We start from the raw sequence: 1,153,433 nt of genomic DNA on the forward strand, positions 1-1,153,433 counted from the left end.
TGGAGCCCCTCAGAACATTTCCTCTACTCATAGAAGTTGGGTCTCCCAGGCTTAAGCCCTCAGTTTGGCTGACGCAAAACTCTGTCTTTATTTCAAGGTGACTTTAGTTATTTTTTTGTCAACAAATATGTGTGCAGATGCACTAACTGTGACTAGATGGTTCCCATTTTGACTAATCAAGGAGAGAAATGGTACAGAGTTCTATCTCTTTGGAGATTGGAATTTTGATTCACTGGACTTAAAATACATTAGGAATTTCAAGGAAACAGCAACAGTTAAGAGGTATTAAGTTTTTTAAGATCACACATTCATTTGAATTAACAGAATTTTATTCTGCTTCTCATGATCCAAGTCTAGTACATTTTCCTATGTCTTAGCATAAAAAAGGGACTTAGCTGATTATATCATTTTCATACACCTCTTATTTCCTTATGTATTTTAAAGGGAAAGAAAAGAAAACTTTCTTTTTTTATATTCATGCAGTCAAAAGTTGACATATAATTTTTTTGAGTAATTTTTATTAATATTCTTACCTCCTGCTTACCATTTGTTGTTTGACCTTGAAAAAATTTAGACTAATTGATATTCTAAAAATAAAGAACAACTTGTACATAATACTCTTTTTACATTTAAAATGTTAAATAGAATGTTTAAGGAATCTTCAACATTATTTGTGACATTTAACACATAGTGTATATGAGTCATTTATCATAGAATTTTAATTTCCTTGGTTTGATGAGACTAATGTACATTGCTTATACTAAATCACTTTCACTTAGATCTAGTCCTTACTTTGTAAAGTTACACTGAAGTGTATTAGGTACTTTGTATAATAGTTACTGGACCCTTATGAAAAGTGACTGTTCAGTAAAAGAAATGAAAACTGTATTGTCTTGCCAGAGGGTCTCAGCTCTGGGCAAGTTCTCTCTGGATTCGGTGAGACCAAATATTAACGACAACAGAACTTTGGTGGGTGGGTTAAAAGAGTTTATACCAAGATTTATTCTCACGGTGGCAGTCAAACACTAGGGTCCTGTCTGCCTCCTGGGCAGTCTGCATGCAGCAAGCCCATCTTCATCTCTGCCTCTGCTCCATCCTCTGCTGTGTGCATTGATTGAGTGGAGCTTTTTATATAGCTACACAGGCAATAATGGCTTATTGCCAACATGTGTGCAAGTATGCGCCTGTGCAGTAGGCTAAGTATTACATCATTGCATGTGCACAGTGGGTGAGTAGGTTAGGATCAGCTGAGGATCTGGGTCATGGAATGTCCATTTTCCCTACATATTTAGCATAAATTAATTAAAAATTACTAGCATTTATGTATGATAAGTCTCCATCTAATAGAATGCATCAAATTGGTAAGCAAAGCTTACAAAAGGAGACAAAGCATAAAAACTCATCCTTTCATCCAAATAAATGTTAAGTACTTTTGTATACCAGAAATTATAGCACATATAGACATTTTTATCATAGGAAAAAAGTACTAGTTTCTTTGAGAAAGCAACTTTTGTCTGGAAAATTTCACTGAAGGGCTTCTTTATAGAGCTTCCTAACTTTATTCACAGGTTCATAGTATTAACTTCTCTCAAATTACTCTGTACTCTTTAACTATTTTGCTCTTGTTTTGTGCCCTTATTGCACAATGCTTAACATTTCTTAAGTATATTTTTATGATTTCATGTACTGTTTCTCAAATTAGATTAAATAACTTGATGTCACCTTATATTTCTTTTTCATGTAAATTTAGGACTAATATTGGTGCTTGTTGAACTCTGTCTTGGCATCCTTCAGTAACCATATACTTAAAAATTAGTACAAGTGAAAATTACTTTTCTTTGATTGTATATTTGATAAGATCCTGGGTGCAGAACTTGCAATTAAGGATAAGAGAAGAATGATGAGTCAAGAATGGCTTTGGTTTACAGCCCAGATAATTAAGTCCTGTATGTTTAGAGATTAGGAAAAGACAAAAGCAGATGAGCAAGAAGAGACACAGGAGGAATAATAGGTTTACAGATGAAAATAATAGAGTGGGTTTAGCTTGTTAGGCTTCAGGTGGCTGCATTATTTTCAAGTGGTAATGACTAAATAAGTGGTAGGAAATGTAGCAAAAGAGCAATGGAATTAATTTGGTGAGATGTATTTAAAGCTACTAGACTGGATGAAATCCACTGGGAGAATGCTGAAGAAGAAAGAGAGAGAGAAAAGGAAGGAGGGAGGGAAAGAAGGAAGGAAGGAAGAAGGAAAGACAGAAGGGGTGACTGGTAGGGAAAGGAGGAGGGGGTAGGGAGAGACCTGGGGAGAGGGAGGGAAAATGAAATGGCTCAGAAGTCTGACTATAAGACTAGGAATCAGTTATTTTAAGGCCAGACTACTAGGCATAAGCTTAAAGGAGGACACAAAATAAGAATTTTAATCCATGAATAAAAGAAAAAGCAATATGTAAACTTGGCTTATAATCTGAGAACTGTGGATAAAATGAGAGTTCCTGTGGCCAGGATTCTCACCTGGCTGTGGTTGACTAGCTCACTGCACACCTGTGGGCAATGCATGGCTGTTGACTCTATAAAAAGAGCTCCGCCCAGTTCTCTGGGCACGACACAGTGGCAGGGCTACAAGGCTGCAGGAGAGCAGAGCAGAGGCTGGAGTGGTGGCAGCGCCGAGGACAGAGGCCCAGAGGATGGCTGTGCAGGATAGCTATGCAGACAGAGGGTTCCAGAGGACAGCTGTGTGGACAGAGGGGCCCAGAGGCAGAGACCAGCTTGCTGCATGCAGACTTGCTCTGAGTGGACAGGATTCTAGTGACTGACCTGCCGCCATGGGAATAAAGTTGGGTATAAACCCTTTTGCCCCAAGAATGTCCCACTGTCATTTTCTCTGTCTTGCTGAATCTTTAGTGAACTTGTCTGGGGCAAAATCTACTGTCAAGACACCAAGCCATGAAAAATCCTAAACTCAAGATTCAAGGATTTCAATAAAGAAAGGACTTGGGTAGGAGATTGGAAAGTCAGTGAAAAAAAGAGCTTGGATAATAAAGAGTATTACAATAGTTATTCAAAGAACTTCAAGTTCATGTAAGGGACTTCGTTAATAAGACACTAGCGCAAATGCAAAGAACCTGGCAAGCAAGCCTATGAGGCCACCATATATTTTCAGTATTTTCTCTTGTGTCTAGATTGGGACTCTGTGAAGCAGAGGTGAATACAGTTATGTTGTTTCAGCTGATGAGCCTATGGACCTGGAAAACCAGGCTTACCCACTCAAACACAGGTCTCCCAAAAAGGTAATCATCAGGCCAGGCAGGCAGACCCAAAGGTTGGGTGCAGGGCCTCAGACTCAGCTCAGCTCCTCCAATCAAATCAGCCACTCTCTTCCTTGTGTAGGATTTAAAGGCAAAGGGTACAACTTCAGGGAAGTCCCTCTTCGTAGAAACATGAGTACTGAGCATAAAGCATTCTCCCCTAACAGAACTCTTAAGGCTTGTAGTCTCATTGCTCTTCTTCTAGTAGCTACTACTAAAGATAATGCAAATATTCTATCATTCCTCCAAATCTCTCTCTCTCTCTCTCTCCTTTTGGAAGAAACAGCTCTGTTTGTTAGAAGAAAGATTCCTCCCTTTTTGGCACTGTTCTAGTGTGGAGTGCTTGCTGGCTTCCAAACTAAAGCTAAGAACAGACTGAGGCAGTTAAGGTTTTGATGAGAAGAGGATAAATCTTGCTGCATAATAAGTCAGTAGAGTTAAGTATGTCCAAAAAGAGGTTAATATAAGTAACAAGATTTTTCCGTTTCTTCATCACTACCTCCAACTGTAAATCATAAGAAACTGCTAAGTTCATCATCTCAGTAGAGGGGAGAGAGAGGTATAAGCAAAAGACTGAGAGCCTATGTAACTCAGGGGAAAGGAAATCCCGGGGGAAAATACTTCTAAAAACTGAAATCAGGCAAAGGAAGAAATAAAGTTTAAAACTTGTTTATTGCTTACAAACTGCAGTCCAGCACCGTCTCTCTCTCCCCTGCTCCAGAAGGAAGAAAGCAAGCCAGCCAGCCCCTCCCCTTAAACTCTCAGGTTCAGACACACCTTCAGTTGCCCAGGTAGTTACCCACTGACATGGAGATGAACTACTCTCCACCCCCGAGGATATGCAAATGCACTAAAGCCAGGCGAGAGACTCTGGAAATGTTACAATTTTACCCACAGTCTGCCTTGGAGGAGAATTGGGCTGGAGATTTCCTACCCTTCCAGCCTTCCCGGGTATAGTTAAATGGTTTGAATTCACATCTGCAAAATATCCTCTCACCAGAAAAAACAAAACAAAAAACACTGCTAAATCCATTCCTTATCTTAGAATAATGTTTTTTGATACTGTAGTTTTGATTGGGACTCCATGGTAGCCGTTCCTGGCACAGATCTCAGCCTACTAGAGCTCTGAGTAGGTCCACACCCCCAGGTTGCAGGCAATTATTGTTATCTGTTTCTTGGTGTTCCTTTAGCAGCCCTCTAGGCAACTGTTCCATTTAAAATTGTACCAGGAAAATTAAAGCAAACATCTTTCAAATACAAATAGCATTGTGAAGAGATTTTGAAAAATATATTCAATGGATTTCAATTCAGTGTTCTACACTGATTATTTTTTGTTTCCATAGGTAGCATTGTATTCAAAGTTTCTTATAAATTAGATAGAGGGTTAATACTTGAAGAGATTATTCAGAAACCTGAGACATTTTTCCTGCCACATTTTGCTACAATTAGTTCTTTATCAGCTTCATAATTTATGACTATTATTTTTTCAGTCTTTTTTCTCTTTAGAAAGTTCGTTCCTTCTTTATAAAGTTAGACTTTTCTTTTTTTAAAACAAAATTTTCCTTTTGTGTTTTGGAATGACTTCATACCAAACAAGAATATGATATTTAGATGAGAAGATAAAAATTATGCACATTTTACTGTAAGTTGTTATTTAACCATTCATGGTTAAATGGAAAAGATTATCAGACATTTATTATTTTTACACTATGGAATATAACTTTTCCAAAGGAGCTAATGAAAATAAAATAACGATAAGCTGATTTCTAAATAATCAAATTAACTAAAAGAAAAATAAAAATATGTAAAATTGGATTATTTAGATACTTTTATTCCACATACTTATGTTGATATTAAGTGATATTCATTTACTTTTCACCAAATGCAATCCTTTTCCATGATTGCCTCTGCTGTTTTGGTATTAATTAGTCCCTGCATCAGCTAGGATTTTGTTTGTGTATAAGACCTATCCAGAGTGACTAGAACAAGTAGGATTTTTGTTTTCCAGGAGACAGGAGTCAGGAAGTAACCAACTGAGGTCAGTGCAGTTACAAAAGGAAATCATCAAGGACCAAGACCCACACAGGTTTCCTGATCTGCCACCCTTAGCACATCATTTGGAACACTGCTCCCCTTTCAGGGAACTAGGTCACATTTCAGGCAGAATAAGGGCAAAAGGCAAGGTAGTTTAGTATGTCCCTACTAAGGGACCTACACTTACAATATTGGCTAGAAACAGCAATCTCCAGTGCAATTATTTTTAACTCTACATTTTAACCAAATAAAAGCAGGGCTCTCTTGGTAAGAAAATATTTATTTGCCATTGTATTGCTTTATAATGATTCCAGAGGTTTTCAAATGTCAGAAGGATTAAGATTCATCTAGAAAGTTTATCAAAGATGTAGAGTTCAAGTCCAAAAAAAGACAGACAGGTAATAAATAGGGCAGAGCAGGGACTGGAATTCTGTATTTTTAAACTGTCATCAGACTTATTCTGATACAGATAGACAACAGGCCATTCTTTGAGAAATACTGGTAAACTCTAGTAAAATTCATTGAAGATTTCCATTATGATTAGTGAAATTCAAAGATAACTGATTTTTTTTTCACTTACTGTGATTTTATTCTTTTACTTCCTCCTAATATTTTCCATCTCCTTTTTTCCTTCTCTGTTTGTATATGCAAGACTATAGGATTCTTGCCATTTCTAAAAATAACCATAATGATTAAATGAACTTAATAATTATTTTTCTATCTTCGTCGAGCCTTAAGTCACAGTCACTCTGGAAAGTATTATATACTCTTGGGAATAGACTCTGTATCCATTACTTAAAAATAAACATTCAGACGTACATGAAGATGGCAACGAATTGAGACTCGTCAAGTTTGAGAGTACGTAAGCATCAGTTCCTCAGGCTTGCTGGTGAAGGAGACTCCTTTTCTACCTTTCCCTTCGATTTTGGTTCTGCTTTTAGAAGACATTTCTCTTGGCCTTTCATTGAATAGAATATGGTCTACTTTAAAAGAAGCCAAGGGGCTTAGTAGTTATGAACCACTAAGTAGTCTCACCCCCACTTACACATACTCCGTGATGTGCTGGGACAGACTCGTGTGAGCTAGTTATTGCCAATTGCTAATGTCTATTCCCAATCCCAGGTTCATAACAGTAGGTTGATAGTTGGAAACTGGCCTTGGTGGGTGTATTTTAGACCACAGAAATCAACAAATACTTCAAATCAGATGTTTGTTTTGCCTTGTTTTACTAGAACATCACTGCCTGCAAAAATTACCCATCCTTCCTCACTTTCAAGCCAACCCCTTAGGAAATTTGAGTCTTGTTTTTACATAGTTAAGAGGGATGGTTGAGGGGAGAAAGAAAAGAGAGGAGATGAGAGAGGAGCAGAGAGGAGAGGAGAGGAGAGGAGAGAAGAGGAGAGGACAGGAGAGGAGAGGAGAGGAGAGGAGAGGAGAGGAGAGGAGAGGAGAGGAGAGGAGGTGGGGCCAATAAAAGAAAATGAAGGAAGGAAGGAGGGAAGGAAGAAGGAAGAAAAAAAGGATGGCAAAATCAACCCAAATCTGAATCTGTCTTCTTTTCAATTTCACTCAAAATTTTTAAAAGAAAGAAAAGAAAAAGAAAACATGAATTGGACCCTGAAGATCTGAAATAGAATCCTTCTTAATAAAATTAAAATAAAAAACTTTTAAAGTGCAATTATTGGTTTCTACTAACAACTTCTTGGTTACATTAAAATTGTTATATTCACCCTTTGCTATATAAATAATCCAGGCATTTTTTTTGAAGGATGGGATGGGCCTCTGGGAAGAAAGGTGTGGAAGGGTCATATAAGTGATCTTCTATGTTCTGGAGGACACAGATCATGGATTGCTGAGATCGTCAAAATGGAAAATATTGATTTGCTTATAAGAAAGTAGAAAGTCAGAATTGACTCAGTCCTCAAAGAACACTAGAGAATGATGCCCTATAAAATCCTACAAAGACAAGTTACTTTGTTAGGCAGCCTCCACACAACCTGGTTTGGCAAGATGCCCTTGACTGATGCATAGAGTCAATTATCCTCAAATCAGCACAGCATGCTAATAGCAAAGAAATGATTTCATAATTTTTTGTTTGTTATAGTTCCATGGAATCCTCAAACAAATTGCATACTGCAAAATGGGATGAATTACTAAATTAGCACTCTGAAGATAACAATCCAGTAGGTCATTGATAAATAACATACAAGATGTATATTCTGGTTAAAAGTTTATATTTTGCAAGTCAGTCTACACAAGTATGACACACCATGTAAAACACTTGAAGAAACATCTTAACTAAGGATATAAAGTTTGGGAAGACAGATATACCAAAGAGACATTATAAGGAATGTAGTCACCTTCCCTTCCAAAATAATCCAATGTCATCCATCATAAAGTGTTATTCTCCTTAGGTTATCCAAATGGATTAACTGCAATCTTAGTCAATAATCTAAAAATAACAGAAAGACTGAAGTAGATACTTTATGAACAGGCTAGGCTGTCATAAGAATCTATTTACTGTGTATACATACACATTAAATGATCTTATTTTAATTCTAGTTTTTGTGGAAATCTGTTCCAGTACATATCTGGTTCCATCCACTTTCACCCATACATACCATGAAAGATATTTTTCTTATTGGTATTAATTTCAGCAAATGTTCTTCTGAATAATTATATACAAAACTATTGAACTAGTAGTGGAGAATTAAGCCTACATAAAGGCTCCTGTGTATTAAATATTCACTTGACAGAAACATAACTCGAGGTAGAGGAATTTAAGAAAAGGCCAATTCCACAATAACTGAGGACAGATGTGGAGGAGACAGAGGCATAAGAGAAGATCTAGGGCCCACCTACCCTCCCTAGACCTCTTTTTACATACTCAACCTTCCTTCTCTGTTTGACCACATTCTCTGTTAATACAGACAGGCTTCCTCCATTTGGTGGGGGAAATGAACAATGCCAGCACTTAGTTAACATTATTTCCTGCACTGGGAGTCCAGAAGCAAGAGAGTAACTTTTAGCCCTCCCAGCAAAAAAAAAAAAAAAGTCCCCAGATTGGTTTAAATCATGTGTCCATAATTGAAAACAATCTCTGCAGACAAGACGGTGAGTCAGTCTGAGGGCCTAAATGAGGCCTTTATCATACGCCTGCTAAATGTGGGAGAGATTGTGATGATATGATTGACAGCCTCATCAATCCATCAGAATGGAGATTTAAATATTCCCCAAAGGAGGAGGCTAAGGGCAGGCCAAATCAAGAAATGTTCACTACACCGGTAGCAAAGTACGCAACTTTGATTTCTGGTACTTTTTAGCTTCCCCACAAAAGTAAGCAGAATTTTTGAACTTTTGTCCGATTCACACAGAAACAGCTGATGAACATGCATAACAATTTTCAGCTTACAAAGTATTTCTTCACAGACATCATCCTGTTTGAGTAGGTTCTTATCACTTGTAGCTGAGGGGCCTAAATCCCAAGAGTGTAGTAGACTTAGTTTTCCATATCTAGTTCAATCAGTGGGGTTATAATTATTCCAAACAAGAAAATTGAGATTTAGAGATGTTTGCCAGATACCCAAGTGCCGGAGCCCAGCTCCAGCGGGGGTTGTGGGGGGGGGTGCAAAGCCCAAAAGGATGAGATGGAGTCGGCGCCTGGAGAGACAGGACACGGAGTCAGATGGAGGTGGTCTCTCGACAAGGTGTCGATGACAGCTTTATTTATACCATTTTGCACAAGGATATGATTATTTTTTATTGTTCTGATGATTCATTAGTATAAGCAGTTGGTTAATAAGTATAGGCAAGCTTTTTTCTTTCTTTTCCTTTCTAATCTATTCATGGTTGGTCAAACGTTAGACAGATGATTGTTTTTCTGTTCCTTGACCAAAACTTTTCCTATCAACACGTACTCTATTGTGTTTTACGTTTCTATGCAACACAGTTTCTAAGTAGTGCATGTGACCGTAGGAGCTGCAGTATGTAGCAGCCACTATGGAGTCTATCAGCTCAGGGTGAAATACAGGTCACCTAGTGCCACAGTTAACTAGGACTCTTTCCCACAAAAATATTCTTAGAGGCTTTAATAAATTTATAATCAATCTAAGATCATAAACTCTTATCTTCACCTTATACTTCTTTATAGGGCACAGTAGGCAGCAAACTAAATTTCTTCTTCTTATCTACGTTTCTCTTTCTCCTGTGTGGATACTAAAATCTCCCTGACATATGCTACCCAGGTCTCCATGACTCCACTACTGCAGGGACTAAACAAGTTCTTACATGGTGAACAATGCAAGGGCATTCATATCATAGAAACTGTTTCTGTTTTAACTACAAACCTTAAACTATAAACAATCACGTCAAATATAATGTATGATTATTCATTTGATTTTTATACTTTATATGTGAATCTAATAAAATGTTAATGTAGTAGGTAAATGCAAGATATAGATAGAAAGCATGATTTAGAACTGTAAGAAGGCAGGTGTAGATGCTCAGGTTTGTGCTTACGGACCAGGTCTTAAATCCAAGCTGAACAAGGGCAACAAAACATCCACAGGTGTAGAAGATTTCTCTCAAAACTGGGGGGGTGAGGTTCTAAGCCTCACCTCTGTTGGCCCCCTTTTTCTCACCTGATGGCCCCCTGTGACTGTGCCAATCTTAGGTTTTTCCTCCCTTGAGGAATCTTACCCGTCTCTGGCTAACCAGCCATCTTACGGGGCCATACAGGGAGATGTAAAGCTGGTAAGTGAGAGAGAAGTAATATTCTTTGAAAAGGTTAGTTTTTCACTTCTTTGCAGATTTATGCTCCGTGGCTTCTATGCCCAGCACTTGTTTTGAGGTATCTTTACTTCGTGGAAAATTATGGTACTTGGTAATTTCATGTATGAGGCACAAATTCTAGTAAAGGGCCATAATTAGGAAAGAAGAAAAACAAACCATAGAAGTAGTAGAGGGAAGAAAACATGAGATGATTAATTAAGTGTCAACAGGGTTATTCTATTCAATATTTTCTCATGACTCTATTTCTATAAAACTTTCCATCACTAGTTTCACTAGCATTGTAAACAAGGGGGGCGTTCTCAGTGGAAATGGGGTGGTCAATGTTTGACCAACAGCAGGTTTTGGTACTTTATGGTAAGATCGCCATCTGGCCCCTGCGTGTTCCATTCTTCAGGAGCACCGTCCTGAAAAGTTTTAGGGAAGTTTATGTTCTCATCTTTTCCGTGCTGCTTAGCAAAGGTTAGCTTAGTCTTTGGCAACAATGCAAGCAAAAACAAAGCCAATAGTATAATAGAAAATAACAAAATCAAGGTGGGTAATAGGGGGAGCCGGCTGCGAAGGCCCCTGATTTGTGGGGGGTCTTCCTCCAGCCTGAGCTTCGCTGCACAGCTTGGGTAGCATGGCTCCCGGCACCCAAGGTAATTAAGAAGGATTCTATTTCAGAATTTCAGACTTTCAAAATTCATCTTTTTCTTCCCTTTGCTTTTAAATTTTGAATGAAATTGAAAAGGAAGCAGGTTCAAACTTTGATTTTACCAAGTCTTTCTTATTTATTTTATTTTCTGTATTATTACTAGCCTGTATTTTAAGAGCAACCATGTCCAAATCAAGTAGACTCCAAATGCTGTATTCATTTCAATGAATATTCATAAATTATTTTGGGGGGACTTACAGGCAATAGCTCCACTTGTCCTCCAAGATTTTCTTGTTCTTGAGTAATTTTCTATGTTGTATAAACAGAAATAGAAAGTCATCTCTGCTCTTACAACAACACTGGTAGGTGCACATATTGCTCAATTTTCTGTCCATTTTGTGGAGGAAAATCAGAGCACCATTTTTAGCCTCCTACTTTTTTCAGGAATGCTGGGCAGAAGAACGTTCATTAGAAGCATTTTGTTCTGAAGAAGGAAGGAGAAACTTTACAGATCTTCAGCAAGAGAGGTTGTACAAAATTGAGCTCGTTTGGGAATCGTTGATTGAAATCAGTTCTGGACAAAGGGAGAAAGACGTCTTCAGATTAGTAGTTATCTGTTGGTCATTTCAAATTTATCGAGATGGGGGAGGAGGAAGAGTTAGGAGCTAAGGTCTTGGGTAAGTAGGGTGAAGGAAACAGCTGCAAGAGACAAGGACATACAGAGGTCACAGTGGGAAATGATCAGTCTTTCAAGATCTCTTAAAATTATGTTCTGGCTTATGGAGTGTGGCCTCTTCTCCCCTCACTTGTTTGGTAACATAGTCTAGATTACACATGCATAGACCTTTGTTCATGCATCTCCTTATTTATTTACAAGAAGTTCTGGCTTTTTGGATTCTCTTTCAGAATAAGTTATTAATATTTAACCTGATCAAAACCTAAAATGTTTATTAAAACAAATATTAAAAACCCTCTTTAATTTTTGTTACTAAAAAAAAGAAATGAAAAAAATAATTAAATCCACCCCTGATAGCTTTTATCTGTGTTCCAATATGATCCATAATAGGAAAAGTACGTAGGGCTTGCCTAATACATGAATGCAACGTATAATGTTATATAATAGCTGAAAGGATAAATTAAAATCATAATTTAATGCTTCATTTGAAATCTATGTTACGATAAAACATATTGCTTGGAAAATAGTATTAATTCTGCTCACCAGAAATCATATAATAGGGATCCTGAAAATGTATGCAAGCTGAATAACATGATTTTAGAAATTTATTTTCTGTTAATGTATCAATGCAGCGCTATCCATTATACAATATGTTCAATTGATGTATCCTAGGCATTATTGTGTAATAGTTATCAGTAGAGTGCATAGATATTAATTCAGTATATGAGCCTAATTTGAAACTACTGATTGCTTTATTTAACAATATAATTAAAGTATCTCCAATCTGTTGGGTATTTAAATGTATTAACATAGTGACAAAACAGGTTGAACCAACATTTAGAAGTTCCCAGTCATCACCACAAAACAACATGGAAGGAAAGCAGAAACCAAGAGGTACCTGTCTATGCACAGTATGTTCATTGGACACACTTGTCTTTGGGTCAGGCTGGTTTTGAAACAGTGTTTGAATAAATAATAAATACAGTTGCCACATCAGAAAATTTCTCTGTTAGAAGAACAACAAACAATTAAAAAATATCAGTTACCTCATTTATCCCACACCATTGGACAAATCTGAGAAGTGTAAATGTTTCACCTTGCCAACATTTCATTGTCAATACACATTTTAAGCATTAATATAATACGTAGTGCCATTGTGCTTATAATGCATAGGAAGCCATTTTCATAATTCCAATAATTAAGGTTTACACAAACACAACTGTCTGTCATAGGATTAAATTGAAAATGTACAGTAAAAATTACCTGAAGTCAGAGGCTTGTGACCTAAGAACCACTTCTGTAAGAGTCACTTTAAACAAATCTCTCCTGGCTTGAGAGCCTCCCAGAAATAAATTCAGCAGCTGAGTGACACTAATTGCTTCAACCAAAAATAAAAATTTTAATTGTGTCATAGTCACTGGGTACCTTAGTGCACAGCCTTCCCCACCCTGTAGGAACCCAGTGGCATTAAACTCTTGCCTGTGGAGAGGCAGAATTCCACAGTGGCTAGACGTACAGATTCTAGAGACAGCTGCCTGGATTTGAACTTTGACTCCACCACACACTGCCTTTAGGACTTTGGACAAATCACTTAAAATCTCTTAGTGTACTTAACATACCAAAGGACAGAAATAAAAAATGAAAAGCCATCTCATAGCATTGCTGTGATGGTTGAATTGTTGGATATAGGCAAAATACTTTAAAACAGTGCCTGGTTCCTGGTATGAACATGTAGGAGTTCATGTTATTGTTTATCCTGTTCTATGTACTCAGGGCGTCTTTCTACGGAGGAAAGACTTTAATAAAATTTAAAGCATAAACCTGGAGCAGAGACAAAGCATTTGAGTAACTAATGAATAATTTGAGGTTCTCAAAGACATGGACTCAATAAGTGCAGTGATTCTTATCAGAATCCAACCTTCCAGGATGATGCAAGGAGACAGCAATTAAGACTTTTATTTTCTTTCTCTTTTCCCTCTTTCCCAGGCTATTCTTAGAGTATTCTATGGGTCCACTTTCCATGCTGTTTTGGCGTACAGTATCAGACTATGTTCAAGCCATTTCTCAGAAAATGTTTGAATTTTGAAGGTAATTTTAGTTATCACTTCACAGATAAAATAAATCAGTTTAAAAATGATAAATTGATCTTTCTTAGATCACACAACTAATCATAAGTTGATTTCTTATTAGAATTAACTTCTTAGGTTTCTGATACCCATTTTCCTACCCTTTCCCCTGTTCTAAGTTTTTGATTAGGAAACTCAGAGATTGAAATACTTCCATTTGTAATTCCAGTATATCAAACCAATCAAGGATAAATTCAGGGGAAAGTAATGAATGTGTGAACTATAGAGAAATGAGATGTCTTAGTGCTGAACTGCATTAAGCTGTCCGAGTTGAAATCACAAGTCAAGATTCGTTATCCGGATGCCTAAGGACATTTCATATTCTGAAGCTGTCAGAAAGTATGTTTTCCTAAGGCAATTATGTGGTATTTTGATATTCTTTTGATATTCCTTCTCTAAGTGTCAATGATCCCATTCTCTCAGTGTGAATGGCAATACCAGGATTCATCTTAGACTATACCTTTTTTGCAAAAAATCAAGGTATTATGCTTCAAAATCTCCCTTCCTCTCTTCTTAAGCTCCTTTCCTTGTATGATGTCTACCTGGCTTCAAGCTCTCACCATCCTTGCTTGGATTGTGTCCTGGCCTCCTTTCTCCATCATCCTCCATCAACGTCAGGGAATTCTAAGACCTTAGCAAGAAATATAAAGGCCTTATATAATGTGACCCAATCGACACTTCCAACCCTATTTCTTATTATCCCCCACCAGCATCTCACCTTCTTCACTGCTACCCTACATACCTGTTTTGTACTCCAGAAATGCCAACATGGCCTCATGTTTCTGTGTCTTTAATATCCTTTTGTTCTTCCTTCTCTTTAAGATGAGATTCCAATATTTCCTCCCAGGAATTTGCGTATTTGGGTTAGCCAGTGGGATAACTACAGTTTTGTTGTTTTCCGCTCAGATCCCTTGCCTAACTTCTCACAAGAAGCAGGACAGATGGGCCCAGGGTGGCCAGTCACTATATCCTCACTCCACTGGCAATGGTTTTGGTCCAGGACTGATCTGGCCAGCCCAGGGTCCCTTTATGATATTTATCTTACTGTTCTAACAAAGAAAGTCTGCTCTTCCTGGCACACAGAACAGGAAACATGCGAACCTTGGTCAGCTAGTGGCCATATTCTCCAACACATGAAGAAGCCTAGTCTGTAGCATAAAGAATAACACCAGCTAGATAGGAAAGACAGTTGGAAAGATAATACTGGCAGAGCTGAATTATTCTTCTAAACTCTGAGGTTCCCAGAGATTCCAGGGTTGCTATAGAACTTCCTTTAGTTGTGAGATCTTCGTCCTGTCTTTCCAACATGGCTCCTTTTTTTGAATCAGCAAGTTATTTGGGTTTCTGTCACTCACGATGACAAAATCCTAATTAATAAAATACCCACACTGAACCACATACTATCAGAACACTCTTATTTTCTACTGCATTTGTTTATTTTACTCCCCAAATAAAACTGAAAACTTTGGTGGGTGGGGAGAGGGTGGTGCTTCATATCTGATTCTGCAAAATATTGACATCATAAATAATACATAACTGTTGAATAAATATGTTAACAAGCTTTTTAAAGCAAACAATCATATTCAATTTTGAACTTAGAAATGATGACTTTTTATAATTTTTTGAAGTTTAAAATTCTCATAATAAAATTACGAATTATAATACTTTACTGCAGTGGTCATGTAGCCCAATGTGATCATTTTGCAGGTGAAAGATAAAGGCCCCCAAATAATGAAACTTCACCAATATCATACATTTGATATGTGACTATCTTCTCAACCTTACACTGCCAAGAGGATCAAAAAAAAAAGTAAAAAAGGAATATCCAAGCAAAGTAACTTAATGAGTTAAATTAGATAAAATTAGTCATCTTTATTACTGTCATTGCTTTTGTTTACTCATAACATCCTTTATATTCATTGTTTCTGTGTTTAACAATGAATTTCTCAGGACCTAAGATTCTAATCACTATAAAAATAGATTTATTTTTCTTTTATATATATATATGTTTGTCCAATAGATAGTAAATCAATAGTAAAGAAGAGAGCCTATCAATATGACACTCTAGGATACATAACTGATTCTTCAGCTTTTGACATTTGCCTTAAGTATATACTGTGAACATGATCCATCAAGACATTTTTTTAAATTAAATAAATAAATAAATAATTTAAAAATGAAATATTGTTGGTATACAATCTTATATTGGTTTCAGGTGTGCAACATAGTGGTTCAACAGTTACCCATATTATTAAATCCTCACCCCCACTAGTTAAATATTTTCCCTTTATTGGATATTAACAGTGAAAATTTGTATGAATCTTACATAATGTGAGTCTTACAAAATTTCCTCTGAGATAAGCTTCTCACAGAGTACTTAGTAAGAAATGAAATCTTTCAGAAATATGTGTAAATGTTTCAGTGTTAAAGTTCTAAAGAATTCTAAATCAGATAAGAGCATGTGAAATTTTAAAAGGCCACATTCATTTTTGGGGGGCTGGGAAAACATTATTTCTTTTAAGTAACTTCTAGGTTAAACTGTTTATATGAAAATTTCATCAGTGAAATTAGGGATCAATTTCATCTGTTTTCAAAACATAACAAAACAAAACAAAACAAAAACGTTTTTGTTTAATTCATCAACCACATCTAATTTTTCAGTAAAAGTGCAAAGCGTATCCCAGGTCTGATCTCTCCTTGCACCTCCACTGCCGTTCACCTTCATTCAAGCCACCATCATTTCTCACCTGAATTATTTCATTGGATTCTTAAATTGTCTCTGTGTTTTACTGTCCTTTACCCTCCACCTCCAGCTTTCTGTTCTGCATACAATATATCGCAAGGGATCCTATTAAAACATAGCTTAAATTTTGTCCCTCCTACGTCTTTCTTGCTTACCCAGAGAAAAAGTAGCCTGGGTGATGACATACCAGGTCTGTACAATCCAGCAGTTACCTCTCAGATTACTGAATCCACCTCACTATGCTTCCAACCACCCTCTCTTTTGTTCTGTGAACACATCGTGCATGCCCACGGTTCAAGGTATATACTTTCCCTTCTCCCTGAGAAGCTTAGCACCCTACTATTTACACATCTTCTTTATTTTCTTCCTTCAAGTATCTGCACAAATGTCGTCTGTTCTGACACGCTTTCTGTGGCATGCTTTACTTTCGCATAGCAAGGGTCACCAGTTAACATGTTTAATGTTTATTTGTTTATTTTCTATCTCCATTCACAACAATATGAGCTGAATGAGGGCAGAGGCATCATCTATTTTATTCATGGCCATGTCCTCAAAAACAAGTGAGGGCCCAAAAGTATAAACTGGATAAAATAATAAGTAAATGAAAAAAATGAATGAATAGCAGCAGCTATAATCTCTACTGAAGCATTTAAGAATATTAATAATTTTTTCTAACTATTGTCATTACTTCAGTCATTTTATTTCAAAGTTTGTGATTTTTATTCTAAATAATTTGGACAGTTTCTAAAATTGGAGTTAGATGTGTGACGCACACGTATTCTTCCATGTTAGTGATTGACAGTATATCCTTTCCAGTTTTAGCCTTCAGATGAAACCACCTTGATTATAGCCTTGTGAGAGTTTCTCAAGACCTGGCTCAGCTGTCTCCAGGTTGTTGACACACAGACTATGTGAAATACTGATTTTTTATTATTTATAGCCTCCTAAATGTTGATATAATTTGTCATGCAGCAATAGATAACTCATCAGATTAGTTAATTTTGCATAAATTTATCTGTGTATAGAACTTCAAAGCCAAGTGTTTTTCATGGTATTTCCTAAACACATTTATTCTTTTCTTATCAATGAAGTAATTCATCATTAGCCAAGTATGTTTTGCTATAAATAAAGTTTTCCTGAACCCTCAAAGTCATTACCATGCAGATCTAAGAATAATCAAAACTTCTTGCAATCATTGTCATTCTTTTAAATATGAGATAGAGAAATTGTCCCAGCACATATGACATATAAAGTTTAAACATGCTTTGATTTATGTATTGTGCTCAGTTAGTTTCCCACATATTCTACTTTATTATTTCTAAAAGAAGTTGTTTATCTGTGGAACTTTCCATTTCCTGTCTCGTGTAGAGCCCTTTAGACTGTTTGTTCTGTTTTTGTTTTAGGCACTTCTCTGAGATTATTCTTTGCCTACATAATCTCTCACCTAATTTTATGACTACTTTGTTTCTTTGTGACTCCTTTTTCTTTGATTCGCTTGAATTTTTTTCCTCACAGTAATATATTAACTTTTCTTCTTTTACTTTATGTGATTAAGACCTGCATTCCAAAACAAAGACAAAGTAAAACAGCAACTCCACAGACCACCAAGCTTTAGAGATTACTATTTATACTTCAACAAATTCCCTTTAGCACATTGATGTGACAACACAATAGTAGATCATTTGTAAAAACTAGGAAATCAAGAGGATCCTTTTCCTAAGGAAAAAATAACTGGCTGTAGCTAAAGCTAATAGAATTCAGCAGTCACAAAACAGCACCATTAACCTGGAATTTCTATCTCTAAACCTCCATGAAAGAAGTGGATTCATCAATATCTTGACTAGGAGGAGAATTATGAGATGAAGTAAAATATGCTCAGTTCTCAAAGATGAGGATTGAAAACAAACAGTCTTATAACTTTTTTAACTCTATTTTTTTTTCTTTTGGTAACATTAATATGCAATCACATGAGTAACATTGTGGTTACTAGATTCCCCCCATTATCAAGTCCCCCCACATATACCCCATTATAGTCACTGTCCATCAGCAGTAAGATACTGTAGAGTCACCACTTGTCTTCTCTGTGCTATACTGCCTTCCCCATGCCCCCCCTATGTTATGTGTGCTAATCATAATGCCCCTTTTCCCCTTCTCCCTCCCTTCCCACCAACCCCCCACCCAGTCCCTTTCCCTTTGGTAACTGTAAGTCCATTCTTGGATTCTGTGAGTCTGCTGCTGTTTTGTTCCTTCAATTTTTGCTTTGTTCTTATGTTCCACAGATAAGTGAAAACATTTGGTACTTGTCTTTCTCTGCCTGGCTTATTTGACTGAACATAATACCCTCTAGCTCCATCCATGTTGTTGCAAATGCTAAGATTTGTTTTCTTCTTCTGGCTGACTAATATTCCATTGTGTATATGTACCACATCTTCCTTATCCATTCATCTACTGATGGACACTTAGGTTGCTTCCATTTCTTGGTTATTGTAAGTAGTGCTGCAATAAACATAGGGGTGTATAGGTCTTCAAACTGGGCTCCTGCATTCTTAGGGTAAATTCCTAGGAGTGGAATTCCTGGGTCAAAAGGTATTTCTATTTTGAGCTTTTTGAGGAACCTCCACACTTCTTTCCACAATGGTTGAACTACTTTACATTCCCACCAGCAGTGTAGGAGGGTTCCCCTTTCTCCACATCCTCGCCAGCATTTGTTGTTCCTATTCTTTTCTGTTGGCCATCCTAACTGGTGTGAGGTAATATCTCTTGTGGTTTTAATTTGCATTTCCCTGATAATTAGTGATGTGGAGCATCTTGTCATGTGCCTGTTTGCCACCTAAATTTCTTCTTTGGAGAAGTGTCTGCTCATATCCTCTGTCCATTTTTTAATAGAGTTATTTGCTTTTGGCTGTTGAGGCCATGGGAGTTCCTTATATATTTTGGATATTAACCCCTTGTTGGATATATCTTTCACAAATATATTCTCCCATACTGTAGGATGACTTTTTTATTCTGCTGATGGTGTCCCTCCTTTGCGGTATAGAAGGTTTTTAGCACGATGTAGTCCCATTTGTTCATTTTTTATTTTGTTTCCCTTGCCCAGGGAGATGCATTCAGGAAAAAGTTGCTCATGTTTATATTTAAGAGATTTTTGCCTATGTTTTCTTCTAAGAGTTTTATGGTTTCATGACTTATATTCAAGTCTTTGATCCATTTTGAGTTTACTTTTGTGTATGGGGTTAGACAAAAATGCAGTTCATTCTCTTGAATGCAGCTGTCCAGTTTTGATAACACCAGTTGCTGAAGAGGCTGTCATTTCCACATTGTATATCCATGGCTCCTTTATCATATATTAATTGACCATATATGCTTGGGTTTATATCTTGGCTCTCTAGTCTGTTCCACTGGTCTATGGGTCTGTTCTTATGCTAGTACCAAATTGTCTTGATTACTGTGGCTTTGTAATAGAGCTTGAAGTCAGGGAGCGTAATTCCCCATGCTTTATTCTTCCTTCTCAGGATTACTTTGGCTATTCAGGGTCTTTTGCAGTTCCATATAAATTTTAGAACTATTTGCTCTAGTTCATTGAAGAATGCTGAAGGTATTTTGATAGGGATTGCATTGAATCTGTAGATTGCTTTAGGCAGGATGGCCATTTGACAATATTAATTCTTCCTATCCATGAGCATGGGATATGTTTCCATGTATTATTATCTTCTTTAATTTCTCTCATGAGTGTCTTGTAGTTTTCAGAGAATAGGTTTTTCACTTCCTTGCTTAGGTTTATTCCTAGGTATTTTATTCTTTTAATGCAGTTGTGAATGGAATTATTTTCCTGATTTCTCTTTCTGCTAGTTCATCGTTAGTATATAGGAATGCAACAGATTTCTGTGTATTAATTTTGAATTCTGTAACTTTGCTGAATTAAGATATTAGATCTAGTAGTTTTGGAGTATATTCTTTGGGTTTTTTTATGTACAATATCATGTAATCTGCAAACAGGGACAGTTTAACTTCTTCCTTGCCAATCTGGATGCCTTTTATTTCTTTTTGTTGTCTGATTGCTGTGGCTAGGACCTCCAGTACTCTGTTGAATAGAAGTGGGGAGAGTGGGCATCCTTGTCTTGTTCCCAATCTTAGAGGAAAAGCTTTCAGCTTCTCACTGTTACATATGGTATTGGTTGTGGGTTTATCATATATGGCCTTTATTATGTTGAGGTACTTGCCCTGTATACCCATTTTGTTGAGAGTTTTTATCATGAATGGATGTTGAATTTTCTCAAATGCTTTTTCAGCATCTATGGAGATGATAATGTCATTTTTGTCCTTTTTGTTGATGTGGTGGATGATGTTGATGGATTTTTTAATGTTGTACCATCGTTGCATCTCTGGAATAAATCCTACTTGATCATGATGGATGATCTTTTTGATGTATTTTTGAATTCAGTTTACTAATATTTTGTTGAGTATTTTTGCATCTATGTTCATTAGGGATATTGGTCTGTAATTGTCTTTTTTTGTAGGGTCTTTGCCTGGTTTTGGTATTAGAGTGATCCTAGCATCATAGAATGAGTTTGGGAGTATTCCCTCTTCTTCTATTCTTTGGAAAACTTTAAGGAGGATGGGTATTAGATCTTTACTAAATGTTTGATAAAATTTAGCAGTTGTCCAGGAGTTTTGTTCTTAGGTAGTTTTTTGATTACCAATTCAATTTCCTTTCTGGTAATTGGTCTGTTCAGATTTTCTGTTTCTTCATGGGTCAGCCTTGGAAAATTGTATTTTTCTAGAAAGTTGTCCATTTCTTCTATGTTATCCAGTTTGTTAGCATAAATTTTTTCATAGTGTTCTCTAATAATTCTTTGTATTTCTTTGATGTCTGTAGTAATTTTTCCTTTCTCATTTCTGATTCTGTTTGTGTGTAGACTCTCTTTTTTTCTTATGAGTCTGGCTAGGGTTTATCTATTGTGTTAATTTTCTTGGAAAACCAGCTCCTGCTTCCATTGATTCTTTCTATTGTTTTATTCTTCTCAATTTTATTTATTTCTGCTATAGTCTTTATTATGTCCCTCCTTCTACTGACTTTGGTCCTCATTTGTTCTTCTTTTTCTAGTTTTGTTAATTGTGAGTTTAGACTCTTCATATAGGATTTTTCTTCTTTCCTGAGGTACGCCTGTATTGCAATATACTTTCCTCTTAGCATGGCCTTTGCTGCATCCCACAGATTTTGTGGTGTTGAGTCATTATTGCCGTTTGTCTCCATATATTGCTTGATATCTGTTTTTATTTGGTCATTGATCCATTGATTACTTAGGAGCATGTTATTAAGCCTCTATGTGTTTTTGGGCTTTCATTTTCTTTGTGTAATTTATTTCTCATTTCACACCTTTGTGGTCTAAGAAGCTGGTTGGTACAATTTCAATCCTTTTGAATTTACTGAGGCTCTTTATGTGGCCTAGTATATGATCTATTCTTTAAAATGTTCCATATGCACTTGGGAAGAATGTGTATCCTGTTGCTTTTTTGTGGTATTCTGTAGATGTCCATTAGGTCCATGTGTTCTAATATGTTGTTTAGTGCCTCTGTCTCCTTACTTATTTTCTGTCTGATTGATCTGTCCTTTGGAGTGAGTGGAGTGTTTATGTCTCCTATAATGAATGTATTACGTTCTATTTCCCTCTTTAATTCTGTTACTATTTGTTTCACATATGTAGGCTCCTGTGTTCGGTGCATAGATATTTATAATGGTTATATCTTCTTGTTGGATTGACCCCTTTATCATTATGTAATGTCCTGTCTCTTGTGACTTTCTTTATTTTGAAGTCTGTTTTGTCTGATAAATGTACTGCAACTCCTGCTTTTTCTCTCTATTATTTGCATGAAATATCTTTTCCATCCCTTCACTTTTAGTCTGTGCATGTCTTTGCATTTGAAGTGAATCTCTTGTAGGCAGCATATAGATGGGTCATGTTTTTTTATCCATTCAGTGACTCTCTGTCTTTTGATTGGTGCATTCAGACCATTTGCATTTAAGGTGATTATCAATAGGTATGTACTTATTGCCATTGCAGGCTTTAGATCCATGGTTACCACCAAAGGTTCAAGAGTAATTCCCTTAGCATCTAACAGTGTAATTTAACTCACTTAACTCACTTAGTATGCTATTACAAACACAACCTAAAGTTCTTTTTTTTCCTCCTGTTTTCTTTGTCCTCCATTCTTTGTATATTAGGTATCATATTCTGTACTCTTTTTCTATCCCTTGATTGACTTTGTGGGTAGTTGATTTGATTTTGCATCTGCTTAGTAATTAATTTTTCTATTTTCTTTACTATGGTTTTATTTCCCCTGGTGACTGCTATTTATCCTTAGGAACACTTCCATCTATAGCAGTCCCTCCAAAATGCACTGTAGAGGTGGTTTGTGGGAGGTAAATTCTCTCAGCTTTTGCTTACCTGAAAATTGCTTAATGTCTCCTTCAAATTTAAATTATAATCTTGCTGGGTAGAGTATTCTTGGTTTGAGGCCCTTCTAACAGACTTATAATTTTAAGAAGTTTCATCCTGGAAAGAAAGCAATTAATGTGCACTTTTCTCCTATTGCTGATTGCATTATATCTCTACGTAATTAAATATATATCTGTCTTAAAGCCTTTGTCTCATTAGATTCCTGAAAGAAACCTGCTGCGTCTCTGTCCCATCACTTAGTAATGTGTTTCCATGTATAACTACAACCTGGAGCTTAATTGTATCTTTTTAATGTAATGAAAATCAAGAAATCAATTATTTGTCTTAAAAGTCCTCACCATCAGATATGAGAAAATAAGAAAGAGAAAACAACAGGTGACTTTTCAGTCCTGAACAACAGGAACACTTATTTTCTTTTTTTCAGGTTGTTTTCTACTCAGGAACTAGCCCTCAGTTCAGCAGATATATTCTGTGTAAAAGATGAACATCCTTGCTTCACACATGCTCAAGTGTTAGTCTGAGACAAATGAAATTGTAAATTTCTGAAATGAAATTCATTTAATAGGAGTAATTTTATATTGCTCAACCTAGCAGGATACCTTTTATTCTTCTAGTTATTCTTTTAAGAAATGTTTGTTTCCATCTTTGGTCTCAGTTTTTTATGTTTGTTTGTTTAATCTGTATGCTTCAGATAATATCTATCTTTCAGAGTTCTGAAACTGAACGAGATAATGACTGCAAAGTTTCTAGCTAGATACAGATCCCCAAAAATGTAAGGTTCCTTTCCTATTTGGTTTTCCCTTCCATATAGGCCTTCTTTAAATCATTTTTTATTATAATCATCACTCAACTCTTTTATGGCTGTGTGTCTTGCTTCCTCAATAAGCTCTTACTAGACTGGACTCTTGTCTTGGATCATACTTCTTTTTTATCCACCACAATACTTGCCACACACTGTAGTCATTGATAAAATCACCAAGTATTTGCTGAATGGATTTTGCTTAATAAATTATGAAATGTATTGAAGTACAACCCAAAATCTTGCAAAGCTAAGTTGTAAAGGATTGAATGGGAGCTCCTAATATAATAGATGAAATGAGCCATCTAAACTTTGGTATTTAAGAAAAAAAAAAGATAGAGAAAAAAGAGGAAAGAAAGGAAGGAAAGAAGAATGAGAGGGAACAATTCAAATCTTACTTTTGAAAAGCAAAATGTGTTTACAGTTTAGGAGGCGATATCAACATGAAAGAGAGAACTAGTTTTATTCCCTGCCTACAGCGTTAGAGACACGGCAATGCCAGGGGGGTGTCTACTCTGTCGTGCCTCAGTTTCAGCGTCTCTAACATGGAGGTTGATTTGCTTTTAACTCTCTCCCACATGAACTACGATGGTACGACAATATATGTGGAAATATTTTGAGGTTTTTTGTAAAGTTGCAACACTACTATATATAAAGTGAGCTCACTATTGTGTATACTACAAATATTATATAGATGTGTTTCCTCCCACATTTATATTTGATTTATTCTTGTAATTTCTGCTTAGTAGTCATGATCTTATGTTTACATATCATTCGCTCTTCGTGATATGACCTGATCTTCCTCCTCTGCCTTTCCTGCTGAGTATGCTACCTGAAGTTCAGGCCTATCCAAGTTCAGGTTGTCATCTGGCCCTAGGGTTGTGCGCTGTAAATTTCAGACCAAAACTCAAGATGCTTTTATTATATTTACAGTACACTAAACTCTCAATTATCTATAATAATGGGTTACTGGGAGAGCCTCTGTAAGCACAGTGGTTTGGAGATTCATCACCTTGAATAAACTCTCTCATGTTGTCCCTTGGGAGTGGCAGAAAGGGTGTGAGAAATAGGAATCTGGCTCCTCACAGTGACTGAAGCTCCAGAGGGTAGCTTCACAGATTACCTCTGGAACGTCCCTCTGTCATTCCCCTGTCAGGGAGGAAAGGACTGACAAAACTGAGCTTCTGGTGACAAACATTTGTTGAGTAAATGAATGAATGAGAAGATTTATTGATGTGGCTCCAGCGGAGGAGAGGTCTCTTCTATCACTTCCGCCACAGGCTCAGAGTAAATAGATGCTAAGATGGGCAGTGCAAACCCTTAACTAAGGAAGCTCTGCTTAGGTGAGGGATGTCTGTTTCTGTTCTGTAAAATATATTCACTGCAGTGAGGCAATGAGGATACGTATTAATATCAAGGCTAACTATGGAATTCTGCTGCACCAAAGGCTTCCCAACTCAGAAACAATCCGTCTTGTGCTCCTCTGGAAACTGCTGCTGATTTTCCTGAAGTAGAGACATGGAAAAGGTAAATTGTTTGCAGAGAGAGGTGAGGGTAATGTGCCTTCTAAGTGTGCAATGAATTGTCACATGACTGATACAATTCGAATTCAACCAACATTCATTAAATACGTGTCAATTCTAGGTATTTTTCTAGTGACTAAGTGTAAAAAAACATAAACAAGATAATACTGTGTCTATCCATTTGGTGCTTCCATGGAAATGTGGTGTGAGTTACAGAAGAATTTGCTTCCAGACTCCACTTCTCCCAGGACTGCATGATAGGATTCTATCAGTTCCATTATATTTTTCCAAAAAAAAGAAATGACACTGAGGTAAATATTCTTAGAATATGTGAAGTGGAACACCAAGTGTTACATTAATATGGGGACAGTGAGGAATCCACTTTCCCAGAGGCAACACGTGGAAAGAGAGAAAAACGCACCTACTGGGAATGCTAAGGCCTGAATCTCAGTCATAATTCCACCAGTAACTGTAAAACTTCATCTGCCTAGGACTCTGTTTATTCTTTTGTAATGTAAGACATTCATCTCAGACCCCAACTGCAATAAGACTATGTTTAAAGAAAGATGGGATTTTTGAGAAACACACGGGTGGCAAAAACAAATGGGGCTCCGAGACATTGAATATGAGGCTTTGATAGAGTGAAGACTCTTAGGAGATTCTGAGGATTCCGATTTGGATAACTAAGGTTCTGGGTAAGTTTTAGAGAAGTTAGTTAACAGGCAAATCACTCAAAATGCAGCCAAAATGAGGAGAAAACATCTGCCAGGGTGATTTCATATATTTGACAACTGAGCACCGATTGCACGGGAAAGCGATCACCAATCCTCTGTGTGTGTGTGTGTTTTTCTTCTTTCCCTGACTTGTGTGTTCTTGTTCTATTCATCTAGAAAAATTCCCCTGGCATAATGCATAAAAACTCGTTTATCACAGAGAAAGCATGCACTCTTCAAGCCTCATTTAATTTGTATCTATAAGGAATGATGACTACTATGTATGAGTTCTAATTATGATTTTAAGATAGTGGCGTAGAGCGTAAAGCAGGGATACCCATGATCCCAGGTAATGGTGGTGTTAAGTGCAGTGAGATGGAGACAGAGACTTACAGAGCACGTTTCAGCTGAGCCTCCATGGTGACAGAGGCTTACACAAAATACTGTACGAGTGTACTTGGAATGACACATCACTACATCAAGGCTTGAAGTATTTAACTCATATCACTTACTCCATTTTATATGGGAAGTGGCTATTTGCATACATATGAAAGTGTGAAAAATGTTAAATTCAAAATAGATAATTTTATCTTTTTACAGTAACTCATGAATTCATTCTCAATTATTGTAACTGGCATTTTGTTTATAATGGAATAGCCATATAATTTTTTTCCCATGTATTATTATCACTTGTATTTCCAATGTATTGATTGCTAAAACTATCTTTCTAAAATTATAATATCAAGATAAAGGCCAGATCTGTTCTCTTTCCAGTTGTATCTTAACCTTCATGGAATTCCTTACAGGCGAAAGTTCAGTCACAAATCACCTCCTCTCTAGCTCAACTAAAGGGAAGTAAAATTAGAGTAAGATGCTCAACAATCCTTTGCTTCTTTTGGACATCATGGTCTTGATTGTGTCACGATTGATACTACCTGTTATAAAATAAAATGTACTATACTCATTAACACATATTGCTCAATAAGTTTTTGAGGAATAAAAGAAATTTTATTTTATTACATTGTTAGCCAACAATTATATCACTTTCTTTTTCAGCTTTAACAGTTCCAGCCTAATCTTCCCATTAGAATCCCTAAATTGTTATAGGCAACAATTGGCAGAATGACTAGTTCTTATATATATAAAATGCTGGTTTTCATAGCAAATATTTTCGGACCTGGTATGCTTATCTTGAGAAAAAACAACAGACTAGAAATCTGTACCTGTCTTTTGCTACAACTTGATTCCTTCACACAAATTAAATACTACTGGAAATTAATTTTCCCTGAAAATCAGTCCGAAATTTTGACGAATTATCATTTGGTGTCTGAGAGAGTCTTCATGACAAATAAGTTACCCAGATCAACATTTTCTTAACTTTGAAAATTTGTGCTCTGTTCTGAGATAGTGGACAATTTCTCCTACCTTTAATTACATTGCCTCTTCAATGAATAGGCAATCCTTTCATAATGTGTCTCAATGACCAAATACAGTGCCACTTTATTTGCCTTATTGGGTTTTATAAAATTTTTGGTGGTTGCCCCCAATTAAGTATAAATTCATGACCATCTATCAAGAAGGATTACATGCATTGCTTGTAAAATGTGTATAATATTTCATTTCATAGCTGTATTTCTGTCCTTTTTTCCACACGCAATTTTTTTTAATGTCAGTACTGACTGTAGTAAAATATTTTAAGGAAATTGTGATGCTTTAGTGCTAATTGTATAAATACTCAAATGAAATGGCAGTGAGATGAACAGATAGACACCATAAATAATTCCCCAAAAGTGATAGCAAAAACTGCAGCATAACCACTCTGGGGAGCATTTAAATTGTTTTGACATAAATGGATGATACATGCTTCTTTTATTATCATTAACATTGAAAGGTAATAAAATCAAGAAAATATTATAATAATACTAGTTGCCATAATAATAGAAGCTTTCTCTATGTCAGGTGGCATGGTAGGTATTTTTCACGCTATTATTTCTTACCTTTAAAACATTCCAAAGAGTCAGATGCTATTACTTCAATTTTCCAGTTGAGGAAATTCAGGCAAGGAATGGTTGAATAAGTTGACTAAAATCATACAAGTAACAAAGGCTGGAACCCAAATTTGAACTAAATCTATCTGGCTTCTTGAATGAGAATTCTTTCAGCTACTTTGTAGAAGAAATCACATTTAATTTGAGCCAAGAAAACACAGCACTTTGGGACTGCTTATTATTTTTACTCTGTAAGTCCTCTTAATGGCATATTTGAAGAAAAGAGTGTTAAAACACATCAAAAATATCTGCAATACTGAGATAACAGCAGTAGTCTCTGCGACAGCCTGATTTCTTCTGTCGTTTGCACCTCAAATGAAAAACAATCTAGAAAGGGGACAATCAACCTCTGTCCTTGGGCACCTGCTGTCTATGGAGCCACCTTTTAATAGGCTTCTTTTCAGATCGCCTTTGGCTTAGGACCCTAGAGCCTCTTATGTTCTTTTCAAAGCCAGTGACCTCTCTTGGTCATCCTGAGAATGCTTGCTCTTCACCCCAGCTTGGTAAAGTCTTTAGTTACTCGCCAGCTCTGCTGCAATCAATGGACCACACTCGAATGCCATTGCTTCAGAGTCATTTGGGTAGCTATTTAAGAACAGAAATGTTGGAGCCACAGTCCAGACTTCCTCAATCAAATTCTCCAGGGTGAAGTTTGGAATCTGTATTTTAAAAAGCCTTCTTTGTGATTATGTTGTGGACACAGGTTTGGGAATTAGCCCAGAAAGGCTCATGGCTTAGGTTGACTTACCATTAAATCTCCAACCCAAGGCATTTTTCTCCCTGGTCAGCCCTACTTTAAATTATGAATCCCAGTTAGCATTACCACCCCTTTTCCCCAGTGAAATTATGTTTCCTCTCAGTATTTGCCATTTGTGCATTTTATTAGAAGATTGACCTCAGGAGAGGGTGTTGTGGATAAGTGCTGAAAAGGGATGTATCATCTTCCTGTCTGTCTTTGGGTTCTTTCCGCTTAAGGTAATTTAGGTAAATTAGGTTTTTGGTCAGTGATCTGTACTTGAAAAGCAGAAAATCACTAACAATCACTATGTCAAACACCTGCAGTTTAGAGGCGAGTGATTCACAAAAATTTCACATACATAAAAGATAATGCTGAGAAGCATTCTAAAATCTTAGTTTCATTTCTAGAAGGTATAAAACTTTCTCTACTCTCTTGTCTGGGTTATGACAGATGCTTCTTAAAGTGGAAAAAAAACTAAATAGGATTTGGAATGGAAAAGCTTTATCCTGAATGTGAACCTGTATGAGTGCCAGTGTATCTGTGCTGAGTGATAGACAGTTATGACATATACTTTCCAAGATACTTATAGTAAGAATTAATTTAGGAAAGGAAAAGTAGTGTGCATTTTGAATAGAATGTGTAAGCATATTTTGCTCCAGAATAAAAGTTTTACTTTTCTTTAATTACTTAACAATAGTAAGAGAACATCTCTTACCTTCTAGGAACTGTGTTAGCCCTGTAGTTACACATCTAACTTTAAATACTGTTTGGCAAATACTAGGTTCTAATCTCTGTTAGACACTAGAGCGATATAAAAATAAACAATGCAGGTTATTTTCCTCTTCACCTCAATTTCCAGATGGTTTTCTGTTCTGGAAACACACGGATGCTCTTTTTTCCTGGCCATATATTGTTTAGCTAACATAACCATGGCTATTTCATCTATCAAGGCCCACAGTCCCACCCTAACTAATTTGGAAATAAATAAGGTAAGAGTGAAAATGTTGGGAGAAGCAGAGTTTTGAATTTTAACTCCCTCTTTTGTCAGTTAGTGGGTTGCTTTACTTTAACCTTGTGCAGGCTCTGCCACAGATAAAAGAGAATTAAGTCAAGAACAATAAGTAAATATCTAGTATTTATTGTGCAGGTACTAAATCTATTGAATGCATTACCCTGCATGAATTAACCTAGCTGAAAAGACTGTAAGGGTTATCTAATTTAATGTTTTAACTTTCTCTTTTTATAAAAAAATTATTTTGCAGTTATGTATCTGACAACCTGGGATTCAGATGGTTTGCTTACAGCCTTCAGCCTTGTAGTTCCCAGGTAGTTGATCACATCGTTACTCTTCACTTCCTAGCTGTGAAATGTTCATGAAAGTCTCTAAAGAGTCTCAGCAAAGATATGAGTGTCAAAGGGATATCATATACATTTGGAATATGTTTAAATTATAAAGATTTGATATTTTATAATATATTTATGGTGGAAAATATATTATGTCCCAGATTATCAACTTTCATACAAAACTCTGAGCAAAAATTATGTATTTCCATTTTCATGTGTATTTGCTTTTTGGTATGCATGCGTTTTTTTTTAAATGTAGTTGGTCTATATACATTTTTAAATTCCTTCCTTTTAAACTAGATTTCACTATGCTACGTTCTTATAAATATCAATACTTACAAATTTTTCATGCAAATAATAGCTCAGAATTTAGCTAACAATTCCTCTATTATTGGACTTTTTATTTGCTATTATATAAAATTAGGATGAATACCTAAATGCATGTCTTTTCACAAATTTTGGAACATTTTATTGCCATTTACTATGAATGATAATGTACTTACTGAAAGGTGTGAATAGTTGGGGGTTGTTGATAGACTCCAGTACTTCCAAATTACTTTCCAGTATGTTATAGCAATTGCCATAAGTAAATCTAGGTGCCTCTCCTGTAAGGCCACTTCATTTATTTTATTCAAAATGAGGAATTATTCAGTAGTCTGAAAGGCAGGGTCAGAACATGGTACCAGCACAAAGTCTAATAATATCAAGAAGCATAAGAACTAAATACCTGGAACCCTGATGATAGGAATCAGAGTCATGGATATAGTTATTAACTGTGACAGCTAGTTTTTTTTTTTGTTCTTTTTTTTTAATTGACATATTGTTGATATACAATCTTATATTGGTTTCAAATGTTTAACACAGTAGTTCAACAGTTACCCATATTATTAAATCCTCACTCCCTCTAGTCCAGTTACTATCTGTTATGGGGATGGCAGTACAGCCTGGAGAATATAGTCAATGATTCTGTAACATCTTCCTATGTTGACAGCTGGTGACAACTAGTTCTTTACTCTCTGTTTTTGCCTGTCTCTCTGGCCACTGTGTGGAAATCAGTATTAACTTTTGTAAGCAATATTTTCTGATCTCTGAAGAAGAATTATTGGTTTAGCCTATTGTTAGCTGTCCCTATAGATAAGAATTAAACAGTACTGAAGGGGATTATGCTTTCCCTTACCAAGTATGACTTTTTGTTTTTACTTTGATTTCATCCTCATAGAAATTACAGAACACTTGTGATGAGGCAGCTGTTTCAACAACTGATCATTTGCTTGGTGTTTTCTGAAGCACCAAGAACCTTTGGAAGCATAATAACAAACTTGTATAATCCTTGAAATCAATGTGGGCTGACTGGATTCTTGGCAAATGGAGATGGTGTCAATCATTATAAACAATCCTAACTTGTACTCCACCCTTATGTTTACCTCCTTTGTTTTTAATGGAATAGTACATTTGTAGTCAGTATAACATGGGCCCAGGTCATTAGATCTTCTTTTAATTTTATTTTTCGAAGAGATAAGTGCTATTTTCTTTTAGTAATAGTTGAACTACAATGTCATTACATTGTTTGCAAACAAGGACAATACTGGCCTCTGGGGGATGCTTAGAAATATGAAGTAGGGGGAGGGGTCAGGGCGTTTTTATTTGTCCCACTGAATGAGTTAGGGTTTTACTGACATTTAGGAGGAGGGATACAAGGGTGCTAAATATTCTGCTATTAAGAAGGGAGTCTGGCACAGTAAAAACTCTACCGCCAGAATGCCAATAGAGCTATTGTTGAGAAATACTGTAGGTTAAACATTTTTCTTATGTGGACATTGGTTTTGTAGCCATATGATGTTTTAACTTGACCAATGACCCAATATTAACAGACATTCTGTTTTTATGTTTCTTATGGTGGTGGTCATTACAAATATTACTAGTTACACATCATAGACTCTGTCCTACACAAATGAGTGGAACTGTTAGACTTCTTCATGTTCAGATATCTTTGATCTTAATATTTTTCATCAAAGTTTCTCAGAAATAAAATAAAACTGCCAAATCAATGTAAGGGCATATGAAGTCCAGAATTAGGTTTTAAATACACATCAGAGTTTGCTTCACAAAAAAAGAGTTGGGAGTTTAAAAAGAGTGGGGCAAAGTTTTTTGGTAAGTGATGTGGGATAATTGGTAACTATAAAAAAAAAATAGTCTTCCAAGTTTTGAACATTGTTAACAAAATAATTTCTAATGTTCAGAGTCAGAGAGTTCAAATGTTTTAAAGTAAAACATAAAGCAAATGCATGGCATTTAATTTTAAAATTAGTTATCATCTCGTGAGAAGGCCTTTTTAATATGACAAAGAAAAAAACCTCAGGAGTTATTAATAAGAAAAACCCACAAGTTAAAATTCCAAAATTTCAAAAAAATTGCATTAAAATTAAAAGACAAACAACAGAGCACACTGTGAGAAGGAGAAGTACATTTCTAACTAAGGGCATAATGGGTTAATCTCATAGCGAATAGTTAGCAATGTTTATTAAAGTTAGAATGTTCAAGTAAAGCAGACACATGATTTTCAAATTATTATGACCACCACAACTCAAATTTCTCAAAAAACCTACACCATGAAAAGTAAGTCTCTTTTTTACCTGTTGGCCTAACTACCCAGATATTTTCCTAAGAAATATCCACCATTAAGTGTTATTTATGAGTCATTCTAGAGATAATTTATTCACATACAGGTATATATGTATATATGACTAAGAAAAAGGGGTTAACTATTCCTATGCATTGTTATTGGACATTATACACATCTTTTAATAGAGTCATTCCATGATCATTTATAGAACAAGGAAATGAGTTTCCTTATTTTTCCAATGATTTAATTATTAAAGACAGTGAAAATTAAAGGTCTGTTCTGAGAAATAAGGCTAGTGACAAACTCAATTATAGGAGGGAAGATTCATGCATGAATATTTTTAAATTAAGATGGAAAGCAAAGTACCAGGCCATAAAATTGCCCATCCAGTATGAAAGTGAGGACATTCATTCAGGACAAGTTGAAACAAATATGCATGAAGCCTAATAAAAAAGTTTTGTTAGATCTAATTTGCTGTATAATTTGTCATGAAATAATACCTGATCTTGAGTTGTGTGAGTTAGCTCAGCAATTATGTAACTCTGATATGAAATCTATTTTTACTATCGCTAAGTAATGCACTGAGAAAGACAAACAGTACCATATGAAAGGGTGCAACTATTCCTTTTATTATTCTAGATCAGTTACACTTGAAGAAATGATATATCCTTTATACCTGTCACATCAGGTTTCTTAAACCAATCAGGTTGTATGAAAAGAAATAGCCTAATATTAAAAAAAAAAAATCTATATCTGGATAAAAAGATATTTCTTTTGTCACTGGAAAAATACATTTTAAATAAAACAATAACTCTACTTCAAAGAATTATAAAATGCAGCTACAGAATTATATTTTGTCATGTATAATACATGTTAAATAAATATAAAAATAAAATTTTAATGGATTAAAAAGGTTTCTATACACTAATGAGGGACCATTAATTTCTTTTCAGTTAAAAAAGAAAAGAAAGTAGATATTTTATTTAAGATATTTCCAAGTTTTTTGTGTCTACCGCTTAAACTCCAACAATATGAAGCATAACTTTTTTCTTACATACATACAATACAGAGAAAAATACCATAATTTAAGCATTTAGGAGCTTTTAAAAGCAATATTTGCAATACTTTAGATCAGTAACTCTGTGAACTAAAAATAAAATAAAAAGTTGATATCACAATATCAATTCTTCATAATAGAGTACCAATTTACAGCCTCCTCTGAAAACTTTGTAAGTAGAATTACTGTCGATTTTTTTTGCCTAAAATGCATATTTATGTGTAAAGTGGGTAAGCATCATTTACCATGGATAGAAATAAGTTTTTAAAAAGGTAACAACCTTTTAAAATTTAGCAATTCAACTCAAAAATTGAGAGGCGAAAAGTTGGATTGAAGGGGTAAAGTTAACAAGGTAGACACAGATAATCAAAAATACATGGGTGGAGGGAAGTTAGGTAAGTACATAAATAAATGTAAGCTAAGCCAGAATATAAATGTTGGTCTATGAAAAGTGCACCTAAAATATTTGTGGGTTCAGAGATAAGATGTAACTGGTTGAAGGGAACAATAAATGTTTAATAGAAGAGATAACACATTAAAAAAGCTGGAAATGGGCAGGATTTCAGTGTATGGCAGATGGAAGCAAAAAAAAAGACATTCTAAGTGGGAAGACATAAAAGGCACAGTGTGTGAAAATCTAAGTCTTGTTATAGGAAGAAATAGGCAGCTTGGGTTTGTTCCTACTGCTGGCTGCATGCAGCAATCACAGAGTTCACTAGTCAGGTTTCTCAAGAATTTATAAACATTTCATTTTAAAGCTCCTAAAAATAATTAAAACATTAAAGTTCCTATTAAACTTTATATTTATAATTCAAATTCCGAGCTTAGTAAAGAATAACTCAGTATCTAATAATGAGGGCATATTTTAGTATTTCTATTTGTATTAGTAAACTACCTTAGAGATTCACCATAGGAGCCAATGATTTAATTATTGTAATGAATCCAAAGCAAAAATATATTTGTATAACTAAAGAACAATTAGAAATTCTAAAGTCACTTTAAACATCAATGGTCCTGCTTTCTGGTAAGATTTTTAACATTATTTACAGTAAAAATACAGATGAATTGGTCCTTAGACTGCATCAGTGTGTTTAACTGTATAAAAGGAGGAATTAATTCAAAGTTAAAAGTGAAATTTTCTGTCCAGTTCTATTTCTTATCAGAAACTTTTTAATTCTGATAATGAATCAAATTATATAACAGATAAGTAATGTTTCATTATTTTTACACTAAAAAGTAATCCAAGGAAATTACTTTCACTTTAGGACAATAACATTTCAATTGGCTTACATTAAGGATGATCTGAATTTAATCCCCAGTAGTGAACAATGAAGGTGTCAATCAATGGTGTACCATTCTGCTGAATGATTTAATGGGATATTTAGGCAGATAAATTTCCCTTTCTCAGACGACTATTCAATTGCCTTTTTCATTGTTTCTTAAGCATTATTACTTATTCTTTAAAACTGTATTTTCCCTGGAATGGAAATTCCTACTTTTCTTACCAGCCAACTTCAATAAAGCCTTCAGCAGTATCTCGTTGCAAGAAATGATAGCATAGATACGCCCCCAAAATGAAATACCAAGAAAATTGTAAATATCTTCCTAAGATAGGCAAAAAGTCTTGGGGATGTAGACATGAAAAAAACAGATTAAGAAACTTAGTTAAAACACGCACTTCAGTCAGCACAGAAAGAATAAAAGGGAACAAATCAGAAAAACTGGGGATCTTAACCAATATCCAAGGATTAAAACTAAGTAAAATAATGTTTCTACTTACATGTGCACTGACGTACAGGAAAGGTGTCAGCTAAAAAAAAAAATAAACTGCAGTGGTTCATACAAGAGTACAATAAAACGGTAATTTAAAAACACTGACTGTTTTTAATATGATTAAGTCACATGTTTGCTGGCAAGCTGCAAAGAAGGGATAAAAGGATGAGAAGGAGAGAGAGAGAAGAAAGGAACTTCCTCACTAAAAGTCCAACAGAACCAAACATAATCTTGGCCCCATAGTGGTTGTCGGTCAAGGCAGGATCCAAATAATCCATTCAATTTGTTGGATATTTACTACTATGCTTTTGCGGAGGTGGGTAGGGTTAGTCTTTTTTTGCAGCTCTGATGAAGTACTACAAAGACAATCAGAATTCTAGTGTAGAATAGAAGGTTTTTGTTCATGTGAATTCCTCTCTGTATGTTCAGAGAGAAATGCTAACACTGAGGGCATATAGTTCTCTAGTTTACCCACACAAAGGACCCCGAGTTGCATCCCTGCAACGTTTGTACATAGGGCATAAACAAACAGGACTATGACCCTGTGACTATCTCTGTAACCCAACCATACCTTGCCCCAGAATGACCTGCACAGACCATTGGTTTGATCAGAAGCTTTGCACTGTCAGATAGAGAAAGCCCATGCATCTTTCTTAATACTTTGGGCTCCCTTGAAAAATTGCTATTGTGTGCAGCACCTGGCCCCTCTTCTCCTGTTCATTCCCCAATCTGAACCAATGCTGGTATTTGTGCATGTCAACAGCAGCCTATCTGCCTCCTGTCATTGAGGTCCAAACAGGTAGAGGGGTTCCGGAAGTGCCAGGGATGACCTACACTCTAAAAATCAATGACAAGAACCAAACTTTGAATTATTACAGTTATAATATAGTAGCTTTTCTGCACTTTACAGATTTAAAAATGTCAATGATACAGTGTTGAAAAAATATACTACAAATTCCAATGATACAGTGTTGAAAAAAATATACTTTCAATTATACTGACGGTCTAAATTAAAAATTAGTTTTGAGTTTATATAAATAATTTCGTATAGAAGCCATAAGAGATTATAATTTGCATCAAATTATTTCTCTGTTATACACCTGGAAGCTATTTATGCTGAATTACTAATAAACAGTTCATTTGAACTAGTAATAATTAGGTCACATTGGAAATCTTAAAACTTTCAAACTTCTCTAGCTTTTATTAACTACTGAATACTTTAATGTGACTTACATTTTTTTTTCAGAATATGACATTTAAAATAAAGATTCCTATTACATTAAACAAATGAACAACATTCAAGAAGGTCAGAGAGAAGCCATTCAAATTACGTTGATAACAGCACCATGTCTCCTACAGTTGTTTCCGAGTCCTGACTGTGGTTTGAGCTGATGCCAGTGTCCGAGTCAGTGTCATTAGTGTATGTGTTCAATACTCTTTGAGTAAAGGAAAGAACCTCCCCTCTGCCGTTGGGGACCTCGGACTCAGTGGCTCTGTTTTCCTTCAACTGGCATCCATCTTCGCCGCTAATATGAAGCGAACTAAACTCGTCGGCCAGGAGTTCATACTCTTTTGCTTTCATCTGAAGCAGTGAGTCATTGTACTTAATCTCTTTCTGGACGCCGCTCAAATGAGAGTGGATTTTCAAACCAGCTTTCATGCTTTTCTCTAAATCACACTTGACACTTTCTAAATCAGAGCTTGCAAGTTCACTCGCAGCTGCCCCTCCCGCATCTTCATCCATCTCAGTGCAAACACTTCGCACTTCTTTTTCTATTTCAGCGGAGAGCTTATCAATGAGCCTTCGGTAATATGTTAGTCGTTCCTCCAGATGTACAATTCCATCGCTTTCACTCAGGTCCTCCGGAATCTGGCTTTCATCATACTGCAAGTCTACCTTTTGCTCAAAGTCACCGAAACGGGTCATTAAATATGCATCCTGGACATAATTTTCTCCATCATTTTCTACCCGATCAAGGTGGAACTTAGCTTCACACTTTTCAATTTCCAGATCCAGCTCTTTCATTCTCTTGACTTGCTGATGAATGGTATGGTCCTGGGAAATAATCAGATGAACTAAAGTTTCCATACTGTCTCTGTCATGGGAAACTGTGTCCTGTTTAATTTTAGCCAGTTTCCGGAAAGTCTTTCGGACGATTCTTTTTTGTTTATCAGGTGGTAATGTCTTCATGTAATTTGCTGGGCTGAGCTCCCACGCCTTGTCTGTGTTTTGCACTAATTTAGCTTCAGCTGTCCGCCACAAGGGAACTGGCAGAAAAGCATCTGCTTTAACCAAAACAAATTGCATATTGGGCTGCTCATCGCCCCATGCTTTCCAAAGCTTCAGGATTCTAGTTAGGGGAGGAAGAACCCGTTCTGAGCCTCTCCACTTTTCTATGATGCAGTAATCACTGGGCTTCCCCAGAAGAAATCGTTTCTCTCCAAACATAGTCCCATGCTCCTCAAGCAAAGCCTGGATGACGTCAGCAGAGGTGGTACGTTTAGTTAGCCCGCAGACAATCTTCTCCTCTTGGCAAACCCAAACCACAATTTCCTTCTCTTCCGAATCCATGTCTTTAGCTGGAGATCTGAAAGAAAAACAAAGCATATTGTGTTTCTGTCATCACCTGCATAAACTTAGAGAGATGGTTTAACTTTAATACCCTTTATAGATTTTATCCTTAATGAAAGATGCATTGGAAGGCTAAAACTAGGTAAGAATCAGATATTTTACCGCAAGAAATAAAACCTTAACACTATGGGAAATAGCTTAATTTCCTTTTTGTTTCCTAGGGGGCCCTGGAAAGAGCAAATTGTCATCAAAGACAACTGAAGCTATTTTAATTCATCTGTAGAAGTCAGCCACAATATAACTATGGAAAAAGGTGTAGGTAGGAATAGTGGGAGATACTGGAATCAGAGTTGAAAATAGTCCATTATTGAAAATAGTCATTCTCTTATTCAACAAGTGTTGTTATATGCCAGCCATGTGCCAGATATGTGTGAAGATGCTAAAGATACAGCAGACAAAGGCTGTAGACAAGGACACAGACATAAATATGTAATTAATGTAATATCAGATAGTGGCAAATGCTAGAAAGAAATCAAACCGGATAAAGGGATAAGAATGACTTGGGAGGAGGAGAAGTCTCTTTTATTTGGTGTTTAGGAGAGACTTTCTAAGAAGAGACATCAATTATGAGATGGAGGCAGTCAGAGACTTAAGGAAAAAATTCCAAAAAAGAATTAACAGAAGTGCAAGGGTCATGAATTATGTTGAAGGGACAGAAAGAACATGAATGTACTTGGAAGCTAAGGATAGTGGACCTGAGCGTTGTTGCTGCGGGAAGGAAGGGGTCAAATAGGTCAAATAACAGAGGTGAGGTTTAGAAGACAGGCATAGCCTTGCAGGCCATGATAAGGCATTTGACTTTTGTTTCAGTTTTAATGGAAAGCCGTGAGAAAGTTTTAAACAGTAGAGGATGTGATCTGATTTATGTTTCAGCTATGCCTTATTTCTGTTTATGGATATGACTGTAAGAAAAGGTAAAAGTAGAGGCAGGAAGCCTTAGCCGAAAGCCTAGGGCAGAGGTTTAAGAAAGACACGAGGGCTACCTGGACTAGGGTTTAGCAGTAGAGACACTAGGAAGTTGTCAGAGTTTGGACACATATATCAAGCAAGGACTGGATAGTCATTTCCTTTGTAGTACAGAAGGATACAGAAGGACAGGGGGAAAAAAATAATTTTCTGAAGGAAAAAAAAAGAAACAGGTAGTAGAAGAAACAAGGAAGTTCCATGACTTGTAAGTCATGCCTACCAGAGAAATTTTATGATCATATTTCTATCATGACTATAAATCAAATTAACTGTGTCTTTCATAACATATCTCTTTAAAAGAATGCTAATAAACAAATGATATGAACTGAATTACAATCCAATATGATTTGTAGAGATACAAGATGTTTGAGTAGTAATTGGATTGTTGTGAAAGCTAAGTTAAAGTCATTTATCACTTTATTTATGTAGCACCCTAAAAAGCATAGACCCCATGAAGTGCATACTGAAGAAATTTCCCTGGCTTGCAGAACCTTTTAACACTTAAAACTTATAGTGCTTGTGTTTTAGTAGCAATACTAACTAATCCTATATTACTGTCTTTATTTTAAATGACTAATTATTATACTTTGGTTATTGGCTCTTCTGAGGTCATAAAGTGACTACTACGGATGAAAGAACAAATCAGTGCCACCAAGTGACATAAACAATCAGATCTAGTTCTTAACAAAGAATACTGAATAAAATAGAAACATTCAACTTTTTGTAAATGATTCTTCAAAAAGTCATAGAGTTGTGATTGTTTTCTTATAAAATATTTTACATTTAATGACTCGCTATTGAATAATGTGATATTTGATCATCTTTTCCACTCATCATTTTAATAATTTTCAGCAGCAGCAAAGCAGATCAAAAATTAGGGTAACAAAATTATTTTTACATTCCAATTAGCAAAGAAATAACACACAAATATGCTCTAAACCAAAAGAAGCTCTCAAAATAACTGATATTAACTACTGTCTGTGTTATGACTGTAGAGCACAATTACCTCTAAATTAATCCTTACCTTGATACATTTAATCATTTATATAAAATACTCAAATTAACAAACTTATTAAATGTCATGTAGTTAGTTTCCTTATTAACTTGCATAATCTGAAAAGAAGTAAACCATACTCTATGTACCTACTCTATGTTAAATTATATGAACATTTAATAAATAATAGTAAAAAAATTAACAGTGACTAACATTCATAACTACCAATCTTATGAAATAATGCCAATAGTTATTCTGTTAAAACTAAGGATATCTTTCTTTTATACTAGTTTTTAGAGTTCAGGCTTAAATTCTAAACAATCTTATTAGAAAATAAGTAGCAGTAAGGATTATAACCATCAGTCATAAAACATTTAGTAAAGAATAAAACGGGCACTCTTTTAATCTTGTGCATAGGGTAAATAATTTAATTCTCACAACCCAGTAAGGCAGATAATAATATCACCATTGTACAGACAGACAAATTGAGGCACAAAGGGTTTTAGTAACTTGCCTAAGGTCACAGAGCTAGCAGTGCAGTCATGAGTCAAACCCAGCAAAGACAGTTGACTCAGAGTGGGTTTCTAACCATTATGCACACCATCAAAATTAGTCTGCTTGTGTTATCATTTGGACTTGCGCATTTAAGTGGAATAACATACTGTTAATATAACCTTTGTATTACAGATAAACCAAAAATGCTCTTAATCTTCCTTTGATTTATAACTCTGATTTTGATTAAGATTATGCTAATGAGGCACATTTCATAGAAGTTGTGTGTGTGTGTGTGTGTGTGTGTGTGTGTGAGGCACATTTCATAGAAGTTGTGTGTGTGTGTGAGGCACATTTCATAGAAGTTGTGTGTGTGTGTGAGGCACATTTCATAGAAGGTGTGTGTGTGTGTGTGTGTGTGTGTGTGTGTATAATCATATATATGATATTCTTCTACAACTATCTCATTTTTGGTTTTTGCTTTCTTAGAATATCCTCATCAGAAAACTAAGATTTACATACTAAATGAAATTTTTCCACACCATGTGTTATCCTCACTAACAGACACTTTCTCATATTTGCTGAAATAATAGTGAAAATTAAATATCGGACTTTTAAAATTCATTCCACTGTCAATCAGAAAATTAAAACTATTTCTCCATTGATAATTTTAATGACACAAAAACAATTATACAAAATTAAGATGAGTTGGCTTATCAATCACTAGCGCAACATGCATACAATCAAATATTTCAACACACTTCCACCACGTAACTATCATGTACAAAGCATTAAAGAATAAATTATCTATTTAAATCTGGAAGTTTTAAGATAAAATAAAGTATTGACTATGATATTGCAATGCCAAATTGAAGATCCCACAACATATGTATTTACAGAAAAAGGGTTCAGTGTGAAGGCAGATAAAAATGAGGTAAATGGATAAAATTTGGGTCTTTATTCAGTTGTCCAGAGGAAAAAAGCATTGAAGTAGGAGCACAGGAGAATAAATCAAAGAGCAACATTTACCCCTAATATATAGAGACATTAACATTTAAATGAAATTTGATATACAGAGCTTATCAAGACAAATAATACTTTAAAACAATAAGAATCATGAAATAATAATTACATTATAAAATATGCTTCTGAAATCCAGTATATAAACACTAGAATATAATCCATAGATATTTATGAAAAATATTTAAGACATCTGAATACATTTTTCCATAGAACCTATGTTACAATTATTTCCTAGGTCAGCCTGAAGAGTATGTTACTGGCATAATCTTGCTGCCATGTATAGAAGTGATTCTAAGTGAAATGCTTGGATTGCCTGAGTCTGTAGAAACATTCTCCTTGCTTGGAAATCAGGAGTTAGAAACTTCTTAAATTCCAAGCTATTGGTTACACCTGTGTCTGGAGATTGTGGTGGGAGAACAAAGTGAAGAACAAAGAAATGTGAAGCTTTAGGGGCATATCTGGGTCCTGACTCACTGCCCAAAAGGAGACTGTTCTGTTTCCTGTTTATTACTATTATTTATTTTTTATAATTAAAGATTTTCTTCAAACCAGTGGTTTTCTACTACAGATTATTTTGTCCCCTTAGGAGGCATTTGACAATGTGTACGGACGTTTTTGGTTTTCACATTAGGATCCAGAAGTGCAACTAGCATCTAGAGGGCAGAAGCCAGGAACATACACTTCCTACCATACCGAGAACAGTCCTTCAAAGCAAAGAATTCTCTAGACTAAAATGTAATTAGTGGTTCTGTTGAGGAATTCTGTTCCAGATTTGCAACAAACTATACTTTCATCACAGCTTCACCTTTATTCTTTTTTCTTACATCTTCTGGAGAATCTAATAGAAAAAGATATGAAAGCAAAAATAACAAGGAAGACGATTCCAATGTCAAGCACTCTTAAATAAAGGATGAAAGCTGGCATTCTCCTTAATGGAACTTTCTTTTTTTTCTCTTTTTATTCCATAACTAATCTTCATGCTTTTTATTATTAACGCTTCCAATGGATCTCCCTCTGTTAATCCCAGAGCTGGTCCTAAGGAACACTGATTTGCCTCTAGATGCTATAGTAAAACAAACTTCAGAATAGGGGTAATTTTAGTTTAGGAAAAAGTTTACATTTACAGACTAGTAAGTCTTCCTTGTTTACTAAGACTAAGTATTTGAACATCTGGCCACCAAATATGGGAAGTGGACTGTGGGGTGAAGAGATGTGAGGTTGAAATGACATAATGGAAGTGGTCAAGGGGACAGTGTGGTGCCAAGGGCACTAAGGGGGTCGGGAGTCAGCAGAAGGGGTTTTCATTCGATTCTCTTACTCCTTCTTTGCAGTCTGTTCTGCCCTGGACAGAGGGAACAAACAAAAGCCAGAATTAGGAGTGGATATTTCTAGGCATCCAGAGTTTGGGGGGAACTGGAGGCCAAGACAATATCTGCACTCTTTACAGGATGAAAGGCAAATTCCCACTGTGGGAAATGAGAGAAATCGTCTCTGCTGTCTGTCGTCTAGTGAAGGCTGGCAGAGTTGCAGACATGTAAGATATGCCTAAATAAATCAGAAATAGCTTTTAAAAATGGCCTAAGCAATAAAGCTTCAGTGAATATAACATTATCTTGTTCCATTATTCAGAAGACACTTTGGACTCTAATACTGTCCTGAAGTTACCATTATTCAAATAAATTGGCATGCAATACTATATAAAGAAATATGGTCATGTATGCTTTCTAACTGCTGAATACAAATGAAGGGTTACTAATATTCTACATTTTGTCAGTCTTTTGGTCAACCTAAGACATTGTCATAGTATGTTTTTTCTCCCATGCAGTTGAAAGTAAATAAAAATATTTTCAGTCAAATTTCCCATTTCATAGGGAAATGAGGATTGTCTCCCTAATATTTTCTTAGCACATAACAATTAATTCTCTTCGAAGTTCTGATTAAACCAAAAAACACATTTAAACTCCTCAAAACACAGAAGTTTATTTTGCCCTGATCTTACTATGCAATTCAAAGTCAGAGAAAGGTCCACAACCAGATTTGACACATGTTATTTATTTATATGTCCTGCCTTCTGAAAAATATAATACAAAATAACAATACAGAGAAAATAAATAGTTCCTGCACAGAGATTCTAATCCAGCAGGAAACAGATTTAATGCCCCATAATAGTTAGATTTTTCATGGAAACAACAGGAGGCTATGAAGTTATGAAAACCCTTTTTAGGCTGTCCTTTCTCAAAACATCATACCCAAGTATGGTATTAAGTCCACAGGGAATGAGGTCCAGTTTACTTGACTTCATTGCATAGCTCACTGTGTGTGGCACTCATATTAAAAACATGTTGGTAAAGAACATTTGGAGATAAAATAACAATGCAAGGTTCAGAAATGATTATTAGGATGTGAGCTACAACAATAAGAAAGACATTACAGATACCCACAAAGTGTGTATAGTGAGGCTGCTGTTTATGAAGAAACCTGACATGAAAAACCACATGGAGAGAGAGACCCAGCCATCTTGGTTGTCCTATCTGAATGTAGCCGTCAGCCAACCCACTGCATAGGTAAAACCAGCAGAAAAACCTCAGTTTACACATAAAGTCATGGCAAATAATAAATTGTTGTTCTCAGCCTAACTTTCAGGATGTTTTATTATGCAGTAAGTGATAACTGACCCACTTGGCATCCCCCAGATTTCTGTGACTCATTTCTTGTCTGACTATACACATTTTGTGGGTGTCTGTTAATATTGTCCACAACTTTATCAACCAACCATATGATAGTTCCCTATGCTGTTTTATCCTTGAGTTCCAGATCCACGTCACCAACTCCCTTTTTCACATGTTTACTTGATTCTTATATTTGTATAACCCAAAGGCACCTCAAATTTGACCCATTGAAACTATTTCATCATCTTCTCCTCTCATATCCCAAAAGATTTCATCTCCCGATTCCCCATCTTATTCAGTGTAATCACCATCCCCTCATCCTTTCTTCCTAGATTCTTTTCTCATTCTGTCATAGCCCCTTTGACAACCACTCCTGAGACGTGTTTTATTCTTTCTCCCAATGTCTCAAACATGTGCCCTCTGTCACCACTATTACAGCTCAGGCAATGCTCAGTTTCACAACAGACCACTGTAATAAGCTATTACATATTATAGTTTATAAACTATTCCCCACTTCACACTTGTGCTCCATAATATTGCCAGGCTGCCCTTTTTAAACTCAAATCTCATTGTGGACCTTCCTTGATTAAAATCTTTAAATGGTTTCCAGTGTTCATTTTAAATCTCTTTCTCTCTCTTTGTCCCTGTTTCTGCATCCCTCTCTCTCACTCTTTCCCTCCCATGCTTTCTCTCTCTCCTGTCTGCTCCTAGGATTCCCTGAATTATTTGATTCCGCCAGCACATAGCCTAGAGGCTCTTTACACACACATTGAGTTAGCTCGTCCTAATTCTTGCTGCTCTCTGACAGACCTAATGAGGGCAGCCGGGCTACCCCATGCATCACCCTAGAGACTGCTGGACTGCATTGAACTGTATCTGCCATGCTTTTGTGTTCACTCTGGGATTTTCTATAACCTGTTTCCTTGGCCTGAAACACCCTGGCCCCTTTTCCATCTAACTGACCCTTACTCTGCTTCCAGTGTTGCTTCCTCTAGGAGAATTCCCCTGCCTCCTCTGAGTAACCCCATTCCCACCATCCCAGATAGAAATGAATGCCCATTCTTAATGCTTCTACATAACCCAATGCACAGTCAGTAATAGAATTTATTTTTTTATTTTGGTATCATTAATCTACAATTACATGAAGAACATTATGTTTACTAGGTGCCCCCCTTCACCAAGTCCCCCCAACAAACCCCATTACAGTCACTGTCCATGAGCATAGTAAGAGGCTGCAAAATCCCTACTCGTCTTATCTATGTTGCACAGCCCTCCCCGTGCCCCCCCACTATACATGCTAATCGTAATGCCCCCTTTCTTTTTCCCTGCCCTTATCCCTCCCTTCCCACCCATCCTCCCCAGTCCCTTTCCCTTTGGTAACTGCTAGTCCATTCTTGGGTTCTGTGCTTCTGCTGCTGTTTTGTTCCTTCAGTTTTTCTTTGCTCTTATACTCCACATATGAGTGAAATCATTTGGTACTTGTCTCTCTCTGCCTGGCTTATTTCACTGAGCATAATACCCTCTAGCTTCATCCATGTTGTTGCAAATGGTAGGATTTGTCTTCTTCTTATGGCTGAATAATATTCCACTGTGTATATGTACCACATCTTCTTTATCCATTCATCTACTGATGGACACTTAGGTTGCTTCCAATTCTTGGCTATTGTAAATAGTGCTGTGATAAACATAGGGGTGCATATGTCTTTTTCAAACTGGAGTGCTGCATTCTTAGGGTAAATTCCTAGAAGTGGAATTCCTGGGTCAAATGGTATTTCTATTTTGAGCATTTTGAGGAATCTCCATTCTGCTTTCCACAATGGTTGAAATAATTTACATTCCCACCAGCAGTGTAGGAGGGTTCCCCTTTCTCCACAACCTCGCCAACATTTGCTGTTGTTTGTCTTTTGGATGGTGGCGATCCTTACTGGTGTGAGGTGATATCTCATTGTGGTTTTAATTTGCATTTCTCTGATGATTAGCGATGTGGAGCATCTTTTCATCTGTTGGCCATCTGAATTTCTTCTTTAAAGAACTGTCTATTCAGCTCTTCCGCCCATTTTTTAATTGGGTTATTTGCTTTTTGTTTGTTGAGGTGCGTAGTAATAGAATTTTCTACCTTTCTTTTCTGCTAATTTGTCAGTCAGGTGCTGGACTGAGTCATTCACTTTGAAGCCCAAGTTCCCAACATGATATTAAATATTTACTTTATTTTTTGGTGTGGGGTTTGGAAGGGAGCTTGGGGGAGGCAAATGACAGGAATTCTTCAATCAGTTAGGGCCTGGAGGTTACAACTGTCCCACCACCTGGTTTTGTAAATAAAGTTTTGCTGGAATACAGTCATGCCCATTTAATTTTGTACAATCTTCAGCTGTTTTCTCACAACCTTTGCAAAGTTTAGTAATTAAGATAGTGATATTATGGCTTGAAAAACCTAAAATATGTACTATGTGGCCTTTTACACACAAAGTTTGCCAACTCCATACCTAGATGCACCCAAATCTAGATTTTATTTCATTAAGTGCAAAACATTCTTTGAACTCCAGGATCTATGTGATTCTATATATGATTCTGAAAGGAATAAAGTAGTAAAAATAATGTAATCTTTAAACAGAAGAAACTTACAACCCCATGGAAGTGATAGCCATGTTTGGAAGTAAATTCAACCAGAGGCAGTGATTTAAAAAAGAGCACCAAAAGAATGCCTGCTAAATGCTTCATGGAAACTGAGTGGGCTTAACATAGGGTTCCTCAGCTTGGAGGCCGATGCTCGCTGCCTTTTCAGTCCCATTCCAGGGGCACGTGCTGTATCACACTCCTGGGTCCCGTACTGATGTCAGGAGGTATCGGGGTAGGTTGGATGAAAACCCGCTTTCACAGTCCCGTCTCAGGTGTGTCCAAACAACAGGTGTTTGGAGGTGGACTATTTGGAAAGATTCAAGTAATACCTCGAATTTTTCACTCTTCACCCTGATGTTCCTCCCTCCCAGAAATCACTCTTGCTATTTGTCCTGTTCTTTATGATGACACAGCTATATTCCCAGTTAACTTGAGCCAAAATTATACCTATCAGAGATTCCTTTTTTTTTTCATCCTGATCATTTCTACTGCCCCATACACTCAATTTTTCACTCCTATAAATTCTGCTTCCATACCACTTGACTTAATTCTTTAAACTGTGAAGCAGCAAGCTTTCCTAACTAAAATGAACCACAAAAGTCCATAGTGACTCTTGTAACAGTCATCGCTATCTGAAATTTCTTGCTCATCTGTCATTAAGTGTCTGTCTGTCCACCATCATGCTATAAGCTCGGTGAGAATACAGACCTTGACTAGCTTTCTCACTATTTTTATCCTCAGCACTTAGAATAATATGTGGCAAATATTACAAGGTAAATAAACATTTACTGTTGAATCCATCAGTTTTGCTTTGATACTTTAAAATGTCTACCTTGTATTTTAATTATTTATGTATGTCTGTGTGTCTACTAATCAGCAAGTTCTTAAAAGTATGATCCATACTTGATTCATTTTAATCTTTCATCATGCTCCCCAAAGTGTGGGCTTGCTTGATGTTTCTGGATTTTTTTAATCATCAAATACCCATCATCTTTAGTTACAACAAGAAAACAGATACTATATACAAGAGGTGTCAAATCTGACAAGTGGGATAATTCATGAGGCTTTGTTTTTAGATGCTAAGGTAGGTAAGGAAACAACAGTATGCTCAGACCACGTAAAGTATTATACAGCAGAAGCTACGATTTTATTTAATTCTTAAACTGTGAAGCAGCAAGCCTTCCTAACTAAAAAGAACCACAAACATGATCAGCATTTTTAAAAAAAGTAACTCAATCTAAGTCTCAAATCTGTTATTAACAGTTCTAAGAAAACATTCTTTAACTCATTACCAGCATAGAAGAATGGGTAGTCCAGAACCCAAAGCTGTATTTTTGGCCCACTGCTGCAAAGTGCCGAACTTTCTGCACTATTAAAAATATGGAATCTCAAAGATCCACTGTACTTTCATAAGTACTTTTTCTGATTGGGTACAACTCTCTTCTTCATATGAGATTGTAGTTATTATCTGACTACCCCATAGAAACATCCACGGTGTTTCAATAGCATTTCTCATAGCTTCCAAGCAAATGTAAGGTCTTATGTGCAAAGCTAAAAATAGGTATCCTCAAGCTCAACTGTGGAAGACCGTGCTGTCCCCAAACGAATGCCCTGCTACTGGGTCTCAAGTTAACCACAGCTGCAGGGAATTGCAGGACGGAAAAATGTCAGCCAATGGGAAGCATTAGAGTAACTAAAGATATTCAAAGTGGCTATAAAATGTCATGGTCATTGACTGAGAACAAGCATACACTGTGCAGTATATCAATCAGTTCAGACACAAAGTTCCTATCAATTATACACCATAATTAGTGAGCAGGACAATGTGATGAATTTGGACAACTACCTGCATTTTAATGGAATTAAAATTTAAAAGATCCATAAAATAGTAGAAGAATTCAATTCTAAGAACTGAAAAACTGATGAATATAATTATTAGAAAGAACAGCAGTTAACTATGATTGACTACAAGTTTAATACTGTTATATAACACCTATCTAAAATTTTTCTATACACTTCCTCAATTGTAAGATACTGTGTTCTACTAATGCAACCAAGATTATAGATTCTCACCAAACTGACCACATTTCTGCTTGTTTCCCAGATTCCTTTGTTCTGATTACCCTGAGTCAGTCTTAGCTTTGTGTGATTCAGCCCCCTCCTACATCATTTTGTACATCTTATTGTGTTCCGTTCTCTTGTCCAAGCCTGTCACCTAACTGTGGGAGTTTAATAAATGCTATCTAATTATAATGATGCTCTTCTTATTTTCTTCTGCCTCCATTTGCTCCTCTCTCATATACTTCCACTTAGAGTCAATGAAAAACATTTATTGAGCACCTACTCTACAGAGAAACAGCCTTCCTCAACTCAAGAATTATATGTTCATTTTCTTAATTATATTATAAAGATTGTGATTTTACCACTCTTTTAAAGATAGTTGTCCATGGAACAGTGACTTAAAAAGTTCATGCATGAGATATTTAATTATACTGCTGCTTTCTCAATTAGTTTAATCTCTTAGGAATGAGGTCTTGTCTTTACATGTCTGATACAATACCAAATATAGAGTATGCCAGTCTTAAAGAAATAAAATGAAAAGAAAGATGCTCATAACATTCACATATTTGTATTATTAAACTCAAAATTGTGTTTAGCAAATATAAATACTCAATAGTTCTTATATATAATTAATGAGCTAATCACATCTTTTTATAAGTGGAAATAAACAAATCAAGCAAAATAAGTAATAAAAATTGACTTTTACCATAATGCTATCTTTCATTGTGGAGGTTATATGGCAATGCATCATGTTTTGGGTAAAATAATATTATAAAATTATAAATGTAATTCTCATAATTCTATTTCTTAAATGAAAAGATATAATTCAAACTTGGGTTTGCCCTTGCATGTTTTTATTATTGTGGTATTAGAAAGGTTAAATATTTGCCCCATGGCACACAGCTAGCAAGGGCATATCTGAGATATGACCTAATGTCTTTGTTACAAAAGAGCTGGAATTCCTTACCACTCAGTACCAAAAAATCCAAATACTCTGATTAAAAAATGAGCAGAGGACTTCAATAGACATTTACCAAAGAAGGCGTGCAGATGGCCAACAGACACATGAAAAGATGCTCAGTATCACTAATAGTAGGGAACTATAAATCATAACCACAGTGAGGTATCATCTCAGTCAGAATGACTATGATAAAAAATACAAGAAATAACAAGTGAAGGCAAGGATATGGAGAAAAGGGAACCCTCTCACAGTGTTGGTGGAAATGCAAATTGATATGGACACTATGGCAAATAGTATGGAGGTTCCTCAAAAAATTAAAAATAGAAAAATCATATGACCCAGCAATTCCACTTCCAGAAATTTACCCAAAGAAAACAAAATCACTAATTTGAAAAAACACACGTAGCCCTATGTTTGTTGAAGCATTATTTACAATAGCCAAGATATGGAGGCAATCTAAGAGTCCATGAATAGATGTATGGATAAAGATGTGATCTATGTATACAATGGAATATTACTCAGCCATAAAAGAGAATGCAATCTTGACATTTGAAACGATGTGGATGGACTACGAGAGTATACTGTGTTAAGTGAAATAAGTCAGACAGAAAAAGACAAATACCATATGATTTCACTTACATGTGGAATTTCAAAATAAAATGAATAAACAAACAAAACAAATAGATTCATAAACATGGGGAACAACCTGGTAGTTGCCATGCAGAAGGGGGTTAAGGGAGGGTGAAATAGGTGAAGGGGATCAAAAGAGACAAATTTCCAATGATAAAATAAATAAGTCATGGGAATGAAAAGTACAGCATAGGGAATATAGTCAATAATATTTAATACCTTTATATAGTGACAGTTGTGAAGTACAACCATGGTGAGCATTTCATATTGTATATAATTGTTGAATCACTGTTGTATACCTGAAACCAATATCATAGTGTATTTCAACTACACTTCAATTGAAAAAAAAAAAAAAAGAGCTGGAATTCTTAGCCAAGATTTTTTTTTTGCCTGTTTCTAGCCTATTCCCTTTGTCTCATGAACTGTAATTATCTTATACAAGGAGCATAAATCCCCATTTGATATGAGAAAATAAGTATTTCCCAATTACATTTCTCTTGTATCTTCAAAGGAGGAAATGCTCCACGTTCAGGAGTGGGGTTTGTAGTAGCCAACCACCATCACCCAGCAAACCTCACTCATACACATGCACGGTTGCAGGAAGGCAAGTAAACGCAAGAATGAATCGCCCTGCTTCTGGTTTGATTTCTGCCGGGAGTCCGGTAAGGTCTCTTACAGCATTACTGGTCAGTTAGGGCCCCTCACCATTTGAAAGCAAGGGGGAGGAAGAATTCAACCTAAGGGCAGGGATAGTGAGAGGTCAGCCTCGAATTTATGGGTTCATTCTTTGAGTTACTCATGCATCCATTGAACACAAATGAATTGTACTGTACAGGAACCAGCCACATTTGGAGGGTATACATTGAATTAATTTAGTCAATCATCCAGCATTTATTGAGCACCTACTTACTTGTTATCCAGAAAAGAAAAATATAGATAAGGTCCCTGCTCTCACTGAGCCTATACTCAATGAAAAAAATTTATAGATATCTTAAGTCACTTTACTTACAAAAACAGAGGGTATGCTAGCCTCCAGATATAAACCTCTATGGATAATTTTCCCTCTCAGCATATTTAGTACCCGTTGATCATTCTTATTCTTGAAATATCTTGCTTATCACTGCCAGCACTAAACACCTTGCTAAGATGTATTCCATTCACAGAAAGGAATTACTTTGCCCTTGGGTGACCATTCACATTAGGAATTGTTTGAAATTATAATCACAGATAGGGAAACTTTCTCCAGAAGGTGTAGTATTACAACAGGCTCCACAGGAACAGAATAGCAATCTATTTAAAAAATGTAAATAACTGACTCTTAAGAAATCAGGGTTGTATGGTCTGTGTGTGTTTTGCCAAAACGATGCCTTTAAAAATTCCTAAACAGAGATACAATAACAAACATTAGAACACAGAAGTATGATGAACTTTCTCCTTTCCTGTATGTGCGGTGCAGATAACACACTGCCTCATTTTAGAAAGCTGATACGCTAGAGACAAAGAGATTCCTTGTCAAGGACATACACCTAGAAGAGGCAAACACATTCCCATACTTAAACTTCTTCCATTTTCAAAACTAAAATAAAAAGAAAAGAGCCACACTTCTGTGCATTTTCAGAGCTATTATGTAACTACATACCAATCAAATAATATCAAAATTTTCTAAGTTAAGTGGTCCAGCTAATTAAAGACATTATGTAAATAAAACTGTTAACCAGCTGCAAACTTCTTAAAACTTTTTCTCAAAAAATCCATTTAAGAACTTTTAACCTTGACACGTTTCATGAATTGATATGGTACATAATACAAGATCTTATGTGGTGGAGTTTTAAGTTGGCTTATAATTGTTCGAGTAACAATTCAAGCTTTAAGCTGGAGCTCAATTTCACCGCTGCCACTGCTTTTGGGATATATTTGCCAGGGATAGAGCATTCCAGTCACTGTTCATAATGGACTGTCTGCTGCCAACTACTGACTACTTCAGTTACCAGGTATCATCAGGGGAAATCTCTTTCAGGAACTCCTGGGAACTTAGAAGGTGTACTTACTCAAATATCTGGCATTTCTCTATCCAATTTGGGAACATTTAACATATTTTTTGGAGATTAGACAAAATAGTACATGATAATTTCCCACTCTGCAGATTTCACAAATTACCATACTTGTAATTGTCAGCAACTTTTTAGCCTAACTGCAAAACTTCATTCTTCTTTCTGATGAAGCATTTGTGGAATGATGTACTTATGGAGCAAAATAAAGTATCTACAGTTTTAAAAACTTGGCTGGGTATATTCTAACAGATCCAAGAACAAATTTCAATGCAAATTTTATCAACTATAAACAATAGAGGTGTATTGTTTACTTCTAATATATTTACTACAAATTTATATTCTGGAGCCTTGTGACTTCAGGTTGATATTCGGATGTTTGCTATCACCTGTGATGGGTAGTCATAGATCCATAGGAAAAGCCAAGGGATGACTGAAAAGTATTTAACAATTACATAAAGGCATTATTAACTAGATTAGGTCTTTCATATTCATTGCTAATCTTTTTCTCTCTTACAAATCACCTGAATGAACTATTCTAATTTTATATTTCCAACAAATACTTGGAATACTGCTTAATATGGCATTTTTTTGCTTCTAGGAATGTTTGGTAAAAGGTCCAACCAATTGTATCTATAACTCAATTGTATTAATTAAAACACCAAGGAGTTATAACTCACAACAAAGTATTCCCAAAAGATTGAAAGTGGTGTTCTACGTTTCTAAACTTTTCCAAAAGTTGCTGATTGCTATTGAGAAGCATTAACTTTTAAAACAATGATCTTGAAAATAGAATCTAATACAGAGCTAATCACATTCACAAATGGAATCTATGTGACTATCTGATGATGTTAATAATCTAAATCCAATTATTGAATGCCCATATGAATATCAAGTGAATTCATGCTTCACTATTTACTTCTTTTGCTTTTGTACGAGAAACAGTTGCTATCTAGTGACTTCAAGAAAATATTTTCAGACCTGAATACTTTACTGGAAAGAAAATATCTAGATTCTCCAGCATTTTAATTCTTCCTGTTGAACAAAAAGCTGAGTAAGATGATATTCATCAATCTCTGGTATTCAGTCACAAAACATTCTATTATTCTGGAACCAAAGTAAACCACCCATCTCCTGAGACCAAGAGTTCTTCTGAAAACTGTATTCTTCCTTTAAATGTTTTTTCAGTTCGTTAATTTTAAAAGATTAATTCTGATTATAAACATAAAGAATTTTATATTATTCCATTTCTTTAATTTAGATGAAAGTTAGAAATAGAAGGCATAAAATGTTTTTGTGCCCAAATACAATCACTTTGGGACCATGCATTTTTCTCAAATTTCCTGAAGACTGTTTCCCAATTTTTTAATTTAAATGTTTCTTAAAACTTGGAATATCTGGTAGTGCTGAATTAACTTGCTGTCCAAATTCATAGAGTTATTTGTCTATGGCTTTGGGTTTGGGATTCTATCAAGTGACAAACAATGCTTTATAAAGCATTCACTTTTATATAATTTCAGCTGACATTAGATGGTGAATAGAGAATAAAATAATTACTATGTTTTCAGTCTGAGTGAAAGTTATAATTTTAGTTTACAAAGTTATATAAACAACTATATTACAGGTCCGTCACATGCCAGGCACTGTCCTGGGCATGAGAAAACATTGGTGACTAGACAGATATGGCCCTGCCCTCTCCAAACTTTACAGTGTGTGTTTCTAAAAGTTTTTATGTCTCATAGTTTGAAGTTTCATTTGTGTCCCATTTGTCTCCCAAACTCTCAAATATCCATGTATTATGAGACTTATTTAGGAAACTACCTCAGGAGTTTTAATCTTGGGTGATTAAGTATCACTCTAAGAGTGAAGAAAAATGAAAGGACAGAAAAAGAAGAGGATGCAGAAACGTTCAATAAACAACTTTCTCAACATTTTATGGTTTTAAATTCCGAATATACCTTTTAGCAATCCACGTTTTTTCTTTCTGACAAAGATGCAATTACGTTCAGGTAGTTCTTTTGGTTGTATAAATTATATATCGCCAGATATATAAACACATTGCTCAGATTTTTCCTTTACATTCCACAGGGAGTTTTATACTATATATTTGAGCAATGCATTGGCTGTTATCAGTTAAGTTTTTTTAAACACATTTTCTATCAAAGGATGAATCAGTCATCATTTAAGGAAAGTTATTTGGTTTCTATATGCCTGAATAGAATTATTTAAATCCTTATGAAACCCAATAAATAAAATGGATAAGCTTACTCATGCAAGCTTTACCTGTAGTTCTATCTTTGAGAAGGTGAATAAACAACACAGAACAAAATAAAATGAAAATACCTCATCTATAGCAACACCTAACATTGAAAAAGTATATTTATCTTAATTCTATTCAAATAGACCACGTGGCTTATTTACTGCTTAGTTTGAAATACCCATATTTTTATGTCCCTGGCCACCACTGTGGTTTAAATTTTTCTTATGGGTTGGAAAAATACAAATCTGTTAAGGAAGACTCTAAACTGTTAGAGCAATTTCCATTACCCACTATTACCACCTTGGCCACTTAAAACACGTTCATAATAAGGCGTCGACTTTCAGGAGCAACATTCCATTTCCTCAGAGAAACTTGAAATCCTATTATATGCCTTATTTTTTATTGTTCTGACTTTCCACTTTTTCATAACTTGGCATAGAAAATGTTACATTAAAAAATGTATACTCACCTCCTTGCATGGAAGCTAGTTTTATGGACAGAGTAGATGGCGCAGTGGCAAAACTGAGATAATGAAAGTGGACGTTTACCTCCTGATGGAAACTCACAGGGGTTCGTGCAAAACTGTATTGCACTGTTACTTGGCATACCAATGACAGAATTCTTGAAATAATAGTAATAAAAACAAAAGCAAACACACACACACACATACACACAACCCTGAACTACATACAGTAGTATTCAGAAAGATCAACATGCCAGAAACGTAACTTGTTTTATAACCACGAACTTTCCCAAAGTAATTTTTATGTATCTTGAAGGCATTTAAACAAACATACTTTAAGAATTATACTACTGAGTAATCATTTAAAAAATAAGAATTTTCTTTTGGCAAGGGGAGTCTCCTGGAATATTTTTTAATGCACTGACACTACCAAAATGCAAACCTATTTTTGATGACCATCACTAAGATTTTTTGAGTACCCAGACATATTTCTTTAAGGTGTAATTTCACTAATTACCAGAAATGCCATATTTACGATACGTTATCAAGGCATTAGCAAATAAAACTGGTTTAGAAAGTTTTATAGTGTTGGCTATGGCTGTTTTACTTTCTTAAGAAAACTTGGTCAACTAAATCATGGATACATTTAAAATGAGTTAAACAATTTTTCGACTAGGTGGTTTATGCATGCAATAAAGTTTGGAGACGTTGCTTTAAAGTTGTAGCGCTCCATGTTGTCATGCAGACACTTTGAAATAATTGTATCATTTCCTACCATGTAATTGTATGCTTTTAAATTTACACTAAGTAAATTATGACAAGTATGAACAGGCATGGTTGAGAGAGTTGTAGAAAAGCCCTTATGCCAGAATAAACACATTAAAAAAGTAAAGCCCATGTCTAAAATTATCCTCACCTCTTTTTTTGGCATAAACATGTAACATTTGAGGTGCTAATAAAACATTTCATAGGGCTGAAACACACATACTGGTTCAAGAAAAATCTGTGTGTGCATGTGTGAGAGAAATGCATTTTATTTACACTCTGGCCACTGCAGGATTGAAATAGCGAAGCAAAGCAACTTGAAGTTAAATAGTGACAAGAAGAATTAAGAAGGGCAGCCGCTGGAATCCTCCGTTAGTGCCTAAAAATACCTAAAGTTCTCAAAGATTTTCACAAGAATCAGTTCACAAAAGGTTTCTCTACAGAGTATTTTCTCTTTGGGAACGTTCCAGGTTTCAGGAATGCCCCACTCTAAAGGAAGTTACCGCATTGTTGCCATACTGTATTAGCAGTCATATTTTTCATTCTAATAATGGCTAATGAATCCTAGTTCCATCTTCACCAAAGTTTTAACGCTTCCTGTGATATACTAAAATCATATCTGAAGCGAAATAACAACTTGCCGTCCCACTCCTCTCAAAGTTACAAGGCAACACAAAGAAAACTTCGGGTGATGCTAGTTGGAACCAGGACTGACGGAAGGAAGAAAAAATTGAGAAAGTCAAACCAAACTAAGCCCCTGCACACAGAAGCCCCCGGCGCGCACCCGCGGGACTTTACCTGTCCTTGTGCCTCGTCTTCAGTAAGTTCCTCCCAAAGGGAGCCATGGTCCGCCAGGAGGGGCAACGGCGAGGACGTACCTCGGTTATCTGGGGGAGAGGGACGGTGGGGTGTGAGGGAAGGTGGGTTTCTAGGGTGAAGGGAGGAAGGCTGGAGGCCTCCCCGCCTCGGATGTTGCTGCCTTTCAGCTCGTGAGCGCGGCTGAAAGAGTTGCTGGAGTTGTGCAACTGCCGCTTAACTTTGAACTGCGGGATCGCTGTGGCTGCCGCACCTTTGGAGACCTGCCCAGCTTCAGCCTCGAAGAAGGCGTTTGGAAGCAGGAAAAGAAGAAAAAAAAAAAAATCGAGAGAGAGGAAGGGAGGGGGATCTATTGTGTTTTGCAGTTATTTGCGGACTTGCTAAACTTTAAGAACTGCCAACCCCACAGGCAGGGTAAAACCCATGGCATGGGAATTTCACCCGATTAGGAAACGCCCCCTCCCCCGCTTTCCACACCCAACCACACAAGGTGAACTGAACACACACAAAGGGATCTGCAGTGAACACCCCCACCCCCCAGCCAGCCCCGGTCTGTGGGACGTGAGCTGATCGTGGCGAGCAGGACCGCGCGGGCCACGAGCTCTGCCTGGCGATTCGACCCAAAATCCGCCTGCCCCGTGTCACTGCTGGAAAATGCAGGGGAGACGCAAGGCGGCGACCGGATCAAGGGGGCTCACGGGCCGCCCCGCCCGCGATCCTACGAGCGCCCCCCAGCGCCACGTCTCAGCCTTCAAGTTCATCCTCCAAAAGTTGACGGACCCACAGGACCCAAGGGCTCCGGGGCCGACTGATCGCAGCACCGGCAAGGGCGCCAGCCGGGTCCGGGGTCCCACCCCGCGGCGTCTGCCGAGACCCCCGCCGCAGCTCTTGTTACTGGGCCTTTCGGGCCGCGGGAGTTCGAAGGAAGAGCCACGCTTTTGCTCCCGCCCCTCAACTAGTAGAGCGGGAGGGATCGCGCCTGGAGGACTTGATGAAACTCCAGCGCGCAGGGCCGGGCGCAGGTGAGCGGCGCCGCCGGGGCCCGCGGCGCGCGCACCCCCAGCTCCCTGCGCCCGCCGGGCCCTTCCCCGACGTCTTTTCAGGGATTTCACCGCCGGCGCGCAGCTCCCCACGGCGCTCCCGCCACGATGCTTATGCCTGGCTTGCTCCGCGGAGAGAGCGGGGGGGCGGGGGAAGGCAGCAGAATTCGGAGAACTGGGGGCTCACTCTGACCACTCACTCTTCAGGCTAGTGGCTCTGGGGACCTTGGCAAAGAACAGCTCACACATTCCTTAGGAGACCACCCCTCAAAGAGCAAACAAAAATAATGATCGGAAAGGTTTCTATAATTTATATGCCCCGATTTATGCAGGCTTCTACAGAGCTCAAAAAATCCAAAATTTACTGTCATAATTCTTCTCCTGTTCTCTATATTGTGCATATGTATATTTCTACGGGTACACTACATATATACATATATATTTTATATAACATTTATTATTTAAATTTGTTTATATCGTACAGAAATATATAAGCCATATATATGCATATATATATATATATACACACAAAATTTTTATAAATTAGAAAACATTACAATAGTCAATGCTTTACTTGTTACCTTTTTTCTATGGTAATTGGTACCAGAGGAAACCTTTAAAACACCAAAAGCAGTAATGACATATTTTGCTTTATTATGTATATATGTGTGTACATATGTATATATCACATACACACTTTACATGCAACATATAACAATCTTGCATATATTTCAGTTTCAGTTCTTGATTTCATTTTACAAGCACATAACAAAAAATGACTTAACTATTACGGAAGTTTGCCCAGTTATTCTAAGTTTTTCCAAATATAATTCCCTAAAGCAATATTGTTTACTTATTAATAGAATGACTGCAGTCAATTTACAAAGAATTTTGCATTTACAACTATTCCTGTTTTCAGTTGTCCACCCTTATTTACATTATGTATATAGACTTTTCATATAAAACATTTTTCAGTAAGACTGTTGTATTGGAACAGAGGAAACATTCCGTCCTTATTAGCATAATTTTATGTTGAGTTTCAAGTTAGCACAACTTGTCTCATTTAAGATGTTATTATTCTTCACATAAAATATTCGATGAATAAAAAGTTCTTTGATGTGTAAGAATTAAACACAAAGTGTTAATGTCTCTCAGGTATTAAAAACTAAAAGAAAAAACACAGGCACTAATATCTAAAAAGAAAAATAAGCAAATAACAATTTAAAAAGAAAATAACAATCATGTTTAAAATATCAAATTCACTAGTAACGAGATAATCATTGTAGAGGTAAATTGAAGTGAGATTTTATTTTGCATCTGCCAAGTTGCCTAATATTTAAAATGAATATGCTTACGTCTGTAAGTATTATGGTTAGAGTAGACTATTCTACATGAGTAGCAAAGATTGGGGTACCCTTGTAGAAAGCAATTTGGCTACGTATATCAATAGCCTTCAAAATATTCAAACTCATAAAAATTTTTCCTAAGGAAATAATCAGTTTCATAAAAAGGCTTCTGTTTATTGATATACATTTGAAAACTAAATGGAATTTTGCATACAAAGTGTTGACACACAGTATTAGACAAAGTGCTATTTTTTTAAAACAGGGTAGAAAGTAGTATGAAAAATTATCTCAACTTGAAAATGAAGCAATCTAATGACTGCAAGTACTTTCACTAATATAGTGAAAGCATTTTTTTTCTAATAGTTCCTCCCGAAGATTATCTGACTGTCCAGAAAAATGCATTTTTTAAAACTTACTGTTTATTACTGATTAGGCCTAGGCTCTGTGAAATTGATGTTAAAAACAAATGTTCAGGAGTGATACAAATGATTTTTGTCTAATAGAAAGATAACAAAAAAGGTTTTATTGCCCTATAAGGCATCAACCAATTTTATATCAAATTTCATTTTATTTCAACATTCTTTCAATTCTCTAATTGTATATAGCAGTCTTTCCTACCACCTTTTGGACCAACTTTACAATTCTTCTAGATCCCTTATTAATAAATTAAGTCTATCTTTGATTCTTGCCCATAATTTATTTATATGAGATTCATACATTTCAGTTTTTTGGAAATTATGCTTTGAAAAACCAAGCATGCATCAGTTTTTTTTTAAACCAATAGGAAGTCTTCATGGAAGAAAGATAGTCACTTATCTATGTAATCGCTACATTTCTCAAAAGATAAAATGTGTAAAATAAGTTCTGATGGTAGTAAATGCTATGTCCTTTTGCTTATCTATGAGTATAGAGCTCAGCCAAAATAGAAAATGTCTATGTCCTTACATGTTTAGATTAACATATACAAAACGAACATGGAAGAAAATACATTATACTTGATAATGAAAGAATTAATGAATATTTCTCCTCAACCACATAAAGATGATTTAATCTGTGGTTGAGTTGATATCAAAAACTAAACAGGGATAAAATATGTATTCTGATTGAAAATCTGGTTTTTGAGGGAGGTGTAACAAAGAAAATAAGCATAGACCCAGCTTCTCTTCCTATTAGGAAATCCTTTTTTAATTGATTTTTCCCCAGTTTTATTGAGATATACTTGGTATATATATCACTGTATAAGTTTAAAGTGTACAGAATAATGGTTTGACTTATATTTATAGTGAAATGATAACCACTGTAAGTTTAGTTAGCACCCATCATCTCATATAGGTGCAATGAAAACAGAAAGCCAAAAAAGAAAATAAAATATTTTCCTTGTGATGAGAACTCTTAGGATTTAGTCTCTTAACATCTTTCCTATATACCATATAGCAGTGTTAACTATGGTCATCATTTTGTACATTATATCCCTAGTACTTATTTGTCTTATAACTGGAAGTTTGTACTTTTTGACCACCTCCCTCCAATTTCCTCTTCCCCTTACTACCATCTCCAGTAACCACATTCAAGGCTTTTTATTATATGAACATTTTTACTGTTTTTGTATTGTTCTGACTTTTAGCTTTAACACATATGACTTCACTTAAAGGGTGGCAGATAATAGTAGAGAAGTTAAGAGCAGGGGTTTTGAAGGTACCTAGAGATCTTGAATAAATTACTTGTCTGAGCCTCAGTTTTTTGATCTGCAAAATATAGAAAATAACAACAATGTAGTCTCATTTTCCAATGAATGTAAGTTCAGGAGAATTGTTTCTCGTAAAAAAAATACTATCTTATACATAGGTGCTGTACTCCTATTACTAGAAACTTACTCTTCACATATTAATGATTACATTGGTATAATTATCACGTGCACAGATGTTGAGAAGAGCCAGTTTTCCCCACGACCTCCATTAAAAGAATAGCAAGCAGAGTTGAAGTTCTAGATCTTGGATAACCCAAAGTACATGACTCTGAGCCAATCTGTCACCACTTATGTGGCAATCTGTGAGGAAATAACACTACACAGTTTGTTACAGTCAATCCGTTTATCTTGTTTACTAAAAACTCCGCTCTCAATTAATGAAAAAATAATAAGATACAGAACCTGTTTTGTTTGGACAATAGAGAAGAACTTAGAAATGTTTAAAATAGGCAAGAATGTGTGGCGGAAGATGGCGGCGTGAGTAGAGCAGCGGAAATCTCCTCCCAAAACAACATATATCTATGAAAATATAACAAAGACAACCCTTCCTAGAATAAAGACCAGAGGACACAGGACAATATCCAGACCACATCCGCACCTGAGAGAACCCAGCGCCTCGCGAAGTGGGTGAGATACAAGCCCCAGCCCCGCGGGAGCCAAGCGCCCCTCCCCCCAGCTCCCGGCGGGAGAAGAGCAGGCAGAGCGGGAGGGAGACGGAGCCCAGGGCTGCCGAACACCCAGCACCAGCCATCCGGGCCAGAGTGCAGGGCCCTCGATACTGGGAAAACAGGGCAGCAAGAACAGTGAGCAGGCACTGGAGGCTGGGCGCCAGAGGACATAAGAAAAGCGCGCGACCATTTTTTTTTTTTTTTGCTTTTTTGCTGCTTTGTTTTGGCGAGCGCTTTTTGGAAGTCTTAAAGGGACAGGGACCCCAATATTAGGGAAACAGGGCAGAAAGACCGGTGAGCAGAGGCCTGAGGCTGGCACCGGAGAATAAAGAAAAACGAACGACCACCTTTTTTTTTTAATTAAAAAAATTTTTTTTTTAATTAAAAAAATTTTTTTTCTTGTTTTTTTTTGTGGTCGTTTTGTTTTGGCGGGTGCTTTTTGGAAGTCTTAAAGGGGCAGGGCGGGTCACTTAATCCAGAGGTAGGGAACCCGGGATCTCTGGGCACCCTAACCCCTGGGCTGCAGGGAGCAGGGAGGCCCCTTACGGAGATAAATAGCCTCCCAGCAGCACCTGCTCCAACGCGACTCCACCACTTTGGAGCAGCTGCCCGAGCCAGGCCACGCCCACAGCAACAGCGGAGATTAACTCCATAGCAGCCGGGCAGGAAGCAGAAACCCTGTCTGCGCGCAGCTGCGCAGCACAAGCCACTAGAGGCCGCTGTTCTCCCAGGCGAGGAGGGCCACAAACCAACAAGAAAGGAAGTCCTTCCAGCCGTCACTCGTCCCAGTTCTGCAGACTATTCCTATCACCATGAAAAGGCAAAGCTACAGGCAGACAAAGATCACAGAGACAACACCAGAGAAGGAGACAGACCTAACCAGTCTTCCTGACAAAGAATTCAAAATAAGAATCATAAACATGCTGACAGAGATGCAGAGAAATACGCAAGAAAAATGGGATGAAGTCTGGAAGGAGATCACAGATGCCAGAAAGGAGATCGCAGAAATGAAACAAACTCTGGAAGGGTTTATAAGCAGAATGGATAGAATGCAAGAGGCCATTGATGGAATTGAAATCAGAGAACAGGAACGCATAGAAGCTGACATAGAGAGAGACAAAAGGATCTCCAGGAATGAAACAATATTAAGAGAACTGTGTGACCAATCTAAAAGGAGCAATATCCGTATTATAGGGGTCCCAGAAGAAGAAGAGAGAGGCAAAGAGATGGAAAGTATCTTAGAAGAAATAATTGCTGAAAACTTCCCCACACTGGGGGAGGAAGTAATCAAACAGACCACGGAAATACACAGAACCCCCAACAGAAAGGATCCAAGAAGGGCAACAACAAGACACATAATAATTAAAATGGCAAAGATCAAGGACAAGGAAAGAGTGTTAAAGGCAGCTAGAGAGAAAAAGGTCACCTATAAAGGGAAACCCATCAGGCTAACGTCAGATTTCTCAACAGAAACCCTACAGGCCAGAAGAGAATGGCATGATATATTTAATACAATGAAACAGAAGGGCCTTGAACCAAGGATACTGTATCCAGCACGACTATCATTCAAATATGACGGTGGGATTAAACAATTCCCAGACAAACAAAAGCTGAGGGAATTTGCTTTCCACAAACCACCTCTACAGAACATCTTACAGGGACTGCTCTAGATGGGAGCACTCCTAGAAAGAGCACAGCACAAAACACCCAACATATGAAGAATCGAGGAGGAGGAACAAGAAGGGAGAGAAGAAAAGAATCTCCAGACAGTGTATATAACAGCTCAATAAGCGAGCTAAGTTAGGCAGTAAGATACTAAAGAGGCTAACCTTGAACCTTTGGTAACCACGAATTTAAAGCCTGCAATGGCAATAAGTACATATCTTTCAATAGTCACCCTAAATGTTAATGGGTTGAATGCACCAATCAAAAGACACAGAGTAACAGAATGGATAAAAAAGCAAGACCCATCTATATGCTGCTTACAAGAAACTCACCTCAAACCCAAAGACATGTACAGACTAAAAGTCAAGGGATGGAAAAACATATTTCAAGCAAACAACAGTGAGAAGAAAGCAGGGGTTGCAGTACTAATATCAGACAAAATAGACTTCAAAACGAAGAAAGTAACAAGAGATAAAGAAGGACACTACATAATGATAAAGGGCTCAGTCAAACAAGAGGATATAACCATTCTAAATATATATGCACCCAACACAGGAGCACCAGCATATGTGAAACAAATACTAACAGAACTAAAGGGGGATATAGACTGCAATGCATTCATTCTAGGAGACTTCAACACACCACTCACCCCAAAGGATAGATCCACTGGGCAGAAAATAAGTAAGGACACGGAAGCACTGAACAACACAGTAGAGCAGATGGACCTAATAGACATCTATAGAACTCTACATCCAAAAGCAGTGGGATATACATTCTTCTCAAGTGCACATGGAACATTCTCCAGAATAGACCACATACTAGGCCACAAAAAGAGCCTCAGAAAATTCCAAAAGATTGAAATCCTACCAACCAACTTTTCAGACCACAAAGGCATAAAACTAGAAATAAACTGTACAAAGAAAGCAAAGAGGCTCACAAACACATGGAGGCTTAACAACACGCTCCTAAATAATCAATGGATCAATGACCAAATCAAAATGGAGATCCAGCAATATATGGAAACAAATGACAACAACAACACTAAGCCCCAACTTCTGTGGGACACAGCAAAAGCAGTCTTAAGAGGAAAGTATATAGCAATCCAAGCATATTTAAAAAAGGAAGAGCAATCCCAAATGAATGGTCTAATGTCACAATTATCGAAATTGGAAAAAGAAGAACAGATGAGGCCTAAGGTCAGCAGAAGGAGGGACATAATAAAGATCAGAGAAGAAATAAATAAAATTGAGAAGAATAAAACAATAGCAAAAATCAATGAAACCAAGAGCTGGTTCTTCGAGAAAATAAACAAAATAGATAAGCCTCTAGCCAGACTTATTAAGAAGAAAAGAGAATCAACACAAATCAACAGTATCAGAAACGAGAAAGGAAAAATCACGACGGACCCCACGGAAATGCAAAGAATTATTGGAGAATACTATGAAAACCTATATGCTAACAAGCTGGGAAACCTAGGAGAAATGGACAACTTCCTAGAAAAATATAACCTTCCAAGATTGACCCAGGAAGAAACAGAAAATCTAAACAGACCAATTACCAGCAACGAAATTGAAGCGGTAATCAAAAAACTACCAAAGAACAAAACCCCCGGGCCAGATGGATTTACCTCGGAATTTTATCAGACATACAGGGAAGACATAATACCCATTCTCCTGAAAGTTTTCCAAAAAATAGAGGAGGAGGGGATACTCCCAAACTCATTCTATGAAGCTAACATCACCCTAATACCAAAACCAGGCAAAGACCCCACCAAAAAAGAAAACTACAGACCAATATCCCTGATGAACGTAGATGCAAAAATACTCAACAAAATATTAGCAAACCGAATTCAAAAATACATCAAAAGGATGATACACCATGACCAAGTGGGATTCATTCCAGGGATGCAAGGATGGTACAACATTCGAAAGTCCATCAACATCATCCACCACATCAACAAAAAGAAAGACAAAAACCACATGATCATCTCCATAGATGCTGAAAAAGCATTTGACAAAGTTCAACATCCATTCATGTTAAAAACTCTCAGCAAAATGGGAATAGAGGGCAAGTACCTCAACATAATAAAGGCCATCTATGATAAACCCACAGCCAACATTATATTGAACAGCGAGAAGCTGAAAGCATTTCCTCTGAGATCGGGAACTAGACAGGGATGCCCACTCTCTCCACTGTTATTTAACATAGTACTGGAGGTCCTAGCCACGGCAATCAGACAAAATAAAGAAATACAAGGAATCCAGATTGGTAAAGAAGAAGTTAAACTGTCACTATTTGCAGATGACATGATACTGTACATAAAAAACCCTAAAGACTCCACCCCAAAATTACTAGAACTGATATCGGAATACAGCAAAGTTGCAGGATACAAAATCAACACACAGAAATCTGTGGCTTTCCTATATACTAACAATGAACCAACAGAGAGAGAAATCAGGAAAACAACTCCATTCACAATTGCATCAAAAAAAATAAAATACCTAGGAATAAACCTAACCAAAGAAGTGAAAGACTTATACTCTGAAAACTACAAGTCACTCTTAAGAGAAATTAAAGGGGACACTAACAGATGGAAACTCATCCCATGCTCGTGGCTAGGAAGAATTAATATCGTTAAAATGGCCATCCTGCCCAAAGCAATATACAGATTTGATGCAATCCCTATGAAACTACCAGCAACATTCTTCAATGAACTGGAACAAATAATTCAAAAATTCATATGGAAACACCAAAGACCCCGAATAGCCAAAGCAATCCTGAGAAAGAAGAATAAAGTAGGGGGGATCTCACTCCCCAACTTCAAGCTCTATTATAAAGCCATAGTAATCAAGACAATTTGGTACTGGCACAAGAGCAGAGCCACAGACCAATGGAACAGACTAGAGAATCCAGACATTAACCCAGACATATATGGTCAATTAATATTTGATAAAGGAGCCATGGACATACAATGGCGAAATGACAGTCTCTTCAACAGGTGGTGCTGGCAAAACTGGACAGCTACATGTAGGAGAATGAAACTGGACCATCGTCTAACCCCATATACAAAAGTAAACTCAAAATGGATCAAAGACCTGAATGTAAGTCATGAAACCATTAAACTCTTGGAAGAAAACATAGGCAAAAACCTCTTAGACATAAACATGAGTGACCTCTTCTTGAACATATCTCCCCGGGCAAGGAAAACAACAGCAAAAATGAACAAGTGGGACTATATTAAGCTGAAAAGCTTCTGTACAGCAAAAGACACCATCAATAGAACAAAAAGAAACCCTACAGTATGGGAGAATATCTTTGAAAATGACACATCCGATAAAGACTTGACGTCCAGAATATATAAGGAGCTCTCACGCCTCAACAAACAAAAAACAAATAACCCAATTAAAAAATGGGCAGAGGAACTGAACAGACAGTTCTCCAAAAAAGAAATACAGATGGCCAACAGACACATGAAAAGATGCTCCACATCGCTAATTATCAGAGAAATGCAAATTAAAACTACAATGAGGTATCACCTCACACCAGTAAGGATGGCTGCCATCCAAAAGACAAACAACAACAAATGTTGGCGAGGCTGTGGAGAAAGGGGAACCCTCCTACACTGCTGGTGGGAATGTAAGTTAGTTCAACCATTGTGGAAAGCAGTATGGAGGTACATCAAAATGCTCAAAACAGACTTACCATTTGACCCAGGAATTGCACTCCTAGGAATTTACCCTAAGAATGCAGCAATCAAGTTTGAGAAAGACAGATGCACCCCTATATTTATCGCAGCACTATTTACAATAGCCAAGAATTGGAAGCAACCTAAATGTCCATCGATAGATTAATGGATAAAGAAGATGTGGTACATATACACAATGGAATATTACTCAGCCATAAGAAAAGGGCAAATCCAATCATTTGCAGCAACATGGATGGAGCTGGAGGGTATTATGCTCAGTGAAACAAGCCAAGCGGAGAAAGAGAAATACCAAATGATTTCACTTATCTGTGGAATATAAGAACAAAGGAAAAACTGAAGGAACAAAACAGCAGCAGAATCACAGAACTCAAGAATGGACTAACAGGTACCAAAGGGAAAGGGACTGGGGAGGATGGGTGGGTAAGGAGGGATAAGGGGGGGAGAAGTAGGGGTGTATTAAGATTAACATGCATGGGGGGGTAGGAGAAAAGGGAGGGCTGTACAACACAGAGAAGGCAAGTAGTGATTCTACAACATTTTGCTATGCTGATGGACAGTGACTGTAAAGGGGTTTATAGGGGAGACCTGGTATAGGGGAGAGCCTAGTAAACATAATATTCGTCATGTAAGTGTAGATTAGTGATAGCAAAAAAAAAAAAAAAAAAAAAAAAAAAAGGGCAGTTCCTGTGTGGTAACCTCCAACGAGTTCTACACAAGGGTATAAAGGGCATATAAAAGTGTAGGCAAAGGGTCTGTTTGTGTTTATACAGAGGATCAAAGCCTAATTGGGCTACCCCGAAAATGAACTAAGATACGATATGAAAAAGAACTTCCAACATCTGCACTCTCTGGAAGACTCATGCCAGAAGATGATCATCAAAAAACCCCAACAAAGAACCACGCACTGCTACAGCTGTAGATGCACTCATCCCACCAGTTCCTGGACTTGCCATGGGAATGAGGAAGGAGATATCTAAGCTGGCCTGTGCATACAGTAAAACAACAAATTTGACTGGATCTACACTGTTGGAACTCAACCAAGAATTTGGAGAAGTGCAAATTGTAGCACTCCAAAATCTTACAACTACAGACTATTTACTGTTAAAAGAACATAAGGGATGTGAACATTCCCCAGGAATGGGTTGTTTTAATTTGTCTGATTTCTCTCAGACTGTTCAAGTTCATTTGGACAATATCCACCATATCATAGATAAGTTTTCACAAATGCCTAAGGTGCCTAACTGGTTTTCTTGGTTTCACTGGAGATGGCTGGTAATTACAGATATGCTTTGGTTATGTAACTATACTCCTATTATGTTAATGTGTGTGTGCAATTTAAGTAGTAGCTTAAAACCTATACATGCTGAAGTTACTCTACAAGAAGATATATCAAAGAAATAATCAATCTTCCCATGTTTTCTTCTGCCTGCTACTTCTATAGCTTTTCTTCTTCCTTCCTAATTACAACCCTTAAATAGAATTCGTGCCTCATATCAAATTTACCGAGTATCATAATTCTTCCAAGTGGTAAAGATACCTCAAGACAAATGCTGGGCATAGAAGCCACAGGGCATAAATATGCAAAGAAGTAAAAAGCTAACTTTTTCAAACAATAAGGCTTCTCTCTCACTTACCAACTTCACATTTCCCTGTATGGCCCCGGAAGATGACTGGTTAGCCAGAGACGGGTAAGATTCCTCAAGGGAGGAACAACCTAAGACAGGCACAGTCGCAGGGGGGCCATCAGGTGAGAAATTGGGGATCAACAGAGGTGAGGCTTAGAACCTCACCCCCCTGCTCTGAGAGAAATCTTCTGCATACGTGGATGTTTTATTGCCCTGGTCTAGCTTGGATTAACACATAGTCTACAGGCACACACCTGATCATCTACATGTGCTCTCTTACAACACTAAACTATGTTTTCTACCTTTATCTTGTATCTACCTACCACTTCAGCATTTTATTAAAAATAATAATAATAAAGAGAGAAATGTGGTATCCACATATAAATCAAGTATAAAACCAAATGAGTATTCATATTTGAACTGACTGTTTATAGTTCATAATGCATGAGCAAAACCGAAAGTTTCTGTGATGACTGCCCTTGTACTGTTCACTATGTAACTTATTCATTATGTAAGAATTTGTTCTCCATGTAAGAACTTGTTTGTTATGCCTCAGAAGATTGGAGACTGACAAAAATTAGGCTTGGGGTGGATTAATGATTGTGCATTGAGAATTGACTCCCCTATACAGAATTTTATTGTCGTTAACAACCATTTGATCAATAAATATGAGAGATGCCCTCACAAAAAAAAAAAAAAAAAAAAAAAAGGACAGACTTCCAATGGTAAAATAAATTAGTAACCGGGATGTAATGTAGAGCATAAGGAATATAGTCAAGATATTGTAACAGCCTGGTAGGGTGATAGCTGGAACCTAGAATTATGTATATAAATGTTCTACCACTGTGTTGTACACTTGAAACTCATGTAATGTAATACTATGTGTCAACTACCCTTCAATAAAAAATAATTATTAAAAAAATAAAAATAAAAATAAAAATAAAAATAAAAATAAAAAAGCAAAAAAAATAAAAAAATAATAAAATAAAATAAAATAAAATAGGCAAGAAGAGTGAGATCAGAAACAGGATGAGCATTTGGGACAATCAAGATGCAGTTAAAGGGCACCATGCAAAACAGAGCTGATGATGGCAGAAGGTAGAAACCACTGCACAACCAGTGGAGAATAATGATTAAACTGAATTTCAGAGCTATTATTATTACTGTTACTCCAATGTGTATCTATCTTCTGAAGTTCTTTCTTGTCTTCAGTTTTCTCATGGTAGTAGTGATCATGTCTAAAAATTGGGATGATGTGACTTTTACAGAATCTTTGATTCTCTAAGAGGTTTTGGGCATGGGAGAAGTAACTATGTTGAGTGATTCAGGAAAAGCCCAGAAACAGAGAGTCCATCTCAGTTCTAAGATTCCACAGTGGCAATGTTCCTTTGATTCTCCAAAAAAAGGTTAGGGTGGCACTCCTAAGTTTTTGTAGGATTTATATAACCATGTGTCTAATTAGTCAGGCAGCTTCAATAGGCGGCTCCAAGCTTTTAATTAATTAAACAGTATTTAAATAGCTGACTGGCTGGCTGTTGTACAGATACCTGTGTCCTAAATAAAAGGCTGAATTTCTTCACTTAGTAGCCGTAGCTTTTATTAACTCTAATGAAATAGAGTGACCAGCCCATATAAGAGTGGCTACTCCTAGAAGTTGCTCAACCTCAGAGAAAGTGTTGTGAGACCCAGATATTTTAATAAAGTGAAAAGTGTATATATGAATTTATAAACACCCTCAAATTTACATTCACCTGCTATACTAAATAATAGAATCATATTATGTTGTGGGCTTTACACAAGGCATTTTTTTTGTCTGATATCTCATTTAATCCCCATTTGGTCAGCAGAAAGGAAAATATTATTTCAATTTTATAAATAAAAAAACTGAGGTTTTGAGCCATGTGATGATTTAACTATTACTCAAAGAACAAACTGGAACAAAGTCAAACTGGAATCAAAGGTGATTTTAGAGTAGGCAAGAAACATAGGTACCCTCAGTTTCATGTACATGAAATACACGAGATGCAGAGACAAGTGCACTTGTTCATGTACAAGTGTTAGCATAGGTTAGAACCAAGAAGAGACCTCATCAACTACGTCAATATCTCTGATATAGCTTTTTAATTAACATGTAAAATAGAACAAAATAAAAGTCTGGGGACTAACTAACCTTAGAACTTTCATCCATGCAAGAACTCATTTTACTCTAAGGACTCTGAATGGAAAAGAGAATATATTAACTTCCAAACTTCACACAGTAGTAGGCTTGAAACACAAATCTCCCTACTCAGTATTCTTTTAAAATTATATAACTGTATATACGCTTAATATATTTACAAGCATTTAAATGACTTAGATCTGAATTTTACAAGCCTGAAGGGCCTTTGTTTTCATGGTTGTTTCAATCCAGTGACAAGAATTTTCATGAATTAATGAAACATTAGGAGAAATTTTTTTGAAAATAATAAGTCTTACAGAGGTATGTGATGTGCTTATTACCAGAAATTCACTCTTCAAGTTTTAATATGTCAAAGACTAATAATGTTAACATTCCAAGCTCTTCTTTCACAATATGGAATGGATAGGGAAAAAAAGAATGATATCCACTTTCCAGTCAGGATACTTAATACCACTTTAGATAGTTCAAGCCAAGTGAGATTTGGTGCATAGAATTGTTTACAAAGTCATTAGAAAGAATGGAGAAACAAAATCAGGATGCCAAGAGTGCAGAACCCCTGAGCCAGTAAAATGGCTTCTTAGCCGCTGGAGAAATTTCCTCAATCTTTCACTCTTGTTAAAACAGCAGGGCTGTTCCTGTCCAAACCCCCAACGTATTTACTCCAGAAGTGTCGGTCCAATATTTGCAAATCTGTTGGCTCCTCCCACTTTCCAAACCTCTGCCCATATTTCTCAGTATTAGAACTTGAAAGTTGGCACTTAAACCACCAGTTTGGCAAAGTGTCTCAGAAATATAGTTTGTAATGTTCTAACTGTAGGCACAGGGCACAGGGAAATATATAGAAGTAGTTGCAAACTATTAAATTATATGCTATTTGACATTTGGCAAATAGTTTTTCAAAGTATAGCTGCCTGGAAGATTACAAAAACAGAAGGCACGTTTTCTGTGTATGAACTAAGTGGGGGAAAAGAATTCAGGAACACAGAACATACTGGCAAGGGTGAGAGGCTGAGTAAAGGCAAAGCTGTTGGAAACATCCTGTCTTATGACTGATGTAAATACAAAAGATACAGTGGCGTGTTCATGGTTCATGCTGGTAATAGAAGACTCCCAGGCAATATTCCCTTCCCTGAGAAAAAGAACTGCCATGTAATATTATTCCTTCTGACCTGAAGCATGAGTTCTGGCATCAGACGTATCTGAATTTGAATTTGGCATCTGTTATTTCCTTTGTAACATTGGGACATTGAGTTATTTAAATTCTGTGAACCTTAATTTCCTAACTAACTCAAATGGTTAGGATCCATGCCTAATACGATTGAAAATTACAATAGGTAACATAAACAGTATTTCTAAGTACAAAAAACATGGTCAATAAATGTTAGCTCCATCTATCTGCAGTCCCTGCCACTTAGGGTGTCTATGATTCAAGCTAAAATTAGGCTGAAATGGATTGCTCCTAGGCAGAATTAGTATCACCTCTTCTTTTCCCATCTCTTCAACTACTCATACATGAAATTGCTGGAATTATGCTTATATGAAATTAAAGTTGGTAGTCAGATTTCAGATCTAACTAGGTTATCAGTATCAATAAATATTAAAAAGGAGTCAGCATCTGTAAAATGGGAAATAATCAGAATATTCTTTAGTTCAGAGTACTTAAAAAACATTAAAAAGGACATCATTTACCAGTTTAAGATCCTGGGGTTCACCTCAGATATTACTAATACCAAAATCAGAAACCATAAATCTGATTTTCTCCTTTGAAGTGTATTATGTGAGTGATTCAAATCAATCTGTGGTAATATGAAGACAATATTATGTAATAATAAATTATTTTTAACAAAGGTTAAAAATAGTTAAATTATTAGTATTAAAAAGGTACAAACATAATCTTAATAAGTTTGCTAATCATAATTCCTTATCATTTATGTTTGTCTCATGTTTAACAAACACACTGACTTGAAGCTAATTAGTTCTTTGATATGATAAGTGTTCATTGGACAGCTAGAAATATGCAATGAACTGAATTAAAAGACTACTATTCAAAGATGAGACGCACAGTTCTAGCTTTCAAATTGCTTGAGTTGAATGGGAAAAACAATTATAAAATATAATTTCTTGAATAGAGCTATGCAGAAAGTACAGTGGTGATATGAGAGGGAAGCAATTAAATCTATTAAGAAGAGTTGAGGAATGTCCTAACTCTGAAAAGTAGATCTTATTATCACCATTCTGCAGATTTTAACAATAATGGTTTAGAATTATAATACAATCACTTACACAGCCTTTGGAGAGTGTTTCGTAATTGAAACTTAATAGATTTTCATTAAGTACATAGGAGACTCTTTCCTTTTTATCCTATCAAAGATTTTCTGCATGGAATTTTAACTTACCATACTACCAGCCATCTTTCCTTACAGTATGGAGAACATATTCACGTATTAAAGCACTAATACCAATTGTTATGGACTGAATTTTACCCCTCCCCCAAATTAATATATTAAAACCCTAATTCCCAGTGTGACTTCATGCAGACACAGGGTATTTAGGGAGTTATTTAAATATGGTTAAATGAGGTCACGAGGGTGGGGCCCTAATCCCATAGGGCTGGTGTCTGTATAGAAGTTTGGAAGGGAGGAGGCACCAGAGAGCTCTCTCACCTCAGGCACACAGAGGAAAGGTCATGTGGACTCAGAAAGTGGCCATTTACAGACCAGGATGAGACTCCACACCACGAACTGAATTTGTTAGCACCTTGTTTATGGACTTCGAGCCTCCAAAGTCTGAGAAGATGGATTTCTGGTGCTTAAGCCACCCAGTCTGTGGTATTTGGTTATGACAGCCTAGGCAAGCTAATTACACCAATGATATAAAGCAGGTGAGCGTTAACTGATTTTCCTTGGTCAAGAGCATCACAGTCCCGTTTGCCCTTTGGACCAAAGCTAACTCCTTTAATATCCCTTTGTCTTCTGGGAGAAGAGCATGTGAGGTTGTGCCTGGATCTAGGAGCCTCCTGGAAGTTCAGGGGACTTGATGCACACCTTCCCTTTGAGATTCTGTGTATTGAATTTCTCAATGAATGAAAGTACCTTTCTGGACTGAAAGACACCAAGATTGCTAAGGGTGATTCAAACGTAACTGTAAGGAAGATCACTGATTGTATCTTTTGCACTGTTGTACAGCAGGTGCATCTGGGAAGTCTCTCCCTGTGCACCAAGTGAAACCTCAGCCGGAACGGGGTTACAGTGAGAGAAGAAATGAATGGCAGCCGCTGTCCAGGCAGCTGAGAAGAGGAAACTACAGAGAGGAAGAGAGAAAGTTTGCTGAACATTTTCTTGGTATAGGGTAGATTCCCTTGCCATCTCTTAAAGCCAGAGTCACTTGGTGTCCATGTCTGCTTGGATGCACTGTATGGGGGCTAGGCCCTACTACCCCTGGATTTGGGAATCTGCTGAGCATAGGATGGAGTGAGATTACGTTCTAAGAACTTCCCAAAGAAAGGTTTTTAGGCAAGTTCCTGCACCTGCAGTTCCGTCCTGTCACCCAGGCATCGGGAACTTGCAGGCCCAAATCTGAGCTCTCAGCAGCCCCTCCCCTGCTTATCAAAGATAAAGCAGAGACCAAGTGAAGACTTGGAAATAGAATGAAATAGCAAAGAAACAAAGACTCTTACCACTGGAAAAGCGCAGAGACAAAAAGCAAGTAAGTTGAGCAGTGAAAACGCTTTATTTAAAGTTACCCACTTAAAGAGAGAAAAAGTGCGGGTGTCCTCAAAAAGGAGGCAAGCTAAAAGGCCTGGGGTTCCCTCTTTTAAGGATTTTTCAAAGGGCTAGGAGGGATAGGCTTGTAAAGTGGTCTCAAAATGCTTATACCCAGAGAAAGACATTAAATCTCTTCTCTTCTATTATCAATCCTCCAGGTAATTCTGCAAAATTAACACAAGAAATTGGTCAGTTCCTCTCCAGGATAGCCACTTCCCTCTGGGAATATATCAGTCTAAGACCTTCTGCCCTGCCCCCAAAGTAGGTTGAGTTATTGTCTGTTTACTAAAGAATATGTTAGGAATCTCACTTCCTAACTTTCTGGTTTTTAAAACAGAATCTTAACTTTAAGATGGAATCCTTCCAGTTCTTATGTACTGTTTATATCTCAGCATTTTACATTTCATAAGCAGGAAAATTTAATTATGATGTTTGTTCCAGGTCCCTGCCCTATACCATCACCAAGATTCTACAGAAAAATCTGTAGTGTTGTGAATCAAAGATCATTCTGGAAAACTTTCAAGATGCTGCCCCCAGAGAGTTCTAAATTCTAGCTAAGTTTGTAAGTTAGAAAGAAACATGTGATTCTCTAAGTTGCCCTCTCTTTCTTAATGATAGGGAGACATATTAGTCTCATATGTATCAAGGCACTAATGCCAATTATTATGGACTGAATTGTGTCCCTCCAAACTTAATATGTTAAAGCTCCATCTCCAGGGTGACTGTACTCGGACACAGGGCATTTAGGGATTTACCTAAATGTTGTTAAATGAAGTCATAAGGGTGTAATGTATTCCGTAGATTTCCAAATTCTAGCTAAGTTTGTAAGTGTAGGTTAGAAAGAAATGTGTGACCCTCAAAGTTGTCCTATTGCCACTTGCAGGGCTATGAGCTTGTTAGGGCAGAGGGCACAGATCGGATTTTGTGAATCCAGGTTTTGAAGTTGAAGCCTTGTGAGAGCAATAGGATCTCGGGCAGCTAAAAACCTAGAAGTGCAAGTAAACTGTTCCTATTTTCAAACTTTCCTCCCCAGTATTCTCTGTAAGCAAGACTGCTTTTTTTTTTTTTTTTAATAGATAAGGAGGAGGAAAGTAAAAGGAGAGAGGGAGAGGTGGTATCACATTTCCTGATGAATATAGGCAATTACTCAAGAATCGATGGGGGGACATAAAAAAATAAGCATATTGCTGCCTTGATCTATGGGTTAGATCTTGTAGATTATTATATGTAGTGGAGCCCTAAAATCTACACTGTAAAAAAATGGTCATGCTTGTGAATAGGCTATTGATATAAAGATTAAAGAAGCTCAGTGCAAAAGTGTTAAAAATATGTCCACAGGTTCCTCTCCCTTCAACAGGGAAACCTAATTCCCCTCTCCTTGAGTGTAAACAGGTTTTAGACACACCACTTCTAATGAGTTATACTGGGTTAGACTCTGTGGCTTAATTCTCTCTAGGGCAGAACCGATGGAGTGTTGTTTTCAATATTAGGTTATAAAAAGATTGCAGCTTCTATCTTGCTCTGGGGCAAGTCATGTTATGAGCAACTCTGGAAGGCCCCCACAAAGTGAGGAACCGAAACCTTCTTCTGATAGCTTCATGAGTGAGCTCGGGGCAGGGACACCTAGCAAAGCTGATCCCAGATTCATGACTCTTACAAACTGCTTGTGTTAATAAATATTTTTAGCTGCCAAATTTTGGGGTGATTGTCACACACAGTATTTGTGTACTGATCACAGTTCCAAGCAATGCTCCAGATAACAGCTGGGTGTCCTAACAACTCAACTCAATTCTGCCACTATCCATTTGGAGAGAGTATCAGATCCTGCAGGCTAAAGGTTCAGTCTTGCAGCACTGCCTCCACCACCAATTTCAACTTCAGTTTCCAGTCACAAGCCCTGTGCTTCTGAACAACTGGCTGTGTAGACTGTAATGAAAATACAACTTAAAATGAGTGGAAAACAGGTAAAACCCTCATTAGGAAATTTAGAATTAAGTGTTTATATTAGAAATTTAGGAATTTCTAATATATAAGGAAATTTAGACTTAAGTGTTTATATTAGAAAAGACACAGGGTATGAAATCAATGTCTAAACCTAAACTAACCTAATGAAATAGGGGAGGAAGAATAATTTAAACCGAAAGTAAGTAAAGAGAAATAATAATTTCAGTAAGACTGGAAATCAATCAAATCAAGAACAAACAATGGAAAGAAAAGAAAGCCAAAAGTTGTTTGTTTGTGTGAAAATATTAATAAAACTGAATAATCTCTAACAAAATTGATCGAGGAAAAAGAAAAACACAAAATATCAGCAATGAAAAACAGAGTGTTCCTATAGATCCTTCAGACACCAAAGACACAAAAAAGAAATACTATGAGTAAACGCAAGCTTAGTAACTTAGGTAACAGTAAAATTCATTGAAAGGCACTAATCTCTAAAACAGCGATAATCCAGTTGGGTTATAAAAATGCATTTAAAAACAGCGAGATACTTTCTGAGGCAACATCTCAAGCTAATACTGTGATCATACTGTCAGTTAGTAGACAGGTTCCTAGCATGATCATGGTGAAAGACAATTATTGGGATGTTTTAGTCTTAACACTTATATTCATTTAAACTATTGGTTATCCATGTCTTAAATAACCTGTGGCTCCCCCTCAGCATCTTGTAGACCCACATGAAAGGACTTAAAAATAAACTCATGATGACCCTTCCTGTCATTCTCCATGATGAGTTTTAGATGAAAGATAGATCAGATAGTAGAAATAGAACTTATCCATAGGACTAGATTTGTTTAAAACTTTTTTTCCAAAAAATTTAAAATTTCCCATCAGGCTGAAATATTTTCACTGGTACATTCTAACCAAAGTAAAATTGATTATACCAATCTTATACACATTTTTTAAAAGATAGCAGAGGAAATATCATTTCCCTCCTCATTTCTTAAGACCAGAATAATCCTGATACCAAAATTAATCAAATATATTTCCAGAAAAGAAAACTACAGACCAATATCTCTCATGAAAATACATGAAAAAATCCTTAACAAAGCATGAGCAAAGTACATCCAACAATATATAAAAAGGCTAATAAGACAAGACATGGCAAGGCTTATCCCAGTAACAAAAGTATCAATTTATTATTTTTAAACTTCAGTACAAATAATTCATCACATTAATAGAAAGGGCAAACTTTATGTATGTTAATAAATGTGGAAAAAAGTATCTGACAAAATTAAACGCTCATCAATGATAAAAATCTCCCAGTGAGCTAGGAAAAGAAAGAAAAATCTACAGTGAGCATAAATCTTAATCATACAATAGTGAATTCTCTCATTTAAAATTAGAAATAAGGTAAAATAAGGTAAGGATTCCTGCTCTCGCCACGTTTATTTGATTTGTTACCGGAGGTCTTACCAAATTCAAGTAGAAACAACAACGATAAGGAAGCAACTTGAAGTTCAGAAAGAACACAGTAAAGTGTCTTTATTGGCAGATAATATGATTTTTTTAGGTAGAAACACCAAAGAATGCACAAAAAAGCTGGAATCTCAAAAGTGAGATTTACCAAGACAGCAGTATACAATAACATCTAAATATTTATCTGCTGTCTATATGCTAACAATAAACAATTAGAAAATAACATCTAATAAAACAGCCTTAGCCTAAAAACTAGTTTACAGAATGTAAGTTTAAAACTACCTGAATAAATGGAGAATATGTGATATAGATGGCTTAATATTTTGAAGATACCAATTACCCCCACTTTGGCCTCTAAAGTCAAGGCAACCCCACTCAAAATAAGGCCTTCTGGAAGATAAACAAAAAATCTAATTAAAAAATTTATAGTAAATGTAAAGGACCTAAAGTAGTGAAAATGACTTGGAAGGAGATAAGGTTGAGGAATTTATACTTGTTGATTTCAAAGCTACTATAAGGTCACAGTAATCAGGACAGTGTGACATTTACATAGGGAAATAGATCAATTAATCTATACATAAATGATCAATGCTTTTCTAAGGAAGTGCCAAAAAATTTCAATGGGGCAACAAAAATCTATTGCGCAAATGATGCTAAAATCAACTGAATATCAAGAAGGAAATTTGAATCTTGACCTCTATAGCATTCACAAAAAATAACTACAGGTGTCTTACAGATCTCAATTTAAAAACTAAAATTTTATAACTTTGAAAGGAAACCTAAAGGAACATTTTCATGTTTCTTTAATAAGCAAAGATTTCTTAGGTTGCTAAGAATAAAGGGAATACATTAGATTTCATCAAACTTAAAAACTTTTTCTCACTGAAAGATATTCTTATAAAATTAGGCAAGTTGCAAACTGGGAGAAAATATTTACACTACATGTATCAACAATAAAAAGACAAACAAGTCAATTGGACAATGAGTAAAGACCTCAACATTTCCCAAAGAAAAATATAAGAATGTCCGCTCTACATGTGAAAGTTCGACATCATTAGTGATCAAGGAAAAGCAAATTAAAGGGAGATACTGCTTTAAATATATACTGCCCAAAATAATGGCTAAAGTTCAAAGAACTGGCAACACCAAATGTTAGCAGGGCTATTGCTGGTGGGATTTTAAAATGGTACAACCACATAGGAAACTAGCAATTTCTTTTTAAATTAAGCACATACCTACTCTATAACCCAGCAATTCCATTCCATATATTTATATAAAAGCAATGAAAATATTTGTCCAGGAAAATACTTACATGTGAATGTTCATAAGAGCTTTATTTGTAATAGCTCCAAAGTGGAAAGAACACAATATCCATCTCACAGGAGAAAGTACAAACAAATTATTGTATATTTCTACAATACTCAGTGATGAAGAGGTACTATCTGCTGATATGTGTAATAACATAAATCACCTCAAAAAAACATTATACTGAGCAATAGTAGGCACACAAAAAAGCACAAAATGTTTGGCTCCCTTTATATGAAGATCAAGAATATGCAAAATTAAGTATTTGCTTGTGATGTCAGAGGAATTACTGGGAATGAGAGGATTTTCAGTGTAAAGGAAATAATCTTCATGTTCACTGAGTTTTGAAATATACAGAAAACACATTTGTCCAAATTCATCAACCTTTACACTTAGGATCTCTCTCTTCTACTGTACATAAATTATACCTCAATTAAAAAACGTGCCATAGAGGGAACAATGTTGTACATTGGGCTACCATTAAAAGACCTCGAAATTGAAAAGCAAAGAGGCAAAAGGGCATTCGATCTTGAAGAGAAGGACTTAGGGCACCTTTCACACAGAATCTCTGAGATGGATTCTAATTTGAGATTTTGTGAACAGGTATTGGAATGTTTTTAAAATATTAAGGTAGATAAATGTAAAGAAAAAATACAGAAGATAAGGGAAAGAAGAATATGTGGGGGGGGGACTGCATGTTACAGTTGGATTCACAGTTAACATTTATTAAGTTCTTGTTACATACATATTTTGCAATCTATGTTTACCATATAGGCACAAATAAAATCCACATTACCATCTTTTAGACATTAACTACAACTTTTGTTTTACAGATGATGAAAAAGGCCCCCAGCATTAACTCTAAAGCCACAAGGGTAGAAAGTTATAGGAATAGTATTTAAACCAAGGACTAGCAAAAAAATGGACTTGGTGGACATGGGGCTGAATTCACTACATAGACATTTTAATTTGTCTGCTGGGTGTGGTAGAGAAGGAAATTGAACTAAGATTTGACTTTAAGACTGTGACATTTCTATAAGCATCTGAATATTGGGACAATGCTGACAAATTAGATCTGCTTTATTGGGTCTCTCTTTCCATATGGAGAAAACTCATGTGAAGCTCAGTTGCAAGCAGATGGCTTCCTTAAATAGGATTTCAACAGGACGTGTTACTTGCCTGGTCACTGTAGGCGTCTGAGTATGGATCCCTGATTTATGACCATGTTTATCTGACCTCAGGGCCAGAGAGCACATAGAAAACAGGTGATGATATTATGTAGTAAAGGGGAGATAAACAATGATATGAATAGAGAATCCATGATTTAGGAGCTAAATTGTTTGTGTTTACTGAAAGATAGCAACAGAAACTAATAATGCTCAAAGAAAGGAATTATGTAACAGAAAAAAGAAAAGAGGAAAGGCCTGTCCAGAAGGAAGGTCCATTTTATAGTGACTAAAACCCTCTGGATGCTTCCAACTTGTTGTGAGGATGCTGTACTACTAATAACAGAGAAACTCACACAAGATAAATTAACTTCTCAAAAGAGTTTGGCTGATGTTGGGGACTAACCTTCCTCTGGGATAAGCAGTGATGTTAGACTTGACAGGTCAAGATCAACATGATTGAATTGAAAGGAGGAAGAACTTCGTAACCCACTTGGAGTATCTAGGTCTGTGTTCCCTTGTCCACGAGAGCATAAGACTAGTTGTTCTATACAGCCCTTTTCCGTTGCAACATTCTTTAACTTAATGAAGGAGGATGACATTAAAATAGAGCCCAGTGTCCGGAGTGCCTGGCTAGTATTTTTACTCTAGCCGTGCTGGTGTCTCCACCTAGCGCACAAAGTGGGAAATGTTCTCCTTCCCAGCCCACTCCTGTCCACGCCCTTCTGGCTGCAACCTCACTTTCTCCCTAATTCTTCTTTCATACTTTCTAATTCCACCCAGTTAAAACAATGCAATGCATACAGAGCGCATTTAGGTTCTAAAGAGTCCGTGTAATAAGAAGGAGGATTCTGAGATAAAGAGTTTGATTGTTTTATATGTAATAATATACCTACACCTGGAAAGGTCATACTGATGACTTGGAATCAATTTGAAAAGAGAATCCAACCTAATGTACTTTTTACTAAATGTACTTTTAGGTTAAATGTATTAGCTTGTCCTTTATTTGACATAAAATTTTCCAGAACATGTTAATACAAGACTTTCTTTGACTTGTGTTTGGATCCAGTATTAATATTTCAAAGAGTAGCTATTGCTTTAGAAGTGGAAGCATTGTTCAGTCCTTTCAAAGCTCTACTTAACAAATCCCCTCACCCTTATTGAAACCCTCTAAAGCTTTAAAACAAAATTAAACCTATACAATGGGAATACTATAATTCTGTGAACACTCCTTCATAGTATGCAATGTTACATGAAATCAAATTAACCTGGTGGAATGGCTGTCCTAGAGGAGATTTTCAATAAATTAATTCCAGGTTTAATCATTTGATTTCTCTGAGGCCTGAGGTATTGACTACAGCGGCTGTTCATAGATTCAGAATGCTCTATTTGTTCATTCTAGTCCTCTCTGGTAACTTGTCCCTTCCTATTCATTCTGCACAAATTGGCTCACCAAACTGGAAAACCAACATGAAGGTGGCCTTCAGGTTCACCATGTTCCCACTTTACCTTAATGGTAATTTTCAAAATGTCAATGACAATTAAAAATAATATTCAAGACTCCCTTGATAGGAGGCATTGTCTCATACCTTTTGGCTAGAAATCTCCCCAAAACAGATTGGCTTCCTGGGGTGCATTGTTTACAGACTGGAGAATGAAAATGTGCTTGTCAGAGGTGAGGGAGTGATAGCTACCCTCAAACCATCAGGGAGGGGTGCTTGGAGTTTCATTCGTTCAGTAATTCATCCAGTGAACAGTATTTATTGAGTGCCTACTGTGCAGGAGCATTATTTTGTGTTCTGAGAATATAGGAAATAAGACAAAAAAAAAAAAAACGATTCCTGCTTTGTTTTTTTGCTTATAAGAGAGAAAAATAAGTGGATAAATGATGTAGAGATTGAATGCGGTAGGAGTGGGGTGAGTTTTAAACTAAATGGCTTCATCCATCAACTGTTGTCTCAAAATGCAGCACAACAAACCACCTGACACTCAGCTAATTAAAACAAATCATTTAATCCTGTCCATGCGTAACCGGGGCTACCCTGCTTTAGACTCAGGAAGTCCCGCTTCTCTCTGCGGGTTTGCGAAGACGGCTCGTTGAGCCTTGATTTGCGGGTCTCCTCCTCTGGGTATATCGGGGAACACTTCCTCTTGTGGGAGTGGCAGAAGAGCAAGGAGACAAGCCCCAAGCTGCACACACAGATCACGTCCTTGTTTTCCTATGTCTGCTAACATCCCCCTGACCAAAGCCAGCCTCATGGCCAAAGTCAGGGCCAGCGAGTGGGGAACTGTATTATACCCACTCTGCCGGGAGGAAGGGAACGGACAGATGCTGAAGAGTCATCTAACTGCAGTGTTCACTGACAGTCTTTGAGGGAAACATCGGTATGTTTGAGGAAAAGCCGGAGGCCAGTGTACTTGAAATATACAGACGAAAGAAGAGAGTGTAGGAAACGACAGGAGGGAGGGAGGCAGAGGCCCTCTCAGGATAATATAGGCCATGGTAAGGAATTGGTTCTAAGTATAATAGGAAAACTTTAGGGGGTTTTAAGCAGAGAATAACAGGAATAGATTAAGAAAAGAAAAACTGTGGCAACTGCGTGGTGACTGCTTTGAATGTACCAGGACGATTGGTAGGAACCATGTAAGGGACTCTTGCTGCAGCTCAGGGCAGCGATGGTGGACCTGGATGGTGATAATGGAATAAGGAAAAGCACTTGGATTTGGAATGTATTTTGGTGGCAGACCTGCACCTCAGTGAGGTCTGATAGCTTGGAAGTAGTAGGGAGAGAGAAAGGATTTGTAAATGGCATCTAGTTTTTTCATCTGTGCGACTCCAGCAAATAATTGTTCCAATAATGGAGATGAGGAACACTAGGGAAGGGAGATGTTTTTATAAAGATGTTTGGAGGAAGGAATCAAAAATGTTATTTTGGACAGAAGTTTGCCTAACAATCTGAAGTAGAGCTGCTGAGGATGTGGCAAAATACCCAGATTGTGTAGTGGGTAGTCAGAGATGCAAATGAGGAGGTTATTAGGGAATAGATAGCATTCAAAGCCAGGGGATTTATCAGGATCACTAGGGAAAGGATCTAAGTTGAAAAAAATAATAAAGCTAAGGGGTACTAATAATATAAACTGTGATGTTCCAAATTCAACATGTAATATCTTCTTAAAGTGAAGAAAAATGTTTCACTGAATTTGCTCCTGGTAAATGGTAACTGAAGGGCATCTGTTCTGTTTTGGGTATTACAGACTTGCAATAAACGTTATTAGTCTTGCAACATGAAAAAAAAATTAAAGGGGGGAACTTTTCTTTCAATGAAAGCTTGTCTCATTTTTTTTTTACTCTAGATAATTATTTTCTAATTTGTAAAACTAAGAAAAATAAAAGAGAATTGTTAGAAACATTTTTTTTTCTGTAATATCTTCATTTTGGTCTTCATCAAAAAAGGAGGCTTATAAGGATAATTACTTCAGCATTACACATAGTAGGTATGGATTTTGTGGAAAATAATCATTTTCTTAGATATGAGAGACAAAATCGTAACTGAGATAGGCAGTAATGACAATCATGAGCATCTTTAAATGACAACTCATTAGCATGTGAATCCCAGGCAAAGCTTGTGTTATAATTGGAGTTTAAGTTGCAAAATATGCTTTGACTCCAGAAATCCATCATCAATACTTCCAAGTTAATTACCTGTAATGATGCAAGAGCAGACACAGAAGAGCCAAAGGGAAATGAGCTGGGAATTTGTAGAGATTACGGGCAAAGTATGGTTACACATAGATTGGGAAATTGGACATTTGGTTTGCATTTACCAAAGTCTCCAAGTCTCGGTTATAGGTATTGTGTTTGTAAGAGAGTATAGGTGGGTATGGGTGTGGACCTGCACATAACTACCCATATGTCGAGAAAATGGACTTTAATTGAATGGAAAATCAATTGCGTTTGCAAAGAGATTGACATCATTGTTTGTTCAAATGAATCAGAGCTCCAGTTGAGACTCATTTAGTTGAATGGAGTAAACCCACAATTCATCCTGAGCACTTAGCTGATGAATGCACATAATCCCAGTGTGTTCTCATCTTAAATAATTTTTTAAAGTTGACTTCCCTAGTCAGGGAGAAAAAGTATGACAGAGAAAATGCTGAGAAAACTGACTTAATGGAATCGAATATTAAGATTAGTGATAACAAAGGAGTTTTAAACGATTGAAATTAAGTAATGTTACAAGTGGAAACATGGAAAAGTTTTAGAAATTTAAAATAATTAGTATTTCAACTCAATTAAATAAATATGTATTTAACACTTATGGATTGTAAACATTTGAAGGAAAGGATATACAACAAGAAAGAGTCCTTTCCTTCTAGAAATTTACAGTTGTAGAGAAGGAAAAATAATTTTCCCTCTATACTTCTAGCTTCTTGGCTGAGACAATCCCCTACCCCACACCATAGAAGACAGATTAACAGGAGAAAAACAGAAGTTTAATACTATGTATACGGCTTGTATACATGGGAGATACCCAGGAAAACTGTATAACTTCACAAAATGGCCCAAGCCACTGCCTTAAATACCACCTCCAATTAAAGACAAAGGATATTGGGGGGGGGGTAGTAAATAAGGGTATGGAAGTTATGCAATTAAGTGCTTGCCTTCTCTGTGGATAAGAGTTTCTAGAGATCTAGTCATCCTTCTTTTCCTGCTACAGATTGGAAGACATCCTTACAAATGGAGATTTCCCTTATAATTCCTACTTGGGTTTGCAGAGCTTCTCCTGTGTCCATTGTTTCTTAAAAATAACCAGTTCAAAATAATCAATATTCCAAAGAGGCATATTTTGGGGTGGCAGATTCTGCTTCCCTTTACAGTTTACCACAAATGGAGGAGCATTTAGCAGAAACTGGAAAGAGTAGAATAGATGAGACTGCTTTCAGGATTCCAACTTGGAAAGGTTTACTTGGATCAGACTATAAAATGTAGTCTTTTAAAAATGAGAGATAATGTCAGGAAGCTAGAGACCTGGAGGTCAAAGGGAAGGGCAGGTTCCAGATGGCAGAAATACTGCTGGTAAGTTGGAGGTAATAAAATATAAAAAAGGTTGAGAACCCAGAAAGCTGTTAATGGAGTGAGGAAGCCTTCAAAGAACAGGAAGAAATCTGGAACTCAAGAACCACCATTCTTCTAATTAAATAAGTTTATAGACTGCTCTTTCCAATTGCTCATCCTTCAGGCACCTCTGTTGATTATTTTAAGTCATTACCTAATAAGGTCTGAATTAAGTCACAGAGGCTCAGAAATCTATGTAGGTGGAGATGTTGCAATCTCCAAGGACCCAGAAGAACCCATTTAGATGGATAAATAGATAAAACGTCTGTAGAGTTTGCCACTCCACAGTGATCTCAAACATGAAGGCCAACACACGAAAATCACGAAAGGATAATGTTCAAACTTATCATTAATTAAGAGCTAAATAGAAATTAGAAGGATTTTAGGCATAAGGTCTTTAGAGTAAAAATAGTTCACCCATCGCCATAGAAAGGTACCTAAAATCCTGCATTAAAGGCATCAATTGGGTACTTAGAGAATACTTTTTAAAAGCAAATATCTACAAAACCTGCCCATTTAAAAAAATTATTAATTGGCTCTTGTATAGCTTGAAAGGCATTGGGCTAAAAAGGAAAGGGGTAACAGATATTTAAAAATACCAAGTAGAGCTCAGATAAAGTTTATCTGTATCATGTTTTACCACAAAAAGTTACACATTTTCTTCCCCACAAAAGAAAAATAGCATAGAGCATCTATTTAATTTTGAGTCATTTGACTTTAGTAAACACATTATCCCCCATTTCTTACAGATTTATTTTGTATTTTAAACAGTTCTCACATTGACAGCTAATATTCAAGTGATAGATTTAAAACAAAATGGATTTCCATAATTCATTCTCCCCTATGTTCTAATGAATTAAGAATACATTTTTGTCAGCATTTCCTTGAGCTTCATTTATTAAAGAAATTACCTGGGGAAAGCAGGAATCACACTTCCTTTTAGACTGCTATCACACCTTTTAAAAAAATCATTCTTTGTTTTGCAATTCAAATACAGATAAAACTAATTTAAGTATCATGTAAAGAATACATAATTTCTTTATTTTATCAAAGTGGCTTTTAAAGGATTCTATTCCAGAGCTGCTCTATAAGAAGAAGAAAGAAAGCATAATCCTCAGAATTCTAATGTATCAAGTTATGTGAAAATAGATTTTAAACTTCTATTCTGCCCCCTGGTGGCAAAAAAGCAAAATGTAGACATATAAATTTCACGGTTTTTTTTGCCAATTACCCTTTACATAAACCTTTCAAGTACGACATATTCAATATTGTATTGTATCATTTTGTAAAACAAGCTAAATGTCATACAAATACTGGACATTTTTAAATGTCTGAACATTAAATTATAAGAATAACTCTTTGCTATTTTAAATAATTATTAAAGGTTTGGAATTAATCCCTGTGCTTAAGTTGTTTAGGGTAAAATGGAGAAATTAATCTCAAAGACATTTACTGTAAAACAGAAATCAACTCCCTATAGAAATCGATCCAGATTTTGTTCCAATTCTTAATATATGATTGATGTGTATCAAAAGTGAACAAATCTCACACACATTCCTAACAGCATCCTTTTCATATCACTCCATATATCCTGAAATATTTAATGTAAGAAGAAAGCTTTACTCCAAAAGACATTTTGAGCAATTTTCTTTTGAGAGCCAGAGAGAGCACGGATATCATTGTAACTTATGAAATACTAGGTGAAGATATTTTCTTAGAAATGTGACTTTGGTGGTTGCAGTTATTTAAAGGATTATCTCCTCTCTGGAAGTATAGTCTCATTTTTATAACTGTAACAGGGAAATAAATTTGATGCAGTGATGAAAACCACTGAGAAAGGGGTGATTCAAAGAATAGGATCCAGCATCGAGAATGAATCCAAAAGCATCAAGACAAGGAAGACAGAATAAGAGGAAAGTTCCAGAGAACAGCAATCAGTGATACAATAGCACAAATTTCCACTTACTGACACATCAGCAATTTGCAGTTGGATTTTATAAACATGAAATTGTTTTTTGAAGACATCTAACCAAAAGCCAGTGTGCGTGATTTAGTCATTCTCCCAGTTACTTAAAAACGTTCCAGTTTGTTAGGAAATAGTATCCTATTCCTTAGAGTTAACAGTCTTTTTAAAAAATTGATTTTCTTTCCTTTCTTAAACTTCTTTTGCTTGTTATACCTTATTCCCTGCTTATCTTCCACTTTCTTCTTTCTCCTAACATTTGTTATCTAAAACGTCTATTAGTTCCTAAACCACAAAACATTTGCTCAAAAGTGTGAGTTATCACAAAATAACCTGAACTCTTAAAACTTCTGAACCTTAAGAATCACTGATTTCAAGCATTCCTCCTGTAGATTTTGCTTATATTAAAGATAACAGATCTCATGCTTCACACAATCAAAATGACAATTTCTTGAAGCCAGGGAATGAAAGGAGATGGGCAAAGAATGGTACTGGAAGTTCTTTTCCGGTTTACTTTATATGGAATTGCTTTTGAATGACTCCTATGCATCAGAAATCCTGAGCAATAGTGGCAATTAGGGGAAGTGTCGCTTTCATTTGAGATTTAGAAGTGGGGGGGGTGGTAAAAGAAAAGGGGAGGAGGAAGTGGGGAGAGGAGGAGATGGATGGGATGAAGGGAGGGCACATCCTGAAGAGATAATCCCGGTGTTCTCATGACATCATCTTCCTGCATATATATATATAGGGAATGGGCAGAGCATCTCTCATAGCTCAGTCACTTTCAAGGCAAAAGGAGGTGCTAGAGAAAGTCTCCTTCGGTGTGTCTCTGTCTTTTTGGACTTGGCTTGCTAGAAGGCTCAAGGAGATGATGGCAGGAATGAAAATCCAGCTGGTATGCATGATACTCCTGTCTTTCAGCTCCTGGAGTCTGTGCTCAGGTAAGCTCGGCTGCATGTCACAATTTCCTGAAGTGATTTTTTTGTCTTTTTTTGCAATATGCTGCTTCTTATGTTCATGTATCCAGGGAGAAGAGTTGTTCCTTTATTCTGGATTTGCTTTTTAGTGATAGAAACTGAATAGTGTCTTCCTCTGTCTTTATGATTACAGGAATTGAAACTCTTTATTTTCCCCTGTTTAAATGTACAATAATAAAAGGGATTTCAATGAAATACATCATGTCCCCCTTTGGAACCACTAAAAAAAAGCCACACACGTAAACCTTAAATTAGGCTGGTTACTATCTAATGAGAGTTGAGATATGGTGCCTTTCAAAGTGTGAACCCACAATTAAAACTCATTCACTCAAAATGCTTTATATAGTCCTCAGTCCTTCTCTAAGGTAGCAGTGGTTTCTCTCCCCAAGAGAACTTAACTGTGTGTTAAGATGACAATAAAAAAATTTAAAAACTGACATGTAATGAATAAATGAAGGAAGCATTATGTGTAGAAAATTATTTCTAGCAAAAGCACAAAGTCCAAATATTTTTTGAGAATGTATTTTACATAGTCTTTCTGTGTGACAAAAAGGTAATTATTAATTATTTGCTTTTTTGCATGTTAAGTTGACACAAGATATAATTGGAGAATTTTAATTCTTATGTTAATGAAAATAATTTACCTGCAGAGTGTTTTGATGTGATAGTTAACGAGAAGCCATATATTGCTAAATATCTATTAATAACTCACTTTGAAAGTAAGATTTAAATTTAAGAGTGATACAAAATATTGTAATGGTTGAAATATGCTCCAACTGATGTTTGAAAATACTTGATCATATCAAAGTGAGAAAAAATGGGATAAATGCAGCAATAATCATTTAACCTGTTTTATACATCTATATCTCATAAATATGACATTGAATTATCTAATTCAAACCCTTGCTATGATTTTATTTAAATTATGACATTCAGCCTAGTAAGGTATAAATATTGTTGAGCAAAATTTTTTATTTCTTTTGATCATTAGAAAAATATCTTGAACTTCTAACTTTGCAAACTTTTTATGAAATTAAATATCAAATTTTCTACTATTATCATTTTATCTAATAATTACATGAAGTTAAAGGTACACTTAGAGTGTGTGAGAAAGACTGGGTTGTTGATTAAACACTTTGCTTATTAATTCTTGAAATTTCTTGCTGTGTTAAGACAAAATTTATGGGGATTTTTGGTATACATTTTTTCACAAATGGCTAATGGCATGGAATATGTTATTCCTTTTGAAAAAACAACTTGGGCTTCTAACAAATTAGTAGAAAAAGATCTCTGGTACAATTTAGCTCCTAGATACAATTTAACAAATGGTTTCTCTAAGTGTGACAGTCTTTATTAAAAGTGTATAGTACCAGTGAGATAGAGTCATTTTAACTTCTTCTTTTATGACATACAGATCAGTGAGCATAAAGTAAGTCATATTATAGTTTTCTATAACTGTATTTCTATTCCCTTATAGTATTTTCTAATTTTTTTCTCTGTAAAATATTTATTGGTGGGAACTGGAAGGGATAGTCTAAAACAAAGTAAGAAATTGATTTTCAACACTATTTTACATGTATTGATAGACAGCTCCACTTTTGCTAAAAAAGTTCCTTAATAGCCTGTGATAAAATTCTACAGTGTTGTTTAAAGGAGAAAAACAATTCTTTCAAGGTGTATTTTGCAAAATAGCTTCTCAAGATACATAAATTTGTCTTTCTTATTCTAAAATTATCAGTAGCAATTCCCTTTGATTTTGTCTTCAGAAAGACTTTCATTGTACTGTTTTTTAAAAATCAATAGGCTTACCGAGTATCATAATTCTTCCAAGTGGTAAAGATACCTCAAGACAAATGCTGGGCATAGAAGCCACAGGGCATAAATATGCAAAGAAGTAAAAAGCTAACTTTTTCAAACAATAAGGCTTCTCTCTCACTTACCAACTTCACATTTCCCTGTATGGCCCCGGAAGATGACTGGTTAGCCAGAGACGGGTAAGATTCCTCAAGGGAGGAACAACCTAAGACAGGCACAGTCGCAGGGGGGCCATCAGGTGAGAAATTGGGGATCAACAGAGGTGAGGCTTAGAACCTCACCCCCCCGTTCTGAGAGAAATCTTCTGCATACGTGGATGTTTTATTGCCCTGGCCTAGCTTGGATTAACACATAGTCTACAGGCACACACCTGATCATCTACATGTGCTCTCTTACAACACTAAACTATGTTTTCTACCTTTATCTTGTATCTACCTACCACTTCAGCAATTTATTAAAAATAATAATAATAAAGAGAGAAATGTGGTATCCACATATAAATCAAGTATAAAAACCAAATGAGTATTCATATTTGAACTGTTTATAGTTCATAATGCATGAGCAAAACCGAAAGTTTCTGTGATGACTGCCCTTGTACTGTTCACTATGTAACTTATTCATTATGTAAGAATTTGTTCTACATGTAAAAACTTGTTTGTTATGCCTCAGAAGATTGGAGACTGACAAAAATTAGGCTTGGGGTGGAATAATGATTGTGCATTGAGCATTGACTCCCCTATACAGAATTTTATTGTCGTTAACAACCATTTGATCAATAAATATGAGAGATGCCCTCACAAAAAAAAAAAAAAAAGGACAGACTTCCAATGGTAAAATAAATTAGTAACCGGGATGTAAGGTATAGCATAAGGAATATAGTCAAGATATTGTAACAGCCTGGTAGGGTGATAGCTGGAACCTAGAATTATGTATATAAATGTTCTACCACTGTGTTGTACACTTGAAACTCATGTAATGTAATACTGTGTGTCAACTACCCTTCAATAAAAAATAATAATTAAAAAAAAAAAAAAAAAAAAAATCAATAGGCATATATTCTATAAATGTAAACTACTACTGCTAAAAACTAACCAGCATGTTTGATGACATCTCTATGATAGGATATAACCAATTTTTTTTATTTGGAATTCAGAGATAAGAAACTCCAAATCCTCAATAGCTGTTTTGGTATGTAATCATGTGCTGATTGATTCTCTTAGAAGTGCTTCTATGACTCTAGCTGCCTGTTAGACTAAAAAACAAAACTATAATTGCCTTTCTTTAATACTATTTTAGACAGAATAAAAGCATAGGAAATATAATAGCTTTTAAGACAATTGTTTTGAGATTGATATCTGTAGATTACAATATGTATTTATATAGTAAACATGTGGTTTTCATTTTACACAGATTCAGAAGAGGAAATGAAAGCATTAGAAGCAGATTTATTGACCAGTATGCATACATCAAAGGTAACTTTCTTTTCATTTACCAAGGATTGAAAAACATATGAGCTCTCATTATGAATATGGTGTCTTTTTCTTACAGTAATAACTTCCCATTGAGACCGAAAAGTTCATTGGCAGACCTTCCCTTTTTCAAGATACTTTTCCTTGAGCTCAAAAGAGTTAAGGGTGTTGATGTGACAATGAAAGAAGTTACAGTGACTATCAAGCAGTATATTTCAACTTTAGTCACATTATTTATGCAGACATGTACATGTATTCAAAGGAGTCTTATTTCTGTTCTTATCACATTGTATATGATGACAGATATATGGGCCTTGAGTTAAATATATAAATGAAAAGTACATGACATTTTTGCCTTTTTTGTTATTGTGCATAAGGTGGAGTTCTTAAATTAAAAATTAAAGGTCAGGACAATCCTTGAAAGAAATGTGGTAGGAAGTAAAAAGCAAAAGACTGGCAATAGAAGCCTTGAGATCTAATCCTGCAACTGTGACTTAGAAATCTTAAGCAAGTGGGTTAGTTAACATTGCTTGCCTTTTTTCCTTATTTTTAAACGCTGGGGTTGGAGTTCACGATCTCCTAGACATTTACATAAAATCTATCTATAGATTCAAATTCTCTCTACATCTGACTATCTGTAGCTACTCATTGTTATTGAACCAAGTAAAACTTTTTAAAATTGGACCCTATTATTTTTCTCTTGGGGTCTTGAATGCAAGTTTCCAAGACCCCAACCTGCACTGAGGAATAAAAGTCCATTAGAATATACCTGATTACCATGCGACCACACAATGCTGATTTCTCCAGAGTGAGTCAACTAGTGTGCATCTATATGTTGTTAGAGAACAGGGTTCTCAACCAAAAGATATTTCTCAAAGAAAAACAGATTTTGAAGTGAGGCAGTCACCTGGTACAATTATTATTTAACACTGGGATATCAAGGCCAAGGACTCCACAGGTGTCATGGTAAGTGAGTGCTCAAAGCTCCTGTGTAATTTCTAGAGTAATCCTCCATCTTGGGCTTCTCATCCCTAATTGGATGAGCATGTTTCAGGTAAAACAATTCCTATGTGTATAAACAGAATTATATTTGATAGTGAGTGTAAAGGGGAAACAGTTATTTTTGTGTGTGTTTGAGAATGTAGGACACTATTAAATAAAAGGTAACAAAGATGTGTTTCTACTATGGTCCTTAAAAGACATTAAGGAAAATTTTATTTCCATGATTGCCTAGATCTACAAAAGTTGAACCGATTATTCTACCATAATTTGGTAGGTTTCATATCAGGAATGAACAATTCAAAGTTAGTTTAGTCATTAAAATTCAATGACCAAATATGTTTAACCTTAAGATAACAGATCCTTTGTTTAATACTCAATCAGAATAGCAATAGATAGCTACAATCTCTTCAACTCAAAAATAGCAAGACAAGTGAAATCAATAGTCTTTATTGGAATATGGGAAAGATTAGAATGCCTTAGTGTCCTGGTAGAGATTTTACCTCTGTAATTGACAGTTTACACTTACACACGAAGGTTTTAAGTAATCTCCAAAACGTGGTGTACTTTAGGAAGTGTTAGCTGCTTTGCAAAAATGTGGGAGTTGAGTTGTAATTCCTAAGGGAAAACAGTTCTAGCATATGGAGTGGTCTTGGCACAATAAAAGTATTTTTTCCTTAGTTTTCTCATTCATTTCTATTTCATTTATTTCATAAAACAGATCATACAAAAAAATTGAATCCCATTGTCTCCTTTTAACCGAACTAAGTAAAGTACAGTCTGTCACGAGGAACCACCCAAAAGTATAATTATTCAGATTTTGCTGCTGGAATGAGAAGAAGAAGCCCATTATTTATTTTCTACAAAACTGCTATGACTTATTTCTCTGTGATTCAGTTTAGTTTTTGGTGTGTGTGGAGTTCTATGTAAATGAAAACTCGAAACTTATGACCATTTTAACCAAATTACTACATTTAAAATTTTAAGAGAATGGTGTATGGTATTGGTGTAACTCCCTTATCAAAAGCTTCAAAAAGCTTCAGCTTTTTTCTTTCCACTTTAAAGGTAAAATATATGAGCTATTTCAATTTTAAAGTGAAGTTATTAAGGCATTAAAATGCTAATGTGAAAATACACTTAAGCAACAGCAGGTTAAGAGTCATTACAAAGCTTGAAATGTCCCTAGGATAAAATTTTAATTAAATAGTATGCACATTTACAATTTTAATAAATATTGCCAAAACACCCTTGAAGAAGGCATACCAGGTGCTCCTCTCTCTGAGGTCGCCCGCACTTCCCAAGTGTGTAACCTTTAATCTTAAACTTTCTCTCTCCAACCTTTCAGGGTGCCTCTCCTTGGCTGTACTTTTTCTCTCTTTAAGTAACTTTAAATAAAACTTTTACTCTGCTTCAAAAAAAAAAAAGAAGGCATACCATCTATACCCAGACCAACAATAAAATTGAAGAGAAAGTATCTGTTTTCCTATGTCCCCATAAATAAACCATTGAGTGTACTTATAAAGTCTTCAGATCTGATGGAAGCCAAGCTGAACATCATTCCATATATTCCTTTTGCATATTTCTTCTTCAATAAGTGATTGTGTGATGTATCTGATCATAGTACTTAGCCAATGTTTAAAATTTTTCAAGTTCTTTTTTTAATAACAGTATTTATAATTTTCTTTTTGAGGAGTCTGCCTATCTTAAGGATATTAACATTCTCTGGGAGCTTTTACAATGTAGCTTGCTTTGGATTTCAGCTCAGGCTGTTAATTTTCTGGAGAGGTATTTTACACATTTGTGTACTTAAAATTATCTTTTTCTTTATGGATTGGGGTTTGGGTATTTTCTTAATTATATAAATAAGATAAATTCTGTATATTTTCACACTATTTTATTTTTGCTCCTATTTTACCCATTTGGGTATTGTTAGAGTATAACATGTCGAGGAAACTTGCATCTAGGTCTAAATCCAGATTTACTTATAGTCAGCTGTCCCAAGGATTTCAAGTGCAAACTTTGCTATATGCTACACATTGGGTCAATATTTGAATATTATATTCTCTTCTGTTGGGTTTTATGTTTATTCTTGCTCTATTAATTCATTTCTTCCATTACTTCAGTTTTAGAATACACTGCAATATCTGTTAGAATAAGTCTCTATTGCCTTTTTAGTTTACTAAATCTTCTTGGTTATTCTCACACATTCATACTTCCAAATTAACTTCAATCATTTTGCTAAATCCCTCCCTCTAACTTCCAGTCTCCCCATATTTTCCAAATTGGATCAGTGATTTGCAATTGCATAACTTGGGGAAGTAATTCAGAGAGAAGTGACGCCTGATACTTTCGTTACTGCGTCTTCTGATCACAGCTTCGTGATCATTCAAATCTTTTTTTTTCTTTCCAATGTCTTTCAGGAAAAAATTTATACTTTCCTTCATGTCTGCCCTTTGGAATTTTTCTTAGTTCCTTCACAGTTAGGCTCTCCTTAGTTCTTATGTCTTCTCATTGATCCCCGTGAAGATTCCTGGGAGGAAATTGATTACTGTGCACATAGGAAAATTGTTGATTATGCTAATAACGTTTCAGACAAAATCTTGCTAGGAAAGAATGCTAATTCTAGAAATATTATCATTTGCAATAAAGAAATTCGTCAGCCACATGTTGCTTATGACAACCATCAATGTGTGGAATAGACTACTGATCTGACACTAATTGTCCAGATCTGTTAGTATCATCTTAGTCGGTGCTCCATTAGGCACTGAACTGAAATGTAATTAAGATAAAATGGCATTTTTAATACTTTCATCTATAATGTATATGCTTATATTTCTGTCTTTTTACTTACTGTCATTTATATGTTTTTTCTTGCTTCATTCATGAGTCTGGTTTGTGCATGTGTGTATAACTATTGCATTTTTTGAAATAGAGGCTATGAGGTATTGGCAGTATTCAACTTTGTGATATGAAGTTACTAAATTAACAACAGTATATTTCTTAGGCTAAAGTAACAATCAGACCCTAAAATGTAATGACTTAGCACAAAAGAAATTTATTTCTTACTCATGTAAGTTTTAATTGCAATATCTATTTTTTTCCCTGTCTTTCAGACCAGTAAAGCGAGTGTTTCCTCTTGGAAAATGACCCTGCTAAATGTTTGCAGTTTCATAAATAATCTGAACAGTCAAGTTGAGGAAACAGGAGAGTTTCGTGAAGAAGAGTTTATTACAAGAAGGAAATTTCCCACTGCCTTAGATGGCTTTAGTTTGGAAGCAATGTTGACGATCTACCAGCTCCAAAAAATCTGTCACAGCAGGGCCTTTCAACACTGGGAGGTAAAACAAAAACAAAATACAAATAGAATTATGGTTATACTAGTTAGCTCTCATTTGTACTGATTTTTTTTAAAAATCTTGATCATTATCGTAACAGGAAGTTTTACAAATATTAAAGAAGAATAAACCACGTGTTGAGGTTAACATTCCTTCAGATCTTCAAAGTTTCTTTCAAATATTTGGAGTTTAACAACATATTTTTTTTCCTCCAATCCTAAAAGGAAATATGTTATAAGGCAGATTTGATCCACATGCTTTCATTGTGCTTAAATGGATGGCATGCTTAGGCAATTTTTGGTGGTGGTGGCATGCCTAAGAAATTTAAGGAAATCAAAATGTTTTCTTAGAAACACTAAGTCATGTGTGTTTACCCATAAACATCACAAAGCGCATGAAAGTTTCCATTTGCATTTGAATACATTGATCAAATAAAACCAGATTGATAGGGATATATATTATATATATAAATAATATATATTCCTACTCAACTGAGGGCATGGATTTCAGGCATCCTTAGTATTTGAACTAGGTCCACCTAGTTCACTGACTCCCAAATTCCATTACATAGAACTACAGTGAAAGACTGGAAGAATCAGTTGTATTAAATACTACATCAGGGACTCCCCACCTTTGTCTGGGAAACTTTGTTTGAAAGAGGGAAAGAGAAATGAAAAGTCTTTAAAGGAAAAACAAGACATTTTAAAACTTTTACCACCAAGGGAAATATTTCTTTCAGATGAACCTCTTAGAGAAATGTGCTTAATGTGTTTTTTTATACTGTGCTGACTCCAGCATTGGAGATCTAAGGGTACCTTCCATGTGAATACAATAATCTCTGTAACTGACTATCACAGAGATAACCTATAGAAAAGAGGAAGTGCAAAGCAGAACTCCTGATGTTCATTCTGACTTGTTGATGAGAAAGATGTTTCTAGATGAGAAAACAAAAAAGCTAGCTTTAATTTTACTTGGTGGGCTACTCATCCCTTAATTAATTCCAATTCCAGCTAAATGATTCTTTTCTGAAATATTTTGTAAGTCAATAAAATTTGAAAATTACTAATTTTAACATAGGGAGATGCCAATTATGTGCTATTTATCCAGAAAAAAAAAGCTGTTAGACATACAAACCAGATGCACGTAAGATTAGAATGTTTGCTACTTTAAATGTTATTGAGTGATTTAAAATGAAATGATAATATTCAGAGCATAGTACAAATAATTACAGACAATGTGCACAAGAAACAAAAGATTAAAAAACTAGATTGACTGTAGCTGTCTTTCCTTTGAACAGCTGTCAGCTGAAATAAAGGACTTGGTGATACAATTCAATGCATAGGCATTATAATTAAAATTTAGTCTCCTATCACTGTTAGTTATGGTGACTCCAAAGTTTAGAAGACAATCACAAGTATAGATACAGTTCCTGAGCATTTTTTTTTTTTTGCTTCATTTAAATCATGTTGCAAAACTCTGGAATGAGTTCCTAAAGATTTTCTGCTAGTTGAAACTTTTGAATCAGAAAAGTATTATCAGAAAAACCTTTTGGGACTCATACTAGATTGAGGCATAATGAGTAAGGTCTACATGGAGATGAACTCCCTTGAGTTATTGAATCTGAACTTGCTTTTAATTTTAAGCACCATCTAACTGAAAAGACCTTTACTCTTTAAACAGTTTTCACACATGTTTATTTTAACAACAAAAGTAAGGTAGGCGGAACAGGCATCCTCTCTGTGATTGACTAATGGATCTTCAGAATGGCTTTCAAGTAGTTATTGATAATTAATTGCACTTAAAGTCCTGTTGCCTGCCCTTTGAGGCCAAACTTGGTTTACTAGATTCAAAACTCCACATTTGTTGGGATTTATGATATATTTCCATAAAGTTTTGGTCTATATCTCATAAATTGAAGCCTGAAAGATACTCAGAGTTCTATGAGGTGTGTTCTTCATAGTATTGGAGGTATTCGTGTATGGCCTCGGCATATAGAGAATGTTTTTAAAAGGCTAGTCTGCTGAACAAGAAGGAATACTGAACATCAGAAAAATCGTGTTCTTATCCTATCCCAGTCACTTATCTGTCCTTGGAAAAAAACACTTCGTTGCTTTAAACCACATATGGCTTACTATCTGAATAGCAAATTAGATAAAATGTAGAAAAATACTCTGAAATGGAAGACTTTATACATATAAGTTTGATAGATACTCTGCCTTATCTTGCAGTTAATTCAGGAAGATGTTCTTGACACTGGAAATGACAAAAATGAAAAAGAAGAAGTTATAAAGAGGAAAATTCCTTACATTCTGAAACGGCAGCTATATGAGAATAAACCCAGAAGACCCTACATACTGAAAAGAGGTTCTTACTACTATTGAGAGGATACATATTTTATTTACATGTGATTGTGATTTGTTATCCTTTACTTAAATAGCAAATTATATTTGTGTGGAAATGTGACAGAACACAATTGTTTTGTCTCTTCTGTAACTGTGATTTATTGGATGTGATTATTCTGCATTAATATAAATTGGACTAAATGTTCTCAAATAAATCTAGATCTTGAGCATGATGTGTTGTGTATAACTAGAATAGATATTTATTAAGTCACATATAGAATGTTGCAAAGCATTTAATGGGTTGTTTAAGCATCACAATATTTGACATTTTAAACAAAATTATATGAGATTATAACAGAATCCTATGGCAAAGTTTAGGCTAATTATCATTAATCCAAAACAAAGGAATAGTACTTCTTTTATTATTTGATTGAAATTTTTTTTTTTTGAAGCGAGAGCAATACATGCTCTTTTCCAAGACTCATTTGTGAATCTGTCAGGTATGGAGAAGGTAGTAGTGGTAAAATAGAATCATCTAGAAAAGAACTATTAATGATGCCTGTCTTAGTAAATGATCTTGAATATGTTTTTCTGTTAAATGAACTTAATAGATAATAAAAAGACAAGCCATCAGAAACCCATTTCTTGGCAGATTTACTTCCATTAGAAGAGCTATATTTTATTGACTTGTTTTTTCTCACACCTCAATCCAGTAAATGATAGCTTTATTTTTAACTTCACTGGGAAATCTGTGCGAGTAATGTTTTTCCCAATTCGGAGGGCACTTTTTAGTCAAAAGGAATACCCAAAGCAACTCCTTGTAAATGTCCTTTGAGACCATGCCTATCGTCTCACGAGCGCATAGAGCCTTTGTGTTCCAGTAAGGTGGTGGCCCCAGACGCTCTTAGATGGGTCTAGGAAGGCGTCTCTCCACAGGGCTGCAACGTCATCCATAGCCATCTCTGAAGGAAACTAGCCTTCAGAGGTTTTGAGTTGATCAGGAGTTAAGGAGCCTTGTGAACTCCATGTACTTTTGTTGAGATTGCCCCTCTGCTAGGCCAAACCCTACGCAATGGGATTCAAGCCCACCAATCCCTGAGTTTTTCTGGTAAAACCATAACTTCTCACAACCACCCCTCCACCATCTTCCACCATCCTATTAGCTTCATCATTGCAAATGCCTAAGGCACTGATCCTAAGAAGGAAATAATTACATAGTTTACAGATCGATTGTGTTAATTACAAATACTCTGGAGTCAAAACACCCAGATGCAGCTGCTCTATTCACTAGTGACCTTGGACAACTTATTTAACCTCTGTTTCTTCAACTACAAAGTGTGGGGAATAATGGTGTTTAGAGGAGGATAAAATGGTAAACGTAGATGTACATATATGTAAAGTGATATACGGATATATGTAAAATGCTTAGGATGGTGCCTGGACCACAGCAATAACACTACAAATTTAACAGCTCTTCTGGACATTTTCATACCATTTTTCCTTGCTCCTTCAAAAACTATCGAGCATAACACAGTTTCATATATTAACACTCTGTGTTTTAAAAATGACTGATTTCCCAGTTACTTGCTTCATTCATTATCCTTGAGGACTTCCATATACACGAGCAAGATCCATCCAGTACTCTCCCTTCTCAGTCCCTCACATCTTCACTTGCACTAAGAACCCTTTTATCCATTCTGTCTCCTCCAGTCACTTCCATGGTCATGCCATTGAACTTTTCACTGTCCAAACATTCAGTGCCTCCAAAATCTCAATTTAAACACTCAGCTCTCCACATCATCTATTCTTTTCCTGTGAAAACACCACTAGTTCAACTTCCCCTAGAAACTCCCCCTGATTTCTAACCTTACCTGAGCAGCCGAACGCAGCTGGAGAAAAAAACCCAAAATTGTTGAAGATTCACCCTTCAAATGTGTAACTACACATCTCAAGTGGGTCTTTAGTGCTGCCCAGCGTTCTTGCTACATTTGCTTAATAGGTTTTTCCTCTCATTCTCGCAGATGATTATTTTATATCCTCTCTTCGTCTTTAAATTGCAAGCAACACTTGCCATTCTCCCCACTTTCATCAGATAACTTCTGAATTATTTCACTAAAAATTAAGAACAAGAAGGAAGAAAATTCCATTACTTCTCTACCACCACCTGTAACAACCACACTGTATTTGCCCTTCACGCTCCTCCGTCGCAATGGCAAACTGTCCATTTCAATAGAGGAACTGTCTGTCCTTTTCTGAGGCTCACCTCTTTGCTTCCCCATCTTAGTAAGTGGTCCCATGCTGTTCAGGTTAAACATTTAGTAGTCATTCTTAACTCTTCTCTTTAATACATACCTGCTGTTTCATCCATTAAGAATGTTCATTGGCTCTGCATTCAGAATACACCTCAGATCCAACTATTTCTTGTCGTATCTGCCACAACTACCTTAGGCCATACGTTTTCCATCTGGGACCATGGCAGTTTCTTTACTAGTTGCTCTCCTGGTATTATTTTAACCATCTGCACCTGCATACTAGGATACATTTTAAAAAATAATTCGATTATGCCACACATCATTTCTCAAAACCCCATAATGTCTTCCCACAGCACGTTGAATAAAATCCAAATTCTGTCTTAGAAGGCCCTAAATACTCTGACATTTGCCTGCTCTAGTTACTTTCACTATTTCTCCTTCTGTCATACTGGCCTTCTTCTCATTCCTTTAATATTTCCAGCTGGTTTCTGTTCCAGAACCTTTAGAGTTGCTGAACCCTGTTTTGGAAAGCCCTTCTGGCAGAAAACCATTTTCCCTGAGCACCCAGGACACCCAGTTGGAGACTCCCTGTCACTAAGAATGGCAGAGTTGGAGCCAGTGGGGTATTGAGGGGAAAAAAAGGTGTACAACTTCTGGGTCCTCTTTAACTTTAAGTGAAACCTCATTCCCTAAACTTTGGCTTTTTCCTCCTTTTTCTGTTCTTAAATGTGTACTTTAATGCACAAGTGAATACCATTCTCTTGAGGATGGCATTGATCTTGATCGATAAGAGCTTAAGTCCTTTAAGAACTTTGTGGAGCAAAGCTGTCTTCCCATCCTGGACCAACCAGATTGTTATTTAAGGCAATGCATTTCTCAGCCTCATTGATACAACATCTCAATCATTATATTATTGTTACCATTTCCTCCAGCCCTTCCTGTGGTTTATTTCTTCACTTAATTCAGATTTCTGCATATATGGTATACATACAATCAGGGATTTTTTTTTTTTAACATGCTATACTAAGTAACCTTTTTTCCTGAGTAAATATCTCCATTTAAATTGCTTTATTTTTCTTCATATGTGAAAGAGAGAAAAAAAACAAGAAAAGCAGCCTCTGACAGCCATCCGCCTGGAGCTGGCCCAGCACCAGCTGCTAGGCCATGGTGTTCTGTGTAACATAAACAATTTCATAAAACCAAAGCCTCAGATGGCAAAAGGCAATAAGCAAGACCACTCTATAATCATGCCTGAGCAAAAACAAAAACAAGAATACTGCAAACCACAAAAATGATCAAGCATCCTTCATTGCCCACATAATCCGTGTGACTACTGCCTCCTCACCAACTCCTGCTTTAACTCTGTTCTGTTCTTCCTTCTCTGGGTAACAGTTACCGTAACACCCAATCACAGAATGAATTGCCCTCATTTTCTGAAAACACCCAAACCAAAGCCAAACCACACTTCCAGAATATTCCCTGAATCACCTAACTCAAGCCCAAATGCTCTGTTTATATCCTCTTCTTGAGAGGCCCCATGATTTCCCTCAGAATGAGATCTCCAGTCCCACTAAGCACTTTGTGTAAGCATTTCTTCTGGCCTTTGGTTGATGGACGATGGCACAGAACACAACATGACATGGAATTATGTAGTCATTTATTTTCTTACTTGTTTATAATCCGTCACACCCACTAGCATGTGTATGTAAGCTCTGTGAGCACAGGGATTTTGTCTTATTTACCTTTGTACCCTCAAGGTTGAGCACTAGGTCTGGTAAGTGTCAGTAAGGATTTGTTTCATGAACAAATGAGCAGCAGGTGGGCTCTTCTGTTATGAGAGGCTCCAGACATAGTATTTATAGATTTTAAGCCCCGACTCAGAGACAACATTTCAGAAGAATTGGTATGAACTCAGGTACCTACACAAGGTTCCTGGTCTTACTTGAAACGACACAGAATCTAAGATGTTGAAGCTCACATTCAAGAAATAAATGCTGGCAAGTGTCTGGAGAGACGGGAGCCCTTGTCCACGATTTGTGGGAATGTAAACTAGTATAGCACTATGGAAGATGGGGAAGGTTCCTCACAAATTAAAAACAGAACCACCACTTCTGGGTCTACATACAAAGGAAATGAACCAGTATCTCGAAGAGGTATTTGCACTCGCGTGTTCATTGTGTCCTTATTCACAATAGCCGAGGTAGAGAAACAACCTTAGTGTCCATCAGCAGATGAATGAAGAAAATATAAGATATATATCACATTATATATATATGAATCAATCTCCTGTAGGATTTTATATTAAGTGAAATAACTCAGACATAGGAAGACAAACACTCCATGGTATCACTTATATTTGGAATCTAAAAACAAATGTGGAACTCACAGAAACAGTAGAAAAGTGGTTGCTGGAGGCTGGGCTGGGAGTGGGGAGAAACAGGGAGAGGTTGGTAAAAGGGCACAAATGTTCAGTTATAAAAATGAAGTCTGAGAAGCTAATGTATAACACAGTAACTGTAATTGGTAACACTGTATTTAATAATTGAAATTGTCTAAGAAAGTAGAACTTAAAAGGTCTCACCGAAAAAGAAATAAAGGAAGGAAGGAGGGAGAGAGTGTGTGTCGTGATGGATGTTAATTAGCTTGATGAGGGGAGTCCTTTCACAATGTATACATGTATCAAATCATCACATTGTACATATTATCTTTCAGTTTTGTCAATTTTATTGCAACAAAGCTGAAATAGTAAATCCAGTCCTTGGCCCTCCAGCACTCATCCCTTTGGGTTTGAATGCTTCTAATCAAGCATAGATTTTAATGCAAATTTCACTGGGACTTGTTTTTCATAAGAAATTTCTATTTCAAATATCTACTACAGAACTGAGAGTAAATACTCAAAATATAATCTACAAAATTAGAAGTCCTATTATGTTTCTGGAATTTCATTTGCATGTCCCTTATAGTAAATATAGATTTACCATATTATGCAAAGGGCACAATATTATGCAAAGGGCACAATATTATACTAGAAAAATACAATATGATTTGAATGTCAGTATTATTAACCCCATTTTATAGATGAGGAAACTGAATCTCAGGGGAGGTTAAATGACTTGCCCAAATTTAAATTGAGAGTCAGGATTCAAGCTCAAAAGTATTTAACCCCTAAGTCTGTGACCTTGATGTTGTACTATGTGTCTATCAGTAAGAACACACCATTAACAATATACTTCAATGTTAGTTGGTGAGGTTCTGTATGTGAATTTTTATGTGAATAATGGCCAAATGATATTTAACTAGATTTTTTTGTGAATGGAGAAAATGAACATAATATTCCTGAAAGAGTAATTTCCAATTTTGATTTAAACACCAATTATGTAAATTCTCAAATTAAACATTCTAATCATTCTAAAATTCTCATGATATAAATATTAGTAGTTGAAGAATTGTTTGAAGACATTTTGGAACATTACCTTTTCAAATATGTTGTTATATTATGCATAAATATTTCCTTTGCTGTTTTTCCCCTGAATAAATTTCTGTTTTTTGAGCAAAATAAAATCAATAAATGGCTATATTAAAATGTCAACAAAATGCTATTCCATATTTTAATACATGTACTATCACATGTATGGAAATCCTTTTACCTTTTTAACAACTGAAAAGGTTAGTTAGTCATTATTCATTTTATTTATTTGCATTCAAAAACATAATTCAGCTTTTTATTTAATGCCATAAAACAAGGATATTAAAAAGAAAAGCCATTATTCTCCCCAAAATGTGAAAATTTTTGTTGTACCAAAAATAACATAAAAATTAAATTATTTGAACCTTTACCAATCTTTTTATTATTTGGGAAACACAAAAATTAGTGCTTTAAAACACATATCTCTTTCAAAATCTTGGAATCTAAAAATATATTGAGGTTTTCATAAACTTTATACTTGTATCCCCTGTTGAGATATATATTGTAAATAGACAAACTAGACTTTTCTCAAAAACCGTACCACTGCAGACTATAAGACACTCATAAAGAAGAGGGCTATCACAAGGTCACATTAGAGAAGGTACCACTTCCCCCCCAGTGGACATAGCCCTTCCCAGGTGCACAGCTAGAGCACGGCCAGCCCTGAGCCCACCCACATTCTCACATTCTGCCCAAATATAGACACTGGCTGGTTAAAGAACTTACAAAGTGCTTGTCAATTCAAATCTCATCTGGATGACAATTTGAGCCTTAATTTCCACTAATAGAAAAGAAATCTTCTTCTCAAAGTCTTGCACTTGGTGCTTAATAAATATTAACTTTCTGATTAATTGACAGAAATGACTAATTAGACTTTAGGAAAGTAACTTAATTCCAAGTCTACTTCTATGTTATAATTATTTGGGAGAATCAGAATTAATCCTGGACAAAATTGCAAACAAAATTCCCTCTTTTTACCTTCTGCCACTTATCTCAAATTTCTCCTTCTCTGGGTGACTTTATAATAAGGTTCTCAGACCTTTTTATTCCTTCTTATTAAATTTATGAACATGACTTCATTTCCTCCTCTTGGAATCAAAGGTTAACATGCAGGAAAGGACTTCATATTTTGAAATCATTCATATCAGCTACAGAAATATTAAAACAAATTAGCCTAATTTATTCATTTACTCAACAAATATTTCCTGCGTTTATGCCAGGTATTGGAGTAGCACTATGGATAAAGCTATGAAAGGACATGCTTGGTTGTCTCTGTTAGGCAGAAAGACAGAAATGAGTGGGATGAAAGGAGAAAGGGCCCCCCAAAGATGACTCAGGGAGTAGATCAGATAAAGCCAGAAAGTCAGAAATGACTCAGAGAGTTAATCAGATGAAGCCACAGGATCCAAGAGTGACTCTGGAAATATCCAGGGTCCCCCAGATAAGAAACATCAGAAGCACAGACACAGCACAGCCCCTGTCCCCGTTTCACCAATCAGAACAAGCCCAGAGCTGACAGCTGTCAATCAAGGACCTCTCTGCCCTGCCAAAACCACATACAAGAAGCCTCAGAAGGAGCATCCACACCTGCCTGTCTCACCTTAGGCAGGCCCACATTGTGACTCTATGCAGAATGTATAAAACTTACTCTGCTTTCTTGACTTTGGCCTCTCGTCTCACTATATCTGACTTCCCTGCGACACCGAGCTGAGTCCTTTGCTTCCTAATATCTCCTAAGGAGCTTACAAGCTCTTCTGCAAGGTCCCTCTTCCCCCACCTTTCAGGTCCTCCTTTCTCTACTCTTTCACTGATTTTCACATTGTAAAGCCACATCATGAGCAGTTTCCTCCAAAACAGCTTCTGTTCTATGGAAGAGGGAATATGCATGCTGGTAATTACCTCGTTCTCTGTGGTTGGCTGAAGGAGAAGAAGATCTGTGACCACTCTGATACAATATGCTTAACTTCTTTGCAGATGTACTGAGTACAGAGTAGTGAAGTGACATGTTTTGGGGCCACAGAGCTAATTTTTTACAGAACTGGTATTAGGTCTATTTATTTTCTATGTAGGCTCTTCACCAAGACAGACTTCCTGGGGGAAATAAGGCTAGTCCATTACAAAGCATCAAACTAGTCTGCTAAGTTGAGTTTACTTAGAAATGGAAAGCAGAAATCCCGAGTTGGAGCAGAGAACTTGAGTGGGTCTTGCTGTTACTATGGACCACAGACTAGATGAGTATTTCTCAAATGAGGATTGGATTTCTTCATCCAAGTTAAAAATAAGGACTCTATGATTCTGTTGTAGATTTAGTAAAACAGAATCTCTGAGGGGGAAGATTAATATTTTCATTTTTAATTGAACTAAATTGACATTCAATAGCCTGTTTCAGGTGTACATTGTAGTATTTGATATCTATACAATTACAAAATGATCCCCATAGTAAATCTAGTTGCCATCTGTCACCAATTTATTACAATATTACTGACTATATTCTCTATGCTGCAGTTTACATCTCTATGACTTATTTATTTTGTAACTGGAAGTTTGTACTGGAAGTATTTTCATTTTTAATTAACTACCCAGTAATTTGGATACATTGTCAAATTTGGGAAACACACTTGGTTATTAGCCAGTTTTAGAGACTTATTTTCTACCTGAAAATATGTTTGTTTTAATAGATTTTTAAATACGAAGTTCCAGGCTAAATAAAAAATTAGGTAGTTAACTCAGATTAGGAAACAGACAAAGAAAACCTAAACTGTATTACAATTTCCCAGTCTTTCTCCCAGGCTTATGAAGAGATTACTTTAAAATACTAGACATTCTAAAATCACTAAATAAAGTTTTATTGTTACCCTCCAGTACCACTCACAAATATAAATATTTGGAGAAGGGAGTAGGGGAGACCATTGTATTTTAACTTACCTCCCCTGATTTCTTACTCCACAAACCCTTCACTTCACCAATGGAGATCTGCTGGGTGCCACACCTGGGCAAAAATTCATTCTGCTAAGTGATTTTTCAGTTCTTATCTGAATGATTGTTGATGGCCTAGAAGTCCTCTTGAAATGAGTGGAACGTGACAGAATGAAGCATTCAGACATTTCATGTCCTGGGATCAGAATGTTACCAGTCCAAGCAAACCAGTGTCTGCTCACCTGACGCACAGCAGAGCGGAACACTGACATCAGGACGTAGAGAAAGAGAGAGAGAGGGCCCTGACTGCAGGGCAGTGAGCAGGGAGACAGGGTGGCTGCGGCTTCCAGTCCTGAACTCGCCGTGGGCTTCCAAGCAGAGGTGTTCAAACAAAATTATGGGAGATTTTGTCATCAGCTCACACTCATTCTTCTTCTTGGTCAGTGGTGAGGTGCGAAGATTGTTTCAGGGCTCTCAGCTTTCAGTCTTGTGGCTCCACCCAGCCTGGGGTCTACATGCCTGCTGTTAGGAGGTGGCCCATCTGGTGAGGGTCTAAGTTCCTGTAAAACATCTCAAGGATACATGAGTCAAGAGTTTCTCTGTTGCCTTGAGAGGGAATTTAGAGTCCTGTGTCTGCTTAGTTTGCTTTTCCTTGGTTTGCAAACTCTCATGTCTTTACTCTCTAGCTCCCCAGTCTAAATTCTCTTGGTCATGGTTAAGGGACGGGAGATTCTCTTTATTAATGAGACGTCTGAGGAGCTTCCTAAAAAGGTGGGTACTTGCATGGGCACAACAATAGCACCAGGCTTTAAAGATCAGTGAGCTTGATCTTACCTCCTGCTCTGAATTAATTCAAGTGTAAAAAGACATCTGAATAAGCCACCCAGCTTCCAGCGTGGTACACACACACTAACTCTTACCATATGATCTTCCTCTCTGGCTTCGTCTTCCCTCATTTTCACATTCTGTGCATTTGCAGTGTTTTTTCTTGTCATGCTCTCGGCTCCACACCCTTTCTCATGCCATTTCTCCTACCTAGAGATTTATTTCTACCCTTGTACAATTGATCACGTCCCATTCTTTTTGGGACTAAGATGAAATGCGACTTCTCGGAATTATTTTCTAACTTCTCCACACACCATCCAAAGTGCATTTACAGTGCATTATAATAACAGGTTGCATGCTTCTCTGAAAATAGTTCAAATATCTTTAAGTTACATATCATGCCTTGCTCATCATTATATCCTTTCACAGCTTCAGGCACACTCATGAACATGTTTGTTGAATGAATAAGTTGCTGCTTAGCTGAGATAAGCAATGAAGGCAATCTCCCGTGCGTGAATAACCTTCTAGAAAGATGCTCTCTAGGAAGAACCAAATCTACCCTTTTGCAGACTCGATTATGAGATATTTTGTCTGTATGGATACAGGGATTCTGCTTTACAGCAGTCCTCAGGTTCTTATTTCAGAAAGGCCTTGGAGCTCTCCCAAAATTTGGGATGCCATCAGCATCCTAACAAGCTTCAGAGATTCGCTCAGTGTGCGAAGCAGCTTACACAGTGGAGTCCTCAAGAGAGAACAGTTCTGGCTGCCTGATGAGGCTTAATCCCCTCTTACAGAGCCCAGCTACCCCGGTGAACAACTTGATTCCCTCCACCCAGTATTGCTGTCCTGAGCAGACCAGCACGAACCAGTTTCTCTCTGGCTAAGAACTGCGGTTAGGTTTTCTGTGACAGAAAGCCTTACAGCGCATCAGAGCTTTCTCCAAATGACAGCCTCTGATTTTTACCTTGTTCCAGTTTAAATGACTTCAGACTTTTATAGGTCATTCAATATATGGATTTTCACCTTAGGAGAAGAATTCAGATGAATATTGAAATACTATCAACTGGATGCATGGGCAAATGAACCCAAATAAGAATTTTTGAGTGTTCTCATCCATCTCCTGGGGAAAAGATAAATAAGGGAATTTAGGCCATTTGTTGAGATCTTCTTGTTGGTAACTTTTAAAAAGAAGTGTGAAGTACATAGAGTGTCACTCAATTGACCTTGGCACAGGCCCGTGCAAGACAAGGCATCTGACCCTTCTAAGAAAAGGCTTCACAGCCCTGGATTTAAATGAAATGAGGGTTAAAACAACCTCTGTGCCTTGCTTGTTAAAGCTAATTTCTCTTCATTAAGAATTTACCACTTCTCCTGTAGAGAGAAGCCTGTTGTTATTGTCTTCAAGGAAGCAATCTTACTCACTTGCTGCTCCTAACCAATTTTTAATCAAGAAAAAGCTGCCTGCAGACAGAGCATACAGATGTTCAATTTTTTTCTTCTTGAAATGTCTTGCTGACACCTAAAATGTGCCAGAATGGAACGGACAAAGGACTGCCAAAATATTTGCATGAAATCTCTGGGAAACGATCACAAAGACACCAGAGTGAGTCCTGAGACCACATTAACTTTCTGAGAACATCATTCTTTTCGGTTTAAAGTCTCAAATTTTGCTTCATTTTCAGAATTTTTTGCAAGAATTCTGATCCCCATTTTGTCAAGGTAGAAAAGAGAGTAGTTATTAGAATTGATTAATTAATTTCTTTTTAATTAACAACTATTTCTTGAGTGCCCACTCTCTGAGGCACTGTTCATAGCATGGGGAACACCAAGTTAGAGGCATATTTCCTATTATATACAAAGAGTATCTTTCCAAATCACATGCTGTGTCCATGTGACTAATGTCCGGGCACTGGGATGTAAGAGGAAGTGTTAACATGGCAGCTTCCTAGACTCTCCTCGAACAGACTACTTACACAAATTCCTTGTACCTTGTATTTGATCTTTCCTCTGCCATGCCTCCTGGAACACAGATACTATTTTGGATTTTAAAAACTAGAGAAATACACTAAGTATGGCACAATAGTAACCAGGAAGGACTTAAGTCTCCGAGAAACAGAGCCAATTTGCCAGCCCTAGATCATGTACCTCTGGATTTTTACATGAGAAAGAAATAAATGTTTATGTTATGCTAAGCTGCTGGTAATTTTAAAGGTTTCTGTTACTGCAATTAAAATCAATCACGATCAAATCAACTTCCAATCCCCTTTTGCCTTATAAATCCTTCATGATGTAGACCAGAAATCATTTCTCCAGAAAGCAATCCCTGACCAGGAACAACAAAATCAACTCAAATTTAAAGTAAAATAAATTATCCATCATGCAGTGTAAATAGAGAGAAACTACGACAAAGTTAAGGAACGTAGAGTATTGAAAAAATGGGGAAGCACTGAAATATTTGAGGAGGTTTCCTGGAATAGAAAGGATAAATGAAAACAGGATAAATAAAAATACATTTATATCTACACATTATTTGTGAGACTTCAGAGCACAAAAGAAGGGCTTAGAGGTAGCAAACAATTCCAAACTCCACTATATCAAATCACCTACAAAAAATAACAAACATCTAAGCTGAATTTTCAAAAGCAGCAATAGAACTAGAAGACAGTGAATAATATCTTCAGTGTAACAAGAGAAATAATCCTCAGTTTAGATTTCTGTGTCTTAAGAACAATTGTGAAATGCAATTTATTTAATTTAGATATTTTGACACCATAGAAAATGATATCAGAAAGATAATAATTCCATAAAAAAGAGGTTTGAAATGCAAGGAGTGGTAAGTAGAACTGTTGGTAAATATGAAAGTAACTCAACATGCCAATAAACTATATTAATGAGAGTAATACTATGTATTTCAAAGAATTCTTTAAAAAGACCTTGACAGAGGGGAAATACTGATCAGCAGACTCAAATTGGAAAGGAGGGTGCTTGGAGTTAAAACATTTAGGGTATTTGAGTTATTTGAGAAGATCTAAATCTGATTAATGTATGACTTCATTAAAGTACACACCAAAAAAGCAGGTATAAAGAAAGTAACTTAGAAGCTGGTTTAAGTAAATGGAAATGAGATCAATAAAAATAAAAAATTAGGTTATTACATCCTGAGGATGGTTTGAAAAGAAAGAAGGAGAGAGAGGAAGAAATAGGAAATGGGAAATATATCAGTAGTCTGAAGTGGGACTTTCTGGAATGGTGGTCAAGGTGTTCTGTGACATCTCTTCCCCAAAGGCATCTCACAAAACTGGTTAAACATATCAAAAACAATCGTTCTAAGTCTGTACAAATTGATCAAAGGGCTTATAACAAATTTGGATGCATTTATTCAATAAAGTCTAACCAACTTGGTAAGAACAGGGGAGGCCATGACACACCCATCCCTCCACAGCTTTGTATCTTGGAAGAGCTGCTCTGTGGGGCAGGGCCCATTTCATCCAGCTTCCTAGTATGGAATTGTTATTCTGGGTGGATTCAGCAGAAGATGAACAAGGCCAGACCCTGGGGGATATGTATCCGCCAATTGAGAATAGGTAAACAAAATATGGTACATCTCAAAAACATTATGCTATGTAAAAGAAGTCAGTTACAAATAAATGCATAGTGTCTGATTGCAATTATATAAAATAATGGAACAGGCAAATCAATGGAGAAAGATAACAGATTAGTGGTTGCCTAGGATTTGGGGGATATGGCTGCTAAGGGACACAATGGTTTCTTTTTCTTTTAATTGAGATATAGTTGATATATAATATTAAATCAGTTTCAGCTATAAAACACAGTGGTTCAACACTTACACATATTATTAAATCCTCACCCAGCTAGTGCAGTTACTACTTGCCAACATAGGAAGATGTTACAGAACCACTGGCTATATTCTCCATGCTGCACTTGCATCCCCATGACTAATTTACACTAAAATTGAGATTTTTGTTCTCTTTTATCCCTCTTATCCTCTTCACCCACCCATCTCAAACCCTCCCCAGTGATAACCACCAGTCACTTTTCAGTGTCTGTGAGTCTACTGCTGTTTTGTTCATTTTGTTTTGTTTTGTTTTTAGATTCCACATATATGTGAAATCATATGGTGTTTGTCTTTCTCTACCTGGCTTATTTCACTTAGCCTAATACCCCCTAGGTCTATCCATGTTATTGCAAATGGCAGGAATTCTTTCTTTTTATGGCTGAATAATATTCCACTGTGTATGTGTACTACCTCTTGTTTATCCATTGACTTGCTGATGGTTACTTTGACTGCTTCCATATCTTGGCTATTGTAAATAATGCAGTAAACACAGGGATGCTTATTTCAAATCTGGGATTTTGTTTTCTTCAGGTAAATACCGATAAGTGGAATTACTGGGTTGAATGGTGTTACTATTTTAGTTGATTGAGGAACCTTCATACAGCTTTTCATAGTGGATACACCAATTTATATTCCCACCAACAGTGTAAGAGAATTCTCTTTTCTCCAAATCCTTACCAACATGTGTTATTTCTTGTCTTTTAGATAATGGCCATTTTAACTGGTATGAGGTGATATCTCTTTATGGTTTTGATTTGTACTTCCCTTATAATTAGCCCTGTAGAGCATCTTTCCAAGTGCCTGTTGGCCATCTTTATTTCTTCTTCGGAAAAATGTCTGTTCAAGTCCTCTGCCCATTTATTAATTGAGTTATTTGTTTTTTGGTGTTGAGTCATATGAGTTTATTTATATATTTTGGATGCTAACCCCTCATTGGATAAATTATTTATGAATATATTGTCCTGTACTGTAAGTCACCTTTTTATTCTATTGATACTGTCCTTTTCTGTAAAGAAGATTTTTAGTTTGATGTAGTTCCTCTTATTCATTTTTTATCTTGCTTCCATTGTCCAGGGAGATGTGTCCAGAAAAAATGCTTATGGTTATTTTCAAGATACTGTTGCATATGTTTTCTTCTAAGAGTTTTATGGTTTCATGTCTTATATTTAGGTCTTTAATCCATTTCAAGTTTACTTTTGTGTATGGAGTTAGACAATAAACCAGTTTCATTCTCTTGCATATAGCTGTCCAGTTTTCCAATACCATTGATTAAAGAGACTGCCTTTTTCCCATTCTATATTCATGTCTCCTTCATCATATATTAATCAACCATATATGTATAGGTTTATATCTGGGCTTTCTATTCTGTTCCATTGATCTATGGGTCTGTTCTTGTGCCAGTACCATACTGTCTTAATTACTGTAGCTTTTGGAGTCATGTATCATAATACCCTGACTTTGCTCTTCTTTCTTAAGATTGTTTTGGCTATTGAGGATCTTTTGTTGTTCCATTTGCATTTTAGGATTATTTGCTTTAGTTCATTGAAAAATGCTGTTGGGATTTTGATAGGGATTGCACTGAATTTGTAAATTGCTTTGGGCAGGGTGGCTATTTTTACAATATTAAATTCTTTCTGGCCATGAACACAGTATGTGTTTCCATTTATTGGTGTCTTCTTATTATCTCATGAGTGTCTTGTAGTTTTCAGAGTACAGGTCTTTCACCTCCTTGGTTTTGTTTATTTCTAGGTATTTTATTCTTTTTGATGCAATTGTAAATGGAATTGTTTTCCTGGTTTTCTGCTAGTTCATCATTAGTATATAGGAATGCAACAGATTTCTGTGTATTGATTTTGTATCCTGCATCTTTGCTGAATTTAGTTATTAGTTCTAGTAGTTTTGGGGTGGATTCTTTAGGGTTTTTATGTATAATATCATGTCATCTGCAACCACTGACGGTTTAACTTTTTCCTTGTCAATCTCGATGCCTTTTTTTTCTTTGTGTTGTCTGATTGCTGTGGCTGGGACCTCCAGTACTATGTTGAATGAAAGTGGGAAGAGTGGGCATCCTTATCTTTTTTCCCAATCTTAAAGGAAAAGCTTTCAGCCTCTCGCTGTTAAGTATGATGTTGGCTGTGTGTTTCTCATATACAGCCTTTATTATGATGAGGTAGTTGCCCTCTATACCCATTTTTTTGAGAGTTTTTATCATGAATGGATGTTGAATTATGTGGAATGCTTTTTCAGCAGCTATGGAGATGATCATGTGGGTTTTGTCCATCTTTTTGTTGATGTGGTGTATGATGTTGATGGATTTTTGAATATTGTGGCATCTTTGCATCCCTGGAATAAATCCCACTTGATCATGATGGATGATCTTTTTGATATATCTTTGAATTCAGTTCGCTAATATTTTGTTGAGGATTTATGCATCTATGCTCATCAGAGATATTTGCCTATAATTTTCTTTTTTGTAGTGACTTTGGTTTTGGTATTAGAGTGATACTTGCCTCTTAAAATGAGTTCAAAAGTATTTTCTTCTCTTCCTTTTTTTAATATATTTTAAGAAGGATGGGTATTAACTCTTTAAATGTTTGGTAGAATTCAGCTGTGAAGCCATGTGGTCCTGGTATTTTTTGTTGGGAATTTTTTTTTTATTACAAATTCAATTTTGTTACTGGTAATTGATTTGTTCATATTTTCTGTTTCTTCCTGGGTCAATCTTGGAATTTTGTGCTTTTATAGAAATTTTTCCATTTCTTCTAGATTGTCCAATTTATTGGCATATAATTTTTCATAGAATTCTCTAATAATTCTTTGTATTTCTGTGGTGTCATTTGTAATTATTTCTTTTTTGATTCCGATTTTTTTACTTGGGTCCTCTCTTTTTTTACTCTTGATAAGTCTGGCTAGGATTTTGTCCTTTTGGTTTATCTTCTAAAAGAACCAGCTTTTAGTTGTATTATTTTTTTCCTATTGTTTTATTCTTCTCTATTTTATTTATTTCTGCTCTGATCTTTATTATGTACCTCCTTCTACTACATTTGGGTTTCATTTGTTCTTCTTTTCCTAGTTTCTTTCATTGTGAGTTTAGACTGTTTATTTAGGATTGTTCTTGTTTCTTGAAGTAGGCTTGTATTTCTATGTATTTCCCTCTTAAAACTACTTTTGTACATTCATATTTTGAACTGTTGTATTTTTTTTTCTATTTGTCTCCATGTATTGCTTGGTTTCTTCTTCGATTTTTTCATTGATTATTTAGAAGTATGTTGTTTAGCCCCCATGTGTTTGTGGTTCACTTGGTTTCTTCTGAAGGTGTGTAATCACAAGTCTGATCAAATGCTGCAACAATGTAGTGCTTGAGAAACTGAAGAAAAGACCCAGAGACAGCATAGAAGACATGAGACTTATTGGAACTTAAGTCCAGGGAGTCCAAGAGTGGCCAGGTGAACAAAGTTGCCCACTACTATCATGGACTGAGAGGGAATTCCTTATGTGATGTGAGGAAACAAACAGTACTTGCCTGCCAGAAAGTGTACATGATTTTCTAGGAGAGATCATTCTTGTGCAACCAGTACCCCAAAGGATCAAACCTTTCACCAGGAGTGCCTGGATACAAAGGTGTTCCTACAAATAAGGGAGGTCAGACCCAAACCCTTAACATATCTTAAACCAGGCAGGTGAGCTGAAGAAGGGGGCCATGTGGACACATAATTCTTATCTGGCAAGAGTTTACAAGCGAGCAGTGTTAGTCCCCGCAGTGGGTTGTGAGGCAAATGGAATGTCAACCAGAATTCCTGCCTGGCCTTGAAAGTGAAATTTATATAAGGGCCTGTTTCCACGTCAATGTGATGTTTACCGACAGAGCCACTAGTCCATCATGAGATTGCCAGTGGGAGGTAAGGGCTGGAGAGCAGCAGCTAATCTCTCCTCCCCTTTGTTCCTAGCATGTAATTGGTCAGGAGCCCACCGGTCACCAGGGACCCGCGCACGGAGTTCCTCCAGGAAGGGGTGGGGGAAAGCGGTGCATCATGCGCTGGGCAGAGAGAGAACTAGGGAGTGGATCTGAGTGAGTGAGAGGGGGTGTGCCAGGAGGAGAGAGCACCGGGCAGCCAAGGTTCAGAGTCGAGCGCCACAGGGGAGAGAAACTGAGCCATGAGAAAGAAACCTTTAACCACCAACCTACACTTTCTCTTGTCTTCCTTCAGTCTCTGGATTCCCAGGAAACTTGCCCTGGGCAGGGAACAGCCTTCGTCTTGGAACCACAAGATGAAGACAATGTCCTCAAATTAGGTTACGGTGATGGTTGCACAATTCTGTAAACAACCATTAAACTGTACACTGTAAACAGGTAAACTTTATAGTATCTAAGTTATACATCAATGAAAATATAAAAATAATAATAAGTGGTAGAAATAATATACTTGTAGCTTCAATTTATAGGGCAAAAAAACTATAGAACTATAAATTGACAAATCCAAGTATCCCAGTGGTAGAATTTATCATCTCTTCTTACTGACTGAATTGAATGCACTTAGAATTCATATGTTGAAACTCTAACCTCAGCATCTTAGAATGTGACTGTATTTGGAAAGAATGGCTTTAAGGAGGTAATCAAGGTTAAATGAGGTCATGTGTGGGGCCCTCATCTAACATACTGGTGTCTTTACAAGAAGAGGAAGAGACATCAGGTTTGCACACACACAGGAGAAAGGCCATGCAGAGACACAGCCAGCCGTCTGCAAACCAGGGAGAGGGGCCTCAGGAGAAGCCACACCTACCAGCATTTGGTCTTTTGAGTTCCAGCCTCCAGAATTTGAGAAAATAAATTTCTGTTGTTTAAATCACTCAGGCTGTGGTAACTTGTTATGGCAGCTCCAGCAAACTGACACTTCTCTCTTCCAGTATTTGATAGATAAAGTGACACAAAATCATGAAAAAAATAATTAAATTTGAAAAATATAATTAAAATGCTCTAATGGCCAGAAACTGTGAAGTACACAAATTTTAAAAGTTGAATTTTTACAAACCTATTTAAAAAAACACCTTGCCAATTTTCCAAGGTTTAGGGTCATACAGAACTCATTAAATTGTTTAAAATCTAATTGTTATAAATAAATAGCAAACATACAACTAGAAAAATGTACAGTTAGCAATTTAGAGATACAATATTAAATTATCTATGAGTCAATGAAAAAAATCAAAGCAAAATTATAAGATATTTAGACTATAATAATGCAAATTGTATATGTACGTATATATGAGAAAATGTTAATTATGAATTAATTATTACACATATATATGTATATATATAACGGTATATATGAGTATCTGAGTATAATATTACATGTATATGAGTATATACACATATATCCATGCTGCAGGTATATACATACTTACATACAGGAAACAATTACAAATGTATGTCAGATAGTAAAAATATTATATCATATATATTATGTAATTTATAAAATTTACATACATATTTTTCTGATGGTATAGCCTTTTCAAATTCTAGCTTAATAAAGGGTCTGTCAGACTTCTATACTTGAACAGTTTTTATCTTCTATCTTATAGATTCAGTATAACCATCAAAACAGATCTTTTAAATCAAAACTCAGTACTCATATTGTCAAAATTTTTGTCAGTTATTATTTTGTGGTTTTTATCTTGATTTTATATATGCTTTTATTGGGAAGGTCATTTAGCCAATCTTCCAAGAATGGAAGTGCATGAATTTAAACTCTTTAACACAGTGTAATTTTCAACTTCGGTGCCCTCCCAGGGATATTTGTTATATTACTCAATATGATGTACAAGCATTGCAATCCCAGGAAATGCAGTATAATTTTTTATACTGTGTAATACTTTTGACCAAATGTAAGTTCGAGATGTCGATAACATGACCGAAGAACTTTAGCTACATCTGTATAGAGATGAGTTATGTCTACCAAATTTTGTTTGCAACCCACTTAAATAAATGACCTGAAAATTTTAAACAGAAATGTTTTGTTTATATTCTTTATTTTAAAAGAATAAAAATTATAATATAAAAGATATTTATTTCAATATTCCCTCTCTAGGTAACTTCACAAGAAACTAATTTGCTCTGGTGACAAAAGGCCATTAAAACACTGTCTCCTCCATACCCCCTGGATGTCATGCAACACCACCACTATCAGTGCCACTCTTCCCACAATTCAGAATTAAAATTTTCACTTTCTTCTCTTTGCAGTACCTTCAAATACATTTATTATAGTCATGGTCAAATTTGGTTTGTACAATTAAGAACTCTAACCAACTAGACGATGTGATAGTAAGACAAGAGTAATAAGAGTACTTTAAAAAATGAGTCATAAGGAACTGATGATGTGTAGCTTTGAAAAAAGTAGTTTTCAGTAGGACACAAGTGACTTCAAATACATGAGAGGATTTTATACAGAGAATTGAATCCTCTTCTGTTTCCCCAGTGAACAAAATCAGGAAATGTGGTAGAATCATCAGTTCAGCTTAGCTTCAACAAATGAAAGCCGTTTTAATAAGGGAATGAGTTATCATTTGAGACACGTGACGAACCACTATTTGGTAGCATATCTGTGTGTGGGATCACGCTAAAACAGAAGACAGGGAATAGGTTAAGATACTTCTAGGCTGCATCCAGGCTAATGACTTCAGATTTAGGATCAAACATTAATTAATTGCTTAATTAATTAACAGAGTCTGTGTGTGAGGCTTACTGCTCGCCGCTAAGAATGCAAAGCCTCAGAACCTGCCTTCAGCGAGTTTAGAGTCTAACTGGGATGAAATGGTATGAAAGGCGCCGTGTAAAAGATGTGAGAAGAATGCTATGACTGTCCAAAGTGCACCGTACATAGCATAGTAATGCTAATAAAGGACTCTTGGGGATGGGGGCACCTAAGCTGAATCATAAAGAGTAGCATCAGTTTGAGCATATGACATGAAGGATACATTTAATAGAATTAGAGGTATTGAGAATATAGTCCATTCATGGAACATAAAATATAAAAAAATTCGGCTCAGTAATATAATATGAAGGGCTGATCTGCCATGTGCTAAGATCTTTTTGTTTTTCTAGCCTTTTTCCCTTAAGCAATATTGAAGAATTTTGAGCAGAGAATTTTTCCCTGGCTTTTAGGAAGACTCCATTCAAAAATATGAGGAATGAATGGGATGGAAGTGTGACTGGAAACAAGGGAAACAGGCGGTATACAGTCATGACAGATGAAAAGGGAATGATGGGTTGCAGCAGCAGTGGGGTAGAGAAGAGGATAAAAATCAAGAAAAAAGTAGGAGGGAATAGATACAGGATCTGCTAGTTGCACAACTGAAGAAGAGATGATGGAGTGTGAGAAAAGAATCTGAAAGGATGCCCAGGTTTTTAACTTGTCTAACTGATCCTACAATGATGTCATTTTGTTAGAAATAAATGTATAGGAATAACAAGTTTTTAGGAAAACTTATATGGTCTGATTTGGGACATGGGTTGCTGATATCTATTTAATATTTGGGATGCAAAGGTAGAGTGAACAGTTAAAAGTATGGATTGGGAGCCTGTATATATAAATTTGCCAAATATGGTCCCTGAATATTGGTCCCCCAAATGCCACTATTCTTTAGGTTGCTTGCTAGGTATAGCTTAATTAGTTTTCCAGGGCTGGTGGAACACAATTATCACAAAATAAATGGCTTAAACAACATAAATTTATAGACTGGAGGCTGAAAGTCCTAGATGAAAGCATGAGCAGAACTGGCACCTTCTGAGGGCTGTGAGGGAGGGTCTGTTCCATGCCTGTCCCCCAGCTTACTGTGACTTGCTAGCAACCTCTGGCATTTCTTGGCTTGTGCAAACATCAGCAGCTCCTCACCATTGGCATTCTCCCTGTGTGTGTGTGTGTGTGTGTGTGTGTGTGTGTTCCTTTTCATAGCGACACCAGTCACAATGAACGGGATCTCACCTTAACTCATTATATCTGTAATGACCCTATTTCCAAGTAACTTCACACTTTAAGGTACTTGGGTGAGAACTTAAAACATCTCATTTGTGGGGGATGGGGGAACACAATTCAACCCATAACAGTAGAGAAGTTACAGTTCAGGAGTTGACATGGGCTTATATTGGGTTTTGTATATGTTGGATACATCCTTTGATATTCCCAAATGTACATTACCTGGTAAGTGGTTGAATACAGGAGATATTGCTTAACAGAGAGATCAAACTGGAGGTACCAAGTATAAAACTGAGAATCATTATCCCATCGGTAGTAAATGATGTCATATACATTACTGATATTAATTAGGGAAAGATAAGAAAGAAGAGAGAATTTAAGATCAGACACTGAATTTTACTGAAAAAAAATGACTAGAATCACTTTCATTCATAATATCATTAGTTAAGTATCTGTAAGGGCATAAGGAAAGTACTATATCTAAACATGAAGCTCATTGATTAAAGGAAACACCAGGTTGTTATCACCTTTCAGAACAAAACAGGAGGTACTAGAGGTTGGATTTCATCTGATTATATTGTCATAGGTGTTCTCTGTCATTCCAAAGAATTAAAAAACCCAGATCCTACATAACACTGTGTGCATGTCTGGGTCAGATGGTGAGGTTACAGAAGTGAAGATTTGGATGATGGTATTTTGAATGGAAACTTTAAAAATAAAACTTAGGTTGGAGAATTGCTAGAGTTATTGCAAACGAATTTTGTTTTCCACGAGCTACCAATGACCTTTTCATTTTTAGTTCTGTTTTCCCAACCCTAGTTTGGGAAATAACGCAATAAGTAAACATGCTGAGACCAGAGTCAGAATCTGTGTATTTATGGTCAAAGAACCAACATGTATTTTGGGCATTTACGTGAACTACAAAGGAGAATGACGACTTCAAAACATTCTATGATTGGATGCAAGGAAACTATTGTGAATCTTATTTTGCTGGCTTCCTAGGAACCCAAATATCCTTTGGAACAGTACACAGTTCTGTCTGTAACCTTCAGCAACATGCAAAGATGAAAAATGCCCAATACTTCATCTGTCTCTTTGAAAGAAATCTCTTCATCTCTTTGTGGTAGACTGCACTTCAACTCCAGTCATCCCTGTGCATTTGGCAATAATGACTTCTGAGAATCATTCTCACTGCAGCTTCTGTTGAAGCAATCAGCTTGCTGCTTCAGTCCAGAGGAGTTATCAGTAACGATACAAAACCTACTGTTGCTTGATTATTTGCGACTAAAACCTAGAAAAAATAGCACCTAGAAACATTCTGCCTCTTCAACAAGGTCACATTCATTGACAGGGAAAGGGATAGAATGACACATTTATCTGAATGCTTTAGCCCGTAGGTCAGAAAGATTGCCATAAATAGGTAAAGTAAAACAGCCTCTCTGATTTCATAAGGGCATGGGAAAATTTATGCTAATATAGGAGTGGAGAAAAGAAGTGTTTCTCTTTTCTATAGCTCCGTTGGCTGGACATGATTAAAGAGTTCAGTATTAAACTAGCAAAAGGAAATATCAAATTAATACCAAAAGGAAAATTGAATGAAATACTCAGTTCTACATATTTTGAATTTTTTTTCCTAAAATAATAAACTGTACTCTGATTTTTGCCTCTAGATTAGGATGGCCTGAAAAATATGGTTAGCCGATGTTGACCACATTTACATGATAGCAAAATACACAGGTGAAAATTGAAACATTGTCAATATATTCATCCAAGGCTTAAATGGAATAAACTATCTATCTATCTATCTATCTATCTATCTATCTATCTATCTATAATTATCCATATACATATATAGAAAATTGAAACATTGTCAATATATTCATCCAAGGCTTAAATGGAATAAACTATATATATATATATATATATATATAATCTTCAGTTAACATTTACACATTTATTGTATTGCTTAGCTGAGTGGTTCCAAAATATTAACATGCAACACTAGTTCCCTGGGATTTATATTATTACTTAAAGGTCTCTTGATGGAGGAGGCCCCACCAGGCCCCGTGTGGCCACTCCCTTTGAAACATTGCATGTAAAATATTGTACATTTGTGGGACTACTGATCACATTGTAGTTCCAATGGAATTCCAGGTAATTTTAAGCACATGGCAAGAGAAAAAAAGGATACAAAGATCGATTTACCAATTATAGGATCTTATTCTTGAGTTTGAGGCAAATTTCAGAGAAGCATAGAAAATACTCTAAGACTATTTTTGTGAAAAAGTAAACCTAGAAATGCCTCTTTATTATTTTTTGCATTATGTTGCCACCTAGTGGTGACGAAGTGGTATGAAAAACAAAGCTTTTATACCTTCAGGTCGGGGAGCCTCATCATAGTCAATAAATACCTAAAAGAGTCAAGAGATAAGCACAATATCTATTATTCCTTTTCGTAGATTATCTTAAAATTAATCAAAAAGTCATAACATATTTGCAGATTGGTTTGAGAATGACTCAATTTTAGGGCACACACATATATTAATGAATATGCTGTTATGTTCTCAATTCTTCATCTTTCTTCATAAAACTGTTCCCTTAGACTCTTGGGCAGATCCAGGAAGGGAATTAGATAAATCAGAGGAGCTTGCAAACATGGTGAACCCACATTGGAGTTTTAAGACTTTCCTAAACCTTCTGAAAAACTTACTTTACTGAGAGATCAGTGAATGATTTTGAACTCTGACATATTTCAGCAGAAAATGAAATGCTTTCTCAGATAAACTCAAACATTCTGGTTGGAGAATTTATGATTATAATTAAAGCTTGAATAGTCAGCATTCTGGTTAACTAATTTTAAATTTTCCTTACTTTTCACCTCCTCTTGAACTAGCATTTAAGAAAAAATATCTAGTCATTTATATAATACTGAGTTTGGTAATTTTAACTTGAATTGATCTTAGTCCAAACTTTTAAGACCCATTTTTGTGCCAAACAAAGGTTTTCCTAGTTATCCTCAGAGGAGACAAAAGGGACTCTCATAGGATGGGGATCATAGTCTCCCAGGCAAGGGATCATTTTATTCTCCACAGGGGAGCCCAGAGAACCCAGTGTTCCACTAATGGGCAGGTGGCCCCAGGGGTCCACTAGCTGAAGAGGGTGGGCACGGACTCTATCCTGCCTACCTCATACCCATGCACACACTGAACTCTGATAGAAGACCTAAGAGGTTCTTCAATGAAGGGTTGTGAGCACAGAGTGTAAGTTGTCATCTTATTTAGATAACATATACCTTTGTGCTATGTAAATGTATATGGGAGAGGACAGGTGGAGGGAGAAGTAAGGTGTGTTACTGGTTAAGCCTTTAGTTGGGGTCCATGTGTATGGATATTCCCTGTGCCCTTAATTTTCTTTCTCTTCCAAAATTCATCCCAAGCATTCCTCATAATTCCTTCTCTATTCCTACCACAGCCTTCTGTGTATATTGTCATACTTCAGAAAATAATGGAAATCCAGTCTCATGTCCCTTGTTTCTTGCATACATTTTAACATTCTTTTCTTTTTTCTTTGCTCTCTTCCCAACTCCTTACAGAGGTGAACACTAGTCCCCTGGAGGTAACAGGGGGATTAGTTTAGGACCTGCCTACCAGCAATGAATGTGGCTCAATTTCTACTTAATTCTTTACCAAAGACAAGCATACACCATCATCATGAATATTAATTTATTTACAAATAAATTATATATACTAATATTAAATAAGAATGTCTCCTATTAATAATCCTGGCTTTTCATGCTAAAGGAGTATTTATCTGGATTACAAGGAGCCCTCATATTAGCAGAGAATTTCCCTGCTGAGCTATCAGAAGAATCGTGCTACCACCAAACAGTCTCCCCTTCCTGAAGTTTCTCAGTTCATACAAAAGGGGGTGTCAGTTCAACCTGTCACCTTGTGAACTGGCATTTCTTATGTAATACATTTGAGTTGATTATGTACTGACCATAAATCACATGACATAGTTTGAATTTGAAAATGAAAGTATCTCTGTATGTGTTTTCATTTGCATCTATACCTCACGTTTGAAATAAAAATAAAGATTTCAATTAAATGGGTTTAATTGCACAGATTGCAAAAGAAAACCACCATCTTGGAGTTGCCTAACTCTACCTACCAGTATATAAGGTTTTTTAATAATATGTATATAACTTACTGATGCTTAGAGGAGGTAGAAACCCTGAGAATTACAATATACTTAGAAAACCTGGTACCTGCCTGGAGAAGTAGAATTTAGTAATACATAATAAACCTTTATTAAGTATTTATCATATAAGTGAAGAATGACTAAAGGAATAAGTGAATGAGTGGATAGCTGGAAGGATGGATGGATCGAGTGGCAAATATCTACACAGAGGTTCTTTCCTTCCATGAGTTTAAATGGTAAGCATTAAAAAATTACCTTCATTTGCTCATTCTTGGAACTGGTTTCTTTTTTATTTATTTTTAAATGTTTCTGCTGCTTCTATGCAGACCCAATGTGCCACTCTTAGGAATTATTTAGGGAGGGTTGCCACCTGACCTGGCAGCAGTCCCTAATTAGCCCACTTTAATCACTCTCTGTATATAACAACCTGGTATCAAAATTAGCTAAAAACAAAAGTCTCAGTGGTCTACTAAAAGCAAGTGCAAATATTGTTGCACAGGCTTTAGGTCCCAGAGGTGTGGTAGTGGAAGGGGCGATGAAGGTGGCAGTGGTGTAAGTGTATCCTTACAGGCTTCTCACATCTTTCTTAAAACTATCTTGTAGGACCTCCCCTATTTTTTATTTTCTAATTCTCGTAAGCATTTGCAGTGCCCTCGTGGGCTCTACAGCGTAGAGATCCATTTCCTAAAGCCTCTACTGTTTAACTCCTCATTAACATGGGGCACCTTTCAACAAGATGAACTACAGTTCACGATCTGGGAATAATCAGGAGTAGAATGTACAGGCGGGATTAGAAAACCAGTATCCCCATCAAGGTGGGCCCAGAGCCAGTGAGTTATTTCCAGCGCAAACATGCTCAGAGAGCATTCTGAGGCACATATTGATAAAGGTCTTCTAAATAGACCGTGTAAGGCTAACTAGCACAAAGGCAGAGTTTAGTAGAAACTTCTGTCAACATTTCTCCTAACAAGCCACACTAATAGCAGCTAGAATTTCAAGATGAAAAACTTTTAAGTAAAATTCCCTACACCACATTTTAAAAAATTTTTTCTGGTGGAACACTAGTGACTAAACACCAAAATCAATTCAGAGCTAAAGTCCTCTCTGAAGTCACAGGGCTCTTCCCGGGTCTAATGAAAACTGTCTTTGCTCCGCAAATAATGCTGTATATGGTTTCTTTTGCCGCTGTAGCAAATTTCCACAGATCTGGGTGGCTTTAAAGAACAGAAGTTCCTTCTCTTACTGTTCTGAAGGCCAGAATTCCAAGATCGATTTTACTAGGTGAACACTAGTCCCCTGGAAGGTAACGGCTGCCTTCTGGAGGCTCTGAGGATGTGGCAGTCTGTTTCCTTGTCTTTTCCACCGGTGTTGCCCCTATTTCGTCCTATCGCCCTTCCCTCCCCGGCATTCTCACTGTTCCAGCTTCGGCATCCATCATCGCCTTGTCCTCTACTTTGCCCTGTACCCCTCCTGCCACCCTCTTAGGCGGACTGCTGCAGTCCCATCACGCCCAGACGGAGAATCCAGGATAGGCTCACTACTGCACGATTCTTAACTTAGTCCCGTGCAAAGTCCCTCTTGTCGTATAGGACAGCATAGGTTCTGGGGAACAGGACATGGACGTATCTGAGAGCCATTATTCAGCCTACCACAGTCCCTGTGTAGCTGAAGTAAATAGCTATGGATATTTATTTAGAGTGCAATGATTTGGGATTAGTTAGCAAATTAAATTATTATAGAGGTCTTTATGAACAGTGATAACTATCAGTATCAATCTCTTGTTCAAATGTGTAAGGTAGCGACAAACAGATTGGAAGTGCTTCCATTTTACCACATTTTTGTTCAATGTTTACTCTCTTTTGCATTTCATAGATCATTTCATCAAAATTAATTTATCTAAACTGGAAGTAAAAATTAAAAACATTTGTTGTTTTCATTTACTCTCATGTATTTCTGTGATTTTCTTTTAAATAAATATTTCTCAAAGGTTTAGAATGTATTTCCTTTACTTTGAAAATTAAAAACTCCAAATGATAAAGACAGTAAGAATATACTCAAGGAAAGTAAAATTAACAAGGAATAGGAAGATAGGCATCTATGGTAAAGAACGATTAGGGAAGCATAAATGTTTTTGACCACTAGGTGGTAATACTAATCCACAGAACTATAATATATGCGACCATGTTCCTCAAGTGCATGAATAGAATAGTTTATAGGTGATAATTTCAGACTTCTTTCACTATAACTGTTTTGTAGTACTATAAATGAGTGCAAACCAAGCACTTATCCAGACTTCTGCCTTTAAAGATATAAATAAATATCAATACAGAAAAATTAACACTTTTTAAAGATAATATTCATAGAATACTAGTGCTGTTAAATTTTCACAATATTTAACACCTGTTTTGTTGTTCCAAATAGATGACTTTAAAATCAGGTAGTCAAGCACACAGCGCATTTCTCTATTTTCACTTTAAAATAATACAAAACGATTGTTACAATAAATCTTTGGGCCAATGTTAGAATAGTAATTATCACATTTTTATATGCGTAAATTTCCAAAGAGAAAATTTTGGGAAGATTACCAGCAGGGTTGCATTCTTTAGGCCATGGTGAATGCCATCACTTTTTGCCAGAAGTAAATCCTGGCACAAATACAGTTAAAGAATTTTCCCTAATTAATTAAAATCTGTTTTTTTGTAAATTCAGATTCATGATAAAGAGAAACAGATGGAATACCCCCTAATGGAAAAGGGATGAATCCTACTGTATTTGTAAGTTGTAACTGTGGTTCTGAACGGTTGTGTTATTTAAAAATTGGACAAAGCCTTTAAGCTTGTGGGAGGATCAGTGCAAATCTCAGTAGTTTTGTATTGAAAACTCTATTTCTGCTTCTGGCTATAGGTGACAAAAAAATTTTGATCAAATTAATAAACCACAATCTGTGACACTGAAACAGATTTCCCCACTATGTCTTTGGAAGAATTGCAGATGAACTGCTAAAATCAGTGCTAGAACCAGTTATCTTTTTGATATGGCATGTGAAGAAAAAAACAACAACAACTAAGATCTGAAATATGTTTCTATTTCAAAATAACTTTAAAAAGTCGTGAAAATTATTGATGTAAGTTAATAAGCTGAATTCTAATTTATTACTATGTAAGTTGATTTGAAACTGGAGTTCCTGAAAAACAGCTTGTGGATTCAACATTTTATCTCCTTTGAAAACTCGATACTTTCCCTAGCTCATCCATGTAGGGTCACCAGCGTGATATAACTGGAGCAGATGTTAATTTACAGATGGAGAACGAGGCCCAAGGAGATAATATGAAGCGCCCCATAAGTGGCAAAGACAGGATTGGACTCAGATCTTTAAGGGCTGGGTGAGAGGGGCAGAGTAGGAGGGAATAGCTCAGAATTCTAAGAATCCGAGCTCTGCTATTTCATTATTATGACACTGAACCATCTTCCTCATTTGTAAAATTAGGTCATCAGTATTTCACACTTGTGTTGGGGATTAACTAATAGATGTCGATCAGTTCTCTTCTCTCCTCCCCTCTTCCCCTTCTTTCCTCTCTCCCTCCCTCATTCTATCCTCTTTACTATTTAATTTACCTTGCATACTATTAGTACCCTGTTTAACTCATTACTTTACTGGTAGAATGTGTTAATTTTCTTTGCCAAAATACTTTCCAAAGTGATAAAGAATTAGTTCTGAACGCTGTCATGAGGACTTTAGACCACACATTTATGACTTGGGTGGTTTTCCTTTCATTGTGATCTGAGTGACCAAATCCTAAGGTCTTTGAAGCTTAGATAGAAAAATAACAGTAACAATAATAATTTGAAGCAAAATCATACAGTGAAATAATTCTTTCATGGCTTGGTTGGTAGTGAACCTGTCAATTTTATATTATAGGAAGTTGTAGTGTTCCTTTTTGTTAGTGCTGTATTTTATTTAACAGAAAAATGTGCATACATTAGAAGAGAAGTATGCATTTTTGAAATCCAAACATAGTATCTATTTATAATCCTCATAAATTTCTTATTAGAAATTATAAAATAGTAATTTCACAGTTTCATTCATGTTGCAAGACCTAGAATTAAACTGCAAGCAGATAGGGGCATTATTGTTGGCTTTCATTAGTATTCTAATCCTGTTAAAACCAGGCTTAAGAAAATGATCTGCAGTATCTAACTCCATCATTTTACAGTCATTTTTGAGGCCAAGAACTATGTGGACAATATATAACATCTCAGTATCCTTTTTTTTTTTTTTTTTACAAAATCAGTCTTGTATTAGGAAGAAACAATAGAAAAAGAGAAAATTCTTATTTATGAGATTGCACAAAGGACTAAAATAAATACTCAGACATTTGTTTCTTTTGTAATGTCTATTCATCAGAACTGTTGAGGAATTAAAGAACATAATTAAAGAATTCAGGGCTAGTGGTGAGAATCCCTGTCTCTGCTTCTAGGAACCCTGACCTAAGATAGCCTTTAGTACCAGGAATCACTCCAAGAGGCAGACGCTAAAGATGGAATTTTGGAGATTCATCACAGGCTGGCCAGATGGAAATGAGAAGCCGATCACTGGTCATAGATGGAGTAGCAATAATCCCAAGCATTTTATTACTGCAAGACAATTGATAAGACTTTGGTTTGGGGTGAAATTGGACAAGATACAAAGTAGCAAAGTGGATGAGAGGATCCAGGAATAATAGAGACCAGGCAGTACCACTTAAATACCAGCAAAAAAAAAAACAGGGTAAAATTCTCATAATCATTAGCAGGTTTGGAGTGATGGTCAGAGGAACTCGTATGGAATACATACAGTGTTCCTAGGCACACATCCATGAGCAGCCAAAACGGTGTTACTTAAAATATATAATCAAGAGAGTTTCAAGAATGGATGAGCAGAAGCCTGAGGTAGGAGGTAGGATTCCAGAATAAAAAAGTCATTACTGGATGCCTAGTTTCTAAACCTGAGTCACTTATCAGACCCAGTCCTTTGAATCTTCAACTGAACAAGAACCCTGTAGCAAACAGCGAGTGTATGTAGGGCTTCGTGTCCTTCCCCAGAGAACTCTAGCCATTTAATCAGATAACCATGTGCTGGGGAAAGAGAACTACCTGTCTCCTGATAATGATTTGGCACAGATTCTGATCTGATGATGTACTGAGAGTACCCAAAGGCCCATTGTACCCTCCCTTGTTAGATAAGGGGTAGGTAGAAGCCAGGTATAATTGGAGGCCTGGGCCAATACCATATCGCTGTGGCTCCAATAATTGCATAGAGCTCGTTCTGTAGAGGTCATTCCCCAAAACGATAATTGCCATGCACATATTTTCCAGTTGGTATAATTCTCACATTGTTTCTTGCTCTATAGAGCATCAGTAAACGTCAAGTGCAAACTCCTGAATCTGTAAGTCAAAGCCAAGACGGCAAGTCAAAACAGTATTGCATCCCAACAGGAATAACAAGGATTCATGCCACCCTTTAAAATCATAAAGAATGGAAGGGTGGTGGTTCTCATCAAAACTCTCACTTAATTCACCAGTTAGACACTTGGAAGAACTGTATGGATGGTGGCAGATGACACAAACTGTCACAAACTCAACAAGGAGTAGCAACTGCAGTTTTGGGTGTGGGATCTTTATTAAAGCACATTGAAACAGGCTCTGGGACTGGCTATAAGGCTCTTAATTGGCAAATATGTTCTTGTCAATACTCACCAGAAAGGAAAATCAGAAGTAGTTCACATTCACTTGGAATGGACAAAGTCTATATGCATGGTTTTGACTTCGGGCTGTTAATTCACCTAAACTCTGTCACACTGCCATCTAGCAAGCCACTGGCAATCTGTGTATTCCTTTTATTACTGCGTTTATTGGATCTGATGAGCAAGAAGCCACAGGTACTCTGGGTGCCTTGGTAATATATGCATTCCAGAGGACGGGAAATAAACCTTTTGAAAATTCAAGAATCTGCCACATTGGTGGAGTTTCTTAGGGTTCACTGTCTAGAATATTCTAGGACCTCTTTTCTAAATTAAAAGGTGAATTACTGAGCTTGCTTATAAGAGAGATGTAGAGTCACCCATAGGCCTATTTGGCTTTGGAATAAGCATTCAGCTTTGACCTGTTTATCAGGTGGTGTGGAAAGCTGATAGATCTGAGTAGGCCTAGCATGCTGAATAAGCAGCCTGCCCCTTGGGCCATACAGCTAGGCCAGTCTCATGGCCCTGGAAGTGTCTGTGCTGGAGGAAGCCTCCGTATGCCACCTCTGCAAACTACACTAGGAAGACTGCATTGTAGACCACTGTTTCCAGAGAAAGGCTGGTCCAGATACAGAAGGGAAATGTGCATAACCCAAGCAGCCCCTTGCAAATTACTGCATCGTGATAGAGACAGGACATCTGTCCATGTGTTAGCAACATGATATGGCCATTACCATTCATTATAAGCTGGACATTTTAAGACCTACCAAGTCGAAAGCCATGAACATCAATAAACTGTCATAAACATTATAAAGTGGATGTGGCATATGTGGGGTCAGGTTCTAAAATACTTAAAGGGAACAAAACTTCACAGGGAAATAGCGTGGACTCCCATACTGCCTACCACGCAAGGCTGTTATATAGTATTGTGTCCCTAACAGGCACATATTGGTCTAGGAATTAAGGGTTGGTGTTCCCACTCACCACTTGTCATTTGGGGAATTTATGCTTTCCATTCCTGCTTAAGTATCTTTGGGTCAAACAGTCCTGTTCCCAGAGGAAAAAATGCTTCCAACAGTCAACACAATAAGAGTGCTGCTGAGTTTAGTTTGGATGACACAATTAACTCTGGGTTTCTTGTTTCACTACATCAGCAGACACAGTTATACTGCCAGTGAAAACAGGCTCAATTTATGAGACAGGATGGTTGTATCTACTTAATAAACGGATTCCATTGATGCCCTGGGGTATTTCTTGATACTCACTTGAGCAGCACAGGTTCAGCAACCATGAACTGAACTGCCAAGAATATGGAGACCAGGGCCCACGTCCCTCAGAAGTGAAGGCCTGGGTCCTCAACCAGGCCACCTGGGCTACCTTGCCAGGTAGAAATGCTGGTCAAAAGGGGAAGGGAATTTATAATAGATGGTGGGAGAAGATGAGTATCAGTAACCACTCTGGGAGCTGAAAATGACAATGAATTAGAAAATCAATTCATACATTTAACACTTGGATACCTAATCTCACTTGTTGGTAGTTGAAAATAAATTAAGGATATAAAGTTATGTCTAAGTAGAACAAATTGGATATATTTCAAAGTGGGAAGGGATTTTATGTGAATTATTTGAGGATGGTAAAATAAGATTTAGGTGAGAAATTTGAGTAGATGATTGACATTTGATGTGGAAAAATAAATTTAAAAAAGAGTTTCAAGTATTTCCTTATGGAAGCTGTTATATACTTATTTGATAACTCCACCAAAGGCATCTAATGAATCAGTTTAAAACATTGGTTATTCAATAAAAGTTTCAAAATCTGGGGCCTCACCATGGGTATGTCAATTCTTTATACTCTACCCTTGATGGGAGATGAAACAGTAAGACAGGCAGGAAGAAGTTAACTTCCTATGTTTCTGTCAGCCCTTTGAATATATAATATAATAAAAATATCTGTCATTTCTCAGTTGAGTTAGATACATTATGTAGTTCCTATCAAGATTATTTGCTTTCATTCACTGCTTTAATTTTTGCAATTTAAAACTGTGTCTCTTCAGGTGATTAGTCATAATAGTTACTTGGTTGTTGCCTACGTTTAAAGTAAAATTCTGGATTTTATTGAATCATTATAATATTTCATTACTGAACTCTAGTAATTATGGTTCAATAATTTACAGTTTTAAGTGAAATATATTCACAGAAACTACCATTTAATAAGAAAATTTACTGGGAATCGTGTTACTACAATGAGGGCTTAGTTATTTGAAACAGTCATAGCTAGAATAAGTTTATTATTTTTTCCTTACCTAGGATAAGACATGGACATTTGAACATGCTCTTTTCTTCATATGAATGGAATTTAATATGGATGATAATTTACTTGTCATTTCCTCACGTAATGAATTTGTCTTTTGTTTAAAATCCCGAAGGGAGTTTCTAGAGAGGATACAATGAAAAGAGTGGCAATCATTTCAAATCAAAAAGTACGTTCGCTTCAATTATCTACATATTCAGAATAAATTTATGATAAAGGAACTCAATTCTCTAATTTCATGTGAAACAGAATGGTAAATTCTCTGAGATTTAGGGAATAATGAGATCGATTGTTGCTGTGCTGTTTATTCCCGGGTGTGTCCCTTCTCCCCATCTGTGATCCACAGCTGTATCCCTTGGACTCCCTTTGGTGATGGCTTCCTATTTGATGTCATCAATGAATCCTAAAATAACAGTAATACTTTAAAATAAATATCTGGCCTCTAGAATAACTCTGCTGTGGTCAGAGTCATTTTGGATTATTTCTGTCTATCAAATTTGGTGAGAATTGATTTATCATCAGCCTATTGTCAACTAAGGTAAATATTCCATAGGCATTTGAAATGGATGTTTTGTATTTGTTAGTGGGCAGTTTTTAAAAAATAAGTATGAGTCAAAAGAACAAAATAGGATTTTCTAGTCATTGGTATAAAGGGTTACAATCCTACAAAATGAAATCAGGAGTAATGTTTAGAGTCCTTGTCTTTATTTCAAGACACACATTAACAAGTCAGAAAATGTGCAGGAAAGAATGGTACGTGCAGCTCTACATAACCATGTACTTCCTTTTCTATAAATATATCATGACATTTAAATGTGTTTCACTTACATGGTATCCTTTTATTTATGGATGCACACCATCCACCACTGCAGCCACTGGGGCCTCCCCACCATCCACAGGGACATTTCCAGGTATCTCCCCACCATCCCAAGGGACAGCCTGCCCAAGGGTCCCACCCATGAAGACAGATTTCGGGTTCATAGGTCCTGCCGACTACAGCTAGATGTAGCTTAAAAAGATAATGGAATTTTGAGTATACAATATAAAAGTTTTCTTTTGTGTACTAAATTAATGGTCTGAATAATATTGTATATCAGGTAATGTTATACTCCTATGGGAAGTAGAGCATATATTAGTATTTTGTTTTTAGCACAAAATGGAAGTAATGTTTATTGATAATGCACTCTTTTCTCCATTAATATATTTAATGCCTACTGTGTGCTTTGTGCTGTGGATGGAAATATAAATAAGTTAGAGCCTCTATCATAAAATAATATATTCTGAGGAAGCAATGAAAATTTGTTTTAAAATCTCAAGTACAGTTGGGTAGAAAGAAAGAAAGACATGGGCAAGGAAAACCAAGTTTTAAAGAACTAACTTGTACACTAATTAATTGAATCATTACAATTACACAATTTACTCATTATTATTTCAGTTTTACAGATTGGAAAAATGGAGTTTTCAGTCTTAAAAGAAATTTAAAAACTACCTCAAGGCTCATGTCTAGTATATTTTAAATTGGGTGAAATAAAGCCACAAAAAGAGACTAAAGATTCTGCCAAATCATCCCCATGGTATGCCATTTTATTAACTTTATAATACATTGGCATTGTTCCCCTATAGATGAACAGTTTAAGGTCATTTGTAAAAAAATAATTTTTTAACTGTTAGAAGATACTATGTGTGCATTATAGTTGCTCTTGACAAAATATTATTTCTAATAAGTGGATAAGCTATTAATTTAAAGCAAATAAATGGAATAGAATTGTAAGCATATATAGGACCCATAATAAATATGCATGGATGCATCATTTATCCTATCAAATGTGAGTCCCCATTACTACAAATGCTTGCAGAATCAGTTACGTTTACCAGGAGGATTCTGAAAACTACTGAAGTATGTGGAGCCACTGATAATTCACCTTAAATGAGTCCCCTTCATTTTCTGGAAAACTCTTAAGCAAGTAAAGTAAGATTACAATTAATATTCAGGGGATATTTTTAAGAGAAAAAAGTAAATAACATAGATAAACTTTCAAGAATGTGTGGAAAAACCAGGAAGGTTTTCCAGATATTCTTGTACAGGGTAAGCGTGCGGGAGTGGGATTTATAGAATGAGGCATTCCTCTAATTCTGGAGAACATTGTTAATTGGCTATCGCCTTAAATTGTCCATCCTGACATCTAAACCCACAATTTTTAGAGCATCTGTGTGATACCAAGTGCGTTTGGAAATAATAAAGATGAGATTATATTTGGTAAGTTTTAAGGTAAAGGTATTCTTCCTGCCTTTTAATTATTCTGAAAAATAAGAGTGCTCATGGAAGCAGTTAAAATTTCCATATTCTAGAGCAATATATACATCTTTCTATAACGCTAAAACAAAGATTTCTACTCTTACTTGATTACAGCGTTTGACATTGAGATTAAAAATTACAAATAGTAGAGTCGTGATCTTGTAGTTAGTAAAGAATTACTTTTAATGTCTACACAATCTTTTCTATAATCTAACATTACCTAAATTTGATGGATGATGAACGTGAATAACAAGGACCCATTTATGGGTCAAACACATATAACTTTTTGAAAAATTTATCTGTGAGGAAACGAAAGCTAAAGAAATAATTCACCAAGAAAAATTAGTCTTTTCTCCAGGTTTATAATTTGCATTACATTGCCATCTAGTGGCTAAAACTGGTATTAAAAATAAAAGAACACGGTATATTGCAAAGCCTGTTATAATCACACATGTATTTACTACAAAGGAAATGAATATAATATATGATATTATTTTAAGCCCAGGATCCTCAAATCATATTTCAATATTTGAAGGAAGAAGAAACCTTAGGCACAAACACAACTGAGCTACAAGCATTGACCCCAATCAGTTGATCAAATATTTCGTATTTGCTGATTCTCTCTCTTGGTGGTAAATGCTCAGTGTTTATTCACAGGCTGGCTTCCTGTGCTTGGAAACATGGTCAGATCCAGGCCAGGCCTGCTTAGACTGAATTAGAGAACTTTTAGACATGGTGACTGTACTTTAAGGCTTTAGGTTCATCTAATTCCATGGAAGAAACCTTACGTCTGGCAAAAAAAAAAAAAACAGTAAGAAATTTACACTGGACTTTTCCAAGTTATTGAGCAGTTTGCATAAGAACACAAATCTTGTTGGATGTGTTGATAAGATATTTTTATTAGAGTTAAACTTTGAATAATCTCCTTTCTAGGCATTCTGATTATCAAATTTCATTTTACTCACATTCAATTTATTTGGGAGTGTTTAAACCTTGTTTTAATAAATAAAATTTTATATCAAGTATGTGAGAACTCAAACACTGCTAAGCATGGGCAATTGGTCTAATTTTGGTTGGATATGAAAAAGTTGAATTTATAAAGAAAATTTTTATTTTTAGCAATACAGTTGTGCTTTCTGAAATTTGCATTGAAAATTTTTAATTAATATTTTCTTGTATTAATAGTAGTAGCATAATTCCATCATGTCTCCTTATTTATGAAAACAATGAATCACAGGGAGAAGAAGGAAGGCTGGTACACATCATAAACTGAGAAATTTAGGAGTATTCTGGGAAAACTAGAATGCGAGGTTGTCCTAACAATGGCTCACATTGACACTTTTCTGAATATTTTTTCACCTTATATACAAGTTGGTTCTTTGAAACTGGTATTATCATCTAGTGCTGTATCAAACTAACAGTATGGTTTATAGTTTTCTGCACAGTAGTATAATTTCATCTAGAGTAAATGTATTTTTGGATTTATTGATAGATGGCTCATTTATTGACTTAGTTGACTATTAGTAGTAATCATTTTCAGTCCTGTAAAATTACAGAGTAGACGATTTTACTCTTGAATATTCAAGCTGGCATTTTTAGCAACAACCAGCACATTTCAACTATCATGAATGAGGCGTATGGATCTGAATTATCATGTATGGCCATTGGGACAGAGAATCTTTTACATTTCTCTGTTTTGTCGTTGTTTGTTTTGTTTTTTGGTTAAACTAGTGTAGTTAGTTATTTCTTGTGGTCTGGACCAGGAAGAAGACAACATAAAATCTGATGGTGAGGAGAGATGTTAGGTACAGGGCTTGAGTCTTTAAGGATGTGATTCCTTTTATCTTTCTCAGAACCAGGTGACTTTTACTGTGCTTGGTAATTCCACGAAGCAATTGCAGCCTCTTGGTGATTTCAGAAGCTCAAAGGTCTCTATATCCTTTAAAAATTTTTCTGATTTGGTATTATTTTTTTGGGCAGAAAGTCCCTCCAGGATCTATTTAATGAAGACAATTGGGAGGAATAGGACTAAGTATGCCTCTGTCCAAGTTAAGTAGGATTAAATCATTGAAAGCTTTCTTTTTAGAACATGCTAAGAAAGCAAAAGAAAATTGTATTTGTTAGGAGAAAGTTAAGTTGCTCATTTGTTACTATTTCATATAAGAATAGGTAATGGAAATTTCTTAGTTAAAATCCATATAGATATTTACTCTTTCTTCTGGAATATTGGTGATACAATTCAACCTTCAACTTGAAAGTTTTGTTGGGATTGAAATAGCTTCACAACGGTTAGTCCACGACTTGCAGGAAAAGTCACCATGTGCTTTAAGTAGGATTATTTAATCAGCTTTTGAGTCGGCTTCCTCTTTATTAGCCATAATTACCTTTATGAAGTTTGGTAAGCAGAGCTATTGATATCAAACTCCGTTAGCGTTTTCATTTAAATTTTGAATAGCATTAGTTATACTGGCTTTTTGCGGGTCATACGCATTTTAGCCTTTCTGTTATTTTTCTTTATTAATACTAAAATGGGAAAAATGGGAATGAAACAAAACAAAATCTTTGTTTTACATGAAGCAATAGTTGGTTTACACACTTATGATTGCCGTTTCTTAAGTAAATAAGTGATCCTAGGATTGGAATATTTCAGATACTTTAAAAAAATCAGAACTTCTGAAATGATAAACTAAAAAATTTTATATTAAATATAAAACTATGAATAGCGGTCTTTGGGGCATTTGTAGTCAGAGGTGTGAAATTCGGCCGCTAGATGGTGCTCCAAATCCAATATCTGAAATTAGAAGGCTTCCCAAGATCGGCTCGTATCTTTTGGGAGTTCAGTCATTTTATTTCTTTGAGTCAACTTTTGCTAGTTATTTCATAAAACATTTAATTCCACCTTTTAACCACTTCTGGTTATATTTTCCATAATTTTTACTCTTACAGAGGATGTTTTGATTTATACACCCACATGATTTAAAATGAAAGAATAAGAAGAATAGATACTTTCTTCTCATTTCAATTTATAAGATCCTTTCACTTATCATCTCTTTATTTTGGTGGGGGACAAGTACAAGATTCCACTGATGAAACAAATATTTGTAAAAAGTATACACAATATTTTTTTTGAGCAATTCTCAATTTGTTGCTCCAAGTGAATAATAAATTGCAGACACAGGTGTAAAAACAGCAGGCATACTACTTTGCCATGTTACAGACTTTGAAAACACAGGATCAAGTTTACAATAGCTATTTGTGCTAGCTAATGAAGACCATCTAGATCATTAGTTTCTACATATTTTATATATGTACACATTTCAGTCAGTCAATGGTCACCATTGACCGTGTGGTCAATATAATATAATGACACTCTTTAGAGCACAAGTATTACTAGTTTTGATGAAATTAAGCCAATAAACACATTTAGTCAAAAGCAGAATTTTTCAACTAGCTTAACAGTAGTCTGATTTTTACAAAACAAGATTCACATAAAAGGCACAGCTAAAATCTCTTCCAGATTATGAGTGATAAGTCTAAGTGGTCAGTAGTTCTGATGAATTGAATTTTTTTTTTTTTAATTTGGACATAACCTTTAACTTTACGTGAGAAGAGCAATGGGAATTGCAATAATTTTCTCTGAAAACTCTCTTCGGCTATGCAGACATGCAAGCAGCAAATTTTCCACAGTCGGTTGCCATCTGTGTCAATGGCAGGGAACTGAAAATTTAGATTGTTCTATTACTCATTTTATAGAAGGAGCTAGATGAGTCATTTACACTAATATAGGAATCCCTTCTCAATAACTTTGGTTTTTTGTTTGTGCTGAGACAATAGAGATAATACATGATTTATGTTTACATTTCAGTTACCTCCAGGCACAGTTTTAAAAATTGTTGAATTTTATAAACTTACTAAAATATGATTTCAGGATTTGAGAAAATTCAAGGAATGCTGACTGGATTATGTTTAGTCTTTAGAAAAGATCTAATTCAATTAAACAGCAATACTTGGTATAATGTAGAGAGAACAAGAGTCATTAAAATGTTCAGTTTTCAGCTTGTTGAGTAAGATTTAACCCAAACCACAGGGGGTAAGCTACATAATTAGACAATGAATCATGAGTTCCAATTCTGTCCTCAGCCAATGCTAATTGAGCAAATATGAAACAGAGTTAATGACCAGGGAAACACACAGTTTACGATATGAGGTTGAAAAAGACTCTGAATCTGCAGAATTTTATTTTTCTTTTACTACTGTCCAAATTATATTTGGAATAACCTTGCTAAGGAAGTTTTGTCGACACACGCACTTAAAAGAACACAGAAATATACATATTAGAAAATACCAAGTCATTTTAGAATTACGTTAAGACTACTCAGTGCAGACTTCTTACTGTGAAAACTGATTTCATGGTTACAGATATATTTCCAGCAGGTGTGGAATCATTGGTCAGTCAGATAAAATGATGACAGAATATAGGTGAAAACACTTTTCCAGCATCAAAGCTTAAAAAATAGAAGCTGCTATTGTGTTGTCATCTATATTTCCTCATAGCAGTCCACTTAAAGACTGTAATTCCGAGGTCAGTTCTTTATCAAAAAAATAGTAATGTCATTCTACCTGGTGGGAAGCAGGGAGTTCAGTAATATTTATGTTTAATTTTTGGTATTTATGATGATATATATATATTTTTGTTTTCTGGGCTATGTTTACCATTAGTCTTTATTTTAATTTGTCATGTTCATCTGTAAATGATGGAGAATTATTTGTGAAGGATCAAAGTCTTGCAGCTCATTCTGTGGTGAAGCCACATTACTTTATTCATTGAAAAAAAATCCAGGAAGTCGCTATATTTAGGTCTTTTTCAGGACATGGTCCAGAGTTGTGTGGACAGAAATTGTCCTTCCAGCCTTCCTGTCATGCATGACACACGAGTGCCAGTCGTAGCTAGAAGGGAATTAACAATTTTAGAGGTTGAACAATAGCCTTTAAGAGATATTTTTAAGGATCCTGCAAATATCAATTTGATGTGAAGCAGAGGAAAATGGACCTTTATCTTGGAATCTTTCCTCTAAAGAAAGCTGAAGAAATCTCTGCTGTGTTAAAGAAAAGAAAAGCCATGAATTTCCCTTTTATTGTGAGTTGAACAAGAAAGCAAAAAACCCATCAATCGTGAAGAGAGTGAGTCCAGACAGATCACAAGGTAAAAATACAAACTAAAATCCTTCAGCTAAAGATTTCATCAGGTTAGGGGAGTGCAAATGGCACAAAGTCATTCAAGAAGTGTGAGATATTGAAGTGTGACATGAGTAATGGGAGACACCATAGTTCATTGCTTCTGTCTCCTTTCTTCCTCGTAAATTTGGAAATATTTTCCTTTGGCCCAAATTATTTCAGTTGGATTATGTTTATCCATGTACGTGGCTCATTAACCTACAGCAAAATTCACAATTCACCATTCTTCCAAATATGAGACTTAATTACGTTTTCAATTTTGGGGGATGTTTCATATATCATGTGAGTATAAGCAGTTAAATACATTCGTCTCAAATTCACATAACTCATCTGTGGCTCAATCTTCTTATTTCTTCAGAAATAGAAATCATCGTAATATTTCATACTGAGTGTTTACAATTGACTGTATCCTGTGAAGAACAGAAATGTATGTGAGGAACAGGTGATTGATATTTAAAAACTAACTGGAAAACACCAAGTTATTTGACTGTTAAATAAGTAAAGATAATTGTATTCACTTGTCCATGAGAAGTAGTTAGGAAGCTTAATTAGCGAATGTCCAAGCTGATTGTCAGATTGTTGAATTGTACATAATCTTACAAAATCTGGATTTTACTATACATCTTTTCTCCTAACATTTTGAAATAAGAAAAATACCAGTGAATGAGGTAGAGGAGAGGGTTCAGTCACTTTTGCTGTCGTTGAATCCGCTAACCATTCGGTACAAAATATGTAGCCTCAGGCTCCCAACTGTATACTTACTCTTTGAATTCTACCTGATAATATGGTAGAATAAAGAGGATCAACCTTATAACACTTTAATTAGAACCACATGATTCATACCCAAGTAATGAGAGTCCTTAAGTAATGTCAAATACCAATATTGAAGGCAGAAAAACTGGAAAGGTTAGTGAGGGTTCAAAGAATTACACTTTCAGTTTCTTTAGGGATTCTAATAAAAGAAGGGGCATGGAATTTAAAGTTTGGTAAGTGTATTATAATCTTTGCTTTTCAGGTTTCAAAGCACAGATTTTTCTTCCCTTCTTCTTTCTCCCTACTCTCTCTTTCTTCTTCCCTCCCTTCCTTCTTTCCTTTTTATTTTTTGCCATTTTTTTCTCAGGTGCTCCTATAATTTTAAACCTTGAACACTAGCCCAGATTTGAGGAGGAAAATCCATTTGCAGCTTTAGTGTAAATTTATTTTACTGCTTTAGATAAATCAGGAAACTATTTTAAAACCTTTAACCTGACCCTGACCTTCGAATGAACTCTCTAAACTGTGCTCTAATTCCTCAGAGTAACATCTGCCCGCCCCTCACTCACCTTGACCACTTTTTGACGTTTCTACGTTGCTCAGTATTTGCTTGCCGGATTTCAGGTTAATATTTATTTTCTTCTAGTTCAACTCTCTTTAAAGTTAACTGAAACAATTTGGCTTTGTTATTTTATGAAACTGTTTTTATATAAAGTGTTGATGTTGATTTATTAATTTTAGTATAAGTTTTGTGCTTATGAAAGGATTAAAATTCACCTCTAAACCTCTTTAGGTGGGGGCTAATATTGCACTCCTCTCTAAAATTTGTAAAAATAATATACTGCTCTCCTTGTCTTTCAGTTTTATTGTGATGATTAGTGTAGAATTGCTTTATCAACTGCAATTTGGTATCAAAGGAAATTATTGCTTTGCTTACATTGATCAGTGTCTGATTTAGTGGATAGCTGTTGTTTCAGTTATTTGATTTTGCATCTCTGGTGGCCATAAGTCACTAGCTAGCCCCAGGCAGACTTACAAAGAGTCACCCATTCAGGGAAAAAAAATATATATATATATATATATATATATATATATTTATAACTGGAAGAGTTTCATTAAACATCTTAGTCCTATCCCCTCATTATATAGACAAAGAGGCCTCCCCCAAGTGACTTCCCCATTGAGTAACAAAACTGGAACAGGCACCAGTATGTCTCCCTTTTCAGGAAAAATTGACAGAGGAAGGATGTAGAATCTTAAGCCTGAATCTCAACTCCACCCAGAAGTACTGTGCCCTCATTGATAGAATAAGAATAACAAATCTTACCACCTAAATTTGTGGTTTGAATCAGGTGAGAGAAATGAAAAATTTAAAGATTAACTGAAGGTAAGCTCTTAGCAAATCAATTCTCATTCTTTCTCTCTGGTCTCCTTTTACCTTCAAACTAATTAGAATGATGATTATTGTTTTGTACGCAGCCCATAATTCACACGTAGAATGAGCCGCATTGTTTTCTACTTTGCAAATAAGTGAGTATTCAGGAAACTGCCTTGAAGCCTGGCCTGAACACATTGGATGGACAACTTTTGATATGGTGTTTCTTTGCATATTACATGAATGTAGCCTCCTATTAAACTGAATTATCAAAAAATAACAATTTGATGTGAAAGTCAGTCATTCAAAGAATTCCCTCCTACCACTAACTCGATTTTTACTGAACCCCTAAGTATTTATTTCTGTAAGATATGACACTTTATTTTATAAAACTACACTTAGCTTAAAAGAAATCATTTTATGCATATGTCTTTCCAGGGCTATACGCATTTTTGAATAAGACAATCAACTTGCTATCTATTTTAGGAACAGCGTCATAGCCACTCCAATGACTTTCTGACTATAAATTAGAAAACAATATTCTTTCTGTAATATATGTGTCACCAGGGCAAGAATTACAAATTGGGAGCAGGTAAGGAAATGGTTGTTGACTTTCATTAGTATTCTAGTTCTGCTTTAGTCAGATTTATAAAGTGAGACCTATAGCATCTAACTCCATCATTTTACGATCATTCTTGAGGCTGTCAAACGCATGGGCATTGTTTAGAAGCCTCAGAACACTGAGATCTTTATTGTCTTATTATAGAGAAGAGCCAATTAAATGATCAAATAAACTTATATGAGCTCAAAAAAAAGCCTGACATGAACATTTAGACATCTCCTTTTTTTGTTATTCCATTTCAGAGAGTCAAAAAAGGTAAGAAAAAAGGGGACATATCTAGGGTTGATATTAGTGAACAATGGAATTACATAATTTAGATTATAATCAGACTATAGTATTTTATAAATTAATCTCTAATTTACAGTCATCCTTCATCAAATAAATCCTCCCATGTGCTTGCCTATATACAGACTTCACTCTAAGGAAATTTCCGTGCCAGAAATATACAGTAAAAGCAATTGAAGGAAACAGCAAACTTAGTCTCCTATTTTCTTGAATCTCTTTTTTTAGCCTTGATCTTGTTTAGCTGAGAGTTCCCACTTCACACTATATATAGAAAAATTGATAGGCACTTTTCACTGACCCTAAAATAGTGGCTTAACACAGACAGAAGGCTCAGGTTTGGCAGCATTAATACAATTTTTAGCCCCACAAGTTCATTGGAATAGTAAGGTTATTCTGTGATGATGGGGCTCATGAAGTAAGAATTGGTTACTCATTGTCAGAAATCATTCCCCATCATCAAAACAGAGTAGTGAGCCTGAGCTAGATCCAGTTTTAGTCATTCTTTTTATATATCCGAATGAGACACATAGAAAACACAACGGTGGACTATACTTACAGTCCCTTTAGAAGCCTCTACAACTGTAATTTACAGAAGTCATCCAAAGATATTAAAAAAGTTGTTCGGGAAAGAGCAAGTCCTGTGTCAGTGAGCTTGATATGCTCCAGCTGGTATATATCAAAGATAATGTAGAAGGCTTTCTAGAGTTAGTACAGTAACTGCTTTCACTATTTTAATTCAAAGGTGTAATTGCTAAAGCAATGGTTTATATAAATAGAACAATTTTCATGGTCCAATGAGCAAAATTACATAATTATTTAGGTAATAAATTATTAACAATAATTGAATATTGATTATTTTCTTTCTGATCCTAACAAAAATTCAACATTATATGTATTATTATTTTTAAATCTATTTGACAAGATAAATTATATGTCAAATAAGTAATGACTGGATTAAATGACCGAAGGAGTGAAAGATTGTGTAAATATGTTCAGTTTGGAATAAACTGTAAATTGAACTCATAACATTGTTCACATGTCATTGCCATCAACTACACTTTAAATAGGATGAAAATAAAACATAATTAATTTGACTAAACCCAAGATATTTTATTTCTTCATATAAATTAAATTAACTTACCCATTATGACCTTTATTTTTACTCAATTTGCCTAAAAAACAATCATGTAAATGACTAATTAAATCAAAATATTTAGTTGCTGAATTAATACGTAGGGTATTTCTTAATTAAGCATTTTTCTTTCCTTCTTTCACAGAAACATTGCATAACAACCAACTAAGTTAAAGCATGGTCCTCTCCAATGGCAAAGTGTCTTTAAGAGTACAATTAATACATGCTTAATAAATTTTTTAAAACAGTTCTCCACATACTAAAACAATATTGATTTTGTATTGACTTTGGGAAAATAGTTTTGCTTTCTGTTTTATCAACAACTTTCTTTCATATAATTATTTGTGTATTTTCAAATGGTTTGGAGAAGTTGTTACAAAATTAACTCCTACAATTTTTAAGTAGAAGAAGTATAAGAATTAGATTTTTGATTTCTCATAATTATTTGAAAAATACATATTATTTTGCATAGAAAAATATTCTTGTAATGTGACTGATGCATACTCAGATGCCTACACTGATGTATACTGGTTCTTAACTATTTTGAGGTCCTGAAACTTTTCAAAATGTGATGAAAGCACATTCTACCCAGAAAAACTCTTTCACACACACACACACACACACACACACACACACACACACACACACACAGTTTTAAGTTCAAGAAGCTGGAAGCTCCACTAAAGACTCTGCCTGAGTTTACCTAGAGTCATAAGCACCAAGTCAAAGACCTTTGGATTTGATTCTCAACAAATACTCACGGTTGAGAGACCAAGAGGTTATTAGCTAAATAATCCCAATATGTCTCTGTTGAGCACAGTTATGAATGAAGCAATGCCCTTCAAAAAGATAAGAATACAGAGAAGACAAGTAGTGATTTTTACAGCACCTTACTACGCTGATGGACAGTGACTGTGAAGGGGTATGTGGGGGGGGACTTGGTGAAGGCGGGAGCCTAGTAAACATAATGTTCTTCATGTAATTGTAGATTAATGATACCAAAATAAAAAAATTAAAAATTAAAAAAAAAGATATGAATAGCTATTATCAAGGTCCTTATTTGTTCAAAGGCATAGATGATGCAGTTCAGATCATGGTCACTGAAATAGCAGAGAGGACCCTGCTTTAATGTGAGAAGGGTACTGGAGGAGAAAATAGGAAATAAAATGTGAATTAAATCATATAGACAGCAAGACCAATAAGTAAGATAAGAGAAAGTAGAAAAGTAGGAGGAAATTTGTTTAAAATGTATGATGTAAACAAAAAATAGATTGAAAGACACTACATATGTACTAAGAAAAAAATTGTAAAAGAAATCATACTAGATACACAGTATCCAAAACAATCACCCCAATATAATATTCCTAAAGTGCCAGTGTTTTGTGTAGTTCTCAGGTTATAACTAAAATTATGGTTTAGCAAAATCAAATAATCAGAAAATGATTTTGGGAGATAACTATGGGAAAAAGTCGAAGGAACATGAATTACTGGTGTTGCAATAGACTGAAAAGCAATATCAATATTTATTAAATTAATAAAAAATTATGAAAAGATAATAAAACCCCAAGTATTAGATTTTCTGCTTATGAAGATACTAAAAATAGATATTAAATAGGAATACCTTTCTCATCTATTGTATCACTGATAAAATTCCTCATAGAAGTTTTCATATTTTAAAATTAACTCCAAAATATCTTATTTTGTGAAACTGTAAGACAAATATTTAATATATTTTTTGCCTGGTTACATAAGGATTTAATGGTCACATTGGCCATAGAATCATAAAATGCTAGTCATGGAGGGAATTTCAGAGATTTTTATACCAGGATGACCTAATAGTACCATTCTATTTCAGGACCTTAAGTAACATTTCTAAGACTAGAAGTTATCTTGAATAAACTCTGCTATTAGCAATAAGAGAATCCAGGTGAAGGAAACTAACTAGACTAGGGCAACTATATATCCTGATAAAGAGAACAATTGTTTATATGATGTAATATACCCTTATCTGGTATACAGGCTAGAAAAACTGAATCTCTTCTGAAAACTACAATTTTTTTTTCTCATTATTGTAGCTTGGTTTTAAGCCTTCATCTATTATTTCTTCTGACACTTCTATGGTAAAAGAGAGACTATTATACATCAGTAACAACATTTTTTTCCCTATGGAGTCAGCCATATAGATAAGAATTAGTTGCCAGCTAGGTAGTGTGACTTGTTAAAAATCCTCCATCCCAAAACAGATATCCCATCTGTGAGTTGAGGCTTGAAACTCTTGTTATTATACTTGTTTCCAGGTAAGCTAGTGGGGCTCCAGAAAGACCTTGAGAAATGCAAATAAACTACCATTGATTTTCCTTGGATTATTATGTAGAGCTTGAAGCATTTCATTCTTTATCGACTGTGGATTTCATGAAACCTTCCTGGTACCTCAGGTGAAAGCCCATGAAATGTGCACTAACCTTTGTAGACCTCCTTTCTTTCAATTAAAGAGAGTTGTTGAATATTGAGAGAGAATTCTTCATAAATTCTATTGCTTTTACCATTTCCTGCTCCTTTCTTACTTTTATGAAAATTATGAACATGGGAAAAATGACACTCTGAACAATGACACAATGGACAAGAGCCATTCTAAGTGCCACACAAGGAATAATTATGAACAAATGTGACTTTCATGAAATGAATACTTGAATTTGAAGCAGATTTTGCCCTCTATTCTGAATAATTAGAACTTTCAACTATGCCTTAACTTAAATTCACTTAAAACTGACAAGTTTTATTCAGTTGTTTGAGTTCTTGCCAAATATACAGATATGAAATTATCAAATTAATCACCTTTTCACTTACCTGAATTAATTCTGAATTCAAGAATACACGTTTTCCTAAAATATCTATTTAATAAAGGTGCACAAAACTGTCATAGCTCTAGGTGAGAACTGGGCATGTCCTGGTACATAAAGGATGCTCACTAAATAGCTGATAAATAAATGGCACTTAGCCATGTTGAACAATTGAAAGCATCAGTGCTTATTTTTCCTACTGTTGTATTGTGGATATATTGTGTGTATACTGTGATTTTATCCAAAATGATTTCTAAAACATTTTATGTTATCATAAATCTAAAGAAAAATACTACCAAGATAAAAATGATATCCTATCGATGGAGAACCAAGATGGCGGCATGAGTAGAGCAGCGGAAATCTCCTCCCAAAACCACATATATCTATGAAAATATAACAAAGACAACTCTTCCTAGAATAAAGACCAGAGGACACAGGACAACATCCAGACCACGTCCGCACCTGCGAGAACCCAGCGCCTCGCGAAGGGGGTAAGATACAAGCCCCGGCCCCGCGGGAGCCGAGCGCCCCTCCCCCCAGCTCCCGGCGGGAGAAGAGCAGGCAGAGCGGGAGGGAGACGGAGCCCAGGGCTGCCGAGCACCCAGCCCCAGCCATCCGGGCCAGAGCGCAGACACAGTGCGTGCATGGAGTGCTGGAAACTAGGGAAGCAGGACAGTAAGACCTGTAAGCAGGTCCCCACAGCTGGCTCCCCGGGGACAAAGAAAAGCAAGTGCTTTTTGAAAGTCTTAAAGGGACAGGAACCCCACAGCTGGATGCAAGTGCCCCGGGACACTTAGCCCAGCAGCTGGGAATCATGGGGAACTCTAGGCACCCGAAGCCCCACAGCACAGTGCGGAGGACCCTCACTGTGATTAACAGCCTCCCACCTGTTCCCCTTCCATCGTGGCTCTGCCATATTGGAGCAGCAGCCCGAAGCAGGCCACGCCCACAGCAACTGCAGAGTTAAACTCCATAGCTGCCAGGCAAGATCAGAAGCCCCGTCTGCACGCAGCTGCCCAGCACAAGCCGCTAGAGGCCGCTGTTCTCCCAGGAGAGGAAGGCCACAAACTGGCAAGAAGGGACTTTCTCTTATACAACACATGCGCCAGCTCCCCACAAATATATCTATTGCCGTGAAAAGGCAGAAGAAATTGATACAGACCAAGATCACAGAGACAAACCCTGAGAAGGAGATAGACCTAACCAGTCTTCCTGAAAAAGAATTAAAAATAAAGCTCATAACCATGATGATGGAGCTTCAGAGAAATATGCAAGAGCTAAGGGATGAAGTCCAGAGGGAGATTACAGAAGTGAAACAATCTCTAGAAGGATTTATAAGCAGAATGGATAAGATGCAAGAGGCCATTGATGGAATAGAAACCAGAGAACAGGAACGCATAGAAGCTGACACAGAGAGAGACAAAAGGATCTCCAGGAATGAAACAATATTAAGAGAACTGTGTGACCAATCCAAAAGGAACAATATCCACATTATAGGGGTACCAGAAGAAGAAGAGAGAGAAAAAGGGATAGAAAGTGTATTTGAAGAAATAATTGCTGAAAACTTCCCCAAACTGGGGGAGGAAATAATCGATCAGACCATGGAAGTGTACATAACCCCCAACAGAAAGGACCCAAAGAGGACAACACCAAGACACATAATAATTAAAATGGCAAAGATCAAGGACAAGGACAGAGTTTTAAAGGCAGCTAGAGAGAGGAAAAAGGTCACCTATAAAGGAAAACCCATCAGGCTATCATCAGACTTCTCAACAGAAACAATACAAGCCAGAAGAGAATGGCATGATATATTTAATGCAATGAAAGAGAAGGGCCTTGAACCAAGAATACTGTATCCAGCACGATTATCATTTAAATATGAAGGAGGGATTAAACAATACCCAGACAAGCAAAAGTTGAGGGAATTTGTCTCCCACAAACCACCTCTACAGCGTACTTTAGAGGGGTTACTCTAGGTGGGAGCACTCCTAAGACTAAATAGATGTCACCAGAGAAAATAAAATCACAGCAAAGAAAGCAGACCAACCAAATACTAACTAAAGGCAAAAAATGAAATCAACTACCCACAAAAGCAGTTAAAGGAAGCACAAAAGAGCACAGAATTAAACGACCAACATATAAAGAACGGAGGAGGAGGAATAAGAAGGGAGAAAAATAAAGAATGACCAGACAGTGTTTAAAATAGCTCAATAAGCGAGTTAAGTTAGACAGTAAGATACTAAAGAAGCTAACCTTGAACCTTTGGCAACCACCAATCTAAAGCCTGCAGTGGCAATAAGTACATATCTTTCAATAATCAGCCTAAATGTAAATGGACTGAATGCACCAATCAAAAGACGCAGAATAATAGAATAGATAAAAAAGCAAGACCCATCTCTATGCTGCTTACAAGAGACTCACCTCAAACCCAAAGACTATAGGAACAAAGAAAGACCGAAGGAACAAAACAGCAGCAGAATCATAGAACCTAAGAATGGATTAACAGTTACCAAAGGGAAAGGGGACTGGGGAGAAAGTGAGGGAAGGGAGGGATAAGGGTGGGGAAAAAGAAAGGGGGCATTACGATTAGCATGTATAATGTGAGGGGTGCATGGGGAGGGCTGTGCAACACAGAGAAGGCAAGTAGTGATTCTACAGCATCTTACTACACTGATGGACAGTGACTGTAATGGGGAATGTGGGGGGGATTTGGTGAAGGGGGACCCTAGTAAATATAATTTTCTTCATGTAATTGTAGATTAATGACAACAAAATAAATTCATTAATTAATTTAAAAAATGATATCCTATCATTTATTAATTTGAAGACAATTCTCTAACTATTCACTCATACTTACCCCTATCTGATTTGACCACATTCTCTTACTTTCTCTTTTTTAGCTAAGCTTACAAATGGAACTGCCGGTTTTTCCCCTAAAACTGACGTATAACTTTATCATTTAATTATCTATCTATAATCTGTCTATGTATCTATCATCATCTATCTATCTATCTACCTGTTTGTCATAACCTATCACTTGCCATCCATCTAGTTTGAAACTTCTAGGGTTGCATAAAAATACAAGGGTACTTAATCAAGGTACTCTTTTTATTATTTATTAGTGAAACTGTTAACCCAACTGCTTCATTCTACCATTCATTATAACTACATAACCAAAGATAGTTTTTTTTAAGTCTTAGTTTTTTGAATGTCTAATTGTTTTTGGAATTCACAGACTTGATGAATGGCAGACAGAGCATTAGATCTTGGAGAAACAGTATTGATTCATGTTTCTTTTCTTTGATATTAACTAGCAATAAAACTTTGAACAAATTTATTAAACCTCCTGGCAGTTCAGAGTCATAATCTATCATTTGAGGGTATTAAACTATAAATCCTTATTTAAGTGGTGTTTGACAAAGAACAAGTTTTGTTTCATCTTAGAAGAACATGTCATTTCTTTTATTATAATCAATGGAATTTTTAAAGATTAAACTGGTTGTCTTGAGACTATCAAATAGCTATAAGAAATCTCTACACATTATGTTTTAAGTATAAAATCCATAAATTTAAGCTTGATATTTGACATTTCCAGTAATGCTTGCAATGAGCAAATAAATATACAAATGAGTGTTCCCGAAACTCTAATTTTATGTAGATCAAATCAGAAAAGCATGTGAGTCCGACATGAAGATTGACCTCAGGATATTATTTATGAGGTCTTCCCATTCACAAATTTACTTCATTTTAGTTAGATATCCTGTGCATAAAAATTATATTTGAGAATAAGGCACAATAAAATATGAATGCATTTATTTGTCTCAAAAGAATTAGTGAGCAGAATTTTTTTTTTACTAGTGCATTTAATTAGATAGACATATTTCTCTTTAGCCATTTGGTATTGAGAACTTGTGAGTTGGAACTGACATAGCAGATTCCTCAGAACTCTATGCAAATGTGTATGTGAATATATGTATGTGTGTGTGTATATATATATATATATATAACATGTATACTATATATATATATAATATATTCTATTCATTGCCCTTGTTCTTTTTTGACTTAAATAGCCACTACTAAAGTTTCTGACTCTTTATAGGTATTTAAGTAAATACTTTAATTCCTCTGGTAGAATATGGGTCAAGGCCTATATCAAATACTTTAAACTCTCTAAACACTCAAACCAAACTTGACAAGTACATTTTTAAAGCACTCAGGTTCTGCAAAAAGGAAAACAAGTAAGAGATTTGTATATTCTGGGCTGTGACTGCCTGAGCAGCAAAGGCATATATATATATATATATATATATATATATATATATATATGTTGCTATTTGGTGGATTTATGAAAAAGTCTGCTATGGAAAACTTGAAATGAAACTTAACTAAGTGGTGTTTTTCTCCCTCTTCCTTGGGTATATTTACTTAACTTTGAGAGAATAAGGTAATTCAGTCTATAAATAGTAATGGTTGAAAAGCATTGCTAGTTACATTCCTACATTTCTACAAACTAAAAAGATGGCACCTTTAGATTTTATGTGTTAAAATATGACTCTTACTTTCTAATTAATTAGATGTATTTGTCAAGACTCATATACGCAGTTTTGCAAAAACCAGAACCTCATATACAAGAAGGGATGTATGGTGACCTCTGTAAACCAAGCAAAGCAATAAGAAGTTGGCTGAGCTTTTATTTTTCAATCCAACTGTAATAGTTTTGAAATAACCTAAAAGGGCAGAGAAAATCAAAGGAAAATCTACACCTTCCCTCTCACATCCTAACCTATGGCTGTTGCAACTTGGATAAATAAGAAACTTTGTAATTTTAGTGTGGTACAGTGATTCCCAGCCATACAGTTGTTCTGGTTGTATATTAGAATCACTTAGGAATAATTTTTTTAATACTGGTTTCTGAAAATTCCAGAACAATTATGGCAGACTTTCTGAGGCTAGAGCTCAGGAGTGGATACATGCTTCACTGGTGATGTTAACAAGCAGCCAGACTTAAAAGTTATTCATTTAGATACATATGGATTGAGAAAAACGGTGTTCAGAAGTACTGGTTTTAGGATTTCACTAACATTATGTCTAAGTTTTGATACAACTTTACTGTGTGACTTCAAGCAAATTACTCAACTATAACTCTGAGATACCTCATCTGTGAAATAGGAATTAGTCCTTCCTATGGGATAGAGTTGTAAGGATATAATGCAGTGTTTCTGAAAGGGGTTCATGCCCTGCTTGCATCAGTGTTAACTGGAATTCATTAAAATGCCAGTCCTAGACCCATCCCAGATCTATTTGTAAGAATCTTGTAGCCTGGTTTATGAATTTTCAATAAACTATCTAAGTGATTCTCTTTGATAGTGAGTTGTGATAACCATTATTTTAATGGGTAATGAAAGTACCCCTTAGAGAATACCCAGTACATATTAAGCACTCCGTATGTAAGCTCTAAGCTGATAAAAGCAACCTTAGAGTTGGTTATTAGCTGAAAATTTAGAATTTCACTTAACCAACTAAAACTGTTGCCAGACTACCAACCTGGCATATTTGGGACTGGCGTTATGGATCATATAATGCCTTCATTCAAATTTACAACTTCTGGAGTCCTTTAATATACCCAGAATTCGTGAGTTCTGTTTCTTTCTTAACTGAGATCAGGGGGAAAAAGTTAGACTTCCTGGACAGAGCTGAGTGCGGTAAGTAAATTATAGAAGCAAGAGTCTTGAGTGTTAACAGTTTTTAAATTGAGAAAATATATTTCACATGAAGAAACTTCTAATTATCTAAATTCATTTTAAGACTATATTATTTCTAATATATTCATATATTCTAGAAAATCACTTTATAGCCACATGCATTGTCAATGAACTCTTATCATAATTAAGAGATAATATACAACAGTCTTTAGGAGCATAGACATTTAAATTACACAGAAATTTTACACAGGTAAAATCACCTACCTGCCACTTACTAGTTATATCACTTTGGACAAATTACCAAAACCCAACTTCCTCATATGCTCTTGGGTCTAATGATAGTTCTTATCTCATAGAATATTTTCACCTATTAAATAATATACGGAAATTAACCTCAAGTCTTCTTACTGTGTCTCACAGTTGCTTAGAACATATTTATGTGTAAGCACTGTTCTAAATGCTGAGCCCACATTAAATATCTGTAAATTAGAGATTCTTTTTGTTTTATTTTATTATCAGCACAGATACCTTTTCTTTGGAACTAATCGGCTTAGTCTCATAATATGGCCTCCTATTTTATGCTCCACTAAATATTAATTCTTAATATCATGAAATCATTATTCAATTTTAAGAACATATTATTAATTTGCTAAAATTAAGTGTTAATAGAGAGAATTAAATGTATTTCCTACATCACTCAAACTGATTAAAATTCAATAATTCCTCTCCTGGTTTGGTTTGCATAACGACCAACATGTGATTTTTTAATATTTTTATTTCTCACCAGTAAGCTGTTTCATTAAGGAATGAAACATTTGGTGAATTCTGAATCATCTGGTAGAGTCACTAACATAACTGATCAATTCTAAATTCAGTTAAAAATCATAAAATTGACAAAATTAGGTGTTTTTCTTGTGATCTGGAAATATAACCTAAATCGTTGGATTAAGTCAGTAAAGCTGTCAGAGGGATTATGAATGTAGACATTACTTAATCCTCCTACAGTACTTTAACACCTGTGAATGCTGAGCTAGTATAATCCATTTATGATACTACCATGTATTTATTGTTATTTTTAAGTTTTCCTGGACATACCTGCCTTCTGTGCACTCATTTCAGTAAATTATTAGTCCTAAATATACTATGAATAAAAGGGGTGACTTAGCTAATTAAATTTCCTGTACTTAGACAACTCCAAATTCCCAGTGCTCTTACAATCCAGACATTATTTTGATCTGAAATGAAATGGAGAAATTTTAAGGAATTTAAATAAAAATTATTAATGTTCTACATTATATTTTATATGGCAAGACCAACAATTGACTAATCTACAGTGTTGACATAGCTGGTTTCTTAACTTATGAAAAATGTACTTTTGTGTCTATACAATGTCTATCTACCCTTATGACTCCTAAAACATGAGTGGCTAAAAAAGTAAAATTATTCACATAAATCATGAATTTAAAGTGAAATGAAGCATTGGAGGTAAAACTGTGCCTTTCAAAATCTTACATTGTGAAAGCAAGGTGTACACTTTATTGCAAGAACTGCTATTATATTTACTGATGAAGATTATAAATATGGTAAAAATTGATATATTTATAATAATGCATTCATAAAATAAGTTTACATTAATAGTAATGCAGCAAATATATTTATAAGAATGAAACAGGTAGTATCAAAATAATTTAACAAATGCTTTCTTCTAAAACAAAATGCTAACTGTTAGGGTCACATTATATGCAGGGTATTTATTTTAGCTGTTTTTAGTAGTGCATCAGATTGCTACTTTATTAAGCATCTATTTACTAGGTGGTATATTGATTGATAATGTGTGGCTTTATCTACATTGAACTGATTTGGCCAGCTGAGAGATTGTCAGGAAAAACGATTATAAAATGTCCTTTTCCTCTTCAAAGATGATCAATTTAGGTTGCTTTCACTAGAAGGGCACTCAGATTTTTTATCAGTGTCATAGGAAACACATTCAGATTCATTACTGCCCAAATTAATTTAGACATCTTGTCATAGCAACCCATGAAGAAAACTTCATCCATTCAGTAAAATGGCAAACAATATGGAGTTTTGGTTCTAATCTGGGGTTCTGACTTCATGAAGAATAAGCTTGATCTATTTGGTCAAGTAAAGTAAAAACACTTGATTTGCACCTAAATTGTCTTTCGATATTCTCAGGAATCAAGTTTTGATCTGCTTGAATAAAATCTGAGAGGAACACTAGATTAAAAAGTTGAGCCACAGTAATTTGTAATGCTGAGAGGAAAAATAAGAATTTGCTTTAGGCAGAATCATGAAGTAAAGTTTTTCCTTCTGAATCCTTCTAGCTCATGTATGCAATAGTTCCCCTGTTGTGATTTTTATACTCCACATGTGCCCGGCAAGCTCTCTAAGCACAGTATTCGAAATGAGTACCTCATCAGCAGCCAGAGTTAAATTAGCGATCAGTTACCATTGCTCATTTTATAGTGATTTGATATGATAGAGAGTATTTTGAATGGGTTTTTCTTGCCCATTCTGTGTTTAAGACTGGTTATCGTAAACCAGTAGAAAGTTAAAGGGTAGAAATATACACTTGGGTTTATGGATACAAATGAATATATCTCCAACCATTAAATTACAGATACTTCCAATACATACTTAAGTTTTAGAAATCTTTTTCACTATTAGTGACAAATTTTCCAAATGTCATTCCAAAATAATTGTTTCTCTGATGTGATTTTTAAGGATATTTGTGAGGTTGGGACTGATTACTAAATTATGGTGGATAAAGATACCACACACAATCAAATGAAATTTTCCTGCCTAGTTACATGGGATTTAGAGCTTAAGAAATGAGAATTGAAGTTAAAATTGCATTAACAGGATTTAAAAGTTTTTAATTTGGATGTTTACCTCATATGGGAAAGCTTTTTTGTAATTATATACAAAGCTGAGGTTATAGATATTTTCATTTAGGGAAAACCATCATTCTATTAGCAGATATTAGTTTGCCCTTTTGAGAATAATTGTCTTAGATAGACTGACTTATAAATCAAGGAAATGACCTTTTAAGGAATTATTTTTCTTATATTTACTCAGAGTATAAGTATTTGTAGGTAAGGAATTATAGTTCAATAATAAATTTAGTGCTCTCTAAAAAAGAGAGAAAAGTGTAAACCTTCAATACCTTTCAATAGTACTAATTATTAAAGTGTAAGATGTAGTTTAAATTGTTGAGTTTATTTTCTAATAGTAGTGAGTATCTCCTGCCAACGACTGATACTATTTCACGTGGTCCTATAATGACCAAGAAGACACAATGATAAGGTTACAGATGTTATGTGTGGTCAAAACCAGATTACTGCTAAAGATAGCCAGTGGTAAAGGAATCATGATAATTATTTAAACTTTTTGGAAACGTGCTCTCATTCATGGATAAAGTAACCAATGTGGAATAATATTGTTTGAGGGCAGAATATAAATACATTTAAAAGTGGAAAGGAACTATATAGCTTAGTTAAAGATGGGAAAACAGGAAAATAACTATGTCAAATAGTTAAATAAATGTGGGATATTTCATGGGGAAAAAAGATGCACTTAATAATTTAAAAGTTTTTTTCAAATAGTTGGGGACATACCAAAGAGAAAATGATAAATTACTATTAAATAAGAAAAAAGTAACTCAGATGAAATTGCAAAAGTACTTTTAAATGTCTGGTTTGTAATAGAGTTTAAAATCTTGGCGATAGGAAATGGATTGCCACATATCTCCGTGCATTCTCTATCCTTGGTGACAAATGGTAAAATGAGGGACGAGGAAGAAGAGAAAAAACCCTTACATTTCTTCCAGACCTTTGAGTTCACCGTGAATTAAGTATTTTACATATTTTGCAATAGTCAGCTTTCAATCGCGAGTGCTAACAGCCTCCATTGCTTTATTTATGCTTTGATATTTTGTTATTTTTATACATTAAAATTATATTCATCTGAAGCTAGGCAGGATGATTATAGGTTATATTGGTTATTGTGGTTTAAGGTGTAGTAACATCTCATATATTGAAGGCATAGACTAAGTTTCTGAATACTGTTTATTCATTGCCATGGTTCACCCTTAAACAACCATTAAATAAAGTAATAATATCCTGTGTTTAAAATTTAATAAGTGTATGTCTCATGGAAATTTTCATTTAATCGAAAAAATATTGAGAATCTTATCAGTGTATCTTTGATTCAACTGTTTTTAAAAGGTGGCTATTAAGGGTATTGCTTTTTTGCCAATAAGACATGAAATTTGAGCATGCTATATTCTTAACTTGTATCTTTCTACGAGTACATACAATTTACATATTTTCTCATATATGGGTTTAACTTTTGGCTAAATCTTTGAAGAGGATATCTAGACAGAGTGACATGGGAAGCTAAGCAATGAATCAAATAAAAAACCAGTTTGGTCTTAATATGTATATTTTTCAGAACAGCTGTTCAGATACACAGTTATCTAGAAAATAGTCTAAAATCTGCATTTCAATTTCAATGTTTAAAGTAATATATTAGAGCATCTCAGAAGATCTTGGGATTAATGAAGTAAGTTCTACTCTGAACTTGAATCAGAATAACCATGATGAGCAGATTAATGAAGCAGAAGGAGTAGAATTTGGGGAAGTATGACCTTGTTAATATCTTTGTAGTTTAGAAAGAGAATGCCTTGTACCTCATATTTTAACTTTCAATGTTAAGGAATTCAAATAAAATAAATTTAAACCTGAAATTCTACAAATCAAGTTCTCTTTTGAGAGAGATGGGATCCTCTAATAAACAAATAAAGTTTTAAAGAATTTAAAGAATCTAACTGGTTGTTCAACAATCTCTAATGAGCTATGACTTTTCAGAGGATGTTATGTATAAAATATGTAAGGGCATGTAACCAAAAGCCAGTTTAGAAGGGGCACACAACTGGGAAGACAGTGTGTCAGGAAAGCTAAAGCAAAGAATAAGTAGAGATGTGAAAGTTAAATATAATACTAAGGATATGCACACCTCTCATTCCTCTCTCCCTCTTTTTCTCTCTCTCTCATACACACAGAAATATATATGTGTGTACACATATACACAGAGAGAGACCTATCTATCTCTATATAGATGTGCATACAGATATATGCAATGATGTAATGATTTGGGAACATAAAAATAAGATAACACAAAAGATGTTTCTGATGTTTGGGCTAGATAAAAAAATTGTTGAGAGCAAGCAAAAAAAAAAAAAGAGCCAGAACTAAACAAATTACATTTTCTTATAGACATTTTTCTCCTAATGAGAATAATCCTGAAATGGACAGTGAAGAAATTCAGGGCAGTTGAAGTGTCAACATCAAAACTCAAGGTAGATAAGGAGATAAGCTGCCTATTTTCAAGCTTGAACATCATGGTCCAGGTCATTTATAAGCCAGTGCACAGATAACTTTTGCCTGGAATGGAAAAGATACCAGAGAACAGGAAGTTGATATTAAAAAAAAAATAGATTCTGAAACTACAGCTCTGTGAACTCAATGTAGGTTTTGAACCAAAGTTTTAAAACAACAAAAAGCCTTTCTTTTTTATTTTTCAGAGGGAATGGATTTAGATATCTTAAAAAAGAAAGGACCATTAATATTCACAATGGGAACATTACAAACAAATGTTACAAATTTTGTATAAGTTTTCTAGATAATAGATAATGACAGGAATATAATATATCTTGATTCTAGGAAGGCGTTTACATAATTCTATATGACATTCTTCGCACAAATTATAAAAATATGGTTTGGATGGCGTTTCTAATGGGTAGTAATGTTCATGATTGTTATTGATCAGGATGAAGTTCTCTGACAGTGTTTTGAAAAGCTATATTCTTTTGCCTATACATAACATGGATAAAAAGAAAGGAAACATGTTTTTTGACCAACTAGTTTATGTTATCTCCTTGCCAGCTCTAACAGCCTACATGTTAAAATTGTTCCAGTTTCACAGATGAGGGAACTGAGCTTCAAATTTCCTCACTTCTGGAGGCTAGTAGTTTCAGAACTGGGTTTCAAGCTGAGGTCCGCATGACCCCTTCTGTTGTATCTCCTATGAGGACAAAAGACACACCTATCAAATTTCTGGTGACATAAAACCGGGACACTATGCGAAGACACTGAATGACAGAATCAGGAGCAGCAAGGGTAGGATCATGGGTCAGGGGAAACAAGATGACATTCTCTTGAAATTATTGTTGAAGAAACCTTCAAAAAGTCAATTGAACATATGCAGATGGCAAATCATGTTTTAGCAGCAGATCATGTAATAAATATAAAGTTCAAAGTGAGCGTAAGGAAGCTCTATTAGTCAGGAGTAGGATGGTGAGAATAAATGCAATCGTGGACTGTATAGAGAATGACACTGTATTCTTCGCTCGTTAGAGGACATTGAGAATAGTGTTTTCATTGTTAATCCTGAGTACCATCCCCTAAAAGTCCTGTCAACAAATTGGTAAATATTGAGTGAAGTGTTTCATATGGACATCCAGAAGAGCAAGTGGTCTCCCTACAGACTTTGTATTATAATGTGTAAATGTTTGTTTCATTTATACACCAGTATTGTACAGCACAGTTTTTCTATGAAAGCTTCATAAGAAATTCACAACAAATCCTGATTCCATAAGAAATGGAATGTTCCAGTCTCATAAATGTAACTGTGTGAGAGAAATAGTTCTACATGACACATTGGCTTCCAAATTATGCTTTTATATCTGGAAAATATCTATTTTAAAAATTGCAAAACGTTACCGTTTCTTAATGATAATGCGAAAGTGCTTGCATTAACACTTTATATACATATATATGTCCATGCTTGTTATTGCTGCTAAAGTGTGTGTTTCCAAAAACGAATCTTTTCCAATTTTTTATTGTGCCTTTACAAGATGCTTTTCTTATGTCCATAAATGCTGAAAAGGCTCACTTAAGGAGGAGTAGAATTTTAAGTGTAAGTAAGATTTTTAGTCAGTTTAAAGTATACAAATGGAGACATTATTGAAGGTATATACCATATTCTGTGCTTGAAACCTATCAGCACCTCATTTTCATAGCAATTAAATAACTCAGTTATTCATGTCACATTATGGTCTTTTCAACGGATTTCGCAACAAAGAAAGTTATATATATATATATAAACTTACTGCAAAGATAAATCTCACATAATACTTAATAACATTGAGTGTAATTAAACCTGAGAACTGTGTTTTTGACAAGAACTGGAGCATTATTCAGACTTTTTAAATATAGAAAATACAACACTGAACCATGTAAAGAATGTTTCGTCAGATTTCCTTTTTGAAAGAGAAAGGTTATTTGTCCCCTTGATCCCTATTGGAGGAGTTTCTTTGTCAAAATCTTTTTCTCTGAGAGCTGACCCAGTCATCCCATAAGGAACACACAGAGCCATCCTTAGGTGGCTTACCAGCTTACTCAACCTGGTGTCAGTAGTGAAAGCATCAAATGTAAGATGAAATGTGATCTCTTTGAATGGCATTTGCATTTGTAGTTCTCCAGCAAACATTCAATTTCACTGTGAACCTTAGCAATGTTTCTTGAAACATTTTCCAGGAATTGCTCTCAATGGCTGGTCTTTGGAAACAGTCCCAGAATCTAAGCAGACTGTGAAGTTTCCAATCACTTCAAGGAGTCTGCCTAAGTCTTGGTGTTATATATCTTTTGTGTGCCTTCTATCAGTGAAATTACAGAAAAATGTTATTTTTAATTTCTGAGATATATATAGAATGCTATTAACTAGCCAGTTAATAAAAGGGGACAAGAAAAGCCAAGGGAAACATAATATCCTTAGTGTCTGGCAAATATCCTTATTCCAAGGTAAAGATAATATTTTAGTGACAGTGTTCATCTTTTCTTATAACTTTAAGACTATAGCAACTGGGTGCAAAAGAAATACACAGTAATTATTGTACCAATAAAACAAAAATATTTCTTATTTGTTAAAGTGAGTTTCTAATTTCATTAATTTAGATAAAATGAATAAAATACTTTCCAATATTTTTTGGACTGTCGCATAACAGTGAGTCCTAAGGTTTTTGTTTCAGGTAAGAAGGAAGAACAAAAATTCCTCATTCCTTCTTAGTATCACAGTCTAGCCTTCACACACACAAACACATGCAGACACACAGACATTCATGTATATAAACATATATTTGAGTCTCTGCATAAACACCTGTGAGAACTCTTACTTTCTTTTCATAACAAACCCCTTCACCTTTGCTGTGTTTTACAAAATAGGATAACACAAACGCAGGACATTCTGATAGACCCTTATCTTTATGATGTACTAAGTTGTTCTCAATTGCTTTAAAGGGCACAAATGTAGACACAATTGTCCAGTTCCTTATAGTAAAATTTAGGCAAGTTTGCTTATCATTTGGGTACATATTCCACAAAAGCATCATTTAGGATACTTTAGGCTTATTCTAAGAATGATTATATGACTTAGGGAAGAATTATATCAGCTATTTCCAGATCGCATACCTTATTATCTGAGACTCATGTAGCAGAGAACAGAAGGCATAATTATGTAAGGATCAATCTCTATACAAGGGAAAGAGCATTATATAGATATCACAGTATCTGATTTCTTATTCTGGCTTTGCTATGAACTATCTCTGGGTGTAGAAAAACCTACTGATTTCTATGTTTCTTACTTTTTTGCCTGTATAAGATGTCCATTTAAATTCCAAAAAAGTATATGATAGATCACAATGATTTCAGTCATATGAATTTTAATACAAAACATATAAAATCAATGTAAAAACTTTTCTGCATATACTGAAAATGTTTTTAAGAATGAACTAACTACAGGCCCTCTCTAATTTCTTCTATTAAATGCAGGTACCCAACGTAACCTGAAAATACTGAGCATAATTATTCTTTTTTGTAAAAGGGAAACTAGAAAAAGAGTGCTTCCCACAGAAAATTTATTAACAATATGTGCTCAATTAAGTGTTTTTATACAATGAACAATGTCCCCCTTCATATAAATAATCTGGGGAGAGATATTTTTTAAGTCATCTTTTTTTTCTTTTCATCACCTCACCTATGCACAAAATTCTCTTGTAAAAACATCATTTCTATGAGGAGATATTCATTGTAGATGTACAGAATTCTATGGAAACCTAAGTTTACATGGAAGAAAACATGGATTATAATTATAGCCAACTGCAGAGTCACAGAGATGCTTAATAAAAGCTTTCTGATGATATAATGAATTATCAATTCTTGAGGAAGTGCAAAGAGTTGGCAGCTATTTTTCAAGACTTGCCATCCAACACACTAAATTTTCTCATTTTAAATCTCTCATGCCACCTTTTGGACACTCGGTTGAAATTTTGGAACTCACATGATGATATAAAAAATATAATGAAAGTAGCTATGGACTTCAGAAGTTAAAATAAATACATGTACATTAGAGTAAAATTGTGTTGACAATGTGTAAATAAAACTGCCGAGATAATTGACTTTTCTTTTAAAATATCCCATCCATTGCTTTCCCTCCAAAGGACAAAGGTAGCAAAAGAGGAAGGTAGCAAAACAGGAAACAGGGAGACCTGTTTCAGAATGGATAGAATGATTTAATTGGCTAAAAAGTCCAAATGCTAATACTCCTAATAATCAGCCATTCCTTTTGTGTTTTGGTAACATATATCCTTATACAATGTATATCAAATGGAATTTTTTGATTCACCTCTGACATTTCAAAGTTCCCATTTTTGAATTCACCTAATCTTACATAAGTAACACATTGTCTATTTTGTTTCAATTGTATGAGATTTTCCCCAACATCTAGGGCTCCATGATGTAAAATGTCATTTTGTCGATCTTCTGTTCCAGTATTCACTTTAATTTTTTTAATTAAAATTGGATTTTCAAATATAATCACAAAGACATCTCCTGTTGAAGGTGGTTTCCCCCAGAAGTACTCATCAACACTACTATAAGCCTTGCTTGCCTCATAATTTTCGAAAACATTCATGTTGGTAAATAGACTTGCTGGAGGATTATCAGGGATGTCAAATGACTCTTCTTCAAAATCGTCATCCTTTAGCTTATTCTCAGTCCCTTTATATGATGAATAATAACCCATGTGCTGAAAGAGAGATGGCTTAAAGCGGATAACATTTTTCTGAGCCAACAGACCCCGGAAATGAGTCAAAAGCCAATCACAAGGCATTTCTTGATAAAACATTAATAGAAAATGTGCCAAACGTGGGAGATCATGAGAGTGATAAAGTTTTCCAATGTAGCCAAGCTTAGAGAACTCAAGAGTTACCCAGTAAGTTCCTTCGAGGGATGTAATGACTTTCTTGATGGCAGTTAAGAAATTTTTTGAACATCGAACATCATCTTCAAGCATTACATAATAGTCTGACGTGTTGGCACAAAAATTAAGGAGAAAAGCGTAATCTACATTTTGCTTCGAACGAAATCTGACTCTGTCTTCTGGATCATTGTAATTTCTTTTAAGGCCATCCAGGGCTGGGTAATATTCCTCTGGAGCATGTATAACTATTAATCTTCCTGCAATAATATGGTGAGCAAATTTCTGGGTAATATCCTGGACCATGACCTCACGCCAGGATGAATTAAAGTCTGCTAGATGAACCACAACTGAAATTTCCTTCAGCTCTTCATAGCTGGATTGCTCAAAAATGGACTTGATTGTCTCAAGTAAATAGTTTCCTTTTCTTCGTTTTACTGATGAAAGTCCAATTGTAAGAAACCCTGAGCAAAAGAATTCAGAAGGAAGAAAAATTAAATATGAAATAGGTTTTGAATACCATAAAAAGAGAAGAAAAAAGTTATTTTCCCCTTAGGCCTGCTACTGTATTAAGTAAATCTAGTGAATGATTATGTATAGGATGTTTTGTGATTAAAGTATTATGCTAAATATATAAAGGCTATAGTACTTTATACATAATTGATATCTTCACTGGAAAAAATTGCATCTTAAGCACAATGATGTATGAGATGTTTTACTGTAAACAGCTGTTTATGAAATAAAATATATGGTTTAAGTGTTCAACAGCTAAGTGTTCTTAAATATGCCCATTAGAAAAAATAGATAGATGTTTAGATAATATCCATGCTATTAAAAAGATCCTGCAAAAGGAGAAGGTAATTTACAATTAATGATGACAAAGAAAATTAGGGTAACTTATTCTCTTCGTCATCCTTAAATTTTCCATAGAAAACATGTCATATATTTTCATTTTTTGATCACCGTTATTATGTTGAATTACAGAAGAATTCATAGGTGCACTTCACAATTTTATTTTGAAATTTATATAGTATGTTAATTTGAAAGCAAACAATGTCATAAGCTATTTTTTTTAAACTGCATTATTACTCAATGTAAGGAACATTGTTCCAAGACATGAATATCACTGTTTTCTTTATTTCAAAAATATATTTTATAGTAGTTTTGTCTGAAGAAATTTTTATCAGATACTTAAAATCTAAAGTTAGAACTTGAACATTTTTAGGGATTAAAATAAAACCCTGTGAAATGACAGTTCACCTCCAAGAAGCATAGACGTCTTTCTAATGAAATAGTCTCACTTTTTAAAGCCCTTACTCTCACCATGACTCAGAACAAAATACAATTTTGGAACCATCATTTGGAAAATAGGAAAATGTTTATACTCACCAAGATCACTGTTTTAATACAGACACCTACACGATGTGATTTGTGCAATACTAAATTATTCCTTTCCAAGAAAAACCTTTTTTACTAGTCTGTCAGAAAGGTAGAGATTTATGCATTTTGTTTATGTACCTGGGCCTACAACCCTGACTTCTACTGAAAAACTAATATGTTATCTGGTCCCACTGCACTCAAGCCACCAGTCTCATTAATGCTCAGTCATAGCCAATACTTAATAGAGCACTTTCTACGTGAATGGCAGTTGCCTATGCATTTTACCTGGAAAATGCATCTTGGATATTAATAAGAGTCTTTTGGGGTAGCTTTTTACTTATTTCTGCTTTATAAATGAGGAAACTAAGCCACAGTGAAATGAGGTATATTGTGCAAAATGTAACACCTACTTCAGAGTGTGGTGCCAAGATTCAAATGGCCCTGCTTTTATCCTTTCTTCTATGTTGCCTCTTCAGTATAATGCTGTTGGCATATGTGCCCATACATATTTGTAAACTTAGCGTGGAAAGGAGAAATTAGTAATGTTTGGATAAAGATGGTGTCCACCAAATCTATTAAAAAATTCATAATGTCACTGTATTTCATTGATTCAAAAGTTCCTATTTTTCACACAGAAACATTTTAAAATCAGGTTGCATATTACAATTGATGGCATCTTACAATTAAAGCTGATAATGTTTACACTTTCTTAGTGACACATTAATTAGATTATGGTACTTTCTATAATCTACGGCATCTTGAAATCCAAGATACGTAGTGTGTTACTTCTTGGATCAAAACTGCCTGTCATGGGTTGTATGGTTTCCTCCAAAAATTCATATCCACCTGGAACTGCAGAAAGTGACATCATTTCAAAATAGAGTCTTTGCAGATGTAATTAATTAATTAAGGATCTCGAGATGAAGTCACGTTGGGTTTAGAGTAGTTCCTAAATTCAATGACTGGCGTCCTTATAAGAGGAGAGGACACAGAGAGGCAGAGGGTCCAGGAAGACCACGTGAATGCGGCAGGCGGTGTAGTTACGCCGCCATAAGCCAAGGAATGCCAAGGGCCACGAGGAGCTGGAACACACACACAGGAAGGACACTCCCTTGGGACTTTCAGAGCAAGTGTGGTGCTTCCAGCATCTCGATTTTGAACTTCTGACCTCCAGAAACAGGACAGAATGAATCTTTGTTGTTTTAAACGACCCATTTTTTTATAATTTGTTATAACACCTTGGGAAGCTAATACAATGACTTTCATGACTTCAAAACTGGCGGCAAGTCATAAACATCAAACCACTGGAGTTTAAACTGTATCTGCGTGGGAATGTTTATGTTTAAAAGTTAACTTTTAATGTTTTTAAGAAAATTGATTTTTCCTAGTCTCTCTACATGATTCTACCGCAAGCTGTTAAAAAGTTCCTATCACACAGGCATTAGAAATTGTTATTAAGGAAGTGGATCGGCGAGTAATTGCAATTTGTGAAGATATTGAAATATTTCCCAAAGAGTATATTAGTAAAGCCCATAAACTTTTACTACGATACAAATGAAAAAAAATGTCATTAGTTTAAAATAAAATATTTTATGTATTCTTGATTTAGAAGTGTAAGGGTACTTACGCTTTCTTTGTAAAGGCGTGGCTGCTAGGTAGCGATAGGTGACATTGATAGCACCTGAGAAATTAGATAAATCTTTGAACGTATGCACATAGCGTTCTGAATTCAGCTGGTGTGTGGATGTTTCCCTTATAAAGTGTTTGTCTCCTTCCTGAATGCCAAGAAGGAAACAGAGAAAAATAAATCATGTATGTTCACGGATTAAAGTTTCTCCTTACACAATGAATAGATGAATCTCATATATAATATGGATATAGTGTAAACCTAAATGACTGTCTGTAGGTCAGCATCTCTGAATTCCTACCTAGTGTCTCTTTTTCAGGCTCTTTCTGCTCCACTCCAGTCTTCATATTACTCTTCCATTTGCCTTTTTGAAGCATACATTAATAATGACATTCTCTTGATAAAAAAACTCCACAAGAAAACTCCCACTGCCTTCATGTTCAATTATAGATTTTGGTTATCTAATCGCCATTTGATTAAGCCTTTATTGTTTACACATTATTAGCAAAATGATGACTTGCTTGGTTTTTGTATATGGCTTAAGTCATTGGTAGAATCTGGTGGGGGCAATCTAATTAGAAAGAAATGTTTCCTTTTTGGCAAGATGTCTACTATACTGACTGATGCTATGTGGATCTACTTCTGCTGTTCAGTATAAAATGGCAAGTCAGGCATGTGCAAGCCATTAAAACTATAGAGAAAATGGATGCATTAAATATATTTGGTCCTCATATTGCTTGGCTGGTCAATACAACTTTAAACCCCTTTTGTAAACCATTAGTGAGGAATCAAATACAGATTTTACCTCAGTTATAATATTCACTACTTTGTATCAAATTCAAATGTCATTGGAAAAGTTGACTAAAATTTTTAAAATCTATGGACAGACTGGAATTGCCTTAGAATAAAAATTAAGAATAGTGCACTCTGACAGGGGCAAGCTTTCAATCTGACACTTGCTAATTTAAGATTCATTATGAATATCTTTTCTGTATATTCAATTACATTTATGAACCTATATTAGTTTTTTAATACTGTATTTCTATATAGTTTATATCGCCTTGATAATCTGAGCAAAGAAAAAACATTTTAATCTTTTCCATAATTTATGATGTATTTGCCATCTGTAAATTATAAACTTTCAAAATATATGAAATTAAACTTTGGGTTCTAGATTTCTTATAAATATACTAATTAAATATCCATTGAATTCTGATTAATTTCTTTACACATAAATATTTTCATTTTTGTTTTTCTGAAAACTTAAAAACATTATTGACTTTTATAAAAGAATGTAGGATTGTCAAAGTAGCTAGGGACTCAGTTTAGCATCAAGTACAGTAAAGTAATGGTGCTCATAACCAAAAAGGCCTCGAAGAAATAACTATAAAAAGCACAGCAGTCACAATACAGAATTCATTTTACCATTCTGTTCTTACGTAATGTCACATTCTGAAGGAAGTTACAGGATATTGAATATGTCATTAAGAATTTTATCTTGAACACGTAAAAATCTAGACCTTTTCTGTGATAAGATTGAGTGCATTCATCGTGACTGAAGGACATAACAGAATATAAAATGAAATGGAACGTATATGAAAGCACTGTATTAAATTCTCATGAACAAGCTTCTTTATACTTTCCAGCATAAATAAATAATGCAACTTTCACCTGAGTCTGCCTTGTTGGTTGCTTTCCAGAGGCATCTACCTGAACAGTCAGGCTCTCCCCAGACACCTTCTTTCTGTAGCTACTCTGATGTGATGTACTTCTCAGTAATAAGACAAAGCTTTATGACAGCCATTCTCTGGATGGGAATGCAATTCAATAGACTAGCTGCAGAATAAATATATACCCTAGTGGCTACTTTGAAGATGCTCACAGCTGAGAGGCTACGTTGATTGGGCGTACAGCGTCTCGTCTACCTAGTTTGTCCCGTAATAGTATTTGTCTCTTACACTGAGCTTGGCTTCCTTTCCCACTGAAAGGTGCATCTGTCCTTAATATGCAAGCAATACCTTAAACTGTTATATGCCCAGAATTCCATACCACAAATGGATTTCCAGCAAAAAGAGCAGAATAAGATGTGCTAAGTAACTCCAGAGACCTTACTAATTGTTTATCTGATTTCTCTGAATTATAACTACTATTTTCCCCTTAAATGAGGGAAACAGAGAGTTACTAATGTCTCTGCTTAGGAAATTATATACATATTGGCATTCTGTGTTCAAGAAAGAAAAGTCAGATGATCTTATGGAAAATGAAATAAATATGGATAAAAGGATCAGAAAGGGAACAGTATTAAAAAGAAACTGCAATGTGGGGGGCAGTTTTCTATGGATAGTAAACATTTTTAGAACAATTTTAACACAATTTTACATTAATGATTTAAAGAATGTCTTAAATCTTTGTATATAGTAAGCCTTGGGATAAAATTTGGCTCAAAATGCAATTAAGGTAGAAAACATACCTAATTAATAGTGAAAAATGAAGCTAACAAAAATATTGTTATTAATTTTCAGTAAAGGAGGTTGCTTGTATTTAGCAATCATTTTAACTTATTTTTTCTAAATTAATATATGTATTTAAAACTAATTTCAATTTTTAAAGCTAAGAAGTAATCTTTTCTCTGTATTTGGATTGATTTTCAAATTTGACTAGACATATGCCTAATATAGCCAGAGAAAATTTCATTGAGAAATTACTCTTTAGTAAGAGTTGCTTCATTAAATCACACCTTTCACATTAGGTGGCCAGGACTGATTCTTAGATAGGAATGTGCAAAAATTCACAAGATAGGTTAATAATATTTAATCTTCTTTGGATATAGCCTCTATTATTTCTTACACATTTTATAGTGAATTTGAAGAGGTTCTATTTCAAAAGATACAAGGATGTTTGTCACATACAATGGTTTTGTCTCTTTAAAATGAAACACTTATATTGCACGTGAAAGTGCCTTGTAAGTGCAGCAAGCACCCTGCCAAGTCCCCTGCGCTTGATTCACAAGATGTGGCTTACGCCTACCAGCAGACACAGATGCAAGAAATAAATTTTTATTACAAAATCAAATCATCGATCAAAAGCTCCTCTAGTCAATTTATGATCTTTAATTCTAGCAAGAAAAAAAGAGCCAGATCACACAGGCCTTGTTCTATTTTCCTAAAATCTCAAAAGCCTAATACCCAGGTTTAAAAAAAGTCCAAAAATATCATTAGGAAGATTCTCTAGTTTACTATGTTTACCCAAATCATGCCTATTCAAAGTCTATTATCTGTGGTGATTTCAGCCATTGTGAATTTTCTACAGATGGTAGAATGACGGGTCCACAAGATTAAAACAGGCACTTGAAGGTAAAAAGGCCCAGGCAGAGTCAAGATCTAGGCATCTGGCAGAATTTCACCATCAAAGAACAAAGTTAAAGGAAGCGAGATGTTTTACTGCAGACCTCCTAAGGATTTGTACTAAGATCATAGGTTTGGCTCATAAGATATAGAAGAGTGTATGGCAAATAATCCGAAGTTAACAAATCATGTTCAGTTAATAAAAGAAAACATTTTATTGGGAAATGCTCTTTGTAGCTATTGTCAGATTTTCTCTTGTTAATATACTAGTCAAAACTTTCAACAGGCTTGACTGTTGGAAAATGATTTTCAATCCTTTATTTGTCCAGTGGTTTCATTTTATGAAATAAGTGAATAGGAAGAAGAACATAAAGGAGCTTTCTAGATATCACAAGCTCAATTCAGACAGAAAAAAATGAATAAGCAATCATGTCCACCATGTTACTCTCATCAGACATGAAATTATGTGATAACTATAACAATAATAAATAGTAGAACAAATTCAGTTCTCACAATCTGCCAGGATAAGTCCTTTTGTATATTTCTATAATTCACATTCATATATTATGTACTAATTTTATCTTGTTTTACGTGCTGAACAGTTTTTACATCATTAGCTTTAGTTCTTGAGATTCTAAATTACTTTTCAGTGAATATAAATACATAACATGGTGTGCATTTAGGGCTATTCAAAATCACAAGGTACACACATTGTAATAAAATATGACTTCTTGAGAAAATAGCAAAGTTAGTATCAGTAATTAGACAATGGGAATTTAAAATTTCTAATGATAATATTTAAAAAGTAGAGAAAGTAAGGACATAACCTTAAAGCTAATTTTGTTTATTATATATGTTCTTCAAATTCCATCTCAAAAGTTATAATGGTTTTACACAATATTAATTGAGTATAGTGATGATAACTTAGTTGTAACCAGATGTACATATCTGAACAGCTGTATGCAGCATTAAAGAAAACATTGCAACATAAATCAAAACAACCGTATGTTGGTAATATATAATTAACATAAAAAGTGTCTAGACAGAAAATATACATGTTATAATATTGCTCACACTAAGGCTATTGCAGCAGCCTTGGATTAAGTTAGATCACAATTGGCTAAGTCTATTTTGATTTAGAATTTATTTGAAAGAACAACAACAAAATTCCAACTCCAAAACTTACCAAAACATAGCTGTCTTCAATGAACAAGTTCATAAAAAGAAGGAAAATGACAAGAACTCCCAAGAATGATACTGTAGAACGTTTTCGCAGGCATCTCATTTTATCCAGTATTTCAAAAATATGCTTCATTTGATGAAATTTAAACATTCTCTCCTGTGGACAAGAGGTACAGAATTCCTAACAGTTAATTTTGTGTGTCAGTGTTTCTTCATCACTGACATATCAAAAGTCAGGTATTTATAAAAATCTTACCCTTTCAATGTTTGAAGGAAAATTGTTTCCAATTTCACCCTGCAGGTTGGCTTTGATTATGAATGTATTAATATAAGGTCAGTGAAGTGATTTATATTGATGTGAAGTAAATACAAATGAAAAGCAAGTGTCACAATTATTTCTGAACAAATGAACAGGGTAGCAGTAATATAAGAAAGTGTAGTTCTTTGATGAGAAACAGAAAAAAATAAAATAAAAGAGGAAGAGAAAACATTAAGGTGACATCTACCTCCCCATATTATAATGCCATAAAAATGGAAGAAACCAGAAGTAAGATCCTAATATTAATCCCAGAGCAGGTGCACTGAAGAAAAATTCCCAGAAGGCAATCTGGTGAGAGACAGACAAGTCATGGTTTGGAGGGTGAGTCCAAACATATATTTGAGAACTTCTGAGTTACAATTGTTTTGTTTACTTTTCTAATAATTCTTGTCACATAAGAGTAAATCCTGCAGTGGCATATCCACATTGCCTTGCATGACCTGCTAGCTAGAACTTAGGCTGTTTATTAATAATTCATGGACTGCAAAAGGCCAAAAGAAAGTCAGCAAGATTAGTGAAGACTTTTTTTTTTCCATTTAACGCCTTTACATTTTGGGATATCTTCCATGATTCATTTAGCTTACTGATTGTTTTTAGAAAGCATAAACATTTCTGGAATGATCAAAGACTAGTTGAATCACTATTTGTCTAAAATCAAGTGTAGTCTGGGAATTGTGTCCCGTTGATTTGTGTGCCGGGTCACCCTGGCTTCAGCTTTAGGTTGAAGTATTTGTGTGCATATAGAACTTCAGGAAGTGATAAAGGTCTGTACATCAAACCCTTAAACAATGTCTAGAACCCAGACAACACACAGTGTCTATTCAGTGAATTAATACAAGAAAGAATTTATGAAACCTTGTAAATTGTAGGAATGTTATGAGAAATCCTGGACTGGATCACTGACGGAGGAACCAAGCGGCACTTGGAGGTCTTGAAGTGTTGAGGTTTATTTTACACCGGTGGGCCCAGAGGGGAGTCCTCTCCCAAGGTCTAAGCCCCGAACAAAGGCAAGGGGAGCAATATATATATCTTTCTGTTTCCATATCTGCAACATTTCTATGTGCACAGCAAGCAAGCAAGGGGGAGTGAGTTTAGGGAGTGAGTGCCTGGCAGAGGGGGAATCAAGGGAGAGTTCTGCTGTTTTTGCTGAGAAGCAGAAGGGAGCCACCTGGACTAGATTACTGTCCTTGTAAATTTTTCCCTATCAGGAGAGAATATTAGGAATTGGGAGAAAGGCTTAGCAAAGGTGGAGAATATAAGAATTCTGAAAAAAAGAAATGTAATCATTATTGTCCATTTCCTTTAGCTATATTTTCCTCTAGAGTTATTTTTATTTTTGTCACTGATTTGTAGGTTATTAAATGTATGTGTACAAATGCATACATATATACTAATCTTATTTATGTTGAAAATATTATATCTTCTCCAAGTATTCCTTGTATTTTCTTCTTTTAGGTTTTGATGTCTGTGTAGTATTTTTGATGTCAAATTTATTTCACAGAAGTGGGTATTTTTGTACAATGCTTGAAAAATCTTTTCCTGCTGTAATGTCATATGGACAATCTTTTATTTTCTTCTTCTTTTGTCTGTTTTTCATGGAAAGAGTTTCAAAACACTTGGAATTTATCTTAGTGTCTTTTATGATGTAGTAATTTTATTTTATTTTTTTCCACGTGGGGAGCTGAAGGTCTTTTGTTTACAGTGTATTGATCATAATTATTAGTCCATTAACACCCCCAACTTCAAAGGTGTGGGGAACTGTAATCCCCTATGTACTCAGTGAAAAAGGAGAGCTGGATATTGGTGAACATTCTTATTGTATACCATACCACATAGTGACTCATCTTTTCTTTTGATAGGTGATGTCACTTCTGAAATATGGTCACTTTCCAATTTGTATTTATGGGTCAAAATGTATTTATGGACCCGTACTTTATAACCTTCTTTTTCAATAAGAAAATACATAACACTTACTATGATCCCAAACAATGTAAGTGAAATTCTGTTCTCTGGTAATGATTCTGTAGATAAAACAACATCATCTTTGTAAGCGATTTTTATCTGGATTTCAAAAATTAACAGAAATACAAAGGCTTAGAATCTAATCATACACAAATGACACAATATTCTAAATGCCATTTGGGCAAGACTGATCAATAGCATGGGTGGGGACAAGCACTGCCCACTTATAACCCTTTGACCCGGAATAACCATGTGTCTACGTGGCCCCCTGCTTCAGGCAGTATGCTGGGTGTATGATATGTTGATGGCCTGGGGCTGGCCAAACCCAGGCCCACCTTACTGATGTAAACATCTTATTGGGAGGCAGACCCCTCTGACCAAGGTTTTATTCCATGGGGCACTAGTCACACAGAATGATCCCTCCTAGCAAAGCACATAGTCTTTGTCCCCTCACTCGTGGCACACGTAGTCTTGACTCCTCACCCCATATAAGCAGTTCCCTCCCAGTGCACAAAGCGGCGCACAACCTGGTCCATCTGGCTGCTCCCAGATTCCTTGTACATAGGTCCCAATAAACCCTCATGTCTCATGGTGTCTCCAGGTCTTTCCTTCCGTTCCTCTAGCCCTTTCCCATCATGACTCACCCTTTTGGGTGTGCGATCAGGCTTGTGATCACACAGCACGAAATCTACATAGGCCCTTTGACTCAGCAATTATACTCCTAAAAGTGATTTAAAGACAAAGCTTGTCTTTTTGGACACATAATTACAGTGTTTCAAGAGAGTGATGTCTGTAAATAAATTGGAAACAATCTATAAGGTGTTAACAGTTGTTACCTCAGTGTAGGAGAATTTTCAAGAATTTTCAGTCTTGTTTTTATTTTTTTAAACCTTCCATATTTTTAAAAGTACACATATTCAGAAGTATCTAAAAAATTACTTTTAATTTTCAAAATTCTCTATCCTCTCTTGGAAAATAAAACTGCATTTTATTGTGCATGAAAGCATAAACAACAACTTTTTTTCAAGAAAATATGGTTAAAAAATAAATAACATTGTATGTTTACTTTTTTCTCTGGATACTCTGAAAATTGAATGTTATAAATTCAATATAAATGTTAAGTCAAGAAGTCCATTCCTATTCCATTCCTTTGAGACAGACAAAATGTAAATGGTGTGACTACAAACTGAATTTGTGAAGTTCAAATGTAGATAATTATACATAAAGATAACAAGAATACCTATTAACATTTATTTAGTGCTAAATGCTGAATAACACACTTTTTATGGACAACTCATTGACCCTTCATAAATATGCCAAGAGCTTAATCCTACTCTTAGACCAATTTTATAAATGAAAACAAAGATCTTCCTGTGGTGTCTCCATAAGGAATGATTCCAGTTTTTAAATCTTAGTATTGACTAGAGTCTGCTCTATTAGACCAGAGCTCTATTTTCATATAGTTTAGTCTAAGTTTTATATATTTTAAACAAATTTTGGTCAACAGACTATTTAATATATTTAATAATAATACTTTGTGTTACTGATCTGTTGAGTAAAATAAAATAAATACATATCCAATTTTTCTGGAAGAAATCAAAATTTTGATTAAATCTGTTTAGCTTATATACACAAAAATACATAATATGAAGAGGTGAGTAATACATGATATTTCAAATAATATGAAAGTAGCAAAAATATTGCTTTGGAGACAACACTGCTGTACACTCAGGAATAATGCAAAATAGAACAAACAACAGCAGCAAAACTCTAGGAAATAATTCCAAACGGGTGATAAAGAAATGCATAAATTCTTACAAAATAATGATGACCATCTGAATTCCAATACCCAACCCTTCAAGTTATAATTCTCCAAAACGATCTAAAAAATATCAGAGCACAAATATAACCCTCTATAGTGCATACCCTCAGCAGAACAAGGAGAAAGACAATAGCACAAACTTCAATTTACATTCCAATTTACAAGAAACAATAACACCCAGGAAAAATAGAATTGGCTCAGGAGCCCAAACCAGAGCAAACAGATGATCAGGAGATGGACCAAAATATGTGTCATTTGTCAAACAAACTACAACAAACTACACCATAGTAAAAGAAAAGTTAAGGAAGCTAATAATCCACCTAAACTTCTCTCCCACCTAAAACAGAATCACCCAGTCCATGAAAATCCAAATAAGAATACAGAAAAAGAAAACAAAAACAGACTGACAGTCAGATGAATTTGCTGAGAAGGAAATTGAAAAAGCTGATTTTATGTAGGGTGAAGGGTCTCTGAGATTAGGGTATCTTTTTATTTTTCTACGAAGCAAGGACATTCTCAAAGATTAGTGGAGGTATATCTAAAGGATGCAGATAAAAGCTTGAAGAGGCTTCCATTGAAAAAATTTTTGAAAATCAATGATAAAAAAATTATTAGTGATAATAAAATATTGAATTCATACAAATCCATATGTATAGGGCAAAAATAAAAAGAAGAAAAATAAAAATAAACCTATCCCCCAAACTGGAGGTAATCACTGTATTATCTTCTGACTCTAGAAATTGGAAATTGAAAGGATAGCATTGAAATTTTGACCCTGATTTCCAGAGAAAACTGTATTTCATTCACCTTTGATGAGTATTTTCAGAAACTGGACAGCAGGCAGTTGCTGGGTGATGATTCTTGAGAGAAAGAAATAAAACTCTTGATTTCTCCAGTTTGCTGCCAGGAGGCAGTTTTCAAAAGGCAGGGCAGGACTTTGATGAAAAAAAATTGAAAAAGATACAAACAAATAGAGAGCTGTCCTGTGTTCATGGATTGGAAGACCTAACATTGTTAAAAGATCTATACTACTCAAAGCCGATAGATTCAGTGTGATCCTTACCAAAATTTCAATGGCATTCTTCACAGTAGAGGCAAAAATCTCCTATAATTAATATGAAACCACAAAAGACTCCCTAAACCCAAAGCAATTTTAAAAAAAGAATAGCAAAGCTGCAGGAATCACACTTCCAGGTTTGAAACTATATTACAAAGCTAAAGCAATCAAAATAGTATGGTACTGGCATGAAAACATACATAGACTAAAAGAACAAAATCAAGAGCTTAGAAATAAACCCATGAGCACACAATCAACTAATTTGAGAGGAGAGCTAAGAATAGTTGATGGGGAAAGGATAATCTCTTAAATAAGTGGTCCTTGGTAAATTGGACAACTACATACAAAAGAATGAAAATGGACCCCTACTTTTTCACTGCTCATAAAAATTAACTCAAGATAGATTAAAGACTTAAATGTAAGACCTGAAACCATAAATTTTCTAGAAGAAATCATAAGGAAAACTTCTTGACATTGGTCTGGGTAATGATTTTTTGGATGTGACACCAAACGTAGAAGGAATGAACTAGAAATAAACAGGTGGACTATATCCAATTAAAAAGCTTCACATACTGCACAACAAATTAAACAATCCACAGAATGAAAAGGCAACCTAATGAATGGGAGAAAATATTTGCAAATCATATATTTAATAAGTTAATATCCAAAATATATAATGAACTCACACAACTCAGCAGGAAAAAAGCAAGTTATCCAATTAAAAAATAGACAGAGGAAGAAAAAATGGGCAGACGTGGGAAAAATCAATGAGAATGTTTGATATCTTGGTCTGGGTGATGTTTACATGAGAGTATATACATGTTGAAAGTCATTAAAAAAATGGGCAGAGGATCCAAATACACGTATTTCCAGAGAAGACATATAAGTTACTAACAGGCACATGCAAAGATGATCAACATCACTATCATGGAAATGAAAATCAAAATCACAATGAGATACCACATTATATCTGTTAGAATAGTTATTACCAAAAAGAATAGAAATAACAAGTACTGGCAAAGATGTAAAGAGAAAAGTAACCCTTGTGCACTGTTGATGGGATATAATTGATGTAGACACTATGGAAAATAGTTTTCTTAAAAAATTAAAATTAAAAGTACCCCATGATCCATCAATTCCACTTCTGGGTATGTATCTGAGGGAAAGGAAGTCACCATCTTGAAGAGATATCTGTGCTGCCATGTTCACCATAGAACTATTCACAATGGCCATCATATGGAAACAACACAAATACCTGTCAATAGATGAATGAATAAAGAAAATGTGATACACGCACATACAAACACACACACAAATATTACTCAGCCATAAAGAAGAAGAAAAGTTTGTGATAACATGAATGGACCTTGAAGGCATTATGCTATGTAAAATAAGTCAGAGAAAGACCAATATTGTATGATACACACACACACATATATACATATATGTAATTTTACATATACATAGAATCTGAAAAAGCCAAATTCATAGAAACAGGGAATAGAATAGTGGTTGTAAGGGACTGGTGTGGATGGGGGATACAGGGAGATATCAGTTAAAGGATACAAACTCCATTTATAAGTTCTGGGGACCTAATATACAGCTTGAAGTCTAATAGTTAACAATCAATATACAGTATTAGCTATTTGAAAGTTGCCAAGAAATTAGATCTTAAACGTTCTCACTAAAAAAAAAAAAAGTGATTATGTGAAGTGATGAAGCATTAACTACTCTTATTGTGGTAATCGTTTTGCAATATAAATATTTAACAAATCATCATGTTGTATACCTTAAGCTTGCACAATGTTATATGTCAATTATATATTAATAAAGCTAAAAGAAGAGAAAGAAAACTCATATTTATATGGCTTCACTAGCGAATTCCACCGAACATTATTAGGGAAAAATACTACAAACTCTAACAAAAGCTCTTTCAGGTAATAGATTTTTATGTTATTTTAAGTCATTTTATGAATAATCATAGGATAAAAAAAAGGATAGTGAAAAATAACTTCATTGTAAATATCAGTTAGACTTTAAACATAACTAACCCAAATTCTATTCCTTATTTTTCCAATTTGTAAGTATATGTCCCCAAAATATACAGAGCTGCATAAACTGCTCCTCAACCGTCATTCTTGTAGCCGGAACACACCCGTCTTGTAAGTTCTGATTCTAACATTTTGAACAGTTCTTGCTTCATTACTTCAGATTCTTCTTGCACTTTCACCATGAAGAATGAATAATTGGGAACACTGATGGTTCAATCTTGTTGAAGTAAGAACAAGCTAATGGTTTGATTTATAATTGCTATACATATTCATTTTTAGATTTAGAAACACTAATCACATGGCCACATCTTCTATTTCCTTCCAAAATGCAAGTGTTGGTTTACAGTACACTTGCATTTGTATGCTAATAATCTTATCAAGTAAATTTTGGAGCATAACCATAAAAGATGGATGGATATGGTTCTTTACCTTTTTAGCATAATGTTATGAGATGAAATCCTGTTTGTCAAATGATGCTTTGAATGAAAGTACCATACTTTATTTCTTAGATATATATTTTTCACTCAGCAATTAATCTCAGTTTTTTACCATCAATTTTACTGCTATCAAGTAGTGTAGAGTATCAGTCTCTATCTCTTTGCATTCATCATATGACTCCTCTAATAATTATGAAATGTTTCCCTTCATTTATATTTTTTCCTATCAGAAAATGAAAATTTCTGAATATTCAGCTGTGTTCAATGAAAGGTTAACAAAATAAGAGACTACAAAGATGGTGTCTTTAGATTTCATTTTTACCTATTTGAAAGATGATGCAATACTTTGAGCAACAAAATACTGGGAGATCTAATGTACAGCATAATGAATATAGACAATATTGTATTATAACAATGAACTTGCTATGAAACTAGATTTTAATTATTCCCACCACAATAAAAAAATGATAATTATGTGACATGATAAAAGTGCTAACTATTGCTGCAATGATAATCATATTATATAATATAGAAAGGTACCAAATCAACATACAGTACACTTTAAAGCTATACAATGTGATACCATAGTCTGCAACCTTGATATAAAATGTGGATGAATAAAGGACATTAAAACATAAAACTACACAAAATAAGGCAACTTTGTAATGCCAAATACCACAATCTCAACACAAAATGATCAAATAATACAATGAGCATCCTTCTAATGAGAAACAACGAAAGATTCAAGAAGTCAAAACTCCTACTATTAGGAGCTTTTAACTCTCACAGCCTAAGAGAGGTAAGGAGGCCCAAAATGATCAAATATCACAGCAGGAAACACATAAACCAAGAACTCTTAAGAACACAACCATGTATTTATGGATCCATAAATGCAGTGAGGGATGTTCATACACTTCTCTTAGAATTGAATAGTTTAAATAGTCAAAAGATTAGCAAGGAAAGACCTATACCCTGAAAACTACAAGATACTCCTAAGAGAAATTAAAGAGAATACTAATAAATGGAAAATCATCCCATGCCCTTGGGTAGGAAGAATTAATATTGTTAAAATGGCCATCCTTCCTAAAGTAAACTACAGATTCAATGCAATCCCTATCAAAATACTGACAGCATTCTTCAACGAACTGGAATAAATAGTTCTAAAATTCATATGGAAACATAAAAGACCCTGAATAGCCAAAGCAATCCTGGGAAGGAAGGATAAAGCAGGGGGATCTCGTTTCACAACTTTAAGCTCTACTACAAAGCCACAGTAATCAAGACAATTTGGTACTGGCACAAGAACAGACCCATAGACCAGTGGAACAGAATAGAGAGTACAGACATTAACGTAAGCATATATGGTCAATTAATATATGATAAGGAGCCATGGACATACAATGGGGAAATGAGAGCCTCTTCAACAGCTGGTGTTGGCAAAACTGGACAGCTACATGTAAGAGAGTGAAACTGGATCACTGTCTAACCCCATACACAAAAGTAAACTCCAAATGGATCGGAGAACTGAATGTAAGTCATGAAACCATAAAATTCTTACACGAGAATATAGGCAAAACGCTTTTGAATATAAACATGAGCAACTTCTTCATGAACATATCTCCATGGGCACGGGAAACAAGCAAAAATGACCAAATGGGACTATATCAAACTAAAAGCCTCTGTACAGCAAAGGACACTATCAGCAGAACAAAAAGGCATCCTACACTATGGGAGAATATATTCATAAATGACAGATCTGATAAGGGGTCCACATCCAAAATATACAAAGAGTTCATGCACCTCAACAAACAAAAAGCAAATAACCCAATTAAAAAATGGGCAGAGGATATGAACAGACACTTCTCCAAAGAAGAAATTCAGATGGCCAACAGGCACATGAGAAAATGCTCCACATTGTTAATCATTAGAGAAATGCAATTTAAAACCACAATGAGATATCACCTCACACCAGTTAGGATGGCCACCATCCAAAAGACAAACAACAAATGTTGGCAAGGATTTGGAGAAAGGGAAATCCTCCTACACTGCTGGTGGGAACATAAATTGGTTCAACCATTGTGGAAAGCAGTATGGAGGTTCCTCAAAAAACTCAAAATAGAAATACCATTTGACTGGGGAATCCCAGTCCTAAGAATTTACCCTAAGAATGCAGCAGCCCAGTTTGAAAAAGACATATGCACCCCTATGTTTATTGCAGCACTATTTACAATAGCTAAGATATGGAAGCAACCTAAGTGTCCGTCAGTAGATGAATAAAGAAGAGGTGGTACATATACACAATGGAATATCATTCAGTCATAAGAAGAAAACAAATCTTACCATTTGCAGCAACATGGATGGAGCTAAAGGGTAATAAGTGAAATAAGTCAGGCGGAGAAAAATCAGTATCAAATGATTTCACTCATCTGTGGAGTATAAGAACAAATAAAAAAACTGAAGGAACAAAACAGCAGCAGACTCAAAGAACCCAAGAATGGACTAACAGTTACCAAAGGGAAAGGGACTGGGGAGGATGGTTGGGAAGGGAGGGATAAGGGGAAAAAGGGGCATTACGATTAGCATGTATAATGTGGGGGTAGGACACAGGGACGGCAGTATAGCACAGAGAAGACAAGTAGTGATTCTGTAGCATCTTCCTATGCTGATGGACAGTGACTGTAATGGGGTATGTGGTGGGGACTTGATAATGGGGGGATTCTAGTAACCACAGTGTTGTTCATGTAAGTGTATATTAATGATACCAAAAAAAAAATAAAAAGATTGGCAAGGACAGAGAATCTGAATAATCCATAGTTATCCTTTAATATTTTAAGTTTTTTGTATGTTTTAGTTAACAACATATATATAATAGGGATTGTTCATGTGTGATCATAATTTATTTTAAAATAATCCAAGAAAGGCAGAGAGAGCCACATTCCACAGAAGAGAAGCTGATGGCCTAGAATAGTAAGGTGAAAATGGAATGAAAAGAAGTAGAGAGATTTAGAAGCAAGGTAACTCCTATATGTCAAGATAGAGTCACTGTGTAGCCATATAAATTCAGTTCTTTAACTCATAGATACTCTGTAAAAAGAGTGTCTCAGTATAAGAAGAAAGCTTGTTGATAAAGTAACTAATAAAATTGATTATCTATTGAAAGCCACTAAATCAAGCATGGCAAACACAAGCTCACTATCCTTCATCAATCTCAAGTATTAAAAGGAAGTAAAAATTGGCTTTCTCATTTTTAAACAAGTGAGTACATCTAATATAAATGTCCATACAGCATGTTTCTGATTGACAATTTCCATCACACAAATGAGGACAAATTACTTGAACGGTGTTTCAGCTCCATGTTCAAACAATGTCTTATTTGTAAGAAATGTTCCACTTAGTTTTGGAATACTTTTGGAAAGAGCAAAAAGTAATTTTCAAAGGTTATGTGTTAGTTGTTACAGATTAGGCTCATTTAGAGAAATTACAATTCATATTATCATTGTTAGCATAAATTATTTTCTCTGGTTGATATATCATTTTTATATGCCCTAAATGTCACCAGAGATTCATTTGCTAACAACCTCTCCGACAATACACTTGATCTCTTGCACTTGCAATGGGAAGTAATGAACATGTTTTGTTTAGCAGTTTTACTGCAAGTGTTTTCAAAAACAGCTTCTTTGTCACAAGTTTAGAACACTGTTGATGGAGACTATAGTTAGGGAAATAACTTCCCCACCCCAAATGTAAACAAAGTTGGCGCACCTGATTCAATGAAACTTCACCAGTTGTTGTTTTTAAGGTAGAATCACATTCTCTTTGGAAGATCCAGGTGATGAATGTTCACATATATGAAACTACTATAACCAAACTTCACAAACATAAGTATTAAATATATCATTTGATATAATACCATACCAAATAATTCATTTTTAAAATGAAATAATTTCACTCTATAATTCCTTTCATAAAGACTAGTATATATTAATATATGAATAAATATATTCATATAATTTTTTTATTATATTCATATATGATTTTGCAATTATAGTGTAGCATATATTCCTGTGCACTTATACATACATAATTATATGTATATAAGTAGAGCTGTATTCAATGACAAAGAAACAGGTAAATCAGTGAGAAGGTACTATTCTTTCTCACTTTTTAATACTGATCTTACCCTGAATTTTATTTTCTCACATTTAAAAACTATCACCAAAAAGGATACAAAACCTTAGTAATCTTTCTCTCTCATAACATTGTTCTTTCCCACCATTCTATCCAACCTTCTTTTCCTTCTTTATAAGCTTTTGGCAATTTATGACATCTCTTGCAACTACTTTTGAGCAAAATTCAAAATTTCGATCTTTGGCTGCGACTGCTTTCTGAGCCCAGTTCTGATTTTGGGATAATGACCATTTATTCTAGGTAGTAGATTTTCTGCTTACCACTCAGATACAATGAGTTTAAAACCAGAGGATGGTTTTCCCTTCTGCTTCTCCTTCCAGCGACTTGTCTCTGGTAGGCCCACCTTTCTATACTTCTAGTCGGATTCAGAGAGAGAAGGGCAGTGGGACCAGGGTCATGCCGTTGTAAAATCTACTTAGCCTGCTAAAAACGCTGAGTGTATTCTTTAACTTAATCTATATGCTGTTCTTTTCATCTTCCAGTCCCTTAATTAATTAAATAACTTTGTAACCAGGATGAGAGCTAGATCTCTGTAGTGTAAATGAACCTACATAGGTACGGAATGCTGAGATCTGGATCAACACATGACCTAAATAACCCTATTCTTCAGACAACACTTCAAAGGAATTATTAATCAGCTGTATACCTCATGCCTTATGCCAACCCTACTTGAAAGGCCCTATAAACACATAAGTGCACCTCCCCTTTGAGGTTACCAGCACTTCCCTTTCTGTACACATGTACTTTGTCTTAAATAAAGCCTTCTTGTTGCTCAACCTATTACATTTATTCTCTGCGCTCTTCCAGTGGTGTCTTTGTTACTTTGCTATTTCATTCATTTTTCTAGACTTAAGTACCAGTCTTCTCTCTCTCTCTCTCTCTCTCTCTCTCTCTCTCTCTCTCTCTCTATTCTAGACACGTAGGGAAAGGCTACTGAGATCTCTTGATTAGAGCTTGCAAATTCCTGTCACCTGGGTGACCGAGACAGGACTGCAGCTGTACCATCATGTTCTTTAATACTGTGCCTGAAAATCTCCTGTCTTTGTTTTGGGAAGTTCTCAGAACATTGTCTCACTCCATCTAGTGCTCTGTGGCTCCCCCAAGTCCTGGGGTGGTAGGGACTTAGTTCCCACGCTGTGCAGATTCAAGTGGACACTGGACCCCAGGTGACCCTGGCTTCAGGTGGCATTAAGGGATGTGCCCTATGCTGAGCAGGAGTTCAATGAACTTTTCTTTCCTTCTCTGCTCTTCCTTGCTCTCTACTGCCTGCATGGCTGCTGCCATTCACTACTCTCACTTTAATGAATTCCTTCCTCACCTACACTTGTCCGACATTTTTGTGAGTTCTTTCTTGATCAGAGTCAAGAACCCTCTCCCAGGTTGGGGTCTCACCGAGTGTGCAGGGACATATCCCCAGACTGGATTGCCCAACAGCAACATCATCTCAAAAAATAGTTGCCTCCACTATCAGAAACATGTCCCACCCCATCTCCAGTCCTAAATCTCTCCCCTGCAACATTTCTCCCAGGCAAGTTCTCATTGCCATTACTGGAGTTCAAACTAATACTGCCTTTAGCTTTGGGAAAAACAACAGGTTACTGACAGTTTTTCTTACCTGTTTGCTGTTTGCTATCATTTGTTTCTAAACTATTGCAACACTTCTGGTTAAGGCGAGACTCAAGCTATGGAAACTAACATTGTGTGCAGATAGGAGAGTTCTAGGGGAACTTTGCAATTTCTGGACACCCACATGAGCATCCCTGTGCCTGATAACAGCTCCAGGTGAAATGCAGCAGATGCCCATGGAAGCTCTGTTGGGCTTCCTTTGGAGCTCAACATTGAGCAGAATCAGATCTGTATTAGACATAAAGCTGAGGAATGTGGAAGTAAAAACCAACCTCTGTTGTTAGCTCTGGATTCCCTACACTCCTGGTTAGAGAAATCTACGGATGGAACTATGTAGAAGTACATAAGGCCAAGAAGGATGTCATTTGGTGCAACACCATTTATTTTATTTCTCAAAGGCCTAACTATAAGTTGTTTTGTATGTGGACATGCTTTCCTACATATGTCCTTTCCTCCTTAGGCTAAGTAATGAGAAAAGCACTGATCTCCACATTTTCCTCACATTTTAATCTCCATGAATTTGCTCTTTCATTACTAGTTCATACATTTTGAAATTTAGTCTTAGGTCACCAAAACCTTACCTTTACCTTCTTGCTGAAGTTTTCTCTGAACCCCATCTTCAGTTAAAGATTGTTTTTTTACTTTTTTTGAATTCCTGCCATTTTATCTATTCTTCTCTTAATTTACTTAATATTTTCTATTTCTTGACATTGTGTTTATGTGACTTATTTCTCTTTGGATCCTGAGCTTGAATGCATATTTTTAAAAATATTATCATATCACTTGAATATTTAGTGAAGTGTCTTTTAAAAAGAGCAAACAACTGGTACCTTGTTTGTCTCTCTATGTGTGTGTGTGTGTGTGTGTCTGCACACAATTTTCGCACTGCAGACATCTTGGAGTTATGACTAGCAGCCTATGAGTATTTGTGTTTCTTTCCCACAAAATTTTTAAATCTTGCCTGTGAGCTTCCCTGCCATGATTGGGTCTACAAGGTAATATCTCTGGCCTCTTTGGTTGCAAAAATGCAAATGAGCACATCAAACTTTATTTTGCCCATTATCAAAGTACCATAGATTTTTTTGTTGTTTCACAATTTATTTAACTGAGAAGCTAGGATAATGACACTTATTAGTTTTAGTATTTAATGAATTGAAGTATTTTATAACTGAGATAAATTGAAATCTTTCGGGATATTTAAGAAATGCAACAGAAAAAAATTAATGTTGACACCATGGATATTTAGAGGATCAGAGTGAAATAGGGTAATTTGTTTGTGCCACGGGAGCCTCAGATAATTTGATCTAATATTATAATTCAGATATGCTGCAAAGTGTTATTAGCCATACAATTGGGGACAGATAGTCTTGGACCTATGGGACCATCTACTTACCTTTACTATCTCATACGTTTATGTATATGTGTGTGTATGTATGTGTATATATAAAGATTCTTCATTGTAACACTATGAATATCTATTATTTATCTCAAATCACTGCTAATGGAGGCACGTAAAGTATTAGTTGTACAAACTTCTTTACATTTCTTCCTGGGAAGACACTGTGTGGGAATTTGTGTATTAAGTTTCATCAATTCAAGAAAAATGCTCATTTATTAAAGAATTGATGCTGATATGAAGTGACAAGTAAATTATTATCCCACAGAGCTGTTTGCTTAGAGTGCATATGCTTGTGCATGCTATTACACATTTTTCATGTTTCTGGAATGTTACTTGGACTATACACAACAAACCACCAACCAAATGTTAATGAGCTCAATTCTCTCCCTCCAGCTGTTTAGGGTAAAATCACATTTCCCCAGTGTAAACTATTCCATGGCCATATAAGGGGATGGAAAAGAGGAAAACTCTGTCTCTACCTATCTGCATAAATGTGGCTATATTAATCTGCTCCAAGGCACTAGCTGTAATTTATATTTTATTTAATAGTCTATTTTTAAATCAACAGTTAGAATGCAAAAGTAAATTACATTCTCCAAATCACACGGGCTTATATCCAACACTTAACCTCACATCAGGGAAAACGTGAAAGTAATTTTGCCGTCAACTGTTCATCTGTTTGACATGTGCCACTGTGTGTATATAATTTGCTTGCCTTGCCTTTTTTAATACTCGCCCAATTTGTTTTCCTACTTTGCTTTGTGGAAGGCTGCACAAGCCCTCAGGGCAGTATTCAATACTTTCTGATGAACAGAAAGAATGTTGCTGACATAGTAAAGCTTCAGGAAAAGCCACAAGAATGAAAAGGTTTTACAAAACATGATTATCACTACATTTTGTACAAGGCCTCAGTTATTGATAGGAGCAAATGTAATTGTTTTTCCAATTAAAATGTTTTCTTACAGTCCCAACTTGTATTGCCCATTTGTAGCTATAGGTGACAGTAAAGCGGAAAATTACAGAGGCCATACTATTCAATAGGGTTCACAATGGTGACCAGTAAGATTTATTTTCTGGTTCGCTTTAAGCTTCAATGAGGATAGAAAATGTGTAGCATTGACTGGCTGGAGGCTGTCTGCCTGTGACTATTAAAATAGTAAAAACTTGAGATGAGGATTGGGAAGAAAGAGCAATCTTTTTCAGCACTGCAGCTAACTAAGACAAGAAATCTACTTTCTAGTGACTCTATAGCATCTTACTATGCTGATGGACAGTGACTGTAATGGGGTATGTGGTGGGGACTTGATAATGGGGAGAGTCTAGTAACAATAATGTTGCTCATGTAATTGTACACTAAGGATACCAAGATAAAAAAGAAAAAGAAATCTACTTTCTTTACCAACATCTCTCTTCGAATATCTCTCTCTTACAGATTTCTAGTTCCTTTCCAGTGAGCTAAAATGACTTGCCTGGAGTGGAACCAATAACAACAAACATTGGACTAATGCCTTTAGCAAGAATACAGGAGTTAGTGCTAAGGAAAGTTAATCATGAAAGCTGTTTTGAATTGTGGTGGGGAAGAAAGGAATAATAATGATAATGATGATTAACTTATTCAAAGGATTGTAAAATACATTTTGTTAACTCTTCCACAATACTCATGAGGCAGATAAGAATATATTTATGATCACTCACATATTACAAATAAGAAACATGAAGCTCAAATTGTTTAAGTGATGTGCTCAGGTACAGTATATAGCAAATATGCCATGTAGGTATAATAGATAACAGATCTTCTTTCTGAATCTGACTTTTTATGCATTCCAGTCTAATCAGTTTATCAGAGAGATAAAAGAAGTAGGTGCTTCCAAATGAAGTTAAAATTTGGTTAAAGCAATAGTACTAAAAAACATTAATAATCATATTTTCATCATTAATACGGAGAGAGAATGCAATAGATGATTATTTCACCTGAAAGGGATTGTGAAAGCATTTATGCATAATTACTGGTACAGTATAAAAGACTATAATACATTTTTTCAAGAGAATTGCCACACAGTTCTGTGTTAACTTGAATTCAGTAATACCAAATACCAACTTGAGTAGAAAAATAAGATATGTACATAACTATATTTCATTATGTAAGTAACATGCTCAATTAGAATGGTAATTGTTTTCCTTTTTAAGTAAGAATTGTTTTTCTTAAGCTTCTTATTAAATTCTAAAATCAGAATGAATAAGTCTGTGACAGGTAATTTGTTACCATGTATTTACCCTTCCACTTGAACATACACAGAGTTCACACTAGGCAAGAGGTACCTGTGCTGGGCATAATGAATACAATTTCATATTCAGCTTAACTAGAACAGAAGGGGAAAAAAGAACCATACAGAGGAAGTACAATAAAAGCACATGCTGTTAGAAATACTTTTCTGGTAGCTGTTATCAAGAAATTTTAGAAACATTATGAAGTGACTGTTTCTGTGTTGCCCTTAATGTTAATGTTGTTTTTCATCTTTCGGCATTTATTGAAGCTTCACTATGCACATGGCATTGTGCTAGAAATAAAAGATTAATAAATCCATGTTCTTGCACTACTATTTAGTGTTAAGATAAATGGAAGGTAAATGTGTGAAAATTAGATCCATAAAGTGTTATGGGAATGACCAGAAATGTGCACATATTACAGTAAAAACACAAACTGGAGAAAGAAAGGAGTTGTCCTGTCTGCTGGGGAGTCTTCAGGAAATACCCCAGAGAAGGGGTGCTGGCCAAAGGGGAGTGGGCTAAGGGTGGGGAGGATACCAGACAGAGGGCACAGTAGAAATCAGCATGTGAATGTAACACTTCTATATTACTAAGTTGTATTTTTCTCTTTTCTTAAAATCTTGCCACTGTCTAAAAAGAATTAGTACAAATTAATATACTACAAAGGTCTTGACAAACAAAATGATGCAGACTGGTTTCAAACTTCTGCTCCATAATAATTTTATTTAAAAGGAAGATAGAAAATATCTGGGGACTTTAGAAGGTTAATGCTATTGTCCTCTAACTGTAGTTCACAGAAGTTCTCTATTTTTCAGGGGCGAAATAAACTATTTCATTATAATGTGTAAGGACTTGGGAAACAAAACACAAGTGTTTTTCTTTAAAAATGCTAATTCTGATATGTAAGGTCTTGGGAAATAAAACTTAAGTATTTTTCTTTAAGAAACTACTTAAAGATATCCACCAAGTCATTTTATAGCTGGATTAAGAACCAAGAATGATAGACATGATAAAATGTCCTGCAATTCTCCTCTTATTTAGTTTTGATTCCAAATTCAAGAAACCAGTAGGACTTAGGTATTCTTGTGTTGATTTTGAGCCTGAACAGTGAAGCTGGACTTTGTACTTAAGCACTACAAAGCTCAGTTGCTCTTTTGTACCTTCACATTTTCTAGAATCAAGAAATATATTAATAAAACCATATCCAATGTTCAGATGGAATACATTATCCATTATTCACAGTTACTTGAAGTATAACTGGATTTCTTCCATTTATAAACTTGCTTATAATGGCTGTGGCATTTACATAATTGGGAGTTTACAAAGATAATTGCCTAAAAATTTTGATTCCTATTTATTCCCATCAGAAGAGTAGTTGAAAATCACTAAGTCAAAATAAGTGTACCCCTATATTTATTGCAGCATTATTTACAATAGCCAAGATACAGAAGCAGCCTATGTCCGTTGATATATGTATGGATAAAGAAGATGTGGTACATATACACAATGGAATATTAGTCATAAAAAATAATGAAATCTTGCCATTTGTGACAACATGGATGGACCTAGAGAATACTGTGCTAAGTGAAATAAATCAGATAGAGAAACATAAATATCATATGATTTCACTTATATGTGAAGTCTAAAAAGTAAAACAAACAAATATAGCAGAAATAGATTCATAAATACAGAAAACAAACCGATAGCTGTCGTAGGGAATTGAGCAAAATAGGAGAAGGGGATAAAGATATAAAAGCTTCTAACTATAATACAAGTAAGACCTGGGGATGAAAGTACAGCACAGAGAATATAGTCAATAATAGTATAATATCTTAGTATGGTGACAGATGGTAACCAGCTAACTAGACCTTTCATGGTGAACATTTTGTAATGTAATTGTCAAATCACTATGATGTACACCTGAAACCAATGTAATACTGTATACAAACTGTACTGCAATAAAGAATATTTGAAAAAGATTTAAAAAACAAAGAAAGGTAAAGTTGAGATGAGTAACTTAAAGGTCACTTCCATGTCAAGAAACCTGAGAAATATTTATTTTTTTCTGTTTCTGTAAAACTCGTCCTGAATGAATATGTCCAACATAATTTGTCAATGAATCACCTACGCATATTATCTTCTTTCTAAGACCTGTAAATGTTCTTATATGTTCACTATTCTTAAATACACATAAAATTTTAACTGTGAAAAAATGCAAACAGAGAAATATTAAAGAACTAAAATAACATATTGATATTGGTTGTGTTTAATACCAGTATGAATAATTTTATTTTCTTCTTTACATTCTTCTGTATTTCCTAGCTTTCTTTAATAAAGCATATGATATATTTAAAAAGCACCTAAACTTATATATATTTCTAAAATTATACAAACAAGGATGAAGCAAAAATACTAGAAGGGATTAGTTCTAAAGGTAAAATCTATTTGGAACCTAGAAGTGTTTCAATTCTTCTTTCTCTTCCTATTTTATAAAATGACTGCCTATATAATAATTTTATAGAAGATATAATTTTCACTTCTAAAAGTCTCTTAAAACTATATTCCAATATTTAAATGGATAATTTAGGCCACAAAATTCCACATCATAGAACTTGACTGATAAATAATTTCAGTTTGAATAGAGGTGCTAATTCGGATATAAGAAGATAAATGTAATTAAGCATCCTACAACCTGTTCTTGGTGAAATTAAAAGTCATTTCCATAGTTAAATGCTCAAATGGGAAGCCTGTAAGCATCTGGAGCCTAGGGATACTTATAACAATGTATAATTGACAATTTAAAAAAGTATTTTAAAATCTCAATTCCCTTTATTCAGTTTGATATCAGAAATCTTAAAATTTTCTGATATATTAGTTTATTTTCAATTCCCAGGCTCTTAAAGTTAGGAGTAAGCCTAGTAATGTTAAACGTTATATGACAATCTTAGTTCATTTGATTTTCTCTCAAATGAAAGCAAAATAAAGTCTATCTTTTCTCCCTGGCTACTGATTTCTTAAAGTAGATTGTCAAGTGGTTTTTAAAAAGAAATAAATGAATTTAAAAATAGACATAATAACCTAGATTCATTACCAGTTCCTTACATAATTTTTAGGCTAGTGTTTCAGCCTCTCCTCTTTTTCATTCTCCCAAGGTATGAATTACTTTATTGATTAGGAAGCTATGGCCTGACAGAAAAATGAAAATCTATAATGAAAAACTCATTTTAGAAAGACATTAATAATTTCAACAGTGAAAACCAATTTTCCTATGTTCAAGTTTGTAATCTATTTTGCATTATTTCTCACGTATGCTCCAAACATCACTGGTTCATGTCACTGTACAGATAATCAATTAAAATGAAAGAATTACATAAAATGTTACTCCAGGGATAGTCTCCAACTCTCTACTAATAAAATAGTTATGTTTCTATATTCAATAGCTAAAGATGTTACTAGAGAATTAAACAACTTTGCAAACATATTCATTGTTGAAAAATCAGAGCATAGTATTTCCATAGGGTTTGTTCAGAAATTATGCAATTTATTGAGGAAAACAAGCTATTACTATAAACTATGAAAAAAACACTAAAAATTCTACATTTCAGGGGAAGTTACATGATAGGCACTGTGCTATAGGACTTTCTACATGCATTGTCTATTTTAATCCCCCTAGGACTGCAATAAATGGATTCCATGATTTTAAAAAATCAAGAAAAATAGGCTTTATACTTGAATTTAGTTGCTGAGATTCAAGCCACAGGTCTGTTGGACTTTATACACTGCAGTCTTAAGCACTACACCATTTTTCTCTCTCTTTATACAGTGAAACTAACCATCAACTCAATCTTAATGCTTAAGCTCCCTGTATGAAATATATAATGTAATATGTATTATGTGTTATGTTTAAATGAATTCCTTATGCTTCTGTGTTTGTATGAAAATACATGTCAATGTCATGATTTTGCTAATATAAAAATAAAAACAAATGCTGTAATAAACAAAGCAAGTGTCCAAGTTCATTCATAAGAAGTGGGCATAGAAAGAGAAACAATATTACTTTCATTTTTAATTATACAAGTAATGCAAGAATATATAAAAAATAGAAATGCTGAATGTCCCCTTCCACCCCGCCCTGAAGTACTCACTAAAGATAACCAACTCCCTCCATAATTTAAGGTTCCAGGGCTTTTCTACACACACACATACGTGCTTAAAATAACACACATACAATGAACTGCATTTTGTGTGTTTCTTTGTGTCTTTTTGTCTCTTCAGATATGTTGTATATCTTTCCGCGTCAGTACAAATAGGGTCCTTTATTCTTTTAAACTGCAGAATCATCTAGTTGAAATATTTATTTGAACCTCTCCTTATAAATATGTGTTGTTTAAAAATAATCTCTATAACAAAAAATGTTACAGGAAAAGTTCTTGTAATCTACCTTTGTGCATAATTTTTGGATATAATTCTATTAAATGCAATTGTCCGGTCAAGGGTATGTACATTTATGATAGATACTGTCAACTCCCTTTAACCTTGTCACATATCCCTGTATATTAAATGTAACACTATTAGAAATGCTTCCAGTGTTCATTGTCAGCATTTCAAATAGAGCTTCCTGCCTCCCAATAAATTTAAGCAGATCTGAGAGATTGATGTTGACAGCTTAGTTAAATAAGCTTTCTTAGCTCTTCCAATTTGTGTGTTTATAACTCCTCCAGAGCCAAAGACATTACTAAAAGTGGTCCCTTCTAATTAAGGCAGCAACAGCAGTGTATTTGTGTATGGTGCCATATACTGAGTAGAAGGTAATCGCTATAGAAATGTGCATGTTTCAATCTGAATTGGATTTGGTTTCTAAAATCATCATTAACTAGTTTTTTCAGTACATTGTAAATACACATGTCCACCGTTTTAAAAGAAAAATAGTAGTGAAACAAAGCTATAACGAACCATTATTAGAAAACATTCAGAAAAGACAGGATTTTTATCTTTGACACTACACGCTGCCTCATAAACAAACTGACTATATAACATCATAACAGGTGAAACGGTCTTTGAGGAAACCCTTGGAAAGCATTTTCATGGGTATTTTTCTGACCATTGGTCTGTCTGAAAACTAAGCATTAAAAGAAAACTTTTCCTGTCTTCCATGTATCCTCAAAGACAATAGCCATGACTAAGTTGAAAATTCCTAGCAAGGAGCATTATTTCAAGTAATTAGAAATGTTTGTATTTTTCAGTAATTTTCTTTTAATGACATTTATATTTTGAAAATTACAATTTTAAGTTCACTAGCTTCCCATTTGTCCTTCATTGACTACTCTCATATTTAATTAATTACTTAGATCAAATCTTTTAGTGTAATATTATATTTCTTGTCCAGAATTTTTAAATGTACATGGTGTTCCATAAAATTCCTATAGTGCAAACATTAACTGAGAATATGGGTCTTTACAAGACTTCACATTTGAACTGTTTTCTGTCTGGTTATTATTAATGGAATTCTGGCTAGTAGTAAAATGTTCTGATTAATGAGAAATTATCCATTTCAATTATTAGTCAAAAGTTGGAATTTATGTGAATACATGTAACACTGAAACAATGTTAAACATAACAACATTTCATGATTCAAAAACCAGCTCAGAATATGAACTGAAATACCCCATGACCATCATTATAGCTTTTACAATAATTTCCAGAGATTTGATTAATTCTGATATTCACTTCACTTTGCTAAACTCATCTTTGAAATAGCAGTTTTAGACTTAAATGTGCTTACTCATTTTTCCTAGAAAAATATTGCATATGTGCAATAACTATTCAAAATAAAATATGTATAATGTATAAAACTATAGCTTATCAATATAATGTTTGATTTTATACATTCTCCATTGACCTAAGATATTTAAATTTCTCAGCCTTAAGTGTATCTGAAAGTATTAGAAAGTATTAAACACATGTTGTTAAAACTATTCCATCAACTGCTGGGTTTAAAGATATCTTTAGATGGATGGATATCTTGTATCCATTGGATTCCTCTGCCATGCTCCACTGCAAAGTCTTCCTTAAAACAAATTCTGATTGTGTCACTCTCAGGCATGAGACATTCCATAATTCCATGTGCCGATGGTACAAAGTTCAAATGCTTTTGCAAGTAATCAAAAATTTCTCTCACCTGTGGACCCAGGAGTAAACAGCCTTCCACCCCTTGCACCTTGTCCTATGCATAAATGCTCCCCATTCTACACTCAACAGCTTAAATGATTCTCTGCCTATGAAACATTACCTGATTTTTCCCTCCTCCAAGTAGAAGCCATCAGTACTTTCTTTGAGTCCCATGTGTGACTTGTCGATCATAACACATTTAACAGTTTATTATAATTAATTCTTCATACATGTTTTTTCTCCTTAATAAATTGTGGGCTCCTTAAAGGCATGGGAACTGTCTTCATATTTATTTTATTTAGAGAAATGTATACCTCAGAGATGTTCTCCAACATTTCTGAATGGATGTGGGTAAAATTGCAATATTTCCAGAATCGCTCACCTGGACTTAGGGCATCTCCATATCAATAGCCGTTTCTGAGGGGTGGAAAGAAGTAGTCAGTCTCCATGTCAATAGGTAATTACAGAGGGATTAAAGATGGCGGTGTGAGAGGAGAGACAGAGGCTTCCTCCTAAAACTGGATACAATTAGAAAATATAGTTGGCACAACTAATCCTGAGAGAGCAACAGGAAAGAGGACGCGTCAGACTGCACACACCTGGAGAAAAGAGCAGACTTCAGCGAACGGGGTAACGTACCAGGCGGGACCCGAGCCCCTCCCCAACCCCAGCTCACTGGCAGGAGGAAGATAAACGGAGCAGGGAGGGTGTGGAAGGCCTGGGACTGCTGAATACCCAGCTCCGGAGATCTGCTCTGGGAGCACAAACCTAGACTTCATGGTGCTTTCATGAGACTCGCATGATTACCGGGTTGGAAAGTTAATACAGGCAGAGTTCCTGGGGAGACTGGGATTCCGGCTACTTGTGGAAAGCAGGGATCCATATCTATCTGCTCTGGGACAAAAACTTATACCCGTATGACTGGCCCACTGGCTCAGGCAGTGGAGACAGGCAAAGGAGCCGGGAGGCGGGGAACAGCTCTTTCCTACCCCCAGGCACCAGTACCGCTCCCCTGCGACCCCCAAAATTGCTTCAGGGGCTCAGCAGCTCCAGAATAGAGCTTCTGGACACTAGAGGGCGCCATATACAAACATGAAACGCCAAAGGAACCTTGTCCAGAGTAAAATTGTTAATACAACTCCCGAGAAAGATTTAAATGATATGGACCTCGTGACTCTTCCTGAAAGGGAGTTAAAAATAAAAATCATCAACATTCTAATGGAGGTACAGAAAGACATCCAAGAACTCAGGAATGAATTCATGTCAGAGATACAATTGTTGAAGAACATGATGGAGGGTATTAAAAAGCAGGTTGGATACGGTGGAGGAGATGATAAATGAAATAGAAACTATAGAAGAGGAATACAAAGAAGCTGAGGCACAGAGAGAAAAAAGGATCCCTAATAATGAAAGAATATTGAGAGAACTGTGTGACCAATCCAAGCGGAACAATATTCGCATTATAGGGGTACCAGAAGAAGAAGAGAGAAAGAAAGGGATAGAAAGTGTATTTGAGGAGGTAGTTGCTGAAAAATTCCCCAATCTGGGGAAGGAGATAGTCTCTCAGGCCATGGAGATCCACAGATCCCCCTACACAAGGGACCCAAGGAAGACAACAGCAAGACACATAGTAATTAAAATGGGAAAGACCAAGGATAAGGACAGACTGTTAAAAGCAGCCAGAGGCAGAAATAAGATCACATACAAAGGAAAGCCCATCAGGCTAACATCAGACTTCTCAGCAGAAACCTTACAGGCCAGAAGGGAGTGGCATGATGTGTTTAATGCAATGAAGCAGAAGGGCCTGGAACCAAGATTACTTTATCTGGCAAGATTATCATTTAAATTTGAAGGAGGGATTAAACAATTTCCAGATAAGCAAAAGCTTGAGAGTTTACCTCCCACAAACCATCTCTGCAGTCTATTTTGGAGGGACTGCTGTAGATGGAAGTGTTCCTAGGGTTGGATAGCTGTCACCAGAGGTAGTAAAACCACGGTAGGGAGGGTGGAGCAGCTGATTGTGAGGTAAATACAAAATTAAATTGGCTATCCCCAAAGTCAATCAAGGGATAGACAAAAAGTACAGAATTTGATACCTAATATATAAAGAATGAAGGAGGAAGAAAAAGGAGGAGAAATAGAAAAGAACCTTTAGACTGTGTTTGTAACAACATACTAAGTGAGTTAGGTTAGATTCTTAGATAGTAAGGAAAGTAACCTGGAACCTTTGGTAACCACGAATCTAAAGCCTGAAATGGCAATAAGTACATACCTATTGATAATCATCCTAAATGTAAATGGACTGAATGCACCAATCAAAAGAAATAGAGTCACTGAATGGATAAAAAGACAAGACCCATCTATATGCTGATTACAAGAGACTCACCTCAAACCCAAAGACATGCACAGACTAAAAGTCAAGGGACGGAAAAGGTATTTCATGCAAACAACAGGGAGAAAAAAAGCAGGTGTTGCAGTACTAGTATCAGACAAAATAGACTTCAAAAGAAAAAAAGTAACAAGAGATAAAGAAGGGCATTACATAATGATAAAGGGCTCAGTCCAATAAGAGGATATAACCATTATAAATATATATGCACCCAACCCAGAAGCACCAGCATATGTGAAACAAATACTAACAGAACTAAAGGAGGAAATAGACTCCAATGCATTCATTTTAGGAGACTTCAACACACCATTCACTCCAAAGGACAGATCCACCAGACAGAAAATAAGTAAGGACACAGAGGCACTGAAAAACACAGTAGAACAGATGGACCTAACAGACATCTATAGAACTCTACACCCAAGAGCAACGGGAAGGACATTCTTCTCAAGTGCACATGGAACATTCTCCAGAATAGGCCACATACAGGGCCACAAAAAGAGCCTCAGTAAATTCAAAAAGATTGAAATTTTACCAACCACCATTTCAGACCACAAAGGTATAAAACTAGAACTAAATTGTACAAAGAAAGCAAAAAGGCCCACAAACACATGGAGGCTTAACAACATGCTCCTAAACAATCAATGGATTAATGACCAAATTAGAATGGAGATCAAGCAATATATGGAAACAAATGACAACAACAACACAAAGCCCCAACTACTATGGGACACAGCGAAAGCAGTCTTAAGAGGAAAGTATAAAGCAATCCAAGCAGATTTAAAGAAGGAAGAACAAGTCCAAATGAATAGTCTAACGTCACAATTATCAAAATTAGAAAAAGAAGAACAAGTGAGGCCTAAAGTCAGCAGAAGGAGGGACATAATAAAGATCAGAGAACAAATAAACAAAATTGAGAAGAATAAAACAATAGATAAAAATCAATGAAACCAAGAGCTGGTTCTTTGAGAAAATAAACAAAATGGATAAGCCTCTAGCCAGACTTATTAAGAGAAAAAGAGAATCAACACACATCAGCGGAATCAGAAACGAGAAAGGAAAAATCATGATGGACCCCACAGAAATACAAAGAATTATTAGAGACTACTATGAAAACCTATATGCTAAGAAGCTGGAAAACCTAGAGGAAATGGACAACTTCCTAGAAAAATACAACCTTCCAAGACTGACCAAGGAAGAAACACAAAATCTAAACAAACCAATTACCAGCAAAGAAACTGAAGCAGTAACCAAAAAAGTACCCAAGAACAAAATCCCCAGGCCAGATGGATTTACCTCACAATTTTATCAGACATACAGAGAAGATACAATACCCATTCTCCTTAAAGTTTTCCAAAAAATAGAAGAGAAGGAAATACTCCCAAACTCATTCCATGAAGCCAACATCACCCTAATATCAAAACCAGGCAAAGACCCCACCAAAAAAGAAAACTACAGACCAATATCCCTGATGAATGTAGATGCAAAAATACTCAACAAAATATTAGCAAACCAAATTCAAAAATACATCAAGAGGATCATACACCAGGACCAAGTGGGATTCATCCCAGGGATGCAAGGATGGTACAACATTCGAAAATCCACCAACATCATCCACCACATCAACAAAAAGAAGGACAAAAACCACATCATCATCTCCATAGATGCTGAAAAAGCATTTGACAAAATTCAACATCTATGCATGAAAAAAACTCTCAATACAATGGGTATAGAGAGCATGTACCTCAACAAAATAAAGGCCATATATGATAAACCCACAGCCAACATCACACTGAACAGTGAGAAGCTGAAAGCTTTTCCTCTGAGATCGGGAGCAAGACAGGGATGCCCGCTCTCCCCACTGTTATTCAACACAGTACTGGAGGTCCTAGCCATGGCAATTGGACAAAACAAAGAAATACAAGGAATCCAAATTGTTAAAGAAGTTAAACTGTCACTATTTGCAGATGACATTATATTGTACATAAAAAACCCTAAAGACTCCACTCCAAAACTACTAGAACTGGTAACGGAATTCACCAAAGTTGCAGGATACAAAATTAACACACACAAATCTGTGGCTTTTCTACACACTAACAATGAACTAATAGAAAGAGAAATCAGGAAAACAATTCCATTCACAATTGCATCTAAAAGAATAAAATACCTAGGAATAAACCTAACCAAGGAAGTGAGAGACCTACACCCTGAAAACTGTAAGGCACTCTTAAGAGAAATTAAAGAGGACACTGAGAAATGGAAATTCATCCCATGCTCTTGGCTAGGAAGAATTAATATCCTCAAAATGACCACCCTGCCCAAAGCAATATACAAAATTGATGCAATCCCTATGAAATTACCAACAGCATTCTCCAACGAACTGGAACAAATAGTTCAAAAATTCATATGGAAACACCAAAGACCCCAAATAGCCAAAGAAATCCTGAGAAGGAAGAATAAAGTGGGGGGGATCTCGCTCCCCAACTTCAAGCTCTGCTACAAATCCACAGTAATCAACACAATTTGGTACTGGCACAAGAACAGAGCCACAGACCAATGGAACAGACTAGAGACTCCAGACATTAACCCAGACATATATGGTCAATTAATATATGATAAAGGAGCCATGGACATACAATGGGGAAATGACAGTCTCGTCAACAGATGGTGCTGGCAAAACTGGACAGCTACATGTAAGAAAATGAAACTGGATTACTGTCTAACCCCATACACAAAAGTAAATATGAAATGGATCAAAGACCTGAATGTAAGTCATGAAACCACAAAACTCTTAGAAAAAACATAGGCAAAAATCTCTTGGACATAAACACGATCGACTTCTTCATGAACATATCTTCCCAGGTAAGGGAAGCAAAAGCAAAAATGAACAACTGGGACTATATCAAGCTGAAAACCTTCTGTACAGCAAAGGACACCATCATTAGAACAAAAAGGTACCCTAGAGTATCGGAGAATATATTAGTAAATGACAGATCCGATAAAGGGTTGACATCCAAAATATATAAAGTGCTCACGCACCTCAACAAACAAAAAGCAAATAAACCAATTAAAAAATGGGCAGAGGAACTGAACAGACAGTTCTCCAAAGAAGAAATTCAGATGGCCAACAGACACATGAAAAGATGCTCCACATCGCTAGTTATCAGAGAAATGCAAATTAAAATCACAATGAGATATTACCTCACACCAGTAAGGATGGCTACCATCCAAAAGACAAACAACTAATGTTGGCGAGGTTGTGGAGAAAGGGGAACCCTCCTACACTGCTGGGGGGAATGTAAATTAGTTCAACCATTGTGGAAAGCAATATGGAGGTTCCACAAAATGCTCAAAATAGACTTACCATTTGACCCAAGAATTTCACTTCTAGGAATTTACCCAAAGAATACAGTAGCCCAGTTTGAAAAAGACAGATGCACCCCTATATTTATTGAAGCACTATTTACAATAGTCAAGAAATGGAAGCAATCTAACTGTCCATCAGTAGATGAATGGATAAAGAAGATGTGGTGCATATACACAACGGAATATTATTCAGCCATAAGAAGAAAACAAATCCTACAATTTGCAACAACATGGATGGATCTAGAGGGTATTATGCTCAATGAAATAAGCCAAGCAGAGAAAGACAAATACCAAATGATTTCACTCATCTGTGGAGTGTAAGAACAAAAGAAAAACTGAAGGAACAAAACAGCAGCAGACTCACAGAACCCAAGAATGGACTAACAGTTACCAAAGGGGAAGAGACTGGGGAGAATGGGAGGGTAGGGAGGGATAAGGGTGGTGAAGAAGAAAGGAGGTATTATGATTAGCATGTATAATGTGGGGGGTGGGGGAAAGCGGAGGGCTGTGCAACACAGAGAAGACAAGTAGTGATTCTACAACATCCTAGTATGCTGATGGACAGTGACTGTAATGGGGTTTGTAGGGGGGTGCTTGGGGTAGGGGAAAGCCTAGTAAACATAATGTTCTTCATGTAATTGTAGATTAATGATAACAAAATAAAAAAAAATAGGTAATTACAAGGGGAAGCTAGGGCATATCTGGACCAGAGAGGTTGGGTGGGGTCCCTTTTTGCAGCCGTGTCATGTACAGGGGAGTGGAGGTGTATAACTGCTTTTAAGAAATAAATGGGTTTCTCCCACTTTATTTCTCCCTTTGACTGATTTCAGTTTCAAAGGTAATTTGACCCAAGCTGAGAACAGATTTTCCCTTGAGTTATAATGCATTAACTGGTGAATTTACAATTTGAGAGTATAAACAAAGGTACCTCCTTAATTCAAATTTGAGAAACCTTTAGCAAAGCTTCAAAGAAAATGTTTCTAATTATAATATCCTATTCTACTATCCTGTTTGTTCTGTTATATGCAAAAGTGTGGGTGTGAGTTTGATCCTGCCAGAGATTCTGGTGGTTGGGGAAGGATCATTACATTCAAAGCTCTGATAAAGGCAATGAGGGAAAAATCCATATTAAAGCTAAGAAATAACCTAAGATTTCTTTTTACACACTCTCATGTATCTATATTATATTTCACTCTACATGTGTAATTTTTGTGAACTTTTAATGTTATTATAACTTTGATCATTCAAACTGAAGCACCAAACATTGTATTTCCAATTTTCTCATTATAGTCTCTAGCATTTAACATAGTGGTAGTTATTTGATTGACACTTAAAAAAGACCATCGAAAAAATTAATTAAAGACAAGAAGAAGTAAAATGTCTGATGCTTTCTAAATAAACAAGGATATATTCTGAATAAACACTTGAAATAGATAATTTCCAAATTTATATACAACCAGCATATTAAACTTTTTTAGTAAGTGCCAGACTGTGTTAAGAATTTCTATGCTGTAATTCATATAATCTTCACTGCAAACTTGATAGGCATTATCTTTGTCATTTTACATATATGGAAACGAATTTATTGAGATTAAATAATTTTCTAAAGATGTACAGCCTGGAAGTGACAAAGGTAGAGTTAGAACTTGGAGACAGCTGATTTTAGAGCCCACAACCTTAGCCTCAACACATTCTTCCTTCTTTGAGTTTGGGAGGAAAGGAGTTTTCCTGGTTATTTCAGCATAGAATGGAACACCATAAAACAGTTTTATTTTGTCCATTTTTGAAACTGGAGGTTAATTTGGGAAGGGACAAATAAGTTAAAATGAAAAAAGAGGTTTAATAAATAAGTCCCTAAATACAGAGACATGGGGTTGGAGGAACCCCATTTTACTTGAAGATATGCCTTTTGAAGTAAAATCATGTGTGAACAGGAAAACAAGGTCTATTATTATTGAAGATGATCTCTCTTTTTATTGGAATAACTAGATGTTTCTATAATAAGTTCATAAAAACACAGGGAGATAGATCAACTGGATAAAAAATGAAAGTTTCACCACAAATTGTATTTTTTTTTTATTTTCAGAGAATTTTCAAAAGTTATAAAGCCTGGTTGAATAATCCAGAGCTTCAGTATATTATTTTATTCTACATTAATGGATTTTTTAATGAAAAAGTGGTCCCTTGTTTTTTTTTTTGTTATTTAATTGGAAATTGTACATTGTTATATGCATTAAAGTTCTCTAAATGTAAGACCTCTTCACATGATATACTCACTTGTTTTCAATACAGTCAAATTGTAATATTAGAATTATATTTCTAGAAGTTATCTTTAGAATCATGTAGTTAAGCATTTTTATTCAAATAGGATTATGAGAAGAATTACAATTTATTTTTGTGTAGCCATTTTTTTCTGTGTTATATCAGTCTTTTAATTCTTCATCTATTAACTTACTTATCACACCTCTTGTGCCTATTTATATTCCTGGATACACTATGAGGATGCAAATAAGAATAAAAGATTTCCCCTCAAGAAGCCTAGACTCTCAAAGGAGTCTATCAAATTCTAATTAAATATACTAACTTAGACTATGCTTAGTAAGTATCTCTGTTTAGCAGAGCTTTAATTGGAAAAGAACAATATTGCTCTTGCCCAAGGAAAGCATAGAAGTTAGCCAAACCACTCACTCGTGCTACCTGCATCCATCTGGGACATGATACAGCCAAGTAACAGTAAAGATGGAAAGCAGAAAGGAATTTATCACAATCTCACTGCAAGTTAGTCATGGAGTTACAGATAGCATTCTCGTCACGATATACATTTACAATTTTCCCCAACAACATTGTTAAGTACGTTCAGTATGCAGCAGCATTCTGCAGGGGTTGGAGATACACACACGTGTAACCAAGACAAATTCTGTGCTCTTGGACAAGCACACCGTCCATAGAAACCGATTCCCAGAGCCTACCACCTCTACTTGGAGATGCAGACCGTTGTAATTTGTGATGTTCTAAATTTAATTCACTTTCTGCCCCTCTTCTCCACGCTGCTCACGTGGCTTCCCAGGCCTGCTTTGTAATCCCGACTGCCGGCAACAGGAAGCCTGGGCACCACCGCGCAGGGTCATGTCTCAGCGTCATTCTGAACGCTTCCTCTGGTGCCTCACCTGCGACACTCACCATCCCACCTGCGGTAGGCAGTTGAGTTCTGTCGATCCTCTCAGAAATGTCTGTGTTCATCTTTTTTTAACCTGTTTTTGTCTGGCTCCCCTCCCCCCTCCAGAACATCAGCCCCTTGAGAGGAAGGACTTTCTCTGCTTTGTTCCCTTGCAGGATCCCTAGTTTCCAGAAGAGGTCCAGGCACATACAAGCCCTCAGTGAATATTTATTAAATGAACAAATTAATTCCTTTTTCTAAAGTAATAATTAATATCTTTAGGGATCATTATTTGTCAGGTACAAGGTTATGTGTTTCGTAAAAAAAGATATAATTCTTAAAATCATTATAGAATCTATTGGCACAAGAAGTTTGATGGGATTCAGGAGTCCCTGCTTGTAGCTACAAAGTTTTACTTAATTGCCTGCCAAACACCACTCATTCCTACAATTCATCTTCCATATTATTATTGGAATTATCTTTATAAAGATACAATTCTACTTACCTATTAAAACCTTCTGATGATGTACAGCTCCCTGTGTCATTCCATGTTAGTTGTATTACAACTTGCCTACAAGCCTCCATCTCCACTCAATTTTTCAAGAATTCTATTCCAAGAGTCAATAGTATACTTTCCAGGGCCTGACTCACTTTCCAAATTATGACGTTCACTTTATCATATCTGCCTTTGTTTGCTATTCTTGTCTGTGCCTGGAATTACTTTCTCCTTGCCTCCTTAATGAACTTTAATCCTTAAAACTCTACTCCAAATCTCATCCCTCACCTACTATAAAGAGATAATGTGGAAGCCAGATACTTCTGAATTTGCTTCCAGGACTTTCTACTCATGGGCTGTGTGATTTTAGGCAAGGTCTTAATCCTCAGGGTCTTTGTTTTCAAGTTGGTACAGTACCACCTGTCTTCAAGGGTGATTTATTTGAGTTAATGAGATAACATAGCAACTAGAACTTAGTATACACTTCAAAAAAAAGTATATCAGATCAATTCCTTACCCTGAATAAACTGCTTCCATTTATTTCATATTTCTATTTTAAAACATGTAGAAGTTATATATTTTTCAATTTCCAAGTCTAACCATATGCCAGTCACCAAGTAGACTGTAAATAAATAAATGTTAAATTTATTGATGAATCTAAGCTACAGTCCTATGTAATAAAAGTACGCTATGCTGTCTTAAGCAAAATGTAATTTGTGTGGATTATTTTTATTACTCTTTATTGCTAGTAATAAACAGTTGATTGATTCTGTGCTTACAAAAGCTTTCTACACCTTTTACATCAATAGTACCACATAGTTTTATTTGTTCAGTATTAGAATCAAACAATGAATTAAACAGAATCACTCAATAGATTGGAAAAGGTCTCTAGTCCTATCAGGCTTTGTCGAGGTTTAAGGCAAATGCAAATATCAATGTCGGGTCAAAAAAAGACAGAATTGAAAAGTAGGATGAATAATGGGAAGAAAAAGAATATGAGAAGGCAGTGCCCAGCCCACTCGGAGTACAGGGCAGGCTCTGGCATCACCCGTGAGACGAGCTATTGTGGAAATGCTGTCACAATACTGACTGTATATGCCTTGTTAATAGTCTATTTAAGTACATACAAACTGTTTTCCAATTACTCAGGCAGAGATCTGGCCTGGTAAAAATCAGCAGTCTTTTACAAGTATAAGAACACAAAATTTCCCTTCTGCTTCTTGTGGCAATAACAATTTCTTGCTTCACAAAATGTCGGTAAGCTGGGTCCCAAAAGAAGAGGGGAAGGGAAGACTTGCTGGAATATTTCTTGAAGATGAATTAATTTATTGTTTTCTTTGGATTCATTCTCTTCAGAGACGAGGGAGCCACTTATCTAATTTAAAACTATTGCCCGTGATGTTAGTGATCATGCTTTATTTACCCCTAACAAGAAACTACAGTATACTGTATTGTAATTAGATTCTGACTCATTGTTTTTCTTTTATTCCTTGATGGATGTGTGTAACTCTCATTAACATTAAAAGGAACTGTGAAAATGTGATGATCACAGAATAGAATGTGTCCAGGGGTTCATTTTAACTGCACATAGCTTTATTTGGATGGACAGTTCAGAAACAACCTTTTAATGATAATAACCAAATTTTTTAAGTACAAGTAGCAACTGCCTTGGACAAACACTGCTTGTGCTTTTAATCCTATTAAAAAGAACACTTTGAAAATCGGAATTAATTTTTTCCTGTGTTGGAAACATCTTTCATGACAACAACTTGTAAAGGAGGAAAGGAAAAAGGTGGCAGTATGTGTAAGCCATGTGCCATTTTACAGAAAAGTCAGAAGCAACTCAGAGATTTAAATAATGTGCCCACATTCACACAACTATTCAATTACAGAAAGAAAATCATACTTAAATTTGGACATTTTGATATCAAGTGCTAACTGGTAAAAAGAAAAAAAAATTGCTGGTGAGCAATTTATATGGCATATGTGTGCTGTGACCTGAATATTTGTGTTCCCCCCACAAATCCATGTATTGAAAAACGAATGACCAAGTTTATGGTATTAGGAGGGGGGGCCTTTGGGAGATAGATGGTCAAGTCATAAGAGTGAAGCCCTCAGGTTTGAAATCAGAATCCTTATAAAAGGGGCCCATGGAGCTAGCTTGCTCATTTCACCATGTGAACATGTAATCAGAAGTTTCCAATCCTGAAAAGGATTCTCAACTGCCCCTGGTGGAGCTCTGATCTTGGACTTCTGGACTCCATAATTGTAAATGTCTACAAGCTGTATGGTCTGTGGTGTTTTAGGAGAGCAGCCCACACAGACTAAGCCATTTGTGCCTGTAGATTGATACTGAAGTTGTAATCAATGTGATTGTGGAATAAAAAAGATGACGGTCTATGCTAGAGATCTTCATTTGGCTATATATTTATGAGATGAAGCTTGTAATGTGTCCTGATAGTGGTGAGTGTGACTACTTGCACAGCTAGTACTTGTAGGATAAAGCATATTAAATGGAAAAATTCACTGGTATCAATGACAATACTTATTGAGAAATCTATGCACAAAGTATTAGGTCGTTTAATTTTAAAAGAAGGTTAATGAGGCAAGACTCAAAATTGATTAGTTGCAATACATATTTTTGCATTGCTTTTCAATAGAATATTAATTATACAATAATTTGGAGGAAAATGTTTATTCTTTACTTAGTGGCTCAAAGCATGCTTTTTTATTAAATTATGAAAAAATGACCTAAAAGTCAAACAGATAATCAGACTATTCAAAATATAAAGAAATATGAAGATCATTATCCAACCAAAACTGTGCAGAAGAAAAAAAAATCAGTGTTAAAGAGTCCAAGTGACTGATTGAACTTGTTATTAATAGGACAAAGATGAGACTGAGGTTTACTGACTCAACATAATGCATTTGAAAGAATTCAAAATTGTCCTCAGAGTCTAAAATCTCAGTGTCTCACGTAGTCATTAAATTCAAGTCACCAACTAAAACATAAAACATGTATAATCAAATATGGGAGAAGTAAAATTTTCATGCCACACGTAAGATTTATATATTTCCTAGAAGTGAATTCACCATAGTCAGTGGTTCTCCCAACATCATAAATGATGGTGCTTTTTCTATTGAGTACCAAATTAACCTACTTGGGTTTAGGCATTATGTATGAAACCCATAAATCTTAAGCACTAGACCCACATTCTATTTGGTGAGTAAGATTCTCACATGTAGGAAACATTAATGATTGAGAGAATGGCAGATTTACATTTTCCATTTCACTCTCAGGTTCACAGTGGGCGTACCAAGTGAAACAGTGGACAAAACTGCCTACATGGACATTTATGGAAGTTGTTATTTCTGTCTCTCTCCCATTCTCTCTTTCTCTGCTTATTGCTGACCTTTTACAACTTTTTTTATTCGAGTTAAATTTGCTGAAATGTACTTTAATGTATGAGAGAAAAGATTTCATAAATTTTTAATGACTAGGTTTTGAATATGTATAAACATCAATATTCATATACCAATATCAATATGTGTGAACATCAATAACAGAGCAATATATCAATTGAAGTAAGGCCTAAAACCAGGACTTTCATGACATCTGCGATGCTCAAATGATAGAGGTTTCACAACAGCCACTTGAGGGAGAATCTAGGTTATAACAGGATAGGCTTGGTCCATGTAATATGTGAATAAAGAAGAATTTCAGATAAATATCTAGATATTTTTTTAAAAACTAGAGTATACAGTAATAGTGGTCTTTCATTCCCACGTTGCAATGATTGGCTGGACCTATGTAATAGCCAATTCCATGTAGATGGGGAAGGCTTTCTCTAGTTTCATATAATCTTCCTCCTCTCAGTGAATGTTTTACTAGCAAACTGCACCACTCATTTTTATTACCTGTATGATTCTAAACAGTTGAGTATGCAACATCTGATCCAGAGGTTTACAAGCTGTAAAATATGTTGGTGCTTTTATTCTTAATGGTATTGTTATCCTTGAGGTGGAGATAGATACAATACACACAATTTAAGCATTTTCCATTATGTTAGGAAAGGAAAAAACAAAAAAGTCTTGTCATTAGATGTGGCTGTCTTAGCTTGATGTCATTAGATCTTAACTCATCTGGCCTCTTAGTGCATATCCTGATAATCCGAGAAAAGCATTCTGATTCCCGTATTTGCCTATAGGAGGAAATATACTTAAATCATACATTCTGTTTATTTCCAGTCTCTGTGAAAGTGAATTTTTGATGGCATTTCCACAAAATGGTGCTTAGAATATAATAATAGATTTTTCTGATTATGCCCATACATTTATTTCCAGATTGAATATTTATTTTTACTATAAATTAAGATAAGCAAAGTTGTCATCAATTTCAATGTCTTATGTATTTTATTTAATGTGAGCCCATCTTTCAGGACCTATTTTATCTGAGGCCCTAGTTATATCTGAGCATTTAGAGTGTAGAGCTAAAACTAATGAATTTTAGTAATTTTAGAGGATAGCACTCTAAAATGTCCTTACAGAGTTCTAAAGTATCTACGATATAACTAAATCAAATGACAGTGAAGCAAAGAATTTTACTTTGTGTTTCTGTCAGGAATTTAGGATGCTATGGTTGATTGACAGGTCCCAAATTATTCACCCTTTCTTGTATGTAGCCCTTTTGTAATATTGCTTTGTAATTTCTCCTATCAAGAGATGGAATCTATTTCCCACACATGAATATACACTGACTTGTTAATATATTTTCCCCAAAAGAATGCTGTAAAATCAATGGTGTACAATTTTAAGCCTAGAGCACGAGACATCTCTCACCCTTCAGCTCTTCCTCCAGAAACTGTTACTGCCACAGGAACAGACCCAGACTGGCTTGCTAGATAGTATACAGGTATCCCTTCTTCTCTACCAAAGCCACCTGAGGGCAACCAGCTCCAAGACAGCCCAACAGCTGACAGCAAAGCCTGAGTAAGCCAAAGTGAGACCAGTCAAACCCAGCTCAGACTGGCAGAATTGTCCAGGCAACCTGTAGACTCATGGGGAAAAACATCTTGTTTTAAAGCCAGTAAGTCAGCAGTTTTCAAAGTGTGGTCTGGGATCACCTGGGCATCTGTAACACCTTTTTTGGGGAACTCTCATATCAACACTGCTTATATAATTACATTAAGACATTGTCATTTCTTTCTCATTGTCTCCCAAAAGCTACATAATGTTTGCTATCAAAATTGAATGAATGCAGACTCAGACATGAGAACCCAGCACTTTTCTATTGAGCCAGACATTAAAGAGATTAGCAAAATATGCTAACCAGGGCTACCCTTCTCACTACATTTTTGTGTTGGAAATGAAGGTTTTTTACATTAAAAAGTCATGTATGGTACAAGTCATGGGTTTATAGTTGGTGTTAAATAATAAATATCTTAAAATTTCTATTTTATCTTATAATACAGTAATATCAATAGCTAAAGCCAACATAAACCAAGCTCTTTGGATCCCTTAGTTTTTTTTTTTATTAAAGGAACTTGAGAACAAAAAGTTTGAGAAATGCTTTACTTTTTTATATCTGCAGCATTTCTCCACTATGAGAACAGAAGTTGTTCTTCAAGTCAAGATCACTGGTCTTTGTCCCTTATGACATAATTCCCCTAGCAAACTGTGCAGTTATAAAGCCTTGAAATCCACAGACCATGGGCATACTTTCATTTTGTGAGTAACATTGAATCATTTTCAGCCTTATTATTTTTTACTTGAAAAATGGGGCTTATTCCCTTTCCAAAACACATTAAAAAAGTTGATCAGTATTGATTCACTTAATCTGTAAGCAAATATTTACTTGCAGATTTTATATAGAACAATGGTTTCTATGGAACATAGAAACTTAGAAGCTGCAAATTTTAAGTGGGTATCCATCCAAGGTTTTACCAAATTTAGCTTGAAGTTGAAGGTTGAAGAGCTTCACTGGATTTGTGATAATGATGCACTTGGGGAGGTTAAGAAGCACAAATATTTTATTACAGTAAGATCAAAACTAAAACATTTTGAACTGAAAATGTCTCATTATGCAATGTTATGTAAAGAAATGAAATCAAAAGCAAAAGGATGACAAGTCAATTCCTGAGGAGTCCAAAATTACAGAAATGATAGTTAATATTAGTTTACATATCTGCTGTGATAAAAGAGTTAATAAAGAGTTAAAATTATCTGTGGGCTGATACTGCATGCGAGAGTGAAAAACAGCTCACTAAATGTCTCATATGAAGCTGGCTAATACAAATGTATTTGAATAACATAACTTCTGCTTAGTACTTTGTTATTAACTCTTTGGCTTACTCTTGGGAAGCTGGAATAGTAGAAATGAAGGAAGTAGAAAATGTAATTATGGAGCCTTACCACGCAGTTCATTAAAAGGAAAAATGAACCACAGGTACTACAAATATATTGGGAAGACATAAATTACTATGAATTCTAATTGCTACTGGACACTATTAGAAAAATAAAAATTAACAAATAAACTTGTGAAAATGAACTCAATACTGACGGATTGAAATTTATGTTTGAAAATCTCCTCCTCCTTTCCTTAAAAGACAGTCTTTTATTAATTGAATGCTTTAGTAATCGCATTTTCTCATTATTACTTTTTGAGAAAACAAATAGGAAATAGCATGTGGTGCAATTTAAAGTAAAAAAAAATGCTTTTATTTGTTAAAAAACATAGCACATGAAGATGAATTATACTACTACTTTCTACAAATAAATCTGGCTGATTTAAACCAGTGTGTAAGTGCCAGCTTTAAAAGGTAGTAAACAGAAATTTTTTGAAATATTTACACCAGAAAGTGTCAATAGCAGCTGCTTTGTAAACACATCTTACACGTGAGGAAAGAGAAAGGACTTGTGTACATGTTTTGACCAATTTTAGCTTCCTTTTCCAACTACCATATGGGTGACTTCATTAGAAAGCCTGAATGGGCACTTTATGAATAACCCACGTAGTTAAACAGTAAGTATTAATGATAATTACATGAATCCCAAACGCTATAAATTAATATTGTGTATTCGAGGAGTCTAAAAGATTAAAAGAGGAAGACAAATCATGCTTCCTTATTTTTTTCAAAGGCAGAATCAAACAAAGCTATACACATTTCTTCCATTGGAAGGACTTACAGTTGAATAAAATTAATGTGATAAAGTCCATGCATCAGAAAAAAGAAGAAGTAACAGAAGCATATCAGAATTATGGAAGGAAAAGTTTGGAGACTTGTAGAGATAGGAAATTAGTCTGAATTAAAGTTTTAGCAGAGGTCAGTGTGGGGTAAATGGCAGAATTTACAGCATCTCCTGCCTAGTCTTGGTTCATTTACATATCAATATATGTTTACCACTGCAGAGCCTCCCAGTGATCTGAGGCAAAGTGTGGAGAGAAAATGGCCATTCTCTCCTCCCCTCCATTCGTGGGATGTAATTGGTCTGGTGTCTGCCAGTCACCAAAAACCCACCCATGGATTTCCTTCCAGAAGGGGCAGATGGGAAGTAGAGAGCACAGGCTACAGCCAGAGGAGGTGGACGGTGCTGAGCCTGACTACTGTCAGAAATAAAAGCCTTTCTCCTAACCTACCCTTTCCCTTGACTTACTTAGGTTTCACCGGTTTCATAGGGGGGCCTTGCCCCAGGCCAGGAACACCTTTCCCCCTGGAGTTGCAGTCAGTTATTTAAGTTGAGTAAAGAAAAGAAAAGTATCACCATTATACTGGCTGCTAAATGTAAAGAATTAAGTATTAGCATCTTCATGGACCCCAAACACTTGATTTTCTGCTTCAAACCAGTGTATATTGGGTCTCAATAGCCAGAGTAAATTGCTTGAAGAAAGGATAGAAACAATTAAAATAAAATTCTGTGTACACAGAGATGTATGTGCTTTTTAAGAATCTTTAATCTGACACAAAAGAAATAAATGTGCAGAGACTAAGATCAAAGTGAAAGCTGGAACCCCGAAAGGAAAGTTAACACCAAAGCTGGCTTTGAACATGAGGACCTTTGGGAATCCCTGGAAAGCTTTAACTTCACTTTCGACTGATTCATGAGGCACAGTGCAGAGTGCAATAGAAGACCTTACTGCCCATAAAATGAGAAATAAACCTCATGGGAAAATGAAATATGACATTTTGTCCTTTGAGGTGGATGGAGGGGAAAAAAAAAACCTCATAGCAACAAGTTGGTCCTCATCATAGATCTGAAATCTAAATCCATGTTTTGTTTGGTTAAAAACCTAAAGCTAAGCTTTTAGCTTAGAAGTGGTCCTGGGCTGATGGTGCCCCTGGGTGAGTCATAGAAGCAAATACTTTAAGAATGGAACTCAAGTAAGCATGAAAGAATCCGCATCATAACATTCCACACATGTGAGATCACAGCAGGAAAGGAAAACACAAGGAAAGTAAGTTTCATGAGTGAAAATGAGCAGGAACAACAGAAAATGAAATCAGAACCACAAAATTTTAAAAGAGGCTCAGATTAACATGAGAAAAAGAAAAGAACAGATTATTAAACTTGTAAAAGACTAATAGAATTTCTTAACACAAAAATTATAGAATTTAAAACAACAAAAAGAAATTTAAAATAAGTCACAAATGCACATTAAATCAGTGACCTGGATGTAGATTCAAAGAACAAAGAACATTGTGTTAAGAAACTGTGAGATAACTTAAAAAAAAAAATATATATATATATATATATAAAGGAAAAAAATGGCAGAAAAAACTACAATAAAATTTTCAGCTATGTCAGAAAAGTTACTGGCAATCGATTCATAATCCAGGGAAATTAATTTTCTAGAATTAAAGCAAAATACACATACTTTCAGACAAAAAAACCTTGAACAATGTTCACTAAAGGAAAGTCTAAAGAAATATTTCAAGTAAAGGTGGAAGTTCTGATAAGAAGGAAGATAAAAAATGATAAATATGTGAGTAAATCTAATATTAATTTATAATACAGTAATAATTCAACTTTTGGAATGATTGAGCAAAAACAGTCACAAAGTTAATATAAAATTATGGATCATTCATGAGACTTAATATAATCTACTTGTATTTTAGGAGAAAGTTTAAGACATTAACATGCCTCCATGTGTGTGTGTGTGCATGTTGTATACACATGTAACTGTAAGATATCTTAAATGTATTATTTGTATTAGTATGTTTTAATTTTATGATTTCATTTTTCTTCTAGCATCCGATATATTTCAAGTTTTAATCAAAGTATCAAGTTACATGCTTTGATAAACTCAAAATTTTCAATAAACATCCCATAGAGTTTACTGTGAAAACAGTACTATTGAACAAATAGTACTTGTGTATATAAAACTAATGAGCAAATATCCTCGATTTAGGCATGAATGACTTAGTCATTTCAGTGTGATTTAAATTACTCCAAGACCATTTGACTTGCGGAATATCTTTGCTACTGTGAATGACACCCAGTCTCACTTTAAGAAAGAAGCTGTCATAATCTGTCTTGTACAGAAAGTGATGATACACTGGAGGAAAAAAAAAAGCCCACTATTACTAATACATTCCTTGGGTTTATTATTGACAAAAATAAAATAAAAAGTGTGATCTGTTATTTTCCATGCAATTGCATTATATGCATTGTTCTGAATTTTTCTTAACCATAATATAAGCATTTTAATTCACTTTATTTTAGATATGTATGCTGCAGAACATCCTTTTATATTAAGTTAAAATTTTCTTAAAAGCAGTCAATTAATAATTTAATGTTTGAATTTATATTATATAATATACATACATATATTTATCTTTAACCTTACCATTGTTTTTCTTCTGTGCTAGTAAATAAATTATATTTTATAATATTCCACATAAGCAGAGGATTATTTGCCCTTAGAAAGTAACTTCAGCCCATATTATCTAGCTTCACTTTATCTAAAAAATCTAAAAAGTGCATAGGCTAGTTTGTTAGTTTGTTACATGTTTATCCATGCTATTGTGTGTGTGTGTGTGTGTGTGTGTGTGTGTGTATGCATTATATATGTATACAACATTCAAGATATTCTTCCTGTTAAAACTTCTTCCACTGCCTGGAACAGTTTGTTATTGCATGTCTGCCAGACTATGCTAACAAGGGCATTCAGAAGAAAACTGCAGCTATAACCCAATTAATACATAAAGAAAAGTCTCTAAAGATTCAGGTGAGTATTCATTGAGCAGAAACAGCTGGAGGAATAATATGTTGTTATTTTGCATTACTTTTTTCACTACCCTTAAAAATACTATTTATATTTTAAAAATCCAGTGCTTCTCTGGGCTATTTAGTTACCTTGAGGAATAGATAAAGTTATATTCTGTAGCTTGATGCTACATAAACATTTATTATTTTAGACAATTGTTAATAGTGAAAATTTGCATGACCTTAAGGTACACATTTCCCTCCTCTCCTAACATCTCCACCAGATTTCCTCATCTCTAGGTAGATATGGTCAGCTTCTGTGGTCAACAGCACTCTCACTGGGATTTCTGTATTTTTCTTCTGTAACTTCCATAAATAACAAGAAAAACTGCAGTTGAAGATTAATATTTTTAAATGGTCATAAAATAGTTATTTTGAGATTCTTATTTCAAATAAACTCATTTCTTAATATGGGGCTGTTATCATTACAGCAAATCAGTTATACCTCAGTACAGAGAGGACAGCACATACAACCAGACCCAGTCACTGGGGTGGGGAAGAAAGGAGGTAGGATTTAAGGAGGCTTAGCTAAAGATTCCAAGAAATTTGGTGTCCAGAAGGCTTAGCAACAATGAATTGAATTCCAGACAAGCATTTAGTATTTGGCCATAGCAGGGCATTTGGCCTATAGAGTTTGTTTTCAACCTAATGGATGAAACACATTGATGAAAGGAGTCCAGACACTAAAGTGTTATTCAGGTGACCAGGTGGTCATGAAAGAATTGTATTGGTTTTGAGAATATTTATAACATCCTTCCAGACTATGTGTCCTGCAGTGGACTATGCCTTCTGACACTTTCCACTTAATAGTGATATAACCTTAAATATATTTCAAGATATGTTTTAACAACAGATCTTTTTTTATAATAGGGGTTGATGAATTTTCTAAAAGGCTGATTAACAAAATGGAATCTGTTGATTTATCCCTGTATTCATATCACCAACTGGAAACTTAAACACACAATGAAAGCACAGACCTTAGGAAACCAGCAGTGGTTTATAAGGGTTTATTTGCTGATAATTGCTCTATATACTGAGAAAACTATCATAGGGCTTTACCTGAAAAGAGATATATATAAAATGAGAAGCACATTAAGTAAAAGGTAATTAAGCAAAGATAATTTTCTCTGATTATATTATCATATATTTTCTTTTTATAAATATTATTTTGATATATAAATAAAATAGCTATAAGACTGTCATATTCAGGTAGAGAAATAATGAGAATAAATTAATAGGATGCTTACTTTTATGGACTATTAATATTTAGTATATTAGATGGCATATTTAATGTGACTCAAATTATAGACAGATATGATTTAGCTGTATTTACTTCCATTTTGTATTTTTTTATCAGGCATTATTATGTACAATGGTTAATTTTTTATATACTCTGTTCTTTATTGTGATTAGAAATATTTTGATCATCCTACAGATAACAATATTAGTATGAAATATTTAAAATGATTTAAAACATAATTGACAGAATTTTTGTTATTTTCAACAAATTCCTAATATTCAAACTTCAAATGCTCAAACATTTAGCATAGTAACAAACATATAATATATAAATATGTTTATAAATATAAATAATATAATTACTCAGAATGCTATAATAAAAGTATAAAAGAATATATAATTCTGTCATTTTTAAATTTTGAAAATGTAAACTTTGCTTCTACATAAAAGGAAAACATGTTGGAAAAATCTCAGGGTAATGGTGATTGGCTAAGCATTCAACAAGAAACAGTAATTACATTAAGATATAAGTATAAATTTCTGATGGCTATGGAAGGATTTCCAAGATAAGAAAATCTAAGCAGGCGAAAAATATCTGCACATTGACTTTCTGGAAAATATAGAGTACTTCATTAATGGTAGAGGTTTGAACACAGTCAATCCCTGATTTTTAGATAAATGAATTGCTTCAATAATATAAATGTCACCTATTATTATACTATATGTTAAATATTAGGAAATGTGTACTTTCTATATTTTTTTCAAGCAACCAATTCCCTTCATTAGCATATGAGCAGCTTCAAGAATCAAATCAACCATCACACTCCATCACTCAGTGAAATTTATGGCAGATAAGGAACAGGAAACTTGAGGAAAAATGAAAGACAGAAAAATTACCTTTCTCAAAAAATCTATGCTTATCTGAATCTTAAATCATGTATTGTTTTTCCTTCATATCATTCTTGATGGAATCTTACAGAAAAAAAAAAGGATTAAAATGACTGTGCTTCACTGTCAAGAGAAACCTATGGTCAGGGAAACACCTAATTCCCAAAGCTTTCATCATTAATATTTTATGAGTCTTACTGATCGGTCCTATCTAGAAGAAAAATTTATCTTTCATTTGTGCGAGCACAGCCTGCCAAGCAATACATTTCATCTCTGTAAGCTGAGTGGTGAAATGCAAACAGCAGCAAAGGTAAGAGGAGGCCAAGCGCTCACTTTATTTCTTTTACTGGAGCCTGACTGCACTTTACTGAAGTTGCATAGTCAGCCAAGCAAAGTGGAAGATCTTTAGGGAGCTATGAAGGGTGTCAGTTCTATGCCAATATGCTTTGGCCTGCACGTGTTGAATGCCCACACGATTAAGCTGACTTCTCAATAAGATGTTTAGCTATAGTGAGAAATTTTTAACTTAAATATTTGCAAGGTAATCTGATGCCTTAAAACATTGGAAATCATAAGCTCAACCAGAGAACTTCTTCCCTTATAGATGAAATGACTAAAAGGCAAATTAATAATCTTTGAATACTTGAGACTGAAAAGGCAGGATATATTTCCCTCAGTTAGCATGGCTCCCCATAGCTGAACTAAGGATGTTGTATAGGCTCCTCTGTGACACTGGATCTGAGTACTCCTGGGGCAGTATTCATCCAGAGAAGCAAAACAGAGTAAGGGTCCAGGATTCCCTGTCACAGCCAGAAACACTTCAGACATCCATCTGTTAGGTCCACTAGACCAAAGGTCCATCTAGAGTCACTAGAAGTGGAGTGTGGTTACCTCATGTGGTTGAAATGATGATTTCTGGAAAATTGTGTTTGCTGTACAATCAGGGAAAAAAAAATTCCTGATTTTGAGTGAGCATTTTCCTTTGCTAGAGACTGTAGAATTCAAAACTACATGAAAAGTCTGTGTTTCTTTTCTTCAGAGCTCTTACCTTGATTTTTAATTAATATTTAACTATTATTATTATTTAACACCTTTCTGATCTCTTACAACATAGATCTGACCCTATTTATTGTGGTGCACATTTGCACACCCAGAATCCTGTATACTGTTGGTCAGCAGTAGGTGTTCAGCAAGTTTTTGTTAAAAGATTTGCATATTTTTCTTTTTCATCAGTTTAAGCTTTTGTTTTGTCAGTAGCACCTTAGCTTGTTCTTTATCTAGTCTTAGTTAAATTTGATGTCACTTTGTGGAAACAATATTATTTTAACAAAAAAAATATTCAGTGTGTGAAGTGGATAATCTAGTTAAAAAACTAATGTAACAATTAAAAGTTAAATAAGCAAATACAACATGTTAAGACTGAGTAATTTAAAAAAATACCTTGATTTAAAAATCAAAATAGTTTTCCTTAAAGCTAACATTTAACTAAATTTATATCACCTTGTTAAAAAAATAGAATATCCTTTACAGTCCTTAGGCCTTGAAAATTCTCTAAATTTGTTGATTCTATAATAATAAATCTCTGAATCTATGTAAACTCTTCCGTTGCCTTTGCTCACATCCATGAAGATGATTTGATGGCACTTGTATAGACAGAATCCATTGGTAATTTCCACATTCTATTATTTTATTCAAAACATCAATTACCTACTTTTAGTTTTTAAACTTAACTTTCTTTCCTTTATTTCTGTTACTTGCAATAACGTATGGCTACTTTTTTTGGAGGGTCATATTTTACTAAATAAACAAGTGTTTTTGTTGTTTGCTTATTGATCCCTTTTTCTTGTTTTTTAGTCACTTCACAATAGTTATGTTAGGTGGAAAGATAAATGAGCAGCCAGGGAAGGGGAAGAAAATATTCAAAGAATAAACTGCCCAAACTCTGCCCAGGTAGGGGTCCCACTTAAATACAAAAAAGGCTTTGTAGGGAGATAACTTCCTGCATATCAGGACCAGGTCAACTGTTCCCAACCAGGTCCCAATATAGACGCAATCAAACAAAACTAAGAACTGCCCAAACCACACTTCCTCATAATCTCATTAAAATAAAATTGCAGTTTCGTTCTCCCCCACTGCTGTGAGCTTTTCTGTTTGCATTCTGGGAAAAGACATGTGCACCAAGAGGAATGGGTGCATAACTAGATTGTCAATCAAATGATGCCTCAACCCTGTCGATCAAAGAAGTGCCTTCCAGCTAGGACATGATAAATAGACCCTCCCATAAAATTTTGATGCCTTTGTCTGCCTTGATTCTGGCCTACTCCTCTGTTAGAATGTATTCAAATAAAACTTTTGCTCTGTTTCACTATTGTGTCTCTTTCCTTCAATTCTTTGTTGCAGCAGGGACAAGAACAAACTCTACCCTTAACAGCTGCACTTTACTCAAAGACCAGTGGAACTTTACTTTCAATTAAATTAAAGTATAGGAACTAGGGAACCAGTCAGGGGTATTCCTCTAGTGACTCATTTTTGTGAGTCAGTTTCAAAGTCTTTAAATTGTGTGTAAAAAAATTACTACCTGTTGTGGACTTTCACAGTCTTTCAATTAATACTGAAGAGTCAGAAATGTTAAATTCACAAATCCAAAGAGAAACCATATATAGTCAAGCCCAGGAAAAGGTCACGGAGTTCATTTTGTGAATCTGGGGTGAAAGAATGGTGAGTTGTAACTCTAGGGGTGGGGGGTGGGGGGAGAATCCTGGGACAAAGTACCTTTGAAACCGAAATCAGTCAAAGGGAGAAATAAAGTTTTAGAAACCCATTTATTTCTTACAAGTGGTTGTCCAGTCTCTCAACCAGGCTACACCAGGAGAGAGCTCCACCCACCCTCTCTGGTCCAGATAAACCCTGGAATGCCCTTGTAATTACTTATGGATGTGTAGATGGACCACTTCTCTTCACTCCTTGAAACACCTATTGATATGGAGATGCACTAAAGCCAGGCGAGAGATTCTGGAAATACTGCAATTTTACCCACAGGAGTAACATCTGAAACTGCTGACAGGATGGCATGTAACAATGACATTGACTTAAGGAAGACAGTTTTTGCATTTTCTCATAACTTTGAGAGCTCTCTTTTCTACTCCAAACATTCAGGCTCCAAGTAATGTTCTTGTTCTCAGGGCAACTATCCTTTTGGCTTTTCTATATATGCTTATCTAAAGGATGTCTGTTATCTCTTCCAGACAATTAGATAAGTGAATCAGATAACCCTGCTGCCAAAATCCTGTCCTAAATGCAAATTTGGTCAGATGACTCTGGACTCTGACTCTTTTATTGGTTTCTCATTGTCTGGTTAAATAAATGTCTTAGCCATATATTTACTTCCACCAAGAATCCTATGTTTCAGCCACACTGAAATAACTGCCATTTTTCTTACACATTTCATGTGAACATTCATGCTTCAGAGATTTTAAACATATATTCTGAAAAGGCAAGCTCCCAGATTCCATTTCAGCCAATTAGGACCCAGATCCTACCTCAGCCAATCGGGACCTGGATCCTATTTCACCCAATCAGAGCTTGGTCTCTCTCTCCAGTCAGAAAGGAGCTCACCCACCACCGTTAGACCCTGCCAATTGACCAGAGCCACAACCTATCACCCCACCAACTACCCCTAGATCCAGCCAATCAGCCAGAGCCACAACCATCACCCCACCAACTGCCCTAGAACCCCATAAAACCTTTGTGGTATTGAAACTCGCCCTCTTTCTCTGGCATCTTGCCACTGCGTTGGTGCAGATGAGAGGTTGAGCTCGAGCTAGCTTGAATAAAGGCTCTTTGCGTTTGCATCGGTGTTGGCTCCTTGGTGGTCTTCTGGGATTCGTGACTTTGGGCACAACATATTCCATTTTCCTAGATAAAACCTTGACCAAGTGTCACCTCTGTTAGAAGGCCTGTAACCCCTGCAAGCAAGGCTGGTCACTTTCTCTCAATAGTACTGTGAAAGGACTAACTACATCTTACTGCACATTTTCCTTAAATGTCTGTATCTTCTTAATGCTATAAACTCAAGGAAAGAAATCTTAACACATCATTTTTATGATTGGAATATAATAGATACTTAATAATTGATAAATGACTAATACAATGAGTTAACATGGCATTTTCACACAAATTGTGGCTTTTCAGGGAAAATACTCTAATGCAACAAGATTTCTCTCGCAGAGATAATTTTGAATTCTATGCACTGCTGTTTAAGGAAGTAGTTTTGATTTCGTAGTTCTTTCTGGACCTCTTAAATAATAGATTGTTAGAAATTTACATAGATGTGTTAGGCAGGAAAATAGATATGAGTGGGGTGGAAAAAGAACAAGGTCAGTGAAGCCCCCAGTAAAACTAGAAAGCCAGAAAAGACTCAGAATTAGAGTTAATCACTTAAAGCTCAAAAGGTCAAGAACAACTTGGCCATGAATGTTTGAATATTCCCCAGATAAAGAGAAGTATCTGAGCACAGCCCATGTCTTCATTGTGCCATTGTAAGATTTACAGTAGCCTGCTAAAAGGCCCACCTATAAACGGCATAATAAAGACAGGGAGATCCCACCTTAAAGCCAAAATTGCATTTTGAAAAAACCCAGGAAGTTAAGAAGAAAAATTCTTCACATATTCTTTAGCAAAAACTCTGCACACCTTGGAGGAAGGGCAGACAGACGTGACTGATTGATATGCTCCCAGACCGAGAAGCTGCAATCCTGGGAGGGGACTAAAGCAGTTATATTTCTTGTATTAAGCTAGTTTTGCAGAACTATCTAGAGGAGTGAAAAGAAACTTAACGTCTCATCAAAGATACTTCTGACCACTTAACAAGTCCACACTCTAGCCCTTTGTCACATTCCTGAAAAATCCTTAAAAGGAAACCCCCCCCTTTTCAGGGTGCTCCTCTCTCTCTGAAGTCACCTGCACTTTGTCTCTAAGGAACTTTAAATAAAACTTTTACTCCGTTTCACTACTGTGTCTCTGCCCCTCAATTCTTTGTTGCAGCGGGACAAGAACCAAGGAAAAAACACAACACTGCTCTCCCCAGCAGATGTAAGGACTTTTGAGGTCTAGATTTTAATCAACACTGCCTCATTTCTTTGCTTGCTCATTAACTAAGCCTTTACTTAGACAGATTATTTTTATAAGAGAGAACAGGCTATAAATGAAACCGCATTTAATTAATAGTGAACATTTTTTATCTATATATTTTAGTTATTAATAGGACATTGGGGCCTAAATGATCCAGAAAGCTATAATAGGTCTCCATAATAGCTGACATAAAAATGCTATTAAAAAATCTGTGGCAAAGACAGTGCAAGCTCTCTTTCTGACCATTCCTTTGAGCAGTCAGTATAAATAGTGAGACAAGGGCAGTGGGTGTAGTCAGAGTAGGGTGAGGGCCTCCAGAGAAAGCAAGGCAGGATATTTACAGTTAGAGCAATGTAACAATGTGCAAAGTTAAGCATTATGAAAAGTTAAGGTCACACTAATTCTCTAGGATAAACATACTAGGCTAGGAATATAGACAACTTCTTTGAGATCAGTTAAAGGTCAAAAGGCCAGGAGCAACTTGGCCTGGAATGTTTGAGTGTTCCCCAAGGGTATCTCAGCATAACCCATGACTTCACTGTATCTCAACTGTAAACAGCCCTAGCAAATAGGCAACAACCCAGCATACCTTGGGGGCAGGGCAGGCGGTACAAGCCTACACCCCTAGCCCTTACCCACATTCCTGAAAATCCTCAACCGACTATAAATCCCCTAGACAACACACCATCATGGGCTCTCTTGTTCCCTCCTGGTGTGAGACAGAAGCTCTGTCCTCTCACTGTATCTCTCACTAAAAGCCTCTGCCTGGCTCTCCTACTTTGGGTGTTTGCTAAGCTCATTCTTTGACTCCACAAACAAGAACTTCAGCATAAATAGTATAAACACTTCAAGATGTATAAAAATATTTTGTATCATGCGAAATAAAATGCTCATATTTTTCTTATAACTGCTGTGGGTAAAATTGCAATTTTTCCAAAATCTCTTGCCCAGCCTAAGTGTATTTCCATAACAATGAGTGTTTCCCAATGGTTGAGAGAAGTAGTCCATTTCCATATCAATAGGTAATTACACAGGCAAGCAGGGGCTTATTTGGACCCTAGAGGTTGGGTGGACACTCTTCTTCTGCAGCTGAGTCTGGTTGCAAGAGACATGGGGGAGCAGAAGTGAGCTGCTTGTAAGAAAGAAATGGATTTCTCCCACTTTATTTCTCCCTTTGACTGGTTTTGGTTTCAAAGGTATTTTGTCCCTTGATTTTCCCCCCAGAGTTACAAACTCCTTTACCAAGAAAAATAGGCTCAGTAGTCTACCTACAGTGAGAATTATTTTCCCCAGTAGTGAACAAAATATTCAGTAAGACTTACAATTATACTTTGAATTTCACAAGGTTTTAAATCTGAAAAATGTTTTAAATATATTATTGCCATGGCATGAGATAGTAGTCGAATTTTATTCTTTTACATGTGGCTGTCCAGTTTTCCCAGCACCATTTATTGAAGAGATTGTTCTTTCCTCATTGCATATTCTTGGCTCCTTTACCATAAATTAATTGACCATATATGTGTGAGGTTATTTCCAGGCTTTCTATCTGTTCCATTGTTCTATGTTTCTGTTTTTCCCCCAGTACCATACTTTTTGATGTTTTGATGACTATAGTCTTGTAATATAGCTTCAAATCAAGGAATGTGATGATTCCAACTTTGTTCTTCTTTCTAAGATTGCTTTGGATATTCTGGGTTTTGATGGTTCCATACAAATTGTAGGGTTGATTGGTCTATTTCTTTGAAAGATTCCATTGGAATATGGTAGAGATTACACTGAATTTGTAGATTGTTTAGGGTCGTGTGCACATTTTGACAATATTGTTTCTTCTAATCCATGAGCATTGAATATCTTTCTATTTATTTGTGTCTTCAGTTTCTTTCATTGAAGTCTGTCATAGCCAGGTGTGTTTACTTTTTTTGACACAAAACCACTGTAGGATATTTCTATTTGAGCTGATTGCCATGAACTACAATGAGAAGTATCTATCTCTTAGGTCCTTGCTTAACCATCTCTTTAGTTAAGAGTATCAGTTCAACGGCTCCTGAATAAAACTCTAACACTTGTAGGGTAAATTGTCAACCCCCACAATGTATATTTTATGATGCAAGTGAGCACATTGAAACTGACCAGAGAGGTGGGAGACAGAGTTCTTGCACACAATGGAAACAGAAGTAAAGCAGGAAGCAACAAAATATACACAAAGCATTGTTGAGCTTTTCTTCATTCTCAATTACTTAGAGGTGGAGAAAGAAACATGCATCTATTTTGAGAAATAAAATGAAGCCTACATCTTCAGTTTTTCCAAAGGAAGTAGAGACCTCTGGATATGACAGACCTCTCTGTGACTCAAGAATTCTCCAGCCAGTTCTTGAGACACAGAGGGAGACCTCTAGATAGATCGGCCTCTTCTAAGTTAAAGTTAAGTCATTTCACTCAAAGAATCAAGAATTGCTTTTTCCTTATAGCATTTTTCGAGGGACTCCACATCTTTTCATTTGTTTATTTAAATGGTATTTAGGTAAAGTCCAAGCAACTTTCACAGTTATCTTAAATGTTGAAGAAACAGAAATGGCCTATAAAGTTTAAAACTCTATCTTGTTGCTCAACTACTCATGCAAAATGCCTATTAAAGCTTATATTATTGCTGGCTTAATGACATCATAATATATGACTTGCATAACCTAGAAAGTCCAATAAAGTGGAAATATTCACTCACATAATTCTAATGAATAAATCACCTATAATTGTAAAGTTCTATCTTAACTTCATCAAGGCTTGAATTGAACAAATATATAATCACCTAACTCAAAGCTGTTAAAGTAAAATGAAGAGAATGCACAATCGTAATATAAGTTGGTCACAGGGATGCAAGTGCAGCATGGAGAATATAAGCAATGATGTTGCAACATCTTCCTAACTTGCTAGATAGTAACTGCACTAGTTGGGATGATGCTTTAATAACGTGGGTAACTGTTGAACCATTGTGTTGTATACCTGAAACCAATGTAAGATTTTTACATCAATGATATTCCATTTAAAAAAAAATGAAAATTGACTCAACAAAAGGGAAAGGAACATTTCTTGCTCAGATTCTGGATTCCAAGAATATTCATCTGAAGATTTCAGACCAACAGGGGACTAATTTATTCTTTTGGGAAATGGTCTTAAGAGTAAAATCCTGGGTGTGGAAGGATGACAAGGAAACCTTTTGGCAGATAGACATTTCTCAATGCTACCAGGGAATGGAGTTGGTTAGGAAATTCTCATGGAAAGTAATGGGGTGGGGAGAGAGAAGACTTCTCTTTTGTTGAACCCCAACTCAGCATCCAACACGCTGGGGCTCCATTCGACAAGTGATAGTTTAACAAAGGCACAACACATCTTTAGTATCCTTTCCACTGGATTCCATTTTAAAGGACATCAGACCATCTGTTCTAGCAACAGAAGGCATGTAAGAGATGACAAGCCCTGCTAATCCTGGTTGATGATCAGAGGCAGAAGCAGGGGTGAACTTCCCTGCCATACAGAGCGAGGGCCAGGACAAAGTGGAAGTGCACATTGGTCAACTTAAGGCATAGATCCCGGACCCACAAGTCCTCTCAGCTGGACAGGCTCCTTACCCATAACTCAGAGGATTCCTTGGTCCAAGAAGACCTCTTCCAAATAGTACCGTTCGATTGCCTCAACACAATTTCAAATTCAACATCCACTTCTGTTAATTCTGGTCTGCTGTGTGTGAAATTTCTCTTAAGATACTGAAGTTTCTCAGAAAAGCCTATGTCATGGACCATATATATATTTTGTTATCAGGGACAACAATGCAGATTTTGAAGGAACAAGTTACTTTTTTTCTTTGAGCTTTGGTTTGATTTTTGTAGGTATTTACTCTTCAGGATTATGGCTCATGTCTCCAAATTCCTCTCTCTAAATGATTCCTGTCCTTTGCAGGTAGCTTCCTGGGAAAGGACTTGTTGCTGTTGTATTTTTCCTGATTAGTTTGTCCTTTTATTTCATTTCTTGACACAGTTCAGTCATTGTGTGTCTGATGAAGCTTTTGAATCTCATTTTTAATCTTCTCATTTTCAGATTCCAAGGATTTATTTTATTTTGCAGTTCTGATGTAAGTCATAACTTCTTTTAATTTCTCCAGTAAAAAAAATATTATAGACACATACATTCCCAGGAAAGGGCTGCTCCTTCCTTTGTCTGGCTGTGGGATAGCCTGAGCCAACCTAACCCATAGCTGAGCTGCACGTCTGGGCTTTGTGGCTATTCAGCCATTCTCTTTGCGGTCCCAGCTTTCCATGCTTCTGAAGCTCTCTCTCTGTCTGCTGCCCCAGCCCCGCCAGCGGTAACGGCACAGCAGGAAAGGCCTTATAGGCCTTGGGGTAGACTCTCTTAGCTCTCTCCCCATGCCCCAGTCTTTGTCAGGTCATGCGTGGCCTTGCACTTGATGAAGCCCCTTCATGAAAGAATGATCAGTGCAACTGATCTGCGTTGTGATGGAGACTCCCTGAAATTCTAACTATTGCTCCAACTCACATGTAACCATAGCTCATCAGAAGTTGGGCTGATTTCCCCCTGTTACTATCTAAAGCACATTGTCTCCATCTGCTGCAGTGCCCTGAGGGATGAAAACAGTCATAGTTTTTTTTTTTTTTCTGGGAAGCATTCGTTTTTGTCTGGAATTTGGCCATTTAATTTTGTGCCTTCAGTTCTCTGAGGAGTTAAAAAAATGTATGACTTTGTAGCTTCTCTGGCTTCTTCTCAAGTACTCTTTTACAAGCATCTCCCCAAAAAGTCTTCTCTTTCTCTAGATTAGGACAATGCTGTCTACAAAGATATTGATTCAATTCAAAATTGAGATAATATAGATTTATTCTTCTCAAACACATCCACCAGCAGTGGTGGTTCTTACATCAGTGACCGGGCCAATAACGGCACTCAAAGCAGAACATAGTGAAAGTATATGTGTGCATTTTAGGTTTCCTTGGTCTATTTGTTTAAAACCTAATACCTGTGGTGTAAACAGCTCCAGTCTTAATAATCCACATATAGCATGGCAGAGATACATGGACAGTATGAACTATGAGAGGTGGACTGGGCAAATGAATCTATGCAATATTCTCACTCTCAGTTGATGTCTACACTACCCTTCTAGTCCTCCAGGCCATCAGAGTCATTCTTAACTCGATCTGACAATCCATATTCAATTTGTTAGGAAGTTCTGCTGGTCGCACTGTCAATATACATCTATAATCTAACCATGATTCACTAAAGCAACTGATATCACCTTGGTCCAGACTATTATGATTTCTTGCCTCGATTTCTCTTATATGTTGTTAACTCATCTCCATTTTTTCACTCTGGCAGCCTGGTTGTCTTTCCTACCCCAACCTGCTCTGCAGTAACCAGAGTATCCATACTAACATGAGAGTCAGACAAATCTGATCCTCTACTCAAAACCTTATAATATCTTCTCATTTCTTTTGAAATAAATGTCAGTTACAGTCGACTCAAAGGGCCTCATTGATCTGGCCCTTTCCTTACCCTTTCCTGCCTTCCTCATCTCTTCTTTTCCTCTGCTTCCCTTTGCAGCAGCCGTCCCACTTTCCTTGCTGTTCTGTGCACATTTGGAAGATTCCTGATGGAGAAACTGCATTGGATGTCCCGGTTTAGTTTTTGAAATCTTTTCTCCTAAATGTTCCCACGGCTTTAAGGCTTAGTCATTTCTTAAATATAATTGTCTCAGTGAGGTCTATCTTAACCAATCAAATACAAATTCCTCCCTGCAAAGAGGCATTCAAACACCCCTCAACTTGTCTTACTGTTTTTTCTTTTCTATAGCATATTTCACCTTCTCATTTACTATATAATTGACTGGTTTATTTATTATCTATTCTTTATCTTCTCAGAGCAGATTGAAAACCTTACAAGAACAGGATTTTTTTTTTCTTGGATGGTTTCAAGTATCTGATAAATAATAGATATGATAAATATTTGTTGGAAGAATGAATCAACATGAGGGAAAAAGCTAGCCAACCATTCTGTTTTTTGTGTATAGATTCAATCAAGACATTTACCAACAGATATTTCATCCTCAGATTTCAAATTTAGTATAAGTTTATGGTATATAGTAAAAATTTCCTTAATAATATTAATTTGTATAGATGGCAATAGTTTTGAAGGGTTATAGCTCTCTCTAGACATCTTTCTTCATTAACTGAAATTTCAAAATTCTATCTATCCCTAAAGAGATTTTGAAAAGTTGTAAAGCATTACTAGAACTTTCAGAGTATAGTTGTCAGGACATACCTAGAGTCGTTACCTCCTACTAGGTCTGTAAGCAATCAGATTCAGAATCGTATATTTGTACTGAGTTCTTGTAATGCAGTTAATTAACAATTTTTAGCAAATTGACCAATCAGAAAGTACATTCATTATTTTGATAAATCACATGGTATGGCTGTTGTTTTTTTTTTACCCCTATATGTAACAATAGTATTATATTACACGGCAGTATATTACAGACTATAATAGTATTATGACTCTTTTTAGGTTCCTAGACCTGATTCTAATGTGTAGGGGGGGAGGGGGCTCTTCTCATACATGTAACACCAAACAATTCTCGAACATCAGCAGGGTGTCTGAGAACTCAACTCAATTTTGTTGTTACACCCAGAGACAGCACCAGATTCCCTGGGTTAAGGGCTCTGTTCTACAAGACTGCCCTCTACTCACCACTCCAGACAGCAGTCGCAAGCCCCTGACTGTTACTTGTGCTTCTGACATAGCAGCTACAGACTGGAGATTCCCACGACCTCCTCCTTAGGTTCAATTAATTTGCTAGTGCAGCTCACAGAACTCAGGGAAACATTTACCAGTTTAATAAAGGATACCATAAAGGATGCAAATTAACAACCTGAGGAAGATACATAGGGCAAGGTCCCAAATAAAGGAGCTTCTATCCTTGGGGATCTTGGGGCCTGGCTCAGTGGCACTTGGGAGTGTTCTGGATCCCCAAGCAAGGATGCTCTCTGCAACGGAGAAGCGGGATGCAAGAGAGAGATGTGCTCTTCTCAGGGATTTTTGTGAAGCCTTCATTGTATCATCATGAATGACTAAAATCACTGGCCATTGGCTGATTCCACCTCCAGCCACTGCCCTTGAGTGAGGTCTATCATTAACATGACAAAACACCCATTTCACCTTTAAGATTCTGCATAAAGTATATGTGTGCGTTTTAGATTTCTTTCATCTATTTCCTTAGATTTCCTGAGTATTTTCAGGAATTGTGGATGAAGACCAAATATACCTGGGAAATACATATTTGGTCATCTGAATGACTCATTATATAGTACATGGTAAAACATATACTTTATTTGCTTCTTCAAGAGAATGCTGTTGTTTTTGAATAAGAATGAAATCTAGATTATCATGAAGAATATAGGCATTTACTCAAAATTGTAGCTAATGAAAAAGTTTAAAGCTTATGTAATAACAAAGACAGTTCTTGTTATAGTAGGTAGATAGTCAGACATGAGCAGGGAGGGGACTGGGGACTTTGGCTGGTCTTTACATTCAGTTAGATGGTTGTTTATATTCTAAACATTCCATATAATCTGTTCTCAAGGGATATGGGGAAGGAAGGTAAAAATAACAAACCTTCTGAAACTGGTCCCAACATGGAGGAGAAGTTGACCCTGACTTCACCTCAAAATACATTATATACTCATTAGCATATTAAAACTCACACCCATTGGTGCCATGACAGTTCTGAGGCAGACCATCTAAGGACAAAGAGAGGGAGTTGCCTATTTCCTGGAATTCCCCTCCTGATTCCTAGAAAACCCCACCTATTGTGATAAATATTCCACCCCTTGTTTAAACTCTAAGACCACCCAACCCAGATGCCTCTGCGCTGCTCATCTCTGGAGCATGCCCTCCCTCCCTTCCTGTGTATGAACTTTGTCTTACTAAATTACTCTTTGCTTGCACCTGCTTGACCTGCTCATGAATTCTTTCTCTATAAGAGCCAAGAACCCTCTCCTGGGCTGAGGTCTCACCCAGAGTACAGGGAGATCTCCCTGGACTGGATTGCCCAACAACAGTCTCAAGGTGAAATTCCAAAGTAATATTACTTTTAAATGTAGTTGTAGAAAATGAAGATGTGACATGACAAAGCACAAAGTAGAGAAGTGCACTCAAGCATATTAAATGCATTGTGAAAATACCACAGCAACAAGAAATTTGACTTTTGTAGGTTAGGAAAGTACCAAGGCATCATGGGAATATGTGGGTGTGAGCAAAATATAGACCCAACAGACAAGTCAGAGCTTAAAAAAAGGGCAATCTCTTTCAAAAGAAAAAAAAGTCAAATGGGGACTATAAAGAAAAATCTAGAGGATCAAGAAAGGCAGAAAAAAATTCATAGAGATAGCCCCAAAACTGAAGAATAATACAGCTGTGTAAATAATTTATAAAACATGCTTTGCAGTTGGCTTATAACAGAATCAGTTAGGTCATAAAATATTCATTAACTGTACTTTTGGTTATCAACAGTAGCAATAATAGTTAACATTTATATAGGTCATGGAGGCTGCTGGGTTGTACAACTCTAGGGAGCACATCCTATTCACATATAACACATGTGAATTATTTTCCTCAGTGTCAGGTGATGTGGTGGCAATGGTACTATGTGTCAGGGCCTTACATATGTTATTAATTCATTTAAGCATCTGAATAATTACATAAGTTAGGAATTTTTATCATTAATCATGTACTAATTTCTCTGTAGAGAAACAGCACAAACAGAAGATACCTATCTATCTATTATCTATCTTTCATGCAATCATAGAATTTGAGAAATCCCACGATCTGCCATCAGCAAGCTAGGCCTGGAAAAGCAGTGATGTAGTTTCACTCTTAGGCCAAAGGCCTGAAAACCAGGATAGCTAATGATGTCAGTCCTGGTCCAAGTTCCAGAAGACTAATCTTCCAGCTCAAACAGGCAGAGTGAATAAGTTCTCCTACTTTGACTTTCTGTTCTATTCAACTGATTGGATGAGGTTCACTCACATGTGGAGAGCCATCGGCTTTACTCATCCTACTGATTCAAATTCTAATCTCATCCAGAAATACCTCGCAGAAATAATGTTTAGCCAAAGATCCTGTGCATTTCTGATTCTTTCACGCTAACACATAAAATGAACCACACCAGCCTCATTTTATAGAATTGAGGACTAAAGAACAGAGATAACTAACTCAGACAAGTACAACAGCTAGTAAGTGTTGGAGCCTGGACTTTAATGCAGTTAACCTGTCTTCACAATCATCATTCTTCACTAGACACTATATTGCCTCTTCAAAACAAGATTTGTTGAATACCTTCAATGTTTTGGGTACTCTCTTACAGCCAGGGAACAGCAATGAACATAAAAGCAAATCTCTTCTTCTCGTGAGCCGTCACCTCTGTAAGGATATTCAGACAATAAGCAACAGCTGATCCATGGGGCATTTATTGTGTGCCAACCACTGTTCAAAGCTCTTCATAAATACTGGTATATTCAATCCTCACAAGAGCACTTTGAGTAATTACCATTACCATCCCTCTTTCACAGGTAATAGAACTGAGGACAAAAGGATGAAGGGACTTGCCCAAGGTTATAGAACTAGAATATGGTGTTTTCCCCCTCCCTTCAGTACGTCACTACACTCTCATTTCTGTTTCAACAACCCAAGCTTACACATGCCACTAATATTGAGAAAAGACCTTCTGAAACAAACACACACAGAACTTTCATAGGAATTCTTGAATTTCTCTTATTATCTGTTTTCCCACTTCACTTTAAAAATCCCAGGTTAGACCGATGTTTTTGTTGCTGTACACATTTAAAAGGAGAAGAAAATGATGTAATTACACATAAGTAATCAAAATTAAATTGAAGAGCCAAATATGTTTGTGAGTGTACAAAATGTGTCTACACATGTTATTAATTGTGAGTCTCATGACTGATAGATACACATAAACAGCCGTACATATTTGTATACATGCATTTTTTTTCTCTTTATACCTCATGTATTTTAAGAAACAAAAAGCAAAGGCAGATGGAAGGAGGTTTAGATAGATCGAGATGGGTTGATTAGGTGGGTAAATTAGTAGATGGGTAGATAGGGAGAGAGAGAAAGAGAATTACATATACTAACAAACTGAATAAAAGAACTATATAGCTAAGAGAATTAAAATTTAAATTGGAAAAGAGAATACCTTGCCAATATATCTAAACTCTTTTTTCTCATGATAATAGGAGAATTACCTAGTTTCTCAGGTCCTTACTCTTTGAAGAAAAATATCTAAGACTCCTTAACCTTCACCTGAAATCTTATTTTGTTAATAGTATTACAGCACTAGGATATCTGAAAGGACTAGGAATTACATTTCGTTTCCCAAATGTAATGCATATTTCAAAACAAATCCATAGGAAAGGATTTTAAAATATCAGTTAATAATTCAGTTTTTGAGGGCTCTGAAGCCTCTTAAGAGACCAACACACAGTACCCATATGCTCAGTCTGCAACACTAACTTCTATAAAAATATGGATCATTCCACAAAGTACACATTCCAATTGCTTATTAGACACAAGTAGTATTTGTATATTGGGTATCTAGTCACACTGTGGCATAGAGACTGTACTTGGTAACAAATGGATGAGATTAGGAGGGATTCATTCAAGGGACTAAAAGAACAGAGAAAACAACCTACTCCATAATGGAGATGGAAAAACAAGTATTTTCAACAAGTGCTTTTGCTAATGAAGTTCTTGAGATTTGTGTAAGTAATTCTAGTTGATTAGAAAACGTTTTTTCAGAAATATTTTTTCTTTACTGCGTTAAGACGTGTGCATTCAATTGTCAGAACAAAACATTTCCTCAAGTGAAAATTTAACAGATATTCCTGGGCTCTTATTTCTGCTACTATTTCCATCTGAAATCATGAAGAAAAGTATTACTAAAAATAAGAATATATGAGTCTACTGAGTTCAAACTTCCAACTCATATTTCAGAGCAGAGGTTGGTGTAGATCCACACAGTCTTTCTGAAAAGTATTACATACCTCGACAGAAGATGAAAGTCAAATTTCTTGGTAACGAATATCAGTTATTTTGGTTTTAATGTTTAATTTGGCATTTCATTTTAAAAATACATAAATCCTCTTGCCTGTTAATTTCATGACACTGCATTGTAAGTTAAATATCAATACCTTTTCATTTTCCTTCTCAGACTGAAGAGGTCCCAAAAGAAGTTAAATGGGGTATTATCAATTTCTACACCTTAACCTTATTGTCCTTATTTCACCTTGATTCTACCAACCCTGCTTATGGCAAAATAATAAGGTATTACTTTCACAGTTCTCCCAAAGGCTGCCTTCCTCAAAATGACTTCCCAGCTGACATAAAGACTTCACATTGAACTGCTAAAGGGACTAGTACTCAAATGTTTTTGCACCTCAACATTTCTGAAAGACAGTATATAATTCTTTCAGTAATAGTGACAAAGCAAGGATTTTTAAAAGGGCAACTAGCATATACCTGAAGGTTTGTAAAACCCTTAAGAAAATCTGACATGCATGTGATCCTTAGTTTAATACCTCTTTTAAATATAGGAACTATTGTTGAAATGCAAGCAAACATCCTTTATCTGATTTTATTTATACTTAAAAATAATTCTTTATTAAGGTATTATTGATATACACTCTTATGAAGGTTTTGCATGAAAAAACAATGTGTTATCAAGTTCCCACCCACACCCCAATGCAGTCACTGACCATCAGTGTAGTAAGACGCCACAGATTCACTGTTTGCCTTCTCTGTGCTACACTGTCTTCCCCATGATCCCCCCAACACCATGTGTACTAAATATAACACCCCTCAATCCCCATATCCCTCCCTCCTGACCTGCCCTCCCACACCCCTCCCCTTTGGTAACCACTAGTCCCTTCTTGGAGTCTCTGAGTCTGCTGCTATTTTGTTCCTTTAGTTTTGCTTCATTGTTTTACTCCACAAACGAGGGAAATCATTTGACACTTGTCTTTCTCCGCCTGGCATAATGTCCTCCAGCTCCATCCATGTTGTTGCAAATGGTAGGATTTCTTTCTTTCTTGTGGCTGAATAGTATTCCATTGTGTATATGTACTACATCTTCTTTATCCATTCATCTACTGATGGACACTTAGGTTGCTTCACTATCTTGGTTATTGTAAATAGTGCTGCGATAAACATGGGAGTGCATATGCCTTTTTGAAACTGAGACTTTTTCTCTGGGTAAATTCCTAGGAGTGGAGTTCCCAGGTCAAATGGTATTCCTATTTTTAGTTTTTTGAGGAACCTCCATATTGCTTTCCACAATGGTTGAACTAGCTTACATTCTCACCAGCAGTGTAGGAGGGTTCCCCTTTCTCCACATCCTCACTGGCATTGTTGTTCTTAAGTCTTTTCGATGCTGGCCATCCTGACTGGTGTGAGGTGATATCTCATTGTGGTTTTAATTTGCATTTCCCCGATGATTAGTGATGTGGAGCATCTTTTCATGTGTCTGTTGACCATCTGAATTTCTTCTTTGGAGAACTGTCTCTTCATGTCCTCTGCCCATTTTTTAATTGAGTTATTTGCTTTTTGGGTGTTGAGGCATGTGAGTTCTTTATATATTTTGGATGTTAACCCCTTGTCAGATATGTCATTTACAAGTATGTAATCCCATACTGTAGGATGCCTTTTTGTTCTGTTGATGGTGTGCTTTGACATACAGAAACTTTAGTTTGATGTAGTCCCATGAGTTCGTTTTTGCTTTTGTTTCCCTCGCTTGAGGAGATGCGTTCAGGAAGAAGTTGCTCATGCTTATATTCAGGAGGTGTTTGCCTATGTTGTCTTCTAAGAGTTTTACGGTTTCATGACTTACATTCAGGTCTTTGATCCATTTTTATTTATACTTTAAATAATTTATTATTTTCCCCAAATTTCTAAATTAGTCCTACAGGAGACCAGGGCTCAAAAAGAAGGCCTCACAAGACAGAAGAGATCTAATAAGTAAAATACGGAGTGGAGAAGCACTGTTTTTTCACTAAGAAGAGAAGAATCATGTCGGTATGGTGGAATGAACAGGTGGAAAGCCATAGCTGACACGAAGAGTATTTGTATACTGGGTATCTAGTCAAATTGTGGCATAGAGATGGTTCTTGATAAAATATTTTTTCAGATGAATGGGATTAGGAGGGATTCATTCAAGGGACTTAAAGAACACAGAAAAAGACCTTAGTATCTCTTATAATGATAAAGGACCCAAGAGATCCATATACCTTAGTATCTCTTATAATTGTAAAGGTCCCACTACTAATCGTTCATTATCCTATTTAAGAATTTTGTCTAAGCATGACCAACCAGAAGGTAAAGGAATGGAAATCATAGCTGACTTGCTGAGAGTTCACGTAGCAGTTTGAAAGCTGATTAATGGAACCAAATGAAAAAGGTCAAATTGTGAATGAAAATGGCAGAGTCAGCAGTCTCCTCTTTAAAATGTCTAAGGATACCCAATGGTCATCATTAAACATCACTATAGCATGGTCTTGTCTGACGGGAGCTCGAGGGTTGGAGAGAGGATTAGAATATAAAGGCAGCAGAAAAAATGGGAATTTCCCTGCAAAAAATACTCTGAAAACATTCCTGTTTACTCAAAAACTATACTATAAATTTTATATATATATATATATATATATATATATATGCAGTAACGTATGGGGAAATGGCAAACGTGTATATGTGAAACATATAAAGATTACGTATATATAAATAAATATTCACATTAATTACAATCACATTTCTGCATCTTCAAACACAAGAAATGTTTAAACATTGAGAATAAAGTGAAGTGGAGAATACTGAGAGCACCTCATTCTCACCTCTGGGTCTGTGCTCACTGCGTGGAGTGGCTAAGCCATCAGCTCTCTCCCTCTCTCTCTCTTCCCTCTTTATTTCTATCTTCTTTTCCTTTTTTTTTTTCTTTTGAGTTGATTTCCTATCCCATTCCCACCCAGAAGGACCCTGAACCTCTTCCTGCCATGTTGTCAGTTCTGTGACACCGGGTGGCCATAGCGAAGACCCTCCATGCCTTGAGCCTCGGATAAGACTATTCCTGTGGCCTTTCCTCTGTGTCCGTACTGGGGTGACTGCCATTGCTCCCAACACACTGCCGTGCCACTGCTTGACTCCTGTGTGGCAGATAATGTTGACCAGGCATCTCTGCCTTATCACAGTGTGAACTACATTTCTCTTCCCTCAGTCCTCTAATCTTCTTGTCCAGACATTTGTTGTTGTCTTTTTCACTATATCCTAGATCTAAATATTCTGGTTTTAGCTTAAGTTACAGCTTTGTCTTGCCCCATCCAACTCCTTTGCTCTGGCTGAGAAAGCAATTTTGCTCAATGTTGTGGGTGATTTATCTGGGCTAATTTACCCCCTAGTAACAGACTCAGGCTTTTATCATACATTTATGGTTTTCTGTCTTCCCAAATTTTCTTTCACATTTCAAGTTTTTAATTTTGATCACCATGGAACATAGGCAATATATATTTCCATGTTTTAAATGATCTGAGAGAACATTTAAAAATATTTGGAAATATATGAAATGTTATTAAAGCAGCAGCAGAGTTTAACAGCTTATATGGCCTGTCAATGCCTCAGTCTCGTTATAAAATCTTGTCAGTGAGCACACACACACACACACACACACACACACACACACACATTCAAATGCACCATGAATTCAACCGGAATTAAGATACTGCAACCTAAATTTCATATCTACTGCTGTAATAATGGCTGGTGGTTGGAGTTGTATATTGTACTCAAAATAGTAGGTATGGAGAAAAAGAAAGAGAGTTTTATTAACTGGAGGAAGGACATATTCAATAAATATGCTGCCCCATAAAGGTAGTTTCCCAGTGTGACTATGATTAAAAACACAATTACGATTTTCCAATTCTGTAAAAATGCTTGGATAACAAAATTAAAGTATTTAATTTTTAGAATAGGCTTATGATCTCAGCATAAAAACATTTTTTTTTGAAAAAAGAAATTACATATAAGAAATCAAAGCTATAAATAGCATGGAATTTTTTAGGCACTCAAGATAAAGAAGAAAAGTAATAAGTGAGTGGCATTTAGTTGATGTGAACAGAAATGACCATTATTTCTCTGCTATTCAAGGGAATATGGACAGAAGTGTGTGTTGTAATGTAACATTGTTTCAGAACTTCATGTCAGAGAAAATGTATGTGGTGATTGTAGTTAAGAAAGCCATAATAGTGAAATAGAAATAAAAAATGTTTGAAAAGTTCGTAGATGATGGATTGTTTTTGAAAGACACATTCTATAACCTGTAGATGTTAAAGAACAACAATGAATTGGTTTTCACTGTCACTGGTTTGTTGCCATGGCGATGCTGAGGGATGATGGGAAGGCCGCATAAAGAGATTTAAATCTGAGAGCCTGTGATCCAAACCAGAGATGAGAGTTCATTGACCAGATATGAGGGACCTCATTTTTACCTTATACATGTGATATTCTTCTTAGAGTTTCACATGTTCTTTGCCAGCTGTTTTTTGTTCACATGAATTTACAAATCCACCAGTGAGCCCAGTTCTCTGTAATATTCAAGAGACATTCACCAAGCAAAACTGGTAACACTAGGGAGCGATGCCTGATACAGTCCCTGGAATGCAAAATGGAGAATATTTGTTACAGGAGTTGAATGAAGTCTGGGGTTAACATCTCAGTGATATTTTGTCCTATTGCTGTGAATGTGGCTTTTACTCAATTGTTCTGTTACAGAAAGGGCCAGAGAGATCATGCTGGTATTTAAAAGGAAATGGAAAAAAAATGGGGTCTATACAGACAAGGCCAACTATCTTGAAACATCCTGTGTTGTCTTAAAAGATAACATTGCTGAATGTGACAGGCTATAGGCTCTGTCTCATGGGATGTGGTACAGAGAGTTAGACAACTGAAATGCTTGCTTAGAATCTTCATTTGAAAAAAAAAATTACATTGTGAAGCCTCCGTGTCACTAGAGAATGGGGATATTATGTAGCTCATTACAGTTTGCACAGTGTACTGTCTGGGGACCCCTTGACTGGTGGGAGCTCTTAGTAGCAGAATCCTTGGCAGGCATTTTTCTGCAGGGAAGGTATTTCTGTTAGAAATGCTGAGAGTCATGCAAAGATGCTTTATGAGACCCTTCTTTCAGAGGTGTCATAAAGTGGACCACAGCACCGTGCAATAAAAAGAGCAGTAGACTGAGGACTGGAAGACAATACTTCTGATTCTTGGCAATGCCATCAAACAGCCGTGCAACCTTAGATTGGCCTCATTTTCCTCATCTGCAAAATAAGGACTTGGGACTAAACCATTTTTAAGGTCTTTTCACCTCTAAAATCCTAATTCTTCTCAGCATTACTTTGTGTCTATATTGTCCCAGAGGGATGATTCCTTTGACTGTCTGGAATCTAAAGGCTTACACTGAAAAAAGAAATTGGTAGAAACAATTCATTTGTTTTGTGATTTTTCTTCAGAGGCATTCCAGAGCATCTCTTCTCATCAAATATAAGATTTTCTTAAAGGAGATTTAATACTAACATATCAAGCACAGTTTAGGCATCTTTTGAGAAAAAAGAAAGAAAAAACCCCAACAAGGTGGTAAATGGTAAATTTTACGTTTGGTACAAAATTACCAAAAGGAGCTGAATATAAGTATCAAACTATTACAAATGACATGAAATATATTTACAACTCTTCTGCCTCCATAAAATAGCTTTTTTGGGAGGTTGTTCATTACAAAAAATATAATGGTTTTGGAAAATCTGGGTGGGTGTTTAAAACCCAAAGTTATTGAATCTTTCAATAGCAAATGGTTCTAACATGTTTTATTGGCTTTACTCTCCTGCTTCTTTTTTGCATTCTAATCTGCTGTAGACTGAAAATTTATGTTTCTTCAAAATCCATATGTCAAAACCTAACCTCCAATGCAATGGCTTTTGGAGGTGTTGGGAGATAACTGGGTCCTAAGGATGGAGTCCTCAAAGATGGGATTAATGATCTTGAAAAAGATAACCCCAGACAGCATCCTTGCCCCTTCTGACCCATGCGAACAGGGAGAAGCAGGCTCTCTCTGACCCGGGAAGCAGGCTCTCACCAGCCACCGCGTCTCCCGTCTCCTTGGTCTTGGATACCCAGACTCCAAAACTGTGAGAAATAAATATTTGTTGCTTAAGCCACACAGTCTATGGTGTTTTGTTATAGTAGCCCAAACGGATAGACAGAAATTGGTACTGAGAAGTAGGGAAACTGCTGTTAAAAATACCGAAAAGTGTAGAAGTGGCTTTGGAACTGTGTTAATAGGTAGAACTCGAAAAATGTCGGGGTACCTGCTAAGATAAGCCCGCATGCTGTGAATGAACCTTCACAGTGATTCTGCTGAGAACTCAGAAAGCAAGGGGGAGAGCTGAAGAAAAGGCCTAGGTCTCCTTAAAGAATAGCCAAGGAGCTGTGGACAGAATGTGGACGGCACGGACATCGGTATTCCGAAGAAACTTCAGGTAGAAATGGGGAGCGTATTATTGGAAAGTTGGAGGAAAGGCAATCCATGTTACAAAGTGGCAAATAACTTGGCTGAATTGTGTTTATGTCCTAGTATTTTGTGGAAAGTAGAATTGGTGAGCAGTGAAACTGAGCATTTGGCTGAGGAAATTTCTAAGCAAAATGTTGAAGGAGTGGCCTGCTTCCTCCCGACTACTTATAGTAAAATGAGAGAAGAAATGACTTAAAGATAGAACTGTCAATCCAAAAGGGAGCAGAATTAAAAAATTTGGAAAATTCATCTATCTCCATTTCTTTGTTATCAATGACTGGAAGCTTACTGGGTTCTTTTGGTGGTGTCCGTACCCCTCTTTCTTAGTGCTCCCTGCATCCTTGTGTAGGTGTCTGTGCATGTGAAGCAATCACTTCTTCCAGGCCTTATGGGATGACTTCAATAAGGGAAGACTTCACTTGTTGATGGAGGCACATGAGAGGGTGTTGTGACCCTGGGTCTAGAAGTGTGGGGTGCCAAGTGCAGGGGTGTGTGGCAGTTCTCAGTCTTGGCAGGCATGGGGTCTTGGTTCAGGCGATTGGGGTCCATGACATCACAACTGCATGATCCCTGGTGGGGAGGTCTATAAGGGCACACCTATGCACCTCTGGCCTTGACTCCTTCACTGGTCTGCACTACTGTGCTTGAGCCTACAGTTAGCCCCTGTAGCCACACAAGTGTGTCTTGGAGGACAGCCCAGGTACCCACACTACTCGTACTCCCACACTTGGCTCCACCCTGTGCCATCGTGCACAGGCCTGCCACTGACCCTTGCTACCACATAGGCCCCTGCAGCCAAGCATGTGGACACCACTGGCTCTAATCCCAACTGGCCAATCATCCTGGTCCCATGACACTGAACTTGGAGGTACCGCTGAGGGCCCCCCAGTCTTTGCAGTCACTTTTTCCAGACTTTATGGACTCCCAGTATGTCTGTAGCTAATGATAATTGGGTCTCTTCCTTTGAATTTATATGACTTTTCTTTTTGTCTTCTGTGACTTAAAGCCTTCAAATTAATACAGAATATTAGCAGCTGTTGTGGATATCTTTGTCTTCTTCTTAATTTTATTGAAGGGAACTTTAGATTTTACCTATTTCATACAATGTTTGCCGATGATTTCTAATGAATACTCTTGATCATGTTAAAAGGAATTTAGTACTAACATATATGAATCACAATGTGGGCATCTTCAGGGAAAAGAGTAAACACAAAATGAAGTTATAAATGTAAATTGTTTCAGCATGCAATTTCCAAGCAGAAAGTCTAACATAAGTATCAAATTATTTAAGACAGTATGAAATATCTTTATATTCTTCCTCTTTTATTTGTAATCTGAGGAACTGTTGAAAAAATTCCTGAAAAGTTTTCTTGTTTTATTGCATTTTCATCCAAAGAAGTATCCTCCTGTATCCCAATATTTTTGATACATCAAAGTTTTATTTTAGCAAACATCTTGGGTATGTTCCATAGGCTTAACACAGTAACATGTAGACAAAGTTACAGATTTAAGCTATGTGTGGATCAATCAAGTATAGCATGCATGCATGTCTGTATCAGAATGAGTTTGTTGGTTTTTTAAGGTAAAATCATTGATGCCCTTCCTCCGTCAATCCTGCCATTAGATTGGTGATGCTCAGGAAAATGTTTTCAAAACTCTACTTCTAAGGGAAATGTTTGTCAAGTCAACAACTTTTTTGTGTGTTGTTTCCAAAGTGTTGAGTTTTTTTATTTTATGCATTACTTGCTTTGCTGCTCATGTTGGTGGGTTACACTATTTATCATTAAAATTATCTATCCTTTTACTGCTTAAGTGGTTGTTTTTAAGTGCCATCATATCTAATTTTAGGTTAGTTACCAGTGATTTGCTTATCACTTAATTTTAAATCAAATTTTGCCAATTTATTTTAGATATGTTTCCTCTTAGCAAATTTTACTGAGTTTGTATTTATTTATTCAAAACTGAGAATTCTATCACTGAATATATTATTTAATCCATTCCTTTTCATAAGTGATATATTTGATTTCATTCCTCTGATATATAAATAAAACATATATTTTATCCCATATTTTAAATACACTATGAACTTATTGTTTACTTTTTTTTCTTGGGAAATGTTGCCTGAGTGAGTGCATTTTCCAAAGTTTCGTTTTCCTTGTAGATATTATTGCTCATAACCACAATATTATCATCTACTTGAGATTAACCAAAATTTTTAATATATTCACTGATCATCATTATTTCTGATACACAATACATTCCACCTTGAGATATTTTCTCTTATTTAATTTTCATTTGAGTAGGGCAGATCTTCAAGTGATTTTCACATAGAAGAATCATGAGTGATATGCTTTCTGAATTCTTGAAAGTTGGTGCCCTTACGAGTAGACCATAAATACAAATTCTATACTGGCTGAGTGTAGATTCTATTATTGTACTGCTTTCTTATCAAATGTCTATAAATATTATTTTCTCTTTTCTAGATGCCAATATTGTGATGAGAATTCTAATACCAGTCTATTCCACTATTACTGGCCTCCAGAGGAAAAGATTTTATTTCAAGGCTCATAAGTCCTTGGTGATCTCCTAGACTGTTAAACAATGGCAATTTAGAGTTCTTAAAAACCGAGACACAAATGTGTTTAGACTCTTCTTGCAGATCCATTACTTAGAGCACACTTAACCTTACTTTTTGAGAAAGGTAGACAGGAGAAGAAATAATTAGCATATGCTTGGGCTTCTTTCCTACATTCGTCTTAAAGCATATTTTTCTAATCTGGTAACCACAAATGATAGTTAAACCATTGGAGAACAAAAATTCAGAGGAAATCACCATTCAGTTTGTTTGCATATGTTGCAAGTATTTATCTAAAAAGTTAAACACACATCCCTCCCTTTACTCTTTACTGTAAAATGTCACACACAAAGTACCAAACCAAAGCAGCAAACAATAAAAATAAAAACTAAAAGAAAATAATGTAAAATAAGTTGAAGTGCCCAGATCAGGAACTAATGTAGTTCTGGGGGCTTAAATTGGAGCATTTTATAGGAAAAAAAACATGTTGCATCAGATGCTTTTTTAAAAAAGAGATTTAGTAGGAAGAAAAGAACAAAAGCAGTAGCCTTCAGTAACAGTTACTTCCTGAGAATTGAGTAAATGAGGCAGAAACACAAAACCTTGATGTGTAATTGCCAAAATTTCTTAACATGAATATAGTGATGGACTGTTAACCATTTCCCCCCACTGGCTCCAGATTGTTACAATACTATGAAAGGCCTCAGGATATTTTGTTTTACATGAAGCATTAATGCATTTCGGTACCACTAACCAAATGCGAAAGAAAGCAGAACATAAATGGCTAATCGGGCAGGAGGAATTTAAGAATAAATGACATATCTGGAGACTAGTATACCTTGTTCTGAAATGGCTGAAAGCAAATAATAAACAGCAAACTCGAATAACAAGAGCTTGAAAGTCATTGCTTTGCAATTCCTCTTTTATTTTATGTGAATCCACTGAAAAGGGACTTAAATATAGAACTGCAGAAAATAAAGTGACCTTCCTTGACACAAAGGTATGTTTCTCCGTACCTCTTAACTCATTGGAAATCCCTTGAAGTGTATCATAATATCTCTGTGCTACCACAGAAGGTTCACATAACCTGCAAATACCTGCCTCTGGCATTCACCAGACACACATAGACATTATGAGAGGGAAGCTAGCCTTCCCTTTATCTAATAGCAGCTCCCCAGAGTGGATCCCAAAGGCACTAAAGGCATGCTCACTAGTATCACAGGAAGAATTAGAAATTGTCTTTCCTTTTCTTTTTTTAACTCAATCCTCTGTAGCAAGAAGTAAGTATAGTTTTTCTTGTGGCTCCACAATAACCTTTAGCCCTCCAGTCTTCTCTGATATATGACAGGATGAAAATACCTACAAAAATGAAAAGGGACCTTTGGTTTTTTTCATTGCAGATCGTAATTCTCTCAAATAATCGCACAACCACTTCATGCTCACATAAACAAGAGATAAAAATGTAGATAACCTTTTTTTCTAAAGCTTACCCTGAGTTCTCTTCATGCTCACTGTGACCATAGGCTATGAGAAATCATTTAAAAACTGCCTTTTCATGTGCAAAAGCACACACCCTGTTATTGCACACTCCGCTATCAACATGTTTGATGAGGTAATAATACTCAGACAACTGGGAAGTAGTAGAAAGAAGGATGGAGATAAATTTTCATTATCCTATTCTTTTATTTTTATTAAAACTGAGGCCCAGAGAGTTTATGTGATTTAATTTCCCAAGATCGTTGTTCTAATTAGTGATCAAAAATACTACAAAGGATATGAAAATATTATATTATGAACATTGGGGATTTGTATAAGTAGAACATGTGCACCTTAGGGAAATTTTAGCACTAATTCATATAGATTCATTTGAACTAAGTTCTCAGGTAATTCTGTCTTTCATTTCTTTAGATTTCCAAGTGGACTCTCCATCTTAACCTTAACCGTTCTTCTCCAGGTTCTAGATCCGTCTTCTTTACTATTGTATTTAGTTTAGAATTTTAAGTGCCTGCAGTAGATTGACAGCAGAAGAACTGTCAAATATGCCAGAACACACCATATAGGAGGCGTACGATTGCTCTCTTCACTCGACATATAAAGCTAACCTTCCTGTCCCTCTCCACACCTCACAGAACCTTTGTTTTTATCCATGCTGTTATCTACTATATGTCAGAGGAAAATGTAGATAACATTTTTTCTAAAGCTTACCCTGAATTCTCTTTTACTCTCCTTCAAAACCTCACTTTTCCTATTATTAAATCTTAACAATACGTCCCTGTCTATTGACTCTTCACACTATACCATAGAGTAACTAACGTTCTCATAATTTCTCAACTCTTCCTTTGACTTTCTCGATTCTACACATGCAACACTTTATCTCTTCACCCAGCATTTTATTTACCCTTTGAGAGTATGTTTCCACAACCCCCTTACTTCTTTGATTCACTCTGAGGCTTTTAATTGGCAATGTTTTTTAACACCCGTTCTACTGTTCTTCTGTATCTCTCTAATACATTTGATAGAATTGACCACATAGAAAACACAAAGATTAAAAATTCTCATTGAACTCGATTATTGTTTATTATATGAAATAACTTTGCTGTGTCCTGTAAATTATACACAGCCCTTCATAGCAAGGGAATGACAGTGTGTGGGAAACACCCAGTAAAGGGTATTACTGCACATATGCCAAACTGGCATGTTGAACCCTTCCATATTTTCCCAGTATCTCTTTCTAGTTTCATCACTTGTAATTATCCTCCATGAATATTCTAGCTCCAGGCTTCTCCAAAGTTACTGTCTCTACATTATTTTCTAAATTTGCATTTTTGTTTTTCTCTTCATGAAGTGAATGACCTTATCAATTCCTCTTATTTACCTGGACAGTATCTACTCTTGCTGTTTACATCTACTGTCACCTTCCTCCATGGAGTCTTGAATTCCTTAGCCAGTCAGTTGCTCTCTTCTTGATGCTCCCAGTATTTCTGGGCTTCTTTAGTATGTTGTGAATTTTATGTTTCTTGCACAATTTTATAATGATCAGTTTACTCATGTTTAACTCACAGACATTAAAGCTTTGTATTTGCTGAACATGCTCATTAATAAGTTCAAATTGCAGGGTGACTAGGGTAGTGCCTACTTTAAAGAAGCTGTGTAAAAAATGTTCCAGGAAGGGAATAAGAAAGGGGAAAAGAGGTAATGTTTTGGTGTGGGTGAGAGTTCATTTACGTAATGTATGCATGGTGAAAGAAAAAATGAATTGTGCAGTGTGATATGTACATGAAAGGAAGTTGCAAAAATATACTAAGAGAAACTTTAATACTGGGCAACAAAAAGAACTGTAATTTCAGCATACCATGGTTTTCGTCCCTCGTACAATTCTTCTTTGACAGAGGAGATCAGCACATATTTTTAAATGCCTCCAAATGCATGGAAGGGAAGGCCACGTGCAGCATAATTATTCGCAACTGAAAGTAAATCAGCTTGATAGTGACTGTGTTGTATTACTCTAAATACCAAGTGTGTGATACACTGATATCGGTCAATTGGAATACACAGAATATGTGTCACATATTGTTAAATATTTTAAATGCTATTTTTAGACATAAAAACATATGAAATACAAAACATCTTTGAAACTAAGTTACTCACTTAGTGGAAGTTGTTGGGTGCAATTTTGGGAAATGTTTAAAAAGACCCGACACATGCTCTTTCAATAATGCAAAGTCGGCTGGAGTTGAAGCAGAAATACAAATGTTCTCCTTCAAAGAAGTTGGAGGGAAAGCCAGCCCTTTGTGTTATGTACTCTAGGGATATTTAAAGTCACTTGAGATAGTTTCCTCTGGGGTGGGTCTGTGTATACATTTAAGTTAATTGTTGTCATCTTTTGATTTTGAGAGAATGCATTTTCATTGCCTTTTATAGTAATGTAGAATATTTACCATGTTTCAAAGTCTTAGCTGCTATTCCAATCCTTTAAAGCTATTTCCTCTTTTGGCGATTATTTTTAGAATTGTATATATAAACAAATGCATTTTCTAGGATGGTTGTGTTTTGTTCTAAATGTTACCTATGTACCAATATTTTTATGAATACTTTTAGTTTCTTTTTTTTTCTTTGTGGGGAGGAGAAGAAAGGAAGGTTATTTTCTATTTCTTCCCTCCTTTGAGCAATATTGAAATTGGCTAGTAATCTCCTTTCCCTCCTTCTATACTAATTTGAAATTCTTCTATGTCTAATTTGAAGTAGTCTTACCTCTAATTAATGTAATGTCTTACTCCTAATTAATTCCTGTAAGTCCAGCATTAAGCTTATTCTATTTCTCTTATATCATCTCCTATGATTTTTGATAGCTGATAACTAAAAATATATTATTCTATTATCTCTGGCCAAAAAAAAATGCTGTTAAATGTCCAATAACAAAGTGTTTCCCTTATAATTAGCTTGCTTGTCTGGACACACTTTAAATTTGTTTTTTCTTTAAAGCTCCACAGTTTATTACTACAATAGGGTCTCATTTCTAGTGACGGTGAGTTGATTTTTTCAAGTACTGACATGACCATATGTAGTTTCTTAGATTAAAATTTTAAAAATTTATGTCTTTTATATTTGTCCTTTGTTCTAGTCTATTACTTTGCTCCCCCCGACCCCAACTAAGTCTTTTATTCTTTCCATATCTTTTTACCTGTTACTTCCTCTAAACTTTATTTTTGTTCTTTCTTCCTTCCTTCATTTTCTTTCTTTTATATAAAAACATCATTTTCCATCTTCTATCTTGTCTGTTTCTTTTCATTATTGTGTTTCATCCAGTCTTATTTTATTTGTGAAACTTTCATTGATTAGTTTTTTCTTCTCAAATATACTTTTCCTCTGATCAGTTTATCACTGAGTTTTCCCAATTCTGATTTATGCCATTCTTTTATACCCTGTATCACTTTCTTTAATATTGAGCTCATTTGAAAAGTATCATTTCCTGCTGCTATTGGGGTGTTATTTCTTTCCTTAATCTTTCTATTTTCATAATATATCATATGGAAGTTGAGTAAGGATAGAATCAGTTCCTCTCCAGAGTGGATTCTTCTATCTAAAGTCCAATAGTTTCCTTATGGTTGGTTTTTGGGGAGCCATAATCATTTCTCTGGAGTATTAGTTTCTCTAACCTCCATACTCCTCTTTGTCTCTGTGATACCTTGGACTAGTCTTAGCTCATTTTTTGCAACTTTTTCTATTTTATACTAACTTACAGAATTATATATCCATGTACCAGTCCTTAAAAACCCAAACCTTGGACTTTCTTCCAAGTTCACATTCAAAATTATCTCCAGTTGATCTCTTGGTTTTAGAATTTCATAGTCTTAATTGTGTTGCCACAAAATAAGTCTTGATTCAAACAGTCTCTTGCTATATACAGTGTTGCAGTTTATGCTGTATTTAAATTAAAGGTCATATTTTAAAAGTTATAGATAGGAGGAAAGTGGTAAGGGGAAATAAGACATATGCAAGTTTTATAGAAAATTATTTTGTTTGAATTGGCCTTTTTATTTTGGCCAGAAAAACCTTTACATTGACTAACAGGGCAGAATAACAGTGCAACTGAAATCACTGTTACAATACGGATACCAACATAATATGTGCATTATTTACTGTTTTCCACAGCTCTTCTAGATCTTATTCTTTTCAAAATCATAGTGCACAGAATTTTATAATATTTTTAGTTTAATAGAAATAGTTGTGACCTGAAGATATTGCATTTACAAATTTGGGGGATCTCCATAGAAATCCATCTTGAAAAATTACCATGGGAACAGAGAGCATATGTCTTTGACACTTCACTTGCCATGGATCCAGACATTTCATTATATTTCCTTATCTAACTTATCAGAGATATTTAGTATTTAACAAGGAAAGAAATTAGAAAGGTGTGTTTAAGTACCTTTAATTTATTTAAAATTAGTGTATTATTTGCATTATTAAAACTAATTTCATGAAAAGTTCTATTCAAACTAATTTCTACAATAATGGAAAACCTCAGGTACCTATTAAGTAAGAAATGCCCTCCACCTTGAAGTGCTTTTACTATATGCCATTACTGCATCTTCCTCTGAAAAGACCATTCTGCTTTTCAACTAGCTAGTGTTTCACTTCCAAGATAATTCTAATTAGAATTTTAGTAAAATAGAGGGCAGCAACCTGTCATTTGACATACATTAATAGAGAAACACCTGCCTGAATTACATTTAGTATCACTTAATAGACTCCTTTTCTACACTTTTCAGATGAGTCTATGTTTAGAAAATCATTTGTTAGAGGCGTTTTCTGAACTTAAGTCATATTGTATATAATATGTAAACTATAATTTACTGTGTCTATTAACAGATAAAAATATTCCTATGAAAGTGTTCAAATGGTTTCACTTTATCACCCTCCATTCCACTTTTACATGGTCCTTCATCATTTTCTCCTTTTCTGAATTTTAATACTGGACATGAATATAAAGGTGGTGTATTTTCAGAGTAATTTGTTATTTGTTCCTTCCTTGCTATCAGTTATGAAACTGTCCAAAATAATTTGACCACATGCTATGAGGAAAGTTTGGATGCAACTACCTGGAAGTTTATGTTGAGTTGGAACCATTGAGGGCATGTGTACTTGAGTGCCCATGAGACAGGTTCTGCCACAGCTTTAGAGTGTCTCCATTTCGTGCATTGTTTCATTGAGATTCACTCTGCCCTCTCTGTGTGAATGGCTGGAAGGCACAAATTTTATATTACATATTTTTGTAACCTCACTGTTCATACTACAGGGTTAGGTGACATATAAAGAACTCAATACGAAGGACATCATCAACAAAACAAAAAGGCATCCTACAGTATGCAAGAATATGTTTGTAAATGACATATCCGACAAGGGGTTAACATCCAAAATATATATAGAACTTACATGTCTCAATACCCAAAAAGCAAATAACCCGATTAAAAAAATGGGCAGAGGATATGAAGGACAGTTCTCCAAAGAAGAAATTCAGATGACACATGAGAAGATGCTCCACATCAATAATCATCAGGGAAATGCAAATTAAAACCACAATGAGATATCACCTCACACCAGTAAGGATGGCCAGCATCAAAAAGACTAAGAACAACAAATGCTGGCGAGGATGCAGAGAAAGCAAAACCCTTCTACACTGCTGGTGGGACTGTAAGCTAGTTCAACCATTGTGGAAAGCAATATGGAGGTTCCTCAAAAAACTAAAAATAGAAATACCATTTGACCCCAGAATCCCACTCCTTGGAATATACCCAAAGAATACAACTTCTCAGATTCAAAAAGACATATGCAACCCTATGTTTAGCACTTTTTACAGTAGCCAAGATATGGAAGTAACCTAAGTGTCCATCAGTAGATGAATGGATAAAGAAGAGGTGGTACATATGCACAATGGAATACTATTCAACCATAAGAAAGAAACAAATCCTACCATTTGCAACAACATGGATGGAGCTGGAGGACATTATGCTCAGTGAAATAAGCCAGGTGGAGAAAGACAAGTGCCAAACGATTTTCCTCATTTGTGGAGCATAACAATGAAGCAAAACTGAAGGAACAAAATGGCAGCAGACTCACAGACTCCAAGAATGAGCTAGTGGTTACCAAAGGGGAGGGGTGTGGGAGGGCGGGTGGGGAGGGAGGGAGAAGGGGACTGAGGGGTATTATGTTTAGAACACATGGTGTGGGGGGATCACGAGGAGAACAGTGTATCACAGAGAAGGTACATAGTGGATCTCTGGCAACTTGCTGCACTGATGGACAGTGACTGCACTGGGGTGTGGGTGGGGACTTGATAATATGGGTAAATGTAGTAACCACGTTGTTTTTTCATGTAAAACCTTCATAAGAATGTATATTAATCATACCTTAATAAAAAATTTTTTTAAAAAAGAAAAAAAAAGTAGTACTTAATCCACCTTCAGATCCTCTCCTTAATCATTAATCCCTTCACAGCCATCCTAATACTTTTCCTATATATGTGTAAAAATACGCAGACATAGTTCTTATAAAATAAAAATAGGGTGTATATATGTGTATATGTATATTATATATATATTATACATAATGTACATATTTACATACATACACGTATACATATTTCTGTAATCTTTGCTGTTGTGTATTTCATTTACTCATTGAATAGCTGCAAATTATTTCACATAATGTTTGTGAATTATGTGTGTATATACATATATGACTTATTTTTTCCAAGTAAATAGGAATTTTTGATAAAAATCATACATACAAAAGATACAATAACTCAAATGCTTAAATATTGTAGTCAATGACAGAAAATGTCCTCTCTCATTTAAAGCCATTTATAGAATAGTCCAGCATTTACTGAAATTCTACTGTTTTTAAATATACTACATTGTACTTTATATCAGTGTTTCTATCTGAATTCTCTTATCACTTTAAAATTTGTTCTTTACCTGTACCAGTAACATATTTATTAGTTATATGGTATAATCATATTTTTATAGTTTGTTCTTAGAGAAAATTTTACAACTTGTCAAGTTCCATAAGAAAGTGTTGCCTCACTATTTTAAGATCTTTTTATGTCTGTCAAAAATTAACATTTTAATTTTTATTTGATATTTTTCCTTATAGGACTTGCATTTTTCTTTAAGGATTACTTTTAACTATTTCATGGGTTAGCTGAATCTCATGGGTCTTTTTAGTTAAAGCCTTTGTCATTCATTTCAAAAGATTTTGATATCTTGGTTTTCCATTCTCTTACTCAAACTAAGATATTATTTAGCAAAGAATTCCCTTTGAATTTTTTAGTGCATACATTTAAAAATTGTTATTATACCACCAACTTTTAATTTTTTATTGAGTTTTTGACAGAAAATATAAAAGGTGTGGTTTCTGCAATTCAGGACATGTTGGAATTATCTTGTGTCCTGATAACATGGTCTGAGTTCATGATATATTTAACAATGTATGCTATCTCTTAAATTTTCCTTCTATTCTGCCTTCTTGCGCTGCTGGTTTATGAGAAGTGTGTCAAGTTTTTCTATTATACATGACTATCTTTGACCAGATTTTCCCTTTAATTGTATTAGTGCTTGCTCTCTATATTTTTTTTGTTTTGTTTCTAGAAAAATTATTTATGATTTTCATTAATGAGGCTCTCTACATTTGGAAGCTACATTTGTAAGTGCACGAAAGCTCTTCACTGCTATAGCTCCATGTATTGAACGTTTTTTCTATCACATTTTATTGTTATGTCTTTTCCCTTCCTTCTATTTTCAATCTTTGGATCACTTTATTTCATTCATTTCCCCAGAAAAATCATGTAAACCAGAATTTTAAAATCATAATATATCTTATTAAGGAAATTTATCTACATTCATTTATTACTATCACAATATGTTGGACTCAGCAATGGCACCTTGTTTTCTGTCATTTATTGGCTCTTTGCAGTTTTTTTCCTGGTTTTGTTGGAGTTAGAATTTTAAGGTAACATTTCCTTTTACTTGAATAATTTTGAATTTATACAAATGATTTCTATTTTTCTGAGATTTATCATTCAATTATTAAGTATACAATTTAAAAATTAGATTTTTCATGAGTGCTTAAGGTTAATCAGGATTTATAGACTCTTTTCAAAGACAGGAACCTCTTCTTCTCCCTGCTCCCTAACACCTGTCACCCAATCCCATGATAGATCATCAATAACTTGTGCTAATTTTTGAAATATAATGTCAGACAATTACTTAACATATGTCCATGATTTGCTGTTTCCATTGTTCCCCACTATTACTTGTGGGGAGTTATCTCTTTATAATTGATTAACTCAAATGTACATGAATTCAATGTTTTTTTCATAATAATTAGATTTATTTTTTATCCCTAGGCACCAACACTAAGCAAGGTAAGAAATGATCTAGTCACTTCTAGGAAAATATGGTCAAATAAAATTTTGAAACTTTTCCACCTCTTCCTCTAATGACCTAAATATTACGTGGGACTAGCAAAATAGTTGAATGTTAGTGGAGAAGAGTGAGTGGGGCAGATAGGCTCCATCTTTTAAATTATTTTTGTCACACAGAATTGTAAGATGGGCCCTAAGATTTCTGCATCCAACTTCAAAGCACTGAATAAAAGTTATCATTTTTTGTGAAAGTAATGCTAATTACTCATGAAATTAACCGTATTTTTATTAGTTATATTTTCATTCACTTGTCAACTGTGAAGTAGAAATATATTTTATATTAATTTTAATTATTTTTCTAAGACACCTATCTGTTTTTTTATCTTCAGCAATTCATTAAAAATAAGTATTTACTGGGTATCTGCCACATTCATTATTACTCTGTAAGACACAGTTGCTACCTTCAAGATGCTTGGATTTTACTTAGTGAGAGAAGAAATAATTGAAGAGTTTAACAACAAGGGCTTAAGCAATAGTTTAGAACAACAATGAAAAAGGAACAAAAATGTCATGTGGACCTAGATAACATACAGTCACACTGTTAGTAGCACAGAGGGTGAACCATTAGTGGCGTTCAAAAGAGGGTAAGACCATTCCCACCTAGAGAGGTTAATTGGAAGCAAAATCCAAAGTGTACCTCAAATACAGCAATGGACAGCAGGAGATCTTTCTATGTGGATGAATTGACGTAGCAAAAGTAGAGAGAACATAGTTAAGAGACAGAAAATAAGTCTCCATAATTTCCAGCGTAAAATCATCTTTTATAGTGATACCTTTCTAAATTTAGAGATAGCTAATTATGCACACCTTTCCTCTGAGACACATAATGTCAACTTCACTGTTCCAGCCAGGCTAAATCACTAATTTAATAAAATAAATAATAAAAACTAATTGTTTTTATTCCAATTCCATTGAAGTGTGATGGTTAAATCTTTTAAATGAGATATAAAGGGCATTCTTTTCTGAATTAGAATCCCTGAACATCATTCTGTGATTTATTTTTATTTTCTTTTTTTTTAAGGAACAAGATGATAATCCAGATTTAATGCTAGCATAGTATTAACACTGCAGGAAAAGTGTAAATCACCTCTGTTATTTTGAGTAAAACAAATATGGCAGACCAAAATATAAAATGCATACATTTAGTTTTTTAGTATTTGTATTTTTAGCATAGATGATACGAAAGGTGCCAACATATATTCTTTTTCCTTAGGCTTTGTAACCTGTCATCTACTTAAGAGAAAAATTATTGAATACAAACCATATATTTCTGATTTGGTAGTTATTATTGTTACAGATATTGCTAAATGAATTGTAGCCAAAATTTCTCTTAGTAAAAGGATCATCATTTCTTATTCCTGGCAAAATCAACTGAAGCTGATGACAGATTTTGTTAATGAAGTCATAAATGCAAATTGCATATTAGGGGATTTCCAGTAAATTTATCATTAGAGCAACTATGTACTTAAATAACTAAAATGTTATGCATCATTACAATTGCCTTCAGTACCTTTGGATTTTGAAATTCTCTCAGATGTAATTGAGGAAATGCTGTTATGATTGGATTATATTTAATACATTTACTCTAGGGCAAGCCAAATAGAAAGTTCGGTGAGGCTGAGGAAGTCATTGGCTATGATGGTTTTTCGCCATGTGCAACACCTAAGAAAGCTTAGCCCTCTGTAGCTGCTCACACAACTCAGAGAGTCTGGAACTGCATAGATGACTGTATAGGGTTGCTTGACTCCTAAAGAGGAGCAGAGAGCCTGTAGGGCCTGAAAAGTCACAACATGGAACTCACAGCACCACCATTAACCAACTGTAGAACAACTGAAGCCTTAAGCTAGTCCATATTCTTCCTATAAATATCCTTAAAGAAAACACACCCGTCATTAGACACTAATACTGAAATTTTCTTATTTGTGTCTTCTTCTATCTTGTCTTCCAAGACAATCTTTTAACAACAAAAAATTTAACCCATTTGTGGTGTTTACAGAGATACGGGTATACGGCATTGAAAATTAAGGCAATCTTTTTCACCAAGCAATCTGTGGCAAGGTAAAGATGTATTCTTTTATGCTGGTTATTACTGCTGGATGGTTTTCTTAACCAAATGGAACAAAACAACAATACACATGAAGATATTCATATCAATATAATCTATAAATTCAAAGCCTGAATGATCTGTTATATAGTAGATTGGCTGGGTAAATTTTGACACATTAGTATTACTTTTATTATTTACTCATTATTATTATTGTTATTCATCCATTTAAAAGTGATGATGAAACTCTTTGAAATATGAAGAATGTGATATAATGCTAACTAGAAACAAGCAGAATGCAAATTATTTTCACTTATCTTTTATTTCCCCAAGAATTTACTACATGTCTAATATGTGGTCAGTCATTGGGATAAAGGAAAAAAACAGTGTGGGCAAAATTACCAAATCCTTGACTTTGTGGAGTATTTAGACGAGGGGAGGATGCATATGAGAAACAGGTGATCACATAAAGAGTTTATGACAACACTACTGAGCAATCCTGGATAAAGTGAGAGGGTGCTCCGGAAGTGTAAGAGCAGGATCTGCCTAGCCTAGGAGTCAGACAGGGCATTTGCAGGAGGAGAGAGAAGCTGGAGAATGAATGGAGTCAGCCAGATGAAGTATGGGAAGAGTATAACAGAAGGAAGAAAAGTCATGGGCCAAGGCCCAGTAACACCAATAATTGCAGGAATTTTGAGGGCAGGAAGAATGTCACAAGACTGTAGGACAGAGAGCAAGGCAAGAATGCTGCCACCTGAGGCTGGAGTTAGAGCAAGCAAGGTCTTTTCAACAAAATGTATGGATTTTGATATATAAGTAAGAGGAACCAAAGTATCCTAAGTATATGCTTTATGATTGCCCCTCTATAAAAATAAGAGCAAAATATGTATGTAGTCAAGAAGTCAAAAATGAAACTAGCAATAACTCAAGGTGGAATTCTGGGAAACCTCATTAAAAGAGAAAACTAATACATAATATATGTAAGACACTTCAACTCTTCAATTATATCTATATTTGATTGGGAAAACCCAGTCTTCTGCAGACATAAAAGGAATCTTTAAACTTCACTCACTCCACTTTTTAGGACATTAAGCATCAAGAGACATCCCAATAAATAACACTTTTGACAGTATAGTCCTAAACCTCATAGTCTATTTCCTCAATTGTAATAAAACTACTGTTGTCTAAAAAGCATATATTTTACAACTTGGTTATATTTATAAGAAAAAATACGTTTATGAAAGATCTGAAAAATCTACAGAAACCTTGAAATCAAACCTTCATTGATAGGATTTACAGGATGTAGTTGAGATTAAGTGTCATGGTTGTGTTGGTTTACTGTGAATTTGAATGTGCAGGCCCTCTGCGGTGAGACTATTGTCCTTATCCTTAGTCCACCCCCTCTGTAAAGTTTAGAGAAACTGAACAGACTTGTTTTTCATGTATTTGAAATGCATTATTTTAATTACATTTGCAAGATAAGCAGTTCAACACTTTGCTTTAAGAAATACTAATTTATCCCATAAATCAGATAAAGTGTCAAAGTAACTTGTAATTTTAAACCATAGAAAGTTCCTGGCATTTTATGGAGACAGATTCTATTTATATATGAAAGGCAGTAATGTTGCCACATTGCACAAGAAATTTTATTACCCAGGTATAAAAATATAAATGTATCAGTAAAGTAACCTAGAAGTTACTGGCATTAGGACTGAAGAAAATGAAACAGAAATTTTTATAGAGTCTATCAAACATTTGTTAGGATTCTGTAACCATTTAAGAAAGGTTCCTATTTGTGGCTCTGCAAATGAAATCAAATCTCTCCTTGTGTATTTGCAAACTGCTATCAGTGTTAATCTGTATATGTAATACAAGACTATGGAACAAGAATTTGGCTCTATATTTGAAGTTATATAAAGTCAGATTTAATTTCTAGCCTTTTCACAGAGATAAGGAATGCTTCTAATAGTCTCCTATTTAATTGTTTTAGAAAAGGGAAAATTAGAAATTCTTTGAGACAAAAGAATAAAGATTAGTCTTCCTTGTATATGTGTTTAAATCCCTCTAAGATTAGTGGGAGTTATGTGTGCACATTAAGGAAAGACTATAACTTAAGCCTCAATTTCAAACATTTCCTAAAAGCATTTTTTGAAAGCTTAACTAGAGTGGCTACATGTTTTTCACCCACGCTTCTATGCAAACACTTCCAAGGGGACTGCACTTACTTTAAAAACCTAAAATCACAGAAGCATGTTACATTAGCCAAGTTCAATAAAAGACAACCACAAATGGAATGCAAAATATCTTTCAATCTTTCTGTAATCACTTCTGAATGGGAAAGAGCCACCTGGGGCTAAAAGTGTATTACCAGTCATTTTAGAAATTAAATATTTGAAAAATATCACTAGCAGAAAATGCCATTGACACAAAGTACGAAATATGTATTCACATATATATATATTGTGCAAGTATACATATATTACATACATAAGTAAAATGCATACTTAACAATAATATGAACAAGTAGATATTGTCTAATACAACAAAAGAGATGAAGACTGCAGTACATCTCATCTACGTATTATTCGTGCACGGAAAAACCTTATAATCAGGGGTAATAGTGAAGTGTGCTTCAGGTTTATGGCAACATTTAGTTCTCTAGCTAAAATCTCTATCACCTTGAAAGGGTAGATGACATTTCAATATTCCCTAAGTGGTGCTATGCAACCTCTTCTCTTTCCTCTTTTAGCTTTTTTTTTTTTTGGTTACATATAATGTTACAGATGTACTTAATGTCCTTGTAGATCCTATATTTCTTTACAGAAATAATTGAAAAATGTCATGAGCAGCTCAGGAATGACCAGCAGTGACAGAAAGTACTATTCTCTTCCTGACTTTTGCAGGGGAGACTGTAATTGATTAGTTAGCCTCAAGTTATTTATTAAACATCTACTAATGCATTCTACTGTGCTAACCACTGAAGGCAAAACCAAACCAAAAAAAATGGCTTTTTACTACACGGTTTTGGCTATATACTATTATTTGCAGCAAATGAATATATATGAAATAGTTAAAGACCAATTAAGAATGCAGCTGGGTCATAAAGATGATTAAAGGTAGCACAAGTTTGACAACTAGGGAAATGACTGTGGTCTGTAGAAGTCAGAAAATAATTCATGGACTAGACAAATCTCCTCAAATAGGAGCAAACAGAGTGAATACTTGTGAGAAAGGAATGAACATGGCATTTGTGAGTGGCAATAGAGTGGCCTTTTTGAAACAAAACATATGTTGGGGAGCATGACATGGTGGGATATAAGGAGAAAGCAAGGATAGTAACGATTAGGAAGGAGCTTGAAATTAAAGAGATATATTGGAGGAAATAGGGAGCCAGTGGAAATACATGACATTGTGTTTTATAATCATCCAAGAGTATAAGAAAAAAATATAACTGAGTAGGATGACGTTGGAAACAAGAAAATCAAAATGATTGTAATAATCTGGGCATATACAGTGATATCCTGGCCTCAGGTAGAATTTATGGTGATTTCCAGAGTATGGGAAATATATACCCTTGATAGGTTACCAACTACTTTCTTTACCTACCTATTTATAAATGACTAATAAAACAAACTAATTAAAAAATTAATTTAGAGTTAAAAGCATACTGAAATAAATCCATAAGGATTTTCAGGAGAAATTTCAAAAAAGAACTCTAGCAGGGATAACAGCAGCTGCTCATCAATAAACTAAGAAACCTAAACTAGTTGATTGCTAATTGCCCTCTTTTCATTAAGACCTACCACACTGCAAGAAACAGACATGCATCTGTTAGTTCAGATACTGGATTTAAAAAATGCCCAAGGTTGTAAGAGAGAGACATGAAAAATCTCAACAGACTCCTAGCTGAAACTCCTAAGAACACGAAATATCACTCCTTCACCATTTAGAGTGCAACGGGAATTTTAGTAGCACAAAGCACGCTGTTGACTCTCAAACATGCCCTCGGGTTGCTAAGCTGATGAGTTAGTGTCTCCCTCTCTGTTCTGTGTCTGCCGGTTTTTCTTTTGCATTTGATTAGCCACAAAACTCTCCAAGTCTTTTTTCTAGTTGGGGAATTCTTCCTAATTTATCTTCTACTCTCTTTAAAAGGAGCTGACTGGTTTGGTCAGTCATCATGACTCACTTGGTACCTGCTGGAATCTGGTATACCTCATAGATCAATGGGTCAGTTTATCAGTGTCAGAATTCTTGACACTATGGCCAGGATGAAGAGAGAATGACAAGCTGTACACAGCATGACAACCAATATGTGTAAAATCCTTAACAGAAATCATGGTATGCAACATGAGGCTTATGGAAAAGGGCAGTGATGATAATAAGCAAAACATGATATGATCTGTCCAATATGGGCCATTTTGATTGTATTCAAAATATAAAGATCATAACAATGACCATGTAGTAGACATGATCTAACTTAAAATTTGTAAGTTCTTCAGAAACTATGTTAAATGCTTCAAATTCATCATCTATAATTTTGCTAGTAATTCCTATGCCAGTTTAGTTCCTTTATGCTGTATTAGAAATAAAGAAACAGCTTTAGAATGTTTCTCTTAGGTGCCCAAGGTGAAAGAGCTGTTATCAAAGTTAAGATTGACCCTTTATCACTCTGACCCTCAAGCCTACTTTTCTATTTCTCCCTCCTTCTAAACTACCTCCTTTTTTACCTTTCTTTACCACGTTTTTAAAGAAAGTAGTAGAAATTATGAAGTCTGTTACCTACCCTAAGGAAATACTGTGATGTGTGGTGAGAAGAAAGCTCCCAAGATTGATGAAGGTAGTTAGGAATAACCAGACATTATAAATCATCCTCAAGCCCACTCCAGGAGACAGCTGATAACCTCCCAGAATTCATCCATTTTACAGTTCACTAACACTCTTGTTTTATGGAGAAAATGATACAATAGGAAAAAGTCAGGAATTCCCATGGTAGGAATTCTTAATGACTTGGGGAATAGGTAGTAGTAGTTCAGTAACATTTTCGGGATGCTGGTCAAAGATGGAAAGGTCAAAAAAATTTAGCATAAATCTGCCAAACTTATAAGATAGTGAAGACAACAGAGTTAATGAGTTTACCCAAAAATATAATATAAATAAAGGAGAGAAAGCTGAATGTGGCGATGTGGAGATTTCTGTATTTCAGGGATAAGGGATAAGAAATTCCATGAAATGAGATTAAGAATGAAGTGATTCAGGAGTGGGAAAAGTGGGAGCACCACATTTCAGGAATGTTAATCAGTTAAGATCCTTCAGATTTGGGGTAGCACTAAGTTTAGTTTAATGATACAAATATGACTTACATTTAGATATTTTTTAAAACAGTAAACTAGGCTAGAAGAATATTTATTTTTCAGTTTGCATGAAAATAAAATGCTAAGAGTTTCAATTGATTATAAAGAACATTAACAGTTGCTTTCAAAAAGGTAAATAAAACTCTAGGTAGGGCACTATAAATAATAGCCCTGATGTTCTCAGTGATGGTTAAAGTCAATTTAGAATAATTCATTTTAATTCTCTTGCTACAAAAGGCATTGTAAAGAAGGTGTCATGACTTTTGGATACAATGACATTTGAAGGAGGATAAAAGAAATTGAAAATGTTTACTGTGGGGAAGAAAAGGTAAGGGGTATGGTGATTTTCTAACATAACATTTATTCAGCAATTAATTAATGAGCACCTACTATGTCACAGGATTTAGTGAAAAGAAAGCCAGAGTCTTACCTTCATGGATCTTAGAGAGATTCATAAAAGAAACACATTAACAGTTGCAAAAGAAATTATAGTAATACATGTTATCAAAGACAACAGTGTAATGAGAAAATGAGTGACTATAGCCCTGTTGGCTATTGTACTTAAAGAAGGCCTTTCTAAGGAAGTGACATTTGAGATGACACTAAAATAAATGAGAAGTTAAGTGTATCAGTCTCCTAGGGCTGCTGTAGCAAAGTGCCAAAGCTAGGTGGTTTAAACCCAGAATTCTATTTCCTCACGGTTCTGGAGGTTAAAGGCCGAGATAGAGGAGTGGCAGGATGGTTTACCTCTGTGGGCTCTGACCTTGGCTTGCAGATGGCTGTCTTTTCCCTGTATCCTGATATGGTCTTCCCTCTCTATGTGTCTTTGCAAATTTCCTCTCCTTATATAAGGATACCAGTCATATTGGAAAGGGTCTATCCTAAAGACCTCACTAACCTTAGTTACCCCTTTAGAGGCCCTATCTCCAAATGTATGTTTCATGGTACTAGGGCTTCAATTTATGAATTTCAACCCATAACAGTAACCATATGAATAACTTGGCAAAAATATTCCAAGCAGTAAAACATCTCTGAGAAAGGAATATACTTAAAACGTGTCAAAAGCACAGCAAGAAGGTTACTGTGACCAGAGCACAGCAGGAAGAATGGCAGATAATGAGAGAACTGGAAGCCAGGGTCCAAATCACACAGTCTTAGAGGGTGCGGTAAGGAGCTTGCATTTCACATTATTTACAGTGTGAACCAAGTGCAGAGGTGGTGGCCGGACATAATGTGAGCGGTTCATTAACGGGCCCTCTGACCTCTCTGTGGACAATTGATTATAGGGCGACAAAAAAGAGCAAGGTCATTTAGAAGCTGCTACAGCAATTTAAATAAAAGAAGATGTCTTGGACAACATCTTGTAACCTTCCTAAGAAGTGGTCAAATTATGAAATCTTAATTTCTTTGGAGGTACCGTCAATGAATGGGACATAAGACAGACTAAATGTTGGAAGGAAAGGAAATTGAGGAATTAAAAATCATGCAGTTTTGCATCAGCTTTTAAACTGGAGAGACAGAAGAGACATTCTGAATTACTGTACAAAACTTAATAAGGACTAGTGTATAAAATATACACAAGCAGATCTAGTGAGAGTTTAGGAACATTTTTTTCAACTAGAATTGTCTAATATCACAACTGGCTTTCTTATGAGAAAATAAGTATCTTTCGCTTGATTTAAGCAAGCTGAGCAAGGTGAGAGATTAGATGAAAGCCATTTTTTTTGGATATTCTGATTATATCATTGAAATAAATCTTCCTAGGGATTTTTAAAATTCATTTTGTTACCATTAATCTACAATTACATGAAGAACATTATGTTTACTAGACTCCCCCCTTCACCAAGTCCCCCCCCAAAACCCCATTACAGTCACTGTCTATCAGCATAGCAAGATGCTGCAGAATCACTACTTGTCTTCTCTGTGTTGCACAGCCCTCCCCGTGCACACCCCACACTATACATGCTAATCATAAGGCCCCCTTTCTTTTTCCCCACCCTTATCCCTCCCTTCCCACCCATCCTCCTTAGTGCCTTTCCCTTTGGTAACTGTTAGTCCATTCTTGGGTTCTGTGATTCTGCTGCTGTTTTGTTCCTTCAGGTTTTCCTTGTTCTTATACTCCACATATGAGTGAAATCATTTGGTACTTGTCTTTGTCCACCTGGCTTATTTCACTGAGCATAATACCCTCTAGCTCCATCCATGTTGCAAATGGTAGGATTTGTTTTCTCCTTATGGCTGGATGATATTCCATTGTGTATATGTACCACATCTTCTTTGTCCATTCATCTACTGATGGACATTTAGGTTGCTTCCATTTCTTGGCTATTGTAAATAGTGCTGAGATAAACATAGGGATGCATCTGTCTTTTTCAAACTGGGCTGCTGCATTCTTAGGGTAAATTCCTAGGAGTGGAGTTCCTGGGTCAAATGGTATTTCTATTTTGAGCTTTTTGAGGAACCTCCATACTGCTTTCCACAATGGTTGAACTAGTTTACATTCCCACCAGCAGTGTAGGAGGGTTCCTCTTTTTCCACAACCTCACCAACATTTGTTGTTGTTCGTCTTTTGGATGGTGGGATCCTTAATGGTGTGAGGTGATATCTCACTGTGGTTTTAATTTGAATTTCTCTGATGACTAGTGATGTGGAGCATCTTTTCATGTGTCTGTTAGCCATCCGAATTTCTTCTTTGGAGAACTGTGTGTTTAGCTCCTCTGCCCATTTTTTAATTGGATTATTTGCTTTTTGTTTGTTGAGGTGCATGAGCTCTTTATATATTTTGGTGTCAACCCTTTATTGGATCTGTCATTTATGAATATATTCTCCCATACTATAGGGTACCTTTTTGTTCTATTGATGGTGTCCTTTGCTGTACAGAAGCTTTTCAGCTTGATATAGTCCCAGTTGTTCATTTTTGCTTTTGTTTCCCTTACCGAGGGAGAAATGAAGAAGTCGATAATGTTTATGTCCAAGAGATTTTTGCCTATGTTTTTTTCAAAGAGTTTTATGATTTCATAATTTACATTCAGGTCTTTGATCCATTTTGAATTTACTTTTGTGCATGAAGTTAGACAATGGTCCAGTTTCATTCTCTTACATGTAGCTGTCCAGTTTTGCCAGCACCATCTGTAGAAGAGACTGTCATTTCCCCATTGTATGTCCATGGCTCCTTTATCATATATTAATTGACCATATATGTTTGGGTTCATGTCTGGAGTCTCTAATCTGTTCCACTGGTCTGTGGTTCTGTTCTTGTGCCAGTACCAAATTGTCTTGATTACTATGGCTTTGTAGTAGAGCTTGAAGTTGGGGAGTGAGATCCCCCCCCCAACTTTATTCTTCCTTCTCAGAATTGCTTTGGCTCTTTGGGGTCTTTGGTGTCTCCATATGAATTTTTGAACTATTTGTTCTAGTTTGTTGAAGAATGCTCTTGGTAATTTGATAGGGATTGCATCAAATCTGTATATTGCTTTGGGCAGGGTGGTCATTTTGAGGATATTAATTCTTCCTAGCCAGGAGCATGGGATGACTTTCCTTTTCTTAGTGTCCTCTTTAATTTCTCTTAAGAGTGTCTTACACTTTTCAGGGTATAGGTCTTTCACTTCCTTGGTTAGGTATACTCCTAAGTATTTTATTCTTTTAGATGCAATTGTAAATGGAATTGTTTTCCTGATTTCTTTTTCTATTAGTTCATTGTTAGTGTATAGGAAAGCCACAGATTTCTGTATGTTAATTTTGTGTCCTGCAACTTTGCTGTATTCTGATATCAGTTCTAGTAGTTTTGGAGTGGAGTCTTTAGGGTTTTTTATGTACAATATCATGTCATCTGCAAATAGTGACAGTTTAACTTCTTCTTTACCAATTTGGATTCCATATATTTCTTTGTTTGGTCTAATTGCCATGGCTAGGACCTCCAGTACTATGTTGAATAACAGTGGGGAGAGTGGGCATCCCTGTCTTGTTCCCAATCTCAGAGGAAAAGCTTTCAGCTTCTTGTTGTTCAGTATGATGTTGGCTGTGGGTTTATCATATATGGCCTTTATTATGTTGAGGTACTTGCCCTCTGGACACATTGAGTTGAGAGTTTTTCTCATGAATGGATGTTGAATTTTCTCAAATGCTTTTTCAGCATCTATGGAGATGATCATGTGGCTTTTGTCCTTCTTTTTGTTTATGTGATGGATGATATTGATGGATTTTTGGATATTGTACCATCCTTGCATCCCTGGGATGAATCCCACTTGGTCATGGTGTATGATCCTTTTGATGTATTTTTGAATTCGGTTTGCTAATATTTTGTTGAGTATTTTTGCATCAACATTCATCAGGGATATTGGTCTGTAATTTTCTTTTCTGGTGGGGTCTTTGCCTGGTTTTGGTATTAGGGTGATGTTAGCTTCATAGAATGAGTTTGAGAGTATTCCCTCCTCTTCTATTTCTTGGTAAACCTTAAGGAGAATGGGTATTACATCTTCTCTGTATGTCTGATAAAATTCCGAGGTAAATCCATCTGGTCCAGGAATTTTGTTCTTAGGTAGTTTTTTGATTACCACTTCAATTTCTTTGCTGGTAATTGTTTTGTTTAGATTTTTTGTTTCTTCCTGCGTCAGTCCTGGAAAGTTGTATTTTTCTAGGTAGTTGTCCATTTCTTCTAGGTTTTCCAGCTTGTTAGCATATAGGTTTTCATAGTATTCTCTGATAATTCTTTGTATTTCTGTGGGGTCTGTCGTGATGTTTCCTTTCTCGTTTCTGATTCTATTGATGTGTGTTGATTCTCTTTTTCTCTTAATAAGTTTGGCTAGAGGCTTATCTATTTTGTTTATTTTCTCAAAGAACCAGCTCTTGTTTTCATTGATTTTTTTCTATTATTTTATTCTTCTCAATTTTATTTATTTCTTCTCTGATATTTATTCTGTCCCTCTGCTGACTTTAGGCCTCATTCGTTCTTCTTTTTCTAATTTTGATAATTGTGATGTTAGACTATTCATTTGGGTTTGTTCTTCCTTCTTTAAATCTGCTTGGATTGCTATATACTTTCCTCTTAAGACTGCTTTCACTGCGTCCCACAGAAGTTGGGGCTTTGTGTTGTTGTCATTTGTTTCTATATATTGCTTGATCTCTATTTTAATTTGGTCATTGATCCATTGATTATTTAGGAGCATATTGTTAAGCCTCCATGTGTTTGTGGGCCTTTTTGCTTTCTTTGTACAATTTAGTTCTAGTTTTATACCTTTGTGGTCTGAAAAGTTCGTTGGTAGAATTTAAATCTTTTTGAATTTACTGAGGCTCTTTTTGTGGCCTATTCTGGAGAATGTTCCATGTGCACTTGAGAAGAATGTGTATCCTGTTGCTTTTGGATGTAGAGTTCTATAGATGTCTATTAGGTCCATCTGTTCTAGTGTGTTGTTCAGTACCTCTGTGTCCTTACTTATTTTCTGTCTGGTGGATCTGTCCTTTGGAGTGAGTGGTGTGTTGAAGTCTCCTAAAATGAATGCATTGCATTCTATTTCCTCCTTTACTTCTGTTAGTATTTGTTTCACATATGCTGGTGCTCATGTGTTGGGTGCATATATATTTAGAATGGTTATATCCTCTTGTTGGACTGAGCCCCTTATCATTATGTAATGTCCTTCTTTATCTCTTGTTACTTTTTTTTGTTTTGAAGTCTATTTTGTCTGATACTAGTACTCCAAAACCTGCTTTTTTCTCCCTGTTGTTTGCATGAAATACCTTTTCCATCCCTTGACTTTTAGTCTGTGCATGTCTTTGGGTTTGAGGTGAGTCTCTTGTAAGCATCATATGGATGGGTCTTGCTTTTTTATCCATTCAGTGAATCTGTGTGTTTTGATTGGTGCATTCAGTCCATTTACATTTAGGGTGATTATTGATAGGTATGTACTTATTGCCATTGCCGGCTTTCAATTTGTGGTTACCAGAGGTTCAAGGTTAATTTCCTTACTATCTAAGAGTCTAACTTAACTCACTTAGTATGCTGTTACAAACACAATATAAAGGTTCTTTTCTGTTTCCCCTCCTTTTTCTTCCTCCTCCATTCTTTATATATTAGGTATCAAATTCTGTACTTTTTTCTATCCCTTGATTGACTTTGGGGATAGTTAATTTAATTTTGCATTTGCTTAGTAATTAGCTGTTCTACTTTCTTTACTGTGGTTTTATTACCTCTGGTGACAGCTATTCAACCTTAGAAACACTTCCATCTATAGAAGTCCCTCCAAAATAGACTGTAGAGATGTTTTGTGGGAGGTAAATTCTCTCAGCTTTTGCTTATCTGGAAATTGTTTAATCCCTCCTTCAAATTTAAATGATAATCTTGCCAGATAAAGTAATCTTGGTTCCAGGTCCTTCTGCTTCATGGCATTAAATACATCATGCCCCTCCCTTCTGGCCTGTAAGGTTTCTGCTGAGAAGTCTGATGTTAGCGTGATGGGCTCTCCTTTGTATGTGATCTTATTTCTGTCTCTGACTGCTTTTAACAGTCTGTCATTATCCTTGATCTTTTCTATTTTAATTACTATGTATCTTGGTTTTGTCTTCCTTGGGTCCCTTGTGTTGGGGGATCTGTGGGTCTCCATGGCCTGAGAGACTATCTCCTTCCCCAGATTGGGGAAGTTTTCAGCAATTACCTCCTCAAAGACACTTTCTATCCCTTTCTCTCTCTTCTTCTTCTGGTACCCCTATAATGCAAATATTATTCCGTTTGGATTGGTCACACAGTTCTCTCAATATTCTTTCATTCTTAGAGATCCTTTTTTCTCTCTGTGCCTTGGCTTCTTTGTATTCCTCTTCTCTAGTTTCTATTTCATTTATTGTCTCCTCCACCATATCCAACCTGCTTTTAATACCCTCCATCGTGTTCTTTAATGATTGGATCTCTGACCTGAATTCATTCCTGAATTCTTGGTTCTCTTTCCATACCTCCATTTGGATGTTGATGATTTTTATTTTGAACTCTCTTTCAAGGAAGAGTCACGAAGTCCATATCATTTAAATCTTTCTCGGGAATTGTATTAACAATTTTACTCTGTACCAGGTTTCTTTGGCATTTCATGTTTGTATATGGCGCCCTCTAGTGCCCAGAAGCTCTATTCTGAAGCTGCTCAGCCCCTGAAGCAATGTCGGGGGTCGCAGGGGAGCAGTATTGGTTCCTTGGGGAAGGAAAGAGCTGTTCCCCACCTCCCGGCTGCTGTGCGTGTCTCCACTACCTGAGCCAGTGGTCCAAGCACACAGGTGTAAGCTCTTGTCTCCGAGCAGCCTGATATGGATCCCTGCTTTCCACAAGCAGCTGGAATCTCAGTCTCCCCAGGAACCCCGCCTGTCCCAGCTTTCCAACCCCATAATCAGAAAAGTATGATGAAGCACCATGAAATGTAGGTTTGTACTCTCAGCGTAGATCTCCGGAGCTAGGTATTCAGCATTCCCAAGGCTTCCACTCCCTCCCTGTTCAGTTTCTCTTCCTCCTGCCAGTGATCTGGGGTGGGGGAGGGGCACAGGTCCTGCAGGGCCACCGCTCTGGCACGTTACCCCGTTCGCTGAGGTCTGCTCTTTTCTCCAGGTGTGTGCAGTCTGATGCTGACCTCTTTCCTGCTCTCTCTCAGGATTAGTTGCACCAACTATATTTTCTAACTGTATCCAGTTTTAGGAGGAAGCCTCTGTCTCTCCTCTCATGCCGCCATCTTTAATCCTTCCTAGGGATTTTATTAGCAAAGACTTACAGGCTTGTGAATATAAACATTTCTTGTGATTTAACTGTCACAAACTTATGGATACCAGTGATTTCGGGATCCAAATTCCAATGTATAAATATCATCAATGCAATTGAATTTTAGAAGATCAAAATATTAATTTTGGAAGCATATCATGGAAACATTTTCAGTTACACTGTTACAGACTAAGTGAATTTGTATTTTCTATCAGTGTAAGGGGAGTACATTTATCAAAGTAATATTAATGGTAAATTATTGAAAGTCTGAGGTTCTATACATCATAATCTCACTTTAATCACTATTAAAATCTTGCACTATGCCATGCATCTAGCACTTTCAATTAATGAAGTTGATTAAGGGAATCAAGTTTCATTGTGGCCCCAAAGTGGAATGCTAGCATTTTCTTAGTATTTGAAATTCAAGACTAGCTGGGACTACATTATAAAATTGTGTATTATAACCACAGTCAAGTCTCTTTTATCAAGCCTATAGCAATATAAGGTATCCTCTAGATAACATCACAGAGAATTTTAACTGTTAATTTCTCTCTGGGACATAAAACCAGAAACCCAAAAAGCAAATGTTGACTGCATATGGAGACTGCATTCTATTTGGCTTATGAGTAGGTCCCTGTGGAGCTAAACCACAGTTCCCTAGTGTGGCAACTGACTTAATAAGGTATTATATCATTGGCTTTTCTGCCTTTCTTATTCTTCCTAATACTTGTTTCAAGTTCCTTTGGATCACTTGTTAAATAAGTTAGCGACTCACAAACAATTGCGTTTCAATGGTGGTACGTGGAGATGAGAAACTTATGAGAGGTGAGGGTAAGACATACTATACTTCAAGAGGCCATAGAAAACAAATCTTCAGAATGGGATCGTAGAACTGGATTATTCACCAGGCAGGCAGCAACAATGGACCCCACTGCTGATGGCAAGTGAGATTGTATTATTCCTTTCAACAATAGCTTCCCAGTTACTAAGAAAACCCTAAGGATAGATAGAGATAGAGGGTAGATGCAGTATGACACACTGACGTAGAAAAGTTAGACTGGATTTATTATATGAAATTGGTGAGTCATTGCTCAGCTATGTTCCTCAAAAGGTGTATGGAAAACTCCTTTGAGCATAACAATAAGGAATGTGCTGGTGATGAGAATACTGGCATGACTGAGAAGTTCAGGATATCTGATTTCCAGAAACCAGGGTTAAAAATATATTTCCCTACTATCAATGGGATTGATAGGATATCAAAATGATAGTGATCATGTAGTGCTGCTTATCCATCAGAGATAACATGGATTTAATCACATCATGAGCAGAATGGCAAAGTACCTTGAACTATAGGAATATGTGGTGGTGACTAATTGGTTCTAATGTTCCTAGTGGTGAGAGACATGAATAGTGTCTATAGTAATTTTGACTTGTATAACTAGGAAAAACCACAAACTGGAAAGCAGAAGGGAAATGCAGCCATCAAAATGGAAAGCTGCAATTCTCCACCAGTTTCTAGATCTAACAAGTTCAGGTAAGTAGAACCTATTGATGGAAGGAAGGTCTGCAAAGCTATTATCAGTATATGTGATCAATAATTTCCCAATTATTACCTAAAGGTCTCTAGTGTCATTTCCTAATGTAGCTATGCACTGAGACAAGGAAAATACTCAGATCTTTTGAGGGCTGTAGGGCTCCTATTTGTATACATGATCACCAAGGAGTTGCCATTGGCTTGTTCTGTTGGTCAGTGTCCTTCAAGAAAGGAGATTATAGTAGATGAGAAAGTCTGGGAAGGAGACACTGGAGAAAAAAGCTGTGGATCTTCCTGTGTGTTTTATGCTAGTGCCCATTGCAGGGAGTCTACCTCAGAAGAGCTGCTCAGTAAGTATGTGGACACAATAAAACATCCTGTGACTATTAGCCAGACTTTCTCCTTGACATCTCAGTGCCTTTGCAATAGGTCCATAAGAAAATTAGCCACAGAGATAGGGACTTGTTGGAGAGAGAAATGCCAATATAATGGGCTGCTGCTCACCAATGTCAGCCTTCTCACTGAGACACTGTTAATGCTGGGTACCAGTAAGTGAGCCCCTATTTATAATGAAAACAATGACATATGACTTTTATAGACCAGGAGCTTCTGACATTAAAATGAAATAATTTCTGTTGTTTAAAGAATGCTTTGTGCAGACTTTGTAAATATGTAATGATCACTATAATCCTTCACATGTCATAAAAATGAAATTATGCCAAATAAATGCATTCCCTTTATAATTACTAATATAGTAGATAATTTGAAAGTAATTTAATTGTATTATATATCCCTGAGAAGAATATTTCCACCTGTCTTCTCTAATATGTAGATCTTAAATGGTAATTCAGATCATATCCTAAGCATTGATTCTGAAAAATGTGGTGATTATGAAATAAGTCCACATTGATGATAGGACCCCAAAAGGCTAATCTGCAAAATGAAAAATGATGAGTTGTACAATTTTGCTTTTTTTAAGTGATGTGGACAAAACTTGAGATGAAAAGAGAATTAGAAGAGTAAATAAAAATTCACTTTCAAATTTTAATCATTTCTTAAAAAAATAGTGAGCCTGAGAAAATATCTGTTCCTCTTCCTATATCAGTGAAGCTTATATAGGAGTGAGAGATGGAGCCTAGAAATCCAGAGAAAAAGATCTGCTCTCCAGAGCAAAACTACTAAAGGATAAAATTTTAGCTGTATTGTATTTACTAATATCTATTATTAAAATGTGTCAGACAGGATTTATTATAAACCATCTTCTAAGAGTATTAACAAACTCATTTTAATTAAGTATTCCTTTAATAATCTGGCAAGAGTGAGAAAAAGTAGATCTAGGAAAATGTCAAAAAGCAATGCCATTTGAATGAGATTGCTATTGTAATATTTCTATTTGGCTCTATCTGATAATTCAAATTGCTTAACATTTTTTCAAATATGCAAAGGATTTTTGAATGTGTTTTTCTTCTGTTTTATTATACCATGCAAATAATAAATAACAAGCTCTACTTCAAGGGACTCAGTCTTAAAAATCAACATGCATTGGTAAAGTAGGCAAGAAGCAATAGACTACATGTTTGTTACAAGAAAAAATTACTTGTTAAAGGTAGGTCACATTTTAACCTTCTATGTATATATAAACAATTGATTCCACTTAATTAATGAAGCCCTTTATAGCCTTGGAACAGAATTTTTCCTCAAGGGTTATACAATAATTGATTTTAATTAATATTTTACAATTGCTATTATAAACATCATGTTCAAAAACAAACGAATAATCCATTGGGGTATGTAAGACACTAATGCAAATATATTCTTTTTAAATTCTTTGTTGGCTAATTTTATTGAAATTCCTCAGAAATAATTTAAAAAATGGCAAAATAGTTACAATCTTCAAACCATAGTTGCTATTATAATTATAAAATGTTCAGGTAACATGTCATTGCTTATAGCTGTTAGAAAATCAATACCACATTTCCCAAAAGGCAATACAATTGTAATAATTTGGAAACTCATAAATTTATAAAATATGAATAAGAGCTTAATTAAATGCATTTTTTTAATGAATGTTTTTTATCAGCAAAAGTACAAATTTTACTATTTTTTAATGTAAAAATACCGAAAAATTTAGGGATTTAACAAGGTCCTATGGAAAAATGATCACTTTTTTGTTTTTGCCATTTTTTTCTTCCAATATCCTACAACATAAAATTTAATAAATAGTGTCATTGTTATCATTATTGTCTTCTATTTCCCATAATTTTTTATGTGGTACTTCATACTTTGTTTACACCTTTTCTTTTACAATTACAGCTATGCAAGAAGTTATTATAATTGAAGTGTTTAAAATTTATATGGCACTCCTCATCTTATCTAAGTTATAACTAAATAAGTAATTAATCCATAACATAACTACTGTGCAAGCACTTCATCTAAGTTAATTACATAAATTAGGAAAGTAAACATTATACTACAGAAATACAAATACTGCCAGATGATCTAGTCAGATGGAAGTGGTTTGATTAAGCTTCCAATTAATCTGCCAGGAGCTTCTATGAACTGTGTAAAAGAGAATAAACAAAACAATCAACAGGAATAAATAAAAATAGTTGAAAGCTTTCTTAGTGTGTGTGCATGTTTGTATGTAAATTTGCAAAAAAAATGACAGTATTCTTATTTGGAAATAATTTTCTTTAGCATAATTATAGCAGTAACAGTTAAATGTGTCCAGTTTCTAAAAAAGTAAGTCACCCAATATACTTGAGGACACAGGTAATTCAATAATGAAAAGAAACCCAATCTTTAACTTCTATTTCTCACACAGTAATATATACTAAAGACATCTATTGTCCTTAGCACCCTATAAATCTTGATCCATGTAAGTGGATTTTGGTAACATTTAGTACTGGGGACATCATGATTTCCAGCACTGATGTTGTAAAGTACCTGAAGCAATGATAGAATACCTGGCATGATTTTGAAATACTCAAAGACAGATGAAACAGTGATTTCAACCAAACTACACTTTATGTTATCACTTTGTCAGGAGGGAAACAATGGTGATTATCTGTGAAACTTTCAGATAAAAGCAGCATAAGGTAGTTTTCAGACACAATACATCATCAAAACTTGTGTAATTTGTGTCAACAAATACATTTTTATCTTTACATATTTCAAGCTAACTGCAAAAAGAAAGTGAGATTCATAATGACTTGATAGCTACATTAAAATATGTTTTTGGGAAAGACATTCAGTCAGTAAGATCTCACTGCAGATTATATCTAGGTAGGTTGGTATTGTGGCATGATTAGGCCATTCATCCTACAAATATTTAATGACAACACACCCTCTATGCTAGATTCAGGTTTATATGTACTGAATAAAGGCAAAGTTATACTTTGTTAAATTATCAAGTTATATTTGTTAGGCTGTTAAATTCTCTTGTTAAATCTTTGAGGCATGTAAGAAATTTTTGAAATACCTCATTCAGTTTGTTTTTAAAAAACGTACAGGAAGGAGAGTAGAACTACTATCATAAAATTACTGGGACATCCTTTCAAAAGTAGATTTTACTTACTTAAGGCAACAATGAATTGAGATAAAATAAAAGAGATGCACCATTATTACCTTCAAATTCCACTTGAGTCACTCCCAAAACTGAATCTCTGCAACTCGATGGGGAAAAAGACCAGAGCCACAGTAAAGCAAACCAAGAGAAATTGAGTGTTTGCCTTTCTCCAGGTTCTAAAGATCAGAGAGTGATGAAAGGATTTTTCAAGGACGGTTTTGATTATACGCTCTTTGAAATTGTGCGCTGATTTAAAAATATAGCCTCTGAATTATATGCAGTCTCATGGTACTGCCTTCAGTGTCATAAGCATCTACTGCTCTCAAAAACATTTTCATTCCCCACATCTCATTAATCTAGGCTGTGCATTTTAATCATTAAATGTAAAAGTATTAATAGTGATTATTTACTAGTACTTTCATACTTAATATATGATAAGATCACTATATTGTACACCTGAAACTATAATATTATGTGCAACTGTACTTCAAAAAAAAAATTCTGAGAAAATCTCCCCTAAATATCAGGTGCTATATAAGTGCAGAAAAGATCAAGAAAACACAGAATAATGGAAACATCATAAGAACATCATAAATTAATGAAAGGTATGCTTCACACTCTAGAAATTTTGAGGAACTTTTGATAGAAGTAAAAATAATGAAATAAATGTGAAGTGTAAAGGATTTTTAAAATACAATTTCCTAACTTGAGAAGCAATAGCATTCTTAAGTCGTATTCTTGCAAAACTCACAGACAATCCTAATTTGTAGGGGGAGCAACAGCCAGCAGAACTGATGTGGCTCATAAAATTTGGGCAGCATATCACTTTATTCATTACTTCTTGAAAATAGTAGCCTCTGTGGTTTTAGAGCAGATACGCTATTCAGAAAGCTGGAAGAGGTTGCTTCAGGCACTGGGCTGGAATTTTGGAAGACTTACAGTTTCCACCTGACACTGAGAGAGGGTCATATAACAAATTTGGTGCAATGCTTTTTACCAGACCCAGAGCACACAGAAATTTCCCTTTGGGTGTGAGAGCATATCTCAGGGACCATTCCTATGCTTTTTAGTTTTTGGAAAATTTTGTATTAGCTCTGAAAGCTAGGATAAGATGACATCCATATTCTATATACTTGAAGGAATTTTTACATAAAACAGTATAGATGGATTTATACAACCCACAACCCGTGTATATAACAATTGTTCTTATTGGGAATATGGGCCAGATTCTAACTGAAATGCACTATCTGACTTGGAAGGATGAGGGCTGGGTATGAGAGTGCTCTGGGTGTGTGTACGACAGAGGTTGGGGGGCAAGGTTTTGGGTGACAAATTTGAATCTCACCAGCATCTCTGGAACATACATCAGATATTGGAGATCATAGCCAGCAGGATTATTCCTATGTCACTAGACATGGACAATCTCACCAATCAAACGGTAAACAGCATTTTGCCTGTGGTTGTTCTAAGCTGTTGCATCTTAGTGAGGGAAGAATTGCACAGCAGAAAGTTAAGCTCTTTCTTTGTAGTGCCTTTGCTGTCATTCATTCGCATATTGCCGCTTCTCTGAACTGGGGTTCAACCAGTAATCATTCCCATTTTTCCTTTCTTGACCCATATAGTATGTTATAGAACAGCTCAGTACATAGCTTACTTAAGCAAGGATAAAGATAAGCAACAGAGAAGGATAAAATTACCAGGTATCTAATAACAAAGAGACTACTTTGTGGAAGAATATATTCCTTCCTATGACATAGAATTATTTCAAGGAACAGAAGGGCATTTTTAGAAAATACCAAATTGTTTTTGAAAACATGATGGGGGAGGACACTATACTGAGAAACTTAGAGCAAATTGTAAGTGATGCATTAGAATTCTGAAATAGGAAGGACTTCCTGGAAACGAAAATGTAATGCCTACTTAAAATAATAAAAATCTAAATAGGAGCAATGAATGACAGCTGCATAGATTAAAAAGAAGTTGAATAGGAGCCTGAAAACTTCTATTGGAAGTCAGAAAAATATGTATTCATTCAATTACAGAGAATATAGTCTATATAACAATAATTAGAAAAAAGAATGAGAACACAATGCTAAAAAATAGAAAGTATTAAATAAAACAGAAGATTGGATCTATTAGTTACGACTGTAAAGGAATCAGGTAAAATTACCTATGAAAAGACAAAGATTTTCATATTGGATCACAAAACAAAATTTAACGACATGCCATTTATAAGAAATACTGTGGCATAATGTTTAAAAATTAACTTTAAATGACTCTTTCTAAAATGACTTTTATGTAATTATTATTTAACATTAAATAAAGAATAATTTTGGAAAAAGTAAATATAGCAAAATATTTTATAATTTTAATAAAAAACAACATGGAAGCTATAGCAAATTATAAAGCATTAAAGCACAACAGTTATTAAAAATAGGGAGAAAATTTAATAAAACAAGTATAGTGGAGAACTCTAGTTCACAATTTCAGTCCTTGATGGATTTAAATAGAATACAGGTAACTTGAATTATATATTTAATAAGGGCTACTTAATGGTTGTACTGAGTTTAGCATTTTGCACACCAAAAATAAACTTTTTCAGAAGCCACAAAACATTTTCAAGAATTGATTATACCACGTGAAATGTAGAAATAACATATCACTGTTTCTGACATAGAGATAAAGCTGTATTGTAATACAATTTCAGATAATAAAAAAATGCAAATTCTGGTAAATACTATCTATAATTACTAAGGTCAGAGAGAATGGTTGGGCTTGTACATATTTGGGTCTATATTTTTCACAAGTCCTTGGAATATCCTAAATAATGAACCAGGCAAAAAGAAACAAAATAAAATATGGACCAATAAAATACAGACAAAATAAGGCTTGAATTTAGGAGTACAGATCTTGAAATTCTAAATCCAATACCTCTACATTAAATAAGGCACTCGGTAAGAGAATCATATGCAGTGACCTAGTAGGGTTTATTCCAGGATAGATTTGTATATAAATGTTTAATTAACAATGCTTTTATATTTCTAAAGGCATCTTAAATCTAATAATGCCTGTAACTAAACTCTTCTTTTTCTTCCAATATCTGCCTATCCCTCACGTTTTTCCCCTTTGTGGGTTTATCTCCATTCCATCAATGCTCAAGCAAAAATGATGGAGGTTGTCCTTGATTTCTCTATTTCTCCTTCATCTCATATCTATCAAAAGATAAAGTCTGGTCTCCTTGCAAAATGCATCTGAAATCTGACCATTTCTTACAACTCCCCAGTTACCACTCTTTTCCAAGATACTCCCAAATCTCACATGTGTCATTTTTTGTTAACTGGCCCTGAAGCTTCATCCCGTGACCCCTAGAGTATGTACAGCAGGGAGAATAACCTTTTAAATATAGGACAGGGTGTCATTCACCAGGTCAGTTGTGTCTCATCTTATTCAGAATAAAAGTAAAAATCCCCCAACAGCCCTGGAAGACCTATGTGATGAGGACGACTCCTATATTCCACCTCTAAGACCTTTTCCTCTGCCTTTGTCTTGCTCTGTAGGCTACAGTAACTATCTTCTTATTATTGTTTCACTAATAAGCCAACCATGATCCTTGCTTGCTTAGGACATTCAACTTGCATCTCTCCCTGTTGTGTGTCCCTGTACCGTATATTCACATTTCTTATTCCTTTTCTTCTTTTGTATCTCTAGTCACCCTGCATAAAATAGCTACTACTTTCTTCATATTCCTCTTATTATGCCTCGTTTTTCTCCATAGCAATTATCAGCATCTGATATATTTATTACTTATTCATATGTCCTTTTTACCATTAAAATCTAAGCTGCACAGGGCCAAAGACTTTAGTCTGTTCACTTGAGTAAAGGAATGAGTAAAATGATAGCTTAATATTAGGAAATCTATTAGCACAATTTATCACAACAATAGACCTATAGATTATGGGATAAAAAACCTTACGGGAAGTTTGAAAGCTGTAAAGATATTAGATAAAATTCAATTCAATATCACCCACAAAGGCTCAATAAGCCAGGATATCAGAATTCTTCCTTAATATGATAAAGAATATCTACCTTAAAATAATGTAATAAATAAATACTAAATGAAACTAATATATTAAGGAATACTGAAACAGACAAGGCATCCACTTGAATTTCAGAAACCAGCTAAAGACGTCTCATTCAACACTAAATTTAATATTTGTCTGAAAGAACCAATGCAATATTGATCAAGAAACATAAATAAGAAAGGCACAACTTACTATTTTTACATGATATGTTAAACTAGGAAGTGAATTAATTGAAAAACATGTTAGATATGTCAGGAAGGCAGTTGGAAATATCTCTACTTTCTTGCTTCCTCTTTTCTGCTGATCAAGATTTTGCTCCCATAACTCCACTTAAACTACTTGTCAAGGTTACCAATAACAACCAGAATTCCAGTAAATGGCTGCCGAAAGTTCAGACATCACAACTACCTTTCATGCCGTACAAAGGGAAAAAGTGTCTCTCCAGGTGGGTCCCAGAAGTTTCCTACAAATACTGCTTCCTCAGCACGTAGCAGGTCATGGGAGAATTTCTGGACAAATCCTCCAATCAGAGTGGATGGGATATGCAGATTGGTTTAAGCAATTGGATCCACCAGTAGAACTGAAAGCCCTTGTGCTGTGTTGAAGAAGGGTTGGGCATTCTGGAATCAAAGTACTTTTTTATAAGAAAGGGGACATTACTCTGAGGGGTTATAAAAATTGGTGATGTATGCTACATTTAATTTTAAGTCCCTTACTGACTTTAATCAGTTGCCTGTGATGACAAAATTATAGTCCCCCCAAAACAGAGGGATCATTGAATTTTACTTCTATAGCCCAGGGGATAGCTGATTTCCAGGTCTGTATGCTTCCTTAATGAATAGTTTTCATCAAAAATGTTAAACACTTAAAATTAGTTTCAATAAGATTAATTTCTTTGATAATGTTAGTTCTGGAAAATGAATATTAGAGATTATTATAATAAAAAAAAGGAAATCCTCTATAAATCCATATTTAACATGAAATATAAGAAATGTAAAAATGATAATTTCCAGGTTAAATGTAATAAGATGGTTTAAATGAAATTTTATAAGGACAAAACAATATTTTATATCCAAAGAATTGTTTGGGAACTTTTCATTTCTTTGAGGAACTATGTCAAAGAAAAATAATATCTCTATATTAAAACATTTTATAGTTCCTCATTTAATACAAATGACTTACTTGAACATGTTATTTGGATAAGGAAATTCTCTAGGGTTGCCTTCTCCTTTATTAAGAAAGCTAATAGAAATTCATATATAAAAAAAGCAAATACATGACTATCATATCAATTTAGATTCTAGGAGACTAATGTTCTTAATTCTTTCTTTGAAATAGACACTGAACTTATAATAATACATGCATTATTTTATATTAACATTTATATTAACACCTGTATATAATGTTCAAGTTTATAAATTTAAAAATGCCAGTAAAACTAGTCAAAATATTCCCTACCTTAATTAAACTTACCATTGAACTAAAAGCTGTATTTTACCTAATTTGAATATATGCTGAAACAGTCAGTACTGCCTAACCACTGATTATTCTGACTACCACCACCACAGCCATCACACCTTTACTATTATTACTATTAACAGTATTGCTACTACTATAATATTTACTACTTTTGCTGTATCTATTAAAACTGTGATTATTCACTGAAGAATTTGTACTTTTTGCTAGCTATGTAGTGATTTCTCTGAAGTTTCCCAGCTCTGCTCATCATCCTCCTATGTGCCAAAGGGGAGTAGAGGAAAAGGACAATGTCAGGAACACACAGATCTTGGCCAGTTACTAGTTATGTAGCTTTGCATTAGTAATAAATTCTCTCTGAGCCTCAGTTTATTCCTCCATAAAAATGTGATAATATATATCTTTTAGTTTGGTGAAAAATTGTAGGATAGTAAATATGGAATATTTTGATTTAGAAGCTGACAATGTATATATTATGCTTGAGGATTAATAAATAATAATTTACTTTTTTCTTACACAGGAAGTTGAACCTTACATTCATTCTTGTGCTTGTTTTAAGATGTTCTTCAAAAGGTGAGTTTTCCAGTTGTTTCACAATTTTATAGCCCTATATTAGGGTATCCTCTAGGTCTTTATATTTTTCTTGAAGCAAAGAATCTGAATAATAGCTGATATTATATTCAGCAATGGTAGGGCATTTTGGAACAACTCAAATTTATAATGAATTGAGCATTTGTTCTCTTGTGATATCTGAAGTCTTTCAGTAGAGATCACTTTAAATATTCTCTAGAAAAATGTGCTGAAATATTGTAGTGAATTTTTAATGGATTCATGTTACTAGTCAGATTTTGATGTTTATCTTCCCAGAGCCCTAACTGCTTAATGATAATTTGCTGATAAGGAAGACAGTAGTACCAAAGCAAAGAGGTGATATATATATATATAGCAATTTTTTCAGTCTGCACAACTATTAAGAAAACACTCAATTTGGAAAAAAAAAGTAGTGTGGACTGTATATTATATAGCTAAAATTTTGGACACATTAATATAATAGCTATAATTAATAGTATTCCTTGAACATAAACCATTGTGTGGCATATTCAATTCATTTATAAGAATCAAACCGTCTAGTATAAAGTCAAATCATGATAACACTAAAATCAGTAAAGTTGTATGTGGCACAAATGATTAAAATGAATAATTCCATAATTATCTTGGTTATAAGAGGTTGATCTCTCTCTGGACAGCTTTAAACACCAAGGAATTGCCAACCTCTATAGGTTCATTAATTTGTTATTTAAAAAAATCTCTTTAGGCTGAAACTAACATCAATGTATTCAAAGAATACTTAATAAATACTTTCTGATTGACTGGCCTGAACATCTGAAATAGCTTCTTTATTTGGAGGCAAGTATAGTAACTTTTAATAGGGCGGAATGAGAAGTTTCATGCTAAGTAGAACACAAACTTTTTGTCCACATAAATTAATTCTACAATTCAATAACATTTGGGGTTATTTTGCCTGAAGCTTCCTATTGGCCCTTTATCCTAGAGAACTCTCCTTCTCACCAGTTCTTCCACTATCTAATGAAACATATAAAACAATTACACCATCTGTAGAAACGTTCTTATAATTAAAACCCAAATAAAAAACTGACAGCATTAAATGCTATTATTTTTATTCTCAGATGGATTCCAAATTGATATGTCAAATTAAATCAAATTATATATTTACCTCTAAATATGGCATTATTTAATTTTTTTATTTCATTGACAGTCTCAGATGAGTACAAATATTTTCTTAGTCCTGGAACAGAGAAACCTGTTCTCTATGATTCTCTTCTTGGGAGAATCCTCTGTTGACTATTTGAGATTCAAGTATTTTTCTAAGTGTATGAAAGAAGTGACTTTGTTAATTGTTTACCCCATGGCCATATTTTTATAATTTTGTTTAAAAGAGGTAGAAAGAGATTTTGGAGCCAAGATGGTGGCGTGAGTAGAGCAGCGGAAATCTCCTCCCAAAACCACATATATTTTTGAAAATACAACAAAGACAACTATTCCTAAAAGAGAGACCAGAAGACACAGGACAATATCCCCAACACATCCACACCTCAGAGAACCCAGCGCCTCGCGAAGGGACAGCCTGAGGCAGGCCACGCCCACAGCAACAGCGGAGATAAACTCCATAAAAGCTGGGCAAGAATCAGAAGCCCCGTCTGCGCACAGCTGCCCAGCACAAGCCACTAGAGGTCGCTGTTCTCCCAGGAGAGGAGGGCAACAAACCAAAAAGAAGGCAAGTTTTTCCAGCCATCACTCGTGCCAGTACTGCAAACTACCTCTATCACCATGAAAAGGCAAAATTACAGGCAAAGATAACAGAGACAACACCTGAGAAGGAGACAGACCTAACCAGTCTTCATGAAAAAGAATTCAAAATAAAAATCATAAACATGCTGATGGAGATGCAGAGAAATATACAAGAGCTAAGGGATGAAGTCCGGAGGGAGATTACAAAAGTGAAACAAACTCTGGAAGGATTTATAAGCAGAATGGATAAGATGCAAGAGGCCATTGATGGAATAGAAACCAGAAAAAAGGAACCCATAGAAGCTGACATAGAGAGAGATGAAAGGATCTCCAGGAATGAAACAATATTAAGAGAACTGTGTGACCAATCAAAAAGGAACAATATCCATATTATAGAGGTACCAGAAGAAGAAGAGAGAGAAAAAGGGATAGTAAGTGACTTTGAAGAAATAATTGCTGAAAACTTCCCCAAACTGCGGGAGGAAATAATCAAACAGACCACAGAAATACACAGAACCCCCAACAGAAAGGACCCAAGGAGGACAACACCAAGACACATAACAATTAAAATGGCAAAGATCAAGAACAAGGAAAGAGTTTTAAAGGCAGCTAGAGAGACAAAGGTCACCTATAAAGGAAAACCCATCAGGCTATCATCAGACTTCTTGACAGAAACCCTACAGGCCAGAAGAGAATGGCATGATATATTTAATGCAATGAAACAGAAGGGCCTTGAACCAAGGATAATGTATCCAGCACGACTATCATTTAAATATGAAGGATGGATTAAATAATTCCCAGACAAGCAAAAGTTGAGGGAATTTGCCTCCCACAAACCACCTCCACAGGGTATTTTAGAGGGATTGTTCTAGACGGAAGCACTCCTAAGACTAAACAGATGTTGCCAGAGAAAATAAAATCACAGCAAAGAAAGCAGACCAACCAAATACTAACTAAAGGCAAAAAATAACATCAACTACCCACTAAAAGCAGTTAAAGGAAACATGAAAGAGCACAGAATAAAACAACCAACATATAAAGAATGGAGGAGTAGGAATAAGAAGGGAAAGAAGAAAAGAATCTCCAGACACTGTATATAACAGCTCAATAAACGAGCTAAGTTAGGCAGTAAGATACTAAAGAAGCTAACCTTGAACCTTTGGTAACCATGAATCTAAAGTCTGCAATGGCAATAAGTACATATCTTCAAATAGTCACCCTAAATGTAAATGGACTGAATGCACCAATCAAAAGACACAGAGTGACAGAATGGATAAAAAAGCAAGACCAATCTATATGCTGCTTAAAAGAAACTCACCTCAAATGCAAAGACATGCACAGACTAAAAGTCAAGGGATGGAAAAACATATTTCAGTCAAACAACAGGGAGAAGAAAGCAAGTGTTGCAGTACTAATATCAGACAAAATAGACTTCAAAACAAAGAAAGTAACAAGAGGTAGAGAAGGACTTACGTAATGATAAAGGGCTCAGTCCAACATGAGGATATAACCTTTCTAAATATATATGCACCCAACACAGGAGCACCACCATATGTGAAACAAATACTAACAGAACTAAAGGGGGAAATAGAATGCAATGCATTCATTTTAGGAGACTTCAACATGCCACTCACCCCAAAGGATAGATCCACTGGACAGAAAATAAGTAAGGACACGGAGGCACTGAACAACACAGTAGAACAGATGGACCTAATAGACATCTATAGAACTCTACATCCAAAAGCAACAGGATATACATTCTTCTCAAGTGCACATGGAACATTCTCCAGAATAGACCACATACTAGCTCACAAAAAGAGCCTCAGTAAATTCCAAAAGATTGAAATCCTACCAACCAACTTTTCATACAACAATGGTATAAAACTAGAAATAAATTCTACAAGGAAAGCAAAAAGACCCACAAACACAAGGAGGCTTAACAACATGCTCCTAAATAATCAATTGATCAATGACCAAATTAAAATAGAGATCAAGGAATATATGGAAACAAATGACAACAACAACACTAAGACCCAACTTCTGTGGGACACAGCGAAAGTAGTCTTAAGAGGAAAGTATATAGCAATACAGGCATACTTAAAGAAGGAAGAACAATCCCAAATGAATAGTCTAATATCACAATTATCGAAACTGGAAAAAGAAGAACAAATGAGACCTAAAGTCAGCAGAAGGAGGGACATAATAAAGATCAGAGAATAATAAACAAAATTGAGAAGAATAAAACAATAGATAAAATCAATGAAACCAAGAGCTGGTTCTTTGAGAAAATAAACAAAATAGATAAGCCTCTAGCCAAACTTATTAAGAGAAAAAGAGAATTAACACACATCAACAGAATCAGAAATGAGAACGGAAAAATCATGACAGACTCCACAGAAATACGAAGAATTATTAAAGACTACTATGAAAACCTATATGCTAAGAAGCTAGAAAACGTAGAAGAAATGGACAACTTCCTAGAAAAATACAACCTTCCAAGACTGACCAAGGAAAAAACATAAAAGTTAAATAAACCAATTACGAGCAAAGAAATTGAAACGGTAATCAAAAACTACCCAAGAACAAAACCTCTGGGCCAGACGGATTTACCTTGGAATTTTATCAGACACACAGAGAAGACATAATACACATTCTCCTTTAAGTTTTCCAATAAATAGAAGAGGAGGGAATACTCCCAATCTCATTCTATGAAGGCAACATCACCCTAATACCAAAACCAGGCAAAGACCCCAAAAAACCAGAAAATTACAGACCAATATCCCTGATGAAAGTAGATGCAAAAATACTCAACAAAATACTAGCAAACCGAATTCAAAAATATATCAAAAGGATCATACACCATGACCAAGTGGGATTCATCCCAGGGATGCAAGGATGGTACAACATTCGAAAATCCATCAACATCATCCACCACATCAACAAAAAGAAGGACAAAAACCACATGATCATCTCCATAGATGCTGAAAAAGCATTTGACAAAATTCAACATCCATTCATAATAAAAACTCTCAGCAAAATGGGTATAGAGGGCAAGTACCTCAACATAATAAAGGCCATCTATGAAAAACCCACAGCCAACATTACACTGAACAGCGAGAAGCTGAAAGCTTTTCCTCTGAGATCGGGAACTAGACAGGGATGCCCACTCTCCCCACTGTTATTTAACATAGTACTGGAGGTCCTAGCCATGGCAATTAGACAAAACTAAGAAATACAAGGAATCCATATTGGTGAAGAAGAAGGTAAACTGTCACTATTTGCTGATGACATGATATTGTACATAAAAAACCCTAAAGACTCCACTCCAAAACTACTAGAACTGATATCGGAATACAGCAAAGTTTCAGGATACAAAATTAACACACAGAAATCTGTTGCTTTCCTATACACTAACAATGAACCAATAGAAAGAGAAATCAGGAAAACAACTCCATTCACAATTGCACCAAAAAGAATAAAATACATAGGAATAAACCTAAAAAAGAAGTGAAAGACCTATACCCTGAAAACTACAAGACACTCTTAAGAGAAATTAAAGGGGACACTAACAAATGGAAACTCATCCCATGCTCTTGGCTAGGAAAAATTAATATTGCCAAAATGGCCATCCTGCCCAAAGCAATATACAGATTTGATGCAATCCCTTTCAAATTACCAGCTACATTCTTCAATGAACTGGAACAAATAGTTCAAAAATTCATATGGAAACACCAAAGACCCCGAATAGCCAAAGCAATCCTGAGAAAGAAGAATAAAGTGGGGGGGATCTCACTCCCCAACTTCAAGCTCTACTACAAAGCCACAGTAATCAAGACAATTTGGTACTGGCACAAGAACAGAGCCACAGACCAGTGGAACAGATTAGAGACTCCAGACATTAACCCAAACATATATGGTCAATTATAATATTTGATAAAGGAGCCATGGACATACAATGGAGAAATGACAGTCTCTTTGACAGATGGTGCTGGCAAACCTGGACAGCTACATGTAAGAGAACGAAACTGGACCATTGTCTAACCCCATACACAAAAGTAAATTCGAAGTGGATCAAAGACCTGAATGTAAGTCATGAAACCATAAAACTCTTAGAAAAAAACATAGGCAAAAATCTCTTTGACATAAACATCAGTGACCTCTTCTTGAACATATCTCCCTGGGCAAGGAAAACAAAAGCAAAAATGAACAAGTGGGACTATATTAAGCTGAAAAGCTTCTGTACAGCAAAAGACACCATCAATAGAACAAAATGTATCCTACAGTATGGGAGAATATATTTGTAAATGAGAGATCCGATAAAGTCTTGACATCTAAAATATATAAAGAGCTCGCCCACCTCAACAAACAAAAAGCAAATAATCCAATTAAAAAATGGGCAGAGGAACTGAACAGACAGTTCTCCAAAAAAGAAATTCAGATGACCAACAGACACATGAAAAGATGCTCCACATTGCTAATTATCAGAGAAATGCAAATTAAAACCACAATGAGATCTCACCTCACACTAGTAAGGATGGCTGCCATCCAAAAGACAAACAACAACAAATGTTGGCGAGGCTGTGGAGAAAGGGGAACCCTCCTACACTGCTGGTGGGAATGTAAATTAGTTCAACCACTGTGGAAAGCAGTATGGAGGTTCCTCAAAATGCTCAAAATAGACTTACCATTTGACCCAGGAATTCCACTTCTAGGAATTTACCCTAAGAATGCAGCAGCCCAGTTTGAAAAAGACAGATGCACCCCTATGTTTATTGCAGCACTATTTACAATAGCCAAGAATTGGAAGCAACCTAAGTGTCCATCAGTAGATGAATGGATAAAGAAGATGTGGTACATATACACAATGGAATATTATTCAGCCATAAGAAGAAAACAAATCCTACCATTTGCAACAACATGGATGGAGCTAGAGGGTATTATGCTCAGTGAAATAAGCCAAGTGGAGAAAGAGAAATACCAAATGATTTCACTCATCTGTGGAGTATAAGAACAAAGGAAAAACTGAAGGAACAAAACAGCAGCAGACTCACAGAACCCAAAAATGGACTAACAGGTACCAAAGGGAAAGGGACTGGGGAGGATGGGTGGGCAGGGAGGTAAAAGGGGGGAAGAAGAAAGGGGGTATTATGATTAGCATGCGTAATGTGGGGGCTGGGAGAAAGTGGAGGGCTGTGCAACACAGAGAAGACAAATAGTGATTCTACAACATTTTGCTATGCTGATGGACAGTGACTGTAATGGGGTTTGTGGGGGGGACTTGGTATAGGGGAGAGCCTAGTAAACATAATATTCTTCATGTAATTGTAGATTAATGATAAGAAAAAAAAAGAGAAAGAAAAGGGGGATTACTCTCTGATAGGATAAAACTAACTGCAAATCAACGATTAATGCATGCTTTACATATCCTTAATTTTGATATTTTAAAGGGTGACAGATGATCAGCTATGGAAGTACATTTTTCTGACAATATTCCTTTCTCTTAAAAAAAAAAAAAGCAGTTCCTGTGTGGTGATCTCCAATAGGTTCTTCACAATGGCATAAATGTCATATCAAAGTGTGGGCAAAGGGTTTGTTTGTGTTTATGCAGAGGATCAAAGCCTAATTTGGCTACCTAGAAAACGAATTAAGATATGATATGAAGAAGAACTTCCAACATCAACATCCTCTGGAAGAGTCATTCCAGAAGATGGTCATCAAAACACTTCAATAAAGATCCTGGCGCTGTTGCAGTTGTAGCTGCATTCATCCCGCCAGTTCCAGGACTTTCCACTGGAATGAACAAGGAGATATCTTAGCTGGCCTGTGCATACAGTAAAACAACAAATTTGATTGGATCTATACTGTCGGAACTCAACCAAGAATTAGGAGAAGTGCAAGTTGCAGTGCTCCAAAATCTTGCGACTACAGACTATCTACTGTTAAAAGAACATATGGGATGTGAACAGTTCCCAGGAATGTGTTGTTTTAATTTGTCTGATTTTTCTCAAACTATTCAAATTCAGTTAGACAATATCCATCATATCACTGATAAGTTTTCACCAATGCCTAGGGTACCTAACTGGTTTTCTTGATTTCACTGGACATGGCTGGTAATTGTAGGTCTGCTTTTGTTATGTAGCTGTATTCCTATTCTGTTAATGTGTGTACACAATTTAATTAGTAGTTTTGTTAAAACCTATACATGCTTATGTTACTCTATAAGGAGATATATCAAAGAAATAATCAATCTTCCCATGTTTTCTTCCATCTGCTAGTTCTATAGCTTTTCTTCTTCCTTCCTAATTACAGCCCTTTAGTAGAATTCGTGCCTCATATCGAAAATTACCGAGTATCATAAGTTTTCCAAGGCGTAAAGATACCTCAAGACAAATGCTGGGCATAGAAGCCACAGGGCATAAATCTGCAAAGAAGTAAAAAGCTAACCTTTTCAAAGAATATGGCTTCTCTCTCACCTACCTACTTTACATTTCCCTGTATGGCCCCAGAAGATGACTGGTTAGCCAGAGACGGGTAAGATTCCTCAAGGAAGGAACAACCTAAGACAGGCACAGTTCCAGGGGGGCCATCAGGTGAGAAATTGGGGATCAACAGAGGTGAGGCTTAGAACCTCACCCCCCTGGTTTTGAGAGAAATCTTCTGCATCCGTGGATATTTTGTTGCCCTGGTCTAGCTTGGATTAACACATAGTCTACAGGCACACACCTGATCATCTACATTGCCCTCTTACAGCACTAAACTATGTTTTCTACCTTTATCTTGCATCTACCTACCACTTCAGCATTTTATTTAAAATAATAATAATAATAATAAGGGAGAAATGTGGGATTCACATATAAATCAAGTATAAAAATCAAACGAATAATCATATCTGACTTGATTGTTTATAGTTCATGATGCATGATCAAAACCGAAAGTTTCTGTGATATGACTGCCCTTGCACTGTTCACCATATAAGAACTTATTCACTATGTAAGAACTTGTTCACCATGTAAGAACTTGTTCGTTATGCTTCAGAAGATTGGAGACTGTTGAGAATTAGGCTTGGGGTTGATTAATGATTGTGCATTGACTCCCCTATACAGAATTTTATTGTTGTTAACAACCACTTGATCAATAAATATGAGAGATGCCCTCTCAAAAATAAAATAAAATAAAATAAAATAAAATAAATAAAGAGGTAGAAAGACATAAATACCAATTGATTTATGCTCAAAATTGTGATAGACAATATTAATAATGATAAATTGGAAAAAGCAATTTGACATAATATCAATTAATATGAAGAATATATAAGATACAATTGCAAAATAACAGATACACAATAACAAAGTTGAAGATGAGTGTAAATATGAAGTCCATTTAAGGAACAATCTGAATGGCTAAGTATGCAAAGAGAATAATTCACTAATAATAAAACTGAAAATTTAAAAAGTAATAAAATCATACCAATCAAGTCACAAAAATTTTTAACAATCCAATACAATCAAATTTTGGTGATGTTTAGAACTGCTTAGTTTCATAAACTGTTAGCAGATATGCATATTGGTGTAGCCATTTTGGAGAAAATGTGGAGATCTTTAGTTAAATTATGGATATGTACACAGTCTGACCAAGAAGCCTGTTGTGTGGTCTGCAGAAAAGCTTGACCTCAGGTCCTTGAAGGAGTGTTCATATGACATTTTTTTTTTTTTTGGGTAACAAGGCACTGGGTTAGAGGCAGCCTTCATGTACATACATAAGAGATGTGATAAATGTTAAATGAAATCATTCTACATAGCAAAATTCCTTAAATTCCTCAAAGTTCCTTAAAATCATATTACAAGATTTGTTTATGTAAAATGCCCCCCAGATGTAAATAGAGACAGAAATTAGATTAATGGTTGATTAGGGCTAGAAGTGGACATGGGGAGTCTATAAATGGGCACACATTTTCTTTTAGGGTTGATGGAAATATTCTTAAATTTAATTGTGGTGATGGTTGTACAACTCGGTAAATACACTAGAATTCACTGAATGGCACAATGAGAATAGGTGAATTTATGGGATATAAATTATATCTCAGTAAGACTGGTAAAATGTGAAATAAAAATGACATTGAAATTATAACAATATTATTTATCTTTGCACATATATACAAAGGCAAATGTATGCAAAAGTTGATTTTAAACTTTAGGCTATAGGATATGCTTGGCACAAAAAATAATTTTTTAAACACTGTAAATAAACTTATTCTACACTCTGGAAAGTATTCATGTATTTCAATCATTAACCTACTACACTATATACTGTATATGCCCTCTTATTTTTTTTTTTTTCTCCCTAGAGAAAACACCTGAATCTTTGGCTAATCATCTCCATGTTTTATTTCATCTGCTAGTAATAAAATGTATCTTACATGGAGTCTGGTAGAAATACAATAAAAAGTCTCTTTCTTATATATTAGGAAAAAAATTAGCAAATAATATGTACTTAGAATACACAAACCGATTTGCCCACTCTTTTTTGATTAGATTGCTCTTTAATTATATCTGATAGAGTTTAGAGCACAGAGATTGGGAATATGTCATCTATCAAAATCAACTTGCTTTTTACATTTCTAGCCTACTTATTTGTAAATGAGGACATGACTACCTGTCTTGCCTTTTAAACTTCTAGAAGCACTTGGGAACAAATTAGTTTATATGACAGAGCATTTGAAGATCTTTCACTAGTCAGAAAAGTGCAATAGTCTAGATAGACAAAATCTTTTTCTCTTATGTTGTTGTTTTTTCTAAGCATGATCCGATCAGTCTCTTAACAGAGTCATAAACAGAATTATGTGAGGGCTAATTACACCAATTTATTAGGTTAACAAAATGTAGGTTATTCTGTAAATACCTATGTTACTTTCACTCTTTGTAAATAGATTCAAAATACTTTTATGTAAAGATCCAAAAAGGAGCTGGAATTCACAATGAAAAACAAAGTTTGGGTTTTAATACATTTTGTTAATAAACATTTGCCTAAGTAAAAACATGAAGTCTATCTAAAGTAAAAAAAATGTGAAAGAAGTTTACTAATGGTATTGCCTTAGCTCTTTTGGAAAATACATAATTAATTAGGAAAAAAGAAAATCAAAGCAAAACATCTTATTCTGTGAAGAACTTAATGATATTCAATTTAGCTTTTAAATTGAGATTTTATTCCCAATTAAAAAGATTTTATTATCAATGGTATTTCATCCAAAAATATCTAAAAGAAACCCAAAAAGTTTAAATACTGTTTGAATTTTCAATTTTTCTTAAATTCAAGAAAAAAAAACACATAATAGATAAAATAAGCCTAGTTATGCTGTATGTAATTCTATGTAACTCCCACACTGTGACCATTTTTGTTTTCAAGTATGATAGCCTCTCACTTAGAGTCAAATAATATTTTGTTTCATAATAATCTTGCTGAAAGTATTCACAAGGATAATTTCAAAAAGTAATATTTTTCTTGATTAACCAGTAATTTTTATTCCTTATTGTTGCTTAGACAGTACTCTGTCAAGCATATTATGGAAATAAAAAAACTTTGTTACAACCTACATTAACTTCTCAATTTAAGCTAACATAAATGTAAAGATTTTAATTTCTTGCAAAATCTCCAAAAGATTTAAAAGGAAAAGACATCCTTCTTTGATGTGATGCTTTCTGTTATAATTAATACTTATAAATTCAATGGCCCCTCAGCCCCAAAAAAGTTGTTTTACATTTTTTTTACCAGAGTTTTCTTGTGTCTGATAGTAGCCTAGCTCATTTTTCTTTTCCTTTTTTCCATTTCTTACCCTCACTAATGAAACTGGTAATAGTTTTGGGCCCCATGCCATTTTGTCCTGTAGTTACAGCTTGTCTTTTTATCAAAGAAAATCAGAAAACTGCTGAGTCTTATAGGTATTAATGGTTGTTAGAAAAGTATAATAAAAGGCTCTCTTTCTAGAGCATTGTGAAGCTTTTATGCCATTATTCATGAGTGACTAATGGATTCAAACGAGGAGACTGTTGATCTCCAAGGCTAGGATGATGGACAGTGGAGAGGGAAAGAGTGGCTAAGAGACAGCCGTTTGTCATATGTGAAGATCTAATGACAGGCTTGCCTACAATGAGATACTTCAGCTCAACTTAGAAAAAGAAACTTTTATTACATGTTGGCTTATCATTCATGGCATCTCAAAACATCAAGGACAAATCGCGGGATATCTTAGGATAACTGAATATTTTTCAAAGCACATTAACAATCCCAAACTTCAGAAAGTAATAAATAGGATCTTTAGTGATGCCACAAAACTACACATTTATTATTTCCTTTCTTCCACCAGCTCACATATATATATATATTACTCAAGTTGTGGGCAGTAAAGAGGATCGTTAATCGGGCCTCATTTGTTGGACCTTTATTGTTGTGAAGCGATGGGAACAAAGCTCTGGGCTAATCAAACGTAACACGAGTTTACTAGAAGGATATGGAGAAGCTTCCAGACTCCCAGGGAAGACTGAAGAGGAGTAAGGACCGCATCCAACAAAGTTTATGGATCACGGTAGGAGGAGCTACTGGGCAGTCTCAGCAGGGTGACACCATTAGTAAGAATCAGCTTCCCATATTTTTGTTTTAAATATTGTTCAGTCCAAAAGCAAGTCTGGAGAGAGAGCGAGCTGTGTGACCTTCGAAGGAGAGCGTGTGAATGACCTTAATTTGTAAGGTTGCATGCAAATGCTGATGGTATAATTACTCAAGGGAATGTCGAGATAGTATTTACAACAACAAAAAGGCTATGAATTCTGGGAAGACAAAAAGAAAGTTATGAACTATACCTGGCACATCTTCTGAACATCCTTCAGGTCTGTTGGTGTGTGTGTGTGTGTGTGCAATAATCTCCTAAGTACCCTATTTCTATAGTGCCCCAAACTACATGCCTGTCAGTGGAACTGATTATAATCTGGTTCTTATAGAAGTATCTGTACTGTCTTTAATATACCAGCACCTTAATATCATGTAGAAATATACTGATTAACCAGTACAGTGTGTATGCTTTACAGATTGAGGTGATCTCTCAATACAGTAATCCCAAACATATCATTGCTAAACTAAAATAAGTATGGAATCTGGACACACATTAATTACCAAGAAATGCTTGATGTGGCTTTGCTGTGACTGGCCTGGCTTAGGGATGCCATCTAACTATAAAAAGATTACAGAAGAGAGCAATGTTGTTCAATGAGATCAGAAGTGTAGTTATGGCTTCTTTGGAATGACTCAAGAATTCATATCATGACTAGAGAATAAATTTTGGTTTATTTGTAATACACAAACAGTATTGTTTGAAATGGCAATAAAGAGTCTATAAAAGAATCATCCTGTAGGTCTGTTGGACATATCGGTCATTCATTCCTCCATTCATTGGAGAATTATTGTGTGTTTTTCATATTCCAAGAAGTGTACAAAAACAGGGGATATGTTTGGTGCTGTGAAGTCTCTGGTATTCATGGAGCTTTTATACTACTGGAAAAGATACAAAATAAATATACTCACAAATATATGACATAATCCCAGCTATTTATATGTACTATGAAGAAAAAAAGAGGGTAAGGAGATAGAAAAAAAAATGAGGTTGGAGGTGATGTTGTGGAAGACTCTTAGTCATTTTAGATGGAGTGATGAGGAAGGAGATCTCTATCATTTGAATAGATTACAATAAAGAGACCAGGCAAGCAGTTAGATCACAAAGAGATTATCTAACTTAAAGAGTTGATCAATTAACATCTGATATGGCTTTTGTTATTCCTTGAACATTCTATTGCTCAGGATTCTGTTGGCTAATCTCTTTTCTTACCTTAAAAAACTTTTTCTAGGACTTCTTATCCACTCATATACTGAACTTTTTCCAAATATGATAATGATGTACAAAGACCTACTTGGTATTCTGATCTTCCTTCCAGACTTCAGTTTTATATTCAACTACCTGACGGCTCAACAGGCCTGCCCAGGGACACCTGCTATACATCTTGTTAAAGTTGAAATAGCAACTGAATTCCAGCATCCTTCCATTATTCCTCTATTAACATAGTCACCAAATACAGAAACCTGTGGCCATCCTTGACTGATTTTTCTTCAGAGAACGATAGTCTGTATTTATTTTGTCTCTTAAATATAAAAAACAAACTCTGTTCACTTATACTACTCTAACCCTTTATAATCTCTTACTTGCACCTTTGCAACAGATTCCAAAATGGTTTCCTTGGCTTCAGCAGACATCCTTAAGTCTGTCCTTATACTGCTCTCACTGAGATAATGATCTATATGACTTTATTATGCTCCTTCATAAAACCATTCAGTGGCTTCTTATTGCCTAAAGGATAAAGTCCAAGCACCTTATATACCATTACTTGTCATATAGGCAAGCCTAACTGTAATCATGTTCTTATTATTAAGTCTAATAAATACTTAGTTTTTCAAAGTTCACCTTAAACTCTCAAGAAGAGCATTAGGCGAAATCTGTTATGCTTTAGAACTTTCTTTTTGGATTCTGTGATACCGTATTTAGCAGACACTTGTAGGTATTGGTAACATCCAGATGCCCTCTGATAGCTTTGATCATTCCTGTGCATCATCTCTCCTCTCATGTCATCCTTGCTTCTAACTTCTGCACCTGCAATTACACCTTGAGGCCTGCCTGCATGCAACCACAGCCCTTTTGCGGAGAACAGAAAGTACGTGGGAGTCAATAAGCTCACGGAACTGGCTTTGACAAATAACCTCTGGGACTCTAAAGGTCCAGTTTATTTGCATTGAGTAGGGAAAAATTCTGAGTAGCAATTCACCACTCCAATCTTTCCCCAGGAATAAGCCAACTTATTTCCCCAGGAATAAGTCAACTCAACTAGAGTTGAGACTTTGCCTGGAATCGTGCACTTGCTTGGTTTCTTTCCTATTCCCTCCCCAGTTTTTCCAGGAGCACTTTTCTAATAAATGACTAAAACATGAATCATTATCTCAAGGTCTGCTTCTGAAGAAATGACCTGAGACCCTACCCTCGTAGTTTCCCTCATACCTGTGGTTCCTCTTTGTTGCTCTCTGTCGCAGGCTTTTACTTCTCCATCCAACACATAAATGCCCAAGGTCCTCAGCACTCAATCTCAGATGTTTTTCTCATTGCACTGTATGTACCTCCTCCCCAGGCAATCTCATCCAGCCCTGTGGCTAATGTTACAATCAATTTTTTCCCCACTCACACAGACTTTCCTCTGAGCTTTAGACAATATATGTAGTGCTATCCTCAATATTCTTCCTTGGATGTCTCATAAACAACTCAAATGTAATACATTTCAGAATGAAATCACAATTTAGCTCAACTCCCATTCCATACATCAGGTGATTGATCACACTGTGGAAGAAAATCAACCAGAAAATTGTGAGCATAAGTATCTACTTAACAAATGATAGGTATGAGGAGGCACCAAAGGAGCATTCAAACTTGGGGGAGCAGGGTGGGAGACCTGACTGGGCTACTGCAGGAATCAATGAACTTTCCGTATGAATGGGCAGCCGCTGGACCATCTGGTTTGTAGCAAGAGGAGTGGAGAGGAACAGGTAGAAGCTAATGTTAGGTGCAAGAGGATGTGGGGATGAACAGCTGGCTGAAAGACAAAGAAGATGACAAGGGGAGAATTCTCAGTCCTTCAGTGCCTCACATCATCTTCCTGGGTCCTCGTGACCAACCACTGTCTTGTTTGCCTCATTCTAGACCAGCTCATTATTTTTCCCCTGGATTATTCTAAAAACCTTCAAAAGGTGTTTATACACTCTGGCCCTTCTATTTTATAATGTTTTAAAAATATATATTTAGTGATTACAAGACATTATAAAAGGCTATAATAGGTAGTACAAGGTTAAAATACTAAAATACACATTTATCCATCATCTAGTTGAAGAAACTTCCTAAGTGCCTCTTCCTGAACCTATTTGATTCTGTCTTCATTCAGACAGGACCATCGTCCTGACTTTTAGTTAACATTTATTCCCTTACGGTCCTTAAAACTTCATTATTTATGACTGTATCTCTAAAATACATTAATTTTCTTGTTTATAGGTAAATTGTTTACCTATAATACTTTAAATATTCTTCTATGATTTGCCTTTTTTACTCTTATATTCCTGCATATATAAAATGGCTGTATTGAAAACTTGCACTGCTATATAATATTCCATTGCATGCAAACATAATACAACTTATTTATCTATTCTGATGTTTGCAGATTTCAGGAGGTTTTCCCTTTATAAAAATTAACTAATGAACATATATATAGATATCATTTCAACAAACATTTCTATATGTCTTCTGATGTACACTTGCAAAGGTTTCTTGAAACACTTAAGAGTAGAAATACTAGGTCTTTGAGAACATAAGACTTTACCTTTACTAGAGAATTTAAAATAATTTTCCAAAGCATTCATACTAAATTCCTAATTGCAAGAGTGGAGTATGAGAAATTCAGCTGCTCTACATTTTCTTCAAGACTTAATAGCATGGTCTAATCCACTCTTTATCCAGCAGCAACTGTGACCTTTTACAAATGCAAACCTGATTAAGTCACCCAAACCCTGCCTAAAATCCTTTAATGGTTTCTCATTGATCCTAGAATAAATTTCAAAAGTTTTAACATTGTCAAAGGATTCTTTTTGCTCTGACCTCTCCATCATTTAATCTTTTATAACACTATCTCCACACTGGCCTTCAGTTTCTCTCTTCTGCCCTAAGGCCTTCATGTATGATAAACGTTTTCTGAGAACTCTTTTTTCCTTCTACCCTCTCTCCCTGATTAACTTTGCCCCTTCAGTCTCCTGTTAAATGTCACTACCTCAAGGAACCATTCCTCGACTCCTTAGAATTCAAGCCCTCTTATTAACTGCCATAATTGCACACTGTGTTTTATAAATACAGCATTTATCACAACAAAATATTAAGAAATGTTGCGTGTATTTTGTCATTTGCTCACTAATAACCTCTATGTTCAAATGAGGTCAATTACAGTCTTGGGTTCTTTGCAGTTCACAGACGTATTTCAAGCAACTAGCAAGTATTTGACTAGAAGTTACTGTTCACTCTATACGTTGAATGGGAATGACGAATCCTTTTATACACACATATGTGCACATATTACACTTTATATTACTTTTCATTCCAGAAGTGGTAGTTATTCAGAAATATTCACATTCCCCTGACACTCCCAATCCCCTGATACTGATGTTAGGTATGACCCACTTTGACCAATGGAATGTAGAAGGTATGATGAAAGCAGAAATTTGGAATGTGCTTGCCTTTTTAGAAATTCCATCTTGTTCTGTATGAGAATGTGCTCTAGTTAGCTTGCTGGTCTCAAGAATGAGCGAGTCCCGTGAGGCCAAAATGGGGCCAGGATAGATCAGGCAATACTATCTGATACACAGATTGAGATGTAAGTGCTTCTTTTTGTAAGCCACTGAAATTTGATGGTTAATTGTAGGCAGCAAAAGTTAACAGACACATGCTAGATAAATCTTTAAATGATATGAAATTCTTGAAAGGACACAAAGTTAACAGATTTAAGATTGCTCAATTAATTGTCAATATAATATATCCAATTTAAGCTGAAATATAAATAGCTGCTCAAATCCATTTTCTTGCCCCAAAATAGGTGAGGATAAAAAAATATATAAAGTTAAACATTGGAAAATTTGAGTGGAAGTCTTCTTTATTTTATACTCCAGTTATGAGCCTTTTACCACGTAAATCCTGTTATGTGTCTGGGCATAAAACAATGAGGACTATGGCCATTAGAAGGCATACCTGACAATTTCTCTTAATAATTTAAAGGCCATCTTCAAACTGAACATTTCCATTAGCTTTACAGAGAGTTTTATAACCTTTTTTTTTTTGTGATGACCCTTACTTTTCAATGCTGAAATATAAAATACTCTTAACCAATTACCAGCAATATATAATGTTCAAGTTTAGCTTTTTAGTCATAAAGAAAGCAAGCCATTTAATTTTCAGAGGTAGCAGGTATATCAAAACTAAAAGCATGTAATTTAAGTCTTGCAGATAACACAATTCAAATGAAAGATAAACCTGCTAAGACTATTCCTGGTTAAAGGTAGATTCTGCAATCTGGTAATATCTCTGAACCCCGAGGCCTCGGAGAAGGAGACTAGAAAAAAGCCAAGTTTTTCTGCTTTATTGCAAAGTGAGCTTGATGCTAGTATTTGCCTCCTGTTATGAGTCAGAATCCCCTTCTTACAGGGCCGTGGTCTTATACGAGGTTCCAAACTATACTCACAGGTGGAAACAGGGATTCAAAAGAAATCTCATAAATTTTATGACCTGTCTCCCTGGCTGTAGTCAGTCCTAAGAGGGACAAACTCCTCACCCAAGTCCTAAGAGGGACAAACTCCTCACCCAAGCCAAGCTAAGAGGGACAAACTCTTCACCCAACATTTTATGGTGGCCACGTGGAGACTGAAGACCAAAAGAGAGGCCATGCACAGAGAAGAAAATGAAGCTGACATAGTAGACATACAGAGACTGAAGATGGAGCCTCCTGTCTGTGTTCTGCAGAACTTCTCAGTTCCTTTTTTTCCATTGCCAAGAGGCCTATGCACAAGAATATTTTTTCACATAAATGAAGGGAGGAAAGACTCAGATACTAGGTTGCTCACTGACCTGTCAGACTTACCTATGAACAAGTGAGCTGTTTCACAACAAAGCCTAACATCTGTAATGTCAACAACAGGCTGCTAGGAAATGCCTGTGTATATTCCCATTCTGATTTATCTTTTCTCCTAACTGAAAAGCTCCTATACAAAATGTACCTTTTCTCTGCTGAATGCACATAGGGTTTTATGTATATATTAATAATTGTAACTATATTGGTAGAGATGGAGAAAGGCATTGTAGTACATTCTATGTCTGTCTTTTTTTTTTTTTGTAGAGGGTGGGGGTTATTGAGACTTCTTCTTCTTTATAATCAAGGGATATTACTATGGATTGAATGAGGCCTTCCCTCTGCCCCCAAATACATAATTTGTCCCTAACCCCTCCGTGTGATTATATTTGGAGATAGGCGGATCAGAAGGTAATTAAGGATTCAGGGACTATAAGGAGGTCCAGGGCAGGACACTGATCTCATGGAGTGAATGTCCTTCCACAACGAGACACACAGCGCTCTCTCATTCTCTTCATGCACCCACAGACAAAAGGCCGTGTGAAGACCCAAGCAGGAAGGTGACCTATAAGCCAGGAAGAGAGCTCTCTCCCCAAAACCCAAATCTGCCATCACCTTCATTATGGACTTTTCAACTTCCAGAATTGTGAGAAAATTAATTCTGTTGTTTAAGCCACCCGCTCTGAGGTATTTTGCTGTGGCAGCTTAAGTAATACAGATATTTAACAAATCCCATGAATGAAAGGGGCCTCTTTCCACCTGGAAGTCCTAACATTTACACTGCAGCTGAATAACAGAGCAACTTGTAAGTTGCTATAGCTAACGAAACATCTCTGCTTTGATATATATCTTTCATAAAAAAGACTGCTTCCATGGCATGCTTAAGGATGACACTTTTCTTGGACAAAATCAATTTTCATTTAATGTATGACAACCCAAATTATGTCTGTCTTTCTGACCTGGAGGATACTGCCATTCAGAAAGAGAGGGAAACTCATAAACAAGCTATAACGACTTAATGACTCTTCTAATACAGGCTTGGATAACCTGCTATGGGAGAACATGAGAGCAATTAATTGGAAATAAAGGAAAGCATTTATATTCAGAGCTTTTTGTTTTTGGAAAAACTTAACCTCTCTCACCTGAAAAATAGGACTTGATGGAATTTAAAGCTCTCTGCTATTAAGGGATTTTGATTTTGATTATTATCAGCATTACTTTGCTGAAGAGAAGAACCAAAGAAGAAATCAAGATAATCCAATAACAAACAGACATCTGAAAACCTAGAAGAAAATAGAGGTAAGAAGGGAGAAGCACAAAGTGTCTTTATCTTAAATATTAATTACTGAACATACTGTTATCACACATTGTAGTTATTGCTGAGCCCAGCATGCAAAGGCAGCAGGAACGAGTGTGAGGGGGTTGGAAAGATCAAAAAGTTCACCAACCAAGGATCTCATTGTGATACGAAGTGATTTGTGTGGCTTGGTCCCACAGTGGCCTTTGCCAGGGTGGGAACCGTGCTGACTTCTCTTTTGTGGCCACGGCACCTAGGAGAGTGCCTGACATGTAACCTGTTCAATACATTTCAGTGACAAGAACGACAAGTGTAATAAAGTCCGAGTAGGAGGCATGTGGGAGAAGGTGCACAGGGCAACCCGGGGAGGTCACTAGGGCAAATGTGAGCAGGAGAGGTCATCCATGCATGTAACACTTCTTACATAATCCTTGATGTCCTGGTCCGTATTATTGCCTTAGAATTCATATTTTCATTTCAGCTTTAGTGTGCAGTCACTGTAGGCCATGTTAATGAATGCTCTTCTATGTCAGCAAGTGACTTAATTTCTTTTGCCAGTGAAAGCTATATGCAGTGAAAATGCTGATAGCTTCCTCTAATTGAAACTACACTGCTGGGTATACCCTCAAGTACAGGTCTTACATATACTTATTCTATGATGTTAAGAATCATGACACTATTATTAAAATAGAGACAAAATATTCTTCAGGTCAGGAAAAACTTAGTGTGTGTGACCAAGAGGATTATGTATTATATTTCATCACAGAGCTGTCACTCTTGTGATATACTGTAGAGCTCTAAAAGCTGTTGTTTCCATGAATTACAACTCCAAATACCTTCTCTCTGAGGATTCATTTCATCAGGTATGTCGGTATTATATATCACCGCTATAATGTGTGACATATTTTTAGTGACGTATCTTTATGGTATGCTATAGGCTAAAATAGAGTAATTATCTTGCTAGGAAGGTTTTACAAGAGATTTTATGTTTTAATTCCTGTGTTCAAAGTTATTTAAGTTGTCCCTGTAACAAGAATGTTAGACTCATAGGGTATACTGTAAAATCGGTCCTTAGGGATTTTAAATTATTTTCAATTTGTATGAGGTCTTTTATGAGAAAAAAAAATTCATCAATAAGACAGTAAAAACTTTCAATGCATGCTTTTCATTTAATACTGCTTCAGCCTGTGCCTTTTTCAGAAAAACAAAATAAGGGAAGGAAAATATTAAAGACTCAATTTTGCTCTACTAAGGTAAATCATAAGCAACTGCAGAAAGAGAAAGCTGTTTAATGCAGAAACCTTGCTAAATTCTCTGGCAGGCCATAATAACATTTAAATGGTGTCTAAATATTTTAAACATAATGAGGAATAGAGCTCTATAACTTATATGGCCATTTACTTCTAGTTTCTGAGTTAAATTCTGGGCTGGCTAGCCATTAGACAGTAATTAGAAGTGACATGAGAGATTCAACATTCAGTGCAGACTTGTTTTTGGGGGGCCTAAGAACCTAGTTATTTTATGCAAATTGGTAGAAGACCCTTATCCTGTAGCCCTGGCAGTTAGTGTTCAATTTGTTGATGGCCTTGACAGTTGTGGCTGGAGTATAATTGAAACAGACCCTGGTGCAAAAAAAGAAATAAATTGGTTGTGCATAGAACTAAACAACATAATTACCAGCAATTACACATTAATTACAAGGCAGCAGATTCTCAAACCCTACTGGGTTGTTTGGCCAATGCTAGACTTAATTATATTTTAATGTTGTGAAAACATCCATATTCCTGAGATAATCAGGTGTTCAGAAGGTGCTTCCTGTAGAGTTTGTGTTTCATAATGGATTATCATTTCAGGAAATTAACTCTGTTTGTATTTGTGGATGATCTAATAATCACATAGAAATTAGTGAGATAGTTTAGGGAAGCCTCCCCACCCCCTGCCCAACTTTCCCTACTGTTCTATAAGGACAGCTGTCTGGTGCTTCACCCCAGATATGTCTGGCCTTGAGAAACCTTGAAAACACAGTGTGTTGCACCCATGAGTAAGGAGTTAGATAAGGGCCTTGAAGGCCAGGCACATGCACATCTTCATATTTATGTAACCATGAATTAGCACTATAGCAGTATAAAAAGTACAGCTTTATGCAGAATAAGGTGGCTTCTTTCGATCACTCTCCATGACTCCCGTCTCCTTCTTTGCTCTTCTCGTCACCCCAAAACCTCAACGGCAACCCCCAGACCCTGACACTTTGTGCAGCGAGCAGGGTGGGGTAGTTGGCTGTGAAAGCAATGGTCCTTCAGCTTCGCTGGCACGGAGGGGCAGGTGGACGAGATGTGGCCCTCAGCCTCTATTTGGTACCCAGTGGGAATGTACTTAACTGCTTCGGCAGCGCCAGAGGATTGGGAGCCCTTACAACTGACCCAAGAGGCTACACAGCACTGGATATTGCTAGAGTCCCTAGTTCTTCCAGCCCACCAGGAATCGGCTGGGCGAGTGGCATGAATGTGCTTGATGGTCGTCTGTCATGCTGTTTGCAAAACTGCGCAATTGCGGCAGTGAGTGCACAGTCTCCAACGGAAGGCGGCTGGCAGCTGCCAAAAGTAGGTGACAGGGATCAGTACCTTTGGAACTATCGCTGCGTTACTAGCACCATATACTGACCACCCAATATACGAAGCAGAATCGGCATGAGCTCGCTTGGGAGATGCAGAAGTAAAGCGACCTCAAGCGACCAAGGTGAGAACTACTGCGGTGAAGCCGCACAAATGAAAAGGGAAAGTAACAGCCCCCCAAAACAGTGCTGGAGACAGCAGCAGTAGTACCGCTGCAAGTAAGCCGCAGACAGGCATGGGCTGACCTTTCAACTGCTGGTTTGGCTCATGAAAAGCTTGGTCAGCCTTCAGAGATCTTGATGGGGCTATGGAAACACTTGCGTTCCAACCAACGCTATCCCCCACTGCCCCTGGAGCAGGTGCGGGTGAATACTGTGGTGGACCAGGAACTCACGCCTTACACACTGACTGATTTCCCCCCCAACTAGGGGTGGGGCCAAGGTACTGGCATCTTGGGACACCGGAGGACCGGGGCCATCTGTTGCACTCACCATTCACTGGTCCCCACAGAATGTGCAGCGGGTATTAGTCCTGGTGGAACCAGGTGCTGACGCCACCCTCCTCCCTGGCAGCCCGGACAGCTTCCGGGGCCTCTCTGCAGTCATAGAGGGGGATGGTGGGCAAACAGTGTGGCTACGACAAGTGACTCTGACTTCGGGAACTGTCTGCTTTACTCCACATCATTATGCAGTTTGTGTGTCTATGATAGCAGAATACATTCTAGGGGTGGATGTACTGTACGGTCTGATGATGCAAACAACTCAGGGGGAGTTTCGGTTGCGTGTGCTTATTGTGAAAACGGTGCGGTGTGGTCATCCTCACCACACACCTTTGGTGTTGCCACAAGCCTCCCACATAGTGAATATTAAACAATACCGGCTGCCCGGTGGACAGGAGGAAATTGGCCAAATCATTCTGTGGTTGGAGGAAGCACACATCATCTGCCCAGCACACAGCCCTTTTAATTCGCCTGTGTGGCCTATGAAGAAGCCAGAAGGCATCTGGAGAATGACATTGGACTATTGGGAACTAAACAAAGTGACTCCCCCACTGCATGCTGCAGTACCGAACATTACTGACCTGATGGGTAAACTGACTGAGACTTTAGGGACTTAATCACTCTGGGTTGGCCTTGGCTAATGCTTTCTTTTCCATTGACATTGCACCGGAAAGCCAGGATCAATTTGCCTTCACATGGGAGGGCGGCCAATGGATGTTTGCGGTCCTTCTGCAAAGATACATGCACAGTCCTACTTTGTGCATGGCTTGGTGGCTAGTGACCTGGCCACCCAGTCCCATCCACCCTCAGTTCAAGTGTTCCATTATATAGATGATATAATGTTGACTTCTGATGCTCTCCCAGATCTAGAAGCTGCAGCTCGCAGTTTGCACCAGGCCCTCCAGGGGTTGGGATGGGCCGTCAGTGAAGACAAGGTGTAGAGACCTGGTTATTCTGTCAAGTTCTTGGGTGTTGTCTGGTCGGGTAAGACAGAAGTGTTACCTGAAGCAGTGATTGATAAAATACAGCAGTACCCCCACCCAGAAACTGTTAAGTAGCTACAAATATATGTGGTCTTGTTGGGGTACTGGAGAATGTTTAGCCCTCACTTAGCCATGCTGTTAAAGCTGCTGCATTTCCTTATAAAGTGAGAGGAAATGTGGGACTGGACGCCCAAGGTAGGAAAGGCTTTTGCTGAGACAAGAAGAGCAGTGGCTCAGGCCCAGGCACTGTGAGTCACTGACCCCTCCATACTGTTCCTGCTGACGGTGTCTGCCAGCATGGGTGGATATGGGTGGGGATTATGGCAGAAGCACGAGGCCCACAAAGTCCCAATAGGGTTTTGGTTTCATTTGTGTGGAAGGGGACAGAGATTCACTATTGGCTATTGGAAAAAGAGCTGGCAGAAGTGTATGCTGCCTTACTGGCTACTGAAGGAATCACGGAATACAAGCAGTACAGGTCATCATTACCCTCCTGATTGAGGGGTGGGTGTGAGCCTGGGCCACAGCTCCCCGGGCCGGGGATTCCCAGACACCCACCCTGACCAAGTGAGGAGTCTATTTAAAACAACTGGTTAGATTATCCAAAAGCCCTCTCTTATAGAAACTGCAGCAAGTTCTGGGACCATTAACCTTTGTGGTTGAACCCGCACCCACCTTACCAAGCATGAAAGTGCTAACAGTAAGCCGCTATGAGAAGGGGACAGGGACACCACCAGCAGAGGCCTGGTATACAGATGGATCCGCAAGGGGCCATCCACCAACATGGGTGGCTGTTGTCATTCAGCCCTTATAGGAAGAGTTCTGGTATGTGTCTGGAATAGGCAATCCAGCCAGTGGGCTGAATAACGGGCAGTCTGGCTTGTTTTGACTAGGGAATCAAGTTAGATAACCATCTGTACTGACAGACTGTGTTTCATGGCCTCACTGTCTGGTTCCCTCAATGGGCAGCACAGGACTGGGAAATCAGCCATCGCCCACTGTAAGGATAAATCATGTGGAAAGACCTTTGGGCCCGAGGGTTAAAGGAAGGTGCCCTGATATATCATGTCTCAGGACATCGCCCAGCATTAAGCCCTGGGAATGACATGGCTGATGCCTTGGCCAGGGCTCCTAAACTCCGGGAGCTGCCCCCTACGGACATGGGACCATGGTTGCCTGAGAAACTAGGGCATGTAGGCCCTAGAACCATGTGTAAAGTTGCCCAGAGATGGCACATTCCACTGACATTTGCTGGTGCAAAACAAGCGGTGAAAGCATGTGCTTAATGTGCTTCCTTTTACTCACATCATCATCAAGTACCCTTTCAAGAGGGACAGCACAAAACCCTTACAGGTGTGGCAAGTAGATTACGTAGGGCTCTTGCCCAGTAATGAGGGGTGTAAATTGATGTTCACAGCAGTGGACTTGGCTACAGGATTGGGTTTTTCCCATTCTGTGGCCCAGGATACCCCACAAACTACTAAATGGACTTTGGAGCATTTATGTGCCAATTACAGGCATCCACTAATGGTCAATAGTGACTGAGGGAGACACCTTACAGGACAGGAGATACAGGAGTGGGCTTGACCACGGGACATTGTATGGTGATTACATGTGCCATATCAACCCCAGGCAGCTGGAATAATAGAAAGGTATAACGGGGCTGTTAAAAGACAAATTGAAACATTTAGGAGAGATGTAGTGGGTGGAGCACTTACCTGTAGCAGGATGCTTGCTAAATGCACAACCAAGGAAAACTGGGGAAAGTCCCATAGAGAGGTTGCTAGTGGCTCACCCATATGTCTAAAAATATTTAAAACAAGGCCCCAGTGAGTTGCAGCCACAGTTGCTGGAGGAAGCATTGCTCCCTCCTGCCCCACATATGCTGCCTCCTGGCGGCACAGAGTAGATGTGGCCATAGACCTTGGTGTTCAAGGGACATCCATGGGTCACATTGTATGAGCTTTGGGGAGAAGAGCTGACCCATGGGCTGCACATGACACCACTGATAGGAAAGCGGCCTTTTAAACTGACTGCTTCCTTGACAGAGAGGGTAACAGCCATATTGGCAGGGACTTTGGTCATGCATGTGCGGCCAATATCACAATTGCTGTTGAAGGCTGAACCTGATATTCTGCCAGTGTCTCTTCAGGCACCCTGGTCTGGTATCACAGACCAGGAAAACCGCCCCTGGAGGCCACTGTTTTGTCACAAGATGACAAGGTTGCTTGTGTCCTCCCAGATAGCCAGGACTTGCCATTGATGGTGTCTTTGTCTGCTCTGTCTTTCTGCCCAGGTTGACAGAGAGCAATAGTATGGTGGCATGGGCCCAAACTGTTGCCCAGGTACATAATGTCTCCCACTGCTGGGTGTGTATGAAACTGCCTATGGAAATCACTGCTGTGGAAAATTGCTCCTGCCAACCTGTCTGCGTGGAAACACCTTCAAGCGTGGAATCTCAGTGATGCCGACGGTGAAGCAAAAGGGCGCACAACTGAGCAACTGATCCGACAACAATCAGCACACACTCTGCCTGGGGAGGGTACCATGTATGATGATGCTATTTTCAAAAGTATTTTAAGAATATTATTTGTTGACTTGTGTTGCATGTTCTCTTACTCTATTTAAATGTTTTATAGAACTTGCAAGTTACCCACCCTAATGGCCCCTTCTAAGTCTTCAATCCCAGACAATGTAGCACTGGATATTTCTGACCATTTCCTGTTTCTTGAAACTTTTCTTCCCATGAGTTCCACAACACTATTTTATTCATTGGTTAAAAACATGGTGGCCTCTCAACAGTTACTATAATTTAAAAGTCATTATCATTCAGAGTCAGAACCTTTAAATCTAGCAATCTACCTTACTTGGTACTGCCATTGTACATTCTAATATCATTTATTCCAGATAATAATATGCACATTTATATCCATTTGCCTTTATTCTTGCTGCTTCCATACCTGGCAATATCCTCCTTATCTTAAACTTGACCTAGTCTGTAAAGTTGTAAACTCTTCCCTACTACCCACTACTCAGCAGAGGAGTAGAAAAGTAGAGAAAAGAAGCAAGATCACAGATATATATAAAATAAGAATTTTAAATACTATCATTTTTCTTGTTATTTAGGACAGTTTTTTCCTTCCAAAAAGCATATGCTTGGACCAAGTATAAGCCTCATTTGACTGGGATACTTGGTCTCCTGTTTCAAAGTTGGAGAAAGTTACCATATGGTTAATCACCAGAGGGAGGGAAGGTGCAGATCATACAAAGTAAAATTTTTTACTTGTAAGCACTGAAGCAACTAGTATAATTACTTACGATTACACTGAAATTAGTGATTTAGGGAGTAAGCACTGTGGATTGTAATACAGGTAGGGTACCAGATATTCAGACATACTGAAAAATAAAATGGCTTCTGTAAGACAACATTTAAGAGCCAGTACTAATGCTAAATCTCAAGTCTCTGGGTTTCAGAGCTTTATTTCTAAACAGAATATTTACTGGGTTCTAGTGAGAGCAAAAGAAAGAAAAGAGACATATTTGAAGAATCAAAACAAAAGATACAAACAATGACAACAAAATCCCTTCTGAAATATTGCATATAGAACTATCAATTGTAAAGACAATAATAAAATGTAAGATTATTAGTGTCTCCATTTTTAAAAGACTTCTCACAAACACTCCTTTTTTGGTATTTAAAAATGATAGTCCTACCATAATTTCTTGTAACAAATTATATATGCAAATCAACATCTCTGTAACTGTTTAAAATCAGGACTGACCACTCACATTCTCAGAAAGAAGGGCATGGAACTAATTGATCCTACCAGAGACTAACTATATCCACTGTGTTTCAATTTGGGGTGCAATTACATGTCTGTGTATGTTTCACATGCTAATTATTGCATTTCAAAAAATCTGCATATTACCAATATCTCTTCAACTGAAGAGGAAAGGAGAGTACTCTGCAAACAATGCAATTAGAGCAGTATAGGCAATTAACTTTGCTATTTAGTATAAAGTTGAGAGCACTAAAGACTGAAGTAATAAATATTCACAAACACTTCATCATTATACGCAATTGCAGAGCATTTTTAATACACAATGCAGGCAGTCATATTATTAAACTTAATGGCATCTGAGAAATGATGAAATGCTCACAGCCTTGAGGTTGTAATGAGATAAGCTTGTAGTCTGATCAGCTTGCATACAAATCATCTCATCTGAATAAAATTAATGTTTGATTTTTATATCTCTCCTCAAGCACTGCAGAACCCCCTTTTTAATTTATGAACAATTATAGAAAGGAAAATAAAAGCTTAACCATGATAGGATATAACAGTGGGAGGGTCTACAATAACATTTTAAGTTCACATATCTGATGCTGATGTAAAATTCAAAAAAATGGATTCTTAATGCTAAATACAGTGAAAGCAATCTTTGAAATGCTTTACATACTATAGAAATGTTTATATTTTATACATGTTTATATTTTAAGTTTACATTTTTCATTTTCTGAAATAATAATATCCTAGTATTTAATGTTAATATGATTGACATTCATAGGTTTAATTTTCTTCTGAAAATTTGATATTCCCTCAAATACTCATTTTAAAATTATAGTATTAAAGAATAATGTTTCATGCATGTGTTCCTTCAAAATCAGTTAAAATAGGAAAATTATGTATTTTATTTTCATTTATGTGACTAAAGTGTACATTCAATATTCTAAATTCTAAAGTAAATAATTTTCTTATATGCTTTTGGAAGTGAATTAATTGTTACAGGTTTTACTTAAAGCAGATTGCAAGCATCTCAAGGTAGGACACTTCCCTCTTCTGTGAACATTTCATACAGGGTGTAGTAACATTTAGCATCTCATAGCTGTGAAAGAGCAGAAAGCACAAATATCATTTCCATTTCAAAGCTGTACTATCTAACTACGAACTATCTAAAGTAGAAACTCCTTATGGGATGATATCTTAGACCATAACTCTTGAAGTGGGGTCTCAAATTATATTATATTCCCTCAGTTCGTGACTTGTAGTTATTTAGAACATCAGTATCAAATTTTACCTCCAAATATAAGATTTTATGAAGACTTATCATGGATCTCAATAAAATGGAGATCTAAGCCATCCTTAAATTAAAAAGGGTATTTAGGAAGAAAATTGGTTAATAAGCTAAGTTGAAAAGTCAAATGTGCTTTCTTGAATAGCCCTACCTTACTAATAAATATCCATCTCATTGAATCCATGTAGACATCTTCTTAGAGACACAGCTGAGGATTAAGTGAGTTAAAATGAAACTGCATACAATAAGGCCTGGAAAATAATACATGCTCAATAAACGCCAGTTACTACTCAAGAAGAAGTATTCTTGCATTTCAACTTCCTATAGTTCTCCTATATGCTAACCAAGAGTCAGTTGTGTTACTCCTTATATATGTTCTTGCATGCAGAACTTTTCCTTTAATTCAAAAATCATAAAATTTGGAAAGCTTCTGCACTCAGATTCTAGGTACTATTAAGTTCTTCTTCTTCAAAGGAAAGAAAAAGCAGAAATCATAGATAATGCATTATGGGTATGACTTACAAAGGAAATTGTGCCAGAGGTCCCCAAGACAATGTTCAGCTTCAATAATCTCTATAAGGACACATAGGACTCTTAAATGCTGTTATACTCACAGTTATGGTTTATTACAGAGAAAGGATACTGTTTAAAATCATAAAAGGGAAAAGGTGTACAGGGCAAAGCCCAGGAGAAACTACACGGTACCCTCCTAGTGGAGTCATATAGGGACAAATTTAATTCTCCCATGAACAATGTATGATATGTGCAAAATGCTACCAACCAGGGAAGCTCACACAAGCAACGTTATCCAGAATTCTTATTGGGGGTCAGTAACACAGGCACATCATGCCAAAAGGATTAACCTCAACTACTGAGACTCCAGCTTTCCTCAGAGCAAAAATAGGCATTCACCACAAATTACAGTATTAGACTAACTTTATATGGTCAAACTAGACAACATAGCCCAAGGCTTCAGACATACAAAAACAGGCATTCTTCTAAATACACAGCAGCCCAATACTTTCTTGCATGGCCCAGATACTCTTATCAAGTAGAATATTCTGAGGGTTCAGAGTCATCTCCCTAGAGCCAGCCAAATGCCAATACTGCAGATAAAATTTTCTTCGAAACATCAAGAGTTTGAACAATCCAGGCCTGCTGAGTTGATGTTTTACTGCCAAAATGAAATTCAAATTGGTGGACCAATGCAGAGAAAAAAATTCCGAGGGTATGATAGATTGGTAATGAATACATCTATTTATATTATTGTAATAAAATTTTAAGTTACCTAATTGTAACATTTTTATAATACCCTCTTTTAAATTATTTTCTGATTAACTGACCAATTTATGTAATTCACATGCCTCTTTCAATAGTAGATGTAACTGATAGTTGTAGTTATTCTCCGGTTTACACCTTTATGCCATAGTTCCTTAAATGGGGCCCCACCTTGTTTCTGCTTCTAAGGCTATTTAATAACCTTGCTTTTCCCAAAACCCTGTGCCGAAACTTCTAGACCCTGGGGGCCAGACCACTCAACTCTGTTTTCTAATTAACATGATCCAGCCTGCCTTCCTAGGCTCACACCTGTCACCAGGTTCACAACTGTCAAGTTCAGCAATCCTGATAACATACTGACCTAACTGCTTTAACTCCTTAAAACTGCCTGTCTGAACCACCACTCTGACTTCAGCCTCCCAATCTCCTGTTGTGTCAGACGAAGCATTTTACAGTTCCCTGTAGTTTTCCCCAGAGCATTCCCCCTACAATGGTAAGTAGGCTTACACTGTTTCCAGCTCTTTTCATGGGTTCCTCTTCTAGCATGGTAGGTCTCCCAGGGCTACTCTGTTCAGAGAGAAATTATCCGTCATTCACACAACATGCATTCAACAAGTATTTAGGGATTTGTTGAGCCATCATTAAATACCAGACACTGTTCTAGTGCTAGGAAATATGTGAATATGTAGTTCGAATAATTGACTGTCTGTGTTGATATTCATTTGCATTAACACATACACACACATAAGGTCCCAGTCTTTTTCTTAATAAGCAAAAAAGATTAGTATTTAGATATGACTTTCAACTTAGCCCCTTGTTATCATTTTTCTTCCTTTCACAGTCTCCCATAGGTCTTTTAGTGCTTGCTAACTTGTCCAGTTCAGCACAGATCACTTTTCAATCCTGCAAAAGATACTATACTGTGATCCTGAAAGCACAAACTGTTTTATTTTCCACTCCAGAGATTCCAATCTGCACCAGTGATTGTAAAACTCATATTCTTTGCCACTGCATGCCCCTAAGTGTGGGGGAAGATGTTACAGGATCACAGCCTGACATTAAAAGCAAAGACTAAAGAAGTCTTTTTCAGTACAAACAGCTGTAAATCCAACAGGTACATGACCTCTAGTTCTCCTAGTCCTGGAGGAGATCTCTTGAAAACCCTGATATTCAGACCTCAGGAGGAAAAACAACCTACCCTCAAATTAATACATGAGCACATGCTAGATGAATATAACAAAATAAAACATTTAAATGTCTACAAGTACATCATAGAAGTGTAACCCTCAGAACCACAAAACAGACAAAGTACTGAATTCTCTGAAGGTTTACATTCTATCTCACAAGTTCCGTTACAGTTCACAGTGATCGGTGTTTCTAAGTTCATTGCTAAAGAGGCAAACGATCAATATGGCCTTTTCTCATGGTGAGCATTCTTCCTTTCTCTAAGCATAAGCTTTACAGAAAAGAACAGATTCTCATATTATAGAAGAAAAAGATTGTAGTGATGTACAATGAATAACATTATCAAGGTATGTTGAGAAAAATGCAAGTTATGGAGATTCTTTTTTATACAAAATGCATTTAGTACCATGAAGCAGTACTTGTTTGATGCTGCATATTTCTTGAGTAAATTCCAAACACTATCATCACAAATCGTACTTGAGAAAGTTATATTAGTTCTGACAATATGTTTAGATTTAATTTCAATTTTAGCCACAGCCAAAACTAGGAAAAATAAGTAAGTGAATTTAGTATTTACTAGATCCAACCTTTGCTGTAAGAAAATCATTTTTATTGAGAGTACAGCTTACCTAGTACTTCATCTGTTTCATCGATTCATTTTTTTTCTACAACTATGTGGTGAGTAATTACCATTGCCTGAGCCTTGTTTTGGGCACTGAGGGAGGACACTGTGCTGAATCCGATAAAACAACTCTTCTCATGGAGCATATATTCCAGTGAAAATAGGACCATCTAGTAAAAAGCTATGTTGTATTGGGTTCTGAAGGAAATAAAGTAGGTGGCAGGATAGAGTGGGATGGGACACTGGTAATTTAAATCAAGTGGTTGGTGTAGGCCTCTAGTAATGGAAGATATTTAAGGCAAAGATCCAAATAAAGGAAGATGATCCTGGGATGAGCATTATGGGAAGAAGAAGAATGAACTGTTGTCAAGGTGGAGAAGAGATTGGAGAATTCAGGAGACAGAATATCTGTGTTCAGTGTTGCTGAAAGGCAGGGAGTGTGTAGCAGACAATAGTATGAAGCGATCTTGCCAAGTTAGTCCAGAGCAAGGTAACAGGCCTTTGTCAACAGAAGTAATGGTTTTGTATCTAAATGTCATGGGAAGCCTTTGGGTGGTATAATGGAACATGTGTGGAAAATAGATAATCAGGAGTTAAGGCTGGGAGCAATGTGCCCAGTTAGGCAGTTATAGCAGTGATACAGGTATGAGATTTTGGTGCCATGGAACAGAGGAAGTAGTAATAGAAATAGTGCAAAATGGGTGCACTTGTAATATGGTTTAATACTGTACACAGGACTTTACGGTAGCAGTATGTGGGTATAAAGGAAAATATGTAACCAAAGGATCAACAATACCTATATTTGAGGCTTGAATATATGGAGAGATGGTAGCATTATTTACTGATATGGAAAACCAGGAAGGAACAGGTTGTGTGCATGTGTGTTTCAGACAGGTTAAGCATCATCAGTGGATGACACTACTAAACAGCCAACTGGAAATAAATGTCAACTTGGTAAAAAAAATTATATATATATAAAATTATATAAATTATTATGTTATGTAATAACAATTAAATATACTAAATATATTGCTGATGAAAAGGGTGCCTGGAAAATTATCTCAAACTTGGAGATAGACAAAGAGATTACTTAGTATTCTTTCAGTGTGGTGCTGGTCTTGACTTTCTATTAACTAGGTCATCTTCTAACTCTGTAGGGGAAGAGGTTAACTTGTAGATTTGTTGTTCTTACTGTTATTCTTGAGTATATATGAATATAATTACTTTCTAGTGGAAGAGAATATTTAGTTTACAGTTTATTGTCTGATCAACAAGTTTGACTTTAATCATGAATCATACCGTAATATTCCTTTATGAAATTTTATTTTATGCATGCATACTTGTACACATTTTTAAATGTATACGTATAGCTGTTTTTACATATGCTCTTTGGACCAGTTTTTAACATCTTGCCATTAATTAATGAGTTAAATAGAATCTTTGGTATGTATTTATTTTATATATTTGCATGATATTATTGAGTTTATCTTTTGAAAATTATAATGTAATAGATGTAAGGGCTAAAGATATATATCTGGGAGCCATTGGCATGTAGATGATAGCTATGAAATGGGTGAAATTATATAAAGTGATAATACAGAAAAATTGTGAAAATGATTCTGATTCAGAGTATAGGGAATTTATATATATATATGAATTTCATTATATGCTCAGAAAAATTCTATGAAGTTTTGATATCTTCATTTTTCTACTAAGAATGTTATGGATCTGAAAGCTTGAATAGCTTTTCCAGAGCCTCACAGCTAAAAAAATGTTAGAAAGCAAATATAGCCCTGGTCAATCTGACTCAAAATTCACATTTTTTTCATAAGAGTAAGATAATTTACCAGATGAAAATAGCTTAATTTGTTATAGAGCTAACGGGCAATTTAGTCAATCTCCATTTTCTTTAGTCCCGTGCCCCTCCAGGTGCGTGTGATTGCTGTAATTTGGGCTCTGTATTCTGCAAAGCTATCTCTTAACCTATATTATTTTACCCAAAGGAGTTACTGCAAAATTGGTAAGTACAGATCATGTAGGAAATGCAAATACTATCACAGTATGAGGCATTCAGTGCAGGCAACATATGAAAAACAAGCTTAAATATAGTGCAAGATTTTTAACATGTATAATTGTTAAGTTTTTAATTGAAATAATATTCATGAACTAAGTAGATGCTTAAATTTGTCTCTGCTTAACTTATGAATTTCCATTATATAATTATAGGAATTTGCATAATGACCACTGGTTAATCCTGAATCTAAAATTATTATCATTATATTCACATAGAATTTGAAATATGACTATTGTAAAGTATAACTTCTTCAAGTAAAAAAATTAACTCACAATAAGATTAAAGGCAATGCATAAAAATATATTATGTAATGCAAATTAAATAAATGTCATTATTGCCTTCTTAATCATCACACTCTTTAATACGCATGTTCTTGTTATGTGGGTAGAGAAAACCGATTTAAGGAGCTTAGGAAAATGATAAATCCACTTAATATGACTTCAATAATTCAGTGATAAAGAATATCAAATAACTAGAAAAATACATTTTTTCTTGAAAGCACAGTATTAAAGGTGATTGAAAATGATAATGAACATATCACATTTTCAAATGAAAGTTTAAAATATAATACCAATGTCATTGGCAATGATACAAATATAGTAGATGCTAGATCACTGATTTACACATGTATCTACTAGTACGCCACAACTGCTTCAGGTTGGGTTCATAATGATACACGCTATGCATTTCCAGAGAACATGGTGGGTCCCTCATACATATACATTCATATATTCTTTAGTGTCTTTATCTTATACCTTATGACCCTGTCTTCCAAATATAAAAACTCTAAAAATATAAAATACATAACAGAATAAAATTAGAATTTTGGCCATTTTTACATGTTAGAAATAACCACTAACTAGTTGATTTTTGTAATAAAGAGCAATTATTTATTACAAAAATAATGCAAGGTAAATTTGAAATTTGGCTGCTTTAAACTAGGAATAAAATATTAAAATGTAATATAATAGTACTGAAAAAAGTAAATGTTCAAAATAATAAAATGGAAAAAATATAAACTTTATCTTTTAGTACAACTATTTTATCAACAACAGAAAACCAGATGCTAAGGGTTGGCTATTCTTTATGTTCATTTAAGAGATTTATAAACAATTATGTAGAATATGAAAAATAATCAGAAAATTTTATGAAAATAATGAATGGGATATATAAACTATATCATTAAAGAATACTAAATATTTAAGGCTTATTATAAGTATTCACAATAAATAATTGAGTATTATGAGGACTTTAATGTAAGATGCTAGGTCAATGAACATTAATGGACAGCCAATCATGTTAGATTAACATTATGAACTAGCAAAGTAATTATTTGTAAAAAAAACACATTTGAATTGCATAGTAGCTAAATGAATTATTTGTTTAAATGTTTTTTCCACACAAAAAGCAGCTGCTGGTTCTACATCTCAAATGAATTTGTGGGACAGTCTACTCAGATTTCCCACAAATGTAGGAAGCGAATTTCCTATCTTGCCCTTAAAGACTATGTTCTTAATCCTCAAGTTAAACATTTTATAGCTATCTTAAATGCCTTCATGTCTGCACCCACCTATAGAGATTTTAATTCAGTTAAGACTGAGATAGGCTTGAGAAATCTGCATTTCAATAAGCATCCCAGGGAAATTTGATAGTTACTGTGTGGAGCCCTCTGTGAGTAAATCTCTACCATCAGTACCTAAATATTGCCACTTGCCCTTTGCAACACTTTTTCATCATACAGCTGAACAGTGTAACACCATTTTGATAATTATAACTAGCAACACTTAACAGAACTTCTGCAGTCTTTCACCGTGACATTGTAGACTGAAAATTAATATTGATCAATTTTGAGACAGAAAATTCTTAGAGACAAAAGCCCTGTCAATCTCACAAACCTTCACATCTTTAGCATTGATTCTTTGTCTGGAACATAACAGATTCATTTGTTGAATACGTTTATTTACTACTTATTGAATAAATCCATGTTATCACAAGATCAATTCTGGAAAAATCACTGTTTTAATCAGTGCTTTTCACTCTCTGCATAAGAAGACAATGGCTGCCAATGAAAAATATTAAGACTTCCTAGAATCCCAACTTGATAATATGAAATGCTTTTGAATTAAGTAGACTAAAATGTCACATGAACACTTGAAATTGCATATGCACCAAGACTATAGCTCATAATTCCTTAACTTGAGTTAATTCCTTAATTTCAATCCATCAAATTATCAATTAATAAGGTTTTTGAAAATGCTTATTAGGAATCTGATTTCATATAAAACATGACTCTTGCTTATTGCTATTTTAAAATCTAACAGCAACAGACATATACATACATAAAGATATGAAAATATGTATGAGAGTAAATAGCGTATTTTCAATTATACATGTATAATGTGCATGTGTGTGTGTGTTAAGCAGGAAAATAGATATGAGCAGGGTTGAAAGAGAATAAGCCCAGGAAAACCCACTAAAAAGACCCAGAGTTAATCAATTAAAGTTCAAAAAGCCAGGAGCAACTTGGCCTGGAATGTTTGAACATTCCCCAGATAAAGGAGGGTACCTCAGCATAGCCCATGCCTTTATTGTATTAATCATGCAGGCCCAGCTTGTTTTTAACTTTACCTGTATGCTGTTTTTCCCCCCTTTGGCCCTAATCAAGTAGTTTGCAACCTAGGCAACTAATTTAGCATGCAGGCTCAGCCGTGAACAACATAGTAAAAGGCAGGAAGGTTTCCATCTTAAAGACTGCATTTTAATACCCAGGAAGTTAAGAAGTAAGATTCTTAACTTACTCTTTAGCAAACAGACAATAAGTCACACCACCTTGGGGACTGAGCAGGCAGTCTTGTTTGATATGCTCCCAGACCACGACGTTGGTATTCTCGGAAGAAATCACAGCAGGAAGTTCCTTGTGTTAAGTTAATTCTAAATATTCAAAGACCACTTAACAAATCTGTACCCCCAGCCCTTAGTCACATTCCTGAAGAATCCTTAAAAGGGGGAACCCCAAGCCTTTCGGGGCACTCCTCTCTCTCTCAGGTTGCCCACACTTTCTAAGTGCGTAAACTTTTAATCTTAAACTTTCTCTCTCCAACCTTTCAGGGAGCCTCTCCTTGCTGGGTAGCCTGTACTTTTTCTTTCTTTAAATAACTTTAAATGAAACTTTTACTCTGCTTCACTACTGTGACTCTGCCCTACAATTCTTTGTTGTGGCAGGAATAAGGACCGAGGAAAATACACATTGCTCCCCTAACACATTCTCTCTCTCTCTCTCTCTCTCTCTCTCCATATATATATGCAACAAAAGATCATTAACATTCCCCTTAGATGGGGTTTTGTAGATCTTCTACCACCTAAGTAGGTTTTTAAAAATTATTGAATTATAATTAACATACATTATATTAGCTTCAAGTGTACAAGATAGTGATATGATATTTGTATACATTATGAAATCACCGTGATAGGTCAAGGTACCACTCATCACCATACAAAGATATAATATTATTGATTATAATCCCTATGCTGTACATTACATCCCTGAGACTCACTGATTTTATAAATGGAAGTTTATACCTCTTTATCCCCCTTGCCTATTTCATCTCTCCTTTACTCCCTCCCTCTCCTCTGGCAACCATCAGTTTATTCTCTGTATCTATGAGTCTGTTTCAGTTTTGTTTTGTTTGAGATTCTACATATAAGTGGAGTCATACCATATTTGGGTTTCTATATCTGACTTATTTCACCTAGCATAATGCCCTCTAGGTCCATCTGCGTTGTCATCGCAAATGGCAAGATTTCATTCTTTTTTATGGCTGAGTAATATTCCATCAGGTATACTACCTCTTCTCTACCCTTTCATCTATCAATAGACACTCAGGTTGCTTTCCTATCTTGGCTATTGTAAATAATGCTACAAATGAACTTAGGGGTTCATACATCTTTTTTTTTTTTTTGAGTTAGAGTTTTTGTTTTCTTCAAACAGATACTAGCAGTGGAATTGCTGGATTATATGGTAGCTCTATTTTTAATTCTCTAAGGGAATGCCATAATATTTTCCATAGTGGCTGCACCAACTGGGTAGGTTTTAAAGGATAGTTAGGAATTAGATAAACAAATAGCTGAGAATGGTTTTATAGACATGCTGAAATAGAAGCATGTGGGATACTTTTGGGAAATAAAGAGTAAATCAACTTGACAAAAACAGAAGGTTTATAGAGAATTAAAGTATGCAGTAAGTTTTAAAGGGTAGTTTTTAAAGGGTAGCTGTGCTTTAAGAACTTAAGTCTGCCACACCAAAGGATCTGTAGTTGATCCTGTAGGCTCTGTATTAACTTGAACATTCTGGGGAAGGTAAGCAGCCAGCAGAGTGGTATGAATTAGATGATATCCAATGTCTTTAAAATTGAAAATAGAATACTTCGGAAAGCTGAAATGCATTTATCTCCTATTTTACTTTATGTTAATCAATGAGAACTTACTCTCTGCATTCTGCGATATAATAAGAATATAATATTGAGCAAAACCATACATATAAGGTGTCTTAAATCCTAATGGGAGAGACAGACATTAATCAAATAGTCACACAACTATATTTATAACTAAAGACTGTGACAACTTCTATTGAAAGGTGCATGGTGTTTTATGAGCATGTATTAGGATTACAAGGATGGATTTGCTGAATCAGTGACTTTGAGCTGAGTTCTGAAAGATTTGTAGGACTGGGAGTATCAGACTGGGGAGAAAGCATTCTCGGTAAAAGAAAGAGCATGTGCACTGGTCTTAATGTGCAAGAAAGAAGGGGGCATTTGAGAATCTGAAAGAATGCTAGTGTAGCACAGAGGGAGGCAGGAAGACAAGTAAGCCACAGGTGGAGACGGTGGCAGGAGCTGGATCAAGCAAGGCTGTTTAGCACATTTTAGTGGCACTATCTTAAAAAGAGCAATAGTGATGAGTCACTGGAGAAGGTTAATAGAAAACTGATACTGAATTTAAAACAATTCTTTTATGCTAGTATATGGGAAGGCATATTGGATGTCTGAGACATGTGGCTATTAAAATGAGTGATCCATACAGGTAAACAATGATACTGAATTTTGGATTATGATAATTTGGTAGTTTGGTAGAAAGGAGTAAGAAGGCATATTTAAGAAATATTTAAAGTAAAACTTAGCCAGATGGTCATCAGAAGTGAGAGAAAGGGTATTTCAATTATGGGAAGTAGGTTTTTTAGACAGAATAATTAGATGGATAAAAGTTTCATTCATTAATGCAGCAATATGTGTGTGTGTGTGGGTGTGTGTATAATGCCTTTCTGTATACAAAATATATATGTTAAATATTTGAATATAATTATAAAGAATATACTTATTAACAATATCACAAATCTATGTAGTTAATACACTTTTCAAAAATATACCATAGATTTATAGATTCATATATTATGGGTTCTGTGTTTTCTTTTACATATAATCTAAGCATAATTTTAGACCAATACATTATTTTTTGATGACCTATAGTCCTACAATAAATGAATACCAAATGGACTAAAAACCAAAGGCTGTCTGTTCCAAAGGACTGAACATTTTGTTCCTTTAAAAGTATCTCTATTTGTGCATTAGTTCACAAATTAACAGTTTAACTGAAGCTTCACAATGTTTAAAAATATGTGGTAGGGCAAGTTTTTCTTCATTCTTCCTCCTTCTCAAAAGATTTTATTTTCTTAAGTTCGCCCATTGCTTGAATCATCTTTAGCATTTTAGAATTGTATTTTCAAGTGCTATAAAATTCCCTATTGGATTTTGATTCAAATCAAATTAAGACTATGACACAAATCAGGGACATTCAGTGCTCTTTTAATATTCCATTTTCTCATTTCATTTCATACCAGAAATACTATAATTATAAAATGTAATAATAAATAAATCATATCTATTATTTAATTAATACAATAATAGCTGCTTTGTCTATTTTTCTAAGTGTCTGACTATGGCCATAGTAGAGCTGATTTTGACCTTATCAGTATCAGAGTTTCAAACAGCTAAGCTAAATGATTACAGATTATTGTATATACCAAAACTAATAAATTTTAAAATTAAGTAGTATCTAAATTGTATACTTAAATTTGTAGATGCACTGCACATGCAAGGAAAAACAATATGGCTGAAGAACTTATAGCTGCTTTCTTGTCTGCAACTTCCTTATTTTTATTATCTTTGTACTACAGCCAAAATTATCTAACTATATTGGAGGTTGAGAAGCAAGGGCATATAGATATAGAATTGTAATCAACTGTAATGGATTAGGTGCTTAGCTGAGGATAAGTGTATCTTCTGACAGGCTCTAAAGCATTTACAAAATTATTAAAGTAATAACTGCAACTTAAATCCCAAGCTTTACTGATTCCAAACATGATATAGCATTTTCAAGGATGAATTTTACTTTTGAAGGAAAAAAACCCAACTAAGGACTTGAAATAAAATTGGACTATTAGGGTAGCCTTAAACACTATTAAGTCCTTAAGAAACATGGTGTAATAACATTTGGAAATCTAACTAACTCTTACCTTTTCATTTTTCTATAGCAGCAGTGTATTATGTAATACACAAGAAAAATTACTCAAAAATAATAATCAAAATAACACAAAAATTTAAAATAATAATTTTGAAAAAGATAACCAATTCTCCTATTAGTTAACAGCATAAAACATAAGGAGATAACTTGAAATTTTAAACTCGTCTTTGGCAAATGTGTAAAATTAGTGAACAATCCATTTAATTTCATTTGCCCATTTTGAATTGAAATGATATACCTTACATTTTGGAATATTATCGTTTGTCTTTACAACAATTCTGATCATGAAGAAACAAAGATTTCTGGTATTTATGTGAAGTGCTTAAAGCAACATTTCTAGAAAGACATAAACCTACAAACTGAAATTACACTTTTTATTCTTAAAAAAGCCCATAATCCTAATAACTACTCTATGGCAAGTTTGGTGTTGAAAAACACATTTCCACTAAATGATACGAAAACTGGAATTATAAAATATGACAAATAGTACTATAATATAATAATCATAATGGCTATTACCATAAAAATGTATTTTTCTTAGGTCAGGGATCACATCTCATTTTTCAATTTGCAGTGTTTAACACAAGCAAAAAGCACTGATATAGATGATGGTTAACATTTATTTACTTGAATTAGTCAGCACAGTGAAACCTCATCAATCAAAACTAACTGGAGAAATCTTGATTTAAAAGAATTCAAGGATATCTTTAAAAATATAACTAAATTCTACTAAAACCTTTATTTGGAAATATGTATAAGCTAGACCTCGGTCAAACAGTAACAGAGATATGTTGCCTGCCCTCCGTGAGCTTACAACTTTTTGCAAATACATTAAGTGCTTTGATGGAAACCTGAACAGAAGCTGTCAGAACTAGGATGGCAATTTATGATGAAATTATAATTGGATTTAAAAAGTCAAAACTCAGTGATCGCTTTGTCAAATATCATTTGTGGTACTGAATGTGGAATTTATTCAAGGAATATTCAACCTCATTCTAGTGCTGCTTAAAATCGTAAATGCATTTTGTTTAAGTGCAAAGCTATGAGTTATCTCTTCAATGTGTGTACATAGCACAATACAAATGAATCCAGTTTAGTCTCATTAACTGGAAAATTTAAATTTCCCACCACAGCTTTATTGCGTTAAATTATTTTGCTGACTTATTCTTTCTTGAGCCATTATCATCAATAATGAAACAAATCCACAGTACATGCTTCCTATATAATGCACATAATTATGATGTGTTTCTGCCAAAAGACCATCGACCGAAACTTGTTGTGAGGTAACACCACACAAACTCAAGCTGAGGGATATTTTGCAAAATAATTCTGAACCATTCAAAAATGGCAGTGTCAAGAAATACCAAAAAGAGAGAGAGAAAAGAAAAAGAAAAAACCGACTCAGGAAGTATGCCAGATTGAAGGAAATTAAATATGACAACTAAATGCAATGCTTGATTCTGGATTTCCTTTTGTAATAAACAGCATTATTGAGACAATGGAAAACATTAATAAAATCTGTAGATTAGATAACAATGTTGTAAAAGTGTTAATTTCCTGATTTTCACAGTTGTACTGTGATTATACGCTTTCCACCATTCCTGTTGTGTGGATTATGAGGCAGTGAAATCTGTGTAGAGGTGGTAGGTTCAGACACCATGAAATGCAGTGTTTGGTGTAACATGTTTATGTAAGGTTTTCTTCTTGCTACCTCGAGGGTCTCATCTCACTTATAGCTCCATTATCTGTTCTGTCATTCCTTACTCATTGCAATCCTGTAGAATATAAGCAATATTAAGAAACTCTCAACTCTAGATCTTTGGCAGCACTTTTTAAAAATTGTGCTTTATTTTTAAATGAATTACATGATGGAAGTAAGATGTGAGAAAATATGTGAAAAGTTAGGAAATGTGTTAGTCAAGGGATAAACACAGTTAATAGCAGCTTTCAGTATTTTTTACTGAGTGTCATACTCACTGATTTTTAGTGATGAAAGCAAAGGGAAAGCCTCCTTTTATTTTGTTATTTCAACTCAAGCCATTAAACTTGAAGACCACAAATGGATAAGCAGATAAGCACAGTAAAGAAGACAGAGAAGAGTGTTAATATTCTCTATGTCTTGTGTCTTCATAGTCTTGCCTCTGACTAATTTCCAGCTTAATTTCTGGTTGAGTCTTTCCTTTCCCATTGTCCTATTTTCTCTTGGTTCTGAGCCACTTGCATTTCTATGAATTCATCAAAGTGTTTTATAAATCCATCTGGTTCTCTCTAAGTAAGGGTTATAATTTCTACTCTTCAAACTTCTTCCAATTGAAGAAGAGTTACTCATTTTAAACACAAGCTGGAGCTTCATCTCATGTAACACCTTTGCTGTTCTTTTCCCAGCATAAGCAGACTTGACCCTAACAATTTATTCTATTTTTTCTGTTTATCCATTAGCATCCTCATTGGTAAGTTTCTTTTATTATCTAGCTCTTTACCTATATGTAAGGAAGAGCCAAGCGGATGCTAAATGAATAGTTAAATGAAGCTGTGAGTCATAGAACATTTAGAGTTCTAAGAAGAGATAAAATACACATGAACAATGCAGATCAACCTTTTCTGGTCTATTCTTACTTTTGGGGGGAAAATTAGAGTGTCATACTCAAAAAAAAAATGAAAGCTAAGAAACAAAAAGGATATGGAGAAAGCAGAATGAAGAAAAACTTAACAGAATGAAAGTATATTAAGAAAAGAAATAAAAGGAGTTGCATATCTAATCATCTCCCATTTTTTAACATTTTCTCGTATCAGAACCTAGCAAACGAAATGTAGAAAGCAAAAACTCAGCCAATTGTTTACCAGGCTAGAAGTGTTTCGTGTTCTGATTCAATGTATTCCACATATCTTTTTAATAATTAATATTAATGATTCAGTTAATTAAAGTTATTAGAGCCATTGATGACTTCTCAAGGTATAAAATTATGGAGTCCTTACATTTTAAGATATAATCATAAAATTACATGCATAGAAGGCCATGCAGATACAATTTTGAGCATGAAACTGTCACAGAGAAAAATGTTAGCTAGAAAAATCTACATTAACGCAATCATTAATGTTCTGCGGGAGACTACCAGTTCAGACTGGGATAAATTGGTATCATGATAGTAAGTTGCTTAGTAGAAGGGAGAGAATAACCTAAACAGGAATTCATATATTTCTTAGAAAAGGTCCTGTTACCCTGCACTTAATAGTGATTTTTATTACTACCAACATTTAGTTTAACTGCATCAGCAACTTTTTCTATTGGGCAACTAAATTTATTATATGTGAACATTTATATATTCTGAAGATTGTTAAAACAATATGACTCCCTCATCAATTTACTACACTCTGGGGATATATTTTTGGAAATGCTGATGCGAGTTTTGTAGTTATTATCATACCTCAAGCAGTAATGCCCACAATAGAACAATTATTTAAGGATGTTCCAATTAGCTACTTTATTTTTACTCAAAGTGTTGTTTCTTTTAAAAAATAATATGCAGAGGCTCAGCAGAAATTGTTCTCAATGGACTATTTTTTACACAATTATGAGTATATCACATTTATTTGCATTTCCAAAAATTTTTGCTTAAAATGTGTTGCTAGACTTTCATGGTATTATTTCTAAACAGAATATCTTGCTAGTCATATTATAGAGAACTATTAATATATAACTTATTCATATTTTATACAAATGGGAGGAGATGTGCATACAGGAATAAATTTTTCTCAAATAAAATCAGCCTGAGAGAAAGCAAAAAACAAAAAAGAAGGGGATAGGAATTTCATTGCAATCTCTTATTTGTGCCATTTCCTATCTATGCCTTCTCTACATTTTATTTTTAAAGGCTGCACTGTTTTACCACCTGTAATCTACATTGGCCTTTCCCCTCTTCCCTTCTTTGTGCTTATGCTTGCTTGTGCTATGATATAATTTTTTTGTCTCCATAATTAAACAATGTTTTCATTATGTCTCTAGTTAGAACAGTGTTTCACATTCAAACACAGAAAGGCAAATAGCCATAATAGCCAATATTTAATAGAAAACACACATGCCACGATCTGTTTTTTACAATAAAACTCAAAGTTGGTTATTCTCACCAAATGTCACACACACAACACACACATACTACACTAACTTGACAAGTTCATCTTCATTTTGGATACTTCTATCTTATTTGCTTTCATGACCACACTGGATTGACTTCGGTCTTTATGTATGTTCCTCATCATTTCTCGTCCATCCTCTTTTTTACAAGGTGCTGAAGAATAGTTGTTAAAGATCCAGAAACAAACAAACACATATGGATATAAATTCTAGTGTTTTTATCTTACCAGTTCTGTGAATTAATTAAATCTCAATTTTGCCACTTGTAAAGTGGAGATAATAAATATTGTCTCTGAATTCATAGTTCAGTGGAAGAGTAAATGAAAGAATGCATATGACCTTCCTACAATACTTGTCAAGAAGGTGTCACTGGATATATGTGTTATCATTGACTTATGTCCTGGTAAAGGACATAAAGTTGTTAAAAACCAACATTTCCTTAGGATTCCGCCATCCGTTACTCTTTTCCATTCTCATGGCTCAGGTGTGTGGCTCCACTTAGTATGACAATCTTATACATACAGCTTAAATATTTATGAGGAAGGGATATTAAAATAAGCTTATTAAGCCTTATCTTAGGTGAGATTGAATTTGTTATTTTAGAAATTTAAAACAAAGAGGAAAATGCATTGCCTGATCCTCACTCTGTAACAAGCTTGGAATTCGTATTAGTACACTTACTTTAAAAGAATATGAACATTTAGCTACTTGGTAATTAGAATAGTGGTATGTAAATAATCACTTTCTTATTTCCATACACACAGAAAAAGATTCCAGGGTACATCAGCTGATAAGTACAATTTACCACATGTAAGTCCCTATAAATAGGAAACTCAGTTGTCACATAAATTATTGTAGATAGATTTGGCTTAAACCAAATAAAGTAAGTATAAACATGTAGAGTATAATCAAGTTTTTAAATAAAGACCTCATAAAGAAGGAAAATGAAAATGTACCATATATACAAAAAGTAACTGCATGTATATGATTAGTTTTCTTGATTCACAAAGCTACAAAACTCGAAATCAAAAATCAACACTTATTCTTCTATAGCCTCTTTTTCCTATCTCAATTTTACTCTCAAATTTCTCTTAAATTTGTTCCATCATCTCTATTACTGTATTTAATATGTTGTTTCAGAACTTTATCAGTTCTTACCTGAACTGCCAAAATGTTATTGAATCCATTTTCTTGCTTTCGTTCATGTCTCCTTCCAATGAAACTGTCAGTAGATTATTCTAAAGTAACTGTTCAGCTTCTCTCTCAGCTTTGTAAATGCATGGCTTTGCAATGTATGGGCAGACAAATACCAGACACCTGAGTGCAGTGTCCTTGGACTTTAAAGTGCTTCAGGATCATCTGAAGGTCTTGTTAAAAAAGCAAGTTTCCCATGACCCTACTTCAGAGTCTCGGATTCAGTAGTTTTGAGTGGGCCTTGACAATTGCCATTCCTAATGTATTTCCAGGTGATGCTGGTTTGGGGGTCATACTTGGAGAGAACTACTGCCTGATGTGGTCTAAAATGTTCTCGATGGCTTCATTTGCTTCATTCTCAAACCTGACCTCTCACCATATTCTCAAATTTATTCATATTTCATATATGCCTAAATATTGTACCTTCTCATAAATGTCCATGCAGAATCCTATGTCCATTTCTTCCTAAAGCATCCTTTATTTCACTAGCCCATTGCTCTGTAAACTTCTCTGCTTGGCTTGCTGATGGTCACACTCAAAATTCAGCTCAAACACAGTTTCAGCTCCGAGGCATTCCCAAACTCTTTTCTTATATGATCTTCTTGTAGGTCAGCCAGAAACTGCATGGCTTTTCAGTATACTTACTAAAATGTAACTTTTGGTCATACAACTATAAGTATAGTAATTAGTAAGTGTTTTTTTCTGTTTTTCAAAATATTCTTGTGAGCTCCTCTTCTTTCTCTATGCAGTATATTCAGAAATATGTCTGGCATTTCAGCCCTACAAATATGTACCCTAAGGTGAAAAAATGTACATGCCAATCATTGAAAAAGTATACAAAAAAATAACATGAAAATACATGCATTTGATCAGTAGTATTCTTGGGCGTTTTCTTTTTTAAAAGTCTTTGAAGGTTATTCTTATTTTTTTATAAATAAGGACACTTCCTTGTGTTTGTGAATTTTAATAATGACATAAAATATTGGTAACATTATGTATTATATCATATATAACCCTTTTTAGGGTGAAACAACATACTTTTGTTGTTCTTATTTTACTAATCTAATATGTACTGAAGTGGAAAGGAGAAAAAATGTTTATAATATACTGACTACTCATTAGTGCATTAAATTAAGGAATATGTATTGAGAGCTTATTATATGGCAAGCACTTCATGCAATTTCCCACAACTCAGAGAGAACAGTAAACAATGGAGCAGCAGGCAGTGTGTTGACCCATTTACTATTCGATCGTCTCTTCACCCCATGTAGTGTGGTTGGTTAAATTCACGTGAGAATACTGGTTTACCACTCAATAAAATTGACCTATAGCTCTCCCAAGACCTATTTGTGTCATGCATAGGTTCTAGCAAGGGGATGAAGCTACTGAGAAATTCTCATCAACAGAGCAGAAGTTGAAAATAAAATGGAAGACATAACTGAGCAGCCTAATTAGAAAAATCACCCATAATAGTCAGTGTGATGATAGATATTATGATACGATTACTTCCCTGGGATATACTCCAAGACTAACCCATGATATTCCCTTCTTCCCCCCAGTTCTATGGAGGCATAATGGCCAAATAAAAATTGTATACAATTAAGGTGTCCAATATGATGATTTATGGATATATTGTGAAATGATTGCCACAATTAGGCTAGTTAACACATCCATCACCTCATATAGCTACCTTTTACTGTATGTATGGTGACACAATTTATTCTCCTAGCAAATTTCAAGTACACAATACAATATTATTAATTACAGTCACTATGCTGTATGTTAGATCCCCAGAAATTATTAATCTTATTAGTAAAAGTTTGTACCCTTTGACTAACATCTCCCCATTCCCCCAACACCCAGTCACTGTCACCACCATTCCACTCTTATCTTCTGAGTTCAACACTTTCAGATTCCACATATAAGTGAGATCATACAGTATATTTGTCTTATTTCACTTAGCATAATGCCCTCCAGGTTAATCCATGTTTTCATAACTGGTAGGATAGCCTTTCTTTTATGGTTGAATAATTTTCTAATGTGTATGTTTCACACTTTCTCCATTCATCCATTGATGGACACTTAGGTTATGTCCATGTCTTCACTATTGTGAATAAAGCTGCAATTAACTGATTTCATTTCCTTTGGTTACATACCTAGAAATTGGATTACTGGATCATACAGTAGTTTTATTTTTAATTTTTTGAGAAATTCCATTCTGTTTTCATAACGGCTATACCAGTTTACATTCCCAAAACCAATGTACAAGTAATTCATGATATTTCTAAGGATGAGTAGAATTTTCTTTTAACTTAAACCTGAATTGATACATAAAACCTGTAATAAAATAACATATGTTTTTGAATTGTATATTAAAAAACATGTTGAAAAAGAAACTTTTAAAATATGCAGAAAAAATCTTTCAAGTACACCTGCAAACTAGAACAGATAATTATTAAGATAATTATCTTAACAAATATCAGATTTCCCCCAATATCTAAGAAAGAGTGATGGAACATAAATTCTTCATGCATTTAGAATTGATAAAAATAAAGGATTTATTCACTTTGTCACTACACCCTAATATTTAATATAATACATATGCTAAAAATTTCCTTTGAGTAAAAAAGAAGTATTATTCACAAAATAATTAAAATATTGCAAAGGGGTTTGCAAAAACATATCCTATGAATACAGAGTTATATTTTAGGATATGTCTCTTTTACTAATCATTACGTATGAATCTCACCCTTCCATTTTCACATTTAGAAGGATAGCTTATTATATTGTGATTAACCCACTGTACTGAGATTTATAATTTAATACTGAATAAGAATTCTGGCCAATTAGCAGCAACCATTTTTAAAATGTATTCAGTTGCTTCTGGTAATGTAAAAGGCTGTTTGCTTGTACTTATTATTGAGCAAGAACTTCATGTTATTTAAGATGATTGGATAATATGAAAATAAAATGTAAGTGCAGTAAATATATTGACAGAAAGAAGATTAAGTTGACAATTTGCACAAAGCATATTGGCTGGGTAGAGCATTTGTAATCTCTGATGAGGGCACGGATTTTCACAGTTATGCTGATAATTTAATTAAGAAGAATATTGACATTTTTCTCCTTGCCTTTACTATTCTCAGAAGATTAAATGGTCATTTTTTGCCCTAGCATATTTTGTTTATTCATCACATTTTTATAGTTACTGTTTTTGTTTATGGTTAAGCAACTTTAGCAGAAATGTCCTTCCCAGTCTGCTCGCCCTTAGAGATAAATGTCTGCTCGTTCCTGCTGTGGTGATTAGTTAAGCCAATGGCTGCCTGTCCCTAGTTTTGGGTCCAGAGAGAAATACGTCAAACTCTCGTTTCAACACCATGAGATTAATATAAAGATACATTAATATAAAGACTAGCTTGTTATTTTATTGCTAGTTGTGTTTGAAGGTTTTTTGCGGTGTTTTGTTTTTACCCAAGATGTCCCTCAATGATGCCTAGCTTACCTGACTCACAGATTCCTTTATCTTCTTGACCTCTACCCTTGAATTCTGTTCCGGACTTTATATCCCACTTCTCTTCTGGTCCTGATGATTTTCACTTGGTTCCTTAGGTCCAACTTTTTTCACTGCTACTTGCTATTGCTAATCCTCTACTCTTCACATCCTAGGATGGTACTTGTTTCTAGATTGAAGGCTGTTTTGACAATAACTTAAAACTTACCCTGCCTCACCAGCAATAGCCACCCAATCCTGGCATTGATACTGGCATCAACACAAGGTTTTGAGGAGACATGGAATACCTTGAGGTGAAGAATGGCAACTCTAGCACAAAATTCAACAGATAAGTAGTAAATTAGCATATTACACTGTACCATAGATACAATTATTAGTTATATTAATATTATAATTTTTCTATGGAATTTTTCAGGTGAAAAATGCTTTGTGGATCCTGACTATATTAACCTATATAATGCAGATTTTAATAACTCATCTAAACAGTTCTAAGTCTAACCATCAAGAACTTCTATCATGACTAATATCACTTCTATGGTGAACATTAGAAATACTCCTCAGATAACTAACATAGATTATGGTAGAAATCTTCAGAACTAAAGCAGTTTTTGGAATTTTGCTTTTTCCTTTTTTTCTTTGTAGCAAATAAAAGCAATGTGTCTTTTTTCTTTTAGTGTTCAGTGTTTTAAGTGACTTTGATGTGTTATGAATTATTTTTCTAACAAAGAGATGTATTTCTTAAACCATTGCCAACATCCCAATGTACTTCTATGTTCTTTTATACCAATGACATTATTCATCACTTGTTTAGATCATCCACTCCAAGAGTTTAATCAACCACTGTTTGAATATCTTGAAAAATGGGAATGATACTCTTCTTTCTGCAATGCAATGCAATGAATTTCATGTTGAAAATTTTTAATCCATATGCCAGCCTAACTAATACATTGAATTCTTCTAAAGATTCCTCCTGGTATGACTAAATTTAATTCCATACAGCTAGAGCTCTTCATTAATATGAACTTTATGCTTTATATATCTTTTCATTTTTTGCTTATTGAGGTATTATTTGCATATAGTAAAATGCGTCCTATTATGGGTGTACAATTCAGTGAATTTTGACAAACTTTATACAGTGATACAGCCACCACCAAGTCAAAATAAAGAATATTTTCATTGCCCCAAAAGATGTTTGCATTACCATTTGTAATCTTTCTTTTTACCCATGCACAAGGTCCAGGCAATCCCTGATGTGATTATCATTCCTATAGATTTGCCTTCTCTAGAATGTCATATAATAAATATTTTCTTTCTTACAGAGGTATTATTTCATTGTTAAGGGGAAGCTATAATGGGCAAAAAAAATTGTAATGAGACAGAGTATTATTACTACACTGATCCTAGACACGATGCCTTCCTGCCTTCCAGCTGGAAAGAAAATGCCATTTTTTTCAGTGCTGCGGACTTGATAACATTAAAAGAGGGTTATTTATTTAAGTTGTACTTAATTAAGAATATTTCATACAACTTGAGAATGGGGGATCTCTTGAATTAGGAGAATATTACTTTGACAAGTCAAATGGCAATTTTATCTGATGGCTCCCAAATAAGATAACCAGAGCATTCACGTCCCAAGTGCCCTGCACTGGGAGAGTGGCAGGTGTCCTGCTGAGATAAGAACCTGTTGAGTCTTTGACTATCTTGAAGTACATTTCCTTGAGGTAGCAGATATTGGATTTCTCTTCTCTGCTGCAACTTTTCTGCTTAAGGTGTACTGGAGAAGTATTTTTCAAAGAGGAACATGAAACAACTAAACAGAGATGATGAAAAATGAGTGAAAATTCCAGTGATTTCAGGGGAATGGAGTTTATGTTGCCCACTCAAGCATAGTGATGCTTTTCTAGTAGGAAAAATAGGACTGGAAATTGCATATGTTCTGATAGTGTGGTGGCAGAATACAATAGAAATTCTTTGAAACAGCATGTGAAATTCCCTCAGGAGTATGAACATTATAAATATCTTTCTTGCCTGTGGGCAGCCGGGCGTAGCATATGGAACATGCATATGATATGAGGAAAAACTGCCAAACAGGAGGGAAATGGTCTTTCCCGCTCTATGGTCGCAATTTGGTCTGTAGATTTTTAGGTGCTCTTCCTACTCTAGACAGGCTGGAGATGGATTTAGAGTGCATGAACACATGCATTAGAGGACTACTCCAGAAGAATCGGGGATTTCAAAAGAAATATGAAGTTGCATAACTTCTAATTCTACAGAAAAGAGAAATAATTCTCTTTATAATTTGTTTTATATATGACATTTGGGAAGTTTGAAACAACTGGTTTGTACACTGTTGTTTATAGGCATAGCCCTACAGGGAATTGAATAACATAATTTTAAAATCCCACTGCTGTGTAAAAAAGCAAAAGGCATTGAAGACTTTCCACTCACTTGAATGTACTGGAAGGGAAAAAAATCACTAAAACTTCATCTTAATGAAATTATTTAATGAATACTGAGTACCATGATAATTATGAAATTAAAATTTTTTAATTCTAAATTTTAAATAAACATAAATAAGTAAATGTATAAACAATAACCTTTAAATACATTTTAAAGAATACAGTTTAAAAGATGTTAGGTTAGGGTGACTGAACAGGATTTGACAGGTTTTATGTGGAAATTCGAAACCAGTGACTTACTCCTGTAACTTAAGTCCAGTAATGATTTCAGTATATTCTATTTGAGGTACATAGCTTTCCTTAGTTCTGGGGTTCTTGGGATCTTAAATCTGTTAACTTTGTGTCCTTTCAAAATTTCATATCATTTTAAGATTTATCTAGCATGTGTCTATTAACTTTTGCTGCCTACAATTAACCATCAAATTTCAGTGGCTTACAAAAAGAAACACTTACATCTCAATCTGTGTATCAGTTGCTACTGCCTGATCTACCCTGGCCCCATTTTGGCCTCATGGGACTCCCTCATTCTCTTTTTTTTAAATTTTTTATTAAGGTATTATTGATATACACTATTATGAAGGTTTCACAAGAAAAAACAATGTGGTTACTACATTTACCCATATTATCAAGTCCCCACCCATACCCCACTGTCCATCAGTGTAGTATGCCACAGATTCACTGTTTGCCTTCCCTGTGCTACACTGTTCTCCCCGTGATACCCCACACCATGTGTACTAAACATAATACTCCTCAATCCCCTTCTCCCTCTCTCCCCACCTGCCCTCCGCCAACCCTCCCCTATGGTAACTACTAGTCCCTTCTTGGAGTCTCTGAGTCTGCTCCTATTTTGTTCCTTCAGTTTGGCTTGGTTGTTATACTCTACAAATGAGGGAAATCATTTGGTATTTGTCTTTCTCTGCCTGACTTATTTCGCTGAGCCTAATACCCTCTAGCTCCATCCATGTTGGCTTATGGCTGAATAGTATTCCATGTGTATATGTACCACATCTTCTTTATCCATTCATCTACTGATGGACACTTAGGTTGCTTCCATTTCTTGGCTATTGAAAATAGTGCTGAGATAAACATAGTGGTGCATATGTCTTTTTGAGTCTGAGAGGTTGTATTCTTTGGGTATATTCCAAGGAGAGGGATTCCCGGGTCAAATGGTATTTTTATTTATAGTTTTTTGAAGAACCACCATATTGCTTTCCACAATGGTTGAACTAGTTTACATTCCCACCAGCAGTGTAGGAAGGTTCCCCTTTCTCTGCATCCTCGCCAGCATTTGTTGTTCTTAGTCTTCTCAATGCTGGCCATCCTTACTGGTGTGAGGTGATATTTCACTGTGGTTTTAATTTGCATTTCCTTGATGATTAGTGATGTGGAGCATCTTTTCATGTGTCTGTTGGCCATCTGAATTTCTTCTTTGGAGAATTGTCTCTTCATATCCTCTGCCCATTTGTTAATTGGGTTATTTGCTTTTTGGGTGTTGAGGTGTGTGAGTTCTTTATATATTTTGGATGTTAACCCCTTGTCGGATATGCCATTTACAAATACATTCTCCCATACTGTAGGATGCCTTTTTGTTCTGTTGATGGTGTCCTTTGCCATACAGAAACTTTTTAGTTTGATGTAGTCCCATGAGTTCATTTTTGCTTTTGTTTCCCTTACTCAAAGAGATACATTCAAGAAGAAGTTGCTCATGCTTATATTCAGGAGATTTTTGCCTATGTTGTCTTCTAAGAGTTTTATGGTTTCATGACTTACATTCAAGTCTTTAATCCATTTCAAGTTTACTTTTGTGTATGGGGTTAAACAATAATCCAGTTTCATTCTCTTGCATGTAGCTGTCCAGTTTTGCCAGCACAAGTTGTTGAATAGGCTGTCATTTCCCCATTGTATATTCATGGCTCCTTTATCATATATTAATCGACCTTATATGGTTGGGTTTATATCAGGGCATCCTAGTCTTTTCAATTGGTCTATGGTTCTGTTCCTGTGCCAGTACCAAATTGTATGATTACTGTGACTTTGTAGTAGAGCTTGAAATTGGGAAGCATAATCTCCCCAGCTTTATTCTTCCTTCTCAGGATTGCTTTGGCTATTCAGGGTCTTTTGTGGTTCCATATGAATTTTAGAATGATTTGCTCTAGTTCATTGAAGAATGCTGTTGTTATTTTGATAGGAATTGAATTGAATCTGTTGATTGTTTTAGGCAGGATAGCCATTTTGACAATATTAATTCTTCCTATTCATGAGCACAGGATGTGTTTCCATTTATTGGTATCTTCTTGAATTTCTCTCATAAGTGTCTTGTAGTTTTCAGGGTATAGGTCTTTCACTTCCTTGGTTAGGTTTTCTTCCTAGATATTTTATTCTTTTTGATGCAATTGTGAATCAAATTGTTTTCCTGATTTCTCTCTCTGCTAGTTCATCATTAGTGTATAGGAATGCCACAGATTTCTGTGTATTCATTTTGTATCCTGCAACTTTGCTGAGTTCAGATATTAAATCTAGTAGTTTTGGAGTGGATTCTTTAGGGTTTTTAATGTACAATATCATGTCATCTGCAAACAGGGACAGTTTAACTTCTTCCTTGCCAATCTGGATGCCTTTTATTTCCTTGTGTTGTCTGATGCCATGGCTAGGACCTCCAGTACTATGTTGAATAGAACTAGGGAAAGTGGGCATCCTTGTCTTGTTACCAATCTTAAAGGAAAAGCTTTCAGCTTCTCGCTGTTAAGTATGATGTTGGCTGTGGGTTTTATCATATGTGGCTTTTATTATATTGAGGTACCTACCCTCTGTACCCATTTTGTTGAGAGTTTTTATCATGAATGGATGTTGAATATTGTCAAATGTTTTTTCAGTATCTATGGAGATGGTCATGTGGTGTTTGTCCTTTTTGTTGATATGGTGGATGATGTTGATGGATTTTTGAATTTTGTACCATCCTTGCATCCCTGGAATAAATCCTACTTGATCATGATGGATGATCTTTTTGATGTATTTTTGAATTTGGTTTGCTAATATTTTGTTGAGTATTTTTGCATCTATGTTTATCAGGGATATTGGTCTGTAATTTTCTTTTTTTGTGGTGTCTTTGCCTGGTTTTGGTATTAGAGTGATGCTGGTCTCATAGAATGAGTTTGGAAGTATTCCCTCTTCTTCTACTCTGGAAAACTTTAAGGAGGATGGGTATAAGTTCTTCACTAAATGTTTGATGAAAATCAGTGGTGAAGCCGTCTGGTCCAGGGATTTTGTTCTTAGGTAGTTTTTTGATTACCTATTCAATTTCATTGCTGGTAATTCATTTGTCCAGATTTTCTGTTTCTTCCTGGGTTATCCTTGGAAGGTTGTATTTTTCTAGAAAGTTGTCCATTTCTTCTAGTTTATCCAGTTTGTTAGCATATAATTTTTCACAGTATTCTCTAATAATTCTTTGTATTTCTTTGGTGTCTGTAATGATTTTTTCTTTCTCATTTCTGATTCTGTTTATGTGTGTAGACTGTCTTTTTTTCTTGATAAGTCTGGCTAGGGTTTTATCTATTCTGTTTATTTTCTTGAAGATTCAGCTATTGTTTTCATTGATTCTAGCTACTGTTTTATTCTTCTCAATTTTATTTATTTCTGCTCTAATATTTATTATGTCCTTCCTTCTACTGACTTTGGGCCTCATTTGTTCTTCTCTTTCTAGTTTCATTAATTGTGAGTTTAGACTGCTCATATGGGATTGTTCTTCTTTCCTGAGGTAGGCCTGTATTGCAATTTAGTTTCCTCTTAGCACGGCCTTGGCTGCATCCCACAGATTTTGCGGTGTTGAATTATTGTAGTTATTTGTCTCCATATATTGGTTGATCTCTGTTTTTATTTGTTCATTGATCCATCGGTTATTTAGGAGCATGTTGTGAAGCCTACTTGTGGTGGGATATTTCATTTTCTTTGCGTAATTTATTTTTCATTTCTTACCTTTGTTGTCTGAGAAACTGGTCAGTACAATTTCAATCTTTTTGAATTTACTGATGCTCTTTTTGTGGCCTAGTATATGATCTGTTCTTGAAAATGTTACATGTGCACTTCAGAAGAATGTGTATTCTGCTGCTTTTGGGTTTAGAGTTCTATAGATGTCTGTTAGGTCCATCTATTCTAATGTGTTGTTCAGGGCTTCTGTCTCCTTATTTTCTGTCTGGTTGATCTGTCCTTCAGAGTGAGTGGAGTGTTGAAGTCTCCAAGAGTGAATGCATTGCATTCTATTTTCCCTTTTAATTCAGTTAGGATTTATTTCACATATGTAGGTGCTCTGTGCTGGACACACAGATGTTTATAATGGTTATATGTTCTTGTTGGATTGACCCCTTTATCATTATGTAATGTCCTTCTTTGTCTCTTGTGACTTTCTTTGTTTTGAAGTCTATTTTGTCTGACACAAGTACTGCAACTCCTGCTTTTTTCTGTCTATTAGTTGCATGAAATATCTTTTTTCCATCCCTTCACTTTTAGTCTCTGTATGTCTTTGGGTTTAAAGTGAATCTCTTGTAGGCAGCATATAGATGGGCCTTGTTTTATTTATCCATTCTGTGACTCTATGTCTTTTGATTGGTGCATTCAGTCCATTTACATTTAGGGTGATTATCATTAGGTATGTACTTGTTGCCATTGTAGGCTTTAGATTCGTAGTTACCAAAGGTTCAAGGTTAATTCCTTACTATCTAAGAGTCTAACTTAACTCACTTAATATGTTATTACAAACACAATCTAAAGGTTCTTTTGTTCTCTTCCTTTTTCTTCCTCCTCCATTCTTTATATATTAGGTATCATAGTCTGTACTCTTTGTCTATCCCTTGATTGACTTTGGGGATAGTTAATTTAATTTTGCATTTACATAGTAATTAGCTGTTCTACTTTCCTTATTGTGGTTTTAGTACCTCTGGTGACAGCTATTAAACCTTAGGAACACTTCCATCTATAGAAGTCCCTCCAAAATAGACTGTAGGGATGATTTGTTGGAGGTCAATTCTCTCAGCTTTTGCTTATCTGGAAATTGTTTAATCCCTCCTTCAAATGTAATGATAATCTTGCCAGATACAGTATTCTTGGTTCAAGGCCCTTCTGCTACATTGCATTAAATACATCATGCCACTCCCTTCTGGCCTGTAGGGTTTCTGCTGAGAAGTCTGATGGTAGCCTGATGGGCTTTCCTTTGTATGTGATCTTATTTCTCTCTCTGGCTGCTTTTAATAGTCTGTCCTTATCCTTGATCTTTGCCATTTTAATTATTATATGTCTTGGTGTTGTCTTCCTTGGGTCCCTTGTGTTGGGAGATCTGTGCATCTCCATGGCCTGAGAGACTATGTCCTTCCCCAGATTGGGTAAGTTTTCAGCAATTACCACCTCAAAGACACTTTCTATCCCTTTTTCTCTCTCTTCTTCTTCTGGTATCTCTATAATACGAATATTGTTCCATTTGGATTGGTCACACAGTTCTCTCAATATTCTTTCATTCTTAGAGATTCTTTTTCTCTCTGTGCCTCCACTTCTTTGTATTCCTCTTCTCTAATTTCTGTTTCATTATCATCTCCTCTACCATATCTAATCTGCTTTTAATACCCTCCATTTTGCTCTTCTAAGATTGGATCTCCAACCTGAATTCATTTCTGAGTTCTTGAATATTTTTCTGTAACTCCATGAGCATGTTAATGATTTTTATTTTGAAATCCCTTTCAGAAAGATTCATGAGGTTGATTTCATTTGAATCTTTCTCTGGTGTTGTATTCATAATTTCTGTGGTGTTTCATATTTGCATATGGTGCCCTCTAGTGCCCAGAAGCTCTACTCTCTGGAGCTGCTCAGCCCCTGAAGCAATGTCAGGGGTAGCAGGAGAGTGGTATTGGTGCCTTGGGGGAGGAAAGTGCTGTTTCCTGTTTCCCAGCTGCTATGCCTGCCTCCACTGCCAGAACCAGTGGGCTGAGCACACAGGTATAAGCCTCTATGCTTTGTGTTTGTAGCTGCTGTAGGCAGGGCTTCCCTCTGGCTGGCCTAACACCAGGGTAGGGTTTGCCAGTTTGCGAGCCAGGTGGGACTGGCCAGGAGAAAGGCACAATAGGCTGCATATCATGGAGGGGGTCCTTGCAGCTGTGTAGCCAGCCAGGGAGTTGGAGCTCCTGAAGATCAAGAAAGTTCCCAACCTGCTGGGCACAGTGCACCTGGACAATGTTGTCTAACTGTCCTTTCTCCTGAGAAGTAAGCTCTGTGCAGTCCTTGCCTCTTTAGCAGCCCTCTTACTGTTAGAAATTCTTTCAGACTGCCCGCCTTTCTTTTGTCCCAGAGCAGTTGGATATGGATCCCTGCTTTTCACAAGTGGCTGGAATCTCAGTCTCTCCAGGTGTTCTGTCTGTTTTAGCTTTCCAGTTCCCCTAGTCACAAGAATACTATGAAAGCACCATGAAATGTAGGTTTGTGCTCCCAGAGCAGATCTCCAGAGTTAGGTATTCAGCAGTCCCAGGTCTCCACTTCCTCACACTCCATTTCTCTTCCTCTCCAGTGAGCTGGGGTGGGGAAAGGGCTTGGTTCCAGCCAGACCATGGCTTTGGAACATTACCCTGTTCCATGAGGTTTATTCTTTTCTCCAGGTGTATGCAGATTGGTGCAGCCCTCTTTCCTGTTGCTCTTTCAGGATTAATTGTATTAATTATATTTTCATTTTATATGCAGTTTTAGGAGGAAGCCTCTGTCTCACCTCTCATGTTGCCATCTTTAATCCTCTCTTTGTTCCTTCAGTTTTGCTTTGTTGTTATACTCCACAAATGGTAGGATTTGTTTCTTTCTTATGGCTGAATAGTATTCGATTGTGTATATGTACCACCTCTTCTCTATCCATTCTTCTACTGATGGACACTTAGACTGCTTCCATATCTTGGCAATCATAAATAGTGCTGCAATAAACATAGGAATGGATATGTCTTTTTGAATCTGAGAAATTATATTCTTTGGGTAAATTCCTAGGAGTGGAATTCCTGGGTCAAATGGTATTTCTATTTTTAGTTTTTTGGGGAAGCTCAGCCATTGTTTCAATGTATTGCTTTTGTTTTGTTTATTCTCTTCCCTATATTATCTTATTTCATCACACTTCACCTTTCTTAACTCTTCTCTTTCTCTCCATCATACATGCTCCTTACTGTATTTTCAATCTATTTTTCTTTCTGTGGTTAGACTATTTCTTACTGATTAGTCTAACTATCAACTAAATACTTGTTTTTCTATTTATTAACCCTTACTCTAGTTCAATCTTAAACTATGGTATTAGTGTTAACTCTACAATTATGGTTCATTTTATAGATTTCAATTTTCTTCTTACATTACATAATGATATATATTCTTGTGTATATTATTATTTAAATATCCACATCTGATAATTCCAATAATTGTCTCAATCTCTTGATTTTTAATTATTTAATCCCCTTCCTATAAAATTATTATTTTTTGATAGAATCCTGTGTATACAAAATTATAGACAATTTGAAGTTCTGAATGTGGTTATTTTCAGCCAGCGGCCATTGTTTTTTTTAATTTCTGGAAGGCAGTAGAGTAGGGTTAGATCAATTTAATCAATCTGGAATAGAACCAATTCAAAGCTAAGTTTTCTGCCCTATGAAATGGTTTATTTGGGTTTGCTCTTAACCCAGTTGAAGTCTGAAGTATTAACCAGAGCCCACCTCCTTTGGCAGGCCCTGAACTAAATGTCTGTTTCCCATGCCAATGAAATTGGCAAGAGCTTCTTTCAGCTTCTTAGGATTTTGGCTAAAGTTTAAAAATCAGCAAAAACTTAGGTAGGTGCCAAGTATTAGGCTCCCCTCTCTGCATTCCTCTTTCTTTCCTTTTTTCTGTGGTCTTGGTGCCTCAAGTTCTGGCTGCCCTCGTAGACATCAAATCTAATTTTCACCTTTCTAGTCCAAGGAGACTAACAGATTTGATCAATTTCTTAGCATTTTGATACTTTACACAATCAGAAAGGGATAAGTGGCACAGATGTTTGGTCTTTGCTCTGTAAGTTCCTTTCTATGTAGGATCTTGGTTCAAATGCTGGCTGCTGATGTAGTTCTCCAATACTTTTTAAATTTATTTTTTATTTTATTTATTTTTTATTAGGGTAACATTGATATACACTCTTATGAGGGTTTCACATGAAAAACAATGTGGTTACTACATTCACCCTTATTATTGAGTCCCCCCCCCACACACCCCATTGCAGTCACTATCCATCAGTGTAGTAAGATGCCACAGAGTCACTACTTGTCTTCTCTGTGCTGCACTGTACTTTTAAATAGATTTAACTTTTTTAAAGAGTTAGCTTTCATAGTTGTTCTTAGTGATCTGTTTGTCCTACTATAAGATAGTTTGCCTTATCAGATTATAATGATTTTAATAGGATATTAATTTTAAAAAGGGTTTTATAAAGGGGATATTGGATATTCTAAAAAATAGAAAAGAAACTCTTTTGATTAATCTGTCATGAGTTAATATCTTTCAGTTCTTAGCAAAATCACCTTAAAGTATGGTATTAGTAATACAAAAAAATTAAAAAGTTGAAAATATTTAAAATTTATTGGCTCTAACTTCTGAAAGGACATCATCTATTCTATCATACACAGATATATGTACCTATTTTCATTGATACATGAGAAAGTTGGCAATTATAACAGAAAACAAATATGTGATGCTGCACTCATTTTAGAACCATACCTTTACTAGAGCCTGCTTCAAATCTTCCCACTCCTCCTCCTGTCTTCCACCTCTCACCTTTGTCTCTGTGTCTCTTTGTCTATACATATACACACACTCAGACTCACACACATATAGCAGTATGTGTGTATACTAACTATGCCCACACACACAATATATATACCTACATACCAATGAGAAGCATTAAAGGATAAAGAAGCTGCTTGCAGCAAACTTTTCCATCTGAATAAAGGACATTTTTGCAATGGCTCCTAAAACAAATATTGCCAGCTCTTTTCCAGTTTCTTCATTCCAGACTACCTGCTTAGTATGATGCATTTTCTGCTGCTGAGTTCTTATACTTCATGTTTGATATTATACACTGCTTTTACCTATATCATCAAGCAGCTTAATTTCATATTATTTAAATGGCTCCATTGTGAACTCTGTCCCTATGAACTAAAACATTTCAAAGCTTAGGGAAGCCAAAAGCAAGAATGGAATTCGGAGAAAATTTTGGAAACATATAACATTTTCACATACGTGGGCTTTAGTGGACAAAGACACTATAGGTAGTGTTAAGTGTTTAAATAAATAATTTTTGGCATGCAAATCTGATCACATATCTTTATTGACTGTGGTCTTGTCTCATGTTCACAGGAAGTGGAAGAAATCTGAAGATGACATATTGACTAAATTATATACAATTCAATGAAAAGTGCAGTGACAAAGTCTACGAATTATTTTATTAGGGAAGTTGCCTGACAGATTATGAACAGTTTATGATAAGCTAATCGTTCTATCCATGTAACTGTTTCTATTTCAATTAATCAAGCTTTTGGATCATTTTTAAAATAATGACTCAGATGTCCAAACTTTAGCATATTTGTGCATATAAATGTTTAATAAAAAGCTAAATAGTTAAATGATGATTTAATTAAACTGCCCAATGAAAAACATCCAATAAAGTAGCTTTAATGAATTTTGTTTATATAAGCTGTTGTTTGAATTAAGGTAATTGTCACTTATGTATGCTGTCTTCACTCAAACAACTGTGAACCGAAATAACTTGAAACAAAAATCTGTTATGTGAAAAATCAGTTTAATTGTTATTAATATGATATAGGATCAAAGAAAAATTTTGTTTTATGTTTTTTTCCTAAACTTTTAAGTTGTGATTTATATCTTTCACAAATATTGACAATAATCTTTTATTGTTAACTGAAAGTTTTATACGAAGTCAGCCAAATTATTATAAAATACAACTTTCTATGTATCGCACACAATTACACACACACTCACTAAAAAGCAACACATTTTTAACTGATAGCACAAATATGTGTATACTACATAGGAAAGTTACATTGTATGTGTAATTAATTTACAAATCTTAACTTTGCAAAGGGCAAAGTGGTTTTCTTTAGCAACCATAGGTAATTTGTATATATCTACAATAACTATGTAAATGTGAATTTTTGTTCTTTTGCTCTTTTTTAAAAATGATAGGTAGATAAATAGTAAAGACAAACAGATGACATTGCATTTTTAAGTGTAAATGTTATAATCTGTTTGAAAAAACAGAAAGGATGAATTCTTAATAGAATTCCTGTTAATCATAACCAGGACACCTTACTGTACCAATTGAAATGAATATGTATAAGAGTAAAATCACTAAAAATTTATTGTTTGAAAAATACATTTTTTAAAAATTTACTGACAACTGAACAGAAACAAAGGCCAAAAACAGATAAATTAAAATACTGTTAGAACGAACAACTAAGTAAATAGGAATTTTGAAGCTCAGATCATGACTATGTTTCTTTTGAATAGGATCAAAATTTTATTGGAAACATCATTTTAAATGATGCATATTCAAAACAATGGCTAATGCAATTAGGCTTAGTAAAACATTTCAAACATGAAGTCCTGAATATGTTGTTAGTGTGATACATTCAATACCAACTGACTAGCATTTAACTGGATTATATAATCTAAATGGATGAATAAATACAAAATCACAAAATCCTACAACCAAAATTGTCTCTTTCCTTTTGTTAGTAGCATCTAAAGACCACCGAGACACTTTTTCTTGTTTTGCACTGTAAGCTCATTTGGGAAAAACCCAAAATGAGTATTTTCCATGATCTAGTTTTCCGTTTACCATGACCATGGTGTTTCACTTGCTATTTATTTATGTACTTCTTTGATTAATCACCTCCTCCACAGTTATAAAGCATTGTCTTTTTAGATGAATTTATCATGATTATTTTGATGGGTTTGTGTGATGGATCTTTCTCACACTTTCGTTGTTCATGTATACAGAAATTTCTTCCTATTTCATTAATTCTAACTTTTGAGTCAGTTTGAGTAATAGTTTATGAACTTTTAAAAAATTCATTGTGACACTCTTGTGGGTAGAATTTATACTTTGATTAGAAATGGTAGCTCACAATTCACTGATGCTTTTATGACACTGATAGGAGAGCCTTTCTCCCACTATTGCCTTTAACTCTACCCATTTGCCTCTTAATGCTCAGCATGCCAGCATGTCTTTCTTCTCAGGTCTTTTGCTTCCAAAAGACCAAGGGTGTACTGCAAAGTATGTCATAAAGAACACTGAAAACTTTTTAAGCTTGGGTATCATGTATGTCTCAACACTAGCCAAAGACAGCTCTGTGCAGCGAATGTGCCAGAATCTGTTCATTTTACTTCACTGGGACTCTCAAAGAACAAATGCCATCTGTGTGAAACTAAATGCTATTGAATGACTTAAAAGCATTACTCATAATGGTTATATCTTAATGATTATGGCAAATTGATCTGTTCTAAAATTTATTCAGGATTAAAACATCCTGATAGACTGCTGCTGCTCTGTCTCTAGATTTGCCTTCATGTGCCTATTACTTCTGAGGTGCCGGTAGGAAGCATATCATTAAGGGAAGGCAGAATGCTTGTGAGAAGCTCAGGGATGAAGGAGCAATGAGTAGCAGTCAGAGCATCAAGACTGATTGCAGAGACAGCGGGGAGTGGGAGCAGAGAGTAAAATGAAGGATCAGGGGTGTGAAGGATCAGCAGTAGAGATGAGAGTATGAAGGGGCAGTTTAGGACAAGGTGGAATTTTGCTCTGAACAAGCTTCATGGTCTGAATTCCATGCTGAGGCCAACATAATTTTGTGAAACATTTTTTGTTTTAATTTTCCAAGTCATATTTCAGTTCATCATTTGTCATTCTGTCAGCCTATATTTAATGTGTGTTTATAATACCGCCTGAGCCTGTTGTAGATATCAGAGATACATTGGTAACAACAAAGTATTTTTTTAAATTTCTTTCTTCCTGTAGCTTGCATTCTGGTCTGTAGAAGTGGTATGTGGAAGGACAGATATCATATTTGTCATTTACTAATGCAATGCATGAAAAATATTTAGTATCCTGCAAACATATATTAAACTCTAAATAAATGGAGCTTATTGTTAGTTTTGGAGAATGTATGTAGTCAGTGCTATATCAGAAAGCTACAAACCCAAACACAAAAAACATCTTCTAAAAGCCACCATTTAATATTTTTAAATGTTATTAAATTAAACTTAGAACGTTCTCTAAACATTCTTATACAAATAATTTTATGCACATTTTTTTTCATTTCTCTCTGGTAAATATCTAGCCACATCATGAATTAGGTGTATGGTTTAATTTGTAAGAAACTACCAAAAACTTATCAAAAATGGTTGAAACTTTTAAACCATTATAGCACCAGTGTATTATGAGAGTTTTTGTACACAATTTTGTGTATTATCAGTCATTTTAATCTTAGGCATTTGGTATACATAAAGTCACATCTCATTGCAGGCTCAATTCATATTTCCCTGGTGACTGATGAAGTTGAGCACATTTCCATGTTCTGATTGGACATCTGTGTAGATTTAGCCCATTTTTTCAGCATATTTGAGATTTCTTTATGCATTTTCAATACAATCCCTTTGTCATAAAGATGCATACCTAATACTTTCTCCCAGGCTGTGGTTTATATTTTCAAGGATGTAAAGGGATTTTACCATTTTCTTCTAAAAACTTTATGATTTTTAAAAACTTTGCATTTACATATAATTCATCTCAAATATTTTTTGTATATGAAGTAAGATTTTATGTTTCCCACTGAACTGTCCCTTTGCTGACAATCAGTTGGCTGTATATCTACTATAGTCTCCTGTGTGGACTGTACTCTACTACACTGTTCTACTTGTGCATCCTTATGTCAATAACACACTATTTTTTAAAAATTTTTTATTAAGGTATCATTGATATATACTCTTATGAAGGGTTCTCATGAAAAACAATGTGGTTACCACATTCACCCATATTACCAATTCCCCCCCATACCCCATTGCAGTCACTGTCCACCAGTGTAGTAAGAGGCCACAGAGTCACTACTTGTCTTCTCTGTGCTACACTGCCTTCCCCATGATCCCCCCACACCATGTGTACTAATCATAATCCCCTTCCCCCTCACTCCTCCCCCACCCCTCCCCCACCCCTCCCCTTTGGTAACTGCCAGTCTCTTCTTGGAGTCTGTGCGTCTGCTGCTGAATAACACATTATTTTGATTAATGAAGCGATATAATAAATCTGGAAACTAGTCAGTGTATGTCACCCAAGTTTATGCTTTCTTTCAGTATTGCTCTATTGTAAATCCTTTCCAGTTCCTGAGTAATTTGAGAATTGATTAGTCAACTTGTAACTAATTGGCTGTTGGAATTTTTACAAGGGTTTCTTTGGGTCTGTAGAATAACACGAGGAGAAACATTTCCACACTATGAAACTTCCAAACCATGAACATGGTTTACCTTCACATAGATTTTCTTTGATTTTTCTAAAAAATATTTTGGCTTTCAATGCAAAGATACTTCACATTTCTCACTAAATTTATTCATAAGACATGATTCTAGTGCTATTGCAAATGGCATTGTTTTAATTTTCTAATTGCTTATTATTACATATAATTGCTAATTAATATATAGACTCTCCTGTGAATGTTAGAAATTTAATATTTACTGCATTTTTTTGGTACATTTTCAGTATCTTTCACATGAGGTCATGTGTGAATAATGACTGACTTCTTCCTTTTCAGTCATTTTACTGAATTTTCTTGCCTGATTCCATGGCAAGACTTTCAGTACAATTTAAAAATAACAAAAGCCCACATCCATGTCTTATTGTGAATCTCTGGGGGAAAGCATAAATATTTTATCATTAAGGATGATGTTAGCTGTAAAATCAAACTGAGGGATTTTTCATCAATTGTCATTTTATTGGGAATTATTAACATAACTGAGTGATTGTTAAAGATTGTTGAATGATGTATTCATATATTTGTAATTTATTAATACTATGATTTAGATTAATTACTTTTTAAATGGTAAACCAATCCTGAGTTACATGGATAAGATCCAGTTGGTCCTGATGAATTATAATTTTTATTTATTACTGGATTAAAATTGTTAAAATTTTCTTAAGGATTTTTTTAATCTTTGCTTGTGTTCCACTGGTTTTCTAGATATATAGGTTGATACATTTCACAAAACTGCATATTTTGAGCCATTACTTTTCTGTCTTATTTCTTTCCTCTCCTTCTAGAATCAAAATTACTCAGTTACATTATTTGACATTTTTCCCTCATATCACTGAATTTCCATCTAACTTCATTTTTTTCAGAATTTTCAATTTAGATGATTTCTATTATCTGTCAATTAATTTCACTGATTCTTTTTTCTCCAGTGTCTTACAGGTCATTCAGCCCACCTAATGAATTTTCTTTCATATTGCACTGTTCTATTATATTATTTTCACTTGCTTTTAATAATTTCCACTTTGCAGTTCACCCACTGTGTTCTATTATATCCACATTTGAACTCCTTAAACATATTTTAATAGCTGTAGTAAAATCATGTTTGCTAATTCAAACATTTCTATCTCATTTAGAAATGTTCTTGCTGATTTTATTAGCTTTTGCTGCTAATTATATGACACATGTTCCTGTTCCTTACATACCTAGGTCATTTTTTTTAATACTGAATATTATTCGTGTCACTTTGATTGGAGAGATTTGATTTCTTTCTTTAAAGGCACCGATTTTTTGTTCTGATAAACAGTAAAATTTTTGACAGATTTTCCTGATGTTGTTAGGTTTTGTTTTAAGCCATTCTACTGAGGGAAGATTGACATTCATAAAACTTTACATATTTAATATACACAACTTGATGGGTTTGGGAATAAATATATACCTATGAACCCAACACCACAATCTATGCTATAAATATGTCCATCACGTTAGGCTTCATTTTATGTTTAATTAGGATGGGTCTGTTTCTACTGTTCTATGTTCTAATTAAAAGTGATGTCCTTATTTCAACAGAACTTTCTGAGTTCTTAAGTGAACTCCCAAGGCTGGGTTGGAGCCCCAGTGACACCAGTACTGTATGACCTTTTGTATTCCCATTCAGATCTGGGCTGAATAGCAGTTACAGTCTTCTAGATGTAGCAGATAATCACCGTGAATATGTGAGGCCCAATTCTCAGGGGAAGAATTCTGGAGTGTTCCCTTTGCAGTATGTGCCTTCTGTTACCCTGGTCAAATTCTAGCTGCTTCAGAAATTCCAGTCTCTGATTGCTGCTTCAACATCTCTGTATATCAGTTAATAAATTTCCCTAGGCAAAATGCCAGGTTGAATGGTGAACTTACCCCTATTTCCCTTCTTCAAGGATACTGTTCCAAACAGAAGGAATACATATAAATAATTTAATAGCTAAACTCTAGATGTCAAATGGAAAATGTTCAAATTAACAAACATTGAGAGACTTTTCCACTACAGGAAATGTTGAAACAATGCGATAACTCAGAAGGAAAATTTTACTAGAATGGCAATATAAGTAAAAATGAAAAATATTTTACTAGATATAAGTAAAAATGAAAAAATTAAGGGGGGGGAGAGTGATACATGAATAAATTTAAATAAATATGGATGATATAAAACAACACCTTATGTGTTTTTTGGAATTTAAGAAAAAAAAAATAAATCAAAATAGAATTCAGATGAAAATAGTCATTACAAATGAGTTTGTGGAAGTGAATGAAGTGAAAATATTCTAAGATCTTAAATTATACAAGAGGAGGGAAAAATGATTGATGTTAGACTTTTAAAAGAACCATGTATATTTCAATTACTAGAGTAAGAACCACACTATTTGAAACAGAGCATACAAATTTCCAACTGATATAGGGGGATTCTTGATACATCTATTTGCATGGATTATAGCTTCTGTTGCTTTCTGTTCAAGATATTTCATTTCCTGTGTGCCAAGTTACTTTTAACTTTGAGCTGATGGTTTTCCTTGTGGTTTTACTTGTATAAACATTTAAGGTCCAAGATGATGGTACTCCTTCCCAAGGAAGATGTATAAATGTTTCTGCCATTTGCTATTGTAATAACATGATACTATGGTCATATGTAAAATGCCAAAAAATAAATACATGCCATAGGTGAAAAGTTTTAACTAAAAAAAAAATAAATTGAGAGATAGAAAACAGAAAGACATTTTATTCAATGAAAACTGTAATTGAAAACTTAACCTTTATAGTAAATTATTATATCACTTATATTCTTTAATTAGTGATAAATGCATATGATTATCAACATTTTAGTGTCTACATGAAATTCAATCATCTAAAATCAATATGTCTGTTTGAACTCAAAAACTAGAAATTCATAATGCTAATAGATTTAGTAGATTTGGATATATGTTTTAAAATGATTTTAATACTGGAAACAGAATTTATAAGTGAGAAGGTCTTTAATTTGTACTTGTATCTCTTTTTTGAATATAAAATACACATTGTATACAAAGGAAATATACCAAATCACAGTTATTTGCATGTGATATTGTGTGTATTCATGAATTAATTAGTTAAAATTCTAGGAGCATTAATAAAGTTATTAGGGCCATTAAAATGATGACATTAGCTATTTATATGGACAACTTATATTTTCAATATGTTAATTACAATAAAAATGGTCTATTTTTCAACCTTTCTGCAGACGGAAGATTCAAAAGCAAGACTGGCATTACCAAGGGAAAGAGGCATGAAGAGTAAGGAACCTAGCTTAGCACAAATTAAGAAAAGGTACATTTTCTTTTTCACTGTCCCTTAACTCCCATAAGTATTCAGTTTTCTATTCCACAGTCACTAAAGATGAAGGTGAGAAAGAGCTTTATTATTCTATAAACAACAACACAAAAATTCTCTTGGGTAAAAGTTTTGAAATTTTATTTCTTTGCTGAAGTTAGAAATCCTAACACTCTCATCCCCTTTCCATCTTGTCTCTTAATAATTATATAGATCACAATTCTGTTATTCTCTCAGAGACAGAGCCTGAAAAGTCAAGCCCAACTTTCTCACTCTCCTTTTTCTGGAAACCCTTGTGGCTCCCCACTTTATCTATCCAGCCCATGCATCACCATGTCCTATCAGTTTCAGAATATTCCTTTTGAATTAAGGATTATACACAGATAAACATATTCAAGACAAGCACAGTAGGCAATTGGTTGAAGTCGGGGGTCTCTACTTTTCTTCAATGGATATCTCCCAAACAAGTTGTGATACTCACCTTTCCCTTCAAGATAAATTCCTCTTAAATGTCTGGATCCACCTTGGGGCAAGACTGACTTGCAGGTGCCACGTTCAGCGACTCTCCTTTATGCTTTCTCTGCCAACAATGTGCAGATTTAAGGAAAACAGAACTGGGAGTACTAAACCAGTTAACTAGGAAGAACTGTGATGTAAGATGTCAGCCGCTGCCTTGTTCCGCAGTGCGGGCAGCTCTCCAACTCTGAGAATGGCTTCTTCTAACATTCACCCAGAAGCTCAGCTGTAGTCCAGATTCAGGAAGGCTCCAGACCTTGGTCCTCATAGACTTCTCAAGTTCTAGCCCACTAGCTTCCAAATAGGGATCAATAAAGATCCCTGGAAGCATTTAATGAACTATTTTCAATATTTTAAAATGCCTAATGTACAATTATCCTTCATCTATAAAGCATCACTTACCTATAGGCTAAACAGAGTCAAATGTCCTCTGCATTTAACTGGAATTATATCAGTTGTGTGCACCTCTCTATATTACCTTGGGTTTTACTCTAGAGTATTACTTATTTTGGTTTTGGATATTTACTTGATTATTTTGTCTCTATCAGAATAATAGAGTTAAGGCTGGCTATTCATTTGGCAAATAGTTTGATAATTAATACATTCCATATCTTGCGATAGGCATTGGATATAAAGAAATAAGACTGCATTTTGCTTTCAGTCTAATCTTATTGGACAGGGAGGTAAGCCAACAATATGACAATATATCAACACAGTTCTATTACAATATAGAGAACAGACACTTAACTCAGATGAGCAGAGAGATTTGGAATACCACATGACAATGTGCCTCTTTCCATTTGTCTTGAAAGCAAGTCTTGTAGCTATTTCCAATCTCAACATGGTGTTGTCTTTGATGGCTTGCCTCTTCGATGCCTTTCCGACTCCTTCTCCTGCTTTCTTGTACTATTCATATCCTTCCTCTGAGGGGCTGACCCAGACAAGTTTCCTCCTTGCTTACATAACTTTACCCTGTTTTTGCACCTGTTGAAAAGTGAGTCCTGCTGATGTGTTCTCAGCCATTTCCTTTGCCTACTAAGGTAGAATTCTTGCAGAGACCATTCCAAGACTAATGTTTAATCCCTAAATTTTGAGCTGCTGTGTGTCTTAGGAGTTAATAGGCCAGGTACCTTCCAGAGCTTATCAAACTACCTATGAAACAACCTTACAAACATTCCAGTCTACTTCACCCAAAGATAATGGATATTATATTTCTTAAAAAAGTACTTCTTTTGTCATCACAGCTTCTGGATACAGAGGTTATATATCTTTGAACAAAACAGAATCATTTTAAAGAATAGCCATTCTCCAACGAGGTGGGAGGTGGGGGTGGGGAATCACTATGACATTATTATTATGCCAGAGCCCAAGTTTAAAAAAAAAAAACTCTGGGACAGCAGAAATTAATAATTGTATTTTCTTTATTGGATTTTACTTTTAACACCTAGTTGAGATTTTAATTGTCAATTCATATTGCAGAGAATTCTATGAAAACTTTAAATCATTGCTTGTGAAAGTCTTGATTTTCTAAGTTGCAGCAAAAGTTTCTTTCAGTGGACTGTGTCTTTAAAAGTCAGCATTAAATAGCGCGTTCTGTGGATTCAGCTTGACACGGTTCCCCGTGGAGTTCGGGGTGTGACATCTCCTTTACTAGCTCAATAGCTAAACTCCTGCAACATTAGCTTTGTGTGATGAAGGATAAGAGAATTTGTGGCTGGAGGATATCTTTCTAATTTACTCGAGATTTCCTGATAACGTTGCCTTTCTGGTTTTTAGCATCAGTGACCTAAATTGACAGATCAATTGGGGACGGAAACATGCACTTGTCAAGTTCTTTCCAAAAGTGAGACTGAAACCTAATGCTGCAGCCCAGGAACTGCTGCCGCTCTTCTTAATGCAAGGCCACCCCGACTGGGAATTGCTGTAATAGACTGATGGCTGCACAGATACAGGGCAGACTGACTGCATTGGTAAAGCCATGTGCTACCATATGTTAAGTCAAGGAAATACATATACCTCATTTGGCATTTAATAGAATCATTTTAAACAGCACAGTGACTAGAAATAGTGGGTAGGACCACACTGTGTCCTTTCATGTAATAGGTGATAGTTACGTCATTATTCAAACTTTTGAAGAACAACCTACATAAGAGTTTAGGTTTAATGATTCTCTGGCACAATTGTACTAGAATATCAATTTGAAAATGCATTGAGACACTGGCTATTTTTTAGTAAAAAATTATATGTACCAATCAATATTCATTTATTCTACACCCATGCTGGATTGTATGAATCGTGTTTAACAAGGACTTTTGCCCATCCAAAGCAAAGCTAAAAATGAGGAGTTAGACCCATTGAAGCAGTGTGAGAATGAGAGTACTAAGGTTACGTGGTGGTCAAGAAGAACATTTTTAGGGCGAGTTTTTATTTTCTCCATATCTGTGTAATTGACTAAAGTCAAATTCCCATCGCCAGTTTACTAAACTACTGTGAGCGGTCCTCCTGCTTTTATTAGGTGCCCATGTAATCCATTTCCCACTGGGGGACCCAAGTGACCTCTGTGACAATGAATCAGGTTATGTCTCACCCCTCCTCAAGTTCTCATTGCATTCCCTAGAATATCCCATTTCTCTATGGGCTCCCAGATTCTACAACATCTTTTCATAGCCCACCTCTGTGATCTCTAATTTCATTTCCAATTACTGCCTATAACCCAGATATACTAAATTTCTGTCTATTTCTGTAACTCTCTAAGCTCACTCTCATTTCTTTGTCTTTCCATCTCTTGTATCCACTACATAGACCCTTTTCCTTTGGAATTATGTTTGTCATTTTCTATTCAGATCAAACAACCTATGCCAATCAATTCCTGTCACATCATCCTGTTTTATTTTCTTCAGAGTATTTTTCATTATATGATTTTTATTTATAGTCTCTTTACCTATACCGTTTGAAAGTTTTATGAGGGTGGGGATGTCATCTCACCTGGTCATTGCTTTATTCCTGATGTCTAGAGTAAAACATGAAACATAGTATATGCACTATGAATATTTGCTGAATGATAAATTTAACTTTCTTTCATTTGGACCCAATGATCTGATTTCTAAGGTTAGGTCACCCTGCATCATATCAGTTTTTTGTAGATTCTATGACCTCAAAGTGTCTTCATGACTTACCTCTATTTCCTAATCCTGGAAGAACTCCATGTAGAATTTGAATTGTGTGATGGGGACTGTTTTCTCTAAGAGTGCTCTAACTTATAAGATACCCTACACGCATTCTGGAGTAAGTTAGGGCATAAATTATATTTCAAATTAAAAGTAATCCATAGATATATGGATACCATCCCTGTCATCTCTCCTCCCACAAACTGTGCATTTTGTATATTTAAGTTTGTATAACTTATTTTCTAGGTTAGTTTTTATCAATTTCTGGCACTTTCTATGTTTCTATCACAATAAAAAGAACAAGATCGACAAATGGGGTATCTTTGCATCCTCCATCTTGTTCAAGAGTACATACAAAACACATACAAACACATATCTGAGAATAGTATTTGCAATAAACTTAGTTCATTAGGTATTATTGTATGTAAATTTGTGAGAAACAATGTATAAGTTAGAAATAAGAATTCTAAACTGTTCTAGTACATGCCACACAGGCATAATCTGCATTATAAACACCCAAAATATAAGCTCTTTGAAAAAGAAAAATAGGAGATCAAAAATATTGTTTCCTTTTAAAAAGAAAATTAGCTCTAATTTGAGGAAAACTATAATGCAGACTATATATAAATGAAATTATATTTAAAAATCAGGTGTGGTACTTTAAATGTATCCTTTTGTGCAGATAAGAAAACCAAGTTTACAAGCTTTTAAACTCAACAATGAGCTTTGGTTAACTGAAAATCAAATTGAAATAGAGGTTTCAAGTAAATCTAAATTTAATTATACTCTGCTCTCCATCAAAAGTGGCAGGTTTTTCTATTATATTTTTCTGACATTGAATGAAATAGGAAAAAAATTTCATTGTCACATTGTTTTATTGCAAAGCTGTTTCTATCCATCTAAATTATACCTTTATATTTGTATGAAAGTGAAAGTTTGAATAACATGTTAGAGTTAATTATGGAACACTATAAAAATTTTTTTTCTATTAGCTAGGAGATGAATTGTACTAATTTTAATATCTTCAGAAATAATTGAACTCAAAATGAACTTTTAATATTTTGGAAGTTTATTATCATTATTATTCCTTTCTCCTCTCCTAGTTGATTTTTGCTTTCCTAAAATCTATACACAGATTTGCATTTTTGCATTCTGCAGATGCAAACAAAAAGTGTAAATAAAATAAAAGTGCTTCTAATAGTAATTTCCAATTCTAAATACATCATATAATTCTAAACATAAATTTACTATGCCAAAAAATTAATGTAGGTACTCACTGAATTAAATACTCATTAAATTTTGGTTGGAGGGAGAAAACAAAATCTCCTGCACATAATAGTGGATCTATGTAATTTTATATTATGCAATATTTTACCTACAGCTACTGGACATAAAATATTATCATGTGAGGAATACAGTCTGTTGGCAGAAAGAGAAGAAGTGTATACAATAAATATGATGAGTGTTATGAGAGGAGAAATTTCAGGGTTTACACAAGGAAGACTTCTTGGAATTTAAGTTGAGCTTTAAAAGATGATTAAAAGTTATAAAGTTCTTATAGCAGAACGATAGAATTTTCAAAGACCTCATATGTGTGCCATTGCTGAAGAGTAAGAAAAAATCCTGTATGGCTGGAATAGAGTTTATCAAGAGGGATTCACAGGAATCTGTGTTTAGTGGTGAGGAAATCTGTATCAGCAACTTTGATCGTTTCCCTTCCTTCCTAACACCTGGAAGTAAGTCAGTTCTGGTAAAAATTATCTCTTTCTTCTTCATGTAATTGTAGATTAATGATAACAACAACAACAACAACAAAATTATCTCTTTCTCCTTAAACTTTCAACATTTTCTTTTCTCTTAGTTTCAGCTGACATCCTTGTTACTTATTTCACTGAAAAAAATAGGTGAAATCAGATGAGAACTTTCAGATTACTGCCCCCCACTTCAATCCAAATCACCAGGTACCAACCTACTAACATACTCAACCGTTTATCCGTCTCCTCCTACAATAGTGAGGGGATCACGTGCCTAAGACCAATGCCTCTATGCAATGGTCTGGGTTTCATCCCTTTGCACATACTCCTGCGTACATATTTTTAATCATTGTCACTCTAACTCCAGCGTTACTGGTGATTTTTTCCTCTCTACTGTAATGATCACATCAGAATACGAGTATTACGTAACGTACTCCATCCCAAAAAAAGAACTTCATCTGACTTCACAATCCACTCTAACTAGTGTTCTATTTCTCTGCTCCCATTTACAGAAAAATGCATATGCACATACACACACATTTTCTTCCACTCCTTCTAAACTCCCTCCAAAACAGCTTTGTTCCTATTATTCCAGTGAAAATTCTCTTGTCACAGCTTTTAATTGCTCCCAGGTTGCCAAATCCCTTTTTTCCCCCCAGTCCTTGATAAACTCCTTTGCTTTCGTTACATTTGATTACTACATCCGTCTTGTTTCTCTACTCAGTATTGAAGATGTCATTCTCTTCTTTCTCGACCTCTTTCAGAGAATATTTCTTTTCAGTCTCCTTTTCTGGTTGTTCCTCACTTTTCCAACCTCTGAATAATGGAGTACTAAGTAAAGACCCACTACTGAGTTTTCAGCTAGAATCTCTATCTGCACACTATATCCAGACTTCAAGCACTCACCATCAGTGTCTACAGTCTTCATCCAGGTACCGTCACCTCTCCCCTGATCGGCTATTTTTGCCCTCACTCTTTTCACGACATTCCCCAGGGCCTTCTTATGGTTCAGCCTAGGCCTCCTTCAAGGCATTTGCTCTCTGTGCCTGCAATACTCTCAGCTGGATGTCTGGATATCACATTTTTGTACACCTCTGATCAAAAACGTTATGCCAGAGGGGGTCTTGATATGACATACTACATAAAAAATCCATTCTCTCCCCATATCCTGCTTTATTTTCCTTCTAGCACTTGTCATGACATGATGATATTATTCCTTTGTTATTTTCCACCTAGACTGACTAGAATGCAAAGCACCAAAGAGCCATCTTTGTCTTCTGCTCTATCCCCAGACTTCAGAACTCTGCTTAAACAGAGTTCCTACTGAAAAATTCTTATTCAATTACAATCTTAAGTCTCACACAATGAGATCAGGGAAAGGGGAAAAGGGAAAGGGAATGATTTTTTTACTCCAAAAGAGGTGAGAGAAAAAGAAAATAAAACTGAGAATGAAACAGTTTTTTGCATATAGTTTTGTGTGCTGCGATTCTAAATGAAGTATTAAAAAATTCACAATGCTTTCTTAGAAACTGTGTTGCATTTACCTATTTTTCTTTTGCTAATCTGAGTTTTCTTTGACCGGCAGCAGAGATGGCAGGTGGGACCTTTCTATTTCTGAAAATAAACATATTCCTGATAGCAAAGTGTCGTAGGCATAGAAAGTAACCTCTTCATTACCTGTTTCCCCAAACCCCTATCCCACCCTGCCTCACACACAATCCCAATCCCCGAAACACACACAACATAAATATCTGAGAATGCTCTGAATCACTTGACGACCAGGTTTAAGCACTCATATTAAAGCTTGGGTATAATTAGTACCAGACAGGCTTGGCTTCCTTGGTATTATAAGAAAGGGTCAGTTGCTTACCTTCCTGGCTTTTAAAACATGTCACATTATTTCAGACCTTACATATAAAAATTAAAATAGGAGTGAGCAAACTCAGCATAAATATTGAAAACTAAAGCCCACACAGGGTTGCCACTCACATCCAGAGGGGGTGGAAGTTCAGAGAAGGGGCCTGCGAGGGAAATGCCTGCTCATGCTGAGCCTGAGGCGTATTTGGTTTTTGGATAGGAGTTTGACTGTTTAACGGTAGTCATTTCCTTACTATCAATCAGGAGAATGAATTTATATTGTATATCTTGAATCTGTCCCAGATGTTCACACTTAGAATTTGAAAGCCATCATGTGCTCAGAAATCATCCTTTAAGACTCGGGATAATGGCATGGAGAGACAAATAAATAGCAATGAGATGGAGAAGTGGTCAGAGCATAAATTATCTGCACCAGGTTAGTTTCGACTACTTTCATTGATTTATTTTAAAAATATAATACAAGAAATTATATGATTTTTTTAAATGAGATAAACAATCTAACTAAAGTACAGAAAATTTGAGAGCTAGGAAAAAAACTGCATGTAAATTCAGCACTGCTGCATAGCATTATTATTGTTTTAAGATAATTCCAAATTTTTTTTCTATGCATTATAAAAACATATATAACTTATTTTTCCTCTTGTAATGCTAATGTCAGAATAATATATCAGAATGTCTTTCTTTGGAATCACCCTTGCCTGCTCATGCTCACTTTTCAACCTCTAATTTCCTCGAATCCCTTCCCATCTGGCTTTGTTTTCACCTGAAGATGTCTCAAATATACTTATGAAATAGTCTTCTTGCTTCTATTTGCCTTCCATCATTTTCTTCCTCACCAGAATAGGCTCATAATTTTGATGCCTCTGATACTGCCTACACCAATGTTCTTCCCGTTCCTATGATTTCTGAAGCCTGCCTAGGCACGAATAAAACTGAGATGTTGCTGCATTGTCCTCTGATACACCTCTCCCAGGAGCAATTCCCTCTCGCAGGTCAGAAACTGTCTACTCCATAAGTCAGTGAACACCAGGAGCACCTCTAGGTAAAGAGAGACTTCCCTGGTCATCACCACTGCTCCCACTTACCTCTTAGCCATTCGTTCTGTTAACATGTGCCCCCAGTGCCTCTTTGGAGGATTTCATAAATACTCCTGCTTTATAATAGCATCTTTCTATTTGGACGCAGGCACAAGTTTCTTCAGAATACAGTAGTTGATTATTGCAAGTGACTTAGCCCCTCATACAAATGAATTATTGATAGGTGCAGTATGGCAGTTCTATCATGCATCAGATTTCAGTATTTTAACGAGCATGTAAAACAGGTTTTCAAATTTAAGTCCTTGATAAATATAGTTATCATTATGGTATAATATCTTGCTTGTTTTTACCTAATGTTGCACAGTTAGCATCTTTCATGAATCTGCATTTCAAGATAATGTTTATAATTTTGATAGTTCAGTGTATGTGTTTGTGAAGATTCAGTACAAAAGCAGAGGTATCTGACCCAAAGGATTCACTCTTCTGATGTGGAAGCATTATTTTGTGTGTCCAGCAGGGGAAAGAAGGAACATAATAAATATGTTGGTGTTACTTTTCTGTAGTGGATTTAAACCATGTAGTACAGCTAGAAACACGACCCAGAATCTTTCCTTTTCTTAATATTAGTCCATAACTCCATGTTCCAAGTTTCTAACTCATAACTCTAATATTCTCCATGTGTCTCTCTCTTCAAGTACAATAACATGTTGCTTCTGTAGATCTTGCCCACAACCTTCTTGTACAGCTTGTTCATGTCAACAAATACTTATTGAAACATTATGCATTAGACACAGTGTTAGATGTTACTGATACAAAGGATGAATAAGACATAGTCCCTGTTCTGAGCCACATGGCTCCAGTTTTTTCTGGAAACTGCACATCCACATCTATCTTTCACCTACTAACTTTCTTGCAGATGAGGAAAAGAAATTTAATAGAAAAGGAGGATAAAACTGAAGGGAAATCAATAAAATATTCCTCGGGAAGCTCTTGTAACAGATCAAAGATCAATAGTCTAAAATTTTACCTAAATGCACTGCTGTTCTACTGATATTTGATTTTAAATGAAGATGGCTTTTCATCTCAATTTTATACCAAATTTAAAATGTACATAAAAGTGCTTTTTATGCAAATATCTATTTAAACCAGTGGAAAAATACCTTTGAGGAGGGAGTTGAAATTGGAAGAACCCTTTAATCCCACAAAGAGAGCTTCTGGAACGTTCAGTTAATCAGGGGAAGCATTTAAAGTCAGTTTTGGGGGTAGGGGAGGAAATAAGAATAATCTCACATTCACAGGATTTGTCTGTATTCTAACAGAGTGAACACTGTATTATTCTCCAAATTTTCTCTCTGAAACAGAAGGAATAAGGATTTGCATTTTTGAAACAGATTCATTATGCCAGTAAATCCTAATCTTTTCTCTTTATGTATGTAAGATTCTTTGAAACAATAACAAAAATATTTAGTTAGCAAGGAACGGTTAAATGTATGTTATTGCAATACTTAAATATTCGCCACAGCTATGAGAATTAATTCTTGTTAAGATCAGCAAAGTCAAACTAAACAAACAAAGCCTGTCAACTGACCAACTCTGCAGGGAACTAATCTCCACTAGCTGGTGAATGTTATCAGGGATTATCAAAGCCATTGTCCAGAAAATGTGAACTTGTGGCTTTTTGTGTCTTGAGGGATCATGAAATGTATGCAGATTGGAAAGACAAACTAATTAGCTTGATGCTTTTCCTAATTTTGTCTCATATTCTCTAACTGATACTATCTATAAATTATTGAGTGACCTGAATGTTAATGACCACAGAAGTTTAAATATACTGGAAAGCAAATTAATAATAAAGTTATATATAATGAATAATTAATTATATTACAGTTGTACACTCTCACACCATGACATAGGTACCTATGTTTACAAAATATCACAATATAGATGTCTTTAGAAATGCATATTTCTTAAAATATCAATTGCAAGAATGATGCTTAAACATTACTTATATCAATACAATAAATAGCATTTTCATATGACTTATTTTTTCTTCGTGGGGAAAACAGTTCAGCTACAGAAATCAAAAATTATAATTTTGTATTAATGTATTGGGAGGATATGGGAGATATTAAGATATTTATGTGGACACAAACACATGTAATTCAAAATTACACTGAATTTCAAATTGGGAATTAGAGAAAAAAATGGAGAACATTGTGAGTGCATGTGTGTTCTTTGTTGTAATGCTTAATTTAGATTGGTTATATTTCAACTTAATACAGCAAATATTTATTCAGTATGAGCCATGACCTGTTTTATGTCCCAGAAATAATAGAATGACAACTAATGAATCATTTCTGTCTATGCTTGAAATCCAGTAATGGTCGAAGGAAGCACATAACTAAAGACAAATCAGAAAAGCTTTTTTTTTTTCAAAGGTTAAGAGTTTTCAAGGATTGAGTGGATAGACTTCTATCAAGAACTGTTAGGAAAAGTTTCATAGTGAAAGTGATAGCACAATTAAAAAAGATAATATAATTGTATAGAAGTCTTTTCAATATGAGCAACACAAAATACTGCCTTTACTGCAAAGAATACTTCTTCTGCTGGTCTACCTCCAGCTCTGCTCACCCATGCCCTGACAGATTTCCATGGGAAGAGAAGTTGTCAATCTTGATCAGAATCTAAGATACTGTAATTGTTCCTCTTTAGAATGAAACTTCCTCACAAGGGCAGGAATTTCTGTAGATTTTATTTATTGATGTGTGCCTCGATCCCAGAACAATGCCTGATATATAATGAGTGCTTTATAGTGTGTGCTGAATGAGTGAAAAGGAGCTAAAAATGGTGGTTATTCCGTGGGGGTTGTTTCCATCCACCAGACTGTGGGCTCTTTGAAGGTAGGAACTACCTCTTAATTGACTATTGTGAACACATAGACGTACTGGGCAATATCTAGTCTTTTGGAATGAATGGATGTCAGGGAAAAATATTAATGAAGAGCCCTGTAATCTACATGAAAAGGGCAAATGTCTTGGCATTTCAAATAGAATAAATTTAAGCAAACAAGCTATCAAGCACTTAAAGGAAGTCAAATAGATTTTGACCTTTTCAGTTATTATTCATCCTTTAAAGCAAAGCTTAAATTAGTGCTTAAATTACAATGCTGTGTAAATTAATTTCAGCTCAACCAGTTATCTTTGGGAGAAAACAAAATGTATCCAGTATAAGTTATCTGATTATGTAGAAAATCAGAATTTGACAAAATAGAAGCTGATGGTTGTCAACATATCGTTATTGTGACCAGGAAAAGGAACTGAAAATACAATAAATCGCCATTTCATGTGTTTACACAGAAACCCTCCGAAACAAAAAATGTGAGCAGCACAAAAATAATTTTACCTCTGCCATCTGAAGGATGAAGCAAAGGATTTTAATAATTTCTTTCCCCAGATTTGTAGCAAAAATGTCCCTAGAAATCTGACCTTGAACAGATGACTATCAACTTCAAACGCTCCCCTTTTTTCACTCTCTTCCTAATTTATGAGCCACATGTGAAAAGTAATTTCCATTGCATCATGAACAGGTCACCCCGCCCTCACTGCATTTTCTCAGGGTCAACAAAATCATGAGCACTAATGGCTGTCTGCTGCCCTTGAGGTGGGAGAAAAGTCTGCTCAAATTGAAATAAAATCCCATCTCAAAATTTATGCCGAATTTTTAGTTTCATCAGTGATTCTGGTAATCAGATAGAATGTGTTAGAAATCTACAGAGATTACAAATCAGATTTGTCCCACTAATAAAAACTTTCTAAAACATTCCCTTTAGCAAATTAGTTGCTTATGAAGTGGCCGAGATAGTATTTTCAACATTGAAAAGAGATGTTTCTGGTGCCAAGAAATTTTTAAGCTAAATGAGATAATTCATCCTTAGTCAGGACTCATTAATAATACTTTATTTTTGTGTGTGTGAGTTCTCATACACTGATATATTTGGGAGATATGCAAAACTCTTTATTATATATGTGTACCTAACTGGTGGATTTATATCCTGGCTTTGCAATCTTTTGCCTAATTGCCTATATAATATGTAAAAAGGAACTGGATATTGTAAAGCAGGATATTTAATTAACCAAAGAAGAATCTAGTTCTGGATCCAAATATGTACAAGACTCATCATAATCTAAATGCTAATAAATAATAGCTGCAGAATCTGTATATTTGATATTTTCTGAATATGGGATGAGTGATTTAAGGATCATTTATCTATTTCTTACTTGAAATTCTATTAGATTTTCCTAACTCATATAGACTGGAGAATTCTAATTTTCATTTTGATAACATTATAATAGTACTATTTTGCGTTTGTATGGGGATTTAGAGTTGACAGTGAACATGTACATCAATTAAGTTATTTAATCCCCAACAACCACCTTCTAACCAAAGCAAGTACAAGTTAAGAAATCGAAGCTTAGAGAGTTTAAGTGACTTGCCTAAGTGTGCCAGTTTCAGCAAGATGCTCCCACGTCCCTGATTATTTCTCTTTGTGGACAGTTTTGAAGTTAAAAAGTCTACATGTTGAACACAGCAATATTAAATAAATATTCATTGTTTTGGCGCTTAATTAAGATAAAAATTCATAAAAGTTTCAAAAGTTTCTTATCAAACAAAAAGACATTCACCAAGTGTTTCAAGCGTAGCCAGATTCGGAATAAAAAAGTTATACAGCAGAGAATTTGTACACACAGGATCTGACTCCAACGTGCCTTGGTTTAAATCCTGACTACGCTACTCAGCAAATGTTCTTGAACTATTGATTCTCTCTATTATTGTTTCTTTTTTTCATATGAACATGGGGGAAACCGCACCTACCACAGAAGGCTGTGGTGTGAATGAATGAGGAAAAACATGTACAAAATTTAGAAGAATGTCTACCTAGGTGATATTTTAATGTCGTGAAAAGGAACACCTAAGAGTGGTCACCTATCCTTCTAGTACTGAGTCAGTGGACACGTATGTTCATATTTATGTTTATTGAGGAGGAAGAGGCAAAATAAATAATTGCAGGTAGATAAGAGGAGACAATGGGTTTCACAAATGAGGCGAGAATTTCGGAGAGGAATGTCACCATTGATTATTAGAGAGCATCTATGAGTGGTCCCTGGGGACCGTAATTTGATTGTTTTTGTGGAGAAGCAGTTCCTGATCCCACACAGCAATTGAAAAACTGCATTACCTACAATGCTGAGCAATACTTAAGGATCTAATCAACTGTAGAGAAAACAGTGGTCATGTGCCAGAGGCGGAATAGGAACGCAGTGACAAAGGTAGTGACTGAAGATCTAGGTTATTCTTTCAGATTTTTAGATCTAGATTTACTCTGTTGTAATATGGTATAATCCTAGGAAGATTATGCAACTAATGCCCTTGCTGCTGTGTGAATCAAGCACGTTTTAGAAAAGAAAGTGATATTTTGCAGGAAACAGTTTTCCTTACCCACTGCTTATATGCAAATCTGTTTTCAAAGAGCTCAATTTCTATGACAAAGTTTCAGGGCTTACCCTGTAAGCAGCCAAGAATCTGGAAGCAAGCCCGGTGGTTAGTACTCAATATGTATAAAGCAAAGCCAGTATTGTAGGCTTGCAGACTCTTTGATGTTAATGGCACATTAGTTTACTCCTCAGACCTTTATTACAGGGACTCCAAAGGTGCAGCCTTTGATATGTGACAATCTTGCTATATTTCAAGGAGTGGAACCTTTAATCTCTCTCTAAGCTGTTAGATTTCACAGTTGTATCTCAAGTCTTTGACGGATCGTTGGTGAATCCCAGGACAATTTATTTCTGCTATGAGGGGGTAGAAAGAAGGCAGAATTAAGTGCCCTTGAACAGCAAAGCAGAAGAATACAATTTCATGTGTGTTCATAGTTTTTTCTTTTTACTATGATTAGGAATTTCCTTTCCAAATATGTATGTTATAAGCATCTAAAAGTATTCACAGATTTTATTTAAATAACTCATGGAAAGAACTGGGTTTTTTTCCTTTAAAGCTATATTATTTTTCACAATAATTTTTCCTTATAAAATAAAATTCTAGTAAGTATATGTATAAATTATATTACTGGCATCTTACTATCAAAACCAGTTAAGCAACTCAGTTATGTTCTTTTTATTCCACATGGCTTTAATGGTTTATGATTTATATTCTAATATTATACAGGCTTATCACATGTATTTTTAGATGATGAATTAAATGCTCTTCTCTGAAATTAGACACGCTATTCTCACTTGGTACTTGATAATAATGATTTTCTCTGTATTCAAAATAATGTATGTTATCATGGCAGCATAATAACAACAATAAAAAGGCATGAAAGTGGGCTATGATGAAAATTTCTTATTTAATACACACAATTCACTTTGAAAAGCCATCTGGTTTAGTTTTTCGTATAAAAAGTATACATTTCTCTAAAGATGTGTTTTAAAGAACATCTGAAAATAACATATTTAAATTGAATTATTTCAAATAGAAAGTGATGCAACCTTATCTTTCACTGGTAACAGAACCAGCATTTTGTGGGAAGAAAATCATTAAAAAGAACTACAAATAAAGGAAACTAAGGAACTGAATTGATTTTCACAAAGCGATGGGCAACCCAAGATGAACGGACCCAGTCTTCTGACCACGTCATGTGGGAGTTTACTGAGGAATGACTGTATGCCTAACACTGTCCTTTGCAAGCACACTTGAGAGAAGCTCTCCATCAAGTACGAACCACTCTGCTGAGTCAGCATGCTGTTGTGGTTTAAGTATCACTCTAAATGCAAAATAGGTACCAATCTGTGTCTGGTAAACAGTGTATGTAAGCATAAGTCCCAGTTTGTGCTGACAGTTCTTAGGTACATAGTCAGAATTCTTGACAACTCCATACATCAGTGAAAAGCTCTTGGCCGAAACAAGCTGTTCCCTCTACTTAAGGCCCTCCCTTTCTCCTTTCACTTAAGTTGCTCGAGTTTTGTCTCCCCTAATTTACCTCTAACTCATTCTTAAACCCAGGCTAATTTGTATTCTCCTCATTGTACACCATTGAAACTATTATTACGAAGGTTGCCAATGACCTTCTCCCTGCTAAAACCCAAGGGACACTTCCCAGCCTGTAGCTGATGGTTTTTCCATCACATGAACGGGTACCACATTTGACACTATTGCCTCCTCTCACCTTCGTGGAATATTCTTTTTTTCTTCATCCCCGTATTACTCTTCTTGTAGTTTTCTGTCTACCTGTTTGGGCTGTCTTTCTTTATTTCCTTCTGCCTTTTACAGATGTTGGTATTTTTTCAGAACCATCCAGAGTTCTTTTCTACTTAAAAATAATTCTCTTCTTACAATGCTGGGATATGTCCTTCATTTCCACAGGTTTATTTATACCATCATATTTACCAGGTAACTCTTTCTCATGAACTGAAGGCCTGTATTCAGTTGCATATTCTTTTAACTCTACTTGCTCAAATTCATCTACTTTTCTTTCCCATGCTATGACCTCTATGCAGGCCACATCATCTCTTTCCTCAATAACTCAACATACACTTGACTGACATCTCTGTCCTAAAGCTGTCTACTTCCATTCCATAAACAGAGAACCAAAAGGGATTTTTTCCCCTAACATATGAATATATTCATGTAACTACTTCATTTAAACTAAAACTCTCCAGTGACTTCCTCCTCCATATAGATGACACCATAAATTTCATACTAAGGCTTTACAAGTTTCATTTCGTAATATTTCCTCTCCTCCCTGCCAACATCTCCAGCCTCATTTTCCCTATGCCCCCTTGATTTCAGCCTCTGTCCCCTAACTATACTTTTCTCAAGCTGACTTTTCTGCAGATTGATCAGTATGGATTGCTCTCTTATCTCTGAGTGTTTGTACCTCCTCCCTGAAATTCTGCACCATTTTACTTGGCTAACTTGTATCCATTTTTTTTCTTTTTTGATCTAAGTTTGGAAAGCACGTCTCTTTGAAACCCTTCCTTAATGCGGTAGACTAAGTTAAGCATCTTTACTGTGTATCTCATATACCTTTTACTTACTCCTAGATACTTGCCTTTTTCACTAAAGAATGATTTTGGAATGCCAGTTCTGGGTTTTACTAATTGTTAATTTCCTTAGTATTTAGCATAGTGCCTGGAATAAAATTACTATTAAATATTTGTCATGTGAATTAAAAACCAAAAGAGCTACTAAAGAACTTGAGTTGTGGTTATGTAACAGAAAGTAAGCATATTTTAAGGTATGCTTTTAGGTTGTATTGCATATATCACAATTCTAGATAAAAATTGAACCTGTCTTTGCAGCAGACTGGAAGGGCTAATTTATGGCCATACAAAATGTGAATGTACACAAACATATGGATCATAAGCACCGAAAGCACATATGCTTTCAGTGCCAATACAGGAAAATAATGAAAGGTGAAGTCTCATGTAACAGTCTAAAGGGAGGGATTTTCAGGGCTGGTTGAAAGACCTAGATTCAAAGACTTGCATTCCTTCCAGATCTCAGGCTTCCTATGCTAATTGAGTTGGCCCTCTGACTACTTAAAATTGGCAAAACATGTGCAGCAGTTCCACAAAGGGATTTCATCATCTCTGGGTCTATTTTAGGAAAAAGAAATTCCAGCAACTCCACTCTCATTCCAGCAGGTTTCCACTCATATCTTACAGGCAAAGATTAGATCTCACTTCCATTTCTAAGCCTCTGGAAAGGGAACTGTCATTTCAAAGACAGCCTACATTACTACAAAGCAGAAGTGGATGGCAAGGAGTCAACCATCATGAAAAATATAAAACCAGGTATCAATGCGACTCTATGAGTATTATGGAGGGGAATGGGGGCTGAAACCTCTTCTATTAAAATACCATAATTGCCAGTGGATTTCCTGTCTAAATGATTTGAGGACCATATCAAGTTAAACTTGAAAGTCAATGGCTAGAGGTAACAGAAGTAGGCAGTTCAATATGAGGAAAAATATTCTGCAGCCATGAGTCCAAGAAACAGAGTCATTCACTACGATCATTTTGGTACATAACTTGCTAGAGATGGTTTCAAATAATCGCCGCTAAGTCTATATGCCTGGGAAAGGATTTTTGTTGAACAAGATGTGTTTGTTACATGTCCTATTAGCCTAGATTTTTAAAAATTATATATTCAGAGAGAGAGAAAGTAGAAAGGGTATGGATATATAGTTTAATACAAACCTGATAAGGATGTAGAAAACACACACACACATCATACATACAGATACACACAGAGTGAACAAAATAGCAATTAACTTAAAACAGTATGGGTAAAAGTTCTAAAAATAGATAACTGACCAATAGTTTCTTTCTCAGTTCCATTACTCAGAAGCACCTGACTCTTCTAATTAACCATAGGTTTGCTTATCAATAAAATGGTGAGAATTTAAATCATTTGAAGGATTGTTGTGGTCTTAAAGGGAAAAATGTCTGTCAAGCACTTAACACAGTGCCTATACACTGTAAATACTACATAAATGTTAGCTATAATAATAACATTAAAACCATTATTTGTAATATTAAGCCATAGTAAAATAGATCTTTCTTATTCATACATTTAAAACAACTGACTAAAACATTTTCTTTTCATCTTTTAGGAGCAAATCTAAACCACTGCTACAGTAGGTTCAAATTCTTCCCCTCCTTTGTATGTCTGTGGAAATTAAGTTGGAGAGGTAACATCATACATATATTAGGAGAAACAGCTCATCTCACTTTAAGTTGTTTGAGGCTCACAGTCCTTTATAATAAAATGAAGTTGCATGAAAACATGAATCAGGAGATGTGACATTAGGGAAAATAGGAAAGAAGACATAAAGGAACACACTGAGAACTGACATCATAAAATTAACTCTCATGGTTAATACACAAATAATTTTATGTTGCAACTCCTAAAGTACAAAGAATTTGAACTTTCTGTATTTTATAAGATCAGCCTACTTTACAACATTAGGTGATTATGACACGTAGGTGGTTCTTAATAATGTTTTACCTAATGACCACAAATAATACCTTGTAACTGTCATTTCCTATGAATGAAAGTTCGCTTCAGAGCCTCCTGTTTTCTTCCTCTGTATTCTGTGGGTTTGGTTTCTTGCATAAGTGAGCTTAAATATGCATGCTGTGGTTGTATAGTCATTTGAAATATACAGAATTATTTTGCAAAGTTTAAGTCACTTTTCATTATCCTCTTTTACAAAATCAATACTTAGGCAATAATGATATAATGACTGAGCTGCAGTTTATTTATTTCTCTTTACTTTTTTAAAAAGCTTTGTGAACTCATGATAAAATTAGGAAGTCATTATCAAAAGGCAGTAGTGGCTTTTTTTCTCCAATAGAGAATCCCAATCAAGGAGTTTGCAAATCCTAAATATTAGAGATGATGGCAAATCTTGTCTTCTGACAGTATTGCGTAGTCAAGTAATACAAAAATCTGAACACATACAGATAGTTTTGAGCTATTTGCAAAGAATGGCTATGACTGAAAGAATGTAATTGTCTTGACTGTTACCTTGTTCTACTTTAGACATCTTCATAGTTTCCTTATTTATTTTGCTTCAACATTTGATGTTTTCTATTACAATATTCAAGTTTATCAAAACATTAAAAACAAAAGGCATTACCATGCAAATGTGGGCACATGTACTCTACACTGTTATAGAGTTTCTTTGAATTCAGCTTATATGGTTTCAGGGTCAGGGGTTACAAAGCTGTTGCTGAACGGACAACTCTAACATGCTGGAAAACTGGACAGCATAGATACAGCTTTGTAGCAGATGTAAATTTGTATTGCAGGCCATCTTCAAAGTGTTAAACCTTTATACTCAATAATCAATATTCCATCCAGCACTATAATAAAACAGAATTATTTATGGTTACAATTAAGATGCACTTTTCAGTCACAAGAGGAATGAAAAAGTTATTAGAGAGGTGATGTGATTTAAGGAAAAGGCCACTGAACAAGGAGCAAAGGCTCTCAAAGGAGATAATAAATGTAAAGCCTTTGAAAAAAGATAAAGTATTATGCAAACATACTATTAATATGAACAATCTAAAATGTTCATTTCTGACAGACCTCATATGTTCTGGGGTTATCAGAATAACACTGAAAAATTATTCAGTACAAATAATAATATGTGGTACCATGGATATTCTGAGACATGTGTTGCCATTTCAAACTTGGCATTTATTGCTTTTGTGATCTTAAAGGTTGACCCGTAACATCCTTTGTATACACCGTCTTTTAACTTTGTTTTTATATAGTGGTATTCTGCTGATGTTCTTGTCTTTTTCCTTTAGGAAATGTTCCACAGCAATTGCATTATTAAAACTGGACATGTTCCAAAAGAGTTGTCAGAGACCATGGCAAACTTTGATTCAATCTCAGTAGAATAACTGCAAGGTAATTGTCCCAAAGTCATCACCTTCTGGATGTCTCAATAAATCTGCCTTTGATAATGTGAAAATTTGCCTTCATGGCAGTCTGGAGAGGAATGACATGGCTGCAGTTGTTGTAAAATGCCAAATTACACAGACATTTCAGAGGAACAGTGAAAGTCAAGTTAATTTAAGAAGGTCTGTATCTTTTACCTTTTTTCCTTTTCTCTTTCTTTTTTATCTTCCCTCCCTCTCTATCGCCCCTCTTTTCTTCCTTCCCTCCTTCCTTCCTTATTTTATGCTGGCCCTTGAACCTGTTTCAAAGAAGTATGTTTTACAACTGACATTAATATTATTTTGTCTGTATTTATTTTCTATTCTTTCCAAGTGGAGTTCAGGAATCACCATAAAAATGATCTGTCTCAATCTTAGAACACCCTTATGTGGCAAGTGGTAGGAAAAATGTTACTCAATTGCTTACAAAGTGATGAAAATGGAGTATAAAACTTCTAGGTGAGGTGTAATTAAATCAGTGGGAGATCCAGATATACCACCAAGGCCTTACACTTTTTTTTTTTCCTTTTTATTTCATTTTATAATAGCATCTTAGTTCTCTTACTTTCTTCACTGATTAAAAGACCTATAGACAGGGATAACCTCATCTCTCCAAGCAGAACAGGAGCAACTCAAAAGCAGAGATTCAAAATACAAGTTTTTCATTATATTTCTAGGTCCTAAAATAATATACAGAAAGTTATTTTTAATTCCTAAGGATAATGATATTCTCCTACATAACCACAGTAAAATTCTCAACTTCAGTAAATTTAATACTGGTATAATATTTAAAATGATACATGTTCATATCCAATTTTGTCTATTGACCAAAAAATATTCTTTAGAGCATTTTAAACTCCCTGATATAGGACTGAGTGTAGGATGAGGTATTGCATTTAGTTATTATATCTCTTAAGCAACCTTGAGCCTGAACCATATCAGAACTTTTTTTTAACCTTTCACACAACCAATGATTTTAAAGAATACAATTCTCCTTGCCCCCTTTTTAACAGAATGTTCCTCATTTTGGATTTGTCTAATGTTTACTGATTAATTTCAGATTATGCCTTCCAGGTAAAAAATGATAATTTTTTATTTTACCTTCCAGGTAATAAATGAGTTTGTTGTTCTCCAGAAATCAAATCTGGGGACAAATATTATCCATCTGTCCCTCAGTGGTGAGGTTAATTTGGAAAATTAAAACAACAGTCAAGACATTGTCCAATTTTCTACCGTCATGATTATTTTTGTTTTCCCTTGCAACCGATGAACTGTCTCTGGGGAGTCACTTTGTAATCACACAAATATCCTGCTCCACATTAAAAATCTCCCCCTAGATCCCTAGATTTAGCTTGTATTAGTGATTCTCATTTGATTTAATCTTTACTAGGAGGGAGCAAAATGACAGTGTGCCGACTCCCAGTGTCTCTCTACATTCCCTAGTTAGTCCTCTGCATTCTAATGTAAAAAAGAACCATACCTTTCCCCCCACTGATTTTGATCTATTTTTATTGATATGAACACATGAACTTAAATAATTTAGTTATTCTGTTCAATAATTTATCATTCATTACTGTACTTAATTATTTTGCTCCTCACATTTTCCAAAATTGGGTCAAGACTCTACTCTTGAAAGCCTAGAAGGACTCCCTCCAGGGGCAGAGCTGTCCTGCCCAAGAGGCATAGGAAGCTGAAATCAGCAATAAGTACTGAAGTGGTAGTTTATCCAAAGCTATCCCCAATCCCAGACACTGGACTGCTTTATGTGGGAAAGCACTTGATAAAGTGTCACCAAATGCCAAGAACATCTTCTCTCACCTTAACTGCAGGTGGTTAAACCATATGTCAAAGCAGCCTGATTGGACACGGTTGACAAGCCTTTGCTTCTGCAGGACCCATCGACTAGCTTTGTCCCACCCCACCCCTCTTCCTGAGCCTCGCCCGAACGTGCTTGGCCAACCCAGGCCTCATCATGTGAGGTTGAGGAAGAAGAGGGAACGGGTAGCGTTCACGGCGTCAGTGATGGTTTCCCAGTGTCTCAGAAGTTATCCCCATTCCCCCGCCCGACCCCTTCTCTTTACTGTACCTTAAATTGCTCAGTGTGTCTCCTTTGGCTGGCCCATTTACATAGTTTCCTGAGGCCCTGGGAAGAACATTAAACAGCCACTGAGTGACATTTAAATCTTCCCCAGGGCCTTAGGCTCAAGTAGCCAGTTCCCCTTTATGCTGTTCACAGGCCAACATGGTCATAGAAATGCACGCATTCAGTCCGACGCCAGAGAACATGTAGCGGAAACTGCCCAGTTGCAGGCGTCCGCAAGACAGAGGCAAAGAAACGGAGCTCTTCTCGCTTTCAGCTCGCCGCCAGACAGCTCTTTGACCATCACTGATGCTGCTTCACATTCACTCTCTCCTTCACCTGAAATTGCACCATTTCTCTTATTTAAATGATTGAGTGAAGCCCTGACGGTCCTCTCATATTCCTGAATTTTGATGTTTTGTCCCCATGGGAATAGTTAAGGGACCCATACAGGTATCTTTTTCACTATTTTTCCTACTGTGTATTCCACATGTACTGATTTCTTTTTAAAGCCAGTAGTTTCCGTTTATCAGGACACTTGACTTTGGATGAGAGGTTTCAAACCTTTACTCATTTGGTTTGATTGTCAAGGCAAGTCCTTTAGAATAAACTCTCGGGGTCTCTGAGGCATCCTCAAAGGATAAAAGGAGAAGTGGGAAGGGGGTCTGCTGCAGGAGGAGCTGTGACAGCCACCCAGTTCTGTGTACAGCCCCTCAGCAACGGCGTGTGCAAGGGAGTAACCCCCACGTGCCCCCTCCACACACAAACACACCTCCCAGCCCCGAACGTTCTGCCGGCGCCCTGAGCTCTAGCAGTGCAGGGGAAGGGGGCTGCCCCAGTACCACAGGAGCTCAGGGGCTGGAAGCCTCTCAGATATTCTGCCTTATTCAGCAGACTCACAACAATAATAGTATCAGCAGCGTGAGTCTCAGCTGCCATCCTCTTGATAACGGGCTGAAATAGGGTTCCCTGATCCAAAACGTCCAATGGGAGTCACGCACTGGATCCAGCACCTGCCCCAGTTCTCCAAGCCTGCAGTGAGGACATGTGGCGACCGTTCTTCCTAGTCAAGAGTTTAGCAGGAGGCATCTGGCCATTTTTCTGGCTCCAGTCATCACTTCCTCTTGGTTCCTGATCCATTTTCCTCATTCAGAAGTAGTTCGTCTTTGTTGAGCTGTGCCACTTGCTCGTTTAGAGAGCTTTGTAGAAAGTTTCTGCAAATGGCTAAACAGTGGCAGCTTAGAGTCTCACGATACCCTGTGCTTGTTCCTTGTGAGAGACACATTCCAGAGGGACCCTCAGTGGGTCGCATCCTTGTAGACTTCCCTCCCATTGAGCACGGGCAGAACTGGTGACTTACAGCCAATAGCAAACAAAGTGATGAGATGTTACTCGCACGATTGTATTGTTAAATAAGACTCGATCTGAGCGGACTTGTGCAGGAGATTCCCCTGACGGTGCTGAAGGGTAAGCTGCCATGCTGAGAGAGGGTCTTGGGAGCCTTTCTGCCAAGGAAGTGAGGCAGCCGGTAGGAGTTGAGAGCAGCAAGCAAATAGGGAGCTCAGCTTTACAGTAGCAAGGAACAGAATTCTGCCTACTCCGCCTGACCTGAAAGAGAACCCAGGCTCCAGAAAGGAGCACATCTTGATGAATACCCTTATTGCAGCCTCTTGAGATGGAGCAAAAAGATCTATGGGAGCTGTGCCTGCTGAAACTGTGAGATAGTGTCTTGTTTGAGGCACTTAAGTTTGCGGTAATTTATCACACGGCAACAGAAAACCAATACATTCTCCATGCAGTGAGAAGAGGTCTGGAGGAGGAAAGAGAAGCCAAATTTTAGCCTAGCTCCTGGTCGTCTTAAGTCCAGCTCTTCAGGCCCCTGCCGTCCTCAAGCCCCCACCCTGGTTCAGGCAGACAGCGCTGCTGGTGAAATTTATCCATCTGTTTTTTTCCTGAAGACAAATAATTACAATGAAAGAAATGTAAGAGAAGAGCTTGGCAATCCTCAGAAGTGCAGTGTCTGGTAAGGCCTGCCCACAGCCCAGGGGCAGAGTCCCCGTATGTCACACCAGCTAGATGGGGAGGGATGGCGACTGCCACAGCCGACTGGGAACTCTCCAAGCTGCCTGTCCTGCCAGTGCCGCCGTGGCAGGAGGCAGCTAGAGGTGAACAGAGGCGCGAGCTTCCCTGCCACGTTCCCAAAGGGACCTCAGAACTTCCAGTTTCGGCTCTCCAATTACCAGCCCCAAACTAAGCTGTAACAGAGAAACCCTTTCAGATGTGACCCTCCAAAGGGATCTGAGTGTGAGATCTCTCACCACATATTCATTTAATCAATATCTAATGAGTTCCTATTCTGCCCCAGCCCTGCTGACACAGTGGTGGATAAACCCCACGAGATCCCCAAACATACGCATCTGTGCGTCTAATGGGAGACATAAGAGGAAATGGCAATTTAAGTAAATGATAGGGAGAGTGAGTACTGCCTGAGCACGAAGGGGGGGGGTGCCTAGCCTGTAAAGATGGTCTGGGAGGGGATCCCTGTACCCCACCAGTAATGACACTGAGATGTGAGGGAGGAGAAAAAGGCGGCAAAGCAGAGGGCTCCAGGCCGAGGAACCGCAGGCTGAAGCCTGGAGTTGGCAGGTGAGTCATAACAATGAGGCTCAACCGTTACCCCACATGTACTGGGTGCCTGGGTCCGCCAAGTGGATGGCATATAGATGCTCACAGCACCCCTCGGGCGAGGCAACTGGGACACAGAAAGGTCAAGTGCTTTGCCCACAAGCATACCACTGAGAAGCGGTGAGGCCAGAAACTGATGCACAACTGATGGCTTCAGAGTGTTTAAGCTGCACTCCCAGGCCCCCAGCTCTAACTCAGATGAATAAACCAGATGGTGGGGCTTCAGGTCAGGTGTCTGTCTGTCACCAGTAGAACCACCAGTCCAACCTATGGGTCCAAATTTACTCCATGTTCTGGAACTTCTCTGTCTAATCCCTGAGGTCTTGCTGATAAATGCAGCCCAGGCAGGCCTCTCCCAGTTACCAAGTCCCTTGTTAGCAAGCCAGGTTTCCACGGGCAGACTTTGCCTCCCCAGACTTCTGAAAACTAGAAGCTTGCCTCTGAATCCAGCCCCACTCAGACCTCAGACACCATGCTTTAGCTCCGTAGGTGGACTTCCTCATGTTTTGGTTCCACAAGTATCCTTAGATTCCTTTGGGGCCCCTGCCCTTTGCCTGTTCTCTAGGGTCTAGTCCTCCTCAGTACGGCCTGACTAGAAACCGTGCCGAGAGAACAGCTCTGTCACATGGAGGCCATGATTTTCCCTAGGGAGAGTACTGTGGCCAGCGGTTCCCACTTCAAATCCCCTCTGGAATCTCACTTTTCTCTGAATCCATAGCACGTCACACGCTTCCTTCCATGTCAGCTTTGTTTTCAAGTTATTTTTGCAAGAGGAGGCATAGCGTTGCTCTCCTGCCTAGAACATTTGAAGATGCCTGGTCCTTCTCAACAAGAACAAATCAATTAATCAAGTGTTGTTTTTTTTTCTAAGCAAATTAGAAATCTCTTCTTAAGAAGAATCTTCAGAAGAATTCTATAATCACTGTAGAGCTATCAGAATACACAGCTCAATGTGTGGCCAACTTTGAACATAAAATTTTCTATCACTGCATGTGTGTTTTTTACATACATAAAAATATACAATTTTATTTGTATATACATTGATTTTGTATTCATTTTGTATACTATAGAGTGGTGTTCTCTCTAATCTTTCAGATTTTTACCCATATCCACTGCATATTTTCTCTCTTTGGGTTTCAGTTCATTTCTCCAACCTCTATGTATGAGAGCTCTTCTACTCAGCAGGGCCATGAATATTTCCTGGCACAGAATTGCTTCTTTAGATATTTTGTGGCCTCTGGTGGGTCCAAGTCTTAATCAGGAGGTTTATTTGTAAACAAGAGGATACTATAAAGATGCTTACATATAAATATTTTCAGTTGAAGAAGAATCACTTTTATGAGAATAAATTACTTGCTGAGTAAATAATCCCCACAATTTCCTACATTTTTGGATATATTGCTATCCTTTTTTAACTCTGATGATGTTTAAAATAACTAGATGATCAATATCTAGTTATGTACTGTAACTATATATTATTACAACTATATTCATATTTGGTACATGACATGAAACACCAATTTAAAAGGGTAAATGTTACTTAATATTTCACACATCCATCCATCAGGTAAAGATCTTCCATTTATAAAGGAATCATTATTTTACAGTTCTGTCCAGCAGGTCTTTATTCCTTTTCAGTTCTAAATTGCTTGAACATGACTTCAATTCCTAAAAATCGATTTCCTGCAGGACTCCTTCTTCTCTAGCAGCTCAGACTAGTTTCTTTAAGGCCACCAGTGACCTTACCTTCAATTTAAAGGGCAGTTTTCCTTGTTCCTCTATTTTGAGGCTTTCTGAGCCCTTTCAGATGGTTGGACACTACATTCTCAATTGCACTCTTTCTAGTTCCAATAACATGAGATACACCTGGTACAAGTTATAAATGGTTACTCTGTTTCTATGCTCTTTGCTGAATCTACACCTCTTCAGATCCTTCAACTGTCTGTGTGCTTCTAGGACCTTTGCTGTATTTATATCAAAACTTCCAAGTAGATATTGATAGTAGTTTTGTTGTTTGGCATGTAACTCAAAATGCAGAACCTATAATTTTACTCCATGTATTATAATTAGCTATGGAGAGTCATCCACAGAGTGAGAACAAGGCTGCAGAAATGAGCAAGTGTTTTAAAGCTCTAGGAAAGTCTGTTCAATTTTCCTTTCTAAAATTCAGATTCCCCAGCATCTCAGTTCTTCTGCTCTTCTCTGGTGCAAATAACCCTCTTTGACAGCTTCCGTTTGCCTACACCATTCATTTAGCTGCTGTCTTTACTCTAGATGTCATACTGGATAATGGAGATTCAGTGGTCACTCAAAACAGACTCTGCCATTACTTCCATGAAGATTAAAGTTTAGGAGAGAAGACTGGAATTCATAATTTAATCAACCAAGAAATCCTCCAACTGCAACTCTTGCAAGTGTTACATATTGTTTGAGAGCCTGTCATGGGAAGATCTGACTTGCTCAAGAAGGTCAGGGGGCACTTCTTTCACTGCAATTTGAGTAGTTGTTTAGGAGTATGTGAAGAAGGTTGAGAGGGACCTGCTAACCTGGAGGAATGGCACAAGCTAAGTCTCAGTGGTGGGACAGAAAAGAGACTGTAAGAGGCAAAAAGAAGGCACGTGTTGCTTGAATGCACACGCCACCCATGTTGGGCCTTATAAATCATATGCATTTTCATTACCCTATAATTCATGGAAACCTATTCAGGAGATTTAGGTGACAAGGGCTTTAGGAGAGGTTAGGGGGACAGAGGGAAAAGGAATGTCATGTTCAGATTTCTTTTTCCTACACAAAGGTTTGCATGGATTTTTCTACTCTCAACACCATCTTTTCGCTCCTGATCTACAGTTGGAAAGGCAGTTCTATTAGTTCAGTTTAGTTCTCATCCTGGATGAAGGGCCTCTCCTTCTGGGTCTCCTTAGTTTGCTCAGCATCCTCTTCACAGCCTCTAATTAGTGGGGTTCCCTAAAGCTTCTTCTCTGGTTGACATCCTTTAGTCACATGCTTTTGCACGTCAACAATGTGAACAGGGCTCCTAAATCTTTCAATTCCAGTCTTGTGTTTCTGATACAGGATATCATCTTTGCTCCTCGATGGACATCTCAAACATCGTATATCCAAGGTATACAACAAGAAAGAAAACCAGGTTCTATTCTTCCTCCCCTCAGGCAGCCAGGCAGTCAGGCATTTATTTAACAAACATCTGCTGTTTGTTAAATCTGATTTATTTAACAAATGTCAGCCCATGGATATTCCAAAGAGAATTAGGCAGAATCCTTGGCTTGAAGGGAATAAAATATTCCTTCTAATTACTAATTATACTCTGTACGACTACCCATCACAATTTTATATGCTAGTGGATTTTTTTGTTATACTTTTTTTTCACTTTCTCTAAAATGTTTACTTTCCTGGATTTCTCCAGCTTGAATGCCCCACAGTTCCTGCCTATTTCCTCAAGACAATTTCTCTTTGCCAGTCTAAAGTTGTCACTAGTGCCCCATTATGTGATAGTGCTCTGAGAGTTCATACTGTTCATCTAGGCAAGCAGGAAAGAGTTCTTTCAGAAGCAGGCAGCAAGTGTCTGGCCTTCCTGGGGTGACCTGTCCTATTGTCTCTTGTGCCCAGCTATGACATTCACATTCCTGACAACATTTATCTCTCGTCTTCACCACCTACCACAGTGCCTAAAGCATGGCAGGTGTGGGAGGCTGTAAATAAAGCTTAATTGATCACATCCCCATTGGCTGCCATTGCTTTCTCCATGTTGCACACCCACCGTTATTACAGGAGTACACACACACAGAATAAGACAACTGTGAAACTCGGGGTATGGTTTTCTCTGATGCTCAGTACCTCTTTCTTTCCCCCTTACAAATTTGTGTTTACCATTAATCACATGCCACCTCCTACACAGTAAGAAGGGAATGAAATGCTATTTCATTTTTCTTTTAAAACAATTTTTTAATAATCATTTTTTTATTATATTGTTCAAGTAATTAAAAAAATAACTACAGTGAATTGAGAAATCTGATAAAAAAGGAGTGCAAGCCTCTGGATCTTTCAGGTGACCCTAGTCCAATACTGAAACACTGGTTCCTCAGGGAGAGACATTTGTTATTTCTTAGTTGATGCCTGGTCAAGATCATGAAGAGCAAATAATTACTGGCCGAGAACTCTTTCACAAACTCTTAAGATTCTGCTCAGTTCCTGTCATGTGACCCTCCTCTGTATTCTTGAGTAAAGAGTCACCCCATTGGCTATTACCCATTATGCAAAGTAAATCAATAGAATGGGGAATTTAATAATGCTCTTTAAAATGTAATGAAGTGGATTCTAATGGGCTTTCTGCTCCTTTGACGGGTCCAACTGCTTTATGTAATCACATGTGATCTTATTTCCTGTTTCTTTTGGGAAGCATTCCACATTACTCAAAACAACAGTGATCTATGTCATCATAGACCTTGCAGAGTATGGAAATTTAGAAAAACTCAATTTAACCTTCCAGCTAAGGCTTAGTGCTATGCAGTTATTACCAGTTGTCCCTACTGTTTTTTGTTTTAATCAGCATCTGTTCTGATACTTAGGTTCTAATTTTTAGGTCCCCTCATCCCTGATATACACTGGTCCTTCCTTAAACACACTGTGCTTTCTCTTCCCAGTTTGATGTACTTACTGGAGGCTCCTCTGTCTGAAACAGCCTTCACTGGTCTCAACCCGGAAAATTCTCTACTCCTTTGTATATTTTTAAAAACTCAGCTAACTGACAGCTTGTTTTGGAAAACATTTCTGGTTTTTACATGTAGAATAAGTCATTCTTTGTCTATGATCCCCAGCACTCCATGACTTATTACAGTATATTATAACTATTTATGTTGCACTTTGTGTTGACGTCCAGGCCGGGAGCCCTTGAGGGCAGCCGTGGAGCTCTGTGGCTGGCATGTCAGAGTTCCTCAATAATTGGTGCCTCTGGTCCAATACTCTACGGATTGAGTCACAACACTTAGAGGTGAAGAAAAAAATACCTTAGTAAAATGACTGGATTGTTCTTTTGTCTTACACATACATTAGCACCTGAATCCTGCAAGACTGTAAACTATGGGGAAGATAATTGTTCATCTTTTTTTATTTGTATCTTTCTTGTTGCGAGATTGAGCACATGGTAGATATTCCATTAAAACAAGACAAAACAAACTGCACACACACACACACACACACACCAGTTTTAAAAATTAAAGCACTCCTATTTTTGCCTTTCAGAGTGTATTTAGGGATACAGAATAACATGAGTTACAGAAGGACTTTAGCCTAATTGTATCACCACTTCCTTACCCATGTGAGCCAGTGAGCTGGTGAAAAACAGGGCAGTGTTGAGCTCCACAAATATCAGAATAAAACCTTTACAACTACAAGTTTCAGACTCTCACTGATGCCTGAAAAATAATGGAAGAAAAGGTCGTAACGGCAAATAGAGTGAATTAGAATAAAATGTAAAAGGTAAAGCTATAGGGTATTCCACTTGTGTTACACACATATGTATATATGTATATACAAATATATATGTGATACCCTCTTTCATGTAATTTTAAAGTTGGTAAAAACTCTTAAAAATTATTTAATCCATTTTCAAGTTAATTCACTTTTTCATATTAAAAATGTGAAATCGAAGACATCAGAAACCTTATATGCAGTAAGTGATAAACTATGTCTAGTACTAAAATCTTCTGAAGTTAGTATCAAGTTTTAAAGAGTAATCAATATGATTACTTATCAAAGGTTTTGTATTTGTGGTATACCAGAATTTTTGCGCTCATAAATATTGGCTTTTAATGGAACTCCTGAATTAATTAGTTAAAACACACACACACACACACACACACACACACACACACACAGATACAAAGCAAGTCAGTAACAATGAAAATACTAAAAGGTGAAAATATTGGCTGAGCACATAGTATATGCCAGACACTGTTCTCCATGCTTATCAGAGTAGTGCATGAAGTTTTCACAACAACCCTATGGGGTAGGCGCTTTTATTTCCTCCAATTTTTATATGAAGAAATAAAGCTCTGAAAGGGGTGGGACAAGAAATTGTACTCAGGTAGCCTGGTCTCAGAAACCACATTCATACCTTGGGCGTGACAACCAACAGGAACAGACAGAGAGTGCCTCTGAAATCACCTGCTATTTGTTGCTCTGCTAAGAAGAACTGTTGTCGCATCTGGTCTTAGTCTCTTCTGCACTTAAAGTTGAGACGAGTTGCTGGAACTTACTTTATACCGTGCCTCTCTATTAATCATGGCGGATTTCATCCTGCTCAATCCCACATTTTAAATTTCACCCGCTCACGAGTCCCCTTGACCGACTCTGCAGTACCAATATGTATATTCTGTCTTAGCAAAAATACATTTTCAAAACGCTGTAATACACCTCTGAGAGGTTTACAGTGCCCTATGGCTATGGGTAGAGGGTCACTTGTGAATGAAGACTGTGACCAAGACTGGCTTTATGTTATGCTCTGTTCCTTGCCACTGAAATCCGTATTGCAGAGCAAACAACCAAACTTGTGCTTTCAGTAGAATTTTTGCATTTAAAAAACCCACTCTGATGTCAGTTTATGTTTTACTTGTAACAAGCATTAGCAAAATTAATTCTGGAATATTATTGTAAAATTAGCTAAATCCAACGCCTTGTGTGTCTTGTAAAACTTTTTGACAAAACATCCAAGTCTTAATATCCCTGGAACTTAGCTAATTCATGCTCTTAATTATTGCATTCTAACTTTATTCCTTCATTCTGCACATTTCAAATGCACATTAGTAAAGGGACTAAATTCAGGGATATAATTTTATCATAATGCAATATCACAAGAGTAAAATATTTTGTGCTAAATCAAGTGTGTGCAGGCAGCTCTAGATTGTTTCACAATTTATATGTATGTCACTAGATAGACTCTTCAGTAGCTAATTAAATGATACCATCTAAAAATGGTTTATCTTCAACTGATAGGTTTTCTGTACAGATTGATTTTCTCTGAGGAGGTTAGATTTCAGCCTTCATTTTTTTCTTTTAAATCATTGGGGGGTGACTCAATGGTAGTAAATATCACTGTAAGTCCAACTGTCCTAAGAACTAGTACTCACATATGACAAACTACTGAAAAATAGGTGTTAAACTTTGGATTGTTTCTTGTTTGCTTTATTCAAACATAAACTACAATCATTTGGAAGACAGAGTTAACTTTTTACATTAAAAGTAAAGGTAAAATCCATCCATTCTCACTCTCTTAGTTATGCTATCTAAACCCTATCTAAGGCCAAACAACTAAATACAAAGACAATCATTATAACCAGCAAGTACTTTATTATAAAATAGAGGATGAGTATAAAGCTCTACTATTTAAAGTACACTGCATATACAAAATAACTTTACCCCGAAATGCTTTTTTAGATTCTATTGCAATTTAAGCATTTTATCTAGTAAAGTTGCAGTGACCACATTCATAATCAAATGAGTTATAAAATAATTAATATTGTCACAATACCTAAATGTAAAGTATGTACAAATCTATTTTAGGTTAGAACATACTTGAGAATTAAAGATACACAGAAAACACAAGAAATGCAAGTAAGTCCATCCCTCAATGCATGTTTCCTTTTTTCCTACAAGTCCTCCTTTTATTCAGCCACACCTTGAAATAGTCTTTTTTTTAATTAAATTTAAAAATTTTTTTTAATTTATTAAATTTTTATTAGATTTATTAAATTTTTTATTAAAAAAAATAAAGTATTTTTTTTCATATTGTTCAGTTATAAATAAATCCCAAGCACCTAGAAAAATACTTAGCACAGAGTTAAAAAAAAAAAAAAGATAACTAGTTAGATAGCCAGATACTTGGAGAGAGATAGAGAGATAGAAACAGAGAGGGAGTCAGGTGGGAGAGAGAGAGGGGGTGAGTGATTAGGGATCTCACATTTGGAAACCTGTTTCTGAGTCCTGACTTCCTCACTCACTGATGTCTTGACTTTGGTAACACGTTAAAAACTATTAGTCTCTGTTTTCTTAGACCCAACTGTTAAGAATGAATGATCATAAACCCATGAAAATACCCTTGACATTTTAAGGTACACAGACACATTATGTTTATATACATCAAATGTACACCTACACATCCATGCATTCATATACTGATATGTAAGCCCAAGCTAAGTTGACATCGTGGGTACTATATTTTTGGCTCAACTAAAAAGTTAGCCATGGAAATCCAGAATTTCACACTGTTGGCACAAGCACAGAATTCATGATACATCCAAGTACTTCAACTGAGAAAGTAGAAAACTAAATGGTATCACACATTCAATAATTAACGGAAGCTAATTAAGGTGCTTACATCAACTAAGTTCTAGCAGAGGAGTAAAGCATACAAGAGGAAAAACAGAATGTGATTCTGGAATAGGTCATATAAGTGGAGCGGCAATTTTCAAAGGAAAACAATGTGTCACCCTCTGCCTCTGGAAAATACAAAGAACTTCAGGAGGGATGATAGAAATGTTTCTATCACTGTGCACTTTCCCCATCTCCTCTTAAGTCCTGTAAGGCCTGTCTCTTAGTAACATTAAACTTGGTCACCATGTACAAAAAGTGGATGAGAGAATATAAAGAAGAAAAATGCAAACAAACAAAAACAAAGGTGATGATTACCTAACTCAGTGAACTCAGACAAACAACATATGGAATAGAAAGGAGGCAAGGAACCCAGAAATATATAGTACCATGCATCTCCCACTATGGCTCCCTGCCCAGGAAATTTTCCTAGGGAGTTTGTGGCATGGGAAAGTCCTATGATCCCATTGATATCTTCACTTTAAGAGAGTAAAATATAAAGCAAAGGCCTCTACAAATGAAGTCCATCATCCATGTAGATTATGTCAAGCATACCCATGTTGTACAAAGTTGCTCAAAGGAAAACAAGGAGATAAGCAGTTCTTATAGTGGAATCACTACCAGAGCAATGCATTTCTGACTGGGGATGGTCATTCTGAGAGAAGCATTCACACACAGCAGAAAATACAATTTTAAATGTCTACACTATTCATGGGCTAGGTAAGATTTTCTTCATCTCTGACAGAATGATATAAATAGATTTTTAGAGAATTAATTGTTAGGAAGCAAGTGCTCTGCCTGGTCAAGACTGATCACCTGCGAAAATGACAGAGTCAATACGTTTGGGTCACTCAACTCCACTTGAAAGTACTTAAGGGGAAAAAAGCATTCAGTCCAAAGCAGTGAATCATTATGCTTTCAAGTTCACATTATCAACACTTTTGGATTCCTGCTTCTGGATTTTGAAAATTCATAGAATAACCAACATAAACCTCCCTGTGAAAAGTTAGCTCCAGGTGCATATTTGTAAGCTTGGAGGTTTGGTGGATTATAGATTGTTTTGCCTGAGATAACAAGCTCAATTCTTTCATTTCCATGAATACACGTCTGATATTTTCTTTGAAGTCACTTTTGTTCAGCCTGAATTGACTGAAGGAGCAACAGTGATGTGAACATCTGCCAAACAGGACTGGGCTGGTAGAAGACACAGAAGTGTGACATAGCTGAGAAACTCCTGCTGTCTTTAAGTATAACTGGAACACCTCCAAGCCCTGATTTATAATTACCCAAATTACTGATTTGCACAGGCAGAAATATTCTATGTTAAAGTAGGGTAAAAAACAATCTGAAAAGCATGGACATATCAAAGCCCAAAGGACAAGTCATTATTCTAAAGCTTTATTATCCTAGAGGAGATGGAGATGCCATTAAAACAAGAAAACATGTTAAATTAAATAATAGCTATTTACACTTTTCTGTGTCTTCATTTCATACGTAATTATATTTCACTTAAAAATAATAATAGTATACTATATACAGTGCTAATAGACACTATTTGAGGGGTTAAGTGTTTTTGAAATCTTCATTTAGTTGCAGGTAAACATTCTCAGTTAATTAAAAGTTTTTATGATATCTAATTTATCAGGATCCCTGTCAGATTCGATCACCTATATTCATACAGTGCAACTACTGCAAATATGTTTGTTTTGCTACAATACTATAAGGATCCTCAGGTGCACACATCACTACCAATAAAGGATTAAATAATTGCAAGCTTTATTTTCAGGCTTTAATTCTTCAGGCACATAAAACACAGTATTTTGTAATGCATTCAAAAGTACTTAATACAATAAATTATTATAAAATCTCTGAATTCCAAAAAAAAAAACCATTGTCGCTTAAAACTATTATCATTTCCTTAGGTTAAAAATGAAAAATATGAATACAAAGTACTACAACTTAATTCTAGAAGCTAAAGTTTTCATCCCCTTGCTAAATTTTGCTTCCTACATGGATACAACTTTGGAAAACTGTGCCACAGAACTATCATTTACCAATTAGAAACTTTAACTCATTAAAAAAAAAAATACAGCAGTTCTGCTTGGTTGACCATTTCTACCTCCACTCTGTTACTAACAGCAAAACAAAAATGGAGCAGTGGTATACATAAACATGTACATTTTTAAAAACATTCAAAAAGTGATCCTGCAACAGCAGTTACTCTCCTTTCTCTAAAGAAAAGCTGAATTTACCTGCCATTCATTTCCTACTGCAAATTAGTTTGCCAGGTACGCGTTAGCATGCTCCTTTTCAATTCAGTTTGCGAAACCCACACTTCCTTTGAATAATGCTACACACTGCTCTGGTTAAAAGCTTTCCGGAGAGTAATGCTGTTCGACCCTGACACCAGTTTCTTTCACTGTTTCCTCTGTGAGACAGAACTACCTTTATTCTGAAAGAGAAGGTAAAACAGAAGAGGCTCTTACCAGAGACAGAGAAAACAATTCGTTCAGCTAGCTCCGGCCGTGCTCCGCGCAGCCAGGCAGCAGGAGCGATCTCTGGGCCTCACACAAAAGCGAGATAATTGGCTCTCAATGAAGAGATGTAAACATCCATCATAATGGCACTGGGGCTGAAACTGAACGCTGCCTCAGCTGTTCTGTGTACTCCGACCAGAAGATGATGTCACAAACATCAACTGGGTGTACTCTCATTGGCTTCTGTTACCTGGAATCATATCTTAACCCTAACCTGTCAGCTACAAATTGAAATGCTCATCTCTGGCTATACTTTTTTTTTGCTGAAAAGGCGAGTGAAAGTAATGTTAAGCTCCTGGAGGAAGGCAAACGGAAAATAGTGTCTCTCAAATAGGGTAGGGACTATTTACATAATCGATGAGGATCTGTGGGCATTGTATTTTCCACATATGTTTATTAAATAACAGTGCTTTTTTAGAAAATATTCTACAGAATGGATATTAAAGGAAAGGATTAACGTAGTCATATCTGAAATTTAAAATAGTCCAGTTACTTTGCATTGACTTTACGGAACTATTTCATGACATTAAGGTAGTCGAGTTGAGAAAAATTATAATGTAGACAACTGTACAGTGGAGTTTTCAATCAGTTCGGTCAGAGCAGTCATCTGCATTTTCAAATTTTCTAATAAAAATTAAAAAATGGAATTGCATTTTACTCTCTGAATGTTAAATAGCATCTCCAAAGTTTTGTGTAATAAAGCTTAAAAATTATAAGATATTAAAAGCATAACATCACTAAAATAATAATATGAAATATTGGTTTTTACAAAGAGTAATTTATGTCACTGGAAATATAGACAAGCCCATTTCAATAATTAAAGGCTACTTTATAATATAGTGCTATTCTCTTTGAGCACAAATGGGGAATAATTATTCATCCCTTACCCTCCATCCTGACAAAAGGCTAGATTTCTTTCTCCCCAGGCTTAAACCCAGTGGGAGAACAGGATAATGGGCTAAGCTGCTTGCAGCAGCTTTCTGCCAGAGGGATAGAACTACCAGCACCTTGAAATATATCCAAGCTTTCGCCACCAAAAGGAGCTGTCAGCTGCATAACTGTGAGACGCAAGAATTACCAGAGTTATCCAATGACCAGCTCCTTCTAAATCCAGCCCAGTCATATCCCCGGGCAAGCCCTTTGAAAACTGCACAGCTCAGCATGCAAACAGCACAACCACCTAGAGAGAGAGAATGAAATTTGTTTCATCCATCTCCACTTTTGGGGAAAGGAAGGTCATCAACAGTGCCCTTGTATGCCTTCATGTTGGTTCATGTGCTACTGAATAATGGATTCAGGGCAAAGAGTTGTTATAATCCCTCCACCTTCTCAGTGAGAGAAAATTATTTCTATTGTATGGCTCAATGAGAGTTCTAAAGCTCAAAAATATATGAAAAGACACTTACAGACCATGCATTCAAAATTTCCTCCCATGTTCTGACTTTCAAAACCATAGGTTTGGTTATTTGATTACTCCTAGTAGCAAGTTCGTGTGTGATACAAGGGCAAGAGTTACAGGTTTTGGTTTGAAGACCCAGCTTACAATTCTTGCTCCATGACCGACTATCTGTAGGAACTTCGGGAAATTATTAACGTTCATGTATAGAATGAGAATGATATTGATGCCTACAACAAAAAATAATTTACATAGGGATTAAATGAGGCAATGTATGGAACATATTATGAAACAAAAAATATTACATAAATATAAGATGCAATTAACGCCATTGTTATGCACAAGATCAAATGTGTTTAAAGGCAGTTCAGTAATTTAAAATGAAAAGTCAATTCAGTGCCTTCAAAATAATAAAGGAAGAAATATATTATCCTAAACTCTTAAAATTTCAACTAGAAAATAATGTTGCAAATTAACTTGATTTATAGCACAGAGTCACTCAGCGGTCTTCTTTTTGAAGTTGTTGCCTGTCCTAGTATTATTCAGAATTTAAGCATATTAGTCAAGTGCAAGAAGCTAGACTCAGGAAGACTATTTGTCAAAATGTACTTTGGGCCAACGTGAAAGACACTGTTCATTTATTTCTGCCTAAAATCATGGGAGTTTAGATGGAAATGTGTATCAGAAAGATTCATTGCCATGCAAAGTGACATAAAATTGAATTATAGATCAGAAAGATGAATTTGGACAATGGGAATGTCAACTGTATTTCTGGTAGATAAATGATAAAGGTAAGACATTGTAATTGCTGAGAAGATATGTCATGAAGAAAATAATTATTTATAAAATAAAATCTGTTTCTACATTTCATACATTATATAAAACTTCAATGGTATAAATACTTAATGACAGAGATAGATAACTAGCAAAATTGGATTACATCTTGTTGCACATGAGAAGCATGCTGACATATATACCATTTTTAAGATCATTTTAAAGATAAATGTATATTCTGGTGATTTTAATAAAAATAGATTGTAACCTTTCTTAAACTGTTTTACATTTGTTTGTGGCATACCATGCCACATAGACATAGAACACTATGACAACTGGGAAATAAAAATACTCCCAGGGCTCTGCAGGCAGACTATCAAATACCCACTTCCTTCACGTGACGCATTAATAAGGTAATACTTTGGTAAAGGGCTCAAGTTTCATGTTCTTAAAATATATAAATAAGACCTTTTTAAGAAATGAGATTTCAGTGCTTAAATATTACACAAGATCAAGATTAATCAATGCACTAGTAAAATGTCAAGGGAATTCACTTAATAATACAAAAGCATGTACGTTTGAATTGTATACAAATTAATAGAATATAATTTAATTCCTAGGAGAATAACTAGGAGAGCAGGATAATACAGTAGAAATGGTTTAAATTAATGCTGGCTTATACCAATGAGTGAATCTTTACCCCATACATTAAGCCGATTTCAAATTTCTCTGCAATTAAGTAGGACACAATTGATATTTTAGTTTTATTTTATTTTATTTATTTATTTATTTTTTTAATTGAAGGGTAGTTGACAACAGTATTGCATTACATTAGTTTCAGGTGTACAACACAGTGATTCAACATTTATATACATGATAATTCTAGGTAACAGGTATCACCATACCAAGTTGTTACCATATTTTGACTATATTCCTTATGCTATACATTACATCCCGGTTACTTATTTATTTTACAATTGGAAGTGTGTTTATATATATATATATATATATTTTGTGAGGGCATCTCTCATATTTATTGATCAAATAGTTGTTAACCACAATAAATTTCTGTATAGGGGGGTCAATACTCAATGCACAATCATTAATCCACCCCAAGCCTAATTTTCGTCAGTCTCCAATCTTCTGATGCATAACGAACAAATTCTTACATGGAGAACAAATTCTTACATAGTGAATAAGTTACATGGTGAACAGTGCAAGGGCAGTCATCATAGAAGCTTTCGGTTTTGCTCATGCATTATGAACTATACACAGTCAGTTCAAATATGAATATTCATTTGATCTTTAAACTTGATTTATATGTGGATACCACATTTCTCTATTATTATTATTTTTAATAAAATGCTGAAGTGGTAGGTAGATACGAGATAAAGGTAGAAAACAGAGTTTAGTGTTGTAAGAGAGCAAATGTAGATGATCAGGTGTGTGCCTGTAGACTATGTGTTAATCCGAGCTAGACAAGGGCAATAAACATCCATGTATGCAGAAGATTTCTCTCAGAACACGAGGGGGGAGGCTCTAAGCCTCACCTCTGCTGCTCCCCATTTTCTCACCAGATGGCCCCCTGCGACTGTGCCTGTCTTAGGTTGTCCCTCCCTTGAGGAATCTTACCCGTCTCTGGCTAACCAGTCATCTTCCGGGGCCATACAGGGAAATGTTAAGTTGGTAAGTGAGAGAGAAGCCTTATTGTTTGAAAAGGTTAGCTTTTTACTTCTTTGCATATTTATGCCCTGTGGCTTCTATGCCCAGCATTTGTCTTGAGGTGTCTTTACCACTTGGAAGAATTATGATACTCGGTAAATTCGACATGTGGCACGAGTTCTATTTAAAGGTTGTGATTAGGTAGGAAGAAGAAAAGCTATAGAAGTAGCAGGCAGAAGAAAACCTGGGAAGATTGATTATTTCTTTGACATATCTTCTTGTAGAGTAACTTCAGCATGGATAGGTTTTAAACTAATAATTAAATTGTGCACACACATTAACATAATAGGAATATAGTTACCTAACCAAAGCATACCTGTAATTACCAGCCATCTCCAGTGAAACCAAGAAAACCAGTTAGGCACCTTAGGCATTTGTGAAAACTTATCTATGATATGGTGGATATTGTCCGACTGAACTTAAACAGTCTGAGAGAATTCAGATAAACTAGAACAACCCATTCCTGGGGACTGTTCATATCCCATATGTTCTTTTAACGATAAATAGTCTGTGGTTGTAAGATTTTGGAGTGCTACAATTTGCACTTCTCCTAATTCTTGGTTGAGTTCCAACAGTATAGATCCAGTCCAATTTTTTGTTTTACTGTATGCACAGGCCAGCTTAGATATCTCCTTCCTCATTCCCATGGCAAGTCCAGGAACTGGTGGGATGAGTGCATCTACACCTGTGACAGTGCGTGGATCTTTGTTGGAGTTTTTTTTTTTTTGCTGATCATCTTCTGTCATGAGTCTTCCCGAGAGTGCTGATGTTGGAAGTTCTTTTTCACATCGTATCTTAGTTCATTTTCGGGGTAGCCAAATTAGGCTTTGATCCTCTGTATAAACACAAACAGACCCTTTGCCTACACTTTTATATGCCCTTTATATCATTGTGTAGAACTCATTAGAGGTCACCACATAGGAACTGCTTTTTTTTTTTAATCATTAATCTACACTTACATGACGAATACTTTGTTTACTAGGCTCTCCCCTATACCAGGTCCCCCCTATATACTCCTTTACAGTCACTGTCCATCAGCGTAGCAAACTGTTGTAGAATCACTACTTGTCTTCTCTGTGTTGTACAGCCCTCCCCTTTCTCCCACCCCGCTATGGATGCTAATCTTAATAGCCCGCTTTTTCTGCCCCCCCTTATCCCACCCTACCCACCCATCCTCCCCAGTCCCTTTCCCTTTGGTACCTGTTAGTCCATTCTTGAATTCTGTGATTCTGTTGCTGTTTTGCTCCTTCAGTTTTTCCTTTGTTCTTATATTCCACAGATGAGTGAAATCATTTGGTATTTCTCTTTCTCTGCTTGGCTTGTTTCACTGAGCATAATACCCTCCAGCTCCATCCATGTTGCTGCAAATGGTTGGATTTGCCCTTTTCTTATGGCTGAGTAGTATTCCATTGTGTATATGTACCACATCTTCTTTATCCATTCATCTATCGATGGACATTTACGTTGCTTCCAATTCTTGGCTATTGTAAATAGTGCTGCGATAAACATAGGGGTACATTGGTCTTTCTCATACTTGATTGCTGCATTCTTAGGGTAAATTCCTAGGAGTGCAATTCCTGGGTCAAATGGTATGTCTGTTTTGAGCATTTTGATGTACCTCCATACTGCTTTCCACAATGGTTGAACAAGTTTACATTCCCACCAGCAGTGTAGGAGGGTTCCCGTTTCTCCACAGCCTCGCCAACATTTGTTGTTGTTTGTCTTTTGGATGGCAGCCATCCTTGCTGGTGTGAGGTGATACCTCATTGTAGTTTTAATTTGCATTTCTCTGATAATTAGCGATGTGGAGCATCTTTTTATGTGTCTGTTGGCCATCTGTATTTCTTTTTTGGAGAACCATCTGTTCAGTTCCTTTGCCAATTTTTTAATTGGGTTATTTGTTTTTTGTTTGTTGAGGCATGTGAGCTCTTTATATATTCTGGACGTCAAGCCTTTATCGGATGTGTCATTTTCAAAGATATTCTCCCATACTGTAGGGTTCCTTTTTGTTCTATTGATGGTGTCTTTTGCTGTACAGAAGCTTTTCAGCTTAATATAGTCCCACTTGTTCATTTTTGCTGTTGTTTTCCTTGCCCGGGGAGATATGTTCAAGAAGAGGTCACTCATGTTTATGTCTAAGAGGTTTGTGCCTATGTTTTCTTCCAAGAGTTTAATGGTTTCGTGACTTACATTCAGGTCTTTGATCCATTTTGAGTTTACTTTTGTATATGGGGTTAGACAATGGTCCAGTTTCACTCTCCTACATGTAGCTGTCCAGTTTTGCCAGCACCACCTGTTGAAGAGACCGTCATTTCGCCATTGTATGTCCATGGCTCCTTTATCAAATATTAATTGACCATATATGGCTGGGTTAATGTCTGGATTCTCTAATCTGTTCCATTGGTCTGTGGCTCTGTTCTTGTGCCAGTACCAAATTGTCTTGATTACTATGGCTTTATAATAGAGCTTGAAGTTGGGGAGTGAGATCCCCCCTACTTTATTCTTCTTTCTCAGGATTGCTTTGGCTATTCGGGGTCTTTGGTGGTTCCATATGAATTTTTGAATTATTTGTTCCAGTTCATTGAAGAATGTTGCTGGTAGTTTCATAGGGATTGCATCAAATCTGTATATTGCTTTGGGCAGGATGGCCATTTTGACGATATTAATTCTTCCTAGCCATGAGCATGGGATGCGTTTCCATCTGTTAGTGTCCCCTTTAATTTCTTTTAAGAGTGACTTGTAGTTTTCAGAATATAAGCCTTTCACTTCTTTGGTTAGGTTTATTCCTAGGTATTTTATTTTTTTTGATGCAATTGTGAATGGAGTTGTTTTCGTGATTTCTCTTTCTGTTGGTTCATTGTTGGTATATAGGAAAGCCACAGATTTCTGTGTGTCGATTTTGTATCCTGCAACTTTGCTGTATTCCAATATCAGTTCTAGTAGTTCTGGGGTGGAGTCTTTAGGGTTTTTTATGTACAGTGTCATGTCATCTGCAAATAGTGACAGTTTGACTTCTTCTTTGCCAATCTGGATTCCTTGTATTTTTTTGTTTTGTCTGATTGCCGTGGCTAGGACCTCCAGTACTATGTTAAATAACAGTGGGGAGAGTGTACGTCCCTGTCTAGTTCCCGATCTCAGTGGAAATGCTTTCAGCTTCTCGCTATTCAATATAATGTTGGCTGTGGGTTTTTCATAGATGGCCTTTATTATGTTGAGGTACTTGCCCTCTATTCCCATTTTGCTGAGAGTTTTTATCATGAATGGATGTTGAACTTTGTCAAATGCTTTTTCAGCATCTATGGAGATGATCATGTGGTTTTTGTCTTTCTTTTTGTTGATGTGGTGGATGATATTGATGGACTTTCGAATGTTGTGCCATCCTTGCATCCCTGGGATGAATCCCACTTGGTCATGGTGTACGATGGTTTTGATGTATTTTTGAATTCGGTTTGCTAAAATTTTGTTGAGTATTTTTGCGTCTAAGTTCATCAGGGATATTGGTCTGTAGTTTTCTTTTTTGGTGGTGTCTTTGCCTGGTTTTGGTATTAGGGTGATGTTAGCTTCATAGAATGAGTTTGGGAGTATCCCCTCCTCTTCTATTTCTTTGAAAACTTTAAGGAGAATGGGTATTATGTCTTCCCTGTATGTCTGATAAAATTCCGAGGTAAATCCACCTGGCTCGGGGGTTTTGTTCTTTGGTAGTTTTTTGATTACCGCTTCAATTTCGTTGCTGGTAATTGGTCTGTTTAGATTTTCTGTTTCTTTTTGGGTCAGTCTTGGAAGGTTGTATTTTTCTAGGAAGTTGTCCATTTCTCCTAGGTTTCCCAGCTTGTTAGCATATAGGTTTTCATAGTAGTCTCTAATAATTCTTTGTATTTCTGCGGGGTCCGTCGTGATTTTTCCTTTCTCATTTCTGATACTGTTGATTTGTGTTGACTCTCTTTTCCTCTTAATAAGTCTGGCTAGAAGCTTATCTATTTTGTTTATTTTCTCGAGGAACCAGCTCTTGGTTTCATTGATTTTTGCTATTGTTTTATTCTTCTCAATTTTATTTATTTCTTCTCTGATCTTTATTATGTCCCTCCTTCTGCTGACCTTAGGCCTCATTTGTTCTTCTTTTTCCAATTTCGATAGTTGTGACATTAGACCGTTCATTTGGGATTGCTCTTCCTTTTTTATATATGCTTGGATTGCTATATACTTTCCTCTTAAGACTGCTTTTGCTGTGTCCCACAGAAGTTGGGGCTTAGTGTTGTTGTTGTCATTTGTTTCCATATATTGCTGGATCTCCATTTTGATTTGGTCATTGATCCATTGATTATTTAGGAGCGTGTTGTTTAGCCTCCATGTGTTTGTGAGCCTTTTTGCTTTCTTTGAACAGTTTATTTCTAGTTTAATGCCTTTGTGGTCTGAAAAGTTGGTTGGTAGGGTTTCAATCTTTTGGAATTTACTGAGGCTCTTTTTGTGTCCTAGTATGTGGTCTATTCTGGAGAATGTTCCATGTGCACTTGAGAAGAATGTGTATCCTGTTGCTTTTGGATGTAGAGTTCTGTAGATGTCTATTAGGTCCATCTGTTCTAATGTGTTGTTCAGTGCCTCTGTGTCCTTACTTACTTTCTGTCTGGTGGATCTGTCCTTTGGAGTGAGTGGTGTGTTGAAGTCTCCTAGAATGAATGCATTGCATTCTATTTCCTCCTTTAGTTCTATTAATATTTGTTTCAGGTATGTTGGTGCTCCTGTATTGGGTGCATATATATTTATAATGGTTATATCCTCTTGATGGACTGAGCCCTTTATCATTATGTAATGTCCTTCTTTGTCTTTTGTTACTTTCTTTATTTTGAAGTCTGTTTTGTCTGATACCAGAATTGCAACACCTGCTTTCTTCTCTCTGTTGTTTGCTTGAAATATCTTTTTCCATCCCTTGACTTTAAGTCTGTGCGCGTCTTTGGGTTTGAGGTGAGTCTCTTGTAAGCAGCATATGGATGGATCTTGCTTTTTTATCCATTCTATTACTCTGTGTCTTTTGATTGGTGCATTCAGTCCATTTACATTTAGGGTGATTATTGAAAGCTATGAATTTATTGCCATTGCAGGCTTTAAGTTTGTGGTTACCAAAGGTTTAGGGTTAGCTTCTTTACTATCTTACTGTCTAACTTAACTCGCTTGTTGAGCTATTATAAACACAATCTGATGATTCTTTATTTCTCTCCCTTCTTATTCCTCCTCCTCTCTTCTTCATATGTTGGGTGTTTTGTTGTGTCCTCTTTTTAGGAGTGCTCCCATCTAGAGCAGTCCCTGTAGGATGCCCTGTAGAGGTGGTTTGTGGGAGGCAAATTCCCTCAACTTTTGCTTGTCCGGGAATTGTTTTATACCTCCTTCATATTTAAATGATATTCGTGCTGGATACAGTAGTCTTGGTTCGAGGCCCTTCTGTTTCATTGCATTAAGTATATCATGCCATTCTCTTCTGGCCTGTAGGGTTTCTGTTGAGAAGTCTGATGATAGCCTGATGGGTTTTCCTTTGTAGGTAACCTTTTTTTTCTCTCTGGCTGCCTGTAATACTTTGTCTTTGTCTTTGATCTTTGCCATTTTAATTATTATGTGTCTTGGTGTTGCCCTCCTTGGATCCCTTGTCATGGGAGTTCTGTGTACCTCTGTGGTCTGAGAGGCCATTTCTTCCCCTAGTTTGGGGAAATTTTCAGCAATTATTTCTTCAAAGACATTTTCTATCCCGTTTTCTCTCTCTACTTCTTCTGGAATACCTATGATTCTTATATTGTTCCTTTTCGATTGGTCACTCAGCTCTCTTAAAATTCTTTCATTCCTGGAGATCCTTTTATCTCTCTCTGCATCAGCTTCTCTGCGTTCCTGTTTTCTGTTTTCTATTCCATTAATGGTCTCTTGCATCTCGTCCATTCTGTTTTGAAGTCCTTCCAGAGCTTGTTTTATTTCTGAATTCTCCTTCCTTAGTTCTTGCATATTTCTCTGCAAGTCCATCAGCATGGTTATGACTTTTGTTTTGAATTCTTTTTCAGGAAGACTGGCTAAATCTATCTCCCCAGATTCCTTCTCAGGGGAAGATGTAGCAGATGCTGAAGCTGTCTGGGTTAGTCTTGTCTGGATCATATTTTTTTGCCTTTTCATGTTGACAGGTGCTATTGACTGTCAGCTGGGAGGGCCAAAATTTTCACTTGCTACTGGCCTTTCTTTACTGGGACAACTGCGACCCCTAGTGGCTTGTGTTGGGTAATTGCCTGTAGACTGGGTCTTTGTGTCTTGCCTGGCGGGAAGGGAGAAATTTCCCTTTCTGTGGGCGGAGTTTGTCTCAGGCTGCTTCTCTGCTTTCGCAGCGCCCGGTGGGGTAATGGATGGGGGGGCTGCTTGACTGTTTGCCTCCGTGAGGGGTCTCAGAGCTGTTGCCCAGGGGGTTAGTGCACCCGGTTTTCCCTGTAATTTCCAGCTGCTGTACTGTGACCTGGGTTGTTTCCGTCAAGCTGTTAAGTCCCTGTCCCTTTAAGACTTTCAAAAAGCCCCCGCTTTTCTTTGTCACAGGGGCATCAGCTTCAGCACCCGCTCAGAGGTCTTACTCCCTGTTCCCCCAGTATCCAGGGCCCCCTGGGCACGTACTGTGTCTGCGCTCTGGCCCGGATGGCTGGGGCTGGGTGTTCCGCAGTCCTGGGCTCCGTCTCCCTCCCGCTCTGCCTGCTCTTCTCCCGCCGGGAGCTGGGGGGAGGGGCGCTCGGGTCCAGCCGGGCCGGGGCTTGTATCTTACCCCTTTCACCAGTCGCTGGGTTCTCGCTGGTGTAGCTGCAGTCTGGCCACTGTCCTGCGTCTTCTGGTCTCTCTTTTAGGGCTAGTTGTGTTTGTTGTATTTTCAAAAGTATGTATGTTTTTGGGAGGAGATTCCCACTGTCCTACTCACGCCGCCATGTTGGCTCCCCAAAAACAATATTTTAGTTTTAAACAATTTTATCTGTATAGCTATGAGGTTTCAGATAAATATAGCATATAATATAGCATATATGGAAGTAAGTATGATTATTCTCGTGTAGTATTTTTTACGTAAGAATAGGAAAACGATATCCCCTTATGGTGGGCAATAATCATTTGAAATTAATGATGAGTGGAAGTTATGAAGTTTTAGTAATTCTTTGATAGCATTTCTTTAGGAAGAGCAGCGATATGAAAGGTCAGGGCCTTTCACTGATTTACTTGCAGTATGTCCTTTTGGAAAGTCTAATGATACTTGAACATCAATCTGCACATGTATCTGGGTTAAAGCCAAAAATAAGATAGTGAATATATAATGTGAACACTGATGATAAGACATAAAAATCCTTACTGTTACCATAAAATAGTGTTAGTAAGAAATTCAACCTGATTATATGATGTAAAAAAAATTCTCAAAGTAAAAATGTTAACACAGAGGACTGTAACAAAGATAAAAGAATGATGTCATTTTTTGTATATACTATTAATTATATATATGTAGAGAAGTAAATACTTTTCTTAGGATTTAAAACATTCCAATTTCATAGAAAGAGAAAACAAACAACATTTTATAATGAATTTGCACACTGTCTCGTTATTTTTTACATTCCTTCAACTAAAATGGCCAGCTAACACTTGTGAGCTTGAGAATAGAAAAACATTTTACCTTTAAAAAGTCAAAGGCTTAATATAAGGGGGAGGGGGGAACTGCAGAAATTAATCTAGGCTTTATTCTGTAAATTTATATTAGTGAATGATTTCTGATATAAAGAACATGGAATCTATAAAAATATTTTTGACAAATGAAGTAGATGTTTTATAGTTCAAGCCAAACACATCTCAATTTTATTACTATCCTTACATGCTATATATTTCCCAGGAGCTGAAATCATTGCGGAATTTAATTGCCTGACAATTATTTCTATTTCATCAATTTTGTAGTTAAACTAATTATTTATATTATCAAAACAAATCAGCACTAGAGGCTAATTAAACTGGAGAAACCATCTTCCACTGTTTGCCAACCTACATATTAATAAGGTTTAGTTTAATGCTAACTATATAAGAAACAAACATGTCCTTTAGGTGATAATTTTATAGGCTGGACTTAACAATTTTAAACAGGTTTTAAACTCTTGTGGACATTATTACTGACTCTGAGCAATTAGGAATATTAGACCATATCATTTTATACTCATAGCATCAGCTATTGACCCATTACTGCGTTATCCACAAGATGGCAGCTCTGTTTATATGGCCGTTAACACTCATAACACACTGGCTTATCCATTTTATAATTATTATTATTTAAAGAAATATAATATTAAAGTGAATAAGGAAACTTGTGTGAGTGAATGCTCACATTAGATAACTTTTCAGTTTAAGAAGGGTATGGTTAAGGGTATTTATTAAAAACTATTGAAAAGGAATTAATTTAAATCATCTTAAAATGTGTGACTTTTTTTTTTTTGGCTAAAACAATTTCAGCAGTTTTGTTTTTGCTAACACAATTCCCAAATGCTTCATCCCAACATATTCCAGAGGTTAATCTATTTATATGAAATGGTTTAATTTTGTTTCTTAAAGACTTTTATATTGTTTTATAAAAAATACAAACTGTATTTTTCACAATTACTGTAACAATGAATCAATAATAACTTACTGGTATAGTAAGATATCTGAGAATTATATTTTCCATCTACTAAATTCTAGGCATAACCAAACCTGATAAGAATGTCTATTTATTGACCTTGTTTGTATTCCTTTTCTATACTTTGTCTTCTTCATTGCCATTTTTTTCTTTATGTTTACCTTAAATCTATCATGTGGCAGCTTCAGTAGATTATCTTTATTTCTATTTCCTGTGCAGATAAAATTTTGAAAATGCTCAGAATTATTAGGCCATATCACCCTCCTTTCCTGAGAATAAATATCCCCAAGATGTTTAACTATGTTTATGTGTCAGCAAATTTTACTCTAGAGAAGGAAAAAAATGACTAAGTAAGGGTAAGCCATGGTCTCCCCTCCTGTATGTTAAAGAAATGTGAGTTGTTAGACATGGAAGGTAAGAAGTTCATGCTATTTCAGTGATTTAGCACACTGTTATTAAATGCAAACTGAAAACATTAACTTATCACGGAAGCTCTCTCAATTTAATATGTATGTGCTCTAATTTATGTTGCTAGGTTCTCTTTGAACATATGGCTGACCTCCATAAAGAGACATAAAGATCAGTGGGCAAAGGGATTGTTTTTTTATCATGTTTTCTCAACTATATTTTCTGTGTTTTTGTACTATTCCTTAACTAAGGATACTTCCCTTGCTTTCTTATAAATATTTCTTGCTCTTTGCTTGTTATAAAAGTATACAACTTCACTCGTGACTTTTTCTAACTCAGTTTCACTGCCTTTTGTGTCATGTTACCTAAATTGGACCAAATCAAGCCTTACTTCCTCCATGTTGCCAAATACGGGACAATGTTAATTTCATAGAAATTTAGAATTGAATTTACATCTTGATGAGGAACACAACCACTTTATATTTGACAAGAGAAAGGGATTATTCATGTAAAATCTTCTGTGCCCAAACATTGTTTTACACCTGTGGATATTTACGTATGAAAGATAGTAAGAAACAGATTAGTAATCATTGTGCAGCACGTCAGCATGCTACAACTGTATAGCAGAAGACTTTATATCATTCAGAGGAATCCACACTATCACAGGAGGGTTAGGATTCATATACTAGGAAAAGAAAGGAAAATACCATCTTCATCTTCACAGGTTTTAGTATTTCCTTTGTACTAGGTACTATGCTCAGCATTTTACATTGATATCTAGTTTGCTTTTGCTTTGTTTTGTTCTTTTCTTTTGCAACAGGTTTCCAAGACAGGCCTTCAATAGACTTTTGAAGGACTCAAATTTATGCTATATGCAAGTATGTTTCAACCATAGCTGCTTATTTGAATCTCAACTGAGAAATGCCAAAATATATGCTACGGACTGAATATTTGTGCCCCTCTCCCACCTTCAATTCATATGTTGAAACCTAATGCCCACTGGGATGTGATTAGGAGGTGGTGGAACATTTATGAAGCTCTTAGATCATAAGCATGAGGGCCTCATGATTGGGATTAGTGCCCTGTAGTAAGAGAGACCCCAGAGAACTAATCAGCCCCTTCTGACATGTGAGGTCACCGTGGTAAGACAGTCCATAAACCAGGAGGCTTGCTCTTGCCAGACACTGAAACTGCTGGTGTGCTCATCTTGGGCTTCCTAGCCTCCAGAACTGTGAGAAATAAATTTCTGTTGTTTCTAAGCCACCTACTTTATGATATTTTTGGTGTGGAAGCCTAAATAAACTAAGCCAGTTCTAAACCAAACTGCTGGCATGAGAACCTCTGAGCATGGGGAGTGGGTAGAACTGGGAAAGGTTCCTCCCTAAATGATTGTTGTCTCTGTACGTAGGCTTAAAAATCATTGCCTAAACCTTTGGATAAGTGAACCAAAGGTTTTAATATGCAACATCAGATTTCACTGAAATAAGTAAAAAGTGTTCTAAAAATCTGTGTGAAATCTGTGAAGGAAGCAGGGTGGAGTTTGCACATCAAATAATACTTTGGAGAATGAATGAAAGAAGCTCTGCATCATCAGACAAAAGAGACGAACACTGCCTGCCTGCAGGTCTGAGGGGGAAAGTATGATGGAGCCTGATCAGTGGGGGCTGACGAAGACAAAAGGACCAAAAGTAGAGGAATGGTGGGCAAAGGAGCCAGTTCAGCACTCAGAGATGGCTGGCAGCACTGGGTACTAGGGCTAGAGGGCCCTTATCTGCCAGCACAACAGGTACACAATAGTCCATTTGTGACATAAACATTTTTTTGCACATCATCTGGCTCAAGTGATGCCCTCTCTTGCCATAAGACAATCTTGAATTCACCTTGAATGCCCTCTATCAATACTGTCTTTTTCAAACATCCAGGATGTATATAAGCCCACTGACTCAGAGAATAGTATGTAAAAGGACAGTGATTGCGTGGAATGGGAAGGCCCCAGTATATGCATCTGAGTGGGAATAGATCCTGTGAAAACCAACCCTATGAGAGAAATAATAGATTCATTTTTCTATGGAGTACTACGACTCTATAGAATTATGTTCATAAACCAAGCTGTATGCCTGATATGCATTATTTTAATTGTGCTTGCTCAAATATATAGAATTCATAGCTTCAGAATTAATCATTAAGCACCATCTGTAGTAAAGTTGGACTATAATACACTTTTGAAGATACTATCCTTTGTTATAGTATCTATAAAAAAGTACATATATTTACCTCCCTGTGTACATAATTAAATAAATATAATAAACAGTTTTAAATAACTGTTTGGTAATTAGTAGGAAGCTATTTATAGACCTAAAGAATTCTAAGAATTGTTCCTTGTACACCTGTAACATGTATAATCAGTTTCTCTCTTCCTACATTTGAAGTTATTACAACACGTGTGCATGAAAATCAGTTGTTTTATGTTTGCTTCATGATAATCTGTCAGCAGCAGCTGTTTGTCACCTTTTCACTAAAATCTGACGTTATTTCAACCTTTTCTTCAAGGTTTTCTTGTCTTCAGCAGTCGAGGAATAGGAATAACATAGGAATAACTTTCTTTAAATGTGTTGTTTTGTCATCTTCTTTGTATTCATGTACAGCTTGTCTATTTTTCCTATTAGCTGATATTAGGAAATACATCTTCCACGACTTCATCTGAAATGATTCAGTAAGTAACAGTGTGCTCCTAAAATCATGATCAGCACAATAGAAAAATACATGGATGCTCTTTCTAGTCATATATTTGAAAGTGGTTAAATTACAGCCATTGTTTTAGGACACCAGAGAGGCAATGTAAATTAGGGACCTTCGGCCAGATCTTGGTTGATCATTGTCCAGGAGCTAATTATTCAACTTGATCCATAAACTCACTAACCATAAATGAGCACCGTAAAGACTATAGGAACTTAATGATTTGTCGAGTTAAGTGACAAGTGCGTGTGACTTAAACCCTTGGTGATATAACTGGGCTATTTATCCACAATCTCTGTCAGTCTACGTTTGAAACTGTAGACATGTAACACTTACTAGCTCTTTCCAGTTGAAATCAGAAAAAAATTACTAAATGGGAACTGAAAATGTAGGATATATCAGGAAAGTTTTTTTTCTTTTTCTCTGCCAGAGGCTACCTGCTCCTGGTACATTTGTTTTTAGTTATGACTAAGAGAGGAACAAAACTGCCTGCAGGTCAGAAGGGAAATAGTCCCACCTCTCTACCATCCTGAATTGAGAATCAATCAAGAAGATGCTGGAAATAGACACGTGACTATAAACATGTCTCACCATTTCTTAGTGCAGGCATCACTGAAGTACAGCGCCTGACTTGTGATCAGGCTCCTAAATGTTCTGTGAATTCCAGATCTTGGAATGGGCCAACCAATGGCTGTTGCCTGCGGCTCATGGCTCTGGCCCATCTCGTAGAGGGCAGAAGCAAGATCAGAGTCCATCCTTTTCTGTAGCCATGCTGCGCCAGATCTGCTAAGATTATCTCATGCTCAAATGACTCACTCATGCCCCAGTACTGTTCCTCATAGAGAGCAAAGTTGTGCCTTGATCACCAAATCACTCTAATTAAAACATCATCTGTTTAGTCTTGTCCATGAAAATCAGTAAAAAAAAAACACAAAAAAACAAAACTGCCTCTTATTTCACTTCAGACAAGTTATGCCTGAGGACTTAAAGCAAAATCATGGCATTGGCAAAAAAGTCCCTTGGGACCCAGGTCCTTCCGCAAGATGAAGACAGAATCATTTTTCTGCCTTATGTAATTAATGGAGTAAAAGTCCTGGAAGGACGGATATTTCCACATTGAAAGGACCCATGGGGACACTAGCAAAATAAATGAAAAAGACTCACATTAAAGCACATAGTCATGAAATTTAAAATCACCCGCATAAAAAGAAGATCTTGCAATTCTGAAGTGAGAAATAAACTAGCCACTTTAAAAAAAAATAAATTCAGGAATCAGACCAGCATCAGACTTCTCAACAGCAAAACTCAGAAAGGAAACAATGAAACAGTGGATGATTACAAGGTTTTTTTTTTTTCACAGAAATTAATAATCATGGACATTGCAATGAATTCTGAAGCAGTAAGTCAGGAAAGGACATCTTCAAACATGCAAATTAATAAAAATGTGATCCTCCATACCCTTTCTCAGGAAGCTTCCATAGAATGCTCTCCATCAGAGCAATGGGTACAGCAAGGAAGAGAAAATACGTGTTCAGGAAATAGTTGAACTAACACTTTTGAGAGGCCACAGGGATCTTCCAGATGATGACGATGAAAGTGAATTTTAGGATGACAGCTAGATAACAGGCCTAGACAGTAAATATGTGTAAATTAGAACACAAAGGCAGCATTCTCCAGGAGGGATATTTTCACAAGAAGTAACCACAAAGAAATAAAACTGAAAGATTATTTGGTGTGTCTGAACACATTGAAGGGAGGTGTATTTTTATGAGAGAGTTTAAGTCCAAATTAGAGAAAGGTACTAGAAAAGGAAGGAAATCAATAAACAAGGAGGCACTTATTAAGGCAAGGAGATCTAAAAGTTCTCTAAAGGAAGGGAATTTACTCCTTCTCCTGTACTAATACACACTTTAAAAATAAAGACACATGTATGCTAAAAGTAAGCAGAGAAAGATACACTATCCTAATATTAATCCAAAGAAAGGAGCAGTAACAATACTAATTTCAGACAGCAGACTTCAGAGCAAGTTATAAGGGATAAAAGAAGGGCATTGCATAATGATAAATGGGAGATTTCTACAAGAAGAAAAAAGGGTCATTAATGGTATGTGCCTAACATCAGAACATCAAAATGTGTGAAGCAAAAACTGAATGAACTTCAAGGAGACAGATGAATCCACTATTGCAGTTGGAGACATAAGCACCTGTTTCAGAAAAGGATCTGACACACAGAAAATCGTGAAGGACATAGTTGAACTAAAAAAAAAAAGAAAGATCAATCAACTGGATATAATTTGCATCAACAGACTACTTCATCCAACAACAGAATAAGTGTTCTTCTCAAGCTCACATGGCACATTGACCAAGACAGACCCTTGCTCTGTCATAGAACACACCTTAACAGACTTAAAATAACAAAAATCATACATTGTTTGCTCTCACAATAGAATTAATCTAGAACTCAGCTGCAGAAGATGGCTGGAAAATCCCAATACTTGAAGAATAAATAGCACACTTCAAAATAATACATGGTTCAAAGAAGAAATCTCAAGAAATATAAATTTTTGAATATTTATATATATTCAAATTTTATTTGAACCAAATACAAATGAAAATATAATTTATCAAAATTTGGAGACTGCAGTAAAAGCAGTGCTTAGAGAGAAATTTATAGTATTTTTCTTGTCTTGATATTTGGTATTCAGTGGAAGAGCAAGAGTTGAATAGACAGAGCACAGGATTTTTAGGGCAGTAAAAATACTCTGCATGACACTATAATAATGGATATATGATTATACATTTATCCAAACCCATGGAATGTGCAACACCAAGCTTGAACTGTAAGGTAAACTGTGGACTTATGGTGGATATGATGTCTCAATGTAGGTTCATCCTTGGAAAAAAATGTACCATTCTGGGGAACGATGTGTTGGTAATGGGGAAGGCTATGCATGTGTGGGAACAGAGAGTAAATGGGAAATCCGCTTCTTTTTAACTGTGTTATAAATCTAAAATTGCTCTTAAAATGTCTTTAGTGAAATGATGGAAGGATGAGTTGAATATGAAATTGAAATTTATATTGAAAGTCTCATAAATGTATATGTTGGGAAGGGGGTGGTAAGAGAAACACAAAAAGTGAAACAGTGAAACAATCTGCTTTTAAGAAGCTGCCCATTCTTCACAGCTGGCCCCCACCTCAATTTTTATTGGTTCGCCCTTTTACTCCTATTGTCCCAGGTCCCCAGCCTTCCACTGAGACCAGGAAGGAACCTATCTCTGAAAATACTGTCTTAAATACAGCTAGTCACTCAACTAGGGAATTCCTTTACTGGAATTTAAAACAGTCACGACCATATTCTAACAGCAAGACACTACCCTTTTCTTAAAACTTTTATCAAAGTTAACTTCATTAATCCACTAAGTACCAATTTTGTGATAGGAATCTCTGACTCACAAATGATATTTACAATAGTGCGTGTTTCCACAGGAAATGATAAAGTAGACTTAAGTATTATCTATACTTAATTTCCCTGATTCTCATCCAATAATTGAATTGAATCCAAGCAAAGAGTATAAATCAGAGATTCTTAGGATCAGTTACTGGTTTTATACTTGATAATTATGTCACCTTGGAAAGCAGCAAGTTATTTTACCTTCTCTGAACAGTATTTACTAACTTACTCTAAGATGACATCATAATTAAAATTTATCTCAAAAGATACTTACAATTATTAAAATAACTTTAACAACTTTAAAGGACTCAGTAAGAAATTTAAAGAAATTTAATAGGAAATATGAATTATGTAAATTTTTTGATCATTTTGTACTTGCTCATTTCCTATGAAAGGGATAACTTTTTACTCCAAATCATATAATATTTTTATATAATAAATTATCTTCAAAACAGAAAAAAATAAAAACCACATATGTATGTGTATGTGTGTGTGTGTGTATATATATATATATGTATTCTTTTTTTTTTAATTAATGAGGAAAGCTTGTTCACCAAACAGAATTTATAGCTACTCCTAAGCATTCAACAGACTCAGGAGGGTCAATGGGCACGTGGTATAACAATGATAGTTCGCAACAAAACTGTCCTTAGAAGTAAAATACAAAATCAGTTGAGGCACTTATAAACACTTGCCTAGCACTTCCTTGTGCAAAGTACATACTTGTTAACTATGCAATAATTGATTTGACATTTTAAGAATTAGTGAAATATTATGACATATATAAAACAAATTGTTTCAATTCCATTTCTACTCATTCAACCAACAAATATTGATGGCCTGACATTGCATGAATTGCTATGATACAAACATTAATATGACTCATACTTTGGTTTCAAGGAACTCTCAGTCAAGGGAGAGTTTGAAATATTAAGTAAAATACAGCACACCAATTTTCTTATTGATCAGTTAAGATAGACATAAGTTTACCTAGAAGGCTGAATGTGAAGTACTTGTATTAACAGGAAAAAAAAAACCTCCACAAATCAGCAATCTCTTAGCAGGAATTTCCTGAGAAAAGCAACTTCTAAGATATATAATAATGTTGACTGATTCAGACCAATATTTTGTAACCTGTGTATCTATAGTACTGTGTTGATTTTCAATATGCACAACCAAGACCAAGAAGCATATCTAGACACTCAAGTACCTTCTGAATCATCTTGGGATTGATTAGGTGTAATAGAGCTCATGATTAATTGAGGGGCATGCCAGAACTGGGTCATACTTTATCACTGGATCTCCACGGAAAGGATAAGAATTACAGTGAATGGGACATGCAATGTAAACATAGCAAACCTTTACATTCCACCCCCACCACTTCTTTGCCTTGTTTAAAATCCTTAAGGGATCTTTGTCGTCCTTAAAATAAAAGTAGGTGGACACTTTCTAGTATGATTTACAATGTCCTGCCTGATCTGAAATTACTCTAGCCTCACCTCCCTCCAGCCTTATTGATTTCATTCTTGTTCTTTCTGTTCTCCATGTCAAATGACAGATTTTAGTCCATTTTCTTGCCATAATACATTTGCTACAGGTTCTGCTCATATACCCAGTTTCTTCTGACTGGAATGCCCTTTACCCATTCTTCTTTTCATTTCACTCTTGGTTATCCACTTAAAACCATGTGAATGTACTATTATTCACTCATAAACATGTTACATCTCTTGGTCACAGGCCTTTTGCACATGCCTTCTAGACCATCTAAATATTTTTCTAACCACTCCATATTCCTCTTCATCTAGGTTTCTCTACTCATCCCGTATCAGCCATTCCTTTTTCAAAGAAGTCTTCCCTGACTTCCCTAATTAAGTCAATTTTGTTCACGGGCATTACAAACCAATGTTAGGCCTTGACAAGAAAACAATTGATTGGATAGAGAACAGAGATAAACATATTTTTAAGGAAAAATTTTGGACTTTCTTTGTCTTTGGAAGAGAGGCTGTTCAGGTTTTAGAACTGGGTTTTTACTTGTGCAATTCATAGAATTATACAAACACATCATTGAAAATAGGCAATGAAATTCCTAAATATCTCTGTAGTAATTTTTCTCACAAAAATATAAGTAACATAGTCACAGTTGGACAGATACAATTTTTTGGTGGGATGAGAATTGTGGAAACCCATAATAACATTCTCTGACTATTCTGGTGAGGATGGTGCTGAAGCATTAAGCGATATCTTTAGAAATGTTTAGAAATTTGGCTATGTATGTCATCCTTGAGTTATAAGTACTTTTCATTATAGGGAGAATGTTTATATTGGTCATATAGATTTATGGAATTGTAGAACTGCTAGTGGCCTTAGAAATTATTCATTTCAGCCTCTTATTCAGACTACATAAATTACATATGTGCAAAATAAAATTCAGGATTTCTAGTCAACTAGCTAAAAGTCTTACAGCTAAAGAAATCTTAATAGGAAGCTAGACTTCTTGACTGACTCTCCAGCCTTTGTTTCTTTGTGGAAAACTTTCCTATGTTAAATTCAATAGGCCCATTACAAAATAACTGTTTGTTCACTATGTAAAAGGTTGCTCATGTATACAGGCAAAATAGTATGTGGAAAGTGCTTGATATTCAACTATTTTTTAAATTAACTTCAGTGAATATATATGTTGAGATCATTTTTTTCCTTTTAAATCTGATATCCACAATATTTTTAGATAAGGACTCAAAAGATTTTTGGTGTCCATTAGAAACAGTAATAAAAAGAAGATACAATTTTACTAAAATATCTTGTCTTACTTAATTGATATTATCGCTCAAATAAAAGGATTTTAACTATATTTATGTGTGTGTTGTGCTTTACTTTACCATCAATAAATTTATGTTCATTGTTTAGTTCAGTCCTTACCTATATGTTTATTTTTCTGAAGAGATGACATTGGATGAAAAATAAAATGATAAACTTTATTCTTAAAAATTATATACACACATGTGAGATTCATATTGAAAATACGCATTGAAATTTTGAGTAAAAATTGGAATATACAAGAATGAAAACCAGAGAAAGGAGATTAGAGTTGAAGTCCACATTTGTAGATTCATCAGCATATAAATTGCATATGTTGACTCAGAGTGACTATGAAGAAAAGAGGGCTTAGTAGTAAGATTCCTATAATTCTGAAATATCGTGATAATCATAAATAGTTGTAATTCAACCAAAAGTTCATGGACCTCTAAAGCTCAAAGAACAATAGCTTTTTGTGCCCAAGGTATCTCAGTGGCTTTCATCTAAATGAGAAAAGCCTTGGGAATTTAGCTAGCAAAGATTGGCTGAATGTAGCCAACGTGGTAAGGGGCTCACAGATATTTTGATATGGCCACTTGGATCTTTAGGAACTGAAGTTGTTTTAAGGAGTTCATAAGGTTGTTTAAAGAAAATAAAGCAAACCTATAGACAACAGTTCATCCATCTTGATTTAATTTAATATAACGCCACAGGTACTATTCAGAACAAGTAATAAGTGTCATTCAAAAATTAAAATGACAGTCAATGTGTTATATCACAAAGCAATATGATAATGTTAGTGAGAGTACATAGGATAATGGTTAAAAGTAAATGTTCTGGAATCATTCAGAGGAAGTTTCTATTTCCCAGTTTTTCAATTCAATCTCTGTGTGATCCCATGATATTCCTTTAATTTCTCTAAACTTGTTCCTTTATTGAATAGAGAGCCCTGCTCCTGAAGATTTGATGAGGATTAAATGAAATAATGAATGAAAAGCGATTGGCACAATACCTAGCTGTGTTAGTCAGATAAAGGCTCCCAAAGGTATCTTATGTCCTAAGCTCTGGAACCTGTGAATGTTACCTTACTTGGCAAAAGGAACTTTGCAAAGGTGATTAAGTCAAGGTTTTCGAAATGGGGAGGCTATTCTAGGTTATCTTGTGGGTCCTGTGTAATGGCAAAGGTGCTGAGAAGAAGAATGCAGAAGGGTCAGTGTTAAGGAAGTGTCAAGACAGAAGCAGATGTTGAAGTAATTCAGGGTCACTAGTTCAAGCAATGAAAGCGACCTCTAAAAGCTATTAAAGGCATGGATTCTCCCCTAGAATTTCCAAATGGGACATGACTCTGCTGACCCATTTTAAACTTCTGACATTCAGAACTATAAAATGATACATTTATATTATTTTAAGCCACTTAAGTCCATGGTAATTTGTTATAGTAGCAATAGGAAACTAATAAACTAGCACATAATAATTCTAAAAAAAAAACCCAAAAACATGGTAAGTGCTATATAATAGTGATATATTTCATTGCCCCATATCTCTCTCTCCAATAATATATTATTTCATACAATCATCTTTTGAAGAAATTCAAAATTTAATTTAAAAAAATTTTATACATACTATATATTTACTGTATTCAACCATCTTCAATTTTTTGTATAGATTCTAATTTTACCTGGTAACATTATTGTTTAGCCTAACTAACTTGCTTTAATATTCATGTAGTGCAGGCTGATAGTAGATTCTCTGAGCTTTTTATTCATAAGAAAATATCTTCATGTTGCCTCTGTTTTGAATGATATTTGAAAGAAACTTATTTCTGGGCTTTGAATTCTATTTCAACATTTTTTTTCCTTTAGCCCTTAGTGATGTTAGTTCATTTTTTATTTTACAAAGTATGAGGCCGTAGTTATCATTGTTCCTGACGCACACAATATGTTACTCCTTTTTGCCTGCTTTTAAAATGTTCTTTGTATTTGGGTGTCGGCACTTTGACTAAGTTGTGTTTATGTGTGCCTTAATTTGACTTTACCCTGCTTGGTGGCTGTTGTGATTCTTTGATGTACATGTTATTTTTTTCTCAAATTTGAAAAAAATTATTTGCCTCATATGGTTTCTTTTCCCTTCTGGGATTCCAGTGACACATATATTAGACTTCTTGATATTGTTCCGCAGGCCCTTTCCTGTGATCAGGGAAGTTCTCCAACAGAAAACAGAGGTTAACTGTGTTTAATCTCAACATAACTGTGAGGCTCGTCTCGTGTTTCTCACAACTGTGTGCTGTTTTTAAAATTCTGAACCTATTTGGTCTGGTCTTATAGTGGTTGCCCATAGGATAGCTATCCAGTAGTAGTTATGTCATGCATAGAAGAGGAAATTTTGTATATAACCAATTTCTGTTCTCCTATTTAGTGATTATTTTTCCTTATTTGAAATATCCCATAAATTTGCCATTTTTAACTGTATTTTCTACATAATAGGACAGAAAAGAGAAAATTAAGAAAAGATTTTTAAAAATCCTTCACAGTGGAATGTGCTGTTTTGTTTTAATGTGCTCTAGCTTTTATTCATAATGATTAAATGTGAAACCAGAGAAAATTAAGAACTATCAGTATTTCACATGCTTATGCTAATCCTGAGACAGTGACCATTGGTAATGTACTGTTTGTCGGATATTATATTTTCAAAACTCCAAACTATGAATGCCTTCTGTTTTTAACTATCTGCCAAGAACATAAATAGTTGGGCTTTAAAATGACACCCAGCTACATCTGTATTTGTCTGAATAAATGTCTGAACGTGCTATGTTTATAACTGTTGGAGCACTCTTTTTCTTCACTCTGACAGTTGACAGAGATACAGTCTATCACTATAGAGAATTTAAAGCATCTTCACCACTTTGTGCTGAGGCACTCCTGCTTCCAACTGCTTACAGTGTGATCTCCCGTGCCTACTGAATCTACTATAACCAACATCACCTGTTGCATTAAACTGTACAGCTGAATTAGAGGTAAACACAAAATTTTCTAAGCTCAGACGTAAATGTGAATGTATTTGTAGCAGATAAACAAAATGCAGTGACTGAAAGGTCAAAAAAAAAGTTTCTATGAGTAAAATAAAATACAGTAGAGATACATACAAATATACTATCCAGAATTGGGAAACATAAACCAACAATTATACAATGGATTGCTCTTTACAAGATAATTTAGAAAAGTAGAGATATACTTAAATAATAATAGTTAAAAATACAAATGACTATTAGTTTCCTGACTTGGAAGTGTATTGATGTATGTATATGAAATTTCTCTTTACTTTGAGAAGATAAAAAAAATAATCAGTGTGGTCCTTGAAAAACCTGTCCAGAAGCACTTCTTTTAGTAGGGTTGATTTCACCCATTTCTAAGATATAGACCAGGATCTTCCTATTTATTAGATGCTGAAGTTTCAAATAGTTTGAGAAAGCCTGCCAAAAATCATGCCAGAAAACAAATCATATTTTCTAGGGGGAGTATCTTGTAATTCTCCCTTAACCCTCATACTTATCATCAGTTGATTACAATAGAAACCATCCTTTATCAAACACTTTGATTAATTGAAAATAAATGGAGGAATAACACAGGAAATCATGAATAATAATATATGCATGTATTAGACACTTGTTTTGACATATACTGTGTAAGTTACATTACAGTTTTTTTCTTCTTTATCTTTAATTTGTAGCTAAGTCTTTTTCTTATGGCAACAGTCTTCTGATTAGAGTTCCATACAGTTCTTAACAGCTAAAAACTCCATTCTGAACATACTATAATTTCCAGTTTCTTTTAATTTTAGGTGGAAGAAAAATGTAAGTCAGAAAATCCTGAGTGCAGATGCCTTCTAAACATTATTTTTTTCAGTCATTTGCACATAATGTAATAGTCATAATTTTAGCAACTGAACTTTAAGAGTTTATAAATGTAAGACCAACAATTATAGAAACAAAACCATATTTATTGTGTATTCATATTTTCTTAGTCTATATAATATTTATGAAAGCACAAAATTACTGTAACAAGAACATCTTGGACAAACAAATTTGTAACACTCATTTGAATCTTGATAGAAATATAACCCAAGTGAAAGGAGCAGAAATGTGCATTCTTACCAGATAGTAAGCATCCTAGTTACAAATGTTTACACTCCTATAGATACAAATTTGTATGTTTTGCTCTAAGAATGAAGGGTGTTGATTAAGTTGGAGATTTATTTATGCAGAGGTAAATTAAGAAAACTTCTATGATAGAGATTTAACGTCAGTTACCCTATTAAGTGTAAGCTCTATAAGGGCAGGAACCTTGTCTGTGTTATTCAGTGCCCTGTCTCCAGTGTGTAGCATCATGCTTTGTAACTAGGAAAAAATCAAATACATTTAATGAATAAAAGCTATGAGTAAGCCATTATACAACACACACACAAAGAATGTAGGTACCAAATAAAAATATTCAAAGTCACAGAAAATCAAGTAACTATTTTAAGAAATATGCAATGGTGAAATTGACAAAATTTAGAAAATGACAATGATAATTATTGAAATAAGAGTGATGGGATAAGCACATTTGAGAATTATTGGGAGAAATATAAATTGATACACTGTTTCAGAAGGACACAATTTTATAGTATATGCTCAAAAGCCTAAAAAACATTAAGATATCTTAAATTCTTTAGAGATACATTTAAAAATTAATGTATCAAAATAGTTTTTACAGGCATATTCATGTCAGTAAAAAAACTGAATTGCCTGAATACCTAATAAGAGATTAATTAAACAAATAATGCGATATCTATACAGTGGAATATTATGTAGGCATTTAAATCATATATTCTTACACTATTAAAGGTATGGAAATACTTAATGGAAATGGAATTCTAAACTGTACATTTAGAAAATCCAGTTGTTATAAAACACACACATACACAAAAGAAACAAAAACAAATAAAAAAACCTATATCTATTTGGCGAGATAAAGGCTTTGGAGAATTTTGTTTTATTCTCTATTCTTCCTTTTATTTCTCTCTTCTTTTTTTTATAATGAACATACTGTTTACAAAGCAGGACCCAAATTGCCTTAAAGGCCTTTTGATTTTAATTCCTGTATCAATTTTTTGTACTTTCAAAGTATCACCAGAAAACGAATCCAATATTTAGGGAGTTGGAGAGAGGGTGTGAAGTTTCGTACACAATAAAATGCTCGCCTACCATGACTTTTGCTTAAATTCGAGGGTGTCACATTTGATAAAACGTTAGCAGTAAAAAGAACATTAGTGATGCCCTAATTAAACCTCCATCTTTAAGTGGCCATGCACTCTTTTCACATTAAGCTCTCCATGAAAACGTGTTTCAAAATCGGCATGCTCTTGTGCTTGTTGGGGAAACAAGAATGGGAATGTAGAAAGTAATACAACTTAATGGGCCAATATTCTTTACTCTAACAAGCATTTACATTTTAAAACATGTGAGTAAACTGAATATTTATTAGGCATGAAAAACTAACACACTGTTCATGACAGTTTGACAATAGTTTCCACGTGGAAAGTGAGTTTTTTCAAAGGAAGTTCAATTACGGAAAGAGAAAATAAATGAGAACATCTTATACTGGATTATTAAAGCTTCGTTTTGCTGTATTATGGTTTTTACCTGAGCTGTTTACTGTTAAGGCACTTGTTTTCCAGGGTTCAATAGCCAACCTATAATTCACAGCCTCCTTTGCATTTACATTGAAAACATATGACTGGTAAATGAACTGTAGGCTTCCAGGCCCACCTAAAGGCTCTGTAGCAATTCCTCCATTCTTTCCTTGAAGAGTCATTGTAGGTCATATTTAAGGATGACAGGGTTATTAAATGCAAGGAATTTGAATTGAATCTTCAAATCACTTTTTGTATAAGAACTTCTCGGGGAAGCTATGCAACCAGGAATATCCACACTGGATTTTGCAGGAATAAGAATAACACAGAGGTTTTGAGATTATATATTGCAGCAGCTAGCATGAATCACACTGACTAATACAAAACCAGTACTTTGAAGTGAGATGCTAACCTTAAAATGAGAATATGGAACATTAGTTTTGTAGTGGGTAGCGAGTAGTTATGTTAAAAAGCAAGTTGTCAGTTGGTGATTGCAATAAAAAGACCTTTACAAACTATCACCTGGGGTCGCTTGGAAGGCAGTCCAAAGCTTAGTGAGCTTGTAGTTCCAGAGATGTTTGGAATATAGATGCTAGTAGTATCTATTATTTTTATTGATTGTTTCAGCAATGTAGTACAAGAAAGAGATGAGCTCAGAAAATCATCATCAGTTTTAAAGTAAAACTGTAAAGGAATAGAGAATTCAGAAAAATAAGAGACGGTATTGGGGAGACTTTGAACAATCAAGACCCAATGAGATCTCTCAGCTGCACAGAGTAACTCAAATTTGTGCTAAAGATCAAATGAAGGGCATTCTATGCCCACTTAAACTTGTCAGCCTTGAGATTATCTGACTTGATGTTGAGAGAGAGAGAGGCATGAAAGCAAGGTGGCAAAGAAATGAAACATATTTGAGAACAAATTCTGGTAGTTTTGACTACTTGTACTTGAATTACACTGGAAGTAAATAGTTTACAAAATTTTTTAAAGAAATTATATTGCCAAATAGCCACAAGTCCGTATTAAAAAGGCTTTGACTCTACAATCCTTAAAACAACTTTTGGACACCCATATTTCTGTGAGCATGTGGTGGGTCCTGCAAATTGGTAGCCAAGACAGACATATGCTCAGTACCCACTTTGCATATGGCCATCGAAAATAAGAAGAAACAACCTTCACTGACCTTGGTTTTCTTAACAAAGGAGTTCTTCCCATGGAAGATAACCAAGCCTAATTGATGATCATTTTTCTCCAGGAAGTGGGACTTCACACTATATCTGCACTAGTGAATTCCATAAGTGCCATGAATCAAAGACTTCTGTGTCTATCCTATTCTCCCATTTTCCAAGTTATTGAGATTACTTGATCTCTGTAAATGTGCATATATGGAGAATCAGGGGTCAAAAATAAGATTTTTCTCTTTTTCATGGTCAGATTTCAGAACCATGAATATGGTTGTACATGTGGACCTGATGAGGACAACTGTCAGCACCCAGAGACCCTGGGACACAAACTGATGACTGGATGGGATCTGGGGTTCTTCCTTTGGGGAAGCTGAGTATTTGGGAGACAGTGTGAAAGGAATGTTTGGTGACCACAAGAGTAGACTATAAAAATGGTACTGCTATGTATTTACCAGACAGTTTCCATTTCTCCTGCTGCATAGCTAAAGCTACATTTTTCAGTCCCCATTTCAATTAGTTTGGGATCATGTGACTAACTTTTTCCATAAAGTCCCCTGCCAGATCTTTAAGATGAAGATGGAGGCATTAGAAGACGGAAGGAGCCTGGTGTCACTGCTTGTAGACAAACCACTCAGGAAGGGATGAGCCACAGGTCAGCTTTAATTACATAAACTACAGAGACTTCTGGATTTTTGTTATTGTTTTTGTTGCAGCAGTTACCATTAATGACCTTGACTACAGAGTAACTATTTAGCACACACATTCCATTTTACACCCAAAATTAAATATCCTTTGTAAAAAAATATATATAGTAAGTTTTAGATACATAAATATGTATTTCAGATATACAAGTATAACTATCATTTAAATTTATTTCAAAGAGGTGAAAAAAACTTGGTAATTTTTTTGAAAGGACATCAGCATCATTTTTCAGTCTATTTGTAAAAAAAGAAAACAATTCCTAATACTCCTTCTTCAGCAAGGATATCAAGGGAGCTATTTCATTTGGCAAATAATGGGGCCTATTTTTCCCCACAGCTTAAGAAACACAAACTAAATGTGTGGATTTGGGAGATTTGATTATAAGTGACTGTCTAGAAATAATTGATGATAACTTCTGAAGAAGCCTTCATGGGTACATAAGACATCTTTATACTAATAATAGTTTATGTTGCCCATGTTGCTTCCCACAAAGACTGCTGTTCTATTCTGTTTGACCTTAATTGGTATAATTGATAACAGAGCCTGGAGTGCCATTTAATCATGAAGGTATGGCTTTCCTGACAGAAGAAAATAAAAAAGCTGTTGTGTGTTATCTATTAGTGCGGAGTCAGAAAGGTAAATCAATGACTGTTATTTTAACCTCAGACTTTGGGACATTTAGATTATAACTGGCAGTTTCCTAATGGTTCTAAAGCATTTGTGCTCATCTCTAAACAGTTAAGGAAAGGTAATTGGCGTGTAATTTAACATAAAGGAAAAGATGAGAAAATTAGTTGGCTACAGGTTAGAGATATAAACAAATGACCCAAGAAGAAGAGAGTGTTTGACAATCATACTATTACTGTGCTTCAAAGATTGAACTACAAACACCCCTGCTTCTTATTTTTGTTGTTACATGACTAAATTCTGCAGGACATAATCATCACAACTCTTAAATATTCACAAGCTAATACCGTCATTCTTACATATTGAAAACTTAGAGCTTTTGTGAAGTATTCAAAAGCCTTGGTCACCTTGTCAATGGTGAAAACAGAGTATCACTTTGTCTCCCTCTGGATATCATTTCTGTTCTTAAGTTTCCCTTTATGATAGAATCCTAGAATTAGAATTCCTAGGAGTTAGGTTATTATTTGAGTCAGGGGTTATATATTTTACTGATTCTGTTTCTCTGGAGAAGCAAATGTATATGTCATTCATTTGTTTGTTTATTTGTTTATTATGAGGAATTGGCTACATGACTATGGAGGCAGATCACAGTCTGCCATCTGCACACAGGTGACCAGGAAAGTGGTGGTGCCATTCAGTCTGAATCCAAAGACCTGAAACCTAGGGGAACAGGTGGTATCATCCCACTTGGAGGGCAGGATAGATTAGATGAGATGTCCCAGCTTAATCATGAGCCAGGCAAGAAAGGTTGAGTTCTCTCTTTCTCAGTTTCTTGTTGTATTCAGGTACTCTAAGGATTTGATGATGCCCACCCACCCTGACGAGGGCAATCTGCTTTACAGAATCCGTTCATTCAAATGCTCATCTCGTTCATTCTGTTTTGGTTTTAGATGCTACAAATAAGTGAAATCATACGGTATTTGTCTTTCTCCAGGATAAAAGGGCACAAAAATTCTCAATCATAATATAATTTGGTCACAGGGATGGTATACAGCATGAAGAATTTAGCTAATGATTCTATAACATCTTCCTGTGTGATAGTAACTGCACTAGTTGGGGTGAAGATTAAAGAATATGGGTAACTGTTGAAATACTATGTTGCATGCCTGAAATGAATGTAAGATCGTATATCAACGACACTTCAATGAAAAAAAAAAAAAGAAAAAAATTCTGATCTCATCAGAAACACCCTGACGGACATACCCCCAAATAATGCTTAATCTGTTCAACCCCTGGTGAAAGTGACATGTAAAATTAACTGTCACAATTATAAACATTCAACGCTTCTGATGAACAATGTCAAACTGATTTTCAGAAAGGTTCTGGCAAATTTTGCTGCTACATTTATCATATATCAAGTGCTATTATTTACATGACCTCCTCTACTCTGTTTCATTTATCTGTTAGTAATATAATGTTTGCATTAATATGACTTAGTGTGTGTAAATAGATAGGATGAGCAATCCCACCTCTTTGTTCTTCTTTTCTGAGTTTATTTTCATAAATCTCCTCAGTTGGAGAATGCAGTCAAAGAGGCAAGAATTCTGATTCATCAAGATCAATTCTGTCTTTTAAAAATAGACCCTTTCCCTGTTTTCTGAGTGATTTTCTCTGTAAAGCTCTTCAATTTCCTACAGATATGTAGCATTATCAGTCAGTCAAGGATTTGGAGAGAGTCTACACTCAGATTTTGTTTCTTCACCCTTCTGTAACTAACTTGATTCCAGAATTTTCCCCTTAAGTAACATGTAGTTTAAATAAATTATCATGTAGCTAGGATAAAACTTTAAATAAAATTCATTTGGAAAGTTTCCTTCAGTAAAAGTGTTTATATATATGTAAGGATTTGATGATGCCCACATATATATATATATATGTGTGTGTGTGTGTGTACATATATTTCTCCTAGGTTTCAGGTCTTTGGATTCAGACTGAATGGCACCACCACTTTCCTGGTCACCTGTGTGCAGATGGCAGACTGTGATCTGCCTCCATAGTCATGTAGCCAATTCCTCATAATAAACAAATAAACAAACAAATGAATGACATATACATTTTTGCTTCTCCAGAGAAACAGAATCAGTAAAATATATAACCCCTGACTCAAATAATAACCTAACCCCTAGGAATTCTAATTCTAGGATTCTATCATAAAGGGAAACTTAAGACATGCAAAAATATCTAAATATATTTTTCATAGTGTTATTTGTTACAGTGGAAACAGGAACAAATCTCAAATCTTAACATCATGGCAAAGGTTTTAGAGACCATAATTTATGATGCTGTATTAGATGCAGCCATGAAAAATTACATCTTAGGGAAATTAAAGTTACTTAAGAAAATCCTTATGTACGAGGGGGAAAAAAAGCATAATGAGAAATTATGCTGTATTGAAGATATATAAAATAAAATATTAATAGTGGTTATCTATATGCTTTGGTAATTAACTACTAGGCTCTAAGCAGGAAGCAAGGATACTATACTTAATTTACTTCTAAATTCTCAGCACCTAATCTAGTACTTGATACATATTAGCCGCTCAATAAATGGTTGATAAGAGATTAAACTTCAATTTAATTAGTTATTTTTCTTACCCTTTTATGCAATTTGGGAATTTTCACCAATGAGTATATGTTGTTTTCATAATCATAACATATGAATATTATTTTTTAAATATACCTGTCACAAGCTCCTGTTAAGGTTTAGGAATAAACAGTTCTTTACCTTCTTCTGCTGGGGTGAGTGAAGAATGAGAAAATTTATAGAGTACATTGAATTTTACTAGTAAAGTTCTACCTGAGACAGTCTCTCCTGATTGTTGGTAAATGATAATGTCAATCAAAATTTAGAAATGGAGAGATCCAGATTTATGCTTCAAGTTGGGTCACAAGGGAAAAATAAGTTTTAATACATTATTAACTCTACTTTTTCTTCCAGTTTTGTCAATATATTGTATCCCTCCTATATTTAATTTTTAGATGACAAAATACTTTCACATTCATGAGCTTGCTATTTATAGCTCAAATAATGAAATCATATAGTATTAAATGTAAATGCTTTCTAATTTATACCTAAAGTGTTTTTATTATACATATTCTTCAATGACATAAAAGGTATTTGCTTTGAGACAATAATATCAAATTATAGTTTCCATATTGAGCTATAATTGTATAGAAGAGTATATTTTACTTTTTCTGTGTGCAAACTCAGATGAAATTGTTCAAATATTCAGCCTTATGTTTTTATTCCCATTTACCTGAGTGATAATTACTATGTAAGAAGATTAAGTGGAAGGAGATACTGGAATTATGCAGAGTCTGCAACAAAAATCAATATTTAATAAACTTTGCATTTTAGGAAAAAAAATGAGTACAGGATGAAATGTGCTCTTTGCAGTAGATTTAACTTCAACTCTTCTATTTCAGGCTTGAATTTCAATTTGCTGAGCAAACTCTCTCTATTTGGACATGTTTTCTTCTCTCCTGGCACAGCTCCACGTCTACTGACGCCTAAAGGATCGGTGCGAGTTGGCTTACATTTACAAAACACCCAGTGTGAAATGGCATTTTTCTCCCAGTGCATTCATTTTTTTTTCTTTTCTTTTTCTTTGTTGTTAGTTAGGGATTGACAGGAGATTCACTCTGAGATGCAAGTTACCAACAATACCCATCATGGAAGAAAAACACACTTTAGTCTATTAAAAAGTACATTATAGCAGAAAGTAGTTGTCTGCATCAGACCATCAAGACATAGTCCTGAGATTTTTAAAAACGTGTTTCAGAAACTTCTATATGTCTTCAAGAAATGAAATTGAACATGGCTATTGAAACCACTTAACCAGAAACTGATCAAACCCTGTCTATGTATATGTGTATTTAGAAACAGGTTTGGAAAAGATAGAGACGGCTGATTATTCTGTGACAAGGACAGATCTGAAGTGACTGTTTTATCCAAGAAGTAATAGCGCTACCGAACAGCTTCAAATTCCATATACAGTCAGCTTGTCAACAGTCTGTCACGGAAAAGCATTAGCTTGTATTTTACAGCTGTATTTAGTATAACCTGCCAAATAGCAACAGCCCTATCTCCCTCCTCCTTCCTTTCTCTCTGAATATCTGTGAAAACAGTTCCACTTACATTTCATGGACTGAGTATAAAATAAAGTTATACTGCATAACACTATCAAATCAAGTGGAGATTCTACTCTCTCCTTCCATAACACTGAGACTTCAGTAAAGCCCTGAAATAAATGATATTTGTGGTCCCTCTCAGCAAAAGTTGGAAATTTCAGCCAGAGGAATATATACATAAGATGCAGAAGAATGAACTTTCCTCCAAGTCCAGGATGGAGCAGAAATATTATCTGCTTCCATGTAAGAAAGACACTAATTTAGTACATACAAATTTTGTATTACTTTAAAAAATACATATGGTTTTAATGATATTAAATTGAATGCATTCTTCCAAATCAGGAAAGAAAAACTTGACATTTAAAAATATTACTATTATTTGTTATTTTATCTCATAATTTCAATTTAGTTTAATGACAATATTCAGTAGCATGATCACTAACCACAAATGAAACTCACCCCTTTTTTTCCCCCAAATCTACCCCAAACTCATGAGACATACATCTCCATAAATAATCTGAAGAACTTGCTTATTTCAATATTTAGCAATGCTCTAGGCAGTGACTAGCCAATGAGATAAAAAAATTTATATTAGATATTATCCCAAAATAGAGATATTTACAGTCTAAGGAGGGAAATCTAAGAACAATCAAATCAATTCAAAATCAGGGGGCCAGTTGCTCTAAATGAAAAACTTGTTGTGTGCTATCGAGACTCAGAAGAGAGACTCCAAATCTAACCTGGTGTGGGCGAGAGGGAATATGGAGACACATTAACTCTTTTTAATTCTACTTCTGAGCCCTTTTACATTTTGTCAAGTGACGGAATAATGTTAATCCTCATTAACTCATCCATGCTTAGGGGCTCACTAACAGTGAGAAGTCTGACATCCAGATCATCTTAAAGTATTACTGAAGGAAACAGATAATGTTAAGCTGGTCTTTGTATCTCAGGGAGTCTTGTCAGTACTTTTAAAGATAAGAATAATTCATCACGAGCTCATTTATTTTTTAACAGCACTGTTTCCAAGCCTTGAAAATTTTGTTGACCTTTACTTTTAAGTAGGATAAATGATTTCCTTGCTCACATTATCAACTTGCTTGGTAAAGTTTCTTTTAATTTTTTAGAATGTAGAAAGTAAATTCCAGTCCAGCATACTGTGATTAACATAAATGACAAATTAGTACTACTTTAGAATGCATTTTACTTCATGAGTGATATGTTTCTTGGTACAGAAATTTTTCTGCTTTTACATTTATGTGCTTTCTCACATGTATGGTACAGCATTTGCATGGATTTTGTTTTTTGAAAGACACAATATCCTCTAATTTCATCTGCTGAGTGTGTACTGTTGCCCAGGATTCATAGCTAATTAGTATATTTTCTTTTACTTTTGCTAGAATACATTTGTTTTCAAAGGATTAAATGCTAAAAAAAATTATATAGTTTTCACTGTTATATTGTCTAAAATCAATCTCTGTCTCCCTCTATCTCTTCTCTCTCAATCTTTACATCTCTTCCATATTTCTTGTATTCACTAGAACAGATGCAGGTATTGCAAATAAAACTTGAGTTGATAATAAGTCAATGCCTCAGAATGACACAAGGAGAGGAAGTTTTATTTCTTCATAGAAATTAAGTACTTCTAAAAGCTTTCATATCATAATGTGAAACCTTTAATTAGTCTGAAGCAAGAGAGAAAGTGAGTGGCTTTGCTACAGTTCTAACTAATAAAACATAATCTTTGATTGTATCATATTATTCTTAAAAAATTAAAGTTGTTTTCAGTGATCCAAAATGGCTTTTGGTGGCAGGATTTCCTGATGCAGAATTGTGCAAGCTCACTCTTTAAGATGATTTTTTTTTTCAGTCAGCAATGTTTCATTGATTTTCTTAAACACATTGTTATTGGTTTTGGTCTTTTTATGTAAGAGCTTGAAGGAAAGAGTCACTTACGTATTCTACTTTCTATATGATTATCTCTAAAGCTCTTAGACTAAGAAGATGAAAAACTTCTAGCAAAATCCAAAATATATACTTATTCCAATAGTTAAATCATTTCTATATCATCAAACATACTAATATATTTAAGAAGAAAATGACCAAATATTTAATCTTGTCACCATCTCACACCTATTCATAATGGGAAATAAATATCATATGGTCTATGTTATGGGTTGAATTGTGATCTCTGAACAAACATATTGAAGTCTTAGCCACTAGAACCTGTGAAAGTGACCTTATTTGGAAATAGGGTTTTGGCAGATGTGATCAGATTAATACGAGGTTATTATAATGAGCCATAACACAATATGACTGGTGTGGTGTCCTTACCATAAGAGAAGAGACAGACACAAGAGTGAAGAAAACCATGAGACAATGCAGACAAGAGACATGAGAAGTGCTGCAGCTGCCAGCCAGGGACTGCTGAGTGGCAGAGCAACACCAGGAAGTAGGAGAGAGGCTAGGAAGAGTTTTCCCCGGCAGGAGTCGGATTCTGTCATCACCCTGATTACAGATGTCAAGCCTTCAGAACCTTGAGACAGTTCTGAATTTCTAGCTTTCATAACTGTGAGAAAATAAATTTATTTTGTTTTAAGTTATGTAGTTTCAAGTGGTTTTGAAGGGAAGCCCAAGGAAACTAATATAAACCACTGGGTCTATATTAAAAATAAATTCAGATTTAATTATGGTTTAAATTAGGTTTGATTCAAAACAGTATATAATGATGTCTGACACTTAGACATTAACAATGTCCAAGTGAACGTTAATGAAAGAAATTCTGTTATGTTTTGATTGTTTATATTTATAGGAATAAAGATACATTAGTTGAACCAAATTACTCCATATACTACATAGTGATTTTAATTTAAATACCTCTTAAAATAATATGCACTTACTTTTATACAAAGTTGCTCACTTTCATATGTACCTCTGAAAGGAGTTGCTTAACTTACAGAGTCATTCTGTCATGTAACGCATTATATGTTTAATACAAACCTCCCCTTTGCCGGAGAATGAGGAAAGTCTAATTTCTAAATTAGAATTTAACAAGAGAGTAAAACCAGGAGTTACAACCACTTTACAAAAAAGATCCAGCAGTATCTTATAAGCCTACAGATACCCGTCATATGACCCTATAATTGCCCTCCTAGGTATTCACCCAGTAGAAATAAAAACTACGTCTACACAGACTTGTCAAGAAAGCTCATAGCAGACCTAAGCAAAATAGGTTAAAGCTGAAAATTTCCCAAGTTGCCATCGACAGAATGCATTTAAAAAGTAAGGTATATTTACATGATGGAAAACTGTTCAACAATAAAAATGAAGAAATTATCAATAAGCACAACATATTTACATCTTTAAAACATATGCTAAATGAAGGAAGGATACACAGAAGAGTACAAGTATATGGTTTCATTTATTGGGGTTTCTAAAAGGGTGAAATTAATCACAATAGTGTTTGCCTCTAGGATGTGGTGGGGAACAGATTGATTATAAAAAAGCATGAATATTTTTCTTGTGTTATGGTAATGTTCTGTACCTTGATAGGTGATTGTATTGCATAGGCATCTGCAGTTGTTAAAATACATAAAGCCATACACTTAAGAAGATTTGTATATTTTATTATGTGGACATTTTATTTTAAAATAAATTCTAAACAAATATTAACCTCTCAGTGATTATATACATGCTACATTACTTAGGAAGAAGTGTATAGATGTCTACAAATATTTTTTTGAAGTACATAAAATCATAGGGATTGAACCATAGAAGAATAAATGATAAAGCAAGCATAGTAAAATGTTGGTGGGTATATGTCGATGTGGTTATAGGGGTGCTATAAATTCTTTTTCCAGTTTTCAGCATGTTTGAAAACTTCATAAGAAAACCTCAGAAAATTTTGACAGAAAAACTCATACACATGAATACATAAACAGTCTCCAGAGTGTGTTTTCTTTATAGTGATAATGAAAAAATGTTATTTCTATATCCTGAATTTTTCAGTTATATTGCTTCCTGAGCCAGTCATCATAACTTTTTAACATATAAGATATTCACTAAAGTCAAAACATGAAACCATCACTTAGGATAAAATATTGTAACTCATAGATTCTACTAGGATGTCTGTATTTATCGCAAGAACTATATATATATGTATATATATATATATATAGTACATATATAGATTGAGTACAGTGTTTTGCATTTATAGTTATCTCATTCTAATCATAAGAAATTAATATAGAAGAGAGGGAAGAAATGATGGCAGAGTTGGAAGGCAAAACAGAAACCTTCTCCCATACACACCCAGGAAGCAATTGCAGCAAATACAACTAACCCTGAAATTGACCTGAAGACTGCAGAACACACCACCTACACCTGGGGAAGGAGAGAAGACCACACGGAGAAGGGTATAATGGCAGAGCTGTGATCAAGTAGGGCCCAAGCCTATCCCCCATCCCAGCCCACAAGCAGGAGGGAGAGGAACTGAGTGGGGAGGGGATAAGTGCTCAGGGGACATAAATCAAGCAATACATGGAGACAAATGAAAACAAAAATACAAAGCCCAAAATTTGTGCAATGCCACCTAAGGAGTTCTAAGAGAGAAGTACGTAGCAATACAAGCCTACCTAAACAAATAAGAATAATCCTAAATAGTCTATACTCACAATAAAAGAAGCTACAAAAAGAGGAACAAATGAAACCCAAAGTTAGTAGAAGGAGGGACATACTAAAGATCAGAACAGAAATAATTAAGAGAAGAATAAAACAATAGAAAAACAATCAGTGAAACCAAGAGGTGATTCTTTGAGAAGATAAACAAGACAGACAAACCCCTACCTAGACCTATCAAGAAAAAAAGAGATAGTACACAAATAAACAAAATCAGAAACAAAAAAGGAATGGTCACAGCAGATACCACAGAAATACAAAGAATTATTAGAGAATTCTATGAAAATTATATGCCAATAAACTGGACAACCTAGAAGAAATAGAAAAATTCCTAGAAAAATATAACCTTTCAAGACTGACCCAGGAAGAAACAGAAAATCTGAACAGAACAATTACCAATAACAAAATTGAACTGGTAATCAAAAAACTCCCAACAAACCAAACTTCAGAACCAGAGGGTTTCAGGGCTGAATGCTACCAAACATTTAAAAAAGAGCTAATACCCATCCATCCTAAAGTATTTCAAAAAGTAGAAGAGGAGAGAATACTTCCAGACTCATTCTGTGATGCCAGCATCAGTCTTATACCAAAACCAGACAAAGAAAATTATAGGTCAATATCACTGAGGAACATAGATGCAAATATCCTCAATAAAATATTAGTAAACTGAATTCAAAATATATCAAAAGGATCATCCATCATGACCAAGAGGGATTTATTCCAGGGATGCAAGGATGGTACAACATTCATAAATCAATCAATGTGACAGACCACATTAAAAATAAGGATTAAAAAACACATGATTATTTCAATAGGTGCTGAAAAAGCATTTGACACAATTCAACATCCATTCATGATAAAAACTCTCAACAAAATGGGTATAGAGGATATGTACATCAACATAATAAAGGCCATGTGTGACAAGCCTGGAGCTAACATCATAACCAGTGGTGAAAAGCTGACAACTTTTCCTCTAAGATCCCATAAAAGACAAAGGATGGCCCTCTCACCACTTTTATTCAACAAAGTCCTGGAGGTCTTATCCATGGCAATCATACAAGATAAAGAAATAGAAGGCATCCAAATTGGCAGGGAAGAAGTTAAACTGTCACTATTTGCAGATTACATGATATCATACATAGAAACCCTAAAGATGCCACTCAAAAACTATTAGAAATAACTGAATTCAGCAAAGTTGTAAGACACAAAATTAATGCACAGATATCTGTTGTATTCCTATATACTAACAATGAACTAGCAGAAAGAGAAATCAGGAAAACAATTCTATTTACAATTTCATCAAAAAGAATAAAATACCTAAGAATAAAGCTAACCTAGCTTTATTCCTAACCTAGCTTTAACTCCTAACCAAGGAGGTGAGTACTTGTACTCTGGAAACTATAAGACACTCGTGAGAGAAATTAAAGACACAAATAAATGGAAGTCTATCCCATGCTCACGGATAGAACAATTAATATTGTCAAAATGGCCATCCTGCCCAAAGCAATTTACAGGTTTAATGCAATCCCTATCAAAATACCAACAGCATTTTTCCATGAACCAGAGCAAATAATCCTAACATTGATATGGAACCACAAAAGACCCCAAATATCCAAAGCAATCCTGAGAAAGAAAAAAGCTGGGGGTATTACACTGCCTGAGTTCAAGTTATACTAAAAAGCTATGATAATCAAAGCTATGGTACTGCAACAAGAACAGATCCATAGATCAATGGAACAGAATAGAGATCCCAGATGTAAACCCATACATATGTGGTCTATTAAAGTATCATAAAAGAGCCATGAATATACAATGGGGAAAAGACAGCCTTTCTAATAACTGGTGTTGGGAAAACTGGACAGCTACATGCAGGAGAATGAAACTGGATTACTGTCCCACTCCATACACAGAAGTGCACTCCGAATGGATGAAAGACCTAAATGTAAGACATGAAACCATAAAATTCATGAAAAATATACACATACAATTTAAGGAATATTTTATAATTTTAATATGTCAGTGCATACAAGGTAAACTCATTTTATAGCAAATACAAAGAACCTGTAATTTTACTTGAAGTGATCAGATATCATTATCTAGTGTTTCTGAGGCTGTGTCTACTGAACGTGGATGGGCTGGTTAACTGCTATTATGTGGAAGAATTGAGATGAGATGACAAAGCATGACTTTTAGTGTCAATCCAAAAGTTAATTTACAGGCTGTGGAATCCCTGAGCCCCCAAAAGTGTTCAGTTCTTCCACATACCAAATATCTTGTTCTTAGATTTTGGGAGTGCCCTGATTTCTTTGATATGTGAGAATGTGGTTCTATATTAACCCATTCTGCATGCCTTACTAGAATCAGAATAGCAGCTAATATCTGTGACAACGCACAATTAGCAAAAGCATGAATCTGGGTATCTTTTTCACTTGTATTATGCAGTAAATAATATTTGTGGAATTATAACAGTTTTAAGTAATAAAATTAAATTCAAAATAAGCCATAATTCCTTATTGGGTCTTCTTTAAATAATCGCTGAGAAATTATGGAGGGTATTGACAGATGCAGCACCTAATTTGTTTGGTCTTATAATGGAAACTCACAACTTAGAGCTGTGGAAAAAGTTTGTGCAGAGGCAAATTTTACTTGTATTAAAATTTCTTGTTCCTATTTTCAAGATCATGAAATCAGTGTCTTTAGCCTTAAGTAACCTGTATCTCTACTAAAAGATATTGTGTCAGTAGATAATAAGTGAAGTATATACACCCACTAAAAGTATAGACACATAGTGATTAAGAGAAAGCAGCAAAAGACTTCTAAAACAGCTAACTGAACACAGAACCAATCATATTCTTACAAATGAAAAGTGAAGATAAAAATTTTAATTACACTCTTATGAACTTATGAAAAACTATGCAATCAAAAGAGAACAGAGCTTATTTGGAAAGAATAAAATAGTTTTGTTAATATAATTTATTCAGTATTTGCATGTGATGAGGTTAACTAAAGTACATCGTCACAAAGAGACTAATATGATAAAGCAATTGGGTTCTAATTAATCAAGATTACTAGAAATAATCATTTGGTTGGGGATAAATACTGGAATAAATAGTGAAAACATACGAATGTCTAAAAACACTTTCCAAATGATGTATAACGTCCATGGAAGGAGAGCTAGTGCTGTGTAGCAGATTCATAAATGTGAAGCAAGTTTAAGCTGTTGAAACTGTAGGAACCAAAGTTGGAATTAATTCTCATTGAAGTAGCTAAATGAATCACTCTGCTTCAATGAATTAAACCAAACTGGATTTGCTCTAATTTAGGTCTATGTTCTTTTATTTTGTATCTAATGAAAACAGACAACTATTTCCTTTATTCATTACGTTAGGAGAACAATAACCACGACCATCACCACCCCTGCTCTGTCACATACCTTTTTCTATCTTTTGACCCCATTCACTCTCTGCTTTCTTGTAGAAGTCATTAAAAGGTTACCACAATAGGATGAAGTTTGTAGGATGTTTTAACCGCACACAATAGAGTAGATAAAAATAGGAACATAGAGGAGAGGGAAAGATAAGAAATAGAGTAAGAAATACCATTGAAAATTACAGATGGAATCAATGAAAAATATTGAATCTAACACCATTTGATCTCTATTATATGAAAACCATTGTGCTTGAATTCACAATATCTTCTGACATCTGATTCAAAAATTAAAGAAAGGTATAGTGATTCTACTTTCTTTTCAGGGCTTTGGTTTACAAAGAATAGTGATGAATACCTTGGAAAAGTTTCTTTACTCTCTCTTCTCCCACCAACCACATGTGCTATCCAGTAATAAGGTGGTATCCTTGGGAGATATAAAGTAAATATTCAACAAAAATGTGAGACTTAATATTTTTAGAAAGGTTGGGAATTCTTTATATTAGAATTCATTATATTAGAAAAGAGGCAGCTGAAAAAAACATAAGGTTTCAATATTTAAGAAGACAATTTTTTTAAAGTCCCCCCAAAATATAAACATTCTATCACTGAATAGCATTTTAAAAGAAATAGTAAGAGGATTGGAAAAATCTCAAGAAAAAATTTCTGAGTTGATTTAAAAAATAAATTACAAAAAAAAAATTGTGATCCATGTACCAGCCTCCATTTATGACAGCAACAAAAAACTATAAAATAAACATGAATTAACAAAGGAGGTGAAAGACTGGTCTGAAGACAATTATAAAATATTACTGAAATTGTACATCTAAATATTTTAAAAATCTTATTTTCATGGGATTAGAAAACAATATTATAGAGATGTCTACTCATCCGAAGTTGATCTATAGAGAGAATGCAATTCCAATCAAATAAAAACATACTTCCATTGAACATGAAAATCTGATTTAAAGAATCTGAGAGATGTAAATGAAAGCCACGATATGATGCCATTACTGTTAGTCAGCCCTGGTTGCCATAACAAATCACCATAGACTGTGGTTTAACCAACAGACATTTATTTTTGCACATATCTGGAGGCTAGAAGTTCAAAATCAAGGTGCCAGCATGGTTGGCCTCTTAGCTTCTGGTGAGAATTCTTTCTGGCTTGCTTATGATTTTCTTTTCTCTTGCCCCCACAAGGCAAAGAGAAAGAGAGAGAGCAAGCTCTGATGTCTCCTCTTATAAGGGCACCAGTGCCATCATGAGGGCCCCAACCTCATGACCTCATCTAAAACTATCTCACGAAGGCTCCATCTCCAAATGCCATCACACGGGAGTTTAGGAATTCAACATATGAATTTTTAGGGAATGCAATTCAGCCCATAGCAAAACAAAATTCAGCAACCTTTAAAAGGAAGGCAACAAAATGCAAAGATTCACATCATTATGCATCATATAAGCATGAAAGTACTTACTAGAATAATCTGGAAAATATGACATAACAGAAAAAAATCAGTCACTATAAACAGACTCCAAAATGACAAGATGAACATTCTATAAAGTGCATATATACTGAATGGATTTAATGTCAGTTAGATGCTGGATAGAAGAAGTCAGTGCACACAAAGACCTACAAATGGAAATTAGCCCAACAGAAACGAATGAGCTGACATACACCAATAGGTACTGACCTATGGGATAATATCCAGCCATCTGACATTGATAGAATTGGAGTTCCAGAAGTAGAGGGACAAGTGAGACAAAAATCAAAGAACTAATGCTCTGTTCAGATTTAAATGAAAAAAAAAATCAATCCCACAGATTGAAAAACTCAAGAGCACTGTAAATAATACACAAATAACATACTTAGACAATAACACACACACACAAACCCCACAAAAACATATTTAGACAAATCATACTGATTAATATGTTAAGGTTCTAGTGGAAAAAAGAGCATTATGAATAAATAGATGAAAAAACTCATCAGGAACGCAAAAACAATAGCAGAGTCCTGAAAGAAATGTTTTACCAGGGGACCCATTCTGTCCTATTAAAATCTAACCTGAAGCTGCCATCTGACCCTATCTTAGCAGCAGTAACTGACCTGATCTCCAGGAAGCGGGGCTGCTCCTACACATGGCGGGCAGAGAGGAGTTTGTTTGGGTCACAGGCACTCCTTGCTACACCCTTGCTCCATACTGACAATGAACAGCCAAGTGCAATAGCCCTGGCTGAGAAGAGCATGATGTCCAAGGACTCAGACCTTTAAAGATGAAGGTCTGGGTCAGGTGACTCAGTTCACTGAGGGCAGCAGTGGGGTCAGCTGATGGTGAGGGAATTTATTATGTGTAGTAAAGGAAGATTATAAGGAATAACAGTTGCACCCTGAGACGAGCTGCAGTGGTGAGGGCTTCCTTTCGTGAGTTTCCCTCAGGAAAAGAGGGCATTCAAAACCCTTGAAGATCCCAGTGTTCATGGTATGGAACATGGTGGATACTGCACTGTGCTGCCCAGGACCCTCTGTAGAGCAAAGGGTTTAAATTCATCAGCTGTTGGGAGTGCTGCTGGCAGAAAGCCCTCATCTGTGATCTCCGCTCCTGTGATTGCTTCACCTGAAAAAACCACCCCACCCAAGGTGACGTTCGCCTTCTAGGACGGTACCCATCCAGGGAAGGCTCCGTGCGGAGGTAGGCAGCCCCAGCTGCCCTGCCCCAGCTCAGGAGGATGCATCCTAGCTGATGCCCTTAGACTGCACCGCCGCTCAACCTCCCCCTCTCCCACCCTGTTTCCTTCTCTTTCATGGGTGTTGATCACAAGAGCATACCTAAAAACCTCCTAAATTCTAATCTCTATCTGAGTCTGCTAGAAGTACTTAAACAAGTTATGAAGGAGAAATTGGTTCTGTGAAGACAGATTTATTTAGTTTAGCTTTCTGTGGATAATACCATAATATATAATGTATTTTATGAAGGTTCTCTTATTGTCCATACTCAGTTTGAACTTGCATCTTAGAGAAAAACCTCATGTTGATTCTTGCTGGTTAGCCTAAACTTTCTTTTCTAACGCTTTTCATAGATCTGGAACATTAGTACTAAACAGCATGGCCTGTGCTTGAGGGGCTGGGTGCTTGCTTACCCAGGGCACAGCGGCGGACGCCGATCACTGGCCCTTCCTGACGTCTGACAATACCTAGAATGCATGTTAGCCATCTGGAAGGGGTAGCAATGGCATGAGCCAGCCTGTCTCCTTCTTGGACCACTCTAATTGTTGAAAAATGTTTCCTCATATTGAGCCTGATATCTAGACCATATAAATTCAGTAGATGGCTTTTCTTTCAATTTCAATATTCAATTTAATATTTTTTGTACCGTAAGCTTACTGTACAGTTGGATTGAGAGATTTCAGACCTAAGACACCACCACCAACAAAAAAATTGTCTGCATTATATTGTATTATAGCATTGTATGCAATATTATTTCATCTTGTGTGTATATATAAATATATACACAAATATATACATCGTATGTAAACATAAAATGGAATGAACTCTCTCTCAGCATCCACCAAGACCATCATAATAGCATATCTTCCTTGTAAGTGGCATAAACTCCCACTGTCACATTCATTATTCAGAATCATTCCAGGTTCCTATTATTAATGACCTTTAAGCTTCTGTTCTTTATCATTCTCAGGAGATGGGACTCTCAGTTTTATCTGTGACCTTTCCTTCTATGATCTTACACTTTAACCATAAAATGTTAGTGATCAAGACACATTTTCCATGTTCGTGCTTTTTCCTACCCTTTCCATCTTGCCTGGGATTTCAACTTCTATCATCCAACCCTCATTTTTTCAAGATGCAATAAACACCTACTGCTTTTACAAAACTCAGGTTAAATGTTTTCAGCAAGGGAACATTTTTTGACCCACCACGGATACAATTTGTTACTTCTTTGTTGTCCCACTGAAGCCCACAAGATATCTATCAAGGAAGTACTTAATACAACAGACCTCTGCATGGCCTTCTATCTCCACACACCAAATCATTCTCCGTAATGCTGGACCTATCTTACTATAGTGAAATTCTGATTTCATATTTCCCTGAATAATCCATTTTGGGATTGTTGAAAAATTAACAACAGGCCCCAAATGGAGTCATGTCCCCTACAACAGCAAACCAAGACTAGAGTTTCAACCATTCCAGGAATGTGAGCTTTTACTAGTCAGTCAGGGATTTTATGGTCAGCTCCAGTAAGGTAATCTCACATGGGCCTACTCCACCAACCCCATGCAAAGAAGATGAGGTGATCTGCAGGATAAAGGCCCTTCCCCTTCCTGCTAAGGGAAGGTGACTTTGACTGAATCAATCCTTTTTCTTTTGCTTCTAACTTCTTGTCTCACCTTCCTTCCTGTAAAAGCCTATTTTGTGCAACTCCTTGCTAGATGGGATGCTGCCTGACTCAAGAACTGCTTAATAAAGACAATTAGATCTTCAGATTGATTTTTTTTTAACTAGGATCAAATTCGAAAGATTTAACACATTTAGCATGGACGATAAGGCTCTTTGTGACTTGATTCCAGACTATTTCTTTAGCTTTATTTCCTGCAGTCACTTCCTCACTAGCTCTATATTTAACTCTTGGTAAGTTTCTTGATATGACACGCTTATCCCACACAATCTCATATTGCCCAGCAATGTACAACATTTTCCCACTTAGTCTCTCAGAGAGACAGTGGATGAATCTTTCACATCATTCAGATCTAAGCTCAAATATCATATCTTCAGAGAGGTTTTATTGACTTTTATATAAAATGACTTTCCCCATCACTCATTTCCCTGCTTTATATTCATTTATCCCATATTGCTGTTAAGAATGGTAATGTTTGATTGTTTTTCTGGTTTCTTCCATTAGGAAGTAAGTTTAATGGTAATCTGGATTTTTTTCTCATTCTCTGCTCTATTCCTAACACCTTAAACAGAGTCTGTGTTTTACTATTGACTAAATGAATGACTATTTTGTGAGTGAATGAATGTTTCTGTTAGTTACTTAGGAAACTCCTATGTCAGCATCTTGAACTTCCCTTTCTTTGCATCAAGTATGTGAAAAGGGAAAGGAATTCAGTGGTCATCTTTCTCAAAATGCTCAGTATTTTAAGATTCAATGAGTAATAAATTTTCAAAACAAACTATCCACTTTAATTTCAAAAAGAAATGAAATTTCAATTCCCATAAAGTAGTAAGGATGTAACTTTACGATATATTGAGTGTATTTAGCTTCATGAAAAACCTGCCATATAGTCCTTATTGTTTCTCTTTAGGCCATAGAATATTCACAGCTCTACCCTGGGAAACTTTGACCCAGCCCACCTTCCTGCCACTACAAAAATCTCCTTCATCACACGTTCCATTAAGTCCATTTACTAATGTGTCTCTTTCCCTCACTACATTTTGGTAAAGGAAACCAATCTGGTAATTCTATATGAGCAAAAATATTGATGTCTGATAATGGCTTAATTCATCTTTTTCAGAAGTTTCTATTTGTTTTAAACAACAAACATTAGCCCAAAGAAATTTGTAAAATAACAACTCCAGAGTTTGGTTGAAATTCTTAGTAAGGAGAGATGTTACCTTTCTTTCAGCTGTACACATTGTATTACATATAAAGATTCTTTGCATAAAGATGATCTAGATGAACAAATCTAAGGATAAAAGTATTTATTTAGACACATTTAATTTTTGATCGACTTCAGACTGTGGTTAATATATAGAGACCAAATATGCTCTCTTAGCCAAAGAGCTCAGCCATTCCACATTTTGCAATCAAATAACTAACATCAACTTAATCTTATGATTTACACATCTAGTTATGTATGGTATGGTTTCTAAAAACTACAATATCTTGTATCTAAAAAAAAACAGTATTCATATACTTGTTTTTTTAGCTTGTTATTTTGATTTAATTTGATATGCTATGACATAAAATAGATCATTTATTCTTAGAAGCAGATGGAAATTTTTTTTTCCAGACTAAATGCAACTTTTTATTTGATTTTTCTTGAGTTTTAGGAAGTATCTTGATGGTTTAGAATTTTTTTGAATTATAGAAGTTAGTGAGAAAATTGTGAGATATTGAAACAATACTAGATGAATGTTTTAATGAAATCCTGGAAATGGCTTTTGTAATGCATATACTCAAGTGTCACTATGTTCAACTAAAAAACTCTTAAATTGTACTTTTTAGATCACCACAGCTGTTTACATGAATCTCTGTTCTAAACTACTGCTTTAGACATTAAACTCACATGGTTACTATTTCTTTTTTAGAGTCATAATATTATCAACAGCTTTTTTCTTTTCTTATTTTTTGAAAAGATAGAAGCAAGATCAGTGTCACACTGAATTTGTTTAAAAAAGGAAGTTATTTTATTTTTTATTAAAGTTCCTGCTGTTAGAACTGTCTCTACTGCTGCTTTGTTGAAATTCAGTGGATGTGGTCAAGAAGAAGCCTAGTTCAGTTGCTTTGATTTGAAAACACAAAACATATTCCCCAGACACTACTTCCTGTCATTTTGGGAAGCTCAGGAATGTGCTTATTTGAGTCAGAGATCCATGTTTAAGACTGCAAAATTGTAGTAGCATGAGCTAAGGTACTTCAATTATGAATATATGATTATGAATATATTAGTTTCAAATTTATAACAATGACTGCTTCAGTTTCTGTGTACACAAGTCAAGTTTATTACTAAGAAAGGGGGTGAGGGGAATGAGTTCCAGATTTTACTCCTTAATCAAGTTATTATTAAAAAGATTATAAACTCATCACAAATGTTGCTCATTTGTATTGGCTTTGTGTCAGAGCTTAAAATGCTACTGTAAAATTCAGAAACACATGAGGTTCCAAGGGTAATATAATTGTAGAGGGATTTGAAACAATAAAGCCCATAGAAATATTCTCATGGAAGTTGTCTTTTATGTTAATTAACTGTATAATATCATTTAGTTATATATACTTGCTGACAGGAAGAAAAAAACGGGAAAATAATCTGCAGAATTTTTAAATATCTCAATGAACTATGAAATAAAATATACATAATACTGAAGGTGTCTATAAAAAATTAAAGTATTTAGAAAAATAATTAAACTAATGAGAATTTAACTCTCCCTTTCACATCTATGAAATCTTCCAAACTGTCAGGTGATTTTTAGAAAACTCAATGTAGATAGATAGAAATAGCAAGAAAAGATGGTAGTTTACAGGTTAGTATTAAATACAATTACTTAAGAAAAAGTGACTGACAAAGTTCTTAATAAATCCCCCTTCCTCATATCTATGTCCTTTATTCTGTCTATCCTGTCTCCATTCCGTTTTTCGATATGACTAGAGCGAAAAGAACATATAAAAAATACATAATAATCAGTCCTTTTCTTATCCAGATTTATCACTTCTTTAGATCCCTAGCACATTTACTTAATTCCTAGTACATTCATTTTAATCCTTTGTACATTCATTTAATTCCCTAGTAATCTGTTTTTAACCTACGATTATTAATTAATTCACTCCACAAATCCATACTATTTTAGATACAACTCTAAGAGCTTGTTGTCAAAAAAATCAAATCAAATCAGAATTCCTTTTTTCATGGGACTTACATTCTAATGGAGGAGACAAGTAAAAAGCCAATGTAAATAATTTATTTAAATAAATTAATATAACAATAGAAAATGTTATATACTATGGAAAAAAAGAACAAGCTAATGGGATCAAAAGTGGAAGAATTTGAAATTTTTATTTTAACAGGGTGGTCAGGATGATTTTTGTTATCATTTAAGCAAAAATGTTAAAGATACTCTAAGAAAGTTCACCATGCAGATATTTAGGTAAGCTGCATCTACACAAAGGTAACAGCCTGGCAACAGCTTTAAAATGGATAGAAACCTGTATAAGGAATGTGTATTAGTTTCCTATTGCTGCTGTAACAAGTCATCACAACTTAATATATTGCAACACATTTATTATCATACAGTTTTGGGGGGTAGAATTTCAAAATAAGTTTCACTAAGTTGAAGTCAATGTGTCAGCAGAGGTGTGTTCCCTCTGACTGTTTGAGAGGAGGATATGCTTCCTTGTTTTTTCCAGCTTTTAGACCTGCATTCCTTGTCTTCTTGGGCTTACGGCCCCTTTCAAATCAACAGCGTAGCATCTTGCCTAATCTTCATATCACTTCCTTCTTCTGTAAAACCTCCCTATTAAAAGAACAACTTCTGAATAAATTCAGGGCCCATTAGAATAATCCAGGATGATATTCCATCTCGAGATACTTAACATAATCACATCTGTGTAGCTCAATTTTTCATATAAAGTAACAGAGCTTCCCCTATCACATTTTACATAATACACCAAGGAACAGTATTACTCCTGATAAACAAAATCATGATATACAAAAAATTAATAGAAAGAAGCATGGCTTAATATCAGTATAATCAGAGAGATGAAAGTACTGAATCAACAGAGGTGAAACTTATTATTCTCCATGTTCCTTCATTGTTATGTTTTAATGTAGGTTTTCAATTATAAAAGCTTTTATATGGAATGAATGGAGCTGTTATTGGACTACAAGTCCAGTTTGCTTCAATAATGTGAGTTAGCCTCCATACTGATGCGGGTCCAGACTGATGAAGTTCTTTTCTCTGTGAACCCTTCAATTCCTTCTTTTTTCATGGGTTGGCTTTATCCTTACAACGTTCTTTTTCAGGGTAGCAAACTGCCACAGGGGTCTACATGCTTTCTTTCCTGTTAAGTGAGGTCAAGAATGTGTCCTTCCTCCAACCATAAAAATAAGGTCAGGTGTTCCCTTTGATTAATAATCCCTGAATAAATAACACATTTGTTTAAACAACTGGTTTTAAAATTTTCAGTGAAACATGCTTATTGATGCAGATAGTAAATATACATTATCTATCATTATCTGTCTGAAGTAAGAGTTAAGATTTTAGAGTCAAACTGTCTCAGACCAAACTGTCATTTAGTAGCTTTGTGACATTGGGGCAAGTTACTTTACCTATATCTCAAAGTCCTCATCCGTAAAATGGAAAAAATAATGCTAGCTACCTCAAAGATTATATTATGGAAAATTAATTTGTATATATGAGCAGCTAAATGATCATCATGCTAACACATCTGTATGTGCATATATGTACCAATACAGTCATGATACATATATATAGTACACATAGATATAGGGTACATTTGGTGGTATATATAGTCATGATTTTTCTAGATTATAGATAATTTGACTCTTTATTGGTTAAAGAAATGCTGCTTTTTATAAACATTATCTTGTTTTAGCCAGTTTCTTCCATTCAAATAAAAAAGGAATCAATTCCAAGACAATCACAATTTAAGGATATGAAAGATTTGAAAGGTTAACTAATTTTTTTCAGCCTTTATCTTTTCTTTTCTTCTTTTTTAATTGAATAGTTGAGACACAATCTTATATTCGTTTCAAGTATACAACACAGTGGTTCAATAGTTACACACATTATTAAATCCTCACTCCAATTAGTACAGTTACTGTCAACATAAAAAAGATGTTACAGAATTATTGGCTATATTCTCTCTGCTGCACTTCCATCCCATGACCAACTTATATTGTGATGGAGAGTTTTGTGAAAAGTTAACTAATTATTGATGCTGCTTGATGAATATCATAGTTTTGAATACATTGGAAAAAGTAGTACACTTTTTACTTGAAGTTCTCTGCTACATATTTTAAAATACCAACTATTTAATTTTAATAATGTAATTCCTACAGTACCTGATGAATTATATGAAACAAAAATGAAGAAATATCTCTTACTGTCATACTGACATTTTTCTTTTGCATTAGTAAACAGTAAAGCACAAGAGGAAAATACATATGGTCCATAAGATAATATAACTTGCCTCTTTAAAGTTATTAGAATTTAGGGTAAATTATTATAATCTCCTATAGTTTAATATTCCACTTGATTTTAGAAATACACATGACTTGTTAATATGGTAGAGTTTCAATTTGTCCATCTTTATTTGCTAAAATTAGATAAAAGGAGGGTGATATGAAAAGAATGAATAGCTTTTTAGCATCATAATATTATTAAGGCGGGTTCTTAATATGCAGCAGGCAAAGAGAAAAATTAAGTATGTGAAACAATGATAATACAATTTAAGAAAAGCATAATGTTGTTCTTATAGGTGTTGTGTTCCAAATCATTACTCTAAGGAATTTCACAGCAAAAAATAAATAAAACTATAATAGTTTAAAAACAATGAAATTCACAATAATTTTTTTTCTATTTACTCATTAAAGCTATTTTAAAATACATTTCTAGCTTCATGCTTCATGCTTTCGGACTGAAAATGTCCTCATAAAGTTGTTAATGCTTTCCACAATCCCTTTCATGCTAGTTTGATATTTAAAATCAATGTCTACAGAAAGCTACTAAATCTTACCTATTAGCCCAAATGAATCAACATAGTTTCATTTCCCAGGATCATTCAAGGTTATAAAATGTAGAAATCAGTAGAAGACAAGTATTGTATCTGAATGCAGACAATGTTAACTTTCTTATATAAGCTCTTACTAATCAAGAGAAAACTGAGAAAAAATGGACTTCAATTAGTTTTATTCTTTAGTTCATTTAACACTAGAAGCAGGATTTCTTTCCTATTATTGAATGCAATAATATAAATCAAGCATAATCTCACAAACTCATTGATTACCTCTTAACTAGCAAGTTAAATTTCCACAGTTACGAATAAAATACAGTTTCTCTTCTAAAGCTGATTACACATTGCTTTTGTTTAGCCATCTACCTAACAAATTTCTGCAGGTTCTCATGAGTGGCAAAAAAAGGAGTGATTTCTCTGTAATCCATCCCCAGAGAAAGCAGATACTTTACTTTATTAGGAACCACAAGTGTGCTTGGCTTCAGCATGATATTGTTTCGGATACATATTTCCATATTTCTTGCATTTCTTCCATCCTTCTTGTTCATTTTAGTTACTGATTAAAATTTATTTTGTATTCATTTTATTTTGATCTTGATATACTTACTTGCTTTTGGCTGTAGTAGATTTTATTTGCTAAATATACAATTTAAACCCAGGAGTAACTGGAGCATATTTCAAATATGCCACTTTATTAAGTGTAAATTCTAAAGGGAAAAATGATATGAACAACATAGTAACTGTACCATTTAGAATATTCTGATTTTGTATTAAAAGGTAAAGTGTTAAAAATATAAATAAATAATTCAGTAACTAATCCGTAAAGAAACAAGCTTTTTTTTTTTTTCTTTCTGTGCAAAGCTAATTAATGAAATAGTCATTTGTCTTCCAGAAACATATGCCCTCTGCCCCAGATTTCTGTCTGGATATTTACTTGGTTTGCATCATACTCCAGAGATATGGCTTATTAGAGCCACTTGGATGGAAGTCTTAAAAATCTAATGACAGTTGTTGTGTATTGCAAAGAACCACTTCCTAATGATTATTATTCAGCTCTTCAGTACTGAATGGTATGTTCGGTTCTAGCTGAGAGTTTTTAAAATTATTTCAGTTACCCTCATACCCGTTACAGAATAAATGCCAACTTTTCTAACCTATAGTAGCTGTTTAGAAGCAGGTCAATTGTTTTAGTAGAAATGTTGCCTACTTCACAGATGCTTCACACAAGCATGAATAACAATTTGAAGCTACTAGATCAATGCCATACATGTTTATTTGTAGGAGTGTAGACATTAAAACACAGACATTTATTCTTTTGATATTTTTGATCAGATTATCTCTAATATAATTTAGTTCAGAGTAACTGCTAATACTGAGGATTATAAAAGGTTGTTTTTCTCTCCATGTAGCCTTGTCTTTCCATATGAAGTCCTCATTGATCATTACATAGTTCAGTGACACATAAAACACATAAGCATTTATTTAGAATTTACTACAGCTTTGTGATACAGGGTGCAAAAAATATTTAACTAAATTCGCAGATAAATGTACAATGGAGCAGTGCCAGAGGGTCCCAGGTCTAACTGTGATATTAAAAATAATTGTGGTTCATTCTGACCTCAATACTTTGGATGAGGGCAAATCCAAACCTCTCGATAGCTCAGTTTATTTATTTGTAAAGTGGGTAAAGTAAATTAGGATCTAAAGTAGGTACAGTATTAAATCAATAAAACGTATGATTGACACAAGGCTCTCTATGTACTCCTTTTTATTCTGTTACCCTAAGGGGATTAAATTGTAAATGTCAGAACAGTGTGATGGCCATCACATGTTTTTTTCTTTGTATCGTTAATGTACAATTACTTGAACAACATTATGGTTACTAGACTCCCCCTATTACCAAGTCCCCCCACATACCCCATTACAGCCACTGTCCATCAGCGTAGTAAGATGCTATAGAATCATTACTTGTCTTTTCTATATATACAGCCTTTCCCGTATCCCCGCACCCACTACATTATGTATGCTAATCATAATGCCCCTTTTCCCCCTTATCCCTCCCTTCCCACCCATCCTCCCCAGTCCCTTTCCCTTTGGTACCTGTTAGTCCATTCCTGGGTTCTGTGAATCTGCTGATGTTTTGTTCCCTCAGTTTTTTCTTTGTTCTTATGCTCCACAGATGAGGGAAATCATTTGGTACTTGTCTTTCTCCACCTGGCTTATTTCACTGAGCATAATACCCTCTAGCTCCATCCATGTTGTTGCAAATGGTAAGATTTATTTTCTTCTTATGGCTGAATAATATTCCATTGTGCATATGTACCACATCTTCTTTATCCATTCATGTACTGATGGACACTTAGGTTGCTTCCATTTCTTGGCGATTGTAAATAGTGCTGTGATAAACATAGGGGTGCATATGTCTTTTTCAAACTGGGCTCCTGCATTCTTAGGATAAATTCCCAGGAGTGGAATTCCTGGGTCAAATCGTATTTCTATTTTTAGTTTTTTGAGGAACCTCCATACTGCTTTCCACAATGGTTGAACTAGTTTACATTCCCACCAGCAGTGTAGGAGGATTCCCCTTTCTCCACATCCTCACCAACATTTGTTGTTGTTTGTCTTTTGGATGTTGGCCATCCTAACTGGTGTGAGGTGATATTTCATTGTGGTTTTAATTTGCATGTCTCTGATGATTAGAGATGTGGAACATCTTTTCATGTGCCTGTTGGCCATCTGGATTTCTTCTTTGGAGAAGTATCCGTTCAGCAGCTCTGCCCATTTTTAATTGGCTTATTTGCTTTTTGTTTGTTGAGGTGCATGAGCTCTTTATATAATTTGGATGTCAACCCCTTATCAGATCTGTCATTTATGAATATATTCTCCCATACTGTAGGATGTATTTTTGTTCTACTAATGGTGTTCTTTGCTGTATAGAAGCTTTTTAGTTTGATATAATTCCACTTTTTTTTCTAAAAGTTTAATGGTTTCATCACTTACATTCAGGTCTTTGATCCATTTTGAGTTTACTTTTGTGTATGGGGTTAGACAATAATCCAGTTTCATTCTCTTACATGTAGCTATCCAGTTTTGCCAACACCAGCTGTTGAAGAGGCTCTCATTTCCCCATTGTATATCCATGGCTCCTTTATCACATATTAATTGACCATATATGCTTGGGTTTATATCTGGGTTCTCTATTCTGTTCCACTGGTCTGTGGGTCTGTTCTTGTGCCAGTACCAAATTGTCTTGATTACTATGGCTTTGTAGTAGAGCTTTAAGTCAGGGAGCGTAATTCCTCCTGCTTTATTCTTCCCTCTCAGGATTGCTTTTGCTATTCAGGCTCTTTTGTTGTTCCATATGAATTTTAGAATGATTTGCTTTAGTTCATTGAAGTATGCTGTAGGTATTTTGATAGGCATTGCATTGAATCTGTAGATTGCTTTAAGCAGGATGGCCATTTTGACAATACAAATTCTTCCTAGCCAAGAGCATGGTATGAATTTCCATTTATTAGTGTCCTCTTTACTTTCTCTTAAGAGTGTCTTGTAGTTTTCAGGGTATAGGTCTTTCACTTCCTTGGTTAGGTTTATTCCTAGGTATTTTATTCTTTTTGATGCTAGTGTGAATGGAATTGTTTTCCTGATTTCTCTTTCTGCTAGTTTATCATTAGTGTATAGGAATGCAACAGATTTCTGTGTATTAATTTTGTATCCCACAACTTTGCTGAATTCACATATTAGATGTAGTAGTTTTGGAGTGGATTCTTGAGGGTGTTTTTATGTACAAAATCATGTCATCTGCAAAGAGGGACAGTTTGACTTCTTCCTTGACAATCTGAATGCCTTTTATTCCTTTGTATTGTCTGATTGCTGAGGCTAGGGCCTCCAGTACTATGTTAAATAAAAGTGGGGAGAGTGGGCATCCTTATCTTGTTCCCAATCTTAAAGGAAAAGCTTTCAACTTCTCGCTGTTAGTACACTGTTGGCTATGGGTTTGTCATAAACTACCTTTATTATGTTGAGGTGCTTGCCCTGTATACCCATTTTGTTGAGAATTTTTATCATGAATGGATGCTGAATTTCATCACATGGGTTTTGAAGTTAGGAAGACCACTTCTACTCTGTTAATATGCTGTGTGACTTTAAGAAAATTATGTTTCTTAAAGCCAGTATGAGTCTGTTTATTATTTAGAGAAATGAGGATCATATTTTATTTTATGTCATATTGTTGGGAGATTAAGTGGGGTAAGCCATTATCTTTTCATAGTAAACAGCAATAACTATCTATTTTATTTCCTACCATCCACTCTCAGCTGAAGAAAAGTATCATAAAGTCTTAAACCATAAAAAGCCCTACTTTGTAGTAAAATAGTAAAAATTGTATTACAGAAAAGGTAGATGAAATTAGTAAAGAGTAAAGAACTATTATGATTTGTAAATACACATTGGTTTGTGTTTTATGTCATGGAAGGAAATTACTGATAGGTTTGTGGAAACAACTTATCGAATCATATTTTTTTTTAATTCTGAAAACCACTCGGACTTTTACATCTCAGCAAGTGTGCAAATACTATACCAGTTTTCCTTGTCCAAACAAAAAAAAAATATTCAGTAGGATATGAACAATGAGAAATGAAAGCACAATTAAAGCCAAAATATGTTAATTAACAAAAGTTATTCTACAAAAGCCTTACCTCACTCCCCCTTAAACAGGAATAAGAAAAATAAGATAATAAGGTACTTAAGAAGGAATGATTCAAACAAGATGTATTTTGATGTCAAGAAGCTTTACGACTCCTTCAAGTATCAGAACATTTTTCAGCCGGCGCAGATTGCCTTGCTTAAAATTTTCCTTAAAATAACTAGGACTGTATCACTAAACTGATTATAATCAGTTACACTTAAGGACACTAAGATACAAACATGCAAGTGCTAATGCAGAGAGACTGTAAAACATGCTTTCACCATTACTTTACTCTCCTTTTTGTCTGTGAGCAGGAGTAATGCCATCTTGTCAAATCTGCCATGTTGACCAATGGATCACCTTTACACTCCTTTTCTTTGACATACAAGTATTCCTTAAATAAAACCCCGCTTGAAACAATTAGCACTGTTCCCTGGGACTATTGCTCTGGTCCAGCAATAATACTCAGATATCAGCACTGAGCACCCATGTGGTCACGCTGCATAGAGACCCTGCATCCTTGCCTCTCCCCACATGCAGACCCGTCTTCCTTGTCTCTGTACCTCAGCCTCCCTAAACACAAAGCTGCATGGAGATCTATCAGGACAAGCCTATAGGTAAGACACTCTCAATAAACTTCTACTGAATTCAAGCTGAATTTGTAGGCCTCTTTCTTTGGCCTCACAAGCATCTTCTCTTTTTGGGGATTGGTTTGCTCATACCTCCCCAGAATGGAACACTTTTACAATAAAACACAGTATCATTTCACTATCACCTTAAGGTCCTGGGATGCCCCATATAGCAAAGTTGACATAAAATGATGTTTCCTCAGAAATGCAAGGATTAGAAGATTTACTTTAAGTGAAGGGCAAGGTGTTTTTTTCTGCAAGTTTCCCATTGCTACCTGCTTTAACTAGCTTGTTAGAATTAGATATATTTTTGCTTTTGGTCATCTATTAATTTTAGGGATGGTTGTATGGTAGGGAGAGGTGGGAAGGACTGAGAAAAGGAATTTTCCCCAAGATTCTAATGTCTTTGGGAGGGTCCTGCAGATGGGAGCTGTAGATAGTGTTTGGAACCATTTGTTTGTGTTATTTCCTACATCACCATCCATTTAATGAAGGCTACGTGCAATGGGAAGACCTTTCTGGAAGTCTGTTTATATTTGTGTTGCGCTCTTCTAGTAAGTGCCTCAACTTTTTTTTCTAAATTGTTGATCTCTATCTCAGCAGTTTATGCAGCTCTTTTGAAACTTAAATACCAAGGACCTCTCTTAAATCTCACAAAACACTCATGCACACCACTGCAAGAATGCATTTGACATGAGTAATAAATGCCAAGATTCAAAAAAGTGAGGTTGGATTTGGAGTCTCTATCATCAGAGAAGGCCTAAAAGGTCTTGACTCTCCCTGGTGATATTTCTGGAAATATTTTACTGTGAAAATTTTAAGTACAGTATTATGGCATAACAGTGTTCATGACATTTCTCTGGAACTTAGGGGAAAATGTGTATGTTTGTATGTATATGCCTGCTCATTTATATTCATTGTAGATAAACAGTGTAACTCCTGGGGAAAAATATGTTCCCACCCCAGGGCAAATAACCTCTTAAGCCTAAGTCAGTCAAAGGAAGAAATAAAGCAGGAGAAACCCATTTATTGCCTACACGCATTTGTCTACTTCTGCTCACCCATGTCTCTTGTGACCTGGCTGCAGAAGGACCCCAAGCAATCTCTCTGGTCCAGATATGCCCTCGCTGTCCACCCACCTTGTAATCACCTACTGATATGGAGATCGCCTACTTCTCTCCACCCCTTGGAAACACTTATTGGTGTGGAGATGCACAAAGGTCAGGCGAGAGATTCTGTACATATTGCTATTTTACCCACAGCAGTCATGCCTGCATGTTCTAATACTCTAGATGATGCACTTAAATATATGTGTGTATATATATATATCCCCAGATAATAAAGTTAATTATCCCATAAGAGATATGAAAGACAGTTATGTGATAATATATTGCATGCAATGAATTACACATTTGAAAAGATGCATTTATTTAAAACTATTTCTAAGTCAGTTTCTAGTTACCCACTCTCTGAAATATTGCCATGCAGGCCACTTGCTTAGCTGTCACATTTTTCCTAAGACAGATTTCACATCTTCCGTGCAGTTGTGAGAAACTGTGTAAGCTGGGATAGGGACTGAGCAGATAATATTTACTGAAAATTTTTACATCTGTGGAAATGGAATACCTTGGGTGAAAGTACTTATAAATCTTTAAAACAAGGAAATATCATCCATATTCAGAATTATTCTGAAGATTAAATGATATAAAGGAACTGAAATGGTGACTGGCACATAAAATAGGCTCAGTGAAAATGGTCCATGATGATGATGATGATGATGGTGAGGCTGAGGACATCATCCCATAGCATATAAACATGTTGATGTTTGCAATAATGTTTTACTGTTGCCTTCATATCATTGTATTTATATCTGTATGTCATTCTCCATGCTTATCATCGTGAGTCCATGACTAAATCAGTATTTCTATGTCCATCTATCTACACACACACACACACACATACACACACTGATATACACATATGTAAAAGTTAAATAAAGTATAATGTAAAATATTATATGTAATATATGCATATCTATATATATATATAAATCAGCTAAAGAAAAAATATCAAGAAAAATACTTAGAAACCTTTTTAATGTTTCAACTGTATGTGTAAGTGTGTTTGCATTGGGTGTTTTCATATTGTTGTGTATGACTTTGTAAAGCATATTTAAACAAGGTATTAACAATTAGTCCAGCGGTAATCAGGATCATTTCTTGAGCATTGGCTTTGAAATATTTTGCACTTTTTTCCTTATTCCTAAAAACACCAGTCATCCTCCTTACCCTGCAACCACTTTAAATTTCTGCAGATTTTTTCTTAGTGCTACTTCTTGTTCTATTTTGTTTTCAGTTTTAGGCACTGCATATTGACTACTCACCACCACAGTAAAATATTCAGCATTTTTTTCCTCCCCCATCAGTAACTGCACACATGGACAACCTTCCCTCCTAATTAATTTTGTTGTAATGTCAGCTAAATAAAACATCCAAACTCTGACCATGCAAATGTTATTTACGTCATGGTTATATAGTGAGTGCTGACTCATTTACATATTTTACATAACTCTTTTGGTTTTTCCTAGCAGTAACTTTGTTCGGACTTCTTATAGTTATTTTTGTTGCTGTTATTTCTTAATTCATTCTAACCCTCAGTGGTCTAAATCTCCTCTCAAAATGACCAGACATAGTAGATGGTCAATTTCTTCTTTTGGGAGAACTATCTCACAGAGCCTTCTCAGACCCTCACATTTGACCTGCTCTGCATCTGACACACAGCTGTTTTATTTACACCATTATCCTGGGGGGGCCTGTTGCCTTTCTTTTTATTTGATTCTCTCATTTCTTGTTTGTGTGTGTGTGTGTGTGTGTATATCTTTCTTGGTATGCTCCTTTGTTTTGGTGGAGGAGATCCTTGAGTAGTTTCCAGAGAATGGCACTTGAAAACTAATGCTTTGACACCTTGACTATCTAATGGGGTATTTAATCTACATCCACGTTTGACTGAATTTTGGACAAAGAATTCTAGACTAGAAACTTTCTCTTCAGAAAAGTTTGACAAATCAGATTTAGTTATAATTTTTAACACTGTACAAATTAATCTTTCATGTCACAGAACACCTTAATATTTGTACAGCTGGGCCCTCCCTAGATCTTACTCATCAACTTGCTCTTATCTTCTTCAAGAAACTTTTATCATTGATGTTTCTTTAAGTAACTTTGCCTTTAAAAATTGTGGCTGGTGAAAACATGTGAACTTGGTAGAAAACAAGTGCTGTTCAAAAACACCATTTTATTCTGGTTTCTGGTGTTTTGCATCAGATTGGTTTAATTTCCTGGCCCATCCATACAAGTCTGCAGAAATATCCAGATTCCTTAAATTCTACAATGACAAGCCTCACTTTTACTTTCATCCATTGTACTGGATACTTTACGGGTGCTTGCAAATCTGGATGCAATGTTTCTCAGTTTTTGAAAATTGTATTGAGTTTTCTTATTAATGATTTCCTCCATCAATCTTATTTTTCTCTTTTTGAAATCCTATAATTCAACTATTAGGACTCCTAGATGAATCCACTAATTCGCTTCTTTTTTTCTTTCTTATTTTTCACCTCTTTGTTGCTTTGTTGTTTGGGAATTAGTCTCATTTACCTTCCAACGCTATGTTGCAGTCCTATACTGAGCCATTTTGGAGCTGAGGCAATAAGAACGTTCAATAATACTGATTTTGTCTTTATTTTAAAAATTATTATTTTGTTCACTTTAGGTTTATGCATTACTTTTTATGTTTTCTTAAAAATATAATTTCTTTGGGTTACTGTGTTGATTGGTGTACCCTGAAAATTTACACTTGAAGTGGGTACTTCATTTAATTCACCTTAGTCTCAACCGTGCTTAGTGCTCCCTGATGTTGTCCTTTATGAAAGCCAAGTAAACCTGGTGCTGGTGGGAGCCTTTTGCATCTCATGAGCGTGGTGGTCCATCCACATCAAGAACACTATTGTTAGCATAGTAGAATTGATATTACAGAACTCAACCTTTAAAAAATATCAGACAAAAATTGGAGGAAATTAAGATAATAGAGTAACATTTCAAAATAAACAAACAAAAATTATATCTTAATATGTTTAGAGATAGATGACGACATGACCACAAGAACTGGATGCTCCTTTCAAACCACAGAATATCCAGAGAACTAACAGTTCTTCATTTTTAACCAATCCCTATGTTTTTGCCTTCACCCGACTCCATCTTTTATCCCCAGAACAAGAGGTATCTTGCTGCAAATAACTAAGACTGTGGAATTCTGCAATGTGATGTCAATTAACATTATTTCTTGTCTTTCCCATTGATAGCTTGGGGTTTATTTTTCTCATGTGTTTGTTGTTTATGCTTCTAGTCCAGAGATGTCCCAACTTGCAAAATGTTGTGTTGTTCTCAACACCCAAACTTGAAAGTTTGTGTCTTGAAATTAAAACTAAATGCCCTGCAGTGGCATTTTAGTGGATTTGAGAATGGGGAGAATGAAGAGGAAAGTGTTCAGTCTACCATCTTTACCTAAAATTTGGCTTTTTAAATGTATATTGTGCTTATAATATGCTATAACTTTTATCAGCACAAAAATAGAATGAGTTATAAGCATCTTCATTGTACCAGGTTCTATACTCTTTATTGAACACATAATCTTTGAGGGAAAATAGACAGATCAACTAGCATTGTCTGAAATGTGTTATATTGGAGAAAATCTCAGGTCTATGGATACAACAAACAGGAAGTTTGACCATAGCTCAGTAGTTCAGGGAAAGTCTCCCAGAAAAGATAACTTCTAATGCGTTATTAAAAAAAAATTAGAATTAAGTAAAAGAATGAGAGAGACTGGAAAGGGCCAGCTCCAGTTCGATGTAATAGTAACTCATGTGAATTCTGGAAAGATGAGAGAACGTGGCAATGAGGGAAGCCTCAGGTAATTCATTCAGCATCTTTAGAGCAAGTTAGGAAAGAAAAGAAGGAATGAGAATTGTCAACATACTTTCTCAAAAAGATAAGTCACCTTTTCTTAACATTACTGAGTTCACAATATCTTTACAGAATTAGAACACTATGGATAGACAACAGAGGTGTAAACCAGCTAAATGGATGAATTTTCTACTTTCTACCTGCCAAGCAGTATGTTTGGTCTTCAAGTTTATTTAGAAAGAGAATAATATTTATAATAGATGCACTCTAATGGGATATGTGGTGGGGACTTGATAATGGGGGGAATCTAGTAACCACAATGTTGCTCATGTGATTGTATATTAATGATACCAAAATATAAAAAAAACTTAAAATTGTGCAACTCTTGAAGGAAAGATGACTAACAAATAAATGTCGATGGAAATTCTATTTTACTTTCTGTGGAACTGATTGTGAGATACATATTATGCTAGAGAAAAAAACAGGGACTATGAAATGATTCTTGACATTCTATTAAGATACTAAGGTAAGGTTAGCATCTTGACAAGCTGTTTAACAAACTGACGTGACCTTTCATTCCAGTGAACATCTCTCAGTGTGTTAAACTTATCATCATGGAAAATACAGTCAACAAAAGAATTAGCCACCCATTGAATGTTTAAAAATATCTTGTTCTTCAGAAAGTTAAAAAGCATATTTACACCCAGGTTACTTATTTTTAGAAAACAATATTAGCAAGGGCTCATATTTCTAAAGGGCTTAACTGCACCTTAATTGCCACATTCCTAATGCACTGCTAAAAATGGCATTTCAACCTAATTGTTTTCTGCCAAGAAATTGTCCCTGGCATTTCTTTGTCTATGTATTCATGATTAATTAACCCTTCACTACTACTACCAAAACAATTAATATAATAGAATCTTTGACATGGACTTTTTAAATTATTAAACGACATGAGAGTCATATTCTAAGGCACTCAAGGTAAGTATAATCACAGTAGGAATATACATGCAAGCCTGGTTGTGAACTGAACAGTTGTTTTTCCTTTTCTGTATATGATCATGGAAGTAAGTCTATTCTCCCAAAAGAATATACTGGTATTTATTTTAGCATGAGTGGTGTTTACTAAGGGTATTTTCTTCTCGCCTCTCCATTATATAAGTAAACACTCATTCATTTACTCCTGAGACTATTATCATGGGACAGTGGCACTCAAATTGGAAGCAGTCTTTTTTTTTTTTCTCCAAACTAGAAGAAAACACAATGATATATTTTTATTATGAATTCTGATCACTTTTAAAGCTAAAGAATAGATGGATAGAAATTAAGGCCCTTGGTTAAGGATATTATGACATTTATATTTTCCTTTTTGCTATCATCATTTTTTTTTATACCTTTCTTTCTTTCTTTAAGTTTTAGATATCTACAGAAGGGCCTTATTCATAAGGATCAGTAGTTTGCAGAACAAAGAACCTTGATATTCTAGACCTTAACATCATTTGTGTTTTGGGACTAGTCTTTAGCATTTTACAGTATCAAGTTTTCCATATGTAAAATGGAACACTGACCACTAATTTTCCTACTAGCTGTAGATTACTATACTTGAGTTTTAATTATTTACCCAGGTCTTAAAGTCCCTCATTTAAATATTACATGCAGATCATGATTTAATCATCTTTAAGCTTCAAATGCTTTTCCATAAAATAAATGTGTAAACAATACTTTTTAATTCAATTACTTGGGTGAATGTTAAAAATTATTGAGTCACAAATTGGGAAACACTTTAATAAGTATATTGATCTGTATTTTTAATATTTATTATAATCCTAATTCAGTTTCAGTTAACGTCATGATGATTTAGTATTTACTTGATAGGATACAAAATTATAGGCAAAGTGTATTACCTGAGATCAATAGTAGTATTTCAATGACAAAAGGGGTCAGTCCATCAAGAAAACATAACAAACCTAATTACATATGTACTTAAAAGTAGAGCTTTTGTTGAGAATTGATGAAAATTGACAGAACTGATGAAAGTTATCTCAAATCCATTTGGATGGAGATTTTAATACTTCTTTGGTAACTGAAAGCATGAAGACAAAAAACCTGATGAGCAAAATTATCAGTTTACTTAAACTACTTGGCACTTATAGAGCATTATTTCCCAAACTATAGGATACATTTCTTTCAGGAGTACATAAGCATTCACCACATGGAAAACTATAAAAATCCCAATACATTTCAAATAATTAAATAATGTACAGTATACTATTTTGCCACAAAACTGTTAGAAATCAATGGAAAAAAAGGGAGAAAATCCCCAAATAATAAGAAACTAAGAATTAAACTTGTAAGTAATCCATGGCTCTAAGAAGAAATCATAAAGTAATTTGGATACCATTTCAAACTGTATAACAATAGCAAACCATGCCAAAAATTGTGGACCAGAGTTTAAACAGTGCATAGAGAAAAGTTGATCATTTTAAGTTGCTCTACAGGTGAAGAAGTGAATCACAAAAATAATAATCCAATCTTGTACTTTAGAAGTTAGAAAATAAAAATTTATTTAATATTCAAAAAAGTAGAAGAAAGGTAAACTACTTCTGTTTCTATTCAACATTGTAACAGAAGTATTAGCTAGTAAAACTGAACAAGAAGAATGAAAATACAAATGTTGGCACAAAATGGAATCTATTAAAAAAATAGAGTAATAAGTGAATTTAGGAAGCTCACAGGATGAAAAGTAGGTATAATAATTGATTATATTTCTACATACCAACAATGGAAAATGAAAAACCTTAAACTTTACAACTACTAATATCAACAAACTTTAAATAGAAATAATTCTAACAAAATATGTGTGGGATTTCTATTATGAAAACTATGAGTTGCTTCAGACAAAAAAAAATTATACCTAAATAAAAGGAGCACTATGCCTGTTTCATAAATGAGAATACTTAATATTTTTAAGATATCAGTTCTTCCTGATTTGTTAGCTTTCCTATAATCTCAACCAAAATTTCATAAGAATATTAGCGGATTCTGAGATTAAATGGAAAAGGATCTAAAATAGTCAAAATAATCTTCAAAATGAGTAGATAGGATACAGTTACACCGTTATTTCAATAATTATTGTATCTTATTCTATAATAATACTAGACAAATATACCTAAAGCATATTTCAAGAACTTAATAATAGATAGATCAATAGGAGACTAAAAAGCCTCACATAAGTGTTTTCGATTAGTTTTGCAACAAAGTCTTAGTCAAGTCAGTGAAAAGTAAATATTTATGAAATGATACTAGAATTAACTGAATATTTTTATATTAAGAATGATTTTTGATCCCTACCTTCTTCAACATATAAAAACTAATTTTGCTGGCTCATGAAACTGACTATAAAGCTAGAGGCAAAAATATTCTAGAAGAAAGTACAGGAGAATAACTGCAATCTTGAAATATGCCAAGATTCTTAAATAGCATATAAAACACCAAACAACAGAAGTTTGCATTTACTTTTCCTACTGTAAATGTTTTCAGAGAATATTCTAAATGCGGATCTAGACAACATGGAATCATGGCAAGATCATGGCCTTGAGAAAAGGGTTACCTGGTTACATTAGTTTGGTAAACACTGTGTTAAACACTAGTGGATTCATTGTAAGAATTATTCATACTTTTCACAGGCTGATGTGCTTTTATGTTCTCTAAAACAGGTATTTGGTATAATATTTTCTAAATTTCTTTCAAATTATTAAAAATAAAATTATCACAAAATTTCTGTTTACATCTTACACTTCATGTAGTATAAGGAATATGTCTCAGAAAGTAATAAATTACAGGTATCTTGGTTATTTGGTCACAAAGATCTAATTAAACATTTTATTTCTCCTTTTTTCTTATTTTATGAGGCATTATCTTTATGAGTTTTTCCTCGTGTGTCTCTGAGAGATAGCCCTGGATTACTATTATTTTATTTCAAGCTTCCTGCTTTATCAGTTTGTTAACTATTTGTCAAAATTATTAGTAGTTTCTATATAGATATCGACTTCTCTTCTACTGCATTTTGTAAAATATCTCCAGATTAAGTTTTACACATATACACACACACAGGCACAAACACGTGTGTAGAGTGCATGTATGAGTGTGTATACATGTATTTACACAGCACATGTAAAGGAAAATCCTATAGTACCTAGTAGAAGATTTTTCTATGTAGGCTACCATTCAAAATAACCACATTGTTATTTTCTGTGCTCCTAAAATAACATGAGATAGGACATGTTTAGGGGACATAACTACACGTCAAGAGAATCCCAATTCCTTAATCTAGTATTAAATCTTCTACAATCTTGTCATACTCTACTTTCAAATATAACTTCCAATATATGTTTTCTAAAATTAGTTGCCAAACAACATAATATATCCTCCTACATTTAGTAGATAAACCTTGCTGAAATAAGCAACTCATTCTTTCTAAACACCTTTGAATGCTGTTCCTTATGCTATTCCATGTACCCAGAATTCCTTCAGCTTTCTTCAAAGCTTGGTGTCAAATTACCCTCAGCAAAGTGCTGCTGCTATTTCCTTCAGCTGGAAAGGAACTCCCGTTCTGCTAAATACTATTAACATTTCAACTTCTACTTTATAATTAAAGCACTACTGCAGTTGAAAGTGTGTATTGAATCCTTACTATATATTGGTTCCATAAAATTTACAATAGTGAATCCCCTATAGACTTTTGCAGTTTCATACACAGTCAACTTCTAACAAGTGCTTGCACAATAACTGGTTGTTTCTAAAAATCATAGCTATTTTTGTTTTTCTTAAACTATTTGAAAATATATCCATAGAAAATTTCATGATTACTCTTAGGCAATATTAGTTAAGTCCTCATGGCACTTGGTATATAATAGGTTTTGGTAGGCTTTAGTTGTGTAGTGAAGAAGCTAGATTAAGTGTGAAGCTTGCTGACTTCTTAATTTATATACAATGTACATTTGTAATTATTTTATTAATTAAGCCAGTGATTGCATTACTTTTGGTACCATGTATATAACATAGACATTATATTTCTTGTATTCTTATTAATGGAACTATTTGGTTTTCATTATCTGATGTCATTCATTCAACACATTTTATTGGCTACTTGTTATGATCCAGGCCCTATGCTAGGCAATGGATATTGTGCTTAGAAACAAAAATAAACAAGTAATTCTTTACCCCTCTCTCTCTCTTTCTAACAGAGATAAAATGTAGATACAATACTTTAACATTATGGTAAAGTCTATGAAATCAAAGTAGGCAAGAAATGGTGACTAGATTTGATAGACAGGGAAAACTTCTTTGAAGAAGTAATATTTAAGCTAAAAGGTGGAGAGCTACTCATGTAAAGAACAGGGAAAAATTCATGACAGAACTGTTCAAAGAAGCCATTATAATATGAGCAACCAAATACATGTAAAATCTTTTCAGTACCTCTAACAAACTGGTTCTCTGAATTACCCCCAAAATAACATAAATTTAGTATATGATTTTAAGTGGTTTCCCTGAAAAAAAGAAACGGACAAAAAAGTTGTCTCAGGGAGGTATATAATAGATTTTTATAAAGACATGGAAAATTTGAAGTATAGACTTTTTTTGTACTGTATAGAAAAAACAGAATGGAGAGAAGAGGGCAGAAATATTCCTAATTATGGCCATTTTGCATATAGCATTATCATGAGCTGGTTTCCTTTCTTCCTCCCTCCCATCTTTTCTTCCTCCCTTCCAAGAAATGCTTACCACAAACATTTTGAAATCCTAAAATAATATGATTAAATGTATTTATTTTATACTCCTGCTTATTAGGAGTACTTATAAGTTTTTAACATCACAGTTTAATTTAAGATTGTGGAATGTGAAGGTTATCTGAAATATCATGAATTGTGCATAAATAATAAGTTCCCACAGTAATGCCTAATTATACTTCAATTCATTATTATTAAAGAAAATTTTGATTTATGTTAAATGTTCCACATTTTCACAACTGGAGCAGAAGTCAAAAGATTTAAACATGTAAGTGCTGTGAAAAGTCATCTTTTCATCCAGCCGGAGAAACTTTTCATTGCTGCTTCACGAAATGATCAAGTTTGTTTTGTGTTGCAACAGGAAATACAAGGAACAATTTTAAATTAAAAAAATAGGGGAGACATATCAGTGTATATTGCTAATTTACCCACAGTTAGATTGCTGTCATGCATGCTAAAAACCCTTTAGAAAGTTTTCACTGATTGCTTTCATTTAACTACCTCTTCATCATTTATTGGCTTAATTTTACACAAAATGGAGCACACTTAAAACCTAAGGGAAGGCATTAGGTTTTAGTTTTACATACCCTATCATGGTAATAATCAAACAAAGAAGGTTTTTTGCATTTGCTAAATATACCACATCCAAAAAATAGATCTGCACTAAAGTCTCTCAGCACAATTTTAACACTCAAAAATAAGTATCTCTTCCTTTTATGTTCCTTTCAAATTTGAACCAGTATCTGTCTCATTTTCCAAGATATGCCATTTTCTTCCAAAACACAGAGTAATAAAGTGGGATTTCCACAGTGAAAGACTATATTGTGAATGGGAAAAATCTTTTATTTTCCAAAACTTTTATTTTATTTTTTCAGTGAGACATGTTTTGAATCAACTTACCATTTTTGTTCCAGTATAAATTAATGCATTTAGATACATATCCTTTAGGAGCTGTGGAAATGCATTCATCAAGAGCTAGGCCATTATTGGGAAGCAAATCTTTAACTACTTAATTATCAGCATAAATGACTGTGCTAATAGCAGAAGGGTTGGCTAATTTTTTGTTACAAACACCTGTATAGATAGTTAAGTTTTTGGCAATCACTTTGCTGTTGAAACATTCCAAGAGCTCACACAACATATGTTCAGGTTATAAGCCTTCTAAGAGAGAAAAATTCAGTAGCAAGAGTCTATATGAATCCAGCATGCACCATCCTTCAGCATAGGTCTGATGACCCCTGAATGTGACCTCCTCCCAGAGGAAACCAATTTAATGCTCCATCACATTCAGAACAGTATGTATGAATCACAAAACCTCCAGATAAATTAGCGACAGGTACATCTGAATAGGATTCCTTCTAAGTCGCTTATCTGCAGCCAGGCAAGCTTGTTTCACTCTCACTTTCAAAGATAAAGTCACATAGCATGTTGCCTTGGCAGATTCTCAAAAAGCAAACAGCCCTCATCGTCCATCAGTAGGAGAAAAATCCCCTTATTTTTTCAGGTACGCTGTATGGGTACTGTGACAGCAAATGGGATAAACTGAAAACTATCTGCCAGTAGAAAATTCATCAGTCAATACCAGGCTTTATGTCTTCTCTAACTTTCATAAGCTTTGTGCCTTTTGCTCTTTCACTTTTATTTTTGACAGTTCTGATACCCTAGAATTGTAGCTGTGGCAAAGTTCAAGAACAAAACAGCAGGTTATCAAAGACAACTTATCAGAGACCAAACAGGGAGAAGACAAATGCCAACAATTAGTAAACAGCTGAAAGACAAATATATGACAGAACAAGGAAGAAAGGCACACCAAGCTTTTATCTTTAACTGACTACTTATTCCATTTGAAAAAAACCAGAGGAAAACTGAAGTGCTAAATATATGCTAAGTGTTTAGGGATATTGGTCATAGAGAAGATGAAAAAATAAATTATTTGCAAAATACCATGGAAAATGCAAGGGATCCTCTTTACGTATCTTGTCAACATAAATTGGAATATCAATACTATATAAAACTACCCTTTAAATTGAGTATCAATGATCAGCACAAATATATTATCTGTTTCAAGGTTGTCTTTAAAATTACTAGAATTCTTTTAAACTGAACAATGAAACAAACATATCAATTTTCATTTTCTGCATTTCTTACAGTCTACAATTATACTTATTTAAGACTTTCTTTATATCTGTCTTAATGAAAGCCATGCCAAATCACTTGGTCAGTTTGTTAATATAGAATTCAACAGCACAAATAAAAGGACTCACGTTTTAGGTTCTGTCGATAATCCTTCTCGGGCAAAATCAGAGTTGTGTTTTCTGCTTGAGTCTGTGTTAAACCAAAAATTACAAAAATCTTAGTTTCCCATGCCATTGCCAAATAGAATGCATGCAAATAAGCCCTCAGTCAAGGAGAAAAAATTGCATTAAACAATATGCATTTGTAAATTTTGTCCTTTCTAATGCAGGTAACATTTATCCCTTCTTTCTCCCCATATCTTTGCAAAATTTCTGCCCAATGAACTCATTACAGTAGATAGTCAACTACGACTATGGTCAGTTAATGAAACTCAGGTCAAGAATTAACATATTATCTGTAAACATAAACAATGATTAGGCATCTGGAATTGGGAGAGACAGGAGTGATGCTGGGAAGGAAAAAAAATAAACTATAGAGTTTAGAGAATGTTCAGTCTCATAGGTTCATAGCTAAATTAACTGTTGTCCTACATATGAGGTGTATTGGGAATTCATAGGATTCTAAATATGTAAAACATGAAAGCAAACATATTTTGAAAACTAGTACTATATCCAATGACACTTTTGGGGATATAAATACAGCTACTAAATTCACCTTCTTTGAAATAACACAGGTCTAGTTAGATTGCATATATATCCTTTACAGTCACAATAATTTAAGCAACATTAAACACCATTTTAAATACCCAAGAACTTCAGTTAGCAGGCAATAAAACTATTACATCTGCTCTATCTAGCTACTATGTTTATTGAGTTATTTATTTATAATACACTTTAATGTCACCAGTTATTTCTTAGAAGCTTCAGTAAATAGAGAAATAAAATGTTCAATTAAAACATTAAACTCTACGTGGGAAGCACCATATTATAATAATGTTAAATTTTTTATGAATTAGAAAAATATGACAAAGTAATCAGAACAATTAGTTCAAATTATTTAAAAAGTCAAATGTCATCTGTGTGTTGTTCAACACATTATTTAAATAATGTAAATACAAACTCATATTTATAGTCCTAATTCACTAATGGCCAAGAGTTTTGTAGTGTATAAAGGAGTGTTCAAATTTTCTGGTTCTAATTATCCGTTAGGTCAACAAATAGATCTTGAGTAAGAGCATCTTACAGTTACCCTCAATTTGACTAAACTTAAGACAAGTTTCTTCCTGAATAGGCCCCTGACCTCCCTTTTCTTAGAACATTTACTTTATGTATTTATTTTTATTTTTTAATTTCTAGCAACAATTTTATTGCAATGTAAGTCATATGCTATATAATTCACTCAAAGTGTACAATTCAATGATTTTTAGCATACTCAGGAATTTGTGTAACCATTACCACAATCAATTTTAAAACATCTTCATCACCACAATAAGAGCATTTACTTTAAACTTGCAATTGTGAATTATTTTTCCTGCACTTTGGGAGAGATATAAACCTTCTCCCAACCTCTTGCCAGTATTACAACCCAGATATGTCTTCCTCCAGGACTTCGAAGCCATCTCTTTGAGATGGAATCATCAAGATCGTGCCTCTGTCTCCTTGTCCCAGTTGAGTATAGGCTTCAGTTCAGTGAGCACCATTAACAAACACAGATGCCTTAATAGCAACCACCCCACTAAAATCACCCAGTGTTTTCCTACTCACTCAGCTCAGCTCTTAAAAATCTCACACCTTGTATTTCAGCAGAGTTAAGTTCAGTATCCTCTTTTTTGCAATAGTCCTGAATAAAGCCTCATCTAACTCCATCTCACACACCTCACACACCTGGTGAAACTGTTCTTTCACATTCTCAAGGTCTGTTATGTGTTGGCACCCTAGCAATTTGGTGGTGGAGAAGGTAGACACTGCACTTTGCCTTCATAGTACCTAGAATTTAGTGGGAGACTAAGGCACAAAAATTGACAATTAAAATAGAATGTGGTCAATCCCATGACTGCAAGGAAAGATTGGGGGCAATAATAAAAGTAGAGCAGATGATGACTAAAATAAGTGTCATGGAATCCATCACTTCACAGCTGATGAGGTATCATCCTGGTAACCTGAAACAGGGAATGTGCTCTAGGGAGAGGGTCCTGCATGCATGAAAGCCCAAAAGCAAAATATCATTTTAGTGCAAAGAAAAGTAAGATCAGAAGGCCTTGGTGGCATGTGGGGGAGTGGCAGGAAATAAAGCTAAGAAGCATCAGGAAGGAGCTAGGAAAAGATGTTCATTCAATCATATAGTTGCTCATTTTTCTTTTAATTAGCATATGTAGAGGGCATGTGATATAACTTAAGGTTCAATGCCAAGGGCTCTGGTATCAGACTATCAGGCTTTGAAGTCTGATGCTCTCTCATAGTTGTATGATATTAACTAATCTAACCTCTCTCAGCCTCAGTTTCTCCCTTTCATAATTGGAGATAATAATAATAATGAGGTTTTGTGAATATTAAAAGGGAAATCTCACATAAAATATTTACCAGGAGTCCTGGTACATAAAAAAATGACCAGTTATGAGGATGGTATGAAGATGATGATAAAAAGCAACCTAATAATATTGGAGATGAAGTATATATGCTATACCAGACCATGAGGATCAAGGAGAAGAATTTGAAAGAAAGAAAAACTGATGAAGTCCCTTAAAAGTGGAGAAATATCACCAAGTTTGCATTTTTGAAATAGCATTTTGATTACTGTCCAAACAAAGTTTGGAAAGTTGGAAAGTGAATGCTATAATCGAGGCCTGAGAGCAGAGAGAGAAGTAGCTAAACTTTGAATAAATATTTGAAGGTATATTAATTAAAAGTCAATGTGTACAGAGTGATGAGTTTAGATGGGTTTAATGGAATAGGCTGGTAATAGGGTAAACATACCTCTGTTTATTAACTGATGTATGGTTGTAATTTTTAAAAAGACAACTTTTCATTCATAAAAATATCACCATTTAGATGATAAACCATGTAGTAGATGTCTTTGTGACCATCAATTAGTGTATATTACAAGGGGAGTTTTGTTTCATCAAGCAAGTCAGTTGAACAGATGTTGTCTCCAATATGTAATACAATAGTAATCTTAAGACAAAGAGGTAATATTTACTTTAGCATATATGCATTTGTCAGACACTGCTTTATGCTATTACATGTATCAATTCATTAGTCCTAGCAACAATCCTTTGGATATCATTGTTATTTCCCTTTTACACATGAGAAAATTGGAGCACAAAGAGGCTAAGTAATTTGTCCAATTCACATATCATATGGAGGAGCATAGATTCCATAGATTGAAACCAGAGAGTCTAGATCCAGAGTCTGCACTCTTAAGTCCCATGTGAAAAGTACTAGAAGGAAAAAAAAGATGGCAGCATGAGAGGAGAGACAGAGGCTTCCTCCTAAAACTGGATACAATTAGAAAATTTAATTGGCAAAACTAATCCTGAGAGAGAAACAGGGAAGAGGATGGCGTCACACTGCACACACCTGTAGTAAAGAGCAGACATCACGGAACAGGGTAACATACTGGAGCTGTGGCTCCGCGGGACCCGAGCCACCCCCCCACCCCAGCTCACTGGCATGAGGAAGAGAAACAGAGCAGGGAGGGAGTGGAAGGCTTGGGACTGCAGAATACTCGGCTCTGGAGATCTGCGCTGGGAGCACAAACCTACATTTCATGGTGCTTCCATGAGACTCGCATGACTACCGGGGTGGAAAGTTAATACAGGCAGAGTTCCTGGGGAGACTGGGATTCTGGCTGCTTGAGGAAAGCAGGGATCCATATCTGGCTGCTCTGGGACAAAAACTTATACCTGTGTGCCCAGCCCACTGGCTCAGGCAGTGGAGACAGGCACAGCAGCCAGGAGGCGGGGGACAGCTCTTTCCTACCCCCAGGTACAAGTACTGCACCCCTGCGACCCCCGACATTGCTTCAGGGGCTGAGCAGCTCCAGAATAGAGCTTCTGGACACTGGAGGGCACCATATACAAACATGAAACACCAAAGGAAACTTGTCCAGAGTAAAATTGTTAATACAACTCCTGAGATTTAAGTGATATGGACCTCGTGACTCTTCCTGAAAGGGAGTTCAAAATAAAAATCATCAACATCCTAATGGAGGTAAGGAAAGACATTCAAGAACTCAGGAATGAATTCAGGTCAGAGATCCAATCGTTAAAGAACATAATGGAGGGTATTAAAAGCAGGTTGGATATGGTGAAGGAGACAATAAATGAAATAGAAACTAGAGAAGAGGAATGCAAAGAGGCTGAGACACAGAGAGAAAAAAGGATCTCTAAAAATGAAAGAATATTGAGAGAACTGTGTGACCAATCCAAACAGAACAATATTCGCATTATAGGGATACCAGAAGAAGAAGAGAGAGAGAAAGGGACTGAAAGTGTCATTGAGGAGGTAGTTGCTGAAAACTTCCCCAAACTGGGGAAGAAGATAGTCTCTCAGGCCATGGAGATCCACAGATCCCTCAACACAAGGGACCCAAGGAAGACAACACCAAGGCACATAGTAATGAAAATGGTAAAGATCAAAGATAAGGACAGACTGTTAAAAGCAGCCAGAGGCAGAAATAAGATCACATACAAAGGAAAGCCCATCAGGCTAACAACAGACTTCTCAGCAAAAACCTTACAGGCCAGAAGGGAGTGGTATGATGTATTTAATGCCATGAAGCAGAAGGGCCTGGAACCAAGATCAGTTGATCCGGCAAGATTATCATTTAAATTTGAAGGAGGGGTTAAACAATTTCCAGATAAGCAAAAGCTGAGAGAGTTTACCTCCCACAAACCATCTCAGTAGTCTATTTTGGAGGGACTGCTATAGATGGAGTTGTTCCTAGGGTTGGATCGCTGTCACCAGAGGTAGTAAAATCATGGTAGGGAGGGTAGAGCAGCTGATTGTGAGGCAAATGCAAAATTAAATTGACTAACCCCAAAGTCAATCAAGGGATAGAGAAAAAGTATAGAATTTGATACCTAATATATAAAGAACGAAGGAGGAAGAAAAAGGAGGAGAAATAGAAAAGAACCTTTAGATTGTGTTTGTATCAGCATACTAAGTGAGTTAAGTTAGACTCTTAGATAGTAAGGAAAGTAACCTGGAACCTTTGGTAACCAAAAAGCTAAAGCCTGAAATGGAAATAAGTACATACCTATCGATAACCACCCTAAATGTAAATGGACTGAATGCACCAATCAAAAGACATAGATTCACTGAATGGATAAAAAAACAAGACCCATCTATATGCTGCTCACAAGAGACTCACCTGAAACCCAAAGACATGCACAGATTAAAGTCAAGGGATGGAAAAAGATATTTCATGCAAACAAAAGAGAGAAAAAAGCAGATGTTGCAGTACTAGTATCAGAAAAAATAGACTTCAAAACAAAGAAAGTAACAAGAGATAAAGAAGGACATTACATAATGGTAAAGGGATCAGTCCAACAAGCGGATATAACCATTATAAATATATATGCACCCAACCCAGGAGCACCAGCATATGTGAAACAAATACTAACAGAACTAAAGGAGGAAATAGACTCCAATGCATTCGTTTTAGGAGACTTCAGCACACCATTCACTCCAAAGGACAGATCCACCAGACAGAAAATAAGTAAGGACACAGAGACAATGAACAACACACTAGAAGAGATAGACCTAATAGACATCTATAGAAATCTAAACCCAAAAGCAACAGGATACACATTCTTTTCAAGTGCACATGGAACATTCTCCAGAATAGACCACATACTAGGCCACAAAAAGAGCCTCAGTAATTTCCAAAAGATTGAAATCCTACCAACCAACTTTTCAGACCACAAAGGTATAAAACTAGAAATAAATTGTACCAAGAAAGCAAAAAGGCTCACAAACACATGGAGGCTTAACAACACGCTACTAAACAGTCAATGGATCAATGACCAAATTAAAATGGAGATCCAGCAATATATGGAAATAAGTGACAACAACAAAACAAAGCCCCAACTTCTGTGGGACGCAGCGAAAGCAGTTTTAAGAGGAAAGTATATAGCAATCCAAGCATATTTAAAGAAGGAAGAACAAACCCAACTGAATAGTCTAACGTCACAGTTATCAAAATTGGAAAAAGAAGAAAAAATGAGGCCTAAATTCAGCAGAAGGAGGGACATAATAAAGATCAGAGAAGAAATAAATAAAATTGAGAAGAATAAAACAATGGAAAAAAATCAATGAAACCAAGAGCTGGTTCTTCGAGAAAATAAACAAAATAGATAAGCCTCTAGCCAGACTTATTAAGAGAAAAAGAGAATCAACACACATCAACAGAATCAGAAATGAGAAAGGAAACATCATGACCGACCCAACGGAAATACAAAGAGTTATTAGAGAGTACTATGAAAACCTATATGCAAAGAAGCTGGAAAACCTAGAAGATATGGACAACTTCCTAGAAAAATACAACCTTCAAAAACTGACCAAGGAAGAAACACAAAATCTAAACAAACCAGTTACCAGCAAAGAAATTGAAGCGGTAATCAAAAAACTACCCAATAACAAAACCCCTGGGCCAGATGGATTTACCTTGGAATTTTATCAGACATACAGAGAAGATATAATACCCATACTCCTTGAGTTTTCCAAAAAATAGAAGAGGAGGGAATACTCCCAAACTCATTTTAAGAAGCGAATATCACCCTAATACCAAAACCAGGCAAAGACCTCACCAAAAAAGAAAATTACAGACCAATATCCCTGATGAACATAGATGCAAAAATACTCAACAAAACATTATCAAACAGAATTCAAAAATACATCGAGAGGATCATACACCATGACCAAGTGGGATTCATCCCAGGGATGCAAGGATGGTACAACATTCAAAAATCCATCAACATCATCCACCAGATCAACAAAAAGAAAGACAAAAACCACATGATCATCTCCATAGATGCTGAAAAAGCATTCGATAAAGTTCAACATAAATTCATGATAAAAATCTCTCAGCAAAATGGGTATAGGGGGCAAGTACCTCAACATAATAAAAGCCATATACGATAAACCCAGAGCCAACATCATACTTAACAGTGAGAAGCTGAAAAAACTATTCCTCTGAGATCGGGAACAGGACAAGGATGCCCAATGTACCCACTGTTATTCAACATAGTACTGGAGGTCCTAGCCACGGCAATCAGACAAAACAAAGAAATACAAGGAATCCAGATTGGTAAAGAAGAAGTTAAACTGTCACTATTTGCAGATGACATGATATTGTACATAAAAAAACCCTAAAGACTCCACTCTGAAACTACTAGAGCTAATATCGGAAAACAGCACAGTTGTAGGATACAAAATTATCACATAGAAATCTGTGGCTTTCCTTTACACTAACAATGAACCAACAGAAAGAGAAATCAGGAAAACAACTCCATTCACAATTGCATCAAAAAAAATAAAATACCTAGGAATAAACCTAACCAAAGAAGTGAAAGACTTATACTCTGAAAACTACAAGTCACTCTTAAGAGAAATTAAAGGGGACACTAACAGATGGAAACGTATCCCATGCTCGTGGCTAGGAAGAATTAATATCATCAAAACGGCCATTCTGCCCAAAGCAATATACAGATTTGATGCAATCCCTATGAAACTACCAGCAACATTCTTCAATGAACTGGAACAAACAATTCAAAAATTCATGTGGAAACATCAAAGACCCTGAATAGCCAAAGCAATCCTGAGAAAGAAGAATAAAGTAGGGGGGATCTCACTCCCCAACTTCAAGCTCTACTATAAAGCCATAGTAATCAAGACAATTTGGTACTGGCACAATAACAGAGCCACAGACCAATGGAACAGACTAGACAATCCAGACATTAATCCAGACATATATGGTGAATTAATATTTGATAAAGGAGCCATGGACATACAATGGCGAAATGACAGTCTCTTCAACAGATGGTGCTGGCAAAACTAGACAGCTACATATAGGAGAATGAAACTGGACCATTGTCTAACCCCATATACAAAAGTAAACTCAAGAGGGGCAGAAGATGGCGGCGTGAGTAGAGCAGCGGAAATCTCCTCCCAAAACAACATATATCTATGAAAATATAACAAAGACAACCCTTCCTAGAATAAAGACCAGAGGACACAGGACAATATCCAGACCACATCCGCACCTGAGAGAACCCAGCGCCTCGCGAAGGGGGTAAGATACAAGCCCCGGCCCCGCGGGAGCCGAGCGCCCCTCCCCCCAGCTCCCGGAGGGAGAAGAGCAGGCAGAGCGGGAGGGAGACGGAGCCCAGGACTGCCGAGCACCCAGCCCCCGCCATCCGGGCGAGAGTGCAGGGCCCTCGATACTAGGAAAACAGGGCAGCAAGAACAGTGAGCAGGCACTGGAGGCGGGGCGACAGAGGGCATAAGAAAAGTGCGCGACCATTTTTTTTGCTTTTTTGCTGTTTTGTTTTGGCGAGCGCTTTTTGGAAGTCTTAAAGGGATAGGGACCCCAATACTAGGGAAACAGGGCAGAAAGACCGGTGAGCAGAGGCCTGAGGCTGGCACTGGAGAATAAAGAAAAACGAACCACCACCCTTTTTTTTTTTTTTTTTAATTAAAAACTTTTTTTTTTTTTTAATTAAAAAAAAAAAAAATTTTTTTCTTTTTTTTTTGGTGGGCGTTGTTTTGTTTTGGCGGGTGCTTTTTGGAAGTCTTAAAGGGGCAGGGCGGGTCACTTAATCCAGAGGTAGGGAATCCGGGATCTCTGGGCACCCTAACCCCTGGGCTGCAGGGAGCAGGGAGGCCCCTTACGGAGATAAATAGCCTCCCAGCAGCTCCTGCTCCAACGCGACTCCACCACTTTGGAGCAGCTGCCCGAGCCAGGCCACGCCCACAGCAACAGCGGAGATTAACTCCATAGCAGCCGGGCAGGAAGCAGAAACCCTGTCTGCGCGCAGCTGCGCAGCACAAGCCACTAGAGGCCGCTGTTCTTCCAGGAGAGGAGGGCCACAAACCAACAAGAAAGGAAGTCCTTCCAGCCGTCACTCGTCCCAGTTCTGCAGACTATTCCTATCACCATGAAAAGGCAAAGCTACAGGCAGACAAAGATCACAGAGACAACACCAGAGAAGGAGACAGACCTAACCAGTCTCCCTGAAAAAGAATTCAAAATAAGAATCATAAACATGCTGACAGAGATGCAGAGAAATACGCAAGAGAAATGGGATGAAGTCCGGAAGGAGATCACAGATGCCAGAAAGGAGATCGCAGAAATGAAACAAACTCTGGAAGGGTTTATAAGCAGAATGGATAGAATGCAAGAGGCCATTGATGGAATTGAAATCAGAGAACAGGAACGCATAGAAGCTGACATAGAGAGAGACAAAAGGATCTCCAGGAATGAAACAATATTAAGAGAACTGTGTGACCAATCCAAAAGGAACAATATCTGTATTATAGGGGTCCCAGAAGAAGAAGAGAGAGAAAAAGGGATAGAAAGTGTATTTGAAGAAATAATTGCTGAAAACTTCCCCAAACTGGGGGAGGAAATAATCGATCAGACCATGGAAGTGTACATAACCCCCAACAGAAAGGACCCAAAGAGGACAACACCAAGACACATAATAATTAAAATGGCAAAGATCAAGGACAAGGACAGAGTTTTAAAGGCAGCTAGAGAGAGGAAAAAGGTCACCTATAAAGGAAAACCCATCAGGCTATCATCAGACTTCTCAACACAAACAAAACAAGCCAGAAGAGAATGGCATGATATATTTAATGCAATGAAAGAGAAGGGCCTTGAACCAAGAATACTGTATCCAGCACGATTATCATTTAAATATGAAGGAGGGATTAAACAATACCCAGACAAGCAAAAGTTGAGGGAATTTGCTTTCCACAAACCACCTCTACAGAACATCTTACAGGGACTGCTCTAGATGGGAGCACTCCTAGAAAGAGCACAGCACAAAACACCCAACATATGAAGAATCGAGGAGGAGGAACAAGAAGGGAGAGAAGAAAAGAATCTCCAGATAGTGTATATAACAGCTCAATAAGCGAGCTAAGTTAGGCAGTAAGATACTAAAGAGGCTAACCTTGAACCTTTGGTAACCACGAATTTAAAGCCTGCAATGGCAATAAGTACATATCTTTCAATAGTCACCCTAAATTTTAATGGGTTGAATGCACCAATCAAAAGACACAGAGTAACAGAATGGATAAAAAAGCAAGACCCATCTATATGCTGCTTACAAGAAACTCACCTCAAACCCAAAGACATGTACAGACTAAAAGTCAAGGGATGGAAAAACATATTTCAAGCAAACAACAGTGAGAAGAAAGCAGGGGTTGCAGTACTAATATCAGACAAAATAGACTTCAAAACAAAGAAAGTAACAAGAGATAAAGAAGGACACTACATAATGATAAAGGGCTCAGTCCAACAAGAGGATATAACCATTCTAAATATATATGCACCCAACACAGGAGCACCAGCATATGTGAAACAAATACTAGCAGAACTAAAGGGGGATATAGACTGCAATGCATTCATTCTAGGAGACTTCAACACACCACTCACCCCAAAGGATAGATCCACTGGGCAGAAAATAAGTAAGGACACGGAAGCACTGAACAACACAGTAGAGCAGATGGACCTAATAGACATCTATAGAACTCTACATCCAAAAGCAGCGGGATATACATTCTTCTCAAGTGCACAAGGAACATTCTCCAGAATAGACCACATACTAGGCCACAAAAAGAGCCTCAGAAAATTCCAAAAGATTGAAATCCTACCAACCAACTTTTCAGACCACAAAGGCATAAAACTAGAAATAAACTGTACAAAGAAAGCAAAGAGGCTCACAAACACATGGAGGCTTAACAACACGCTCCTAAATAATCAATGGATCAATGACCAAATCAAAATGGAGATCCAGCAATATATGGAAACAAATGACAACAACAACACTAAGCCCCAACTTCTGTGGGACACAGCAAAAGCAGTCTTAAGAGGAAAGTATATAGCAATCCAAGCATATTTAAAAAAGGAAGAGCAATCCCAAATGAACGGTCTAATGTCACAATTATCGAAATTGGAAAAAGAAGAACAGATGAGGCCTAAGGTCAGCAGAAGGAGGGACATAATAAAGATCAGAGAAGAAATAAATAAAATTGAGAAGAATAAAACAATAGCAAAAATCAATGAAACCAAGAGCTGGTTCTTCGAGAAAATAAAATAGATAAGCCTCTAGCCAGACTTATTAAGAAGAAAAGAGAGTCAACACAAATCAACAGTATCAGAAACGAGAAAGGAAAAATCACGACGGACCCCACGGAAATGCAAAGAATTATTGGAGAATACTATGAAAACCTATATGCTAACAAGCTGGGAAACCTAGGAGAAATGGACAACTTCCTAGAAAAATACAACCTTCCAAGATTGACCCAGGAAGAAACAGAAAATTTAAACAGACCAATTACCAGCAACGAAATTGAAGCGGTAATCAAAAAACTACCAAAGAACAAAACCCCCGGGCCAGATGGATTTACCTCGGAATTTTATCAGACATACAGGGAAGACATAATACCCATTCTCCTTAAAGTTTTCCAAAAAATAGAGGAGGAGGGGATACTCCCAAACTCATTCTATGAAGCTAACATCACCCTAATACCAAAACCAGGCAAAGACGCCACCAAAAAAGAAAACTACAGACCAATATCCCTGATGAATGTAGACGCAAAAATACTCAACAAAATATTAGCAAACCGAATTCAAAAATACATCAAAAGGATCATACACCATGACCAAGTGGGATTCATCCCAGGGATGCAAGGATGGTACAACATTCGAAAGTCCATCAACATCATCCACCACATCAACAAAAAGAAAGACAAAAACCACATGATAATCTCCATAGATGCTGAAAAAGCATTTGACAAAATTCAACATCCATTCATGTTAAAAACTCTCAGCAAAATGGGAATAGAGGACAAGTACCTCAACATAATAAAGGCCATCTATGATAAACCCACAGCCAACATTATATTGAACAGCGAGAAGCTGAAAGCATTTCCTCTGAGATCGGGAACTAGACAGGGATGCCCACTCTCTCCACTGTTATTTAACATAGTACTGGAGGTCCTAGCCACGGCAATCAGACAAAATAAAGAAATACAAGGAATCCAGATCGGTAAAGAAGAAGTTAAAATGTCACTATTTGCAGATGACATGATACTGTACATAAAAAACCCTAAAGACTCCACCCCAAAACTACTAGAACTGATATCGGAATACAGCAAAGTTGCAGGATACAAAATCAACACACAGAAATCTGTGGCTTTCCTATATACTAACAATGAACCAACAGAAAGAGAAATCAGGAAAACAACTCCATTCACAATTGCATCAAAAAAAATAAAATACCTAGGAATAAACCTAACCAAAGAAGTGAAAGACTTATACCCTGAAAACTACAAGTCACTCTTAAGAGAAATTAAAGGGGACACTAACAGATGGAAACTCATCCCATGCTCGTGGCTAGGAAGAATTAATATCGTCAAAATGGCCATCCTGCCCAAAGCAATATACAGATTTGATGCAATCCCTATGAAACTACCAGCAACATTCTTCAATGAACTGGAACAAATAATTCAAAAATTCATATGGAAACACAAAAGACCCCGAATAGCGAAAGCAATCCTGAGAAAGAAGAATAAAGTAGGGGGGATATAACTCCCCAACTTCAAGCTCTACTATAAAGCCATAGTAATCAAGACAATTTGGTACTGGCACAAGAGCAGAGCCACAGACCAATGGAACAGACTAGAGAATCCAGACATTAACCCAGACATATATGGCCAATTAATATTTGATAAAGGAGCCATGGACATACAATGGCGAAATGACAGTCTCTTCAACAGGTGGTGCTGGCAAAACTGGACAGCTACATGTAGGAGAATGAAACTGGACCATTGTCTAACCCCATATACAAAAGTAAACTCAAAATGGATCAAAGCCCTGAATGTAAGCTATGAAACCATTAAACTCTTGGAAGAAAACATAGGCAAAAACCTCTTAGACATAAACATGAGTGACCACTTCTTGAACATATCTCCCCGGGCAAGGAAATCAACAGCAAAAATGAGTAAGTGGGACTATATTAAGCTGAAAAGCTTCTGTAAAGCAAAAGACACCATCAATAGAACAAGAAGGATCCCTACAGTATGGGAGAATATATTTGAAAATGCCACATCCGATAAAGGCTTGACGTCCAGAATATATAAGGAGCTCACACGCCTCAACAAACAAAAAACAAATAACCCAATTAAAAAATGGGCAGAGGAATTGAACAGACAGTTCTCCAAAAAAGAAATACAGATGGCCAACAGACACATGAAAAGATGCTCCACATCGCTAATGATCAGAGAAATGCAAATTAAAACTACAATGAGGTATCACCTCACACCAGTAAGGATGGCTGCCATCCAAAAGACAAACAACAACAAATGTTGGCGAGGCTGTGGAGAAAGGGGAACCCTCCTACACTGCTGGTGGGAATGTAAACTAGTTCAACCATTGTGGAAAGCAGTATGGAGGTACATCAAAATGCTCAAAACAGACTTACCATTTGACCCAGGAATTGCACTCCTAGGAATTTACCCTAAGAACGCAGCAATCAGGTTTGAGAAAGACAGATGCACCCCTATGTTTATCGCAGCACTATTTACAATAGCCAAGAATTGGAAGCAACCTAAATGTCCTTCAATAGATGAATGGATAAAGAAGAGGTGGTACATATACACAATGGAATACTACTCAGCCATAAGAAAAGGGCAAATCCAATCATTTGCAGCAACATGGATGGAGCTGGAGGGTATTACGCTCAGTGAAACAAGCCAAGCGGAGAAAGAGAAATACCAAATGATTTCACTTATCTGTGGAATATAAGAACAAAGGAAAAACTGAAGGAACAAAACAGCAGCAGAATCACAGAACTCAAGAATGGACTAACAGGTACCAAAGGGAAAGGGACAGGGGAGGATGGGTGGGTAGGGAGGGATAAGGGGGTGAGAAGTAGGGGGGTATAAAGATTAACATACATGGGGGGGTAGGAGAAAAGGGAGGGCTGTACAACACAGAGAAGGCAAGTAGTGATTCTACAACATTTTGCTATGCTGATGGACAGTGACTGTAAAGGGGTTTATAGGGGAGACCTGGTATAGGGGAGAGCCTAGTAAACATAATATTCGTCATGTAAGTGTAGATTAGTGATACCAAAAACAAAGCAAAAAAAAAAAAAAAAGAGCAGTTCCTGTGTGGTAACCTCCAACGAGTTCTACACAAGGGTATAAAGGGCATATAAAAGTGTAGGCAAAGGGTCTGTTTGTGTTTATACAGAGGATCAAAGCCTAATTGGGCTACCCCGAAAATGAACTAAGATACGATATGAAAAAGAACTTCCAACATCTGCACTCTCTGGAAGACTCATGCCAGAAGATGATCATCAAAAAACCCCAACAAAGATCCACGCACTGCTACAGCTGTAGATGCACTCATCCCACCAGTTCCTGGACTTGCCATGGGAATGAAGGAGATATCTAAACTGGCCTGTGCATACAGTAAAACAACAAATTTGACTGGATCTATACTGTTGGAACTCAACCAAGAATTTGGAGAAGTGCAAATTGTAGCGCTCCAAACTCTTACAACTACAGACTATTTACTGTTAAAAGAACATATGGCATGTGAACAGTCCCCAGGAATGGGTTGTTTTAATTTGTCTGATTTCTCTCAGACTGTTCAAGTTCAGTTGGACAATATCCACCATATCATAGATAAGTTTTCACAAATGCCTAAGGTGCCTAACTGGTTTTCTTGGTTTCACTGGAGATGGCTGGTAATTACAGATATGCTTTGGTTATGTAACTATACTCCTATTATGTTAATGTGTGTGCGCAATTTAAGTAGTAGCTTAAAACCTATACATGCTGAAGTTACTCTACAAGAAGATATGTCAAAGAAATAATCAATCTTCCCATGTTTTCTTCCGCCTGCTACTTCTATAGCTTTTCTTCTTCCTTCCTAATTACAACCCTTAAATAGAATTCATGCCTCATATCAAATTTACCGAGTATCATAACTCCTCCAAGTGGTAAAGATACCTCAAGACAAATGCTGGGCATAGAAACCACAGGGCATAAATATGCAAAGAAGTAAAAAGCTAACCTTTTCAAACAATAAGGCATCCCTCTCACTTACCAACTTCACTTTTCCCTGTATGGCCCCGGAAGATGACTGGTTAGCCAGAGACGGGTAAGATTCCTCAAGGGAGGAACAACCTAAGACAGGCACAGTCGCAGGGGGGCCATCAGGTGAGAAATTGGGGATCAACAGAGGTGAGGTTTAGAACCTCACCCTCCCTGTTCTGAGAGAAATCTTCTGCATACGTGGATGTTTTATTGCCCTGGTCTAGCTTGGATTAACACATAGTCTACAGGCACACACCTGATATCTACATTTGCTCTCTTACAACACTAAACTATGTTTTCTACCTTTATCTTGTATCTACCTACCACTTCAGCATTTCATTAAAAATAATAATAATAAAGAGAGAAATGTGGTATCCACATATAAATCAAGTATAAAAACCAAATGAGTATTCATATTTGAACTGACTGTTTAGAGTTCATAATGCATGAGCAAAACCGAAAGTTTCTGTGATGACTGCCCTTGTACTGTTCACTATGTAACTTATTCACTATGTAAGAATTTGTTCTACATGTAAGAACTTGTTTGTTATGCCTCAGAAGATTGGAGACTGACGAAAATTAGGCTTGGAGTGGATTAATGATTGTGCATTGAGCATTGATTCCCCTATACAGAATTTTATTGTCGTTAACAACCATTTGATCAATAAATATGAGAGATGCCCTCACAAAAAAAAAAAAAAAAAAAAAAGGACAGACTTCCAATGGTAAAATAAATAAGTAACCGGGATGTAATGTATAGCATAAGGAATATAGTCAAGATATTGTAACAGCTTGGTAGGGTGATAGCTGGAACCTAGAATTATGTATATAAATGTTCTACCACTGTGTTGTACAATTGAAACTAATGTAATGTAATACTGTGCGTCAACTACCCTTCAATAAAAAATAATTATTAAAAAAAAAAAAAAAGTAAACTCAAAATGCATCAAAGACCTGAATGTAGGTCATGAACCCATTAAACTCTTGGAAGAAAACATAGGCAAAAACCTCTTAGACATAAACATGAGTGACCTCTTCTTGAACATATCACCCCAGGCAAGGAAAACAACAGCAAAAATGAACAAATGGGACTATATTAAGCTGAAAAGCTTCTGTACAGCAAAAGACACCATCAATAGAACAAAAAGGAACCCTACAGTATGGGAGAATATAATTGAAAATGACAGATCTGATAAAGGCTTGACGTCCAGAATATATAAAGAGCTCACATGCCTCAACAAACAAAAAACAAATAACCCAATTAAAAAATGGGCAGAGGAACTGAACAGACAGTTGTCCAAAAAAGAAATACAGATGGCCAACAGACACATGAAAATATGCTCCACATCGCTAATTATCAGAGAAATGCAAATTAAAACTACAATGAGGTATCACCTCACACCAGTAAGGATGGCCACCATCCAAAAGACAAACAACAACAAATGTTGGCGAGGCTGTGGAGAAAGGGGAACCCTCCAACACTGCTGGTGGGAATGTAAATTAGTTCAACCATTGTGGAAAGCAGTATGGAGGTACATCAAAATGCTCAAAACAGACTTACCATTTGACCCAGGAATTGCACTCCTAGGAATTTACCCTAAGAACGCAGCAATCAAGTTTGAGAAAGACCAATGCACCCCTATGTTTATCGCAGCACTATTTACAATAGCCAAGAATTGGAAGCAACCTAAATGTCCTTCAATAGATGAATGGATAAAGAAGAGGTGGTACATATACACAATGGAATACTACTCAGCCATAAGAAAAGGGCAAATCCAATCATTTGCAGCAACATGGATGGAGCTGGAGGGTATTATGCTCAGTGAAACAAGCCAAGTGGAGAAAGAGAGATACCAAATGATTTCACTCTGTGGAATATAAGAACAAAGGAAAAGCTGAAGGAACAAAATAGCAGTAGAATCACAGAACTCAAGAATGGACTAACAGGTACCAAAGGGAAAGGGACTGGGTAGGATGGGTGGGTAGGGAGGGATAAGAAGGGGGTATTAAGATTAGCATGCAAGGGGGGTGGGAGAAAGGGGAGGGCTGTACAACACAGAGAAGGCAAGTAGTGATTCTACAACATTTTGCTATGCTGATGGACAGTGACTGTAAAGGGGTTTATAGGGGAGACCTGGTATAGGGGAGAGCCTAGTAAACATAATATTCGTCATGTAAGTGTAGATTAGTGATACCAAAAACAAAGCAAAAAAAAAAAAAAAGGGCTGTTCCTGTGTGTTAACCTCCAACGAGTTCTACACAAGGGTATAAAGGGCATAAAAAAGTGTAGGCAAAGGGTCTGTTTGTGTTTATACAGAGGATCAAAGCCTAATTGGGCTACCCCGAAAATGAACTAAGATACGATATGAAAAAGAACTTCCAACATCAGCACTCTCTGGAAGACTCATGCCAGAAGATGATCATCAAAAAACCCCAACAAAGATCCACGCACTGCTACAGCTGTCGACGCCCTCATCCCACCAGTTCCTGGACTTGCCATGGGAATGAAGAAGGAGATATCTAAGCTGGCCTGTGCATACAGTAAAACAACAAATTTGACTGGACCTATACTGTAGGAACTCAACCAAAAATTAGGAGAAGTGCAAATTGTAGCTCTCCAAATCTTACAACTACAGACTATTTACTGTTAAAAGAACAATTGCAATGTGAACAGTCCCCAGGAATGGGTTGTTTTAATTTGTCTGATTTCTCTCAGACTGTTCAAGTTCAGTTGGACAATATCCACCATATCATAGATAAGATTTCACAAATGCCTAAGGTGCCTAACTGGTTTTCTTGGTTTCACTGGAGATGGCTGGTAATTGCAGGTATGCTTTGGTTATGTAACTATACTCCTATTATGTTAATGTGTGTGTGCAATTTAATTAGTAGTTTAAAACCTTTACATGCTGAAGTTAGTCTACAAGAAGATATGTCAAAGAAATAATCAATCTTCCCATGTTTTCTTCCGCCTGCTACTTCTATAGCTTTTCTTCTTCCTTCCTAATTACAACCCTTAAATAGAATTTGTGCCTCATATCAAATTTTACCGAGTATCATAATTCTTCCAAGTGGTAAAGATACCTCAAGACAAATGCTGGGCATAGAAGTCACAGGGCATTAATATGCAAAGAAGTAAAAAGCTAACCTTTTTGAACAATAAGGTTTCTCTCTCACTTACCAACTTTACATTTCCCTGTATGGCTCTGGAAGATGACTGGTTAGCCAGAGACGGGTAAGATTCCTCAAGGGAGGAACAACCTAAGACAGGCACAGTTGCAGGGGGGTCATCAGGTGAGAAATTGGGGATCTGTGGAGGTGAGGCTTAGAACCTCACTCCCCTTGTTTTGAGAGAAATCTTCTGCATCCGTGGTTGTATTATTGCCCTTGTCTAGCTTGGATTAACACATAGTCTACAGGCACACACCTGATTATCTACATTTGCTCTCTTACAACACTAAACTATGTTTTCTACCTTTATCTTGTATCTACCTACCACTTCAGCATTTTATTAAAAATAATAATAATATAGAAATGTGGTATCCACATAAATCAAGTACAAAAATCAAATGAGTATTCATATTTGAACTGTTTATAGTTCATAATGCATGAGCAAAACCGAAAGTTTCTGTGATGACTGTCCTTGTACTGTTCACCATGTAACTTATTCACTATGTAAGAATATGTTCTCCATGTAAGAACTTGTTCGTTATGCTTGAGAAGATTGGAGACTGATGAAAATTAGGCTCGGGGTGGATTAATGATTGTGCATTGAGCATTGACTCCCCTATACAGAATTTTATTGTTGTTAACAACCATTTGATCAATAAATACGAGAGATGCCCTCACAAAAAAGAAAAAAAAAGTACACACTTCCAATTGTAAAATAAATAAGTAACCGGGATGTAATGCATAGCATAAGGAATATAGTCAAAATATTGTGACAACTTCGTATGGTGATAGCTCGTACCTAGAATTATCATGTATATAAATGTTGAATCACTGTGTTGTACACCTGAAACTAATGTAATACTGTGTGTCAACTACCCTTCAATAAAAAATAATTACCAAAAAAAAAAAAAAAAAAAATTTAAAGAGGACACTAAGAAATGAAAACTCATCCCATGCTCGTAGCTAGGAAGAATTAATATCGTCCAAATGGCCATCCTGCCCAAAGCAATATACAGATTTGATGCAATCCCTGTCAAATTACCAGCAACATTCTTCAATGAACTGGAATAAATATTTCAAAAATTCATATGGAAACACCAAAGACCCCGAATAGCCAAAGCAATCCTGAGAAAGAAGAATAAAGTGGTGGGGATCTCACTCCCCAACTTCAAGCTCTACTACAAAGCCGTAGTAATCAAGACAATTTGGTACTGGCACAAGAACAGAGCCACAGACCAGTGGAACAGATTAGAGACTCCCGACATTAACCCAAACATATATGGTCAATTAATATTTGATAAAGTAGCCATGGACAATCAATGGGAAAATGACAATCTCTTCAACAGATGGTGCTGGTAGAACTGGACAGCTACATGTAAGAGAATGAAACAGGATCACTCTCTAACCCCATACACAAAAGTAAATTCAAAATGGATCAAAGACCTGAATGTAAGTCATGAAACCGTAAAACTCTTAGAAAAAAGCATAGGCAAAAATCTCTCGGACGTGAACATTAGCGACTTCTTCATGAATATATCTCCCTGGGTAAGGAAAACAAAAGCAAAAATGAACAAGTGGGACTATATCAAGCTGAAAAGCTTCTGTACAGCAAAGGACACCATCAATAGAACAAAAAGTTACCCTGGAGTATGGAAGAATATTTTCGGAAGTGACAGATCTGATAAAAGCTTGATATCCAAAATATATAAAGAGTTCATGCTCCTCAACAAACAAAAAGCCAATAATCCAATTAAAAAATGGGCAGAGGATCTGAACAGACACTTCTCCAAAGAAGAAATTCAGATGGCCAACAGACACATGAAAAGATGCTCCACATCGCTTGTCATCAGAGAAATGCAAATTCAAACCACAATGAGATATCACCTCACACCAGTAAGGATGGCCACCATCCAAAAGACAAACAACAAGTGTTGTCAAGGTTGCAGAGAAAGGGGAACCCTCCTACACTGTTGGTGGGAATGTAAATTAGTTCAACCATTGTGGAAAGCTGTATGGAGGTGCCTCAAAATGCTCAAAATAGACTTACCATTTGACCCAGGAATTCCACTTCTAGGAATTTACCCTAAGGATGCAGTGCTCCAGTTTGAAAAAGACAGATACTTGCCTATGTTTATAGCAGCACTATTTACAATAGCCAAGAAATGGAAGCAACCTATGTGTCCATCAGTAGATGAATGGATAAAGAAGATGTGGTACATATACACAATGGAATATTATTCAGCCATAAGAAGAAAGCAAATCCTACGATTTGCAACAACATGGATGGAGCTGGAGGGTATTATGCTCAGTGAAATAAGCCAAGTGGAGAAAGACAAATACCAAATGATTTCACTCATCTGTGGAGTATAAGAACAAAAGAAAAACTGAAGGAACAAAACAGCAGCAGAATCACAGAACCTAAGAATGGACTAACAGTTACCAAAGGGAAAGAGACTAGGGAGAATGGGAGGGTAGGGAGGGGTAAGGGTGGGAAAGAAGAAAGGGGGCACTAGATTAGCATGTATAATGTGGTGGGTGGGGGAAAGGGGAGGGCCTTCCAACACAGAGAAGACAAGTAGTGATTCTACAACATCTTACTATGCTGATGGACATTGACTGTAATGGGGTTTGTGGGGGTAATTTGGGGTAGGGGAGAGCCTAGTAAACATAATGTTCTTCAGAAAAATAAAAATTAAAAAAAAATTTTTTTTAAGTACTAGAAGAGAGTAGTTTTAGAGTACCTGGAGCTCAGAGAGGGCTGATACAATCTAAGAGGATAAGAAGGAATCATACAAAGGACTTTGGGCAAAAAGCAGAAGACACCTATTTTAACAAGGTAGAAAGCACAGAGAATGTATCAGAGTACCTTCAAAAAGGACAGGATATTTTAGGTGGATATAAAGAATGAACGGTATATTTACCTCCTTGAAAACCAAACATAGTCTACTTTTAAAGACAATTCGGTGATGGTACATATTTTTTGCTTAGGCTCCCAACTAGATATGATCACTCCATCTTTTTTTTTTCTTTTACTTTTTTATTTTGGAATCATTAATCTACAATTACATAAGGAACATTATGTTTACTAGACTCCCCCCATCACCAAATTCCCCCCACATACCCCATTGCAGTCACTGTCCATCAGTGTACTAAGGTGTTGTAGATTCACTTCTCTTCTCTGTGTTGTACTGCCCTTCCAGTGTCTCCCCCCACACCACATTATACATGCTAATGATAATGCCCCCTTTCTTTATTTCCCCCTCCCTTATCCCTCCCTTCCCACTCATCTTCCCCAGTCCCTTTCCCTTTGGTAACTGTTAGTCCATTCTTGGGTTCTGTGAGTCTGATGCTGTTTTGCTCTTTCAGTTTTTTCTTTGTTCTGAGTGAACATTTGATTCCACATATGAGTGAAATCATTTGGTACTTGTCTTTCTCCGCCTGGCGTATTTCACTGAGCATAATACCCTCTAGTTCCATCCATGTTGTTGCAAATGGTAGGATTTGTTTTCTTCTTATGGCTGAATAATATTCCATTGTGTATATGTACCACATCTTCTTTATCCATTCATCTACTGATGGACACTTAGGTTGCTTCCATTTCTTGGCTATTGTAAATACTGCTGCAATAAACATAGGGGTGCATATGTCTTTTTCAAACTGGGATCCTGCATTCTTACGTTAAATTCCTAAGAGTGGAATTCCTGGGTCAAATGGTATTTCTATTTTTAGTTTTTTGAGGAACCTCCATAGTTTTCCACAATGGTTGAACTAATTTACATTCCGACCCACAGTGTAGGAGGGTTCCCCTTTCTCCACAACCTCGCCAACATTTGTTTTTGTTTGTCTTTTGGATGGTGGTGATCCTTACTCGTGTGAGATGATATCTCATTGTGGTTTTAATTTGCATTTCTCTGATGATTAGCGATGTGGAGCATCCTTTCATGTGCTTGTTGGCCATCTGAATTTCTTCTTTGGAGAAGTGTCTCTTCTTATCCTCTGCCCATTTTTTAATTGGCTTATTTGCTTTTTGTTTGTTGAGGTGTGTGAGCTCTTTATATATTTTGGATGTCAACCCTTTATTGGATCTGTCATTTATGAATATATTCTCCCATACCGTAGGATGCCTTTTTGTTCTATTGGTGGTGTCCTTTGCTGTGCAGTAGCTTTTCAGCTTGATATAGTCCCACTTACTCATTTTTGTTTTTGTTTCCCTTGCCCGGGTAGATCTGTTCATGAAGAAGTTGCTCATGTTTATGTCCAGGAGATTTTTGCCTATGTTTTTTTCTAAGAGTTTTATGGTTTTATGACTTATATTCAGGTCTTTGACCCATTTCCAATTTACTTATGTGTATGGGATTAGACAATGATCCAGTTTCATTCTCACTCCATGTTTTTAATGCCCTTATTTTTACTAAAGATATATAGCAATATGCTTATCTATCTCAAATAAATCTGTAATCAGCAACATTCTGATGGATTTCTATTACACTTGAATGAAAATATAAAATTCACACACCTTAGCATCACCTTTCTGATTGTACTATCTCCTACAGGGTACACACACACCTTCATACATATTCGCATCTATAGAACACACCACTACCCAAGATACTTCTGTTATAATAACTTTTGTTTTCCTCAACCACACCATTCCCACTGTTTCTTTAGCTGACATCATCTTCATCCAAATATTATATTACCAGATCTATCTCATGTTTCTTTCTCCACTTTCTATCTCATTTTATACTATCTTTTAAGGGATATATGGTGACTTTATAAGGGAAAACCTTTGTTCTTTGCTGAAGTTATTTCTTCATGTTGAGAGAACTCTACCTGCTGTCTCATTCCTGGTCTTGCTCCTCTCCCCACCCCCTTTAGCAATAGTTGGTAAAGAAAAAAAGCATCTCTCTCCATCATAGTAAGTGCCACCGTTAATATTTTATGTGTGTTTCTATGATTATTGCCTGAATTGTTACCAGACTTAAGACTGAGGCTCTGTTGGTTTTTATGTTGTAATATATCCTGAAGGAGATCAGAATATGGCACCCCAACATATGCCACTTTTGAGCATGGATTATTTTGAACTGAAGATATTTTAGAATAACAGATGCAGAAAGAAGCCTTCCTAGAGCTTCCCTTATGTGACTAAAGCTGAAACTTCATAGAAATGAGGACTGCCAAAAATCCCTCCTCTGGGAGATTTTTATGGCCATGAAGAAGATACAGATTTAACACTAAGAGTCTTAACATGCACGCACTCACAAAAAAACCTTACTAAAAGAGCTTTTACCTTCCATTATTTTCCCCACATATTTACTCTCCCACAATTTATCCCACTTAAGAGCCCACATCCCCCTTTATCTAGTCCACAATTTATTGTCCTTTGTTAAAAATATTATATAAGTTTCCAAGTCTCACCACTTCTTAGGGAGTTCTCCCTGCTTTTCTGTGGAGGCTTCATGCATGGAAAATTAAAATAAAGAAACATATGGATCTTTTCTCCTATTAATCTCTCTTCTGTCAGTTTAATTTGCAGTCCCCATTTCTAAACCTAAGAGGTTAAAGCTTTTTTTATTCTTTGGTCCCCAGCATGTAGAGCAATGCCAGAATCAATACGTATTTGATGAAGAAATGATGTGCGACTTGGCAGGAAACCAGGCACTCGGAGTGACTAATTCATAGGAAGCAGCCAAGGACAACACCTGTTGGTTGAAATTACCCAAGAAAGGTTGTTTGCAAATAGAGTTTACTATGCTTTGTGTTGTCCTCCTTCTCATGATTGTTTCTAGAGATTAGATGAGGTTCAAATGTAAATAACATGCAGCAATAATAATGAAAAAGTAGGTAAATACCTATGTACATACATAAAATGACTCAGATGGGATTAAGATAGAAGTCCAAGACTGTTCTGCCGGCTTCATGCTCATCTGAGAACCACGAGACTTTCTGCTTTTCCACTCTTAGCCAATGGCTTCCACCTTCAAGGGTGTCTGAAATAGCGCTACTTAACTTCCAGGCTTTACAGTTTTCAGGAAGCAGAAAAGAGGAAGGCAAGAGGCAAAAAGACACATATACTAGCAGAGAATTCCCCCTAAAAAGCTATTCTAGACACAGACCTATAACTTCAGCTTATGTCTTACTGGAACACCTTTCAGAACTTAAACTGAAACATGGATATTTAGATAAAATTCTATTGCCACCTTAATATACTGATCTATTAAGTAAATGAGAAAGATAAACAGTCTTTCTTTTCTCTCATGAAAAGTATCCATTTTTAATTTTTTGAGCATTGTGCATCATAAAACTGTTTTCTTTTTTATTAAACCTTTAGGAAATAAAGTCCTTGAAAAATAACTTTTTATGATGTATTTCCCTGTAAATTTACTGTCCCAAAATGAGAAACAAGAGAAACACAGCATTAAAACTAGATTTGTGGTTTGAAATATCAAGAACTGTGAAATATATAAGGCAAAAAGTCCAAAGCAAACCTTAGGTGCATTCCAGATATACACATGAAGCTATGAGACTCTCTCTTATATTCTACTTTCAGACATATCCCCATCAGCAACCTGATGAGACTTCAACATCTTACCTATCTCCAATCCCTGACTACCCTCTTCTCAACTCTTAGGAAGGTTCACTCAGTCAATCCTTGTTATTAAAAACTACTGAAATTAAGACATAGTACAGGGAGACTTTCTTGTTTTGTTTTTAATTGTATTTTTGTGTCTGTAGTGAATGCTTTGAAATCAGGAGTGAATGTGATTTGAAATTAAATTATATTTGTGTTCTTACTTTTTAAGTAGATACATGAAGAGATTTCAATCTTCTTAAATTTGTTAAGGGTTCTTTTGAGGCCTAACATCTGATCTATACTGGAGAATATTCCATGTATGCTTGAGAAGAATGTGTATCCTGCTACTGTGGGATGGAATGTTTTATACATACCTTTAAGGTCCATTTAGTCTAGATATTGCTCAAGTCCTCTATTTCTGTATTAATTTTCAGTCTGGATGACCTTTCCATTGCTGAGTGAAGTATTGCCATCTATTTCTCACTTTTGTTTTTGTAATACCTGCTTTATATACTTAGGTGCTATGATGTTGGGTAAATATATATTTTCTACTGTTATATCCTCTTGAGGAGTTGACCTTTTTATCATTATATAATGACATTCTTTGTCTTTTGTGACAGTTTAAAGTCTATTTGTATCATAGAACAATAACTCATTTTTGCACTTCTCTTTGTGCTTTGCAGATAATGCATTTTTTACAAATTGAAAGTTTGTGGCATTCCTATATCAAGCATGCCTATTGACACCATATTTCCAACAGAGACATCATGTCTCTCTGTCATATTTTGGTAATTTTCCATTTGCCAAACTTTTTCATTAAATATGTTATGATGCTCTGTGATTAGTGTTTACAACTCACTGAGAATGCAGATGATTTTTAACATTTTTTAGCAATATATTACTTTTTAATTAATGTATGTACATTTTTACTTAGACAAAATGCTATTGCACACTTAATAGACTATAGTGTAGTGCAGACATAACATTCATTTGCCTGGGAAATTTGACTCTATTTTGATAATCAATATGTGCTGGCATAGGACCGATCCACAATATCTCCAAGGTATGCCTACATAAGTATAGTTATCTGTGCCATGGTTGGTTATCATTTGCATAGAATGCCTTTCAACATCATTTAACTTGCAACCAATATGCGTCCTTAAATCTAAAGTGAGTCTCATTGCATACAGTTGAATTTTTCTTTTTTTTTTGTCCATCAAACAATTTTATGTCTTTTGTTCAGAGAATTTAAGTCATTTACATTTAATGTAATTATTGATAAGTAAGGATTTATCACTAGGCCACAACACTGGGTAGTTCATTCACTGAAGATAACAAACCACAATTTGGTTATTCATTCACCTGTTGAGGGACACTATTATTAATAATGAATAACAAATAAGCTAATAAAGATATATCAGTTGAAATAAAATGCTTTTGACTCTCTTGCTGAAGGATAACCATAATTTCTGTATTATGCACGGCAACTTTTAAAAAACACTACCATGTCAAGTTTAATTGTAAAATTTCTAACATTTTAGTCAATGAACCCATGACTTATAGAGAAATATTAATTATGGAAAAACATATTGATGTCTACCACTTCTGTGCTCCATAAGAGAGTCAGTATCCTTTGGAAAAGTCACTGTTTAAATCAGTTCCAAGATAATAAATTATTAACTACTTGCATCTCTAAGAACTTTTTTTCCAGTACTGTCTTAGCTGCCAATAAAATTATAAGCAGTTTTGAGACTTAAGTACTTGTCACCTCACATGGATTCATAAGTACTTTTAGTCTGACAGAAAGCATGGATGACATATAAACTTGTGGCTTCTTAGCTGGAGTAAGCCATCTTTACAGAGAGTCAGGGAAACTCCCAACCACACCACAAGTATGGTCCGCATGTTTCCCAGTCAGCAATTGATGGTAGTTACTACAACAATATTAACTTCAAATTACCATTTTAACTTCTACCTCTCCTTTTCTCTTTTGAGCTTTCATGTTCTGTTATTTGAACTTTTAATGCACATCAGTTTGATAAAATTATATGTTATTCATTATTTTGTCTTTAGGTTTATTCTAACTGTATATGATTTATCTAATACACATTTACATTATTATGAAACTGCAAACACACATACACACACATATAAAAATGTTTAACTATAGCTCAGAATCATGTGTGCAAATTTCCTTACAGGCAGCCCAGTTTTACAAACCTCAAGCCATTAAAAAAATTTCTTATATCTAGGGGAGATAACTTATTTTTATGTAAACTTTATAAATTCTTTGAAATTATTCCACATTATAATTTACCTGATATCAGCAATAAATGTACTGTTTCTAGTTGCATTGCTTGTTTAGAGAAGACCCAAAATACTTTTCTAATTGTCACTAATAGCTTTTTCTTCTTAGTCATTCTTTCCATTGCTTATAGTAGTTCATTGTTCTTTTTAAAGAAAGTCATCTTTGAATCAGCTGATAACCTGAGTTTAAATTTGAAATAATTATTTTCTAGGTCTACTGTATAGGTTGGACAAATTTGCCTCACATTCTTTTCTTTCTCTTGTGAATGGAGTATAGTTCTGTTTAACCATGATATTTAACAATGCTTGTGCTCTTCTATTTGTCAGCTTCTAACTTATCTATATAACCAGTAGAGATGACAATTATATACACGTATTTTATCAAAAACTTCTGTGGTGCAGAGAAGATGTACAGAATAATCAAGAACAATAAAATCTTGCCTGAAGTAGAATCAAAGTAAGGGAGAGGTTGTTGAATACATTTCTCAATTACAACAAAATAAATATAAATCTAAAATTAAAATGAAATCACACATAATCTTATCATCCTAAAATAATTATTGCCAGAAAAAGCGATTTTGAAAGCTGTTTATGAAGAGTTGTAAGGAAATATAAATATGCATTATATATTCACTCAATAATTTCATTTCTGGTAATTAATTCTGTGGAAATAAATCAAAAGAAAATGCAGTTTTATGTATTGAGATGTTCATTTTTAACATTAATTTTAATGTTAAAATACTTTATGTTAAAAAAGGTTTTAAACAATCTAACTATCTGACTAGAGTAAAATTATTGCACACCAACTTGGTCCTTAAATTAAGACTGTGATGACAATAGTTACATGAGATAGTCATTACATATAATGCAGAAAAATTATGTCAAGACCATTACAGTAAAAAGTGAAATTTTTCATTTATTTAGTCAAGAAACAAAAAGGACTTAACACAATAAGAAATAGATGCATTAAGGTAGTTGTATTGCTGTGAGTTTCCATTTTTCTCATTATTATTGTTATAATTATATGTAGGAATCATCCAAAAATAAAAGGTAGAAAATTAGAAATAACTAAGTTTATATAATACCCATGGAATAAGAAACTGTGGGCATTTATTAATTCATACTAATTTGAAAGCATGTTTAGTCTATCAATTAATTACTTTATTACTTTTTTGTTTTATTCAGCTTTGTTTTATTAAGCTTTTGTTGTAACTAAGTTAAAAAATTAAAAAAATGAAAAACTTCCCCACAGCTGAATTTTTAAAGCTAAGTTCTATGTTTTATTCAGCTTTTTATGCACTAATGTCTAAAACAATGGCTTAAATATGGTATGTTTTTCATGAATATCTGTTGATTAAAGACTGTAAAATGTTGATATCCTTTTAAAAGTTAATTTAATTTTGATTTTAGATGATTTATGCATGTGGATCAAACAATAGCAAAATAATACACAGTGAAAAAATTCTTTCTACCATCATCTATCAGTCACTTTTCTCTTCCTCCATATACAAATAAAAACTTATGTGTATTATTTACCTCTTTTTATGCAATGATAGCCTACTATACATAATATACTGCAGATTGATTTTTTTTCCAATTAGCAATATATCTTGGAAATCTTTCCAAACCAGTATGAATTTGACCTTCTTCATTCCCTTTTATGACCACATAACATTCCATTTCAGGGATGCATAATACTTTTGTCCTCATTCATAAATATCTTTTCCTATTTTTATTTTACCCTGAATTTCTCCAAGGCTTTTTAGTCGTATTTTTTGGTCTGCTACAGGGCATCTGAGCCAAAAGTGAAAGTTTCTTATATATTTTTAAAGCTTCCTCTCATACACTACATCAGTTTGTTAGAAAATCCTGCTGGTTTTGCCTTAGAAATACATCCAGAATAAAACTGCTTCCTACCATTTCCACTAAGTTATCATCACTTCACACCTGGATTAACATTAAAATCTCTGTTAAAATGTCTCCCACTTTCAATGCTGGCCTCCTTTGCAGTCTACTCTCCAAACAATATATAGTAGGAATTATCCTTTTAAAATATAATGGAGGGCTTCTAGAATAGGCTAAGATAAAGCATACATGTATCACCGTATCCGTCCCCCTGAATACAATTAAAACCTTGGGCAGAATATATGAACAACTACCTTCAGATTGAAAAAATAAATAGTAGCAAATAGAATAAGATCCAGGGAATCAAAATTCAAAGAAGGACCTGCGTGGGGGTGAGTTCTCTGTTTTATTTTTTCCTCCCATCTCTTCTAGCCTAGACTAAATCCTGAGACTGTGTAGCAGGTGCAGATGGTAAAGCTCAAATAAAACATCTCTTTTTCTAATGAAGAAAGTTAGGAACTGGGTCCATACTGAGATGGAGAACATGAGAGGAAATTCTCATGATTTTTATTTTCTCTTTTCCCTCCCCCAAAGAGACCCAAGTCGACTCCCAGTCACGAAACGACATTCCCAAGGTGGTGACAAAGGGTAATGGCGGCGGTTGTTGGGGCATCCGTGAATTAACAAGCACCTAAAACTCTCAGAAACAAATCTTGTCCCCTTAACAGAGACACAGGAAAGAGGTTTTGGTCATGTAAGTGTGGGAGGAGTCCCCTTTCTTTTCTCTATCTTTGTTTTCTCTTACTAATTGGCCCCAAGATGAAATGACATCCCAGTCATAGAAATGGCAAGATTAGTGATGCTAATGCCTTGGCATCATAAGCAGAACCACAAAGCTGACATCTCTGAACTCAGAGGGTATGTGGTCACCTTGAAGAGGATGAAACTGGAGAAAGCAATTCTTCAAAACCGCACATGAAGTCCATGGTTCACCCTCAAACTGTGCATGTGTGGTACTGATCAAACTGACACATCAAAAGCTTGGAGAACTTATATGAAGTAAATGATTTGCCAGGAAACAAATTAGCACCTGGTCGCAGACATACTGGGTGGATCAGAATACGTGAGCCAAGGCTTTGGCAACTATAACGACCATCACGTCTGTGGAATAGAAGTTGGGTCACAGCATTCGGTCTGAACCTCACCAGGTTGATCACATGCTAAAATAGACAAAACAAAACAAAATTCTCTAGAGGATTTTAATAGGACCCAGAATCTCATATCATAATTTTCAAAATGGCCAGGATACAATGTTCAATTGATCAACATGTTAAAGAACTAGGCATACCTCTTGAGCAGAAATTCACTAAGAAACAATGACTTAAGAGATAAGATAACTTGTGTTGGGATTATCAATAAAGATTTTAAAGTAGTTATTATACTCTTGTCTCTATGAGAGGCAAAAACACTTGAAATGAGTGGAAAGTAGAAGTTCTCAAGAAAGAAAAAGAAATTATAAAGAAGGAATCATTGAAAATTTTGGTCCTAACAATTACAATATCATAAAAAAAAATCCCTGGAAATGAAATTACAGAGGAGAGAAATCAGAGAACTTGAATGCAGAGTAATAGAAAATATCCCATTTGGGCAACAGGGAGAATAAAATTTGAAAATATAAAACTACACAAGGGACCTTTGACACAATAGCACAAGGTGTTGCTGGAGTCCCAGAAAGTGAGAGAAAAAAAAATTAATGAAGAAAGAATGTTTGAAGAAATAAAGGCTGAATACTTTGCAGATATAGTAAAGGACATAAATTTAGAGATTTAAGAAATTCAGAGAACCCCAAAGGATAAACTCTCAAAGAAAATCATATACAGACAGTTAGTCAAACCACTGAAAACCAAAGATAAAGATATTATAGGTGGGTGAAGAAAAATTATAAAATTACTTAACAAATTTTTTTAAAAGTGTTGGAATATTTCATAATGCGGATTTCTATAAATAGTAAACACATCCTTGAAATATGAATTTAGAATAAAGATATTCCCAGATAAAAGAAAACCAGAAGAATCTTTTGCTATTAGACTTACTCTCAAAGAAATAGTAAAGAAAATTCTTCAAGCAGATGGGAAATGGTAATAGGAAAAAAAATAGAACTTGGGAATGATGAAAATGCAATAGAAATGGTATATAAGTGCACAGATAAAATACTATATTTTGCTACTAAGTTTTTTAAGGCATGTATGAATATTGAAAGCAAAAAATATATAACATTGAGGAGATTTTCAAAATATATAAATGCAACACATATAATACATACAAGAGGGGGAGTGGTAAATAAAGGGACCCATATCATAGGATATCCACCTTTTATTTGAAGTGATAAAATACTAATCTATGTGGAAAATTGTATTTATATATTGTAATTCCTAGAGCAACCTTACTAAAATATACTGACATGTAGTTGAAAACTGAAAGATAAATTAAAATGGATCCCAAAAAATATTCACATAATCCAAGAAAAGACATAAAACCAATAAATAACACCAAAAAATAAGAGGTCAAACAGAAATCTAAGAATAAAAGATAAACCTAAATCCAACCATATCAGAACTTAAATTATACATAAATGGCTTAAACCCACCAATTAAGATTTAATTCTTATTGTCAGATTGGATAAAACAATGAGAAAAAAACAGCTATGTATCTGTAAATTACAAACTTTATATGTAATTACATGAAAAAGTTTTAAAAACACGGTAACAGTAGCAAAAGAAATCTGGAGTGATATATATCAGATAAAGTAGATTTCAGGACAAGGGAAATTGCCAATAACAGAAGCAAATTACATAAAGACAAAAATAAAGGCAAATGTTCAAGAAAGTATAGCGATACTAAATGTCATAGAAGCTAAAAAGGTTTCTTAATGTTCATGAAGAAAAATATAAACAACTGATAGAACTGAAAAAGAAATTAAGAAGTCCATAATTTCACCTGGAGGCTTCCATACTCCAGTGGATGTTAATAAATAAAACCAATATACAGAAGAAATTATACTAATCCTACAGAATTTCTTGCAGAAAATTTAAAAAAGAGGAATACTTCTCTGTTCTTTAAGGCCAGCATTCCTTGGATACCAGAACCAGACAAAGACATTAAAACAAATGAAAGCTACAAAAATATACCTCATCAATATATATGCAAGAGTCAACAAAATGTAGCACATTAGATCTACCCATAACTCAGGAATGCAAAGATGATTCACATTTGAAAATCAATTAATTAAATCTTTCTTCTAGTAGACTAAAGGATGAAAACCACATGATCCTATCAATAGATTCAGATAAGGCATTTGAGACCAGTCAACATTTATTCCTGAAAAAAAAAATTAAACTCTAAGTAATATTTAGGAATAAAAGTGAATGACATTAGAATAATAAAGAACAACTACAAAAGTCCTACAGAGGACATATTTAAAGGTGTTAAAAATGAAATAGTAAAGCTAGTAAAAAATAATAGCAAAGTATATTGTCATGACCTTGTTTGTGGGGTAACTTTTTAAATGAGAATAAACACAACCATATGCAAAAAACTATTGGTAATTGCTATAACAGAATTAAGGAGTTGTATTCTACAAAGGCAAAGTTAATACGTGCCCTATTGGGAAAAGTTTCAATATTTTTCTAAATGTATAAAATTGGCTATTTTATATCTAAAATGTACAACACAATTATACCAGTCAATAATAAAAAAGGAAGGTAAAAAAACACCGTGGCTAAACATTAATGCTGTTCTCAGAAGGGAATGCTTGCTTAGCAAACAAGTGTAAGACACGAGTTCTAACCTTATCATTAATCTGAAAACCTGAAATGAAAACAACAAAACAGTTACACTCACTAGATTGATGTGTTAAAATGTTGGTTAATACAAAGCATCGTGAAGAATATGAGAGCATAGCTTTATGCAGTCAACCTGGAGATCAACAGGAACTACGTAAGGAAATGACACATGTGTATGTACCCTGAGATCCAAGAATCCCACATTGTAGCATGTAAATCAGGGAGATAAAAATCTCACAAAGGTTTAAAGAGGACTAATTTTTTTTATCCTAATTGAATGCTAATCTACTAATCGGTGAATTTATTCTATTTACACTTAAACTATTTAAATTTGTTTTGATTACTGATGTGTCAAAATACATCTATTATTTTATTTTAGTCATCTCCTATATAAAATGGTTTCCTTTCTTATTCATTTTTAATCCTTGCTATGGAAATAAATTGTCTACCTGCTTTTTGTTTTCTCTTTAGCAATTTGGGAATTATGTATCTTTCTATTATTTCTGTGCTTTTCTTAAATTATAATTTGCAAACTATAGTCCTGATGTTCCTGCAGCATGTCTCCCCTGCGTTAGCACCTTTCAGGGACCAAAGGACCAAGAAAACCAAATCTCTCATTTTAAAGTGTCACCTCACCTCGCTTACCGCTTTCCTGTTATTAATCAACAGCATTCTGGGGGTTGCACCTTTTTTCCCCCTTTATTTTGCAGCCAAATTGTTTACTAATTGATTGGCTGACCATTGTTTCAGTGTTCTTCTTTGTCATGCTAGGTTCACTTCTTTCCATTTGAAGTACAAATTTATCTGTTTTTTTCAGAGAGTGTCTGGACATAATTTTTAGATCATTTTTAGAAAATATGTTTACTTTGCCCATTTCATCTACTCCTCTTCTATCTTCTCCACTTCTCTTCAATACTATTGCTGAGGATCTACCATCTCTTAGCATATGTTAGTTTGGGGACGTTCAGAGGATACATGGGTACACAAAGTAGACATGTATATTCACTGTATTTGCTGAGCTCGGAGTTTAGCTGGGAGGAATATTGTACACTCTTACATCCCTCCCATTGGCAGTAAAATCCTAAGAAAAGGGACATTTTCATTCTGTGCTCTCTTCCTGATATGGAATTCAAGATTGATTGTCATTTTCCCTCAAACATGTGAAGATACTGGATCTTAAGGATTCTATTTCATGTTTAATTTCAACTGTAGTTAAAATTCTTATCCCTTGGGCATAATATGCCATTTCTCTCTTATTTTCTTTTAATTTGCATTGTTCTCAATTTTACTATAGTATGTTTAGATGAGGCTTTATTACCTTTTTTTTTCTGGTCAGGGTAATATTTGAATCTTCAGGCTGAGAATTTATGACTTTTATCTATTCTGGGAAACTCTCTGCAATTAAAACTTTAAATATCGTTTCTCACATACATTTCTTTCTGGAAACCCCTTTAGTCAAATGTTAGTACTACTATTTCTATTTCCATATTTCCTAACCTTTCTTTCACATTTTTTGTGTTTCATCCCTCTATGCTGAATCTTCTAAGTTTTCCAAAATCTGAATTACATTTAAACAGTCTTTCTATTTAATGTCTAATCTGCTATTAAACCTATCAATTAAAGTTTTTATTTTATTGACTATATACACCATTGCTAAAAGTTCTATTTGATCGTTTTCAAAATGTGCTCCCCTCTTTCCAAACCAAAATGCTCCGTTATTTTAGGTGGTCTTAAGTTTTTCTATTATTTTTTAATCATTTTATGTGTTCTTATTTTATTTATAGTCTCTTTCAGACTGGTCTAGGATTTTAGAGGGTATAGACCTTTATTCATGTTTTAATTTCATTCTTTCTTTTGATTTGGATTTTTTGTTGTTGGGAATGCATCTTCCATTGGGTTTGGGGAGCTGTATGAATGTGGGGGACATCGAGTGGTTCTCTTCAAGTTCTTCAAATTCGTTTTGCATTTGCTTCTGTTCTGCATTTCAGGAGTTTCACCAAATGACGACCAGTGTGTATTGTTGTTACATGTTTTGTCATTGTTATTGTTGCCATTGATCCCTTGGTTTCAAATTCCCATGTCATCTGCAAATTTGAACTCTGGGCCCAGAACATGCATTCCAAGTTTTCACAGCAGACTCGTTCTTCCTAGATCAAGCCCTGAGGAGAGTTAAACCTTCTTGCTCCTTTCCTGCAGCACACTTACAAGGTCGTCTCCATCTCAAGGATATCTGTCCAGTGCCTTGTGGACTTTAAAGGCCCAGTTTATTCAGGAAGTGAATCTGACTCTGACATTATACCGGCCGCCAGCTGCAACTGTTACAGCTCAGGAAGTCCCTGCTGTAGCTACAAGTTCCTTCTCTGTTCGTGGCACCTGGAGATTTCCCTGTGAATCCCTTTTCTTTGCACTCAACTATGCATTTATTATTTAGTTTATAAGGGTTTATCCAATATTTTCAAGTGTTTGTGGCCACAGTGGGAGGTCCACATTGAATGAGAGCATCATGTTGGCAGGACAAGAATTACATGTGACTCTGAGACCAAACCGTGTGTTCCTTCCCTCTGCTATAATTTTAAGATGATTATTTCTACATTGCTGTGGAATTCACCTTACATAAAATCAAATCAAATTATGCATTACATTTTTTTCAATAACATTGACAAAATATAAAATAGAATGTTTTATGCATTTCTGTGGTTCTATCTTACACAATGCCTTTTTTTCTTTCTGATTTAAAAATAAATACAAAATGTCTGCTGTTAAAGAACACTCCTTTTTAATCTTCAATAGACTATTTGTTAGATTCTTTTATGGTGTTTAATTAACTTTGTAAACACAGAATTAGTAGCATTTTCTCTGATCTCAGCTGACCAGATTGTTAATGTATATTATTCTGGATCCTACTTAGCAGTTTCTTCCTCTTCTAATTTTTGAGTCCTAACTCAGATCTTCTTAGCACAATTCCTTAGTGCAATTCTTAGTGTAATCTTGTTTTGCAATTCCTATTTCCTTTTTAGAAAACAGGAGTGGCATATGTGATATATAAATAACTGCTTTATTATAAAAGCAGTTGAATCAGCACATCAACAAGAATCTCAGTTCCCTATTCATTCAAAAGTGATTATTGGTCATGGGGATAACAGCACAACAAGGAGAATATAGTCAGTGATTCTGAAACATCTTCCTATGCTGACAGATGGTAACTGTAGTAGTGGGGAGGAGGATCTAATAATGTGGATAACTGCTGAACCAATGTGTTGTATACTTGAAACTAATAGAAGATTGTATATCAACAATACTTCAATTAAAAAAAGAATAAAAATTTTTAAAGTGATTATTGATTTGTTGCACTTACTGAGCTAGAAATGAGTGACTCTCCCAGTGCCAAGTGAGGGGGTAATGATACTGTGTACTAGCTGTTTGAATAAAGATACATTATGGGGAGGAAAAGCACGCATCGTTCACACAGGGAGTGACAGGGAAGTCTCCCATCAGGCAGTGGAACTTGTGCTGAAATTTCAAAGACAAATAGAGATTTTTAGCTTGAGGAAGCAACACGTAAAAATAGCAAGGAGCGAGTAAATGTGAGGTGCAGGAAAAAAATGTAAGCGTTTTTCTGTAATTGAACCATACGTTATATGTGAAAACTTGGCTGGTGATGAGTTTTAATGTGCTTCCAGATGCAAGCAGTTACCAGATCTTGAATGATTTTGTTTCTCTACTAAGGGAGTTGAATCTGTTCTGGAAAGACACTGAAGAAGTATAGATGAGTGCTAACAAAGGAAACGACCTGACGAGACTCGCAGAGGTGAAAGTCGTTGTGGTAGCAGCACAGAGTTCTGACCCCTACGAATGCTCGCCGTCACTCAGTAACGTTGGTCTGCTGCTCCTCCTTATGTTTCTCTGGTTTTTTTCTTTCTTTTTTGCCTATTTAATCTCTAAAAGTCATCTGAGTCAATATGCATGCATAGTTCCATAATTCCTCAGGTACATTTATTTCAATAGCATTGACTGTGTTCTATGACACACGTTGTACAAAGCCCTAGAAATGCTAAGATAAGACAGGCTCTGCCTTCTCAAAGTATGCTACTTAATTGGGGGAAGACAGCTCCTTTTAATGGCACGTCAAAATGAATCCACAAAATCATGCCAAGTTTACATATAGAGAGAGAGAAAGGAGAGGAGAGGAGAAGGGAGGGAGAAGGGCAGGAAGGAGGGGAGGGGAGGAGATATTGGGTCCTAGACAAGCTGAATTAGGAAATAATTCCTACAGGAATAAAATTCATACTGAGACTTGAAACATTAATAAAATTGCAAAGGTGCTTCCTCCTCTTGGCTAGTATTAGTCACCATTCCAGCTGAAGAGGGCTAATTATTACCAGGGGCTTCTCCCTTTCCTTCCTGCCCTTCACCCCAACACCCTAAGTCACTAAGGCTTGCTGGTTGCTGGTGTGCACTGGGGAGGGGGAACCTTTGACTCACATTTCTCTCTCACACTTTGCTCTTCATTGTCTCCCCACTCCCTAGCCCCTCACTGTCTCTCACTTAAACGTTGGTAATTACCTCACTCCAGGACAATCAATCTTCCATACTGCTGCTAGAGAGATCTTTCCAAAAGATAAATTTGCTCTTATGATTCCCTTGCTAAAAAAATAAAAATAAAACAACAAAAGTAGTCTTCTGCCTTCCAGGACAACCCGAACCTCGGAGCACGTCACAGGACACGCCTCACTAGGAGACGGTGCCCACCTCCTGAGCCCTCTCACTGTCTTTCCCTTCCTCTTAAATCCTTTCCTTTTTAAAAAGACGTATCTTTGTTAGTAAAGCCCCTTCTTATCATGAAGGCAGAAGTGGACAAGAGTCCGAACTAGAGTGCTTTTCTCTTTGTATGAAATTACTTACATGTTCTTTTCACTTCTAGACTGAGAATATGGGGTATGTATTTTATTCACCTTTCAATCCCCAGTACTTGGCACAGTTCTTGTCATGCTGAGAGTATGTAATACATTTCAAAGTGAATTAAATAAAAATAAATTAACCCAGAGTTGAGAACAAGACCTACAACTTAAGTAATGTAATAAGTCATGAAAGAAACATTCTTTTGGAGAGCTGAGATGTTAAGAATATTCCTGTAGGATACCTCTGCACTTAAATATTCAGTATTTGCCTTTAGGCCCTTCAAAGTTAATGAAGTTTTTTTCAAGGCTGTTAAATGATTTTTGGAAATAAATTTAACAAAATATACAGAGTAGAATAAAACTTGATGTATAGTAACCATATTATTAGTCTATACAAAGTGTCAATTTAATGCAATTAGGAGTACTGAATGTTTGCAGAACTAACCTTTTCTTTATTTGAATTCAGAATATATCAGTTCATATGTTTTATTATTTTTAATATGACATCAAGACACTCCAGGGTACATTTTATTATTCCATTTATCCATGCCTAGGGTACATTATGAGCTACAAACCTAAAGGCTAAGTGCTTTAACCACCCAAATCATGTATTAGCAGATCAATAAAACATACCCTGGAGTATCTTAATCCTATAATATGTCTCCCACCTCTTATGAAAGTGGAAAAAAATCAATTAATCTAAAAAAAAACCAATACTTTAAAATTACATCATTCTACTGTTTCATATTTCTCACAGGGTAGAAATGAAACACAATGACAGTTTCTTGTTAGGACATTACTAGAGAAATGAATTATGTGGTCCATCTATTGAAAGAGTTTCTACAGATAGAGAGCCCAGGTCTATGTGTAGCATTATATATTTCGATTTGGTAATTCCCTATATAGTGGCGATCCAAAACAAAGGAATTAGACAAAGGATTGCTTAATTAATTTAAATATATTTACTGTATCTGATACTTAATTAAATATATCTGATAAACTGATTTGTTCTGTATTTCAGGCTTTCTATTACATTACAATAGCCAGCATCCACTATGATTTCTTACTATAGCTTTCCCTCTGCTCTCTGCTTAGTTCTCTTGTTACTAGATTTCTCCCACCTTACCTACCAATTTGCATAGTGCGGATGCACATCAAGTACGCAGTTTCAAGGATGGAATAGTTATATACTAAACAACTCCACAAGTTCCATTTTGAGAGCTCTTACATTATTCATGAAATTAAATACACACATTAGCACACACATGTATAATATGAAGAGTCGATTATCATAATAAAATTACCATAAAAGGCAGGAGATGGTGACAATAATTGTGCAGATAGAGAGATAGAGATAGCAAGTGAGAGAGAAAGAGGAAAACGGGAAGGAGGCATACAACCTTAAGCTGTTGACACTGGTAGAATTGGTGTATTTTATTCTGTTCATTAGCCTTTGTTTTCAGATTTTTACAGAATGAACCTCTAATCCTTTTTGTTACAGGAAACCATAAAAGTACTTTTCTGATTTTAGACATATTAACCCCACCACGTTTTTCTCCCCCATGATTTTAAGATGGAATGGGAATAAAATCAGCAGGTACCCTATGACTCAAAAACAAGGCTGCTCAGAGTGCTGCTTGGCCACTTGGAGACACGAGGTCAACATTTGCTGAGTGACTATGGGGACATGAAAAGCTGCCGGCTTTAAGCATTTGGGGACAACTTATATAAAACAATGGGATCCTTTAAGTTTACAATAGGGGAAAATTAATTTAAACTGTACTTCCAAGCATCATGATTTAAAGTTCGCTCATTCCTATTATAATTTCCAATGATCTCATCTCTGTCATTGTATCTTTTCTCCCATTCTGCCATGACTGAATTCAGAACTCGTTTTTCCTGACATAGGGTAAGGGATTCTTATTTACACATACTCCTTTAATATCTCCAGGCAACTTCATAAACAAACAAGCAGTTCATGGCATGAAAAAAATTGTGGGGATGCATAGTGGGCATTGTGTGGGACGGGAGGTAGAGTCAAGGATTATTTCAACCTTATACTCGATGACTTCTCAATGTGCTGGTGTCCTAGATATTACTGAAGAGGCCAAAGCCTAGAAATGGGTAGGCCTAGTACAATGATTTCTTACATGATTCATTTTTCTTCCTTTTTTGTGATCCCATGATTAATATGCTGTAACACTGGAATATGTGTACGTCTGTTCTGCTTAATAATTCTTGCTCTATATCACAATGCACTTTCTTCCTGTAAATTAGAAAAATGGTAAAAAGAGAGCCAATACAGAAAGGTTCACTGAAACTGGGAACTACATTGAAAATAAACTGAAGGAATTCAACGATTTTTTTTCTGAAATGCTCTTAAATCTAGCTTCCTTTTCTCTTAGTTTAAAAGACTTGCTCTGTAATATTTTTTAACAGAAAGACCAGAACCCTGCTGCTTTGTGGCATTATCACCTAAGCAATCATTCTGTACATATTGGAATACTACACCACGTCAGAGATGAAGAACGTTCTTAATGCTAAGATACGTAATGATTAGGATAATTTTATTCAGTAGAGGGTCGGCTCCATGAGGGCATGGCTTTTTGTTCTAATCAGGGCTGTCTCTTCAGCACCTAAATTGGAAAAGCATGAAAAATCATGAGACTAAACCTAAACAGTATGCCAGATACTGTGCTAAGTCAATTGTAGGTATTATTTCATTGAATCCTCATGAGAACAAAATAAATAAGGCCCTATCATTATTATTTTATGAGTTTTAAAGGAGTTCAAATATCTTGCCCAAATTTACAAACTAGTAAGTGACAGAGCACGACAGCAAATACACATTGTGAAACTATTCTGCCCTTGAGAGAATAAGAACTACTTAATTGTTCTCCTTTATCTAATTTGTACTGAAGTATAACAAAATATTCACATATTCTTGTTGCCTTTCTGTATCAGCCACATTAACCATGTTAATGCAGAACTAACTTCCTGAGTAACATCCGGTGCCCTGTATCTGTTTCTTCTAGCTCTATGTCTATCCTGGACAAATTCTGTGATCATGAAAATGACTATCAAGGTGAGACAGATGCCCACTATGATAAGGAAGGGAATTACGTAGTATTCCAGGTGAAGACTAAATTCTGGAACTAAAATAATGGAAGCCCCCTTTTTCATATGTGAATTCATCTTTCAGGGAATTGGCTGATGATTCCCCAATAAAGGCAGATGCAATGTCAATTTTCTTCAGCACATCAATGTCGTTGGATCCCATACTAATGAGGTTGTCAGAATCAACATTAAGAACTATGGCTGCTTTGTATCCTGCTCTCTGCGGATTTAAAACCTTCGTATCAAAATTACAATCAAGTCTTCTAATTAACACGACGAAAGTGCCAGATGAATTGTCTTTTATTGGTGGAGGCACTATGGGTTCACAGGCATTCTCTGGTTTGGCGTTAATCAAAAAACCCTTTAAACCTACAGCTGGAAGTCTATAACCAAATCTCACTGGGAGATCAGCAAATGTCTGAGTCACATTTTCAAAATTATATGCTAAAATGTCCCCTTTATTAGGCAGTAAGTTTAAGAATGCAAAGAGCTGGACGGTCAAGATGGTATAGATTTGTGTGGTTGACAGCACGAGCATTCCTACGGGGAGCAGCATCTCGTTGCAGAAATACCTGGAAGCCTGACCCAGAAACACAAAGCGGCTTGTCGGCCGCATTGCTGCGGGAGAAGTCCCTGTCCAGACTTCATGACTGAAAATCCGCACCGACCCCCACAGCCAGAGCCTGAGCCGGGCGGAGCTGCATCATTTTTAACTGGTAACTGGCATGATGATATAAAACAATGAAGAATGAGATGCAATAATTAAACTATTAAACAAAGTAACATATTTCAGTTCATTTGAACCTCTTTCATACTAGAATGCTTTTCTTGACCTAGTTAACTCTTAGATTTGTGAGTTTTAGTGTAAGCCAGAGTTTGAAGTGTTTTTTGTATGCTTGCTTGTAAATGATTCATTATTGCTGTATAGTTCACAAATACACATATGACTTTCTGAAGTATTATTTTTAAAAACCAAAAAACAATTGGTACAATTTTATGAAATCTTATTCCTTGCAACACATAAATCATAACTTTCAAATCTATCTATATACTCCCATCTTATTGCCTGTCCTTTATTGCAGGTCCTGTGCATGGCATGCCACAATTAGTGCAACAGACTCCTAACTAGTTGTCTGTCTCAACAACTTCCCTCTGGTTAGATACCACAGGGATTTTATAAAAAGAGACTATTAGCCTGAAACTCTCTTCTACAGAGCCTTTCAATGGCTTTTCATTGTCTGTAACAGAACATCTAGTGGCTCATGCATGATATTTGTGATCCTTGTGATCTGAACTCTCACCTCTTGCCAGTCTCATCTTTTGCTACTCACTAGCAGGTGCAGCCTACTCCAACCACAGGACATTACCTAAAATGCCCCACCAACTTCACGGGATTGGGCCTGTTAATTTGTTGGTCCCCCTGCCTGTATGCCATGTCCTCTCTCCTGACACCTGTCTTATCCAGGTCCTTTCATTCACTTGGCTAATTAAATCAGGCAGTCCCTACCCACATATCTTTTCCTGTCTTCCTAGGCCATCTAGGTGGTGGTCTAGATGTGTATCCTATGCGCTCCCTCTCAATCTTGTGCCAACAACACTATCATTCTTCTCCATCAATACTTATTTTAGAGAATCAACTACGTACAAGATGCTGTGCTAATCCCAGGGAATGCAGCGGATATGTTAAAAAATAAAGCAGATGTCTACAGTGCCTGTCTGTACAGAGCACAGAGTCTGGTGGGGGAGACTATTGCATTTGCCTGCTTCACTCCCCTCTACAGTGAACTGAAGAAATGGGACCTGCCTTTGGTCCCTCTGCTCCTAGTCCCTGGCACATGTTAGTGCTCACTGATGAATGTGACGGCCCAGTCCCGTGTGGAGAGTTCCGTTCATTTTCGGGATTTCACCATCACAGTGACACATATTTTATTTTGCAAGACTACCTCATGTGCACATTGTGAAACAGAATTATATGCTTAGCTTATTTATCTCCTTTGTGATTACATTGCTTTTGCTTATTTCAAAGTTTGCTGCAAAAAAAAATTTGTGCAAAGGCAAAAAGTTATAAGAAATTGCTTAAACTCTAATAGTTTGGACTACTATCCTCAATGGAAAAATAATCAGTAGGGAAAAACAAGTTGATAAATGATGAAAAGATCTCAGTAGACCTCAGTAAAATATTACTAAAAATTGAATTACATCACTATATATCCACAGTGTTGCTTGGAACTGTCTCTTTTTCTGTTTGACTTGTTAACTACCTAGCACAAATATAATGCTCAATTTAACTATAGTGTTTGCATAGCTGCATAATAAAACATATCACTTTAAATAATTTTCTCTTGGAAATCTAAGCTATAAAATGAATACAATTTTAAGCAAAGTTGTTTGTAATTTGTCATTTTTACTCCTCACTTACACAAATTGGCTTAAATATTGGTACAATTTTGTGCATATTACATATTGACTGTCAATATTTCAGGCACTGTAATGAGTTTCTCTCCCTTCTAACAGACTCCTTTCAAATACAAAATGTAAATAGTTGTCTGAATTGATCTTTTTATGTCTTAATGAATTTCCAAATGATCATGAGCCCATAACATTAAAATTTTTACTGCGTATTTACTTTAGGCCTAATCCCCCTGAGAAAATGATTGTGTACATTCTGACTTCAATGTTCACTAGTCAACGCTCAGGGCATCCTCTTTTTCCTTATTATTATTGTAACTCCTATGTGGATGATATGTACATATACATATATATAATCACATTTAGTGATTATATCTATACTATTATCATCCATTTAGAATTGAATATATCCATTTATAAATACATTATATTGACTTTTTCAGTTCAAGAAATTGTGGAAATATTTATGTTCGATTATTTATTTATATTATTCATTTGTAATTGTTTGTATTTGTAAACAAATCCATAAGCTACATACAAAGGATCACCAAGGGAGGAAGCATAGTAAAAATCTATTTAACAAATGTTCAATGACATTATTTATAACTGTTCTCAATTAGTTATTTTATCGAGAATGTGCAATAAAATCGGAAAATATTAAGTTAATGGATTCAATCACAAGCCCATTATTACTAGAGCTGTATGTAGTGTGACTCCTGAGGCCCTCAAGATTATAGCTGAGCAAGAGAAGGAGAAAAACATAGATCATCCATTACACTGAGCAGTTAATGATATTTCATTGCATTATTTATCAAATACTGTGGATGTTATTTGTAGCTGCAAGCTTGACCTTAGCTAATCATAATTTGATGAATGTGTATATCATAAAGGCAGCATGACAAAATGCCCTATTGTTTTATGAAGCAGGAACATGAACTAGTATGAAATTCAGTAAGAGTGTAGTTTCAAGCTATTAATGTGCAGACACATGTGCAAGACAGAATAGATGCTTATAATTCAGATATGGCTGCTGAAATTTCTTTCTCCTTTGGTAGTATAAATATTCAAGCCATCTATCTTAAATGATTCCTGAAAAGCATTTTTATAAATGCAGCAGGAAGACTGTAATGATAATATATTATTGAAATATTAGAGTTTGCATTCTATCAGGAAGATGTGAAAAAAATCAGAAGCTTTCTACAATGTTATTTATGAGTTTGTACTTAATTAGATTTGAATATATATTTTGGAAAGAAAATAGAAATGTGATAAAGAAACCAATACCTGCTGTATAATATTTAATTTTATCATCCTCCTAGGAAAAGAAATGCACTCCATGATTTCTAAAATGAGAACAATTACTTCATTTTGTATATATTTTTCAAGATTTGAAATGAGAAGTTAGCTCATTAGGACTCATTCTCTTCATATGAAAGGTAATATTGGTAGCAATGAAGTAATATTTTAAAACAAGAATATAATTCTTAAAGCAGTTCTTAGATATCAAATTATGAAGCTTACTTTACACATGGGCCACCTAGATTCATCAGAGAGATTGTAGAAATTAAATAAGAACTGCCTCCCAATTCAGAGAACCTTCCATTGGACCACACCACCTATCAATGAAACTAATGATGAATAAACTCCTTGGTTTCATTCCTAAGCATAGATTTAATCTTTCGCAGTAGTATATGGAAAGAACTTGTAAGTTACAAGGTGAATCTCACTGAGGCCACTGAGTCTAAGTATCAAATTATTATGTTTCACAACTTGTTATGTTGTGAACACTGAGGGGACTTTTCATCCCTAAATGTGGCCATTAAAATTCCGTGTAATTTCCAAATGACTGTTATATGTGATCATTTGAATTCTTGCTAAGCAAATGTTCCATTTTTCTCCTCTCTCTGAAGGTACATTTCCTCACAATGGTGACTTTGGGGTGGCCCCGTGACTTTCCCTGTGAAGAAAACGTGAGAGTATAGACATCGTAAATATGCCTGTGCAGTCTGGGTTGTCTTATACCTTCCTGGGATCCTCTGTGAGGCAGCACGTACTCCATTAACAACTTTGCATTCAGCCTGGCTCCAGACTATATAGATCATGGAGAGGACTTGGACACATTTGAGATCTCAGAACAAGGTTCAGGTGAACCACAGCCTGAAGTGGAGTCACAAAACTGATTCCAGCAAAATCCAGCAGAGTAGTAGTTAGCTTATAGACTTGTGAGTTTTATTGTAAGCCAGAGTTTGAAGTGATTTTGGTTTATCTGTCTCTTTTTAAGTGCAGCATTTTGTTGTATAGCTTACAATTACACGTATGACTTTCTGGAGAAACTATTGTTAAAAACCTAGTTTTCTTAAGTGTTACAGTTAAGAAACAAATTTATCTCAAGTTAGATGAAATTCACATGTTTAATGTCTAATATTTTATATTGTTTTGTTGGCTAGGGAATTTGTAATCATCTTATAACATGGGAAAGTATTTATGGGAGATAACAATAACTTCATATTCATTTAACATTTCTAAATCAGATCATTTATCAATTCAGTCTTCAAAAGATGAACACAATGTGAGGACACACTTAATATCACATCTATAATATATAATAGTAAAAGTTCAGAAATCCCAGTTTGTAACCCAAAACTTAAATAGGTACCTAATAAAGATGTCCAAAAGAAATTTGGGGCTAATATTCACAATCTTTTGCTTATAAGGTATTTTTAAATCGATAAACAGATAAATGAACCAGTTTTTCACCTTTCAAATTTATTTTAGTTAGAAGTAACAAAAATTCATTTTAGAATAACAAATACCCTGTAGAGGTGGGGGTATTACAAATAAGAAACTGAGGCTCAGGAAGACAAACACCATACCCAAAGATAGACCTTTCATCTGGTAGAACCAAGAGCTAAATTCATTTCTTCTGATTCCATGACTCCTTTATTATCCCTGATTAACTACATGAAACTATTCTTCTTAAAATAAACATACCTATTTTCAAGAAAAGATTTAAAAGGTTATAGATATAGGGTTACTGAATCACTGAATAATTTTTTTCTTCCTCCCCATTTGTGAGACAAGATAGTCAAATTTTTTTCACAATAAAATCTCTTATAACTGGGCAACTGGCATAAACTGGACTTGAATTTTCAGAAGCTTTATTTAAGAGCCTTTTTGGGTAATATGAAAGACATTTGAAAAGTATGAAAAACTATAGCCTGAAAATATCTCAGTTCAGAGGAAGAAATACCCACACATGAGAAACAGTAGTAAACTTTGATTTTTAGAGTAAGATATTGCTGCCTATTTTACTGGTACTGAACATGAACTTAAGACTATCATACCAATGGTTTCGTTCTGCTTTAACAGTAGGGGGCTAATCAGAATGTGAAAGTATGCACATACTAATAGGCAAGTACCTACATAAATACGCTAGTCTCTCTAGAGAGGAAGAAACACCACTGACTTCTGGATGAAATGAAGTTGTGTGTGTGGCTGATGACGTCCAGCAGTAATATTCACTGAGTAAGAGCATAGCTTGATTTATTCAATTAAATAGTTGGCATTTATAAAGTAGCTGTGGAACAGAGCTGATACGGGTTCGATTCTAAGTTCTGGAACATGGTAGCAATGTGTAATAAGTTGTCTATCTATCCTCTTTAAATCCTGATTTTCTTATCAGTAAAATGAGGATATTAATACTCTGCCTTATAGGATTGCGGCGATGACCAAATAATATGTATCTAAATGGCGATTTATTTTCATGACTACTGGGTATCTTTACCATGGAACAGCCACAATGTATGGTACTGGAGATACCAAGGTAAAATTTGTGATGGTCTTATGGAGGAAAAGCAAGTAATTAGGTAATTTCAGTAAGTGGTAAGTATCCTAAAAGTCTAAGAAGCAGAGCGCAATAAAAACCACAGAGGAGAAAATCTAATCAAGACAAGGTAGTGAGGGTAGGCTTTTAGAGCAAGTAATACTTACCTGAGTTTTGAAGGATGTATAGGAGTTAGACATGAAAAGCAGTGAATGTCGGGAAACAAATTGTTCAGTCCTCGGAATATGCATTAAGTATGAGTAAATGTTTGATTGATAAATATGTGAGTGTATCACTGAACGAATGTTTTATCTGCTGATAAATTTTTCTACAAGAATTATTGGAAGAAAATTATCATTGTCAGAAAAACAATTAGTATGGTATAATTGCCATATTATTAAGAATCCCAATATTACCAGAATTTGATACATAGACCATTTAAGCTTTTAAACTGATAATATGAAGTACTTTAGCTTATATACATGAACACAAGAATTTAACAAAGCTTAGAAGACCAATTTTCCAAGACAAAGTATTGTTATCTTTACAGCTTCTTGGAAAATTAGTTTAGAAACACTTGATTTAACCTTCTTTTTCTTGTGATTATAATTATGTAGTAAGTGTTTTCTAACTTTGTTTGCTACAATGGATAAATATTATTTTCTCTTCAGATTGCTTTACCAAGTATCCTTTTATGAAGAGCTACAGAATCTCATAGAAAAACTCTACATTATTATATGCATCATCTCTCAATTACAATATAGCCAATCTATAATACTTGAAGTAAAAAAAAGAAATATATATGTATATATATATACACACATACACACACACAAACACACATACAATTGAAGTTCTTTGAGTTGGAAGCAGTGCAAGAGATCATGTAGTCCAAAACGACATTTCAAAGCTGAGAAAATTAAAGTTTGGAATAAACAAAAATTAAAAATAAACAAACAAAAATAAAGAAAACTGAAGGTTGGAGAAACTATTATCCCAATAAAATACAATTAGCAAACAGAAGTTGAGGCTAAAGCAATCTCTTCTCCTAAATTATCTGTTAAAGGAGGAATATATGAGTACACATAATATAATCATCATTAACTAATTTCCATCCAGAGGTGTGGCAGACACTGGTGGTCACCTACCCAAGACCAATCTTCCCTTTCCTGTACTAAACAAAATTGAATTTATTATCTTGGCAACGTATCCAGCCTGGGAGGATGAATCATGGATATTCTAGTTCCTGGCCCTCAACGGATGGCAGTGCTATTCCTCCAGAAAGCACGAAGACTGATGCTGGCTGTCATGATGATTAGCCACTGGCATTTAGTGCTTAGGGACATGAGGCCAGCCGTCCTACACGATAAAGAATCGCCTCATCCAAGTGCCAGTATAGCCACTTGGAAACACTGGATTAACTAATAGTGGGAATCTTGTTCCCGTGTGCCAGAAATGAGTGTAGGGATGGGCATGTTACCCAGTCAGGGCAAATGAAACATAAAATGAAGTCTGTTGTAGCGGACTTTCAGTGGTGTTCCTCCCTGGTCTAAAGAGGCAGTGCTTTGAAGACCTCTCAGCTTTTCTCCTGTACTCTTCTTTGCTGCACATTCTCTTCATGGAAGATGGTGCCTGTGGCTGAGCAGCCACCGTGTGATGAAGAAGTTGCTAACATGATAATGCAAGAAGGTTGAAGAGCAGAAGGAAAAGGCACTCCATGAATGCAAGGAATGCATACCTCCATACTTCTCCACTCACAAGCAATACACAGCTGTCTAAGGTAAATACTGTCAGTCAGGGTCTCTGTAACTGGCTTGTCAAGGCATGCCAACTGATAAAAAACACACCGTGGGTAAATTTTGGTAGTTGGGAATATGATACGTAATATTCTTTAGCAATCATTCAGGTATTCTAAAGTTTAATGTCTGTTTTAAAGAAGTTGTATGCTCCCTTGATCTGAGGCCACTGAATGTTTTCATGGATCTTAAATATTTTTAGAAACCTAGCTGGGTTATTTTATTTTGGGGGAAATATTGTAGATGAAGAGAGAAAACATATCATTCTTTAAAGGATATTTCAGAAGTGCATTCATGACTCCCTTTCTCCTCATTTTTCTCAGTGTTCTCTTGCCAAAAAATAATAGTCTAAGAGCTGGAAAACAAGAAAAGAAAATATAGTCTTTGAATGATAAATAGAATTAGTAAAGATTTGTGACTTGAGATCTAACCAGTTTCCCTCCCACATATTGGAAAATATTGCTAAATTTTAGAGCTAGAACAGGAACTCATCCTTTGTATTACATACCTTTGGCTTATATTTTAACAATATTTTTATGATTATCATATGTTCATGGCTTACCTATCACTAATCTATTTAAACATTCATAAGTGTTAGGGGAAAGTATCGAGAGGACATGAGTGCAAGTTGACCCATGAGCTGGACCCTGGCAATTGGAGGCTCCTCACCCCTATGCTGTCCTAGGATATCTATTTCACTTGTCTTCTACGCTCCCAGAAGCTGCTCCAAGGACATAACCTGGAGATAACGAGGTGGTGTTGAGGCCATCTGGACAATACATGTGACTAAATGCAGTTCAGGCCTCTGTATAAACTTTTAAGATTCTGGCAGGCAGATTTGGAGACCTGTGGCCTCCCAGGACAAGCCTCGTATGTAAGTTCCCTTGCTTCTTAAATTTGTCACCTACCAACCGGAAGTGGCCCACCTCTTTCTCCATCTCTTCCTGCCCTGTGTGTATGGGGGCCAGTTTACAAACCAAAAATAAGGAAATGTATTTTAATTGTTAAACCCATACATATACAGCACGTCTCAAATCATGTTTTCAAATAAGCACAGAAGAATGGAAACTACTGTATGTACCTAAGAATTGTGTATTGCCCAACAAGTAAGAGAAATGAACTGAATTACTAAGCTTAGGTTACATTCCAAAACTTTATTCAAGGAAAACTCCTGCAGTAATGAATGCTTTGCTATGTATAGGCAACCAAAGTCGGTTTTTGATGGGTAGCACTGAGCACTTGTATTTTAAAAGTGCAGTGGCCTTTTGGATTTACAATTCAGTGAACAGTAACTCTAGTACCATAATAAGTCCTTTGATTTCCTTTCCCTTGAGATGTACAACATAGTTTCAAAATGAGTGCCTTCAGCACAGGCCCATCTGCTTTTTGGAGTGTGCTTGTTGCAAGTGATATATGTTTGTGGAATATGCTAGCAATATGTCTCACAGTCTCAAAAAATAATTAGTATCATGAGTAGATAGTTAACAAACAAATGCTATAGAAAAATCTTACATAGAAATAGAGCCTAATCATGACTTTAAATTTTCTAAGCTGTACACTTTCATTTAGTTGGTATAATTTCCTTTCGACTAATATTCTTAGACCACATTTAACTGTGAAGCAAATATTATTGAGTTGTGTTTGTTTCTTTTGCTATTTTTTTCTGTAGAATATTTTCTCCAGATAATAGCTAATATTAAACAATATTTTGAATTCTATGAAGACTTGATGAAGAATTGAAGAGTAAAATGTAAAATGAGTAAAAGAGTAAAATGCAAAACTTTATATTCAACAGATGGACCTAAAAATTCGATGCATGTTACACTCATATGGGACATAATTTAAAATACTAATGTGTAGGTCCCATATTAAAAATGCTAATTTCTTATTCTGGAGGAAAGCATGCCAATCATTTATCTTTCGGAAGCATTATAAGTGATCTTACGTATTGTCAGTTAAGAAACTTTGACCAAGAGCTATTAATTTATGATTATTCATCTAAATAAATAAGGGCTTAGAATTAAATAATTCTGTAATAGAAAAGACTTGGAGATATATCAAGTTCCACACATATTAAAAGACTACTTTCCCACCACATTTGACCACCACCAGGGAATTAACTATTGTTACCTGGACACTCAGCCATCCTTTGGCCACTCCCATTTCTACTGGAATGATTTACCATGTTTCAAAAATCTTTTCTTAAAAAAAATAAAGCAAAGGTGTATGCTTTTGGAGATGTGGGACAGAACACAGCAAATAGGAGGTGGCAGATAGGGCAGGCAGAGTCAAAGATACAATGTTGTGCTACTTATTTTACATTTACATAATTAATTTTCCCTTTAGACTAAATGAAACTAGAATTAATTGTCTCTGTCATGAAAAGGATTAAAGTACATCTGTAGCAATTTATACTAGCCTAAACTGTTAGGATAAAAATAACTCTCATACTGTATTCTGTGGTTTTCCGGCAATAACTCTGCCTACTTATTTTGTCCTTTCTACCTAGTGTTCCATCTTCTCTCTCTCTCTCTTTTAATGTAGCTGTTCAATATATACTCATCAGCCAGTGCTACAGAAGCATTTTTCAAAGTGAGGTTTGAAGGCCACTTGTATCAAAACTACCAAGCCTGTACATTTCAAAGCCTCAATCAGACATTGTGAATAAGAATCCTCAAGGATTGATGGCTATATTTCTTCCTATTACATTGATTATTAAATGCATTAATCTTTTAATACACTGTATGCCTTAACAGTATCAAAACTCCCAGTATTACTTTTGCTTTACTCGTTATAGCACTGATCATATTCTATTAAAATTTTTCAAAATACAGTGAATTTCATGGCGAGCAGGAAATGGGTCCTATCCTGTATACCCCTAACAACTAGCCAGTACTTTGCATACTGTATATGTTAATATATATGTGTGGAATAAAATAAAGGAATGCTCAATAAAACAATCACCTTTGTACTCATTTAAACTCAAAAGATAACTCAGTGTCTATGCCTCCAAAGTTCTGTTGTGACCTTCCCTGGTTTCCCTGGTTTATATGCTTGTGTCACACACCCACATCTCTCTTGGGTGTTTCTCCTGGATCATGGGTCACTGATTAAAACATCAAAAAGCAGCCTGTGGACCAAGTCAAACCCATCCCTCTATCTGGTGTCTACCTTATGCCTCTTAGCAAGAAAATAAAGGATAAAGTAAAACTTTCCCTATTTGCACATGGTGAGATTATCTATGTAGAAAATCCCAATAAATCTACAAAATGCTCCTAGAACTAAAAAGTGAGCTCAGAATAGTCATATGATATAAGATAAACATACAGAAATCAATAGTATTTTTATATACTAGCAATGAACACATGGGCACTAAAATTAAAAATATAATACCACTAAAAATGAGCATTGCTATGCATCTGTGTGGGCAATAGACATATGGGAAGTCTCTGTACCTTCTACTCAGTTTTTCTGTGAACCTTAACCTTCTCTAAAACGTGTTTTCAATAAAAAAAGAACAATACCATTTATAGTTGCTCAAAGAAAAAAGAAATATTTAGGCAGTGTAAAAAACATATACACAGAATTTATGCAATGAAAACTATACAACACTATTGAAAGAAATAAAAAAATAGATCTAAGGAGAGACCTACTATGCTTTTAGTTTGATTGGCTCAACAGTTAGTAAGTCAATTCTCCCACACTGATATACGGGATCAATATAATTTTAATAAAAATCTCAGAAATAATTGCATATGTACACATAGGTAGATAATATTAATCTAAAGTTGATATGGAAAGGCAATAGAGTTAGAATGCTGGAAGAGTTTTGAAAAAGAATTATTAGGTGGGCAAAATCATTCCACTGATTTCCAGATTTAATATAGAACTACAGTAATCAAAGCCATGGCATTGACAGAAGGATAGACGCATAGACAGATCAGAATGGAAAGCCCAGAAATAATCCACAGAGATATATCCAATTCATTTTTGACAACCTTCCAAAAACAATTCCACAGAGCAAAAATTGCTTTTCAGTGAATGGTGCTTTAACAATTGGATATACAAAGGCAAAGATAAATAAAAAAAATAACAAATTGGCTTAAGTCTCACATCTTTAAACAAAAGTTAAATCTAAATGGGTCATGGATTGAAGAGTAAAATATAAAACTATGAAACTTTATAGAATAAAACAAAATGTAGGCAAAAATATTTGAGATCAACTGCTAGTGAAAAAGCTCTTAAATTTGACACTAAAACGATAAACCTTAAAAGGAAATATTGATAAATTGGACTTCACCCAAATTAAAAACTTTTGGTCTATGAAATTAACTATAAAGAGGATGAGGAGACAAGTTCAAAGGTGGAGAAAAATACTTGCAAACCACTAGTTTCTAAGGATTAGTTTCTAAAATATATAAACAACTCTCAAAACTCAGCAGCAAAAAAGCAAGCCATCCAATTGAAACATAAGCCAAAGACATAAAAAGACATTCCACTACAGGTTATATAGGCATACCTAGGAAATATTAAGGGTTCAGTTATAGACCACAGCAATAAAGTGAACATCGCAATAAAGAGAACATCACAATTAAGCAAGTTAAAATGAATATTTGAGTTTCCCAGTGCATGTAAAAGTTCTGTTTATACCATACTTTAGTCTAATAAGTGTGCAATAGCATTATATCCAAAAAAGAGGACCTATCTTAATTAAAAATACTTTTCTTGCTAAAAAATGCTAACCACTATCTGAGTTTTCAGCAAGTCACAGGTCAGCATAACATAATAACAATGGAAAGTCTGAAATATTGGGAGAATTACCAAAACATGACAGAGACACATGTGAGAAAATTCTGTTGCAAAAATGGCACCAATAGACTTGCCTGACACAGGTTTACCACAATACTTCAATTTATGAAAAATGCAGTATCTACAAAGCCTAATAAAGTGCAAAAGGCAAAGTGCAAGATGTACATGACGTGTGCCTATGTACAGATGGCAAACCAGCACAAGAAGAGGTGCTCCACATCATTATTGATGAAAGAAATCCAAATTAAATCACCACACACCTGTCAGAATGGCTAAAATAAAAAAGGTGACAGAACTAAATGTTCACAAATATACAGTAAAACTGGTCATTCATACACTGTGGGTGGTGCACATAGAAGTCAGTTTGGCAGTTTCTTTAAAAATTAGGCATGCAACTACTGTACAGCCCTGCAATTGAATTCTTAGGCATTTTCTCAGAGAAATGAAGAGCTATGTTTACAACAACAATAATAAACCACAACAAAAAAAACCCTGTACATGACTGTTTATTTCAGCTTTAGTCATGACAGTTTAAGGAGATTTCCATACATGAGTGAATAGTTAAACCGACAATGGTACATCTATAACATGGAATACTATTCCATTGTAAAAGAGAATAAGTAATTGTTCCTGGGAGGATGTTATTGAATCTCCAGAGAATTAAATGCTGAGTGAGAACAGGGAAGTCCTAAAGGATACATACTGTATTATTCAACTTACAGAATATTATGTAAAATGTTATACTATAAAAAAAGTGTTGGCTGAGATAGTTGAAGAAACAACAGCTATGCTCAGACTTTGACAATTCTTCCAGCAGAAACTGGTTAGAGTTTTTAAAATATGAGGCACCTTTAAAAAGGGCAACCAAAATTCTATCCAAAGGAATAGAAAGTGAAAAATAAAATAAATGTGTTTGAGCACAAGTGTTTTCTAGTCAAGGGAGCAGTAAAGCAAGTGCCACCTTCCCAAGCTTTGAGAAAACCCTGATTTTCTCTGCTAAGTTGTAGCTCTGTGATTCACTCATCAAAGACTATCCTTTATCTCTAAAAGGAGATAATGTTGTCACCTTCTCAGAATCAGTAAAACAGTAAGTGCTTTGAAGATTACCAAATGCCTACAACGGTCATCAGGTTCATAATAGTCATTCAGGAAACAGTTCTCAACCATCTCCACTTCGCCAAATTCCAAATGGTAAATAGAGTTATCAAGGATGTCTGAAAATGAACCAAAGTAGTGACACACTTCTTGTGGTTATAGTTTAGGTGGAATAAAATCAAGGAATTAAACCATTTGCACAATACTCTACTTGCTCTGTTATTTCAAAAATGTGTACCTCTCCAGTTAACTGAATGAAATCATAAGGTATTCTAGCCTTCACAATTGATCTGATTTTAATTATAATACAAAGGAAATGCATTTTATGCAAATAAGTGTTTAATTTTAGGCTACATATTCAACTAAGAGCAAAATATGACTTTATAAAAATGGCACTAAATCTTGATAAAATGACTTTCTCCACTTATATAACAAAACATGTTCATTTTGAAAAATATTGACTAATCTTTTAACAGATAGTAAAACATCTTATCACAATTATTATCTGAGAATAGACCCAAAAATGCTAATATAGTATATAAAGACATATATCAGGTTTGTTATGCTTACATTTGTACCTCCTAATTAAAAACTTGGACATAAAAACAATCTACATAATATCTTTGATTAGAAAAATTTATCTTCAGTTAACTAGGTTGACGTAGCTTTATAAAATTTAATGGGATTTCAAAAAAAGGATTAAAGATGGCGGCATGAGAGGAGAGAAATAGGCTTCCTCCTAAAACTGGATGCAATTAGAAAATATAGTTGGCACAACTAATCCTGAGAGAGCAACAGGAAAGAGGATGGTGTCAGACTGCACACACCTGGAGAAAAGAGCAGACCTCAGCGAACAGGGTAACGTACCAGGCGGGAACTGAGCCCCTCCCCCACCCCAGCTCACTGGCGGGAGGAAGAGAAACGGAGCAGGGAGGGAGTGGAAGGCCTGGGACTGCTGAATACCTAGCTCCAGAGATCTGCTCTGGGAGCACAAACCTACACTTCATGGTGCTTTCATGAGACTCGCATGACTACCGGGTTGAAAAATTAATGCAGGCAGAGTTCCTGGGGAGACTGGGAGTCTGGCTGCTTGTGGAAAGCAGGGATCCATATCCGGCTGCTCTGGGACAAAAACTTATACCTGTGTGCCCGGCCCACTGACTCAGGCAGTGGAGACAGGCACAGCAGCCGGGAGGCGGGGAACAGCTCTTTCCTCCCCCCAGGCACCAGTACCGCTCCCCTGCGACCCCTGACATTGCTTCAGGGGCTCAGCAGCTCCAGAATAGAGCTTCTGGACACTAGAGGGCGCCATATACAAACATGAAACGCCAAAGGAACCTTGTCCAGAGTAAAATTGTTAATACAACTCCTGATAAAGATTTAAATGATATGGACCTCATGACTCTTCCTGAAAGGGAGTTCAAAATAAAAATCATCAACATTCTAACGGAGGTACAGAAAGACATACAAGAACTCAGGAATGAATTCAGGTCAGAGATCCAATCGTTGAAGAGCACCATGGAGGGTATTAAAAGCAGGTTACATATGGTGCAGGAGACAAAAAATGAAATAGAAATTAGAGAAGAGGAATACAAAGAAGCTGAGGGACAGAGAGAAAAAAGGATCTCTAAAAATGAAAGAATATTGAGAGAACTGTGTGACCAATCCAAACGGAATAATATTTGCATTATAGGGATACCAGAAGAAGAGAGAGAAAAAGGGACAGAAAGCGTTTTTGAGGAGGTAGTTGCTGAAAACTTCCCCAATCTGGGGAAGGAGATAGTCTCTCAGGCCATGGAGATCGACAGATCCCCAACACAAGGGACCCAAGGAAGACAACACCAAGACACATAGTAATTAAAATGGGAAAGATCAAGGATAAGGACAGACTGTTAAAAGCAGCCAGTGAGAGAAATAACATCACATTCAAAAGAAAGCCTATCAGGCTAACATCAGACTTCTCATCAGTCTTACAGGCCAGAAGGGAGTGGCATGATGTATTTAATGCCATGAAGCAGAAGGGCCTTAAACCAAGATTACTTTATCCAGCAAAATTATCATTTAAATTTGAAGGAGGGATTAAACAATTTCTAGATAAGCAAAAGCTGAGAGGGTTTACCTCCCACAAACCATCTCTGCTGTCTATTTTGGAGGGACTACTATAGATGGAAGTGTTCCTAGGGTTGAAAGCTGTCACCAGAGGTAATAAAACCACAGTAAAGAAAATAGAACAGCTAATTACTAAGCAAATACAAAATTAAATTAACTATCCCCAAAGTCAACCAAGGGATAGACAAAAAGTACAGAATATGATACCTAATATATAAAGAACGGAGGAGGAAGAAAAAGGAGGAGAGACATAAAAGAACCTTTAGACTGTGTTTGTAACAGCATATTACGTGAGTTAAGTTAGACTATTAGATAATAAGGAAATTAACCTTGAACCTTTGGTAACCACGAAACTAAAGCCTGCAATGGCAATAAGTACATATCTTTCAATAATCACCCTAAATGTAAATCGATTAAATACACCATTCAAAAGATACAGAGTAATAGAATGGATAAAAAAGCAAGACCCATCTATATGCTGCTTACAAGAGACTCACCTCAAACCCAAAGACATGCACAGACTAAAAGTCAAGGGATGGAAAAAGATATTTCATGCAAACAAAAGGGAGAAAAAAGCAGGTGTTGCAGTACTAGTATCAGACGAAATAGACTTCAAAACAAAGAAAGTAACAAGAGATAAAGAAGGACATTACATAATGATAAAGGGCTCAGTCCAACAAGAGGATATAACCATTATAAATATATATGCACCCAACACAGGAGCACCAGCATACGTGAAACAAATACTAACAGAACTAAAGGAGGAAACAGACTCCAATGCATTCATTTTAGGAGACTTCAACACACCACTCACTCCAAAGGACAGATCCACCAGACAGAAAATAAGGACACAGAGGCACTGAACAACACACTAGAACAGATGGACCTAATAGACATCTATAGAACTCTACATCCAAAAGTAACAGGATACACATTCCTCTCAAGTGCACATGGAACATTCTCCAGAATAGAATACATACTAGGCCACAAAAAGAGCCTCAGTAAATTCAAAAAAAAATGAAATTCTACCAACCAACTTTTCAGACCACAAAGGTGTAAAACTAGAACTAAATTGTACAAAGAAAGCAAAAAGGCCACAAACACATGGAGGCTTAACAACATGCTCCTAAAAAAAATCAATGGATCAACGACCAAATTAAATAGAGATCAAGCAATATATGGAAACAAATGACAACAACAACACAAAGCCCCAACTTCTGTGGGACGCAGCGAAAGCAGTCCTAAGAGGAAAGTATATAGCAATCTAGGCATATTTAAAGAATGAAGCACAAACCCAAATGAATAGTCTAACATCACAATTATTGAAATTGGAAAAAGAAGAACAAATGAAGCCTAAAGTCAGCAGAAGGAGAGACATAATAAAGATCAGAGAAGAAATAAATAAATTTGAGAAGAATAAAACATAGAAAAAAATCAAAGAAACTAAGAACTGATTCTTTGAGAAAATAAACAAAATAGATAAGCCTCTAGCCAGACTTATTAAGAGGAAAAGAGAATCTGCACACATCAACAGAATCAGAAACAAGAAAGGAAGCATCATGATGGACCCCACAGAAATACAAAGAATTATTAGAGACTACTACAAAAGCCTTTATGCTAAGAAGCTGGAAAACCTAGAAGAAATGGACAACTGCCTAGAAAAATACAACCTTCCAAGACTGACCAAGGAAGAAACACAAAATCTAAACAAACCAATTACCAGCAAAGAAATTGAAGTGGTAATCAAAAAACTACCCAGGAACAAAACCCCGGGGCCAGATGGATTTACCTCGGAATTTTATCAGACATACAGAGAAGACATAATACCCATTCTCCTTAAAGTTTTCCAAAAAATAGAAGAGGAGGGAATACTCCCAAACTCATTCTATGAAGCCAACATCACCGTAATACCAAAACCAGGCAAAGATCCCACCAAAAAAGAAAATTACAGACCAATATCTCTGATGAATGTAGATGCAAAAATACTCAACAAAATATTACCAGACCGAATTCAAAAATACATCAAAAGGATCATACACCATGACCAAGTGGGATTCATCCTAGGGATGCAAGGATGGTACAACATTAGAAAATCCATGAATGTCTTCCACCACATAAACAAAAAGGACAAAACACACATGATCATCTCCATAGAAGCTGAAAAAGTATTTAACAAAATTCAACATCCATTCATGATAAAAACTCTCAACAAAATAGGTATAGAGAGCAAGGACCTCAACATAATAAAAGCCATATATGATAAAACCACAGCCAACATCATACTGAACAGTGAGAAGCTGAAAGCTTTTCCTCTGAGATCGGGAACTAGACAGGGATGCCCACTCTCCCCACTGTTATTCAACATAGTACTGGAGGTCCTAGCCATGGCAATTAGACAAAATAAAGAAATGCAAGGAATCCAAATTGGTAAAGAAGAAGTTAAACTGTCACTATTTGCAGATGACATGATATTGTACATAAAAAACCCTAAAGATTCCAATCCAAAACTACCAGAACTGATATCAGAATACAGCAAAGTTGCAGGATACAAAATTCACACACAGAAATCTGTGGCTTTCCTATGCACTAACAATGAACTAATAGAAAGAGAAATCAGGAAAACAATTCCATTCACAATTGCATCAAAAAGAAAAAAATACTTAGGAATAAATCTAACCAAGGAAGTGAAAAACCTATGCCCTGAACACAATAAGACACTCTTAAGAGAAATTAAAGAGGAAACTAGCAAATGGAAACTCATCCCATGCTCTTGGCTAGGAAGAATTAATATCATCAAAATGGCCATCCTACCCAAAGCAATATACAGATTTGATGCAATCCCTATCAAATTACCAACAGTATTCTTCAACGAACTGGAACAAATAGTTCAAAAATTCATATGGAAACACTAAAGACCCCGAATAGCCAAAGCAATCCTGAGAAGGAAGAATAAAGTGGGAGGTATCTTGCTCCCCAACTTCAAGCTCTACTACAAAGCCAAGGTAATCAAGACAGTTTGGTACTGGCACAAGAACAGAGCCACAGACCAATGGAACAGAATAGAGACACCTGACATTAATCCAAACATATATGGTCAATTAATATATGATAAAGGACCCATGGACATACAATGGGGAAATGACAATCTCTTCAACAAACAGATGGTGCTGGCAAAACTGGACAGTTACATGTAAGAGAATGAAACTGGATCACTGCCTAACCCCATACACAAAAGTAAATTAGAAATGGATCAAAGACTTGCACATAAGTCATGAAACCATAAAACTCTTAGAAAAAAACATAGGCAAAAATCTCTTGGACATAAACATGAGCAACCTCTTCATGAACAGATCTCCCTGGGCAAGGGAAACAAAAGCAAAAATGAACAAGTGGGACTATATCAAGATGAAAAGCTTTTGTACAGCAAAGGACACCATCACTAGAACAAAAAGGTATCCTATAGTATGGGAGAATATATTCATAAATGACAGATCCGATAAAGGGTTGACATCCAAAATATATAAAGAGCTCATGCACCTCAACAAACAAAAAGCAAATAATCCAATTAAAAAATGGGCAGAGGAGCTGAACAGACAGTTCTCCAAAGAAGAAATTCAGATGGCCAACAGACACATGAAAAGATGCTCCACATCGCTAGTCATCAGAGAAATGCAAATTAAAACCACAATGAGATATCACCTCACACCAGTAAGGATCACCACCATCCAAAAGACAAACAACAACAAATGTTGGCAAGGTTGTAGAGAAAGGCGAACCCTCCTACACTGCTGGTGGGAATGTAAATTAGTTCACCCATTGTGGAAAGCAGTATGGAGGTTCCTCAAAATGCTCAAAATAGAAACACCATTTGACCCAGGAATTCCACTTCTAGGAATTTACCCTAAGAATGCAGCAGCCCAGTTTGAAAAAGACAGATGCACCCCTGTTTATTGCAGCACTATTTACAATAGCCAAGAAATGGAAGCAACCTAAGTGTCCATCAGTAGATGAATCGATAAAGAAGATGTGGTTCATATACACAATGGAATATTATTCAGCCATAAGAAGAAAACAAATCCTACCATTTACAACAACATGGATGGAGCTAGAGGGTATTATGCTCAGTGAAATAACCCAGGCAGAGAAAGACAAGTACCAAATGATTTCACTCATATGTGGAGTATAAGAACAAAGAAAAACTGAAGGAACAAAACAGCAGCAGAATCACAGAACCCAAGAATGGACTAACAGTTACCAAAGGGAAAAGGACTGGGGAGAATGGGAGGGAAGGGAGGGATAAGGGTGGGGAAAAAGAAAGAGGGCATTACGATTAGCACGTATAGTGGGGGGGCACGGGGAGGGCTGTGCAACACAGAGAAGACAAGTAGTGAGTCTACAGCATCTTACTATGCTGATGGACAGTGACTGTAATGGGGTTTGTTGGGGGGACTTGGTAAAGGGGGGAGTGTAGTAAACATAATGTTCTTCATGTACTTGTAGATTAATGATAACAAAATGATTTTTTTTTAAATGTAAAGAAAAAAAAATTTAATGGGATTAATTCCAAACCAAAGTAAGATCTCTAAACCGTTATCACTATTTTGTAGAAATCACTTACCATAACATTCTTTTGACATTTTGTAGCTCAGTTGTGACCAATGACATCAGTGTTTAAATTTGCACATATTTTTATCAGATGTGCAACTGTCATTTCCATTATTATGCAAAATTAGAAAAAGTGCTCTATTTAAGTAAAAGCAATTCCCTTTGTCCTTATTTATGATATATTCAACTTACATTGTTGAAAATAGGATTTTTACTTACCACCATTTTATTCTTATATTTGCTAATAACTATGTTATCTGTAAGGAAATATGTTACATATAAATAAAGAACAAACTTAGTTTTCATTTACCCAGTATCATTCTTTAAAATACATGGTAGAATTTTGTATCTTTATAAAAATACCTCATTAGAGTATATAATAAAGCATCTTTTCACAGTATTATATTACTTGGCATCATATACCGAATTATCATGGAAGATGCCATTTAAGATTATACAGGCTGTTGGGATGTAACCACAGGGTGTTGAAAGGAAATAATTGCATCATATTTGATTATTCTTACTCATTCTAAAAACAATTTTATGAGACTATTGGGTATGCAGAGTTCAGTATTTATGAGGAAGAAAAAGTTTGGGTGAAGTTTTTATGTGCTTAAAAATGCATACTCTACTGTGGTTCAGTAGGATTAATGTCATTTTAGAGTAGAGGTTACTAGAGTTGGATATTGCTTTTTTTTTTTTTTTTTAAGTTTAATCAGTTTGCCATTTGGTTCAACAATCCCCTCAGGTGCAATTTGATTCAGTGTCATAAAACTGTTTATCTAGTATGAATTTGTGAATAAATCACATCCCTCACTACTCTGTAAGGCCCATTTAGTACATAGTTGGTACAAAGACAATGTTTTTCCAAGAAGATGAAGACATATTGTAGCCTTATGTCTGCCATCAAGTTTAAACCCAACACAAAAATTTATAGCTGCTTTTTTTCTTTTGGAAAGGATAGTCTAGTCAAGCATTAAATATATAGTTAACAGATATCCAATAGTCACCGGGGAGCTGACAACTTAAATTACTTACTTATAATGAAGAGAAATAAAGCAATCTAAACATGGGCATATATTGTACCACCCAATGCAATTGACTGTAATGTCATTGCCAGGCAACATTCTAGGACAGATTAAAAATATTCCCTTTAATTTGATATTATCAGAACACACACTGTTGCAGGAATGACCAAAGCTCCTGTGTTTTAAAAAATAGTGTGGTAGGAAATGTATTTGAAAGCACACATGGGGGACATCAAAATAAAGCTCTGTTTTGTAAAATGTATGCTTCATGGTGTGAGCCTTTAATAAAAATATGACCTATCGCAGACTTTCAATCACTCCCAATATATTTAAGGAGTGAAACCATTTGTTTTCTGAAATGAACTGAGTGTTCTTAGATGGATTTATGCCACTGTTTTGGAGAAATTTTTGTGAGACAAACATTAACTGTATCAAAGTGAAAGAACTTCTTCCTGTCATTCATATAACTGGATAAAGATGGTGCTACCCAGGAAACAGCATACATTTTTTTTCTAGCCTATTGGAGATTTCTTTTACTTTTTATTTTATGTATTATTTTTTGCTTCCCTAATTTATTTATCATGGCTAGAATCTTCACATACATAGTCCATTACTGAAGGAATAATTATAACAACTTTTGGTAGACTATATCAAAACTAAATTCTGGAGCAGTTGTCACACAGCAAATCAAGCTTGCTAAACGTTTTTCTTCTTTTCACTTTTAGGAAACAAAGGTTGTGCTCACTATTTACACTGTCATTCAGAAATGAAAGATAATAACTTCAATCCCCATCTTTTCAGAGTAAAATGCCTTTCTATTCCCTTGATCATTTTTATTGTCCTTTAAATAGTACGTAGCTATTCTTTTTCAAAGATAAAGAAATTTCTTCCCTAATCATTCATGGTTATGTAGGTTCAGTCATTCAAGGACTTTACACAGAGATCAGGAAAGATTTCAATTTCCATTCTGACAATACTTTTCTGTGATGTCCACTAGTGTCTGCTGGTTGGGTTGTAGCAGTGTAGAAGGGAAAGCAGGACTAAGCCTCTGAGTAAATACACTAAACATCCAAGAAAGCAAGTGATTTTAGGGAGAACAAAGGATTCAACTCATTACATGCTTCTGCAATGAAGTCTAAATTCCACAGTACTCATTCCATTAAGTTGCTCTAGTTTTGTAAATCAGATAATGTAAATATTAATAAAAAGTAGCTATACATTTATTCTTCGGTCAAACTACATTTTACCCAAGAACATTAGAATTGTGTTTCTTAGAATTGTGCTAGGTACTGGAAATAACATGCCATAGTTGAAGCACCTTTAATGCTTCAAAATCAAGACAGTATTAGTGATAATACAAATTGGCATTTATAGAGTCTTGGTGTATTCCAGACACATAAGATCTTTATATGTATCATATCATTTCATAATTAAAACAGCTTTTTAAAAGTTACTGTTATTAATCCTTATTTACATACAAGGAAACTGGGGCCCAAAATTCAACAATTTAAGCAAAACCTCACAGTGATAGAGGTCCTTCTTAAATTAAGTGATTTTATATCATATTATATCCTGTTAACCAATGAATTATTAAGATACATTCATATAAAGCATTTTAGTCATAAAAATTGTCAGTTCATATTTGTGTTTAGATTACCATTTGTAACATTGTGCAAGATGTTTTGAAGATCTGGAGAGAGGCAAAGAGATAAGCTGTGTAACCAGTTAGATAAGATATAATAGCCCAGATACAAGTTAGAGTATGAAAAAAATACTTGAAATAAGAATGGCAGGGTTATGGGCTGAGTGTAGGTATTTCATACACAGAACTGAAATTAATGGTAGGTGCTACTGAGGCAGAGGAAAGAGTGAAGGATGCTTCCTTCTTCTAGGTCTGGCTAAAACGTTAGGTGAGAAGGTAATGAGAGGCATAGAAGTTGTTCAGAGGAAAATGGATGAAATGACATGGTAAGCATGAAGACAAGGTGCCTAATAGAAATGGAACTCAGGAAAGTATACCTAGCCAGAAACTTTGCAAACGACAAATTGATGGAAGCATATTCTAAATTAGGGGAGAAGGATGGGATCTATTGTCCCGGAGAAGTGTACGGGAGAGCGGTATGGAAGTTCTCTTCTGAGAGCTTTGTCAGTGAAACAGAAAGAGGGTCAAGAGATAGGGGAGGGGTGGGACATCTGAGCAGAGCAGGGGTTTTAAAAAAAAAGGTCCACCTACAGATCCCCAGGGTTGGCCACCACGGTAGTTCTCAGACTCTTCTCTGCTGGCGCTCAATGCAGCTAAGGAGCCTCTCTGGAATTCAGTACTCTTAAGAAATTTTGTCACACAGCACCTGCAAGAGGGCAGAGGCAGGCATGGGACCCTAACTTCCTGTGTTAAGAGGCCGGGCTGGGATCCTCTTCCCACACAGGCCTGGCAACCTCGTCCTTGCGCTCCAAGGCAGCTCTATCCTTCTTCTGACCCCTGCTCTGGCTGCCCTGGCCAAGCCACTGAGCAGTTTTACCCCGATTTGTGATTCAGAGACTTGTACCCACCTCATGCAAATTTGAGGACAAGTGAAAAGAGCTATTTGTGTATTTTCTGAAATTTTAAAAAGGTAAACCCTCTTTTAAGTAGTGGGATTTGTAAGCAATGAAGGAATTAGATGAGTACTAGCTATACCACAGCATAAAATAGATATTCCCACTAGATGAACTACTTTTACATCTTGTCTCTCCAGGATTCCAAAATGCATTAACAAGTGCTTTGCTTTTCATTATTCACTACAAAAACAAAAAAAATCATGCCTAATGTTGACCTGGTCAGATACCCGTTTCAGGAAAATTTACCATAGTTTTTAATTTCCAGCCTTTGTCCTTTTTATAGTCAAATATATTATTCTATTGAATTTAAATTTATTTTAAAAGAATTTCATTAAAAAAACAGGTTATCATATATTACCAGTTCAGGGAAGGCAGCAGACCCTATGCTGGCCCTAAGAGAGCTGGGGAACAGAAGCACCGGGAGTTTCATGGAAGGTGTGACATTCGCCACGAATCTCTGAACACAAAGCATCTGGGTCAGGCATGAGCACATGAGGGACGGGGGAGCCTTTGCAAGGGAAGGGAATTCTTCAATAAAGCGCCACTTGGGAAATGTTGTGGGGAAAATAGGTTTATGCAAACAAGATGCAGCCGATAGCTATAGAGATCTATTTTGTGAGATTTTAAAGCTATTCGATTTGAGAAGCAGGCTCTCCCCTGCCTCTTCATAAGAAAATTAAAAGACCCTAAACAATCAGCAGCCACATTAGCTAGTGACTATATTGAGCATGGAGTGCCGAATTTTGCTCTAGGCACTGTAACATCTCCTTCCAAAGGAGAGGCCCTCGGGGCTACTAGGCTTTTAAAACTGATATTTCTACTTAGGGGAAACAGAAAAAATTAATAAAGCAAAACAAACCCAGGATGCATGAGAGTCATTTTTCAAGGGAAATAGAGCAGGACTGCGATGTGAGACCAAGGAGCCCCCCCTAAATTAGCGTTCATGAATCAACTGTGAAACTGGTCAGCAAGGATGCATGGTTTTCTTCTGCTGTCTTCCCCTTCCCAGGTATAAGTAGGGGGACTGAATTTAACCTGGATGGAGTTTGGCCAAGTTAGTATAATGTGAGTGGCGGGGGGGGCCAGGGGGGGCAGGGAGAGATGGAGGTGGGTGGGTAGGGGGGAGGGAGAAGAGGACAGAAGGAGGAATGGAGGGAGGGAGGGAGGGAAAGGAAAGCTGTTTTGTTTAGTAACTGTTTTGTTATTAAGTTTTCTGCTCATAATATATAATTAACAGCAGGTTTTGATTGTCTAGAATGAGAAAACATTTCAAGGAAGGAAATGTTCAAGTAAACTCACATTCTTTTTTTAGTATTTTGAAACTTTCCTTCACAAGTATGTAAGGAACAATTTGAACAAAGTATTGAGAAGTGAGATTAAAAACGGTAAAATGAATAATTTGATAGTTTTGATGCATTTAAATTAATTTTAAGAATCAAGACCTTGAACTAAATTCACTAGTGTTAGAAATAAACCTGAAGTTTCTAAGAATAGATTTTAATTAGTGTTAAACAAATTCTCATACCAGAAATCATATGCATCAATCGATACACTGTACAGAAAAAATAGATTCTTGCTTTTTTATTATTCCCCTCATGAATATAGTGTTTACAATATTATACTTGTTCAGCAGAATATAGCAAGTTAATCCTGTTCTCATAAGAATAATTTCAACCCCAAGAGGCTCCTTTATAAAATGCTGGGCACATACTAGCTACTTTTTATTGATTTAGACAACATATGAGTTATCAGAAAAATCTCATTTTTTTAGAGCTCTAACAAGATTTTCTTAACTGTACGTGTTTTAAAACAATCATTAGTTACTCTTTTGAGCTAAAATGAATTTAGTGCATGTTGAAGATCTATAATCCTCGTCACTGTGTCTTTTCTGGTTTCTCTAACCATGTACCTTAACGGCTGACTGCTCGAGAGGAGATGAGATGCCCTGCTACACATGTACTTGTTAAAGGGCTCTTTCACTTGGAACAAGATGGGGAGAAATTGCTCATTAATTCAAAAGCCACTTTTTCCAAGCTGACATTTCTCTAATTTCATCAGTGGAAGTAGCTATTTGAAGCGGCTGCATTCTGTGTTATCAATGCGTATTCATTGTTTAGGCCAAATGCCCCTTCTCCTTGCAAAGCAAATTTCACCCATAATGCAACTGGGCCCTATCGGCCCTGCATTACATGAGATTTTATAACGATGATCTACAGCAAGACGCGCCCTGGGCCTCAACCGGTGATGCCGGGCGGATCTCTCTTTTCTTTACTCTCCATCCTGTGATAACGGACAGGTAAACTAAGGGAAAATCGTAAGTGAGAGAAAAGAATGGATGAGAGGAAAGGCAGACCCTAATGATTTGTTTATGCTTTGTAGCTTGTAAAAGTTATATTCTTTACGACTTTATCACTATGTCAGCAAACCTGAATTACAAAAGAACTGTCCCTTCCAGGTGCTCCAACGAGGGCAAATTGGGATGGTTCCTTGAATGACACGGATTTCAGACTCCATTTCCACAAATATCATTCATTTGACATTCATTACTATCCATGGCATTTTAGATATCATGCTCGTAATTACACCTACAAAGGTGACTGACTGCAACATTGTGGCTGTGGGGGAGGAGCTGAGAATGGAGGGAGGTGATGATCAGGTGTAGGAATACATGGGCATATAGCATATTTATGAAGTGAAACATGAGTTTGGAGTTAGAGGCAAGGCCCATAATATTGAGGACCTTGATGGCAATCTAAGTTTGGATTTTTTTTCCCCCAGCAGATAATGGGGAGATCATGAATAATTGAAGACTTTTAAAGCCAGGGAATGATATCCTAATATTTGAGTTTTAGAAAAATCATTTGGGCAAGACTTTGGAGAGAATTTACTGAGATAAAACAACTTGAGACAGGGAACCTATTACAATAATTAATAAAAAATAAAAAAAAGAGAAAGGAGGGAGGGAGGAACACCAGGTTAAATTCTGAGGATAGAGACAAAAGAGGAGATGAATATAAAGAGATAATAAACGCATATGATGAATACAAAGAACCTGATGTTAAGAGGATAGTTTGGGGCTGGAGAAAGCTCTGAGAGTGATGACAAATTTGGGTACTGGCAGTAGTCTTAGGGTTTCAAATTTGCCTCCAGAACTATACAGTCACACATGTGCAGAAGTGAAAGCATTTGCCAGGCCTGAGGGTGGGGATGTTATTAAGTGGGACCTTGTAGAATAACAAGAACTGTTATGGACGTGGTGATTGATGAACAGACAAGAAAGCAAGGCCAGGAGGAGACAAGGAAGGAAACAAAGCACAATGTGTTCAATGGTATGGGTAGAATTGTTTGCCGCAGAAGATATGTTGAAATCCTAGCCTCTGGTAACTGAGTGGGACCTTATTCAGAAGTAGGGTGTTAGCAGATACAATGGAGTACAAGTGAGATCATTAGGGTCAGGCCTAATCCAGTTTGATTTGTGCAGTTATAACAATGGGAAGTTCACACTGGGAAGATTATGTGAAGAGGGAGACACACAGGAAGAAGATGGCCATGTGACAGGGGAGGCTGAGATTGGACCAGTGTAGCTACAAGCCAGAGGGCCAAGAATTGCTGCAAACACTAGAAACCAGAAGCGGTATGGAAGGATTCCCCCCTACAGGGCTCAGAAGCACGGCCCTGCCAACATTTGGATTTCAGACTTTCTAGCCCTCAAAACTGTGAGACAGTAAATTTCTGTTATTTTAAGCTACCTAATTTTTGGTATTTTTGTCACAGCAGCCTTAGAAAGCTCATACACCCAGTGAGAATTACCAACCAACAATTTGAATAGAGCAACAAGTTTTTAGAGGGTGAAGAAAACCTATTTGTTAAATATCCACAAAATGTTTTTCATCTTGCTTTTCATAATTGATTAGTTTATAGGATGTATGATAAGAATATGAATAGGTGAACTGGAAAACCCTTTATATAGCTTAATCTTAAAAAAATCTTTTAATTTCTATTAAACTATTTAGTGTGTTCTTCGTGTTGAAAATCCTGAATTTTCAGTATTCTTTCAGGCTAAAGTAAACTGCATTAAAATATAACACATATAAGCATATTCTACACTTAAATATTATAATATCTACTCATAGGAATGACTTACTTGAATTTTCTATCCCACGCAAAGCACATATAACTAATGACTAATACTCTGTTTACCTGATTTTACATAACTCATTTAATTGGACTATAATTTATATGAATTGAAATAAACAAAAATTCATTGTAATTAAACATTCATCCTATGAATGTGGGTACCTGTGCATATTATCTGACTAATAAATTCTTGACTGTGAAAAATGTTTAATTATTTGTATTTAAATTATTTGAATGGGAAATGTTTATAGGCAGTATTTACAACTGGGAACTTTAGTGCCATTTAGATTATATATAACCCATGGAGGCAGAGAGATGAATGGTGTTTCTTTTTGTAACAATAATAACGAAGACAATGATGATTAAGGAATGCTTATTATACCACAGACTTCACAGGGACTATCACACTTGTTTCTCAAAAACAAAAATAAAACAATAAAACAATAAAGGAGCTGCAATTATTAGGTTCGTTTTACAGAAGAGAAAACATGTTTAATGAGCATGAGTGTTTTGCCCAATATCATACAACTCAAAAATAGTTAGAGACAAGACTGGAGCTTAGTCATATCCCAAAACCTTTATGGTTAATCACTATACTGCTTGAATAAATTTCACAATTATGTAACAAATTATTGTTTCATTCACTGAACTTTCTTTTCTTAATAGAAGACATATCAAAAGACTATTGAAAGAATATTCTATGATCTTAATTGTATCATTTCAAACCCTACTTATAACTTATTGGAGATAGAGTACATGGTTGGAGTATATGATTTGTGAATCACACATGTAACTAGAAGTCTGTGTTAGGCCAGAGTGGTTGATGGATTGCTCAGTATTTTAACACAAAACAAGCAATAAATAATTATTTATTTTTGTTGAAAAAAAGATGTGGTACATATACATAATGGAATATTATTCAGCCATAAGAAGAAAACAAATCCTACCATTTGCAACAACATGGATGGAGCTAGAGGGTATTATGCTCAGTGAAATAAGTCAGGTGGAGAAAGACAAGTACCAAATGATTTCACTCATATGTGGAGTATAAGAACAAAGAAAACTAAAGGACAAAACAGCAGCAGAATCATACAACCCAAGAATGGACTAACAGTTACCAAAGGGAAAGGCACTGGGGAGGATGGGTGGGAAGGGAGGGATAAGGGTGGGGAAAAAGAAAGGGGGCATTACGATTAGCATGTATAATGTGGGGGGGGTGCACGGGGAGGGCTGTGCAACACAGAGAAGACAAGTAGTGATTCTACAGCATCTTACTATGCTGATGGACAGTGAATGTACTGGGGCTTGTTGGAGGGACTTGGTGAAGGGGGGAGCCTAGTAAACATAATGTTCTTCATGTAATTGTAAATTAATGATAACAAAATAAAAAATAAAAAAATAAAAAAATGAATGAATGTTTAGAGAATGCTGCAAAACCTGAGCTCATCAGCAGCTGATTATAAATGTAAAAGTTAGTAAGGAGAAACAAAACTTAAAGAAAACAGTAAAGCTTCTGGTAAGATAAAGGGAAAAGAGTATTTGAAAGATTGTAAATACAACTGGGGAAAGGAAGAAAATTGAGAAAATTAATCGGATCTTTCCAAGAAATCATTTATGACTCTGTAAAAAAAATGCTGGCAAAAGGTTGAGGTAAAAAATTCTGCTGAAATGACTTCCTGGAAAAATCCTCTTTTTTTTTTTCCACCTGGAACAATTTTGATACCTTCTCTCATTTTAGAAGTTATATGGTTATTACAAAAAACATTAGAATACAGTAAAACAAAACATTCTCAAAATATTGTCCTTTCTGCACAGTGTGTTTCAATCAAATGTATTCATAAGAATCATGAGGGAATCAAATTAACATTATTTCTCTCTTCAGATCTCATAACTTCTTGATCTGTTATATGATTATTATCTAAATATGGAGTAATTATACCTAAATTAAGAGGGTTTCTTAAACCTTACAGGTCTGTTAAACATTCCTGCTGAAAGTTCACCATCCCAAACCCTAAACTCCAAGGGTATGAACCTAGTAAAACTAGAAGGGAACAGAAGAACTATGGTTTTCTTTCAGCTTTGTTGTCTTGTTGTGATACATAATGTATATTATGTATGTACGTAAAGTCTACGTACACGTATGTAAACTATGTAACTATAAATGGCCATCAATACTTTGCAGTTCTGCTAGTTTTCCAGCTTCTTTTCTCAAGGAATGAAGAGGCTCCTTCAGAATTCTGAAAGACTAGAAGAGAGACCTTCTAGAGTTAGACTAAGATAACAAAAGGGGTAAGGAAGTCAAAATACACAGAGAAATGGATGACAATATTTTGGTACCGAAGAGGAGATGAACAGACAAAGCCATTGTAGCTCACGAAGTTATATCTTGTGGTAGTTGGGTAAGAAAAAGGAAAATGAGCTCTTCGTGCTCAAGTAATCAGCATGGTCGCAACAGGATGAGGGGTTTGTGTAGAGGTATTGGGGTAAGGAAGGTTAATTTTGAGTCTGTTAAGTGAGTTGTGATGGGACATGGGAAAAACATGATTGGAGATTATTGCAACTGTGAGGGAAAAAGCAGTAAGAAAAAAGTTACCGGCACTTTGTTAAAATATGACTATGTTCCACGTAGTGAAGGAATTGCCCATAAAGCCCAGGATTTTTTTCTTTTTAGGCTATTTTCAATCTAGTTCTAAAGCTGGATTACTCACACAGAATTTGATAAGAATATCACTGACAAGGGCTTACTGTTTAAGCTAATTCATAAGTAGCAAGCCTATTCCTACATTCTCTAAATCTGAGCAAAATCTGTAGTACTATAAAATAGGCTGGGCTAAATTTTATTAGCTTATAATATGAAGCCACTGTCTAGGTAAATTTCAAACATTACCTCTCTGTAATAAATAAACCATAGAAAAATGTACGCTACTATACAATCCACATTGTGATTGGGGTACATAACAACTGGATTCTAAATCATTCCACTTGAGGAATTTGATCCAGTCCCGTATGGCCTACCACTTGAATCATTTGGCCATAAAGAAGTCCATATACACATCTTTACTTGAAAAAATATTCTGGTAAAATCTAAGTGACTGCCAACCCAGAGTAGGTTGAAGATCTTAATATCCCTTCAAATTGGAACACATTTCACAATTTTTTCATAGTGAAAGAACTAAACAAAATGTAATTTGTGTCTTTACATGGCATAAATGAAAGAAAATATTTTTATAAAATAGTATGAATGATCAGATGCTCAATTACACTAAAAATAAAACATTTATGTTGCAGATAATTATTTTAATCCTTGCCAGTATAGTGACTTCAACATTTAGGTTTCCAGAAATTGGAACCTTAGTGCATTTATCATACCTAACATTAGTCTTTAAAATGTTGACATCAACCGAGGCTCAGTTATTTGGTTCTAAAATCTATCTGATATATATAGCAATTTACCCTGAATAGTCTTTCAGAAAGATATTAGTTCAAAAATCTGTATTTCACAATTTGCCAAGAAACCTTATATTTTTTAAAGACTTTAGGTTCAAGCCCAAATCTAAAATGTAAAGAGTAAAGTATAAGTCCCATGCAACATTTGTAAGTATATCTAGCATAGATCCAAGGACATACAAATACATAAATATGAAGTATGAGCATCAGTCATGAGTCTTAATATGTAAGTCATTCACAAGAGTCACTCTCAAAATTTTAGTGCAGGCAGAGAAACTTAAGTAACATACTAATGGTTTGATAGGAAATTTGAATTTTCTTGAATCAAGGTTTAGAATTGGGGTTCTTTTCAAAGAAAAGAGGAGTAATGCAGAACGGCAGAATGAAGAGAATCAAGGACTCACAAACAACACTATGGTAAATGGAGATAGAGTTTCTATTAAACAATTTACTACCCAAACATTCTTCTACTTAAATTTTTTTTTTCCATCAGCCACATTCCTTTTTTCTCCTACTCTCATGCTGGCTTAAACACAGTTAAGCCAAAATTAAGTACAGTTTTGTACAGTTAAGTACAAAATTCTATCAGCAGATATATAGCGAATGTTCAAAAACTTGGAACTGTGAGACGCCCTGGGTAGATGCCTTAACCATTAAAAACAGAATTTAAGAGTAACCAATTTCTTCTCAAAACTTACTCAGAGATCCGTTAAAAGAACATCAATATATATTTGGAAAAATATCATTTTTCAACTCTCGACAGTTTTAAAAATTGCTATAGTATATAAAACACAAACATACCAATAGCTCTGGTTGTGAGGGTGCAATGGAGCTTAAATCTTCTGGCCAATAAGCAACTCATGTGTCAAACAGGTAGTATTTTAAAATAAACTTTTATGCCCACAGTAATTCCCATTTTGAAATGAAACATAAAAACCTGTATTTTCCTCTTCATAAAATGAAATGGATCAATATGTTGGTTAATGTCACAAAACTAAACATGGATAATGCAAAATAATGTTAAAGTCAGATGTGTAGGCAATTAGCTCTCATTTCAATACACTATTCTGAAGAGTGGTGTGTGTGTGTGTGCTTAAAAATAAAAAATATATATATATATATCTTGGTTAGAATGATGAACTAGCTCTTCTGTAATGGATCCCTCCAGCAAAGGCTTAATATATTTGATTTGTCAAAGTCAGCACTCCTGCTGACCTTTCCTATCAGTGTCAAATGCTGAAGCTATCATCGGTTCATTCTATTGCGTAGTGCAGGGAGAAAAATGGTCAATGGGCAGAAAGTAATCCACACAAACAGTATAATAAAACGGTCTCTGAGCACAGCTACAAGAAAGACGCAGGAAGAATTAGAAAATCAGCTGTGTTTTGTGCGATTTCTCTTGCCACTCTCTCTTTGCCTATCGTAAGTTTGCTCGCATGTAAATTATTCTTAACTTTACTACACTACTTAGTTAATGAAAGTGTGAGGACTACAAAAATATCTTCTAGAAGTGCCAAAATGCTATATGTTTCACTGCATTATACAGTCAGGGTGGAGGAAATAAAAATATTAAATATGAAACACTTTAAAAGCTTTCAAGCAGCATTATTACTTCCAGTTAACCTGAAATAAAAATATTTAAGTCAGAGTTTTAATATTACGTCAGCTTGTTAACTATTCCATTTAAATGAAAAATTTTCAGGAAGTTTGGGAAGTTTCAGAAAACATACCATTTTTTTCAGTTCTGTCAACGTGAATAGAATAATGGAACAACTAAGAATATGACTATTGGCTTTATGGTATCTTCCCTGTGGTTGAGTGCATGTGTGTATTTGTGCATGCCTATATGCATACATGCATGCATGAATTGTGTGTGTGTGTGTAGGGGAGATACTACTATTGAATAATATTGTAATACAAATTCAAGTTCAATGATTCTGTAAATGTCTCACAGTAGAAAGGACTGACAGTAAAAACCAGGGAAATGAAAATATTGATGTATTAAAATATCCTAAATGTATTGAAAACTATTAGCCTGTTTCTTCACATTAGGATAGCATTTTCTCCCTCGTCAAAAAGTAGAACATCAAAGTGACTTTGTTGTAAATGTGCCCATTTAGGACCATTCACCGTGCAAGCTAGGTATTTAGAAAAGAAGTGTCAGAGATGTAGAGCAAAGGGAAAATAAGTAGAAACATACTTTCTGGATTTAAAACCTCCCACTTTTACTAGAGTTACATAAAAATCATATTTTTTTAGTCTAGATTAGCAAATCATGAAAAATAGACCCAAGTATTTGTGTTAGCATGTCATAAGTGAAAATTCAAGTGAGGTCTTTCTCTTCACAGCTTACACTTGTTGGTTAATTGACATATATAATGAAACATATATAATCAAAGGAAATAAGTATCAGGAGCCCTGGTTTTAAGTCAGAAAAACATGGGTTCTAGAACCATTTCTACTACATATTAGCTTCCGAAAAACATCTATTTCCTCATCTGCAAAAGAAGAGTAATACTAGTGTTTCTTCTGATTGTTAAGGTATTTAGCTGCTCACTTTTTCTGTCCACTCTTTCCTCCAGCAGCCACTGGAAGTGTACTAAGCTTCTCCATATGGTCAGACAGCTCTTATGTCGTATATTGTGCTCTCTTTTTAGCTTGAAGTAAAATTCAGTATTTTGGTTTTGATATACAGAGGGTTTGGGGCTATAGTGGGTTTTTGCTGCTATTGTTCTTATATTCAGGGATTAGCTTTCAAACCTTCCTTTCCTCCCACTGACTTACCAGACTAACTTGACAGTCAGACCTGAGAAATGGCTGAGGGTCGGGTAACACCTGCTCGGTCCTGAGCACTGAAGTCCATTGACTCCTAGGTCAGGGCAGCTGAGCATGAACTTCATCACCACATTTATGAACACTTACGTGTACTTTAATCTCTTACATCAAGCAATCAGACCATGTTTATTAAGTTTTTAAACTATTATAATAACTCAATGAAGAAGGTATTATTATTATATGTATTTTATAGAGAAGTCCGAAGCACAGAGATAAAACACCTTGTTCCAAGCCAACAGCCACCATTAAGAGAAACTTAATTTAAGCCCAGGCGGCCAAGCAGTGGCTCCAGATTTCACGGTCTGGACATTATGCCCTGCAGGCTTTCATCATGATTTAAGAAAAATGAGAAATATACTAGCTTAATATTTTCAAAACTGCTTAATATTATCCTGTAATTGATCATTTGGATCCTGGTAGGGCTGAGTTTCAGATAGCACTGCGTCTATTGCCTTACCCTTCTGCTCCAATACGTACGGTGTCTTACATCAACCAAAAAGGAAATTACATAATGATCCCTTTTCCACTGAAAATACTCAAGTATTATATACATGCATATAATTTTACCAGTACCTTGGGGTATTCCAAGGTCAATGGATGGCTATTAAACTTGCTTTTGTCTAGTGAAGTTTCTTTCAGCTTATAGAGGGGCCTCAAAGGGACCTTCTGTCTACATAATTTAAATAGAGTATTAGTACAAATAATAATACTGATAATAATAATCTACATCTATATCAATAACTATATACTTTTTTCCATGGTATACTCATTATATATTTTATCTCAATCAAATAAATAAAAATGTAAAATCTTTTCCACTTTCCATAAGAAGGCAGCTGTGTAACACACATATTTAAATATCTAAGAAGGACCTCTCATTTTTAGCTATATTCTCAATATTAGAGGGACACCACCTATTTGACACTGATCTAGACAGGCAATCCCATTATGGCATCTTCCCCCTAACAACTCTGAATGTGTGGACCATTACAGCCAAAGACTTTCTGAGTATTTTCTATTTTAGCACTGTCCTTAGAGCATTAGTGTGTCTTTTTATTTCAAGAAAATGGAGACTCTTATGCTGTCATTCCTTTACCCACTGAGTCATAAACCTGCTGCCTTATTGCTAGATATTGAGAACAGTAGAGGAAATATATCATCATCATAATAAGATTCTAATAATTATCATTTCTTAATCACTTGTGAGGCACCAGATACTGTACTAAATAAATATATCATTTCCATTCATTTGCACACATAAAGTAGAAAGTCATTTGTAGAATTAACAAGTATTATGACATTACACAGATAATGAAACAAAGACTCAGGAATGTTAGACAACTTGCCAGGGGTTATACAGTTAATCCATGGCAGTAATGTTTCTAGAACCAGGCATCGGCTTAATAGTTCATTTCTTTTTAGCACTGACAATGTTCCATTGCCCAGATGTAGCACAGTTACCTATCCATTTACCTACTGAAGGACATGTTGGTTGTATCCAAATTAAGGATATTATAAAAGGATACTATAAAGCTGCTTTAACGTCTGTGTACTGGTATTCTGTAGACATAAGTTTTCAACTCCTTTGGGTAAATACCAAGAAGCATGATTGTGGGATCATATGGTAAGACTATGTTTAGTTTTGTAAGAAATTGCCAAACTGTCTTCCTGAATGACTGTACGGTTTTGCATTCCCACCAGCAATGAATGAGCATTTTTGATGTTCTACATCCTTTCCAGCATTTGGTGCTGTCACTGTCCTGGATTTTGGCTGTTCAAATATGGATGTAGGGTATCTTGTTTAATTTGTAATTCCCTAATGATACATGATCCCAACTACCTTTTCATATGTCTGTTAGGCATTTGTGTATCTTCTTTAGTGAGGTATATGTTCAGTCATTTTGCCCATTTTTATTGGGCTTCTACATTTCTTATTGTTGAGTTTTAAGAATTCTTTGTATATTTGTATAACAGTCTATCTTATTATATTCAAGTTTCTACAATAAAACACCATCTTCTGGGTGGCTTAAAAACAATGCAGATTTATTTCTCACAGATTTGGAGGCTGGGAAGTCTAAGATCAAGGCTCTGATAGATTGGTTGTTAATTTCAAACTCCACTTGTTCATTGCGGTACATTGGAAACTTATTGACTTATTTTAAATTAACTTTTTATCCTGCAATCTTGTTATAATTGCTTATTAGTTCCACCAGTTTTATAGTGAATTATCTTATATTTGCTACAAAGGAAATCATGTCATCTGCAGTTTTATTTCTTATTTCTTAATCTTATACCTTTTATTTCCTTTTCTTGTTTTATTATATTAGCTAGGATTTCTAATATTATATTAAAAAGAAGTTGTGAGAGGAGACATTCTTGTCTCTTCCCTGATCTTAGCAGGAATGTTTCTCACCACCAGGTGGGATGGATGTTAACTGTAGGGTTTTTGTAGATATTTTTTATCCAGATGAGGAAATTCTGTTCTATTCTTAGTTTGCTAAAGTCTTATATTATATCCATAATGTAACTTTAGATAAATAGGTCATATATTTATTTTTTCAGGTAAAGAAACTAAAATTAAACTTTAGGTCTGTAATAGTGTATTTACGTGGAAAAAGCTAAAATATGGGGAAAACACAATTGAAAGAGAAAATACAGTGAATTTGAATTTGTTAACAGATTACCACACCAAAATATATCTAAATAATATGATGATATTTTGGATGATGTCTGGCTATGGGAGTTCTTGTATTATTATTACATTTTAGGCATAAATTGTCATTCTTTATAGTACTGATATTAAAACTCAACCCCTCTGTCTCTCCATTAAATACATACATATATATTATTATATGTAAGAAAATAAAACAAAACACATATATACATATGTGTGTGTGTATATATATATGTGTTGTGTGTGTGTGTGTGTGAATGTTGGGGGTTGTGTTAGTGCTTTATTAAAAAGAAAAGCCAAATCTACTTATACAAATCTGTAGACCATTTATTAGTTTATAGGTGTTCTAGAGAAATCATCCTGTGTCCCCTGGCATCAAAGATATTTCTGGAGATATTAGTGTATCTCTTTTGGTCTCCATGACCAAACTCAGCTCTTTTGAAAAGAAATTAGTTATGCTGTCTTTTCAAGTAGTGTTCATCAGAATCTAATAAAATGCTAATATTATAATTAGCAAACTTATTAATTTACCTATAGTGGACCATATAAAGCAACAAATTTGTCTCCTGGGAATTTGCTATATGGAACTAACCACGTTTGAAATTAATGTAGAGAAAATCAATTTACAATTTAGAATATATTCTGAATTATTAAAAAATAAGGAAAGCAATAAGGCAAGTAATTCAACTGGATTTATGGAATTAACACCAGAAATGGTGTACCTTTGAAATGAAAAATCAGAGTTAAAAAAAAGGTAAGCATGTCTATGATGGAAAGAGACACAAATCTATATATGAATGTATATGTAACACACACACACACACACACACACACACACACACACACACACACATATCCAGGCATACTGATAGTTAAATGGTATAATCCTTTTATTTTCTTCTAAGACAGATATAACCCTGTGTTAAGCTTACTTCTCTTTGTCTTTTTGAACCTGCAACTGACTAAAATTCTTTGACTTCTTATGTCCCATCCTGAAATTTTACTTCAGTATAGGTTGTATTTGGTATTGGTTGCAAGTTATTCTTCTCCTCAATAATTTCTTGTCATTTCTGTATTATCTCCAGTCTTATTACTCTGTAATTTTTTTTTCCTGGACAACTGTTTAAACACTATTTGAAGTGGTCCACTATATGATTATTAATACTCCTCAATAAAAGCGATATTTGCTATTAAATGAACTCTATTGTGAAATATATTTTCCATTAGAATGGCTGACAAAATTTCTTTTTCTCCCTGTTTCTTGTAACCCAAAGAACCTAATTGCTGTAACTTCCACATCTGTTCCCTTTCTCAGCCATTTCTTCTCAGTTTGATTAAAATCTATCCATTATGAATCTTTGAATCTCACAGACATCAAAATGAAAATAACATTGATTATTTGCAATGTTTCTCAGATGTTGGCTCACTATTTATTAATTATTTTGTTAAAAGTATGAATACCTCATTAAAAAATCTGTTTATTCTACTACTTTCATATTTTTTCCCTTTTGTTCATTTCCATTCATTTGTTTATATAAATAAGAAGTGAATTTCTGAAATTCAATAGTTAACAGTGACATTCAGTGAACTCAATAGCAAAATAGAAACATGGTAAAACTTAATTATATATTGTTTGGGGTAGAGGGTACTTTTACTAGCTAATCTGAAATCTAAATTGCCAAATATAACACTATTTTGTCAAAGACTCCTGTACCTAGCTATTGGAATACTTCTCTGTATGATTACTGATACTTATAAATGTATTTACATTATACTGATGAAGACCAGGGAGAAATGGAGGGAAGGAGGAAATGAGAGAGAAACAGAGAGTGAAAAACAGAGAGATTAGGGAGAGGCATATTAGGCCCATGATTGAATTTTGAGGAACTCTTAAATATATGATCCCATAGAAGAGAAAGAGCAGGAAAAGAAACTACCAAAAAGTAGGAAACTCAAACAAACAAAATACATTTGTGAAAATATGATTATCAGGAAAGTAAAGAGGAAAGTGAGCAAAGTGTTTCAAAAAGGATCAGACAGTCAACCCCTAAATACTGGGGGGGAAACCGAGATGAGAACTGAAGAGTGTCTAGTGGGTTTACCAACACAAAAGTCAAGTGGCTAAATGAGAGAGTGTGAAAAAGTCATGAAGGGAGAGTCATTTTGGATAGAATTGTAGGAAAAGTCATGGAAACGGTGTCCAAAAAACAATGGAATCTTTGAGAAGTTTTGTGTAGAGTAGCAGAAACATGGATGGCAAGTAAAGGGGAATGCACCAATCCAGCCAGGGATTGGTCAGCACGTGCAGCTGACACAGAGAGACTTCCAAAGGGAAAGATTTTACAAAGAAAATAGAATTGAAGAGTAAGAAAATAGAATTAAGAGTGTTTGCCAACTAAAGATTTGACAAATTGAGGCAGATACCTAATAAGACAGAAATAGAGAGATTGAACATTGTTAAAAGTCTATAAAAAGGTGGAAAGAGAAGCATGGGTGTACACTGAGGTAGGCTTTTTAGATTTGGAGGCAAAAGGACACGGGGCAACCTGCCAGATGATTTCTAATTTCTCATTGAAAAGGAAGGCAAGATTTTCAGCTGTTAAAAAGCAGGAGGGCAAAGAAAACAGGAAATTTGAAAAACAACGAAAAATTAATTTTTTCAAAAGTAGCTGCCTAAGAAGCAGACTTCTCCAACAATGTCTGGAAGGAGAGAATGTGTGACAAACGTGTCTCGTTGTCTTTGCAATTAGGAAGGAATGGATTTGCGCACAGTGATAAAGTCATGCGATTGTTCCCAGAGGGAAGAGATCATTTTACCTGGAGAAGGCATGAGGCTTATTGGGAAGATACCACGACCTAAGTGGCCTCTACTTGGAGCCATAAAGGACAGACAGAACCTGGAAATGAAGCAATAGAAAAAGCAGTGCTCTCGACATGAACAGCAAAAGTAAAAGCATGAAAGTAAAAAAGTGTCTGGGCGAGCCTGCTGTGCCATCCTCATCAGCGGGTGGAGGTGCTACTCTCAGTTCTCTTTCCTGTCTTCTGATTAGGTGTGTGTGGGCGTGTGTGTGTGTGTGTGTGTGTGTGTGTGTTATAACACTTGTAGTTTCTAAAGGCAAAGGTAATGAACAGAAAACATATGAGAAAAACATTTCTCATATATATATAGATAGATAGATAGATGTATGTATGTTTATATAAACATATACCACTGAGTATGGTTCTTGCTCTAGAGGGGTATTCTTATCTGAGATTTACTTCAAAATTGGGAAACACAGAAAGTAAGGAAATTGTGACTTTTTGCTGTGTTGCAAGCTCCATGTGCCTCAGGGCAAATTATGCTCTTTGAGAGGGTGGAAACCACAGAATGCTGGTTTGTTTCTTTCTTTAGTGCATGGACTCATAGTGATATTTGTTATTGGTCTTTGTTTAGTATAGGTCTTTATTAGTTATCATAATAATAATAACTGCTATTATTATTTGCCTCAGCTCCCCTTTAGGTTAGAATCTCTTTCATAGGCAGGACTATTTTTATGTTTCTTTCAGTAAAGTATACACAGCTGATGTATTTAAAATGATTGTATTAAATGCACACATAATTTAAAAGAGGGTAAAAGAGAAAAAAATGGCATCATTACAGTTTTTCAGCCTCATATATTAAAGAGTAGCATTATTTTTAAATCTGAAAAATTAATTCTCATTGCATTGACTTTTGTCCCCGACTGTTCCCAAGAATGTGTGTAAGATATTCTTACCTATTTGTCCTTAGTCAAAACCTCAATATTACGTTATTTTCAGGAACACTTCTTGAATCATCATTAAGCCTGTATAGATATTATATGTTCCATTACTTTTATAAGCTATGTATTTCTTTCCCTTGAAACATTTAACAATACATAATTATTAAAATGATCAAATGAACACAAAAATTATGTATTAGTGACTTACTAGACAGACATCACTAGTTGCTTATTATACTTTTGAAGCTGAGAATACTACTCAGGTAATTCCCTTAAGAGATATATCCAAATCTCTAGGATATATATTGAATCAGGCATGTAATTGAGTTACTAAAATGAAAAAATACAGATAAGTTCACTTAAAAAAATTGGTTAGTTTTAAATGCAGCCAGTTGGTTATAAAGTCTGTTCATTTTTACATCATTGTATTCTAAACAAAAGCTTAACAGGAAGATGAATAGTTATATATATGCAAACTTAAAATGCTAAACCTCTGTAGAGGTTACATCGCTACAATGCATAAATCTGTCATCTAAAATTATTTGGGTACATGTCAAATATTTTTATATATTTACATATGTGTGTATAAATATATAACTACATACACAATAATATGCAATGAGTACATATATATATTTTTTCAACTATTTGTTTCCATTTTAGATAGATATGAATTCAAGTAGAGTTTATAAGAGAGACTTTTGTGAAAATATTGAAGAACATTACAGATCAAAGAAATTTATATAAAAGCAAAATATTGTATTTGGTATATATGTGTGCAGTTATATTATTTAAAGTGACAAAAGCCATATACACACAAATTCGTTTAGAATTACTCTCTCTGGTTTTTCTAATTTTTAAAATGAAAGGTTAGAGTGGTCAGAAATGTCTGCAAGTAAACTCGAGGCTAAGTTTGGCTGGATTCTTGACACTCGGGGTGGTGAGCTGCTGGGCATTAATAACATCATTGGTCAGGGCAAAACTTAAATACATGGATTCACTCTCAGCCATGCTGTCAGAATACTGACTTTTTCTCTTTGTCGTGACCGGAACATCTACAGTATAAAAATCACACTGCATTTCATTCAACAGGAGAGTAGTTTAAGACTCCCCTACTTCAAATACGAATTTAACATGTGCAGTATAACTTAGTATTTTAGTTGCATTTCACTGTAACATACGGGTACAAAACGCACTATGAAAAAAGTAGTTCAAAAGAAAAGGAAACAGTTTAGGACTTATAACATAGAACAGCTTCTTTTCTCCCAGACCACATTATGAATTAAAAAGGATTTCTTGTCAAACTCTCACCACAGCAAAGAAAAACAAAGCTTCCCTTACCAGAGCGGAATAATGCTCCAACCTTGCTATAATGTTTCCTGCAGCTCTGATTGAAAAGACAGACCCAAAGTGGCTTTGTGCATACGACTGATCTGGCTGATCTCCAGACCCTGAACAAAAAACAGTATCATTGGCTCTCAAAAAAGTGTTGTAAACATTCATCATGATGACACTTGCATTTTGAATCTAGTCACTGTTGCCCTAGTAGACTTTTTTGCAAACAGGCCAGTTACATTTCTGCTTTCAAAATGTGGTTTTTCTCTATTCAATGCTGAGATTAATATCTTTAAAGAAACCACGTATCCATGAGTGTCATTTCTACTACTATGTCAAGACCTTTGGTTCCAAAAGTGTGGTTCAAGACTTTTTTGTTTTGTTTTGTTTTTGTGTAAAATGTTCTTTATTGTGATCAAGTGGCAGTCACATAGGAGAGCTTATTTGTGAAACTGATCAAGCTGTGCCCTCAACATTTTTGTAATTTATTGTATTTAAGTTGTACTTCAATTTTTTTAATTAGGTATCATTAATCTACAATTACATGAGGAATATTATGTTTACTAGACTCCCCCCATCACCAAGTCCCCCCCACAAACCCCATTACGGTCACTGTTGATCAGTGTAGTAAGATGCTGTAGAATCACTACTTGTCTTCTCTGTGTTGCACAGCCCTCCCCGTGCGCCCCCAACTCAAGACTTTAGAAAAAATTTTAAAAAATTAACTCAAGATAACATTGTCTGATAAGCTTACTTGGCATCTGTTTGCCTTCATTTCTAAATTTGATAATATTCAATCCATTATTGATATGCAAGTGAAAATCAGTATTATTAACTCTCCTTTATTCATTATTTGATAAAAGTCAAGTACACATCCCACATCTCTACCGTGTAGAGAAATCATATCAATAATGCCTACACCATACAGTCTGAGAACAATTGTGCTGGATTCTAAGTCTGGTTAAATATTCCACTGTGACTTTGCCCAAGCCTTCAAAGGGGTCCAAACACAATCAGGTTCTTTAATTTTTATGGTAGCAATGAAGGGATCACACAGCCTGAGCATTTTTCTTATTTTTAAACATTCAATTTCATTGGGAACATTAACTGATTAAGAGTGGCATATTTTTTTTTACCAAGAAAATGTGCATCCTAGACCAAAGAAGTAAGCCTCAATGAAAAGCACAGTCTTAAAATCATAACATGTCTTATAATGTCAAGTGAGTGATATGCTGATTTTTTATTTTTAAGAATAACAAATGTTTATTCAGAAATGGATAAAAAACACAGAGTAGCCTTAGTACCTCTTCCTCTCCGTTTGAACAGAGATGCAGGTGGGGAAGGCAGAGAGGGACGCAAGGATGGGCTCACCACCTTCTCTTTCCTCTTTTCCATAATCCATATTCTCAACTATATGAGGACGTAATTGTTACCTTGCTTCCCATGCACATAAAGCCTTGTTAACAATTGTAGGAGTGCCTCCATTTGAAAAATAGGAATTAACTTCATAGAAGGTTTTTTATTTCTTTATAATTTTCATATCTGGTAATTTATTTTTCATCATACAAGTTAAACAAGTATAACAAACCAATTTATGGTGATACAAATTATGATTGTTTTATCTCTAAAAAATACAAATTATGACAATTTATAAGATGTTTCCCAGAAGCAAAATTTAGATATTCTACAAGTGTAAAATTCTGTGTATTGCTGAGACTTTTTAAGTAACATCTTTAACTGAATTAAAATAGCTCAAAACCTTGAAAACTGAACATTCCTTATTCATATTTATAGATAACAGTGCCATTTATAGATTTTGATTATAATTCAGATTCTACAGATATATTTTACTCCTCTAAGAACACAGATGACTATTCGTCTCATGATGTTACTTAGAGAAGCAGGGTGTGAAAGAAAAAGCCCTACACACTGTTTTTCTAAAGTTGTTTTCAAGGAACTATTTATCTCCCTTCTGATATAACATTTTCCTTTATACAGTTTTCCACTGGCATTTTCTTATTTAATTCTTTCATCAGGATAATGAAGAGGGCATTATTGTTCTCCATTCTGTGCATGAGGAAATGAACAATCGGAAAGAATAAGTGATTTGACAAAGTACAACAGTAAATTTTTAACGTAGAGTCTTCTGACGTTCACATATGTCCTAAAACCATTTTTAAATTTAAGAATAACCTAGTAAGTGCCTCCTAAGTGACCGATCCTTTTTTAAGTTCTTAGGATGTAGTAGTGAACAAGATAAATATCTTCCTTTTTCATATTATTTTCAGTCTTCCCACTTAAAATAGGCTTGTCTTACAATTTCTTCACTGAGAAAATAGTAGCTACTGTCTGTATAGGAGCTCCCAACTCTCCCAATCCACCCCAACAATTTACCAAACCCCTCTGAATTTTACCCAGGAACCCATTTCAATGTTCAAGAAACTTTCTCATGCTAATTCTTCTTACTCATATCAGTTGCTCCCTCTGAGATGAATCATTCTTACCAGTTTAAAATCCTGCTTTACTATTTCCTTGTATTTAAAAATAAAACCTTCCCACAACCCCACTTCTCCGTCTTCTCACCATATTTCTTCATTGGAAGATATCTCAAAAGATATACTTTCTAGCTCTCCAAATCCTTCTCAGCGAACTCTTACAGAACATCCATACCCTTCAAGCCATTAAAATAGGTCTCATTTTACCTGATATCTCAATAGTGTCTGAACTTAGCTAATTCCCTCTTGAAACACTGTCTTCTCTTGGCTTCAGTGATCCCACATTCTTAAGAGTTTTCTCATAACTAGCAGGCCTTTCCATCCCAGGGTTTTTGCTGGATTCACCTCCTCTGCCTGAATGACATGTTTGGAACACCCCTTGGTGGGTCCTGGACTCATTGCTCTTCTCAATCTGCTCTTTCCCTGGAAATGTTCTTATCCAGGCTCAGGTGTTTAAATAATATCCATATCCTTTGACTACCAAATGTATATCTGCAGCCTAACCTCTCGACTGAACTCCAGATGTGATTCTCCATCTGTTTAGCTGATCTCAATTCTTGGCTCTCTAACAGGCACAACACAAACACGGCCAGAACAGAATGATTCATTCTGCCATGTCTTTGCAAATCTCACCTTTCTCCAGTCTTCATTATTCACCAATCATTTAAGCTAAAACACAAAATGCTTTTTCAATTTTATTTGCTATTGTGTTTAAAATGTCCAACATAAAAGCTACTATCTTAACCATTTTTAGGTATACCATTCTTTTAGTGTTATATATATTCACACTATTGTGCAACCATCCCCAGATCATTTTCTTCTTGCTAACCAGAAACTCTATAGCAATTAAACTACTCCCCAGTAACAGTGATCTATTGATATATACAGTGATACAGATGAATCTCTTAAGTAATTATGCCGAGTGAAAAAAAATCTAAACAAAATGAGTATATACCATATGATTTCATTCATATAAAATTCTAAAAATGCAAACTAAATTTTAGTGACAGAAAGCAGATCAGTTGTTGCCTGGAGACTAGAAAAGAAGGATGAAAGAACTGCTGTGAAGGGACTTAACAAGAAAAGAACAGTCAATCTAATTGACAGCTCATTAGGAAACGCATGCTCAACATGTTGAGGAAATACCTAAAACAATATTTCAAGATTTGGGGAGAACACAGAACAATTGTACTGAGGTGCTTATACACTGCTTAAAGGTTAGCAAAATTGGTACTAACACTTGGAAGAACTAGGAGTATGTACTGAAACTGAAAATATACTTACCCTATGATCCAACAACTACATCCTAATTTATGCTAAAAAAGTATATGCATATGACATCAAAAGGTGTAGATTAGATTGTTTACAGGGGCTCTCTTTGCAATAGCTTTGGATCTGTCTTTTCAAACAAGAGCTTCAGGAAACGTTATAGCAAGGTTGAAGTGTTATTCCACTCTGGTAAGAGAAGCTTTGTTTTTCTTTGCTGTCGTGAGAGTTTGACAAGAAATCCTTTTTAATTCATAATGTGGTCAGGGAGAAAAGAAGCTGTTCTATGTTACAAGTCCTAAACTGTTTCCTTTCCTTTTGAACTACTTTTTTCAAATGCTTTTTGCCTATATATTATAGTGAAATGTCTTAACTGGAAAAGGAGGAACATAGTACCTTTCATCTATATTATCTTACTGTTTTTACTTGCATTACTAATATGACTTCTATGTAGTATATTCTTTGTCATCTACTGTTCACATGATAAAATGAAAACTGCTATCAGGACTTAGAGTTAGTCATGTAACTCATTCTTCAGATATGTATGGAAGTGATTAGCCATGGTGGAAAACGTGTGGAGACCACAATGATACAGAAACAGGCTAAGGTATATGTAAATGCTTGTAAACTGTAGATTGTTCCTATGCCTCCTTTTCCTCCTCTGTGAAAGAGACATAATACTACTTAATTTTCTGTTTGATTGTGGGAGACAATAAATGAATGTGAAGTACCTAGAATATATCTTTACACATTGCTAATGAAAGCATTATATATGAACATATAAAATATGTTCTAATATAAATACCATTATCACATCACGCACTAGTAACAAGATGGCTTATTTAGCCATGCATCAGTGGTGATTTACATAATAGATAAGCTTGGAATATAATGATACAAAATGGATAAAAAAGATGAATAATACTACAGAGAACAAGTATCATAGAATAGTGGCTTATAATAGCAACAGTATTTCCTTAGGAAAAAATGGGATCTCTTTAAATAGTGAGATCAAGTGTAAACACAAAAGAGTGGGGAAAAAGTCATTTTATATATATATATATATATATATATATATATATATGATATATATATATATATATATATACACACACACACACACATATATATATATGTATGCAAAAATATATATAAGCAATGAAAAGCAAGAAGAAAAAATTCAAAAATAAATAAGTAAATCCTGTTGAGGGTCATGTCTCTGCTTAATGTGTGTTTACTGTGACATGTATATACAATGACATTTTATTGTTGCAGATGACCTTGCATTTCAGAATATGACTGTGTAGAACTGATCATCTCAAATGTAAGAGTCATTTAAGATATTTCCCTCCTCTTAAGAGCAATATAATTTCTGTGATTTTTAATCTGATCTTTAAAAAATAGCTAGATTCTGTCAAAAAATAGATCAATGAATTGATGAAGACGCAAGTAGGCAGAGGTGTTCATGGAACAGGATCCCGTTTAAGATGAGGAAACTCTTCCATATCTCAGTGTGGCAGCAGGGACACAGTTGCCTACATTTATCAAAGCTCATTCAAATGTGCACTTGAAATGGATATATTTCATTGTTTGTAAAGTGCATCTCCATAAAACTTATAGGAAGAAAAAATCAAACGGGCTAGGCCAAAGAAAAAGTAACAGATTTGAATTTCAGATGGGCCACAGCCATGCACAACTTCAAAAGATCATTATTCACAAATGATAATGGTACCCTGGAAGTCATGCCACATAGATGTCCTTCATGCCATACTGTATTCTTTCAAATATTGCTTAGAACTGTGAATATTCTGTGAATATTTATTTCACTTCACTCTGTAAATCATTTATCAAACGCATACTCCCTTTTATCTCATCGGCACAGATTTCACAATTTAATAAAGTGAAGTATGCACAAAAATGTCCTTCCATAAAAAGCTTATGATAATGATCTTTTTAATGGAGTATCATAAACTCCTTCATAATAAATAAGCTAGTCTTCATATTAGTTTTGAAAGATTTTAAACAAACACATAAAATTAGGATATAACAACATTGACTTTCTCTATAAAATAAAACCTTAAAAAGCAGCATGCAAAAAAATAAATGATGGTGCAATGAAAACTGAATTTGAATGGCAATACTCACAGTTAATACTATTTTTTCCTTTTCTTGTCACTTTTTCTTTTCTTACTTTTTCCCCTTGTCAATCCTGCCCTGTTCCTCACCCTACTCTCTTCTTTCATCCACTTACTTTACTCATTATTATATTATGCAGCTAATACTTATTGAATCCTTTCTATATGCCAGATGCTAGTTTTGTAAAGCCAGGCTTTACATGCTGCACGTTACTTAGTTTTATCTGCCATATCTCCTTTGTTAGATCCTTTATCTTACACTTTTGAAGTAACTTGTCGCCTTTATTTTCAGTTCCACTTTGAGGTACCAAGCAATATTCATGTGTATCATATAGAGTTTACATATAGTATTACATAAAGTTTACAAATAAACTAAAGAAAATAACCATGCACTGCTATGTGTTCTTCTTTCCTATTAGTAAACCAACATATTTTTTTTTACTTTTTTTATTAAGATATTATTGAGATCACAAGAAGATGGCGGCGTGAGTAGTTCAGAGGAAATCTCCTCCCCAAAACACATATATTTATGAAAATACAATAAATACAACTATTCCTAAAAGAGACACCAGTGGATACAGTACAACAGCCAGGATACATCTACATCTGTGAGAACTCAGCATCACATGAAGGGGGTAAGATACAAGCCATGGCCAGGCAGGACCTGAACGCTCCCCCACCCCAAAACCCGGCGGGAAGAAAGGAGTCAGAATGGGGAGGGAGTGAAAGCCCAGGAGTGCTAAACCACCAGCTCTAGAAATCCGCACCCAAAATGCAGACACAAGTTGCAAGGGGTGCTGGATATTAGAGAAACGGAAAAGCAAAACCTGTGGGCAGGTCCCCGCAACTGGCGCCCCTGAGACAAAAGAAAAGCAAGTGCTTTCTGCAAGTCTTAAAGAGACAGGGACCCCATAGCTGGACAAAGTTGTCCCAGCACCTGGGAATACCAGGGAAACTTAGGCACCCTAAATGGAGGCAATGCAGCTCTGAAGCCCCTCACGGCACTAAGCAGCCTGCAAGTCATTCCTCCAACTGGCACGGACCCTGACACATGGGCCCAGTAGCAGGAGAGTGGGAGTGCATGCCGGGGATGGCAGCACTGGAAGGAACCGAGAGCAGATCTGTGCGCCGCAGGAGAGGCTTGTGCTAGCCCGCAGCGGCACGACCTAACAGCCCGGGTGTGGCTCGTGCACACTGGTGGCAGTGAAGCCAGAGCCCGGTAGAAGCCTGCACGGAAGAGCCCTGCATGCACCTGCAGCGGAGCCAGAGGGAGCAGGCACACTCCCAGCAGCTGACCGGAATCCCAGCCCAACACACAGCCACCCGGGCTAGACCCAAAGGCTGCTGCTGCCACACAGCTGCTCAGCAGGGTCGCCGCTAGCATGGAGGAGTGCACCTGGCATGCCTGCCACTCCCCGCAGGGCTCCGTGTGCTCCGTGTGTGACAGACACCCCACCCACAGCAGCTTAGGGGACTAACCCGGTGGCTGCTCCAGGAGTGCAGTAACCGTCACAGGCACCGGAGAAGGGCAAGGCATCCAGCAAGCAGGAAAGGACTTTCTTCTCCCAGCTGACACACCCGCAACCTGCCTACAGCCACTGCAATCACCATGAAAAGGCAAAAAAATCTGGTCCAGTCCAAGATAGTTAGACCTGAGAAAGGATCTGCAGAAAAAGACCTCACCAGTCTCCCTGAAAAAGAATTCAAAATAAAAATCATAAACTTGCTGACAGAGCTGCAGAGAAATATGCAAGAGCTAAGGTATAAAGTCCAGAGAGAGATTACAGACATTCGGAGGGAGATTACAGACATCCGGAGGGAGATTACAGAAGTGAAACAAACTCTGGAAGGATTTATAAGCAGAATGGGTAAGATGCAAGAGGCCATTGATGGAATAGAAACCAGAGAACAGGAACGCATAGAAGCTGACAGAGAGAGAGTTAAAGGATCTCCAGGAATGAAACAATATTAAGAGAACTGTGTGACCAATCCAAAAGGAATAATATCCGCATTATAGGGGTACCAGAGGAAGAAGAGAGAGAAAAAGGGATAGAAAGTGTCTTTGAAGAAATAATTGCTGAGAACTTCCCCAAACTGGGGAAGGAAATAGTTGCTCAGACTAAGGAGGCACACAGAACTCCCAAGAGACGGGATCCAAAGAGGACAACACCAAGACACATAATAATTAAAATGCCAAAGATCAAGGACAAAGACAGAGTATTAAAGGCAACCAGAGAGAGTAAAAAGGTCACCTACAAAGGAAAACCCATCAGGATATCATCAGAATTCTCAACAGAAACCTTACAGGCCAGAAGAGAATGGAATGATATACTTAATGCAATGAAACAGAAGGGCTTGAACCAAGAACACTGTATCCAGCACAATTATCATTTAAATATTAAGGAGGGATTAAACAATTCCCAGTAAAGCAAAAGTTGAGGGAATTTGCCTCCCACAAACCACCTCTACAGGGTATCTTAGAGGGTCTGCTCTAGATTGGAGCACTCCTAAAAAGAGCACAGAAAAAAACACACAACATATGAAGAATGGAGGAGAAGGAAAAAGAAGAGAAAGAAATAATCATCAGACTGTGTTTATAACAGCTCAATAAGCGAGTGAGGTCAGACAGTAAGGTAGTAAACAAGCTAACCTTGAACCTTTGGTAACCACAAATCTAAAGCCTGCAATGGCAATAAGTACACTATATGCTGCTTACAAGAGACGCACCTCAAACCCAAAGACATGCACAGATTAAAAGTCAAGGGATGGAAAAAGATATTTCATGCAAACAACAGAGAGAAAAAATCAGGTGTTGCAATACTACTATCAGACAAAATAGACTTCAAAATAAAGAAAGTAACAAGAGATAAAGAAGGACATTACATAATAATAAAGGGCTCAGTCCAACAAGAGGATATAACCATTATAAACATATATGCACTAATACAGGAGCACCAATATATGTGAAACAAATACTAACAGAATTAAAAGAGGAAATAAAATGCAATGCATTCATTTTGGCAGACTTTAACACACCACTCACTCCAAAGGACAGATCCACCAGACAGAAAATAAGTAAGGACACAGAGGCACTGAACAACACTCTAGAACAGATGGACCTAATAGACATCTATAGAACTCTACATCCAAAAGCAACAGGATACACATTCTTCTCAAGTGCACAAGGAACATTCTCCAGAATAGACCACATACTAGGCCACAAAAATAACCTCAGTAAATTCCAAAAGATTGAAATCCTACCAGCAAACTTTTTAGATTTACAATGTAGAAATAAATTGTACAAAGAAAGCAAAAAGGCTCACAAACACATGAAGGCTTAACAACATGCTCCTAAATAATCAATGGATCAATGACCAAATTAAAATGGAGATTCAGTAATATATGGAAACAAATGACAACAACAACACAAACCCACAACTTCTGTGGGACGCAGCAAAAGCAGTCTTAAGAGGAAAGTATATAGCAATCCAAGCATATTTAAAGAAGGAGGAACAATCCCAAATGAATGGTCTAATGTCACAATTATCGAAATTGGAAAAAGAAGAACAAATGAGGCCTAAGGTCAGCAGACGGAGAGACGTAATATAGATCAGAGAAGAAATAAATAAAATTGAGAAGAATAAAACAATAGAAAGAATAAATGAAACCAAGAGCTGGTTCTTCGAGAAAATAAACAAAATAGATAAGCCTCTAGCCAGACTTATTAAGAGAAAAAGAGACTTAACACACATCAACAGAATCAGAAAGGAGAAAGGAAAAATCATGACGGACCCCACAGAAATACAAAGAATTATTAGAGACTACTATGAAAACCTATATGCTAACAAGCTGGAAAACCTAGGAGAAATGGACAACTTCCTAGAAAAATGCAAGCTTCCAAGACTGACCCAGAAAGAAACAGAAAATCTAAACAGACCAATTACCAGCATTGAAACTGAATCGGTAACCAAAAAACTACCAAAGAACAAAACCCCTGGGCCAGATGGATTTACCTCAGAATTTTATCAGACACACAGAGAAGACATAATACCCATTCTCCTTAAAGTTTTCCAAAAAATAGAAGAGGAGGAAACAGTCCCAAACTCATTATATGAAGCCAACATCACCCTAATACCAAAACCAGGCAAAGACACCACCAAAAAAGAAAACTACAGACCAATATCCCTGATGAATGTAGATGCAAAAATACTTAACAAAATATTAGCAAAACGAATTCAAAAACACATCAAAAGGATCATACACCATGACCAAGTGGGATTCATCCCAGCGATGAAAGGATGGTACAACATTTGAAAATCCATCAACATCATCCACCACATCAACTAAAAGAAAGACAAAAACCACATGATCATCTCCATAGATCCTGAAAAAGCATTTGACAAAATTCAACATCCATTTATGATAAAAACTCTCAACAAAATGGGTATAGAGGGCAAGTACCTCAACATAATGAAAGCCATATATGACAAACCCACAGCCAACATCATACTGAACAGCAAGAAGCTGAAAGCTTTTCCTCTGAGATTGGGAACTAGACAGGGATGCCCACTCTCCCCACTGTTATCCAACATAGTACTGGAGGTTCTAGCCATGGCAATTAGAGAAAACAAAGAAATACAAGGAATCCAAATTGGTAAAGAAGAAGTTAAACTGTCACTATTTGCAGATGACATGATATTGTACATAAAAAACCCTAAAGACTCCACTCCGAAATTACTAGAACTGATACTGGAACACAGCAAAGTTGCAGGGTACAAAATTAACACACAGAAATCTGTGGCTTTCCTATACACTAACAATGAACTAATAGAAAGAGAAATCAGGAAAACAATTCCATTCACAATAGCATCAAAAAGAATAAAATACCTAGGAATAAACCTAACCAAAGAAGTGAAAGACCGATACCCTGAAAACTACAAGACACTCTTAAGAGAAATTAAAGAGGACACTAACAGATGGAAATTCATCCCATGCTCGTGGCTAGGAAGAATTAATATTGTCAAAATGGCCATCCTGCCCAAAGCAATATACAGATTCGATGCAATCCCTATCAAATTACCAACAGCATTCTTAAATGAACTGGAACAAATAGTTCAAAAATTCATATGGAACCATCAAAGACCCCGAATAGCCAAAGCAATCCTGTGAAGGAAGAATAAAGGTGGGGGGATCTCACTCCCCAACTTCAAGCTCTTCTACAAAGCCACAGTAATTAAGACAATTTAGTACTGGGACAAGAACAGAGCTACAGACCAGTGGAACAGAATAGAGACTCCAGAAATTAACCCAAACATATATGGCCAATTATTATGTGATAAAGGAGCCATGGACATACAATGGGGAAATGACAGTCTCTTCAACAGATGGTGCTGGCAAAGCTGGACAGCTACATGTAAGAGAATGAAACTGGATCACTGTCTAACCCCATACACAAAAGTAGACTCCAAATGGATCAAAGACCTGAAGGTAAGTCATGAAACCATAAAACTCTTAGAAAAAAACATAGGCAAAAATCTCATGGACATAAACATGAGTGACTTCTTCATGAACATATCTCCCTGGGCAAGGGAAACAAAAGCAAAAATGAACAAGTGGGACTATATCAAGCTGAAAAGCTTCTGTACAGCAAAGGACACCATCACTAGAACAAAAAGATATCCTATAGTATGGGAGAATATATTCATAAATGACAGATCCGATAAAGGGTTGACATCCAAAATATATAAAGAGCTCATGCACCTCAACAAACAAAAAGCAAATAATCCAATTAAGAAATAGGCAGAGGAGCTGAACAGACAGTTCTCCAAAGAAGAAATTCAGATGGCCAACAGACACATGAAAAGATGCTCCACATCGCTAGTCATCAGAGAAATGTAAATTAAAACCACAATGAGGTATCACTTCACACCAGTAAGGATTGACATCATTGAAAAGGCAAACAACAACAAATGTTGGTGAGGTTGTGGAGAAAAGGGAACCCTCCTACACTGCTGGTGAGGATGTTAACTAGTTCAACCATTGTGGAAAGCAGTATGGAGGTTCCTCAAAAAGCTCAAAATAGAAATACCATTTGACCCAGGAATTCCACTTCTAGGAATTTACCCTAAGAATGCAGCAGCCCAGTTTGAAAAAGACAGATGCACCCCTATGTTTATCGCAGCACTATTTACAATAGCCAAGAAATGGAAGCAACCTAAGTGTCCATCAGTAGATGAATCGATAAAGAAGATGTGGTACATATACACAATATAATATTATTCAGCCATAAGAAGAAAACAAATCCTACCATTTACAACAACATGGATGGAGCTAGAGGGTATTATGCTCAGTGAAATAAGCCAGGTGAAGAAAGACAAGTACCAAATGATTTCACTCATCTGTGGAGTATAAGAACAAAGAAAAAACTGAAGGAACAAAACAGCAGCAGAATCACAGAACCCAAGAATGGACTAACAGTTACCAAAGGGAAAAGGACTGGGGAGGATGGGTGGGAAGGGAAGGATAAGGGCAGGGGAAAAGAAAGAGGGCCATATGATTAGCATGTATAGTGCGTGGGGGGCATGGGGAGGGCTGTGCAACACAGAGAAGACAAGTAGTGATTTTACAGCATCTTACTATGCAGATGGACAGTGACTGTGAAGGGGTATGTGGGGGGGAACTTTGTGAAGGGGGGAACCTAGTAAACATAATGTTCTTTCTGTAATTGTAGATTAATGACACCAAAATAAAAAAAACTGAAAAAAAAAAGATTGATATACACACTTATGAAGGTTTCACATGAGAGAACAATGTGGTTACTGCATTTACTCATATTATTAATTCCCCACGCACACAAAATGCAGTCACTGTCCATTGGTGCAGCAAGATGCCACAGATCCACTATGTGCCTTCTCTGTTCTTCACTGTTCTCCCCAATATGGAAGCAACCTAAGTGTCCATCAGTAGATGAATGGATAAAGAAGATGTGGTACATATACACAATGGAATACTATTCAGCCATAAGAAAGAAACAAATCCTACCATTTGCAACAACATGGATGGAGCTGGAGGACATTACACTCAGTGAAATAAGCCAGACAGAGAAAGACAAGTGCCAAATAATTTCCCTCATTTGTGAAGTATAACAATGAAGCAAAACTGAAGGAACAAAATAGCAACAGACTCAGAGACTCCAAGAAGAAACCAACAAATCTTAGCACTTAGTTTCTGCCTTCAGAATTTCTATAAAAATACATCTATTTTAGCTGTGTGGCAGTATTATTTACTCTTGAACTCTGAATATGTGTTCAAATAACATTACAAAAACAATAAAGTTTTTAAAATTTGGAAATATTAAAGTCACATATCCACACTTTCAGGCAAAATAGAGGATAAATTTACAAATTCAAATTTTTTTGTAAGTGGTGATTTAATAATATCTAGTTTTCAAACATCTAGGCATGTTTGTGTCCTTATCAGCAAAGTCTGGCATTGTTCACCTTAGTATCCTGACAGAAAGGAAATTTGCAAGAATGACTAACATTTATGATAAATTGATTCTACATTTTAAGAAGGCTTTGATTATTCAATATAATCCTGATAAACTAAGAGATTCACAAAACAGGGGTAGTTTAATCTGTTAATGTTTTGATCCAGGACATATCTATTTTAGACAATTTCTTTTAATGAGGAAAGTCTGGGGAGAAGATAAAATTCCCTGCACAGGAAGAAGGTCCTTGTATGACAAGAGGAAAGTTAAGTGGTCCAAGATAAAAAAAAAGTACATTTTAAAAGAAACAGAATATAAAAAATATTACAGGAATCCTGTATTATCTTAGCTCTTTATCTTATGTCCTATCGGGAATGTCTGTTAGAAACTTTATCACTATCTAGTAGAATTGTGATTTCTGATATCAGCCTACTGATACGCACTACGTACTCAACTACCATCATAAGAAATACCTGGGGAGCATATTCAAAATCCAGATTCCTGGATCCCATTGCAGAATAATTGAGGTGGAATTTCAGGTAGGCAAAATGGTCCAGGAAGGCCCTAGTCAATTAACTCAAATGATTATGACAGTTATCACTTTTAGAATCTGTATTTATAATAGATAAATTTTATCTATGACAAGATTATAATTTCAGAAGAGATTCCAGTTTCTTAATTGTCTCCTTTGAATTATTGATTTTAATATATCATCATTTCATTTGAATAGAATTAATCTTATAACTGGTATATTACTTATAATACAGTATATGTATGGCATGATAAAGTACTATTGTACTTTCTTGCCCAATTCAGGCGCATCAGTTTTCATTATTTAACTTATAATACTTAATTTTCATATTTTTTCAAAACACATAACACAGGATTAATAAAAGGCAATCCTAAATTCAATCCTATTACCCTGTGTGAAAAATTTATGAAAGCCAAGATTAAAACAATAATTTAAAAGTAATAGATTTTTCTGCTTATCTCAATGCAAATGCTTGATTTTATTTATGAATAGATTCATTTTAGCTAAACCAGGCCATGACCTGGTAGAAATAAAATGTTATTTCTGGTTTATTGCTGCCCATTTGCTTTCTGATCATGATAAAAGTAATACATATGCTGAAGATTTTTTGATTTGGGAAGTTATTTTCAATGGAGTTTAGCTGAAATATCATCTTAGTTTTAAAGGAAAAGAAAATAGCACGTTAATTTATTCAGCAAGAGAGACCTCCAGTCACAGATTTTAGACTCTAGAGGCTATAACTGATGATGAAGTTGTCAGCAGTCGCTGCTATTCCCATCCGCTAAAGAAACGATCGTATCTCTAGGAAAATCAAAGCATATTGCTTTAGCAGAACCCTGTTAAAAACCAAAAATACAATAATAATACATAAAATCACCTGTTTTTTTTCTCTCTCCTCTTACTTCATGTACATCAGTAAGCAACAAGTCATATGCATATCTATTGCCATTAAGTTCTTTCATAAAGAATATTTTTAAATTGAAACTTTTAAAAGAGTTCAAGATTTAAAGTCAGAAAATCATAGGATTTTTTTTTATTGCCAATGCAAAACAAAATGCAAAATTAAAAGAAATGACAGTACTGACAACAAACAGAAAATGACTCATAAATCCCTGAATAGAGTATAACCTTACAGGTGAACAATGTGTGATCAGCAACCTACACTACTTTAGCAGCTACTTTAGATTCATTTTAGAATAGATAGGAATATCTTTCGACAATAGTTAAAATTGTTACAGATTTTGAAACTAATGCATCCCTCATTTTACAGTATTTATTTTATTCCACATTCGCATCCAGATTTCTAGTCTTCACTACCTCAAATGCCACATAGTCCCTATAATCTTTGCCATTCATTCTCTAAAAGCTCTCAAAAGTGCAACTGGCTATTTCCTTGGCAATGTCTGATTCCCACAGTGTCCCAGTTCTCACTATGGTATCATGTTAATCTCTCTTAACCATGTCACTAGACTGCATTTGTATTTTATATTTATATTTAAGAGGACAGTCATAAATCTCCATTTGGAGGTAAGAAACAGGAAGGAGAAAAGTTATCCACTGGGTGCACAATGTGCGCTCAGCACTACATGAGCTGATTTCACACACAGTCAGTCTATTCCTCACGATTCTGGAAGCCCATACTGGAGTGTGGAAAAACCCTAACAGGTATGCTCTACATATGCTGAAAGAGTATCACATAATTCTCCTAGATCGAATAAAATGTAAACAGTGGGGAAATTGTGATCATCTCTCAATCTTGTTAATTCCAGCAAGAATTTTTTCTTTTTGTGAGAGCTATTCATAAGAAGATTCATTATAATGGGTAGAATACTGCTGGGTGTATGCAGAGCAAAGCCAGGCTAGTTAACTTTCATCTATTTTAAAGACAGTAATGCAAGAATGAGTGAAGTAAGTTCCAGACACCATTTCCAATTATTTGATTTTTAGTTTTCTAAAAATATCTTCACACACCACTCCAGCCTCATCACTACACTTTGTTCTTAGAAACATGGCCTAATAGCAAGATATTTTGAGAACTTATCCCAAAATATACAGGTATTTAAGAATCACAAAAGTATTACTAAAAACTGTAACTATGTGAGGTGATGGATGTTAAATTTATTGTGACAATCATTTTGCAATTATATACATATATCAAATCATTATGTTGTACACCTTGGACCAATACAATGATAAATGTACATTGAAGCTCAGCAAATCTGGAAAAAAAAATCCAGCCCTCATCACTTAAAAAAAAAAAATGTTGCTCTGCTAATAGAATATGTATATTATGATACATACCCCCAATAGAACTTTTAAAAGAATGAGATGAAGATTAAAGAAAAAATATTGGGTTTGTCTTGCACCTTAAGGTGGTAGGCAAGTTTCTAAAAGAGCTCCCAAGATTCCTGTACCTGATGTGACACACTGTGTAATCCCCTTCCCCTAGTTTGAACACAGTCTATGACTATGGAGGGAGTATCATTCCTGAGATTAGTTCACAAATCAGTTGACTTTGAATTAACCACATGGAAGCTCATCCTGTGGAGGGGGGCGGTGCTGGCATAATCAGAGGATCCTTAAAGAGGGCCAAGTGTCAAAGACACTCTCCTCCTGGTTGTCTGGAGAAAGAAAACAGCCATGTTGTAAACTGCTTATGGGCCCCATAGAAAGGAACTGAAGGTGGCCTCCAGGAGCTGAGAACAGATTGGCTAATAGCTAGTAAGCAAATGAGGACCTCACTCATTGAGTCACAAGGAAATGGCATTTGCCAACAACCAGTTATGTTTAAAGAAGACCTCAAGCACCTAGATGAGAATCACCCTTTTATGTTTTCATGTCAGCCTGGCAACAGCTGAGCAGAGGAGCCAATGTACATATGTGGGTATGTATAACTGTGTGTATGTGTCTGTGTGTATGTGTCCCCACATGGTTCCTGGGGTTAAGTAAATCAAACTTGAATTAAGGAGAAGTATCTAGAACTTCACCCACAGAAATAAACCTGTCCTCCTCCCTCCTGTACTTGCCCCAGATAGGAAGTAAAACGAGGCTTAGAGAGATTATTTATCTGAATGAAGAACACACAGCATTAATTCTTGTATTATACCAAGAACCTCTTCTTCGGTAGCTTCTTATTGTAAAGTGTTTATTCCTTATGTTCTATGGTATAAATACTCCTTTATTTAATTAGATGATGACATGGTACTGATTTTGAAGACTTTTAATTCAAGTTATTCAATCCTAGAAACATCTCAGGTGGTAAAGCAGCTGAGTTTATATGAAATACAACAGGTCTCTATATTTCAACCTCCCAGGCAGGAGTCACGGCAGGAGACTGGCAAATTCTATCCTGTATTGATTCTAGGCTGCCTAATTGAATAGACCAACATCTTTAGGATTATGATAAAAATACATATGTAATAATATTATGGAAAAAAATTAAAATATACCAACATTGTGGTAAGTGTCACATTTCAAACACAGATAATAACCTTATGAATATCATATTTAAATGATATTTAGCAGTCCTTTTGGTTCTATGGCTTTTTCCTGAACTACTTCTATGGCATATAATATATACTATATATAACATATTGTGTGTATATATATATATATACACATATAATACATAATATATATAATATAACACTTTACAGGCTGGTGTGCGTGTGTATTTCTGTATGTGTTTGTATGTACTGGCTTTATTTTTAATAATAATAGCATGTTACAATCTGTAAATTTGAAGCTAACTCAGGAGTAAGTAAAAATGTAGCCTCTTAGGTATTTTTCCCTGAGGAATGTGTTTTTTAAATAGGAAGTTTTAGAGCTACTAGTCTAATTCACAGTGGTTGCATTGTCAAATTTTGTCTCCTTTCCATTTAAATAAAAGTATTATCATTAAATGTCAATAGCAAACCAGGCCATGGCATACATTCCCAATTATACTCCAAGGGCAGTTAGATCTCATTCTATTCAGGGTGTGAGGGAAAATATGGTATCTTAACACAACGCAAAAGAGTTTTAATGTCTCAGCACATTTTTCCTGTCAATTTTCATTTCCTGTACTCCTTAAAATATAAAACATAAATATTTATTATGCTTCATGTCCTTTCCATAAATATAGCTCTCTAGAAAACCAGAGCTCCCAAACCCACACGTTTGCTATGGTGAATGGATATAGATACTATAAACAGCACTAAAATACATATTTTAATTTTTTTCTTTTTGACTATTTTTGCAGTAAGTTCTTAATGTAGGTCAAATAAAGTATGTTTTAAAGCAAAATTTAAAATGTCTTCTTGCCAATGGTTACATAGATGGCTATACTTTAATTGGTCTCAGCAAATAATTCTTTTGGTGGACCTTTATGCCTAAACACAGAGAGTTCCCAGCAAAATCACTAAAGAGTCATGAAGTAAGCTCCAAATTCCAACAGGGACACAAATGTTCATTATTTGAAGACTTCACAGACTTTCATGAATTTCTCAGAGAAATTAAATTCACTCAAGAACAGTTAAACAAAACCGGATGGGAGAAATTATAGTTTATAAATGAAATTTGTTACTGAGAAACATCAATTTTGTGCTGTGGTGAAGCCCTGACCTTCTAGTATCATTACAAGAAGTCATACAGCATGAAACCCTCTGTGTTGGGGATATGCAGGCATTTTCCTTTATTATTTCTATTTGTAACATAAGGGAGCCCCATACCAGCTGCAAGCAGCATTACTTCATGAGTATATAACTGTATTTAAATCACTTACATCTTACATTTTACAAATGTAATAGGGAAATGTGTTCTTTTGCATTCATGGTTAAGAGTTGGAACAGATGGTGAAAGGCTCAGTTTAAACTAATATGGGCATTAAAATAACTGATATTGCATGCATTCCTTGATACAACAGAAGTTTAGTTCACTATAAAATGGGCTTGTGACTTTCTGGAATATATTAAACATAACATATCTTTAGCAATATTTTTTCTACATGAGGAAATTTGCTGTTAGAATTTACTCATCAGAATTTTTCAAACTTAGAAAAAGCAGTCACTCATTCAAAAAATATTTACTGAGCACTTGGTATTTTCAGGCACTGTGCTCAGTACAAGTTGCTTATAAGAATGAATAAGCCAGGGTCTCTGTCTTCAAGTGAAGATCAGATCTTGTAGAGAAGATGGAGATGATAGAAAACACCAACATAAGGATAATTTGGAGCACCTCTATTGGTAGTGACTGGATCTGTGGTATTTTCATACCCTCCAAGATCTAGGCCTGCAATTCTGATAGTTGCACAAGTTGGTAATAGAGCTCAGCTAGGATGTCAAGGTAAGATACTCGGCCCTTTTTTATAAGCATGGATGACTGGGAAGAAATTAACTTAGTATCCATACAGTCACTGTATATTTTCCAACAAAATAGCTAAAAAAGAAGATAAAAGATTAAAAAACCACAGTGAGTCATCATTTGAAAAAAATAAGATTTTTTCACATAATGGACTTCTACATTAGTCTTAGTATTTTTCTTGGGATCTTATCTTGTATGTTGTCTTGCCAGGAATAGATGATTTCTTTAGTATCTTTGAACAATTTTGCACCTAAGTCCAAGTTCTATTCAATTTTCTATAGTTTAGTTCTGGCATTCATCTGGAATTTCCCTTTCCTACAGACTTTTCTATTTGTTCTGACCTTGCCAAGGACACTTCATCCCTAATATCCTTTTTGGCCTTTTTCTTTGCAAGCTCCTATTTATCCACCAGGATGTGACCTAAAGATCAATTTTTCAGACATATCTTTCCTGACCTATAAATAAGAGCAGATTTACCTGAAATATCTTCACTTAAAACTTCTAATTTTCTTTTAAAAACATTCACCTTACTTTATTCCTTGCTCAATATCCACCATGTGCAGCAAAAATAGAAGCATTAGGGTCACTTGCTTCATGAATAGACTAACAAAGAAAACTATCATATAGTCTCCCTCTTGTGTTAAGAAAAATACTCCTTTACTTGGCTAATTTTGTCTTGTTTGTACCTGTATCTATTTCGGATATGGCCTGCAGACATTAATAGGTAGAAATGAATGGAAACGTTAAGATTTAAAATACATAGAATGGACTGTATTTATATCTATATATTATAATCCTTCTTGTGCTCCACTGGTTATATGCAGTTCTTTAAGCTATACCAGAAATGTAGTTGTCACTTACTTCAGAAAGCAGCCCCACAGAGTGAATGAGTTTTTAATTTAGCCAGTCATCTCTCTGGGTACTTTTTAAGTCTGGTTCATCATTCAGTCTCTTCACAGGTGTCGCACACCATAAGACAGTGTGACTTGGGAAGTGGCCTTACACGATTTTTCCCTTGATCCCTCACGGATGGTTTCAAGCAATGTACGCCAGGTGATTTGGAGAATATGGGCAGTTCAACCACAGAGACTATCACACAGGGCAGCCGCTCAGTCTTCCGCTAATCTAATGAAACTTCCTAAAGTTACAGGAAAATTGTTTACTTAAAACATTAAAGAATAATTTCTCAGTATTTAAGTAAGAAAGAATAAGCAGTGGGAATAGAGACAATTGCATCTGCACTTCTTAAAATGATTTTATAGTGAAATTACCTAATACGGAAGTCATGATCATTCAAACATGTGCACCTGCTTATATTTGATTGTAACATTGGTCTTTCAAACAGCCAGCTATACTCTCAATATACATCTAAATCATCTGCACTAAAATTTTACTTGGATGATTGTACATTCAAATTTCTGCAGACATTCTTAGAAAAATTGAAAATAAGCTCTTCAAGATGTGATCCTTCAAAATTTACAAGACTGAAATAACAAAATATGCTCAGTTTTCCAAATAAGGACTTCTTGTTTAATTCAATTCTCTACAAAAATAACTTGTCTATGAAAATATTAATACTGAATTAACATTCATGTAAGGGTGTTATGCCTCTTTTATGTAAAGAAAAGGAATTAATTATTTATTGTATACTAATATCATTTCACTTACTTATGGCAAACAAATTTATGGCTTTGTGTGTCAGCTTACTCTTCAGATATGAGTGAGGCATTTTATTTATGTGATACATTGTGCCACATGAAATGCTTTGATGTCCACAATATTTTTTTGGATCATCTAGTAATTCTTTGAAACAGGCAGTACAATTCCTACTATATTGCAGGTGGGAAAACTGAGGCTCTCAGCAGTTAGGTATTTCACCATAAGTAAAGCAGCTGGTAAATGAGGGGGTCAAGGATCAACTTTGGGTTTCCTGTATCAGTGGCCTTTGGGTTTCTGTATCAGTGGTCTGTGCTCCTGCTGAAAAATACCTTTATTCTATGTGATTCTGAATGTTTGTATACTCACAGTTTCCATTTATTCCATAAATTTCCATGCTGCATAATTTTCACCAGTCTGCAGACATGTATGCAAATTTGCTACATGGAATATGACATCAATATTTTGTAAATTTTATTTACATACAAAGAAAACAAGGCTTTGCTATGGCTAGTGATTTTCAATTGGATATAGAAAACTAGCAATTTTTCTTAAATTCATTCACACAGGAACATACTATATTTCCCATCATTCCTTGAAGCCTCGTGTTACCAAAGACTAGCTAGCATAGGGCCAGTGAAAGGTGATGGAAGCAATATGTTCAACTTCCCATCTCTGTTCGTAGAAAGAAGAAGAAAAAACTTGTTCTTTCTTTTGCCCCCCCAAAGACTTAGACTCTCCCATTGGAATCTGAGACCCAGAGAAGGGAGCTCTGTGTTGAGAATGGCAAAACAACAGATTTAAAGAGCCTCAGACCAGTACACAATGGCAAGGTTGTGCAGTATATACTTTCACATCTAATATGAGAGAGAAATAAACTTGTGTCTTTTATAATCAATGGCATATTTGGGGTTTTGTAAAGCATCCATAATCTCTATTTCAAATTAAATGCACACATACTTGTCATAACTCAAGGATAGAGTTAATTCAGAAGTTTAGGTTTTATGTTATAAATTTATATTGTATTATTTATACATCTATAATCTAGGTATATATTTTGGTTAAAATAAATGCAACATTTTAAGATAGATAATTGAATGAATGGACAATTACTGGAAATAGTTTTCTGTTCAAATGAGAAATGTTTATCTTTTCTACTATCAGCTCAGATAATATGTACAGTCTCCTTTGTAGCATTTAACAAAAAGGGTAATAGTCTCAATTAATTCAGAGAAATCTAAATGTATCACAGCTCTTGAGTCAAAATCATTTACATGGGAGATTGGCAAAGATCAAATTAATTTGAGTTAGATAAAAAAATACCTTAGTGTTACCAGATGACAATTTTTTTTTTCCCTGAATGTCTTCTTGAAGGAAAGACTTCAGTCAAGAGACCATGTTGTTAAGTGCAAATAGCAAAGAGTTTATTAGACAGAAGCAAAGTATGCTTGGAGGGGTCCAAGGAGGCAATTCCAGAAGATTCGAGTGTGCTGTTTGGTTATAAGGGTTGGGTTTTTCTTTCATTATGACTTCCTGAGTTTTGGGTTTTCCTCCCCTGACTCTAAGCCACACCCTAAGGGCAGAGCTATGAGCTGGCCACAGCAGGCCCTGTTCTTGCCCTGCCTGGGTGGGCCCGCATAGGCTGTCTGGAGTTCCGAGTTGGGCCTGCTCATTTCTGTTGAGTTGCCCATCCTGGTTGAGTGCCTCCAGTAGAGGATCACAGAGCAGTGAACTTGCATCATTTTCCTATTATGTGCAAACGTCTGGCCACTCTGGCAAGGCAATCCAGGATATGTGGACCCTGACACCTTTGTCCACTGTAGAGCAAAGCTCAGATGCTTATTGCTGAAGGTCCCAGGTGGCTTTTAGCTACTGGCCCTTCTGTGTTTTATCCCAATACTCTTCCCCTGCCCACTCTTGGATCATGTGTAACTATCTGCTCACTTTAACATTAGTTTTTATTTAATCTGAATTAGCTATTGTCTTGCTCCACAATATTAATAATTGCTGGAATGACCAGTAGTTTCATCCTTGCACCTTTTCCATTCTCTAGCTATATACTCAATTCTATTTTCTAGCTATATGGTGGCATGTCTCAAATGATATGCACAACCAAAATTATTCCCTTAACTCAAACTTTACATACCCTACGATCTATTTGGCATTTCCACTATACATGTCCCCAACTAAAGTCCTGAATCCCTCCACCCCAAAATAGAACCTACTCCAAACACAACTTTCCCCAGTGACTGGTGTTGATAACTCCACACCTGTAGTTTCTCTCTCCAAGAAACTTGCAGACCCCAAAATTTGAAATCATCTTTCACAGTGTCTTTCCCTTAAACCACACATTGCATCTTCCATAAAATTCACTTAACTCCATTTCAAAAGCTTTTCCAGAATACAACCATTCCTTAATTCTTTCATTGCTAGTATTGTGCCCAACAGACAATCACATCTTCCTAGAATTCTTCTACAGACTCTTAAATTATCTCCCTGCTCTCATTATCCCCATCCTATAATATATAAAGTCAGGGGCTTGAGTGGTCTTTTAAAAATCTAACTTATATTATATCAATCCTCTGTTCAAAACCCTACGATGGCTTCCCTCTTCACTTTAAAAGTCCAAGTCCTTTAAACAGCCTATAACACCTTATGTGAACATAACACTTACTCTTTCTCTAATACCGTAAGATTTTCCCCCTTCCTCGGTGCTGACAACACTGGATTCCTTGCTGTTTCACAGACACTCCAGGCACATCCCCATCTTCATGCTTTCCCCCCAGCTTTCCCTCTGTCTGCTGGCCTTTTTCTCCAGATTTCCATCCCATTAATTGCTTCACCTCCCTCAAGTCTTTGCTTGGATCTCATATTCCCAATAAATAACATTTTTAACACCATAACTTATCCCCAGCTCCCCCTCTGTCTGCACTTCAGACCTTTCCAGTCTCTTCCTTAGTTTCCTCTCCTTGTCCTTGTTTCATAACATATACCATCATCTTATGTATTATCTAATTTAATTCTTTATTTTATCGTTCCTGTCTCACTCCTTTCTCTCTCTGGTGGGCAGGGGGGCTTTGTTTAGTTTGTTTCCTGATGTATATTCCATGTGCCTAGAATATATGGTCTCTGCCAAAAGTATACTTTGAATATTTCATATACTTTGACATATTAAATCCCTAGCTGATGAATTTCAGTCCTAGTTGTATGCATTTCAAGTATGTGATATTGATTAATCCTGAGGCAGGCAGCTTTTGAGCGTCCCAGGAACCTGCTTCTTGATGCTCACGCCCTTGTGTCATCCCTCTCCTGGGTGTAGGCTGGACCTAGACACTTGCTTCTAATGAATAGAGTGAGGTCAGAGTAATGAACGGCCTGTCACTTCCATGATGAAGTTACAAAAGATTGTGCCCTCCGTCTTCCTAGTACTCTCTGTGCTGTTGGCACGCTCTCCTGTTCTCTCACTTGCTTTCTCTCAAGGATTAAGCTGCCATGTTATGTGATATCCTGTGGAGAGACACCCATGGCAAGACACAGAAGGCGTCCTTCAGCCGCCAGTTCAGAACTGAAGGCTCAGAACCGCCAGCAAGGACCTGAACCCTGCCGAGAGCCGTGTGACTGAGCCCAGGCACTGTCTCCCAGGTGAGCCTGGAGATGACCGTGACCTTGATGAGAGCCCCAGGGTCCCTCTGAGCAGTGCCTGGATTCCTGACCCATAGAAACTGTGAGGTAATGAATACTGTCTTAAGCCATTCATCTTTGAGATTATTTGCTATATACAGCAGTATATTACTAAAGCAGTTCTCAACACAAACAGTGTTTTTGCATGAAAATCAAATCCTCCTATAGGAACTGTGGAAACTGAGAGTATTTCTGAGGTATGTAAAGTTTACATGTGTTGACGGCATACCTGGGCTTTTAACCCACGTGAGTATAATCCCGACTCGCAACCACCATCTTGTCTTGCATTTTTCTGCTAATCAATCCTAAACATAAATCTGAGAAGTTAAACAGCTTAAAATTTAGGGTCCTATAAATATTCTTATACTTGCCCACATACATAAAATATATGAAACATAAACTACTAAAAACTTAAATGATGTTATATTACTTCCCCCCTTTTCATAGTTCTTTAAAAATTCTAATGCTGCTTTACATTAGTGACAAAATGCTTGATATATAACTATATATAAATATGCCCCACCATTCCTTATTTTGAAATTAAATTCTGTTTATGCCTGCTATTCAGATCAATTGATTGACTTTTAATGTCTCCGTGTTACATAACATTTTTTTTACAAAGGAGAAAGACTTCAGGAATAACTTCTAAGATAACAATTTAATAAGAACAACATTATTTAGATTTTCCCTAACTCCAAAATATATTTGTATTCTGAGAAAATGCAATGATTCTTCAATTAAATATGGTGTTCTGGAAATACTACTGGGCTTGTATAAAGAGACGGTGTTCTTTCTGCACTCTGACACCAACAGGTTGGCCAATACAATGCCTCTGTAGACCTGCGTTCCTCTAATCAATGAACATCTGGTTTCCAATACCAGTCCTATGGTTGTATGAAACCATAAAACTCTGTTTAGAACTAACATCTTGTAGGCTGCGAAATTTTAGAGCATGTGGATAATTTCTCAATGATTTTCCTAATGCTTCATATATTTAAATTAAGGCTAATTGAAAATGACTACTAGTATGTTGTCTTATTCCATTCTGCCTTGCTTTCTTACTAATTGAACTCCAATTGTATTTCTCCAAAAAGTTACATGTCTACCTAGAGAACTTTAATTTACAGTCTTACATATAGAGGCAGCCAATAGATGTCTCCCAGGAAAGGTAGCCAAATATGAACATTCTCAAATAATGGAAAACAAAACATATTTATTTCCAGCAGATCTATCTAAAAGAGGTGCTATAGGAAATACCTCAAGCTAAAGGGAAACAATCCTTGAAAGAAATTTGCATCTTTAGGAATGAAGGAAGGGCAGCAGAAATGGTAAACTCTGTATAAACTTAAAAGCTATTTTTTCTACTCTTAACTTCTTTAAAATATGTATAACTGGTAAAAGGAAACATTCATATCTGGTGGAGTTTTCAATGTATATATGCATAATATATATAATACTGTAACAGAAGTTAATAGGGGAGAGGAAAGTGACCTATATGGCTGTAAATCTTCTACATTTTACTTGAAGTAGCTAATTATGAGCTCTAGATAAACTGCTTTCACTTAGGTATGCATATCGTAATCTCTAGAAGGAACACTGAAAAAAATACAAAAGTTTACAGCTGGAAAGCCAGTAAATTAATTAAAATAGTTTTTAATTAATTACATTAGATATATTCAGACATGACAAGAAAGGAAGAAAGGCAAACAGAGGAACAAATTCAGAACATATAATATAAAAAATTTAGTGTTTGAAATTTTGGTCTTTTGCTATGTAATTCAATTCTTACAGGTTTTGGGAATGGATTCAAATGAACGCTGATTTAACTGGCTCACCGATCCTGAACTCCACGGAAGACGGGAGACAAGGAACCCCATGCCCAGACTATTTCCCTGTGATGTGTGAGACCCCTGTGCTCTTATGCTAATGGTGGTGTTTCAGCTGTGTTCTTGCTTCCCTCTTTCTGGTAGCCAGTTTCATTTCTGCCCAAGTCTTATGAGAATGTATGAAAGTTCTCCCCTAACTCGGACGAAGGGCATGGCAGACATCCCTTAAACTGGACTTTCTATACATTCTTGTGGCTTTTCATGTGCACCACCCACACTGTGTTCACTCAGCTCAAACGACAGCATTTTCACACCTGGAACACGACAGCAGTCGCCCTGGGAGCACAGGGACCTGAGGACTCAGCCCTCCTCTGCTTCCCCAAGAGGGTCACTCGATGTGGCAGGAAGAATTCTCCACAAAAATCCTCCTCGGTGGAAATCTACAGTACAGTCTCCTTTAGCCATTTGTTTATTATCTGGAGCACAAAGTTGTTTCTAATGCTCCAAAAACTAATTTCTAGAGGACACCATTTTTTTTGCAATGTTTATTTAGGATATAATACATATAACAGAATTCATCATTTTAAAGTGGTTTTTAGTATGTCCACAATGTTGTGCATCTGTCACCACTATATATTCCAGAACAATTTTCATAACCGGAAAGAGCTGCCATACCTGTTCGCAGTCTCTCCCTGGCAACCACCACTCTACTTTCTCTCTGTGTGGATTTGCCAATTCTGGACATTTCAAATAAATGGAATAATACAAAAACAAAAACAAACAAACAAAATTGAGTGTTTGCAATAGTGGGCCATAAAAATCTAGGCCCCAAAGATACGTAAGTGAAATGAAAACACCTTGGAGGAAAGGGAATGAACTGGAGAATGGCAGCTTCAGTGCCTATGAGTGAGTGAGCCCTTAGTAAGATGCAGAAGACAGAGGCACAGGTGACCAAACAGGATACTGACTTTTATATACTGTTATTCTTAAGTATTCTAATTTATCTACTATTGTTTGAAAACTCCAGAGTAAAGTACCCTTGAGATCGAAATCAGTCAAAGGGAGAAATAAAGGGGGAGAAACCCTTTTATTTCTTACAAGCAGTCATCCCTCATCTCTCACGGTCCAGCTGCAGAAGAAAAATGCCCTCACCCAACATGTCCAGATAGGCTCTTGCTCACCCTTGTAATTACCTATTGATAAGGAGATGGCCTAGTTCTCTCCACCCCTTGACAACACCTACTGATATGGCGATTCACTAGGGCCAGGTGAGAGATTCTAGAAATATTGCAATTTTACCCACAGTAGTTTTTCCAGATACTTTCACTACCATAATAAGATATTATTCACTACTTTTACTTAATTGTGTGATTTATAATATTAGCCAACATTTTTTCATATAGCATTTTACAGTAGAAGCATTTTGGTATATATTATTTTTTTAAGTGCCAACGATCTTTTGTATTATAACTGTATCTAACAGAAATTGTTTTAAAACATACTTTATTTCTTGGTAAAGTTAATGTCCTGATTTTTTTTTTTAATATTCCCATTAGAGCAACTTATTATTGGACCAAACTAGAAAAAAGTGAGCTATAGCTTCTTTACTTTCTCTCCTTCTTAGATGTCTGCCCTCAGCAATTACAGGCCTCTTGCACTATCACTGCTGATGTTCTGGTTTCCTAGAAAACTGGATCATGAAGCCTATGATAAGACTTAACTTTGTTTATATAAATTTGTCAGGAAATTGGCTGACAGCAAGTGGCTAAGGGAGCTTAAGGTCTTTATCAACTATATTCATGGACAGTCAGACTATTTCTTGCCTTATTTTTGGGTTCACAGTTGTTTCTCAAATGCCAGGGCTTGTGGAAGTCCCATCTTCAGCTAAAGATGGTATAAATTCAAGGAAAAGTGTGCATTCATTAATGAAATCTTACATAAGGAAAATGAAGCTCTAATTTCTTTCCATCCATCAATATGTACAGTTTTCCTGTCATTATATAGCTATAATCTCACTGTAATGAAACTTTTTTTCATCTAGGTTAAACATTCTATTACAGTAATTTTAATATGATATATTCAAGAGGACATGGACTCTGTAATGAGTAATTTTAGTATAAATGAATAATTTTCAATTTCACGTTCTACATTCAAAGCAACTTTTGAGTATAGTCTTATAAAATAGTCATTTCCTAAGGGACCAACAAATGTAAATGTACAGTCACAAACTGCTCAATTAAGGTCCCAATTTAAATAAAAGAGAGAGAGAGAGAAAAACAATTGGAGAAAGATCTCTTAAATGAAACAAATCCCACTGTTGTATAGTAGATAAGTAGATAAAACAAGGAGAAAGAGAGGGTGAGCAAAGAAAGCCAGATGCTAACACATTTTCCATTTCAGTAGCAATGGAAGGCAGTCTCAGAGAAATCTGAGATGACAAACTGGGTAAACCAATATTGTGATCTGACTACCAACTGCTTCTTAACTTATTGTCAGGAAAGAGGCAGCAGGTCAGAACTAAAATAGAGTTGGACTGTTCATTTAGTGCCAGTGTCTTAGAAAAATATTTCTCTCCCACATAGACATAAAGGCTGTTAACTGTGAAGATCTTGGGTCATGAAATCAAACTCCCTAAGACTTGAAACTCTATCAACAGACAATCCTTCTTCAGTAGGAGACTAGTGACGTGCCCTATGGAATATCCATAAAATAAAATGCTTTGCATTTCTTATAAAATAAATAGCGCTTATGATGTGTTTTTACAGAAAGTTTTCCAGTAGTGTAAAATGACAGATGTAGATTCCTTAGCAGGGCTTTTATTTATGTCCATTTTTGTGGGAAAAAGCCTGTTTACATATATCCACAAAGAATCCAGAAAGGGAAAGAAGAAAGGTAAGATTCCAGATATAGATCCTTTGCTCAGACATACTTCTCATAGAACATTTATCATTGGTACTTATTTCTTAATAGCTGAAATTACATCCTCAAAGACTGACAGAGAAAACAATGTTAAAAATGAGAAAAGATCTTGAATCTGTCATACGAAAAGAGATACAATCTGGAAAATGAAGTCTAAGAAGCCCCCATTTACTGGCTTCAAGAGCACTGAGAAATTGTGTAAAACAGTTTTAGGAAGATTAATTTAAAAAGCAATCATTTTTTTATAATTGAATATTATTTTTGAAAGATTAGAAATTCTGCTCTCTATATCAGTTACTATTAAACTCTGTAGTAAGACTTTGTAAAGTTGTTTCCCTTACAGCCAGACTCAGTCTTTTCTGTTTTAATGAATAACATCTACCTTTAAAAAGTAATTACAAGTGCAAAGAAATGCTAGATGTTTCAGATGCGACAATGGGCCTTTTCATACCAAATACACTTGAAGCATCATGGTTCACAAAATCTGGTTCACATTATGGAGAAATTGTATAATAGGACCTACTGTGCAAGAGAAACCAGAAACTGCTATTAATGGATAAATTGAAAAACAAGATTGTGTTACAGTTTTTTTTTTCCTCTTTGCTGCTACACGAGTCCATACTCCCATACTGATTGTCTGTCAAAGTCTTCCCAGGATAGACAATAATAATGAGATCTCTTTCTTTAGCAAACAGAAAGTCAGGGACAGGAATGTTTAAGCCTCCCTCTTGACTAGAAGTAATTAAGTATCTAAATTATAAATACAGACTCATGTCTGGGGAGGTTAAACTGATTTTATGAACTGCATAAATGATAAAGCTCTCTTGTTACTGAATAAGATTCATAGTGTGGTTATTCAGATTTTTTTTTATATGAAGGCCCATTATTTAATAATAAATGCAGGTTTTCCACTAAGGCATATGGGGATTTTGTCAGATTAATATCAAATTGAAAATTATATGCATTTTGTTACCCATTTTCTTTGTGCTTTTCTAAGATAGGGACAACTTCATAAATGCACATTTATTTCTATTCTGTACAAAGTAAATAAACAGTGAGTTTTTAATTTCTACCTAGTCAATAATTGAAATATATGCATGAAAATTATGTGCACAAACACATGCAAACTGATCAAACATCTTAAAATAAAATTAAAAATATATATTCAAAGTTAGAAATTTAGCTTTTGATTAGATGCTACAATGTATTTTGAAAATAAAAAATCACGTAACAGGGATAGTATGACTTGAAAATTCAGACCTTATTCAAAGTCAGAATGCTTGCTTTCAACACTCCAGTGCTCTTACTTACTTGCTGTGTAACCTTTGAGAAACATCTTAAACTTGTTACAATTTAGCTTCCTCAACTAAAAAATGGGAATGAAATATTCACTAACTATAAAAAGGTCTGTTTCAGTAATTAAATGAAAGTAAAAAGAGTGTTTTTCATAATCCTCAGGACAAAATACGTGCTTTACAAATCATTACTAAATGGAATTTGGATGCAGAATGATCAGTTAAAAATAATTGGAGTATTGGAAGCATAATAATCAGAAGGAATTTATATGTTCTTTGAAAGCAGATTCAAGTTTCAAATGCACAGAGTGACTTTTACAAATTGAAGGTGTGTGGCAACCCAGCACTGAACAAGTCTATCGGCACCATTTTTCCAATAGTATCTACTCACATCCTGTCTCTGGGTCACATTTTGGTAATTCTCACAATATTTCAAATGTTTTCATTATTATCCTACAGTTGACTCTTGAACAATGTGAGGGTTAGGTGTGCTGACCCCTGGCACAGTCAAAAACCTACATATAACTTTTGACCCCCCAAAAACTCAACCACTGAGAGCCTACTGCTGACTGGAAGCCTTACCAATAACACAAATAGTCAATTAACATACTTTGTATGTTTTATGTATTATATACTATATTCTTATAATAAAGTAAGCTACAGAAAAGAAAGTGTTTTTTCAAATTGTCTCAAATCTCCAAAAATTATTCCAATATGATTATTGAAACAAATCTGCATATAACTGGACCTGAGTTAAAATTCATTGTTCAAAGTTCAACTGTATTCATTATGGTGATCTGTGATAAGTGATCTTTGGTGTTACAATTGCAATTATTTGGGGGCACGATGAATCACACCCATTTAAGATGGTGAACGAAATAGATAAATGTGTGTATTCTAACTGCTCCATTGACTGGCCATTCTCTCTCTTCCTCTCTTTGGGCCTCCCTATTCCCTGAAACAAAAACAAAAAAATACTGAAGTGAGGCCATTTAATAAACCTTCAACAGCCTCTAAGTGCTCAAGGGAAAGGAAGTGTTGCACATGTCTCGCTTTAAGTCAAAAGACAGAAATGACTGTGCTCAGTGAGGAAGGCATGTCAAGAGTTAAGACAGGCCAGAAGCCAGGCCTCTTGCACCAGTTAGCCAGTTGTGAATGCAAAGGAAAAGAAAGTTCTTGAAGGAAATGAAAAGTGCTATTCCAGTGAGCACATGAATGATAAGAAAGTGAAAAAGCTTGATTACTGATACATAGAAAGTTTTATTGGTCTGGATAGATCATACCAGCCACAATATTTCCTTAAGCCAAAGCCTAATCCAGAGCAAGGCCCTAATTCTCTTCAATTCTATGAAAGCTGAAATACGCAAGGAAGCTGCCAAAGAATAAGTCTGAAGCTCCTGTTTGCTTCATGAGATTAGAGGAAAGAAGCTATCTCCATAATATAAAACTGCAAGGTGAAGCAGCAAATGCTGATGTGGAAGCCTGGGCAGGTTACCCAGCATATTGAGCTAAGGTAATTGATGAAGGAGGCTACACCAAACAACAGACTTTCATGGTAGAAGACACAGCCTTATACTGCCATCTAGGACTTTAATAGCTGGTAGAATGTAAATTGGTGCAGCCACTGTGGAAAGCAGAATGGAGGTTCCTCAAAAAATGAAAAATTGATATATCAGATTACCCCGTAAGTTCACATCTAGGAATTTACCCAAAGAAAACAAAACTCTCATTCAAAAAGATATGTGCACCCTTATGTTTACTGCTGCATTATTTACAGTAGCCAAGTTATGGAAGCAATGTAAGTGTCCATCAACAGATGAATGTATAAAGAAGAGTTGGTACATATAAAAAATGGAATATTATTCAGCCATAAAAAGAAAGAAATCCTGCCATTTGTGACAATATGGATGGAGCAAGAGGTGAAATAAGCCAGGCAGAGAAATACAAATACCATATGATTGCACTTAGTTGTAGAATCTGAAAACAAAACAAAACAAAATGAATAAAACAGCAGTAGACTCATAGACACTGAAAAGTGGTGGTTACTATGGGGAAGGGGTTGGGGTGAGTGGGCGGGGTGGGTGAGGGGGATACAGAGGCACAAAAATCTTAATCATAATATAAGTTGGTTATGGGGATGGAAGTACGGCATGGAGAATATAGTCAGTGGTTCTGTAATGTCTTTCTATGTTCACACATAGTAACTGTACTAGTTGAAGTGATGATTTAATAATTTGCATAACTATTGAATCATTGTGTTGTATACTTGAAATCAATATAATATTGTAAATCAACTATTCTTTAATTTAAAAATACACTTAAAAAGAAAGAAGTCAATCCTGCATTCAAAGTTTCAAAGGACAGGCTGACCTTCTGACTAGGGACTAATGCAGATGGTGACTTTAAGTTGAAACTAATGCTCATTTACCATTCTGCAAATGCTAGGCCCTTAAGAATTATGCTAAATCTACTCTGTGTGTGCTGTTTAAATGGAACAATAAAACCTGGATAATACTATATCTATTTACATCATGATTTAGTGAATACTTTAAGCTCATGATTGAGTCTTAAACTGTTCAGAAACAAAACAAAACAAAAAAATTCCTTTCAAAATATGACCGCTCACTGAATGCATCTGATCACCTAAGAGCTCTGATGGAGATATGAAATGAGATTATGTTTTCAAGCCTGCTAACACAACATCCATTCTGTAGTCCATGGACCAAGGAATAATTTTGATCTTCAAGTTTTATTATTTAAGAAATACATTTCACAAGTCTATAGCTGCTAAAGATAATTATTTCTCTGATGTATCTGGGCAAAGTAAATTGAACATCTTCTGGGAAGGATTTACCATTCCAGATGCTACTAAGAACATTCATGATTCATGGGAAGAGGTCAAAGTCTCAACATGAACAGGAGTTTAGAAGAAGTTGATTCCAACCTTCATAGACGACTTTGAGGAGTTCAAGACTTCAGCGGAGGAGTAACTGCAGATGTGGTACAAACAGCAAGAGAACTGGAATTAGAAGAGAAGCCTTGAAGATGGGACCGAATCATTTCACTCTCATGATAACACTTCAATAGAGGAGTTGGTTCTTAAGAATGAACAAAGAAAGGGTCTTCTTGAGATGGAAGTACTCCTGGTGAAAATTCTATGAAGACTGTTGAAATGACAACAGTGGATATCAAATATTCCATAAATTTCGTTGATAAAACATCAGCAAGGTATGAGAGGATCGACGCCAGTTTCAAGAGTTCTATTGTGGGTAAAATGCTAACAAACAGCATTGTATGCTACAGAAAAATTGTTCATGAAATGAACAATCAATATGACAAACTTCATTGTTGTCTTATTCTTAAGAAATTGCCATAGCGACCCCAACCTTCAGCAAACACCATCCTGATCAACAGTCAGCAGCCATCAACATCAAGGTAAGACCATCTATCAGCAAAACTATTATGACTCACTGGAAGCTCAGATGGTGATTAGCATGTTTTAGCATTAAAGTACTTTTAAATTAAGGTGTGTACATTGTTGTTTTAGGCATAATGCTATTGCACACTTAACAGACTATGCTATAGTGTTAACAGAGCGTTTATATGCACTGGAAAAATAATTGACGCACTTAATTGTGATATTTACTTTATAGCAGTGGTCTGAAGCCAAACCCTCAGTATCTCTGAGGTACACCCATATGTCAATTATTTCTCAGTAAAACTGGCCAAAAAAAAAGTTGTCTCTGTCTCACTACAATGGTTTGTATGATTAAATCTCCTCAAAATGAAATTGACAGTAAGAAGTATCCTAGAAACCCAACTTGCAGAAGAGGGAAAAAAATAGAAAAGTAATCATACTTTGGAGATTGTTCTGAATAAAAACTGAATATCACAATGCCTTTAATATTTACCTATTATTATAATTAACCTTGGAAAGATAAAGGAATCTAAGTTAATTTATTACTTGGTCAATTTTGCATTGGTACATAATACACTAATGAATGTCTTGTTCATGTAACTAAGCTATTAGTTTTATAATAAAATTTAAGATCAATGCTAATCTGATTTTTACTCATACACAATTTATTTAGAAGGGACTCAATTATATATTTTTTAAAATTTATATTAAAAAAGATTCTGAAAAATACACTAAGGAAACATTGCATTATAAAACAAAAACAAATCTTATCTTTAGAGAACATTTAAATGTTCTCTAATGTATAATAAAGTATTAATCTTTGCTGCTTTTAATGAAAAGTAAACAGAAATATGTCTACCTTTCAGAATAGTTTGGTAATATGTGAGAATCAGAGACTGACGATTTAAAGGAACATTCATTTATTTCGTATGTGTGTGTCTTCACCTAAAACACACAGTATTTTCCTAGCGTTGAGAAGTTTAGAGTCCTTGATCATTATAAATACAGTCCAGATTTTTCATTATAGTATGTGTATGTTGGTATGGTCATCAAGGGCCCTGCACTTCTTGAAGACAGAATAGTGTATGTTCTAGGTTAGGCAATGTGCTCTTGATTCGTCTTGCTTACTTACTATATATTTTTTTAACTCTATTTTGAGAAAGTGGATAAATAGAACTGCCTCTTCACAATACATCCAGTTCAAGATTTTATAAATTCCACATCCATGTTAATTTCCAAAGAATTCTGTGGTTTCAAGTCAAACAATTGTGTTTGTAAACTTCTTTTTCTTTTTATTGTGGCAAGAACACTTCATATGAGATCTACCTTCAACAAGTTTTAAGAATATATTATTATTCACTTTAGGAACAGTGCCATATAGCAGATCTCGAGAGCTGATGCATCTGGTTTGGATGGAACTTTATGCCTTTTGATTAGTGACTCCCCATTTCTCCCTTCCCACAGCCCTGGACACCACCATTCTGTTCTTTGATTCTACAAATTTGACTATTTGAGATAACTCTTTCTATAAAATGGACTCATGCAGTATGTATCCTTTCTGTGCATTGCTTTTTTCACTTAGCATGATGTCATGAAGGTATATCCATGTTGCCACATATTGCAGAATTTCCTTCCTTTATGTACCACCATTTTTTAATCTATTCATCTGTTAATGGTCACTGAGGTTGTTCCCATATCTTTGCTATTTTGAATACTGCTACAATGAACATAAGAACGCTGATATCTCTTCAAATTCCTAATTTCGATCTACTGCATAAATACCCAAAAGTGAGACTGCTGGGTCACATGGTAGTTCTAATTTGAACTTTTTAGGAACCCCTACACTATTTTCCATGGCGGCTGCACCATTTTGCATTCCCACCAAGAGTATGCAAGGGTTCTTCTTTCTCCACATCCTTGTCATTGTCATTACGTTTTTAAAGGTAGAAATTTTAAAGTACAGATGTGGCTTGCAACATATTTCTATTGGACAGAGCCAGTACAGATTATTAAAAGTAGCATGCTTAAAAAAAGACTACATATATACGCCATGTTTCTAACAGAGAAATAATCAAATCTTGTCTTTTCCATTGATTCTTTGAATACCTCTGGACAAATAATTTAGCTACTGTTAGTGTTCATTTCCTAAGGTTATTTCATGATAATCTCTGAAATGAGGGCTTCCTTCTAGTCCTAGGAATCCAACTTTGGATTTAGGACACAAAGGGCTGAATCCTTAGTCATATACTAACTTATTTTATGAACTATACTGAATAAAATGTCTTTCTTGAACCTTAAGTTTCTCAATTGAAAAAAATAATTCATTATTATATGCCACCTATAGTTGTAAAAATTAATTATAGAATGCATGTGCAAAAATTTAGAAATCTACAATGTGATACACACATATTCCTATAACTCATCATGTCCCTCACCTCAATGTAGCAATTAACATACAGTAGGCAATGATTTTTGCTGCCATTGATGCTCTCTGCCCTTCTACACTGGAAAACAAGATTTAATTTTTGTTTTGCTTTATTTCTCCTTCTTAAATTTGAAAGGATGCTCTTTGTTCTATTGTAATCCCATTTGGACTCTTTCATGCACTGCAAAATATCCAGCTGCCTTGAAGTAAAGCCAGCCAGATATTGTTTTGAGAATGACAGAATGAGAGAAGTGAAATCTCTGACAGGAAAACAACATTACAAAATAAAATATAATCACAGATGGCGAAAATAACAGACCCCGAGATAATGCAGGGCAACTGGATTTCCAAATAAAAGTTAACCCTGGTAATCACCTGTTCTTTAAAACTGTTACAAATTTTAATGTTTTAGATGGCACAAAGGTACACATAATTTCCTTTTCTAGAACATTTTGGTGAAAAGTGCACAGTTTTCTTTTATAGTTTAGTGATAACAGGGTAATATGGGAGTCAGGAATAATTGCATCTGGACTTATTAATATATAAGACCAATTGAATTGGCAAAGACTTTTAAAAAGTTACAAAACTCAGTGATGAGGAGAAGGAAATGACTGCTCTTATGCCCTGTTGGTGGGAATAGACATTGGTATGATCTTTCTGTAGTTCAGTTTAACAAAATAAATAGTAATATGTGGGGGTACATTTTGCTTTTACAAACATTTCCATTTCTAGGATTCATATTAAAGGAAAATGCCAAAAGAGATGCACAATCTGCAGAGGCAAGAATCAATCTGCATAGCCACAGTATCTGCATATATGTAGATACACAGAATTAGAAGCAGCCTACATGTACAACAGCATGGATATGATTAAGTATATTGTGGGGCATATATGGGATAGGACACTAGTTAGACTTCGGAGTTGATTTTGAAAGATAATAATCACATCAAAAGCTACTCAAAGCTTATTTTTAAATGAAAAGTTTACAACATGATATGTGTATATAATACATTTTAAAAAACATGTAATAAATATGAAACACTAAAAGGATATGAATTAAAATATCCTAAATACTGATAATCTCTAGATTATGGAGGATATTCTTCCTTTCTTCCTTTCTAGTATGTGCATTTTTTAAGTTCCTCACTACTCAGGCATGCACTTGCACACACACACACACACACATACACATCCTCCCTTCTAGGAAACAAATCAATGTAAGTTGTACTTTCACTCCAAAAATATCTCTAGAACATTATCAGATTTGATACAGATATATCTGCTCCTACATATAAGCATTAGCCAACACTATTCTGATTTTATATAAAAACTTAATCAGCTACATGAAAATAACAGTCTGTAAATATACTTGAGTGAATACATTTATAGATGTTATCACATTCCAGTAAAATTACCCTTTGAAAGGAGGATCCAAATGTTGCTATCAATTCAGTCTTTATTTCTTGATATATAGTCATAGTTATAATGGTTTCTATAATGATTAACTTAACAAAGTGGATGCATCTTATTTTTAGTTACAAATAAACTCTTGGGATAAGCATAATCTCCTAAAAAGTAATGAATAGTCAAAAGATTGGAGTTTACATGAGTGTGATATTAGTAATTTCTTACCTTCTTAATTCTTTTATATCTTTACCTTTATATCTTTATTCAAAAGCTTCCAAACATTCATTTTCAAGAAAGTACTGCAACAAATTCATTGTTTGTGAATATAGGATTTTCATAGTGTTTTCTTATTTTGAAGGGATCAGATTTTCAGAACTAATTTTCTCCAATTCTTAAAGTCAATTTCTTTCTACTGGCGAAGTTACAAAGGATGGCAGAGATTATTGAGGAGGTCCAGTGAAATCATAGTCAGATATGATAAAATTCATATTTTGCTTATCCCACAGAATTTGTAATTTTTTAGCTTATGTTTATTTGCCAGAGCATGTGCATTTTTATGCTTCTTTTAGTTTGCTAATTATACTTGTTTAGGAATTTCAAAGAGAAAAACTGGGTCAAAAACTAATATTTCGTTCATGATTTATTCACACATACAATGGCACTTTAAAAATTTAAGACAAGATGTTTACTATGAGTGAGTAGGAACAAAAAAGATAGGGTATGATTCCTCCTTATAGAGGCTAGCATTTAATAAAGAATATTTTATTCTAAATAATACTGTTACAAAAGTGTCATTTGGTTAATGTGTGGTATCCATTGTCTACATAGAAAAATCAAGATTCTCGAGGGAAAAATCAGAAGATTTTATGGAGACCAAGCCGTGTTAGCAATATAGTTCAGCTGAAAAGATGCTGAGAGAAGAAAATGAAGGAATCTGAGTGTAAAGATAAGGCCGATGTACTTTATTCATTAGCCAACAGGGACTCATTTGTAGTTTAGAGAGGGATTTTATCTATTATATTCAGCATCAATCCCCTCCTCTGCTCACATAGGAAACTTCCTTATTTTAAGGACTTCAGTCTTTGGCAAAGACTCTATCTGCTACTTGGTTTCATTTTTGTCTTGTTCACCGCTCTCCATGTTATCATAGGACGGTCTGTATGAAATGTAATCTAATCGATTCATTTCTCTGCTTCAGATTCTAAACAGCCTTTCCCTGCATACAGAATAAAACCTACTGTCTGCGTGTGGTCTTGTCTGTTCCTTTCAGCTCACCTTTCACGGCCACGCACTCTGTGCTTATAAAGGAAGCGGCTGCCGTGGTTTCATGAACACACCATTTCAGTATTCCTCAAGCAGGCTTTTTGCACCATGCAAGGAGCCCTTCCACTCTTCCCTTGTTTGCCTGTTATGACCATTTTTATTTCAAGATTCGGCTAAAACTCTATTTCTTCTGAAAAAACCTTTCCTAAACGTTCCCCTCACTTATGAACGATTAGCAACTCATTTACTCATATTCCCATTGAGCTTTCCTTATACTTCCAAGGTAATTTTTTTCATTTTAATTGATGATTCACTTGTCTATCTCCCTCACCAGATTGAGGATTGTTTCTTGACCGTTGTTGTGCTCCCCAGTAATTTACACAGCTTCTGGACAGTAGATGCTCAACAGTGGGTGTGACAGCCGTTGTGCTATATACTGGAAACTAAACAAATAATAAGATACCTTACATGTCTGTAAATGGACATGCCAAGCAGTTTACAGAATAATATTTGAAGAAAAAAATAAGATGATTAGAATAATTGTTGAAGAGGCACTGCTTGAAATTTTCTTAAAACTATTTCTTCAAACATTAAATATAGAATTGATTAAGGTTCCTAGGGGAGTGCCTGAAACTGAGAATCTTGCTTCCTATTCTCATTTGGTAAATGAAATTCCCTGGAATAGATATATATTAACAATGAGAACTTTGCTTTCACACGAGATATTCTTTTGAGGGGAAAGATAGCAAGTGTGACACACACTTAAATTTTATGTAGTAAAACACTAAGACATACAAACAAAAGCCCCATTATCTGCATAACAGTGGCTTTTCTGGGAAAGGAAGGGGTGAAATGGGACCTAAAGGAGAAACAAAGGCAAGTTAACATTATGTCATATTTCTTTTTATATAAATATACTCATTGTATATCTCAATTAATTAGAAAAGTTCAGGGGTGAACGAAAAGAATTAATTTCTCATATGCATGGAGCACATGAGCTGTGCTCACACAGGAGTTTGAGGTTTGGCTGGTATTCTGTGGATCTAGCTTGGACTCCGCTGGGTATCTCTGCTTCAAGTTGCAGGTCAGCCTGGTTCCATTCGACAATAAGTGTATTTAATTTCTCCCGGACCGAAGGAGCAGAAGGCTCCCAGAGGAAATCTCATGGGATAGCAAAGGCACAAAAGGGCACATTGAACCACATGAGCAGTAAAGGTCCCCAGTCAGCATCACTCTAATAACATCTATTCCATCAAAGCAATTCACAAGGCCCAGTGCGAAGTCAAGAGATATGAAGCGGGGAGGAAGAGGCAATCATATTTTGTCTGTGCAAAGACTTCCAATGTCGTCACATGGTAAATAGGAGGGATGACGAAGAACAGAAGTTAAGAGCCTACCATATCTGAAGCAATTGTGAGAATGTCAGTATTTCTTCATCCTGTTCTTAGGCATCTGTGTGTCTATTTTGCTTTTTCTTTTGTTATTTTTTCCTGTATTTTTTGAAATTACTTCCAAATTTTGAAACTACAGTATAATTAACTAGTTATTACTGAGCTGTGATAGCTTTCACTATTTACTGTACTTTCTGGCAGATTCTCTGTCCTGTGTGCCTGATGAATTTATACCTGCACTTACAAACAAAACTGAATTATCACTTTCTCTGTGAAAGTGCATTCGCCCTTTTCCAATGAGGTCAGTTAGCCAGACCTTTCTTATGCTTAAAGAACTTCACTTATACCTTATTTCTAATTTAGCACTTACATTATTTTTTCCCTAATCACTTCATAATTCAACAATCTACGCGCAGTGAAGTTGAATTCCTTGGTTGCAGAAAATAGTTCTTACGTATAAATATTAATTTGAATGCATTTATCCAGGATAGTAAAGCTTCTTTACTCTTCACAAGGACAGATCCTTTCTTTATGCTAAGCATACAAAGAAACAGAGTGCCTCCCAATCTCACTTGCATGTAGGTGTGGCCATGTAACTAAGTTTTAGAAGGTGAGTAAAAATTATGTGAGTCATTTCCAAAGCAGGTATTTAAAATATTCCCGATTTTTCCTTCCTCTGACTGGGTGCATCTGATACAAATCCTGAGGTGGTGAGCGCAAAGGTTGGAAGGAACCTGGGTCCTGAATAGCTCTTCTACTAACCACCACATGAACTAAAACATTTTGGTTGGTCTGATTATTTGCATATTTAAGCCCATCTGTTAACTTACATACTCTGGCTAAATAATACATCTAGCCTAGTAATACGTAGAAGCCATTCAATAAATGAATGTGTATAATGTGATTGGCTACTGGCATTTTATCTGAAGGAAAACACGAGCTCTCAGTTTGGGGAAAATACTGAGATTTACTTTTTCAAATTTTTGAGACTAAGACACATGATATAGAGGCATGAGTACCAAATACTTAATAATGTGGTAATAAATCTAGTAATATTATTTCTGAATTTTTAAAAATACCTATAAAAATGAGATGTGTTTTGTGGTTTATTCATTAAAAATGAGTTATTTCCAGAGAAGGAAGCTATGGATTCAAAAAATTATTAATGAACTGATTGCATAGAAAATCACATAATAAATACCTGTATAAAGATGAAATTCTATTTAAAGGTAAACGGTAATAATGGAAAAACACATCTTTAGCTAATCAGCTTGGTATAATTGAGGTCATCATTTAGCCATTTAAAAAATTCCATCACTAAATGCTCTTAAATATTTTATGAATCATGTAACTGCTGTGAGAATTTTTGTAAGCACTGTAGTTCATGCTACAAAATGTACCTGTTACCATTTCTAGCTGTCATAAAATCATATTAATGAAGCTTTTAAAATAACCCTAGCAGACAGATATAATTTGAGAGTATATAATGGTAGGTTTATTCTCAAAAGGAAAAACTAATGAAACTTTATTTCCTCTATGTATAGTTTCAAAGGGGAAAGGGCATTAAAAAATTTAAATGCCTAGCTTTTTAAATATCAGATGTTACCAAAATCCAAATATTTCTGATAAATTCAAAATGACTAAAATTTCTGAAGATTTAGTTAATTGCAATTATTTTGAACTCAGAATCTGTATTTTCTTATTATTAATTTAAATTACTTGATTCTTTCCTGCATTACTTATGTCATTAATAAAACCGAGTTGCCACTAAGAAGATAATCCAAAGAATTAAGCACTGATAAATTAACCTCTTAGGAATATATACTTATGAACCACGTCATTTCAAAATAATGCACCATTTTTGATGCTCTGTCCAGAACAGGAGAAACTGGATATCAAAACTGCCGATATGAATGTTTTACACCAATGTTATTGAACAATAATGTTTAAAAGAAGGAATTGGTTTGCATTAATAAACTGATTTGTGATATTTTACTGTTTTCATTGATAAATTGATTTGTAATTTTTAGTGCTAGTGCATAGAAACCTAATCAAATTCCTCTTTTCCATAAATAGAATCAGATCCCCTGCTCTCAACCATATTGAATACTTGCATTTCTCGACAGTAACACTAAAAGCTATAAGACATATCAAAGTTTTAGGATTCCCTAGAGCATGCTAGGCCCATTCTCACCATAACAGATAACTTCACAGAGCTTCCAGGATGCACGGCTCAAGTTATTGTAGTTCTTCTGAAAAAGTGCATCTTCTTTCCAAAAAATAGCATTTCATAATATTCAGCACAATGGCCCTTTACTCCCAGTCAGCCTGCTCTTGTTCCTGCCTCACCTTCAAGTCCTTGGGTCCTCTTGCATCAATTCTCTGCATCAGAAAACTGGCCTTCTCATCATTACCTGTTGTTTTTCTTTTCTCGTTAAATCCTTTTTAATGTAAATATCAAATCCTTTCCTGTTTTTGACAAATCTTCACTCCAGCCCCTGTTTATGAACAACACTCACCATCATACTAGATTTCCTTCTTTCTGTCTATTTTTCTGTTTTTCTCTTTTTTTGCATTTCAGTTGTAAGCATCCATTCCTCTTTCTTAGTACAATACCACTATAACTTTCTTTGGGACTTGCGTTTCCTCAGGATATGCAGCCAATGTAATCACACATATAGATATAGATGTAGAAATAGATACAGATGATACAGATATGTGTTAATAGATATAGATAACTGTATATAATAGATACATTCTTATCCACACAGGAAATATAAAAATGTATACTGCTATAGCCATATTGCTTCTGTGCTAGGAGAGCCTGACTCAGTCTGACACTAAGTAAAAAAACAAAGCAAAACAAAATAATCTCTTTTGTGTTTAAGGCAAAACTACTTAGAGTCTTTTTAATCTTCTCTCTTTTCTGTAATACCTTAGAAAATACTTCCAGGCCTATTTGAAAAGATACCCAAACTAACCATTTGTCATTCTACAAGTAGTGAGTAAATGGTACCTTCATATTTTTGTCTGAAATAGTATAATACCCTCCTAATAATTCTCATTTCCTAGCATAATCTACTTAAAATAACCCTCTTCCATGAGAAACAGAGAGGCTAAATAAAAATACTTTAAATAATTCGCTTTAAATAAAAGTACTTTAAATAATACTTTGGCTGTACCAAAGAGCATATTCAGCCAGGAATGAAGATCCCAGGATCATGGAGAGAGGAGAGATACATGAAAATAAGTGGAGCATTTTCTTTTTTTTCCCCATCAGGACATGCCATTTCCTAAGGAGATGGACCTCCAGACAAGGTAGGAAGCTATCTGCTTTTTATCAATATATTAAAAGTACAGAGTGCATCTAAAGCTTAGAGACAATTTTATAGCCTTAAATGTGGAGTGTGTGTGTGTGTGTGTGTGTGTGTGTGTGAGCATGCGTGCATGAGTGTCTAAGACATTAGAATGAGCACAGCCAATTAAATAGAAAAATGTAGAAGGAAAGAAACAATGAAGATCAGATCAGACTTATTTACATAATTAGTAAACTCCTATCAAGAGGGATGAGAGAAAGAGAAACAGATTATTAACATTAGGAATGAAGAGACCACATAAATAAATATCATACAGACTAACTAGATAAAAGATTATAAAAACTTATGCCAATAATTAAAATCTTATATGAAATGGAAAAAACGCTTTAAAAAATCAAAACATAAAATTGATAAAAGAAAATAGAGAAGATATGAATAGACCATTATCTATTATGGAAATTATTCCATAAATTCCAATTATTCCACAAAGTAAACACCAAGCCTAGATTGTATGTAACTAGGCTTTTCAATTACAGTTAATCTTCCCAAAAGTTTGAGGAAGAAATAATCCGTCAGTTTCATGTAAACTCTTCAAGACATGAGGAAAATAGAATGCACTGTTTACTTCATTCAATGACAAATAGAAACTATTTGTCAAAACTGGATGCGCCATTATAAGAAATCAAAATCATAGGCCAGCATCTCATGTGTATATAAATATAAAAACCTCAAATAAATATTAGCAAATTGCATTCAGCAAAACATAAAAATAATAATAGGTCATAATGAAATTAGATTTATTCTTGGAATATGAATTTATCATTTGAAAAATAAACCATAGTCATCAAATTGAAACAATAAAAAAGAGAAAATAATAGGATACTTATAATAGATGAAGAAAAGTCTTTTGATAACATGTAGATCTCTATTATGACAAATTATTTTTTAAACTTCAAAATATTAGGAATAGAAGATTCTTAATATGAAAAAAATCTATTTAGGAAAAAAAATAAGTTTTTGCAAACATCATACTTAATGTGAACTATTGAATACTCTTCCTTAACATCAGGAATGAGACAATCATGTCCAGATTGAGAGACAATTCTCCATAGAGGTTTTCAGGACTATTTTTTGATAGATATTTTTACTGTACAGTACCTAGAAAGGAGTTCTGAAACAGGCGCATACATTCACCAGATCTATGAAAAAGCCTCTATATTGTACAGTGGGACAGATGGTCTCTTCTCTTCAATAATGGAGCTTGTTTAGCTGTATATTCACATGGAAAAGAAAAAGAATTTTAATCTCTACATCATTCCCATACACAGAAATAAATTCCAGATACAGTATATGGTATGTGAAAACTATTTTGAAAGAGAGAGAGGAAAGTTTCTAAAAGATAACATAGGACAATCTTCATTAATTGGGGATGGGGGAAAAAGTCCTAATTAGGAAACAAAACACAATAATTATATGGGAAAAGACTGACAAGTTGGAGTTCATTAAAATTTAGATTGATCAAAGACACCATTAAAAGGATGAAATATAATCTACACAAGATATCTTTCAATAGGTAAATGGATAAACAATTTATCATTTGCTAGATATGGAATATGATTGGGATAGAATATTATTCAACAATATAAGACAATGAACCACTAAATCACAAAAGACTAAGAGGGATCGTAAATGTTGATCGTTACGTGAAAGAAACCAGCCTGAAAAGGCTGCATACTATATGATTCCAAGTGTATACTGTCTGAAAAGGCAAAAGTTCTAAAAGTTCAGTGGCTGCCGAAGGCTTGAGGGATGGAAGGAATAATCAATAAGTGGAAAACTTGGGAAATTTAGGGCAGTGAAACTATTCTGTGTGATACTGTAATGGGAGACACATGACATTATGCATTTGACAAAATCCATAGAAATGTACAATATAGAATGAACCCTAATGTAAACTATGAACTTCAGTCAACAATAGTGTATCAATATTGGTTTGTCAACTGTAACAAGTGTATCACACCGCTGCGAGATATTGGTTAATAGGAAAAACTATGTATTTGGTAGAGAGAGAGGTATGATGGGAACTCTGCAGACTCTGCTCAATTTTCTAGGAAACCTAAAACTTCTCTAAAAAATAAAATCTATTATATAAATGGACTAGCAACTAAAATATATAAAGAACTCATGCTATACTTACAAAACTGAGGCATAAGGATAATGGGGTTTCATAAGGCTAATAAGCAGGGAAGCCTGTGTAAAAATAAGTCAGTCTGAAACCAGAGTATAGTCTCTTAATTATTAGGATGTATTGCCTTTCTCTCCAGTTAGGGGTATACATTAACAGAATGAAAATACACACATTTGAAAGTGGCCTAATCTTTATTAATTAAAGGACACAATGCCTTTCCTATATATCTGGTCACACAGACAAGTAGAGAAGCAGCATAGTCCCAATGCAGTGTGTGGCCCTTAGATTCTGAGTCCTCACTATGGGATTATGTTAAATCCTTAGAGAAACTAAATCTGGGTCCTTCTCATAGACTATTATGGCCCTGTGCCTACTCTCCATTGTTTGGGGAAACCAGATTCTGGCTAGATGTTTGCCTTCTGGTCCAATGTAAGCAGATGCAATAATAAATTATCTAAGACAGTTTGTAGGCCCTGAAGCCTTTCACACCTGTTACGTTTGCAACTGGAGGAGACTTTAAATATAGCCCCAACACAATACCAAGAAAACTCCACAGACAAGGCTGAATTTAACATCCGATTTCCAAGTGTGATTATGATATGCCACCTTGAATTAGACCAGATCACAGTACTACCCGGAATTCTGTTCTTTTACAAACCAGAGCCAGCAAAAGAGCTATCTGTCCAGAAATCCCACTCCTCTGTCCCTGAAAAATGTACTTTATTTTCCCTCACAGAATATCTATCATAGCAACCACAGAGCACAGAATAGGGGATGCTAAATGATTAAACATACCTCATAAATTTTCTAACTATCAAAGTTATTTAATATATTTAATAATGTTAATGAAGATCAGTAGTGGTCTTTCCCTTAATTAGAACATAGGTTCATTTGAATGTACTAGAGATGACCTTGGATTATGCAAGAAAGACATTTATTTCTCTATCATGTTAAATTTCACATATATGTAATTCAGGCCTAGTAAGATAGCCTGAAGTTTTCTAAGATTCAGGTCCCTTTCTGATTTTTCTCTTTCATTATTCCTAGGGAGAAACCCTTGCACCAATGATCCAAGGTGGGATCCTAGGCATGAATTGAAATTTCAAGCAAAAGAAGGAAGAAAAATGAAAACTAAAATGTCATGTCATTTCCTCTCAATGAAATAATCCAGTATGTTTGATAAATGACTTTACCCTGGACACTAACTAAAAATTAGCCACACAGTGACATCTAACTTCAAGAAATTTGGTAAATATAATCTTTATTCTGGATGATCATGTATGTAACAAAGGATCAGAAGTTTTATTATCTTAGGTAATAAATCTTTAGGTATCTTAGGATAAACAGATTCTGTGGGATAACCAGTAGTGTCCATTATAGTTGTCATAACGCAATTCAGTGAGAAGCCACTTACTTCTAAGTCACTCCTCAAATAGAGTCACCCTTCCTGTGAGCAGGAATGTACTGTCACACACTAGTTACAAATTGAAAGATAAAACATTACAGAAAAATAGGTACACTGCAGTTTTGCTATGTTTTGCTTTTAAATGTATATGTGCATATTATGTTTAAAGTCTTGGAAATTAGAGAAAACAAATGTTGGCAGAGATTGAGAATTCCTGGAAGAGGATCTGATTAAAGTGAAGAACATGTTGTGACTCTTAGACCAGGATCAGCAAAAGCTGAATGATTCAAACAACTGGAGCATTTTACAAAGATCACTTAGGAAAGAAAAGTAGATACCACTACAAACAACCTAACGCCAATTCTATATTGGAGAGAATTAAACATTTATAATGAAAAACTTCAGTTTTTTCACTTGTAGTTGAGTTCATACAATTACAGTAGACTGCAAGTAATAGAAAGCTGAAGTCCCAAAGGATTAAGCACATAGATATATGCACTCCTTTTTTTATCAAGAAGTCCAGAATTATAGTCTAGTAACTTCAAGATATCATTAATATTCAGACTTCTTTTATTTCAGCTCAATCATCTTTGGCATGCAGTTCTCAGCTTCCTGGCTGAAAAATGATATTGATTCTCAAGCATGACATTTGAGTTAGATTAAGGTAGAAAGAAGAAGTGTGGGTAAGAAAAAGAGGGTAACATTTTCTTCTTCGGTTTATTAATGGTTATTATTCCAAAATGGATCAGTTAAAATTTTACTGACCAGAATTGTATAATACAGGCATCCAAGAAAAAAGGAATTTTGAGAGACTGAAAATTAGAAGGATTCAAAGAAAAATGAGGCTGTCTTTGTTGCTGAGTGGCCCATATGCAATGTCTGTTCAGTTACAAGTATTCTTTTTCAAGTTATTATTATAAGCACAGTCCTTAGTTATACTTATTTTCAATAAAATTTTTGTTTCTATGAATACTGACATTGAAGAATTTATCTTAGCTTTGTCAGAAAAACTCTGAACCAGTAAACTTCATCTGACAAATACAGTAAAGATTTTGTTACTGAAACTGGGCATGGCCTATTATTGTTAGTTAATATCTACTCACTAGCCACGTGCTGCACACATACACCATCATGAGAAGAGTATATTTCCCAGACCATAAACACTGAGCACCGTCATGTGACGTTTCTTTCACTTCATCCTGGGTGAAGTGTACTTTTCATGTGCTTTCACTTGAGGTTTGGACATCCGACTCACTTTGCCAGGTTCTTGGACTATTTACTCAAGAAAAATACCAAACTCTCAGTAAAAAAAGGCAAACTCCATGATATTTTAATTTGTCCTCTTCTCCCCTCCCACTCCCCAGCTCCACGGTGCTGTGAAAACCAATAGTGTCATATTCACGGTCACTGTGAAAACCAGCAGCCTGGCGGTCCCTGGAGGGCGTATAAAGGGCTTGAAGTCTCTAAAAACCAAATTTTGAGAGAACTGTCATTGCCTGACAGGCAGGAAGGGCGAGCTGGAAATGCAGGCGAAGGCACAGCTGTGAAGGGCCTGGCTGGGTGCTGAAGGCAGGAACCAACGCACAGAGCACTTGTAGTAAAGGTGGGGAGAAGTCCTCGTGCAAGGCACGGAAGGGAATCCCATTTAATTACTGGCTGACCACTACGCTAATGGACCAGAGACGTGTGAACACACAGGACAAAAGATACAGAGAATAGAATTAGCCCAATAAAGTTATTAAAGAGATGAAGAGCCCCAAGAGCAAAAACAGTATCAACAAAACCTGGGATGGAGGAATCTAATTGCCGGAGTTGCCACATGACATTATTTTAAAAGTCCATTTTCAATAAAAAATAATGAAACAAAAAAATATGGTATACACATAGGAAAGAAAGAAACAGAAAACCATCACTAAGGAAACAGACTTTAGAGTTACTAGAAACTAGCATTTACAGAAGCTATTTAAAATATGTTCACGTAACTAAGAGAAACTATGTTTAATACTAACGTAAAATATGAGAATGATGTCTCACCAAATTAAAATATCCGTGAAGAAATAAAATTATAAAAAATGAACCAAATAGAAATTATGGGTTTTAAAAGGACAGTAACAGAAATAAAATCACCAGAGGGGCTCAAAAGCAGATGTCAAGTGGCAGAAGAAATAATAAGTGTACTTTAGGGTAAGAGAGTTAAGATGATACAAAGGAGGAACAGAAAGACCCCAAAATTAATAGAAATAGTCTTGGCAACTTGTGAAACACTATCAAGTTTATCAGTACATGCATAGCAGGATTCTCAGAGAGAAGGAGAGAGAGAGAAAATGGCAGAAAGAATAATTATAGGTATAATAGTTGAAACATTACCAAATTTTCTCTTAAAAATCATTCATCTAAACATTCAAAGAGCTGAAAAAATGCCAAGTAGGATAAACTTAAAGAAATCCCAAACTAGACTCATTGTACTTAAACTGTTTAAAGACAGAGAGAAGTGACTCATTGCATAAAGGGGTTAACAATGTATTACTTTATTACATACATTGTTGCTATAAAAATGTGTGGATAAAAAAATGGACATGAACTTAATGGCTTAAATGACACAAATATCTTATATTCTAAAAGTCAGAAATCTTAAACTGATTCACTTGATGAAATCAAGGTGCCCACAGACCTGAATTTCTTCAGGAGGCTCTAGGGAAGAATCTATTTTCTCGCCTCTCTCTCCTTTTAGAGGCCACCTGCATTTCTTGGGATCTGGCACCATTCCTTCATCTTCAAAGCCAGCAAATGAGCTGAAATCCTTCTCAGGCTTCTGCCTTTCTCTGACCCTCTGTTTTCTGTCTCCCTCTTCTACTTATAAGGTCCTCTATGTGTATATTGGGCCCACACTATTAATGCTAGATAATCTCCCCCTTTCAAGGTCAGCTGATGAGAAATCTTAATTTCATCTACATGTTTAATTCCCTTTTCCCATATACCCTAACATATTCATGGATTCCAAATATTAGGATGTGAACATCTTTGAAGGTCCATTAATCTTCATATCACAATTAATAAGATTAAAAGCTGAGCTTTCTAATGCGGGCCCAGCAGAATGACTCCTGCAAAGAAGGGCGGTGAGAAGCAGGGCCGTTCTGTCATCAGCAAAGGGGTGTGGACCAGGGACTACACCATCAACAGTCACAGCACATCAGTGGAGTGGGTTTCAAGAAGTGCGCCCCTTGGGCAATCAAAGAGATCCAGAAATTTGCCAGAAGGAGAAGGGAACTCCAGGTGTGCACATTGACACCAGGCTCAATAAAGCGATCTGGGCCAAAGGAATAACGAATGTTCCACACCATATCCATGTGCCGGTTGTCCAGAAAATGTTATGAGGATGAAGAGTCTCTAGTAAATCTCTCTACTTTGGTTATCTATGCACCTGACACCACCTTCAAAAATCTACAGTTAATGTGGATGAGAACAAATGGCTGATTGTCAAATAAAGTTATAAAACTGAAAAACAAAGAGATTAAAAGCTGATCTTTCATCTTAAGTCATAAACAGTCAGGAAGCAGGGAGATGACATATTCAAAGTACCGAAAGATGCAGCTATCAACCAAAAATTCTATTGCAGCAGAATTATCTTGCAAGCATGGCCAAAAAAATTAAGACATTCATGGTTAAACAAAAGCAGGGAAAATCCTTTGCTAGCAAACCTTTACTACAAGACATATTGATTTCCTTCTAGCAGAAAAGAAAGGAACTAAGGCATATTCACATATTCACAAGGGCTTAGGAATTACAAGGTGAACAACTTTTATTCTGCCTCCCACAGAAGTAAACTTCTTCAACCTTATACAGTTTGTCTACAAACAACCCACAGGTAATATCATACTTAATGTTAAGACTGAGTTTTTCCTCAAATATCAGGGATGAAACAAGGATGTCATCTCTCATCTCTCACCCATTTATTGAACAGTGAATGGGAGATTCTAGTTAGGTTCATTGAGTTAGAAAAATATGTAAAAAGCATCCAGAATGGAAAGGAAGAAGTAAAACTATCTCTATTTGCAGAAAACATGGTCTTGTACATATAAAATACTATGGAAAGCATAAAACATCATAAACACTCAACAGTAAGTCCATCAAGTCAGCAAGATACAAGCTCAATTTACAGGAATAAATTGTATTTATATACATAACAAGAAAATAATCCAAAAACATGAAATTAAGAAAAAAAAATCTATGCTTAGGAATAAAATTAAGAAAAGCAGTACAAGTCTTGAACACTAAAATCTACCAAACATCACTGGAAGAATTGAAAGAAGGTCTAAATACATGGAAAAACATTTCATGTTCATGGATCCGAAGACTTAATATTGTGAAAATGGCAATATTTTTTCAATTGATCTAAAGACTTAAACCAATTTCTGTCAAAATCCTAGCCAGCTTTTTTCCCTGCTGCAAACTGACAACCAGATCCTAAAATTCTCATAGGCATCAAGGGACCCAGAATAGCCAGAATAAATCTTGAAAAAGAACAATGTTGGAAGACTCACACTGCATGATTTTAAAACTTCCAGGAGATCTACAATAATCAGGATGGTATGGTATTTGTATTATGATAGACATAGACCAATGGGATATAAGTTAGATTCCAGGTATAAAGCCTTAAACTTATAATCAATTGATTTTTTATGAGAGTGCCATGATAATCCAATCTTTTCAACAAATAGCAGTGGGACAACTATGAATACACACATGCAAAAAATGCAGTTGGACTTCAAAACAAAAATCAAAACAAAACAAAAGCTTAAAATAGACCATAGATCTAAATATAGGAACTAAAATTATTCAAAAATTACACTAAAATGAGTAAATCTTGACTTCAGATTAGGCAGTTATTTCAGTATGAGAGCAGAAATGTAAGCAATTAAGAATACATAAATTAGAGTTCATCAAATCATAAACTATTGTCCTTCAACAGATAGCATGATGGAAGTGAAAACACAAGTCATAAAATGAAAGAAAATACTTGCAAATCATGTATCTGATAAAGGACTTATATCCAGATACATAAAGAACAATTTCAATTTAAGATGAAAAAGACAAATAATCCCCCAAATGGGAAAATATTTAGACATTTCTCCAAAGGCCATATATAAATGGCCAATAAGTCCATGAAAAGATGTTCAGCCTTATTAGTCATTGAGGAGATACAAATCAAACTACAATGAGATACTACTTCTCACCCATTAGGATAGCTAAATTCAAAAAGATGGACAATCACAAGAGTTAACAAGGATGTGGATCAATTGGAACCCTCATATATTGCTAGTAACAATCTAAAATGGTGCAGCCATTTAGAAAAGGAATTTGGCATTTTCCCCAAAAAGTTAAACACAGAGGTTCCAGATGCTCTTTTTGACATAGATGAAAATGCTCTGGAATCAGATTGTGGTGATGGCTACATAATTCTGTGAATTTGCTAAAGGCCACCAAATTGACCATTTTGAAAAGGTGAATTTGAAGGTATATGAATTACATCTCAATAAAAGTGAATCTATATTTAGTTCATGATACATGTATATTTAACTCAAAACAAAATATCGATCCACACCTGAAGTTGAAGCAAAACTTTAAGAAGAAAATGCAAGAGAAAATATTGTTATCCTTGGTGTTGCAGCCACTCTAAAGAATCAGAACATACCTCACTCAAAATCTGATTCAAGTGTGAGGACTGACCCCCCCACACACATAATCTAGAATGTATGAAGGGATTATTTGATCATATAGTGAGATTTTTGGAGAGAGCAGGACAATTTTACTGAAAACAGTTTGAAAAAGTAGGCAAAGGACAGAGGTGACCTCATTGTACTGACAATTTCATGCTATTTCTGAGAAAGGGAATTGTATGTCCTTTAGTATTTAATAACCCTATTATACGCAATACTTGCCTTTCTAGGAAAAAGAAATGTTCAACAGATTTATACATTATCTGTTTATTTCTAGGTATTTATGTCAAATAAGAATACACAATATTAAAATGTAATTTATCTTTAGCTTAGAAAGTTTGTTGGAAATATAATTATTTTGTAGTGCACCTGGTTAGTATTACATTGTTTTCCATTTTGCTGATGACTGGTAGAAAATTAATTTCATCAACAATTTAATCTTCCACAAAAATGAAACGAAACAAGTGTTACTGTGGGAATTACAAATTTTGTCATTCTTAGGGAAATGTAACAAATCATTCACACCTGGTCTGTAATATTGTCTCAATGATTTAAGATTGGTGGATACTTCAGCCGTTTTATTCATATGTTTATTTTCCTTTCATCCCTCATTTAACCCTTTACTGACATGACTATGATAATCAACTTGTGACGGTTGGTAGTGGAAGCTATTACATCAAAGTAAAATGAACAACATTCATTAATACTACAAGCAAGTTCAAAGGAAAAGATAAAATTCTCTTCCAGTTTGACACAGAGAAAGAGATAGGTGTTAATACAGCAAACAAATAGTTTTCCTTTTCCTCCTCCTTTGGGATGCCTCGATTGTGATCTGAAGTAACAAGTCAGTGTATTAAATACCAACATGTGCTTGGCCCCATAAATACCTTTCCACAGTAGCAATTCTAGATTATGTGCTTGAGGAAAAAAGTCTCCTCTCATGAAGTGTGCATACAGTCGAATAAAGTCTATTTGGAAAATAAATGCCATTGCTATTTTTGGGTAGAAAAACTCCCTTACATCTGGAAACCATACCATTATGCAAGAAGGAGTGAGCACCAGGGTGAGCAGTCAACCGTCTCCTGTCCCTCCAGGGACACTGTAGGTGATGTAATATGCTCCTTGGCAACTAGGCCCTTGCCTTTCTAATCTGTATTTCCAAACACTCAGATTTGCTCCAAAATGTGGTAGAAACCATTTTCCTTTAAGAGTAGATTGAAGGACTATGAGCCAATGACTCACCACTCGGCATCGAGTCAGCTGTCCTACTAACATGCTCTTGCAGAATTCCTCATCCGGATGCCCATCACTTGTGATGTTGCCTGCGATCATTCCACCACTTTGCCTCCTAGGTCCACTAACTTGGTGCCTTTTGTACACTTCTATGGCAGAGTCTTCCAAATTAAAGGTCATATATGTTTATGTACACAGTGCCTCACATTGTTTTGGGGATATATATTGAGTTATATAGCTGCCTATTTAAATAATCCTTTCCTGTAGAACTGGTCATTACTCTGGTATCTCCATAATTTTTATGGCCAGAGACCTGTCCTGAAACCTAAACTTTTAAAAATTCCTGGTATCAGTGACCAACTGTCACTTTTACCTAATAATCTAGATTTCTCTATATTGTCCTATTTTTGATGGCCTTAGGATTTGCATAGACTCTTGTTTCTGTTCCACCTCTACCCTAGTAGATGTGCCAGTAGCCAAGTTCTTATTTCATTAATGATGAACTAATGGTATACTATGCATTCCTTAGGAATAAATAAAATAAATATATCCCTAAGGAATAAATAATATGCTTTTAGAAAGAACACTGGCTTTCGGGAAACTCAGTGAACTAAATTATACTTATTTGTTATATCCTTTGATTTCCTAAATTCTACTTCTCTAGAAGGTTAAATACTTAAATTTATGTGGTAGTCATTTCAAAGCATTTATTTGAGCATATATTAGTTCACCAAGATTTTCATCTATCAACAGGCAATTAAGTAGACTGATCAGTTTCACACAACATAAACATTTTGCTCAATTTTCCCCTTTCAAGGACATCATCTCTAGGATTCCTCTGAAAGAAGTCGTTGTTAAAGGTTTCAAAATGACTTCTTTTTCAATCCTTTTGTAGAAAATAATATGCACTTTATGAGGGATAAGACCATGTTTAATAGGCATAACATACAGCAGCTAGTATATGTTCCATAAATATTTCTTACACAAATAAAAGCAGCCAACTCCTATATATAATGAATACATGAAAATTTGTAAATGTTCAGTCTCTTAATTTCTGAAATCTGTTGAATGCTATTAAGCATTGCAATAGCAACCCTTGCCATTATTTCAAAAAAGAAAGAGTGACCTTTCAAGGGTTCAGGGAAGAAATAAACATATTTAAAGAGTAGAGCAATTGAAAATGAATTTGTATTTGTGTCATATCAAATAGCTTAAGCAACATTGGTTTTCTTTAAAACCGCATCATAAACTAAGATATGAGAATCCTACTGCCAACTTAAGGAAAGGTGCCAGTTAGCAAGTGTGATCTGTCCATGTTCCCCCTACTTTTTAAAACTCCAAATTAGATTATTCAAATGTACTCTCACAAAGGTTACCCCTGGAAACCACTCTTAGGCTTCACGGGGTACAGAATAGCCTGGCTGCTGACTGGCTGCAGCCTCGGGGAATATCACACCGAAGCACAGCAGTCTCCCTGACTACCAATTTGCTTCCCAGTATGATGTGAGGCATTGCCTGGGGTCATTAACGCCATATTTGGTAAAGGGCTTCACTGTTTACTGTTTACCTTTTCCTTCATTCACAGTCAAGACAATGAAGACTGCCAATTGCAGGTTTAAAATTTAACTCTCAAGTTTAAGGTTTTTACATTAAAGACACTTTTCTTTCAGACTTTCTTCCCCATTCAGTTATGGATTCATAGAACTCAGGACAGGTTTTTTTTTTTTCCTTTTTTAAAGATTTGTCCCTTCGGTTAGTATAGGCAAAATGTTCTTTTCGTTCTATCATTTCATTATTTATTTTTAATATTTCCTAAATTGAATATTTCAAGTAACTTTTTATCACGAGTTTTATCCTTACAGCTTTTGTTAACAGTTCATACTTTAAATTAAGAGAAATAACAAACTTTCTGATAAATATGAAATTCATAGTGCCTTGGCCTTACTAGTAATGGAACTTGCACACTGGCTTGATAGACTGGTTAATGGATTGTTCAACCCTATGGAATGGTACAGTGAGGGGTCTTTCTCCCCCCTCCGCCAGAGCACACAGACGAGGAATACAAAGCAAGATAGGAAGGCTAGAGGGGTTTTGTTTAGCAAGGAGAAAGTACACTCTCCAAGAGACACCAGGCAGCCTGAGATGTCAGGACAAACCCTGTTTATCTGAGTATTTGTTTTATGAGACAATGTGAGGTGTGGGTTAAGGTGGGGTTAGTTGATTGACAGGTTCAGATCATATAACTGCTCTGGCTCTGTGCATGCTCTTACCCATAATGCATACAGAAAAACCCATGGGTGGGGTGGAATCTAAGGAGTATGTGAATGGGCCAAGGTCATTCTCATTTTAGGCAAAGAGTATAAACCCACCTACAAAGCAACCCGCTTGCTTCCACCTCTCCCTTTCTGCCCCTCGTATCTTACTAACTGCCTACTTTAACAGAACCATCTAATTGGTGAATGGCAATTTTAAACTAATTTTCTTAATACCTGAACTTCTATTTAAAAGTAATAATTGCAGTCAAGATATCACAGTTATTTTTATTGGTTCCTTAGCCAGAAAAAAAATAGGATAATATTTTAGCCATTTTAATATGTGACTAAAATTCTTATATTTTAGATGAAAGTAAGGGGAAAAAGAAACTACAAAATATATTTAGGGGAATGGAACTGCAATAATTAGCACTAATAATGGTAAATTTATTAGATAACCTATAGATTCAGTCATGGAACAGCTTAATAAGTTACAGGTAATCTGTCTAGCAAAATGCTCATAACTTTTAAGAGCTCAGCTATTAAATATTTGAAAGTTTAGGCAATAGTACTGATCCTGTAGCTAGATATCAAGCACAGTCCTGATAAGGCTGCATTATAAAGGCTAGCTATCCTTGGACTGCTATATTGTATGTATATGAATGGCATTATGTGTTAATATTTTTATAAACTTGTAAACACTCTTTATAAACAACTTTACAATCTTGTCTCATTGCTTGAATGTCATTATATTTCTACACATTGCTTTCTCAAGTTTCTTCACATAGTGATTTAGATAGACTTAGCTGATAAATTCATCAAGTTGATAAATTATTAATGATAAAACACCAATAACTATAATATTTTATTTACTGTGTTCTCAGCCCTTTGGTAACCCTTTAACACATACTTTCATTTAAGCTTCACATCAGCCATTTGAAACAGAAATTATTAACACCATATATTGGATAAGAAAGCGTAACTCAGATGGATCACAAAATTTCCCCAAATTCATACAATCATGTGAGGAATGTGTCAGAATTGGATTCCAGAACCCCAACATTTAAACATTGTGCTCTACTATTCCTTTCTGGTAGAATAAACATTTATCTGCAAGGTAGTCAAATTTCAGGATTGGAGGAGACCGTGATGATCCCCCTACTCATTAACCTTCTCTATGATCTCAACAAGGCTGTTGCCCAACTGTCTTTTGAACAACTATCTGACAGGCTTCGCTAATGCAAAATGCAGACCATTCTGTGCAGAAACAGTCACTTGGACTGTCTCAAAGTTGATTCTTATAATGTCTTTTGGCCTCTTTGTTCTTATCAAATAATTCTAGTGCATCTCCTTCAACTCTGAAGTGGTGCTTTTCTACTCTCAGATTCTTTTAATATTCATCGAATATCTACAATAAACTAGATGGACATTTTATTAAATATATGCTATGTCATTTAACTCTCACCATATTTGTGTGAAGTAAGTTTTGTTATTTCTTTTAAAAAAGCCAAGAGAAGTTGAATGATTTGCAAGTAGTTACAGAACAAATAAATGGCAGAGCTCAGATAGTACCAGTATCAATGTCAAATCCATTTTGTGCTAATCATTTTTACAAATTTATAATTCAGTGGGTTTTGATTCAGTAGATGTAATTATAACTCCCATTCATTTTCCACTTGTATTTATTATGCCCATGTTTTGGTATTAATTTTAGGAGCTCACATATTTTCATTGCCCTGCCCACATGGCTTTCTATTCTGCTTCATGTTTGCAAATAATCTACACTATGCCTCCCTAACTCTCTTATTAAAATATGACCACTCAAATAATTTTTCCAGCCCAATTATTTTCTCCTCTCTTATCTTCAGAAGTAAAACCCATCTGATTGAATAAAAGATTTATGCAGAATAAATTCTAAATATGCCATGTTCATCCTGACCTAGGAGAACATTTGTGAAGACAAATATCAAATGAGGAAAAATTTTGAACACATAATTTAAAGGGAAATGTTTTCAGTCTATTTATAGTAATTACATTCCCTTGAAAACATCTTTAACATATTTATTTAGACGAATGTCATTTTCCCATTTTCCAATGACCCATGTATATAATGCATAAAACAGATGACCTATAACTCAATAAAACCAACAATGGACCATTATGGAAGTTCAACTAATATTAATTTCCAGGCATTATAATTATTATTTTATAATTCTTAATTATGAGTTAACTTAAATAAAGGGATTGTATTTTTCATAATTTCCTTTATCAAAATCTTCCTTCAGAAAAGTGTAGTGCAATCTCATATCTGATTTTCAGTATAAGTGTCAACACATTATATGTTAAAACCTTTTAAAACCTGTACCAAAAACTAAGTACAGATCTCACACAAGATGGAACCGCTGATTCACTCAGCTTCTCAGACATCCTCATATCTTGAGACCAACAAATTGGAAATAATTGTTAGATTTAAGTCATGTAATTAGACAGCATAACATCTAAGATACTTTTCTGTCACCTTGCCAAAAAGAGAACTTTAGTAAGTGATACATTAGACCATAAAAATCCTCCTTCAACAGGCCTTTTAATGATGATAAAGAACTTGTGTAACCCAAGAAATTAATCCTTCTGAAGCATTTCAGTAAAATCACTAATAAGACACCCAGAAATGCAAATACATATATAAATTATTCCTTTGTGAATTTAAGCTTGGAATTAGCACATTTTCTTTCTCTATCCTTGAAAACAGTTTTATTAACAATTTTATTCCCTTATACCTTATTTAACTGAAAGATGTGTATACAATGAAATCATATTACATTTTAACAAAATAAATATAAAGTTATTTTAGATATTTTCACCAGGTGTGTTTTTTTTTGAGTGTTTTCTTAATCTTCTTGGGAATTTTCTTTACTGAAATAACTGTGAGGTCATATTAGTATAAACAGAATTAATTAATATATAACTACAATTAAATACTTGAATCCTCCAAAACAGTAATGAGTATAAGACACATGAAATGCAAAAGTTCTATGACTACACAAAGAGGACCATCCATGTTAAATATATATAAATTCATGAAAATGACAGCATGATCTTTAATTTATTCACCATGTTAAGAATGTACCCTTTGTCCCCTCTATGCTGTCTTGCAGTAAAATAAGGCATAAGGTTAGGCAAAGAAAAAGAAAACATATTTCTGGACACCAACATTAAATATTTATTATGCATCTTTTATGAATTTCCAAGTTCACAAAGGACATGAGACTTGGGTCTAACCTATAGAAGTACAAGTGTCATGTGGTTCTGATAAAATGTGGATCCTTAGTGAAAGCAGGAGTGACCTACCCTCAGAGAGGCTTGCAGCACATATTTTGAAATAACTAAATAGATAAAATAATGTTCTATAAAATATGAAAACACATAAAATTCAACTAGAAGTAAATATTTAGTTAAGGAGATTCACTGCATATTAAAGTTAGGAAGTGATGAACCATGTATACTGAAGATAATTAAAAAAAAAAGAAAACTCCTGCAAACATTCAGGCAACGAGAAACAGGTCACCAACAGAGAAACAAAAATCTAGCTGAGGACAATAGGACAATCTCTAGTGTCAAGCAAATTATTGTGATTCAATAATTTTCTACACAGCAGAGCTGCCATTCACAGACAAATTTACAAAAAAAATTACCACCTATGTACACTTTCTTGATGGTAAAATCAAAATGAAAAACTCAAAGATAATAAATAGTGGAGAGAAGAGAACCACTGGTTGAGGTTTTCTTAATATTTTTGAACACTGTTCTGAAAATAAATGTCTCTTGAATAGCAAATGATACCCACTATATTGACAAAAGATATCAGGAGATTAAGAACCATACGTTTGTCAACCAAAAAATAGGAAGTGGGGTGAAAAAATGAATAGTAATAATGGTCCATAATTCGTTTTGTATGCCCAGTGAGGGAATGGGTAATTTCTAACTGGACTGCCCTTGCATTTCTACTGCCCAGTACAATGTGTGGCATGTAGACTCTTGATCAGTATTGGAGGGAATGACCCTGATGCGTGGGATAAGGAGTAAATACTGCTTCATTCTTGACAATGATAATTTTTCAGATATGCATATGAATACACATAATACTTAAAGTATTGGTAGATCAAAACAATAATTTATTTTTGAAAGACTCATTTAAGAGTGTGTGTGTGTGTGTGTGTGTGTGTGTGTAGAGTATAAGGTGTGTATATGCATATTGTAATATATATATATAAATTTTATATATATAAAGAAAAATATTTACATATAAACAATATGCATTTTTACAAATATATAAATACATATTTATAAATATATTTTCTTCATATATATGAATATATATAGAGAGAGAAAGAGAGAGAGCGCAAGGGTGAGACAGTGAGTGAGAATGCTGACAGTGCAGTTTCAGTCCAAAGGTCAGCAGGGTGGGACCCAGGATGAGCCAGTGTTTTAATTAGCTTTAGCCTAAAGGCAAGTTTGAAGGCAGTCAAGCAGGAGAAATTTACTCTTACTCAAGGAGAATCATCCTTTTTGTTCTATTCAGGCCTTCAACTGATTGAATTTAGCCCACCACTTTAGGGAGGGCAATCTGCTTTACTCAGTTTACCAGTTTAAATATTAATCTCATCCCAAACACCCTTGCAGAAACACCTAGAATAATGTTTGATGAAATATCTGGGCACCCTGCAGCCCGGTCAAGTTAACCATCACATTAACCATCACACTGTAGAAGGCTGTCTGCATTAGAGGGTATTTAGACGCATCCCTGCTCTCTAAACACTAAATACTAGTAGCATATGTCTTCCTCAGGTCTGACAACAAAATAACAAAACATGTTTCCAGATGTTGCAAACACCACCTAAGAGAAATATCACTCTGGTTGATAACCACTGTCAAACATTATCATCTTTAATCCTCACAACAAATTTGCTAGGGAGAAAACATTATCATTATACAAATGAGAAACTGAAGCTCAGAATAATATGTCTAATGCCATAAAGTTAATACAGTATGGAACCAGTATTTAAATCCAAGTCTGACTTCAAACTGCACTTGATCTTCAACACCATCATGCTTTCTAACTGGTGGTTGAAAACTGGACTGGAAGCTTAGGGGAGAGATCTGACAAAGAAACATAGATTGATAGTCAATACAACATATCAAAGAGAGTTGGGTCCATAGTTGTGGATAAAATTTACTTAGAAGCAGTAATATGGTGATTTACCTCAAGAGGAAGGAACACTTTCTGAGAGAAAATATGGAATCTTGGAGTTCCCCATGAATTTGGTGACCATTATAAACCCATCCAATTGAGCTGAATCAAAACATTATGGTGATATTTACGAGTCATTGAGTCTCTGCTGATCCCCCGATGTCTCCCTTCTCCTTCTTTCATAAATCTAAAACATTCACAATAAAAATAATTTCCTCCAGAAGGCTTGTGTGTTTGGGTGCATGTCAGAATTTATTAACATGTGACCACAACTTAATATATTGGCCTAATAAAATATTGTCTAATGGAAAACAGAGGCTTGAAAATAAGAGGACATGAACTAAGGAAATTTTAGATGTGTATAATAACCAAAGGATAAACTGTTAGGACGAAAGGAAAAGCTAAGTACAAAAAAAGCTATCTCCATTCTAAATAGAGTTAAGTAAAATTTATAAGAGTCTATGATTTGTACCATCTTAGCCTTTGCCCATGAAATTAGGATAAATAAGAGGACTGTCTAAGGTTTTGCTTGTAATCTGTGATGTGACTGTCCTTTAACATTATTTGCAGTTATTTTTTTCCCCTGGCATCCATTCCCTTGGAGAGTCCTCTCCTACACTGAATAGAACTGACCTATACAACAAACAGAATATTCCAGAAATAGCTGTGTGACTTCGAATCTAGGTCTCTGAAGTCACTGTGGCTTCATCCCTGGCTTCTGTGGGATGGTTCACCCTCAGGAAAGCCAGCTGCCCTATGGAAAGGTCAACATAGTGAGAAACTGAGGCTTCTTGTCAACAACTAGTACTGACTTACCAGGCATGTTAGGAAGCATGTTGGAAGCCAATACACCAGCCCAAGTCAAGCCTTTGTAAGACTGCCAACAGCCAACATTTTGACTGAAATCTCCTGAGGAAAGCTGAGCTAGAACTACCTACCTGAACTATTCTTGAATTTGTGAACCTGAGAAAGGGTGAAGTGATAAATGTTTGTTGTTCTTTTAAGCAACTCAGTTTTGAGGTAATTTGTTAAGGCCACCAATAGATAACTAATAAAACATCCATTTTGAAGTAGACCTAGATAGGAAAAGGCATCTAAAATGTTTAAATAGTCGTATTTCTCCTTGGTCTATCTTCACTATAAATAGTCAAACTAAGATATCCAGATTAAGACACAAAGTTAACATGGAGTTGATTTCTAAGGTGTTTTTCATTGAAGTTATTTGTGATTCCACTAAAGATAAATACACTAAACATTCCCAATCTTTCACGTTATGTTTAGTAGGAAGAAAACAAAAATAAGATAGGAAAAATGCTTACAAAAAAATTTTGCAACTGAATCATTCCAATGTATATTTTAGCTCATGTAAATATGCTTAGACATCAAAAATAGTCCATATAAAACTAGACTAAATCTGTGAAAGTCAACCAGAATTCAGAGCATCATGTAATTTGTGAACTACAGTCAATTGAACCTATTGATGACTGGTAAACACTAGATGGTGGATTATGCAGGAGTTTAAAATCTGATTAGAAAGTTCAAAGTGCTTTCCCAAAGAAAGTCATTGATGTTATTGCTATTGATTTAACCTAAATCAGTCCATATGTGAACACTACTGATTTGCAACTGTAAAAATAACCAGCTGAAAATGAAAAAATTAAAGCACATTGATCAATTACTCAAGAAGTCTACATTTTATAAACTAGGGAGTTACAACAAACTCAGTGCAACTATATATACTTACATAATTTTAGATGTCAACTTTTAAGCTCTATGTCACTTTGTCTACCGCTACTATAAGTGATAGTAACTTGACAGCCTTTGAAAAAGATTTATTTGTAATTATTTAAAAATATGTTTCAAAAGATTACAGATTCAAGATGGCAGCATGAGAGGTGAGACAGAGAACTCCTCACAAAATCACAAATAGTATGAAAATATAGTTAATTAATACAACTAACCCTAAACAGCAATAAGAAAGAAGGCTGGACCAGACTGCATACAGACCCCACGAACAGAGCAGACCTCACTAAACAGGATAACGTACGAAAGCCTTAATCCAGTGGGACCCAGGCCCTTCCCCAACCCCAGCTCATGGGCGGGAGGAAGAGAAATGTAGCAGGGGAGAGGGTGGAAGCCTGGGACTGCTGAACACCCAGCCCTGGAGATCTGCTTTGTAAGCAGAAACCTATTTTGTGTACTGCTCTGGACACTGGGGAGCTCAAGAGAGGTGGAGTGCTTGAGAGACTGAGATTCCAGCCATTTGTGGAGGATAGGGATCCACAGCCAGCCGCTCAGTGTCAGAGGAAAGGCAGGCGGTCTGAGAGGCTCCCTAGCAGTGAGAGGGCTGCTGAAGGGGCGGGGTTTGCACGGAGTTTGCTGCGCAGAAGGGAGAGCTGGACAAGGTCGTCTGGGTGCGCTCTGCCCAGCAGATTGGGAACTTTGGGGAGCTTCAGGCACCCATCCCCCTGGCTGCCTACTCAGCTCCAAGGCCCCCCCCCCACTGGGACATGCAGCCTGCTATGCCTTCCTCCTGGCCTGCCGGCACCGGTTCACAAACCTGCAGCCACTGTGCTGTCATCAGGCCAGCCACAGGGAGGCCCCGCCTACAACAGCTAGAGATGCAAAGCACAGAGGCTTACAGCTGTGTGCTCGGCCCACTGGCTCTGACACGGGACAGGCACCGCAGACGGGAATCAGGAAACAGATCTCTCCTCCCCCCAGGCACCAGCTCCGCTCCCCTACGGCCCCCAACCCACACTAGGGGCTGAGCAGCTCCAGAGACTGGAGCTTCTGGGTAATACTGGGCACCACACAGAAATATGAAATATCAAAAGAACATGGTTCAGACCAAAATCTCACAGACCCCAGAAAAATGGCCAAATGAAACTGAACTCACCAATCTTCCTGAAAGAGAGTTCAAAATAAAAATTATAAACATGCTTATGGAAGTACAGAAAAATATTCAAGAACTCAGGAATGAATTTAAGGTGGGGAGTCAATCATTAAGAAATTCCATATCTGAAATGAAACATACAATGGAGGGATTTAAAAGCAGATTAGATGTAGTAGAGGAAACGGTGAATGGAATAGAAACTAGAGAAGAGGAATACAAAGAAGCTGAGGCACAGAGAGAAAAAAGAATCTCTAAGAATGAAAGAATATTGAGAGAACTGTGTGACCAATCCAAGCAGAACAATATTTGCATTATAGGGATACCAGAAGAAGAAGAGAGAGGGAAAGGGACAGAAAGTGTAATTGAGGAGGTAATTGCTGAAAAATTCTGCAATCTGGGAAGGAGATAGTCTCTCAAGCCATGGAGGTGCACAGATCTCACAACACAAGGGACCCAAGGAAGACAACACCAAGACATATAATAATTAAAATGGCAAAAATCAAGGATAAAGACAAACTTATAAAAACAATTAGAGAGAGAAAAAAGATCACATACAAAGGAAAGACCATCAGGCTATCATCAGACTTCTCAGCAGAAACCTTACAGGCCAGAAGGGAGGGGCATGATGTATTTAATGCCATGAAGCAGAAGGGCCTCAGACCAAGATTACTTTATCTGGCAAGACTATCACTTAAATTTGAAGGAGGGATGAAACAATTTTCAGATAAGCAAAACCTGAGAGAATTTATCTCCCCCAAACCACCTCTACAGTGCATTTTGGAGGGACTGCTATAGATGGAGGTATTCATAAGGCTAAATAGATGACACCCAAAGGGACAGACAAAGAGTACAGAATATGATTCATAACATACAAATAATGGAGGAGGAAGAAAAAGGAAGAAAAAAAACCCTTTAGGTTGTGTTTGTAATAGCATACGAAGTGAGTTAAATTAGACTGTTAGATAGTAAGGGAATTACCCTTGAACATTTGGTAACCACGAATCTAAAGCCTGCAATGGCAATAAGTACATACCTATAGATAATCACCCTAAATGTAAATGGTCTGAATGCACCAACGAAAAGACATAGAGTTACTGAATGGATAAAAAAACAAGAGACATCTATATGCTGCCTACAAGAGACTCACTTTAAACCCAAAGACATACACAGACTGAAAGTAAAGGGATGGAAAAAAGATATTTCATGCAAGTAATAGGGAGAAAAAAACAGGAGTTACAGTACTTATATCAGACAAAGTAGACTTCAAAACAAAGAAAGTAACAAGAGACAAAGAAGGATATTACATAATGATAAAAGGGTCAGTCCAGCAAGAGGATATAACTATTATAAATATCTATGCACCCAACACAGGATCACCTACATATGTGAAACAAATACTAACAGAATTAAAGGGGACATAGAATGCAATGAATTCATTTTAGGAGACTTCAACACACCACTTACTCCAAAGTACAGATCAACCAGACAGAAAGTAAGTAAAGAGACAGAGGCACTGAACAACCTTTTAGAACAGATGGACCTAACAGACATCTACCAAACACTGCATCCAAAAGCAACAGGATACACATTCTTCTCACGTGCACATGGAACATTTTCAAGAAAAGATCATACACTAAGCAACAAAAAGAATCTCAGTAAATTCAAAAAGATTGAATTTGTACCAACCAGCTCCTCATATCACAAAGGTATGAAACTACAAATAAATTACACAACAAAAATGAAAAAGTCTACAAACACATGGAGGCTTCATAACATGCTCCTAAATACCAATGGATAAATGACCAAATAAAAACAGAGATCATCCAATATATGGAGACAAATGACAACAATCATTCAACACTGCAAAATCTGTGGGACACAGAGTGGCCATGCTAAGAGGAAAATACATGGCAATACAGGCCATATGAACACTCTAAACTCACAATTAATGAAACTAGAAAAGGAAGAACAAATGAGGCCCAATGTCAGAAGAAAAGAAATAATAAAGATTAAAGCACAAATAAATAAAATTGAGAAGAATAAAACAATACAAAGAATCAATGAAAGTAGGAGCTGGTTCTTCAAGAAAATAAACAGAACAGATAAACCCCTAGCCAGACTTACCAAGAAAAAAAGAGAGTCTACACATATAAACAGAATCAGAAATGAGAAAGGAAAAATCACTACAGACACCACAGAAATACAGAGAATTATAGAGGAATACTATGAAAAGTTTTATGCTAACAAACTGGATAATCTAGAAGAAATGGACAACTTTCTAGAAAAATACAACCTTCCAAGGCTGACCCAGAAAGAAATAGAAAATCTGAATAGACTAATTACCTGCAAAGAAATTGAATCGGTAATCGAAAAACTACCTAAGGACAAAACCCCTGGACCAGATGGCTTCATCGCTGAATATTATCAAACATTTAGTGAAGACCTAATACCCATCCTACTTAAAATTTTCCAAAAAGTAAAAGAGGAGGGAATACTCCCAAACTCATTCTATGAGGCCAACATCACTCTAATACCAAAACCAGGCAAAAACACCACAAAAAAAGAAAATTACAGACCAAAATCCCTGATGAACATAGATGCAAAAATACTCAACAAAATATTAGCAAACCGAATTCAAAAATACATCATGATCAAAAGATCATCGATCATGATTAAGTAGGATTTATTCCAGGGATGCAAGGATGGTACAACATTAAAAAATCCATCAACATTATCCACCACATCAACAAAAAGAAGGACAAAAACCACATGATCATCTCCATAGATGCTGAAAAAGCATTTAACAAAATTCAACATCCATTCATGATAAAAGCTCTCAACAAAATGGGTAAAGAGGGCAAGTACCTCAACATAATAAAGACCATACATGACAATCCCACAACCAGCATTATCCTTAACAGTGAGAAGCTGAAAGCTTTTCCTTTAAGATTGGAAAGAAGACAAGGATGCCCACTCTCCCCACTTTAATTCAACACAGTTCTGGAGGTTCTAGCCACAGCAATCAGACAACACAAAGAAATAAATGGCATCCATATTTGCAAGGAAGAAGTCAAACTGTCCCTGTTTGCAGATGACATGATATTCTACATAAAAAAATCCCTCAAGAATCCACTCTAAAACTACTAGATCTAATATCTCAATTCAGCAAAGTTGCAGGATACAAAATTAATACACAGAAATCTGTTGCATTTCTATGCACTAATGATGAACTACCAGAAAGAGAAATTAGGAAAACAATTCCATTCACAATTGCATCAAAAAAGAATAAAATACCTAGGAATAAACCTAACCAAGGAATTGAAAGACCTATACTCTGAAAACTACAAGACACTTAAGAGAAATTAAAGAGGACACTAATAAATGGAAATTTGTCCCACGCTCTTGATAAGGAAGAATTAATATTGTCAAAATGGCCATCCTGCCTAAAGCAATCTACATATTCAAGGCAATCCCAATCAAAATACCAACAGCATTCTTCAATGAACTAGAGCAAATAGTTCTACAATTCATATGGAATGACAAAAGACCCTGAATAGCCAAAGCAATCCTGAGAAGGAAGAATAAAGCAGGAGGAATTAGGCTCCCTGACTTCAAGCTCTACTACAAAGCCACAGTAATCAAGACAATTTGGTACTGGCACAAGAACAGACCCACAGACCAGTAGAACAGAATAGAGAGTCCAGATACAAACCCAACCATATATGGCCAATTAATATCCGATAAAGGAGGCATGAATATACAATGGGGAAATGACAGCCTCTTCAACAACTGGTGTTGGCAAAACTGGAAAGCTACATGTAAGAGAATGAAACTGGATTATTGTCTAACCCCATACACAAAAGTAAATTCAAAATGGATCAAAGACTTGCATGTAAGTCATGAAACCATAAAATTCTCAGAAAAAAACATAGGCAAAAATATCCTGGACATAAACATGAGCAACTTCTTCATCAGCATATCTCCCTGAGCAAGGGAAACAAAAGCAAAAATGAAGAAGTGGGACTATACCAGACTAAAAGCTTCTGTACAGCAAAGGACACCATCAGTAGAACAAAAGGACATCCCACAGTATGGGAGAATATATTCATAAATGACATATCCAATAAGGGGTTGACATTCAAATTTTATAAAGAGCTCACACACCTCAACAAACAAAAAGCAAATAATCCAATTAAAAAATAGGCAGAGGTGCTGAACAGACACTTCTCCAAAGAAAAAATTCAGATGGCCAACAGGCACATGAAAAGATGCTCCACATCGCTCATCATCAGAGAAATGCAAATTAAAACCACAATGAGGTATCACCTCACACCAGTTAGGATGGCCAACATCCAAAAGACAAACAACAACAAATGTTGGTGAGGATGTGGAGAATGGGGAACCCTCCTACACTGCTGGTGGGAATGTAAACTAGTTCAACCATTGTGGAAAGCAGTATGGAGGTTCCTCAAAAAACTAAAAATAGAAATACCATTTGACCCAGGAATTCCACTTCTAGGAATTTACTCTAAGAATGCAGGAGCCCAGTTTGAGAAAGACATATGCACCCCTATGTTCATTGCAGCACTATTTACAATAACCAAGAAATGGAAGCAACCTAAGTGTCCATCAGTAGATGAATGGGTGAAGAAGATGTGGTACATACACATAATGGAATATTATTTATCCATAAGAAGAAAACAAATCCTACCATTTGCAACAACATGGATGGAGCTAGAGGGTATTATGCTCAGTGAAACAAGCCAGGCAGAGAAAAACAAGCATCAAATGATTTCACTCATCTGTGGAGTATAAGAACAAAGCAAAAACTGAAGGAACAAAACAGCAGCAGACGCACAGAACCTAAGAATTGACTAACAGTTACCAAAGGGAAAGGGACTGGGAAGGATGGGTGGAAAGGGAGGGATAAGGGGGAAAAAAAAGGCATTATAATTAGCACACATAATGTAGCAGGGGAGGACACAGGAAAGGCAGTATATACAGAGAAGACAAGTAATGATTCTATAGCATCTTACTATGCTGATGGACAGGGACTGTAATGGGGTATGCGGTGGGGACTTGATAATAGGGGAAGTCTAGTAACCATAATGTTGTTCAAGTAATTGTACATAAACGATATAAAAAAAGAAAGGCGGGGGGGGGATATGTTTCAACAATAGATGACATTGATTCATTCCCCAACCAGATTTTCATCCCCATCTTGAGCTTTATGCCATCCTTAGCTCAGTAAAGACAAATCAGTAGGAGCCTTTCAGGCAAATGCAATTTCTATACTCAGTTTTGGTTTAAGTTTGCGTCAGGTTGCATTACTTTGTAGGTCATTCAAATTTGTATTGAAATATTCCCAGTGATGCAGATAAAGAAAAAAGAAATTCAGTATTCTTTAATCAAAACATGACATAATCACTTTTGCAAGTGTCTAAGAGGAGCTGTCACTAACTAGAGTAGTGGTTCTCAAAGTGTGGTCTCTGGGCCACCAGCATCGGAACCACCTGGGAACCTGTTTCATATATAAGCTGTTGGACCCCGCCTTTGACACAGAATCTGAAGCTGTGAGTGCAGCTTTGCAATCTATGTTTTAATAATCCTTCCACATGAGGTGGATGCACACTAAAGACTGAGGACCAATCAGTATGTAGAAGAAACTGGACTGATAAACACAGTCAGAACATACAATCTTATTTGCAAAACAACATCTCACATTCAGGAGATTAGCAGCAAGAGGATTTGACTCAGCTCCACTAAACATCCCTAATTCAAAAATACAGAATCTTTCACCCCAACCAGAATCAAAACAAAAACAAAGCAGGTATTTACTCTTCTACTATGTAGATACCACCTTCTGAGACAGCCAAAATTCTGTCCTTATCTCTCTCCTAAGATTATCTTTCTTGCTCTAAGCATTCAGAGAGTAAATTATCAACAGACCGCACTATCTCAGTGCATTACAGGTTTGGAAGTGATGTCATTAACTCTGGGAGCAATAAATCCTGATGATGACAGTTTGTGTTGGTTTGGGGGTAAAAGTAATTGTTAATACTCTCACTTTCTTATGGTCCAAGGGTATGGGAGTAAGAGTAGAGGCAAGTCTAATCTCTTTCTTTCCTGAAATTCACATAGCTGAAGAAAATACTCTTAAAAGAATGATAAAGCTCTTAGTATGCAGTGACATGATCTAACAATATTACTCAAATTTTAGTTTTTCAATATTACCTTCATTTTTCCTCATGCACATCCTTCTGGATGCTTCATTTTCTTCTAAAAAATTCACTTTTAGCAATAACCCTTTTTGAACATCATTTGTATTTGCCATACCCTAAAATGTGTTCAGTGCTTTCTCCTGTGTCCCGTGAAGCCATACGGGACGTTTTGTTGTTCTTGCTGGCCATTTAATTATCTCTGTTTTCTTTCCTAATACTTAAGAGTGTGAAACCCATTTTTGTGTGTTTTGTTATTTAATATGTATCTCTTCCTCTTATAGTTCCTTGAAAGCGGAAGTATGTTGAATAGATTCATTCATAATTTAATAAAATTTTGCAGTACTTTTTCTGCTGACATATGTTCTGGGTGAAGTTATTGGGATCCTTAATTTATTTTTCTATAACACTGTGTAATTTATCTCCATAGAACTATCTCACGTTTCTGAAAGTTTTAATGATTATGAACTAGAAGCCATTCTACAGTCAAAGGAGTTTGTTGATTAAGCTACATCTCATGTACAAACATTTTGGTTAGTCGTCAATAGTATGTTTGAGTACATGGTATAACTGGAAACCTAACAGTGCTTTATCTCCAATGTACAGGACACATTTTCTTTACAACAGTATATGTAGAGTTTGCATACTGTCTATTAAGTGGAGCATTACTTGCCCAGTAACTTTGGAGCAGGACACAGCTTGCTACAAATTAGAAATAAAAGACCTAGCATAGCATTAAAGAGAGGAAAAGACAAATCTCTATTTCCTGAAACTTGGAAATATATTGCCCTAAAGAAGCACATGGTCAGGTAAATAACTATTATATTCATGCAGCTATATTATCTGTTTCTGCTTTTATATTCACCATGCAACCCTTTTAAAATTTAATAGTGATTGCTTTATAACCACTGTTAACTTGTTTAATCTCATCTTCAGTCGTACAATTCTTTCAAGTGAGCCTCTAAAAATTCTAAATCTAGGATGTTGTTTGAACTCAGAAAGATGAACAAACATTTCTCTGTCTGGATCCAAAGGATAAACTAGGTAATAATCATTTAATTTACAAATCAATTTGTCACAGTATTCTTTTCAATATCACCCTCTGGTATACTAAAATATGAATTGATTTATAAATGATGATTTATACACTTGGCCACAGAGTAATACAACTTAGTGAAATGAAGATTGCATTTGTAAAACTCATTAAATATGAATCCATTTTTTCTAAAATAGATGTAGCAGCAATTGGATAATTCTTTTTTTTTTCCTAAAATAGTTACTATGAATTGGAAACAACCTCAAGTAGATGCCATATCACAAAATATTTATTTTAACTAGGACTTAGTCTATAGTTCAATATAGGTTGAATAATTTTATATAATCACTGGCTGTGTCTCTTCTAAATAAAGCACATATTTGACATTACATCTTCTTGCCAGATTAGGTGACAAGCAATATTCAAAATCACACAATCCTCTTGTATACACAGGCTGTAGCTATAGTGCCAGATTATGACTTTTTCAATTGCCATATGTTTCTAAATATTTATTTAGGATTTTAGAAACAGTGTGGCTTTTTCCTGCAAGCAATCAAATAAAATAAACCTTTATTTTGATAATAGTTGAAAGCATAAATGCTGGAAAGTAGAAGAAAAATGATCTTTAAATCTCAGCTTGATAGAATAGAATTATAGTATTTTGACCCAGAAAAAACTGAAATTAACTTGAAAAAACACTCAGGCTCACAATTAACACTGAAAAAATAAAGATGGTATGAACATTATCACAGAAACAAATTTCTGTTTCTTTTATGAAAGTGTCAGTGAATAGCAACAACTTGAAGCTTTAAACTGGTTTCATAAAAAATAAATAGTTTTTCTAAGCTCTCTTTTTCTCAAAGCATACTCATCAGAAACCTTATGTTACCTACAAGGAAATTAAATTAATAGATCCCAGTATTCATGGCACTGACCTCTTTAAATCTGTGCTATATTCCTATTTTGATCACATATGAAGTACAGGATTGTGAAAGAGTATAAATCTGTGCAACTGAATTTCAGTTTGAAGTTTATTTATGTACTTGGCTTGCTTCTTCCATAGTTACACCTAACATTCAACAAACAATTTCTATCCTTGACTTTAAAGAGTTATTTACATCTTTCTTTTCTAAGATTGTGAAAGTTCTATCACTCACTGTATCCTACAGTGGAAAAGAACAAATGATTAAATATTCATATATCATGTCATGTACTTAATAGTCACAGATATGAGATATAGGTGGAATATAGCTATTCCTGTCTAAGTACCACATTAAAGTGATATGGTAAGAACAGAATGCTAGAGAAAAAATATGAGGAACCATGGTGGATTAAGCCCATGGCATTATTTTTGCAATTTTAACTTCAAGGCAGTGCAAGAACCTTTCAGTAAATAAAAGGCATTCAGTCAACATCAACACTGATGTAGTTTGTGAAAAATTAATTTTCCAAAGCGCATCAAATAAGAGAATACAATTTCTTGATTAATTTTCTATAACCATGGTTTTCTATTTTGCCCCATCTTTACTTTTAGTTTACTATAATTATTTTCATCAGGGTTGATTTTTTAACCATTGACTTTAGAAGAAAGTTTCATATATGAATATTGTTTGCTAATGTCAAATTTTAATAATTGTAGCCTTTGTCAAAGTGTTTTTTTTTCTCCTTTCTCTTGCCCCTCTCACTATTTTCCCCTCCCTCCCTCTCCTCCTTTATTCTTATAAAGCTCAATATGCTGGAGTCACTTCTAACAAATATAAATATTCCAAGAAATTATAATCTTTATGAAAATAGGAATTTTTTATCATTTTGCTCATTGATATATTGCCTGTGTTTCTAAAAGTGTCTGAGTCATGGAAAGCACTAAAAAATATTCAAATTTTAGTTAAACACACATATGCCAATGTACTATTTAAATTTGTGCCAGTTGAATGGTATTTCCTCATCAAATTAAATAAATATCTCATAATTTTTTTTTTTTGATTTTGTGCTGTTTTAGAACAGAATCAAAGGACTGGAGTATAGGATAAAGTCAAAACACCACAAAGTGATGGAATAAAATCACTAGGGTCAAAACATCCTGAGTTTTATTGCCAAGTCTTCTCTGATTAGGCCAATCCGGCCACAAAAGGTGAGCTCAATGATGTTACCTGTTTTCAGTGGGGACAAAGGTGCTTCTCAAAATGTTCAGGATGCATTCATGTATATGGCTGGTTTTCTGCTGGAAATGCTCCCTAATCAACACTCTGCTTGGCTTCTTGGATTTCAGACCTCATTTCAAATGTCAGTTTTGAGTGAAGTCTCTTTCCATTATCTCATCTAAGGAAGTTTCCCCATCTCCCTGTTATCTTCAGACTATTACATATGCATAGGCACATATTCCCACATACATGCATGTGTATGTATATTTACAGTTATCTGTCTCCCACATTAGAAGTTAAATTCATGAAGGGCTGGATACAGAATCATCTTCTATATACTCCAGTTATATCCTCGGATCTGTATGATGGATGGTAAAAAGAGATCAAGGTAATAAACTGGAATTTTCTACCTATAATTAAGCTTAAACTCCACACTGCCAAGGTTGTCTTTTATTTATTTTTTAATGCCAGTGACATGCGATGTGCCTATTGAATATGTACAGACTTAAATCAAGATGTCCACAATAGAATTCTCTCTCAAAGAGTCCATTTCTTTGCTATCTTTCCCTTCGGGGAAAATAAAATATAAAAGCAGTTTACTTCTTAAAAGTTATTCTCCTTTTTTCTCATAATTCCCTTGAGTTAGCTACCAATTCACTGATGCTTCAGCAAACTCTCAAATAACTATGTACGTTTGGCTCCATGGGATAAACTGTGGCCTGTCTTAATAGTCCAATGCAGAAAATATGAAACAGAAGGCACTGGACAATTGAACATCTCAGCTGAGGTTGAAGATAACATAGATTACAGGTTAGGAGCACAGACTCTGCAGCCCCTTTGAGTTTAATTCAAATCCTGACTCTTCCCATCATTAGGTGTGTGATTTGAACAACTTAACTTGATCACTAGTTGTCCCACAGTCTCCTTATCTGCATAATATTATGAAGCCTCTTGTACATATTTTGTGAATATTAAGTAACTCAGAATGGAGAAAGAATTTATAACTGTGTGTAGCATGTTATAAACAATATGTATCTTATCTATTACTCCAAAATATATAAGAAGGAAACTTCTAGAAAAGGATTGGAAGAGGCTAATGCCAAAGGAGTAATACACCTATCACACAGCCTGACTCTACAATGTATAACGTTTTCGAGTTACTTGACCTCTCTGTATCTTAGTTAGACTATCTGTGAAATTGGCATTATACTAATACTGTCTATCTCATAGGGATTCTATGAGTTACAATATGAAAAATGGTTAAAACAGGTCCAGGTACATAGTAACAACTCTAAAAATGTCAGGTATTTAGATAGTGATGATGGTGTTTATGCTGGTGATCCTATAAAGGTACCCAAGGTAGATAGCAAAATTTTAAGACTAATGTGGTAACATTAACTTTTATTTTCTACTTCATGTGCACTTAGCATGTTTATAAAGCTTTTTCCTGGATAAATAAGGAAGTATTAACATTTTTGAATGTGAAGTTCATCTTGGATGCCAGTGTTTCATCAGAAAGGATCATGTAAGTTACTCACCAACATGTTTCATGATTCTTGACAAATGTATTTAATTAAAAGATCAATTATACCTTTTGACTTATGGCTAGAAGTATGATGTGACTTTCTTTTTAATTCAAAGGTGCTACTCTATTGTACATTTGTCAAAGTTTTAGGTTTGATGACATTTTATTTCCCCATTGGGAAAAAAACTCATTTTTTTCTCATCCTCCCAAATTTCTTCTAGTTAGAGCTTTAAATGATAAATGACAACTTCAAACTAAAATAGGATAGTTAGAAAAAATGAAAAAAAATATGAAGGGAGTTATAAATAAAAGTCTTTGTATAATAAGCTATTGATTCCCTGAAGGTTGCTAAGCAACTGCTGTGAAGTAAATTGCTTAAACCCTTCTCTTGATTTTAATGAGTTGTATCAATAATATGTACAAGTATGATGCACATTCTAGCTTGATATTAGCTATAATCTTTTTTTCTTAGTGATAAATGCTGAAATAGTAAAAATTTGCTTTCTTTAGATATCATCATATTATCTAGGTAAGTATGTCTGTGAAGTAATTTGAAAGCTTGTATACCAGTACATAATTACCAGGAAAATTTCTTAAGGTCATTTTTGTATCTAATCCATGGCAATAAAGTTGCAGCTCAGTCAGCAAAACCTTAGCATAACCTTTATTCCGTTCAGAAAACTCTATTAATTCTAATTGTTACAGGCTTAATGAACGTGTGATTCAATATTTCCTAGCTGACCTTGGGTCATTTCCTTTCAGAGGTGGCCATGTTAAGAAGTTAGAGGTGACCAATAAAGATATATGAGTCATTTTGTCTTTAAATATTTAAACTCACACATACCCTAAATTCTAAGTAAAATAAAACAATTATCCTGTATGGATAAAGTTTTACAGGAACTTTAACGTAGACTTTGAAAGCATATAGCTAAATAACTAAATCCAATTCTGTTGTAAGTAGTCTTCACCCATCCTTTTCGCTTACCTTGTTATTACTTCCATTGAACCAGCTTCACCCTCCCATAGAAATTTGTTCTATTATCCTGTATATATTTAAAATTGTGTCATCCAGTTCTTTGTTTTACCTAAAATTGCTTCTTCCTGGTTAACATCAGTTTGCCTATAGTTCACTTAAACAGATTACTCTATTTTCAGCAAAATGACTTAGAGAGTAGAGTTGCGTAAAGTGAACTCTCAACTCTCTAAAACTCTAATAAAACATTACTGCTTGAGGAGCTCATTTTTAGGAATGCTTATTTGAAGCCTGTCTTCCAGTTGTGCCACTCTTTACTATTTCACTCATTTCATCTGAGCATCAATTTATCTAAGAACATCTACCTCCAAGTTTACAAGAAAATGCAGACAACCAGTCAGAAATTTCTAGATGTTTTGGTCTCCTACCCATTTACAAAACACTTTCAAATCACTCACCTGCTTCCACCCTTCCTTTCCGTTTCTGCGAAGAAGCACCCCTTCCTCTTCATGTAGCTCAGACCTCTGAGACCTATTTGTTTCTTCCCTTTTCTTCATATTTTCAACCTCTTTCTCTCTTGACCCTTCACATGCCCAAAGTTCTCTTATCTTCAAAACCCATGGCACATAAGTACACATAGACACACACACAAATGTTCAGGTAACCCCATGTTCCTCTCTATCAAATACTTTGGTCTCCTATTTCTTAAAAATGAAACAATCTTTGTCTCTAATGCTCATCTTTAGCTCCCTTCTTGAGCCCCTGCTGCAGGCTCTCTGTCCCTGATATGCCACTGAAATTGCTGTGAATGAGGTCATAAGACTGATTCAACAGACACTTTTTAATCCTTATTTTACTTTTAGGTACACTTGTCATCATTGTTACTTCTTTCTTTTTGGAATTTTCTCCTCCTTTACCTGCCTTAATGTCTCTCTCTCTCCTCCTCTCCCCACCATACTTTTCTCTGTCTTGCCTTTTCACAAGTCGTCTTGTTATTTCACATTACCTTTTGATATTTCCAGGACTTCTACTTGACCCCACTTTCATCTCAACTAGTACATGATGCACGGGGACCTCATCAATATGTGTAGTTTCATCACTATGTATTTGGGACCACCAAACAATAATACTAGACAAGTTCTTTCTCACTACTAGATATCTCTATTTTGTATCCAACTCAAAATCAACATTTCTATATTAGTCTCCTATTGATGCTGTAACATACTGTCACCAAGTTAGTGCTTAAAATATACATATATGCATATATACAAGATAATATATATGTAAAAACTAGACTATAGATAATATATATGTAAAAATAATATGTAGAGATAATATATAAGAAAAACAATATACATAAAAAAGGCAAGATTACATGTGTATGTGTTTGTATAGATATCATACATAGATATGTGTATGAGATCAGAAACCTAAAATGGGTCTCACTGAGCTAAAATTCAAGGAGTCATCATGCCTGTGTTCCCTCTGCTGATTCTAGGGAAGAATCTATTTCCTTGCTTTTGCCTTTTTCCAGAGGCCACCTGAATTCCTTGGCTCCTTTTTCTATCTTCAAAGCCAGCAGTGAAGCATCTCTAAGTCTCTCTTCTCTGACTGCTATTTCTACTGTCATATTTTCTGCTTTAACTCTCCTGATTCTCTCTTTCCCTTCTAAGGACCTTTGTGATGACACTTGGGTCCACCTTTATTTCAAGAGCCTTAATTTGATCACACTTGCAAAGTCCCTTTTGCAAAGAAAAGTAACATAATCACAGGTCTAGGGATTAGAATGCAGGATATTCTGCCAGCCACAATGTCCAAAACTTAAATAATTCTTTTGACCATCTACCAGTGTTCCTGAACCTCTTAGTGACATTTTGGGATGATAATGATTTTCTGTGGGGTTGGAGAAAAGGGGGTGGCCCATACTGCTGGATGTTCAGTAGCATCCCTTGCTCCTAAACTTATAGACTCCCTAACAAAATACATGTTTATTCCGTTTCCTGGATATTTGTATAGTGAAGAGTTAATTGTAAAAGACTTTAATTTTATCTGAATAAGAAATTCAAAGGGGATCCTCACATTGCTTCTAGAATGTTAAATGATCTTCTGTAAGTTTAAGGTCAAAGAAATGAAATATAAATTAGGCACTTATATTTCTACCTAGATTTTTCAGAAGCCCTTTTAAGAAGACAGTTCACATTAAATGCTTGGCTTTAAATCTTACTAAAAATAACTCACTTTAAATTTTATTTTACCTGCAGATTCTTTTTTTAATTTTTATCAATAAAATCATGCCCCTTTCAACAATTTATAGTGATGATTTGTGTATTTTATAATGTCATTTCAACCATAATGGACCTTTTACTTATTTGAACCAAGATATGCATAGAACAAGAATGGATACTTTTCCATGTTTCCTACATCAAGCTAGATAGGCTTCCTGAACCTGAACAGTATTTTTACTTTAAAGATTAGCTTCCAAAACTTGAACAAAGTGTGGGTTTCAAATAAAGACAGGGAGACATTTAAAAATAGTATATGTATATATTCCCAGTGAAAAATAAAATACAAATCAACGGAATCAGTCAATTTCTATCCAGAAAATATGCCACAAATTCTGGGAACAGCCTTTATCCCTTTCATTCCCTCACATCCTATCCCTTTTGTGTTGAAACAATCATGTGATCCTGTTGTTTCTGTAATCAATATATCCCTCAAATTATGCTTTACTCTTTTGTAATTTTCTTATAAATATATATCCCGATCATATCAGTTCCTCGCTCAGTATCTTTTAAGGATGCTATTGAAGGACACGTGTTTTACTATCATGTCTACCTCTATATCTGCATCTCCCACAACTCGCCCATATGGATGCTATAGTAATGCAGACGTATGGAGCTAGCCCTTCTGAAATGCGCCCTGCTCACTATGTGGTCCTTGTCTTTTTACAGACTGACTTCTTGATTATAATGTCTTTTCCCTAGTATGTTTTGTTTGCTTGAATAAACTTCTAATTATTGGGCAAACCAGCTCAAAATTCAGCTCCTCCAGGGACACAGGCTTTCTCACATGCAGTCAAGCCATGTCATGTGTTTATCATAGAGCCTGACGCACACATATATTGACAATTCATATATTATATCTCAATCTCTCTCTCCCTCCATACCCCTCAGTTTCTATCTCTCCTTCCCTCCATCTCAAAGTGGATTTTGAGAGCAAGGATCTTATGCATTTCCTAATTTCATCATCACAAGCATGAGAAATATGGATATGTAGATACCTGAAAGAGCATACAACCTACAGTGTTAGTTTTTGTATAGCTAGAACATGTTTATCTTTCCCTCCAGCCTATACTTTAACCCTGTAAGAGGAGCATTTCCTCATTATTTCGCTTATATACCTCTGCATTTTTATTAATACCTAATAGTACCTCATTCATCAAGTTGAGTTGGATTGAATAAATTAAACATCAGAGTCCAACACATGGTAAATGTGAAAGGTATCTTAGTTATTTTATTATTTTCTTATAGTTATTAAAGTTTTTACATGTAGTCATAATACCACATACATTTTTACACACAGAATACAATTAGTATGAAAGGCAATATGAACTAAAGGTATTATCTAAAAGTTGTGTATTTCTTGCACTTTATCCATAAGAAAACTGAGGCACAGAGAAGTAACTTGCCTATGATCCTGCAGTTCAGGTTTATGAAAGAGTGCGAACTAGAGTCCATTTGGTTTAGTAATCTTTTGATTTTATGCACTCTCACACATTCAAAATATACTTATTGAACCAATTTTAATATTTACATATGAGGCCACTTTTAACATATGCTTTTAGGCCTTCCTTACCCCACCAGCCACTACCATTGCCACACTAGAATCTGAATTTCTTAAGATAGGAATGATGTGAGCTCTCTTGACTACTCTTCAAGAATTCCTTGGCATTGGTAAATGTTCACTAAATATGGTAGACACAATATCTCTATTCATTTCATTGTTCTGGAGGACAGTCCCTGATCTGCACATCTAAACTGACTTCTTTGTACATAATATTTAATTTTCAAAATAGCCTGACTTTAACATAATTTGTCTCAGAATGTTGGCTATGATCCTCACTAACCAGAAAGCATTGATTGTATGTTCCTGTAAAATTAAATAAATTTCACAAGATGAATATTTCTTGCACCTTTTTTCTTACATAAGTTCCTCAGAAAAGGACCTTAAATTCCTATAAATCTTATCACATCTATGATGAACTAAGAAATTCCTCTCACATGATACTGTTTAAACAACACACTGAGACTGGGCCCTATACAGGCTCTCAAAGGGTACCTTGAATAATCTTTTCTTAGAAAATTTACTTTAGAAGTCCTTTTTTCTATTTTCTAAAAAAAAAATCATTTATATGGAAATTAGCATATCTCCTCTTCTCTCATCCGAACTTTTTTTTCTTTCTCCCACCTCCCAGCCACAATTAGTATATGGGTATCTAAGTATTAGGATTTCTATATCTAGAAAGCTAGTTAGGTAACTAGCTAGTTGAGATCCACCTCCTCAGAAAATCTCTTCCTGTAAGTCTTCAATTCCAGATCAAGCTAGGGAAGATGTTTCCTTCTGCTCCCAAAATACCCAATAAGAACTTCAAGTTTGTCACCTACCTTATTAACAAATTATTATTATTAATAAACTATACTTATGGTTGACATATACTTACTGATTTTTGCTGTGTCAGCACCTGGCACAAAATCCAAGCTATCCACAAATACTCAATAGTTACTGTTTGATCTAAATTCTAGAATATCTTTCCTAACCCTAAACAACAATTTCTAAATTTATTTCACAATTAAATCACCTTCACACCCTTTCAACAATATTTTTAGCCATTGTATTTGGAACTAGTTGCAATTATCTATTGCACATACTAATATGTTTAAGGCTAGTGATATACCTATATAGATAGATGATTTAATACTGCATAAAATTTAATAATCCTTTTATTTGGTTCATGATCAGCAAAGTGAGTGCAATTAGCAATATATTTTACTTAATTAAAAATTGTTCCTCATTGAAGCTAATTAGAACTGACTTCACTGATTGAGCAAGTGTATTTATAACTGCATGGAATTTTTGCCACAATATCCTTATTATCCTGTTTTTTATTGGTGAGGGATTTGAGGATTAAATAAGTTAGATGATATGCATAACGTTACTCATTTTTTTCTAAAGCTTATCTTTGAATAAGTCTTTTCCCAAGGTGATAAAGTGACTATCTATAGTTGGCTGAAATATACCAGTGAGCTAAATCAGTAAGCCAGCCCTTCCTCTTTTATTTCAAAGCCAAAGCCTTAGGTTACCCAGGGCTGTTACCTTCTGCTCAGCCTCCAAACTCCCCAAACTCATTTTTGCCGCATGGTTTACATTTTGTTTTTTTTCAGCCTTAAATGCTCGTACATAGATATCTTCATGATAATTTGACCTATTTCATGTATTTAATAAAGTTTTGTGTTTAGAGCAACAGTCCAAATAAATAACAACCCCTCCCCAGCTTTCCTTTGATACCTATTTGCTGTATTTCCTTCTATGGTGCTTTTTATAACTCAACACATTTAGCCTTTTTTTTTTTTTTTAATGTATGTCCTCTCTCTAGATTGTAGGTTTGCTATGGGTGAGGATATAGTGTTTAACACTATATCCCTAGAGCACAGATCGATGTTTGGCTCATAGTTGGTGCTCAAATAATACTTGTGAAATAAAATAACAAATGAGTAAGTAATACTTAATACATGAATGCTTAAAATCTATAATACATTTGGAAAAATAAAAATAAATGCTTAAAGCCCATAATACATTTGACAGAAAGAAACAACAGTTGTCAGCACAGAAATGATTATAGTTAAAAGCTATAATATTAACCCAAAATCACATCCTTAGGAAGTTAGGCTTGTAAGTATGCATTAGGTTCTTCCAGTAAAGTGCATAGTGTGAGATCTAGAAGGTAGGAGGACAGGACAGACTGAACCTCCTTTGCTTTGGTTGTTGCTGCAGTTAAGCACAGGCATTGTTGAGATTTTCTGCAACAGAGACCTTTCTGCAACTTCACTGTGTGGTTCTCGAGAGGATGCTGCTGCACGGGTTTCTTCCTGGTTCGGAGATCTCAGCCACGAAGGGGGTTTCTTGTCAGAGATGGAAACTCCCTGGTAAGCTCATTCATCATGGAGTGCTTCTGTGTTAGATGTAGAGGCTCTTTAAGTGATGGGTGAGTGTCTAAACTGTCCAGAAAACTCCTGATACTAATTGCCTGGGCAACTTCCTGTTTCTTTCAACCAAAAGTTAACTAACATACCAAGATGTTCCACAGAGCCTCCTGGCTCGCAGCACTCTCTACTTAATGCTAATATAATCTCATAAGTGGTCTGGACTGATGTGCTTAAATGGCATACTAATGAATGTTGAAATATTTCTTCATTTCAGTCATGGACCCAGAAGAATTATCATTCTAATTGGTTGCTCCTCAGGAGATTTTACTCAAAGATGTGTGTGATGAATAAATATTTATGGGAGAAATACATTACCTGTTGAATCACGTGGAAAAGCCACACAGGGTCATTAACTTTCTCATCGAATCTTAAACAGTTTTTCTGATGTTGAAAATTCATAATGATACATTAAGCCAAGATGTTAATAATTAATGCAGAGATGCTGTGTCTGGATAAAACTATGCTCCTTTTCAAGCAGATCAGTATTCTATATCCTCAGGAACAATCTTTAATTATTAGTTAACTCAGGCTGATATCTTCTGGACCCTTCATTTAAAGGAAAGACATGGTCAATGTCCTAATAGATTTTCTGGGGTAACTATAAATGATAAGTAGTTTTTGCTCATATCCTCAAGTTTTTAGGTCATCATAATATATATAATCATGATCTTTTCATAAGTGAATATGTATACACACACACACACACACACACACACACACACACACTAGATTTTGTTTATCTGAAATGATGTGCCCAGGAACCTTATTAGTAATTATATTAGAAGTTTAATATATACATACAAAGATCATAAACAGTATTTTCAGATTTTCATGGTTGAGACAAATGTTGCATCTGTTGATAGAAACAATTTCATGAAACAGTTTATATTTTTTCAAATTTTGCACCACTGAGTGTGAAATGATGATCAGTACTTTTTAATAATTCAATAGTTCAGTAAAACATTTAGCCTTAGGTAAAGCTAAGTCATTAAGAATTTCCTATGGCCTATGTTGAGACCCCAGAGTCAGGAGAACAAAGCTGTTGAGGGCCAACTTGTCTTGGATTGAATGAAATCCTATTGTGCTTACATTCTGATTACAAATATGTAAAATTCATGAATGCAAATGGACAACAGTTGGAAGGGAACAGAATATCACTGTTGTTGATTTGATATAATAGTAGGATTTAAAATCTTTTAATTTTGTTTTCAGGTTTGTTATTGGTAAAATAAACATCAATAAAACACATAGTAGATTAAACTTCCCTCTTGTATTTCATCCCAGAAGGTAATTTTGATGAGCTGAAAAAATACACAGTCTGGTCAAGTATCACCATGATATCTACAAGGCTGATAGAATTACACTTAACTGAGGAATAGAGAAATGAAGTCCCAGGACACTGAACTTACACTGGCCAAATGCCTCCCTGACTGTACCTGAAACTAGCAGAATTAATGAATGTAACCCATCAGCAGTCAAATTCTTTCAGGTTAACTAACCAAGCAAATCTACTAAAAGGACATATTTCAAATTTAAAACTTTTTTTACAGTTAAAGATTACATAAATAATAACACTTGACTTTTCTTGGCATATAAACACATAAGAATATAGTGCAAACTGGGGAAGAATATAAAAGGGAAAATCAGAACAGTAAAATTGCATTATATTGCCTCTGGCTTACACAAACTATTTCAAAGAGGCAATGACCTCTTTCATAAAAATTTTAGAAAATCAGAATCAGGATATTTCTTCTCTAAGAAGTTTTCAGAAAGTTTGTGTTTTAAATAGCATTATGCCTTCAGGACTACATATTTCACATAAAATACTAAGAAAGTAAAGAACAAAGTAAAAGACCCCTGGGGACTTCAAATCTCTTATATTTGCTTTAAAATTGTTTTTTGAGGAAATGAGTTTCCCATAAAGGGACACTAGGGCTATCAAAACATCTATGGAAAAGAAAGCGAATGAAATATTCAATGACTTCTCTCAGTAACAAAAGTAATAAAGAAAACCATTGGCAACAGTAAACCATTTTAAAGGCAAGATTCCTTTTAGGCTGAGCTCTTTATTTTTCCTCTTGCTTCATTTCAGTGGTGATATCAGCCACTGAATAAGAGAACTCTATTTATCAGGATCAACACATCTGGTAATAAATACAAACATCAACTTACAAGCTTTCATTTTCAAGTTTAATACTGTACTTAAACAGTACAAAGAAGTTTAACTATTTATTTCATTCTGAAAGTAGTTTTAGCTGATTTATGCAGTCTTTCTGTGAAACTATATTCTGCACATGAGTACAAAAATCCCTCAGGAATGGTTCAAAATCTCAAGAATGAAAATGAAAATTAGATTATCTTCATAAAATTCTTTATGGTTCTCCAATCTGGAATATATATAATAAAATATATTATTTATTATATTCGTGGAAAAAGTCTCAAACTTTCTTAATACTGTCCAATCTTCAATATTCAGAAATCATTTAAAATTACTTAGCAATTAGGTTTTAGATAATCTCTCCCTTTACCTTATACTAAGAATGAAAGAGTAATATTGATCTAATGTGTACTCTTCAGAGATATTTAAACACAAGCCAAGGATTCTCAGTATATAACCGGGCACATGTCATAGACAGGTAATCACAAGTAAAAAATATACAACTCAAATATTTTATAAAATTATTTAAAATTAATAATCCAGCAGATATCCATTTATGGGTTGAGTGCCATGTATATGTCAAGCACATGAAATACAAACAAGACAGAGGTATAAAGTACTGCCCATTAGACTGGAAATTTTTGTTTTAAATACTGCACTTCAGTGGTGAGTTTAGGGAGAATTTGGACATTTCAAATAATATCAATTACTTCATAAAATGGTGAGATAGGGCAGAGACAGGAGACAAGCATCATAGGTAACTTTTCCTGCCTATGATGAAAACTGCTGAGATATAAACACTACATAAGAACAGGAAGGATTCCATCTTAAAGCTAAGATTCTATTTTAAAAACCAGTAAGTTAGGAAGTAAGGTGCCTAACATATGTTTTCGCAAACAGACAATAACTCAACCCACTTTGGGGGCAGGGAACATGGTCTTGATTGATATGTTCCCAGAGGAAAGCTGTTATCCTGGAGAGGGACTGACCAATTTCTTATGTTAAGTTAATTTTGCACAATTACCTGGAAGAATGATAATAGAAGAGACTTTAAGTCTCTCACTGGAGATAAGCATTTTGTGACCTCTATACAAGTCTAAACCTACTGGCCCTTTGAAAAATCCTTAAAAGAAGGAACCTCCAGCTTTTTTGCTTACCTCCTCTCTGAAGATGCCTGCACTTTTTCTCTCTTTAAGTGCATAACTTTAAATAAAGCTTTCTTTCTCACTGCTCAACTTAATTGTGTTTTGTCTCTCTGTACTTTTCTTGAGATGTTTTTGTTTCTTTGCTATTTCATTCTGTTTCTAAGTCTTCACTTAGTTTCTGCTTTACTCCCAGTAAGTTGGAAAGGGCTGCTGCAAGCTCAGATTTGGGCCTGCAAGTTCCCCTCGCCTGGGTGACCCTAACAGAACAGCAGCTGCAGGAGCCCACCTGTAAACCTCCCTTCTTTGGGAAGTTTTCAGAACATAATCTCACTCCATCCCATGCCTCACAGCTCCCCAGATCCTGGGGTGGTAGGGACTAGGCCCCAACGCCATGCAGATCCAAGCAGACACAGGATGCCAAGTGACTCTGGCTTTAAGAGATGGCAAGGGAATCTGCCCTATACCAAGAAAACGTTTAACAAACTTTCCCTCTGCACATCTGCATTTTCCTGCTCTTAGCTGCCTGCAGGGCTGCTGCCATTCATTTCTACTCTTGCTCTAATGAACTCCTTCCTTACCTATACTCTTCCGACCCGCTAGAGAATTATTTCTCATTCAGAGTCTAGAACCCACCCCCGTCTAGGTAGAGCTTTACTTGGTGCACAGGGAGAGACTCCCAGATGCAGCTGCCTGGCAACAATGGTACAACATTTTTAATGAAATCTGGTCATATGACTAAGCATTTTATTATGTCCCCTGACTCAGCATTCACAATCTGAGAAATTTTCTATAAAGACAAATTACAAAATTTTGTAAATACAGGCAAAAGAAGTTCTTCACAGTATCTCATAATCTAAGATTGATGTATCTATGCATTTATTTTCAGCAGTACTTGTATATTATACCATGTTAACAACACGAAAGTATTAAGTATATTAAAATTCTCATCTTCTTCTACTGGAATACAATTTCTTAATAATAAGTAAAGTAATAGTTTGGAAAATATGTTTTTCACAGTCTTTATATATACAAGTTTCTCAAGAAGAGATTTTTTTAATAGGAAGTGGGTAAAATTGATATTTCCAGAATATCTTGCTTGGCTTTAGTGAATCTGTATATCAACATGTATTCCTCAGGGGTGGAGACAGGTCCAGTGAGTAATTACCTGGGCGACTGAGGGCTTATCTGAACCTGAGAGGTTAGGGGGAGGTTTTGCTTGCTTGTGCCTGAGCAGGAAAGAGAAATGGCCCCGGTCTGCAGTTTGTAAGCAATAAACAGGTTTTAAACTTTATTTTTCCCTTTGACCGATTTTGGATTTAGAGGTAGTTTGCTCTGGGATTTCCTCTCCCCAGAGTTACACAGGAAAATATTCTGTACTGTGCTTTCTCACTTAAGAATGCATTGTTCTCAAAATAAATAAATGAAAATTGACCCTGGAGATTGATCCACCATAATTCATTCAGTATTCCCCTATTGATGGATATTCAGATTGCTTTTGCTTTTATTTTTCAAATTCACATAAAATATAAGTAAAAAATCCTTGTAGCACATTATTTCTCTGATGATGCTTTCATTTTTATTGGACTCAGCCCACATCAGATTATTCATTCAAAGGGTATGTACACTTTAATGTTTAAAAATGATGCCAGACAAAGTCCACAGTTTGGGGTGAAGTCCAAACAAACCATTTGATGTAGGTTCTAGTTGTAGCACTGAATATGATCAATCTTTCATATTTCTGTCAATCTGATTTCTTTTTTAAAGATCTCATTGTTTCAATCATCTTGTCCTTGATAACTAGTGAAGAGGAACCTATTTTCATTAGAAGCCCATTTGCATTATCTCTCCTGTGAATTTTCTGATTATATTCCTTGCTCACTTTTCTTGTAGCTGTTTTCTTCATTTCATTAACATGTATATTTTTTGTAGAAATGTTAACTCTTTATGTGTTCAATGTCACAAATATTAGGCAACCCATGTGTATTTGTCAATTTGTGAGTTTTTCATCTATCAAGTGGCAATTAAATGTAGTTTACTCAAACATTTTATTTCAGTCTACCATTTGTCATTTGACTGTTTAAAGTTCATGTAAGCTGTACTATACTTATATTTTCTTATGCTTTTAAAAATACAGGTTTTTTTAACCTACATATGTAGTATAAAATGGGACACTTTTCTTTCAAAGAGATAGCTGTTTTTAATTCATCAGTTATTCATTATTGATTTAATTTATCTGCAGCAAATGATTCTAAACCAAAACTAGTTCATGCTTCTAGAGTTAATATTTTAAAATTATTTAAATATGTATAATGCATAAAACTAGGTATTCTACCTTTCTTATAAGTATGGCTCAATGTAAAATGCAAAAGGAACACTGATTGAATTACATTTTACACAGCAAGGATATTCACACCAATTACTTTAATTAAACATGACAAACTTATGGTTTGACCTGAGGCTGAAGTTCCATTTGCAGGTGGAAAATGTTACTGATGGCTAGACTTCCTTTTCCTATGGGACTGACCTCGTCATACTTTAGTAATCATGTGATGACTCAGTTTTCTCAGCCTTTTTGACTTACGAATCTACAGCATATTGTGCTATCATTGTCACTTGTCCCAAAGGCATTATGATGATCATCTCTGTAATTTTCCAAATAACTTGCGTGTTTTAAAGAATACTACTTGGAGGTAGTGTTCTCAAGTACAAACAGGCCCTAACATCAGGTGGTCATTCAATGATTCAGAGTATGTTTCTGCAATTTATTATTCATATCAAAACAAAAGATACAAAGTACAAAATTTATTGTGGAGAACTTCTAAAAGCATGGGAATAACCCTAGGGGACACTGCAATGCCATGTATGGGCCTCTCTCTCAGTCCTTTTAACAAAGGTCTACCGTACAGCTGTGCAGATGAGAGCCAGAGTAAGAACAGACTGCATGTATTTTACATCAGCAATCTGCAGACACTCCTGGAGGTGTTCTCTAGCCATGATCCTCTCATAAGCCCTACAGACGCACATTCATCATGACCATTTACCAAAGATGAAATTGAAGCTCAGAGAAATTTTCAGGATTCCCCTGAACCACACAATGATCAGGCAGGAGAATTAGGTTTCATACCTAAGTGCATCTTTTCGAAAGGTCCCTGTCTTTCTGCTCCCGCCCCTGGAGCAATGACTTTCAGCTGAGCGTCTGCTATTTAACTGGTTCCTGCTCACTGCATATGGCTTCATTTCACTGCTTTCATATTTGCTGAAAAATGTTAGAAGAGGCAAACCCCATATTGAAGAAATGAGCCTATGGCAGTCAATTTACTTCCAGAGCTCTTTCAGAACCCTGCCAATAATTTTAGTTGTTTTTTTTTCCCCCTCATACAACTAGGGCACCATATTTGTGAAAAACATTTTTAGAAATATACTTTGTCATAATTAACAGCAACGTGAATTTGCAGATGGCCTAAACTTTCCTAGGCACACAACAAAATGACACAAATGCGGAAACAAGCAAACAAACAAAAATTGGCAGGAACAGCCTGGCATGTTTAATTCCCTGAATTTTAACCTGAACTGTATTTGGTGGTACTTTCAGCAAAATTTCCTCCTGCTTTACACCTGAAAGCAGATGGAAGCAGATTGCATCATGAGTTCAGTCCTTTCAAACTACGATGGTTTATGATGCTCATCTACATTTTAATCAGATACAAAGAATTTGTACCTGAAATGCATCAAGAAAGCCTATTTTCAGTACCTGGAAATACATCAGAGAGTTTATAGCCAGTAGAGTAAAATATGCTGTACATTTTTACTTTGTATCTCTTTCTCCAGTATATAGTATTACAAGGATAGAGATGTCAGCAGTTTTATGAAAAGCTGTCCATAATCCTATCAGATTAGGGATGGAGAGATGATTTCAGATTCAAAAATCTTTATTAGAATTTAACTCCTGCTTTAAAAGGAGTTGAATTTGTCACCTAATTTAATAAAATAAAGTATGCTTTACTATATATGCAATATGTGTAGTCAATAAATTGGAGCTTATATCTACTAAAACCTTCTTTAGGTCAAACAGGAATTGGTCAGCATGCCTCCAGACCCTGGAAATTAAATGAGACACTAGAATAGTACTTTGTGGTCAAATAGTATTTTGTGATAGCATTTTTGTGGCTTATTATTTTGTATCACTTCTATGATAGAAACTTTTAATTTTACTTTTTGAGGACACTAGTTATTTACTTTTATAATTTGTGCCTATTAGTAACAAGATCAAATCATGATCTACAATATGGTACATTTGCCTTCTTGAATAAAATATATCTGAGTTTCTCAGCTAGTCTTCTAATTATTAAAAAGTACACTATGCACTGTTATTTTCTCTCAATAGGTTTTTATATACTACCCAGAAGATAAAAGAAAGGCATATGAAATGCTACAAAATCATTAAGGTTTCAAATGTTTAAAAAAAGTATATTAATGAACTTATTATATTAAGAAGCATGCTTTTTTGAATATAACATGAGACAAAAATCATTAAAAAAAACCCTCTGGATCTGAAGAGTACAATTTACAAAATGAAAAATGAATTAGCATCAACAGCAGACTTGAACAAGCAATAGAGAGAATCTGTGAATGTGAAGACAGGATATTTGAAATTATCCATTTAAAAAAATTTTTAAAGAGTGAAAAAGCCTAGGTGAATTATAGAACACTTTTTTAAGAAACAAGATTTTTATTATGGAAAAGGAGATGTTTTCATTATTTTCTCAGAAGAGGAAAATATAGAAAATGGCAGAAAATATATTTAAAGCAATGATGGCTTAATACCTCCCAGAGCTGGACAGAGAAATGGGCCATCCAGGTAGATGAAAACATAGCACCCACACAGATTTGATCAAAAGAAGACCTGTATAAGACACAGTATAATAAAACTGGTGACAAAGACAAAGAGAGAATTTTGAATTCAGAAAGAGAAAAAATATCATTCCATGCAATGAAATCCCCACAGGCTGTAAGATTTCCTTGGCAAAACCTTGTAGGTGAGGAGAGTGGGATGATATATTCAAAGTGCTTAAAGAAGAAAACTGCCAGTCAAACGTACACTCAAAAAGTCTGACTAAGCTGTCTTACAAAAATGAAGGAAAAAATACTTTCCCAGACAAACATGAGAAATGACATTACCACTATGAAATGATGCAAATTAGTAACATGAAAACATATTAACATATAAAACACACTGGCAAAGTTGAATATAGGGTCAAATGCAGAATATTCTAATATTGTAATGGTATAGTAGTATGTAAATGACTTAACTCTAATATAAACATTAGAAGACAAAAGTATTAAAAATAACTATAGCTACAATAGTTTATTACTGGATACACAGTATAATAATATATAAATTATGACAAATTTACATTGGAGGGGAAATAGCTTAGTGGTTTTGTAGGTGATTGAAGTTAAATTGTTATCAGATTAAAAAGGACTGTTGTGACCATAAAATATTTCATGTAAGCCTTATGGTAACCACAAGCCAAAAACCTAGAGTTGATTCACAAAAGATAAAGAGAAAGGAATCGAAGTATATAACTATAAAAAATAATCAAATCTCAGAAATAAATGAAATAGAGATTAGAAAAAAAAATTGAAAAAAAAAACGATGAAACTAACATCTGGGGTTTTGAAGAGATAAACAGAATTAACAAACCATTAACTCAACCAAGAATAAAATAGAGAACATTCAAGTAAAAAAAATAATAAATAAGAGACATTAAAAGTGATTCCACAGAAATAAAAAAGGTTCATAAGAGACTATGAACAATTATGCACCAATGAATTGGGCAACCTACAGAAACAGATAAATTTGTAGAAATATACAACCCACCAAAACTGAAATATAAAGAAATAGAAAATTTGAATAGACCTGTAACTGGTAAAAATGACTGGAAAGTAATAAAGAAATATCTAACAAAGGAAAGCTCAAGATCAGAAATAATGCCAAGCCTTCTTAAAGTCTACCAGAACACTGAAGAGGAGAAAACACTTCCAAATTCATTTTAGGAGATCAGCATTACCCTAATAACAAAACCAGACAAGACACTATGAGAACAGAAAATTAGAGGCCAATATCCTTGGAGAACACAAACATGAAAATCCTCAACAAAATACCAGCAAACCAAATTCAACAGCACATTAAAAGGATCATGCACAATGACCAAGTGGAATTTACCTGATATAACAATGGTTCAACACACCTAAGCCCATTACTGTGACGCACCATATTATAGGATGAAAGAAAATTCATAAAGTCATGTCAATAGAGCAGAAAAGCATTAACAAAATTCAGTATCCTTCCCTGACAAAAACTCTCAACTTAATTAATGTCATATATGGCAAGTTCACAGCTAAAATCATATTTAGTGGTGAAAAGATAAAAGCTATTCCTGTAATATCAGGGAGAAGACAAAGATGTGAATGCTGGCCAAGTTCATTTGACATAGTACTACAAGTCCTTATCAAAGCAATTAGGCAAGGAAAAGAAATAAAAGACATTCAAATTGGAAAAGAAGAAGTTAAATTATCTCTGCAGATGACTTGATCTTATAAATAGAAAACTGAAGACTTCATCAAAAAGCTGTTGGGACTTAAAACAAGTTCAGTAGTTACAGGATACAAAACCAACATACAAAACTCAGTTGCATTTCTCTACACTAACAATAAACTATCTCATATAGAAATTAAGAAAGCAAAACCCTTTACAATAACATCAAAAGGAATAAAAATCTTTCAGATTCATGGACTACAAAAGAACTATTTTTTTTTTTTGCTATCCGAATATTCTGCATTACACATTTTGAAAGCATATGTAATCTAAATGGGTATGGAGTTCTATAGGGCCTTAATACGTTAAGAAAATTTCAATGTGCAATTATTTGATATACAATTTAAGTAACTATAATCATTCTTTAAGTTATTATGATAATTACATATTTGTACATGATTATGATTATTTTCCTTAATTTTTTATTTCTATGCAAGTTAAAGTCTTCTATGTTCTTTAATACTGATTGACAGTATATAATTTATATATAATTTTTAAAAGATCATTAATTGAATTGAAGATATATTTATTCATTTCACTGGCAAAAATATTTAATACCCTTCATATATATATATACATATATATATGATGTATATATACACATTAAATTTATAATAATTGTGCTCTTTCCACATTTTCAAAAATAAAGTATAAATATAAAGTATACTTGTTATAAATTAGCCATGAATTATGGTTCCTGGTAAGGCTTAAAAAAACAAGCCAACTACTTCTCTAATTGTGTAAAGACTGTCAAAAATTCGTTTTCATCACAAAACCTAAATAAGTTGCCTTGTATTTACATGTATGTTGTCATGATTATCATATAAACCTATCGAGGAAATCGTTTCTTTAACTCTCACCAAACCATCCTATATAGTATTACTATAGTGATTTTTTCAAAATACAAATTTATGTTACTAACAACACTAAAAATCTTCAGTGCCTTCACAGTGTGTACTGGATAAAGCTTGAACTTCCTGTAGGCAAAGTTCTCCTGATTACCTTTTTTGAGTTTTCTACTGACGTTCAGTTATATTCACATAATAAAATAAGCAGTATGTATTTTGTTCCCACCATTCTGTTTAGCCAGGGAATACCTGACACTCTGAAGTAAATAAATAAATACTTGCTGATGGACTGAAGGGCATCTATGAATGGTGGAGACAAATATGTTCCCTTTGAGAAATAAACAATATGTAAAAATAGTATAAGCACCATCTTTCCTTCTTCACCGCAGAAGTAACTGCTAAAAGTAACAAGGGGAAAGTGCCATCTCCCCATTTCTGTCCAGACACCTAGTTTTTGATATCCAGTTTTAACATTTACCAGCCTTGGAAACAGGCAAAACCATAGATCCTGTAAGCCTGTTTCCTCACCTGGGAGATAAAGATAATAAAAATACATATTTCACAGCTGGTTGATTAAGTTAAAGGAGGTAAGCTATGCAAATTTATTCATAGTGCCTAGAACATTACATGCAGTCAAAAATGCCAACTATTAAGATTTTCATTAAGTTATCTGTGAACATTATAATTTAGGTCCTAGCTCTTCAATGGAAATATAACCCATGTGCAGAAATACCTGTTTACACATGAATGATAAACCTTTCTTAATGAGATCCAAGTCTTGAAAGATTTCAAACCCTTATGAATGTTGCACTTAATTCGATTTAAATTGCTTCCTAAGTTCACAGAAATTGAAAGTGGTTCTTTCCATTATGGAATATTGTTAAACAGTCTTAGAAAAATAGAATTAAAAATCAGAAAGCAACTTTGAGGAGTGTGGATAAAGTGAAGGTTCCTATGGCCCTGGCTGGCTAGCTCACTGCACACATGTGGGCATTACGCCACTGTTGCTCTGGGCAACACGGTGGCTTGGCCGGATGGGGGCATGGCTGCAGGAGAGCAGCGACTGGAGTGGTGGCAGCGCCAAAGACAGAGACTGAGACAGCTGGGGGGACAGAGAGGCACAAAGGGAGAGACCGGCTTGCCTCATGCAAACTCGCTCTGAGTGGACAGGATTCTAGTGGTTGAGCTGCCACCGTGGGAATAAAGTTGGGCATAAACCCTTTCATCCCAAGAATGTGTCATTGTCATTTTTCAATCTCATTTAATCCAGAGTGAACTTGTCCAGGGCTGAAACCCAGTGGCAAGACAAAGAGAAATAATGGAAAACACATAGTTTTATATAATGTCTACTAAATATATTTTTTCATTCGAAAATATTTATCAAAGATTGGACACCATTCTATGGGCTCAGCTCCCTGTGTGAACAGTATAAACAGGGTTTCTTTTCTCTCTGAGCCAGCATAGTGCAGGAGATCGAAAATAAAACAAAAATTGATCTCCTATGTGGTAAATTCAAAGAAAACAGCAAACAGGTTGATGAGAGAAAAGAACAGTTGGGGGAGTGAAACTTACCCTGTAAGAGGTGATCAAGGAACATTTCTTGCTAGAGGAGAAATTCAAGCTAAAATATGAAGGAGACAGAAGGGCAAGCAGGGAGAACATTTCAAAACTGGAGACATTTCAAACTATTTTTCTTAAGACTGTTTAACTAATGAGTTCGTTGTGACAAATGCTTTGTGGAAGAATATATACTGGCCAGTGTTGAAAAACTGAGCCTATTAGCATGACTGGAACACAGTGAGGCAGACGAGAGGGGCCCACGTTGATCCTGAGCAGGTGCAGCAGGTGGATCCTGGCCATCGGAACCTTCACTTTATCCACACTCCACAAAGTTGCTTTCTGATATTTTAATTCTATTTTTCTAAGACTGTTCAACAATATTCTGTAATGGAAAGAACCACTCTCTATCTCTGGGAACTTAGGGAGCAATTTAACTTCTCTTTGCCCCAATTTCCTCAGTTTTAAAATGAGAAAATCTTCAACCCATCTACCCTGCCTTGAGCTCAGGTTTATATGATGCTAAGCTCTAAACTCTAGCACCCTACAACAGTGTGAGGTCCCACCGCTTGGCAAGTAGTAGCAGTTCACAACCACACTTACTTCTCACTTGCCACTATTAGTTCATTTTTCAGGCTCAATTAGATTTTGTTTTCAATTTAATGGGGGCTGGTTCATGGTTAAGGAGGGCAATGTGGTGATCTCATTTACATTATAAAAGGTTATCTCGAAGAAAACCTGTGTTAGCTATGGAAGAATGTTAGCAAGGGAACAAATTAGGAGGCATCTGTACTTATCTGAGTGTTAGATTCTTATGTCACCTGGACTGGAGTTCGGCAGATGAGATATCAGCGGAGAGAGAGAGATAAAACAGAGATCCATTTAGGGGGAAAAATTGCCAGACTATCTTGACAGATTAGAGATACAGGATGAAGAAGAAGGAGGAATGAATGATGACTACCTTTCTTTTTTATTAGAAGGTGATGCTATTTATTGATTGGGGCAGATGGGTAAAAACAGATTCATGGCATGAAGAGGATTTACACTGAGATGGCAAAGACGGTGTATAATTTATCCAAACAAGTTACAGTTTTGAGAGTGACTGAAGAGACTTTCAATAATTAGCGCAAGACAATTGGCATGGACTAGTATTGTCACCCTGGAGATAAGTCATATAAATAGGTTAAAAGAAAGAATAACAGCTAATATTTATGAAGCCCTATGTGCCAGGCTCAGACGTTATTTACTCAAATATTCATTAATGTATTTCTCCTCAAACCACACTGTTACTATAGACGTTTTGCAGATAAGAATATGAAGGGAGAAAATGACGTAATTTGTATATGTCACAACGCTAGTAAGGAGTGGCGCTGGGCTGTTATCTCCAGCTCCCTCTCTCTGAAGCCTGTGCTCTTAAACAGAAAATGTCGTGGACGGTCACAGGAATCATCTCATCAAAAAGTGGTGCCTCTTGTTCAGGAATGAAAATTGTCTTCCTAAAGTGATAGGGCATACACATAAAAAAATAGGGTCTGTCTATTTTCAGATTCTCAGCATTAAATATCATGTCAAGAAGCACAATGTCATCCTTAACAAAATGTCTTTGTTTTATATCTAGTGATACTGAACTGGCTTGGAGAAACCGTACGATTGACACGAGAAAATCGCTAATACGTCAGTAAATACTTTGAAAAAAATCTCAAAGGTAATTTCCAGCCCCCAAAATCATTCAAATTCTATTGGAATTATTATATTTTCACATTTTCTGAATTTCTAATCTCAAGGGATCTTTTACAATCCTCGCACTCCTGTTTTATAGGCAGCAAAAGAGCTTTTCGGTGCCAGAAAAAAAAACTCTTAAGATTCCTAATCAAGAGAAATGGTTTTTTGGTATTATGTTACTACTTGTAATGAGTTAATTTGATCAAGACTGCTGTCATCCTGAACAGAAACCAGCACCTAACTTAATGAAAAAGGGAGTTCACTGAAGGTAGCTGCTATTCAAGCAATCAGGGACAACTAAGAAAGTAACACTCGGGCTGGAACAGTTGAGATGATGACGGCTGAAGAACGACAGGAGCTGGGGCTAGGAAATCTTCTTCCTCCAGGGCTGCCTTTACCAAAGCTCAGCTCCAAGGATCCAGTTTGCAGATCTCTCCATTCGAGGTGTAATATTTCCAGGGGCGAGGTCTGATGGCCCAGCTTTGGTCCACCCCTGGATCAATCAGCTAAGGCTGGAGAAGCAAGATGCCAAAGGGATCTCAGGTCTTTAAATTGGCGTCCTTTTCAGGGAATGGGGGATTCCCAAAGTCAGTCGGCATCTCCTAACATTCTGCCATACGGATGTGGTTCACACATGCACGCTCATACACAGACATACACACGTACAAACACCACGTTATCTGCCTCTATTCAGATGTATCTAACACAACCCAGCCATGCCACACAGGCACTCTTCTTCCTGTAACTGGAATTTATATCCGGCTACTCCAGCAGATATGATATAATGAAACTTTAGAGCATTCAACAGAGCCAAATGTCCTCCAATTCTACCTCAATATTAAAAAGCTATAGAAACAAATGACAGTATACACCTCCACGTTATAGTGAGAAAAGAGAATACATAAAATACATGTTCTTTTATTCAAAATAGAATTTAATAGGGAAATTATTCCCATTCAGAAAACAAGAAAAATTTTGGTCCTCATATTTGCAAGTGTCACAAGTCACTGGGAAGCATGTATCATTTCTCTTCTCAACTTCTTCACCGTCAGCCTCTATGCCAGCTGACTGGGATAGAAGTATTTCTTCCTTGGGAGTTCCATTCTAAGACCACTAGCTAAGTGTGCAGTCATAGTGCAGGAAGTAAAAGTTTATGGGCTATTAAGTGTGATGCTAAGAAATGTTACTACTGGATTCTGGTCCATTTATTTTGATTAAGGAACAATGTTTCAGAGAATATTCTGAATCCTGAAAAACATTCACAAGGTGTGGTTTCCTTCTGACTGACTGCTAGCTGAATTTTCAAACTGCATTTCCAACAGGTTAGATGCTTCTGGATTAACAGTGCTTGGTAAGAATGGTAAATACTTCTGTAGCTGGTTCCTCAACTTTTTGCCAGACACAGATCTTGGTCCGTTTTAGGAATGAGAATTGTATGCTGTTTAACCCACAAATTTCTTTCCTCTCTTCAATAAAATCAATATTTTTTCAATACTTTCTGTTTTTTTTAATAAGTACACATGATCACTGGCATTTACTGGATAGGGTATCCTGTCCATAAAATTGATAGTAATCATAATCTGGTGATCCATCAAAAATATTTCTAGTCTGCATTTTTCAGAGAGGTTCATTTCCAGAGCTGACTCTCAATGTTCTATTTGTACCATTTCACTGTCAAAGTCATATATATCTACCAATCGTTAGCCTGCACATGATTCAGCTTGTAGAGGGGTATCCATCAAGGAAAACTGGAAAATGTTAAGTACTTCTGGAAGTTCTGACCACTTGGGGGAATTCCTTTTTGAGCAACACTCAACATTTCATTCCCCGTAAGTGCTGGCATAATATGAAAAATCACTGTCAACCTCAATCAAGATAATGGCTTTGGTTTGACTAGATAGATCAGTTGTGGGCAAAGAGAGGGTGCACATGTAGCCGTCATAGACAACTACACACTAAATGTAGATGCTATTGAAATATGAACTCTGGATATTATTATCTCTAATCTATTTCTGTACCACTGGAATTAGTACAGTGTAGTCATAGAGAAAATATATTTCTATTTTTTTAAAGATTAAGTCAATTCATATCATCTTAAATGCCATCTGTTATGCAAATCTATAAAATAACAAGAATATAGTTTCCCGTACTCTTCTATAACTCCTTTGTAATTAGCAATGAACTACCTAAAGTACCAGACATCTGGGACCTCATTTGGCTATGTGGCTCCCTTCATTAGCTAGAGCAGAGCATAAACAGCTCGCCCTGCTAATGGAGAAATTCTAGCCCCGTCCCTGGTAATCCACTCAGAAAACACAGCTGTGCATGTTACCTCTGAATGCCAACCTCAAAAAGATGCATTTTTAACAGTCACTGTCCATATTGGAATTCAGTGTTACATGGTAAAAGCAAACAATTACCAAGATTGCTGGAAAGAACAGGATCACATTACCTTAGGTAAAGCAAATCTTTTGGCCTCAGTTTTCTATCTGCTTGGAGAGAGAACTCCAACACATGGTCTCTACACAAATTTCCTCTCTATAGAAGGGCAGGTTGTACAAATACTAAATTTTCGGATATTGTTTTATTTGGAAAGCTACCTATTAGCATTCCAATACTTAAATCATTCATAACATGTTTCAGTAGTAAACACAATGAACTTTTTTAAACACCTTTCCTGGCTAATGAGATTTGTCATCTACATTTTGGAAAGCATATGATTCATTACAATTAAAAAGATGTCCAATGGGTTTAGATGGCTAATTTACATGAGTAAAAAATAATTGAAGAAGAGACAAATTCTCGTGTTCTTCTCTTTTCACAGAAATGCATACATTTAGCTCTTCTAAAAAGCACCAAGCACTGAGATTAAAATTCCTGTCACTCCTGAAGTATATATGAGTCTGTATTTTTTTACACTGAATCGGGCTTTAGTTATTGAATAAATTAGACAAAATGTTTACAGGGGAATGTTAATTTTGGTAACACTAAAAAAAATAAAGAAATTCATGATAATGGTTATCTCTTTAGGGGAGGACCATAAGTAAGTTGGGGTAGGATATTCAGAAACATCAAAAGTCTTAAGACTTCTTTTTTTATTAAAGTATAGCTATACAATATTACATTGGCTTTGAATACACAACACAGGATCCATCACTTACACACATTATTAAAACCTCACCCCAATTAATGCAGTTACTATCTGTCAACATAGGAAGATGTTACAGAACCACTGACTATATTCTCCATGCTGTATTTCCATCCCTGGAAAAAAACTTATATTATGATTGAGATTTTTGTGCCTCTTTATCTCCCTCACCTCCCCATCCACCCATGCTAACCTCTCCCCCATGGTAACCACCAGTCACTTCTGAGTGTCTATGAGTCTACTGCTATTTTGCTCATTTTGTTTTGTTTTGTTTATAGATTCCACATATAAGTGAAATCACATGGTTATTTGTCTTTTTTCCACCTGACTTATTTCTCTGAGCATAATACCCTCTAGTTCCATTCATGTTGCAGAAAATGACAGGATTTTTCTTTTTTATGGCAGAATAATATTCCATTTTTTATATGTACGACCTCTTCTTTATCCATTCATCTATTGATGGACACTTACATTGCTTCCATAACTTGGCTATTGTAAATAATGTGGCAATAAACATAGGGATGCATATATCTTTTGGAAACAGAGATATTGTTTTCTTCAGGTAAATTCCTGGAGTGGAGTTATTGGGTCATATGTTATTTCCATTTTTAGTTGTTTGAGGAAACTCCATACTGCTTTTCACAGTGGCTACTGTGAAAATTGACATTCCTACAAACAGTGAAGAAGGTTTCTTTTTTTCCACATTCTTGCCAACACTTACTATTTCATGTCTTTTGGATAGTGGCCATTCTAACTGGTATGAGTTGTATCTCATTGTGGTTTTGATTTACATCTCCCTGTTGATTAGCAGTGTGGAACATCTTTTCATGTGCCTGTTGGCTATCTGTATATCTTCTTTAGAAAAATGTCTATTTGGGTCCTGTGCCCATGTTTTAATTGGAGTGTTTTTTTTTGGTGTTGAGGCATTTTAAGTTGTTTACATATTTTGAATGTTAACCCCTCATCAGATAATAAAGGAGGTATGAATATACAATGGAGAAAAGATAGTGTCTTCAATAAATGGTGTTGGGAAAACTTTTCTGAATGGTACCGTCTTTACCAAGGAAAAAACTACATGCAAGAGAATGAAACTGGATTATTGTTTAACTCCATACATAAACGTAAACTTGAAATGGATTAAAGACCTAAATATAAGACATGAAACCATAAAACTCTTAGAAGAAAACATAGGCAAAAATCTCTCAGATATAAGCATGACTAATATTTTTCTGGACACATTTCCCTGAGCAAGGGAAACAAAAGCAAAAATGAACAAAGGGGAATATCAATCTAAAAAGCTTCTGTACAGCAAAAAACACCATTAACAAAACAAAAAAGCATTCTACAGTATGAGATCATATAGTCTTAGGACTTCTATTCCATAAACTGAACTATGGATACACAGAAGTCTATTTTATTATGAATTTTTACAATTACAATTAGAATATACTTTAAATTATGTATATATTTTGTGTGAATAATGTTTAATATTTTTTCAGTTTTGCTTATTTTGCCATTATAAAAGTTTGTAATTTTTATATAGACAAGTCTGTTAGTCTTTTCATTTATGACTTTTGATATGTCTGGTTCAGAAGATCTTGTACATCACAGGATTGTAAAAATATTCTGCTATGTTTTCTTCTACTAGTTATACAGTATTTATTGTTGTTGTCTTACTTTATTTTTTAAAGCAGATAAAAAAGTTTACAGCAAACTGAGAGAAAGGTACAAAGATTTCCCACATACTCTGTGACCAACACATGTATAGGCTTCCTGTTGTCAACATCACTTTTTTGAATGGTACCATCTTTACCAAAGAAAAAACTACATGGACCCAAAATCCATATGAACCCAAAGTCCATAGTTTACACTAGTATTCATCTGCTGTTACATTCTGAAGAGTTTGGACAAATGTATAATGACATGTGTCCCTCACTATAATATCATACAGAGTATATGTTTACAGCTCTGCGGTCTACCTAGTCATCCTCCCAATCCCCAAAGCAGCTAGTTTTTTTTTAAACCACATTTACCCTTATTTTTTTAAACCAACTTTCAGTCCAATGGCTGGGAAGCAATGATTATAAAAATTGGTGTTAAAAATACTTCTAAGTGAGCTTTTCTTCTCACTCATCACTAAAAATTCTTTTCAAAATAAACATGACATACAGAACTAAATTCAGCCTTGTTTGAAAAAATACACACGAATCTCTCTTATGTCTCTATGACATCTGTGTCACTTTTTATCATGTCAGTAACAAAGTTTACACTAGCACGAGACATGTTCTTCCCCACAGAGGGTTTCTTCTTTGCACAACTTTATTATATGTTCACAGGAAACAAGTTAATTGTGGTGCCTTTTGTTATGCTAAATAAGTTACCAATGTCTGTACTCTCTATTATGCAAACAGTACATTTAGAGGAAAAGAAAAAATAAATAAATAAGAGAAAGACCAAAGATAGGGCTAGCCTTTGAAATTCTACTTAAGGAGGGTTTGTTTTATTTGACATAATACAGTATTTCTCTTTGAATATGCATTCTCAGTCTATGAATTCTGCCTAATATCAAAGTTTACTAAAGTAGATTAAGAGTCATGGCACCTATTCCATATCCTTAAACCATCAATATATTACTATGCATCCTATATTCAGCTCAGAAAATATTAATTTGAAGTTAATATGTCTTCCATGATTCACTATGAACAAAACAGAATAGGATGGAAAAGAAGACATCGTCTTACTTTCAGTGAGTTAGTAATCTGATAAGGAAGACAAATGTGGAAACTAATAATCATTCCAAATGATGGTGAATAATTAAAAGAGTCCAAAAGAGATATATTAGGTAAACTGTAAGCAAACTGTACAAAGAGATTTAATGTAATAGGAAAAAATTAGATGAATAGGATTTGATCTTTTAATCTATCCAAGTGTGCTTGTAATTTATGGACCACACTTATTTCTCAAGCTTTATATAGGAAAAAATAATTGCCTTCCCAAAATTTAATGCAATATTTTAAATCAATTTGTGGAAAAATAAAACTTAGTTGAGTTATATTTCCAATACATTTGGAAGAATTTCAGAATTATGTGAATACATTTGTGTTTTGATGTTGATGGAAATAAGGAAGGGATCACAATGTTACAATTGGTGTGCAACTTTCTTGGCCTTTCTGCACTTGTCTCAAACACTTTTCCACAGTGTCTTTTACATTTAGCATTTGTTTTGTCTACTGTTACACAGTGAACCATAAAACAGTTGAAAAAGTTATGAAGAAAAAAATGCGTAAATGAAAGCAAATCACAGGAGAAAACTTTATTTCAATGAAATAAAGCTGTTTTGGCAAATAGCATGCTAAAGAAATTGCATGCATGTTAAAGAATGCATTATCAGGGTATGCACCATAGTGATAATGAAATAATAAAACAAAATCTATGAATTAGCATTCACATGTATGATGTGACAAAAACATAGCATTCTTTATTGGAAAAGCATGCAAAATAATTGGCAAAATGGATAGAGAGCTCTGTCTCTTTACCATTGTTGATTCAGAAGAAGAGAGTAATGATGTCTGAGGGGTAAAGGTGAAGGCAGAGGCAGAGGAAAATGAGTTGGCAAAGGAGCTGTTGGAGAAGTTCAACAATGTCAAGATTCAATTGATGCTCATGTTATGGACAGATCGTTTGTACTCCCCCAAATTTCATATGTTGAAGCTGAGAATAGGATGTGATATCCCACAATGTGATAGTTTTTGGAGTTGGGGCCTTTGGGAGATAATCAGACTTAGATGAGAACATGAGGGTGGTGCCTTCCTGATGGGATTAGTGACCTTAAAAGAAGCAGATGAGAGGCCAGGGCTTTCTCTCCTTCTCTTCACACACAAAGACAAGGACATGTGAACACATAGATGTCAGCTGTCTGCAAGCCAGGAAGACAGCTATAATCAAAAACCACATCTGCTGGCTTCTGGACCTTGAACTTAGACTTCTCAGTTTTCCAGAACCATAAAATAAAACTGCCTTTTGTTTAATCTCCCTGGTCTATGGTATTGTGTTACATTGGCCTGAGCCGACTAAGACAGCTCATATCATCAAAATAATAGTGGAAGATGCATTAATGCCCTCTAAAGATATTGCTGTTTTCCTTTCCTAACAAAATAATAATCAAAGGAGGCTACACTGGTAAGCAAAATTTTGTTGAAGATAGGATAGGTTGTTTTGGAAGCAATAGTGTCTTGTAGATTAATGCCTTTGGAGAAGAAAGTACATTATATAAAGCCTTCTAGGGCTGGCTGGATCTAATTACCCAGGTACTTGTGCTAATAATATTATGTTAAACCCAAACTATCATGCATTCTGAAAAATACATTTACTCAAAAGAATGGCCAAACGAAAATTACAAGTTCTCTGGAAATCCCCAAAGCCTTCTTGACAAAGGAGAATTTTTTAGAATTATATACCACTTATCTCTGAGCCTCAATGAACAAAATCTTGCAAACAAGGCCCTAAACTTTTTGGGCCTTTTAACATTCATCCAGGAATGTAGAATGATAACCCAAACATCCAAGTGAGTTTCCTCCCCTCAAACATGACATTGCATTGTAACCCATGGATCATGAGTTTATAGCCCATGGGGTATTGCAGCCATCAAGACTTATTATTCTCAATTACTTCCTCAAAACCTATTCCAGGGTGCAGATGTCAAACAAGAAGCTTTACTAAAATATTTTTTTTAAACACTTTGATTTGCAAAAAAAGGTTTTAGAATTTACCAACCAGACATGGCAAAATTTTCCTACATCAACATCAAGGGATATAATAAGAAACTAACTGGCACAATTTGTGGTTGATTTGAAAGATTTTGGAAATGTGGCAGAGGATAAAGTGAAAATTGTTGATCCTGAAGAGGAATGTTACCTTTGAAGATGTTGATGAAAAAGATTTTGGAGAGCTTTTGAAATCTCATACAGGGAAATTAGGAACGACACGCTTTCAGGAGGATATATACTGAAGAAGATGACAGAGATGATGATGACTTTAAGACACACACAGTTAAACTATCTACTATGAAGTTCAACCAGGTACCATATACTGTGAAGGAATATATGGGCCATGCAAATATAATGCTAAACATTGTCCTTAAATGTGTCAGAAGCTTGAAATACATCCTGAGGCCAAATGTCCCTAAAAGTTAGAGATTAATGTGTCATTTGATGAAAAGTCCTCTTTTAAGTATTGTCCAATATCTCTTACTGTGAGAGTTCAGATTCTCCAGGGAGTAGACACTAAGGCAGAATTAAAAAGAGCAACAGATTTATTGAGAGAAACTTGTGTGGAAGTAAAAGGGTGCAGGAGCAGGGGCAGGGGGGCATTACCGTCAGAGCACACTGCAAGTCTGATATCTGTGCTGAAGAGGAGGAAGAGAAGGAAGGAAGATTGCATAGAAAGAGCCTCAGACCCTAAGAAAGAACTTGGGCAGCTGATGGAGAGAGACAGAGCAGAGACTTCTCTTTGCAGGGAAATCATACATGGGTCAGAAATGCCTGACTCCGGTAAGCACCCTTGCTGTGCTCAGTCATGGGCAAGGAGCAGCCTGAAGCTGGCTGTTCTGGAGTCTCTACTGCAGTAACAAAATGATAGGAAAACTCAGTTTGGCTGGATCTGATAGTGTGCCAGAAATGCCCCCTTCATCACCTCACCCCTCTGCATGCCACCTTCAGCCATCCATCTATTGACTATGGCAACACTCGTGCCCCCTCCCATCTCAGCTTTCTCCACTATCAATCTCAGCTCAGTGCAGAGAATTGCTTATTATATTTTTTCTCTGAGTCCTCTCATAATAATTGTACTTATTGTGATATATTTATAAATAAATTTATAAATTTATAGTGTTTATTTTAAGTGTAGATTTTATCTTACAGCATCAAGGTGTAAATTGTATCATTGTGAATGTGATTTTTTTGTTCATGATGATACTAAGTGTTCGGTGATCAGGAAGCAATATTTTAAGTGCTTTGTGTCTTATGATAGCTGGATGCATAATGTAGATATATTTAATGTTTCAATAATATTTTAAGAGAGTAATTGGATATTTTGGATTTATATGGGAATTTTATAAGAAAATAATTTAATTATTTGTTTGAAGGCGTTGGGCAACTTGGAGGGTCTCTAAATCTTAGGGACATTTTGGCCTCAGGATATATTTCAAGCTACTGATCATCTTATCCCACCCACTTCTCCCACCAACCTCATCTTTCACTACTTCTCATCACATCCTTTTTCCTGCAGTGCAAGTGAAGAGCTAATGGTTACCTGAATGCATTATTCTACTTAAGATTTCTATTTCTTTAGTTATGCTCTTCTCTACGACTAGAATTTTCCATTTACTTCCATCTTTCTCAACCCAGTTAAATAATACACGTGCTTAAACCTGTGGCTTAACGTGGATTTCTCCTAGTTGGCTGTACACTCTTTTCTGTTCTTCATGCTCCAGAAATGCCTGCCATACATTTAACTTATTCTTTAGGTTTTGAGATCAAGAATGAGCATTTACTCTTACTGTTCTCAAGAAGACAAAGGGTGTATCAAAATGGTATATGTGCCATATTAAAAAAAGCCTTTTCTTAAGAAAAGCTTAATTATAAAAATCAATTCTGCTCACAAAAATCAGTATCTCTTATTGTGTTACACTTCCAAAAAGCTCTCATGCAACTATAAAACCTGCTGCAACTAATGTTCTCCCTTCCAGTGTAACGTGCTTATCAAATGAATTAGAAAATATGAATCACTGCATTTTCAGTCTTCATGATAACATGACGAAGCTCATCACTACATGGTTTGTATCTATAATTTATGTTTCTCTAAAAGAGTTAATTATGTGATATATAAGTTAACACTATATAAACAAATTATATATAAGTTAATAATTTGAATGTACATAGTAATATATCTAAATTAAAAGAGTCACATGAGGATAACTAAAAGCTATGTAATTCATATTTGAAGATGATTTTACCAATTCATATGACATCTCTGCTGTGTACAATTGTTGCTGAAAAAAATCAAAATGGCACATTATACAATTACTCACCATACATTCTTCTATATATTGTCTCTCCCCACATGTAATTACAAAAGAAAATATGCTCTTATTTTTCAAACTACCTACTTCCATTTTATATACTTAATCTGCTTATCTCAACTTTTGGATAAGGTAGCAATGAATCTGACAAGCTGCTAGCAGGACTTAATTAATCAGAAAATATGGGATGCCCTGAAGCTGTTGTACACATGTCAGAAATGGCAAAATATCTGCTTTCTACAAGCAAGAAAAAGTCATATTTCACAGTTATGATGCAATTACATTGTTATTTCACAGCTGTCAAAAAGTATAGTCTTGAAATATGACTTAAAGTATGTACTTAAAAAGCTCAGCATTTTAACTAAGAATATTTCAGAGACTGTATAAATATTATAACTAGAATCACCTTAAAAAGATTAGCTAATAAAATCCTTCCTATGATTTTCAGTAGAATAAAAAAATCTATATTCTAGATTCAATGGGTATCACACAGCCTTACAAATATATATATATATTTACATATAAAGCAAGCTTATAAAATTATAGATATTTAGACTAACAAAGAAAAACCTAATGGTCACTCAAAATGAGAAATAAATTTATAACATAGTAAGGAATGTTTAGTTCTTAAGCTTTCTTTTATAGTCCTCACCCATAGTTTAGACATAAAGTGAAAAACATATAGAAATGCACATGGAAAGATAGAAGAGAAGATTGGGGCAAAGGGATAATGAGTAGAACAATGAATACAAATCAAGGTGATGCTGATGCACAAAACTTATCTCACCTAACATCCTCTACAATTGCTAAAAATTGAGTGCAAATTAAGCTTTGAGTTTCTTAATAGACAACAGAAAGAAGTATAATTAGGTAAAAGATTTACAGTGTCCATGATGTAAAATATAGACCAGATTGTTAGAAGACAGGCAGTATATCCTGGTTCTACATTCCGCCAGAAGTAATTCCAGTGGGTTATTATGACAGGCCCTCTGTAATGAGCGGATCACACCTTCCATAGCATACATAACAATGCCGCCGGGGTAAGCAGCTTTTAAGACGGAATCAAAATAAAAAGAATAGTTTTAAACAGTAAAAAGAAGGGAACCAAAATTATTCCTGTTTTATCACCTTAAAAATGATCCAATTTCTGAAAGATTTATATTTAATAACAAAAGTAATAAGTAAGGTGTAACATTTACTAAAGTATCAATAAACAAGGTATTTATAATAGGCTAATACAATGCAGACAACAGCAATTCTTTTTATTAAGTCTAATACTAAACAGAAATCACTGGAAAGTATAGTTTCATTTTGTACCATTTCCTTGAGGTGATAAGAAGAACAGTGGAAGAATAGTGCTAAAGCCTAATTGCTTATCTTCTGCCATGTTCTCCTGAGAGTTTTTCTCCCTTTGCATTTTATAAAGAGGAAATTAGCCTGGCGTTTTTGAGTGTTGGAGGATTGGTCAATATACAAACATTATGATTTGAAAGAAATAAAGTTGACTCCATTTAAAACAGAGATGAATCATCATTGACCAAAACATGTCTCATATTAACACTGACGCTGTGAGATGGTATCCAATTTGGAGAAATGAAAACCTGGTAAACCACAAGTTATATTACCAAAGCTATGGCTCTAGCAAACATAGAAGGAATGAAATTTTAGCACTTGTCAAATTTATACAATCTCAGCATTTTTTAAAATTCATACAAAGCACTATACTCAAAACTGGAATAGATCAGGCTCAGTGTGATTAGATAGAAACTGAGCTAAAAAATGAATTGAACATAAAAAAAATAGTGAATGATGAAATTCAGTATTGTGAGATATTTTTGTACAATTCTAGATATATATAATACCCCTGAAATATTTTATTTAGTTCAATATTTTAAGCCAGTGTCTAGTAAGAAAGTTGTAAAATGTCCACAAAATTCTGGTTAGTTGACTATTCAAAATAATCCTTATATGTACAGAATACTTTAGATGGTAATGATCAGACCTAAAACTAATATTCATAGAAAATTAGAATAATGATTTGAATAATTTACGATATACTATCACTATTATTACTACCAGGTTGAGAGATTTAGGTGCCTGATGCCTAATTTACAATTTCTAGGTCTGTACTTGACACAAACTGCTTCTTTTCCTTTATACTTGGGATTGTTGTGTAGACATCCATCCTTTCCAAAAAGAATGATTCTGAATTTCAAAAATTTGTAATTAGGACATTCTTTACACTTAAACTTTTGTTAGAAGTAAAAGCATATACCCATGCTTTTAAACATCTATAAAATGTTAAAATTAAACATCTATATACATGAGTAACCATTGAATTAAAAACTATGTAGAAATGAGAGCAAGGAGGATAAGGAAGAGTAAATTTGGTATTTTATGGATATTGCATGTATTTAGTTCATATTAAGGTTACAATTTGATGGCCATAAAATATGTCATTTCAGTTTTTATCTTGTTGGAATAGTAAAAAATAGAAGTTTTCTTTCAAAAAATGAGATTTTACACAGAACATGCAACTCCTTCATTTCTGTATGTTGCATGCTGTTCACGTGAACTGACTTTTATTAGAGTTGACAGGACTTCTCTTTTTCTCCCCCATGTTCAATGAAAACAGTTTTCTCTCAAAATATCTGTTACAACCTTTGGACATACAAAGGCTCGGGGAAAGAAAAGTAAACATAGGTATATATACACCCCTATCAGTCTTTTGATACTACAAACCATTCAGGCAGGGGATTGGGACAATAGGCTGTACGAAACACTGATCTTTGAACAAGGGGAAATAAAAGATGAAAAGCCTGTGAGTGCCCACAGCTTACTACACGGAGAGAATATCGGTGCCTTAATGCGGGGGGTGGGGGGATATGAGGCAAAGCCTGGGGCTGTCCCTAACAAAGGAATATCCATGCAGGGATCCAGGGAGTGAAGACAATAAGGATTTTCTAGGAAGAGGACTAGAGATGAGGGAGTGCTCTGGAGCTGCCAGAGGATTTCATGAATCTTTAATAATTTGATTGACCATCCCTCTAAAGAAACCACTCTAGGACAGGGAAAAAAAACAATCAAAAAATTAGAAAAAATTAACAGGAACAGAAATAATTCCTATCCCAAGCAGTATAACACTAAGAAATAATTTCCCTGAAAAGTGGGACAAAATTAGCCCATGATAAAAGGCTGAATTAGTGCCATGTAACATATTTTTTATTTTGGAATCATTAATGTACAATTACATGACCAACATTATGGTTAATAGACTCCCCCCATTATCAAGTCCCTACCACATACGCCATTAGTCACTGTCCATCAGCGTGGTAACATGCTTGTCTTCTCTGTGTTGTACAGACTTCCCCATGCCCCACCCCCACATTATATGTCCTTATCATAATGCCCATTTTTCCCCCTTATCCTTGCCTTCCCACCCATCCTCCCCAGTCCCTTTCCAAAAGGACTTTCCAAAAGGAATGTTAGTCCATTCTTGGGTTCTGTGAGTCTGCTGCTGTTTTGTTCCTTCAGCTTTTGCTTTGTTCTTATACTCCACAGATGAGTGAAATCATTTGATATTTGTCTTTCTCCACCTGGCTTATTTCACTGAGCATAATACCCTCCAGCTCCATCCATGTTGTTGCAAATGGTAGGATTTGTTTTCTTCTTATGGCTGAATAATATTCCATTCTGTATATGTACCACATCTTCCTTATCCATTCATCTACTGATGGACACTTAGGTTGTTCCAATTCTTAGCTATTGTAAATAGTGCTGTGATAAACATAGGGGTGCATCTGTCTTTTTCAAACTGGGCTGCTGCATTCTTAGGATAAATTCCTAGGAGTAGAATTCCTGGGTCAAATGGTATTTCTATTCTGAGTTTTTTGAGGAACCTCCACACTGCTTTCCACAATGGTTGAACTAATTTACATTCCCCCCAGCAGTGTAGGAGGGTTCCCCTTTCTCCACATCCTTGCCCACATTTGTTTTTGTTTGTCTTTTGGATGGTGGCTTTCCTTACTGGTGTGAGGTGATATCTCATTGTGGTTTTAGTTGGCATTTCTCTGATGATTAGTGATGTGGAGCATCTTCTCATGCACCTGTTGGCCATCTGAATTTCTTCTTTGGAGAAGTGTCTGTTCAGCTTCTCTGCCCATATTTTAATTGGATGATTTGCTTTTTGTTTGTTGAGGTGCGTGAGCTCGTTATATATTTTGAATGTCAACCCATTTTCGGATATGTCATTTATGATTATATTCTCCCATACTGTAGGATGCCTTTTTGTTCTGTTGATGGTGTCCTTTGCTGTATAGAAGCTTTTCAGCTTGATATAGTCCCACTTGTTGATTTTTGCTTTTGTTTCCCTTGCCCAGGGAGATATGTTCATGAAGAAGTTGCTCATGTTTCTGTCCAAGAGACTTTTGCCTATGTTTTTTTCTAAGAGTTTTATGGTTTCACGACCTACATTCAGGTCTTTGATCCATTCCAAATTTACTTTTATGTATGGGGTTAGATAATGATCCAGTTTCATTCTCTTACATGCAGTTGTCCAGTTTTGCCAACACCAGCTGTTGAAGAGGCTGTCATTTCCCCATTGTATATCCATGGCTCCTTTATCATATATTAATTGACCATATATGTTTGGGTTAATGTTTGGAGTCTCTATTCTGTTCCACTGGTCTGTGTCTCTGTTCTTGTGGCAGTACAAATTGTCTTGATTACTGTGTCTTTGTGGTAGAGCTTAAGGTTGGAAAGTGAGATCCCCCCAGCTTTATTCTTCCTTTTCAGGATTGCTTTAGCTATTTGAGGTCTCTTGTGGTTCCATATGACTTTTAGAATGATTTGTTCCAGTTCGTTGAAGAATGGTGTTGGTATTTTGATAGGGATTGCATTGAATCTGTATATTGCTTTAGGTAAGATGCCCATTTTGACAATATTAATTCTTCCTAGCCAAGAGCATGGGATGAGTTTCCATTTGTTAGTGACCTCTTCAATTTCTCTTAAGAGTTTCTTATAGTTTTCAGGGTATAGGTCTTTCACTTCCTTGGTTAGGTTTATTCTTAGGTATTTACGTAACATGTCTTAAAGGCACACCTCAAAGGGGTCAAACAGCTCAAAATAATTTAACAATATTTCAGAATAAACCTCAAGAACATTAATGAGAATATGAAAAATTCCAGCACAAAGTTAAAATATTATGTTTGTCATCCAATAAAATTTACCAGGCATGCAAAGAATCAAGGAAATATAATTTATAATTAGGAGAAATAGCAATAGAAACTGATCTAGAAATGATAGAAATAAAATTTTAGTAGACAAAGATACTAAACTCACTGCCATTAGTATATTCCATTTGATCAAAAAACTAGAGAAAGAGTGAGAGAGCTAAACATATACAAGAAAGATGAAAAAGACAAAATCAGACTCCTAGAGCTGAAACTATAATACCTGACTCTCTTGATATAATAAACAACAAATAAGACACCACAGAACAAAAGATTAGTGAACCTGATGCATAGCATTGAAACTATTAAATATTAAACACCTAGATAAAAAATGAAATCTGAAAAGAACAAATGGAGTTGTGAGACAACTTTGTTTAGCTCAATAAATGTGTAATTAGAGGCACTGAAGGAGGGAGCATGAGAGAAATAGATTTGAAGAAATAACCAAACCTGTTCCAAATGAGTAAAAATTATAACCTACTAATCCAATGAAGCATAATGAACCCAAGTACAAGAAACATGAAGAACAATAAACTAAATTACATTATAACCAAATGAGTTAAAATTTGTGATATTTAGAAAAAAATGTTTAAAGCTACTAGTTAAATAAATAGACATAAATCATGAGAAAAGATAAGAATGACACTAAACTTTTAGTTGGAAATAATGCAAGCCAACAGTTCAAGACAGTGCACCAACATTTTAAAGTATTGGAGGAAAAGTAATATGAATTAAAAACAAAAACTCTACCAAGAATTCTATATATAGCCAAAAATATTTTCTATAAATAGTTGTAGACAAAAGCACTTTCAAAGTGACAGAGTATGGTCCTCTGAAAATCTGTTCCTTCATAAAAGTAGTCAGGACATTGGTAAAAACTGCCAAAATCAGTTTTAAATAATTCTGAAAGTTAACACCAGGCTTGCAATAATCTGAAGAGCACCTTATTCAACAAAATTAGCTTGGCTAGACCAGTGAGTTTTGTAGTCTAATTTATCCTATCCCCATCCCCCTCCTTCCAGCTCTGTGAAACCTTGAAAACCAGCAGCTTTGCAATCATGGTAACTGTTAGTACAAGCAACCTAGCAGCTAAAGCAGACAACAAAATAAGTTTAGAGTTTCCCCCCCAAATTTTAAGTCCAAAGAATTTTAACTATTTACTATCTGGCAGCTCTCAATAAAAGTCTCATTTATGGGGTTTGTTCTTAATTAACTTGGGGTAAAAAGCACTAAACCTTGGGCACATGTTGAAAATAATCTGTGCTGTGATAACTGTTTAAAATGGCACCAGAGAGGCACACAAGAGACTGGCCACAAACTTAAAAGTATGTTCTGAAAACTGAGATATTTGTAAGTGGCTCTGAATATTCCCACATATTTCAGTGGATCTAAAATCTAAACACATGTGCAGGGCTGTGTTTGTGCTTAAAAAAGACATGAGATGCCTTTGCTTCCACTTCCGGCTGATCCCAAGATTCTGAGCAAGCAGGAAGTGAAGGCTAAGGCAGAGTTGTAAACCACCAGAGGGTTGAAAGTATGCTGCCACATTCAAACAGAGCCTCTTGGCAAAAAGTGGGAGATCCCATGGTTTAAGGCATTTAATAAAAAAAATCTGTAAAATCATTAGCTGACCACTAGGCTAATGAAGCTGAGACTTTGGTGGCCACATACAACAAGAGAATACAGATACAGAGTTAAAAATTAGGCCAGGAAGGGAAACAAAGGCAAAAATGAACAAGTGGTACTACATCAAGCTAAAAAGCTTCTGTACAGCAAAGGACACCACCAATAGAACAAAAAGGTATCCTACAGTATGGGAGAATATATTCATAAATGACAGATCCAATAAAGGATTGACATCTAAAATACATAAAGAGCTCACACACCTCAACAAACAAAAAGCAAATAATCCAATTAAAAAATGGGCAGAGGAGCTGAATAGACAGTTCTCCAAAGAAGAAATCCAGATGGCCAACAGGCACATGAAAAGATGCTCCACATCACTTGTCATCAGAGAAATGCAAATTAAAACCACAATGAGATATCACCTCACGCCAGTAAGGATCGCCATCATCGAAAAGACAAACAACAACAAATGTTGGCGAGGTTGTGGAGAAAGGGGAACCTTCCTACACTGCTGGTGGGAATGTAGATTAGTTCAACCATTGTGGAAAGCAGTATGGAGGTTCCTCAGAATGCTCAAAATAGAAATACCATTTGACCCAGGAATTCCACTTCTAGGAATTTACCCTAAGAATGCAGCACTCCAGTTTGAAAAAGACAGATGCACTCCTATGTTTATCACTGCACTATTTACAATAGCCAAGATATGGCAGCAACCTACGTGTCCATCAGTAGATGAATGGATAAAGAAGATGTGGTACATACACACAATGGAAAATTACCCAGCCATAAGAAAAAAACAGATCCTACCATTCACAACAACATGGATGGAGCTAGAGGGTATTATGCTCAGTGAAATAAGCCAGGTGGAGAAAGACAAGTATCAAATGATTTCACTCATCTGTGGAGTATAAGAACAAAGGAAAACTGAAGGAACCAAACAGCTGCAGAATCACAGAACCCAAGAATGGACTAATAGTTACCAAAGGGAAAGGGACTGGGGAGGATGGGTGGGAAGGGAGGGAGAAGGGCGGGAAAAAGAAAGGGGACATTACGAGTAGCATGTATAGTGCGTGGGGGGCACGGGAAGGGCTGTGCAACACAGAGAAGACAAGTAGTGATTTTACAGCATCTTACTACGCAGATGGACAGTAACTGTGAAGGTGTATGTGGGGGGGACTTGGTGAAGGGGGGAGCCTAGTAAACAATGTTCAAAAAAAAAAAATTTGGCAGGAAAGTCACTAAACAATCAGACAGCAGCAGCACACAGGAAAAACAACAGTAAAATCAACAAGAACATTGGTGGAGAAGGGTAGGAGGAGGAATTTGAGTTCCAGAGTTACCATGTTATATTATTTTAATTTCTGGTTTTCAGCAATAAAAAGTCATGAGACATGCAAAGAGGAGGAAAATATGGCTCATGCGTGGGTGGGGCAGGGAGGAAGCACTCTATAGCAATTGTCCATAAAGAAGCACATATGTTGGGTTAATTTTTTTAAATGATGTAAATCAAGTGTATAAGTATGTTCAAAGAATGAAAATAAATAATTTCTAAAGAATCAAAAGAATGCATGAAAACAGTATTGTACTAAATCAGGAATATCAATAGAGAGATGGAAAGTATAAAAAAGAACAAGTAAAAATTTTGGATTTCAGAAAGAAAAAAAAAAGAGTGAAGAAAAATGAGTAGGGTCTGGGATCTCTGGGGCATATAAGCATACCAACACAGACATAATGGGAGTCCAAGAAGGAAAACAGGGTTTGTTCTTAATTAACTTTGGGTAAAAAAGCACTAAACCTTGGGCACATTTTGAAAATAATCTGTACTGTGATCACTGTTTATCACATTTGAAGAGTTTCTTAATCCCTTTGGGCTGCTATGACAAAATACTATAGAATTGTCTATATAAAATATCAGGTGGATTATAAGCAACAAAAATTTATTTTCTCACAGTTCTGGAGTCTGGGAAGTCCAAGACTAAGGCCCTGGAAGATTCCATGTCTAGTGAGAACCCCTTTCTAGTTCATGAGCACCCGACTTCCCACTGTGTCCTCACATGGTGGAAGGGGCAAGTAAGTTTCCTGAGGCCTCTATGAGGGCTCTAATCCTACTCATGAGGGCTCTGTCCTCAGCCTAATCCCTCCCTAAGACCTCACCTCTAAATACCATCGCCTTGAGGATTATGTTCCAACACATGAATTTTGGAGGGACATATTTAGTACATGGGAAAGATGTAATTGCTGAAAACTTTCCAAATTCAATGAAAAACATTGATCAACACATCCAGGAATCTCAAGAAACCTTTTAAGCAGGCTTACTTTAACATTTTTTTTTGTCCCCTTTCTTTTTCTTTAATTATTTTATTACTTCCAGGTATAAATCTTTACCTTTTGATTTGAATCTGACCAAAAATCAAATGCTGAGAATCGCTACATCTACCAGGCAGGAATTAAATCTCAGGAGATGAAACTGTGCTCTAAGGGCAGGTAATAGCCTCTGGTTTAATGTCCCCAGTAGCTTCCTGAAAAGAAATCAGTTCAGTCTAATTAGGGAGCTGCGTTGATCAATGACTTCTTTATGAAATAGCTTTTCTGATATCACCCAGGACATTTGCCCACATCCTTCAAAGTGTTAAGTCAGTACATACAGAGTCCCTATTACAGAAAGAATGCTGCAGTCCCCCAAAGTATGTTAAAGCATGAACCCCCAGTGTATGGGTATTTGAGATGGAGCTCTTAGGAGGTTATTAGAGTTATATGAGATCATAAAGGTGGGTCCTCATGATGGGATTAATGCCCTTATAAGAAGAGACACAAGAGAACTTGCTATTTTTCTCTCATAGGGAAGAAAGGCCATGTGGGCACACAAAGACAAGGCCTGTAAAGCAGCAATGGAGGACTCAGCAGGAACCAAATTGACCAGCACCTTGATTTTGCATTTTCCAGCCTCCAGAAGTGTGAGAAATAACTTTCTTCTTTAGACTACCCAGTCTGCTGCTTTTGTTATGGCAGTCTGAAATGACTAATAGAGTCTCCCAAACGGTCATAAATCTATGTAAGGATTTTCCAAAATCGAAACCAACCCAGTAACCATTAGTTCTTGTTGCTTTTAGTCCAAAAATAAGAATACATTACTACATGTTTTTAGCAACTCCAACCTAAGTCATCTTTTCTTTTTCCTTTTGTTATTTAGGCCCTGGAACCCTTATATAATTAAAGCCAATTCTACTCTGTCTTTTGAACTACTGTCAGTTTCAACACAGTTTTTCCTGTGAATTTAGGAGCTATTATATCATCAATGTGGTTGAGTACATTTCATGAATCCAAGCCAGCTGGCCCCAGTTGATTACAGTAGGTGTCCTTGAAGCAACATTATGAAAAATGATTGCATAACCTAACCATGTACAGAAAAAATGGGATTTGACTTTCCTGTGCCATATAATTGAAAAAGAAAAGACTGTTTTTTAAGATCTGTGACAACCGAATATTATACAGCAGCCTCCTTTATTTCCTAGACCCATATTTGTATCTTTTACTAAATTCTATAATCCTCATAACAAAGAAAAGTGGTTCTCAACCAGGGGTGATTTTGCCCTGAGGAGAACCTTTGGCCACATCTGGAGACATCTTTGATTGTCACAACTTTGGGGTGGTGTTTGGGGAGCTGGGGGAGGTGCTACTGGCATTCAGTGGTTAGAGGCTTGGGATGTTGCTAAACATCCTTTAGGGACTAAGATAGCCTCCCACAACAAATAATTATTCAAACTACCAGTGCTGTCAGCTTGAGAACCTAGATTAATATCCATTTCAGATTAAGTCAAAGATTACTATTACCCACAAAAACCCACAAAACAAAAAAAAAGACAACAAATAAAAATGATGCTAACTAAATCATTTAGTTTCTGTAAGATCTTTAATTAAAGCACCCATTTTTTTGTCACTACCACAGCTCCTGCACTTATTTATATATTCCACAGTATTTTTTAGTACAACTAACTATTTCCCACTTAGCATGTCTAATGACTATTTAAAAACCAAAAGTTGCCTCCTCCAGACTCATTTTTCCTTGGAAACTGAAGTTTTTATTTAAATGATCAATGAATCCAAATATCACCTCTTGGAGAGGTGAAAATGCCAATGTTCACACATATGGTATATCTTCCTCTACCAAGAAATGGAGATAGGATTTTCCCTTGGAATATTTCATCTCTGTAATCACTCAGATCAGCCACAGGTCCTTTAGTGTGATATGATCGTTGTTTGGGTCCATTGTATTAGTTTCTTTTGCTGCTATAAAAAATTAGTACCAATTCAGCAGCTTAAAACAACACATGTATTATCTCACAGAGCAGAGGAATAGAAGTCCAGCAGGTTCTCACTCGGCTAAAATCAAAGTGTTGTCAGGGCTGCATTCCTTTCTGGAGGTTCTTGGGAAAGAATCTGCATCAGAGATAAATTGGGTTGTTGGTAGAATTCAGTTGCATGCAGTTCAGGACTGAGGTTTCTGTTTCCTTGTTTGCTGTTGGCCAGCAAATGTTCTGAGCTTCTAGGAACTGCTCACATTCCGTGGCTCTTGTTCCTTTATCTTCATTTTCAAAGTGAGCAAGCAATTGTGGGTACCGCTGTTCTTCTGCTTTGAATCTTTCTAACCTCACCTTACGCCCCATCCCGCCTCTGCTTTCTTCTGCTGCTGCTTTGTCTCTGACCTCCTCTTTTGCTTTCCTCTTCTGCCTTTAAGGACTCATATGGTTATATGAGGTAATACAGGATAATCTCCCTATTTTGAGATTGACTGATTGGTGACTTAACATACAGCTGCAGAAATCCCTTCACATCTGAACATAGATTAGTGTTTGATTGAAAAAACACTGTAAGGGAATTTGGGGGAATATTTTTAGAATTCTGTCTACCACAGGATCATTATCATTAGAATATTACTGTTTCCCCCAAAGAACCATATCACATAATGCCTTGAATTCCTATTAGGAGTGTTACAAGAATATCTCATCATTACAAAAAGAAAGAAGGAATCCTAGATTCTTAAAGGTCCTCCCTATGCTGAACAGAATGCATTCACTTTGATTCAATCACCTTCTCGACAGGGTACTCCACTCTCGTTCTCTTCTGGGTGAGATTTAGTGTCTTTAATTCTTATAATTCAAGATAATTTCTTGAAAATATACTTGAATAGAACTACTGGGATTTCTGTGTTTTTATCTCCTTGTGACTTTGCTGTGATTTTAATTATGTTTGTTGGCCAGGTCCTAGAATATTAATTGTCCAAGGCAATGTCTACAAATATACAAATGAAGTATTGAATGAACCTATCAAAATGTCATGCCTTTTATAACTGAATTACATTTAGTAGACTTTTTTTTAATCTTCTCAGAAGCCATTCTTTCTTCTTAACTTCTAGTAAGACTACTTTCACTCCCTTGCTATCAGAAAACAATTCCTGTACCTACTGCAGTAGGTGGTCACCAATTAGAGTACCTCCTCACCCTCACAGCTGACTTCTCAAGGGCTTCACCATATGTAAGACATTTTTGACTGACATATCCAACTATTTCTAACTCCATTCTACATTACCTGCCACCACTTAGGGGTTGGGAAAGTTAGGTAATTCCTTTCAAATGTGAAAACTCTTAAGAAATTCAAAATTTATGGTCAGGTTTTATTTGTCAGGCAAAATTTTGGTAGATTATTGAGCCAGTTAGGTTGGATATAGCACATAAATGAAGTGCTGATTCTGATGGTTGCAGGAATCCCAGTGTAGATGTGGCAAGTGGCTGGGAAATGCCAAAATTTTTAAATGATAACTGCAGTAAGGGATTTGGCTTAATTAAAGGCAAGTAGATATTAAAATTTTCTACTTTAAATTTTATTTTTGACCATTCATTCAGTACATTTGCTCTGTCCGCATATATTAATTCAGCTTCTATTTTTTACAAACACTGTTTTAGGAACTGTGAATACATGCTAAGTAGGACAGACATCCAACATTTACCATGTGCTTATTAGATACTAGGCTATTCTAAATGCTTTTCATATGTCAGTAAAAACAATCCTCTCACAATTTTATGACTTAGGTAAAATATTATGCCCATTTTACAAATTAGAAAATTAATGAAGTGTTTACTTATTTGTATCAAGTAACAGCTCTGTAAGTAAAGGAACCATGGCTAATACCAAGAACTCTGACTATACAAAGCATGGACATGAATTATGTTTTATAATGAATATGTACTAAGGCCATATTAAAATACTTTTTACTTGAGCATACTGTGTATTATGAAGTGCTTTTCTCTAAGGTCTGAAGCCCACATTCTACTTTATTTCTGTGCTATAGATGAGCTCTATTATAAAATTCATCTTGTGGGGTTCAATTATTGATTTTCTTTTTCCAAATATTCATGATAAACTTTTGGAGGGTCCTAAAAATGTCCCCAATATAGTGAAATATGATGTAAGAAAATGGAGAAGATTCTTTGTTTTGCAGATAGAAATATTATAAAGAACAATTTGAAAGTCTCAATAATCCCTTTAGCCCTTTTTGTCTCTGACTGAGTTAATCTCTTTGACCCTTTGGTCTATTCTGCTATTACATAATATCATCTACCACAATTATTTGGCTTTACTCAGTATACAATCATATTTTGGTTTCGCATAAATATTTATCTGGTAATGAAAGAAATTTCAAACAGTTGAAGTAGACTTACTTCATTGTATCTATGTATCAATTTACATTTCACATGAAGCAATCCATTCTTCAGTTTAATACAAATGCTATTTCCTCACAAGACCTTCAAAGAACCATCTAAAGCAGATTAGTTTGAAATACCTATCATTTTAAAGAAATTTGTAGTATTTTGTATTATTGTTTTAGGGCCATCGATGGATAGAAAAGCAAATCTTTTGTGTGGATTACCAAGACAATTTGGGTGAAACAAGAAAGAAAATACAAAGTCAACCTATCAAAGATTTAGGAAATACAAACAGAGGCAGCCAGACCATACCAGCGATATATTTGTTTGATTTCATGAAGTAAAAGATTAAAACAGGATTTAAGTTTTTGAATCACAAAAATGACTCATTCCTAGATCACTTGGTGCAACGGACTAAAATGTGTGTGTCCTCCCAAAATTCATATGTTAAAATCCTAACCCCCCAATACGATGGCATTAGGAGGTGGGGCCTTTGGATGGTTATTAGGTCATGAGGCTGGAGCCCTTATGAATGAGATTAGAGCCTTTGCAAAAGAGACCCCAGAGAGCTCCCTCACGCTCCGCTCTACAATGTCAAGATACCAGAGGGTTAACTGCAAACCAGGAGGTGGGCTGTCAACAGACACCAGACCTGCCAGCACCTGCATCTTGGATTTCCCAAGCTCATAACTGTGAGAAATACATGTGTGCTGTTTAAGCCACCAGCTAGGGTATTTGTGTTATAGCAGACCAAACTAAGACACTTAACACAGAATTATTTTATTATAATTTGGCATGACGGTTACTCACATGTTATGTATATTATATGATCATGTAAATTTCACATGTCTGGAAAAAATCAGCTAAATAATATTATTGAATAGGAGTCTAATAGTTGTTAATATTTTCCAATTGTTTAATTTTAGTTTTGACTGGAATCAATAACTCAAAATTTCCCAATATTAAAATAGAAAATTTAGCAACATCAATATAAGAAAGATTCTTTAATCACGCTTCTCCTCTAACTGGATCCCTGTGCTGTCTAGTGGATCAACTAGTGATAGACCCTGCCATACATAAGATCTATGACATTCTTCTTAACACACACACACACACATATATATATATATAAAATACTGAAAAAATTATTTTTTCAAACAAGTGTCATTTATGGTTAACCCACTTTTGTTTATGCTTGCTCAATTTTGTCTCACTTTTAATTATTCAAAAAGATAGCTTTGGTCATCACATGTAAGTTTTTTACATTATAGTAGTACTGGTTTGAATAACCACTATTCACTATTTATCCTCAAGTTAAACCCATTAACAGTATAACTAACTCTAGAAATAAACACTGGAGATATTTTGACTGAATAAAGCATAAATAGAAATGTCATACTTTTTAAAAGTAAAAGTCCTAAAAAGGAAGAAAAAGAGTTATCTCAAAGTGTCTATAATATGAAGTTTCAAGAATTTCAAGATGAAGCTCTGATCTCTAATAGGAACAGATGAGGAGAGGAGTGGCAACACTAATTTGGATAAACTGCATCTAGCTGACTAAAGAAAGAGGACTATAGGCAAAACACCACAAAGTTTACTACAGAACTCTAGGCAATCACGCATGGCTGGGAATAGAAGTGTCATCATAAACCCAGAAAGGTAGATAATCATCAAATCAGCAGAGAATGCTTGGGGAAAGCAAAGAGAAACATACAACTCCCACAATATAAAAGGAGATTAATTTTTAATTTTAAGATATCCTTGATTGGTAAGGGAGGGTTAAATTTAGATAAGAAGCAATTATTAGGTTAAATAATATGTTGCAAAAACTTGCCAGTGGTTCCACATGTGGTCATATTTGGCAATATTTTGCAAGTTTTGAATGAAAAACAATTTTAGTAAAATAATATGTATTCAGTTGGTAAAAGAATCTGTGAACCAGAACATTTTTGGTTCAGGAAGAATATATCTTATTTTATAAGTTATTTAAGAATACTAGAATAAAATGGGAATGACAAAGAAAGAAAGTATGTAGTTGTCATTATTGTGACTACAAAAGAGGAATAATTGTTATGGACATAAGAAGGAATTAGTGTTGTGAATAAAGTGCTGTGAGATTACACAAATAAAATGTTGAGGTATAGATGAAAAGAGATGCGTTCAATCTATAAACTGAAGAACATCCTGGCATTTGCCTCTCATGCTGTTTCTCTTGCTGATAATGCTCGTGACCAGCATGAATGACCAAGTTGTACATGAATATACACTTCCTCTCCAGTCCTGCCCACTGGCAACCCTGCATGGAAAGAAACTCTAAAAGAAGTGGTTAGAGAGCTGTGAGCAAGGTAGGAGAATACCTAACTCATCAGTAGTGAATTTTTTAATTGGAGTGTAACATGATAGAACAGAATTCTGAGTGTGGGTGACTTCAGGGCTGCAAACTCTAGCAATTGTACAAAGACGATTTTCCAAATTAAGTTGAAGTGATAGTGTTATAAGACGCCTGTGAAAGAGTCAGGAGACCTAGTTATGCCAGTTTCACTACAAATTTGACATGAGGGATGTCATTCAAACTCATAAGGTACTCAACTTCATGGTGTTGCTTTTTTTCTCTCTTTTTCCTTCTCAGATTACATCATTTATCATATCATTGTTGTTTTGGCAATGCTAAATATTTTCATATTTTTCTCTATATATGTATGTCTATAAATCTATACATGTCTATGAGATACTACATACCTACTAGAATGGCTATATGTAATAGAAAATAACATATGTTGGTGAGGATGTGGAGAAATTGGAAACTTCACACACTGCTGCTTGAATGTAAAATGGTGAAGCTGCTATGAAAAGTTCTTTGGCAGTCTTTAAAATGCTAAGTGAACAGTTACCATATGACCCAGCAACTCTACCGTAAGGTATATACTCAAGAGAATTGAGAACATACATGAACACAAAACTTGTATAGGCATGTTAATGTTACATTATTCATAATAACCAAAAGTGGAAAGAATAATGTCTATCAATTGGTGAATGGATAAACAAAAACTGGTATACCTACACAATGGAGTAATACTGAGCCACAAAAAAGGAATGAAATGTTGAAACATACTATAACATGGATGAACCTTGAGATTACTGTGCTAAATGAAAGAACCAGATGCAAAGGCCAATTACTGTATGATTCTATTTATATGAAATGTCTGCAGCAAACAGACAATTACAGGAAGCAATTTGGTCAAGCAACGGACTGGGTGTGAGGAAAAAATGATGAGCCAACTGCTAATGGTGACTTTTTTGGTTGATGAAAATATTCTGGAATTAGATAACGTGGTGGCTGTAAACTCTGCGAATATATAAAAGCCACTGAATTGTACACTTTCAAAGTAATTTTTTTGGCATGTGAATTTCATCTCAATAAAAATAAAATTAAATAAATTATAAGTGAATTTTTAAATTATATGAAATTGATAAATAAGTTGTAGATGTTTTTTAAAAGTCATGTTTTTGAACTTGGATTAGAGAAAGATAACTTAAGCAGAACAACAGTTACTTTGACTATGTTAGAGTTAAGATGTCTGTTAATCAAAAGAAACCATGTGTGAATGGAAAATCATTCCCAAAATAGAAGAAGATATTCACAACTGATGAAGAGTTCTTATTTAAAATACAGTGAAGTTCCCACCAACCAATAATAATAAACAAATAAACTTAATAAAATTGGTAAATAGACCTGAATAGGAATTCTCAAATAAAGTATATAAAAATTGTCAATAAATATATTTATAAATGTTCATTCTCATTTGAAAGCTAAAATTATATATTACTGTATACAGATCATAATGAATAGAATTCAAAAAAATAGCAATATCAAATGTTGGTGACAATATAGATCATTAGCATAACCTCTGTATTGCTTCTGGAAATTCCAATTGCTACTACTGCTTTGAAAAACTCTTGGGCCTTGTCTACTAAAGATAAACATACGCATACACTGTAACCAGCTACTTCTAAATATGAACCAACAAATGCAAGTCTGTGTGTACCAAAAAAACATATAAGAATATTCATAGTCTTATTCTTTCATCTGAAAGAAAGTTCTCCAATTGTAAAGTGAATGGATAGTTACTGTTTTTATCAATGAACATTAATGAATGGCATATAAAACTCATATTTTAATCTCTCCTATATCATGTCTATAAATGTAACCAGACACAAAAATGATCAATTTAATTGAAAATACATGCAAATCTAATCTATGGTATTAGAAGTCATGATCTTAGGTTTACAAGAAGGTAACATGGATTCATTGGAAGAGGTCCTCTTCACATTGCCCTGATGTTCTTTATGCTGAGTTGGAGGTAACTACATAATCACTGAATTAGCCAGTTATTTCTGCATTCTCCTATGGATTATATCTCAATACAAATATGTTTTATAATGCAACTTACTGACTAGAATACACATATGATCTTGTGTGACAAAATCACATACATAAATTTTTTCTATAACACATATTAATCTATTGTGTAAATATATTAATTATTACACATTCATAGTTTATGAATGCATTACATACATATAATACAGGAAATACAGATATTTACTGTTTGTAAATACAAAGGAAAAATCTAATAGGATGAAATAATGTTTAACTCTGCTTAATTCTTGCGTATTGGCCTAGGATGGGGAATACAAGCAGAGGAACACTACTTATTCCTGAAATAATAAAAATTTATTATACTGAGATCATTCATATATGACTTACACAATGTTTAAATGCAAAATTACAAGCAACACTGAATACATTTTTTCTCAATTTTTTCAGAATTATAAGGTTTAAATCATTTCAATGTAACATGGGATCATCACTGAGGAAGTGCTCTGCAGTAAAAATCGGTTCCCTGTGTAAGGCATCTTCAGACAGCAAACAACATTCAGCAAGCAATAAAGTGAAATCTTGACAATAATTTCTGTTCCTATGCTCCATACCTCCTTATATCTGCAAGCTTTAAAAATCTCAGTAAGTTGTTAAGGTATTCAGAGCTGTGGAATTACAAGGAAGTATTTCTCTCATAAATCTGTTTTAAAATTTTACAATTTGATATTTCATGATCCTATACCAAACCTCTATGGCAGATACTTTCTACATTTCACTCTTCTTGACAGCAGTGGCCTTTTACACTTACTTTCAAAAGGGGAATCTGACCACATCAGGAAGTTCAAAACAACATTGTTCAGTGAGATTCTAGTTATTTTTTTTTACTCAAGGTAGGGAATACTCGAATGTTGTACCATCCTTGCATCCCTGGGATGAATCCCACTTGGTCATGGTGTACGATCCTTTTGATGTATTTTTGAATTCGGTTTGCTAATGTTTTGTTGAGTATTTTTGCATCTACGTTCATCAGGGATATTGGTCTGTAGTTTTCTTTTTTGGTGGGGTCTTTGCCCGGTTTTGGTATTAGGGTGATGTTGGCTTCATAGAATGAGTTTGGAAGTATTCCCTCCCCTTCTATTTTTTGGAAAACTTTAAGGAGAATAGGTATTATGTCTTCCCTGTATGTCTGATAAAATTCCGAGGCAAATCCATCTGGCCCGGGGGTTTTGTTCTTGGGTAGTTTTTTGATTACTGCTTCAACATTTGAAAATCCATCAACATCATCCACCACATCAACAAAAAGAAGGACAAAAACCACATGATCATCTCCATAGATGCTGAAAAAGCACTCGACAAAATTCGACATCCATTCATGATAAAAACTCTCAACAAAATGGGCATAGAGGGCAAGTACCTCAACATAATAAAGGCCATATATGATAAACCCACAGCCAACATCATACTGAACAGCGAAAGGCTGAAAGCTTTTCCTCTGAGATCGGGAACAAGACAGGGATGCCCACTCTCCCCACTGTTATTTAACATAGTACTGGAGGTCCTAGCCACGGCAATTAGACAAAACAAAGAAATACAAGGAATCCAGATTGGTAAAGAAGAAGTCAAGGTAGGGAATACTTATATGTCACATACTTCTTGGCACTATTCTGCAATTATCAGAGCTTCTCAAAAGAAAAGAAATCCTGTTTTTCAATTTATATATTTAGTATCTCCCAATAAGTTTAATTTAAAACTATACGGATAACATAATTTTTGAAAAATAATTGATTTCGTTTAGAAGCAAGATTTAAGAGCAAGAAAACAAAATATTTCTTTTGATTGAGTATAGCATTATTTCTAGGTTTTCCTGCAAAGTAATTGAGATCATAGAAAATATTCCATTAAGGCCGTTAAGAGTATAACTAATTTTAAAAGAAAAAAGTGACAGTGGGTTATATTCAACCAATTCTATTAGCCAAACAGCACTGTTAGGAACCAGAATAAGTGGATTTTCATCTATATAAGTTACTATTTTGGTGTTCTTTTGTATTTCCTGGCATAAAAACTCACTTAATTTATTCAATAAATATTTGTTGGCAGCTACTACTATTGTCCAGATATATAATAAAAAGTTATGGGAAGAATGTGGGTAATATTACAAGTCTGCTTATATTATGAGAACATGTCTGTGAAACCTACTTTCTATGAGATCCCAAATATTCAAACATTATCATTCAGTCTGAGTACCAATCATTCAAAGTAATACAAATAGGTTCCAAATACTCTTGAGGAAAGGAAATCTAAGATGACAATAAAGGCATCTCATTTCTACGTAATCTTGTGAGTCTAGCAAGTGACACATTTTATGCAGCTCTGACCATTTTATATTCTTTTTTTGACCCTCTGCTAATATTTTCTCTTTTTCACTTCTTGTTGTTTACCCTAAGTCCCACTATGGTAGATGACAAAAAAGGTGACACATTTATCCCATCCCTGTATGTACCCTCTTCACAAAATGGCTTTGCAACTCCTGCAATCAAAAAGCAAAGTTTATATTTCTACCCCTCAAATTTGGACAAGACCATGTGAATTTGTTTGACTCAGGGGAATTTTAGCTAAAACAACACAAGCAAAGATGTCTAAGAACTTGCCCACTGAGGCTTCCCTTCACTCGCTGCTGACTCACTGGGACTACAGTGTGACGAAGCATGAAGTAGCCTCAGGAAAGAGGAAAGTCCTGTGGAAAAGCGTGGCCAGCCACCCAAGCATCTCCACCACCCCAGCTGACCCACCAGCTGACCGCACCCTCACGGGGAAGCCCAGGGGAGAAGGGAGAAGTGCCCAGCCACCCAAAAGATCATGAGCAGTAGCACACTGTTCCCATTTTAAGTCATTAAATTTTGAGGTGGTTTTTGTGCCACAAAATGACCTGATACAACTACTTTGATCATTGCATTTATTATCTATTAGGATTCTTTAAAAAAAATTGAAACCAAGTTTAACCTAAATCAAACTGTCTCAAGAAACCAGAAAAATTTTTGCTTTGCAAAATTAATACATCCACAGACAACCAGGTTTTGATGTAAATTAGTCAAGGTTTCAAATGATACCAATCAATGGGACTTGATTTTTCTCTTTTCTCAGTTCTGCACCTTGTATATATATATATATATATATATATATATATACAACATTAAATTAAGTCTATGCTGGCACTTTAAGAGAGTGTATTTAGGGATTCCTAGAAAATTCTACTTGGTTTTAATTGACTATGGGATGCACTGATTATCTAGAATCAAGGTCACATGTTGCAATCTTTAGTTGAGTTACAGTCTCTACCTGATATATGTGGTAGTCAGAATGATAAAAGATACTTTATTGAATGAAGGGTGAATAAATTTTAGGATGCAAGAACACCAGATAATCACTAGGTGAAAAATAAGCTGATTCTCCAATGAACTTTTATCAGCAAAATCTATTTTGTCTGGTATTAAACAGGTTTTTAATGTGAATGGGATCCTGAGAATGTAGTATAGTCACCAATTTTTCTGTAATATTGTATATATTATTATTTAGTTGTATTATATGAATATTCTGTATCCTTACTAATATTTCTGCCTGCCTTAGCTCCCCATTGTCAGTAGAAATTTAATTTTTTTAACTGCAAGGGTGGATTTGTCAATTTCTCCTCTTTCTATCAGCTTTTTACTTTAAAATAATGTCATCCATGCATTTCAGATTGCAATTTTAAGTATGCTAGAGGAAACTTTTCTCTCTCTACATATATGATTTTTGTTCTAAAATCTGTTTTGTCCAAATTAGTCTATTTTTCTAAAAGAAAGAGAATAATCTGTAGTTCTCAATAAGAGAAGAATATATGGGGAGAAAGAAGGATGAAATGAAGTGTTCAACAATAGTATCAGGACCTGTGCGATAGTACTGCCATATGAAAGACATTATTTATTTGAGATCTATTGCCTACTCACTGCTAGGAATTTTTGTGTGAACTGGGGGTATTATATCAAGAACACATAAATGTGATGGTCTTTGGAATTTTAACTAAATCATAAGTCATATTATGGTGTCCATGGTAAGTCACTGACCCAATCTTTCTAATTAATACTGATAGTAATATCACTCCTCAAAATATTACCAATTTCTTGTGTTTTAAAATTGTTCTCTATCGTTTTTTTTCTATGCATACTTGGAAATTTACAGTCCTTGACCTTACTTCATTGGTTTTTAAAATAAATCGATTACAATAATTTTCTTTGGGGCCTCCCTGTACACAGGAAATTAAAACATAACCTTTTCGATGGTGATAACAATAACCATCAGTATCTGTTATGTGGCCTTTTCCAGATAACCTTACATGTGCTCCTCCTATACCTACTATTGAGACCTAAGCATCTTTTGAGAGCCACCAAAAGGGTTACGGTCCCTCGGAAAACCTTGTAATTCAGAGAGTTTTGGGTCTCCTTGGAGACTATGATCTTAGGGAATAGCTTTCTTATAATAGCTTTATACTCCACTGAAATGTTCTATTTACAGCCTCTGTTCATTCAATGCACTCTAAGTTTCTTGCTAGGAGGCACAAAACACTGTTGAATGTTTCGTTTTAACAGAAAATCTTTTACATAATGGGTGTTTGTAAGACATATTTGGGACTCAAATACTTTGTTTAGATATTAGATAATGAGTTCTGATTTATACAATATAAGACAGAATTTAAAACCTCAGTAGAATGTATGTGGGTGTTTAGATACAGATAGACATCATTTGTATGCTGTAGATCACTTTTTCATGAGAGCAAAGCATGTAATGTTGATGTGAGACCACCTAAAAACCTGTGCTTTGTATATAAAATTAGATTGCATATCTTTAAGCTTATCCTTGACCAACAAACAGAGAGAAGAAGTAGTAATATTTAACTGAAGACCTGATCTCATTTAAATCTAAGGGCCATTATTTTATAGTCTTTTAAAGTATTGAGCAAAAGGTCCTCCTGCAACAGAGCAAGATATTAATAACATATATGTAGGGTATTGATAATTTACACACATCAAAACTTCTGCCTAGTATATTTTGCATCATGTATTTTAAAGCTCTATACTATCTCTTTTAATCTGAATATTTAAAATATTTTAAAATATTAACAATGCTATAAGAATTTCAAAGTCAGCAGGACAACTCTTCCCAGACTTCCCCTACTGCAATGCACCATCAGTCTGGAAAATTGAAAAAAGTCAAGGTTTGCTAAATAACTACTGCAGACTACAATTCTTAATTAAGTCATGCTTTTGGAGTTATAAACGTTAATACGCTTTTTCAAGGCATTCTATATTTTACAATAGCTGCTCCCTTCAGAATATATTTCTCTGGTAACATTGAGTACATCAGTCACTAATAAATGGCTTCATGTTTAAAAAGGCAAAAAAAAATTCTAAGTAAATTCTCCACTTACTCTATAACAAAGAATTACATCAGACAACAGGTCAATACTCATACTAAGCTGATGGTTCTACCAAGTATATTGTTTCTGGGTGTCCAAATGTACCTGTGCTCCTGCTTTGCTTCAGTAGATTCTATGCTACAGACTCTGCTATGGACTTAAAAATTCTTTATTATGAAAAGAGTTTATTGATAAAGTGAAAGTATTGTAATATATCCCTTTCCACAATGCCACAACAAATGTGTCTTGAGTGTTCTATTAAGTGCACAGAAATACAGCAGTGGCACATTTAAATACAAAAAAGGTATTTTTTAGTGCTACAGAAAAAGTACCAGTAGCATTTCTAAGGGACTGAAATTGGGTGGCTCAGATTTAAAATGTTGTTTCACTGTGAATTACGATCCTCTTGCCCTTTAGTGGCTCCACACATTGAAAATGGATGTCTGTATTATACACATTTCTGAGATTCTTCAGGTGACTGATGTGAAGAAGAAAAATCCTGTCTTGAGTCCCAGTAAAGCCCTCATTGACTTAAGAGGAATGTATCCATGTAAAGGGATTGGTTTATTACTTCTTTAAATCCTTCATGCATCACAAAGGATTTGCTAAATAATTTCTTTCATGGGGCCTGACGGTAGCTGCCAAGGGGCTTCCCAAAGGCACTGAACCTTTTGGTGATTGAAATGTACAGTCTCACTGCCACGAATTAACATAATTGGAATCAGGACTAGATGTTTTTATAGGAACTGATTATGTGCAGTTCCAATAGTATCATTACTTAGCCTGTCTTATCCTTGAGGGCATGAGGAGACTTGGAAATGGGCTTTAAATATGATGGCTGCTCTGCAGGTGAGCAACTCTTTGGTGAGAGGTGCATTAGCTATAATTTATAAAGTGTAGCTTGTGGCACTTAACATTCTAATTATATGTAATATTATGATGTGTTAAGAGGTAATATATTGTATGTGCTATCTACCTTAGAAAAAAGTTCCGACCCATCTATATTAACTGTAATCTATTGGAGAAGCACACAAATTCTTCTTCATAGTATATTAACCAAAAGAATATTTGGGTAATTGAGGTCAGAATCCATGTAAATGTACACCTATTTATCTAAAAAAAGTATTGGTAGATCTGGTATCAACAAAGAGCAAAACATCACATGCAGCCATACACAGAACAAATAAAACAAATTAAAAATTTCATAGAAGGAGTTTAGCTATTAATGTCCTCATGGAATTATTTAACTTCAAAGGTCCACATAATATATAACTCTATTACAAGTTGGAATATTATGCATTAAAAGTGACATTCAAAATTCATCTCAGTTATGGGCTATTACTTACAAGTAGATATAATAACTATGAAAAGAAAAAAAGCCTGCTATTATTTGATGATTTCTTTCCTTCCTCACAAGATACACTATATTGTAAAAAATAGTCCCACAAATAAATCTTTGTAGCCCAAGAGCTAGCACTTCATTTTTTAATGATCCCACTTTTTCTTAGATGGTAAATGGGTGGTTAAATGAATAAAATCACTGCAATTCATTTAGGTGAACATTGTAATCCATGAGTAGATGAATATTCAATTCTGGAACAGAACATTATAAAAGCTGACTAATTTAGATTTATAGAAGAACTATATGAATTACAGAAAATACGTTAAGTCTATTTATTTCTGTAAAATGTTGACACAATAAATAAAATCCTAAAAAAATATACTATCTATTTGAGGCTGTGCCTTCATGATTGGGTGAAAAATGGCTCAAGACAAGTGTATCAGAGAGGTCAAGCCATGCCAGTATGTTATGTTTGAAGACACACATAATAGCTACTGAAATATTTTCAAATAATTGAAATTCCTTAGTAAATACTTTTCTGGCCAATTATTTGCAGCGCTCCTCTTTATGGTAACATTACCTCTTCCTGCAAACATTCTCCCTCAAACTTCAGCTGATCATAATTTATCCAAAGACAATGAATATAGGAGAAGCACAAAACTAATTATTTTAACTAATGATTGTGGGTAGAAATAATTAAACCCATGTGTGTGCTCCTTTGCCCCATAGGCACATTACACACTTCAGAACACCTAAAAGTTAACTAAAAATAATTGCTTTTATCCTATATGATTTGTTCTAAGTTTATTTGCCGGAGATCCCCGCTGTTAGCTCCCTGGAATACATACCCACACCTAACCTCCAATAGAGCTTTAGACAAGGGAGATGATTGAGGAGCCTGGAAATGTACACCTGATCTGGTCTGAAAAATCATTTTGTTTTTCTTCTCAGAATGTGGAATATTGATAGAATGAATTAAACAATGAGATCAGTGTTAAGAGTGTTCACATTATTGGCACTATTGCTTGTGCCAAAGGTGGCTAACACAATGAATGGTCAAGTATGAATTCTGGAAAACAAAAAGGAAACACTCTAAGAAGCCAGTCTTCAGAGAGGAAAACTGAACAAATGTATATAGAGAGATGTAGACGAAAAGACTTGCAGCTCCACAAAAGAGAGACTGAACACTTACACTTATATTGTGGCCAAATTATACTTGCAATTGATTCTTTCCTCTTTTCCCTATTACAATACATTCCTATCTTACTTAAACTCATTTGAATGGGTGTATTATTTTATAATAAAAATATCCATAATTATAACCCAACATTAACAAAGATAATCATGTCTAAGTTTATTTCGTTTTTGAGCACTCACAACCAATTACTCTTTTCCAGAGAGAGAAAGGTTATAGGGACTTATACTTCTGACTTCTGACATTTTAAATTAGAAATTCATTGATATTTTGCTTGTGGAGTACACTGTAGAATTACTTTCAGAGACAAAGGATATTATAGTGCTTAACTTTGTCATCTGCAGTATGATTATATTCATTTGTAATACTGTTTTCAGTGTCTGTAGCTTAAGTAACATAGAACTTTATTTCTTTTTCACACAACTTTCTAGGTAGGCAAGTGTAACTCAAAGGGGAAAATATGTTCCTAGCCTGGGGTAAATAACCTCTGAAGCCGAAATCAGTCAAAGGAAGAAATAAAATGGGAGAAATCCATTTATTGCTTGCAAGCAGTCATCTACTTCTGCTCGCCCCTGTCTCTCCTGATGCGGCTGCATAAAGACCCCTCCAAACCCCTCCATTCCAGGTGTGTGGTTGCCCCCCACCCCCTTGTAAATGACTATTGATATGGAGATGGTACCTCTCTCCACCCCTTGGAAACACCCATTGTATGGAGATGAACTAAGGCCAGGCAAGAGATCCTGGAAATATTGCAATTTTACACACACCAAGTCACCAAAGGGCAAATCTAGCTCTCTTTTATGTCCTCATCCAGGGACTCAAACTCCTACTCTCCTCACAAGGGAGTTTCGCACTCTGGGTCTAAAGCAGCTGTTACAGGAGTCTCCAGTCCACAGCCATGGAGAGGAATGAAGGGCAAGATGAATGATAAGCAGTTTCATTTTATGGAAAATTACGTGAAAGTTGAATACATAACATCTGCTCACATTCCTATAGCAGGGGTTTCATCACGGAGCCATTCCTAAAGGAAAAGGGGAGGTCTTTTAGCCTTAGCCATAGAATGCTGTTAAAACTTGGGTGTGGACAGTTCTGCTACTAAAAGGAAGAAAAAGATAACAAATGGTGGGAACTCAGAATCTCTGCCAATGAATAATCTTCTGTTGTAATATTTTTTATACATATCTTTCCTGGATAATAATAATACTTAGAAACCATAGGTTGGCATGAACAATCATGCCAGAGATTTATCTATTGAATATTTTTTCATTCATTCAAAGATTCTATGCAGGATACATTTAATAATAATCATAACACTTTGATTTGATTGTTTTGAAAATTTAGACATACATTTTAATACAGTAAACTATGAAAACATTTCATTAATTTTAAATTTTCTCACACAGGTTTTTTAAAATTAGAACACTATTTTAATTTCTGTTTGAATAAGGAATGCAAGTTTTTAAATGAAAACTGAAACCAAACTAATTCATACAAATTAGAAAGAGTTGCCATTTTTGTCATAATGTTCTGGGAAAAACTCTAATGTTAGAGAGCATTCATCAGGAAAGTGTCTACTTTTAAAATCATTATGGTTCCAAATTTTTAATCACTGATGAAGAACGACTTACGGCTTAAGAAAAATTGGAGAAAGTAAAAATGATATGGTGCTTCCTGGACTAGAAAGGTATTGACCTTTTGATTCTCCATTTCGTTTACACTGATTGCATCAGACAAGAAGAATAAGGTCTGCAAACTGCAGCTGATGTGAGAAAGGCAGAAAAAAACTAATGTAGAAGTCAGAAACTAATGGAAAATAAGTTTGAGGCATTTTTTTAAAAGCTATGGAAATCAGCTTTCCTTCCAAGTTGTGAAGAAAGTGATATAAAAAGCATTAAAATAGGAAAATATGCATGATCTATGTACCAGCAACCATATGTCTTATTTCAGTCCAAGAGGTGCTTTTAGTTTTAAATTTCTGAAGTTTAAAAGGAAAATGAAATTCTCCCTTTGGATTTTAGGGCCAATATCAGCAGATTAACTTTTTGAATCAGCGTAGTTACCTATCTTTCCACCTGAATTCTTTTTGGAATCTTTATTGTTAGCTCTAAGAACATGGGTTTAAAATCCTGGATTATCATCCAGAAATGTTGTTATAGCTACATGATTTGAGGTATGGCCTTATTTTCCTATATCTGGTTTTTTACCCTTAAAACCATATTTTAATATGTTCTCTGGCTTTCTCTCTGGGATGTTTATCGAAGAAGGTGCACCATATAGTGGAACAGTTTTGCGCTGCAGATAGGAAAACCTTCAGGAAAAACAGAGAACATCTTTTAGGCCATCGATTATTTGTAGTTTGTGGGGAGGCAGGACCATTATTAATACATCAAAACTTATGTTATGCAGAGTATGTATAATTTTGCATTAACTATAAAGAAAGGTAATAAGTATGTGGCTGTGCCCATTTTGGCAGCTTTGCTCTTGACACACACACATCTTGTAATACTACTCAGCTCTTAATTGCTTCTCCCTCTACTCCCCTCCTGCCTGATTCAGCTCCAAAAGCTATGCTGAAAAAGGTAGATCTTACTGTATATGTCCTGTAGAGACCAAAGACATTGCACACTTCAGATCCTTTGATCTGTCTTTTTGCCCTCTAAATCTTTCCCTCTTTGATACAGTCCCCAGAACTCAGTACCTAGACTTTATTCTCAGTCCTCTCCTCACAGAGCTATTACACACCACGATTCAACTTCCTCCCCACAAAGTGAATGCCGCATTCTAGGACACAAGACTTTGTTCAGCCAAACTTATTTTGTCTAATATTGCTCAACCATGCTCTGCAGTTGAAGTGGAAGAATGTGTGGCTTAGTTCATTCATAGTGCTAAGTCGAAAGATAGACCTGAAGAGCCAGGGAAGGGAAAGATCAGGTTCAAGGAAAAAACACCCAATTAGGGGGTCCCACTTGATGATGACAAAGGCTTTGCAGAGAGACAAATTCCTTATCTAATGGGACAAAGACAAACAAGTCCCAACCAGGTCCCAACACAGGAGCAATCAAACAAAACTAAGTACTGCACAAGCCATCCACATCATAATCTCATTAAAATAAAATTGTGGTTTTGCACCCCTACCCCCACCCCAACCACTGTGTGCATTTCAGGAAAAGACATGTGTACCAAGAGGAATGGGTGTATAACTAGATGAAGTCAATCAAATGACTTCACCCTGCCAGTCAAAGAGGTGCCTCCCAGTTAGGACATGATAAATAGACCCTCCCCTAAAAGGCTGGGGTCTTTGTCTACCTTGACTCTGGCCCACTCCCCCCTTGGAGTGTATTCAGATAAAACTTTTGCTCTGCTTCACTACTGTGCCTCTGCCTTTCAATTCTTTGTTTTGGTGGGGACAAGAACTTAGAACAAACTCTATCCAGAACAGTATCACAGGTAAATATTAAATAACCTACTTTTACTGGGCTAGCATGGTTATTGTCTCCTTCTAAATTTAAGAAGAACAATTAAAAAAAACAAATTCTAAAGCCATACTGCTTGGTTTTAAATCCTCTCTCTGTCACTTATTATTACATAGCAAAGTAACACAAGTGTTCTTTGTTGTTACTGGTAATTGAGTTGAAAAGTTTCAGAAGCAGAGGACAGTGAAAAAACTCAGCCAAGTGGTATGGAGTTGTAATTCTGGTTCTGATTCTCACTGCGGGACTTAGGAAAAATCACTTGCTAACACCGATAGTTTCCTCCTCTGAAAATCTGGGAATATATAAATCTACAAATTTGTAAGGACTGGTGCACACACACACACACACATGCACACACACGCAAATACCTCACCTGCACAAAGACTCACTAAATAAATGGTAGCTACTAATGCCTTCACTATGTACTGAGGATGAAAATAAGGGAGAAGGAGATGTAAAAGTGTTTTAAGTAACATCTGGTACAAAAGAATTCAAGGAGGCTTATAATCAGCATTCATTTAATACATATTTTGGTTTGCTTCTTATGGCCCAGGCAGAGCTAAGCATTGGACAATGAGCCACATCAAACATTGCCCTCTAACTACCCTTATTCAACCCATCCTATGTGTTTTTAGCAGTAGTCCAAAAAAAAAAGTAATATCAAAAGGATGGCCTTTCATTGCTAATAGAAACAGTCTGGAAAAGAGATAGAGGAAGATAATATAGTGCCATTAATAAAGATTCTAGATATACTTATCAGACACATTATTAGAACTACTCAGCAGCTTAAATAGAAGACAGTAAGTGGCCCTTCTATGGTCAGTTATAATATATTGCTGATGAATTTATTGACATATATACTTCTGAAAAAAGTCAGAAAAGTATTCCAACATGAAGTGTTACCTAACTATAAGAGCATTTTAACAAAACAACTAGCTTATGCATAATTTACATACGGGGGGGAGTGGGATAAATGCTAAAAAAGGGAAAATAAGCGGTCAAGAAAGGAGAGATATTGGAGACACAATATGCTAGTAAATCTATGCCTGTGCTTATTTCTAAACCCCTATGCTTTATTTCTGAAACAATATTCCTAGCTGACTCAGAATAAAGCATTAACATGAGACACATAGGATCATGTTTCCAAACTGGAATACTTCAGACATGTGCACTAGAACTTTTCATAATATTTTACCATTTCCTTGATTTAATCTTCAAAATTGATATAACAGTTTCAGAAGATATTTTAGGAATACACTTGAGTGTGAAAAATGCTTTGCAAATTGAGAATAGACTGAAACCTGTTTTCCGTGGAATAATGGAGCAAGCACATCCTCTGATACTCAGGTAAATATGCTATTAGCCAAGAGTGCCTTTGCTTTTCAAATTCAATACCTCAGAGTTTAATTAACACCTTCCTAATTAATAGACTTCCGAATAAATAGAGCTTTAATAAAGATTGAAGATCACATTTGAAATTATGTGTGTTTTCTCTTTTTAATTTCAGCATTTGAAAATATTTTCAAGTGTTTGTATTTTAACCAGTTTGGAACCACATAACACTAGTAATCAGGTGCTGATCTTAGTATTCCAAAATCATGGATTTTATATATATATATATATATATATATATATGAACTGACTTCAAAGAAAAAAATCCCATCTACCAACTTTTGCTCCATGGAAAGTGAGAAGAAAGCTAGAATACTTCCTTTGTCTTCTACTATTTCTTATTTTGAAAATGAAGAAAAGTGAGAGGACGGCAAAGATTAAGTAAAGATGGAATCCAGGCATATAGGTCAGTAAGCTGGAAAAGACTAGAAGGAATCTGTGTGCAATAAAAGGATTAAATTTTGAGTTAACACACCAGCTGGGCAAAAGTAATTGGCTCTTCATTGTATTTCTCTTGTATCATGCTCTTATGATGAAACCCTTGATAATAAAGAAGAATGCCTCCATGACCAGAGGGGAAAATGTTATTTCCTTTGTAGGTTATATAAAGGAGAAAAAATAGTGAAGGGAATAGATGGGTAATGAAAGCCTTGGGAGCCCCAAGTTCCCCAAGCACTTAACTTGAGGATACAGAAAACAAATAAATGGGAACAAATAGAAAATTGGGGAAAGCTAAAAGGAGAAATCAAGTGCTAAGAAAACAGGATAACTATAAAAGTGGCAAAACCAAGATTTAGTTCTTTAAAATCTACTAGATTGATAAGCTGCTGACAACTCTGATCAAGAGAAAAAAATATATTTATGGAGTTTGGAACAAATTGGAACTCGAATAGAAACAGTGAAAAAATATGAGAATGTTATGAACAATGCTGTACTAATAAATTTACTAGATGATTTTATAGAAAAATATAGCTGAAAAAAATTAATCTTAGAAAAATTGTAATACTTCAAACAATAAAGAATATTAAAATATGGTTAAATATTTATCACTAAAAGAGCACCACACTCAATTGAGATTAAAGAAAGCAGCATGAGACGTGAAACAGAGAACTCCTCCCAAAACCATATATGATAAGAAAATATAGTTAACACAATTAATCCTAAAAGGGCAACAGGAAAGAAGGCTGCACCAGACTGCATACACCTGGAGAACAGAGCAGACCTCACGAAAAGGGTAATGCACCAAAGCCTTGATCCGGAAGGACCCAAGCACTCCCCCAACCCCAGCTCACAGGCAGAAGGAAGAGAAACAGAGCAGGGAGGGTGTGGAAGCCTAGGACTGCTGAACACTCAGACCTGGAGATCTGCTTTGGAACACAAACCTACATTGCATGGTGCTCTAGATCTTAGTGGGGTTGGAAAGCTGAGACAGGCAGAGCACTTGGAGAGACTGAGATTCCAGCCATTTGTAGAGGACAGGGATCTACATCCAGCTGCTCTGGAACACAGGAAAGGTGGGTGGTCTGAGAGGCTTCCTAGCAGCAAGAGGACTGCTGAAGGGGTGGGGATTGCATGGAGCTTGCTGCTCAGGAGAAGGGATAGGTGGACAAGGTTAACTGGGCACGCTCTACCCAGCAGGTAGAGAACTTTCAGGAGCTTCAGGCACTACATCACCTTGGTTGGCTACTTAGCTCTGAGGCCCCCCACTGTGATACTCAGCCTGCTGCACATTACCCCTGACCTGTGGCACTGGCTTGGAAACCGCCAGTCTTTGCCCTGGCATCAGGCCAGCCAGAGGGAGGCCCCACCCATGACAGCTACAAACACAAAGCACAGAGCCATACACCTGTGTGCTCAGTCCACTGGATTTGACAGTGGAGACAGGTGCTACAGCCCTGAAGCAGGAAACAGCTCTATCCTCCTCCTGGGAACCAGTGTCAATCCCCTGAGACCCCTGACATCACTCCAGGGGCTCAGCAGCTCCAGAAACTAGAGCTGCTTCTGGGCACTAGAGGGCGCCACATACAAATATGAAATGTCAAAAGAACATGGTTCAAACCAATATATCACAAACACCAGAAAAAATGCCAAGTGAAACTGAATTCACCAATCTTCCTGAAAGACAGTTCAAAATAAAAATCATAAACATTCTCATGGAGGTACAGAAAAATACTCAAGAACTCAGGGACGAATTTAGGATGAAGATTCAATCATTAAAAAAATTTCCATATCTGAAATGAAACATACAATGGAGGGATTTAAAAGCAAATTAGATGTCGTAGAAGAGAGAGTAAATGGAATAGAAATTAGAGAGGAGGAATAAAAAGAAACTGAGACAGAGAGAAAAAGGATCTCTAAGAATGAAAGAATATTGAGAGAACTGTGTGACCAATCCAAATGGAACAATATTTGCATTGTAAGGGTACCAGAAAAAGAAGAGAGAGGAGAAGGGATAGAAAGTATCTTTGAAGAAATAATTGCTGAAAATTCCCCCAGTCTGGGGAAGGAGATAGTCTCTCAGGCCATGGAGGTGCACAGATCTCCCAACACAAGGGACCCAAGGAAGACAACACTAAGACATATAATAACTAAAATGGCAAAGATCAAGGATAAGGACAGACTTTTAAAAGCAGCTAGAGAGAGAAAAAAGATCACATACAAACAAAAACTCACAGGGCTATCATCAAACCTCTCAACAGAAACCGTACAGACCAGGAGGGAGTGGCACTATATATTTAATGCAATGAAGTAGAAGGGCCTTGAACCAAGAATACTCTACTCTGCAAGATTATCATTTAAATTTGAAGGAGGGATTAAACAATTTTCAGATAAGCAAAAGCTGAGAGAATTTACCTCCCACAAACCCTCTAAAGTGTATTTTGGAGGGACTGCTATAGATGGAAGTGTTCCTAAGGCAAAACAGCTATCACCAGGGGAAATAAAACCACAGTAAATAAAGTAGAACAATAATTACTGAGCAGATGCAAAATCAAATCAACTAACCCCATAGTCAATTGAGGGATAGACAAAGAGTACAGAATATGATACCTAACACATAAAGAATGGATGAGGAAGAAGAAGGAGGAAAAAGAAAAAATAACCTTTAGATTATGTTTACAATAGCATACTAAGTGAGTTAAATTAGATTGTTAGACAGTAAGGGAATTACCCTTGAACCTTTAGTAAGCATGAATCTAAAGAATGAAAAACCTTGAACCTTTAGTAAGCATGAATCTAAAGAATGCAAATGCAAAATGTACATACCTATCGATAATCACCCTAAATGTAAATGGTCTGAATGCACTAATCAAAAGATATAGAGTCACTGAATGGATAAATGAACAAGACCCATCTATGTGCTGCCTACAAGAGACTCACTTCAAACCCAAACACATGCACAGACTGAAACTAAAGGGATGGAAAAAGATATTTCATGAAAGTAATAGGGAGAAAAAAGCAGGAGTTGCAGTTTTTGTATCAGACAAAATAGACTTCAAAACAAAGAAGTTCACAAGAGACAAAGAGGACATTACATAATGATAAAGGGGTCAGTCAAATAAGATAATATAGCTATTATAAATATCTATGCACCCAACACAGGATCACCTACATTTGTGAAACAAATACTAACAGAATTAAAGGGGGAAATAGAATGCAATGCATTCATTTTATGAGACTTCAACACACCACTTACTCCAAAGGAGAGATCAACCAGACAAAAAAGAAGTAAAGAGACAAAGGCAGTGAACAATGTATTAGAACATATGGACCTAATGGACATCTACAACACTCTGTCCAAAAGCAACAGGATACACATTATTCTCAAGTGCACATGGAACATGGTCAAGAATAGATCATATACTAGACCACAAAAAGAGCTTCAGTAAATTAAAAAAGATTGAAATTGTACCAACCAGCTTCTCAGACCATAAAGGTATGAAACTAGAAATAAATTACACAAAGAATATGAAAAAACCCACAAACGCATGAGGGCTTAATAACATGTTCCTAAATAATCAATGGATCAATGACCAAATAAAAACAGATCAGGCAATACATGCATACAAATAACAACAATAATTCAACACCACAAAATCTGTGGGACACAGAAAAGGTGGTGCTAAGAGGGAATTTTATTGCAATACAGGCCAACCTCAGGAAAGAAGAACAATTCCATATGAACATTCTAAATCACAATTAATGAAACTAGAAAAAGAAGAACAAATGAAGACCAAGTCAGTAGAAAGAGGGACATAATAAAGATTAAAACACAAATAAATGAAATCAAGAAGAAGAAAACAATAGAATCAATTAAAGCAGGAGATGGTTCTTCAAGATTATAAACAAAATACATAAACCCCTAGACAAACTTATCAAGAAAAATAAAGTCTACACACATAAAGAAAATCAGAAATGAGAAGGGAAAAATCACTACAGACACCACAGAAAAACAAAGAATTATGAGAGAACACGATGAAAAATTATATGCTAACAAACTAGAAAACACAGAAGCAATGGACAACTTTCTAGAAAAATACAACCTTCCATGGCTACCCAGGAAGAAACAGAAAATCTTAATAGACCAATTACCAGCAATGAAATTGAATTGTTAACCAAAAAACTACCTAAGAACAAACTTCCTGAACCAGATCATTTCACTGCTGAATTTTAACAAACATTTAGTGAAGACCTAATGCCCATCCTCCTTAAAGTTTTCCAACAAGTATAAGAGGAGAGAATACTCCCAAACTCACTCCATAAAGCCAGCATCACTGTAATACCAAAACCAGGCAAAGACACCACAAAAAAAGAAAATTACAGACCAATATCCCTGATGAACATAGATGCAAAAATACTCAACAAAATATTAGCAAACAGAATTCAAAAACACATCAAAAAGATCAGCCATCATGATCAAGTAGGATCTATTGCAGGGATGCAAGGATGGTACATCATTTGAAAATCCATCAACTTCACCCACACATCAACAAAAGAAGGACAAAAACATGATCATCTCCATAGATGCTGAAAAAGCATTCAACAAAATTCAACATTCATTCATGATAAAAATTCAACAAAATGTGTATAGAGGGCAAGAACCTGAACATAATAAAGGCCATATATGACAAACCCACAATCAACATCATATTTAACAGTGAGAAGCTGAAAGCTTTTCCTTTAAGATTGAGAATGAGACAAGGATGCCCACTCTCCCCACTTTTATTCAACATAGTACTGGAGGTCCTAGCCATGGCAAGCAGACAATACAAAGAAATAAAAGGCATCCAGATTGGCAGGGAAGAAGTTAAATTGTCCTTGTTTGCAGATGACATGATATTGTACATAAAAATCCCCTTAAGAATCCATTCCAAAACTACTAGAACTAATATCTGAACTCAGCAAAGTAGCAGAATACAAAATTAATACAAAGACATCTGTTGCATTCCTACACACTAACAATGAACTAGCAGAAAGACAAATCAAGAAAACAATTCCATCAACAATTGCATCAAAAAGAATAAAATACCTAGGAATAAACCTAACCAAGGAAGTGAAAGACCTATACTCTGAAAACTATGAGACACTCAGGAGAGAAGTTAAAGAAGGTGCCAATAAATGGAAACAAATCCTGTGCTCACGGATAGGAAGAATTAATATTGTCAAAATGGCCATCCTATCTAAAGCAATCTACAGATTCAATTCAACCCCTATCAAAATACCAACAGCATTCTTCAATGAACTAGAATAAATAGTTCTAAAATTTATATCAAACTATAAAACACACCAAGTATCAAAAGTAATCCTGAGAAAGAGGAATAAAGTGGAGAAGATCTCACTTCCCAACTTCAAGCTCTACTACCAAACCACAGTAATCAAGACAATTTGGTAATGGCACAAGAAGAGACCCAAAGACCAGTGGAACAGAATAAAGAGCTCAGATATAAACCCAGGCATATATGGTCAATTAATATAGGATAAAGGAGCCATGGACATACAATGGGGAAATGACAGCCTCTTCAACAAGTGGTGTTGGCAAAACTGGACAGCTACATGCAAGAGAATGAAACTGGATCACAAAAGTAAACTCAAAATGAATCAAAGACCTAAATGTAAGTCATGAAACCATGAAACTCTTAGAAGAAAACATAGGCAAAAATATCTTAAATATAAACATGAGCAATTTTTTCCTGAACACATCTCCTCGGGCAAGGGAAACAAAAGCAAAAACAAACAAATGGAACTACATCAAGCTAAAAAGCTTCTGTACAGCAAAGGACACAATCAGCAGAACAAAAAGGCATCCTGCAGTATGGGAAAATATATTTATAAATGACATATCTGACAAGGGATTAACATCCAAAATATATATAGGACTCACACACCTTAAAACCCAAAAAGCAAATAACCCAATTAAAAAATGAGCAGAGATTCTGAACAGACACTTCTCCAACGAAGAAAATTCAGATGGCCAACAGGCACATGAAGAGATGCTCCATATTGCTAATTATCAGGGAAATGGAAATTAAAACTACAATGAGATATCACCTCATACCAGTAAGGATGACCAACATAGAAAAGACTAAGAACAACAATTGCTGGTGATGATACGGAGAAAGGGGAACCCTCCTACACTGCTGGTGGGAATGCAAACTAGTTCAACCATTGTGGAGAGCAATATGGAGGTACCTCAAAAATCTAGAAATAGAAATACCATTTGATCCAAGAATTCCACTCCTAGGAATTTACCCAAATAAAACTTCTCAGTTTGAAAAAGACATATGGCACCCCTATGTTTATCACAGCTCTATTTACAATATTGAAGATATGGAAGCAACCTAAGTGTCCATTAGTAGATGAATGGATAAAGAAGAGGTGGTCCATATACACAATGGAATACTATTCAGCCATAAGAAAGAATCAAATCCTACCATTTGCAACCACATGGATGGAGCTGGAGGGTATTATGCTCAGTAAAATAAGCCAAGCCGAGAAAGACAAATACCAAATTATTTCCCTCATTTGTGGAGTATAACAATGAAGCAAAACTGAAGGATCAAAATAGCAGCAGACTCACAGACTCTAGTTAAGAAGGGACTCATGCTTACCAAAGGGATAGGATTGGGGAATGGTGGGTGTGGAGTATCTGGGGATTATGTGGAACCAAGGGAGAAGGGGATTGTGGGATATCATGACTGGTACACATGGTGTGTGTGGGGTCATGGGGAAGTCAGTATAGCTCAAAGAAGACTAATATGGACTCTGTGGCATCTCACTATATTGATGTACAGTGACTGCAATAGTGTAAGGGGGGTACTCGATAATAAGGGTGAATGTAGTAACCACATTGTTTTTCTTGTGAAACCTGCATAAGAGTGTATACCAATGATACCTTAATAAAAAAAATGTTCACCGCACTCGATTGTTATAAAAGCCCACAATAACCTGTAAACAGCAGTTCTCTAGATTTGTAGGTTGCTACGACTGCAGTATCTTTTAAAAACAACTCACTACTTTTAAATTGTTCTATAAAGAATAAAACCTACTTTTAAAATCAGGAATAAGACATTAAAAAATATTTCTGCCATGGAAGATCTCACAAGTCGGTATATAAGATTGATGAAAGATCACATTTATTCATATGAACAAAACAGAATACTAATATGTCAAATATAAGACTGTGGCTATATATATATATAGAGAGAGAGAGAGAGAGAAAATGATGTATATATATACACACACACACACATATATACACATAATTTAGTTAATAGTTTTCATTAAATTATTTATACCACATTTAATGTTTGTGCAAGATGTTAAATTCAATATATGTTGATTCATAAATTCTGTCTCTACATAATTAGAAAAATTCTTTCTACTAAAAGACCAATTGAATGACAAGATTTTGAGAATTTCTCAATGGCAGAAGCAGAGGTGATAAAGTGTTTCACAAAAAACATACTTTACAGATATTTTGTTTAAAAAACAAAACTTTCATTAATTTTCAAGAGAGAGAAACACTTAAGGAAGCTCCTATCCTTTTGTTATTTGAATCATCATTCACTAGCATAATTATTATTAGGAAATGTGCCTGATTCATTGTCTTCACATGCTAACTATACACGACATGACATATCACAGCAATTACTGTCAAGAGAATTACTATTAAAAGAATAATTTTCTCTGCACTTTAAGTGTTTTCACTTAAAACAAAAAGAATAAAAGTAGTCATTATGTATCTATTATTGTGTGATCTACCCCTAGATATCCTCACAGCTGCCTCTTTTCTTTCGGGTCTCAATGATCAAATATCATTTTCTCACAAAATATTTTCTTTATCATGCATGTTAGATTGTACTTTGCTCACTATTCAGTCTCCCAGGAGGATTCTATATTCTTGCCCTGCTGACTTTAGGTTTGGCCATATGACTGCTTTGTCCAATAATATGTGAAGGTAACTGATGCATGTTCTCCCAGGCAGAGGCTTCAAACATCTTCATATTGTTGCTTACATCTTATTTATCTCTGCCTAGATGCCTGTAATGGTCTGTCAACCTAGGTCCCAAGGAAGATCAACTTGAAAAAGCTGTGCTTGACCTGTGATTGACCTGTAGTGTTAGCCATAATTAAACTTGTACTGCTATAAACCTCTGAGATTTGGGGTTTGGTTGTTATCACAGAATAACCTAGCCTATTCCCAGGGATACACTCTCTCATAAAAGCAGCAGGTACACCTCCTCTAAGCTGCTTCCTTTTCATGATTTTTTTTTTTGTCCTTTCAAATATGCATCTGTATTTGTTTATTGTCTGTTTTCATCCAAAAGAACATAAGCTCCACAAGGGCAAAGACTTTCTTCTTTTCATTGCTGAATCTCCAGTGTCGAGTTTAGTGACTATGGTAATTATTAGCCAGATGGAAGGTACATGGGACATGGAAGAGCACTTCAGGCTAAGGTGACAATCTTCCTAAAATGCCAGAGGAGAGAGAGGAGATGCTGAATTGTATCAATTTCATTGAGTTTTTCCAGCTGAAGGGGGAAACTGAATAAAGTGGGAAGGGCAGGAAATTGGAGAGTTGGGATATTGCAGTTATCTGTGAAGCCTGGACAAATCAGGAGAGGGAAATCACATAGCAATTGGAAATTTAACATATAGAAGTATTAACTATAACAGAAAAGTAGAGTAATAGGGAACAGGCTAATAAGAGATAACTAGACAAAGAATACAGGGATCATAGATATAAGAAGGAGCCATAAAATAGCACTAGGTCTGGCAGAAAAGTCCCAAGGAGAAGACCTGGTTCCTTTCCCTACCTCTCTACCTTCCATAGAGCAGTGTGTTGCAGACTTCACTGGAGGGCACAGTCTGACTCATTGCACAACAAAAAGGTTACTGTGTGATGTACTGTGGAACTGGCTGTAAATATGTCTTCTACAGTACTGAGAAAGTGGTTGGCTCTGTAGCGTCTTACTGAAGCACTCTACTACACAACCACCTAGAAAGTGTGCTAAAGGAAATGCTAGTTGCTATGAACTGCATGATGGGGTGATAAGGATGCCACCTATGCAAGCACACTAAAACAAAGAAGCAAAATCCATTTCTCTGAAAATGTCTGTCCAACATCCTCTACTGGCAAAGCTTAAATCATGACAACGAGCAAAAGAAAATAATTTAATGGTTCCACATACATTTTTTCACAGAGAAGGCAATGCATAATGAATTTGGAATTGAGATGCAACATGCTGATTACTGACATGCCAGGTAAGAGACTGTGGTGAAGAGGGAAAGGAGAAAAGGCATGACCATTAGAATAAGAAAAAAACAATACTAGATTAAATTAAAACTAAATTTCTACAGTGAAATACAATAAATAAATTTAGGAGCATTAACTACAAAAAAGTAAATATAACAAGAAATAAAATTCATAACCAAAGTAAAAACTTAAAGCAATGAGGAAACAGGGATAAAGACAGCGGCATGAGAAGTGAGGCAGAAATCTCCTTACCAAACCACATATAACACAAAAATACAGCAAATACAACTAATCCTGAAAGAGTGACCAGAAAGAATACTGCAACAGATGGCTTACATCTGGAGAAATGAGAAGACCTCAGAGAAAAGGGTAACGTAGCAAAGCCATGATCCAGTGGGACCCAAGCCCTCCCTCCACACCAGCTCACAGGTGGGAGGAATATAAATGGAGTGGGGTGGAAGTAAAAGCCCAGGACTGCTAAATACCCACCCCTGGATATTTACTTAGGGAGCATGAACACACATTACCTGGTGCTTTGGCGATTAGAGGGGTTGGAGGGCAAAAATAGGTAGAATACTCAGACAGACAGATTCCAGGCCCTTGAGAACAGATAACTACAACCCGCCACTCCAGGACAAAAGAAAGGCAGGTGCTTTGAAAGACTTTCCAACAGCAGGAGGGCTGCTAAAGGGGTAAGGATTACACAGAGCTTGCTGCTCAGGAGAAAGGACAGGTGGATGAAATCATCCCGGCACACTCAGCCCAGCAGTTTGGGAACTTTCAGGAGTTTCATACACTCCATCCCCCAGACTGGCAATGTAGCCCCAAGGCCCCTCACTGTAATATGCAGCCTGCCACACCTTCATCCCAGCCGGCACCAGATCACCAAGCTGCCACACATGCCATTGCATCAAGTCAGCCAGAGGGAAGCCCCACCTATGGCAGCTACAGGGGTGTAATGCAGAGGCAGTCCCCTGTGCGCTCGACCCACTGGCCCTGGCAGTGGAGGCAGGCATGGCATCTGGGAAGCAGGAAAGAGCTCTTTCCTCCTGGCAGGCACTGGCGCTGCTCACCTGTGACCCCTGCCATCACTCCAGGTGCTGGGCAGCTCCAGAGAGCAGAGCTTCTTGGTACTAGAGGGTACCACTTACACAATGTTATTATTCCATATTATTCAGTAGGAATATGAAAAGGCAAAAGAACCTTATTCAATCCCAAATCCCTTAAGCACCAGAAAGAGGGCTCAGTGAAACTGAAATCACCAATATTCTTGATAAAGATTTCAAAATAAAAATCATAAATATGCTCAAGGAGGGATGACTTCAAGAAAGAGTTAGAAACTTCAAAAAATACAGTATCTGAAATGAAACATACAATGGAGGGATTTAAAAGCAGAAGAGATGGATGAGATAGTAAATGGAATAGAAATAAGAGAACAGGAATACAAAGAAACTGAGGCACAGAGGAAAAAAAGGTTCTCTAGGAATGAAAGAATAAAAAGACAACTCTGTGACCAAAAAAAAAAAAAAAAAAAAAAAAGGAAGAATATTTGCATTATAGAAGTACCAGAAAAAAAAGAGAGAGAAAAAAGGATATAAAGTCTCTTTGAAGAAAAAGTTGTTGAAAACTTCCCCAATCTGGGGAAGGAGATAGTCTCTCAGGCCATGGAGGTGCACAGATCTGCCAACACAAGGGACACAAGGAAGACAACACCAAGATATATAATAATTAAAATGGCAAAGACAAGGATAAGGACAGACTTTTAAAAGCAGCCAGAGAGAAAAAAGATCACATACAAAGGAAAACCCATCAGGCTATCATCAGACTTCTCAGCAGAAACCTTACAGGCCAGAAGGGAGCGGCATGATGTATTTAATGCCATGAAGCAGAAGGGCCATGAACCAAGAATACTCTACCCAGCAAGATTAACATTTAAATTTGAAGGAGGGACTAAAAATTTCCAGATAAGCAAAAGTTAAGGGAATTTACCTCCCACAAACCATCTCTACAGTGAATTTTAAAGGGACTACTCTAGATGGAAGGGCTTCTAAGGCTAAATAGCTGTCACCATAGAAAGTAAATCCTCAGTAAAGGAAGTAGACCAATTAACTACTAACCAAATGCAAAATTAAATAGGCTACACAAAATGTCAGTCAAGGGATACACAGAGTACAGAATATGACACTTAACATATAAAGAGTGGAATAGGTAGAAAAAGACAGGAGGAAATAAAAAAAGAACCTTTAGATTGTGTTTGTAATAGCATAATAAGTGAGTTAACTTAGACTGTTAGATATTTAAAAAGCTGCCCTTGGACCTATGGTAACCACAAATCCAAAGCCTGCAATGACAATAAGTACATATCTATTGATAACCACCCTAAATGGAAACGGACTGAATGCACCAATCAAAAGGCACAGAGTTACAGAATGGATAAAAAAGCAAGACCCATCTATATGCTGCCTACAAGAGACTCACTTCAACCCCAAGGACATAGACAGATTAAAAGTGAAGGGATAGAAAAAAGATATTTCTTGAAAACAATAGGAAGAAAAAAGCAGGAGTCATAGTAATTGTATCAGATAAAATAGACTTCAAAACAAAGAAAATAACAAGAAACAAATATGGACATTACATAATGATAAATGGGCCAGTCCAACAAGAGGATATAACCATTATAAACATCTATGCACCCAACACAGGAACATCTACATATGTGAAACAGATATTAACAGAATTAATGGGGAAATAGAATGTAATGCATTCATTTTAGGAGACTTCAGCACACCACACACTCCAAAGGACAGATAAACCCAGAAAGAAAATACGTAAGGAGACAGAGGCACTGAACTAAACATTAGACCAGATGGACTACCTAACAGAAATCTACTGAACACTCTACCGGAAAGCAGCAGGATACAGATTCTTCTCAAGTGCACATGTAATATTTTTCAGAATAGATCACATACTAGGCCACAAAAGGAGCATCAGTAAATTCAGAAGACTGAAATTGTACCAACCAACTGCTAAGAACACAAAGGTATGAAACTAGAAATAAATTGCGTGAACAAAACAAAAAAGACCACAAATGCACAGAGGTTTAACAACATGCTTCTAAATAATCAATGGATCAATGACCAAATAAAAAAAGATCAACCAATATATAGAGAGAAATGGACAACAACTCAACAACACAACTTCTTTGAGATCCAGTAAAGGTAGTTCTAAGAGCAAAGTATATGCCAAAATAGGCTTATCTCAAGAAAGAAGAAAAATCCCAAATGAACCATCTAAACTCACAATTAATGAAACTAGAAAAAGAAAAAAAATGATGCCCAAAGTCAAAAGAAGGAGGGACATAATTAAGACCAGAGCAGAATAAATAAAATTAAGAAGAATAAAACAATGAAAGAATTAATGAAACCAGGAGATGATTCTTTGAGAAAATAACCAAAACAGATAAACCCCCCCTAGTCAGACTTATCAAGAAAAAGAGAGAATCTATACACATAAACAGAATCAGAAATTAGAAAGGAAATATCACTACGGACACCACAGAAATATAAAGAATTATTAGAGAATACTATGAAAAATTATACACTAACAAATTGGATAATCAAGAAGAAAAGGACAGCTTTCTAGAAAATACAGCCTTCTAAGGCTGACCCAGAAAGAAACACAAAATCTGAACAGACCAAGTACCAGCAATGAAATTGAACTGGTAATCAACTACCCAAGAACAAAATGGCCAGACCAGACGACTTAACCACTGAATTTCATATAACATTTAGAGAAGACCTAATACCCATCCTCCTTAAAATTTTCCAAAAAGTAGAAGGAGAGAGAATATTCCCAAACTCATTCTATGAGGCCAGCATCACTCTAACACCAAAACCAGGCAAAGACACCACAAAAAAAGAAAACTACAGACCAATATCCCTGATGAACATAGATGCAAAAACATTCAACAAGATATTAGCAAACCAAATTCAAAAATACAAGAAAAAGATCATCCATCATGATCAAGCAGGATTTATTCCAGGGATGCAAGGATGGTACAGCATACAAAAAACCTATCAACATCATCCACCACATCAACAAAAAGAACAAATCACATGATCCATAGATGTTGAAAAAGCATTTGACAAAATTCAACAACCATTCATGATAAAAACTCTCAACAAAATTGGAATAGAGGGGAAGTACCTCAACATAATAAAGGCCATATATGACAAACCCACAGCCAACATCATACTTAACAGCAAAAAATGAAAAGTTTTTCCTTTAAGATCAGGAACAAGACAAGGATACCACTCTCCCCACTTATATTGAACATAGTACTGGAGGTCCTAGCCATGGCAATCAGACAAAACAAAGAAATAAAAGGCATCCAGATTGGTAAGGAACAAGTTAAACTGTCACTGTTTGTAGAAGAAAAAATATTATACATAAGAAGCCCTCAAGAACCTAATCCAAAACTACTAGAATTAATAACTGAATTCAGGAAAGTTGAAGGATGCAAAATTAATACACAGAAATCTGTTGCATTCCCATGTATTAATGATGAACTATCAGAAAGAGAAATCAGGAAAATAATTTCATTTATAACTGCATCTAAAAGAATAAAATACCTAGGATTAAACCTAAACAAGGAGGTGAAAGACCTATACCCTGAAAACTACAATACACTCATGAGAGAAATTAAAGAAGGTACAAATAAATGGAAACACATCCCATGCTCATGGATAGGAAGAATTTATATTGTTCAGATGGCCATCTTGCCTAAGGCAATCTACAGATGCAATGCAATTCCTATCAAAATACCAACAGCATTCTTCAAAGAACTAGAACAGATAGTTCTAAAATTCATATGGAACCACAAAAGACCCCGAATAGCTAAAGCAATCCTGAGAAGGAAGAATAAAGCAGGGGGGATCTCACTTCCCAACTTCAAGCTCTACTACAAAGCCATAGTAATCAAAACTACTTGGTACTGGAACAATGACAGACCCATAGATCAGTGGAATAGAATAGAGAGTAGAGATATAGACCCACACATATCTATATCTGTGGCTAATTAATATACGATAAAGGAACCATGGATATACCATGGGGAAATGACAGCCTATTCAACAACTGGTGTTGGCAAAACTGCACAGCTACATGCAAGAGAATTAAACTGGATTCCTGTCTTGCAGTAATGCAAGAGAATTACTCCATACACAAAGTAAACTCGAAATGGATCAAAGAACTGAATGTAAGTCATGAAACCATGAAACTCTTAGAAAAAAACATAGGCAAAAATCTCTTGAATATGAACATGAGCAATTTTTTCCTGAACACATCTCCTCAGGCAAGAAACAAAAGCAAAAATGAACAAATGGGACTACATCAAACTAAAAAGCTTATGTACAGCAAAAGACACCATCAGCAGAACAAAAAGGCATCCTACAGTATGGGAGAATATATTTGCAAATGACATATCCGACAAGGGGTTAACATCCAGCATATATAAAGAACTCACATGCCTCAACAACCAACAAGCAAATAACACAATCAAAAAATGAGCGGAGATTCTGAACAGATACTTCTCCAAAGAAGAAATTCAGATGGCCAACAGGCACATGAAAAGATGCTCCACATTGCTAATCATCAGGGAAATGCAAACTAAAACCACAATGAGAAATGCAAACAAAAAACACCTCACACCAGTTAGGATGGCCAACATCAAAAAAGACAAGGAACAACAAATGCTGGCAAGGATGCAGAGAAAGGTGAATCCTCCTACACTGTCCACTCCTAGGAATTTACCTGAAAAAAACAAGACCCAGATTCAAAAATGCATATGCACCCCTATGTTTTCTGCAGCACTATTTACAGGAGCCAAAACATGGACGCAACCTAAGTGTTCATCAATAGATGAATGGATAAAGAAGATGTGGTACATATACACAATGGAACATTATTCAGTCATAAGAAGAAAACAAATCCTACCATTTACAACAACATGGGTGGAGCTAAAGGGTATTATGCTAGTGTAATAAGCCAGGTAGAGAAAGACAAGTATTAAATTATTTCACTCATCTGTGGAGTATAACAATGAAGCAAAATGAAGGAACAAAACAGCAGCAGACTCACAGACTTCAAGAAGGGACTCGTGGTTACCAAAGGGAAAGGGGTGGGATGACAGATGGGAAGTGAGCAGAAAGGGGATTAAGGGTATTCTGGTCAGTGCACATAATGTAGGTGGGTCACAGGGAAGGCAGTATAGCAAGAGAAGAGAAGTAGTAACTCTATAGCATCTTACTACACTGATGGACAGTTACAGAAATGGGATATGTGGGGGGGACCTGATAATATGGGTGAATGCAGTAAGCACAATCTTGCTCATGTGAAACCTCCATAAGATTGTATATCAATGACACCTTATTTAAAAAAACCTAAAGCAATGAGATTTAAAATAAGGACTATAATAAAAGAGATACATATTTAAAAGTATGTAAGAAATTAATATCTTAAAATCATCTGGCAAAATATTAGCATGAACTCAAGAAGTTAATAACCAAATTATTATAAATTATATGACTATATTTTCATAAAGTTGGGAAAATACAAAATTTTCTTGTAGAAAAGAAAAAAAAACACTAGTTCATGAAATAAATACTGAAGATACAGGGATTAGTCCAAGGTTAAGTTCATGAAGTATTTTTGTACGAGAGGTGACAGGGTAGAAATGAAGAAATCAAATGTAAATGTAAGCAGGGCAGGGACTTAACCTCTTACTTCTTGCATCATCTGATTGCAGGGCACAGTTTGCCCCTGTGGACTAACCAGGCCTAAACACCCTGAAGGCACATGATCTTTTTAACTCTAGTCTTCATTCCAAGTCAGAAAGCCATAAGACCCCAGTGACTTTCTAAGACCTAGACATTAATGAGTTCAATGTTCTCAGAAACCTTGGCAGAGTCAAAATTCAGAGAAACAGGAGATCTACTCCTGCATACCGTAAGCCATTGGTGTGTATTAACACAATTACAAAATTACATTTGAGGGAAAGAAAAAATAAAACAGAGTGAAAAAATAAATAAAAACTTGGCAAATGGTCTTGACATAGCTTATGATGAAAAATGCCTACTTGTATATTGTGTATTTATCACAGAATGACTAAAAGAATTGTTTCCCTATGAAAAGTACAGGCAGAGACCTTTAGGCAATGACCTGTGTGTAATTTCAATCCTTGGCTCATCCTTCTGCCATGATTCAATAAATTGTGGAATCATTTATAATACAGAAAGAAACAAAGTTTTGATATTATAAAGTTGTGAGTTTGGATCTTAATTCTCCTTCTTCCTCTGAGTTTTGTTGCCTACTATCTCAGATCCCTCAGGCTTTCAATGTGGGCAACTCTTGGGGCTATTCTGAAGATTGAGAATGATGCAAACATCTGAGAGTGTAGAGTAGACAGTGAATAGTCACCTCTCATTTTTGTTGTTATGCTTACAGCCATTGAGTTAGCACTGCTCTGAATCAGCATTAACCTTCAATTATAAACTAACCTGATCACTAGCAAGGTTTTCAAAGGCCAACAGGCAAGCCAATTAACTTAATTAATTTCTGTCAAAAAATGACTGCTACTCTTTAGAAACTGCAGTGACTTTCTTTACAGGTTACATTTTGGCATTGCCAAGTAAAATACAAATCTGATATTAACAGTTAAAATAATTTCTGTGCTGACTGATTCATTTATCCAATTTTTTTTTTGCACATTAATGTATTCTTATTCAGTAACTAATGTTGGCAGAATTAATTGGTCAGATGACCATTCATATAAACAGGGGACATGGTAAGTCAGACATGACAGGGTCACAGCCCTGGTGGAACTCTAGTTATTTACCACAGCAGGATTTGCCTCTGAGGTAAGAAAAGTTGCTTTAGGTATTATTGATTTTTACTTGGAAAATGTGTCCTATTGATTTTTGCATCTAAACACTTAACTATGACTTTTAGTACACTATTCTTGTCTATAATGCCAACCAATGGAAAATCAAGAACAGAAATGGGGTGGTTACAGGTTGGGAAAGGGTAAAATGGGGCTTTAAGAAACACCACCTAAAAGTTTCCCCCATCTCCTACACATGTGATAGTATCTCAAGTGCCACTCACTTCTGTAATGGGAAAACAAGGTTCTTAGCTTTTTGAATGAAAAAACCATGTGGCAGGTTGAAAAGGGAAGCAACTGAATTTACTGTTTCAAAGTTTCTATGCTTTGGGGCAAAGCATTCCTGGGTTTCTGCCCAATGTGCAGTTGACATTATTTAGAGAGATTGTTTGAGTTTCTGTATTTCTTTTAATCAGGCTTTGTTTTTCACAACTGTCATAGGTTGGTTCTATTTTATTACTTTTTGGGACTTGGCATTCAAGCATTTGGAAATGCATTTATTCAGTCAGTGTAAGACACAAACAACAACAGAACTGCTGGAATCCTCAAGAATGTTGTTTACCATCTGGCATTGCACAGTCAAAATTCTTTGCACCCCAAAGAATCTACTTCTAACAGCTACCCGGGAGTGGCCCCTGTAGACAATGCCCTTATTTCCTTTTTTCATGTCCTCTCTCCATGCATCTTTCCTACTTTTCTCCCTCTCTCATTCTCTCCTTTTCCTTGTTCCTCTTTTCTTTCCCTCTTCCTTCATCTTGTCTGAGATGTCTTTTTCCATTTAAATTTGAGAGCTCAAAAGAAATAATCTAACTTAAAAATAAGTCAACATTTGTGCAAAAGAGTTTTGTCAGGAAACGGAGTTTAGTATTTTATATGACCCTGTTTGGAGCATCACACAATAAAATTGTAAAGAAGAAATTATGTTAGCTTGCCAATAGACACTGCCTCTCATCTCAACAATTTATGATTTTAGTTTTTGTGCCATGGAACAATCACATCTTAAGTAAATCCATTTAAGTGCTCTAGGAATTTTCAGATTCATTTAGAACCTTTTTAAGTTAAGAGTGCTACACTAATATTTTTTCTGGCTCCATAGGACAGAATTTATTTCTAAATATTTATTACTGCCTGAAAGAAAGTGTTAAAAGAATAAAAAAGCACCTAATATGTGGACAAAGTATAGAACATTTAATTTAGCATCATTAAAAACATTAAAAATCTTTAACTACATGGTTAAAAGGATTCCATAAAACATATTCTCATAGAAAAAAATATCACATAAAACATATTCTCATAGAAAAAAATATCCCAAGTTTCTCCTTTGACATTTTAGATAACTAAATAATAATATTCATGAAAACTAATATTTTGGATAAAACCAGACACTTATTATTCAAATATTGTTGGTCAATAATTAGTTGTGTCTACTATCTTATCAGGTTTATTAAACATATATATGTATATTAGTACCCCTCATTTTATGCTTAATGTTTATTGAGACAATGTAAGTTGCCCACAGAGTAAAAGTATCAACAACCTAGTCCCTTTGCTCCATCCAGTCTATTTTGCCCTTCAACTTTGAAAAATTACATAAACTGTCTTCAATAAGATAGCACACAGAACTGGTTCGTTTAAGAGTTAAGTAGCAAAGTGAGGCAATGTGATCAGTCCCCAGTACAAGCAATCGTCTATGGAGTCCAGTAGACAGGGGGAGGCCAGACTCAGGCGAGATTGATGCTGGGGGTCTTGTTCATAGAGTAGAAGAATGAACTTTGCAAACACTTAAGGTAGGAGAGTCAGGGAGAGGCTTTTATTTAGAGATAAAGTGACAGCACAGAGCTCCTGGCATTAACAAGAGAGTCCGTGGTTGGCTCGTCATCTAGGGGTTTTATGCATGGTTGAGGATTTTCAGGAATGGGAGTAAAGGACTAGGGGGTGCAGACTTGTTGAGTGGTCCCAGAATGCTCATTTTTTATGGTTAACAGAAGAAATGTGCTGCTCTGATTCTTTCTCAGGATAGCAGTTTCCCTCTGGGAGCATGTCAGTTAAGACTGCCCTGCTCCCAAGGTGGGCTGGGTTGTTGCCTGTTTGCTAAAGTGTGTTAAGAATCCTACTTTTTAACTTCTTGGGCTGTTTATAGTTGGGCTTGCTTACTAAATTAATCTTTTCCTAGGTTGCAGATTACTTGATTAGGATTAGAGAAGGAAACACAGCACATAGGTACAGTTAAAAATAAGCTGGGCCTTTTAGCAGGCTAAGGTAAATTTTACAGTGTCAGGATCTAATTGATACAGTGAAGTCACAGGTTATGCTGAGACACTTCTCTTTATCAGCAGAACCCTCAAACATTCCAGGCCAAATTGCTCCTGGTCTTTTGAGCTTTAACTGATCTCACTGAAGAATGCCTACAGTCCTCGTCTGGTATCTTTACCCTAGAGAATTAATGTGACTCTGACTTTGCATAATGCTTAACACAGAGTTTCAATAGGGACTTCTTTGCACGTTGTTACATTGTTCTGACTGTAAATATCTTGCTCTGATTTTTTCTCCAGAGGCCCTCATCCTACTCTGCCTAAGCCCATGATCCCTGTCCCAAGCTGACAAAACATTGGTGGATTTGAAAAGCATTCCTCTGCTATTCTATAATTTCCTTCAGACTTACTCTCGGAAAATGGTGAGACAACTTGAAACCCATCATAGAGAACTGATTATGTTAGAAATTTTATGCATGCTTGATTTTTCTTTTTGATGATGGGGAGAGGATAAGACTATCAAAAAAGTGATGTTCAAGGAGCTGATCATTTTTCCCAGGCAAAATTAAACATGATGGATTATATTGCCTAAGGTTGAATTTATTTGTGCATGCATGTTTATTTAAAAGCAAACAAATGGAAGTAGTTACAAAAGACAAAGTGACAGGACAGTAAGTCTTCATAGCTTTTGTTATTTCTTTTAGTCTTCTGCAGTTTTCTAATTCAAGGAAAAAAATACATTTTTAAAGGCCTGTTGTTCAAAGCCTTCTTCTTTTTACTTGACCAATGAAACTGGGAAAGTGACAATCAAAACTGCAGCTTTTCAGACAAGCTTGAGGCAAATTTGGATGCAAACAGTGAGAAAAAGAATATGAACTTCCTTCCTCACACTTGTGCTTCTGTTTTTGCTGACAAATATCACAAAGATACTGCACATCAAAGAAGGCTTCCAAGCAGACCATCAGATGTTACAAACCTCCCATTTTTAGCTATTCTTGTGAAGACCTGAATTCTGGAATCATTAGCCCAATTTTTCTTTACAGCTCTAAGATCAACATGGTCACTTAAATTAAAATAACACATTTAAATATGATATAATAGTATTTATCCTTAAAAAGCCCCATAACTAAGAGTGGATCTTTGTTAAATCTTTTCATCTTAAACCATATAAATCCTCTTCTAAAGCAAGCCAGTAATCCATTCAGCCTTAAAATATTATTGATGTGCCATGCCACATTTACAAAAGCACCCTATTTTTCCACAATACTTTTTCCTCAATATCTTCTGGCCCTTCATTCCTTGCTCTTTTTCAAAAGAAAAGCTGAAGGAAAATAGATCTAAGTTTGCTGAGAATTATTACTTTATTCATCTTCATTTTCTCCAGACTGTCATCCTTTCTGACATGATTCACAAACAAAATTATTATTTTATGAAAAGCAACAAGAATCATAACAAAGAGCACCTTCATTTCTCTGCAAGTGTGTTGGTAATTAGAAACACAAAGACAGCTTCATGTTCTAAGAATACCTCTTAGGGAAAAGTTGCAAGGATTTTCTCTGAGCTGCCATGAGTTTAGCACACCAACCAGTCCTTCTGACACCCTTTGAATCAGAAGTCCCTAAGCAGTGAAGCAGCAACTTCTCTTTCCCCCAAACTGACATTTGGTAAGACTTTATCAATCTAGTAAACAATAATCAGATCATGTAAGAAAAAAAAAAACCAGTTCTTAAAAATGTTATTGCTATTTAAATGTACTTTTACAGAGCTGAAGCCCAATATTTCTCCTGCCAGACACAGCTGTCATCAGAATCAGTAGCTTGTGATGAATGATCAGTTACCTAATGGTAAAGAGAAAGGAGAGGTGTGCATTTGGGAAGCATTTTGATCATGGGACATGTGAAAAATGATCTATACCACTGCTTAATGTCTATTTCTTACAGTGAACTTCCACAGTATAAAAGAGATCAAGCCATTAAGTGTAGTCCATAAAATACACACAGTGGAAATTCTGTTGCAGGATATAAAGCACAATTTTAAAAGAAAAAAGGAGTATATGAACAAAGAGTAGTACTAGGTATAGGGGCTAAGAGAAGGATCACTGTGAAGCCACAGGAAAAGCGTGTAGAGGGAGAAGGGGCTCCTGGAATGCACCTATCAGGCAGCAGACACAGGCTAGATTTGGCTGAATCACCACGATCAATAGGCAAGGGAAAATGCATGCCGATGGGCAAGGCTTTGGGTTTTAATTTTGATCTGGAGGACAAATGGTCTGAAATAGAAAGACCCAGATTGAAAAGTCCTGCAAATCACTAGGATTCCTACTCATTTTCTGAATAAAGCAAGCAAACCACATCACAGGCTTAATCTAAGGAAAGATGATTTCAATGTCTAAAGCAGGTGTCAGTAAATGTTTTCCATAAAAGTTCAGATAATAAATGTTTTAAGCTTGGCAGGCCTTTCTCTTCTGGTACCACTAGTTCTATCCCTGCAGAGGGAATGCAACCAGAGACAATACATAAACAAATTAATACAGCTGTTCCAGTAAAACTTTATTTATAGACACTAAAATTTGAATCCTCATATTGTAGAAAATATTCTTCCTTTGCAACATTGAAAACCATGTAAACACCTGTGTTGGTTTACCAGACACACAAAGACTAGGAGTAGCCTCCTTTTCGCCTATTGGGTATAGCTTGCTGGTTCATGATCTGGAGAAATAAAACCTATGTAGTAAATGAGCATGTCAGATGCTGGGAATATGCAAAACCTGGGGGGGGGGGTTTGCAGAAATTCTCTATTTTGATATTTGTTTCTAAGAATCAATAGCATCAGCAACTTGCAGTATTCTAATTCAGTTTTTCTGATACAAGAGCCTATGCTTAATTTTGTGACAAGTAAAAGAACTTAAATAGATTTGGCCAATTGTGCCTAAGACTATTTCTATGTCTTCGTATCTTGCTTCAACTACTATTATAAAACTATCTTACAGACTTGAAGGATATTTTAAAATAAGTAGCTGTGTTTTTCCTATGAATTACATGTAGATCGAATGTGTGTCCAAATATTTAACATAATGTGTACCTTATCATATAGAATTTCAGGTTTTACTGACAAAATGAAAGTAGTGTATATAATTTTAAGAGAACCTTTCTATTTTCAAGGTAATATGTGCAGTGTTTAAGGGAATGTTCTACAGAAATAAATTGCCTGGACACAAGGCAGAGTTCTGTTACTTTTTATTGTATGGTTTTGGACAGATTACCTAAAGTCTGCATCAGTTTATTCATCTAAAAAACAGAAATACTCCATAGGTATCTTTTGAGTTAACGTGTAAAAATACTTAGAAGAGAGTAAGCCTTCTAAAGTTGTCTGGTTTATCATTATCAGAAATCACCCATTTGTGTCTAATTTCCTTATGCTCAGAAACTCTCTTTGAACAAGCAAAATAATAGACATGCTCACAAAATTTTGGTTAGTATACTATATTAGGTGATCTAGAAAAACTTCCTTTAGGTAAACTTTAACACAAGTCTTGATAAACTTACACTATAATAGTTAATTCCTAGTCATATTCCTCATTTCCATCTGAAAAATATACCTTATTTAAAATATAAAGGAGTATTGAATTTAATCTTTAGAGGGTATACAGAGATAAAAGTTGTATTTTATACAAAATAATTAAATGATTATTTCAAGTATCTTTAATTCTGGTTACCTTTAATAATACTGAAAATGTTGCCTGAAAGTAGTAGGTTAATGTTATTCCATTGACAAGTTATTGTTCCTCTTATTTAAATGACTCGGTATTCTAATTGAACGTTATATGTGCATTTCTAATTTTAGCATGTTTGTTTTCACTCTACATGGAAATTCAACAAGGGAGGTTAAGAATATAAGCAACTGCTCCCTGACTCCCGAACTTATGAATTAGTCTTTCGTAAAGTATTTCAACAATTTGGTTGTAATTTCCAAATCAAAATATTTCTGTATTACAATTGACAGCATGTCACTGAAGCATCAAACATTCTATCACCTTGTCTTTATGACCTTTTAAAGAATGCTTGCATGTTTAACATCCAACAAAACCTATTTTTGAGATACAAACTACAAAATGCTATCAAAAATCCAGATAATCTATAAAATGCAAAATTGTATTTTGTATATAAATAATGCACATTTTTTGCATACAGATTCTTTATATTCTTTTACGGATAAGAACAGAAATAAATATTTACACAAAACACACTTAACTTGATTTTATCTTCATTGCAACCTATTAGGTATTAGTTCTTTCCCTGTCCTTAAGTGAGAGAATATAAAGGACTTAACTTAAAAGACAGCGTAGGCCATGTCTTCAAGACTATGCTGCAAATGCAGGCCATAGCTGGAATTTGAATGCTAATCCACGTCTCTCCCCACCACACAAAAGATGACATGTACTAAATTACACTACAGTGTAATCTGACAAAGCCCGTTTTCTCTGGCACCATGGGGGAATGTATCTACTAAATTCCCAAAAGTGGAAATTGACTTTTGGGTCCCCAAGAAAAATTTGTTTTAATCAACGTTTGATAGAAATCTTCTGGAAGACTATTAACTCTCCCCTGACTTCCTAAAAAAGAGGCCGCTGAAGGGAATTTATGCTTATCTTGATGATTCGCAGCCTCCGTCTTGAACACCCATTACCGTACCCTGAGATAACGCCTTGCATGTCAGGCTGTTAGCTGCCACGGTCGACCGTCATCCTGCCTGTGTCTAATAGCCTTTTGCTCTGATCCCTCTCAATGACTCTGGCTCAGGGCATCAGATGACTGAGACTTTCAAAGATTATTTGTAGAAGACTCAGTTTTTGTAACTGTAAAATGAGGTTGCTATACAAGACCAGTGGTTCTCAAACATGGCTCCGTATCAGAATCACTTGGGAACTTACTATTTTTTTTTTTTTTTTTACAAGTACTGGTGCTCAGGTTCCACTCCAGGAGATTCTGGTTTAATGAGTCTAAAATGGGGCTTTGCCCCTGATATTTTTAACATGCTTCTAACATCTGTTTCGTTTTTCAGTCACGTTTGCAAAAGATAGTATAAGGTGATCTTAAAGTATCTTTAAATCTGAACTATATTGTTTTCATAGTTAAAAGAATCAGCAAGTCTGTAAGTGAAGGTCTGTACATTATAACCTATTCAGATTCTAGCTTGGTAGTTTTTCTTCATATACATACATATCTCCTCACTTCATCATTTGAAGCTGGTACAGTTTTACATAGTTAGGTCTAGGAATCCTATTTGACATGTACCCAATATTTTCTAATTTTTCTAAATCTTCCCCTACATTTCTCCCACTGTATACTTTTAGATTGCAAAACAAACTAAAGAATAGAGCAATCTAACATTTTCAAAGCGTCCCTATATATAATATTGAAGATATATATAGTTTTATATCTTCAATATTGCAACAGATTATTGAAACTCTATTTCCTTCCTTCTAATGTTTACTGTTGCTGTGTGTTTGATATCACAGAGATGGGGGAAAAAAACAAAACTCGATTCCACTGGAGTTCATAGGTGAATGTGAAAAACTAACAAGTGAAAGAGGTGTCATCAGCGCTCAGCAGTACTGTAGGTTCCTATAGCAGTGCGAATTGGGTACAGCTAAGCCAGCCCTGGGAAGGAGCTCAGATAAGGAGTCCTAGAGGAAGCTAAGGTTGACTTTAATCTTGAAAACCTCATCTGGGTAGAGAAGGAAAGGGTCAGAGGAAAGACGCAACTGCTCAGGAAGAAAATGTGTGCAAAGTTAAAAAGATGTAACAGGGTAGAATATTTGGGAGAATTTGAAGAATGAAGTTTGATATGAATGTTGGATAGAAAAAATAGAGGATATCCCAGAGAGCTGAGTCTTAAATAATCATCTTAGAGTTAGTTTATGGAGGAACTTAAAGGTCCTGCCAAACATATTACATTTTCTCTATAAAGATGATAGGAAGGCATCGAAGGATCTTAATGTGCAAACCCAACACATATGTAACCCTCGTTTCATATTCACAATGCAACTTTAGAGCATGATTGTCTTTTAGCAATGCTGCCATTTATGACTTTTAAGGCGTTGATGGTATATCCTCCCCGGAGATTGACAGGTTAGAAGTAATTTTAAAAATCAGAAATAATCAATTATCAGTTATTGTTTTAGAGAATCTGTGTGGATGGGCTTGCCATTTATAATCACTTAGACATGGAGCATAGGAATATAAGTTAGAATGAAAAAGATACCTTCCATTTCAAGTTGTCAGTGTTGACCATGGAGCAGTCAACTGAGCACATTCCATATATACATGTAAAGGACCTGAACCCAAGACAGAATAATATAGTGCATATGCACCAAGAGAAAGAAGTCTATAGGATACTTAAAACTATAGTTTTGTAAAGCAGTCATAGAGATTGAGATTCAAGAGCAGAGCTCTCAGAAGCATAAATATTTAATAGGCATGTGGGGGAATAGTCCCTATAAGGAGATGAAAAAGAAATAACTGGGAAATAAAAAGAAACACCAAGGGAGACTGAAGAGAAGTACTCTCCAGTAGGGTAATGTTTCCAGATCGTGTGTAGTCAAGAATGTCAGACATTAAAGAACAGTGGAGGGACAGAGGTTAGCAGTCACCTTGCAGAGAGCTGAGGAATCAGCAACATATGGGCAAGTATTTTTCTTTTTAAAAAATTTTCCTACATGTGCCTAATTACAGGCTTTTCAATCAATACTTAATTGCATAATTTCTTAGCTGGGAAACTATGTGGTCATTCATAATGCCCTTCTTGAATTAAAAAGTTACCTTCTGCTTCCATATTATTTAACCCTACCAATCTCCAGCTACAGAAATTCCAACCGTACCTCCTTTGGCTCTAATCTCCTGCTGATTGCTGGGTTGCAAAGTCCCAAGTTGAGAGTTAGTACTAATTGCATACTACATTTTCTTTGTAAAATCCCAGTTGATAGCTATAGAGCTTTGTACACAATGGCCACTCAAAAATGTACTTGTTAGATTTACTCTTCGTTTTAGTTAAGGGATCAGGACTGAGGTCGTCTCCCTGATTTTATGCCATTTGGTACAACAGTTTAAAAATCATTGACAATATAAGCCTTTGGAAACATTACACAACTTCATAAAGATATGAATACAGTTTGTTTATACAGAATGTTCTAAGAAAGGTTGAAAGTTTAATACATTTTTTTCTCAGCTTTCAAAAGGAATAAAAGAATAAGAATTTTTGATGCATTCTTATCTTCTATATATACACCAGATAACAGCTAATGGGTTTCACATAAATTTAATTTTCTGGTGATTAAATAGCTGATGCACATGTTCTAAAGTAAAAACAGTAAATAGGGAAGGTACGCCTAACCAGTGCATTATTAATTTATCTGATTTAACTTTCAATATATCCTTCTTCCTGCTTTAGAAAATAAATGATTAGAACTATTAAACAGAACACTATCAGTCCTCTTCTCTCTAAAGTTTAGATATTGCAGTTCTTTCAAGTTCCGCTCTGGGACCTCCTTCACCTGTCTTTATACTCTCTTCCTCAGGAATAGCCTCCCATCCCACGACTTTAGATATTAAATGTATGCTGATGACTCTCAAATTCGCATCATCAGTTCTGAACTCACCCTGAGTTTCAGATCTGCTTATAATTTGGACTGGATTCCTCTATTTAGATATCTCTGATGACAATCTTAAATATTGAAAGCAGAACCCTTGATTTCCACCTCATGCAAATGGGGAAACAAAGCAGTATAAATAACCCACTCCTCAACTTAGTATGCCCTTTTCAGTAAGTTGCACCACTATCCTCACAAATGCTTGGCCCAAAGCATAAGACTTGGGCTTTATTCCTCAGGTCACCTTGCCCACCCCTGTGAGCAATGGTTCAGTGAGCCTGTTGGCCCGTCACACTGGTCACCACTGCCTAGTTCTTGTTACATCTTCCATCATCTGCCAATATCGGTAACCTCCAAACCACCCTGTTTCTCCTTTTGCTTCCCTTAAGGCTTTTCTAAACACAGTAGCCAGCTTGATTTATAACACAAAACATGTTATATCTTACTCAAAACTCTCCAGTTGCTTCTTCCTATAGCACTCAGCATAAAAGCTATATTCCCAACTTTGACCTACAAGGCCCAACTTTGTGGCATTTTCATGATTCTTGAAATACTACAAAATTATTCTTTCTTTAGGACCTTGGAAATTAATGTTTCTCTTGCATAGAATATCCTCACCTCATTCAGGACGTTTCATAGTATCTAGATGGTCATAGTATTTAAAATTAACAACTGAACATTTTATAATGTATTACATTTTATTAAGTGTTTTCATAGGTTATCTCATATGACCATCAGAGTTTAAATAGGCTTAAGTATCTTTACAACTGAGAAGGATGGAATTAAGAGAGGTTAAGGAACTTTCCCAAGATCCACATCTATTCAGTAGTTGGGACCAGGGAAGAATTCCAGCTTCTATGGACTCCTTGACATTATAATGCCTCCTATCTGGCTGAGCTTCAGGACCAGTGTATAATTGTTTTTTGTTCAATACAATATACAAGATACACAGAGTGTAATTTTTAGCCATATATGTTACATGGTTTTCCAGACAAGAGTACATTTTTTTAAGAGCCAGTTCTTCAAATAACTTATCTCAAAATAAACAAATGACTTGGAGACAAAATAGCAATTAGCTTACCTAATTTTCCTGGTGTAGAAGAAAAGTTATGTTCATCGCTAGGCTGCCCTGAAGGTAAATTAATCACCATGTACTTGTGCTAGATTAGACTGATATTACTGAATGTGACTGGTAAACCATTATGTGTAACTTATGAATTTTAGGATTCTTTATTATGTTTCTTTTCATTTCTTTTTTCTGTGGCTATGAATTTAGAATTGTTCAAACCAAGACTTCAGGAAGAAATAGGTAAAGGTAGCAACCATATTTGCTATACATCTGCAAGCACTGTTCCTTGTGTGCATGGGACTATTTATGCATTCTGTTTCCAAGATGTTGTTAATTTATTTCAAAACCTCCTTAGCATATTTATTTAAATAAAAATTATGAGGAAGGACCCATCAGGAAGAAAGTAGAAAGTCCTGAGATATATGTGGTTCTATGTGCAGATACTATATTATCCATACAGTATTTTAGCATCACATCTTTTAGAGTTTAGATTCCATTGTGATTTCAGCAGTAATAGCCTCTATAACAACCATATCAGCACTACTAGACTGCCATTGATGTGATTTAAAAACATACACTCTCTATCAGAAAAGATTCAAATTAATGGAGCTTGAATTAAAGGAGGTAGGGTCTCTTATGACAGTAACTTTACAGACCACATTTTCAATCATGGAGGAATATGAGATTTTCCTTTCTGCATAATACAGTTACGTTAAAAGCTTACATATATTGTACACTGATAATTAAATTACCTAGATATTCTTCACCCAATCATTCATCAAACAACTGTATGCTTTTTGAGTATTATGTTAGTTGTCAGGGGTAAAAAGATAAATAATAAATGATCAATCCTTTAATGAAATCTAGAGTTTATAGAACTAAGAAACCAATAATGATCACATAGTTTTCTATCTACCTTATGACTGCTAAGAATGCAGGTATATTCTGGTCTATTTAACAATTATAAATTGTTGTAAGCTAATACATTAGAATTCTGATGTATAAAAATTTTATAAGGTTAACATGAACTTGCATGGATGATTGATTTCCCCCTTAGTCTGGAAGCAAAAATCAAGTTTCTGAGCAGTCATAGCTGAGCTCTAGAATCTGGAAAGTGGAAATTTGCTGAAGAGGATGACTCTTAAAATCCAGGCAATTTTCCCTGCTAATATTGTCATTCCCCCTCTCCTTCTTTAGAGCAGAATCATCATGTATACATGATATAGTTTGTAAGGGAAGAAAGAACAAATGGCAGATAGAGTGCCCCCAAAATAATCCTCAGTGGATTATAAACACAGATTTCAGATTTTTAAATTCCAGTCCAAATGCAGTTGCAACCTTGTGGAAGTAAAACAGAATGAAAAATATCAGTTGTTACAAATGTAGTTTTAATGATCCACAAAAGCCTTTATGATATGAGCAAGTAATAGAGGTGTGTTTAATTATTAATTTTAGAAGGAGTAAAACCTGGCAATAGATAGGAACTAACATTTATTAAATGGTATGAAATCTTATTTTTATTTTAAATGCACCACTTCATTTAATCTTAAAAATTTTCATTGAGGCTTAGAGAGGTTACTTATTTAAGAAAGAAACTAAGAGATTCACCTCTTATTTATTGATAGAATAAATTCAGTGAAAGAAAAACCTATTTCTTACTTTTCTTTGTATTTCCAGAGCCTAGTAGACTACCTTGAATATAAATATTTGAATGATAAATTTCTGACATTACAGAGATAATTAACTTAATGCTATCTTTCTAATGTCAAAGTTCATGAATAAACATCCATCAATCTTACATAGAAGAGGAGAAAGTCTTAAAGCACACTTAGGAAAATCACCATAGCAGGACAAAAAGTTTTGCCCAGTACTTTCTATGACTCCAGAACTTACATTTTAAAGAGCTTTTGGAATATTTTCAGGGCAGTTCAAGAAAGTACACTTGTTTTAACTGTAATGTAAATCTCAGATATGAGTGTCTTAGGTCAGTTTGTGCATCTATAACACGTTGCCATAGACTGGGTGGCTCACAAACAACAAATTCTTTTCTACAGTTCTGGGGGCTGGGAAATCTAAGACAAGGGATGATTCAGTATCTGCTGAGAACCTGCATCCTGGTTCATAGACCATTTGCTCCCTGTGTTCCCACACGGCAGAAGAGTCAGGGGAGCTCTCTGGGTCTGTTCTATAGGGTCAGCTAATCCAATCCATGAAGGTTCTAACCTCAGCAACTAGTCACACCCAAGTACCATCACCACCACATTAGGGTTCAGTATTTCAACATATGGATTTGGGTTGTTGGGGTCCCACACATTCAGTCAATAACAGTGAGTAAGCTAGATAACTACTTTTTCTCTGAATCGTTAAATAAGACTACATTTAAAAGCAATTTTGAACTTTTTCAATGGTAAGTAATATATTTGGCTCTGGCTACGCTTTTCATAATTGAACATTGGTTTAATTCAGAGTCCCTTCATCAACGATATTATGACAACTAGATGTGTGCGTGTGTGGGGGGCAAACAAAAAAAAGTTGCTGATCACATTATAATGTGAAAGGCTACGCTTCTATTTGAACAAATTCAAAATCTCTGAGCTCCGTATGAAACAAATTAGTGTAAAATGCACTTGCACGCATCACAGGGTCCATAGCCCACAGCCTGCAAGGGAAAAAATTGAGCAAGTAAGTTTACTTCTTATTGAAAAGTTGGAATGGGGATCTGCTTTTTTCTCTAGTTAGCAGTTTAGGAGCTACCAGAAAGAACAAGCTTGTCTGAACTCCGCTATCACCACCTCCCACATTAAAAATACTGGCATTTAACCACCTCCTTTTATTATGTAGTTCTACCTGGCCCAATGTTTCCCATTTTTTTCTGGATTAGAAAAATAGTGTGAAGTTTAAGAAAGTAAGCTTCAGTATCATGACAGTCTGGGTGTGAGACTTGACTCTGGAACTGGTGTCTGTATGACTTAGGGTAAATTGGATAATACCCCTGGGTCTCAGTTTCTCTATGAAGTAGACATAAGAAGTGTGAGGATTAAATGAATTAAAAATATGAAAAACACAGCTCTATTGTAGCAAACAGGAGTCAATAACAAATATTTATTTATCTTTCTAGATTTATGTAAGTGTAATCTTAAATCAGACCTTAAAGCAGATCTCAGGATATTTGCCAGGGATTCTGAAGTTTACAGAGTCAGTCAGAACCTCCTATCTTCAACTCTGTACTTGCTTAATCTCACTGTCTATCCTTTTAAGTACTTCCTCCCACCTCCACTAAGTATACTTGTCATACCTACTCTTCTCTCAAAAGCTCAACACTTGTTAAAGCCAAGCTGAATTATGTGCCTCTGTGAAGATGATGGGGCTGGAGAGACACCACTGCACTCATTTGTCTCGGGTTAAATCTATACTCACAGATGTGAAGTGAGCCCTCAGCCTGGCCGTGGTATTTTTACCACATTTCTCTTTTCTTCAAACTTATGTCCTTTTCCCTTTTTCTCATGCCCTAATAACCTTATTTCTTTGATGATTGGGCAAAATAAACAGCAACAAACATGTGTGTCCTTAAAAACCTGACATCACAGTACCAATAACTTCTCTACCTGACCCACATATGTGCCTCCTCTCTTCTCTTCTTGCTGCAGCTGGGGACCTGTTCCTTATTGAATCTAATGCCAACCTCCACTTGTGCCTTGCCTTTCTTATCCCATTTTTATTCATGGAATTTCCTTTTGCAAATGTGTCCCTTTTTTCATGACTTTATCAGATTCCCTCTGAGCAGAATTATTTATAAAAAAAAATTCCCAACATCAGTATCATGAAGAGATTATTGCTTACCAATTTCTTTTAAATCCAATGCAAACCTAATAAAACCCCAGCATGATTAAGGAGGTAATTGAATATTTGTGGAAGTAAAGAGTGATACAAATAGCTAAGATTATCTTGAAGAAGATAAATAAAATCACAGCACCATTATGAGTAACAAGATTTATTGGGGTGGTGTCAACAAGGCGGCAGACTAGGAAGTCTTGGAAATTTCTTCTCTCCACTGACGCATGAATTCAACAACAATGCACAGACTAATTCCCTTTATGAGAAATCCAGAAATCAGTCGAGAGGCTACTGCACCCTGGGTGACACAAACATAACCACACTGATGCTCTAGGAAAATCCAGGATACCATCTTGACATAATCTCCCTCTCCAGTACAGCATCATAAGACTGGGAACAAACTCCCAGCTTCCAGCTTCTCCTGAGGAGAAGGAGGGACTGGACTATACTCACAATGTTCTAGTTTTTTGGGGGTGTGGGCTTCCCAAGTCATAGTCTACAGTTCACCAGTCTCAGTGTTTAAGGGATGGATACTTTAGATACCTGGGAGCCACTGAGAATATACGGTGGTTTGGACTAGATGCGGTCACTCACTAGAACCTCTCCACCCAGCTCAATAAGACATGATTGACAAGACCCCTCCACTCCTAACTTATTCCTGGGGGGAGAGAGAACACTGTAACATACACCCAACATTCAGACTTTACAGGAGGTTGCCAAGGGCCTGGCTTCAGTCTCTCCAGTCTCAGGATACAGATGGGACCCAGCCTATCCTAGAAATCTAAAGGCAACTGAAAACAAAAACAGAGGCTGAGGTGTACAAACAAAGAAGTTCTGTAGTAGAGTAGACAGATGCCAGAGAGAGCAAAGATTATAAAATCTTTGAGAAAGGAAAAGAAGGCATTGGAAAATCTCTCTCATTGGGATTTTACACAAAGAAGTCCAGAGAAGACACATGTACACAGAAGGTTTGAAAGACCCCAACACCTCTGGCTAGAAGGACTGGTGAGGGTCTTCAGTGCAAGGCCAATCCATGAAGACTGGAAGACGTGGTGAAACTGCTATGGAAAACAGTATGGAGATTCCTCAAAAAATTAAAAATAGAACTACCACATGATTCAGAAATCCCACTTCTGGGTATTTAGCCAAAAGAGGAGAAATCAGGATCTGAAAGAAGAATTTGCAATCCCATGTCCACTAATGCATTATTCATAAAAGTCAAGACGTGCAAACAATCTAAATGTTCAACTATGGATAGATCGATAAAGAAATGTGGTATACACATACAATGGGGTCCATTCAATTGTATTTATATCCAATTCAGCCTTAAAAAGGAAGGAAAGCCTGCCATATGCAACAACATTGGTGAACCTTGAGGGCATTATGCTAAGTGAAATAAGACAGGCGCAGAAGGAGAAATACCATGATTCTACGTCTACTGGGTATCTAAAACATCAGACCGACAGAAGCAGGGAGTCGCATGGTGGTCACCAAGCACTGGGAGGAGAGAGAAAGGGAGAGTATCTGTTCAATGCATATAAAGTTTCAGTTACGCAGGATGAAGAAATTTCAGGTGTGCCGCACACCATGGTGGCCATAGTTAACAATACGCTATTGCATACTTAAAAATTTGTTAAGAGGGTAGAGCACATGTTAATGGATCTTACCACAATTAAGAAACAAAAGATTTATGATTAAGCTGCAGTAACTAAGAGCGAATGATATTGGCACAAGGATTTTAAAAATTAGAGCATGCAGAATCAGACCCACCCAAGTACAGCCTTTTGATTTATGAAAAGGTGAAATTGCAGAGCCACGGGGGAAATGACGGTCTTTTCAACAGAGTTCGGGGCTTGTTTCCCATCAGAGAAGGCAGGTAGCAGACAGAGTGTTCAGCGATTTGCTAGGATCAACATGTAAGGCAGGGATGACATCAAAGTGGTTGGGGCAAAGGGAAAAAATGGAACTGTGATGTAGGCCCCAAAACAACCTTGACTGACCCACAGAATATTCTTTAGGTCCTTGAGAGAGAGAAGCATTATGCCGTGGTGGCCAAGTCTTTACACTCCTGCTTAGATCACCTTTGGATAATAGGTGCGATTAGGGTGAGGTGGAGCTCTGCAGCTGAGCCAGTCCTTAAACGGACTGGCGGCTGAAGGTTTCTGTGATTGCACTTCAGCAGATGAAGGAGAATCCTGAAGGCACATCACAGGGTCGACCTCAATCTGCTTTATTATTTTTTATATGATTTGCCACTTTGCACATTGATTGATAAACTTAACAGAGGGCAAGAAATTCACCTTTTGATTTTCTTTCTCTAGTACTAAGAACTGTGTCAAAAACTGGTGCACAATATTTTTTAAATGAATGAAGGAAGCTGAAGAATTAAGCGACCTAACTGATTTATAAGCACTGTCAAAAATATGTGGTATGTGAGGCTGATTCTGACCTCTTTGATTTCAAGCACTTACATTTAATCTCTAGGTCTGCTATACATTAGCTAATTGACCTTGGGCACATAGGTTAATCTCTTTGTTGAAAATACTTGGTTTGGTGTAAAGATGGAGAATAAAGTATTCTTGTAAAACACTTATGTGATAGTTATAACTTAGTAGCAAAGGAAATGTTACAATTACTATGAAAGAAGTGTAAATAATTTTGTTGTTGACCCCTAGCTGATCATATTAATCTTAAGATTCTAAATAACAGGAATGAATTTTAGATTTTAGCTTATTTCAACCGCAAAATATTTGCATTCCTATCTGCTTCAGAAATCTTGTATCTGACAGGAAGGCCTCTCCATTTTGTTTCCAAAACTCTTTAGATTATTTCTCTTTTTTGCCAACAAATACTAATATCTGAGAGCCCGAACCAGTAATGGCATCCAACTTCCTTTCTGAAACTTGGCCTTAAAAGAGGCATGCTCTTTTTTGTGTGTATCCAAAACAGAAGGAGAGAGGAGAATACTTTTGACATGTAGCTTTCACATTCTTCTACCAACCACGATTAATATTTCTGAATTAAAAAAAAAGGTTGATCGAAGATGTATCTGTCGAATTGCTCCACCTTTCTACCTTTTGCTAAGTGCTAAGTCAGATATTTTCAGTCTCCTTTCCCCTGATCTTAGGTTCCACCTCTACTTAAATACTCTTTGCAAGCTAGTCATTTTTTCCTGCTTCTATTGTACTTTGTATAAATGGCTTTCCTTATATGTGTAAAACAGATTGTGAACATGACAAAACACGGAAGGCCATCATTAAAACTCTAGTTCCCTCAATATAACTTTTCTTTAGAATTTTTAGTGATTACACTTGTGTTGACATGGGGGATGAAGAGCTGCAAAATATTGAGAACGAGTTATTAGAAAATGAGTCCAAACTTCTCATTTTATAGCTATAATAGGGTTGGGAACCTTGGGAATAAAAAATCAGATTTCCTTATTCCCTTGGCTTGAGACAGCCACACACCGAAAACTCAGAATTTATTCTCCAAGGAGCTATACAAATAAGACATCATAATCCAGTGTCTTCTTCTCATCTTTACTTCAGTGCTTATGGTCATTGCTGATCTTTCTTTACAGAAACAATAAAAGAAGCACTGAAAAAAAAAAAAGGAAATTCACATGATAAATGTCATTTAAATGTAAGTTTTTTACTAAAAGCTAAACAAGAAGGTTTCTGCACTTGACTAATTATGACTACCATGGAAATGATGATGATGAAGATGATGGTAAAGGTGGTGCAAGTTCATGGTAATAAATTAAAATAGTACTAAAGGCTATATAGTAAGATGCAAAGATATAAAACCATCAGCTCTGCCCCTAAATTCTATTTGTCAGCTATAATCTCTTTCCAGCACTGCCTTTCTCCCACAGTATATTTTAGATATCACAGATAGGTCTGCTTCCTTCTTTGACTTAATATTCTATGGACGAGATGTATCAAAACATATCCAATCAGCCCTCTATCCACCAAATTTGTGTGAATTCACTCTTAGCTTTTACCAATAAGGCAACAATGAGTATAGCTTTAGAAATCTGCCCAAAGAATTTGTTGGATAAATTCCTGTCAGTGATATGTCTTTTAAATCTAAAGGGAAAAAATCTCTAACACATGCCAAACGATGCATTCATTTCAACAGGAATGAGCTTTTTACAAAGAAAAAAGGAAAACAGTTTACTTGAATGATGCAAAATAGGTATGAATAGATTGTGATTTTCCCTCACAGAAGGGCAAAGACGAAAACATGTGCTACTACTGAGCCCTGGTGAGGTTGTGTTGGTCACAGGGCTCCCTCATGCTGGTGGAGGGCATGTAATGTAATACCACCTCTTTGTGGGGTGATATGGCAATAGCTATATACATGATTATAATTATTACTCTTACATTGAACTTCACTGGTACTTTAAAAAAAAGCCCTTTAGAATATTTTTAAAAAGACATTTAAAAATTGCTGGACTATGAAACACATGCCGTAAGTATGTACAGTTGGGATATGTGACAGAGTAGCCTGTTGATTTATGTATGAGCACCGTCTAAGTTCATTTCAATCACATTTAGTTTATTCACTTGGTCTCATTCTGAAGGAATGAATTCATTCTGATCATTTTGTCTGTGGTTGAGAAAATTGAACTCTAACAGATTGCAGTCCCGGAAGAAATTGCCTAGTGTTAGAGCTGCAAGTAATTGCTAAACTCCCACGTGCCTCGGGGGAGAAAGTATGTCCTTGATTAGAAAAACATGCAAGAGAAAGAGGCATAAGCTCGTAGTTAATGGGCAAGATAGCATTCTCTGTTAAGAGCAACAAGGCACAATTTTCTCCATTTTTACTAACTAGAGGACTAATTTATATCCCAAAAGAAATGTTAAAATTCTAATCATTCTTCATCATTAAGTAGGGATTCTGTATCCTCTCATTACCATAGAGAAGGGCAGTTTAATTCAAATGAGGTAGATAAGTAAATAAATCCTAGGGACTTATTTAAATTCATTTAATATATAATTCTAAATTTTATACTTCTTACAGCCCTGCCACAAATTAAACAGGAGAGTTTACTATTCAATTATGATGGATCCTACAGTCAGAAAATCAATATGCTGCAACAATATAAGCACTTAGATTATTCCTAGTGTACTAGAGAGTATTACTTCCATGTCTTGCAAGAAGGAAAAAAAATGTATTTTTCCATCTATTCATAGTATTTCTGATTAGATTTTCACCATAAGTTGATATATAGTTTATATATATATATATATATATATATATATATATATATATATAATGTATTACATTTATGTGTTTTGTTATTTATGATCAAAAGCACTATTTTTCTGTACTATCTAATAACTGCAAAAAAACCCTGGAAAGCCAAAAAACAGATAATAAACACAAAGTGCAAAATTAAAACACATCCATGTAAATGTGCCCATAATGATAACAGATGAGTAGTGGCCGGCGAGTATGTATTCAAGTCAATTTAGTATTTGGAGACCTGTGCACCCTGTAAGCGCCTGTATACATTGCTAGTGCAATGTGTAAATTATGAGGGAACATTAAAAATTTTCTCAAGGAAAAAGCAAACTGTTCGTAGAAGAATCAAAATTTTCTAAAATGAATAGCCAAACCACTCTTTCAATTCTCCAATTAAAAATGAAAACCAAAAAATTAACCCACTAATTACAACCTAAACAACAATCACAGCAGCAAAAGCCAATCTAAATTTATAGAAATTAAGTTATTGAAAAATATTATTTTTTGCTATTGGACCATTAAAAAGTAAGGTAAATATGTATGAAGAAACTTCAGGTAAAGCAAAATGAAGCCGTTCACAGCCATGACATTGCGCCTTAACTTAATACCTCTCAAAGGATATAAGGGACATTATTCAAATGAAATGGCATTTTAATCATATTGTTTCTAGGTAACAATATGCTAATGGAGAGTTACATCTATATCCACAGAAACAGAAGTGAGAGGACTGCTTTGATTAAACTAGAATCTGAATGACTACAACTTTAGTTTAGCCTGATTCAACAATAAGAATAATGTTAAGACTTTAACTTATTTTGGTTAAAAAACTAATATTTCTTAAAGCATTACCTATAACATCTAATATAATCCTTACCCAAAAACATCTTATTAAGAAAATATTATTTTGCTTTCTCACAACTGAGAAAATCGAGCTTCATTGATATTAGGGGGCTTTTTCAATAATGTACAACCAGCAAATGACAGACCTAAACTTACAAAGTATAAAAGAAGGTCTTTTCAAGGACCTTAATAAAATTTAAATAAAATAAATTGTCCATAGGATATATGAACATTACAGGATTTCAAATAGAGGTCAAGCTGTGCTATTGTATTCTTTGGTGTCTTCTATCCATTTTGGTCATGGACAGATTAACTGGTTCAAAGTACAAAATCCATACAGTTCAACTAATGATGTGCTAATCTAGTAGATAATTAGTTAATTTAGCAGTAACCCAAAACTCTTTATTACTAACATTTCAACGGTAAACTTCTCTGGTGTATTTCTCACAGTTCTTGGCTTGGTAACTACAGAATCTAACACTTGTCTAACTTAAGAAAATGTTTAAGCATCAAGAGTTCTCACATTGATGGCTGACAGTAGAAAAAACAAGTAGCAAGGAAACTCCAGAAGAAAACGCATTAGGTAATAACAGTTTGGCCAAACAACCCCAAGGGACTTCATGACTTCCACAGTAAACAGGACCTTCCGTGACAATAATAGCAAAACAACACGATAATAACGATTTCATTTTATTGAGTTTTAATTGTAGTCAAGTGCTAAGAGTGTTATGTTAGAATTGCTCTGCTTGAATTGTTCATTTCATTTTTTAAAAGAAACTGAAAGTTATTATTCTTTCATTGAATAACTCCTCTATATGCTTGGAGAACAAGTGTCACCCTGCATTTGCTCTGGGGCAGAACAACTTGCCCAGCTAAGTGTCAGGCCTCTGCCGTGCGGGAAGTGACCCTCTTGGTTCTTTTATATAAGACAGGTCTTACTTTCCACCACAACACAAAATAGGAAGGCTGAGTACGATTAGAAATGAGATTTTATATTATAGACAATAAACATATGTCTACTACAACTAACTTCCAAATAATTCTGTAATTTTTATTAATGAGACCACAGAGCAGAAAATAGAACCATTTCAGAAAACTTTATGTGCCCATCATCTATTCATAAATATTTGTAGACTATATAAAAAAGAAAGAAAAACAAGAGACTAAGGTTATAAGGTACCTAATATTGGTACTGGTCACTATTCCCTTCAGATGTAAACACCACCCTGAAACAGATTTTATTATCCAACTTTTTTGGTGCATAAACTTGATTGGCAAAATTGAACAATTTCCTTGTCCAAAGACATACTAACAGAACAGATTTTGAATCCAGGTCTTTATGAAGAAGCATGGCACATGGAAGATTACTTCTAAGACTTCAATGTTTTTCGGAATAACAGAATAGACACACATGCGGTGACTACCACATCACTGGAGTGAGAAGTGTTCCGTGTTTGGTGTTCCCTCATTCACAATGAGCAGCTGCTTGTTTCAGTAACTTCCTGTGCTTTCTTGCTCCACCTTCTTAAATTATAAGCAGAATTAGTAATTAAAACCTTTCTTACAGAACATGTCCTCTAGATTCAAACATGAGAGAACTTAAGTTTGGTTCTGGAGTTTGTTGGGGGCTCAGATAGGAAATTGTTGCCTTTTACGAAACTGTCTCAATGTTTTTAAAACATTGTTCCTGCCAACACATGCTCCAAACCCTGATGCTTTGGCCTTCCAAGATTCTGGAAACTCCCTAATATCTATATTGCTGTATCTACATCAACTACCTATCCCTGTATTTATCTATCTGCTTAAAATAGCTATAGTGGTTTGTTTCATTTTACTAAGAATTGCCATACCTCAAAGGAAAGCAAGAAGTAAGAGAGGGTTCAAAAGAGAATTGGAAATGTGTTGTGCCTCTGAAAAAGAAGGTATTTAGGATGGGTTTAGGAGGGTGAAAGGAATTCCAGATAAGGGAAATAGTATGAAAGACAGAAATGTAGGGTTTTTATGTCCTATCAGTGAGATGAGCCAATATATCTGAATAAAATTTGTGAGAATCAAGCTGGGATATAATCTACAACTAAGAAATTAGCTAGAATTTCCTTTCAATATACGATGGTGTGATTAAAGTTCATTTGAAGGAATATTAGTATAGTAGGAAAAATGGAAATGGAAAAGAGGCAAGAATCATTGAATCCATCTCTGTGTTTATTGTAATGATCGAAGCATCAGATAATGAACACATAGATGTAAAGGGATTAGAAAGAATGAAATGTGAGGGAAAACTCAAATATTTTGTGTCTTATTAGATATTGGGGTAAATAGAGAAGTGTGATTTTACTGAAAGTCAGGGAATTTGAAAGAGAGAATTAATACGTGTAAAGTTGGTAAACTTTAATTAATGAGGACACTAAATTGGGTTTTGGCATGTCTACATGGTTGTCTTTGTGGAAATGTCCAGCAAATGAGAAAAGAACTTTCATCATTCTATGCTATTTCTAATAATATTAATTTTCCATGCAATATAATCTCCTGTTTCAGGTACCAACCCTTTTATTTCCCAAACCATGGAGCACCCTGGAATTTCCAAATGACAAGAAGGAAGAACAAAAATACTAGATAGACCTTTTGTGCCCTCAAATCTCTAATTTGACAGAACTATCCTTTGGTCATTATATTTTATATATCCAGCATATGTTACACATTGGCAATCACAAATATGAGAATCAGATTATTAATTATGCACATACAGATAGTTAACAACATATATGAGAATCAGATTAATTATGTAAACACAGATAGTTTGACATTTTTCATATATTTATCATTCTGTGTAAGGGCCAGCTAAATGATTTGAATGGTGCAGCACAAAATGAAAATGTGGGGCTCCTTGTGAAAACTTATTAAGAATTTCAGACAGCACCAGCAGGGCCATAAATCAAGAACATGGTTCTAAGTGTGAGGCCCTGTTGAACTTCATAGGTCACATGCCTGTGAAGCCTGCCCTGTCCTGGGAACAGACACTAGTTTTAAATGAGTTTCCATTTTGATATATTGTCATATACTAGAGGTAGTTTCTCATATTACAGAAGTACCTATTTATGAAATGACGTCCTTTAGATTCCAAATCTGTGTCAGTTCCCTCTTTCATCCACTCATGAGAAAAAAGTTAGACTTAAGATTGTAAAAGAAGAAACATTTGAAGAATTAGATAACTTAAAAACATTATATACTGAAAAGATACCCAATGTTTTAACATTTAAATGTTTGAAATACATAGATTTAAAACATATACTTCTTTAATTCAAGAAAAAATAAAATGATGGAATAAGAAAAAAAAATGTATTTCAAAATTAAGATTTTTACCAGTTTTTGATCCATGAAGAACACAATTAATTCCTGGCCATAAAAAATTAAAAATTAAAAATCTTTACAGTATGTATACGTCAAAAGCCAAACTTGTTAAACCTGAGTGAATTCAATGCTCTAGATTGTATATTATCAGCACAGGATAAGTGAGTCATTTGGGGGGATGCAAGAGTCACCTGGGTTGTATCCAACGTATTATGAGTTAAGAGACCAGTTAAAGTTTTCTGTGTCATCTAATGTGACTGTGACTCATGACAAAATTATGACTTTAGAAAAATTGGATTTCTTTGAGCATTAATCATTAAAACTGGGCTTAGTACACTGTTTTTTTTTTTTTCGAGATTATCACCTTCTAGCTACAACATCAAAATTAATTTTGAAGGGAACAGCAGTGGAGTATGCGGATTCTTGTATCCAGTTATTAAGAAGGAAAGCTCCATTGAGTTTACATATAAAAAGGCAGCTGCCAACTGTGGACAATATTTTCCCTTTGATTCCCTTCCCTATGCTGGGTTTTCTTCAACCCAGCATCTATTGATCTACAGCCATTAAGTCAGAAACTGAAAAGGCACCCTCCCACCATGAGAGTAATAAAGAGCATTGATGAAATTGTTTCATGGAAATAAATTTTGTTAAAAAGGTTAACAGTGCAACAGTTTAGTCCATCCATAATTGTCAATGCTTTATTCTGAAAATCTCTGTAGTGCAGCTTTTCATTTAATTATTGTGAAATTGTTCCATTCAAATATGGTAAAACTACAGAACACACACATACACTCATACAATGGCATTCATGACATTACAATGAGCAGTGCTGCTTCTATTAAAGAGCACCGTGTTGACATTAACAAGTGTTTCCTGTGCAACAGATGGCTTAAATGATTTTTTAACGACTAGATTTAAAATAAAGGTAGCTATTTGGACTGTACAACTCCCTCTGTATTGTGAATTTTGATGAATTGGTTCTTTTTTGTCCTCCCAAATGACAATATGTTCAAACACCTGTCAAACATTTCAACCAACAAGTGTTAAGTTGGTCCTACCTTTTGAGGATATACCATTTTATTCTGAAAAATTTAATTCATCTTGGGTTAAAACATAATAATTGCATTTGTTATGGCCAATGACTTACAAGGGGTAACACCTATTAAATCTATAATATTTATGGAATTGTAAAGGCTCATGTTTCCGTCGTAAAGGTGAATGTGCATACATAGATAAATGTGCACACACACATATAAATTTGGGGTATATATAGACATACACACACACTGACACATATGTGTGTGTGACTCTAAAGCTTTAGGATAGTTTTATCAACATATTGACTAAAGGTATGCAATGGATAATATAAAGATAATTTGGAAAAGAAAAAGCTAATGCGAGCTAATATGCAAACATACACACATGGTATTTGTCTCTAACTTTGTTCACATATCAGGGACATTTTTCAGATTTATACGTATCAATTTAGTTAACTCCTTTTATGTATACAAAGGACTAAATATGTATGTAAAACACATAAACACACATTATCACCCACAAAATTTGATAATATAATTTATATTTTTCTACCATTTAATTTAATTTAATAAGTAGGATAATTTTCCAAATAAACAGCTTTTTTAAATGACTATGCATTATTACATGATATCAATATACCTGAAGTAGTATTCTATTCTATTACATATGTTTAGATTCCTTTCTAGTTTTGTATTACAAAATTTACCTAATAATCATCGATATGAAATAGATATTAGTAAGTTATTTCACAATTTTTTATTGAGATTCATTGTTAAAATTATTTATCCAATTACACCAGGATTTTTTAAAAGATGCAAACTTTTGGTCTCTTTGTTCAGGTTCTCACTTCAATGCTAATGTCTCTAGCGCTTCAGCATTAAGTATGATGTTTGTTTTTGATAGATCCTCCTTATAAGTTTAAGAAAATATATTTCTCCTCCTATTTACTATGACATTTTTATTTGAAAATGTATGCATTAGAGATTGAAGGAAAAGATGGTGGAGTAGGAGCACAAGGTGAAAACCTCCTCCCACATACACAGCAAGAAAGCAGCTACGGCAAATAGTTAAAACGACTATTTGAAATGACCCTGAACATGACCGGAAGTCTTCCGAACAGACCATCTATACGTGGTGAAGAAGAGAAGACCATACTGACCTATGACAGAGACATGACTTATCAGGACCCAAGCCCTTCCACCATCCCAGCCCACAAGTAGGAGGGAGAGGAACAGATCAGGGAGGGTATTAAGAGCTCAGGAAGCCTGCACACTCAGCCCTGGGATCTGCTCTGGGAATACGAGCCCACATTCCATTGGGCTGGACAGCTGGCAGAGTTGGAGCACTCTGGGGGACCAAGACTCCTGTTGCTTGTAAAGGATGGGTGCTCTCTGTCAGTCCCACTGAGACCCAACACAGAGACAGCAGTGTGAAAGATTTACCAGCAACAGGGCATGGGCCACAGGGAGCTTTCTCCAAAGGAGAAGGGCAAAGAAACAACATTTTCCCAGTCCTTCCTCAGCCCGACTAGTTGGCTGCCTGAAGGAACCAGCTCCAAAATGTTCCATCTTCCCTGCTGGCACCTGGGCCCAACAGTGATATTCCCTGTATACTTGCCCCATTGATCTGCTCAGCCCAGCAGTGGTCTGACTTTGCTCACTGGCAGGTGAAGGGAAGACGACACTTTCCCAGCCTTCCTGGCTCCCTCAGTACAAGGGTCAGGTGCTTTCAGGAGCCAGCTCTGAGATTCTCCAGCTCCCTCACTGGGGGTTCAGCACCACAGTAGCACTCCCCACTTTCCCAGCCCTCCCAGCCCTCCCTCAACTCAGCAGGCCAGATGCTTCCATGAGCCAGCTCTAAACTCTCCACCTGCCCCATTAGCTTAAACCCAGCATCCCACAGTGTGTGCACCCCACCCAGCACACTTGACCCAGCAGTGGTCTGTTATTGCTGACGAGCAGGTAGAGGGTGCCCCTGCCCACAGTGAATCCCAGCAGAAGTGCCTCATGTCACACAAAAGGCACACAAAGGTGACCTGTGGGAATCAGCCACTGAAGGCAGACAGGCAGAAAGGCAGGCTCACTCACAGCACAACTGCAACTGCAGCTCAGCCACAAAAAAGAACCAGGAAGTGTGAGCAAAGAGTGGAACTTCAGGGCACCATAGGATGCCCACTTCATAAAGCCATTACTTTCAAGGCCAAGAGACATAGCTGATCTATCCAATAGAAAGGAAAAAAACACAGAAAGCCAGACAAAATGAGGAGGCAAAGAACCATGTTCCAAACAATAGAACAAGATAAAACACCAGAAAAAGAGCTCAAACAGAGTTTAGTAATCTTCTTGATAAAGAATTCAAAGTAACGATCATAAAGACACTCACTGAACTGGGAAAAAGAATTGATTATTTCAGCAAGAACTTCAACAAAGACATAGACAATATGAAAAAGAGCCACTGAGAGCTAAAGAATACAGTAACTAAAATGAAAAACACAATAGAGGAAAAATAATAGTAGACTGCTGCTGGTAGAGGAAAGAATCAGTGTGATGGAAGACACCAAACAGAAAAGTAACCAATCTTGGGAAGAGAGAAAAAGAATTTCTAAAAATGAGAAGATTCTAAGAGAGCTGTGTACCATCTCCAAACAAAACAATATTAGCATAATAGGGATCACAGTAGGAGAAAAGAGAAACATAGGAGTAGAAAGCCTCTTTGAAGAAATAATAGCTGAAAACTTCCCAAGTCTGGGGAAAGAAATATACATCCAGGTCCTGGAAGCACAGAGAAACCCTGACAAGATGAACCCCAGGAAGACAACATAAATATATAATAATTAAAGTGGCAAAGATTAAAGATAAAGAGAGAATTTTAAAAGCAGCAAGAGAAAGGCAGTTCACTACAAAGGAAACTCCATGTCAGCACATTTTTCTGCAGAAACATTACAGGCCAGAAGGGAGTGGCAAGAAATATTCAACATATTGAAAGGGAAGAAACTACAACCAAGAATTCTCTACCCAGCAGAGTTATCCTTCAGAATTGAAGGAAAGATTAAAATTTTCCCAGGTAAATGTAGGTTAAAAGACTTCACCACCACTAAACGGTCCTTGCAGGGTATGCTGAAAGGACTTCTACAGATGGAAATTATCTTAAGTCTAAATGTTTTTACTTGGTAAAAATAAACCTACAATATAGATAGTAGGCCAATTACTAAGTAAGTAAGAAGTTAAAAAAATGTAGTGTTATCAACTATACACAAAATCAGTCAAGGGATGGAAAAAAGATGTAGACTATGACATCTTATATATAAAGTGGGTAAGAGGAAGCAGAATAAAAGAGTAGTACTTTTAGATTGTGTTTGAAATAGAGTGACCATCAACTGAATGCAGACTGTTATATATTTAGGAAACTATTTATAAACCTTATGGTAACCACAAACCTACAGCCTATAATAGATAAAAAATAAAAAATAGGAATCCAAGCATTACACTAAGTCTTCAAATAACAGGAAAAAAAAGTAGTAGACCAGAAGAAAGAAACAGAGAGGAACTACAGAAACAACAGAAAACAATTAATAAAGTGGCAATAATAAATACCTATCAATAACTATCTTCAATGTAAACTGACTGAATGCACCAATCAGAAGGTAGGGTGGCAGACAGATAAAGAAACAAGTCTACAACAGACTTATTTCAGGCCTAGAGACATACACAGACTGCAAGTGCAGGGATGGAAAAGATATTTCATGCAAATAAAAGAGAGAAAAAGCAGAAGTAGTTGTACTTATATAAGACAAAATAGACTTCAAAACAAAGAAACAAGAAATAGAGAAGGACTTTACATAATGATGAAGGAATCAGTCCAACAAGGTGATAAAACAATTTTAAATATCTATGCACCCAATATAAAATCATCTAAATATATAAAACAAATACTAACAGAACAAAAGGGAGAAATAGGCTGCAATACAATCATGTTGTAGGGTTTTAACACCCCACTTACATCAATGGATAAATCATCCAGACAGAAAATCAATAAGAAACAGAGGCACAGAACAACAAATTAGACCAGATGGATTTAACAGATATATACAGATCGTTCCACACAAAAGCAGCAGGATGCACATTTTTCTCAAGAGCACATGGAATGTTCTCCAGACAGATCACATTAGAACACAGGAAGTGCCTCAATAAATTTAAAAGTATTTAAATTGTATCAAGTACCTTTTTAGACCACAATAGTATGAAACTAGAATTAGATGAAGAAAACCAAAAAAAAAAAAAAACCAAACCCTGCAAACACATGAAGACTAAACAACATACTTCAAAATCACCAATGGATCAATTTCCTCATTGATTAAAGAGGAAATCAAATGATACACAGTGAAAAAATGTAAACAGAAACACAACAGCCCAAAATATGTGGGATGCAGCAAAAGCAGTTCTAAGAGGGAAGTATATAGTAATATTCAGACCTACCTCAAGAAATAAGAACAATCCCAAATAAACAACTAATGTCACAACTAAAAGAATTAGTAAAAGAACAAAGTCCAAAGTTAGTAGGAGGAGGGACATAATAAAGATCAGAGCAGAAATAAATAAAATACAGAAGAAAACAATGGAAAAAATCAATGAAACCAACAGCTGATTCTTCAAGAATATAAATAAAATAGATAAACCCCTTGCCAGACTTATCAAGAAATAAAGAGAGCGGACACAAATAAAATCAGAAATGAAAATGGAGAAATTACAACTGACACTACAGAAATTCAAAGAAGTATAAGAGAATTCTATGAAAAATTACATGCCAATAGATGAGACAACCTAGAAGAAATAGACAAATTCCTAGGGTGTACAATCTTCAAAGACTGACCCAGGAAGAAACAGAAAATCTGAGCAGACCAGTTATCAGTAATGAAATTGAAATGGTAATCAAAACCTTCCAATAAACATAAGTCCAGAACGAGATGGTTTTCACAAATTCTATCAAACATTTAAAGAAGAGCTAATATCCATCCTTCTTAAGGTATTACAAAAAATAGTAAAGGATGGAATACTTCAAACTCATTCTATGAAGCCAGCATCACTCTCATACCAAAATCACACAATGACAATACAAAAAGAAAATTACATACCAATATCCCTGATGAACATAATGCAAAAATCCTCAAAAAGAAAAAGCAAACCAAATTCAAAAATATATCAAAAGGATCACCCATCACTACCAAATGGGATTTATTCCAGTGGTTTAAGGATGGTATAATATTCATAAATCAATCATGTACCACATTAACAAGATATAAACCATATGATCATCTCAAAAGATGTTGAAAAAGCATTTTTACAAATTCAACAATTCATTATAAAAATTATCAGCAATATAGGTATAGAAGGCACATACCTCAACATAATAAAAGCCATATATGACAAACCCACAGCTAACATTATATTCAGTGGTGAAAAGCTGAAAACTTTTTCTTATCGAAATATCAAGAACAAGACAAGGATGTAATACTGGAGGTCCTAGCCACAGCCATCAGAAAAGATAAAGAGATAAAAGGCATCCAAATTGGAAAGGAAGAAATAAAACTGTCACTATTTGCAGATGACATGATGCTATATACAGGAAACCCTAAAGGTTCCACAAAAAACTATTAGAACTAATAACTGGATTCAGAAAAGTCACAAGATACAAAATCAATATACAGAAATCTGTTGCATTTCTCTATATTAACAAAAAAGTAGCAGAGAGAATTCAGGAAAATAGTTTAATTTAAAATTTTATCAAAAAGTATAAAATACCTAGGAATAAACCTAAGAAGGTGAAAGACCTGTACTCTGAAAACTATAAGACACTGATGAAATAAATTGAAGAAGACACAAATAAATGGAAATCTATCTCATGCTCACTGATAGGAAGAATTAGTACTGTCAAAATAGCCATCCTGCCCAAAGGAATTTACAGAGTCAGTGCAATCCCTATCAAAACACAAATGGCATTTTTCAATTAAGTAGAACAAATAATCCTAAAATTGATACGAAAACCACAAAAGACCCCAAGTTGTCAAAGCAATCTTGAAAGAAAAAACAAAGTTCCCTGGCTTCAAGCTATCATACAAATCTACAGTAATCAAAACAGTATGACACTGGCACAAGAACAGACCCATAGATCAGTGGAACAGAACAGAGAACCCAGAAATAAGCCCATACATGTATGGTCAGTTAAAAGATGATAAGGGAGCCATGAATATACAATGGAAAAAGACAGTCTCTACAATAACTGGTGTTGGGAAAACTGGATCACTATATGCAAGAGAACGAAAATGGATTATTCCCAATACCATAACACAAAAGTAGACTCCAAATAGATTAAAGACCTAAATATAAGACATTAAACCATAAAACTCTTAGAAGAAAACACAGGCAAAAATCTCATGGACATAAACATGAATCATTTTTTTCTGGACACATCTCCCTGGGCAAGGGAAAGAAAAGCAATAATAAGTAAGTGGGACTACATCAAATTAAAAATCTCTGTACAGCAAAGGACACCATCAATAGAACAAAAAGGCATCCTACAGTATGGGAGACTATATTCACAAATGATTTTTCTAATAAGGTGTTGACATCCAATATATATAACAAGGGACAGTAGGACTCAATACCAAAAAAAAAAAAAAACCAAATTAAAAAATAGGCAGACAACCTGAATAGACATTTTTTCCAAAGAAGACATACAGATGGCCAGAAGACACATGAAAAGGTGTTCAACATCACTAATCATCATGGAAATGCAAATTAAAACCACAGTGAGATACCACCTCATACCAGTCAGAATGGCCACTATATAAAAGACCAGAAATAACAAATACTGGCAAGGATGTGAAGAAATGGGAATCCTCCTACAGTGTTGGTAGAAAGGTCTTTGGTGCAGCCACTCTGGCAAGCAGAATGGAAGTTCCTCAAAACACTAAAAATAAAAATAATATACAACCCAGTAACTCAATTTCTAGGAATTTACCTGAGGAAAACAAAATCTCTGATTCAAAAAGAGATATGGATCCATATGTTTATTGCTGCACTACTTATAATAGCCAAAATATGAAAGCAACCTAAGTGTCCACCAGTAGATGAATGGATAAAGAAGAGCTGGTACATGTACACAATAGAATATTATTCGGCCATAAAAAAGAAAGAAATCCTGCTATTTGCAACAACTTGGATAGACTGTGAAGGTATTATGCTAAGTGAAATAACCCTGGTGGAGAAAGACAAATACTCTATGATTTCACTTACATGTGGAATCTAAAAACAAAACAAAACAAAATGAACAAAATAGCAGTGGACTCACAGACCCTGAGAAGTGACCGGTGGTTGCCATGGGGGAGGTTTAGGGTGGGTGGATGAAATAGGTGAAAGAGATAAATAGGCACAAAATCTCAATCATAATATAAATTTGTCAGTTGGATGAGAATACAGCATAGAGAACATAGTCAATAGCTCTGTAACATCTACGTTGACAGACAGTAACTATACTCATTGTAGAGAGGACTTAATAATGTATAAAACTATCAAATCACTATGTTGTATACTTGAAACCAATATAACATTCAATATCAACTATATCAATAACAAATATAATAAATAAATAAATAAATATTTGTTCACCAAAAAAAAGGAAAAAATGTGTGTTGAATTTAATAAATATGTTTTGGTATCTGCAGAAGCAATAATTTTAATCCTTTAATCAGTCAATGTACTGAGATAGATAAACTTCTCTTTTAAATGTTGAAATATATCTAAGCCCCTGATACAAATGTACTTAAAAATTGTACGTTTTTATAATTTTTTTCTACATGTTGTTAGTCTAAGAGTGCATAGAAAAGACACAATGAAACATTGTCATAAAGAATGTCAAAAAGAATTTCATGGAAAAATGTTTAACATAAACAATTTACTAGGATGATAATGATAATATCAACTGAATTGATCAGAGGCATATAAAATAGCAGGAAACTGAAGCTTGGGAAATATATATATAGATACAGGAAGAGCAGAAAAGTTCTAGTCAGAGAGAACACCAGGAAAAATGTTATATGGTCCTCATTCCATCAGGCAATCATTCAGTTCGTTGGTCACTTGTTTGTTTATTCATTTTATCATTTGTTGATTCATCCACTAAGCCACTGAGGCTTACTTTGTCAAAAGTACTGTGATCTACCGTGATCTATAACAGATCGTGAGAATAAAATACAAGGAAAACAAGTCAATAAAAAATAAAGATCTTTTTGGCATACGAAGTAACTTTAGACACTGGTAGAAGCAAGTTGAGGAAGACACACACAGTAAGTAGGTTGCACTGTATCATATGCGTCATCATGAGTAGTGGAGAAATTTCAAATATGGAGCTACAGAACTGAATTTCTATTAGAAAAATAAACCTGGTAGACATCCACTGAATGGAGCAACAGTTTCTATTCCAGGCATGAAAAAACCAGGTAACAAAGTAAAAACAGAGAAAATACATAATCAATAGCTTGCTCCTTTCACTGTTTTTTTTTTTTTTCCCATTGCATAGGTTACTATTTCATTTCTGTTTGTCTTCATTTTTTTCTGCTTCTATGAGGGGGTTGGACCTTGGGGACAGTGCCCCAATGTTCTCAGTGTTAATATTTTCAGTGCCTAATTCTGCATCTGACACATGTTAAGTCCTCATTAAATATGCAGAAAAGAGGGGGAGTGGGAGGAAATAATGGAAAAAGGGAGGGAGGGAAGGAGGAAGGCAGGAAGGAGAAAGAGAAAGGCATTATTTGAGAATCTATTAAAATAATACAGATATGACATGAATTAGAATAAGAGAGCTGCAAACAAAAGTGAACAAAAAAATGATCAGTATGAAGATTCTTTTATATCATATTGCAAATTTAAGGAATGACTGTGAAGTTGTAAGAATTCCATCATAAGTTGTATGAAAATTTATCTCATTAGAGTGAAATCTTGTAAATCATAATTTCTAAAAAACTCCTCTATTTTATGCAAATATAATAATATTAATAACAATAAAGTTTTAATCGATTTGGAGATGTTCAACCACACACAAACCTTATTCAGAATTGACCTTGTTCTTTTTGGGGATATATGTGCACCTGAAGGCATTGGAGAAGTAAATGAAAATCACAGAACCACAAAACCACAGATTTAGGTTTCATTCTCAAAGCTGCCCCATTTCAAAACTGGCTCTCAGGTATTATTCTTGTGTTCACTTATTTTCCTAATCAATATTTATTGTATACATATACATGTCTTCACACTGGTGTTGAGTTGTTATTCTGGTTTATGAATGCTTAATGTTTACTAGTAATGACACCTAAATTTCCAAAGAGAGCATGCTGGTCTTTTATAAAAAAACATGCTTTCAAATTAAGTGGTTTTAATGTGCTTCTCATAAAGAAACAGTGAACAAAACTAGGTATTGTGTTATTTCTTTCTTTCAATGTATATACCTAAAGTTAATTGATTCATTTATAATCTGAAACCTATTGTTTTTGGTAGATGACAACAGAATGTGTTAGTATACTGTATTTCATTTGTTGTCATGATGGAAAAAATATATACTGGTTTTCTGAAATATAGGAAGTAAACTGACTCCTAATTGTCAATGACATTTTTAAACCATCATCAACCTACTAGATGAGGTATGTATAGACACTAAATAGGACAATATGTGCCATATTAAATTAGATAAACATGAAAATTAAGAAGCTATTTTAATAAACATGCAATCTAATTTTGCTTTTGTATAGTAACTTACTGCCTCTGCTTCATAAGTTGGCTCTGCCTAATATTACCTTTTTGATTCCTCTTGTTGGTGTACATTAATCTTTGAAAGCAAATGTGACAAAATATAAATTATCTCATCTCATTTAACATCTTGCCTTTGCAAAAAAAGACAGTAACATTAAAATGAAAATAAGTTACAGAAGGGTGAATGTACTGGCATGTCAAATCTATCCAGCTTTACAATTCCTTTACTTCCTGAAAAATGAAGGCAGTAAACCCATCTGCAAGTTATGAATAGTTTACAAATCAATTTATATGTCATTGCACTATGTTAAGTTTGTAAAAAAGAGAAAAAATGGATTTAATCTATTTGAAATGCTCTGTGCAACGGATGTCCTATTCGTCTGATAAGTGGTAACTGTCATCTAATGACAGATATATGCCTTGTAATAGTGACATACCAATTACCAAGAAAAAGATAATGTCTTGTATGGTAGAAAGTGAAGCCCAGAATATGATGAGGCACTAGCTTACCTAGACTTCTAGTAGATACAACATTATGTTAGTATTGAGAATGTGGAGGAATTCCTTGTCTAATAAATACACAGTTAATGCTTCTCACCTCCTAGCAGTATATACTACATTCCGAGCCGTTTGCAATGTTCTGGTGAGAGATTATTCAGTGTCCGATAGTGATGATGGATTCGCACTAATCCTCTCATGGTTTTTTCACTGCTCATGACAGCCAGCATTTGAAACAGAATTGTTAGGAAACTATGACATCATCACTGGCTCCAGAATAGAAACAAAAGCAACTTATTCACTCTATTCTTCTATTCTATTCTTTTTGCGCACAAAAGCAACTTATTCGCTAACCACCCTCCTCAGGACTACTACATTTTAAAAAAGAAAACTAGTAATGGTAATTAGCACAACAACCCTTGTTCAGAAAGAAAAGTTTGAAACAAATCTAACAGATTATGACAAACTACACAGAGCCCATTCTTATGTGACTTATATAAGAACATGGATTCAATAAAAATCAGAAATGAGGAATATAATGTCAACAGTTTAAAATATTCATTCTGTAGGAGGAAACAAAGATTTTTATTAAAATCTAATGTCCCTTCACTACAAACCCTAACTAACCTTTTGTCCTTTTCTTATGACTGAAAGTTCTGATAGTGTGTCCTTTCTGAATTGCAAGTTACTATGCAATTATCATCAAAATTTGAAGAGGTGGATTATGCTGTCAGAAATGCACAGCATATCCCATTAGTCTCAGTTAGTAATTGCTTCTGGATAAGTATTTTTAAAAGCCCCAAATGCTAAATTATGGGGTTTTCTGAGGGACAAAACTTATCTCTTAGAAAGCTGTTAGTTTATAAAAGTTGTTTTTTAATTGAAATAATATAAAATAACATGAAAAATCAACTGAATCATGACATCAGAGGCATAAAAATACCAGAAACAAATAACACCATTAGTCAGGTGCTCAGTAGCTCCATAACTTCGTAGAACTCTAATTCTACATGTTTACAAAAGTATGGACAGCATAGACATTTTGATGATTTTGCAAACAGAACATGTAATTCTAGAATATACTTGTTCCAGTAGTATCTCTTCTTCATGGTTTATTATTAGGAGACTTGATATAAATTCTTGCCTACTTGAGTTATAGTTTTATAATTTTTTTCTTTCCTAGGATCTTTTTTCCCCCTCTTATCATTCTTTCCTAAAATTTATCTAAACCAGTGCTACTCAACCAGGAGTGATTTGGGCCCCAGAGGCTATTCGGAAATATCTGGAGACATTTTTTTTTTTTTGGTAGTCACAACTATGGAATCTCATCACAACGGTGGCATCTATGAAGGAACAGAATGGTTTCTCTACATAGTGGCCTCACTGGGGTTTTTTATATGGTGGCTGATGGATGGTATTCCAAAGAAGCTAATCCCAAGAAAGACTGACAGAATCTGCATGAATTTTTATCTGAAGTGGCACAGTGCATATATTTTATACATGCATATATATTATATTATATTTGCATATATGCATATGCAAAACACTGCATATATTTTACAAGGCAGTTCAAATGTCCTGTCTAGGTTCAAGGAGAATGTACATAGGGGCCCTGCCTCTTGAATTGATGGTGTCAAAGAACTTGGAGACACAGTCCACTTTCTTGCCACAAAGTATTTATATTCTTTCCACATTGAAAACACACTCACTCCATCTCAAGACCCCCAAATGTGTCATATATTTGCAGGATCAGACTCAGGTCCAAGTTTAAGCAGCTGGGTGTCTAAATCAAGTCCACAAACATACAGGCTCTTTGGGTGTAAACAACTCCTTCAGTCCTGTTTCTCTTAGTCTGAGACCTCTGGGCTGAAAATAGAAGTTGTCTTCCCACCCTACAACCAACATATAATGTTGGCTCAGGTATAGGATGGCTGCTGCATATATTCCCATTCCAGATAAAAATGGGATGCAGAGTCACTGATTCATAGTATTTCTGAAATCTACCTGGGCACATATTGCCAGTTTCTAGAAAATGACTTAGTCTTACTGCCTGGAAATGGTTTACCAGAGCTCTCGGGTCTGCCTTCCAGGGCTTGGCTGTGCTTTCGGTGCCATCCTTCTCTTTGCATAAGAAATCATTCGTGTTTGCAGCTAACTGCTCTCTCAGCCCGTTTCCTGTCCAGGGACATTCTGAGCTTACATGATCTTTTAATTGTATACTGTCTGTTCTTTTAGTCCCATCTGCTAAAATATCTTTAAAGCTATGCTGGTTTTTCATGAATTGATTTGTAATTCTTTCTATCAGAGAAAATACATAATCACACATATCTTTTGGGAAAGTTCTTTTTTATTTTAGGCTCCTTTTAAGGCTATTACTGGGAAAATACTTTAAATTCTTATGGATCCTATTGTTTACTGAAGACTATCTGCAACGCCCCATTTTAACATGCTTGGAAGGCTTTTTGTCTCTTTGATAGGGCCTATCAAAACACGACCTTAGATCTTTATTCTTAACAAAGGCTCATCTTGAATTTGATCTTTGGCTGGAATCCATATCTTAATTTGAAAATGAGAAACCCTGTGTGTGTGTGTGTGTGTGTGTGTGTGTGTGACTGACCCAAGCAAATCCCAACTGCTTTGTATTTCTTCTAAATCTGACCTAAAAATTAAATGTTTCCTTTTCCAACTTTCTCGTCTTGAATTTGATCTTTGGCTGGAATCCATATCTTAATTTGAAAATGAGAAACCCTGTGTGTGTGTGTGTGTGTGTGTGTGTGTGTGTGTGTGTGTGTGTGTGTGTGTGTGTGTGTGTGTGTGTGTGTGTGTGTGTGTGTGTGTGTGTGTGTGTGTGTGTGTGTGTGTGTGTGTGTGTGTGTGTGTGTGTGTGTGTGTGTGTGTGTGTGTGTGTGTGTGTGTGTGTGTGTGTGAGACCGACCCAAGCAAATCCCAACTGCTTTGTATTTCTTCTAAATCTGACCTAAAAATTAAATGTTTCCTTTTCCAACTTTCTTGTTTTATCTACCTACATGGTATTCCTCAGGATACTTAGATTTCTAGGTTGCTGAAGCATTTCAAAACAAGTGCCCCAAAAGAGATCTATAAAAACTACATAGCCTTTTAAAATCAAGCTCAGACAAATAATGTGACATCACTTCTTCTGTAATTACTTCACTGAGGAAGTCACAAAGGCCACCCAAGTCCACAGGGAGTGGACATACACTTGGCCTGATGGGAGGAATATCAAAGAATTTGTGACATTTTAAGCTACCAAAGTGTTTTGTATGTTATCTTTCCTTTGAAGTACTAATCCAATTAGACCTAATTAATACCAACATTTATACCTTCCGGCTATGACTTAGTTATTCCCCATCATGATGTAGCTTCCAACTCTGTTGTCTCTTTGAAAGTCTGACTCAGTCATTGTTGCAACAAAAATTAATGACTTACATATGCCAGGAACAATAGGGAGAACAAAAGGGATGAAAGACATGGTTCATGACCTTAACACACTCATTAGTTTAAGAAAATTCTAAAAGATGAAACAGGATTTTGAAATATAAATTAAAATAACAGCATGTTAAAATAAAATCTTCACCTAGTCACGGATATAAAATAGATCGTTTATAGAAATTCAAGTTGATAACTAAAGTGAAACCCCCAAGTCACATCAAAGCCACAGATGGTTGAGAAGTGGAAAATAAAGATAGACTATTTAAAGATTTCTTTGGGGAGAGCTGAACAGTAAAGTGCACACCCTGTCCTCCTCCGTAATTCCTCTTACACCCACACTTCAAAAGTGGAGGATAAAACTAATCCCAAATTAGTGAGAGGAACTTTAACAGACCAATCATGACATGATACATGTCGCTGAAAGAGGTGTGACACTGTGAAGTGGTTCTTCACTCTATTTCAGAAAGGCAAAGGGGAAAGAGCAGAAGGCTGCAGGTACAAAATCATACCACCTGCCCTGATGGTGGGTCAAAAGTGCAAGAATGTGATGCATGGTGTGTGAATCTAGCAAGAGGAGCCCCAGCCTGCGGTCATTTTAAAAGGCAACTCGTCCAAAAGGATAACCATCCCCCAAGGCTGCTGGCATACACCACCTCCGCATCTGAGGGTCAGTTAGGAAAAACAGTGAGGAGAGGCCCTGCCCCTCTGGGAGAAGGGGGCCAGCCACAAAGTAGCCACAGAAACACTCCACAAGAAAAAGAAACTTCAACATGAGCAATGCTTTGGCCCAGAAGGAATGACATTATAACATTTTAACATTCTTATCTACTTTCCTCTCCTCTCTCTTCTACTTTGATCATGGAGACTGAAGAATCCTTGGTTAAAATATTAGAGTGCAAATAGTGGATTGCAAAATAGAGAAGAATGATTTCTGCTGTGCCATATGTTACAAGCTCACTAAGGAGGTAGGGGAAATATTTAACTTTAAATTAGGTTCAGCCTTTGATTGTTACACTGAGTTAGTCACTTAAATATTACCAAATGGGGATTGTGTTTTTGTCTTAAAATGAACATAAGGCATTTGATAACATAAGTTTGACTTAAAAAAACAAAGGAATGGGGCCTGCCAGAGGGTCCAAACTATATGCTCAGTTGTCCAGGGCCATCCCACTGGTATTATGCAACATACCATGCTTCAGTGCATCTCCTATCATATATTTTAAAAAGCAGATGCAAAGATGTTATAGCATTTAGTGTGGGTAGAATCATCACCCTAGATATTAATTTCATGTGATTCAATGAAAGAAAGAACTGTGGACAATATTTATTTCCATGGTGTTTCTAAATCACCCCTTATGTAAAGAGCATACATCCTAGTTTAAGCAAGTATCAACATAAATAACAAGCAAAGTAAATAGAAGAATCTTATGGGTGGTTGAGCATTTTAGTGCTTTGTAGTCATCATTTAGTAATAGTTTTCTTCTCCTATCAGTGAACTCAAGAACTAGAGAAATAAGGCTGGTAGCAGAAGGGAGGGCGCTGTTCATTATGCGCACCGGGGAACAAGCAGGGTGTAAAATGAAAGAAGGGGACAGTCGAAACCTCTGCAGGTCATATAAAACTATGCATGCAGCTTCCCCAAAGACCCTAAAAGACACTGAAAAACAGAGCCAGTGTTCTCAGAACTGTTAAATATCTGAAGTTGAGGCCCATTTTTGGATGCCAACAAAATCTTGAAAACTTACAATTTTTCTATAGGGTCTTAGTAATAAACTTAAATTTAAACACAACTCCTAAAAAATTAAACACAAATGCAGACACATAAAAACACACTTGCATTGTAAAAATATGTTTCTAAATGACTCATTTTCTGCTACTTAAACAGATTTTGCGGAAAGTCTAGATCTTGGTCACACAACAAGCATTTGCATTCGGCCAACATACCAATGTCAAGGCCACCTCAAAGAACGACCTGGAAGTCTCAAAATATTTTATATCCCCAAGTCCGTATTTGCAAGTGGATTTATCAAGAATCAATATGAAAATAATATGCATTTTTTCAAAAGTGAATATACTGGCTGATGTTGCTGAAAAGATTCTAGGTCTCAAACCATGACATAGAAACTCTGTTTCTATCATATCTCAGCTTTGATTTACTCTGTTCCCTCAGAATAACAAATAGGAACAATAGCAATGACCTAACTTGGATGTTTCACATAAACTAATCTGTCAGGACATGGTATGGCAGACTCTAATGTTACAGCCCTATGTCCCCATGTCACATATCCATCCTTCATGCTGGTGTTGGGGGTTATGAAAGGATGGATGCTAATTCCTCACTAATTAATATATATGGAATGAACTGGGTTATTTTAGTAGGAGAGATACAGTGTTCCTATGAAAAACATATGTCCACTGTGTTCCTATCTGCCAACCCCAGGGCTTCTCCTGCTAATAATTTCTGTTTCTTAAGAAGCACATGGAGACATATCTGCTGCATTGAAGTTGAATTCATGTTTTAAGTCTATACAACAATTTTATACACTGATAGCCCCATCACACAATGTTTATTCAATAATCTATGCAACAATTGACTAAATTGGATCTTATTACTCTTTGAATTTTGGGAATATAAAACAACAAGTATAGCCAGGTTCATCACTGCTCTTTAGAAAATCATAATTCCTATTCAAAATACTTTTATAATCATTTTTAATTTTCTGGAAATTTAATAAAAATGCAACAATTGCAATAAAGTTCACTGGTCAATATGCAAGAACCATGTAATTACATCTCATCTCTGAAAATAGTTCTGAAATTGCATGTTTGCTAATTGTGTATGTGTATGTCTTAGCTTGTTTAAGTAACAAAAGAGGAAAGCAAAAAAGAGTTAAGGCACTTTGAGGCTTTAAGGAAGTGAGGCTCCTGTGTAAGCATATGCTCATTTTTCCTTTATCTGGGCATGTATTTGTTCTCCATAATACACATACATTGTAAATTTGACTTCTGTAAGATGTTAACAAATCCAAACCTGAATAAAAATACATCTTTTTAGATTTTTACCATATATATGATTTTTAAAAATCTGAAATATTTCCGTTATGACTTCAAATGAACACTTTATCATTGTGATTCAATATAGTTAATGGCAAATTAACATCTTATCAATCATTCTTTTAAAATCTTGACTTCACAAAGTGTAAAGTATAAGATGTAACAATCCTTATGATCTTTTCAGCATTGTGGCCCCTAATCAAATTGTAAAGCTTTATGTAATTACATTTTGATACAATTATAGACTTGTCTAATAACTTTCTGAAATTAATCTTTGTTCATTAATAATTTGTTACAAAAACTAAGTAATCCAGTGTTTTAAATTTGTTCTGTCACTCCAGAGTTATCTTTTGGGACCTCTACTTTCTCTGGCCTAATATCTTATAAGGAGTGTTTAAGCTGTAATTTTATTCATATTGATAATGATATATATATGGTACATATGTATATAGTAATAGATACATACGTACCATATATAAAATCATATATAAACATATAATATAAATTAATCATAGTTAATAATTTTATATATAGTTATTTTATACACACATATATAAAACTATTAATCAATAATGGCCCAAACTTCCCCACCATATGTGAAGTAACAATAGTCACAGATTAATTCATTTATTTGAGTTCAGAAAGAAAACAAGAAGATGTATTAATTTGGAAAAATGTGCTTTTGGTGAAATGTCAATTTAATAACATTGACATAAATAAATTATTTCTTAAATTACTGAAAGTTTAAAAATCAATGCTAGTTGACTTTAAAAGGATCTCTGATAGTCACTGATAAAGACTAGTGACATAAGTCAAATTTTCTGAATCTTGTGACATTATCTAATATTTTACATTATTATATACTGTAAAAGAAGAGACTGAAATTAAGGGGTCTACTTCTTAAAAATCTAGATTATACCAGATTTTTTGCACCCCACTTTTTAATGAACAAGAAGCTATGTGAAAATTAATCATTACTTAATTGTTCCACCGTTAGTTATTCGCCAGTTCTCTGACTCTTAAACAAGTTGGGTGGAAGTGGTGATGGTTTTGAGTTAGACTGGATCAAATAAAAGACTCCGTAAGAAACTGAATAGACACAGGACTAAAATCATCATTCCTTTCTTATCTATCTATCCCCATGCAACTGCCAAACCTGTGTTTAAAATACTTCAGACAAATATTATGACAATCTAATAAGATGGTGAAGAATTCTGGCATCTCAAGCAAGCTGCTTTCCAAGGTTAAAACCTCATATTACAATGTGATTGCATTTTTCTTACATGTTTAGGAGTTAATTTTTTTTTTTACTTCTATGAAGAAATATGATAGGGAGCATCTGGAGAGTTGAGGAAGCATAATCACTTTCCAAAATTTCACCGAAGAATATTAGTGTTTAAAGATTATGGATCCTTCTCTAATCAAAAACAGAAATATGCACCTCAAGATGTTCATCTCAAAATTTCAAATAATCATGACAAAAACATCATTTACCACCTGATAAGAGATGGTGGAAAACATCTGAAATTTGAGTTGGATTCTCTCCTGATATATCTCTAGCTTCCTCTTAGGATTTTTAAGTAAATGTATCAAATTAGATCATGAGGAAGTAACATGAACCTAAACTCTAGTTTCTATAGAAAAATCTTCCCTAACTTAAGACATAAAACTATATATATATAGGATGTCAATACCCAGGTATTAGAGTGTAAAGAGATCTAAAAATATAATTAGCCATCTGAATAAAATTTCTGTGTAAATTTATAGTTGACAATATGATAAGTCCTATTGTATTTTATGTGCCTTAATTGCTTCTGGTTTCACTTACCAAGAAATGTGTCTGTTCACATCTAACTAAAATACTTGATTTCTTTTACTATACAAAAGGAACTACAGTATTCAATTGTTTCTCTCTTTCTTGCTATTCCAGGAACACAACCTGAGTAGAGTTTAGCTGTGGCAAATCATCCGTCTGGGTGTTTGTGTAACTGTATATATACTGTACATATATATACATAATAAGCATATAAGAAATAAGAAAATGAAAATTGCCTCTTATTCTGTCTCATGGAGCTAGTAGTTATTGTTAATATGTGGATCTACATGCTTCTGGTCTTTTCACATTTTATTACAAAAAAATCAAACCAAAACAGTGTATACACCCACTCCCTTCCAATAGTTTTGTTCTGCTTTCATTGTTTGTGTTTAATACGTATAATAAATAAGTAACATCATATCTAATTTGATAGTAATTAAGTAAAATGTAAAAGATGCATAGAGGCAAATAGCACCTTGAATGATGGCATTAGCTAATTATTATTTCAAATTAATTTGAAAATGTATAGTTTAAAAGGTGTAAAATTCTAAATATTATAGCAAAAATGCTCCTGAATCAAAGCAGTTGAATATTCAGAAGACACTACACAGGTCTTAAAAGTACCTTTTCCATTTGAAGTAAAATGTTATAGCCTGCCTGTACAACTATAATGTAAGATGCATATATTTTTTAACCCACTCTGAATTTAAAATATCGAAAGGTCCCACTGCAGTCACATGTCAAAATTAAGTTTTCATTTTCACTTCTCATGAACAATTGAACCCTATTGTTTAACCTTGAATAGTGTTAAACCCAAGTTCTTCCACTTTAGTGGACAAAGTACCAAAAACGAAATCTCATCGTATAAAAGTTGATTCACAGTTTCAAAACAGTGTATCGTACTTACCCATCCAAGAAGGCTGTAACAGCAGCTGAAAAGCTGTCAAGGAGAAAAATGCCAGAAGGATTAATAAATCACAGCTATAACATGATGATGGGAATTCTAAAGAGCTACGTAAAGACTGGGCTGCGAGCGCTGGAGGGCTTGGCTTCTCTCAGCCTTAGTCGTTGCATTGTGGACATTTATCTTCCGTTCTGCACTGGTAAGTAGCCAGCAAGCTTGGTATAGATAAACACTATTTAAAGAAATTATGACTGACTTGGTTCCAGAAAATGTCCTCTGATACTACCATTTGCTGTCAGAAATCTTAAATATTGCTGGAGATGATTGAAGAGGCAAAGGAAAGCCAGAGGTGAAAGAAAGATAATAATAGTAAGAAAAATTGAGAGGATAATTAGGAATTTTTAAAATGCATGCTTAATGATACAAGAATTTTAAAACATGGTATGAAACCTAAATGCCCGTGTGGTTCATAAGAGTGATTTAACACATTAGACACAAAGGAGAGAAGTATATAAAACAAGGACTGAATGAATACTATTTTTTACTTTGTCATTGTTCTAATGTTTCTTATAAATAAAACTAATCTTCCTAATATATTTTGGGTTATATATAAAAGGAGATATATTCTTATTCTACTGTCATTACCTGTGACGCTATATTAAAAAATGATATAACCACCAGGAAAAAAAGAAACAAAAAAATAAAAAATATGGAAAAGAAAACAAGCAGACAACAAAACCTTAATTTCCAATCCCCATGTAATCAACTGAAGCTTTTGAGAACGTGTAGCAAGCAACAACTTAGCTGTGATGTGTTACATTTGATTTGGTGATTCAATGATGCTCATGTATTTCAGGTAGTTTATGGATAAATAAGTTTCACTGAAAAAAATTTAATCATATTTATTTATATATAAATAAAATATATATTTTATAAAAATCTTATTTCCATAACTATAAAAACAGTTTTCTAACTTTTTTGTCAACACTGTCTTAGATATCTTTTGATATCCATTCAAACACATCCAATTATTTAATCATTATATACTTGCAAAAAAAGAAATGTTTTTATAAATGCCATTATTGAGGGAGTTTTTAATTTTAGTCCACTAATAAGATTCTACCTTACATTGCCTAAATAGGTAATTCTTATTTATTAACATATATTTTACATACAATCAAGAAGAAATAAGGGTCACTTATAATTTTACCTCCTGAAATAGTCATTGTTCATATGTGGATCTACTTGCTTCTAGTTTTTCTCCATGTTTTATCACAAAAAAACACAAATAAAAGCAAAACAAATCTTCTCTTGCCAAAAATTACATATAAGGATATGAGGAATGAATAATATTCACTATAATACCATTGAAGAAATGAACACTACTGAGTTTGCAGCATATTACGCCAGATCTTTTTCTATGTTTAATGCCAACATGTTGTAACATTGTTGTCTAATGTACAAATGTATCTATGCATATGGTTATAACTATAAAAACACTGTTTTCTAACTTTTTTGTCAACACTGTCTTAGATATCTTTTGATATCCATTCAAACACATCCAATTATTTAATCATTATATACTTGCAATAAAAGAATAACAATTAAGTTATATATGGATTTTTTGGCCATAGAATAATCCTGCAGTTAACAAGAACTGTCGATTATTAAGTTTGTTTTTATACTTAAACCTGGGTTAAACTGGTTTTGCAGGAAAACAAGGGAAAAGACCTTAAGGAGAATTTATGTCAGGTGCAAATTGCAATGCTAGATGTTATCATTAAGAAAATAAAACTGTAAGTAAGGAAGCCAAGGACTTACTCAGCAGAAGGCAGGTCTAACAGGTTTAATTCTGAATAGAACAGCTGAAAAGTATTAGGAGATGAATTCTAAAGTGGAATTTTAAATTGATGCTAAGAATTGCAAGAAGTTATCTGCCTAAATCAAGAGTCAGAGCATTTGAAGCATAGGAGCCATCCGATATTGTTGAATTTTCCTTTCAACTAATTAATTCTTCCAACTTTATTACTGAGATAATCAAAATCTCTATTAAAATAAGTATGTGTTAGAAAATCTGTATTGGAAAAATATAAGCTGAATCTTTTAATAAAAGCCCTGAAAATGTTATACATCACTTGCATCTGTCTCACATCCATGAAGTCATTCCCCAAAATGTCAGTGATCTGTATTCGTTTTTCCTTGGGTGTTGCCATTTTTTTCTTTGTAATTTAAAATATTCACTCTATATACTTCAGTAGCTGTTGTGCTGTTTCCAAATGGCCCCCTTTAAGAATTACATGCTTTTGCTGTTCAACTAAAATTTGTAAAAATAAATTACCTCTCAATTTTGAGATTAATCATGATATAGTTTCTTCTTTAAACCTTAGGTGATTGGAAAATAAATCACATGTGTTGTAAATATCCTTTGAGCCACAAGCATTGCAAATTGACATTACAGTGTGGATTTTTCATCTTGACAGCTTATTGTAGGAGCCAAGTCACCCCAGGTTTCCTTGAAAGAAGTATAGGATAAATCAGGTCAAACATAAAGAGTGAAACAAAGGATTTGCTTATTGCTGCAAAGGAATCAACTTGTGAATCAGATTCCATATGAGATTTATTCCAATTGTTACTGGATAGGTTGAACATTTCAACCATAAAAATTGGCAGTAATTTTGCTCTCTTCAAAAGGCCAGAATAAAGGGATTTTACTTAATGAAACAATTGTACCTCACTGGGTTCTAACAGTAGGAAAACAAACACATGAACACAAGAAAATCATATATTGTCTTTTCAGGGCAGATGAAACATGTTTTTCAATGTATTCAATTAATAATGAATGCTTCTGCCAATAAAAATCTCAGTCGATCATCTATACTTGTTTTGGCAATGAAGCAGTAAGAGAAAAGGAATCAGCCTAAACATATCCTAAAATGCTTAGTCTGAGGAATAGTATCACCATGCAAGTATGTGATATGCTGTCATAACAAAGGTACCAAGTAATTTTCTTCTATTAATCTAGAGAAAGAATCAAGGAACTCTTGCTGTTGTAGAATATGTATATTCCAGCAGGTAAGCCTCATAAAACATTATTTTGCTTTTGGAGTATGAATTAGGCACTGCATGTGCTGTGTTCGGAAAACGTCCTAGAGACAGTGGGCTAAACAGCGTATCAAAGTAAATATAGCAAATAGAGGCAGATGTTACATTAAGGATTATGATTATGATCCTCCTCTCCTTTTCTTAAAACTACTTTCATTATATCAGATAGTACTTAATAAACTCCTGTTATGTAATAGGCACTATGCTTATTCTTCAGACAAAGTCATTTTATTTAATCCTTCACAGCAATCCTACAATGCAGTTTTTATCCATTTCACTCAAGAAATGAGAAAACTAAAGCACAGGGGTTTAGTAATTTCATTTACTAGCCAGTGATGGTCAGAGTCAGAAGTGAATTGAGATCATCTGACTCCAGTGCCTGTTCTTTTGATTCCGGGGTACATGGTTATAATAACCCATTTGCATAGAACTTCTAGAGTTCTTAGAAATGTTTTACGCCTGTGATCTCATTTCCCCTTATAACCACTACATTCAGTCTGTGGATGTTTGCTGTTCTGTATAATAGAAACACTAAAAATATGTCTGGTTTTGAGTAGTAATTTTAGAAGTGATTACATCCAGAGTTTGTGATAAGATCACTTAAGGCTCCGCTGCAACTATGGCAGTCAGGCTTTTCTTCCTGTCTTGCAGGTTCCCATACCCCCACCCCCAGGAACAAACTCAAATAAACTTCTCACATGCACATGTATATACCAGGATCTGTTTCCAGAGACCCTGATGGAAAACAATAGTTTCATTATCAACCCATCGTCTGGAGCCTTTTGCCAAATCTTGGTTTAATATTCTGTTTTCTTTTTTATCAGTATTTCATTTATTTATGTGATCTATGAAATATATTTATTTTACATATTCAGTTTTGATGTTCTTTCATGTTGAGACTAGCTTGTTGGTGCCTTGTTTCCTTGGGTGTTTTATTTTTTTAATTATAAACATATTTCTTAAAATTTTACTTGTGGGAATTATTTGTGGCTTGGACCTAAGACTGAGAACATTAACAACTGTTTCTGCCAGATGACTGGGGGCTATACCAAGCTAAGACCACTTTAAATTGTACTGTATTTTAAATTTAAACAAATACATTTTACACTGTATTACACTGAAGTTTTCTCTATCACATAAGTAGGGTAAATTCAAGCTACAATCCAGCATAAAGGTTGGTTTTCAGCTATGATTAGTGCTGCTGTCATTCGGCACTAGGGTTCAAGATAGGAATATCTTCTTGTAAAACCCCCAGTGAATGTACATTCACACTTATTTTACACATGTGTCAAAGGACTAGTCAATTTGGTGGGCCCAGTGTTGTGATGGGATTGGATTCCTTTGGCCTTCCTTATTTAAGCGACCATTGAATTTGTCTCTCTGTTCTCTATGGTCTGCAAGTCTGTGAACACCAAAACTCAAGATCAGGAGAATTTGTAATTCTCCCAAGGTGGAAGCTAATGGCAGCATTCTGCATATCATTTGCCCTTTCCTCCTTCCTTTTACTTTGGCCTGAGTATTCCTTACCTTTTGTCTTGCTTGAAGGTTTCAGCCCCGGACAAGTTCACTACGGACTCAGTGAGACGGAGAAACGATAACAGAGTGTTCTTGGGGTAAAAGGATTTATACCTGGCTTTATTCTCACCGCAGTAGGTGGAACACTAGACTCATGTCCGCATCCAGCAGTCTGCAGGCCTCTAACCCTCCGCCATCTCTCCCTCTGCCCAGAGCACTGGGCGGAGCTCTTTATATAGTGACTCAGTCAATAACAGCTCATTGCCTACGGGTGGGGAAGCGGCAGCCTAGCAGGAGGCCAATTACATCATCAACTAGTTCAGGGTCAGGTGAGGATACTGACCTTAGGAACTTGCATTTTCCCCACACCTTCTGATCAGTTCATGGATGCATTTAAATGTGTTCATCTATAAAGCATTTATAATTTTTCCCCCAGCCAAAGAGATGGACAGGTTACCCTATATGCCATACCGCAGAAGTATTTCTCCCTTTAATCTTCATCAAATAGCTTCACATGCGGCCCTTTTCTTCCAAGCCAGCCAGCTGGGATGAAGTGAAAATAGAGATGTAAGAGCAGAGATGCTAAATCTTTGTTTTTTATTGTAATAGAAGCTCTGTTACTAATATAATAGGAAAAGTGTTCGAAGAATGGAAACATCAAATCACTCTTCCCCCTCATTAGAATAAAAAGGATAATTAATCCCTTTGTACAAAGAAAGGTTAAACAATGATTTAAAGAGAATCGTTCAGACCTTGGTGGGGCTAAGGAGAAGTTTTATTCACTGTCTTTTCTGCTCCTAAATCAGTAAAAAGTAAAAGGGGTATTTATAGAAACTACTATGCAGTCTGGGGATCTAAGAATACAAGGTGAATTTGCCCTTCATCTTTTCTGGAATAACGTGAAGAAATATCCTTGTAGGAGTCCTTAGTAACCCAGTGAGAATGGGAGCAAAAGGGTTGTGTTGTCTGTGCTGCTTAAAGAAGAGAAGACACGAGACAGCCACAGCAAGTCTCCTGGGTAACGAGAAAGAAACAGGTTTCCCTTTGGTTCTGATAACAACACACTCAGCTGAGAGAGAGGAAGCAGGCAGATGTTGAAGGAATCTGTGGTCATGATGAGAGGAAATTATAGCAAAGAGCAGTGTAGGATGTATGTCAAGAAACCAGGTGAGAATACAGAAACCACAACAGATGCCAACACGGTGCGGATATGGGACATAATTGTACAGTGCAACAGATGTCAGTCCAGGACAAAGCAAGGCTAAAGCCCAGATGCCTCACCATCTGATATTATTGTATTATATAAACTTTTCAGAAATTAAATCCATCTGCAAGAAAAGAAGGGGGAAGGGCAATTTTGACTGAATTAAGGCCTAAGCCGGAGAATACTTTGAAGCAACTGAATTTGCTTAGAATGGATTCAGTTACCTTTCTATGACACCAAGCAGAATGGGAACTTAGAAGCTAACTCTGGCTATGGGAAAAAATAAAATTAGAATTAAAATAATTACATACCGTCATTGCTTGAATTTTAAAGCCTGCGAATATGTATCCACAACATAGTCTTTTCATCTCCACATAAGATCTCTCAGGAAGAAGGCACAGGTCAATTGTGTAAAATACTGCTGATAATTCCATTAGGATAGAAACATGTTAAATTTAGCAACGACTTACTAACTGGTGACCCTGCAAGCAGAACCCCTGGAATGGCTAGGGTGGAATATCAAATGGAAGGCAAAGAGGCTGGGTAGCATATGGAAAACAAACAAAAACACACACAAAACAATTCTCTTGAAAAGCTGGTTATGAAGGGAAATAGGAAGCAATAGACACATAAACATAGCAGCTAACATGATACATGAGGTTAAGGAAAGGCTTGTTTTGCTTTATTTAATTTTACACCTGCAAGGTTATGTTTGATGAGAGGGAGTGTGTGACAGAAGTCAAGACACTGCAGATGCAGGAGACAGAAGAGCTAGAAGTGTAGTGGTAGCAAGGAGCACGTGTCAAGGGGTGGATTTGAAGAGGTGCTTTCTTCACTGTAATGGGAAGGGGGCGCTGGTGGCAGTTGCTTTTTGATGCAGTAGCAAAAAGCTTAAGTACTTGTCATCTGATGTATTCTCTCTAGGAAGTGAAGCCATACCCTGAGATTAGTAGAGGGAAGAAAGAAGTGGTAAAAGACTTAAATAGAGTGGATAAGATGTGATTTCATTGTGGAAATAGAATAAACTTTGTGGAGAAACACTGTTTCTTGAACGCATGTGGAAAGCCCACTTGAGTTTGGTGAACATGGTACTATAGTGCCTCTAATCTACTATTTGATGCTTAGCTGTTGGGGTACAGGCATAGAAAGGGATTTGTTCATAGTTGCAGCCTTGTCAAACATATGTGAGATTAGAGCAAGGAAATGAGGCATATTTTTAAAAGAGTAATAGTAAATATGTGTGGGGAATTTGGGTCTCCTATGGCCAGGATCCTCACTGAACTTAAAGCACCTGAGGATGTAACTGGCCTGTTGCTAGGCTATGGCTTCCACACCTTTAGGCAATAAGCTGTTATTGTGGTATACAGAGAGCTCGGCCCAGTGCTCTGGGCAGAGGCAGAGATGTACCACCTGGCGAACAAGCCGGGTAATAAACCCTTTCACCCCAAAGAACGTTTTGCTGTCAATTTCTTTGGTCACACTGAATCCATAGCGAACTTGCCCGGGGCTGAAACCCATTGGCAAGACAATATGATACAACCAGAAAGAGAAACGGTGTGAAGGAGTGAGGTCACAGCAGAAGGCAGCTGATCAGCAGTGACACAAACAGGGATCAATGAATCAGGCACCTCCTTGTTGAAGTTACTTGAAATGATTGCGGCTGTTAGGGTCGTCAGCTCATTTGAAATCATCACTGATTTGAAATAAGTAACTAGGAGATCTGAAAATGTGAGCCTCAGAAAGGAAAGAGGGACAGGAGCAAGCAAATGAGTTCAAATCTGATGATGGAAAGTGAAAACAGAAGTGAGAGTCTGGGAACAGGAAGAGGAAGCAAGAAAGAGTGCTGGCTGTAAGGAGCCTGTGCCATACGGATTTTACTTAACTTCAAAGCAAATGGAAGCATCTTCGAACAGAAAAATACCTCATTTTTGGAATGGGCTGCCTTGTAAGGAGCAGTCATGGGAAATATTCAAATAAAGATCAGATAAGTATTAGTTATATTGTGAAGAGGATTTGAAATATAAAAGATTAGATTATATCATGTCCAAAGTCTCTTCCTACTCCACGATCTCTTCTGAATCGGAGTATTTATCCGTCATCTGTATTTTCTTTTCAAGATCAATCATAAGCAAAATTGACTATATCCTCAATATCTCTTCCTTGAATGTCTTTCCCACTGTCTCGATCTAACCCAAAATTGATTTTTCCCTTATGCTGTTGCTTCTTCTGCAAATTTTGGAAGTCTGGGCCTCAAGTGGAGTATGTGTCCTTTCTGTATCCATAATTCCATTTCAGACAATTATATCTCCTTCCTCCATAAAGCACCTCCCTTTGTCTGTGGATGATATTCACTCCTGCCTCCCAGCAGTTATCTCCAATGCTATTTTTTGGTAGTGAATTCAAAGTCTAAGACCTAGATTCTTATTCTTCTCAGTGATCTTTGTCCCCACCCTCATTTCAAGACTCACTTCTTGAATCATGCTCGTGAATTTGTTGTTACTGATCACTATCACTCTCCCCAAAACCTCATTCTCAAATGCCTTACTAATAACTGCACCAGTTGAGGTGAGGATTTAATAATGTGTGTAACTGTTGAACCACTATGTTGTATACTTGAAACCAGTATAATATTGTGTATCAACTATACTTCAATTAAAAAAAATTTTTTAAGCAATTTACTAAAATTAAGCTAACAAGTGGTAAATAAATAAATACAGATATTACAATTTCCTACATTTCCAGTTCAGTCCCTCTAAAAGCCCAACTCCAGCAATGGTCTGAAGCCAGTGAGATGTTGCATTTTTTTCTTATCTCTCAGCTCTCTCCCCAAACCCGTAATTCTCTTATTATCAGCCACCTACACTCTGCACCTGCACTTCGGAACCAGCCTGGAAGAAACCCCAAACCATCTAGACTGCCTCACTCTAAATGCATGAGCACTGACTCACACTGTTTCCTTAGGCCATTCACTCTTTTATTGTACAGTTGGACTCTGATATACCACGTCCTTTTGCCTCAAAGGCCTCTTCTCCCACTCTCAGCTTGTGATCATTCTTCCCATTTTTCTAAAGATGATAAAGCAGCAAAACAAAAATTCCATCTACCACTGCCCCTTCCCATCTATTTTCCTGCACTTGTGGTTGAATATTCTATTATTAGGATGGACTGCTCCCCAGTAAATATATTTTCCCATTGCATACTTAATCCCATCTCCTTTTATTTTCCTCAAGGACATTGCTTCAGCAATTTTCTCTTTTCTAATTATCAAATATTCCCTATCAACTGGAGTACACCCATCAGCATCAAAATGGCAGGCAGGTATATTGTCCATCTTGTAAAAACAAGTTGTCATGAAACCACTTCCCCTTCTGGCTATCATCTCATTTGTCTCCAAACTATAAAGTAAAAATCCTTGAAATTGCTATTCTTGATTCTTTGAATGTCTTTCTTCCCATTTTCTCTCAAGCCCACTATCAACAAATTTAAATGTCACAACTCCACCAAAGCTGCTCATTTTGTTGTCACTATTGATCTCCTCTTTGCCAGGTCCAAAGGACAAATCTCAGTCCTCACCTCTTTGGACCCATCAGAAGCAATTGGAACCATAGGTCATTCTCTGCCCCTTAAAATAATTTCTTCACTTGGCTTCTTTCCTAATAACATATAGGCCTGGTTTTCCTTCTACTCTGCTGGCTATTTTAACTCCATGTACTTTTTTGTTTTCTAAATCATCCAAGAACTCCTGAAGAGTAAATTACTATAAGATTCAGTATTTGAACCATACGTCGGTATTTATTTCCCGAAGTGATTTAATACAATTACAAAGACATTTTGATGTCTTTCAAAGTTATATCTCCAGCTAATAACTGTTCCTAAACTTCATATTTAATTACACAAATGTGTAATCTAGGGATATCAAACTTAGCACATCAAAAGCCGAGACCTTTACATTCTCCCTTGAATCTGCTCCTTCCGTGTCTTCACAAACACAGGTAAAGACGTCTAACGACCTACTTTCAAAAACAATGAGTCATCCTTGAGTCTTTCTCCCAATTTCCCCTTCTGTCTCAAGATACATCTGTCATCAACATACCCTACTGGAACTTCTTTCAAAACATATCTTGGCAATTCTTTCTTTCATCCTAGTCCAAGCTATCATCATCTCTTACCTCAATTTTGAAAAAAATTGCCTACCCATGTCTCTGCTTCTGCCTTTCTCTTCCTCCCCCCTTTCAGTCTGTTTCAAATGAGAAGCCAGAGTGATCCCAGGAAAACGTAGGTCAAATTGCAACGCTCCTTTCCTGAAAAGCCTTCACTTGAGAATTGTTTTCCCTCTCAGAGTGAATATTAAAATCTTCAGTTGGATCTGTAAAACCATTCAGAATCTGAAGCCCTGCCACCTGCAGACCTCGGCTACCCCAGCTTCTCTCAGCTGTCCCTTATTTATCTTCCATAATTTTCAAACCTGCCAACTCTACACTGCCTTTCGGTTTTCCCTTTACTATTCCCTTTACCTGGGATACTCTCCCACACAGACCTGCATTTCCTTTGGATCTTTATTTTTTTTAAATCACATTTTCAGTGAGACATTCCAGCCTACTCTATCTAGGATTTTTATCCCATCTCCTATACTTAGAACCCCCCTACTCTGCCTTTCATTTTCTTTAGCACTTATCACTATTTAGTATAAGGCATGGTTTACACTATTTCTTATTTATTTTCTATTTCTGCACTAGAATAAATGTCTTCATGAAAGTAGGGATTTTTGTCTGTTTGGTTCATTAATGAATCACAGAGCCTATACACCTAGTAGATACTCAATAAATATTTGTTGAATGAATAAATGAATGAATAATGCCACATGTTCCATTGTGCAATCATTTTCAAGTATGAAATTCAGAATGGTATGTATTTTTCAATTATGTTACTACTTTTAGAAGTCAGGTTGTGTAACAGTAAAATTTCAGATTTTATTAATAACAGAACTCAGGTTAGGAATATATTTACTTTTATGCATCTCAGTCATAAAAGAAATTAATAATACAAGACTGAACTTATTAATTAGGACTTCGGAGTAGAGTTTCCAGCTTACCAGAAAACTGCTGATTCTTAGAGTTCTCACCTCTAGAAATGAACATAACTCTTTCATCACAAAATTCTATTAAATATCTATCCACATCTAAAGCAGAAGGGAAAAGAGAAAATTAAGGAATTATGCTCAATTTTGTAATAAATAAAGGCTTCTATGTATAAAATATCAGGGGAGACACTTGGTGTCTGGCAAGCATTCAATAACTGTCGGTTACTGTTGTCATCAGGAGAGTCACTTTCATTCATTATTTGTTCTATTACTCTAAGATGGATTTTAAAAAAGGTTTTTAATTCAGCTATGCACCCTGTGTAAATGGAAAATAACTCTTATAATTAAGAAAATACTCTTTTGGAAAACAATCTGCCAAAGTTATTAATCTAAGTGCAAAGCAAACACTTGCAAATTGTCCTACTGTTTTTCAGAGTATGATACCGTAACTACAAATATGTATTTTATCTAAGAGTAAACTTCCAAATTTAAATACATACTTTTAATCCAACTTTAAGAATATTTTCAGATATGAAACTTTTTAAACATTTATTCTCTCCATAATATTCAAATTGTATGAAGTTCATATATTTATATTTGTTGTCTTAAATAGTGTATTTATTAATTATTAATAATAAACATTTAAATATTAAGTTAAAACTGGCAAATCAATGCACATTATTTGGTGCCAATAGAAATATCCAAAGAGTAAATAGTGCTTGAACATTATGTTATATAATTGACAAGAGGCAAAATAAAGCTGACTTTTAACTTGAAATAGAAAACAACCATCTAGGAACAGTACCTGTGCATAGAAGCTATCCCTGAAGATTTCAGAAATTTAATATCCACAAGAATGGCTTTGCCCATACAAAACAGTACATCTTGTTTTTATTCCTACACAACTGCCTGAGATACTCATGTCCCCTAAGGGCTCTTGCAATTCATTCTATTTTCAATACAATGTCCCTTCAGATTACTAAATGTAATAGGAAACCAATCATGAATAATAGCATCAATTTAATTCTTCCAGACTTCCTCCTACATATTTAAAGGTAAACCATTATAATAGCTTCCAAAATTTTCCTATATTCCATTTTAACAAAATGATCTTCATATGTTTGAATATTTATCTTTTCACTTATTTAGGCTTTGATAATTCATAAATGCAGTTAATCTTTTTGTCATTTCATGTACTTATTCTGAATTTATTCCTGTCTGTGTTGTGTTCTTGGGTTGTCTCTAGGCTTAAGGTTATTAAGGATTCACATTCTGATTTATCTCAAAATGTACACTCCCTGCTATGAATTTTCTGACTCCTGTGAAAGCATAATAAATACTGGTTGATTAACTAAAACCAACGGAGAGCCGCTCTATTTGCAAGTCCTCTTTGGCAGATTGTGTTATTTGCCAATGAATTCTGCCTTTCTTCCAAGTGCCTCCCAAAGTTCCGTATTTATAAAGTATATGTACATAAAGAATTAATGTTAGACATTGCCATGTGACTTGATTTAACCAATGGAAAAGCAACAGGGCACCACTTCTGAGCTGACACATTAATGGAGTAGAATGTGTGTTCCTGCTTCCAATTTGTTCCTGAGAATGCCATGCCATAGTTAGCTATTGTTGCTTCAGCTAGAGTACCACAATGAAAAAGCACGTGGACCGAAAGCCTATAGTCCAGATTAGCTCAGAGTCAGCTGACCTGTAGACCACTGAACTTTAAGTAAATAATTGTTGTTTTAGGCCATGGAGGGAGAAGGGGTTGCTTGTTATGTAGCATTTCTAGCAGAAAACTGATACTCTTTAGCATAGAAAATTAACACTTACTCAGAGCTTTCAATATAACAGTAAAGAAATACAGAAAGGGAGTAACTACTTTTGGAGGTTATTAACAGTAGAAAGAGTATCATATCTTAAATCTTCCATCTTGACTAAAGAGTGCTCACAGTTGAAGAATTATTCTCAAATTCAAGGTTGTAACACATAAAAGATATATTTAAAATATCCTTAAAGACTGAAAGCTGTAACATTTTACATATATATATTCTTACCTATGTATATTCATTTAACTTACCGATATATATGTGTGTGTGTTTGTGTGTGTGATCACCTAAAGGAAGAGCTCAATATACCAATAAACAAACAAATAAATGAATAAATAAATAAAATTCATTTAGGTGTCATTCTCGCATCACTTTCCAGTTTCTATTCAGATATCATGAGTATTGTAGAGTTAATAAAAGTACTTCTTCAGACAGAAAGATAGAAATAGACATACGACTTTTTAAATTTTAATATTAGGTATGTTACATACACAGAAATATGTTATTCAACTGTATATTGCCTAAAACTGTAACACATATTTCAGCAATTTAATAATTTATGGTATGTATGCATTCCATGTTAGAAGAGTTAATATGTCTCAGTGTATAATGAACTTTTGCTTGAAGAGGCTTGAAGAGATTATTTTACATTTGATGTAAATGGTTGGGAAGTATAGGCATAAAATAAGATATTTCTGCTTTCATGTAACTTTTCTGGCTGATAGATTTCTGGGTTAAATTTCTACTTCTCTAATGAGCTCTGTAATATAAAATAAAGGCTCAGAGGGATAGAAACACAGAGAAAATAACCAATACATTTTCTTAATTTTACAGATTGTTAAAGAAAGCCCAGATTTTTCCAAGTTCATAAAGCTTATTAGATCCCCAAGTCTTTCTTCTTTTCACATCCATCTCAATAGGAATTCTAGTCAGGCTTCTGATTTCTGGAATATTAGTCAGACATCTGAAATTTGACAAGTCTAAAATTGAATTCACCTCTACTTTCCCCCGGCTAAGTGAGGCCTTCCTTTATTTATTTTTTCTATCTAGCTACTAAGATTGTTGGGTGTTAAGTAGTATGAAGATTGTTGGCCAGCAGGGATCACAACAGGGAAAGGGGACACGTTCAAATGTAGTGATGTAGGAAACTTGAATTCAGGGACAGCTAATAAATATGAGGGTGGATTCAACAAAAGCCAGCAAGGCATGTTGAAGCACCCCAAGTTTAGCAATAACAGGGAGTCATCAGCATCGCCTGGCCTAAAGAACTGGGGGGAGAGAAATTCATGGAATGCACACGGGGTTCAAGTTGGAGCTGCTGCTACAGGGCACGGCTGCTCGTCCTGTGGACTTGGGTAGAGGAACTCCGGAAAGGGCAGTCCATCCGTGGGCAGAGCAATAGGCACAGGACTAAATGCCTGATGTCACTCTCCGCCTGCCAAACCCTTTCCTCCAATGATTTCCACTGACCATACTGAACCGGAAGTTAAGGGGACAAAAACGCCATTGTGAAGTTAGTAAATACTTGTCTTCTGGTGCCACACCAGGGTGGAGAAGGGGGAAAAGTAGACCTGGAGGGGTAAATAGAGTATATCTAACATGCTTATCTAGTGTTTAAAGACAGAGCAAGAATATATTTCTAAATCTCTCCCTCTCCTTCACCCCATCCAAATTCAAGGGATATTTTGGTTCACATAAAACCCAGATGGGTATCTACCTCTCCATGGAGTGGTGTAACGGACTGAAACAACCCCTGGGGTGAGTAACCCACCAGCTCTCAGCATTCCTAAAGTGTGATTGTGTGTGTGAAAACTCTCCTCCACTCATGTCACTAAGAACAAAGAAGCTATGTCAAACCATGACACCTGAGGCCCCTTCAGAAGAATATGCACAATTCCATGACAGTGACTTCAATCCTTCAATTAAAAGAATAAATATTTGAAATTTACTCAGCCTCATGTATGTATAAAGTTTGGGGAAGGGGCTGAAGGGACTCATAGAAGAACAATGATGCAAGGCAGTGCTGTACTCATCAGCCTGCACTTCCCTTAAGGACTCCTGGGCAGTGAAGAGAATGTACCTGAAAATAATTACTGAGCTGGAGAAATAGTAAGGCTGTTCACCCAACCTTCTCTTCCCTAGAGGGTAGTTAGAGCTACACCCTATGGGGCAGAGAGGAAAGGGCGTACCCCCTGTTATACCTGTGTAAAATAAAAATGTTTTTAAATGGCTCTTCACCACCAACTGAAGACATTCCATCTTTTAAAATGACGCAGAAGTTCTAGAATAACTAAATTATACGAAGCATATATAGTCAGATTCAGAATGATCATGTAGATGAAATGGTTGGCACCTGGAGAATGAAGAAATTCCCTTTTCTGTGTAATCAAAGTATTTTGAAGAACTAAAGAGAGATTTGGCATAAATGAAGTAATCATTTCAGAAGATATTCACATACTCCTATGAATGTTATATCTGCTTTGCATTTCTATTTCTAATTTTGGAGTCAAAGCTTCATAATACAGTAGGTAGACAATGTGGGTAAGTTTCAAAGGAAGTATGAAGAAAATATACAATTATCCTTGGAAATATGGAGAAAAATGGGTGTTTTCCAGTGTCATTTGCCCATAAGACTAAACTTTGAACAGCATTTTTTTTTACTCCATTGGTGATTAACCAATGTCTGTGGTACACATTTTTTTTGAAATAATGATAAATGAATGGATGGTTGGATAGATGCCTGCATGAATAGATGAATGAGTTAATAAATCTGACTCCATAAAAGCATCTTCTTTTTCATAAACCACTAAAATATAAACAGAGAGCCACTGTCTCTGGTAATGTATCAGAATCAATATATGCCATGAATATATATTCCCTTGTGAATCAATAAGGATTTCTTTCAGTTGCAGAAACAGAAATCCAACTTCAGGAAGTTAAACTAAACAAATGATTGACAGATTTTTGTTTGTTTGCTTGCATTTTTTTTTTTTAATGAGGCAGAACTGTAGAATTGTAGAACTGTCTATTCCTGGGGAAGAGAATGTCACTATTCTCTGGAGGGCTTTTGCTCCAACCTTCTGTTAGGGACTATTATTGGGGTTATTCTCTGAGCCCACTTCACCGCCTCTCATTCCCTCTGCTCAAGGGAAGCTAAAATTCACATTTTCCAGCAGGAAGGGTCAGTGCAGTGGAATTCTCTCAGTGCTGGTCATACTTCTCTTGTTCTCTTAGAGTTGCCTATTTCAGGGTAGAACATGCCCTTGTGGTCATGTCTACTTACATTACCCTCTAAGTCACTTTCTACAAGGTAACTAGAAGGATCTATTGAAGCAGAAATGTTACCATGTCCAGCCATTGCTCACAGCCTTTCAGTGGTCCAGAACAATGTCTCAGAGGAGAGCCCAAATGCCTCAGTGTATCCTGCAAAGCTGCTGCTGATCTATATTTGTATTTCTCAGGGAGCCACAATTATCATTTTAGGGTGTGAAATTATCCACTGAACTGGACCGCTCTGCAATGAAATCTTGTCCCACACCCACTAGATCTTGGTAACAGTGCTCCTCAGTCATTCCAACATACAAAAACATCTCCAGAGATTTCTAAATGTCCATGGAAAGGCTGGAGAACTTTCTGAGTTTAGACCATCTCTCACTGAAATACTATACTTCAAACAACAGTGAATTATTCACAGGTCACTTAGTAAACAATGTTTCCTCTTACCTCAGATATAACTACATGCTCTTCACTCTTCTGGAATGTTCCTTCATCTCCATAGATCTAACCAACAAATACCACTTTATATATCTCTTCTGTACCCTCTCCAAAATACAAATTACATCTCTTTCCCAGGTCCTATCAAGACACATTATACTTACTTTGGATACGACACTTAAAAAATATCACATGCCCTAATTACTTCATTTGTCTCATCTGCTACATTCAAAGCAACTAAAAGCAAAAATTAATATTGACCTGTTCAGAATTGTGCACTCCTTTCCCAACCTACAATATGCTTACCAGGTACTGGCACAAACTAAGTGCTTAAACGTAAATGAATTGACGTGGGGTGGCAGTATAGTTGAAACTAGATAATCTGATTTTGAATCTGTACTCTAATACTGTTTGTGTGATCCTCTTCAAGCTGCTAATAAATTCATAGCATCCTCTGATGCTTCCTAACCTTGCAGGATTTCAGTCAGGATTAAATGAGATAATGTATATAAAAATCTATTTAAATACTGATATCCAGCTATATTTTAAATTCAAGCTACAATTTTCTAAATGCTAGTAGAAACACTGCTGAGCCACAAGGTTCATTTTCCTAAGTGGCTTAAAGATTTTCTGGACTGGGTATAGCTTGTTAGAGATTTAAATGGCTGGCCAACTAGGCATATATTTAAAAACAATTAGTCAATTCAACTATTTAATCAGGCTGTCCTTGTGTGGAGGTTAATTCACATCAGAGTAGCTACTCATGATGGTCACAGGCACAAATTTCACAATCATTTCTCCTTAAAACTACATTGCCAAGTCCTCTAAAATTGTTTTAAAATTTGACAGAACATCACTAAACTATGAGAAACACATTAGCTTGTAGAGAGCTGTGTGTTAATTAATTTTTTTATGGCAATATTTTTTTCCGTCCCTCAGAGCAAATTCTGCTACAATTTTCTCTTAATTAATGTAACTGATAACAGTGATACAGATGTCTGGCATTTTCATCGTACAGCTATGTCTTTTGCTGTCTAAAGTGAAATTAAAAACTGCCAGCAGTCTTTTACTTTCAGTGGTAGCCAGAAAGGAAATTAAAATAAAGCTGGTAATGGTTGAAATGTTTAATTTAAAAGATCACAGATCTGGGTCATACACATGGGAGAGGGATGGAGCAAAACACTGTGGCAAATGCAGAAGAAAATCTCCTTTCTGCACAATGAATTAGGAATTCTGAAGTCTTTGATGATAAATCCTGTAATACCTAAGTTACCCAATACCATTAAGGCCAAGAACTTTTTTTTATTAGCATCAATTCTTCTGCAAATTTATGAACAAAGCCCACACCCTTGATTATTCCTGCTATTTCATTTATTAATTTAACAGTGGGTATTTGGTTAAGGGAATCTAAATACACAAAAAATTCCTTTGACCCTGCTTTCTGTAGTTCAGGTGAGAGTTTTAAACTTTGATCTATTAATATATAAAACAGTAATACTAAATGGGTGACAATCAAGCATACTCATCTAGACTTTATCATCTGCTACTTTCAGATACTACAGGTGATTAGAATGTGACAGTTTTAATTGTAGAATTGCCTTAGACATGGTCTATAGCCTATGGATAACATTAGAAATTTATCATTATTGAAACTGGAAGGATGACAGAGAGCCAGGAATTTAACATTTTATTTCTGGGTCTATATTCCTCAATGAAAGCTGAATCACTGGGGATTTCGCTTCATATTCTTAACATGCCAATCTCTTCAAGGATAATTGGCTTTAATGTTTGAGAATCACATGAGTGAAGATATGATGAGACTTTGACTGAATGAGAGTACCTAGCAGTGATGGATAAAAAAGAGAGAGGAGTCCTGAAAACAGCACTTTCCAGAAGGCAAAGTAGGAGGAGGAATAGTCAGGGTCAGAAAAATTTTGTATACTTTCACGTAAACCAAAGAAGAACAGGAAGGGAATGGTAACCAACCACTGAGTGTGTTTACAGAGACCACAAGCCATGAAAGACGTGAATTTTAATGTGTTACAAGGGTCAGAATATTTTTCTTAACATTTACAAAGCCGTATCTGACAAAATGATCAAGGAATGGAGGAAATTAAATTTCTGAGGCTATCAGTAGAAAATTCATCCAAAGCAAGCTACCGGTTGTTCACATTAGCTTATTAATAATCAAAAGTGTTGAGTGTTTAATTATAAATTTTAAGTTGGAGGAAGTGCATTTTCTTTGATTGAATCCAAATTTCTTAACAAGCAGCTGACACTTCATTGCTCTCCCTTCCTTCTAGCCACTCATTCTGGCACTCAATACAGTCTGGCTTGTACATATCACAAACCTCCTCAACTCTCTTCTCTCATTTTAGATGATCCAGGCAGCAAAAGTATCCACAAACATATATGCTTAAAGTAATATTAAGAGTAATCAGGTATCTTTGAGTGATAGGTTTGCTCAATATTCAATACTTCTCTTCTTATCTTCCATTCTTTCAAGTAATAGATCAGCCCTTTTTATATTCTATTCAATGTTTAATGTTATACAGAAATAACCTAAGACAATGTACAACCTCCTGAGTATTTAACAAATGATCAGTCTTTTACCATGTTAATTTTATTTTTTTATTTTTATTGTATTCATTTGCATAAAATATTTAGGGACTTTCATTTTGAACAGGTTTCTAATGTGGAATCTACATCTTTATTTGGTTATTTTATAAAGAACAAGTAGTTGTCACTGAATTCAAAGTACTAACTTGTTCCCTCATGGGATGTTTCCTTTTTAAAGATGAACCATTATCCTTAGAGGATCCTTAGAGATAAAATTGGTAACAAAAAGAAGGAAGAAAAATATAGTGCAATACATCAGATTTCAAAAATGTATCCTGATTTTTAAAAAGTGTTGCCCTTAAATCTTTTCCAATCAACTAAACATTGCAGAACAAACAAGGCTTCTATATCAAACGTCTTGAGTAAGTGGTCTGGGAAAATACTGTGCTGCATGGCAAAGAATGTCATGTTAATTTCAGAGATGACCCAGTGTGAAACCCAAAACTCATGACTCTCCCCATAAAATCTAAAGATATCTATCTGTGAGGAAAGATTTTCCTTCAGTAACTAGAGTCCGACTTAGCTGGAACAGGGACTCAAATTAAAGAGGGATTACCTAGAAAGGCTATTGCCCATGTAACTTGTAGAAGATAAGGTTTATATTGCTGAATAAAGGAAATCCTGAGTCTAGCTCTGATTCTTTAAATCAGATCATTCTAGTCTTCCAACTTTTTCTTTTACAAAGTTGCTTTGGTTAGTCTAGATCCTTTGGATTTTCATATCATTTCTAAAATTAGCTTGTCAATTTCACAGCTATCCCTGCTAGAGTTTTGATTAGGACTTCAGGAACTTGCAGACTGATGTCATGAGAATTGGTATCTTAATAGTGAATCTTCCAACACCACTAACATAGTATTGTCTCTCCATTTATTAAGATTTTTCTTTTCTGAGATAAATAGTTAAGATAGAAGAAGAGACGGGGACCCCAGAAATAGATACACACATATATGAAGCATTGATTTTTGACTAAAGTGCAAAAGCGATTCATTGGTAAAGGATTGCCTTTCCAACAGCGGCTGCTGCAACAGTTGCCTACCCATACAAAAAAGTAAACTTCATACTCCTCATCACATAAGAAATTAACTAAAAATGTATTACAGACCTAAAAGTAAAACTTACCAACTTCTAGAAGATAACATACAAGAAAATGTGTAGGACGTTGGGTTAGGCAGATCTATTAGATACATTATTAGAAACATGATTCATAAAGAACAAATTGACAAGCCAGACTTCCTCAATGTTTAAATGTTTACCTTGTGAAAGGCATGATTAAGAGAATGAAAGGTCACAGAATGGGAGATAGTATTTGCAAAGCACATATCTGATAAGAGCTTACATGTAAAACATATAAACAATTCTCAAAATTCAATGATGAGGAAATAACCTAACTGAAAAAGTAGACAAAAGGTTCGAACAGATATTTCACAAAAACAGATACATGGAGAACAAATAAGCTTATGAAAAGATGGTTGGTATCATTAGTCATTAGTGAAATGCCCATTCAACTACAGTAGATACCACTACACACTTATTAGTATGTCTAAAATTTATAAAGATGGACCACATCCAGTTACCTTAGACTGAATATTTGTGCCTCCCGAAATCCACATGTTGAAATCCTAGTATCATGATGATACTAGGAAATGATGCCTATGAAGAGTGATTAGATCATCTGAATGGAGCTCTCATGAGTGTCATTAGTGCCCAGGAGACCCCAAAGGACTCCCTCACCCTTTCTGCCATATAAGGACACAATGTGATGACAGCCATCTATGAACCAGAAAGCAACCCTCACCAGCCACTGAATCTGCTGATGTCTTCATCTTGGACTTCCCTGTCTCCAGAACTGTGACAATAAATTTTGCTTGTTTATAGGATACCCAGTCTATGGTATTCTGTTATAATATTCTGTTCTAATGCACATAGAGAGAGTGGATTAAGATACAAGTGTTGGTTAAAATGTAGAACAACCAGAGTTCTCACCCACTGTTGGCACGGATGTAAAATGGCTCAAATTTGGGAAACACTTTGACCATTTCTTAAAAAGCTAAATATGTACCTACTATATGATCCAGCTATTCTACTTCTAAACATTTACTGGAGAAAAGGGAAAGAGTATTTATATACAATGACTCTGCAATTAATAGGAATGGATTCTTATTACAAAACAAGAATTGTGGATAGCAGACCATTGGCTGCCAGGAAACAGGAGAGACAGGAGGGAAGGTCACAAAAGGGCATGAGGAAAGTCTGGGGTGAGATTCATAATTATTATCTTGGTTGTGATGCTCATTTCATGGATGTGCTCATATAGCAAAACATCGAATTGTAGACTTTAAATATCTATAGTTTGTTTTTTTGTCAATTATAATTCAGTAAAACTGTTTAAAAGGTGAACACACACAATCAGAATGGCCATTTTGTAAAGACATGAAAAATAAATCTGTCACATGGATTGGAGCCTGAGAAAGACAAGTATTTTTTTCCCTGTAAACAACCTACTTAGGAAACTAAATCACTGTATTTGTTGGTGAGTGAGAACTTGGAACAAGGAGAGGTAGACAGATCTTTCATATTCAATACTATTAGGCTATATGAACCTAATGCATCCATTTCTGTTTTAGGGTAAACTTTCATAACGAGGATTTAAATATTAGTGGTCTTTTGCTCAAACTCCCTGTCCTCTAGACAGTACAGAAAAGAGTATTGCCAATATTTTCTTCTGTGCCTCGCTTTCTTTGCTTCTATGTCAGACTGAACAGCAGTTGGCATATTTTTTCTTAATATATGTTAATATGTCCAATCAGACTTTAGTCATTCACTTATGCTATGTCCTGTTGAAGAGATTTGGACAAAACAGTGATGGTTTGTTATATGATTCAACTTGATTAGGCTATAATACCCAGTTATTGAGTCAAATACCAATTCACATGTTGCTATGAAGACATTTTATAGATGGGTTTAACAACTATAATCAGTTGACTTTAAGTTGGTTGAAGCAAAAATTACTATTGATAATATGATGGGCCTCATCCAACGAGTTGAAGGTCTTAAAAGCACAATCTGGGGTTTCCCAAAGAAGTAATTTTGCCTCAAGGCTGCAACATCATCTCCTGCCTCTTTCCTGCCCTCTGGCCTGCTCTGCTAATTTCACAGTTGCCACCAACCACAACTGCTTGAGCCAATTCCTTAAAATAAGTCTCAATATCTGTATCTACATATATCATATTGATTTTTTGTTCTCAGGAGAACACTGATTGACATCATTACTAATAAAACGTGCATTGATTTATAGTCTACTATGAAGAGAAATATCATTCCTGTTTTCAAGGATGTGAGAAACTCTTATTTTTAACCCCAACGCTTTTAGCATATCTCTTAACATCAATAAATATTTTTGAGACAATTTTTAAAAATAATAACAATCAGAAAAGCTGTGCAGAAGATGGCGGCATGAGAAAAGCAGCAGAAATCTCCTCCCAAAACCACATATATCTATGAAAATATAACAAAGACAACTCTTCCTAGAATAAAGACCAGAGGACACAGGACAACATCCAGACCACATCCGCACCTGAGAGAACCCAGCGCCTCGCGAAGGGGGTTAGATACAAGCCCCGGCCCCGCGGGAGCCGAGCGCCCCTCCCCCCAGCTCCCGGCAGGAGAAGAATAGGCAGAGCGGGAGGGAGACGGAGCCCAGGGCTGCCGAGCACCCAGCCCCAGTCATCCGGGCCAGAGCGCAGACACAGTGCATGCCCAGGGGGCCCTGGATACTAGGGAAACAGGGAGTAAGACCAGTGAGTGGGTGCCTGAGGCCGGCGACTGAAGACAAAGAAAAGCGAGCGGTTTTTAAAAAAATTTTTTTTATTCACTTAATTTTGTTGTTGTTGTTGTTGTTTTGTTTTGGCGGGTGCTTTTTGGAAGACTTAAAGGGGCAGGGCGGGACACTTAGTCCAGAGGCAGGGAATCCGGGGATCTCTGGGCACCCTAACCCCTGGGCTGCAGGGAGCAGGGAGGCCCCTTACGGAGATAAATAGCCTCCAGGCCGCTCCTGCTCCAACTCAGCTCCACCACTTTGGAGCAGCTGCCCGAGCCAGGCCACGCCCACAGCAACAGCGCAGACAAACTCCATAGCAGCTGCGCAGGAAGCAGAAACCCTGTCTGCACCCAGCTGCCCAGGACAAGCCACTAGAGGTCGCTGTTCTCCCAGGAGAGAAGGGCCACAAACCAACAAGAAGGGAAGTTCTTCCAGCCGTCACTTGTCCCAGCTCTGCAAACTATTCCTATCACCATGAAAAGGCAAAACTACAGGCAGACAAAGATCACAGAGACAACACCAGAGAAGCAGACAGACCTAACCAGTCTTCCTGACAAAGAATTCAAAATAAGAATCATAAACATGCTGACAGAGATGCAGAGAAAAATGCAAGAGCAATGGGATGAAGTCTGGAGTGAGATCACAGATGACAGGAAAGAGATTACAGAAGTGAAACAAACTCTGGAAGGATTTGTAAGCAGAATGGATAGAATGCAAGAGGCCATTGAAGGAATAGAAACCAGAGAACAGGAACACATAGAAGCTGACATAGAGAGAGATGAAAGGATCTCCAGGAATGAAACAATATTAAGAGAACGGTGTGACCAATCCAAAAGGAACAATATCCGTATTATAGGGGTACCAGAAGAAGAAGAGAGAGAAAAAGGGATAGAAAGTGTCTTTGAAGAAATAATTGCTGAAAACTTCCCCAAACTGGGGGAGGAAATAATCAAACAGACCACGGAAATACACAGAACCCCCAACAGAAAGGATCCAAGGAGGAAAACACCAAGATACATAATAATTAAAATGGCAAAGATCAAGGACAAGGAAAGAGTTTTAAAGGCAGCTAGAGAGAAAAAGGTCACCTATAAGGGAAAACCCATCAGGCTATCGTCAGACTTCTCGACAGAAACCATACAGGCCAGAAGAGAATGGCATGATATATTTAATGCAATGAAACAGAAGGGCCTTGAACCAATGACACCGTATCCAGCACGACTATCATTCAAATATGATGGCGGGATTAAACAATTCCCAGACAAGCAAAAGCTGATGGAAATTGCTTCCCACAAACCACCTCTACAGGGTATCTTACAGGGACTGATCTAGATGAGAGCACTCCTAAAAAGAGCACAGAACAAAACACCCAACATAGGAAGAATGGAGGAGGAGGAATAAGAAGGGAGAGAAGAAAAGAATCTCCAGACAGTGTATATAACAGCTCAATAAGCGAGCTAAGTTAGGCAGTAAGATACTAAAGAGGCTAACCTTGAACCTTTGGTAACCACGAATTTAAAGCCTGCAATGGCAATAAGTACATATCTCTCAATAGTCACCCTAAATGTTAATGGACTTAAAGCACCAATCAAAAGACAAAGAGGAATAGAATGGATAAAAAAGCAAGACTCATCTATATGCTGCTTACAAGAAACTCACCTCAAACCCTAAGACATGCACAGACTAAAAGTCAAGGGATGGAAAAATATATTTCAGACAAACAACAGCGAGAAGAAAGCAGGGGTTGCTGTACTAATATCAGACAAAATAGACTTCAAAACAAAGAAAGTAACAAGAGATAAAGAAGGACATTATATAATGATAAAGGGCTCAGTCCAACAAGAGGATATTACCATTCTAAATACATACGCACTTAACACAGGAGCACCAGCATATTGAAACAAATACTAACAGAACTAAAGGGAAAAATAGACTGCAATGCATTCATTTTAGGAGACTTCAACACACCACTCACCCCAAAGGATAGATCCACCGGGCAGAAAATTAGTAAGGACACGGAGGCACTGAACAACACAGTAGAACAGATGGACCTAATAGACATCTACAGAACTCTACATCCAAAAGCAACAGGATACACATTCTTCTCAAGTGCACATGGAACATTCTCCAGAATAGACCACATACTAGCACACAAAAAGAGCCTCAGTAAAATCCAAAATATTGAAATTCTACCAACCAATTTTCAGACCACAAAGTTATAAAACTAGAAATAAATTCTACAAAGAAAACAAAAAGGCTCACAAACACATGGAGGCTTAACAACATGCTCCTAAATAATCAATGGATCAACGAACAAATTAAACTAGAGATTAAGGAATATATGGAAACAAATGACAACAACACAAAGCCCCAACTTCTGTGGGAAGCAGCGAAAGCAGTCTTAAGAGAAAACTATATAGTGATCCAGGCACACTTGAAGAAGGAAGAACAATCCCAAATGAATAGTCTAACATCACAATTATCGAAACAGGAAAAAGAAGAAAAAATGAGGCCTAAAATCAGCAGAAGGAGGTACATAATAAAGATCAGAGAAGAAATAAACAAAATTGAGAAGAATAAAACAATAGCAAAAATCAATGAAACCAAGAGCTGGTTTTTTGAGAAAATAAACAAATAGATAAGCCTCTAGCCAGACTTATTAAGAGAAAAAGAGAATCAACAAAAAGTAACAGAATCAGAAATGAGAATGGAAAAATCACGACAGACTCCACAGAAATACAAAGAATTATTAAAGACTACTATGAAAACCTATATGCCAACAAGCTGGAAAATCTAGAAGAAATGGACAACTTCCTAGAAAAATACAACCTTCCACGACTGACCAAGGAAGAAACACAAAAGTTAAACAAACAATTACAAGCAAAGAAATTGAAACGGTAATAAAAAAACTACCCAAGAACAAAACCCCCGGGCCGGATAGATTTACCTCAGAATTTTATCAGACACACAGAGAAGATATAATACCCATTCTCCTTAAAGTTTTCCAAAAAATAGAAGAGGAGGGAATACTCCCAAACTCATTCTATGAAGCCAACATCACCCTAATACCAAAACCAGGCAAAGACACCACCAAAAGAGAAAATTACAGATCAGTACCCCTGATGAATGTAGATGCAAAAATACTCAAAAACTATTAGCAAACAGAATTCAAAAGTATATCAAAAGGATCATACACCATGACCAAGTGGGATTCATCCCAGGGATGCAAGGATGGTACAACATTCGAAAATACATCAATATCACCCACCACATCAACAAAAAGAAAGACAAAAACCACAAGATCATCTCCATAGATGCTGAAAAAGCATTTGATCAAATTCAACATCCATTCGTGATAAAAACTCTCAGCAAAATGGGAATAGAGGGCAAGTACCTCAACATAATAAAGGCCATATATGATAAACCCACAGCCAACATTATACTGAACAGTGAGAAGCTGAAAGCTTTTCCTCTGAGATCGGGAACTAGACAGGGATGCCCACTCTCCCCACGGTTATTTAACATAGTACTGGAGGTCCTAGCCACGGCAATCAGACAAAACAAAGAAATACAAGGAATCCAGATTGGTAAAGAAGAAGTTAAACTATCACTATTTGCAGATGACATGATATTGTACATAAAAAACCCTAAAGACTCCACTCTGAAACTACTAGAGCTAATATCGGAATACAGCAAATTGCAGGATACAAAATTAACACACAGAAATCTGTAGCTTTCCTATACACTAACAATGAACCAATAGAAAGAGAAATCAGGAAAACAATTCCATTCACAATTGCATCAAAAAGAATAAAATACCTAGGAATAAACCTAACCAAAGAAGTGAAAGACCTATACCCTGAAAACTACAAGTCACTCTTAAGAGAAATTAAAGGGGACACTAACAAATGGAAACTCTTCCCATGCTCATGGCTAGGAAGAATTAATATCGTCAAAATGGCCATCCTGCCCAAAGCAATATACAGATTTGATGCAATCCCTATCAAATTACCAGCAACATTCTTTAATGAACTAGAACAAATAATTCAAAATTTCATATGGAAGCACCAAAGACCGCAAATAGCCAAAGCAATCCTGAGAAAGAAGAATAAAGTGGCGGGGATCTCACTCCCCAACTTCAAGCTCTATTACAAAGCCATAGTAATGAAGACAATTTGGTACTGGCACAAGAACAGAGCCACAGACCAGTGGAACAGACCAGAGACTCCAGACATTAACCCAAACATATATGGTCAATTAATATTTGATAAAGGAGCCATGGACATACAGTGGCGAAATGACAGTCTCTTCAACAGATGGTGCTGGCAAAACTGGACATCTACATGTAGGAGAATAAAATGGACCATTGCCTAAACCCATACACAAAAGTAAATTCAAAATGGATCAAAGACCTGAATGTAAGTCATGAAACCATAAAACTCTTAGAAAAAAACATAGGCAAAAACCTCTTGGACATAAACATGAGTCACCTCTTCTTGAATATATCTCCCCGGACAGGGAAAACAACAGCAAAAATGAACAAGTGGGACTATATTAAGCTGAAAAGCATCTGTACAGCAAAAGACATCATCAATAGAACAAAAAGGAACCCTACAGTATCGGAGAATATATTTAAAATGACAGATCCGATAAAGGCTTGATGTCCAAAATATATAAAGAGCTCACCCACCTCAACAAACAAAAAACAAACAATCCACTTAAAAAATGGGCAGAGGAACTGAACAGACAGTTCTCCAAAAAAGAAATCCAGATGGCCAACAGACACATGAAAAGATGCTCCACATCGCTAATTATCAGAGAAATGCAAATCAAAACTACAATGAGATATCACCTCACACCAGTAAGGATGGCTGCCATCCAAAAGACAAACAACAACAAATGTTGGGGAGGCTGTGGAGAAAGGGGAACCCTTCTATACTGCTGGTGGGAATGTAAACTAGTTCTACCATTGTGGAAAGCAGTATGGAGGTTCCTCAAAATGCTCAAAATACACTTACCATTTGACCCAGGAATTCCACTCATAGGAATTTACCCTAAGAATGCAGCACTCAAGTTTGAAAAAGACAGATGCACCCCTATGTTTATCACAGCACTATATACAATAGCCAAGAATTGGATGCAACCTAAGTGGCCGTCAGTAGATGATTGGATAAAGAAGATGTGGTACATATACACAATGGAATATTATTCAGCCATAAGAAGAAAACAATCCTACCATTTGCAAGAACATGGATGTAGCTAGAGCATATTATGCTCAGTGAAATAAGCCAAGCGGAGAAAGAGAAATACCAAAAGATTTCACTCATCTGTGGAGTATAAGAACAAGGGAAAAACTGAAGGAACAAAACAGCAGCAGTATCACAGAACCCAAGAATGGACTAACAGGTACCAAAGGGAGAGGAACTGGGGAGAATGGGTGGGTATGGAGGAATAAGGGAGGGGAAACGAAGGGGGGTATTAAGATTAGCATGCATAAAAGGGGGTGTGGGAGAAAGGGGAGGGCTGTACAACACAGAGAAGACAAGTAGTGATTCTACAGCATTCTACTATGCTGATGGACAGTGACTGTAAAGTGGTTTAAAGGGGTGACCTGGTATAGGGGAGAGCCTAGTAAACATAATATTCTTCATGTAAGTGTAGATTAATGATAAAAACAAAAAAGCAGTTCCTGTGTGGTGACCTCCCATAAGTTCTTCACAATGGTATAAAGGGCATATCAAAGTGTAGGCAAAGGTCTGTTTGTGTTTATACAGAGGATCAAAGCCTAATTTGGCTACCCAGAAAACGAACTAAGATATGATATGAAGAAGAAGTTCCAACATCAACATACTCTGGAAGAGTCGTTCCAGAAGATGATCATCAAAAAACATCAACAACAATCCTGGCGCAGTTGCAGTTGTTGCAGTTGTAGCTGCATTCATCCCACTGGTTCCTGGAATTGCATTGGAATGAAGAAGGAGATATCTAAGCTGGCCTGTACATACAGTAAAATAACAAATTTGACTGGATCTATACTGTTGGAACTCAACCAAGAATTAGGAGAAGTGCAAGTTGTAGTGCTCCAAAATCTTGAGACTACGGACTATCTACTGTTAAAAGAACATATGGGATGTGAACAGTTCCCAGGAATGTGTTGTTTTAAATAGATTTTTCTCAAACTATTCAAATTCAGTTAGACAATATCCATCATATCATAGATAAGTTTGCACAAATGCTTAGGGTGCCTAACTGGTTTTCTTGGTTTCACTGGAGAAGGCTGGTAATTGTAGGTCTGCTTTGGTTATGTAGCTGTATTCCTATTATGTTAATGTGGGGGCGCAATTTAAGTAGTAGTTTAAAACCTATACATGCTGAAGTTACTCCACAAGAAGATATGTCAAAGAAATAACCAATCTTCCCATGTTTTCTTCCGTCTGCTACTTCTATAGCTTTTCTTCTTCCTTCCTAATTACAACCCTTAAATAGAATTTGTGCCTCATATCGAATTTACCGAGTATCATAATTCTTCCAAGTGGTAAAGATACCTCAAGACAAATGTTGGGCATAAAACCCACAGGGCATAAATCTGCAAAGAAGTAAAAAGCCAACCTTTTCAAACAAAATTGCTTCTCTCTCACTTACCAACTTTACATTTCCCTGTATGGCCCTGGAAGATGACTGGTTAGCCAGAGACGGGTAAGATTCCTCAAGGGAGGAACAACCTAAGACAGGCACAGTTGCAGGGGGGTCATCAGGTGAGAAATTGGGGATCAACAGAGGTGAGGCTTAGAACCTCACCCCCCTGTTTTGAGAGAAATCTTCTGCATCCATGGATGTTTTGTTGCCCTTGTCTAGCTTGGATTAATACTTAGCCTATAGGCACACACCTGATCATCTACATTTGCTTTTTTACAGCGCTAAACTATGTTTTCTACCTTTATCTTGCATCTACCTACCACTTCAGCATTTTATTAAAAAAAAATAATAATAATAATAAGTAATAATAATAAGGGAGAAATGTGGGATTCACATATAAATCAAGTATAAAAATCAAACAAAAATTCATATTTGACCTGATTGTTTATAGTTCATAATGCGTGATCAAAACCGAAAGTTTCTGTGATGACTGCCCTTGCACTGTTCACCATGTAAGAACTTATTCACTATGTAAGAATTTGTTCACGATGTAAGAACTTGTTTGTTGTGTTTCAGAAGATCAGAGACTGATGAGAATTAGGCTTGGGGTGGATTAATGATTGTGCATCGAGTCCCCTGTACAGAATTTTATTGTTGTTAACTGTTAACAACCATTTGATCAATAAATATGAGAGATGCCCTCTCAAAAAGAAAATAATAATAATAACAATCACTAATATTTAAAGACTGATATATAAATTTATGAATTTTTTAACGTTCTTTTTTACATCTAAGCTTAAAAATAATCTTAAATGTATTTTAAGATTAATTAGGAATCAGCTCAGGCTGCCATTACAAAATGCCATGGGCTGGCTGTCTTGCTATTAAAATTACTGATTATTCAAATTATTTTTCATAGTTCTGGAGGCTAGGAAGTCTAAAATCAAAGTGACAGCTGATTAGGTCCTGGGGATGAGCTCTCTTCCTGGCTTGCAATAGACTGCCTTCTTCCTCTGTGCGAATACAGGCCCTGGGGCCACCCAGACACAGAACAACAGTAAGCTCTCTGGTGTCTCACCGTACAAGGGCACAAATCCCATCATGAGGGCCCACCCTCATGACCTCTTCTTAACCTACCTACTTCCCAAATGCTCCATCTCTTTAAAACCACCACCCTGGGGGACTGGAACTTCAACATATGAATTTTGAGGAGGACACAATTCAGTTCATAGCCATACATAAATGCTCTCCTCCAAATCATTCTATGACTTATTTTCTTCGGAGTCCTGCATCTCTTCAAATATGATCACGTCTTTTGTTTCATTTGATTTTAACATCCACTCTATCACGTGTACACCTCAGTGGCATGTCACTATTTTTAACAGGAATAAATTTAAAAGACGAAACCTAAAAGAGCTAAATGACTTGCCTAGCATCAAACACTGTCAGCAGAAACAAAAAATAAACAGAAACAAAATAAGAAGGGAGTCATGGATGAATCCTTATAATTTATCACACCATATTATTTTCTTACACCAATGTTTCAAAATATCGTCAAATCCATGAAAGAAAGAGCTGTATATTGGTATGGAACACAAAGTATAGGGACAGCTGTAATAAAAACTCTATGGTTCTGGCATTTCTACTGTCTTACCCTCAAAGCACTGAAAGATAAGTGTTCAAAATCTAGTGCTAATTAAGTTTCCCATGAACCAAAGTGTTAGCCTCACACCCATTTTATAATAATGTAATCATAATAGGACTTTGCCAAGTTGAGTTAAATTATATTAAAACTGACGTTGCTTGATTGATCTAAAAGTTGTAACAGAATAGTTCTCAAAAACTCTGTATGGAGTATATGCAAAAATAGCCTAAAATATTTTTTCTGCATTGTACTAATACTTATTTTCCTCAACTGAGGGGGGAAAATGCTGTAAAGCAGAGACTTTGAAGCATGTTTTAAGCAAGAAAATTATTTTTGAAATAGGTACTTACAATGAAAACCAGTAGGCTAAACACACTGAAACGGTGCCTTTAATTTAAGTAATATGTGTAATGTGTAAATGCAGAGATCTGGGTTTGCACCTGCTCCTTCCTCTACTCCCCCAGGCACATCATTGGGACACTTCGTTCCTTCTTGCTACTGGAAGCATTTGACAATGCCAGTTTCAGGTGATATCTGCATACAGTTTAGTATGTTTAATATTTGAATCGTTAGTCTTAGAATATACATTTTTGCTTAAAAATGTAGAGAAGAGTCACAAATGGAACTGTATACTTGCTACAGTAGAGACAGCTCCCTGCAATATTATACAACCCCCCGATTCTTGCCTTCCCACTGGCTTTGACCTCATGGCACTAAAAATAACCATTCTGTCTAACAGTAAGTAGTAATTCAGTTTCCAATTCAGCTAAAACCATAGCCTCACCTCAATTTTAACAGCTGAAATGCTTATGTCCTCTATGGGTCATATCTGGTCACTTTTAAAACCTCTTAAATTCAGTTACTATGGAACTAATGGATATCACATACAGTATCCCTAGGGTGAACTCAGAAGTGAGAAAAATGCCTTTCTCCAGGAGCTTCTTTTCAAAATTGTCCAAAGAACATTTTATATTGAGTGCAATTTATGGGACACTTTACATTTTTCTTATGATAGGTGGCAGAGCTGTTGGTAGAGATTCTACATCATGAGCTTCTACTGAAATTCAACAAACTCCATTTCAATTACCCCAGGTTCTTTTGGTTCCTACATCAGTGTCAGAGAAATAAATTGCTATAAAACTTTGCAATCACATACCAGTAAAGGTTCTGCTAGATCAAGTTGGCAGGTCATCAGAGAAACACATATTTGGATAAAGATGAATCAAAGAATTTTGGATAAGGCACAAAACTAGAAAACAAAGCTTGTGCACTACTTCATTTATAAGTGCTTTTAAAAAAACTAACTTTCACTTGGCACAATTCTTAGGTACAATTGTTATTATTTTCCTTTCTTATTAACTCATTAAGTCCTTGCCCAACTTTTTTGAGATAAGTATATTTATTTACCTTCTCTCCCCTTTATATATGAGAAAGCTTCAGCAGAGAGACAGTAAATTTCTTAACTGCATTCAGATAATAAGTGACAAGGCCCAATTCAAATAGAGGCACTCTGGTTCTGGAGATTTCTGAAAATTATCGTATTTACATGCCAATAAATTTTTCAAATTCAAATTAATGCAATGATCAAGTATGAAGAAATTGAATCATACTTAAATTCATAAATGAGAGATGTTTTATTAGGCAAAATTCATAACTCCAAGGATCACATCACTTCCACAAAAGCTCATTTGCCTTTATGTTTCTGATACCAGGGCTCAAGTTTTCACAAACACAAACATAAGCAGACCACTAGACTGGTGACAGATTTAGAATGAAATATGAGAACTTATTTGCATTTCTCAGTTTGTGGATGAAAAGTAAGCATCTTTGTAAACTAGCAAATAGCAAATGTAAAATGAGTGATTCCAGTAGTGAATTATATGAGAATTAACAATTGTTTGGGGCTTCCACTTCTATCTAGAATGGAGTAAGAATGATTCTCTTGCCTGAAAACAACCCAAAGGAAAAAAAGAAAAAGAAAAAAAGAAAACCACACAAAATACATGACACAGTTTTCAAGACGCTGGATGAGGCAAGGAAGGATGGGATGCCTGAGAAACAGGGACCAAAATGCTGAGTCCCACACGGCCCCGGATCACGGAGAGCATGTCCAGGCCATGGCACTGGGGGATCCAGATGGAGCTGTGAAGATCCCCTGAACTGAGGGTATTTTGCTGGAAGTACTCTTAGCTTACGGGAGAGAACTGCAATACAATAACATGGATGAATCTTCAAAGAATTATGTGGAGTGAAAGAAGCTAAACAAAAATTAGTATACAGTTTCATGTGTATAAGACTCTAGGATATGCAAACTTATATTGATGAGAGATTAGTGATTACCTGGGGTGGTTCAGGGCAGAGAAGACTTATAGGAAAGGGTTACATAAGGGCATGCAGCAACTTTTGGGGGTGTGATGGTTATATTCACTATCTTAATTTTGGTGACATTTTCACAGATGTATAAATTCCATCACTCATCAAATGATACACTTGAAATACGTGTAACCTACTGTATTCAGTTATAGCTTCACAAAACTATTAAAAATTTCTGATTTGGGCTTAACCTTTTAAGAAAGTCGGGTTTTAGGGTTGTTCTTTGTTATGGATGTCACATTTGTGTGCCCTCAAAATTCATGTGTTAAAACTCTGACCCCTAACAGGTTGCTATTAGGAGGTGCCGCCTTTGGGAATGAGTAGGTCATAAGGGTGAAGGTCCATGATGGGGTGAGCATCCTTGTAAGAGGAGGAAGAGAGCTGGACCCCTCTCTCTCTCTCTCTCTCTCTCTCTCTCTCTCTCTCCTCCATGTGAAGCTACAACCAGAAGCTTTCATTTGTAAACCAGGTAGGGGGTCTTCGGCCTTCACCAGAATCTAACCAGCCTAGCACCCTGATCTTGGAGCTTTAGCCTCCAGAATTGTGAGAAATAAATGTCTGTTGTTTAATCCACCCAGTTTATGGGAATTTTTTATAGCAGCCTGAGCTGGTTAAGACAGTCTTCATGGAATGATAATGGCATTTAACAAGAGAAAATCAAAAGGATAGACTATTCTCTGTTTGGTGAATGGTGCCAGTAGAAGAGAAGAATATTGTTTTAGAGGTCTGTAACTTGATTAATTTGGCTTGAATATGAGTTAACTTGGGTCATATGAGACACTCCACAGGTAGTTTGGGCTTAAGTATTATTGTGAGATGACTGCAATTATCTACAAAGACACTGTATTTGGTTTCTATTGCTGCATAACAATTGCCACAAATCTAGTGGCTTAAAACAATGCAAATTTCATATTTCACATTTTCCATGGATCGAGAGCTGGCACAAGTTTATTAGTTTCCTATTACTGCTGTAATAATTTACCACAAATTTAGTTGCTTAGCACAAACTGAATTCTGTTAAGAATGAACATTTCTGGATGTCAGAAATCTGAAATCAATTTCATTAAAGTAAAGCTGATGTGTCAGGTGTCGCAAAGGCTGTTTGGGTCTGGATGCCCTCAGGGGGGGTTCCCTGACCTTGTCCTCTTTCAGCTTCCACTGACCACCTTTATTCCCTGGCTTGTCACCCCTTTGAGGTGCATCATTCCAGTTTCCACTTGCACTTTCACATTGCCTTCTACTCTCATTACTTTCCTGCTTCTTTCTTATAAGGACACTGTGATCGAATCTAGTGCCCACCATTGTGATCAAATCTAGTGCTTTCCCAGATAATTCAGGCTAATCTTCCCTCTTATGATCCTTAACTGAATCACATCTGCAAATTTTCTCTCCCTTTTAAAGTAATATTCATAGGTTCCAGGGAGGGATGTGGGTATCTTTGGGGAGCTGTTACTAAGCCTACCACAATGGTTTAGCTGAGTCCTACCCTCAGGTCCCAACAGGCTGAAATCATGGTGATGCCTAGGGCTGCAATCTACTAAAAGGCTAGAGGTCCATTTCCTACCTCCTTCACAATGTTGGCAGAATTGAGATTGTAGACTTTCTCACTGGCTGTCAGCAGAGAGAGTTATCAGATGCTAGATGCCATCCCCAGGACCTTATCACATGACTCTCTCACATGCAGCATTTTTGCAAACCAGCGAGAGAAAATTTCTCCCCTTACTATGATGGTTGGTGTCTTACATGACTTTAAGTCTGTATTACTCAGCATTTCCCTGCACTTGAGATAGTTATGAAAAAACCCATTGAGTATTTTCATTACATATTGTAGGACAAAGCAAAAGCCTTTTGTAAAGTACTTTTGACAGTTAAATAACTTTTATCCATTTTTGAAGTCTCCACCCACCACATGTTAACAAATAAACAATGGACACAGGTAGAAAAACATGTAATCACAAAGCAGTAGCTGGTTCAAAGCAGACAAACAGAAAAGCAACACTGATGATGCTTGGGGCTCTTCTTTGACATTTTCAATGAAAAGCAAATAGAAAAAATTCTATTCTGTAGGTGTTCAATATAAGTCAGATACTGAATTATGACATATGTTTCTGCTCTCTATGGAATGTATGTTCTTCAAGACATTTTGTTACAAAATGTACCTTATTGAATTTTCTGATACTCTGAGAAGAATGGAACAAAATCTAACAAAATAAGCAGATCTTGGGCTTTGTCATTGGTTTTAAAAGAGTATAATGAAGTACATTCTTATGTTCATGTTTGATTTTCTTGAAAGCACAGGAGAAATTATCAAGAGAAAAACATTAAATGTGATTCAAAACATAAATTTGTATATAAATGACAAGGGAGAAAAAAACACAAAAGTAAGATTTCTCTTCCAAACAAAATTATGAATCTATTCTACCATTCTTAATCAACTTTTGACTTTATAAAGGTTTATTGCAAGGTAACTACCATAAAGTTTACTCCTTTCAGAGCTGCATTCATAACCAGTATTTCTCCTTTCATTTTTTTCACAACCATACCTAAATCTATACTGATTGAAAATAGCACTTATTTGATATTCCATTACTATGCTCTGGATTTTATTAATATTTTGCATATGTATTACGCATCAAAGTAAATTATAATCTAAAGGACAGCAATGACTTCATATGTATTTCTTTACTAGTGCCCATATCTATGTTTTGAATAAAAAATTTGATTCCATAGATAATTTCAATAAATCTGATTATAGTATTTCACAAAATTTTAATCACTTTGTAATCTAAGCATAAATATTCATTCACAAAGGGGCAGATATACCAACTTGAACTCAATAATACATGTGAACGTGTGCATATGTGTGTGTGTATGTGTGTTGTATATGGAGTATCTGTGAAATACCTTTCATAGTAGTTGCTCTGTAACTGATAACTATAGTTACATTTATAGATCTGCTCACTAGGATTCAGCTAAGCTTTCTATCTCTTGAACACAGTTAAGAACAATGGCATTATTGGCTCCCTCAAATTAGAAATTGTGTGACTTAAAGTTTGGCATTTCGCATAAATGATTATGATCTAATGAGAATCTTTTAACCTATATTCAGGAATAAAGCAAATTTTTCTTGGAACGTTGGTCTTTCATAAGCAAGTAGAGGAAAAAAGCAAATTTTTCCTGTAAACATCAACTTATGGTGATAATAGTGGTGTGGACATTGAGCAGTAACTGCAGTTATGTACCTAGAAGAGCAAATTTATGTCAGTACAGACTTTAAACTCTGAGGAAATATTTATGATTTATAATAATTAATTGTTTTATTTCTCAACGTTACTACACCTCTGTAAAATAATTTCTTTTACCTATATCTCATGTTGTTCTGTTATTCTGTTGACTATTCAAGTTCTTGAAGAAACATTCTATAATGGCTCCCTATGATTTTTGCTTCACAAACAGTTTGAGACCTCTCAAAACCATGCTAAAGTTTTCACATAATGCATAGGAATTGCATTGCAGAAGACAGTTAAAAAACTATTTGTACTCATCACAGAACGTGGGTAAAAAATTCGGATAATTCAGTAAAATATGTTAAACACCTGAGACATTAACTTATGTACGAATGCTTTCACCATTAAGACTAAAGATTCAGTCCTGGAAATAGTTAATAACCTTAATCTGCATTATTAGAAATCTATGTCTTCACTTACGGGAAAAATAATTTTGGAATTATTTAAGAGTAAAAATTCTTAGCTTGTTTTTTGAAATCTCTACTTATAAGATAGAGCATTATAAATATGACATTAGTTTGAAGGAAGTATTATAGACTGAATTGTGTCCTCTCCAAAATTTATATGTTGAAATCCTTACCCAGTATCTCAGATTGTGATCATACCTAGAGATACAGCCTTGAAAAGGGTATTAAATCAAACTGAGATCATTAGGGTGGGCCATAATCTGACTGGTTTCCTTGTAAGAAAAGGAAATTTGGACACAGAGAGAGAAGATGATATGAAGACACAGGGAGAAGACAGCCACCTACCAGCCAAGGAGACAGATCATTCCTTCCCCAAAGGAACGAACCCTCCCAACACCCTGATTTTGGACTTCCATTCTACAAAACTGTGAGGAAGTAAGTTTCTGTTATTTAAGTCACCTAGTAGGGGTAAGTTGTATTACTGCCCAGAAAAATGAATACAGATTTGATATGTTGGGAAGTGGGTTGTTGGTATAACAAATGAATAAAAATACGAAAGTAGCTTTGGAATTGGGTAACAAATAAGGGCTAAAAGATTTGTGAGGTATACTTTAGAAAAATCCTAGATCGCTTTGAAAAGACTGCTGGTTGACATGTGGATGTTAAAGGTAATTCTGGGGAAGATTCAGGGAGAAAAGAGAAGGGCTGTAGAGACAGCTTCTATCTAAAAAAATACAAATATCATTATGAACATGATAGTGAGAGAAATATTAATGTTAAAAATTCTTCTTGTGAGGTCTCAGATGGACAAATTGGACACATTATTGGAAGCTAGAGGAAAGGTGATCCTTTTTATAACAGAAAACTTGACTGAAAAGTTTTCTAGTATTTTGTGAAAAGTAGAACTTGTAAATGATGAATTTTGATATTTAGCTGAGGGGATTTCTATGACCTGTGTAGAAGGTGTGGTCTCATTTTTCCTTGCTGCATTTAGTAAGGTGTGAGAGGAGAGATACACTGAAGAAGAAATCATTAAGCAGAAAGGAACCAGAACTTGAGTATATGGAAAATTCTCAGCCAATTCAAATTGCAAAAAAAATGAGAAATTGTGTTTTGGAGAGAACATTAAGGGTATGGCTGCATAACCATTTGTTAAAGATTGCACATGTGGGGAACCCTCCTACACTGCTGGTGGGACTGTAAGCTAGTTCAACCATTGTGGAAAGCAGTATGGAGGTTCCTCAAAAAACTAAAAATAGAAATGCCATTTGATCCGAGAATCCCACTCCTAGAAATTTACCCAAAGAATGTAATTTCTCAGATTCAAAAAGACATATGCACTTCTATGTTTATCATAGCACTGTTTCCAATAGCCAAGAAATGCAAGCAACCTAAGTGTCCATCAGTAGATGAATGGATAAAGAAGACGTGGTACATATACACAATGGAATATTATTCAGCCATAAGAAAGAAACAGTTCCTACCATTTGCAACAATATGGATGGAGCTGGATAATATTATGCTCAGTGAAATAAGTCAGGCAGAGAAAGACATGTGCCAAATGATTTTCCTCATTTGTGGAGTATAACAATAAAGCAAAACTGAAGGAACAAAACAGCAGCAGATTTACAGACTCTAAGAAGGGACTAGCGATTACCAAAGGGGAAGGGCATGGGAGGGTGGGTAGGGAGGGAGGGAGAAGGGGATTGAGGGGTATTATGTGTGGAGAGGTCACAGGGAAGACAGTGTAGCACAGAGAAGGCAAATACTGAGGCATCTTACTACACTGATGGACAGTGACTGCAATAGGGTATGGGGGGGTATTGATAATATGGGTAAACATAGTAACCACATTGTTTTTTCATGTGAAACCTTCATAAGAGTGTATATCAATAATACCTTAATTTAAAAAAAGATACATAATCAATCAATCAATCAATACAAAAAAAAATAATAAATATTACACATGTGACTTATGGGTGCATTCAACCATCTCAGCAGAAACAAGGAATCAAGATTTTTCCAGGACCAAAATGTGGAAGACCCTCTTATTTCATGGCTTGGACCTCATGAATTGCATAGGAGGTCAAGAAGAGTGAGGATTTTATGTCAGATGAACAATGTCGACGTAGGCTGAATTGGGGGGACATAGAAACATAGAATGAAATGAAGGAAGGGTGTTGGACTCCCAGAATTCTAGAGGATGGGTCAGTAGAGCTATCTGGCTGTGAACGTGTTTTATCCTTTCATAAACGCCAAGAATGACTCTGTAGGCAGCTGAGAAGTCAGTCTAGCTGCCACTGCCATCCAGGTCCAAAGGGCCCAGGCCCAGGGGGAGGGGTGGGGAACAGGTCTGCCACCTCATTAGTTCCAAGTAGTGAGTCCTCATCTGTTCCACAGGGTGGGGCCATCTCCTCAATTTCAGAAGGCCAGGCCACGGCCAGCAAGGCTAGGGGGTGGGGCCACCACCCTGGTGGGCGCAGGGAACAGGACTTCCACCTCAGCGGCCAAGAGGGCAGAGCACTGATCCAAAGATCACTGATTCTAAAGCCTTAAAATCTGATGGAATATGCCCTGATAATTAAGACCGGTGCCCTTATAAGAAGAGGAAATTTGGACACACATGTACATAGGGGAGATGATACAAAGATAAACAGGGAGAAAGACATCTACAAGCTAAGGAGAGAGGCCTGGAAGAGCATACTCCTGTGCCCCTCAGAAGCTTGGCATCCTTAAGCCCATTTTTCTTTCAGATTTCTCCCATCTGAAACGGAAGTATCTATCTTATGCCTGTGTCACCAGTATATTTTGATAATATATATCCCGTCTGGTTTCACAGATTCTCTGCTGGAGAGAAATTTTCCCTCAGGATGAATCATACCTCAGGTCTCATCCACACCTGATGTAGGTGATATTTGGAGGAGATTTTGGACAAGGACTTGTTGCTGGAATAGGTTAAGACTTGGGAATCTTTGGAGATGGGGTGAATATGTTTTGCATATGAGAAGGACATGTCTTTTTTGGGGTCCAAAGGATAGAGTATTATGGGTTTAATTGTGTCCCTTCAAAATTCCTGTGTTGAACTCCTAAACCTTTGGTACCGTAAAGTGTGACCATATTTGGAGATTACTTGGTGGTGGTAATAAGTTAAAATGAGGTTATTACGATTGGCCCTAACCCAGTAAGACTGGTGCCCTTATAAGAAGAGGAAATTTGGACACACGTGTACATAGGGGAGATGATACAAAGATAAACAGGGAGAAGACAGCCATCTATAAGCTAGGGAGAGAGGCCTGGAAGAGTATTCTCTTGTGCCCCTCAGAATAAACCACTTTGATCTTGGATTTATAACCTCCAGAACTGGTTGAAAGCACATTTCTGTGGTTTAATCTGCTCAGTCTGTGGTACTTTGTTAGGGCAGCACTGGTACCTAAACCAATAGAGAAGACAACTGACCAAAACACTTTTTAGAAGTTTTCCTATTACTGAGTAGGAAAATAAATAGAAAATGTGGTAACTTAAGTCACTGCAGGCCTTATGACTCTACTGTATAAGTCTAATAAATTTTATTTATTCTTAATTGCTTATTTATTTACACACACATACATATCCACAGACCTATACATAAATCTTTATAAACTGACTTTAAGCTCCTTCAGGGAAAGGATGTTTTAAATTCTTATTTGTATTTATAGATAAGCATATTGTATAATGCAGCCATGGGATTTCATAGGTTTGACTAAAATAAACAATTAAATGTAGATTAATTTGCATTAGATGATTAAATCTATTTTGCCCAAACATAACAGTTTAACATGTTCAAGTTAAATAAAAGTAACTACTAAATTGCTTTTTTGAACTTTTATCCATGCAATTAAACAAAGTGAAATGAAACAAAACAAATGTAAATGGATACATTTGATATAATGCTTTCAAAAGGTTTTGCCTCACAGCTGGGCTTGGCTATATTGTCAAATGATTATAATTAGGCTAGTCTCATATTTTCCTCCTTTTGAAATCATGTTTGCATCAATTTAGTTTGTATATAAAATAAACCACTTAGATTTATCAATTTAACTTCAATTAGCTTTCCTTAACCTGATCATTCTTTAGTACTACAAAAGATTTTCCTTTTCCATCTTAAAGGACTTAAAATATTTTAAGAAACTTTTTCAAGAAAGCAACTATTCAAGCAGTTCATACTTCATCTTAATAAGAGCACTAATTTAATGATTGAAAATAGAGTTGGTTCTCTAATGAGATCTCATGACTGCTTTATTATGTAATAAACTAATACCCCATAGACAATCGATTCTAGGAAATAAGAGAGAACTATTCAAGAAAAACTAATTGATACAAAGATTTATTTTATATTATTTTTTAATTTTTAACTATCAAGTACACTTAAAAATAAATCTTTAGTGGTTCATTTTTATAAATATACCAGTGCCTTGTCTTTTAAAAGTCCTATATTTTATTATGAAAGGTCTGCAGTAAATGGATGTTTCTATTTAGTAAAAAGAGTCATGAAATAGACATGGCAAATGTTTCACTGAAATGTTGTGCACATAGGCACAGACACAGCATACACTCCTGTGGATCTGAAACTGGCCAGTCAGTTTCTTTAACTGAGAAATGTTTAGAATGAACTTAAAATCCTACTGATGTAGCATAAAAACTCTATGGCTTGACAAAAAGCCATTTGGATAAAGGCAAATACATCCATTCATTTTCTCATTCATATATGTAATTAACATATTAATAATTATACATATTACATAAGTCACACATATATAATATATAACAATATATAATGGCATAACAAAATTTATCTACTATATATTCATAAAGGAGCATATAACTGAGGAAGGAGGAAGGGGAAGCTAAATTATTTAAGAGGTTTAGAAAAAATCCCACCATGTCACTGATATTTAATGTGTGGACAATAATCTTTGAATGAAAAAGGGTAGGATGACATCTGAGTTACACAAATACACAGTTTTCTTATCATTTGCTAGACCATACAATTTACTCTTTCTAGATCATCAATTATTCTTATTTTCCAACTTTGTGGTGCTTTCTTTCTTTATTTTGACCCTGAAATTTAGACATAACTGCAATTACTTGAGTCACTGTCTTATTATCTTATCAAGCATGAGGGGTTATTTTGCTCCTTATACCACACAATAGATTTTTGTATGCAAACATTGCAAGAAAATAATCCATTATAACAATGAATATGTCACTAATTATGACTTGAAATTTTAGAACTGCATTTAAAAACAATTGTGTATTGATTAAACACTTGAATTAAGGTGTTAAGAGTGAGAATATAAGATTTGGGAGACATTAGTAAGGTCGAGTGCATGGAACTTAGTGACTGATTAGATACAGTAGTGGAGCTAAAGAAGTAGATGCAGTATAATAAATGGTTCTTTAGCACAGGGACCAAGCAGACAATGGAAAGCAGGAAATATTGACAAAGAGTTTCAGAGGGCAGAAAAAAGAAGATAAATTCAGTTTTGGATATATAGCATTTAACTGAATATTTATAAAACATCATAGTAATTTAATGTTACTAAATATTATGGGTTTGTAAGAACACTTAGAATAATTTTTATTTTTAACCTAAATTCAGATAATTATTTTCAGGTATAAGGTCTTTTACTAGTTGATATATAGGAAATATATTTTTTAAAAGATGATGATTAAGATATATCCAAGAACATCAATTATGAAAAGATTCAGTTCCTTTCTGACTGGCCATTATCCCCATAACACAAAGTTATATTTAAAGACTGCCTACTTGACTAACTGAAAAATACAGCCAACTAAAATGGCCCCTAGGAACTATCTAGGACTTCATAAATAACTGTAGAGGATTAACCTATCTAGTTCAGTAAAATTATTGTATTTCATTGGCAACCTGCCAAATCACGGTGTGTTGTGTTTAGTGATGTAGTCCAGTCATTCTTGTTAAATCTAAATATAAGCCTAGTATAATGCTGAAAAAAATGATTTAGTAAAATTACTGTGGTTATAAAAAACATTCTCTGATGTATTCCAGTGATGAACTACTTTGTGAATTCTGTCATCTCTGCTTGGTTACAATATTGACACTTGCTTGCTAGAAGAATATCTAATTTGCTTGCAGAAAATTTATCAGAATTGGACCGGTTCACCTCTTTCACAAGTTGCTTTGGCAGATTAAAAATTGTCCTGGCTTGTTAGGGGCTTAGCTTGAGTCACTGATGGATACGCAGGAGATAATGAATTAGAGGCAACCAGAGCCTGTGAATATTGTGATTGGAAAAGTTCCGAGCAGTCTTTGGCACAGATAACCTCTTATTCAAGAGTGTTAGTTTTGGAAAGCTAGTGAGCTTGGACTGAGGAACATGAGCAGTGAAATATATAGCAAAGACAGTTCTACCTTTCGGTCTAGGAGGAAATAACAAGAATTTGCCTCCTAGGCAGAAATACAAGAAAGAGGTCCCCTCCGGAAGTTCTTGGAAATATATTTTCAAATGCTTTCTGTATATTTGGAATAGGAGCACTACCTTAAGTCATGGGCGAAACACAGATAATATTATAAATAGTAACTATACATGGGATGTTAGTGTCTTATATGTTTTTAATTAATATCTCTATGTGAAACTCAAAATTTTGAATCTGGAATATTTATCAACTAGCTTCTATAGTAATAATAATTTCTTTTAAAAGAAATCATCTCATTAACTTTTCCATATTCCCTTCCTTCTAGAAGAGAAATGAGTTGAATGCAACCTATGGATTGAGATGAACTGAGACCCAAATTCCAGCTCCACGGTTTACCAATCGTGTGCCTTGCATCAAGTCCCTTTCTCCCTTAAACAATCTTTCTATTATACGAAAATGAAAATAAATACGATCCTTGTAAGGGAGTTGAAGGATAATGTATGTAAAGCATCAAGCACACTTTCAAAGGTCCTAATGTTGATGAGTATTTGCAATTTTCTATCTTTATTCAAGTGTGTGTGTGTGTGTGTGTGTGTGTGTGTGTGTGAGAAAGACAGAGATTGAGACTGAGTAAAAAAGAGAGAAAATAAGGTGAGTAAAGACAGAGAAGATGCACAGTTGAGAAAACCCATTTACATGTATTTTTCAAAAGAGAGCAAAGAACACAGGTTCACTCTTCCTTGAGAAATTTCTCCCTTTTGAAATTTAATTGACAAATGAAAGCTAGTGAAAGAGAATCTTGAAAGAATTTAAGAAAAAATCTTCTCTTCTAGTACTAAATTTGTTGACAATCAAAATAAAGCCCAACATATCTACACATACATAATTTAACATCACAGACCTGGCAACCTGAAAAATATCCCTGGGGTTAATTTGACAACCGCAGAAGAAAATGGTTACCTACTATATTCAGAAAGGGGAAAGATGACCTATTTCTTGTTTGTCACTAACAGCTTCTGCTAACACTGCTGCCAAGCTTGTTACTGACAAATAACAAGAGAAAGGTCATAGCCTTATGTGATTTGAATCAGCCCTGTTTCGAAATTACACATTTACCAGTGTTGAGGACAGGACCTCTAGGAGGTGACTCTTATTTTTATGTTTTTAAAACCTATTAAATTTTCCTGCATAATATGCAGCTAACTTATTACTTCCAGAGACCAATACTAAGTATTTGTGATATTCCTATTAAAAATAATCTAAATTTATTTTAGTATAATTCAAAAACAAATATTTAAATGTTTAAATAACCAGCCCAATATACAAAATATCATAATTACTATAAAGCAACAATAACAAAATGAAACAAATAAAATCTCTGTTAAAGAATAGGAGGGAACCAACTTTATGATGCTTGATATTTTGTTTAAAAATGCATCATTTTCTGGAGGTGAAAACAAAGGATATATAAACTTCTAGAGAACATACACAGGTAAGCAGCTTTGTTGTCGGGGACTATGATGTAGTCATGCTTAATTCTAATGTCAGGGCTCTTTCTTCTACATCAGTCTACATTCTAAGAAACTCATATAAAAAAAAGTTATAAGATGGCAAAAGAAAAAATAAAAAATATCACAATTGAAGTATTCCTCAGTTGCCCTTGGGATTTCATGAAAACTAACAATATTTACCATCTGTCAATATAGATTATCAACATGAGAAATACACTTTTGATAAAGGATGGTGTCTACTTTCAATTATGTGCTCAAATTAAAGCAATTGAGTTTTCTTACAAAATAAACAATGCAAATGTCAATTTCCCATTTATTTTGTGATTATATGGTTGTATATGGCCTCAAGACTTTTAAATACATGTTTATAAAACCATAATTTACTCATTGCTGTTTCCTAAGATTTCAATGTTACCTTTATTTTTTAAGCTTTTAAAAATTTTGAAATAATTTCAGAACTGCACAAATATTACAAGAATCTTAGAATGAGCTTTCTATACCCTTCATCCAGACTTGCCAATTGTTTCAATGTTAACTTTAAAGTTGAAATTTGGATATATTAACTCTAATCACCATTCTCTATGTAAGAAAACGTGGTTATTGGATCTTGGGATGACATTAGAAATTGTAAAAAGTGAATAGATATAAAGCATTGAGATGATAGCAGAGTATTCTTCACTTAGAACAGTAACAATGAAAAATGACAGTAAGAAGCCTCTGCCCAATAGGCGAAAGGTTTTCAAAACCACATCTTTAACAACCTCATGATATTATGGTAAGGATCAGATGAATTGTAAAGTGCTATAAAAATTAATTTAGTTTAACCAAATGATATACTATTTATTCGTTTGACACTTTCAGACCACTTATTTTGAGCAAGACACAATTCTAGGCTCTGCGCATATAGTGACAAAGAACAAAAAAGCAGACAGTACCCCACTCCTCACACTCTCATCATATCATCTTCGACAGTAATCCTTTCAACATTTAGCATTTTCCATCATAGATTTCTTTCTTTCTATATGATAACAAATCTAGACTTGGACACAAAATATTTTAGAATTATTTCTGAAAGCTTAATGATTTCATCATATAGTTATACATATATATGGATGTTTTAACATAAAATTGTTTGTATTTACATAGAATCATTTGATTGCTATCCTAGCACTATTAAAAATTGTATGCTATGATCTAAATACATTTTTTCTATGTGTGTGACTTAAAATTAAAGAAATCCATTTTTTATTGAAGTTCGATGATAGATGATGATTTTGAAAATAGGATTTGTTCGGAATGGGATTAATAAAATGCCATGTCTCACAAATGTTGTTATTAGAGTTATAGAGGTGTTTATTTCTCAAAATAATGCAGAAAATATGTTATAGGCTGGACTGTATCTCCCCAAATTTGTGTTTTGAAACCCTAAATTCTAATGTGCTTATATTTGGGCCTAGGGCATTTAGGGAGGAATTAAGGTTACGTGACATCTCAAGGGTGGGACCCTAATCGGATAGGACTGGTGTCCTTATTAGAAGAGAAAGCATGCAAAGAAAGAACCATGTGAAGACTTGAGGGATGATGGCTGTGTGAATGCCAGGGAGAGGGGTCTGCCAGAAACCGGCCTTTTGATCTTGGACTTCCAGTTTACAGATTTGTGAAAATATAAATTTCTGTTGCCTAAGTCACCCTAGTTCAACAAGACTAATACAATTTAGAACAGATCCGCTAAGGATTGTGCTTTTGTATTATATCTTTCTAAATGATATTATATTTTAATATTATCTATTTTAGATGTGAAATAGAAACTTGAGGCATCTTATTAAGACATCAATTGTAAATTTAGGGAGAATGATAGTATATCAGTAATTTAAAGTATACTATAGTAATTAGAGAAATCTATGATTTCATTATCATCTTTGCTTTTCCCACAAAACTGAGGATATTAGTCTTTTGTGATATCATAGTTACAACATATACAGATTAAATGTGTAAAGAAAAGCAAGAAGAGTTAAATGACAATGTAAATCCAGAAACAGGCAGGCATATAAAGTTTGATTGACAAAAGGAAAATAATAATTATGAATGTCATATACTTACAGTTTAATGTAATTGAAAATAAACATTTTTCACATGCATTAGTTGAATTGTTTTGAAAAACCCAGATGTTACAAAAATATTAACAGAAATATCCTATTATGTATACCTAGAGTTTCTTATATATCTTTCCTTCAAGAAAATTACCACTGTTGCAATTTTATCATTATTCATGTGATTCTTTGATTATTGCCTGTCTCCCCATTAGACTATAAAATCCAGATTTCTTTTCTCTTCTCTTTCCATTATACACGACTACTTTTGGCTCCTTAAAATTTAAATTAAGCACACAATCTTCTAAATGCCTAACCTCTTTTTCCTTTTGTCTGAAAAGTTTTGTGTTAAATAGAACCAAATGAGGAGCTGCATTCATTTTTTTTTAATAAAAGTAGGATCAAATTTTATTCACCTTAATCATTTCATGAAAAAAATGGATATACTTATGAAATTCAGACACTATGTTAATGTAAAGACAATCACTTTACTGTTCAAACTGGTTAGGAATAAATTGGTAGTACTGATTGACAAATTATTTTGGGCATTGAGTTCTTTTGGATATTCTAAGGATGAAATACTGTATCAATCTTCCTTCTAATGCAGGAGGGGAGATTACAATACCCTGAAACATTCTTTGAGATGATTCTAAAGTTTATCAAATTTGAGAAAAATGTGGTGACAACTAACTGGTATAGTTAAGGTCTTGATCTTTGTCCTCATTTTTACTTCCTTTCTTGTACACACCTGCAAGATTTCTGATAATGCCTAATGCGCTAACATGCATTGCAACAAAATGATGCTAGAGCCCACCTAGTAGGACATTAGGAAGGGAATTGTGGTGTAGCAACTCTTCCTACCAGCTCAGGACTCCAAGACCTGTCTCCAGAGAAGTTTGGATAGGAGACGGCAAGAGAAAATTTTTGTGACTAGATTAGAAAATATTCTATCATGACCAGTAAACAGAGGACATGGACTCCCCTCAAAAAGACTCATTCATTGATTCATTATTCTCAAAGATCTATTTTAAGTATTTCCTGGGGACTGATAATTGGGTTCAGTACAGAGAATACAAAATTGGTAAGCAAAAGAGATGCTATGCACAATTTCATGAAGTTCACAGTACAGTCAGGAAGACAAAAACTAATCACATCTTCTAAATATAAGTGAAATTGCAACCAGACAACATTAATGACAAAACGACAACACTGGTAAAAACTTTCATTAAATAAATGAGTGAATGAATGAATCAATGTCATGTGGGTATAAGTCTCTCAAAGGAAGCTAGTCTAGCTGGAGCAGAGTGGCCTTGCAGGAGGCTACCAAAAAAAGTAGAGACTGATTTTATCACACAAAGCCTTCTTAATTTTAACCTTAGGAAAAAGGAAAGACATTGGAGGGAAGTGTCTATGCCCACACATTTAAAGTATTCAGGTTGGAGAAGGGAAAACATAGAACTTGTAGTTTGAAAAGATATTTCACTCAGCATTATAGAGAAAGGGAAATGCTTGTAGGTAGTCTTGGGTGGATATGGGAAAACAGTTATTAAGCTCTTGGAATTAGACTTATCTGGGCTTTCTACTCAATGTATGATTTAAATTTGGAAGGATAGAAATATTAACTGCTAAAATAATCTTTCTTCTTTACATGGAAGGCAGCATTAGCTGCCAGGAATAACTTTATAAATATAGCAGCTAAATTATACAGCTATTTCATGCACTATTTATCATTCAAATATGAGAAAACTAAGCCATCATAAATGTCTGTCTCTATTTGCCAGAAAAATGAATGCAGTATATTGATTCCAAGATAATGAACAGCAATGTTCCCTTGCTCTGACACTGAAATTGCTATTCTTTATTTTAGTGCATTTTCTCGATTACTAAATTACTACTAAATAGAATGAGAAACATTGCAGTATTTCAAAAAGTAAATCTATGGAAAAATATCAATATAATTGCTACAAACTGAATGTTTATGTCTCCCTAAAATTAATATGTTGAAACTCTACTCCCCAGTGTGATAGTATTTGGAGATGGGACCTTTGGGAGATAATTAGGTCATAAAGTTGGAGCCCTCATGCTGGCATTAGTGCCCTTGTACGAAGAGACAGAAAATATTGTGTTTCCTCTCTCTCTACCAGGTGAGGACATAATGAGAAGATGGCCTTCTGCAAAACCAGAATGGGCCCTAACCAGACACTGGCTCTACCTGTGCCTTGACCTTGGACTTCCCAAACTCTAAAGCTGTGAGAAATAAATGCTTATTGGTTAAGCCACTCAGCCTACGGTATATTTGTTATAGAAGATGGAACTGAAACAACATTTAAACAACAGATATTTAGAAAGTTCATACATGAAAATGAAATAGTTTCAAGAATTAATTTCCAATCTTTAGGAAAGATCATTCCATGAACATGTGTGTAGGAGCTGAAAATGATATATAGGTTAGGTAAATCATACAAAGACAGTTTTCTGGAATGCAGAGTATCAAACATAAAATCCAGGAAGATAATTTATTTTCATGTCCTTAGTGGAAATAATAGCTTATATACAATAAAAAGTGACAGAGGTGATACAAAATAAAACATGATTTCCTTATCACAATATTAACTTCTAATACAATATTAACTTAATGCTAACTTGCTACAATGTTAACTTATATTCCAGTATTTTGATACTAAAGTTATCTACTAATGCAAGAAAATTATAATGTAATTTTATATTACCATGCTCTGACATAGTGTTGAAAAAGCTTAGAATATTTTAAGGACTACAAATTCACCCCCTTCCTTCCTCTGGTGATTGAACGTATATTACAAAATGACCAAGCAGTATTAACACTGAAGTAAAGAACCAGCACACAACTTAAAATTCCTATTTTTTCAACTTTCTTAGGTCAGTTCGCCTTAGACCCCCAACATGTGACCCAGCTTTACTCTTCCCTATGCACTCTCTGCTGCACTGTAATTTCCTCTTACACATTTTTCAGATTTATAATCACTCAGTGTTCATACCTGCGACACAACAGTCAAGTGTACCATGTTAGAGAGAATAACGACGACTAGAACGTTATCCTCGTCTTCCACAAATTCCGTAGAACAGCAGGTGAAGGCTGGCAGGCAAATAGCTGACTCAATTCAGTGCAATAAATACAATACAAAATTATGTATAAAGTTCTATGAGAACGCAGATAAGGGAGTGACTGATTTGGTAAGGTCACAATGGCTTCTAAGAAAGGAAGTACTCAGGAATTGGGCTTTGCTATTGATTTTTCCTTTCTTTTTTTAGTTTCAGAATAAAGCAAGAAAAAGGCAAAGATGACAGGAACTAAATATGTGGGTGTGATTGTAACAATTGTTCCGATTAGCCGAAGGTTTCATTTTTTCACGGAATACACAGGTTTCTTTTTACCTCCAATCACCTGCATAAACTTTCATTCTTTTATGAAATACTACTTATATCCTTAAAAACAAGCCTGTCTCAAATCCAAAACACAATTGTTGGAAATGTGCTGGCTTGGTGTCCCTTTGATGGTACTTTCTCTTGTTTGAGCTTCATTGCTCTCTCCATCTCTGAATTCTAAGCAGTAGTCATCTATATTACTTACATTAGCCCTGTTCTTATGTTGCTTGAACGTGTTTTCTATTTTATCTCCCTCATTAGTAAATATTTTAATAGGAAATATCTCTAATAACTTTTAAAATATTATCCACAGTGCTAGCACAGAGAGGTTACAAATAAATATTTGTTGTATTTAACCAAATTAAGTCATCTTTCTTTTTCTTAAGCAGTAAATTCACCTTAGAATTACGTCCTTCAACTCTCAACTGTAGACCTAGTGGATGATGTGCTTCAAAAGGGAGTCACTCTCTTCTGTGCCCCACATCCTGTCCTGGACTGCAATGCCTTTACTTCCAACAGCCTGCCACATTCCTAGGAGCTCATCAAAAAATAAATTTAGACCTTGTTTCCTCCCAGAAACCTCCTCTAACCCCGAATATCCATCAGATACCCTTTTTTAATATCAATGTATCACTGTTCTCTAATATACCTCTATTAAGATGCTGAAGATCCCATATTATACTTCTCTCCTTACTTCCTTGCCCCTCTAAGCTGGGGAATGGGACTGGACAGTCTCACTTTTGCATCCTAAAATGTTAGTTTGTGGTGATGCTTAAACTTTCACCTTAAAATTGAATAAATTATAAATTCAAGAAAGACCTTGAAACATGTGGGTATGACTTGAACATGCTGATTTGAAAGCTATTCCTGAAACAACAACGTATGGTTGGAAATGTAGCAAACCCTGGTGTAGAATAGGGGAGAGAAAGCAGTTCTGCTATGCTGGAACATGGGATTCATAAAAGAAAATAGGTAAGGAACGAGTGAAAGAATTTATAAATGAATACTTTGTTGAATTTCAATGAGTGAATAGGGCCACAATTAGAAACTATGACTAGAATAGGGGACAGCAAAAATTTGTGTGATTAAAATCAGTTCCTCAATTGATCAGCAAGAGTAAGATAATAAAATTATGAGTAGGGTATTTATATGTTTAGTAAAGGCTGACGTGGGGAGAACTTATGGGCCTGGAGATTAATAGGAGATTATTAACTAATAGAGAAATAATAACATAACCTGAATTGATAAGATAGGACTGGGAACTCAGAGAAGACAGACACAGGATGGATTGTAAAGGAGGCAAATGCCAGGATTTGACAAGTATTTTTTTAACCACTGATGCACTATGAAACCAATACTGTGTTTGCTCTGGGTACAACACTAACTTTTATGAAAAAATTTATATGAATCCTACCCTCCAGGAGTTTGTGTTTAAGGAAGGATAGAGAAAGAACTCTGAAGAAGAAGAAATTAGAGCTGGAACTTGATAGGAAAAAATTTCAGTGAATCACATGGCTCATTCAAGGGTGACAAAAATCCTATCATAGCGTCAGGAGTTAGAAAGGTGGGGACTATGTTCAGAATGAAGAAAGGTTTTCAGTTTGGCTAGAGAATATATCATGAGTAGATAAATAAAATGAGATGAGGCTTCAAAGAAATACTAGGATCATGAAGAAGGGAAGTCTGAACAAGCCAGAGAGAGTTTAGGTATTACAGGGGCTGTTCCTTGTTTTGGGTCACCCTGAGTCTCTTATCCGCTTTTGTTTTATTCTTATTTATTTTTTAAATTTACTTTCTGTAGAAAACATCCTGAGTTATTTTTGTTTTTGGAAATATCCCTTTACACTGAAGGCCATTCTGCCCTTCGCTCCCAGGAACTGGAATCTCCATCATTGCTGGGAGGAGAGGAAATAGGAGGAAATGAAGCGCACCCATTGTGCTTGTCAGTGATAGATTTCTTTCTCGCTCCTGCAAGCTTCCTTGTGTCTTTGCCCTGTGCGAGAACTCGTGGCTTTGCTTTTCCTTTTGGTCTACAAATGACCATAACTTCTTTCAATAAATCCCTTTGTTTGCCTTTTGTAGGTTAGAGTTGATTTCTGTTGCTTAAAACCGAAGTACAATTATTCAGACACCAACAGAATTACATTGTATGATATTTGCCCACAGATGGTGGGAGTCAGAATAAAACAGCATTAGCTCTGCGTCAAATATACAGTGTCAAAGAAAGAACGAAAATCAAAAGATCTGTCCAGTGACAGGTATTGTAGTACCGATGTTATTCTAAGACATTATTAGGTAGGAAATGCTCTGCTACCTTTTGAAGGAAATCACAAATCAATGTCCAACTAACTGTGATATAGAAAAGGTACTTGAAAAGAATGTTTCTCATGCTTTTGTAGCCCATCCATAAAATCAACAATTTATATTGAGTAAACAAGGATTAGATTACTCTTGGAGAGCTTGAAGAAGACACTTTTAATTACTTGAAAATGGGTAGCTGGCAAAAAATGCATTTATGTCCAAGTAATTTTTATATAAATGAATAGAAGTTTAAGACTAAACACAGCAAGGACAGACTCAAGAAAAAAACAATATAAAGAAATAAATTCTATTTTCTTTTCCTTTTAAATTTTGGTATCATTAATCTACAATTACATAAGCAACATTATGGTTACTAGACTTCCCCCATTACCAAGTCCACCCCACATACCCCATAACAGTCACTGTCCATCAGAAAAGTAAGATGCTATAGAATCACTGCTTGTCTTTTCTGTGTTGTACAGACTTCCTCGTGCTCCCCCCCAACATTATGTGTGCTAATCATAATGCCCCTCTCTCCCCTTAACCCTTGCTTTACACCCACCCTCCCCAATCCCTTTCCCTTTGGTAACTGTTAGTCCATTCTTGGGCTCAGTGAGTCTGTCGCTATTTTGCTCCTTTAGTTTTCCCTTTGTTCTTATACTCCACAGATGACTGAAATCATTTGATATTTGTCTTTCTACACCTGGCTTATTTCACTGAGCATAATACCCTCTAGCTCCATCCGTGTTGTTACAAATGGTAGGATTTGTTTTCTTCTTATGGCTGAATAATATCCCATTGTGTATATGTACCACATCTTCTTTATCCATTCATCCACTGATGGACACTTAGGTTGTTCCATTTCTTTGTTATTGTAAATAGTGCTGCGATAAACATGGGGTACATATGTCTTTTTCAAACTGGGTTCCTGCATTCTCAGGGTAAATTCCTAGGAGTGGAATTCCTGAGTCAAATGGTATTTCTATTTTGAGTTTTTTGAGGAACCTCCATACTGCTTTCCACTGTTGTTGAACTAATTTACATTTCCACCAGCAGTGTAGGAGGGTTTCTCCGCATCCTCACCAACATTTGTTATTGTTTGTCTTTTGGTGGCCGTCCTGACCGGTGTGAGGTGATATCTTGTTGTGGTTTTAATTTGCATTTCTCTAATGATTAGCTATATGGAGCGTCCTTTCATGTGCCTGATGCACATCTGAATTTCTTCTTTGGAGATGTGTCTGTTCAGATCCTCTGCCCATTTTTTAATTGGATTACTTGCTTTTTGTATGTTGAGATGCGTGACCTCTTTATATATTTTGGATGTCTACCCTTTATCGGATCTGTCATTTATGAATATATTCTCCCATACTCTAAGATGCCTTTTTGTTCTATTGGTGGTGTCCTTTGCTGTACAGAAGCTTTTCAGCTTGATATAGTCCCACTTGTCCATTTCTGCTTTTGTTTCCCTTGCCTGGGGAGATGTGTGCATGAAGAAGTTGCTCATGTACATGTCCAAGAGATTTTTGTCTATGTGTTTTTCTAAGAGTTTTATGGTTTTATGGTTTACATTCAGGCCTTTGATCCATTCTGAGTTTGCTTTTGTGTATGGGGTTACACAATGATCTGTTTTCATTCTCTTACATGAAACTGTCCAGTTTTGCCAACACCAGCTTTTGAAGAGGCTGTCATTTACCCATTGTTGTATATCCATGGCTACTTTATCATATATTAATTGACCATATATGTTTGGGTTAATATCTCGCTCTCTATTCTGTTCCACTGGTCTGTGGGTCTGTTCTTGTGCCAGTAGTAAATTGTCTTGATTTCTGTGGCTTTGTAGTAGTGCTCGAAGTTGGGAAGCAAGATACCCCTGCTTTATTCTTCCTTCCCAGGATTGCTTTGGCTATTTGGGGTCCTTTATGGTTCCATATGACTTTCAGAACTATTTGTTCCACTTTGTTGAAGGATGCTGTTGGTATTTTGATTGGGATTGCATTGAATCTGTAGATTGCTTTAGGTGGGATGGCCATTTTGACAATATTAATTCTTCCTACCCAAGAGCAAGATACCCCTGCTTTATTCTTCCTTCCCAGGATTGCTTTTCCATTTGTTAGTGCTTTTTCATTAAAAATGAGTTTCCATTTGTTAGTGTCCCCTTTAATTTCTCTTAAAAGTATCTTGTAGTTTTCAGGGTGTAGGTCTTTCACTTTCTTGGTTAGGTTTATTCCTAGGTATTTTATTCTTTTGATGCAACTGTGAATGAAATTGTTTTCCTGATTTCTCTTTCTGCTAGTTCATCATTAGTGTATAGGAAGGCAACAGATTTTGTGTATTAATTTTGTATGCTGCAACTTTGCTGAATTCAGATATTAGTTCTAGTAGTTTTGGGTGGAGTCTCTAGGGTTTTTTATGTACAATATCATATCTTCTGCAAATAGTGACAGTTTGACTTCTTCCTTACCAAACTTGATGCCCTTTATTTCTTTGTTTTGTCTAATTGCCATGGCTAGGACCTCCAGAACTATGTTGAATAAAAGTGGGGAGAGTGGGCATCCCTGTCTTGTTCCCAATCTTAGGTGAAAAGCTTTCACCTTCTCAGGAGTGGAGCCAAGATGGCGGCGTGAGTAGGACACTGGGAATCTCCTCCCAAAAACATACATATTTTTGAAACTACAACAAATACAACTATCCCTAAAAGAGAGACCAGAAGATAAAGGACAACAGCCAGACTACATCTACACCAGCGAAAACCCAGTCCCTCATGAAGGGGGTAAGATACAAGCTGCAGCCTGGAGGGAACCGAGTGCCCCTCCCCCCAGCTCTCGGCGGGAGGGAGAGGGAGCCCAGGACTGCTGAACACCCAGCCCCAGCCATCCGGGCCAGAGCGCAGACACAGTGCATGCCTGGAGGGCTGGAAACTAGGGAAGCAGGACAGTAAGACCTGTGAGCGGGTCCCGCAGCCGGCGCCTCTGGGACAAAGAAAAGCGAGTGGTTTTTGAAAGTCTTAAAGGGACAGGGACCCCACAACTGGACGGAAGCATCCCGGGTCGCAGTACAGCAGCTGGAAATTCCACAGAACTCTGGGCACACTAACCCCCTGGGCAACAGCTCTGAGACCCCTCACGGAGGTAAACAGCCAAACAGCCCCTCGTCAATTACCCCTACGGGGTCCCGCCATAGCAAAGCAGTTGCCTGAGGCTGGCCACACCTACAGCAAGGGAGCTTCCTCCATACCAGCCGGGCAAGATACAGAGACCCAGCCTACAGGCAATTACCCAACACAAGCCACTAGGGGTCTCAGTTGTCCCAGTAAAGAAAGGCCAGAAACAAGTGGAAAAAGTCTAGGTTCTCCCAGCTGACAGATGCGTCAACAGCATACCACTGCACCTATCAACATGAAAAGGCAAAAAAATTTGATCCAGACGAGACTAATCCAGACAGCTTCAGCATCTGCTATATCTTCCCCTGAGAAGGAACCTGGGGAGACAGATTTAACCAGTCTTCCTGAAAAAGAATTCAAAACAAAAGTCATAACCATGCTGATGGACTTGCAGAGAAATATGCAAGAACTAAGGAGGAAGAATACAGAAATTAAACAATCTCTGGAAGGCCATCAAAGCAGAATGGACGAGATGCAAGAGACCATTAATGGACTAGAAAACAGAGAACAGGAACACAGAGAAGCTGATGCAGAGAGAGATAAAAGGATCTCCAGGAATGAAAGAATTCTAAGAGAGCTGTGTGTCCAATTGAAATGGAACAATATCCGTATTATAGGAGTACCAGAAGAAGAAGAGAGAGAAAAAGGGATAGAAAGTGTCTTTGAAGAAATAATTGCTGAAAACTTCCCTAAACTAGGGGAGAAAATGGCCTCTCAGACCACACAGGTACACAGAACTCCCATGACAAGGGATCCAAGGAGGGCAACATCAAGACACATAATAATTAAAATGTCAAAGATCAAAGACAAGGACTGAGTATTAAAGGCAGCCAGAGAGAAAAAAAAGGTCACCTACAAAGGAAAACCCATCAGGCTACCATCAGACTTCTCAACAGAAACCCTACAGGCCAGAAGAGAATGGCATGATATACTTAATGCAATGAAACAGAAGGGCCTCGAACCAAGACTACTGTATCCAGCACGATTATCATTTAAATATTAAGGAGGGATTAAACAATTCCCAGACAAGCAAAAGTTGAGGGAATTTGCCTCCCACAAACCACCTCTACAGGGCATCCTACAAGGACTGCTCTAGATGGGAGCACTCCTAAAAAGAGCACACAACAAAACACCCAACATATGAAGAAGGGAGAAGGAGGAATAAGAAGGGAGAGAAATAAAGAATCATCAGACTGTGTTTATAATAGCTCAACAAGCGAGTTAAGTTAGACACTAAGATAGTAAAGAAGCTAACCCTAAACCTTTGGTAACCACAAACTTAAAGCCTGCAATGGCAATAAATTCATACCTTTCAATAATCACCCTAAATGTAAATGGACTGAATGCACCAATCAAAAGACACAGAGTAATAGAATGGATAAAAAAGCAAGATCCATCCATATGCTGCTTACAAGAGACTCACCTCAAACCCAAAGACGCGCACAGACTTAAAGTCAAGGGATGGAAAAAGATATTTCAAGCAAACAACAGAGAGAAGAAAGCAGGTGTTGCAATTCTGGTATCAGACAAAACAGACTTCAAAATAAAGAAAGTAACAAAAGACAAAGAAGGACATTACATAATGATAAAGGGCTCAGTCCATCAAGAGGATATAACCATTATAAATATATATGCACCCAATACAGGAGCACCAACATACCTGAAACAAATATTAATAGAACTAAAGGAGGAAATAGAATGCAATGCATTCATTCTAGGAGACTTCAACACACCACTCACTCCAAAGGACAGATCCACCAGACAGAAAATAAGTAAGGACACAGTGGCACTGAACAACACACTAGAACAGATGGACCTAATAGACATCTACAGAACTCTACATCCAAAAGCAACAGGATACACATTCTTCTCAAGTGCACATGGAACATTCTCCAGAATAGACCGCATACTAGGACACAAAAAGAGCCTCAGTAAATTCTAAAAGACTGAAATCCTACCAACCAACTTTTTAGACCACAAAGGCATAAAACTGGAAATAAACTGTACAAAGAAAGCAAAAAGGCTCACAAACACATGGAGGCTTAACAACATACTCCTAAATAATCAATGGATCAATGACCAAATAAAAATGGAGATCCAGCAATATATGGAAACAAATGACAACAACAACACAAAGCCCCAACTACTGTGCAATACAGCAAAAGCAGTCTTAAAAGGAAAGTATATTGCAATCCAAGCATATTTAAACAAGGAAGAACAATCCCAAATGAATGGTCTAATGTCACAATTATCAAAATTGGAAAAAGAAGAACAAATGAGGCCTAAGGTCAGCAGAAGGAGGGACGTAATAAGGATCCGAGAAGAAATAAATAAAATTGAGAAGAATAAAACAATAGCAAAAATCAATGAAACCAAGAGCTGGTTCTTCGAGAAAATACACAAAATAGATAAGCCTCTAGCCAGACTTATTAAGAGGAAAAGAGAGTCAACACACATCAACGGAATCAGAAATGAGAAAGGAAAAATCACGATAGAACCCACAGAAATACAAAGAATTATTAGAGAATACTATGAAAACCTATATGCTAACAAGCTGGGAAACCTAGGAGAAATGTACAACTTCTTAGAACAATACAACCTTCCAAGACTGACCCAGAAAGTAATAGAAAATCTAAACAGACCAATTACCAGCAACGAAATTGAAGTGGTAATCAAAAAACTACCAAAAAAAAAACCCCCGGGCCAGATGAATTTACTTCGGAATTTTATCAAACATACAGAGAAGACATAATACCCATTCTCCTCAAAGTTTTCCAAAAAATAGAAGAGTAGGGAACACTCCCAACCTCATTATATGAAGCCAACATCACCCTAATACCAAAACCAGGTAAAGACCCCACCAAAAAATAAAACTACAGACCAATATCCCTGATGAACATAGATGCAAAAATACTCAACAAAATATTAGCAAACCGAATTCAAAAATACATCAAAAGAATCATACACCATGACCAAGTGGGATTCATCCCAGGGATGCAAGGATGGTACAACATTTGAAAATACATCAACATCATACACCACATTAACAAGAAGAAAGACAAAAACCACATGATCATCTCCATAGATGCTGAAAAAGCATTTGACAAAATTCAACATCCATTCATGATAAAAACTGTCAACAAAATGGGTATAGAGGGCAAGTACCTCAACATAATAAAGGCCGTATATGATAAACCCACAGGCAACATTATACTGAACAGTGAGAAGCTGAAAGCTTTTCCTCTGAGATCGGGTACAAGACAGGGATGCCCACTCTCCCCACTGTTATTCAACATAGTACTGGAGGTCCTAGCCATGGCAATTAGACAAAACAAAGAAATACAAGGAATCCAGATTGGTAAAGAAGAAGTTAAACTGTCACTATTTGCAGATGACATGATATTGTACATAAAAAACCCAAAAACTTCACTTCGAAACTACTAGAGCTAATATCGGAATTCAGCAAAGTTGCAGGATACAAAATTAACACACAGAAATCTGTGGCTTTCCTATACACTAACAATGAACTAATAGAAAGAGAAATCAGGAAGACAATTCCATTCACAATAGCATCAAAAAGAATAAAATACCTAGGAATAAACCTAACCAAGGAAGTGAAAGACCTATAATCTGTAAAGTATAAGACACTCTTAAGAGAAATTAAAGAGGTCACTAACAAATGGAAACTCTTCCCATGCTCCTGGCTAGGAAGAATTAATATCATCAAAATGGCCATCCTGCCCAAAGCAATATACAGATTCGATGCAATCCCTATCAAATTACCAACAGCATTCTTCAATGAACTGGAACAAATAGTTCAAAAATACATATGGAAACACCAAAGACCCCGAATAGCTAAGGCAATCCTGCGAAGGAAGAATAAAGTGGGGGGGGGATCTCACTCCCCAACTTCAAGTTCTACTACAAAGCCACAGTAATCAAGACAATTTAGTACTGGCACAAGAACAGAGCCACAGACCAATGGAACAGAATAGAGACTCCAAACATTAATCCAAACATATATGGTCAACTAATATTCGATAAAGGGGCCATGGACATACAATGGGGAAATGAGAGTCTCTTCAACAGATGGTGCTGGCAAAACTGGACAGCTACATGTAGGAGAATGAAACTGGATCACTGTCTAACCCCATACACAAAAGTAAATTCGAAATGGATCAAAGACTTGAATGTAAGTCATGAAATCATAAAACTCTTAGGAAAACACATAGGCAAAAATCTCTTAGACATAAACATGGATGACCTCTTCTTGAACATATCTCCCCGGGTAAGGGAAACAAAAGCAAAAATGAACAAGTGGGACTATATCAAGCTGAAAAGCTTCTGTACAGCACAGGACACCTTCAATAGAACAAAAAGGTATCCTACAGTATGGGAGAATATATTCATAAATGAAAGATCTGACAAAGGGTTGACATCCAAAATATATAAAGAGCTCACACACATCAACAAACAAAAAGCAAATAATCCAATTAAAAAATGGGCAGAGGAGCTGAATAGACAGTTCTCTAAAGAAGAAATTCAGATGGCCAACAGACACATGAAAAGATGGTCCACATCGCTTGTCATCAGAGAAATGCAAATAAAACCACAATGAGATATCATCTCACACCAGTAAGGATGGTTACCATCCAAAAGACAAAGAACAACAAATGTTGGTGAGGTTGTGAGGAAAGGGGAACCCTCCTACACTGCTGGTGGGAATGTAAATTCATTCAACCATTGTGGAAAGCAGTATGGAGGTTCCTCAAAATGCTCAAAATAGAAATACCATTTGACCCTGGAATTCCAGTTCTAGGAATTTACCCCAAGAATGCAGCACTGCAGTTTGAAAGACAGATGCACCCCTATGTTTATCGCTGCACTATTTACAATAGCCAAGATATGGAAGCAACCTGAATGTCCATCAGTAAATGAATGGATAAAGATGTGGTACATATACACAATGGAATATTACTCAGCTATAAGAAAAAAATGGATCCTACCATTTGCAGCAACATGGATGGAGCTAGAAGATATTATGCTCAGTGAAATAAGCCAGGCGGAGAAAGACAAGTACCAAATGATTTCACTCATCTGTGGAGTATAAGAACAAAAGAAAACTGAAGGAACAAAACAGCAGCAGAAGCACAGGACCCAAGAATGGACTAACAGTTACCAAAGGGAAAGGGACTGGGGAGGATGGGTGGGAAGGGAGGGATAAGGGTAGGAAAAAAGAAAGGGGGCGTTATGATTAGCATGTATAGTGGGGGGGCACGGGGGAGGCTGTGCAACACAGAGAAGAAAAGTAGTGATTTTACAGCATCTTACTATGTTGATGGACAGTGACTGTGAACGGGGTGAGGGGGAGAACGTAGTGAACATAATGTCCTTCATGTAATTGTAGATTAATGATACCAAAATAAATTTTTAAAAAAAGAAAAGCTTTCAGCTTCTTGCTGTTAAGTATGCCGTTGGCTGTGGGTTTGTCATAGATGGCCTTTATTATGTTGAAGTACTTATCCTCTATACCCATTTTGTTGAGAATTTTTATCATGAGTGGATGTTGAATTTTGTCAAATGCTTTTTCAGCATCTATGGAGATGATCATGTGGTTTTTGTTCTTCCTTTTGTTGATGTGGTGCATGTTGTTGATGGATTTGCCAATGTTGTACCATCCTTGCATCCCTGGGATGAATCCCTCTTGATCATGGTGGATGATCCTCTTGATCTATTTTTGAATTTGGTTTGCTAATATTTTGTTGAGTATTTCTACATTTTTGTTCATCAGGTATATTGGTCTGTTTTCTTTTTTTGTGGTGTCTTTGCCTGGTTTTGTTACTGGAGTGATGCTGGCTTCATGGAATGAGTTTGGAAGTATTCCCTCCTCTTCAATTTTTGGAAAACTTTAAGGAGAATGGGTTCTCTAAATGTCTGATAAAATTCAGTGGTGAATCCATCTGGACCAGGTATTCACTGCTGAATTTTATCAGACATTTAGAGAACCCAGGGATTTTTCTAGGAAGTTGTCCATTTCTTCCAAGTTATCCAGCTTGTTAGCATATAGGTTTTCATAGTACACTCTAATAATTCTTTGTATTTCTGGGGGGTCCATCATGACTTTTCCTTTCTCATTTCTGATTCTGTTGATGTGTGTAAATTCTCTTTTTCTCTTAATAAGTCTAGCTAGGGGTTTATCTATTTTTGTTTATATTCTCAAAGAATGAGATCTTGGTTTCATTGATTTTTTTCTATTGCTTTATTCTTCTAAATTCTATTTATTTCTTCTTTGATCTTTATTATGTCCCTCCTTCTGCTGACTTTGGGCCCCATTTGTTCTTCTTTTTCCAGTTTCAATAATTGTGAATTTAGACTGTTTATTTGGGATTGTTCTCCCTTGTGCACTTGAGAAGAACGTGTATCCTGCTGCTTTTGGGTGTAGAGTTCTGTAGATGTCTATTAGGTCCATCTGTTCTAGTGTGTTGTTCAGTGCCTCTGTGTCCTTACTTATTTTTTGTCTGGTTGATCTGTTCTTTGGAGTGAGTGGTGTGTTGAAGTCTCCCAGAATGAATGCATTGCATTCTATTTCCTCCTTTAATTGTGTTAGTATTTGTTTCACAAATGTCGGTGCTGCTGTGTTGGGTGCATATATATTTATAATGATTATATTCTTTTGTTGGACTGCCCCCTTTATCACTATGTAATGTCCTTTATCTCTTGTTACTTTCTTTGTTTTGAAGTCTATTTTGTCTGATGCAAGTAGTGCAACACCTGCTTTTTTCTCCCTATTGTTTGCATGAAGTATCTTTTTCCATCCCGTCACTTTTAGTCTGTGTATGTCTTTGGTTTTGAGGTGAGTCTCTTGTAAGCAGCATATAGACGGGTCTTGCTTTTTTATCTATTCTATTGCTCTGTGTCTTTTGATTGGTGCATTCAGTCCATTTACACTTAAGGTTATTGTCAATAGATATGTACTTATTGCCATTGCAGGCTTTGGATTCATGGTTAACAAATGTTCAAGGGTTGTTTCTTTACTATCTAACCATCTAACATTAACTCACTTATTACACTATTAAAAACACAGTCTGATGATTTCTTATTTTTGTCCTTTCATATTCTTCTTCCTCCACTCTTTATATGTTAGATATTTTATTCTGCACTCTTTTGTGATTCCCTTAACTGTTTTTGTGGATAGCTGATTTGATTTTTTTTGCCTTTAGTTAGTATTTGGTTGGTCTTTTACTGCCATGATTTTATTTTCTCTGGTGACATCTACTTAGCCTTAGGACTGCTTCTATCTAGAGCAGTCCCTTTAAAATATCCTGTAGAGGTGGTTTGTGGAAGGCAAATTCCCTCTACTTTTGCTCTGTGGAAATTGTTTAATCCCTCCTTCAAATTTAAATGATAATCGTGCTGGATACAGTAGTCTTGGTTCAAGGCCCTTCTGTTTCATTGCATTAAATACACCATGCCATTCTCTTCTGGCCTGTAAGTTTTCTGTTGGGAAGTCTAATGTTAGCCTGATGGTTTTTCCTTTGTAGGTGATCTTTTATCTCTCTCTTGCTGCCTTTAAGACCCTGTCCTTGTCTTTGCTCTTTGCCATTTTAATTATTGTATGTCTTGGTGTTGTCCTCCTTGGGTCCCTTGTGTTGGGAGATCAGTAAGCTTCCATGGTTTGAGAGAAGATTTCCTTCCCCAGCTTGGGGAAGTTTTCAGCAATTATTTCTTCAAAGACACTTTCTATCCTTTTTCTCTCTCTTTTTCTTCTGGTATCCCTATAATGCGGATATTGTTCTGTTTGGATTGGTCACACAGTTCTCTTAATATTCTTTCATTTCTAGAGTTCCTTTTCTCTCTCTCTGCCTCAGCTTCTCTGTATTCCTGTTCTCTGATTTTTATTCCATTAACAGTATCTTGCACCTCACCCAGTCTGCTCTTATGTCCTTCTATTGATTGTTTCATTTCTGTTTTCTTCCTCCGCACTTCATCCATCAGCTCTTGCACATTTTTCTGCAGGTCCATCAGCATGGTTATGACCTTTATTTTGAATTATTTTTCAGGAAGATTAGTTATATCTATCTCACCAGGCCCTCTCTCTGGCGTTGTCTGAGTGATTTTGGACTGGACCAGGTTCTTCTACCTTTTCATGTCGATAGAAGTCATCACTGGCAAGTGCCGTGTGCGTCAGCTGGGAGAACAAAGTCCCTTTCTGCTTGCTGGTTGCCTTGTCCTTCTCTGCTCCCTGTACCATATACCTGCACACAGGGAGCAGTCTCTGGGTTAATCCACTGAGCTGCTGTGGGTGGGACAGCCCTCAGTATAGCCTAGGGCACTGCAGGGGTTCCTGCGAGAATGGCACCCCTTCATGCCTTCTGGACCTAGTGACTGCTTCCTCTGTCTGTGCCAGGCAGCTGAGCATAGGCAGCAGCCTCTTGGTCTGGCCTGGTTAACTGCTCCCTGGGACAAGATTCTGTGTGGTTGCTGTGAGCAGGGCTTCTCCCCAGCTGCTCCGCAGCAGTGGTCGGTTAGCCAGTTTGCTTGCAGCACTGGCAGAGGGGAATGAATGGCAAGCTGCTTATTACCATAAGGTGCTTTGGAGCTGTGTTGCCACCCAGTGGGTTAGGGCGCCTAAAGTTCCTTAAGATTCCCAACCTGCTGGTCTGATGTCAGGATGATTTTGTCCACCTGTTAAACCCTTGTCCCTTTAAGACTTTTAAAGTGCCCACTTTTCTTTTGTCCCAGGGGAGCAGGTTGTGGGGACCCACTCACAGTCTTCATCTCAGATTTTACTTTTCCATTTCTCTAATATCCAGTACACCATGTGATGTGTGTCTGTGCTCCCAGTGCAGATTACTAGAGCTGGTTATTTAGCAGTCCTGTGCTTCCACTCCCTCCCCACTCTGATTCTTTTCCTCCCACTGGTGAGCTGGGGTGGGTGGAGAGCTCAGGTCCCACTGGGTCATGGCTTTGTATCTTACCCTGTTCGTGAGATGCTGAATTCTCACAGATGTAGATGTAGCCTGGCTGTTGTACTGTATCTTCTGGTCTCTCTTTTAGGAATAGTTGTATTTGCTGTATTTTCAAAAACATATATGGTTTTGGGAGATTGCTGCTGCCCTACTCATGCCACCATCTTGAGTGCCCCCTCTCAGAAATTCTCTTTTCATAACTTAAAATGTCATCTGATTTACCTGTCAGGTATTCAACAAACCTCTTGCTAACATTAAACAGCCACCTTTGTTACTAACAGCTGAATGGTATTTTGACCTAAGTGACAGAGTCTGTCCTGAACACTATATAGTCTGCCTCATTTAGGTTTCACAAGATTGCTGTAGTATAGGCTTTGTAATTCTTAGAGCTCTTTGATCCCATGAAAACAGAAAACCTGATCTACATTTGCTTAAGCAAGTGGGACATTTATTGGCCCACATAAATAAAATTTTCTGGAAACAGGTTGTCTTAAAGGGCAGCTTAATGGGCTTAAAAGCTATAAACAAGATTTATAATTTCACCTTCTCACTTTGAATCTCTCTTCTTTCATGAGTTTTAATTATCTAACCTCTTATGATTACGCAGTGGCTACATAAAAGTCCAACTGGACATTCTACAACTAAAATTCCAAAGGAAAGAGAAATTTCTTATCCCTCAATATGTTGAAGTTTTGGCTTGATTCTTTTTGTCTAAATTGAGTGGTACTCATTCCTGACACAATCAGGATGACATATGCAGAGTGACTTGTAGTAGAGCCAAAAATCGTGTGTATAATAATAATAAGATCCAAATCAATAGTAGTAGCAAACATTTATAGTACTTGGAATAGATTAACTTATAGATCATCACAATAACCATAATGCATAATACACTCTTACCATCCCATCCATGTATAGGATTTTATTTTTTTAAGATAAAGGAGGCACAAAGATGTTAATTTATGTGGTAATTAATCTCTCAGATATCAAATGGAATACGGTTTGATCACAACTTGACTGGCTTTGAAGTCTACAAAATAACCATTAACTGTACTGCCATTCATTATTGAGAAGACAATAAGGGCATTTCCTTGCAAACCACATGTGCTGAAAGGAGTACACTGGTGTAACAGAAAATGTAAGGTGCTATTTCCCAGGAGATGAGGCAAGTGGAGCACAAAGAAATTTAAAAAGCTGCTCTGAAGTAATTAACCTCTGAATGGTTGGGCAAGAATGCCTAGTAGGCCTGAGGGCAGAGTTGAAAGTCCTAATTACTAGAACAGGCGCATGCATGGGATGACTGTTATTGAATGTATTTACAGGTAAAGTAACCAAACATTTAGAATGTATAATCTTGGTGAATTTTCATTTCTCTGATTAATGATGTTCCCTGACAGTCCATGACCCATTCTCAACCCAGAGAGAAGAGTTAGGGCCCGAGCTGCTGGAGCAAACAGCCATTGGCTACACTGAAGTTGTCACGGGTAGTTGTGGTTCGGTTTTGCTTCTTTACATGTATATAACAATGACCTTGAAATACAGACTCTGCTAAAAACGATATGGAGTTTTATGTTCCATTAGCTTCCATTTACATACTAACAGCCAGTGTTGTAAACGAAATCATAGATTTTGTCTCTTAATTTTGAAGGGATATCTCTGGCTATCACTAACACTGGCTCATGGAGGAACGGGGCTGCATACGATGTAGGGGAACATATGCCCCAGAAAAAGAGGTAATGGTAAGACTAAGACTTTTTCAGGACAGAAGGTTCTCCTACAGATGAATTATATTCAATCTCTGGTAATGGAGCTTGGGCATCCATATTTTTTAAATAGCTAACAAGTGTTTTTTTCTATGTTCAGTCAGTGTTAAGAAATGATGCTCTAGGGAAAAATAAAGGAAAATAGACCCTTCCTAACCAATTCCCCTATCATGCAGGCACTAACAGCATCACTGGGCTATGTGGAAATTGTGAAGGAGATGAACCTGGGAAGTTTTAACACTCTGTACCCTAAGAACAGCCTATAATTGGTCCAGAAGTTCCTGTGTGTTCTGGTTAGGGAACGGGTGGGTGCTGAGAGGGCCAAAAGGTAAGTCAAGGGTTGGGATTAGGATCAAGAGACCTGTATTGGGGGTTTCATAAATGACCATAAAAAAAAAACAGGACCATAAACAGGAACAGGTGCGAAAAAATCTCTCTGAGGATCCAGAGGACAAGTCTCCTTTCAAGATCACCTGTCACGACCCAGGAGCAGAGGGGCCACTCCACAACAGATATCCAGAGCATCATATGCATCTGACACCCAACACCATCTTGAAAGGAACAGAGGGTCATAAAAGTTGAACAATTGTGCATTTACAAGAAAGAAGTTTTTTAAAAGAAATCATAGTACTTTAAATTGTTAAATCCATTTTTGTTTTCTCTTACATATCGGGCGAATGTGAGAATTGAGGTCAGGGTGTGGGGATTGAGAAGGAAAAATCACATATATTGTAGGTAATAAAGAAAGCTTTATTTCTTGTGCACGTTTAATTAGTAGTGTGCTCATAGTTTGAACTACTCCTAATAATTGATTTTAGAGACTCTTTTTCATCCTTCCTGCACTTGTCATTTTTTTTCTCCCATTCAAGCAGTTAGCAATTTCCATACTTCCTTGCCTATGGATAGTTTTGTACCTGGGAAAGACAGCAAAGTTGCCAGCCAACACCCCTTTCTCACCTATTCTTTTGAGAATTCTAAACCCACAGGGGAATTTTATGAAGTGCCTCTAAGGAAACTGTAGAAAGAAACACCTTTTGAAAGACACACCAAGAGGGAAAGATTTACCTAGTAGATAGAGAGGAGCCCAATATTCTGGTTGGGAGAAAGAGTGCGGACTGTGAACTCAGAAGCAAAGGAGACGCAGGTTTTGGAGCTCCTCAGCAGCACGGGGGAGAGAGGCCAAAGCACCCGAATTGAATCCGTGCACTGTGCTTACAAAGAAGTGGGCTATAGCAATTTGTGCTTACAAGTGTTGACGAAGATTATGTCCACAGTTTACAGGGACACAGCATAAAGCCTCCAGACCTAGTGAAGGTACCACAAGCAACCAAGGCAGGGTTTGCTTCCAGTCTGGTGGATCAAGAGCCCAGTTAAAATGAGGTCATTTTAAAGAAAATAAGGTCCTATGTATTGCACATGTAGGTACTATTCATATCTACCATATAAGGCATAACTTTAAATTGATGAAGTCATGAATATTCACTAAGGTCTTCAATAACTATTAATTGTTTCAAACATTAAATACATAATAAAAGGTATCCTTGGGAGAAGTTTTGAGAGAGAACGAGACACTTGCACAAAAAGTTGAGCCAATACACATTGGACTTTAGTATTTAGCATTTGAGTTTAGCATTGAGGCTTCTGTGACAGATTTCATCAGAAAAGAGTAAATCTCCTGGTCTATCCACATAAATGTCTATTGCCCCTAATGTATCTACATTCAGAATTCAAGTAATTTACAGAATACTAGGGCCCCAATTAAAACAAAATCTTTGGGCAGATATAAGGACTCATACAAATTACTACAAGTTGTGCATTTTAGAAAAAGATTGAAATGAATACTTTTTCCTGGCTAACATTTAATTGCCTAGGAAGTGTAATTAATAAAAATATTCTAAGGACATTCCATTTCTCCAGCTTTGAAGTTATTTCAGCTCTTTCAACACCCTATCGTTTATCTGATAGAAAATAATAATTTACCCTGCATTTGTCTTTAAACTTTGGAATCTGACATATTTAATTCCGTACTGAATTTTGGATTTGATTAACACTTGGTTTAAAGATAATTATAGGTGTCCATTTTTTATTTAACCTTTCTCAGTGCTGTAAGATGCTACTGCTGTTCAAAGAAGTGTATCATTATTTAGAAAGGAAGTGATTTATTGAGTAATTAAGGCAAACTAAATCTACACCAAGTCAGTGCAAATTATAAGTGGATGCTAACTTGGTCTGAGTCCTGGACTCTTTTTAGTTTTTTTTTTTAATGAAAAACACTATTTATATTGTTGTTATGTGTACTTTTAATACTTGTTGTGTTTTTGTAATTTTTTCTACTTAGTTTAAATTTTATGTTTGTTTTCTAAGAAAAAGTAAAAGATACTAAAAATGAATGCAGGCATTTTTTCAGAAATTAAACATAGTTCCAGAAGAAAGCTTGGGTTATTGCAAAATATGAATGATTTAAAAATACATACTCATTTACTTTCGGTTAACAAACATTTCTAAGTATACATTTATGTACCTGGCAAATGTTTTATTAACATATAACAGTAAATTTGTTTTGATATGGTACATGAAAATTCTTATGATTTTACTAATTCCATTTAACTGGAAATAATGTAAACAATTACTGAACTCCCTTCCACCTACCATGATCTGCAGCTTGGCTTGTGCCAGTTATTTTTTACCAATTCAGCTGAATTGAAAACTAGAACACAGATATGTACAAATGTTACAAAAAGTTAGAAAACTCTTCCACATAACACTAATAAAAAACAATGTAAACGAAGAAAATCAATAGGCCAAAAATTTGGGAAGCAAGTAAGAAATGCATGAATGTATGGGTTTATATTTCCATATAAATATAACACCTAAGTCCCAACATATGTTAAAGAATGCATATACAGTGACACAGTAAATAATTGTAAAAATTATGCATTATGGTGTCATAATAAAATGATAAAATTAATGTTTGCAATAGCAATAAATTGCAATTTATTTGGTTATTTAGAGTTACAATAGAATTTTGTGCAAACAATGCAGACATCAAAACACGTCTAAGCATTTTTGCTGCTGGTGGCAATCTGAATGTTTTTCTAACATCTGTAGAAATTGACACTTCTTAATATGCTTTAAAAATCTTACACAAATGAACTAGGAATTATTTCATGTATTCATTTATATAATCAGAAATGTCAATAAAATTAAGCTTTAGAAATATTTCATTTTCAATGGAAAAGTGAAAGTGATTAAATAAAATTCTTCCTACAATTTGCTTCACTGTTCGGTTGTAATCCATTGACTAAAAATTGGAACTTGATCCAATGTTAATATTTAGTAAGGAGTTAATATCTAAAAGACATTACTTTAAGAGTGACAATTCTGATTCTTCTTTAAATGCTACCTTTTTAAACATGACATAAAAAATGTCTTCAGAGAAAGAAGCACAGAGAGAATTCATATTCTTAAATCAAAGATTCCTCTTAAATGGATGCTTAAAAGAACTCTCTGAGGGAACTGCGAAATCTTTACTTTTCTGAAAGTCTAAGAAACAACCTGAATAAGTTAAATCAAACTTAACTGAGCACCAAAATCAGATTGTCTTTGGTTTGTATAATAAAACATAGCATTAGATTATTATAAAGTTTTGTGGTGGTGGCTGTAGCTACATTTTGGTGCTGCTGACAGCATCCTGAAAATTCTAAATATTCAATAAAATTTGAACCACTGCTTCCAGTGCTGTTGTAAACCGTGTTTCAAACATATATTTGATCTAATATTGATTCTAAGGTGTTAATAGAAAAAATATTTAAAGTAAATGTAAATATGTTGGTAAATTTAAAAACTCCTTCATTGTTATGATTTTCATGGATAACAGCATTTAACGTATTACTGAGTTTAGAAAATATATAAACCATTTAATTTCTTTAAAGTCAGCTTTCCTTTATAATTAGAGAATTATTCTCTACTAGAAAATCCACATTCCTTTCTAATTATACTTTATTATTCTGGTTTTCAATGATGAGAACAATAATGAATTTGTCCCATGCTGTAACTAAGATGCAGAAGAAATAAACTGTGTGCCCCTGAGCAGTGAAACCTCCACTGTACATAAGTTTGTGAAATTATGATACATTCATGCTCAATGATATTCCAGTGCTTTCTCCACAAAAATTGCCTTAGTGATATTTGCAGTATCAGATATATTGTAACAAAACATCTTTTATCTTCTCTTCAGCATTATGCTAACCTCCACAACTGATATCCAGTTTTTAAAATTCAACTCTTTCATTTTTTTTAAATGTGTGGACCCACAATTAAATATAACAATGACTCAATGAACTTAGGAATTTAAGATGTGATTAGAGCTCGAGCTGGCTAGAGTTAGAGGTGGAGGTGGAAGTAAAGATAGAAAGATAGAGATGGAGAGGAAGAGAAAATGAATATAGCTGAGTCAGCCCTCATTATTTTCTATTGCTTGACATAAGCTAGCTTCTGTCCCTCCACCACCCTACAAGCCTTTTCCAGGAATTATTAGATTTGTCTTGAAAAATTTGACGCCTACTTGTTCTGAATATTTTGGCTATACAGCATGACACAGGTGTTTCTGGCTTCGTAGAGTTTCAATACCCACTGTCTGCTGGAGATCTTTACACAACGAAATCTGGTTTGAAAGCAGAATCATACACAGCCACATGTGAAATTATAAATGGAATCATGCCAGACCTTGTAATTTTTAAGGGCATTGAAAAATAAATTGTCACATGGTCTTTTAAGAATATTTACATGCCATCTCAAAAGCGGAACTTGAAAGTGAAAGAAAAAAAAATAAACGTGCAAGTTGAATTATTTGGTCACAAGTACAATTGTTCCGATATAGGAAAGAGTCTCTGGTACCCAACCTGACTTTCAACATCTTGTGTAACTAGCACTTTTCCATCTTTGCAGTCTAACGTGGTGGGCTACCAGCCACACTAGAATGACTGCTGCGCATGCTAGTAAGTGTCGCCCTGTGCTTTTGTTATCTTCTTTCCTCTGTCCTTTCACTAGTGCTTACTGAGTACCTACTAAGTGCCAGCCCTGGTACTAGGGTAGAATGAGAAAGAGACATGGACCATGCCCTCGCAGTGCTTGCAGAAGCAGGACTCCTGGCCTAACCATGAGGAACATGGAGAGGAAATGATAAGGTGCCCTCATTCCGGGCAAAAGAGAAAACTTCTCTTTTTGACTAATAAAATGAGTGAAAACTCCAATCCTGAATCCTTATCATTACCTAATTTCTATCTTCTCTTGCAAGGGGAAAAGTGTTCAGCCTGAAAAAAATTACAGCTACTGAAACTGTTGCTTCCCTTTCTCTATCATTCATTTCATCTCATCTCAGCTTTACCTTTATCTCTTCTCTTCTATATATTTTGTCCCTTATTTATTGGCTTCTCCCCACAGGCCATGAGCATTGTCAAGTGCCTCCCATAATGAAAACAATAGAATAAAAATAAAAATAAAAATCTGCTCCTATGATCCTTCAACCCCTACAGCTATTACACTCTTTCCCTTTTATTTTTCTTGCAAATTTACTTAACTCTTTCTTGCTATTTACACTTCCCTGCTCCCCAGTCCATTTTCATTTCACTACCTCTAGCTCCTATATCCACCACATAATTATACCTACGCAAATGAAAGTCAACAATTGCCAAATGGAATGGACACTTTTTTCAGTTGAACTTCTTAAATATCCCAGATGAATTTGCAGGGTTTTTTTAACATATTTTTCTTACACCATTGCTCCCTTAGAGACTACAGGCTCTTATAACTTCCTATTCTACCTGCTTCTCTTTGAATATTTCTTATCCTTAATTTACATAGAATGTAAAAATGTCTTCTAACCCTCTTCTAACTCTTTAAATAATTTAAACTGCTCTCTTGGCTTTGATTAATGAAAACAAGCCTATAACATTTCTTCAAATGACATAAAGCTAAACTTGAGCATGAAAGAAAAAAAAAGTTGGTAAATGTTCAAGTCTGAATTCCCTATATAACCTCTCCTCCTCTGATATTCTTAAATATAGTTACTGACATCGCATCACCCAAGCTACCATCTTGGGGAATTGAGGTGCTTCAATCTGTTGAAGTCTTTCTTTAATATTACAACCTGTTGATTTCAAAGTTCACACACATTTAACTCCTAACTTCTTGAATAGATTTCCTTATCTTTACCACCATGTAATTTACTTATATATAGTTTTTTCATCTACCTAGCTATAACTATCTTGCCAATTGCTGCCAAGGGGTGAATAACATCCTACCTGTCTTGGTGTTTTCAGGGTGTGATAACGAAACACTACAATCTGGGTGACTCATGAACAACAAAAATTTCTTACAGTCCTGGAGGCTGGAAGTTTAAGATCAGGTGCCAGCACAGTCAGGAAAGAGCCCTCTTCCCTATCTCAGTCTGTTTCTATCTTCACATGATAGAAGGACCAGGGCATCTCTGTGGGGTCTCTTTTACAGGAATACTGATTTGACTCAGGAGGGCTCCACCCTCATGACCTAAGCAGCTGCAAAGGCCCCGCCTCCTAATATCATCACGTTGGGCATTAGGATTTCAACATACATTAGGATACAAAAACTCAGACTATAATATCCTTTTCTTATATAACAGCAATTGAGTGGTTTCCTCTGACTAGATTTTTTCCATGACACTTAAAGCCATCACAGGCTGCATGCCCATGAACACAGCCCTGCGAACATATTATGATCAAACACAAAACTGCTTTTATTAATACTTACTATTTTATTAATAATTCACACTTATGCTTAATGCTTTCCATTTGTGTTCACAATTCACATTGTATTCCATCCTTTCAGTAATGTTTTCTCTGTCAGGAATGTTCTTGCCACCTTCGTTGAGGATCATACCTCCTACCTGATGTTCTGAATTAATCTGGTCAGATGTCATTGCCTGACAAACCATTCCATGCTCACGCTCTCCTTCCCAACACAAAAACTAAATAAACCCAGATGTCCCCCAGGCTTAATTATGAGCATTTCTTTTCTTTTCTTTTTTTCTTTTTATTCACTTCTCAATTTTGTAACATAATTTTATATAAGTCTTTTCCAGAATATTCTGAACCCCTTTGGGGGCAGTGATTTAAAATTATTTTACTTTTTTTATGCATACCATTTTAAAGGCTCTCAATGCATGCAGGGCTCCTAAATCTAAACAATATGTGCAGGAAAATACACAAACTTTGCTTGCTTTTCTTTAGCAAAAGTTAAAACAATGAAAACATTGTAATAAAGGCTAAGTAGTGAAAGCTTAGAATGCTGGCTGTTTATTGGCATTTAAAAAAATGTATTCATTATTTCTACATCAATTGGCCATCATGCTATCAACTGCATGTATACAATCTTGAAGAAATACCAAGGTGAAGTAAATGGAATATTTTGTAAAATCAAGTTACTTTATTAACTTATATATAACAATGCTTTTATTTTTTAAATGTATATGAAGCAAGTGATCTGAGCATTTCTATAGCTTGAAAAACAAGTTTTACTCAAGAGTGGCACAAGCTATGAAACCAGAGTCACCTTATAGGAGGGACCTTTGCTTAAATAATCCAATTTGCTTAGCAGAATTTGTCCCCCATTTAAAATAAAGAGTGACAAATTAATTAACAAAGTCTGAAGTGTACTAAGAAGTTTTGAATATGAAAATCATACTGGCGCAAGGATTTGATTGGTTTTCATAAATGTATCATAGATTTTGGGGATAATTATCTCTTTATCACCCTGCTCCACCTCTTGACTCTTGCTGTTTTACATGTTTTCCTACTGATTTCTGCTTGTTATATACTGCGTATCATCATTGAATCATGTAAGTTAATCTGAATCAAATTTGAATATAACATTAGCCACCATTTGGGAAATGTTTGTTCATTATATTATTTGATATAAACTTTTAAAAATATCAGTTTCTGGAGTCTCCATAATCCGACATAATCTAAGGCAAAAGAGATCATGCTGGTAATTTAATTTAAATATAATAATTTGTGTAACATTATTGACACATATATCCATATTATGGGCAAACAGGAAAAGCCAGAGGAAAGATCACATAGTACAAAATAAGCTACATGCTTCAACCTTAAGTAACTTTTAGTATTTTCTCATCTGAAATTATTAAAGCTATATCTGCATCATAAAATATTGGCTTAAAAGAACACAGCCAGAATGATAGCTTAGAGAATAGCTGTGAGATGGCAAGCATTTTAAGCTAAAACCTCCTCAATATTTACATCAGAAATGCATTTTAGAGAATATTCTTTCTAAATTTTTAAACTGAGGTTTTAAAGCAGTATTTAAATGTGAAGAATATTTATTACTGTTCAAAGCAGTTTTCCATATGAGAACTTAGAGAAATTAGTCTTTCCATCTCTGTATTTCCTTATTTACTTATTGAATTTTATTATACTTCATATTTTTTGCACTTTCATATGTTCCAACTAAATGCATTCCGTAAGGGTTCAATTCCAGTTTCTTTTTTCTCTTAGATTACTGTATTTAAATTACCAGCATGATCTCTTTCACTTTAGATTATCTCACATTGCAGAGAATCAACAAAGCAATCTTTTTAAAAGTTCATATCAAACATAACATTTTCCAAATTGTTGCTAATGTTATACTCAAATTTTAATTCAGATAGCATACCTGATACAATAATTACATGCAGATTATTGCTATTCTTTCTGTGGCATATGGAGAGGGGAAACTCATCAATATGAGAAGCAAGAATGGAAAGATAAATGAACCATTTACTTATTCAATGAATATTTACTGAACATCTAGTATCAGATGAGGACACACCAGTAGCAAAACAAAAAAGGGGAAACAAATCCAAAAACAACAACAAAGGAAGCTCCCTGGTAGAGAGAGTGAATGAGGCACGCAGACAATCAAAAACACCTAGTAATACACATAATATGTTAGAGGTGATAAATGCTGTGGAGAGAAATAAGGAAAAGAAAGGGCTCTGGAATTATGGGAGTCAGAGGAGTGTTTGTCTCTTAACTAGGGGTCAGAAAAGGCATCCCTGAGAAACTACAGCAGGAGCAGAGATGCCAGAAGGTGAGTTAGTAAGTCATGCAGCTGTGAGAGAAGAGCGATCAAGATAACAGTTTACAAAGAGTGAGATAAGATCATATCAGGTATATTTGAGGAAGAGAAACAGATCTTTATAGCTGGAGGAGAATGAAGGACAGGAAAGTAGAAGAAAAAGTAGGAAAAGCATTCTTTTTTTTCAAAAGCAGCCCTTGGCTTGCTGCTGGATAGAGTGGAGACCAAACATTTAACCACGGAGCAGTGACTACACACTCAGAGAAGCTTATCATGCACTAGGTAAAATATGACCCAGTAACCATAGCTTAGGCACAAGCATCAGCGTCTTATCATTGAATGGAAATGCTAGATGTCAGGCAAGTGCCATTTGTTGCCTGTCTCTGTCAGGAAAGTACAAACCCTCTGCTCTCCAGCATCTCGGTATCTGAGTTGCCAGGGAAAGCACAGCACAGTCAGGCACTGGATGGAACTTTTCACTCATACAGAGAAGAGCAAAATCAACTTCAGTTGTGGGTGTAGGCCCCTCAAAGCCAGTGAGCCCCTCCTGGCAGCTGACACAGGACAAGGGCCCTGCCGTATCCCTTCTGTGCCTGAGAATGAAGGACCACAGCCCCTCCCTGCAGGACACACGTACAGCGGTGGGACTGGCCAGGTGCTATGTGACACACACTCAAGCCGAACAAAGGAGTACATATTGCGTCTGACACAGGGAAACATTCCCACACAGAACGATATGCTCAGCACACAGTAAGAACTCTGCCTTTTAGTAAGGATCTGTTCAGTTCCAAGGCCCTTATTCTTATGTGGGCAAGAAGGAGTTAAAAGGTTGTATACACACCACTGCCTTTCCCAGCAGTGTATATGAAACTTTGAGGACAGAGAGTTAGAAAATGAAGCCTGATGAGTGGATGCATACCTATTTCTGCTATATTCCCAACCTATACTCACAAGGCCTCATGGGGGAACCCCATTTCTGATGGAAGAAGGAATTCAGGCATGATTTTCAGATGGATACTCAGGGTGGTTCTTGCAGGAAGTGGACGGCTACAGTTTCACACCTTCATTCAATGGTGTCTTTTTAACAACTAGGGTGAAAAGAAATACTCTTGGTTGACACACACGAGGCAGTCCATCTTAATGTTCTCGAGTGGAAGGAGAAATGGTGTAAGACTTGCAGCTATGCTGATTCCTGGTTAACATTTTTGACCAAGTGGTCAGGAATTTAGAAAGATCGGAACCAGAAATTAGTTGCAAGAAACTCTAAGAAACAGGTATGAGGAAGAACCTTCGAGAGTGGGCACAGGTTCTGAGTACATTCTGTTCTCACCTGAATGCTCTCGAATGCCATCCCCAAAAAGACAGTAGCGGAGGAGGCGTGATGACTCACTGAGGATGCATATCAGGTTCTCTGCAGAGCAAATTGAGAGTTTGCTCAGTGGGTCCGCAAAAGTTATAGCCAAGATGAGCAGGAACCAAACAATGGTCCTCAGTCTCATTAGCCGATGACTGTGCAGTGCCTAATTTGTAAATAGTGAAGGCCATTGCTGAGTGCCCGCGGCGGCACGTTCCCTGGGGCCATGAGCCTTCCTTTCACCAGGTGGCAGGTTGATCACATGATGCCCCATAATTAGGCAGTGAATTGTACCCACTGGAAAAGAAGTTCATTTTTTGGATTTGCTTTCCTTTCCCTCTACACTTCAGGAAGTGCAACCTTGCACGAACATGCAGAATGCCTTATTCAAAACATTGCTTTCCTAGAAGAGAACTGTGGTGATGTACTCACTTCCATGTAATTCACTAAACTTACCCAGAAGAGTTGGACCCACAAAATCACAAATGATGTAGTCAGTCCTCAATTACAGCAATAGCTGGGAGTCAGTCCTCTACAATTTTGGAGTTCTTCTCTACTACTCACAGTATATGCTTGGATTCAGCAACTAACGTATGAAACTATTTCATATCCAGAAACAAGGCCAGGATTAGGGTGAGGCAAGTGAAACAGGGTTATTCAAAGTATATTTACTTTATACTTAAAAATTTGATATTTTGTTCCTATCATCAAATCATTTGCAATAATTTTGACTTTAAAAATATTTACTTAAAATACTATTCATTTTCATTACTAAATTTTTTTTAGCTCTCTTCTACATTCTTCACTCTGGGGTTTGTCTCACTGACCTCTCCCTTACCCCAGATCTGTCAGAAACCAGGATGTGGAAGGGGATCAGCCTGTCACAAAAAATGTACTTTCTGAGTTTCTGCTCTCTGTCCTCACAGCCTTGGGCTTTGCTCAACTAGAGATCTTATTTACAAAGGGAAAATGTTTCCACTGGGAAACAACAAAGTTTGGGCAGCCCACCAAATAAAGACCTACAGTCAAAATACTAATTGTAGGCAAATTAATACATAATAGGTCTTGGAAAAAAACAGTTATTTATGTTACATGTCCTTGCAAAACAGTTACAGGTAGGAAAAAATCTAACAATATAGCAGGAAAGGATTTTCCTTTGCTTCGCTTTGTTCTTTATCATGTGGATTATTGGTTATGTTTACTTTTGTAATTTAGATCAAAGATCATCAGACTATGAAGAACCATGTCTGGGTCTAACAGGAAAGCCTGTATATTGCCTATAAATAGTGATTAAAGGTAGACAATTTGATGGACTGGATTTTATGTCTCTCCTGAACTGGGACACAATAAAAGCATCTTCATTCATGTTGTGCGTAATTGCTTCATGTTAGGCAGAAGCATTGAGCTGTGAGTTGAAAGTTGGTTACATAGGTGCTGAGTGACTAAGGATGTGGGCTCTGGTTTAGTGCCCATTTGTCTTCAGGTGTAAATGGTTGCCTTCCCCATCCATTCTACTATTTATTACAGGGAAATTGACCTTGCAGGATGTTTTTCAACAACTCCTATGTCAGCTGACTTATGATCAGGTTCAACCAATGAATGACCAATAAAAGAAGAAACCAGGGTACTTCTCTTTTTCCCTTTGACCTCATGGTTGCACTTCTAATAGTGCTAGTTCACATCTATGGCTCCAGCACTTCACTGTACAGACCCACCATGGTGCCAGCTTCCTCTGGTTGATTCTTGCTACTGATCATTAGCAATACAGCCTCTCCTTTTGTCCCTCCAGCTAGGTGGTCCCTCCTACTGCTGGTAATCTCTGGATTGTTAAATGCTATCCAGCTTGCCTTTTCCATTACTTTACAACCAATGCATTGCATCAAATTCCAACCGAATCAAATACTCAAAGTACTTTCTGTTTAGCTTTTGGACTTTGATGAATAAAGAAAAGATGACAGCAAGATGCTAGGATAAATGGATGTAGGTCCTGGTAGTTCAAAAGAACTACTGGACTTAAATGTAAGGTGGGGGGTGGGGGTAAACAAGAAGAGAGGAAGTGGTGATCAGACAGTGGGATGCCTGAAAATGGGATTAGGGGATGTTCATAATTATTGATGATGACTATCAAATTTGATCATGGAAATTAGTGTCAGGGACACTTGGAGGAAAGTGTCATTGCAGGAGAAGAGGGATTAGAACTGAAAAATCAGGGTGCTGGTTGGAACCTTTGGGTGGATAAATGAGATCACCAAGAATTACGATACTATTGTTGGTAAGAATGCATAAAATCCTCAAGGGCTTAGAGTACTGATATGAGAAAAGGGTCTGCAACTTAATGGATAGTCTAAAAATACTGAATTTAAAGCTAGGGAGAGGGTTGTCTGAGAAATAATGATCTGGAAGCAGTGATGGAGAATACTGAAGATATTTCTCCTCTTCTCACTCCTTAGTAATAGAGACATGGGAAAGACAAAAACACCACTTGAGAAATATGTAAGGAAAGCTGTGTCCTTGGGGAAGAGCAAGGTTTTAGTTACAGGAAGAGGGTAGGAAGACTATCAGAGAGCATGCTGAAAATGTGTGACATTTTTACTGATGTATTTATTACAAATTCCAAAGGACTCAATGGAAGGATTTCAGAATTTGGAAAATGTGGGTCCAGAAAAGCAGATGTATAGAATCACACAGGAAAGATACTCCAGTGGATGAGACATTAGCTGGAAGTTTCGTGTTGCTTGAGGGGACTTAGCTGCATGGAGTAAAGGATGTTTCTATACTGGTCCCCAGGCAGATGGTGGAAAGATGCCTGTGAGTGCTGACGTCGGACATGGTGTGAGGGATCGCAAAGGCGTGTTTAATGCAGAGCAGTAACCCTCTCTCTCTGGGTCGGCCAGTGGAAGTATGGAAGCCGGAAGACAGATGATTCAAACAAAACAACAGAAATCCTTCACTCTGCCATTACTTCTATTTATGGAGTTGGGGGGAATCACTTCTGTTCCTCCTAATTGCCTGGTATTTACCTTTGCTGTGATCTGATGTATATTTTTTATTTTTTATTTTTTTATTTTTATTAAGGTATGATTGATATACACTGTTATGAAAGTTTCACATGAAAAAACAATGTGGTTACTACATTTACCCATATTATCAAGTCCCCACTCACTCCCCAATGTAGTCACTGAGCATCAGTGTAGTAAGATGCCACAGATCCACTATGTGCCTTCTCTGTGCTACACTGTTCTCCCCGTGATACCCCACACCATGTGTACTAAACATAATACCCCTCAGTCCCCTTCTCCCTCGCTCCCCACCTGCCCTTCCACACCCCTCCCCTTTGGTAAACACTGGTTCCTTCTTGGAGTCTCCGATTCTGCTGCTACTTTGTTCCTTCAATTTTGCTTCATTGTTATACTTCACAAATGAGGGAAATCATTGGGCGTTTGTCTTTCTCCGCCTGCCTTGTTTCACTGAGCATAATGTCCTCCAGCTCGATCCACGTTGTTCCAAATGGTAGGATTTGTTTCTTTCTTATGGCTGAATACTATTTCATTGTGTATATGTACCACATCTTCTTTATCCATACATGTACTGATGGACACTTAGGTTGTTTCCATATCTTGGCTACTGTAAAAAGTGCTGCAAAAAACATACGGGTGCATGTGTCTTTTTGAATCTGAGAAGTTGTATTTGGATAAATTCCAAGGAGTGGGATTCCCAGGTCAAATGGTATTTCTATTTACAGTTTTTTGAGGAACCTCCATATTGCTTTCCACATGGTTGAACTAGCTTTCATTCCCACCAGCAGTGTAGGAGGGTTCCCCTTTCTCCGCATCCTCACCAGCATTTGTTGTTCTTAGTCTTTTTGATGCTGACCATCCTTACAGTTGTGAGGTAATATCTCATTGTGGTTTTAATTTGCATTCCCTGATGATTAGCGATGTGGAGCATCTTTTCATGTGTCTGTTGGCCAACTGAATTTCTTCTTTGGAGAATTGTCTCTTCATATCCTCTGCCCATTTGTTAATCAGGTTATTTGCTTTTTGGATGTTGAGGCATGTAAGTTCTTTATATATTTTGGATGTTAAACCCTTGTTGGATATGTCATTCACAAATATATTCTCCCATACTGTGGGATGGCTTTTTGTTCTGTTGACAGTGGCCTTTGCCGTACAGAAACTTTTTAATTTGATGTAGTCACATGAGTTCATTTTTGCTTTTGTTTCCCTCACTCGAGGAGATGCATTCAGGATAAAGTTGCTCATGCTTATATTCAGGAGATTTTTGCCTATGTTGTCTTCTAAGAGTTTTATGGTTTCATGATTTACATTCAAGCCTTTAATCCATTTCAAGTTCATTTTTGTGTATGGGGTTAAACAATAATCCAGTTTCATTCACTTGCATGTAGCTGTCCAGTTTGCCAACACCAGCTGTTGAAGAGGCTGTCATTTCCCCATTGTATATCCATGGTTCCTTTATCGTATATTAATTGACCATATATGGTTGGGTTTATATCAGGGCTCACTAGTCTGTTCCATTGGTCTATGGGTCTGTTCTTGTGCCAGTACCAAATTGTCTCGATTACTAAGGCTTTGTAGTAGAGCTTGAGGTTAGGGAGTGTAATGCCCCCAGCTTTATTCTTCCTTCTCAGACTTACTTTGGCTATTTGAGGTCTTTTGTGGTTCCATATGAATTTAAAAATGATTTTCTCTGGTTTGTTGAAGAATGCTGCTGGTATTTTGATAGGAATTGCATTGAATCTGTACTTTGCTTTAGGCAGGATGGCCATTTTGACAATATTAATTCATCCTATCCATGAGCATGGGATGAGTTTCCATTTATTGGTATCTTCTTTAATTTCTCTTAAGAGTGTCTTGTAGTTTTCAGAATATAGGTCTTTCACTTCCTTGGTTAGGTTTATTCCTAGGTATTTTATTCTTTTTGATGTAACTGGGAATGGAATTATTTTCCTGATTTCTCTCTCTGCTGATTCATTGTTAGTGTATAGGAATGCCACAGATTTTTGTGTATCAATTTTGTATCTTGAGACATTGCTGTACTCCGATATCAGTTCTAGTAGTTTTGGAGTGGATTCTTTAGGGATTTTTTATGTACAATATCATGTCATCTGCAAACAGGGACAGTTTAAATTCTTTCTTGTCAATCTGTATGTCTTTTATTTCTTTGCATTGTCTGATTGCCATGGCTAGGTCCTCCAGTACTATGTTGAATAGAAGTGGGGAAAGTGGGCATCCTTGTCTTGTTTCCAATCTTAAAGGAAAAGCTTTCAACTTCTCACTGTTCAGTATAATGTTGGCTGTGGGTTTGTCATATATGGCCTTTATTATGTTGAGGTACTTGCCCTCTATACCCATTTTGTTGAGAGTTTTTATCATGAATGCATGTTGAATTTTGTCAAGTGCTTTTTCAGCATCTATAGGGATGATCATGTGGTTTTTGTCCTTTTTGTTGATGTGGTGGATGATGTTGATGGATTTTTTAATGTTGTACCATCCTTGCACCCCTGGAATAAACCCTACTTGATCATGATGGATGAACTTTTTGATGTATTTTTGAATTTGGTTTGCTAATATTTGGTTGAGTATTTTTGCATCTATGTTCATCAGGGTTATTGGTCTGTACTTTTCTTTTTTTGTGCTGTCTTTGCCTGGGTTTTGTATTAGAGTTATACTGGCCTCATAGAATGAGTTTGGAAGTATTCCTTCTTCTTCTACTCTTTGGAAAACATTAAGGAGGGTGGATATTAGGTCTTCACTAAATGTTTGATAAAATTCAGCGGTGAAGCCATCTGGTACAGGAGTTTTGTTCTTAGGTAGTTTTTTGATTACCAGTTCAATTTCCTGTCTGGTAATTTGTCTGTGCAGATTTTCTGTTTCTACCTTGGTCAGCCATCGAAGGTTGTATTTTTCTAGAAAGTTGTCCATTTCTTCTAGGTTATCCAGTTTGTTAGCATATAATTTTTCATAGTATTCTCTCATAATTCTTTGTATTACTGTGGTATCCATAGTTATTTTTCTTTTCTCATTTCTGATTCTGTTTATGTGTGTACACTCTCCTTTTTTCTTGATAAGTCTGGCTAGGGGTTTATCTATTTTGTTTATTTTCTTGAAGAACCAGCTCTTGCTTTCATTGATTCTTTCTATTGTTTTATTCTTCTCAATTTTATTTATTTCTGCTCTAATCTTTATTATGTCCCTCCTTCTACTGACCTTGGGCCTCATTTGTTCTTCTTTTTCTAGTTTCATTAATTGTGAGTTTAGATTGCTTATATGGGATTGTTCTTCTTTCCTGAGGTAGGCCTGTATTGCAATATGCTTTCCTCTTAGCACGGCCTTGGCTGCATCCCACGGATTTTTTTGCGGTGTTGAATTACCGTTGTCATTTGTCTCCATATATTGCTTGATCTCTGTTTTTATTTGGTCATTGATCGATTGGATTATTCAGGAGCATGTTGTGAAGCCTCCATGTGGTTGTGGGACTTTTCATTTTCTTTACATAATTTATTTCTAGTTTCATACCTTTGTGGTCTGAGAAACTGGTTGGTACAATTTCAATCTTTTTGAATTTCTGAGGTTCTTTTTTGTGGCCTAGTATATGATCTATTCTTGAAAATGTTCCATGTGCACTTGAGAGGAATGTGTATTCTGCTGCTTTTGAGTGTAGAGTTCTATAGATGTCTGTTAGGTCCATCTGTTCTAGTGTGTTCAGTGCCTCTGTGTCCTTACTTATTTTCTGTCTGGTTGATCTGTCCTTCGGAGTGAGTGGAGTGTTGAAGTCTCCTAGAATGACTGCATTGCATTCTTTTTCCCCTTTTAATTTAGTTAGGATTTGTTTCACATATGTATGTGCTCCTGTGTTGGAACATAGATATTTATAATGGTTATATCTTCTTGTTGGATTGATCCCTTTATCATTATGTAATGTCCTTCTTTATCTCTTGTTACTTTCTTTGTTTTGAAGTCTGTCTTGCCTGATACAAGTACTGCAACACCTGCTTTTTTCTCTTGATTAGTTGCATGAAATATCTTTTTCCATCCCTCCACTTTTAGTCTGTGCATGTCTTTGGGTTTAAAGTGAGTCTCTTGTAGACAGCATATAGACGGATCTTGTTTTTTTGTCCATTCAGTGACTCTATGTCTTTTGATTGGTGCATTCAATCCATTCACATTTATGGTGATTATCAATAGGTATGTATATATTGCAATTGCAGACTTTAGATTCGTGATTACCAAAGGTTCAAAGTTAACTTCCTTACTATCTAAGAGTCTAACTTAACTTACTTAATATGCTATTACAAACAAAATCTAATGGTTCTTTCCTTTTTCTCCTCCTTTTTCTTCCTCCTCCATTCTTTATATATTAGGTATCATATTCTGTACTCTTTGTCTATCCCTTGATTGACATTGGGATAGTTAATTTAATTTTGCATTTGCCTAGTAATTAGCTGTTCTACTTTCTTTACTGTGGTTTTATTACCTCTGGTGACAGCTAATAAACCTTAGAAACACTTCCATCTATAGCAGTCCCTCCAAAATACACTGTAGTCATGGTTTGTGGAAGGTAAATTCTCTGAGCTTTTGCTTATCTGGAAATTGCTTAATCCGTCCTTCAAATTTAAAATTATAAATACCTACCCTTACACTAATCTTGCCTCATAAAGTAGTCTTGGTTCCAGGCCCTTCTGCTTCATTGCATTAAATACATCATGCCACTCCCTTCTGGCCTGTAATCTGCTGAGAAGTCTGATGTTAGCCTGATGGGCTTTCCTTTGTATGTCATCTTATTTCTCTCTCTGGCTGCTTTCAGCAGTCTGTCCTTTTCCTTAATCTTTGCCATTTTAATTACTGTATGTCTTGGAGTTGTCTTCCTTGGGTCCCTTGTGTAGGGGGATCTGTGGATCTCCATGGCCTGAGAGACTATGTCCTTCCCCAGATTGGGGAAGTTTTCAGCAACCTCCTCCAAGACACTTTCTATCCCTTTCTCTCTCTTCTTCTTCTTCTGGTATCCCTATAATGCAAATATCGTTCCATTTGGATTGGTCACACAGTTCTCTCAATAGTTTTTTATTCTTAGAGATCCTTTTTTCTCTGTGCCTTAGCTTAAAGAAGGCCTACTCCTCTTCTCTGGTTTCTATTTCATTTATCATCTCCTCCACTGTATCCAATCTGCTTTTAATACCCTCCAGTTGGCTCTGCAACGTTTGGTTCTCTGAGCGGAATTCATTCCTGAGTTCTTGAATATCTTTCTGTACCTCCATTAACATGTTAATGATTTTTATTTTAAAACTCCCTTTCAGGAAGAGTCATGAAGTCCATGTCATCTTTCTCAGGGGTTATATTAATTTTACTCTGTACCAGGTTCCTTTGGCTTTTCATATTTGTGTATGGCGCCCTCTAGTGTCCAGAAGCTCTACTCTCTGAAGCTGCTCAGCCCCTCAAGCAATGTCGGGAGTTGCAGGGGAGTGGGATTGGTGCCTGGGGGGAGGAAAGAGCTGTTTCCTGCTTGCCATCTCCTATGTCTCCACTGCCTGAACCAGTGGGCTGAGCACACAGTTATGAGCTTTTGTCCCAGAGCAGTTGGATATGGATTCCCTGCTTTCCACACATGGCTGGAGTCTCAGTCTTTCCAGGAATTCTGCCTGTCTTAGCTTTTCAACCCCATTATCACGAGAGTATCATGAAAGCACCATGAAATGTAGGTTTTGTGCTCCCAGAGCAGATCTCCAGAGTTAGGTATTCAGCAGTCCCAGGCCTCTACTCCCTTCCTGCTCACTTTCTCTTCCTCCCGCTGGTGAGTTGGGGTGCGGGAAGAGCTTGGGTCCCACCAGGCCACAGTTTTGGTATGTTAGCCTGTTCCAATGAGGTCTGCTTTTTTCTCTAGGTGTGTGCAGTCTGGCACAGGCCTCTTTCCTATTGCTCTTTCAGGATCAGTTGTATTAATTGTATTTTCATATAATATGCAGTTTTGGGAGGGATCCTCTGTGTCTCCTCTCACACCACCATCTTTAATCCTCGTTTTTTGAACTCTCCAATCTGATGTATATTACCTTCTAGGAATAGGAAGATATTTTCCTACTCCCACATGACTGATTTCTTAGTATTTATAAATTTCCCAGAAAAGCTGGAAATGTCCATCATGCTTAATCTTGGTATTTTCAGAAATAGATAACACAAAATATTAAAGGGAATTAAAATTACCATCTAATAAAGGGTCAGATTTTAGTGGTTTACTGATGGAATTTTAAAAATTATGTTACTATCAAACTGGTCCCTTGTTTTCTACTAGTCACTAACTTCAAGGTATTTTTTCCTTATCTCTTCTCACTTTTGGGCACTGCGAACTACACATAAGAACTTGCCATCTTGGAATCCAGGCAATGCCAGGTCCATAAGTCATTCTCAAAAATACTATGACTGACACCATGTAAACCCATAATTAATCTCAATCCCACAAAGACTACTTCCTGCCATATATTTAGAACTGATGAAAGATTAGTGTAAGGGTAGGTACTTTATAAATTTTATATTTTCCAGCCTTCTGTCAGTACCTGAATGAGCAGGATATCTGTAGATTTGCTAATCTGCTATGATCTTGTTTGATTTGTTTTATTCAAACTGTGATTATTGAATGCATACTGTGCTAGATACTTGAGATACAAAGATGAACTAAATATTCTCTTGTCCATGAGATATTTTAATAATGGCCATTAAAACATCAAAAATTATTTCTATGTTATTAGTTCCCCCCAATATGTTGTCTAAAGAAACTCATTTATTAATCATTCACTAATACTTTCAAGCACACTATGTTTTTATTAATGTGCCAGGATATATAAATACACCCAAAATATGTTATTCTGTTTTTCAATTTCTGATTTTTACCTGCTGTATTTTATTCTTTTCAGCTGGTTCTCATTATATGGTGCTACACTGTAATTGAATTGAAACTTGACATTAATGACAAAAAAATATATAATACCTCATATCCACAAATACATTCTTGTTTTCAGCATAACACTTCAAAGTATAAATGAGTGTTTTTATTGAATAGACAATGTTGATTTCAAGTACATACATTTATAGTAATTTCTGGGCCAACTACTAAAACAAAAGGAAGGTTCCTAAACCTTACAAACCATCAAAGAAATCTACACATTCCCCAGCAGTTCAACTGCTTCACATGTATAAAAAGACATAAGAATGCATATCTTTTTAAAGAAAACTTTTGTGAATAAATGCACCATTTTACCTTCTTTCAGAAAATCCATGTTTGCAGACTTTGGTATACAGGAATGGGCAGCCTGGACATTTTGAATATGATAAAAATTTTGGTGAAAAATGTAATTAGCTGAATGTGAACCAAATTTACTTTTGCAAAAATGAGATTATTGGCTCTTATGACACATACATTTCACCATTCATAAAAATTGCCAGGTTTCTCTGTAAAGTGATTGTTGCCAATTATATTATGATCACAAACATAGTTTTCCCTTTTCTTATATTCAAAGTATTTTTTATTGAACATTAGCATTTTTTTCCTAATTGTGAGAAATGAAATTTTATCATGTTGCTTTAATTTTATTTTCTTCATTATAGTGAGATTGGGCAATGTTTCCTATGTTTATTCGGAATTTTGATTTCCTCCTGGGGAGTTGTTTTAAAAATACTTTTACAAAAACTTGATCCCTGATTTTCTTTCTTATTAATTTTTAAATCAATTTATATAAGTTTTGTATATATTCTCTCTACTAATTTCTTACTAGTTTATGGTTTACAAATACCTTTCCCTAGGTTATGGACTGCATTTGTTCATCATATATTGTGTTTAATTGGAATTTTTGTTGAGATAATTATAGCTTTACATGCAGTCATAAGAAATTATATAGAAAAGTCCTATGCATGCTTTTCCCAGTTTCTCAGTGGTAATATTTTGCAGAACTATAGTACAATATCCTGCCCAAAATACTGACATTGATACAACTCATGGATCTCACTCAATATTCTCCAGTTTTGTCTATACCTGTGTGTGTATGTATGTATTAGTTTCATACAGTTTTCTCCTGTATCCATCACCATTGTCAAAACACTGACCAGTGCCATCATAACAGTGACCTTTCCTGATACCTTTATATAACCGTACCAGTCTCCCTTCTGCCCTTCTTCCCGCACCTCAGCCCTCCACTCCACATCTTCCCTTAGACCTGACAAACAGTACACTTCATCTCCATCCATTTCTAAAAGTTTGTCATTTTCAAATGTTTAAATGGAATCTTACAGCTGGTCATCTTTTGGAGTTGGCTTTTTCATGGAGCAAAATTCCTTGTAGATTGATCCAAGTTGTTCCAGGTATAGATAGTTTGTTCCTTTCTATTCTGAGTAGTAGTCCATGATATGTATGTCCCACAATTTGTTTAACCATTCGTCTGTTAGATGCTTTGAAAGTGTATTACCTATACTGAGAATACACGAAGTTTGCAAAGGATAAAAACATCACTGAAGATGGTCTCTTTATCCAAAATTGCACAACACAGGAAAAAATGTTCTACCATGAATTACACTCAAAAGCACAAAAGAAGAGAATTAGGATTCTGAAGACTGATAATAGAACCATGATCATCAGGCCACAGACATTATGTTTTATAGATAAACAACGTTGTAAAATTTTAAGTTAAAACAAACATAACAAATGTTCATTAATATAAGGAAATTTTAAAAAGCAGATGTAAAAAATTAATGAACAAGTAAAGCCAAGTTAAGCACAGCTTGAAAAAATAGTGATCTAAGTAATTATGAAAAAGCAGAGAGGGATTAAAAAATGGAAAATTGAAATGAGTGATCAAGAGACATAGAAACTACAATGAGAAAGCCTGACAAAATAAGAATTAGAAAAAATAGAACAAGGCAATTAATGTAGGTAATGATTGTGGATATGCCCGAATTGATAAAACCCTTGCCTGTTCAAGTTCAAGAAACACAACGGTTCCTGAGTAGAATAAATCCACCTTTAGACATCTGATAGGAAATAACAAAGCTCAAACAAATAAAAATATCTTAAGACTTCTGAAGGAAAAAAGTACTATATCCAAAAGAGCAGCAACAACTGGATTTTCAAAAGTCACATCAAATGCTAGAACAAAAACTAGAACTGATGAAGTAATTATCATAAGGAGTCGCCTCAGGCTAAGACCCAATCTACAATTTAAAATCTGTTATCATTGATGAAAAAGAGCAAAATAGGACTGTTAAAAAATATTAATGAAACACATTATCTGGTAAAAGACAAGAATCTAGAATATATAATGAAATATATGAATGAATATACTATACAATGAAATAATAAAAATAAGAATTCAAACAACACACTTAAAAATGGGCAAAATGTGAACAGAATGGCAAATAAGCATGTGCATAAATGCTCACTGAGGAAATGCAAATTAACACCACAGTTGGATCCAACTACACACCCACTAGAAGAGCTGAAACTAAAGAAGCCTGAAAATAAAGTGTTGGCAGGAATGTATTGAAACTGGAAATCCCACACATTGCTGGTGCGAATGCGAAATGGTATAACCACTTTGAAAAACAGCAAAATAAAACTAACACAGTTATCTTTTATATATATACATATACACACATATATATGCATACATACATAGATGAGGAAAAAACATACTTTGTATTTCAGACTTACTACTAGTCCTGTGGTCAGAGATTTATGCAAAAGATCTCAAATATGTATTATCTCAATGTACTAAATGTTATTATCACCAGCAACTTCTATTAAAAAGAGGAAATGAAAACTACAGCTAAAATAACTTGTTCGAATCCTCATAACTGGGTAAATGGTGCAGACATGATATGAACTTTTCGTTTTCTCTAAAATGTGGTATAGTATACAGTGCTATATTTAATAAAATTCTCAACAGTTGCATAAATTTTTCATTCTTCAAGGGATCTAAATACATAAAACCCTCTACACACACAACAAATTTCACAACATTCGTTCTTCCTCCGTAAATTTATAATACTAAAATTTCCCAAATCACACAACGCAAAATACTGGTTTCTTAGACAGTCAATGGGTAGTGCATGAAAGAAGGGTATTGTGACCAAATATATATGGGAAAAGTCAAGGTAACAGCAAAAATATTTTTCTTTATTGCAATATTTTTAAAACTTTTCTTATGCCAATTAATGCATTTTACTAAAACAACATATATAATAGGCAGCAATTCCTACTTGTATTTTCCTGCAAAGAATACATTCTTCATGAGCCACCTTGTAGGACTAAGTTAGAGCTAATTTAGAACAGGTTCAATATTTTGCTGTAAGATATAATGAAAGCCAATTGTATTTGCACTGTTAAAGCTTAGGATATAAGTTGTTTAATAAAGAACAAAAGTATTTCTAGTTTTCCAGTATGGAAAATAGTGTTCAATAACAGTGATTAACAAATATAATAATTAAGCAAAGCTCTCTACATAGTTTTGTTTTAATAACAAAATGCACTGTTGAGCATCATCTTTGTGTGGTGAAAATGAGATCATAATGTGCTACTTTGGCATGTGGTATAGATCTACCTGAGGAAAGATCCTATTCATGCCTTTTTTTAAATTTATTTTTTTAGAAAACACACTAGGAAATACAAGAACTTTAATCAGAGTTTCATCTAGCAAGACTTTAAGAATAAATAACACCATAAGAAAGAAACTTTAAATTGAATTTAAGGACTTAAAGAACAAATAACCCATAAGAAACTTGAAATTGAATTCTTTATGATATGTCTCTAATTGAAAATTAGCATTTCTTCTTCCGACTGTATTATAATGACCAAAGTTATAGCTCCATAACAACGAACATAAAATGTGGCTCAATATTTTCACAGGTTATTTCTGACTCATGCTCTGCCCACTTGGGGTTGGCAGGAGGGCCCATTTAAAATGGACTTACAGGCATCCCGGACGGCAATGGCTACATTCACCTCAACATAAACATGATTTCTGCAGCAAAGCAGGGGAACATTGGAATCTGACACCATCAATCAATCTCTTCTATTTGCAATCAACATAGCAGATATTATGTCTGTTTCATGCACCAAAACAAATCTAGTGACCATGCCAACCTTTAAGTGACTGGAAATGGCAATCCAGTTATTTGACTGGAAGGAGAACCACAATACATGGGAACAGCCTTAACAGCATTTTAAAACTATATAAGAGAATTTTAAAATGCTGCCATTCAATGCTTGATCTAGTCAGTTTTCTATTAAACCTTCCCTTTTCTCTGTATCTCCTGAAATAATTCATAAACTATAGTTGAAAGTTTGTTTTTCCTAAAAAGTGGATTCTATCAAATTTTAGTGCTCTTTAAATAAGACCAAATGAAAAAGGATTTATAAGGAGGAAAATACCTCAGGGTTCAATGTCAATCTCAAGGAATATATACGGGAGACTCCAGGAAGTATAATCCCTATCTACTTGGCAAAATGTGAGTTCACAGACAGACTACTTCGCACATTATTTTAATAAATATCTTTTTAAGTCTACTATGAGCAGAGCATTGGGCTGTATGACTAGGAGGGAACAAATTATGAAAATACCTTTGAAAGTGCATTGCAGTAAAGATAACAGAGAAATAAAAATGGCTTTGAAATTCACACCTGACTGAATTATCCATATATATATATATATTTTTTTTTTTGCCATGGGGCCCCTGGTTCAGTCAGTGCTATTTTTAAGGCTCAGAAAAATTTAGTAATGATGCTCAAGGTCCTGGGAAGATAAGACATTTGTGGTAGGATGAAATTAAGCTGCAAAGAGAGGACAAGATGTTAGCCTGGATATATATTGCTGCAAGAAGAGCAGACCCTCTGCCTAGACATGAGGTATAGAATGCTGGCAACAGAATTAGATGTTAAGATAGTGTAAGCTTCAGAAGAGCTATACCTCAAACCTATAAAAGTCATTATATCTGGAAATAAGGGAGAGTATCTGACTGTGCTTTCTGTGCACGGGATAATTCAACGTGCTGATTAACACTGCACATTTTAAAGGGAAATAAATTCATATTCCACTGATGTAATACAAAATGCATACAAAGGGGAAAGGCAGGGAAAGAAATATGCCAAAATATTAACACTGGATAATTCTGAGAAGCGGAATATGAGTGTTTTTTTTTATTTTAACTTTATTTTGCAAAATTGCCAAAATAAAAGAGAAGAGAGAAAAAGGGATAGTTGCTGAAATTACTTGATAACCTCTCTCATCTGCCATCCAAGGATCCAGTGAGGAGCTAACTCATGGAGATGACTTCCACCTTCAGCTGAGTACAGGGGACTTCAGAAAGGACAAGGAGGGAATTAGAGAAGTTAAAGGCACCAGCAAGAGAAGTGCACGCCTTTAGAAGTTATAAGAATGTGCAACCCTATCGAGGAAATAATGAGTATATTCTTAGGAAATATCAACTTAACCTTATGGCCAATGCTCCTCTTGGTACTGCTGATGGCAGGTGGGCAGGTAGAATAAAGTAAGTCAAGACTAACATGTAAAATAGGACAGATGATTATTACAGATGACGGGGGCCCATGATGCTCTAACTCACTCAGACGCAGAGAGAGAGGCTGGGACAACACACACTTCACAAGAGAAGATGCGAAGCACAGACTAGGAGAGCTAATTAGAAATAAACCGGGCTATCCTGAGGTGTGAAAGGAAATACAAAGTGACTAAAAAACAAGAGAATGTTTGTAGACTTAGTTTCTTGAGGAGAGGAACTGAGTCTTCATTTTTTTATTCCATAAGTCCAAATCTAGCAGAATAGACAATCTTCATTTTATTAATAAATAAAACACTAGATGACCATTTATCACATCTTGTTTTCTATTTGCTCAATGAGGATAACACAGTTTGCCCGAACCAAATGAAAGTTTTTAAGAGTCACAACATTAGATAGTTCTTAGTGTAAAAGGAATATCAAATTTAATTTATTGTATAGAAAATTTTAACTATGTATCTTAGATCAGGGTAATACCAATGCATTGAACATAGCTACATTTTAAATTTATATTTGCCTCATGTACTTTGAGAAAAAAATTAATTCAAGTTGCTTGGTAACATTTACTACAGAGTGAATTTCAAGACATTATAGTATTAGTTATTTTAACTCTAATGGAAAAATATCCAAAATACTATTGAATTACAATATACTAGATTAACTATTAATCTTTTAATGGTATGTTCATTTGCTTGAAGTTTCACAACTGCAAAACGATGTGGAAGATTACAAAATATATAGATACAATATTCTTATTTTAAGAATTAAGAAATAAAAGAACAAATACACGAAAATCAAGTCACTTATAATAAAAATATTAGAATTTGAGTTGTAATTCTTTAAATATCTAATGTTTTAGATGATTTTGACAAGATCATTCCTATTCTGTTATTATTGGCAATGAAATTCTGTGGTTACAGAATCATTAGCAGATGTTAGTTAAAATCCAAAACCAAAGATTTTTGTTCATTTAATTTACCTGTAATAATCAACAAGGATTTTAAGTCTTTAAAGCACTACTTTTAGTTACCAGGAGGGGTGTTAAGTAATACTATATTTGTCTTTTTAAAAAAGGATCTGCTGTTCTTACACATTTCAAATAACTGTTTTGATTTGGGAAAAATGACTAAACCCTGAACAATGTGAGTATAACAAAAGAGAAATAAAAAATAATCAGAAACCACACCACACAGTGGCAGCATTTTATTGTTATTCCATGTCACATAAGTGGCAGCCAGTGTACATTCTCTGATCTGCTTTTTCCCCAACCATGTACTGAAATGTATTGCCTTTCAATTAATACATGCTTATATTATCACTTTCAATAACTGAATATTATTCAAGATTGTTAAGTATATAATTTACTTAACTTCTATTATGTTAATGAATATTTAGGTTGATTCCAAAGACTGCAAAAATATAGCAATAAAGCTACTTGGACGTATGTTTCCATATTTGTGTGATATCTCCTTAGGATAAAATCTTAGAAGGAGAGTTGCTATTTCAAAGGAAGCTAGCCTAAACTCAGTCATCATTTACTTACGAGCACTCCCCCTAATTCAGTCTCTGGCAGGCTGAGTAACTTGTCTCTACTCTGTGCTCCTGCTGTGCCTTTATCTCTGCACTATATTACATGAATGAATAAATGAATAAAAGAAACAATATTGGCATCAGAGAAAAAGAAAATGATTTTGTGACAGACAAGAATCTCATATGGCTTATTGAAGAGGTATCAATGACTTACATTCTGAAAGATAGTTGAATCTTTGCATAAACATAAATTTTAAAAATGCCATTACAGGAAGGTCCCATAGTGTGAGTAGAAAAGTAAAAGTTGAAAAGGGTATATTATGTTTAAATAAGTTATATACAGAGAGAAAGATGTACAGATATATTAAATTGGTTAAGAGTCATGGTACTGAATTAAATTATTCTCCATCACTTATAAGCAGTACTTAACCTCTCTGTCCCCAGTTTCTTCATCTTTAAAATAAACATAATTATAGTATTTAAACCCATAGGTTTGAAAATTAAATAACACCCTTAACACTCTTATAAGAGTATCTAGCAAACAACACACATAGTTACTATGCATTATGTCAGAAAGAATTCCATTTTAATCAATAGAAAACATTAAGGAAAAGTCCAGTAACATTTCTCTATTCTAACATGTGTATGTGTGTGTGTATATATATATATATATATATATATATATATATATATATATATATATCAGATACTATATATATATGTCAGATACTATATATAAAGTCAGATACTGTTATGGATGTGGAGATTAAACAGTAAAAAGAAGAAGAAAACAATGCTGTCCTCACAGGGTTTATAAAAGTAAGAAGATAGTAAAAATATATATATAACAGTAAGCATTTTAATATCAAAGATTATAAATAATATGAAAAATGCAATAGAAAATGAGGTATATTAATAATAAAGTTGTCTGTGAAAGATTCTCTAAGGAAAAGATTTTTAAGCAGGGACCTAAATGAAATAAGAGCATTGATCTATGCAAATATTTTTATATAAAATATTGTAGACACAAAGAACAGAAAATGAAAATATCTGGAGGGGGAAAAGCAAAAAGTGAGATCGGCATAATTAAGTGACACCAAGAAATCTTGCATGACTGGAGCAGCAGGTGGAGAAGAGAGAGAGGCTGAAGGTGAAGGTGGACGTGGGGTGTGGGTGCAGGTTGGTACATGTTATTGTGGACCATTTCAAGGACTTGATATTTTTGATAAGGGTTATAGGAAGTCATGAAAAGATTGTGAGAAGGAGTGGATCATGATCTGATTCATAGTTGTAAAATACGATTTAAGATAATTTCAGTTTGAATGCAGAAGAATAGAGTTGATATTTTTTTCTCCTTTATTTTCCATACAAATTGTTTAAAAGCAAGGGGGACAAGAAATCAGAATAAAAATTTCCATTTTTAGTGAAACTAGGCAAGAGCTAAAACCCCAAACTGTAAAACAGTAGAAACACTCCCAAAACAAAATGCATGTCAAAAGGCAGTGTGCGAAGCAGAGGACACAGAAAACTACAAGGCTAGAAACTTTAAATAGAGTCAGTAAAGTAACTTCTCAAGCATAAGGGCAAACGTTTAGGTGTTAAAACCTATTTCATATTTGCAAAAGCAGGAATTGGGGGGCATTGTCAGAAGAAGATATGCTGGAACCAGCTTCATTATAAGAATCAAAAAAGGTTTTTCTAGATAAGAAATCCCTGGTAAGGCTTAGAAAAGGATTAGCATGAAATGATAAAACTATCAAAAGGGATATGCAGGATAGTAAATGGGCAAAAATAAATAAAAGCCTTTTGAAAGAGTGTTAAAAAGGATTATGGAGAGAAGGACAGACCTAAAAGATAAAAACAAAACAATAAAGAGGAATATAAAAAAAAAAGAAAAGAATCAAAAGAAATGTAAAATCTATGAAGGCTTAGAAAGAAAACAGTAAATGGGAAAGACAGATAAGGAGAGCCAATATTTGTATAAGTAGGTCCCCACTGAAGAAAATAAAAATAATGGAACAAAGTTAATATTTTATAAAGCAAAAGAGGGCTTGAATCTGCATATTGAAAACATGATCTCATATCCCAGGGAAAAATCACCCCACATTGTCAACACTGAAGTGTACTCTAGTAAATTTACCTGACATCAAATATAAAATCCTATAAAGATGATGCTATAGGCAGCTGGGAGGAAAAAAAACCTTAAATTGGGATTAAGGGGAAAAATAGGCTGATCTTGGAATTCTTTGGAAGATTCTTCATTGTGAGGATAAAATGGAAAAATAAAAATGTTCGAGGGAAGGAATTATGATCCAAGGAATTTACACTGAGTTAAATAATCTTTCAAGGATGAAAATAATAAAATATTTTGAATATACAAGAAATATTTACATTAACTATTTGTGATATAAGTACATTAAAATACCAACACCGGCCAACCTGGGGAGAAGGAGACTTTGGAACCTTACATTTATCTCCAGATGTAAAATTTAAACAAATGTGAGGCTATAGGTGAAGGAATAGGAGATGTGTGTTGTCTGCCTTCATGTAGAAACGATAGAAACAGCAAAGTTGGAGGCAAGAGTGTTAAGAAAGCAGGAGGTATGCTGATTCCTCATCGTTCTGATAATAGCTACCATCAAAAAAGAGATGGAACTCATAAACATTTTTCAAATCAGTCTACTTAAATTGGTTAAACTAAATTTTTAAAAGAAAAAGAATTTTCACATTGGATTTCAAACGTACCTTCTGCTGTATATGAGATAAACCTGAAGCAAATGATTCATAAAGGTTTTTTAAAATGTGCAGAGAGGTAGGCAATTCACGCATAAAGAAGCAGAGTTCATTATACCAATAACACACACAGGCGAATTCAGGCCAAAAAGCATTCACAGAGAAATATTAGGGCTCTTTATAACATTAAAGTGTACAAATAACACTACAGATAAAATTGTTATGAATATATCTACCCATCTAATAAAAGCCTCAACAAACATAAGCAGATCAATGGGAAATAAAAGGAGAAAAAGAAACACACTAGTAGAGGGTATTTAATTTCTCCTATGTGGACCCTTAACATATCAAGGGGACACAGAATAAGGTTATAAAGTATTTATAGTTCTAATAGATGGTAAAGCTCGGTCTCAATCTCACCATCTCTGGCTCCAGAAACTAAGCTCTTTACCAGCATCTTATATTGTGTTAGTAGAATATCTCTTGGCTGAAGCAGGTGAATATATATTTATGTATTTGTAGAGGAGATGGAAATTTTCTCTTCTGATTTAAACAAGAAACAAGTGAAAAGGAGGCTGTTGGAAGTTTAAGGAAAAACAAAACACAATTGAAATAATTTTCTGAGAGAGCAATCAATTTCAGTAAGGAGGAAGTTACTCTGATTGGCAATAGTGCTAAGAGCCTACTTCAGGTTCACTGGAAATGTTACAGGGGTACCAGACGGTTCTCAGAATCCCAGAGCAGAAAGTGAAGGCAGTGGGGACCTAGAAAGCTACTCGGGCTCTCACTATGTCTGCCTCCCAGCTCTGTGGTTACTGGCGCTCTTCACTCTACCATATCACTCTGCAAATTTCCTCGCTCTGGCCCATTTACACATAGCTCAGTAATGGCGGCCAAATTCCTGCTATTCTTGACTACCTGGATTAGGCATCAAATTAAGACTGCTCACAGTTCCTATATCCTGACTCTAGATTCCAGGGAAACCTCATCACTGCGGTTTAGGCCATGAAGCCACAGTTATCTCACTCTAATCTGGTGGGATGCAGGACAGAATTAGGCTTAAAAAAAAATGGCTGCAGTTGAGGAACCCCAAAAGCCTACCGTAAGTATCAGTCCCATTTTGTACAAGTGGTCTTTTAAGTTACTTACTCAAGTGCAATTTAAAAATTACAACCCAGATTTTCTTGATATGTTCATGCCTTTAATGTTACCACAGTCTTTTTAAATGTTGCCTGTGTGCCAAAAGCTAAGAGAAAATGCGTTTTTACTCAAAAACGTTCATCATATTTTTTATCCATGGATATGTAAGAATCATCATGGAAAGAATCCTGCAGAAATAGTGTTCTGTGGGTGATGGGCATGTGTCAGAATGGGATAGTTCCTGAGAGAGAGAGAGAGAGAGAGAGATTGTGTGGTTTTCCTCAGGCTTACGTGTTACATTTTAGATTGCTTCAGGGAATCAGCCACTGAATTAAATTGAAACAGAGAAGTGGTAGGGGATGTCCTACCAAATTGCAAGTAAAATGTTAACTTTGTGGTTTTATAATTTTAACCAATGGCTATTTTCTCCTAAAATATAGAGTACAATGAAATTACTATTTTATTTCCAAAAGAAAGATTCCAAAGTCAAATAAAAAATCTGAAGTTATGTTACTAAGCCTCTGCATTTTGAAGATAACAGAGAATGTGGCACTTAGAAAAGCAGTTCACATTATAAAAGACAAGGCAAAATTGAGTATCATTTACAGAATTAAAACCAAATATTTCACTGATAAATTAGAAGATGCAATACATTTATTTCTGTTTATTGGAAAACTGATTTAGTATGCACCCTTTCCCATAATAATTTCCACTGAAACAAGTAAAGTCTGTTCTATGTTAGTAGCAGAAAGGGACTAGGGTGGTTTTATAGCAGCTGTGAAAGTAATGATGGCAGACAGGACTTATAATTAGATCCCAAAATCTCTGTGTTCCCGCTGCAACACAGTTTCCCTTTATATTTTCTTGAATAAGTATTTTTACAGTGTCTTTTTATAAACAGAAGATTCTATTGGAAATTGAACACTAAACTACTAGGTAAAGGAAAACAGTGATACTTAAAGCAATGTATACTTAAGAGGGAAACAGAAGACTATCGTGGAAGGTTGTGCATTTCTCATAAACTAATATAAAATGTTACAGTGAATCATATGTTTGAACTTCTGATACACTGTATGGGGCAGAAAAAAACACATTTTTTTTTAAGTCAAATATACTTGGCTTCATATCCAAGTTACCTATTTAAAAAAAAAATGAATAAAGGCAGGGTTTTATGTCAGTAAATCACAGATAAATGAAGTAGAAATACCATCATGAAGTATAAACTTTGTAAAAAAGTTCACAAGCTAAGATATCAGTAAATTCAGGGAATGATAGGGCCCCTGGGGTAAGAAGACCAACTCCCAGGTGGACTCAGTCATCCACATGATTTGGAAATTAATACCTAAAATGTTTTCATTAAGTTAGCAAACTCTGAATATCTAAACTTAAACAGTTCTCACAAAATAATTCATTAAAGTGAGTAAGATTCAGCATAGACAATTTCTAAAAATAGGAAAATTGTGTTTTAAGTCAGAAATGTTACAAAGAGTGCAACAGAGTTAATTATCTGTAGATTTCTAATTATCATAATAGTTTATTCTATCAGAAAACAGGAAAATCTTTACACAGACTTCTTTTCTATCTTAAACAGGAATCCAACAAAGAAAATAGTTAATTATTTTAATTAGTGTATATTTGTCATTTATATTTCTATTTTGAGAAGTTTTTACATGTGAAGAAAGTAAAAAATATTATTTATGTTTAAAACAAGTAACCTAAGCTTATCAGGCTAGAATATATCATTATGCATCACCTTAATATACTTTCTATAGAGAAACTTAAAAAAAATTATTTTAGCTTTGCTTAATGCTCAGCTTTTAAAAAAGGAGTCTTGGAAACCTCCATGTAGAGTAAATTAATTTGAATATTAGTTTCCAAGCACACATTCATTTTGTGAGTAGAGAGAATTTAGGATAATAAACACAATCTTCACTCTTTGAAAGGAAACAACTTTAGAAAGGAAACTCGGAAACAATCCATATGAACATGAACTGGTTAATGGATAAACAAAATTTGGTATGTTCAAAAAATGAGATACTATGTGCCAATGAACAGGTGCTACAATGTGGATGAACGTCACAGACAATATGCCAAGTGAAAGAAGCCAGATACAGAAGAAAGACTATGTACTGTATGATTCCATTTATATGAAATGTCCAGAAGGCAAATACATAGACACAGAAAGGAGATTAGTTGTTGCCTTGGGATGGGATGAGAAATGCGAGTGACTCCAAGTAGACACAAGATTTCTGTGGTGCTAAAAATGTTCTAAAACAGGATAATGGTGATGACCACACAAACACTAAATGTACTAAAAGTCACTGAACTATTCATTTAAGACTGAGGAATTTTATGGTATGTAAATTATAGCTCAAAAAACTTGCTTAGAAGGGGGGTTCATCATATCACCATGTCTGCTTTTCAGAGATTAAGAAAGAGAATACCCTTCCCTCCCAAAAAGTAACAAATCTCAATTTTCAGTTTGTGTCAGTCTGTCATTTGCCATTGAAAATAGAAGATGGTTATACATACCAGCAAGATACTACAAAGTTTTTGTCTAATGATAATAATTGACATATAGATTTAATAATAGAGTCTATGTGTCCTTCCCACCTCTAAAAACAGCTCCCAAATAACTACTAGACTTTGCCGTCCTGCAAACACTATTATAATTTTAAAATATTTTGGAGGACTGAATAACTATTTCAAGTATATCAACAGTTAAGTAGAATGCAGTAGTCAAAACTCTCTAGGAGATTTTAAAAGTTTGATATACGTCCATTCAAGCTGTTGAAATTCCATTCACTCACAGGAGCATTATATTTTCCCCTGGCTTTTCTCATTTTATTGCAGCAAAAAATATCAAGCACCTTTAGAACTTAGAGGTGATTTCAGTGACCCAGAGCAAAAGAATAAGGCCTGCAATAATTGTTTTTACATTAATAGTTTTCAAGGCACCAATATTTTGTTCTTCTGTTTGTTTATCTTATAATTGTTGTTACTTCTCCTGGAGAAAGAAAATCGATCATTTTCTTGCCTGCATTCTGACTCACTCATCTCTTACATTACAGAGCTTGAAAAGACTTTCAGGTAACATTTCAATAGTAGTCTCACAGTAATTTGACTTTATTTGTTTCCCTTACCCAAAGACAGAAATACTAGATAAAATGAAATGGAATGACAAAGTTGATTACGTACATTTCTGGGATGTATATAAAGTGTAAGATAAAATTCCCGCATATAGTGTATATACACACACAGATGTCTACGTTTATATCTATACTGGGTTGCCGATCCGTGGCCAGACCTGCCTGACCATGTTAGAATGAGGATGTGAGCTTCTCTGTTTCTCCTTGTCTGCTTGTAAATATCTCTGTGTCTGTGTCTGCTTGTCTGGGCTTATGTGACTGTCTAGTGATCCATATCTATCTGTGATATGTTTCTAGCTGGCTGGCAGTCTGCCTGACTCTGTATGTCGCTCTGTCCATCCCTGCCCTACTGCGGGTTGCTCTCTTGTCAGTCTGTCTCCACATGCATTTGTCTATTAGTCTGTCCTTCCTCACATGTGTATTGGGCTATAAGTATTAGCCTGTAGGTGTGTGCCTGTCTATCCTTGATTCTATCTATGTACACATATGTGCAGATTGAGAATTTTCCTTTAGTGTGGATTTAGTTTATCGTCTATCCCACAGTCTAGGTCGGTGTTCACTAAAGGTTTGGAGATAGCTCGAAGGGGTCACAAAATGAAAACAAGACTTAAAACGCCAAATACAACTGTTTTCAGTGTCAAAGGAGAATATATAATAAACACTTCAGAAGATTCCTTTTATGGGTATATCCCAGTTTCAGGCATTCTTACGATCTGTTCCATCTCTACCCCACTGACAACCTATAAATAATTATCTTCTCTTTGCAATGCTAATATTCATTCCTTCTGTAAATTCCACCAATTCTCATAAATATTTTCCTTTTCCTGGAATATCCCCAATATTCCCTTACCTACAAGGATAATCCAAAGGAGAAAAAAAAGTTCCTTGTAAAACAATATCTAAACCTAGAATTATCTCATGAGGAGTAACATTAAATAAAAGGAAGGCAGGAAAGAGTTGTGTTATAGATAACGCAGGGTGAGATTTAATAATCTAATTCCTATATACTTCATTTGCTAATGAGGTGAGAAAATGCTTCTCAGTGTTCTGCCTGTGAACTACAGATCTGCATTTCCCATAGACCTTGAAAAAACAGACACACATGACACTCAGAGATATGAACATAAATGCCTACAGACCCACATTCACATCCCTATACTTCAAAAAAGATAAAAAATCAATTTAGAGATATTAAGCACAAATTCATATTGAAGAAAAATAATTCCAAAACAATAGGATGCCCATAGTTATCCATCTAGCCCAATGAAAATAGCCAAAGAAATTTTACTCTCATCACACTTTCCAGTGCCAAGGAATCACTAGAGCCTAAAATGACAGGGCCCAATCCAAAAGCAACGTAAACAATAACGGAGTTTTATTAAGGTTCTGCATGTATACAGACATATATATTCATTGCTAGAAATTATAATTAAAAGGTTGAACTATTAAGAATGCTTATTTACAATCATAAGATTTTGGGGGAGGGATTGGAAGATGGAGGCGTGAGTAGAGCAGCGGAAATCTCCTGCGAAAAACCACATATATCTATGAAAATATAACAAAGACAACCCTTCCTAGAATAAAGACCAGAGGACACAGGACAATATCCAGACCACATCCGCACCTGAGAGAACCCAGCGCCTCGCGAAGGGGGTAAGATACAAGCCCCGGCTCCGCGGGAGCCGAGCGCCCCTCCCCCCAGCACCCGGCGGGAGAAGAGCAGGCAGAGCGGGAGGGAGACGGAGCACAGGACTGCCGAGCACCCAGCCTCCGCCATCCGGGCCAGAGCGCAGACACAGTACGTGCCCAGGGGGCCCTGGATGCTAGGGGCACAGGGCAGCAAGAACAGTGAGTGGGCACCGGAGGTTGGAGGACACCAGAAAAGTGAGCGACCACTTTTTTTTTTTTTTCTGTTTTGTTTTGGTGAGCGCTTTTTGGAAGTCTTAAAGGAATAGGGACCCCAATACTAGGGAATCAGGGCAGCAATAACAGTGAGCGGGCACCGGAGGCTGGGCGCCGGAGAATAAAGAAAAACGAGCAGACACCTTTTTTTTTTTTTAATTTAAAAATATACATATTTTTTTGTGGTCGTTGTTTTGTTTTGGTGGGAGCTTTTTGGAAGTCTTAAAGGGGCAGGGCGGGCCACTTAATCCAGAGGTAGGGAATCCGGGATCTCTGGGCACCCTAACCCCTGGGCTGCAGGGAGCAGGGAGGCCCCTTACGGAGATAAATAGCCTCCCAGCAGCTCCTGCTCCAACGCGACTCCACCATTTTGGAGCAGCTGCCCGAGCCAGGCCACGCCCACAGCAACAGCGGAGATTAACTCCATAGCAGCCGGGCAGGAAGCAGAAACCCTGTCTGCGCGCAGCTGCGCAGCACAAGCCACTAGAGGCCGCTGTTCTCCCAGGAGAGGAGGGCCACAAACCAACAAGAAGGGAAGTTCTTCCAGCCGTCACTCGTCCCAGCTCTGCAGACTATTCCTATCACCATGAAAAGGCAAAGCTACAGGCAGACAAAAATCACAGAGACAACACCAGAGACGGAGACAGACCTAACCAGTCTTCCTGACAAAGAATTCAAAATAAGAATCATAAACATGCTGACAGAGATGCAGAGAAATACGCAAGAGAAATGGGATGAAGTCCAGAGGGAGATCACAGATGCCAGAAAGGAGATCGCAGAAATGAAACAAACTCTGGAAGGGTTTATAAGCAGAATGGATAGGATGCAAGAGGCCATTGATGGAATTGAAACCAGAGAACAGGAACGCATAGAAGCTGACATAGAGAGAGACAAAAGGATCTCCAGGAATGAAACAATATTAAGAGAACTGTGTGACCAATCCAAAAGGAACAATGTCCGTATTATAGGGGTTCCAGAAGAAGAAGAGAGAGGAAAACAGATGGAAAGTATCTTAGAAGAAATAATTGCTGAAAACTTCCCCAAACTGGGGGAGGAAATAATCGAACAGACCACGGAAATACACAGAACCCTGACAGAAAGGATCCAAGAAGGACAACACCAAGACACATAATAATTAAAATGGCAAAGATCAAGGACAAGGAAAGAGTTTTAAAGGCAGCTAGACAGAAAAAGGTCACCTATAAAGCAAAACCCATCAGGCTAACATCAGACTTCTCAACAGAAACGCTAGAGGCCAGAAGACAATGGCATGATATATTTAACACAATGAAACAGAAGGGTCTTGAACCAAGGATACTGTATCCAGCACGACTATCATTCAAATATGACGGTGGGATTAAACAATTCCCAGACAAAAAAAAGCTGAGGGAATTTGCTTTCCACAAACCACCTATACAGAACATCTTACAGGGACTGCTCTAGATGGGAGCACTCCTAGAAAGAGCACAGCACAAAACACCCAACATATGAAGAATCGAGGAGGAGGAATAAGAAAAGAGAGAAGAAAAGAATATCCAGACAAGTGCAAATAACAGCTCAATAAGCGAGCTAAGTTAGGCAGTAAGATACTAAAGAGGCTAACCTTGAACCTTTGGTAACCACGAATTTAAAGCCTGCAATGGCAATAAGTACATATCTCTCAATAGTCACCCTAAATGTTAACGGGCTGAATGCACCAATCAAAAGACACAGAGTAATAGAATGGATGAAAAAGCAAGACCCATCTATATGCTGCTTACAAGAAACTCACCTCAAACCCAAAGACATGTACAGACTAAAAGTCAAGGGATGGAAAAACGTATTTCAGGCAAACAACAGCGAGAAGAAATCAGGGGTTGCAGTACTAATATCAGACAAAATAGACTTCAAAACAAAGAAAGTAACAAGAGATAAAGAAGTACACTACATAATGATAAAGGGCTCAGTCCAACAAGAGGATATAACCATTCTAAATATATATGCACCCAACACAGGAGCACCAGTATATGTGAAAAAATAGTAACAGAACTAAAGGGGGAAATAGACTGCAATGCATTCATTCTAGGAGACTTCAACACACCACTCACCCCAAAGGATAGATCCACGGGGCAGAAAATAAGTAAGGACACGGAAGCACTGAACAACACAGTAGAGCAGATGGACCTAATAGACATCTATAGAACTCTACATCCAAAAGCAACAGGATATACAATCTTCTCAAGTGCACATGGAACATTCTCCAGAATAGACCACATACTAGCTCACAGAAAGAGCCTCAGAAAATTCCAAAACATTGAAATCCTACCAACCAACTTTTCAGACCACAAAGGCATAAAACTAGAAATAAACTGTACAAAGAAAGCAAAGAGGCTCACAAACACATGGAGGCTTAACAACACGCTCCTAAATAATCAATGGATCAATGACTAAATCAAAATGAAGATCCAGTAATATATGGAAACAAATGACAACAACAACACTAAGTCCCAACTTCTGTGGGACACAGCAAAAGCAGTCTTAAGAGGAAAGTATATAGCAATCCAAGCATATTTAAAAAAGGGAGAACAAGCCCAAATGAATGGTCTAATGTCACAATTATCAAAATCGGAAAAAGAAGAACAAATGAGGCCTAAGGTCAGCAGAAGGAGGGACATAATAAAAATCAGAGAAGAAATAAATAAAATTGAGAAGAATAAAACAATAGCAAAACTCAATGAAACCAAGAGCTGGTTCTTCGAGAAAATAAACAAAATAGATAAGCCTCTAGCCAGACTTATTAAGAAGAAAAGAGAGTCAACACAAATCAACAGTATCAGAAACGAGAAAGGAAAAATCACGACGGACCCTGCAGAAATACAAAGAATTATTAGAGACTACTATGAAAACCTATATGCTAACAAGCTGGGAAACCTAGGAGAAATGGACAACTTCCTAGAAAGATACAACCTTCCAAGACTGACCCAGAAAGAAACAGAAAATCTAAACAGAACAATTACCAGGAACGAAATTGAAGCGGTAATAAAAAAACTACCAAAGAACAAAACCCCCGGGCCAGATGAATTTACCTCAGAATTTTATCAGACATACAGGGAAGACATAATACCCATTCTCCTTAAAGTTTTCCAAAAAATAGAGGAGGAGGGCATACTTCCAAACTCATTCTATGAAGCTAACATCACCCTAATACCAAAACCAGGCAAAGACCCCACCAGAAAAGAAAACTACAGACCAATATCCCTGATGAACGTAGATGCAAAAATACTCAACAAAATATTAGCAAACCGAATTCAAAAATACATCAAAAGGATCATACACCATGACCAAGTGGGATTCATCCCAGGGATGCAAGGATGGTACAACATTCGAAAGTCCATCAACATCATCCACCACATCAACAAAAGACAGACAAAAACCACATGATCATCTCCATAGATGCTGGAAAAGCATTTGACAAAGTTCAACATCCATTCATGATAAAAACTCTCAGCAAAATGGGAATAGAGGGCAAGTACCTCAACATAATAAAGGCCATCTATGATAAACCCACAGCCAACATTATATTGAACAGCGAGAAGCTGAAAGCATTTCCTCTGAGATCGGGAACTAGGCAGGGATGCCCACTCTCTCCACTGTTATTTAACATAGTACTGGAGGTCCTAGCCATGGCAATCAGACAAAACAAAGAAATACAAGGAATCCAGATTGGTAAAGAAGAAGTTAAACTGTCACTATTTGCAGATGACATGATACTGTACATAAAAACCCCTAAAGACTCCACCCCAAAACTACTAGAACTGATATCAGAATACAGCAAAGTTGCAGGATACAAAATCAACACACAGAAATCTGTGGCTTTCCTATATACTAACAATGAACCAACAGAAAGAGAAATCAGGAAAACAACTCCATTCACAATTGCATCAAAAAAAATAAAATACCTAGGAATAAACCTAACCAAAGAAGTGAAAGACTTATACTCTGAAAACTACAAGTCACTCTTAAGAGAAATTAAAGGGGACACCAACAGATGGAAACTCTTCCCATGCTCGTGGCTAGGAAGAATTAATATCGTCAAAATGGCCTTCCTGCCCAAAGCAATATATAGATTTGATGCAATCCCTATGAAACTACCAGCAACATTCTTCAATGAACTGGAACAAATAATTCAAAAATTCATATGGAAACACCAAAGACCCTGAATAGCCAAAGCAATCCTGAGAAAGAAGAATAAAGTAGGGGGGATCTCACTCCCCAACTTCAAGCTCTACTATAAAGCCATAGTAATCAAGACAATTTGGTACTGGCACAAGAGCAGAGCCACAGACCAATGGAACAGACTAGAGAATCCAGACATTAACCCAGACATATATGGTCAATTAATATTTGATACAGGAGCCATGGACATACAATGGCGAAATGACAGTCTCTTCAACAGGTGGTGCTGGCAAAACTGGACAGCTACATGTAGGAGACTGAAACTGGACCATTGTCTAACCCCATATACAAAAGTAAACTCAAAATGGATCAAAGACCTGAATGTAAGCCATGAAACCATTAAACTCTTGGAAGAAAACATAGGCAAAAACCTCTTAGACATAAACATGAGTGACCTCTTCTTGAACATATCTCCCCGGGCAAGGAAAACAACAGCAAAAATGAGTAAGTGGGACTATATTAAGCTGAAAAGCTTCTGTACAGCAAAAGACACCATCAATAGAACAAGAAGGATCCCTACAGTATGGGAGAATATATTTGAAAATGACACATCCGATAAAGGCCTGACATCCAGAATATATAAAGAGCTCACACGCCTCAACAAACAAAAAACAAATAACCCAATTAAAAAATGGGCAGAGGAACTGAACAGAAAGTTCTCCAAAAAAGAAATACAGATGGCCAACAGACACATGAAAAGATGCTCCACATCGCTAATTATCAGAGAAATGCAAATTAAAACTACAATGAGGTATCACCTCACACCAGTAAGAATGGCTGCCATCCAAAAGACAAACAACAACAAATGTTGGCGAGGCTGTGGAGAAAGGGGAACCCTCCTACACTGCTGGTGGGAATGTAAACCTGTTCAACCATTGTGGAAAGCAGTATGGAGGTACATCAAAATGCTCAAAACAGACTTACCATTTGACCCAGGAATTGCACTCCTAGGAATTTACCCTAAGAATGAAGCAATCAAGTATGAGAAAGATCAGTGCACCCCTATGTTTATTGCAGCACTATTTACAATAGCCAAGAATTGGAAGCAACCTAAATGTCCATCGATAGATGAATGCATAAAGAAGATGTGGTACATATACACAATGGAATACTACTCAGCCATAAGAAAAGGGCAAATCCTACCATTTGCAGCAACATGGATGGAGCTGGAGGGTATTATGCTCAGTGAAACAAGCCAAGCAGAGAAAGAGAAATACCAAATGATTTCACTTATCTGTGGAATATAAGAACAAAGGAAAAACTGAAGGAATAAAACAGCAGCAGAATCACAGAACTCAAGAATGGACTAACAGGTACCAAAGGGAAAGGGACTGGGGAGAAGGGGTGGGTAGGGAGGGATAAGATGGGGGGAAAAGTAGGGGGGTATTAAGATTAGCATGCATGGGGGGGTAGGAGAAAAGGGAGGGTTGTACAACACAGAGAAGGCAAGTAGTGATTCTACAACATTTTGCTATGCGGATGGACAGTGACTGTAAAGGGGTTTATAGGGGGGACCTGGTATAGGGGAGAGCCTAGTAAACATAATATTTGTCATGTAAGTGTAGATTAGTGATACCAAAAAAAAAAAGAAAAAGAAAAAAAAGGCAGTTCCTGTGTGGTGACCTCCAATGAGTTCTACACAAGGGTATAAAGGGCATATAAAAGTGTAGGCAAAGGGTCTGTTTGCGTTTATACAGAAGATCAAAGCCTAATTGGGCTGCCCCGAAAATGAACTAAGATACGATATGAAAAAGAACTTCCAACATCTGCACTCTCTGGAAGACTCATGCCAGAAGATGATCATCAAAAAACCCCAACAAAGATCCACGCACTGCTACAGCTGTAGATGCACTCATCCCACCAGTTCCTGGACTTGCCATGGGAATGAGGAAGGAGATATCTAAGCTGGCCTGTGCATACAGTAAAACAACAAATTTGACTGGACCTATACTGTAGGAACTCAACCAAGAATTAGGAGAAGTGCAAATTGTAGCTCTCCAAATCTTACAACTACAGACTATTTACTGTTAAAAGAACAATTGGGATGTGAACAGTCCCCAGGAATGGGTTGTTTTAATTTGTCTGATTTCTCTCAGACTGTTCAAGTTCAGTTGGACAATATCCACCATATCATAGATAAGTTTTCACAAATGCCTAAGGTGCCTTAATGGTTTTCTTGGTTTCACTGGAGATGGCTGGTAATTACAGATATGCTTTGGTTATGTAACTATACTCCTATTATGTTAATGTGTGTGTGCAATTTAAGTAGTAGCTTAAAACCTATATATGCTGAAGTTACTCTACAATAAGATATGTCAAAGAAATAATCAATCTTCCCATGTTTTCTTCCGCCTGCTACTTCTATAGCTTTTCTTCTTCCTTCCTAATTACAACCCTTAAATAGAATTCGTGCCTCATATCAAATTTACCGAGTATCATAATTCTTCCAAGTGGTAAAGATACCTCAAGACAAATGCTGGGCATAGAAGCCACAGGGCATAAATATGCAAAGAAGTAAAAAGCTAACCTTTTCAAACAATATGGCTTCTCTCTCACTTACCAACTTCACATTTCCCTGTATGGCCCCGGAAGATGACTGGTTAGCCAGAGACGGGTAAGATTCCTCAAGGGAGGAACAACCTAAGACAGGCACAGTCGCAGGGGGCCATCTGGTGAGAAAATGGGGAGCAGCAGAGGTGAGGCTTAGAACCTCACCCCCCCTGTTCTGAGAGAAATCTTCTGCATACGTGGATGTTTTATTGCCCTTGTCTAGCTTGGATTAACACACAATCTACAGGCACACACCTGATCATCTACATTTGCTCTCTTATAACACTAAACTATGTTTTCTACCTTTATCTTGTATCTACCTACCACTTTAGCATTTTGTTAAAAATAATAATAATAAAGAGAGAAATGTGGTATCCACATATAAATCAAGTATAAAAATCAAATGAGTATTCATATTTGAACTGACTGTTTATAGTTCATAATGCATGAGCAAAACTGAAGGTTTCTGTGATGACTCCCCTTGTACTGTTCACTATGTAACTTATTCACTATGTAAGAATTTGTTCTCCATGTAAGAACTTGTTTGTTATGCCTCAGAAGATTGGAGACTGATGAAAATTAGGCTTGGGGTGGATTAATGATTGTGCATTGAGCATTGACTCCCCTATACAGAATTTTATTGTCGTTAACAACCATTTGATCAATAAATATGAGAGATGCCCTCACAAAAAGAAAAAAAAACAAAAACGGGACAGACTTCCAATGGTAAAATAAATAAGTAACCGGGATGTAATGTATAGCATAAGGAATATAGTCAAAATATTGTAACAACTTGGTATGGTGATAGCTGGTACCTAGAATTATCATGTATATAAATGTTGAATCACTATGTTGTACACCTGAAACTAATGTAATGTAATACTGTGTGTCAACTACCCTTCAATAAAAAATAATTATCTACCAAAAAAAAAAAAAAAAAGATTTTGGCAGATAATTAACCACCTTCCACTTTATGATGATGATATTTATTTTATTAAATATGGTATCTGACTGGAAGCAACCTAAGTGTCCATCAGTAGATGAATGGATAGAGAAGAAGTGGTACATATACACAATGGAATACTATTCAGCCATAAGAAAGAAACAAATCCTACCATTTGCAACAACATGGATGGAGCTGGAGGACATTTTGCTCAGTGAAATAAGCCAGGTGGAGAAAGACAAGTGCCAAATGATTTCCCTCATTTGTGGAATATAACAATGAAGCAAAACTGAAGGAACAAAACAGCAGCAGACTCACAGACTCCAAGAAGGGACTAGCAGTTACCAAAGAGGGGTTGGGGGGTGCCAGTGAGCTGGGGATTGAGGGGTATTATGATTGGCACACATGGTGTGGTGGGGGATCATGGGGAAAACAGTGTAGCACAGAGAAGGCAAATAATGACTTCTGTGGCATCTTCCTTCGCTGATGGACAGTGACTACAGTGGGGTATGGGGGGGACTTGATAAAATGGGTGAATGTAGTAGCCACATTGTTTTTCATGTGAAACCTTCATAAGAGTGTATACCAATAATACCTTAATAAAAAAACAATAATATAAGTCAAAATAAAAATATAAATAAATAAATATGGATGTCTGACAATATCCTGAAGATTCAATTGTGCAAATGAGGTGACAGAAGAATAATTTACGAGGTAGGTCAACCGTGCTGGTATCCCGTGGGAGGGCTGGCCTGTTCTACTTTTTGAAGATGTTCCACCTAATTCAAACTTGGCTAGAAAATCCAATTCAGTTATACAGAAATATTGAAGGCATATCAGATGTATTGATGAAATAAAAAAGGACAACCCAGGAATTCACACAACACACACCATATGCTTCTTAGAATTAAAGCAGAAATGCCACCTGGCAAAGTTTTCACTCAAGAAGGTCCTTCTACGAACACATTCAAATCTACTACCTGTTGATAGTGTTAAAGTAACTATGAATGATAGAGTATTTATACCCAGTTTTTAGGTTGATCATTAGTCCCCTATACAGCATAGATTATTAAATTAGGCATTAACTTACATTCAAAATTAAGTATGAAATTCCTGTGAGTTTCAAAAGTCACTATTTTGTTCTTTAGGTTTTTCTATGATAAGCTTATTTATCCATACTCAATCCACTATATGATATTTTAAGGAGAAAAAAAAACACTTAAAAAGATAAATCATGTCCTCTATAAGAAAGGGAAAACAAATTTTATAGTTAACTAAAGTATAGTTAAAAATTAAAAGCTTGAACTATTAATACTGCTCATTTACATTGGTAGATTTTGGCAGATGACTGACCACTTCCACTTTATGATGATTATATTTCTTTTCTATAACTACATTTACTTATTCACATAAAAATGTGGAATTCATATAAGCCCTGTATCACTTACCCTTTCTTTCACTTGAATTGCTATTTGATAGGCTTTTTTCAACATTTTCACAGCTCTTCTTATGGGTAACATAAAGTCCTGCCATGACCTGAGAGCCATGGTAGTACAGTGGTTAGTGCCGGAGTCTGTGCTAAATACTCTGTATCCAAACCTTGGCTAATCACTAAGCTACCAAGGCTAAACTACCACCAGCAGTTGCTGCATGTCTCTATGCCTCAACTTCCAAATCAGTAAAATAAATATAACAGCAGCAACCTTGCAAGGTTGTTGGCAGGATTAACGTGAGAAAATGTATATTTACTGTTTAAAATAGGTCTTAGCCCACAGAATGTAATCAACAAGTGTAAACTATTATTACTGTTACTGTTATTTTGTTTCAGGTGCCATTCCAACTTTAGGGCTTGAAAGGGCTCACTGGAGAGTGAAGGTAAAATACTCTCATAGATATCCATGTCAACTTGAGGTATTTGGAAGGATTTGGGCAGAAGAAAGGGGTTAAGTTACACTTTTTAGGCTAAAAATCATTGATGCCCCCTGCAAAGCAGCCTGCCTGGCACAGGATCGTGGAAGAGTAGGACTGTCTTTTGTCCAGATTTTGGAAGACCTTTCACATTCTAGAGCAAAAGCCTGGCAAACTATGCTTGTGACCAAACATGGCCCGTAAGGACATTCATTTTGGTTTTGTTTCATTTTGTTTTGTTTTTTGTTTTACACTTTTAAAGGGTAAATAAGAAGAAAAGGTAGAGGAGGAGAAAGGATATGACAGAAACCTAACTGAGCCCACAGGGCTAAGATGTTCACTGTATTGGCCTCCAAGGGCTGCCCTAATGAAGCAACAGAGGCTGCCTGACTTAAACTACTTTTTTTTTTTCCATTTTTTTCCAATTCTGCAGACTAGAAGTTGAGATCAAGGTGTTAGGAGGGTTGGTTTCTTCTGAGGTCTTTCTCATGGCTTATGGAGGGCCATATTCTCATGGCGTCTTTACATGTCTTCCTCGGTACAGGCCTGGGTCCTAATTTCCTCTTCTTGTAAGGATGCCAGTCCTATTGCTTTAGGACTCACCCTAAGGATCTCATTTTAACTGAAGGACTCCTTCCAAACCTAATCTCCAAATATAGTCACATTCCAAGGTACTAGGAGTTAGGACGTCAGCGTATGAATTTTAGGGAGAGACAATTCTGCCTGTAACTTTTACAAATTGGCCTTTCACAGAAAAATCTTACCAGCCTCTACTCTAGAGCCTGAGGAGATTACTTCTAACAAGTGAGTCAGGATTTTCTTTGTGTCTCCTTTTCTATTTGTTTGTCACTATATACAAATTGAGACAGAAGGAGATAATCACCAAGCTTAGAGATGTCTGCTTTCCCATTAAGAGTTTTCCTGAGGGAAAAACACCTCAAGGGATTGGTGGCTAAGCCGTGTAAGGTTAGGTCAAAGGGGCAGGGCTTAATAAATGAAAATATGTACCTAGAGGAATCCATAAGAAGAAGGAGCAGTAGGTGAACACAAATCTGGGACCCCCAAAGGAGGTCTGATAATCAAACTGAATAATTGGAAACCTAATATCAGGAGTGGGCCTGGAGATGGCAGTGTCATGATAGAAATAACACTCATTACTAGTTTATAGTGTTTATATTGTTTATATAAAAAATCCCCTATATCAGTATTTTACTACATTTTGTCATTCATTCCACATCACCATCTGAATAGCATTATTAGCCCCCCGCATGCACACATACACACTCTTATATGGATTAGAAAACGGAGTTGAAATTAGAACATAGCTTCTAATCTCCTTGAGAACTATGCTAAAATATCCAAAATTGAGAATCAAAAAGCAAAAGAACAAGAACTTCAAGGATCTTGTCAGATGACTCAACTTTTGGTGAGTAAGAGATTCAGAGGCTTAAGACAGGATTGGCTCTGAGAACAGTTAAAAAGAAAAAAAGAAAAAAATTAAAAAGCACGGCCAGTCATCAGGTACTTTCACTCTTGTGTCCACATTTTTACCTAGTCAGAGTGCAAGAGTCTTTCCCTTAATGCACCTGCAAAATAATTATTTGGTGGTTCCTTTTTATAGAAGAGACTTTAGTACATCTATTTCCAAATTATAATACCTAGATATGTAAGAGAGACTTGTGTTACCCTTAATTTACGTCCCTGTGTAACTCAAAATACTCAAGTATGTTTTCTGCTTTGCTTTAACTCTGTGTGAACTGTATCTGAGAAATTCAGACTCGGAATTTTTCAGCAGCCCTGTGACCTAAAGGAAGGAGCTTCTGGCTTGGATTTGCATACTATTTTTGTAAAGATACCAACTCACAGTTAAGGTCAACATCTGGCTGGATTTAACATTCACGTTCAACGGTTTCACTCTCATTAAAAAATGTTTAGCATTTTTTTCAGAGCAAAAGCTGTCTTCTATTTTAATAAAAGTTTCCATTTACTTGCTCTGTTCCTTGAGGGGTGGATTTGTATGCTTGAACTATTCTCTGCAGTTGGAATTTGAGGCCATTTCACTAGACAAGCCACTGTAGCAAAATAAAATGCAAATTAGAGGGGCAAAGGGCACAGAATAATGAGCAAGAGGATTTACTGTCTTGTCTTCTATTTCCATATCCTTTGGGAGAGGGAAAGTGGGAAAATGAGAGCTAGTTCTATTTTCTTTCTCTGGTAAGTTATGGTTGACAATTTAACTATTTGATCGCCATAGAGAATATAGCCAACTAATTTCTCAAAAGAATCTTAATTTGTAATTTTATCTATGGAAAATAGGTAAATACCTATTTAGTAATAGGTAATGCCTTAGTACTTTTACATAGTTTCAAGCAACAACTACATGGTCAATGCATTATTTTTATTACTAAAACTGCTAGACAAGTGGAGCTATGACAATACACATTGCACACGTGCGCGCACACACACACACACACACACACACACACACACATCCCTGAGGAAAAGTACGAGTCAAGGTGGTTTTCAACTAGAACATGCTGTAAGTGTAACTCTACAATAACCTGTATTCAAAAATAAGTACTGTTTATTGAGCATATATTGTCCACAAACTATGTATTTGTTACTTCATTTACATGATCTCTAAGATCTAAGAAGTAAATACCATTATCACAGCCACAGCTGATTTTATTACTGCTATCATTCTCATCATCATTATTATGCAGCTGATGAGACAGGGGTGTATGTAAGAGATCAATTAACTTATGTAAACTTGCTTAACAGATTTACACCTACTTTGTCTTATCCCCAATCCAATGGTCTGTCTGGAATGACACACTGAAATGTGAAACAGAGTTAAGGGATAATTTGAAAACAGCTGGATGTTCAGTCTGGGATCCCCAGAAAAGTTAAATGCAAAACATTGATGGAATATAGGACATTTCATATCCTCTGTGCATATAAGTAGCCACTAAAGAGCCAGCCTTAATTGCCTTCCTTTGTGGGCACCAATTAGAAGTCCTGAAATATTAATAAACTGGCTGATTTAGGAGAAAATATCACTATGTTATTGCCTCAAAATGTATATTGCTTTGAAACACCAAACATATCATGGGCACTCAGTAAATATTAAATATTTAAAAGCAGCTAATACAAGGAAATTATAGTAATATAGTTTTCAATGAACTCACCCTAAGATGAGGTAAGACCTGGAAGCTGAGCAGATTTTGATAGCGGGGTACATGAATGACCCCTATAGGGAGTCAAGAGATACTAACATGATTGTTAATGAAATATTAATAGGAAACAAGAAAATGTGAATAGGAGGTCAGAGTAGTAAACATCTTTATTGCAATTTGGCAAATAAAAAAGCCCCTCCTAATTTTCACATTTGTTCTATTCATCTAATATCTGAGATGCAACTTATAGGATATATTATTAAGTTACTTATCTTCCCCATGCCCAGCTTGAGGTAAGTATATGTCATTATCTATTGTTTTCACCTTATTTTGAAAGAACATAAAATATGTTCCTTGAAGTTACTCCACTTTTTATTTTCCTACTTGTACCTTCTTTTGCACATAGCCTGAAATTTTCAGAGGAGCCAGTTGTAATAATAATATAACAATAAAAGGATGTTAAGTCTTTTTACCCTGTGGCATTCACAGGTCACTGAATTGTAAAACTGGGACACTCAGGAGTGTGCAGCTTCGGGGAGCATGCTTCTGTAGACTGAGATGAATGCTACAAGTTTTTATTCGGGGGAGAAACTAAACTGGGAGCAAGTTCATATTTTTATTAAGTGAGTAGAGGGAAAGTGTTCCATAAAGGAAAGAAAAAGTTTGCAAAATGGAGGAATCCATAGGGAAACTAATTTAAGCTTCTGTTCCTTCTAAGATTCATGAAAAAAGAAGCACTTTCAAGTGTTCTTTGAGGACACTATTCCCCTCCTTTTCCATTTTTTTTTGCCTTTTACAATCCCTCTGAGGATAAGAGAGAATGCACTTCCAGTTACTACATGGATGACTCAATCCTTCTCCCTCTCCTTTCTTCTTCTAACAGTCTCTCAAATGCTCCAAAGAAATTAGAAAACACATTTCACAAGTGCTCTCATGAAACCCAGCCACCATTTCTTCTCCCGAGCCTGTGATTAACCCACTGATGGGTCCACAAACTCTGGGTTGCAGTTCAAATACAGCAGCAGGTACACCATGCTCCAGGCCAAATATATGTGCTATTCTACCCATTCAAATCATCATTTTCAACATGGAAAAATGTCAACACCATGTGAGCTCTCACTGAGCTGATTCACACAGCCATAAAACACTTAGAAGCATCAAAAGCCCTAATATCACATTTAAAAATTTGTTCTTCAATCTTCATAAATTCACTGTGATTACCAGGTGCTAGCTTTCTAGTCTACACCCCTCACTCACTCTCTGACACAGAATGCCCCCTCTGCACACACACAGCTTTAACTTTTAGGAATTCTGTATATTTCATGCAGAAGTTACTCCTTCCTATTCTAATATATTGTAGGTATAATAAACTAAATTTCAGTTTAGCATAAGGCTGTTTCCATTTGCATTGGTTCAATTAATGTTCAGAAGTTGTCAACTTCTGACATTTTACTTTGCTAAACATTTTTGTGTACTTCAAAGATGTACCAAGGTGTTTTGCTCCCCAGAACAAAGTTGAATAATAATTTTTATGATATGTATATTTAAGTACCACTGTAGAATTAATTTTGGTAAGATTCATCCAAACTCAAAAATAAAGATCTGTAAAGCCAACAAAGTATTCCAATATAATATTCTCATGAAGACTCTTACTAGAGTTTCTTTAAATTAAACCTGTTTATCATTCACATATTCATATTTCAAAAGCATGAACAAAATTAATTAGAGCCTTTGAGACAAAGTTTGTATTGGAGAATATACGGAGACAAAAATTGTGATTCTGTAAAAATTCAGAAATATATAGGGTTAAGTGAGTTTCCAAAGTATGCATTCCTCTTCATTATACGTTGCAGCTACAAAAGAAAATCCTGAAGAGAATTAATATGAACTTATGATAATGCTGCCTGCAGCACGGTTTTGTTTTGGTGTTGCCTGTTTCTGCTGACAATGCAATTCAAACTCTACCGGGCTAATCTTTACTAAAGGAATCTGATTATTCACCTACAAACATGCAGCAATAAAGTGTCATTCTTTAGTCAATACTGTCTACTTAACATCTTTCTCTTTTTTACCGGTTTGGATTCCCAGCTCATTAGATCATCACCTGATAGATAGGAGAGGGTAATGAATTGAGAAAATAACTACGTACCTTCAGAGAAAACCTGCCCGATAACAATAATCCATTAGAAAACTGGCAATGTCCTCTGATCTATTGCCCGCAAAGCTATGACTTGATGGAGAGTTTCATTCCCTGGGCTCAGTTCTCCAGAAGAAAATCAGCACAATTTAAATATTTCTTGGAATGTGACAGCTCTCTAGATCCCCGGTTGCATTCTGTTCCCCAGGGATGGCAATCTGGTGTTCCTGTGTGCACAGAGCAGTGAAGATGAATTGAAAATGCTTGAGATAAATTAGGAATGGCTAAGTTAAAATTGTCTCTGCTCCAGACTCTCTCATCTGCAGTCTGTAAGCCTGTTTTTCTGTGAAAAAGCTAGATGGCAGGCTGCCTCAGTAAGTTCTTCTTAAGCGACACAGAGCATTTTCAATGAAGAAAAATTCTCCCATTATCTAAGCTAATGTGACTGCTGCTAAATCTAGTTTTTAAAGTGTCTACTGGCATGAAATGCATTTTCACTATTGTTTTCTTTCAAACTACACTCTAGAATCCATACTATCATGCTCTATACCTTTCCATTGGAGAGAAACACTTAAAGTTTTCAGCTAACATATTAAATCGTATCCCTTTCTGCAGTTTTAACAATCACTTATGTGTAGGAAATTTCCTCTTTAGGTCCTAAAGCCACTTTATTGCCCTTTATTAGATGTAGATTTTGTTTCAAATTGCAGTACCTCAATATAAAAAGCTGTATGTTTTACTAACAATCACTTATTTTAATGCAGTTCCACATAGAAATGCATCATTTTTAAATGTCAGTTAAAATGCAGAAATTGTATAAAAATAGAAAAGGGGAATGTAGAATTCTTATTTGTGACCATAGAAGTAAATATTGATTTTTCAATATCCTCCTAAAGAAAGTAAGATGTTACAGATTAAACCAAGCTTCATAAAGTATTTCCCTTCTGAATAAAAACAAGCCATTTTTTATCTGTTTATTTCAGTTGAATGATATATTGTGATATGACCATTTTCCCCTGAAGTAGAAATTCTTTCAGAATTTTAACACTAAACTAGATTTGAGACTCAGTACACTTTACATGGTATATTGGCAACACACAAAGCACAGAGGGGTTATCAAAATTTTGTTTCATTTCTTAGATTTTCTATATGAAACAATTTTTACACAATCAAAAAGGATATTTAAAGCATTAGAATCCATGAGTTATTATGTACATTGAAAAAAATTTTCGGCAAAAAAAGCCAATCTTATCTTTCCATAACTTTCCACCAGGCATTCGGTAATCATCTGTGTCCAATTATTTGATCAGTAAACAAATTTTTGCTTCCACGGTAAAAATGGGGCATACACATTGTGAGGGAAGCATAGATCACATAATCACCTGGAACCAACAGAAAAAAATATATTAAAATTTCCATTTTTCCTCTTTCCAGCCGGTAGCTGTAGCCAATCACCTTACTCAGGTAGGAGGAAGGGAAAAGAAACAGTAAAGACAAAAGAGAGACCATAGTATGACCCAGCTGCTCTCCCTTCTCAGAAGTGGCAATACCGTAGCTATTTCTGGGAGGGGAAAAAAACTCAGGAGAGTTGGAAAGAAGCATCCTGGTTGGGAACTATAATTATCTAGAAGGTTTTTAAAGTCCAAGAAAGAAGTAAAGAAGGAGGGGAGAAAAGGGGAGAGGCTATTTATCATTTTCAATTGCCATTTTAAAGTGACAAGAGCCGAGCACTTAAGATACCTAAAGCAGATGAGAAAAGATAAAAGATATCTAATAATTGACAGCTGACAGAAATATCTAACCATACTGCACAAATGAGCCCTGAACATTTCAGTGGATGTAACAGATAATAGATAATTACAGTAGTGAACAAGGCACATGTTTTTAACATTTCAGATGTTTATCTCTACATAGAACCTGCCAACTAACTTGAAACTACCTTACTAACTTTAGAAAAAGATTTTTTAAATGCCCTAACGGATGGACACTCTGATTTCATATTCTCTTCAATTGCACAAATTAAGTTGCAGAAAGGGTTTGTGTTTGATTCGCACTGCCTAGTTGTGATGTGGTCTACACAGAAATTGACTTTTTAATGTCTGCTGCTGTTGTTAAACTTACGGCTCTCTGCAATCTCTATTATAAAATGCTATTTTTTCCCACGTTGTAATTTCAATTAAAATATTTAAAAAAAATAAGTGCATAGCAAGATTAATTTTATCATTCAAAATTCACTTTTAATAGCAATAATCAGAAAGATTTACTTCTTTTGCCATTACATATGACTTTTCAAATCATTCATTTTCTTTTAGTTTGTTTTTTAATAGCTATCGCAGTCCAGAAATGTGGCTAATTTTCCACCAAAATCAGCTCAAATTTATAATTAAAAAAAATTTTAATAACGTATTTATCCTTAATAAGTTATTAGAGTGATTGACCTTAGAACACGGGAGATGGTTGGAAAATGATGAGATTAAAAAATGATAAAATAAACATACATACAGCACCTTGCTTGTAAATAAAAGTCTAGTAAATAGGAAATATTTATGAGCAGTTTAATAAAAACAATTTATATAGGACATCTTTCTAAATTGTCAACACTGCAAGAAGAGAAATATAGACTTAAACTAAAGCATATAGTATTTACCTTAGGAATAAACTTAACCAATGATGTGAAAGACTTCTTCTACTAAAAACTACAAAACATAACTGAGAGAAATTAAAGACACAAATCAATGGAAAGACATCCATGTACATGGATAGGAATACTTAATATGGTTAAGATGTCAATACTACCCAACAAAAACTACAGATTCAGTGCAATCCCAATGGCATTTTTTTTGCAGAAATAGAAAAAGCCATTCTATCATTCATATTGAAACTTAAGGGACCTTTTATAGCCAAAACAATCATGAAAACGAAAATCAAAATTGGAGGGTTTGTGCTTCTTAATTTCAAAATTTACTGTAAAGCCACAGTCATGAAAACAGTGTTGCACTGATGTAAAGACATATAGAGCAGTAGAACATTATAGAGAAAACAGAAATAACTCCTTACATAATAGCATCAAGTGAGTTTTGACAGGTATACCAAGACCATTCAAAAGACTTTTCAACAGATGTTAGGAGAACTAGATGTCCACATGCTAAAGAATGAAGTTTAAACACGTGTCTCATACTATGTACAAAAATTAGCTAAAATGAATCAAAGACCTAAATGTAAGAGCTACAACTATAAAACTCTTTGAAGAAAACATAGGGGGAAGCTTCATGACTTTGGATTAAGCAATAATTTCCTGGATATTACACCAAAAGTATCTACAAGGATATTAAAATAGATAAATAGGACTACATCAAAATTAAAAATTATGTGCTTCTAATGATACAATCAACAGAAATGAAAAGGCAACTCATGGAATGGTAGATAATATTTGTAAGTCATATACCCAATAAGGGGTTGATTATTATCTAGAATATATAAAGAGCTCCTACAACTCAACAACAAAAAAACAAAAATATGCCAAAATTAAGAAATAGGCAGACCTTAACAGACATTTCTCTAAAGAAGGTACACAAATGGTCAATAAACACATGAAAAGATGGTCAACATTATTAATCATTAGAGAAAAGCAAATCAAAACCATAATGAGATCATCTCACACACTGGGAGGACTTACCATCAGAAAAACAGAAAATAACAAATGTTGGTGAGGACACAAAGAAACTTGAACTCTTGTGCACTATTACTAGGAATGTAAAATAGGGCAGCTGCTGTGAAAAACAATATGGTAGACCCTCAATAAACTGAAAATCGAATTATATGATCTAGCAAATTCACTTCTGGGTATATACCCAAAATAACTGCAAAAGACTGAAACAGACAAGTGTGCACCCATGTTCATAGCAGCATTATTCACAATCATCTAAAGGTGGTAGCAATCCAAGTACTAATCAAAGGATGAATGAATAAATAAAATATGGAATACATATAAAATGGGATATTCTTCAGACATAAAAAAGAAGGAAATTCTGACACATGCCACAACACAGATGAATCTTGAAGACATTGCTAAATGAAATAAGCCAGGCACAAAAGGACAAATTTTGTGTGATTCAACTTATACGAGGTACTTAAATTAGTCAAATTCATAGAGACGGAAGTAGAATGGTGGTGGTCAGGGACCGAGGGAGAGAAGAATGAGGAGTTCCTGTATTTGGGAAGATGAAAGGAGTTCTAGACATGAATACTGGTGATGACTGAATAATATGACTATATTAGTACCACTGAACTGTACACTTAAAAATGGGTAAAGTGGTAAATTTTGTGTTATGTGTATTTTACCACAAAAAAAGTTCAAAAGTAAACATTAAGTCATTAATAATCTCTGATGAAAATAATCAGAAGTAAAAAATTCTAAGTATTTTCCTAAGTGCAAAGCAAGCTGTTGTTGGAATAAAATCATTGAACATACATGTTTTCTGTATGACATAATTTGAATGATCTGTAACAACATGTCATGTTTTTTAGTTACAAGACAGCTGCTATTATTTATTACCATTCTTCTTAAAATAATGGGATAAAAACATTAAGTTTCTTGCGTTAAGAATGTAGATGTCTAAACACGTGCTTCTATAACAAAAAGTGCTTTATATTTATTGTAGAAAATACTGTATATAAGGGTTAAAAAGAAGAATAAACTGCATACGTTCCATCACTGGTTAAGACCATATAAATAGAGTGTGACTCTCTCCCTACAATCTCTATTTATTATATGTGTATATATATATATATATATATATATGAGGAATATATATATGTATGCATCTGTATACACACACACACACACACCTACACAAAGAGAATTTCAGTTTTGCAACACAAAACGTGTTCAAGAGACGAGCTGCACTGCAATATGAATGCACTTAACACAACTGGACTTACACTCAAAATGATCAGAATGATCAATTATACGTACTTTATCTCAATTTAAAACTTTAAAATCATGTAAGTATATTTTAAAAGATTCTTTCAGTGAAAGATGAGTTTCAAAAATCATTGCAAAGAATATGTAAGAATATATGAAAAATACAAAAAGTCAATGATAAGCCTTGGAATTCATATTAATACTAGAAATTAAAATCTAGATGAATCTCATTCAATTATTTCCTAAAAGTATATATATTTTTTGCTTACATATATGTAAATTCAAAACAATTTTACCAACTAAAAAAACTTCTTTTTCATTTGTTTCACTCAAGGTAAAATGCTCTTGATAATTATGTTAAAATTTGGCAGCATTTCACGTTATACATTATAACCTTGAATAAAAACCATAAACACAAGTACCTGGTGTATTCAAGAAAGCTGAAATATTAATATATCAAATACTCTACCAGTTGATCCACAATATAAACTCACAAGCAGCTTAAGGCAAAAGACATGTGAGTTTAAATTTCTTTAAACATGAGAACTTTGAAAGAAAATTCAATAGGATTAGCAAAGTATATTTTACTCTTCCAAAATGAATGAGTTTCTTATTTATCCTTTATATTCAAACATGAAAGATAAGAGCTCCAGCCCATTATCTATTCATGAATTATTGCTGATTTCCATAAAAATAGAGTACTTACAAATGGCTTGAGCAAAATTTAGTACTAATTCTAATAAAACTGACATCTTTGATCCAAGAGAGTTGATTTTATTATAAACAATAAACTGTTTTGCCAGGAAATATAAAACCTTAAGCAACTTAAAAGCATTTTCTAATTAATATTAAGCCATTGATGAGATTGGTAGATACAATTTAAGGGCTCTCTTAAGCTCCAGTGCCAGAATAATATTCTTTTTGCAGGTACACAAACTATTAAAGCATTACATTAAAAATATAAAAAAATAAACATCATACTTCCTCATTTAAAATAAGTATATAAGGAAAATTGTGGCAACAAATTTCAAATCCAAATGATCTGATTGCTTCTGGTTTTCAGAATTGCTTGCTGCAATATATGTTATATATGAATGTTTTCATACCTTTTGGGATACAAATAAAGTAGTTTAAATAGTTTATATATATCAAATTTTTAAGTCAGTAATGAAAGACTTTAAATATTTTTAACTCTAAAGTGACAATTACAGCAAATCACTCATATTTGTTGTCCAAACACTTAACACTCTAGTGTAGACCTTAAATATTTTATATTTTTATGATCCATGTTCTTTCATGGATCCAGAAATAATTGAGCCAATTATTAAAGTTTAAAAAATATAAATATATTAAGAGAAAACTGAACTTGATGTGGACAAAATAATGCAATTTCAAATAAAAGGATATCAAGGCCATGCTCAAGACTAAAGAACACATTTGAAATAATTTCCTGTTATTATACAGGGAAGTAATTCTTAAGACTATGCAGAGGTTTTATTTCACTACAGAGAGTAGAAAACATATTCAAGTTATAGACCAATAGCCAACTTCATTGGATCTTCTCTTAAGCTGATGAGAAAGTTAAGTATAATAATCATGAAAATAATATATTCTTCCATTGCCAAATTACTGAGTAGAGAGCTTCTGGTCAACCATTTAATAGTATTTCCTAATTTTTTTGGTTTTGATTATCTTTAGGCTCCAGTGAAATTCAGGAGAAGTACTATCTTCTTAGGTCTTTTAAAATAACATAAATTTAAATTTATGAAAGAACTATAGAGATCATGAGCTTCTTTATTTTTCTTTATTTCCTTATTTGTTGTCTTCTTCAAAATAACCGACAAAAGATCTAAAACCATTTTTAGTACTCATTTCATCATGTCATACTATGCCTTATGCCTTGATTTGTAGAAAAAGCCTGGAAATATCAATATATTTATATGGTTTTATCTAGCCACACAAAAACTTAATTACATCAAACCTCTGTGTTAGATACTCTTGGTAATAAAATAGTGAAGAAAAACGCTAACTTTTCCTGTAAGATCTTGGAAACAATTCAGTCGGAAAGCCTAAAATCAATCATATGAGGAAAAAAAGTATACACGAGGCAAATATAATGTAAGTAAGAGTGTTATAAACAAAGTGCAATTAATTCAAAACATGGATTTGGTAGTAACAAAATATACTGTAGAGCAGCACATTTGATAAGAAGATAAAATAACTTTATGATGACAGTTGGCTATATCTTACTTAAATGAGCAACCTATTCGTCAACCTCAGTAGAGTGGAGAGGCATTACTGTATGTTATGGAAAGTCTCATTCAGTGTTTTGAAAACACACAAGGGAAAGAGAAGTTATTACAATGCCCTAGTTCTCTAGCATGTTTTGCAAATTCAACAGGCTTCAAACAATACACAAAAGCCTTTAAAAAGTCATCAGAAGTTTCCAAATATGACGTTTTCTCTAAGCATCTGTACAAGCAGAAACGCCAGTGACCCTAGAGAACATTTTGCAGTTTGCACAACATTATCTACTATGTATCACAAAGTTGGCTTAATAAAATATGCCAAAGCTGGAATCATGAAATCAAGTCAGTTTCAAAGTCAATTTCAAAACGTATGAAATAACATTTTGGGAAGGAAATCAAGAAGACGCTTTCAAAAGGTAAGAAGTAAGTTTATGCCCTTCAGTTAGGCACTTATCACCATCAGTCCTTCAGTATTATGCATTTTAATTATGGATATGCTGCTAAGTCATCATTCTAAATATTTTAATATGCTTGTAGTAAAATTTAATTATTATACCAACCATTTCCAATTCAATTTTACTGGCAAAATACACCAAACCTATCATTAGTTGGAATTTTCCAAAAGGCCCTAATTAATAATATGCTATAGAACAGTAAATACTTGATCCTAAAAAAATAGTTAAGTAATGTAGTCATAAGAAAAAAATGAGGAAACCACCTTGTAGAAATCTACAGCCTATGTATATTGCCTAATGTTTCATTAATGCATGCAAAAATCTCACAGGATTAAAACTACAAAATCGTCTTCATAATTTTATTAACAAGATGAGAGACTCTGTTTTTAAAATTAATGTTTAAGTAAATTGTTAACATGTTCCCCCTACAGAAACAAGTTTATCATCTACAGTACAATGGTTATATACAGATTCTAATCATTTCCATAATTAGGTCAGTATATTTTCTCTGCTCTCTTTCAGTGAGATTGTTTCATGCATTTGCAGTAGAGTTAGATTGTCACTTTTGCATTTCATCCTGGGATGAATTACCTCCAAGAAAATTTTGTTTGATTACGTTAGGATTCACTCTGTACTATAAAGTTCTATGTGTTTTGGCAAATGTATAGTAACATGAATTAACCATTAAGGAATTATAAAGAATAGCATGTAATTCAACTCTCTCCTTCCCCTTGAAACCCAAAATAACCACAGGAAAAGATGCTCTACATCGCTAATCATCAGAGAAATGCAAATTTAAACCACAATGAGATATCACCCCCACCAGTTAGGATGGCCACCATCCAAAAGACAAACAACAAAAATGTTGGTGAGGATGTGGAGAAAGGGGAACCCTCCTACACTGCTGGGGGGAATGTAAATTAGTTCAACCACTGTGGAAAGCAATATGGAGGTTCCTCAGAAAACTCAAAATAGAGAGACCATTTGACCCAGGAATTCCACTCCTAGGAATTTACCCTAAGAATGCAGCAGCCCAGTTTGAAAAAAACATATGCACCCCTCTGTTTACTGCAGCACTATTTACAATAGCCAAGAAATGGAAGCAACCTAAGTGTCCATCAGGAGATGAATGGATAAAGAAGATGTGATACATATGCACAATGGAATATTTCTCAGTCGTAAGAAGAAAAAAAATCCTACCATTTGCAACAACATGGATGGAGCTAGAGGGTATTATGCTCAGTGAAATAAGTCAGGCAGAGAAAGACAAGTATCAAATGATTTCACTCATCTGTGGAGCATAAGAACAAAGAAAAACCTGAAGGAACAAAACAGCAGCCGACTCACAGAATCCAAGAATGGACTAATAGTTACCAAAGGAAAACTGACTGGGGAGGATGGGTGGGAAGGGAGGGATAATGGGGAAAAGGGGGCATTATAATTAGCACACATAATGTACGAGGGGGGACATGGGACAGGCAGTACAACACAGAGAAGGTATGTAGTGATTCTATAATGTCTTACTACGCTGATGGACAGTGACTGTAATGGGGTATGTGTGGGGATTTGATAGTAGGAGGAGTCTAGTAACCATAATGTTGCTCATGTAATTGTACATTAATGATACCAAAATTTTAAAAAATTACAAATAAAAAAGATTCATCCATGTCTTTTCATGTTCTGACAGCTGATTCTTTTCTATTGTAAGTAATACCCCATTGTATTGATATGCCCCCAGTTTATCCATTCCATAGCTATGGAAGGACAAACTGGTTGCTTCTACCTTGTGTTAATTACAAATAAAGTTTCTGCAATGTTTCACGTGACAGTTTTCACGGGGACATTATTTTTCAAATCAGTTGGATAAACACTTAGAACGGCAATTGCTATACTGCATGGTAAGCTAATGTTTAGCTTTGTAAGAAACTGCAGAACAATCTTCCAAAGTGTCTGTACCATTTGTAGTGCTGCGATCAATGAAAGAGTTTCTGTTCATTGCATCCTCAGCAATAATTTGAATTTTAAGCTTTTCGAATTTTTGCTCTTCTAATAGGTGTATAGTAGGAACTCACTGCTCTTTTGATCTTCAATTCCCTCATGATAAATGCATCGTATGTGCTTATTCACTATCTATGTATGTTCTTTGCTCAAGCATCTTTTCAGATCATTCGCCCATTTTTAAATTAATTATTTGTTTTCTTATTGTGGATTTTAATGATCTTTCCCAGTAAATACCATGTATTCTTATTCTCTTAACAGTGCTTTCTTTATTTAATGTTAATAATAACCTGTCAGTTTTTCTTCCGTGGATAATGCTTTGTTGTTACACATAAAAACCTTATTAATGATCAAAGTTCATTGTAGATTCTCTCCTATACATCCTTATCTCTTCAGACTGCATTTTCTTACCTTGTAATATAATGTAAAATTCAGTTATACCATATTGGGCAATAGGGACTGAAGCAATCAGGCTTTTATTTTAATTTCTATGCTTCTCTACACCTGCCAAAGCTACAAGAGGAACTTTTTCTGCACCTATGGAGATAATCATGTGGTTTTTGTCCTTCTTTTTATTGATGTGGTGGATGATGTTGATGGATTTTCGAATGTTGTACCATCCTTGCATCCCTGGGATGAATCCCACTTGATCATGGTGTATGACCTTCTTGATGTATTTTTTAATTCACTTTGCTAATATTTTGTTGAGTATTTTTGCATTATGTTCATCAGGTGGGTTCTTTGCCTGATTTTGGTATTACAGTGATGCTGGCTTCATAGAATGAGTTTGGAAGTATACCTTCCTGTTCTATTTTTTGGAAAAGTTTAAGGAGAATGGGTGTTATGTCTTCTCTGTATGTTTGATAAAATTCCGAGGTAAATCCATCTGGCCCGGGGGTTTTGCTCTTGGGTAGTTTTTCGATTACCGATTCAATTTCATTTCTGGTAATTGGTCTGTTCAGATTTTCCATTTCTTCCTTGGTCAGTCTGGGAAGTTTGTATTTTTCTAGGAAGTTGTCCGTTTCTTCTAGGTTTTCCAGCTTGTTAGCATATAGATTTTCATAGTATTCTCTAATAATTCTTTGTATTTATATGGGGTCTGTCATAATTTTTCCTTTCTCATTTCTGATTCTGTTTATGCATGTAGATTCTCTTCTTCTCTTAATAAGTCTGGCTAGGGACTTATCTATTTTGTTTATTTTCTCAAATAACCAGATCTTGCTTTCGTTGATTTTTTCTATTGTTTTATTTCTCTCAATTTTATTTATTTCTTCTCTGACCTTTATTATGTCCCTCCTTCTGCTGACTTTGGGCCTCATTTGTTCTTCTTTTTCCAGTTTCAATAATTGTGACTTTAGACTACTCATTTGGTATTAATCTTCCTTCTTTAAATAGGCCTGGATTGCTATATACTCTCCTCTTAGAACTGTCTTCGCTGCATCCCAGAGATGTTGGGGCTTTGTGCTGTTTTTGTCATTTGTCTTCATATATTGCTTTATCTCTGTTTTAATTTGGTCATTGATCCATTGATTATTTAGGAGCATGTTGTTAAGCCTCCATGTGTTTGTGAGCCTTTTTGTTTTCTTTGTACAATTTATTTCTAGTTTTATACCTTTGTGATCTGAGAAGTTGGTTGGTAGAATTTCAATCTTTGAATTTACTGAGGCTCCCTTTGTGGCCTAGTATGTGGTCCATTCTGGAAAATGTTCCATGTGCACTTGATAAGGATGTGTATCCTGCTGCTTTTGGGTGTAGAGTTCTGTAGATGTCTATTAGGTCCTTCTGTTCTAGTGTGTTTTTCAGTGCCTCTGTGTCCTTACTTACTTTCTGTCTGGTGGATCTGTCCTTTGGAGTGAGTCGTGTGTTGAAGTCTCCTAAAATGAATGCATTGCCTTCTATTTCCTCCTTTCATTGTGTTAGTATTTGTTTCACATATGTTGGTGCTCCTGTGTTGGGTGCATAGATATTTATAATGGTTATATCCTTTTGTTGGACTGCCCTTTTTTCATTCTGTAATGGCCTTCTTTATCTCTTGTTACTTTGTTTTGAAGTCCATTTTGTCTGATACAAGTACTACAACACTTGCTTTTTCCTCCCTATGTTTGCATGAAATATCTTTTTCCATCCCTTCACTTCTAGTCTGTGTATGTCTTTGGGTTTGAGGTAAGTCTCTTGTCAATAGCATATAGGTGGGTCTTGCTTTTTTATCTATTCTGTTACCCTGTGTCTTTTGATTGGTGAATTCAGTCCATTTACATTTAGGGTGACTTTTGAAAGATATGTACTTATTGCCATTGTAGGCTTTGGATTTGTGGTTACCAAAGGTTCAAGGGTAGCTTCTTTACTATCTAACCATCTAATTTAACTCTCTTAGTAAGCTGTTATAAACACAGTGTGATGATTCTTTATTTCTCTCCCTTCTTATTCTTCCTCCTCCATTCTTTATATGTTAGGTGTTTTATTCTGTACTCTTTTGTGTTTCCTTTGACTGCTTTTGTGGATAGTTGATTTTATTTTTTGCCTTTAGTTTGTATTCTGTTGGTCTACTTTCTTTGGTGTGATTTTATGTTCTCTGGTGACATCTATTTAGCCTTAGGACTGATTCCATCTAGAGAAGTCCCTTTAAAATACCCTGTAAATGTCGTTTGTGGGCAGGAAATTCCCTCAAATTTTGCTTGTCTGGAAATTGTTTAATCCATCCTTCAAATTTAAATGATAATCATGCTGGATACAGTATTCTTGGTTCAAGGCCCTTCTGTTTCATTGAATTAAATATATCATGCCATTCTCTTCTGGCCTGTAATGTTTCTGTTGAGAAGTCTGATGATAGCCTAATGGGTTTTCCTTTGTAGGTGACCATTTTTCTCTCTCTGGCTGCCTATAATAATCTGTCCTTGTCTTTGATCTTTGCCATTTTAATTATTATATATCTTGGTGTTGTCCTCCTTGGGTCCCTTATGTTGGGAAATGTTGGCTTCCATGGTCTGAGAGACTGTTTCCTTCCCTAACTTGGGGAAGTTTTCAGCAATTATTTCTTCAAAGACACTTTCTATCCCTTTCTCTCTCTTCTTCTTCCTCTGGTACCCCTATAATGCAAATATTGTTCTGTTTGAATTGTTCACACAGTTCTCTTAATATTCTTTCATCCCTAGAGATCCTTTTATCTCTCTCTGCCTCAGCTTCTCTGTATTCCTCTTCTCTGATTTCTATTCCATTAACAGTCTCTTGCACCTCATCCAGTCTGCTCTTAAGACCTTCTATTGCTTGTTTCATTTCTGTGACCTCCCTCCAGACTTCATCCCTTATCTCTTGCATATTTTTCTGCAGGTCCATCAGCATGGTTATGACTTTTATTTTGAATTCTTTTTCAGGAAGATTGGTTATATCTATCTCACCAGGCCCTCTCTGTGGGGTCGTCTGAGTGATTTTTGACTGGACCAGATTCTTCTGCCTTCTCATGGCAATTGAAGTGGTCACAGCCAGGGGGTGCATGTGTCATCTGGGAAAACAAAGTCCCTTCCTGCTTGCTGGTCACCTTGCCCTTCTCTGCTGCCTGTGTCAGTTACCCACAAACAGGGAGCAGTCTCTGGGATAATCTCCTGAGCTGCTGTGGGTGGGGCAGCTCTCGGGATAGCCTAAGACCCTGCGGTCAGTCGCAAATGCACCAGGTGTTTTCTTCTGCAAGAATGGCACCCCTTCATGCCTTCCAGACCTTGCTCCAGCTTTCACTGCCTGTGCCTGTTACCCGCACACTGGGATAATCTCCTGAGCTGCCGTGGGCGGGGTGGCTCTCAGGATAGCCTAGGGCCCTTTGTGGGGTGGCAGATGCACCAAATGTGAGTTTGGTGCCCCTTCATGCCTTCCATACCTTGCTCCTGCTTTCTCTGTCTGTACCTGGCTGTTGCACGCTGGGAGAAGACTCTGTGTGGTTGCTGTTGGCAGGGCTGTTCTCTGGCTGCTCCACAGCTGTGGTGGTTCATTCGGTTTTCTTGTAGGGCTGGCCAGGGTAAATGAATGGCAGGCTGCTTATCGCCTTGAAGGGCTTCAGGGCTGCATTACCCCCCAGGGGGTGAGAGCACCTGAAGTTCCTTAAGATTCCCAGCCTGCTGGGCTGAGTGTGCAGGGACGATTTTGTCTATCTGTTAAACCCTTGTCCCTTGAAGACTTTTAAAAAGCGCCCGCTTTTCTTTTGTCCCAGGGGAACCATTTGTGGGGACCTGCCTGCAGTCTCTATCTCGGATTTTACTTTTCCATTTCTCTAATAGCCAGTACACCATTCAGTGTGTGTCTGTGCTCCCAGTGCAGATTACTAGGGCTGGTTATTTATTAGTCCTGTGCTTCCACTCCCTCCCCACCCTGATTCTTTTCCTCCTGCTTGTGAGTTGGGGTGAGGGGAGCATTCAGGTCCTGCTGGGTCACGGCTTTGTATCTTACCCTTTCCATGAGTTGCTGAGTTCTCACAGATGTACATGTAGCCTGGCTATTGTACTGCATCTTCTGGTCTCTCTTTTAGGAATAGTTGTATTTGTTGTATTTTCAAAAATATATATGGTTTTGGGGGGGTGATTTCTGCCACCCTACTCTTGCCACCATCTTGAGCCACTCCCTACAAGAGGATCTTTCCTGGCTATCCACCATGAGAACCTGGTGGAATTCCTGGAGGTAAAACCCCCAAAGAGCCCCTGCCAATAACTGTGGTCCCCAGGTGTTCCTCTCCCTCTAGCTAGTCTACACTCAGTTTCCAAGAGTTCATCAAAAATTGTCATGGAAGATTACAACTACTGATAGCCTCTGTCTGGCTGCTGCTCCAGGTAAACAGATTTTGGTTGTAATTCTTGGTACTTACTCTCCAGATTTTGGGGTAATGGTTTGCTCTGCAACCCCAGTTATTGATGGGTCAAAGAAATCTGTTTTTATTTTTTCCATTTTGTCATTGTTTTAAGGACAGAAATGACAATTTTTAATCATGTTGATATTGGAGTTGAAACCTGAAGTTATTTTTCTTTAAATCACTGGTCACTAAATACATGTTTCACTTCTCAGGGTTTAGAATACTTGCTAGAATGTGGTGTCAGAGTACAGTCATTCTTTATGAGAATTTTCAAAGTATGACAAAATATAAAACAAATGGATTATAAGAGGTGAAATAATAATACAAGAGAGGGATGGTTACAAATTCTAGTAATTTGTCTAGCTGTTAAGCCCTTGTCCTTGAAGACTTTTAAAATGGGCCTGCTTTTCTTTTGTCCCAGGGGAACCATTTCTGGGGACCTGCCTGCAGTCTCTATCTCATATTTTACTTTTCCATTTCTCTAATATCCAGTACACCATTCAGTGTGTGTCTGTGCTCCTGGTGCAGATTACTAGGGCTGATTTGAATTTACAAGGACCTTATTATATTTGATATTTTTTTCTATGCATTGTATCTTATACTCTTTTAATGAAAACTTATTTCTATTTTATTTTCCTTTTTTTATATTGTTGTATATAAAATATTCCTTCATATACAAATCTACATATATACTATAAATATCTGCTAAAAAAATTAAATACAATGCAGAAAGTGTGGTCATTTTTAGGAAAATCAGATGGAACTATCAGACATGCATGTTTTCCACCCTTCACTTGAAATGTACTTTGGATACAAATCCTTTATCAGGTATGCAAAGGCATAGTCAGAAACAGCCAGCAACGACAGGCACTAGGACAGTACACAGTCAGTGCATATTATAAAATCATGAAATACTCTAATGTTATTTTCTAAATCCTCACCAACAGTGAAAATAATGGTAAACAGAAAGGGTCTCAAGTAATAAGATGCTGTTCACTAAATTTCCTGTCTCATATCATGATTCACCATTTAATATGTAATGGGTAATAACTATATCCTGTGTATTAGGTTATGCACAGAGGATACAGCATTAAATAAGAGAACTGGCCCCAGCTCATGCAGCATTTACAGTTCAGTGTATACACATGCTCTTCTCATCTAACACTGGCCTTCTTCAAATTGAAGTTCTTTGTGTATAATTAATTTCTGACATCCAGTCATTCTGGGGAAGAAATGTGAGAGTTATGTCAACCTTTTCTGCAGTCTACCTTTCCATGAGGGTGCATAAAGGTTTTGGAGCAAAGATGTTGAGTTCTTAAATGGCTAAGGCAAACAATAAGCCAATTTTTTTGTGTTTACAAAGATCATGTTTTCACTAATAAGGCATGCCACACCCCAAATAAACAAGAAAATTCACTATCATGACTGAAGCAAGTGGAAAGAGATGTTTACACTCCAATGGTATCCCCTGCATCTGGTTTTGTCTTGTCACACACTATACACATAAAAGAATTTTGTCCTGAGGATTTTCTGCTGGCCTCTTGGCACTCAAGAGGGATGCAGCACCTAATGCATTGAAATAATGATATTTTTGGAGTTTGAAACTGAGGAGCAATTGCCAGTGACAAATTTTAGTGAACTAAAGCATTTGGAATGAAGCAAATTCAAATAGACCAAATGACAACCTTCAGTTAAGATGGAAAGAGGGGTTTCCAAACGGGGAGAAGATGGGTTAGCCTGCAATAATTTCTCCCTATTCACCTGTTTGTCACCTCCAGCTTGAATATATGTATGTTTTAAAGGAGTTAAAGAGGAGTAAACAATAACTAATCCTCATTCATTTTTCACACTTATTCTGAACCAGCTGTATAATAATCTTTAAATCCTTGACATTACTTGAATTTGCAGTTTAATTAGCACAACACTCAGGGATGAATATTAGAGGTCTTTGATCTCTTATCTCATACCACTTTTCAAATTACATCTTTTAATGCCATAATTTTTAATAAAAATCCATTAAGCGTAATGCTTATCATTTATACAAAAATATTTTTAAAAGTATATCTTTTTTACAATTTCACCAGAATTCTCATTCAAAATTTGATGTTGTGCTGCTCAACAAAAGATCTTTTCATTGAAAATGTATTGCATGTGTTATTTTTGAAAATATACATGAGCATATCAAGTTTGCTTTTAAATGATTACCATTTTAAATATAAAGGGATTTTCACAGATTTTACATATTTTCACAGGTCATAAGAGTATGAAACTTCTTGAAAGGTTTTAAGATGGCATTCCAGAGATAATTGTTTCTAGTAAATACTAGATTTTACTTAGAAAGAGCTTTAGAATTGTATGTTTCTTGAATGAAAGAGAGTAACTACCAATATCATATGTACATGGGTGGGGTACAGTTTGTATATACATATACAGAATATATAATTATGTGATATATGAAATTTGGTCTATGACTTCAGTGTCCATCTCTAATTTATTATATGTATGAAGTGTGTGTGTGTGTGTGTGTGTGTGTATATATATAGTTTATATAAATATAAATATAATTTATATAAATGAAATTCTAAGGAGATTCTAATTACTTCAGTGAATAAAAATACTCTCATATACATTAAAATAATGTCAAAAACTATTTTTATCACTCACATTGCAACTGACAAAGAACTTTCTATCAGATATAATGTTAATTTTTCCTGGTAGGTTTAACATATTTTAATTCATCACTCTCATTTCAAATTAATTGTTGCATTGTGTTTGTTGTTATGTATTTTTCCAAGTATACCTCTGCTATTAAAAACTAAATATTGTCTCTTTTACAATCTGGCTCATTGATTTTAAAGGATATGTTAAGTTGCATCAAATACTTAGCTCTCACATTGTCACTCTTTATAAAATTATGAAGCTTTCTCCCTTAGGAATACACTTTAATTAAGACCATTTAAAAAGTGCGTGTTTATGAGGGAGATCCTAATAAACACTATGCTTGATTCTGCCTTATGGAGATATTTTTCTACTTCCTACTTATGAGGAAAGGCTGGATTGCTCTTCTGCCCTCGGTCTTTATATACAGAGGGCAACAAACTGCTTTTGCTACAAGGGCTTCTAAAAGCTTAGAGAAAAAGAGAAATACCAGGTGAGAAGCGTGGTGCTGCAAAACAGGATTCACAGAGTAACAGAGATATTCTGTGTCTAAAAGCTGCTTTGAACAGGTTGCACCCTGTGAAAACACTCCTTTATTAAACACGGTTATAGCAAAATTTAGTACATTTTCACAACAAAAAGTACTGGAAGTGACACCAAAATGCTAAATTCAATCATGCAAATCCTTTTACTATACTCTGCATGCTGATTGGAGCCTGATCCTGCTACAGCTCTGTGAGGAAGCAGCCACACAGAAGGGAGCCAGGATACAGTGAGAGCCTTATATTCTCCACTAGTGAAATGGCACATAGTTCTACATTTCTTAAGAGTTCTCATATGGCACAGCAGAGATATAGCATGTTTTCTAACAATTATTAACCATGTATCAATCAAAGAAAATGACATTGATGGACCATGTAGGTACGTGGAGGCACTCATTCTCATGCTCAATAGTTGTACTAGTCAAGTCACATTATCCCTTAGCACTTGTAGAATAATTTTATTGGTAGAACATGTAATATTTTGAAAATTGTTTCCTATATCCACCCCCACAATTGTTATCCACAAATCCCAGATCGCTTCTTTCCTGACAGTCAGCGTGTCATGTGTTCTGTGGGAGTTCATATAGCAGTTTCCTCAATGTGTTAGTCCATCTGATTTATCTTGCTTCCATTTCTAGTAATGTCTCTACAACCCATGTCAGATTTTTAATCGCAAATCTATTCATTTTCATAGAGCATTCCTAGCTAAACTTACATCTTTCAGACAATTTCACTAAAAAAAAATATGAATGTGCTAGAGGAATTCATACTAGATATCCATAACCAACACATATGAATAATAATAATCACATTTTCAAAGTTACAATGAGTATATGTATATAATTAAAACTAAGATCTCTTTAATTAAAATAACATCTTTCTATGTCTTATGGAAAATAACACATATATGGAACTCTAGATTAATAATATGATTACATGATGATAATTATTAAAAGTGCTTTTTGCTCAGAGGCTAGTATACCTAATTATTTTAATTTTTAAATTTTGAGGCATTTTGTATTTGCAATTATATTTTGCACTGAATTATATATGCCTTTATAGCAATATACAAAAATAGTCCTTGACTTAGTATACACCAATAAATATAAATAAGTAAAAAAGAACAAAAAGATGTTTATATAAAATCACATATTTGTATAAATTTTATTTGACATAAATATACTTATGTTTATGTTCTATTTAATACTACATGTTTATATTAAATATCCATTTGAAGACAAAATATCGATATATGAATGTATAAGTATATTAGTAATTTATGTAAATAAGTATGATTTATTTAAATTATGTAACTATATATTTATGTAAGCAATACATATTATTGTATGAAACAATTACCAAATAATTCGCTATTTGCTAAGTATTTGGTAATTAATAATTCTTTATTTTATAATTAATTTTTTTAATGATATATAGCAAATGTATAAAGAATATATGAAAATGTATATATACAATTAAAAGAAATGTACTAAAATAAAGCATTATGAAAGTTGCCAGAGGGTGGTATCCAAGTCAAGAAAGAGCTATTCAAGTTTAGCGATATGGCAAATGCAAATGTGCTATATACCCCCACACACACACACACAGACACACACTCATGTCTCTGGTGCAGAGGTATAGGGGGTTCTCTGCGTTAAATACCTAGCAGTGGAGTTCCTAGGTTTTAAGGTATGTTCAATTTTCCAAAGTTATTCCAACTAACACTCTACCTGTAGTGACTGAGAGCCCTTGTTACTACATAGTGATAACTATTAAAAGTGCCTTTGGCTCAGAAACTAATGTATCTAATTATTTTAATTTTTAAATTTTGAGGCATAATGGTTTTAGCCATTACCAACCCATTTTCTAAAAGATTTTCATCTGGTAAACATGAAACACAGCCTTCTTTAAAAACAAGATTTACTCTACATTAACCAGAATATTGATAATCTGTCTTCATCTGTTTCTCTCCCTCACCATCTCCTCCTCTCCCTCTATCTTTCTATCAGAGCTGATAGGCAATTTGTGCTTTCTCCTTTCTGAAATTCTTTTTTTTCCTTTTTACTCTTTCTCTAATAACTGGTCTTTTAACAGTTAAATATATTCAAATGGAATTTGTGGTGTTTCTTTTTTTAATTGACAGTTTTTTAATAGCCATTTGTAATGCTCATGTTGGATAATTTATCAATATTTTCTTATGTTTATTTTTATCCTGTATAAGAGAGATCATGAATATGGGTTCTTGTATTTATTTTGGACATTTAATATACTTATATATTTACAAATTTTCTTTGAATTTTTAAATGTTGATGTTGTGAGGTAAGGATTCAATTCCATTTTTTTCCCATGCAGTCACCAGATACTTGAAGCAACAAAAAGGAAATAGTCCTTGTTATTCTGCTCAAATACACCTCTGTCTTATTAAGTACCCATAAGGGTACTGTTTTAGGTGTCTCTCAGCTATTTTGGGGCATTTGTATTTGTATTAAAATTTTAGAAATGCCGTATCAAATACTACCACAAATATTTCTGATTTTAATGGGACTGCCCTGGAGCTACAGATCAATTTGGGGAGAATTAAAATCTTCCCTAATATTAAGCTTTTTGATCTACAAATGGCATATCTGTATACTTAGGAATTATCTTCTTCAATATTTTTTAGGAAATCTTAAAATATTATCCTTACAGATTTTGCACATTTTTTGTTTATTCCTTATCACCATAATTTACTATTACTTTGTATCATATGAGGGAAATAGTAGTTATGCCTGAAAATAGGCATGTCTCTTCCCCTTAATTGAAATTCTTATGGGTATTGACGCAATAGTTGGGTTGTTTTGGGGTTTTGTGTTTTGTATAGGCCTTTCATGTCCATCTTCAATTCTTCTAGCGGCTGAATTCTGTTGTGCTTTATGTTGGGCCTGGGTTGGTAGGTTTTTCTCAATGTTTCTCCTCTATTTTCAGCTGCTCTATTTCCCTTGTGTGCAGGGGCTCCCTCTCCAAGCTCTTTCTCCCTCCCCAGGACTTCACTGCTGTGGAGGACAGAGGGATTTTCAAGTCTGCCTTTCTAACTGCAGTCTTACATTGGCCCTCAACACCTAGACTTCAATTTAGCATAGGTGTGAAGATATTCCATTTCATTCTCTTAATCTTTATTTACTAGAAAATACATATATAAAATATATATATATTAAATATAAATATATATCTAGTTCACAGTAGGAACTCAGTAATTTTTCACTAACATATATGAAACTATTAATACCCATTTCTGTAGTTAGTATAAAGTAAAATGTTTCAGGGAGAAAAGCCTTTCCTAGAACAAGTACTATTTTAAAAATCATGTTACCTCTTTCCTATTACTTGTAAACAAAGAAATCTCAAAATCAAAGAAATCTAACTTCAATTTAGATGTGAGCTAAACATTTTCAACTCCCTTTATCTAATATCGTCTTTGCTAGCATAGGAAATAGAGAACTTTCAAAAGAAAATAACATCCAAAACACATTCCTTTCAGATATAGTTATATATACTCATTTCAAGAAAGCAGTTTCAAGCACAATAAACATCAACTGGGAAATACAAAACATTTAGGTGGAAAAAGTGCTATTTCTAATTTATAAATGACTCTACTACATATAATAAAATTTGATTTGAATACTTAAGAATTAAAATCAAATATTCATATTCTGTATTCATATTAGCTTTTAAAGGGTAATTATCTGTACTATTGTCTAATTAGAAATTTAAAGATATTCTACTTCATAATATAGTTGAATGTAGTACAGCAAAATGGGCCCTCATGCAATCCAAGAACGATCAAAGTTTTTAAAATTCTGGACGTAGTTAAGTGAATACTGAATTAATTATTTCTTTAAATAAAATCCCAAAGGATCTATAAAACATTTTAAGTATCTTCTCTTTCTCCATTATCCACTTGAAACTTAGAAAATGTTTCACATTTAGTTGTATAGTACCAAGTTATAAGCAACTCTTTGGAATTCAATGATATAAGCAGTTGTCACTTGAAAGGATTTAATTAATTTTAATATGATTTATTAATTGATAAGCTGAAGAAGTAAGATACATGCCTTCTTATGGTTCCAAGGAAGGTCATTTTCAAATCTCCATTTTTTGTCCTTTAAAAACTTTAATAATAATAATTGCAACAAAATCAACACTAACAATTATAGTTAAAATTTATTCAGACTTCTTCGATGACAGATATTGTTTAAACTCTACAAATATTACCAAACATCTCACATCCCACTTTTACAAACTATAACCTGAAACTTGCAGTAATAGGCCAGAGTTAGAAAGTTTGTTTCTGATAAAGCAGCAAACTCGGGCAGCCTGATTATGCAGTCTTAGATATTAACCTGAACTGATTCTCAGCTTTTGAAAGAGGAACTCATATATACTATATTCTCAAAGTTCAAAAATAAGTGCTTTTACAGAGGTCAGGACAACTTTTGACTCATGAGGGCCATCGCTATGACAATGTAAGTGACTCTCCAGTCATAACCCTCCACCACATGCCTATTCCCAGAGGAAAGGAAAGTGCTTTCTGAGGAACTTCATTATGTGTATTTCACAGAAAAATCACCTTTCCCTTTTGATAGCTTTTTAACTATAAAACTGTTTATGCTTTGCCATAATCATCACATTTTCTTCATCAAAATACTAAGAATACAGTGTGACGTGTCTAAGGTCATAGAACTAATAAGTAAGAAATCAGGAACAAAAATAGTATCTTCTCATGAATCCCATGGTCTCTCCAACCCTACCACTCTGCTTCCATATGTGCACATTTGTGATACATTCTTTTCCTCATAGTGTCCATCTCAATTAGTCATCTTTGTGATTGATTTCAGTCCAGATACTTTTAAGTCACCAATTAAAAAGGAGACGTGAGGAAACACCACAGAAGATAATGTGAAGGTAATAGTATAATACAGCCAACTCAAGAACTATTTAAATGAGAAGGAGAGTGAGGTGAAAGGCATAAGGTAAAGTGACTTTAAGGCGTTGGCTGGGAACATAGGGACATAGTGATGATGGTAAACCTAATAAGAACATTCAAATTGGTGATTCTAACTACAACTTCATAAATAATCCAATAAAATGGTCAAAATAATCTCGATTAAGTTAGAGTACATTTGGGGGAGATGTGGGTGTGTGCGGATAAATGGTTTGAATCCAAATATATATGTATTAAAGAAAAAATATCTAATTATCAAACTTTCTAAGATAGAGTGCATAGCTTCTTAAAATGCAAAAATTACAAACTTGGACCTTTTTTCCACATCTAGAAATTTAACAACAGTTTTAATTTGTCAAATTTAGAAAGGCCTCTTGAAGCCATTTGGTCAAGATTTAACATATATTACATAATAAATAATCTTTTTTGGTACATTAAACCCTGAAAATAAACTCAGAAATTTTTAGTGAAAATGACATATCCTCTTTTTTACAGTAAGGTATATATTGTCATAGGGTAGTAAAACTCTTACATAGTAGGAGGAGTTCAGGGTTCAAATAATTTTAAATCCAAAGCCATGTTTATTTGGGTACCACTTCTCCTTGAATATTACAAAAATAAAATCCAGTACAAATACACAATTAAATATAGCTTTTCCTAATTTTCCTGTCAGGGAATGGCAAGTTGAGGAACATTTGCTTACTTTTGTTTTCCTTCTCTTCCTTTAAACTTTGATGCAGCTACAAAATTAACAGGAGCCACAGATTTCTCATCCCTTTTCACCGAGCTATTTTCAGTTCCATTTCCCTCTTGCATCCTTTACAGGGACAGCTCTTATTAAAATTTTTAATTGCAGCATGTAATTACTTATTTGATATGTTTCCCCATCTAAAAAAAAGAGTGAAACAGTTCTCACAAATACGTCATCATGCCTAGGTTAGGTAGATATTCACAAACGTATTTTGAACTAATGAGTAAGTTTGGCTTAATATTTCTATTGACCTATAAATATTATATAGGAGGGTGGGAAGTATATGAGATGATCAAGCTTTAGCAGAAGCTCATGGTGCTTCGGAAAAATGAGAGCAACAAAAGAAAAGAAACAACCAGAAGAAGGTCACGTGGCCTTCAGCATCTGCTTGACACATGGATGGCTGAGTATTTTCTGCAACCTGATTTAGTAACTATTTCTTCCTATGTTAATGTGCATGTGGTTAAGATACACAGGACACGTATTATTTTTTTTCAGACTGAAAGCTTGAGTCCCTTTAAGTTCTAGTAAGAAGCAATTCAGGTCTTAGAAACAAACTCATTGAATGCCATTTATTTGTTTGATGGTTAAGGTAAATTTAAAAACCAGACGATTGATAAGTTAACCTTTGGAAACATTACCTTTCAGAAAATGAATCATTTTAACATACTTAGCTTGCTTTCATTATTAAAGACAGGTTTTACTGTTTTTCTTCTTTAAAAAACTAATTGGATGATTCAATAACCATCTAATCATCATTAAATGAATTTAAATCAAACTCATATTGTAATTACTTGAAAAATAGTGTTTAATTAGAATTCTATCAATTTTTGTGGCTGTTGAATAGACAATCTGGGTCCTGTCCATTCTTTCAAGCAAGAATCTAACTAGCTATACAAGTATTGAGGATTATTTTGCCACAAATTCTGTAGAAACTGTGCCACTTTCTTTCATTAAAATAGTTGCATAAAATAAAAAGCTTGAGGTGAAACTAACATTGGATTCTTTGTAAATAGCATCTGTTTTCTGCCTAGAATCCCTTAACAAAATTTTCTGTACTTTTTAAATAAAAGGAGAAAAGGAATCATGTGTAGATATTAAATCCTGTTTTCATTAATTTTGTCTGTAAATTGAAATATTAGATTTGTAGTTCAAATGAATATAACTTAGGTACATAATTGAGTGACATTTAAGAAACTTTAAGTGGGACAGAAGAATATCATATTGGAATTTCTCTTTTGATATTCTAATCACATGTGTCATCTACAAAGTAAATTTCAACTGAAGGTAGTGAGAAAAGAAAGCGTTTGACTCTCAGTGATTCTTTGTGAAATTAGTATCTTTAAGTAGTGTGCTAAGTAGCATTTAAGAAGAATACTTATGAAATTCTTTTACACATTCCTTTGCAAGGAAGAACTCAGGGGAGAAAAATAAGAAATTACCATTTCTGACCTTTGTCCTGACATATATTATTTAAAATTTTCTTTTTATAAGAGAAGTTGAGTATGTAAAGGAAGCCCCTATTAGCCTAAGTGTGGTTAAAAGGTAATATAAGTGATGCTTCTCTTTCTTTCTCTCTTTGGAGGTATGCTTTGCTCTTTCTCCACTCTTGAACCCACCCTGTCCCTCTACCATGATAATGAGTTACTCTATTCGTCACTCAGACACTTTCTGAAGGCGAAATCAGAGAGTGAGAACAATTTGGCTCTTTAAAATCTAGGTGTTTTTCTTTCTACAAGACAGGCTACCTAGTATTGCTGTTGGTCTATTTTAATATCTCACAAGGGAATACTTGTGTAGTTTGCAGGTAGAGTTTTCATTGAAATCCAAGATCACTCACAAAATTCATTAAGGCTTAATTTAAAAGCGAAAAAAAATACTTTGGCCATAGCGTACAAATAAAAATATTGATTTATTTATAGCACTATATATATCTGCTCAGCAATAAAAGTCCAGTTGTTGTGATTCATTATTCATTGATAGCAGAATTCTTGCTCTTTAGAGATGGAAATGAGAACAAATAAGTTACAATTATGGAGCAAGTTTTATGCACCTAAATTACTAAAGTCAGTAAAAATGAACACAGGTATTAACCCCAAAGTGAATTTTAAAGAAATGCATTATTAAACCACTCTCCCTTTTTGTTCTCAGGTTACCAAAATATACATAATTAGAGGATCATGATTAATTAAGGCAATGGACTGTGGTCGAATTAGAGATGGACTAAAGCTAAGGAAACTTGTTTTCCTGGCATGGCCTCACCCATGGCTGCTATTAGCTGCATGAGTTTTCCTGTCTTCTGTAAATTGCCTGAACCCCAGGGTGCTGCCCTGGACAGCACACTCAGTATATTTGCTTCCTTGTTATTTCTTCACTTAAATATTTTTTCAAGAAATTATGTCCCTTACTTTTATCAAAAGCTGTTCTTGGCAGTTGCGATAAAAGGGTAGGATAAGGAGGCAAGACCCCAGGCTTCATAGCACATATAAGTCCTCAGAAGTGAAACAGGCAATTTAAACAAAAACAAAAACATTGAACAGAGAAAAGTGCAGGGTAAAAGAAAGGCACAAGATAGGGTGAAATAACGATCTAAGAGCTCTGGAAGGCTTTTGGGGCAGTAATTTCTAATTTACTTTAAGATCAAGAGAGGGGAAGAAGGGTCTACAGAATGGAGGAGGCCACAAACCCTAAAGTCTAGAAGTGAGAAAAAGCATATCCAAGGACTGAACGAAAATAAGCTTCATGAAGTCTACAGTGGAGAAAAACTCAATGATGAGCCTATGTAAAAATTAAACTTTTCCACTCTGTATACCCAGGCCACTACAGGCATTAAAATAATCTTTCAGGTTCATACAACCCAGGAGCATGCTGTCTTATGCTACAGTTGAAGAAGTTTATCATGGCCAATTTCATTTGCTTCTATTTTTCTAGTATTTAGAAATAAATTCTAAAAAGAATGGAAAAGTAAAGAAGAAGTCAAATATAGTAAATGAAGGAATTCCTTGGCTTACTCATAAAATATCGTGGCAACTAATTGTGAAATAGGCATTTATTTATCCTCTGAATATTTTGTTCCCTAAATATCACCTGTTTGGAAGCTGTAATCTTACGGCAGGCTATTAAAATATACCATTTTCACAGCATTCCTTCCCAGCAATGGTTCTTTGAAGTCTTTCTGTTTCTCATTAAATAAGGGTGGCACACACCCAAATTCATAGCTTAACCTTCATTTTCTGTGGCAGTGACACATAGATTGTAAGAAGGCTTTGAAGCAGTACAGTAGTTAAGAACAGTCAAGAATCAAAAAAAATAAAATAAAATAAGGCAACCCAATTTCAAGGAAAGCTGTTTAAGCTCAGTGAACAGAGTCAAAAATCTATTTTTTTCAAGCATCTATCAGCAGGCATCTCACTGCATTTCAATGAAGACTGGACATAGAAAGAGGGGAAATAGGAAAAGATCTGATCAGATACTTCAGTTCACCACACCTGAAAATGAGAAATACAGCTAAAGAAAGTTGTTAGTAAAAATGCCTTACAACCTATATAGCATCAGAGTTCAAAATCAACTGAATAATAATAGTAGTAATTATCATTACACCATTAATGGCTACTCTTTTAGAACAGCAAGCAGGTCCTGGCATTCTATCTGGTAATTGTCATATGGAGGTGCAAGAGAAAACGATTACCTATTCAAATTGAGGCAAAATGGGAACTACCAACATTATATCTTACCGTGGAATTGCTTAGGCTTAAGAAGACAACTTTCTGCTTCCCTTCCTAAGACCAGAAAATTCTTACCTGAAACTGTATTTGTGACCAATATGTCTACCAGGTGACCCCTAATTGGCTCTTCATCGATTTTGAGATTTCTAAGGATAAAAGTACATGAATTTGTTCTGTATCTTTTACTGCAACCAAGAAACATCTCAATATCATTCAGCCATAAGAAAGAAAGAAATCTTGTCATTTGCAACAACATGGATGGATCTAGAGGGTGTTATGCTAAGCAAAATAAGGTAGGCAGAGAAAGACAAGTACCATACGATTTCACTTGTATGTGGAATATAAAAATAAAATAATAAAAAAGCCAAATGAACAAAACAGAAATAGACTCATAGACACAGATAAGAGATTGGTGGTTACCAGGGAGGAGAGGATGGAGGCCTGGTGGTGACATAGGTGAAGGGGATAAAGAGGCACAAAACCTCCATTATAATATAAATTAGTCATGGGTATGAAATATATAGAAAATATAGTCAATAATATTGTACTGTCTTTCTATGTTGACAGTAACTATACTTACTGGGGTGAGCATTTAAAAATGTCGATAACTGTTGAATCCAAGCTGTACACTTAAAATCAATATAATATTCTATATCAACTATATTTCAGAAATACATATATTTTAAAAAGGGGAAAAAAAGAAACATTCCCCAAGTGTTTTATTTTTTTTGCTTCTTCCTGATCCTATGATAAAAGACCAGTTGATTTCATGATACTTAAGCACGCTTCTCAAATTAGCCTACTTAAACTGCTCCTTAAGTTAGTAATGCTAGCTGGATCTGAATACTATCTTCCCTTTCTCTTTCCCATGACTTTCTGACCCAGATACTTGCTTTTTCCAATTTTCTCTAAAGTCAGTCTTACAAGTTTCCTACAGTGAGAGATACGAAGCTAATGAATACTAAGTTTATCAAAACATTGATTATTAAGAAAATCCTATTTGATATCATTTTATATTACATCATGATGGACAAGTCAGAGGTAGCATTCTGCCTAGAAGCAAACAGTAAGGGATACATGACTGTACTTATAAAAATAATAAAGTACCAAAATAAAAATTCTTCTCTTTTATTACCATTATGATCCAGCAATTTTAAACAATGTCAGTAATAACAGACTTTTCCCTGAGGAAATCATTGATCAGTTTAAGTTCAAAAAATGTTTATGGTTTCAGTCAAATTTGAAAAACTGCTGCCAATCTACATATTTTGTTATGTGTCCTTTATTACATATTGTATACTAACTACATGGAAGTTATTTCAGAGAACTCCCAGTTATAAAATAAGTCCCCAATACAAGTGAACTCATATATAGTCATTCTTTTCTAAAGTAAGTTTGTAATGGTTTGTAGTCATTTGAATTTCCTTGGATAAAATGTCTGTGTCTAACCAATGTACTACTACACGCTACTATTTTTCAAGGTAGGCACAAAAGGAACAGTGCCAGCACAGTGAACATATGGATGGAGAAAAGGAACTTGAATTATTTCAATTCTATCATTCCATGTGACTGTTGGAAGTTTTGGGTTTTAAGCTTTATACAGTGAAAAAATATGTGAACTCTGAAGTATACAATTTCTGTTTGATAAGTTCAATTTAGTTAACATATATTTTATTGACTTTAAGAATATATTTAAACTTTCATTCTATTTTAATTGTTAATTTGTTTTAAAACAAACAAACAAAAAATAAATGACAATTAAATGGCACACCAGTGGAGCAATTCAGTAGTTAACCAAATGAAACATCAGACTGTAACCAAAGGATCAAAGTCCATGATGTTCGCTTAGCATAAAACTGTTTATTACACGGTTATGTGGAGAAACCTGAGGTCATTTGCTATATGACTGTGAAGCTAATATCTGGGTCATAATTATTCTAAGTTTTGTAAAGAATTTTGAAGTAGGGTACCCTTACCAATATGAAATGACCATTCCAGTGGAGTACAATTAGGAAAAAAAATAGAGGAAGTAATTGAACCATGGAATCGATCTATTTTGAAAAGTGCAATACATGAAATATTATAGTTCTTAAAAACTTGTAGGAACTTCAGGTTTGCATATCCGAAGTACCCATATAAGAACAAGATAATATTTAAATGATACAGATAAAACATGACACCATATCATTTTCTTTAAACCCCAATAACGTTGAAGAAAATGGAAGTATTGTGAAGAGTCAACACTGACGATGATGATGATGACGACAATAATAAACAAGAAAGACATACTTGCGAATGTCAATACTAAGACTCTGATGGAGATGTGGTGAATGAAATTTAAATGTATAGTTATGTCTCTACTTGATCAATAATGTTTCCAGGTAATTGAGAGTTAACCTAATTAACAGTAGTTAACCACCTCATAAAAAATAATTTTATGCAGTTGAATGAGAATGAGAAAAGTATAAAGAAGAAAATTCTTGTCAACTTCATGGATTTTACAGTCTTACATACTTTCCATTTGGTGGAAAAGTGTTGAGAGTCTATATGAACTGTGAAACTGAAGGATTGTTTCTTTTGTCTGTTTTCAGGTAATGAGACAAAAGCTGGAATGTTTATAAAACCTGATGGAACACATACCCCTAAAATCACTGTTCTTGAGCTATCTGAACATTATTTGTTTTCTTGCAAAAGAGAAGATTTTGGCAACAGAAACGAAACCACTATATGTTTATAAATAAATGGATAAAGAAAAAAATGACTCTTTATTTCATACTTAGATTTAATTATCCTTTGAACCAAACAAAATTTTCCTGCCAAACAAAATTGCCTCATCAGAAACAGTATGTTATTAGCAAAAAAAGACATTGTGCTGAAGTTGAAGGAGTTACTCTGAAATTATGACCCAAAGCTGAAAGAACATTTTGAGAAAATTAGTACGTTATTTTTTTCTGAAGAGTGATTGATCCAAATAATTACATTCATCTTCTGGGAAACTGCCTCAAAAAGCAGATAGTTACAGATATTAAAAATGCAAAGTAAGTCGAAATTCTTAGTAGCATTCCCAAGGTTTTACACTCTGAACATTTATACAAGTTGAGCAGACACATCAATCTTGAAGGTGGTCAGGATGAAATAAAGGAATTAATTTTGAGCTTCTCTATTTCCTACAACTGCACAATGATCAACAATATGGCAATACTCTGTGTCTGGTATGAATGATGGTACTGGGGCAAAATGGCAAATAAATTAATCCTAAATTCTCATTTTTTCCTTTAGCACATTATTCTTTAAAGCTTAACAGAATTCACTTTTTTAGAAGGATTTCCTGAGTGTGACATACCTTGAAATTTGTGGAAAATAAATCCATCCTTTCCAGTCTAATCAATGAAAAATGCTGAAGAATGTAGATACATAGTCACTGAAGAGTTTCTTAAAAGTTGGAGTGCTCATTATGAAGCTGTGTGTACAGGAAAGAAATTTTGAAAGTTAATTCAACCAACAAAGTGCCAGGTGATCCAAAGGAAGATGTGGATACATAAGGATCAGCTCGTATGTTGTTTTCTGTTCTGTCTTTTCTGAGTTATCTTTCATTTGAAGGTGAAATTGGAGATGTAAATATTAAATAGGTACAAATACTGCAAACAGCCAGAATAAGACTTCAATTATTTACAAGCTCTGAAATTAATCCTTGAAGATTGGCTCCTGGAGAAGGTAATTAGCTTTGCAACAATAAAATATAAGGGAATGAATATTCACATAGAAAAAAAGCAAACTTTGAAGAAAAGTACCTAAAGAAATGATAAATAATAGTGGTGCTATGCCATCAGAAAAAAAAATCATAGTGTTTCAATACCTCAATAGTTTTTATTAACAACTGGACAGTTGTTCTAAGTGAATCAAATGAAGTCAGAGTACACTAATATTTTATGCTCTTTCTCTGAAGAAGAAAACTTCAAACATATTTCTATCAAATATAATAGAAATATATGATGAATTATCTGTTGAAGATATTTTTTTTCTACAGAAATACTAGAAATCTGCTAGAATAAATCCTGAGGAAATAAAGACAGACATTATGAGAATAACTGAATTTTATTGTGAAACATTTAATGAGTTTCTGCCAAACTAATTATTATATTTAAGAACTTCCCTTTTGGATAATTACCACATTAAGTGAAATAAATTTTCTGAAATTAAAAAATATATATATATAATAATCATTAAAGAAAATTTAATGCTCTATGATATTTATTATCAGTGATATGTGAAAAATATAGATATTTTTAACAAAGCTTTTGACAAGTTTGTACAACTTAAGGCTCAAACTAAAATATAAAATTATCACTCATTACTATGGTAGACCAGCATGCAGATATAAAATCATGTAGGGTTCTTAATTAATTAATTAATCATTACCTATATTTTCCTTTTTTGTATATCTTCACTATTTACATTATTTTATAATACAAAATTGTATATTGTTTTATATTTTTATATATTTTTATTATTTTACTGAAATAAGTACAGAAGTAAATAGAATAAAAATTCACTGTGTGCTTTCTTTTTTGATCATTAATATTATTTATTTCGTTTCACAATTATTCCTGAAAATAGTTTAAACATAAAGAATATTAGAAAGGGATTGGCTCTGGGAATCAAATACACTAGTATGACAATGCCTGTTGAATCATTAAAATTATTACATCTCCTCCCATATTGTCTTTCATCACACAACAGCTAACACAAACCTAAAAAATAATATAATATTATAGTTCTGACTAGCTACCCTTTGTACTGGACACAACTTGTACACAATTTGAAAAACCTATGGTCCCAGAAACCAGATCCATGCAAGCGTCGAGCGGCTTGTCCAGGTGTCATCTCATAGAGCCTCACTAATGCTGAGGATCCTGCAACGTGAGCCCTGCCCTGGAGCTGCAGAGACCCATGTGGGAATGTCACCTAGTCCGACTGCCTTGGTAATCTGAAAGAGTAAGGAATTAAGCATCAGCAGAACTACCCTTGGCCAGTGGGGTCAGAGAGTGTTGGACAAGTATTTCTTTGTTTTATCTGTAGGTGGACAATTCTGTGGTCTATTTTATAAGGCTCCTCAGAAGGCCCTAGAAGGATGGGCAGCACTTGTCCAGAGGTCACCCAAAATACATTCTTGCTTTAACTTTTCATTCTTCCCTATTTCACTTCCACTGCCCTGCATTGTATATCCTATTTATCTGGTATCACAGTCTTAAATAAATGAGTGTGGGGTAAAGCGCAGAATTTCCAGATTCTCCTGCCTAGCCTTAGTTCATTTACATATCAATAGGTATTTACCACAACAGAGCCTCCCCTCAATCCTGGACACGAGGTGGAGAGAAAAAGGCCATTGGTCTGGCATTTGCCAGTCACCAAGGACCCACCCACGGAGCTCCTGTCAGAATGGACAGGTCGGGGAAGGAGTGTGTGAGCCACAGCAGGAGGTGTCAGGTGGGGCAGGCTTGGCTAGTGACCCTCAGAAATAAAAGCCTTTCGCCCAACCTACCCTTTCCCTTCACTTACTTCATTTCAGCAGCTTCAAAGAGGACTTTCCCCGGACAGGGAACACCTTTCCCCTGGATCTACAACTAGCTTCAAACAAGCTTTCACTGGTTCTGTTTTCAGAGTGGACCTCAAGCTAAAGCATATTTAGTGTGTCATCTTGGCTGCATCTTCTCTTAGAAGGTAAATTGCATCAGTTTATCAGACATATTTTATGATGAAAAAGGAAGTAGGGTTTTCTGTGTTTCTGCCTAGAATAGGTGTTCACCTTGAAATTCACGTAATCATTTTTAAAGTTTTTACAGCAATCTATCCGGTCATTCACCATAAAGTCTGTCCAGATTTTCTGTGACAACTCAAAACAGCTGTCACAATATTTAAATGGTGGTTCCTGCCTTTCTGTTGTTACTGGCTCTCAATCTGCTGCTTTAAGAGATCAAACCTCAGTTTGCCACGGATTCTCAGCTCCTTCTGAAGGAGTCATTCTGGTTTGAACTCTCACCTCTGTGTCCTCCCTTGTTGGATTGTTGTGGGAGCTGCGGGAACTACCAACAAGGACTCGGGACACCAAGACATTTGGTGAGAAGCAGCATTTATTAGTGCCGGCACTGGCTCAGCGGATTCCTAGCCAAAGGCTGAGCCCCAAGTGCAGTAGGGCCACATCTTTTATACATTCTTTTATACACTACAAGATTGGTGGGGAGTCAGCACCCAGGAACCATTGCAGTGGGAGCTATTAGGTCACTATAGGTGTATTCAGGATGCTAGCTATATTTTAATCTATCTCTGTAAAGGTTACCCGGATACCCATTATACACTAATGGGCCTCCATGACTGTGATCAACAAGCTGTTCCACACTACTGAGTCCTGGTGGGGGGATACATTGTCACATTGTTTCAATCTCAAGCACCCAAAGCACCGTGTGATTCCTCTACATTCCAGAAGCCTCAACAGAAACTTTGTCTCCTTTGCCTTGTTGGCTTCCTTGGCTTCCTACCACAAGGTGTGTCACATTTTTTTTTAACCATGTCCAAATTCAGAAACAAATTTGATAGATGAAAGAGCCAGAATGATGGGAATAAAATATTATAATTAATAAAATATTATGATGAGTTTAGAGAAGGCAGCTTTGTCTGTTTTAGCAATGGGTTACCTATTAATGTACCAGAACAATTCTTCACCAGAGAAACAGATATAAGAATAAACAGAATGTAAGAAAAAACAGCCCAACAAACTATATGAATGGATGCAAATTTTCTATTTGGGAAGAACTAAACATAAATGTTTTGAGTTTAAACCTAATATTGTGCCTTGCTTTCTTGTATCTTAATAATAATCCTGGAAAATGGAAGTCCATTGGTTTTAGAACTCTAATTCTGCCATAAGCAACAAAAAGTATTTTTCAAATCTGAAAGTTTATTTTTAAGAAAAGGTTTAATTTTCAAGACAGCCTGCTTTGAGAATGATAGGCTTGGGGGATTCTTATTGGAACAATAAACGACTTTTGTTTTCTCAAGTGGTTTCTCTCTTATTGCTTCTCTTGAACTCCATCCCAATCTTGATGACCTCCTTTGCTTATAAATCATCCCTTGTCTACAGGGATTTATGCAACTTTTGACTTTGGAAAAAATTAGATCTCTATAAAAAGAGAATGCATACAAAAAGAAAAGAAAAGAAAAATAAGAATACCTGGAGAGACGTGAATTAACTCTCAGCTGCAAACTGTGAATCATTGTATTTATCTTAAAAACAATACTCAATGAAGTTATTTTCCATAAGATTAAATATGTACATATACTTAGAAGATCAGTTATTATGATTGGAGTTGTTTTTCTCCATTGTTTTGGATGCAAGAAAGATTCCCTTTTTCATAGTGAAGTGACTGTATATTCATTAAAGTGATTTTGTGTTCGTTCTTATAGCAGATCCTAGTGTTCTGCTAGATTTTTTTCCCTGTGTGTTTAACATTTCTGCCCTATTTGTCTCTATTCATGTTGTATTCTATATTGATTGTTTCACCACACCCTGGTCAATTTTTTATTTCCCTATTTTTATATTCTGTGTTTTATCCCTTGTCCCACCATTGTCTTCAAGATGTAAATCTGATCTAAAATCAGTAGACTCCTCTTTGCCACCCATCCAATTTCATATACAAATATTGACCAGCTTTGGCCAAAGGCCATTGGGTTTTAGAGAACCAAAATCATCTATACCCCCACAACTTAATCTGCATATTATAACGACCTGACTAATCTTATACATACTCTTGCTGTTCCAGAAAACTTCCCAGAAAGATAAAATATGCAAATAACATTATTATTCCTTTCAAGAACTACTGGAAAAGTCATTAAGATGCCCATCAGAGTGCTAGCTTTCAGTATATAGCACTCACCTTGGAATCTTTTTCTCAGAACTTTAGCCTTGCCCTGTCCACCAATACTTAAATACTCTATTATGAACCGATCCTAATCAAGACCTCATAATGAAATACATGCCTTAAACTATATACCCCAAACCTTATAAATATCTCAATTTTCCCTGTGCCCTCTCTGAAACACTATGAAAACATTTACAAGTAATTGATCCACTTTACCATGCTTATCAACACATTGCTTTGGTAGGATTCAGTCTCTGAATAATTTTAAATGACTATGAATTAGAATTATGTTTGTGAAACTTCCTCCTGACTTATATACTGGCAGGGCCAAAGGTTTCATTATTCTGCTATAGGGAGACAATCCTCCATGAGTTTCTTGCCTTTCTCTGTTTTCTGAGCAGAGGCACTCAGTTTTTTTGTTTTCATTTTTTTCCCCATATTTTCCTTCAAGATTGTTTATAATACAAATAGCCCTGGAAGTTAGTATCTTCCAGAACACAGGGCATATCAGTTTGCTCCTCACACTAATAATGACACTGTCTTTTCCCAGGGCAAAGGTTAGACAGTTTGCTTGCAGCCTCCTTATAAAAGATTAAAGTTTTCTAAACTCAATTTTTTCCTCTAACAGAGTCTACTGTGTGCATAAATATGATCCAGACCTTGCCATGTTGGCATGTGGGGAATTAGTGCAAATAAATGTAATGCCGACTCCTGCTGTTGCTTAGTCATAAGTTGTCCTTTGTCACTTATGCAGGAATCTTGGCTAGTATAAATGGACTTCTGGTAGGATCATATATTAGATTACATACAGGGTAGAATCTCGGTAGAATCTCAGATCCTTCACAGATCTTGACATCTATATATATGAAAGATGGCAGATTTAAAATCCAATTCTTTGCACTAGTGAGCTTAAAAGTAGTATCTTCTTTAGAAGTTACATTTAATATCATAATGAACCACAGCACCCTAGTATGTAAAAAGTTATTTTAATAGATTAATTGCAACTACATTTTAATAACCATTATCTATAGGTACACACTTTAAAATGTACTTTAGAAATGTGCCCTGATTTTATTTTCATGCCAATTTGGTGTGGCATGTTTAGTTACCCCAGATATAAAGAAACAGAAACAGATACTAAAAATTAATATGTTCTAAGTCATACAAGTGGTGATTGATAGAGTCAGACTGGTACCCATAGCTAATAACATTAAAACACACATTTTTTTCCCACTAGTCTACTTTGTAACTTGAGGGACTCAGTTGATGTGAGACACTGATATTGCCTAAAGTGTCAAAGATACATGGGGTTGGAAAAAGTAATCTATAACAGAGGGGAAGATAAACAAATACTACTCATCTTTTCTGCTACTCATAAATTTTCTTTGTTGTTTCTGAAATGTCATTAGCCTGACATCAGCATTACAGCTACAGAAGACAAAGGTATGCAAAGTATTTTGGAATCCAATCAATGACATTAAAACATATTTAGAATTGTGGCAGTGCTAGAGATCTTTAGAACTGTAGCCAGAGAAGATCATGGGAAGAAAGCAGAATTCAATTAGGCAGTAATAGAAGGGAGTGGGAAATTTCATCTACCAAATCAGGCAGCTTTAAACACGGTCCTGCCTATCTAATCAACACCCTGGGTTCCTCCCAAGTCATATATTCAGTTTTTGTAAAGTGATTTCAAATTTATGAATGATAAGCAAATATATGAATAATTACAGCAAACCTACTGTAGCGAACAGTACAATGGTTTTTAATTTTCCACCAAGTAACCTCAGCATGCCCATTAGTGAGTAAGTTAAGAGATAATTAAGTTACCATATAATGAAGGAAGAAAACTCTAAATCACTACTCATACTTCATTATTACGTTTAGGATAATCAGTGTCTTTTTTAAAATGAAAGTGCTTATGATATTTAGGAGAATGTTTATTTTTAGCTAAAATGTCTAAGATGATCTGATTTTTTGTTAACAGTATTGGAATGTTAAGGGAATTTACCAATTTATAAGTGTGGATTTATGAAAATTCTTAAGAGGTTTGGGATTTTCTATTAGAGTTGTTAGGTTTCCTCTGTCATGTTTATAAGAAGCCTAAAAATAAAATAAAATATATCTAATTATAAATACAGGTAAAAAACATACAAAGATACTTTGTTATCTAAAATTATAAACAATATGCTTTTAAGGCATTTTATTCTACTCAATTAAAGTTAATTTATATTAGTCAAAAGACTTGCTGTATTTATTTCTACATATAAAAACTGTAAAATGAATTGACATTGCAGTTATAAATAAACAACCTGAACAATTTTAAATACAAATTTAAAACACAAAGTTGTTACAATTTCCCATAAACATTCAAATAACACCAGTAGATAAATTTAGGAAATACAATTTATATGCAGGATTAATTTTATGCATTTTCTTTTGCATTGCAGTATTAATGTACAAAATGATGCCCATGTTATTTGGAGTTATATAATTTTAGCTTTAGAGTATCTTTTGAAAGACTTTTTCTTTTTATCAATAATTAGTAGTCCTCTTTACCCTGTGCCTCAAAATCTTTTTGACAGTCTGAAAATGTAATACAAACCTTTAGACAATATCTTTTAAATGCTATCTTTAGTATTTTTTATGCTTATTTATTATTGACTTATTTCTACTAATTTATTTTCCATTTACAATTTATCCTGCTTTTTTATACCTTTTTCCTCACTTGCTTTTTTTTTTCCTTCCAATTTCTGAATATCTAGCTAACCCAGTAAAATTTACTGAAATGGTTTGAAAAACATTTGCACTTCACCTTTGTCATAAGTTCATTAAATATATAAGTATGGGCCAGATTCTAGAATCTCCCCTTTGTAGTTCATCTCAAATTTTGGTGCCCAGAACAGCTTCCCCAGTATCACCTGAGAACTTCATGAAGAAATGGTACCTCTTCCCCAGTTCGACTGAATCACCCTCCAGTTGACTCTGATGTAAAATAAAGTTTGGAAGCTACTCTTCTCTTTTCTTTCATTGGTCTACTTTGGCTACATTTGCATTAATACCAACTGCAGCATTTACTGTAAAGCTGTATCAGTATTTCATTTTTCATTTCACACATGCACATCTACTAGGATAAAGACCTACTTTAATGTTTCTTAATGTTTGTGGCTTTCTGTTTAGAGGTCTTGCATGTCATCTGTTTTATATATATATATATAAACACCAAAAATAGTTAACAATGTTGGTGTTATTCTAAACAGTAATGTTCAAATTTGTTTCAGATTTTTTGTTTGTGGCTTATAGGAAAAAAATTGATTTTTGCATTTGATCGTACATTCTGTGACCTTTAATTAATTACCTCATTGATTTTAATCATTCAAATATGGGCTGTGATTTCTGACGAACCTAATCATGCCATTTTTATACTGGCCATTCTACTTCCATTTAAATCTTCAGTTAATTTTTTCTTACCTTCTTCTGCTGACTTGAGATTTCAGTATAATTTTTAATGAAAATCATGTTAGCTAGCACACATATCTTTTCTCAATCTCAGGAGAAAGGTTTTTAATGTTTTACCATTAATTATACATTGTTGTCCAATTTGAGACTGTGGGGTATTTTCTAATATTTTAGAAAATTTGAAAAATAATTGAAAATTCAGAACTTTTTTTTTCTTTTTTGCAGCTCCCTGAAACTGCTAAAACTTGCCTCTGCTTTGAGAGACTTTCTTTGTGGTATTTTTGAGGCTACTGTCTTGGTCAATTTCATCACCGTGTCTTAATGAGTAGGGTTACTGAGAGACATGATCATTTTTCTCAGCTTGTCTTCTCTCCTGAATAGAGGGCTCTCTAGTTACGTTGCCTTTGAAAATCAAAATTCTAAATTCTGTATCCTGAGTCCTGTGAAATTTAAATTATCTATACTGTGCTTCTGCAGCCAAGTGGATGCTCATTCTGTGAGCATGGAGATGGCCTCTCCAACCCAGAAAGGAAAAGTTTTCACCTCAATAAGCTTCTTTCTGCAGATTTTGGCTCAGGACCTGATTTCCATAGCAGTTCTTCAATATCTTAAGCACATTGTTTTAGATTTTATTTTTCTATCTAGATTTTCTTATCAGGAACTTTTGTTTACTGCAATCAAATTATTGTAAAATATTTTGTTTGTATAAGCAAAAGGAAAATATTTACTTTTTACTGTTATATTTACTTATAATTTAATACTATGCTTAATTTTTTAACATGCTTATGTTATAGTTTCTATTTGGTAATTTTTTATTTAAGGTTCTTAAGTATCAAATACCCCTTTCTATTTTTTTCTGCTATGTCTCTTCAATCATATTCATGAGTGGATCTTCAATCATGTAGTTTTAAATTTCTGATTATAAGCGTAATTCTAGTGACATTATAGTTTATGTTTAACCTCTGGAAATGCTGTGCAATGTTGGATTCAAGCTCAAAAGTCAACTATATTTTATTTTATTTTTTCCTGCTGGGCACTCAGGAGATCACTGGTGAAGGAACATTCACATTCATATTTCTGCTTACATCTTCACTCAATACATTATGTAACTCAAATAGCTAAACCCACTTGACAGTGGGCCATTGTTATGAAGGGATTCATTCATTATTTTTTAGTCAAAGTCCAGGCCAACTTACATAAGTGTTCTTGACATCCTCTTGCTTTTGGTGATTGAATTCATTTTGAGTCCAACCTTACTTTGAAATTATATCCTTTAGAAGAACCTGGCTATGTGGAGGGTCTCCACATTCTCTAAAACGTAGGCTCATTGTCAAGGCCTTTTTTTCCTCTGTCTGCATGGGCAATAATACACAAATCTTACTCTCATCTGCCTCAAAACACACATCCCAGGGACTTCTGGGACTTCTGACAAACTGTTTCATATGATAATGTTCTTTATTTTTTTCATTTAACACTGCTCAATAATTTACAAAGAAGTTACAATTTATTTTGGGTTCCTATATTTCTGATACTTAACTTTGAGTTCAAATGTACATCAAACTTTTATTTTTGATATTCTATCCTTCCTTTCTAAGTGTTTGAGGCAGGACAGTGTCCACATACCTATAAAATACCAGAAATGGATGTTCCAAGGTGATGCCTATATACACATTAAATAAATGGCTGATGGTACAACCATTGCAATCATTGCTCACACTGAAAGGATTGGCAGTGCCACAGTACCATGCCATCACAGAGACTGAACTAATCACTGTAGATCTTCTAGGATTTGAAATGAATAGACCAATATATCACAGATCTGACTACCTCCATAGTAGCCTGGGAACTCTAAATACCCACATTTAAATGATATATGCTGGGTTAAATCAAGTATGTAAATTGTGGTTTATCTCTTATAAACTTTACTTTCTGGAGCAGTCAGAAACTTCCTGACTGTTCAATCCAGAATTAAATATCTAGTTCAATTGAACAAATAAAAGGAGTTAAAATATTAAAAAGAAAACCATTAGGGTTGCAAGTACAATTTCAGAAGAAAGTCAAACATCCGAAGAGTTTTCAAATGGAATACTATAGTGAGGGAGAGTTCTTTATGCAGCTGAGTAGAGTCAGCAAGGCTGCCCATAACTGTGCTTTATCACAAAACACAGACTTGCATGGCCAAAAAAGATAGCGCTTCAATGACAGATAGAAACTGCATGGTGGGGTTGGCAGCACAGGCGAGCATTTTCAGTGAGAAAGCAGACAAGGAATGTCGGAGCCCATTCACTTCCAGAGGGAATGGATAAATAACTAGCAGACTAAAAATAGGCAATGCCATGTTTTCTATTAATTGAAAATAAAATGCTGCTTCTCTTCCCACTTCCTTTTGATGAATATTAATCACTTCATGCTATTTTAAAATTGGGAGCTGGACTAAAATATCTATGGTACATTAAAAAGGAATGTAATTTTCTACATTTGCATTATTTAAAACATGAGTTGCAAAACATTTCGTGTTTTATATACTTTGTGTCATTCTAAATCAATTCATCTAAGTACATACACACATATATACTATGAAATAAATATTTTGCATCTATTCAGGTGTACAAATTATTATGTATCTTGAAATGTGCAATTTTAAAATATAATTTTATTAGGATAATTATACAGATGCATAAACTACTGAGAATATTCTAAATTATAATATTCTTTCCCAAATGAGAAATAGATGTTTGGGAAGAGAGAAATTCTATTTCAAATACTGGCTATTGTTAGGGTTTTTTGTCAGTTTATTCACATCTTCTAATGAAGTAGCTCAATAAAATAAATAAAAACAGATTATATCATTATGCCAGAAATTTTAAGTACATCATTAAAAGATAATACAAAAAAATGGATTGTAGATATATATTTTGCCCTGTATTTGTCAGCATTAAGATTTCTATTCATGGATACACTATTATAGACTAAACAAAGAATATACAAGCTTAGATTATATAATATACTGATTGTCCTTGCAGGAAAATAATTAACATCTAGAATCTGATTCATATATATTTTTTAAAAGCAGTGATTATAGTTCAGGCATAGGTTCTCTATTCCCACAATCCTTATTTATTTCATTGAACCATACTCCTTAGAGTTACTCAGTCTCCTGCCTGGCCAGACAGCTCATATTGCAATGGTTTGCTTAGAGCCTTCAAATAGAATCATTTGTTTTCACTGTGGCTTTGCTGAAGAAAAACATGTCTTCCATACTCAGTGGTCTGACCACTAGGTCTACCCGCTTTCCATTCCTGCTCTGATCTGTGTATTTGTATACATAAATGACCACGTGCCTGAGCTGGACCTGCTTGGGATCGAGCAGCCACAACTTAGAAGGAAGCGTATAGAGAAAGCAAAGAAGCAAACACCTCTTTATAATAATCAGTTTCATTAACACCTAATTTGCCTTTCAAGCCAAGGAGACATTCTCTCCATGCCACTGAACCCATTTGTCTAGAGCAGATTTGGAGGTGTCATTTCACTATGGTAGTTCTCACTTACTGATTTCCATTTCTTCATATAGAACTGACAGGTTGAGGTGCTGATAATGAATATGCAGAGTTGCCTAGGAAGCTAACTGTAGACAAGCAAAGATGATAATACCAATATTAGTAATTATGAGTTAGCGCATAGACAGTTGCATTATTTCATCGAATCTTTAAACATTACTAGTATTACTCCCATTTTACAGCTGAAGGAACTAAGACTTAGAGCTGTTAAGTATATTGCCCAATGGCATACAGCTCATAAATGGTAGAGCTAAAATTCAAATTCAGACATCTTGAACTAGTCTGAAATTTCCACCTTTATGCTGTACTTGTAGTTGGAAGAGATCACTATTTATTGATATTTTGGGAAAAATAGGTGATTTAATAAGGCATAAGCCATGCTGCTCAGAGGTGATGAAATGCTGGTGATAGAGCCCAGTAATGGAGCTGACAACCTATGTAAAATAAGGGTTCCCACTATAAGAAGCAGCAAAATTATAAAGCAAGTAAGGCAGTAGCCAATGAACTTGATGAAGTTTGAGGATTCTGGTTGTGATCTCTGAAAGTCAGGCAGAGAGTTACAAAACAAATCGATGAATTGGAGGGCATACTAGGGCTGAATAAAAGCAGGCACAAGTGAAATGCTACCATAACGTGAGTAATACCAATAAAACAGCCCCAAAGGAAGGCTTCTTAACTTAGGAAAACACCCTTATGGTTTTTAAGAAGAACCTTCCTTCTGAATAAAAAGGAACACCAGCATAGCAATCATTAGTTTAAAATAAAACTTTATAATTATATTCTTTTAAGTTATTTATTCTCTTTAGTTACGTTTAATGCATAGTATTAATAATAAATCCACACATTTATTTATACAGTGAAAATTATCCATTTGCATTTATGTGAAAAAAATTGGAGAAGGAATTTTATTAACCTATAAATACTGCAATTAACCTTTAAATCATAGTGTTTTTTTTAAATAAGACAAATAAGCAAAAATTGCCAATAGTTCAATTTAATTAACCCTAATTAAATTGCAGCATGTCACTAAATGTAATTACACTGCATTTTTCATGGGGTTACATTTCATAATGCATTAAATGTTATTATTGTTCATGGGTATTTTATCCTCAATAAGTAAGCTGATATTTATGGTTTTTTTATGAGTTAAACTGAACAACTACTAAATCTTTTCTAAAATAATTTATTTGGATAGGTTTGAAAAAAAAGTCTTATTGTAGTGATGTAATATCTCCAAAGGCAGAAAAATCATATTAAAAATCTCTATGTTATTAGGTACAATCAAGTTTGTTTCTTGAGTAATTACATCACTTAAACACTTGAGAATCATGTCGCTTTCCCAAATCTAATTTAACCTTCCAGATATTAGGCTTTTTATAGCTTCTCATTCCCAACCCCTCCCCAAGGTGTAAGTATGTGTGGACTGTGGGCTAGCAGATATCGAACGGTCCTTAAAAGTTTAAAAATGTGCTGCATTAAATTACCCTTATATTTTTAGATCAGGCAATATTTCACTTTTATAGCTTTTCTGTACAGTTTTCAATTTCCTGTGAAGTTAACAATAAGCTTAGCTGTCACTTGTTTACTATCTATGTAAGAGTGAGGATTGTCTTATACTTAGGAAAATAAAAAATATTTTAATTATAATATTGGGGAGAGGAAGAGATTTTTCTGACTAAAAGTCTGTTCCCACATAACCAACTATGGCATTCAATTGGGTAATTCATTTGAGCTAAGACACCGAAAAGCCTAGTTAAAAATGCAAATGTCTTTTGGGTAAGAGGACATTTTAGACTTGATAATCGATAATATCCCTTTTAACCAACCCTATACTAGGACCGAAAGATAAAAATCACTATCTACAATTTAGTGGACTAGAAAATGAAGTTTATACAACACTTAAAAAATAAAGTTTCATTCAATATGTGTCTGCACCAGTAGGCTATATGTATGTTACACTGTCTCTTATAACTTAATGGGATCACTGAGCTCTATGGACTACATTAGTTGAAAATTAGAGACATTCAAATAGATTCAGTTCAGATCAAAGCATTTTATATTTACAAAAGTTACTATAGACATTTTAAAAACTAATAAAAGGAGTCACAGAACCCAAGAATGGACTAACAGTTACCAAAGGGAAAGGGGCTGGGGAGGATGGGTGGGAAGGGAAGGAGAAGGGGGGCGGAGAAGAAAGGGGGCCTTATGATTTGCATGTATAAGGGGGGGGCACAGGGAGGGCTGTGCAACACAGAGAAGATAAGTAGTGATTTTACATCATCTCACTATGCTAATGGACAGTGACTAATGGGGTATGTGTGGGGGGCTTGGTGAAGGGGGGAGTCTAGTAAACATAATGTTCCTCATGTAATTGTAGATTAATGATACCAAAAAAAATTAACTTAAAAAAAAGTAATAAAAAGAATACATCCAAAGTGCCATGGAAGCATAGAGAAGGGAGTGATTAACTTGGTTTGAGGGTGGAGTCAAGAAAGTCTTTAAAGGTCACATTTACAGAGTAAACTAAATTTCTGATAGAGAAGGGGAAGCCATGCTCAGGTAGGAAATATTGATAGTCAGAAGGGACTAGTACCCAAACTGATTATTGGAAATGAATAAATAACAGGCAAGTATCTATCAGAATATAACATGCTAGCAAGAAGGCAGCCTCAAGCAGTGTGATGTTTTATAGCAGAGGTTAGCAAACTATGACCCATAGAACAAATCCAGTCTGTGGCAGGCTTCTGTATGGTCTGTGAACTAAGAATGGTTTTTACATGTTTAAAGATTGTACAAACAAAGAACAGAGACAGTGTGTGTGGCCTAAAACATTCAGAATATTTATTCTCTGATTTTATAGGAAATGCTTGCCAAGTCCTGCCCTACTCAAGAGTAAAGGCACTAAGGGAATCAATGGGGGAATGGAACAGAAGGGTAAAGGAAAGAGAGAACAAAAAGGGTATTTTGAGAAAAAGGGTCCAAGTGATACTAAGGACAAAATTAATCTATTTTGTAAGTGTGTCCTATAAAAACAGCAATAGTAAGAGTAAAAAGACTTTTTAAACGTTAGCTTGATTAGGGCAAAAGGATATTCAAAAGAAAAATAAATATGTGTTTTTTGCATCAAGGTTTTATGCACTCTTTATTACATCAGTAATTCTCAAAGTTTTATATCCCCTTACTTCTTACCTGAGCACAAGCATATGTAACCAGTTGCCAGTTTCACATTTCCACTAAGGTATCTACTCCATATGTCCCTCAATCACTCTTAAAACAATCATCCCCTGGTGTTTAACTCAGGCTGGTGATACCATCTGAACTGTTACATTACAAGTGTCCTCAATAATTACTTCTCCCCTTTGCCCACATTCCCAAGCAATCATCAAATTCTATTGGTCTTACCTATTAATAACCTTCAAACCAATTCATGTCTCTTCATCTCCTCAATTGTTTTCTTAGAATAACAGAAGATACTTCACCTTTACCATGATATTTAAGTACTAGTTTTGTTTCCATTTATGTACCCTACAATTTATTCTAAACTCTGTGGTATATAGCCATTTTAGGTAGCCAATGTGATATTTTCAAAAGGCATACAATAAAATAATCACATCTTCTTTTTTAAAATTCCTCAACCAGATAAAAAGCATCTATGAAAACCTACATCTAATATTACATTTAATGATGAAAGACCATATATTTTTCCCCTAAGATTAGAGAAAAAAAGCAAGGACGTCTGTTCTTACAACTTTTAACATTTCACTAGAGATCTCAGTCAGCGTGATTAGGTGAGAGAAAGAAATAGTATGCATAATAATTGATGGGCAAGCACAGTTCGCACAGGAAACACTCCTTCATCTCCTGGCCCTGGTGGATAAAAATCATATGATCATCTCAATATAAGCAAAAAAAAAACATTTGACAAAATTCAACATTCACCTTTTATAAAAACTCTCTATAAAGTAAGTATATAGGGAAAGTACCTCAACATAGTAAGGACCATATATGACAAACACATCAAATCCGCAGCTGATATCATACTCACACTTAAAGCTTTCAGTTTTTCCTTTAAGATCAAGACTAAAAACGCCCTCTGTTGCCGTTTTTATTAACATAGTACTGGAAGTCTTAGCCACAGCAATTACACAAGAAAAATAAATAAAAGGCATACAAATTGGAAAGAAAGTAGTAAAATGGTCACTATGTGCAGATGACCAGATACTATATATAGAAAACATTAAAACTCCACCCAAAAACTGATAGAACTGATAAATGAATTCAGTAAAGTTGCAGAATACAAAGTCACAGACAAAAATCTGTTGTATTTCTGTAATACAGAAATTCAGTAATAATAAACTATCAGAAAGAAAAACTAATAAAAATCCAATTTACAATTGCATCAGAAATAAGAAAATACATAGGAATAAACTGAACTCAAAGAAACTCAAGGAAGAAAGAACTCAAGAAGGTGAAAGACACTGACTAAAGAAACTGAAGAAGACACAAATAAATGCAAAGCTATTCTGTACTCATGGATAAAAGAATATTGTTAAAATGTCTATACTATCCAAAGTAATCTACAGATTTAATGTAACTCCTATTGAAATTTCAATGACATTTTTTGTAGAACTAGAACAAATAATTCTAAAATTTGTATGGAACCACCGAAGACCTTTGAATAGCCAAAGCAATCTTGAGAAAGCTGAATAAAATTGGATAACTATCTTATACCTCACACAAAAAAGATTAACTCAAAATGAATCAGAGACGTGAATGTAAGACCTGAAACCATAAAACTTCTAGAAGAAAACATAGGTGGCACTGTCCTTGACAGTGGTCAGCCCTTCAATTTTTATAATTGACCATAAAAGCAAAGGCAAAAAAAGCAAAAATAAATAAGCAAATTATAATAAATATAATATATAATTATAAATATAAAAACATACAAAATATAAAAAATAAATAAATCAAACTTAAAAGCTTCTGCACAGTAAAGGAAATTATCAAAAAAATCAAAAGGCAACACACTGAATGAGAAAAAATATTTGCAAATCATGTATCTGGTAAGAGATTTACATCTAAAATATATCAAGAACTCAAACAATTCAATAGCAAAAAACAAACATTCTTATTAATAAAATGGGTAGTGGATCTAAATAGATATTTCTCTAATCAGATGATCAACAAGCAAATGAAAAGATGTTCAACATTCCTTATTATCAGAGAAATAGAAATCGAAACCATAATGAGATATTGCTTCACACTTGCTAGAATGGCTATTACCTAAAAGACAAGAGAAAGCAAACATCCTACATCCTCAAGGATGTGGAGAAAAGGGAACACTCACAGTCGAGTTGTAGATTAGTGCAGCCACTATAGTAAACAGTATGGAGATCCCTCAAAAAATTAAAAATAGGTCTACCATACAATCTAGCTATTCCACTTCTGGATATTTATCTGAAGAAAACAAAAAGACACTAATTTGAAAAGATACATGCACCTCTATATTCTTTGCAACATTATTTACAATAGCTGAGATATGGAAACAACTGTTCATGAATGCATGAAATGATAAAGAACATCTGGTATATATATACATACATACTATTCAGCCATTAAAAAGAAGGAAATCTTGCCGTTTGTGACAACATGGATGGAGCTTGATGGTATTAGGCTAAATGAAATAAGCCAAGCAGAGAAAGATGAATACTGCTATGACTTCATTTATATGTGGAATGTAAAAAACAAAACTAGCAGAACAAAACTCATAGCTACAGAGAATAGATTGGTGATTATCAGAAGGAAAGGGGACCAGGGTGGTGGGCAAAATGCAAAGGGGTCAATTGTATGGTGGAAGATTATAACAAGATTTATGGTGGTAATCCCTTTGTAATGTATACAAATATTGAATTACTATATTGTACACATAAAACTAACATAATGTTATATACCAATTTTACCTTAATAAAAAAACAAACAAAAAAAGGTGAATTCAGGACCTATATACTGAAAACTACAAAATATCACAAACCTATTTTTAAGAAAGCCTAAAGAAGTAGAGGGATGTACCAAGTTCATCCCCTGGAAGATTCAGTTTATTAAGATCACAATCCTTCTCTAATTTTTCTATAGATCCAATGCAATTCTAATTTAAAATCATTTTTTTAATAAATTGGCAGGCGGATTTTAAAATCTATAAGCAAAGGGAAGGGACCTGTGAGAACAAAAATAATCTTGAAAAAGAAGAGAATTTTTGGAAAACTAGCATTACCTAGTTTTAAGACATATTAAAGATACATAGTGATACTGGAATAAAGAAAGATCAATGTAACACAACAGAGAGCTCAGATATAGATCCACACTTCTTTGGTTAATTGATCTCATAAAAGTGCCAAGGTTATTCAATTGGAAAATAGCTTGTCTTTTAACAACTGTGTGTGTGTGTGTGTGTGTGTGTGTGTGTGTGTATACAAATGAATCAGCATGTCTCACATCTTTAAAAATAAAATACAAAATGGACCACCACAGATATAAACTAAAAGTAAGCTAAATGTAAGAACTAAAATTATTAAACTTCTAGGAAAAATGTAGGATAAAATCTTCATGACTTTGAGTTAGGCAACAATTGTTAAATAAGAGACCAAAAAAGCCTGCAAAAAAATAATTAAAAGGTTTTTAAACAAGATTAAGTACCTAAACTCTCTGAAGAAATGAAAGAGCAAGCTAGAGACTTTACAAAAATATTTTTAAAAAACATCGTTAATAAAGGACTCGTATACAGGATATATAAAGAAATAAAAAAACTACCACCTAACTTTAAAAATGGCAAACAATTTGCACACACACTTCACCATAAAAGCTACAAGGTTGGTAAATAAGCACATGAAATGATTGTATCACTAGTCAAAAAGAAATTTAAATTAAAATCACAATCACATTATTATAACACACCCACTAGAAGAATTAAAAATAAAAGGATTGATACAACCAGGTGTTTTCAAGAATGAAGAAGAACAGAACTTTTTACGTCTTGCTGTGGGAATGCAAAATGATACAGATACCAGCTTCTGAAAACAAACTGTCAGGTTCTGGTAAGGTTAATTATTACAGAATCTAGCGTCCCACTTCTAGATATTTTTCTAAGTGAAATACGCTTGCATATGAGCATACATCAAAGCTCTCAGGGGAATTATTTTATAAGAGCTGCATATACTGGAAGACAGATAGAGAAACTGTGAATATATTCATGCTGCAGAAAACTCCTCAGCCATAAAAAAGAACAAAATATGAACACAGCAGCAACATGCATGAATCTCAAAAACTAATAAGAGTCAAATGCTAAATGCTACATACTGTTTGGTTCCATTTGTACAAACTTGGAGAAAGGTCAAAATTATGATGCCATGATTTCCAGGCTTGAGGGTGACAGTGGATGTGTTCTTTTGGTAGGGCTGCCATATCAAAGTACCTCTGTCTGGGGGCTTAGACAACAGAATTTATTTTCTCATGGTTTTGGAGGCTAGGCATCTGAGAGAAAGGCATCGCTGGCTTGAGTGATTTGTGAGGCCTCTCCAGCTTGTACATACATGGCTGCCTTCTCTTGTCTTCACATGGTCTTTCCTATGTGTGTGTTTCTCTCTCTTAATCTCTGGTGTCTTCCCTAAGGACACTGGTCATATTTAATCAGGACCCATATATCTGACTTCATTTTAACCTAGCTACTTCTTTAAAGGCCTTCTCACCAATACAGTCACATTCTCAGGGACTGGGAGTTAAGAACTTCAAGATATGGATGTAAGGGAAAAAAATTCAGCCCCTAACAGTAGGGAATCAAGTTCAAAGGAACAGGGCAAAACCTTTTTAGGATGATGAAACCCCTCAAACATGTTATGGGGTTACATGACTAGGTACAATGATCAGAATTGAACTCTACAGCGACTTTATGTATACTGGACCTCTGAAAGCTAAAAAAAAAATTCAGAAGTCACACATCAAAGAGTTTCACCAATTTGGGTTAAGCTTTATTATCTATTGAAATAAAGGTAGTTCTGAGAAAAATTTAAAAATTAAATGGAAAAAGTCGTGGTGTTTAGAGCTAACATAGGCTTACTATACTTTCACCCTCTTCTTTCTCTGTAAGTCACTGAAGCACCTTCCCCTCGAATTTTCGCAGCTCATCTGCACATCTGTTGCCACTGCCGGTGAATATGGTTCTCACCGTCACATCAGCCCCCCCTGACGTGGGACCACCTAACATTGCACCCTGTACTACACTGACTTGGGAGAGTCATGAGTCTGTTTAGGAAACTCTCTTCTATTTATTTAATTTGCTCAAGTTTTATGACATTTAAAATATATACATAATATAGAAAACTTCCTCACCAGGATGAAGCAACTTATACATTTTTTAAAAGATACCATGGAAGTCAAGGAAGTCAAGGGAAAGGATTCTCAATCTCAGCTCATTTGGTTAAATAAATTAAAAATAAAATAAAATGACTTAAAACTGCAATTCATAGCTATCTTTCTTTTTTCTTTGGTAGAAAGTGTTTTATTTTTTATTTGTTTTCTAACAAGAATATAGTCATTTTAAAACAGATGTGCTTTTTGTTCTAAGACCAATACCTATATACATACACATTTTAAAACAAATCAACTTTTCCTCTTTCTGACAAGAAAGGAAAAAGGAAGAGAAGTTCATTTTACTAAATGTTAATCTTATTTTAACATTTCAAAAAGAAATGCTTGTTAGAATATGAAAGAGGCCATATTAAGTCATTCATATCTTTTCTAGTGTTTAGATCTTTTGGGCAAAGATTCTGTACGTAAAGAAGGAAATCAGTTTAAAGCAAATCAATTCTACTTCTTCCAGAAAGACTGGACTTCCTTCTATGTTGGTTTATCACTGAGACTTCTTTGAACCTAATTCCTATCACAATACATAAAAACAAGGCACTTAGAAAATGCTTCATTCATACAAACTGCATGAACACATAGTTTGCAATTTTCGGGGGATGCTTGTAGGGCTCCCATTTTGGGGTGTAATTTGGTGACAAAACAAATCAAAATTTTATTTTTCTAGATTATCATAGACTTTCATAAATTTAGGAACTACAGCTCCAACACAATTAACTGTCATTTCAGAGCAGTTTGAAAATCACTGGGAGGTTTTACGAGTTGTTCTGTCTTCCATGTTCTCAAGTACCTTCCAGCTTTGAGGTTGTGGAAGTTGTACTGTGATCATTCTAGTGCTGGCATGATAGTCAGGAAAATCCTCAGCATGCTCTTGTGTCAGTCAGGACTACTTACAATGGAATCTACAGGTTAAATCTTGGCCATAAACTTTCCCGTCTTCACTTCCTCTGAGACACTGTAACTAGACTCCTGCATGTCCTGTTGCGCTGGGGTCGCTACTCTGATTTTAACACTTTGCAGGGCTCTGACTTTTATCCCTATTATGGACAAATGTGCTATGATTTTTCTCGGCTTCATGAGATATACGTATTTCTATCCCCTGGTAACAATGCCCCACTTTCCTGGGAGCATGGATTAGTTCCTCTTTTTCCACTTTCTTCTCTGTGTCCCAGCTTCCCCTCTTCTATGTTTGCACAATCTAGCCACACTTGCTCACGTGATTACACTTAGATAATAGTCTGTTTATGGATTTCCCAAAAAACGCAAGGAGTGGAACTGTCAGAACAGGAGCTTAGAGCTCAGTAAACAATAGGCTGGGTCAACAAGAAACTGGATTATATTGAAAAGCATGAGGCAAGTGCTTATAAACAATTCATCCCTTGTTTACATCAGGTTTATACATCAGGATAGAGCCCAGGATCCAGAGAATATGCTTACAGGTAATTAAGAACCATCAAAGCAGATTTTAGTGTCCAAAAGAAATAAAAAATTATAATGGGTAAGCTCCAAAAAGGATAACAGTAGATGCAGGACCCTTAAAGGGAATCCAGGCGCGAACACCATGCAGATATCCAGACTGATACAGAATTGGAGCCCTGTCTTTGGGAAAGAAGGCCACGTCACAGGGCTGGATTTAAGAAATAAGCTCTAGTCTGTGTATTAGTGAAAGGAAAGCAAAATCCCTGATCTCATAGGAACTAGAAAGCTAGGATACCTAAATTAATCTCCTCAGTTATTTTCACCCATACATTCTGAGAGAGACCATTTAAACTCTTAGAATAGGGATACACTATAAGAGTTTCTTAAAAACAGCTGGATCTTCCTTTATTAAGACCATTTAAAAATATTTCAAGGAAGTTCTACATATTCTAATAAAATTTCAACTGTTGGAGTCATACATTTATGTTGGGTATAAAATAATCCAGGGTTTTCTATTTAGGCAATGTCTCAACATACAATTAAACCTGACTGTAGCTAAATAAATCAACTTTCTTTATGGTTTTCTGTAAGTTACAACTCCTACAACTTTCCCTGAAAAGTTTTATCACATGGAAAAATGATTTCATTAGTATGATCATATACATATGGCTCTGTGCTCTTCTGTGTATAATTCACAGTAAAATACATTTTTCTGTGAATAGACAACTTTAAGATGTGCCATCAGTCTTTCTTTCCTCACCTAAAATTTTTCCTTAAGATAAAAGCTAACATATTTGTAAGAGGAATATGGAGAGTTAATATTTAAAATGTCCATGTGCAAATATTATGCATTTCTTATACACTGAAGAGTACAATTAAAGATTTGTCTGTATGTGTTTACATCAGTACTTCATTGTTCATACGGTTTGTGTGTATAGAGGAGATACTCTTTCAACTCACCACACTTTTTAAGGATACTTTTTCAAATTATACAATATCAAAAGTTTCTACTTTTTAGTTCCTTTCTAAACTTTCAGTTCTTGTCTAAAAGACAAAAAAGTTGCATTCAAATTACCCAGGGGTATAAAATCCTGACTCTGTATAATTACTTTTAAATTATTTCTATCAAATATGCATTAAAGGTGAATTAATCATTTATATATTTTTTAAAACATTACTATGAACTGTGAAAGCTAGAATTTTACATAAATAAAGTCTATTTTCTCAATCATAGTTTGGGTTGGAATTTTCAGGCCAAAAAATGTCATACATAGATTATAGAATATCATTTATATACATTTTTTCCTATAGGTACAATTGATTACATTATTTTTGAATTAGGATATTTTTATTATAAATGTATTACCTTTTATTTCTACTATTTGTAAGCACTTCATTCAGATTTTCTGAAATTTTGATTGCCATGGCTTGATGTGAGTTTGTTCATAGATAGTTTGAATGCATTATGTTAATTTATTATTGTTTATAAAACTTAATAACAAATAGGTGATATATCCCCTTGTTCATATATCACTGTAGCTATTCTTGGAAGATATAACATTCTCTGATTCCCTGAACATCATTGTTAAATATTTTATATTTTTAAAATTATTTTAAACTCAATAAATATTTTCTGTGGGTGCAACATACTCTGCACTGATGAAAATACCACTGTACTAAGCATCCCTAAAATATATTTAAGTAAATAAGGGGCAGCGATTATGCCAAAGAAACAAAGGTCCTTAGAGATTAGTATCCACTAGTGTGATTCTTAATCTTTTCTACAGCATTGTTTTTTAAAGGCTACCTCTTTGATATACTATGTACATGCTGTTGTGTGCTTGTTTCACTTTTCCATACTAAATTCAGGTGTGCTAAAATGTAACATTTTAATAACAAAAAATCTGCTAGTGTGTGTATAAATTTTCCCAACACTTCTAAGAGAATGGTTGTTGGGTTAATACAATTTCTAGATATACATCATTAAAAAACATTGGTGTGTTTATATAAATACACCAATGTTATATATAAGCATCTATGAACAGTTGTTGATAATAACAAAGGAATTGGAAACAATTCAAAGGCCCTTCAAAATATAAATGGTTGAGTAAATGATGATATTGAAATGCATCATCGTCACTGCTAAAGATGTATGTGGTTATAAATATTGTGTGTGTGTGTGTGTGTGTGTGTGTGTAGAGAGAGAGAGAAAGGGATTAGAAGTTATTTTCATAACCAAAATAAATATGTTGGGTGTATGTTTGTTATCAGTAACTGGTTAAATTCTGTATGTAAAATATAAGAAAACTGGGCCATCTCTGGAGATTATCTCTAGAGATGAACGCTCATACTGAGAAAACAACTTGGTAATAAAAAGAAAAATCACAGAATCTTCTCTTTGGGAGCACACCCTGATTCTCCTGAGAGTGATTGTTCCTGATTATTCAAAATACAATGACCACTCCTGTGTCCCAATGAAATCAGGTATTCAATACTTAAAAGCAATCTGTTGCCATTACCAACTTTCCTCTCTCTCTACCACACAAATTCTTACTAATAGCTGCAACTACTTCTGACTTCTACACTATCTTATCTGTGTCTCTTAGCACCACACTGAGTTTCCTTCTTTGCCTCTTTTACTCATATTTATCCAGAGAAGGTAATCTGTTGGGGATGAAAATCATCACAGGACAGGTAGCTCATTATGATGTAATGCTCAGACAAGGGATGCCTGACCCCACTCAGGTTTTGATCTCTGTCTTTAAGATAAACAATATACACAAGTCTTAAAGAGAACCATAGCACAAACTTTATTTGTATTCTACCACATTCTTTAAAAGTATTCTGTAGGTATTTCCTTTGCCCATGGATAAAAACTTGGGAAAATTTCATGATTTTCCAGAATCTTCTTAAGTGATAGAAAATCTAAATTACTTATGTCAGAAAACACAGATTTGATTTAGAAGTAATCTTACATGCATTTTGTTATAGTACTCAATGCAAATTGAACAGGTTTGTTTTTATTTATTTTTTTCTTCCTTTAACTGGTGCACGTTAGAAGCAGGTCCTCTGCCTTTTAAGCAGAGCCTTTTAAGAAGTTGATATTCATTTGGTCTTGCTGTCTTCATTTGCTACTCACTACCTGCTGTTTCTGCCTCTTCCATAATCAGAGTAAAAATAAGAAAGAAAGATAGAGGGTATAGAAAAACTCCTACTTGCTGGCTACTCTCATAAAAACTTAGTACATTCTATACTTGACAAATATTTAAAGCTTACCACCCATCTCACATACCCATTCTGGGCTCATCAACTAAAACCATTGATCTGAGGTTGACTTTGGTGTTTCTTCAGCTGGAAGTTCTTTTCCAGAGTTTGGTTTTCCAGCAATCCACTCTACACAATTTCTACATCTTCCCTGAAAAACATCCTTCTTGGCTCGGGCAGGACTTGGCTCCATACTGGCTGTCTCCCAAATGTATTACATGAGGTCCGCAGGAAACATTTACACAACTTTTGGCCTGATAAAATATGAGAATCCAGGCTAAATCCAACAGAGAAGCACCTTGTACTTTATTCCAATCATTGGAACAGCTAGTCAAACTATCTTTTCTCTTAGGTTTCATCTATGAAAGTCATCATCTCAGTTAATCAAAACATCTATGTTAGTTTCCGAGGTCTGATGTAACAAAGTACCACAAACTGAATGGCTTGGAAAAGTAGAAACTTACTGTCTCACTGTTCTGGAGGCTAGAATCTGAAACAAAGGCATTTGTAGGGTCATGCTCCCCCTGAAACCTTTCCAAAGAATCCTCCTTTGCTTGCTCCTCCTGACTTCTGGTGGTGTGCCAGCAATCAATGGTGTCCCTAGGCTCACAGCTGCAGCATTCAGTTTCTGCCCTGTCATTACGTGGCATTGACCCCTCGTGTGTCTGTATGTCCCTTTTCCCTCTCTTCTAAGAGCACTGCACACATTGAATTAGGGCCCACATTAATGACCTCATCTTATTTTGACTACATCTGCAAAGACCGTATTTCAAATAAGGTCACATTCATAAGTACATGGGGTTAGGCCTTCAAAATATCTCTTTAGAGGACCCAGTTCAACCCATAAAAGAGCTCACCGAGCTCTCCAAGTGGCCCCTCTGCTTTACATTTAACAATAGGCGCCCCCACCCGTTCTCTCCTCGGTATGTGGGCATGGTTAGGTAGGAGGAGGGCTTGTAGTATGGAAATGATTTTCTTTAAATAATCTTCTGACGGAGAGCAGCATATGCCATCCCAAAAAGAGCCACTTTGGCATGTGAATATTTTGAGCTGAAGACAATGAGGGCCCCGCAGACTCAGGAAGAGCTTTTTACCTACCTCGTAACTGCCTAAAAGAATTCATATAGGGAGCCTGGACCTGGAATAGAGCTATTACCAGAGTGACTTTTTACATCAGATTTATCTACATGGCCAAGCACACATTTATTTACTAAAATTTGTTCTTCTCATCCTCCTGTGAATTACCTTCCTTCTCTTTGAAGCCCAGAACCCTACACCACTTCTCCTTTAGATCAAGGTGGTATTTAAGCCTCAATTACCTGACTGCCAGGAAGTCTCATATTTTTATGGGGCTCCCACACAGAAACAAAATTTGTTTTCTCTTAATCTGTTTTATGTCAATTTAGACCAGCCAAATAACTAGAAGGGGAAAAGGGGAAAGTTTTCTGCCCCTGCATTTCCAAATAAAATCCTCTCTGTCATTCTTTTAGCCCTTCTATCTATACCTTTCTGGTGTGAAAAAATGTTGCTTTCTAAGAGTTGTGAAACTGGTTCCAATGGACTGTAGTGTAAGTATGACTCTGCCTCTGGACTATTCTGTTTCATTGATCCATATACTAATATTTATACTAATACTGCACTGTCCTGATTACTGTACTTTTATAGTATGCCAGTGAATAAGGTAGTGTTGGTTCTCTAAATCTGTTCTTTACTATCAAAATTGTTTTGCCTTTACTCTTTCATCAGAATTTGCAGATATATTCTGGAATAACCTGTTGATTTCTAGAGAAGTTTGTTGGAATTTCAATTGACCTTGCAAGGAATCTATAATTGATTGATGCAAGGATAAATTATATCTTAACCATATTGAGTCTTCCAATCCAATAACAAAGTGTACCCCAGTTTATTTTGGTATTTGTTACTTTCAACGATATTTTGTAGTTTTTAGTTTGTGGATCTGGCACATATATAAATGTATTTCTAAATTATTTCATGTCATTAAAATCTACTTAAGTGATAGATTTTAATTCAACTTCCAATTTCATATATAATTGCTTTTCATAAATTGACCTAGCATTTTAGGATTTAATATACTTACATTAGAGTTTATTATATCCAGTAACTTTTTTCTGTAGATTCCTTAGGATTTTCTACATGTTTGATCATACCATCTGCAAATAAAATAGGTCTATTGCTTTGTTCAAATCTACATGCTCTGTCTCCTTTTCTTTCCCTTTCTCTCTGCCTCAGTCTCCCATCCTCCCTTCCTGTTACCATCCACCTTCTTCCCCATCATTTTCTTTTCCTCTTTCCTCTTCTTCTCTCCTGTTCTCTCTTGTCCATATAGTAAACTAGTGACTAGAAGAGGTGAAGATGGTCATCCTTGACTTGTTCCTTATATTCAAGAGAAAGCATTTCATATATACCATTAAGTGTAACGTTAACTTTACATATGTATTTTTAAGCTACACTTTATCAGGTTGAAGGAGTTCCTTTCTTATCACAGTTTTTTTTAGGAATTCTTATCAGGCATATTGCTGAATTTTGTTATGCAAATTGCTAAAATTGCTAAATTTATCATCAATTAGTGAAATGATCACTTTTTCTGATTTATTTTGTTAATATGGTAGATTATGTCGTTTTTTTTTAAAAGTTTAAAGCAGTCTTGAATTTCAGGGATAAACTTTATGTGGTCATGATACAATATTTTTATACACTGGTAGATTTTAAATGCTAATATTTTATGAAGAGTTTCATATGATCATATATATGTTTGTGTGTGTATATATATATATACACACAATATATATATTTCTTATACTATATATATTGGCTGTAGCTTCCTCATAACGTCATTGTCTGGCTTTGTTCTATGAGCTAATGAAGAGAGAGTTATTAAATTTCTAACTGTGATTGTAGATTTTTCTGCTTCCCCTTTTATTTGGTTGTTACTTCATCTATTTTTAAATACTTTTTCCAGATACTACTTAAATAAGGCATTTATACATTGATTATACAGTATCACCATGCATACTGCCAGCTAGTCTAAGTACTTTTTAGAGTTTAATGTTTATCATTAGGAGGCTTTGAAGTTAAACATTTGTCAATAAGAAATGAGAAAAATAATTTCAGAGTATACTTCCACCAAACTTAAAATGCATTTATTTTAAGGTAATACAGAATGTGAGATCGAGTTTGTCACCACAACTCTTTAGAGTATTTTCTATAATGATAAATAAGCCACTGGGTAAGTAAAAGCCACAGATAGCCTGGTATGGGAGTAATAGGAAAACAGCATGGGGTTGAGTCTAGGTGAAATTGAAATTAATTTTCACAGTTTAGTTGCTAGGTGGTCTCAGATGACATGGCTATTTAATCTTAGCTAGTACAGGTGTGAAAGTCATAATATGAAAAGTGACACACCAAATAGAAAAGAGACAATATTACAATGAGGCCTCATACTCCTAGTAAAGTGTAAAAGCAAAACCTTCCTTATACAATGCCTATGAATTGTAGAAAAACTGAAGAACTTTTTAGAAGATATGTACAGATATTATACAGCTTTCGTTCTGTGTTACTCATAACAAATGCATTTTTTGGTTGATGTTTCCGCTGAAGAATTTTCATTTTGTCAGTTCACTTGATCAATTTTTAGAGCCATTACAACGATGGAAATATGCCTAATTGCCGGGTACAACATCCTCACTCCCACCAGCCATGGAGACTGTTGCTTTTAAATTAGAGCACATTCTCTACCTTTTTACTATCTAATTAAGACACAAATATGATTTGGAGTGCTCACCACAAAACCGGTTGTGGAAATATATTCAGTAGCTACTTTTGATATGTCTTTACAAATGAGATTGTATATATGCTAACTGATAATAAATACTGAGAAATATTATAAATGTATTTGACATGCTATATGTGTCTGAGTAGATTACACTGCACTTAATGGATATTCATAGCAATATAGCCTGGAGTAGATACACAACTATGTTGGTGTTTTCTCTATAAACAAAGTAATATTATGCAATTGAAATATATTGTATTCCATTGAAGAAAACTACGCATGCGAAATTACTGACTAAAAGTCACATTTTAAAACTATTGAAATGGCTGTTAGTTTATTGCCATTAAAGATAACATTCAAGAGTAAAAAAATAATTATAATTCTTCATTACTGAAGACATTAAACTTTGAAAATACAAAAGTGTTTCCAAGGCTGCAAACCATGATTTAATTTATTAAAATTATGGAATAAGAGAAAGTTTTATATTTACTGTTTATTTTATAATCCTTAAAATGACCTCTCCTTTAGTTAAAATACAAGCAGACCAGCTATTCAATCTGTGTTCATCTCCGAGTTACACATATAGAGGTTAATCAGTGTAATGTCTTCATAGCTTGTCTATATAACAAATACAGGTAATACCACAATAATAGAGTCACATATTTTGTGTTACAGTATTAAATAAAAATTCACTCAACACCAGTGGTTTAACACTTATTAAACGTGCCTTAAAATATATAAAATCGAAGTTCAATTTCAATTATAACTCAAACACTGTGAATGAATTAAATCATATTACACTGCCTATAAAATCTTATGTAAATTGAATGAGGTTATATAGGCTATGGGTACATAATGTTAGCATTTCTATATGTAAATAAAAAGTTCCAAATGCTCAGTGAATTAGCAGAGAGTTGATTATACAGCTTTTGGTGTTATTCAAAATCTAATATAGTTGCCATTTGAAAATAATACCCTGTCCATTTGTGCGGCTTGGGAAGCTGACCTCCTTCACAGCGTCGTCCACAAGGCACAGCAGACGGAGAGAAGACAGAAAACCTATTACTGTGTGAAGGCGAGCTTACAATCCAAATTCAGTTGTGGTGTATATCCCTTCTTCTCACATTTTATTCAGTGAAATTGGTCACATAATATCATCTAATTCCATAAGAAGAAAGGGTAAAGTCTGGAAAATACAACACTTCAGCATGCCCAGGAGAACAAAATACGTTTGGAGAAAACATATTTCTTCTGTCACAGACACTAAACAAAGCAATCTGGAAGCTTGAAACCATACAGGTGAAGTAATGTATTACATTGTTTTCTGAGATTTCCAGGGCAGTGGTACTGTTGCAAATACTGGATATGTTTGGCAAGAACAATAAGAATAATATAATTGATAAACCACAAGCGCTCTATTCACTCAGACTTGCCTTATTTTAGGAAATCAAAATTAGATTTTCAGTAGATTATGAGAGTTTCCGCTTCTACATTTCAAAATGGTGTTAAATATTCATTATTCATTGCTATAAAGTAATCGACAGTGGAGCACATTTTTTCTTTCTTACTAAATAAGTCTGGTATTTCTACAAGGAACAAATTATCTTTTTAAATAGAAAATGTAATTTTCTTTTGCTGTGTATAAAAATCTGGGACAAAAGAATATAATTCACTGAAAAGTTAAAATTTTCTAATAAATAAAGTGTCAGTAAGCAATTATATAGACGTTGTGTTAAGCATTTTCATACATCTGTTTAATTTACATGTGATATTACCCTAAAATTGATTTTTATTATTAAAGAAACCAAAAAGATCATTTTACACTCAATAGACCCTACTCTATGAGCTAATACTGAGTCATGGAACACAGGAATAAAACAATTATTATTCCTCATTTTTAAATTATATTCTGCTTTGTAATTAATTTGCCATAATTGTCCCTGGTGACATATTATATTCTTTGTTCAGAGTAGCTGAGTCTTATATGATGGTTATTTGTTTATTAATCATCGCAGTATTCAGAGTATGACAATAGTTTGGCCATTATCTTATTTACTGCTTTAATTTTATAAAAACTTCAATGAAAAGACATACTAAAACTTGCTAGGTTCACTCTTACATGGTGTCCAGTATATTAGGGGTACTTACATGAAGCTATTTATGAGATATTTACCTGAATGATAAATATTTTTACAGCAAACCAGCACTAAAGTAGAATGACATCTCCACAAACCAAATGGAGGCTAGAACTCCAAAGAGAAAGACTTAAAGATTTCTGAAATGGACTTCCAAGCTACTAAAGCTAGACATGAACATTAAAAAATATTCTATTGTTTCATTTTTTTTTTATAGTGAACATTTGGTTACCAAAATCTTCAGCTTTTCTGGATGTTTTATGGGAAAGATTGCACTGTGTTCCACTTGAATCAGAATATAAAAAACATACCTATTATATATTTACATAAAGTTTCTTTAGCAGTTCTCTAAATCTGAGATTCTAAGGTTTACAGACAAACCAGGAAGGTTTTTCCAATGACTTGTCACAAAATGTATCTCAAAAAAAGATCTATCAGGTGCTAAGGAAATATATATGTATACTGAAGTGATTATTTCCTACCATATTTTGGTTTCTTTCCTCAGTTATTTTGAGTGATATGTTGACTGTTTTTTTTTTTAAGTAACTTATCTCAAAGATGCCTGAGAATAACACCTAGCTTTAATTGGCAAGTGCATAAAACAGATTCTGTTACAGAATTTTAAAGCTGATAACTAATTTCAAATTCACTTCTTCACTACACATGGTTAAAGTTAGTACTATTAATACTCTTATCAGAAATGTCACTATTTTATGAAAAGTATGTTTCTTTCTGAAAAGAAATAATTGAATTAATAATTTGAGGTAATGCAAGAAACCTTGTATGCTCTGAATATTCTTACAGATGTATCAAGAGAATACTTTATTTAAATTATGTTGATACATGTTCCACATCATTGAATACAAATACCATTTTAGATGTTTTGATGTTGGAGGGATAAAGTGGTGAGGTGACCAAGAGAATGTAAAAGTGTCTCAGGTTAATTTGTAGTCATCATTTTGCTTGTTCAAACCACATGTTAAGCTATACAATCTCTTTGAGACTTCAATGGGTTTTATATGCCCAGTATTTTTTCTCACTTCTTCATAGCCATGATTGCTCAAAATAATCATAGCAATAATGTACCACTTGATTATAGCTTATGGATAAGTGAAATGAATGACAGCAATTTTAAAGGAGCTGGAAAGAAGTGCGGAGATAACTGTTATAAAGTAATTGCATAACAATGAAACAGTATAGTATCGTTTGAAAGTGGAAGTATTCATTGTACTTGTATCTTACATGTTCTAGGGTAACTGCTAAACTTTTTAAAATACATGTAATTGATATGCTAAGAAATGGGGAAAACGGAGTCATAAAAAAATGCTAACTAAAAACCAGAGAAGGCAGAAAAACAGTAAAAGAAGAAACTAGAAAAAGGGCAAGCATTAGAATATAGTTAAATACGGAGGAAACCAATTTTATCAATAATGAATATAAATGAGAATGGTATAATTTCACCGATTAAGAGACAGAGACTATCACAGTGGGTTAAAAAAAGAGAGAGAGAGAGACTCAACTACATGTTGTTTACGAAGAATCTACCTTAAATATAAGGACAAAGTTGGATAGATGTAGAGAAAGCTATACCATGCTAAGACTAATCAAGGGAAAATCATAGAAAATATATTCATTTCAGACAAATACAACTTCACAGCAAGGAAAATTATCTAAGATAGGAAGAGGTACTATATAATGATAAAGAGGTCAAATCTCCAAAAAAAGACATAATGACTATATGTGTGGGTACATCAGAACAGAGTATCAAAACGTGTAAGGCCAGAAATGCTGGAAGTGCAAAGAGACATAGGTGACTCCATTATTATAGTGGGTGACTTCAACATCAATATATCAGTAATTCACAGATTCAGCAGGCAGTAAATGAGGATATGGATGAACTGGACAGCATATCTTCCACTGGATCTAATTGACATTTCAAGACTATTTCTTCCAAATACAGCATTATAAACATTCTTCTCAAGACCATATGGAACATTCACCAAGATAAACCATATCTGGGGCCATAAAACACCCCTTAATACATTTAAAAGAACAGAAATCATACAAAGTTTTATCTTTGATCATAATAGAATTAAACTAGAAATCAATTAAGAGAAATATAACTGGAAAACACTGGAATATTTGTAGATTAAGTAATATATTTCTTAACACATGGGTTGAATAAATCTTAAAATAGTTTGAATGAAATGAAAATGAAACTAAATTGTATTAAAATGTCTGGAATGCACAGCAAATAGTACTTAAAAGAAAATCATAGCATTGAATGCATAAATGAGAAAAGAAAGATCTAATATTAATAATTTAAGTTTCCACCTTAAAAAAAACCATGAAATTAAATCCAAAGTAAGCCAGAAACAAAGAAATAACAAAATATAGACAAGAAATATATTAAATTAAAAATGGATAATCAATAGAAGAAAATCAATGAAACTTGAGGCTGGTTCTTTGAAAAGATTATCTAATTGATAACCTCTAACCAGGTTAACCAAGAAAAAAAGGAAAGAAGACACAAATTATCAGGACTGAAAGAAAGGCTGTCAGTACTGAACTCATGGACATCAAAAGAATAACAAAGGAATATTATAAACCATTCTATGCCAACAATATTGATAATTTTGATGAAATGGACAACTCTTTAAAAGAACTATCTATTAAAGACTCTCACAAGGAGAAATAGGTCAAATAGGCCTATATCTATGCAAGAAATCAATTCAATATTTAATAACCAAAACAGAAAGCACAAAGTCCTGATTTCTTGATGAATCAGGATTTATTTTTTGATGAATCAAGAATTTATTGATGAAATGTAAGAGATGGTAACAATTCTTTACAATCTCTTCTAGAAAATAGAAGCAAAAGGAATATTTTCTAACTCAATCCATGGAACCAGTGTTACTCTAGTACCAAAACCAGAACAAGTTATTACAAGAAGGGAATATAGTGATCAATATATCTCATGAATGTATGTGCAATAATCCTCAACAAAATATCAGCAAACAGAACCCAACAATGTATACAAAGCATTATATACCAGGAGAAAGTGGGATTTGCCTCAAGACTGGTTCAACCTTTGAAAATTAGTTAATGTAATCCATTACATCAGCAAGCTCAAGAAGAGAAATCTGTACAAACAACCTCATTAAACTAACCCTCATCTTTGTAGTTATTTCTTTACCATTTATTACCCCTGGTCCAAACCTCTTTAGTCAGTTCTTCACCAATTGATTGTTATCTTTGTCTAAAAGGTTAAAAAGCTCCCTGCTCTGCTCATTTCTTCAGGTCTTCATTCTCTTGTAAAGAGAATATGCATGTACAATGTAAAATTTCAATAAACTTTGTATACTTTTTGCCTGTTTAAAAAAAAGACTCAAAAAGAAAAAAAAGTTGCATGATCATATCAACAGATGAAGAAAAAGCATCTGACAAAATCCAACAACAATTCATCACAAAAACTCTCAGCAAACCAGGAACAGAGAACTTCCTCAACTTAATAAACATCTCAAAAAAAAAACTTACAGCTAACATCAAACTTGGTGGTGAGAAACTAGATGCTTCTGCAATAATATTAGAAGGCATGGATGCCCTCTCAACACTCCTTCAACATTGAACTGAAAGTCCCAGTTAATCAAAAAGTCACAAAAAAGAAACAAAAGATTACAGATCATGAAGAAAGAAGAAAATTATTTTTGTTCACAGATGATATGATTGCTTATGTAGAAAATCCCAAATAATTAAAACAAATGAACAATAAAAAAACCCTGGAACTAATAAGCAATTAGAACAAGGTTGAATAATACAAGGTTAATGTAAAGTCAATGTGCCTTTCTTTTTACCACCTTGAAACTAAAAACATAATACCATTTCTATTTGCACCAAAACTTCAAATGCTTAGGTATAAATTTCACAAAATATGTACCAGACCTATGTGAAGAAAACTACCATTTTAGTCTATCTGGGCTGCTATAACAGAATACCACAGCCTGAGTCATGTATAAACCATTGAAATTTATTTTTCATAACTGTGGAGGCTAGAAGTCTAAGATCAAGGTACCAACATGTTTGGGTGATGGCTGTCTTCCAGGTCCCGGACCTCTCACGTGGTGGAAGGGGCAAAGTAGTTCTTTGGGATCTCCTTTACAAGAGCACAAATCTCATTCACAAGGGCTCCATCCTCATGACCTAATCATCTCCCAGTGACTCCACCCACCAATACCATCCCTTTTTAGTGTTAGGATATCAACATATGAATTTCAGGATGACCAAAACATTGAGACCACAGCAGCTACAAAATTCTGATTAAAGAAATCAAAGAAGATCTAAATAAACAGAAATGTTCCATGATCATGAATAGGAAGACTCAATACTGTTAACATGTCAGTTCTTCCCAATATTATCTAAGGATTCAATGCAATTCCAATTAAGATGCCAGCAAATTATTGTGCGACTATCAATAAACTCATTCTAAAGTTCCTGGGTGAGACAGAAGACCCAAAATAACCAACACAATATGAAAGAAGAATCAGATCAGAAAACTGAGACTACCTGACTGACACTTTCTGTAAGGGTATAGTAATGGACACATTGTGACATCGGTGAAAAAATAGACAAACAGATAAATGGAAAGGAATTAGAGAGCCAGAGAATAGATACAAACAAATATAGTGAACGATATTTTGATGAAAGCGTAAAGCCATTCCAATTGGAAAGGGAGTCTGAAAAGAAAGTTACAGAACAACTGAACACACACATGAAAATAAATAAATAAATAAATAAAGACACAGACATTACACATTTCACAAAAATTATCTAAGAGTAGATCATCAACTTAAATTTAAAATGTAAAACTATGAAGTTCCTAGAAGATCTAGGTAACTTGGGTTTGGAGATTATGTTGAATATACAACACTAAAAATACTATATATAGAAGACAAAAATGATACATTGGATGTTACTAAAATTAAAAGGTTTCTCTGGTTGGAGGAGAACCAAGATGGTGGTGTGAGTAGAGCAGTGGAAATCTCCTCCCAAAACCAAATATATTTTTGAAAATACAACAAATACAACTATTCCTAAAAGGAGACCAGAAGACACAGGACAACAGCCAGACTACATCCACACCTGCAAGAACCCAGCGCCTCATGAAGGGGGTAAGATACAAGCCACAGCCCAGCGGGCCCCGAGCACCCCTCACCCCAGCTCCCAGCAGGAGGAGAGGAGTCGGAGCGGGGAGGGAGAGGGAGCCCAGGACTGCTAAACACCCAGCCCTAGCCATCCGCACCAGAGCACAGACACACAGTGCATGCATGGGGTGCTGGAAACTAGGGAAGCAGGACAGTAGGACCTGTGAGCGGGTCCCCATGGCCGGCACCCTGGGGACAAAGAAAAGTGAATGCTTTTTGAAAATCTTAAAGGGACAGGGACCCCACAGATGGAAGGAAGTGCCCTGGGACACTTAGCCCTGCAGCTGCGAACCTCAGGGAGCTCTGGGTACCTGAACCCATGCAGTGCAGCTTGGAGGCCCCTCACCACGATAAACAGCCTCCCGCCTGTTCCCCCTCCAACTCGGCTCCGCCATATTGGAGCAGCGACCCGAGGCCGGCCATGCCCACAGCAACTGCAGAGCTAAATAAACTCCATAGCGGCCGGGCAAGATCAGAAGCCCCGTCTACATGCAGCTGCCCAACACAAGCCGCTAGAGGCCGCTGTTCTCCCAGGAGAGGAAGGCCATAAACTGTCAAGAAGGGACTTTCTCTTACCCAACATATGTGCCAGTTCCCCACAAATATATCTATCGCCATGAAAAGGCAGAAGAAATTGATACAGACCAAGATCACAGAGGCAAACCCTGAGAAGGAGATAGACCTAACCAGTCTTCCTGAAAAAGAATTAAAAATAAAGCTAATAACCATGCTGATGGAGATGCAGAGAAATATGCAAGAGCTAAGGGATGAAGTCCGGAGGGAGATTACAGACATCCAGAGGGAGATTACAGATGTCTGGAGGGAGATTACAGAAATGAAACAATCTCTGGAAGGATTTATAAACAGAATGGATAAGATGCAAGAGGCCATTGATGGAATAGAAACCAGAGAACAGGAGCGCATAGAAGCTGACACAGAGAGAGATAAAAGGATCTTCAGGGATCATCTATATTTGCCCTCTTACAGCATTAAACTACATTTTCTACCTTTATCTTGCATCTACCTACCACTTCAGCATTTTATTAAAAATAATAATAATAATAATAATAATGATAAGGGAGAAATGTGGGATTCACATATAAATCAAGTATAAAAATCAAACGAATATTCATATCTGACCTGATTGTTTATAGTTCATAATGTGTGATCAAAACCGAAAGCTTCTGTGATGACTGCCCTTGTACTGTTCACCATGTAAGAACTTATTCACTATGTAAGAATTTGTTCACCATGTAAGAACTTGTTCATTATGCTTCAGAAGATTGGAGACTGTTGAGAATTAGGCTTGGGGTTGATTAATGATTGTGCATTGAGTCCCCTATACAGAATTTTATTCTTGTTAACAACCATTTGATCAATAAATATGAGAGATGCCCTCTCAAAAAAAAAATGCACATTTTGAGTGAGTGGCTCTGAGATTCTCTGCTTCTACCAAACTTCCATTGTTACTTTCCCCTGGACCATGCGTTGAGTACCAAGGTTTGGGAAGATTGGGTCCTTTCCTTTCACCCAGGCGTACCCTTATGTTTTAAAAGAAACTTCCGAATATCATATAAAATGGGCCCAAGTCTAGGAAAATTGAAAGTCATGGCCCCAGAACTATAGACACAGCCTTACCAAAGGGATTTCTCAAGGTCAGACTACATACTCCAAACCTAAAGCAGCCAAAGGAAGGGTGTAAAGAGCTGAGACAGGTAATAAAAATCAGATGGCCAGGAGGTAGAAGTCCAGAGAATGTTCTTATGGCCTTAAAAACAGCTGACAGTGGAATCACTTTTAATATCTTTAATTCTATTTGTAGATGTTCTGATCTAATTCTATGTAATAGGTATATATATATATATATATATATATATATATATATATATATCTTTTACTGTGGGCAGATTCAAATTCACTCTTTAAAAAATATCCATAGATTTTCAATAAAATAAAGATGAAATAAAATTTTATTCTCAAAAAAAAAAAAAAAAAGGATCTTCAGGAATGAAACAGTATTAAGAGAACTGTGTGACCAAGCCAAAAGGAACAATATCCATATTATAGGGGTACCAGAAGAAGAAGAGAGAGAAAAAGGAATAGAAAGAGTATTTGAAGAAATCATTGCTGAAAACTTCCCCAAATTGGGGGAGGAAATAATCGATCAGACCATGGAAGTGTACAGAACTCCCAACAGAAAGGATCCAAGGAGGACAACACCAAGACACATAATAATTAAAATGGCAAAGATCAAGAACAAGGACAGAGTTTTAAAGGCAGCGAGAGAGAGGAAAAAGTCACCTACGAAGGAAAACCCATCGGGCTATCATCAGACTTTTCAACAGAAACCTTACAGGACAGAAGAGAATGGCATGATATATTTAATGCAATGAAACAGAAGGGCCTTGAACCAAGGATACTGTATCCAGCACAACTATCATTTAAATATGAAGGAGGGATTAAACAATTCCCAGACAAGCAAAAGTTGAGGGAATTTGCCTCCCACAAACCACCTCTACAGGGTATTTTAGAGGGACTGCTCTAGATGGGAGCACTCCTGAGGCTAAGTAGATGTCACCAGAGAAAATAAAATCACAGCAAAGAAAGCAGACCAACCAAATACTAACTAAAGGCAAAAAATGAAATCAACTACCCACAAAAGCAGTTAAAGGAAGCACAAAAGAGCACAGAATTAAACGACCAACATATAAAGAACAGAGGAGGAGGAATAAGAAAGGAGAAAAATAAAGAATGACCAGACAGTGTTTAAAATAGCTCAATAAGCGAGTTAAGTTAGACAGTAAGATACTAAAGAAGCTAACCTTGAACCTTTGGCAACCACCAATCTAAAGCCTGCAATGGCAATAAGTACATATCTTTCAATAATCACCCTAAATGTAAATGGACTGAATGCATCAATCAAAATACACAGAATAATAGAATGAATAAAAAAGCAAGACCCATCTCTATGCTGCTTACAAGAGACTCACCTCAAACCCAAAGACGATAGGAACAAAGAAAGACTGAAGGAACAAAACAGCAGCAGAATCATAGAACTTAAGAATGGACTAACAGTTACCAAAGGGAAAGGGACTGGGGAGAAAGGGAGGGAAGGGAGGGATAAGGGTGGGGAAAAAGAAAGGGGGCGTTATGATTAGCATGTATAATGTGAGGAGGGGCACGGGGAGGGCTGTGCAACACAGAGAAGACAAGTAGTGATTCTACAGCATCTTCCTATGCTGATGGACAGCACTGTAATGGGGATTGTGGGGGGGATTTGGTGAAGGGGGGACCCTAGTAAACATAATATTCTTCATGTAATTGTAGATTAATGACAACAAAATTAATTAATTTTTTAAAAAAGTTTCTCTGCAAATATGCTCTGTTCATAGACAAGCCACAGTTCTTTCCAAATAGGCAAAGAAAGTAAACCCTGAAAACTCAATAAGAAAATGAACTGAATAATAGTAGACAAAAGATGGGAACATACACCTCACCAAAAAAGATATATAGATGCCAAATAAGTATATTAAAGATGTGTAACATATGTCATTAAGAAGTTACAAATTAAAACAGTAATGAGATACCACTACACTCTTGTTAGAACGGCTAAATCAAAACACTGACATCAATTTGCTGGCAGGATGTAGAGTGACAGCAAATCTCACGCAGTGCTGGTGGGAATGTGAAAAGGTACAAACACTTTGGAAGACAGTTTGGCAGTTTTTTATAAAGCAAAAGAATTTTCTGCCCAGTAATCACACTCCATGGTACTTACACAACTAAGCTGGAAACTTGTGTCCAGATGAAAACCTGCAGCCAAATGTTTAAAGTATCTCTATTCATAATTGCCAAAACTTAGAAGAAACCAAGATGTCCTGCAAAAGTTGAATGGTAAAGTTATGGTGCATCAAGAAAATGGAATATTATTCAACAGTAAGATGAAATAAGATATAAAAGACATGGGGGGTCTTTAAATGCATATTGCCACATGAAATAAGCCAAACCCGAAAAAAAAACTACATACTTTATAATTCCAATTATATGACCTTCTGGAAAGTCATATATTGTAGAGATAGTAAAAAGATAAGAGGCTGCCAGGGCTTGAATGGAGGGCAGGAATATGAATACGTAAAGCACAGACAGTTTTCACGGTAGTGAAACTATTCTGTTATGATACTGCTATAATGGCAGATTTATGCCATTATGTATTTTGTTAAAGCCCATACAACTGTACAAATTGAAATCTGACTCTTAAAGTAAACTATACATTTTAGCCAATTGTCACTATCAATAATGATTCACCAACTGCAATAACTGCAACAACTGTACAACAATGGAAGATGCTAAGGAGAAGATAAAATCTGGGTGGGCTAGGGGACATACGAGAACTTTCCATTGTTTCTGTTCAGTTTGTAAATCTAAAACTGCTCTAAAAAAATCAAACCTATTGATTTAAAAAAATCGAGGTTTTTTTGTGGTGTTTTTAAAATAGCATAGTTTAGCCCACCCCGTCTGAAAGAGTAATTGGCACCTGTGAATAGACTGATGTCTCAAAAATTAAAATTACTACCTGTGGCACTGTTTTGCGGGTCAGGCAGCAGGCAGTGAGGAAAAAAAGTTATCAGAATATGGATAATTTTCATGTTAGCAGTGGAAAAATATTTAGTACAATTACCAGCAGTAAAATGAAGACATATAATACAAGTAACATACCCTAGGGTGGTGGTGACAGGAGATTAAGAACAGTTTATTGGTAGCATGTGGTTTTTGCTGTTAGCTGTGTTTGACAAGGAATTATAACAAATTTATAACTAAGTATAACAATTGGCCCTTTTGCAACCAGGAAGGAAACTAACTGAACAAGTCAAGAAATGCAGGCATTAGGATGGAAAAGACAACTGATATCTGGTCGAAGGTTAAATGATAAAATGAGAACTTCTTTTAAGTAACGAAGGCCAGGAAATAAAATCTAGCTTTGCTATATGATTAAAACAAGGTCATGGCCATGTTGAGATCCAGTGTTTCAAACTGGGAATGGATTAAGACAGGGCCTGATAATCCTGTCAATTATACTCTCATTTGGCTATTATCATTTGCACAGTGATTGTATTAAGACATTGCTCAAAAGTAAGTACAAATTATAATCACTCAAGAACCCAGTACTAGCAATATTATCTGTCATTTAATATAAGAATATACTGCTGATCTGAGGGAAGCCGCACTTATCTACTGTGCACATCTACGCTGCTAATATCCTCAATGTATTTTGTTCTCTTTGAAAAATGCAAATCATTTTGCTTTCTAGTTCAATTTCTAATCCATATTTGAATCTGTTATATCAAACTTGTGTCTCTATGCTTAAAATTCTAAGCAAAATTAAAATTATTTTTATCTTTTCTTCTGCCAAGCCTTCCTAGAGTAGAGAAATACCACGCAAAGGATTTAATTATCAACCAAGTTTTCAAATAACTTCCACCAACTGAAAAATCTCTTCATATTGGTTTGAATTTTTCTCCATAGATGATATTTTTCCATGTACAAAGTAACTACAGTTACAGAAAATCATTCGAACCTACACTGGAAATGCGTGAGAGATTTGTAATAAAAGACAACGTGCTTTGGAACCTTTACACATTACCATTGAACTAGAATAATAAGATCATATTTTCTCTTAGGTATATTACCGTATTCTCATTTCCTTTTATTAATTAGGCTACTTTAATGACATAGTGGAATAATACAGTAACAGCAGTATTGCTATTCACTTGACAGAGATAAAAGTATTTATGTTAGGAATTTTATATTAAAATGATCCAGCACAAAAAACTTCAAAAGTCACAGGCATTAACTTCTATTTTTTAACTTGCAAGGTTTTTTATTTTAAATAGTAATATATTCACTCTTTTTTTTAGAGTGATATTTTTTTAGTATAAAGAAGATTTATTTAGACTGGTATTGCTGAAATACCAGTTTATTGTAACAAAAATTCATTAAAGATTTTTTAACTTTTTCTTTCTCCAGGAATTTTTTTCTTCCCATTTCTTTCTATCACATATCCTTAATTTACAGGTATCACAGCCTCACAACTTTAGTCACTTCAGCAAGAAGCACTGCATAAAAGAAAATCTTTGAAAGGGTAATGGAATTCCTTGCATCACTAATCTATTCTTTCAACCGCTGATTAGCATTGAAATTGATTTTGAACTTCTTGAGTCTAAAATGACATTAATCTACCATTTCCTGTAGAAACGCAACACCTATTTTATGCTTGTAGGTGATGACACATCATTAATTTGATAACTTGATGTTGCAACTATTTACAAGCCATCAAAAATTTTAGTCCAAAAGAACTCTTTGAGAGAAAGTAATTGTAAATATCTGAATACTCAAGACGGAAGACGTCGTCCTTTTTTGCAAAGTATATGGACTTGGCAACTTCTGTGCAAGCTGAAGAAGATTCACTTTAGTACCTTCGTTTTTACTGTAACTCAGGATTTCTCTACCCTAGCTGTGTGTTAGAATCACCTAAAGAACTTCAAAAATATTGATTACCTTGACTGCAACCCCAGAGATTCTGATTTACTTGGTCAGGTATTGGGTCAAGGCAACAGTAGAATTTAAAGCTCTTCAGTTAATTCTACCTACGAGTAGTGATGAGAATCAGTTTTAGCCCAACATTCAAATATACTCACTAATATATGCCTATTATCATGGAGTCACTCATATGTGTTCCAAGATCTTCTAACCATAATTTGCAAAAGTAAGTAAATTTTTTTCTTGGCTCTCAATGAAGGAATTTTGTGCAAGTGAAAATTACAGTAATAGCTATATTCACTTTGTAACATTTTTAACAAATAGTGCTTTACTTTAATGCCAGAAGTTTCCAACACTTTTCAGTACAATATTTTTATTCATGTCGGCAAAAATTACTGGCATGTTTTTTAATCAAAAAAAATAATAATCTGAGTCTATGGTGTTAAAATGAAATATTCATTTCTACTGTTTCCTCTTCTTCTCTTTACAACTACTCAGTATTTTTTTCTTTTGGAAATAATAAAATATTTAATAGGGAAAAAAATCTAGGAATAAAAACAATTATCTTCTGTTAAAAAAAAAAAAGAAAGAAAGAAAACTGGGCTAGATATCAGGTGCCAGAATCATAGGCATGACTCTGGGTTCCCTTCTGTATTATCATCCAGGTAAAAGTTTAACTCTGACTCTCTTCACCTTTTATAAAACATGAGGTTGGCACTTAATTAATTCCAATATTTCTTTGAGGCATTTATTCCCTCCAAGTCCGTTCCTAACACATAAGGAAAACTAAACTCACTTCAGACCTATAGCTGAGTCACATTTAGTTTGGTACTGTAAAAGTACTCAAAAAATATTTGTGAAATAAATGAATGTTTCCCTCAATGTGCTGAATATTTTACTGTAAAATCCACATATTTTCCAAACGTTAAGATTTAAATTTGTTATATAAAATTCATGGCTTTAGGCTAGAAGTATAAACAAAATGAAAAGCTTAAAAATATTTTTACCTTTTTTCTGATAATCCTTCCTACAGCAAGAAAATACCATGCAATGTATTTTTTCTGCTAAACCTTTTCACAGTAGAGAAATACCATGCAATCCTCTTTAGCTTCTGCTACTATCTAAAATATTGCTTTGCAGGATCCTATTCAGAGACTGAAATAATATATACCGTTTCATGACATTAAGTTTGGGGTATTTTGATAAGCAGAAATAACAGAACTGATCTGAATCTGTGTTTATCTTTACACTCTGGCTCTAATTTCTATGTGCCATTCAGCTGCTCACATTATTCTCTTCAGCAATTTCTGTGAATGCCCATCTTTTATTACAGATATGAAACATGCAATTATCAAAGTGTCTATATAATGGACAGAAATCAGGAGTATCATTCAGAAATTATGTTCTTGGTACTATTAAGGGAAACCATTATTCCTCCCAACTTCAAGTCATACTACCCTTGAATGGAAGAATTATTAGAAGACTAACTTTGAATCACTTTTCCTCTACCTCTAATCCCTCTCTGGGGTGAAAGAGCAGTTGATCTCACAGGTGAAGTACTGATGTCATTGGCTCACATGACCAGCCAAAGGGGTCGTTGAACTGCTACAGGAGCGGGAATCAGCCGGGCTCTGGATTGTACCATCTGATGTAGGGGTGCGTGGGTTAGAAGCACTTTCTGCTCCCTGCTACCCGGCGACCTGCACTGCCCGCTGCGGCCTCAGGCCTCAAACATCCGTTCTGGAACGCAGGCAATCCATTTTCTCACATATTCTCGGAAGGTAACCGAACTGAAAGAGAAGCAGAACTGAGATGCTACATGAAGATTTCTTGTTCAGTGAACTCAGGGTGCATACAGAAGCACATTGCCCCCCACACAGACCTCACCTCTAGGGTTGGTGCCTCTCGGAGGAAAACCTCACTTGACCCCATCTTGCATCTAATGAGGATTTTTTAGTTATTGGGTCACCATTCATAAGGCCAAATGATGACTCCAATTTAGTTCTTTGAACATTGTTTCTAAATAGTAGAAACCAGTAATAAAGTGATTGTACAGACGCCCCAACAAATTCCAAATTCATCACTTATCTGTTAATGTGAGATAAGTCATAACTCATTACTTCCCTCACCTTAAAATTCACTGACACATTTGCTATTATAATCTCACATAGATATTGTGATGAATAAATAAGAGAATAAGATACGTTAATTGCTATACTTAAATTACTACATGCTCCCCCAGGGAAAAATCAATGATAAATGTGAAAGGGTAGATAGTATTTATGTAGTATTTTGGAAGACATCAAACTCCCATTTCTAAAAATGGGAATAAAAAATGATATTCGTATCTGACTCATTCCAAGTCCCTTTCTGCCTGTCACTCATATTCAAGCCCTCTTTTCTATACCACAAACAACTGTTCATTCCTACCTCAGCACTTTTTTTCTTATTCTTCCTTCTACTATGATGCCTTTCGGCCTGATTGCATGTAGCTTTTTGGATAACAGTTGCATTTTGTCCATCTGGGGCATACTGCTCTTTAGAGAAGAATCATCTATTTGAAAAGACTAGCTTGTCCTCATTTCCATCATTCTCTGTCACTTTCTCCTGTCTTACACAGTAATACTGCCCTTATCACTACCATATGCTATACTGTTTGTTCTTCAGTTTGTCTTTGTTCTCTCTCACAAAGGAGAGCTTAACCTTATCTATCAGGTTCAGTGGGTATTTCTACCAAAAAAAAATACATAGCCTATAATGTGCACAATGTGCAAAATCGACAGATGAACAAACCACATTTATTAGCAGATAAGGGGTGACTAAAGTGAACCTTAGATCAAGCCAGGAGGAGAGAGTTGGTAGCGCCAACCAGGTGAAGACGAAGTTATAAACTGGCACCAGAAAAGCCGAAACAAGTAGTGCAATTCTGTGTGAAAACACGGTAGTAAGTTTTAAATAAAGGAGGCCAGAGGCGAAAATAGTGTTATGAGTCAAGACACGAACTTTCAAGAAGAATATAAGATATTGCAGATTAATATAACACTGGAAATTTAAAACAGCATGATACATGGGTGGACAAGAGGGTACAGAAGGCAAGGAGACCCAAAGGCCCCATGAAGAAACAAAAGGGACTTCATCAAACAGTTGTCACACACACGACAAGGGCAGGAAAAGCAAAGGACAAGAGACAAGGGAGGGAAAGCCACGGCTGCCAGGTAAAACCTATGTACCTTTGGCAGCTACTGTAAGAAAACCTCCCTGTATCTTAGTAACTCATTACATCTGGCCTGTTTTGACATCCCGAACTGTGTATTGCTTTTCATACTATTTTTCCATCAAAAGTCAAAGTGATCAAAGGCATTTTTAACCCTTCTTTATCTGTAGTTGTTGACACAGTATCTAGCATATTGTAGACGGTCAAAACAATTTTCACTTAGTAATGGATAAACCCAAGTGCTTTTCATTCCTGATGCTAAAGAAATTTTGCTTTTTGCCTGAGAAGATATTTAGGCATTGTTTTAAAAACATACAAGAATTAACTGAATGAAAATGTGCTAAAGATTTAACCCCCTTTAGAAAAAATAATGCATGACAGATTGTTTTACCAATCACCAGAAAGGTTTAATAATGTTGGATTAAACAACATATTTTAAAAGCGTCTTCAACCTCCTACTATAATCTAGAAATTCCAGAAGATCAGTAACTATTCACCTTGAAAATCAAATAAAAAGACTGAAATGCTACCTTGCTATAAAAATGAGTATTCTGACAATGTTTTTGCCACATTCAAGGTGAAAATAACAGCAGGGGTCTATGGTAGTGCCATTTAAAAATAAGTAAACTAGTAAAAAAAATAATGAAAGAATCCCACAGAACAACTTGGGGACTATAAAAATGGGAAAGCAGCAATAAAAATCTCAGGAAGACAAACACATAAGATGTGTTTCACGAAAGTCAAAGAAAAACGGAGTTCAAAAAAAAAAATCTCTGAGGTATGACCATGATCTTTAAAGTAGTCATAAAAGGAACAAAATAAAACAAGGACATAGGCCATTAAGTATTTGATTCTCCTCCAGAAGGAGGAATGTGTGTGTGTGTGTGTGTGTACACAAATGCAGATATACCAGAAAATAGCTTCCCACTTGCCACGTGGTGTCATATACAGCACAATTCATTGTAGCATGCACCTGGTATGGCATTTATGGTAGATTATTTCCACTAGTCTCTCTGTTTATATGCCAGTCATTTTACTTCAGCTTATTCTGAGTTTCCCTGGATAATCCCACTTACTAGATTCCTTTCAAGTAAATTTTCTAACCAACTTGTTTAGTTCAGTAATGGAGGCAGAGATGTGATACTATTTTAACTCAAATTTTGAAACATTCATAAATTAATTGAGGAACAACTGAATTTTTGGTTTTTGGTCCTGAGTCTTCCTATGCAAGTAAATGATGTTTTTCCATATTTAAGTCTCCTTTTGTGTCTTTAAAAAAATGTATTTACATTTATTTGAAAAGTTTCCTTAATATTAAGTTTATGCATAAGAATATTTCATTTTTTGCTAACAAAACATCTCTCTCAGTAGTTTCTCGTATTCATTTTTGTTTTGTTTTTTGGCTTGTACCAATGAAGGTTGTTTTTAGTATGTTGACTGTAAAATAGTTCATGTATTTTTTTAATTGAGGTATAATTGACACATAACATTTTATCAGTTTCAGGTATACAATATAATGATTTGATATTTGTATATATTGTGAAATGATCACAATAAGTCTAGTCAACATCCATCACCACACATATTTACAAAAATTTTGTTTTTGTGATGAGAACTTTTATGATCTACTCTCTTAGTAACTTCCAAATATTTAATACAGTATTATTAATTATAGTCACCGTGCTCTATATTATATCCCCATGACTTATTTTATAATGGGAAGTCTGTGTATCTTGACCCCTTTCATTTTTTCCTCACCCTTCAACCCCAGCCTCTGATACCAGCACCAATCTATTCTCTATATCTATGAGCTCAGGTTTTATTTCTCTGTTTAGATTCCCATGTAAGTGAGATTATATGGTATTTGTCCTTCTCTGTCTTATTATCTTAATATTTGTTTTCTTTTTACAACTGATTTTGGGGTAGCTTCCCCAGATATATATTCAGGTTATATGCAAACAGAGATAATGTGATGTTTTCTTTTCCAGTTCTAATTCTGCTCATCGTTTTTCTTCACCTCATTGCAATAGCTAATATCTCCAAACTCGGTATCACTAACTGTGAAAGGTCTGATATTTTACCTACTTGCAAGCTAACAAATTAGACTGTTACAGTTCCAGGAATGTTGACAGAGACGTGAGACTCTTGAGTCGACACAAAGGATTTTATGACTCACAATAAATCAGGAAGAAAAGTTCCATATTTCTCTTGGTTCTCCTTGCTCTCCAAGTTCTACAAGGGTGATGTGGAGCAGCCTAGGTAGATGCTGTCCACACAGTGAGTTTGTGTCACAACTGATGACATGCCAACATAGGACACACCCAGCCACAGAAAGAGGAAATGGTAAATCTGTTCAACCTTTGTGCCAGAGGAAGACAGACCATCTTTATATCCTGGTTAGTAAATAAGTCTGCTCTTGGCTAGAGACATGTCTGGTTTTTAAGGCTGTTCACTAGACAAACATAATTGAGAATACATTCTGGAACACAGGTTGATACAGGACCGGCAGAAAGACCATGGGGAATTTTCTACCAAAATAATGTTAAATAGTAGTAAAGATAAAAGATACCCTTTTTTGTTTCTGACTAAGTAGAAAACCTCTTACTATTTCTCCATTAAGTAAGTGCCTGGCTTGGGTGCTGATATATGCTAATTCTAATATGTTAAATGAACATCCACTGATCTCAAATTACTATTGTTTTAACAAGAAAGGTCAAATTTTGTCAAATGACTTTTAAGAATCTAAGAGATGATCATGCTTTATTTCTATTAATAGATTATAATATATACATAAATGGTTCAATGGAATATTAGTGGATTTAAAAACAGTATACCATTAATATATATTATGGGAAGAATTCTGAAATGATGCACAATGATCCATGCCCTGTTCAACACTCTCAACCTGAGTATGTCTAGGACATATAGCTTGATTCTAACCAATAGATTATGGCAAAGCAATGGAATCTTACTCTCATGATACCATTACATTATATGGAATTTTGCATATATAATAAAAGCCCCTAAACAGTTTCCTTACCTTAAAAAGGGAGATTATCCTGGGTATGTCTGATCTTATCAGATCAGTCATTTAAAAGAAGGTCTAGCATTCAGACAGGAGTCAGAGACTAGAAGCAGCAGATATTTTCTCTTTCTGGCCATGAAGAAACTAACAGCTTCAGTTCTACCACTGCAAGGAAGTGAATAATGCCCCAAACCATGTGATCTTGGGAGAGAACCCCAGACCTCAGATAAAACGTTTTGATTGTTGCCATGAGGGAGCCTGAATAGAGGAACCTGTTAAACTGCATTTGAACTTCTGAGCCATGAAAAATGTGAGATAATAAATGTAAATTGTTTTAAGATGCTAAGCTTGTGATGATAATTTGATGTGCACTAACACAGATTAATATTTTATGTAGCAGATATACTAATGGATTTATTAATATATATTCATGGATTTTCATGAATCCTGAAATAAACCCCATTTTAAAATAATTTTTAAGATGATGTTGGCTTTGGTTCAAAAATATTTTATTTAAGGCTTTTACATTCATAAGTGAGTTTGGTCTGTACTGCTTCTTTAGCATGTATTTTATGGATATAGCACACATGTATTTTAGATGACATAGATCTCTTGGTAAATGTAATAAGCGTTATGTTTGTATTACCTACTGCCATATTTATATTTCCTTTGCAGCAAAAGGAATTGGCTATAATTTGCCCAATAGTAACAGCTAGCTAATTCCTTTTTACTCATAAGCAAAATATAAGATTACATGTTGATTTGAAAAGATGTTATAAATGTCTTTGTTTCTGAAAAGATATTCTAAGTGTCTGTTAAATTCTCACTCTTTTTCTCCCTTTTTTTGTGGTTACATTTTTATTTGTCTCCATATGTCTTCTGATAATTCTTTCAAGTTTAGATTCAATGGGTGATAAATCCCTTGAATCTCTGAATGCTCAAAAGATATTTATTTTACCCTGCCATTTGAAGGCTCATGTAGCTATTGGCACTTAGTTTCAAAATGATTAAGGATAGAGACCAGCTAGGAGCATTTTTATGTTTTCTTGATGGACATATTTCAAGGATTCGGAACCATGATTGAAAAAACATAGTAGCTGTTCCATTAAATTTGTTGATGAATGAATGACTACTTGGTCATTGCCTTCTCTGAGCGTTGTGCTTGAGTTGATTATGTGTATCTTTTTTCTCATACCTTTATAGGTTCTTCCTTTAGCATGTACGTGAATATGTATGCCTGTACTTGTGTATGTCTTTGCATGTTTTTGTTGTACTTTTTTTTGTAGAAGTGTTTAGAGTTTTGTGCTTGAGCCTTTGTACTCATTCCATTCAGCACTTAGATGATACTTCCTATCTGAAAAATAGTCCTTCTTTACTTCCAGACAAGGACTTTTATTATTTCTTTGATAACTTGCTATTTTTTTCTTTTTATCCTCACTGCTATAGTTTATATCTTTTATTTAGACTTCATCTTCGTCTTGAATTTTACTACTTTTTACAGAAAAAAAAACCTCAGTTCAGTCATCTAAGATAAAGTATTGAGTCATCTAAACCCATAGTTTTACTGCTACTATGATTCTTAGATATATTTTTGAGGAACTCTAATGGTCTCATCTTATCTTTGGTTTGAACTTTGTTTTTCAAGATGAGATGTCCACCATATACACAGTGTCTATTAACCATTTATCAATTAATTGACATTAATTCAATAATTATATATCAGTAAACTATTCCATTTCAGACTTCTAGCACTTGAAATTACTGTAGTCCACTAAGAAAAAAATATTTTTTATAGTCTTCACATTATACAGCTTAATTCTAGTGGAAAAATTGTGATTTTCTTTATTAGTTAAAAAAATCAGGCAGAATTAATGTATGCTGGAAAGTGATACATATTGAAAAAGGGAAAGATGGAGTCACATGACTGCTGCTAAATTCACCCAAAAATTTGCAACAAGGGTAGAAACACATAACTAGTTCTTCTTTTACAGAAGAAAGAAAGAATTCTACAAAGAAAAAATTAAAGTAAAGTTACCAGCAAGAAATACCCTTTCCCCTCACTTTAATACGTTTAGTGTTTAATCTCTCCTGACTCCTAGGACCCAGTTAACTGAGAATTTAAAGGTACATATAAGTTATAATAGTCTGGCTATGAAAAAATCTACTTTTGAATTTCATTTCTTACATGTTTTCACAATATCCATGAAAGACCTTAGGTAATTCTATTTTATTTATTAAAATGAATTAACTCCCTGCAAATGGTGTTAAAGAATTATGATAACAAATAGTGACCTAATTCTGAACAGCTGAGAAAGAGGTGATATCCCAGGTGTCATCTCCAAGGGACAGAAAATAAAGCTGTTTTCTCATTATCACCCACCTTTGAGGTACAACAGTGACATTCCTTCACCATTCAAAAGTCTAAGGTGGTAATTAGATGGCGCATTATCATAGACACCTCAGTCTACAGAGAGAATTGATTCAAGCTTGTTGATTGTATTACTTCTAGCTATTAAAGTGGTAAAGTGTTTATTTTCTGAAATGACTTATTATACATCTGGCTTTGGTAGATTAACTAAATTATAAACTCATTTGAATTTGCATGCATAAATTAGACCTACTGATAGATGAGACTGTAGCCTTAAAAACATTTTACAGTTATTTTTTCCATAAAAATTCATTAAAAAACCCACATGCTGTATAAATGAATACTGACTTAAATTGGCATTAAAATAGTTGCTATTCCAGTACCATCCCTCTAAAAACAATGAAAATTAAGTGGGAATGTCTGAGGTTTTATGTTTTTTAAAATGTAAACCCAATAAGAAAGTAATGAAAAGACAGGTGAAGTATTACCGTGTAGTATGTACATTGTATAAAAATTAAGAAATGAATATGTCTCATATCTCATTTTTAAAATAAAATATAAAATCAAACTTTTCAAAAAAAAACCATTTGAAAATGTCATAAATTCCCCTATATGTGGTAACATTTTGCACTTAAATATTCTGCAATAAAAATGACTTTTGGGGGAAGTTTTGGTTGTGCTCGTGTGTCTGTGCAACAGAAGCTCTAACTGACAATATATTTGTTGTATGACTAATAGAAAGATGGTAACACAGGTACACGGAAACTGAAATAAAAGTGCAAGATTAAAGCAATTAATATTTTTCTAAAGTATCGATTCTCATGAGAAAAGAAATAGCCTCTCAAAACAGAAACTTGGTATTTAGCTTCCTTAAAAAGCTGAGGGGCATTTTTATCATTTGGTGATGCTACTCTTCTTGTACTTGAAAAGGGTTTCTCTTGTGTGTGTGTGTGTGTGTGTGTATGTGTGTGTGTGTGTGTGTGTGTGTGTGTGTGTGTTGTCTCCAATTAAAAGCTTTTTTATTCTGAACAGAATTGAAAAGTTATGTTTAGTTATGGTAGATACATCTAATCTCAAGCTTTCAAAGGGCATTTTTAAAGGGAACAGTCTCCACTATCCATCGCTCCAATTTATAGATAAAAACTGAGATAAGCTCCCATTTTAGTAAATATTCAAGCACCAGATATGTTACAAATCATTTTCAAACAAAGATACTGAAAAGAAAGATGCAATTTTTTAGGACTGATTTATCTCCTGGCTGGCCTGCTGGAGTAGGTGTTTTCCTTCCTTCAAATGTTACAGAAACTGGCTTAGGCTCATGACTAAGAAAATTCCGTCTGGTCAGGTGCAAGGCTTGGGCACTTAGACTCCACTCCCACCTCTATTATCAAAGGAAAGGTTTGGTTCTGCTGAAACATGAAGGCTGACATGGTGAAGTCTGCCATTTGAAAACGCCATCATATAGTTGCAACTATAAGCACTGGACCCCGACTCCCTGGTGATGTCATAGAAAGGGCTGGTTCTCCCACTAAGCACCAACGCTGACCTATCAGGATGAGCCTGGAGCCAATATTCTGACACGTCACATTACTGTTGTATCCTGGCCTTGATCACGTGAGGAAAGGAACCACTACTTTCTTCATCGGGCAGCTCAAAGTTTCTTAGCTCACAGGTTGGATCCAGCACTCTAAGAATCTTAGGATGCAATAAGCAACCTGTGGGTAAATTGCAATATTTCCAGAATCCCTTGCCTGGCTTTAGTGCATTTCCATACAATAGGTGTTTCCAAGGGGTGGAGAAAAGTAGTCCATCTCCATATCAACAGGTGATTACAAGGGTGAGCAAGTGCTTATCTGGACCAGAGTGATTGGGTGGAGTCTCTTCTTCTACAAATGGGTTGCAAGAGACATGGGGGAGCATGAGTAGACTGCTTATAAGAAATAAATGGGTTTCTTCCACTTTATTTCCCCCTTTGACTGATTTTGGTTTCAAAGGTATTCTGCCCTGAGATTTCCCCCCCAGAGTTACACAACTGTGGTTATTATTTTTCCATTTCCAATTTACATCACAGATTAAAATGTACTAGGGGCTCCCCCATGTCAGTAGCTTTGCAAAAATAGTATCATAGACTCTTAAAATTGAAGGAATTCATTCCATGAAAAATAATGATACATATATTGAAACCTGTTTTATAAATCTGAATTAATTGTAATTTTAATAGTGAAAACTATGTTCCCTAAATGCCCTTTTGTTCTGCATACTCACCTTAAAAAAGATGTGTAGGTATATGTGCATATATAATACATAGGTGTATATTTACATATAACATATAGTATTTACCATTGATTCTTTACAGACAAAGTAGACTTAGTTTCTATTGAGCTAGGTCAGATATTTCCAGAGCACCTAGCTAAAAGAAGAAAAATAAAATAGATTTTTTCAGCCAAGAACTGTTTCATTATTCCAGACAGCACTTTGTATTGATCCTCCTCTATTTATTTCTAATTTTGTTGCCACTGATTGAGTTGAGCTCTAAATCTTGTAACAGCTTACATGCTGTTAGAATGCCACAGTGCCACCAGGAGAACAGAGCACCAATGTTCTCATTTTAAACTCTAATCTAGTCTTATTTGGGGCAAATTAAGGTGCCTAATGTAATATTTTAGCACCAAAAATGCTTTATTATATGTCTTTCTTTACTCACTCTCACAGAAAATACAGTGTACAGAGGCAATACAAAGTTGTGCATTAGATACCCAGCATAGGAATTGTGAACCAGATAAAATAACAGAAAATTTTCAACAATGTAGAAATTACATGTTCGATAATGTGTACCCGTATGGTTATATTGAAAAGTTTCCATGTTTACAACTTACCAGAAAAGCAAAATGTGGTATGAAAAGTGTTGAAAGACACACTAACCTAAAAGATTTTTTCCTATCAGAGACCCTGAACTCTCATCTTTGGAAGGTTTTGCTTTGAAGAGTTCTCTCCATGAAAGTCTCTGTATATCATACATTTACATGCACAAACACTGAAAGGTATTACACTTTCACATAAACAAGTTTCAGAAGATAAAAATTGAGTTAGTTAAATTCATGAAAAGTATAATTTAATAGGAAAGATAAGGAATCTAGAAGGAGGACAGAATGTGGGCTATTGCCATAAGTATTTTGCTAAGGCTCCATGCATAAAATATGGCATAAGAATTTGCTAGGGAGATACTCAATAGGAAAATAAGAAAAATGTGGACTTCTTGAATTATAGAAAATACAATTAAGTATATATTATGAAAAATATACTGCATTTTAACTTTTGGTATGAAATACTACAAGGGCTTCATTGACTTTGTTTTTAAATAAACTCACTTCTTAGCTTTCCTTTTGGATGACCTAATTTACGTTTTATATAGCCTTTATCAAAATCTACCTTTATATTGAGGTTAGAGGTAATACCTTAATCATTTTCTATCCTTAACACTAGCAAATTAATCATAAAATTAGACCAAATTAACTCCACTTGACAATATGACAAGTTATTTATATATATAATCTATTGATCTTTTAAGAGAAGAAAATCTAACATTGGTAACTTTGTTAAAATTATTCTACTTATATTTTGTAAATCTCTTAAGCAAACATAATTATTCCACATTCATCACTCCAGAATGGTGATGAACAAATTATTTTTGCAAGAAAAGATAACTCATGACATACAATTTTCAATGACAGGAGCCTTCCTGGAATTAATGTGTGACCTTCATTATAACTTTAGTCACCATGTCATATTATAGTAGGGGGAACTCGAGTTTGCAAAGGGACAAACACAAAAACTAATTATCCTTACTCTTTCTATCACCCTTATTTTTATCCCCAAATCTCACATTTACATCCACCACTACTGTATTATCTGCAGTTCCCTACTGGCCAATTCCAGTTGATCAAAACCTGCAGTAAATTTACATACCAACTAGGAATCTTTGGATTGGTAGGTAAGTAAAAAATACAAGCTCAAAAATGTTTTATGATTATTTTCTAAACACAATTAAAAACTCAGTTACAGCTATTGCAAGAGGAAAAAAATGGCTGGAATGATTGTGAAATTTGTAAGTGAAGTAAGACATTGTCTTGAGCCAAACTTCTTCACACCGAATCTATATCTACACACAGAGCATTTTGTGATGAGAAGGACTGAGAATGTTCTACACAATGAAGGAGAGAAAGATCACATAACAAACAGCAGGAGTCTCAAAATGGATCAAAGACCTGAATGTAAGTCATGAGACCATAAACTTTTAGAAGAAAACATAGGCAAAAATCTTTTGAATATAAACATGAGCAACTTTTCCCTGAACATATCTCTTTGGCAAGTGAAACAAAAGCAGAAATGAACAAACGGAGCTACATCAAACTAAAAAGCTTCTGTACAGCAAAGAACACCATCAGCAGAACAAAAAGGCATCCTACAGCATGGGAGAATATGTTCATAAACAACATATCCAATCCAAAATATATAAAGAACTCACATGCTTCACAGCACCCAAAAAGCAAATAACCTGATTGAAAAATGGGCAGTGAATCTGAACAGACACTTTTCCAAAGAAGAAATTCACATGACCAACAGGCACATGGAAAGATCTCCACATCATTAATTATCAAGGAAATGAAAATTTAAACCACAAGGAGATATCACCTCACACCAGTTAGGATGGCCAACATAGAAAAGAATAGGAACAACAAATGCTGGTGAGGATGCAGAGAAACTGCAACCTTCCTACACTGCTGGTGGGAATGTAAAATAGTTCAACCATTGTGGAAAGCAGTATGGAGGTACCTCAAAAAACTCAAAATAGAAATACCATTTGACACAGCAATTCTACTCCTAGGAATTTACCATAAGAGTGCAGGATCCCAGATTCAAAAAGACATATGCACCCCTATGTTTATCACAGCACCATTTACAATAGCCAAGAAATGAAAGCACCCTAACTGTCCATCAGTAGATGAATGGATAAAGAAGATGTGGTACAGATACACAATGGAATATTATTCAGCCATAAGAAGAAAACAAATCCTACCATTTGCAACAACATGGATGGAACTAGAGGGTATTATGCTCAGTGAAATAAGCCAGGTGAAGAAAGACAAGTACCAAGTGATTTCCCTCAATTATCAAGTATAACAACAAAGCAAAACTGAAGGAACAAAACAGCAGCAGACTCACAGACTCCAAGAAGGGAATAGTGGTTACCAAAAAGGAGGGTGGGTGGGAAGGGAGGGAGAAAGGGATTAAGGGGCATTATGATTAGCACACATAATGTAGGGGGGTTCACAGGGAAGGCAGATTACCACAGAGAAGACAAGTAGTGACTCTATAGCATCTTACCACACTGATGGACAGTGACTAGAATGGGGTGTGGTGGGAGACTTGATAATATGGGTGAATGTAGTAACCACACTGTTTCTCATATGAAACTTTCATAAGATTGTAAAATCAAAGATACCTGAAAAAATTAATTACTGAAGGAAAAAAAACAGCAGGAGAGATTGAGACATGGTAATAGAGAGAATCACACTTCCAGTGTGAAAACTTTCAGAGGTGAAGATATCTCTGAGGGACCTGGATACAGATTCCCCTGCCCTTGGCCAAGAAAAAAAAAGCCATAGAAAAAAAAGTGTATCTAGACTATAAGTAAAAAAGAAAAACAAAAACAAAAATAATTTATAGAACTAAAGCAACTGCTGTTTGGTTGGGGAAAGACTAGAACTCTCAAGAACAGAGATCTGGTGAGTGACATTGTTTACACTCTTTCCTTGCATTGATAGTAATGCAGGAAGCAGGGATGGGATGTGTACACCTATTTCAGATGTGGTCTAAATGGAGGACCAGTTGTCACCCACATCCAGACACATCAACCAAAGTGAATTTGGGCCACAGCTGTGCCAAGGGCACAGAACCAGTCTCTGCTGAACCTTGGAGAGCTCACTCTGACCACTGGTGCACCACAGGTACCAACCAAGTGTTGGCACTACTCAACTATTCCAAAAAATTGAAGAGGAAGAAAAGTTTCCAAATTCTTTCTATGAGGCCAGCATCACCCTGGTATGAAAGCCAGACAAGGACACTAAAAAAAAGAAAATTACAGATCAATATCCCTGTTGGACACAGACACAAAAATCCTCAAAATAATATTAGCAAACTAAATTCAAAATAATACATTAAAAAGATCACATGCCATGATAAGTAGGATATACTCCAGGGATGCAATGATAGCTCAACATCTACAAATCAACCAACAGGATAAACATTAACAAAAGGAAGGATAAAAACCACCTAAATAGATGCTGAAAAAGCATTCATTTGACAAAGCTCAACATCCATTCATGATAAAAACTCAACAAAACATGTATAGATGGTATACATGTCAACATAATAAAGGCCATATACCAAAAAAAACACAGCCAATATCATACTCAATGGTGAAAAGATAAAAGCTTTTCTGCTAAGATCAGAAAAAAGACAAGGATACCCACTCTCACCACTTTTATTCAACATAGTCCTTAAAGTCCTACCCACAGCAATCAGACAAGAAAAAGAAATAAAAAGGCATCCAAACTGTTAGTAATAAGTTCAAGTGTCATTATTTGTAGATGGCATGATACTATACATAGAACACTCAAAAAATTTCACTGAAAACTATTAGAATTAATAAATTGAGTAAGGTCACAGGTTACAAAAATCAATACACAGAAACCTATTTCCTTTCTATACAAATAAGGAACTAGCAGAAAGAGAAATTAAGAAAATAGTCCTATTTACAACTGCATCAAAAATAATAAAATACCTATGAGTAAAACTAAGGAAGTGGAAAACCTATACTATGAAAACTATAAAATACTGATAAAAGAAGTTGAAGACAACACAAATAAATGGAAAACTATTCCATGCTCATGGATAAGAACTGACATTGTTAAAATGGTCTTACTGCCCAAATCAATCTACAGATTCAGTGCAATCAATATCAAAATACCAATGAGGTTTTTCACTGAACTAGATCAAATAACCCTAAAATGTATATGGAACCACAAAAGACTCCAAATAGCCAAAGCGATTTGAGGAAGAACAAAGCTGAAGGTGTCATACTCCCTGATTTCAAACTGTACTACAAGCTATGGTAATCAAAACAGTATGGTACTGGTATAAGAACAGATACATAAACAATGGAATAGAAGAGAGAACCCGAAAATAAACCCATGCTGCATAGCCAATTAATATATGACAAAAGAGTCAAGAAATAAAAACAGAGAAAAGACAATATCTTCAATAAATGCTTTTGGGAAAACTGAGCAAATGCATGCAAAAGAATGAATCTGGATATTTTCTTAAACATACACACATAAAAAGAAATTCAAAAGGGATTAAATACCTAAATATGAAACCTAAAATCATAAAACTCTTAGAAGAAAATATAGGTGGAAAATTCTGAAATGTCATCAGAAATTTTTTCTGGATATGTCTTCACAGGCAAGGGAAACAAAAGCAAAAATAATGAGAAAGACTGTATCAAACTAAAAAGCTTCTGCACAACAAAGAAAACCCTCAACAAACTAAAAAGGCAAGCAACTACATGGTAAAATATATTGGCAAATTATATATCTGATAAATAGCTAATTTCTAAAATAAAGAACTCATACAGCTCAACAAAAGAAAAGCAAGTAATTACTGAAAAATAGGAAGAGGACCTGAATAGATTTTCAAAGAAGACATACAGATGGCCAACAGACACATAAAAATATGCTCAACATCACTAATCATGAGGGAAATGCAAATCCAAACTATAGTGAGATACTGCCCCACACCAGTTAGAATGGTTAGTATCAAAAAGACAAGAAATAAGTGTTGGACACATTGTGGAGAAAAGGTAACCCAGTACACTGCTGGTGGGATTGCAAATTGGTGCACCCAGGAAGGAAAGAAGTATGGAGGCTTCTCAAAAAACTAAAAATAGCAATACCATACAATCAGCAATACCATTTCTGGGAAAATACTCAAAGAAAACAAAATCATTAATTCAAAAATATTTATGCTTTATTGGAGCATTATTTACAATAGCTAAGATACAGAAGCAACTGAAGTGTCTATCAATAAATGAATGAATAAAGAAGAAGTGGTACATATATGCAATGGAATACTATTCAGCCATAAAAAGAAAGAAATCTTGTCATTCGAGACAACATGGATGGACCTAGAGGGTATTATGTTAAATAAAATAAGTCAAAGAAAGTTCGATACCACATTTAGTTTCATTTACATGTAGAACCTGAAAAACAAACCAAAAAGAACAAAATACACTGATAAACACAGAGAACACAGGGTTGGTTACCATAGGGCATGGGGGGAGAATGGGTGAAACAGGTGAAGGAGATGTCACAGAGATGGAAACATAGCATAGAGAATATAGCTCATAACATTGTAATTATCTTTGTATGGTGACAGATGGAAACTACACTTAACATGATGAGCTTTTGACAATGTATATCATTGATGAAACAATAAGTTCATCTGAGATTGTATATATTATATTTAATAGTGGATACAAACTATATTTTAATTTAAAAATTTTAGAGAAAAGTTTTTCCAGCACAAATGTGCATTTTTTAAACAAGTATTCATGTAATCTCTTTTTCCTACAATACATACATTAACTAATACTAAGAAGTTCAACATTAGACCACATATACTTTCAGAAGTAGAAATAAAAGCGGCTGAAAAGTTCAGTTGTATTTTTTTTCTTTCCACATATAATTTTTTTTGCTTACGTTAATATACAATTACATGAGCTTCATTGTGGTTACTAGATTCCCCCCAATATCAAGTCACCACCACATACCACATTACAGTCACTGCCCATCAGCATAGTAAGATGTTATAGAGTCACTACTTGTCTTCTCTGTGCTATACTGCCTTCCCCGTGCCCCTGCTAGGTTATGTGTGCTAATCATAATGCCTCTTATTCCCCTTCTCCCTCCCTTCCAAACCCCTGCCCAGTCCCTTTTCCTTTGGCAATTGTTAGCCCATTCTTGGTTTCTGTGAGTCTGCTGCTGTTTTGTTCCTTCAGTTTTCTCTTTGTTGTTATGCTCCACAGATAAGTGAAATCATTTGGTACTTGTCTTTCTCTGCCTGGCTTATTTCAATGAGCATAATACCCTCTAGTTCCATCCAAGTTGTTGCAAATGGTAGGATTTGTTTTCTTCTTATGGCTGAATAATATTCCATTGTGTATCTGTACCACATCTTCTTTATCCATTCATCTACTGATGGACAGTTAGGGTGCTTCCATTTCTTGGCTATTGTAAATGATGCTGTGATAAACATAGGGGTGCATATGTCTTTTTGAATCTGGGATCCTGAACTCTCATGGTAAATTCCTAGGAGTGAAATTCCTGGGTCAAATGGTATTTCTATTTCTAGATTTTGAGGAACCTCCATACTACTTTCCACAATGGTTGAACTAATTTACATTCTCACCTGCAGTGTAGGAGGGTTCCCCTTTCTTAGCATCCTTGCCAGCATTTATTGTTCCTATTATTTTCTATGTTGGCCATCCTAACTGGTGTGAGGTGATATCTCATCGTGGTTTTAATTTGTATTTCCCTTATAATTAGTGATGTGGAAATATTTTCATGTGCCTGTTGGCCATCTCAATTTCTTCTTTGGAGAAGTGTCTGTTCATATCCTATGCCCATTTTTTAATAGGTTTATTTGATTTTGGGGTGTTGAGGCATGTGAGTTCTATATATTTTGGGTGTTAACCCCTTGTTGGATATGTCATTTACAAATATTCTCCCATACTGTAGAATACCTTTTTGTTCTGCTGATGGTGTCCTTTGCTGTGCAGAAACTTTTTAGAATAAAGCAGTCCCATTTGTTCATTTTTCATTTTGTTTCCCTTGCCCAAGGAGATGCATTCAGGAAAAAGTTGCCCATGTTTATATTCAAGAGATTTTTGCCTATATTTTGTACTAAGAGTTTTATAGTTTCATGACTTACATCAGGTCTTTGATCCATTTTAAGTTTACTTTTGTGTATGGCATTAGAAAATAATCAAGTGTCGTTCTCTTCCATGTAGCTGTCCAGTTTTGCCAACACCAGCTGTTGAAGAGGCTGTCATTTTCTCACTGTATATACCTGGCTCCTTTATTGTATGTTAATTGACCACATATGCTTGGGTTTATATCTGGGCTCTCTAGTCTGTTCCATTGGTCTATGGGTCTGTTCTTGTGCCAGTACCAAATTGTCTTGATTACTGTGGCTTTGTAGTACAGCTTGAAGTTGGGGAGTGTAATTCCCACTGCTTCATTCTTCCTGCTCAGGATTGCTTTAGCTATTCGGGATCTTTTGTGGTTCCATATGAATTTTAGAACGATTTGCTGTAGTTCGTTGAAGAGCTGTTGGTATTTTGATATGGATTGTATTGAATCTGTAGATTGCTTTAGGCAGGATGGCCATTTTGACAATATTAATTATTCCTATCCATGAGCATGGGATGTGTTTCCATTTATTGGTATCTTCTTTAATTTCTCTCAATAGTGTCTTGTAGTTATCAGAGTATAGGTCTTTCACTTCCTTGGTTAGGTTTATTTCTAGGTATTTTATTCTTTTGATGTAATTGTGAAAGGAATTGTTTTCCTGATTTCTCTTTCTGCTACATCATTGTTAGTATATAGGACTGCAACAGATTTCTGTGTATTAATTTTGTATATCACAACTTTGCTGAATTCAGATATTAGCTCTAGTAGTTTTGGAGTGGATTCTTTAGGTTTTTTTATGTACAATATCATGTCATCTGCAAACAGGGGCCAGATGAACTTCTTCCATGTCAGTCTGGATACCTTTTATTTCTTAGTGTTGTCTGATTGCCGTGGCTAGGACCTCCAGTACTATGTTGAATAAAAGTGGGGTGAGTGAGAATTCTTGTCTTATTCCCAATCTTAAAGGAAAAGATTTCATTTCTTGCTGTTAACTATAATGTTGGCAGCGGGTTTGTCATAAATGGCCTTTATTATGTGGAGGTACTTTCCCTCTATACCCATTTTGTTGAGAGTTTTTATCATGAGTGGATGTTGAATTTTGTTGAATGCTTTTTCAGCATCTATGGAGATGATCATGTGGTTTTTGTCCTTCTTTTTGTTGATGTGGTGGATGATGTTGATGGATTTTCAAATGTTGTACCATCTTTGCATCCCTGAGATGAATCCCACTTGATCATGGTATATGATCCTCTTGATGTATTTTTGAATTCGGTTTGCTGATATTTTCTTGAGTATTTTTGCATCTATGTTCATCAGGGATATTGGTCTGTTAGTTTTCTTTTTTGTTGGGGTCTTTGCCTGGTTTTGGTATTAGAGTGATGCTGGCTTCATATAATGAGTTTGGAAGTATTCCCTTCTCTTCTAGTTTTTGGAAAACTTTAAGGAGAATGGGTATTATGGCTTCTCTGTATGTCTGATAAAATTCAGTGGTGAATCCATATGGCCCAGAGGTTTTGTTCTCAGTTACTTTATGGATTACTGCTTCAATTTCATTGCTGGTAATTGGTCTGTTTAGATTTTCTGTTTCTTCCTTGGTCAGTCTTGGAAGGTTGTATTTTTCTAGGAAGTTGTCCATCTCTTCTAGGTTTTCCAGCTTGTTGCATATAGATTCTCATAGCATTCTCAAATAATTCTTTGTATTTCTGTGGGTTCCGTCATGATTTTTCCTTTCTCATTTCTGATTCTGTTGATGTGCATAGATTCTCTTTTTCACTTAATAAGTCTGGCTAGGGGCTTATCTATTTTGTTTATTTAATCAAAGAACCAGTTCTTGGTTTCATTGATTTTTTTTCTATTGTTTTCCTCTTCTCAATTTTATTTATTTCTTCTCTGATCTTTATTATGTCCCTCCTTCTGCTGACTGGGCCTCATTTGTTCTTCTTTTCCCAATTTCAATAATTGTGACTTTAGAATATTCATTTGGAATTTTTCTTCCTTCTTTAAATAGGCCTGGATTCCTATATACTTTCCTCTTAGAACTGTCTTCACTGTGTCCCCCAGAAGTTGTGGCTTTGTGCTGTTGTTGTCATTTGTCTCCATATATTGCTTGATCTCTATTTTAATTTGGTCATTGATACACTGATTATTTAGGAGCATGTTGTTAAGCCTCCATGTGTTTGTGAGCCTTTTTGTTTTCTTAGTACAATTTATTTCTAGTTTTATATCATAGTGATCTGAGAAGTTGGTTGGTAGAATTTCTATCTCTTTTAATTTACTGAGGCTCTTTTTGTGGCTTACTATGTGGTCTGTTGTGGAAAATGTTCCATGTGCACTTGAGAAGAATGTGTATCCTGCTGCTTTTGGTTGTAGAGTTCTGTAGATGTCTGTTAGGTCCATCTGTTCTAGTGTGTTGTTCAGTGCCTCTGTGTCCTTATTTATTTTCTGTCTGGTGGATCTGTCCTTTGGAGTGAGTGGTGTGTTGAAGTCTCCTAGAACTAATGTATTGCATTCTATTTCCTCCTTTAATTCTCTTAGTATTTGTTTCACATATGTCGGTGCTCCTGTATTGGGTGCATAAGTATTTATAATGGTTATATCCTTTTGTTGGATTGACCCCTTTATCATTATGTAATGTCCTTTATCTCTTGTGACTCTCTTTGTTTTGAAGTTTATTTTATCTGATACAAGTACTGCAACACCTGCTTTTTTCTCCCTATTGTTTGCATGAAATATCTTTTTCCATCCCTTGACTTTTAGTCTGTGTATGTCTTTAGGTTTGAGGTAAGTCTCTTGTAGGCAGCATATAGATGGGTCTTGCTTTTTTATCGGTTCTATTACTCTGTGTCTTTTGATTGGTGGGTTCAGTCCATTTACATTTAGGGTGATTATTGAAAGATATGTACTTATTGCCATTGCAGGCTTTAGATTCATGGTTACCAAAGGTTCAAGGGTAGCTTCTTTACTATCTAACCATCTAACTTAACTCACTTATTAAGCTATTATAAACACAGTGTTTATTCTTTGCTTCTCTCCCTTCTTATTCCTTCCCCTCCATTCTTTATATGTCAGGTATTTTATTCTGTACTCTTTTGTGTTTCCTTTGACTGCTTTTGTGAATAGTTGATTTTATTTTTTGCCTTTAGTTAGTATTCTGTTGGTCTACTTTCTTTGGTGTGACTTTATTTTCTCTGGTGACATGTATTTAGCCTTAGGAGTGCTTCCATCTGGAGCAGTCCCTTCAAAATATCCTATAGAGGTGATTTTGTGGGAGGCAAATTCCCTCAACTTTTGCTTGTCTGGGAATTGTTTAGTCCCTCCTTCATATTTAAATGATAATCATGCTGGATACAGTATCCTTGGTTCAAGGCCCTTCTGTTTCATTACATTAAATATATCATGCCATTCTCTTCTGGCCTGTAAGGTTTCTGTTGAGAAGTCTGATGATAGCCTGATGGGTTTTCCTTTGTAGGTGACTTTTTTTCTCTCTCTGACTGCCTTTAATACTCTTTCCTTGTCTTTGATCTTTGCCATTTTAATTATTATATGTCTTGTTGTTGTCCTTATTGGGTCCCTTGTGTTGTGAGATCTGTGTCTTCCATGGTCTGAGAGACTATTTCCTCCCCCAGTTTGGGGAAGTTTTCAGCAATTATTTCTTCAAAGACACTTTCTATCCCTTTTTCTCCTTCTTTTTCTTCTGGTACCTCTACAATGCGAATATTGTTCTGTCTGGATTGGTCACACATTTCTCTTAATATTCTTTCATTCCTGGAGATCCTTTTATCTCTCTCTGCCTCAGGTTTTCTGTATCCCTGTTCTCTGATTTCTATTCCATTAATGAACTCTTGCACCTCATCCAGTTTGCTCTTAGGTCCTTCCACAGATTGTTTTATTTCTGTATCCTGCCTTCTAACTTGATCCTTTAGCTCTTGCATATTCCTCTGCAGGTCCAACAGCATGGTTATGACATTTATTTTGAATTATTTTTCAGGAAGATTGGTTATATCTGTCTCCCCAGGCCCTCTCTTGGGGGTTGTCTGGATAATTCTGGAGTGGACCAAATTCTTCTGCCTTTTCATGGTGATAGTGGTAGTCGGAGGCAGGTGGTGTGTGTGTCAGATGGGAGAACAAAGTCCCTTCCTGCTTGCTGGTCGCCCTGCACCTCTCCACTGCCTGTGTCAGTTCCCCACACACCAGGAGCTGCCCTCAAGGCAGCCCAGAGCCCTGTGGGAAGTGGCAGGTGCATTGGGTGTACTCTCCTGTGGGAACAGTGCCCCTCAGTGCCCTTCCCAGACTTCCTCTGCCTACACAAGGCAGCTGCACACTGGCAGCAGCCCTGGGTCTGGTCCAGGTGGCTGCACACTGGGAGGAGACTCTGGGTGGCTGCTGTGGGCGCAGTTGCTCTCAGGCTGCTCTGCCACTGTAGCGGGGCCATGCCAGAGGGGGAATGAATGGCAGGCTGTTTACTGCCGTGAGGGGCTTCAGAGCTACACTGCCTCCCAGGGGACTAGAGGGCCCAAAGCTCCTCAGAATTCCCAGCCTGCTGGGCTGAGTGTGCCGGGACGCTTCTGTCCAGCTGTGAGGCCCCTGTCCCTTTAAGACTTTCAAAAATCACTCGCTTTTCTTTTGTCCCAGGGGTGCCCACTGCAGGGACCCTCTCGCAGATTTTACTTTTCCGTTTCCCTAATATCCAACACACCATGCGATGTATGTCTGTGCTCCCAGTGCGGATTCCTAGGACTGGTTATTTAGCAGTCCTTCCAATCCCTCCCCGCACTGACTCCTTTCCTCCCACCAGGGAGCTGGGGGGAGGGGTGCTTGGGTCCTGCTGGGCCGTGGCTCGTATCTCACCCCCTTCGTGAAGTGGTGAGTTCCCACAGATCTAGATGTAGCCTGGCTGTTGTACTGTATTCTATGGTCTCTCTGTTAGGTGTAGTTGTATTTGTTGCATTTTCAAAAATATATGTGGTTTGGGGAGGAGATTTCCACTGCCCAACTCATGCCACCATCTTGGCTCCTCCTTCCATTCAGTTGACTTTTAAGTAAAGGAGAATATCCTGTTATATGGGTGGGCCTTATCCAAGTATTTGAAAGACTTTAAGAGCAGAACTAAGGTTCATTTTCACTAGGAAGGAGAAATTGTATCTGCAGACTATAACTTTAGCGCACATGCAAGTGTTACCAGCCTGCCTTACAGATTTGGATTTGCCAAGTCAACCCTCACTGTCAAGTATAGCAATTCTGTCTGATAAATTTCTCAATATATGTAATATATATTATATAATTATAATTATATGATTAACATAATATATAAGATACATAAATACATGTAACTATAATATATATCTCCTATTGATTCTGTTTCTCTGATGGAACTCTAGTTGAAACAGGAATGCAGTCTTTGAAGTTAAAAATGAATTGGTATGTTCAAGCACTGAAATGGAGCGCGTGGCTATAGCATGGTGAGAAAAGGGAGAGGGCTAAGTAGGAGCTGGGCCAAGGTGTCATTGTGTCAAATCACATGATGCTCATGGGGATAAGCATTACAATTTCCATTTCAAAAAGGACGAAAGTAAATTTAATCAAGTTATATAATGTTGCCACAAATTAAATATAAGGTAAATGGTGTAGATCAGGAATCTGAAGCCCAGATTTATCTAACTACACAGCTCATGATCTTTCAGTTTTCATTTGCTTCCTTCTTACTCATATGGGAGAAAAATAATAATATAACAATGATAGACTAAAATATAAACAGTGTGGTTGGTTCATAAATTTAGTCTAAAGGTAGATTCTACATCCATGTTTCTTCATTCCTATTACATTAAGGGTCATTTGTTACTTGACTATATCACCCTGTTATTCTTCATTTCTGTCATTAATCAAACCATTTTCCTACCCATTACAAACCTAAAATCCTGTCACTTCAGCATCCAAGTTATTTTATTTGTCCAGCACCATGTTTCCTTCACTCTCAGAACCCCAGTGAATCTATCAATCCATTTGACTTGCACCAAACTCTGAGCTTTGTCCTGAAGAGGTTCCCACCTGTGAAATATTAAAGTTACCTTACTCTAAATACAATCCTCCTACCTCTTTCACTTAGTGACTAGGCTTTGCGAAATAACAAAGTCCTTGATACCTCTTGAGTGTTGCTCCTATCATTGTTTCCCTATTTTTCCTGTCCTTTTATGTTTAGATTAGGCGTCACAAGGCACCTTTTTGTTCAGCTCTGTTTTAGCATCTGCCTCCCATTTGGTTTAGGCAGGCATAATAGCAACCTTGGGTCCATTTAAGCATATGCATTCTCATCTGCTGCCCAACACTATTGCAGACAAATTACCTGACTCTGGTCTAGACTGCTCAATAGGATTTTCTGCAATGGTGGAAATTTCCTACATCTGTTCTGTCCAATGGAATAACACACCAATCACTGAGCAGTAGAAATGTAAACAGTGCATCTAAGAAACTCAATTATTATTTTATTTTAATTAATTTAAATGTTAATGTCATAGGCATATATGGCTACTGGCCACAGAATTGGACAGCACAGATCTAGGGTACTGTTCTTATAAATTTGTGGTTCAAACCTAAGTGGACTTTCAAAACAGTCCAAAAAACTTGGTATTTCTCTTTGTTTTTTCTCCCAGTTTTCCCAGTTCTTCTCAGATTTAGGCTTCCCCAGTTTTTTAAACTCAATCTCTAGTTTCTTCCTTATTTTCAGCAAATGACTTGACTTTTCAACACACAAGTACTCCATTAAACTAGTGCCACAATTACCATGAACTTAATTCACAAACACCAATCATTTTCTTTTCCTATCCAATCATATTGTATAAGTGCCCTAAATAGTCCCCCAAAATAAGTGTTCCTTCCATATGTGGCCTGGGGCTCTGAAAATTTCTCATTACCAATTAGTTCCCTTTCCCTCTGTATCTTTAATTGATTCCTTTACTCTAGTCCCTTTTCCTAATATCTTACCATATTCTATTTTCTTGAAAATTGACCTGAAATCAACGTTTCTCACTCCAACCCAAATTCCACTCTCACATTCTTTTTCATTTTAACATGCACAGCCAAAACTTGCAAAAATAAATCATTTGCCCAAGAAGTCTACTTTTTAAATCCTTACTTTGTATTCTTAGGTTTTTGAGCTCGAAAAGCTCTAAAACTCACCTCAACTCCTAGTTGTCTTCTCACTCTGCCTCTGAGACTCTCCTTCCTCTGCTTGCCCGTTACATGTGCCTCGGAGCTCTGTTATCAGCTCTCACAGGTTCTCACTCTGAGCTTTCCCTCTGAGCTTCAAATAATGAAGCCCAGCTGCGGTAGACGCACTGCTCAACCCCCTTTTCACAGCCACGTGTAATTGCTGTGGGGAGTAAGCCTGTGAGAGAAGCTCCAGCTCTCATTACCTTCAGGCCTCAGCTGCAGAGAACTGAGGTGGGAAGGGAATGGCAGGTAAAGCAGACTTAATTCTGAGCTAGCTACATTAACCAGATATGGAGCAACAGGCTAATTACTTAAGCAGATACTGTTTAACAGCCTGAGACTGATAACAGGTTGAGACAGAAATTGGCTGTCACTAGATCAAACCAAGGTGGTATCCGATTTGACCAAAATAGACCTTAAATTCATTAAATCTCATTTAGTTACTAAAAATCGCACCTGTCAGTCATGACACCAGATGAGACCTAATAAGCAAAAGACTCCATCTTACAAGACTCTTCCCAGAGAAATATGACTATTCTTCCCCCAGCTTTATATACTCTTTGTACTTCTAATAAAGGAACTAACACGTGGAGGGAGTGGGGGTGTGGATAAAATGAGAGTTCCTGTGGCCAGGATTCTCACCTGGCCCTGGTTGACTAGCTCACTGCACACCTGTGGGCAATACATGATTGTTGACTCTATATAAAGAGCTCCGCCCAGTGCTCTGGGCACGACACGGTGGCAGGGCTGCAAGGCTGCAGGAGAGCAGAGGCTGGAGTGGTGGCAGTGCCAAGGACAGAGGCCCAGAGGATGGCTGTGTGGGATGGTTGTGCAGGCAGAGAAGCCCAGAGGCAAAGACCAGCTTGCTACGTGCAGACTTGCTCTGAGTGAATGGGATTCCAGTGACTAACCTGCCACTGTGAGAATAAAATTTGGTATAACCCTTTCATCCCTAGAGCGTTTTGCTGTCAATTTCTTTGGTCACACTGAATCCATAGTGAACTTGCCCGGGACTGAAACCTACTGGTAAAACAGGGGGTTAGTTCTCTGCCTATGGAGTGGGCTGCTCTGCTTTGCTGTATAATCTATACCTTTCACCTGTTAATAAATCTGCCTCATGCTGTACAGGGCCTGCTTTTGATTTCTATCCTACATGCAGGCAGCCATGAACCCTCCACTGTGATAGAAGCCCTCTGGCTAGGGCCTCCTGCCTTCTCCTTTAACAGAATCTTAAGCAATCCTTACTGGAGAGCTGCCTACCATGTAGGATGAGGTTTTACTGGGCTCACAACACAGTGCATCTGCTTTTACCCAATCCTACCTCCTTCATATACACAAATAGTTACAAGATGTAATGGAAGAAATGAATCCCACTTAGAAGAGCAATGAAAATATACAATGCCAATAATTATGATTTTTTAATGTGCAACATCTGTATTAGAAAAAAGCACTACTGAAAGGCTTTTGCATATACTGAAACAAATAGCCTTTTGTGGGGAAGTTGGGGTTCCTGTGGCCAGGATCGTCACTGAACTTAAACCACCTGATGATGTAACTGGCCTGTTGCTAGGCTACCAATTCCACACCTTTAGCAATAAGCTATTGTGCTATACAGAGAGCTCGGCCCAGTACTCTGGGCAGATGCAGAGATGCTAGTGCTCAACCTACTGCCAGGAGAACAAGCCGAGTAATAAACCCTTTCACCCCAAAGAACGTTTTGCTGTCAGTTTCTTCAGTCACATTGAATCCATAGACAACTTGCCCAGGGCTGAAACCCTTTGGCAAGACAATTGGTGAAAGTCGGCAGGGTTCACTGTTGACCAAGGAAAAAGACAGGCTGCCCTTATGGGGGGGTGCTTCAGCGGGCTGCCCCTGTGAATGGGGAGACAGTGGATCATCCCCCAATGGGTATGTGGTCTGAGGTGGCTTGCCTCCTAGAGGACTGGGCCCCACCCCAGGACTGGAGGCAAGTGGAGGTGACACCTAAGGCTGTAGGGGTGGCTATTGGTATAGTAAGCAGATCCTTTGAGAAGCAGAGTGAGTGCCCGTGAGGCAGCGGGAACTGTGGGTTGGCTGCTTCTCACAGTATGAAAAAAGGCTACAGAGGAGACCCAAGAAGTGGTGGCATGAGAATGCGAGCTGCAAATTTCTGTGGATTCCCTGAGGGGGGAAATGTCACTGATGCAAGAGGAGGTGGCACAAGAACATGAGCTGCAAACTTCTGTGCATTCCCTGAAGAAAGAGATGGCATTGATACAAGAGGAGGCAGAACGAGAGTGCCGGCAGCAAGGTGCCATTGGAAATGAGACAGCAGCACTGCCAGATGCTCTGAAGGAGGAAGAGGCCATCAAGGAAAAAGACGAACTCCTGAGGGAAGCACAGGCAGAGGCGGCATGAGAACATCAGCTGCGAAGCATTGAGCTGAAGGTAAGAGACCTTCTGAAGACTGAGGTAGCATTGCTGCGAGGCACAGTAGAAAAGGTAAAGGTTGTAGCAGAGGAGGCACCCGGGGGAGGGGAGAGAAAGGTGCCATCAGCCCCAAAAATGGGGAGCTGGGGAAGGATGAAGGGGTGATGCAGGAGGCACTGGATCTTCCTGTACTGAAAGCACGCCCAGTGGTTGTAAAGAAGAAAAAGACCCAGCAGCTGAAAGTTCCCCAAGGAGAGGAGCAGCCCCCTCCCCAGGTCATGAAGCACTCTATGCTCTACCCCTATACTCAGGCTGAGCTGGTGGATTTGGGCTCCCAGTTTAGGCAGAAGCCCTCGGAGTCAATATCAGCTTGGCTCCTGCGTCTGTGGGACTTAGGAGTGGATGGAACTGTTCTGTCAGGATCAGAGATGGGAAAGCTGTCTTCCCTGACAGTGCAGCCCGCCTTGAGGCAGTGATTACAAAATGCACATCAGACCCCAGTGAGTCACTCCCTCCTCGATTGACTTATGGCTGCACTATGTGCTGTGTGGCCCAATCCAGGCAATCTGCCATCCTCTCCTGTTAGATGGCAGATGTATGCTGAACTCCAACAGGTGCTATGAGAGCTAGGCATAAGAAATGCCATCTATAGTACAGAGAATCATGGCCCAGATGAAGAGATTTTCACTACTGGAATGAGAAATATTGTACTTCAAATGGCTCTGACATCCCTCTTTGGGTCTCTAGTGGCCATTCTTTCCCCTCACTTAGGGCAGCCCATAAGCTGGGTGACACGTACAGTAGTAGATATAGGAGAGGCTGAAGCAATAAGAATCCGGAAAGAAATAAGACCTGTTATTCACAAGAAGAATTTACAGGACCCCGTGAAGGTTACTAGGACCCAGATGTGGGTTGATTTAATATGGGCAGGAGCAGATGGAAGGAAATTAGATGGGAAGTCCAATAGGATCTTACTAGAGCTATGGCAACAGCTGAAACCAGAGCAGCAGTTCCAGCCATTAAGACCAAAAGAGGCAGAGGTCAGAGACAGAAACACGAGTCTGGCCTGTGTGTTTGCAAGACTTCCTGCTGGAGAACGAGCCAACCTCACTTGAGCCCACACAGGAAAGTGATTGGGGAACATGGTTCAACTGAGGGGAAGGTCAAAGTATCTGCCCTGAGGGACCAGGGGGGCACTGGAGGCCACATGTTGAAATAGCTATCCATTGGTCCCCAGTGAACATACATGTCCTGGCTCTGGTGGACACAGGGGCTCAATGTTCACTGATTCATGGTAACCCTGAGTGGTTCCCTGGGACCCCCACATCATAGATGGATACAGCGGGAAGGATATCAGAGTGAAAAAAGCCCAAATCCCTTTGGGAATAGGGTATCTACCCCCAAAAGAGTATACTGTGTAAATATCTCCTATCACTGAGTATATTTTGGGGATTGATATCCTGCAGGGTCTATGGTTGCAGACCACTGCAGGTGAGTTCAGACTGAGAGTATATGTGGTGAAGGCAGTTCTGAGGGGACATGCTAGGCACCCACCCATAGTTTTGCCTGTGCCTCAGTGGGTGACTAATACCAAACATTACAAACTGCCTGGAGGGCATAAGAGATTAGAAAAACTTTCCAGGAGCTGGAAAAGGTGGGTATTATAAAGCACACCCACAGTCCTTTCAATTCCCCAGTGTGGCCTGTAAAAAAGCCAGATGGCTCCTGGCGTATGACTGTGGATTACAGAGAACTGAATAAGGTCATACCCCCTATGCATGCTGCTGTCTCCTCTATTGCAGGCTTGATGGATACCCTCAGCCATGAACTAGGAACATACCATTATGTGGTAGATCTTGCTAATGCCTTCTTTTCCATTAATATTGAACAGGAAAGTCAGGAACAGTTTGCCTTCACATGGGAAAGATGGCAATGGACTTTCACATACTTCCACAGGGATACCTCCACAGCCCCACCATCTGACATGGACTTGTAGCCCAGGAATTGGCTACATGGGATAAACTGCCACCGGTGCAGCTGTACCATTATATTGACAATGTCATGCTCATGCCCGATTCTCTTTCAGATCTAGAAGGTGCAGCGCCTAGACTGCTGCAACATTTACAGGAGAAAGGATGGCTGTGAACAGCACCAAGGTTCAGGGACCTGGTTTGTCTGTCAAATTATTGGGGGTTGTCTGGTCGGATAAGTCCAGAGTTATACCAAAAGCAGTCTTATATAAAGTCAAGGCCTTTCCTACGCACACAACTGTAGCATTGCTACGGGAGTTTCTGGGTCTTCTAGGCTACTGGAGAGTGTTTATCCTGCACGACACAAATTCTGAAGCCCTTATACCGGTTGGTACAAAAGCGCCTCAGGTGGGACTGGGATGAGACATGTGCATCTGCCTTTAGTACAGCAAAATGGGCAGTCAAGGCCATGCAGGCCTGAGTGTGATAGACCCATCAAGGCCCTGTGAGCTGGATGATCATGTGACTGAAAACAGTTATGGCTGGGGTCTCTGGCAGCAGCTTGAACGAACTCGCCAACCCATTGGATTCTGGTCACAACTCTGGAAAGGGGCAGAGGTACGATACACTCGATAGAAAAACAACTGGCTGCTGTGTATCGTGCCTTGCGGGCTACAGAACCCATCACTGGAATGACCCCGATAAAGGTAAACCACCTCTCCCCTCTTGGAAGGGTATGAGACAGGACCCAAAAGCGAAGGAGTGGTGTGGCACAAACACCCACACTAGCCAAGTGGGGTTCTTACCTACAGTAGCGAAGTGCCATCTCTAGTAGACCCTTGAGAAAGAACATGGGGCTGGTGACATATACTAGTGAAAAGCAGGAAGAACTTGCTTTTGAACCATTAGTAGCAGAGAATCCCTATCGGGAGGGAAGACCCCTATACCCGAAGATGCATGGTACACAGATGGCTCCAGCCATGAGCAGCCCCCAAAATGGAGGGCCATAGCTTTCCATCCTAAGACTGAGACAATATGGATGGAAGATGGTGAGGGGAAGAGCAGCCAATGTGCAGAGTTGCAGGCTGTGTGGCTTGTGATCAGCCAGGAGCCCTCCCCTATAGTTGTCTGCACTGACAGCTGGGCTGTTTATCAGGGCTTAACCCTGTGGCTACCAACCTTGTACCATGCTAACTGGCTTGTTGGTCATTGACCCCTTTTGGAGCAAGAATTGTAGCAAGACTTTTGGGCCTGTGGTCAGACTAAAATAATTACAGTATATCATGTGACAGATCATTTGCCACTGGCATCTCCAGGAAATGATGAGGCAGATAAATTGGCCCAGATACACTGGTCAGAAGGAAAGCTTGCCTCTCATATAGCCCAATGGCTACGTCAGCCTTTGTTGCATGCAGGGCAAAAGACAATGTGGGCTGTAGGCCATCGGTGGGGCTTGCCCTTGACCTTCAAAGAAGTTAGCAGAGCTCAGCAGGAGTGTGTCGTGTGCTCCAAAAGGGACTTACACTGAGTTCCACAGCAACATGGGACAATAGCAAAGGGGCCTATACCACTCATCATGTGTCAGATAGACTATATTGGGCCCCTGCCTGTGTCAGAAGGAAATCGGTATGTGATGGCTTGTGTGGACACAGCTACTGGACTTCTGGCTGCTTTTCCTACATGTAGTGCAGAGCAGCAGATGACCAAAAGAGGCCTGGGGCATCTCTTTGCTGCCTATGGTCAACCACAGGTAATTGAGAGTAATCAGGACACACATTTTACTGGACATACACTGCAAGAATGGGTATGACAGCTGGGAATCAAATGGAAGTTTCATGTGCCATACAATCCTACCAAAGCAGGCATGATAGAGAGGCACAATGGCTTGTTAAAATCCAGACTAAAGTCAGATATCAACAGAGAGACCCCGAAAGGGAGCCCTGAACCCCATAGATATGTTAACACATCTGGCTATACAACTGCAAATACAAACCAAGAAAGAATCACTGAAGCCGAGGTTCAGCCACCAGAATAACATCTTGCTGCCAGCACCAACTGCACTGAACCCCGGAGACTCCATTGAGTGGATGTGGCCTTGGACCTTTCTACACATGGACCAACTATGGCTGGCCTTCCTGGCACCTTGAGGACAAGGCCTGGAAGCTGGCCTCCTGTGTATTCCTGGAATAACATCACAGTGGTCACCAAAGGTCACAGTAATATATCCTGAATGGCCAGAAGGTAGGAGCATCTTACCAGGGAGTTTTGTTTTATCATAATGGCCAGTGCACGCACCTCCAGTAGCACTATATATAGACCCTTCAGTAACCCCCACGGGGAAAGGAGTAAAAGTATGGTATACTAGACCTGGAAGGGACCCCCTTCCTGCTACAGTCCTATCACAGGACCACTCTTGCATGCATCCTACCTGATGGACAAGATTTGCCTATGTTGGTGGCATTAAAACATGTGTCTTATCGCCCCTGAAGTTTTTATGGATTGGGAACTTCCTCTGGTTTGAGGATTATTATAATTTTTGTAGCAAAATCTTGCTGTATCTCAATTTTTATTATCTCTAAGTTGTTGTTATCCTCTGTTGCAATTTTGGAATCTGGTTCTGCAATGGTCTCGCACAGGGACCATTGCGGAAGACTGAAAGCATGTAGCTTGTAAGGCGAGAATCCTGGAGGGGTGGAGTGTGGGGCAGTTGGGGTTCCTATGGCCAGGATCCTCACTGAACTTAAACCACCTGATGATGCAACTGGCCTGTTGCTGGGCTACCACCTCCACACCTTTAGGCAATAAGCTATTATTGTGCTGTATAGAGAGCTCGGCCCAGTGCTCTGGGCAGAGGCAGAGACGCTAGTGCTCGACCTACTGCTGGGAGAACAAGCCGGGTAATAAACCCTTTCACCCCAAACAACATTTTGCTCTCAATTTCTTTGGTCACATTGAATCCATAGTGAACTTGCCTGAGGCTGAAACCCATTGGCAAGACACCTTTGTTCACAGATAAATATACTCAGTATCATAAAGGCGTAAAGATACACACACACACACACATTAACTGCAATACAACTTAAACACAATTTACTTAAGGAAGAATGGTAAGAATCTATCAAAATCATCAACACAGTCCAATGCAGTGCAACTTACTTTCCAGATTAATGTATTTTTATACAAAATACAAGCTCAATACAATTGTGTGGAGAAAACTGAAGTTTGTATGGCCAGGATCCTCACCTGACCCTAAACTACCTGATGTTATTGGCCTACTGTTAGGCTACTGCTTCCACACCTGTAGGCAATAAGTTATGATTGGCTGAGTCACTATATAAAGAGCTCTGCACGGTGCTCTGGATGGAGGCAGAGATGAAGGAGGATCACAGACCTGCAGACTGTTGGATGCAGATGTAATTCTAGTGCTCAACCCTTACCGGGAGAACCAGCCTGGTAACAAACCCTTTTACCCAGAACGTTACATTGTCATTCCTCAATCTCACTGAATCCATAGTAAACTTGCCTGGGGATGAAACCCATTGGCAAGACAAATTGTGAACAAGCTATTTTATGTCTTTTGCTAAAACAAATATTAATAATAAAATTCCCACAGAAAAACTCTCAAGAACTTAATAAACCCCTACAAAAAGAGAGAAACAGTGGGTGAGGGACAGTTTAAACATCAGAACATGCCACTAATGTCTGAAGAGAGCAAGAACTATACTATTGATTTGTATCCTGATCTTATATCATATGAAAACACATTTAAATGCATTAGTTTTTGTTGATTCTTTGGGATTTCCTACATACAAAAAAAAAAGATATTCTGTGAATAGCTTCATTTTAATTTTTCCCTTTACAATCTATATGTATTTTATTTATTTTTTTCTTCATTGCATGGACTTGAACTTCCAGCATGATGTTGAATAGCAATGGTGAAAGTAAACATTCTTGTTACCGAACTTAGGGAAAAAGTATGTTATTTATTATGCTAAGGTGATTCTCTTCTCTTCAAAGTTTGCTAGGAGCATTTGTCATGAATGAATGTTGAATTTTTTCAAATGCTTTTTTTGCTTTATTCAGCTGATCATATGGCATGTATTCCTTAGTCTATTAATATGGAGAATTACATTGATTTTTTAAAGTTTTGCATTAAAATTTTGCACTTTTGAATTCCTGGGATGATTCCTACCTGGTAGTGATAAATTATCTCTTGTATATATTGCTGAATTTAAAGTTAATATTTTGGTGAGGATTTTTTTGCATCTAATTTCATAAGGCATATTGATCTGTAGATTCCTTTTGTTTTAATGGCTCTTCTTGTTTGGGTATTAAAGAAATGTTGGCTTTTTAGAGCATGTTAGGAATTGTTTACTCTCCTGTTTCTGCGAGATATTTTTTAGAATTGATATAATTTCTTCCCTCTATCAGCTACAGTGAGTTTCCTTCCGCCAGTGTCTTAAAGCAGCAGTTTTTATTGTTTTCTCTCAGCAGATTAAATCCTTTATTTTGAATGAAAGATAGAGGAAGTGGAATCCGGGCAAAGTTGCAGGAGTTAATGCTGTTCTACTTGCACAACCAAGACTACAAGAGCTTTCTTCAATTCTCCCTTTTTTGTGATCTCCAGGTCAAGTTCATGGAGGAAAAGTCTGTAAAAGGTTGTGAATTTCTCATAACGATAACCCCAATGGGCTTCCCACACAAGGCTAGCCCATACTAGGTCTTTAGCAAATCGCTCAAAAAAATGTAACCTGTATTTCTTATCCATTCCAAGTAAACAAATGAAAGGGTCCTCTTTCTTGCCGAGGGTGGCTCTATTTTCCAAGGTTTCAGGTTACCCTGTTGCACTGCAATTCAACTGTGAGGGGTTCAAGAAAAATAATGTGCAGTTTGTCCAAGGTTATCTTGTATGGATGAGAGTGATCCTCTTTCCAGCTCAGTGTATCTCTGAGCTGAAACCAAACAGTCTTTTCTTTTGGTATCATTAATCTACAATTACATGAGCAATATTATGGTTACTAGACTCCCCCCACCATCAAGTCCCCACCACATACCCCATTACAGTCACTGGCCATCAGCACAGTAAGATGCCATAGAATCACTACGTGTCTTCTCTGTGTTGTACATCCCTCCCTGTGCCCCTTCCTGGAAATTATGTCAGCTAATCGTAATTCCCCTTTTCCCCTTATCCCTCCCTTCCCACCCACCCTCCCCAGTCCCTTTCCCGGTAACTGTTAGTCCATTTTTGGCTTCTGTGAGTCTGCTGCTGTTTTGTTACTTCAGTTTTTCTTTGTTCTAATGCTCCACAGATGAGTGAAATCAATTGATAATTGTCTTTCTCTGCCTGACTTATTTCACTGAGCATAATACCCTCTAGCTCCATCCATGTTGTTGCAAATGGTAGGATTTGTTTTCTTCTTATGGCTGAATAATATTCCATTGTGTATATGGACCATATCTTCTTTATCTATTCATCTACTGATGGACACTTAGGTTACTCCCTTTCTCGGCTATTGTAAATAGTGCTGTGATAAACATAAGGATGCATATGTCTTTTTCAAACTGGGCTGCTGCATTCTTATTCCTAGGAGTGGAATTCATGGGTCAAATCGTATTTCTATTTTTAGTTTTAGGGGAACCTCCACACTGCTCTTCACAATGGTTAAAATAATTTACATTCCTACCAGCAGTGTAGGAGGGTACCAAAGTATTATTTTTTTGGTATCATTAATCTACAATTACATGAAGGACATTATGTTTACTAAGCTCCCCCTTTCACCAAGTCCCCCCCCATATCCCCATCCACAGTCACAGTCCATCAACATAGTAAGATGCTGTAAAATCACTATTTGTCTTCTCTGTGTTGCACAGCCCACCCTGTGCCCCCCCCACACACTATACATGCTAATCGTAATGCCCACTTTCTTTTCTTCCTACCCTTACCCCTCCCTTCCCACCCATCCTCCCCAGTCCCTTTCCCTTTGGTAACTGTTAGTCCATTCTTGGGTTCTGTGCTTCTACTGCTGTTTTGTTTCTTCAGTTTTCTTTTGTTCTTATACTCCACATATGAGTGAAATCATTAGGTACTTGTCTTTCTCCGCCTGGCTTATTTCACTGAGCATAATACCCTCTAGCTCCATCCATGTTGTTGCAAATGGTAGGATTTGTTTTCTTCTTATGGCTGAATAATATTCCATTGTGTATATGGACCACATCTTCTTTATCTATTCATCTACTGATGGACACTTAGGATACTCCCTTTCTCGGCTATTGTAAATAGTGCTGTGATAAACATAAGGATGCATATGTCTTTTTCAAACTGGGCTGCTGCATTCTTATTCCTAGGAGTGGAATTCATGGGTCAAATCGTATTTCTATTTTTAGTTTTAGAGGAACCTATATACTGCTCTTCACAATGGTTAAAATAATTTACATTCCTACCAGCAGTGTAGGAGGGTACCAAAGTATTATTTTTTTGGTGTCATTAATCTACAATTACATGAAGGACATTATGTTTACTAGGCTCCCCCTTTCACCAAGTCCCCCCCCATATCCCCATCCACAGTCACTGTCCATCAACATAGTAAGATGCTGTAAAATCACTATTTGTCTTCTCTGTGTTGCACAGCCCACCCTGTGCCCCCCACACACACACTATACATGCTAATCGTAATGCCCACTTTCTTTTCTTCCTACCCTTACCCCTCCCTTCCCACCCATCCTCCCCAGTCCCTTTCCCTTTGGTAACTGTTAGTCCATTCTTGGGTTCTGTGCTTCTACTGCTGTTTTGTTTCTTCAGTTTTCTTTTGTTCTTATACTCCACATATGAGTGAAATCATTTGGTACTTGTCTTTCTCCACCTGGCTTATTTCACTGAACATAATACCCTCTAGCTCCATCCATGTTGTTGCAAATGGTAGGATTTGTTTTTTTCTTATGGCTGAATAATATTCCAATGTGTATATGTACCACTTCTTCTTTATCCATTCATCTACTGATGGACACTTAGGTTGCTTCCATATCTTGGCTATTGTAAATAGTGCAGCGATAAACATAGGGGTGCATCTGTCTTTTTCAAACTGGAGTGCTGCATTCTTAGGTAAATTCCTAGAAGCAGAATTCCTGGGTCAAATGGTATTTCTATTTTGAGCATTTTGAGGAACCTCCATACTGCTTTCCACAATGGTTGAACTAATTTACATTCCCACCAGCTGTGTAGGAGGGTTCCCCTTTCTCCACATCCTCACCAACATTTGTTGTTGTTTGTCTTTTGGATGGTAGCCATCCTTACTGGTGTGAGATGATATTTCATTATGGTTTTAATTTGCATTTCTCTGATGACAAGCAATGTGGAGCATCTTTTCATGTGTCTGCTGGCCATCTGAATTTCTTCTTTAGAGAACTGTCTGTTCAGCTCCTCTGCCCATTTTTTAATTGGATTATTTGTTTTTTGTTTGTTGAGGTGTGTGAGCTCTTTATATATTTTGGATATCAACCCTTTATCGGATCTGTCATTTTCAAATATATTCTCCCATACTGTAGGATACTTTTTTGTTCTATTGATGGTTTCCTATGCTGTACAGAAGCTTTTCAGCTTGATATAGTCCCATTTGTTCATTTTTGCATTTGTTTTGCTTGCCTGGGGAGATGTGTTCAAGAAGAGGTCACTCATGTTTATGTCTAAGAGATTTTTGCCTATGTTTTTTTCTAAGAGTTTTACGGTTTCATGACTTACATTCAAGTCTTTGATCCATTTCGAATTTACTTTTGTATATGGGGTTAGACAGTGATCCAGTTTCATTCTCTTACATGTAGCTGTCCAGTTTTGCCAGCACCATCTGTTGAAGAGACTGTCATTTCCCCATTGTATGTCCATGGACCCTTTATCAAATATTAGATGACCATATATGTTTGGCTTAATGTTTGGAGTCTCTATTCTGTTCCATTGGTCTGTGGCTCTGTTCTTGTGCCAGTACCAAATTGTCTTGATTACGTGGCTTTCTAGTAGAGCTTGAAGTTGGGGAGTGAGATCCCCCCACACTTTATTCTTCCTTCTCAGGATTGCTTTAGCTATTCGGGGTCTTTGGTGTTTCCATGTTAATTTTTGAACTATTTGGTACAGTTCATTGAAGAAAGCTGTTGGTAATTTGACAGGGAGTGCATCGAATCTGTATATTGCTTTGGGCAGGATGGCCATTTTGATGATATTAATTCTTCCAAGCCAAGAGCATGGGATGAGTTTCCATTTGTTAGTGATCTCTTTAATTTCTCTTAAGAGTGTCTTATAGTTTTCAGGGTATAGGTCTTCCACTTCCTTGATTAGGTTTATTCCTAGGTATTTTATTCTTTTTGATGTTGTTGTGAATGGGATTGTCTTCCTGATTTCTCTTTCTATGAGTTTATTGTTAGTGTATAGGAAAGCCACAGATTTCTGTGTGTTAATTTTGTATCCTGCAACTTTGCTGAATTCTGATATTAGCTCTAGTAGTTTCGAAGTGGAGTCTTTAGGGTTTTTTATGTACAATATCATGTCATCTGCAAATAGTGATGGTTTAACTTCTTCTTTACCAATCTGGATTCCTTCTATTTCTTTGTTTTGTCAAATTGCCGTGGCTAGGACCTCCAGTACTATTTTGAATAACAGTGGGATAGTGGGCATCCCTGTCTTGATCCTGATCATAAAGGAAAAGCTTTCAGCTTCTCACTGTTCAGTATGATGTTAGCTGTGGATTTATCATATATGGCCTTTACTATGTTGAAGTACTTGCCCTCTATACCCATTTTGTTGCAAGTTTTTATCATGAATGGATGTTGAATTTTATCGAACGCTTTTTCAGCATCTATGGAGATGATCATGTGGTTTTTCTCATTCTTTTTGTTGATGTGGTGGATGATGTTGATGGATTTTCGAATGTTGTACCATTCTTGCATCCCTGGGATGAATCTCACTTGTCATGGTGTATGATCCTTTTGATGTATTTTTGAATTCGGTTTGCTTATATTTTGTTGAGTATTTTTGCATCTACGTTCATCGGGGATATTGATCTGTAGTTTTCTGTTTTGGTGGGGTCCTTGCCTGGTTTTGGTATTAGGGTGATGTTGGCTTCATAGAATGAGTTTGGGAGTATCCCCTCCTCTTCTATTTTTTGGAAAACTTTAAGGAGATTGGGTATTATGTCTTCTCTGTATGTCTGATAAAATTCTGAGGTAAATCCATCTGGCCTGGGGGTTTTGTTCTTTGGTAGTTTTTTGATTACCACTTCAACTTCGTTGCTGGTAATTGGTCTATTTAGATTTTCTGATTCTTTCTGGGTCAATCTTGGAAGGTTGTATTTTTCTAGGAAGTTGTCCATTTCTCCTAGGTTTCCCAGCTTGTTAGCATATAGGTTTTCATAGTATTCTCTAATAATTCTTTGTATTTCTGTGGGTTCCGTTGTGATTTTTCCTTTCTCATTTCTGATTCTGTTGATGTGTGTTGACTCTCTTTTCTTCTTAATAAGTCTGGCTAGAGGCTTATCTATTTTGTTTATTTTCTCGAAGAACCAGCTCTTGGTTTCAATGATTTTTGCTATTGTTTTATTCTTCTCAATTTTATTTATTTCTTCTCTGATCTTTATTATGTCCCTCCTTCTGCTGGCCTTAGGCCTCATTTGTTCTTCTTTTTCCAATTTCGATAATTGTGACATTAGACCATTCATTTGGGATTGTTCTTCCTTTTTTAAATATGCTTGGATTGCTATATACTTTCCTCTTAAGACTGCTTTTGCTGTGTCCCACAGAAGTTGTGGCTTTGTGTTGTTGTTGTCATTTGTTTCCATATATTGCTGGATCTCCATTTTGATTTGGTCATTGATCCATTGATTATTTAGGAGCGTGTTGTTAAGCCTCCATGGGTTTGTGAGCCTCTCTGCTTTCTTTGAACAGTTTATTTCTAGTTTTATGCCTTTGTGGTCTGAAAAGTTGGTTGGTAGGATTTCAATCTTTTGGAATTTACTGAGGCTCTTTTTGTGGCCTAGTACGTGGTCTATTCTGGAGAATGTTCCATGTGCACTTGAGAAGAACGTGTATCCTGTTGCTTTTGGATGTAGAGTTCTGTAGATGTCTATTAGGTCCATCTGTTCTAGTGTGTTGTTCAGTGCCTCTGTGTCCTTACTTATTTTCTGTCTGGTAGATCTGTCCTTTGGAGTGAGTGGTGTGTTGAAGTCTCCTAGAATGAATGCATTGCATTCTATTTCCTCCTTTAGTTCTGTTAATATTTGTTTCAGGTATGTTGGTGCTCCTGTATTGGGTGCATATATATTTATAATGGTTATATCCTCTTGTTGGACTGAGCCCTTTATCATTATGTAATGTCCTTCTTTATCTTTTGTTACTTTCTTTATTTTGAAGTCTGTTTTTTCCTGATACTAGTATTGCAACACCTGCTTTTTTCTCTCTGTTGTTTGCTTGAAATATCTTTTTCCATCCCTTGACTTTAAGTCTGTGCATGTCTTTGGGTTTGAGGTGAGTCTCTTGTAAGCAGCATATGGATGGATCTTGCTTTTTTGTCCATTCTAATACTCTGTGTCTTTTGTATGCTTCATTCAGTCCATTTACATTTAGGGTGATTATTGAAAGGTATGTACTTATTGCCATTGCAGGCTTTAAGTTTGTGGTTACCAAAGGTTCAGGGTTAGCCTCTTTAGTATCTCACTTTCTAACTTAACTCGCTTCTTGAGCTATTATAAACATGGTAGGATGATTCTTTTTTTCTCTCCCTTCTTATTCCTCCTCCTCCCTTCTTCATATGTTGGGTGTTTTGTTCTGTGCTCTTTTTAGGAGTGCTCCCATCTAGAGCAGTCCCTGTAAGATGCCCTGTAGAGGTGGTTTGTGGGAGTCAAATTCCCTCAACTTTTGCTTGTCTGGGAATTGTTTAATCCTTCCTTAATATTTAAATGATAATCATGCTGGATACAGTTGTCTTGGTACAAGGCCCTTCTGTTTCATTGCATTAAGTACTTCATGCCATTCTCTTCTGGCCTGTAGGGTTTCTGTTGAGAAATCTGATGATAGCCTGATGGGTTTTCCTTTGTAGGTGACCTTTAATTTTTCTCTGGCTGCCTTTAATACTCAGTCCTTTTCTTTGATCTTTGCCATTTTAATTATTATGTGTCTTGGTGTTGCCCTCCTTAGATCCCTTGTCATGGGAGTTCTGTGTACCCCTGTTGTCTGAGAGGCCATTTCCTCCCCTACTTTTGGGAAGTTTTCAGCAATTATTTCTTCAAAGACACTTTCTATCCCTTTTTATCTCTCTTCTTCTTCTGGTACTCCTATAATACGGATATTGTTCCATTTCGATTGGTCACACAGCTCTCTTAGAATTCTTTCCTTCCTGGATATCCTTTTATCTCTCTCTGTATCAGGTTCTCTGCATTCCTGTTCTCTGTTTTCTAGTCCATTAATGGTCTCTTGCATCTCGTCCATTCCATTTTGAAGTCCTTCCAGAGCTTGTTTTATTTCTGTATTCTCCTTCCTTAGTTCTTGCATATTTCTCTGCAAGTCCATCATCATGGTTTTGACTTTTGTTTTGAATTCTTTTTCAGGAAGACTGGTTAAATCTATCTCCCCAGGTTTCTTCTTAGGGGAAGATGTAGCAGATGTCGAAGCTGTTTTGATTAGTCTTGTCTGGATCAAATTTTTTTTGCCTTTTCATGTTGACAGGTGCTATTGACTGTCAGCTGGGAGAGCCAAACTTTCCACTTGATACTGGCCTTTCTTTAGTGGGACAACTGTGACCCCTAGTGGCTTGTTTTGGGCAATCGTGTGTAGACTGGGTCTTTGTGTCTTGCCTGCCTGGTATTGAGGAAGCTCCCTTGCTGAGGGCATGGCCAGCCTCAGGCCACTGCTCTGCTATGGCTCTGCCCCGGACAGGTAACAGTCCAGGGGCTGTTTGGCTGTTTACCTTCGTGAGGGGTCTCAGAGCTGTTGCCCAGGGGGTTAGTGTGCCCAGAGTTCCCTGGACTTTCCATCTGCTGGACTGTGACCTGGGATGTTTCCATCCAGCTGTGGCACCCCTGTCCCTTTAAGACTTTCAAAAAGCACTCGCTTTTCTTTGTCACAGGGGCACTGGCTTCAGAACCCACTCAGAGGTCTTGCTGCCATGTTTCTCTAGTATCCAGGACCCCATGCATGCACTATGTCTGTGCTCTGGTGCAGATGGCTAGGGCTGGGTGTTTAGCAGTCCTGGGCTCCCTCTCCCTCCCAGTTCCAACTCCTCTCCTCCCGCTGGGAGCTGGAGGGGGGCACTCGGGTCCCACCGAGCTGGGGCTTGTATCTTACCCCCTTTGCGAGGTGCTGGGTTCTCGCAGGTGTGGATGTAGTCTGGCTGTTGTCCTGTGTCTTCTGGTCTCTCTTTTAGAATTAGTTGTATTTGTTGTATTTTCAAAAATATATATGTTTTTGGGAGGAGATTCCCACTGTCCTACTCACGCTGCCATCTTGGCCCCCATTTGGTACCAAAGTATTTTTAAAGAAAAGAAATTTGGCCTTTAAATTTATCTTGACAATTTATTTAGGGAAATATATTAGGAACTCATCAAAATCGTCACCACAATCTCCATGCAAATTTTTTTTTTTGCTTCTCTGATTAATTCTTTACCAATGTCACCAAAAAAAAAAGCTTTCCCGAAACATTGATATAGGTTTTTTAAAAGTCTATTAGTTTCAAGTTAACTGAAATATTAAAATTTCAAATGTTTTTTTGAAGTAGTTTTGATTTTTTTAATGGGTATATTTTGATATTTTGGAAAATTTTACACATGCCCTGTATACAACACAGATTCAAAAATCATAAATGTTAAGACCTGATAATGGATATTAGAATAGCTTTAGTTCTTTAGAAACATAAATCCTCTATTACTCATGTAAGTCTCTTGCTTATGCATTCACTTTTCTTAAGTGTTCTTTGAAGCACATTATTTATAGAAATTGAGAACAGCCTATTACAGCTCTAAATATTTTTTATGCACATACCTAGCCTAGTGTGGACAATATTTTGAGACATTAATATATTATTTCTATCTACATCATATCATTTTATATGATAGCATATTAGCATTTTTCCTCAATTCAAGAATTTATATGACAAGACAAAAAAAAGTTGTGACTCTTCTGGCCTTTTTTTCCCTAAAAGACAAAACTTGTGTCTGGGAAGAGACACTTGAATGGGAAAGAATATATCTACATTCCTATCTATTTATTTATCTATCACCTATCTGTCTGTCTGTCTATTAACAGGAGCAGGCATAGCAAGAGTAGGTTCAACCCTGGTTAGAAGTAGTTTCCCTAGCCTGGGTTTGGGGAAGGCAAGAAATCTATGGAGGTACGTGGGGTGAAAAGAGAGTGAGGGAAACAGAACCATGCTTCCCAGAAGCACTAAATAAATGCAGCAACACCCTGCAGTCCCCTGGGTGAGATGGAGATTCACAATGCCAGTAAGTCAAAAGAATTCATAGAGAAATGACACATGTTATAAAACCAGACAGAACCAGAGGTAGCCTTGTGAAGTTCCCCCTGTGGCCACTTGAAACAGAAGCCTCAGACAGGTGCTAGATCATGTTGTCTGTGATGTTTTAACTGATATCCTGTTAGACAAATGGTCTTTGCCTGTGTCTCAGCTCTTTGAAATGTCTCCCTGAACTTTGACACTAACCTCTTAGTGGAGCCCTGGGACCCTGATGTTATGCAGGGGAATAAGCATTCAAAATAGATATTAATTTGTAGTTTGTAAAATATGTTTTTTTCATGAAGATGCATATGGCCCAGCTGAAGCAGCTTATTCTAAATGATTAAAATGTCAGTGATTTGGTTGACTTCCCTATGAAGAGAGTAGGAGATAATAATGACTGAGGTTATGTTTCTCACCACTCTGGAATGATGGGAGCTCAGAATTTAAATTAATTTGAGTTTTAGAAATGTATTGTTCCTACTCCTCCATTTCAAAAGCATTGCTCTATTAAAAAAAAAACTATTAAAACTATTATTTATTTTGGCTTATACTCTTCAGTTAACTTATTGTTATTTTGCTTTCCCCCTATAGGTGTGCCTTTTTCACTCCAAACTAATACTTTAAGAAAGCTGGAAGAGAATGAAAGAACTGAGTATTTGTCATTTTTCAGTAGTATTGTAAAGCTTCTTCTTATTCATATTACTGAAGAATTTAAACACTTCTAAACTACTTGCAGTGACAGAAATAGATTGTTAGGGCTGTCATTGCCTCTCCTAATATAGAATGATAGCTATGCCTTTATTAATTTTCACATTTTTAAAATGAACATTTTATTTTTATACTTTGCAATGCATGCACCTTAACTGGCAGTTTGAAAATATTAATGAAAATAACTGGCAGCAGATTTGTATTTTCTGTGGCCCAGGAGAACATTAGCAAAATATTGATGAGAGAATCAAGTAACCTAAGCATGTTACTTAAAAATAATTTCCAAAATCTTGCTTTCCAAAAAGCAGGAATAAAGACCTGGGTTACTGATTGAAAGGCATTTATATTTATGTGAAATATCGTATTTCGTTTATATATTAAAAGTCTTGAAACAAATAGGACACATTGTTAATAGCTTTTTTATTATGGTGCTGGGAAGATAGGGCTTTTGAATCTGTGAAATGATCCCTATTTTAAAATTTTTCTTTAATATGTACAGGATGCCATAAACTAATAAGGAGATATATAGAACTTAGGCTGCTACATGACATGCATTTCTCAAAGGAATCATGGTATGCTTTCAGTTTTTTGGTTTTTGTTTTTTTGCTATCATTAAGGTACAATTACTTGAACAACATTATGGTTATTAGACTCCCCCTATTATCAAGTCCCCCCCACATGCCCGATTACAGTCACTGTCCATCAGTGTAGTAAGATGCTATAGAGTCATGACTTGTCTTTTCTGTATATACTGCCATCCCCATTCCCCCTGCTACATTATGTGTGCTAATCATAATACCCCTTTTTATCCCTTAACCGTCCCTTCTCACCCATCCTCCACAGACCCTTTCCCTTTGGTAACTGTTAGTCCATTCTTGGGTTCTGTGAGTCTGCTGCTGTTTTGTTCCTTCAGTTTTTTCTTTGTTCTTATAATCCACAAATGAGTGAAATCATTTGATACTTGTCTTTCTCCGCCTGGCTTATTTCACTGAGCATAATACCCTCTAGCTCCATCCATGTTGTTGTTGCAAATGGTAGGATTTGTTTTCTTCTTGTGGCTGAATAATATTCCATGTGTATATGGACCACATCTTCTTCATCCATTCATCTACTGATGGACACTTAGGTTGCTTCCATTTCTTGGCTATTATAAATAGTGCTGCAATAAACATAGGGGAGCATATGTCTTTTTCAAACTGGGCTGCTGCATTCTTAGGGTAAATTCCTAAGAGTGCAATTCCTGGGTCAAATGGTATTTCTATTTTTAGTTTTTTGAGGAACCTCCATACTGCTTTCCACAGTGCTTGAACTATTTTACATTCACACTAGCAGTGTAGGAGGGTTCCCCTTTCTCCACAACCTCGCCAACATTTGTTGTTGTTTGTCTTTTGGATGGTGGCCATCCTAACTTGTGTGAGGTGTTATTTCATTGTGATTTTAATTTGCATTTCTCTGATGATTAGTGATGTGGAGCATCTTTTCATGTGCCTGTTGACCATCTGAATTTCTTCTTTGGAGAACTGTCTGTTCAGATCCTCTGCCCATTTTTTAATTGGCTTATTTGCTTTTTGTTTGTTGAGGTGCATGAGCTCTTTATATATTTTGGATGTCAACCCTCTATCAGATCTGTCATTTATGAATATATTCTCCATACCATAGGGTACCTTTTTGTTCTGTTGATGGAGTCCTTTGCTGTACAGAAGCTTTTCATCTTGATATAGTCCCACTTGTTCATTTTTGCTTTTGTTTCCCTTGCCTGGGGAGATATGTTCATGAAGAAGTTGTTCATGTTTATGTCTAAGAGATTTTTACCTATGTTTTTTTCTAAGAGTTTTATGGCTTCATGACTTACATTCAGGTCTTTGATCCATTTTGAGTTCACTTTTGTGTATTGGGTTAGACAATAATCCAGTTTCATTCTCTTGCATGTAGCTGTCCAGTTTTGCCAACAATAGCTGTTGAAGAGGCTGTCATTTCCCCATTGTATATCCATGGTTCCTTTATCATATTTAATTGACCATATATGCTTGGGTTTATATCTGGGCTCTCTATTCTGTTCCACTGGTCTGTGGATCTGTTCTTGTGCCAATACCAAATTGTCTTGATTACTGTGGCTTTGTAGTAGAGTGGAGACATGGTTTTAATTAGCTTTTCTGTTATCTAAACATGCAGAAAACTGTTTTCCCCAAATTTTTTGTAAGAGCATTATTGAGATATCATTCATATATCACACAGTTCATCTTTTTAAAGTGTGCACTTCAAGTTTCTTGTAGTACATTCACATTCATGCAATATCACCTCTAATTTCAGAACACCTGTTATCTCTCTATGTCAGCAGTGACCACTAGCTACTTTCAGTGTGCGTGCAATGTTCAGCCTTCTGTGACTGGCTTCCTTAGACCAGCACAATGCTTTAGTGGTTAATTCATGTGGTACTTCACCCCTGGCCCTTGTTGTATTAGGAATAATGGCCCTAGTATAGACACTCAAAGCAGGACATAATCAAATGTGTGAGCAAGTTTATCTTCATTATCAGAGTCACAGTGCAGCTGAAATGTGGTTACAGGGACCGCTCATTACTTAGGTGTCCGCAGTAATTCCTCCTGCAGACTGGCACTCATTTACTTTAGGTTTCCTTTATTTAGGGGCCACTAGAGTGAGGAATTTGTGATATCTTGCATTTTTATCACTTAACATTACTTCCAGTCATTTTCCATCTCCTTCCTCTCTCCATTCCCTGGATATCGTGGAATATGCTAAAATATGTGCAGTCCATGCTCTCTACCAATGTTAGAGTTGTATTTTTCACCTTCTCCTCTTCACTTCATACTTCTCTGTCTTCATAATCATCTAAATAATGAATCTACCCATAGTAGAACATGTTCCTATTCTACAGTGAAATGGAGTTTTCATTCATTCTTCAAACTTCTATTTTATGTCAATCATGTGCCAAGTTCTTAGTGAAATTCTGGGGCTATCATGATGACTGAAATACAGTATCTGGACTCCTCAGAACCAGAGTTTTCTGAAGGAGATATATATGTAAATAACTATGGCAGTGTGATAATACCATGAAAAATGACTGACCACCACATGGTTGATCACTGTCAAGGATAACATCAAACTGCATCTTTAAGTATATGTTGAATTTTGCTAAATTAATCTGTGTGCTTGGAATAAAGATTATATTGGGAGAAAGAGCACTATATCTACATAAAATGAGATGAGAAAACACATATATTCTGAGAGTTTTAACTCTCTGTGTGTGAATTATGCCCTAAGCTCCTAAGAAAGGGAAAGAGAAGATAATCCTAGTTCTGTGTGCTAAAACAGGCCTAGAAGTACATTCATTAAATGGGTCCTTTGAATCTCTAGGCTTGACTAAAGTAGAGGCAACTATTATTCTTGCTTCATCAATCCTTGTGTTGCGGCAATATCGCACCAATCACCAATGGTGTATTTAAAGCTCCCTGTTCCATTTTAACAATGCTCTTTCCTCCAGGCATGTGCAATCTCCCTCTGAACTCCCTTTTATAGGGATGCATGTGATTGTATTTGGGATTCACTGGGATAATCCAGGATTATCCGTCTCAACATCCTCAACTTAGTCATACTTACAAATATCTCTTTTGTCTTTTTTGCCACATAAGGTAACATTCACAGGTTCCAAAAAAATCAGGACTTGGATATATTTTGTGGGGGCATTTTTTTCACCCTACCACAGGTAACATTTCTAAGGATCCGGTCATTGATATTTTTTAATGCAATGTATGCAAACATAATCACACAAACCATTTCTTTCTAATTTTGTGACACACACATTCCACTTACTATCCATGTTCGAAGCACTAAGCTTATCTTCATGGCATTTTGCAGTGAAAAATGTTTGAAGTTAAACATAACCTGGGAAGTGGTATAATGACTTAAAACTATGATAAATGCGTAATTATTGCACTTATGGTCTTTTTAAGTATAAACTATGGGTTACTCTTCTTTGTGAGAATGAGAAGATGCCAAGAGTCACTGGAATTGGCTCAACCGTTCCCTGTGCATAAGGTAAGTTACTGTTTTTTGCTCCATCACATGTGTTGGCTACATCTTTCCTCGCCATCTTCTTCTTCCTTGTTTACATTCCTTTTCTTCCCTGGGAATAACCTGGGAGCCGGATATGGACACTGGGTTTAGAATAACTGAATCAGCACATGTTAGGCAGTTACAGCAAAACATTGTATATTTTAATGTGAAAAGTAGTATTTTTCCTTTTTTCTGTTCTTCTTGCTGCAATGGAATGATTCACATTTTCATGAAAAATGTTTTTCACTAATTCACAGACACTCAAGCTACCCTTAGGATCTAAAACATAATTTTAAAATAGCTAATATTTTTGTCTAGACCTTGTGATCTCAACACCTTCTCACAGCTCTCTATTGAAAAGGGACCTAAAATATTAAGTTTTTGTGAAGTAGTACTTCCAAATATCCTGCCTGCTCACCTTTAGGATGTGTTTAAAACTGACTCCTTTTGTATGAGAAATAGAAAAAAAATGATTGCTGGCTGTTTGCTTGTTTTGATGATTACTGTTATCAATTTTACTTTATTATCCAAAAAATCTATAGTGAAAACAAAACAAAATAGGAAGGCTTTGTAGATGGATAAAGAATAAAGGGCAAATTGAGAGGGAAAGTATCCATGATGGCTTATGAATGGAGCTCTAGAATCTGGAGGTTTGAAGTGTTGTTCAAGGGCTGGGTGTGGGGCTTCCAGAAAGTGCCTGCTTCTCAGACCAATGGAAGCATTACTCTGAAGGACTAAATATTTTAACTTCTCAAGACTCAAATTGGGTAAAGCTGCTCTCGGGTGAAACAGCTGACTAGGAAGTATGTGTAGAAACTAACTATTCACCACATACCCTGGCTATCAGCCAGTTTATCACATCAACTACTTCAAAGTGGAAACTCCACTCCTTTTCCATGAAAGTCATACCTTTGACCAACAAGAAGGATGCCCACCAGTTCCCTGGAACCTTGCTTTGTCCCAGTCTGGCTACCATCATTGTTGCCTTCCCACCACCTCTCAGGATATGTGTAAGAGCCAAGAATCCCCTGGACTTGTAGCAGAATGTTGCAAGGAACTTTTGTCCCAGTCTTACAGGTTTTCACTGGCACAAACTCAAGACTCCAAACTCAGGATGTGATTTACACCATTGTAAAACTAGTGTCATTATCATGTTGCTGACACTAACCGGCTACCGCAGACAGCATATGCCAGGAAAGGTAGAGGGCATTGAACATCGTGTTTTCAGGATACTTGAGGGGTTTAGGATTCAAAAACACTAACATGAGACAGAAAAAATGTTTTTCACTAATTCACAGACACTCAGCTACCATTAGGATCTAAAACATAATTTTAAAATAGCTAATATTTTTGTCTAGACCTTTTGATCTCAGCACCTTCTCACAGCTCTCTATTAAAAAGGGACCTAAAATATTAAGTTTTTGTGAAGTTGAAATAACATAAAAAGTATACCTAGTTCCTGGCATGCGATTTCAATACATGGCAGGTATTATAAATAATTATATAGGTACTACTATATAATAATAATTATGGTGGTGGTGGATTTTATCCAAAGTCTAGTGTTCCCCAAGGGCATTTTCCTTCACTACTGTCATTTCTAAATGTGTCTATTCTGTACAGCAAAGGACATCATCAACAGAACATCGACAGAACAAAAAGGCAGTTGACTATGGGAGAATATATTCGTAAATGATTTAGCTGATAAGTGGCTAACATCCAATAATATATAAAGAACTCATACAACACTGTACCAGAAAACAAATAACATGATTAAAACAATGGGCAGAGGACCTGAATAGATATTTTTCCAAAGAAATACACATAGCCAACAGTCATGTGAAAAGATGTTCCACATCACTAATCATCAGGGAAATGCAAATCAAAACCTCACACCAGTCAGAATGGCCACTATCCAAAAGACAAGAAATAACAAAGTGTTGGAGAGGATGTGGGAAAAAAGGGAACTCTCCTACACTGTTGGAGGGATGTAAATTAGTGCAGCCACTGTGAAAATCAACATGGAGATTCCTCAAAAAATTAAAATAGAAATACCATGCAACCCAGTAATTCCACTTCTTGCAATTTATTTAAAGAAAATAAAATCCCTTATTTGAAAAGATATAAGCACCCCTATGGTTATTGCAACATTATATACAATAGCCAAGATATGTAAGCCACCAAAGTGTCCATCAATAGATGAACGGATAAGGAAGATATGGTACAGATACACAATGGACTATTATTCAGCCATAGAAAAGAAAGAACTCCTGCTCTTTGTGACAAAATGGATGGACCTAGAGGGTATTATGCTAAGTAAATTAATCCAGGCAGAGAAAGACAAATAACTATGATTTCATTTATATTTGGAATCTAAAAACAATACAAAAATGAACAAAAGAGCAGTAGACTCAGAGACACTGAGAAGTGACTGGTTGTTACCACGAGAGATGGATGGATTGGGGTAGCTAGGGAAGGTGAGAAAGTAAAAAAGACACAAAAATTTTCAATTATAATATAAGTTGGTCATGGGGATGATAGTACAGGACGGAGAATATAGCCCATGATTTTGTAACATCTTTCTATGTTGACAGATAGTAGCTGCACTAGTTTGGGTGAGGATTTAATAATGTGGGTAACTGCTGAACCACTGTGTTGTATACTTAAAACTAATACAAAGGTTGTATATGAACTATGCTTCAATTTTTAAAAGTTCTGGTAAATAAACATAAACAAATAAATAAAATGTCTATCAGTCTTCACCATCATAATTACTTAGACCTCTAGATTATAAAATTGAAAAAAAATAGTTGAGAAAAAGAAAATAATTTACAGAATATGCACATAAAGCTTACAGAATTTTTATATATTGCCTATACTAGAAGAGAAATCTGTTATATCCAATCACTTGCTACTATGAGAGGTTTGCAAAATGTTGACACTGTCACTTCTTCCTGTTGAGGAAAAAGAGGAGGTTCTGCTCCTTTTCTTCCCTTCCAAACACTCAAAGACACGAACACTTGACATTAGAACATACAGAATATGACACACAACCTGCTCACTGGATCCTTCCACTTCTATAAGTAGCCATGCACCTCTATGGCTCAATAAAGTAGTTATTGAACACTGTACTGTGGAAAATGTGACTGTAGGTAAAGAAAATCTACAAATATTGAAATCCTTCATAAAGAAGAAAGAGTGTGTGGATGTTTGTGTTAGTGTTTTCAGAATGCATCTCTTGTGATCATTGTAGAGTCAGCCTGAGCAAATATTAGTAAAGGTAATGACTTTATGGCATCAATATGTATCTTTCTGGTGGCATAATTTTTAATGAACACCATGATTGTACCTTAAAGCCAAAGGACCTTGTGCATTTCTTGTTCTCTAAACGTGAGCATACTTGTGATGTATACTGAATGTTATATTATTTAAGTTTATAATTCTTTCCTTATTATCTCTGTTGTTCTTTCTTTGTTAGTTCTTGTCATAATGATCATTCTAGCGACTCTATTAATCAGAAATGTTTTTACATATGTACAGCCAACCCCATTGTGAGGAATTAGATTTGTCTTGGCAACTTCTTATATTTAGCACTTAGCATAATGTCATATTTGGTTGGTATTCATTAAATTACTTATCATGTGGCATATCAATAAATAACCATGGGGACAGATATAACTAAATTTAGAATTCAGGAAATTCTCTGGGGTGCCTTTAACTACATCCATGTCCAGATATAAGGGTTAATGAAAAATCTCCAATTCAATAATGGTGAAAACTAAGGCTTTTGGGAAAGTGCAGTTGAATAACACAATTAGCTAAAGACCTCTGACAAGAAAAAAAAATCAGGTTGAGGAAAAAGGGACATAAAATGGGTAAAGGACGACCATAGTGATAATTTGAATCACTCCTTCATATTAGCAGATTCCTTTTTATCTTCTATACTTGTCCTGATATTTTATATAAGCAGTGACAGTTATTTTTGCAACTCAGTTTAAGGTTATAGAATGTCCAAATGTGAATACATCTACAATAAATGAAGAACAAAGATTTTTGTGTGACTCAATGTACTAATCATATTTCTAGCTTCTATACACTTGATGGTTTCACATTGGCCCTACGTATATATGCCAGACGGGCTTTCTTTTGGACATGATAATATGCCTACATCATCACCAGGCCTCGGCTTTCTGACTCCCTCATGCCACCCACTTTCCTGGAAAGGAGTCCTCCTCCTAAGGATGCACTTTTCAAACACAAATCATTCAATCCAGAGTCCACATTCTCAAACACTTGCCTTATTGGTTTTTCACACTCTGATACTAAAACCTGCCCTAATGGCTCCAGGACCAAGTACTAGACAATTAGGGACAGTCCCTATGCCACAAAGCCTAAACTAGCTAATTATAAGCCTGCTTATCCTGCCTCATCTATTCCTTACCAGGGAAGCTACAACAAAGGCTCTTTCCCATAGTTTTCTCTTTCTCTCTGTCCCATGAGCCAAACCTGGTGCTCTCCCACATGGCCCCACCTCCACAGCACGGTGTGCCCTTTCGTATGGGGACTGTGAATAATACACAGTCTTTTCAATGGCAATCATCTCCTGATCAGTTGACCTTCCCATACCTCAAATTTCTATTAATACACTGTATTTTAAAACATCCATGCTGAAAGACAGTCAGATATCTGTAGTTGCATGAAAGATAGTTGTATCAATGTAATGAAGAAGGTGCTGTTTTCATTACTGTTTTAAATATGGGTAGAAGGGAGAGAAAGAACACTGAGAAGCCAAAGCAGTAGATGTCCTATCATTTGTCTGTTCTCAGCTCACATTTCTACCCTTCTATGTTAATTTACCTTCAGAACAGTCTTGCAATTAACTCAGAAAAACAGTCTATTATCTCTCTTGCTTGGCACTGGATATAACAGATGAATTAAGATATAAATTATGTTTTGGATTATATCCTTTTAAAGCAAGAGTTGAAACAATATGACTTAAAGTCCCATAACGTGAGAATATTAAAATCCAATTTTCAAAATTAAAAATCAGGAAATCGGCTTTATAAGATAAAAAATTTTCAGAAATAGTTTTAGTCAGTCAACATGTAAGCAAAACACAAATATTAACTTATTTACATATATTAACTCACTAATTCTCATAATAATTCTATTATTTCTGTATTGAGGGAACTGAAGCAAGGGTACATTAAATAATTTGCCCAAGATCTCAAGCAAGTCATTAAAAGTCAGGATTTGAACCCAAATAATCTGGCCCCAAATTTCATGTTCTCAGAGTCCACAATATGTTGTCTGTTATTTCCTTTAAAAAATTGTTTATTCCTAAAATTATTTAAAGATCATATACAGTTGCACTATTTTTTTATCATATCATAAAATTCAATACTAATTTTCAAAACCACAAAACAATGCCAATGGGACATTATAAAACATAGTTAGACATAGTATAAAAACATATTCACCCATGTTCTTTAAATAATTTATTTAGCAATACAAAGTTTTTTTTCATTAAGTAATAGTATTTATTCTTTTATGATTCCAGTGGTTTCATTAATGATATAGTGACTATTTTAAAATATTTTTGAGCCTTTGCTATAAAAGTGTTTGTACCATTTCTTTAATTGAAATACTCATTGTATCTACTTATATAACTTCATAATATAATTCAAGTAATTCTCTTTTAGTCATTTTCTCATTTCAACATGGTGCTGATGGGTTCTTACATTTTTGATACTAGAACATTACATTTTATACAGGACATTTTACTCCCTACTACAAAAATATTCCTAAAATATTTTCAATGTAAATTCCAAGGTTGAAAATACTAAGTTTGAATTACCATGTTAGAAAGGAGATAGATACACAGGACATACATATTTTTCTGAACACAAAATAGATTACTTTTATGTATGAAGGTGTATTTTAAGAAGAAATTATTGATTCATAACAGATTGATTTAAAGGAAAAACTACCTGCTTTTGTAAGAGCTGTATGAGTATAGGTACTTATTTTTCTTTTTCTCTGATTCTCATAGGAAAGAAAATCCCAGAAAAAAAATTCATAGGAAACAGGTGAACAGGAAAATATAGTACCACGTGTACATCATAAACTTAAAGGGATTTTTGCTAAGGTGGAAACTGGAGATTATATCAGAATGAAAGGAATTTCAGTAGAACTCATCTTCCTGATTTTGAATAAGTGCTTCTGAAAAATAAGAGAAATCCAGAAAAGATCCATTAATAGCTCCTTGTACGGAATCATAAAAACAGATTAGAAATAGGCAAGCAAAGATACAAAAATGTTTTTTTGATGTGTGATTTCCATCTGGAGTGAAAACTGGAATAAGCTGGAAAGAAATGTAACAAGGATTTCTCTAGGGCTAGTTGACAGGAAAAAGTGAAAATTTAGAGGCAGATTTTCCAAAGGAATGAATCCCAGAAACACCAGGGTGTACGATGCTTGCCTCTGACAGAAATTAGAGGCAACAGCTTGCTTGGGAAAGATCCTTACCTCATAAGAGAACTGTTCTGAAAATATCAAAGCAAAACTTTTTCTGATACATATTTATTGTAATGCATCATTTGAATCCTTCTGAACTTCATTTCTTATTTATGTAATAAGTGCTATACTAAGTGTGTTTTGTGTGTGTTTTTGACCTTGGGTCAAGCCTGAAATAAGTATAGAAAACAGATAAATTATTTAGAAATCTTTATAGCAAATTGACATTCCTATGACATTATTACTGTCATTTATATTTATGGGCTGAATTGCATGCACTCAAAATTCTGAAGTTGAAGTCCTAACCACCAGTAATTCAGAATGTGACACTTTTTTGGAAATACGGCCTTTGCAGATGTAATTATTTAAGATGAGGTCAGTGGGCTATGACTGGCAATCTTATAAGGGGAAATTTGGACACAGAAGCATGGACACAGGGAGAACACCTTATAAGGAAAAAGGCAGAAATCAAGTTGTGCTTCTACACATCAAGGAACATGAAAGATTGCCAGCAAACCAACTGAAGCTAGGGGAGACCTCACAGACCTCAGAAGCAGACAAGCCTGCTAACACCTTGATCTCAGGCTTCTAGCCTCCAGAGCTGTGAGACAAAAAGTTTCTGCTGTTAAAGCCTTTGGTTTTGTAGTACTTTGTTACAGCATCCCTAGATAACTAATATGTTTATAAAAGTGTCAATCATTAACGTGTGGAATTTAAATATATTAACAATATATATTTATATATCACATTTAATGTATATATAAAATGAGGTCTGGTCCTTCACCACAAATATTTTGATGGGAAATGTGATTCTAAATCACACTACATTGCACGCATCAAATGCGTCCAATTTGAATTTCCCATTGCTAAGTCCTAAGCTTATCTTTTTTTTTTTCCATTCTTATGCAGAATTTGAGAGCTGAAGAGCTCATAGACATGCAGATAATACAATTGAGTGAAGACACACATGGTAAGACAATAAACGGAAGGAAAACCTGCCTAACTGAAGAATATGTTTTATTTAATATATATTTTGCGGCTGATTTTTTAAACACTACATTAGCCAAACAAACCACAGCTGTAGACCCACCAGTTTGAGATCACTGTATTATATATTCTTGCTGTTTAGTTTTCTCAGACACAACCATTATTTCACTTATTTTCTGTTTTGAAATATTTACCTAAGTCCAGGGTCCTCTTCTGAAGCACAGTGCATTATATTCAACAATGTATTCAGCTTCTCTCTTTGGTTGTCTGAGAGGTATAGAACACTAAGCGTGTCCCACATGAAACATGTCCAAAGTTAAACCAATGTTTAACTCTATAAAATCTGGTTTATAACTAATCCCAAGGTTAACATCCTGTGTGGGAATATGAAACTAAAGGTCACATGTGATAATCTCCTTTCTCTTTTCATGAAATATTAAATACACTATTATGTAATGTTTGTTCCATGATACACACACAAACATACACCCACATATATTTTGAAGGTCTTTGGTGAAGGGTGGTATGTTTATTTTCATGTAAAATATCCACAATTGTTCTATCATGTCTTCTTGATTTAAAAGGCATATGGTATATATATATACAGTTATAGATTACTTATTATATATACATCACTGTAGTGACTTGTCTTTAATACGGTTATCTTCTTTTGCTCATTTAATGCTAATTGCAATAGTGTTAGATTCTTTCCATTAGCATTCCTACTCCTTACTTCATTGTGTCTGTTTAATAGAAAACACCCATTATTTTGCTTATAGAATATAACTTGCATGTTATTTCGTGATCTGTTATTAGCAAAGAGGCAATACAGTCCAATTTAGTGGCAAAAGGACCAGTCTCTAGAGCTAGAGGCTTAGCATCCCAATAAAGAGTTGCAGCATAAATAACAGTGACCGAAGATGATCAATGACTAATATATATTTGAGAAACACTTAACATAAATTGAAAACAGTATTGTCAAATTTAATATAATTTAAGTCCTATATTAATTAGGTTACAGTAATAAAAAAATTGTACCTGATGTTGATAAGGATTCTTTTAAAACTTTCCTGTTGTAATTACTAAGAGAAGTGTAAAATGAAAACTTTTCATGACACTAATTTATTTACATATCAAATTTTTTCATTACCATATGCTTTGACCTATACTTCCTTTATAGTTATTTTTCCTCCTGTGGAAACAATCAGAAATTTCAAGACAGACTTAGATTCAAATATTCTTATTTCAATTGCATTTAAAATAATGAAAATGTAAACATAAATTAAATTATCAAATTATGTCATAATTAATTATGGAAAACGGTATTTTCACCAGATTTTAAAAGACAATATATGGGATTTCAAGTCATTTCTACCTGGACTGTAAAAGGCTTCATCAACCTGAAGTCAAACATAGTTTGTATGTCAAAATCAAAATGCTAAGACTCCAACCTGCCTTTTTTACAGACCCCCTGTTTCCCTAGAGTCTTTCCTTCAACAAATACTTAGGAGAATCCCCAGGATGTGACTGAGTCTTGACCATTCCCAGGCATGCCAATAGTGAGAGCAAAAAAAGAAATATACCAACATGATAACAGTATTTTTTACTGGGTTGCTGTGTGAATCCTTAGGTGTGTTGGTGGTTATTTTGGGCATTTATTCTTTTGCATATTTCCCAATCTTTTAAAATTAACTGGTCTCTTAATACCAACAGAAATAAAATGATGCTATTTAAAAAGTATGATTAAATACATACAGTAGATGAATTTTCATTTTTGTATATGGACCTATTTCATAAAATTTGTTAAATTTATATACTTTAGTCTCAGGACTTTAATTTTTTATGGGCTTTTCCTTTAATGTTCTGTTAGTTGGTCTGAAATTAAAGGTGCAAGAAAAGGCAACCACTGTGTGGCAGATATTTTGGTTCTGCAAGAATCTTATTGAATGGATCTGCTTTTATTACAAGGAAAAAGCTTAACTCTGACATTAATGAGAACTAATCATGTTAAATTTCTCAGTCTACTGAAGCTTAACACTGACGTATTTTTTCAAAAAGAAAGCTGTAAACAGACATCTAGTCATGAGCAACACTACTAGAATTCCATGCACTATTATCTTCCACTTAGAATGATAAATTAGAAATTAAGAAAATATTTAAATGTTTTTAATCTTAATAAAAATCATTTTAAATGACATATAATAACTGCTTATTTAATAAAAATATAAAAATAGTCTTATGTTCAAAAACCATTATATTCAGACAGGTCTATTTATTTCTAGAATCATGATTTAACACAGTATCGTGTTAAAAGTTGTATAATATATTGTGCTTTTGAATATGTGTTCCTTTTGTGGACAGGGTAATAAAACTTGTAACTTGGAAAGTTCAAGTTTCATCCAATATCTGTATGGCAAAAATAAGTAGAAATTAGCATAGGGGCTGCCACAGTATATATTTTACAATAATACCTCATTGATGCATTCTGTTTAATTCAGCCAGTATTTATTCAGTGACTACTGTGTATGTGACATGTGCAAGGTGCTGTGTGCCTGCCTCCACAGGCAATGGAGAAGGACACAAAAATGGTCCCTACCTTCATGGAGCTAATTTTCTAGAGTGGAAAATTACAAGAGAAAACAAATCCAGAAAATCTGTACCACGTGTAAATTGTTGTAAGTTACTAGAAGGAAATAAACAATGAATAACCAGAAAAACAAGGAGCCATCTATGCCCGATAATATGTTGGTCAGTCACAGATTCTCTGAGGACCTGATAAGTAAGCTACGAGAGGAACAGCACCTCTAGGCCAAGTGAACAGAAGGGGTTGAGAACCTGATGGAAGAAATGGTCTGTCTACACATGAAACAGATTTGTGTCTGTTTGTGGCTGACGTGTCTTTCTAGTGGCTTCCAAGCTAGGGACAAGGTGGCTACTTAAGCGATGCACATTGATCCTCTGCAAATGAGAGCTTCAGAATTCTTTGGAAATATTTGAAAAACCTTCAAAGTTCATTTTCATTATTATTAGAAATATTAAAATGATGTATTTGCCAGTGAAAGAAAAGGGATTACATTGAGGTATTTTTAAAAATAAAACTGCAAGATCTGCCTTCAGTATTTATTTCCCAGCCAAGTTTCACATTCTTCCTCTCAGTAAGGCTCAAAATCCGGTGACTATCTTGAAGCCATTCCAGCCATGTGCCTCGGTCTAGCTGCTTCCCCCCAGCAGGACTTTCTTTCTCAAGCAGCACTGACTGCAGGACATTTCAGTCCACCTTTCAGAAATGTTACCTTAGCCCCGCAGACTCCCATATAGTCCCAGAACTCAGAAAGTGTCCTGGGGAGACAGCTAGCCAAGCGCTTGAGGCTCCTCGGTTTCCTGCTTTGTTATCCCAGCACTGCACGTCAACTAAAACTTCCCGGTGTCTCCCTCCCACAGCAGACTCTCTGCTTGAGCCACGCCAGCTCTGCAGCCTGTGCCCACAATCAGCAGATGTCCACAGGATTCTACAGAAGACTGTAGCTTATCTGCTCACTGAGAAAGATTACCTCCTCAGTAGACTCTTTGCTCATCCAGATTTTGTTTTTTGCATAGCTAATTCATACCTTTGAAGGTATGCTTTTTGTAATGTATACACATTTTCCTAGTTTTTGCAGCAGGAACACTGGCTTGCTATTGCTTATTAGAACCCACCTAGAAAGAGAAGGCTTCAGTACCTTTCAATTCATTTTGATGTGGGAGGGTGAGATTTCATACTCTTACATTTGATCATCCTTTCATAATAGCTCTCAAAACATAATGTGGGAGCCAGTGTGGGTATTCTGCAGTTGTTACACAGTTCGATTTCAATTAAGATGTGGGGAAAGAAACAAAGTGAATTCGTGGTGACACACTCTTCCTACAATGAAATAGACTTGAGGCAAAACTCCATTTATCACTTGATCCCTTTCTTTTGGCACTTTGATTTAACAGGGATTTGTGATAGCTCAGAACCAGTGTTCCATAATCTAAGAAATGCCTAGGCATTCATTTCCCTGATGTACTACTTTCTGTTTAATGTCCTTGAGTTGTTTTAGGAGAAATAAAGAGGAAAATATACATTATGTACCTCAGATGTTAATGTAGGTCTCCCTCGGTGTATCGTCCTGATCCTCAATGAAGAGGCTCCAGTTCTTTAGACTGACTGAAGTCTGGGAATTCGTCAAGGACCACAACCTCAGGTGTCTGGTTCACCCTCTGTTATTGTGTTGTATTATTAATGATGGTGGTGTTGCTTCACTTGTAGAGTGCAAGTAAGACCTTAGTTTATAGCCCATCCTGTTCTTGGAGACCTCATAATCAACTAAATAACTACAGTTACAACCAAGATCTCTGCTGGTCAAAGCAATCAGATTTACCAGACTTACTAGACTGCCACTGCAAAAGAGCTGTCAGCTTGTCTGGCATTCAAACACAGAAAACGAAAGTGTGGTCATTAAACAGAGTGGGTTAATGCCACACTGTAGCTATTGGCAGGGAGTAGATGCATAAATATTTGGAGAGAGAAGAAACTGTATTCTTCTCTCTCTTGGAGTGGAAAGATGATTGAACACTACATTTCTGTGGAAACTGGGAGATACAGACAGAGGGTCAACTACCATGTCTAATCCTGTGACAGCTCTGTCCTCTGTCCCTGGAAAGCAAGAGGGAAAACCAACAGCAACATAGAAGCCTGAGGTCACTTCTCTTCTAGATCATCTCTACTCTGTTGTCTATTCGCAGGAACATAAAACCTGAAAAGTTAGAAAAGAGAGGTAGATAAAAAGTTTTCCATGGCTCTTCCTTCAAGAGAAAGTGGAAGGAATCTTTGTAGGTAAGTGGTAGAAGATAAAGAGACAATTAAACAAGAATGAGAGAATAATGATCAGAAATGTGATGGGAAAGGGGACCGTTAACAAAAATAAGATCAAACATGTCTTCACTGACCTTCCTCAAAAGAGCGCCCAAGGGAGAAACTGGCTCCAAGCTAAGGTTTATAACTGTGAGTAAATCTGTTTTAAAACCAGTGCCTATATCTATCTCCTGCAGACAACAATGACCTTGAGATTCTTCTCTTTGTCCATGTGTGTTAGGAACAAACTGAGTTAAAATCAGTGTTCAAAGGTTAAAGAGTTTACATAAGTGAGAACTAATATTTCCACTGATAAAGTGGTGAGCAATTTATGATGCTACAGCTTATAACAGGTTTGTTTATACGTGTTAGGCCTTGTTTACTTAAAAAAAAAAAGACACAACTAAGGTTTATTATTTCTAAGACAGTCCATAATTTCTTAATGAACTAAACTAAAATAGACTTGTGATAAAGTAAACAATTACCATACACTTAGTGATATTATTGTGGCAGATTGCATTATGGCTCCCAATTATGCATGCCTCATGGATGCACACTCTTATAAATTATTTTCACCAAGGGGATGCTATCAGATACGATGCAATGGGTGCTCTACTCAGGGTGCCTGAGTAGATGGGCTTGTGCCTTAGCATTCTGCCAATCACTATGCAAAGAGCTTCTCTCAACTAGCTAAGAATCTAGCCTCAGCCTCAGCATGAGTCCATGTGTGGCCCAGTGAGTCCAAGCCAGAGTGAGCTGCTAAAATCCATCCAAACCCAGAGTTGGAAGAGCTACTGCACCGCACCAAGCCTCAGTTAGCTGATTCACAAAAGAATTAGAGACTCGTGGATATAGTCATAAATGCTTATTGTTATTGTATGTCACAGAGGCTTGGAGAAGACTGTTACCAGTTGACAGATCAAAACTGTCATGTAGAAGTGAAGGGCTGCCATGACCAAAATCTAAAATATGTGGCCGGGCTTTGGGACTGAATAGCAGGAGTTGAGAAAACTATTATAGGGGCTTGAAGAAGAGAACAGATCAATTTACAAATAGAATTAAGAAGGACTGTGGAGAAATGCTGGGACATGCTGTGTTTGAAAATAAAGCTTTCTCATCTTCGGTATCTCCAGCCAGGGATAATTCAAAAGTTAAGACACAGCCTTGGAAGGAATCCCAAAAAACTAAGAAGCCCTTAAAATACTTCTCGTAGATATAAATGAACAAACCAAGGGCTTGGCAACCTCACAATTTGTTAAGATTTCTGAAACAAGTAAGGTGGCACCTGTTTGGACCATTATACCTGGGTAAACAGACTCTTGAAGGTGAAGTACATGGTTCCACAAAGGCGTGACAAGAATGCCTCTAAATGATATGTGGGTGAGGCTCTTGGCACCTCTGGTTGATTAGAATTGAACACATTTAAAAAAATAAGTTTTGAGAGATCTGTTTTCACAAGAATGTTGCTAGTTTAAAATGTTAAAACAAACAAAAAACAAAACAAAATGAAAACAAAGAAACAAACACTGGTCCTCTACTTCTATAGGCAGAGAATGAATAAAAAATGGCAAAGTAGGAAACAGAAAGATCTACAGACAAAGCTTCTTCTAGGAAATAGAACCAGAATCTGGTCAAGAAAGTGTATCCCAGAACTGGGAGTACCTGATAATGTTTGCCTAGCAGGATTTCAGAATCCTTAGGGAGCAATGACTCCAATAAGGGATTCCCACTTTTCTTTTCAAATGTGTGTAGATTGCACCTATCCTGTCCCTAGTCCACAGTCATATGTTGTATATGTGGGAGGAGAGTAATTTGTCTTTTTAGTTCCTAGGTCTCCATAGAAAAATAATTTGTTCCAAAGCTAATGGAGATCATGAAACCCTGAGCAACAATGAATAAATCTTGGAAAGCAGGTGAATAAATTTTGTATTTGGAAGGATCACAAATATCTGTGACTAAGGTAGTAGACAGTGGTAGACTGAATCATCTTTAACTTCTCCCTGCATCAGTGTCCCAAACCAAGTGGCTTGCTTTGGCTTGCTGGATATTAATGCAAATGATAGAACAAGGTGTTAAAATATGCTTACGTAAATGTACTTTCTTTCTTACTATACTGGCTCTCCTTAGGGAGAAGCCACACTTTCCACATCTATGGTCATCACAACTGAGCCCAACCTTAATGTGCTAATCTGCAGTTGTATTTAGAACCATAAACACGGCAATAGCTGCTTTCTTAATGGATGCCTCCTTGATTTAGGATGTATTTTATGCATCATTATTGTGACAATAACTAACTGATACTGTTAAAAACCATGAAATTTATATTGGAGGTATGACTACCTTTAGAAAAAGATGAACTTTCTTGCCTTAATTTGATATAGTTAAAGGAAGACACTTTTATTCATATTATAAAACCAAACATGATAATCAAAATGTTTTTCCCCAGAACTCCATACCTTCAAAAAAACTTTCCTCCCTCTTGGTTTATTTCAGAAAATTAGCATAAGGCCATAAATGGAAAGGACAGCTCAGAGAATCCATCTTTTCTTAAATACAGTTTAACTTTTAGTTCTTTCAATATTAAAACTTTTAAAGTAGAAGTTTAATGATGGAAGTATATGAAGTTTATAACATAAAACTTAGGAAATTAATATACCTTAGTTCTTTGACTTCCATACTGATATTACAATTTAAAATGAAGAGAACACTTTGGCATAATAGGTTGTTGTGGGAAGTTTAAATTTTTAAAGTTAGCTTTGTAGTCTAAATTTCAAATTTTATGTCCTTGATATTACTTGAGAAAGCAGTTCATCAATATCATCACCATTCTTATTATCACATTTCTCTTAAAATTGTCTACAACTGTATTAAATTCTTGCTATATTTAGTCAATCTGTACCAAAGATGTAACAGTATCTATTTTTGTGGTTTGGAGGATTATCTAAACATAATGCAGGTTGGAACTGAAAATGTCATAAACTATAATGTGACTGTACTTTTATGTTCCAGGGGTTTGTTCTTTAAAAGTAAATACTATCAATATTATATAAATTACATTAATTATAATTCTTTAAATATACTTTTGGTATAACGTTTCAAATTATAATATTTGACCTACTCTCCCATAATGTTGGGTATGATGTTGGTGTTCTTTTCTGGTACTTCTGATAAGTTTTAGAGAATTAAAACTGTACAACATAGACCTGAATAGATACACCCATAGGGTCTCAAAACTACCTGCAAAAAGAAATAATCAGTGATATTTACAAAGATAAAACAAACCATAAAATAAATTCTATTTTTTGGTCTTAAAAAACAGAGGGCAAAAATAATCATTTAGCAGTACTTCACTGTTTATTATATTTTATTAAGTATATTAAGATTCTATTCATTATTTTTGTTGTCAACATTCTTACTGAAGCAACAGGGTTATATGACCACCTGTGTTTTCCATAGTCTGAATTTGCTGATTACATACTCACAGTGTACAAAAACATGTTCCTCTGTGTTCTGCATTTCCTTATAATAGTATCTACAGAATGTTAGATTCAGGTGACATATTTTCGTCAAGACTATTTCATAGGAGAATTTACAGTCTTCACCAGGAAGGACATTGGATGTGTATCCCTATTTTTCTCTAATGCTAATAGCCACCAATGACATTCATTAAAATATTAGTGAGTGTAAAATAATGATATTTTAATCCTGTCATTTCTTTTTCATATTTTAAGGTGAAATGTTGCCAAGATATGAAAAAAAAATTCCTTATTCTATATTTGGTAACAATTACCAGGAAATAGGTAAATGGTTCAAACTTTTCCTTTATTTACCAGTTTTAAAAATGATGAATTTGTTCACTATCATTAGTTTGTATCTATTTTTTATGAAATCCTATATTTAAACAAGTTGAAACATTTAATTAATTGTAGTAATTGTCCTTCATGATGCTCATATTGTCCTTTCTGTGGCCAATGGTAGCCTCTCAAGTGTTTAATACAATCCTAGTACTCTTTGCAGTTTAATTTCTATCTCATATGAAAAGATATCACAAGTTCCTCTTGGATGTTTCATAATTGCTGAAGCTAAATGATGATTAATGGATCGTGGTTCTATTCTATTTGTATATGTTCAATCTTTCATGACAAAATGTTGAAAGAAAGTGAATATGAAGTTGAAACTGGACGTAATATCTGGAGACAGTTATCTGAAGAAGTGTGGCTTTTAAAAGTAATAAAGGAAATCCTGGCTTCAGCTCTGACATATAAAGAGTGTATAAGTTATCGTACCCATCCTAATGAGGAAAGTGAAAATCAATGCCTTTGTGTAAATCATCTGAAACTGAAGAGTTGCAGGGCAAATCCACACACTGAATCTGAATACAAACGCAAATCAAGAAATTCACAATGCGATCCACTTACCTGCAGCACGATGCAATAGAGCCATAAACTGGTAGGTAACATTAAATAGTAATTTTGATGAAATTTTGGAGGGGAGCATAAAGTTGGTTTTGAGGAATTTCTGGAAGCTACAGTTTTGTGGGGAGAGGCAACTTCCATGTGTTTTACCTCCAGGAACCCATCCAAGCTCTCCTGGTGAAAAGCCAAGAAAGATCCTCTCATGACTTTGGCAGCGAGAGAGGAAGAAAATGTGAAATACATTAAGCATGTTCTCTATTCCAAAGGGCTACTTTATAGGGAGAAAACTACCAGAACCTTATCAATCCCACCAAACAATAGGGTATTTCTCCCACCCCAGATCACTTTAGACATCCTATCTCAACTAAGGTATAAGAAATCCTAAGATACACTTGTGGAGGACATAGCCCAGGAACATAGGTCAGCTAAAACGTGTAGGTTTAATCATAACATTGTGGGATGCTTCCCCTCCCTCCCACCTAACAAGTACACCACTGGACTCCAGTATAGCAACAGAGAATTACAGCTAAAAAGGCAGCAAGGTGCGCACTCTATCCAATAAGGAATTATGGAACCCCAATAACAACAGGGGGAAAAAAACAAAGCAAAAACACTAGAGGAATTTGAATCTTCTGGTGTCTACACCTACAATATTAAACCCAGCCCATCTCCCACACAGTTTGTATTATCGAATACAACATGTTCAGTTTTCAACAAAATTTCAAGTCATGCTAAAAGGCAAGAAAAAACAGTCTGACGATGCAAAAGAAGCACAGAATCAGATCCAGATATGTCAGGTATATGGGGATTATCAGAAAAGAATTTAAAATAACTATGGTTAACATACTAAGAGCTCTAATGGAAAAAGTAGATAGCATGCAAGGATAGGTAATGTAAACAGAGAGTTGGAAACTTTAAGAGAGTCAAAAAGAAATGCTGGAGATTAAAACACTGTAACAAAAATAAGGAATGTCTTTGATGTGTCATAAGACAACCAGAAGTGGAAACAAAAATAATAAATGAGCTTGAAAATGGGTAGCTTTACAAACTGAAATGCAAAGAAAATAAAAAGAAGAAAACTGAGATTTGAAAGAAAAAGTCAAAAGATATATATATAAATATATATATATATATATAGTTAGAACCCAAGAAGAAAAGGACAGAGAAAAGCAAGTGGACGAAATACTAGAAGTAATAATGGCTGAGATTTCCAGAATATGACAAAGACCAAACCACAGATTCAGGAGCCTCAGAGAATATGACACAGGGTAAATTTCAAAAATGTCTGCACCAAGGCATATCACACAAAAACTGAAGAAAACCAAACCCAACAAGATAATATTGGAAGTCAGAAGGGAAAAAGAAACACCTTATAGTGGAACAAGGATAAAAATCTGAGGGAGCTCTGTGGCAGAAATCATATAAGCAAAAAGAGTGTAGGTGAAATATTTAAAGTGTTAAAATTAAAAACAAAACAAAAACCTCACTAACCAAGAATTCCTTATCCAGAAAAATTATATTTCAAGAAAAATAAAATAAAACACAGAGAATTAATATTATTTCAGACAAACAAAAATAGGTAACTCATTCCCAGACTTGCCCTGTAAGAAATGTTTCAAAAGTTCTTCAGTCAAGAAGGAAAGCTGTTTTGGTGAGTGTATATGTGGTATCCCTGAAAGGGTATGTCAAAGTCCTAAACCCTAAAACATATTAATGTGACCTTATTGGAAAGTAGGATCTTTGCTATGTCATTAAATTAAGGATGTTGAGATGAGATGGTCCTGGATTAAGTGTGGGACTATATCAATGATTTGTGCCCTCATAAGTAAAACCAGGTGCTGAAATGATGCATCTACAAGCCAAAGAAACCAAGACTTGCCGGCAGCCATTGGAATCTAGGAGAGAGGAATGGAACAGATTGCCCTTCAGACCCTTCATGATTTTAGACTTATGGCTTCCAAAACTCTGAGAGAATAAATTTCTGTTGTTTTAAACCTTCAAGTTTCTGGTAATTACTCACAGTTGTCTTAGGAAGCTAATATGCATTCTGGTACTGGAAAGTTCAGTGCTGCTGTGACAAATACCTACAAATCTGGAAATGACTTTGGAACTGGATAATGGATAGAAGCTGGAAGAATTTACATGCATGTGTAAGAAAAGGCGTAGATTGTCCTGAAGAAATGATTGCTAGAAATGTGGGTATTAAAGGCAACCGTTGTGAGTTCAGAAGGAAATGAGGAGCATGTTATTAGAGACTGGAAGAAAGGCAGTCTTTGTTACTAAGTGGCATTAAACATGGCTGGATTAATTTGACTTGGAGTGTAAAGCAGAATTTTTAACAGGTGAAATTAGCTGAGGAGATTGCTAAGCAAAATGTTGAAGTGGCAGCCTGGTTTCTCTTTGCTGTTTTGGGTAACATGTGAGAGGAAAGAAAAAAGCAAAAAGAAACAAGTATCTGATGATTTGGGAAATTCTGTCTATCTAGATTGCAAAGTAAGTTAGGAAATTCACCCTTGGAAGATCATGATCTGGAGAGAAGACCAAGGGTGTGGTTGGAAAATCTTTTACTGAAGACATTAGGTGTGTGATGCATGGATCTAATCAACCATCTCAACAGAAGCCAGGACTAGAGTTGGGTTTATCCCAGAAGGATCTGTACAGAACTCTTTTCTAATGGTGTGGGCCCTCAGGAATCACATAGGAGACCAATGAGGATTTTTGGAAAGATATACCAGCAGAAACCTTGACAGAAAAGGACAGAGACTTGACAAAATGAAAGGTTTTGGGATATAAAATTTGACTTTGTTTCTGTGAAAGGTACTGTTAAGGAAATGAAAATTATAAGCCACAGATAGAGAGAAAATATTTTCAAAAATACATATTTAGTAAAGGACTTGTCTTCAAAATGTACAAAGAATTCTTAAAACAACAATTGGAAAACCAAAAAACAGACATTTTAAAAATGGGCAAAATATTAGGACAGACGTCTAACCAAAGAAAATATACAGATGCCAAATAAACATGAAATACTAGTCAACATCATTTTTCATTAGGGGGTTTCAAATTAAAACACTGAAATGTCACAACATGCCTATTAAATAGGCTAAAATTTAAAATAAAAAGATGATACTATCAATTGGTAGCAAGGATGCACAACAATAGAAATTGCCATTCATTACTGGTGGGAGTGCAAAAAGACACTTTGGAAGACAGTTTGGTGACTTCTTACAGAGGTATACATGATTTACCACACAATCTACTGATCACACTCCTAGGTATTTAACTGATAATTTTGGAAAACTTAATGATCACACAAAAACCTGTACAGGAATATTTATAACAACTTAACTTATAATTGCCAAAAACTGGAAGCAATCAACATGCCCTTCAATGGGTGAATGGATAAAAAAACTAATGCATCCATACAATGGAATATCATTCACCAATAAAAAGGAATGAATTGGTCACAGAACAATATGCATGAATATTAACACATACTGCAAAATGAAAATAGCAAATATGAAAAGACTACATGATTGCAATTATATGATAACTTGGAAAAGGCAAAACTGTAGACATGGTAAAACATTCAGTGGTTGTTTGCCAAGGTTGTGGGTAGAGGAGGGGTGGGGTATGGTGAGCAGGTGATGTGCAGGGGATTTTTAGGGTGTTGGAACTATTATTCATGGTGGCATAATGTTTGATATATGATATTATGCATTTTTCAAAACCTGTATAACTTTACAGTATAAATAGTGATCCCAATGTATCAAGATATATATATATATGTATTTAAGAAGTTTGAGGAATCCCAGAATAGAATGAAGAATGTGAAAAAGCAATACAACTATACTGCAAATCATGCATCTATCTCACTGACCTAAGTAACTTTGAAAGAGTGGATTTTATTTTTTTGCAACAAAACAAAACAAACAACAATAAATACTGTACATAAGCACTATATTCTGTTTGGCCAACATGTTTCAAACAGGGGTCTGGGGTAACAGAACTAATATCCCTATTAGCATAAATCAAGTACATAAGCGGTAATGCTGGGACCCAAGTTTTTCACTGTTGGAGACACAGTTTACACATAAGCAATAGGAGGAGGCTAGAATTATTCATGTGGTAACAGATTAGAACTGGCAATATAGGTATGAACTCAAGTTTAGCAAAAAGTGGATACAAATGGGGGTGTGTGCATGTGTGTGCTTACACAGGTTAGTGTATTTCCTTCCTCCTTCAGTTGAGACGATCCAGTGATAATGAAGCCGCAGCAGCAATGAACACAATCTAGCACCCAGATCTTGGTTCCTAATGGGATTTTTCAATAAAATGCACCAGGGATTTTTGTGAAAATAGCTGACTCTAGGGTTAAGGAAGGAAAGGTACAAGATGAGTCTAGAGCATATTGTAGTACCAGAAATTAAGGAAATGGACACAAAGGAAAAAAATAAAAGAACAGAGAAAAGAAGAAATAGAGGAGAGAAGAGAACAGAAGAAAAAGAACAGAGAAAGAAAACACCAAGATGAGCTTGTATCGAGGGGCACAAGGATCAGCTCAAAGACTTGCCAGTGGCCAGAGCTGGAAGCCTTTGAACAATGAGATAAATAAAGTGGAATTGGATTACAGCCCAAAGTATCAAACGGCTATCTTTGAGGACATACTGATCTCAGATATCTGCACAGAATAAAAAAATCAGAGTTAATCAGGTATTTCAAAGAAGGAAGTAATTATAATAATTAATTTTGCAGTGATGACAACACAATTTTAATATCCCAATGTGACCTTTCCTTGGGAACATCACTAGCTTCACTACTAGGCAGCTCTGATCCACTTTTCCAACCCAGAATTCTCTTACCCCCATACTCCCTATTGTTCAGGCTAAAATACTTGGCAATACCCTTTATTTCTCACTTTCTACTATGCTGCACGTTCAACATATCTGCAAATTTTATTGTCTATAGCTTCAAAACATAATCAGCATATCACCATTTTTTAAAATCGACTCCACTGATATTACCAAGCTAGAAATCACCATCTTCTTGGATTGGCCTAAAAACTCCTTACTGGTCTCTAAAATATGTCCCAGTCTTCCTTCAGTATATTCTGAACAAGGGGCCAAAGTATTTTTTTGACAATTATATGTGAATTTCCCCACTCAAAGCCATCAAATGCTGTAACTATAATAAAATTAGATACCCAATAGTATAATCCCATCTTTGTTTTTCTTCCATGTTTCCTTAACTGTGCTGGCCATTTGCAAAACTCCTTAAGATCTTGTCAATTTTCAATTTATACCAAATTTTATGTGATCATCAGAAAGGTGGCACTTTTAGCAACTTTCAACATTTGTTTAGGGGAATTTTGTTAGAATTGGAAAGATTTTATGTATTTCAGACTTGTTCTTAAAGAACATCATTATGCATTTCCATTCTCTATGAATCTAGAAAAAAAGTGAATAATCTTTCATTTCTCTAATACAGCTTTAATAAGTTTACCTGTCACAAGCAATAAGTACCGTGACCTTTCCATATACTTTTTATTCCCTGTAGGAGATAATTTCTATCAAGCAAAAATAAAAATAATCAGGAAAATGTGTTTGCAATAGGTATCTGTTCATTTTTCATCATTATGGCACAAGCAAAAGATTATATGAATATTAGTCTTTGATTTTAATTTAAATTGATTTTACTGGTAAATTGGATTTTGTTATGATTCATAAGGATATATTTCGTGTAGCAAACTGAATTACCTACCTTTACAAATTGATATGAATCATGAAAGAAACTTAATTTCATGCAAACTTTTTAATATCTAGGCAGAAATGTAAGATTTACTCCTGCAATCATTTATGGTTCTACTGCATTAAGGATTCTATTTATCTAAGCAAATGGGATAGCTTTGCATTTAGGCATGCCCCTCGGTGCTTCTCTACAGTATTCCATGTTAATATATTTAATCTATTCAACATCTTTGGATGCTTTAGACATTATCACATGCATTTATGCTAGGAGTGGGCATAATTTTAATACCTGTAATGAATCTGACCTATAGGCAAAAGCACTATAAGCCTTTACAAGTAATATACATAGAATTAGCATAATAAGCATTATCTTTTTGGAAATTTGCATTTTCAGCTTGAAATGATTAATCTCTTCTTCCATGTTAAAAGTATACAACACTTTACACACTTAATTTCCTGAATTTTTAAGTTATTTTTACTATAAAATCTCTAGCTCTTTCTTCACTTAAAATGGCAATTAGCTAATATAAATAGTATTTCCACATTGATTACAATTAATATGACATTAAAATTCATTTGACATAAGAGTATAGAATCTTAATTTACAAATGAAAGTTTCACAGAAGTATGTTAATACTATATTTGCCCAATAATTACCGTTCAACTTTCCTATAGAACCTGCTTATTGAAAAACGATTCTAACTCTTCTTTCCCCCACACCCTGCCCAAGTGCCAGTTAAACCAGAGCAGCCATTTTCTGACATAGTGGTGCAAGATGCTATTTGTTGGCTAACAATTTATCTTCCTTATTTCACTAAACCCGTATTTTCTTGGAGCCACACTATGCTCAATTAACACAAGCCTCTTCTTTAAATTCAGGGATGAGTTATTATTTGTCTAAATCAAATATGATAATAACATATCCTCTACCTATTAGTTATTGGTTAAGAGTGAGATTGTGACCTGATTCTGATCCATGAATTTTGAATCTGATGAATGAAATTTTGGGAAGTCTCATTTTTGATTAAAAGAAGAAAAGAAAAACGTACTGGAATAATAGGATGGTTGCTGTCTTTAGGCCATGAGGTGATGAACCTAAAGACAAAAAGTTAACATAACTTAGGATAGTAAGAGCCTTACTATTAACCAATGACTTCGCTTCAAAACTGAAAATATTTACATTCATATTCTTTGTTAGGTGAAATACTAAAATGTCTCTATTATTTAAGATTTTATTCTAGACTGCACACTCACCCTAACTGATACAGCTTCTCCTATTGTTTTACATAAGTACATAGGTAAACATATTTAACATTCCAATTGGTAAGCCCAAATAAGTAAACATAATTAACAATGACAGCTATTGTGGGCAATAATAAAAATAATAGCTAACATTTCTCATACGATTGTTATGGTTCTATGTCCTTTTGTATGGGTTAGTATGCCCTGTAATTATCACAAAAATTTATATATAAACCTACTTTACAGATGAAGAAAAGGAGGCACAGAGAGGTAGAGAAAGTTCACACAGATTGGAAACTGCAAATTCATACCCAGGCAGTCTCACCCTAAGTCTCCAGCTCCTTGCTGTTATTGGTGATTATTTATCGTTATCATTGACCTACCATCAAAGAATACATAGAGACATCACATAATTCCCAATTTGTATAAAAACAAAACGCAAAAGGACTAAGAAGACAAACATATTTTTTTAATTAAAAAAGTAAATTACTACAAAATAAAGCTGAAAACATTTGTTACAAATTTTCTATCACTATTATTTCTCGCAATGCTTATAACTAGATATTCCACTCCAGCTAAGGTAGCATGGGCATAGATGTTTCAAAACATGGCTTTTACTTTTTGCATGTGTTTATGGAACTTTTATATTTTTACCCAGTATTACTTCCCTGAACAGGTGAAAAACCATCTATGTCTTTTATTCCATTCATGAAACATGTTAATAGGAATTGGAAAAATACTTAAAAATCATTAACTGCAATATTTAAATAAACTTGAGCCTGTGATGCAATATAATTCTGGGATCCATTCTTTCAAGAAACATATCACAGTATTTTCAAAATTTTATATTATATTCAAAATTTGTAATTAGAAGAAATGTTTACCATTGGTTAAAGAAGATAGAAGCCTAAATCCCTACAGCAAATTTCATGATTTGTAGTTCACAAAGGGTGGGTGAAATAAAGACAAATTGATTAATTAATTAATTTTTTTCCATAGGTTAGAGTCCTACTTATCAAGATATCAGATTATAGGAAAGAAAACATGTGAGCCATTTTTATTACACCTGAAAAAATACAGAGAATCAAGTATAGTTCATTTATAAAATAGTTAATTTATCTTTTATATAGTTTCCCCAGATATTACTGCTTTAATATGTAACCCTGAATGTTTGATCTGGTGATCTTACCTCTTACCATGTAATAAAAAACCTTCATTCTCTTTTCTCAGCCACCAATAATAAATAATAGGATGTAAAATATGTCAACATGAACACCAACAGTATGCAGTATTTTCCAATTTGTGAAAAAATCAAAGACTAGTATACAATAATTCCTACATTATACTTATCGTGTGATTGAGTTTTTTAATACATATTTCTCTTTGTTTTCCATATATATTAAAAACGAATTTTACTAACTCCACCCAAATTAATTACATATTCCATATTTTGCTTTTAGCTGTAATTGTGCTGCCACAGGGTTTATTGACTGCAAAGACATTTTGAAGTATATGTGAAAGTGTTAGCATAACATACACAGCATTTTCATATATAGAACATTGTCATTTTAGGAAACCAGCTTGATAATGGAATATGATAGCTCAGAAAAGACTGGGGAAATGCCTATGATTTTTGGGACCACACAGAATTGTATTTATGGTCAACAAAAACATTGTCAGGCTGTTGCTTAGCAACCTACGTGCAAGGAAAAATTTGCATCCGTGCTAAAGAATGAGGGCTTATGATATTATATTCTTTGACCAGTATTATTAGTCTTCAAAATTCATCAATGATATTAACTTGGTTAGCTTTCTAATTTGATTTGCACGTACCAGTTTATGTATTAGCTTTTACATGAAAGCACAATTAAAGGAATACATATGAAACCTTGGAAAAAAGAAAAAGAGAGAGAGAGGGTGAGAGAGGGAAAAGGAGAAGGAGCAGAAGGGAGGAAGATGAAGGATCTCATCTTCAGATGCAGCCATTTCATTACTGCTTAGGGAAAACAAACTGATCATCATTACTGTGAAGCTTCTATATTTCCCCCCTGTTTTTCTGGGGCTCTTTTATGGTAAACACGACTATAGTCTTGTGAAATATCTCTTCAGTGAATTTCACATAGGATGATTGAGAATGACAGACAATATCAGACCTGCAACTGTGTTTGACTGTTGGCTCTTGTACCACACTTACTCATTCCACAGGGACACCTTTGACAAGATACACATTTCTACTTGCATCCCATGAAGAACTGTTAGAGACTAACAATGAATCACTTTCATTTTTATTTCCTCTTTAAGGTTCAAAAAAATAAAATCACAGGCAGATGGTAACTACACTCATCATGGTGAGCATTTAGTGATGTTTATTATCATTGAGTCGCTGTGCTGTTCATGTGAAGTCAATATAATATTGTATATCAACTATACTTCAATAAAAAAAATCACATAAAACTAACCAACTACAACAAAAAATAATCACCAATATTATGAAATTATTATAGTCATTTACTCATTAACACTAACAGATGATTTGTTAACATAAAAATCAGATTAGCATATTCCACATCCTCTAGTAAGCTCTATTGTTGTTAATGACACCACTAAGAGTGGCTAAGTTAGAAATCAGTTGTTATACACACTTATGGGCTCCTACCTGACCATATGTAGTAGGTAACTATCTCTTGCTTAATTGTATTATCCAATTTTTTCCCTCAAATCCAAATCATTATTTCCATACTCACTGCATTTGCTTCAGTTCAGTGAATTCCTTCATCTTCTGTAGAACTGGTTCTAAATTGGGCATTCTAGCCTTGCTCTCCAAAGTGTAGACATTGCTCAGAGGGCTTTTTTGCATCAAAAATCCTATCATTACCTTACTTAGCACAGACTTTCTATTACCTGCCCAGAAAAGTCGGAAACTCTTTGCATGACATAATGCATGACCCCACGAGCAGCACCTGCTTACCTTCGCTGCATATTCACTCAGCAGTTTGTCCCCACTACATACTACACTCAAGCAATACTGAGAGTTATAATTTTCGAAATGTGGTGGTGACTTTTCCTTCTCCCATTATTTCAAGCATATAATCCCTTTCTACATAATTTCCTTCTCTTCCTCACTTAGAAAATAACTAATTCTTAATTCCCAAATTTACCATTGCTTCCCCCAAAAGCCTCTGTTTAACCCTCCTTCCCAGTAGAGTTGAATAAGCCCCCATCAGCGTTTATGCTCCAGTGATGACTGCTGTGCTGTATTCTATTTGTTTCCATGTCAGCAGCTCTTACATGATTAGCAGGTGTTGTTTTTCTCTTTTTTCTCCCCTCAGGGGCTATACCAATATCATTTAGGCTCTAGAGCCCTAGGTTTAACAAATATTCAATTATGTTTAATACCCAAATCGATTAATCTATTAAATTAATGATTAATGTAGGAACATGGATTTTATAGGATAACATTTGTGAAGAAACTTGATCTCTGAAACACTTGGCATTTATTTTCAGTAAAAAGTACAGTTGACTGAGGATATCTGATCAAAGCCAGGACTTGCCATTCACCTTCTTTACTCAACAAATATTTATTGGCTACTAATTATATAGCCTACCCATGGCTGAAGTAGTTTCTATCATAACATATTTATAATCCCATAGACAATAGTTTATGATAGAGAAGAGGTAAATTGGTATTAGTCATCATGAACCTGGTTTAAAATTGAACAGGGAGTCATTTGCCCTAGACCTGCAGAATTAAAGCTTGCCTTAAGGAAAAGTTACAACCTGAACTATGTTTAGAGAATGAATCAAGACTGGGTCAAATGTAGAAAGGTATGTAGGACATTTCAGGAGAGGAAATAGTAGGGACAGAGGTTTGAGGATGAAAGAGAGAATTATATTTGGGGGAAATTTCAGGTAATCAACATGTAGTTAAGGTTTTTCTCATTTCAAGGAAGCCAAAGATGCAGATTAATTAGGTAACAGGAATTTATTGTAAGAATAAATGTGGAAGTAAATAAATACGAATTAATTCATTCCTTAAATATTTATTGACAACCAATAATGCAACATGCATTGTGCTAAGGTCTAGGGATAGGATATGACCCAAAATAGCAATCAACCTTGAGTTTATGGCCTTCTATTCTAGTGAGAGGGAGTTCTATGTCTTGTAGTCCCACACATAGTTAACAGTGCTGTGACAGAAAAGGACAAGGTGTGATTAACCCACATGATGAGGGAAACTGAAGCATAAGAAACTCATCTAGCAGTTGAAAAGTGAGCCTTCATGGAAAACTGAAATTCATTGAGAATTCAAGAGCACCTTAGCAGCCACTGCTTGCTGAAGTCCTAGACTATGAGGACACTGGGAGATGGAGTAACTGTGTATAGAACCAGAGGTAATGAGTTTGAATTGCCTGTGGGGACACACAACACAATGCTACACAGTAAGATCTGAGCTGGAATATCTTTTTTTCACCAATGGCAGATGGGAGATAAGAATTTGGGAATGCACAAAGATAGAAGCAAAAAACCTTAAACTATGTATTAGCAAATGATATTCAATGACTGGCTTCCATTGTTTATGTTAAGAAATCATTTGTCAGTATTTTTATTATTCTTTTGAAGATGAGATTTTTCTGTCTCCCCTTTTTGCTGCCTATAAAATTCATTGGTTTCTATGATTTTTCTCAGTTTTAGATCATTGTGTGCTGCTCTTTATACTTATTTACTTTGACAATGGTCATAATCCTCCTTGAACCTCCACACTCATATTTAAATTGTAAAAAAACACAGCCATTAGCTTTTTAAATATTGCTACGGCCACACTTTTATGGATTTAACATTTTATGGGGTTTCAATTACACATAAGTTAGACCTTTCCACTTGTGTATTTTTTTTTTCTGTATTTTCCTATCTGTTATGTTCTCTGTCTGCTTCAGTTTGGATATTTTTTATTAACACAATTTATAATTTTCTAATCTTAACCTAGATTTGTTTTACTGTTAAAATGAAATATTAAGTTTTTAATATCATGCATTGTGTTTTCAGATCTAGAATACCTGTTTTGTTTTTCTTAAGATTCTAGTAAGCTTGTGACCTTATCTATTTTACCCCTTAAATATATAGTGATTTTAATATTTAAATTACTACACTTATAAAATATTGTTCATTTCTTTAATAAAAAATAAAATCATACCTCATTTATAGAAGACAATCTGTTCATTTTTGCTTAAATAATATAAAACCAAGTGAAATTAATAATAATCTGTTAATTTGTAATTTTTCTCATTATTTCATTTTGGATAGATATTAGGCAAAGAAAGTTAAATGTATCATGGCATTTATGCAGTAACTTTATTACTTAAAGCTTAAAATCTTTGGTGGAAGAGGTGGGCTTATATTCCAATCATCTAATGTCCATTTTAGAAGCAATTTCTAAGCAGTTTCAATGAAGCATAAAATACATCCAGTACCTCTTGAGAAAACTTTCTGATTATCCAAAATTTTGTGTTTAGTATATTATATGTAAGTCATATAAATAACAAAATAAACATCAAATTACTAAGTGAAATAATCAGAATTTCTACATTGTTGTTACATGATTGAAGATAAACAACCCATCAAAAACATCATCATTATTCAACATTTGAAGGCACACATTCAGTGTTCTTAATATATTTTGATCTTACATACTAATGTAATTATAATGAAGTCAAATGTTTAAAAAGAGCATTTAAAATATATTTTAGGTAGTCTGAGAGTAACATGTTTTCTCTGTGATTATGTAGATTTCTTCTGATAACAGAAAAATAGCAGATAAAAGTAGTCTATAGAAATAGCAATTGGGATGTAAAATGACTCACTAAATACAAGAGTTGTTTTTCCCTTGAAGCACATAATGTCAACTTAATAATGGATCAAATAATTTTCTTCCCTTCAGTTGATAACAAAGCAAAAATGTATTTAGGTACAAAGAAGCAGAGCTGTATATTTCTAAACATATAATTTCCTGTTCAACAAAAAAATGAAAAACAAAATAATTACTTTAAAATTTTCAAACAAACATTGCAAATAGGTTCAATAATTCACCAAGATACTGAAGTAAAAAAAGAGACTCATCACCTTAGGAGAAAAGTATGACTTACTCATCTCCATAACCTTTTAAGTGCCTGTTGAACTATGTGTCTTGCACACAGTAGATTATTAAATATGTGTTTAAATAATAATGGTTTCTCATATCATCTGCTTCAGGATTTTGATAATATTTCAATTTCTTGTAATGTTCTTTTTTAAACTATAATCTCTTTTTTTATGTAACATAGTCACAAGTCTGTTTAACATAACCTGAATTAAATTATGTACTATAAATTAGTAAGTATAATTTTCTATTAGTCAATTAGTCTTGAAAAACACTTTTGAATCAGTTATAATCAACTCTTCTGGGCTATATAGAAAAGACAGGACATTGATAATTCAAGAATCCAAAAGTTTAGTAGACATAAATTGAGTCCATAAATTAATCGTGGTCTCCAATATTCTTTATAAACTTGTATTTCCACAGTTTTTCATTACTGTATGTAGCAAATGACTATTGTGTATGCTTGAATTAGAATACCTCCTAGTCCGTGAAGTTATTATTATCTAGAGGGGAGCTAGGCATCATGTTTTTCCACACATTTTTAAAAAGTTAGACCTTCAGGTTAGTTGAAATAACAGTACATTAGACCTTGTGTAAGCTGCCTCGAGATTCAACATTTACTCACTTATGGAACAAAGGAGTTTTCCTGCATCTACCAAAAACCTAGTATCAAGTAACAAAGCGAAGAAAGCTGCCTTCCGGTGGGAAAGGGGCAGAGCACAGAGGGACACTCCCTTCCAGGGGAAGGCTTGGCAGGGCCTGCGGAAAGCTGAGCATGGAGCAGAAGTTCTGAAGAAGAAAAAGCCTTTGGACCTTTCTGGCACAAAGCTCAAGAACAATAGCAGAAGACTCCCACCTAAGGGATTTAAAAGTGTGTGGTCCAACATAGGTACCTGTGCCAATAATAAAATGCCGTACAGGTCACCCCTCCAGACCCTACCGATGGAAAGTCCATCATTACTCATGTGGATTAAAAAAAAAAAAGACCTACTAATTTACTGGCCTAAATCCTATTTACCTCACTTTCTACATTTTTTTTTCATATCAACGTGCAACACTGTAAGAAATACCAGAGAAGAAGAAAGTGACACAGATGAAGGAAAAGCAGAAGCAGCCACAGAAGGAGAAATTCAAGGAGTAAACTGCTAACAGTAACAGAGCCTGGAAGATAAAGATGTTGGAACTATCAGAGATTAAAATAACTATAAACAACTTCAAACGTCTTCAAAGAGATAGTGGAAAAGGTAGGGAACATGCCTTAAAAACCAATGAGTTGAGCAGATGTTTAAACCTGAAAGGAAGATTGCAAGTAAAAAGACAAATAAAGAGATGCGAATTTGCTTTGGAAGTTTTGAGACAGGACCGTGGGTTTAGACAGAGTAGGGTGATGGCCTTTGGGAAAAAAGCAAAGCAGGTTAATCAGTCAGAACAATGTTAACAATGTACAAAGAAACCCCTACCAAAACTCAGTGTTATGCATTAAACAATGTCAGAGTCACATTAACTCTCTAGGGTAAAAATATCGAAGTAGGAATATAGGAATCCTTCAGTGAGATGAGTTAAAACTAAAAAGCCAGGAGCAACGTGGCCTAGAAGTTTGAACACTCACTCCCCAGATAAAGTAAAGTTATCTCAACATAGTCTGTGCTTTCATTGTGTCAATTAGCACACACCATTGTTAAGATTTACTTTAGCACCTGCTAAAAGGCCCAGCTCTTTCAGGAAGAATTCTATCTTAGAGCTAAGATTGCATTTTAATCAAATGGACGGTGGCTCAGCGCACCTTGGAGGCAGGACAGTCTTAATTAATACACTCCCAGACCAAGAAATTGCTATCCGGGGAAGGAATCAGAGTAACAAATTTCTTCTGTTACCTAAAGAACTGATAAGGGAAAAAAGACAGTGTCTCATCAAAAATAAACATTCTGGGACCATTTGGCAGGTCCGCACCTGGCCCTTAGTAGCTTTCCTGAAAATCCTCAACCGCCTATAAATCCCCTAGACAACACACCACCCCGGACTCTCTTTCCCCTCCTGGCATGAGCCAGGAGCTCTTTCCTCTCACTTTATCTCTAAATAAAAGCCTCTTTCTTGCTTTCCTACCTTGAGTGTTTGTGAAGTTCATTCTTCGACCGCATGAACAAGAACCCCGGCATCAGTTATATCACAATATTAGATACTGCAAAGAATTTGAAGATATATATAGTTTTAATGATCCAAATTAAAATGTGAAGAGGAAAAAGAGACAAAAACAGGACAAAACTTGAGTTTTTAGGCCAAGATTCAGTAACATGAGCTAGATTTACATTTCCTTCTCAAACAACGAAAAACATAAAAAACTAGAGTTTTTAGAAATTGGACAAAAGTCAGTAGAGGACAGTGATTTCTGAAAAAGGAAAAACAAATGTGCTGAGCTCAGTAATATCCCCAGAATACAGCCTGTAGAGAATCCCCACAGCACAGAGCACGACGGTGGGACAAGGCAGTGACACGGGTTTTCTAGAGTGGGAAGAGACAGGGCTGGGATTCCAGGGACGCCAAGGCAGCTAGAGGGTGCAGGACAGTGGACTGGCGATGAGAGACTGCAAGGGGAGAAAGTTCTGGAAATCTCTGCAAGGTCAACCTTGCATCTACAGAGGAGTGAAAAACAGCAACATGTCTGAGTGAAATACACAGGCTTAGGGTAGACTTTCCAAAGGATCACGTATAGTTTGTTTCCATAGGGAAAACTCTTAATTCACAGGGCAAAGGGTATTGTAGTCAGAAGTTAACCAAAATGGGGCAAAATTAACCCTAGAATAAAGGCTTATTTTATGGTCCTACCCGGAAAAACACAAAAATGTAGCTTTCCACTCGCCACATGCAGAAATTAACTCAGAATTGGTTTTAGACTTAAATGTAATATGTGTTTTACAAAAGCACAGTTAATCTATGTAGACAGTTAACAATTATCATTTGCCCATGTCCCATAGGGAATATATTCTGAGAAATATTTTTAAACATATGGTTAGGTAAACATAGATTTTTTTTTAGTATATCCCTCAACAGAGAGTAAGGTGTTCACATCAAAGAACAATTTGGCAACAATCAAATGAAAAGGAGTGACCTGATTCCTGACCTAGTGTTGCCTATCTTAGTCCAAAGAATATTTTATACAATGCAGAGGAAAGAATACTGTGTTTTTCTCTCTAGTAATCCTTAGTAAATAGGTTTTATTTCTGGATGCTTTTTTAGAGCTATTAAATCTTCTAAGTCTTAGGGAAACTTTTTTTTTTTCCTTTTGCAGATCTTTCTCCATATCCCTTTGTCTACAAAATTATAAGATCTTGAGAGCCAAACTTGGATGAAGACTTATGAGACATGGGACAACAACAATCTGATTTCAGCTTCATCCAGGGACTGGAGGTCCCAGTTAGTTTCCGTGTATCACATATAGTCACCCTCTCAAGCAGTTACAATGGGGCCAGAGGCCAAAGCTCAGCTTGGGATAAAGTAAATGCCTGTGTTTAGCCCTGTGCTGGTGAAACTGCCTCCCTCAGGACCTCCCAGTGAGCCTAAAGGCAGCAGACGAGTCTTACTTCACATTGTATTTGTCATTCTTTTTCTACCAGACATGTCAGAATAAAATCATTTACTGCACTAAACTAATTTAATTTCTGGCTCATCTTTTTTTTTCATGAAAACTAATGGTTTCATTTTTTTCTCCCACCTTTACTACAAGTTTCACTCATGACTGTTTGCCACAGGAATGGCATAGCTATTTTAGCACACTAAAGATTCAAGAGTTTTCCAGAGTGTGTATTTATAAATCATTTAGCTCAGCTTTAAATAAACCAAATGAATTTTAGCTCTTTGTACCCAGATATTAAAATAAAGGATTCACACTCAAGTTTTAGCCTAACTGCATTTTACTAAAAACTATTTCCCAAACAATATACTAAAGCACACAATACCCATTTCAGCGAAGACATGCTATAATGAAGTCCAAACAAGCAACTTTCTTTCAGAGCAATCTACTTCCTAATTACATCATCTTAACGGCGCTCTAAATGGAACTATTAGCCTATGCAGTGCTTTAAAAATAAAGTTTTCCTATGCTGGTTCTAATTTACGTGGAAGCCTTTTAATCTAGAGCCAAAGGAATGCTACATATTCTTCCCAGAGAATAAGAGAAGGTAGCTTTTTATAAAAACAAAAACTTGTATGCTCCTTTGTGATATAACATTTATCGAAGTACCATCTTAACTTAGGGCAGGCAAACCTACTTTTTCTCCCCACTTGAGCCTAGAGGCCAATAACTTCAAATTGAATTAACTGGCTTTTCAATAAGATTGTTGATGCAACTGAGTAATCATGGTAAGTCGCTTCATCATTATTCTTCTCAGCTCTGCATATGTAACACTGATTGAGTTAAAACTCCTATTTACATATTACAATCAGTGGTTAACTAAACTGGCATATTTTTAATTTTGAGGTAACATTAATTAAGAGACACGGAAAATTCATCTATGAGATGAGCCTAGAGAAACCTTGTATTTTAGTACATTTATATGCGGATGACATATGTATGTATATATAAAATTGTTTTCTTCCTAGGAGTAGCTGAGTTGTTCAGGCAATAACAGGAACAGTTATTCTATTTTTATGATGTTAAAAACAGTATATTTTGAAGGGTAACTTCAACAGGTGATATTTCCAATCAGCAAATCTCAATGATAAAATGCACAAGTTGGTTTTCTAAATCTTAGTCTAAACAGCTATTCTTGCCTCCAAAACACTACATCCTCCCCAGTAAAAAGAAAGCATTGTGGTTCTGATTATAAAATAAAGACATCTGATGTGGTAGAATCCTTTTTTGGAATTCATCTGTAGCAACTTCCTGAACAAGCTTTGATCCTGTGCTGACTCACAACCTTTGTCTAACCTTTAGCGGTCTTTCCTCATCAATCAACTACTTTTGTTTTGTTAATAAGCATATGGCTTGCAGGATACAATAAAGAATTCAACTGGAATTGGAAATTTTCTATGTTGTATTCACTGTGTCACATGCTGAAGACTCAGAGAGGAATACGGTGCAGTGTCTTCCCTCAGGGTACATCCCATCCCGCCACGGTCAGAGACCAATAAGCGAATGGTAGTGATGTATGATCAATGCAAACCAGGAAACACACTCAGAAACTGCATGGAGAGAGATTACAGCTACTTGGGGGAGTCAGGGGAGATTTCACAAAGGAAATGTTATGTGACTGGGACTGAAGAATGAATAAATATCCATCATGTGGATAAACAGGCATCTTAAAAAATGGAACTTACATGTTCAAAGAAATAGGGATTTACTCTTTTTCCCTAAACAAGATTCAAACCCCTTTCTTAACATTCACTAGTGCGTTACTCAAACTCTCATCCAGGTTTTTTTATTTTACCCTCTTCAAAGCTCCCACATGGGCATGTTTTTGTGGCAGTCGTCAGAAAGTTGGTAAGCATTCAGATTTGACTTATGGATATTTGGTAGGATTAAACTTTCTCGTCTCATTTGATGGTAAATCTGAACAAGTAACTCTCGTTGATCAATGAAATAAGAGTGGAAGTGGCACGTATTATATGTAGGCAAATGCTTTTGAGATTGAATGCATTATTTAACACATTCTCTTCCATCTTTCATGGTGATCGTGGACACACATACTGAGGACTCTGTGGGAGCCTGGGTTCTTCAGCGGCAGTAACAAACAGATCCCAACCTGCTACCTGACAGACGTTTTATGTGAGGGAATAATAAATATTTAGTCTTCTATATCAATAAGATTTGGGGTTGTTTGTTACCATGGCATAACCTAGCCTATCCTTCCTGGTGGTTTTAAACACTTAAATATTAAACCTTTGGTACCAAAATGAAGTGGTTAAATGAGAGAGAAGTTGCTTCTATCTATAATGTGACATTGTTGTATAGTGTATCCACATATTGATACTAATACTGATAATGAGTACTGCACAGCTCACCTACTTATCCCCAGGCATATGTGACTATTATTAGTCCCCCAGCTTCTATGTGGTTTATTTGGCATGTTTTTCCTTGTAGTACATGTTTTAATATATAATTGTGAAATTACTTGTGAAAATACATTTCATTATTATTTGCCTCCTGCACATATTGTGATTCCCAGGTAGAGAATGCCAGATCAGTATACCCCAAAGCACAGCAAAGACACTGGGCCAGGGGTGGATCTAATAAGCGAGTCAGTGTGTGAGTGTATGAATGCATGAATGATGGAGGATACTAAGTGCACTTTTATTGATTTTACTACCCCTAAGCCCTTAGACAAGGGGAAAGAGAACTACACCAAGCTGTTGTAAGTAGGTTTTACCAGCTAAAATTTAAATCATTAACAAGGACTAACATTTTTTATTTCTAATAGGTAAAGTGGGTATTTACAATGATATACTACAATTTTCTCCTTTTGCAGATTAAGAAACTGAAATCTGCACAGGCTTGTGCTTTGCCAGTGGTGACAAAGAAAGCCAGGGACATTGCTTTTGGTTTCATGAGGATGATTTTCCTTGTTAAAATACAGTTTTCATAATTTTTGTAAAGACTCAAAATGAATAGCTGCCATTTCATAGCTGCAGCATCTTAAGCAAATATTTAATCCTTTGGGACTTCAGTGCCTTCATTCCTAAAAGGACATCAATATTATCCACCACATAGGGTTGTTATGATGACTAAGTGAGGTAATGTATGTAAAAAAAGTAAGAAGCATTCCTTCATACTATATATATATATACATGCACATACACTACATATGATGAACACTGTACGTAAACACACATATATGACAAAATTAAAAATACGATGATGAATACATACATTTAAATATCAAAATGTGGAATGTTCAACAAACTTCAGAAATTGAATTATTCTTCACACATACTCTAAGTCTTTGGGAGTAGTCAGGCATTTCGATGAAATTTCTAAGATTGAAGAATTGTATGATATGAAATTCTTTATGATATAGAAAATTTAGGGTGAAGAAATTACAAGTATCATGGCTAGTTCCTAATTGTGGAACATTTTAATATTTTTACATTCATGTATCTATGATGTCATTATTTTTGAGTCATAATTTAAAAAATCTTACTAGGTTATATAATGATACTGTTAAGGCTACATTTTAAATAATTATTGCAGGAAAAAAGAGAGAAAGATAAGATAATTTGTTGTTTGCTGATTTTTACACAGATTCAAAACGGAAGAGAGGTGAAACTAATATTTATAAAGAATCTACTTTGTTCCACCATATCATAGATAAGTTTTCACAAATGCCTAAGGTGCCTAACTGGTTTTCTTGGTTTCACTGGAGATGGCTGGTAATTACAGATATGCTTTGGTTATGTAACTATACTCCTATTATGTTAATGTGTGTGCGCAATTTAAGTAGTAGCTTAAAACCTATATATGCTGAAGTTACTCTACAAGAAGATATGTCAAAGAAATAATCAATCTTCCCATGTTTTCTGCCGCCTGCTACTTCTATAGCTTTTCTTCTTCCTTCCTAATTACAACCCTTAAATAGAATTCGTGCCTCATATCAAATTTACTGAGTATCATAATTCTTCCAAGTGGTAAAGATACCTCAAGACAAATGCTGGGCATAGAAGCCACAGGGCATAAATATGCAAAGAAGTAAAAAGCTAACCTTTTCAAACAATAAGGCTTCCCTCTCACTTACCAACTTCACATTTCCCTGTATGGCCCCGGAAGATGACTGGTTAGCCAGAGACGGGTAAGATTCCTCAAGGGAGGAATAACCTAAGACAGGCACAGTCGCAGGGGGGCCATCAGGTGAGAAATTGGGGATCAACAGAGGTGAGGCTTAGAACCTCACCCCCCCGTTCTGAGAGAAATCTTCTGCATACGTGGATGTTTTATTGCCCTGGTCTAGCTTGGATTAACACATAGTCTACAGGCACACACCTGATCATCTACATTTGCTCTCTTACAACACTAAGCTATGTTTTCTACCTTTATCTTGTATCTACCTACCACTTCAGCATTTTATTAAAAATAATAATAATAAAGAGAGAAATGTGGTATCCACATATAAATCAAGTATAAAAACCAAATAAGTATTCATATTTGAACCGACTGTTTAGAGTTCATAATGCATGAGCAAAACCGAAAGTTTCTGTGATGACTGCCCTTGTACTGTTCACTATGTAACTTATTCATTATGTAAGAATTTGTTCTCCATGTAAGAACTTGTTTGTTATGCCTCAGAAGATTGGAGACTGACGAAAATTAGGCTTGGGGTGGATTAATGATTGTGCATTGAGCATTGACTCCCCTATACAGAATTTTATTGTCGTTAACAACCATTTGATCAATAAATATGAGAGATGCCCTCACAAAAAAAAAAAAAAAAAAAAAGGACAGACTTCCAATGGTAAAATAAATAAGTAACCGGGATGTAATGTATAGCATAAGGAATATAGTCAAGATATTGTAACAGCCTGGTAGGGTGATAGCTGGAACCTAGAATTATGTATATAAATGTTCTACCACTGTGTTGTACACTTGAAACTAATGTAATGTAATACTGTGCGTCAACTACCCTTCAATAAAAAATAATTATTTAAAAAAAAAAAAAAAAAAGAATCTACTTTGTGTCAGACTTTTCAGGTATGTAATATGTATGTATAAGATATGTAACATATAACTTATAAAACATAATTTGTAATGTGTGCATATTTCACTTCCATGTGTTTCCTACTAATTTTTGAAAGTAAAGGAAATTTAAGGTTATGTGAATATAAACAATTTGTCAAAATTGTCACCTAGAAAATTACTAATCAAGAAGTTTAGAAAGGAAATTGATAATAAAATGGTAAAAGACAAACTTTAAGATTTCACTATAGTTTAAATTTTAAGGACAAATAAATACAATGTCTAGATGTACAAAGAGCAGCTGTTAAACTTCCACTCTTATATTTTACTGGTGTGAAACTAAGTCCCAAAGGATGCCTAAATACTTGCTAAAGTTTGCATAGCATCTGAGAGATGATAATGATTCTGAATCTCTACTCCTCCATCTTCAAACTATTGCCGAGGACTTTATATGAGTATGCATTTTATATTTACACTATAGATTTATTAGTTCAAACTTCAATCAGAAAAATTAATGTGTGGTATTTTTGTAGATGATCATCTATCACTGTCAAGCATGAATGCAACTAGATGCTTCTCATTTATTTTAGAGTCTGTTTTCATCCCATATATTTGCCTTTCCCAGACTAGTATTTATGCCACAATCAAAATAAAAGACATTTGAAATCTGTCATAAGATACTAAAAATACCTGTTGAAAAACTTGCAAATAACTTGAAAAATATGGCTATTTAAAAGTAAGTTTTATAGCCTGATGACATAAATTCTTAATCCATTTAGATAAGAGAATATTGTCTGTTAATGTCTAACCCACCTGGGTAGAACAAACTTGGTCAAAAAAGAAGACTGTAATGGAAACTACTCTGTATGTATTCTTTAAAAAAAAAAAAAACATTTATAGGTATTTAAATCAGGACTTTATGCAGGTTATTAAAGGGAGTGTTCAGAATGACTAAATACACTTTCTGGAATACAAACATGCACGATATATGTGTAATGTACATACACACAAACATGCACTATGTACTTCTATGTATCTCTGTGTATATATACCACATATATGTGTGTGTGATATATGTGCATATATATACATATCACATATGTACAGGTGACACACACACACATATATATATGCTTTCTAGTAATAGTAAATTTGGGCATGCTATATAAAACAATAAAGTCAAAAATTTGAAAAGACAGAATCCTAATTTATAAAGAAGACACTGGTAAAACCAAAGAAAAACTCCAAAAATGAGCAACCCTTAACGTTGGCTTAAAATATAGTCTCTAATCTTAGTAATTTCTGTTTTTTAGCAGTTCCTTATCATTGTATTTGCATCCTGTTCTTCACCCATGCGATTCTTGGAATGGTAAATTTCTCATATCAACATTATTTCTTTGAAGAACAATTTAAACCTTTGCTCTTTACCTTAACTTTCACTTGAAGTGGCCATGTGTTAACAGTTTGATCGAAGTCTTTATGTCCCTCTAAATAATATTGCAAAGAACTCTTGCCTCCAATTGCTGCTCGTACAGGAAGAACAGTTCTATCTCCACCTTGGCTCTGAACAGTCATCAATGTCTCCAAGTTTTAAGACAAACATATGTAACGACTGCTTGTTATAACTGCACCTTTCCGATATCCTTAAATTAGAGGTGGGCAGTCAGCATTCTTTCCTCACTGCTGAAAATAAAATGCCAAAATAACATTATCATTACTTCGATATTCTCTCTTTCCTAGGTCTTAACTTTGGACTGAAATGTTCACTGCGTGGGAAAACAGAAAATCTCTTTCCAATTTAAATTTTCTAAGTGCTGGAGTTTTTATTTCAAAATACATTCACTAAGTCTTGATTTAAAGTTCTTGATTGAGACTCGCATCTCAATATAACATTTGATTTTAAAAGAAAGATAAATGTCCCTGAAGGAATAAAGGTAAATTTGAGACAATGTATTCTAAGACATTCATCTATGATGTATGTAGTTTATTTCTCCCATAATGCTGTTTTTCAAAAAGTTTTCTCACCATTAGCAGCACGTAATTGGTTGAGAGGCTCCTCTTAAAGTATCAATATACTGCATCATTAGAGTTACAAGACTTTGCATAAGTTTTGTCCACTTTTTTTTTCCTCTTTCTGTGAATTTTTTCTTTAGCTCCCAGTGTAGAAGCACCACTATCACACGAGTGCTTGGACAACATTAATTCACCTCTGTCTCAGTTCCACTGTGTTATTGCTCTATTTTCTCATTACTAATAATAGGCTCAGGTTAAATAATGAGATGAAAGCTCCATTAAAAAGTATAAAGCAAAATACATGTAAAATTTGGGGGGGAAACATGCATTTCCATAAACTGATATTCTCCCCAGTTAGCCAAAAACGTCTTTGCTTTGAAGGGAAAAGTTCACTGGAGCACGAAAGTGAAGGGAAAGGAAAAACTAATAACAGCTTCCAACAATCAAAAGAGAAAAGTCACATATGGAAGAGAGAGAACCCATTGGTTCCACCAGTCTCCCGTTATCTCCAACATCACAAGGGTATAAACATCCTCTCCTTCCTCTGTAACTTTTCTAAACAAATTGGGGGAATAAAAACAAGCAAACAAACTTATTGCTTAAATCATTATACTTAAATGCATCACTTGAATGATTTTAATGGATTAAACTTCTGCATCAAACTTAAACATTTCCCACTGCCATGCCGCAGATGAGAGCTACTGAGAAAGAAAATAAAGGCACATATATGTGGCTGAAAGCAGGAGAAAAATTATAAAGCCAGAAAACTACAAATTCCAAGGAAGTATTTTACTATAATCATCAATAATTAGGAAGCTTTTTTCATTGCTATCTCAAATCGATTTATTTCATATACACATTAGAATTTGTGATATTTAGTAAATGTATCAAATACAAAGACGAAAATCACAACTCCCAAAACCCAATTCCCATGACGAATATGCGTTTCCATGACCCAGAATTCATCATCATTAAGGTCTGGCCATATTTGCTTCTATCTAATTGCTTTGTTAGTATAAAATTATTATTGTTTTGGTTCAATAAAAGTACCCATTACTTATGCAACTTAAATTTATGCAGTTTAAAATTATCAACTGCATAAACGGAACACATGTTTTATTGTTACACGTAGATATTACCATGTTTAGTGATATTATTGGAACCTTCAGGCTTTTGACTCTTACAAAATCTTTTGATGGATAGAGGTAAGATTTGACAACTAGCCCTGGCAATCCTGTTTGCTTGATAATCTTCTACTATTGCTTTTTTTTTTTTTCATGGTGTCTGTGTTTTGGCATTTTGTATTATGTGGTGCCCATTCTATGATGGATTCTGCCAGTGAATACTTTTGCTGACATCAAGTATTTTCTGGCACGATTTGATAAAACTAGTAAAAAGAAATACCATGAAAAAAATGAAGCTTGTGTGATATTCACTTTACAGCCTCTTAATAAGAACTTCCCCTCAGAGACTAGACAGGTTTTCATTTGATTTTTTAACTTTGCAGGAACTCAAAGGTCCTCGATTTTTATTTTGTATTTTCTTTTATTTTATTGACACGTATCACAGGCTTGAAAAATGGCGATGTCTTAGAGGTATGAAAAGCACAGTAGTGGCCCTATAGCTTCTTTTTATTTCAATTGATATTTTAAAAGAAAAAGAACAGGGGTTTTCCAAAATACTTCTCCCCCTCTCTCATGTTGCCTTTTTACTTTGTTTTTATTTCCTTTCTTAACAAGGGCCTTTGGAAATAATATTTTCTGAGGAGTGGAAAAGATTTCTCATAGCCTGACTGACACTTCTCTAGGGGTTACTGTTCTTGGAATACAGCCTGGAGATTATTAAACTAACAAATAAAACATTTTAAGATATCTCATAAATTTTTAGCCCAAGCTCAGCCTCACTTGCACTGTTTCTGGCCGGGCTGTCTCTCTAAGGGACAAGTCTGAGAATTGCTCCCAGTAGAGAGAAATCTTGATGAAGAGTCACTTTGTTTTGTTTATTTTGTTTTGTTTCTCACTCAGCTACTAGAAGCATGAAATGTGGTCTTTTGAACACAGTTTGAACATGAATTACTTTCAGCTAGTACTTGACCTAGAGACCTTGATTAAGCAGTTTTTCCTCTCATTTTACTTTGTGAAAGTTCCCTTTAAAAGCACTCTGCAAACAGAATAGAAAATCCTGTCATACTGTATGTAAAGTATTTCAAAATTCAAATTCTTGCATTCACATCTCAAGCATATCCATTGTTTATTTTAATGCAAAGTATAATAGGCAGCTTTAAGTGTCTCATGTCCATTATCAAGGGGAGAACTTGGATTGTTTCTTGTCAATTACAGTCCTCAGATTTTCCAGGAAATTGCACTTTTGCATTAAGCTGAAGTAAAAAAATTAAAAACTTCCAATTTGACCTATTTTGATTAAATTTACCTTTTTAAAGTGGTAGCTCAAATATCACAGGTTTCATCTGGTATTTCCTGACCCTTCCAAAAAGTGAACTAACCTTTCCTTTGACCTCCCACAGCACTTGGCTAATACTCCAATTTAGCATTGCTGCATTCAGTTTTAATCATCTGGAATATACATCTTAAAATGCTCTCAATCACTTTAATTATGTATTTCATCACTTTCATGAGTCCTAAAAACTGCAAAAGATGTAAAAAGTGGGCAAAGGATTAACATTATTACTAATAAGAGAAATAAAATCATTTGACACTTACCTTGTACTAGTTTTGTGAGGATTAATCTTCATAACTACCCCCTTTCCTAACAACTCTCCCATTAGGTAGAAACCATTATCACCCCATATCTTTTTGAGGAAACTGAACCACAAAGAGGTGCAGTAACCTGCCCCAAGGCCATGCACTTAGTGAATTAATACGCTAGAATTCAAAGCCAGGCAAGCTTACCTCTAAAACCAACTTACTGTGAACAATGTCTTATTAGAAAATGCCAGCTGACACTAGAAGCATGTTTAGTTAATGGAAAAGATATAGACAATAGAAATTTCCTTTACTTTTTGGTTGATTACACTAAAATGTGTATAATACCCTTAGCATAGATATCTATATATTCACAGATATATGTATATGTGAGTGTGTATCAATTTTTATATACATGTACATATCTGTATTTATCTATTGAGAGAAATATTTGTTTAACTTGGTTTTTAATAGCTTAGAAAATGGAAAGGAAGGAATGAATCTCATGGAAAATAACAACTTAAAAAGATAAATCTCTAGGGGAAAAAATGAAGAACAAATAAACAAACATAAACCCTACTAGGCCACATGAGAAGAACTTGAATAAATAGAACACTATGTATTGATTTCAGATAGAAAGACTCAATTAATTAAATAGATCAAGTCTCCCTAGATTAAGTATGGCTGACTTTGTCATTTACCTATGCTACAACTTGTTCACCTCTTCTTCCATGAAAATAGAAAACCCAAATAAGCACAGGAAAAGATGCTCTACATCATATGTTGTCAGAGAAATGCAAACTTGTAACAACAGTGAGGTAGCACTACACACCTATTAGAATGGCCCAAACCTGAACACTGACAACACCAAATGCAGACAAGGATGGGGATCAATGAGAATTGCATTCATTGATGGTGGGAATGCAGAATGATATAGCCACTTTGGAAGATAGTTTGGTGGTTTCCTGCAAAACTAAATATACTCCATTGTTGCAGTCGGGGACCGTGAAAATGAGAAACCAAGTCTCAATGACGTTTAATGCAGAGGGCTTAGACTTCCTCTGGAGACTAGGCACCAAGTCAGCATCCCCTGTGCTTTTACTAAGTTACAGCAAGCAAAAAGACAGGATTATAGGATACATTTTTTAATCAAGCTAAACGACTGCAAACTAATCCTGTTAAAGTTTCTCTTATGTCTCATCAAGTCATCAGGCCAGGCCACATGAGTCTCAAGGTGTGTTCCTTATCTGGGTTTGCCTCAGAAAGGATCACGAGAACTGTTTGCAGTCCTTGTCACACCACTCATGACTCACACCAGATTCCAAGATGTAGCACCTATTGTTCTTTTCTCTTACATGTTTCAGTTATAGATTAAGCGTAAGCAGGAACTACATTACAGCGAGGCTAACTGCTGGGGTATCCACAATCTATCAATTTCAATCTTTCATTATTTACCCAAAGGAGTTGAAAATTTATGTCCACAAAAAAACCTGTGCATAGATGTTTATAGCAGCTTCATTTATAATTGTTAAAAACTGAAAGCAATAAGTATGTACTTCAGAAGTTAAATGGATAAGCTGTGGTATACCCAGACAATGGAATATTATACAGCACTAAAATGAAATGAGTTATCAAGCCACAGAAAGACATGGAAGAAATATAAATGCATATTACTAAGTGATAGAAGCCAATCTAAGAAGACTGTATGATTCCACCTCTATGACATTCTGGAAAAGGTAAAACTATGGAAACAGAACAAAAAAGTATCAGTAATTGTCAAGAAGTAGGTAGGGAATAAATAGGTAGAACACAAAGGATTTATAGGATGATTGAAAACATACAGTATGATAAATGTCATTATACATTCGTGCAAATCCGTAAAATGAACAACATCAAAAGTAAACTCTTAAGGTCAACTATGGACTTTGGGTGATTAGAATGTGTCAGTGTAGGTTCATCAATTGTAATAACTGCACCACTTTTGTGGGGGATGCTGATAATGGGGAAGGAGGCTATGCATATGTAGAGATAGGAGGTATGGGGGGAATCTCTGTATCTTCCTCCCAATTTTGCTGTGAACCTAAAACAGCTCAAAAAAACAAAAACCCTTCTTTCTTCAGCTATTAAGATGACCTGTGCTTTAATGAAAGCTGAGATCTTCATGGGAAGAGGTAAATTTTTATTAGTCCACTTGCCCATGATTACTTTAATAATGGGCATCAACAGAACACTTGAAAATAAAATGAGCTCTGCTGGTTAGCTCCGGGAAAAATTCTCTTCACGCAGATTTTCTAACATGAAGAAGAAATGTTCTCTTTTCTAGACTTTGGACTTTGGGTGACTTGAAGATGACAGCTGTCATGTGACCATTAGAAGCAAGCCTGATGTCAAAAGCCAAAACTGCAAGAATAATAGTACACAAAGAAGGGAGAATCCAGCTTGGAGCCACTGACTTAGCTATGTCCATTACCATATTTGGATATGAAATTATTATACGAACTAACAAATTCCCTCTTTGACTTACAATGTTTTAAATTAGACATTTAATTATAGCTAATACAAAAAATATTCTGATATATCAATTTATACATATATTGTGTGCCCGAAATAACATAAGACATTTTTAGAAAAATGATTTTAATATTCATATGTACAAAACTATGCAAAATAATTGGGAACATTCTCAAAATTAAGTTTAATGTGGTGACACTGAATAATCATAAAAGATTTTTTAAAAACTACATGGTGAAGCTACTGTAAGTTTTAGATGTGAGATTGATACAAGAATATACAAATCTTAGAACCAAGATACATAGTTCAGAATGAATTCAAATATGTGTGGCAATTTAGCATATTATAATCATGGTGTATCAAATTTTGGAGAAAATACATATTATTTTTTCAATGATGCTGGGACAACATAATGCATAAAAATAGAACAAGTCTCCTCACTCACATATCACATCAAAATAGAGTCTACCCAAAGACTAAAAAGAGAAAAGAAGAAAACGACCATTTTAAGCCAAAAAAAAGATTAAAAATAAAATAAATAAGTGAACATAAAAAAGTAAAAAGTAGACATGTAAGAAAAGTATGGAGCTTTATCTTATTTTGAATAGTCAAACTGGTAAAATACTAAATTATTTAAAAAGGTGAAAGATAGTAAATAGAATGTTAAAACACACGCACACACACACCAGTTCACAGTTAAATGGGGATGGGTATCCCCTGTACTCTGTAAGAATGAATGTGATTGGTACAACTTGGAATGCACCTTAGCAACATCTATAAAAATTGTAAATCTCTCTAACCTTTGAATCGGTCTTTCTACTTTCAGAAATCTTTCTTACAAATACCTTTGCAAGTGTTTTTGGAAGGTATATCAAAACAAATACAGAGAAGAGAAAAAGTACAACTCTTTCTCTCATGTCTGAACTTCTTTTTCCTCTATTTGTCTTTTCATTAGCTTTTGATTTTTATGCTGAAATCTGTAGCTAGGAAAGCTGTTGCAAGTAACTACTTATACTCTGAAAGAAAATCAACTTTTAACTTTAATGTGATGTGTGGGGAGTTAGTGGACTCTTGATTAATGCTACTGATTTAGAAAGTAATTCTGCAAAGGCTGAAACATTTCTAAAATCTTTTTAATGATGGGGCAGCAAAGAAAGCACTTGCCACATCAAAAAAACTTTTTTTTAATGTAATCTATTTGGCGCAAATAATTTTCTAGTAATTATTCTATGATTGTTTTATAAAATAGTAAATTTTCACAATGTCAGCTTCTATTGACATTGATAAAATATCCTATATTTGTTGATTGCAGTCATGGAATATGAATATACCATGGCCAATCACAAATATGTTTCTACCCTCATTATTTCAAATTAGTTTAAAAAAAAGGTTTCATGAGAATAAGTCCCACCAAAATACGTATTCATAACATTACAGTAAAAACACATAAGCTTATCTTTTATGCCGAAGTTTTAAATTGAATTTGGAACATTCACAGAATGTCAAATACTTTATCACTGAAAGATGGAGCTTCAAAGAACTTTGTTTCCATAAATTAGCTGAGAAAAATAAAATCTTCATTGAATTATCTTCACTGATTATCTATTCGACATACTTAATAATACTGATATAAAACTGCTTTCCCAGTTCTTCTGCTAATGGAGTCCATACAGATTAGTTACTATTTCACTTTTCATATATGTACAGAAAATTGTTACTACACAAAATTAATTGAAAAACTTATAATTATGACTGATGCATTCTTTACTAAATACTCAGGATCACATGCACATAAAGGACATTAAATGTTTACGTGATGATTTCTGTGTTCAGGCCTGTAAATTTTGAGATGTCATGGATTTTAGAACTGTTTGTGATTAAAGCCCATTTAAAATGACATTAAGTGGTGTGCCTTTTCTTTTAGTGTTGACTAGTGAGAATTACTTGGAAAAACAAACTGGCTGAAATGGTACTTATCTACTTGTGGAAACCTTCCCATATGAAAGTGCCAAAAACATTGATAGAATTTTGTTTTTGTTTTGTTTTTCTGTTTAAATAGAAATTGGAGAACCAAAGCTCATTGCCAAAAGAATCATTCCACACTTTTTTTGAGGCTATATATGCCCTCATATATATATATAATCTTTAATTCATTCATTCTTTCTAGAATATAGCCTCTGAGAAACATTTCCTTATTTAGTTTCACAGACTGTCACTGTCATCTAATCATAACTTTCTCCGAAAAAGGCAAATGCATTTAATCTTTGAAACAACCTGAAATCTATAATGAATTTGAAATGGCTGATTATTCAGTTCAATTTTGATTTCTGAACGGCAGCCTTATTTTGTCTTTCTTTTATTCCCTCCCTGTTGGGCTGTCAATCCATTGTGTTTACTTCTGTGCTAATTTTAAATGAAGTGTGCAATCATCTATAAAGTATTTGGTATTAAAGCTCTGAGGAAGATTTCATTTTGCTGTACCCTTCCAAAGCCAATTACCTATTTCAGGTAGAAATTAGCATCTATCTCCTTCCACCCTACCCTGCCTCTTGGTCATTTGCTTTGCCTCTTCATCTAGAGCATAAACTGAACTTGACTTTTTCCTACAGTTTCTATTTCCTCAGAATTACTACATCCGCTATTTGCATGAAGTTTTGTTTTGGTGAACAACATTGTTCTTCCTTCTAATCTATACATAGATGGGAGTTAGATTAGTTGATTCTTATGTTCTAGATAGATAGATAGATAAGAGGAAGAAAAGAAGGGAGAAAGGAAGGAAGGAAGGAAACGATAATGTACAAATGTGTATCCTGAAAACCGGTGTCTGTAACACATTCCTCAGAGCAATTCCACCCTTAGACCAGGCAGGTTGTGTCCTCCCCTCCTCCATTCAAAGCATCTTCTTACAAACTTTCATCTGTATTATCGGGCCCCCAGTACCAAAAAGGAAGAGCGCCCAAAGTTCATACATGGTCATTAAGTGGGTTCTGGTCGACAGAAATGCCTACCTTGAAATTACCTAAGTTCCCACCCAGTGTCCGGGAACCCTAAGGTCATTTCACCATCTAGTTGGGTACTTCAGGCCTCTGTGAAATCTGTGTCCATTTCTTCTCATCACTCTGCGATGCCTTAAAACACCTCTCCCCACCCACCACACACATGCCTTTGGTTGACCCGATACCACCTAGGAGCTCCAGGTCTAGTGTTTATGTGAAGTCACAAGCCCAGCAGCTGACCCCCGGTTCCAGAGGCAAGCCGGGTGAACTTTGCTCTGCCCTCAGATGCCTAGTTTTTCACTGCCACAGTGGTACTGATGCCCCGATTTAGGATCTCTATCTCTCGTTCTCACTGGACTCAGGGTGAGTCAGGGCTCTGGCTTGCCCATGTTTCACTACCAATAACCAAAAACACTTGGACTTTTGCCTGTGACTTGGCTATAATGCTCCCTCAAATCTACAGCACCCCAGAGCATTGGAGTGATGGAGAAGCCTAGATTGTCTCCCCTTCTCCTCTGTAGTCTGCACACCATGTGTCGGGCTGTCTTCCTGTGTGTCTGTGCATCCTCCTACAGCCTTTAACATGCTCACTTCACAGTGTCAGTGGGCCCTCCCATAGATATTTTTCTATTGCCATGTGGTAACATCATGCTCTCTTGGGTGGGTTTTAAGCATGTCCCACAAGGGTGGGACACTCCTTTAACAAATGGGACAGCTCTTCTGGTTCTATCCCTGGACCTCTTGCCTGTCCTCCCTGCTATGGTGGTAGGTAGACAGCAGAGATGTAGTCATTGGAGATAATGTTCTAAGAATGAAGAAGTAATTACAACCTAAAATATTCAAGTGAAGATATGGTTGGAAGATGTAGTGTTCTTTATTTGCACTACAAAATTACTAGTGGTAAATTTTACATAAAAGAAAAAAATGTCATTCACATTTTCCTGCATAATCTATTTAAGACTTACATTTATTATCACCAGTGGAGCACAGTTACTGTTCTTCACAGTTTCTGGAATCCATTATTTATGGTAACACAATGGATGAAGCAGTCATAAGCAATTATGTATCTATCATTCAATAAATGGTTTGGGAAAATGAGGATCTATATTGTTATAATATGAACTGTTTCCAAAGAGTCGTGTCATAATAACAGCGTAACTATCTTTTTGTCATAGCAGAGATAAGAAATTAGCCAAATATGGTACATTTATCAATAAAGAAGATAAACAGTCATTCCTGGGCCTTAACGTGAAGAGATGACGCCTGGATGATACAAAGAATCTCCATGTGTACTAAGACAAAAAGCAAACAGGTCATTACTTCTCCTTAACCCACTCTCCCATTATTCTAAGTCCTCATTGATAAATTAATTATTGAATATGTGCTCATAAACTTTGTAATATATTTTAAATCAAATTATATATATTGATTAAGGCCTCACAGAGGAAGAAGGCATGATGGTAAGTTTTATTTACTATGAATATCATACAATTGACTTATCTTTAATCGTGCCTTCTTTGAGTTTGACCGGTAATTTATATTGCTAGACATCCATTTAGATTTGACATGGTCCTAAGCATTCCAGATAATCCTGATTCTTGAAAAGGATCACACTGAATCTTACTAAAATATCCCTGTTGGCTATTGACATAATTTTCCTTTTCATCACTCTTATTAGTGGCAGAAAGAAAAAAATTAGAATTTCACTAGGAACCTCTGATCTCATTTGCCTCTGCATACCTAGAACAATGTTAACATGCACTGGGCACTTAGCAGATGTTCATGGATGGTATTGTGAACAAGTTAAAAGAAAAAACTGAGCATGAATAAAAAATGATTTTGTCTTTCTAATAATGTTTATTATAAGCCAAAGTTTATTTTCCTGGTTATTTTTATTTAACATGAAATTTTGAACAAAATTTGGAAAAACTGTATGATTTCAATGCAAGGAAATAGTTACACAGTCTGGACTCAGTAGTATTCCTGGTTTCCTAACAGTCAGAGACATCCTGCCAGGACTGTTCCTACCAAGTACGCACTCTTTTTCATTGTTGTTGTTATGTTGTTAGCTTGTGTTTATTTTAACATTAAAAAAGATGTTTTAAATATATTTGATTCAAGCCCTTTCAGAGAGAGAGAAAGAGAAAGAGGGAGTGAGAGAGAAGGAAAGTACGGAATGGGATGTCGTCTCCAGGAGGCTAGGAGTCCCTGCTTGGAATCTGAATAGGAACCGAGAGAGGTGGTGAAGCCTGGCAGGACGAACTGAGCTCTTTCACATGCATTGGTTCCTTCAAAGGAACCGTTTGCCTGGATGCTGGCGGTTACTGCTTCATGGCATTTCAGACAATTGGTTGTGTTGCATTGAGTCTGACAACAAAAATTACCTCCATTTTTGTATTAGTAAATTAAGCTACGCATACTTGTAGCGTTGCATCCAATTTACAAAGTTTCAATCCTATCTCCGAATGTATCCTTGGATGGTTTAAAGACAAGAGGAGCCTCTGAGCTTTCGCTCTGGGAGGCAGTTGAAAAAAGATGGCTGGAATTACTGCGAGATCGTACAACACGGCATTGCCTAGACATGAAGATGTGGGAATCAAGAGGAAACCGGAAGTGAGGTGAGGGGATGGGTTCTGGAGGGTCAAAAATATGACACGAATTGTCACAGAAGCAATCAGTCTGATTAAATGCGAGGTATGATTTTAGGAGACATTTACCCCGTTCTTGAGCTATTTACCACGTTCTGTCACTGACTTGGTAACTTGACCTTTTCTGAACCTAGATTTTCTCATCTATGTAAAGAGGAGGGGGTGGAAGGCTTGAATTAGATGCTCTAAAAGGTAAATTCCACTTCTAAAATACAATCTGTTCTATGTCACCTTTTCAAATTTTGCCTGATATTTCCCAAATCCAGTATTGTTTGTTATATAATGTCAACAAAGAAGAGCTGAAACCTAAAGATTAAATTTATATAGAACAAAGGCACATCATGTATTTTAATTAAAGGTGAGCTCTTGCTTGCATGTACCAATGCAAACAAAGAATGAATGATTTCTAAGAGGCAAGATGTTGGTTCATTTGAGTGGAAAAACATTTTTAAATGCCACTAATAACTGTTCATTTTTTATGTTATTTCAAAAAGAAAGTCAAGGAATTTAGAGCTCTAAGAAAATTTCAAGATATTGACAACTACTGTGTATTTTGATAACCACTACAGACAATTTGTATATTGCTAGATTTTAGTACAATTAATAAATTGTACTCAGTATATTGATATAGAATGAGGTTTTTTTCAGTCCCAACATAGTGCCTACCATATAGGGACACTCAGTATGTATTTGTGGAATAAATGGATGAATGCATTTGAAAGAGTAGATCAACAGATGGTTAAAACTTTGATTCAGTCACATATTCTGGAGACAGAATCAGACATTTTGAAAACATTTGTGTGGTAGATTGGTATTCAGATATCATCTTTCCACCATGAAAACTTCAGAAAATGGTTGCTACAAAATGGTTGCTCTTTATATAACCATTAAGCAAAAAATTCATTTGAGAAAGATTTAATAAGCATATTATAGGTTACGGAGAAAGGAAAACAGTACTGTTCTTTTACATTATCAACAGCATAAACTGCACTTAGGATCTATCTAGTCACTAGAAATTACTCTGAGAGCAAGAAGCAGATCAAGGAAATCATTGGCAAACCCTGCCATTTCTTAGTGAAAAGTTTGTCGTTATAGACAGGATCAAGCCAAGAAGCCTGGGAGCAAATGGTGAAATGCCAAATATAAATGAATTTATGTCTCTCTCTAGTGTTCTAAGCCTAAGGACTTGGATACGGCCCAACACTTACTACTGTGGACCCACTGAGGAGCAAAAATTATTCAGCAATCATCACAGTGAGGAACAAAATCCTGGAGAGTGATAATCAACACTTCAGCTCTCTCTGTTACAGATCCTTCATGGTTCCCAGAAGGCCGTTCGGAAGGCAGGACATCTGCCAGTGCACAGACTTAAAGTTAGCTCCAACTTCAGAAGAAACCTCTGGAAAAAGGCATTCAGAGAATTCCCTTTTTTAAATTTTCCATTTTAAATTTCCTGCTTATCTAGCTCCACAGGTTAATTTGACTATTAAATACAATAGTTAAATAATATTAATCTAAATATGCAAAATGCTCTTTAAGAAGTATTTACTAATACTACTTTTATTATCACAAGTTAATCAATTAAATCCTATTTTTTTTTTCTTTGAGAAAATGTCCCTAAAACTACCAAAGCTTTTCAAAACAAAGTTGGTTAGAGTGATGACATCTGTGGAAATGTTCTATTTCAAAGGAAGAGTAGTATATATAGTTTAAAAATTCTGAATATTTTCTAGTATACTATTAAATTTAAATGTAATATTTCACAGGCAACTCAGTTGTCTTTTAAATGGTTATATTCGGGAAATAATAAATATATTATGTTAAATAACTCACACCCCTAATTCATTGGATTCTACAGTAGAGAAATACATAAGAATCAATTAATTTAAGAGAGAATATAAAAAAATAAGCCTAAAAGAATCAATGAGTAAATAGTAATTATATAATGATGTTTTACCTCATGGAAACTAGGACCATCAATGCAAATTACATAACTAAAAAATAATTTTCCAAGTTGGGCCAACAATACGATATCTAAATTGGAAGCTTTGATGCATATGGGAAAATAATAATTCATCCAGTGATTTTTTTTTTAAGGAGATAGATGTCCTAGGGCTAGAGATTTCCCATTAACTAACAAATTTAATGATTTTTAACCACTTAGTCAACAAATGACCCATGTATACTATTTGTGATGTCCTGTGCTAGGGGCACTGAAACAGTAACATAAGTGTTGACTTCAAATATGATTTCAAGCATTTGCATAAATCTGAATATATTAATAAACTATATTATTTTTTAATATAGAAAATACAAAACAAACATTATCAATAAATTTAAATAAAAATGGTTAAATAAATGTAAATAAAAATAAATTTAAATGAAAACTCATAAAACAGTGGATGGAGCTACCATAGAGCTACCCTAGGGCAATTAGTCATCAATGGTATAGCTCAATCCACTGTTTCATTATTTAAGTAGTAAAGTGATCCATTAGTGTATGTATATCAAATAACAGTGAGTTTTAATCAGTAAGAATACGTATGACTTTAATGTAGAAATGATTTGTTTCCATTCGTGGTGTTTATCCTCTGCATATTTTTATTGACATTGTTCCTTGATTTTTTTCCACCAGACTTGAAGTACTTACATTAGGAGATGCTAATGAATTGTTACTGAATGATGTCAACCCACTTAAAAAATTACAAAATAGGTATTCTTGATTTTCTTACTAGTTTGTCATTTTTCCAAAATATTTTTATTTCTGGGAAGATAGATTTCTGTAAAAATACACTATGTGAAATGTCCTTGGCCAAAACAATCTTGAGTTTGATCGAATACAGAAATATGACATACGATATAGTCAAAATATATTCTAGGTCTCTTTAAATTCACAAGACTCAGAAAAATGATGTATAGCAATTTTCTTCCAACTTACAAAAAATAGAACTAGGGAAATATCTTAATTGACGATGTACTTTCTTTTTCAATATGCTTCTCTCAAGTAGAAATGAGGGGTCTCGTCTTTGAAATATTTGACGTTAATCATTAAATCTTGTTTGTGCATGTGAATATGTGCATGTGTCTATGTGTATGACATATACATATATATCACATGTCATATATATGAAACCACACACACAGATTTATGTATGTATTTATTGCTTGATGTATGTATGTGTGTGTTTGAGGAAGACAATACGTTACTGGTAAATTATTATAGTTCTCACTTAAATGTTAAAATGCTTTACCTCCAGTGGATAAAATACATAAATTCCTTCATTCAATCAATTTGATGAGCCAAATTAAATGCCAGAATTAACTTAAATATGGCACAAAGATGTACGAGAATCAATGTAGGTCTTCCCTTATCCTCTTGTTTAGAATAGTAAATAAGGACGACACCAGCATAATGCTTTGCAGGGGCTAAACCATGAACTGCCTATCTATATTTACCTGACTCATTTCTTAAATGTTGACATATTTAAAGGTACCAAAAATGCATTTGAATTTAACAAATCTGCAAGGATTGTCTCAGGTCTTTTGTTTTAAAGAAACAGAATTTAACAATTGAGCTTGAAGTCCTCCCGGCAGCTCTCCGTGATTCCTTTCCTTTCCTTCCTCCCAAGTCAACCACTCCCCCAATGTTATGTGTGATGCTTCCACTCAGACTTTAATATTTTAGGTTTATATGTGCATATCCATAAACAATATACTTTGAAGTACATCAGTGATCTCATATTGCACATCTACGTCTGTAATTTGCTTTTCATATATATATATATACACATGCACACATATACATATACGTTGATTCATGCAGACTACATTCATTCATCTTAATTGCTGAACTGAAATATGCTATATACCGTATTTTATTAATCTACTTGCTTAATTATACCATTTAGTACCACACCACTGTAAATAATCGTTCAATAAACATCTTTTTGCATGTCTTATTGGATACATAAAACTGTTTACTAAAACATGTATTTGAAATGGCAGGGCTGGCTCGGGTGACATGTGCATCATCAGCTATCCCAGATACTGCCAAACTGCTTTCCAGTTTTAGATCTTATTCAGCATTGCCCACACATTTGGTGTTCGTGAAACTTTTGATGGTTGACAATCTGATGGGTTTGGAATGAAACAGCAATGCTTTAAGTTGCGTTTTTATCAAAAACAATGTGGTGGAGCAAATGTTCTGTTTGTTGCCAGTCAAGTTTCTTTTTCTGTAAATGATCTGTTCATATGTTTTAAATTATTTATTTTCTCTCTTATTTTTTATCTACAATTCAAATGGTAATCCACTGAGACATATGTACATATATATCATCACATATGTTTATTATAGCACTCTGGTTTAGGTTTTCTTAACTAAATCAAACCTTGTATACTTTTAATCGGTGTCAAATTTATCCATTTTTTTTAAGTTTTTAGAATTTCTATGCTTTTGAAATATTTTTTCTTATCTACTAGCATAAAGATATTTTCTTCTAAATTTTCGGTTGTTTTTTCACATTTAATCTTAAATCTATTCAGATTATATTCATTCACATATCAGATGAGTGTGTGTGTGTGTGTGTGTGTGTGTGTGTGTTGTGAGAGACAATGTACCATTTTTGTGTAAATTGTCCAAGAGTAGTTTAAACAAATAATTCATACATTACTTTGTGGATCTGAAGTGCTCATACTGTGTCAAGTTCCATATGTACACGGTCTGGTTTGGAAATCCTAACTCTTCCTTCACTCTACATTTCTTTTCCTATTCCACTGAAATATCACCCTACTTTAATCATTATGGGCATTAAATATTAATTTCCTTTTCCTTTTTTTATGGAAAATTATTTTTATTCTCCTTATATATTTTCCTTGTTAAGAATTTTCCTCCTTATAAACTTTAGCATCATCTTGAGGTTTTTTTTATCATTGATTGGTTGAGAATGGGTTTAGAATCAATTGACTCTTTCCAATATTGATTATTTATGTCCATTAATATTGCTTGCTTGTATTTAATTTTTTTTTCTTTTATATACTTCAATAAAGTTTAACAAATTTTTATATAAAAGCCTCGCATATGTTTTGTTACAGTTATTCCTAGGTATACATGTGATTAACGAGACTTTAAAAAAAATACTTCTAATGAGCCATGGCTGGTTTTAATTATACAACACCTCCATTGTTCACCTCACTTGATCTCATCATGTAAGCATTTTATCATTTCGTCTCACCACAAGAAGGAAGAGCAAAGTATAATAAAATATTTTGAAAGAATCCACATTTTGTTTCTTCTTCCCAAATTTTACATATATTTTTAAAAATCGTATTTCAATACAGAGTAGCAGCTATGATGGTGTATGACTTCCTGTCCATTATTTTGAAAATGTCAAATTTTGACTTTTTTAGGTACTTTATGCCTGTGCTGTGTGCTAAAAATTATTTTTAGACAGTGATCTGGGACACCTGTATGGCTCCCTTTGTTTCTTTTCCTTCTCTCAAGGACCACGATCCTGCACTGACCTGCTCAGTGTTTGAAAAACATTGTTTCAAAGATTTCGTCTGCATTCTTGTTTCAAGAGTGGGCAGACAAGTGTTTACCTCTTATTCCATCATGGCCTGAAGCAGACATAATTTTCAATTCTTAAAATGGTTTATTCATATTTCTTGTATTCTTGGGTTGGCCAGGCTTTTTACTGGCCAAAGAAGTAAACAGAATCACTTCTTTGGGGGTATCCTTGTCACATCCCTCATCCTAGAGGAAAATGTTAATGTTAGATGTGGAAGATATTTATTGGAAATTTATGGTAGATGCTCTTTATGAAGTTAAGGTGTGCCCTTTTATTATAGTTTGTTAAAAGTTTCACAAGAAGTTGTTTATAATGACAAATTTTATCAAGGGGCTTTTGGCAACTATAATTTTCTCTTTCAATCTAGTAATAAGCTGAATACCATTCATTTTTAAATCTTGAGCAATATCCCTGACTCTGAAGTAAATTTGTATACTTGAAATAATGCCCAATAAAGTTATCTTCCTTAATCATTTTGTTATTTTTGTTATATTTTGTTAATATTGAGGAGGATATTTGCATTACATATAAGTGTGACTTGCTTATACACTGTCATTATGGTTTGATTCAAGATTTGTCATTTTTCATTATTTTTCAAAGAATCAACCTCTTTTTGGTATTGTCTTTTATTTCCTGTTGCCTCAGTATTTTGTAGTAGATGGAGTCATGTCCTATCCTCAGTTTTTTCTAGTGCAGTAGTCCCTCTCTTATCCATGGTTTCACTTTCCATGGCTTCAGTTCCCTACGGACAATCACGGTCCAGAAGCAGATCCTCTCTCTTCCTCTGACACAGTCAGAAGGTCAGTAGTAGCCTTATGCTCTGTCACAGCACCTCCATTGTTCACCTCATTGATCTCATCATGTAAGCATTTTATCATTTCGTCTCACCACAAGAAGGAAGAGCAAAGTATAATAAAATATTTTGAAAGAATCCACATTCACAAAATAGTTATTCCCGTATATTGCTATAATTGTTCTATTTTCCCATTAGTTGTTACTGTTAATCTCTTACTGGGTCTTAATTACAAATCAAACTTTGTTATAGTTATGAATTATAGGAAAACATAATATATAGAGTGTTTTGTACTGTGTGAGGTTCTAGACACCCACAGGGAGGCATGGAACATATCCCCTTTGGCTTAGCAGGGGGATACTGCATCTGCAGATTTATGCCAAAATTTGGAGGTATGGCTAGCATAACTGCTTCTTCTTGAAAATGGAAATATTTAAAATCATTTATTTCCTGTATTTTGGCTACATTGCTCAAGTGTGACTTGTAGTTCAATGGCTGTTATTCAACTGTCGTTCTTCCTGGGCTTTATGGTTTTTTACTTTACTCTCTAATTACTTAAATATTTGTTTTAAATTTTGAAATAAATGTCCTTCAATGTTATCTTTTCTTATCAATTACTTGAAAGGTCTTGAGATGTGATTCATTGCAATTTTTATAAGCACCATGTATGTACTTCAATGTGGATTTTCAGAGGTAGTTGCAAGTTCAAAGTTGTTATTTGAATTGTTCAAATATATACTTACACACATCAACATACACACATATGCCTATTTTTATGAGGGAACATAAAGAGGTAATATAGTGATATATGATATATACATACGTCTGTTGATTGATAATGTATTTATACACATATGTACACATTCATGCATGTTGATCCATTAAATACTCATACAAGTGTTCTGATATTTCTGACTTTGCTTCTGAGAGGTTTTTTTCCTCCTCAGGTTAGATGTCCTTTGTTAGAAAAAGAGAAAAACAAGGATTTCTGCAAGAGTTTATTTATTCATTACTTACTGTTCTAAGTAATTGAAGTCTGGGGTTGCCACTGCTGATAAGGAAGACTACAGATAAACTAGTTTTTGCGAAAAAGGGTCATAGACTTTGTAGATTTTTATGTCAATTCAGGGTAGATTTGGACATGTTAAATTTGAGATATGAACTAGAAATCCAAGTGGAAATGCGAAGTATGCCATTAAATATATACGTCTGAATTTAGAAGGAGAAATGAGCCTAGGAATTATTTTTCTGTTTCTCTGAATGAGATTGGCTAGAGCAAGATAAAGCCTTTTACATTGCCTGTTTAAAATTACAATCTCCATTCTCCAGCAAACTTTAGCATCCTTCACTGACTTCCTTTTTTTTTCCATAACACTCATTACATTTTGATGCACTAATTATCTACTTTTTAGTGGTACTTAGCAATCTTCCATACAATAAAAGCTCTTAGAGATATTTACGTTTATTTTTAAACTCATAAATAAGTTATTTGAAGTGTTTGGCACATTTTAGATCTCTGGTAAATAATTGTTAACTGGGTAAATGAATTATGCTTTTTTCTAATTCTGACCTCTTACAGTTTCTCTCACTTCATTTGCTTTAAACCATAGTTTAAAAAAAGACACCCTCCCTTTCCCAAATTTCTATTAGCAATTCTATGTCATATACTGTTACTCTGTCAATCTAATTTCCCATATTGCTCTACCTTACTATTCCTTTATTTTCTATTTCATTAATTGATAGCTTTTTTTTTAACTGATTCAAATTATTGGCTTAGCAATTTTTAGTTTTCCACGTGCTGAAATATTTTCGTCAGAGGCATGCATTTGCCTTTAACTACTAGTAAACTGAATCTCACAAGATTGGAAATGCAATTAATCAATTTTACATCTTCCAGTTTTAAACATTTCATTATTTTTCTGATTATTTCCTTTTCTTCCATGAACTATTTTGAAATTTGTTTTCATAGATTTCAAATATAATTCAACTTTTATATCTATTTTAAGTTTGAATGTATTACTTTAGAGAACACAATAGATAGTAGTTATATTTATATGATGTTTTTACCTAAAAAAGTTGCAGAGGCATATTATCTACTCAATCCTTAATAAAGCACTACACAAAAGGTAAGGCAGGTGTAATTTAGTTATTGTTAAGGAAACTAGAACTCACAGTTAGGCAAGTAGTAAAGAACATGACTAGGACTTGAACTCAGTTACTATTACTTTAAATTTGGATTTTTTTATCTTTCCAATATAAAAGCAGTGGTTCTAGTGTTACATTTTTTTCTCTCATACTTACAGAGAAAATGTTATTGGTTGATGTATCTTCTAATGTGAAGCAAATACATATAAATAGATTCATATTCCCCATTTTATGTTCAATTTTATCAAATGCCCTCCCACTGCCTCATGGCCTTCCAATGTTCCTAGGCAAGAGACCATGAATCTACATTATTAGAATTGCATGCTGTATTGCACTTATGAATTATAGTTATTAAAATTAACTGAAGCATGAGAAGAGTTTTATTTACAATTATAATTGTTTCCAACTTTATAACTGTTAAGCTTTTCTAAGTATCCTTCAAAGAATTTTTGACATTAAAAAATGAGAGGCTTTGGGGTTTGTTAAGCAGAAACTCTTAGAACACGAACTTACTTTCAGACACTTTCAAGCTCATTTCTGAAATATTTTCTGAATATATCATGGTCCGCATGTTATTTTTTCTATGAAGTACTGAGTATATTAAAGCCAAATCAAAACTAAAATAGATTTAACTTGGGAAATTTTTGTTCTGTGGGTGTTGCAGGGTTTTAGAAAGAAGGCCAGTGTGTTGTACTGAAATGCACAATTTTATGGATTTACCAGGTGGCTTCACCAATCACTAGATGACCTTATGATTAACCTTTCCAAGCTTCATCAACTCATAGGTAATATTTCTAAACCTGAATAAAATGAAAATGTATAAGCAAACATTCAAATGAGGGTAACACATGACCAACAAAACTGTTGATATCTTTTGCTTCACACAGTCGTCATGATCTTGGCATTATCATATGCCAATCAGAACGTAGTATATAGGAGATGCTGTGATGCAGCACCAGGACTGACAGCGAATTTCTGATGCCAACCTACACATTGGGCAGAGGTCACTGAGGACTCAGAATCATTATAGCTTCATCGTTTTGCCTTTGTACTTGGTTCCCAGTTAAAATGCAATTAAACAGAGAAGTCTAAGCTGTTATAAGTCATTTATGCCATTATGTGAAGGCAGAAAAGGAAACATTTATGGGGAGGAAACGTGGAGAATTTTGAAATTTTAATGCCACCAAGTTGGGAAATTTGTATAGAAAGTATCACTGGTGACAGCTAAGACCTCTTTAAGTCTTATAAGTTATAAGCAAAAATTAGGTTATTAAGAGATATGTTTTGACAAAAATGGTTACAGCAAATAAAGACTGTAAAATGAATATCATGGAAAAAGTTAACCTTAATAAATGCAAGTTTTTCACATCAAAACTACATCATAGGGAAGAGCACAAAAATCATATGCATTCTTACAGAAGCATCACTGTGATGTGATAAAGGTTCCTCTTTTCCCACAAAGTTAGATTCAGATGGGGAAACTGTTGACAGCCTTTGGGACAATCAGAGCAAGACCTTTATGTACTCACATAGGCAGGAAGTCCCACCGTGGGCAGAGGATGAGCTCCCTGGAAGGAAGCTGGTAAAGAGAAAGAGCAAACAGGAAGTATGCAGTCTGTCAAGAAGGAAAAGTCTCATTGTAGGAGATTGAAAAGAAGTTTCTGCCCAGTGCAAAACTTAAAAGCAACAGAATGCAAATGCTTGTGTGTGTCTGTGGGTTTATGTGGGTGCAGGGGGGCTTAATCAGAATGCTGGAGAGGTGACAGGCCAGGACATAGGTAGGAAATGAGTCTTAACGTTTGCTGGCACTAAATTAAAAAGTCAATGGGAATCCTACAATCGTTTTTCCGATCTTCATATGTATATTTAATAATAATAGTATTATTCATTCCATGGTATTACTGAGTTAATAAGAAGAAAGCAAATACTAATTGTGTACCACTGAGATTATAAACTGGAGCCTTTCCAAGACCTTAGAAATATTCTATGTAGTCCTTTTCTTTCACTTCCCACTGTTAATCATTGCTCTGAGTTGGTGGTGGACATTTCTTTTTTTTTTTTCCAATACATATTGTAAATATACTGACATCCATTTCTATGGCTTTCACATATGAAATAATATTGTATGAATGCTGTTCCTTTCCCCTAACATTATGTTTTTGAGTCTCAACCACATTGCTACATGCCACCATAGTATTTATGTCTTTTGCTATGTATTATTCCACTGCAAGAATACACCATGATTTATTTACTCATTCTAATCTTGAAGAACATTAGTGTTGCTTGCAGTTCTGAGCTATTTCTGAGAAAATTCTTTTTATCTTCCTTTGCTATGAGATACAATATGTGCAAGAGTTTCTCTATTGTATATCCTTAGGAATGGAATTACCTGTTATCGTGTATTTATGTATTTAACTTCACGTCAAAATCTTATCTGAAGTATTTTTATTAAGTTTACTTATACATTCAACCAACATCTCTGCCACCACACAAATAATATATGAAGGTTGCAATTTTACAACTTCAAAAAAGTGTGTTTTGTTTTAAAAGCTAAATTCATACAAACACTTCAGTTCTTATTAGAAGAGGATGGGGAGAAGGGGAGAAGACAAAGAATAAGCTGAGAAAGGCGAAATTGTTTTGCCTTTTTTCTTTGCTACTTATTTTCTGAAGGGCATTTTTGGTGGTATTCTAATAATTGCTTGTTAAGAAAAGAAAAAATAAATATTAGAAAGGGCTCATTAACTACAAAAGAGGATAAGACTAATTATTCAGAAACAAATAAATTAGTACTTGACATATAGAGGAAGCAGTGAACATACAAATGAGTTTACAAAAATGGTAAAAATGGATGGTCAGTTTGCAAAAATTGATTGTAAATCAGAAAACTCATATGCTGAATATTTTACATGTCAAACTCACATGTAAAAAAAAAATAGTTCACTGAATTGAACATTGTTAATATTGCAAAGGAAATTCGAACATGGTTATTTATATATAATTCTCAGGAAATGTCCCCTTGAAAAGACACAAGCTTTATTCTACTTTTTATCCTCATTGAGAAATTAAAAGTAAATAAGTTTGATAACAGAAATAGGAATGGTTTTGAATTTTTTTTTCACTAGGTTGGGTTATCACAGTGTAAAATAAATAGAAATTGTTAGAAGAGAGTGTGACATATATTTGTGGTGTGTCTGTAGCATCCATTCTTTTACAGCATCCCAAATTTCACAGATTCAGAGGAGGAAGGAAATCCATTAGACTGTTAGGGCTTTTGTTCTTTCTGCTGTTGTTTGCTCGCTGTCTCCTCCCTGTTGTATGCCTATTATCATATAACGGACGTTTAATAGTAATGTACTGACTGAATTGTTTCTCAAACCCTAGAAAAGCTAAAGCTGTTCAGTATAGGCAATCTTTCCAGTCACAGTAATTGGTCAGAATGGATACATACATACTCGAACTCAGAGAAACCATAAAAAAATAAATAAAAATAAAAATAAAAAACCACAGGGCCAACAGAATTCAATTCCAGAGCTCTGATAACCTATCAAGAAGGTGACATTTGTCATTTTTCTTAATTCAGATTGAGAATACATTAAATACCTTGAGCTACTGGCTGCTATCTTGGGACTATAAGGGGTGAACATTCCTGAGAAGGTAACCAACATTGAGAAAGTACAGCCAATACTTGAAATCCGAGATCCTTGGTAATGGTTCTTTCCTTTAAACTACGGTTTTAAAGCCCTTTCTGAAGGTAAATGTGCCCCTTGGACATGACTGTTCAATTGGATATACAACAAAAAAACACCATAATGATTAAGCTACTAGGAAGTCTTTGTCATCTCAGCAAAGGGCACTGTTTATCAATAATCTGAGTGTCAAACTTGATTTTTCCCTTTCTCCTCATTTTCTAGTTCTGATCAAGTATCAGTTCCTCTTCCAAAATAAATTTCGTATTTTTTGTTTCCCTTGATCTTCATAGATCTTCTCTATGACAAAGCCACAGTTATCACTTACCCAGACTATGACAACAGACACATACATATTTTATTTACATTTTTTTCTGTGTGTGTGCGCTACCAATCCACTCCCTGTACATTAGGAAGAATGAACTATTTGAAACCTAGCCTCCTTCCCCACCTCCAACATGCATCAAATTCTTCCCTCAATGCCTATACATCAGATTTGGCTAATTTTTTTATATAAAATTAGGGTGGGTGGTAAGGAGGGAGAAGGGGAATAAGGGTCATTATGATTAGCACACATAATGTATGGGCGGCACGGGGAAGGCAGTGTAACACAGAGAAGACAAGTAGTGACTCAACTGCATCTCCCTACGCCGACGGACAGTGACTGTAATGGGGTATGTGGTGGGGCCTTGATAATGGGGGGATTCTAGTAGCCACGATGTTGCTCACGTGACTGTATATTAATGACACCATAATTTAAAATAAATAAGTACATAAATAATAAATAAGTAAAATCACAAGTCTTGCACAATCTTTTTCTGCCATGTTCCCAACCTATTTTTCCACTGTCTTTGGCATTCATTCTGCTCTAGCCAGTGAATCCTTTCTGTGCAAAAACAGAGCACATTCTTCCTCCTCGCAGGCCTCTCACTCTTTGTTGCCTCTGCCTGCGAAGGTTCTCTTTCCCATGCCTGGGTCCGTCTCATCTGTCATGTCTCAGAATGGATATCAACTTCTCAGAGAGGCCTCTTTTCACCAATCCATCTCATGGAAATTTAAGTCCTCAATCCAGGTTCTCTTAATCTCATTTCTTTCACAGCCCTTCTAGCAATCAATAATTATCCTATTTAATAATCAGGGTACTCATTTATGGTGTGTTAATCCTGAGAGAATTTAAAGATGATCAGAGTTTAGTCATTGCTCTTTCCATACCAGTTGATACACAGAAAGTATTCAACCATATTTGCTGAAGAAAATGTTTACATGACATTACTTGAGCCTGCAACATGTATATTTATGATGGGATAGACTTGTGGGTTCCTGGTAAGGCGGTGTTGGTAGCACCTCTTGTCTGAGAGCCTCATATCCTTACTCAGAGGAGTAGAAATCTGTTGGCTATATACCTGTCTTTCAAATGATACTTCCTTCTTGATCTTGCTTACCTAGATCAGGGGATTTAATTAGGTTGGGCTAAACAGTTTCTTTTTCAAGAATTTGTAGTGAGAGATGAAAACAGAGTTAGGATCTGAGTCCTAATAAAGATAAAACTTCAGAATTGAGGATGATGACATCCATCACTAAAGATATGGTAGCTGCCTTAATTTTTGCAGCCTTGCTGTTTAAATTTTTCTTTGACTTTTCTTTTATGTTTAGCTATCCCCTAGTATCTTCCAAAAACTTTTTTTCTCTAAGTTTTATTGAAATGGATTTGTTTTGCTTTCAAATAAAAAAAAGCCCTATCAGAAGCAAAGAGCAACTAGAATATCTTTAAATAATACATAGACATGTCTTTATATGAAGAATATTTCAAGACAAAATTGATTTAATAGCTAGCCCAAAGAGTAAAAGTTATCTTAATATTTATAAATATTTAATATTGCTTTGAATATGTCAATTACATGGGAATAAAAATATCAAAGGAGACAAGCTAAATAAGTTGATAGATGTATCTGTACTCCATTTGGAAGTATTCGAAGATAAGTGTCTGAGTTTGATTGTCAGCTAATTTTTTAAATTTTTTATTAACCATTTAAAAATGCTGCAATGCCATTTCATGGCGAATTGTTGCTAAGGAAGCTGGGAATCTAAAAATATGGACAAATTGAAGAAAATTAGATTAACTTGTACAAATACAGGTTAATATGTCTAGGGCACTATCATAAACAGATTTCATGAGAAGGGATTGTTTGGAAAATAGTGATGCAAAAAAATTTTCCCTCAAAAATGATATGTAATATACACAGACACACAATATTGTGCCAACTGTAGCCATTAGAAAGAGAAGTCATGGAGAGCCGAAAGGTATGGATTGCTTTTATAAACGGGCAAGTATTGTCATATAATAGTATCACTTATTTGAGTTTATATAGTATCATTCCTCTGAGGATATAAGAATGCAGTTATCCATATTTTTTTATTTAACTTCATTATTAGAAAAAAGTGTTTAACATCATTAATAGGAAAACAAAATGAACATTCAAATTTGTCTCTGTGTGCTGACAGAATTCTCTTCACTAAATTATAGTGCCTTCTGTGATAAGGCAAAATGGAAACAAAAAAACATTAATAGTAACAACAAAATCACAGTCCCTGTTTATTAGTATATTATATAAGATGAAGAATGTAGTTCAATGATTAAAGGAATCTAACTTCTACCTTGAGGTTTACATTAGAAAATCAACCCTTTATTACTTCCATAGAATATTTAAGAACAGCTAGTAAAAGGAAAAATAAATGATAAAATCAAATGTTGTGATGGTTTAAATTAAAAAGGTAACCATAAATAGTGAAAAGAAAGGGAATTTTTTATTAAATTACTGAAGTAGCAAGAGGAATCTGGTTATAAATAAATCTTTACTGGTAAAAAACTGATACACTCATCTGATAGGTAGAGAGATGAGTGTGCATGAACTTTGAACCTAATCCACATATGATGGACAGGAGAGTTAATGTATTTTAAGATAATTAAAACTATCCTTTCTGCTTGAAAAGCAGCAGCTTGAATGTGAGCTATAAAATTTGTTTTAAACATGATTTTTAATAATATATTGCTTTGAAGGTACAATGTTTATGAAATATATAGATACACTTGTATGTACATCCTTCTCTCTCATCCCATGACAGAAATAACTGTTACCATGTATGTTACCCTTTAATTCATGTTATGAGACCAGGACTGTGACTTTTATCTTTGTATCTCTATCATCTAAGAAAATGTGTTGGTACAGAATATAGAGTCCACTAATTGCTGGTGTCATGAGTTAATATTATTTCATTCTTTTTAACTAATTTTATGTTGCCATATGTGGTATTTCTTCAATCAATTCTAAGTTTAAAGGGGCATTTACCACCAAAATGGTATCATTAATTTTATTTCTTTTATTTTTGGGCATGCTATTTAAATGTGATTCCATGTGTAATTTATTTTATTGCAGGAGTAAAATGAAGTTATTTATTTTTCATAACTGACAGTCTGATGATGCTATACCTCCAAAGCATATTTCAGACGCACTCCTCTTAAGTCTTATCACAGGAAAGTAAAACAAAAGATAAAGGGAATGGCAGGTAAGGGGAAATGCTACAGCTGCGGGTTCCTTAGTCACCAGAGAATCATTGTCCCTTTACCTGGTTTTAACTTTCTCTGTCTCCTTACATTTTTAGCTTGAAACTTACTGTTCGCTTAAGCTTTAACAGTAATGTTATTTCATAGAAAGAAAAATCTCTGAAGTTCTAAAGAGGATAAAAATAGAAAGGGTCATTTAAAAAAATGGAACACCACTTTGGTGGTGGAATATTTACTTGAATAAATAAAGAGTTATGAACATATGTATTAGGTGAAGTTGCTTTGAGGAGTTTTAGGAATTGGCTTTAGGTAATGTTACCACAAAGTCTGTCATCCAAACATGGACCCTGTTGAGAGGGAAAGGTGTTACTTTAAACCTGCACAGTTTCTCCTGGGGAAACTGAAATATTGGTTCTCTTGTTTTAGAGGATGGCCTTGCAAGCTTAGAGGACTCAGAGCTCAGTTTTACAGGCTGTCACTCGTTCTCAGTATACAGCACAAGGCCTATGGAATAGTAAGCACTCAAGTATTTATTGAAAAAATTAACAAATGTTGCCATATGATCCAGCAGTCCCATGCATACCCCCCAAAAATGAAAGCAGGGACTCAGGCAGATATTTGTATACCCATAATCCCAAAGCATGATTCACAATAGTCAAAAGGTAGAAGCAGGCCATGTCATGACCTGAATGTTTGGATCCTGCCCTAAGTCTGTGAGTTCAAGTCCTCACCCCAGTGTGGCTGTATCTGGGGCGGACCCTGTAAGAAAGTAATTAAGGTTAAATGATGTCATAAGGGTAGGCCCTAATCTGAGAGCATTAGTGTTTTCATAAGAGATACCGGATTCTCTCTCCCTCATCCACTCTCTCTCTCTCTCTTTCTTGCTCTCTCTGCTTTCTTATGTGTGACCTGGAGAAAGGCCATGTGAGGACATAATTAGAAGACAGCCAGTGGCAACTCAGGAAGAGAGCTCTCTCCAGAAGCCGAATCAGCCAGCAGCACCTTGATCTCGGACTTCCGTCCTCTAAAACTGTAAGAATACAAATGTTTTTTTGTCGGAATCACCTAAGATATGACATTTGGTTATGGCAAACCAAGACAGATTTGGCGCTGTGGAGTGGGGTGGTGCTGTAACACGTGCCTACAAAAGCAGTGGCTTTGAGCGGGGTGATGGCAGAGAACAGGAGAGTTTCAACTCCTGCTGCTAGAAATGGCTAGATTGCCTTGAAGGAGCTGTTCATAGAAATATGGGCATACAGACAATTCTATGGTGGGCTTAGGAAGAAGAAGGGGGAGCTATAGAGAAAGGCTTTATCATTTTAGAGACTACATATATCATGAAGAGAATATTGGTAGAAATACGGATATTAAAGGCCATTCTGGTGAAGTCTCATGAAAATGAAGTAGGCTATTAGAAACTGGAGGAAGGTGATCCTTGACACAAAGCAGCCACATACTTGGCTGAACTGTGTTCTCATGTAGTGTGGGAGGCAAAACTTGCAAGTGAAGAAATTGGATATTTAGTTGAGGATATTTCTAAACAAAGCATTGAAGGAAAGATCTGGTCTCTCTTTATAGCTTATAGGAAAATTACGAGAGGCAAGGGATATGTTGAAGGAATTCTTGGGCAGAAAGAACCAGAACTGAATTTGGGCATTTCTTAGCCTGTCCATGTTGCAAAGAATGAGAAAGCCTGTTCTGAAGAGAGAACTAAGGGTGTGGCTGAAAAACCACTGGCGAAGAATAATGGGAGAGCAAACTGGATATTTTATCAGCTGTGTCAGCAGGAGCCAGGGACAGAGATAAGCAGCAGAAACACTGCTAACCGGGAACCAGGAAAACAGAATGACACAGAATGAAGGAAGGTTGCTCACCAGCGGGATCCTTCAAGAAAAGGAAACGATGACCCTGAAGGTGGTCCAAGAGCATCAAGCTGTCCTTCCACCACAGGCCCAGCGGGCACGGGCACTGCAGCCTGTTCCAGAGGGTGGCACCCTTGAGAGAGCGGGAGGTGCAGGACCCCCTGGAGAGCAGTGAAGGAGGCCGCTGCCCCGTGGGCCTGGAAAGCAGACTATGGGACCAAAAAAGGGATATTCTGGGTATGAAGATCAAATGGATCTTAATGGGCACTAAAGGCATTAAGTGATCCATTTGAAAGATTGTAATTTGATTTAGTAGATGGGTGAAGATCCCTCTGCTATAAAAGGGGCATATCAAATCGAGAGGAAATGTTTTTTCTGACTGCAATGTACTGATTCCCCAGATTGCTGAGAAAGCAGACTGCCTTTGTGAGGAAAAAAAAAAAAAGTATTCTTAAAAAAACTAGCAAAGAGATCAAATGAAATTTAACTGGCTATGTTTTGGATTTGCATGGAACCCATCACCCCTTTCTTCCTTAACAGTTACATATTCAAAGATGTCCGTGATGCCTCTCTCTTGTTTTTCCATTACTCAATACAAACCACGTGTCCATACCTCACATCCATACTTAATGGCCATAGACCCGCAAGTATGCCATGTGCCTGGAAGGTGGAGAAGAACCATTGGAGAAGAGCACTGATTACGAACATACTGGATTTGGAAGGAAAGGTAATAAGCCCATAAAGTCATAGATCATCTTTCCCTGATCAGTCCTATCGATCCATCACACTTACATGAATTATACTATTCCATACAAAGAAATACAGTCTCTATAAGGTTATGCAATTGAAAAGATCACAAAGCAGGTGGTAATTTATTAAGGACTGTCTAATAAATAACTTCTGAGCTCCATCCACCTGGCTCCGTATCCACCACTCCCAATTCACCCCACACAATTATAATCTCACGACAGATGTACACAGCAGCCCCCAAGCCATATTTTTTACCACCGTTGTGTATCCCTCCACAGTACAGCCAAAGAGTTCTTTTCAATACATGCATCTGATTATACAACTTCAGAGCATAAAACCATTTAGTGGCTTACCCTTATATTAGGACTGAGACCACTGAACTGCAGGGACTGTCCTCAACTACTTTTTAAGCTTCATGCTGTGTAACTTACTTTTCCTTGGCCTGGTCAGTTCCTTAAACATGTCTTACTTTCTCATAATATAGAGTATTTACATGTAAGATTCATACCCTTGGGCATCTCTTACTCCTCTTTCTTTGCTCAATTAATTTCTTCTCTTCCTTCATCCTTCATGTCAAGGGTTGATTTCTCATGTGTCTTATGTAACCCCTCCCCAGGCTAGGTCAAATTCCATTATATATCACATAGATTTGTTTGTTTTGTGTTATGTTTTTCTTTCATTATGTCATTATTTGATAAATATCTCACATACTAGATAGGACACTATGGGATTAAGAATGTTTACCAATTGTGTACTTCTAGTCTGTAAGATGTTGATTAATGTAGAAAAGGTACTCAACAATCTATTGTTGAATAAATAGGTGAGCCAGAAAGAGAAACTATTTTTCAATGCTTATTATATGCTTTGTGTGGTGCAGAATACAACCCCAGAATAATAAAAATAAGAGTAAGTGTTAATTTAAAAAAGTATTTTATCAATTCAGTATTAAAATTTGGAATAAAAATATTATGTTTCCATTGTTTCATAATATTATCATTTTACTCTATCATCAAATATCACTGCTGTACAATGCATAAAAATATGATCACTTCCAAGTTACATAATAATGATTATATAATTGCGTCATTTCCAGGGGTATTTGAATATAATTTCTTGGACAACAGAACCTTTATATTGCTTAAAACGATTGATTGATTGATTGATATTTATGGTGTACCTGAAAAGAATTGGAATTGAAATAACCTTCTTTCCTAGATAAAATCATAGTACTTTCTTGAGGTGCATCATAGTATATTCAGAAATGGTTTTGGTGCTCAAAGTAGCTGTCTTTGTGGGACAGGAAAAAGGAAAGGTTGAGAGAGGTTTAAGAAATATTGCCTGTTTGTCATTATAAACTATTTTGCATACTGCTCCCTACTTGTATTTCCCAGTGCCTCATTAACATAGACATAATGAAGATTTAGGCTTGTTGCAGATATCAGGGAAATCCTGTAGGATAAAGGAGAGTAATACTGTGCTAAAAAAAAAAAAATCAAGCACAGACACACAATTTTTTTTCTTATTCAAAAGGCCAAGCATTACATCACCATTCACTTGTTTTTGTATCAAACCAGAGATTGTTTTGATATAAACTGAATTGTGTGTGAAAAACATAGACAGTGGCTACTGGTAAGATAAGAGCTGTATAATTTTCAAATCTAGTAACAAACTATATCACCTATTTGAAAAATGTGTCATTCCTATAATGAGTTTATGCCAGCACAAGATGTCAGAAAGGTAGTTCTAGGGAGTGAAATTCTGTTTGTCCGTTCTACTTTGCATCCTATTTTTGATCTTTAAAAACATACTGAACTGCTATGTATGTGTTGTGATTCACGGCCGGGCTGGCGCTGACACCTTTCCTCAGATGCGCTTCTCAACAACAAAAGGATATCAGAAAAGAAAACTTCTTTTCATCATTAGCAGCATCAGTACCATTGCAAATGCTATGGAAAAATCTGGAAAAAAATTTAAAAATCTGGCGTTCTTGCACAAAGCCCTTATTTCCTAGACATTTACATTTTCTTCTGCTTTGCCTAGAGAGAACAGATGGCTGGATGGCGACTGGGGATGCTAATTAGGCTGCTGTGTTTTTCAGTTAACCTTAGATAGACACAGCCCTTTGAGGGCTGCTTACCACTATGCCATTTAAAAATGCTAGCAGATAATCATTAAACACCCTTTCATAATGAACTTTTTATAAACAATAAAACCGTGATTAACTCTAGTATAATAAAACATAGTCCATACCAGTAAGACAGTAATTATATGCACTGTGACATTATAAGAGTGATTTTCAAGATTTAACTGAGCTCCAGAACTAGCAGGTGTGAAACAAATGAAAACTAGTAGTATTTTTATATGATTCACTGGACTTTCTATAATATGGTGACACAAAGGGAACTCACTGGAAGTAGGCAGATTCTTCAGAGGCAGAGTTAAGAGTGGAAAAATTAAGTCTAACTCACTCATCTTAAATAAAACATTGGAAGCTGGAGGGAAAGAATGTGCACAATATCTTTTGTAGGATATGTTAGGAAAAAACTATGATTACGTTCATGAATAGGTAATAATATTCTCTATAAAGGGACATTCTTGTGCAATTGCAGTATCATGCTTTTAAAATACTACAAGAAGTATATTGATATTCTGATACTACAAGAATATTTACATCAATATTTATTAAATAACATTTAAATTTATTAACATAATCGTTTTCATGTTTTATACTGAAAACATAATTGGAAAAAAAATTGCCACTTGTTTAAATGTAATACCTTCTCTTGAGCCCAAAACAAAATCTATTTTTAATAAACCTGAACTAATTTTTCAAGAATAGAAATGAAATTATTTAAACTTAAAGTGTAAGGTGAGAAGAAGAGGATTAAAGAAGGTGGTGTGAGAGGTGAGACAGAGGCTTCCTCCTAAAACTGCATGGAGTATGAAAATATAATTAATACAACTAATCCAGAGAGAGCAACAGGAAAGAGGACTGCGCCAGACTCCATACACCTGGAGAAAAGAGCAGACCTCAAAGAGCAGGGTAACGTACCAGAGCTGTGGCTCAGTGGGACCCAAGCCCTTCCCCCACCCCAGCTCACCAGTGGGAGGAAGAGAAACGGAGCGGGGAGGTAGTGGAGGCCTCAGATTGCTGAATACCCAGCTCCAGAGAGCTGCTCTGGGAGCACAAACTTACATTTCATGGTGCTTTCATGATACTCATGGTTATTTAGCTGCTTCTGATTACCGGGTTGCAAAGCTAAGACAGGAAGAATTCCTGGAGAGGCTGAGATCCCAGCCACTTGTGCAAAGCAGGGATCCATATCCAGCTGCTCTGAGACAAAAGCTTATACCTGTGAGCTGGACCAACTGGTTCAGGCAGTGGAGACAGGCATAGCAGCCACGAAGCAGGAAACAGGCACAGAGAGAACAAAGGATCTCTAAGAATGAAAGAATATTGAGAGACTGTGTGACCTCTAAAAGGAAAAATATTCACATTATAGGGGTACCAGAAGAAGAAGAGAGAGAGAAAGGGATAGAAAGTGTCTTTGAGAAGGTAATTGCTGAAAACTTCCCCAATCTGGGGAAGGAGATAGTCTATGAGGTCATGGAGATGCACAGATCTCCCAACACAAGGGACCCAAGGAAGACAACACCAAGACATATAGTAATGAAAATGGCAAAGGTCAAGGATAAGGACAGACTATTAAAAGCAGCCAGAGAGAGAAATAAGATGACATACAAAGGAAAGCCCATCAGGCTAACATCAGACTTCTCAGCAGAAACCTTACAGGCCAGAAGGGAGTGGCATGATGTATTTAATGCCATGAAGCAGAAGGGCCTGGAACCAAGATTACTTTATCCAGCAAGACTATCATTTAAATTTGAAGGAGGGATGAAACAATTTCCACATTAGAAAAGCTGAGAGAATTTACCTCCCACAAACCATCTCTACAGTCTATTTTGGAGGGACTGCTATAGATGGAAGTGTTCCTAAGGTATAAGAGCTGTCACCAGAGGTGATAAATTACAGTAAAGAAAGTAGAACAGCTAATTACTAAGCAATTGCAAAATTAACTATCCCCAAAGTCAATCAAGGGATAGACAAAGAGTACAGAATATGATACCTAATATATAAAAAATGGAGGAGGAAGAAAAAAGGAGGAGAAAAAGAAAAGAACCTTCAGATTGTGTTTGTAATAGCATATGAAGTGAGTTAAGTTAGACTCTTAGATAGTAAGGAAGTTAACCTTGAACCTTTGGTAACCACGAATTTAAAGTCTGCAATAGGAATAAGTACATACCTATCGATAATCACCCTAAATGTAAACGGACTGAATGCACCAATCAAAAGACATAGAGTCACTGAATGGATAAAAAACAAGACCCATCTATATGCTGCCTACAAGAGACTCACTTTAAACCCAGAGACATACACAGACCAAAAGTGAAGGGATGGAAAAAGATATTTCATGCAACTAATAGAAAAAAGCAGGAGTTGCAGTGCTTGTTTCAGACAAATAGACTTCATAACAAAGAAAGTCACAAGAGACAAAGAAGGACATTACATAATGATAAAGGGGTCAATCCAACTATAAGATACAACCATTATATATATCTATGCTCTCAACAACACAGGAGCACCTACATATATGAAACAAATACTAACTGAATTAAAAGGGGAAATAGAATGCAATGCATTCATTCTAGGAGACTTCAACATCCACACACTCCAATGGACAGATCAACCAGACAGAAAATAAGTAAGAACACACAGGCACTGAACAACACATTAGAACAGATGGACCTAACAGACATCTACAGAACTCTACACCCAAAAGCAACAGAATTCACATTCTTCTCATGTGCACATGGAACATTTTCAAGAATAGATCATATGCTAGGACACAAAAAAAGCCTCAGTAAATTCAAAAAGATTGAAATTGTACCAACCAGTTTCTCAGACCGCAGAGGTATGAAATTAGAAATAAATTACACAAAGAAAATGAAAAATCCCACAAGCACATGGAGGCTTCACAACATGCTCCTAAATAACAAGTGTATCAATGACCAAATAAAAACAGACATCAAGCAATATATGGAGACAAATGACAACAATAATTCAACACCGCAAAATCTGTGGGATGCAGCCAAGTCTGTGCTAAGAGGAAAGTATATTGCAATACAAGCCTACTTCAGGAAAGAAGAACAACCCCATATAAGCAGTCTAAACTCACAATTAATGAAACTAGAAAAAGAAGAATAAATGAGGCCCAAAGCTAGTAAAAGGAGGGACTTAATAAAGATTAGGGCAGAAATAAATAAAATCAAGAAGAATAAAACAATAGAAAGAATCAATGAAAGCAAGGGCTGGTTCTTTGATAAAATAAACCAAATAGATAAATCCCTAGCCAGACTTATCAAGAAAAAAAGAGAGTCTACACACATAAACAGAAACAGAAATGAGAAAGGAAAATTCACTATGGACACCACAGAAATACAAAGAACTATTAGAGAATACTATGAAAAATTATGTGCTAACAAATTGGATAACCTAGAAGAAATGGACAACTTTCTACAAAATTACAACCTTCCAAGGCTGACCAAGGAAGAAACAGAAAATCTGAACAGATCAATTACTAGTAATTAAATTGAACTGGTAATCAAAACACTACCAAAGAATAAAACACGTGGACCAGATGGATTCACATCTGAATTTTATCAAACATTTAGTGAAGACCTAATACCCATCCTCCTTAAAGTTTTCCAAAGAGTAGAAGAAAAGGGAATACTTCCAAACTCATTCTATGGGGCCACTCTAATACCAAAGCCAGGCGGGGACACCACAAAAAACGAAAATTTCAGACCAATATCCCTGATGAACATAGATGCAAAAATACTCAACAAAATATTAGCCATCCAAATTCAAAAATAAGCATCAAAAAGATCATCCATCATGATCAAGTAGGATTTATTCCAGGGATGCAAGGATGGTACAACATTCGAAAATCCATCAACATCATCAAAAGAAGGACAAAAACCACATGATCATCTCCATAGATGCTGAAAAAGCATTTGACAAAATTCAACATCCATTCATGATAAAAACTTTCAACAAAATGGGTATAGAGGGCAAGTACCTCAACATAATAAAGGCCATCTATGACAAACCCAGAGCCAACATCATACTTAACAGCGAGAAGCTGAAAGCTTTTCCTTTAAGATCAGGAACAATTCAAGGATGCCCACTTTCCCCACTTCTATTCAACATGGGATTGGAGGCCCTAGCCACAGTAATCAGACAACACAAAGAAATAAAAGCCAACCAGATTGGCAAGGAAGAAGTTAAACTGTCACCGTTTTCAGATGACATGATATTGGACATAAAAAAAACCCTAAAGAATCCACTCCAAAACTACTAGATCTAATAACTGAATTCAGCAAAGTTGCAGGATACAATATTAATACACAGAAATCTGTGGCATTCCTATACACAAACAATGAACTAGCAGAGAGAGAAATCAGGAAAACAATTCCGTTCACAATTGCATCAAAAAGAATAAAATACCTAGGAATAAATCTAACCAAGGAAGTGAAAGAGCTGTACCCTGAAAACTACAAGACACTCTTAAGAGAAATTAGATACCAATAAATGGAAACACATCCCATGCTCATGGATAGGAAGAATTAATATTGTCAAAATGGCCATCCTGCCTAAAGCAATGTATAGATTCAATGAAATTCCTATCAAAATACGAACAGTATTCTTCAATAAACTAGAGAAAATCATTCTAAAATTCATATGGAACCACATAAGACCTCGAATAGCCAAAGCAATTCTGAGAAGAAGAATAAATCTGGGGGCATTACGCTCCCTGACTTCAAGCTCTACAACAAAGCCACAATAAACAAGACAATTTGGTACTGGCACAAAAACAGACCCATAGACCAATGGAACAGACTAGAGAGCCCTGATATAAACCCAACCATATATGGTTAATTAATATACGATAAAGGAGCCATGAATATACAATAGTGAAATGACAGCCTCTTCAACAGCTGGTGTTGGCGAAACTGGACAGCTACATGCAAGAGAATGAAACTGGAGTATTGTTTAACCCCATACACAAAAGTAAACTCGAAATGGATCAAAGACTTGAATGTAAGTCATGAAACCATAAAACTCTTAGAAGACAACATAGGCAAAAATCTCCTGAATATAAGCATGAGCAACTTCTTCTTGAACGCATCTCCTCAAGCAAGGGAAACAAAAGCAAAAATGAACTCATGGGACTACATCAAACTAAAAAGTTTCTGTACAGCAAGGAACATCATCAACAGAACAAAAAGGCATCCTATAGTATGGGAGAATATATTTGTAAATGACATATCCAACAAGGGGTTAACATCCAAAATATATAATGAACTTACATGCCTCAACATCCATAAAGCAAATAACCCAATTAACAAATGGTCAGAGGATATGAAGAGACAGTTATGCAAAGAAGAAATTCAGATAACCAAGAGACACATGAAAAGATGCTTCTCACCACTAATCATCAGGGAAATGCAAATTAAAACCACAATGAGATATCACCTCACACCAGTAAGGATGGCCAGCATTGAAAAGACTAAGAACAACAAATGCTGGTGAGGATGCAGAAAAAGGGGAACCCTCCTACACTGCTGGAGGGAATGTAAGCCAGTTCAACCATTGTAGAAAGCAATCTGGAGGTTCCTCAAAAAAATAAAAATAGAAATACCAATTGACCCAGGAATCCCACTCCTTGAAATTTACCCAAAGAATACAACTTCTCAGATTCAAAAAGATATATGCACCTCTATATTTATTGAGCACTTTTTACAATAGCCAAGATATGGAAGCAACCTAAGTGTCCATCAGTAGATGAATGGATAAAGAAGATGTGGTACATATACACAGTGAAATACTATTCAGCCATAAGAAAGAAACAAATCCTACAGTTTGCAACAACATGGATGGAGCTGGAGGACATTATGCTCAGTGAAATAAGCCAGTTTGAGAAAGATAAATGTCACATCATTTCCCTCATTTGTGGAGTATAACAATGAAGCAAAACTGAAGGAACAATATAGCAGCAGACTCAGAGACTCCAAGAATGAACTAGTGGTTACCAAAGGGGAGGGGTGTGGGAGGGTGGGTGGCAAGCGAGGGAGAAGGGGACTGAGGGGTGTTATGTTTAGTACACATGGTGTGGGGTTCATGGGGAGAACAGTGTAGCACAGAGAAGGCACACAGTGCTTCTGTGGATCTATGACATCTTAATACACTGATGGACAGTGACTGCATTTGGGTATGTGTGGGGACTTGATAATATGGATAAATGTAGTAACCACTTTGTTTTTTCATGTGAAACCTTCATAAGAGTGTATATCAATCATACCTTAATAAAATATTGAAAAAAAGAGAATAAACTTAAAATCACCTGCGGTTTCCAAAACAAAAACAAACAAAAAATTTGAGCTGAAATCTGAATTAACATTTAGATATGCACAGTTGTTGCAAATCTGACACTGAATGTTAAGTCTAATATCTGAATCACTGCTGAATTTAGCTAGTATTAAACAATCTGTCAAGCCTACCATTAAATATATTTATCTGTTCAGAAGTAGGAGTGCAGTAAAGTAGTTAAAAGTGAAATTTCTAGAATTAGAACCTCTGTTTCAACCATTTATTATCCTTGTGAAATTGGACACATTTCTTAACCCATTTTAACTTCACTCTCCTTGAGGGATTTAACTCCGAATGGCTTCTGTGAAAACTAAATAAAGTGATTCACATTAAATATTTATCCCTCAGCCTAGAACATGATAAATACTCTATAGAAGATGCTAGATACTATTATCATTGCCTTTGAAGGGATGTGAGAGGTAAAATTATATGTAAATATAATGTGCATTCTAATAAATAGTAAACACAGTTTAGCAAAATAATGTCTTTAAAGGATTGTATAAAAATCCCTCTTATGACTGACATATTACAGTTTATGTGCTTGATGGTGTTGTTCACTGAGAATTCAAAATAATTAGAAAAATTTAAATTTACATCAAGCAGATTTGGAGTAGGGAAAACCTTTCTCTGTTCCAAACCTACTATGAAAAAAAGCTACTTTTTAGTAGTTTCATTGGACATAGTGAGATGCACTTATGATTTATGGAAAATTTCAATGGTAAGAATGTGCTTTAATTCATATCTCCTATTTGTTAATTTCCCCTCCCTTCTAAGATTTGTAAGTGTCTATATCAAACATAGTTCAAGCAATATCCACTGAAGTGCCAGGCTATGTTACCTAATAGAGCTGATAAATAGTTTATCTTTCTATAGCTTTGGAAAAAGTTCATTAAAATCAGAGATTCACTTCTGCTTTGACACCAATATTTTGTCTGCAGAGTCAAAAAGAGGGTTTGCCTCTTCCTGTGTGTCATTTTATATTTTATATAAAATACACATATCAATATACATCTCTCTCTGTATATAAATCTATATATATATTGATCTAGTCATATATCTATACATATGTCTATAAATATATCCATGGGTTTATATTCATATATAGATTGATAGATATAGATCTATCAATGTATATATATATATGATATACATCACTATGTTTCCTATTTTAAATTAAATTAGTTTATGTTAACATGGAATTTCACTATTTCAAGTAAAATTACACAAGTGTTACCTCATTTTATTTCTCAGGTACTACTGTCTGTGCTCCATGATGATGGAACTCTGCCATCATTTTACAGATTTGATTTCTCTGAGAGGTACACAGATACATATCTTCAAAGGAACTAAATGACTTGTGTAAAGAAACACAGCAAATTAGGGATGGACCCACAATTTCAGTCCAGATATTTTTGGTTCTTTGCAATGTAATTTCCACTATCTGTTCCTTTTTTATTATTATTATTATTTTACATGTGTGCATGTGTTTGTGTGTGTGCATGTTCTCATAAGGGGATGCATTTCAAGGCCCCTTAACTGGTGCATATGTTTATGCTCCTCCTATATTTTGTATCTTACACATACAATACCTTAGAGCTTAAGAAATTTACTTACCTCCTCTTCACTTGTTTACTCTATGTGCCTCATCCATTCTTGATATTTCTTAGCTATTGAAATTTTGATCAAAACAAAACTTATGAGAAACTTGTTAATTTACTTCTCAAAAAAAAAAAGAGAAAATTTGAAAATTGGCTTAGACTGATGGTCTATGCAGTCCAGGATTCTGAATTTGACAGTAACACCAAGAAACAACCAAGTGAGGAAACTATGAAACTCTCCAGAGCTCTTTAATTTCAACTCTTCTATGAATTTAGTGCAATATGAATCTATCATTTCTCTGTTGCTTGGTGTTGCTATTGTTTTTCTATTAAGAATGCATAAAATACTCATAAGTAAATGACTTATTACCTTGGGTGGCTTCTAGTCACACCATGTCATTTTAACATTACCCTGCCAGTTAGTTAGGTCCTCAGGTTTGGTGAATATGGTCCTTAGTAAGACTCAGTCCCTAACTTACAGGGAGCTAAATCTAGTTCAAGTGTGAGGAGATACAGACATATTTCTATAATGCAATGAATCAGGAAAATGATTGGGGAGTGTAGTGGATTTGGCAGTAGGAACACCAATTAGTATGCTTCTGCGCCAATCCAGGTAACAGTATGCAAACTATGGTAGTGGTAGTGTGATGGAAAAAGAAGGATCATAATAAGGGTCATTTTTTATAAACTTTAGTCTGTCTCATTAATGTTTAGTTAACTCTGTTTCTTGCCTGCCTGTTCCCTAAGGGGAACATATATTCTAGCTCCCTACCCCCACACATTATCAAAATATAACTTCTAGACATAAGGGGAAAAGCCACTGACTGACTTCCAATTATTTTATCTTTTACTTTTAATTTTTATTTTGACAATTCCAGACTTACATTAAAATTTCAGTAATTCTCTTACAGAGAACTCAGCTTTACCACATTTACATTATGATTCTACCCTCCACATGTACACACACATGCATATACACAAATACACATGCACATGTACACAAATGCACACACATCGGTTTTTCTCTGAACTTTTTCAGAGTAAGTTATAGATACGATATCCCTTTACTCATAAATACTTGTGTGTGCATTTCCTTAAAACTGGTACATTAGTCTACAAAACCACTGTACAGTTGTCAAAGTCCTTCATTTGTTTCAGTGTCTCCAATCTCCTCTTGAGCTACTCAAATGTCATTGTCAAGACAAACTGTTTTTCCTCATCTTTACTGTGTTTAGTCATTTATCTATCTATATCATAAATTTGGATTTGCAGGTATAAGCCTCTAGCTAATTTCCAGTGGTGCCTGGACCTCACCAGGAGCATGACCTAACAACAACTAACACACCCCTAGGAAAAATCTTTCTGACAAGTTGAGGCTCTGGATTCCCCATCCAAGACTGTGAAATGGAGCCAATACTCATATGGCCACAAATTATACTTGAAGCATGCACTTTTAAGTTTTCCACTGGCAAAACACATCTTTACTATAGAAAAATGAGTATAATACCTTTTCTCATGGAATTACACATGCATTTTGTTTGTTTATAAGGTGAGGAGAGAGAGCACCTACGGAAATAGCTATAATCAGAAATCAGTTCTTGTACTACAGCTATTGTGTCTTTTGTGCTCAGTCTATTAATTTGATTCTAACATCAGACTTGTTGGGATATCTTAGAAATGGTCTTCTCACTCCCGGTTTGCATGTCAGTGATTGGTCGCCCCATTTCCCTGCAGAAATGAAGGAAAGGTGACAAGATGCTGCTTCAGATGTTCCTGCTGGTTCAATTCACAAAACTTTAGTTTGATGTATGACTGGATTGTATAATAAATTCAATAGGGAAAAATAGCTCTTTTCTCATCTATTTCCTAGGTAGAGAAATAACATATTTTATATAATTTCATTTTATGTCATGTAGCGGTGTTGAAATTGTTCAGTATGTTGACAGAGGGGATAGGCACAAGACCCTGTACATGCGATGTAATTGTATAGAACTTAAAAGCACAGGCACACACCAAAATGACTACAAGTAGCACAGTAAATCTGAATAAGATCAGAGTATTATATCAATGTCAGTATTTTGTTTGTGATGTTACCCTGTAGCAGTGCAAAATGTTACCATTGGGGGGAACTGGGTAAAGTATACAAGGAATCTGCTTGTATTATTTCTTCTAACTATGAGCGACTGTAAAATTTTTCCAACAAAGTTTTCATTCAAAAGAAAATTCATGTTGTTCTTAAATGATTTTGTTCCTGTTGACTGTAACTGAGAAAGATGTTGGACATCACATGTGTATTCATCCTGCATTCTCTAGTTCTTCTTAAGGAATTTTAATCAGTTTGCAGTTAAGACTCTAGGCAAATCAATATCATAAAATATGTACATTCAATATCTGATTATTTAAAATAGAACCTACTATTTATTGTATTTTGGAAAAAGTCAAAAGAATAATCATTTGCTTCTTAGCCACCAGGGAATTCATAATGTTGCTGCTTGGGCTTGTTTTGTGCGGAGAATGCTAGACATTTTCTTTTGGATGTTTTAGTCTCATTTCTCTTGCTTTCTTTTCCTTTGTTTACTTCCCAGCTTCCACACCCCCGTGCCAATGTGTCCTCCACAGCACAGGTAGAGCAGTCTCTTGTAATGAGAATTCTTCCACACCTGCTCCATGCCAGGTTTATCAGTAAGCCTTGTGGTGAGGAGCGGATTCACCGTGGAGCCGAACATGTTTAAGCTTCGGGACCCCTCACTTGCCCAGACTCGTCCCAAGTTTATAAGTTGGGTTTATAAGTTTTGTCTGTCTTCAAGAAGACAAAGTATGCTTATATCTCAAGAACCATGAAGCTTGAAGCCAGGGCTGCCTGTCATTTGAATTTCTAGGCAATTTCTCCCATCTTTCTACTTCTTTCTCTTGGCGGTGGCACTCTCCCAGTCCTTCAACCTCTTTTTGCCAGGGTACATCAAGAGCCAAATGATCTTGTTTTCCTATGCCAAATGGGCCAAATCTCCCTCAAAGTTCTAGTTCTAAACCTAGTCTTATTTACACTCATGGCATTTCCTATTCCCCTTCCTGAAAATTGGAGAAGCCTCTTCCTATCTAAAAGTGATGACCTTGATTTTCCCACCTCCTCCTTTCCCTCAGCCAACCACTCTTTTCTCACACATGTGCTCAAATATTTCTTCAATATTAACTATTTTGCATCATATTTAACTTTATTCAGGTTTTTTTCTTCTCAGTGAAGCAGAGTCACAACCATAAAGGACAAACAGAAAGTCCTCGGAATCCTATTCCTGCTTTTTATGTTACAGACTTTTCCAAGCTAAGCTATGATTTGTGTTACTTGGTTCCCACCTCTCCCATTCATTCTCTGAAACTCACTCCAAAGATTATTAATTATCTTCTTTCTGCTAAATCCAACTGTCTTTTTCAATCCTTATTTACTTTTGGACTGTGTCATGTGGCACGACTGCCTCCCTCTTGAAACCCTCTTCCTGTGGCTTGTGCAACTCACCAGGATCCTGGCCTCCCATCTACAGGCCTGAGTGTTTCTGTGTGTTCCTGTTCCAGTATGCATCCCTGAAATGTTCCCATCCTGTGCTTTTTTTTTTTAGTAGACCTTTTTAGAGTAGTTTTAGGCTGACAGCAATTTTGAGAAGATACAGAGATTTCTCCTGTACTGCCTCCCCCTGCACAGGCATAGGCTCCTCCTCATCAGCGTCTGCCACCAGAGTGTACATTTGTTACAACTGACAAACCTGCATCAGTTAGCCATTGCGTCATTACCCAATTTGCATAGATTACATTAGAATTCATTCTCGGTATTGTACATTTTATGAGTTTGGGCAAAAAAAGTCATCACCATTCTCAGTGTCATCATTTTCTCCTCCGTTGTCTTCTAGAAGATAATAGTTCTGAATTTTACATTTAGGTCAGTGGTACATTTGGAGTTAATTTTTTGAAGGGTATATGGTCTTGTCTAGATTCCTTTTTTGTGTGTATGGATGTCTCGTTGTTCTAGTAGCCTTTGCTGAAAAGACTCCCTCTGCTCCATTGTATCGCCTTTGCTCTTTTGTCAAAGATCAGTGGACTATATTTGTGTTGGTTTATTTCTGGGTTCTCCGTTCTGCCCCATTGCTCTATTTGTGTATTCTTTCACCAATACCATACTGTCTTCATTACTGTAGCTTACTATTCTTACCCTACATAAACTACTCATGACACTCATTCACCCTCATGATTTCAAATTGCACCTATATGGAGCTTACTTATCTGTTTAGCTATTTTATGTTGAACACCCACTTTATGAGAGGCACTGTGCTTAGTAGCAGAAATAAAATTTGACCAAAGTAATATTCTCATTAACTTTAATCAAATAATCATAGAAATAAGTGGCTAAATGCAATCTCTGATCATTACTGTTTAGGAAAAATACACTCAATTCAGTGAGTGCACAAAAGTTAGATCTGACATGGGAAGGGTTTCTTTGAGAACATATATTTGAGCTAAGAGAAGAAACAGAAGAAGGTATTAGCTTATTAAAAGGAAGATTTTGATAGAGCATTGTATGGAGTGGTAGCCTCAGAATAAAGATTCTGAGGCAGTATACAGGGCTTTTAAAATTTTAGTTATCTATCATAAATTTCAGACTCTTTTGTAATAGAACTTTAATTCACTTTTGGAGAATTTTCTCTCCTCTGTGATAATGTGTTAATGGTGTTATCAGTCAAGTTTTCCTGCCTTCTCCTTGCCAGGGAAAGTATATGCAGTTCAAGGTAGGCCAGTCATATGGTCTCCCCTTGAATTTTCAACATAATTTAAAAAATAATAAAATTGGAACTCATTCATTCTTGTATCGACATTGACATGAAACTGCTGCATTCACCCAGCTTTCTAGATTTCCAGAAAGCTTTTTCTCCCCTCTTTTCTTTTTTGTCTTTCTCCCTGGCAGTTGTGATATCTCCCATATGATTGCTGATTATTTCCCTTTCTGCCGAAGTTATCCTAATTCAGTTTCAGTTCTTTACATTGAAAGATCTTTAGTGATATCTGTGAAAGGAAACATGGAATTTTCGGATGAAAAATTGTCCATTATGGGTGAAATGAAAGAAGGAAAATGTGAACAGATTAAAATTAAGGCAAAAGGAGGAATAAATGGTACCCATTGTAAATCTAATTTAAGGATTAGGTTTTTATCCTAAAATTACAGGGGAGCCATTATTACAAAATGTTTAAGCAGAAGACTTACATGATCAGATTCACATTTTAAAAAAAGTAGCTCTGGATTTTGTTAGGAAAACAAAATTTGTGAGTAGAAAGAGTACATGCAAGACCATTTAGGAAATTATTACATTAGGGAAATAAAAGTTAAGAAAGAGAAAGCAGATGGATTTCAGAGTATTTAGACAGCAAAACCAACAGATGGGTCTTTCGTAGTCACACAAAGGAGAGGCAAGCGTGTAGGATGACACTTGGGTTCCCTGAGACCACTAAATGTCAGAAATGGCTTTTGGGAAAGAGTTCCTTAAGTCTCTGGCTTACAGAACTGGAAGATTAGAAGTGCCATTTATAATGAAATAAGCAATAATGGATGCTAATTAGATTTAGGTAATCATATATTGAATTTACTAAATAAATAAGGGTAAATTTAGTAAACTGAATTTATTAAATTGTTAGTGATTTTGAGACATACAAGAAAAGATGTCCAGCGGACACTGGCTGTTTGTGCCTGAGACCTGGAAACCAGTTTTGGTGAGGCTTTTCTGAGCTGCATGCAGATCCATGCACCCAACTTCCTTCCTCTTTGACACCTCCAGTTGGCTGCCCCCAGCGCGCCTCAAACTCCACGTGCTCATTACAAAACCAGTCTCTGTGTCACTCCCCTCAAAAGCGCTCGCTGTTCCTCTTCCATTATGGCTCATCTCAGTGGAGATCACTATCCACCTTCTTACCACAGTCAGTGACCTAGGGAGTATACTTTTTTGTCCTCTCTTCTATAGTTCTCACTTCAAAAACAATCAACAAGATCTCTATTCACTGAAAATTGCTTTCAAATTAAGTTTGATTTTATTACAGTCTATGTCATACCATCATTCTTGGCATTTATTATGCAATCGTGAATATTAAACTTTGCGTTTTATCTAGAAGTTGTATATGTTTCAAAGAGTGATGTGTGTGTTCTCTTTAATGTCAGCCATTATTCTCTCTGGTTTACTACTGTTATTAGGTTGCTATATTTAAATTTAATGAAGCATTTATTCTCAATCAAGAAGACCATTGAGATGATACAATTCTATAAGTCTGTGGTATGAAATCAGAGTAATAAACTTTATTTGGTGTGAGATAAGAAATGATTGAATATGCTTTCTATTCATTAAGATTCTTTTATTCTTCCTCTATGATATTTGTTAGTGAAGTAAATAATAAAATATGTTGGATTTGTTTTCTAATCTTTCCTGTGGTCTTCAATGATAAGACCTAAAGACAAAACTTCCTGGACAAGGACACCCTGATCTACTTTATGATCCCTAGGATGCAGCGATATAAAATAGAATTCACTTCTGACATTCCACTGACATTCACTTCTTCATCTCAACAAGTCTACTCCTCCTAAATATGTAGGTTTCTTTAAAGAATAAAGTAAGGGAAACATGAGAAACATGTTGCTTAATAAAGCCTAGGTTTTGAAATAGTTATTTCAAATGTCAACAAAGGCAATTCAGAAATGTTCTACCCATGAAACTAAATTATCACATGCATTTATTGTGTGTGTGTGTGTGTGTGTGTGTGTGTGTGTGTGTGTGTATATATATATATATCAGATGATATTTCTTCTATTGTGTCTGGATAACTAGAATAATAAAAACAAAGAAACAAACAAAAACAACTCATTTTCATACAACTTTTTTCAATTTTCTCTAAGGAAACAAGCTGAAACTATCTACATTTTGTAAATTATTCATTCACTGATTTTTAAAAAATATTACTTTGTCTTGCAAATTGTACTTCCATGTGTTAAGTATTTCTTAGATATGATCCATGGATCACTATATTTACTAAAAAAAAAAAGAAAGAAAGAAAGGCAAATCAGGTATCTGATCACTGTCCCAAATATGTAGCAGAATCTATGGGTGTGGGGTCTAAGAATGCATTTAAAAGCATACTGTTAGTGAGACTTGGAGACTTTAAGTTTCAGAATTAGTGCTGTGAAGACTCAAAAAAAAAAGTTATTTTGCTTTGGTCATGCAGAGTGATACAAACAGTAAGCAATAAGCAAGAAAAAAGATAGTAAGCTATGGTGTTAAGAAGTGAAACTGATAATGATAAAAACAATATTTTGGACCTGAAATCCAATGGGCTTCCAAATGATTACAAATATCACAGTGAAGGTAAATTTTCTAAAGCGAGGAAGATAACCTAATAGAACAAATGTCATTGTCACACTTTAGGATTCTTGCCCATTTGTTCTTTTGCCTTTCCAACATGTAATCTAACAATTTTCATGGCCACAAATAGAAGATGTTTGAAAATTATTGATTTCTATAAAAGATTCTATGTTAATTTCAATCTTTTAAAATTCCTTTTCATGTACAAATACAGATACATTTAAATATGTAAATTTAGAAGGATCAATTAATCTCCTCACATACTGTAGTGAATTGATTTTGACCAAATATTTTATTTAAGAGTCTAGATTATATGCAACACAGTGTATTTGTATCCTCATATACAGGTAAAACCCCTAATATATATTTTATATCACTGGGATTAAAAGTTAAAATGAGAAATAGATGCTTAAGAAGATCTGGTCAACCTATTTTCTTCACTCAAGAAAAGAAATAGCTAATCTCCATTCTGGAAATTGTCCTTAAGTTTTTAGTTGTTCTTTTGTTAATTAAACGGTACTTTAAGAAAATGATTTGTGAAGTGTTTCCTTATTAATGTATGTCTGCCACTCATATTCTAAACCAAGGTTCAGCAAACTATGGCCAGAAGGCCATATCCAGCTTACTGCCTGTTTCTGTAAATAAAGTTTATTGAAATGCAGCCACGCCTATTTGTTTATGTGCTGTCTATAGCAAGTTTCATGATATAACTGCAGAACTGAACATTGTCACTGAGATACTATGGACCAGAAACCTGAAAATATTTACTACCTAGCTCTTTATAGAAAAAAATTGCCAATCTCTGTGGAATATCCCTAGTGTATTGGATAAGTACATTGGATCAATTTTTATTTCTTCCTATTATGGCAAATTTATATTTAGCAATAACCATGAAATAAAGTAAAAATAGTGGCTAGAAAAAAATATAGGCAGTGAAAATTTTCATTGTACATATTTTTGTATTCATGCAGAAGAAAGTAATAAAGTAAAAAAAAAGACAAATAATGAAATAATATATTATAACACAAAAAAAGAAGGGTACTACTTTACTTCTTTTACATTCAATTAATTTATTTCTAAATGGGAAAATATGTATCTACAACTGGTCCACCACACTTACCAATAATAACTTCACAGTAACTCATAAGTGAATTTTAATATGACGAGAATGTCTGTAAAAGATATATTTTAGGCAAATAGCAAATTGTATTACTGATTCAATGTTTTCTTAGTTTTAACAAAGAGTAAAAAGAAGACATTTAAATTTCAAAGGAATTACTAAAGTATCTTTAGCAAAGCAAGATAATTGTACCTATAGTTTCTAAGCACTGCTTTAAATTTTAAACAGAAGTAAAACCTCCAAGTGGTTTCAGAATGAAAATGAAGTAACACAAATTTTGTTTCTTTGTCTTTACAATCACTATGCGACCATTATTTATTTCTAATCTATTATTTAAACACAGTAAAATGAAGTACCACAGGATCTGGAGATGCAAACTGTGCCCAAAGCGACACTGAATGATTTTGAACCACTACAAATTTATTCTTGAATGAGTGTGTGTATTGTTCCATGGAGAATACAAAGTTTATGAAAGTATAAGTAATAAAGATGCACTAGTTTCAAGGCTATTATATTTTGAAACTCAACAGTAACTTCAACAATTCTATAGCAATTATTTGCTTTAAAGTTCTCTACACACTGAACTTCCTTATTACTTACACGGCTTTAGCCATCTCCTATTGTCCTGTCCTAGTTATATACTGTCTGTTCTCTATTGAATCTTTGCAGTTGTCTTTCTTTATAATTTATCTTTTAAGATTCTTAATATTCACTTTTCTTTTCTTCACCTACAAAGTGAATAGATCTGCCAGAAATCCTAAATGTCCTTCCCTTTCACTCCACTTGTAAAAATTCCTTTTCAAATTGCAAACCTTAAGATGTGTCACTTCACTTACTGGGTCTTTACAAACCCTCCCAGGCAGAACGAGCAGCTTTCCTCCGTGCTCCACGAGCACTTCATTCATACTGCAAACATACTACTTGTCATATCAAAACATTTTTCCCTCTTTCTCTTTCTTTTTCTGTCTTCTGAGGCCAGAAATTGTACTATGATCATATAATTGATCATCACCAGAGCTGATGCAGCACTCAGACTATAGACTAAGCATTTGGAGAAATTTCTGGAGATAAATGGAGCCAATCTATTTAAAGATTACAAGTGGATCCTATGGTGGCAATTACACCTCTATAATTTGTAGCACTGAGTCTTTAATTTTTAAGCAATGAAAGTTGCTACATATTTGCAAAGATAACATGCCTCCTGAATTCTGTTTCTATAATTTAAAAATGCACACACATTAAAAGAAATAAAAACTTTTTCAGTATCTTTTCTAGTTCAAACACTCAAATTTTCTCTCAGCAGTGGAGGGGAGGGACTTGTGTGAAGATTTTTGGCTTAGACATTTGACTTTTAGTCTGTGCACTGATAGGCTAGTGTTATTATTATTATTGAATATAACACTATTTTTATTATGTACATAAATAACAGAAAGATAATTTTATTCAGGTAACTTTATTTGATGCCTACTTAAGCATTCTATGGACAAAAGAAAAAAGTAGTATTTGGTGTTAGAAATTATATATGAATAAAATAGTGCAGTGACATATGTATTAGGAACACAAAATAAAAGGGATGCTCATTCTGGAAAAAAAAGAGAAATGTCATTTATTTACTGTTTTATAATTTACCTTTTGGTTTCTTTTGAGTGTTGAAATTCATTTTGTCAATTCCTTTTATCTCCTATAACATCCATTATTTTACTTAGAGAACAAGGTGAGATAATTTCTCTCACATTTAGAGATGAAGGGAAGAGAGAACAGCTATTGTAACTTGTTCAAATCTCAAGCCCTGGTCTAATTGTGAAAACCACATTATAATTATGTCTAATTATTTGGTCTAAAATGTGTTTTTTTCTCTCTGAAATGTATATCTATCATAGCATGGAGAATGTGGGAACAACAACAAAAAAATAGATCTGTCTCTGTATAATGCTAGAATACTAGGAAACTACATCATTTTGGTGCTGCAAAACATTCCTTTCTTGAATTGCACTTAGCATTTTTCAACAGTTTTATTGAGATAAATATGCTTACCTATTTTCACTTTAAGAATATGGTAGAAAGGGAGAGATAGTGAGAAAGATGGTGGAGAGGGAGGTAAGGCAGGAACTTCCTCCCACACAAACACCAAGGGAACAACTATAGCAAATACAACTGACCCTAAAATGACCTGAATGGTGCTTAACAGAACATCTACACCTGGTGAAGAAGATAAAACCACACAGAGAAGAGTAAAGTGGCAGATCTGTGATTGAGTGAGACACAAGCCCACCCATATCCCAACAACAGCAGCTACAGCTCATCACAAAGGAGAACCAGGCAATGGTGAGCAAAGTGTCTTGAGCTTCTGGGCACCAAAGGACACCTTCTCTATAAAGCCATTACTCTCTAGGCCAGAAGGCATAGCTCATCTAATGCAGTAGAAGAAACACAGAAACACAGACAAAATGAGGAGACAGAAGAATATGTTCCAAACCAAAGAACAGAATAGGACACCAGAAAGGTCCAAATGAATCAGAGATGACCAATCTTCTGGATAAAGATTTCAAAATAACAGTCATAAATATGTTCACTAATCTGCAGAAAAGTACTGGCAATCTCAGGGAGGACTTAAACAAAAGGAAGACCTGAGAAAGAGCCACTCATAGCTGAAAAATACAATAACTGAAATGAAACATACAATGGAGGGAATGAATAATAGATTGCTGCAAGTAGAGGAGATAATCACATGGAAATTAGGGAATAGGAAAACAACAAAACTGAGGTACAGAGAGAAAAAAGTATCTCTCGAAATGATAGGATGCTAAAGGAGCTGTTTGTAACTCCAAATGAAGAATCATTTACATAATAGGTGTCACAGAAGGAGGAGAGAGAGACAAAGGAATAAAAAATTTCTGAGGAAACAAATGCTGAAAATGTCCCCAATCTTGGGAAGGAAAGAGCCACCCAGAAGTCCTGAAAATGTGTAGAGCTCCTAAAAAAGGAACCCCAGGAAGACAACACTAAGACATATAGTTAAAATGACAAAGATTAAGAATAAAGAGAAGGTAATGAAAGTAGCTAGAGAGAGATAAAATAATTACTTATGAGGTCAATCCAAGAATGCTATCAACAGTGTTTTCAGAAGAAACTTTACAGGTCAGAAGGGAGTGGCATGAAATACTTAATGTATTGAAACAGAAGAATTTTCAACCAAGAATCCTCTACCCAGCAAAGTTATCATTCAGAATTAAAGCAGAGGTTAAAATTTCTCAGATAAATTCTAAAGTTTAAACTTTTTCAAAGTTAAAAGAATTCATCATCACTAAACTAGTCTTATAGGATATGTTGAAAAGACTTCTATTCATCAAAAAGTTCTTAAGACTAAATATTTTTCATTAGTGAAAATATCTTAAAATAAATGTAGTAGACCAACTACTAACTAAGCAAGAATGAAGTACAAAAAAAAAAGCAGAGTAGTAAATTCAATGATATAGAAAATCAGTCAAGGGATACACAAAAAATGCAGATTATGACATCTTTTAAAGTACAGAGAAGGAAGAAGAATAAAAAAGAAATACCTGTAGACTGCATTTGAAATAGTGTGACCAAATATATTGTTATGTATTTAGGAAACTATCTATGAACCTTATGGGGATGAGAAGAAAAAAGAAAAAGAAAAACAAAATGAAGAAAATAAAAGAAATAACCTTATGGTAAGCACAGCCTAAAACCTACAACAGATACAAAAAGAAAGAAAGAAAGGAATGTAATAAAACACTAAAGAAAACAACCAAATAACAAAAGAATATGAGAGAGGAAGAAAGGAATGGAGAGGAGCTACAAAAAACAAATAAGTATAGACCCATCAATAACTACTTTGACTGTAAATGAACTGATGCACAAATCAAAAGACCCAAGAGACAGAGATGCATCCATGTGCTGCCTACAAGAGACTCATTCAAGATCCAAAGATATACACAGACAGAAAGTGAAGGGAAGGAAACAGATATTTCATGCAAATAATAAGGAGAAAATATCAGGAGTACTTGATATCATATAAAATAGATTTCAAAACAAGGAAAGTAACAAGAGACAAAGAAGGACATTACATAATGACATAGGGGTCAGTCCAACAAGAGGACATAACCATTATAAACATCTGTGCACCCAACATAGGAGCACCTAAATATGTAAAACAAATATAGAACTTAAGAGAGAAATAGACTACAACTCAGTCATATTAGGGGATTTAACTCATTATTTATATCAATGGACAGATCATTCAGAAAGAAAATAAATAAGGTAACAGACACACTGAATGACACACAAGACCAGATGGACATAAAAGGTGTCTACAGAACATTATACCCAAAAGCATCAGGATAAATATTTTTCTCAAGGACAAATAAAAGAAATGTTCTCCAGAATAGATCAGACATTAGGACAAAAATGTGCCTTAATAAATTTTTAAAAGATGAAAATTGTAGCAATCATCTATTCACATAACAATGGTATGAAACCAGAAATAAATTCAACAAAGAAAGCAGGAAACCCACAAACACATTGAAGGCTAAACAACATGCTTCTAAATAATCAATGGATAAATGAACAAATTGAAACAGAAATCAAGCAATACATGGAGACAAATGAAAACAAAAAATACAACAATTCAAAATATGTGGGATGCCACAAAAGCAGTTCTAAAGAAAGTACACAGCAATACAGACCTACTTTAAGAATCAAAAACAATCCCAATCAAACAGTCTAAACTCACAACTAAAAATACTAGAAAAAGATGAATGAATGAAATAATAAAAGGAGGGATATAATAAATATCAGAGCAGAAATTAATAAAAGAGTGAATAAGACAATATAAAAATCAACAAAACTAAAAGTCGGTTCTTTGAGAAAATAAAGAAAATAAAACTAGTCAGACTTATTAAGAAAAAAGAGAGAAGCAACAAATAAACAAAATCAGAAATGAAACAGTTACAACTGACATCATAGAAATACAAAGAATTATTAGATAATTCTATAAAAAATTATATTCCAATAAATTAGACAAACTAGAGTAAGTGGAAAAATTCCAGCAAAAATACAACCTTCCAAAACTGATGGCAGAAGAAACAGAAAATCTAAACAGACCAATTAGCAATAACTTAATTGAGCTGGTAATCAAAAAACTCCAAACAAACAAAAGTCCAGGACCAGATAGCTTCATGGCTTAATTCTATCAAGCACCGAAGAAGAGCTAATAACTATCCATCTTAAAGTATTTCAAAAATTAGGAAAGGATAGAATACTTCCAAACTAATTATATGAAGTCAGCAGTGCTCTAATACCACAACAAAACAAAGACACTAAAAAAAAAGAAAATTATAGACCAATATTCCTACTGAACACAGTTGAAAAAATCCTCTACAAATATTAGCAAACCAAATTCAAAAATACACCAAAAGGATCATCTAACATGACCAAGCCAAGTGGGATTTATTCCAGGGATGCAAGGATGATACAATATAGTAAATCAATTAACGTGATACACCACTTAACAAAAACAAGGATAAAAACTATATGATCATCTCAATAGATGATGAAAAAGCATTTGACAAAATTCAACATCCATTCATGATAAAAACTCTGAACAAAATGGATATATGGAGAACATACCTTAACATAGTAAAGGTCAAATATTACAAACACAAAGCTAACATACTAAATGGCAAAAAGCTGAAAGATTTTCCTCTAAGATAAGGAACAAGAGAAGAATGCCCACTCTCACCACTTTTATTCAACATAATAGTTGATCCTAGCCAAGGCAATCACACAAGATAAAGAGATAAAAAGTATACAAATTGGTAAGAATTAAAACTGTCACTATTTGCAGATGACATATTATACATAGAAAACCATAAAGACTCCATTAAAAAAAATTATTAGAACTAATAACTGGATTCAGCAAAGTTGCACAATACAAAATTAGTGCACAGAAATCTCTTGTGTTCCTGTATACTAACAATGAAATAGCATAAAGAGAAATCAGGAAAGCAATGCTGTATAGTTGCATGAAAAAGAATAATATACCTCGGAATAAACCTAACCAAGGAGGTGAAAGACCTGTACTCTTAAAACTATCAGACACTCCTGAGAGAATTTGAAGACACAAGTAAATGGAAATCTATCCAATGCTCATGGACAGGAAGCAATAATATTGTCAAAATGGCCATCCTACCCAAAACAATTTACAGATTCAAAGCAATCCCTTTCAAAATATTAAAGACATTTTTAAGTGAACTCGTGCAAATAATCCTAAAATTCATATGGAATCACAAAAGGCCCCAAGTAGCCAAAACAATCCTAAGAATGAAGAACTAAGTTGGGGGTATTATGCTCCCTGACTTTAACCCCTACTACAAAGCTACTGTAATCAAAACAGTACTGTAATACAAAACAGGTACTGACACAAAAACAGACCCATAGATCAATGGAACAGAATAGAGTCCAGATAGAAACCCACACATATATGGCCATTTAATATATTATAAAGGAACCATGAATATATAATTGGGGAAAAGACAGTCTCTTCAATAAATGGAGTCCTATACTGGACACCTAAGTGCAAGAGAATGAAACTGGAGTACTATCTAATTCCTTACAAAAGTAAACTTGAAATAGATCAAAGGTCTAAATGTAAGATATGAAACCATAAAACTCTTAGAAGGAAACATAGTTAAAAATCTCATGAACAAAAGCATGAACAATTTTTATTTTTTTCTGGACACATTTCCCTGGGCAAGGGAAACAACATAATAAATAAATAAGTGGGGCCAGGTCAGAGTACAAAACTTCTGTACAGAAAAGGACAATATCAACAGGACAAAAAGGCAGTCTATAGTATGGGAGAATATATTCATCAACTATTTATCTAGTAAGGGATTAACATCTAAAATATATAAATAATTCATAAACCTCAACACCAAAGAAACAAACAACCTGATTAAAAAATGGATGGAGGACCTGAACAGGCATTTCTTCAAAGAAGAAATTCAGATAGCCAACAGGCACCTGAAAAGATGCTTCACATCACTAATCATCAGGAAAATGCAACTCAAAACCACAATAAGATATCAGTCGAAATGGCCACTCTAAAAGACAAGAATTAACAAATGTTGGTGAGGATGTGAAGAAAAGGGTACTATCCTACTGTTGGAGGGATGTGAATTGGTATAGCCACTGTGGAAATCACTATGAAGGTTCCTCAAAAAAGTAAAATAGGAATACCATGCAACCGAGTAACTCCACTGCTATGAATTTACCAAAACAAAATAAAATCCCTGATTCAAAAAGATATATGTACCCCCTATGATAATTGAAACATTATATACAAAAGCCAAGATGTGGAAGCAACCAAAGTGTCCATCAATAGATGAATAGTTAAAGAAGATGTGGTATATATACACAATGGAATATTATTCAGCCATAAAAAAGAAAGGAATTCTGCATCTGCAACAATATTGATGTACCTAAAGGTAATATGCTAATAAGTTAAATAAGCCAGGTGGAGAAAGAAAAACACCATATTAATTCACTGATTTGTGGAATATAAAAATAAAACAAGACAAAATGAACAAAAGAGCAGTAGACTCATATACACTGGGTGATGTTGGTGAGGGCGATAAAGGGGCACAAAAATTCTCAGTCACAATATACATTGGTAATGGGATGGTAGTACATCGTGGAGAATATAGCCAAATGGTTCTGCAACATCTTCTATGTTGACAGTGACTGCACTAGTTGGGATGAGGATTTAATAATGTGGGTAACTGCTGAACCACTGTGTTGTATACTTGAAACTAATCTAAGATTATGTATCAACTATATTTCAATTAGAAAAAAGAATATGATGGAAAATCTACCACACAGAAAATCAGTAAGGACACAGTTGAACTCAACAATACCATTAATCAACTGAATATAACTGAATCTCTATAGACTACTTCTTCCAACAATAGCAGCACATACTTTCTCAAGCTCACATAAAACATTGAACAATATATCATTCTCGAACATAAAACATACCTTACCAAACTACAGTAAGTAAATAAATAAGTCATAAAATGTCTTTTCTGAAGTCAAATGGAATTTAAATATAATAATAGAAAACTAATAAGAATATACCAAAGCACATGGAGATTAAAAAACATACTTCCAAGTGACACAAAAATAAGAGAAGATACTTCATTAGAAATTTTAAGATATTTTGAACTAAATGAAAATGAAAACAATATTTTTCAAAATTTGTGAGATACAACAAAGTCAGTGCTTAGATGGAAATTTATGGCACTGAATGCACAAACTGGAAAAGATAAAAAGTTCTACCGTCAATGTTGTATGTTCCAACTTCAGTGACTAGAAAAAGAAGAGAATACTAAATCCTAATTAAGAAGTAAGGAATGAAAAAGAATTAGAGTAGACACCAGTGAAATTGAAAACAGGAAGACAATGGAGAAAATCATTGAAACCAGAAGGTGGTTCTTTGAAAAGATCAATAAGCCTCTCTCTAGGCTAAGCAAGAAGGAAAGGAAAAAAAGAAGAAGAGGTAGAACACAAACAACTAACATCAGAAATAAAGAGGGGACATTACTGCTACAGTTCCAATGGTCATTAAAAAGATTATACAGTAATAATGTGAACAATACATGAGCAATATCCACACAAATCTGATAACCTAGATGAAATGCACCAGATCCCCTGAAAGACAAATCTGCCAAAATTCACACAAGAAGAAATAGACAATATGATTAGGCCTACAGCCATTAAGGAAATGGAATTAATAGGAGAGAGAATTAAAGATGGCGGCATGAGAGGTGAGGCAGAGGCTTCCTACTAAAACTGCATATAATATGAAAATATAATTAATACAATTAATCCTGAAAGAGCAACAGGAAAGAGGGCTGTGCCACACGGCATACACTGGAGAAAAGAATGAACATCATGGAACAGGGTAACGTACCAAAGCCATGGCCCAGCAAGACCCAAGCCCTTCCCCCACCCCAGCACACTGGTGGGTGGAGGAGAAATGGGGCAGGGTAGGAGTGGATGCTTGGGACTGCTGAACACCTAGTTCTGGAGATCTGCTCTGGGAGCACAAACCTACATTTCATGGTACTCTCCTGATTATGGGGGTTGGAAAGCTAAGACAGGCAGAATACCTGGAGAGACTGAGATTCCAGCCAATTGTGGAAAACAGGGATCCATATCTGGCTGCCTCTGGGACAAAAGAAAGGCAGGCAGTCTGAGAGCCTTCCTAAAAGCTATAGGGCTGCCAAAGGGGCAAGGATTGCACAGAGCTTACTGCTCAGGAGAAATGACAGGGAGACAAAATTGTCCAGGGGCACTCTGCTCAGCATGTTGGGAACTTTCACGATCATCAGATGCACCAGCCCCCTAGATGGTTACACAGCTAAAAGGCCCCCCTCTGTGATACGCATCCTGCTGTGCCTTCCTCCCAGACAGCCCACACCTGATTTGCAAACCCTGCCCTGGAGTTAGACGAGCCAGAGGGAAGCACCACCTACAGAAGCTGAAAATGCAAAGCACAGAGGCAAATATCTGTGTGCTTGACCCACCAGTTCTGGCAGTGGAGACAGGCATAGCTGCTGGGAAGGAGGAAACAGCTCTTTCCTCCTTCTGGGCGGCAACACTGCTGCCCTGTGAACCTCGACGTTTTTTCAGGGGCTGAACAGCTCTAGAGAGTAGAGCTGCTGGGCACTAGAGAGCACCACATACAAATATGAAACATAAAAGAAATGGTTCAAAGCAAAGTTATGAATACACAAGAGAAAGATTCAAATGAAATTCACCTCAGGAAATGTCCTGAAAGAGATTTTAAAATAAAAAATCATTAACATGCTCATGGAGGAACAGGAAAACTTTCAAGAACTCAGGAATGAATTCCATTGCAGATCCAATCATTATGGAATGCAGTATCAGAAATAAAACATACAATGGTAGGTTTTAAAAGCTGATTAGATATGGTGGAGGAGATGATAAATGAAATAGAAATTAGAGAAGAAGAATACAAAGAAGTGGAGGCACAGAGAGAAAAAGGATCTCTAAGAATGAAAGAATAATGAGAGAACTGTGTTACCAATTCAAACAGAACAATAATCGCATTATAGGGGTACCAGGAGAAGAAGAAAGAGAAAAAGTGATAGAAATTGTCTTTGAGGAGGTAATTGCTGAATAATTCCACAAACTGGTGAAGGAGATAGTCCCTCAGACCATGCCGGTGCACAGATCTCCCAACACAAGGGACCCAAAGAAGACAACAGTAAGACATATAGTAAATAAAATGGCAAAGATCAAGGATAAGGACACACTATTAAAAACAACGAGAGAGGAAAATAAGATCACATACAAAGGAAACCCCATCAGGCTATCATCAGACTTCTCAGCAGAAACCTTAAAGGCTAGAAGGGAGTGGCATGATAAATTCAATGTAATGAAGCAGAAGGGCCTTGAACCAAGAATACTGTATCCGGCAATATTATCATTTGAATTTGAAGGAGGGATTAAGCAATTTCCAGATAAGCAAAAGCTGAGAGAATTTATCTCCCACAAACTGTTCCTACACTGTATTTTGGAGGGGCTGCTATAGATGGAAGTGTTCCTAAGGTTTAATAGCTGTTACCAGAGGTAATAAAAACACAGTAAAGAAAATATAACAGTTAACTACTAAGCAAATGCAAAATTAAATCAACTACCAAAAAGTCAATCAAGGGATAGACAAAGAGTACAGAATATGATACCTAATGTATAAAGAATGGAGGAGGAAGAAAAAGGATGGGAAAAAAAAGAACCTTTAGATTGAGTTTATAATTGCATACTAAGTGAGCTAAGTTACACTCTCAGATAGTAAGGAAGTGAACTTTAATTTTTTGGTAACCACGAATCTAAAGCCTGCAATGGCAACAAGTCATACCTATCAATAATCATGCTTAATGTAAATTATTTGAAATCACCAAATAAAAGACATAGAATCACTGAATGGATAAAAAACAAGATCCATATATATGCTGCCTACAAGAGATTCACTTTAAACCCAAAGACATACACAGACTAAAAGTGAAGGGATAGAAAAGATATTTCATGCCACTAATAGGGAGAAAAAAGGAGGAGTCACAGTATTTGGATCAGACAAAATAGACTTCAAAACAAAGAAAGTCACAAGACAAAAAGAAGGACATTACATAATGATAAAGGGGTCAATCCAACAAGAAGATATAACCATTATAAATATCTATGCTCTCAACAGAGGAGCACCTACATATGTGAAACAAATACTAACTGAATTAAAAGGGGAAATAGAATGCAATGCATTTATTCTAGGAGACTTCAACATCCACGCACTCCAATGGACAGATCAACCAGACAGAAAATAAGTAAGGAGATAGAGTCACTGAACAACACATTAGATCAGAGGGAACTAAAAGACATCTACAGAATTCTATGCCCAAAAGCAGCAGAATACACATCTTCTCAAGTGCACATGAAACATTTTCAAGAATAGATCATATACTAGGGAATAGAAAGGGCCTCAGTAAATTCAAAAAGATTGAAATTGTACCAACCAGTTTCTCAGACCACAAAGGTATGAAACTACAAATAAATTTAGCAAAGAAAATTAAAAAGTCCATAAAAAACACAGAGGCTTCACAACATGCTCCTAAATAACCAATGGATCAATGACCAAATAACAGAGATCAAGCAATATATGGAGACAAATGACAACAGTAAATTCAACACTGCAAATCTGTGGGACGCAGTGAAGGCCATGATAAGAAGAAAGTATATTACAATACAGGCCTACCTCAGGAAAGAAGAACAATCCCATATGAACAGTCTAAATCACAATTACTGAAACTAGAAAAAGAAAACAAATGAGGCACAAAGTCAGTATAAGAAGGGACACAATGAAGATAAGAGCAGAAATAAATGAAATTGAGAAGAATAAAACAATAGAAAGAATCAATGAAAGCAGGAGCTGATTCCTCAAGATAATAAACAAAGTAGATAACCCCCTAGCCAGACTTATCAAGAAAAAAAGTAAGTCTACACACATAAACAGCATCAGAAATGAGAAAGGAAAAATCACTACAGACACCACAGAAATAAAAATAATTATTAGAGAATATTACAAAAAATTATATGCTAACAAACTGGATATCCTAGAAGAAATGGACAATTTTCTAGAAAACTACAACCTTCCAAGGCTGACCCAGAAAGAAACATAAAATTTGAATAAAGCAATTACCAGCAACAAAACTGAACTGGTAATCAAAAAACTACCTAAGAATAAAATCCCCGGACCAGACGGCTTCACCACTGAAGACCTAATACCCATTCTCCTTAAAGTGTTCCAAAAAGTAAAAGAGGGAATACTCCCAAACTCATTCTCTGAGGTCAGCATCAGGCTAATACCAAAACCAGGCAAAGACACCACACACAAAAAAAATTACAGACCAATATCCCTGATGAACATAGATGCAAAAATACTCAACAAAATATTAGCAAACCAAATCCAAAACTGCATCAAAAAGATCATCCATCATGATCAAGTAGGATTTATTCCAGGGATGCAAGGCTGGTAAAACATTCGAAAATCCATCAACATCATCCACCACAGCAACAAAAAGAATGGCAGAAACCACATGATCATCTCCATAGATGCTGAAAAAGCATTTGACTAAATTCAACATCCATTCATGATAAAAACTCTCAACAGAATGGTTATAGAGGGCAAGTACCTCAACTTAATAAAGGCCATATATGACAAACTCACAGCCAGCATTATACTTAACAGCGAGAAGCTGAAATCTTTTCCTTTAAGATCAGGAACAAGACAAGGATGCCCACTCTCCCTACTTTTATTCAATGTAGTTCTGGAGGTCCTAGACATGGCAATCAGTCAACACAAAGAAATAAAAGGCATCCAGATTGGCAAGGAAGAAGTTAAACTGTCACTGTTTGCAGATGACATGAAATTATACATAAAAAACTCTAAAGAATCCACTCCAAAACTACAAGACCTAATATCTGAATTCAGCAAAGTTATAGGATACAAAATTAATATACAGAAATCTGTTTCATTCCTATATACTGATGATGAACGAGCAGAAAGAGAAATCAGGAAAACAATTCCATTCACAATTGCATCAAAAAGAATAAAATACCTAGGAGTAAACCTAACCAAGGAAGTGAAAGACACATACTCTGAAAACTACAAGACACTCGTGAAAGAAATTAGACAAAATACTAATAAATGGAAACACATGCTGTGCTCATGGATAGGAAGAATTAATATTGTCAAAATGGCCATCCTGCCTAAAGTAATCTATAGATTCAATGCAATCCCTATCAAAATACCAACAGCATTCTTCAATGAACTAGAGAAAATCATTCAAAAATTCATATGGAACCACAAAAGACCCTGAATAGCCAAATCAATCCTGAGAAGGAAGAATAAAGCTAGGGGGATTATGCTCCCTGACTCCAATCTCTACAACAAAGCCACAGTAATCAAGACAATTTGTTACTGGCACAAGAACAGAACCATAGAGCAGTAGAATAGACTAGAGAGCCCTGATATAAACCCAAGCATATGTTGTCAGTTAATATATGATAAAGGAGCCGTGGACATACAATGGGAAAATGACAGCCTCTACAATAGCTGGTGCTGGACAGCTATATGCAAGAGAATGAAACTGGATTATTGTTTAACCCCATACACAAAAGTAAACTTGAAACGGATCAAGGACCTGAATGTAAGTCATGAAACCATAAAACTCTTAGAAGACAACATAGGCAAAAATAGCCTGAATATAAACATGAGCAACTTCTTCCTGAAGACATCTCCTCAAGAACAGGAAACAAAAGCAAAAATGAACAAGTGGGTCTGTACAGCAAAGGATACCATCAGCAGAACAAAAAGGCATCCTGCAGTATGGGAGAACATATTTGTAAATGACATATCCGACAAGGGGTTAACATCCAAAATATATAAAGAGCTCAGCACCTCAAAACCCAAAAAGCAAATAACCCAATTAAAAATGTGCAGAGAATATGAAGAGACAATTCTCCAAAGAAATTCAGATGGCCAACAGACACATGAAAAGATGCTCCACATCACTAATCATCAGGGAAATGCAAATTAAAGCCACAATGAGATATCACCTCACACCAGTAAGGATGGCCAGCATCGAAAAGACTAAGGACAACAAATGCTGGTGAGGATGCAGAGAAAGGGGAACCATCCTACACTGCTGGTGGGCTGTAAGCTCGTTCAACCATTGTGGAAAGTTATATAGAGGTTCCTCAAAAAAAAACTAGAGAAATACCATTTGACTGGGGAATCCCACTCCTTGGAATTTACCCAAAGTATAGAACTTCTCAGATTCAAAAAGACACATGCAGCCCTATGTTTATTGTAGCACTATTTACAATATCCAAGATATGGAAGCAACCTAAGTGTCCATCAGCAGATGAATGGATAAAGAAGATGTGTTACATACACACAATGGAATACTATTCAGCCATAAGAAAGAAACCAGTCCTACCATTTGCAACAACATGGTTGTAGCTGGAGAATATTATTTATTCTCAGTGCAATAAACCGGCAGAGAAAGACAAGTGCCAAATGATTTCTCTCAGTTGTGGAGTATAACAATATGTCATTCTCAAACATAAAACATACCTTAACAAACTATAGTAAATAAATAAATAAATCATACAAGGTCTTCTATGCAGTCAAATGGAATTAAAATATAAGTCAATAATAGAGAAATAATAGGAAGATATTTTGAACTAAATGAAAATGAAAACAGTATTTTTCAAAATTTGTGAGATACAACAAAGTCAGTGCAAAACTGAAGGAACAAAACAGCAGCAGACTCACAGACTCCAAGAAGGGACTAGCAGTTAGGGGAGAGGTGTGGGAGGGCAGGTCGGGAGGGAGGGAGAGGGGGATTGAGGGGTACTGTGTTTAGTACACATGTGTGAGGTTTCACGGGGAAAACAGTGTAGCACAGAAAAGGCAAATGGTGCATCTGTGGCATCTTACTACACTGATGGACAGTGCCTGCATTGGGGTAGGGGTGGGGACTTCATAATATGGGTAAATGTAGTAACCACATTGTTTTTTCATGTGAAACGTTCATAAGAGTGTATATCAATAATACCTTAATAAAAATTTTTAAAAAAAGAAATGGAATTAATAATTAATATCCTCCTCAAACAGAAAAGACCAGTAACAGATCGGTTCATTGGTGATTTCTACCAAACATTTAAAGAAGAAATTCACAAGTTCTTTACAGTCTCTTTTAGAAAGTAGAAGCAGAGGTAACACCTCCTAACTCATTTTATGAGGCCAGTGTTTTCCTAATATCACAACCAAAGATATTACAAGAAACAAAACTGAAGATCAAGATCTGTGATGAACATACATGCAAAAATTTCTCAAAAATATATTAGTATATTGAACCTTACAATTTTTTAAAATAATTATATATCAGGAAGAACTGGAATTTATCCCAGATATGCAAGGCTGATATTTGAAAACCCATTAATATACTCCACCTCATCAACAAACTAGATAGAAAAAGCACACAATCACATCAATAGAAAGAGAAAAAGCATTGACAAAACCCAACACCTATTCATGATAAAAAGACCCTTATTAAGCTGGGGATAAATGGGAACCTCTCAATTTGATAAGGAATATATGTACAAAAAACCATACAGCTAACATCATATGTAATGGTGATAATCTTGAGGCTTTCCCACGAAGATCATTTAATTATGTATCCTGTCATGACTCCCTATCAATATTGTGCTGAAATTTCGAGTTAATACAATATGACAAATGAAGGAAATAAAAGGTATACAGATTGGGAGGGAAGAAATAAAACTGTCCTTGTTCACAGATGGCATGATCATCTATGCAGAAAACTGAGAGAATTGACAGAAACTCCAGGAACTAATAAGCAATTATAGCAAGGTTGCAATATACAAGATTAATATACAAAAGTCAACTCCTTTCCTACATACCAGCAATGAACAGAATTTGAAATAAAGAAACAGAATACCATTTATATTAGCACTACCAAAAATGAAATATTTGGCCAAAATCTAACAAAGTATGTGTAAGGTCTACATGAGAAAATATAAAAATTCTGAAATTGAATAATTAAATACATGGTGAGATAGTCCATGTTCGTGGATAGGAAGACTCAGTATTGTTAATATGTTAGTTTTCTCCACTTGATCTATAGTTTCAGTGCAATTCCGATCAAAATCTCACCAAGTTATTTTGTGGATATTAATAAATTTATTCTAAAGTTTATATGGAAGGGCAAAAGTCTCAGAAGAGCCAATAGTGTATTGATGGATAAGAACAAAGTTGGAGGGCTGATAACACCTGATTTCAAGACTTACTATAAAGTTACAGTAACCAGGACAGTGTGGTATTAGCAAAACAAAAAGGCAAATAATTCAACAGAACAAACTAGTGAGCCCAGAAATAGACTGACACAAATATAGTCAACTGGTTTTGACCAAGGAGTAAAGAAAATTCACTAAAGAGAAAGGATAATATCTTCAACAAATGGAGTTGGAACAACTGGGTATCCACAAACAAATTAATCTAGACAAGATCTAAAAAAATAAATACTCTTCAAAAAATGTACTTTTCACAAAAATTAACTTGAAGTGGATCATAAATGTAAAATAAAATGCAAAACTGTAAAACATAGGATAACATAGTTATCTAGATAGTAATTTCTTTTCAGATAAAACACCAAAGATAACCCATAAATCATAAAATAATTGATAAGCTAGACTTCATTAAAATTAAAAACTTCTGCTTTGCAAAAGATAAATCTATTATCCAAAATATAATTGAATATGAAACAATTCTTAAAATTCAACCATCAGAAAACAAACAACCTGATTAAAATATGGGACAAAGACCTTAACAGACACCTCACCAAAGATGATAAACAGATGGCAAATAAGCATATGAAAGGGTGCTCCACATCATATGTCATCAGGGAAATACAAATCAAACCAATAAGATACCCCTACACGACTAATGAAGTGACCAAAATCTGGAACATGGACAACATGAAATGCTGGGAGGATGTGAAATAATAGGGACTCTCATTGCTGGTGGGAATGCAAAATAGTACAGTCATTTTGGAAGACAGTTTGGTAGTTTCTTAACATACTGAAATTAATTTTCAAAATTAATCATACTTTCACCACATAATCAAGCAGTCACGTTCCTTTTTATTTACCCAAAGAAGTTGAAAACATACATTTTTCATTTCTTCTACACTGATTTTGGTCTTCAGCTTTTCTTTATGTTCTTTCTTAGGATTTGCAGCATTTAGTTTACATTGATCATATGTTCTCTCATGCCATGTACTTTATCCCATACAATCCTTACCATATTAATCATATTGATTTCAAATAGTCTGATAATTCCAGTATCCCAACCACATCTGGTTCTGATGCTTAGTGTGTCTATTTGAATTTTGTCGTTTGACTTTCGGTATTACTTGTAATTATTTCTTGACTGGTGGATCTGATGTGCCAGAGAAAAGGAACTGCTAGATAAGAAGGCCTTCAGGAACATGGTCAAGTGGGGGGAGAGGAAGTTTTCTATATCCTATGATTAGATCTCAGTCTAAGTGAGTCTACATCTCTGGACTGTGAACTTCACAAATGCTTTTGGGGTTTTTTCTCCCTCCTTAGGTACAACAGAGTAGGTTCAAGCTGGATATTTCTTTTCCCAGGCTCAGTGAGGCTCTGATGAGACCTTAGCAGGTTGGGGGCTCTGTTAACTACTTTCCCCTGAGGGCAGACCTTGTTAAGATCATGCTCTGGCATAGTTCAGAGTGGTTCCTTTTCTCTCCAGCTGCTAGAAAACCAAGGGGATTTTTCTCTGATATTTACTGTAGGAATCTGATCGAGACCCTAGAGGTCAATCTCACAATATTGTGGGGGACCCCCTGATGACTGGATCATCTGGAGTTTTTAACTCTCAGACTTATCAGTGCTGAACCTCCAGCAAGTCTTCAGTTAGAGCCCAGCTCTGGAACCATTCCCACAGAAGTGTCTGCTCAGGTGCACAGCAATTCCCTGTAGTTGCCTGTGTCTTCAGTCTTGCGGGCAGCCACTTGCCCTGTGTCCTCCCTGTCCTAATGGATCCAAGAAGAGTTGCTGATTTTTCAGTGTGTTCAGTTTTCTCTTTGTTGCTAGGGTGGAGTGGCAACTTCCAAGTTCCTTACATGTGGATCCAGAAATGGAAATCCAATTCCTTCTTAAGACGTTAGTGTTTTTGATGTAGGGAAAGGGTATTTGGATGCATTATATATTAGTTGAAAAGCAATAATGACAGCAGCCATTTTTTTTCCCCTGCTGCTCCATGAGCCTTTTTATTTTTTGACTGGAGAAAAAAAGAAAAAAAGATGATGGAAAAATGAGAAATTAATCTACCCAGCTTACCTCCACTCAACATTAATTGTACAGCAGCCATTATTTAGTTAGCACTATTTTAAGCTGCCGGAGACTGTGATAAGTGCTTTGCATGGGGTTTCCTGGGAATAGACATCTTAATATACAAGCTCTGAGAATTCGTGTGTTTGAGGTTAAAGTTCACAAACTTACTTTTAACACACTTTTGCAGTTTGGTAGTAGGAAATCATTACCATCTTAAAGAAAGAACTGCACACAGTATTTCTGAAAGTGTCAGACTCGTTCCAGACCATTTCGTTTAAAGTAGATTGTTCAACATGAAAATCTAGATATCTAGCTCGTGGCAATGCATTTGTCATATTATGTTCTTATTAAAAATATTTTTCTAGCATGACAACTGTTTCACTTAGACAATAAATATCAGAATCAATCTTTGTCCTCAAACACAATACACTTCTCTGGAAAGTACTATGTAACCAGAAAATAATAGCACTAAGGAAAAATAAATAGCAAGAAAACAAGAACAGACATCTCCTAGGACACTGGCTTCTCATTAAATTTTGTTAAATGCTGTTTAACAACCTTTATAACTATGTACTATGATAATGTATCATGATAATTTCTAAATAAAAGTGATCTTTCATTTCAGTGTCAAACTGAAAATTGTGTATTTAACTCAAATGCCATGCATTTTTTAAATATTATCTACATCCATAAAAGCTAGTGATCATGAGGGAAGGCAATTCATTGAAATATTTCTATAGTTGCCTTCTTTAGGCATTCATATTAAATACATTGTAGGGCTTACACAAATGACTCCAACAATTGGTAATAATATAAAGTGCTCAATATAATTCATGTAATATATGTCTATGGAAATAATTTTATGAAGCTTAGAATGATATGTTCATTGGTATCCAAAAGTAAGTGTCTTATTTATTTCATATAAATAAAATGTGTTTAACATAAACATAATTCACTTTTAAATGTAGCAAAATTTTTATTTGTAAACATTTATTGGCTCTGTGTCATGTTTTTGCCCCCAATCAACTGAAGTTAATCAAGAACCTGCTCAAAATATGTTGAAAAAAAATATGAAAAATATGAAGATAGGAGATAAAAACAGCTGATAACCCCCCTCAAAACAAACAAAAGCAATAACCAAAATAAATAAGGAGGAGTGACTTATCTTCTTTACAACCTGTTCTTAATTAAGAAACTAACTGGTTTACTGCTTTGTAGATGGACTGACAGTGGCTTATTCACAAAGCCGATGTCTATCACTAGGACGCAGGTCTATACAGTGATTTTTATTTGCCTGCAATCTTAAAGTATTTGGGGAAATAAGTATCTTAGAAATAAATATTTACATGAAAGCAGACATACATTGAATTTTTCATTCTCCCATATTTCACAATTGCCAGATATTTTGCTAAAATGATTACAAAGAGCATTTCTCTGAAATAAGTATATAATTTTAAAAATCAAATCACTTCTACAGGGTGTGTGTGCATGCACATGCATACATATGTGTATTTATTTGTATTTTTATCAGTCTCTGTCCATCTTATAATTTTCTAGGCCTAAAGTTTTATTTCCACAATGGAATTTTCACAATGGGCAAACCACCTCTTTTGTGCCCGGAAGCCTGATGCTGATCTTCCAGCTTCATGCTTTTTTCATTCCTCACCCTGATCACAATCAAATTCTCCACTCAGTTCCATCATTGGCTTGAGGACAATTTGGACTGAAATCAGACAAGCAGCACAGATGGAATCTAATATTGCATCTCAGTTTTTGGCTTGGCTTTATAAGCTGCTTACTCAGTGGTGGAGGAAAAGGGGAGAACTGCTGACAGATGACACTATTAGGATCGTAAGAGCCAAGATAGACTGGCACCATTAGAGTGTTCAACAATCTGTTTTATATCTCCATGTTTCTAAGCCTATATTACTAAACAAAGGTGTCCTTTTTACGTGTAAAATAACACCTGGAACAGAGGCCACCTTTTACTCTTTAAACAGATTAAGCAGAATGATTTTTAAGGATATCTTTATTGAATGAGAGGCCACATATCATAGAGGTTAACTCTATGTAATATATTAACTTTTATTATTTCATTCAATATATAATATACATATATTTTATGTTTTGGGGGAGGCAAAAACTCTGTTATGTTTCAGTGTAACCTCAAGCAAGTTAAGGATGTGCATACAATATTAACTCAGTAGTTGACTATTGGTTTTTAATAGTTATGTGTTTTGATTCACCAAGGATACCATTTTGAGAAAATTATAGGCATTTCACAAGGTTAAGTATTCCTTCCAAATAAATTAAAAGTATATTTATTTTCTGTTTATAAGGTGAATGTATATGCAATGTAGTTTTTTTAAATCAAAGTGCAATGAAAAATTCAAATAAAATATATTTCAATCACACAGAGATGACTGTTAACAAATACAATTATTTTTGTCCTTTTTCTATGTCTATTTCTCAATATTTATGACATATGTATGCTGTTTGTTTAGGAATATTATCTCTTTTTATTTTTAAGACAAGCTGGAAGATGAGAGAAATTGGTTATGAAAATGTAGCAATTTATACATAATAATGGCTGCAATGAGAATTACAAGGGTCTGGAAATAAAAGAGTAACGAGTCAACACTGGGATTTACTATCTACTAAGCATTTTCTCATGGTCATCTAATTAGGTTTCAATACCAACTATCTGAGATACAGATATCATTCCTTATTTTTTCTTTGAGAAAACTGTTTTCTGAAAAGATGGACAATGCATCCAAGTTGATACAGCCTGTGAATAATGAGGTCAGAACACTATGCTGGCTTTTCCAAATCCAAATAGTATGTTCTTTCTCTACACCTTTGGCCAAGGAGAAAATGAGTAAAACCATGTATATTCTGAAGAACATATAAGTAAAATGAGCTCATGGGTTAAATCTTTTAGGAAGTGCATTAAAGAAAAAAAATTATATGTCTCTAATTTTGAGTCTGCAAACTGTACAGTTGGTTGGAATGATTAAAGATAATGAGCTGCTTTTATTTTTGTGGACACAGCCTGGATTTCATTACTTTCTATTCCACAAAGGTGGTTCTACTAATTTTCCTAATGCTAGATTATTTTAATGGTTTGTAACGTTTATTGTTTTAGCCAATGAACTATCATGTAAGTTACTTTTATGAACCTTTCAAAATGGAAATGATGAAAACTTAGATGGACCAGTTATCCACACAAAATTTAGTCTGCTTAAATGCTGACTTTAAAAGTCTTCTATTGGATATAGGAACGTATGTGAAATTTTGATAATACCTGATGCTGTTTCAATATATTTTGAAGTTTGAAATTTGATTTTCCCTTCTCATTAACATTTTAATATTATTTTAAAGAAATAACTCAGTTGGTTTTCAGTGACACATGAAAGAAAACCTTGCTTTCATACAGAAAGTAATATTGGCAAAAAATATTAATCTTGTTTTTTCCCTTAGAAATTATTTTATTAAGAAAATTTGTCATACAAATAATATCAAGAAACATTTTTTCCTAACAATATGGACAGACATCATCCTCATTTTGAGGATGAACAAATTATTTATGCTTAATGACCTATAAAAAGCACATTTTTAAAATATAGCTACATTTTTTAAATGTACCTTTCTACATTACTATATACTTATACACGAATGCATGTGGATATATGCAAATAGGGTGTGTATATATGTGTTTGTGTGTATAGAGATTTTTTTTCTATTTTCACTCTGCTATTCTATAAAGAATGTCAATCTAAGGTGAATGAACTCTAAGTACAAGTTCCTTGAGCACAACAAACGAAACACAAGACACTCATTTTGAGGAATGAAACATAATCCCCCAAATGAACGGTCATGAACAAAGCTTGGACTCGATGAAAATGTTAATCAACTCTTTAAGATGGCCAATTCCAGTGGCCTCAGGGGTTCCTGAAATGTTCGTGCTTCAATGAGTCTGAGTCATGAAATGTAGCCAAAGTATCTTATTTCACATTTTCCACACACAGAAGGGCGAAATCAGCTCCTGGCACTTTCTACAAACCTAAAGAACTTGAAATTGACCCATTCCCAACATTATCAGTCTTTTTCAATAATGTTTCCATTTACTTATTTCATTCGTAATATTTTCACATGATTACAAAGTGAATAATTGGAATAATTTTTTGTGTATAATGGGTAAAATTCTCTTTTATCAGAACAATGTATATTTTTATTTTAAAAAGAAGAATTACAGGAGTATCTTTCAAAAGTTATTAATTACCAAACTAATATATTATAAGTTTATTCTTAAAGTTTGTTTCCATGAAGCCAAGGGAAGGAATAAGATCATTTGTTTAACTAAAATATAATTAAGATATACTCTCAGCAAGTTACTTTGTGAATATTGACATAAATAAGATGATCAACATCAAACTCATTGGGTAATTGTAAATTAAAACATCAAGGAGATTGGACCACATACGTATTAGAATGGATAAAATCCAAAACATTAATAATATCAAATGTTGGTGATGGTGTGGAGCAATAAGAACTTTCATTCATTGCTGGTGGGAGTAAAAAATAGTACAGTCACTTTGGAAGACTATTTGGCAGTCTCCTACAAAACTAAATTACTCCTATCATAAGAAACAGCAGTCATACTCACTGGTGTTTCTCCAAAGGAGTTGAACACATATCCACACAAAACCCTGCTCACAGATGTTTATACTATAGTTATTCATCAGTGCCCAAATTTGGAAACAATCAAGCTTCATAGCTTCTTTTTTTTTCTCCAATTATCTAAGTATTTTAAGTAACATATCTTGAGAAGTACCACATTTCTCCTTAAAATTTTATTTGAGTTAAATTGATATTTGTTGCCACTTGGTGAACTGATACCAATATTGAGTTGCATTTTCATATATTGTCTGAGTGTCTTCAACTTAAATGATGTTTGATGAATGTTATAGCTATTTATGGAAATGTGAAATTAATTTGCTCTGCAAATATTTTTGGTTCAAGTTGTGGCAAGACATGTTGATTAGAACTGAAGGTACCATGAAAATAATTATGCTATGTATTTTACATTAAAAAGTTTGTGAATTTTATTCTGCATACACTCATTCTGAATGTATGGCCTAGAGTATTAGTCAAATTGTCCATTATATGAGGTGCATCATTAGGAAAAGGAAAGTTCATTTTAGGAACTTCATTTTATCTAGAACTAAGTGGTCAAAAAAAAAGAACATAAATTCCCCAATTATTTGTCACTTAGGAACAGTTGTTTTAGTTTCAAGAAGCCTGAAGCACTTTCAAGCTCTCCCATATACAGAGATACATACATATTATACCCACACAAAAGACAGTAAAACATGCCATATAATTATTCTTAAGTTAGTTTCATAGTTTTGAATTTGAAAGAATAGTGTTCCTAAGATTGCAATTTTAATTCTAATATTTCTATTGTTTTACCCTCTGAAAAATGAAAATATGTCTTTATTAAAAGAGTTAATTGGCTTATTTAAAGTTGATGCATAATATTACAGTAAGATAAAAGGGAATAAAATCGTAAAATATTCACATTTCTACTAACAATGTTTATTCTCAAATCTGCTTTGTTTTTTACTCCTTTATAAACTTACAGAAAAATAACTTCAATTTCTCTCATCTGATTATTTTAGCATTAAAATCCCTTTTGGTTTTGGATCCATGGACTCCACTTAAAACAATTTTATCTTCTTTAGCTTGGGATAACTACTCCCTGAATTAACAAAAACAATACAAAAGAAACAAAAAACCTCAGGTGGAAAGGAATAAACAGTAAGAGAAAATCTCCTTCCAAGGTCTCATTTTTCACCCCCATTGCATTCTAGTATCAGTACATGGGATGAGAAAATTATGGTTGCTTATTATTTCTGTTTATCAAATCCCCAAACAAGTCTTTTCCCCCACATTTTGCCCCACAGTGCAGAACACTTCCAATTTGCATGAGATATCTCTCTATTTTATTTCCACTGTGTTGTTACTGGTTTAACTATACAAACTAGGTTTTCAGGAATTTCCAGATTAAGACCTCTGTAACTAATTCATTTAAAGTGCTCAGAACTTTTTTAATAGAACATAATTTACTATTAAAAAGTGGGGGGAAAAAAACTTCAAATACTGAGGTTAAATAATCATTCCATGTCTAATCAGCCTTCATACATTACAGAAATATATAGGTATGATCTCATAAATAATAATAGTATAAGGAATCTTTTAGGGAATTTGAATATTCAGAAACTAAAAAATTTTTAATCTCATAATTCTTGTCCTGTCTCTCCATAATATCTATTAGTTTGTATATTTTTTAATGACCATAAAACTTAAAAGCTGATGGCTGTGCATTATCACATAGTCATTTATATCATGGATCTGTTGTTTAAATGTTTGCGTCAACATACAGGAAAAAAAAAGATCCTTCTACACTAGTTATAAATAAAGGTAGTCACTGAAGAGACAAACACACAATCGAGGTGAGCAGTAGAGAGTTACAGACAAGAATCTTTGCAGAAATTTTATCTTTAGTTACTACATTCCTGGAGTAGCCAGCCAATAGCAAACAGAAATGCTATTGCTATTTATAACTAACTCAGCCGGAAGTCATGATGCTTGGTGAGCGTTCAGTGAATGCTGGAACACTGCCGTGCCCTGAGTTAGCTTTATCCCCTTACTAAAAAGGAAAAACAAAAGACTACACAATGTGAGGGAGAGAGATGAGAGAGAGAGATGAATATTAGTGAATGTTTCATGGACATTGTTGTTATATACATGGATTATTTTACATGCATACGTTATTTTATATACATGCATTATTTAGATACATCTGGGTGACAGTACATGTTACTATTTTGTTATTTACATATTATTATGAAGAGTATTTAAGACTAAAATATTCCACTTAAAAAGATAGTCATTCACATTTTAGGGTTATGATACTATAAAATGTAAACATTATTCTTTCCAGGAAGGTGGAATCTCATTAATTTGACAAAATAAAGCCTAAAGAAATATAGAACAAGAGAGGAGAGCAGCAGAAAAGAAGAAATAATGTTAGTTTAATTGAGCGAGACATTTGATCCTCTTTTTTTTTTTGGATATCATATGAAGCATAACATTTTTCAATATGTTTCTATTTAATATAATGCTTCAAATGATCTATAAAAAACAAGGCTAAATATCTAATAAAAAGAGTAAAAGTGATAGGTAAAAGAAAAAGGATATGATTCAGTATAAAATTAAGTTCATATAGATGTTAAGGGCTAATGAGTAATATGTCAACATATTTAGCACATAACACTCAAAATAGCAAAAACTATTATTTTATAACTAATCTCAAGACGTCTGAGATTTTAACAGGGTCCTGAATTACATTTTGTTTCAATTTCTAAATGCCATGCTTCACTTTTAAAATTTATGTACATGCATACATACATCTACTTTTTGTTTTTTCTGCTCCACATATTTTTTGTCAGAGACTTTTTCTCATTGATTTGGAAAAGCTGTATTACAAAAATGAGAGTCTGGATCTATTTTTTCCAACATTATGACAAAGATATAAATTTCACTATTAAAATAATAAACCAAACACTTTTGAAATTCGTACAACTGATAAATGTAATATGTCAATAAGGGACAAGGAAATATTACTAATCATAACTCTACTATGAATGCTTAGAGTTTTAATATTCATAAATCAGCCCAAATAGAATTCTCTGTTTCTTCTTTCAAATAAAAGGTATCCAATTTAATTGTTTCATTGACTAGAATCTTGTTGATTTTTCTCTAATAAGGAAACCAACAGTGGTGTGTAGTTGTTTCATATTTAAAGCCTTAATGTGATTTCTACTGACCAATCTTTATCATTTATTATTGAGTAAATTGGTGTTATTAATCTTTTTCTAATTAGCTTTAACACTAATAACCAGGGAAATAAATTTGTGTGGATTTTTGCAGTCAAATTTACAGAGTAGCTTGATGAACATTTAATTAAAACTACACAATGCCTTAGAGTTAAGATTGTATTCTGGTATGTATGGTTCAAAACCATATCATTCCTTGAAGCAATTACTTCTGGTGGAATAAAACGTCTTATTGATAATGGCTATTATATGAATGTGATAAATTCTAAATAGTGCTAAGAATGTTTGTGTTTATTTTGTTGCAGCAACATGCTTCTAATTTAGTTTCCAAATTTAAATGTGCTACTTAAAGGCTTGAGCATAAAAATGAAAACCAGATGGCTAGTATTTCTGGAATAATCTAATTATAACAACAAGAAATAAACATCCACGTTAGTTCAGGTTGCACCTTTTTAAATCTCAAATGTATTTCCAAATTAATTATGTCAAATATCAACATTAAACATGTATTCAGGAGAGACTAAATGATATCTAATATCAAATAGTACTTAAATGTCAGTTACAGGATGATCATAAAACTACTTCAGTCGTCAAATGGGCCACACATTTTCCTGCATTGCTGCCTGTTACTTATCCTTTCTTCCTACTATTCTCTCCCAGGTAAGTTTATCCTTCCAACGGTCACTCAATTAGCAGTTTATATTAGTTTTTCTGTGATTTTCTTCCCTGGAATTAACTGCTTCTATTTCTGCGCTTCCATAAAACCTTGCATTTAACATATATTATAGCACACTTCACCAGGTAATATAATTATTCCTGAAGTATATTTTCCTATCCATAACACTTCATATTTCTTGAAAAGACGATCTAATTCTGACAGATTTTGTATCCTCAGCTCAGCTCAAAGCACATAGCCAGACACATCTTGATCACCTAATATATATTTGCCGAATGAGTGAATACACAAATCAGTCAAGAGAGTCAACCAATCCCCGATTTGAGGTCAGAAAGAATTATCGACCTGTAACCTAGAAAGGCTATTCAGCAAGGTACTGACGAGCCGCATAGTATTGTTTTAGTGATGGTGGTTCTTATCTGGCTGTTTGTGGAAGTTGTCTATGTGAACCAATTGGCCTGAACTGCATGTAAAGTTCATACTCCTGCTCTGGCTTTCATGTATGAATCACACTTCAGTGCTGCCTAACAGCCATTCTGAAGTATCAGGCCTGACACTTTCTCCTAGTTAATGAAGAAAACTCAGTGTCTGGGATCATGCATTTTATGGTTCTAAATTCACTGATTTAAAACCCAGAATAAAACTTCAGTTAGAACTGTGTCTTAACACATAGCCATCTGTGTGAGACCCATTGGAATAAACCTATCAGAGGCGGCTGCCAAATGCCTAACTTATGTTCTGAGTGTAAGCCTTTCTCTAAGGTATTTTAACTCGGGTAGGTCTCTAGAAGAGCATTACTGGTGCTCTGGTCTAATATACCTCTCAATAAATTTGCTATTTTCTGACACTCTACCTTCTTTATCCAGCATACATGGGTCCAAAATGTTCCTTCCCTGAAGGCTTCATTTTATGTGGTTAGAAATGTATTTGGTCAAGAAAGCCTTGGAGAGCCACTTGGATTTAGAACTCCTGAGGTTTTATGTTTCTCGCAATTACCGAGTTGTCACATAGCCCCAAGTCAGTCACTTAATTTCTCTATCCTTAGATTTATTCTGTGTTGAATTAGTGGTGTATTATAAAAACGTCTTCAGATTCACAATTTAAAAGTTTTTACAGAGTAAAACCCTCTCAGGTTACTTACATGCAAGAGAAAGTTTAGATCTGCTAATATGATTTAAGCCAATTTATATAGAGTTGCCAGTTTCCAATCTTGGAAACTCTGTGCTTGCCAGTAATCCCAAACTGGGCCTTTCCAGGTGGGCTCCTGGTTAGCTTTGTTCTCTTGCAGTTCATGGTTACTACCTCTATCTCTGGCATGAGCATAGAGTAGATACTCAGTAAAGATTTTTCTGAATGAAGTAATCCATTTACCACTCACCCATTCATTCAAAAGACATTTATCAAGTAGCAAACATCAGCCCATTGATATCAGAGTCTTAAAATCTATTAACTCAGATTACTTTCTTTCCTAGTGTTTTAAAAGACAAATTAGTAATTGGTTTTTCAGCTAATATTTAATACCATTGACAAATACTACAGAGGAAAAGGCTTTGTGATTTCCAAAAAGAGAAGCAAAATAATAACAGTAATATAATAATAATGCATGTGTTGACCATTTATTGTATGCAAAGCCCCATGATGAAAAATTTAAATGTATCAATAATATTTCTGCACAGGATGCCTTTATGAGATATTTACAAATAAACTGAGAATAGGAAGGGTTAAGTAATAAATGAAGTTCATATAATATGTGATGGCATAGGATTAGTAAACAAGTAGTCTAAATACGGGTTTTAAGATCTTAATAATCACAGTTAGGAGAGTACTTGTGTTCCCAGAAATTTGTCAATATTCATTTGTATATATAGATTATATATAAGCACCACAGTCACTCTCTCCAACTGTTAATAAACTGTGACACAATGAATACAGTATATTTCAACCTGGGTGGTTAATAGACCAAAGCTTTTCTGTTATCCAACCATTCAAACTTTACCCTTAGAAAGAAGACAGTCATTATAATCAATTGAAGGTAAAATTTTTCAAGATTGGAAAATAAGGATTTAATAAAGCATTACTGGGTTAAAGTTGAGTAAAAAAATGAGGCTTTATTAAAGGTCAAATTAACTGAAGGATTTTGTGGAACAGAATAGAGTGTTTTCATTTCATAGTAAAGTTTTATTGAAGGTCTCTAAATTTATATCAGATAAAACAAAAGGAGATATTGTATTTTTCTTCCAGTTGATAATACAGAGATGGAATTGAAACAGAATGACCACTGCAGTCTTGTAATAGTGTATATCAGTAGAACAGGTAATTCATGCTATGTTAACAAAAAATTCTCAGAGATTTTAACTTTATGGCAATAATAGTAATAGTAATAATATACAATTATTTCTGGTTCATGCTTTGTGTCCATTGATGGTCAGGCATGGATTCTGCTCTACTTTTTATTCTTATTCAGGGATGCAGGCTGAGAGAGAAATCGATGTTTCCATGATTACTGAGGTAGGAGGCAGAGGATGAACAACCCACAAAATTTGGCTTTTAGTGCCTCTTTTGGAAAGGATCACGTATATCTCCAATCACAGCCTACTGGCCAAAACCAGAAATACTGCCATTGCAAACTTTAAAGGAAGTAGGTAAGAGAAATCCTGTCATATACCTAGACAAAGAAAGCTGGGAATGTTTGGGAATGGCATAAATGACAATCTCATGGTGCCAGTTCCAAAGAGCATAAAGGAATCAAGTGAAAGAAGTTTCTCAAGGTCAAATGAGGAGAGAAGTTCCCTTAGCTCAGACATCTAGGCTGCCATTATAGCTGCATTTAGTTCTAGAGGATTTGGGATGTTAGTTTCTAAAACTTCCCCCTCAGAAGTCAACTCTTACAATGAAAAACTATTACACTTCAATTTCAAAAAATTATCAAAATAACCATCTGTCATTTTACACTTTGGCTCGAATTTGTTTTGCAACACCACCCTCCCCCTACTCAGGACCTTACTCCTTCAAATACATGCAGTATGTCATTGTGGATGATTTAAGATGGCCTTCAAATTATACACACTTTTCAGGGACTAGTTGTCACCTATATTTCACAACTGATAGATGTACATTGGTGCTTTTTAACTGACATATAACATATTAGTATTGGTGTACAACATAATATACTGCAAAATGAGCAGTATAATAAGCCTTGCTAATATCCATCACCATACATAGCTACAGATTTTTTTTTCTTATGAGAACTTTTAAGATTTACTCTCTTAGCAATTTTCAAATATGCAATGTAGTATTATTGACTATGGCCACCATGAATCCCATGACTTATTTATCTTAACTGGAAATGTGTACCTTTTTACTTCTTCACTCATTTTTGAGACCCGCCCAGCACCCCCTCACTTCTGGCAAACACCAGTCTGTTCTCAGAATCTATGAGTTCATTTTTGTTTGTTTGTTTTTATGATTTCACACATCAGTGAGAGCATATGGTATTTGTCTTTCTCATCTGACTTTTTTCATGTAGAATAATACTCTCAAGTTCCATCCATATTGTTACAAAGGGCATGATTTATTTCTTTTTATGGCTGAACAGTAGTCCGTTATTTATATATATATCACCATTGTTATGTATATCATGATATATTTATGTATGTCGTGATATACATAAATGATTTATGTATATAATTCATCAGTGGATGAATGAATCATCCATTCATCCATGATGGACACTTAGGTTGTTTCTGTATCTTGGCTATTGTAAATAGTGCTGCAATGAACATGGGGGTGCAGATACCTATTTGAATTAGTGTTTTCATTTTCTTCAGATAAATAAATACCCAGAGGCACAATTGCAGGATCATATGGTAGTTCTATTTTTAATTTTTGAGGAATCTCCATACTGTTTAGTGGCTGCATTAATTTACATTCCCACTAATAGCTCACAAGGACTACCTTTTCTCCACATCCTCACCAATACTTGTTATTTCTCATCTTTTGGATAGTGGCCATTCTAACTGGTGTGAAGTGATATCTCACTGTGGTTTTGGTTTGCATTTCCCTGATGATTAGTGGTGTTGAGCATCTTCATGTGCCTGCTGGCCACCCATATATCTTCTTTGAAAAAAATGTCTATTCAGGTCTGCCCATTTTTCACCGATTATTTGTTTGCTTTTATGCTATTCATATATTTTGGAAACTAACCCCTTTGCGTATATATGTGATTTACAATATTTTCTCTGATTCAGAAGGTGGCCTTTTCATTTTAAAAGTTGATGGTTCCCTTTGCTATGGAGAAGCTTTTTAGTTTGATATAATACCACTTGTTTACTTTTGCTTTTGTTGCATTTCACAACTGATGGATATGCATTGGTGTTTTGGTGACCAAGAACTGCTGGTCAATGAAGTTCCTATATATACAGCTTTTAAATATTTTAATAGTAGTATCATTCTTGAATTCTTTACTCAATATCATGTTTTTGTTTGCTTTCATGTGCATGTTTGAGTTATTCTTATCCACATATAAAAAAATGCAAAAGTGGAAATCTGCTCTTAGCTACTTGGTGAATTATGTGAAACAATCACAAACGAATCTACAGACTTTTTTATTTTAAAGCAGTTTTAGGTTTACAGAAAAATTGAGTAGAAAGTACATAGTTTCTAGACTCTCCTGCCATACATAGTTTTCCCTGTTATTAATGTCTTTCATTGTTACAACTAAATACGTTATTAAGTAAAAACCATAGTTTATATTACACTTCGTTTGTACACTCTGTGGGTTTTGATAGATGTGTAATGACATGCATCTACCATTACAGTATTGGTATAGACTGAATGTGTTTCTTCCAAAGTTATATTTTGAAAACCTAATCCCCAACGTGATGGTATCTGGAGGCCTTTAGTGGGTATTTAGGATTTGGTTAAGTTACAAGGGTGGGGACCTCATAATGAGATTAGTGCCCTTATGAAAAGAGGAAGAGACACTCAGAGATTTCTCTTTCTCTCTTTATAACCACAAAGGACAGCCTTGTGAGGATATTACCAGTAAGAGGGACCCCACCAAGAACCTCACCATGCTGACACCCAGATCTCAGAATTCCAGGCTCCAGAACTGTGAGAAATAAGTATTTGTTTTTTAAGCCATTTACTCTATGCTAATTTGTTATCGCAGTCCAAGTAGACTAAGGCAAGTATCATATACCTAGGATATTCTACCTTTTCATCCTGCTCTTATTACCCCAAACTTCTAGCAACCACTGATTTTTTTTTATGGTCTGAGTAATTTTGTCTTTTTCCAGAATTCCAAGTATTCGAAATCATACAATATGTAAGCTTTCAGACTGGCTTCTTGTACTTAGCAATATACATTTAAAAATTCACCGTACATTTGGGTTGAGAGCTTATTCCTTTATATTCCATTCTTAAATGCAATTTATTTCAGCTTATTCATCCATTGACCTATTGAAACCTTCCTGTTTGCTTACAGTTTATATTGGTTATGAATTACACTGCTATAAATGTGTGCAGTTTTTTGTTTGTTTCTTGCATGTGTGTGGAGATAAATTTTCAAATCAATTGGGTATTACCCAGGAGCATGAATGCTGGATTGCATAGTAAGAATATGCATAGCGTTGAAGGAAGCTGCTAAACTGTTTTCTAAAGTGGCTGTAATGTTTTGCATTCCCACCAAGAATGAACGAGTCCCTGTTGCTTTACATTCTCTCCAAAATTGGTATTATCAAGTTTTATTTTTTGGATTTGGCCATTTGAATATGAGTCTGGTTGTAGCTTACTTTTTTAAAATTTACTTTTACACAAAGATGAATGGTGTTGACCTCTTTTAATATGCTTATTTGCCACATACAAAAGCCCTTTGCCATGGTGTCTGTTCAGATCTTTTGTCCATTTTTAACTGTTTTTGTTTGTTTATTTGCTTCCAACTAGTTGACTTTAGGAGTTCTTTACATATTTAAAACAAAAGTCCCTTAATTAATATACATTTGTAAATATTTTCTACCAATATGTGGCTTGTCTTTCTTTTAACAATATTTTTAATGGAACAGAAAGTTCTCATTTTAATGAAGTTCAAATTCAAGTCCAACAGAAAGATCTCTGTTGCTTCTTACCTATTTTTAAAATTTACCTGGTTAGGTCAGACCCATCATGATAAATAAAATCAGTGGACTAGGAACTCAATAATAACTGCAAAATTCCTTCACTTTATATAACATCACCTAATCACAGGATTGATATATTTTTATATTCAGAAGTCCTGTTCACACTTAAGGGGTGGCATTATACAGAAAATATACCCAAGGGGTCGAAATCCTGGAGCCCACTGTGGAACTGTGCTGATTACAGTCTACCCTCTGGCCCTCAACTATTCAGATGCAAACTAAATTCATCCTCACTGGAGGTTCCCAAGTCTCACCCCATTATGACATCAGCTCAAAGTCCAAAGTCTTTTCATCTAAATCTAAATCTCATTAATTCAAAATCTCGAAAGTACAAAATGCTGTCCTCTAAATGAGCTCTGGATGAATTTCTTAGGTAGAACTCATTAGCTGCAGCAATTTGGGGGACAATTTCTTTCTGTCTAGGGATGGGTGAAACTTAAAAGACAAGGTGTCTTACACATATTCAATTGCATTCCAGCTCATATAAGTTACTTGACTTGCATGATACATACATGAATGTGTAACTGATCTCAGGTTATTATAGGGCTTCATGAGATGAGAAATAAGGCTGAGAATCAATCAAATAAAATTTAAGTGCATATAGTATAAACAGTAATGATGAACTGGTAAATATTGTTAAACATGACAGAAAACATTCAATATGACTTACATATAAACATAAAAATGTCTTTTTAGAATCTTATTCCAAAATAAGAAAAAAAAAAAAAAGGATTCAGACATGTAGAAGTGAAAAGCAGAAATGTTACAGAAAAAACCCAAAGGATCTTATTCATAAGTAAAATTTTTTGCCTATTAATTATTTAAAACTATTACCCCAATTGCTGTATATTATGTGAAGGAAAGTTTATACTCTCCCATAGTGAGATTATAAATTGCCTTAAATTCTCCTACTATAGTTTCAATAATATTTACCAGGAATCTTGAAAAATCCAATGTATTAATCAGCTTCATAATTTCTTAAAATTTATTCTAAGAAACAATCTGCAAATTATCCATTTCTCCAGTTCTTCATAAAATTACACTGTACCCCTATACTAGTTATCAATCTAATAATTTAACTTATCATATATTCATGAATGAATAATTCAGAAGTTTATATATTTTGATTATTTATAATTTTCACACTTTCACATGATTTCCAAATATCTCATAAAAAGCTCTTTTATAATTTTCAAATAGAATATTGACAAATTATTCCACTCTTTTTATAGGTAAAATATAGATTGTAATTTTTTTCTTTACAAACATACTCCAAACATGTTCTTTTTTTTTAGACATATTTGTTTATAGTTCATGATGCCTGATCAAAACTGAAAGTTTCTGTGATATGACTGCCCTTGCACTGTTCACCATGTAAGAACTTATTCACTATATAAGAACTTGTTCACCATGTAAGAACTTGTTCGTTATGCTTCAGAAGATTGGAAACTGTTGAGAATTAGGCTTGGGGTGGATTAATGATTGTACATTGAATCCCTTATACAGAATTTTATTGTTGTTAACAACCATTTGATCAATAAATGAGAGATGCCCTCTCAAAAAAAAAAAAAGACATATTTTATGTCAGAAAAAGGAGAAAGACAAAACCAAAAAAAGACAGAAACTCTACTTTTATTGAGTCTTTCTATGTGCACTGACATAAAGATTTAATAGAGACTGTCATCTGTAGATTATTATTGTTCATAATAAGTTAAACATTTTAGCACATTTTCCTTTTCTCTTCTCATCCTAAGCTATTTTTATCATTGAACTAAAGGCACATGGGTTTTCATTTGTCTCTCAAAATTAGCACTAAAAATTCAATAATAAAATGATATCAGAAAGTTTCTGAAGTAGAACATATGCCTTAATGGAAACTTCTTTGAAAAATGTTAATGATCTATTGAAATATAAAGTCCACCTTAATAAAAAACCTATTAAAATGTTGACAGAAGAAATATTTCAGAAATATCAGCGTGGTTTTCATATTCCATTGAAAAAAGGGAAAGTCCTATTTCCCTGCATCATTTAATATCATTAGAGATTATCAATCCATTGATATTACTATGAAAAAGGGATCCATTTATTTAAGTGCACAATTGAGGTTTTGTAACAAAGTCCAACTAAGCATTTGACCTTACACCTTTTTGAAAGATGTATTTTCATTTTGATGCCATAGTTTTATGTATAGGAATTATTCCTTTTCCTTCTGAGGAAAAATCAGTGTTTTAGTGTTTGATGGCCCTTGATATATTTGAAGAGTGAGGCTACCTCTTCTGATAATGTTTATTTTATGTTGGTTTATTTAATTTAGTTTCATCTAAGTAATGCTATACATACACATCATTTTAAAGTCAAAGATTATGAAAATTAAAAACAGAAAATTTGCCCTTTTCCATGCTCCTGTCTCATTACCCAGCAACAATCATTTTCAGTGCCTATACATGTTTTATATCATATTTGTTTCTGTATTTCTGTAGTGTAACATCTATTTGTTGGTTTCTTCACTTAAGGTAACTATTGACTTCCCATTCTTAATCCTACTTACCAATAATGGGCTGTGTTGTTTTACAGTATATGATGTTACCTTTTCATATGCCCATATTATATTTATATGATTGTTTTCATAAGATTGCATAACCAGAGTTTTAGTATAAAGTAGGTTTTGAAAAACTGTCCTATGTCAGTAAGCAGTCTTTTGGTAAAATTATTTTAATTGCTATATAATATTCCAGAATATGGATGCTTCATGATTTATTTAAATAATATTCTAGTGCTGGAAATTCACATTTCATTCTAATCAATGATTGCATTTAATTTTTAACACCTGTCATATCTGTTATTCACTGGTCTGGAAAATGTGAATGATTCAGACCATAGTTTAGAAACTGAGCCTATGCATAAAAGCACTATCCTCTCCCCCAGCATACACACAGCACAGAATCTATGTCAGATATCTGTGTTCTTTTTAGAAGGTAGAGCCCAGCAGAAACCCACTCAGAGGTTAATTACTCAAGAATTAGAACTCAATGGATGCTGTATTCAGAGGATGCCCACTATAGAGAGGCAGAAAACAGCCAAAGTTAGCAACTAGGAGAAAGAAAAAAAAAGCTAGCTAATCAGAACTCAAAACCATAGTAGTCAGAGAATTTTTTTACTTAAAAGCTGATTATCTCTACAGCCCTGAATAGCCTATCAATACATTGTTATATTCTAACATGCAACATACGATGTTTTTCCCCTAATGAGAACCATTAAGCCACAAGTGAGGATAGAATTGATTTATAACAACTGTTCAACAACGAACGGTTTCAATTATATCTTAGAGTCCCTATTTAAAAATCCAGTTTTTGCAATATTTTTGACACTTAGAAGATTATATTAGTCATCTGAATACTTGATAGGCAATGTGTTTATGAAATAATGAGAGATATATATTGGTCTCTGTCTCTAGTTCCTGATATTTTTGCTCTTTGACCACAGTTCCTGCCACAAAGTTCCTAAAACTCTTGTAATTTCCTGGGTGATAGGCATCTTCTGTTCTGACGTGGTGACTCTCGTTAGTCTCCTGGATGGGGGCTGGTCACCAGAAAACCAGCTCGTGATTAGAGGCTTGAAACTTTCAGACCCACCTCCCATTTTATGGAGACAGGTGAGAGTTTGGAAGTCGAGTTAATACTTGATCATGCACATTTGATGAAGCTTCCATAAAAATCTCTAAAATAAGCCAGAGACAGGTAAGATTCCTCAAGGGAGGAACAACCTAAGACAGGCACAGTCGCAGGGGGGCCATCAGGTGAGAAATTGGGGATCAACAGAGGTGAGGCTTAGCACCTCACCCCCCCGTTTTGAGAGAAATCTTCTGCATCCGTGGATGTTGTGTTGCCCTTGTCTAGCTTGGATTAATACTTAGCCTATATGCACACACCTGATCATTACATTTGTCCTCTTACAGCACTAAATTATGTTTTCTACCTTTATCTTGCATCTACCTACCACTTCAGCATTTTATTTAAAATAAAATAAAATAAAATAAAAAATAAGGGAGAAATGTGGGATTCACATATAAATCAAGTATAAAAATCAAATGAATAATCATATCTGACCTGATTGTTTATAGTTCATGATGTGTGATCAAAACCGAAAGTTTCTGTGACATAACTGCTCTTGCACTGTTCACCATGTAAGAACTTATTCACTATGTAAGAACTTGTTCACCATGTAAGAACTTGTTCGTTATGCTTCAGAAGATTGGAGACTGTTGAGAATTAGGCTTGGGATTGGTTAATGATTGTGCATTGAGTCCCCTATACAGAATTTTATTGTTGTTAACAACCATTTGATCAATAAATATGAGATATGCCCTCTCAAAAATAAAAATAAAAATAAATCTTGAAAATACAAGGTTTAGAGATCTTCTGGGCTGATAAACATATCCTTGTGCCAGGGGAAACCACAACTCCAGGAGAACAGAGACTCCTGTGCCTGGACTATGTATCTCTTCATATGGTTGTTCATTCGTATCCTTTAAAATATCCTTTGTGATACATTGGCAATAGTAAGTCTGAGTTCTGTAAGCCATTCCAGTAAATTAGGGAACCCAAGGAAGGAGTTTTGGGAACTTCCAATTTGTAGCCAAGTTAGGCAGAAGTTGTGGGTAACCTGGGAACCCACTACTTTTGATTGTCATCTAAAGTAGAGGCCAATCTTGTGGGCCTGCAACCTCAATCTATGGAGTCCTTTCTAACTCTGACCAGTGTTAGAATTGAACTCCAGGATACCTAGCTGAAGTTGGAGAATCGGTCGGCATGGGAAAATCCCCAAACACACCTGGTCATGGAAGTGTTCTGTGTGAGTAGTAGAGGAAAACACAGATTTTTTTTTTCTTTACAGTATAAAAAGAAAAGAGCCGAGGATTTGAATAAGTCAGGTCTGTATTTGAATCAAAAATCAGCCATGTGGCATTGTGCACATAAACGAATGTCCCTAAATTTGAATCTTCAAAATTGGAATGAGTGTATTATATTAAGAAATACAGCTATTGTACAAAAAGTCCTGGTATATAGTAAACATAAAATCAATGAACCCTATCATAGTTGCTCACTTATATTGCATTCTTCACACTCTGATGACAATGGAGTAAGTGTGAAGTTGCAACAGAAAATAAAATGTTAAAACTTTCTATACACCTCATAAAATTCATAAGAGTTTTAGAATATATCTTCATAAATTATTCTTATCAATTTTACTTTAAAATACTTTTAAAAATGACTTATACATGGAGGCATACTATCTTTTCCTCCAAGGCTAAAGTAAATAACCTTATTTACTTATACTTGAACACTTCAAAAATCTCCAAAAGTCACATTGCTGCTTAGCATTTTGTCCTTCATATCAGACAGGCTGCTATTTGGTGCTGTAATGTAACAGTGAAGCCACAGGCCAATTTACAGTACTTTCAGGTTGGGTAGTTCCCTTCAGTGAATGTTCACATTGGTATTCTACCCAAAAGGCATGAGCACAGATGCAGCTGGTGTGTCCAAAAGAATATGGGCTCACAAAGCTTGTGGTTTAATTACATTAAGCATAGAGTTTGAGCCATTCTCCAATTTATTCTAAAGACACATCACCTTAATGGGGTTTCAATGAACTGTGTGCCAAAGGCATGGTGTTAAAAGCAAAAATTTGCTGCTCTTTTGGTTCCTCTACAGAAGCAAAGGCATTGATTAGGCCTATGATTAGGTGCTATGTGAAGAACACCTTCCATCATCATAAGCTCTCACTACATTTCCCTTTGATTGCAAAGCAACTATTTGCCAAAGCACTATTTTTGGTTAAGTATGGACATACAATAAATGTAATAAGCATGGTCAGGGAGTCTCTGCAGGTGAATTGACAAAGGTGGGGAGAGTGTGTGTGTGTGTGTGTGTGTGTGTGTGTGTATGCTGTTTCATCCAGTAATTATGCATTGCTTGACATCTATTTTGTATCAAGTGAATAATCTGGGTAGCTCTATGAATGTATGTATGGGATGGAGAATCTAAGAAACACTGAATGACTTAGTCTTTCATTTATTCAAATATTAGGGTTCTGGTTTTTTATTAAGAGCTGCAGATATAGTGTGAACAGATATATACCTAGGTTAGTTTTTACAAAGCTGAAGTTTATGGTAAAGCTGGATAACATCAAAGGATCACACACGTGATGTATTTTTACCACTGTGATAAGGGCTTCTAATGAGAAGAACATGGGCTTATAAGAGAGTAAAAATGACAGATTTAATATTGTCACAGAGAGTAAGAGAATATTTCCTAAGAAAGCAATATCTGAGCTGAAGGAAAATAGCAATTAACTAAGAACACATGTGTCTACATTTTGGCAACTCCATTTTACTACTTCTTAGAGAAAACACTGTTTTAGGCATGGTCACCCATTAAAAAAGAAAATTGTTCTTTTATATGAAGCTAAGTCTTCCTAAAATCTGTCCCTCCTTGTCTTTTTGTGTCCTGTCTTCTCTCATTCAAGCATTTGGACAGATGATTCACTTAAAAGAATGTGGAAATAAAATTGTGAAGCTCTTAGGAAAACTGTAATTTAAATCCACAGGTAATAATATTAAACTTTGAAATGCTTTCCTCAGAAGCTTTCACTTCACTTTATGTCTCTGAACTCCTGGCCAGGTAAGAATACAGAACAACATACATAAAGGCTCAATCTTTGTAAAGAATAAATGAAAGCAATTTTCTCTAAAAAGAAGACTATAATTAACTGAAACTATAGGAAAAAAAGATCTTTCCTCACAACTTTCTCAACTGGCTTTTGTGTTAAATTTGTGAGTCTAGAAATTTAAGAAGATAATCTAAGTGAATTTTACGAGTTTCTCTAGCTACTTACAACTTACATTTCTCCCTAAATGTTAGATTCATATAATCTAAAGATCATGCAGATTTATAATTAGACCAAATAACATCTAAGAAAGCACACCATTTTCTTTATATTCCTCATGAATTTAGACATGCCATTTGGGAGAACATTAGGAATAATTTGTCCTTATACTCTCCTTTCATTAAAAAAAAAAATACTGCATATTCCATGCATCTCAGTCACCGTATGAGTACTTTGCATTAACATGCTAAAAATTATGATACCATTTTTAAGCTCTTTATGAATTTGTGTTTACATGAATTCTTTTAAAATACAAACATAAATTTGGAAAGATTGTATAGGTTATCTGCCTTATTCTTTTGAATCCTGGAACCTTAATATAAAATTTGCAATGTGGCCTATCCTCTGTTTATTTAAATTTAAGATTCCGTATTATTCAATGTAACCCACATTTTCCTAACTGTTACCAGTCCATCAACACTGGTAGGTTTATAGGGAACCAAATTTGACTGGCATTTTGCATATATCATTTAGGCAGCCTTCCAAGCATGTCTGATACTTTGCTGAGGACGTTTCACTTATGGTCATGAATAAGTTCATTAGTGTTGAATATCAGTATTTAAAGGCCAAAGTGACAGACATCTGAGGCCACAAGTTAAGTGAGAAGACACATCCCTTCCTTTTGCTGTGTTGTATTAGAGATTATCCAGACAGCTCTGCTTGCTTCCTCATAATGTACAGGGGTTTCAATGAAACAGCTCTTTCAAATTCAACTCACAGTCTCCCTACACTCTACATCAGCACTTTTTGTCAAATATGGACTAGTAACTAAGAGACATCTTAGTGAAAGACCTAATCTTGTATTCAAAATCATCTCTCTCTCTCTGGTGCATTCTCTTCCTGTGTCTAGTTTGCCTCATTAGCTCCTGCTTTCTTAGGAAGAGTCCTTCAAAGAGACTTTGATCTTGCAGGTAAATAATCTTCTGGGGAAAGCACCTCATCAGTTCCCTAGATGTGCCCAAACATGTCTGAATTCCAATTAGGGCTCAACCTGAGACTTTCACTAAATGCCTGCCTGGACACTTTAGCTGACCCTGAGAGTTCAGAAATACGAGACATAGCTACTATCCTAAAGGAGCCCAGAATCCAGCTGGGGGTACCAGCACACAAAAAATTTCAATACCGTGTGAAAGTCACTGTAATAGAGATACCATATGCTATGGGGATACATAGAAGCTGATGACTAACTTTCCAATAATTATCTTATTTTCAGGCTTAATTTTTTTTCTATACTGTTTTATCTGATATACAGTTTACTTCATCTAGGAGTCCCACAAAAATCTTGAATAATATCGAAGGACCAATTTCCTTGGTAAGAGGTAGAAACAAACTGATATGCAACAACAAATGACCAGGCGTGACTAGATTTAGCATGTACTGTGTTGAATAGTGTCTCCCCAAAATCCATATCCACCCAGAACCTGAGAATTTGACTGTTGCTCTGCGAGCAGGGGGTGCCTCACTCTGGGCAAGTTCATTATGAATTCGATAAGACCGAATAATGACAATGCAGTATTGGGTGTAAAAAGGGGCACGCAGCAAGCTTTATTCTCATGGCAGTCACCCAGCTATGTACAAGAGGCAAGCCCATTTCCATCCCTGGCCCAGCTATAGCTACTGGTGGCTCTGTCCTTGCTCCTGCCTGCTCCCTAGCACAGGACTCTGAGACTTCCTTCCAGCACTGGGGCTTGGCAGCCTCCCCCTGAAAGCCTCTGTTCTCTCCTGCTTCCTAGCTCCAGTCTCTACTACTTCTGTTTCCTGCTCCCCTCTAGTCTCTAAGCTCTCTGCTTCTCCTTCCAGTGGGACCCTGGTGACTGGTGGATGCATGGACCAAGTACATCCAAGCACTTGGGTTCTTTCCTCTCCGCCCCTCCTCTGGGCCAATACTTTCATGACTGATAGTTTGTTGCCTGTGGCCCTACCTGCCGGTAAATATCTCACTGCCCAACAGGTATGCAAGAAGGCTTGAATGTATACTATGGGCAATATTAGAATCAGGTGAGGTGAGAATCCTGGCCATAAAATTTCCATTTTCCCTATAGTGACTGTGAATAAAATCACAATATTTCCAGAATATCTTGCCTGGCTTTAGGGCATCTGCATATCAATAGGCATTTCCAAGGGGTGGAGAGAGGTAGTCCATTTACATATCAATAGGTATTACAAGAGTACACAAAGTTTATCTGGACAGGAGAGGTTGGGTGGAGCTCTCTTCTTCTGTAGCCAGGTCAAGAGAGAGACAGATGACTGCTTGTAAGAAATAAAAGGGTCTCTTAACTTTATTCTCCCTTTGACTGATTTCGGTTTTAGAGGTATTTTGCCCCGGATTTTCCCCCAGAGTTACAGTGACCTTATTTGGCAATAGTGACTTTGCAGTGACATAACAGTGCTCTACACTATTTAGATTATTAAAGGCAGAGTTTATTCAGTAACTATTGCAATAGGGGGAAAGAGACTTTAGTATAAACAGAGCTCAGTTCTGAATAGAACAAGGACAAGTAGGGATATATAACCAAGGAACAGGGTGAGGTAGTTAGTGGAAGGAAAATCACTAGATTTTCGAACAAGGACAAGTAGGGATATATAACCAAGGAACAGGGTGAGGTAGTTAGTGGAAGGAAAATCACTACAGGAGACATTAAAGGTAAGGGGATTTTTCAGGATTCTTGCTTAAGGCAGGCCAAGATGATCAGATATAAAGGATGCAGATGAGGAATATGATCAGTTATCAAGAGTGGAACATAAACCAATGGAGGGAACATGACTTAGCAGGATTCTTGGCTAAGCCTGGACTGGACTGGACAGGCCAAAGATAGGATTGGGGCCAAGAAGATGCATAGTCCAGAAGAGCTCTTAGAGGAACCTGACTAAAGTTTGGTTAAAAAGAGATCTTTGTCATTAGATGTAATTAATTAAGTTAAGATGAGGTCATACTGTATTAGGATGGGTCTTAAATCCAGCCCAATTGGAGTCTTTAAAAGAAGACTGAGACTGGCCACAGGGAAAAAAATGCCAGTGATTATGGAGGCAGAGATTGGAGTGGCTCACCTTCAAGCTGGGGGGCTCCCAAGGACTTCCATGGATAAAACTGTAATATTTCCTGAACTTCTCACCTGGACTTAGTGTATCTCCATATCAATAGGTGTTCCTAGGGCTGGAGAGAAGTAATCTATCTCCATATCAATAGGTAATTACAAGGGGGAGTGAAGGCATATCTGAACCAAAGAGACTGGGTGGGGTCCCTTTTCCTGCAGCCAGGTCGTGAGAGACTTGGGTGAGCAGAAGTGGAAGACTGCTTGTAAGCAATAAATGGATTTCTCCTGCTTTATTTATCCCTTTGACTGATTTCGGTTTCAAAGGTATTTTGCCCCAGGGTTTTCTCTCCAGAGTTACATCTGCCAACAACCACCAAAAAAGCTAGAAGAAGGCAAGGAAACATTTTTCCCTAGAACCTTCAAAGGCAGCATGATCCTCCTAATGCCTTGATTTTGGATTTCTAGCCCCCAGTGAGAGACTAAATCTTATTTTAAGCCACCCAGTTTATGATCCTTTGTTATGGAAGCACGAGGAAACTAATGCATAATATCCCATCTGCATGAGCCCAAGGAGTGGGGCAGTGTGGGGACTGAGAGGATATGAGCCCAGTGCAAATGACGCTTTCTGTTGAAGAAGGGGTAATGGAACTGGGTGTGGGTAGAGGAGGGGATTTTCACGTTGTACATTCTCCATACTTCTTTTGCATCGTGACATTATAGGGATATTTTATCCTTCCAGGTTTGTGTTTTCAGTAGTATGCAAATACAGCATTATCAAAAACAAAAAAGAATACAGATAATGGACATGGGAAAAGTTGTAAGCTTTCTCGGAGGAAGGCTGAGGAAATTTACAGATGCATGAGTTTAATGACTATCACCCTGTTAGGTTTGGGTACCTTGGCTTACCACCTTACAGTTTCCCCAGAGAGACCCTAGGGTATCATGAATACATGGAACTGATGGAAGCTTTAGCTTTTTCAATTTTCCATTTGAAAACCTTATGATTTGGGGCTCTCTATATAAAGTGACTCCTAATGTATAGGCACAAATCTGACAGTACACATCAGAATGGGAAAATGTCAATGTTCATACTGTCATTTCTGTAATACCTGGCATCTCACTGACTGTGAAAATGAAAGAAGACAATAAATACAAATTCACTTAGAAAGTTGTTTTCATCCAGAGAAGATCTTTTATACTTGCTAATGACACTTTGATATTTGATAGATACTATATAAGTCAACTATGAAATTCAATAGATATGTCCACAAAATGGTATCTAGAACAATTGGACGTTTATATTAAGAAGAAACCCTATGTGATTGAGCAAATAGAGTGCTGAGCTAGAAGTCAAGAGCCTATATTGGAGTCATTTCTTTGTCAAGTCTGTCAGTCTCAAGAGTCACATTTTTAATGAGATGTTTTATTCACCACATATTTATCTGGGCTAAAATGGAGATACATAAAATAAATCTGTGAACATTTAACTTCACAGAAGAAAATATATACTATTTACATGCTCCATGAAGGGGGAGATTGTTATCCATTTTGTGTTTACTGCTGCATCCTCACACTTTGAACAGTATTTTTGCACATAGTTGCTTTCAATAAATATCTGTTAATAATAAATGCATATAATAACATATGATTTAGTTGCTACTAGGAATTCTCATCTCTGCTTTTGCCAAAAGTGCTAAGGAAATCATATAACTGACAATGACTCAGATATTCAAACACAACTGAAGTTCTGCACAGTAGCATTCAGGTAAGATCTTATTTTCAGAAAACTGAATTGTAGGCTGATTTACTTGTTAATTGCTTTTTTTACAGTGTTTTTATTTAACCCATTAATTTATCTGCCTAGGTAAAATAGATAACATTTATTATAGCTTGCAATTTTTCAATTAAAATTATTATTAAGGGTGTGGTATTCCACAGAGGCATAGTTGCACTGACATGTCTCAGTGTCCAAGAGTATATTAGGTCACTTACATTTTTTGACCTTTCAGCATACCTATTTCACTGGAAATTACTAGCTCTCTATTTTAATTTATGGCTCTTATAGCTTGATTATATTTTACTACAAACTATTAGGAATGCTGACATATTTATTAGAGCTATGGTGTATAGGTTCTTTTTATTTTTTAGATTCATAGATGAATGCAAATACACATGAAAAAAATCTTCACTTTCAATCATTCTTACTCATATGTACCTATACGTATATGCGTATAGTGAGGACTCATTGATTACTGGCTGTTAAAAGCAAGCAAGCATGACATCTGTCACATAATTCCAGATTTCATAACTAGTTATATACTTTTCATGGCATGTTAGACAATATCATTATGTATTTTTTCTGGTTATATTATGTGTCACAAGATCACATTAGAAAATATATTCCAATCTTTAATATCACTAAGATATGTAATATAAAATTATGGCACTTAGAATGATTTTTGCCACTGCAACAAAGACAAGTTCAAAGATAATTAGGTAATTTTCACTTGAATGGATTTTTGTTAGAGCTAGGATGAGCTGTTCTCAGAGACTGAATATTAAAATATAATATGTAGGAACACAACAGATTTCTGTATATTAATTCTGTATCCTGCAACTTTGCTGAATCTAGTTATTAGTTGTAATAGTTTTTTGGTGGAGTCTTTAGGGTTTTCTACGTATAATATCATGTCATCTGCAAAGAGTGGCAGTTTTATTTTTCTCACCAATCTGGATGCCTTTTATCTCTTTGTCTTGAATGGTTGCCTTGGCAAGGACTTCCAGTACTATGTGGAATAAAAGTGGTAAAGCTGGTTATCCTTGTCTTGTCCCTGATCTTACAGGAAAAGCTTTCAGTTTTTTTCCATTGAGTATGATGTTGGCTATGGGTTTGTTATATATGGCCTTTATTATGTTGAGGTATCTTCCCTCTATACCCATTTTGTTGAGAGTTATTATAAATGGTTGCTGAATTTTGCCAAATGCTTTTTCAGCATCTATTATGATGATATGGCTTTTATCCTTCTTTTTGTTAATGTGGTATATAATGTTGACTGATGCACAAATACTGTACTGTCCTTGCATCTCTGAAATAAATTCCAACTGGTGGTGATTCATAATCCTTTTGATGTAGTGTTTAATTCAGTTTGCTAATATTTTGTTGAGGATTTTTTGCATCTATGTTCATCATGGGTAATGGTTTATATTTTTCTTTATTTCTCTCTTTGTCTATCTGTCTCTATCTCTCTCTATCTCCTCTTTTCCTTTGTCTCTTTCTTTCTTTTTTTTGTAGTGTGTTTGTCTTGTTTTGGTATTAGAGTGATGCTGGCCTCAAAGAATGAATATGAAAGTATTCCCTCCTCTTCTAGTTTTTGGAAAACTTTAAGAAGGATGGGTATTAGTGCTTCTTTTAATTTTTGATACAAATCATCTGTGCAGCCATCTGGTCCTGGACTTCTGTTTGCTGAGAGTTTTTTGACTACCAGTTGAATTTCATTAATGATGACTGTTCTGTTCAGATTTTCTTCCTGTGTCTGACAAGGATATTAAAACATCTATTTTAAAGGAAAAATGTCTAGACACTAAAACAATTTATTCTCTTCATCTTTGGTAACCTTAAGGCATATCAAATTAGGTTCCCTATAAGAAATAAATCTTGTGAAAAGGTCTTAAAGCCCAGAGGGCTTCAGAATCAGACTTCATAGAATCACCTTAGTCTCCCCCATCAAATGTCATTAAAACAAAATTACATTCCCTGGATTCAAGTTCATTCTATTTTAATTACAGAGTACAAGTTTCTTCATTGGTTCATCTCCATAAAATATTCAATCTGTTCCTTGGGTATTTATCAATCAATATATCTGTCTTTGCATTAATATATAGGGGAACAGCTAATACACATTAGTTAATGATTGTGGACCACCTTACTATATTTTTCTAGTATAGCCAAATATAATAGAAAATAGGGTTGACAATGAAGTAGTTGACTGTGGAAAGGGCTATTTCTTGCCATAGGAAGGGTAAGTATTTGAACATAGGGAAGAAAATAATGGAAAAAGATGTAAATAATCTTTAATGAAAACTATATATTTGTATAGTTAAAATTCCATTCCTGACTTCAAAAATATAAAACTATGAAATAAAAAAATAATTCATAGAGGATTTTAATAGCAATTTTCTTCTTTGTATACTATGATCAGGAAATAAATTAATATTTATAAATATTATTATTTATTATTAAAATATAATATATATTATTTAAATGTAAATATAATTTTTTTCTGGGAGGAAATACATACATAGATGTCTTTCTCTATCTATCTATCTATCTACTATCTATCTATCTGCTTATTTCCTAGAATTAGCTTCAGTTAATCAGACCTCTATCAGCATGTCCATAGGACGTTGAATGGCTAGTATGGAAGCTATTGCAAATGATAATGATATTAAAACGTGGATTGTGCAATAGTTTGGTTTCTTAGAATTGGCCTCTTACACTCTCTTTGAACAGTTAATAAATCTTGAATACATACCCTGCTTGCATTTGTTGTCCTAGCTTGAAATTTTACCTAATACATTTTGCATTCTCTAACACAGAATATGATATACTGATGCTAGATAGCAGCTTTAATTACTTTTTAATTTAGAAATAGAAACATAAATCCCAACAGAAATAGAGTAATAGAAATAATTTAAACTTAATTAAATGAAAGCATGCTTTGGACATTTCAATAATAATACTTAATTCCAACATGTAATTAGACTTCATGTGGCTCTTCTACTAAATCAAAATGCACTTAAAGATTCTTAAAGATCATTTATACATTTTACTAAGGTCAATTTTGACAAATCTAAACAGCTGCTTACAATGGGAACAATCAAATAGGGTTTTAAGTTTAAAGGCTAATACCATGATCTACACTTAATTTAAGAATGATGGTTGAATCAAAATAAATTTAGAAAACCCGTATCAGGAAGAAATGCCTATTGTTAGAAAAGATAAGAAGTGAGTGAAACAAATAGAAGAGTCATTGCAATAAAGTGGATTCTTACAAAATTTAAATAAATATGCCATAAAAAGAACTTTCCCCCAAAGGGGAAAATATCTCATTCTAAGAAAACATTTTTTTGAGTATCAGTATGGAATAGATGGGAAAATCTGAGATAAAGTAAGAATATGTTGAAGACAAGATTATCAATGTGCATACAACTTCAGTCCACAATTGCACTATTTTCTTAATTTTTAGAATTTAAGAGAACTAATGGTTCATTGAGAATTTATTATCTGCTGCATTGTGTGCTATATAGTTCTCTTCAGAGTTACCTTGGTGGTCCCCTTTTTAAAAATGCAAGCATACCATGTGTAATAACTTATCTCAGTGATTATCAGATCTCTTTTCCTTGGACAAGAGATTGCATGGAGAGTAGAGTTCCTGGGGATGAAAATGAGAGAACTGAATAAAGAAATGAAAGTCACGCTCAGACAAATTTTACTTGAATGTCTCAGATTAAGTGGGTAAGAATGTAGCATTCTCCATCAATGAAGAAAATTTCTTATGAATATATTAGTGTTATTTTCAGTGGTATTAACTAAAGTTTAGGGAAGTTTGTGAAAATTTATTTGTGTTCATAGCTTTGTTCTGGTGTACAACAGATATGTGGTCCTGGGCAAAATTTTCAGCCTTTTAAAAAATGAGATTATTAATCTGTTTAATGAGATTATTAAACAGGGACATACCATTTAGTGTTCTTAAAAGGATTATATAAATGCCTATAAAGAGTTTAACATTGTGCCTGGAACCTAGGAAAAAAAACTTGTTAAATATTATTTATTGTCATTAAGTGATATAATAGATTGTTTCATTTGCTATAATTTAGTTCTATAACCAGACTTAATTTGTAGAAGAGATTTTATTCCAGATGTCTTATTTCAGATACACTGAGATCAATGCTAGCTTTATGAGCAGTTTAACTATAAATTATCTCCAAATAATAGTTTTGATTCCCCTCCTCCTCCTTCTTCTTGAAATAATACATTTAAGTGAATATTTATGTTAGCATTAATGGGCTTAAATGGATATACTAAAGAAGATCGACAACAAAAATATTTCCTTGTACTATTAATAGGAAATGTCATTAACACTTGTCAAACATGACTCCTTAAGATTTTATTTTAGCTAGAATGATGGGTTAGAATACTTGTGCCTTTTTGTTTCTTTCCTAAAATGAGCCATCAGGGCATTTTTATTATAGTTCAATTTTAGCAGACACTTTGAATAATGACACTACAGAGGTTGGATTATGCAGAGCTGTGTGTCTACAGATGCTTTATCAGAACATTCCTAAATTCCTATTAGGCACTTCCTTCAGAAAACAAAATTTAGATCAATATATCATTTACTAACTAACTCCTGACAAAGAATAATATTAAAAACCACTCTTGAGAGGAAGAGAGACAGAGACAGAGAACAACAACAAAAAAAAAAACGCTTCTATGAGTCATTCCAGCAAATAGATCAGTAAAAAGAAAAATCTTCATGAAAAAGTTGGTGGTTAGCTGGGAAACAAAGGAAACATTTTGGCCAGTTATTATGGAACCTACTTGAAAATTGCAGATGCTCTTAATCTATAGCTTCTACTATTTTCTGTATCACTTTGCAGTTCACAGCTGAAGAGAAAATGCGACTGCTTAATGACAGTTGTGTTTGGGTTACATTTTCCTTTGTGAAACAGAATTAGCACTCTAGAATTTATGAAATTATGTCTCTCACACTGGTAGCTGCAAAGTGGAGAAAAAAAACATACAAAATTAAGATTCAAAGGAAAGGTAATGTAAGGAAAATAACAGTTTTGTAAATAAGCAAACCTTTACAAATTTAAGATGTCTATTTAAAGACAATGTACTGTCATGTCTGAGAAGTCCCTTATGCTAATACTGCCTACAGAACCTCTTCACCTAGATGTCAGTCACCTCAAGTTGCTGAAAGCCAAACTATCAACATCTTTCAAAACAAATTCAATCTTCTGAAGAGCTCGTTTCTGAGCACTCATTTTAGTGTTGTTTTTAATCTGTGTGATATGTGTTTATTCTCTGACATTTGTGTAGAAATTTCATTAGCAGTGTTCTGTGTACTTCTCAATAATGCTTCCTCTTTATCTTAGTCAACTTTAAAATGGAAGTTTTCTCCAGGAGAAATGGATGTTCATTTTTTTCATTGAGCAGAAATTGAAAAAATGCAAAAAGAAAGAAAAAAATTAAAATGGTCTGCAAGACTACCACAATACTTACTGTTCTGCTTCTCACATTTCAGAAAATATCACTGATCTGTAAGCAGAGGTTGGCAAACTTCTGCAAATGTTAGATAGTAATATTTTAGACTGTTCTGTATGGTCTGTTTCAACTACTCAAATCTGCTGCAGTAGGCCAAGAACAGCCATAGACAGTATATGGTTGTGGCTGTGTTACAGTAAACATTTACTTGCAGAAACAGGCTATAATTTTGTCCGATCTGTAGAATAAAGCACTTGTCCCAGGTATCAGAACCTGCCTTGTTAATATTTTGGGTATCTATTTCAAATAAGTTTTGTATGACTAGGAGTAGGTAGGTATAGATAATGGATATATGTACCATTCTTTTGTTGTTGTTGTTGTTCTGCATCTGATCTGTCTTCCTGTCTGGATTATGTCCCACTTTGAGAATATTGGTGGGATTCACATCATACTATAGGAAAATGAGAGCCTCACTTTCCCAGACGCTCTTGCAGCTAAGACACTAGCATTTTTAATTAGGTATACCTGACAGTGAAACTGAATATAAACTGAGCAATATAAAGACTTAAGGTTGAAGAAGAATCCATTCTGGCTGAGGTGGACAGCAGAGACTGCAGGTATGTGACCAAGTTTCCAAACACAGATGTTCACAGCTGCCTGCTGAGACCAGGGCTGACATAGTGGACAGTATAACCTGAGGTGTGCATTGTTAAACAATGAAAGCCTTAATGTACTCATCAGATGGGTTTTATGCTACATCCTTACTTGTTTTCTGCCTGTTTTCTAATTCTCATGCTGTAGTTTCTCTTGCAAGTGTGCTCTCTTACCAAATACCCTTTCACTGAATTATTTTTTGAGGTCATTATTCAATGGGAGGTCTTGTTGCTTGAAACCAACATGTCTGATACAGAAATTCATACTAGGAGAGATTGCGGTGAATTGGGGGAAATGTTAGATTGAAGAGTTGGAACCAAGAGCAGGAAAAAGAATGCTAATAAACTGAGAAATTAGTCGCTGGAGTTCCAGAGCTTTCAAATTTATAATTGGTTAAATTATTACTTAATGTGGCCTAAAAGGAAGAGACTATCAAAGACAGAGCTTATCAAGAAGGTGTGGCTGCAGCTGTAGAACAAAAGGAACATAAGCATGACTTGGCATCTGTGTGGTAGGGTGTTTATCCCTAAGTCCACTGCACAATCTGGAAAAGAGAATGACGAATTTCAGTTTCTAATCTCCATTTTTTATTCCATGGCACAGATTTTCTCTTATGATATTAAGTAATCTCCTGGAGATGGAACTGGAGCATCAAAATATCCCCTCACCCAAAAAATACCAAACTGATTTTGTAGGCTTCTAAATTACAAAATTAGTCAAAATCACAGCCTCATTAAGTATATATATAGGGAATTTTTAGAGAAAGGGTGGGACCCAAAGAATGGGAATTTAAATATACGGAATGACAGAGAACTTTTATTTACTTGAATTCGTAAGTCAAATGAGCTTCCCTTGCCAACTGAATTAAGTTGTCACCTCTCCGTCCATTGTGACAGTCCCTCCTTTCTTAAAACACTGAATGTCCTTATCTAAGGAATTTGTCTTATATGGGGACACAAATGTGTCTAAACACACGTTATAGTCAAACTTCTAACTAGAATTAGTTCCCAGCAAGAGCTTAAGGCCACCAAATTATAATGCCAAATCTTCAATCCAAAACATTCACAAAATTTGGCATTTTGATTGAAAATTGTATTATTTTTAAAAAATTTATTTGTTTAGTCCTCACTGAGGGGACTTTGTACATCAAAATCTTGGCCATGACTCCACATTTTATTTATAGGCTTGGGTCCTTGATATCTTTTGGACAATGGAAAGTGGGAAAACCTAAAGTGTGTCATTATGTAATTAGACACATTTAATGTGATTGCACGATTGAAATTTGCACTTTGCACTCTGTCTTCTGCCAGAAGAACAGAAGGCTGGAGATAACGGCTCCTCCTTAAGCCTGGGACCTGAGATGTGAATATACTTTTCAGGTCCCAGAGACACAGCTTACTTACAGTTCATGAAGAACGTGAATAATGGTTTTGATCATGAAGAATGGAGTAAATGTTTTTGTTGCAAGCCACTGAGATTTCGGGATTTTTTTGTTACTGCAACAGCATTGCCAAAAATATGAGGAATAGATTTTGGTAACAGATTCTAAGGCTGATTCAAAGGCAACAAAGTATGTAATGCACTTTGGATGGAAATTTTCAATAAATGTACATGTTCTCCTTATTTTATATTTAGTTTTTCTAGGACAGAAAAAAAATTTAGTTATTAATGTGTTAAGTTGACAAAAAGTACTTAAGAAGCTATAAATATTTTTGTTCATGTAAATAAGACTTGTTCAACTGAATTTATTATGTGTAGTTATCTGTTAACCTATTTCTAAATATGTCTCCCAAGAGGGCCCAGATGACAATATTTTCACTGAGACCTTAAAAATTCACTGGGGAGAGTATCACGAGCATTCATTACATCCATATATGTATGTATATATTTAACATATGATAGATACTATTTTTAAGGAGTAAGGGACGCAATGGTGAAATGTGCTTCCTCATTTGAATAGATACCAGGATCTTGAAATTACAGAAGACAGGTAGTGATTCAACTATGGTGGCAGGGTGGGTGAGTTTAGCATGACAGATAACTTACCCCAAATTTCCCAAGCAGTGCACACATAAGCATTTCATTAATGTCTTAATCTTTTGTATGAACAAAACACTACACCTAATCTAAGTAAGCCCTTTTAGAAAGAGTTGAAAAACCTTATTTACCTGCCAGTCTTTAGTTTGTCAAAAAGCCAGAGTTTCTTGGAAGAAGGGATATGATGTACCTAATATATGAAGGACTCAGGAAGCAACTAACAATGTACAGCACATAAAATGAATAGGTATTTCACATTTCCAGAGGGGAGGAGAAAGAGGAACAGGGGACTTATATAGCTATAAATTATCTGATATGGGGAAAGCTTGGCCACAACAGAAATGAGTTAGTTTAAACACTCATGGAAAAGTATAAGCAGTAGTTTGTAATAAAACTATAAGCTTGGAGAACAATGAAAAGGATTTTCAAAAAACCAAACTCATATTTATATTAAGGGTTTTGTCCATTCATCTATTAAGTTTTTAGTAAATTGAAATGATTACTAGAATGAGAACAACATATTTAATGAGTAATAGATGGCACAAATTTGCCTTAAACTACATAGATAATTTTAGAAATTATAAATGTTGATGTGAATATTGAGCAACTCATTATTTCATTGATTTAATTAGTTTTAATTATTTTAATCCATAAAACAAGCACATAACTAATCTTCTTAAATTAATAAATTCCCATTTAATATAGAGAAATGGTTTTTAAGATAAATTTTTCTGGCTACAATTGAGATTTATGAATTGCAGCTTTAGACATTTTTACTTTAAGAACTACTAGAAGCAATACCTTTTTCTGGTATCATTCTTTTTAAAAAAAGTAATTGTGCTATTCTATTTGTTTACATGTTGTCTTATGCTGTTTAATCTTAAATCCAGTCAATGGTTTCAACTGGAAATAAAACATTTTATCACTGACAGTCTAGCAAGAAATGCATCAACAATCAAGTTAAGAATGCAGGAATCTAATTATTTTAAAGTTGGTTTTGTTTACACATTTCCACCTTAATTCTTCTTTCTTTGTTAATTTGTAGAAAGCTCTTTGCTGAAGTCATAGGGAGACCTTTGATTGGGTAGAAATAATATTGCATCATGAGTAAGAACATTAAATCTGGATACGGACTATCTAGTTTGCATCTCAGCTCTAACCTTACTCTTCTCTAATATATTTATGTTCAGCTCTCCCATAGCATTGCTGTCATAATTACATGAGTGCATTTGAAATATTTATACAAGTGCCCAGTACATATTAAAGACTATATGTGTACAAACCAAATAACAATATTGGCAAGAATAATGTCTGAAATTCAGACATACTTGAGAAATCCAGGTAATGAGGCTGACATTCAGGAATACTAAAGGAATACTTGACTGGCATCAAAATACCTCAATGATTCCTATTGTGCACAGGAAGGTCTAGATCAGAGTTAGAATATCTGAATTTTCATGACTCTGTTATTTGTGTATTCTGTGACTTCAAGGAATCATTAATCCCACTTTCCTTCAAAGCAAATCACATTGAGCTTAAATTACAGGATTGAGGCACTTTAATGAAATAATATAAATGATGTGTTTTATTAACTTCTGATCATCTGCCCTCAAGACGGCAGCCCAGGGGTCAGATTCTGCAATGGGATTCTAATAATTAGGGCTGAATATGGCAGTGAGTGGGTTCAGACCATCCTCTTAGGACAAAAAGCCCACAGAGGGTATCAAGGTCAGGCCTGAAGCCACAGATGCAGGACAGGCAGATGAAGAGAAAGAACACAATCAGAATGGCTCTGCAAAGGGCAGGCAACATGAAAAGTACAGTTTCAATAAATCATCTGGAAAGACTGAGAAAGGGAAAACTTTTTAAAGCCCGTGAATAGAAAGGCAATGCCTTAGTGTAGTACCGTGAATTTACCAACACGCTCTTAAGTACAAGCCATGTGTATTACACAGTATCCCCTACCCACTGATGTACTAAGTGGACCTTACTGGTGTCTTTACAGAGTTTTAAATAAAAAACAACTATATCTCCCCCTAACTCACTCATATGAAAGACTCAATACTTCTACGGCACAAAGATTTCTTTAGCTCTATGCTGTGTTCACCCTGCTCATTAGTTGCTGGTTTCTCTTCCAGGAGCTTAGACTGCAAAAGAAACAGAAGTGTTTGGTATGTTTCTCAGCTGATGCTGGATAATTTCTCATCACAGTGCAACTATTAAAATCTTCCTGAGTGTGCCATCCTTTCAGTTAGGGGCTTTCTTCACTGACCTATGGCTGATCCTGACCCTCTCATTTTCTCCTTTAGGCGAAGTTGCCTTCACATATTTTCTTTCAGCACTTATCTTTTCCTCTTCAGAGCTGAGGCACATTGCACTTTCTAAAGTTGTGTGTGTGTGTGTGTGTGTGTGTGTGTGTGTGTATACACATAGATATATCCCCCATCCAACCTGTTCTTAAAATTTCATGTTGATACTTGTCGTTTGAGAGATGGAGATCTAACATTCTATGATTGATGTGGGTAGACTGTGTAACTGCCTTGGTCAACAAATTATGGTGAAAGTGATGCAATGTGACTCTAGAGGTGTCTCTCTGCCTCTTTTTAAGACAAGTGTTTGAGGATTTTAGGACTGGCATATAAGAAATCTGGCTACACTGAAATCACTATACTGGAGGGACCACATGAAGACACCACAGAGAGAGACACCGCTGCCTGAGGAAATCCAGGTGTTCCAGCCCCAGGCGCCCTCACAAGTTCTCCACATGCCTTCCAATGACTCCAGCCCCATTCTCTAAGACATCTTAGGTGATGCTGAGTACAGCAGAGTTAAGCTGTTATAAGCAAAATAAATGTTATTGTTTTAAGTCAATAAGTGATTGAAAAAAAATTGTTATGCAACCCTAATAACTGGAATAGAGTTCTTTAGAAATTGATGAGAGAAGGTCAACATACATATATGACAACATAATGCTATATTCTCCACTCCAGGTAGGCTCTCTCTTTATAGGTCATTGAGGTAAAGACCTTACTACTAAAGCTTCTTTAACTTAAGGTGGTATTTAGATGTTACAATACTTACCTTAGATCTAAACTTTGTTCTTTCCATTCTATGACCATTGTATGGAGGGATGTCTGCCTTGCATGTTTAAATTTTTCATATATGTTTCTCACAAATCTAATAGAAATTTTCCAGGTCATTGAATATTATGAGCAGTAGCATATATAAAATACTTTTGTTCAAATCACTTTAGCCTGAACATGAGGACAGTTTGTCCAACTGTTAAAGTAAACCTTAACACAGTAAAGCAAAAGAAACACAATAGCATGTTTCTTGTGAAATAGTTAGCATTATGACATTTTTCTTCTGGATTAAGTTTAGTTTTCAGTTTATCAATTGAATTCTGCTGCCTTTATATAGTACAATTGAACAACCTTGACAAAATTTCAAAACCAAAACCTAAAGTTAGCAATAACTTAATTCAGTCAGCAGTATATCTCTTTTGTTAAAGAACAAGTTGTTAAAATTGAGCTCAAAATTATATGCTAAATATTACCTTTTATTTTCTATATATTTCCCCAGTTATATTAAACATTGTTACATAAATCTCTAAAACAGATTTGTATAATTTATTAAATAAAATATTATATTACAAACCTCTCAAATAATAAAGTATGAGGTTGTTTATGCATTGACAAATTGACCAAATAATGAAAACATAAAGAGATCAAGATGATTTGTGGAAATATAATTGTATATGATTTCGTCCAGGGTACACTTTTTTTGTGTGAGTTACGTGTTGTTAGTTACAGCTTGGTGAAAGGATCAGGATATAGACATCTTTACACCTGAACCCAGGTATGTTTCTTTGAGGAAGAGACAGCAAAAGTTGGACAGGGTCATACTACAAACAGAGAGAAAAATCAATTCTTATCCTTTCTTAAACTGTGATAAATCTTGAATATTTTGTTGGGCCCTTAAAATTCTATTGCAAGAAAGATATAAAGTATGTGTAGATGTAGAAAATTTTTGCGATTAAAATTTTAAATTATATACTTTTCTAAGAAACACTATTTGGTTTCAATGTCAGAAAAAAATCATTTGGTTGAGTGATAGAATGGTAGAAATACTATAGTATGTTTTTTATTCTTAAAATTATGTATCTCTCTTCTATTACTTGATCTATGTATGTACATATGTATATATGCACACATGTATCTATCATTCTGGTATTTAATACTCATAAGAGAAATAATTCACTGGTATGAACTGCTTTTCAATTTCTGCCCAACCTCAGTTTATCATTAAATTAAATAGTGAAATCAAAATCGGTAAAGTACGTATTATAAGTATTTAAGACAGAAAACTGAAAGTCAGAGGAATTAACTGACTTTGCCAAATTTACACAGCTGCTGTATGCAAAATCCAGTATTTGAATAAGTCTTTTAGTTCAGAATTTATTTAATAAATACTTATTGTGATCCTAGAGAATATATTTGCAAGACACATAATCAAAACATATTCAAATAAAAAATACATTAAGAAATTATACAAATCACTAAGAAAAGTATAAACAGTCCAGGAAAAGAATTGCATAAATAGGTATCTCAAAAAAATAAAATAAAATGAGGACATATATATGGCCAAAAACACATTAAGGGATGTTCAATCTCATTATTATACAAGAAACTAAAACTCATAGCCACTATAAGATAATATTGTTTATCTATTTTATTGGCAAAAAATAGGTAATAATAATGAAAAATCTGACAATAACAAACATTGAGGAGGATATAGATCCATTGGGATCCATTCCTAGGGGCAGTGAAAATGATATTTGAAAAAGTATCTTTGAAAAAATATGGTGCTACAGTTAGTCACAATCTCATTACTGTGAATTTATACATGTCCTCTCTAGTAATGTAACTGAAAGTCATCTGCTTATGGGAAATAACTTTCCATGTGCTCCATGACACATGTGAAAGGAGATTCACAGCTCAGTACTCTTTAAAGCAAACTTCTGTTAACAAAATGAAGCATTCCTAAACAAGAAAATAATTTAAAACAATAAAAAATAAGTGTGCACTTACACAATTAAATATTACATATTATTCAAATGAACAAAAATATCAATAAATCTTCACAAATAAAATAAACAATTCTTCAAAAAATACACAGAAAATTATACTTTTTGTGGCATTTTTATACTGTTTTTCATTTTTAATTAGTTATTATGCAGACATAATGTCTGTTGACTGAATCCTGAAATAAAGATTAAAGATATAAATGGAGGATGTGGAGATTTTATTTATATGTATGCATATATGTCAAAAGCCTGAAAATACAGCTACAAGACACTCTTGATAACTATTCTAATTGTTTTAAACATATTCCAAAGAAATTCCACATATTCCAAAGAAAATTTATGGTTCCACATATACCCATTAACTAAAAATAATAACTCTCTAGCACTTTTCCCAGTTATTTTTATCTTTTCAGTGTTCAAGGTTTTTATACAGATGTAGTTTAAAGCAAATTCCAATTACCATGTTATTTCACCTCTACATAATTCATAATCCTTTGTAAATTTAGAAACCAGGAACTTCTTATGTAATCATAATGAATTATAATAATGTATAAAATTAGCAATTTTGGTATACAAATTGTATTTGGCTTTTCTGTTATTTAAGAGTCATTTAACCTAGAAAAGGTCCCCTTCCTTTTTATGCTTAGGTATAGATATACCAGAATATATGATCAAGAAATCATAGGATAATTTCAATAGAAGCAGAATAACTTAATTATTATAATTCAACAGAACTTCACAATGAAACCTGTCAGCAAACCAGTAACAAAAGAAAATTCCTCAAAGTGTTAAGGTATCTATGAAAAACCTAGTTCTAACTTCATAATTATATTTATAAGGTTCATAAAACCATGAAAAAGAAAAAAATATCCACTCTCACTACTTCTAATGCATATAATTCTGGAGATTCCAGCCTGTCCAATAGGCAAGAAAAAAAAAGTACAAAAAAGAAGTAAATGACACTATATTCATGGATGGTATAGTGGGAAAAATGTATACTTTGAAAGTCTGGATACCTCTATAAAGACTTTTTAGAAATAGTAAATGAATTTAGCAATTTGAAGATCAATATAATCATATTGTGTGTGTGTATGTGTGTGTTTTAGGAATAAATAATTGGAAAAATTACTTTAAAAAATTTTAATTGACAACTATAAAACACTGCTGAGAAAAAATATTCAAGTATGCCTAAAGAAATGGAGAGAAGCACCAAGTTCATAAACTGGAAAATTCAGTATTGTTAGGGTATCATGAGCTTGGATGTGGATATCTCTTACCATCATGATGAACTATAGATTCAGTGAAATCCAAATCAAAACACCAGCAAGTGACTTTCGTTCTGGGAATGACCTTGTAACTGACACTAAACTGGACTCACTGCTGAAATCAACTATAACACTTGATAAAAGATAGGAAGTAAGAATTTCCAGGCACTAAACAGGAAGTATCAGAGGACTTTGACCTTTGAAAGAAGGGAAATGTTCAGGTTAGTCTCGGTGGTCCACAGAATGGACAGTGGAGAACAAGGGAGTGGTGACATCACCTCCTGATGCGCATGCCCGAGTGTGAGTCTCTCCCCTTAAGACTGGGCTGGACGACTTGAATGGCTTTTATGAAATAGCAGAAAGTGTGGTGATGTCGCTTTTGTGATTAGATTAAAATGATGACTTCCCTCTTGCTAGCCGACTCTCTCTATATCCTTGTTGTTTTGCATAGTTTGATGAAGCACATTGCCACGTTGGAGAGACCCACTGGGCAAGGAACTGATGGCAGTGCCTGGCCAAAAACTCGCACATACTCAGACCCTCAGTCTAACTGCCCAAGAAGAACTGCATCCTGCCAATGGCCACATAAGCTTGGCTGTGGATTCTTTCCCAGTTGAGACTTCAGACAGCTACAGCCTAAAGACATATTGATTGCAGCCTGTGAGAGACCACAGCGCAGAAGACTCTGCTTAGCTTTGCCTGGATACCTGACCCACAGAAACTATGAAGAAAACAAATGTGTTATTTTAGCTTTTGTAGTAATTTGTTATGCTGCTATATATGCCTAGTACACCTCTCAAGAACACATGGACCTTCACTAAGATATATTATACTCTGGGCCATAAAGCAAGCCTTACAAAATTTAAAAGAATAGAAAGCTATCATGTATGTTTACAGAACATAGTGACATTAAGCTTAGAAATCAATAGCAGAAAGATAAATGATAAATGCTCAAGTATTTGGAAATTAAGCAACACATGGAACAAAGAGGAAATATGTGGGGAAATTGAAGTGTATTTTAATTATATCAAAGTGAAAATTCACTGTATAAACATTTCTGGGATATAGTCAAAGCCATGTTGAAAGGAAATATGTAGTATTAAATATACATATCTAGGAAAAATATATATTTATCCAGGAAAATAAAGAACTTGTTGAACTCAATGATAAATAAATGTAAATATGGGCAAATACCCTGAAGTAATTCTTCACAAGGCACACAAATTGCCAATGAATACTTGAGAAAGTGCTGATATTCATTAGTGGTAAGAATAAAGCCAAGTAAAATATATAACGAGATACCACTAGACATCAGTTTGAATGGTTAATACTCAAAAGAGTGGCCACTTCAAATGATATATTAACTTTGGGAAAAGGTTGTCAGTTCCTAATAAAATTAGACACATTATAACCAAACATATCTACTTCTGTATAGTTTCATGACCATAAAACGTATGTCCACAAAAATCTGGTATAAAAATAAGCATAGCAACTTAGCTTTAAATATCAAAAACTGAAAACAATCCTAATGCTCATCAGTGGAATAATGTATAAACAAAGCATTTTATATTGATTCAGTGGATGGTTACTCAGAAATTTGGTGGAACTCACTGAAGCACCGACATCATACATTTGCTCCACAGATACTATGCTGTGAAGGAAGGCAGGCACAAACGAGTATTGCTTTGGGTTTTTCAATATATGTGAAGTTCACAGAAGAGTACTAATTCATATATATATAGTGTTTTTCCATATATGTGAAGTTCTAGGACAGATAAAAATAACGATAGTGAGGCGGAGCCAAGATGGCGGTGTGAGTAGAGCAGCGGAAATCTCCTCCCAAAACCACATATATCTATGAAAATATAACAAAGACAACCCTTCCTAGAATAGAGACCAGAGGACACAGGACAATATCCAGACCACATCCGCACCTGCGAGAACCCAGCGCCTCGCGAAGGGGGTGAGATACAAGCCCCGGCCCCGCGGGAGCCGAGCGCCCCTCCCCCCAGCTCCCGGAGGGAGAAGAGCAGGCAGAGCGGGAGGGAGACGGAGCCCAGGACTGCCGAACACCCAGCCCCAGCCATCCGGGCCAGAGTGCAGGGCCCTCGATACTAGGGAAACAGGGCAGCAAGAACAGTGAGCGGGCACCAGAGGCCTGGCAACGGAGGACATAAGAAAAGCTAGTGGCCACTTTTTTGCTGTTTTGTTTTGGCGAGCGCTTTTTGGAAGTCTTAAAGGAACAGGGCGGGACACTTAGTCCAGAGGCAGGGAATCTGGGGATCTCTGGGCACCCTAACACCTGGGCTGCAGGGAGCAGGGAGGCCCCTCACAGCGATAAATAGCCTCCCGGCCACTCCCCCTCCAAGGCAGCTCCACCATTTTGGAGCAGCTGCCCGAGCCAGGCCACGCCCACAGCAACAGTGGAGATTAACTCCATAGCAGCCGGGCAGGAAGCAGAAGCCCTGTCTCCGTGCAGCTGCCAACACAAGCCACTAGAGGTCGCTGTTCTCCCAGGAGAGGAGGGCCACAAACCAACAAGAAAGGAAGTCCTTCCAGCCGTCACTCGTCCCAGTTCTGCAAACTATTCCTATCACCATGAAAAGGCAAAGCTACAGGCAGACAAAGATCACAGAGACAACACCAGAGAAGGAGACAGACCTAACCAGTCTTCCTGACAAAGAATTCAAAATAAGAATCATAAACATGCTGACAGAGATGCAGAGAAATACGCAAGAGAAATGGGATGAAGTCCGGAAGGAGATCACAGATGCCAGAAAGGAGATCACAGAAATGAAACAAACTCTGGAAGGGTTTATAAGCAGAATGGATAGAATGCAAGAGGCCATTGATGGAATTGAAATCAGAGAACAGGAACGCATAGAAGCTGACAGAGAGAGAGACAAAAGGATCTCCAGGAATGAAACAATATTAAGAGAACTGTGTGACCAATCCAAAAGGAACAATATCCGTATTATAGGGGTCCCAGAAGAAGAAGAGAGAGGAAAAGAGATGGAAAGTATCTTAGAAGAAATAATTGCTGAAAACTTCCCCACACTGGGGGAGGAAGTAATCGAACAGACCACGGAAATACACAGAACCCCCAACAGAAAGGATCCAAGAAGGGCAACACCAAGACACATAATAATTAAAATGGCAAAGATCAAGGACAAGGAAAGAGTGTTAAAGGCAGCTAGAGAGAAAAAGGTCACCTATAAAGGGAAACCCATCAGGCTAACGTCAGATTTCTCAACAGAAACCCTACAGGCCAGAAGAGAATGGCATGATATATTTAATGCAATGAAAGAGAAGGGCTTTGAACCAAGGATACTGTATCCAGAACGACTATCATTTAAATATGAAGGAGGGATTAAACAATTCCCAGACAAGCAAAAACTGAGGGAATTTGCCTCACACAAGAAACCTCTACAGAGCATCCTACAGGGACTGCTCCAGATGGGAGCACTCCTAAAAAGAGCACAGAACAAAACACACAACATATGAAGAATGGAGGAGGAGGAATAAGAAGGGAGAGAAGAGAGCCAGGAGCCAACATGGTGGCATGAGTAGGACAGTGGGAGTCTCCTCCCAAAAACATATATATTTTTGAAAATACAACAAATACAACTAATCCTAAAAGAGAGACCAGAAGGCACAGGACAACAGACAGAATACAACTATATCAGCGAGAACCCAGCGCCTGGTGAAAGGGGTAAGATACAAGCCCTGGCCCGGTGGGACACGAGGACACCTCCCCCCAGCTCCCGGAGGGAGGGAGGGGGAGGCCAGGACTGCTAAACACTCAGCCCCAGCCACCCGCACCAGAGCACAGCCACAGTGCATGCGTGGAGGGCTGGAAACTAGGGAAAGAGGGCAGCAAGACCTCTGAGCGGGTGCTGAAGCTGATGCCCTTGTGACAAAGAAAAGCGGGGGCTTTTTGAAAGTCTTAAAGGGACAGGGACGCCACAGCTGGATGGAAACAACACAGGTCACAGCCCAGTGGCTGGAAATTACACTGAAAACCGGGCGCACTAATCCCCTGGGCAACAGCTCTGAGGCCCCTCACGGAGGTAAACAGCCAAACAGCGCCCACCGTCCATTACCCCTCCGGGCGCTGTGAAAGCAGAGAAACAGCCTAAGGCAAAACAAGTCCACAGAAAGGCAGAAAAGAAAAATTCCTACACTTGGGCCAGGCAAGAAACAAAGACCCAGCCTACACGCAATTACCCAACACAAGCCACTAGGGGTCGCAGTTGTCCCAGTAAACAAAGGCCAGTAGCAAGTGAAAAGGTTCGCCCTCCCAGCTGACAGTCAATAGCACAACCTGTCAACATGAAAAGGCAAAAAATTATGATCCAGACAAGACTAACCCAGACAGCTTCAGCATCTGCTACATCTTCCCCTGAGAAGGAACCTGGGGAGATAGATTTAGCCAGTCTTCCTGAAAAAGAATTCAAAATAAAAGTCATAACCATGCTGATGGACTTGCAGAGAAATATGCAAGAACTAAGGAAGGAGAATACAGAAATAAAACAAGCTCTGGAAGGACTTCAAAACACAATGGACGAGATGCAAGAGACCATTAATGGACTAGAAAACAGAGAACAGGAACGCAGAGAAGCTGATGCAGAGAGAGATAAAAGGATCTCCAGGAATGAAAGAATTTTAAGAGAGCTGAGTGACCAATCACAAAGGAATAATATGCGCATTATAGGAATACGAGAAGGAGAAGAGACAGAAAAAGGGATGGAAAGTGTCTTTGAAGAAATAATTGCCGAAAACTTCCCCAAACTAGGGGAAGAAATGGCCTCTCAGACCACAGAGGAGCACAGAACTCCCATGACAAGGGATCCAAGGAGGGCAACACCAAGACACATAATAATTAAAATGGCAAAGATCAAAGACAAGGACAAAGTATTAAAGGCAGCCAGAGAGAAAAAAAAAGGTTACCTACAAAGGAAAACCCATCAGGCTATCATCAGACTTCTCAACAGAAACCCTACAGGCCAGAAGAGAATGGCATGATATACTTAATGCAATGAAACAGAAGGGCCTCGAACCAAGACTACTGTATCCAGCACGAATATCATTTAAATATGAAGGAGGGATTAAACAATTAACAGACAAGCAAAGGTGAGGGAATTTGCCTCCCACAAACCAGCTCTACAGGGCATCTTACAGGGATTGCTCTAGACGGGAGCACTCCTAAAAAGAGCACAGAACAAAACACACAATATATGAAGAAGGGAGGAGGAGGAATAAGAAGGGAGAGAAATAAAGAATCATCAGACCACGTTTATAATAGCTCAAGAAGCGAGTTAAGTTAGACAGTAAGATAGTAAAGAAGCTAACCCTGAACCTTTGGTTACCACAAACTAAAAGCCTGCAATGGCAATAAATTCAAACCTTTCAATAATCACCCTAAATGTAAATGGACTGAATGCACCAATCAAAAGACACAGAGTAATAGAATGGATAAAAAAGCAAGACCCATCTATATGCTGCTTACAAGAGACTCACCTCAAAACCAAAGACATGCACAGACTTAAAGTCAAGGGATGGAAAAAGATATTTTAAGCAAACAACAGAGAGAAGAAAGCAGGTGTTGCAATTCTGGTATCAGACAAAACAGACTTCAAAATAAAGAAAGTAACAAAAGACAAAGAAGGACATTACATTATGATAAAGGGCTCAGTCCATCAAGAGGATATAACCATTATAAGTATATATGCACCCAGTACAGGAGCACCAACATACCTGAAACAAATATTAATAGAACTAAAGGAGGAAATAGAATGCAATGCATTCATTCTAGGAGACTTCAACACACCACTCACTCCAAAGGACAGATCCACCAGACAGAAAATAAGTAAGGACACAGAGGCCCTGAACAACACACTAGAACAGATGGACCTAATAGACATCTACAGAACTCTACATCTAAAAGCAACAGGATACACATTCTTCTCAAGTGCACATGGAACATTCTCCAGAATAGACCACATACTAGGCCACAAAAAGAGCCTCAGTAAATTCCAAAAGATTGAAATCCTACCAACCAACTTTTCAGACCACAAAGGCATAAAACTAGAAATAAACTGTACAAAGAAAGCAAAAAAGCTCACAAACACATGGAGGCTAAACAACATGCTCCTAAATAATCTATGGATCAATGACCAAATCAAAATGGAGATCCAGAAATATATGGAAACAAACGACAACAACACTAAGCCCCAACTTCTGTGGGACACAGCAAAAGCAGTCTTAAGAGGAAAGTATATAGCAATCCAAGCATATTTAAAAAAGGAAGAACAAGCCCAAATGAATGGTCTAATGTCACAATTATCGAAATTGGAAAAAGAAGAACAAATGAGGCCTAAGGTCAGCAGAAGGAGGGACATAATAAAGATCAGAGAAGAAATAAATAAAATTGAGAAGAATAAAACAATAGCGAAAATCAATGAAACCAAGAGCTGGTTCTTTGAGAAAATAAACAAAATAGGTAAGCCTCTAGCCAGACTTATTAAGAGGAAAAGAGAGTCAACACAAATCAACAGTATCAGAAACAAGAAAGGAAAAATCACGAAGGACCCCACAGAAATACAAAGAATTATTAGAGAATACTCTGAAAACCTATATGCTAACAAGCTGGGAAACCTAGGAGAAATGGACAACTTCCTAGAAAAATACAACCTTCCAAGACTGACCCAGAAAGAAACAGAAAATCTAAACAGACCAATTACCAGCAATGAAATTGAAGCGGTAATCAAAAAACTACCAAAGAACAAAACCCCCGGGCCAGATGGATTTACCTCAGAATTTTATCAGACATACAGGGAAGACATAATACCCATTCTCCTTAAAGTTTTCCAAAAAATAGAGGAGGAGGGGATACTCCCAAACTCATTCTATGAAGCTAACATCACCCTAATACCAAAACCAGGCAAAGACCCCACCAAAAAAGAAAACTACAGACCAATATCCCTGATGAACGTAGATGCAAAAATACTCAATAAAATATTAGCAAACCGAATTCAAAAATACATCAAGAGGATCATACACCATGACCAAGTGGGATTCATCCCAGGGATGCAAGGATGGCACAACATTCGAAAGTCCGTCAACATCATCCACCACATCAACAAAAAGAAAGACAAAAACCACATGATCATCTCCATAGATGCTGAAAAAGCATTTGACAAAGTTCAACATCCATTCATGATAAAAACTCTCAGCAAAATGGGAATAGAGGGCAAGTACCTCAACATAATAAAGGCCATCTATGAAAAACCCACAGCCAAGATTATATTGAACAGCGAGAAGCTGAAAGCTTTTCCTCTGAGATCGGGAACTAGACAGGGATGCCCACTCTCCCCACTGTTATTTGACAAAGTACTGGAAGTCCTAGCCACGGCAATCAGACAAAACAAAAAAATACAAGGAATCCAGATTGGTAAATAAGAAGTTAAACTGTCACTATTTGCGGATGACATGATACTGTACATAAAAAACCCTAAAGACTCCACCCCAAAACTACTAGAACTGATATCGGAATACAGCAAAGTTGCAGGATACAAAATCAACACACAGAAATCTGTGGCTTTCCTATACACTAACAATGAACCAACAGAAAGAGAAATCAGGAAAACAACTCCATTCACAATTGCATCAAAAAAAATAAAATACCTAGGAATAAACCTAACCAAAGAAGTGAAAGACTTATACTCTGAAAACTACAAGTCACTCTTAAGAGAAATTAAAGGGGACACTAACAGATGGAAATGCATCCCATGCTCGTGGCTAGGAAGAATTAATATTGTGAAAATGGCCATCCTGCCCAAAGCAATATACAGATTTGATGCAATCCCTATGAAGCTACCAGCAACATTCTTCAATGAACTGGAACAAATAATTCAAAAATTCATATGGAACCACCAAAGACCCCAAATAGCCAAAGCAATCCTGAGAAAGAAGAATAAAGTAGGGGGGATCTCACTCCCCAACTTCAAGCTCTATTATAAAGCCATAGTAATCAAGACAATTTGGTACTGGCACAAGAACAGAGCCACAGACCAATGGAACAGACTAGACAATCCAGACATTAACCCAGACATATATGGTCAATTAATATTTGATAAAGGAGCCATGGACATACAATGGCGAAATGACACTCTTCAACAGATGGTGCTGGCAAAACTGGACAGCTACATGTAGGAGAATGAAACTGGACCATTGTCTAACCCCATATACTCAAAATGGATCAAAGACCTGAATGTAAATCACAAAACCATTAAACTCTTGGAAGAAAACATAGGCAAAAACCTCTTAGACATAAACATGAGTGACCTCTTCTTGAACATATCTCCCCAGGCAAGGAAAACAACAGCAAAAATGAGTAAGTGGGACTATATTAAGCTGAAAAGCTTCTGTACAGCAAAAGGGACCATCAATAGAACAAAAAGGAACCCTACAGTATGGGAGAATATATTTGAAAATGACACATCCGATAAAGGCTTGACGTCCAGAATATATAAAGAGCTCACACGCCTCAACAAACAAAAAACAAATAACCCAATTAAAAAATGTGCAGAGGAACTGAACAGATGGTTCTCCAAAACAGAAATACAGATGGCCAACAGACACATGAAAAGATGCTCCACATTGCTAATTATCAGAGAAATGCAAATTAAAACTACAACGAGGTATCACCTCACACCAGTAAGGATGGCTGCCATCCAAAAGACAAACAACAACAAATATTGGCAAGGCTGTGGAGAAAGGGGAACCCTCCTACACTGCTGGTGGGAATGTAAGTTAGTTCAACCATTGTGGAAAGCAGTATGGAGGTACATCAAAATGCTCAAAACAGACATACCATTTGACCCAGGAATTGCACTCCTACGAATTTACCCTAAGAACGCAGCACTCAAGTTTGAAAAAGACAGATGCACTCCTATGTTTATTGCAGCACTATTTAAAATAGCCAAGAATTGGAAGCAACATAAGTGTCCATCAGTAGATGAATGGATAAAGAAGAGGTGGTACATATACACAATGGAATATTACTCAGCCATAAGAAGAAAATAAATCCTACCATTTGCAACAACATGGATGGAGCTAGAGGGTATTATGCTCAGTGAAATAAGCCAAGCAGAGAAAGAGAAATACCAAATGATTTCACTCATCTGTGGAGTATAAGAACAAAAGAAAAACTGAAGGAACAAAACAGCAGCAAAATCACAGAACCCAACTATGGACTAACAGGTACCAAAGGGAAAGGGACTGGGGAGGACAGGTGGGTAGGGAGGGATAAGAGGGGGAAGAAGAAAGGGGATATTAGCATGCATAATAAGGGGGGAGAAAGGGGAGGGCTGTATAACACAGAGAAGACAAGTAGTGATTGTATAGCATTTTGCTATGCTGATGGACAGTGACTTTAAAGGGGTTTGTGGGGGGGGCCTGGTATAGAGGAGAGCCTAGTAAGCATAATATTTTTCATGTAATTGTAGATTAATGATAACAAAAAAAAAAGAAAGTAAAGGGGGATTACTCCCTTTTAGGATAAAACTAACTGTAAATCAACATTAATTCATGCTTTAAATATCCTTAATTTTGATCATTTAAAGGGTGTCAGAATATCAGGTATGGAAGTACATTTTTCTGACAATATTCCTTTCTCTTAAAAGAAAAAGCAGTTCCTGTGTGGTGATCTCCAATAACTTCTTCACAACGGTATCAAGGGCATATCAAAGTTTGGGCAAAGGGTTTGTTTGTGTTTATACAGAGGATCAAAGCCTAATTTGGCTACCCAGAAAACGAATTAAGATACTATATGAAGAAGAACTTCCAACATCAACATTCTCTGGAAGAGTCATTCCAGAAGATGATCATCAAAAAACTTCAACAAAGATCCAGGCAATGCTGCAGTTGTAGCTGCATTCATCCCACCAGTTCCTGGACTTGCCATGGGAATGAGGAAGGAGATATCTAAGCTGGCCTGTGCATACAGTAAAACAACAAATTTGACTGGATCTATACTGTCGGAACTCAACCAAGAATTAGGAGAAGTGCAAGTTGCAGCGCTCCAAAATCTTGCGACTACAGACTATCTACTGTTAAAAGAACATATGGGATGTGAACAGTTCCCAGGAATGTGTTGTTTTAATTCGCCTGATTTTTCTCAAACTATTCAAATTCAGTTAGACAATATCCATCATATCATTGATAAGTTTTCACAAATGCCTAGGATGCCTAACTGGTTTTCTTGGTTTCACTGGAGATGGCTGGTAATTGTAGGTCTGCTTGGTTATGTAGCTGTATTCCTATTATTTTAATGTGTGTGCATAATTTAATTAGTAGTTTAAAACTTATACATGCTTGTTACTCTACAAGAAGATATGTCAAAGAAATAATCAATCTTCCCATGTTTTCTTCCGCCTGCTACTTCTATAGCTTTTCTTCTTCCTTCTTAATTACAACCCTTAAGTAGAATTCGTGCCTCATATTGAAATTACCGAGTATCATAACTCTTCCAAATGGTAAAGATACCTCAAGACAAATGCTGGGCATAGAAACCACAGGGCATAAATCTGCAAAGAAGTCAAAAGCTAACCTTTCGAACAATATTACCTCTCTCTCGCTTACCAACTTTACATTTCCCTGTATGGCCCTGGAAGATGACTGGTTAGCCAGAGACGGGTAAGATTCCTCAAGGGAGAAACAACCTAAGACAGGCACAGTTGCAGGGGGGCCATCAGGTGAGAAATTGGGGATCAACAGAGGTGAGGCTTAGAACCTCACACACCCTGTTTTGAGAGAAATCTTCTGTATCTGTGGATGTTTTGTTGCCCTTGTCTAGCTTGGATTAACACATAGTCTACAGGCACACACTTGATCATCTACATTTGCCCTCTTACAGCACTAAACTATGTTTTCTACCTTTATCTTGCATCTACCTACCACTTCAGCATTTTATTAAAAAAAAAATAATAATAATAATAATAATAAGGGAGAAATGTGGGATTCACATATAAATCAAGTATAAAAATCAAATGAATATTCATATTTGACCTGATTGTTTATAGTTCATAATGCGTGATCAAAACCAAAAGTTTCTGTGATGACTGCCCTTGCACTGTTCACCATGTAAGAACTTATTCACTATGTAAGAATTTGTTCACCATGTAAGAACTTGTTCGTTATGCTTCAGAAGATTGGAGACTGTTGAGAATTAGGCTTGGGGTTGATTAATGATTGTGCATTGAGTCCCCTATACAGAATTTTATTGCTGTTAATAACCATTTGATCAATAAATATGAGAGATGCCCTCTCAAAAAAAAATAAATAAATAACCATAGTGACAAAAATTTTTAAATGGCTATTTGTAGGAAGGCTTGACTGAGTGTGGGCACCAGGGAAATTTCTGGAGTGAATAAATATCCTTTATCTAGAAAGAGTTATGTGCTACATGCATGTGTGGATTTTCAAATGTCATAAAATTGTACATTTAAGATTTATCCATTTTACCTACGTAAATTTTACCTAAACAAAAGAGAATAAGCAAATACTGAACTCTGGATGTATTTTGAAATGTTATAGCTCAGATTCTGACACTACCTTCTCAATATTTTAGGTTTGATCGTAACTGGAGTGATGTTTATAAGTTTTGGAGAGGGGAGTTACAAAATTGAAAGGGATCAGATTAGAATATGTCTCAGGCTACTGTACTGATAACAACACAAACTCCAAGTATTTAACATAGATGATAGCTGATAGAGATATAAATGGAGATAGAAATAGGGATAGACATAAAAAAGCAATGAGATGAGTGGTCTATACTTTCAGGAAGAAGGTTCTATGTAGGAGTTGTGGGTACACTACTAGGAAGTTCTCTCTTATGTTATCTCAAAAAGTTTGAGCATATGGCTATTCTGAATAGCTATGTCCACTGTGCTATGATCTGCCTTCTCTGGAATCCTTTACCATCGAATAACTGTCCCTTTCCCTCCATTGAACTTGCCCTGTTCAACTAGTTATATTGGATCATAGTTTTTCTTTCAAAGCATCTCTGTCCCATGACCCATGAGTGGATCCCCACCCACTTTCTTCCTTCTCCATTTCACTGTTAAACTTTGTTCAACTTGTTGGAGATTCTCTGAGTGTATTTGTGGATGATTTCTCTCACCCTGGCCTGTTAGGATCCTCAGAATGTTTCTTTATATTCCCTCTGCTATCTTGGCACAGCTGTTAATCTTGTATGGATCTTGATTTTTAAAGTGTTTTTTTTTTCCATGCACCCTTAATCTAACACTATCAGGGTAACTTGCACACCCAGGATAACCTACTTTTGTTAAAGGTGTTTCTGAACTTTTTCTTTAGCTGGTGTATCCTGTCTCTTTTTAAGAGGAGTTTTGGGCTATACTGAAAAGTTTGCCCCAATCATAAAACTTCAATGACTGGAAGTCTGACATTATAAATTTAAGAAAATTAACCCTCACACAGAGGATATCGAAAATAATGGTTATTTTAGGTGAAGGAGAACAGGTGATTAAATGAGGACGATTGCATAAATAGCTAAATTATTGTCAAGACTTTTGGCCTTTATGTTGGCATCTGATGTGTTTGTATATTCCTATTATAATCTTAGAAATAAAAATACAATCATAATGGATCAGTGATGAGAGTGGACTTTAATCCAACATTTGTGACTGATCACATTTTGTGTACTCAATGTTTTAAAAATAATCCTTAGAAATGAAGACAACTATATTTATTTTTATAGAGTATAATATGATCAGTATTGTCCTGTTCTAGGCTTTGGGGATAGAGTGGTGGACAAACAAATGTTTCTGTCCCTTTGCAACTTAAATTTTAGGAAAGAGAAAAACAGCAAATAATCCAATAAAATACTATCTACAGCAGGACCATTTAGCACTGAGGGCATGAGGCAGAAAGTTGTTTGATACTGTAGAGGCACAGAGAGATACGCAAGATTTTTTTAACATAGGAAGTAGGAAGGTGGGAGGATATTTAGCAGAATTAGGATGCTTCCTCCTCACAAACAGAGAATGTTAAGTCCCCATGATTATCTTGAAGATTAACATTGGGATTTTATTATTAGATGGAGACAAACCACTAAGCAGGGAAATGATAGATCTGTTCATCATTTTAAAAACTTCACTCTGGTTGCCTTTTAGACTCATAACTCTAGGATTGGAATCAGAGAAAATGGTTAGGAAAGTATTGCATTAATCTAGACATAGGCTAACTTGTGAAATGGAAAATGTTAGCAGAGGAAGTAGTGATGAGTGGTTGGACTTGTGAAGTCATTTTAAGGAAGCGCCCACTCGATCTTGCTGACTGAATATGGTAATGGAAGAACACATGAAGAAAATAATGACTTTAAAGATTTAGGCTTGAGCAGATGAGTTAATGGAAGTGCCATTTACTGATTTAGGAAAGTTAGGGCAGGAACAGGTTACAGGAGGATAGAAATGACTAATTCATCTTGGAATATGTTAAATTTGAGTTATTTATTAAGTAACCTCCGTACCAACTAGGTAGTTGGATATAAACTCTACAGTTAGGGGGGAGGTCATTAATGGAGATGTTAATTTAAAAGACATCATCCTATAGATGACATTGCAAGTCAAAAATAGCCTAGGGAATAAGTTAAGAAAAAAAAAAGTCTGAGAAATATGTTCTGCGACACTCCAACATTTAGAAGTTAAGAAGAGGAGACAGAGATGGAGGAGAGGGAGCAGCAATGACATAAGAAGAATGGGGACAATTTGCTGTCCTGTGACCAAGAGAATAAAATAATTTAAAGAAGACTGGAGTGAGCAACTATTTCAAAATTCAGATACTCTGTGATATGCAATTATAGTCTTAAAAAAAGATAAACAAATTTACAGGTGTTCCACAGCTGTTCTCTTTCACTTATTTACGTTTGTCTTTGTGTTTGTTTCCTGTAGTCAATGGACAATTATTTTCTCTTTGCTTTGGTTATCATTTAATTAGATGATTATAATAACACTTTAGCTGGACACTGTGCTGTGGAATAGATAGTAAATGGCTCTTTTTGGAATCAGGGATTTGAAAAATTGTTGTTTATATGCATGGCTGAATTCCACAAATGTGTTTGAATATGGGGACTGCAGAGGAAAAAATATTACATAAAGATATCATTTTAAATAAAGCCATCCATGCAAAAGCATCCATAGGCTCTCTGCTTAGAGTAAATGCACAGATTGGGACAGGGGTGGGGACCATAGCATTCGAAATGGCAGTGCACACATCTTTATTCAGTCTTCCTCTGTAGTAAAAGCAATTTATGTTTTGATTTATTTCCAGGTGTGATGATAGCATATAAACAAGGAGATAAACCAGCCTTTTTTTCCTGAAATAGTTGTAAATCTTATATTTGATACATCTCAAAACATTGGAAAAATGGTTTGAAATACTAGAGAAGAGCCTATTATCATTATAATTACAGGTTTTTTTCTCTATTAATATGAATTTATTAGATGCTTAGTTAATGATTCACACTGAATGAATCATTAATGAAGCATACTTAATACAATTTGTCTACTTCTAGACATAAATGAGAGAAACCAAATGCCTAGAAGTAGCTGAATTACTGCCAAAGTTATAGATTAAAAATCATCAACTATCTTTAAAATATTTTCTATGGTTATCTGGTACAGATCAGGAACTATGGGCACACTTTAGACTGATAACGGAAAGGATGAAAGAGACATTACATAACAACTTTTAGCCCCAGTAACACTAAGATTCTGATATGGATGTACAGACCAGTTCTAGTGTCCGGGATATCAACACATTTAAGATTTTTGTTATCACATTATAGTTTTGAGTTCTCTGGTTCACTACATGAGAGGTTTAATTTCTTCTCAGAAAAAAGATTCACAATTGTGATGCCTCATACTTTATATTCTCATGTATGTAATATATGGAAATAAATATGTATAAACATACATATATGTACCCACGTATACTATTTCCATAACAAGTAGTCATTATCACTATTATGGTTACTAATTATTACTTAATATATTTTCATCCATCCCCCCCACAGTAAGATAGAAATACCTAACCTGATGACTTTCTAGTTAGCTCTAGACCTATATATGTCCGTGGTCCCTATGTATCTAGGTTTTTCCAGAATTAAAGCTTTTAATCTGCTGCAGGAGTTAGAAGTCATTTGATGTTTAAAAAGCCCAAAATGTATTGCCTCACCAAGCAAGAAAATCAATATCAAGGCGTCAGCAGGGTCATGTTCCCTCTGAAGGTGCTAGGGAAGGATCTGTTCAGGCCCCTCTCCTAGCTCCTGAGCTCCTTGGGTTTTGCTAGTATAATTTCTGTCTTCACATGGAGCATACAACCCTGTGTATGTGTCCTCTCTGTGTCCAAACATCTCTCTTTTATAAGAACACCAGTCATATTGGATCAAGACCCATCCCAATGACCTCATCTTAATAAAACAAATTACAACTGTAATTATCCTATTGATGAACAAGGTCACATTCTGAGATACTGGAGATTAGAACATCGACATAGGGATTTGGGAGGAACACAATTCAACCCATAACAAATATTGCTTTGCTTTCCCTACTAAAGTTTTGTAACTAATTTCTAATGCATAAATCTGCCATAAATGTTCTATTAAGGGTCACCCTAATCTTGGGATTCAGAATAGGACATTGATTATATTATTTACATTTTAGGGTGCTGAAGCTTTCTCCTATCACAGACCAAAGTAAATCTTTTCACTTTTATAGTATGACCCATGAATGAATTAATTCAATGTAAAGTGCAAATATTCCTAGGAGGCAATTAATACTTTAAGTATTGTTTACTCTGAATGTGAGGTAAAAATCTTCTTGTATGGATGGTATGGCTGAGAACTTGAGAATATTGAGATTGACAGGAGGTGGGTATTACACACAGAAGAATGGGCCACCAAGGAGAAATGGTCCAGATGTAGAGAAGCTCAGGACCCTGAAGAGAAGTTTCTCTATAATTTTTTGAGAACCCAATCTGTGTCTGCTTATATTGTGCAGGGCTTTTTTACTATATGCATGGTTAAACCTTAGTTATTTCTATTCTCTATATCTTACTTGACACTGAATTAAAGCTCCCCTAACCCGATGCCTTCGTCATTTGTTGCTCCAATGAAGGACCTTTTCTATGAATCAGTGTTACTGATCATTTCACAGGAAGCTGGTATGGCTACTTGTCAGTGTTCTGGCCTTGCCAGAGCAAATCTGTCCCTTGCAGTCCTTTAAAACTCTCATTAAACCACAGAACTACATTGCAGGATCTTACAAATTCTGCATCTTGGATTGCTCATACCTAAGTATGTCATAGTGTTATAATTGAATCAGTGGTATGTTAGGAACAAAGAGAGTGAAATATTAGTATGTTAAAATATACAGGAAAGTTAAAACGTGTACAGAGTGGGCATAGAGAACTCAGTAAAAGTAAGAATTTTGAAATGTTGGCTATATATAAAGTGAGAAACCAAGCCAATTCTCATTAAATTTTAAAGTAAAAAAATGAATTGAGCAAGCTGGAGTATTTGAGGAGCATCCAGGGAGCTGACATCAAAGCTTTGTAATGGCTTCCAAGGATGTTTAATTAACCTTGTGTATGTTAAGACTGGCTATTTATCATATATTTCCAGATTATATAAATGACTGAAAAACTCTTTAAGTTGGAAAGACAATAAAAAAAATTTCAATGGACAGATACTATATTTCATGTGTTCCAGGCATTGGACTAAAAATGTATATATGTTTTCTTATGTAAGCATCATAGCAATTATTACTAAATTTTAATAAAGAGAAAAGTGAGCTTTATATTAGAGACTTAATACTGAAGTAAATAGAGGATATGCAGTCAAAACTGGGGTAAGCTATAGCATGAACTCAGTTTACTGAGCAAATTCTGTAATCAGCAAAAATTTTTAAATTACTTGGACTTGTATTTTCCTTCTATTTGCTGGCCTCTGCCAGGTGATCACCAGGCTGAATCCACTCTGCAATAGGCCATTTCTTTAGCTTTTTATTGACATTTACAATAGAGAAGTTAGTGTAGGTGTGGAACTCATGGCAAATCCATTAAATGAATATTTTATCTTACATCTAGATCAAGAAACAAAATATTTCCAGGAACACCAATATTTTTTCATGTTCCCTTTCTAGACACAAACACCTCAAATATAGCCACTATCCAGATTCATAATACTCTGGATTACTTGATATACAAATGGGTGAATAGAGCATAACACTTTTCTGTCTTCCTACATTCAGTATTTGTGAGACTTGGACATATTGTGTGCTGTTATAGATTGTTCTTTCCTGTTTTATGCTATTCTTGTGTGCAAATATACTTCACATAATTTATCCATTCTACAGTTGGATAGGTACTTAGTATTAAGTATGACTTTGCACCAATTATAGAGTTGTTCTGAAAACTCATATCTTTGGGTGAATATATATAATCCCTTTCTGTTATATATACACTAAGAATTAAAATAGCTGGGTCACAGATTATGTTTATGTTTAGCTTTAGTCAACACTAGTAGAGAATTTTCCAGTGGTTTTTTTCACTATTACTATACAAATTTATGAGATCTCCAATTATTCTGCATATTCACCAACACTTCATATTTTTTTCTTCCATTTTAACTCCTGGAGTGGGTGTATACTGTATCTAATGTGTTCACTGACCTATCAGATGTACCCTTTTGTGAAATATCCTGTTCTAGTGTTTTCTATATGTTCTATTAAGTCATCTATTTATTTGTTTGCTTATAGAAGACACATATGTTATGGATATTAGTCACTTCCAGAATCATGTAGTGTTGTTAGGTAGAAAGATAGACATGAGCAGCCATGGAAGGGGAAGATAAGGATCAAGGGGTCCTACTCAAAGACAACAAAGCTTTGCAGGGAGATACCTTCCTTGCCTGTCATGACCAGGCCAACTGGTCCCAACCAGATCACAGCACAGGTGTCACTGAACAAAAAACTAAAAACTTGCCAAACTACACCTCCTGGTAATCTCATGAAAACAATATGGGGTTTGGTCCCCCGCCCACCATGGGCTTTTGTGTGTGCATTCTGGGAAAGGACATGCACACTGAGAGGGATGGCTATATAAATGGACCTGTCAATCAAACAACCTTACCTTGTCAATCAAAGAGGTGCATCCCAGCTGGAATACAATAAAAAGGCTTCTTGCCTAAAGGATTGAGGACTTTGTCTACGTTGACTCTGGCCCGCTCCTCCCTCCGAGTGTATTCAAATAAAACTTTCCCCCTGCTTCATTATTGTGTCTCTGCCTTTCAATTCTTTGTTTCAGTGTGGACAAGAACCAAGGAGAACAAATTCAACCCCTAACAGTGTGATATATTATCTTTTTATATATATTTTGTGGATTCAGTTTATTTATATTTTCTAGGAATCAAATTGACATGAGATAGGTTAACAGGAGCAAAAAACAAAGTTTGACTATATGCACAGTGGGAAAGCCACAGACATAGCTTCTAAAGACAGTCAGGGAAAACGAGGTATATATGTCATCCTGAACCAAGGAGGAGCGGATAGGGGTCTGAGGCTCCGAAGGAAAAAGGAAATAATTCACAGGAATATGAGAGAGTAAATGTTTGATAAAATATTTAGTGGTCGAAGCAAAAACCATGAGAGGGCAAAGAGAGCAATTATAACAGACTTAGCCACATCCCTCCCTGTCTAGCACACGTGGTTTACATTCTAATATAGCTTCCTAGAGCATGTCCTCCACCTAAATTCTTTTTATGCAGTTGGAGGGGTGGGAGGTCAAAGTTTACTTCTGAGTCTTTTGGGCTTTGCTTGTACTCAACTCTGAAATAATCTGTATATCACTATGGCACATCTTGGGACGGCCTGTCCTTGGTCCCTACAACTAAGAAATTGTTTTATTTTTCTGTCACTTATACTTTTCTGGAAATTGTCCATTTCAGTCAAATTGTCAAATGTGTTGGCATAAATTTGTTTTTAATATCTTCTTATTTTATTGATATCTGTAGGATATGTAGTGGAATCTCCTTTACATTCCTATTGTTGACAAATTGTATATTTTCTTATTTTACTAAATCTTGCTGGAGTATTTGATTTTTCATTTTCTCAATTAAAAAGTCTGTTTCCCATTTCATTTCTGCTTTTTTATTATTCATTTTATGTCTACATTTATTAGGTTTAAATTTCTATTCCAGAGTGGGAGCTTTGAATCACTAACAATTAGCCTTTCTCATTTTCCCACATATGTAACTAGACTCTAAATTTCTCTCTAAGCATATATTTAGCTGCTTCTCACAACTTCTAATATGTACAATGTATTCCATTTTCTTTCAATTGAAATTCAGATAATATTTTCTAATTTTCAGTTTTAGTTCTTTGATGCACAAATTTAGAAGCCCTTTGTTTAATTTCAAATTAAATGGAGTTCTCTAGTTATCTTGCTATTGTATGCTAGCTTAATTCAATTTGGTCATAAATCAGATTCTGAATAATTTAATAATTTGAAAAATTTGGAGGCTATCTTTATTTCAAACAATGTAAATGTTAGCCAATGTTCAAGATACAATTTAAAATATCAATTGTGTCTTTAATATGCAGTGTTTTACTCATTCAGTAATATATACTGAGTTAATTTATAAATACATATCTTTTATTGCCACTGTTTATTTTCAAGGATTTTTGTCTGATTATTCTGTTATTGTGGTAAGTATATTAAAGTCTCCTAGTCTTATTGTCGGTATTTCAATTTCTCCCTTTATTTTATCAGTTATTGCTCTATGTAGTTTGAAGTTATGTTATTGAGTGTGTACAGACTAAATGGTCATGATGTGTTTCTTTTGGATTTTTCTGTTTGCACTATAATACATTCCTTTTCTGTACTCAGTTCTCCCTCAAAGATCTTGAACCTCTTCAATTTTTTTCCATTTAAAAAAAATTTACTCCTTTTCACTTTTTGCTTTTAAAGGCAGCAACTTTTATGTTAATGTTCTTTCTAGTTTATCTCCACACAAATATTTTTTTTTACTATTTTATATCTTATCCTTTCTTGAGCTTTATCACAGTATATTTGCTAGTGTATCCAATTAAAATGCAATGTTTTTCTTAAATATATTTTTGATTACCCAATTATTTTTTAGGTAATTTAAAAGTATTAGTTTATATTTTTCATTCATTTTTACGGGTGGATTTTTCAGCATTTAAAAAAATTTTCTCTAAGGAAATTATTCAGCTTCTTATGGTGCTTTGTGTTATAAAGACTTAGAGTAAAATTTGGGATATTTTCCTTGATCATTTCTATATGAAATTAATTTGTCTGAATTGTTAGAAGGGAGATATGAATAAAAACAGGGGTTTTTTTTTTGTCTTAAAAGTGTTAAAAATATATGGCTTCATATTCTCTGAGATCATCTGAGTCTTTTTTCATCTACTACCTCTAGCAATTTTGTCTTTCTTCCACTTCTCTTTTCTTTATTGGTCCCCAGTTTGAAATCAGTATCTCTTTGCTTTCTCAGTAGGAGGCTTTGTTCTGGAAGACAGCTTCGGTGGCCGTTTTGCTGCAGCCCTATCACGGACAGGGCGGGCATGCAGCTCTCTCAGTGTTCAGATCTTCGTGTAATGCTTTCCCGGTGAGTGTGGGCAGGACTTGTATGTTTTCTAACCCACAGACTAGAGCAGAAAGGATGAAATGCTGTTCCTGTCATTACGTTGCATTATTTAAAATTATATCTTACTAGCAGGCTTGCTCTAGGGACTTTCTCCCTACTTGGCTTTGAAGAAGTAAGAGGCCATGCACATTGCAAGGAGGTTAGAGTGTCCTCCAGGGGACGGCCTGAGACGAGCCAGGTTTTCAAGTTTAAACCTCCAAAGAAATGAATTCTGCCCACAACTGAGTAATTCTAGAAATGATTCTTCCCCAGGCGAGGCTTTGGCATGAGAATGCAGAATGACCAACATCTCGATAGCAGGCTTCTGAGACAAGCAGAGGACCACGTAAGTCACGCCCCAGACTTCTGACAACAGAAACTGTGAGATAATGAATGTGTGGTATTCTAAGCCACTAAGATCATGGTAATTGGTTATGCAGTAGTGGCTTATACAAGCCCCTTAGATTTTGCTTTAAAACCTTTTCAGTTACTGGTGGGTGTGCAAAACTCTTCTAGTTTCAGCAACTATTCTCCAGTAATTGGCCTTCTGCACTGTTTAGTGCGTACAGTTGACTATATTTGTGGTCTTTTGTTTTTAGTTCTGACAGACTCTTCTCATCCCCCTGCTGACATAATGTATGCCTTAAAGTTGTGGATGATTTTTCTCATTGTATTTTGGGATCCACAGGAATACATTTACAGTTAGATTTATTTTTTATGTTGTCCATGAATTTTTTTTCTTTGGTCATGTTTTCCTTTTTGTTCTATCTGTTCCACAAAGGGAATCAAAGAGATTAAAAACTATGTCCAATTGCCAGCTTCCAATAATTTCTTTTTGCACATTATTCAAATTTACTGCATCTTGCCGACTTGCTCTCCAGACTGGTATACTCTCCAGATCTGGGGAAAACAGTTCGATTAGTCAATACTCTTGGTAGTAGCAGAAGTTGTCAAATATTATTATGTTTTTCAATTTGCTGATTTTAAGAGTGTTTCTAACCATGGTTAGATTTTCATTTCCTTACCTACTATATTTTTGATGCCTTAAGAAAATTAGTGGACTTTTAATATTGGTTTAAAAAATATATACATGTTTGCATAAATATGATATTGTTTAGCTTTATATTTTTATCTTTATAAAAGAGATATGCAGTATGTGACCTTCTAATATTTGCTTATTTAATTCAAGCACTTGGGAAATCTATACCAGTTACCTTAAGAGTATTTCCTTTTCATTTCATTTTTATTTTTTTACTGTTAGAAACAGTGTTGTTATGATGAAGTTTTATTCCTATCTCCTTTTCAGATGTGCAGTTTCTCTTGCAATCTTCTAAAGAATTGAATGGCTGGTTTATGGGCTTTATGAAGATAATGCCAAATTGTTTCTTTAAAAGGATATTTTAATTCACATACATTCACCTGTGTGATATATAAGAGATCACTTTATCTATATAGTCCCTCTAACATCTGGCATTGTCAAACTTCATAATTTTTACCAATAAGAATTTCACACAATTAAGAAGGTTTTAAAATAATGTTTAAAATGATAGTTGGCCACGAATTTCATTTGAGAGATCCAAAGTAATTCCCAGCTTCTTTCCTTTTCTCAAAATCAAGGATTAAAAAATACCATGAGACCAGTCTCATACAAGATCACTTCTGTATTTTTTATATTAAAATGTGTATCAAAATTCACTCCCTTCAGCTGGGTTTGAGACTTCAGTTGATAATTGCATGAGTCCAGTGGGAAGCAGAGTAAATGAAGTCACTAAAATTTTTACAAATCATGTCAGTTTCCATCCTTGCTACATTCTTCAGTCCTTTATCCAGGAACAATAACAAGGGGCCACCAGACAGATCACCATGTTTTTACAGCTTGTCTAAGGGCACCGAGTTAGTATGTGTTAGAAAGATTAGTTCTCATGAATGGCTAACATTACATTTCTTTGGAATTTGACAATGGATCTTTCTCTTTGCCTTTTTAACCATTCCAAAGAGATACAAAAATTCTCAATGACTTTTTTTTTCACTGTTCAAAACACTGTTGATTTGAATTCACCATTTGCCAGAATGGTGCCTTGGACTCTCAGGATTGGATTGCAAGGCTATTTGGTTTAAATACAACAGGTACTCAAATGTCCAGTAATAGCTAAACTCGGGGAAACCCTTTTTAAGTAAAAATTTGTTTTGTCTTACACAATATGAAATTAGGAAAAATTTTGGAAAATGTTTATTAAAACTTCAAAGCAGCATATAAATAGTTTTATATATTTCAAATAATCTCATAGGAAAAAAGTAATGGAGAAAAGATTTTATGAATATCCTTTTTGCATATTTTTTTCTTTGCAGGGCAGTTAGGCCTAGCCTGAAGGAAATTTGTTTTTTTTCCACATAAATCTGCATTAGTATATTGGTTATCAGAGTTGGAGGGTTTTTTTCTTCTTCTTTTCTTCGCTTTTCCAGTAATAGATTAATAGTTTATTTGGGGAATTTTGAAATGTATTGTCTTATAAAGAGCACATCAATTTGCTCTTCAATTTAATATTTTCTTATAGTCTTAGTTAACTTACTATGAATCAAGTAAACTTGATTATTTTAATATTGAGGATCTGTTATAATAGGAATAATTATACGGCATGAAGTCTTATTCATGTATCATTTATTCCAGAAACCACACTTTACAAAAATGCAATAAAATAATTGAATAGAACATTAAAACAGAAACAAAGTATAAAGTTGATTTACCAAAGATAATTTTAAAAATAACCTGCTGTTTTCATTCAAAATGGAACTGCTTAAAGGTTCTAAAACATTGGCCGTATTTCTCTGACATATTTAGGAATTGATTAGATACTTAGTCAATGAATTGATGTAGAATAAAACTTATTTGTTGGATATACAAATTTAACACAATCTTCCAGTCTTTCTTCTGGGGTAGATTTTTTCAACTGCAGGATTTGGGCTAAGGATTGGAATGCCCTATAAGATCTCCTATGGACTATAGAGGATAAACTGAACAGTCTAAATGCAGGTCTAAATGATCAACAGGTTGTCATCTGCTCCCTAATAGAAACTTATTTTGAAACATTAAGTTTACACAGAATTGGACCTTTTTTTTTTTCTTTTGATTTGGTCTCTTATTTTAACAGTATTTCTAATTTTTCTAGACATTGTAAGTTCTTTTCCCTTGTTCATGAATTTTGAGGATGCTTTAAATAGATGAATGAGGAAATGAAATAGTGGTAGGACTCACTTATACTGTGAGATACTTGAAAAGATAGTGAGCATAAACTGATGAGCACAAAGTGTTGGAATGGTGTAAAATGGACGGGTACCAAAAGAAATTGGTATAGGGAGGAGTGAGAGCCACCCTGAGTCCTGGAAAGCAAGTGAGGCATGATGGAAGTTGATGGAAGGTAATGGAGAAAAGAGGGGCATTAGCCAAACATTACCAAGGTGATTACCACACTCCGGTGCAGAATCATTCAGTGGAAACTCTTTTCCCCATCTATTTCAATTTTCCATGCAATTGGTCATCTGACAGCTACAGTAAAGCTTCCCAAGTTCCTTACTAAAGAAGGTTTCCTGAGTGATTTCAAAAAGCATATTAGTAAGAGTCAAGGAACAAGAAATTAAAATTGCTCTGCTATGAATCTGTAAGAATGATTGCTAAGCATAAAATCTGTACCCAAAACAAATGTAGAGCTGTTGCTTTGCCCATTTTAGGTTCCATGTCCAGCACTGGGATTATATGTGGAGTCCTCTGCCTAAACAGTTTTGGATAAAGTCTCACAATTTACCATGAAAACTAAAATATTTATAAGGTATTTTCAATTTTGTAAAAAATCAGTGAGAGAAATTGTGAGAGCTGCTTCCAAGCTAGGGCAACTGATGGATTGTTATTGCAGAAAAGGGGTTGGATTTACCTTCCACATACTCTCTTCAATGGAGCTTGAAGTTATACAGGGAGCTCTGTATACTAAGGCCATAGACAATAACTGTGCCTCATTACCCCTAGAATGGGCCACATATGATGAATAATTACTTAGGCTGTGAATTTTGTCATCCACTATTTGGTACATGGCTGGATCAAATGATACTTTAAAAGGGTGCTGTCAGACTAATATTGATAAACTACAATTTTTATATTCTACAAGATTTTTTGCAAGAACACATATATGTAAATTTTGAATATTTTATCTTATTTGGAAATATTTCTTTTGTAAAAATAAATTCCATAAGGGGATATCAAAAGAGACTATAAATTAATGTTTTAAGTTAATTTAAAAAGGCTCCAAAGTGAATGTTCAGTTTTATAAACAGAGGCAATGAAAAGTTTTTTTTTTTAATTACTGAAGCTTTTACCCATTCTTAGTCACCTGAAAACTGTATAGACTGTAACACACAATGTCAACTTTTTATAGTGGAGAATCTTAATGTGGTTTGTGGGTAGTGACTCTACTGCTTTGTACCTGAATGCAGGTCATTTACTATCCAACTTGAGCATATTGAAATGGAGAGACATGCATGAAAAATATTAAACTATTCTAACAATACTAACAACTACTGATGAAAATTTCCATATTTCCATAGAGAAAAAATCTATCAATTATGGAAATTCAAGAGAAATTTCATAAACCATGTTAGCCATTTCATTTACAATCTATTTTTTCTTAGATTCCAGAAAAAAAATGGAGAAAAAGATTAAGCAAAACCTGGAAAAGGATAAATAGCTTTTAGTCATTTCAAAATTAACAATGTATAACCGTTACAGAAAATTTTAAAGATACAAATAAAATAAAAAATAAAAATAATTTGAAAATGTCACCACAGCTATAATTTATAAGTTTCACTCGTTATTTCAAGAATTAAATCTGAGAATACCTAGATTCTTAGTAAACTTATGAGAAAATCCACAGTGAATTTAGATATTGCTGGACTGTACAAGAAACATTTGTATGGTTTTGCTCAGTTAAGTGTTCTCTTTATTTGTTGGTTTTGAGCAAATTTTACTAAAACTTGGTACCCAGGATGAGAGAGAAGCCTTAGAAGTTATCCTATGACTACATATCTGTCCCAGGAGAACTCGACAGACATTCACTACTCTAGGGGTGTGTGTTTATATTTCAAGCAGGGATGAGACCTGAAACCATGTGGACATCCCCTAGGTTGTAAAGCTAGAAACCCTGGTCTGATCTTTCTAAAGTGAATAATACAGGATTCTTCCCAAGCTAAATTGGTTTACACTAGGACGCAAAACTTTCTCTCTGTTTCTAAAGAGAAAAGAAGGGACAGCTGTTCCTCTTCTATTTAACCACTCATATTAATTTTTTAAGACTTGCTTGCCTACAGTACAAAATGCCATGCATGTATGGTGACATATTATCTGCTTCTCATCACTTAAAGGGAAAATTGGGGCATGCAGAATCAGAATGATTATTTACTATATGTAAATAATAATATTTTCTGCTTTAGAAATCTGTGTTTGCAGAGTCTGCTTTTTGTTGGGTTTTTTTTTTGGTAAGTTCAGACTTGGTAGTTTTTTGTCAAAGTCATTTCATTCATTTTTTGAATGCATTTGCTAAATTCATTATATTTTTTGTCAAATGAAATATTTATTCCAGAGAGTGTGAATATGTGAGTAAATATAATCACTGTTGTTGAGCTCTCAGCAAGAGCCAAGCACAAGATTTAGTAATTTGCACTTATTATCTAATTTAAATCTTATAATAACCCTAAGTTTTAGATGTTATTATTATTGTCTTTTTATAAAAGTAGGAATTCAACTTTATGAAGGTTAAGTCAGTCATCCAAAATTACACAATTATTTAGTAGTGAAAATGAGATCCTAATCTAGGCAGCCTGCATCTCTACTATACTATCCTTAAATTAGCCTTGTAACAACTGATAAAAAGTTGGGGCAACTGTTTTTATCTTTCTTACAGATAAGGGAATGGTATATTTTTGACTAATAAATTATCTACGGAAACATCCTCATTCCCAGTTTTCTACTATATAGTCACTTTTTTCTTCATATTCCATAAAATGGTAAAAGCATGTACTAAATATAATGGTATTGAAGGGGTTTCAAATTATGTGAATTCTAAGGTTATTTCCCCCAACCAACCTAAATTTTTTTTCCTTATCCTTTTGAATTCCCTTTTATATTTAGAGGCATTAATGCCTGACTAGTAAACCAACCTAGAAACAGAGTAATCAGCACTTTGTGGAAAATATTAGTACTTTTAAATTTTGTGGGTAATTGAAGATATCCACTAATTCTTTGATATCTCTCCATTGAAAGTGTGGTTCTGAGGCACTCTCTGTATCTTCTTCAGCCAATGAAATACAACAGATTTAATGATGCCATGCTAGGAACTGACCTGAACCAGAAGCTCTCTCTTCCCGTTTTGGAACACTTGCTCCTAGAGACCCGTATATCCAAGGAAGATCTCAACTACCTTCCCGCAAAGACACCATGAGACCTAGAGGCTCTGGCAAGCCCAACCTTCCTGTCATTACCAGCAAGGCACTCGACATAGGAGTGAAGTCATGTCAGACTCTGCAGAGCATTCAAGGCACTAACTGAATGCCACTGAGTGATATCATTCATTGCCAAAGGAAGCAGAAAAATCATTTAGGTGAGAACTTTCATAACTCTTGATCTAGAAATCATGGGTATAAAATTGTTCTTTTAAGTCATTAAGTCAGTACAATTTAATTAACGGTTCTGAATTCGACTACCTGTGTTTAAAGCCAGTTATGAATTTAACTGACTTTGTCAATTTGACAAGTTATTTGTCTTTTAGGCCTCTGATTCCTTATCCCATATTCACACCTCACACTCAATACACCAAGGAATCTCACTGTTATTAACACAAAATATATCCTTACTTCAACCTTCCCCATTATTTCTATCATGACTTCTGTACTTTTTGGCTTAGATTATGTGAGAGGCCTTCTAATTCTTCCCCCTAATTTCTCACTTCACCTCCACCTCCATCTTGAGCAGCAAATATGCATGAAAGTATGTGTCAGATATTGTTATTCTTTGCTTCAGAAACTTTCCTTATCTCATTCAGAATAACATTCAAGTTCTTTAACATGATCTATGACATCCTAGAAAATATGCCTTTGTTATTCATATTTAATTTCCTTTTCTCTTTCTTTAACTTTCCACCCATACTTGCTTGCTTTTCTCTGAGCATCCTAAGTATTTTTCTGCCTTCTAGCAATTGCACTTCTTACTTCCTCTGCCTGAAACTTGTCTGAAGTGTTGTGTGATCCATTCACATTCTTTTTAAACTTTCTGCTCAAATGTTAACAGAGACATATTGCCATGTCGGCCTTCTAAGAGGTACCTACTGCACTCTTGAATTTCTCTGTGCATTTACATTATTTTATTTCTTTTCAAAGAATCTATCATTAGCTGTCATTATTACTACATCTTGTTTATTTTTTTATTCTTTTTCATGTTCACCCAAATATATGCTAAGGAAAAGTATCTATTTTGTTAATTTCACTAATTTTATATATTTCACCCAAATATAAGATAATGGGCAGTATCTATTTTGTTAATTTCCTATAAATATTTTGCATGAATGAATGGATTTATATATCTGAGTAAAAATAATAAAGGTACATAAATTAAAATATATCTAGTCTGACAAACCACGTAGTCTTTGTCTTGACTGAAAGAGCAACAGTGATTTTATTGTATATAATATTTGAAGTAATCTGGATGAAACTGCCAAAAGCTAATTATATATTGGCACTGCCCTTATATTCTTTTTATTAATATTTCTCATTGCCATAGAGAATACTGAAATTAATAATATTCAGAGTTGTATAGATTTGGAATGTAAGCTTTCATCACCTATGTTAATACAATAGCTAATATTCTGGTTAGGAAAACCAAGTCCACAGAAAATAATAAGTTAGAGCATTTGGAAAAAATGCCTATGATTCTCATATAAAGACAATTTAATACATTTCACAGCTGATATGGCTTTTTGCAATGTATTAACACACACACATCAAAAATGGTGCAGAGTCTAAATGAATGTTTTGCTCCTGTTGATCTGTTTGTTTTTTAATGTTATTAATATTTATTAGTTAACCTAGTCTACATTTTATATTTCTCAAGTGATATGAAAGTCTTTAATTTTCTTTTGAAGTTTGGAAAGAGACAATTAAGAACCACAGGAATCAAGTACCTTGCTCTTCAAGAATAGTAAAGAAGGACTATAATTTCACAAGTAAGGAGGGTTGGTTAAGGACATCCCACAGATATGATTAAAAGTTTCAAGATTAAATTTGTTCTTGTCTCTTTATGGAATTGGCATTGAAGAAAGAGCTGCCTTTTCTAGGGTATGATTTTACAAAGATTTATATAATTTTATATGCCATTCAAATACTGCCAGTCAATAATGCGTCTCTGATTAGAAAAAAAAAAACTTGCACTGTGGAGCATGTGGGAAAAATATCATCTGTATAATATAATTTATAGCCTATCCAGAGATCAGGGATCAAGATGTATGCTGATAGTTTGATCCCAAATACTATACGTGAAAGATGGACTGCTCAATATATCTTTCAGGTAGAAAGCTTATCTTATGAGGTTTCCTTAATAACTCATCAGGTAGTATAAGACCTGACCATGTGAAATATGCCAGTGCTTCATTTCAGGTACATCCCTGTGGTCCTGCAAACAGGGTGGCTAGAGAATGAGGTGTGCCTGTCACGTTCATACTCTCACCAGCTCT

General features: G+C 35.5%; 4 protein-coding genes and 1 pseudogene across 9 annotated transcripts; 2 read left to right on the forward strand and 3 right to left on the reverse strand.

Moving 5' to 3' along the window:
* Window positions 1-33,163: 33,163 nt before the first annotated feature.
* RASSF9 (Ras association domain family member 9) lies at window positions 33,164-57,129 on the reverse strand. 3 transcript variants are annotated; one of them, XM_036890039.2, is made up of 2 exons: window positions 56,844-57,129; window positions 33,164-37,973 (listed from the first exon to the last, which is right to left on the reverse strand). In XM_036890039.2, the coding sequence occupies exon 2, from the start codon at window positions 37,955-37,957 to the stop codon at window positions 36,713-36,715; it is 1,245 nt and encodes a 414-aa protein (XP_036745934.2). In that variant the 5' UTR covers window positions 37,958-37,973; window positions 56,844-57,129; the 3' UTR covers window positions 33,164-36,712. The 3 variants fall into 3 exon arrangements, with proteins under 3 accessions (XP_036745934.2, XP_036745933.2, XP_057343527.1); XM_036890038.2 differs by having other exon boundaries at window positions 56,764-57,123; XM_057487544.1 differs by lacking the exon at window positions 56,844-57,129 and adding an exon at window positions 55,207-55,375.
* Window positions 57,130-88,227: 31,098 nt separating this feature from the next.
* Window positions 88,228-99,031, forward strand: NTS (neurotensin). Its single transcript, XM_036890032.2, has 4 exons — window positions 88,228-88,429; window positions 91,691-91,752; window positions 95,862-96,086; window positions 98,312-99,031. The coding sequence occupies exons 1-4, from the start codon at window positions 88,240-88,242 to the stop codon at window positions 98,462-98,464; spliced, it is 630 nt and encodes a 209-aa protein (XP_036745927.2). The 5' UTR covers window positions 88,228-88,239; the 3' UTR covers window positions 98,465-99,031.
* A 62,157-nt stretch (window positions 99,032-161,188) lies between these two features.
* MGAT4C (MGAT4 family member C) lies at window positions 161,189-953,509 on the reverse strand. 4 transcript variants are annotated; one of them, XM_057487546.1, is made up of 6 exons: window positions 953,275-953,509; window positions 854,669-854,883; window positions 452,492-452,552; window positions 170,050-170,202; window positions 165,520-165,667; window positions 161,189-162,976 (listed from the first exon to the last, which is right to left on the reverse strand). In XM_057487546.1, exons 4-6 carry the CDS (start codon window positions 170,194-170,196, stop codon window positions 161,835-161,837), a joined length of 1,437 nt encoding a protein of 478 aa, XP_057343529.1. In that variant the 5' UTR covers window positions 170,197-170,202; window positions 452,492-452,552; window positions 854,669-854,883; window positions 953,275-953,509; the 3' UTR covers window positions 161,189-161,834. The 4 variants fall into 4 exon arrangements, with proteins under 4 accessions (XP_057343529.1, XP_057343530.1, XP_036745943.1 ...); XM_057487547.1 differs by lacking the exon at window positions 953,275-953,509 and having other exon boundaries at window positions 854,669-855,269; XM_036890048.2 differs by lacking the exons at window positions 452,492-452,552; window positions 854,669-854,883; window positions 953,275-953,509 and adding exons at window positions 212,251-212,300; window positions 381,223-381,993.
* LOC118929548 (E3 ubiquitin-protein ligase RNF13-like) lies at window positions 493,373-494,139 on the reverse strand. Its single transcript, XM_036919704.2, has one exon. It carries the CDS (start codon window positions 494,066-494,068, stop codon window positions 493,478-493,480), a length of 591 nt encoding a protein of 196 aa, XP_036775599.2. The 5' UTR covers window positions 494,069-494,139; the 3' UTR covers window positions 493,373-493,477.
* LOC118929546 (60S ribosomal protein L31-like) lies at window positions 586,435-586,814 on the forward strand (annotated as a pseudogene).
* Window positions 953,510-1,153,433: the final 199,924 nt, after the last annotated feature.

This window comes from Manis pentadactyla, chromosome 10, assembly GCF_030020395.1.
Source record: "Manis pentadactyla isolate mManPen7 chromosome 10, mManPen7.hap1, whole genome shotgun sequence".
In the NCBI taxonomy this organism is placed as follows: domain Eukaryota; kingdom Metazoa; phylum Chordata; class Mammalia; order Pholidota; family Manidae; genus Manis; species Manis pentadactyla.

Coding starts and splice junctions, on each gene's coding strand:
- LOC118929548 (XM_036919704.2), bottom strand. CDS start 494,068: ATGCGGCCGACAAGCCGCTTTGTGTTTCTGGGTCAGGCTTCCAGGTAT.
- NTS (XM_036890032.2), top strand. CDS start 88,240: ATGGGCAGAGCATCTCTCATAGCTCAGTCACTTTCAAGGCAAAAGGAG. Junction 91,753..95,861: donor CCAGTATGCATACATCAAAG/GTAACTTTCTTT, acceptor CCTGTCTTTCAG/ACCAGTAAAGCGAGTGTTTC. Junction 96,087..98,311: donor GGGCCTTTCAACACTGGGAG/GTAAAACAAAAA, acceptor CTTATCTTGCAG/TTAATTCAGGAAGATGTTCT.
- RASSF9 (XM_057487544.1), bottom strand. CDS start 55,343: ATGCCAAGTAACAGTGCAATACAGTTTTGCACGAACCCCTGTGAGTTT. Junction 37,974..55,206: donor ACTAGCTTCCATGCAAGGAG/GTGAGTATACAT, acceptor TTTTTCTTTCAG/ATCTCCAGCTAAAGACATGG.
- MGAT4C (XM_057487546.1), bottom strand. CDS start 170,196: ATGTTTAAATTTCATCAAATGAAGCATATTTTTGAAATACTGGATAAA. Junction 165,668..170,049: donor TTGAAGACAGCTATGTTTTG/GTAAGTTTTGGA, acceptor CTTGGCATTCAG/GAAGGAGACAAACACTTTAT. Junction 162,977..165,519: donor CACGCCTTTACAAAGAAAGC/GTAAGTACCCTT, acceptor TCTTTTGCTCAG/GGTTTCTTACAATTGGACTT.